The 1,118,925-nt window shown below is 36.6% G+C and overlaps 3 protein-coding genes and 6 long non-coding RNA genes across 41 annotated transcripts, besides 22 other annotated features; 3 read left to right on the top strand and 6 right to left on the bottom strand.

Annotated features, from left to right (window-relative positions):
• The first annotated feature begins 14,674 nt into the window (after positions 1-14,674).
• Positions 14,675-16,458, top strand: LOC124904321 (uncharacterized). The gene is made up of 2 exons (XR_007066411.1): positions 14,675-14,818; positions 15,727-16,458. It is a non-coding gene; the product is annotated as an uncharacterized LOC124904321 (long non-coding RNA).
• Positions 15,827-21,058, bottom strand: LOC105372180 (uncharacterized). 5 transcript variants are annotated; one of them, XR_935599.3, is made up of 3 exons: positions 20,237-21,022; positions 19,717-19,782; positions 15,827-17,118 (listed from the first exon to the last, which is right to left on the bottom strand). It is a non-coding gene; the product is annotated as an uncharacterized LOC105372180 (long non-coding RNA). The 5 variants fall into 5 exon arrangements; XR_935600.3 differs by having other exon boundaries at positions 16,808-17,118; positions 19,056-19,782; XR_001753492.2 differs by having other exon boundaries at positions 16,808-17,118; positions 20,329-21,022.
• Positions 20,427-21,056: an enhancer, noted in NCBI's record as "NANOG-H3K27ac-H3K4me1 hESC enhancer chr18:67872991-67873620 (GRCh37/hg19 assembly coordinates)". NCBI's record gives its function as "activates a minimal SCP1, AML or CMV promoter by ChIP-STARR-seq in primed H9 embryonic stem cells {active_cell/tissue: H9 hESC(primed)}" and the evidence as "EXISTENCE:reporter gene assay evidence [ECO:0000049][PMID:30033119]".
• Positions 20,427-21,084: a biological region, named in NCBI's record as "NANOG-H3K27ac-H3K4me1 hESC enhancer GRCh37_chr18:67872991-67873620".
• Positions 20,725-20,964: an enhancer, noted in NCBI's record as "active region_13486". NCBI's record gives its function as "activates an Ori minimal core promoter by ATAC-STARR-seq in GM12878 lymphoblastoid cells {active_cell/tissue: GM12878}" and the evidence as "EXISTENCE:reporter gene assay evidence [ECO:0000049][PMID:35858748]".
• Positions 20,975-21,084: an enhancer, noted in NCBI's record as "active region_13485". NCBI's record gives its function as "activates an Ori minimal core promoter by ATAC-STARR-seq in GM12878 lymphoblastoid cells {active_cell/tissue: GM12878}" and the evidence as "EXISTENCE:reporter gene assay evidence [ECO:0000049][PMID:35858748]".
• RTTN (rotatin) lies at positions 21,124-223,780 on the top strand. 19 transcript variants are annotated; one of them, NM_173630.4, is made up of 49 exons: positions 21,124-21,183; positions 21,496-21,683; positions 22,548-22,725; positions 24,828-24,917; positions 27,307-27,397; positions 29,073-29,187; positions 30,163-30,310; positions 33,358-33,523; positions 36,092-36,273; positions 38,588-38,703; positions 49,966-50,136; positions 57,744-57,956; positions 59,780-59,892; positions 60,623-60,749; positions 76,078-76,203; positions 76,724-76,840; positions 77,774-77,910; positions 81,028-81,199; positions 84,424-84,523; positions 86,623-86,711; positions 87,095-87,212; positions 91,531-91,627; positions 92,270-92,338; positions 98,265-98,453; positions 99,070-99,309; positions 105,111-105,255; positions 112,212-112,366; positions 117,094-117,313; positions 134,007-134,135; positions 134,591-134,701; positions 138,664-138,822; positions 140,127-140,198; positions 151,270-151,459; positions 152,817-152,905; positions 160,889-160,982; positions 166,769-166,961; positions 168,979-169,069; positions 172,527-172,680; positions 175,263-175,400; positions 178,623-178,840; positions 195,830-195,935; positions 196,702-196,799; positions 198,010-198,087; positions 201,963-202,089; positions 205,994-206,196; positions 209,137-209,404; positions 220,327-220,430; positions 221,544-221,613; positions 222,575-223,780. In NM_173630.4, exons 1-49 carry the CDS (start codon positions 21,153-21,155, stop codon positions 222,658-222,660), a joined length of 6,681 nt encoding a protein of 2,226 aa, NP_775901.3. In that variant the 5' UTR covers positions 21,124-21,152; the 3' UTR covers positions 222,661-223,780. The 19 variants fall into 19 exon arrangements, 17 of the variants coding, with proteins under 17 accessions (NP_775901.3, XP_006722497.1, NP_001305449.1 ...); XM_006722434.4 differs by having other exon boundaries at positions 76,721-76,840; NM_001318520.2 differs by lacking the exon at positions 86,623-86,711 and having other exon boundaries at positions 57,838-57,956.
• Positions 21,295-21,424: an enhancer, noted in NCBI's record as "active region_13484". NCBI's record gives its function as "activates an Ori minimal core promoter by ATAC-STARR-seq in GM12878 lymphoblastoid cells {active_cell/tissue: GM12878}" and the evidence as "EXISTENCE:reporter gene assay evidence [ECO:0000049][PMID:35858748]".
• Positions 32,413-32,462: an enhancer, noted in NCBI's record as "active region_13483". NCBI's record gives its function as "activates an Ori minimal core promoter by ATAC-STARR-seq in GM12878 lymphoblastoid cells {active_cell/tissue: GM12878}" and the evidence as "EXISTENCE:reporter gene assay evidence [ECO:0000049][PMID:35858748]".
• Positions 60,474-60,603: an enhancer, noted in NCBI's record as "active region_13482". NCBI's record gives its function as "activates an Ori minimal core promoter by ATAC-STARR-seq in GM12878 lymphoblastoid cells {active_cell/tissue: GM12878}" and the evidence as "EXISTENCE:reporter gene assay evidence [ECO:0000049][PMID:35858748]".
• Positions 153,864-154,158: a silencer, noted in NCBI's record as "tiled region #7597; HepG2 Repressive non-DNase unmatched - State 13:Ctcf". NCBI's record gives its function as "represses a minimal TATA promoter and a strong SV40 promoter by Sharpr-MPRA in HepG2 cells {active_cell/tissue: HepG2}" and the evidence as "EXISTENCE:reporter gene assay evidence [ECO:0000049][PMID:27701403]".
• Positions 178,058-179,257: an enhancer, noted in NCBI's record as "MED14-independent group 3 enhancer chr18:67714790-67715989 (GRCh37/hg19 assembly coordinates)". NCBI's record gives its function as "activates an origin of replication core promoter dependent on BRD2, BRD4, P300/CBP and CDK7 cofactors, and independent of MED14, by STARR-seq in HCT116 cells {active_cell/tissue: HCT116}" and the evidence as "EXISTENCE:reporter gene assay evidence [ECO:0000049][PMID:35650434]".
• Positions 189,506-189,915: an enhancer, noted in NCBI's record as "active region_13481". NCBI's record gives its function as "activates an Ori minimal core promoter by ATAC-STARR-seq in GM12878 lymphoblastoid cells {active_cell/tissue: GM12878}" and the evidence as "EXISTENCE:reporter gene assay evidence [ECO:0000049][PMID:35858748]".
• Positions 201,695-201,754: a silencer, noted in NCBI's record as "silent region_9539". NCBI's record gives its function as "represses an Ori minimal core promoter by ATAC-STARR-seq in GM12878 lymphoblastoid cells {active_cell/tissue: GM12878}" and the evidence as "EXISTENCE:reporter gene assay evidence [ECO:0000049][PMID:35858748]".
• Positions 201,765-201,814: a silencer, noted in NCBI's record as "silent region_9538". NCBI's record gives its function as "represses an Ori minimal core promoter by ATAC-STARR-seq in GM12878 lymphoblastoid cells {active_cell/tissue: GM12878}" and the evidence as "EXISTENCE:reporter gene assay evidence [ECO:0000049][PMID:35858748]".
• CD226 (CD226 molecule) lies at positions 265,038-373,537 on the top strand. Of its 9 annotated transcripts, none has more exons than NM_006566.4 (7): positions 270,012-270,056; positions 279,378-279,450; positions 279,742-280,077; positions 330,766-331,110; positions 353,565-353,667; positions 359,400-359,454; positions 362,372-373,537. In NM_006566.4, exons 2-7 carry the CDS (start codon positions 279,405-279,407, stop codon positions 362,495-362,497), a joined length of 1,011 nt encoding a protein of 336 aa, NP_006557.2. In that variant the 5' UTR covers positions 270,012-270,056; positions 279,378-279,404; the 3' UTR covers positions 362,498-373,537. The 9 variants fall into 9 exon arrangements, with proteins under 9 accessions (XP_006722437.1, NP_006557.2, XP_005266699.1 ...); XM_005266642.4 differs by having other exon boundaries at positions 279,279-279,450; XM_047437275.1 differs by having other exon boundaries at positions 270,012-270,197.
• Positions 280,619-280,668: an enhancer, noted in NCBI's record as "active region_13480". NCBI's record gives its function as "activates an Ori minimal core promoter by ATAC-STARR-seq in GM12878 lymphoblastoid cells {active_cell/tissue: GM12878}" and the evidence as "EXISTENCE:reporter gene assay evidence [ECO:0000049][PMID:35858748]".
• Positions 281,169-281,218: an enhancer, noted in NCBI's record as "active region_13479". NCBI's record gives its function as "activates an Ori minimal core promoter by ATAC-STARR-seq in GM12878 lymphoblastoid cells {active_cell/tissue: GM12878}" and the evidence as "EXISTENCE:reporter gene assay evidence [ECO:0000049][PMID:35858748]".
• Positions 281,229-281,358: an enhancer, noted in NCBI's record as "active region_13478". NCBI's record gives its function as "activates an Ori minimal core promoter by ATAC-STARR-seq in GM12878 lymphoblastoid cells {active_cell/tissue: GM12878}" and the evidence as "EXISTENCE:reporter gene assay evidence [ECO:0000049][PMID:35858748]".
• Positions 286,650-286,989: an enhancer, noted in NCBI's record as "active region_13477". NCBI's record gives its function as "activates an Ori minimal core promoter by ATAC-STARR-seq in GM12878 lymphoblastoid cells {active_cell/tissue: GM12878}" and the evidence as "EXISTENCE:reporter gene assay evidence [ECO:0000049][PMID:35858748]".
• Positions 290,440-291,639: an enhancer, noted in NCBI's record as "P300/CBP strongly-dependent group 1 enhancer chr18:67602408-67603607 (GRCh37/hg19 assembly coordinates)". NCBI's record gives its function as "activates an origin of replication core promoter dependent on BRD2, BRD4, P300/CBP, MED14 and CDK7 cofactors, with strong dependence on P300/CBP, by STARR-seq in HCT116 cells {active_cell/tissue: HCT116}" and the evidence as "EXISTENCE:reporter gene assay evidence [ECO:0000049][PMID:35650434]".
• Positions 290,834-291,053: an enhancer, noted in NCBI's record as "active region_13476". NCBI's record gives its function as "activates an Ori minimal core promoter by ATAC-STARR-seq in GM12878 lymphoblastoid cells {active_cell/tissue: GM12878}" and the evidence as "EXISTENCE:reporter gene assay evidence [ECO:0000049][PMID:35858748]".
• Positions 361,916-361,985: an enhancer, noted in NCBI's record as "active region_13475". NCBI's record gives its function as "activates an Ori minimal core promoter by ATAC-STARR-seq in GM12878 lymphoblastoid cells {active_cell/tissue: GM12878}" and the evidence as "EXISTENCE:reporter gene assay evidence [ECO:0000049][PMID:35858748]".
• A 4,186-nt stretch (positions 373,538-377,723) lies between the features above and the next one.
• Positions 377,724-825,923, bottom strand: DOK6 (docking protein 6). Of its 3 annotated transcripts, NM_152721.6 has the most exons (8): positions 825,501-825,923; positions 662,217-662,324; positions 627,313-627,427; positions 548,958-549,077; positions 528,218-528,407; positions 487,708-487,846; positions 468,938-469,055; positions 377,724-385,567 (listed from the first exon to the last, which is right to left on the bottom strand). In NM_152721.6, the coding sequence occupies exons 1-8, from the start codon at positions 825,564-825,566 to the stop codon at positions 385,428-385,430; spliced, it is 996 nt and encodes a 331-aa protein (NP_689934.2). In that variant the 5' UTR covers positions 825,567-825,923; the 3' UTR covers positions 377,724-385,427. The 3 variants fall into 3 exon arrangements, with proteins under 3 accessions (NP_689934.2, XP_016881099.1, XP_016881100.1); XM_017025610.2 differs by lacking the exons at positions 627,313-627,427; positions 662,217-662,324; positions 825,501-825,923 and adding an exon at positions 583,021-596,844; XM_017025611.2 differs by lacking the exons at positions 627,313-627,427; positions 662,217-662,324; positions 825,501-825,923 and adding an exon at positions 569,866-582,449.
• Positions 387,085-387,586: an enhancer, noted in NCBI's record as "H3K4me1 hESC enhancer chr18:67506461-67506962 (GRCh37/hg19 assembly coordinates)". NCBI's record gives its function as "activates a minimal SCP1, AML or CMV promoter by ChIP-STARR-seq in naive H9 embryonic stem cells {active_cell/tissue: H9 hESC(naive)}" and the evidence as "EXISTENCE:reporter gene assay evidence [ECO:0000049][PMID:30033119]".
• LOC107985138 (uncharacterized) lies at positions 445,333-452,284 on the bottom strand. Its single transcript, XR_001753491.2, has 2 exons — positions 448,862-452,284; positions 445,333-445,507 (listed from the first exon to the last, which is right to left on the bottom strand). It is a non-coding gene; the product is annotated as an uncharacterized LOC107985138 (long non-coding RNA).
• Positions 500,444-500,613: an enhancer, noted in NCBI's record as "experimental_49392 CRE fragment used in MPRA reporter constructs". NCBI's record gives its function as "activates a minimal promoter by MPRAs in K562 erythroleukemia cells, with activity observed for the introgressed 18:67393519 variant allele {active_cell/tissue: K562}" and the evidence as "EXISTENCE:reporter gene assay evidence [ECO:0000049][PMID:34662402]".
• Positions 520,174-520,977: an enhancer, noted in NCBI's record as "OCT4-NANOG hESC enhancer chr18:67373070-67373873 (GRCh37/hg19 assembly coordinates)". NCBI's record gives its function as "activates a minimal SCP1, AML or CMV promoter by ChIP-STARR-seq in naive and primed H9 embryonic stem cells {active_cell/tissue: H9 hESC(naive and primed)}" and the evidence as "EXISTENCE:reporter gene assay evidence [ECO:0000049][PMID:30033119]".
• Positions 755,075-756,880, bottom strand: LOC105372179 (uncharacterized). Its single transcript, NR_134579.1, has 2 exons — positions 756,668-756,880; positions 755,075-755,208 (listed from the first exon to the last, which is right to left on the bottom strand). It is a non-coding gene; the product is annotated as an uncharacterized LOC105372179 (long non-coding RNA).
• Positions 825,924-843,316: 17,393 nt separating the features above from the next.
• LOC107985136 (uncharacterized) lies at positions 843,317-859,123 on the bottom strand. The gene is made up of 4 exons (XR_001753490.2): positions 859,005-859,123; positions 855,513-855,608; positions 850,549-850,638; positions 843,317-843,521 (listed from the first exon to the last, which is right to left on the bottom strand). It is a non-coding gene; the product is annotated as an uncharacterized LOC107985136 (long non-coding RNA).
• Positions 859,124-1,060,121: 200,998 nt separating this feature from the next.
• Positions 1,060,122-1,080,635, bottom strand: LOC107985134 (uncharacterized). The gene is made up of 2 exons (XR_001753488.1): positions 1,075,833-1,080,635; positions 1,060,122-1,061,751 (listed from the first exon to the last, which is right to left on the bottom strand). It is a non-coding gene; the product is annotated as an uncharacterized LOC107985134 (long non-coding RNA).
• Positions 1,080,636-1,118,925: the final 38,290 nt, after the last annotated feature.

The following is a 1,118,925-nucleotide window of genomic DNA, read 5'->3' as shown; positions in this document are numbered from 1 at the left end:
TGTGTATATTCCATAAATAGTGGTTAAACAAGTCATTTAAATAATAACATATTATAGCTAAAACCAGATGAGTGCCATTGTAAAACAAATTAGCAAATATTACATTTCCATCTGAAATCAAGGAGTTTCTCAGGCCAATAATTGTTTTCAAGGATGGCATTAAAAAAAGGAATGCACAAAAGGGACAGAGCTAAAATCCTAGATTTTACTAAACTCTATGTTCCATTAGGGCATGGGCAATAACCTATTTATTTTTGTATATCTTCAAAAAGATGTTTTGAATGGATGAGCTAATAAGTGTGGAGTGATCATTAATTCAAACACACAAAATAGTTTAAATCTGGACATTCAGATGTATCATAAAAATATTTTCACAAATGAAATTTTCATTATTGGCTGGGTGTGGTGGCTTACATTTTAATCCCAGCACTTTGGGAGGCCGAGGCGGGCGGATCATGAGGTCAGGAGTTCGAGACCAGCCTGGCCAATACAGTGAAACCCCGTCTCTACTAAAAACACAAAAATTAGCTGGGTGTGGTGGTGGGTGCCTATAATCTAGCTACTTGGGAGGCTGAGGCAGAAGAATTGCTTGAATCCAGGAGGCAGAGGTTGCAGTGAGCTGAGATCATGCCACTGCACTCCAGCCTGGGTGACAGAATTAGACTCTGTCAAAAAAAAAAAAAAAAGAAATTACCATTATTTAATATCATTATTAAAACTGTGCTTCATGAAAAAAAAGCTCTTCCCATGACTAACATTCTTGCATATTTTCTATTATCGAAAACGTTTTAAATTTTTTTGTTAGCAGATATATAAAATTAACTAATATAATTATTGATATTAATAATATTACTTTGGTTGCATTTTATAAAAACTAGAGTATCTCATTAATAGCTCTTTGTGTTCAATCCTATGTATGATTTTTACTTTGCTTTTCATAATATGATGCAAACCTGCTTAAACTTAAAACAGGGAAGATGCTACTTCAAGTAGTGGGTGTCCCTCAACTCTGTGGTCTTATTTAGGGATATGCTTTTCTATGCCCATGCTGTGTTATTACAAGTCATACAGAATATACTGGGTTTCATTAATATTGCATATTTCTGATTAATTATTAAAATTTCAATATAGGCTTGAATTTCTACTGATGTTTAAAAACAATTCAAGTTGTATATCTGTGATTAATGATATGGGGATAATTCCCTTGATAGTTAAACTGAGATTTGCTTTTCAGAAATAACTAAACATAACCAGTATAATATACTTTGAATTGAGCTCATTTTCAATTATAGTTTAAGTTCAGTAGGGGATGGGACTGAAGAAAGAATTTCCAGCCAAGTTTTACATCCTATGGAATAGAGATAAAGGTTCACAGGACAATCGAGTCACCCTTCATAGATTTGTAGGGAAATGAGGCAGTTACCCGAGGTCTAATGCTTATAAATATTGTATTATTATACCCTAGCAGGAACCACCAGGTAGTAAACCATTCTGAAAGGCTGAAAGAAGTATGAGCCATAAATTACACATTTGGGTGAATAAAGTATTGACTATTTGCTGAAAATTCAGAATAGATTCCCCATTCAAGAGAGAAAAGATATCCGCTTAGGCTTCACCTGGAATAGAATGCCATTTTGTTGCATATGGAAATAAAGATTGGCCCTCATGGCTTTGGTTCATACTGGAGCTTTGATGCCAGTGAGAAGTTGCCACCCATTTGTCAGTAATAATAGCACATACAAAAGGTGTCACTGCATTTGTCAGGGTTGTTCTGCCAGTTACTAAGCCACTGCTCCTCCGCTTCAAACCACCCTTTGTACTGGGCTTGGTGATGTTGGGGCCGAGTGTCTACAACCCACACTTCTGGTCTGCCGGCTGTTGGTCCTGTCCTTGGGAAGGCTTGGAGGGAGGCTCCATGGCTGGGCAAGGAAAGGGCTTCTCCTTCGTGTCTGCCCCGTCACTGTGAGCATCACCTCAGCAGTAATGCTGCACTTCATTAGCAGCAGCTGATTCCTGTGGCACAGTTGAATCCAGTTTGCAGTTTTTCTTCTCCTAGAAGAGCTAGACTCAATGTATCTCCTCAGGAACCACCAGTATCAGCCAGCTCTCAGAAGTCCAGATTCCAGTGCCATGAAGCCCAACTCTGAGCTCAGAGTCACCAGGACCAAGCAGCATCCCCTTCTCCGAGGTCTGGGCTTCAAGCTTGCCTTAATTTCTTTCTTCTCTTTCTTTCTTTCCTCTTTCTCTGTTTCTCCTTCTCTGTTTCTCTGTTTCTCTCTTTCTTTCTTTGACAGAGTCTTTCTCTGTTGCCCAGGATGGAGTGCAGTGGCACAATCATAGCTCACTGCAGCCTCCAACTCCTGGGCTCAGGCAATCCTATGTCCTCAGCCTCCTGAGTATCTTGAACTACAGGTACATGCAACCATGACTAGCTTTTTTGTTGTTGTTGTTTTTCCCCATAGAGACAGGGTGTTGCTATGTTACCCAGGATGGTCTCGACCTTCTGGGCTCAAGCAATCCTCCCACCTCAGCCTTCTGAGTACCTGGAACTACACCCCGCTCCAATCTTCACTTTAGTCCCCAAAGACGAGGGCCCTCTGCTTCCCACAGTTTCTAGGGCGGTGGTTGTTTAATGTTCTATTTATCTTTTCGGCACTTTGAAATGTAGTTACCAATTTCACATACCTAGTTATTTATTCTTTTTATTAAATTGTGTCTGTTAAAATAACTCATATGATTTCTGTCTACTGGCTGATACACTTATAATAGGAGAAAAGGGATCAAAACAACTCAGCTACAAAAATTAGTCAAATAATAGGGTTAGAGTTTTACAAAGAACCATATTGATTTAGAAGATCAAATGGCTGTTTATAATATTTTAAGAAGAGGGAGGTAATGTGAAAGTACTTTAAAAATTGGCTGAATCCAGCAGCTTTTCTCAGTTCTTGTAATGTAAGTTTGCTGTCTTATTTACAAATATTCAATTCTGCTACAGAAGGCAAGAGAGAAAAATGGGTGGATGAAACGTGTAAGTGTTAAAGTAGTAGCTTATGAGTTATAGACAAAACTCACAGAATGTGTTAAAGAATAAAAGCAAAACCGTGAGTAAGGGGGGACTACTATGTTTTCCATTTTTTATAGACCTCATAGTGAGTGTGAAGTGATACCTCATTATGTTTTGTGTTTTTTTTTAAGAGACATGTTGTCTAGGCTGGATTGAACTCCTGGACTTAAGTGACCCTCCCATCTCAGCCTCCAGAGTAGCTAGGACTACAAGTGTTCACTGTGGTTTTGATTTACATTTCCCTAAATACTAGTGATGTTGGGTATCTTTTCACGTGTTTATTAGTCATTTGTATATCTTCTTTCAAGAAGTGTCTATTCAAATCTGTTGCCATTTTTCAGTCGGTTTATTTATCTTTCTATTGCTGAGTTGTAAAAGTTCTTTATGTATTATGGATTCTAGATCTTTATTTAATTTGCAATTTTTTTTACATTGTGTGGGTTGCCTTTTCATTTCTTGAAGGTGTCCTTTGACACAAAAGAAGTTTTAAATTTTGATGAAGTCCTATTTTTCACATTTATTTTTTTCTCTGGATGCTTGTGCTTTTGGTGTCATAGCTAAGAAACAGCTTCATCCAAGGTCACAAAGATTCACATCTATGTTGTCTTCTAAGAGTTTTATTTTTTTGGTTCTTATGCTTAGGTCTTTGATTCTCCCTCGCCATGGAGTTAATTTTTGTATATGGCATAAGGTATGGACTGACTTCATTCTTTCCATATGGATATCCAGTAGTCTTCACATCATTTATTGAAACGACTAATTTTGTTCCCCATTGAATGGTCTTGGCAGCCTGTCAAAGATCAATTGAGGATATATTTATGGATTCATTTCTAGACTCTGAATACTATTTGATTAATCTATATTCGTCTATTCCTTATGCCAGCACCACACTGTCTTGATGACTGTAGCTTTGGGGTAAGTTTTGAAATCAGAAAGTGTGAGTCCTTCAACTTTGTTCTTCTTTTTCAAGATGGTTTTGGCTATTATGGCTCTCTTGCATTTCATATGAACTTTAGGATCACCTTTGTCTGTTTCTGTAGAAAGGGCAGTTAGAATTCTGATAGGGGTTGCATTGAATCTGCAGATCAATTTGGGAGTATTGCCATCTTGACAATATTTAGTCTTGTAATCCATGACAGAAGACATCTTTCCATTTATGTATTTGGGTCTTTTAAAGTTTGTTTCACTAAGTTTTGTAATTTTCAGTGTACAAGTTTTACATTTATTTTGTTAAGTTTATTCTTAAGAATTTTATGATAAAATTCTTCTTAATGCTATTTTAAATAATTTTTGAAAGTGATTTTTATTTTTCATGGGGTTAACAGTTCACATTCTGGCTGCAGCACACAAGTCTTTATCAGGATGGTGTCTCTATTACGCCCCACATCTCCTGGCTGTTCCATCTCATGGATAGAAGAAAGAACAAACCAGCATCTCTATTTGTTGTCCACATCTCCTAAAAAGGGCAGCTTTATAGTTTTATAGTTACAGAACTATAGCTTTATAGTTCTGTATTGGAACATGATTTATTTCTAGAATGTTCTACATCTGAAAAGTTGTCTCTCGTCGTCACTGAGTGAATTTGTGGAGCTGATGCTGTGGAGAGCCTGGAGCACGTGGCGTCTGATCTGGTAAATGCCACTGCTCTCTAATTAATTGAAAAACGCTCTTTGCTGCTGACTACTGCTTCATGCTGGAAGACTATGTGCCACAATTTAATTAGTGGATAATTCTAATCTACTAACCTAACTAACTCTTCTTTTGAGCATTGTGCCACTTGGCACAACATTTTAAGACAACAGAAAAGTGCACAGTTTCCGGGCAGTGTGCCTTAATTTACTGAACAACTATGGTACTTTCATATTTGATTTAAGTATTCTGCTCTTTGGTATTACAAGGTTTTCAGCCAAACCTATTGATGTGTGCTCATTAAGACCAGTTGTCTACAAAGCACCTGCTTTCCTGTGAAAAGATCTTATTACTAAAACATAGCTAGTTCTTGCCAAGAAAAGGGCTTAAATTTCTTTGGCTGGCTTGATGCTTTATCAGGCTGCCTGTTTGGTCTTTGTAGTCATTGTGCTTAGCCCAAATTTCTTCCTTCTTCTTTTGTTCTGGGAAGGTCCTGCTGTGAATCGCTCTCCATTCTCCCTCCTGGAGGCCAGATCGCGCTGTGCCCAGCCCTGCATCTAGATTGTGCTGTGATACGAACACAATGGTTCTAGTTCCTGCTACCATCTCAGGGGAGTCGTTTGGGTCCAAGGACATCCAAAGAGTTACAGTCTGCACCTCCCCCTCCACCCGGCCCTGTCAGCAAATCCCGTTCCCTTCCTCTGCTTCTATTCTAGTCACCCTCCTCTTTCCCTTATTAAAGAACTCCTGTTGGAATCACTAAAGGCAGGGTCAGCAGAGAAAGGGGCTGAGATACAATCCCTCCCATTGTTCTAAGGACAGCTAGTTCCAGCATCGCTCTCTTAAAAACGGAAATACTCCCGTGGGGGAAGCCACCTGAAACTTAAAATACCTCAATGAAAGGGAGAAGCAGAATTCGCTAAAACTGACTCTCTGTTCTAGGACTTGAAGCCACGTTTCTTCAAATCTCAGTTTCCAGATCTGAAAAAGGTGAGAGCAGACTAGATCCGTTTCGTTATTTTGTGCAGGTTGACAGAATGCTTTGGGAATCTGATGAAAGCCATGGACATTCTCCTTAGAATAGCGCACACGTGCAAATATATAAAACAATTATGAACAGGTTGGGGATTGACTGACACTCTGGAGGTCCATATGCACTGAGTTACAAACAAAAACAGAAAAGCAAGCAGATCCATGAACACAATCTCCAAATTCATTTTGAAGCCTTATAGTCTGTGATTCCAACCTCCCTGTCAAGGCTCTTGACCTGACTCAGAAAGTCCTCAGCACCGATGAGTCCCTCGTGCCTCATTCCTGTGACATCGTCAAAGTGTTTGGTTTCCTATTAGTTAACTGGAAAAGGTCACCTTTGGGCAAAATCATGAAACTGCGATGAGACACTATAGGACTCCTCTACCATTAGGCATTTCTTTACACTTTTGAAATTTTTCTCTTATTAAAAAATTGTGATAAAATATACATAACATAAAATTTACCATCTTAACTTTTTCTTTCTTTTCTTTTTTTTTTTTTAGACAGAGTTTTGCTCTTGTTGCCTAGGCTGGAGGGCAATGGCGTGATCTCGGCTCACAGCAACCTGCGCCTCCCGGGTTCAAGTGATTCTCCCGCCTCAGCCTCCCAAGTAACTGGGATTACGGGCATGCATCACCACGCCCGGCTAATTTTGTATTTTTAGTAGAGATGGGGTTTCACCATGTTGGTCAGGCTAGTCTCGAACTCCCAACCTCAGGTGATCCACCCGCCTTGGCCTCCCAAAGTGCTGGGATTACAGGTGTGAGCCACTGTGCCTGGCACATCTTAACCATTTTTAAGCATACTGTTCAATGGCATCACGCACATTCACATCGTTATGTAACCATCACCACCATCCATCTCCAGAGCTCTTTTCATCTTGGAAAACTGAAACTCTGTACCCATTAAAAAGGAATTTCCCATTCCTCCTTTCTCCAGTTCCTGGTAACCACCATTCTACTTTCTGTCTCTATGAATTTGACTATTCTAAGTACCTTGTATAACTGCGATCGTACAGTATTTGTCTGATTCCAACCAAAATTGTGACTGGCCTATTTTACTTAGCATAATGTCCTCAAGGCTCATTCTTGTAGTAGCATGTGTCAGAATTTAGTTCCTTTTTAAGGCTAAGTAACATTCCATTAATTGTATATACCACATCTTGTTTATTCATTCATCTGTCAATAGAAACCTGAGCTGCTTCCACATGTTGGCTACTGTGAATAATACTGCCATGAACAATGGTGTACAAATATCTGTTCAAGTCTCTGCCTTTGATTCTTTTGGGTGTATACTCAGAAGTGGAATTACTGGATCACATGATAATTCTAGGTTTAATTTTTTGAGGAATAATCGTATTGTTTTCCATATGGCTGCACTGTTTTACGTTCCTACCAACAGTGCACAAAAGTTGCACTTTCTCCACATCTTGGAGAACACTTGTTACTTTTTGTTTTCGTTTTTTCTGATGGTAGACATCCTAATGGGTGTGAGGTGGTATCTCATTGTGGTTTTGATTTCCATTTCCCTAATGATTTGAACACTGAGCATCTTTTCATGTGCTTATTTGTCATTTGTACATCTTCTTTGGAGAAATATCTATTCATGTTCTTTTTCTCTTTTTATTTTATTTTATTTTTGAGATGGAGTCTCACTCTGTTGCCCAGGCTGGAGTGCAGTGGTGCGATGTCTGCTCACTGCAACCTCCACCTCCCAGGTTCAAGTGATTCTCCTGCCTCAGCCTCCCAAGTAGCTGGGATGACAGGCATGCGCCACCACACCTGGCTAATTTTTGTATTTTTAGTAGAGGCAGGGTTTCACCATGTTGGCCAGACTGGTCTTGAACTCCTGACCTCAAGTGATGAGCCTGCCTCAGCCTCCCAAAGTGTTGGGATTACAGGCGTGAGCCACTGCACCCTGCCCTCTCTCTTTTCAATTAATACATTTACATTTTGCTATGGACTGAATGTTTGTGTCCTCCCAAAATTCATATTTTGAAGCCCTAACCCTCAATGTTACTGTATTTGGAGACAGGGTTTTTAGGAGGTAAGTAAGGTTAAGTGAGGTCACAAGGGTGGGCTCTAATCCTATAGGATCGGTGGTTTTATAAGAAGACAGACCAGGCATGGTGGCTCATGCTTGTAACCTTGGAGCTTTGGGAGGCTGAGGGGGATGATCGTTTGAGGCCAGGAGTTTGAGACTAGCCTGGGCAACAGAGGAAGACCCTGTCTCTATGAAAAGTTAACGGATTAGCTGGGTATAGTGGTGTATGCCTGTAGCCTTAGCTACTCATGAGGCTAAGGTAGGAGAATTACTTGAGCCCAGGAATGTGAGGCTGCAGTGAGCCATGGTTGTGCCACTTCACTCAAGTCTAGGTGACAGGGTAAGACTCTGTCTCAAAAAAAAAAAGAAAAAATTGACACCAGTGAGTTTTCTCTCTCTGTCTGCCGCCTGAGGACACAGAGAGAAGATGGCCAGCTTTAAGCCAGAAGAAAGGTCATCCTCAGTCTAGCAGCTTGCTCACACTATTTCCATACTCTCTCTTCTTCCAAGTGGTGTGAAAAAATCATTGATTTTTTTTTAGGGAAAATACCCCTTAAAATAACTCTCTTATTAGAATGCAACCCATTGGTAGCTGATGTAGTTTGGCTCTGTGTCACCACCCAAATCCCATCCTGTAGCTCCCATAATTCCCATGTGTTGTGGGACGGACCCAGTGGGAGGTAACTGAATCATGGGGGTAGGTCTTCCCTGTGCTGTTCTCATGATAGCGAATAAGTCTCATAAGATCTGATGGTTTTATAGATGGGAGTTTCCCTGCACAAGCTCTCTTCTCTTTTCTGCTGGCATGTGAAATGTGACTTCTACCTTCCACTGTGATTGTGAGGCCTCCCCAGCCACGTGGAACTGTAAGTCCAATAAACCTCCTTCTTTTGTAAATTGCCCAGTCTCAGGTATGTCTTTATCAGCTGTGTGGAAACAGACTAATATGGTAGCCATGTGCTCTTATAGGACAATAGCATTCAGTTTATTCATTCATGCACTAAATATACTTATTATTGTCTCCTATGAGTTAAGAATTTGGCTACACTCTAGGTATAAAGTAGCAAACAAAAACAGAAAACTTCCTCTCACAGAATCTGCATTCCAGAAGAGATGATGGATACTAATCAAATACATGTAAAATTGGAATTATAATATGTCACAAAGGTGAAGAATATTGTGCTTCAGGAGTGTATAACAGAGGTTTTTGAACTTAGTCAAAGAAGGCCTTTCTAAAGAGGTTATGCTTGAGCCTATGAAAATATAAAGGGTAGAGAGGAGTTTATGAGTCAAATAAGGGAGAATAAAACATTTCAAGCAGAAATAAAACTATATTCAAAAGCCCCGTGGCTTAAAGGAACACAAAAAAACATCAGAGCTGTAAATCTGGCCAGAGTGGGTGGAGCACTGAGAGTGAATGGGAGCGTGGCGTGAGATGAGGTGGAGAGAGGATTTGTTCCACACCCTGAACATCATGTTTAGTGTTTTCTTTACACTAAAAGTAATTGGAAGCCACAGAGTATATCAAGCAGTGAAGTGGGGAGGGGTGATGTTACCAGATTTACATTTTGAAAAGATTGCTCTGGCTGCCTGCGGAAAATCGATTTGAGGGGACATACATGTGTATTTACATAAATCAACAATTTAGAAGGATAGATGATCCCTGAAATAGTCCCCAAATGTTTGGCACCAGAAGTGTTTCAAATTTCAGATTTTTTCAGATTTTGGAATATTTGCAACCCAAATCTAAAATTCCCAAATCCCACATGGTCCAATGAGCATTTCCTTGGAGCAAAAACCTTTGAGTGTCATGTTGGCACTCGAAACGTTTCAGGTTTTGGAGCATTTTGGCTTCTGATTTTTGGATTAGGGATGTTCAACCTGTGTTGGCTTTGGAGATATTTTCTATATAGGAGTAAGGAAGGAGAAGCATGAGGGTTCCTCCAGTATCTAGCTTGCAGAAACAGGGAGCCAGCACAGCTGTTCACCGAAATAGGAAACACTGAAGGAATATGATGTTTGGGAGAGAAGACCATGTGTTTAGATTTTTGTGTGTTGAGTCTGAGATGCCTCTGAGATTTCAGGCTGAAGATGCTGAGCAGGCAGTTGAGTACCCTGGTCTGGATCTCAAAAGAAAGAAATGGAGATATAAATAAATGTGTAAGTTGCTTGTGTTTGTTTTTAACTGAAACAAAAAATGTGAATGAGATTAGGGAGTGAGAGCAAATAGCATGGGCCCCGGCTTGAGAATTTCAGAACTTCCAAGATTACTGGTTTGTGAAGGAGATTTACCCTTAGTGCTAGGATTTAGAGAAAACACGTATTAAAACAATTCAACTTATTTTCCAATTTCATAAAATCTCTTTTAAAAAGATTAAGTCTCTTCTGATTCATGACTTAATAACTCACTTCCCAACAGAAATGATCTTAAGCATCACCTGGAAGTTCGTTCATTTATTCAATCAGAATACTTATTAAGCAGGGCTGGGCACAGTGGGTCACGCTTGTAATCCCAGCACTTTGGGTGGCCGAGGTGGGCAGATCACCTGAGGTCAGAAGTTCGAGACCAGCCTGGCCAACATGGCAAAACCCCGTCTCTACTAAAAATACAAAAGTTAGCTGGGTGTGGTGGCATGCACCTATAATCCTAGCTACTCAGGAGGCTGAGGTAGGAGTATCACTCGAACCTGGGAGGCAGAGGTTGCAGTGAGCCGAGATCGTGCCATTGCACTCCAGCCTGGGAAACGGAGCAAGACTCTGTCTCAAAAAAAAAAAAAAATTTATGAAGCAGATGACATGGGTGAAGTCTCATAGAAAAACAAAGATGGAGAGGTCTTCAAGTGACCAGCTGTAGGCCCCTTCAAGGGCCAGCCTGTCCTGGGCCACATGAGGTGTGCAAAAATTGCTATAAATAAAAAGCATTATTATTAGATTGTGGAGACTGGCCTCATGAGAAGAGATTCTTTAGAATTCCAAGGCTTTTGTCTTCATTTGACAGTTAACATGACACAACGTTTAAATCTGAGTGCTGTGCAGGGTTACCTTCCCAAATTAAGGGAGGACTTCAGACGCTCTTATAACAAAATGACCAGTGTTAGGCCTCCACTGCTTTTTTACATTAACTGATTAACTGACTTTTCCCCTTAGTGATAACTGGCTTTAAAATGGAGCTGCCACTGAAAAGTATCACAGTATCAAAATACATTCTGCAGAAGTGACTGAAATCAGTATTTTATTTACAGACCTGACACACATTCAGCATAGATGTATCACTAGCCAAGATAGAGCTGAAAGTCAGGGTCAGGTTCTGAACTTCACCTAAATAGATCCGACTCAGCTGGTGCCCCAAAGGAGACTATTATTGTTCAAGTTGAGTGGAGAGGAGCTGCTCATAGGAGCCGCCTGAAGATCACAAGAAACTAGATCTTTGTGTTACATATCTAAAGAGCTGGTTTTTTTCTTTCTTTCTTTTTCCTGGAAATATTTCCTGCCCAGAATCATATATCTGACTGTAATAATGAAGTTATATGTCTTTATCTGTTGAAAAAACTTCTTAACATTATAATAATCTTACCTTGAACTTATACTGCACTCTTCATGGAAGGACTTTCTCATCTTGCTAATCAAATCTCACAATTTGGAAATCAAAGTACATACTTACCTCATTTTACCAAAAAAGAATGTTTTTGAGAGGTTAAATGGTAGAGTGAACAGTAACCCCAACCTGAAGGACAAGGGCAAATGGGACAGAAACATCTTGCATTTGCTGAATAATGTAGATAACTGGCAATGGTGCTCTAAGGTTCACAAAAGGGCCAGCCATCTGATCTGTCACTGTAGGAGGACTACATCTAAACGTCATCAGTAAATGGAAAATAACGCTCTCATAAATTCCGAGGAAAAGACACTGATTTTCCTTAGCAAACTTTTTGTGTCTTTACAAAATAAATTCTTTACGAAATAAATTCTTGTGTTTAATTTAATATCAGCCTATTGCTTTTTTGGGTACTACGTTATTAAGATACTATTCAGGTACTGCAAGATTCACCAATTTAAAGTGTACAATTCAGTAGGTTTTGATATATTCACAGATATGTGTAACCATCACCACAGGCAATTTTAGAACATTTTCATTACCTCAAAAAGAAATCCCTTATGCTTCAGATATTACCACTCTATTTCCCCAATGACCCCCAAATCTAAGCAACCACTAAGCTACTTCCTGTCTGTATAGATTTGCCTTTTCTGGACATTTCATATGAATGGAACCATACACTGTAATAGGTGTACTTTCATAGCTAGCTTTCAGTTAGCACGATGTTTTGAAAGTTCATCCACATTGCAGCATATATCAGTACTTCCTTCCATTTTTAGCTATATAATATTTCATTGTATAGATATGGTTTATTTATTCCATAAGTCTATTGTTTGTTCATGAATTGATGGCCATTTGGCTTGTTTCTAACTTTTGGCTCTTATAATAATGCTGCTATGAACAATAGTAGACAAGTTTTTGTGTGTACTTATGTCTTCATTTTGGAGAGCAAGTACCTAGAAGTGAAATTGCTTGGTCATATAGTAACATTCGGTTAACTTTTGAGGGACTCCCAACTGTCTTCCAAAGTGGTTGTAACATTTTATATTCCTACTAGCAGTGTATGAGCTTTCTGATTTCTTCGCATCCTTGTCAACACTTACTATTTTCTATTTTTTTAGAGTTTCATTTTTTTTAAATGGGGAAATTCACAGAACAAAAAATTAACATTTTAAGGTGTACAGTTCAATAGCATTTAGTACATTCACGATGTAGTACAACCATCACTTCTATCTAGTTCCAAAACGTTTTCATCATCCCCAAAAGGAGGCAGCAAAGCCAAGGAGTCACTTCCCATTCCCGGCTTCCACCAGTCCCTATCAACCAATGATCTGCTTTGTCCATCTATGAATTTACCTATTCTGACTAGTTCATTTTGTTATGGACTGAATTGTGGTCCTCTCACCCTCCCAAATTCATGTGTTGAAGCCCTAACCCCCAGTGTGATTGTATTTAGAGATAAGGGTGTTCAGGAGTTAATTAAGTTTAAATGAGGTAATAAGGGGGAGACTCTCATCTGATAGGTCTGGTGTCCTGATAAGAAGAAGAGACAACAGAGATCTCTTTCTCTCTGCACATGCATAGGGGAAAGACCACGTGACACAGCAAGAAAATAGCTATGTGAAGGCTGGGAAGAGAGGCCTCCCCACACACTCAACCTGCCAGCATCTTAATCTTCAACTTCCCATCCCCCAGAACTGTCAGAAAATAAATTTCTGTTGTTTAAGCCAACAAGACCATCATATTTTGTTATTGCAGCCCAAGCAGACTAATAGACATGTAAATGGAATTATCCAATATGTGGTCTTTTGTGACTTGTTTCTTCACTTAGCATGATGTTTTCTGTATCATGTCTCACTACTATATTCCTCTATCGATAGACATTTTTGTTGTTTTCAGCTTTGGCTATTGTAAATAGTGCCTCTATAAACATTCATGGGCAATGAATTCATTTGTTGGAACATCTGTTTTCATTTCTTTTGAGTATATACCTGGGAGCAGAATTGCTAGGTCATATGATAATTCTGTGTTTAACTTTTTGAGGAGCTGCAAGACTATTTTCCACAGTGGCAACACTATTTTAAATTCTTAGCAACAATGTATGAGATTTCCAATTTGTCCAAATTGGAAACTTGAAGTTTCTCCAAATCCTCATCAATAATGTTATTTCCCTTATTTTTGACTATAGCTGTTCTAGTAGGTATGAATTGATATCTCGTTCTGGCTTTGGATTTGCTTTTCCTTGATGACCAATAATGCTGAACACCTTTTTATGTGTGTATTGGCCATTTATGTAGCTTCTTTGATGAAACGACTACTTAGATCCTTTGCCCATTTTAAAATTGAGCTGTCTTTTGTATTTTTGTACTTTTATTTTTTTGAGACAGGGTCTTACAATGTTGCCCAGGCTTGAGTGCAGTGGTGTGAACATGGCTCACTGCAGTCTTAATCTCCTGGGTTCAGTTCAAGTGATCCTCCCACCTCAGCCTCCTGAGTAGCTGGGACTACAGGTTTGCTCTGCCACACCCATCTAATTCTTTTATTTTTTACAGAGATGGGGTCTTACTGTGTTTCCCAGGCTGTAGGTTGCCTTCTTATTTTTGAGTTGTAAGAGTTCTTTACATATTCTGGATAATAGTCTCTTACTAGATATATGATTTGCAAATATTTTCTCCCATTCTGTGTATTGTCTTTTAATTTTTTTGATCATGTCCTTATGTGCACAGTAGAAGAGACCTCAAGTTACTGGCGACCTACCCTTACGGGTCCGTAGCAACTTCAGTCCTTGCCTCCTCAGAACAAAGAATTTGACTGAGGGGCATAAAGAAGAAAAAGAGATGGAGGCAAGTTCCAGAGCAGGAATGGAAGTTTATTGAAAAAGGCCTCAGAACAGCAAAGAAAGGAAGGTGTGCTTGGAAGAGACCCACTGCTAAAACTTAGAAGTACAAAAGTTTTTAATTTTGTTGATGTCCAGTTCATCTATTTTTTTGCTTGTGTTTATGCTGTCAGATCAAAGAAACCGTTGCTTAATTCGCAAAGATTTATGACTATGTTTCTTCTAAAACTTTCTAATTTAGCTCTTGCAGTTATGTCTTTGATCTATTTTGAATTAATTTTGTATATGGTGTGAGGTGCAGATCCAAATTCCTTCTTTTGCATATGGTAGCCAGTTATCTCATTTGTTGGAAAAACTATTCTTTCCCTTGATGCACTGGTTGATAATCAATTGACCAGAAGTGTGAGGGTTTATTTCTGGACTTTCAATTCTATTCCATTGTCTGTCCTTATACCAGTATCACACTGTTTTGAATACTGTAGCTTTGAAATATGTTTTGAAATTCAGAAGTATAAATTATCTGATTTTGTTCCTTTTCAAGATTGTTTTGGTCAGTCTGATTCCCTTGATTTCCACATGAATATGAGGACAATCTTAAAAATTTCTACTAGAAAGGCAGGTGGGTATTTGATAGAAATTGCTTTGAATCTGTAGTTCAATTTTGGGGGTATTGCCATCTTAACAATACTAAATCTTCCAGTGCATGATACAGGATGTCTTCAATTTATTTAAATAATATTTAATTACTTTTAATAATGTTTTATAATTTTTAATGCAGAAGTCTTTCATTTATTGTGTTAAACTTATTCCTAAGTATTTTATTATTTTTGATATTATTGGAAATTGAATTATTTTCTAAATTGGACTTCTGGATTGTTTATTGCTAGGGTATAGAAAAAGAATTGATTTTGTACATTGATCTTGCATTCTGCAACCTTGCTAAAGTCTCTTCTTTGCTCTAATAGTTTCTTTGTGAATATCTTAGGATTATTTTTTCTTTTTTTTGAGATGGAGTCTCATTCTGTCACCCAGGTTGGAGTGCAGTGGTGCCATTTCAGCTCACTTCAACCTCTGCCTCCCAGGCTCAAGTAATCCTCCCACCTTCCACCTTAGCCTCCCAAGGAGTTGGGACCACAGGCACATGCCACCACTCCTGGCTTATTTTTTTATTGTATTGTATTGTATTGTATTGTATTTTATTTTTTTTATTTTATTTTATTTTATTTTATTTTATTTATTTTATTTATTTTATTTTATTTTATTTTATTTTATTTTATTTTATTTTATTTTATTTTATTTTATTTATTTTATTTTTGGTAGAGATGGGGTTTCACCATGTTGCCCAGGCTGGTCTTAAACTCCTGAGCTCAGGTGATCCACCCGCCTTGGCCTCCCAAAGTGCTGGGATTATAGGCATGAGCCACCACGCCCAGTCAGGATTTTCTATATATAAGGTGATGTCAATTACATATATAAATTTTCTTTTTTTTCTAATCTGGATGCCTTTTATTTCTTTTTCTTGTTTAGTTACCCTGGATAACACTTCCAGTACAGTGCTGAATGGATGTGGTGAAAGTAGACAACTTTATCTGCGTCTGTCCTTTCATAATTAAGACAACTATTTATTAAATTGTGAAAAGAAAGCAGGGCTCAAATCACGTTGCTCTAATTGAAATGGAAAGTGAATACACCTTGTTTCAATCCTTCCACTTTAAAATGGCATAAAATATGTATTAACTTTCTATTTTGGTATTGAGAGAATAAATTAGAATTTGATGATGCCCTTCAAAATTAAATATGTGAATTCATAGGACAAAGTTATGGGGCATGATTAGGAAAATTCGTAAGTGAGGGATGAAACCTGGGGTCATTTTTCCTTCCTAGAGATCAGAATTATTAATAAATCATGACCTTTATTCTGAAAGAAGGAAGGCTGGGGTGCCAGTGACTTTCCTGAAAGACACACGAAAACGTATGCCTGCCCTGGGGACAATGAATAACTTCTACACATATATTGGTTTGAGCCCCCTTTGTTTAGGAATCCTGCTTGCTTGCTCTTTTTATATGATGTTTTCATAAATAAATTATGATCCCAGTTAATGTAAAAGTAGGTTGTAAAAGGATTTCCCTCTTGGGCCAATAATGTGTCCCCTCCGAAGAATAAGAAAAAAAGTATCAGAGTGCTTCCTTCCCCCTTTTTCTGTTGCTGGAAATGTTTTCGATATGGCTGCACAAATAAATGCAGTAAGGTTGTGGGCACCTCCACTCTGCAAGCCTCCATCACTTACGTAGCAAAGTTGTTTCTGGGGCATAAGATCCCTTTGATGAAGGCAGCGTCTACCTTGCAGTTACACTCACAGACAGTACTTGAACATGGTTTGACATTGCATTCGATTCCTGGAAAGGGAGGTACCTCCAAGTTTGACAGGTGTTAAAACAGAGCTATTATTTGTAGTAACTACTTATTATGGGAGGTCTTGGAACAAATCCTTTCTCTAAATCATCTTCTTTGGCCCCCAGGCAGTCCTATTAGTAGGTATTATTATTAATCTTAATTTTTACTTGTGGAAGCTGAGGCTTAGTGAGTATAGAGATATCATTTTTTTTCTTCCCTCTGTGCAAGATTCTTTTCCCTCATTTTCTGTGAATAACATACCTTTTTAAGTGGAAGTCTTCTGCCCCACTTTCTGTAACTCTAATTTTAATAATTATAATATCCTGCCCTGCTGTTCAGAGAGTGTGAACAAATAACCTAGGATCAGGTAATCTCCTACTGGTAATCCTGATTAGGGTTCTTATCATAGATTTTATATCTGGATGCTCAGAGAGAAGCTTTCTTTTTCTTCTGGAGTCATTATATGGGAAGATGGAAGTCTGGACCACAATCTTCTCCTCCTCTACATTTTGAGGAAATTCTGCCTGTAATAGAAGAGAAACATACAACACACTGAGAAAATCAAAGCCGAGAGATGAATAAAAAACACTGGTATTCTTTTGAGTCTCTGAGGCTAGATCCACTTCTAGAGTGAGATATTAGATAACCCATTTTTGCTTACTTGCCTGACTTACAGCTTTGTTATTTGCAATCGAGAAAGTTAATCAGCTTGCCCACAGTTGTGTGATTAGGGAAGCCAAAACACTGCTTTTAAATCCATGTCTGTCTACCTCCAAAGCTTGTGCTCTATACAATATTTTAGCTTATACTGATATGAACCAGATTTCATCAAATATTAACAGAAAGAAAGGGTATAAAATGCACATGATCACAACTGACAGACCCACCATGTATAACCCCAAATATGAAAACTCATGTCCAAAGTGTGAGGAAGAGCAAAAATGTATGTCTTTTCCAAGAGGAAAAAAAGCATTTCATTTCCCCCTAGAATCAATTCCTACAGATAGTAATATGAGTTCTTAGGAGAGTAACTATTTCCTGTGACTTTGGGTATAAATATCTCATCTAATCTGAGTGATCTGATTCAGCACACTGAGGCAATGACTGCCAGTGATTTTACAGGTATGACCAAGAGGTTGAAGATGAATCAGATTCAAGTGGAAATAGCAGAATCAGTAGATAATTAGATAGTAGAATTTGACCTCCGCCTTTGGGTTCATGTGTCCTTAATGTCCTGTGGCTTGTGATCATAGCAAATCTCAACATATAATAGCTCTACCCATGACCCCTTCCCAATCCATGTATATATCACCAGTTGAGTGACCATCATTTATCATCGTGTAAAATTCAACATAAGTTTTTATACATAGCATTTAAATAAATACAACAAAAACCACTGTAAATACAAGAAGAAAATTATGTAGTTTTCTATACATCCACGCAGACATCTATTGCCCATTTTTTTCAAGTTCACCTAAAATCTTTGACTTTAACATTCAAATTACAAAAGGCCCTGACCTTTTGTAATTGTTGCTGACTCTGATATAATAAAAGTCGAAATTAATAACTAAAGTGTATGTAAGAAAGACTTGGTGATTAAAGACCATCTTCCTACATGGATCTTGGGTGAAACAGAAAGTATCAAAACAGCAGTTTCAGATTGGCTGAGAACAAAACCTTACAAATTGAAACTCATGATACATGATTAAAACTTTTTTTACATGCAAATTCATGGACTTAAAATTCTCTATAACTAATAAAGAAAGAATGTAAACAAGACCTTTAGCTTAAGAAGTTAAAAAAAGAACAGCAAAACACACTTAAAGAAGGATGTAGCCCAGGTGCGGTGGCTCACGCCTGTAATTCCAGCATTTTGGGAGGCCGAGGCAGGAGGATCATTTGAGGTCAGGAGTTCGAGACCAACCTGGTCATTGTGGCGAAAACCCATCTCTACTAAACATACAAAAATTAGCTGGGCATAGTGGCTCATGCTTATGATCCCAGCTATGTGGGAGGTGGAGGCAGGAAAATCACTTGAACCCAGGAGGCAGAGGTTGCAGTGAGCGGAGATCACACCACTGCACTCCAGCCTGGGCGACAGAGTGAAGTAACTGGTAAAAAATAATACAGTCAATACACTAGAATATATATGTGTGTTTTTAAATAGTAGAATTAATAAATCAAAGGTTGATTTTTTTTTAGGAAAAATTGCTGAATCAATAGTCTAATAGGAGAATGATAGATTATTTGCTTTGAATGTAATGAATGGGATTTAATTATTTTTGTCTAATTACAGGAGCAATATATGCTCAACAATGAAAATAAAATAAAATGTTTATGTTGACCTTGGGTGCAACATAAGTAAAACCCTTTCATAGTTTGACCCCCATTTTACTTGTAACATGCTTGTTTTAAGTCAATGGATTTTTTATATTTCTTCTACAGTATTATCGCCCCTTACCCCACTGCATCTACAGTCTCTCATCACCTAAGATTGTTCATCTCAGAAACATCATTGACAAGTTATTTCTATTATTTTTCTGTATTGTCATGTGTTTTTTGACCTTGACACTTCAAATCCGTAATTAACACCTTCCTTCCTGGATAACTACAGACACTTCTGAGTTGGTGTAACTGGTTCTGCAGTGCCCACTGTGGTATGCTATCCATCAGGACATGTGGTCTTTGGGTCAAGGAATTCAGCCACTGTTACAATCTTGGCCAGGCAGGCTTAGGCATGGGCTAGTGGAATCTTGGTTTAATATCCGTATCTCTTTCCTCCTACTTTCCAATTTCCTGCTGATGCCTCCTATCGGCGGCAACCAACTGGAAGCCAGAGGGCCAGGCAGCCTGGATAGTGCAGTCTTTTTGCCTGTTCAGGTCAGTTGATGCAGAGCTGGAAGAGCTGGGAGGAACCACTAGAAGGTGGAATGGAGAATATCCAGCATGCTAGCAGCAATCTTGCCCTTCCTCTCTTCTTCCCAGAGATAATATGGCCACCTTGAATTTTGTTCTTTTCCCGAATTTGACACACTCCGTCTGGATTCTTGCCTTTGCAAATACAGGTTTCTCCTGCAGGAATTTCCTTACCCAACTTCTTTGTGTGGCAAACTCCTACTTACTCTTTAAGATCCAACTCAAATATCATCACTCTCCTATTGACACACATGAGGAGGCAGCAAGGCACTCTAAATAGAACAAAGAAACATCAGGTCAGCTCCTCAATCTGTCACTTACTAGTTAATGTGACTTTGTGTGGGGGTACTTTTGTGATTCTAAGTTTCCTCTTTGGCAAAATAGGAATGGGAATACAGTAGGCCTTTGCTGTCCACTGGTTGCACACAGAGAATTCAACACACGGGATGGAAAATATTCGGGAAAAAACCCCACAGTTGAAAATAACAATACAACAATTAAAAAATAATATGAATAAAAGTACAGTGTAACAACTATTTACATAGCATTTACAGTGTATTAGGTATTGTAAGCAATCTAGAGATGATTTAAAGCATATAGGAGGATGTGTGTAGGTTATATGCAAATACTACACCATTTTATAAAAGAGACTTAAGCATGGGTGGATTTGGGTATCTGCGGGGGTCCTGGAACCAATTACCTAGGGATACCGAGGGCCCACTTTACCTGCCTTGACATCCCTTTCCCAGGGAACGTGAAATGATCAGACCGAGAAAATGCAAATCATTTTCCAAATGTAATTTTGTTGTTGTTCTTACCGCTGCTTATAATTAAAAAAAAAATAATTTGCTCAGCTCGATCACTGTGCACGGTGCAAAAAATCAACTTTGGTACCATTCAGCAAATCATACCCCCACGTCCCGCCTTTATTTTCCTTTTTTGCAGCCCGGTTTCTCTCTTCTGCTCACTCATACCCGCCCACCCCGCTTTTGTAGCTTGCTTGTTCATATCTGAACTTGGGTATCCAAAGACACTGCTTGACTTTGCAGGTACATTTCACAGTTAAAGAGGGTTCGTCATTTAGTAGTCGGGGATGGGGAGAACTGTCACAAAGCAAAAGTCTACATTCTAAATCGTGAAGTTCTGGGAGCTGAGAATCAGATTGGCAGGGCCAAGAACGAATCCGTCGACGAGCCGGGAGGCGGGGCTCCTGCTGGGGCCTCTGCAGCCCGCGCTGGGTTCCCGAATTCCCGCGCTGTAAGCCGGAACCCCAGGCCAGCGGGCGCCGCGGCGGGCCCGGAGATCGGTGCAGGACGCACGGCCTAGCCAGAACTACAACTCCCGACGTGCGCGGCGGCCAACGCTGGTTCTATCCCTGCTTGTTGCTTTTTTTTTTCCCTCCGCTTCTTGCGACGGAGACTGCTGTCCAGGAAGTGCGCAGTAGTGATTCTAGAGAGGCTGGAAGCTCTCCTGGCGACGCTGGGGCCGCGAAGGGCTCACGTAATGACTCCTACTCCTGGTGAGCGCAGGCGTTGCGGAACTCACCGTCCCACAGGACGTGTTTCCGGGGGTACATTAATTGTGGCTGGACGCAGTGGCGCGGCAGTTTAATTCTCCGGCGGCTGCAGATTGACGGGACGAGATGGTCCTGGCAGGGCTCATCAGGAAACTCGGTAACTGTCAGCTTGCCCCTCGCCCAAGGCACCCCCCGCGCTCTGGCCACTTGCTGAGAATGGTCGTGTCACGTTTCCGCGGCCGGCCGCTCCGCGACCGCTCCCTCTTTCACCCCCGCTTTGTCAGGATAGCCCCCGGGGACCCATCTCGGACTTTGTGTAAACTTCGCGGTTCGCGTCCCGAAGGCACCAGTGGCCTGCTTCTGAAAAAAACTGGTTTATTCCGTCTTCACGCCGCTCCTGCCCACAGCATAAATAACGTAGTCTCTTTGCAGTCGGGAAATAAAATAGTTTTGTGCCGTTCGTTGACAGGTCATCAGCTGGCCGAGATCAGGGAGCGCGCTCTCAAGAGTATTCTCTGCAAGATTGAGCACAACTTAATCTGCTACGCTGATCTCATTCAGGAGAGGCAACTTTTTCTTCATTTGCTGGAATGGTTCAATTTCCCGTCCGTTCCGATGAAGGAAGAGGTTCTGAACCTGTTAAGCAGATTGGTTAAGGTAGGGTCATTTTGAAATAAAGAAAATAATCAGACGAGTGACTTGTTTCTTAGTCATTTAATTGTAGCGTTTATTGAAAGTTAAATAATTGGGGTTAAAAGTTTTTTTAATCAACCAGAGATGTTTAATTTTAATTAATCTGGGTATATGGTTCATCTTTTATTTGTGATACTGAATCCCACATGGTCTCTGCTGTGCTCAGAAGTAACACAGAACTTCTTTTGAGTTTTGGTATGTTCTGTGTTTTTGAGTTATCTTTGGAGGTTAATATTTGTATTCTGTTTTTGTTTTCTGACATTTACATCTTAAAAACTAGATATGTCAGTATGAAAGGGAGCACTTTAAAAATAATGTTACATAACCGTGATTCATAAATACCAATGTTAAGTTGCTTGCCCATATGCTTTTAGATTGGTATTCTTATGCCTACCTCAAGAGTAGTTAGTTATCGGGGTCAGATATCAAAGTGTAAGTTTAACCTTTCAAAACTAAATCACTGTACAATGGTAGAGGAATCTTAAACTACTTTGACATCCTGTTGACCGGTTGGGGCTGGGACCATAAGGTGAGTGTCAGTGGAAAAAAGTAACCCATTAAAAAAATAAGAGTAGGGATTGATAATGTGCATTTCTAGCGTTCAGTGTGTTGGCTCATCTTTCATAAATGTTATCAAGTGTTGGATGTATGTCTCTATAGGTGTATGTGCTCCTCATGGAAGTGCCTTACTTCGGGGCAGAGCCATGAAGGATTTGTTTTTCAGAAAAGGAACATCTGATATACCAAAAATAATTTTATGTTTTGATTGCTGTAAGTTATAGAGATTTTGATACAGTTATTCTCAAGATCATCCTCTTCTTATTTTAGTATCCCCCAGCAGTCCAACATTTGGTTGACGTTGGTGCAGTAGAGTTCTTATCTAAGCTTCGGTCTAATGTGGAGCCAAATCTGCAGGCTGAAATTGATGGCATTCTGGATGGACTTTTTCTTCTTCCTTCGGAAGTTCCTGCACTATCTTCTGCCTCATACCAAACCAATCAAACTGGTAACTCTTTGGAATCTGTTAAATACAAATATATTAATTCTAATGGTAAATTTTAAGGAAAGGGAGATTAGATTTTTTTAAAAAGGATTTCTCCCACCTCCCCCAAACTTATTTTTCTTGTGTTAACTTACATGATTTTGACCTTTTTCCCCTCCTCTACTGTTAGTCAAAGGATGGTACATTTGCATTAATTGCTTTTTGGGTCAGGCCTAAACGATGCCAGTGACTTTGCTTTTATGAGGCCAGTTTGACAGATTATTTTTTTGGCAATAACAATGTATTTTTATTGAGCACATGAGTGCTCATTGTTCTTAGTGCTTTATATTTGTATTTTTGACCTTGTTCGTCATATTGGAGTATAATGATATCTGTCCTAGCTCATGATCTTGTTGTGGGGACCAATCAAAACGACATAATGCAAGTATTTTTATATGCTGCAGTCCATCATGATATACTTGTTAAAATCCAAGTCAAAGAGACATGGATTTAAGTCTCAGTTCTGCTGCTAGTTGTGTGACCTTGGCTAAGGTAATTAACCCTTCCAGGCTTCAGTTTTCTCATTCAAAAACTGGGATAATAAGAAAGAACACCGGGCTGGGCATGGTGGCTCACGCCTGTAATCCCGGCACTTTGGGAAGCCGAGGCAGGTGGTCAGAAGTTCAAGACCAGCCTGACCAACATGGTGCCCCGTCACTACTAAAAATACAATACAAAAATTAGCCGGACATAGTGGCGGGCGCCTGTAATCCCAGCTAGTAGGGAGGCTGAGGCAGGAGAATCACTTGAACCCGGGGGGCGGAGGTTGCAACGGTGAGCTGAGATCACTCCATTGCACTCCAGCCTGGGTGACAGAGCAAGACTCCATCTCGAAAAAAAAAAAAGAACACTTTCTCATAGAATCGTCATGAGATTAGATGAGACAATGTCTGTAAAGTGCTTAGCACAGGGCCCAGCATGTATGAAATGTGGCTGTGTTGGCTGCTGTGCTGCTGCTGTTGTGTTGTTGTTAATGCCTAGTATAGTGCCTTGCACATGGAATGCATTTGAATTGATTTGAAGAAAAACATCTTCATGCAATTTATGTGACTGAGTAGTAAAAGTAAAAAAAAAAAAAAAAAGTTTTGATGCTTAACCTGTTAGACCATATTTTCTTCTCTGCCAGTACTGTTACAGCTTCAGCTGTGGGTACTGCGGTTCACAACAACAATAGCAGCTGTCATTTATTGAGTTTTGTTGTGGGCATTGAATACATTGATTTAAACACATCATCTTGTTAAATCTTAAAGCAGCCTTTTGACTGAGATGTTATTAGTCTTACTCTATAGCTGAGAATAAAAGTATAAAGTAACTTGCCCCACAGTACCAAGTTTTCTAACCTGTAGCAGATGCAGGATTCTAACATTGCTTTATCTGGCTCCCAAACCTGTGATTTTTAACAATATATTTTACAGTTTCGAAGACATCACAAATAAAGTAGAGTCTTACACTGTGAATTTTTAATCTGATTCCTTGCGGGTGAAAGTAGAGGAATGGTTTAGGGCTAAATGTTATTTTTCTTTATTAGTGTTAGGAACTATTGCCATGAAAACTTAAAATTACAAACTATAGTTTTAGCCTTTTCCTCATTTTCATTGCAGCTGAACTGCTGAACATATAATCGCATGTTATAGGGAATTGTAAAGGTATTGAAAGATAATATTTGACTCCTTTGTTTTTGACAACTTTCTTTTTAAGGTATGAATGAAAATTGAAGTGATCAGGAACTATATAATTGGAGTCAAGGGAGAGGGAGATGGATTAGGAAGTAGAGAGGGATAGTCCTTGAATACTTTGTAGCAGATTCTTCGTGTACATTCTAACAAATAACTGTGTTTGGCTAACAGTAAAAGTGAGAGGGAAAAAGCTTCTTAACTGGAAGTGGGCTCAATGTGCACATTTTTTCCTCTTTAGCAAGATAGATCATTCAGAAAAAAAACTGGACTTTTTTTTAATTTTTAAAATGATTCCAATACTTAAGAGAAAACATTACCACTTAAAGAAAGTAAGTTTCACTTTTAGCAAATAAGGAATCGACAATACAGTAATGTTTATTTCCTTTTCAGAATTGTCAAAAAACCCTGAAATCTTAACAGGATATTTTCCCCAAGACAAAAGTAATTTCCAGCAGATGGAAGTGCCGCCACGACCAGTGGGTGTGTATATGTCGGGAAGTAAATCCTGTTGACTTGGGAAGTTGAAAATTAATGTACTTTTTTCGTTATTGTGAAGATGTATTTTTACCAAACTTGAATGTTTCAGCACCAAACTATCATTAAATGTTTTAGTTGTTTCAAGTTAGTTTAGGATATCGAGTAGAAATGATAAAATTTTGTGTTATTCTAACCATATTTGAACAACTGTGTAGATGGATGGTATTAATGGCAGTAGTATGTCGTACTGAATGAACATGAGTTTTTTTTTTTTTTTTTTTTTTTTTTTGAGATGGAGTCTCGCTCTGTCGCCCAGGCTGGAGTGCAGTGGTGGGATCTCGGCTCACTGCAAGCTCCGCCTCCCGGGTTCACGCCATTCTCCTGCCTCAGCCTCCCAAGTAGCTGGGACTACAGGCGCCCGCCACTACGCCCAGCTAATTTTTTGTATTTTTAGTAGAGACGGGGTTTCACCGTTTTTTTTTTAGCCGGGATGGTCTCGATCTCCTGACCTCGTGATCCGCCCGCCTCGGCCTCCCAAAGTGCTGGGATTACAGGCGTGAGCCACCGCGCCCGGCCGAACATGAGTTTTTTGAGGCATTGTGCCCTGCACTACACATGTCATCTCATTTGTTCTCCAGCTTAACGATGGCACCATCTATCCAGTTACGCCAGCCAGAGGCTGAAGATCATTTTAGTTTCTTTTCCCATTTCCTCACCACCCAGTTAATTAAAAAGTTCTGATTTAGAACCCTGTTTCTGGAATCTGGAATCTCATCTCCATCTTTTTGTATCTGGCTGTGTTCAGCCTCAGCTCACATGCCACCTCATCAGAGACCTTCCTGGTGATTCTAGCCAGTGATCACTTCCTATGTGTAGTTTTCTTCCTAACACATTATTTTTTATTATTTTTGTTTTAAGTTTGATAATAGCCGTGAACATTGCATTATTTTCAGTGTCTGGAACAATACCAAAAAATGTATTAGGCACTCAGTATATATTCTTTGAAGGAATGAATGAATCCTCCTGGAGTGTCTTTGAGATTGGTATTATTAGTGACCACATTTTACTAATAAAGACACTGAGATTAGAAAGGTTGAAAACTTTGTCCTTGGTGAGGCAGTTAGGAAGTAGTTAAGTAATCACGTACTTACCATTTTCTTGCCTGCACAGTTAAGTTGAAAAGGATATGTTCAAGAGTATATCTGCTGATGTCACATATTCAAATGAACTCCATTTGGAAGCCTCTGTTATTAAAAAGCTTTCATGGAAACTCACAGGTGGAATAACAAGAAAGAACTGAAAACTTGTTAAGCCATTAGAATACTTTACCTTTTCATTCATTGTTAGGCTTGTAGCAAGCTTTGTTTTTGAGGCCAGATGGCTGAGAGGCTTAATTCCATCAAGATGAGAGACATCTGAAGGGAGGGGGAATCTCTAGGGTTGGTAAAGGATGGGTGTCTGAATGAAGCCGATGAAAACATTAAGGGGGATTGAGATTGTTACACTTTTATGTGAGTTGCAGTTTGTCTTGATTGAGGGTCTGGCTTATTTTGGACACATTTTTACTGTGTGGTGTAAGCCTGTCCTTCCCTCCACCCACCTCTCCTTATTTCCTTAGAAAGTAAATCCTGCTTTTATGTTAGCAATTTTGAAAGAAGTAACTGTGCTATGTTTGGGAATTTAATAATACTGCTATCCACATTTAGCGATTCCATGCTCTTTTCAAAGCACTTGGCAGAAAGACTGCCATTTGGAAGGACTTATGTAGATGCTATTTCTCAGTGTTGCCACCTTAACTTGTACTATATAAGATCTGTTAAAAATAACTTGCATGGGGATAGTTTAAAACTGTTGCTTTCTCAGATTTCTTTTAATCTTGTTCGAACACTGATACTTGTTTTTTGACCTTACGGTCTTCAAGTCATCTTCGCAGAGGTTTAAAACACCTGACACCATATAGGATATTTGAACATGGCTAGATATGGTATATCATTATGTTTTATCATTTTTAATTTTGAAAAGTTAAGGTTTTCCCTAAATGTCAGTTCCTTTTATGTTGAATTTAAGTTTGATGTTCTGGTCAGCCACAGGGTAAAATAGAAAATTTAATGGAAACTTCATATGTCAGTCTGTATTGGATTGTGTTTAATGCTCTTCTTCTAATACTTATTTTGATATCATATGAGTTCTGTTTAAATTATGAAAAGAGAACTCTCTTATTTATCCTGTGATAGAACAAATTTGCAGCTGACCTTGTTTGGTATATTTTAGGTTACTGTAAGATGCAGCCTTTATTTTGGGACTTGTTTTAAAGGGAAAACTTACTCTTAACATTGTGAATCTGTCATCTCTTTATTCTTTGATACCATAAGATTTGCTCTTTCACTGACAGTAAATCAGACTGTGAAGTGCTTGAAGTTTTCTACATTTCCTTGGCTACCCCTGACCACCACAGACAGACATGTCCTCTCCTCTAATGAAAGGTACGGTGCTTGATGTATTTTCAGGTATTTTTGTTCACTTATAGTCATTAAGTTTGATAGTTATTACAATATGTTTTACCAGGAAAAGATACTAGTGGCAGTGAAAGGTAGTAATGGTCATATTTAAATGATTTTTATTTTTCAAAAAGCTAGCCAGAAAAAAATTCCTATTTGCTTTTAATCAATCTACACATCAAGTTTCTTTTATTTATTTATTTATTTATTTTTGAGACAGAGTCTCACTCTGTCACCCGGGCTGGAGTGCAATGGCACCATCTGGCTCAATGCAACCTCCGCCTCCTGGGTTCAAGCGATTCTTGTGCCACAGCCTCCTGAGTAGCTGGAATTACAGGCACGCACCACCACGCTGAGCTAATTTTTGTATTTTTAGTAGAGATGGGGTTTCCCCACGTTGGCCAAGCTGGTCTTCAACTCTTAATCTCAAGTGATCCGCCCCTCTTGGCCTCTCAAAGTGCTGAGATTCCAGGTGTGAGCCACTGCATTTGGCCCACGTTTCTTTTTGTGGTTGGACTCTTGTGTAGTCCTTGGTGACAGGAGTTTTCTCTTATTGGCCAGATTCTCTTATTGGCCATTGCTTATGCCCTTGATTGATAAAAATGGAAAATTGAACATAAATGTAGTCTTTTTGGCAGAATATATTTCAAAATGTGGGCTTCATTAGGAGACAAATTAAACCATGTGGATAAGGTTGGGTACCACTGATCCAATCTAATGTAATGACTGTTAATTGATTGCTACCCACAAGAGTAAATAGCTGATATATAGAGATTTAGAGAGTATTTTAATGTCCAGATTCACTTTGTGCAGTTTCATAAATGCCACAATACACGAGTTATCTGCTTTTTTGGGGTATAAATCTGGAAAATAAAGACCAATTTACTAGGGCTAAGTCCAGATTACAGGTGGATGCCATTAAGTGATTTTTAATAATGACATGAATTCTCTTGGAACAACATATTCGAGAGGCAAAGTGCACATGGGAAAGGGTTAGGAGGTTGTATGATCTCTCAGTTTTGAGTCAGTCCCAAAGGCAGAGATGGCGATAATTTCTAATGCATGCCTGTAGATAGTGAATGGTGGATAGTATAATGGAACTGGGCTGAGAGAAGGGGTGTGATTTTTTTGGGGTGGGGAGTGAACAACTGCCAATCCTAGGTGGGCAGAAGTTGATAGGTGTCCTCTGTATGGGATAAGAGGGGAGTCCTAATCTGATTCACCTTGAGTGGGGAAGATCAGTAAGGACTTTAATTCTTAGAATTTGCCTCTGTACTTTTGTTCTGTCTCATTTCTTAATTTATTTGGCAGATTTCCTAGAATTGTGTGCTCTTTGACCTCATTGAACTCGTTTTGCAGACTTGTGATAATCTCTGAGGGTACAGTGTTTAGTATGATGTCGTTCCTGCTCTTGAGAGGGTCTAGTGGGGAATGCAAAATCAACAGGCAGTTAACAATATCACAAATAATGGACAAACGGAAGGAGCACTGCCCTAGAGTTGTTTATTGGTTAGGGAAAAGATCTAGGAAGGCTTTTCTGGAGAAGTGATATCTCAGCTGAGACCCAAAAGATTGTTAATGGAGTCATTGTGTCAGTAGGCTACTTAGAATCTGGAATAGATGAACTCTTCTTAAAAATGATTAACGCTATGTTTTGTAGCTCTTTAAGAAGTAGTAACCACACTTTAATCTGGAACACCTGTGAACTATTGAAGGATGTTATCATGCAAGATTTTCCTGCTGAGATTTTCCTTCAAAGGCCAAAAATTGTTCAGGTCAGTGCCCTCTATAATTGTTTTAGATTTTGAACTAGAGAACTTTTTGCAATAAAGCAAATTTTGCAGAGTAGGAGTTCTTGGGAAGGAACTTTGTACTCATGTTTTTAAAAAGTGAAGTATTTGGCTATTTAAAGCACTTATTCGCTAACTTGGGTGGATAGTTATAGTTCTTCCAATAGTAGTAGTTTCATTTGACACTTGCAGTCCAGTCTGGCCACCTTGAGTTACCATTTATGGATCACCTAAATGGTAGAGTAGACTTTGGACATTGAGATTGTGCAGGAGCCCTTATTAAAAGTAAGAATAGCATTGCTTCTTGAGTATCTCGTTTATTTAACGCACAGTGCTACATGCTGGGAAAATACAGTAGCGGTGAGTAACGCAGATGGATTCTTTTCTTTTTTTCTAGTTTATTGCTTGTATAGTAGAGAGAGAGGGATCCAGGGTGGGGAATTGCAACATCTTCACAGCAGCCAGTAATGGCTCAGCATTCTCGCTCCACACTCCCAGGGCTGAAATGGACTCCAGTGGGTGCCAACTGTTAATACCTAGGATCAAAGCTGGCAAATGATCGCAGAGGAAAGCTGTTAATTACTAAAATGTGGTTAAATGGTTTAGATGCTTGAGATGAAAAGGGCTTGCTGTGATTTTTAAAATGTTCTCTGTAATGTAATGTCCTGAGTGGGGAATAATTTCTGTCTTCTCTCAGAATGGTTACTCAACTAACAGATTTTAGAAATAGGAAACACTGACTATTCTATTTAAATGTTGTTGTCTTATTTTATTTTGACCCATCTCCTTGCTTTATGCCAAGTCATATTTGCCCATTTCAGTTTCTTATGTCTTACAAATATTTGGCAACTTATTTTCTCTTGATTATTCACTTAGGCTTACTTACTTAAGCTCCACATTCTGCTTTGAAGTTGAGCTCTTTGTTCCCTTAGTAATTTTCACGGCTCTTCTTGATTTCAGAGCCTTTTATCTCTGTTGAAACTGGCCTTTGGAGATGGAAAGCATCGCCTGGCATTACAGTCGGTGTCCTGCCTGCAGCAGCTGTGCATGTATTTAAGAAACAGACTTAACTTTCACCGAGATCCAGGTTTTTTCTCCAATAAACACGGTATTTATTTTTATCTGTTCATTAGCCACTGGTGTTATTTGTAGATTCTTCTGGGAACCTTCCATTATAGTTACTGTTAGGGTTTATTGTGTACGCATTTTCACAACATAAACTCCCCACTCCTAAATGTATTCAAATGATTATCTTTACAGATTGCGTGAATGACAGAAACTGCCATGATCTCTTGAGCCTTTTTTTTTTTTTCTGGATAAGAGATATTTACAAGGTGTTTTTCTTTTTTCTCCCAAACTTGCAGAGATTCTATATAGTGTTGTTGGGATGTAGTGACTCGGATATTTGGTATGGCTATTCATGTAGGACTTTGGACAATTTAGCAAGTTACATATAGTGTTAATACATTGTTTTGTTTGAAAAATATTGATTTGAATTTTATGAAGAGTATTTTTATGCAACTTGCAATGTAGTCAAGTGTTGCAGCAATGTGAGACTTCAGAGAAAAAGTGCCACCTAATGGCCAAATAGAGTACCAGCCTGGCTTCGACAAAACCAGTACCATTTAGGATTTTTGTGAGCTTAATGCAACCTGCATCGAAAGTCAAATATTATAGTCATTTGTCATCATGTTTCATAGTTAATCCCTATTTCATTGGGAGTTTCACTGATCCTGTGCTACTTGAATATTTATGCTTTACCTTGGTTTTATTCTAGATCTTAGAGGGTATGGCATTGTACAAATGACTGGTAATAGAGAACGTCTGGGTACCCCATACTTCAACAGAAAAAGAGTTACAATGTTGATTTAAAAAGTTGATATCTCTGAAGAATTGTTAATGTATTTAATAAGTATGTATTTATTACCTGTTTTATGCCCCTGATATTCTAGCCTCTAGGGAAGTATAACACTGAACAAACGAATAAGATCCAAGCCCTTATGAGCTTCTATTTTAAAAGGCTGGGCACAGGTGATAAACAATCAAGTTTGCTTGAGATAAGGAGAAGTACTTGAAGGAAATAAAAAGGGTGATGTGACAGAATGTGGTTGGGTAAACATAGCTTCATTTAGGATAGTCAGGGAAAGTCCCTCAGAAAGCTTCTATTTTAAAAGGCTGGGGACAGGTGATAAACAATCAAGTTTGCTTGAGATAAGGAGAAGTACTTGAAGGAAATAAAAAGGGTGATGTGACACAACGTGGTTGGGTAAACATAGCTTCATTTAGGATAGTCAGAGAAAGTCCCTCAGAGGAGGTGACCTGAAGGGTGACAAGGAATCGTCACTCGAAGAGCTGCAAGAAGAGTGTTCCAGGGAAGGCCAGGCCTCAAGGTTAGCACTGAGGGTGATGTCCTTGAGCAACTGAAATAAAGCCCATGAGAGTGGACTGCAGTGAGCTGGGCAGAAGAGGAGAATGAGGTGACATCAGAGAGGTAGTTAGGGGCCAGAGTATATTGGGGCTTGCAGATCTTTTTAAAGATTTTATATTTTCTTTGAAGTGTAGTGAGAAGCTCTTGGAGAGTTTTTTTTCCCCCTCTCTCTGACTGTAAATGCTTTTATTACCTAATTCTTTTTTTAAATTGGGGTAAAATAGGTATAATATAAAATATGCCATTATAAACATTTTTAAGTATACAATATAGTGACATTAATAACATTCACATTGTTGTGCAGCCATCACCACTATCTGTTTCTAAACCTCTTCATTATCTGAAACAGAAACTCTAATCATTAAGCAGTGATTCCTCATTTTTCCTTTCCCCAAAGCTGGTAAACTCTAATTTACTTTCTGTCTCTGATTTTGTCTATTCTAGGTACCTCATCTAAGAGGAATCATACAGTATTTGTCCTTTTGTGTCTGGTTTATTTGTAATGTTTTCAAGCTTCATCCACATTGTAGCTTGTATCAGAACTTCATTCCTTTATATGGCTGAATAATATTCCTTTGCATGTATATCCCACATTTTATTCATCTATGCATTTGTCGATGGACATGTGGGTTGTACCCACATTTGGCGGTTGTGAATAATGCTTCAGTGAACATTGGCATGCAAGTATCTGTGCAGTGCCTGGTTTCAATTCTTTTGGGTAATACCCAGTGAATAATAGTGAAATTGCTGCGTCATATGGAAATTCTATCTTTAGCTTTTTGAAGAATCACCAAACTATTTTCCACAGCAGCTGTACCATTTACATTTCTATCAGCAATATATAAAGCTTCCAGTTTTTCCACATCATCACTGACTTGTTCATTTTTTTCTTTTTTAAAAATAATCGTAGTCATCCTAGTAGATGTGAAGTGGTATCTCATGGTTTTGATTTGCATTTCTCTAAAGACCTAATAATTAATGACCAATGAATCTCTAATAACTTTTTATGTGCTTATTGTTTGTTCATGTATCTTCTTTGGAGAAATGTTTATTAAAGTTCTTTGCCCATTTTAAAAATTGGACTGGTTTCTTTATTGCTGGGTTTTAGGTTACTTATATATTCTGAAAATTAAACCCTTATCAGATATATGGTTTGCCAATATTTCCTCCCACTCTATAAGTTATCTTAACACTTTCTTGTAATGTTCCCTTGGTGTACCAAAGTTTTAGATTTTGATGAAGTCCAGCTTATCTGTCTGTTCCTTGGTTGTTTGTGCTTTCGATGTCATAGTTAACAATCGATTGCCAAATTCAAGGTCATGAAGATTTATTTTTTCCGCTAAGAGCTTTATGGCTTTAGCTTTTATATTTAGGTTGTTGATCCACTTTGAATTAATTTTTATGTACAGTATGAGGTAGCCATTCTTGGAGAGTTTTAAGCAGACGAGTGCATGATCTAGTGTTTTTCTGCTTTGGTAGTCTCTAATGTTGTAACTGAATGCCATTGACTAGAAGGTCCCATGTAATCAAGTCAGTTAGATATAAACCTAAATGTACTAAGTGAATACTTATAGAAAAGTTTGATCTTTGCTTTTGTTTTTACCCCTGTAGAAGGATTCCTACTATCTTAATTTGTTAATGTTTTTGGAAGAATGATACATAAATACCACATAGTCAGAAGTCTGTTTCTACTAAAGAATAATTTTATTTTTTCTTTGTTTCCCCAGACACAGTTTCCCAAAATTCTTCTTTGTCTTATTGTCATGAAGCAAGAGGTACTCATCATTCCCAGAATCCTTCCCCAGGAAGCAGCAGCCCTCGGCCTTCTGTGGTTGGGCGCACAGGCCAGCGACCCAGAGGAGATGGCCAGGACTGGGATGCAGCGTCCTCTAGGTGACTGCTAGCAGTGTCTCTGGGGAAATGAGAAATGCCGGTTAACTTGTGTGTGTGTTAATTTCAGAAGGAGATAATTATTTTTCTGTCCTTTTTTTTTTTTTTTTTTTTGAAACATTAACACAGGTATAGGCCTTGTGTTAAACCCTGGCTTCATACTTTTTTTGACCATGATCCACGGTAAGGACAGATAAATATTACATCGCAACTCAGTGCTCAGTACTTGAACATATGCTCTGTTTATGTATATATATGTGTGTGTATGTGTCCCCCAAAACAAAATGTTCACATAATAGTATTCTGATACTATGTTTGACACACTGAACTATATTTTCAGTTCCGATTTCATTAGAAAAGAAATGATTCTGACCCAATAAATTGTTTTTACCAGCTGCAAACGGAATATGATCAAGTTTAAAAGAATAGCTTTAAATGATAGATACATTGTTGATAGTATTTTACACATATTTTTGTAAGTCTTATAACAAATGGATAAGTGTTTACTGTTAAAAGGAATGGTTGGAGAATTTTATAAAATAAGGACTCCTTCAAGGTGAACAATTTATGGTATTTGTTTGTGTAAATACAGATTTTTTTCTTTTTTTTTTTTTTTTTTTTGAGACAAGGTCTCACTCTCTTGCCTAGGCTGGAGTGCAGTGGCACGATTATAGCCTTGACTTCTGGGCTCAAGTGATCCTTTCGCCTCAGCCTCCTGAGTGGCTGGGACCACAGATGTGCACTACCATACTTGGCTAAGCCTTTTATTTTTTGTAGAGATGGGGTCTCACTATGTTTCCCAGGCTGGTCTCGAACTCCTGGGCTCAAGTGATCTTCCCATCTTGGCCTCGTAAAGTGCTGAGATTACAGACATGAGTCACCATGCTTGGCCCCCAGTGCTTGGCACCCAGATTTTCATACACCAACTCTGCTTAAAAGGATTGGTGTGGTATTTGTATGTTACCTTATCCTTGGGTGCAAATGTGTTAGAAACATATTAGTCTCTTTAGTGTCATTCTAAAAAATGTTCACTAAGTTAAGCATTGGTCTGTTGGCTTAATTATTTTCTTGCAATACTGCTACTACTGTTAACAAGCTAATACTGATTCATACCTGCTGTGTGTATGGTGTTATGCCCTGTGCTTTGCATACTTTGTCTCCTTTAGTTGTCCTAGAATAGGATTGATATTATATATAGCATTAGTATTATTATTATCATCCTCATTGAGGTTTAGAGAGGTTAAGAGCATAACAGTTGGTAAAGAGCAGAGCTAGGGTTAAATAAAATGATAGGAGAGTCTATGCTCTTAGTCCTTATATTGTAGTTGGTTGTTCAGCCATGTTTTTCTCTTTCTCCTGAAGCCTTTCTGCCTCATTCTCTTGTGTGCTTCATGCTTCTAAGTTTTCACTCCTGAGTGAACAGCTTCCTCACTGAAACTTCCTTTCAGAGTTACAGAGAAGCCCGAGTTGTTTCCATATTTTGGGGTGCTTGGTATCTTGAAATTGAAGAAACGACAAAGTTGGTTTATAATTTGGGCAAATTTAAATGTTCCATAGCATTAATATGTCTCTTGTGATCCAGCTTCGGTTGTGGATAACATCAAAAGACAAAATTTTGAGGCTCTTTGTAAGTGTGAGGCTCTAGCCTTTCTACACTTTTTAAATCCTTACTCCAGCACTTTACATCCGAGGTAAGAACTTTTTAATGAAGAAAGCCAAGGACAATGGGATGTTCCGTTTTTTTGGGTGCATTTTTGAAGTCACTACATGATGTCGAATGTACTAAGTGAAGTAATACATTTCCCATGAGGTTTTTCTAGAAACATCCTTCATTTACTAACACTGGCTTACTCAGAACAGTGGTGAAACTCAGAAAATCTAGGAAACGGTATGAACTATTGGTTTTGTCTCTACACGTTGATTACAGAAGAGCTTTCCTATAAATCTGCTTATTTCCTTTTGGAAATGAATGGGTTATCAGTGCTAATATTGATTCCTACTATAGGAATGTTGACATGTTTTGAGATATCAGCCTGACAAGCAAAATATAGATGCATTTTTGGCTTCATTTACAATTTAGAGTCTTTTTTTTTTTTTGAGATGGAGTCTTGCTCTGTCGCCCAGGCTGGAGTGCAGTGTCGCTATCTCAGCTCACTGCAACGTCTACCTCCTGGGCTCAGAAGATTCTCCCGCCTCAGCCTCCCCAGTAGCTGGGATTACAGGTGTGTGCCACCATGCCCAGCGAATTTTTTTTTTTGTATTTTTAGTAGAGGTGGGATTTCACCATGTTGGCCAGGCTGGTCTTGAACTCCTGACCTCAGGTGATCTGCCCGCCTTGGCCTCCCAAAGTGCTGGGATGACAGGCATGAGCCACCACTCCTGGCCTTGAGTCATCTTTATGGAATTTAATTTCGTAAATTTGTCAAAGTTTCTACAAATCTGACCAGAGTTGAATGAAGCAGTAGAGTTGTGACTTGTATGAGGCTTCTAATATGCGAGGCAGCAGATATGCAGTAAATCTGTTTGGGGATTGTTTCTGTATGCAAGGTTTATCATTTGTTTATCTTGCAGTGGAAGTAGTAGTCATGCTCATGTAAACTCCAGGATATCCGTTCATTCACCTTTGGATATGGGACACATAGATCTGCCAGAGCTGGAAACTGAAGACACATTGGAACTACAATTCCAGCAGCTCAGTCTTCCCCAGTTTTGTGTCTCCATTCTGGAATCAGCTGTTCCTCTCTTAAGAACAGGTTAGTTGTTTTAGAAATCGTAATTCTGATATAATTTGTGTCTGTTTTGTATTTCGTTAGGATTTTCCTTTTTTTCTCTTCTATGTTAGGGCCTTTGGAATCTGTATTTACTTATCTTTTGGGATATAAATTTCTAAAAACCTAATAAGGTCTTTATTATTTTTAAATTAAATGTGGATGCCTTGGAGGGCTATTCAGCTTGCCCTTCCATTTTATGAGTTTTTATTGGCACAGGCTTTCATGCTTATTTTTTTTTTAGAATTTTTATCTATTTTTTGCATTTATTCTTGCTGTCATCTATTTTTTTCTTTTTTTTTTGGACTGTATGGCTATTTTAAATTTGAGCAGTGACAACATTCAGCAACTGGAATAAGGTATAAAAGGTGGACTGGCATGAATAGACCAGAATAAAAAAATCTTTGGCTTTTGCTCTTTGGAAACTTTTTGATTAGCTGTCAGTTGTTTACTCTTCCCATTCATTTCTTGCTACTTAAGCCACTTAACATGTTAAAAACAAAACTCCAAAACTGGATTCTTACCTTTGTAGTAATTTTTCTTAAAAAAGCCACAAATATTTTGAGATCCCATTTTTGTTCAGATGTACTAGGAAAATTTGAAGAGGTTGACTGAAATATACACTGGTATTTAATTGTAATTGTACTGAACAATGGTAACAGCAATAACAATATGACAGAGGTCTGCTGAGTCTAGTAATGAAACAACAGTTAGCACGTGTCCCTACTGGGTTCTGCCTTCATACTTGGTTTTGTGTGCATTATTTCGTGTATTTTTCATATCAACCCATTTTGTTTTTTCACTGGTAGTTAACTAATTTTATCTCCATTTTTACAAATGATGAAGCTGAGTTTTTGAGTGGTTTAGAAACTTGCCTGAAGTCAAACGGCTAAAAGCAGGGACTTGAACCACGATTCTTTTGAATCTAAAGTCCATGCTTTTAAATACTTTAGCATTTTGCAAGGTGTAAAGAAAGTTTTAGAAAGAAAACAGTCATGATTTTTATTCTCAAAATCTATACATTTTCAACGTTTGATAAACTCATCAGGATATAAATAAGATAACCAAGTTTTGCCCTTTTTACTTTATACTGGCAAAGTAAAAATATATATTCCAAGTTAATGGTTCTTTAAGTCCCATGTCTATTTTTTGCCACTTGGAGGTGATGGAGGAGAAAGAAGCAGGAAGGTATATATTTGGAAAACATTTAAAATGTTTTTATCCTGAGGAAAACTGTGTACTCATACTTTTTACTCAGTAAGTGCTTCTACTAGCTGGAACTATATATTAATTCATATACTAATAATGTGAAATGAAGAAAGATCTGAACTTTGGCATCATAAAGTACATATGTTTATCTGTCTGGTAAGCTGAGAAGAACAGTCTTAGACTTTAATGATTTTGCATTTAACCTTTCCTTAATTTGCTTTAAAAAGTCAGATTGATAATTATAAAGCTATATCTTGGTACATAAAAACTAAATGTTCTCCTGCCCTTTTGTGGTAAATTATGGCATGATTTGTAACTGTTCAATATCGTAAGAGATTTGTAAGAGAATTTGGTCCAGCTCTTCTAGTGAAAAAATTAATCTAGATCCTTCCAATCTGGTAGTTTGTTTTACTTTGATTCATTAGAACTTAACCTTTGGGATGCGGGGTGGGAAAGTCTCGTGTGAATGTTCGTCTCACACAGGATAATGGAAGTGGAGTCTTTGTTATTCTGTCTCTGTGGAGAAAGGAGGTTGCTCTGGTGGGTGTGACTTTGGGAAGTTTTTTTGAGTTTAAGGTGAGTACAAATAGTTTCTTTAGCAAATGTTAGCATGTTCATTTATTCCTTTAGTTGCTCCAGTCCAAGCTTAGCTTCCCAGGCAACTCCTGTGTGGGAAAATACTAATTTATGAGAAGGCTCACGCCTTCTAGTACTAAGTAGAAATTATTGGAATACGTTTTCTAAACCTTTCTGGTGCTTTGTCACATATTACGTGTAAAATGGATGGTCCCTAAATTCGAAAAATTATTTTAATCTATCTCACAGTACTTGTTAGATTATTGCTACTTTCAATATCTTTTCCAATTATAAATGTATTTGATTTGTTATGTAGTAAAGTAGTACTGTGACTGGAACAGAAGCCTTCAGTGTGATTGTAAATTGTGATTTCTCTACAGTTCTAAGAACATTAGAAAAAAAGAGAAAATGTTGGAGCATGACTAACTAGAAAATTGAGCAATATGATATTCAGCTGATTATTTTAAAGTTAAGTAACTTCTTCTCCTTTACTTTTTTCTGTTTGTATTCCTAGGTAGCAGACAAGTGATAATAAGAGTTCTGGAATTGCTTACAGAGGATATGACACTTATTGGTGAAGCAATTTCAACAGATATCTGGGATGACAGCAGCCTTTTTGGTATAGATATGGTAAGAATCAATGTTTTCTTTGGGATATAGGGAATAGTATTTTTTAAGATTTTGGTTCTTTTAAGCCGGTTTCATTGTCTCATTCGTGTTCAAAATCTTTTTTCTTTTTGACTCAATATGTCCCAGGCTTATGTTATAAATAGCCTGGAACAGGCCTATTTTTCCAAAGGTTCTGGTTACTTCTAATAGTGGAACGTATATTAAGACCAAAACCAGGCCATTAGAGGTGGTTATAGCTACTGTGATATCATTCTTTTCTTTCAGGAACAATTAGGAAATACGTATTTTTAAAGATCGTGAGTTTATTGCTATTTTTCTTATTTTAAATTTGTATTTCTTATCCTTGCGCTTGTAGAAAGTCTTCGTTCCTAGCAATATCAGCATAATTGCTTATTAGCTTTGACCTTAAACATACATAAGATAGTTTCAGAACAGCAATATTAACATTGCTATGAACAATTCTAATGAAAAGTTCAAGATTTCCTGGCAGTTCTTTTTGAGATAGACTAATCTCACTAAGGATATACAGTCAAAATACTGTGCCTTAAAGCTACCGTTACCCATTCAGCATACAGTTAGATTTTTTTTTGTTTGTTTTCACTATTGGGAATTGTTTTTTCTTCATAAAAATGTAGCTCAGAGATGCCTCTCTCCCATCCAGTTACCTTTAAGATGTTTTCCTTATTGGTAGTCATTTTTATTTTCTGGCTATTTTTTTCTATTTTTATTTTATTTTTGCAAATGTAAGCAACTAAGTATGTAGATTCTTATCCTCTCCCCATCCTGCATAAAAGGTGGTATATTATAGACACTGTTTTGCACCCTGTTTTTATAACTTAAAAATACGTCTTATGTGCATAGAATAGTAGGTATGAGGATTATTCCCTATCTATCTATACGTGAGATTTTCTCGTTCTTTTTTATAGGTAGCAAATGCTTCGTTGTGTATTTGTTAACCTAGTCTCTTGATGGATATTATTGTTAATATAAATTATGTACAAAGAATAATGGGCTTATGCTATTTCATAAATGTGCAGGTATGTCTCTAGGGTAGATTTATTTAAGTGGGCATGCTGTTTTTCTAAAAAACTTTTATTTAGCTTCAGCGGTACGTGTGCAGGTTTGTTATGTAGGTAAACTGTGTCATGGGGGTTTGGTGTACAGATTATTTTGTCACCCAGGTAATAAGCCTAGTACCCGATAGGTAATTTTTGTGGTCCTCCTCCCACTCTCTGCCGTCGAGTAATCCCTGGTGTCTGTTATTCCCCTCTTTGGGTCCATGTGTTCTCATTGTTTAGCTCCCACTTATAAGTGAGAATATGTGTATTTGGTTTTCTGTTTCTGGATTAGTTTGCATAGGATAATGGCCTCCAGCTCCATCCATGTTGCCGCAAAGGATATGATCTCATGCATTTTTATGGCTGCATAGTATTCATTGGTGTGTATGTACCACATTTTCCTTAATCAGTCTCCCATTGATAGGCATTTAGGTTGATTCCATGTCTTTGCTATTGTGAATAGTGCAGCAGTGAACATACACATGTATGTGTCTTTATGGTAGAATGGCCTCAAGTGATCTGCCTGCCTTGGTCTCCGAAAGTGCTAGAATTACAGGTGCGAGCCACCGCGCCCGGCTGAGCCATGTTGTTTATGTAGTAGTACAGCAGTTCCTCACTTGGCATCATAGATAGGTTTTCGGAAACTGTGACTTTAAGCAAACTGACTTATAACAAACCCAGTTATTTTTTCTCATCAGCATTTAGTGAAATGGCATGGAACTTGTAATGCTGTTTCATTAAAGTCAGTTTCCAAGAACCTGTTGACCAAGTTAAGTGAAGGCTTACTGTAGTTTATTCATTTTATTTCTGAGTAGTATTACATTGTGTGGACATACCACAATTTGTTTATCCATTCACCTGTTGGTGGACAATGGGGTTGTTTCTAGTTATTACAAATAACATTCCTATGGACATTCCAGTTGTTCCACATCTTCAACATCTATTATGTTCAGTTTTTTTTTTTTTTTTGGGGGGGAGAGGGCATTCTGATAGATGTGCAATGGTATCTTAGTGGGTTTTAATTTGCATTTCCCTAGTGACTGATGATTATGAGCATCTTTTGTAATTTTTAGAGAGCAAGTCTAGGTTTTTTTTTAAAAAAACACTTATTCTTAAGTATTCTTTTCAATGCCATTGTGAATGAAAATTTTAAAAGTTTTTGGATTGCTCATTGTTAGTATATAGAAATACAATTGATTTTTGTGTATTGATCGTCTATTTGGTGGCCTTGCTGAACTTACTAGTTCTGGTAGTTTTTTTTGTTTTGTTTTGTTTTCTGGTAGATCCCTTAGGATTTTCTATCTATAAAATCTTGTTATCTGTGAATAAAAACAGTTTTAAGATCATCTTATCTGTGAATAAAGACAGTTTTATTTCTTTCTATTCACTCTGGATACCTTTAATTTTTTTAAATTGCCTAATTGCCCTGGCTAGAAGCCTTAGTATAATGTTGGATGGATGTGGTGAGAGCCTTCTTCATGATTTAGAGGGAAGCATTCGATCTTTCACCATTAAATACAAGATTAGCTCTAGTACATTTGTATTTTGTAGATGCCTTTATAAAGTTGAGGAAGTTCCATGTATTCTTAGTTTGTTGAAAGTTTTGATCATGAATGATTATTGTATTTTGCCAAATCTTTTGTCTCTATTGAGATGATCATTTAGCTTTTTGAAGAGCAGAAAAACTTAATTTTGATGAGGTTCAGTTTCTTAGTTTTTCTTTTATGGATCATGCTTTTGATATTTTATCTAAGAAATCTTTGCCTAACTTGGAATACAAAGAGTGTTTCCTATGCTTTCTTTTAGAATTATTACATATGTTTTAGGTTTTATATCTTTGATTAATTTTGAGTTGATTTTTGTATCTAGCACAAGGTAAGGAATGAACTTTTTTTTTTATGGGTATACAATTATTTTCTCAGCACTATTTGTTCAAATGACTGTCCTTTCTTTCCTGAATTCCTTACCAACTAACTATATGTGGGTTTACTTCTGGAATCTATTTGATCGGTTTTCTCTTATGATGCCAATACCCAACTGACTTAATTATTGTAGCTTATAGTGAAGGCTTATAGTTAGCTATAGTGAAGCTTATTGTAAGTCTTGAAATAAGGTAGTATAAGTCCTTCAACTTTGTTCTTGTTTTTTTTTTCTGATATGTAGTCCTCGCTCTGTTGCCCAGGCTGGAGTGCAGTGGCGCCATCTCGGATCACTGTAAGCTCCACCTCCCAGGTTCACGCCATTCTCCTGCCTCAGCCTCCCAAGTAGCTGGGACTACAGGCGCCCGCCACCACACACACACACACACACACACACACACACACACACACACAAAAAAAAAAAAAACCTGCTGTGGTTTTGAATGGAATTGAGTTGAATTTGTAGATCAATTCAGGAAAAATTGACATCTTAATAGTATTGAATCTTCTGATCCATGAATACCATATATATGTCTTCACTTGTTTAGCTCATTATTTATTTTTATTTTTATTTTTTTTAACATGGAATCTCATTCTGTCACCCAGACTGGAGTGCAGTGGCATGATCTTGGCTCACTGCACTGTCCGCCTCCCGGGTTCAAGTGACTGTCACTACAGCTTCAGCCTCCCAAGTAGCTGAGATTACAGGCATGTGCCCAGCTAATTTTTTTGTATTTTTAGTAGAGACAGGGTTTCACCATGTTGGCCAGGCTGGTCTCGAACTCCTGACCTCAGGTGATCTGCCTGCCTCGGCCTCCCAGAGTGCTGGGACTACAGGCATGAGCCACTGTGCCCAGCCTTATTTAGCTCTTTAATTTGTCTCTGCATTGTTTTGAAGTTGTCAGTGTATAGGTCTTATACATTTGAGTATTTCAGTTTTGGGTCTTGTCCACTGGCTGACTTTTCTCTTTATGGATCTTAATATTTGATATGTGTAGTAATTTCTGATTGGATGCTGGACCTTTTCAATGTTACCATGTTGAGTGTCTTGATTTTTTATTTTACCCTTTTAGAAGCACTTTGGGAGGGTTCTGAAGCACTTTGGGAGGCCAGCATGGGAGCATTACTTGAAGCCAGGAGCTTGAGATGAACCTGGGCAACAAAGTAAGATCTTGTCTCTTCAAAAATTAGTAACATTAGCTGGGCATGTAGGTGCATACCTATAGTCCCAGCTATTTGGAAAGCTGAGGCAGGAGGATCACTCGAACCCAGAAGTTTGAGGCTGACAGGTGGTTATGTTACTTGTAGAGCAGTTTCATTTTCTCAAGACTTTAAAAAATTTTGCTAGAATGGGTCTAAAATAGTGGTTTTCAACTGGGGGGTAATTTTGCTTCCCAGAGGATGTTTGGCAACGTCGGGAGCCATTTTTGATTGTCACACCTGGAGTGGTGCTGCTGGCTTCTAGTAGATAGAAGCCAGAACAGCTCACCACAACAAAGAATGTTTTAGCTCAAGATGTCAGAAAACCTTGAGGAAGTGTTAAGGTTGAGAAACCCTGATCTAGAAGAACCTTTGCTTGGGGTTAAACTCTGCTCCTGAGATGTGATCCTTTGGGACCTCTATTGAATGTCCAAAGTGATGATTGATGACTGTCTACTCTGCCTGGTTGAAGACTGAGTTTTATTGTCTTGTGTGAGCCCTGGGAGTTGTTCAATTTAAATCTCAGTAATCATCTTTGGCCTGTATTTACAGAGTATCTACCTATAATCTAAGCCACCTAATCTCAGCATGGTCTGGGTGGAAACTTGTTTAGGTCTCTGAAATTCTTTCTTTGCATAGCTCTCCCACAATTCCTAACCATGTCAGCTTCCACAGGCATCTTCATCTCCTAAAGTCATCGAGACTGTCAGACTCTTTGGATTTCTCTTGCCTGTGTTTGCTGTACAGTAATTGTTTTCAGGTATAGTAGGACTCTCATTGCTTATTTTCCTTCTCTCTGGCATCACAGTCCTGCAATGACACTATGCCACTTTCTAGTTGATTTCTGGGGAAGGACAGGAGATGTCCTTGTTATTATTTCATGGCCAGAATTGGAAGTTTTACGTAAAGTTTTTAATTATGTCATTTAAGCAACTGGCCTATCTGTGAGTTATTAGGAGCTTAAATGTACATTTATCTAGAGTGAAAATTCTGGATCAACTTTAGAATAATCATTCAAAGTGTGGAGAGTTCAGGATACCTTGTTTTTTGCTGTTTGTATTTCAGTAGAGTAGATAATTTTAGAAAATATGGAATTAAATTTTGTTTTTTTTGTAAGAAGTGTTTTGATAAGTAATATTTTGCATGAGTAATCAACATGTGTACAGTAGTAGCCTTAAGAATGTTATATTACAACATAATATTTAAGAGATCTATGGAATACCAGAGTATGTCTCCATGTAACTGGAAAACATATCTTTTTTAACATTTCAAAATATCATAAATCATTTGTCATTTAATATCTTTCATTTTGAAATTGTCATCTGATAACCTTGCCTTCCTTGAAGATTTGGCATTCTATCTCTTCTGTTAATGTGAATTCCTAATGTCTGGTCTTCCTTCCTCTCCCTTTCTTCCTTCCCCTCTCCCTTCCTCCCTTCCCTTTTGCTGCCTTGTCAGGGCAGTAGAATCAAAATTTATTAGTCATAAAAATATATATTGACTCTTACGTTTATCAGTTTTTTTTCTCTTTATGCTATTTTGATGTAAGTCGGTCTATATTTAATTAAACATTGTTACAGGCTGTCTGAAATCCTTGTGAATAGAGGTCTGAATATAAAAAAATAAATTACAGATATTTACATAATAACAATACCCATGTAAGAAAGAAACCCAAACTTTTATTTTTTTCATAACACGAGCCTCTTAAAAAGAGAAACAAACTGCATATTTTAAAATGGGTGTATTTTCAAGTCTTTCATTTTCTGATAATAGTTCTGAATCTTGGTTTTTCTTTAGTCCTTAAGGTTATCACACTATTTTGTAGTACTTTTAGGAGATTTTTCACATATTGAAGATTTTCAACAAGTAAATTTTTCCTTTGAAGTGTGAGGAATGCTTTATCAGTTGTTTCTTAAATTAACTTAAATTTTCTTGGCCAGAACATTTATCTGTAAAAGTTAGTCATTCACTTTTAACTTTTGGCTGCTGGTACTTTATGATTCAATGAATTATTTTTACTTTAAAGGTTAATTCTGTTGTACAAGTGCCAGTTGGTATGTTACAAATGCTAAATAAAACAGAAGTACTTCAAATTATATTTGATTTACTTTTACTTGTTTAAAAAGAATAAATGTCTCTTTTCTTTGGCTATATTTTAAAAGAAGCAAACAAGTAAAATTTCTTAATGTTCATACTTTTGCCAGTTTTCAAAAGAAAGACGGAAGCAGTATTTTTGTTGAGTCATTAAAGGAACAAAATAATAAATGTTGCTATCAATTTAGAAATTAAGTACCTGAGGATATATAATCAAATCTCTAGGTATTTCCACACAGTACTAATATCAGTAACATCAATCATGTCTGGAACCCTGTAACTCAGCATGGAAGGGAATTTCAATTTCCCCCCTTAATTGAATATTTTTATATTACTCGAAGTAAATAAAAGAAAAAATATTTTCACCAAAATTAGTTATGCTGACCTAAAGTATGTCATATGTCATTCCCCCTAGTCCTCCATCATCAAATCAGGTCTATTTTTTCCCTATTTACATGCTAAGTCAGGTTCAAGATGCAAGGAGAAAGTAGCTTTCACCTCCTGCCAGATAACCTAGACTCTTAGGTCTATATTCTGTTTCTTTTCCGCATTTCTTCTGTGTCATTCCTGTCATTGCAGTCATTGGAAAGCAGTCTTTTCATCTTTATGACTCATTGCTTCTAAATTCCCATCTGACCTGCTGTGAACTGGTAACTTCAACATCAAGGCATGTTGGTAGAATTGTAGAATGTTGGTAGGACTTCAAGAGGGGCTAAGAGGATTGTGAAAGAAACTAAAGATCTTTGTATCCAGTAAGGGCTCATTAAGGATATTTGGACCAGATTGTGAATTGATAACTGGTGTAGTGGGATCTCTAATTACATAGACCTTCCCTGCTGCTGCCACCATTCCAAAGACAGTTATTTTAACTCACATTTCTTGATTGCCCGTTATTAATATATGCTAGGCACTTGGGATATCAAATAAGATGTAGTGCTTTTTATGCCTATGGGTGATAGATACTTTTAATATGACATTAGTAAAATAGAGATAAGCATAAAGGAATAACACGTAAACTAAGATAGTTTAAATATAGCACTTACTGTATGTCAGACACTAAGCACTATTTATGAGGTCATTTAATTATCATGACCCTGCAAACTCCATAACTGAGGCACAGTTTATTTTTCAGGGTCACTTGTGGTTTTGTATTTATAGCCATTATGTTTTATTGCCAATGGTGCTTTGAAAACACTATGAACTATGAACTTGGGATGTCAGTGAGGGCTTTTTTTTTTTTTTTTTCTCTTCCCCAGACTCAGAGTCTCACTCTGTTGTCCAGGCTGGAGGGCAGTGGCGTGATCTTGACTCACTGCAACCTCCGCCTCCTGGATTGAAGCAATTTTCGTGCCTCAGCCTCCCAAGTAGCTGGGATTACAGGCATGTACCACCACTCCTGGCTAATTTTTGTATTTTTAGCAGAGACTGGGTTTTGCCAGATTGGCCAGGCTGGTCTCAAACTCCTGGGCTCAAGGCACCACTCCTGGCTAATTTTTGTATTTTTAGCAGAGACTGGGTTTTGCCATGTTGGCCAAGCTGGTCTCAAACTCCTGGGCTCAAGTGATCCTCCTGCCTTGGCCTCCCAAAGTGCTGGGATTAGAGGCATGAGCCACCGTGCCCGGCCTCAGTGAGGGCTTTTTGTAGATCTGAATGAACTGAGTTTTAAATTATAGGTAGGATTTGGCCAAGCAAATAAAATAGCATTTTTTTTTTTTAATCTGGCGGAGCGTGAGAATGAACCATGAGCCATGACAAAGAGGCATGGATAGTTCTGATCGGAGATAAAGGATAGGCCTGGTAGTAGATGGAACACAAGCACCTAGACCATGAAATGTGAGGTGCAAATAGTGGAGAGAGACTGGTGGGATAAATGAGGGTCTGCTGGTAGGGGTCTTTTGGCATGATGCTGAGTAGTCCTGCCTTTCCTCTGAAGGCATGATGAGATTGCTTTTAATCAGAGAAGTGCCTTGTGAGACTGGCAGGAGGAACCGTGACTGGCTGCAGTGTGGAAGGTCCATTGGAAGCATGTGAGGGGCAGAGCCTGCTGCAGTTTCTTACTCCAGGTGCCTTGTAGAATCCACAACCCATTGTATATTGCAGAGGTAGTGTGTAAGTTGTGTTTACACTATAAAATCTGTTTTATTGGTAATATTTAAGACATTTTGCTAACCTGGTATTTCAATTTTGTACCTTCTGTTGTAAAAACTATGAGTATCCTGTGAGGACGGGTCTTTTCCCCCACCGTCAACTCCTTTAGGGTTGTTGCTTAAACATCTTTAGCCCAAAGAATTAAAAAATGTGGGCCAGTTACTATTGTTTTTCAATCCTTTCCTACAAAACAAAACAAAACAATACAAAAAGCCATTTTTTTTATGCTTAGAAGAAATGTTGGAAATAGAACTGTAAAACTCATTCCTAAAGTATTTTCTTTTTATGATATTTTGAGAAGTACTCAATTCATCATTAGAATTAGCAAGATTATTTTAAACAATTTCACAAGTAAATAGACTTGAATAATAGAGATGTTGTTCCTAGTACTGTTTTCATGGAGAAATACTGTATGGAGGAATTAATTGCCTGTCAATATAATAAGACTGTCACTGTATTTCCAATTTGTTTTCTCTAGACCAGTAGTTGTTTGTATGAGGGCGTTTTACTTTTTCTGTTTTAATTTTGTAAGGATTGTTCTACTTTCGGTTTAAATATTTATTGCTTTTTAGTTTTATTTCTTGGGGATCAGAGAAATATAGCCTTAAATATACACTGAAGTTTTCTTTGTGGTAAAGTATGTTTAAAGTTAATTTTTGTCAGTGTTTCTTGGAAACTTAAGGAGAAGTTATATTCTTTGCAGTGTTCAAAGTTTATGTCTATTAATTTTAATTATGTTCAAAAAGACTGAGTTAAAATTTATAAGTCCATATCAATAACATGTTTTGTTGATGTCCTGTTTTATTCAGATCACAGACTCATTTTTATTGAGTCTTTATTGTTAAACATGTCATCAGTAGAAAATTACTCTAATTTATTTTGCCCTAAATTATTCACTATTCATATTGCTTAGAATTTTTGTTTTAATTCTACTACTCATTGAACTTTTAACCTTTTATTCACAAAGTTTTTTTAGAATTTTATTTTCTTTTTTTACTTATAATCCCATGACAGTTAAGGATTTATATATAAATTTTTAATTTTTGTTTTTTACTTCAATATGAAATTGTTTCATTTATAGGAAAATTTAAACTTTTTATAGTATAGTTATGCTTGGTCTACTCTCAAAAGTTTTTGCCTTGTTTTGCTTATGTAGATCATTTTGTCTTCCTTTTACTTCTGCAGTGACATTGTTGTACAACCATTATCATTATCTATGCAACTTTTTCATCATCTCAAATGGAATCTCTGTACCCATTAAACAATAACCCCTCATTCTGCCTATCCCCAGCTCCTGGTACCTCATATAAGTGGAATCTATATTTGTCTTTTTGTATCTGGCTTATTTTACTTTTGTATTTGGCTTATTTTATTTTATGTTTTAAAGGTTCACCCATGTTGTAGCATGTATCAGAATTTAATTCCTTTTGAATGCTCAACACCCTTTTCTTTTTTTCTTTGAGACAGAGTCTTGCTCTGTCGCCAAGGCCTGAGAGCAGTGGTGTGATCTTGGCTCACTGCAACCTCTGCCTCCTGGGTTCAAGTTCAATCCTGCTGGGATTACAGGCGTGAGCCATCGCGTCCGGCCTCCTTTTCTTGCATGTATATACAACATACCACATTTTGTTTCTGCATTTATTGGTCAGTGGCCACTTTCATTGTTTCCACCTTTTGGCTGTTGTGAATAGTGCTGCTGTTAACCTGGGTGTGTATACATCTCTTTTGGAGACCCTGCTTTCAGTTCTTTTGGGTATATTCCCAGAAGTGGAATTTGCTGGATCATATGATAATTCTGTGTTTTTTTGAGGAACTGCCCATTATATTTTCCACAGTGGCTGCACCATTTTACATTCCCACCAGCAATGCACAAGGCTTCCATTTTTTCCATATTCTTGCCAACGACTTGTGCTTTTTGGGCCTCATACCTTTTAGTTGTTCCCTGTATAGTCATCCTTGAATTGAAGAAATTCTGGTATATTAGATTTTTGTTCTTAGTTTGCAGGTATTTCTCATTCTTCTTTTCATATGTTTTCAATGGAAAATTGAAAGTTAAGTACTTCAGTTTTTTTTTTCTTTCTTACTGAGGGTGTCCTTTTACCCGCTAGTTTATGGGGGCATATCAGTATATCTGGGATATACTTTGTCTATATTGATGTGACTTACAAGACAGTCTACTATGCATAGATTCTTCTTCATATTTAATGTATACCTTTTAGTTTAAAAGATATGATTTCTCTTGAAGTAGTAAATTATTTAAATTTATGATGGCATAACATTTTCCACTTGAAACCTTATTATCTAAAGAGAGTTTATAAAATTTGATATTTAATTGTTTTTTAATTATTTGACTTTCCTTGATGCATTTCTTTAGAAATGTTGGTATCAATTTGAGGACAGAGATCATCATGTCTCTTGTACTAATGCATTGTTCTTTCATTATGCCTGCCACTGTGTTAGGCGTATAGTAAGCATAAGAAATACTTGACGAGGGGTTTGCGTGTTAACGTTCCAAATTGGAACAATTAGGCACTAGAAACTAGGAGGAAATTATGGTTCATTTACCTTTTATATTCTATTGTTTGTATTTATTCATTGTTAAGATTCATCATATTAAATACTTAAAAGATTATTGTATTTTTAAAATGTAGGTGGTTTATCATTCTTTTGTGCTTTTTAAATTATGTCAGCAGGCATTGGTAATTCTCACAGGAATAAATTCTGTTTTGATTTGTTTTCCTATTTAATGAAAATGATAATATTTTAAACTGTTCTCCATGGCTTTTGTATACTGGCCCCTAAAATTGGTTGTTTTCTTCTGTTTCATGTTGTGTAAATGTTTTCAGAAGGAGAAACTACTCCTGGTGTTGGGAGCCCTTGGAGAAACCATGTGCTACCATAAAAGTAGTATCAGTTTGGAGCAGCCAGAGGTGATGCTTGTGCACCACAGAATGGCCTTTATCAGCATTTCCCTGTTTGCAGTTCGACTGCTACAAACGCTTCTCCCTGTTGAAAAGGTAAGGCAGGCAATGCTGCTCATTTGTACTTTACAGACTATTATAAATAAATGCTCTGTTGTAAATTTCTTCTGCTCTTTTCATGGTGTGAAGGTATTGTGCTTTAGGCCATTTTCAAAATAAGTGTAACAGGTTATATGGGAAATGTAGAAATTGAGAAATGGCTAACATTTTGAACAATTTTGACAAATCATTTGATGGGAAATTATTTTTTAATCGTGCTGTTGCTTTTATTGCATATGTTTTATTGCAGTCTGTACGTTTGTTTATTCCTTGTTCATTCAGTGAATAATTTATTGATTGCTTACAGTGGACTAACAGTATTACTTGCTGGATGTAAAACTGAATAGGTTAGAATTAGTCCCTGGCCTCATGGAACTTAGTTTTGTAAAAGACAAGACTTGGCTGTTATCTATACATATACATATACATATACATATACATATACATATACATATACATATACATATACATCTACATCTACATCTACGTATACATATACATATACATGTATATGTTTGACTTCTTTGGTTTCTTTAATAACTTTGGGATCACTTGAGGGAAGAGATTATGTCTTAATATACGAATACATTTTTCCATACATATATACATATATAATTGGTACACTTGTATCTTTTAATTGATTGGAGGGCATTGAAAGCCTACTGATCTTATCTCTGCAGTGTGTGTCTTGGTTCTTATCATTAATATCAAGAGTAGCCTTTCCTTCTCTTCAGCTAGGTACGTGTTGTCAGAGTTCTTTACTTATTCACTATTTCCCAGGTTCCTTGACACACAGAATACAAACAATAGTTTCCATTGCTGCTCCAGAAATTATTTTATAGTTAGCATATCTTAATGTCATGGAACCTTTTCTTTTTCTTGTTTTATCTATTCAAAATACTGTTAGCAGTGCTTTAGTTTCTAAGTATTGGTCAAGTTGGTTTCTGAGGACTGTCCTATTTCTTGTATTTGTTGTACTTTATGTATATTGCTGGTGTGTTGCATATTTTAGTAACTTAAGGGATTTTTTTTTTTTTTGGTCCCATGCATTTCTCTTGAAGGTATCCCACTATTTCCTTTCTGTCAGCAACTTAATTGCTTAATATTTTTATTTTAGCACCTGATCAAAAGAATTTCAGAAGTCATCTTTGGTAGGATTAAATATCCTGATTTTTATTTGATTCATCTAGTTAATATTTGGTAACTTGTTTTATGTCTAAACCATATTTGTAGTTTGAGTTACGTAATATATGATTTCATACCTTAGTATGTCTTTTGAAAGTTGTTTTTTTAATTAACGTGTTGCTTTAGGTGTCTTTCACAAAGCTGCTTTTCTGCCCATGATAGCAATAAACTATCTTCTGTGCTAGTCTTTATTCTAGTACTTTTCTTTTTCCTACTTTTCTATTTTACCTAGACCTTTCTTTTCTTAAGCTTTGGTGTTTTCAGTTTTTAACTTTTATTCAGAAAATAAAATGTTCATTTAAAAAACATTTTGATGTACAAAGAAGAATAAAAATTCATTTATAATTTCAAGTTAGTTTTGAGGCTTTTTTCTTTTCTGCTTTAAGTCCAATTGACAGCGTCTATAAAAGTTATTTATTCTTTTTTTTTTTTTTTTTTTTTGGTTTTGGTTTTGTTTTTGAGACGGAGTCTCACTCTGTCACCCAGGCTGGAGTGCAGTGGCACTTTCTTGGCTCACTGCAGCCTCCACCTCCCAGGTTCAAGTGATTCTCCTTCCTCAGCCTCCCAAGTAGCTGGGATTATAGGTGTGAGCCACCACACCCAGCTAATTTTCGTATTTTTTTTTTTTAGTAGAGACCAGATTTCGCCATGTTTGCCAGGCTGATCTTGAACTCCTGACCTCAGGTGATGTGCCCGCCTCGGCCTCCCAAAGTGCTGGGAGTACTCGCGTGAGCCACTGCACCTGGCCTGTTTATTCTCTTTTTTTTTTTTTTAACCATTTCTTATTATCTAACATACATTTTCCATTTAATTAAACACTTCATAAATTTTAATGGGTACTAATATTTTACCAGCAAGATGTTCTATGATTTCCACAAGTATTCCAGAAATTAAGCTTTTAGGTTTCTTTTTTTCTTTTTTTGGTATTTTGATAAATAACACTATGCTGAATTGCTACTTACGCATGTTTACTCATATTTTGGATTCTTAAATTCCTAGTGGCATTACTAGTTCAAAGGCTGAATGCTTAAACATGTTTTTATTATAAGCATAATTTAAAAATATTATAGTTTCACGAGTTTCATTGTTTTTAACTAAAGAATGGATAAAAAGAGTAGTACACGGAAAAGATAATTGTGAGAATATATGGCCGGGAAATTACTAAAAAGAAGCACTTTTTGAAAGTGCCTAAGGCTGGTGTCTCTTCTGTGTGTTTGCCAATTACAGTTTCTGAAATTGTGCACTGTTAGTTTAACTAGAACACTTAAATTTTTAAATGATTTTTAAAATGCTATCAGAAAAAAACATTAATTCTGTAAAGGCTTTTTTTTTTTTTTTTAAACTTTCATATACATTCAGAAAAGTACATAGTTCAGTGCTTTTTCTACTAAGTGAATGCATCTGTCTTTAAAAAGTGACCACCCCCATAACAGAAAATAGAATGTTACCAGCATTCCAAAGACCCCTTCTCTGTTACCTCTCCCTCCTTCTCCAAGCCACACTCCTTTCTGACTTCTGTCACTATAGATCAATTGGCCTGTTTTGAATGTTGTTTAAATGAAATTATAAAGTATGTACTCTCTCAACTCCTTCTTGAGGTTCATAACTATTGTTGCCTATAGCATTAATTTGTTAACTTTTATTACAAAATATTCCATTGTATGAAGTCTGTTAAAAGTGATTTTAATATGTGTAAATATTTCTTTAAAATCTTCTTACTGACTGTATTTTTAAACGTGAGGTTATCTCTGAATTTGAATGTTAGTGGTAAAAATATCTCAGATCATTCAGACATCAGTGTTTCGTGGTGTACTTATTACCAAAACAAAGGAGTGACACACTAAAATGCAGGTATGGGAGAAATTATGAAAACTAGAAAACTATTCCTTATGCCTCTTTGTTGCCCTTAGTTATTAAACATTTGCAGCTTTGTTTCCTAGAATTCTGTAGAGCATATAGTCCAAACTCTATTTTCTTTTTTTTTTTTTTTTTTTTGAGTTGGAGTCTTGCTCTGTCACCAGGCTGGAGTTCAGTGGCGTGATCTCCGCTCACTGCAACCTCCGCCTCCTGGGTTCAAGCCATTCTCCTGCCTCAGCCTCCCGAGTAGCTGGGATTGCAGGTGTGCCCCACCATGCCCGGCTAATTTTTGTATTTTTAGTAGAGATGGTGTTTCACCATGTTAGCCAGGATGGTCTCGATCTCTTGACCTCTTGTTTTGCCTGCCTTGGCCTCCCAATGTGCTGGGATTATAGGCATGAGCCACCGCGCCTGGCCCAAACTCCATTTTCTAAGTATCACTTATATACACAATGTATTATCAGGTGATCCAGGAAAACGGATAAAACACTGCATTTTAAATATAGTATTTTGCTTTAAGGAAAATAACATCACTTGTGTTACTTTTAATTTTTAACTTGTATTCACTAGTCATTATGTTTCTGAAGTCCTTTTCTGTTTTGAAGAGTGACAATTTTTCAAGGCATAAGCATCAAGAATGGAAGAATTCCAGTCTCTTAAGAAAGGAATTGAATTTAAAATATGGGTGTCTTCCTTAATATTATATAAATGAAAAATTAGTGGTGCTACAATTGCTTGCTATTAAGTATTGCAAATGGTCAATCTATCTATGGGTCGAAGTATTGATGGAAAACTTATCCTATCAGTTGCATCATGTAGTTTTTGATTGTATTTTTTCATCTATGTGCTTATTTGGACAGGAACCAAAAAGAAATCAGTAATTTATTTTACTTAGTGCCAGAATAATGTAAAGTTAATTTTCCATGCTTTTTTTTTTAAAGGTAGTTATTGTTTTATTGTTTCCGTTTTTAAAAACAAATCAATTATCTAATTTTTGGTAGTTATTTTAAATATATAACTTGGAACTTTATTAAAACAATTTTGATCATTGTGGGAGATTGTAATTAAGGTATTTGTTTTTAGATGATTATATTTGTTTTGATTAATTGACTAAGTACTTTAAAATGAGATCTAAACAAAAATGCTATTTCATTGATGTTAAATTTCTTCTTTGGTTTATATAAATGTAAGGTTATGCTGCCCTCTGTCTGTTGCTAGCCCACTAATAATTGAAGTAGAATTTGGACTCTGAAACTTTTTGCCTTTAAAGTGGTTTTTTTGAGTTGCCACTGACCAAGTAGGTAGTTTGGATGTTGGAAAATAAATATGAATCTATGTAGAGATTTCCTAAGTTTAACAAAATGTCCTCTGATGCCTGTTTTGAAACTGATATTTGTTGATATTAAATGATTTTGGAGAATACTCATGTATAGGTTAAAATGATACGTTGGTAATCTTCTGAAAAATATTGTGGTTGAGTAAACTAAATTGGTAAAACAAATGAAGGTAATTTCATTTGGGGAAACATCTGGGAAGTAAGAGCTAAAAGTACTAGCCCTGTTCTGGAAGCAGAAGCACAGAGCATTCTAGGAACTGCTGTTACTCTTAGCTAGTGATGCTTACCAAGGCTAAGGAAGAATTTGTAACACAAGGTCTTTAGCTTTTCAGGGAGGTATATAAAAAGATCTAATGACCTGGTGAAGCCAGTTGAGTGACTGAGAGCAGTGCTTTTCAAACGGTAATGTTCAAACAGATCACTTAGAGATATTGTTAATCACATCTTGCATATTCTGATTCATCAGGTAAAGGGTAGGGCCTGAGAGCCGGCATTTCTAACAGACTCATAGAATTATGCCATGGCTGCTGAGTGGCTAGTTTACAGGAAACATTTATAGCCCCTCCTCCCAATGCACATGAGGTGATGTTGCTGATTATTTTTTATCTAATGGGGTGATGGATTTGCACTGAAACATCTTCACTTTTAGTTCTGATGGCATGTGACTAATGCTTATATATGCAGGACAGCTATCTTAGATTAGGGGTGTAAATTGTGATTAGTCCATTGGGCCATGTAAAGATTAGCTAATGACATTAGCATGGGGCTTTGAGTTGTTGAGATAGCAAGAGTTTCAAATACAAGTACGCAGGGTGAAACATTGGAATTCCTTTGTGGTGAAGCGAGAAAAGGAAATTAATATTTATTGAGTGCTATATGCCATATGCTCTGCTTAATGCTTGTTTAATTCTCACAGCAGCTGTTATTTTTCTGACTAGAGTCAGAGAGAACTCTCTTAAACTAGAACACAGTGCCTTTAGAGTTAGATCCATTAGGATTTACTCTCTTAGCACAGTGTAAATCGCCTTTGCTAATTTCTCTTTATCTTCCTAACTCTTCAGGAGTGGAACCCCAGGACTGACAGTAGCCCTCATGAAATATATCCCATTTGTGATTGTTAAATGCCATCTATTTGTTGATGCCTGCCAAATTTATACTTCCAGACCAGACATATAACCTGAACTCTGAACTTACCTGTATCCAGTGTCCTTTTTGATGTCTTCACTTGGGTGACAATAAATGTCTCCAACTGAACATGTCCCAAACTTCATTCTTTGTTTCCCCTTCCAAATATGTTCTTCCTATAGTCTTGCCTGTCTCGGTAAATGTCAACTTTGTTGTTCAAGTTGATCGTTGATCAGGCAAAAACCTTAGAGTCAGCCTTGATTCCTTTCTTTTGCTCATATGTGGATATAATCCCTGAGCAAAATTTGTCATTTCTCCCTTGAATACCTATACAGAATCTGAATACCTGAGTTAAGCCCACCATTCTGTCCTGCCTGGATTACTGCAGTAAAGTCCTCTGTCTCTTAGCTTCCACTTTTGCACATTACCATCAGTTCTCTACAGACCAATTTTGATACTTGTTTAAAATGTTCCAGTGGCTTTCAGCAGAGGACAATTCCTTATGACGACCCAAAGCCTTAACTGATCTGGCCCACCACTCCTTTCTGACTCCATCCCTCAGAACCAGCTCCACTGGCTTTCTTGCTACCAAATAATAGTTTTTGTAATTGCTCTTCCCTCTTCTATAAATGCTTTCCCTCAGATAGCCACGTGGCTCCTGACCCTTCCAGGGTTCTACTTAAATGTCATCTTATTAGCGAGGCCTTCCTCTACTACTTTGGAGAAGTAGCAGTTCCCTGCCTCCACTCCCCATTACTTCTCTGTTCCTCTTCATCTTTCCTATCCTGTTTTAAAACACTTTTTAGCCACACCTAACATCTTAGGAAGTATATCGATTTACACTCTACTTTCTTCAGTGGGATGTGAGCTTCATGCGGGCAGAGGTTGTATTTTGCTCTCTGCTGGGTTCCCAGGACTGGAGAGGTACCTGGCATATAGTGGAGGAACATAGTAAGGCCTAATTAATATTCACCGAGTGAGTGAATAATAGGTGAGCAGATAATTGAGTTTCTCTTTTTCCTCCCCCGCCCACAAAAAAAAGGAAAGTTCTTCACAGAATAATGAAATTTCTCTTTACTTTCTAATAGCTGCTGTTTTACTAATCTGGAGGTTTGTCATGTCTGTGTAATCTAAAATTTTGATTTCTGTAGTTTCTGATCTTCATTTAGCAACTATATTCATTTAAAGGTATCGTTGTTTAGCTGATTCAGCTCTTAGACTTTCAGGTAGTTAATGATTATCCTTGAAATAGGTTATCCATGAAATAAATCATGACCAAACCCACTTTTGTAAAGACAGCATTTCAGCCGTAATAGTGAGTCTTGTCAAGAGATTTTCTCTGAACGTCAAATTTTTAGTCCTTTTTATTCCTTTAATTGATATTTAGAATCCTGTCACAAAACTAGAACCATTTTTTTAAAAACCATAATTCTTTCAGTTTTAAATCTATTGATTTAAGGTTATAATGTGTATAATATTTCATTTGGGCATATTGATTTTATACTAATTAAGGGGCTATCTTCTGTATTTTAGAACTATTTAAAATATTATATTGGATTTCCACTATCCCCTCTAAAAGACAAAACCAAAGAAAAAAATTCGTTTCTGTTCAAATCAATCTATAGCTATACTTGATTTCGTGTTATTAATATGTCATTAATAAGCTCTGTCATGTTCAGCTATGGGATGGGGAAGTGTTCTTGTCTTCAGTTTATCAGGTTATTGGGGAGATTTGCGTACATGTACAGAAAATACTTAGAGAAAAAGGCCTCATGCCTTAGTTCAATAGCAGAGGTATATACAAGGTGCAGGGCTCAAGGAGAGAAGAAGTTGGTTTGGGGAAGAAGAAAGTAGTTAGTATCTTAGGCTTTGAGAAAGAGTTGATATTTGGACTTGAGACATTTTGTATTGAAAAAAGACAGAGATAGAGGTAGATGATGTGTTGGGAAATGGGATTTTCTTTGGAAAAAGTTTCAGTTTTTTGACAAAGAATTGCTAAAAAGGAAGTTGGATTAGATTAAGACTATAGCCCACTATGTTTCTCTAAAATAAGTTTTTTTTAAACAAAGTTTTAATTTTTTTGTTTTTTTAATTCACCAAGGCAAGCGAGTTTTTATCAGAGCCTATGTCAACAGCATTATTTCTCCTTTCTTTGGACATGCCTATTTCTTTGGAATATCCAAATATTCATGAAGCTGTTGTGGCCTATTTGGAACAGCTGAATTCTGAAAACTACAGTATTTATAAACGAACTGCAGAGGCCGTTTATTCAATTGAATGCACCTGTAACTTCCTGTCTGATATTGGGAAAGAGGTAAAAAGCTTTTTTAATATCTCTTTTAAATCCCTTTGACATATTTTGAAAATTTAATCTATACTTTTCAAATTGATGGACATATAATTAAATTGTCACAGGTGGGATACATTATTCCTGAGTGGGTCAATTATACATAACCTGTTATTTAACAGGTTAAAGTAAGGATATGATTTGTATAGAAGTAAAACGAAGACTTTAATTAATGGTGTATATTCCTAACATCAGTGATTTACAAAAAAGCAGTGGTTATTACAAATGTCTTAATATTTAATAATGAGTACCTCTATTAAGTGACTTACTGATATGAACTGAATGACAGTTGATGTAACCAAAATTATAAGGGCTATTTTAGTGCTTACTTGTAGACATATTTTTGCCTCAATATTTTATAGATAGTTCTTACATATATATAAAGGCTGATTTTTGAAATATATTAAGTACAGTGATGAACTACATTGTTTATAATGTATTAGGATGACTTTATGGCAGTGTTACAGCAATAATTATGTGTCGGTATTTATCCCTTTTAAAAATACTATTAGAATATTAGTATGTTATCAATGAAAGGGTTAATGGGTCTTAGAGACAGACATTGATACAAGAGTTGTTTATTGTTTGAAAATAAGGACATGGATCCTGAAGATCTTGAAGAATTAGGGATAAAATTCTTACTCATTTTGGTGCCTACAGTAGAATCTATCTGAACCTATTTATTTTCTTTGAATTTTTTTTTTTTTTGACAGCCTTCTCAGTTGCCTAGGCTACAGCCTTGATCTCTTGGGCTCCAGCAATCCATCTGCCTTGGCCTCCTAAGCAACTAGTACTATAGGCACATGCTACCACACCTGGCTAATATTTAAATTGTTTTGTAGAGATGAGGTCTCACTGTGTTGCCCAGGCTGGTCTTGAACTCCTGGCGTCAAGCTGTCCTCCCACCTTGGCCTCCCAAAATGCTAGGATTAAAGGTGTTAGCCACCGTGCCTGGCCTTGAACTTGATATTTATGATTTTTCTTACTTACCACTGTAGTTTGTTTTTTTTCCCCTTTCCTTTTGCCATGTTAGTACCACTGTCTTCTTGTTTTCTCTGTGATAGAATTTTGAATTGTGTCTTTAAGTTGAAGTATTTCTGTGGCTTTTTTTTTTTTTTGAGACGAAATCTCACTCTGTCTCCCAGGCTGGAGTGCAGTGGTGCAGTCTTGGCGCACTGCAAGCTCCACCTCCCGCCTCAGCCTCTCAAGTAGCTGGGATTACAGGCTCGTGCCACCACAACCAGCTAATTTTTTGTATTTTTAGTAGAGACGGGGTTTCGCCATGTTGGCCAGGTTAGTCTTGAACTCCTGACCTCAAGTGATCTGCCCGCCTCGGCCTCCCGAAGTGCTGGGAGCCACTGGGTCTGGCCTCTGTGGCATTTTGTGTGGTCAGTTAATCACACATGTGTTCAATGTCCTGTGTGTTCCTAGTGGTCAGGCTGCTACAAGAGGCAGGTTTATAATAAAATAAATACATTAGCCCTACTTTTATTAGGGGAGGTAGAGCTACAAAGAAGTAATCAAAGAACCAGGCAACTTGATTGTAACTTTAAGCTTACTCAGAGTTAAATAATAGAAAGTCTCATGTGGCATTTAGCTAGGGAATTTTCCTACATTTCTCCACCTCGGCTGACATTTTTAGGTTGCTTGATGAGAAAGTGGACTTAAACAAATGTAAACAGTCTCATGGTCTCTGAATGGTCTAATTTCTTGAAGCTGCTTAGTTAGCTGTTGAGAATATCATTGCACATGAACTTGACATTTATTGTTCCATTCTGCTTCTTTTGTAGGGAGAGAAGAATCTCTTAGAATTAGTGGAGCTGGCAGACCAAGCCTTGCGTAGCTTTTCCTATCATCAGCATTTCCCGCTAATAAAGGAAATCATCAGCATTTGTTCAAAGATGTAATATTTTCTTTCTTAATGTGATTACGTTATTATTGGACACTTAGGGTGTGTGTAAACTTAGAAACAGTGAAAGTGAAACTGACTGTATATCTTTGTTATTATTTTTTAGTTTAATTGCTTTTATATGTGTCTGATTTTTAAAGGGTATATGTACAGCTGCATTAGGATACTTAACTGTTATATTCAAGATTAAACTTCAAAAATGTCATGCCTACAATCAAAATGAATAATCCTTGGATTTTTATACATTTGTTTTTGGTATCCATCCAGACTATTCACACACATTGTTTATTTATCTTTAAAGTTTTAATTAATAACTTAAACTGAGAGTTTTGTAACTTTTATTACTTTGTACCTTTTTCTTATGTGGATTTTTAGAAAAGACTGTGTATTGGTTAATTTATTTTGAGGACATCAGCAAATTTCTATTTAGAACTTAGTGTCTTTATTGCTTTTGGAAAGAATAAATTCTGTGATGTGATAATCATTAACTGAGTAGGGGATTTTAAAGACATTTTGGGTTTTTAAAAATACTCTTTAAGACAGAACCTCCTCTGCCCTGAAACAAATAAGTGCTTAGGTGAGTACTTGCTAGTATTGGTTATTTTTAATAAGATCTCAGTTTGAGGAGTTGGAGTAGGAAGAAATCCCTTCCAGTATGCTTTGCAGTCTTTTGCTTACTAACTTACTTGCCTCACATGTCTTGGTTGTTTTACCTTTTCACCAGCTGGAAATCTGCTCAGGCCAGTCCATTACTACAAGGAGAAAGTCAGAAGGTGCTTCTCCATATGTTGTCTCACCCATTGCCACGAGTGAAAGCTGAAACTTACCACTGCTGTCTGGAAATCACGAAGGTGAGGTTTTGTTTTTTCGTATGTTTTGTTTTTGAGAACAAATAGTAGACTCTCTTGTTATACCTTCAAACTTAATTTACTTGACCTTTTGTATGAGATATAAGAACTATATCCCATAAAAGTAGATGATAATTACTAGTCAATTCTGGAAAATTTGTACTATTAAATTCTCTTAACTTAGTAAGTCCAGCAATTGAATTGCTTTATTTGAAGTTTTATTAAGAATTACATTTATGTTGTATTAATGATGGAAAAATTATAAGGAAAATTGATTTCCAGGTATTCAAAAGTGATTTCTATGCCCAGGAAACCTTTTAGGTTGTTGTGGCCTAGATTTTATGGTTTTAATTCTGTTTTTTTTAATGTTATTTTTTATTTTTCTTTTCTTTTGAAATATTTATTTTTCTGTCTTCTTAAATGATAAAATATTTCAGCATAGAATATTAAATATTTCAATATTGAAAAGAACACTGTACATAGGACAATATTTAAAAGTATATATATTACTGCGTACTCTTGAAAGTGTCCTTTTGTATTTAACACTCTTGTAAGTACTATTTGGTTATAATAAGTGTTTACATTTTGCCATTTTTACTTCTGATTCATTTTTATTCAAAGAAAAATACTAGTTATAGAGGAAGCTTCTTTGCTTTCTCTTCTCCCACCAGCATAGCCTAGCCACTCTTACACAGCTGGTGTATATTCTTCCCATCCAGTTGTTGTATATTATTTATAAAGCTGTATCTTTATATATAAATATTATCTTTAAATAATTTAAAGAATTTTATATATAGCATGATTAGTATATATAGCAGGATTTGAGATTTGCCTAGTTCATTCACCTTAACTGCTATTAAGTTTGAATATACTTCCTTTTATTGAATGATAAATATTTAGGTTCAGTCTCCTTTTTATTGAAGTAAGTTTTTCAGTATTTTCAGTGACAGTCTGTGACTGTGTGCATACGTTTGAAAATGTCATGATTTCACTTTATTTTGAATAGTAATTTGGCTGCATATAAAATACAGGTTGACTGCTAGTTTTTATTAGCACTTTGCCAGTATTGCTTAATTCTTATTCGGCTTCTATCATTGTTGAGAAGTCTGATATCAGTTAATTATGATTTCTTTTAATTTTTTTCTCTAGTTTGTTTTAAAATATTTTCCTTTTCTGTGGTGCCCTGCGGTTTCATTAAAATATGTCTCCATGCATACATGATTTTCCATTTATCTTGCTTAGGACTTTTCGCTTTGAACACTCCATCTGCCTTCACTTCTGTATAATTCTTGGTCATGCTTATTTTGAATATTGCTTTTCTCTTATCCTTGCTGTTTTCTCCAAGTGGAACTCTTATTAGACCTGTGTTAGACCTTCTTAGTTTACCCTTTGTGTCTTTTAAGCCTTCTTTCATATTTTCCACATCTTTTTAGGTTTTATTTGGGTAGAATTTCTCAGTGTTATCCTTTCAGTACACTAATTCTTTCCTCAGCTTTGTCTAATTTACTTTTTTTGATGGTGATATGTATATATAACATAAAATTTATTTTAGGCCAGGTGTGGTGGCTCATGCCTGTAATCCCAGCATTTGGGAAGGCCAAAGCAGGAGGATCACTGGAGCCCAGGAGTTTGAGACCAGCCTGGGCAACATAGGGAAATCCTGTTTGTACAAGAAAAAAAAAAAAAATAGCTGGGCATGGTGGCATGTGCCTGTAGTCCCAGCTACTTGGGAGGCTGAGGCAGGAGGATTGCTTGAGACTGGGAGGTCAAGGTACAGAGAGCTGTGATCATGCCACTGCACTCAAGCCTAGGCAACAGAGTGAGTACTTCATTTCTGGAAAAAAAAAAAAAAAAGGAAAAAATTTTACCATTTTAACTATGTTCTGAGTGTACAATTCAGTGGCATAAGTACATTCGTATTGTTGTACCATCATCACCATTACCCATCTCCCAAATTGAAACTTTATAGTCATTAAACAATAACTCCTCATTCTCCCCTTCTCCCAGCCCCTGACAGCCACCTTTCTACTTTCTGTCTCTATGAATTTGAGGTCCCTAGGTAACTCATATAAGTAGAATCATACAGTGTTTGTCTTTTTGTTACTGGCTTATTTCACTTAATATAATGTTCTCAAGGCTCATCCATGTTGTAACATGTATCAACATTTCATTCCTTTTTAAGACTTAATAATAATCTATTGTCTGTATATATGAACACTCCAATTCTGAAAATCCAAAATCTAAAAGGCTCCACAATCTGACACTTTTCGAGTGCCGAAATGACACTTAAAGGAAATGCACGTTGGAGCATTTCCAGTTTTGAATTTTCAGATTAGGGATGCTCAACTGGAAAGTATAATGCAAATATTAAGAAATCCAAATAATTTCAAAATCTGAAACACTTCTGGTCCCAAGCATTTCAGATAAGGGACACTCATCCTATACTACATTTTGTTTATTCATCCGTTGATAGGCATTTGGGTTGTTTCCATCTTTTTGCAATTGTTTATATACCCAGAAGTGGAATTGGTAGATCACACAGTAATTCTGTGTTTAATTTTTGAGGAATTGCCCTACTGTTTTCCACAGTGACTGTACTATTTTATGTTCCCACTGGCAGTGCCAAGGATTCCAGTTTCTCTTCATCCTTGGCAATACTTTTTATCTGGATTTTTTTTTTTTTTGAGATGGAGTCTCGCTGTGTCACCAGGCTGGAGTGCAGTGGCACAATCTTGGCTCACAGCAACCTCTGCCTCCCGGGTTCAAGTGATTCTCCTGCCTCAGCCTCCCAAGTAGCTGGGACTACAGGCGTGCATCACCATGCCCAGCTAAGTTTTGTATTTTTAGTAGAGATGGGGTTTCACCATGTTGGCCAGGATGGTCTCGATCTCTTGACCTCATGATCCACCCACCTCGGCCTCCCAAAGTGCTGGGATTACAAATGTGAGCCACCGTGTCTGGCCTTGTTTTTTTTTTTTTTTTTTTTTTTTTTTTTAATAATAGTAACCATCCTAATGGGTGCAAAGTCATTTCCCATCATAGTTTTTTTTAAATTTATCAAGTTTTGATTATCACTTATACTGTTTTTCATGTCTATACCTTTTCTTTGCTTTCTTTAACTGACTTGTTCTTTTTTCATGTAATCTTTCATTAGTTTCTGTTTTTTTTTTTTTTTTTTCAACTTTTATTTTAGGGTTGGGGGTACATGTGCAGGTTTGTTACATGGGTAAATTGTGTGCTGCTGGGGTTTGGTGTACAAATGATTTTGTCAGCCAGGTAGTGAGCATAGTACCCAATAGGTAGTTTTTTGATCCTCACCCTCTGATATGGTTTGTCTTTGTGTCCCCACCCAAATCTCATCTTGAATTGTAATTCTGTAATCCCCACGTGTCGTGGGAGGGACCCAGTGGGAGGAGGTAATTGGAATCATGGGGGCAGTTTCCCCCATCCTGTTCTTCTAACAGTGAGTGAGTTCTCATGAGATCTGATGGTTTTATAAACATCTGGCATTGTCTCTGCTGGCATTCTGTCTCTCTCCTGCCGCCCTGTGAAGAGGTGCCTTCTGACATGATTATTTCCTGAGACTTCCTCAGCCATGCAGAACTGTGAGTCAATTAAACTTCTTTCCTTATGTATTACCCAGTCTCGGGTATGTCCTTATAGCAGTGTGAGAATAGGCTAATACGTTCTCTTCCCACCTTCCCTTGTGAAGTAGGCCCCACTGTCTGTTGTTCCCATCTTTGTATCCATGTGTATACGCAGTGTTTAGTTCCCACTTCTAAGTGAGAATGTGCTGTATTTGGTTTTTCTGTGTTAATTCACTTAGGATAATGGCCTCTGGTTGCATCCATGTTGCTGCAAAAGACATTATTTTATTCTTTTTTAATGGCTGAGTAGTTTTCCATGATGTATATGTACCATAGTTTCTTTATCCAATCCACTGTTGATGGGCATCTAGGTTGATCCCATGTCTTTGCTATTGTGAGTAATGCTGCAGTGAACATCTGGGTTCATGTGTCTTTCTGGTAGAAAGATTTATATTTTTTTGGGTCTATACCCAGTAAGGGATTGCTAGGTCAAATGGTAGTTCTGTTTTAATTTCTTTGAGACATCTCCAAACTGTTTTCCACAGTGACTGAACTAATTTAAATTCCCACAAGCAGTGTATAGGGCTTATAGTACTGTGTTCCCTTTTCTCTCCAACCTTGCCAACACCTGTTATTCTTTTACTTTTTAATAATAGCCATTCTGACTGGTATGAGATGATATCTCATTGTGGTTTTGATTTGAATTTTTCTAATGATTAGTGATATTGAGCATTTTTTCATGTGTTTGTTGACCGTGTGTATGTCTTCTTTTGAGAAGTGTCTGTTTATGTCCTTTGCCCATTTGTAATGGGGTTATTTGTTTTTTACTTGTTGATTTAAGTTCCTTATAGATTCTGGATATTAGACCTTTGTCACATGCATAGTTTGCAAATATTTTCTCCCATTCTGTAGGCTTTTTACTTAGTTGATATTTTTACTTAGTTGATAGTTTCTTTTACTGTGCAGAAACTTTTTAGTTTCATTAGGTCCCACTTATCTATTTCTGTTTTTGTTGCAATTGCTTTTTTTGGAGACTTCATCATGAAATATTTTCCAAGACCTGTGTCCAGAATGGTATTTCCTAGGGTTGTTATAGTTTTAAGTCTTACATTTAAGTCTAATCCATTTTGAGTTGATTTTTATATATGGTGAAAGGAAGGGGGTCCAGTTTCAATCTTTTGAATACGCCTAACCAGTTATTCCAGCACTGTTTACTGAGTAGGGAGTTATTTCCCCGTTGTTTGTTATTGTTGTCTTTTCAAAGATCAGATGGTTGTAGGTGTCTGGCTATATTTTTGTGTTCTCTAACCTGTTCTAGTGGCCTGTGTATCTGTTTTTGTACCAGTACCATGCTGTTTTGGTTACTGTAGCCCCATAGTATAGTTTGAAGTCAGGCAGTCTGATGCCTCCAGCTTTGTTCTTTTTGCTTAAGTTTGCTTTGGCTATTCGGTCTCTTTTTTTGGTTCCATATAAATTTTAGAATGGTTTTTTCTAATTCTGTGAAGAATGACATTGGTAGTTTGATAAGAATAGTGTTGAATCTGTAAATTGCTTTGGGAAGTATGGCCATTTTAACAATATTGATTCTTCCTATTCATAAGCAGAGAATGTTTTTCCATTTGTGTCATCTCTGATATCTTTCTGCAGTGTTTTACAATTCTCATTGTGATTTGGCTCTGAGCTTGGATGTTATTGGAGTACAGAAATGCTACTGATTTTTGTACATTGATTTTATATCTTGGAACTTCACCGAAGTCATTTATCAGTTCTAAGAACTTTTGGGCAGAGAATATGGTTTTTTCTTTTTTTTTTTTTTTTTTCAGGTATAGAATCATCTGTGAAGAGAGAGAGTTTAACTTCCTCTTCCTATTTGGATGCCTTTTATTTTTCTTGCCTGATTGATCTGGCTAGGCCTTCCAATAGCATATTGAATAGAAGTGGTGAGAGTTGGCATCTTTGTCTTGTTCTGGTTCTCAAGGGGACTGTTTCTAGCTTTTGCTTGTTCAGTATGATACTGGCTGTGGCTTTGTCATGGATAACTCATTATTTTGAGGCTTCAATGCCTAGTTTGATGAGGGTTTTTAACAAGAAGGAATGTTGAATTTTATCAAAAGCCTTTTCTGTGTCTGTTGAGATGATCATGTGGTTTTTCTTTTTGGTTCTGTTTATGTGATGAATCACATTTATTGATTTGCATATGTTGAATCAACCTTGCATCCAGTGGATAAGGCATACTTGATCGTGGTGGATTAGCTTTTTGCTGTCCTGCTGGTTTCAGTATACCAATATTTTGTTGAGAATTTTTACATTTATGTCCATCAGAGATATTGGCCTGAAGTTTTCTTTTTTTGTTGTGTCTCTGCTAGGGTTTGGTATCAGGATGATGCTGGCCTCATAGAATGAGTTAGGGAGGAGTCACTCCTCCTTCATTTTTTGGAATAATTTCAGTAGGATTGGTAACAGTTCTTTTTACATTTGGTAGAATTTGGCTGTGAGTTTGTCTGGCCCAGTGTTTTTTTCTGGTTGGTAGGCTTTTTTTATTTTTTAATGACTGATTCAACTTTGGAGGAACACATTACTGTTCTGTTCATGGTTTTAATTTCTTTCTGGTCCAATCTTGGGAGTTTGTATATTTCCAGAAATTTATCCATTTCTTCTAGGCTTTCTATTTGGTATGCATAGAGTTTTTCTTAATGGTCTCTGAGGGTCTTTCTGTGGGGTCAGTGATAATGTCACTTTTGTCATTTCTGATTGTGTTTATTTGGATTGTCTCTTTTTTTCTTTATTAATCTAGCTAATGATATATCAATCTTGTATATTCTTTTGGAGAACCAAAATTTGGTTTTGTCGATCTTTTGTGTGAATTTTTGTGTCTCAGTTTCATTCAGTTCAGCCCTGATTTTGGTTCTTCTGCTAGCTTTCAGGTTGGTTTGCTCCTGCTTTTCTAGTTCCTCTAAGTGTGGTGTCAGGTTGTTAGTTTGCAATCTTTCTAACTTCTTCATATAGGCATTTAGTGCTGTATAGTTTCCTCTTAACACTGCCTTAGCTGTGTTCTAAAGATTCTGATATATTGTGTTTCTGTTTTTGTTAGTTTCAAAGAATTTTATGATTTCTGCCTTAATTTCATTCTTTACTCAAAAGTCATTCAGGTGCAGGTTGTTTAAGTTCCCTGTAATTGTATCATTTTTGAGAGATCTTCTTGGTAATAATTTCTATTTTTATTGCACTGTGGCCTGAGAGTGTGGTTGGTATGATTTCGGTTTTCTTGAATTTGTTGAGAATTGCTTTACAGCTGAGTGTGTGGTTGATCTTAGAGTGTGTGCTGTGTGCAGATGAGAAGAATGTGTTTTGCTTTTGTTGAGTGGAGTACTCTGTAGAGTCTCCTAGGTCCATTTGGTCAGGTGTCGAGTTTAGGTCCCAACTATTTTTGTTAGTTTTCTGCCTCAGTGATTTGTCTAACACTGTCAGTGGGGTGTTGAAGTCTCCCACTATTATTTTGTGGTTGTCTAAAACTCTGTAGGTCTCTAAGAACTTGTTTTATGACTGGGTGCTCCAATGCTGGGTGCATTATATTTAGGATAGTTAAATCTTCTTGTTGAATTGAACCCTTTATCATTATGTAATGCCTTTCTTTATCCTTTTGATCATTGTTGGTTTAAAGTCTGTTTTGTCTGAAATAAGAAGAGCAACTCCTGCTCTTTTTTTGTTTTCTGTTTGCTGGATAGATCTTTATCTCCATTCTATTACTTTGAGCATGTGGGTGTCACTGCATGTGAGTTGGGTCTCTTGACAGCATATAGTTGGGTCTTGGTTCTTTATCCAGCTTGCCACTCTGTGCTTTTTAAGTGGGGTGTTTAGCCCGTTTATGTTCAAGGTCAGTATTGATATGTGAGGATTTGATTCTGTCGCCATGTTGCTAGCTGGTTGTTACGTAGACTTGATTGTATAGTTGCATCATAGTGTCAGTGGGAGATGTATTTTAGTGTGTTTTTGTGGAGGCAGGTAATGGTCTTTTGCTTCCTTTTTTAGCACTCCATTGAGGACCCCTTGTAAGTCAGGTCTCATGGTAATGAATTCCCTGAGCGTTTGCTTCTCTGAAAATAATTTTGTTTTTCCTTTGCTTATGAAGCTTAGCTTGGCTGGATATGAAATACTTGGTTTGAATTTCTTTAAGCATGCTGATTATAGGTCCCCAATCTTTTCTGGCTTGTAAGGTTTCTGCTGAAAGGTCTGCTGTTAGCCTGATGGAGTTCTTTTTATATGTGACCTGCTCTTTCTTTCTAGCTTCCTTTTAAGATTTTTTCTTTCCTGTTGACCTTGGAGAATCTGATGACTATGTGTCTTGGGGGTGGTCATCTTGAATAGTATCTCACTGGGGTTCTCTGAGTTTCCTGAATTTGCTTATTGACCTGCCTAGTGAGGTTGGAGAAATTTTCGTGGAAAATATCCACAAATATGCCTTCCAAGTTGCTTGCTCTCTCTCCTTCTCTTTCTGGAATGCTGATGGGTGTTAGGTTCGTTTTGTTTACATAATCCCATATTTCTTGAAGTTTTTTTTTTTAATTCTTTTTTCTTTATTTCTGTTTGCCTGTGATGATTCAAAGGAGTAGTCTTTGAGCTCTGAGATTTTTTTCCTCAGTTATGTTATTAATGCTTCCAATTGCATTATGAAATTCCTATCATGAAATTTTTGTTTCCAGAAGTTCAGTTTTGTTCTTACTTAAAATGTTTGTGTCAGATCCAATCATGGATCAAACCACCATTTTACTGGTTTCCATGGGTGGGGCTTCAGCCTTCTTCTATATCTTGTCGAGCTTCCTTGCCTTCCAGCTTCTGAATTCTGTCATTTTAGCCATTTCAGTTTGGTTAAGAACGATTGCTGGGGAGCTAGTGTGGTTATTTGAAAATAAGAAGACATTCTGGCTTTTAGAATTGCCAGAATTCTTACACTGTTTTTTTCTTACCTGTGTGGGCAGATGTTCCTTTAATCTTTGAAGTTGCTGTACTTTGGATGGGGCCTTTTGCTTTTATATTATTTGATGCCATTGAGGATTTTACTGTGGTATAAGTTGGGATTAGTCAATTGGCTTGGTTTCTGTGTGCTTTCAGGGCCAGAGCTCAGCTCAGCACCCCTGGGCTGTGTGCTCTAACCCTGGGGGTGCACTGAACAGGCCAGTGGCTTTGATTTCTGGTCCCTTGAGGTCAAGCATCTGCTGCACTGGAGGAGCCGAGATGTTCCCAGACTGCTGGCAACAACTTTCCGATGGTGACTGCCCGAGAAAGTGCTCTGGGGGGGCGTGGGGCGGTGCTTTGGGAGAGTGCACTTGTGGTGGGGGTAACCATGGGCAAGTGCGCACTGGCAGGGGAGGCTGCAGGCAAGTGCACACCAGTAGGTATTGGCTGTGGGTGGGTGTGTGCTTGCAAAAGCGCTCTGACAGGAAGGCAGAGGCTGTTGGCAAAAGACCTATGGGGTGGCTGTTGGGGAGCATTTCGGCAGGGCAGCTGAGGCTGTGTTGCAAGCTAGTGAGACAGACAGGACCCTTTGAGAGGCTGGCAGACAGGGTGGCATTCAGATCAGGTTGGCCCAGTCTTGTGGGAAAGATAGCCCTGCTCTTTCTACTTCTGGCAGCGAACTAAGGCTAAAGCCACCTAGAGGAGTATATCAAGATTTGGGTGATGGGCACCTATCAGGGAACCTGCCCCAATAGTCACGTAGTTTCTTTTCTGTTTTCCCTAAGTGTCGGCTGGGTTGGGAAATAAAGGGACAGAGTACAAAAGAGGGAAATTTTAAAGCTGGGCGTCCGGGGGAGACATCACATGTCGGTGGGTTCCGTGATGTCCCACAAGCTGCAAAACCAGCAAGTTTTTATTAGGGACTTTCAAAAGGGGAGGGAGTGTACAAATAGGGTGTGGGTCACAAAAATCACGTGCTTCACAAGGTAATAGAATATCACAAGGCAAATGGAGGCAGGGCGAGATCATAGGACCGCAGGACCGCAGGCAAAATTAAAATTGCTAATGAAGTTTTGGGCACCATTGTCATTGATAACATCTTATCAGTAGACAGGGTTTGAGAGCAACCGGTCTGACCAAAATTTATTAGATGGGAATTTCCTCTTCCTAGTAAGCCTGGGAGCGCTATGGGAGACTGGGGCTTATTTCACCCCTACAGTCTCGACCATAGAAGACGGCCACACCCAAGGGGGCCATTTTAGAGACCCACCTTCAAGGGCACATTCTCTTTCTCAGGGATGTTCCTTGCTGAGAAAAAGAATTCAGTGATATTTCTCCCATTAGCTTTTGAAAGAAGAGAAATATGGCTCTGTTCCACCCGGCTCACCGGCAGTCAGAGTTTAAGGTGATCTCTCTTGTTCCCTGAACGTTGCTGTTATTCTGTTCTTTTTTCAAGGATCCCAGATTTCATATTGTTCAAACACACATGCTCTACAATTTGTGCAGTTAACGCAATCATCACAGGGTCCTGAGGCGACATACATCCTCCTCAGCTTACGAGATGACAGGATTAAGAGATTAAAGTAAAGACAGGCATAGGAAATCACAAGCGTATTTATTGGGGAAGTGATAAGTGTCCATGAAATCTTCACAATTTATGTTTAGAGATTGCAGTAAAGACAGGCATAAGAAATTATAAAAGTATTAATTTGGAGAACTAATAAATGTCCATGAAATCTTCACAATCCACATTCTTCTCCCATGGCTTCAGCCGGTCCCTCCGTTCGGGGTCCCTGACTTCCCGCAACAGGCACCTATGGCCATGCCCCATTGCAGCCATTACTGCGCCAGACCCTCTGGGCTCTGTGCAGACTGGCATTCTGTCTCTGGCAACTCATTGGGCAGTTCTCCCTTGCAACTCAAAGGTCTGTGCAGGTCATGGGGTCTCCCATAGTTAGGATCCTAGAGGATCGTTGCAAGAGTGGGCTGCTCCATGCCTGTTGCACTTGCCACTTCCCTAAGAGCTGCTCAAGGCCAGGAACAAGTCCTCTAGTTTCTTCTTTTGTGTTGTTGTGAATTTTAAACATATTTATTTTATAATCTTGTTTAGATTATGGTATTAGAATCCTCCCACTTGTTATGGCTATTGAATCTTCCTTATGTTGTTTATTTTAGCAGATACTGTTATTTTGATTTTCAGGTCTTCTTTGGCAGGGTAGCTTTTTCTTGTGATCTTGTATTCTCTAGATGGTGGTTGTATATTTGTTTCTGCCTTGCCTTTAGGGATTTGACAGTTAGTGGTGATGCACCTTGGAAGGGGTTTGTAATGAAGTTACATTTTCATTTGTGTATGTTGAAATAATAAAAAGAATCAGAGGAGGAAAGATTGAAGATAGTGGGTAGCAAGTAGCTAATTAAAAGAAGCTAGTGCCTTTGAAAGTTGAAGGCGGTGGGACCTTGAACATGATGGCTAATTGGGGTTAGGTGGGCTTAGATATCACAGGAAGTTGCAGGAGCCTCCTTCTATTGAGTCTGTATTTTCTTTGAGATTGAAAGTGAGATGTTGAATGTGTGAAATGACTAATATGAGTAGATATTTGATAATATCAAATAGTAGCATTTTTGGGCTGCATGAAGAGCTTAGTCAATTGTGTCTATAATCTTAATAGGGAGACTCTTCTACTTTGCATGTTTATCTTTGGCTAGCTGGTGTGGTTTCTGGGAATGTGAACCTTGCGATCAATCAAGGGTTGAGTTATTTCATTGCTGTCGGGGAGGAGGGAATGCCTGTGGTGCAAGTGAGCTGAGTAGTTGAAATGACATGTCGACTGTAGAACCAAAGGCTGTAAAGACTACAGGGAAGAAAGTAGAAGGGTTTATGGACTGGAGGTCAAAGAAGGACCATATTTCAAGTTGAGTAAGAAGATTAGAAACCTACATTTATGATTTTAGAGGTAGAACAAGTGAAAAGAGAAGGGGTCCTCAGTTATAGGGCAGGTGAGTATCATTGAGATAAATAGGTCAAGAAACTAAGATCACTGTATTTGGGATAGTTATTATACCCCGAAATTTAAAATGGTGGAATACGATTTGATATCTTTCTTGAGGCAGATTTTAAATAATTATTGGAAATAAAAATTTTTGCAGATAGGAAAATATTTGGTGTAAATTGAGTTATTGATGTATATGATCATTTTGGTATATGATGAATTTCAAGTAGGAATAATCTGGATGTTAATTTTTTAGAGGAGTTCTAAAAAATTAACATCCAGATAATTTTTCCTGTCATAGAATGATAGGAAAAAAGGAATGTCAGAAATAAATATGTATGTGTCAGTTTCGAATTTGTTTTTAAAAAAAATGCACTGAATTTTAGTAATTTTGAAAATTCTAAATTTTAATATACTATAGTTTTTATAACCAAGTGTCATACATTTTGTTGCAAAATTTAAACTGAAAGAATATTTTTTGTTAAAACTCGCCTTATTATCCTAGTTGTAGAAGGAGATAAAATAAAAGAATGTGAACTTTCATTTAATGTTTTATTTTCTTGTTAACTATTTGGAAATTTATATTAGTTGACACTGTTCTTGCAAAATATTGTGATTTTTCTTTTGTCACAAAAGATAATCATCTGTATAGTGCAATGTGGTTTTAAAAAATTCATGTGTATTTACTATCAGGGAGTTATAATAATCCAAGTCAAAAGCTCCAAATGATGAGATTTCTTGTAGTTAGCCCCTGTGTCATAAAGATATAGTATCTTGGTTTGGATATAAGGATTTGTAAAGGCATTTCACTTTAATTGGCTATGTCTGTCAGATGATATTATTCCAGTGTCTTCTGGTAAATCTCCAAGGCATTGCTGCAGCTTTACCTACCTAAATGTAGGAGCGTGCTAGTAATGTGGAGGTTACTTTTTCTGAAGAGGCAAGTTAGCTTTTTATTGTAAGACTTAACTTTGAGGACGGTATGGTAAAGAGGTAAAATAGCTTTTAAATTTAGGGATGATTAAATGGCCACCACTTCCATGTTACCTACATCTAACATTCATTTAGCAATATTTACTGGACACTTTACCATATGCTAGACTGTAGTGATATAAAGTACAGAAAAGAGCCTTATCAGAGAGCTTATATTCTGATAGGGGACAGAGAGAGATGTATGTAATAATTAAGAAAAATTCCTTAAATACATAAAAAGTATGTATGTGTATGTGTGTGTGTATATATGTATATATAGTTTTCTTTATAACACTATATGTATAGAATATGTATATATATATATAGTTTACAACACTGCATATACATTCAATGTATATAGTGTTTTAAATAAAATAGTGTTGTAAAGACAATGAAAGGATAAAGGACTAGAGAATGACTAGTAACGTGGACTAAATTTATGTAGGCTGGCTAGGGAGGGAGGGAGAATTTCTAGCCCGAGGAAACAACAGGTGAAAAGCCTCTGCTTTTCAGGTGAGAATGTACTTTGCGTGTTTCACGAACAAAAAGAAGGGCAGTATAATGAGATAATAGAAAAATGGTACCAGATTGGGTCTGAAAAGTAGGCAGGGTGCCAAACATTATAAAGCTATGAATTGTATTCTAAGTACAGTGAGATGCTATGAATGATTTTAACGTGATCTGATGATCTTTCTGAAAAGATCACTCTCCCATTGTGGGGAATGGATTGTAGGGGGTCAGGATGGAAGCAAGAAGACCAGTTTCATTGTAGTAGCCCTGATGAGATGTGGTGGTGTAGTGGAGATGAAGAGAAGGAAATGAATTTAGGAGGTATTACGGACGTGGAGCTAATTGGTCTTGCTGATAATGAGAGTAGGAGATAGAGAGTGATCAAGGATGAATTTTAAGGTTTTGGATCTAGCAGTTGGATTGATGTCCCAAATATGGGATTGTGGATTGGGTAGAATTCTGTTTTGAACCTAAGTTTGACATGCCTTTTTATATCAAGTGCATATGTTAAGTAGACTGTTAAATATAATAATGCTAATGCTAATAATTTCATTGATAATGATAGCAGCTAACATTTATTGAGCATTTACTCTTATGTATCAAGTACTTTTATAAGTATATTATCTCATTGAATCCTCCTAACAGCTCTGTGAGCTAGGTACTACCTCTTTCTGAAAACGGAGATACTTTGAATTTGTCCAAGGTCATTCAACTAAAAGTGGTGAAACTGGGCTTTGAACCCTATAGGCTCACTCCAAAGCCCATATTCTTAAGCATTGCACCACACTACCTTTGGAGTGTGGAGCCCAGATTAGGTATAAAATTTTCAGTCATCAGCTTAGAGATGATATTAAAGCCACAAGCCTTGATAGGATCAACTACTGAGAGACTAGGGAAGAGAAGGCTGTCTAGGATCTAACCAGTTAGAAGTTGGGAACAGAGGGAGCCAGAAGTGGAGACAGAGGTTAGAAGGAAGAGTCACATGAGAACAGAGATGAACACGTTGGATTTGGCATCGTTGAGGTTGTTGGTGTCCTCTATGAGAAGCTCCTGTGGAATGGTAGGAACCTAAGTCCTGCTGATGTGCATTGAAGAGGGTTTGGCAAATGAGGAAGTACTGACTGAGGACAGCGAACTCTTGTGAGGACTCGTGGTGGGAAGGAGAGCTGAAAAATGAATTGTTATCAAGAGGAGAAAGCCAGGGCCATAGACACATTAGAATATGTCATATGGTGATTAGAATAATCATGTGAAGAAAAATAAAGGTGCTGGAGAAAAATAAGACAATTTTAGGAAGTAAATCTTGGTTTCAGAAGGGGATAGTCACAGTTTAGATGGTAGATAAGTATCTTAAGGAAGTAGGTGACAGCTATTGTTTAGGGCTGAGGCTTTAGATCTTTGAAAACCTTGTAATATGAACGAAGTTGCTGTCTGTGGCATGAAGTTAACAGTTGAAAGAAAAATAATGTATGCAAATACATATGTGAGTGTATGTGTGTAACTTTTTGACCTTTGAATTGTTGATAATAGGAAGTAGAAATTTGCAGAATGAAAAAAAGTAGTATTCATGTAACTCATTATTTATTGTATTTTTACCTTCTATATTGTATTTAAATTCCATTAATATTTCAAGTAGCTTTTTTTCCCCTCTCACCTTAAATAGCTGCTAACAAAATACTATTCTCTATCACATATTGAGAAAAAAATTCCTGATAGTTACTCTAAGTGTTGGTTCAAAGTAATTGTATTTTAGGTACATAGCTGTATTGATGATAACTTTATATAATCATATATATATCACATATATAGGACATAAATATGTAGCATAAAAAATTATATATAATAGGTATATTATATATAAAATATGTATTCTTTATATTCTATATATATAGAATATAAATATATATAGTATATAAAGTTATGTCTCCCATAACTTGAAGTCCTTGAAGTCTTTTCATGTTGAATTTTTCTTTCCCAACCTTTGTAAGTAAAATGCAAACACCTTAGGATAAGTTTCTTACTGTGTTTATGTCCTTTGTGTCTGTCATGATGAATTAACTTTAAGAGATTATGGTTGTCTCAGCCGTTTGTTTACTTAATTTATCATGATTATGCTTGTGGCAGAAAGTAATATAATATGTATCTCCTACAAACTAAGAAACTGTTAGACAGGAGAATCTTTTTCATTCTGTCTTGTTAAAAAAAGTTTCAATGAAGTAAAAACTAAAATAGAAATGGGATTGTAAACAGAAGAAAGATGGATCTTTTGGAAAAATCAGTGTTGCTAATTTAAAAATACTTTTTAATATTATTTTACAGGAATGTTTAGGTGTCCATAATGTCACTAAACCCGTGTCTTCACTTTGCAATGGAATTCATTTTCTACTTCATCCAAAAGTTCTGTATGAAATCTCTGTATTTGGCATTCAAGAGCCCGAAAGTGAGGTATGACATTAAACATGAGTGAAAATATTACAGTAACTTAGATACTCAGCTAAATCAAGGTGATATTCTAATATAGTTTAGATAGCATGGTGAGAAACTAAAAAGAAACCTGTCTTTGGTGCATTGGTTCAGTTGAAGTGTTATTTAAATAAAAATAAATGTTACATAAAATGTGGGAATAAAAATACAGGACACACTTGATTTCAAAAAATTCAGATCAGTTTACTTACATTTTTCATCTAAGATGTAGAGAACTATACAGTACAGGTAGTAAGCAGATTATTTCAGTTAGGGAAATTTTTACTCAAGGGACAAATGTACATTAAAGGTAAAAAATTAGAAATATTAAGGAAGAAAAACAGAACAGAATGTAAGATGATGCTGTGGAAGTACGAACATTTGAAAGAAAGAGATGTTAATTATAGCATCTTTCCACATGCTATAAAATGTTCCAGGTGTGTCAGGTGACCTAGCGGGACATCTCATTTGACTGGTTTATCGGGTCTGTGTTGTTGAGCAGGTGAACACTGCTGCCAAGGCCATTCTGTTATACCTGCTTCAGGGACGATTGATGATGACAGCATTGACCTGGAACAAGTTTATTGAATCTCTCTGTCCTGTCATCCCAATACTACAGGTATTCTGTGAAATTCACTTTTTATGATACCATTTATCTTTGGCTGGGTGTGATTGATTTAAATGCATGCAAACAGCTAAACTGTCAAGTTGTGAGAGAAATGAAGAGAAGCTGTGAAGGCGCTGGGGATAAGTGAACAGGAAGTGGGTGGCTGTCTTGTTTCTGGCAGAAAGTTAAACCAGGATAGCTAATTTGTCTGTATATATTTTATATATCTGGGTGGGAGGTTAAAAAGTGAGGTGCATTCACAGCATTGACTGTGAAAAATAGAACTCAACCTTATATAAAGGCTTTTAGGCAGAGCTAACAGTGCTTTTTAAGGAGACCTTACATAACTAACTTGCCTCATGAGTTCTATCCATGCATATGTATGATTAGAGTGATACCGTAATTAACATGCTCCTAGAAACAGCTTTTTTTTTTTTTTTTAAAAAAGCAATCCTTCTGGACATTAAAGGAGTCAGTTTCCTGTCTCTTTTGGATGAAAAGGTGGAGTTCAGAAATGCCATCATAAGCACAGTCCTCTTTTAGAAGAGAGAGCCTGGGCCTTGTGCCTTGAGACTCACAGATTCCATGCGTGTAGCATTTAGAGCACTCCATCTTCTTAGGGTGGGGATGGGCTGAGGATCTGTGAGGTGCTTCACCGAGGGGAGGTGCCACTATTAGAATCTTAGAAAATAGAAAAATCAGCAAGTGTCAAGAAGGTTGGCATGTTTTCCTGAAGTTCTCCTGTATGTATGTGTATTTTCTTTTAAATACAGTTTTATTTAGGCTCCTTGGCTCATAGAAGTTATTTTAAAAAATAATGATTTTATTCAACTGAATCCAAAGACATTTATGAGTTGCTGATAGGACAATACAATTCTTATTTTCAAGTTGAAAAGTTATGTATACAATTAGACAATAATTTCTCTTTAAAAACAAATCTATTAGGGCTATGCCGACACAGAAGATCCTCTGGGTAACTGCATTCTCCTTCTAAGCAAAGCAAGTTCTGACACAGAAGAGATGCTTCCGTGTACTACCCGATTAAAGTCCATGCTGCGACTTTTGCTAGTGAAAAAGCCATCGTGAGTACAACGTAATCTTGTGAACGTCAAAGATTGATGGAAACATGCTAAGAAAGTATAGTAACTATATATAATTTGAAACAAAACTAAAGAATTTTTAAGGAGGGTGTTATTCCATTACTAGAGGAAACCAATGCGTGAAACTAAGCAGATACAAGGTCTTGTATGTACTTGCTGACGTTTCATCCACTTTACAGCCAAGTTATTCCTTGCCAGATCAGCCTGTGTTACAGGACTGCTACTAAGTGCCGCTCAGTAGTGCCCTAGGCAAGTTGGAGAGCCATGGAGATAAATAGATGGTAAAAATTATAGTGCATTCCCATCTTCTCTTTAGAAATTGTTAGCCTTCCAGAGTGATCCTTTTGTAAACATCTGTTCTGAATATTCAGTTTTTCATAAGTATAGTAGGCCAGTTGTCTCAAATACCAGAGTTATGCAGGTATTTTAATCCCATATAGCTGTGTTCTTACTTGGGGAACTGAAAACATATCCTTTCTTTGACTGCCATTAATATAAGCATTGTTTTAATTAATGAAAAGAAGGAGAATGATACTGTTTTTCTTCCTTCTCTGTCATTGCAACATGAATCTTTTCTATTATTATTTTTAGGTAACAGTGGTTAGATTTTCCCTTACTGAAAAAAGAAAAAAATGCTGAGTCGAGATGGATAAGCAGGGATAAAGAGGAATAGTTGGTTGAAAAGGCTAGGAAGAATGGACAGACATTCTTTTCACAATGGATAATTTGTGTTTCCCAAACCTTACATCAGGAAAATACAGCAGCTTATTTATAGACAGATCATTGGACTGAAAGATAAGGAAATAGGTGGAAGTTAACTAAACTATTAAGAGAATGGAAGGAGGAAAATTATAGTCTTTAAAATATCTCTGTATTGTAGAGAGTAATGTTATGGGTGATCCAGGAAGAAGTAGGGCAGAGGGAGTTAACGTGCTTGTGTTCTCAGGGGTTGTCTTCTACACATGCAGAAAAGCTGTTCCCTGTTAATTAACATGCTAGTGTGGTACTCCTTACTTGAACAAACCCCCAGTTTGGAGAATTAACACAATAGGGGGCATTTCTTGTTTGTTTTTCGGGCCCAAGGTCCTCAGTTTAATAAAGACATTCTAAGGCAGGACACCCCCAGGAGCATAGTGCAAGGAAAGGCCAGATCTTTCTTTGGGTAAGATAAGTCTCTATTATATAGAATTTGAAACAATTCAAATGACATATTTGTTTTCCTTATTGTATTAATTCTACCCCATCCCATCAACCCATCCATAAACTCCATGTAGACAGGAACCCTGTCCGTTGGCTAATCTTTATATTCTCAGAACTTCATAGCGTACCTTATACATAAATACACAGTCATGCGTTGCTTAATGACATGGATGCATCCTGAGAAATGCTTTGTTAGGTGATTTTGTCCTTGTGTGAACATCATAGAATGTACCTTACACAAACCTAAGCAATAATAACTTAACTACATACATAACCTAGGCTATATCCTATAGCCTATTGCTTCTAGGCTACAAACCTGTACAGCATGTTACTGTACTGAATACCATATGCAGTTGTAACACAGTGGCATTTGTGTATCTAAACATAGAAAAGGTTTAGAAAAATATAGTAATATAATCCTATGACACCACTGTTGCATATGTGATCTACTGTTGACTGTAACATTGTTATGCAGTACATGACTGTACTCAAAAGTTTTAAAGAATGACATACATGTATAGGAATAACTGGATTCTGGCATCCTATGCTAAACCTAAAAAGATGCTAAATGTATATACCAGAGAACAAGATGCATAAATACATGCTTTACATATCTCATCTCTAGCCACCTTTGCTAGGGGTTATACCTGTCTCTCAACTGACAACCCCAGATGTGAATACAGATATCATTGGCTTAGAATGTAAGGAACAAAGGAAAACTATTAGGTAGGTGTTTAGCCTTTCTAAGCTCTCTTGAGGTAACTCAGGAAATGGAGAGGGAGAAAGTTTGCCTGACTTATTAGTCCTCTGGAGATGATATCAGTTAACAATATTGCAGTAAATATCTACTTTGTGTTTGATTCAGGAAGTATTTATTGGGTGTCTTACTATGTATCTATGAGCTGTGGGAACGTAGCAGCACACAACACAGACATGGGCCCTGCCCTTTCAGCATTTAGTGTGTAACCGGGAATATAGCTCTTATTATCAATTATTCTTTATTATTAATTGTCATAAAGTGAGATAAAAGTTATGATACAGGGGCTCAAGGTGGCAGGCCTGCATACAGAAGGCAACCTGCTCTAGTCTGTAGTAGGAGGGCCACCCTAATGATGCATGTTTTAATTGTTGTCTTATAGGTAGTTCTTAAAACCTGGCAACTTGTATTATTGCTTAAAATTTGTCCAGTTTCCAGGTAGTTCAAGAACCTATCAGAGGAGTGACAGATACATGGTTGTCTCAATATCTGCCGCCTCAGTGACCTTTGTCCACTCAGTGGTTTTTCTGTTTCTCTATTTCATTGTTTAGTGGCATACAGTATTTACTCTTTTCTTGAAAGGTCTCCCACCTCCCCACTCAGCTGACCTTATTCCTAATCCCTTCCAGATAAGGAAAAAGTATTTGTATTTTCATATTTGACAGGAATCTGTTTGGCCCCTAATATGAGAAGATTTTGATACATTGTAGTGTTATCACACTTCCATTATGAGCGTCATTACTCTCCTGTGGGTTCAACTTAACATTTGGACTGTGGTCAGCGGTCTGTGATACTTTTTATGGTGGAGAATAGTTCACTAGATTTGAAGACAGGAGTTATTGATTTAATTCGCAGATGTACTTATTGAAGTTTACTGATATTTAATCTCAGTGAGTCTGTCTCATTTGTAGTTATTATTTTTTGTTTCTGATGTTTATTTTATAACTATTACATTGAATAAATCATTATAATTATATATCGAAGAATTTTTAGTAGAAAAAGTAAATTATTACTAGTAATGGCAGTATAATTGTGACTACTTATTGTACTTTGTTGATATATAATTACTTGTAATTACAAGCCCTTTTAAAATAGACATTTGCATATCACGAAAGTTCGACTTAAGTACTTTGTGTTCTCAGGGTCCGTTCGCTAGCATTAAAGCTTTTAGCATTCCATCTTACCAGTGAAGAAGGGGCTGATACAAAGCGTCCTCTAATAGACGCCAGAGTTCTCTCCAGAGTTACTGATTTATTCATTGGGAAGAAACCTATTGAACTCAGACTGGATGACAGAAGAGAGCTGGTTATTAAGGTGACTATAAATTTTGAGTTTATTACTGTGTGGTAATTTGATACATTTTTATATCATGTATTTTATGTGACATTCTTCAGTTTGTGTATGTCCTGGGGAGGGAGAGAAGTATGGGGATTCAGGGCTGGTTTGAAATTGTGTTCTGGCTTTATCTGGCTTCTAGATACGTTGATTTATTGCAGTGGTCCCAACCTTTTTGGCACTAGGGACCAGTTTCACAGGACAATTTTTCCATGGATCAGGGCAGGAGTATTGTTTTGGGATGATTCAAGTGCATTATATTTATTGTATACTTTATTTCTATTGTTATTACATTGTAATATATAATGAAATAATTGTACAACTCACCATAATGTAGAATCAGTGGGAGCTCTGAACTTGTTTTTCTGCAACTAGACAGTCCCATGTGGGGGTAATGGGAGACAGTGACAGATCATCAGACATTAGTTAAATTCTCTTAAGGAGCAGCCAGCCAAGATCCCTCACACACCTAGCTCACAATACGGTTTGCACTCCTATGAGAACTGAATGCCGCCACTGATCTGACAGGAGGTGGAGCTCAGATGGTAATGGCAGCAATGGGCAGCGGCTGTAAATACATTTTCCTGTCTTTAGCTAGGACTGTACCTATAGCATACTGGACTGATGGAGAATTCTATAAAGAAAGCTGTCCACTAGTCCACTGTTTTCATGGATTCATTCCTGTGTTTTGTACTTTCTCATTTCACTCAAGTTTGCAATCTGTCTGTTTTATTTTAGACTAACTTGCCAAGGCCTGTAGTAGTATGGTAGAGCCACATGTAATACAGTCGGTTTTTTTGTTTGTTTGTTTGCTTTTTAATGGGGAAACACATTATGTTCTTCTAAACTGAATGTTCAGGGCTTTATGACAGTGCTGGCAGGGGGATTGGAGAGTCTTCACTGGCCACATACCAGGTCTGGTTGGGACTTCCCTGAGTACTAAGCCATTGGTAGTCACTCCTGTGCCCTGATGTATGGAGGAAGGCGGGGAGAGGGCATTCTAATACGTCTTCTGTGAGTCCATGTTAGGACTGGAAGATAGCAGTGAGTGGGAGAAAGGAGCTTCATCTTTGTTATTTTCTTGTCCCTTTTTCCTGATGCTGGTTTTGCCACCTCAGATTCTGTTCTAGCATGAAGTGACAGTAAGGGACTTGTCTGGGGGGTAGCTTTGAAGGGGTGCTGGACAGCAAGTCCCAGAGTGCTGTTTGCTCTGGGGTCTTCTAAAAGAAAGAATGGAGAGGCCCACGGGAATACCAGCTGGTGGCTTCTGGGAGCAACAGGGAAATCTTGAGTCATAGGTCTGGGTCGCTTTTCTCAGGTTAGCCTGGTACTACCTGTAAAGATGTTAGGGAACATGGTTGTTTTCTGTTACCTTTGTAAGGTTGCTAATGGATTAATGGGTTATGAATAACTTCCTAGCAAAAATGTATATTAAGAAGAGAGGGGCCGGGCACAGTGGCTCTTGCCTGTAATCCCAGCACTATGGGAGGCTGAGATGGGTGGACCACTTGAGCCCAGCCTAGGCAATATGGTGAAACCCTGTCTCTACTAAAAATACAAAAAATTAGCTGGGGTTGGTGGTGCATGCCTGTAGTCCCAGCAACTTGGGAGGCTGAGGTAGGAGAATCACCTGAGCCCAGGAAGTCGAGTCTGCAGTGAGCTGAGATTGCACCACTTTACTCCAGCCTGGGTGACCAGAGTGAGACCCTGTCTCAAAAAACAAAAAAAAAAAAGGAAAACTTATTTGACATGATGACTCTTTATTTTAGATCTTAAGTTCCTTCCTGACCTACTGCATCATTGTTGCAAATTTTATTTATTTATGTATTTATTTTAAACTTTTATTTCAGTTTCAGGGGTACCTGTGCGGGTTTGTTATATAGGTAAACTCGTGTCATGGGGGTTTGTTGTACAGATTATTTCGTCACCCTGGTACTAAGCCTAGTACCCGATAGTTATTTTTCAGATCCTCTCCCGCCTCCTACCCCCCACCCTCAGGCAGGCCCCAGTGTCCGTTGTTCCCCTCTTTGTGTCCTTGTGTTTTCATCATTTAGCTCCTGCTTATAAGTGAGAACATGCAGTATTTGGTTTTCTGTTCCTGTGTTATTTTGCTAAGGATAATGGCCTCCGGCTTCATCCATGTTCCCTCAAAAGACATGATCTCGTCCTTTTTTAGGGCTGCATGGTACTCTATGGTGTATATGTACCACATTTTCTTTATCCAATCTGCCATTGATAGGCATGTAGGTTGATTCCATGTGTTTGCTGTTGTGAATAGTGCTGCAGTGAACATACACATGCATGTGTCTTTATGGTAGAATGATTTGTATTTGAGTATCCAACATCTATAAGGAACTTAAACAGATTTACAAAAAAAAACCAAACAGCTCCATTAAAAAGTGGACAAAGGACAGAACAGACATTTTTCAAAAGAAGACATACATGTGGCCAAAAGGCATATGGAAAAGAGCTCAATATCACTGATCATTGGAGAAATGCAAATCAAAACTGCTACGAGGGACCATCTCACACCAGTCAGAATGGCTATTTATTTATTTTTTTTGTGAGACAGAGTTTCACTCTTGTTGCCCAGGTTGGAGTGCAGTGGTGCGATCTTGGATCACTGCCGCCTCCGCCTCCTGGGTTCAAGCGATTCTCCTGTCTCAGCCTCCCGAGTAGCTGGGATTACAGGTGTGTACTACCACACCCAGCTAATTTTTGTATTTTTAGTAGAGATGGAGTTTCACAATGTTGGCCTTTTGTGTTTCTAGTAGAGATGGGGTTTCACCATGTTGGCCAGGCTTGTCTTGAACTCCTGACCTCAGATGATCTGCCCACCTCAGCTTCCCAGAGTGCTGGGATTATAGGCGTGAGCCATCGCACCCGGCCAGAATGGCTATTATTAAAAGTCAAAAAATAGCAGATACTGGTGAGGTTGTGGAGAAAAGGGAATACTTACACACTGTTGATGACTGTGTAAATTAGTTCAACCATTGTGAAAAGCAGTGTGGCAATTCCTTGAAGACCTAAATACAGAACTGCTACTTAACCCAGCATTGTGTGAATTTACCTGTAATTATGTTGGTTATTTAAATAAGTTGACTTTTTGAGCTTTTGTTCATAGGGCACAAACTATAAAATCTTATTGGAGAATTGGAAGCAGATAAATGTAATTTTGGTTTTTTTTTTTTTTTGGTTTGTAGTTGGAGACTGTTGAAAAGGTATATGAAATCTTCACCTCAGATGATGTTGATCTCGTTTTGAGAAAGTCAGCTGCTGAACAGTTAGCTGTGATTATGCAAGGTAATGTCTTTTAAGGGAAATGATTGCTGTACTGCTGATAATAGAATTTTAGATTGCCATATGGTACTGGCAGGAGTTGGCAACTATGGTTTATGCGCCAGATCCAGCCTGTGGCCTTTTTTTTGACAGCCCTCAAGAATGGTTTTTGCATCTTTAGAGTTGTTAACAAAATCCAACCAAAACCAAAGAATATGCGAGAGACCATATGTGTGTGTCTAGCAAAGCCTAACAACATGCTTACTAACCTGGTTCTTTACAGAAGAAGTTTGCTAATGCCTTATTATTATTTGACCTGTAAAATGCCATTTGATAGAATTATCTTCTTTCTAAAATATTAGTGTACTTCCAATAGTGAAGTGCATGTTCCTTCCTCTGTTTACTGAGTGCATGCATCATATTTTCAATCTGTACCATCTTGCTTAGGGAAATTAATCAAATAATACTTTTGTGGTAGGTAAAAGAAAAATAGTACACTGTAGCTATGCCTTTTCTTTAAACGTTTATTTTTATTTTTTTAAATTATACTTTAAGTTCTAGGGTACATGTGCACAATGTGCAGGTTTGATACATAGGTATACATGTGCCATGTTGGTTTGCTGCACCCATCAACTCATTTATATTAGGTATTTCTCCTAATGCTATCCCTCCCCCAACCCCCAACTCTGTGACAGGCCCGGGAGTGTGATGTTCCCCGCCCTGTGTCCAAGTGATCTCATTGTTCAGTTCCCACCTGTGAGTGAGAACATGCGGTGTTTGGTTTTCTGTCTTTGTGATAGTTTGCTGAGAATGATGGTTTCCAGCTTCATCCATGTCCCTGCAAAGGATGTGAACTCATCCTTTTTTATGGCTGCATAGTATTCCATGGTGTATAAATGTTTATTTTTAAAAACAACTAGTGTAATACACTGTTAGCTTTGTTTGTAGTGTTGTTATTCCATAGGCTTTTGTTCTTTGGGTTAGTTTTGAATTTTTCCCCATACGTGATGTATGTACTTTAATATTTATGAGAAATGATAACTTTGAGTTTATGTAAAAAGATTTTTATGGTTAGCACTTCTTGTCTTGACATTAGTGGAAACTGGAATGAGAGAGTTATTTGAAAAAACATATTCCACATATTTTTAGTTTTAACAACAATCACACAGACTACAGAAAAGAAGACTAGAAAATGTGGAAAGCCCTGGTTAAAAAAAAGATCAAGAAAAACTCGTTAAAGAGTATTCCTTCAATATTGTTAACATTTCAAAAGTATGCCTTATAATTTTGGTATGCACTATATTGGGGGGCAATGGAAATTTTTTTTTTTAAGTAGCAGCTAAAGATTGTTACAATGATAGCTTCCACTTCAATATCAGTATGTGAGTGTATGTGTTTTTCCTAATGAGAATATAGGAGAAAATTTGTCTGCAAGTTGTTAAATACTTGTAACGAATATATAATCAATTACAGTTTTGGGTTCCGGTAACATTTGTGTGTGCGTGTGCACATGTCTATACATATAAGATTTTTTTATGTATATACAAAAACTTCTTTATTACAAACATAATATGTGAATATATGCTTATTAAAAAGAAGCTCAAGTTCTCCAGAAATATATAGTGTATTATAATCTTGTTCCTTTTATATTTGCTATTAATAGTTTGAGGTTAGAGATTTTTTTATAGATAGAAAAATGTTCATGTTGTAAGTCATATTTTACACATGAGCTTGTGGAGAATTATAAACATTTGAAGGTGATAAATTTGGAAGAGTCAATGAAATAATATAAAGAAGATAATTTGCATGTATAAATATAAGCATTCATTTGTACACTTAAATTCTCGTAGTTTTCAGAGTCTGAACTAGTTCCATAATTCTTTTTTTATAGTTTTGTATTTTATGTGACAGAAGTAAGATATGCTTTTTACTTAAACATTTTCAAATTGGACAGGTGTACGTAAAGTAAAAAGTTAAAAGTTTCATACTCTTATGTCAACCCCAGGTCTAAGTATTTTTAATAGTTTGAAGGTTGTGTGGATATCAGTTCTGAGTATTTCAAAATACGTGTTTTAAACTACAAAAAATGTGCTTTAACTTTTAGTAACTTTTTTTATCTACAGATATTAAAATGCATGCTGTGGTGAAAAAGTTATGCTTAATTGACAAAATAATTGAGTATTTAAATGAATGTGTGAGTCAAGATGGCAAGGTAAGGCTAATGTGCATCTAGACATTGTTTTACAGGCTGTTTTGATTAATCAGATCTGAAATTGAACTGAGCAGAATTTGGATGAGTACTTGGATTTTAAATTCTAAGTAACACCTCCTATCTCATTCATTTTTTTTTTTTAAATTCGAAAAGTGGAGTCTCTATAAAGGAAAACTAATCCTAAAATTTCCATAAGATAGGTGATAGAAGTATATACGAAACTTACTTTCAGTGGAAAGTAATTCCTAGTATTTATTTACATTTTAGTTTCAGATAATTTTGATGAAAACGCATAAAATTTAGAGTAAGATAATATTATGGTCTGTTTGATCTCACCTGATAATTGGTGAAAATGAAAAGCTGTGTTTTTCCTCCTGGCCCAGGTTGTAGAATGTTTGGTACAACCATGCCTCACACTCTTGAGGAAGGTTTTATGTGGTGATCCAGTCATGCGTGTTTCGCTCTCGCAACAGTCTTCTCTTTTGACCGTGTTATTCAGAGGTAAATAAAAGAAAATCTGCTAATAATTAGATTGTTCTTAAATTTTAAGTGTTTCTTCTTTAATTGTAAGTCACATTTACTTTTTATTTTACTATTAGAACAACAGCATTTATTAGTGAATACACTACTAATGTAAATGGAAAATGTTTAATATTTTTGTGGAAATTGCTTTCTAATCCTGTTGCTGAGTGGAGGCTAGAGCTGAGAAAAGCTGAAACCTCTGATTGTTCTTTGTGCCTTGATGTAGATGTCATCTGGTGCTCAGACAGTAAACTATTATCTATAAAGAGAGAAAGTTGCAGCTGCTGTTATTACTATCTTCTTTCCAATATCTCTTTCGTCTTTCTTGTTTTGCTTATACCTTTGGATCTTGGTACATTTTGTCTGATTATTTCATTTGACAGGTGTTAAGAGTATAGGCTCAACCTGTGTGAGTAGAAACTAGACCATCCTAAATGACTCTGAGCCTAAATTTATTACATTCTATAAAATGTGGTTTTTAAAAACCCATTTTAATTTGATTCTAATTTAGTAAGGTGTTAGATGAACACGTTTCATGTAGTTTTGTCCTTCCTGTCTTCTCTGTTTTTTTTTTTTTCTCAATGGAGAGCTTGGTAACATTTTGTACTATTTTTTTTCTTAGAGACTTAGGCCACTGCTTTTTGATATTTTGCAAGAGTCATGTAGAATCATCTGAATGTGCTGAAGAGTCACGTACAAGCATCTGAATGTGCTTCATCTTGTCTATTATCAGGCATATAGGAGATAAGTGAGATTTATGTTCAAAATATGTTATTATAATGTAGTCATTTTATTTTAGCATCTTTTCCTCCTGTTGGCTTCTGCTTGCCAAGTGAGTAAGATGCAGTTTATTTAAGTAGCAGCCCTAAAACCAGGTAAAGCTCTAAACAGATTCAGTGTGTTTAGGCTCATAACATTTTGAGTGGACTATAACGTTTTTATAAGATTGTATAGACTGATCATCTGAAAGAGCAGCAGTTACGGATTTTTAGTTTTCTTTAATCCTGTTAATAATTGTCTTCTTATTAACCTCATTCACTTGAATTTAGTTCCTGGTTTACCTTTTCATTTATAATTTTCATTTAAATTATTCAAGCATGGAACTTATTATGAACACCTACTGGATTCAAAAGCACATTTCAAGGCAATATAATCTATACCCTTTTCAGTATTTCAGTTTTTCTATTTCATTGCTGTTTGTGGAAATTACTTTCAATGAGTTTGAGAATGAATATAGTATCCTCCATTAATGGATTTAGTTTCAGGAAAAATTTTACTTACTTACTTATTTATTTATTGAGAAAGAATTTCACTCTTATCACCCAGGCTGGAGTGCAGTGGCACAATCTCGGCTCAGTGCAACCTCTGCCTCCTGGGTTCAAGCATTTCTCCTGCCTCAGCCTCCTGAGTAGCTGGGATTACAGGTGCCTGCCACCATGCCTGGGTAATTTTTGTATTTTTAGTAGAGGCTAGGTTTCTCCATGTTGGCCAGGCTGGTCTCGAACTCCTGACCTCATGTGATCCACCTGCCTTGGCCTCCCAAAGTGCTGGGATTACAGTCGTGAGCCACTGTGCCTGGCCGAAAAATTAATTTTTAACCAGCTGCTTAACCAAGAAAACCCATTTCTCAGCAAACGTTTATTAAGCACATGCTTTGTGCTAGGTGCAATGCTAGGCCCTTGGGTTATATTGGTGAGCATGGTAAATGACCCTCATGGAGCTTACAGTAGAGTTGGAGACATTGACAAGTAAATATACAGTACACCACAGTAATACTTGTAATTGGGGATTCCTGGTGCCAGAGGACATGCTGGTCAGATTGGTTGGTGAAAAGTATCAGAGATTGTTTCTAGGGAATGTGGCATCTAAGATGGAATTTCAGAAATGAGTAGGAGTTCAAATAGGCAAGATTGACTTCTAGATGGAGCCGTGGTTGTGTGTATGAGAAATTGATGTGTTTGAGATGGAGCTGGCTGGATTTGGGGAGTGTGGAGTGAAGGGGAAATGATGGGATGAGGCAGGGAGGGCAGTTCGTGCAGGGCCTGGGAGATTTTATTAAACAGCAGTGAAGAGCTGTTTAAGGTTGTTAAACAGGGGAGTATGTGTTTTAGGAAGATTATTTCTGTAGCATGGATAGTGGATCAAATGAGTACAATAAATAACTTCTCAGATAACACTGCTTTGAATTATAAACTTTATGTTATGACAGAATTCTATAGTGTATTTCAGGGTTAGAAATTAACTTAGAAATCATTTACTATACCATCTGTGTGAGGTCTAGAGAGATTTAGCAACTTGGCCAAGGCTATAACCAAAAAATGGTTATTGGGTTATTTACTTTGCTACTGAGAGAGAATCGAAACTTCCTTACCTTTGTTTGTTTCTGTTTTAAATAATCACAGACCTATACATCCCCATTGTAAAAATTCAGGCAATATAGAACTATACAAATTCTAAAAGTTTTCATTTTCTTCTCGTTCTCAATTTCCCCAAAGAAGACTGTTCTGGTTATCATTAGGAATATATTTTTCCGAATGATTTTTTCTACATACACATGTAGTTTTCATTCTGTATATTACAGTATTGTGTTGCTTCCTTTTTTCAACTGGAAATGTAACTTGAATATCTTTCTATATTATTTCATGTGAGTATACATTCTTTAAAAAACCCTAAAAACTACTGCACTGGTGTTGCAGAATTTCAGTTTGCTATGTTACTGGGTATTTGTTTTAGATTTTTCACCATGACAGTAATCATGTTGTGTGATCATCTTTGTGCATTCAGTGTTGGAATTCCTAGGTCAAAGAGATTTTATAAGATAATGGTTAAGTTCCTTTCCAAATCACTCTCACCAAAGGTGTTTAAAAATGCTTATTTTCATTACAACTTTGCCAACACTGAATATGTCTCATTAATTTTTTTTAATCTTATAGGTAAAAATATATAATTGTTTTATTTTCTTATTTTAGTTTTAGTGAAGTTATCTTTTCATATATATTCAAATTTCTTCATCTATGGATTACTTATTTTCCTGTTGTATTTACTTTCTTTTTAGTGACTTGTAGGGTTTTTTATTATAAGATAGGCACAATCCTTATGCTTGATTTTATGTGATTAATATTTTCTCTCAACTTTTCTATCCTTTAAATTTATTTATTATTATATTTTTAACCTTAAACTTAAATATTTTATGGAAACATATAGAACTTTTCTGTTATGGCAGTTGGGCAATTTTTTATCATGCTCTTCAAGTAGGACTTTCTCTAGTTCCAGATTGAAAACACTTTTCCTGTGTTTCAAGTGTTGTTTAAAAAAATTAAATTTGAAATCAGGCAAAGGCATTGCTGTAATTCTTATTTATTTGGAAATATTATGGTTCATTCTATTCATCACTGATGTGAAATGTCTTTTATTATAAGTTAATTTTTACATGTTCTCTGTTTCTTTACTTTTTGGTTTATGGCTATTTTTAATCATGCCAATTACATAAGGATGATTTTCTTTTCCTGCAGTTAGGAAAAATCTCTTCTCTCAAAACTTCTTATTGCTGCTTCCCTGAATTTGCTAACTGTGTATTATGTTGTTATTCCTGTGAGATAACATCGTACTTCTTTGTTTAGAATTTCATAGGTTTCAAGGAGATTGTAGCATTGGGATCATTACAGAAGTGGGAACTGAGACTTAATGTTAAAGAATCTCACCAGGGCATTTAGCTAAGTAGTAAGTGGTAGAGCTAGTGTTAAGTCTGTCCATTCAGAGCACTTCCCTTTTCCATCATCTTGTCATAATTAAAAGGAACCAAAACAATGACACAGCCCAAGGATAACATTTTAAAGTCAAATCCAAGTTCTGTGATCACATGTTTGTAGTAAAGGGCAAAAGTTATAAAATAAGATCTCTTGGTGAGGAAACTTTAGCTAGAATTATCTGACTCGGCATAACCTTCTTAGAGGCTGTATCAGTTTGTTTCTCTAATTACCTAAGACTAGACAGTGTCTAGTGAGTGTATCTACAAGTGTGGCTCCTGGACTGGCAGCATCTGCATCCTCTGAGAACTTATTAGAAATTCACATTCACAGGCTCCACCCTAAACCTATCCAATCAGAAACTGTTTTAACCAGCCTTCCAGGTGATTCTTGTACATCCACAAGTTTGAGATGAAAGCCTGTGTTTTAGTGTCACCTTATCTGGGTTTATGTTGCATTTCTTTTCTCTTCAAATCAAGATATTTTAAATTTGAAGTTCATTCTTTCTAGACGTACAAATATTTCATAAAGTTGTGCTTCTTTTTATTCAGTTTCCTTAATATTTCATGAAGATTGTAGTGTCGTGACTGAAGTTGGAGCACTATTTTGTCTTCTATTATTTGATGAAGTATCGAGAATGGATATGTGGTGAGATATAAGAATTTATAAGTTTTTTACTCTTAACTATTTATCTCAGGTATCTGATGTAATCTTATAGCAAGGCATGGAAATTTCTGATTTACGAAGCTTATGCTGTCCATGCTACACATATGTGGTATGAATTTTGATTTGAATAAACAGTATTCAAAAGCCTATTAGCTCAGAAAGTCTATCTCAAATTTTATTTTTAAACATTACTAAATATAAACTTTAAAATTACTGCAGTAATTTTTGTCTTTAATACATTTTTAGTACATACCTTCAACTATGTGTTTTTTTCTTAATATTTCATGATTTTTAAAAAACCTCGGAAGATATTTAGGACGATAGTATATGATTAGCGCTGATCTTGAGCAGGATCCGTGGGAGGAGACGCACAAAGTCCACCTGCTAGTCCCACCACTGCATTGTATGAATCATTTGTTATGTGGAATTTTTTTTTAAAACATAATTTACTCTTCATAAGCAAATCTAGGAAGTAGCAAACATGTTGTTTCTATACTAAATGATAGACTCAGTTGCACTGCTTGATTTCATTTGCAGTCAACGAAGTGAGGTAAGTTGTATTTGTTAGACAAAACTTGGTCTACTCAGTTGTTTCTTTGTTTTTGTTTTTCTTTTATGAAATAGGTCTGTTAATCCTTCCAATAAACCTTCTTTGCCATCGGTCTTCAGTTTGCCTGTTTCCGTTTTTAGAAGGTAAAGGATTTATTTCTCTGATTTTCTTGAAGGACGAAATGTTGTTACAGAAAGGGAAATCAAAATCTATAATTTGTCACAATTTTCATTTAGCATTTAAATCCCATAACTTGGGCTTTCATGGTTCCTTCACAATGGTGCTTTGAAGATTTCAGTAAGTATATCTCCCCACCACCAATTTTTTATTTTGATACCGTTCAAATTTACAGGAAAGTTGAAAGCTATACGGTGCATACTTGTATGTCGTTCAGCCTAGAGTCATCAATTATTTACATATGAGTCTCTTTGCTTTCTCTCTCCTAATATATATTTTTATTTATATTTAATTCTCCCTCACCCACCAATTGGAAATAAGTTTCAGACATAAATTCACTCCTTTCCTATATATTCCAGCATGCACATCCTTAAGTTAAGGACATTATTCTACATAACTGCTACAATATGATCCCATCTAACAAGATTAAAAATAATTCTATAACATGGTGTGGTTTCTCCAGTTATCTCCAAGTATCTTTTGTGTATATTTTTTCAGAATGCAATAACCAGTTAAGGTTCTGCATTGTATTTGGTTTTCATGTCTCTTTAGACTTTTGTAAAAAGTAAATTGTTTTTATTGACATATATCGTACATAAAGCATACAAGTCATAAGGGTACAGCCCTTGAATTTTTCTGAGTAAACGTACTTATTTATCTCACACAGATTGACATAGAATATTACTGACAGACCGGAAACCCTTTTTGTGCTTTCTCATTACCTTCTACCACCCCAAAATGTAATCCTATTTTAATTTCTATTGCTGTACATTATTTTTGCTAGTTTTTGAACTTTATAAATAGAGTGCATTATTATATTGCTTTTTGCTCAACTTGGAGAGATTTGTCCATGTTGCTGCATGAAGCAATCAATAGTTGGTTCATTTTTATTCTATGTAGTATTCTGTCTAAGAATATACAACACTTTTATTTACCATTCTATTTGTGGATGTTTAATTTGTTTTCTGTTTTGGGCTATTATGAAGAAATGACTGCTAAGAACATTCTTGAACACGTGTCATTGTTGGAATATAGGATATTTATGTTTAGCTTTAGTAGATGTTACCAGACAGTATTACGAAGTTGTTGTGCTGATTTACATTCCTACCATCAGTGGAAAAGTACTAGCTGCCCCACATCCTCACTAGCCTTTGGTATTTGCATTACCAGTCTTAATGGTGTTTAGTTTGGCTAAATAATGAAACTCACACGACTGCAGTAGTCATGCTTAGAATGAGATCACATTTGTGGGTGCTGGGAGCTGTCTTGGCTTGGAAGCCTCATGTCCCAAATAGAAAATATGTTCTCTAGTAAGTGTGCTGTAGGCATAGTTTCCAGGTTGCTTATAAGAGCCACAGCACTCAAGATTGCTCAGAGCTGTGACATCCCATCATGCATTTATAGTTTATTCCTAGATGTCTCAGTCCAGATGTGGGGAGTCATTTTCATCATAAGCAAAGCAGCTTAGTAAATTCTTGACATTCCATATCTATCTGATTTTACTGGGTAAAGGGACAGAGAGTTACCTCAATATCATGTTTGTCCGTAAAGAGGAGAAAGGGTTTTATTACTCTTTTACTCACAGTAATGTTGGCATTTAAAAAATTGTTGCCCATCTGATGGATGTATAGTGTATCTCAAAGTGGTCCTGATGTATTACTCTTTGCTTTTTATTATTTTCTTCCTTCTGTGTTTTTCAAACTTAATTTTCTGTTCATTTTCTAACTTACTGGAGGATTGGCCATTGATTATTAGCCGCCCTTTCATTTAAAGCTATCAATGTTTCTAAGTATGGCTTTTGGTATATTCCACGAATTTGATATGCCATATTTTATTATTTAGTTCAAAATATTTTCTAAGTGTTTTGTGATTTTTTTTTATTGATGCAAGGGTTGTTTAGAGTTATTGGGGGTAACTAGTGAAGATTTAGTTTATTAGGTTTTCTAGTTATTTTATTATTAATATTTAGCTAAATATTGACATTAGAAAATATTTTCTATGATTTTAATTCTTTAGAGTTTGTTGAATTTTACTTTATGGCCCAGCATATGGTCAGCTTTTTAAAATGTTCCATGTGTACTTGAAAATAATAATGTATATGTAGTAGTTGTTGGATATACTGTTCTATAAGTCTCAAAATATATCAGGTTTATTGATAGTGTTCAGATCTTCCCTGTGTCTACTTTATTATATGTGTGTGAAGTTCTTTCAGGTAGCAGAGAGGCATGTTAAAATCTCCACTATGACATTGTCATTCTGGCTGACAATGTATTTTGAGGCCATGTAATTTAGTTTGTAAACATGCTGGTGGGTTGTCTCTATCATTATGAAATTATTTCTTTATCTCTAGCAGTGCTTCATCATATAGAATTCACTCGATCTCTTATGACTGTAGCTTCCCCAGCTTTTATTTGGTTAGTGGTTAGCATGATATGTATTTTTCCATCCTTGTAGTTTTAGCTGTTCTGTGTCCTTAAATGTACTTTTTTTTTTTAAGAAGTATATAGTTGAGTTTTTTTGTCCAATCTGACATTATTTACAGTTTTAATGGAATATTTTAATGCATTTTACATTTACTATAATTACTAATATTTTTGGATACAGATTATTAGCTTGCTATTTTCTATTTGTCCAATGTGGTTTTTTTCTTTCTTTTTCCTCTCTGGCTTTTCTTGATTAATTTTTAAAATTAGTCCATGTTTTCCAGCTGTTAACTTGTAGTTACATATACATTAAGTATTTTATTTATTTATTTATTTGTAGCGATTGGGATCTTGCTTTGTTGCCCAGGCTAGTCTTGAACTCCTGGCTTCAAGCAATTCTCCCACCTCAGCCTCCCAAAAGTGTTGGGATTACAGGCATGAGTCACTGTGCCCAGCTAAGTATTCTTCTATATACATTATTTCTATATATTTTATACAGATGATTATTCTTTTATAATATAGAGATTATAATTTACTTCCTTGACTGTGAACTAGTATTTTTACCACATCCCAGACAATGCAAGGACCTTAGAACACATTAATTCCATTTATTTGCTCTTCTTTTTTTTTTCTTTTATTGTCAGGTATTTAAATTCTATACATATTTTAAATTCTATAAGATGTTATTATAATTATTTTATGCAGTAAATAGTCATTTAGATTTGTATACCGTGGTCGTTTCTGTTACTTTTTATTGCTTTTTTGGTTTTTCTGCCTCCATCTGAGAATTTGTTTTTTTAAGAGTTTTTTATTATTTAATGTAGTGCACTTATATTAGCAATGATTTCTGTCAGGTTTTTTTTTTTTTTAATCTAAAAATTCTTTCTGTTTTAAAAAATGTTATCACTAGGTATAGAATTCTAGGTTGGCAGTTGGAGTCCATTTTTTTGTAGGAACATTGGCTGTCAGTTTTATTGTTGCTTCTTTGAAGGAACTGTGTTCCCCATTCTCTTAGGAGTTCCTTCAGCTATATCCCACAGCACTTTGCTTGCTTGCTTATTTATTTGGGGGAGTTTATTTTATTTTTATGGGTATATAATAGTACATATTTATGGAGTACATGTGATATTTTGATATAAGCATACAATGTATAATGATCAAATCAGAGTAATTAGGATGTCCATTACCTCTAACATTTATTGATTCTCTGTGTTAGGAACATTTCAGATCTGCTCTTCTAGTTATTTTGAAATATACAACAAATTACTGTTAACTATTTTTACCCTATTGTGCTACTGAACACTAGATCTTATTCCTTCTATCTAAATTTTTATGTACCCATTAGCCATCCCTTCTTAATTCCCCCCTTCCCCACCATCCTTTACAGCCTGTGGTAATCATCATTCTACTCTTTATCTCCATGAGATCATTTTTTTTTTTTTTTAGCTCCCACATATAAAGGAGAACATGTGATGTTTGTTTTTCTGTGCCTGGATTATTTCAGTTAACGTAATGACTTCCAGTTCCATCCATGTTGTTTCAAGTGACAGGATTTCATTCTTTTTTACATCTGAATGATACTCCATTGTGTATTTATACCACATTTTAAAAAATCCATTCATCTATTGATGGACACTTAGGTAGATTCCATATCTTGGTTATTGTGAATAGTGCTACAATAAACATGGGAGTGCATATATCTCTTTGACATACCAATTTCCTTTCTTTTGGATATATACCCAGCAGTGGGATTGTTGGATCATATGTAGGTTCTGTTTTTAGTTTTTTGAGGAACTCCATACTGTTTCCAATAATGACTCTACTAATTTACATTCCCACTAACAGTGTGTGAGCATTCTCCTTCCTCCACATCTTTGCCAGCATCTGTTATTTTTTTTTGTCTTGTTGATAAAAGCCTTTTTAACTGGGGTGAGATATCTCATTGTGGTTTTGATTTGCATTTCTCTGATGATTGGTAATGTTGAGAATTTTTTCATATACCTGTTGGTCATTTGTATGTCTTTTAAGAAGTTTCTATTCAGATCTTTTGCCCAGCTTTTAATTGGATTATTATTATTATTATTTTGCTGTTAAGTTGTTTGAGTTCCTTATATATTTTGATGGTTAATCTCTTGCCAGTTGAATAGTTTGCAAGTGTTTTCTCTCATTCCATAGGTGGTCTCTTCACTTTGTTGACTGTTTCCTTTGCTATGCAGAAGCTTTTTAGCTTGATATGATCCCATTTACTTATTTTTGCTTTGCTTGCCTGTGTTTTTGAGGTCTTACTTAATAAATCTTTGCCCAGGCTAATGTCCTGAAGCATTTCTCTAATGTTTTCTTCTAGTAGTTTCATAGTTGCAGGTCTTACATTAAGTCTTTAATTCATTTTGATTTGATTTTCATATGTGGCGAGAGATAGAGATCTAGTTTCATTTTTCTGCATATGGATATCCAGTTTTCTGAGTACCATTCATTGAAGAGACTGTTCTTTCCCCAAATTATGTTCTCGGTGCTTTTGTTGAAAATTGACCAAATGTGTGTATTTATTTGTGCATTCTTTATTCTGTTTTATTGGTCTGTGTGTCTGTTTTTATGCTAGTATCATGCTGTTTTGGTTACTATAGCTTTGTAGCATAATTCAGAGTTAGGCAGTGTGATACCTCCCTCTTTGTTCTTTTTGCTCGGGATTGTTTTGGCTATTTAGGACCATGTTTTGTTCCATATACATTTTAGGAGTTTTAAAATTTCTTTTTGTTCCTTTTAGGATGCAAATTTACATGCATGTTAGATTATTTCACCATGTTAAAGGAAAAACTTGAGACAAAATACACATGCATGTGTCTTTACGGTAGAACAAAATTAACTTTGGTTTAAAAGATACTGCTATTGAATCTGTTTTTATTTCTAAACATATTTCTTGGTTCTTGTTGAATTTATTGATGATGAAACCATGTTCTCAAGTGAAAACAATAAGCTGGAATTCAGTCATTTAGTGACCTCTATGATCATAGGCAATTCATTTATCAGCTTTAAGCCTCATTTTTGATCATTTGTAAAATAGGTATCATAGTGCCATACCATGTAACTGTGAATGAATGATACAAAATAAGCAGTGTTTGGCATAAAGTAAATATCAGTGTTTTAGCTGAACACCTTTTATGTTTGGTTCACTGTATTCATGGTCCCTGACTTCAAGGAGCATTAGTTATCTCCACAACAACTCTAATATAGCATAGAATGTGGTAAGTCCTCAAGAAAGGATTTAAGTGTTCTGGGGAGTTTAGAGGAGATGAAAAGAATAATTGAAATACTGTATAAATTATGATAATTGTTTAAAATAGGGACTAAGAGAAACCTTTGCATTATTGTGGGTTGGGAGGCATTGAACTAGCCCTCATTTGTGGCTCATCTTTTTGAGTAGCATTTAAGAATTTGAAAGTTTGTAATTATTTGTACACATTTTCTTTAGGTACCATCTACCTGTTCATGTAATTGGACACCATGCTGTGAGTCCTTACTCCATAGTTTTGCCCTTATCTGCTGATTGTTTGGCCTTGAAGCCGGTGTCAGATATGCTGAGAATAGCTTGGAACCTGTCATGGTATCATGGGAGTGATAATCTGTTGAAGCAAATGAACTCTGAAACTAAAACGCAAGAGTAAGCTCTTATATTAGTTTAAAAAGCATTTGCAATTAATTAATTGTAATTAATTAGTTAAGTTTTACTTTTTCCTTAGGTCCAGTAGCTTTTTCCCTTGGTATCATCTGATTCTGCTTTTTAACAGTTATAATTTTTACTTTCTTTTAAATATTACATGTGTTTATTACTTTTAACAATCTATCATATGGGAAAACTTTAAATGAAAAAGCATTTTACTCTGTACTGTTTTAGAGGTTAAAGTCTGATTTGTTCGTAGATATGAATCACTAGGAAAAGGGTCCTGGATTAGAACAAAATCTCAGTAAGTATATGCATGAGTGTTATCATTAGTGTGATGGTGATTACTTTTGAATATCTTAATATTCTAATCTGTCTGTCTTAAGTGAATAAAAATTTTTATAAGGAGGAAAAGTCAATATAAACATTTGGGATGCCAATGTAAAATCCTAATATTGACAGATATGTATCAGTTTTTCTTCTGGCTGTAAGTCAACCTTTTGTTAAAAGAAAATGAAGATAAAACAGCTTTTGGGAGAGTTTATAATAGAAATAAGTGTGAGCTTTTATTTAAATAGCTTTATGTTCCTCCTTCATTTTTTTTCTTTTTGTCTAGAATTTTAGATGCATTGAAGTTATCTACAGAGGACATCCTCACTCTGAAGATAACACACATGGCTAGTGGGCTGCAGGACTGCCTCCATTCCATTGTTCAGGCTGCAACCCACAGGGAAGTTAGGGCTGCTGTCACCAGGATGAGTTTTTATCTTCTGAATGACAGATTGTCTTTAAAGGGTTGCCCTGGTCCATGTGGGGTTACCTTGAAGTCCTTGGCTTGGCACACCGCACTAAACAGGTCAGTGTAAGGTCAAGGCTGCCAGTTTCAAAGACCTGGATTGCATTGTATTGTGTTCATCTCCTAACCTTTGAAGATAAGAGTCTATGCCCTTACTGCTGCTATCATAGAAAGAAAAACTCCAGGATTTTTATCATCTGTAATAATAGCCAAAGAGAAATTTTTAATTTAGTTATTGCATTGTTGAAGGGATTATTAATAAACTTGTAACAATTTATTCTTAGAAAATTTTACCTCACAAAAGCAAATAATTAGGATAAGACATGGATGAAACAAATTGAATGTTTATTTCTATCCATGTTATAAATGAGTTGAGACATCAGTGAATTGATTAATAGCTGTGATACACCTGCCACAGGCTGTTTTGTTTTGCTTTTGTTTTGTTCTTAAGTAAATTATATCATTTTTCTTTTTACTCTCAATTTCATGAAGTTGATTGCCATGTGGCGGTCCTTTATAGCAGTTAATTGAGAAGGCTCTAGCTTGTCAATTTAACATGCTTAACTTGTAGCAGATGGTTGCATTTGCAACAAGACTGATAAGCAACCACTGCAAGCAGGTTTTCATTTTATTCTTCATGTGACTTTAGTATAAAATGTATAACTTTATTATTTAACATAAAATGTGCAGTTTTTAAGCTGCTAGGTTAAATGAGTTTCCAAAATATGAATTCCTTTATTAGTTTAGCTTTAAAAATTAGTTTATCTGATTAGGCTTTCCAGTGGTGTGCTGGTGCCCACTAATGCAGCCTTGTGAGAGAGCTGATGGTTGAATTTTCAGGATTTTTGTAAGGTGATTGTTAAACACAGCCATTCTTAATTATATAAACTTACAATTAAATAAATTATATGAAGACAAAAGGTAATGAATATGCAAACATCACTTTCTAATTATGTGGCAACATTTTACTGTTATCTTTGTTCTTGAGGTTATGCATACATATGCACTACAGGGGTATGTATTTTATGGAAATAACTACAATGGAGTACCACTGTGCATCTCTTCACAACTTCATGTTACATGGTAGCTCCACATTGTCTACAGTAGTATATTTACACCATGGAAATTGACAAACACAATAAGTCAGCACTCTCAGTTACATATTTATCAGCACACTCCCGCATTTAAACAGTCTCGCCAGTTGAAGAATGCATAAATCCTTCACTTTAAATAAATGTAATATGTCCCTATTTGTCAAAAGAAATTTTAACATAAAAGCTGATTGAATTCATTGCACTAAGTTTTCTTTCTCTTGTGAATTAAAACCATAGAAATAGTATGCAATACCACATTACAGGAAAGACTCTCAAACTGTGGGTCAGTGGAAGCCTTTAGAGTATTTCAAATTGCCCAATAGCAGTAACTGTATGTGAGCATCACATTTTTTATGGTTAGTTTCCTCAGGACTAGTGTAAGTGGAGAGTATAGACTGTGTATATGTTTAATATATACACACATGCATATATAATATTCATCTTGTATTTGGTTTTTAGGCCTGTGTTTGATCATGGCAACACAGACACTACTGCCTAATTTATAAATATTCATGTATTTCTGCTGTATTATGTTTCACTAAGGAATGTATCAAAAATATATATCACAGAATCCACCTTTTTTCATGAAAACTTTTTAAAAACTTTACTTCCAGCAATGTATGTACTAATGAGGCTTTGGGAAACTTTAGTTTTGCTTTCATTCAGTTTAATGATAGAAAGGAACATTATCTTTTTGACTGATTATCTAAGATGAACCAACAGCTTAAAGGGTGCTTGGAGATAGAAGATTCCCATAAATCATGGCTGTATAAAGTATTGAGATATTGAGAACATTTTTATAAGCTTAGTTTAATATTTTTAAAATACAGCTATTTCAAATTATATCATTCTAGACAAAACAAAATATAGAGAAGCATGTTCATACCTGTGTGAATGGTTTTTTATTGTATTTTAAAAATAATGTTATTTTTTACACATTTTCCATGTCAGTAAATATACTTTGAGGCTAATTTTTCAAATATATGATATATCCAAATGAATGTTCCGCAAAAGAGGTCCTTTTAGGAGTGAGTGTGTATGTTAGAATAATTCTGGCTTTGCTCAGATATTTTGAAATTGTCCTCTCAGGTCATTTAAACAGCAGATGTAAGGAAGTCTTATTATATTTTGAAGTTATATTTAATTTTTTACTAAAAAATGATATTAGCAAACTCAACTATCCAGAGAAGGGTAAAAATGATTTTTACATGTATACCGAAATGAACACCACCCTAAACCATGACTATTTATCACTATTAACAAAAGTATATTTCAGTTTGACAAAAAACATGGTTTCTAAAATCTTTTTACTTACGGTACTGTGGCTTCTAAACATAACTTTCCAAGATGATTATTTTAACAGCCCAACATTAATTTATGTGTATGTTTTTATATGTGTATGCTAACACACAAGCATACAATTATAATCTAATATCATTTTGGAAACTTATTTTAAGAAAACAGATGATAGTCATGGTTTAGTAGGATTACAAGTTGTCAGAGGTATCTAGAGTCTTCTTTCAACTAGTTTCTGTTGAGTTTGCATGTTTAATGCCTCTCTACTCCTTTCCTACTGGAAGTCCTATTGCTACTGTTTTTCTCCATTTTTCACCAGACTGTAGACTGACTAGCGAATTGGTTTTTCTGCTTTTAACCTTATGCCACTCATTTATGTTGCTTCCTGAATGATCCTTCTGAAATACATGTCACCTGTGGGTTCTCTTCCATGGTGTGCTAGATATTAATAGAATTCCAACCCCTTAGCATGCTGTAGAAAGTTCTTTTTGATCTAGCTCTTGCTTACCTTTTCAGCTACAGTTTCCTCCTCTCTCTCTAACATATGCTGTGTTTCTATGAAGTGCAAATATTGGGGTTTTATGAAACTGCTTGATATTTTAGGGCATACACTTCTGTTTTATACATCCTTGCTTTTACATAGTTAACTCCTTGGCTGCCTTGTGAATATCTACTCTTCCTTGAGCTCCAGGGTCTTCTTACTCTGTGATGTATGTGGAATTCTAGTTACCCTGATTGTCATGTGGCTTTCCTGCATTACTTCTACAGTTGTTTAAATATTTGTTTTCTCATGTGCCTTGGGTTTATTACATTCCTTTTTATATCCCTCACATATCGCATAAGTCATAGTATACAGTTGGCCATGCAGCCTCAGCGTGAACACCTCCTTTGAAGGATATTCATTCTGTTTTTGCGCTGTGATTATTCGTAAGTTTTTTGTTCTTTTAGACTGTACCTGATCATTTCTACCTGTTATTCTGTCCTTTAAACTCACAGAATAAATAATGTCTTCACATGTGACAGCTCTTCATTTAAACATAACTATAATTTCTTCTCTATTCCCCCCACCCTGCTTTAAATGATTTGTTTTTTTTTTTAGATAGACTTTAAAAGCCACAGTGTCCAGACTTCTCATTTGTTCATGCTATTTTACAAGGGTATTGTGTTTCTTAGGACTCTCCCTGAGATCTGGACATGATACCTTATATGGGTGTGGTGCTGTGGCATGGGGTGAATAGGAAGAAAGGGGCTACTGCCTTTCTTTTCCTACTGCTTTTCCATCATTCAACAAACATTTATTGATCACCTACTAGGTGTCACTCTTGTAGGAAATATAGCAGTGGGCAAAACTGATAGGGTCCTGCTCTCATGGAACTTGGAATTAAGACAGCTAAAAGTATAATCAAAAGTAGAAATGCTTCCAAGCAGACTATTAGGAAACTGCATTAGAGGAGCACCCTATCCCTCTTCAGTAGAGAGAAAGTGGTTCAGAGAATGAAGCTTAAGCCAAGGCATAACAGGTAGAAGGATGTTAAAAGTCTATGGGATTGGAAGCCGAAAAGATACCAGGCACACAGAGAAACAAATACCACATGATCTGTCTTATATATGGAATCTAAAAAAGTCGAATTCAAAGAAGTAGAGTAGAATTGTTACCAGAGGCAAGTGGCAGGTGGATATGGGTAGGGAAAAGGGAGACGTTGCTGAGAGGTTACAAAATTCCAGTTAGACAAGAGGAATGAGTTCTGGTGATCTCTTACAGCATAGTGACTATAGTTAATAATAATATATGTTTCAAAATAGCTAAAAGAATAGATGTTAAATGTTCTCACCACAGAGAAATAAGTATTTGAGGTGATTGGTATGTTAATTAGCCTGATTGGATCATTCCACAATGTATACATGTGTCAGAACACCACATTGTATCCTAAAGATACATACAATTATTATTTGTCAGTTAAAAATAAAACAAATAAATGGAATATAGTTTGGTGCATGTTATGTGACAGAAATTTGATACTTTGAATCCGTAAATGGATGGTCAGTTGACTCACAACCACTTGCAGAATATATTATTTCTCCTCTAGACTAAAATGCCATATTCAACAAATATTATACAAATTAATTTTTTTTTTAAATGCCAGGCAAAGGGATAGGCCCTGAGTTAGGAAAGAGTGTCTTGTGTCTTCAAGAGGAATTGAAAAGAGGATAGTACACTTAGATTTAGGGGATATGAGGGTGGTTATAAAATGGGGTTACAGAGGTGATATTTTAATGTTACACTGGATATCATAGAAGACTTCTTATAATCTTTGTGATTGTTAAATCATAAATCTCCCAAAGATCTATGGTTGTTAGAATCACCTCTCAATTTTCATAATCCGGCACTTGCCATCCTACTCAGCTGAATGTCATTTTGGGGATGTGAGAATTTTAAGTAAGGAAAAATAATAATGAGACAAACACCACATTACTAAGAAATACAGCATTATATATCCCTGGTGTTGGACTGCTTAGTTTAGTATTCCTGTTTTAAAACTTGCTAGCCGTGTGACTGTGGAAAAACGACTTAACCATATTTTTGCTTGGGTCTTCTTGTCTTTGAAATAGAGGTGCCTACTTCATAATGTTGTTATGAAGTTTGACAGAAACCCTGCTGTTAGAACATAGGCTGGCACAAGGTTGGTGCTCCATAAATGCTGAGTATTAAGATTCGTATTATTGTCACTCTTATTAACATTTTGATGCAATGGCTTTAGATTTATAAAAAATAAAACATTACAGATAAAATTGGATCTCATATCTCTTGCTGATTGCTTTTTAAAAAAAACGATTTCCAAACTACTTCTCCCTTTTAAATAAAAGTTTTATTGTCTACTAATCTTTTAGCTCTCTTAAACCAGTTTTTTTTTTTAAAGAAATCTTAGAAAATTGGCTCATATCCTTTTGCTCTGAACTTAAAAAGAAATTTCATCCTAAGTCTACCTTCAGTGTTTTCCTTGCCTGTTACAAACTCTAGTAGCGTCCTTGCAGGCCTTTTTTTCCCCCTCACTTTATTACCTTATTTTTTCGAGTTGGTCAGAATTAGGTTTGAAGTACTAATTCTTCTCATCAGTGAAACATGACATTCCCAGTATGAAAAGCAAGTTTCACTGGGCGGTTATTAGAGTCAGTGTTTTTCCCCTTGGTATTTTTTTGGTACTTTTTCTGAATTTGTTATTTTTCTCTTATGATATTTGTCACTTCTAGTTATTTTAGTTACTTGTCCACATGTTTTTTCCACTATAAGCTCATGTTCTTGAAGGCAGATACCCAGTTTGTTTCAACTTTGCATTTTCCAAAGCATTTAAAACAGTGTCTCATAAAATAGCATCCTCACAAGACATCTGTTAAGTCCACATATCTATGATGAACAGTGGTATTGTGTATTTTAAAGCGCCAGAAACCATGATTATTGTCTTTTCATTATAGGTTTTTACAGGTGCTTCCTGCTTGCACTGAAGATGAGAAACTGCTAATAGATATCATACATTTTTTAAATAAATTAATAAAGGAACAAAGAAAAAATTCTTCACTAGAACTTCTAAACTGGATTCTCGAATTACTTCTTAGACATGTAAGTGGTGTTAAGGAATTTGGATTTTAAGTTTGGGAAATAACTTATTTGTAGAAATCATTAACATTATATTATGGAAAAGGATAATTTTATATTGTCTATGCTTGGTAAAGTAGTCTTCATGTAATGAATGGCTCATAACAACATGGCTTTCCTGATACGATTGTGAATGTGTTTATTAAAATTCTGTACAGTGAATGGGACCTACAGTCTTGTGTTTAATAAAACCTGTTCTGCATGTGAACTTTCTGCTGCAACTGTATTTTTAAGTGGGGATTTCAGTTCAGGTGGCAGGGGACAGGGTGGATGTCCAGATAGGCATGTTGAGAGTTAGCTAACAAAGCCAGATGGAGGCAGGAGGGGGTATAGTGATGGTGCAGTTATAAAGATAAAGTGTGTTCAGGCCTTAAATAACGGTTACTGGAATATTTACCCTTCTAGCCCCCACTACTGTCAGATTTTTAGCTCTTCTAAAAATTCTAAATTTTTTTTTTTTATTTTTTTTGAGACGGCGTCTCGCCCTGTCACCCAGGCTGGAATGCAATGGTGCGATCTTGGCTCACTGCAACCTCTGCCTCCTGGGTTCAAATGATTCTCCTGCCTCAGCCTCCTGAGTAGCTGGGATTACAGGTGCCTGCCACCACGCCCAGCTAATTTTTGTATTTTTAGTAGAGACAGGGTTTCACCATGTTGGCCAGGCTCGTCTTGAACTCCGGACCTCAGGTGATCCGCCCACCTTGGCCTCTCAAAGTGCTGGGATTACAGGCGTGAGCCACCGTGCCTGGCTCTAAAATTTTTCTAAATAGCTATTCTAAAAATTTTGGCTATTCAGATTTCTTATTCTAAGAAGCGTGTGAAGAACCCAAGAAGCCAGGTCCCTGTTGTTGGTCTATCTGTCTCTTTATGTATTTATTTGCAAATACCGTATGAATTTACTCAACTTAGCTAAGATAAAGCTTTACACAAATAAGAAGAAAAACAAAACAAAACTAGAAAAGAGGGCCTAAACTGATATAGGACATAGTGGATCTTATAAGGCAAATATGTTTCATTATATATTAACACATTTGCGAAACTTAGAGATAATTTTATGTAAAAATATGAATTACTGTGTTGTCAGAAATGCTAACTGATATGAATGTTTGTGTGTATATAAAACTTATTTAGAGGTTTATTATCGTCTTAGGCTGTTTTCTGTTGTTTTTAACATAATATCAGAAGCTGGGTAATTTATAAAAAACAAAATTTATTTCTTACAGTTATGGGGTGCAGGAAGTCCAGGTTTAAGAGGGCATATCTGGTGAGAGCCTTCTTGCAGTGGGGACTCTCTGAAGAGTCCCGAGGTGATGCAGGGTATATGTGGTGAGGGGGCTGAGCATGCTGATGTGCTATCTCAGGTTTTTCTCTTCTTACAAAGCCATCAGTTCCCCTTCCATGATAACCCATTAATCCACTATCCATGAATGGATTAGTCTATTCATGAGGGTAGGGCCTTCATGATCCAGTCACCTCCAAAGGCCCCACCTCTCAATACTGTTACTTTGGGGATTAAATTTCAACATGAATTTTGGAGGGAATGTTCAAACCATAGTAATTATCTTTTCCTTTATTGTAGATTGGTGAAGGTAGGGACTGTTTTGTTCATTATTGCATACCCAGCATTTATTATAGTGCCTTGCACATAGTGAGCTCTCAATAAACATTTATTAACTCAGTAATAAGCTATGTAGTTAATTACAAGAAGCACACAAAACCTTAATTTTATCACTAGTTAAGATTTAACAAAAATGGAAACCATGTATTACTTTCAAGGTTACTTATATATGCAAGTATATTTATAGACTGAATTTCTAGAATTGTAATTGCTGAGTCAAATTGTAGAGGTGCGTGTGTGCTGAGGTTTTTGTGGTTTTATAAATAGATAACTTATTTTGAATTAGATGGAGATTTTTTCATATTCGGTCTTTTCATGAATTGTATCTTGATGTCCTTGCTGGTTCTCCGCCACAATTGGGTTGTTAGTCTCCTTTCATTTCTTCTTTCCTGTCCTTTCTTTTCCTCCCTTCCCTTCTCCCTTCCCTTTCTCCTTTGCTTTTTCCTTCCATTTTCCTCTTCCCTCCCCTCCCCTTTCCTTGGAGCGTGATTTCATTCTGGTACCTGCAACTTGGACATTAGTGTAGAGATCTTTCACCTTTTGATTAAATTTATTCCTAAATATCTTAATTTTTTTTGGTAGCTATTTTAAATGAGGTTTTTTTTTGGGGGGGCGCGGTTACTGTATAGAAATGCTACTGATTTTTTATAAGTTGATTTTGTATCCTGCAACTTTATTGAATTCATTTTTAAGATCAAAGTTTTTTGGTGGAGTCTAGGTTTTTCTAGATTTAAGATTATATCATCAGCATAGAGGGACAGCTTAACTTGCCTTTTTTCTAATGTGGATGCCTTTTATTTCTTTCTATATACTAATTGCTCTGGCTAGGATTTCCAGTACCATATTGAATAGACATGGTGAGAGTAGACATCCTTGTCTTGTTCCTGATCTTAGAGAAAAAGCTTTAAACTTTTCACCATTGAGAATGATGTTAGCTGTGGGTTTTTCATATATGGCCTTTATTGTGTTGGGATTCCTTTTCTACTTAATTTATTGAGAGTTTTTATTATGAAAGGATGTTGAATTTTGTCAAATGCTTTTTCTGCATCTGTTGGTATAATCATGTGGTTTTTGTTCTTAATTCTGTTAATTTGGTGTATCACATTTACGCATTTGTGTATGTTGAACCATCCTTGCATCCCTGGAATGAATTCCACTTGATTATAGTGAGTGATCTTTTTATTGTGCTCTTGGTTTCAGTTTGCCAGTATTTGGTAAAGGATTTTTTATATCTGTGTTTATCAGGGATATTAGCCTGTAATTTTCTTTTCTTGTAGTTCCCACGTCTGGCTTTGGTATCAGTGTAATGCTGCCGTCATAAAGTGAGTTTGGAAGTATTCCTTCTTCATTTGGTTTTAGGAGTACAGAGATTAGTATTAATTCTTTAAATGTTTGGTGGAATTCAGCAGTGAAGCCATCAATCAGGTCTTGGGCTTTTTTTTGGTGAAAGACTTTGCATTACTGATTTAATCTCCTTATTATTGGTCTGTTCAGATTTTCTGTTTCTTCATGATTCCATCTTGGTAGCTCTATGTGTCTAGAATTTTTTCCACTTGGTTGTCCAATTTGTTGACATGAAATTGTTCATAATAGTCTCTTACGATTCCTTGTGTTTCTGTGGTATCTGTTGTAATGTCTTCCCTTTTCGTTTCTCATTTTGTCTTCTTTTTTTATTAGTCTAGCTAAAGGTTTGTCAATTTTGTTCATCTTTTCAAAATCTCAATTCTTGATTCTGTTACTGTTTTCTATTGTTTTTCCAGTTTCTATTTCATTTGTATCTGCCCTTATCTTCATTGTTTTCTTTTTACTAAGTTTTGGCTTCATTTATGCTTCTTTTTCTAGTTCCTTGAGGTTGTTTACTTGATATCTTTCTTTTTGACATAGATGTTTATTGTTATGTATGTCCTTCTTAGACCTGCTTTTGCTGTATCCCATAAGTTTTGGTTGGTTTGGTGTCCATTTTTGTTTGTCTCATGATATTTTAAAATTTCCCTTTTAGCTTTTTCTTTGACCCACTGATTGTTCAGGAGCATGTTGCTTAATTTTTATGTATATGTGAATACTCCAGAATTCCTTCTTTTGGTGACTTCTAGTTTTTTATCACTATGGTCAGAAATGATATTAGATATGATTTCAGTCTTGTTATATTTGTTAAGACTTGTAACACCATACATGTACTGTTAATTTTGTAGTATGTCATAAGGTTTATGTATATTTTATAATTTATTCATAGTTATGAAATTAAAATTAAATTCCTACAAGACTCTAGATGATTGTACTATAATTTTAATGCAGTTTTTGAAAAGGATTTTTGGTACAGTTACATTTACTTATTTGGTTTTGTATGGTATTAAACCTTTCTTCGGAAAGCTTCTACTTTATCTCATATATTATCACCACAAGTGTTATAAATAATACTACTTTTAAGAGTGCACAAAAGTGAACTTAAGTGTTCACTATCAGTTGGGTTTACTCCCTAAATATTATGCTACAAGATAAATTAATATATGTTATATAACTACCAATGTTTAGGATAAAGGGAACCTGGAAATAGAAAATCAAGTACCTTTTAAAGTTTATCCTTTGAAGTGAGTAAAATAAGTGAGAAATGATTTAAGAAGCTCAGTAAAATAACATTTCCAAGTAAATTGCTTTGAATGTATGGACATACATGAAAAGATATACAAAAGTTGTGGTTGCAAAAACAAAATTAGGCAGATATGAACGCCTGATTAGTCAGAAGAATGCTAAGAGGAAGTGAAAAGAAAAATCAGCTAACTTCCCGAGGGAAGATTTAGGAACTTTCTCTTGTGAAATTTTTTTCCATGTGTTTTATCAAGACATTCACTTATTACAAACATATTGTAATTCTTAGGCAATTTAGGAGTTTATTGCACCTCTAATCTGTTTTTAATATGATATTTTGTTTATAGTAACCTAGAAGTGCTGAATTTGAATACCTTTCTTTTTGGAATGCATTTTTTTGATGGAAGTTCACAAATGTGGGGCTGTTAGTTTTTTTCTTCTTTTGGTGAAGCTCAGCAGAACTACACAGCATATATATTTTCCTTGGCTGGCTTTCCCGTAACGGGCTCAATGTGCACTCAGACATTATTGAGGGTCTTGCAGTTACTTTTGGCATAGCTTGCTGATGGATGTAAAGTTGGATATGATGAGTGGTAACTGTGTGTGTAAACAAAATGAGCCATCATTATAGAAATGGTTGCCTTTTAGAGGTCAACAGTGACAAAATAATGGCCCAAGTAGTTGGTTTAAAATTAGGATTGAATCCTAACGTCTAAAGACAAAAACTTCAGATATGATTAAGCACTTGACATCTGTAGGCATCAGTAGAGACATCTTATTCTACTCTATTGTACTTGAGAAATGGTAATTCACCCTATATTTTACAAGTGGTATTGCTGAGGTTCACTGAATTTCAGTGTTAACATGTAAATCAAAGGTGAAAAGAGAAAAAAAAACTTCAGTAATCTTCAAGTGGAAGCAAGTTATTAATAGGATGAGATTCTTTGGGAGAATCTTAATTTTTAGGTATACACATACTGTTTCAGTATATTCATGTATTAATAGTAGCTTCTACTTAATTTTTATCAGCATATCAGAATTAATAATTCCTAATAATAAAATTGTTTTACAAGATGGAGTTTGCGTCTTGGTATAAACAGTTTGTTCATTTTGTCAGTAGTTTTGGGAGTCAGAAGGCACGTGAATGTGAGTCAGCTTTTGGATATTTAGGGCTCAGAACATTATAGAAAATTTATTTATTTTTATGATTTACTAAATGTGTATTTCGATTCTTTTATTCATGTATGAAACATAAAAGTTGCAGTTATGTCTTATTCAATCTTAATTTATCCAAAGACATATATTGCTTAAGATAAAAGAAAAAGTTGGGAAAAAAACTATTTAGATGTTAAAATACTGTAAAATAAGAGCAAAATGTCACTACTAGTTTCCAAAAGCTCTCAGTTATATTATTTATAATTGTATATATCTCTATATACTATAAGCAATTTAGAGGTTTCTTTACATATTTTCATTTCTTTTCCCTAAAGAGAATGCAGTTAATTTTGAGTTGAGCTCTTTTAGGTGAAGGATTTTATAAGAACAATAGTTACATTTTGATTGTATCTCTTTTTGTATGTTTTTACATGCACTAGTGATGTGACACTGTGCTGAGGATGGAATATTAACTAGCTTTGGAGTAAGATGCTTCTTGCTCTGCCCTTGTCTGTCTAAGACTTAGACAATTATTTAACCTCTTTATAAATCTATGTTCCCATCTGTAAAACAGGAATGAAAATGCAAATCTTCTAGTTTATTCAAAAAGTCAAATGAAATCTTACTATCTTTTTTTTTTAGCACAGTGCCTGAGGCATCATAGATGATTAATAAATATCCCATATATCTATTAATGCTTCTGATTAATGTAACGTTTTCTTTTGTCAATATTATTAGAAATAATCCTCTTATATTCCTTTATCTATTTTTTTTTTAGTTGGGAAAAGAGGAAAAACTTTAGAAAGAACTAGTATTTGTTTACTAGCCTATCAAGGTGGCAAAGATTATTGCAGTAATAATCCACATAGCACTGGCTTGGGTGCTGTGGGTCTTTTCATGTCCTGTGTAATTGTATGTATTGGTACATTTTTTACAGGGACAATTTGGCAATATATATCAAAAAATTAAAACTACTATAATATTTTGATTTAGTAATTTTATTGCAGAATTCATACATAAGATAAAATCCAACTTGAGTACACTGTGTGTTGCAGCTTAGTGAAATTATGCATCATTGATTATCCAGGAGTTAGTGTGGTAAATCCTTATTGTTGAAAAACAATCAGATATTAAACTAATGTTTTTGCAGAAATATTGTTAATAACGGGAAGTAGGAAAAAATGGTTACAGTAGTGATTTTTTTCACTTGATACGGGTTTGTGAAAAATGTACTGTTTTAATTCTGTTTATATTCTCAGAAACAAAAAGGAGAGTTATATATCAATATATAATAGTGGCAATTTCTGTGTGGCATGATTATGTGTGGTTTTGTTTTTCTCGTCCTTTTTTTCTATTTTATATGATAAATATGTTTTTCTTTTGTTGAGAATATATTAAACATCTTTTGAATTTAGAACATCTCTACTAATGCAGTAAAGGCCCACACCTACTAGTTAGGTAATATAGCTCTTACTAGAACTTGCTTAGCAACCAAACCCTTTATAGGAAACAATATATAGTTCAATTAGTAAATACATTTTTTACAAATTTCATTTTTTAGAGTGCAAACCCACTGTTAGACCTCTTGGTTCTGACAGAGTCACAGGCACGAGAAGAAACAGATGATATCCGGACTGCTGTCAGGCAACAACTTCAGAAAGAACTGATTGCTCTTTTTGATACCTTGCTGCTCAATTTCATGGAAGTTACTGACAGGTACCATTTGTAATATTGCAGGTTTAGGTGCATTTATATAGAACCCAAGTTTTCTTTGATTTTCAAAGTTTTACTTTGTACTTCTTTCAAATTAAGAAATACTTCTTTCAAATACTTAAATAATAATCAGTTATAGTGTTCTGTTTGTTTTTGTTTCAGTTTAATCTGTTACAGCCTGATTGTACCTGCTTGGTCTCTTTCACTACACACATGCACTCACATATGCACACACACAGTTTTGTTCTCTAGGGTTTAATTCCTGGTTCTCTCTTAATTATCTACAAATCTACTTGAGCAGTCATACCTATGCCTATGACTTTATGATTATCTTTACACTGATGACTTTCAAATACATATCTCTAGTTATGAATTCTGTTTTTTAAAAATAAAAATATTAAGATGAAAGTCACTATTTTAACCATTTTAAAATGTACATTTGAATGGTTTTAGTATATCCGCAATGTTTGCAACTGTCACCACTACCTAATTCCAGAACTTTATCATCACCCCAAGAGAAGCCTTGTATCCATGAAAAAGTCTCTCCCTATTCACACATTCCTCTGGGCCCTGGCAGCCACTAGTCTTCTTTCTATGTCTGTGGATTTGCCTATTCTGGATATATCACATAAATGAAATCAAACAATAATGTGACCTTTAGCGTCTAGCTTCTTCACTTAGCATCATGTTTCCAAGCTCCTTGCATACTGTAGCAAATATCACTACTTCTTTCTATGACTGAATAATATTCTATTTATAGATATGCCATGTTTTGTTTATCCATTCATTCATTGGTGGACATTTGATCTGTTTCTACCTTTTGGCTATTATGAATAGTGTTGCTGTAAACACTCATATACAGATTTTTGTGTGGACATGTGTTTCAGTTCTCTTGAGTATATAATTAGGAGTGGAATTGTTGGTTCATATGGTAACTGTAATGGTAACTCTATGTTTGACTTTTCAAGGAAATGCCAAGCTGTTTTCCACAGCAGCTATACCATTTTACATTCCCACCAGCAATGTATGAGTGTTTCATTTTCTTCATATCCTCACCAACACCTGTTATTATAGCATCCTAATGGGTGTAGACTGGTATCATTTTGGTTTTTATTTGCATTTCCCCAATGAAAAATAATTTTGAGCATCTTCTCATGTTCTTATGGCTATTTGTGTATCTTCTTCGGAGAAATACCTATTCAACATCTTTGAGGATTTAGTATCAGTGTGCATCAGGGATATTGGCCTGAAATTTTCCTTTTTTGTTTTGTTTTGTTTTTTGCTTTAAATATGTCCCAGAGATTCTGGTACATTGTGTCTTCGTTCTCATTGATTTCAAAGAACATCTTTATTTCTGCCTTCATTTCGTTATTTGCTCAGTAGTCATTTAGGAGCAGGTTGTTCGGTTTCCATATAGTTGTGCGGTTTGGAGTGAGTTTCTTAATCCTGAGTTCCAGTTTGATTGCACTGTGGTTTGAAAGACTGTTTGTTATGATTTGCGTTCTTTTGCATTTGCTGAGGAGTGTTTTACTTCCAATTATGTGGTCAATTTTAGAATAAGTGCGATGAAGTGCTAAGAAGAATGTATATTCTGTTGATTTGGGGTGAAGAGTTCTGTAGATGCCTATTAGGTCCGCTTGGTCAAGAGCTGAGTTCAAGTCCTGAATATCCTTGTTAATTTTCTGTCTTGTTGATCTGTCTAATATTGGTAGTGGGGTGTTAAAATCTCCCACTGTTATTGTGTGGTAGTCTAAGTCTCTTTGTAGGTCTCTAAGAACTTGCTTTATGAATCTGGGTGCTCCTGTATTGGGTGCATATATATTTAGGATAGTTAGCTCTTCTTGCTGTATTGATCCCTTTATCATTATGTAGTGCCCTTCTTTTTCTCTTTTGATCTTTGTTGGTTTTAAGTCTTTTGTATCAGAGATAAGGATGGTAGCTCTTGCTTTTTTTTTTTTTTTTTTGCTTTCCATTTGCTTGATAAATCATCCTCCATCCCTTTATTTTGAGCCCATGTGTGTTTTTTGCATGTGAGATGGGTCTCCTGAATATAGCACACTGATAGGTCTTGACTCTTTATCCAATTTGCCAGTCTGTGTCTTTTAATTGTGGCATTTAGCCCGTTTACATTTAAGGTTAATATTGTTATGTGTGAATTTGATCCTGTCATTATGATGCTAGCTGGTTGTTTTGCCCATTAGTTGATGCAGTTTCTTCATAGCGTCGATGTTCTTTACAATTTGGTATGCTTTTGCAGTGGCTGGTACCGGTTTTTCCTTTCCATATTTAGTGCTTCCTTCAAGAGCTCTTGTAAGGCAGGCCTGGTGGTGACAAAATCTCTCAGCATTTGCTTGTCTGTAAAAGATTTTATTTCTCCTTTGCTTATGAAGCTTAGTTTGGCTGGATATGAAATTCTGGGTTGAAAATTGTTTTCTTTAGAAAGGTTGAATATTGGCCCCCACTCTCTTCTGGCTTGTAGGTTTCTGCTGAGAGATCTGCTGTTAGTCTGATGGGCTTCCCTTTGTGGGTAACCTGATCTTTCTCTCTGGCTGCCCTTAACATTTTTTCCTTCATTTAATCTTTGGTAAATCTGATGATTATGTGTCTTGATGATTATGCATTCTTGAGGAGTATCTTTGTGGTGGTCTCTGTATTTCCTGAATTGGAATGTTGGCCTGTCTTGCTAGATTGGGGAAGTTCTTCTGGATAATATCCTGCAGAGTGTTTTCCAAGTTGGTTCCATTCTCTCTGTCACTTTCAGGTACACCAATCGAACATAGATTTGGTCTTTTCACATAGTCCCATATTTCTTGGAGCCTTTGTTTGTTCCTTTTTATTCTTTTTTCTCTAATCTTGTCTTCACATTTTATTTCATTAATTTGATCTTCTATCACTGATATCCTTTCTTGGTGACCTTCGGTTGGGATCTTTGAGTGGACGTGCTGTTCCTTTCTGTTTGTTAGTTTTCCTTCTGACAGGCCCATGTGCTGCCGGTCTGCTGGAGTTTGCTAGAGGTCCACTCTCGACCCTGTTTGCCTAGGTATCGCCAGCGGAGGCTGCAGAACAGCAAAGATTGCTGCCTGATCTTTCCTCTGGAAGCTTCGTTCCAGAGGGGCACCTGCCAGATGCCAGCCAGAGCTCTTCTGTATCAAGTGTCGGTTGGCCCCTACTAGGAGGTGTCTCCCCGTCAGGATACACGGGGGTCAGGGACCCACTTGAGGAGGCAGTCTGACCCTTAGCAGAGCTTGATCGGTGTGCTGGGAGGTCCACTGCTCTCTTCAGAGTCGTCAGGCAGGGATGTTTAAATCTGATGAAGTTGCGCCCACAGCCTCCCCTTTCTCCAGGTGCTCTGTCCCAGGGAGATGGGGGTTTTATCTATAAGTCCCTGTCTGGGGTTGCTGCCACTTTTTCAGAGATGCCCTGCCCAGACAAGGGAAATCTGGCAATCTGGCCATGGCAGCCTTGTTGAGCTGCAGTGGGCTCTGCCCAGTTCGAACTTCCCAGTGGCTTAGTTTACACTGTGAGTGTAAAACTGCCTACTCAAGCCTCGGCAATGGCGGACGCCCGTCCCCTCACCAAGCTCTAGCGTCCCAGGTCAATCTCAGACTGCTGCTGTGCTGGCAACGAGAATTTCAAGCCAGTGAATCTTAGTTTGCTGGGCTCCGTGGGAGTGGGACCTGCTGAGCCAGACCACTTGGCTCCCTGGCTTCAGCACCCCTTTCCAGCGGAGTGAACACTTCTGTCTCGCTGCTGTTCCAGGCGCCACTGGGGTATGGGAAAAAAGAACTACTGCAGCTTGTTTGGTGTCTGCCCAAATGGCCGCCCAGTTTTGTGCTTGAAACCTAGGGCTCTGGTAGGGTAGGCAACCGAGGGAATCTCCTGGTTTGTAGGTTGCGAAAACCGTGGGACAAGCGCAGTATCTGTGCAGGAGTTCCTCAGGCTCAGTCTGTCACGGCTTCCCTTGGGTGGTGGAGAAAATTCCCCGACCCCTTGCGCTTCCCAGGTGAGGCGATGCTCCACCCTGCTTCAGCTTGCCCTCTGTGCCCTGCACCCACTGTCCAACCAGTCCCAGTGAGATGAACCGGGTACCTTAGTTGGAAATGCAGAAATCACCCGCCTTCTGCGTCGATCTTGCCGGGAGCTGCAGACTGGAGCTATTCCTATTTGACCATCTTGCCAGCAATCCCCCCAACCTTTTTTTTTTTTTTTTTAAAAAGGGATGGGGGTCTCACTATGTCACCCCGGCTGGAGTGCAGTGACACATTCTTAGTTCACTGTAACCTCAAGCTCCAGGGCTTAAGAGATCCTCCTGCCTCAGCTTCCTGAGTAGCTGGGACTATAGGTGTGCACCACCACACCTGGCTAATTTTTTTTACTTTAATTTTATTTTATTTCATTTTTTTAGAAATGAGGTCTCACTGTGTTGTGTTGCTCAAGCTGGCCGCAAGCAATCCTCCCACCTCAGGCTCCCAAGGCACTGGGATTATAGGGGTGAGCCACAGCCCCTGGCCCAGTGTAATCGTTACTTGTATTTTATATGACATTCTCTAGTTGGTATTTTATGCTTTCCTTGAAAAGTCTCATTTTGATAGAGACTATTTTCTGCCATTTTGTCTGGTTCATTTTTTTCTATTACTATGAGTTTAAGTAACCTTTTATAGCCAGTAAGATAGCCCATTAAGCCCATTATACTTTCTTGGTGGTTGATTTTCCCTCTTTTGCATACATAGGAAATGCTCGGAACTTCTTTACGTTTTTCAAACGCAGCTGGCTCTGAAACTGCTCCAGTGTCTGAAAGTGACGGATGCGCCTCATTTCTATGGCCTGCCGTCCCTTGAGCGGACCTTACGAGGGATGGCTAACCTCACTGCGTTTCCGGGATGGAGCTCACACTCTCCTCTCACAAAGCCTCTAGATATCTGTGTGAAGTACTTGTCAGGTCTCCTTGAGGTAAGTAAAAATAGCATATGGTAGTTATTTACTATTAGTTGCTTTTACTTTATGCCAGGCCACAAGTGCATTATACGTTACTCTATTCAATGTAGAATATTATACATTATTTATATAAGTCATAATAGTGAAATGTTTTAGTGATTTTTATTAATAGTTAAGTAAGGAAGGTCACTTTTATAAATACCCTCATTTTCAAAAGAAATAAATGGAAACTTTTGATGCTCAAAGGAAGTGTTCGCTAGAGCATTTCAGATTTTGGATTTTTGGATTAGGAATGCTCAACCAGTAAGTATATGATACAGGTATTTCAAAATCCAAACAACTCCAAAATTCAAACACTTCTGGTCCCAAGCATTTTGTATACGGCATACTCAGGCTGTACAATGTTAAAGGATATTTGTTTTTTCTTTTTCTTCCAGTTTGTGCAGTTCTAGATGCTACTGCTATGAACATTCTTATCTTTTGGTGAAAATGAGCATCTTTTTTGAAATTTTATCTTCTGTTATTGAAATATGTAAATATAGCCAATTTTTATATGTTGACCATGTATCAGGCAATTCTTATTTCCAATATCAAAACAAAAGCCTTTAATTTTTCACCCTTCAGTATGCTGTTTATAGTTTTTTTTTGTCAATTAAGAAAGATCAAGTTAAGGAAGTTTTCTTTTGTCCTGTTTTGCTAGGAGCTTTGTTTTTTAATTCATAATTGTATATTGCTTTTTTCTGTATCTTTTAAGATAATCACATGATTTTTCCCTTATATTCCATTACTGATTGATTTTAAAATGTTAAACAACCTTGCATTTCTCGAAACATTTCAGTTAGGTTGTGATGTATTACTCTTTTTATATGTTAGTGGATTTCGTTTCTCAATTTTTTAGAATTCTGAAGTTTTTAGAATTATTCTATTTCCTCATGTAAAAAAGTTTTTCGAATTTTGCATCTTTTTTCTCTTAAAGAATTTGTCAGGTTTTTAATAATCAAAATCATTCCGTTCTTATGACTAAAATGGGAGAATGTGAGATTGTAAGAACGTGACTTTTTCAACCATTTTAAATCTTTTCCTTTATATAACTTTCTTTTTTGGAATAGCTGATTTGCATTGGTGTGATTTTGTTCTCTAATGTTAGGTAGAATTTGATCGTGAAACAATCTTGGTTTGCAGTTTTCTTTTTGGGAAGATTGTAAATTGTGAAATGAAATGACTTTTTTTTTTTTTGAGACAGAGTCTTGCTCTGTTGCCCAGGCTGGAGTGCAATGGCATGATCTCAGCTCACTGCAACCTCTGCCTCCCGGGTTCAAGTGATTCTCCTGCCTCAGCCTCCCAAGTAGCTGGGATTACAGGCGCCTGCCACCACGCACAGCTAATTTTTGTCTTTTTAGTAGAGACAGGGTTTCACCAGGTTGGCCAGGCTGGTGTCGAACTCCTGATCTCAGGTGATCCACACCCGTCTTGGCCTCCCAAAGTGCTGGGATTACGGGTGTGAGCCACTGCGCCTGGCCTGAAATGACTTTTTAAATAGATCTAAAATCGTTCAGAGTTTCTTTTTATGTGTGTCAGCCTTAGTAAGTTATGTTTTTGTAGAACTTAAAAACTTTTTATCTAATTTTTAAAATTTGTTACTGTGAAGGTATTCATCAAATCATCTTACACTTTTAATGTCTGCTGAATCTGTAGTGAGGTCCCCTTTCATTGCAGACATTAATTATTCCTTTCTCAATTTTTCTTGGTTTATCTTTCTAATAGAATGAACCTTTGGCTTTGTTGAGCCTCTCTTTAACTTTTTTCTCCTGTTTTATTTCTGCCAATATTTATTATCTCCTTCTACTTTTAGTTTAGTTTACAGCTCTTTTTTCTAACATTTTAAGGTAGAGGCTTACGTCATTGATTTTTTTAAAAGTCTTTCTCAAATGTGTGTTTTTAGCTCTAATCCTCTAAGCATGGCCTTATGCCATGTTTTTATCATCAATTTAGGTCAAAATATTTCTACTGTGATATAATAAATACGACAATGATATGGTTGTACATAGTTCTATGAGAACAGCCTCATCACAGTGGCCTGACAATTTTGCATATCTGCCCTTGGGCTTCATAGACAAGGCTTAACTACAGCCAATCTAAATCTTGGCAGAATTTCCTGTGATCCTTCTGGAACATGAGAATATGAAAGGCTTATGAGCAGCTGACTATGCAAGATTGATTCTCACTTACTTCACAGTCTATTAGGAAGTCAGTTAGGAGCCCGTTTCTTATTGGTTCCTAGGTTCCGACGAGCACTGGGCTTTCTGCCTTGCTCTCCTTGGGGCATAGCTACAGCTTATAAAACTGCTTTACTGCAGCACGGCATGGGCTTCTCCGCAACAGAGTGTCCTACATCTTTGTTATAGTCATCTGGCCCCTTTGTTTCAATGTCATCCTGTGCAAGGGATACTAGTAGCTGGCACCTTTGTCTATTCTTGCTTTTGCTGTTTATGTAGGTAATAAACTGTCTGAATCCAAAAATTACTCATTGTTTTCTTACTGGACAAATCTGTCAGCCTTGTTTTGATTGCTAACTGTGTTCGGACCTCAAGAATGATTCTTGTAGGAAGCACTGTAGAGTTAGATTTTGAAAGATAAGTAAATTGATAGTGATAGCAATAGACATTCTAGACATGGAATTTTCTGATAAAATTGTATCTATAACCTCCTGTTTTTTTTTCATGCTGTGGGTGACTTCTTGACATCATATAATCTCTACCTATTGCCAGATTATTTTTCAGAAACATAAATTTTTCAATCCAAACCTCTTTTTTTTTCAAGAGCATAAGACTCAATATTTTGCATTTAGAGATTTGCCTCCATTGTAGTTTTTTCCCACATCTCTGAATTTTCAGTTATATCTGGCTGTTTTTCCAAAATAAAAATGCACTTTAAAAAGACTGCTTCTTTCACATAGTTTCCTCTCTTTTAGGGATGGCAATATCTACAAAAAATTTAAGATCTAACTTATTTATTTACCTTCATTTAGTAAACCTTTTCTTATTCTTCCAAGGTTGGATACTTACCTAATACTGTTTGGCCTTTCCTGTAGGTTATATACCTGTAACAATTTATATATGTGGCTATTACTTAATACATTATATTTTTATTTATTTTACTTTATTTCTTTGAGACAGGGTTTACCGTGTTGCTCAGGCTGGAATGCAGTGGTGCAATCACAGCTCACTACAGCCTCAACCTCCTGAGCCCAAGTGATCTTCCCACCTCAGCCTCCCAAGTAGCTGGGGCCACAGGTGTGCACCACTACACCTGGCTGGTTTAATTTTTTTGTAGAGATGGGTCTCACTATGTTGCCCAGGTTTGTCTTGAATTCTTTGGCGCAAATGATCTTCCCACTTTGGCCTACCAAAGTGCTGCTATTACAGGCATGAGCCACTGTAACTGGACCTTTATTTTGTTTTCTGCATTGCTCTAGTAGACTATGAGCTTATAAGTATCATCTTTGGGCTATTTCTACTATCCCATGGCTACTGCATTGACCTAGCACCATGGTTTTTACATAGTGGTTAGTGAATCAGTTAATTAATATATGTGCTACATAATACATATATATTGTGTATAGTTTTTAAATTAAGATACAGTTTGAAAAACATTTTGGAAATGTAGCATAAATGATTATAAAAATATGTTTTATTGTTGTATTTTTATTACTAAATAATGATTTAAATAATGTATATATATATTTTATCTGGTCTTATCTAGAACTTTTTTCCAAAAGCACATATTGTTTTTAAAACAAGTTTAAAGATCATAAATACTCTTTGCTGTACTGTAAAATTTAATATGAATTTCACTGGAGTCCCTTTAATAAAATAAATTTCGGAGAGGTTCCAAGATGGCCAAATAGGAACAGCTCTAGTCTACAGCTCCCAGCATGAGCGACGCAGAAGACGGGTGATTTTTGCATTTCCAGCTGAGGTACCGGGTTCATCTCACTGGGGCTTGTCGGACAGTGGGTGCAGCCCACGGACTGTGAGCAGAAGCAGGGCGGGGCATCGCCTCACCCAGGAAGCGTAAGAGGTCAGGGAATTCCTTTTCCAAGCCAAGGGAAGCCGTGACACATGGTACCTGGAAAATTGGGACACTTCCACCCTAATACTGTGCTTTTCCAATGGTCTTAGCAAACAATACACTAGGAGATTATATCCCACGCCTGGCTTGGAGGGTCCCACGCCTATAGAGCCTCGCTCACTGCTAGCACAGCAGTCTGAGATCGAACTGCAAGGTGGCAGCGAGGCTGGGGGAGGGGTGTCCGCCATTGCTGAGGCTTGAGTAGGTAATCAAAGCGGCCGGGAAGCTCGAACTGGGTGGAACCCACCACAGCTGAAGGAGGCCTGCCTGCCTCTGTAGACTCCACTTCTGGGGGCAGGGCATAGCTGAACAAAAGGCAGCAGAAACCTCTGTAGACTTAAACGTCCCTGTCTGACAGCTTTGAAGAGAGTACTGGTTCTCCCGTTACAGAGTTTGAGATCTGAGAACAGACAGACAGCCTCCTCAAGTGGGTCCCCAACCCCCGAGTAGCCTAACTGGGAGACACTTCCCAGTAGGGGCCAACTGACACCTCATACAGCCGGGTGCCCCTCTTGAGACGAAGCTTCCAGAGGAAGGATCAGGCAGCAACATTTGCTGTTCTGTAACATTTGCTCTTCTGCAGCCTCCGCTGGTGATACCCAGGCAAACAGGGTCTGGAGTGGACCTCCAGCAAACTCCAGCAGACCTGCAGCTGAGGGTCCTGACTGTTAGAAGGAAAACTAACAAACAGAAAGGACATCCACACCAAAACCCCATCTGTACGTCACCATCATCAAAGACCAAAGATAGATAAAACCACAAAGATGGGGAAAAAACAGAGCAGAAAAGCTGAAAATTCTAAAAATCAGAGCACCTCTTCTCCTGCAGAGGAACACAGCTCCTTGTCAGCAACGGAACAAAGCTGGACGGAGAATGACTTTGACGAGTTGAGAGAAGAAGGCTTCAGAAGATTGGTAATAACAAACTTCTCCAAGCTAAAGGAGGATGTTCGAACCCATCACAAAGAAGCTAAAAACCTTGAAGAAAGATTAGACGAATGGCTAACTAGAATAAACAGTATAGAGAAGACCTTAAATGACCTGATGGAGCTGAAAATCATGGCACAAGAACTACATGACATATGCACAAGCTTCAGTAGCTGATTTGATCAAGTGGAAGAAAGGGTATCAGTGATTGAAGATCAAATGAATGAAATGAAGCGAGAAGAGAAGTTTAGAGAAAAAAGAATAAAAAGAAACAAACAAAGCCTCCAAGAAATACGGGACTATGTGAAAAGACCAAATCTACATTTGATTGTTGTACCTGAAAGTGACGGGGAGAATGGAACCAAGTTGGAAAACGCTCTTCAGGATATTATCCAGGAGAACTTCCCCAACCTAGCAAGGCAGGCCAACATTCAAATTCAGGAAATACAGAGAACGCCACAAAGATACTCCTTGAGAAGAGCAACTCCAAGGCACATAATTGTCGGATTCACCAAAGTTGAAATGACAGAAAAAATATTAAGGGCAGCCAGAGAGAAAGGTCCCGTTACACGCAAAGGGAAGCCCGTCAGACTAACAGCGGATCTCTCGGCAGAAACTCTATAAGCCAGAAGAGAGTGGGGGCCAATATTCAACATTCTTTTTTTTTTATGATTTGCTTTTTTTTTTTTTTTTGAAGTATTTATTGATCATTCTTGGGTGTTTCTCGGAGAGGGGGATGTGGCAGGGTCATAGGATAATAGTGGAGAGAAGGTCAGCAGATAAACACTTGAACAAAGGTCTCTGGTTTTCCTAGGCAGAGGTCCCTGTGGCCTTCCGCAGTGTCTGTGTCCCTGGGTACTTGAGATTAGGGAGTGGTGGTGACTCTTGACCAGCATGCTGCCTTCAAGCATCTGTTTAACAAAGCACATCTTGCACCGCCCTTAATCCATTTAACCCTGAGTTGACACAGCACATGTTTCAGAGAGCACGTGGTTGGGGGTAAGGTTATAGATTAACAGCATCCCAAGGCAGAAAAATTTTTCTTAGTACAGAACAAAATGGAGTCTGCTATGTCTACTTCTTTCTACACAGACACAGTAACAATCTGATCTCTCTTTCTTTTCCCCACATTTCCCCCTTTTCTTTTTGACAAAACTGCCATAGTCATCATGGCCCGTTCTCGATGGTCGCTGTCTCTTCAGAGCTGTTGGGTACCCCTGCAGACAGGCTGTCACTTCATGCTTGGAAGATTGCACAGCGGCCAGGCAGAGGCGCTCCTCACTTCCCAGACGAGGCGGCCAGGCAGAGGCGATCCTCACTTCCCAGACGGGGTGGCGGCTGGGCAGAGGCGCTCCTCACATCCCAGACGGGGCAGCCGGGCAGAGGCGCTCCTCACTTCCCAGACGGGACAGCTGGGCAGAGGCGCTCCTCACTTCCCAGACGGGGCGCCTGGGCAGAGGCGCTCCCCACTTCCCAGACTGGACAGCTGGGCAGAGGCGCTCCTCACTTCCCAGACGGGGCGCCCGGGCAGAGGCGCTCCTCACTTCCCAGACGGGGCAGCCAGGCTCAACATTCTTAAAGAAAAGAATTTTCAACCCAGAATTTCATATCCTGCCAAACTAAGTTTCATAAGTGAAGGAGAAATAAAATCTTTTACAGACAAGCAAATGCTGAGAGATTTGTCACCATCAGGCCTGCCTTACAAGAGCTCCTGAAGGAATCACTAAACATGGAAAGGAACAAGCGGTACCAGCCACTGCAAAAACATGCCAACTTGTAAAGACCATTGATGCTAGGAAGAAACTGTATCAACTAACGAGCAAAATAACCAGCTAACATCATGATGACAGGATTGAATTCACACATAACAATATTAACCTTAAATGTAAATGGTCTAAATGCTCCAATTAAAAGATACAGACTGGGAAGTTGGATAAAGAGTCAAGACCCATCAGTGTGCTATATTCAGGAGACTCATCTCACGTGCAGAGACATACATAGGCTCAAAATAAAGGGATGGAGGAAGATCAACCAAGCAAATGGAAAACAAAAAAAGGCAGGGGTTGCAATCCTCTCTCCGATAAAACAGACTTTAAACCAACAAAGATCTAAAGAGACAAGGCCATTACATAATGGTAAAGGGATCAGTTCAAGAAGAAGAGCTAACTATCCTAAATATATATGCACCCAGTACAGGAGCACCCAGATTCATAAAGCAAGTCCTTAGAGACCTACAAAGAGACTTGGACTCCACACAATAATAATGGGAGACTTTAACACCCCACTGTCAACATTAGACAGATCAGTGAGACAGAAAGTTAACAAGGATATCCAGGACTTGAACTCAGCTCTGCACCAAGTGGACCTAATAGGCATCTACAGAACTCTCCACCCCAAATCAACAGAATGTACATTCTTCTCAGCACCACATCACACTTATTCCAAAATTGACCACATAGTTGGAATTAAAGCACTCCTCAGCAAATGAAAAAGAACAGAAGTTATGATAAACTGTGTCTCAAACCACAGTGCAATCAAACTGGAACTCAGGATTAAGAAACTCACTCAGAACAGCTCAACTACATGGAAACTGAACAACCTGCTCCTGAATGACTACTGGGTACGTAACGAAATGAAGGCAGAAATAAAGATGCTCTTTGAAACCAGTGAGAACAAAGACACAATATACCAGAATTTCTGGGACACATTTAAAGCAGTGTGTAAAGGGAAATTTATAGCACTAAATGCCCACAGGAGAAAGCAGGAAAGATCTAAAATTGACACCCTAACATCACAGTTAAAAGAAGTAGAAAAGCAAGAGTAAACACATTCAAAAGCTAGCAGAAGGCAAGAAATAACTAAGAACAGAGCAGAAATGAAGGAGGTACAGACACAAAAACCCTTAAAAAAAATTGGTGAATCCAGGAGCTGGTTTTTTGAAAAGATCAACAAAATAGATACACCACTAGCAAGACTAATAAAGAAGAAAAGAGAGAAGAATCAAATAGATGCAATAAAAAATGATAAAGGGGATATCAACACCGATCCCACAGAAATACAAACTACTATCAGACAATACTATAAACTCCTCTATGCAAATAAACTAGAAAATCTAGAAGAAATGGATAAATTTCTGGACACATACACCCTCCGAAGACTAAACCAGGAAGAAGTTCAATTTCTGAATAGATCAATAACAGGCTCTGAAATTGAGGCAATAATTATTAGCCTACCAACCAAAAAAAGTCCAGGACCAGATGGATTCACAGCTGAATTCTACCAGAGGTACGAAGAGGAGCTAGTACCATTCCTTCTGAAACTATTCCAGTCAATAGAAAAAGAGGGAATCCTCCCTAACTCATTTTATGAGGCCAGCATCATCCTGATACCAAAGCCTGGCAGAGAGACAACAAAAAAAGAGAATTTTAGACCATATCCCTGATGAACATCAGTGCAAAAATCCTCAATAAAATACTGGCAAACTGAATCCAGCAGCACATGAAAAAGCTTATCCACCATGATCAAGTGGGCTTCATCCCTGGGATGCAAGGCTGGTTCAACATGCACAGATCAATAAACGTAACCCATCATATAAACAGAACCAAAGACAAAAACCACATGATTATCTCAATAGATGCAGAAAAGGCCATTGACAAAATTCAACAGCCCTTCATGCTAAAAACTCTCAGTAAATTAGGTATTGATGGGACGTATCTCGCAATAATAAGAGCTATTTATGACAGACCCACAGCCAATATCATACTGAATGGGCAAAAACTGGAAGCATTCCCTTTGAAAACTGGCACAAGACAGGGATGCCCTCTCTCACCACTCCTATTCAACAGTGTTGGAAGTTCTGGCCAGGGTAATCAGGCAGGAGAAAGAAAGAAAGGGTATTCAGTTAGGAAAAGAGGAAGTCAAATTGTCCCTGTTTGCAGATGACATGATTGTATATTTAGAAAACCCCATCGTCTCAGCCCAAAATCTCCTTAAGCTGATAAGCAACTTCAGCAAAGTCGCAGGATACAAAAAATCAATGTGCAGAAGTCACAAGCATTCCTATACACCAATAACAGACAAACAGCTAAATCATGAGTGAACTCCCATTCACAATTGCTTCAAAGAGAATAAAATACCTAGGAATCCAACTTACAAGGGATGTGAAGGACGTCTTCAAGGAGAACTGCAAACCACTGCTCAAGGAAATAAAAGAGGACACAAACAAATGGAAGAACATTCCATGCTTGTGGATAGGAAGAATCAATATCATGAAAATGGCCATACTGGCCAAGGTAATTTATAGATTCAATGCCACCTTCATCAAGCTACCAATGACTTTCTTCACAGAATTGGAAAAAACTACTTTAAAGTTCAAATGGAAATAAAAAAGAGCCTGCATTGCCAAGACAATCCTAAGCCAAAGAACAAAGCTGGAGGCATCACGCTACCTGACTTCAAACTGTACTACAAGGCTACAGTAACCAAAACAGCATGGTACTGGTACCAAAACAGAGATATAGACCAATGGAACAGAACAGAGCCCTCAGAAATAATACCACACATCTACAACCATCTGATCTTTGACAAACCTGACAAAAAGAAGAAATGGGGAAAGCATTCCGTATTTAGTAAATGGTACTGGGAAAACTGGCTAGCCATATGTAGAAAGCTGAAACTGGATCCCTTCCTTACACCTTACACAAAAATTAATTCAAGATGGATTAAAGACTTAAATGTTAGACCTAAAACCATAAAAACCCAAGAAGAAAACCTAGGCAATACCATTCAGGACATAGGCATGGGCAAGGACTTCATGACTAAAATACCAAAAGCAATGGCAACAAAAGCCAAAATAGACAAATGGGATCTAATTAAACTAAAGAGCTTCTGCATAGCAAAAGAAACTACCATCAGAGTGAACAGGCAACCTACAGAATGGGAGAAAATTTTTGCAATCTACGCATCTGACAAAGGGCTAATATCCAGAATCTATAAAGAACTTAAAGAAATTTTGCAAGAAAAAAACAACTCCATCAAAAAGTGGGCGAAGGATATGAGCAGACACTTCTCAAAAGAAGACATTTATGCAGCCAACAGACACATGAAAGAATGCTCATCATCGGAGAAATGCAAATCAAAACGACAATGAGAAACCATCTCACACCAGTCAGAATGGCAACATTAAAATGTCAGGAAACAACAGGTGCTGGAGAGGATGTGGAGAAATAGGAACATTTTTACACTGTTGGTGGAACTGTAAACTAGTTCAACCATTGTGGCAGACAGTGTGGTGATTCCTTAAGGATCTAGAACTAGAAATACCATTTTACCCAGCCATTCCATTACTGGGTATATACCCAAAGGATTATAAATCATGCTGCTATATTCATGGAACTAGCCCAAATGTCCATCAGCAATAGACTGGGTGAAGAAAATTTGGCACATATACACCATGTAATACTATGCAGCCATAAAATAGGATGAGTTCATGTCCTTTGTAGGGACATGGATGAAGCTGGAAACCATCGTTCTCAGCAAACTATCGCAAGGACAGATAACCGAACACTGCATGTTCGTGCTCATAAGTGGGAATTGAACAATGAAAAACTTGGAAACAGGGTAGGGAACATCACACACCAGGGCCTGTCATGGGGTAGGAGGAGGGTGGAGGGATAGCATCAGGAGATATACCTAATATAAATGACAAGTTAACAGGTGCAGCACACCAACATGGCACATGTATACATATGTAACAAACCTGTACGTTGTGCACATGTACTCTAGAACTTTAAGTATATTAAAAAAATAAAATAAACTTCATTTTTTAATTATAAATATTAAAAAAGGTTCAACTGTCAGTATACTAATTAGTTATTTTCTGCTGTCTATTAGAAATGTATGAATTTTAAAAAACAGGTATATTAAAGAGTTAATGATAATATTTCTTAGAAAGTCAGCTCCTCTAGTGCATTTAAAATATAATTCAGTTAGTCTAGCTAGTGGCCTATCTATCTCATTAAGTTTTTCAAAAAAACAACTCCTGGATCTAGTGACCTTTCGAATGGTTTTTCATATCTTGATTTCCTTCAGTTCAGCTCTGATTTTGGTTATTTCTTGTCTTCTGCTAGTTTGGGGTTGATTTGTTATTGCTGCTCTAATTCTTTCAGTTGTGATGTTAAGTTGTTAATTTGAGATCTTTCTAACTTTTTGATGGAGGCATTTAGTGCTACGAATTTCCCTCTTAACACTGCCTTAGCTGTGTCCCAGAGATTCTGATGTGTTGTAACTTTGTTCTCATGAGTTTACTTGTGTAACAAACATTCACGTTACCCGTGAACCTAAAAGTTTAAAAATTAAAAAAAATATATAATTGAACCTATAAGTACCTAGTTTATAGCATTTTTTGTCATGTGATTTATAAATACTCTATTTATCAACCTTTTACAGAGTCAGTCTCCTCTAGAAAATGAGTTTTACTCTTTGAAATCAGGAATAGGTGAGGACCTGCCACAGCGGTAACTAAAGAAGAAGTGAAGTGTTGCCTCATTTATGTTTAGAAACTATCAGAAGTGCTTTTGTTTTAAAATTACGTGCAAAGACTTTAGATCACACCTACGTTTCAAATACCAGAAATTGAAATGAACTGTTAATGTATTGGAGAACAAAAGGGCTTAGTTTTAGGTAAGAAGTGTAGGCAAAAAGGCAGTAGTCCATTCTGTGTTCAGTTGTCTTTGAGGTAATAAAATTTAGTAACAGTTTGTTAGCTAAAGGATACATAAAAAGCACAGTCCCTGTTATGTAATGTTTCGCAGTTATAAAAAATTTGATTAGCCAATCTTGCTTTGGTTTAAAAAGGAGGTCGTTTTGTGCTTCATAAAACATCTCGAGCAGAAAATCTTTATGACTTTATGTTAAATGGCAGGCAAATATTAGGAAAGAATCCGTCACTTTTGTTAAAAATTGTAGCAGGGTAACATTTAATCTTGGGACTATCTGCTTAGTTTATTAATTACATAAACAGGTATCCCTGTTGTACTACTAATGACTAAATTCATCTTTTAAAGAATAAAGTAAGGCTTATGTGAGAGAACATTGAAACAAAGTCATTGTTGGTCCAAATGATTTGCTTCATAGTTTCTTAGTAATTAAAGCTGTTTCCTTTTTGGAAGGGAGCCATATTTCTAATAAAAGATTAGCTTGTTTCTGCACAGTGAAATTTGAATATGAGTATTTGCTTTTTGTAGCTGTGAAATGAGACTTTTTAACTAAGCATGATTAATTATGATAGGTGAATAAACTATGATAATTAAATCTTTAAATCAGATACATGATGTATAATTCCAGAGGTCTGACAAAAATATCAAGTTGAAAGAAAATACTGGCAAAGGTCTTGGCTTGTCATTTATAAGCTAGAATTAAAAATCATTACACAGATCACAGATGTTAGATATCTCCAAAGATGACTTAGAGGAAGATAATAAGGATCTGATCATTTAGATATTTTATTTTTCAAGTAGTCACTTAAAATTTTAAATTTTTGACCTTGGGGAAGGGGCAGCTGTGGGCACAGCTTCAGCAAACTTAAATATTCTTGCCTGCCGGCTCTGAAGAGAGCAGTGGATCTCCCAGCACAGCACTCAAGCTCTGCTAAGGGACAGACTACCTCCTTAAGTTGGTCCCTGAACCCCGTGCCTCCTGACTGGGAGACACCTCCCAGCAGGGGTTGACAGACACCTCATATAGGAGAGCTCTGCTGGCATCTGGCAATGCCCCTCTGGGACGAAGCTTCCAGAGTAAGGAACAGGCAGCAATCTTTGCTGTTCTGCAGCCTCCGCTGGTGATACCCAGGCAAACAGGGTCTGGAGTGGACCTCCAGCCAACTCCAGCAGACCAGCAGCAGAGGGGCCTGACTGTTAGAAGGAAAACTAACAAACAGGAATAGCATCAACACCAACAAAAAGGACTTCCACTCAGAGACCCCATCCAAAGGTCACCAACATCAAAGACCAAAGGTAGATAAATCCATGAAGATGAGGAAAACCCAGTGCAAAAATGCGGAAAGTTCCAAAAACCAGAATGCCTCTTTTCCTCCAAAGGATCACAACTCCTTGACAGCAAGGGAACAAAACTGGATAGAGAATGAGTTTGGTGAATTGACAGAAGTAGGCTTCAGAAGGTAGGTAATAACAAACTCCTCCAAGCTAAAGGAGCATGTTCTAACTCAATGCAAGGAAGCTAATAACCTTGGATAAAGGGTAGAGGAATTGCTAACTACAATAACCAGTTTAGAGAAGAACATAAATGACCTGATGGAGCTGAAAAAAACAGCACCAGAACTTCGTGACACATACATGAGTATCAATAGCCGAATCGATGAATCAGAAGAAAGGATATCAGAGATTGAAGATCAACTTAATGAAATAAAGCAAGAAGACAAGATTAGAGAAAAAAAAAAAACAAAAGGGAATGAGCAAAGCCTCCAAGAAATATGGGACTATGTGAAAAGAGTGAACCTACGTTTGATTGATGTACCTGAAAGTGACAGGGAGAATGGACCAAATTGGAAAAAACTCTTCAGGATATTACCTAGGAGAACTTCCCCAACCTATCAAGACAGGCCAGCATTCCAATTCAGGAAATACAGAGATCACCACAAACATGCTCCCCGAGAAGAGCAACCCCAAGACATGTAATCGTCAGATTTACCAAGGCTGAAATGAAGGAAAATATATTAAGGGCAGCCAGAGAGGTCGGGTTACCCACAAAGGGAAGCCCATCCCTGTTAGTCTTACCAGCGGATCTCTCTCAGACACCCTGCAAGCCAGAAGAGAGTGGGGGCCTATATTCATTAATAAAGAAAATAATTTTCAACCCAGAATTTCATATCTAGCCAAACTAAGCTTCAAAAGCGAAGGAGAAAATCCTTTACAGACAAGCAAATGCTGAGAGATTTTGTCACCACCAGGCCTGCCTTACAAGAGCTCCTGAAGAAAGCACTAAATATGGAAAGGAACAACCAGTACCAACCACTACAAAAGCATACCAAATTATAAAGACCATTGATGCTATGAAGAAACTGCGTCAACTAATGGGCAAAATAACCAGCTAACATCGTAATGACAGGATCAATTCACACATAACAATATTAATCTTAAATGTAAACAGGCTAAATGCCCCAATTAAAAGACACAGACTGGCAAATTGGATAAAGAGGCAAGACCTATCAGTGTGCTGTATTCAGGAGACCCATCTCACATGCAAGACACACATAAGTTTGAAATAAAGGGATGGAGGATGATTTACCAAGCAAATGGAAAGAAAAAAAAAAGCAGGAGTTGCAATTTTCATCACTGATAAAACAGATTTTAAACCAACAAAGATAAAAAAAAAAACAAGGCATTACATAATGATAAAGGGATCAATGCAGCAAGAAGAGCTAACTGTCCTAAATATATATGCACCCAATACAGGAGCACCCAGATTCGTAAAGCAAGTTCTTAGAGACCTACAAAGAGACTTAGATTTCCACACAATAACAGTGGGAGACTTTAACACCTCACTGTCAATATTAGATCAACGAGACTGAAAATTAAAAAGGATATTCAGAAAAAAAAAAAGGGATATTCAAGAGTTGAACTCAGCTCTGGACCAAGCGGACCTAATAGACATCTACAGAACTCTCCACCCCAAATCAACAGAATATACATTCTTCTCAGCACCACATCGCACTTATTCTAAAATTGACCACATAATTGGAAGTAAAACACTCCTCAGCAAACTCAAAAGAATGGAAATCATAACAAACAGCCCCTCAGACCACAGTGGAATCAAATTAGAAGTCAGCATTGAGAAACTAACTACAAACCGCACAACTACATGGAAACTGAACAACCTGCTCCTGAATGACTACTGGGTAAATAACACAATTAAGGCAGAAATAAATTAGTTCTTTGAAACCAAAGAGAACAAAGACACAATATACCAGAATCTCTGGGACACAGCTAAAGCAGTGTTTCACCAAATGCCCACAGGAGGAAGGGGGAAAGATCTAAAATCGACACCCTAACATCACAATTAGAAGAACTAGAGAAGCAATGGCAAACAAATTCAAAAGCTAGCAGAAGACAAGAAATAACTAAGATCAGAGCAGAACTGAAGGCGACAAGAGACACAAAAAACCCTTCAAAAAAAATCAATGAATCCAGGAGCTGGTGTTTTGGAAAAGATCAACAAAATAGATAGACCACTAGCCTGACTAATAAAGAAGAAAAGAGAGAAGAATCAAATAGACACAATAAAAAATGATAAAAGGGAGATCAGCACTGATCCCACAGAAATCCAAACTACCGTCAGAGAGTGTTATAAACACCTCTACGCAAATAAACTAGAAAATCTAGAAGAAATGGATAAATTCCTGGACACATACACCCTCCCAAGACTAAACCAGGAAGAAGTTGAATTCCTGAATAGACCAATAACAGGCTCTGAAATTGAGGCAATAATTAATAGCCTAGCAACCAAGAAAAGGACCAGAGGGATTCATAGCCGAATTCTACTAGAGGTACAAAGAGGATCTGGTACCATTCCTTCTGAAACTATTCCAAATGATAGAAAAGAGGGAATCCTCCGTAACTCATTTTATGAGGCCAGCATCATCCTGATACCAAAATCTGGCAGAGACACAACAAAAAAAGAAAATTTCAGGTCATTATCACTGAGGAACATCAATGCAAAATCCTCAATAAAAGACTGGCAAACCGAATCCAGCAGCACATCAAAAAGCTTATCCACCATGATCAAGTTGGCTTCATCCCTGGGATGCAAGGCCCGTTCAACATATGCAAATCAATAAATGTAATCCATCACATAAACAGAACCAGTGAGAAAAACCACATGATTATCTCAATAGATGCAGAAAAGTCTTTCGATAAAATTCAACATCTCTTCATGCTAAAAATTCTCAATAAACTAGGTATTGATGAGACATATCTCAAAATAATAAGACCTATTTGTGACAAACCCACAGCCAATATCATACTGAATGAGCAAAAGCTGGAAGCATTCCCCTTGAAAACCAGCACAAATTATTCATAAACTCTTTAAAAGGATGCTATAACATTTTTAAAAATATTATAAGCATATTCTAAGTTACAACTGTGTACTAGGAGGGCACCACACATCTTTTTTTTTTTTTTTACAGACTTTAAAAGGAAAAATATTGAAACTAAGAATTTTTGTTTTTGTTTTGAAAAATTACAGGATCTCACTCTGTAACTTAGGCCAAGTGCAGTGGTGCAATCATAGCTCACCGCAAGCTCCAGCTCCCAGGCTCAAGGGATCCTCCCTCCTCAGCTTCCCCGGTAGCTGGGACTACAGGTGTCCACTGCCATGCCTGGCTAATTTTTTTCTTTTTTAAAGTAGACTGGGTCTTGCTATGTTATGTAGGCTGAAGAATATTTTCTTTTAACAATGGTAAAATACCCATAACATAAAATTTACCATCTTATTCATTTTTAAGTATATAAACTAAAAATATTACAACTTTATAAGGTAAGGATTCAATTCATACAAGTCAGTAGACAGTTATATATTTATCTTTATATACCATTGAGAATAAAGCCACCATGAAATTGTTTACATTTGTTTTTCAGGTCATTACTTCTTTTTATGTGGAGCGTGGAGGAAATGCTATGTCCTTCATGGGAAAAGGTGTTACAAAGAGCACAATTCTTTGCTTGCTTCACTTATCCCATGAGATGATGGCCCAGGCTGGGAGCTTGGTGAGCGCGTTAAAGCTGTCTATCTTCTGAACATTTGCTTGAAAGGGAATGTGCTGTGTCCAACACATTTCAAGCATATAAACTTGCCACATGAAAATGTCTCTTTTGACTTTTCTTTTTAGGTAACGTGAATGATTTTTGACTAGAATATTTCTTAGAAGTTGTATATTAACAAATCTGAATCTTATTTGAAATTGATTCAAATGTGCATACACTGGAAAACTACATTTTGTCTACATTATGGGAAAAATAGCTTCTGTCAAAAAATTGTTATGTTTAACTTTTTAAAGAGAAACAAATTTTTTTGTTTGCCTTTTTTGGCTGAATAATGGATTAAAACCAAGTCTAAAATACATTTTCACGTTGTTTTCATTAAAAATTCTTGTTTTAACCTTCCTGCATTTTATTTTTAGAAACTTACCTCAAATATTTCTGTTTCCCTTTTTTCCCTCTAGGAGTGGATGTCACTTTGGTTCTTGCCTTTGGGTAGTCATAGTGAAGAACATATTCCTACTCAACAAGGATTGGCTTGGTTGATTCCATTATGGGTTGATCGGGACCCAGAGGTGAGTGTGAAGGAGAATCAAGTGTATTGTGTTTAGATTAAAAAACAAATGACACGGGGCCAGGTGCGGTGGCTCATGCCTGTAATCCCAGCTTGTTGGGAGGCTGAGGTGGGCAGATCACGAGGTCAGGAGATTGAGACCATCCTGGCTAACACAGTGAAACCCCATCTCTACTAAAAATATAAAAAAATTAGCTGGGTGTGGTGGCAGGCACCTGTAGTCCCAGCTACTTGGGAGGCTGCAGCAGGAGAATGCTGTGAACTTGGGAGGTGAAGCTTGCAGTGAGCTGAGATTGTGCCACTGCACTCCAGCCTGGGCAACAGAGCAAGACTCCATCTCAAAAAAAAAAAAAAGACACAAAACATATATACATATACATAGTTATATTATGGGATTATTGTAGTGACTCTACCTTATGTTTTATTTAAGCCCTGTTTTAGCTTAGGCTGCCATAACAAAATACCACAGACTGGGTGGCTTAGACAACAGACACTTCTTTTCTCATAGAAGTTTTGGAAGCTGAAAGTCCAAGATCAGAGTGCCGGCATAGTCAAGTTCTGGTGAGGGCTCTTCTTCTGGCTTGTAGACGGCTGCCTTCTTGCTGTGTATTCACGTGGCCTTTCCTTGGTCCATGCATGTGGGGCAGGGGAGGGAGGGGTGGTATAGAGACAGATTTGTCTTTTTTTTTTTATTATAATGTTACCAGTCTTATTGAGATAGGACCACTCCCTTATGATCTCTTTAAACCTTAATTATCTCCTAGAAACCCTGTCTTCAAATGTAGTCACTTGAGCATAAAGACTTCAACATATGAGTTTTGGAGGGACGCAATTCAGTTCATAGTTTTCCATCCCTGAGCCCCTGAACTTCATGTTCTTCTTCCATGCAAAATGCTTTTATTCTCCCTCAACAACCTCAAAAGTCTTAACTTATTCCCAAATCAACTGTAAAGTCTAAAGTCCAAAATCTCATCTAAATGTCATTTAAACCACATCTGGGTAAGTCTCCAGATATAAACCCTCCTGAAACAGAATTCTTCTGCAGGTGTGAACCTGTGAACCCATACAAGTTATATGCTTCCAAAAGATGATGGTAGAATAGACATTCCCATTCCAAAAGAGAGAAATAGGAAAAAAAGGAAGAAGTGATGGGTCCCAAGCAAGTCCAAAGCCTAGCAAAGCAAATTTCATTAGATGTTAATGCTCAAGGATAATGTTCTTTGGCTTGATGGTGTGCCTTACAGGCCCACCAGAGTGACAGCATCTGTCTAGATGGCTCTGTGGGATGACCCCACCCCTTTGGCTGTCTTCAAGAGCCCCGCCCATAAAGCTGTCTTCAAGGGCAGCCATGTTCCTGAAGCACTGGGCAGGGTCATCATTCTGGCCCACAGAAATCAGAGGTCTTTGAAACCAAGGAGGAAAAGCCACCCTTGAGTCCTGTGGTGGGATTAGCAGCCTGGGGATCTCTGAATCATTTTTTGGGTCATTCTTTTCATTGAAGAATACAGTAGTCCTCCCTTATCAGAGGTTTCATTTTCCAAAAGCACCCTGAAGATCAGTAGTAGCCAAACCCTCCCTCACAATGCCTACATCATTCACCTCACCTCATCTCTTTATGTAATCATTGTATCATCTCACATCAATACAAGAAGGCTGAGTGCAATACAATAAGATATTTTGAGAGAGAGACCACATTTATGTATTTTGTATTATAACATATTGTTGTAATTGTTCTAGTTTATTTTTAGTTATTGTTAATCTCTTACTGTGCCTAATTTGTAAACTTTACCATAGATATGTATGTGTAGGAGAAAACATAGTAGTTATAGGGCTCAGCACTATCTGTGGTTTCAGGCATCTACTGGGGGTCTTGGAATGTATTCCCCATGGATAAGGGAGGGACCACTGTAGCACATATTTGCTTACAGAATCCAGGAAGTCCAACAGCTTTCCTTCATTCTCTGCATCTTTCTCTGTCCTCTTTAGTTCAAACTGGCAATGTCTTTGCTGATATAATCCCATCTCTATTCCTGGCTTCTGCTGAGATGTCTGATTAAGTCCATGAATTGCACCCGTGATCTTTTTCTTAAATGGGTATTCAGCCACACCCTCCATGTTCTCTTTAGAACAAGCTTTCTCATTTTTTTTGCACAGATAGGCTGAGAATTTTTCAAATCTTGTTCTTGTTTCTTTTTGCTTACCCATTCTTAATTCCTTCTTTAATTCATCTCTCTCCCTTTGCATTTTGCTATAAGCAATCAGGAGGAACCAAGCCAATTTTTCAACACTTTGCTTAGAAATCTTCTCAGCTAAATATCCAATTTCATTGCTCACAAGTTCTGCCTTTCACAAAACACTAGAACATGACCACAGCTTAACCAGTTTTCTTGCTACTTTATAACAAGGATTGCCTTTCCTCAAATAACCTTTTTTAAATAACACTTTCCTCATTTTTGTCTGAGATCTCATGAGAATTACCCATGTCTACGTTTCTGGCATCCACCTCAAAACTCTTCTAGCCTGTAACCCATTACCCAGTGCCAAAGTCACTTTCATGTGTTTAGGCATTTGTTTCAGCAGCATCCCCACTCCTTGGTACAAAAATCTGTATTAGTGTGCTCAGGCTTCCATAACAAAATACCATTGTCTGGGTGGCTTAAAAACAGAAATTTATTTCTTACAGTTATAGAGGCTGCAAGTCCAAGATCAGAGTGTCAACATGGTTGGTTTCTGGTAGGGCACTCTTCCTGATTTACAGAGGGCCACCTTCTCACTGTGTGCTCATATGACCTCTCCTTGGAGCACGCACATGGAGAAAGATTTCTCTCCTTCCTGAGGCCACCATTCCTAGTGCAGTAGGGTCCCACCCTTATAACCTCATTTAACTGTAATCACCTAATAGCTCTGTCTCCAAATACAGGTTGGGGATTAGGGCTTCAACATACGAGTCTTGAGGAGACACAGTTCAGTACACAGCACCCTCATTTTCAATCAAATTTGTTCGAGTATAGATTGAAAATATAAAAGAGAAAAGGTTATAGTATCTATTACCTTCAGAAGAGTGGAAAATTATTGGAGAAGCTTAGCAATTTTGAAAAAAATAAAAAGGATCTGGAAATTATAGACATGCAACACTTAAGTGTCATATAATGAAATTAAATTAAATGCAAAAAATTGCATTTGCATTACAATACAAAATTTTGTATTATTTCTTTCCAGTTTTAGCCAGTTTACTTTTTTCAAGTAAAATATGCTATTACAATAAAATCTTATTTATAGAAATATTTGAAATACATTTTTTAGTCACATTGAACTTGGACTTACTACTTGACAATTTTATGACTGCATTTTTAAAAAATTCTATAGCTGTCATTGAAACTATATTTTTGGATTCGAATTCAGAAATTTACCAAAACGTGTGGCTTGAACAGCAGTGGTTCTACAGCAAGCATATTATACCACATCAATCTTATTTGGGAACGTTTTTCTCTTGAATAACTTTTGAGGAAAATACGAAATGCCTTGTAAAATGATAATTGCCTCTTTGTTTAGAAGTTTTAAGAAAGTTAAAATCATTTATTTGGAAGAAACAATAAAAAATTAAGAAAGGTAGAACAAAGAATAGCTACCTTTTTTAAGAATGAAGAATTGAAATTGTGTTCATAAAATGTAAGTGCCCTATGCTTTCCTTAGAAAAAGGCTTGCAAACTATAATTTTTATGCATCTTTTTATACCCAGTTTTACTTTGCTTTGAAATTTGCTTATATTTAATTTTTCCTATATTACTGCTTTCTTGAATCATGGAATGGAGGACACTGTCTTCTATAGGTGTCTCTTATAATTTAGGATCATAAAACCAATGGATTTTTTTAAAGTGTGATATTTATGTACCAGAAAAACTAAGAATTCATGTTAGGAAAAAGGCTTATTTGATTCAACAACTTTCTCTTTAATTTGAACAGGTGAGATTCACTTCACTGGGATTAGGATCAGCACTGACCACCCTTGAAACGGGCTGTGTGGCCTTAGCAAACAGTTGTCAGAACATTTCCGGTGGGCTCTGGGGAACTGTGGTGAACATTCTTCTGGACCAGTCAGAATGTAGTATGGTGCGCCGGGAGGTATGTCTGTCTTTTCTCCTTTTTTTCCTTAGAAATTCTTTGTGATGGTATCCGTAAGCGATACTTGACTGCCGCTCAACATGGTGGACTGACCACTGACCATGATCTCTTCTGTCTGTGAACACCCAAACAAAATGACAGTAGAGGATTTAAAAGGTATTCATGCACAGGAAAAACTGGAGTCCTTCCTTCCGATAAGATAAAATCGGAATATACTATATTTTAATGTGAACTTTTTTTATTATGCATTGAAAGGTAGTTCACAGGAAAAATTACTTTTATATTATCTCAGCATTTATGGGTCTCTGATATTTATGAAGCTTTAGTATAGATAAGAGGCTGTCAAAATAACTCTTTGTAGTATTTATCATATAACATGAGAGGGAAAAATAAACCCTATTTTAATTCTTTCTGAATAGCTTGTGGTTTTTTTTTATTGCTGCTTTTGTTAAAGTAATGATTCATGTAAATGGTTTTAAAACAATAATCAAATTGTACTTAGAGGCTTATGAAAAAAAACAGCAGCTCCTGGGTCCACCATTAGCAGTCGCCAGTTCCAAGCTCAAAAGGCTAGTTTTGTTGCTGTTTGCCTTCATGTTTTTAAGTAGTGATGTTTATATTTATGGCTGCTTCTTGATTTATCAACTTTAAAGCTTTTCCATCACTTCTAGTTATCATGGTTGGAAATGTCAGTTTCTTAGAATCCTCTTGTTAATCCTGTCATTCTCCCATTATGGTTATTTCATCTTTCATTAAGCAGACAATCAATGCTCCTATTTGTATGATTATTTAATTTGATCATCTTCAGGATCTAGTCAAGTTGGACATTTGTGGTTTGTATTTCTAGTTAGCAAGTTTTTATTGAAAGGAGTCTGTATAAGAGAAGGGAGAAAGCGGGGCAGAGGGGTGCGTGTGTTTGTGTGTGTGTGTGTGTGTAATCTGAAAGGGGATAGTAGAAACCTAAAATTATATTTCTTAAATGCTACCAGAAGAATTTATGTTATACAAATCATTTTTTAATAAAGCTGAATTCTGAAATAGGAAAAGATATATTTCCTGATGAAATAATTTCATATGCTGTTAGGTCATTACCTAACAAGGTCATTACCTAAGAAGGTCATCACCTAACAAGAAATACAGTTTGACAATTCTCATAATGACCTCTCAGCATGTGCAGTTGACCAGAGATGTCTTTTGCTATTAATTACAATATATTGGTTATTTCAGAGATGACCACAAGATGGCAGTATTGACCTTTTTTTTTTTTTTTTTTTTTTTTTTTTTTTTTTTTTTTACATTTTCAGGCGGCATTTATTCTTCAGAATCTCCTTGTAATTCCAATGCCTACAGAAATTATAAAGGATTATACTTGGCAGGTGGGTGATTTTAAACAATTATCAACCTAGTAGATGTTTCAAATTAATTGGTGATAAATTTTCAGTATAAGTAGTATATTTCATTATTGATGAAACTATATACAAGACAGCAAGGGCCTCTTAAAATAGAACGTAGAATTTGTTCTTATGCCGACCAGACTTAAAAATTCTTCTCTATAGTGTTCACAATAATTTAAAGCAAATAATAATAGTTAACATATGTTTACTATGTTTTAGGCACCCTTCTAGAAATGTAAGACATAGTAACTTGTATAATTGTTTGAGTTGTGAACTGTTACTATCCTTATTTTCTAAGCTTAGGAACTTTTGCATAGAGAGTTTAAATAGTTTGTCCTAAATCACACAGCTAGTCAGTGGTACGCCTTTGCTTTGAGTCTAGGCAGTCTCTTACCCACTTTGCTGTATTACTTCTCTAATTTAGTAATAATAAACAAATTTGTAGATAGTTAAATATGTGTTGATGTTAACATCTTTTTTTCCTTTTCTAGGTTAGTGCACAGTGCGGGTTATAGTGTATCTTGCTTTGTTTTCTGTTGGGTTAACTTTCTTTTTCATGTTCTGAATATCACATCAGTAAATGGTTACCTAACATTTTTATAGCTTACATTAAAAAAATTCTAGCTTCATGGGATATATGTACATGTTTGTTACATAAGTATATTGCGTAATGGTGGTGGGGATTGGGGTTCTCGTGTACTCATTACCCAAATATTGAACATTGTACCCAGTTAGGTAATTTATAACCTCAGCCGCCTCCCCCACTCCCTCCTTGGGAGTCTCAGTGTCTGTTATGTCTGTCTTTATGTCCATGTGTATTCATTGGTTAGCTCCCACTTATACGTGAGAACACGCAATATTTGATTTTCTATTTTTGAGTTAGTTCACTTAGATAATGGCCTCCACCTCCATCCATGTTGCTGCAGTTTTAGGTAATTTGGAAGATACAAAAGTACACTTATTGGGGATATAAGATGTGCTGTTTCTGTCCTTTTACCTATCCATATATTTTCACCTTATAGGGATATATTTATCATATTGCTACACCTCACTCCTCAAAATCCTGTATAAATCTAAGGTTTATTTTTAAGTTTTAATTAGACTATACTCTTAGAGGAGTTAGTGAAACAAGCTGAACCGTAGCAAGGGCAAGTTTCCGCACATGACCCGAAGCATGAATCCAGGTGGTTGTCAAGGCCCAGGTAGCATTTAACTCTTGGAAGGCTTACCTCTCCAAACTTTACAAACCCAGGGTAACCCTACCAGTCATTGTAAATCCCAGGCTTGTAATTTGCTCGTAATTTCTTTAACATTGCCTTCTGATAATGGCTGCTTATCTACTTTCCATGTTGTAATAAAACCAGGAGACAAAACTGGAGGGAATATGCAGGATTAATAGTTATATTAATAGTGTAGTAGTTTTGGTACCTGTTATCCGGAGACTACATTTTAAAACATGTTGTTTTTGGCTCAAATACAAATAATCTCTACTCCCATTGTTAAACTAGTGACCCATGTACATGGATATACTTGGTGATGTACTACCAATGAATTTTTAATTATTGAAATAAGTATAAAGGCAGAGTATATTAAAGTTCCTGGGACATTATGTTGTAATACAGAACCGTATGTAGCTGTTCATATTTTTCTCTTAGAAATTAAATAGTAAAGTTCCTGTTTGTTGCTGGTGGCATGCTTACTGCAGTTTATTGGTTTTGTTATTCTCCAGTCTTCATCATGGAAATCCTTTTCTACTAAAAAGTGGAAAATAGTGATTTAAGTTAGCTTTTGGAGTTTTGGCCTTGCTAAGTTGGCCAAAATAAAAAAAGTTGGAGAGCCACTGCTGTCCCAAACAATAGTTGATTACAACTTTTGCTAGTCTTAGGAAAAATTAGATAAATAAGGACAATCTTGTATGCTTTTTAATAAACTCAGATTTTCTTCCTCTCTTTTCAGTCTTTTTTTTTTTTTGGTTATTTTTGTTTGTGTAAGTGTCCTTCCTTGGCAGTGAAAATAGTTAACTCAGTATATCTGTCATCCAATTTTAAGAAAGTTTAGTGGGGTCTGAAATTCCAAAGTAGAAACAGCTTCTGCAAGAAGGAAACAAGATGGTTGTCTCTGGGTGCAGCTAGTGGGGCACATGGTCCTTTGCAACCATGAAAAAGGGGCCACATAGCCAGTATTTTAAAATTCAAACAGTCTTTGGTAGAATTATGAATAATAATCTTATTCAACAAAATGTTTCATTTACTTATTTTAGTGTCCCTTTCATAGTGTTGTGGAGGATATAGCATGAAACAGCATGTTTAGGAGCTTTGTTAAAATTTTATTTTGGTTGAGGTAAATATTTGATTTTTTTTTTTTAACAAAGAGAATTGCTTCTATTGCTTTGCACTTTGTTTTCCTGCCTGCAGTCTAAATTAATGCCCGCTAGTGCTCTTGTTTCATAGGCTTTCTGAAGCATTCTCTTTATAATTACTACTCCTTTTCCTCTCCTTCCTCTGCACAGTAGCATAAATTCCTACTTCATGTCATGACATAGAATTGTTGTACTTGTGAATAGTAATAATATGCATATATGAATTATGAATAATATTATAGCTGAGTTTCCCTTTTATTGTTAGATGCCAGAAAGTAGAGCCCTTTTATCAATTGTGACTTTTTCTGTATGTACTTAAAAAAAAAAAAAGATGGGGTCTCACTGTGTTGTCCAGGCTGGCCTTGAGTTCCTGGGCTCAAGTGATACGCTTGCCTCAGCCTCCTGAGTAGCTGGGACCCCAGGCACATGCTGCCACACCCAGCTTACCTTCTAAGCTTTATTCATGGTTGCACTTTTTCCATATCTCTGGCTTTTTTCTTTCTTTTATTCCTGATATGCATTTACTATCATGTTACAATTTACCTTTCCTTGTAATGGGCCTTAAATCTTTTCTCGGACAAGATAGGAAGTAAATAATTTAAAACAATTTATTTTTTTAAAGTATTAAATAATTTTACCAACCACTGCAATTCCCATTTTAATCTTCCTTTTAAAGACACTAACATTTAATGTCTTACCACTAAATTAGGTTATTTTCCATATTTGCATTATTTCTTACCATTTAACTTAATCTTCCTGTGTAGAATGTTTGTTTCTGACAGGACTACATTTTTTATATTTTAAAAAATGTTTCTCCCAACCCCTACCACAGAGAAAGTAAGTGCTCCATCTGTCTTGACTGATTCATTAAAATGTGCAAAACATTTGAGTTATCCTTTTGGTCTTAATATCATAAGTAAATACAGTTAGAAATAAAGCCTTAATTTTCATAGCATAAGTCCCCTTTTATTTTTCTGTGGATGCAGAAGCATACTGGAAGTGGGGTGGTCACCAAGAGGAGGAGCAGATGAAGTATCTCGGCCTGTCTTCCCTTGACATCTAGCACTCCTACCAGGGGCCTTGATACCAGGCCCCTGCTGGATATGAGAACCCAGTTCCTGCTGTGTCAGTCTTTGGTGTGTCACAGCTCTTTTATATTCAGGACACTAACTTTTCAGAGGGATATTTACAAACATTGGTCTTGTTCTTGAGTCAAACTCAGCCTCATTCAAAGCTACATCCCAGCTGGGTGTGGTGGCTCATGCCTGTAATCCCAACACTTGGGGAGGCTGAGGTGAGAGGATCACTTGAGCCCAGGAGTTTGAGACTAGCCTGGGCAACATAGTGAGACCCCATCTCTAAAAAAAATTTTAAAAATTGGCCTGGAATGGTGGCATGCACCTGTAGTCCCTAGCTACTCAGGAGACTGAGGCAGGAGGATTGCTTGAGCCCAGGAGTTTGAGGCCACAGTAAGCTATGATTGTGTCACTGTGCTGCAGCCTGGGTGACAGAACAAAACCCTGTCTCTAAAAACAAAAACCCTGCATACTACATTCTCTGCCAAGAAGAGAAAACAGAGCCAATATTCAGTTGACACGAAACTGTATTGTGGCTCCCAACTGTCCAGTGTTTTTCAGACCAGTTTCCCACAGTCTGACTAGGAGTTAAGACTCCTGAATGTGGATGGTTTCATAACTGGGTTTAGTTTGAAGACTAGTGTCAGAAATCCGTATCCCTGAAACTTTAACAACCAATTTTAGAGTTGATTATAACAAGAAATCTATTGATTAGAGATGGATTATTGATGTAATTTTCTCAGTTCATTTCTGTAAACATTTGTTGAGTGTCTAAATATTGGAGATTCACAGATAATCCAATTTAGTATTCTTGGGCTTATGGCCTACAGGGGATGACATGTACCCAGGAAACATTGTTATAATCATGTTATGTATGATGATGGTAGCTTATGCATAATTTTAATAATATTTCAGTTCTTTCCACTTGAAAATGATCTCACATTTAAATGTAAAGGGTAATTTCATGCACTTAAATAACATAATGGGTTGTCAGTTTGTGATTTAAATAAACTTGTTCATGCTCTAGTTGCTTTCCATGTTTGTGACAGGACTTTGAATTGGTACACAGACTTTTTAAACTTTATTTTGAAAAAACTTAGATTTATAGGAAATTTGTAGAAACAATACAATTTTTATGTACTCTTCACCCAGATTCCCCAAATGTTATTTTACACATTTACTTCAGCTCTGTCTAGTGTCTTCTTTCTAAACTATTGGAGAGTTGTAGACATAATGCTTCTTTTCCTCTGAACACTTAAGTGTGGATTTCCTAAAAATAAGGATATCCTCTTACATAATCACAATAATAATTATCATAATTAGGAGATTACTCAAGGATTTTCAGTTGTCCCACTGCTGTTTTTAATAGAAAAAAAAGAAAAAAAAATCCAATCCTGGATCCAAGATCCAGCTCAGGAATACACATTGCATATACTTGTCTTACATATTTGCTTTCGTTCATCTGAAATAGTTTCAAAATTTTAAATATTTATGATCTTAACATTTTTGAAGAATGCAGGCTACTTATTTGTTGTAATATACTTCAATTAGATTTGTCCTTTTCCCCAGGTTTAGATTTGAGTTACGCATTTTTGGCAGAAAAACCATAGAAGTGATGGGTTCTCAGTGCAACATGTCAAGAGATATTATATCTCTCTTTCCCATTGTTGGTGATACTAACTTTGATTACTTAGTAAAGATAGAATCTGCCTGTTTTGTCCTTTGTAAAGTTACAGTTTTTTCTTTTGGAAGGAGGTGCTCTGAGACTGTAAATATCTGTTTCTCATCAAACTTTCTTTCACTAGTTTTTTGTTTTGTTTTGTTTTACTTTTTTTTCCCCCATAGGTTATTGGGGAACAGGTGGTGTTTGATTACATGAGTAAGTTCTTTAGTGGTGATTTGTGAGATTTTGGTGTACCCATCACCTCAGCAGTATACACTGCACACAGTTTGTATCTTTTATCCCTCACCCCTTCCCACCCTTTTCCCTCAAGTCCCCAAAGTCCGTTGTGTCATTCTTAAGCCCTTGCATCCTCATAGCATAGCTCCCGCTTATGAGTGAGAACATTTGATGTTTGGTTTTCCATTCCTGACTTACTTCACTTAGAATAATAGTCTCCAATCTCATCCAGATCACTGCGAATACCATTAATTCATTCCTTTTTATGGCTGAGTAGTATTCCATAGTGTGTGTGTGTGTGTGTGTGTGTGTGTGTGTGTGTGTGTGTGTGATACCACACACACCAGTTTATCCACTCATTGGTGGATGGGCATTTGAATTGGTTCTACATTTTTGCAATTGCAAATTGTGCTGCTATAAACATGTGTGTGCAAGTATCTTTTTTGTATAATGACTTCTTTTCCTCTGGGTAGATACCCAGTAGTGGGATTGCTGAATCCCACTGGTAGTTCTACTTTTAGTTCTTTAAGAAATCTCCACACTGTTTTCCTAGTTTTAAATTCCATTCATGATTCTTACCTGAAACAGTTATTACAGAATTGTTGCCAAATGATTTCCTAACTCCATCATTTCTTTCTATGTTTATTACATGCTACTGTAAGGAAGAACTTTTCATTCTTCCTTGCTTATTTAGTGATTCACTTATTTACACCAGCATGGATTGAAGATTCTTAAGTTTGTTTAATGGGCTATAATCTGTTTCTATCATTATTTGTTTCAATGTTCAAATCATTCTTGCTTTGGCCAGGGGAAATTTCTTCATAATGGTTCTTGTGTCTTTATCAATATTTGAGCCATTTCCTTACTTCTGGTACAGCAAAGTGTTCTAGACTGTCCAGCTCCATCCTGGAATCAGATATTTGCTCCAAGGGCTCTGATTTCTTTTCATGGAGAATGGTATTTAGAAACCAAGATCTGCGTTCTAGATGTATTCATTGTTCCTGGGGTGTCATTGCTTCTATGTCCTGTGAGTGAACAAAGCTAGTAATTGTCTGTGTATATGTTTTAAATAGTCAGCTCATTTATAGTTATATATTATTTTGATATTTGATATGATTAATATGTATTATTTTTATCTTTTGTTTGTTATGAAGCATCATGAGTATTTCCAGAAGACAATGAGTACTTGGTAAACTGATATCATTGTAATGATATTCATATTTTACATGTAGTTTTGGATTTCTAATGTATTTAGGGTCATTTTTACAGTCTTTGGATTATAGCATTTTTGTTATATATGACAATAATTCATTTTTCTCCTTGAAAATATTATATCTTCTTAAATGTTATTCTTACTTTGCTTCTAGTACCTTTTCAATTATAGCTAATGGGTATATTAGCACTGACACTAGGAGTATAATATGCATTTTAAAATTAGTATTCTGATTTATTGCATTCTTGATAAAGATGTTTTCAAATTAATTGGAGCTTGATATGACATAATTAATTTGCAGTTTTCTTTGTAAATGTATTTGTAATGGCATTCTGGTGATTTGAAGAGCTTTCTTACTTTCCTTCTCAGCTCTCTCTGGCAATTCAGCAGACGATCTGGCAGCCCCAGAACTCACCTGAGGGCAAGGCTAGTCATGATACAGAAGTCTTGAGACAGAGCAATTAGACCTGATTGCTCTAATTTCCCCACTATGCTAGAAGATAACCCCATCAATTACTGATGGATGTATGGAGCAGAGCCTAGTGTGTGCATGAAAGACTTCATTGTTCTGGCCCTTGAACCATTAGTTATCTGTGAAAGCCTGAGCCTGGCCATCCTTTGTGCATATCCTGGGCTTGGCTCCATTATAAAGCTCTCTTAATAAGTGTAGAGAATGGGGATTCAGGCTTAATGCTTAGTTAAATAAAAAATAAAATAATTTTTATGTAATATGTGCCTATTTCAGATTACTCGGTTTTCTTTTGAGCAGTTCAAGAATATTTTGAATGCACTAATTGAACTTTTTAGAAGAAATTTTTTTTTCAAGTAATAAATACATATGGTTAAAAAAAAGCTAATAGAGCTTATAGTGAAATTCACTGTCCCTCTCCATTCACTGAGACAGTTTTACCTCTGATTTTAATTCTTCAGGGAGTTACCACTGTATATCTAAATAGCATGTTTGCAATAATATATTTATTCATACACTACTTTAGTACCTAAGGATTTAGCTCATGTACACAATTTCCTGCAGATACCACAGTATCTCATAGTACCATAGTGGTATTACTGCTCTTATTTCTCCACTGGTCACACTTGCTCTTCCTGGTTTTGTCACCCATGCATCATATCTTTTGACCCCAACCCATTTTGAGATGAGTAAGACATGGCTGAGATTGTACCTGTCCTTTCTTCAGTCTTTCCTCTGCCGTTTCTAATACCCATCTTTAATAGTTTTATTTTTACTTTTTGCTTTGTGAGCGTTGATTATGTTTACATTCTCATCTGCAGTCTCAATTTTATCTGTAGGTTGCTTCTAAAAGTTGAAAACCGTAACTCACTACAGAGACACTTAGTGGGCTGTGATTACACTTTCTTATCTCGGCTTCCAGGACCAACTCATCTAATACTCAGAGGAAAAGTTTTCTGGTATTTGTATGTATGTATACATGTATATGTGTGTGTGTATATATGTATATATAAAAATATAATTTAAAAATTGATTTGGGTGATTTATTTTCCCTTGAGGTTCCTGTTTGTTTTTTCTTACATTGTGGGTCCATATCATGTCTCATGTCTAAAGTTTTTCTAAGCTCTTAATCATCCTTTCTCTTCTGTTAGAATTTCTTTTCCTAGTCATAATTCTCAAAATGATTGTAGTGGTAACTAGTGACAAGTGCATGAGAGATAAATATCACAAGTTCTTGCATATTTGAAAATGTCTTTAAATTGCACTGGATTGATAGTGTGGTTAGTTACCATATGTTTGGTGAAGATTGTTCCTCCCAAGAATTTTGCTTCACTGTATTCTAGCATCCAGTGCTACTGATGAGAAGTTGAATTTTCATCTGACTCTTTTTACTTCTTTATGGCTGATGTTTTCTTTCATTATCATCTCTTTGTCCTCAATGTTTAGAATTTTTTTATTATGTACCTTTTTTCCATTTTTCTTGCTTGACATTTATTAAGCTCCTTAATTTGAAGATTTGGATCTTCTATATATTTTTTTGGCTCTGACAAATCTTTTCATATTTATTTCTTTTAAGATGAATTTCCTTTTTTTGTGTGTTATATTTTATCTTTCCAGAAATTGTAAGTCCCTTATTAGGCCTCTTGAATTTATTTTCTCTGATTTCCTTTTGTATTTCTATATCTTAAACCTTTTTGCACTATTTTCTATGATATTAAATTTTTTGTTCATAAGCTAAATTAGCTTCTTCAATCTTGGTAGGCTAAATAATTTTTACCATGATTTATAAACAGAGGAAAAATAGAACAGATTCTAAACTTTATTTGATAGATTTAGTTATAAATTTGTGTCTCTTATTATGACTTTCTTACCTATATTTTCTAAGTCTGTGTTTATATTAATAGGAACTAGAAAAGAATTTTTAATTTATTGAAGGGAAAATGTGATTAAACTAGGTTCTTTATCACTGTGACAATTTTACATATTTAGAGAATAATTGCAAGAGTTCTAATACCATATTTACATGTGTAACTTCTCACTTCTAAAATACTTAAAAACTAAAGAAATGTTAGATTTTAGAAGACAGTGGGTTTGTAACTCTTGTCTTCCTAACAGTTGGTATGGCCATCAGCCTCAGTAGGCCTTGAACAGAATAAAGAATCAGCAGATTTAAGATCTCTCAAAGAGCTGTAGATGTCATTTTTTTCTGTTTTTAAGATTTATACAGTTTACATTCTCTTCTCTATTTTCATTAAAGGTTTGTGAATTTTGGGTTGTGGTAACTGATAGAGGAAGCATTCATGTAGACATAATTTTGCAAAAATATGAAAAATTGCATAATTTTATATAATCTGTATGGCAAAATATTTTTAAGTGGTTCTTTGTATCATTATAAAATATATTTTGAAAACTAGTTTTTGTACAACTTTGATTAATCACTTTTGATTTATTGAATTTTTTAGATGGAGTGAAGCTAGTAAACCCTCTACAATTCTTGTCTTATTTGTTAATTCCTTCCCTATATTATTATAATGAGGACTCTAATTTGTGATGTTAAGCAGTTTATTGCAAATCTCTTGGGTGTTTGGCGTGTTTTGTACGTTTAAGTATGTTATAACTTGCTTAAAAGATAGAATTTCTTGAAGCTGTGAATGTTAAGATTGACTGTGATTTTGGGTGAATACTTCATTCTATATAATAAAATAAGGTAATGTATTAAAGGGCGCCAGTACCTGTAACATATACCTTGGTTAATAAACAGGAGCCACATAACCCCATTCACTTTGTATTACTCTCTATTTTACCTGATTCTTCTAGACCTCTGCATTTAAAATAACGACAGTGACCACCATGTGCTGGCTGTTCATTACAGTAGTCTTATTTCTTATATAAATTGCTCTGTTTAGGACGAGTAAGCTCACAGTGTTGGTAGATTTATTACAACACAGCAGTAACAACTTCATAGTCATAAAAGACATTGAATATTGAAGAGGTTTAATTATAATGATGTATATAAATGTCCTTAAAAAGAAGTGTTAATAGAAATAACCTTGTTAGTGTAATCGTGCCTTTAACTTGTGAATTCCTTTGTCTTCCTGAAGAGTAAGTTAAAATATCCATCTTCTTTTGGTGATGGGGAGGGTGAGAGAACAGACACACATACAAATCTTATGGTTAAAGGTCAACTTGCAATATGTTTTGAACGTATCTTTCCTGTTGGCTCTTAGATTTCTGTTTGCTATCTTTTATTTTTCTCTCTCTTATGGCCTGTTTTGAAATCTTAACTTTATTATCATTTCCCAGAAAATAGAAATATTTATAAACTAATGGTAGGATTATTTGCAAACTTCAAACCAATCCTCATTGCTTGCTTTTTGCTATTAGATACTCCAGGAAAAGTAGTAAGTCACAATGCAAAAAATTGTTTGGGAAAAATGCAAAGAGAAAAATTGTGTAATAGCAGATTCTTTTCAGCCTCCTGGTGGCAGTTCATGTGTGTGTATGTATACATGTGTGTGTTTTTTTTCCTTGTCAGGATTAATTCAGTGGGAAGTAATGTGACAGATTTTGCCATATGGATATTGATGGACCTTTTCATTTTACCTGGCTTAGTGATAGGTATAAAAAATAATTCTGAACATAATATATGGACCACCTTATTTCATATATTTTAACACCTATTATTTTACTATTATATGTAGGTTGAAAAATACTGCTTTTATTGTGTTTTTGGTGCAAGTATATGATTTCTTGGTTAAAGCTGATCATTCCATAGAAACATTTTAAATGAAATGGCCCCTCAAGAGAAAGATCAGCTTTGTCCCTTCACGGGGGTGTTTAGGCAGCAAAGACCTAGAGTATTATGGAATAATTTGTCCTAGGTCAGGCTGCTATAACTGTGTAAGGACAAAAGCAGAGTGGAAGGAGATGGGAGCATCTGGGACCCATTTGTTTCCTCGAGAGGAGACAATGGATCTTTTTAAGGAAATTGTTGGATAAATCAGTGTCTCCTCCTTCTTTCCCTCTCTTCCTACAGGGTCCCTGTGTTCATGATGAGGACTCTGGCCTATCGCTCATTGGAAAACCTGCCCTTCAGGCTCTTTTATATCACTGCCATTTTTATGAACATTTGAATCAGATGGTAAAGCATTGTTACCTAGGACGGTGTATGTTTGATTTGAATTTTTCTGCTTTTGATAGAAATTCAGAAAGCAATGATTTAAATGGTAAGTACGATATCTTTGTATTTTTATTTTTGTAATATGTAACTTGTAAAAACTGTTAAAAATACATATATTTGTTTTAAAAATTTGAAAAATGAAAGTATACAGGGAAAACATTCATTTCCAGTTCTACCACCCAGAGAGATGTATTTTCTTCCCGTCTTCTTTCTCTGTATAGCCTTTGTTTGTTTTATGTAATTATGTTCATATCTTGTGTACATTTTTGTATTTCCTTCTTTCACTAAATATTCTGCAAGCATTTTTCTATGTTATAAATTCTTCATGGAAATTATTTTTGACATCTTATTAATACTTTATAAGTTATGCCCATCAGTACAGTTTTATAGTTTCTTTCTCTGTTAACGTCTCAAACTTTTTTGGAACTTTCACTTCTAGGCAATGTACAGTTTTTTTATCCTTCTTGTGAATGAGACTTTTTCCCACTATATTTTCTAATTCATTTTGCTCATGTATCAAAAAGTTATTTATTTTAGTATGTTACTTATTTGTCACAATATTTTCCTGAAACCTTTTTATTCCTTTTGTTTGTAGGTTCTTGTAGATTTGCTAAGTATAAGATCTGAGCACATAAAAATAATTATATCTTGTAATAAATAGTAATTTAATAATATAAATAGCTTTTATTTTTAAATTCATTTTTATAATAATTTTTTAGAATCTTGCCATAGTTTCAAACTTACAGAAAAGCTTCAGGAATAGTACAAAAGAATTCTCAAATGTTAACATTTTACAGTATTTACATCTTGCCACATGTGTGTGTATGTGTGTATAAATAAACGGATATGTATGATCTATATATACTCTTTTTGAGCCATTTAAGAGTAAGTTGAAGACATGAAGTTCCTTTATCCCCGAATTATTAAGTGTGAATGTGTGATTCACTTTTCTGTTTACTTCTTGGAAGAATCAAGAAAATGAGATTTGATGAAGTTTTGAACATTTTAAATATCCCTCTTAGAAAAGTGACTCACTTAATTGTTTAGATTTCTCTGGATCAGTTACTTAGAGCATGGCCCTTAAACTAACAGCATTGGCATCTTCTGTGAACTTGTTAGAAGTGAACACTCAGGGCTTCCACTCTGACCTGGGGTATTGGAGCCTCTGGGGCTGGGGCTGAAGCAGCTGCTTTAGCAAGCTCTCAGTGATTCTTATGCACATTAAAAAAAAACTCTCCTTAGATTTTTTTTTTTTTAAATAGTGGTCTATCTCAGAAGCCAGATCCATATAAGTTTTTTCCTTTCTTTAGTTTTGAATTGGTTTCCTGTAATGCGTACCCTTTTAATTAATTGTTACAGTTCCTAGGAGGGTGTCCATGTTAACAATTTTCTCGTTGTTGCAGGTTTAGATGACTCATTCAAGTTTTGGAGGGCTCCATCTAGGACAAGTCAGGATCGAGATCCAAGTTCTCTCTCCACCTCAGAAACAACGGTACTTGCAAAGAATGCATAAGTCCTTTATTTTGAATCTCTGAAAAAATTTGAGTTTGCCTAGTGGGAGAGTTAAGAATACAAAGTGTAAGGTTATAACAGCTATGATTTATTCGAAGTGCTTTCTGCAGAATTTTGCTAAATTATTGTATTCAAGCTGCACATCAGTCATACATTATAGATACTTATCTTGCTTTTCTGTGTGCGCAAGCCACTCTGAAGTAAAGTAACTTTGTGATCATTAGTGCTATAGGTAGCAGAACTGGAGTTTGAACCAGGGTGTGTCTTGCTACGGTATAGCTACACTGAATATCCCTTTAGTTGAGAATTTTCAACCTCTCTTTCCTACCTTTTTTGATAGTACGAAAGTGTGAAAATATGTTTTTCGTTAGTATTAGAAGAGAACAAATCCTACATGTTAAAAATGGTTGATTACCCTGAAATTGTGCTTAAGGGCAGGGCAATATGAAGAACATTCAAATGATTCTAGTGTGGTGCTGACAGCTTTAAACACACTTCTAAATACTTGCATCACATAGAAGTTTATCTGGAATACCTGAAATTTATATATGCCTGTTTGCATGCCTTCTTTCCTTCCCCTTTCATTCATGCATTAGTTGCTTTTTTTGCAGAAAAGTTTGAAACACTGAGTATTTATAAGGAATGATTGATACTAGGTTTCAGTTATTTACAAACATACAGAATCATTTATTCTCAACTGGGAAATGTTACTTTTAATTTTAAAGTGTTTTTGAAATAATTAGTGTATTATACAACATATCAGGAAGGGAAAGATTTGATACACCTGTTTCCAGGAACAAAAATAATATGAGAATAATAATTATACAGACATTATAATGTAAAGATTATGTTTAATCTATCTCCTAGTTTCTCAAAAGACTGATACTTTTTGCTACAGTTTTAAGTCTTTTTTTCCCTAGATTCAAGAGAAGTATTTGTGTTTAGTGCTACATTGGACCTTTGTATGGAAAAGTAAGATAATTACCCGAGTTCCACTAGATGTCATGCTTTCCTTTCCAAGGTGGAGATAGTGTGTACCTTTGTCTCAACAAGAGCAGTAATATGATAAATGCCAAACTGAATTGTCTTAATTGGTTATTTAGTTCACAGAAGGACAGCATGAAAGTGTGCTTAAAAGTAAATTTTGTTTGTTAGCCTATTTGTCAAAAGGGCTATAGACTAGCCTTGAAATCTTTGTACATATTTCAGTTTTTTTGCTTTTAGTAGGTACTCAGTAAATAATAATTGCTCTAATTAACTTTGAGTTATCTTAGCTATTTTGTGGTGAGCACTGAAGTCATATTTATCCTATACAAGAAAACCTAAATACAAAAAGCAAAAGCATATCAACCTTTTGAATTTCTCTATTTTGTAATAACATTTAATCTTACAGGTTAGAATACTAGATTTTCTGAGAAAATTTGGAAATATGTTATTAATTGTAGTCATTATTAAAGAAAGAAGCACCCCAATTAAAGTGAAGGTCTTTAACTTGTTTGTGTTTGAATGTAACACAGACTTTTAGAAATATATACCAATGGAATCTTTTCAGTTTTTTTAAAAGAATTTTGTAATATGTGTAAAATTTATTTCTTATTATTTTCTCTAAAGGCTAGTGTATTCTGTTAGAATTTTTACAGAATTTACTTTTTACTTTCTTTTTCGGGAGGTTTCCAAACAACTTTTAGAATGGGTGACTTTTAGTTACAAAAATAGTCTTCGTACCCTAATTCTACTAGTTATATTTTCTTTACCATACCCAAGATGATGTGTATCTTTGTCCCAACAGGAGAAAAATCTGGAGAGTGTTTTCATTCTGCCAGTGTTACTTTAAACCAAAGCTGTCAGTACTTCGACCAAGGCATACTTTCTTATGTATAAAAAAATGTTGAAGTTACAAATTGAGGTATAAGTTGAGTGGATGTAAATCTTATTAATCAGCTTATCTGCTTATTTATATCTTTGTTTTGTTTATCTCAGAATTGAGAAAAAATGCAATCCTTTATTGGTTAGTTGGCTGGTTTTTCCATTTTATCTTTCCAAGGAAAGCATCATCTTTTGATTTGGGTCATGTCATCCAGCATGCTCTCCTGGGTTACTATCCATTTTGTGCTGTTAATGCCAAGTTAGGGACTTTCATGCTGTTACCTAATGTGTATTAGTTCCGTTGTTTGGCAAGCTTCGTAAGGATTGTTGGGTCCTGTATGTTTGATAAACTGCAGATAGAGTAAGCAGAGTGTCATTGTTAGCTTTGGGGCATCGCCCTTGTAAATGCTTCCTCAGGAGTGGCCTCTATCGAACTCAATATTCTCCTCCTCTGGGGTAGGAGGATGCAGCCATTAGGTGGTGTTTTTCTTCTCGAAATCACGTTTATATCCAAGATGGATAGCTGTTTGTGCCTCTTACACACCTGTGTGCAGCAACAGCTTTATGACCAAAATTTGGTCTCTTCTGTTGTTCCTGAGCAGAACTATGTCTGTATTTTTTTAAATTTATCAATTGTCAAAATAAAATATGTGGGAAATATAATTCCTTTCTTTTTGAGCCTTTCTTTGTGAAATATGTGATCTTTCAAACTTTTTTCTGGAACACAGATTTAAAGAAAACTGATTTTAGTTTTTCTAAACATTTAAAGAGAATTTTTACACTTCATAGTCTTAAAACAACTGAAAAGCATTGTTACTATTTTGCAAAAGAGGAAATTAGGGCATGGAGTGAGGTCCCACTCCATGGAGTGCATGCTTGTTCAAGTTCCTAGCATGGTAACTGGTAGACCATTCTTTTGAGTCCAGAAGTATGTTTGCTTCCTCCTTCACTCTAAGGCCAGATGTGATTGATCCCATAAAAGATGGTGTAGTCAAGGGACAGTGAGGTTTCTTTAGAGGGAAAGATGAAATGAAAAGTGGTTTTGTGTAGGAAGTGGCCACTGAAATGGGCTTTACAATATTATCCCCTTCTCTTTTATATGCATACAAACATTTGCAAGGGACTGAAAAGATTCAAATATTCCTTAGGATTCAGTGACCACTTAACAAATGACAAAAGTCTACTTGAGAACATAAAGCATACTTAGACTTTCTAACTAAATATGAAGTTGTGTTGTACTGAAGGCATTAACATTCAGAAAATGCAAGAGGTTGTTTGGAGTAGAATGTGGGACGGAAAGCTAAAGTTTGATGACCTGACTAATCAGATAGGAGTTAGTTAAGAAAGCTGAATCAGCTTTTGGATTTGAAGAGGTAAGATATAAGAGCTATAAAGATAAAGATGTAAGGATATTTCAGCAGCATGGAATGGCATGAAACATTACAACTGATATGAGAGAAATAACGTATTGACACTCATTTGATGGTAGTTAAAATTGTTTTATAGAAGGAAGAGTAGACAGAGGATAGTTTAAGCAGGGATGGATCCAAGAGGCTTTCTAAAAGAAAAATAGTTTTGACATAGGCATCACTGATAGGACATACAAATACCTCCAGCATGGTGACCCCAGGAAAACTTGAGGAGGTGGTAGTTTGTGTGATGATGGAGAGAGAAAGAAAATGTTATACTCTGTTTAAATAAATTTCAGCTACCTGTGGATTATCCAGAGTCTAACAACCTCTTATATTTAGTTAGGAGGAAAATACAAGTGAGACAAGCTCTTGGAAATTTGTGCTCTTAGATTACACACAGGATGGCACAGGAACTGTGACTGTGTTGTGGTGATGATCTGTCTCTTTAAGTGGTCCTTTGGTTAGACATGCAAGAATCGTCTATCATCTTCTGCTCATTCCTTCAGAGGACTTTTCTGAGCTTTCTTTTTTTTACATATATTGTACATAATCCATTTGAATTATGAATCTATTAGTTGAAATAATTTAAACTTCTTGTTATAATTTGGTTAGAATTAATGATTACAAATTGAGAAGCATGCCAAAGCTTTCCTGCTCCTGGGCATATAGAGAAAGGTATTATTTATTAAAATGAACACATGAAGCTTAGAATCTCTTAGAAACCCTTCATATCTTATATTTTTCCATGTTTTCAAAATGTGGCTAGACTTGTACTTTATTTTTTTCACACTACAATCCTTATTTTCTCCCTTTGTACCTTTTTAAAAACAATTAAATAAACTTTTTTGGCACCAGTACTGCTTTTGAGGGAAGTTGATGGAACTATTACAAGATCATTTTGGCAAATACAATATTCAAGTTCTGAATTAACTTTCAAAAAAAGTTAAAGTGTCTAGTGAAATCACTTGCTTCTGTAAGGCAGATACAAAGAAAATCATTTTTGTACATTGATGCATTTTTGCTTATATGACAGAAATTGTTTTTTACATTCCAGTTCTACTTGGATATGGCAAATGACTCTGCTATTTTCAGTGATTTCAAAGGGACTTTCTTAATTTTAGCTGCTTATTTTACACTGAAGCATAATTTAGAAACCTTCTTTAGTTACCAAATCTGCTTACAAACACACTGAAGAACAATTTTTTTCAGTTTTTATAAGCAAGATTTGAGTCCATTTTATTTTTTTATTTTCCCCTAGTTTTGAGCTAAAATGACAAATAAAATTGTATATATTTGAGATATACAGTGAGATTACTTGACATATGTATATGTGATGAAATGATTACCACAGTCAAATTAGTTAACACATCTGTCACCTAAGAGTCAACCTTTTTTTTTTGTGGTGAGAACACTTAAGAACTACTCTCTTTCAAGTAGACTGTGCAGTGTTATTAACCATATTAACCATATTCACCATGCTACACATTAGACCATATTAACCATATTCACCATGCTACACATTAGATCCCCAGAACATACTCATCTTATCTGAAAGTTTGCACTCTTTGACCAAACATCTCCCCTTTTCCCCAGCTCCTATCCCCTAGCAACATCCATTACACTAATCTGAGTCTGTTTTAGGACAGTACCTTTAAGTAGCATCAGCCTGCTCTAAAAAGCTTGTATTGTCTTTTGTAATATCTGTAAAGTAATAAGGCTAGAAATATATTCAAATTCAGATTTTTTTGTCTTACCGAGGGATTATAAATTGAAGATCTCAGGATATGTCATGTGGCAGATGTGAAAGCGAGGGAAAAGTCTAGATTGTGATTTTGCACTTAGACCATTCTAATGAATTGAGCAAGTGATAGATACAAGAATTAGACTCTCGCTGTTGTAAGAGGACAACCCTAGTTATCCTACTTACTGTGAGGTACAGAGCAGAGCAGCGAGAAGCTTGACAGGAACGGATGACTTCAGCAGACTAAGTTTGCTCTTAAACTAAGCCAATTCCTCCTCCTTCACCTGGGATGGGGCAGCTGAAGTTAGTCTAGCTGAAGTTCCGCGGGGACACAGGGGGATCAGGGAGAAAGAAGCAAGCCTCTCCTCGCAAACAAGGCCAGCCAGCTTTCTCAAGAGGTACGTCTGAGGACTTCCTCTGATTCTAACGAATTTATGCTGTCATGAATGCAGTTCTGGACTGAGAATCCTAGTCTCAACTCAGACAAATCCCTTAACTTGTGGTCCTTTTCTCTAAATGAGGACGTGGACTAGGTCAGGCTTTTTGTACCTATAGCTTCGTAGGCTCATACTGCACCTTCCAGTAGCTAATACTTAATGCCAAAATTGTCTAGTTATTACTTGGATTTTAAGGTGAAAAGTAACATGTTTACATATCGATGTACTTTATCAAATGTAACCAAATACTATCGATTGGAGATTATATCTAAACAAGCAAAGATTTGAGCATAGAACTGGGACAATTTGCTTTAATACTTTTTTGCTTTTAGTTATTAAAATAGCAATATATTAGTTTAGCACACTTAAAAAATAGAGGCTAGTAGAAATATAAATCATCCATAATCAATTTTAAAGCACCATATAAAGCAATCATTGTGTTTCCCCAACCACATGGGGTAAGTTATAATACAATAAGGTACTTTCTAAAAGCATCTTTTCTAAACTTGTGTATCCCTTCTGTGGACTATACTAAGGAAAATCACATCTTTATTAATGCCTGACCTTTGTCATGAATCACAACTTTGCTTTCTTCTAATGAGCCAGGTATTTAGTGGGCCCTTATAAGCTTTCTTTTCCCACACCGATCGTTGAAACCGCAAACCAGGTACCTATTCTATTTATATCAGTAATAAGGCCTTCTTGAGTCTTTATCAGTTGAAAGAATGTTCAGTGAAATGATAAAGGATTTCAGCATCATTATCCCCTTAACTTTTCTTATACAACCAAAAGAGTTGTGGCAGGAGCCAGATATATTAGCTTGTGCATAGTTTGTGATATCAGTCTTGGCATAGGATTATTTTCTTCACAGAACTATAAATGTTGTCTTGATATCTGTTGACAGGAACATTTTTTCACATATCTCTCATTGCCAAATTGTAGGCAAATATATTTTTAAAAATAAACAAGCTTGCTGGGCGCGGTGGCTCACGCCTGTAATCCCAGCACTTTGGGAGGCAGAGGCGGGCGGATCACGAGGTCAGGAGATCGAGACCATCCTGGCTAACACAGTGAAACCCTGCCTCTACTAAAAATACAAAAAATTAGCCGGGCGTGGTGGCGGGCGCCTGTAGTCCCAGCTACTCGGGAGGCTGAGGCAGGAGAATGGCGTGAACCCGGGAGGCGGAGCTTGCAGTGAGCCGAGATCGTGCCACTGCACTCCAGCCTGGGCAACAGAGTGAGACTCCGTCTCAAAAAAAAAAAAAATAAACAAGCTTTAGGTTATTTTTACTTAGTATCTGGATCTAATACTATATAAAATAAGGCATTTGATGTTTGTTTATGATTGACTTATTTAGACTGAACTTTTTTCCAGATTTACTTTTTAGATTATGTGCTTAGCCTACATTTTTTAGCTGCAGCTTTCTCACTTATTTCTTGGCATCATGACTGTTATACTTACTTAATGTGGTGAAAGATGGTTAAGGGCTCAAGTTAAAAGGGGGATTTAAAAAACTGTATATTCCATTTTTAGTAATTTCTTCAAATTTATATTCTCTTTACTATTAGAAACTGCAAATGAAAATAACCTTAGTTTTTGCTTTCATTTCATCATGGTAATTCTAAGGTACTCTAAGTGTTAAGATATATACACAATCAATGTACAAATACTGTGAGCTATATAGGATCTGAGTCTGGAATGATGGTTTATAACTTCTATGGATAGCTAATGTTGTGTTGCATGTACTGATATGGAGGCTACCCAGGTATGGGCACTTCATGTTACTTCACAGAAGAGAAATTGATGGTAAGGAAAAGAGTTATCTGACCTCACCACATAAGTGTTTTTCAACTAAGAGGTGCTTAGTTGAACACCTCTTAGCGCAAACACATCACTTTGCGCTTTTTCAGTCTTAGAAGGTCGGTCTGCTCATTATAAACCTGTAGGTGAAATTGTACTTGCTTTCCACGGATTTTGTTATATTTAATGTTGTATTCTGAAGCAATCTCAGCAAACTGGCACAATTTTTTAGTGTTCTTCCTTGATAGGAGGTGAGGTAGAGAAAAATCTTTTAATACTTCTAATTTTTTAGGCACTATTAAAATTTATATGTGCCATTTGGAACATTAAAAATATCTTTATTGTCAATCAAGAAATGCAAAATATCACAATAAATTATAGTTAAGGTGGTATATTTTAGCCTTTCTAACATTTGGGCAATGAGGGAATTGGCCTTATGGGAACCTTAAACTCCTAAATGGGCCTGAAGTCAATACTGCTCCTTTGAGTTACTGATTTATGTAAATGATAACAATTCCTTTAAGAAGTGGAAATGCCATTTAAAAAAACTGCTGTAACTCCCAAGATATGGAATCTTTTCTAGTTATCCTAACTAGTATAATTTTGTCTTAAACCTCCTTGTTTAAGGATATCTTGTGTGTATGTTGCCTGTGTTTCATTTTCCGTACTGTAACATTAATAAGTAAAATAATTTACTGATTCATAGGTGGCACCTTCATTGGGGAGTACTGAATTTCAGCCACTTGTGCAGTCAACAACACTTCTACCTGAAGCCTCCCATGACCAGTTTGTGGCTCAAGGTATCCTTTTAGTGAAGACATTCTACCTTCAAAAAGAAAAATGACAAGTTGGTCCAGACAGATATTTTGAAAGTAAATGTCTAAAGAACAAAATTTTAATGAAATAAGTTGTAGACCATTATGAAATACATTTAGAACCAATATATCAGAAATTAATAAAATAAATGCTCTTAACTAATAAATGGAATTTGGCTCTTAAATAAATAGTCCAATTCCTGTGTGGCTCCTTATTAGGCGCTCGTAGGTATTTGACATTTGAATTTGGGAACTGATGGGTATAACTTAACTTTATTTTTTCCCTTCTTTTGAGAAAACACTTTGCTACAAGTAATCCACTTGAAAGTAAAGCGATTCTGGTTTTAAGTATTTTCTAAGGCTATGCTTCCATTTAAAGGCACATAAAATGTATTGAGTCTTTATTTTATTAGAAATGCACAATATACAACTTGGGACTTATTTTTATTAATGGCAATATATAAATTTTGCTCCTTGTGCTGGGAACTGCTTCCAACCCTGCTGTGCTTCAAATTTGCAACTTTGCTTTTTTTTTTTTTTTTTAAATTCTAGAGAGTATATAAGCCTTATTCAGTAGCATTAAATTTTTGACTTGAAAGGACTATACTATCTAAAAAGAAAGTAATTTTAAACACTGGCATACATATAAGTATATGCAGAAAAAATACTTTCTGAAACATTTAGAAAAACTTGCTGAATTAAAACTTTGAACTTTCATTACAATATTTGTTCCAATAATTTCCTAAACAGTGTTCCATATTGGTTTTTAGTAATTCATGTTCACTATATATAAAATTATTTAACTGTAGAAAATACTCATTTGATCTTCTTAAGAACAAAAGGAGCAAACTCAGATTATTTAAATGGCTCAGGACATAGGGCATGAAATGAAATTCGATCATGAATTTCATGAACATTTATCTCTAAAAGCATGTTGCCTTACTCTGATTTTTAACATCTTTATTGAGATATAATTCACATACCATATAATTCACTTGTTTAAAGTGTATACTTTATTGGTTTTAAGTATATTCAGAGTTGTGCAACCGTCACCACGATCAATTTTAGGATATTTCCATCATCTTGCAAAAAAACCCTATACCCATTAGCAGTCACTCCCTGTCTCCCCCATTCTTGGCACTCTACGGAATCACTAATCTACTTTCCTTCTTTATAGATTTGCCCGTTTTGGACATTTTGTATGAATGGAATCATATAACATGGTCTTGTGTGACTGGCTTCTTTCACTTAGTGTGCTGTTTTCAAGGTTCATCCATGTTCTAGCATGTATCAGAACTTCATTTATTTATTGACAAATAATATTCCACTGTATGAATATATTACAGTTACCCATTCATCACGTGATATAGGCATTTGTGTGGATATACAGGCTTTCTGTTTTTTGTTTGGATTACCTTTGATTTTAAATTTATTTTATTTTCAAGTATTAACGCTTTTTTTTTTTTTTTTTTTTTTTGGAGGCAGTCTCACTCTGTTGCCCAGGCTGGAGTGCAGTGGCGCAATCTTGGCTCAGTGCAGCCTCTGCCTCCTGGGTTCAGGAGATTCTTCTGCCTCAGCCTCCTGAGTAGCTGGGATTACAGAGGTGTGCCGGTACACCTGCCTAATTTTTGTATTTTTAGTAGAGCTTGGGTTTCATCATGTTGCCCAGGCTGGTCTCTAACCCCTGACCTCAGATGATCCACCTGCCTTGGCCTCCCAAAGTGCTGGGATTACAGACATGAGCCACCATGCCCGTCCACAAATAGTATGCTTTCAATGTATATTTATGCAATTTTACTCTTTGCCAATCATTTCAGCACATATATATGACCAAAAAAAAAAAAAAAAGCATATAAAAGAAAGAATACCCACAGAAAGGGGAGGCATGAACAGAGGATGAATCCTCACAATTTTTTGGTGATATATGACACTATCAGGTATATTCCTTTTTTTTCAAAACTTGGAAATAAGAGATCAGGGTGTCAAATGTCCTCCTTAGTTTTACAAAATAAATTAGCAAGAAAATTGAAAAAATATGTATCAATTTATATTCTGAACTAGCTCTCTTTACAGAAAAATTCAAAAAAGGTTTCTATATATGCTTGCTCTAGAAGTGCTGAAGATATGTAATACATATTTTATGAATACTGAAAGATTTCCCTTGAAATTGTTTGGACAATTTTCATTAGAATTATCTCAATTTAATTTTTTCCATTTTTATTTCCAAAGATTTATCATTATTTTTTAAGAGACAGGGTCTAGCTCTGTCACCCAGGCTGGAGTGCAGTGGCATGGTCATAGCTCATTGTAGTCTCGAACACCTGGACTCAAGTAATCCTCCTGTCTCAGTTTCCCAAGTGGCTGGGATTACAGGCGTAATATTTGAGGGGAAAAGAACACAAACTCTCATGTAAAAATGAGCAGAAAACATGAAAAGATAATTCACAAAGGACCTAAAAGTAGCCTTTATCTTTGGAAAAATATTATACAAATTAATACTACCCGAAGATACTTTTTTATTTATTAAATTGCCAACAATTAAGTATTGGCAGTACATTCTTTTGGCGAGGCTGTGGAAAATAAGCACTTTCATACATTGTTAGAGAAAATGCAAATTAGTATAATTTTGGAAGGGAATTTGGCAATAGATAACAAAACTATGTATTTACCTTTGATTAAACAATTCCACTTCTAGGAATTCTCTTTTATTTATCTCCAGCAATATAAAAATACATATGTACTTGATAATTTAGCAAGCATTGTTTGTAATTATAAAACATGGAAACAACACAAATGCCTGTAAGTAGAAGGATAGTTTTTGATAGATATATAACAATATATAGATAATGATAAACATATAACAAAATTACTTATAAATAAAATTTATTTTTAAAATAACAATGGAGAACTACAGCTATTAGAAAGAGGGGGCTGGGCACAGCAGCTCACACCAATAATCCTAGAACTTTTGGAGGCTGAGGTGGGAGATACTTTTCACGATAGTGAGACTGTATCTCTACAAAATATAAAATAAATTAGCCAGGCATGGTGGCACACACCTGTGGTCTCAGCTACTCAGGAGGCTGAGGTGGGAGGAGCACTTGAGCCCAGGCTTTGAGGCTTCAGTGAGCCATGATTGCACCAGACTCCAGCCTGGGCAACAGTGAGACCATTTCTCCAAAAACGAAAAAAAAAAAAAAAAAAAGAGGGGAGGATATCTTCAAACAGATATGGACCAAATTTTAGGAAATATTGTCAAGTGAAGAAAGAAGCACAATGATAAAGAGTATTTATAGTTTATGATATTTACAGTTTTCTACTTTTGCATATGAAAGAAGGGGAAATTTAAAATACGTGTATCTATTTGTGTAGAAAGAAAACAGGAAGGAACAGCTGGAAATGAATGAGATTAATTATGAGAATGGGTGGGAGTTAGTTAGGAAATAAGAGAGGATGGGAACAGTGTAGAAGAGATTGAGGGGTGGGATAGTGACCCTTCTCTGCATGTATCTTCTTGTATAGGTTGACTTTTATAACCATGTATGTTTTACTTGCTGAAAAAAATAAAATCAACAAAAATGGGAAACAATAACATGGAATACAAACCAATTAATCCAGCTACATTTCACATGAATAGCATTGAAGTGAGAGAGGAAGTAACCCCAGTAACTCTCAGACATATTTTTAGGACTTTAGTCCTCAGACTATTGGCAAAATGAACTGTAACCAAGCATTGAACTCTAGTTACTAGTTTTATTTTTTGCAGTATTATTAGTTAGAAATTCTGAAACTACTTATTGTGTTCATAAGGCAAGGCAAATAAGTAAATATATTGTAGACAATGAAAGCCAGAATTTTTACTTTCACATAACGGAAATTACAAATATGGAAGGGAAGGAAGATGTTTAATGTTGGATTATATTTGGAGTGTTGGATTATATTTGGAGCTTTCAGTATGAATCAATTATTTTGTTTTTTAAGAGATGAGGTCTCATTCTGTCATCCAGGCTGGAGGACAGTGCTGTGATCATAGTTCACTGCAGTTGCCACCTCCTGGGCTCAAGCGATCCTCCCACCTCATCCCGAGTAGCCAGGATTAAAGGAATGTGCCGCCATGCCTGGTTCATTTTTAAATCTTTTTGTAGAGATAGGTTTCTGTATGTTGCTCAGGCTGATCTTGAACTCCTTGCCTAAAGTGATCCTCCTACCCCAGCCTCACAAAATTCTGGAATTACAGGCAAATTAATGATTTTTAATTCGTAGATAAAATATGTTTATGTGCCCAGGGGTATGTATGTGCATGCATACGTATATACACACACGTTTTCTAGCTTAGAAACAATGACACTCTAAATAGCAATGTATACATTTAGTGCCCAAATCTTGCTTTCCAAACTCCATTCTCCACTTTAGGGAATCGACACTTTGGAACAAATATCCAATTTTAGAGCTTGGACGAGGAAAGAACAAGATGAACCTGGAACATCTTGCTGTGCCAGAAAGTAAGGGAATGCTCAAAGGTTAATGGAGGTGTTCACTAATGTAGGGTGCAGGTACCTTATTACTGTTCTAAAGTCTAAAAGTATTTTGGAGAAAAGGGAGCTCTCATACAGTGTTGTTGGGAACCACTGTGGAGAACAGTATGCAGGTTCCTCAAAAACTAAAAATAGAACCTACCCTCTGATCCAGCAATCCAGCTGCTGAGTATATATCTAAAAGAAAAAAAAAGTATATCGACGAGATAGCTGCACTCCCATGTTGATTGCAACGCCATTCGTGATAGCCAAGATAGGGAATCAGTCTAAGTTCCGTCAGCAAATGAATGGATAAAGAAAATGAACCATATATGTACACAATGAAATATTACTCAGAGAAAAGAATGAAGTCCTGTCATTTGCAGCAACATGGATGGAACTGGAGGCCATTGTGTTAAATGAAATAAGCCAGGCACAGAAAGACAAATATTGCAACTCATATTTGGGAACTAAAAAAAAAAAAAGTTGAACTCATGAAAATAGAGAGTAGAATGAGGGTTACCAGAGGCTAAAGAGTGGAGAGCCAGAGATAAAGAAGGGATGGTTAGTGGGTACAAAATACAGTTAGGAGGAATAAGATCTAGTGTTCAGTAGCACAACAGGGTAACTATAGTTAACAATAATTTATTGTATAGTTCAAAATAACTAAAAGAATGGAGTTGGAATGTTCCCAACACAAAGAAATGGTAAATGTTTGAGGTGATGGATGTCCCAGTTACCTTGATTTGAGCATTGCACATAGTATGCCTGTATCAAAATATCATGTGTACCCCATAAATATGTACAATGATTATATATCCATAATTAAAAATTTAAAAATAATAAAAATAGTAAGATTTTACTCTGAAGAAAACCTAAAGATTATTTGAATTTGGACACACCTTTGGCCCCTCGAGTTTCAGAAAAAGGATTGTAAATCATCTTTTTGTTCTCAGTGTCTGAATACGTGGGGCATGAAGTCATGTTCTGCCCTTTCTGACCTGTCTCTTCTGCATACGACAATGTCCGTGTGTACACATCTACACATCTACATCCACACATGGTGGAAGGTGGAGGTCAGGAGTAGTAGGGGTAGCCTGACCCCTAACCTCAAGGTTAAGATGAGCCAAGAAGCTAAGGCAATTCCCCAACTATACATTATCATTTTCAGGAACTTTCCTATGATTATAAGAACTTTTGAGTATTGTACATAGCTGTAAGGTAAATAATAATTCTTATGTTTATTTTCAATAATAGGTCACCAGGAAAGTACATCACCACGGCCACCTCATGATTCATCTCTTTCTGCTCCCCTGCCCAAACTGTGTGTTTTTGTTACTCCATCTCTTCTTTCAGCAATGTGCAGCCTCTTGGACAACCTCTTGACGATTGCTCCCAGAGACACTGCAAAGGCTTTTCGACAAGCTCATCTCATAGAACTTCTCTGTAGGTAAGAGATAAATACTCCTAGAGAGGCATGTTAGTTGAGATAAATTTACACAAACTGTATTCATGACTTGATACAAGATTTCTTGTGACCTGGAAATACAGCTTTATTCTTTTTTAGGCTCATTGAACTCTAGGATTTTGCTTTTGCCAGAATTGTCTTGGTGGTTTTTATTTTACATCTATTAAAGCACTTGTATTAGTTTGTTATCTTGACTATTAAGGCCAAAGAAAAACTCCTGCTTTCTAAAATTCATGGATTCTAAACCTTATTTATCCTCCAGCACACTTAAGGAATATGGTGCTATCCCCTGTTCTTAATGGATGTGAGGGACTTTGGGAATTCATCTTTTTAGTGGTCATATCAGAATAATGTCCCTGGGTTGAAAAATTATTGGTTAAATTCATTTGGAGTTATTTTGTTAAGGGAAATTAAACTTTTCATCAAAAAGTATTCTGATAAAATTTAGGGAAATTAAATTCAAAGAAAAATTATTTGAATTTTTATTACTTATTTGATATTAATCAGTCTGTAACATAATTTTTCTGAATTTCTAGGAAGGTATAGTAGAAAAGGACTAGATATTGAATTCAGGTTGACCTAAGGTCTAATTATAGTTCATTCACTCAGTAGCTTGCAGCCTTGGGAAATTACTCCCTACTGTGTCATTAACACCTATTTAATGGGGTTAGTGTGAGAATTAAAAGTGATGGTATCTAGGATACCCCCTTAAGTATTACTTCTCTTTTCTTCTGGTGTTCAGTTTATTCTAGCCAACCATACCCACCTCCTTTTGACCACATGTTTATTTGCATTTCTCTGTCTCTCTGTCCCTTTACCTTTGAACATACACCATCTGAAATGTCTTGCATCTTCTTGCCAAATCATAGTGTCTTCTCTTTCTTTCTGGGATATTAAGAAAACTCTAGAAAATATAAACTCTAAAAGAAGTATTCCTTGTTTCACCTCATTCAATTGTAATTATTCCTTTAACATGTATGATACGCAATGGAGTATGAGTTTGTTCTGGCTTTAATATTTATTGATCATTTTTTTACTGTACCTACTCGGATTGGAAAAGTAACTGCTAGTCAGTTGGCTTTCCTTCCTGGATGCTCCTGCCTGAAGATGACCAAAATAGAGCTCTAGGGATAGGATCTTCTTTGCTTCTTACGAGTCAGCTAAGAGTCTGATGTGGCATTGAGGCCACAGGGGCATTAAAAGACCTTTTATGGCAAAGGCTTATCATATTTCCGTACCTGTTTTTCATTTTTGACTTTAAAAAAATCCTACTTGTTTTACTTTATTTTTATTTTTTTATTTTTATTTATTTTGAGACGGAGTTTCACTCTTATTGCCCAGGCTGGAATGCAGTGGCGCGATCTCGGCTCACTGCAACCTCCGCCTCCTGGGTTCAAGCGATTCTCCTGTCTCAACCTCCTGAGTAGCTGGGATTACAGGCATCTGCCACTACACCCAGCTAATTTTTGGTACCTTTAGTAGAGACGGGGTTTCACCATGTTCACCAGGCTGGTCTTGAACTCCTGACCCCAGGTGATCCACCCACCTTGGCCTCCCAAAGTGCTGGGATTACAGGCGTGAGCCACCGCACCCGGCCTGTTTTACTTTATTTTGTTTTTTACTTTCTAAATATGAACAGTGTTCTTGCTATTTTAGCCAGTATTTTTGCTATTTTATTAGGAAAATAACCACCAAGTTTCCTGTTACTCATGGGCTGTATTATATTTTATTCTGCTTTTAATTAGGTTTCCTTAGATATTTTCTTCACAGCTCTTTGCTTCTCACTTTTCTCTGACAAGATATTTTCCTGTTTGAAGGTAACCCAGGATACAATTTGAAATTCTTTGAGATATCTTTTTATAAACATTTTCTTTGCTTATAAAGATCCTTTCTCTTGAATTGTATTCGAGTTACCTTTAAACTTCAAATTCTGATTTCTTAATCTTTAATAAAAAGTATACTAATCTTCTGAAGGATTTTCTTTTTCTGATCGTCACAGCATTGCAGATGCTACCCTCATACAGACATGTGTCCAGGAACTCAGAGCCCTGCTGCCTTCATCACCTCCAGCTGAACACACTCAGGCTCAGGTAAGCATCTCAAGTCTGTTTGTGGGTTTGTTTACGTTAGGTGTCAAAAATAAAAATCTTGCTGAGGAGATACTAGTCATAGGAAAAGGATGAAAACCTCTCAAAATATACATGGTATGATGAGATTATTCGAAATACGTTACTTGAAATTTTAATATGGGACATGTCTGGATGTTAGAAAAGAGAGGTGGGGTTTGAAGACCTAGATTCTATTCTTGACTCCATCATTAACCAGCTTTAAATGTATGATCAAGTGTCTGGATATCTTGGAGCACCACTTTAATAATAAAGAGGGACATTGGTATAGTTCACTTCCTGCTTCTGTGATTTTAGGCTATCTCTGTTATTTACACCAAAGTTAAAGTTGTTAAAATATTTGGTGGCTAAGTTATGTGTATTTTCAAAACCCAATTTGATAAAAATGATTTATTCTTGTTCCTTCACAGATATTTAGTTTTAAATTCTTGCCTATAGCTAGAATCTATTTATAAAACATGCTTAACAATTATTCATGTAGCTGTTGCTAACAGAAATTTTATTTCAAAATCAAATTTTAAGAAGGGCTACAAGATTTATTTAGGAGGTGATGAATTAAAGGTGAAGTAGACCAATATCTCTTGCTTTGAGATGTGTTCTTTGAGCTGAATAAGACAGACCCCATTACAAAGTTTGGGAATGCTACACGCATGGTCTTTGAAGCTGTTGTCCTGGTGCAGTGTTTTCACCTGAGCATGCCTATTGCATAATGACTGTCTCCTCCATTTTTCTGCTCTCCATCCAGCAAATCTTTGTTGAGTACTTGCTGTGTGCCTGAATCTTCTCCAAGTGAATAAAACAAAGACCCTTCCCTCAAGTTGGGAGAATAGATAATTAGAAAATCCATATATGCCTGAAGATGATAGACATCTCAGAAGAAAAACTAAAGCAGGGGACAGGAAGTGATGTCAGAGTTGGAAGGGTAGGGCTATTCCACTTAGGATGATTAGGCAGTGTCGTGGGACCCAAAGTTAGTGAAGAAGCTAGTCCTATGGTCATTGCAAGACCCCTGAGGTTGGGGTATGCTTGGCCTATCCAAGAAACAGCAAGGAGGGTGGAGTCGCTGGAGCAGAATCTATGAGGGCAAGATGAGGCCAGAGGGGCACAGTCAGCTCCATGAAGTCAGGACCTTGCTGGCTGTTATGTTCCATTGTGTTCTGAGTGTCTGGCATAGGGCTTGTCTCATGACAGGTGCTCACTTGATACTTGTGGGATGAATGAATAATAGCAGTAGCAAACATTTATGGGCATTTGTTTTTGTTAATTCATGTAATCTTCACAAGAATCATGAAGTTATCATTAATGTCATTTTATAAAGGAAATGCCTGAGGCCCAGAGAGATGAGTGACTTGTCCAAGGTCTCTGACATAGATTCCAACCTATGCAGGTCAGTTCCAGGGCCCACATTCTTAACCACTGCACCAGCTGGCCTTATGTAGATTAAATGCTTCTGGGCTCTTGGTATTTATATAAGATCATTCACTCATTTCAGAAAATTCTTGAGCCTCTGCTTTACCAGATTCTGTTCTAGGTGCTAGTGATATATCCTTGAACAAAGCAGATGAGCATCTCTCCTCACGTAGAGTCTGTGCCATAAATGCAGGAGACAGACAGTGAACAAGTAAATAAAATGCATTGTATCAGATAGTCACAAATGGTATGGAAAAAAGCAATTGAGGATGGGTAAAAGGGTGTGTCAGAAAGGGGAGGGGCCTCCTGAAGGTGACACTTAAGCAGAAAGCTGGGGAGGTGAGGGAGCAGGCTGCGAGTGCCTGCGGCAGATGGGGTGGCCAGAGCCCTGCTGGTGGGGTGATACTCTGCTAAAGGTATGATGGATTAAAGTCTGTGGTCAGTTGGTTGGTATTTTTTTTTAAGAGGGCCATACATAGAAAAAGAGTTACTTTATCAACTACTCTTAAGATATGAATATTTTATTTAATCTTGAATGTGATCATATACAAAAGAATCTTTAGCAATTCAGCGTTTTCTCTATAACACTTCTTCTTGCCTCACCTGGCATGGTTTATCTATTTATGGTAATATTTCATACATCCAGAGGTCAGACTTGCTATAATTTCAGTAGTGTAGAGTATGAATGTAATATGAAGTCTCAAGACTTCACGGCAGTAAACAAATTAAATTTCACAAACTGAAGAGTTTGTGAAGCCTGGAGCCACCTACACTTTTATATAAAGTAAGTTGGCAGATTAGATAAAGGGAGGACGTATTCATCAGGAGAAGTAGGGCAGAACTATTTGTAAATAGTCTGAGACCATTGACCTCAGAGACACATACTCCACAAATTTACAACAGGCTCTCGACTCTTCATTACACTCTTACAACCCCAGAATAAGGTGAGAGGAAAAAAAGTGTGTGTGTGTGTGTGTATGTGTGTGTGTGTACAGAGAGAGAGAATGACTGATTTCAGAATATCTTTATAAAATTCACTTATATGTAACTGGCTCATTGCTTGAGGGTAGTGGACAAATGAGACATCACAGCTCATTCTTTAATTGTTACATATTCAGAGGATTATTTTTCTGAAAAGTACTTTTGCCAGTTAATACTTAACAATATTAGCATCAGGCAAATTCCAGAGATGGTTTTGTTGGTAATATTGAAGATGATTTAATTTTTTCTTTTATAATTAATAATAGTAATTTTATGCTGAGGGCAAAAATAGAACATATTTGCATTTTATTTGTAGCAATAACTAGGCTAGCTTCCCCCCACCCCTGCTTATGCACTTTGAAGGGTGTTTTTGTAATCTTTCTTTCTTTACAAAATTATAGACTTTATGGCTTTGTTATACACTTTTCCACTTCTTCCATAATATTGATTTCATAATTTGACTACTTGAAAAATATGGGACTTTTTTTTTTCTTTTGAAACAGGGTTTTACTCTGTCACCCAGGCTGGAGTTCAGTGGTGTGATCACAGCTCACTATAGCCTCTACCTTCTGGGCTTAAGTGGTCCTCCCATCTCAGCCTCCCAAGTAGCTGGGACTGCAGGCCCGGCTAATTTTTATATTTTTTGTGGAAACAGGATCTCACCGTATTGCCCAGGCTGGTCTCAAACTCCTGGGCTCAAGCCATCTGCCCACCTTGGCCTCTCAAAGGACTGGCATTACAGGTGTGTTAGCTACCACACCTGGCCAAGACTTTACTTCTTTAAATGGAATTCAAAACTTGACTTTGAAAACATTGCTTTGTTTGGTGTATAGTTGACAGTATTAATATGGCTGTTAATGACATGCTTATGAGAAAAATAATGCTTTGTCTGCTATGTGTTAATTTCAGATCTTGAAAAATTATGGTTAATATTTTATTTTTTATTGTGTTACAAAAGTAAAATGCTGTATCACTGAGATGGGCTTTTTATATGGCATGTTTGATTTGACCCTGTCTCCTTTTCAAACAGGTTTCCTTTCTCCTGGAATACCTATCCTCTTTGTCCAGGCTTCTGCAGTCATGTTTATTGGTGGAGCCTGACCTTGTGATTCAGGATGAGCTTGTGAAACCTCTTATCACCAATATCATTGGAATTCTCACCATATGTACCAAAGATGTATTAGGTAAGCTTAATTGTTTTAGTTTAGAATGTAAGTGAATAATACTGAGGAAAAAAAACTTACTCTGTTTCAGATATTCACTTGAAGGTTACTTTTTGAGTTTCTTTTTGCTAGTATTTTGGAAGGCTTTGATAATGTGTTTTATAGTTTGGATGCCTTTTAATGGTACCAATTAAGACAAGTGTGTAGTATAATAAAGGACTACCCTTGAGTTTTCAGTTTAAATGAGGGCAAAGCTCTCTGTGTGATGTTAGAAAGTACAGTGAGTTCTGGGTATTAACTATTCTTATAAACTATGGCTAAGGCCAAAAGCTTAATAAAACATTCCCAATAACAAGTATAAGCCAATCTAGAATATATCACAAATTTCCTAAGGTCCTAAATTATTGAAATGTATATATATTTTGTGATCTAATGTTATCTCCAGGGGAAAATATTCTATGATGAAAAGTTGAATGTAATGCTTAGTGGAGAAAATTAAAGCAAAGTAGGATCTTTGTCAAAATCTAATATAATTGTTTTGAAAATGAAAACAATCATTTATAATGAAGTAATTGACCATTTGGTAATTCTCTTTGCCTTTCAGTTTTATTTGAACTATGGATTTACTTGGTTTTAGGTCTGGAAAATGAAGTGTGTTATGATACCCAGCAAAGCCAGTTCTCAGCATCTCATCAGTGTTAAAATGATCTCGATGTTAAAGGAATAGTAATTCCTTAGAAATTCAACAAGTGGCAGTGATACCCTAACTAAGCTTATTAGGTTAGACTGGACAAGCTCAACAAGGTGATATCACCCCCAGTCTCTAAGGAGTGAACATTGATTCTGGGGAGAAGAGGGTGAGGCAAAAACATCTTAGAAATTAAAATAGTTTGTAGGCTTCCAAAGCTCAACTCTACCTGAGACAATCTTATTACTATTTCTCTTCCTGGTTTTTCTTGAGAATTCCTTGAGAAGCATTGACGTTGAGTTCATGGAAGATACACAAGATGTATGCAAGACTAGTGCCACAAAACTGTGGTGAATAGATGACAGCAGCTGGAGGACCTTTGGTTGATTGTTTGATCCCAAGGTCATATAGCAAAAGGTGGTCTGTGTATCTTGGCTGCTATTGGCTGCCTTGTGAATGCTTTTTATTGATCCTCTTGCTTTTCTGTATGATTTGAGCTTTGAAAATTAATTGAAAGTAGTATATATTTAATTACATAAAAGTTGTTTAACCCATCATTAATTATATCAAGCGCTGAAAGGAAAAAATGTCAATATCTGAATGTATATCTATTAGCTGGTTAAATTAAAAATTGTTTTCTCATATCTAGCAAAAAGTTTTAAAAGTTCACTAAGAATATTTTTAAAGAAGTTTTTAAAATTTTTTTCTGAAAAAAATAAGTTTTAAATGATTTTATAAGAATTTATTATATTGCTGTTGTTTTTATATGAATTGCTAATTTATGTATGTAAATTGACACATTGTGATGATATATATATATAAGTAAATAAATTACATGAAAAGTTATTCAGCAAGTATAGGTGCAAAGCTAAATTTGGTATTAATAGGTCTTTAATTTTTAATTTAATTTTCAGCTTAAATGTTTTATTCGGCTCTTCTTAAGCCTGTATTGAATAAAAACAGTAAGCTCTATACTTAGCCTTTTTATGTACAAAGTACAGATATACATATAGTACATAAAGAGATATACAGTATATGTGTGGAATTAAAATCTTGTGGGGATGGCAATGAGGAAACATTTTCTGAAATAAACTCTTTAGAGAGCCACTAATGACAAAAGGGTTGAGAAACACCAAGGATTGCCCTGGGGAAGGTGCAGTTTTCAAGTATCTCATAGGTGCTGAAGTACACCTAGATGGATCTCCTCGGGGTTAACGTCCTATAAAGTTTACATTATAGTGGAATTAGATAAAAGATGACAGATCCCCCTGAAGGCATGGTCAGAGAGAGTCCTCAGCGACTGCTCTCCAGCTTCCATTTACCTGAGTGGAGAGAAGGGAAAATGGGTCCTCATCCTAGAATTGCTACATCCTTAGCCATAGGAAAAGCTGCAGAATCTTCTTTTGCGTCATACTTTTCTTTGTGGGATGATACTTTTCTTGGTTCTTCAAAGAAATTCTTTCTTTTCTACCTTGACCTTGGCACACTGTGCTTTCCTTTCACCCCTGCCCAAAGCTGCTGGAGGGGATAAAGGAAATAGGGGAAAACTTACTCTGACAAAAGTAGCACAAACAATGACATATTTTTATAATGTGCCAATATGTAGTTCTGCAGTCATGGCTTAATATTTAGTTTGTCACACCTTCTGATTGTTCTTGAGTATGCTTTAATAAGAGGAGAGTTTGTGAGTGTGGCTTTATATGCAGGAGGGTGGAGGGGAGATATCTTAAGAAGCAATGGAAAAGAAGTTAATTGAAATAAATTTTGGATAATGCTGAATTAGATTTGTCTTCATTTGATAAGTGCACACCCCTCATTTTAAGTGTAATGAAGCGTCTGTGGTAAGTTTTATATCTTGAAAGGTTCTTTTCCTTCTTTGTGTTAATAACTTGAAGTGTTTTGATTAATTTTATAGATAAAGAGTTAATATCAGCTTTTTATCACACATGGACACATTTATTTAATCTTCTGGCCATGCTCCTGAGGAAAGCTGGTGCCATCACACTCCCGTTTGTTACCGTGGCCCTGGCCAAGCACTGGACAGCGGCGATTGGTAAGAAGATACTTGCATAATCTTGGGGGCTTTCTGCTAATAAAACGAGATAATGATTCTGCCTGTTTAGGTATGTAAATTCACTAAAGTTAAGTAATTATAGCATGGCATATAAAAGAGGTATCAGGGTGCTTGCTTTGAAAAATTTGCAGTGTTCTTGAGCCCCCCAAAAATGCATTTTTGAAAAATTGAAACACATTTTGAGATAACATAAAAGCGAGTTAGGAAAGCCTGTGGTTTTATTATTTTTTAAGCTTTTTAAAGATGTCATCCCTGAAGCTCTGTTTTATTGAGAACATTATATTGGCCACTGTTGGTTTTTTTAAATTTTACTTTAAGTTCTGGGATACATGTGCAGAACGTGCAGGTTTTTTACATAGGAATACATGTGCCATGGTGGTTTGCTGCACCTATCAACCGATCATCTAGGTTTTAAGCCCCACATGCATTAGGTATTTGTCCTAATGCTCTCCCTCCCCTTGCTTCTCATCCCCCGACACGGTGTGTGATGTTCCCTACCCTGTGTCCATGTGTTCTCATTGTTCATCTCTCACTTGTGAATGAGAACACACAGTGTTTGGTTTTCTGTTCCTGTGTTAGTTTGCTGAGAATGATGGCTTCCAGCTTCATCCGTGTACCTGAAAGGACATGAACTCATTCTTTTTTTATGGCTGCATAATGTTCCATGGTGTATATGTGCTGCATTTTCTTTATCCACTGTGTCATTGATGGGCATTGGGTTGGTTCCAAGTCTTTGCTATTGTGAACAGTGCCACAGTAAACATATGTGTGCATTTGTCTTTACAGTAGGATGATTTATAAAACTTTAGGTATATACCCAGTAATGGGATTGTTGGGTCAAATGGTATTTCTGGTTCTAGATGCTTGAGGAATTGCCACACTGTCTTCCACAATGGTTAAACTAACTTATACTCCCACCAGCAGTGTAAAAGTGTTCCCATTTTCTCCACATCCTCGCCAGCATCTGTTGTTTCCTGACTTTTGAATAATCACCATTCTAACTGGCCTGAGATGGTATCTCATTGTGGTTTTGATTTGCATTTCTCTAATGACCAGTGATGATGGGTTTTTTTTCATGTTTGTCGGCCGCATAAATGTCATCTTTTGAGAAGTGTCTGTTCGTATCCTTCGCCCACTTTTTGATGCGGTTGTTTGTTTTTTTCTTGTAAATTTGTTTAAGTTCCTTGTAGATTCTGGATGTTAGACCTTTGTCAGATGGATAGATTACAAAAATTTTCTCCCATTGTGTAGGTTGCCTGTTCACTCTGATGATAGTTTGTTTTGCTATGCAGACGCTCTTTAGTTTAGATCCCATTTGTCAGTTGTAAGCCTGTGGTTTTATAAAGGTACATATGATATGATTATAAAACAATGAGATAAATTTTACTGTGTTGGTATAGAAACCAGTATCCTTTCTGACATATGTACATTGTATGTGGATACATCTTCATATATAAAATCTGGTATACATGATAACATGGAAAGTTAGGATACAAATAACTTTCTCATCACATCAGAATTTTCTTATAGTACAGAAATGCCAAGAGTATAGTATAATTATTTTTATGTTTTTCATGATAGTTGCCCACTAAAATAAACATGATTATTTTAAAATAACTAATCTTTAATTTTTCATGAAGCCTCCTAAATTTTAGCATAGAAAAAAGCTGTTTTTTAACATAAATATTCATAACTGACATTTATGTAACCTTTTTAAACAACCTACTTAAATGTACTCAAAATTGAGTTATTTTAAGCTTCCAAAGTACCTGCTAATTCAACTGACCGATTTTTTTTAACATTTATTTTATCATTTGATCATTCAGTAAACTTAAATGCATGATACAATTTTTAACCAAAGCGATAGTAAGAATTATGGCAAATGCATGTTTAACAAGGAACAGAATTGTTAATTTTCTGGATGTAGGAGTTCTGAGTCTACCATGGAGTACAGTGTCCACGTAGGATATCATTATTTTGTTTAAAATATAATAATTGAAAGAGATTGACTGATTAAGACATTGGGATTTTCTTCTTGTATTTATTGGGGGAAAATTAGTTTATCACCTGAATCACCAATAATATCAATAGAAAGCATGATGCTACCCACATTAGATAAATCTGGCCTGCAGCTTGTTTTGGTAAATAAAGTTTTATTGGAACATAGCCACACTCACTTACATATTGCATATGGCTGCTTTCATGCTACAAAAGTTGAGGTGAATAGTTGTGAAAAAGCCAGTTACCTGCAGAGTATAAAATACTTACTACTTGGACCTTTACAGAAAAAGTTTGCTGACCTCTGACTTAAACTTATTTATCTAACACTATTTCTTTAGTGATAAAATAAATACATATTAAATTCAAAACCTTCCTTCAAAATATGTGTACAGTTTTATGTAATAATAGTACTAATCAAAAGTAACTTACTGCATAAATGGTTTTCATAATAGTAATGTTAATGAAAACATTAATAACAATTATCATTTTTTTTGCCATGGTTTTATTTTTGTTTATTTTTATTTTTTTAAATCAATTGCCATCTCATATGCCCATATACATTTAAAACATGTCGTGGTCACTCCGTAACTTGTGTTATCTATAAGAGTCTTTTCTCGAACTTGACTAATATTTGGACATCATTTAAATGAACATAATTCTCATGAAACCCTACTGCTGACTACTTTATTTTTCTTATGTAACTTTAATTTGTACAAGCCAAAATCTAAGTAAAAATTTTTATGGTTATAATTATCACACAAGCATAAATCTAAAATATAAAATCAAACAAAATTATAAATCCAATTTTTCAAGTTTATAAAATGTAAAACAACACATGTAATTTTGATTAAACAAAATCAGTTCTCACAACAGGAAATTAATAATGACTGTTTCAGTGTAAATTCCTTTCAGTTTGGTCTGTTCTTTCCACTCTGTATTAAGTTTGTGAATCAGTTCATGACCACTCATGTGCTGTCTGAACTGCTATGAAATATTTGTTTGTACATTGTGCCAACACTGCATACTAAGTCTTGCTTTTAAGTTCTGGTTGGCACCAGCTCCTTTAACAGTTGCAACACAATCACACAAGTTGGTAATCTAGATGATCCAGAGTATAGTTACTTTAAAATCAACTTGATTTCCTTTTTGTTGAATTTTGAAGAAATTTTCAAACATTCACATCTGAAATTATTCCTTTAGATATGTTCTGCACATGTGCAGGCTTGTCTGCCACGTGTCCTGCCCTGTATACTGCCAGCTTGCAATTCCTTTCTGTTCTCTTGACCGAAGAAGCAAAAGGGCATCTCCAGGCTAAGAGCAAAACACATTTATGCTGTAGTCCAACAGTGGCTTCACTTCTTGATGACTCTCAGGAAAATCAGAAATCTCTAGAACAACTTAGTGATGTAATCCTTCAGGTACGTCATTTCTTGGTTTTTCAAAAACTTTATTTAGCGTTTAAATAAATTGACTTTCAGTCATGGTCTTGTTAAAAACTGTCTCAGTCATTTAAATTAAGAAATAGTAATGCTTATTATGACTGTTTAAATGATACAAAAGTTTATAAAGTTAAATTAACTATCTCCTCCTTAGCCCCACCCGCTTATGTTGACCAGTTTCTTCAGTGAATATGATGTAAAGATTTGAAGTGAAATATTACTAATCTAAATCTAACAGTTGATCAAAACAGTGTTTCATATCATGACCAAAATGGATATATTTCAGAAATGCAGTTATGGTTCAAAATTTATTGTAATTTTAAAGATATATCTACGTCTCTGAAAATATATTCTAAGTGACATTTGATTTCTAGAAATGGACCACAGATTTTTGGGGTTGGTTACATGTATAGGTAAGTGGACTTGTCTGGCACATTTGGAAGAAAATGCCCCCTTTCCAAGCCCTGTTGCCTGTTTTATCTTATAAAATTATGTTTACAGTCTAAAATGTGAATCAAGAATTTTGTTAATCAGAAAACATTCTAAAATCACTAAAGTATTATTTTATAAGTAGATGAGTAATTTTTTAAAAACTGTGTGTTTACTAAGTTAAAGTTGTACATTGTTTTTTACAAATAGGAATATTTTTAGATTTTTCAGTATTTAGAATTATTCTTTTTAATCATGTGGTTTTATGATTTTTGTCTTCTCACTGAAAGGCAGAAAAGTAGTAGAATTGTTGATTGAAGAATTTGCTTCAGCTTCCCAATCAGCCAGCCACGTTTGGCAAAGATAGAAGATTGTCTGTGTGCTGGTTTGTTATAATTCCTTTGTTGCTTAGAAGATTGTTCCTGTGCTGATTTGTTATAGTCCCTTTGTTGCTTAGAATTTGGAGATTTTTACCCACTTCTTTGCCTGTGAGAGTCATGATCATGCAGATATTTCTGGTATGACTGCTTGTGCATTTTGGGCACAAGGCTTGATGATGTTGAGATGCAGAAAGGATTGCCAGTAAGAAGAAAATGCTTCCTGGTTCACCCAGGAGCTGTCCTGTGGAGAGTGTCACAGGGTCCTCAGGGGACTTTGTCTCCCTTGTGCTACAAAATCTGGTTACCTTTCCAGCATAGATAAGAAGCCTGTTAAGGCATCCCCCATTTTCTCATCCATCTCCAGCAGCGCCTTCAGAAGCCTGGATAGAGCTCTAGGGGAGAAGCGTTCCTCAAAGCATTTCTCTAAAAGCCTCTTATTCTTGGGAGGCCATAGCTTTCCTGTACCTACTACCTCACTGTCAGTTCACTCAAATTTTCTTAGTTGAAAACAAAAACTGGACGTTGTCCCAGTTTTCTCATTCCCCATCAGAACAACAGACTTTATTTCCCAATGATTAACTGAGTCTCCAGTTTTGCACTTTAAAGAATGTTGTAAGGAGGAAAATTCAAACCTTTTCAAAAGTCTCCCAACCACAACCCCTATGTAATTTAATTATAAATTTCCCAACTTTGGCTTTGGTTGGAGCACGGTACTGCTTGGGGAAAGGCTTTTGCTCTTGCTGACACACTTGGCTCGTCAGAGAATTTCAGTGACTTCACTCAGAGGACTGAGTGCAGTGAGGGCAGTGTGCTGGGCCCTGCCCTCCCTGCTGAGGCCAAAATGGCAATAGGTGTGGGAGCCTGGCTCTGCATGGATGACTGTGGGTGTCCTGCAACCAATCCTCCTGGACCTGGGAAATTTAAAGACTTCCAGCCAGGCAAAGCCAGGGCTATTTTATTTCCCAACTCTTTAATGTTGTTTGTGGTGCTGTGTTTGAAGGGTCTCTGATGAGACTCATGATGCATATGGATCCATGTAGGGTAATGAATCAGTTTATAATAGTATACGCAGGAAAAAAAAAATCTGTGCTAGAGGAATTTGTGAAATTTACCTTGCCCTTATTTTTACCTAATACTTTGTAATATTATTCATTATAAAAGCTTTTGTTTATAATTTTTTTGTTACCTTTTTGGACAAAGAAAATGAGATAGCCTACAGTCACAGAATATCTCAATGATTTTCCTAATGACTAGCTAATTTTCCTCTTTATTTCTCTAAATTACAAATCACGTATTTTGTGAGGGTATGGATACATTAACCAATTATTTAAACCATGTTTCCTAATAAATCATACTCTTTGTGTTCGTGTAAGCAGTAGAATTTGGATACATGACATCTGTTAGAAAGGCACAGGCAAGTTTAAGACAAAGAAAGTGAAGAGAGGAAGTATACTCCTGGCACACTCATGACAAAATGTGTACCTAATGTAAGTTGGGACAGTTAATGGGCCTATTAAATTACAAACACTGTTTTCTTTGCCTTATAGAAATAGGATATGTGAATTAAAATATTATTAGAATACATTCAACAGCAACACGTTTTGATAAGTAATAAATGTAGCTTACTATATGTCCATGGAGGCTGTGGTTTGGGCCAGGTGCTGTATGAAGCAAAGTAAATTACAGTCTTTAAATTATCTGAAGAAATTATATTCTAAAATTGATGTCTTTCAAAGGTCTAAGTTTTCTGTAAAATCATACTCAAAAAACATTTGATATGGGACCTTAGGCAAATCACTTAACTTCTTGGGATTCAGTTCTTCAAGTGCAAAATGATAGGCTTTTATTACATTATTACTAAGTTTCAGCTGCCTCTAAAATCTCCATCCTCCTAACAAATCACTGTATTGGAACTTCAGTTAAATGTCTGGTCAGAGTTATCTTTTAAATGGTGCTTTATAGCAGTATCCCATAGGGGATACATGTTGAAAGTATTCATACTTACATCTTAAGTCATGTGTAAGTGTTTTTTTCTAAGTCCATTTTGAGGTGGTTTCAGACTTTGAGCATTTTCTAAGAAATATTCAGCTGTCTTTTGTCCATAAAATACTGAACACATTTGACTTAGCAGAGATTTTACCTTCCCTAGTTTATGAAGATACAGTAGTCTCCTCTTATCTGTAGTTTTGCCTTTTATAGCTTCAGTTACTCATGGTTGACTGTAGTCCAGAAATATTAAATGGAAAATTCCAGAAATACACAATACTTAACGTCTTAAATTGCATGCCATTCTGAGTAGTATGATGAAATATGCTCTGTCTCCCCTCAGGACGTGAATCATGCTATGTCTAGCTTACCCATGCTGCATATGATACGTGCCCATTCATCACTTAGTATAGCAATCTTGGTTATCAGACTGATGAATCACAAGACGAAGAAGGATGAGTGCATTGTAGTAAGATATTTTAGAGAGAGAGACAGAGAGGCCACAATCACATAATTTTTATTATACTATTCTGTTATTATTATTGTTAGTCTCCTACCTGCCTAATTTATAATTAAACTTTATTGTAGTTACATATTTATAGGAATAAAACTTAGAATATATGGAGTTGGGTACTATTCATGGTTTTAGGTATCCACTGGGGGTGTTGGAATGGATCCCTCAAGGATAAAGGGGCCTACTGTGCTCAATATGTTTTATTTGCAAATACATATAGATAACAAGATCAATAAAAATCTCTCTATATGTAGTAGATTTTGTCTATAATTGATATATTAATCAGTTGAGATAATGAATTAATTTTGCTCCTTATATTTGATCTGATATCTAAAAGTAGTAATGCAAATGAGGAACTCTTGTGCCTTATTTTAGATGTATTTTGTGCTCACATTTAGTGAATGGTAAAATTCAAGGGTAAATCTGTTGAAAGGAAGGCTTATATATTTAAGATCCCATTGTGTTGATGAATGTTCACTGTAATTAAAAAGCCTATTTTTTACATTAAGTACCTTTTGGAAAGAAAGCAAGAAAGTCTTGACCTAGAATACCCTACATCACTTAAATGTACAGAAGGGATTAATCTAGAAAGAGCATGACATTTAAATGAATTTTGGTTGATGAAAAGACATTATGTCTTGCTCTGTATATCGTCTTGATTTCTTTTTCTCTTTTTGTGTATTTGCTAGTTATCTGTTGCTTGAGTTTATTCTCAGCCTTGCTGCCTCCAGGCTCCTCACACTTCCAGTCGTGTCCACTTGCTCTTTGCAGTGATGCTCAGACTGCTTTTCAGTCTGCAGTAAGTACTGTATGGAAACTGATAGAAAGTCAGTTCTTCACTCCAGCCTTTCCTTCAGTATATGTTGGAAAGTATATGAATTTACCATAGATTAATTCTGTTTGTTTCCTTTTTGTCTGTTTGGTTTTGGTTTGGGGCTTTGATTTCAGTTTTACCATGTACACATTTTAGAGAACCAAACAGTTGTATCTGTAAGTTTTTACTAAAAGTAGGAGATTTCTGCCTTCATTCCTCATATTCTCAGAGGTGACCACTTATACCTCATTTAGCTACTTTTTATAGCTTCTCTTTCATGTCTCTAAATAACATGCTTATATTTTTTTGTCTTGATTATTCAGTTTTAAATATTATCTGTTGAATTCCTACTATGGAAAATGAGACTTTAGCTTTTTTTTCATGCCTCACCCACCTACCCTGCCAAAATGGGTTCCCTTCTCATTCTCCTAATATTGATATACCATAATGCCAATTAGAGAATAGGCAGCGTGAATGGTATTAAATTTATGACAGTGTTATACACAGTTGAACCGTGTTGCAGAGTGTTTAACTTTCTTTTCTTGCACAGCTTTTGTTTGCCTTAGAGGTAATTATTGTATTATTTTAAAACGTGCTGACTTTCCTGTTATCACTTACAAGCTCCATGCTCTTTGCCAGAATTAAACATCCTCTCAGTGTGTTCAGAATTGTCAGAACTTCATCGCTTCATCTTTTGGAAGAAATCTCTTCCCAATTCCTTCTAACCTACTTGGTGCCTGTTTTCATCCTGGGATATCCATTCACCAGTTTCTGGGAATTCCTTTACCTCTGTGCTAGGTGCAGTTTCCTGTCATCCTGGGATATCCATTCACCTGGTTCCAGGAATTCCTTTACCTCTGTGCTATGTGCAGTCTCCTGCATCCTGCATGCTGTCTCCCATCTCCTGTGGCCTTCTCTCCTGGTTAATGCTCTTCATTTTTGCGTAGCGTCTCTTCTCCCTTAGCTTTCAGAGAAAAGGTACTGAGGAGGTCTTTTGAGATCTAAATGACTGAAAGTCTTTTATCGCCCTTACATATAATTTATAGTTAGGCTAGTGAGAATTCTGGATTGGAAATCATTTACTTCAGAATTTAGAAGCCATAGTCTGTTCTTTTTAATTCCAAATGTTACTATAGAGAATTCTGAAGCCTTGGCTGGGCGCGGTGCTCATGCCTGTAATCCCAGCACGTTGGGAGGCTGAGGCGGGCGGATCACGAGGTCAGGAGATCGACACCATCCTGGCTAACACAGTGAAACCCCATCTCTACTAAAAACACAAAAAAATTAGCCAGACATGGCGGCGGGCACCTGTAGTCCCAGCTACTCGGGAGGCTGAGGCAGGAGAATGGTGTGAACCCGGGACGGGGAGCTTGCAGTGAGCAGAGATCACGCCACTGCACTCTATCCTGGGCGACAGAGCGAGACTCCGTCTCAAAAAAAAAAAAAAAAAAAAAAAAAAAGAAAATTCCAAAGCCCTTAGAATTCCTGGTTTTTCTCTTCCTGGAAGTTTTTAGAATCTTTATTTTTTCTCGTATTCTAAAATGTTTAGATGAAGCATCCAGGTGTGGATCTGTTTTAGCCATTGTACTGGGCTCTCTTGGGGATTCTTTCCATCTATAAACTCATGCTTTCTAAATTACTTCAGAGACATTCCCTGTACTTTGTATGCTCTGTACATTTGGAACTCCTGTGAAGTTTTTTTTTTTCGCTATGTAATCTCTCTTTGCTGTCTTTTCCTCTATTTATTTTAGTCTCTCTTTTCTATTTGGCAGCTTTTCTTGGTGTCTGGTAATCTTGATTATGTGCTGTATTTAAGACTGGGAAACTCAAAGCAGATTGACATCCCTGAGCATATGAGTGCAACTTGTCAATTGCTGTCCAAGGGGACCAATGGGGGTTATTTTGTAGGCTTGTCTTCTGGGGCTTATCAGATTCCCTGGAGAATGGTCTTCTGATCTCTTTCCTGGAGGTGAAAACCCAACTGCCAAATGTTATGTAGCCAAGTAGGAGACGACAGCTGAGGTCTCAGAATTTAGTTTGCACAATTTCACTTAATCCTTCAAAGGTTTTAGTAGAATACCCTTGCCCACAAATTTTCCTGTCTCTGCCAGTTCAGAATCCTAATTTATCCTCTCCAGAGACTAAGCATCCGGGATTTTGCAAGGGCTGGGAGGAAGAGTGGCTTAGTTACATAGAAACTGGTGGCTGGCGGGCAGGATCTGGGCATGTAACTGCATTTTAGAGACTTGAAGCAATCCTTCATCCTCACGTCCAGGGATGCCTGGTGCTAAATTTCTTCAGCCTTGGGCACTTCAGTGGATAGATTGGGGTAGTTTTCAGCTTTCCCCACTCACCACTTAGAATTCAAGTTTCCCAAGCCTAATACACTTGCCTCTCATCCATCTGCTTTCTCGTTTTCAGGCTTGTGTGTGTGTGTGTGTGTGTGCAATCCCATTTTTGTCATTTTAATGGGATTTCAGGAGGGAATAAAAGACATATCTGTGCACACAACTATTTCCTTAGGAGTCTTAACTCCGACCCAACCCTGCTCCCAATTGCTAGTGAGCAATTTTTTATTTTTATTTTATTTTTTATTTTTATTTATTTATTTATTTTTGAGACAGAGTCTCACTCTGTCACCCAGGCTGGAGTGCAGCGTGGCCCGATCTCAGCTCACTGCAACCTCTGCCTCCCAAGTTCAAGTGATTCTCCTGCCTCAAGCCTCCCAAGAAGCTGGGATTACAGGCGCTTGCCACCGTGCCCAGCTAATTTTTATATTTTTCGCATGTTTGTTGGCCAAACTGGTCTCGAACTCCTGACCTCAGGTGTTCCGTCCACCTTGGCCTCCCGAAGGGCTGGGATTACAAGGCGTGAGCCACCACACCTGGCCCCATTATCATTTGTTTCAAGAAATTTTTCAATTTTCTTCTTAATTTTTTCATTAACCCACTGGACATTCAGGAGCATATTGTTTAATTTTCATATGTTTGTATAGTTTCCAAAATTCCTCTTGTTATTGATTTCCAGTTTTATTCTACTCTGGTCATAGAAGATGCTTGATATTATTTCAATTTCTTGAATGTTTTAAGACTTGTTTTGTGAACCTAACATATGGAATATCCTACAGAATGATCCATATGCTGAGGAGAAGAATGTGTATTCTGCAGCCATTAGATGAAATGTTCGGTAAATATCTATTAGGTCCGTTTGGTCTTTAGTGCAGATTAAATCCAGTGTTTCTTTGGTGATTTTCTTTCTGGAAGATCTGTCTGTTCAATGCTGAAAGTAGGGTGTTGAAGTCTCCAGCCATTATCGTCTTGAGATCTCGCTCTCTCTTTAGTTCTAATATTTGCTTTATGTATCTCAGTGCTCCAGTGATGGGTACATATATACTCACAATCATTGTATCCTCTTGCTGCATTGACTGCATTATCATTATATAATGATCTTCTTTGTCTGTCCTTACAGTTTTTGTTTTGACATCTATTTTGTCTAAGTATAGCTACTCCCAATTTTTTTTTTGTTTTCATTGGCATGGAATGTCTTTTTCCATCCCTTTATTTTCAGTCTGTATATATTTTTATTGGTGAAATATGTTTCTTGTAGGCAACAGATAAGTGGGCATTGTTTTTTCATCCCTTCAGCCACTGTGTGTGTTTTTATTGTAGAGTTTAGTCCATAGTCCATTTACATTGAATGTTGTTATTGACAAGTAGGGACTGCCTTCTGCCGTTTTGTTATTTGTTTTCTAATTGTTTTGTGATCTCATTCTTTAATTCCTTCTGTCTTTCTTTTAGTGAAGATGATTTTCTTTGGTGGTATGTTAATTTCTTCTTAGTTTTTGTGTCTCCATTTGTATCCTTTTTGGTAAAAGGTTACCATGATGAGGCTTGCAAATACCTTCTTATAGCCCATTATTTTAAACTAATGACAGCTTAGTACTGATGGCATGAACAAGCACACATGCAAAAGAAAACTAATAAAAACTCTACACTTTAACTTTATCTCCCCTGCTTTTTAACTTTTAGTTGTTTCTCTTTATGTCTTATTGTACTGTCTTTGTCTTAAAAAGTTGCTGTAGTTATTATTTTCGATTGGTTCATAATTTAGACTCTCTACTTAAGATAAGAGTAGTTTACACAACACCATTACAGTGTTACAATAGTCTCTGTTTTTCTGCGTGCTTACTATTACCAGTGAGTTTTGTAACATCAGATGATTTCTTCTTGCTCACGAACATCCTTTTATTTCAGATTGAAGAACTCACTTTACTATTTCTTGTAGGACAGGTCTAGTGTTGTTGAAATCCTTCAGCTTTTGTTTGTCTAAGGTTTTTATTTCTCTTCATACTTGAAGGATAGTTTCATCGTATGTACTATTCTAGGGTAAAGTTTTTTTGTTGTTTTTCTTTTTTTTTTTCCCTGCAGCACTTGAAATATGTCATGCCACTCTCTCGTGACCTGTAACATTTCCAGATATATTGGAGGTCCATTGTATGTTGTTTCTTTTCTCTTGCTGCTTTTAGGATCTTTTCTTTATCCTTGACCTTTAGGAGTTTGATTATGAAATATCTTAAATGTCTTCTTTGGGTTAAATCTGCTTGGTGGTCTCTAACCTTCTTGTACTTGAATATTGATCTTTCTCTAAGTTTTGTAAGTTCTCTGATATTATCCCTTTGAATAAACTTTCTACCACTATCTCTTTGTCTTAAATTTGCCCTTTCGAGGCTATTTTTTAGGTTTTATAGGCATGCTTCATTCTTCTTTATTCTCATTTTTCTTTTATCTCCTTCCCCTGACTCTGTGTTTTCAAATAGCTTGCCTTCAAGTTTACTAATTCTTTCTTTTACTTGGTCAGCTCTACTAATATGAGACTGATGTATTTGTCAGTATGCCAATTGAATTTTTAAACTCCAGAATTTCTGTTTCATTCTTCTTAATTATTTAAATCTCTCTGTTAAATTTATCTGATAAAATTCTGAATTCCTTCTCTTATTTTGAATTTCTTTTGAGCTCCCCTACCACAGCAATTTTGAATTCTCTGTTTGAAAGTTCACATATCTCTTGTTTCTCCACGCTTGGTCTCTGATGCCTTATTTTAGTTCATTTGGTGGGGTCATTTTTTCCTGGATGATCTTGATGCTTTTAGATGTTCGTCAATATCTGGACATTGAAGAGTTAGGTATTTGTTTTAGTCTTTGCAGTCTGGGCTTGTTTGTGTGTGTCCTCCTTGAGGAGGCTTCCCAGGCATTCCAAGGGAATTGGACCTTAAGCCCAATAACACTTCGTTTCTTGCAGACTTGTAGAGGTACTGCCTTGGTGGTCTTGGATAAGATCTGGAAGAATTCTCCAGATTACCAGGCAAAGACTCTTGTTCTTTTACCTTACTTTCTCCCAAACAAACAGAGTCTCTCTCTATATACTGAGCAGCCTGGAACTGGGGATGTGGTGATATTAGCATCCCTGTGGCTACCACCACTGGAACTGCACTGGATTAGTCCTGATGTCAACACAACACTGGGTTTCTCTCAAGCCCACTGCAGTCGCTACCTGCTTACCTGTGTTCACTCAAGGCCCTAGGACTTCATAATCAGTAGGTGACAAAGCCAGCCAGGTTTCTGTCCTTCCCTTCAGAGCAGTAAGTTCCCCCAGACCCTGAGCAGGTCCAGAGATGCTATCTGTGAGCCAGGGATTAGAGTCAAAAACCTTAGAATTTTACCTGATGTTCTATTCTAATGTGACTAACCTGGCACTCAAACCACAATACTGGGTCCTTTCTGCTCTTCTCTCCCCTTTCCACAGGAAAAGGAGACTCTCCTTTTGGCCACCAATACCACGGTCCCATGGGAGTTCTACCACGCTGCTGCCAATGTTCACTTAGAGCCCAAGGGCACTTCTGTCATTCTGTGACGAATGTTGCCAGACCTGGGGCTCACCCTTCAGGACAATCAGTTCCCCTCTGGCCCAGAGATGGTCCAGAAATACTGTCCAAGAGGCTCGGCCTGGATTCAGGGAGCCCAAGAGCCTACTTGTTGCTCTACCCACTGTGGCTGAGCTGATACCTAAGATGCAAGACAAAGTCCCCTTTACTTTCCCCTCTGCTTTTCTCAAACAAAAGGAGTCTTTTGTTGTAGCCACCACAGCTGCGAATGTGCTGGGTCATACCTAAAGTCAGCACGTCCCAGAGCCCAAGGCCTGTGGTGTACTATCTGGATATTGCTGCTGGTTATTCAGGGCCTGAGGGCTCTTTAGTCAGCAAGTAATGAATCCTGCCAGGACTGGTTTCTTCCCTTCAAGGCAGTGGGTTCCCTTGGCCCACATTTTGTCTATTTTGTCATCCAGGAATGGGCCTGGAATGGAGGTCTCACAACTCTGCCCAGTGCCCTGTTCTATTGTGACTGAGCTGGTATCTAAGATGCAAGACAAAGTCTTGTTTACTCTCTTCCTCAAGTAGAAGGAAGGAGTCACTTTTGTTGCTGCGAGCCGCACTGCCTGGGATTGAGGGAGAAATGGTGTAAGGCCTCCCTTAGCTGCCCTGGCTGTTGTCTCCCTGTGTCACATGCCACCATAGTCCAGTGGCTCTAAGCCCAGCCTAATACTAGGAGTTGCCTAGGAATTGCAGGCCTTGTGTCCAAGACTGCCTTTCAAGTTTACCTAGGACCCCAGAGCACTGGCTTTACGGTGGCAAGGCTTGCCAAGAAACTCCACTTCTGACTGCTGGTTTGGGCAGTTGATCTAAATGATCTCTCCATGCATGGGTGTTGGCTGAGCCCAGCACAGCTTTGCTCTCCACTGTGACAGAGCAGCACTGAATTCAGTGTGAAGTCCCCCAGTCGCTGCTCTCTCCCTCCTCCAAGTGTGCAAGTTAGCTCGCCATACCAGGCAGCTGCTGCTGATAGATAGGGGAGGGGTGGTGATTCAAGACTATATCTCCGACACTTTTCAGTTCCTCTTTTAGCCGTACACATTAAAACCAGGTACTGTGATTGCTCACCTGATTTTTGGTTCTCGTGACGGTGCTTTTCTGTGTGCATATAGTTGTTAAAATTTGGTGTTCCTGTTGGGGGAGGACAGACAGTATAGGCTTCTATTCTGCCACCTTGCTGCACTCACCCAGCCGATTCTTTTTTAACTGTTAGGTTCGGGGTACATGTGTAGGTTTGTTATATAGGTAAACTTGTATCATGGGGGTTTGGTGTATAGATTATTTCATCACCCAGGTACTAAGCCTGGTACCCAATAGTTATTTTTTCTGATCCTCTCCCTCCTGCTACCCTTCACCCACTGGTAGGCCCCATTGTCTATTGTTCCCCTCTTTGTGTCCCGGTGCTCTCATCATTTAGCTCCTACTTATAAGTGAGAACAAGCAGTATTTGGTTTTCTGTTCCTGCATTGTTTCCTAAGGATCATGGCCTCGAGCTCCAACCATGTTCATGCAGAGGACATGATCTCACTCTTTTTTATGGCTGCATAGTATTCCATGGTGTATATGTGCCACATTTTCTTTATCCAGTTTTCCATTGATGGGCATTTAAGTTGATTCCATGTCTTTACCATTGCAGATAGTGCTGCAGTGAACATTTGTATTCATGTGTCTTTATGATAGAATGATTTATATTCCTTTGGGTGTATACCCTGTAATGAGATTATAGGGTTGAATTGCAGTCCTTTTTTTAGCTTGTTGAGGAATCACCACACTGCCTTCCCAATGGTTGAACTAATTTGCACTCCCACTGTGTATAAGCATTCCCTTTTCTCCACAACCTCATCAGCGTGTGTTATTTTTTGACTTCTTAGTAGCCATTCTGACTGGTGTGAGATGGTATCTTACTGTGGCTTTGATTTGCATTTCTCTAATGATCAGTGATGTTGAGCTTTTTTTCATGTGCTTGTTGGCAATGTGTATGTCTTCTTTTGAGAAGTGTCTGTTTGTGTCCTTTGCCCACTTCTTAATGGGGTTGTTTTTTTCTTGTAAATTTAAGTTCCTTGTAGTTGCTGGATATTAGACCTTTGTCTGATGCATAGTTTGCAGATATTTTCTCCCATTCTGTAGGTTGTCTGTTTACTCTGTTGATAGTTTCTTTTGCTGTGCAGACACGCTTTAGTTTAATTAGATTTCATTTGTCAATTTTTGCTTTTGTTGCAGTTGCTTTTCACATTTTCATCATGAAATCTCTGCCACTTTCTGTGTCCAGAATGGTATTGCCTAGGTTGTCTTCCAGCGTTTTAATAGTTTTGGGGTTTATATTTAAGTCTTTAATCCATCTTCAGTTTATTTCTGTATATATGTAAGGAAGGGGTCCAGTTTCAATGTATGTATATAATTAGTCAGTTATCCCAGCACCATTTATCGAACAGGGAGTTCTTTCCCCATTGTTTGTTTTTGTCAGGTTTGTCTAAGGTCAGATGGTTCTAGGTGTACACCCTTATTTCTAGGCTCTGTATTCTGTTCCATCGGTCTATGTGTTTATTTTTTATACCATTACCATGCTTTGGTTACTGTAGCCCTGTAGTATAGTTTGAAGTCAAGTAGCTTGATGCCTCCAGCTTTTTTCTTTTTGCTTAGAATTGCCTTGGCGATTTGGGCTCTTTTTTGGTTCCATATGAATTTTAAAAGTTTTTTCTAGTTCTATGAAGAATGTGATTGGTGGTTCGATAGGGATAGTATTGAATCTACAAATTGCTTTGGGCAGTATGGCCATTTTAGCAATGTTGATTCTTCCTAGCCATGTTCATGGAATGTTTTTCCATTCATTCGTGTCACCACTGATTTCTTTCAGCAGTGTTTTGTATTTCTCCTTGTAGAGATCTTTCACCTCCCTGGTTAGCTGTATTCCTAGGTATTGCATTTTGTTTTATTTTATTTTGTTTTGTTTTGGTGGCAGTTGTGAATGGGATTGCATTCCTGATTTGCCTCTCGGCTTGATTGTTGGTATATAGGAATGTTAGTGACTTTTGCACATTGATTTTGTATCCTGAGACTTTGCTAAAATTGTTTATCAGCTTAAGGAGCTTTTGGGCTGAGACGATGGGGTTTTCTAGATATAGGATCATGTCATCTGCAAACAGGGATAATTTGACTTCCTCTCTTCCTATTTGGATGCCCTTTATTTCCTTCTCTTGCCTGATTGCCCTGGCCAGAACTTCCAGTACCGTGTTGAATAGGAATGGTGAAAGAGGGCATCCTTGTCTTGTGCCAGTTTTCAAGGGGATTGCTTCTAGCTTTTGCCCATTCAGTATGATGTAGACAGCAGGTTTGTCATAGATGGCTCTCGTTATTTTAATATATGTTACTTCAATACCTAATTTGTTAGGAGTTTTTAATATGAAAAGATGTTGAATTTTACTGAAAGCCTCTGTTGAGATAATCGTGTTATTTTTGTTTCTAGTTCTGTTTATGTGATGAATCATGTTTATTTGTTTGCACGTATGTTGAACCAACCTTGCATCCTAGGGATAAAGCCTTCTTGTTCGTAGTGGATTAGCTTTTTGATGTGCTGCTGGATTCAGTTTGCTAGTATGTTGTTGAGGGTTTTTGCATTGCTGTTCATCAAGGATATTGACCCTTTTTTTTGTTGTTGTGTCTCTGCCAGTTTTGGGTCAGGATGATGCTAGCCTCATAGAATGAATTGAGGAGGAGTTCCTACTTCTCATTTTTTTGGGGAACAGTGTCTGTAAGAATGGTATCAGCTCTTCTTTATAGATCTGGTAGAATTTGGCTGTCAATCCATCTGATCCATGGCTTTTATGGTGTGCAGGCTATTTATTTCTGATTCCATTTTAGAGCTCATTGTTGGTCTGTTCAGGGATTCAGTTTCTTCCTGGTTCAGTCTTGGGAGGATATATGTGGCCAGGAATTCATCCACTTCTAGATTTTTAGTTTGTGTGCATAGAAGTGTTTATAATCGTCTCTGATGTTTATTTCTCTGGGGTCAGTGGTAATATCCCCTTTGTCATTTCTCATTATGTTTATTTGGATCTTTTCTCGTTTCTTCATTAATCTAGCCTAGTGGTCCATATATTTTATTATTTTTTTCAAAAAACTGGCTCCTCACTTCATTGGTCTTTTGAATGGTTTTTCATGTCTCAGTCTCCTTTAGCTCTGATTCTGATTATTTCTTGTGTTCTACTAGCTTTGGGGTTGGTTTGCTCTTTCTTCTCTAGTTCTTTTAGTTGTGATGTTAGGTGCAAACTTGAGATCTTCCTAACTTTTCAATATGGGCATTTAGCGCTCAAAATTTTCCTGTTAACACTGCCTTAGCTGTGTCCCAGAGATTCTGGTATGTTATCATTGTTCTCATTAGTTTCAAAGAACTTACTGATTTCTGCCTTAATTTCATTATTTGCCCAAAAGTTATTCAGGAGCAGGATGCTTAATTTCAATGTAAATGAATGGTTTTGTGCAATTTTCTTTGTATTGAATTCTGTTTTTATTGTGCTGTGGTCTGAGAGTGTGGATGGTATATGTATTAGACCATTCTTACATTGCTGTAAAGAAATACCTGACACGGAGTAATTTATAAAGAAAAGAGGTTTAATTGGCTCATGGTTCCACAGGCTGTAAGGAAGCATAGTGCTGGCATCTACTCAGCTTCTGGGAAGGCCTCAGGAAACTTTCAATTATGGCAGAAGGGGGAGCGAGGCATCTCACATGGTGGGAGCAGGAGGAAGAGAGAGGGGCAAGATGCCACACACTTTTAAACAACCAGATCTCACGAGAACTCTGTTACAGGAACAGAACCAAAGGGACGGTGCTAAACCATTCATGAAGGATCTACCCCAATGATCCAGTTCCCAACATTGGGGACTACAGTTGAACATGAGATTTGGGTGGGGACACAGATCCAAACCATATCAGTACAATTTTGATTTTTTTGAATTTGCGGAAATTTGTTTTGTGTCTGATTGTGTGGTTGATTTTAGAGTATGTGCCATGTGGCAATGAGAAGAATGTATACTCTGTTGTATTCTGGTGGGGAGTTCTGTAGATGTCTATCAGATCCATTTGGTCCAGTGTTGAGTTCAGGTCTTGAATATCTTTGTTAATTTTTTGCCTGGATTATCTGTCTAATACTGTCAATGGGGTGTTGAAGTCTCCCACGTTACCCTATGGGAGTCTAAATCTCTTTGAAGATCTCTTAAGAACTTGCTTTATGAATCTGGATGTTTCTGTGTTTAGTGCATATATATTTAGGATAGCTAGGTTGCCTTGTTGAATTGAGTCCTTTACTATTTGTAATGCCCTTCTTTGTCTTTTTTATCTTTGTTGGTTTAAAGTCTATTTTGTCTGAAATTAGAATTGCAATCCCTGCTTTTTTCTGTTTTTCATTGCTTGGTAGCCTTTTTCCATCCCTTTATTTTGAGCCTATGTGTGTCATTGCATGAGATGGGTGAGTGCCTGCAGGCAAGGCGGCATGAAGGAGGCTGCAGTGGGGGAAGAATGCTGGTGCGTGTCCACTGGGGTCACTCTGCTAGAGCACTCTGCTAGTCAGGCAGTCTGCCAGTGCAGGAGCTACCGTATGGGCCCGTACCTGGGAGCTTCACTCCAAGCAGGTGTGGCTAGGCTCGGGCTCTGGGAGAAGCCAGCAGACCAAAGGGTGGACCAGATTGGCCCCATCTCATGGGCAAGACCACCCTGCAGAGTTGAGGTCCCACAGTTCCCCTAGGGATAAAGTCTCCTATGGGAGCAAGTCTAGCCTAAGGGGATGGGCATCCTTGGCCATGCTCCGCTATAGACACTCCCATACCAAACTCTCTGGGCTCTGCCCCAGCTGGAGTTCTGCTTCCACTGCTTCCCTAAGCAGCTTTCCCTGACAACTCAAATGTCCATGGTGGTCCAGGGGTTCCTTCCTACCAGGATTCCAGCGGCCTGTGGGGAGAGCGAATTTTGTTCCTTGCCTTTTCAACTTCCCCCTCTGCAGGAGTTGTTGGGGGCCAGGAACAAGTTGTGGTGCTTGGTAGCCCCGAGCAGGGTCCCCAGCTTCCTCCCCCTTCAGCCCCAGCTCTGTGTTTTCCCTCCATCTGCTCTCGATGCCCTCCCTCTGAAGATCTGCTAGGAGTGTGCCAGTCTTCCTGGTGTCCCAGTCCCTCAGTGGGAGATGTTCCTCCTGGCTGTATCTAGTTGGCCATCTTGGAGCAGAAATTTCTAGTTTTGATTTTTAATAAAAATGTATGGAATCTGTTATTGTGTCTGCTTTTGTACATATTAGAAATTTTTAAGTGAAAATTTTTCTAGCTCATAAATTTAAATGTATAAAGGAAATATACAGAAATAGTAGTTTCGGAATTACAAATGATTTTCCATTTCTCTGAAAGTCAAAAAAGTTACACACTATTTTTTGAGAAAATGTTATATGACAGGTGCATGTTACCATAGAAACGAAAGATGGAAAGAACCAAATCACCTGAGATATAGGGGTAGTTTAGATAGAAATGGAGAGAGGGGAATGTGTCCCCAGAAGGAGAAAGGAGGAAATTGATGACAGTTCTCCTGTTCAGCAGTTTTACAAGGACCCATTTTAATAAGGTACACACATATATATACAATATGCGCTGGTGAATTTGAGTAAGTATATGAGCTTGCTACGTGAAAGCTAAATAAAGCTTTTTTCTGTAGATGATGAGTCTTTAAGAATGATTGTTGTTCTTTTCCATATTATAAGCAACTTATACAGTCTTATCCACGCAGAACATTCTCAAATATTAATGATTTATCAAAATCCAGTGAATTTCACATGATAGTTGAAACCTAGCAATATCTTTTAAGTAGAAAATGTTCTTTATTCACAACAGTTTTGCTCCAGATTAAATATTTCTTCAAGGCAGTTTGATTTATATTCTCTGCAGTGCTATGAAGGGAAATCCTCCAAAGATATCCTGAAAAGAGTAGCTGCAAATGCATTGATGTCACTGCTGGCTGTCAGTAGAAGAGCACAGAAACATGCTTTGAAAGGTGAGCCACATGACACATCAGCTGTTTTGATGGCATTATCAATTCATATGTTTTGTTGCTTGTTCAAGTTAATTTTCTTTGGACTCAAAATGTAAAAAACGTATAGTATAATCTCAGTGTCACTAAAAATAATTTTTTTTCCCATACAGAAGCAGTAAATATGCATTACTTTTCAAATAAAAAGATTAGACATAGTTTGTTTTTGTTTGTTTAATATGTGATGGTTCTTGCTCTAAAGAACCTATATGTAAATATTAGGGAAGCTAAAAGGTAACACATTGAGTTTCATTATAATTAAATATTACTATCCAGAAGCACTCACTGCATACCTGAACAAAACCCACATAGTTTTGATGGTAAAAACAGCAACAGATGATTCCATATTTTCGTATAAATTTCCCTCTTGAGTGTTGTAATTTCTCATTTGGGAATCGGAGAATGTAGATCTGAGAATTAAAAGAGAATAATGGCAACATCAAGTCCATTAATATCAATTGTGATTTGCGACTACAACAAATGATGTATTCCTCAAGTTGTAAATTGGATTTGGGTAGTATCTTACTAAAAACTGAAAACAAGTGGACTTCAGCATTTTAGTTCTCTTACTTATCCCCCCTCTGATTCATTAATCTCTGACTGAAAATTCTAAAATGAAGTGGGTCAGAAATAGAAAATGTTACCTTTTTGAGAATCTGATTGGTATATGTGGTTATAACTTACTTGGAAATAGAATATCCTTTTGACTACTGCAGATTTTGTCTTTCAGCCAATCTTATAGACAATTGCATGGAGCAGATGAAACACATAAATGCACAACTGAACCTAGATTCTCTGAGGCCTGGGAAAGCAGCATTGAAAAAAAAGGTAACATTCTGGGATAAATGAATGGCTATATATAGAGACCATTCTCCAGTCCTCTTGTGCCTAGAAATGAGCACGAGCTTGAAATGAGTGTCTCATTTAGAAGAAAGGTACAGATGGATAAATTAATGAGACTTCTACATTAGCAGATTGTTGGCTTTTTTTGGTCTTAATTCTTACTTGAAGATCTTTAGACAACATCTGTCTATTATGTACTGTTGTTATTATAAACATTGGAAATATCCACATATACATGATACTATGCCAGATAAATTTTTTATACTACAAAAAGAAAATCTTTATCTCAAAACAAGCATAGGTTAACTAGGAATGAGATCTGTAACAACTATAATTTATTAAGAGTTTTCTATATGTCAGCCACTATTGAAACATTTCATATTTATTATCTCATGAACAAACACTCATTACAGCATAGTCACACAACTGGTAATTGATGGAGCTAATATTTGCCCCAAATCTGGGTGGTTGCAGAGCTGGTATTCCTCATCTCTGTTTATCTCCTCCTGTGCCTTCTGAATATCTCCTCTAGCATTGAATCTGCTGGACTCATGTTTAAACTGCATGCTCAGGTAAACTGAAAATAACATAGTTATATAATAACTACTGTGGTTAACAAGATCTGCCACCCACTTATTCAACAAATGAAAGTGTGTGAATAGTATAAATATATAAATATACATATATGTGTGTAGGTAAGGCCGTTATAGCAGCACTCTATGTAATAACTAGTTTCTACTGCATTTAAGAAACCAAGACAAAGTCTTATTTAATAATGTAATTGATGCAGGAGATTGATTGTATGTTTATCAGTTCTTTTTTTTTTTTTTTTTGCCTCTTTTCCTCCCTAGCCAAAGGCCCTTCATCATTGAGAAAGTCAGCCAACACCTGATATTATTGAAAATCTCTCAGTATCTGCCTCACTTTATTGAGATGAAACATGGAGGCTATCATATATCCGAGTTCCTCCATGCTTGATAGAACAGAAATAGCTTTTTCATGGTGAATGTGCTTCTTGAGATATGGTCATCTTTCAGAGATCGTTAGCCTGTCAGTTCCCTCAAAGTTACAGTGGTTGGGCATGATTAGAGCACACCTGCATTGTCCCGTGACCCAAAGGGGAGGGAATTACTATACACAAAAAGTGAAGTATGCTGTTGCATTCACAGTTTTCAACTGCTTTTTGTTTAAATAGGAGGATGGTGTTATTAAAGAGTTAAGCATTGCCATGCAGCTCCTAAGAAACTGTCTTTATCAAAATGAGGAATGTAAAGTAAGTAGAACTACTTTTCAAAATTTTAATAGGAGTACTGGTATTAAGCAGTTTAATTTTTATGTGAGATAATGTAGTAGGAAAAATGGAAAGCTCTGACTTTTAAATTTTTAGACACACAGTTGATTGGTCCTTAAACTCAGTGTTAATTGTCAGAAATGTGTGTATCTAATCATTATTCATCGACACTGATTACATTTCTTCGCAAACTTCAGCCTCATTCTGTACTCTTAGGTATTTTAAATGTTTTACATATGGAATGAATGGCTGGATGTGTTTTATAAGGTAGATTCTTTCAAAACGGGTTGTCAAAACAACTCTTCAAGGAAATAAGTGAAGCTATCTGTATCTATAAGGAAAGAAAATGAAGAGTTTCCTGCTTCAAAGGAGAAGATAGTTAGAGCTGCTACCTAGTGTGGCCACATCCACCGAGAGGAAGTTTCTTCTAGCTCTGCTGACTCCCTGTGACCATTTACATGGCCCTTCTGTCTAAAAATCACTGAGATGTTTTGCTTCGTCTGTAAGCACTGATGATGTTTTAAACCATTGTATCAGTACTACTATAGAGGATATAATCTTGTGAACACTCTGATTTGCTTTGTCTATAGTTTTACAACACTTTTGAAATACTAGATTGATGCTTTAATGCAGAAATACTAGATTATTCTTTATAAAAGCTGGCCACGAAAATAAAAATTTTAAAAAATACTAAATTAAAGCTTTAATATAGAAAGCAAAGATAAATTATGGAAGCTTTTATTGCCTTATAAATTTTTACCTGTTTTGCTCTTACTTGTGGTAAGAGCACAACTGGAAAAACCATACCACATCTGGAAAATGGACATGTTGAACACACTTACTCCTTAAGCGATGTTAAAAAGCCAGATACATGACTCACAATTTATATTTCAAAGTAGTTTGATGGAAATTAAGTATTTATTTATACAATTTATTAAAATTCCCTATATATGAATTTATATGAACTTTTTCTCAAGACAAAAGTGCCATTAATAAACTTAATGATTCCTTCATGCTTATGATATTATGCTTGTGACTGGATGTACAGTCAGTATTTGTGTGTAAATTTAAATATATAAATTTCATGTGTATGTGCAGTTAATATTCATTCATGACACCTTATTCAGGGAAATACTCTGGAATACTTTACATGTGGGATCTACCTATAAAGATTTATGAAGTGCTAACCTGGCTACTAGTTATAAATATTGTGCTCAATTTGTATCACATTAGCCATTTACAAAAGTGTGATATCTCAATAAGTCAAAGCATTTCTGTATTTCTAAGTTGTTTAATAAGAAGTAAATCCAAAGAATATTAAGATTATCCTTGAGTATAAATATAATATTATGGAGGTAGGGATTGTTAATTTCAATTTCAGCTTTTATCAGGTGTATGGCATGTTCTCATTATTAATAGTTGGCCACTATTGGGTAATTCACCAGGTCACCCACTGCCACCCCACCCTGCTGTTTGCATATGCATAACATTAGGGGTTTTCATACTGGAAGGAGCATGGTGGCTGTGAGGTAAATGAATTAAACAGTGGACAAGGTTAGACGGAGGGGACTGTCATAGTCCAGACAAGAGATGATGACACCTTAACTTGAGCAGGTAGAAAGGAGAAGGAGGGTAGGGAGTAAATTTGAGGCATTGAGAAGAGGAGGAATGTAGAATGACTTCCAAACTCCAGTTTAAGCCACTGCATTATCATGCATTAAGAGTGCATGATAGAGCAGAGCACAGGTGTGAGAGACCCGATATTCATGCTTGCACGTGCTAGCCTCAAGAGTCTTTGGGGCATCCAGGTGAAAAATGGCTTGTGGCCTGTAGATTTTATGGGTCTGGGACTCTAAGGAGTGATACAAGCTGGGGATATTAGGAGTTATCAATGTGTAGATGGTGTTTGTGGTCCTCACTATTGTTGAAATTTCCCAAGAAAGTATGTAATGAAAACCAAGGTCATATCTTTGGAAAACAGGAACATTTAAGAGGGGGCAGAAAACAACTGAGAAGGGAATACTGGAGAAGGAATTTGGAGATTGCATTAGGCCGTTCTTGCCTTGCTATGAAGAAATATCTGAGACTAGGTAATTTATTAAAGAAAAGAGGTTTAATTGGCTCACAGTTCTGCAGGGTATAGAGGAAGCACAGTGGCGTCTGCTTCTGGGGAGGCCTCAGGAAACTTCCAATCATGACAAGAAGGCAAAAGGGGAACAGGCACATCACATTACTAGAACTGGAGCAAGAGTGAGAGAGCTGGCGAGGAGGTACCACACACTTTTAAATGACCAGATCTCATGAGATCACTCACTGTCTTGAGGAAAGCACCAAGCCATGAGGAATCCGCCCCCAAGATATAAACACCTCCCACCAGGCCTCACCTCTAGCACTGGGGATTACAATTCAACATGAGATTTGGGCAGGGACAAATATCCAGACTCTTATCAGAAATGATCCAGGATAGAGCAGCAGCGGGGAAATTAAGAGACATATAGCAAATGCCACCGTGCTTAAGCGTTGTTGGCAACCACAAAAGTAGAAGCGGCCTCAATAGAATCATCAGGGCAGAAAATAAACGGTAATGAGCTAAAGATTAAATGTGAGGCAGGGAAATTACAGCAATAATAATGTAGAAGTTTGGTCATGAATAGTGGCATTAATAATTTAGGACATATAAGATGAAAGGAAATGAGTATGTTTGTTTCTCTTAACACGTAAACTACTTGAATACAGGCACAGAAATGAGCAAATTGGGGACGAGTTGTTTAAGAGATAGCAAGAGGAGAACTAACTGGTGGATTAAGATCCCTGAGGAGGCAGGAAGAGCTGTGTTTCAGAACACAGATGGATGTATCAATCTCTGGCAGGCAAGAAGTGGAACACCTCTTTGTCACTACCGGGCAGACAGGAAGGATGAATGGATGAAAATACAGATAAACTATGTGGACAGAATGGCAGAGTAGATAAAGGAGTTTGTACTTAATCGTTTCTGTCTTCTCTGTGAAATAGTAAACAAGGTCATCTGCTGCAGATGGAGGGCCGTGTGCCACAGAGAGTGGTGAACAAGGGAAGAACTTTAGGGAGAGCACTGGGAATGACTTCAGTGCTTACGGAGAGTGTTGAACATTGGGAATCACTTCTCTTCTGCCACTTGATGCTATGTGAAATCGTATAGGGTGTGTGTATTTATGTGCATGCTCACGTGCATAATCATGGGTCTACAAATTACCTCGGAATTCTTGTTCATTTAAAATAGATATTGCTGCACTTAAACAGCTATATTTTATCTGCAATATTGTCCCAGGGTAACTGATCTTTGTAATAAAGACTCTGAGTTACTTCAGAATTTTTCAATTTATCATAATATTTAGACTGAATTTTATATATTCAAATTACTCAAAAACTGTAATTTACTTTGAGTATATACACACATACACAGAGAGAGAGAAGGAGAGGGAGAGAGGGTGGGCAAAGAGGACTCAGAGTTGATCAGAATGTTTACTTAACCAGAAATTCTCACTTCTTGGCCAGTTCATAGCATTTACAGGAATTTATTCAGTGTTGTGAGATATCACTTTGCTGTTTAATTTACATGTTACACAGGCTATTTTCTATGCTTCCTAACTTAGTGGTACATCTTAACCACCCTGGTGTTGAAGCGACGTCCTGAGATTGGTCAGGCTCGTGGTCAGGGCAGCCATGTGTGGAGCCCAATGGGGCTGGGGCAGGATGCTGAAGCCATCCACAGGGTTCTCCTTGGGTCTTATGTTGATGGCTTTCTGTTGTTGTTTTGATTTTAATGTTATATTTTCATATATTCAGACTAATGCTGTCTTTTTCCCTTCCTTCAACAGGAAGCAGCTCTTGAAGCTCACCTTGTCCCTGTCTTGCACTCTCTCTGGCCTTGGATTTTGATGGATGATTCATTGATGCAAATTTCTCTGCAGCTCCTTTGTGTCTATACTGCAAATTTTCCAAATGGTAATAGGATCCAATACTGCCTTTCAATAATATACCAAAATACTAGTTTTATAAATGTTGTTAAGGTGGACTGGAAAAACTAATACATATTTTGAAGTATTTCTCTGATTTATTGAGGATATGATGGGCAAAGGCAAGCTTTCTCGTAGGTATTATGAGAGCAGACAGATATTTTAGTGTGTTTGTTGACATGAGAGAGTCATTGGCAGCGCAGGGAATAGAGAGGGAGGACTGGTCTGATTATCTGGCAATGGGAAATTGAGTTTAGTAGGAAAATTGAGAGGATAAAAATTATGATGTAAGACCTCAAAAGCCACGTGAAGGTTAGAACTTCTCATAGATTCTAGAGCAGGAGACTGGCATGTTGAAAGTTCTCATAACAGTTGGTCTGGTGATACTTGATATCACTAGGGCTCCTCTTTCGCTCATGCACTTGATAGACACTTTATCAAGAGCCTGTGGTGGGCCATGCATTGTGAGTTCTGGTGAGAGTGATCTGAAATGAGATAGGAGGACAGGTCATGTAGGGCCTCAGAGGCCAGAGTAGGGAGTTTGGATTTTTATGTGAGTGTAACAGGATGACATTGGCAGTTGTAAGCTGGTGAGTGGCATGATTTAATTTGTGTTTAAGAAGGATTAGGCTGGGTGCAGTGGCTCATGCCTGTAATGCCAGCACTTTGGGAGACCCAGGCAGGCGGATCACTTGAAGTCTGGAGTTTGAGACTAGCCTGGCAAACATGAGGAAACCCTGTCTCTACTAAAAACACAAAAATTAGCCAGGCATGATGGTGCATGCCTGTAGTTCCAGCTACTCAGGAGGCTGAAGCAGGAGAATCACTTGAACCCAGGAAGCGGAGGTTACAGTGAGCCGAGATCACGCCACTATACTCCAGCCTGGGCAACAGAGTGAGACTCTGTCTCACAAAGAAAAGAAAAGAAAAATTGCCCTGGGTGGTATGTGGAGAATGAATGATTGGGAGCAAGTCTAGAAGCAGGGAGACTTGTCATGGAGATATAATGGTGGCTTGGGCTTGAGTGGTAGCTGGAGAGATTGAGAGAAGTAGACAGATTCAGTATATAGCTCAAAGGTAGAGTCAAGGATACCTGTTGTGGGAGGTAGGAAGGAAAAAAAGGTGTCCGGGGTGAACTTCATTTGGAGAAATGAGCCTGAGTGCACAGTAGTGCCATTTACTAAAATGGGGAAGATTTAAAAGAAGCAGACTTGAAGTGAGAAAGTAGTAGGAATCAAGAGTTCTGTTTGGTCTTGTTAAGTCTAAGGTGTTGATGTTCACTCAAGTGAAAATAGTAAGCTGGAGTTGAATTCAATGGAGTGTAGAGATAAGTTTGAAGATTTCAAATGTTGGGAATATTATTAGTTATTTATTGCTACAAAAGAAATTACTCTAAAATTTAGCATCTGCAAACATTAATCATTTCATTATGCCACGGCTTCTGTGGCTCAGGAATCTGGGCGTGGCTAATCTGGGTGGTCCTCGCTCAGAGTCTCTGCAATCATCTGAAGTCTTGACTGGGATAGAGGATCCAGTGTGACTATGGGAGCCTCAATTCCTTGCTACTTAGGGCTGTCTCAAACGACCCAGAATGAGTGGGCTGAGGGCAGAAGTTATAGTCTCTTATAATCCAGTCTCAGAAGTAACTGAACAGCACTCCTAGCTCTTGTGGGTCACACATACCAACCCTGGTACAGAGGCAGGCGCCACTGGGACCATCTTGGAGGCTGGCTACCACAGGAGTCATTGTCATGTAGATTGTACTTAAAGCCACGTGGCTGTTTGCGATTACCCAGGGAGAATGTGTAGATGGAGAAGCAGAAACCCATGACCAAGTTCTGAGGCACATCAACATTTGGAGTTAATCAAAAGATGAGAAACCAGCAGAAAAAAAAGAGAAGGAGCAGCCAATGAGATAACAGTGCACAGTCACAGAAAGTCAGAGAAGGGCATGCTCAGTTGTGTGGAATGCTATTGAAAATTCTGCTAAAGTGAGGATAGAAAAAATGGCTGTTGGACTTAGCAGTATTGATGTTCTTTTGGACCTTGAGGGTAATTTTAGTGCAGTGCCAGAACAGAAACCTACTTAGTGTGAGCTGAGGAGAGAAGATGAAGAAGTAGAGGAGACAGCTTTTCCAAAATGTACTACTCTTAAGAGGACAAAGAAATGGAGCAACAGCAAGAGACAGATGTGGAGTCAAAGGAGGAGTTTTTGCTCGTTTTTAAAGATGTATGTTTTTAAGGCATGTTTATTAACTTAAGGGATTGGGAGAATGAGGTGCAGGAAAGAGTGCAGGTAAGAGCCCAGCCTGAGAGGGTAAGAGAGGTGAGAGCTAGAGCACAGCTGACAACAGAAGCGGAGGGAAGGCTGAGAGGAAGGATGTGGATTTAGGAGGGCTGGTAGACTTGATGGGAATGATGAGAAAATTCCCATTTTGAATACTTCTGCTTTCTTCATTTAGGAGAGAACACTGACCACTAAGAATGAGCAAAGACAAGGAGTAGAGGTGATGTGAGAAGAGGAGAAAGTGTGAAGTAGCTGTTTTTAGAGGAAGGAAAGTAAACACACCAGAGAAGCAAAGTAGGATTGCTGGCAGTGTTAAGTACCACTTATGGTCATAAATTTAAGAAAATAAATTAGAATTTATGGTCATAATTTATGGTCATAAATTTAAGATTTAAATTTTATTAAATTTATGGTCATAAATTTAAGATTTGACTAGCAAGTTTTTGTACTTTCTTCTAACAACACTCAGTAGCCCAGCAACTGGGGTCTCTGAATATCAAAGGTTATACAGAGAAGGGACTGGAACTCACAACAGTTAAGGAGCCCATCTAGTTACTGCCAGATGCTGTTGATGGCTTATTCCTTTGAATAATCTGCCAGATGCTGATGATGGCTTATTCCTTTGAATAATCTGACACCTCTGGAGCTGTCCATTTCGATACCCAACTCAGGTTGTCTCCAGTCAGCACAAAGAGATATAAACAGACCTTCAAGCTCTTGAACTTGAACTGTCATTGAAGCATATGTGTACAGGATTGTCCTTGCCTTCATTCTGTGCTGTTAACTTTCTCCATTCCTTAGGTCTGGTGGGAATGTCTCCTTTCAGTGCATTTTCCAGCTCCACTAGTATATCTTTTGTTTGTTTACTCATCTTTTATGAGTTTCTTTTACAGAATGTATTTGATTCTGATCAGTTTATACTTAAGTTGGCCTCCTCGTATGAACTTTCACAAGTCAATTATACCTTAGGTTTATGTATAATACAGTCTTATTGATTTAACATTAAAATATATTTCTAATTTTTTTTTCTCCCTCAATAAGTCTCATTCAGTTACTTAATTTCCTGAGAAACACTGAACCCTGGAAAGCCTGTAGATGCCACTTTTGGCTCCTGCTATGCTAAGCTGTATGACCTTGAACAACAAACTGGCTTTTCTGAGCTCCATATCTTTGTTGACCAAATATAGAAAATAGTATTTGTTTTGTCCGCTTTCCCAGGGATATTATGTTCCTTATTTGTATGTTATGTAAAATGAAGGCATTAGACAAGTTATCTCCCATTTCTAAAATTCTGTTCCTTTACACAGGCCTTTATTTAGATGTTTTCTTTAGCAACTATTAAAAACCCTAGTATGTTTATTTTATTCTTTTTTTAAAAATAAACCTGGTGTCTTAAAGTGCTTTAGTGAGATAATTAGGCCCTCAGTGAGGACAGTATATCTATTAGGTTGACTGTAGACACCAACATTAGCCTCCATTGCTAATTTGCAGTTCACAGGTTAATGGCCTAGTCATTTTGTTAGACAGATATGCTTTGCCACTTAGTGTCTTCAAAAACTAAACAGGGAAACTGAGAAGACATTGTGATAGGCTGTTATTTTTGAAGGTTGCAGTTCTCTTTGTTGGTCAAGTTGTGGACAACACCCTGTTCAAGCTACACATAGAGGAGCCGTGAGCAACTCTCTGATGCTGTGTATCCTAAAGTTGGCTTCCCAGATGCCACTGGAGAACACCACGGTTCAGCAGATGGTTTTTATGCTTCTTTCAAACCTGGCCTTGTCGCATGACTGTAAAGGAGTAATTCAGAAGGTACGCACTTAAACTCCCCACATATCTTAAAAGGGTACTCAGTGAAATAATCTTTCCAATCAAAAGTTTACAACTCAATTTCTAAGATTATTATGATTTTGAGGCATTTTATTTTAAAGGATTATAAAAGGGTTAAGAGGTTCACTTTGTTTAAAGCCAGTTGATAGATGACACGTGCAGAAGGACAGGAGCTAGAGTAGAGTCATACCATTTCCTTCTCATTTATCTTCTTAGCTTTCGGATTGTATTTTATCATTCTCAAAGATGAGGGTTTTAGAAAGATAGCCGTCTTACATTTATTGGAAATAATAAAAGTAATATATTGGTCTTTAAACAGACCAAATTGGGCAGTAACAATTTCAGTTTAATTTCATTGACAAAATGGTTTATGAAATCACAGCCCACTTCCCCCAGTTAGACTTAACTTCCTTATGGCATGTTAAGCAATTTTATGAGTTCTCTAGGATTCCAGTTCCCAATCTAGACTTCTCATCACTGATTTTAACTTAAGGTAATTTAAAAGGGATGTAATGAGTTAAATAAATTCTAGTACACATGTGCACTTATATTCTGTATTTAGATGTGTATAAACAGAATCCCTAATTGGGAAAATCCCTTCAAATTTGAATGTAATCAGATTATATACTACTTACTAGTATTGTAATTTGAGTGTTTCCATTTCTTTTACTTGAAGGCCAAGATAAATTGCAGAAGTTGAGAGCATTTATAAGAATTGAGTCTCCTTTTCCTCTACTGTTTCTTCTCCCTGAACTCCTCAGAAGATACTTTGTTATCACCACATAAATAGAAAGTTCGGTCTTTCTAAGGAAATGGAAAGATCAATCTTACCAAGGAAAGATGTTTTCAGTGGCACGTTGGAGCCAGCCTCCTACTGACTCATGAGTGTCATCTTAAATTTGCAGGAATTTTATAAAAATTCCAGTTGATGTTACATTGTTATTTTGAAATCAGCCACAGTGGGCATATCACACCACGTAATTCAGCGAACTGTACAAATCTTGGATCTTTTCTACCCTCACCACAATCAGTTGTTTATTTACCAGCACATGGCTGGATATTTTCTTCATGTATATGTTCATGTATGTCATATATGTATATATATTTGAATATATTTTCTTCATATATGTATTCATATACATGCATCACTTCCAAAATGAGACATTCTCTTGAACTGGATATATGTGATTAGCATCCATAAGAATGAGAGATTCTGCATATGTGAGAGCAGAGCGGGGGCAGTGCTTTCCACCACTTCCTTATAGAGCATGTTGGTGGGAAGCTAAGTGGGAGCACCCAGAAGGAATGTAAGTGCCAATCTCGAGTCTGGTCTGTGACTTTGAGCTGGAGACCTATTCTCTTTCAGCTTCATTTGGGTTTAACAAAATAATCTCTAAGATATGTTCAACTCTTAATCTGTTATTCTGGTGCTATACTTAAGAATATTTTGATGAAGTGTGATCAGACTCTCTTTCCAGGGACGGATTAATCAAGTCTTTTTCCTCTGCTCTAATTAGGAAATGCCTGAGACTTCCTCTGCTGCATTAAGTAATAATGAGCCCAGACACTTAACACTTCTACTTCTTCATTACTCATCTGTAGGACATAGAAAATGCAGCAGGTGGTATTGTACAACTCAGGCTCCGAAATATCCTGCTTGTTTGTTTTTTTTTCTACCATGGTATACATCTCTACATATTCTACCTGGTGTAGGAAATTGTCTGAAAACATCTTTAGAAGCAGCAAAAAAAAAAAAAAAAAAAAAAAAAAGGAGTGCCCACAGCACATTTATATTTGAGAGCACTGACATCTGCTTTATCACCCTTGTCAGTCCCAAATCCAGCAAGGGTTGAATCTAAAAACTGTCAGTTTGGCTGACAGTAGGTGTGAGTGACAGCACATGCAGCTGAAAGTGGGCATGTAATTTTACAGTTTACTTATTGTGTGGGTAATGTTGATAATATTTCTGTAGCTCATTTCATTCTTAACACTCAGAGTCCTTTTGTATAAAAACGTTAAGTTTATTTTATAGATTAAAGCCAACATCTTGATTTTGGTCTAGGAAAACCTAAGAGATAAACTGGAGTAGATTTAAACAGAGAGAGAGAAGAGTTATTCTGTGCAATCATAAAAGTTAAGTGATTGCATTTCATTTCTAAAATGTCCACCTAACTGTGGTTTCCATGCTGCCATGGGCTGCAGCTTGATGCAGCACTTTTATACTTTGCATATAGATTAGTCTAAGCAATAATTTATTATCTTTCTTATAGTGAAGGGTTTGGTGGGGTTTTTTGGAAGGGGCTTTATTTGGAGGTTGAAAAGACTCTTACAGTTCAAATAATAGAGCTTTCTCATCTGTAAGCATAATAGAATGACGTGTAGCCATCAGAAATTCTTACTTGTAATGATAAGTACCTGGGATAAAGTGAATGTAAGATGTATCTATAGATTTGATAAAAACAACAACAACACCTGTAGCTATAATGATTCAAAATACCCTCACTACTTCCAGAGTTGTTAACTAGTATTCAAGACTGATTTGGATTTTTGCCTTTTTTCCTTCCATAGGGTAGCTTTTAATAGCAAAATCACCAGAAGGCAGAGAGAAGAGAAAACTCAAGAGCCCTGAAATAATCTCCAAACTTAATTACCAATTCTAAATAATTAAGAGTTAACTATAGTATACTTCATCCATCATGAGGAAATAATTAGCAGGAATTAAAACTTGAGCACTATTTTGTTCTTCTTACCTTTTTCACTTATGCTTGGAAATAATATAGATGGAATATTCAGAAGCTATTAGAAAGGAGAAATTAATGTAGAGGGAGAGTATATCAGAATGTTAGTTAATTGGTCACCAAGGGACTAGGAAAATAATGAAAAAGATGAGAAGAAAATAATATTCTCTCTATTTATCCACAGAGTAACTTCTTACAGAACTTCCTCTCTCTAGCATTGCCAAAAGGAGGAAATAAACATCTAAGTAATCTGACTATTCTTTGGTTGAAGTTACTCCTGAATATATCATCTGGAGAAGATGGGCAACAAATGATTCTGAGGCTTGATGGCTGTCTAGACTTACTAACAGAGATGAGCAAATACAAGCACAAGAGCAGCCCTTTATTGCCTCTTCTTATCTTTCATAATGTTTGCTTCAGTCCTGCAAATAAACCCAAGATCCTGGCTAATGGTAAGTTTTCACACACACATACATTTATATATGTAGTTATTCATAGACTGTTCAGGTCAACACCAAATAATTTTATAAATAATTTTCTAGGCATTTATTAAGCACCCACTGTGTTCAAAGCACTGTGGAAGGCATGGGAATGAATCAGGCATGGCTTCAGCCTTCCGTGGGCTTCCAGGAGTCTCCTGAGGTTAGCAAATCATGTCATTCCAGTGCACATACTGGACACCTGGAGGAAGGGGAGCCGTGGACGAGGGCTCCCTGGCCTTACCTTCTGCTCCCTCTCCTCTCTCCTTGCTCTTCCTCTAACTCCAGCTCCCCTCTTCTGCATCTTCAAGCAAATGCTACTATGTCAATGAAGCCTCTCGGGAACCATGTGTTAATATAATAGCCCCGCACCCAGGGGGCCTTCTCTTTCCTCCTCCTCACTATTTCCTTTCCTGGTTTTGTTTCCCTCCGTAGTATTATCGCCATCTGATAGATTATGTGTTTCATGTATCTGTCTATTCCTAGTCTTCCCACACTAGAAGGTAAGCTCTTATGGGGTCAGGAGGCTTTTGTCTGCTTTGTTTATGTGTAGCACCTAGAATTGTGCCTGCAACTAGCGAGCACTCAATAAATATTTGATGATTGAGAGAGATCCCAAGCAGACCGGAGAGAGTTCAGGGCTTGAGATCAGATGGTGCAGTGAGCCTCGCAGAGACTTCATTCTCTGAGATGTAGGACAGATGGAGGCGAGGATTGGTAAGGATTCAGAAAAAAATTGAAGCAAAAAGAATCGGAAAGATCTTTTTCTGCAACCATGTGTTATCTCTGTGAGGAGTATGTGAATTTCGTGGGGAGTGAGTTTTATAAAAGACATGTGTTCTAGTGAAAAACAGAAGGTGGGCTCCAGACCCCTACACACCTGGTCTTGAATGCCAGCACTAGGGCATCACTCCAGCGTCGCCTGGTGCAGCCTCGCTGGGCCCAGCTTCTTCATCTATAAAAGAAGCCCACTCTTCTTGGTTTGGTAAGAATCAGTTTATAAACACACATAAAGTGCCTAGCGCTATTTCTGGTACATGATAAATGTTTAAGATAGATTCATTCTCTTGTTTTTTTCATGTTTTTCACTTAAACTTTTCTCAGAAGCATTTTTCTGTGAAATCAAGGGTTTTCTAAGTGTACGAAAATGATTCTTCTTATATTTTGTGGTGTATATAGTTGTGATTCTATTTTTCTGATAAGCATTCTGATAATCAACTGCTAGATATGATATAGAAGGATGTTTAAAGTTCAGTTAGCTTGTAGCAGACCTAACCTTACTGTGGATTTTGCACTCTGCCTTCCGGTGGCTGCTGTGCTGATGCTGCGTTCTCTGTTGCTGCGTGATGTACATCACTGGTTTTATTTCCATCCTCTCCCACTGTAGCTGCTTCAGCCCTCACATTTGTAAAATGAGGGTGATGATAATCCCTCCTCAGGGCAATGAGAGAGCCTGTGAAGTGTTTGTGACCATTCTTGGTATATAGCAGCTACTCAGTAACATCTGTTATTGTTTATTCACCTTTCTTAGAATGATTTTTTTTTTCTTTGAGGGCTACTTACTCCAGTTTATTATTGAGAGTTGGAAAAAGGTCAAGCTTTTTGAGAAGTGAAGGAGAGAAGTCTGCATTTTCCACTTCTAGACCCCTCTAGAATTATTTTTAGCATTTCTTTGTAGTCAGCAATGCTTTTTCTCCTTCATTAGCTTAAAGCAGATGGATAAACTTTGGTGAGAAGCTTCCCCTAGCCCACAGACTAGAGATCAGTGGGCTTTTCAGGCAGGGGTAAGATAAGAGACATCAGCTGTGCAGTTTCTGTGTGGAACTATAAAGGGATGTCACAGCCTATGCCTCGCTTTCCACTTGGGGATTTATGGAGGAGGCCTTAGCAGAGTCAGCCAGCTTAAAAGTCTCCCAGGAAAGGCTGCCTCTGATCGGTAGCACCCACACATCTGGTTTAAATGGTCAGGAGTGGAGTGTGCAGTGGAGCTTGACCTTGCTGGTAAAAATAGATCTGGGGCTTGGCATGGTGGCTCACAACTGTAATCCCAGTACTTTGGGAGACCGTGGTGGGTGGATCATTTGAGGTCAAGAGTTTGAGATCAGTCTGGCCAACATGGTGAAACCCCGCCTCTACTAAAAATACAAAAATTAGCCAGGCATGGTGGCGGGCACCTTGTAGTCCCCAGTAGTAGAATTGCTTGAACTGGGGAGACGGAGGTTGCAGTGAGCCAAGATCGCGCCACTGCACTCCAGCCTGGGCAACAGAGTGAGACTTCATCTCCAAAAAAAAAAAAAGATCTGGAACATTCCTTGTTTCTGGCAATGCCAGACTAAGTCTCTTCTGAAAACGACAATAACATGCTAGACAGGCTGTATTAAAATGCACCTCAAAATAATCACAAAAACTGAAAAGATAGAAACTCCCAGTCCAGTTTTGATTGAAAGTCTTGCCCAGACAAGTAAGAAGTATATAGAAAATTATTTTGCCCCAAGTGCATTTGCCAAGGTTGTATGCTTGGCTTTTGTTGAGGAGTATCGAGGGGTGAGAGGACAGAAGCCGCGATTCCCCAAAGTGGGGATTCTTACTGGCTATCCTGCTTGTATTAAGCTGGACCTCCAAAGAACCATTCTCTTAATAGATGGATGGGTCAAAAATAAGTTGGTTTCCCAAACTTCATGAAGGAGACTGTAAAGAAAAGGAAAAAAAAAATGTGAGAATGGGTACTACAGACTGCTTCTGATAGGGCTCTGCACCCAAAGTTGGCCGTGAACTTGGCTTGAGGTGTCTTCGATTGATGGTGCCTGTGGGTACTTAGCAGAAAGCAAACTGCCTTGGTGATGGATGAAAGACAAGTTCATACTGGGCCTCAGGGAACCTCTACAAATAATTTTTCAAAAGCATTAACCAGTACAAAGTTAGAGATAATCAAGCACATTAGGAGACATGGCAACATGTAGTAAGAAACAGCAGAAGAATAAAAATACCAGCTTATCTGCCCAGACTTTGAATATGGGAATTACAAAGCATGGGTTTAAAAATAACTTTAATTATACCATATTTAGATAAATAAATGACAAGCTTGAAAATTTTAGGAAATGGGAAACTGACAAGTTGAAATATTTGAAAAGAACCAAACAGAACTTCAAGAACTTTACTGTGCAGTATGATAATCAGCCACATGTAGCTATTTAAATTTAAACTAATTAAAATTATTCAGTTGTACTCACTACATGTGGCTAGTGGCTATCTTATTAAATAGCAAGATATAAATATTTCCATTATTGTAGGAAGTTCTGTTTTACAACAGTAATCTAGAACTTCAGTGGCCAAAATTGAAAACTTAATATACATGTCTGACAGCAAGTTAGGTATAGCAGAGAACTTAGGAATTAGAAGATAGATTAGAAAAATATTATCCAGAATGCAGCAGAGAAAGCTAAAAAGATGAGAAAGGATCAAAAGAATCAAAGGTAAGTGACACAGCAGATATATCAAGACAGTCTTTGTGTTTAATGAAGTGTCCTAGGAGAATGGGAGAGGAAATATTTGAAGAAATGATGGGTAAAAACTTTAAGAACTTTTCTAAGACATTAATGTCACCATAACTGACAACTCACTGTAATTACCAAACTGACATCCCTAAACTTATACTTAAACCAATTGTATTAAGAAGGTAATATTCAATTATTATATTAAGGTAACATTCAATTATTATATTAAGGTAATATTCAGTTCAAATATTCAAAAATACTGTCTCATTATTTACATTTTACTACTGTATATTCACTTTAGGTTATTTAAATGTTTATATGAGAGTTCAGACCTACTTGTTGAACTCAAAATTGTTTTATTGCTTTGTTATATGCATGTTTCACAATAACATTTGTTTTGTTAAAAAAGTCGATCCACTTGCATTATCAGAGGGGCCCACCACATTAATTCACACACACACACACACACACAGACACACACACACACACACATATGTATATATACATACACACACAGTACTTTATTAAAAATGCTTTAAGGGATAGCTGGTTGAAGGAGTTATAAACTTACTTAGATCAGAGGAGTTATATATTCTGAGTGTTTGAGACAACATTTAAAAACATCACTTGATGCTACTCAGATGGAACATAAGGAAGTCACCCTCCCATTTAATAAGGGGACATTTGATGTGCCCTAATGAGTAGCACTTGCAGCCATAACCTCACGTGATAAATTGCATCTGCAAGCTATGTACATGGCTTGGTTCTGGGTAGGTTATGATACACGACAACCAAAGGGCATCAGATAGTGCAGATGAGGTGTTCAGGGAGTCGGCTGCAGCGTGCCCGAAACATCACTGCACCTGCCTTTCACATTGTCCTGATGCACATTTCCAGTTCACTTTAGGGAGCAGCTTTTTTTGTTTTGTTTTTGTTAAATATTTAAAATCCCTTAAAATAAAAAAATTGAATTATGTAGACAAAATTTTTGTTTATTCTATTCTGGAATCTTTCACACAACGAATATTTATTGAGCTCCTAAAATACACTAGCATTGTGGTTGGTCTAATACCAGTGAGTAGACACTGCCATCTAACTAATACCAGTGAGCAGACGTTGCCCTGTAACTAATACCAGTGAGCAGACACTGCCTTCTAACCAGTACCAGTGAGCAGACGCTGCCCTGTAACTAATACCAGTGAGCAGACGCTGCCCTCTAACCAGTACCAGTGAGCAGACACTGTGCTGTAACTAATACCAGTGAGCAGATGCTGCCCTCTAACCAATACCAGTGAGCAGACGCTGCCCTCTAACCAATACCAGTGAGCAGACGCTGCCCTCTATCTAACACCAGTGAGCAGACGCTGCCCTGTAACCAATACCAGTGAGCAGACACTGCCCTGTAACCAATACCAGTGAGCAGATGCTGCCCTGTAACCAATACCAGTGAGCAGACGCTGCCCTCTAACCAATACCAGGAGCAGACGCTGCCCTCTATCTAACACCAGTGAGCAGACGCTGCCCTCTAACCAATACCAGTGAGCAGACACTGCCTTCTAACCAGTACCAGTGAGCAGACGCTGCCCTGTAACTAATACCAGTGAGCAGATGCTGCCCTCTAACCAGTACCAGTGAACAGACACTGTGCTGTAACTAATACCAGTGAGCAGATGCTGCCCTCTAACCAATACCAGTGAGCAGACCCTGCCCTCTAACCAATACCAGTGAGCAGACGCTGCCCTCTGTCTAACACCAGTGAGCAGACGCTGCCCTGTAACCAATACCAGTGAGCAGATGCTGCCCTGTAACCAATACCAGTGAGCAGACGCTGCCCTGTAACCAATACCAGTGAGCAGACGCTGCCCTGTAACCAATACCAGTGAGCAGACGCTGCCCTCTAACCAATACCAGTGAGCAGACGCTGCCCTGTAACCAATACCAGTGAGCAGACGCTGCCTTCTAACCAATACCAGGAGCAGACGCTACCCTCTATCTAACACCAGTGAGCAGACGCTGCCCTCTAACCAATACCAGTGAGCAGACACTGCCCTCTAACCAGTACCAGTGAGCAGATGCTACACTCACAGACCCTGCCTTGAACCTTTTCCTATTTTAGTACCCTTATTTATTTATCTTGCCTGATTGCCCTGGCCAGAAGTTCCAATACTGTGTTGAACAGGAGTGGTAAGAAATGGCATCCTTGTCTTGTGCCAGTTTTCAAAGGGAATGTTTCCAGCTTTTGCCCATTCAGTGTGATATTGGCTGTGGGTTTGTCATAAATAGCTCTTATTATTTTGAGATATGTTGCATCAATACCTAGTTTATTGAGAGTTTTTAGCATGAAAGGGTGTTGAATTTTTTTGAAGGCCTTTCTGCATCTGTTGAGATAATCATGTGGTTTTTGTCGTTGGCTCTGTTTATGTGATAGATTACTTTTATTGATTTGTGTATGTTGAACCAGCCTTGCATCCCAGGGATGAAACGGACTTGATCTTGGTGAATAAGCTTTTTGACGTGCTGCTGGATTCAGTTTGCCAGTATTTTATTGAGGATTTTTGCATCGATGTTCATCGGGGATATTGGCCTGAAATTTCCTTTTTTTGTGTGTGTCTCTGCCAGGTTTTTGTATCAGGATGATGCTGGCCTCATAAAATGAGTTAGAGAGGATTCCCTCTTTTTCTATTGATTGGAATAGTTTCAGAAGGAATGGTACCAGCTCCACTTTGTATGCCTGGTAGAATTCGGCTGTGAATTCATCTGGTCCCGGGCTTTTTTTGGTTGGTAGGCTATTAATTACTGCCTCAATTTCAGAACTTGTTATTGATCTATTCAGGGATTCGACTTCTTCCTAGTTTAGTCTTGGGAGGGTGTATGTGTCCAGGAATTCATCCATTTCTTCTAGATTTTCTAGTTTATTTGCATAGAGGTGTTTATAATATTCTCTGATGGTAGTTTGGATTTCTGTGGGATCAGTGCTGATCTCCCCTTTATCATTTTTTATTGTGTCTATTTGATTCTTCTCTCTTTTCTTCTTTATTAGTCAGGCTAGTGGTCTATCTATTTTGTTAATCTTTTCCAAAAACCAGCTCCGGGATTCATTGATTTTTTGAAGGGTTTTTCGTGTCTCTCTCTCCTTCAGTTCTGCTCTGATCTTAGTTATTTCTTGTCTTCTGTAAGCTTTTGAATTTGTTTGCTGTTGCTTCTCTAGTTCTTTTAATTGTGATGTTAGGGTGTTGATTTTAGATCTTTCCCCCTTTCACCTGTGAGCATTTTGTGCTATAAATTTCCCTCTAAACACTGCTTTAGCTGTGTCCCAGAGATTCTGGTATATTGTGTCTTTGCTCTCTTTGGTTTCAAAGAACTAATTTATTTCTGCCTTAATTGTGTTATTTACTCAGTAGTCATTCAGGAGCAAGTTGTTCAGTTTCCATGTAGTTGTGTGGTTTTGAGTGAGTTTCTTAATCCTGAGTTCTAATTTGATTGCATTGTGCTGTGAGAGACTGTTTGTTATGATTTCAGGTCTTTGGCATTTGCTGAGGAGTGTTTTACTTCCAAGTATGTGGTCAGTTTTAGAATAAGTGCGATGTGGTGCTGAGAAGAATGTATACTCTGTTGATTTGGGGTGGAGTGTTCTGTAGATGTCTGTTAGGTCCACTTGGCTCAGAGTTGAGTTCAAGTCCTGAATATCCTTGTTAATTTTCTGTCTTGTTGATGTGTCTAATATTGACAGTGGGGTGTTGAAGTCTCCCATGATTATTGTGTGCGAGTCTAAGTCTCTTTGTAGGTCTCTAAGAACTTGCTTTATGAATCTGGGTGCTCCTGTATTGGGTGCATATATATTTAGGATAGTTAGTTCTATTTGTTGCATTGATCCCTTTATCATTATGTAATGCCCTTCTTTTTCTTTTTTGATCTTTGTTGGTTTAAAGTCTTTTTTATCAGAGGCTAAGATTGCCACCTCTGCTTTTTTTTTCTCCCCTGCTTGCCATTTGCTTAGTAAATCTTCCTCCATCCCTTTATTTTGAGCCTATGTGTGTCTTTGCACGAGATGGGTCTCCTGAATACAGCACACCGATGGGTCTTGACGCTTCATCCAATTTGCCAGTCTGTGTCTTTTAATTGTGGCATTTAGCCCGTTTACATTTAAGGTTAATATTGTTACATGTGAATTTGATCCTGTCATTATGATGCTAGCTGGTTGTTTTGCCCATTAGTTGATGCAGTTTCTTCATAGTGTCAATGTTCTTTACAATTTGATATGTTTTTGCAGTGGCTGGTACAGGTTTTTCCTTTCCATATTTAGTGCTTCCTTCAGGAGCTCTTGTAAGGTAGGGCTGCTGGTGACAAAATCTCTCAGCATTTGCTTTTCTGTAAAGGATTTTATTTATTTTTCACTTATGAAGCTTAGTATGGCTGGATATGAATTTCTGGGTTGAAAATTATTTTCTTGGGCCATACGCAGTGGCTCTCACCTGTAATCCCAGCCTTTTGGGAGGCCAAGGTGGGCGGACCATGAGATCCAGAGTCTGAGACCAGCCTGGCCCATATGGTAAAACCCCGTCTCTAATAAAAATACAAAAAAATTAGCCAGGTGTGGTGGTGCCCACCTGTCGTCCCAGCTACTCAGGAGGCCGAGACAGAAGAATTGCTTAAACCTGGTAGGCGGAGGTTGCAGTGAGCCGAGATCTCACCACTGCACTCCAAACCTGGGAGACAGAGCAAGACTGCATCCCCCTCCCCAACAAAAAAAGAAAAGATAAATTCTTTAAGAATGTTGAATATTGGCCCCCAGTCTCTTTTGGCTTATAGGATTTCTGCAGAGAGATCTGCTGTTAGCCTGATGGGCTTCCCTTGGTGGGTAACCCGACCTTTCTCTCTGGCTGCCCTTAACATTTTTTCCTTCATTTCAACCTTGGTGAATCTGATGATTATGTGTCTTGGGGTTGCTCTTCTCGAGGAGTATCTTTGTGGTGTTCTCTGTATTTCCTGAATTTGAATGTTGGCCTGTCTTGCTAGGTTGGGGAAGTTCTCTTGCATTTAATATCCTGAAGAGTATTTTCCAACTTGGTTCCATTTTTCCCCATCACTCTCAGGTACACCAGTCAAACATAGGTTGCTTCTTTTCACACAGTCCCATATTTCTTGGATGCTTTGTTCATTCCTTTTCTTTTTTTTTTTTCTCTAATCTTGTCTTCACGCTTTATTTCGTTAAGTTGATCTTCAATCTCTGACATCCTTTCTTCTGCTTGATCGATTTCGCTATTGATACTTGTGTATGCTTCACGAAGTTCTCATGCTATGTTTTTCAGCTCCCATCAGGTCATTTATGTTCTTCTTTAAACTGGTTATTCTAGTTAGCATTTCCTGTAACCTTTTATCAAGGTTCTTAGCTTCCTTGCATTGGGTTAGAACATGCTTCTTTAGCTTGGAGGAGTTTGTTATTACCCACCTTCTGAAGCCTGCTTCTGTCACTTCGTCAAACTCATTCTCCATCCAATTTTGTTCCCTTGCTGGTGAGGAGTTGTGATCCTTTGGAAGAGAAGAGTTATTCTGGTTTTGGGAATTTTCATCCTTTTTGCACTGGGTTTTCCTCATTTTCGTGGATTTATCTACCTTTGGTTTTTGATGTTGGTGACCATTGGATGGGGTTTTTGTGTGGATGTCCTTTTGGTTGATGTTGATGCTATTCCTTTCTGTTTGTTAGTTTTCTTCCTAACGGGCCTCTCTGCTGCAGGTCTTTGGGAGTTGGCTGGAGGTCCACTCCTGCCCCTGTTTGCCTGGGTATCACCAGCAGAGGCTACAGAAGAGCAAAGATTGCTGCCTGCTCCTTCCTCTGGAAGCTTCATCCCAGAGGGCACCCCCCAGATGCCAGCTAGAGCTCTCCTGTATGATGTGTCTGTCAACACCTGTTGGGAGGTGTCTCCCAGTCAGGAGGCACGAGCGTCAGGGACCCACTTGAGGAGGCAGTCTGTCCGTTAGCAGAGCTCGAGCACTGTGCTGGGAGGTCCACTGCTCTCTTCAGAGACAGCAGGCAGGAACATTTAAGTCTGCTGAAGCTGCACCCACAGCCGCCCTTTCCCCCAGGTGCTCTGTCCCAGGGAGATGGGAGTTTTATCTATAAGCCCCTGACTGGGCCTGCTGCCTTTCTTTCAGAGATGGCCTGCCCAGAGAGGAGGAATCTAGAGAGGCAGTTTGGGTACAACGTCTTTGCTGAGCTGTGGTGGGCTCTGCCCAGTTTGAACTTCCCAGTGCCTTCGTTTGCACTGTGAAGGGAAACAGGCTACTTAAGCCTCATTAATGGTGGACACCCCTCTCCCCACCAAGCTCGAGCATCCCAGGTCGACTTCAGACTGCTGTGCAGGCAGTGAGAATTTTAAGCCAGTGGATCTTAGTTTGCTGGGCTCCATGGGTATGGGATCTGTTGAGCTAGGCCACTTGGCACCCTGGCTTCAGCCCCCTTTCCAGGGGACTGAACAACTCTGTCTCACTGGCATTCCAGGCACTACTGAGGTATGAAAAATCTCCTGCAGCTGGCTCGGTGACTGCCCAAATGGCTGCCCAGCTTTGTGCTTGAAACCCTGGGCCCTGGTGGTGTAGGCACCCAAGGGAATCTCCTGGTCTGTGGGTTGCAAAGACCATGGGAAAAGCGTAGTATCTGGGCCGGAATGCACCGTTCCTCAGGGCACAGTTTCTCAGAGCTTCCCTTGGCTAAGGGAGGGAGCTCCCCCACCCCTTGTGATTCCTGGGTGAGGCGACACCCCACCCTGCTTTGGCTCGCCCTCCATGGGCTGCACCCGTTGTCTAACCAGCTCCAGTGAGATGAGCTGGGTACCTCAGTTGGAAATGCAGAAATCACCCGCCTTCTGCATTGATCTCACTGGAAGCTGCAGACCGGAGCTTCCTATTGAGCCATCTTGCCAGCCACCCTAGTCATTTTTAAAAAACATCAAGCAGTGTGATATTTGATGATCGTTTTTGTATAGTAGCTCATGCTACTGATGTGTTTGTATGATAGTCTTTATAATTTATCATGAAAGCAGATCTGTTTTTCTGCCTGCCAGAATGTTAGCTGTAATTGAGTAACTCATTAATGTACCTAATTGTATACTTATTTTTACACACTTGTGGTCTTTAAATGAATGTGCCTTTTCTTGAATTCTGGCCAAAAAATGAAGCAGCTTCAGTGTCTTTGACCCTTCTATGCCTGACATGAAAACAATGTTTTGAGGTTGTCCTCCCATATACCACATGGCATAAAAGATTGGTTTTGCCATAGTCTAGTGATACCAACTTTATGTATGCATTCTAATGGGAAAAGAGGGGGGTGTCTGACTAGTCCAAGATAAGAATACAATGCAGTGTCTGGGACTGAACTTTTAAAAAATATATGTTCATTTTTAGAAAAAGTCATTACTGTGCTTGCTGCCTGTCTGGAAAGTGAGAATCAAAATGCTCAGAGGATTGGAGCAGCTGCCCTTTGGGCTCTGATTTACAATTATCAGAAGGTCAGTTTTAAAAATCATTGTTACACCTGGGGAGCAAACAACAAGGTATAACCCAGGTATAAACTCTTAGGATACATCCAAAGGTGTCAAGAGTTACAGCAAAAGAAAAAAGACAAAATCAAAGATCCATGTTCCCTTTGCTGATTCATACAATTAGTAAACCATCAGTTGAAATCTTTTTATTTAATCATTTCAACAGAATGTCTCAGTTTAGAAGAGAATCTCTGAACTGACTTTTTCCTCTTAATTTAAATTGATTTACTTTATTATTGCAATTTTAGTATAGATTGTTTCTTCTAAAAGACGTATCAAGGGAAAACACATCTTAAAGTAAAACTGAGTAACAAAAGTTTTATCCAATTGTACAATTCCCCTTTATCTAGCTCAGTTCTTGTACGACTGCAGCCCAAAGCCTGCTCTGAGAAAAGGGCAGGCAACGTGGAGATTTGTGTTCTACTCTTTCTCTGGCCTTTGGACTTCCACTTTATTGCAGACATGTTGTTCCCAAGAGAAATACCCATAAGTATCTAGTGATTAAGTAGTAGCCAAGTGACAGTGTTAGGATAGACAGCCATCCTAGAATGGTGTTCTCTCAGCTGACTGTCTCTGCCGGGGCTAGTTTTCTCCCTGCTGGCCAGAGTCACGTACACAAGGACAAGAGGGTGTTGTTTTCTTTCTCACCTGGGTATCCCCAGAGCTTAGCACAGGATTTGGCACTTTGTAGTCACTCTGTAAATATTTGTTGACCAACTGCTAATATTTGGTATATGTGATCAGAAATCTGAGGTTTGAGGGAGTATGAAAAACTGAAACCAAGGATGACTAGTTTAAAATAGCAAATTGAGATTAGGGGAGAAGGAGTAAAAGAGAAGGGAAGAAAGAAAATGGGAATAGAGAAAGAATCAAGTTAGATAAGAGGATATGGGCAAGACTTCAGAATGTGCAAGGGGATTGGCTCAATAGGATGTATTATGCTAAGATGGAACTCTCTAGTTATATTATTATATTTCATAATATTCTGTTTAATACTGTAGTTAGCAATGGGCAGAATTAGTGTTTTGCTATCATGATCCATAACACATGGCAAGAAACCTAATTAATGGATTGTTCTAGGCAAAAACAGCTTTGAAAAGCCCATCAGTAAAAAGAAGAGTGGATGAAGCATACTCCTTAGCAAAGAAAAGTAAGTTGCAATAAGAAAGAGATTATAGTTAAACTCAGAAGCTATTAAGTGGATTTTCTGATTAATGAGATATTTGGACAGGCCACAGCAAAATGGCATTGTAAAATGTGCCAATATTCAGTATGTGCTTTAATTATATCATTTTTTAAAATAATAAAATAGATAGATGAAGGTTTAAGATGTGATTGCTTCTAAAAATGCATCTGTGATCTTCGTCTTATTTTTGTACTAAATTTTCTTTGCCAACAGTGACCACTGTGCTGAAGTATGTTCTTAGTGATAAGAACTGGCCCAATTAGAATTAACTGTGAGCAGAAAACCTGGATCTAACATCAGGGAGCTGGAGGACAGTCTTCCAAGAATTGATCCTGTTACCCTTATATCCACGTTTCCCTGTGATGTGGTCACAATACTAGAGACGGTTTTCTTTTCAAAGCACATTATTCATTTTTAGTGACACCAAATTTCAGTGAGCGTTATTCTCTGAACATTTTTTATGCTAAAACACTGAATTGTGTCTTTCCTGTACTGTAATATATCTGTTGGTTATTTGTGTTTTTATAGTCTGATTTTTTTTTTTAAGCAGGGGAGGTTTTAGTTTGTTTTAGCTGCGACCATGAATTTCTGGAGCTAGTGAAGTTAAAGATTATGCTTTAGGAAGGATGGTACATAAAAAAAGATTAATGGCATTCATTTGGAATTATAGTTAATGGTATCCATTATGGGGGGTACTTTTTAAAAAATACTCTGGGTAAGCTGTTAATTTAAAAAAATATTGATTTTGTAACTTGTTTATTTTTTAAAAAATGCAAAATATTCTGGAATGCTATTACATCAAGAACTTAGAGCTTTAAATTATATATAAATCCTGTTCATATGTATTTGTTTATGTGTGTGCCTCCTAAGTATAGTACCAAGTTTCATAAACTAGTATTTCTGTACTCTTATTTTTCTATCTCAGCTTTCCCAAACTCAGAAGCAAACCCTCTAAATGCCTATTATTTGAAATGTCTTGAAAACCTCGTGCAGCTCCTTAATTCTTCCTGAGTGCCATGGGATGCTACACCTTGAAGCTGACAGTCATCAACAGGGGAGCTAAAGTTGAAGCCAGCTGTGTGTAGCAGCTGTTACCTGAAGACGTGCTACCTCTCTACAAAGTGTTGATCCCCTTCTTTCCCATGAGAGAGAGAACTGGTGATACTCCAACACCGTCCAGTTGTGGCAGCTCTCCAGAAGTAATAGCAGCTGACAACTTTCTGTGCCTTTTCCTTTCTGTTGAAAAGGCATAGAAAGTTCTGGGAACATAAACATTTTTACCCTTTTCTATGCCATTTATTTTGTAAAAATCCTATTTAACAGTTATTTAATAAAACAATATTTTTAGAAACTAAAAATTGACTAATAATTGCTGCTTACAGACTTTTATCAGTCTCATGAATATTAATTTTAGGAGTTGAAATAAGACACTGTGTCCTGGTTGTTTCTCTCTTTTTTTAAATTTTAACTGATGTAAAATTTGGCTCTGTCAGTGCAAATCCTTATTTTCAAAACTTTCTGTTATCCAGAGCATCCACACTGGAAAAGGGCTATGTAGAAGTAAGTGTGCATTATTTGTAAAGGGCTGTGTGGAAGTAAATGTACATGATTTGTAAGTAGCTTTCTTAGGCAAGTTTTAGTGATGTTATCTTCTTCCTAGATGACTCTTAAATCATTACATGTATAATCTTCACCGTTGTCTTCTGCAAGGCTGTGTAATAAAGAAGAAAGAAATAGAGTTGGGGCTGTATAAGCCTGGGTTCAAATTTAGCTCAGCCCAAAACATCATGAAGAATAGAGTAAGACTGAAAAATGCAGAAGATGGCCGGGCTTGGTGGCTCATGCTTATACTTTCAGCTCTTTGGGAGACCGAGGTAGGTGGATCACTTGAGGCCAGGAGTTTGAGACCAGCTTGGGCAACTTGGTGAAATCCCATCTCTCCTAAAAATACAAAAATTAGCCATTCCTGGTCTTGAGCGTCTATAATCTCAGCTACTCCAGTGGCTGAGGCACGAGAATCTCTTCAACCTGGGAGGCAGGGAGGTTGCAGTGAGCTGAGATCATGCCACTGCATTCCAGCGTGGGTGACAAAGCAAGACTCTGTCTCAAAAAAAAAAAAAAAAAAAAAAAATGCAGGAGGAACAAGCTCTATACTCTATTACATAATCTTACTTAACCTGTAGTTTTGAATTCCGCACTTAAACCAAAATCAAGTACTAATCACTTTCAGCAACTTTCCCAACACTTTTGAAAGTGAGAAAATTGTGTGTAAGAGAAATAAAAGGTGAAGTATTAATATATATATGTTTGTATATACATATATGTCATATACATGTATACATATATATTCATTTAGGATAATGTTTTCAGAAAAACTGAAAGAAAAATATCATTTTAAGTGCTGTTAAATTGCTAACAGCAATAAAATAAGCAATGATGTTATTTAAGCTGGAAGTATGACAAAATTTATGTTAAATACAGAAATAGTAACAGTTAAGTTTGTAATGTCTGAGAATTAATTGATTCGAGATCTGAAAAATAAATCTAGGAAGCTCAGAAGTTTCTGAGCTGCCCAAGTTAATGTGTAGCGGAAAACTCGTCAATTCTGAGAGCAGGAATCTTGGGAATTATTTTTCCCTTTTCTCCCGATATCTTATATTTTTTGCCATTTTTCTGGAATTCTCTAATCAGCCCTCACTGATAAATAAATGAAATGAATTTCTAACTCCCTTCATAACTCCTTTATAACTCCTCCTTCTATGTCCCAGCTATTATTCTCGGAACTTTTATCATTTAATCTATCTTTTTCTAAAATACTACTAATGTCTTTGTGTTCCAGGTGAATAAGCGGAGGCGCAGAGCGGTTAAGTAATGTGCTCATTGACTGTGGCTGGTTATCAGTGAAGTGGAGGTTGGAACCCAGGATAACTGCGAAGAAGTTTGCTTTTCTTTATAAACCACTTTTCTTTATAAACCATTTATTCTGCCCCTCTACCACCCCCACTGAAATATCTCTTTTTGTGTTTGAATCTTATAGATAAACACCATTTTTCAACAAAAATTTGTTCTCTTCAGGGAAATTATATTATGGTTCATTGATTGACTGATTCACATATCAGAGTAGGCACTACCTCATCTTCTTGGAACCAGGAAGAATTGTTGTAACTGATCATTTTCCCTAGCAGTTCACAGTAGTACCAGAGGGAGATTTGTAGCCTAGTAGTCAGAACCACCCAGAAATGTTACCTGCCAAAGCCCAGGAGGACTGCAGACCTTGGAGAAAGGAGAGGGGCCATGGCTTTAGGGGAACTTGCGTTTGCCTCTCTTGGTGTCCAGGAATGTGAAGCTCGGGTGCACGCTGTGGTCCAGATCCTGGGGGACAGTCCTTGCAACTGGGTCTCCTGGGATTATGCACCGTCAGCCAGTGGGGAAGACGTCTCAGCAGGAGCCTTGAGGTGACTGGCCCACTGCTGTAGCAGCTGCCCTGCCTCTCCCTTGCGGACCAGCATCAGAATCCTCAGGTGTGTGCACTGAAATGCAGATTCCTGGGCTCAATGAGGCAGACTTGTGTCTAGGAGAATTTTTAGCAAGCTCTCCAGGTTCTGCTCACCACAGTTTGAGAACCACTGATTAATCCCCATGATTACAGAAAACTGCCTAGAACACGAAAATTATTTCATATCACTTAACTGCTGCCTGATGAAATCAGGACTTGAATCTGGGTCTCTTGAATGTGAACCAAGTATTTTTTCTTTCACACCTGCCCAAGTTTAAGCAAGGATCCAGGAAATAGGTGCAGGGGACTAGTTCATACTTCATGGTGTCCAATTTCTCCATATCCTAGCATTTTTGGTGGGCTGAGTTAGTGTATGTGCGCTATGGAAGCACAAAAAGGTAGTGCCACGTCACACATGAAGTGCAGACATTGATACTGAGGCTTCTGGGCTTAAGACTTGAGCAGTTTGAGGGAGGAGGCAGCCATTAGTTTTGAAAACAGGAAGCTAGTAGGAAAGTGGTGTTAGCAGACCTGGCTAGACCCTTTTGCCACTCTTCCTAAAAACACTTACAGAAATGAATAGCTGAATGTACCTCTTTTTTTGGTGTTCTATAAATAATGGAGCAAAAAAAAAAAAAAAACAAAACAGAATTTTGCCTATTTAACTCCAGATCACCAATTTTCCTTTGTAGTGTTAAATGGACTCTTCATCCGTGTCATTTTGCATCATCAGTCTTTGGGGCTGCACCTTGTGTATTCCCCATTTCTTGAGGTTGCCAGAGCCCCAGGTCTGCTTCTTGACCCGTGATGTTCCTCGGATTTGCCAGAGTGATGGGTAAGAGTAATGACTGGCATCCCCGCTTCTGCATTAAGATCTGCTTGCAGTTATCTCAGTGAATGAGAGAGCATAATAGAGCGGTTAAGAGTAGAGGGCTCTTGAGTCCTGTGGACCAGGAATTAACCCTGGCCTCACCACTGCAATTGTTGGAAACCTGGGACAGGCTCAAGCTAACTGGGGTTGAGGACACCTACCTTGTGCAGTTGGTGAGAGGACTGAGTGCTTAGCCTGGTACATAGTTATCCCTTAGATGTTATCAGTGATTTTTTATTCTTACAAAATTCTCAAAAACATCTGTTTAAGCAAAAACTTCAAATCTTTTGTGTCCTTGCAAACTTTCCTCCCCTCTGGGAGGGGATGTGCTGGAAAGTGAGTTGGGCTGTGACAACTAAGGTTCCAGCATCCCAAAAGGATTGTTGGTTCTTGGTGGAGTGCATGTCCACAGTCCTGGGATGACTGATTGCCCAGACACTTGGCAAGGCACCATTGAGAACCCGAGTCTCACAAAGCACTGCATACAGGCATTATATACACCTGGGGTGTGCACATTTTGTTCTGCTTGTCATGTTGTCTTGATTGAGTGTCAGTTGGCAAAATTTTGCTCTTTTTCCATCTGACTTGTGTAAATGGAAGATTAAAAAATTATAACCTTAGTAACCAAAACAAAATCTTAGCTTAAAAAAAAAATCCTTCAATTTGGGAGTAGCTATTTTTTTTTTCTTCCCATTGATCATTATCCAAAGACTAAGGGGCATGGATGATAAAATGCTATTGCTTTGGTCAATTAGGAAACTTAGTTTTGGGGAACGTAGAGTTTATTCTTCCTAACTTAAAATTTCTCTTAGGAAATTCTTTTACAACTCAAGTTTCCTTATACAACTCAAGTCCCGCACCTAGGGCTGTGTGGGACTTCGCCGGGCCTCAAGGCTCAGATGTACGAAAGGCTATGCCAAGACCCCGGGAGTCTGAGGTTTGGCAGCAACACAGAAGGAGCTCAGTGTGATCCTACTTTAAATGTTTCCAACAACGTTCGTTTTTGCATTTTGTTTGCTCCTTCCACATTGGAGGAATCTGCTTCAGAAAAAAATCTTTAAATCCATGTTTTACAAAATACCCATATGGTAACATTCAATAAATTTCTTTTTAACTAATTTTGCGTGAAAGCTAAAAAAAAAAAAAAGTGTTTTAGTACAGACTCCAAGGTAATGTTCTTTGACACATTTCTACTTTTCAGTGGCATCCTTACCTCACTTTGGCCTCTGCCAATGCTTGTGCCTTTGGAGTATCTGCACCCACTTGGGTTCTTCTGGGCAGCGATACTTGGTAGTCTGGTAGCAGATTGCTTGCAGTTCTGTGTAAATTCTGAAATCATTGTTTCTTCAAACAGTTTATTGGAACATTCTTTCTTTGGCTTACCATGGAAGTAAACAGATTATAAAATGGGAACTTACTGTTTTTAATTGTTTTCTGGTCATATTCATAAAGATCAGATTGCAAAGAATCAGTTTATGGGTATAATACCTGGTTTAAAGTTATATTCTGTATCTGCTAGGAATAGCCACATTTCACTGAGGAGAAACTCCAAAATAATAATGGCTTCACTAAGAGAGGAGTTTCTTTTTATTTTTATTGTTTTTTGTTGTTGTTGTTTGCATCCCAGGAAATGCACACATGGGCAGTCTATAGCTAACAGTGTCCTCAGGGACTCAACTGCCTGCTTTTCTGCTCTCTCTGTCTTTGCACGTTTCCTTTAGGAAGTTACCTCATGGACATCAGGAAGGAGAAAGGCTGGAAAAGGACTTCCTCAGCTGTGTTTCCCTTTAAGGAGCCTTCCCAAAAGACAGGTCCAATAACTAGAGCTCACATCTCAGACAGAACAGCACATGGTCACTCAAAGCTTCAAGAGAGGCCAAGAATTGTTGTCCCTCATTTGGGCACATTGCCAGATCCAGTAGCACAGGCCACTGCTAATAGAGAAGGGGAGGTGGTGTTTGGTTCAGCAACCACCAGTGTCCACCAATGTTCTTGATTTGAGAGAAAACTGATGTAATTAGGGGTAAAAAAAAAAAAAGGATTATCTTCCCAAGTAAATAAGATTAGATGCTTATTGAATTTATTCAGTCTGCATTTAGACTTTGTGATTAGTTCTAGCTGCATTCAGAGCTAAAAATATTAGTGTCAGAGAAAGAAGTCAGATGCCTTTCCAGTGTAAAGCCAAATGCCTTCTGTGGAGTTTATGCCTATGAAATGCAGCCATCAGCTGTCAGGATCCACCTTCTCCTCAGGGAGAAATGAGGCTGGGAAATAGAATGGTTGATGTGAACAGATTGCCAGCATTTTCACAGACAGTAATTTAAAACTGGCTAATTGAAAAATAAAATTAATTGCAACATTTTAAATATGTACCTTTAACATTTTATTTTATGTATGTAAATATATATTACATATATGTATCTACATATATATTACATACATATATATGTATCTAAATATATATATTTTATGTATGTAAATATATATTCATTCCACAAACTTTTGATTAAGGGCTGAGGCATTTTTAGAGTATAGTTCCCTTATTGGTGTTAATACTGTTTTTTTTTTATCATAAATCACACCTAATGCATTTGGACAATTTCCAGTTTCAGTTTCTGAAAGTGGAGCAAATACTAAGGCACATATTAAAGCAACCCAAACTAACCTCTTCCAGATCTTTTTCTTTCCTTTAAGAATTCTTCCAGATTTCTACCATTTTTTACTTTATTTTGTAGTTGACTTGCCACACCAGATTCAATAGCAATTTTTAAGTGACTCCTTGTTACCAATTATTTGCAAAACATTCAACTTAGTTCTTACAGTAACAATTATTTTTCTGATCACTTGTCATTAATATTTCACCAAATTCTGTAATTCCAATAACAAGTCTAAGTGATGTAAATGGTGTGGGAACAAGCACAGCCAAATCTCCGTAAGCATGAAACTCACCTAAGGGAAGCCAGAGAGAGTGGCACTAATGCCCACCCACTTTGTCCCTCCCCTGCTCATGTGCTCTGGCATCAGCCAGGATGTTTTGTTGGGAGAATGGAGAGAATTCTTTAATCTGAGCAAATCTGTTCTGTGGTGGCCAAGTAAGAGAGGCTATGCCATTCTATGACCTTTTGAGATTTCTTCAAACTTTGAACTGCCTTTTGTTTGTTTTCGTGGTTACTCCTTTGCCTGGCTCCCTATTGTTAGAACAAAGTTTTCCCGAGGATATGTGTACTTGCCTGGACGTTGTTCTCAACTCACCTTTTACCCTCATGCCCTCTTCAGATTCTCTGGCTTGCTCATCCTATGCCTGTTCTTCTCCTACCTCTTTAATTCTTCAACTTTCCTCCCCCAGAGTGCACCTCCACCCACTTTCACATTTACATTTTTCTGCCTGTTGTAAAAGGCCAAAATGTCACCTCTCCCATGAAGCTGTGTCAGATTCCCCACCTGGGAAGAAATGGTTCACTCTGAGTTTCCACAACTCTCCCATGAAGCTGTGTCAGATTCCCCACCTGGGAAGGAATGGTTTACTCTGAGTTTCCACAACTCTTTTAGATTTTAATTTTGTTGTTGTTTTAAATCTTTAAGTCCCTTAGCCCTTTTGCCCTCATATTATGTTGATTCTCATACCCATTATCTCCATAAAGACATGACCTTTGATTGAGCTTGTAACTCCCCGCCTCTCATGACGCCTTGCACAAAGCAGGTGCTCAATATATATCAAATGAATGAATATGACTTTATTAGGCAAAGCTACAGAATTTCACGTGTAAGTTAGGTTCAAAATTTATTGACTTTTTCAAAATTTGCAGAACCGTAAGTGTTTCTTTTATGGAATAGATTTCTGTCTACTGAAAAAAGAAGTACAGCTTAAAACACTTAAAATTCTTAAACTCTTTTAGTTCAGTGAAGAGGGAGAAAAAAAACAATATTTTTGCTAGGATTTGAAAACTAGCACCCACATGAAACAGATGCCAATCTAAACTTTAAGGATCTTTTTTTTTTTTTTTTAACTAGGAATCTTACTTGTACATTCTTTTGGGGAATAGAGTGTAGGCATCAGCTTTTTGAAACAACAGTAAATTCTGAAAAATGTGTAAGCTGCGACTCCAGCAGTGTGGGAAAACAGAAGCAGGCAATTTGCATTACCCATGCTGTGTGAAAGGTACAAATCAACAGATCACCTGTCAGCTTCCTTCCAGGCCCTGCTTCTTAGTGTGCAGCAGCAGGCACTGTAAGAACTTGACTTTGACTAAAATAAATGTGACAGTATTTTCTTTGCACAGAAAGAGAGGAGGGGGCAGCAGTAAAGGCTGAAAGGGAACGTAGTAACTTGACTTAATGAAAACTGGTGGAAATGCATATTCTCTTGGTACCATCACAATAGGGAATAACATCTCTCATTGTATCACTTTAAATCTTTCTTAGCAGCAGCTGCTATGTGGAAGAATGAGGATACTGCATCTCTCATTTGGTGATTCTGAGTTTTGACCCAAATTAAGAAGCTCTAAATACAAAGTATGATTCACAATTGGTAGATCCAACATGTATAGCATGAGCTAGGTATGATTTAAAGCCTCGAAGTGGTTAGGGAGATGGGGCTAGTGCTGACCAAGACGTTGACCTGTCAGGACTGCTGATCCCGCTCCCAAAATTTCCTTTAGGATGGAGAGAGAATTGTAAGAAACCAACTGAGTCATGGGGGAGCTGTTGGAACTGCTGTGTTGGGGGTGGGGGATGTATCTTTTGTTCGGGGGCTGCAGACAGCCCAGCAAGACTATGAGAGGGAAGACAGGTGTAAGGGAGGTAGGCAGTAGTGGGAGCTGTTCTTACTTCTCCCATCCATTGCCTTGGGGAAAACAGTGCCTGCCCCTGGCAGTTTAGATTTCTGGTCCAAGTGTGCTCATGAGCAAACTCTGGGCAGCAACACAACCTCTGTGCTTGTGAGGAGCTGGGAAAAAGGGTGGGTCTCCCTGATCTCCGTTAGGCTCTTCTATTCTCTGCCACTTCAGTCCCCCACAGACATAGGCACTACAGTCTCAAAACATTTCTTCCTAATGCTTCTCATTGGGGGAGCAAAGGGCGAGGACCTGACAGAGAAGAAGGTGCTTTGGGAGTCGGGAGTGACTGATTGAAGCCTAGATCTAGTTATCCATTATAGGCTTATGCACCCCTTGATCTGTCTTGGACTCATGCAACTAAGGGCTGGCCTTCCACTGTACCTGCCTGATACTCCAGAGGAAAATGAACTTATCGGGCAAAATAACAGGACATTTGAGGAAAACAACATGCTGAAAGTAGGTTTTCAAAAAGAAGCAGAAACATTAAAACAGATGAAACAAAAATTTAAAATTAGTCAAAGTCATTGAAAGAGATGAAGAAAGAAATTAAAAATATGAACCCCAAACAAGAAAACATAAAAAGAGCAGAAAATATGTGCAACAAATATAAAAGTTGAAAGACTACAATAGGTAGAACTAAGAATAGATACAGTTGAGTTATGAATTAATGAATTAGAAAACAAGATTGAGGAAATCTCTGAGAATTAGATGTATACTAAATAGAAATGATACTATAATAGTCCCAAGCCCCAGATTTGGGAAACAACCCAAATGCCTATCGATAAAAGAATGGATAGATAAATTGCAATATATTTAAGCAACGAAATACTGTTCAACAATGAAAAATAAAATGCTGAGAAATTTTGTATAACATTATGTATAAACATCAGAAACTGATCAAAAGCTTGACGTTAAAGTTTATACGTACTTCATTTATATGAGGTTCAATAACAGACAAAACTAATCTCTGGTGACAGAAATCATAATAACGGTAACTTAGAGGTGGAGTATTGACCCAAAGGTACAAAGCAACCGTATGTCTTCTATACCTTGATTTATAATGTTCTATGCCTTGATTCAGGTTATGGTAACACAGGTGTATGCATATGTAAAATGTCTTTAAAATTGTGCATGTTATATGTACATTATTCAATAAGGTACTGAAAGAAAATTAACTAGATGATAGCAACATGATGGACATTGGTAAGGGAAGGACAAAGGATGTAAGAAAATGCTACCTTGTTATTGAGGTGGGTTTTTTTTTTTTAAGAAAAGATGAAAAAAACGGACAAATTAAAAGAATAAATATGACAGAAACATAAAAGCATATCAGTAAAAGTAAATGGACTAAACTTATAAATGAAAGATGAACTTGATTTTATGAGTTTAGTCCATTTACTAAACTTACTTGAAAGATTGAGTTTTAAAATCTAAATATGTATTATTTACAAGGGTGAAATAAAAGAGTGAAAAAAAGTAACCCAGATAAAATTGGAAGTTACTGTCAACTGATACTAACATGAATAAAATTGACTTCAAGATTTTTTTGAAATGGAGATGAGAAAGATCACTATAATGATAAACTATTCAGTTCACCAAGAAGATGTAACAATTTTAAACATGCATGCATCTCATAAAATAACCTCAAAGTATATGAAGGAAAAAGTGGTAGAAATACAAGGATAATTTGATAAACCTGCCATCACAGGGACTAGATTTCTGCACATGCTCATAGGTTAAGCAGGTTAAAAACTCAGAAAGGATATAGATAATCTAAATAATACAATTGATAACCTTGATCTAATGGGTATATACAGAGTTCTGCAACCAAAATTTAAAGAAAACACATTTTTACTTGTTTCATATGAAGAATTTACAATTATCAGGTATTAGGCAACAGAGTCTCAATACATTCCAAAGAATAGGTCCATATAGATGAAGAAGTCTTACCAGTATGTGATTAAATTAACAATAAGATAGTATCTTTACATATTTGGAAATTTTTAAGACACACTTCTAAATAACCCAAAAGTTAAAGCAGAAACCACAATGGAAATTTACTGCATGATAATGAAAACACCGCACTTAAAGACCTGTGGGATGCAGTAAAAGTGAAAATTTTCTCCCTTTTTAAAATTTTTGTGGGAAATTTTTAGCTTTAAATCTATATAAAAGAAGAAAGTCTCAAAATTAATGAGCTACATTATGTCTATTTTAAGAAGTTTGAAAAATAATGAAAGACTAAACCTAAATTAAGTTTGAGAGAGAATGAAAAAACAAGAGCTGAAGTCAATGAAATAGAACCAAAGACATAATGTAGGAAATCAACAAAGCAAACAAAAAAAAAAATCAGTTATTTGGAAAAAAGAGCAGTAATTAGACAAATTTCTGCCAAAAATGATCAACTAAAAAAGCAAAAAGATACAAATAATACAATGAAGGTAAATGTGGACATACATACAGATAGAGATTAAAGAGATACCACTAGGATATTATCAACAATTCTATACTAGAATATTTGCAAGCATAAATGAAATGGATGAGTTCTTGGGAAAATATAATTTGCTACATATGTCCTCAAAAATAAACTTCAATAGTCCTATAGCTATTAAAGAAATCAACGTCATGATTATAATCTTCCTATTAAAAACAAGACAGATTGTTTTTTGATATGGTTAGGCTTTGTGTGAATAGAGAGGGAGACTTACTTAGATTTTGTTTTCCAAAGATAGCCAGGACAGTATTTCCTATCCCACTTACTTTTCTTAAAAAGTGACTTTGATGCTTCCCCACTCTAGAGGTGGGGTCTGTAATTCTATGGCAAAGGTGATATGATATAACTTCCAAGGTTAGATGATAAAAGATGATGCAGCTTCCTACTGGTTCCCTTGGAACCAAGCCACCATGTTGTGAGAAAGCCATGAAGCCACAGGAGGAGGCCGTGAGTTCTGCATGACAGTCTTGGCTGAGTTTCAACCCCAGACATGAGTGAATGAACCTTCAGATGACTCCAGCTCCCAGTCATTGAGTCACCCCAGCCTTTGTCTTCCCACTGAGGTCCCAGATGTCATGGTAAATTGAGAACCATTGCTGCTGGGCTTTTGCTCAATCATGGCCCACAAAATCATTGAGCATCATAAAATGATTGCTCTTTTACATCATTGAATGTCAATTCTTCCCAAATTGGTTGGTAGATTTAACACAAATCTAGTCAAAATTTCAACAGGATATTACTATAGAGTTTTATGCAATTATTCTGAACATTATATGAAAGAAGAAATATCTGAGAATAGCCAAGACATTTTAGAAGAGGAATTTTGAAGAGCAATGGTTTTAGAACAATATTAAGTTATGGTAATTAAAACAGTCTGATATTGGGGCAGGGATAAGCAAAACATGGAAATTTAATATATGACAAATGGTATGCAATCAGTGAAGAAAGGAGGGACTACTTGATCAATAGAGTGAGAAAAAGTGTTATTCATATGAGAAAAGATGAAATTGGATTCCTTCTTTACAACATATGCAAAAATCAATTCAAAACGATTAAGGACATATACGTCAAAAACAAAATATTAACACTCTTAGTAGAAAACTTATTTTAGACCATGGGCTAGGAAAGATTTTTTCCAACTAGATTTTAAAAAATGCATTGACTATAATAGACAAGATTGACAAATTTCAATATATAAAAATTAGGAACGTTGTTAATTGGAAAACACCCATAAAGAAATTTAAAAAGGTTAAGTTATGAACTGGATGAAAATATCTGCAATATATGTTACTGACAGTGAGGTAATATCAACAACATATAAAGAACTTCTACAAATCAATAAGTGGAACATAACCCAATGGAAAAAACAGGAATCATGAGCAGGCATTTTCAAGAAAAGGAAAGTCATCGACCAATAAGCGTATAAAAAGGTCTTCAGTGAAATTTTTATTTAGGAAAGTAAGAATTAGGAATTAAGACCACAGTGAGTTACCTTTACACTCAAATGACGACAAAAAGTTAAAAGTCTGATGGTAAAAATGTTGGAGAGCATATAAATTCATGGGAGTTTTTATACATTCCTGGTGGAAATGGAAGTAGTTGCAACCACTTTGCAAAACAATTTGACATTATTTCTAGAGTTCAACATTAACATACACTATGATGTAGTTTTAGTCCTTGGTATGCATCCCCAAAATATTCAAGAGAATATGAGCATCAAGAGTCATGTAAAAAAGTGTTAATAGCAGTATTCTTTACAGTAATGACCACCTGGAAACATCCCAAAAGCCCATCAATTGGATAGTTAATGAATAAGCAGTTTACGTGATTCAGTTTACTCAATGGAACATTATGCAGCAGTCAAAATGAATGAACAATAACAATATCCAACAGTATGAATGGACTGTAGTAGTAGAATCTTTTATTGTGGTAAAAAAAATCATATAAGACCTTCCCTTTTAAATAATTAATTGTGCAGTGTGGTATTGTTAACTATAAGCATAATGTTCTACAGCAGATCTCTAGAATTTTATACCCATTGAATGGCAACTCCCCACTTCTCCCTCCCCCCAGACCCTAGCATCCAGCAGTCTGCTTTTTTTTCTATGTATTTAACGACTGTAGATACCTCATAAAAGTGTAATCATTCAGTATTTGTCCTTCTGTAACTGATTTATTTAACTTAGCATGATATCCTCAAAGTTCATTCATGTTGTTATATACAGTAGAATTTCCTTCCTTTTTGAAGCCAAATAATACTCCATTATGGTCACCCAGCCTGGAGTGCAGTAGTGTAATCTCAGCTCACTGCAACCTTGGCCTCCTGGGCTCAGGCAATCCTCCCACCTCAGCCTTCCAAGTAGCTGTGGCACCATGCGTGGCTAATTTTTGTATTTTTTGTGGAGACAGAGCTTCGTCCTGTTGCCCAGGCTGGTCTCAAAACTCCTAAGCTCAAGCAATCTGCCTGCCTCCGCCTACCAAAGCGCTGGGATTACAGGCATGAGCCACCACATCTGGTCCACATTTTCTTTATCCATTCATTTGTAGATGGACATTTAGATTGTTTCCACATCTTAGGTATTTTAAATAATGTTGCACCGAACATAAGAGTGCAAATATCTTAGAGATCCTAATCTCAATTCTGGATAAACACCAGAAGTAGGATTGCTGGATCATATGATAATTCTATTTTAGTATTTTTTTGAGAAATCTCTGTACTGTTTTCTGTAGTAGCTGCATCATTATATATTCCCTCTAACAGTGCACAAGTGTTTCAATTTTTCCACACTTTCACCAGCACTATTTTTTTATAATGGTCATCGTAATGGAATGGTAATATTGTTTAATTAGCATTTTCGTGTTGATTAATGCTGCTTGATCACCTATTTCTGTTGGCCATTTGTATGTCTTCTTTGAAGAAATGTCTGTTCCAGTTTTTTGTCCATTTTTTAATTGGGTTTTTTGGTTCTTTCCTATTGTAGGAATTCCTTCTGTATTTTGGATATTAACTCCTTAACAGATATATGGTTTGCAAATATTTTCTTCCATTCTGTAGGTTACCTTTTCACTGTTAGTTGTTTTTCCTTGCCATTCAGAAGCTTATCAGCTTGATGTAATTCCACTTATTATTATTATTAGTTCTTTGCTTTTGTCGCTTTGCTTTTGTTGTCATATCTGAGAAATCATTACCTAGACCAATGTCATGGAATTTTTCTCTTATGATTTTTTTCTAGAAGCATTACATTTTCATATCTTACCTTTAAGTATTTATTCCAATTTCATTCTCTTACGTATGGATATCCAGTTTTTCAGCACCATTTGTTGAAGGGACTAACTTTTCCCCATTGTGTATTCTTGGCACCATTTTGAATATTGGTTGACCAGATATGTATGGGTTTATTTCTGGTCTCTTTGTTCTGCTCCATTGATCTATATGTCTGTTTTTATGGATTCTGTAACATTATAATACATCTATTTTGAAACCAGTAAGTTTAGTGCCTCCAGCTTTGTACTTCTTTACCAAGGTTGCTTTGAATATTCAGGACCTTTATGGGTTCCATATGAATTTTAGGATTTTTTTTTTCTGTAAAAAAAAAAAATGCCATTGGAATATTGAAGGGGATAGCATTGAATCTGTAGATTGCTTTGGATAATATGGAAATTTTCACTAATTAAGTCTTCCAATTCATGAACACTGTATATTTTCCCATTTATTTCTATCTTCTTTAGTTTCTTTCATTAATGTTTTGTAGTTTTAGTGTATAAATATTTTACCTCCTTGGTTAAGTTTATTTCTAAGTGTTTTATTATTTTTGATGCTATTGTAAATGGGGTTGTTTCCTTGATTTCTTCTTTAGATGGTTTATTGCTAGTGTATAGAAACACTACTAATTTTCATGTGTTTGTTTTGTATCCTGCAATCGGATTAAATTCATTTATTAGTTCTAATGTTTTTGTGTGTGTGGAGTCTTTAGGATTCTCTATGTATAAGATTATGTAGTCTGCAGAGACAATTTTACTTCTTCCTTTCTAATTTGAGTGCCTTTTATTTCTTTTTCATACCTAATTTCTCTAGTCAGGACTTCAAGTACTGTGTTGAATAGAAGTACTGAGAGTGGGCATTCTTCTTGTTCCTCATCTTAGAAAAAAAAGCTTTCAGGCCAGGTGCGGTGGCTCATGCTTGTAATCCCAGCAGTTTGGGGGGCTGAAGCGGGTGGATCACCCGAGGTCAGAAGTTTGAGACCAGCCTGGCCAACATGGCGAAACTGCGTCTCTACTAAAAATACAAAAATTAGCCAGGCATGGTGGCACATACCTGTAATCCCAGCTACTCAGGAGGCTGAGGCAGAAGAACTGCTTGAACCTGGGAGGTGGAGGTTGCAGTGAGCCAAGATCATGCCATTGCACTCCAGCCTAGGCAACAGAGTGAAACTCCGTCTCAAAAAATAAAGAAAAAAAAAAGCTTTCAGTTTTTCACTGTTGAGTATGATGTTAGCTGTGGATTTGTCACACATGACCTTTATTATGTAAAGGTAAGTTCCCTCTGTGCCTAGGTTGTTGAGATTGTTTTTATCAGAAATAGTGTTGAATTTATCCAATCCTTTTTCTGTGTCTATTGAGATATTTGTGTGATTTTCATTATTCATCACATTAATTGATTTACCTGCATTAAACCATCCTTACATCCCAGGGTAAATCCCACTTTGTTGTGGTGTATGGTCCTTTTATTATACTGTTGAACTTGGTTTGCAAGTTTTTTTTCTTTTTTCTTTTTTGAGGATTTTTGCATCTATGCTTATCAGGGATATTGAACTATAGTTTTCTTTTCGTGTATATCTTTGTCTGGCTTTGGTATCAGGGTAATGCTGGCCCTAGAAAATAGGTTTGAAAATGTTCCCTCTTCCTTGACTTTGTTTTCTGGAAGCATTTATGAAAGATTGAAATTAATTCTTTAAATGTTTGGTAGAATTCACCAGTGAAGTCTTCTGGTCATGAGCTTTCTCTGGAGGTTTTTGGTTGCTAGTTCAGTTTCCCTATTGGCTATAGATATGTTCAGATTTTCTGTTCCTTCATGACTCTGATTATAATGTGTCTCTGTGTAGACTTCTTTGGGTCATCCTATTTGGAGACATTTGAACTCCTTGAATCTGGCTGTTTATTTCCTTCTTCAGATTTCGGAAGTTTTCAGTCATTATTTCTTTAAGTAAGCTTTCTGCCATTTTTCTCTCTGTCCTTATGAGGTGCCATTGCAATGTACCATGTATATTATAGTATGTACCGTTGGTCCCCTTAAGTTTTTACTTTTTTTATTCTTTTTGTTTTTGCTCCTCTAACTGAATAATTTCAAATGACCCATTTTCAAGTGTGCTGACTCTTTTCCTCTGCTACATCAAGTCTGCTGTTGAAGGCCTCTGGTGATTTTTTTTGTTCATTTATTGTATTCTTCAGCTCCAAAATTTTAGGATTTTTTTCTTCAATTTTCTATCTTGTTGAAATACTTATTTTGTTCATGCACCATTTTTCTAAGCTACTTGAGTATATATATGATGATAATTATGAATTCTTTGTCAGGTAATCATATTAAGTGATTTACCTGTGTTAAACTGTCCTTGCATCCCAGAGATAAATCTCACTTGTTCATGGTGTATGGTCCTTCATTTCTGTATTCACCTTCATTTCTGAAGATTTACTTTGTGCCTTTGTTTGGGCCATGATTTTCTGTTCCTTTATGTTTCTTAACCCTTTATATTAGGGTCTGTGTATTGGAAAAATCAGCTGCCTCTCCCAGTCTTTACAGCCTGGCTTTGTATAGGTGATGACCTTCACCAGTCAGCCTTGCTAGTGATTCTGTGGTCCTCTTAAATCTTTTCTGTCGGTATGACTTCCTTGGACTTTTGTATATAGATCATAACTAGAAGGATTTCCCAGTTTCTTTTTTTAGAAGTTCATAATCTCTTTTCTCTCTGCTGCCTGTCTGCTGTACTGCAGTCCTCTGAAGCACTAGCATACTACCCAGCTCTTTTTTTTGTTGTTTATCTCAGAAGCCCTCAGATATCTAAAGTTTGCCGAGTCTCATCAGTGCTCTGAGCCAGGATAAACAGAAGCTAGTCCCTCAAACAGCCTTCCAAAAAGTCTGAACATTGGAAGTATGTTTCAGTCTTCTCTTTCCATCCTAAGGGAGAAGCCAGGGGCTGTGTGTTTCCATGATCTTGCCTTGCTGAGTGCTATGGTTTCAATGTACGTGGCCCTCCGAAATTCATATGTTGAAGCCTCATCACCAAGGTGATGGATTTAGAAGAGGAAGCCTTTAGGAGGTTATTAGGTCACAAGAGCTCTGCCCTCATGGATGGGATTAATGCCCATATAAAAGAGGCTTCGGAGAGCATTTGTCCCTTTTCCCCCTTCTGCCATGTTAGGACGCAGCAACAAGACAACCATTTTTGAAGCAGAGAGAGCCGGCCCTCACCAGACACTGAATCTGCTGGCACCCAGTCTAAGGCATTTTGTTGTAACAGCCTGAATGAACTTGGAAATTGGTACTGAGAAGTAGGGTGTGGCTATAACAGATGTCCAAAAATGTGGAGGCAATTTTGAAACTGGGTAATGGGTGGAAGCTGGAGCAGACTAGAAAAAGCCCATATTGCCATGAGTGGACCATAGAGGGGGATTCTGGAGGGAATTCAGAAAAGGAGAGCTGCAGGAAGAGTCTCAGTCTTCTTGGAGATTAAGTGGTTGTGATCAGAATATAGGTAAAAATATGAACAGTAAAGGTGTTTGTTTATTTATTTATTTATTTGAGACAGGGTCTCACTCTGTCACCCAGGTTGGAGTGCATTGGTGAGATTACAGCTGACTAATCTTGAATTCCTGGGCTTAAGTGATCCTCCTGCCTCAGCCTTCCAAGCAGCTGGGACTATATATGCTAATTTAAAAAGTTTTTTGTAGAGATGAAGGCTCACCTTGTTGCCCAGGCTGGTCTGGAACTCCTGGTCTCAAGCAATTCTCCCGCCTTGGCCTCCTAAAGTGCTGGGATTACAAGCATGAGCCACCATGCTCAGTCAAGTACAGGTGCTTCTGATGAGGTCTTAGACCGAAATGAGGGATATGTTAATGGAAACTGGTGGGAAGGCCATCCTTGTTACAAAGTGGCAAAGAGCTTGCCTGAATTGTTTCTGTGTCCCAGTACTTTGTGAAAGGCAGAACTGAAAAGAAATGAACTAGGATATCTGACCGAAGAAATCTCTAAGCAAAGTATTGAGGGTGTGGCATGGCTTTTTTGACTGTAGTAAAATGTAAGAAGAGAGAAATGAATTAAAGATGGAATTTCTAACTAAAAAGGAAGCAGAACTTAAGAGTTGAAAAATTCTCAGCCTGGCCAACTTGTAAAGAATAAAAAGACATGTTCTGTAGAGAATTGAAGTTCTGTCCAGGGGGCGTGGCCCAGTGACTCTCAGGAGATTAGGATGGATAGAAAGGAGCCGGATGCTATTCATCAGGACAATGAAAGGATGACCCCAAAAGCATTCTGGAGATCATGGCCACTCCCATCACAGGCCAGAGTGCTATGACCTTGAGGGCAGAATGGTTTCAAGGGAAGTGCCCAGGTACATTTGGGACCTCAGGCTCACTGCCTAGAGTCACCTCAAGTCTCTGCTCCATGCATTCCAGCACAGAGCTCCTTAGCTCCCTGCTGTGGTCAAGTGGGCCCAGGTACAGCTTGGGCCACCACTCTGGAGGGTGTAAGTGATAAACCTTGGCAACATCCACATGGTGCTGACTCTGTAGGCACACAGAGTACACAAGGTGTGGAGACATGGCTTTCTAGCTCTCAAAAGTTACCTCAGAGAACCTCAGGGCACACAAGAAGAACTGCCACAGGCATGCACAGCCACAGAGATCCCCCTATTAGGGCAATGGCCAGCAGAGCCATGGGGTTGGGGCCGCCTCTGAGACTCCAGAACTGTAGCACCACCAGCAGACGACTCCAGCTTGGGAGAGCTATAGGCATGCAACTGCAATGTGTGAAAGCTGCCACATGGGCTGCTCCTAGCAAAGCAGTGGGAGTGGGGCTGCCCAGGCCTGGGGGCCCAACCCTTGCCCTAGTATGTCTGGAAGGCAGAACGCTGAGTCAAAATTGTTCTGAAGCCTTAAGATTTAATGTTGGTTTGGCCCTGTTGGGTTTTGGACTTAATTTGGTACCAGTTACCCGTTGCTTTTGGAATGAGAATATCTCTCCTACATCTGTCCCACCATTGTATTTTGGAAATGTAACTTGTTTAGTTCCACAGTCTTACGACGTAAGAGGAATTTGCCTCAGAATAAATGGTATGTTGGCTGGGCACGGTGGCTTACACCTATAATCCCAGCTACTCGGGAGGCTGAGGCAGTAGAATTGCTTGAACCCAGAGGCGGGGGTTGCAGTGAGCCGAGATCACGCCACTGCATTCCAGCCTGGTCGACAGAGCAAGACTCCATCTCAAAAAAATAATAAATAAAATAAAAAAATAAATTGTACGTAGGGTGTCAGCCGTTATCTGATTTAGACAATATTTAGATGAGACTTTAGACTTTAAGTGCTAGAACAAGTTAAGGCTTTGGGGGCTTTTGTGATAAAATGAACGCATTTTTTTGTCCTTCGTGAGAAGGACATGAATTTTGGGGAGCCAGAGGTGGAGTGCTATCGTTTCAATATATGTGGCCTTCCAAAATTCACATGTTGGAACCTAATGCCCAATGTGAACAGTGTTAAGAAGTGAGGCCTTTTGAGAAGTGATGAAGGCGTTAGGGCTTGTTATGAATGGATTGCTGCTCTTATAAATGAGGTTGAAGGGAGTGCCTGGTGCATTTTGCCCTCCTGGCTTCTGCCGTGTAAGGACCCAGCAACAAGGCAGAGTTCTCGGAAGCAACACACGAGCCTCACCAGACACTGGATCTGCCAGTTCCTTCATCTTGGACTTCACAGCCTCCAGAAATGTGAGAAATAAATTTTTGTGTTTGTATAAATTCCGCAGTCTAAGGTATTTTGTTGGAACAATACAGATGAACAGAAACACTGAGCACAGGTGAGGGGCTCTGGCAGCGAGTGTGTGCTAGTCCAGATGGTGGCTTTGTTCTCAGCAGCCCCAGGTGTCTAGAATATGCCAAACCTGTCCCTCCTCCAGGATAGGTGATGCAGAGCCAGTCCTCCAGGCAGCCCCGGAAAGTCCAGAACATCGAACACTTGCTGCAGCTCTGTCCCACCCCAGGGAGAACTCAGGATTTGGGGGTTCTCCCTCTCGTTCAGTGCTGGGCTGCTGAAAGTATGACTGGTGAGTGCATACTAGTGACAACTATGTCCTTTATTCTCAGTGGCTCCCAACCTAGGGCTGTTTCTGTCAACTCTCAGATTCAGGCAAGACAGAAATCAGTCCCTTGGGAAGCCCCCCAGAATGTCAGAACATGGGACATATGGTCAAGTCCCCTCCTTCCCTCCCCTGGGAGAAGTTATGACCTGGGGTTTCCTCCCAATCATGTGAGAGGTGCCAGAGAAAGGATTATGGAGCGAGGGTGCCACCAATTTTTCTGCTGGCTTCAAGACTGCTGGTTTCATGCTTGCTCAGGGTACAGGAGCCTCTCAACTAGACTCTGCCGCCCAGCACAGAACAAGACAGGGAACCCCCAAATCCTGAGTTCTTCCTGGGGTGGGACAGAGCTGCAGCAAGTGTTCGATGTTCTGGACTTTCCGGGGCTGCCTGGAGGACTGGCTCTGCATCCCCTGTCCTGGAGGAGGGACAGGTTTGGCATATTCTAGACGCTTGGGGCTGCTGAGAACAAAGCCACCATCTGGACTAGCACATACTAGCTGCCAGAGCCCCTCACCTGTGCTCAGTGTTTCTGTTCATCTGTATTCCAACAAAATACCTTAGACTACGGAATTTATTCAAACCCGGAAATTTATTTCTCACATTTCTGGAATTCTCAAATTCATCCATGCATAGTTGTTGAATCTTGTGGGGGAGTGGGGAGGAAAGGAGGTCTAGGGCTTCCTATTCTGCCATCTCATTCCCATCACTGTCAGTAGTAGAATATTCAATGAAGAAAAATGTGTCTTAAATATTTATATACTCTTTTCATAGAGGTGAAAGCTAAAACAATAACAACAACAACAATTTCACCACAAATATGCACGCAGAAACTACATAAAAAGGCAAATCAAGAGGGTGATAGTGACTTTAGCAGGGGAATAGCAGTGGGATGTTTTGACATGGGGAGAACGCAAGTAAATGTAGGTTGCACCAAGATCCTGGTTTTTGTTTAGGGTGACGGGTTCATGGTACTTATTATACTACTTTCAATAATCAATTAATTAATTAAAAAAACAGACACTGTATGAATCAGTGATGGAAATATGTCGTCACTTAAGACTTGTGAGTAAACCATATCTGTACACCTGAGGAACAGAGAAAAAATACAACTCAGTAAAATTGCTGTTAGAAAATAGTACCAATTTATATTCCAAAGTTTCTTCTAATTGCTGCCTAATTATGCCATGCAGGGAGGTATTGAAATACGCATATGAGAATTAGAGGTAAATTTTGGTGAGCCATTGTTACGATGGACAATAGAACTGCTATGTAGGTAGGGTGAATAGGAAGCCAGGGGGCATACAGGTTTGTAGGAAGAACTTGCAATATTAGCCTTTCGAAAATTCCAGGCCAGTAAGACTGAATAGCATTCTAACCTCCAACAACAAGGTGTCTGCAGAACGCCTTTTGTTTTGATTGTCTCAGCACCCTTTTGTATAAACAATTCCTTCTCTCTTCTCCCATAGTAATTCCAGTGGCTACAGGGGTGGGCCTGTGGCCCAAATGTGCTGATCATGTGCCCCATCCCCTTGTCTGCAGGAGCTGCTCAGTCTCTAGGTGAGAGTTGATATGTGTGTACTAACAGTGGAAGTTTCTCTTTTCCTTTTGCATTGCGAACTATAAAAGTAGTCACTCGTACTTTTTATTTCATTGATTTTGTAGTTTTTTTATTTCATTGATTTTGTAGAATCCCTTCAGTTTACCTTTTCAAGCTATATAATGGTGTAGTAATGGGTTTGAAAAAGTTCACATGTCACAAATTCACAGAACAAACCTTGATAATATATACTGATAGGGCCTGCAAGTCCCTTCAGCATACTGCTTGACTGAACACTGCCCAGTTTGTTATTCCAGTTACATATGAATAGCACAGGAATAAAGTACTGTTTCATGCAGAACACAGAAAGAAACTGAGAAATAATTTGGTTGAATATGTACACCAAACCACCATGACACGCAATTTATCTATAGAACAACCTGCACACGTACACCCATCTCACTTCCTGAAACAACTGAATTATGAATCATTATTCTACAGCTGGATCAGAGTTAAAGGTCTGTCTCCTACCTACTTAGAGCTAAGGGCATAGATCAAGTCAATGCAAGTATTCAATTAAAAAGAAAATGACTGCAGATCTGTTTCTATTTAATACTTAGAGAATTGTAGGTTCTAGGTACTCTGAAACAGCCACTAATTTCATTCCCTTGGCTTACCTATTCCCTTGGATATAGGTAAGACATTTCATATATTTGTATTTTGTGTGTGTGTGTGTGTGCATGTGTGTGTGTGTGTCTGTCTGTCTGTCTGTCTTGTGGCGCTTTAATATTATTCTGGCATTTTAGAATGGATAAATTTCTATAATTTACTCTCCAGATCTTATTTAGCACACCTCGTTGATACTCTGTCTTATAGAAGAACAATATTATTATTTCTTGTTCATTGTAGAATGATAGCTAAATTGAAACATTTCTGACAAGATGTGATGTTTCACTTTTACTTCTATTCAGCTATGAACTAGTTCTCATTTCTGAGAACCTGAACCCACTGTAAAACCTGTCTTCTGAACTTTCAAGGACCCCTTAGAAATTTGAGGTTTATGATCTGGTTTTTGTTATATTTGGTTTAGTTTTATTGTAAATTTCTTCAGTTCTTTTTCCTGTATGTGCTTTCCCCAGGAAGTCGCATTACCTCTTTTGACTTTAGTTATTACTTCTATTGGGAAGATTCCAGATTTACTTGGAAACAGTTTGTCTAATTCCTCACTGCTTTTTCCCACTATCCGTCTGCCTCCTCCATGACTGACTTCTCAAGCCCTTTTAGATCTAAATAATCCCCTCCCAGCAGAAGGATTTCAGTTTCCTCCACATGCCATGCAATAACTTTAAGAATTATCCAGGTGTTAGCATTTTCTTTTATCCCTGAAAGTACAGTTTGCTCAAATTGACACAGCAGCAACCACACAACCACAGTTCCTGACAAAGAGCCACAGCAGGAGGTATAGGGACTGCAACAGATCACTCAATGAAATTTGAAGGAATTTTTGGATCTTCTTGTCACAGATATTTTAAAAGAAGTTATGGGAATTAAGGAACAATGAAGAGATAAATGATTGAGCTGGAAAAAAGAATAAAATATACCACTAGAAGTTCATGTTTTTCCCCTCTTCTGAAATGTTTCCAAATCTTAAATGGGCAACAGTTTTGCTCTCATATCTGCTGACCTTATGAAAATTATAGCATAATTGAATATGCCTGGCAATGCGTAGCTCCTGGGATACTGTCAATAATGGTTCCTTCTTCACGTTCAACCGCACTTCCTCTTCAAAGGTCTCAGATTAATTAGTCTCAGAAAATGAATTCAACCTTATCCTGTGGAAGTAAAAGGAGCCTCAGTACCCAATTATGTAATCAAATACAGGATGCTATTAATATACTTGGAGCTCTGCAAAATAAAGATAAAATCTTATCTACATAACCCACATGGAACTGGTGTCGGCTCTTATCTTTCACCTACTGATAATACAAGAGAGAAGAGTGACATTCTATCTAATACCAAATGTACTTAAATAATGAGGCCAGATCATCTAAATCCAGCTTCTCCTCAGTCAATCCACCAAACAAAGATGGATGGATAAGAGAGAGATTTTTACCAGACTCCAGTCCAGGGTACCTGAGACCACTTGGCAGAGACACCATTCATTGTATGCCATGTGCATCATAGGGAAGCCCATGATCCTTTGTCGTCTGCAGGGAATCACACCCTTCCAGCTATGGTACATTACTGCAAATCCAAGTTGAGATATTTTCATGAGGGATCAAGAGCGTGGTGCATTGTGTGAGGACGCCATGGCCCAAACAAGAGGATTTTTGATGTTTGAGAAGAGAAGAGGTGGTGTTTGGCTAAAGAAATTGTTCAGGAAAGAAATGATCAGCATTTATATAGCCATAGTGATGTCAACACTGATGATCAGTATTTTAAAAATCACAATTAACATGTATTGGGAAGATGGGGGGAGGAGGAAGTGAATGTAGATGTGTGTAAAAGGAAACACCTCATCTATTGTGAATTACCAATCAAATATTTTTTGAACAAAGTAAAACCTTCCCCAAGAGTATAAGATGAGGGTCAAACAGGTTTAGGAGAAAATGCCTTTTTTATTTCAAAACAATCAGGAAATCAGCATTTTGTCTTGCTCTCAGTTTGCATAAATTTTTATTTGGTCTGTGAAAGCGAAATAATATACTGAAGGAAGGCAAGCAATAATGCATAAAATAGATAAATCCAGAAGTAACAGAATGAGCATATTATTTAGAAACATGACGTAAGAAAAACAGCCAAAAGATTTGATAGTTGTTGTTTCTAAGGAGCAGAAATGCAAGGCAGAGAGGTGCAGAGTGGAGTAAGGTTCTGAAATGCCGTTATGGCTGCATTATTCTAGGAGGTTCTAGGAATGAGTTTCAGCACGATTGTGGACAAAAAGCCTCTCAGCTCATGTACATACACAAGGCTTTACACTCTTCGGTCAAGACCACAGGCACAACAAAGTTAGGCTTTTTGATGCTTGCAACAGCAATGGAGAGTGCGTGCGCGCGCGCACACACATGCACACACACACACTCTCTCGATGGCAAAGGGTGGGGCAGCACCTGGCCTGGTTGTGAGGATTTAACTTGTGTTAGGAGATAGTGGGGTGCTGAGGAGGTGAGGAGTTTGTTCTGGATCAGGTGCTGTGTGAGAGGAGGTAGGGAAGTAGAGTGACGCTAAAGCTGCAGCTTGAGCAGAAGCAGCTGTCACTCAGGTTATCTGGGAGAGGGCGGTGTTTGGTGATGGCTGTAGCACAAGGACTTTGTTTTTGTCTATGCCCACAAAGGATTACACTGTGGTCTTGTATTTCCCCATGCCAGATTGCAATCAGAATTTCCCCAAGGAGCCCTGGCTTGTTTAGTAGGAGATGGCATCTACCAACTAAGTTATGGGAAGTAGGTAGGTGTGGGTGTTGCTACTGGGCTATGCTACTTCTAGACCCTTTTAGTGGAACTAGAACCAGAACTAGAAATACATTTTTAAAATTCATATGTTTCCACCGATGACTTCAGTTTCAGTCCAGTAACTCAGAGTTCTTCTCCCTTCCCCATTCCATATTTGTATCTCTTACCCATAGTGAGAACCCTGGTTCCTTGTAATACCAGAGTCAAATGTATCTACTCATTTCCTCTGTCATATGCAATTTGAACAAAGTGCTTTCAGAATTACTACATGAGTGCTATTACCAAGGACAAGCAGATACAACTTTAGTTCTGTGATGGTTAATACTGACTGTCAACCTGACTGGATTGAAGGATGCGAAGTAGCCATCCTGGGTGTGTCTGTGAGGGTGTTGCCAAAGGAGATCAACATTTGAGTCAGTGGCTGGGGAAGGCAGACCCACCCTTAATCTGGTGGGCACAATCTAATCAGCTGCCAGCGAATATAAAGCAAGTGGAAAAACGTGAAAAAGAGAGACAGGCCTAGCATCCCAGCCTACATCTTTCTCCCGTGTTGGATGCTTCCTGCCCTCGAACATCGGACTCCAAGTTATTCAGTCTTGAGACTCAGACTGGCTCTCCTTGCTCCTCAAGCTTGCGGATGGCCTATTGTGGGACCTTGTGATCATGTAAGTAAATACTTAATAAACTCCCATATATATATACACACACACATATATACATTATATATACACACACATAGGCATTATATATACACCTATATACATTATATATAATAGGATCTATATTATATAGGAATATTATATATTTTACATATATATATATATAAAATGCTAAGTACTCTACTTCTAATAGTGTGGAAAACACTGATAGTCCTTGGTGTGAACTGTTTAGAGAATTATGCAAAATAAATGCATTTGACATGACACTCCTGCTTCACTGCTCATGAGAGGCAAGGAGTTTAGTGACTCTATACGTAATACCTTTGACCATATGTGGGGAACCAAGGAACATAATGAAGCTGGTTGGTTGCTCCTCAGTTCAGTGGACAACGTGATGAAAGAAAATGATGAACTCAGGGATTCTGTCTCCTGGCTTCAGAAGCAGATACTGAGCTGCAAATCTGCTAAGATTATCCTGAGCTGAAATTACGGTAAAACAGACACAAACTTTTATCATGTGAGTGGCTGACCTGCAATGGAAGGTGCATGCACAGCCTCCCCAGGTGTCTACGGTTAAAGTGAAGGCCTTGATTGGAAAAGAATGGGACCCTGCAACTTGGAATGGGGATGTGTGGGAGAACCCTGAGTTTGTAAACTCTGATGAACCATTTTTGCCAGAAGGAACAGCTTCCCCATCCCCAGTAGTGGCAACACCTTCTCCCCTACCATGCTGCCATCAGCCTTTCCACCTTTGTCTGAGAAGATAAACCCTTCACCGCCTGAGGCGACAGTGATGGCCTCCCCTGAAGCAGTTGCCAGGCAAAATAATGTTGATTCTCCTCAGGTGCCACCCCCAACACCCCTGTTTGCTTCTAGACCTATAACTAAACTAAACTTCTCGCAGGCCCCTAGAGGTGAGGTTGAGAGTGTAATCCATAAGCAGGTGTGCTACACTCGATAAGAACTCCTTGAGATTTCTAATCTATATAAACAGAAATCTGGAGAACAGGCATGGGAATGGATATTAACGGTATGGGATAATGGTGGGAGGAACATGGTGTTGGATCAGGCTGAATTTACTGATTTGGGTCCACTAAGTAGGGACTCTGCATTTAATGTTGCAGCTCAGGGAGTTTAAAAAGGTTCTAATAGTTTATTTGCATGGTTAGCTGAAATATGGATTAAAAGATGGCCCACTGTGGGTAAGCTGGAAATGCCTGATCTCCCTTAATATAGAGGAAGGGATCCAAAGGCTTAGGGAGATCGGGATGGTGGAGTGGATTAGTCACTTTAGTTTTACTCATCCCGGCTAGGAGGGTGCAGAAGATATACCCTTGACCAATGCCTTGCAAAATAGATTTGTGAGTGCAGCACCTTCATCTTTGAAGAGCCCTGAAATTGCTCTTCTCTGTATGTCAGATCTAACAGTGGGAACCACAGTCACTCAACTAGAAAATTTAAATACAGTGGGAATAATTGGATCCTGAGGTGGCAGGGGCCAAGTGGCAGCACTCAACCATCAAAGGCAAGGCAGGCATAGATACTGTAAGGGACAGCAGAGACAAAGCAGCAATCAGAACAGTCTGACTTGTGTAGAGCTCTGGCATTGGCTAATTAATCACAATGTTCCTAGAAGTAAAATGGGTAGGAAGCCTACTGCATTTCTACTTAATCTACATAGGAAGAAAACTTCTAGGTTGAGTGGACAAAAGACTAATTCGAATTATAAAAACAGAAAATCATGGCCCCTCAATCAATTTCCAGACTTGAGCCAGTTTACACACCCAGAACCCCTTGAATGAAGGGAAGCTGGGTGCTCTTGAGGAAGGACCCCACTATATTACCAGCAATTTATGCAGTGACTCTTTCTCCCATCCTTCTCCAAGTTTTAGCTCAGGTCTGACTTACAGTGGGTCCAGTGGGCCCCCAGACTCATCCTGTGGTCATTTGCATAATTGGCATAGACATACTTAGCAGCTGACAGAATCCCCGCATTGGCTCCCTGACTGATAGGGGGAGGGCTACTATGGTGGGAAAGGCCCAATGGAAGCCATTTGACTCCCTACCTAGGAAAACAGTAAATAAAAAACAATATCGCATCCCTGGAGGGATTGTGGAGATTAGTGCCACCATCAAGGACTTGAAACATGCAGGGGTGGTGATTCCCACCACATACCCATTCAACTCTTCCATTTGGCCTGTGCAGAAGAAAGACGGATCTTGGAGAATGACAGTGAATTATCGTAAGGTTAACCAAGTGGGGACTCCAATTGCAGCTGCTGTGCTGGATGTGGTTTCATTGCTTGAGCAAATTAACACATCTCGTGGTACCTGGTATGCAGCCATTGACTTGGCAAATGCCTTTTTCTCCATTCCTGTCCACCAGAAGCAATTTGCCCTCAGCTGGCAAGGCCAGCAATATACCTTTACTGTCCTACCTCAGGGGTATGCCAACTCTCTGGCTTTGTGTCATAATCTCATTCAGAGAGACGTTGATCACTTTTTGCTTCCACAAGATATCACATTGGTCCATTACATTGATGACATTATGCTGACTGGATCCAGTGAGCAAGAAGTAGCAAACACACTAGACTTATTGGTGAGATATTTGCGTGCCACAGGATGGGAAATAAATCCGACTAAAATTCAGGGATCTTCTACCTCAGTAAAATTTCTAGCGGTTCAGTGGTGTGGGGCCTGTCAATATATTCCTTCTAAGGTGAAGGATAAGTTGCTGCCTTTGGCCCCTCCTACAGCCAAGAAGAAGCCACAGTGCGTAGTGGGCCTATGTGGATTTTGGAGGCAACACATTCCTCATTTGGGTGTGTTACTCAGGCCCATTTGTCAAGTGACCCGAAAGGCTGCCAGTTTTAAGTAGGGTCCAGAACAGGAGAAGGCTCTGCAACAAGTCCAGGTTGCTGTGCAAGCTGCTGTTCCACGTGGCCCATATGACTCAGCAGATGCAACGGTGCTTGAAGTGGCAGTGGCAGATAAGGGTACTGTTTGGAGCCTTTGGCAGGCCACCATAGGTGAATCACAGTGGAGGCCTCTAGGACTTTGGAGCAAGGCCCTGCCATCTTCTGCAGATAACTAGTCTCCTTTTGAGAGACAGCTCTTGGCTTGTTACTGGGCTTTGGTGGAAACTGAACATTTGACTATGGGTCATCAGGTCACCGTGTGACCTGGACCCCTATCATGAACTGGGTGCCTAGCCATAAAGTAGGTCTTGCACAGCAGCATTCCATCAACAAATGGAAGCGGTATATATGTGATCAGACTTGAGCAGGTCCTGAAGGCACAAGTAAGTTACATGAGGAAGTGGCTCAAATGCCCATGGTCTCCACTTCTGCCACCCTGCCTTCTCTTCCCCATCCTGCACCGATGGCCTCATGGGGAGTTCCATATGATCAATTGACAGATGAAGAGAATACTAGGGCCTGGTTCATAGACGATTCTGCATGATATGCAGGCACCACCCAAAAGTGCACAGCTGCAGCACTACAGCCCCTTTCTAGGACATCCCTGAAGGACAGTGGTGAAGGAATATCTCCGCAGTGGGCAGAACTTTGAGCAGTGCACCTGGTTATGCACTTTGCATGGAGGGAGAAATGGCCAGATGTGTAATTACATACTGATTCATGGACTGTAGCCAGTGGTTTGGCTGGATGGTCAGGGACTTGGAAGAAGCATAATTGGAAAACTGGTAACAAAGAAATTTGGGGAAGAGGTATGTGGATGGACCTCTGTGAGTGGTCAAATACTGTGAAGATATTTGTGTCCCATGTGAGTGCTCACCAATAGGTGACCTCATCAGAGGAGGATTTTAATAATGAAGTGGATAGGATGACTCATTCTGTGAACACCACTCAGCCTCTTTCTCCAGCCACCCCTGTCATTGCCCAATAGGCCCATGAACAAAGTGGCCATGGTGTCAGGGATGGAGATTACACATGGGATCAGCAACATGGACTTCCACTCACCAAGGGTGACCTGGCTATGGCCACTTCTGAGTGCCCAGTTTGCCAGCAGCAGAGACCAACACCAAGGCCTTGATATGGCACAATTCCTTGGGGTGATCGGCCAGCTACCTGGTGGCAGATTGATTATATTGGACCTCTTCCATCATGGAAAGGCCAGAGGTTGGTCCTCACTGGAATAGACACTTACTCCACATATGGGTTTGTCTATCCTGCACACAATGCTTCTGTCAAGACTACCATCCATGTACTCACAGAATGCCTTATCCACTGTCATCGTATTCCACACAGCATTGTCTCTTGACCAAGGTACTCACTTTACGGCTAAAGAAGTGCAGCATGGACTCATGCTCATGGAATTCACTGGTCTTACCATGTTCCCCATAATCCTGAATCAGCTGGATTGATAGAATGGTGGAATGGCCTTTTGAAGTCACAATTACAATACCGACTAGGTGACAATACTTTGCAGGGCTGGGGCAAAATTCTCCAGAAGGCCGTATGTGCTCTGAATCAGCATCCAATATGTGGTACTGTGTCTCCTATAGCCAGGATTTGTGGGTCCAGGAATCAAGGGGTGGAAGTGGAAGTGGCACCACTCACCATCACCCCTAGTGATCCACTAGCAAAATTTTTGCTTCCTGTTCCCACAACATTACATTCTGTTAGCCTAGAAGTCTTAATTCCAGAGGGAGATACAACAACAATTCCATTAAACTGGAAGTTAAGATTGCCACCTAAACACTTTGGGCTCCTCCTACCTTTAAGTCAACAGGTTAAGAAGAGAATTACAGTGTTGGCCGGGGTGGCTGACCCGGACTATCAAGGTCAAATCAGTCTACTTCTCCTCAATGGAGGTAAGGAAGAGTATGCATGGAGTACAGCAGATCCATTAGGGCATCCCTTATTATTACCATGCCCTGTGATTAAGGTCAATGGGAAACTACAACAGCCCAATCCAGGCAGAGCTACAAATGGTCCAGACTCCTCAGGATTGAAGGTTTGGGTCACTTCACCAGGAAAAAAGCCATGACCTGCTGAGGTCCTTGCTGAAGGCAAAGGGAATACGGAATGGGTAGTAGAAGAAGGTAGTCATCAACACCAGCAACAACCACGTGACCAGCTGCAGAAACAAGGACTGTAATTGTCATATTTCCTCCTTTTGTTAAAAACATGTTTGTGCATGTGTACACTTGTACTAAGATTTATTTCCTTTTCCTTTATCATGTGACATAAGATTTATTGACTTCATATCAGCATTTAAGTATTATTAACTTTACGTAATATTTAGGTTGGGGATTGGTGCATTTCTGGTTGTACGAAGGATAGTTGTATTATGTTGGGCATAATTATGACCTTATTATTGTCTTTATTTGAAGATTATGTGTGATCTCAGGAGACATGTATGGGTTCAAGTTGACAAGGGGTGGACTTGTGATGGTCAATACTGAGTGTCAACTTGATTGGATTGAAGGATGCAAAGTATTGATCCTGGGTATGTCTGTGAGGGTGTTGCCAAAGGAGATTAACATTTGAGTCAGTGGGCTGGGGAAGGCAGACCTACCCTTAATCTGGTGGGCACCATCTAAACAGCTTCCAGTGAATATAAAGCAGGTAGAAAAATGTGAAAAGGAGAGACAGGCCTAGCCTCCCATCCTACATCTTTCTCCCTTACTGTATTATGTGGACGTACCATAGTTTATTCAACCAGTTTTCCAGGGATGGGTATTAAGTCATTCATAATATTTTGATATTATAAATAATGCCACAATTATAAATAAATTTGGGAAGAGCTGCTATCTTTACCATTTGAATCTTTCTATCCATGAACATGACATGTCTCCATTTATTCAGGTCTTTGATTTATTTCATCAAATTGTTCTAATTTTCAGCATAAAGATACTACACACATTTTGTTAAATGTACATAATTTCTTATGGTTATAAATGATATTGTGTTATTTTTGGTTTCTCTATGTTCATGTTTATATATAGAAATGCAATTAATTTTGGGTGTTGATCTTGTATACTGCAAAGTTGCTGAACTCACTTATTAGTTTTAGAAGTTTTTGTCGATTTCTTGGGGGTTCTACATAGACAATCATGTCACCTGCAAATAGCAACAATTTTATTTCTTTTTTTCCAATCTGTATGGCTTTTATCTCTTTTTCTTGCCTTATTGCAATGGCCAGAACATCCAATACTATGTTATATAGCAGTGGTAGGAAAGGACCTTTTAACCTTGCTTCCAGTCTCAGGGAGAAACTATTTAGTATTTCTAGCTATAGGGTGATTATAGGTTGTCTTTACCAAGTTGAGGTGATTCTCTTTTATTACTAACTTGCTAAGAGTTTTCACTGGGAGTGTATGCTAGATTTTGTCAAATGCTTTTTCTTTGTCAGTTGATATAATCACATGATTTTTCTTCTTTAACTTGTGGATAGTTGAATTACATTGATTGATTTTCAGATGAGAAGTGACATTGGAGAGGTAAAAAAGGGAGTAGACTTTATAGACCTTTGACAAGGAAATGGAGATGTTCAGATTCAATCTATCACCTAGCATGTTCCAAAATCTGTCCTGTGGTGTATGCTAATAAATGATATATAAAAATATAATTTCATGGTAAAATTATAGTCATGTGCTGCATAAGGACAGACTAAAACAGCAGACTATATATATGACAGTGGTTCCATAATATTATATGGAACAACACTATACTGATGTAAGTTCCATAAGGCTATAATACCATATTTAAACTCTACCTTTTCTATGTTCAGATATGTTTAGAAACACAAATACTTACATTGTGTTACAATTACCTACAGTATTCCATACAGTAACATGCCGTACATGTTTATAGCCTGGGAGCAACAGGCTGTAACATATAGCCTAGGTGTGTGGTAGGCTCCACCTTGTAGTTTTGTGTAAGTGCACTCTAGGATCTTCACACAATAAGAAGGTTGCCTAATGACAGATTTCTGAGAATGGATTCCTATTGTTCAGCGATGTGCGATTGTTCAGTACGTTCTCACTTAGCATCATTGATAGGTTCTTGGAAACTGTGGCTTTAAGTAGAACAGCATGTAACAAAACTAATTTTACCATAGGCTAATTGATATAAATAAAAGTTAAGTTTTGATGGCATATTTCTAGTCACAAAAACATCACCAAACTTCTAAATAAAGACCCCAAACACTTATAATATTAAACATTGAAATAAATGTGAGCTATACGTACTTTGAAGAAAGATGAATAAAGACAAGCAAGATAATTATTTACCCAATTATTTAAGTTCAGGGTTTTGGGAGGCCAGATTCCATCCCAGCAGCTCAGGGTGCAAGGCAGGAACCAGCCCTGGACAGGACGCCGTTCCATCACAGGGTGCACTCACACACACCGACACTCACCCAGACTGGGACCATTTAGACACGCCAGTGAAGCTAACCTGCACAGCTTTGGGATGTGGGAGGAAAGTGGAATATGTGAAAACCCATGCAGACGTGGAGACAGTATGCTAACTCCACAAGGACAGTGGCCCCAGCCAGGCTTCCATTTTTTTTTCTCATCAATATTACAATGAAATGTCATTGAATAAAATGACATTACTTGTGGACCGGTGTAGTTTGAGAAACAGTGGGTTAAACTAAGCTCGATAAACTTCTTTGCTGCTGAACTTACCAGAGCTTTTAATGTGCTGTGTTGAGTGATTTCTGTGTCTACAAAATGGGAATAAAGTCTGTAGAATTTCCTAATCCTGTTTATCCACGTAATGAACATTTTCCAAGATGTCAGTGGCAATTGGAGGATGCACTTTGGGAATCATTGCGTTAGGCAGTTTGTTCATTTACATCTCGGACTCAGGGGGTATCATAAAGGGAATCACTGACCCACAGAACTGTAGCTGGCTTCCTAACTGCTGTGATGCTTATTTTATTATGTGTTGAGTGGGGGGAAAATACCTCCCATGGGTGGGCTGTGAGGTGTTGAGGTTAAAAGTGTGGGTCTACAGTCAGATATCTGGGTTGAAATCCTCGCTTTGCTACCTAGAGGGTGAGGGAGGACATTGGGAAAATTACTTAACCACTCGGTGCCTCAGTTTCCTCAAATGTAGCATGAAAATAGTAGCAATTCCTGCTCTCTAATATTTTAAAAACAGTTAAATGAATGAAACATATAAAGCATTAGAGGGTGTCAGACACATAGCAACCATCCAGCGGTCACAATCTGGCATGTGAATCATCAGAGCATTAAGTGAGATGGTTTGTGAGGCATCTGTCTGTCAATACTGTTACTCTGAAAGCATTCATTCGGAATGTGGACCTGAGGGAAGGCTGTTGTAGGATGATTTAGGAGAAGGTGAATCTCTGACTCCGTAATGGATTCTTTGAGAACTAGGAATAGTGAGAATGGAGGTGGAGAGGCAGAGGTCGCTCTTACAAATATTTTCATGGAGACTCTTCAGGAGTTGGTGGTTGAATATGAAACGTAAAGAGGACAAGCCAAAGATGGCATCAAGATGGAGCCTCTGTGTTGGGGGAGTGGCCTCCAGGAATGATGTGTGTCCTGGATATCAATGTGTAAGACAAGATTTTAGTGTTCTAGTTAAAAATGATAGATATTTCAGTTTTTGGTTTTAATAAATGCAGGAAAATTAAGAGTTTCAGCCCATTTATGCACACACCTGAAACCTGATCAATGTTGGCGAAGGAACAATCTGATTACACAGTTGTACTACAAGGAAAATTATGCCCATGATGCAACTTTGAACTTTGAGGACATCGCAGCTTTTTATTGAGGGCACTGAAGTGGAGGAATGGCTCCTCTGAGAGGAAATTAAGCAAGAGAAAGGCATGCTGGTGCTCAGAATGAAGAAGAGAAACAATGCAAGAAGGAAGAATTGAAAAGGTCCCTAGGGAAATCAATATGCATAAATTAAAGAATGGGAGAAGAGGAAATGTGATTGCCATAGCAGAGAAAATTTAAGTAAATATGATCTTAGTAAAATGACTTAAAATAAGCCAAAGGTATAAAACATAACTCACTCTGCATATATAATAATGGACTTTAACCCAACTTTGTTTTCATCTTATTTCTCGTTTTCTTGGATAGTGCTTGTGGATCCTAACATTTGGAAACCCATGGAAGCCCAGAATACCACTATTAGAAAGGAAAAAGTCTAAAAGCATTTGAACAACAAATATTTTAGTGGATTGGTATCTTTAGTTGATAACATATTAAATGTGTGTGTATTGTTTAACTTTAGTTGAATATTCTTGTTTAACTTTAGTTGAATATTTTTTCTTCTGTCTTTATTTTTCATGATCTTTTCCTTCAAAGTATCTTCCCAGCAGTCCTCAAACCAGAGCAGTGAACACCTTGAATGAGTGGATTTTCCCAGATAATTCTGCTTGTTTCTGTGCCAAGCACTAGGGCTTGGAATAAACCTGAGTCAATGCGTTTGGGAATAAGCCTGAGTCAATGCTTTTGGGAAGAAGAAAGGAAATTAATTTGTATCTGGCTGGTGTGGTAGGCAGAATAATGACCCTCCCAAGGATATCCATATCCGAATCCCTGGAACCTGTAAATATATGACTTTTCATGACAAAAAGGACTTTGCACATGTGACTAAGGTTAAGGACCTTGAGGTGGAGAGATTAGTTTAGCCTAGATTATTCAAATTTGCCTAGTGTAATCCCAGAGTCTTTAAAGTGGATGAGGGAGGCAGAGTGGAGTCAGCAGGAGATGTGAAGAGGGAAGAAGGTTCAGGTCAGTGCCATGCTGCGGACTTAGAGATGGAGTGGGGCCATGAGCCAAGGAAAGCAGCTGCCTCCAGAAGCTGGCAGAGGCAGGGAGCAGGTTCCCTCTTGCCTGGAGCCTTCAGAAGGGCACACAGCCCTGCTGCTACTTCCATTTGAGCTCTGTGAGACCCACACTGGACTCCTGACCTAACATTTATTTTTATTTAAACTACTAAATTTGTGGTAATTTACAGTGGCATGTAGAGAATGAATACAGCAGCTCTTAATACCTACATTGTGCCAGACAGAGAGAGAGAGAGAGAAACCGAGGAACTGCTAGATAAGACAGACACAGAGAAAGAGATAAGAGCAGTGCAGAACTGCCCAGATAGCTGCCCTGCAAAATTATGAGCTGCTTTTGTTTAAGCCAGGTGTCCCCAGCCCCCAGGCAGTTGACTGATACCAGTCTGTGGCCTTTTAGGAACCAGGCCGCACAGCAGGATGTGAGCGGCGCTAGAGCAAGTGAAGCTGCATCTGTATTTACAGCTGCTCGCTGTTGCTCACATTACCACCTGAGCTCCGCCTCCTGTCAGATCAGCAGCAGCATTAGATTCTCATAGGAGCACGAACCCTATTGTGAACTGCGTGTGAAGGATCTAGGCTGCAGCCTCATTATGAGAATCTAATGCCTGATGATCAGTCACTGTCTCCCATCACCCACAGATGGGATTGTCTAGTTGCAGGAAAACAAGCTCAGGGCTCCCACTGATTCTACATTATGGTGAGTTGTATGATTATTTCATTATATATTACAACGTAATAATAATAGAAATAAAGTGCACAATAAAGGTAATGTGTTTGGATCATCCCGAAACCATCCCCTCTCCCTGGTCTGTGGAAAAATTTTCTTCCACGAAATTGGTCCCTGGTGCCAAAAAGGTTGGGGACCACTAGTAGGCCACTAAACTTTGGGGTAGTTTGTGATTTCGTGACAGGTAAAATAGATATAGATGAGATCAGTTCTGGCCAAGGAGGCACGAAAGCGTCTGCAGTGAAGGTTTTTCTTGCTGGTGAAGGAGCCTCACAGGAAGGAACGGGTTGTGCTTTTCTGCCTCTGGACCTTTCCCTGAGGATGCTCTGTCAGAGCCGCAGCATCGTCCTGGAGGGACAGGGAAAGAGGATATGCTGTACTGTGTGCCTGCAGTGGGCAGAGGAGCTGTGGGTGGGAACCCCAGGCAGTGGCCACATTCACCTCGGTTTCCCTTTCAACAAGGCTGACTGACATTTCCCTCTCTAGCAATGTATTAGACCTGAGGTATCAGTTAAAGGCTAGTCGGGAAGAAGGAAAAAAATCTAGACACTTATTCAGAATAGCATTTAAAACAGAGGGTGAGGGAGCTGTGAATCTGAAGGCCTGCATGCACAGGCTTGAAGGAGTCTCCTGAGTTCAGATTGACTTGGAGGTTTCAACAAGTCAGAAGTTCCAGCACTGGAAGAATCCACTGGCCCATCTACAGCTGTCTCCAGCCCGGGTGCAGGGAGTTTCCGGGAAGATCCCAGAAAGGAGGCTGCTTCAAGTCGCCTCTGTGTAAAGTCCTCACATCTACTCACCACAGCTAAAGAAGAACAACAAGCATACATTTCCACAAGTGGAATTGTGACAATTGTGACTGTCAGTTTGACAGAAATGAAATCCTACTTCTCTTCTGATTTCCAGACCTCATGCAAGTGCCTTTGGTTGACAGAATCTCATTTGGAATCCCGCTGCCAGGGTTTCTGGCAGGTGCAGCATCCAGTCTTCCAGCCCCTAGATACAGGGCTCTTAGGGTGGCCGTAGAGTTTGTCATCCAAATCAAGACACGTTTGAAAATGAAATGCAAGCTTGGTAATAAATACAACAAGGTGAATATTGGACTGGTTTCAGGGAGCCCAAGCGATGTGATGCAGAAAGCATAGACAGAGAGGATGGTGCTGCTTTGCAGGAGGCAGGCTGGTGCATCTGGTCAACCGTGGCATTCTATCTCCTTCTGGGATGGAGTGAGGGCCCAGCAGGAGAAAGCCTTAAGCTCTACCTTTGAGCCAGCACTTGTATTTATTAAGATCTTATTGGGCATTTTGGCACTTCCCTCCCGCTCTTTATTTATTATTTATTTTTTATTATACTTTAAGTTCTATAAGTTCTAGGGTACATGTGCACAACGTGCAGGTTTGTTACATATATATACATGTGCCATGTTGGTGTGCTGCACCCATTAACTCATCATTTACATTAGGTATATCTCCTAATGCTTTCCCTACCCCCTCCCCCCCCCCACAACAGGCCCTGGTGTGTAATGTTCCCCTTCCTGTGTCCAAGTGTTCTCATTGTTCAATGCCCACCTATGAGTGAGAACATGCGGTGTTTGGTTTTTTGTTCTTGCGATAGTTTGTTGAGAATGATGGTTTCCGGCTTCATCCATGTCCCTACAAAGGACATGAACTCATCATTTTTTGTGGCTGCATAGTATTCCATGGTGTGTATGTGCCACATTTTCTTAATCCAGTCTATCATTGATGGACATTTGGGTTGGTTCCAAGTCTTTGCTATTGTGAATAGTGCCGCATTAAACATACGTGTGCATGTGCCTTTATAGCAGCATGATTTATAATCCTTTGGGTATATACCCAGTAATGGGATTGCTGGGTCAAATGGTATTTCTAGTTCTAGATCCTTGAGGAATCGCCACACTGTCTTCCACAATGGTTGAACTAGTTTACAGTCCCACCAACAGTGTAAAAGTGTTCCTATTTCTCCACATCCTCTCCAGCACCGGTTGTTTCCTGACTTTGTAATGATCACCGTTCTAACTGGTGTGAGATGGTATCTCATTGTGGTTTTGATTTGCATTTCTCTGATGGCCAGTGATGATAAACATTTTCTCATGTGTCTTTTGGCTGCATAAATGTCTTCTTTTGAGAAGTGTCTGTTCATATCCTTTGCCCACTTTTTGATGGGGTTGTTTTTTTTTTTTTTTGTAAATTTGTTTGAGTTCGTTGTAGATTCTGGATATTAGCCCTTTGTCAGATGAATAGGTTGCAAAATTTTACTCCCATTCTGTACGTTGTCTGTTCACTCTGATGGTAGTTTCTTTTGCTGTGCAGAAGCTCTTTAGTTTAATTAGATCCCATTTGTCAATTTTGGCTTTTGTTGCCATCGCTTTTGGTGTTTTAGACATGAAGTCCTTGCCCATGCCTATGTCCTGAATGGTATTGCCTAGGTTTTCTTCTAGAATTTTTATGGTTTTAGGTCTAACATTTAAGTCTTTAATCCATCTTGAATTAATTTTTGTGTAAGGTGTAAGGAAGGGATCCAGTTTCAGCTTTCTACATATGGCTAGCAAGTTTTCCCAGCACCATTTATTAAATAGGGAATCCTTTCCCCATTTCTTCTTTTTGTCAGGTTTGCCAAAGATCAGATGGTTGTAGATGTGTGGTATTATTTCTGAGGGCTCTGTTATGTTCCATTGGTCTGTATCTCTGTTTTGGTACCAGTAACATGCTGTTTTGGTTACTATAGCCTTGTAGTATAGTTTGAAGTCAGGTAGCGTGATGCCTCCAGCTTTGTTCTTTTGGCTTAGGATTGACTTGGCAATGCAAGCTCTTTTTTGGTTCCATTTGAACTTTAAAGTAGTTTTTTCTAGTTCTGTGAAGAAAGTCATTGGTAGCTTGATGGGGATGGCATTGAATCTATAAATTACCTTGGGCAGTATGGCCATTTTCATGATATTGATTCTTCCTATCCATGAGCATGGAATGTTCTTCCATTTGTTTGTGTCCTCTTTTATTTTGTTGAGCAGTGGTTTGTAGTTCTCCTTGAAGAGGTCCTTCACATCCCTTGTAAGTTGGATTCCTAGGTATTTTATTCTCTTTGAAGCAATTGTGAATGGGAGTTCACTCATGATTTGGCTCTCCGTTTGTCTGTTATTGGTGTATAAGAATCTTGTGATTTTTGCACATTGATTTTGTATCCTGAGACTTTGCTGAAGTTGCTTATCAGCTTAAGGAGATTTTGGTCTGAGACGATGGGGTTTTCTAGATATACAATCATGTCATCTGCAAACAGGGACAATTTGACTTCCTCTTTTCCTAATTGAATACCCTTTATTTCTTTCTTCTGCCTGATTGCCCTGGCCAGAACTTCCAACACTATGTTGAATGAGAGTGGTGAGAGAGGGCATCCCTGTCTTGTGCCAGTTTTCAAAGGGAATGCTTCCAGTTTTTGCCCATTCCATATGATATTGGCTGTGGGTTTGTCATAAATAGCTCTTATTATTGTGAGATACGTCCCATCAATACCTAATTTATTGAGAGTTTTTAGCATGAAGGGCTGTTGAATTTTGTCAAAGGCCTTTTCTGCATCTATTGAGATAATCATGTGTTTTTTGTCTTTGGTTCTGTTTATACGCTGGATTATGTTTATTGATTTTCGTATGTTGAACCAGCCTTGCATCCCAGGGATGAAGCCCACTTGATCATGGTGGATAAGCTTTTTGATGTGCTGCTGGATTCGGTTTGCCAGTATTTTATTGAGGATTTTTGCATCGATGTGCATCAGGGATATTGGTCTAAGATTCTCTTTTTTTGTTGTCTCTCTGCCAGGCTTTGGTATCAGGATGATGCTGGCCTCATAAAATGAGTTAGAGAGGATTCCCTCTTTTTCTATGGATTGGAATAGTTTCAGAAGGAATGGTACCACCTCCTCCTTGTACCTCTGGTAGAATTCGGCTGTGAATCTGTCTGGTCCTGGACTTTTTTTTGGTTGGTAGGCTATTAATTATTGCCTCAATTTCAGAGCCTGTTATTGGTCTATTCAGGGATTCAACTTCTTCCTGATTTAGTCTTGGGAGGGTGTATGTGTTGAGGAATTTATCCATTTCTTCTAGATTTTCTAGTTTATTTGCATAGAGGTGTTTATAGTATTCTCTGATGGTAGTTTGTATTTCTGTGGGATTGGTGGTGATATCCCCTTTATCATTTTTTATTGCGTCTATTGGATTCTTCCCTCTTTTCTTCTTTATTAGTCTTGCTAGTGGTCTATCAATTTTGTTGATCTTTTCAAAAAACCAGCTCCTGGATTCATTGATTTTTTGAAGGGTTTTTTGTGTCTCTATCTCCTTCGGTTCTTTTCTTCGCTCTTTAAATTCTAAGAACAAAACTGCAAAATAAGAGTTATGATCATAGCCAGGCAGCAATTGTTTTGTGAACTCTTACTATATGCTGGGCACTGCTCTTGGCACTGGGGATACAGCTAGGGTGATCAGCTGTCTGGGTTTGCCTGGGGATGTCCTGGAGTCAGCACTTCAAAGTCTTGAGTCCTGGGAAACTACGTGGCATCAGGCAAACACAGACAGTTGGTTGGTTTGTTACAGTGGTGAACGAGGCAGTCTTCACATCAAGGAACACATATTCAAGTTGGAGGGTCCAGAGACGAACACAAAATACAAACATAAGACAAAGGGCACAACTTTACATGGAGTGTGCCAGCAGGTTAGGAAGAATTTAAAGTATTTATATGTATATTGGTTTATCTGTTTATTTTATAAAATGAGCTGTCTTCTTCTTTCTCCAGTGGATGAAAGAGCTGGTTCCCTCAGCACACTCTTTGGTTTTCGGAACCACTGTTGACTGCCTCAAGCAGGTGCAGGTAGGGGTGAATAAATGCCCTTGCCTGGGGTAAGTCTATGGAAGGACCTTTTCCGGCTGATGCAGCCTGCCCTTCCTGAATCCGTGTAGTCTTTGGGGCCAAGGAGGCAACTTTTCAAATAGGCCACATGTCCTAGGAAGAGGAGGGTGAGACTCTGGCCCTGCTCCCCTTTAAAGCCAGAATTGTTAGATGCTTTCTGATAGCTGAGGGCAATCCTTACTGAGGAGTGGGTAGAAGACATACCCCATCCCCTCAAGAGAGCTGGCCATGAGGGAATGTGGGCTGGACCCAGGGAGTCCTGGTCACTGCTATATCAAGGATGACCCACTGTCCTGGTTTTCCCAGAACTGAGGGGTTTCCTTCAAACCCACAGCCCCCTTGGTGGCTCTTAGGGTGACCATAGAGTTTGTCACCCAAATCAAGACACTTTGGAGAGTGAAATGCCAGGTTGTTAATAAATACAACAAGGTGTATATTGGACTGGATTCAGGGAGCCCGAGAGATGTGATCTTAACCACATTAGATAACATTGTACCAGATTCAGATTCCAGGGAGGTGCAGCCAATGTGTGGCTGAGGCTGGAGACCCTCCCTCATTCAGGCACCTTGCTAAGGTGGTGGGTTTTGGGGACAGTGACTGTTCTGTAGATGCTAACTAAGCAGTTCAGATATAAGCTACATTGTCCAATTGCAGATGAAAATGTTCTCAGTAAAATATTCTAGAAAGAATATATCTTAATTTAAACAATATGAGGTTTCTGCCATTTTGGAAAATGAAATTTTCTTTAAATAATCTGAGATACAGCAGTATTGAGAGCTCAGGAGGCAAAACAACCTTTTTGACACTGAGAGTGTTAAAAGACCCTCAGTGGACCCCGACAAGAGTGGAGCCCACTGGGCCACGGGTAACATGAGGTGGGGGCTGCCTTCCTGGACGATCAGCTGTGGCCTAGCTGGGATCTGCACTGCCATCAATGTGCTGAGGACTGGAGGTCCCACAGCTAGCCAGGCGTGGAACAGGATTTGAACCCAAGTCTCTCTGCAAAGCTCACACTCTTATACTTACAGGATGGCAGCTCTCGCCCACTTTACTAAGTAGCCACAATGCAGTGTGCAATGTTATCAAATAGTTGCAGCAGAAAGGGATGTGGAATGCAGAGGAGAAAGGCATGAGCTTTGTCAGGGAACTGGGACTGGGGGAAAGAGATAGTGGGTATCTGCAAGTCCCTGTTTGTCCATATAGCTGTACTGCTGGCTGCTGCTTCCTGGTGTCATTTAGAAAAATTCCCAAAGAAGAACTTAGCACTTACCCGGGCCTGATGCTTGAGGTCTGGAGTCCTTAAGGTGTGTGTGTAAGTACTTATTTCCTTGAAACCTTGAGACCCTCAAGAGAGGGGGACTAAAAACAGTGGAGGAAGAAAAGAACAGTGGCCAAGGGAGTCGTGGGTGAAGTTTGCTGGGCCCTTGGCAATGCTAAAACCAGGTAAGAACCAGGGTGTGGATTTCTGCTCCAGGGAGCACCTTTCACAGCAGTTCATCCATTGCTTACTTTCATGGGGATATGTGTGTTGTAAAAGGTCTTCAATGATTGATTGTGCAAACATATAACATTTCCACAATATACTAGGTGAAGACCTTTTTGCAGAGTGCCGTCAATAAGTGCCTCATGAATAGCCATTCATAGCCTGACCTGCTTAATAATGTAAAAGAGTATAAAATTCCAGGTAACTAAAAAAATATTTTTGATGCATTCTCAAAATTGGGTCTTGCCATAGAGGAGCATAGGACATACCTCCATTTATTCAAGACTTCTTTTATTTCCTTTGATAAATTAGCAAATTTCTTTGTTTAAATCCTACAAATTCTTGAGGTACATTCATATATATTCACACAGGCACACAATTATACCTACATATACATACACGTGTAAATTTTGCTGTTCTTTTGGATAGGATATACAATAAAGCTACTGAGTCTTATAAAATTATTTTGCTAGGCAGCTTATTAAATTCTTTTCTGTTTTATTTGACCATGTTCTCTAGGTGGATCACCTACAAATCCTACATTTTAAATAATTTTCAAGGTTTACAGCTCCTATTCCTTTTTAAAATCCATTACATTTAGTTAAAACCTCCAGAATATGTTAAATATTGACAGTGATTGTGGCCATCCTTGTCTTATTTCAAAATTGAATTGAGATTTTTCTAGTGTCTCACTATCAAGGTTGCTGTTAGTTTCTCATAAATTTTCTTTATCATGCTGATGAAATTGTAAAATTGCTGTAAGTCTTTCCCAGGAAAGGATATTTAAAATTATCAAGTATCTGGCCAGGCACAGTGGCTCATGCCTGTAATTCCAGCACTTTGGGAGGCCGAGGCAGGCGGATCACTTGAGGTCAGGAATTCAAGACGAGCCTGGCCAAGAAGGCAAAACCCTGTTTCTACTAAAATTACAAAAATTAGCCATGCGTGTTGGTGCATGCCTGTAATCCCAGCTACTTGGGAGGCTGAGGCAGGAGAATCACTTGAACCCAGGTAGTGGAGGTTGCAGTGAGCCAAGATCGTGTCACTGTGCTCCAGCCTGGGCAATAGAGCAAGCCTCCATCTCAACAACAACAACGAAAATTGTCAAGTATCTTTTTGGCATTTACTGGTTGTGTTCATCATAATTGCCTTTTGTTGCTGGAGGAAACTGAGATGTTTGTTCTGCAGTAGCTCCTGCTTTCTATGTTCAGTTCGTTGCTTCCTTGTGGTCTCGTAGTGTCCTTTAACTCAGTCTTTTATTGCCTGTATTCTTTTTATTTTCTTTTTCTTTTCTTTTCTTTTTTTTTTTTTTAAGATGGAGTCTCGCTCTGTCACCCAGGTTGGAGTGCAGTGGCACAATCTTGGCTCACTACAACCACTGCCTCCCAGGTTCAAGTGGTTCTCGTGCCTCAGCCTCCCAAGTAGCTGGGATTACAGACGTGCACCACCACAACTGGCTAATTTTTGTATTTTTAGTAGAGACGGGGTTTCACCATATTGGCTAGGCTGGTCTCGAACTTCATGTGATCCGCCTGCCTTGGCCTCCCAAAGTGCTGGGATTACAGGTGTGAACCACCGTGCCCAGCCATTGCCTGCATTTTCTATGCACTGCTGGTTACTTCTAGAGGCTTGGCTGCATTCAGGCTCAGCTACTCGGGGAAGAGGACTTCCTAGGTGGCGCTGCTTTCTTCCTGCTGCATCGTGTTGGGAGTCCCTCTCATGCCTGGCTGTGCCATATTTAGCAAGATTACGGCTGATCTGAGGGCTCAGGTATCGTCAGTCAGCAGCACGTTTCATCATAGGGTTCCCCATTAACCTTCCACCTCATGGTTTTAGCATCTATTAACAATTGTCTCCATCTATTATTTTAATAGGGGTTGCAAAATGGTGACTTAAAAAATAACTATGATTGTTTTTTCCACTTAGTAGCTGAATTTTCCTATAAAGAGAAACTCGGGTCACCTTGAATTATAATTTGTACAGGAAAGGCAGAGCAAATGCTTGATTCTTTCTTTCCTTACCCTTTGTTAGAACAGCAAGTTAGTGCCTTGGTGACCTTAGAAAAAAAGAGGAAGGAGGTAGCTGATGCGATGCTGCAACTAGGGATGTGATGACTTTTGCTGTTTCCTGCTTCTGTCAGCAACTGGTAAGGTTGAAGAGTGTCTTTGCTTTAAGTTGTTCAAAAAGCCTTTTGCAAGGGTCATGAAAAAATGTTGGAGAGAGGGCTCTTGTTGATCTCTGAGTGGTAATCTTCATTCTATCTCACTGCTTTCCCTCTTTACGTCCATTTGTTCTGCTGGTTAGAACATTTAGGACATCTGTTCTCTGGAGGGATAGGGCAATTTAATTTGTCTCAGGTTATTTTTATTGTTTGTTTTGTAATTTATTATCGATCATGTGATATTTCAACATTTCCCCTGTTTGCTGAGTAAAATTCTGTAGTTACCATGTTGGGGGAACAATGTTGCATCCTTGGGGCCAAGATACTGGGATGCCTGTGTTTCTTTGGAAATGATTCAAAGCTAAGTCTTGGGTTCTTTGTATTTATTACCATATTTCGAGAGCCTCCAAGAGGAAGCTAAATAAACCAGAGAGGATAAACCTCTACAGAGAAACAACAAAAGGTATCTCCATTGTGCCTCCCTTAAAAATAGCAATAGCTAAATAATAAAAATAAAAAACAAAATAGCAATAGCTTTATTATGGGTGATAAGGAGAAGGATGTGTGTGTGTGTGTGTGTGTGTGTGTGTGTGTGTGTGTGTTTGCCTGTGAACACTGAATTAGGGAGTGACCATGAAAAACTAATTTGGGAAAACCCCCCAGCCTGTATCAATCTGCATTTTGTGAGTCAGGGAGTAAGCAAAAGATACTTTCAAGCTAGGTCCCTGTAGGTATGAGCAGCAGCTACTGTCACGATAGATAGGATTTGCATTCACCCTATTGTGAACCACGTGGGTAGACGGTGACTGTTTCAGCCGATGTGTGAGGTTCACTTCAGGGCCCACTGAATAATTTTGAGGAAGAGTTTTGACTCAAAAGAAAACTTGTCTTTGGGTGTGTCCTGCAAAAATCAGTGGGTGTTTTGGGTCAAGACTGTTTTTGTCTTTTTCCTTGAGAAAATCGAAAATTGAGGCAAAAAAGCAGCCCCAACGATGGCAGATTGGAAACAAGATGGAATTGGGATTGTGATCACAATATGGAAACCTTACAGATGGAAGTCATTGCATGGCTTCGTCCTATTCTACAAGTGCTGACTGAGCACCTGGCATGGTCAAGGGCCCTGTGCAAGGATCTGATAGAGCAGGGATAAGAGACTTTACCTGGGCCTGGAAGTGCCTGTCAGGCTCTAGTAAAAAATGCAGCGAGTGAATAGGCATAATAGGATGTGGCAAGTATTTCAGTGAGGACATATTTGGGGTTCTCAGGAAACTCACAGGACAGATGTGGGCCCCAGGGAGAGTATAAGATACATTGGAGCTGAGACCTGCTGGATGGGAGAGGGATAAGAGGTGAGGAAACTCCACGTGCAAAGGCCCTGCCCCATTAGAGCATTGTCCTCAAATTACACAATGTAAGTTGGATGAGCAATAAAGGCTAGGAGTGAGCAGAAGACTTATAAGACATAACACTGGGAAAATGGCAGTCATCAATGACGCAGGCCTTGCAAGTCAGTAAGACATTTGGATATTCTCTTGGGGACAGTGAGGCATTGAAGGGAGTGACGAGAGTCAGGCAGGTGTTTGAGAAGGCTACTCTGGCTACCTCTGGCCCACAATAAGTCTTAGTAAACACTTGTGTCTTGAGAGGCAGTATTGCACTTTCTTCTCCCTTGCTTTCGTATATGCGGTGGTCCAGCAGAAGAGACCAGTCCTGTACCTGCGATGCATAATTAAATGTGCAGGGTAGGGCAGCCCCATGAGTGCCTTCTCACCTGTCAAACGTCCTTCCTTCCTAGTCTTTCTATGAATTTTACACACTAAAGCCTCAGCCACAATCCTTCATGGTGGTTTAACCAGCAGGGAACCTCCATAACCTAATAAATCAAAGGAATCAATAAAACTAACGTTGCCATGGCCTGGTGCAGCAAAAAACCTAGTGTTTCTAAGAGACAAAAGCTGCTAAACATGCAGGGTTCGTTCTCAGGAAACACCGACTTGTGTACTTTTTCTGTCGGAGAATGGGAGACAAAGAAAAAAAAAAGAGTATCTAGAAAGTAAGACCGAAACATACTTAGATATGGGCAGAGATAAGGAAGCCTCTTGACTTAAAAAGAGGGCTGAATCTAATGTGCTTTGATTGGCAGGAAAAAACACGAGGAAGAAAAGGCAAAGAAACAAACTGATTTCGGCGGGGAGTGTAGTTTCTATTTAGAGCTAGAACAAAGGAGAAGTGCGTCCTTTCAAATTATAGATTCTTTGGGGGAAAAGAGGGACAGAACTTTATCTGAGTTTGGAATGAGTCTGAGTAGCTGCAATAGTAAAGTTGCTTCCAGAAGCAGGTAAACTTGACTTCAAAAAACCCCGCTTCATGAAATATTAGTGATTCACTTCAGTTGCTATCTGAGGAAGTTCTGGTAGAGAGAAGAGCTCAAGAGCATGGGCAGAGTCAGCTCCTGAGTGGGCTGAACGCTCCCCTCAGCTCCTGCAGTGCTAATTAAGGGAGGGAGCAGCGGGGAGCTTGCAGTGACCAAGAGGGTGTTGAGGCTAGGAGGCCACGATAAACAGGATACGATAAAAGTCCTTAACCAAGACGCAGATGGGAAGAAGCGTTAGAGCGAGCAGCACTCACATCTCAAGGTTAGTAACCTTCTCAGAAAAAAGACTGGATGTGTCTGAGCTCAACTTTTTAAATGAATCGTGTGCGAAAGGGTGGGGGCTGCCAGTGAAACCATGGCAAGTTGATGCAGCAGGACAAGAGAGTTGCCGGAAAAAGCTGGAGTAAGTTAAGTGCTCGGTGTTCTGTGAACTGTTAGTTTAATGAGGGGTGCAGTTTGTAGTAAAAGGGTGCCAGTTAAGTACTTTTTCTCAGTCTGTCTCTAGAATTGTATTTATAATAGATCTGATCGTAAAGTTCTTGAGAATAAGAAAACTGAGCTAATTTTACCGGCATCTGGTCTGTCAAGCTTAAATCTTCCTTCTCTCCAGCAAGACTGAACAAGGATGAACTTAAATAATAAATGTCCATGATCCAAAGATTTATTATCCTACTCAAGGGTTGGGAAACTTTTTCTGTAAAGGGCCAGATAGTTAATATTTACAGCTTTGTGGGCCGTGTGGTGTCTGTCAGTTGTGACCTAACACCTCTTGGTTCCAGCATTGCAGCACAAAAACAGCGGTGGATGGTATGTAACCAAGTGAGCATGGCTGTCTCCAACCAAACTGTTTATGGAAATCAGTGGGCTGCGCCCAGCCCTCAGGCCATAGTTTCAGAACCCTGTCTTAGAGGATCCCTGCTGAACCCCAACTGGAGTCTTTGCGTTGACTGGAAGTGGGGTTCTACTGGTCACTCAGCAGTAGCCTCACTCCTGGGGACATGTGTATGACTTGCCAAGGTTCTAAGGGTATCGTGGTCTAGAGGAGACCATGTGGCCCACATTGGAAAGGTTCTCTTAATGAGATTATTTGAGGAAGGGAGCAGAAACCCAGACTATTGTGTTCCTGAGGAAATTTTTTTTTTTTTTTTTTTTTTGAGATGGAGTCTCGCTCCTTTGCCCAGGCTGGAGTGCAGTGGTGCGATGTCGGCTCACTGCAAGCTCTGCCTCCTGGGTTCACGCCATTCTCCTGCCTCAGCCTCCTGAGTAGCTGGGACTACAGGTGCCCGCTACCACACCCGGCTAATTTTTTGTATTTTTAGCAGAGACGTGGTTTCACCGTGTTAGCCACGATGGTCTCGATCTCCTGACCTCATGATCCGCCCGCCTCGGCCTTCACTTTGGGATTACAGGCGTGAGCCACCGCACCCGGCCTCCTGTGGAAATCTTACTGGAAGTATGAGCCTCTTAACAGCTGGGGCATCCCAGCAGAAGGCAGGCAAACCCTCGCATCTGAGAAGGAGTGGAGGGAGCAAACGACCTCTCACACTATAATCTTCCCAGCCCCAGTCACTTGTTCTGAGTTTAGCTAGATTTTCTGTTCACAGTCCTCTGCTTTCCAGCATGTGAATAGTTTTCCAAGCAAGTGTCGAAAGGTATCAGAGCAGATTCTCCATCACACACATCAGGTGTTTTTGCATAAACTGGGGAAGGTGGGGTCATTGAGTAGACACTAGGAGACTCCTCCCAATGCTCAGAAACCATAGAGACATCTGGGGAAGCAGGACATATTGTAGGTAGCAGAAACAATGAAACTGAGGTGACAGGGAAGGTTCTACCTGGGTGGACAGCCTACAGGAAGAAGAACAGTGTGGCTGAAGAGTGTTCCCCGTCCCCACCCACCCAGGCCACCTAGGAGTCTGCATTCAGAGGCAAGCTTGTGAGATGAATTCATGCTCATGTGGTTAGCTGAGACATTTTTAATAGTAGAGAAATCCAGTAATATTTTGATTAATGACTTCCTTGAGGACAAAGCTCTTTTATACAGACAGCTCTATTAGAAAAAAAACCTCAAGCCAAAATCCCTTCATAAATCATGCAAAAAATGGCTGCTGACACAACAAAAATAGCTCAAGCGCTGTCTCTATTTGTCTTTGGTTAGATGTTGATAAATAGGGCTCATCTCTAGCAAAGTCGTAACAGCTGGACTTTGTCTTCAGCTGCAAGTCTTTCTGCCCCTTTCATTCGAATCTGTGACCTCTAGGACCCTCAATTCCAGGGTGCAAATACACAAGTTCTCTTCATCTCTTGACTAGTTGGCTCTGGATGCCTTGGGAATAAGGAGTTCCTACAAGTTATTACCAGTTAGTACCCCTTTTCCAGTCCTCCTCCCATGAACCTCATTTCTTTATCCTGGGTGAGGAAGTTCACTTTGGGCCTGATCATAGAAACCACCGAGAGTGGATGATGCTAGGTTTCATCTCATTTCCTTTAGGATTTGAGGCAGCACGGTGTTGCAGATGCCTGCTTGGCCCTCAGCCCTTCTACCTCTCTACCTGCACCTCTACCCCACTTTACCCAACCCTGACCCCTCCCTCAGAAAATAGATATGTTTTGGCATTTGTTTAATAAGCACATAATGATTTTTAAAAATATCTTAAATCATTTATCTGACAACCTCGACTATCATGATCTTTTGCATTATTGATTTCCAGCTGTTATCACAAAGTTGTGACAGAGTGTGTCTGTGGACTCTATGCTTAGACTGTACTATGCTAATGTACTGTATTCTTAGAATGTACTTGGCATCTTTGGACCGGGGTGGTTGGGGGATCAAATGAAATCAATTAATACGTGGCCAACAGCAAGATGGGGTGGCCTCATTCATTGGTAAGACCTGGGGTGAATGTGGACTCATACTATTCACTAGTAACAATTTTTAAAAATTGAGGTGAAATTCACATAACATTGTTCACCTAAGATTTAGTCAACATAAGATTAAACTTTTTTTTTTTTTTTTTGAAACGGAGTCTTGCTCTGTTGACCTGGCTGGAGTGCAGTGGCACAATCTCAGCTCACTGCAACCTCCACCTCCTGGGTTCAAGCGATTCTCCTGTCTCAGCCTCCCAAGTAGCTGGGATTACAGTTGCGCACCACCACGCACAGCTAATTTTTGTATTTTTAGTAGAGTCGGGGTTTCACCATGTTGGCCAGGCTGGTTTTGAATTCCTGACCTCAAGCAATCCACCTGCCTTGGCCTCCCAAAGTACTGGGATTACAGGTGTGAGCCACCACACCAGGTCAAGATTAAATATTTTAAAATATACAGTTCAGTGGTATTTAGTACATCCACAGTGTTCTGTGATGACCGCTTTTATCAGATTCCAAAACATTTTCATCATTTTAAAGAAAACCCCATACCTTAAACAGTCACTCCCTATTCCCTCCTTCCAACAGTCAATCAATTGGCAAATCACCAATCTGCTTTCCATCTCCATGGATTTAACTATCTGGATATTTCATATAAATGGATTCTTACAAAATGTGGCCTTTTGTTTCTGCATTCTTTGACTTAGCATAATGTTATCAAGGCTTATTCATGTTGTAGCATGCATTAGCCCTTCATTCCTTTTTATGGCTGAGTAATATTCCATTGTATGGATTTGATCACAATTTGTTCATTCATTCATTCACCTGTTGGCAGACGCTTGGATCGTTACCACCTTCTGGCTTTTGTGAATAATGCTGCTGTAAACATTGGTCTACAAATATTGGTTTGAGTATATTCTTTTGAGTATATACCTAGGAATAAAACTTCTGGGTCATACAGTAATCCTGTTGAACGTTTTGAAGAATCTCTAAACTGTTCTTCACAGCAGCTGCATCATTTTACATTTCTTTACAACGCTTGTGCAACAGTACACAAGGGTTCGAATTTCTCCACATTTTCCCTAACATATTAATTTTTCTCTTTTTGATTATGTCCATCCTAGTAGATATAAAGTGAGTTCTCATTGTGGTTCTTATTTGTGTTTCCTTATTGACTGATAATGTTGAGCATCTTTTGGAGAAAAATGTCTATTCAAGTACTTTGCCCATTTGAAAATTGGGTTGTTTCTTTTATGTTAAAGTGTGAGAGTTCCTTATATATTATGGATATTAGACCATAATCAGATAGATTATTTGCAAATATTTGCTTGCATTCTGTAGGGTGACTTTTCACTTTCTTGAAAATGTCCTTTGATGCACAAAAGTTTTTAATTTTAGTAAGTCCAATTTATTTTTTTCTTTTGTTGCCCATAGGTTTGCTGTCATGTCTAAGAATCCGTTGACAACTTCCAGGTCTTAAAAATTTACCCCTGTGCTTATTCTAAGATTTCTACAGTCTGAGGTCTTATATTTAGGTCAACCCATTTTGAGTTAATTTTTGTGTTTCACGGAGGTAGGGATCCAATTTCATGCTTTTGCATGTGGCTATCCAGTTGTCCCAGGACCATTTATTGAAGAAGCTATTCTTTCCCCACTCAGTGGGGTTGGCACCTTGTTGAATATCAATTGTTCATAGATGTATGGGCTTATTATTATTTTTATTTGTATAAATTCAAGGGGTACAAGGGCAGTTTTGTACAAGGGCAGTTTTATTATGTAGTGGTGAAGTCTGGACTTTTAATATAACCATCACCTGAATAATATATGTTGTACACATTAAGTAATTTCTATCCCTCACCCCTTTCTACTCTCCCATTCTTCCAAGTCTCCAGTGTCCATTATTGCATACTGTATGTCCATGGGTACACATTATTTTGCTCCCATTTATAAGTGAGAACATGTGGTTTTTGAGTTTCTGTGTCTGAGTTGTTTCATTTAATATAATGGCTTCCCGGTCTATCTATGTTGCTGCAAAAGACATGATTTCATTCTTTTTAGGGCTGTGTAGTATTCCATTGTGGATATATACCACAGTTTCTTTATCTAACCCTTCATTGATGGGCACTTAGGTTGATTCCATATCTTGGTTATTGTGAATAGTGCTGCAATAAACATATAAGGGCAGGTATATTTTTAATATAATGATTTCTTTTCCTTTGGGTAGATACCCTGTAGTGAGACTGCCGGATCTAATGGTAATTCTATTTTTAGTTCTTTGAGGAACTGCCATACTATTTTCCATAGACGTTGTACTAATTTACATTCCCATGAACAGTGTATAAATGTTCTCTTTCCTCCACATCCTACCTAACATCTGTTTTGATCATCATTTCAATTTCCTTGGTCTATTTGTCTATGTATATGCCAATACCCACACTGTTTTGATTACTGTAGCTGTGTACTACAGTTTTGAAATGGGAAATGTTAGTCTTTCAGCTTTTTCTTCTTTTTTAATACCATTTTGGCTATTCAGGACCCCTTGCAATTCTATGTAATATGTTCAGACTTCAGAGTTGGTGGATTCAGTAGCTCAGTAATGCCATCTGAGCCCCACATTCATTCTGTCTCTCTCTACCACCCTGTTTGTCCTCAGGCTGATTTCCTTCAATATGGCTGCCTGTGGTAACCAGGACAGCATTCTTGTTCATGCATAATGAGAGGAGATAAAGATAGAAACAAGGATGGAGAGAAGAGAAATTGTTCACATTCCATGCTGTTTTTCTGGCATGGAATGTGAATAACTTCCTTCACTCTGATGGGCCAACTCAGGCCATAGTTGGCTTCTCTGACCCCTCAAATCAATCATAGTTTTCAGGCTGGGCATGGTGGATCATGCCCGTACTCCCAACACTTTAGGAGGCCAACATGTACAAGTGCAAAATTACATGAGTCCAGAAGCTCCAAGCAAGCCTTGGCAATGTAGCAAGACCCTGTCTCCAAAAAAAAAATAATTTTAAAAAATTAGCTGAGTGTGGTGGCTCAGCTGGGTCCCAGCTACCCAGGAGGCTGAAGTGGGAGGGTCACTTGAGACCAGGAGTTTGAGATCAGCCTGGACAACATAGCACGTCCCCACCTCTACACACACACACACACACACACACACACACACACACACACACAAAATCATAGTTTTCAGTACAATAGCTTCTATTTGTCATAATATCTCTGTGGCGTGTGGAAAGGGGTGGATACTCAAACTCAGGTACAGTACTGCTAGGAGTGAGGAAAGTGAAATGGGTGATGGTCAGTTATCTTTCTAATAATTGAAATCTGATTATATCATTCTGGTGCTTAACAATCTCCAATCGCTCTTAGAATTGTACCAGGAAGTATATAAGGCAAATGTACTCCCACCCCACTCATCTCTACATCTTTCTGTTTCCATCTCCCCTCAATGTATCCAGCTACAATGATTGAAAAACTTCCACAAAGTCTCTGACTTTGTGCACCTGCTCTCCTATCCACCTGGACTGCTCGTTCACACACCTGGCCACACCCTGCATGTGGCCACAGCCTCCTGCTTCTGCAGATTCCAGAACACACTTCACTGCCCGAGAGCCTTTCCCGACCACCAACCTGACACAGCCTCTGCTTGGCTGCAGCCCCAGCCATTCTCTCCCATGCCTGTGTGTGTTGCTTCCTTTTCATAACGTGACATGCACTTCATAACTGTGCATTTATTTGTATGTTCGTCTGATGTCTGTCTTTCCAACTAGACTGGGGGCATGAAAAAGTTTTTCTGTAAAAGAGCAGGTGGTATGTTAGACTTTGGCCGTACACTCTGTTTTGAGATCACGCCAGATGCAGTATGTGTGTGAGAGAGAGAGAGAGACAGAGTGTGTGAGAGTGTGTGCAAATGTGTGTGAGCATGTGTAAACGCATGCATGTGTGCGTGCATGTGAGTGTATGCATGTACGAGTGTGTTTGAGAGTACGTGCAGATGCATGTGATTGTGTGAGATTGTGTGTGCATATGTGAGCATGTGTGAGAACATGTATAAGTGCATGCGTGTGTGCATGTGTGTGAGTGCATGTATACGTGTTTGAGAGTATGTGTGCACCTGCATGTGATTGTGTGTGTGAGAGAGTGTGAGAAACAAAGTGTGAATGTGTGCATATGTGAGTGTGAGAGCATGTGTAAGTGCATGCGTGTGTGTGGATGTGTGTTTGAGAGTATATGTGCACATGCATGTGATTGAGATAGAGTGAGACAGTGTGCATATGTGAGTGATAACGTGTAAGTGCATGAGTGTGAGTGTGCGTGGATGTGAGAGTATGTGTGCACATGCATGTGATTGTGTGTCTGAGACTGTGAGCATGTGTGTGTGGGTGCATGTGTATGTGGGTGCATGTTGTGTGTGTGAATGTGTGTTAGAGCATGTGTGGGTGCATATGTGAGACTGCATGTGTGTGTGAGTGCATGCATGTTTGGGAGACAGCATGTGTGGGTTCATGCATTTGAGCACGTGAGTGTGTCAGTGTGTGCATGTATCCGTGTGTGTGTGTGTGTGTGAAGGGACACAGGCCTGAGACAGAAGATATGAATGCAGGAGGAGTACTTAGGGGGACCCTGTCCTCAGGACCTCAGGAATTCTCTGGACTTGGTTTAGCCCGGCATTTGTAGTTTGATTTTTGCTGGTGCCTGTCAGGGGAAAATCTTGTCATTAGGACATAATAGGACATAATAGATGAAATTAATTTTTCCAATTCTGATGGAGGTCTTCCATGTCCTTGCCACTCCAGTTTGTTCTGTACAGTGACCAAGATTATCTTTCCAAAACGCGAAGTTGTGTGCACCGCTTTCTCCATCAGCTCCTCGGCGGCTCCATGTTCCTCTCAGGAATGTGTTAACGTCACAGGCGTTACTGAGAGCCTGCTTTGCCTGAGGAATTGTGCTGGGTGCTGGAGTTACAGAAGTTAGCATGACGCCGCGGTTTCTGATTGCTACGTTTCAGTTCCTTTATGTGTGTCACTCAGGTCACTTTTCAGTCCAGACTCAGTCTCATTTTCGGTCACTTCCCCACCCACTAGACTGTAGTCACACCATTTCCTGAAACACCCGCATTGTCACGCCTCTGTTTTCCCCCCACTTTTTCTATAAAACCTTTTCCACAATCTATTAGAATGATTTGTTCTCTCTGGCTTTCATAAAACTTAGCAAATGACTTGTATAGAGATGATCATGTTTTGCTACAATAAATTGCTTTTAAAATTAATATGACCCACTATATTATGCATAACCTGAGAGCAGAGATGTGTCCTCTTTATGATTGTATTTCCAAGGGACTAAGCAGAGGACCCAGCATAACTCAGTACAATTTGGAGGAATTGTTGGGTTGACTTATTTACAAAACAGAGATAACAGATGCCTCTTTTGACTACATCACAAAACAACTAGAGGCACAAATAATATCATAGATGTGAAAACTTTTAGAAAATATAATGCCATATAAACACAAGGTGACACCATGCTTGATTATATGTACACATTACAATTTTGTTCTGATTATCATTGCATTGTTGATTTTATGTTCCCTGAGAAAGTTCCCACATTAGATATTCATGCTGAGTAGTCGACACTTGCTGATACACTTTGAGACTGAGTCACAAACAAAGTTCAGGGTCGGCATTAGATAAAATTGTCTTCAGTGGTTTCTGCTCCTACTTTTCCCAATTTTTACTCATCTTCTATTTTGACAGTCTTACCAGGGTCAAATGCATTTATACAATTCCTCTTTTTGTAGGGGTATACTTTTTATACTAACATGCTGATATGTTCCTAACAAGTTCTTAAGAATTGGAACTTGTACCTAACAAGTTCTTAAGAATTGGAACTTGTATTTTATAAGAGAAAGAAGAGAGCAATGATGAACCTGAAAAATGAATCCTGTTTTGATATTGTACTATAATTATGTAAGATATGACCCCTGACAGAACCTGGGGACAGGGACCTGTCTGTACTCTCTTTGTGACTTACTGTGACTCTATAATTATTTCAAAATCAGAAGTTAAATCTCTCATAATGGTAGATCTGCATATGCCCTGGGCCAGCATACTTTTGTATCTGATGGGCTTTTGATCTGTTTTTTGGTCCTCATCAAAGCAAATGTCTGAGATCAGCAAGGAGGAAGAGGTGAAAGGAAGGCCACAGGATGGGCTGTCAGCGCTGGGCGTAGGCTCCCTCCGCCCACTTCAGCCTCTGCCTCATCTTATGCTCTCAGTGAGGACTTCTCTGCTCCATGCATGCACCACCTTTCACTTATTATTTATATTTTTACATCTTTATTTTAGTTTCTGCCTCCTCCACATAGAATGTAAGTTCTATCATGGCAATATTTTTTTTTTTTTGTATTATTGTATCCTCATTGCCTACAGCTGAGTTAGGCACAGAGAATGCATGCAGCACATGTTTGTTGAATGAATGACTCCTTGTAGAAAATGAAAGCCCGAAAATAAGCCGACTGGTTCCCCGAGAGAGAAGAAACTCAAATCTGCCCATCCTCATAAAGGAGCAAACCTGTCTTTTAAGCTAAGGCCTTTTTCCTGTGTTCATACTTCAGAAAAAGAAGACACGACTGATAACATCTGAGAGGAAGGAAACTGCATTGTGCTGGGGATCTGCATGTCACATTATAAAAAGCAATTTTTTTTTTTAATAGAACCAGCCTTTCAAACAGTTTCCAGAGATGGATTATCCTACTTTACTTTTGGCTCTTCTTCATGTATACAGAGGTAAAGATGATCTTTATATTTTCATTTAAAAGTTTTGCTCCTGTTTTTGTTTGTACAGTGTGGCATATTCAGAATTTACAGTGCTCTTTAGTTGGCTAGGATAATTTCTCACTTGTTCAGAAAAACTAAAAGTTACATTTTCCAATTATCAGCAGGACGCCTTTTTAGACAAAGGCAGAAACTGTCAGCCTTTACTGTGATCTCAATGCACTAGGTCTTCAAAAGCTTAAGATATTGATTTGGTGTTTCCATCATCAAGGCTAACAATTAATGTGATGTTGTATATTTCAGCTCTATGTGAAGAGGTGCTTTGGCATACATCAGTTCCCTTTGCCGAGAACATGTCTCTAGAATGTGTGTATCCATCAATGGGCATCTTAACACAGGTGGAGTGGTTCAAGATCGGGACCCAGCAGGATTCCATAGCCATTTTCAGCCCTACTCATGGCATGGTCATAAGGAAGCCCTATGCTGAGAGGGTTTACTTTTTGAATTCAACGATGGCTTCCAATAACATGACTCTTTTCTTTCGGAATGCCTCTGAAGATGATGTTGGCTACTATTCCTGCTCTCTTTACACTTACCCACAGGGAACTTGGCAGAAGGTGATACAGGTGGTTCAGTCAGGTAAGGGCAAGTTTTTTTTTTTTTTAAATCCCTTTTTATCCACTTACAACATTTATTTCTATAAAGCCCAAGTAGAAGCTATAGAATGTCTTCTCGTATTTCTGTGGCATTCTCCAATTCCATTTCTAGATGCTTTGATGTTACTGCTTTGAAGGAGCAATCTTGGGAGTCTGTTTCATTTTTCTGACTGTGCTGTTGTGTCCGAGTAGAAGTGCCTTTCAAATTTGAATGTAGTAGAAGAAAGCACAGGTTTTTTGTTGTCTTAATGATAACCTGAGCCTTGATTAAACTGATGTTGGCAACACATGGGTTCAGGATCCTTTCAGGGTTTTATCACAGTGACATAGCACCATTCCCTTCTGCTGGACACTCCAGCACCCACATCAACCCCTGTGTGTTCAAGGTTCTTCCTACAGTACCAAATCTAAGTTTGTTTTCTTTCTTTCTTTTTCTCTTTCTTTCTTTCTCTCTCTCTCTTTCTTTCTTTTCTTTCCTTTCTTTCCTGTCTTTCTTTCTTCTTCCTTCTTTTTTTTTTTTTTTTTTTTTTTTTTTTGATGGAGTCTTGCTCTGTCACCAGGCTGGAGTACAGTAGCATGATCTTGGCTCACTGCAACCTCCAGCTCCTGGGCTCAAGCGATTCTCCTACCTCAGCCCCGCAAGTAGCTGGGACTACAGGTGTGCACCGCCACGTGATATGGTTTGAATTCCCATGTGTTGTGGGAGGGACCTGGTGGGAGGTAATTGAATCGTGCGGGCAAGTCTTTCCCATGCTGTCCTCATGATAGTGCATAAGTCTCATGAGATCTGATGGTTTAAAAAAGAGGAGTTCCCCTGCACTAGCTCTCTCTGTTTGCCTGCTGCCATCCATGTAAGACGTGACTTCTCCTTGCCTTCCACCTTGATTGTGAGGCTTCCCCAGACATGTGGTGCTGTAAGTCCAATTAAACCTCTTTCTTTTGTAAATTGCCCAGTCTTGGGAATATCTTCATCAGCAGGGTGAAAACGGACTAATACACCATGCCAGGCTGATTGTTGTATTTTTTGTAGAGATGAGGTTTCAACATGTTGCCCAGGCTGGTCTTGGACTCCTGAGTTCAAGTGATCCAACTGCCTCGGCCTCCCAGAGTGCCAGGATTACTGGCATGAACCACCAAGCTTGGCCCTGGCTCTATCTTTCACCTCATCCAGGTTTAGCTAGAGAGGACACTTTCTTCATAAATTGTGAGCTGTGGTGTCAGAAAGAACCCAATGATCCCTTGGAGTGTTTTTTGCTTTATCTACCAGAGATTGTGGTTTTGTCTTTCTAGTGATGACTACATGAACTGGTTGTAGTATATTGGAAACACTTGGGTTTATAGTCATCACTTTCCATCAACCTGGTGTTAGTTGCTCGATCCCTCTGAATCTCAGGTTCCTGAAGAGGAAATGGGGTTGGTAGTGCCATTCTACTTGTTGAATGGCTGAGGGACGATATATTTAAAGAACTTGGTCCATGGTAGTCAGAGAATGATACATCTTATTATTTCCTATGCTTGTGATCCAAAAGGACTAATAATGAAATTTTCAGATATTAGTGACAATCTAAAGCAGGGAATATTTTTGGAACTGTGTGTTTCTTGTGTGGTGTCTCTCAAATTATACTCATGGCTGTACAGAGAAGAACATTTTATGACATCTGACATAATAGTGCTTTATTTTTAAGGGATCTGTGCTCTAAAAGAACAAGTACAGAATTATATGAGGAATATCAAATGGTCAGGAGATAAGAAACATCTTCATATATTTAGTTTTCCCTTTCTCTTTAGGTGTAGCTAGGGTGAAGACTAATTTTGTGTATATAGCTGAGGCTTATAGAGTGTCAATTTACAATGTTTCTTTAGTTAAATGTTTATTTATTAAAGACTCTGTTTCACCATACAAGTCCTCATTTGCTGTTGTATGTAGACACCTGTTAAATCCTGCTTGGAAGTTTTTACTGTGTAGTTTGCTATAAATCAGTCAGGCAGGCGAAGTAGAAGATTGGCAAAGCTTTTAACATAGACTGAGCCATTGGAAACAAGGCCTGAGCCACCAAAGCTAGAACAGGATGCACTCCCCACTGCTGCCTTGTGTGGTATGCCTTTAAAGTTTGGGTTCCAAATTAGCTGTTTTGGTTTCTGTCACAGGACAACCAATTGAAAACAGCTCAACCTTTCAGGATAGAGGATGGAGCTAACCTGTAGAGAACTAAATGATGGTTGTTATGCAAAGGTAGGATTTTTAACATCACATATGAATAGTCTTCGGAATATTTCCTGTTGTTTTCATCCAGATTTGTCATTACTGCTAGTTTTTGAGGTTAGGAAAAGAGAGCTGTCACCTTCATGGGGCTTAAAAAAATACAATGTGGAGATTTTCAGTCAGTTTTCAGTCAGAGGAAGGAATACCGGCTGTCCGTCTAGTTTGAATTCTTCATGATGGTATCCTTAGCCATGATCCATTGCTCTTGTTTTGATTATTTGTATTTTAAAGAGCAGATTGATGCAATGGGCTAGTGAGGGCATTCTACCCTATTTTGAGAGTTTGAGAGCTTCACTTTTTTAAACTAAGAATGATAGTGAGTTTAAAAAATATTAGTTGTATTTCAAAATTAACCTTAGGTGTGCTTGAAATTTTCTTATGTACTTCAGTAACAACATACTGGGATTGCAAATATTGTACTTTTGTATACTGTAAAGGGGGAGTTGAAAATACATTAAATAGTAAAAAAAAAAAAAAAAAGACTTGGAATCTAGAAATCCTAGTTTGTATAATGGATTGTAAGAACTTCAGAAGGATGAAGGAGTTGGGCCCTATGCTCTGTAAATATGTTGATTTTTTGCTATTTATTGATAGCTTATTATGTGCGGAATTTTACATAGTCTGGATCTTCATAGACTTCCTCCTTGAATCTCCTGTGTGCACTTGAACGTTTGTATTGCCTGATTTTACAGATGATGACATTGAAGTGCAGTGAGGTCTAGTAGTCTTTCCAAGGCCCTAAGTTTCACGTATGTCCCAGCAGATAAAGTTGCAAATTGATGTAACTGTCAGCCTGGGGGACATGGGAACCCACCAGGGCCCTTGAAGAAGGAGACCTTGGCCTTTGTACCTCCTATCAATGCTACCCCTCTCCAGCTTTCAGCCTAGAGTTTAAGAGCAAACAGGACATCTTATTCTGAATAAATGGTACTACTAATACAAAGTTATTTGAAAATATGTGTTCTTTCCAGAACAGGCATTTCTTCATTAGCAATTGATTTAGAGACTCTGATGGTAAGAATAAATGCATTTGTTTTTACCTAGTTTGTGAGAAAATATGCAGAGATGACTTGGGGGACCACATTTTCCAGATAGCCCTTTCTAGCAGAGTTTGTGAGGTCATGGAGAAAACTACTGTCACCTACGTGTCTCTGGCTTTATTAGTCAGTTAAAGCAAATATAGTTGCATTTACAGAAATACCCCCAAAATGAGTGACCCACTCAGAATGCTCTGCCACCTAGTGTTTACTGGGTGCCTGCTCTGTAGGATGCAACTGCGTGTCATTTCATTTAATCCTTATGAAGCACTATGGGGAGGTAATATGTTCCCGTAATACAACAGAAGACACTGAGGTTCAGGGTGGTAGACTCACTTGTCCAAGGTTATCAAGCTGCCAAGTGGCAGCACCAGAATGACCCCAGTTGATTTTTCTGAAGAGCCAGAGATCTTAACTCCAGTGGAATGAACCAGGGAGGGCCATGGTAGAGAAAAGTCGTGCTGGACCTTGAAGAATTGGAAGGAATATTTTAATTAGAGAGGCCGGGGTCTGGGGAAGAGAGAAGACAGAGAGGGAAGGGTGTCCTGGGGGTACTGATGGCTTAAAGAAGGGCACAGTGGAGGTGTAAAGTTCATGTAAGAGGCAGAGCCTGGCCTTCTCTGACTAGGGCACTGGATTTGGATAAGATGTGGTTCTCACCCTGGGCTCTGAGGCCCCCTACACCCACAGAGGTGGCCTGAGAGGCAGCCTCCCAGGAAAGGAAGACACTGTGAGAGTGAGACTCTCTCCCTGCATGCACCAGCAAAGGGGCTCAGCTTATGATACTTTAGAGTTTCAGGAAAAGCTTTAGTACAGTAGATTCTGTGCTTGAAAAAGGAGTTGCAGCTCACTAGGGCAGCAGAATGTCAGAAATAAACCCGAAAAGTTATTGATGTGCCTAATGGAATTTTGACTTCTGTCTGTAATGCAGACCAGGGGACATCTCTGACTAGTTTTTAGAGAGACACACAAAATAAAACCAGATTTTTCTTTCACCACCTAAAAGATTACACTAGCTGCAGTCTTTTAGGAGAGTAAGAGTTTGCAGGCAAGGTAAGCAAATAGGCATCTGTAGATTGGAACCTTTACACACTGCTAGCAGGAGGATTAATTGGTATCTCTATTATTTTAGTCAGGCTTCTCCAGAGAAAGAGAACCAATGTGTATATACATGGAGATTTATTATAAGAAATTGGCTCACATGATGTATTAGTCTATTCTCACACTGCTGTGAAGAAATACTTAAGACTGGGTAATTTATAAGGGAAAGAGGTTTAATTGACTCACAGTTCAGTATGGCTGGGGAGGCCTCAGGAAACGTACAATCATGGTGAAAAGGGGAGCAAACATGTCCTTCTTCACATGGCAGCAGGAAGGAGAAGTGCAGAGTGAGGTGGGGGAAAAGCCCCTTATAAAACCATCAGATTTTGTGAGAATTCACTCACTGTCACCAGAACAGCATGAAGGTGACTGGCCCCATGATTCAGCTACCTCCCACCGGGTCCTTCCCACAATACATGGGGATTATGGGAACTACAAGATGAGATTTGGGTGGGGAAACAGCCAAATTATATCATTTTGCCCCTGGCCCCTCTGAAATCTCATGCCCTCACATTTCAAAATACAACCATACCCTCCCAACAGTCCCCCAAAGTCTTAACTCTTTCCAGCATTAACTGAAAGTCCACAGCCCAAAGTCTCATCTGAGACAAGGCAAGTACCTTCCGCCTATGAGCCTGTAAAATCAAAAGCAAGTTAGTTACTTCCTAGATAAAAGAGGGGTACAGGCATTGGATAAATACACCAATTCTAAATGAGAGAAATTGGCCAAAACAAAGGGGCTACTAGCTCCATGCAAGTCTGAAATCCTGTAGGGCAGTCATTAAAACTTCAAGTTCCAAAAATGATCTCCTTTGACTCCATGTCCCACATCCTGGGCATGCTGATGCAAGAGGTGGGCACCCATGGTCTTGGGCAGCTCCACCCCTCTGGCTATGCAGGGTACAGCCTCCCCTCTTGGCTGCTTTCACAGGCTGGTGTTGAGTGTCTGTGGCTTCTCCAGTTGCATGGTGCAAGCCGTCTGTGGATCAGATTCAGATTGTGGGGTCTGAAGGATGGTGGCCCTCTTCTCACAGCTCTACTAGACAGTGCCCCAGTGGGGATTCTGTGTGGGGGCTCCAACCCCACATTTCCCTGCTGCAGTGCCCTAGCAGAGGTCTTCCATGAGGGCTCTGCCCTTGCAGCAACTTCTGAATGGACACCCAGGTGTTTCTGTACATTTTCTGAAGTCTAGGCAGAGGTTCTCAAACCACAGTTCTTGACTTCTGTGCACCCGCAGGCCCAACACCACGTGTAAGCTGTCAAGGCTTGGGGCTTGCACCCTCTGAAGCAACAGCCTGAGCTGTATGTTGGCCCCTTTTAGCCGTGGCTGGGACATAGGGCACCATATGCAGTCCCGAGGCTGCATAGAGCAGGGGGTCTTAGGCTTGGCCCAGGAAATCACTTTTCCCTCCTAGGCTTATGATGGAAGGGGCTGCCATGAAGGTCTCTGACATGCCTTGGAGACATTTTCCCCATTGTCTTGGTGATTTACATTTGGCTCCTCATTACTTATGCAAATTTCTGCAGCTGGCTGGAATTTCTTCCCAGAAAATGTTTTTCTTTTCTGTCGCATCATCAGGCTGCAAATTTTCCAAATTTTTTATGCTCTGCTTCCTCTTGAATGCTTTGCCCCTTAGAAGTTTCTTCTGCCAGATACCCTAAATTATCTCTCTCAAGTTCAAAGTTCCACAGATCTCTGGGGCAGGGGCAAAATGCCACCAAACTCTTTGCATAGCAAGAGTGACCTTTACTCCATTTCCCAAAAAGTTCCTCATCTCCATCTGAGACCACCTCAGCCTGGACTTCATTGTTTATATCACTGTCAGCATTTTGGTCAATGTCATTCAACAAATTTCTAGGAAGTTCCCAAATTTCCCACATTTTCCTGTCTTCTTCTGAGCCCTCAAAACTGTTCCAACCTCTACCTGTTACCCAGTTCCAAAGTTGCTTTCACACTTGTGGATATCTTTACAGCAACCCTCCACTCTCTGCTGTACTCATTTACTGTATTACTCAGTTTTCATGCTGCTAATAAAGACATACCTGAGACAGGGTAATTTATAAAGGAAAGAGGTTTAATTGATTCTCAGTTCAGTATGGGTGGGGAGGCCTCAGGAAACTTACAATCATGGTGGAAGGGGAAGCAAATATGTCCTTCACATGGTAGCAGGGAGAAGAAGAGTGAGTGCCCAGAGCAGGGGAAGCCCCTTATAAAACCATCAGATCTCATGAGAACTAACTCACTATCATGAGAACAGGATGGGGGAAACCACCCCCATGATTCAGTTATCTCCACCTGGTCTCTCCCACGACACGTGAGGGTTATGGGAACTACAACTCAAGATGAGATTTGGGTGGGCACACGGCCAAATTATATCATATGATCATGGAGACTGATAAGCCCAAATTTGCAGTGTGGGCTTGCAGGCTGCAGACCCAGGAGAGCCGATGGTACAGGTGAAGCCCAGGTCATCTGCTGCAGAATCCCTCTTGCTTGGGGAGGCTGGTCTTTTTGTTGAATTAGGCTCACCTACATTATGGAGGCAAACTGCTTATTCAAAATTCACCAATTTAAATGTTAATCTCATCCCAAAACACCCTTCAAATTGACACGTAAAATTAACCATCATACCTGTTTTGGAAAATGATATGGCATTAGCTAGTTAAAAACCCCAAATCCTATGATCCAATAATTCTACTCTGTTTGGTATCCAAGAGTTCTCTCATTATAGGGAAAATTCCTGACAATATTTATAGCAACAGTGATTGCAATAGCAAAAAATTGGTAACAACCCAAATACCCATCAACAGTAGAACCGAAAAGCACACTGAGGTCTATTCACACATTAGGATACTCTACATCACTAAAATGAGTGAATTATCACTTGCTCACCGACATGGATGAAGCTCATGAACTTTGTGTTGAAAGAAAAGAGCAAGTTACCAAAAAAAATAGGTAAACTAGGGTTCCTTTTCTTTAAAGGTTTTAGAAATATGCATAATTAAACAATACGTTATTTATAGATACAAACGTGGTAAAACTATAAAGAAAAGCAAAGTTCAGAAACATGGTAGGTGGGGGATAGAATAGAATCAGGAAGGGCTGAAAGGGTCTTTAAGGCTCATAGTCAGGGTGTTTTCCTTATACAGGTGTTTTATTTTGCATTTGTCTCAAAATGTTTTAGAAGATTTCTTTCAAATCTACTGATTTCTTTTTCTTTTCCTTTTTTGAGACAGAGTCTCACTCTGTTGCCCAGGCTGGAGTGCAGTGGCATGATCTCAGCTCATTGCAACCTCTGCCTCCTGGGTTCAAGTGGTTCTCCTGCCTCAGCCTCCTGAGTAGCTGGGATTACAGGCCTGCATCATCACACCCAGCTAATTTTTGTATTTTTGTAGAGATGGGGGTTTTGCCATGTTGGCCAGGCTGATCTCAAACTCCTGACCTCAGGTGATCCACCCCACCTTGGCCTCCCAAAGTGCTGGAATTACAGGCATAGGCCACCTTGCCTGGCCAAATCTACTGATTTCTAATGGTGAAAAGAGATGTGATTGCAATTTTTGAGCAGTTGAAAGCTCTAAGGTAAGGATGAAATCTTCATTCTGATATGGCCTGGGGGCCAGGTAGAGGTAAGTTTCAGCAATGGTTTCAAATTTTTATGATCCAAGGACTAAAAAATGATGATTTTAGTGAAAAAGATGTGAAATTAAGAGACCAACTTGGCTAGCAAGAGTGGAATTAAGTCTGTTTCAGGTGTATTAAATTGTAAAGTAGCCTTTGACCAGCTGACAATTGAAATTATGGAACAACAAACCAGGATTGAAAATATCCAATTTGAAGTCATCTGAATGATCATCCAGCACATGTGGATGGATGGGGTTAACTAAGAAAGTACCAATGGATGGGGGCAGAAGTCTAAGGTCATAGCTTGTGGCTTGGAGGATGGTCACATTGTAGTGTGTTAAAGAAGGTGTTCATGTTAAAGAATGTAGAGGGCATAGAGAAAAGAGGGGGAGAGTTGGGAGGGAGAGGAAAGTGAACAGGTGAATTATTGATGTGAGAGCAGAAGACACATAGAACTCATATTTATAGTAGAGGGTTAGATTTTCTTGCTCCACACATGCAGGTACTTTGTGTTGGCTGTATTGTATGTTTGCTGACTCTGTGATCTCCCATATTCCAGTCCATTTATCTCAAACTGGGCACAGAGATGTTCCTCACTGTTTCCCTTTAAGAGTCTCATTCTCTCCCAGGTGGGATGAGGCTCCTTATATGCCATCCATGCTCATTCTTAGAAGGCTCTTATCTCTACACCCTTCAGGGACAAGTGTTCTCTGTCCAGGTTCCCAGCAGCTGACATAGCAGCCAAAGTTTTCTTTCATTCTTGTATATATCTGCTGGTTAGTGGCACTAAAGAGATTCCTTTAATATTAAGGGCTCCAGAATTGATGGCAGTTCTGAGGAATCCTATGATGAAAGGGATTCTAAAGATCATGCTGGCCTATATATTAGTTGAGGGCAGCATGGCCAACATTTTTCTAATGCTGGGGTATAATCTCAGCCTTTAAATTTGATTTAAAGCTGGGGAGAGGGAAGTGTCTCAAATCTGGCTTTTATAAATGGGTGTGCTGATTTGCAGGAGCTGAACCCACTTATCCATTAATTCACTCATCAAGTCTTTCCTGAGAATCTACAATGTACAATGTAATGTTCAGTGGTTTGGAAGATAGAAAGACATAGATCTTAGCTCTAAATAGGATGTAGAATATTGGGAGAGAGAAAAGTTTATATCACAAATTATTATTTGAGGCAAAAAAATAAGTCGCATTGTAGTCTAGAGGATATAATTTTATTTTACCTAGGAAATTCAGGGCAGAGTCCCTGAAAAAGTGGAATTTGAACTGCCAACCCAGAAAATTTGGATGTTGAGATTAATAGGCACTATTCCAGGAGAATTGCTTTAGAAAATTATCTAGAAAATAGACAGCTATTTTCTAGATAGTAGGCTCCAGTGTAACCTACTTTGGAAGATAATTTTCATTGTTCAAAAGGACCCCAACAACAAAACACCAAAAACCTCTAAAATTGAACCAACACATAGAATTGATCAACAAATTAAAGCAATTTATTCCGGTTTACAATTCATGGCTTGGTTGACATGTTGAATTGCTGCTTCAAAAGGCAAGGGAAGCCAGATGCACTATGCAATTGTATTTTACAACCTATCTTACGGTATTTGCACACTTTCATTTCGGCTTTTGTTTTGCCTATCCCAAATTCAGAAGGAAGGAAGAAAACATACGAAAATGACACTATCATATCTATTAATGACAGGTGAAAGTGATGGAGGAGGAGATTTGGTCTGAAAGGCTATTGCCTGTCAAAGGAAATTTCAAACAAGGTTAAGAAGGCCACAGAGAAAGAGTCTTTCTTATTCTCCTGTTATAAGGGTCACCAATTCCTGCTAGCTTCCTTAGTCCTTGTGTAGACCTTTTTCAGTTTTGTCTATCATATGTATCTCTATCACTTTTAATTTTCTTAAGTCAGATGGAGAAATAAGAAAAAAAGTCATTCCAAGTCAACTGATTAGAGAATGAAGCCATAAGCTCTCTCTTCAGGCCCATTCTGGTGAGATTAGAAATAAGTCATAAAGGTTTTATATATCCATGTGTGTGTGTATGCATGCACACACACAAGACTAAAAAATGTTACATTTTAGCAGTTTTTCATTTAAAGAAAAAAATACTAAATGGTACCTATAAGGAATCCACAAGGGATGAAGCAGAAACATTTTAAAGGCTTAAAAATCTCACTCCGTAATGAAATAAAATAGTATATAAAGAAGGCAGACGATAAAAAACATTTTAAGACTCACAGAAAGCAAGGTTATGGTCACTGCACTTCTCAAGGGTGAAGTAAATGGGAAACTGAAAGTGGATGGTTACCAGAACGTGTGCCAAGGTTGTTTTTATCCACGTGCTTTCCCTGTGCTAAGCCCAGGAAGGAACAGGCACAAGAACACATGTCACTGTGGGAATCAACCCTCAGGCTTTCAGGCAAAGCTCTGTAATCAAAAATCAAAAAAAAAGAGAAAGTTTAAAAACTCTCTAAAGCCAGATAATACTAAATTTATATACACAATTGAATTCAATAATCGAATGGCTGATACAGTGGAATTCACGTACAGGCACGGGTACAGGCTTGGATTTTTGGGGATTGAGATTGTCCGTCTGTCTCGATGCCTGGGTTTCTCTCTACCTCCTTCACCTCCTTTATGCCCCGTGAGACACCCCAGTCTTTGACACTTCTGAGCTGTAGCAAAATCCAGAGGAAACTTTTACTTTGGGCTTGTTGTCAAATGCAGTCAGGCGAGCCAGAGCAGGGAGTGGAATTGGCTGCCATCTTTGTGTGCAGCCATTTTGTTTATTTATACTACCTATGTAAACTTGAAACTGTACCCTTCTTATTGTAGGTATTTATATTTTCAAGATGATTGTAGAGTAGGGGTATGCTTGGCTGAATTGATAGAGAATGGGCTACAGCTGAAGCTTCGGACACTGATTCTCCTGTGACCTCAGAACATTCTGTGAGTATAGCTGGAAACTACACAGTTCTTGGTTTTTCCTCCTTCAACTCTCAGTGATCAAGACAACTCACACCTTTACCACAACAGCTGTTTACCCAGCACTGAAGGCGGCTGCCAACCACAACATGAGGAATACATTTCCTCTTCAGAATGGGTGTTGGTGGTGTGTGGGTGCCAATGCAGCGTGGGGACTGTGGCCTCACACATGAGTAAGAGCTGGTGTCCTATAGCCTTCAATGCCTGTCAAATAACTGTGGAACATGTTCAGCCCACACACGTTGAGACTCCTCCTCAGACCATCTCGGCTTCTGTGATCTTTTAAAAAATTCCTCACTTCAAAGGTTGAGAGCTGCAGATAGTGGGCATTGTTCTCCAGCACTTGCTCTGGGAAACTTCCTTATAGGATTAGTGAGTAGGTGTGAGTGACCTTCAAAAAGGCCTTATAGGAATTTACCTCTTAACAGATCACATTATTAACTGAAAGTAACATTATAAATTGCATTTTGTAAAATAAAAAATGTGAGATTTGAGATATTCAAAAGCAAACAAAAAGAAAATAAGTAACTGAAGAAAGTCCAAAAGCTCTTAGCTGGTAAAGCTCTCAGTTTTTACTGATGCTTGGAGCTCCTCTGTGGCTTTATCTTTGAGTTAATGCTGTCCTGTGATGGTTTAGGTAGCGTCGATAAAAAGATCTGGTTTCTAAGTTATGGTTTTTGTTGCTGGTTTTTGTTTTTGTTTGGTTTTATAGGGAGAGGAGGTTGCAGGCAGAATGGCTTTTTCTTTCCGTGGAGAAAATGGTAGGAGACTATTTCTGAAGACATTTAAGATTTTGAAACTGTTAAGAATTTCAAGACCATCAAGTCAATCCTTCAGGGATCAGTGTGAAATTATTCCCTCAGGCAACATCTCTTCTACTTACTCCTGAGCAGTTTTAATTAAATAACTCAGTTGATGGGGCTTCTGGCACTTCCCTTGAGAGATTATTCACAATCCAATAACTCTTAATGTGAGAAAATTTTTCCTGACTTCAGCTATTTAACCAACTTACACTTTAAAAAAATCTTCTTTGTAATCTGCCTCGAGAGAAAGAGCCATGTTTCATAGAATACTGATATAAGAAGACTTCCAAGGATGGAGGTGTAAAACACAATATTCATACTTACTAGTGTTGTAAATAGCTATGTGCATCATATCTGCACACAGTGGTGACCGTGGCCAAACAGAATAAAATCTGGGCATTAATTCTGGGAGCATTTAGCTGCACCATTTAATGAGCAGAATCCTAAGAAACTTAACATTCTCATTTTAGCAGACAGGCTCTTAAGAACATACTTGTTCCAATTCTTGGCCAGCTACATAAAATTCTATATGCTACCAACACCGATATTTCCAGAATTGCTTAGTGAAGGGGTGTGCGTGCGTGTGTGTGTGTGTGTGTGTGTGTGTGTGTGTATCCTCTGTGTGGACAGGATCATTTCCTTCATGATATATAAAGAACCCGAGACTATAGCAAATTTTAAGTCATTTACCTAATTCATTTCACTAATAGGATACATTTATTTCTCTTTGCAAACTGGAAGCTCTAGTTGAATGTATACCTTTTTCATGTGAGAAACAGCCAAAGAATTCAGTTGTTGTATTGGTAATGTTAGTATATGTCTCCAAAAGAGATCCTTTGTAAAGTCCCATTAACTCCTGACATCAGATTTCTCAAAATACCTCTTTATTATCTTTTAAGAAACATAGTTGCTCATTTAAGTGAAATAAAGAATACTTAACATAGGGCTTGTAACTTCTTCCTTTTATTCTCTTTAAATCCTATAAATGTTTCTGGAAAGAGCAAACATTTAATAAGATGAAAATATTTTCAACTACTCACATTGTGTTTCTTTGTGCTGACACAGTGTTTGAATTTTCATTCTTAACATGGTCTGATTATTCTGTTTTCAGTGAAAATAGCAGAATTGAACTAAAGGGAAAATGGCTAAACCTTGTTGTTGCTCAAATGACACAGAGGTAATTGAATCTGCTTTATTGGATGAAGGATGATAACAGTAATTAAAAAATCCCTGTAAATCTTACCTAAATCTGTTGAATAGATATTATTGTTTGCTGTGAGGAAAAGAAAGAATGTATGCCTATACGCCATGTAAAACGTTTGGGCCAAGTGACTGTAATGCAAGGTGGAATTTGGAAAGTAGCTTAAAGCAAGGTTTGGGGAGTTGGAGGTGACAGAGGTTACTTCTGGTTTGGGGAAACCATGGCCTGGAAATATAGGTGTAATTTGGATGAATGGAGACAAGGGCTGGCAGGAAGAGGGAGGAAGTTCAAACAGGAAAGTGCATCACAAGAAACATCGCATACCAGGGAGATGCTCTTTGTGTTTGAGGCACATGAAAAACAAATTTGGCCAGAGGCTTAGGGGAAGGTCGGAGGGTGGAAGGTCCAGATTTTGGACTTCATTTGGTTGTTAGTAAAGTTTTCAAATAGTGAAAGTCTCATGTTGGCCATGATTGGGAGCCATGACCCTACCAACAGCACGGAGGATGATGTAGAGGTAGGAAGGCAGAAAGATAGGAGGCACAAAAGCAGGCAGATAGGAGACACGAAAACAGGCAAGAAAGTGGGAGGCCTGTGGCCCTGCAGTGAGGGAGGACACTGCCCCCACGGTGCAGCCCACCAGAGCAGTCTTTCCAAATTACACACCAGGAAAGCTCCCCTGCTGCAAGTTTCTCCTTCCCATTTCCCCGCTCTTTAATTCTATAAATGTTTATTGAATGTCTGTCATATGCTGGGCCTGTGTGAGGTTGGAGGCATACAGGAGAAATGTCCCAGTCCCTCATCTCAAGCTCAAGGCTCTGTGTGACTTGATGCTTACATTGTTTGTGTGCAGAGGACGGGAATTGGTGGAGCTAGGAGTGGGTCGTGACAGTGTATGTGTGTGCATGTGGGAAGGAGGGTTGTGGAGTGAGGGAAGGGGTCATTCAAGGAACTTCAGAGATCAGAAGACACGAGAGCTTACTCATGAGGGAAGATGAGAACGGACTGAAGCGTGGTCATGCTGTTAGCTGGATGGCATTCCTGCTGGAGGGAAATCATGCTAATGGCGCAAAAGCAAAATGAGGCTGGTGTGCTTGGGAATTGCAGGATGGATCATAAAGCCTGAGTAAAAGCTAATTTAAGTGGGTAGTGGTGCCAGGTGGTGAACTTGGAGGGGTGGATAGTGGTGATAAAGAAATTTGATGTGTGATCAGCAGGAGCTCCAGATTTTTGCTTAGAAGAGGGGGCATTCAGAACACTTGATTTGGAACTGCATGTTCACAGCAAACCCACATGCTTACTTAGATGCATTTTCTTTGCAGTGGGCTGGGAGTAGGAGCTTTACTTCCCTCTAGTTACATTGTCGTGTCATGTCACAAATGTACACTATTCTAAGATATTTTGACTTTAGATTTTAGGCAAGGGATTTCGATTAGTCTGCAGTTAGAAAGAGCACTCAGACAGGGTTTAGAAGAGAGATTGGAAGTAAGAGAGAATAGAGGAAAGACAAGTCAGGAGAATTGTGTCCCCAAGTTTATTTGGTGAAGTTGCAACTCCTGATATCTCAGAAGGTGACTATTTGGAAATGAGGCTTTTAAAGAGGTAATTAAGTTAAAATGAGGTTATTAGGGTGGGATCTAATCCAATATGACTGGTTTCCAAATAAGAAGAGGAGATTAGGACACAGAGGGTCATCTGGAAACCAAGGAGAGAGGCCTCAAAAGGAATCAACCCTGCTGGCACCTGAATTTTGGGTTTCTAGCCTGCAGAATTGCGATAAAATAAGTTTCTGTTGTTTAAGCCATCCAGTCTGTGGTACTTTATTATGGCAGCCCTAGCAAACTAATGCAGAGGTGATGGGAATAAGTCAGACAAGCGATGAAAAAGAATTAAACTAAGGCAGCTTAAGTGGGGATAAAGCAGATGGGGCATATTCAAGATGAATTTTATTCCTAGTGTGTTCTTCATTATTCTGAATTCTTCCCCTCTTGAAGATTCAGGTCTTACATTTTAAAAAACTATTACAACTGCCAGAGCTTTGGCTCAGAAATTGCTGGAACACTGCTCCCTGCCTACTTGCTTTGTCAAAGTTTCACTCATGGTTCTGTCGGTCTCTCTACCTTAATTTGTGTTTTGCAGTGCACACACCTCCATCTTTCCCAGAATTAGTACACTTAGTTATTTTGTAATCTATGCCTGATGCTGTAATATTAAAGTAGTTCTATCTCTGTTGTCTGTTTTTTTCTTCTTTGCTCAGTTTTTTTTCTTCCTGTCATTACTTTCTTTTCTTTTTTTTAAATTTTATTATTATTATACTTTAAGTTTTAGGGTACATGTGCACAACATGCAGGTTTGTTACATATGTATACATGTGCCATGTTGGTGTGCTGCACCCATTAACTTGTCATTTAGCATTAGGTATATCTCCTAATGCTATCCCTCCCCCCTCTCCCCACCCCACAACAGTTCCTGGTGTGTGATGTTCCCCTTCCTGTGTCCATGTGTTCTCATTGTTCAATTCCCACCTATGAGTGAGAACATGCGGTGTTTGGTTTTTGTCTTTGTGATAGTTTGCTGAGAATGATGGTTTCCAGTTTCATCCATGTCCCTACAAAGGACATGAACTCATCATTTTTTATGGCTGCATAGTATTCCATGGTGTATATGTGCCACATTTTCTTAATCCAGTCTATCGTTGTTGGACATTTGGGTTGGTTCCAAGTCTTTGCTACTGTGAATAGTGCCGCAGTGTTTGTGGTTATTTTTCACTGTGTGCTGCTCATAGTCCTTGATAAAGCCTTCTGGGGATTCTCTGAAGTCTAACATGAAGGGACCTTTGTTCTCAGAGGAGTCGAAACCTGGATTACTTTCAGCCTGAGCTTTATGGAGCACCTGTACTATGGGAATTTAGGCTATAAATCCACATGAGGACTGATTTGTGCTTAGAACTACTCAAGGATTTTCTTTCTTTCCCTTATTCACCTGGGGATGCGGGTGAGCACATGCTTATTTCCAGGTCATTGTTACCATGAAGGAGTATCACTTAGAGGTCTCGACAAGACAAGAGGAAGGTCTTCTTTTTAATTCTCACTTCAGGTAGGTCCTGGGTTTTGACACCTATTTCTTTCGTGTTGTATGAGGTTCAAAAATCAGAGTTCACGTTGCTTAGACTGGCAGGTGTGCTCAGGGCAGAAGTGGCTTCCACGTCCCTATGTCTCTAGTTTTTCACTTCTACCTGGATTTTTCCGGTGGTCCCTGTGTTCTCAGAGATTTGATGCTTTTGCTCCTTTCACAAATACATTTGCTCCTTTCACAAATCTGTCCTGCTCCCAGTCTTTCTCATTTGAGTCAATATTCCCACATCTTAAAAACATAGAAGTCATCTTTTATGCTTTGTTTTGCCTCATTTTTCACATCTAAGTGTCTAGACTTGCAAAATAGACACCTCATATCCATTTATCTCAAACCATATTGCAACAGCCTTCATTCAAAACACTCATCTTTTACCTCTTTGTATTTTTTAAAAAATATTTGTCATCTAGATGCTTTTACCTGAAAGTCTGATCTGAATAATGTAGCCCATCATCTTCCCAGGAATGATGTATCAAATACCCCAGTTTTTGGACTCTTCTCCAGTCCCAGTAGGATTTTGTTTGTAGTTGCCCGTGCTCATGGTGCAGAGGAGAGATGCCAGACCTCCTTCATTCTTGATCACCTCCAGAGATGGCATGCAGCCTGTGGAATTTCCATATTTCTGGGAATGAGCTCAGACAATAGGCTAGAGAGAGACACACAGAGACAGAGAGAGAAATTGAGAAATGACAGATTTCATAATATATTCGATGTTGCGTGTGAAATAGAAAAGGGATTCAAGAGTGGCACCAGGTTTTACTTGGGATCCTGAGTAGATGGTGCTGTCATTGACTGCATCAGGGAGAATGAGATGAGAAGCTCCGGAGTGGGGTTGAATCGTTTAGGTTTAGACATCCAAGTGAAGCTCTCTAGCAGGCAGGAGGATTTTTTAATCAGAACCCAAGAGAGAACTTGGGTTGGAGATGCAAATGTGGTAAAGTCATGGGTGTACGAGTATGCACAGAGAGCTTTGGCTAGTCTTCCTTCACATTCATAACCGTTGAATGTTTATTATGTGGCAGCCCTGGGCAGGGCTCTAAAGGCTTTACATTGATTATTTCATTTAACCCTCACATTGTCCCTGTGAGGGAGATAGTATTATTAATACATAATTTAAAAAGCAAAATTTAAAAAGTGAGGATAGACTATGGAGCATATAGGGAGAAAAAGGACCTAGCACATGAGAGTGACTTGATAAAATGATGTTACAAGTACATGAAGAAATCAAGATGGAAGGGATGTTACTAGATCCAGGGTGTCCTCACGATCCACACCACAGTTTGCAAACAAGTGGCCTGTAACACCCATTTCATTTGACCAACACATTTTTGGAAGATCAGAAACACTCATATGCACATCTGGATGGACTATTAATACTGCCATAAGTTTTCTGCTTGGCAGCATTTTCTAGGCTGGGTAGCAGCAACCTTTTTGTAAATAATATATTCCTGAGTCACCCACAATCCCCACTCTTCCCTATTGTAATACCTTTGGCTCTGGTCATTTCCATGATCTTCCTGGACCCTCTGGGAATTTGTCTTTGGAGCCCTCACCTACGTGGTTAATCTTGATTCTTACAAGTGCTGTTCAAGGTCTTCTAAGGCTTGGTCCCTGCATACCTTCCAAAGTCACTTTGCATTCCTTTTTTTCAGCCAAACATGGTTAAGTGCAAATTCCCTAGGCATCCTCTGCATTTCTGAATTGTAGATATTTTTGCTTGTGCCTTTTCTTTCCCTTACTCTTTCACTCTGTGTACTACAGACTGAATATCCCAAATCAAAAAATCTGAAATCTGAAATGCTCCAAAATCCAAAACTCTTTGAATGCCAACATGATGCTCAAAGGAAATGCTCATTGGAGCATTTTAGATTTCAGATTTTTGGATTTGGGATGTTCAGCTGGTATGATGTAAATATTCCAAAATCCAAAAGAATCCCAAATCTGAAACACTTATGTTCCCAAGTATTTTGGATAAGGGATACTCAACCTGTACTCATTCTTCAGCTAAGGAAACATTGTCCCACCCCTAAAACAGGAATCCATGTTTCCTGCATTCCCCCGGATGTTGTTTGTGGCCACCTTTTCATTGAACATATTTTATTTTCCTTGCATTCCATCTAGTGATTACCATTGCCATCTCCCTCACCGCCTCCTGTCCTGAATGAGGGCAGGCCACATCCCATTTCCCTCTTCATGATCCCAATAATGTTGGGAACAGAGCTTTGCCCTTAGGAGACATGCTCAATAAAACAGCAAAAGAGTTGGGGTGAAGTAGGGGGAGTGATAGAAAATGATCAGCACCAATTGCTGATCTGTACATAGGAAACGTATGAATTCCATATGTAATTAAGTAGAATAGAACAGCTGCCTATGAGTACTTTCGAGTAAGTGAAAAGTATTCCCCTGGGTGGGAACAAAGGTTTATAGCTCATCATATGTGAAACATGGTTTGAAGTGTATTTGGATATGAATTTGTCTTTCTAAATGGTTTGAAACTTATCTACCGCTTTTCTGCATATTTCATAGCTTAATGAGATTCTTCAGTATTTCACCCACTAGTTTGTTATTTTACCACTCAGAGTGGTTTAGTGTCATTTGCAAGTTTTTGATAGGGATATTTATTAGCACATTATTTGTAAACATATTATGTGAACTTAGTACACTCATGTTCATAACAGCATTATTCACAACAGCTAAAAAGAAGAAGCAACCTAAGTGTCTACGGAGGAATAAATGGACAAAATGCAGAATATCTACAGTGTATATCTATTATGCGTATATGTATATAAAATGTATGTAACATGTAGAATATATACAATGGAATATTCTTCATTCTTAAAAATGAGGACTATTTGAACACATGCTGCAACATGGGTGAACCCTGGGGACATTATTCCAAATGAACAAAGCCAGTCACAAGACAACAAATACTTTGTGATTCCACTTATATGAGGTACACAGAGGAGTCAAATTCATTGATTCAGAAAGTGGAATGGTAGTTGTCGGGGGTGGGGGATGGGAGAACAGGGAGTTGTTTAATGGGTAGGATTTCGATTCTGTGAGATAAAAAGAGTTCTGAAAATTGGGTATACAACAATGTGAATATACTTAATGCTACTGAACTGTACATTTTAAAAGGGCTAAGATGGTATATGTGTGTGTGTGTGTGTTTGTGTGTGTGTGTGTGTGTGTGTGTAGTGTCTTAGTCTGTTCAGGCTGCTATAACAAAGTACCTTAGATGGGTAATTTATAAATAAATGAGTTGTATATCTCACCGTTCTAGAGGCTAGGAAGTCCAAGACCAAAGCACGAGCAAATTTACTGTCTAGTGAGGGGTTGCTCTTTGCTTCCAAGACGGCGCCTTCTTGCTGCGTCCTCATATGGTGGAAGGGGCAAAGCAGCTCCCTTCAACATCTTTCTGAAGGGCACTAATCACATTCATGAAAGCAGAATTCTCAAGACTTAATGATGTCCCCAAAAGCACCATCTCTTAATACCACCACAATGGGGATTAGGTTTCAATATGAATTTGAGAAACATTCAGATCATAGCAGTGAGCTTAGTTCCAGGATTATTTCAAGGGAAATTTCATTGTTAACAATTCTTTATTTAGAGAAATTCCTGCTATCTATTGTTTTGGTTCTTGTCTTTATTACACGAAAACAAAAAAGGATTTGTTGACACAGAGCTTTGAGTTCTGTCCTGCTCCTAACTCATCTGGTGATGTCTGAAAAGTTTCTTCATTTTTCTGAGCTTCAGTTTACTCATGTATAGAAAGTACTCATGTATAATATGTACCTTAGGGGAGGCATGAGAACTAATGAGATAATATACAAAGATCCTATATAATACTTGGCACATGGAAGTTGCCCAGCACATGATGGTTCCATTGAATTCCCTTTCCATGTTCCCTGAAGAATTAGATATCTTGTTGAGTCTGAAACTTCAACTCATTTCAACTAACACATATTTAGCTGTTACCACTTGCCAGGCATTCCATCAGGAACTGGAAATATTAGGATGAATGAGATATTATAGCTCCTGCCCTCCTCCCTATCATATGTAAGTAGACATTACATGATGGTATGAAATAACGCTCTCATGGGGATAATGCCATAAAGGGGACTCTCAGAGTCCTTAAGATGACTGTTGTCATTCCTCATTGTTCAAGTTGGATGGAAAACACATCTGACAACTAAAGAAGTAGGAGTTAGCCAAAGAAAGGGCAGGGTGTCCTTGCAGTAGGAATAGCAAGTGCAAAGGTCCCGAGAAGAAATACAAAGCGGGAGATGTAAGAGGATGGAAAAGCAGCCCATCATCCTGAAACATAATGTATGAGGTGGGAATGGGATAGATACAAGCAGAGAGGTAGGCAAAGACCTGATGCTGAGTGGTTCTTTGTTGTTATTGTTGTTTTGAGATGGAGTCTCACTCTGTCGCCCAGTCTGGAGTGCAGTGGCGCAATCTTGGCACACTGCGACCTCCACATCCTGGGTTCCAGTGATTCTCCTTCCTCAGCCTCCCGAGTAGCTTGGATTGCAGTTGTGCGCCCTCACACCTGACTACTTTTTGTATATTTGGTAGAGATGGGGTATCACCATATTGGCCAGGCTGGTCTCGAACTCCTGGCCTCAGGTGGTCTGCCCGCCTCGGCCTCCCAAAGTGCTGGGATTACAGGCAGGATCCACTGTTTCCAGCCTGCTAAGTGATTCTATGTGCTGTGGTGAGAAGTGCATACTCACCATAAGGGGACTGAGAGTTTATTGAAGGGTTTTAATGTCTTGAGAGAGAGATCAGATTGATGGTATCGTGGACTGTCGTTCATATGGGAGCGAGACTGGAGTGAAGGAGGCTGGGCAGAAGTCTATTTTAGTAATATAGTAGGGATGGAGCAGAATAGGGCAATTTGTATAGAGAGTGTAGGGTCCATGTTTGAGAGATGTTTAAAAGGTAGAGTTGACGGGATCCAGCAACTGATTGGATGAGTGAGAAAGGGAAGAGGTGTTAAGAAGGATACCCAGTTTCTGAACAGTGGGGAGAGTAAAAAGGAGCCAGTTTGGAGAGGGGAATATGGTTTTGGAATATCTGTGAATAGAAAGTGGAAAAAAAAAAGAGCTTGAAAATCTAAACGAGTTTTTTCTTTTGTTTCTCCTTTGACATGTGATTTATCTACCCAGGAAATTCTAGCAGGTGAATTTGCATTCTTTTTCTTTGCAGAGATCATTCTGCATTTCTGATCCTAGTTTGTATTTGGTTATGCACGAAGTACTTGTCCCAGCACATTCTCTCAGTTTTTTAGACATAGCAGTGAGACTCTCTGGCTTTAATTTCATGACCTACCTAGAGTTCCCCTTTTGGATGGCACCCATTGAAAACACACTCATTCTGAAGCATGGTGGCCATTTGCAAATATCGGAAGTGCATTTTGTCCAACAGGTTGTCTTGTAGCACCTGCAAAGCAAGCTGAGTGGAGGATTTTTGTTCCCGGTGAGAACGTTTTGTTCAGTTCATGAGTTAGGTCAAAGGCTTATTTATTTAAAGTAATATATGTTGCTTATCTGTTCTAATGGAAAATTCAGGAATTCTCTAATCACTTTTTCCAAAAAGATGAAACGAATCCCTTTAGTGTCCTTGTTACTCTGTTTTTATTCACTGAAAAACTTTTGTTGTGTATGTTGTTTTCAAATGCCATGCAGTTTCTCTCCCTCTCTTTCTCTTTTTGATGTGCTGAAAAACTTCTCAGCATTTACTTTGGAGTGCTATGTGAGATAGTTTTCAAACACTCTTTGGGCCTCACTGCTTATTTGTACCTCTGGGCTTTGCAGTTCTCCCCAGTTTGAATGATTCTTTTTTTTTTTTTTTTTTTTGGCAATACCTTCATCCTACTGTTGCCCTTTGACTTTGTCAGTTCAGCCATAAGGGGTTTTATTTGAAGCACTTGGCCCTTTAGATCTGTTGGCATATATTTTCCCTGGACTTTCAAAAACATGTTTTGGTTTTTTTTTTTTTGTAAGTCTAGGGGTTTCTTTGGGATTTTTACCTTTTCAACTATACTTTTACTTTTTTAACCAGAATATTTGCATTTTATTGTAGTTTTCATTTGTAATTATGCAAAAATTTCCAATGAACTTTTGACTTTGCCTTTCTAGTCAGAATCACCTTTTGTCATTTGATCATGACAGATGATTCAAAGTGCATATTGTATATATCTATTTCATTCCGCAATGCAATATAAATTTCCATATATTTTTATTCCTATAAATTCAGGAGCCAGTTATGTGTAGTACAAATGTAGTGTGTCTGTAGCTTTTTCAGAGGTAGAATTCAAGATACGATGCAGATAATGGAAGTAGTCCGTTAGTCCTTCCTAATTTAATTTTTCCATCTGTCTCATTTTGCATAATATTTTCTTCTATGACGTTGGCTCGGTGGTCTATGGTATAATTCAAGAAGCTCGTTTCTCCCTTGTAAAGTGTTGAGGTTTCTGTTGGCAGTTGCTATTTAGATATGAGTTTTGTGGAAGCCATCCTCGATAAATGATGCTGCATCTGTTTTTATTTTGAAGTCTGAGGACACAATACTCCATTGATTTTTTTTTTTTTTTTTGAGACGGAGTCTCGCTCTGTCGCCCAGGCTGGAGTGCAGTGGCGCGATCTCGGCTCACTGCAAGCTCCGCCTCCTGGGTTCATGCCATTCTCCTGCCTCAGCCTCCCAAGTAGCTGGGACTACAGGCGCCCGCCACTACGCCCGGCTAATTTTTTGTATTTTTAGTAGAGACGGGGTTTCACCGTTTTTAGCCGGGATGGTCTCGATCTCCTGACCTCGTGATCCGCCCGCCTCGGCCTCCCAAAGTGCTGGGATTACAGGCGTGAGCCACCGCGCCCGGCCTGATTTTTATTGACTAACCTTTTTCCATCCTAAATCAGATGTGTCACTTCTATCGAGGTTGTCACTTTCTTGCAAGTTTCCCATTAATCCTCTTAATTTTTTTAGGCCTCTGGGATTTCTGGAGATAAAGTTATGAATTTCCATTGGTCAGTTCTCAGATAGAGAAGGTGATAGAGGCTTCACTAGAGAACAACAAATGTTTTTAAAAAGGCCAGAGCTGATGGGGTAAGGCAGGGATAAAAAGAGGACGTTTTCGCAGTTGGTTTTGAGGAGGGGGCAGGATTCTAACCAGTGAGAACTTCAGCCCTGCATTGATCCCACTCCTGGCCCCCAATTCTTGTCTTCCTGCAACACGACACTTGCCTTCCAACATTATGATGCCATGTTTTGCTATTTTGTTATCAGATTTTCTTTCCTTCCTTCTCTCTCTCTCTTTCTTTCTCTCTCTCTTTCTTTCTCCCTTTCCTTCCTTCCTTCCTTCCTTTCTTTCTTTCTCTCTTTTTCTCTTTCTCTCTTTCTTTCTTTCTTCTTTGACTTTTTTGAGACAGAGTCTCACTGTTGCCCAGGCTGGAGTGTAGTGGCGCAATCTCGGATCACTGCAACCTCTGCCTCTTGGGTTCAAGCCATTCTCCTGCCTCAGCCTCCTGAGTAGCTGGGATTACAGGTGCCCGCCACCATGCTTGGCTAATTTTTGTAATTTTAGTAGAGATGGGGGTTTCACCATGTTGGCCAGGCTGGTCTCGAACTCCTGACCTTAGGCGATCTGCCTGCCTTGGCCTCCCAAAGTGCTGGGAGTACAAGGCATGAGCCACCAAGCCTGGCCAGTTATGAGATTTTCTTTTCAAAACTGCTCTCATGCCAGTGTTTATCAGCTCTCACTACTTGAAAGCTGTATGAGGGTGGAATTGGGTAGACTGCGAAGGGCCCCATTCCCAGGGGTTCGTTTTCAGCACTGTGCATCCTCACAATGGCCTGGTCTGTTTCTTGACTAGATAAGATTTGTGGAGAGATGAGTCCTCATTTCTCAAGTCCAGCATTTCCATAATTGTTCCATTTACAGAAGTCTGTTTTTAGTGTAAAACATTATACAAAGCCGGGCACAGTGGCTCACACCTGTAATCACAGAATTTTGGGAAACCGAGGCAGGAGGATTGCTTGAGCCTAGGAGTTTGAAACCAGCCTGGGTAACATAGTGAGACTGTGGCTCGATTGAAAATAAAAAATTATCCAGTTGTGGTGGTATGCATCTGTGGTCCCAGCTACTTGGGAGGCTGAGGCAGGAGGACTGCCTGTGCCCAGGTGCTTGAAGCTGCAGTGAGCTATGATCGCACCACTGGACTCCAGGCTGGGTGCCAGAGTGAGACCCTATCTCAAAAAATAAACAAACGAAAATTATAGACATTCAACAAATACTCAAGGCCTTACTTCTTGACAATGAAATCATTTGCCATTCCTTGAATTAGGCCTATATTAATATTTTTTAAATATTTATGCTTTTTAGATAGAAAAAATAAAAACATTTGCAATACATTTGCCACATTTCTGATGCTGTTAGAAAAACCTCCTGCATGTTTATTTTTCCAGACTTTTGTACACCTTAGTGCTCCGTTTAGTAAGTGTAACTAGTCCTTTATCATGGGGATTTCTTATGCTTGATGTGACTGGTAATAACGAGGTCCCTAAAACAGTGAAGATTCTTGGTACTTCCTCAAGTGGAGTTTTCCAAAGACAAAAATGGGAGCTTGTTTTTAATTTCTACCAAAAGAAACAAAGAAACAAAAATTCAAATTAAAAAAACCCATAAAATCCCCAAAGCCCAAACTAAATCAAAACAAAAAACCCGGAGGAAAGAAGTCAGTAGAGCAGTAAGACTAAGAATAAAGAATATCATGGAGGCAAATTATGCCAAAGAGCATTGGATAAAACTTGGAGTGTGTAGATTTGCATTCTTCCCTTTGACTTACAGTTACTTAAACTGACTAACAAGGAGACAAGTGATTTAAGATAATATTCAAAAGATAAGGCCAATCCACGAAGGGCCTCATGGGTCTTCCCACAGGGCAGGTGTGATGTTCTGCCTTGTGGCTCGGCCTGGGGGAAGGAGGACAGCCACCTTATTAAAGAGATTGGGTAGGAAGGTTAAAAGATGTGGTGCCCTCTTATATGACTAAGAAGTCATTCCTTCTGTGGAGATGCTTACAATCCAATGGCCCAATAAGATGTGTTAGCTTCTCACAGAGATGGCCAGAGTGCAGATAGGATAGGATGCAAACTGCGCCCCCAAAGCTGGCGAAGCTTCCCAGATGATCCCATGCGAGGAGGCCTTCAGGGTTTGAGGATCTCAGCAGACAGAACAACCTGCACGGGGCATGGAGGCGTGGACAAGAGAGGTGAACACATGAGGGCCTGGAGTGGTGGTGATTAATGGTGGTGATTGTGGGGCATGGACAGATGTAGTGAGAGGTGAGGGCAGAGAGAAGGAGGCTTAGAGAGAGATTATACTTGCATGAGTGTAAGAAGCTCCAAGTATTGAAACTGGTTTGCAAGCAGAGAGGTCCATGATCAGATTTACATTTGGGAAGAATTGCCCTCCCAGAGGAAACATTGGGTATAAGTTTTCATTGCCTCGGCATGAAGAACTGAGCAATTGCGTCCTGTGACGGCAGTGACCTGCAGATGGGAAAAAGACAAATACACAGGGCTGAGTTGTGCTGCATAAGCGAGATGACTTTTTTGTATAAAGGATTCCAGAATTAATAATTTGTAGTTATCATTTTAGGGAACATGTTGTGCTAGATGCTATTCATCTACTATTTGGGTACGTAAGTTTTTATTTTTGTTCTTTTAAGGAACTCAGTCAAATTTCTGTGTTCAAATACTGACTCTGTCTTCGCTAGTCATAACCCTTGTTACAATATCTTTAAAATGAGAGTCATAATAACAGTGCCTCAAATGAAAGGTGAGATTCAATAAACATCCGCTGCAAAGTGTTTATCACACATCGTGCCTCATTATAAATACTTAGTATATATTAAATTTTTTATTATGATTAATTGGCCCAAATAACAACATATAGAAGAATGAAGCAAAGTTATTTTTCTTTTGAGGAGTAATTGTAAGTACTACTGGGTATAAAGAAAAATACAGAGGAATGAATTTTCATGTAAGTAAAAAGGAGAAGTGTCAAGTTTTCTTATATAAAAATGAAGAAATGAATGCATTGGTGAGGCAATAAGTGATTCTATATTATAAACTCCATGAAGCATTGTTTTTATCTTGTATATAAATGGACATTTCAAGGCAGTAGGGGATGGATTTTCTATGGAAAATTCCTGTTTCATAATGTGAAGAACAAAGAGACCTCTAGTCTTTTTATCAAAGCAAATGGAAGTAGAGAAGTAAGTTCATTTGTAATATCTTCCCCAGGAAAGCAAAGCAGTTTAAAAAATATCTTCAGTTTTTCCTGTTTCTATTTTTGGGTTTGAGCCTGTGTAGAGAGTGACAACAAGGCTAGGCATGGTGGCTCACACCTGTAATCCCAGCACTTTGGGAGGCTGAGGCAGGCAGATCCCTTGATCCTAGAGTTCGAGACCAGCCTGGGCAACTTGGCAAAACCCTGTTGCTACAAAAAAATATAAAAATTAGCTGAGTGTGGTGGCACATGTCTGTTGTCCCAGCTACTTAGGAGGCTGAGGTGGGATGATGGTTTGATCCTGAAAGGTCGGGGCTTCAGTGACCTGTGATTGCTCATGGGCAATAGAGCGAGACCTTGTCTTTGGAAAAAAAAAAAAAAAAGAGTGACAACAAAAGTAGATGAAAGTAAGAGGATAACTCATGCTTCTTATAGTAACCGACTCTTTTTTGAAATAACTTCATTTAAAAAATCCTCATTCGGTGTTTGGTACTGTTCAGTAAATCACATCTCTTGGTACTAGTATTTATGACTCAGTCATGATAAACAATTTGCCTTGTCAGACTTAATAACCCTGGCCTGCATTGTTCAGCGAAATAAGATGAAAATGTGCTTTGCCTGGTGCCATTTACTTCACAGACAGATATTATGTTTTGTCTCTTCAGCATTTATTTACTCTTAAAATTTAGGTAATCTCCTTGCCTTCAGTTCTTTCAGAAAGTAGAATTATTCACTTTCTTTTGATACTAGACATTGTTTGAAGAGTTTTGTCTACTTCCTGGATGATCCTTTAAATATTATGGTGAAAATGAAATGGTTTGTCTTATGTGATAAATTTCCTTGGTTCAAGACTTCTTTTGACAATATTTTAGATATTTTTTTGTAGCTATGTAAACGGTCAGTTTTTTCCTTCCTATGTTTGAAAAAAGCTCCCTGACAGCGTTTCTGGAATGTTTAAATTGCCTGGGTTGCTCCGTTATTTTTCTTCAGTTTGAGCATTATGGAAACAGAGAGGCCACAACCAGTTCTTGGTTATCCTTGAGAAACGAAGTGGCAAATTAGCTGAGATAATATCCAGTACTCATTGGACGCAGTGCTTGAAGCCTCAACTGTCCGAACATTTTCTGTTTAAAGTGTTAACCTTTTTCTCAGTTTGCCATTTATTTCCTTTCGGCTCTTTTTTCTTCATTTGGCTGCCAGGTCCTCTGGCAGTGACATTATTTCCTAAATACTTCTTCATCTTTCCATTTCTAGGCCTTGGGAGGGCCCATGGCCCCCACCTCCTCTGATTGCATCCCATGTCTGTATCAGTGCAGCAACAATCTCAGCCCTTCCTGAAGTATCACTAGCCTGCCCCACACATTCAGTCCACGAAATTATACAGATGCGTATTGGGCAACAGTCCAGGCCTTCCACTTTCCATCTGTATTTTCCATGACTCCCCTATTTGCACAGGGGTGTCTATAAGTGCCCTGGATGCCTGCTGATGGCTGTGGCTCTGCTCCAAGTCAAGACATTGCTCTCTATCTGGCTCCTTTCCTACTGTGTCCCTGCACAGAGCTCACAGTGCATTTTACATTGTAAACATCTGTTTAGTTTTATGGCTTCCTTATTAGTTCCTAAGCCCTGTGAGGACCGAGACCATGCCTGAGGTATTATCCACTCTATCCTTAATAGCTGCTTTTTAATTAATTTATTTTTTGAGACAGAGTCCCACTCTGTCACCAAAGCTGGAGTGCAATGGCACAATCTCGGCTCACCGCAACCTCCACCTGCCAAGTTCAAGTGATTCTTCTGCCTCAGCCTCCCAAGTAGCTGGGATTACAGGTGCCTGCCACCACACCTGGCTAATTTTATTTTTGTATTTTTAGTAGTGATGGGGTTTCATGATGTTGGCCAGGCTGGTCTCAAACTCCTGACCTCAGGTGATCCACCTGCCTCGGCCTCCCAAAGTGCTGGGATTACAGGCGTGAGCCACCGTGCCTGGCCCTAATAGCTTCTTTAGTACTTCTCATGTACTAGGCCCTTACCAAATATTTTTGAACTGAATTTGTAATTGAAGTAGGTGACTCTTTTTGTAAGCTCTTTCAGGGACGTGATGGGTCTTGTCCCATCAACATTGCCTCACACATATTTTACAATAGACCCTTAAAAGTAGATTTGTTTAATTGAGATGAACTCACCTCCATGTTGAAGACTAAATTGGCTGTGCCCTTCTCCTTGCTTGGTGTGGCTGGTGAGGCACAAATTTAATCTCATATGGCCTTGGGTAGGTGGGTTCAGTGGGCAGCTGACTTGTTTTCAAGGTTTTAGAGCCAGGGGCTCTTGGTCATTATAAAGCTCTTTTGCTCCTCTTTGGAGTGAATTCAAACCACTCATTTTCCTTCACTATAACTTCCCTCTGTGATCTCAAAGCATAATCAACAATGGATTAAGTATTAGACAGGAGACTCAATCTTTGATCCTTTTCAATGACTCCCCCCTTGTCCAAGAAGCTGTATGAAGACTTAAAGATATATTTATACACATAACGCAGGTCATACCTGAAGTTCACAATGATAGACGAAAGCACCCATTTGGAAAAGTAAACTCAAACTATCAACTTAACTAAACTGACAGCGCTAACTCACTAAAATCAGGTAGGAGAACATATAAATTCCTGTGCTTTATTTTTAAAAAAGTCAACAGCTGCACAAGAGGCATATCTTAGGAGCAGCACTGTAAATGAAGAGGTGCATATAGGCTAAAATATGAGCATAAAGTGCATGTGTTGGGGGGGTGTGTAACCTAGCTTGAGGAGGAGGAGCAACCCAGGAAAGCTCAATGGAAGAGGCAGAAAGCAGCAGAAGGAGGGAAGGAAAGATGGTGCTGGGGGAGGGAGTGTCCTGGTCCAGAGTTCAGACGTGAGATGGAGTGTATGTGGTGAGTTGGAGGATCTGAGAATGAGCCCAGGGGCAAGGTGAGTGGTGGACCAGAGCTGACACTTGGAGAAACCATGACTACTTCTATTAGGCCTTAGAATATGTGCTGAGAAGTTTGAATTTTATCCTGGAGGCTTTGGGGATACATAGAATTTTAAGCTAGGGACTAATAGGGCCAGATCTGTTTTACAAAGATTACTCTGGCTGTACTATGTAATGTATATAGAGAATTATGACAAGGCCCTTGTCATTACCACCTGGGGAGAGGTGATGATAAGAACCTGTTCAAGTGGGAAAGCAGAGAAGTAGGCAGATGTAAGGCTATTAAGGAGGAGGAAGTGACAGGATTTGGGTGTGAGTGAAATGGGAGGGATGCACAAAGGAAGGAGTGAAGCTTGGCTTCAAATCTTGATAGCAGGTCATGTGGGGAGATGGTATTAACCAAGATAGAGATTGTCAGAAGGATACCATGTCACAAAGGTTCAGAATTCGTATGCAGAAAGTTATACTGCTCTCTCAACATCCCTTAAAGCAAACTTGATGAGCATATAATGAGTGCCCATTGGGTGCTCATATTGAGTATAAGAATCTCGTCTGTTCCCTTATGTACAAAATGTATAAAAAGGACAGTTCATGCCCCTAGTAGGTTGATACCCTAGTGGATGAACCGTGTATTTAGTATGAAAGATAAAGCTCAGATTTCTAGTCCAATGACTCATTAAAAAATATTGTGTGGTTTGATGCTTGTCTAAACATCAGGAAAACAAATATACTTTTTGTATTACTTTATGAATCAAACACATCATTGTTTCTTGTTGAGATGATAAATGTTTTGAGTCATGGCTTTCCGGAGGGTATTTTATTCAGTACAGATTAGTCTGACAGCCTATATTTTACCTTTTATTTTTTAAGGTGTATTTCACTTTCAGCATCCGAACTATATTTTGGGAGAGGAAATAGAGGGATGGTTAGATGGTCAATGTCATACTAAATTATTCTTTAGGACTAGAGCATTCTTAAATTCTATTATTTAAAATTGGTTTTGTCTTGTTACTCTTACATGATTTTATAAGTAACCACACACCAAATTAATCTTTTCCTGAAATATACATTGAAGTTTTTAGTTTTGTTTGTGGTATATTACAAATAAATCACAAATCAGTATCTGTGTGGTTATCTCTGGTTGCTGAAATCATCAGTGATTTATTTATTTGCATCACTTAGATGTCTAATTTAAACCTGCGAGTAAATTATTTTTGCTGTAAAATGCAATTGAATCTATTGACAGGCAAAAAATATGCTTTGTTCTCTTAACTGTTATTCTACAGTAATATACCTCTGAAATGAAATAGCACAACTGCAATAAACCTCACATTAGGGTATATCTGTAATCATTACCACTGGCTCTGGCACATCCTGTGATTTGATTCTGATCCCCAAATTTTATGGCTTTTTTGTTTTGTTTTGCTTTTAAAAGACAAACCTATAAATGTGAAAAATGTAATTCCAAGACAGTAGAGTTAGGAAGCCATTATGAAGGCAATTGTAGAGGAAAATTGAGAGTGTAAAATGATAACTTTAAAATATTTAAAATTATGGAGGTGGAAATTAAATTGCAGACTTCGGGGAAGTGCGTACTATGCAGGGGAAATGGAAGTCATCCCTAACTTAGAAAAAGAGTGTGTAGTGAGATAAAAGAGCCAAGGAGAATGGCAAACACTGAGCTTAAATATTTCAAAGCAACTATTTCAATTAGTTTCCGCATTTAAAAAATGGCGCGTAGCAATAGGACATATACCAATTCATAGGAAGCATATTTATCTAAGTTCTTTCTGACCTAGCTTCCAAAGGTATATTTGAGAACTAACTGTAATCTGGAAAAGAATTGTTTGTTTTCTCCATTTCATCTTTGCTTCCAGTGTTTACAATTTTAATGGGGCTGTTAGATGAATTCTGGCAAATGGAGAACCATGGCATGATAAAAAGTAGCTGAGGACCTTTGGTTAGTTATATTAACATTGAATTCATTTATTAGATTAAAAATACATCATATGGACTCTTTGATCATTTGCTAAAGTGTATATGCATTTCTGCATATTTTTACTCATTCTGCTACTAATAAAGCAAATAGCAATGATTGTCAACCCTATCAGATCCAATGTTCTCTTCTGTAATAAATACTTTATAAGTCTCCTTAACCATTTTGAAATCGTGTCCAGGTGCTATTGTGTGAGAGGGATAAAATGAAATGGTGAAATGTGTTCACCTCCATTTAGAATCACCGTGAACTATGACTAGAAGATGTGATTACCCTGAATGGCATTGTCAATCATTAACGATACTGTTTCCAAAATGAACAACTCTGGTAAAGCTCTAATACTTCAAAGTAAAATCTTCCCTCACTTTAAACTGAACAAGAGTAGAATTTCTAGAAAATCAGAGTATGCTAAGATAGTAAAAAAATATTTTTTTGGATGTTTTCTTGTGCCAATTTACTTTCAGGCGAGTCAGGACCTATTGCATTATTGATTTTAATTCCTTTGACTTTCCTTTGCAATTTCCTTGAGATTTGGCTCAGAATTTGGGACATTGTCTTAAATATAGTAGGTCCTCAATTGATGGTTATTTGTGTTAGTTACTTTAGAGCATGAACATTTCTGTTTTATTGGGAGTAACAGAATGACAGCTGAATGCAACTGAAATGGTTGTGGTTGTCATTCTCAATTAGAAGGAGGGCCAAAAGTCTAGTCTATCTTGCCTTTTCTTCTTTTTCCAATTTACTTCAGTAGAAATGCTTTTGTAAAGGAGCAATATATAGGACTTGGCACAAATACGGAACTCTGTAGCCCTTCAGTGAGAAAATTGGAAACTGGCAGAACTATCACAAGGAATTGCTAACCACAAAACTTGAAAATAAATATTCTCCTCTTGGTCCATGAACTCAATGGAATAATTGATATATGGTGTTCACTGTGAGTTTCTTTTCTGGTAGTGCTAATCAACTTGAACCAAGCTCCTCTTTGTCTTCCTCAAATTGCCAATGGCACTGATATGAGGTGATTGACTTGAAGCAGTCGAAGATCTCATCAAACTCATCAAAAATGTCAAGGTCGTAGAGTAGTTTTGCAGGTGTGATCTGAAATATTATATAGAAAGGTAGAATTTCAGAGCCAGAGATTTTTCACATTCTGACATAATACATACAAGCCAAATTCATAGATGGTAGTATAAATACTGGACATTTTAGATTATTGTTCCAAAATCATGCTATGAAAATATGATCACAGTGAGACAGCTTTCCAAATTTTGGAAATCTCTCTAATAGAAGTAGTGCATTTCCCCCAACTCATTTTGTTTCCAGAAACCTCATTAAGATCAATAGAATGATAGAGAAGTCGTGGGATGCCATTTTTTCCCCTTCACACTTTAGTAAGAAACATCTTCTTCCTTTTTCTCCCTTTCCGGTGAGGTTGTCTATAATTCTCCAATTCTTTTAGCACATCTGAAGCCCATCTTTCAGAGGGCTGGTCCCTTGCTCCATAATATGCAGGCTTAGCATTTCACTAGGACACTTGAGCCCTGCAAAAAGAGTTCTCTGCCCACACTGAACTCCTGCCTGCTCGTGAGGTCCATCCTGCAGAGACTTCTCCTGCCTCCTTCCCAACTACTCTAAGCACCAACTTACCCCACGCTTGTAATTTAAACAGTAATTTACAAAGGTTGTTACTCTAAGAGTATGGCATACGTTTACTGAGTTTGCTCTAAGATGATCTATTTTTTTTAAATAATGTTCACATGTAATGCATAAACATAGATTAATAAAATTCTAGAGTTGCTTTAGGCAGTTTTTCATTTAGAAAAAAGCACATGTTTAGAAAATAAAAAGTTTATTTTGTTTTCTAATTATGAACAGACCTGTCCTTTTCTCACTCTGAGAAATAAAAAGCTTAAATAATCCCATCTTTGATCTGTGCTCTGTGACAATAACAAATCCTTTAGGCACACTTATCTCTTCAATAAGGACTTTTTTGGTTTTCAGAGCTCTGGCGATCTATTTTCTAAAATGTTTCCACGTTCATTTTTCTTTCTATGATATCCTTGGTATTCTTGTGATGTCTCTCTCTCTTCTCCACTGCTATTGGGAAAGGTGAGGGTGTGGAGACGGGGAAGATGGCTGTGGTTGCTGGGCTGGCAGGTATGACGGCGCATCCCAGAGCCCGTTTATCCCACCATCTGGTGCTGGTGCTAGAGGAATCTGCCCATCAGAAGTGATCTTTTCTATTGTCCCTATTCATAATAAGCAGAGTGTCATTTAGATCTGGGAGTACCTTATTCTAGTTATAAGAAACCAGTGAGACAAACTGTTTGTTGCACTGAGTTCCCTAAATGCTCTTTATCTGCTAGCTCCTGGTTGTGCTGTGTGGTTCCTTTCCTAAAGCTGAGGAGAGAGAGAGAAACAGATCCCATTTGTTACAAGTGATTAGATCCAAAGACTGATTCTTCTCTTTACTTCTCTACCCTGAATTTCATCCTCTATAAAATGATACAATAATCCATACTTCACTGAATTGTAAATGTGAAAATGAAATAGTACTGCATATGCAAAGCATTGAATATAGTCACAAGCAGATAATAAGTCCTCAAACTATAGCTGTTATTATTATTAATCAGACCTAAAGACTAGATTATTATCATCTTTCTTAATAAAGATCATGAAATATAGCCAAATCCCTGAGCAAATCAGAGGTGACATTTGTTCTAGCCCTCAGTAGAGAGGAATTTTATGTCCAAAAATTTAAAGAATTTTGTAGCCTAGACATCTCAATCTCAAAATGTACAGAGCTTTGTATACCCTTTCTCAGAACTCAGGAAGGAAAAGATATGTGGATATAATCAAACAAACAAAAACATAGAAGGGGCATCATTTTAAAAATAGCCACTCACTTTATGACAACATTGCAGATTTTGATGTCTCCTGGGTTTTCACTAATTTCTTCCTGTAAGAAGGCTCAACCATTTTATGTTTAAATGAAGAAATGAAAGAAACACTTTGACTTTTGTTGCCATTGCTTTTGGTGTTTTAGGCATGAAGCCCTTGCCCATGCCTATGTCCTGAATGGTAATGCCTAGGTTTTCTTCTAGGGTTTTTATGGTTTTAGGTCTAACATTTAAGTCTTTAATCCATCTTGAATTAATTTTTGTATAAGGTGTAAGGAAGGGATCCAGTTTCAGCTTTCTACATATGGCTAGCCAGTTTTCCCAGCACCATACATATGTAACAAACCTGCACGTGTGCACATGTACCCTAGAACTTAAAGTATAATAAAAAAAGAAAGAAACATTTTGAATAGATATAAGAAAATGAAGATTTACTGTATTCAGCTGAACAAAAAGTTAAGTCCACAGCCAAGAAATATGATTAAGAGATATATTTTTGTGGGCAAAGACTCTTAGTTCAGTATGCTTATTAGTAATACACACACACATATGCACACACACATACACACATGTAAAATGAGCATATTCTATTTTATTTTGAGAAAAGAATAAAAATCACAGTTAAAAATGTATACCAAAGTATTTACCTCTTTATTTTAATCAAGTGATTAGAAAATACATGAAAAAGTAATACATGGGGCAGATAAGTGTGGTGAAAAGAGAGTTGCTTTGGATTAGAGTTGAGAATTCTGGCCTCATTTTGAGTGAATTGGGTATTATTCCAAACTTATATGAGTGTTAGCATTCCCGTGTGTGTGAGTATTGCCGACCTGCGGGGATGGGTGAAGTGGAGTGCCTGGCCGCATCAGTTGTGCCCACTCTGTGAACATGGACTTTAAGGTCGCTCTTCATATGTGGTTTGTAGCAATATCTGTTTAGGGTTTATTTTCAATTTGTTTTGGTCCCAACTTCCAAAAATGAAGAAGGCAGTTCCCAGGGCTTGCTAGGCTAATAGACTTTTAATAGCTCAATATTCTAGTTGGATAAATGTCAGCATTTGGAGAAAGGATGCCGGTGTTCAGTTGCTCTTTGCTAATCCACTCTATTACCCTTCCTCAAGGGAAAGATGGGGCTCTGTGGCAATCTCCAGCACCCCAAACCTGTTCCACTGAAGCCTTCTCTGAGTTTTTTGACAGTACTCACTTCAAAAAATAAGATTAACTCACATGTGCCAACATGGACCTATCTCAAGGAAGACAGAGAAATTTATACTTTTTAGCTAGCAAAATGTTGGACCATTTCAATTAACATTGTTTCTTGTGCACCAGTATGTTGAGCTAACTCACTTCGCCAACACCCAGTTTGCTATTTATGGCCTCGGTTCCACCCATGAGAACTCATTATTATTCCTCTTTCCTAACCGACTGCAGTGTAGTCCCAGCGTCTTGTGGTGTTTACTCCATTGCCTTGTACCACTCAAGATGGTGTTGCAAAAACATTCCTTCTGCTCTACCATCTGTCTTGTGTTTCTTTTCTTTTATAGACTCCCAAATCTGGCCCTCTTACCCTTCTAATAATCTTTAAATTTTAGAATATTTTTAGATTTACAGAAAAGTGGAAAAACTAGTACAGATAGTTTCCATATACCCCTTATCCAGTCTCCCCCATTGTTAACATCTCACATTATTGTGGTATGTTTGTTAAACCAAAGAAACTGAAACTAGTATACTACCGTTAACTCAGCTCTAGACTTTATTTGGATCCAAAGTGATTATGTTTTGTCCTCTTTCCTTTCCAGGGTCTCCTCCACCAGGCCACCACATTGCATTGAGTTGCCACTTCTCCCCAGTTTCCTCTGATCTGTGACAGTTTCTATCTCTCCTTGCTTTTCACAACCCTGTGAGGCCTGAGGAATACTAGCCCAGTGTCCTGCAGAGCATCTCCCAATTAGGGTTTGTCTGATGTTTCACTCATGATTAGACTGGGAATATGGAATTTTGGAAAGAATACCAGAGTCATGAACCCCTTCTCATCACATCATATCAAGGGGTACCTCATATCCACGCAGCGTCACTGAGATGTTGGTCTCCATCATGTGGTTAAGGTGTGTTTGCCACGTTTTCCCACTGTGAAGTCAAGTTCCTATTTCTCCTTTCTGTGTTCTAGTCTTTGGACGCAAGTCTCCAAGGTGTGCCCATCCTCACAGGGCTGCCTCCTTCTTTAGAAAACTACTAACACAGTGCACCAAGAGTATCAAAACAACATTTACAGAAATTTTAAAATGCATAAGAGAAATAAATGAAAAAAGTTCAGGCTGCCGTTCTTGTGTTTCCTCTTCCCGTTTCCTGTTCAACTCTCATTCAGAGCACACACATGTTCTAACTGTTAGCAAAGTGTACATACATGTCATTGATAATTTTTTTCTGTACATTATGTCATAAGCATTTCCAATACTGATAGACTGATCTTTACTTTTCATGATTTGCTTCACCTTGTTAAGTTTCTGGACATTTAGATTCTTTCCAATATTCTCTATTTCAACTAATGCTTGGTGTAGTCATCTTCACATATGTAATGCTTTACAGAATTATTGTTGCGTAGGATTAATTTGCAGACATTTCCTCTGACGTATAAAGAACACAAATTAAATGCTGAATACATGTATTATTATCTCCTTTAATTCCCAAATTTCATTGCAAATCCAAAATAAATACCATGGACACTCTTGTTTCCCTCTTGCTGTTAGTTTTTTCTGGGCTACTTGCTTTTCTGAATCGATGTGATGATTACAACTATCCCTGCTAATAGCTGTACTCACACTGGTTTTTTAATATTGTTATATTTTTCATTTTAACTTCATTATGGTTTGAACTAAATAATTTCAGCCTCTTCTACCTCAGGGAGTTGTGAGAAATACTGTTGATCTTTCTGTGGTTTGAAAAGCACCTGGAGCTCTTTGGAGAGTTGGTATTAAAACCATAAATTTGCAGTGCTGGCTGATGCTCAGGGGTGAGTGGTGCCAGGAGGGAAAGCTGCTGTGTGGGTTTCCATTTGGCAGAAGTGGGAATGGAGACCCAAACTCATGTAGGGCCTGGACTGGAAAATATTGCTCTGAGTTCCTGGTATCATTCACTAAATTTACAACACATCATCTTTGGAGATGTTTTCTCATCCATGTAGTCCCCCCAAAATTATTGGGAAACTTAATGTGCCTGGCATTTTGCTAAGATTAGACATACTGAAGGTACAATGTCTTTAAGGAGTGGATAGTTTCTTAGGGCAGGAAGTAAATGACAACAAATAAAAAACAACACAATAGAAGGTAGAGGTAAAACAGAGGAGGGAGTGGTTAGCCTATTTTGAAATGAGTAAGAAAATACTTCCTTGAAATAGGTGATGTCACAGAATAAGTGATATCACAGGATAAGTGGCATCACAGGATAAGGTGGCATCACAGGATAAATTTTGAAGGATAAATAGCAGTGTTCTTGGAATGAAGTGGAAGGATTATATGAAGGCATTCCAGAAGAAGAGATAGCTGATGCAAGATCATAAAGGTGAATAATGTTCTTGGGGAAACTGGAGTATATGGCAGATTCTAGTAGGAGATGAGAATGGAGACAAAGGCAAGAATAAAATCATATAGGATTTTGCTAAAGAACATGTGCTTTGTCCTGTAGTAGGAATAGGAAACGTCTGAACCTTTCAAAGTACAGCTGTAGCCTGATAAGATTTATATGTTAGTTATATAGTCTTTGATGCAATATGAATTGGAGGGAAAAGGGGCTACAATTAGAGTTCATTTTGACAACTATTTTAATAGTCCAGTTGAAAAAATGTAGGGAAGCCTCTAATAACCATATCTCAAATTTTCATTCTGTTTGGTTAAGAACACTGTTCATCATCTTTGTGTTAGTCATTCTTGCTGTTGTGCAGATTTCTTTGAGATTGTGCTTAACTCCTACAGATGTAGTAAATGAATTCTCAAGTATTTATTAATCATCCAATATGTACAAGCTATTATATAAGGTTTTTCCTGAGATTAGAAGGAGTACAATTCACCCTACAATTAACTGGCAAGCTTTTGAAACATGGTGGAGTAACAAGAAACAAACAAATATTTTAGAAATTATTTTTGCCTCCAAGGAGCTTGGCATAACTGAGAAAAGCAAGACATAGCCACAGAAATAGAAAACACGACAGTTTATATTTTGCAAGTGCAGTACTTTGTTATATCCAATTACACAAAAATGTGGAAAGAGAGAGCCGTAGGATTCAGTGGCTGAGAGATTACTGTGGGTAAGTCCTGGGAGAGAGATAGGTCAAGCTGGGACTTGAGAGAGTGATAGAGCCAAACAGAGAGTCAAAGACAGAGTCGGTTTTGTTTTGTTATTAATTTTTAAATTGTAATTTGACAATTTATAATTCTATAAATTTATAGGGTACAAACAGAGGTTATAACTTATAAATATAATGTGTAATAATTAAATCAAGCTAGTTCATGTATCCATCCTCTCAAATACTTAACTTTTTTTGTGGTGAGAATATTTGAAATTCACTCTCTAGAAATTTTGAAATGGGCAATACTCTCTTATTTATATGCATCAAGCTGTGTGACGGAGCTCAAAAAAGGAAGAATCCTATGTCTTCTGTCTGACTGAGGTTTTGTACCCTCTTAACCGTTATCCCCTCATTCTCCCAATCCCCAGCCACTGTAAGCACCATCCTACCCTCTGCTTCTATGAGAGAGATTTCATTGACTCAGGTCATGTTATCAAGAAGACATTCAAGGGCCAGGTGTGGTGGCACACACCTGTAATCCCAGCACTTTGGGAGGCCGAGGTGGGCGGACCACTTGAGATCAGGAGTTCGAGACCAGCCTGGCCAACATGGCAAAACCCCATCTCTACTAAAAATACAAAAAATTTAGCTGGGCATGGTGGTGTGTGCCTGTAATCCCAGTTACTCGGGAGGCTGAGGCAGCAGAATTGCTTGAACCCAGGAGGTGCTGAGTCAAGATACCATCACTGCACTCCAGCCTGGGCAACAGAGTGGGACTCCATCTGAAAAACAAACAAAAAAGACATTTAGGAATCTGGTTCCAGGCACACTGATGGAAATTTAGATTCTAGGCTCCAAGTACAATTTAGTAAAGTTCTACAATTGTGCTTGCTTTAGATTGCATTCACCAGAAGCAGTCCCTGAGAAGAGGATAAATGTGAAAAGGACCCATTAGGAAGTGTTCGCAGGGAAACCCATCAGGGGATCTGGATTGGAAAGGGAAGGAGAGATCCAGCAAGGGCACAGGATCCAGCGAAGTCTAGGGAAGCTGCCTGGTCAGGAAAAGCAAACTCTACCAGGGTCAGTCACTGGATCAGGGTCCCTTGATCAGTGTGTGCATTCTCAGGCAGGCTCCAGCCACCCTGGGCAGTGCTCCAACCTAGCGGGGCAGGTGCTGGCTGTTAGGGGAGAAGAGAGCACAGAAGCTGGGGTGCTTCAAGAAGGCAGAAAGGTCCCAGGAGGTGTCCGTAGAGCCTGACAGCATCTGCTCACTGTCCGAGTCAAGCCCGGCTCCTGCTCCATTTTTATGGAGTTCCCTGCATTGCAGGGTGTTTGGAACTTATTGCTTAGCGAAACCCAAGCAAAGATTTCATCTTTCAGTTCTTCCCATTCGTCATTTGCCATTTTCCCTTACAACGAACGTGAATATTGTCTGAAACTCGAAGTCCTCCAAGAAATCCTCACCTTTCTTGCCTGCGGCCAGTTAAAGCGTGAAATATTTTGCTAGGCAAAATAGGGCTCATATTCACATTTTCAGGAGAGAGCCATAAGGGTGAATTTTTAGTTTGCTTTTCTTTGAGTCCTGTTGCTATTCCTGACGAGATTTTTGCAGCGCTGAGCAAGACCAGAGGACCTTGTGTTCTCCTTTCCCTACAGAAAATGGCTTCTATTTCATAGGTCATGTCTTTTGCCTGCAGAAATTTGCAGAAATTATCTTCCAATTTTCAGAGCAATTTTAATTGGATAGGAATCACACTGTTAGCAATGGTGAACCTCTGATTTCCTGAGCAGTGTGTTTTAAAACTTAGTTTTAGAATTAACTTAATTTTATTACATCTTTTTTTTCAATGGAAGTCAAAATATGTAAGTTCACATCTAGGCGTATATAGTATGTGTAGAGTACATTGTGAGGGTGTGCAGGTACTGTTTCTTGGTTTCCCATTTCTAACATTATATCAGTTGGTTCTTAGTCATTTTTCATATGTCATGCATCACAAATGGTACTTATTTGTTCTCCACAAAGCCATCTGGAAATACCAAAGAAATGTAATGAAGTAGATACTAAAATAGTGACATGGTCAGAAAATATGAGAAGAGGAAGGAAATTGAACCTGGAGTAGATGCTCTAAAGGCATCAAACTTATGCAATCGAACAGCTTAAGTTTGGAGTCCTAAATAGATTTTCTTCTGGCAAATACCCTTGTGTTTGGTGAGAGAATCTTTGACAGACCTTGGTGAGCACCGTCGGGCAATAGCTGCTTCTGAAACTCACAGCTCTGTCTCTTTGGGTCTCTGCAGATGCCATCAGGGCCTCAGTGGGGAATTTCTACAGGCTCTCTTTGTGCTTTCATCACTTTGTTCTTTGGAGGACTTATCGTCTTTTTACAGCAATTATCTGCTTGTGTGTCTCTCCCCTAACCCAGTCTGTGTTTTATTTACACCCAGTAATCTTTGTGGATGAAGGAATGAATGTTGAATGAATAAAGGAAGGAAAAATAAAGGAGGTAAAATTTCACCGCCTCTGGTTTGCAGTCCATCTTTCTGCATGAGTCTCCCACCAATCCCGCACTTCCACTCACTCTCCTTCTCTGCCCTCTGCCCCGCGGTGCACTCACCTTGGCAGGGACAAGGCTAGTTCTGGGCTCTCCTCTCTCTCCTTTGCCACAGCAAGTCTATTGCTGGCCACTCTCCTGTGGGAAACATCTTCCTTGCTTTCTACTTGGAAAACAATCTAATGGACAATTTCACACTAATGTGTTGGTGCCTGCCGGGAATTGAAAATTTTATATGCATTTTAACAAGGACAAGTGCAGAAATTGATTTCTAATTATAAGAGTTAAGGCATCAGAAAATAAGCTATCTAGGAGCAGAGGCATCCTTGGAGCTGATGTTGCCTCTGAGATCCTGCCCTGCTGCAGGGTGGAAAAGAAAACTCTGGCTGTCACCGGAGTCCCTTCTCAGGGCTGGTTTGAGACTGGCTCCCTAGACGCCCTGCCTAGGTAAGAATGTCCTGCCATTCACAGCTGGGTGACTTATTTGTGGGGACTAAATGCACTAGCTTAGGTAATGCATTTAATGCTGGCACTTAGTAAGGACTCGTTCAAGGCTTATTATTTTACTTTAAAAATATACTGAAAATATTTTTAAGTATATGGGACAAAATGCTTAATGTAGTCTCCAGGGACCATCACTAACAATCTATTCTCTAGTACAGAATCATTAGAGATGGTGTTAATCTCTTGATGTCTTTTTCTGTTAAAAACCTGCCATGCAGAAAGTCTACATTAAATTGTCTAACCTGGGGGGCCAATTGGTAACATTTTAGTAGAAGAAACAGACCAATGCTCTTGGGCATTTTATTTTTTGGTTTTATGAGACCTCAGAGATGTACTACCTATATTTAAAATTCTTATATCCCATTAGTCAGTAATTTTTCTGGTTGAGAGAAACTGCAGAATGGCTCAAAAGTTTGACTTTTCCATGTGATTCAGCAAATCTTATGATACTGACTATAATAAAAACATCATTCTCATTGTACCATGGTGGAGAGATTGAAAGTTATTTTTTTTAACAATTAGAACCTGAACAAACATTACACCAAGGGGACCCACGGTTACCTTTCAGGAGCCAATCTCAAGATTCTGGAGCTCCACGGAGCTGCCCCTGGAGGCAGCCTGGGCTCTGAAGCTGGGGAGGCCGGTGGTCTCAGCAGTTGCTTTGACTCCTGGGTAATCTGAATCACAAAGCTGCCGGGGCCTGCATTGCAAGTCCTTTGCTGTTCAGTGCTTAGACAGGGGAATCGCTCTTTGGACATACTGCAAATCATCTCTTAATATGGATTTTCTGGGCTGAATCCTGATTTGCCATGCAGGACACGCAGCCTGAATCTAGTCCCTTCATTTTTTTATTTCCACAAATGGCCTTGCCTGGCTTTCCTTCATGATGGCTTTGTCGGGTTGTGTTTTTATCTCTTTATTGTAACTCACTCTTCCCACTTTATCTGTGCCTTTCAGTTAAGCGGTCTTTTAGCTTATTTTTTATCTTGTTTGGTCCTTTACCTTTTATCTGCACTTTAGATGAAAGACAGAAAATGGCAACGTGTGGGAAGCAGTGTTGTGAAGACGGCCGATTTTCTCAGCAGGATGGACTTGCTGCTTCTGATGGGTGCTGGCGAGGCCCAGACTGTACCCAAGATGTCGTCCTGATGGTCCTTACTCCCTATTAGTGTCCTAGAGCTGCTGGCACATGATACCAAAAGCTGGGTAACTTAACAGAAATGTGTTGTCTTGCAGTTTGAAGTCCAAAGTGAAGGTATCAGCAGGGTTGGTTCCCTCTGGGGGTTGCAAGGAGAGGTCTCACCTAGCTTCTGGCAATTTCTGGCAATCTTTGGCCTTCCTTGGCTCGTGGAAGCATCAACCCAATCTCTGCATTCATCTTCACATGGCGTTCTGCTTGTATTCATGCCTGTGTCAGAATTTCCCCTTTTTATAAGGACACGGTCATATTGGATTAGGGGCCACCCTATTCCAGGATGACTTCATGTTAACTAATTGTATCTGCAACAGCCCTATTTCCAAATCAGATCAGGTTGTGAAGTACTGGAGGCTAGGACTTCACCATAGGAATGTTGGGGGACACAATTCCACCTGTAACATCCCCAAACTTGGCCATCTGGGAACATTGCAGCTTTTTAGAGAAATGCCATCCAATACTGTCATTGCTGTCTATGTTTGAAATGAATGCACACAGGGAGTCTACAGTGTAGGCAGGAGCTTGCATTCTCTTTCTGGGAATGCTGATGCGTTCTAGGGAAGAGGCTTCTGTTTCTATTCTGCTTGAAGCTGCCTGACAGCTCAGTTCAGTGTCCACCACGACTGTCTTTTTCACTTTTTGGCTGTCACAGCCAGAACTATGAGGCAGGCAAAGGCATCCTTGGAAAATTCTGCCTTTTGTGTCTGTGTTTCTCCTTCTGTCCTCAGTATGTCCTCCCACACTGCATGCCCTATGAGCTTCAAAAGTGCCATTTTTCCACTTTCTGGACTTTGTTGCTTGCTTGTAACTGGGAACTTGCCTTTCTATTTCTTTTGCTTGCTTATTTTTGAGAACTTTATCTCAGGCACTTTAGGAGACCTCCTTAGTCATCATGCAGTCAACATTTCATTTTGCATTTATTTGGGTGACTAGTAAGAGTTTGTAGAAAAGTTCTTAATTGAGCATATTCATAGTCTAGGCACAGTTGGGAATACGTGAAGCTACTGGAGCTACTACTATCATCATTTCTAATTAGCTAGTGTAATAATAGTGCTCCTGCAGATGGCTTAGGGCAATGCTGGGCTGTTTAATTTTTAGTCTATTTGAAGCATCGTAAGAACAAGTTATCGTCTCGTGCTTTAGAAACCCTGGGGAGAGGTCTGACTGAGCAGGCGCTATTGATTTGCACTTGATCTGCACCTAAGAGATGGTTGAACAAGGAGAGTAGATAGGCTCACTCAGCGATGGTGAGTAGACAGGGAAGGGCAGTGGACTCCTGGGGGCACAACACACATTTTTTTTTAGGGACAAGCAGAAGAAGAGAAAGCATGAAGGAGATAGCAGAGGGAGGTCAGAAAGGAGAGAGGAGAGGCAGGCAAGTGCAATGTCACGGAAGCCAAGGGGTAGAGTATTTCCAGGAGGGCTGGACATCCAGCATTCAGGTCAAGAACACTGATGACATTTGCAGTCTTGGTAGAAGGGTGGAAATGGATGCTCGATTGTGTCGAAGCACACATGGGAAAGGGTGAGGCCGAGCAGGATGGGAACCCACTCCTGGAATTTTGAATGAATAGGGAAGAAGAAACAAGGACTGGATGGCGCCAAAAGGTCCAAAGTTGGTTTTCAGGAATGGGAGAAAGATCCCGTTTAGAGGTGAGAGAGAGAACAGTCCACTTAGAATTGGAGGTTAAAGATACAGGAGAGAGTTTAGCATTTGTGGTGTTCTGGCATGAAAAATGTATGAGCTTTAAAACCAAATTAGTTTCTTGCGTTTCTGATTCTGTTCTTTGCCAGCTCAGCTCTTTGGGAAAGCTACTTCAGTATATTTATTTTTTCAACTGTGAAACAGGCACATTAATACTGATTGGATGTTATTGTTAGGATTAGAGATTGGGTGTGTGAAGTACCTTTCACAAGCAGGGACTCCAATTTAGGTTCCTTCTCTTGCTTCTCAAATCTTGTACTAACAAATACTTTTTTTTTTTTTTTTGAGTCAGAGTCTTGCTCTGTCGCCCAGGCTGGAGTGCAGTGGTGCGATCTCGGCTCACTGCAAGCTCTGCCTCCCGGGTTCACGCCATTCTTCTGCCTCAGCCTCCTGAGTAGCTGGGACTACAGGCACCTGCCACCACGCCCGGCTAATTTTTTGTATTTTTAGTAGAGACGGGGTTTCACCATGTTAGCCAGGATGGTCTTGATCTCCTGACCTCGTGATCTGCCTGCCTCGGCCTCCCAAAGTGCTGGATTACAGGTGTGAGCCACTGTGCCCGGGCACAAATAAATACTTTTAAAGCTTTTTTAATGGAAGTTTCAAACATATACAAAAATAGAAAGAATAGCATAATCAGTTCCCCTGTGACCAGTATATAGCTTCGCCGACTATCAAGTTTGGGTCAGTGTTATTGTTCTCTATTTCTCACACTCTCTCTTTCCCTTGATTAATTTGAAGCAAATTCCAGCCATTAAGTCATCTCATCAATAAATATTTTAGCCTGAATCTCAAAAGATGAGTTTTCTTTTTAACATAAACATGATACCATCATTACCTTCACCCCTCACAAAACAGCAATAATTTCTTAAAATTATTAAGTGTCTACTTTGCATTTCTCCAGTTCTATGAATTTTTCCTTTTTAAGTTCCACACATTGTTACTGTGTAATACCTCCCTTTAACCTGTAGGTTGATTCCTCTCCACCTTTCATTTTTTTGTTGTTGTTGTCACCTTGAGTTTTTCATATTCCCGTGGGCTGCTTTCCCATGGTGGCATTTGATACGTTTCTCTGCTCTTTGCAGTTCTGTAAGTTGGTGGTTAGATTTGGAGGCTTGATTAGCATCAGGTTTGATTATTTTGACAAGGCTATGACTTCCAAGGTGGTACTGTGGAAACATAAATGGCATTTGTGAATTTGCAGACACTGAGGATTGTTGCCTAGAACTCTCAATTCGTTTAGGCATGACTAATACTATTTTAAATATATTTCTTAATATTAGGGTTATTATAGATGTAAATCTCCCCCAAAATCAATAAAAATACATGCACATTGAGTGCAAATGAATTGCAAATTAATTTTTTCAAGTGTTTAAAGTCAGAAATACAGTTTTATTTTATTAGAAATTTTTTTTTTTTTTTTTTGAGACGGAGTCTCGCTCTGTCGCCCAGGCCGGACTGCGGACTGCAGTGGCGCAATCTCGGCTCACTGCAAGCTCCGCCTCCCGGGTTCACGCCATTCTCCTGCCTCAGCCTCCCGAGTAGCTGGGACTACAGGCGCCCGCCACCGCGCCCGGCTAATTTTTTGTATTTTTAGTAGAGACGGGGTTTCACCTTGTTAGCCAGGATGGTCTCGATCTCCTGACCTCGTGATCCGCCCGCCTCGGCCTCGCAAAGTGCTGGGATTACAGGCGTGAGCCACCGCGCCCGGCCAGAAAAATTTTTAAAAAAACTTTTAGGTTTGTGGGTACATGTGAAGGTTTGTTGCATAGGTAAATATGTGTCACAGGGGTTCATTGTACATATTATTTCATCACCAGTTATTAAGCTCAGTAACTAAGAGTTCTCTTTTCTGCTTCTCTCCCTCCTCCCACCCTCCGCTCTCAACTAGACCCAGTGTCTGTTGTTTCCTTCTTTATGTTCCTAACTTCTTATCCTTTAGCTCCCATTTGAAAGTGAGAACATGTGGTATTTGGTTTTCAATTCCTGCATTAGTTTACTGAGGATAATAGCCTCCAGCTGCATCCATGTTCCCACAAAACATATGATCTCATTCTTTTTTATGGCTGCATAGTATTCCATGATGAATATGTAACACATTTTCTTTATCCCATCTGTCACTGATGGACGTTTAGGTTGATTTCATGTCTTTGCTATTGTGATTAGTGCTGCAGTGAACATTCATGTACATATGTGTCTTTATAGTGGGATGATTTATATTCCTCTGGGTATATGCCCAGGAATGGGATTGCTGGGTCAAATGGTAGTTCTGCTTTTATCTCTTTGAGGAATTGCCATACTGCTTTCCACAATGGTTGAATTAATTTACACTCCCACCAACAGTGTATAAGTGTTCCCTTTTCTCTGCAACCTCACCAGCATCTGTAATGTTTTGCCTTTTTAGTAATAGCCATTCTGACTGGTATGAGATGGTGTCTCATTGTCATTTTGGTTTGCCTTTCTGTAATGATGAGTGATATTGAGCTTTTTGTCATATGCTTGTTGGCCACGTATATGTCTTCTTTTGAGAAGTGTCTGTTTGTGTCCTTTACCCACTTTTTAATGGGGTCGTTTTCCTCTTGTAAATTTGCTTAACTTCCTTATAGATGCTGGATATTAGACCTTTGTCAGATGCATAGTTTGCAAATATTTCCTCCCATTCTTTAGGTTGGCAAATTTTTTATCCAAAAAATATTGATTGACTTCTCTACTTTATGCCAAGCATGGTTCTAGGTGCTAAGTACAGAGCAGTGTAAAATGGTCTAGCTATACAGAGGCTTGGGTTTACGAAGCTGACAGTAAAATGACTCAGGGTTTTGTGAAGTGGGTGAAGGATTTTGCAGAGCTGCTCAAACTGCATATGCAGAACTGTTGACCAGTGAGGATGGTGAGGAGGACAGGTCAGTAGCCAGGGAGGCGCTAGTGGGCAGGGGCAGTGGCATGATGTGAAGATGTACCCAGCAATGTTTGGGGTACCCAGGACATGAGCAGTGGTTGGAAAAGTGATGAAGCACTGAAATAATTTCCAAGGATGATTTGTGGTCAAGCCAGAGAAGCCACATACAAAATAGAGAATATTTAATCATGATATCCTGCAATAAAAATCATGGGAAAACAACACAGTCTATTCAATGTTTATTCTAAGTATTAATACGTAGCTACATATAAGTATAAGCTGGTTTTCATTATTTGTATTTGTTTTATTGAAATCAAATTTTTTTCTTCCCAATTAACTACGACATTTTGGTCTGTTTCACGTGAATCCACTTTCCAATTCCAAGTTCATCAGGATCCCACGGTTCTCTTGTTTGTGTGGGCTCTTTCTGGCAGTTCTTTTCAAGGTCATTTTGAGCTGCCTTCCACTGAGCTTTGCAGGAAGAGCCTGTGGTCTGAGAAGCCACAAGCAATATCTGAGGCAAGGCAGGTTTGGCCGACCTCGTAATAGGTCTTGATTTTCATCTAACACCAATCAGTTACTCTGTTTGTCAGGAAAGGTTAATCAGGGGCTACTCTGAGCTTCTGAACCACCTGGCTCTAGGGTTGGGAACCACTTCTTTCACCTCCAGGCTGAGTCTATTGAGAGGCGGGTCTAGGTCCTCACATGGAGCCTCTGCTGTAACCTCCCTGCACTTTGCTCCCCAAAGACAGCTGCATCCCCTCTAGGATTTTCCCCATTGCTTCCTGCATTGTCCTTTGTGAAAATGCAGACACGGCTATGAGTAGACCCCTGTTTCTACCTGAGTCGGCAGGTTCACGGGGGCCTGACAGCATGGTTTTGGTTAGATAGGCAGACAAAGGAAACTCCTGAGATTGGACGGGGCGGCATCCAGAGAGAAGAAGAAGAAAAACACAAAACAGTTGTGCGTGTGAGCACTGAGGACACGCATTCACGCTGCCTCTTACTTCCCAGGGACCAGAAGGGCTCACATGAAAGTCGATTTCTCCTCCTTTTTTTCATTTCTTTTATGTTCTTTCATTTCTCCACATGGTGTGCTAGCATCTGATTTTATGTTGTCACGCATTTCCTTCTTTTCTCACGTCTTCCTTTCCCTGTTTTAATTTTTATTTTAATTTTCCTTTTGTTTCTTTTAAGCTTTTATTTCCTTTTTTCCCTTTTTTAATGAATTTTCTTCCTTTGCTTTTCTTTCTTCCCCTTTTCTTGTGTTGCTTTATTACTTAGAGACGAAATGTTTTCCGGGTGTGTGTTATGTGGGTAAAGTGCTACCTTTGGTAAACGGTTGTACAGAGGAGAAAGCTGGAGTGCTGTGGTTTTCTTTTTACAACATTTTGACACATGGAACCGCATGCTGAAGATGAGAAGCTAGTTTTTGGTGCGGCTGAAACTATCGTAGCCATGATATTCTAGTTCAATAGATGGCAAATCTTACTGCACTTTAGACTTGCTTTCATTCTCTCTTTCGAAATGTGACATCTCTTTTGTTTCTCTGTCTCCTTTCCTTCCTTTTTTCTTCCTCCCTCCTTTTTTCTTTTTCTCTCTTCTTTTTCTCCTTCCCTCCTTCCTTTCTCTCTTTCTCTATTTCTTTTTTCTTTTGTTTGTATGCCAAGACAATGGCTCCTGGGCCAGTCCTGAGTGAAACTGTCACATAGTTGAAGTGACAGATGACTTCCCACTTTTTGCATTTCTCCCTTAGTGCCAGAGAGTTTTGTGACATCATTACTGCCCAGGCCTCACTCTACTGAAATAGCAGGTCAGGATTTGTTGGCATTAGTGATGCCATCAGAAGAAAGAAGGTGTTCATCACTAATAAATAGATCCACTTGTTACCTTGCTGGGTTATCTTAATTTTAAGAAAGAGTTACCACAGTTTATTCTTTAGATCGGGTTCCCAAACTTTTTGGTCTCAAGACCCCTTTATGCTATTTTAAAAATTACTGAAGGCCCTCAGGGAGTGTTTGTTTATGTACGCTATATCTGTCATGTTTACTGTATTAGAAATCAATATTGAGCAAAATTTAAAACACAAGAATTTTCAAGCATGCATACCACTAGCTGGCAGAGCCTCTGGAAATATCTACTGTATACCTGTGAGAGAACTGGAGTGAAGAGGGGGAATTTCCTCTCAATATCACTAGGAAAATAGATTTGAACTGGCATATCCCCTAAAGGGACACAGAGATGCCCAGGGCCCCCAAACACACTCTAAGGACCATGGACTTAGATATTTAGTGACAATTACTGAGTACTTTATGGTAGGAATTCCAGAAATGGTGTGAGGAAGGTGGGAGAATACTGGACTTTCATGGTATCAAGAATTGATACCACATGTGGGGCCCTACTCTACCCATGTGTAAGACAACCCTGTATATCTGAAGAATGAGATCATGTGTATATTCAGTGAGAATGATTTGGTATCTTTTTCATAACTGTCAGAATCTTAGCCAGAATGATTATAACCTGAACATTTGATACTGTAGGTCAGTGTCAGAGACACCAGCCCAGCATTATTGCCTAACAGTCTCTTTGTAAAATTCAGCCTCTTGATATGATACCAAGAAAAGCACCAGGGGTTTTGGCTGTGTTTCTCACTACATGGTTAACCAAGTAACACTTATGGAACTATGTGTGAACAATCATATCCTCTTTTCTATTTATCTCCCGGACTTAAAAACAAAAAACAAAAAACAAAAAAAACCCTTTCTCTTACAAGAATGTGTCATTCACAACTGGGTGCGGTGGCTCATGCCTGTAATCCCAGCACTTTGGGAGGCCGAGGTGGGCGGATCACAAGGTCAGGAGATTGAGACCATCCTGGCTAACACGGTGAAAGCCCGTCTCTACTAAAAATACAAAAAATTAGCCGGGCGCGGTGGCGGGCGCCTATAGTCCCAGCTACTCAGGAGGCTGAGGCAGGAGAATGGCGTGAACCTGGGAGGTGGAGGTTGCATTGAGCCGAGATCACACCACTGCACTCTAGTCTGGGTGACAGAGCAAGACTCCGTCTCAGGAAAAAAAAAAAAAAAGTAGTATAAAGAGGTCATTCACAACGGAAGAACTGTGTTAGGTAACATCACCAATTATTTTTATGATTAAGTATCTTCCAGTTGGGTGTCCCAAAATTTGACAACCTGTATCTAATCATTTGCTTCTTCTTTTCAGATAGTTTTGAGGCAGCTGTGCCATCAAATAGCCACATTGTTTCGGAACCTGGAAAGAATGTCACACTCACTTGTCAGCCTCAGATGACGTGGCCTGTGCAGGCAGTGAGGTGGGAAAAGATCCAGCCCCGTCAGATCGACCTCTTAACTTACTGCAACTTGGTCCATGGCAGAAATTTCACCTCCAAGTTCCCAAGACAAATAGTGAGCAACTGCAGCCACGGAAGGTGGAGCGTCATCGTCATCCCCGATGTCACAGTCTCAGACTCGGGGCTTTACCGCTGCTACTTGCAGGCCAGCGCAGGAGAAAACGAAACCTTCGTGATGAGATTGACTGTAGCCGAGGGTGAGTGAGCACCAGACATCTTCTGGTATCAAACATGGAAAAAGCCAGCCCCGTGGGCTGGTCTCTGTTTTTATTTATGGTAAACATGTTCATTTAATGCGCATATTCAGCATTTTTTTAAATGGCTGAATTTAGGTGAGTTGGCCATTATTCTAGTATTGAGGGTTTCTTTATCTTGTGAATCCATCAATCAGATACAGCAATAAAAATCTTTCCAATTTTCTTATCTGCCACCATCCTGAAGCTTAAAAAAGAAATTCGTAAAGGGCTGAAAAACATATGGTATTACCAGCCTTCAGGTTTCAGCTGTAGAACTCCTATCTTCCCAATTACATGAATATTTTTGATGGTGGTGATAAGGTGTTAGAATCCCCACATACCCCAGCAATACAAGACAGTGCTAGGTTGATATGGCTGAAGCAGGGCTGCGTTGAGTGCATTTCAGCAGGTGTTTGAGAATGCGGTTGCCAGTTTGCCAGACAGGAGCCTTTTTTTCTCTCAGTCTTTTTCAGATGTGGATGCAGAAACAGACTGATGTTGCATCTTAATATTACTAGGAAAATAGGTTTGACCTTGCAGATCCCCAAAAGGGACACAGGGATCCTCAGGGACCCCCAAACATACTATAAGAACCACTGACTTAGATCTTTGGTGACCATTACTGAGTATAATCTTTGTGCTGGTGAAATTGGCCTTTGGGGCTTCCACCTCCTCCAAGGCCTCCTCCAAGGCACCACACTATTTGTATATTAGGCATTTGTCTTTTTTTTGTCACAATGAAGCCTTTCATTGTGTTTCAGGACCTGCAAAACCTAGATCCACTTTGCATGAGTATGAGAAAAAGTAATTTCTTTCACTTACAGAAGTGCTAATATAGAGAGGCCCATATAGAGGTCTGTGTAGAGGCCTGCATTACAGTTGAGAGAGAGGAAGGCCATCCCAGGCTCTCCCAGCTCTGCCTCTGGGCCAGCTTCCTCACTGTCGGGACACGGAAGAGAAAATAATTTATTTTTACCTTTCACTTTGTTCTCCCTTCTTCCTTTCCTTCCTCCCTCCCCTCCCCTCCTCCCCTCCCCTTCCTTCCCTCCCCTACCTTCCCCCTCCCCTGCCCTCCCCCTCCCCATCTCCCTCCCCTTCCCTCCCCCCCCTCCCCTCCCCTCCCCTCCTGTCTCTCCCCTCCCCTCCCCTCCTTTCTCTCCCCTCCCCTCCCTTCCCTTCTCTCCCCTCCCTTCCCTTCCCTCCCCTCCCCTCCCCTCCCTTCCCTCCCTCCCTCCCTCCCTTCCTTCCTTCCTTCCTTCCTTCCTTCCTTCCTTCCTTCCTTCCTCCCACTTGAGCAGGCCCCTTCCAAAGCACTGCACTATTTGTGTATTAGGCATTTGTCTCTTTTGTCACAATGAATCCTTAAATTGTGTAAGATTCCAGCCCCCACAAAACCTAGATCCACTTTGTATGATTGTGAGAAAAAGTGATTTTTTTTTTATTTACAGAAGTACAAATATAGAGGTCCATATAGAGTTCTGTGTAGAGGCCTGTATTACAGTTCCCTCCCTCCCTTTCTCCCTCACTCTCTTCCATCTTTCCTTCCCTTCCTTCCTTCTTTCACTCTGTTCCATTCCCTTTTCTTTTCTTCCTTCCCTTCTCCCTTCCACATGCTTTCAGCCAGCTAATTTACCTTTGACTTATGTTAGACTTGTAGAGCCAACGCTTGCTAGGCTTTGGCTGTCCCTTTATAGACTTTGCTCATATTGCAAACTGATATTTCTTCCTGTGTTGAAAATGAAGAAGAAAAGGTCTTGTATAAACAGAAGCTTCCACTATAGCTCTGTGTATAATAAGGAGAGCATTTTCAGGGAATAACATCTTTTCATACACAATCACCTTGGACCACATCAAGCCTCCCTTGTTCCTCTAGGAACTGTGGTGAGACATACATTGGACTTAGAATTTAATGAAAATGATGAGTGGTTGGTGAAATATTTGGGGGAGGAAAAATTAGCAGAGACTCCTCATTTTAAATGTTGACTCTGTTCCTTCAGACACAGACAAAAAGAACTTCTTACCTAAAAATCCCTTGCATTATGGAAGTATTTTTTGAAACTGGTCAGGAAAAAGAAACAGTGAAAACAGATTAGAGACCAAGGCAAGAAAAAAATGTTCTATTCAGAAAAGTGTCATAAAGAATCATTTTCAAACACGTATAAGATTTTGCCCATTATATGCTGAAAAAGTAATTGTAAACATCTTAAATTATAGAGAAAATGAAGGTAACAGATTTTTAGGAGATATGGTTATTTAACTCTTATTAATTAATAAAAATGTCATTCATCTGTCCAAAGATGACTAAGTTTCTTGCACAAAACTATTTCTTTGTATGTAAATTATAAACAGCGTCAAACTCTGCCAATGAAATGAAGATGACTAAATGTAATGGTCAGTAGTGTTAGTGTCCATGTGTTTTGAACAGTTGCAAATGGCTTTTTGACATTCAGTTGACAGATTGAAAGAATGTCAACTGGACCTTGTATCCATTAGTAAAAAGTTATCATTGACAGAAGATGACAGCCATTGACTGTATGTTTCAGTTTAATTCCTTTTTTCAATTTTTATAAGTGAAAGATTGAATATAAAACTTAGATGCAAAGCAAAACAGATCATTTGTGTTTTCTCTGGTGCAATTTGATTATTTCACGTCTTGAGGCTCTTTGGTCAAAAATCAATGTGGAGATTAAAGCAGAGAGACAGATATAAGATGTGGGACAGATTTAATTTATTTCAACTGCCAAGGGAAAGGTGATTGTGGCAGATTTTATAAATTGCTGTACATACTTTTGTTAGTTCTCAATGACTTCTTTTATAGCACATAGTATTGGATCTAAAAGAGAGATTTTTAGGACTCTCATATTCATACACACACACACACATGCACACACAGACACGGACACACACACAGAGAGGGGCTCTTCCCCTGACTCCTACCTGCCTGCATTCATCTTCAGACAAGTACCAGGTCACTCAACAGAGGACCCCTGCCAACCAGCAGGTCAAGTATCCAGGCCTTGATTGGTTTTGAACAGAGGAGAAAATGGCAGAAGCAAGAACTGAACTCACATTTACCACTGACTTTCTTTGCTGAGTGAAAAGAAATACATTTCTCTTGTCCTTTGCACTTATGTCCTGAAATGTAGAATGAAATAATTCCAGACTGACTTTTCTGAATTTGAAACTTGCCTGGACCGAAGGGCAAGGAAAGTGGGGACGGGGGGAGCACAGGGGAATGTCTGTTTATTGACAGTGACTACAGTTATTTTTGGCCCTTAACATCCTCTGGATTTTCATTTGTCATAAGAGAAGTATTTTAGGTGCCACTAAAATAATTTGTCAAATATTTTAATATTAGCTAAATGATTTGCAGACTACTATTGTTTAAACTGACCTTATTGGCTATAAAAAGAATGAAGGCAAAAGAAATAAAATCAGCTCTTGCAGAAAGTTTCTGGAGGAGGCTAATATTGAAAAAACTTCTGTTTGCTATTGATAAGTATAATTACTCATGTCCTTGTATAATCGTCTTCCACCAGTGAGACCACTCAGGCGGGACCATCAAGGTTCAAATGAGGCATTGATGATTAGAGCTGAGGAATGACATGAAACAGGTTATGAAGAGTAACCCCAAATATGCAGGAGGAATGGGGAGATGGTGCATGGGAGACTGTAGTCAAATGACTAGGTTGGTATGGAGAGTCTAAGTTATGTATTAATATGGGACGAGGTAGGTTAAATTAAGTGATGACAGTGAAAACCTGCATCTCATATAATTGTCAAGCAAAGCTACCATTAGTTCTTGAGCAAAGATGGCAAAACAATAATCATGAAAGAATAAGTTGCTATATGATTTTCAGTGTGCAAGTCTTTAACATTTTTGGTTAAGTTTATTCTTAAATACTTTATTCCTTTTATTGTTATTGGGGATGGGATTTTGTTTTAATTCCTTTTTTGGATAGTTTGCTGTTTGTGTACAGAAACCTGACTGATATTTTATATGTTGATTTTTGTATCCTGCCTCTTAACTGAATTCATTTATTAGTTTGAACAGGTTTTTTTGTGGCACTTTTAGGGTTTTATACATATATGATTATGTCATCGGCAAACAGAGATAATATTACTTCTTCCTTTCTGATTTGAATGCCTTTTGTTTTCTTTTTCTTGTTTAATGGCTCTGATTAAGACTTCTTGTACTATGTTAAGCAGAGGTGTTGAAAGTGGCCACCTTTGTCTTTTTCCTGATCTTAGAGCAAAAGTTCTCAGTCTTACATGACTTGGTATGATGTTAGCTGTGGGCTTTTCATAGATGGCCTTTATTGTGTTGGGGTAAATTCTTTCTGTACCTAATTTGTTGAGAGTTTTTTTTTTTTAATCACACAAGGATGTTGAATTTGTCAAATGCTTTTTATGCTCTATTTTGATGATCATGTGGCCTTTTTATATCACTTTGTTAATGTGGTGTATTACATTGATTGATTTACATATGTTGAACCATCTTTGCATGCCAGGGATAAATCAGAATTGATTAGAATATACAATCCATTTAATGTGATGGTGAATTTAGTTTGCTAGTATTTTGTTGAGGATTTTTTCATCTGTGTTCATTAGGGATGTCAGCCTGTAGGTTTTTTTTTTTTTTTTGTGGTGTCTTTGTCTGGTTTTGGTATCAGGGTGATGCTGGTCTCATAAACTGAGTTTAGAACTGCTTCTTTTTTTAAAAAAGAATTAAATCATTTATTGATTACACATGATAATGTAGAACTGTTTCTAAACTCAGGATTGGCATTAATTCCTAGAATGTTTGATAGAATTCATCTGTGAAGCCACCTGGTCCTGGGATCAGTGATGGGTCATAGGCCACTGATCCACCTACCTTTGTAGGCACAAAGGTGTCCTACACAGGGTAGAGAGATACTGTCAGCATGATTTGAATCTCAGTTTGTGCTTTCCACTGCCTCAAAACACTCACACTTTCCTACTTTCTCCTTTTTCTAACTGACTAAGTTTCCATCACATTTGCTTTCTTTCCTATAGAGTTTCAGCCGTCTCAATGTCTATGTTTTTTTCCACATCAGACCAAACTGCTTCCCCATCATTGAAATATTAAGCATCTTGGATTTCTCAAACTTTTATAGTCTGAAAATTGCTACCCTCGAGTGACTTATTAACTTCCATCTATTTGTATTTATTTATTTATTTATTTTTTGAGACCGGGTTATGAGACTGGCTAATTTTTGTATTTTTGGTAGAGATGGGGTTTCAAGGATGGTCCTGGGCTCAAGCAATCCCCTGCCTCAGCCTCCTAAAGTGCTGGGATTGGTAGTGTGAACCACCACACCTGGCCTGCATCTATTTGTAATGTTCCAAACTCTGGTTATCAGAAATTAATTGAGATTAAGGATTATGGCATCTGCTTAAAGTTGTCAAAGCATCTTTTCAGAATATGCCCAGTAAGTGTTCTTGACCGATTATGTTAATGTTTCTATTCATTCTAGTAGGGGCTGTGTCCATTTTAATTTTAAGTTTTCTACCTCTTTTCTTTCCAGATTTTTTTTCTTCAACGTTTAACCTTTGAGGTTTACTGATTGTTGATCAAAGAAACTGAACTTTCAAAAGATCAACTACAGTGATTGGAGAAAAAACTTTCATGAACTCTTGTTTACATATATAACTTTCAGATAGGGCTATTTACTTTTTTAACTTTCATTTTCTTATTTTGAATTTTTAATATAAGTGGCACATAATTGCTGGTCATCTGAATAGAAGGATGGGATTAGTAAATTAAGATTACAAAACTATTCACTAGGAAATCATAGTGCCACAGCTAAGAGAATCTTCCCAGATATTTCCTCTGGGACGATGTGAGGTATAGGATTGACAAGGAGGAAGGACAGGGGAATAGAGTGCTGTAAGTTATAAATACATCCGTATATAGATGATACATCTTATTTATACAGATTATAAATCTTGCCTGTAGATGGCTTGTGGGAGGTTACTGACTTTGAGACTCTGTGCTCCTGAGTTGGATTATAAAATTATTGAAGAAAGGAAATAAATTTTGCTTATTTCCTTGGCCTTTTATTTCTGTCAAAAACCAACCAGTTTGCTCCCAGTCCATTTGGATTCCAGAAGAGTTTCAGGTTGTAGACAAGACAGTTTTTTTTTTTTTTTAAGGATTCCATTAATCCAGAACCTTCTGTCCCACTCCTATGAATTTAGAATAGATATAAAGCTTGTGGACATGAGGATTGTCTGAACTGGTGTGCACTGGGCTGACAGATATGTCCCTTTCCATGACATTGTGTGGTGAACCTCAGCCTTTTATTATCTTTACCTACATGGAAAGTAAAATGTCCATGACAGTTAATTTATATGATGGAGCAACACGACCAGAATCCCAGAGCACCGTGTCACTGCTCACAAGCTAAAATAACCTCTACTCAAACAGATCAACCACAATTTTCAGCCCAATTTAGTTTTCTCGGTGAAACTGGGTATCCAGATGAAACATAGTTTCCAGCATCACAAGTGAGTTGATTACTCAATCATGGCTATTATGTGGTTGAATCTTTACTTTACTGTTGCCTCTGCCCAGATCATTTTTTTTAATGATCTATTGCATTCAAAAAAATGCAACCGGTCAGTTAATTTGTTTTGTAAGCCCTAGTATTGATCTATTCATTTTTTGAACACACAAAAACCTAGAATGTTTGCCTGCAGTCATTTTTTATACATACTATTATTGTATAGATAAGTAAGATATTGAATAATAGTGATAAGTTATTGTCAGAGGGAATGAAACTCTAAAAGGTTACATGCTGAATTTATCTGATGACACTATTATATTGAAGAACATTGTTGACTGTACATTGCTACCTCATGTACATAAAGCAAGTTCTAACAGAACACCACTATAAACAATGCAAGTTTGTAGAATTAGAAAGCAGTTGATCCTAGGAACTGCTGTTCTACAGGTGGACCTTTATCTTCTGATTGAATTTTCAACTCTTTTCATAAAGTTTTTCTCTCCCTGGGAACTTAGACTACAAGTCAGGATTCACATTCAGACAAATGTACTGATTTTCTTCCTACTTAAAATTCACACATGGTGCTTTGGGAGGCTGAGGCGGTAGGAGTCCTTGAGCCCAAGAATTAGTGGCTGCAGTGAGCTATGACTGCACCATTGCACTGCAGCCTGGGCAACAGAGCCAGAACCTGTCTCCAAAAAAAAAAAAAAAAAAAGAGAAAGGAAAAAAATAGTCAGTGCATGGCTACATTTATTTGAGACCTTTCAAATGACTCTGACTGTGAAATAACCATTTATACTTTATTGTCGTATATGGAATTTACATTCTAAAAGCACCTGGGAATTGTTAACAGCTTGAGGTTGTCTCTTAGAGCCTTATTAAAAACTGAACATAAATGATTGATCAAAGATTTCTCCAAAAGCAAGTAGAAAATTACTTAAAATGTAAAATAAGTTATTCTTATAAGATTAATAGCATTTCATTCTTAATAGAAATTCTAATTTAAGTATTACAACTCAATCAGTCGATTACTTTGAACTTCATCTGAAGTATTTCAAACATTATTGACATGGATCCTGATAAATATTCAAAGGCGATGTACTAGGTTTCTGGAGGACTATGTTGTTTAAGAGGACGGAAAATGAAGAATAAACAGATCTGTCATAAGTAGAAGTATATCTTTGAACCCCAATTTCTATCTTTAAGCTATTATTTATACTAAAATGATTCAGGGATTTTAAAAATACATTTATTCAACAGGAATATAAGTTTTTTTGGTGCAACTTTTATAAAATAAATATTTTGCAATCTTCATTGAGCACTCTAAAATTCATTTCCAGGATTAATTCAATGTTTTTAACTTTGGTAGAACTCAAAGGTAGGCCATGGTGTTCACAATCCTTTAGATATGAGTGGCATTTTAATTAATTAACTCACAGGGAGAGAGTCTTTCACAAGTATCAAGTTGAAATGTTAATACTCTCAGTTGGATTGGTGGAAAGTGAAAATGGCTTTAGCTATGTTGGACAGTGAGTGAAACAATAAAAAAAACCTTATTGTGATGATGATGGACACGGGTAAAATAAAAAGTAGATGCTGAGTTGAGAAGATTTCATTAACAAAGGGTGGGGTATTTTCTGTGGGACGCAATGTGTAAATGAACCCATGGGAGGGAAGTTTATACAGAAAAATACAGGCTCACCAAGTATAGTTATCCTGATGTCACTGTGTCTTCAGTTTTTCACATCTTATGTGGAGCATTAGGATTGATTATTCACTCTTTTAATTTGTGTGTGTGTGTGTGTGTGTATGTGTAGGTGTATGAACTGAGATATCTATGAATATTTGTTAGGAGGAGTAACAAGTTTATTTTTCAACCTGCCGTATGGTAAACACTCAACAAATACACACGATTGTGTGGGCAACTTTATAACCACACTTACCATATGCACACATGCCAAATCCCAAATATTTTAATCCAAACAAGTCATTTTGCTTTTATATTGACTATTTTCTCTTCCTGATCCAGCAGATAAAGGTATCAGTTTTGAAATCTAATCATATAATTCATTTTTAAATTATTGGCTCTTTTTAAAAAAGAGAGATGAGATGGGTTATTAAACTCTAGAGCATAAAGCAGCAGATTTTGAAATTATTCCTAGTTATTATTTCTTATAGCCAGGCATAGGCTTTCATGTTTTGTAGAGCACTTAGGGAATTTTTTTCATAAAATGGTTTAAAATTGGATAGTCTATTTGGAGGTATTCAGCCTAAGGCTTGCTGAATTTCATATTCTGAAAAGATCTGTACAACATTTATAACACCTTTAGATATAAGTCTTTGTAAATGCTATATGGTTTGCATTTTCAAGTTTCCTTTTTTTAAAAAATTATTTTTACTTTTATTTTTATTTTTATTTTTTTTTTGAGACAGGTTCTCACTCTGTTGCCCAGGCTGGAGTGCAATGGCACGATCTCGGCTCACTGCAACCTCCTCCTCCTGGGTTCAAGCGATTCTTCTGCCTCAGCCTCCCAAGCAGCTGGGATTACAGGCACCTGCCACCATGCCCAGCTAATTTTTGTATTTTTAGAAGAGACGGGGTTTCACCACATTGGTCAAGCTGGTCTCGAAGTCCTGACCTCAGGTGATCCACCCACCTCGGCCTTCCAAAGTGCCGGGATTGCAGACGTGAGCCACTGCACCTGGTCACATTTTGAAGTTTTCTAAGGACCCAAGGAAAGAGTTATAAGTAGCTGTTCTAAGAATTACGTGTCACAGGGCTTTGTCTTGGTCGCTATATGATAAACACACATACCATGTTTCTATGTGTGCCAGTGGCTGTTCTGAGAATTTACTCGTAGTTACTGATTTACTTGTCACAGCAGCCTGACTGCCCACGTTTGACGTCTGTGGAAAGTGAGGTATGGAGAGTTGACGGGACTTATCTCAGGCTTGGTAACTAATAAATAGAGGGGCAGGGATTCAGATGCGGGCTGACTGGCTTCAGAGTTCCTATTCTTGGCCCCAGCACTACTTTTCTGCTCAAAGTGGAAGAGAAAAACTACTCTCATCAGGAGACTCATCACAACAGAAGCTGGTGACGGTGGAGCTACAGAGCGTCCTTCTTCAAGAGGTTTATACAAGTGATAGGTTTCAGGCTGAACCAATGTCTAGAGCAAGTTTAGGCAAAGGAGTCGGGGAGCGGGGGTGGTTCGTGGTCTCCCGCTACTTTATTTCAGCTCGGGATCCTTCGCTGACGCCAATGCTATGAGGGGACCTTCTCCCCTTCCTTCCTGTCTTCCTTCTAGGGGCTTGTGCACATCATGGAGTCACGTGAGGCAGGCTGTCCACACAGTGCCATGAGGGACAGGCACAATCAGGTAGCAGGTGTGAAGGCCTGGAGGGGAGGTGCTGGTTGCTGGTGAAGTCAAATCCACACCAGGAACAGATTAGGGGAACTTTAGGAGTAGCCTCTGCGCAAAGGAGACCTGGTGATGGCTCAGGTCTCATAGGCACAGCTTCTGGCCACTACAAAGCACCTGTTCTCATGGCCTCACCAGATCCACCCACTGGACGCTTCCTGTGTGGGAAAGTCCACTCCCTTGAACAGCTTTCCAGGAATCTGCTAAAAGTTCCCAAGCACGCCCTTCCTTCCTCCTTCTGAGGCTTCTCCCTTCTTCTCTTCCTGTCAAATCCTGCTCTCTTGCTCTTGTGCCCAGACCGTAATGGCTTCTTGAAACCAGAGCTGGAGTAATCAGAATACTAGTCCCTCCTTCCTTAGGGACAGTGAGGGCTTCACCTCTAAAATCTCCCTTCCAAAAACAAAAGTTTATTTTCCATATTAAAACATTCTGAACACTTATGTTCTCTCATGTTTATGTAGTTTATATTGTACAGCTAAATACATAATATATTTAAATGGTATGGTATGCCTATTGTGTGTCCTGTTGCAACCTGCAGACACCAGGTTGTTTATCTTGATTTCACTACAACATTTGAAAAATTTCCTATTTCCTGAGGATAAGCATAATGGTAGCACTGTAATGTAGAGTTATACCTGATTAAACAACAGTAATAATAAAAGTGTGCCGGAGAAATATAATTAGAAACAAAATCTCCTCCCTACCCAGAAAACTGCTCCACAAAGGTAGAAAACAAAATAATTTTGTTATTGAATAAGCACTAAATCAGAATGTAATGCATGTCACAGGCAACCTCCTAAGAGACTGCAAAGACAAAGAAATCTCACTCTCTCATACAGCCAAGTAGATACAACCCATTACATACATGCTCTAAAGATGAATGATAACTAGTCTTCAAGTAAGAGGGCTTGTCAGACATTTGTCACACATGCTTCATCCTAGATTCAACTGGTAATTGGGGATGACTGTGTGTGTTAGCTAATAATTGGCTTTATCCAAAGGAAAAACAAACTTCTCACATCTTTATGACAGGAGGTACTTTTGCACCTTGAGTGAGGTGCTTGTGGTAGTTTTCTACCCTCTCAGAAATTGGGAGGTAAGGGTGCTGTCTTCCTTGATGGTTACATTTCAAAGGGATGGCTCCCAGGTCCTCGAGAAAGACATTTCTCCATCAAAAGCTGACAAAAGACTTATCTGGCCGTTAAAAAGATGTGCATGTCTTTCAAAGAGACAGAGACAGAACTGCCAATTACAAGTTTTCTAAAGTCAATACCCTAAGAAAGGAGGGAGGAGAAATCCACTGGCAGACTGGGGCTCAGCAGCTGGAGCTCCCCTGGAAGGTGCTTTCTAGAGTAGAGCAGTGTTTCTCAATGCCATTCTGTGGAACACCAACATCAGGATCATCTGGTATGCTTGCTGAAAGACATGGATTCCTGGGACTTGTTCCCAGGCCTAGGAATCAGGGTGATATTCCACAAGGCTCCATGTGGTCATTTGTATTGTTTTGTTTTAGAGACAGGGTCTTGCTCTGTCATCCAGGCCTGGGACTACAGTCCTTAGGACGGCCTGCCTGCAAGGTTGGCTCTCTGTGGGCATGTGAGAACTTGGATTTTTGGAGGCTTTCAACAATTCTCTGACTGCTGGGGTGGCTTATTCTGTCTAAATGTTTATACAACCCATGTGGTTTATGCTAAACACCTGCTTTTCTTCAGGGACATCAGCCAGTCCTTCTGACTTTGCCCAGGCAGTTTATCCCTTTGCTGATTTGCTTTGGATCCTTCTGCTGTCATAAACCTGAGCTGTGACGTGGGTACAGGCTGAAAGCTGTGTGTCCTTCCAGCAAATCCCAGATCCTGGGGAGGGGGCACCCTGAACACAACCGTGAAATAGTGTGTTGGTTGCCTTTTAATACTGATGGCTCATTTTAAGATGATATTTCTATTGTTATAAGAACATATACATTCTCATACTAGTTTTATTTGAAACACAGTTTGCATATACAATAGGCCTTATTTCTGTAGGCAATAAGTAATGACATGTCTTATATACATACATCTTCTAAGTTTAGTAAAGCTTATTCCTTTTATGTACCAAGTTTTTAAATTATCATTTTTAGATGGAAAGAATTCGAAGCTGGATAGCATGTTTCTTTGCCTTACTAAACAGAGGACAATAGATATAACCATCCTGTGGCTGTCCTGGTGTCCTCTGAGCACCAAGTCTTGCGCTTTGCTCTATGTGGTGGGATATAATGAGAAGCAAGATGGTTAATCCCCGCTTTAAATTACCTTGTGCCATTATACTCTTGTATGTTTGTTTGTTTGAATTTGGTCCCCTCGCTCACTACAAAGCATCACCTACCTCGTTTGTTTTCCTCAATATTCCATAGTCTATTTTTTGCCATTTTTCTAGGTTTTTTTTATTGTTATAAAAAACAACGGTTTTAAAGTTAAAGTTAAAAAATAACTTCTGTTATGACAGGAAGCCAGATTCCCAAGAGACACTTTATGAGTCAAAGGTGACAGTATCTATGACAGTCTCACTGCTATGCTTATCCAAGCAGAGAACTTGTTGCATCTACTTCATCTTCTTTTTTATGGACTTGGCATTTAATTTCTAATTCCTGATTTCAATCAAGACATGTCTACAGACATGAACACAAAAGCACTAGAAATAAAGCTAAACAGAAACAGTCTTGGCTAGGCTTTGACTCAGAGTCAAGTGTCCATAATAATCCCTTGGAGCCAGGCGTGGTGGCTCCTGCCTGTAATCCCAATGCTTTGGGAGGCCATTTCAGTAGGACTGCTTGAGGTCTAGAGTTCAACCCCAGCCTGAGCAACATAGCGAGATCTTGTCTCTACAAACAATTTAAAAAAATGTTAGCTGGGCCTGGTGGCATGTGCCTGTGGTCCCAGCTACTTGGGAGGCTGAGGCAGGAGGATCACCCAGAATCCAAGCCTGCTACATGAACTCTTTTCTGCACACTAATTCACTAAGACAGTGAGAAAGGTATGTGCAGCTCTTGACATTCTGACTTTTGAAGCATCTATATAGTCTCTTTAAATAATATGTTCATAAAAATTGAGGTAAATGTGCAAGAAGTATAAGACTCAGAAATATTTGGGTAAAAATATGAGATATCTAATACAAAGGAGTCAGCCGTAACATTTTTCTCAATAAATGTGTCAATTTGAAGATGTTCCCATCTCTTTGTCCTCATGTGCTCACTTAAATATCCTTGCCATACACCAATCACTGTGGAGAACTTATGGCCCACAGTACTGAATGATGCTACATTATCGCACCAGAAGAAGTAGCTAATACAGTCATTCTATATTGTGTAGGTAAAACGTACACACAAGCTATCTTAGGGTATATGTTTCTCAACTGACATAAACCTTTAAAGTGTTTAAACTATTTGGGACAAGTATTTTCAACATAAAGAAAGTTTCCCACCTGATATACTAATTTTGCTATAATTTGCCATCAAGAGAGGCAAATTGTAGCAAAATTTCTACATCAGCTAGGAAGCTTGCTTCCCTCACTGGTTTGCTCTATAATGACAGAAAAATTATTTAGATTCTCTGGGCCTTATGTTTCTTAGTTAAAACCTGATAATACTTTTATTTTGAGGAAAAGTAGTTGCTATTTACTCAGAAGAAGGATTAGAGGTTGAAGCCATGGCCCTTTAATTCTCTGAAAATAATTTACACTCTAGGACCTTCTAGCTATAAAACACAGAAAGGTTTCTGAAATACAGAGTATAAAACTGATTTATCTGGACAAAGAAAGTTGACCTTTGAAAACTTGGAATAATATTACCATACCAATATCCACGTGATGCGTATTTCAGGCATACAGGAAAGTTCAACACACTTTGTGCTACTATTATTTCCGGTGGTCTGCCAAGGCAACAGTTATTGTATAGATGTTTACCAACAGTACCTGTGCCTTTCCCCAGGAAGGCGAGTCTAGCTGCAGGAGCAAGCATGCTCTGCTGTACACGACTACTTCAATGTGACATCTCAACATGAAAAAAATAGAAACAAGTTATCTGATTAACCCTCATTTGGAATGTGTCTACGTAAAATATAAATGCATATTAAATATGCATGATTAATAACCTAAATCGTTTGGCGCTTAAAATGTTGAAACCACCTCTGCATGCTTGATTTAAATCTCATAGCTACCCTTGTGGTTAATTTTATCATCATTATGCAGTTGCCAAAAAAAACTGTTTAAAACATTAAGTGTCCTATGTGAAGTCTTCCAGGGGAAAGAATTAGAAGACAGGACTAGGCCCCAAGGCTTTTCTCCTCAGTCTCTGTTTTCAATAAACCAATGTCTAAAGTGGGACAAAGGTTGAATATTTGTTTACATTATATAGAAGGTCAAAACTTTGTATGACCTGATAATGCAGAATCTGTCAGCTCACCCACATCTGCTCTGTGTGAACTCACTCATTATGGTCCATCTGTACACAAAACAAGGTCTAATATTTCAGTTTATTTTCTTAAAATCTAAAAAAAGTTAATTTTATTTTAGTTGACAAATAATATTTGTGCATATTTTGGGGGTACGCTGTGATATTTTGACATATGTATACAATGTAGAGTGATTAAATCAAGCCAATTAACATATCCACCACTTCATTTACCTATGATTTCTACTGTGAGATATTTGAAATTTACTCAGTCACTTTGAAGTATACATTATTATTGACTATAGAGACTCTGCTGTATGATAAATCTTAAAACTTGGCTGGGTGCTGTGGCTCACGCCTGTAATTCCAGCACTTTAGGAGACCGAGGCAGGTGGATCCCTCGAGGTCAGGAGTTCGAGACCAGCATGGCCAACATGGTGAAACCCCATCTCTACTAAAATATAAAAATTAGCTGGGCATTGTGGCGGGCGCCTGTAGTCCCAGCTACTCAGGGGGCTGAGGCAGGAGAATCGCTTGAACCCAGGAGGCGGAGGTTGCAGTGAGCCGAGATCGTGCCACTGCACTCCAGCCTGGGTGACAAAACGAGACTCTGTCTCAAAAAAAAAAAAAAAAGAAATCTTAAGACTTATTCCCCTCGTGTATCTGAAATTTTGTACTCTTTGACCAACAACTCCCATTATCTCCCTCCCCATTCTCTTGCACAGCCTCTGGTAACCATCATTCTACTTTCTACTTCTAAGACATTAATTTTTTTAGGTTCCATATTTAAGTGAGATTATGTGGTATTTGTCTTTCAACAGTGTGCGAGGGTTCTCTCTTCTCCATACCCTTGCCAACTCTTTCTTCTTTCTCCCCTTTCCTTCCCTCCTTCTTTCTTTCTTTCCCCTTCCTTCCTTCCTTCCTTCCTTTCTTTCTTTCTTTCTTTCTTTCTTTCTCTCTTTCTTTTTCTTTCTTTCTTTCTCTTCTCTTCCTTTCCCTTCCCTTCCCTTCCCTCCCCTTCCTTCTTTCCGCCTTCCTTACTTCCTTTCTCTTTCTTTCTCCTCCCTGCCTGCCTGCCTGCCTTCCTCCCCCGCTTTCCTTCCCTTCCATTCCTTTCCTCTTTCTCTCTCTCTCTCCTTTCTTTCTTTCTTCTTTTACTGAAACAAAAGTTCTCACATATTTATTACTGAACCTACCTACTAGTGCAGAGCATATAAACAAAGAGAAAAAACATATTCCCAATAAAACATGTTCGACTGTCCAGATAGTGGTGACATTCACAGATCGATATGGTGACATGATCATGACTTTGACACAGCGTAAACCTGTGTGCCATCTCACGTACAATTCCGTATAAACCCAGCTTGGTTCTTCTTCAGTGGCTCCGTTTTGGAGCTGTAACTGGTTGTATTACCAGCTGTCATCTGAATCCACTGGGAAATGGTGCTGTGGGAAGTCAGGGAACCTGAACGGAGGGACTGGCTGAAGCCATGGCAGAAGAATTTAAATTGTGAAGATTTCATGGACATTTATCACTTCCCCAGTCAATACTCTTGTGATTTCCTATGCTTGTCTTTACTTTAATCTCTTAATCCCGTCATCTTCGTAAGCTGAGGATGTATGTCACCTCAGGACCCTGTGATGGTTGTGTTAACTGCACAAATTGTTTGTAAAGCATGTATGTTTGAACAATATGAAATCTGGGCACCTTAAGAACAGGATAACTGTGATTTTCAGAGAACAAGGGAGATAACCTTAAAGTCTGGCTGCCTGTAGGCCAGTCAGGACAGAGCCATATTTCTCTTATTATCGAAAATGGGTAAGAGAAATATCGCTGAATTCCTTCCCCAGTAAGGAATATTAATAATTCACAGCCCTGGGAAAAGAATGCTTTCCTGGGGGGAGGAGAGCCCTCTATAATGGCCTCTCAGCGGGGGGTGTCTGCCTTATGCAGTTGCAGATAAGGGATGAAACATGCCCTGGCCTCCTGCAGCACCCCCAGGCTTGCTAGGATTAGGAAATTCCAGCCTGGCGAATTCTAGTCAGACTGGTTCTCTGCTCTTGAACCCTGTTAAGATGTTTATCAGTGACAGTGTGTTCCTGAAACTTCATTAGCAATTTTAATTTCACCCCATCCTGTGATCTCGCTCTGCCTCCATTTGCCTTGTGATCTTTTGTTGCCCTTGAAGCATGTGATCTCTGTGACCCACACCCTATTCATACACTCCCTCCCCTTTGAAAATTGCTAATAAAAACTTGCTGGTTTTACGGCTCAGGAGGCATCACGGAACCTGCCAACATGTGATGTCTCCCCTAGACACCCAGCTTTAAAATTTCTGTCTTTTGTACTCTTTCCCTTTATTTCTCAGACTGGCCAACACTTAGGGAAAATAGAAAAGAACCTACATTGAATTATCAGGGGCAGGTTCCCCCGATAAAATGGGATGATTTTGCTTTTGTTTCTTGACCAGGAATTGCTTGACCCTGAAAGTCTTGGGAGAAGACATGGTGAGGAATGGAGTCAACCACACACACCATGATGGCGGCGAAAACCACATGTTTTCTTTCATCTTTTTGAGAAAAGCCATTCAAAAAGGTGTGAGGTGGTCTCTCATTGTGGTTTTAATTTGCAGTTTCCAGCCTAACGCTTGATGTTAGAGAGTCAGGACCTGCGGGTTTTCCCTGGCATATTCTTTGGCCCAGTTATTTAGGTTCTAAGTGACTTGCTTTCTTCACTCCCTAACTCCACCCCCACCCTAATAGAGGATAAACTATAGACATTAATGGCCACTCTTGCCTGCCGAACTCTGAGGGAAGAAGGGACTGGCAATATTTCTATCATGAGCCTTTTCTAAGAGTGTATAACTCAGCCATAAATACTTGTCATTGCCAGAAACTTAGCCTAGAGGGTCACAATCCTGGAGTAAATTATTCTTTTATATATTTCACTGACTTGCTTTAAATTGTTTTAACTGTATTTATCTTCTGTGATGTAAGGTAATGGTTTTACAGTTCAAGACACTTCTCCTCCTATGAATCAACACAGCATTGGGATATAAGTGAAAAAAGTTAGCAAAAAAATGGCTTCTGGAAACAATTCTTCTTTTTTAAAGAAAAGGGCTTCCTTTTTAAAGAAAAGGGCTTCAGGGCTGACATTACTCAATCTGACATCTATTAGCAAAACTTAAAAAACTAAATGTTATGAACTGTTGATTAACTCCCAAAGCATCCGTACCCATTTGCTTTTCCTTTTTATTTTCCCCAGCCATACAGGGCCCAGCAAGGTGCAAGCCCTGTATAGGCCAGTGGTCATTCATGTGGAAGCTGCAGGCAAGGCAGGGAATGGACTGAGAAGCCATGTCAGCTACAGGCTGGGCCACTCTAGATTGAAATGTCTCTGGATTGAATCTCTACCTGACTCCATGCTTTATTTCACCTTTATTTCTTAAGAAAAAATCCTTTTTCCCTAACTATTTTTAAATTGTCTAGGACTTTTCAAAACAATATATGTTCCACTAAATCAGGTATTGTGGTATTAGGATATGCAGATCTATAGGTTTTCATCCACGGGTCCTGGCTCAAAATTCACATGGTCCTTGTTATAATGTTGGGGCACTTCAGGCCTCAGGAAACAGAAGTTCTCTCTGACCTTCTCCTGTCCTTTCTCCTGACCAAGGTAAGACTCTAATCTGAATGTGGGTCAAAAGACCCTCATTCCAGAGAGGATCCCACCCCATATCTAAAGTCTGGACAGGACTTGCTGGGTTTAGATGATATGCTTTTTGCCCAGTCCCATTTCTACAAGGTTGTCAGTCATACCTACGTAATGAAGCCTCCATAAAAATCCAAGAGGATGGGGTTTGGAGAGTTTCTGGACAGCTGAACATGTGGAGCCTCCTGGAGGGTGATGTGGACAGGGAGGGCATGGGAACTCTGTGCCCCTTTACACATGCCTCACCCTACCAATCTCTTCATCTGTATCCCTTGCAATATCCTTGATATTAAACTGACAAATGTGTTTTCTTGAGCTCTATAACTGGCTCCACCAGATTAACCAAACCTGAAAAAGGGGTCTTGGGAACCCCAGCTTGAGGCCCATTGGTCCGAAGTTCTAGAGGCCTGGGACTGGGCACGGTGGCTCACGCCTGCAATCCCAGCACTTTGGGAGGCCGAGGAGGGCGGATCACCTTAGGTGAGGAGTTCGAGACCAGCCTGACTAACATGGTGAAACCCCGTCTCTACTAAAAATACAAAAATTAGCTGGACGTAGTGGCGGGTGCCTGTAATCCCAGCTACTCAGGAGGCTGAGGCAGGAGAATCACTTGAACCTGGGAGGCGGAGATTGCAGCGAGCCGAGATCCTGCCATTGTACTCCAGCCTGGGTGACAGAGCGAGACTCCGTCTCAAAAAAAAAAAAAAAAAAAAAAAAAAGTTCTAGAGGCCTGGACTTGCAATTGGTGTCTGAAGGGCAGGGTTAGCAATGGAGGAGGGGGTGAGATGTCTTTGGGACTGAGCCCCCAGCCTGTGGGATCTGATACTGTCCTTGGGTAGATCATGTCAGAATTGAATTGGCGGACACTCAGCTGGTGCCTGTTACTGTGGGGGAAAACCACCCACACCTTTGGTCACAGAAGTCTGTTGACGATTGCTGTGGTAGTGTGAGAGCAGAGAAAAAACACAATTGGAGAGTTTTTTTTCTACACAGGTGTCAAACTTGTTTTTACCTACCACTTTGTCTGTAGTACCAGGCATACAGTACACCTTGAAATACTTTGTGTTTAAAGACTGAGTGAATAAATGGATCTGATCCAAGAGGCCAAACATTACTAAAAACGGGTTACAAATAGGTAACATATTTCCTATGAAACAATGCATCTGAAATTTGGATTTATAATTGAACAGTGTGTCACAAGTGGTCGTACTTTCAAGCAGGTTATACTGTTAAATTCATATAAATTAGACCTTCATAAAGAAAGCCATCTTAATTGTTAAGTATTCTATTTCTAAAGAAAAGATTTCTACATCCTGTACTTTAACCACTAAGATTTGATAAAATATTCTTTTTTAAGCCTGCAGATCTTTATTTTTTTGGTACTGTATTTGCCTGATCACAAAATGAACACATCGTCTAGAAAATTTGGAAAATATAAAAAAGCCCAAAGAAAACAATTGCTTTAAATTTTTTTTTAAATAATTAACTGTCAAATAAAGATTGAATATATTCAGGGCATACAGTGTGATTATTTGATGTATATAAACATGGTGTAGTAATCACCACAATTAATTAACTCATGTATCACCATCCATACTGTATAGTAGGTCCCCATTATAACCAAAAGTTGGTACCCTTTAGCCAGCGTCTCCCTATCTTCTGCCCTCCCACCTCCTGGCAACCACTGTTCTATTCCCTGCTTCTATAAGTTTGACTTTTTTAGATTCCACATACAGGTGAGATTATACAGTATTTGTCTTTCTATGTCTGGCTTATTTCACTTACATAATGTCCTCCAAATTCATCCATGCTGTCGCAAATGGCAGGATTTCACAGCAAAAGAGCAACCCAATTAAAAAGTGGGCAAAAACAGACATCTTTCCAAAGAAGACATAACACTGGCCAATAGGTATATGGAAAGCTGCTCAACATTACTGGTCATCAGGGAAATGCAAATCAAAACCCCAGTGAGCTCTCACCTCACACCTATTAGAATGGCTGTTATCAAAAAGGCAAGAGATAGCAAGTGTTGGTGAGGATGTGGAGAAAAGGCAACCCTTGTACACTGTTGGCGGGAATGTAAATGGGTACACTCGTTATTGGTACAGGTAGTAGGTTCCTCAAGAAATTAAAAATAGGCCAGGTGCGGTGGCTCATGCCTGTAATCCCAGCACTTTGGGAGGCCAAGGCAGATGGATCACCTGAGGTCAGGAGTTCGAGACCAGCCTGGCCAACAGGGTGAAACCCCATCTCTACTAAAAATACAAAAATTAGCTGGGTGTGGTGGCAGGTGCCTGTAATCCCAGCTACTTGGAGGCTGAGGCAGGAGAATTGCTTGAACCTGGGAAGTGGAGCTTGCAGCGAGCTGAGATTGTGCCACTGCACTCCAGCCTGGGTGACAAGAGTGAAACTCTGTCCCAAAAATAAAATAAAATTAAAATAAAATAAATAAAGCTATCATATGAACCAGCAATCTGATGGGTATTATATACAAAGGAAATGAGGTCAGTATCTTGAAGAAATACCTGCACCGTGTATGTATTGCATCATTGTCTACAGTAGTCAAGATGTGGATGCAACCTAGGTGTCCATCAACAGATGAATAGATAAAGAAAATGTGGTACATAGACACAATGTAGTACTATTAACCCTTTAAAAAAGAAGGAAATCATATCATGTGTGACAGGGTGGATAAACCTTGAGGACATTATGAAAAGTGAAATAAGCCAGACACAAAAAGAAAAAATTTTGTATGACTTCACTTATTTGTGGAATCTAGGTCTAAAACGTTTAAAAATAAAATGTTTGCTTATTTGTCTTAGTTTCTCTTTGCAGTAAAGTTTGTGAAAGAATAAGTGGGTCTATACTTTGAGTTCTTATGAAAAAAATGCAGCTACATAGTGGATAAAGTGAGAAGAAATTTTCTGAGGAAAAGATGGGGAAGAATTGGTTGAAAGTCATGGTTTTCAGGCTGCAATAGGATTCCAGACAGCCGGGGTGTCACAGTACAAACATTCAAGCTTTGATTTCAGGAGGAAGGGAAATTGTGCTGCCCTCTCAGAGCCTGGCATCATCCTAATGGTGGGGTGATTGACAGGTTCGCTTTCCCGAAGAGAGACAGCAATGAAGACCATTGGGTTTCATTTCAGTCCTATTCCCAGCAGCAGATGTTGATGGGATTCTTCCCTGTGGGAGGCACTCACAACATGCTCTGTGGGTTGAAGGGTGAGAGGTGTGTTGTGGGCAGGAGGATGTAACAAAAAGATAAAATGTTCTCTGACCTCACTGGGCTCACACTCCAGAGGGGACATTTCTCTAATCGCAGTTGATTGTTCTTGTGAATATTGACTCATGAGAGTCTCATCACAATTCTGTGATGTAATTAGGGCTGCTGCCATTGCCATCAGTTGACAAATGAAGAGACACATCCACAGTAAGGAATTTGCTGGAGTCGGTCAGTTGAATTGTGAAAGATTTAGGATGAGAATTTCAGATTACTGGACCATGGTAAACTTTCAGACATTGAGTTGGAGTAACATTTTTTTTTTCTGATTTTTTGTATCATTACCAAATTGAATAGAAAATATCTATTTTTCTTAAATTATACTTATAAACATCAGAGTTATATTCTGTTGTATGTTGAATGTACTTAATATATCAGGCATAAAAGATAATCTTTGTTTATTTACTATTTTATTTATTTTTACATAGAGTCTCTCTCTGTTGCCCAGGCTGGAGTGCAGTGGCAAGATCCGGGCTCACTGCAAGCTCCGCCTCTGGGGTTCAAATGAGTCTCGTGCCTCAGCCTAATGAGTAGCTGGGATTATAGGCATGCACCACCACACTGGGATCACTTTTTGTGTTTTTAGTAGAGACGGGGTTTCACCATGTTGCCCATGCTGGTCTTGAACTCCTGGCCTCAAGTGATCCCCTCTCCTAAACCTCTGTGATTACAGGCCTGAGCCACTACACCTGGCCTATTTCCTATTTTAATAGTTTTTTTTTTTCTACAAAAGGTTTTGTGTATATGATTGGCAGCTTATTTGAATGAGGTCTTTGGCAAACGCATGCTCTTTATATTTTTTTTTTTTGTAATGTGTAAAACTCAGCTTAATCAAAAAACAAATAAAAATCTATTAGGAGTTAGAAATATTTAGGAGACTCTAAAAGAAAAATTCTCTTTTTCCTGTAACTCATTCTATTTTTTTTGTTGGATTCTTTGTTTTTGTTACTCAATAATTAATGTATCTTTTCTTTATTTTCCTGCCTTACTTTTTACTGCCTTTGGCTGAATTCCTAATTCCTACAATATTTTTTTTCTCTCCTAGGTAAAACCGATAACCAATATACCCTCTTTGTGGCTGGAGGGACAGTTTTATTGTTGTTGTTTGTTATCTCAATTACCACCATCATTGTCATTTTCCTTAACAGGTGAGTAGTGCAACTTATGCTGAATCTTATTCACCATGTTAGAGGTTCTCTATTAATAACCCAGTAATTTGTCAAGCTGTCTCAGCATTCACATATATATTTTTGTGAGTACTGTTCTAACACAAAGGAGGAGAAGTAGCTGTGGTAATGTTACAGGGAGAGCTGGAATAGTTCATTTAAGAATTGGTAGAAGCTGGTGGTCTGCCCCTTTTATATTCTGCCTGATGCCTCTGCTCTTTATCCTGCCCTGTCTTCCTCCTCCAAGGAAAAAGCTGACAGCGAGGGGGTGGTGTGTGTGCGTGTATGACACAGCGCGAGATGGATACAGATTCTGAGAAGGGGAAGAACAAGGTTTAACAGTGATAAAGCCTTCATTTATTCATTCATCAAATATTTATTGTGCACAGCAGTGAACAAGACATAATGAAGCTCACATCCCAATAAGCAAACAGCATAATTTCAAATAGTTGTATATTCTCAGAACCAAGAAATCTAGGTGCTTAAAATTACTGAGAAGAAGGAATTGGAGGGTGCTGCCTTAGAGACAGCAGGGAGCCATTTGGCCTATACTAAATTTTTTTTAATCTTTTATTGGCTGGTCACAGTGATATGTGCCTGAAGTTCCAGCTACTCAGGAGGCTGAGGCTGGAGGATTGCTTGAGTCCAAGAGTTCGAGTCCAGCCTGGGCAACATAGCAAGACCCTGTCAATAACAAAAATTAAAAATTAAAAAAACCTTTTACTGTATTGTAGCACAGTTGGGAATTTTCTAGGATATTCTTGGCTGAGTTTTTCTTCCCCTTCTAGTTCTCCTGTGCTTATCAGCTCACTTGTGTAGGTATTTGTTACATATCTGCTGTAATCATAGCAGGTTGAAATTATTCCTTATAATGTATTACAGCTAAAGTGTTATCTTCTTAGGGGAGGAAGGGACCACACTTTTGATGTCTATATTTTTCATGTCTGGCATATCATAGATACTTAATATATGTTTGCTGGGTAGGTGAATATGTCCATCTGCACTCCTCTCCTTCAGTAATGTTACCAAATGCACCACACACACACACACACACACACACACACACACCCCTTGTTAATAGGATTTCCAGTGTCTCTCCATCTTGTCTCTTCATCCTTGACCTCTGGCTCTTTAGCAGCTGTCATCACTGCTCCCTGGTTTTGGTAACGTCTCCAGCCTGCTCTCAGCTGTAGCCTCTTTCTCTAACCCATCCAGTTTCCCTGGGTCTTCTTCTGAAGGCTGGGTTGGCATGTCATCTTCCTGTTCAATATCTTTGGTTATCTTCCCACTCCTACCAGAATAATGTTAAAACTCATTAACCCTGTCATTAACCCTGACTGAAGCCTAATTTTTATTCATACTTTCTACTTTATTTAATCTCCCGGATGTTGATAAATTTTGTGGAAACTGAAGCACACCCATTGCTCTCCCCATCTGGTTTGCTACCAAAGTGCTGTTTCCCCACATTTGGCTGCATTCCTATGTATCATTCAAGGTGTGAAACACCTGTCCCCTCTGTGAGCTCTGTACTGTTCTCTGTCCCTGCAAATAGACATGATGTCACCATCTGGAATCATTGTGTACGTCTCTGCTACTCCTCACATCCTGCTTTGTATTTTAATCACTTTCATGCTTGCCATCCCTTCTATTCATAATGGCAGAGTTTGTGTTTCATTCATTTTTTAGCATTTGGTAGCATTTAGCACTAATCTGTCCAAATAATGAATGCTCAATAAACATTTGTCTAATTAAACTAAAACAGGAGGTCAGGTCATTTCACCTTTTTCCCCATCACGGACTGCCCTTAAGTCTTTCCCTGAACAGAAATTAGCAAATTGAAGTAAGGAACCGAGGTGTTAGTAGCACCACGGACTCTTCCACTTTTTCACCTTGGCAATGGGAAACATCCTGGGGGCAGAGATGGCAGAGGGAGCACATGGGAACCGGGCAAATGTGACTAAGAGACAGCGAGTGGTGACAAACCTCCACAGGGTCACAGATGTTGGACATGATAGATTTTGCTTCATGAAAAATTTTGCTTCATGAAAATGCATTATGCATTACTTTTACATGAATAGCTAAATTGAACGGTAGAATACATTGTCCCACTTGGTTAAATGTGATAAAAGGAGATTAGTGGACTTGAATTTGTAATCATGGATGCACACCACAAGGGAAAAGCACTTGTTCCTTCTGCCTCGTCACTAGTATCAGTTTGTGGTTGTTACTTCCAATAGAAATGCTTCGAAAGATGACCCAAGGGCTCCAACAATGACCTTCTGAACTCCGTTTTACTGACTGTTTAAAATAATCCTGCAGCTTCAGATGTATTGACTTGGATAGAAGCCAACATAAATCAGACAGTGTCCCTGAACAAAACTGAATACTTCACACTCAGTGCCTGGTAGCCTGTGTGTTGGAGGGATTGGCGGCAGCTTCTCTGCTCCTGGTTTGTGCTGTTTTCATGCAGAGATAGCAACAGTAACACGACTAAGTGACCATGGCTAGGGAAACAGCCTCACATTGGCAAGTGTGAAAGGAGCCAAAATATGGCCAGGCATGGTGGCTCACGCCTGTAATCCCAGCACTTTGGGAGGATGAGGTGGGTGGATCATTTGAGGTCAGGAGTTCGAGACCAGCCTGGCCAACATGGTGAAACCCCATCTCTACTAAAACTGCAAAAATTGGCTGGGCGTGGTGGTGGGTGCCTGTAGTCTCAGCTACTCAGGAGGCTGAGACAGGAGAATCACTTGAACCCGGGAGATGGAGGTTGCAGTGAGCCAAGATTGCACCACTGTACTCCAGCCTGGGTAACAGAGTAAGACTCTGTCTCAAAAAAAAAAAAAAAAAAAAGGGGGAGCCAAACTGTGTTCTATAGATGTGCACCTGAGTGTAGGAAGAAATTTAATATTTAGGGAGAAAAATGTTAGATATATATTTTTACATTCCTTGTGAACACTGGCATTAATGGATAGGGAACCTTGGTTTTCGGGGCTCTCTGGGTTTTGGCATTGAAAATCTCTTGGCTGGGTGCGATGGCTCACGCCTGTAATCCCAGCACTTTGGGAGGCCGAGGTGGGCAGATCATGAGGTCAGGAGTTCAAGACCAGCCTGACCAACATGGTGAAACCCCATCTCTACTAAAAATAAAAAAAAAATTAGCCAGGCATGGTGGCGGGCGCCTGTAATCCCAGCTACTCAGGAGGCTGAGGCAGGAGAATCACTTGAACCCGGGAGGCGGAGGTTGCAGTGAGCTGAGATTGCAGCATTGCATCCCAGCCTGGGTGACAGAGCGAGACTCCATCTCAAAAAAAAAAAAAAAAAAAGAAAAAAAAGAAAATCTCTCATCCTGGGAAACTCCTTAGTCCCAGGCAAACCAGAATGGCTGGTCAACGTAAATCCAATTGTGATATGTTTACTCTCTTTATTTTTTTATTTTCATTTTTATTTTCTTAACATTTATTTTAAGTTCAGGGATACATGTGCAGGATGTGCAGGTTTGTTACATAGGCAAACATGTGTCATGGGGTTTGTTGTATAGCATATTGCATCACCCAGGTATTAAGCCTTATACCCAATAGTTATTTTTCCTGATCCTCTCCCTTCTCCCACCCTCTGCCCTCCAGTAGGCTCCAGTGTGTGTTGTTCCCGTCTATGTGTCCATGTGTTCTCATCATTTAGCTCCCACTTATAGGTGAGAACATGTGGTATTTGGTTTTCTGTTCCTGCATGAGTTTGCTAAGGATAATGGCCTCCAGCTCTATCCGTGTCCCTGCAAAGGACATGATCTCATTTCTTTCTGTGGCTGTATAGTGTTCTATGGTATATGTGTACCACATTTTCTTTATCCAGTCTATCATTGACGGGTATTGAGGTTGATTCCATGTCTTTGCTATCATGAATAGTGCTGCAATGAACACATGCTTGCATGTGTCTTATAGTAGAATGATTTATATTCCTTTGGGCATATACCCAGTAATGGCGCTGCTGGGTCAAATGGTATTTCTGTCTGTAAGTTTTTGAGGAATCACCACACTGTCTTCCACAATGCCTGAACTAATTTACATTCCCACCAACAGCGTAAAAGTGTTCTTTTTCCTCCACAACCTTGCCAGCATCTAATATTTTTTGACTTTTTAATAATACAGATGAGAGGACTGAACTTTAAAGACATAAATAACTCAGCTAGTAAATTGCAGAGTGCAAGTTAAACATAGATCATTTGACTCTAAGTTCCATGTTCTCTTTTGTTTCATCACATTGTATGCTCCAGGCTTATTTAAATGTGTATGTGTGTGTCTGTGTGTGTGTGTGTGTGTGTGCGTGCACGCGCACGTGTGCGCATGTGCATGTGCGTGCATTTGGGCCTGGTTGGGAACGTTAACTGCACGTTGTGAGATAGCAAGCCTTGTGAACCACAATTTAATAAAAGGTCAAAGATCATAGATCTTTTCCTTATCTTTAAAATGAGGATAATAATAGCATCTATATCATAGATTTATTTTGAGGAGTAAATGATCTAATTTATATAAAACACCTAGCCATATGCCTTGTGTATAGTAAATTTACACATAGAATAAACAAATAAATGAATAATTGGTCAAAATAATAATAAATAAGAAAATAAATGCACATAGAATAAGGTAAGATTATATTGACATGATAGGAGGATTTCAAAGCAACTAGAAGAGACAATTGGAGTCAATATCCATTTCCTGCATAACCTTTCCCTGGAGAAAGACCATCTTATTTTCAAGATATTCACAAAGGAATTACAACCTCACCTTAAAGAGAACTCCCAAAACATTACATTTCTGTATCTTCTGTATCTAACAGAGGAGTCTGTTGTTCAATAAGAATCTTTTCCTTAGGGAGATAAAAAGAGTCACCATCTCCCTATAATAACTATTTTATATAGTTGGATACAGTTATATCAGCTCTTGCATTCAGTTACAGTAGCCTCTTTTCTTCTTCTCTGGTATTTTCTCTTCTATGATTCCCCTGGTTAGGTTTTTATGGGTTTCATTGGAACTGTGGAGCGTTTATTGAATACTGTGGTTGCAGATGGTCCTTTCAGTCACGGCGAAGTGATTCCAGAAGTTGGAGAGCTTAATAGTCAAGAGGGAGGGCGATGGATTTAAATTCCAGCACTACACCAACCGATCATGTGATTTGGGACAAGTTACTCTTCCTCTTCACACCTTAGTTTCTAAACCTGTTTATATGAAATCTTAATAAAATAATCTACATAAGTGATTTAATAAAATAATCCATACGAGTGATTTAGAATAACACCCAAAAGATTTTATAAAGCTTCATTATATTGTCATCCAAGAAGTTACACTGCTGGCATTTAAAATAAATTTTAATTGTGGAAAATGTCTTAAATGTGAGGTTATTTGGAGAAAGCTATAAGTCATTTATGTAATAAGTCACTATAAATCATTCTTTAGTAAAATCACTGAGATTAATTACTAATGCACAGTGGTTAGATATCCATTTAGTTGCCCTCACCATCTGGGAGCAATTTGGAGAAGACAGGGAAAATGAAAAAAACTGTAGGGTAACAGAATTTTGGATAAATGTGCATAAAGCTACTTCAACATATTAGAAGGTGCATGTGGGCTAGGGGTACAGTGAGGTATAGAGTCTTCGAAATAATATTAGTACTGGAATATCATATCTTTATATCCTTTATTGAATATGCATTCCAGAAGGAGAAGGAGAGAGAGAAGAGATCTATTTACAGAGTCCTGGGATACACAGAAGGTAAGTTTATACGGAACTGTCATTTTTTTCTTTTGTAATTTACAGATGCAAAGTCAGTCTCTTTTGCAGTTAGCAATCTTATATTTTATTGTCCTTTCAGTAACCTGACCATGCAGTTGCCTGTAATTTAAATATCAGCTATTTGGAGAAAGTTATTTTCTGAACTATTCTATTTTTAATACCCTTTGAAACTAAGTTTTTTATATGAATATAAATAAAGGAGCAATTACCCTGGCGTAATAACAATCAACACTATGCCTTCCCTAAATCTTTGTTCCTTTTCTAGGGCTGCTGTGACAAATTACCAAAACGGGGTGGCTTAAAACAACAGAAATCTATTCTTCCATAATTCTGGAGGGTTGAAGTACAAGAAACAGTGTCAGAAGTACTGGTTTCTTCGTGGGATGAGAATCCATCCCATGCTTCTATCCAGCTTCTAGTGGAGCTGTCGATCCTTGGCTGGTAGACACATCGCTCCAATCTCTGCCCCTCTCATCACTGTTCTCAGCTGTGTGTGTGTGTCTGCCTTCCTTCTTTTCTTATGGAGACCCCAGTTATCTTGGACTTAAAGGCCCACCCCTCTCCAGCACAGCGTTGTTTGAGCTTAGCTAATTACAAGGATCCTATTTTCAAATGAGGTCACATTATGAGGTTCTGAGGAGGACATGAATTTGCAGGGGACAGTATCCAACCCAGGAGAGGACATAATATTTTTATGTCATAAGGTTATTGTGATGGTTAAATTGCATAAAAGAACCAGAAGCGTAGCAAGCACATAGAAGAACGTAATGATATTCATTATTATTATTATCTTTGGAGGTAAGTTATTAGTGTATACTTATACAACCAAAGAACTTTTTTATTTCCTTATGGGCTGCAGGAGTTTGATGAGCTGTAAAAGTTTCTTCCTTATTCTGCCTTGCTGCTGCCCCTTAGTGTTTAACTAAAAGACTAGAAACTTCCTTCTGGGTTTGCAGATAAGAGGGATATGTATTTTCATGCTCGTTATCCCCACTATACTTCAAATCTCTTCCTTTAATGCATAGCATCCTGTTTATGAAATTTCACAAAAAAAGTTGCTATGGATTGAACATTTATGTCTTCCCAACATTCATATGTTGAAATCCTAATGCCTAATGCGATGATATTAGGAGGTGGAGACTTTGGGATGTAATTAGATCATGAGGGTGGCGTCTTCGTGAATGGGATCAGTGCCTTTTTAAGGACAGAAGAGCTTGCTTCCTCTTTCTGCTCTTTGCAATGTGAGGATACTGAGAAGACAGTTGTCTGCAAACCAAGAAACAGGCCCGCAGGCCCTCACTGGACTCTTTTTTTTTTCTCAAGTTAGGAAAATATTTTCTTAATCTTGGACTTCCCAGCCTCCAGAACTGTGAGGAATAAGTGTTTGTGGTTTAAGCAACCCAGTCTACAGTATTTTGTTACAGCAGCCCAAACTAAGACAAAAAATTCCCCAATTCCTAGCCAAAAGTATATAAATTTCTTTTCATTTTAACTATTCGCAGTGGAATTCTACATGGCCACAAGCCAAGTACTAAAAAGGTTCTGACAATCCAACATGTGTTCATCAGATGCCTTCATAATTTATCAGTTTAACTTTTTATTTATTAAGTAGTTACTTTTGCAAAAAATATTTTTTTTGTTTGTTGGCAAAAAACATGGATTGCTTCTTGATGCCAACTGTAGAATCAAGAAACCTTGCTTTATTTCATCAGCCACTTCAGCAAGAAATAAATTGGTGCTCTGTCATACACAATTTTGGGATTCCCTTCTTCATCCTTAGCCTTTGTCTACTCATGCCAGTCTAGTCACATTTATTGTTGTGAATTTGGGGAATGAAAGGGAGCTTTGCAACGGTCTATATTAGGTATCCAACTTTTTCAGGTTTTTGTAGAATAATATTTTGAAGGATTATTAAAGAGTTAATAGGTTGGACTGTCAAAAAAAGACATTAGAACTACTTCATTCTCTTTTTTAAAAGATAACCTCTATAAGTAATCATGGCACTTGAATTTTCATTTTGCTTTCTTCTTAAAAACACTAACATCTGGCTGGTCATGGTGGCTCACGCTTGTAATCCCAACACTTTGGGAGGCTGAGGTGGGCGGATCGTCTGAGGTCAGGAGTTTGAGACCAGCCTGGCCAACATGGCGAAACTCCATCTCTACTAAAAATACAAAAATTAGCTGGGCGTGATGGTGCTTGCCTGTAATCCCAGCTACTCGTGAGGCTGAGGCAGAATTGCTTGAACCTGGGAGGTGGGGGTTGCAGTGAGCCTAGATTGCGCCACTGCACTCCAGCTTGGGCAACAGAGCGAGACTCTGACTCAAAAAAACCAACAACACTAAGGTCAATCTAAATTTTTAAATTACTCATCAAAAGACCTTTCTCTAGTTTCTTTTGTCTCTTAATTTGTCTTTCTTTTTTCACACCTGCATATTTTCTGTTACATACATACATATGTGGTCAAAGTGACTTGATTACGGTAGAGAAGATTAATGATTATACAATATCATCTTGATGTCAGTTTTGTTAACTTTTTATATGTTAAGTTGCTTATTTTTTAAAGTTCAGACACTGTGTTAGAATTTCCATATAAAAATGATAGTAATTGTTCTTATCAAAATAGCTTAACATTGGGAGAGGGAGTTCTACATTGAAACAGGTAATTCATAGCACAATACAGCAAGTATTAATCTAGACTAGATTTCTGTTGCATCTCAGTCAAGAATATGATTTCCAACAGAAGTTCAATACAATGAGAATGTTTTATCAAATTAATTATAATGGAAACTTGTCCCATATCATGCCTGCATTTATGAGAGGTATGTTTTGAATGTCTTCATTAGTTGTTGAAATGCAGTGAATTATTGACACTCTCTGCTGTTTGTCTTTCTAGGCACCCAATAACTATAGAAGTCCCATCTCTACCAGTCAACCTACCAATCAATCCATGGATGATACAAGAGAGGATATTTATGTCAACTATCCAACCTTCTCTCGCAGACCAAAGACTAGAGTTTAAGCTTATTCTTGACATGAGTGCATTAGTAATGACTCTTATGTACTCATGCATGGATCTTTATGCAATTTTTTTCCACTACCCAAGGTCTACCTTAGATACTAGTTGTCTGAATTGAGTTACTTTGATAGGAAAAATACTTCATTACCTAAAATCATTTTTCATAGAACTGTTTCAGAAAACCTGACTCTAACTGGTTTATATACAAAAGAAAACTTACTGTATCATATAACAGAATGATCCAGGGGAGATTAAGCTTTGGGCAAGGGCTATTTACCAGGGCTTAAATGTTGTGTCTAGAATTAAGTATGGGCATAAACTGGCTTCTGAATCCCTTTCCAGAGTGTTGGATCCATTTCCCTGGTCTTGGCCTCACTCTCATGCAGGCTTTCCTCTTGTGTTGGCAAGATGGCTGCCAACTCTTGGCAATTCATACATCCTTGTTTCTGTCTGGTAGAGAGTTTGCTTCTCAAATGGAGCAAACAAATTTGATTATTTTTTCATTGTTAAATAGGCAACATGACCAGAAAGGATGGAATGGCTTAAGTAAACTAAGGGTTCACTTCTAGAGCTGAGAAGCAGGGTCAAAGCACAATACTGGGCAATTCAGAGCATGGTTAGAAGAGGAAAGGGGAGTCTCAAAGCTGGAGAGTTTACCAACAAATATTGACTGCAGTGATTAACCAAGACATTTTTGTTAACTAAAAAGTGAAATATGGGATGGATTCTAGAAATGGGGTATCTCTGTCCATACTTCTAGAATCCACTCTATCAGCATAGTCCAGAAGAATACCTGGCAGTAGAAGAAATGAATATTCAAGAGGAAGATAAATGCGAGAGGGCAATCCTTTACTATTCTCATATTTATTTATCTCTCATTCTGTATAGAATTCTTGCCGCCATCCCAGGTCTAGCCTTAGGAGCAAATGTAGTAGATAGTCGAATAATAAATAACTTAATGTTTTGGACATATTTTGTCTACTTTTGAGAATTATTTTTAATATGTAAATTCTCTCAAAAGGGTCAGGCACCTAGTTATTATTTTTTAATGATTATGTGAAAGTTGAATATAATATACCACTAAAAGTGACAGTTGAAAGTGGTGGCATAGGACGGTAGGGTAGAAATTTGGGAGGGAAAAAAGAAATTGGGAGGGTACAGGCAACAGGAGAAAGGAATCAAACCACAGAAAAATACAAAGGGAAACTTCTGCTTCACTATTCAGACAAAGACAGCCCTAATGACATCACCAACAGTCAAAGCAATTAGAGACCATACCTAATATTGTTTAAATTCTAGATGTAGGCTAACAATGAAAAGTATTTGCCAAACTGAATAAAACTGTCATGGTTACCTTGAAAGGACAATGGTTATTGTTAAATATAGTGATCATTCATGTCTAAAAGATTCATTATTTATCTCTAAAGATTTCTAAAGACCACCATCTAGAAAAGATTCATTATGAAGGCTGTATTTAAATATCAAAGTTGTGGACTTCATGATAATCTTAAATAAAGCAAATCCAAATTCTCCTGTTGCCTAGACAGATTCTAAGATGTAATTTACACTTTTAAGCTAATTAGTGAGTATTTTATGATTTTAGCCTTAAACACCATGTATGCCAAATAATGCACTTGTTTTGTGAATTACAGAAATGGTAAGTGCCCACATTTCTGTGAATTATAAAATTTGTGAGTTTCTTTTAACCCTTTTCAGGAGTGAAAAAATAAAAACGACCATTTCCTGGTTGTGCTTAAGTATATGCAAGAAGGGTAAACTCTCATTTTTATTATGTTTGCTTAAAGATCTTTTTATACCTGGATTCATGAAATGTTTCCACAAATATATTAGTGTAACAAACTTGAAAGGCAGTTTACAAGAAAGCACTCTACTATCAGATCAATCAAAGATTCTGTGAGTGAATTTATTGGTTTGCATGGTGAAGCAAGCTTAGCATCAATTAAAAGGTAAATAATTTCTTTTCTGAATGGTAAAGACAATCAAAATATTACTTTCTGGAAAACTCCAATAACCAAATTCTCAATGATTAGTGTATGTGAGCAGGAAAACATTTTTACAGTTGTAGTATGGGGAAATATAAATCCAATTTTAAGAGAGAAAATTATGACTGGGTGTGGAAGGGACAGTATAGTCAGATACCATTGTCATGGTGGTTTTTACTGGGAACTTCATGAAAGACTTTTGTAGCAAACCACTGCAGTATTGCAAAGCCTCCAGAACATTTGGAACTTGTCTCTTTTTCCTTGTGTGTGTTTGTGTTTTTGGTCTCTCATTCAAAATATTGATGAGAACTATTTACTCTGTCCTTTCTTCTCTATATATTCTTCCTCTACAGAGTGTAGGGTTTTTTCAGGAATTTGGAGCCATCTGAAGTCCTCCCAAAAATTCTCTGACGTCTTCTGATGCTCCTGTTATACCCTCAGGGGTAATGCTTGTGAAATTCCATTCATTCATTTTCTTTCTCTGGACATCTTTACTTACCAAAGCACTTTCATTGTCATCTTTTTAACATCATTCTTAATTCGTGATAGTTTTGGGACTCTCCCTAGTGTATGTTTCTCCCCCTCTACTCTTTTGCACCTATGATTCTGATTGTTACTAAGAAAGCAGATGAAAAACAGATCCACAGAATAAACGATCAGAATTCCAGTAAATTCTATTTTAAATACAGATACTTTTTACAAGTTGCTGCTTTGGAAGCAAAATGCTTCTTAAGTTTTACATATATATATATATATATACATATATATATACACATATAATTTATATCGATGGATAATACATTAAGAATCTATGCTTCCTTTGAATGCCATTAATATTTATGTTAAAGTAACCAATGAAAGGAAATTACTTTGTTATAATAAGATAGGAAGACTTGTTAATGGAGTACACAGTTTTGTCAGGGAAAGAACACATCTTATTGAACTATGATGACTATGCATTGACTATATTATTATAAGAGATACCTTCAAACTTTATTTAAAGAACTTTAGGTATAATATGTTGAGAAAATAAAATAGAAATTTCATTTACTTGTAATCATGCTTAAAATGGGAGGCAGGTAGGTGAAGATATAATTTTTAGTAAAAACTCCAATTTATGTTTTAAGTAATTCAGTGTATTACTAAAATACTATATATATAAACTTAAAATACATGGGTTATCAATTTAAAAGACAAAGTAAGTAAAAATACTTTTAGTAGGCATTCGTGGATTGTGAACATCCAAGTTATATTGGTTTGTATAGAATGGCATTAAGTAAAAATTACAGCTGTATAACAGTAGTTTTCTAAATTGAGAGAGTCCACATTGTAATTAGAGATCACTGTGACCAAAATGCTTCTCCTTGATTTATAATGATGTACTGTATTTTGTACTGCTTATATGAAATTTCAGCAAGATTGACGATATTATAAAGATGCTTATAAAGTGTAAGTGGAGACGCTAAATTGTGAGTACAAAGTTTCTTTTTCACAACAGTGATAAGAAAATATCTTTAAAAAATATAAGACAATATAAACATGTCATCATTAGTTTAGCTACTATTAAAATGTAACATCTAGAAAGTACTGATCTCCACCTTCAGACTTCTGTATAAGTATATTTTTTCACTGATCTGTTCATTAGAGTTCTTCCAGCCAAGACTCTGGGCTCTTAAAACATGTATCTGAAAACTAAAAACAAGTTAATTTTTTTAAAAGCTTCTCTATTTCTAGTGATTCAATAGGTAGAAAAATAGCTTCTAGAATTAACTGCAATGCTTTCTAAGGAAATTTTATAAATCCTCAAGGTCGGTTTACACATATTTTTCCAGATTCAGAGCACTAACTATCTTGTAAGATGTAAGAAAAGGTCCATTTGGAAGTATGAGTAATAAATGTCTGGGATAATTCTGGTTTATTTCGTATTATCCTTGTTAGAATAAGTTATATGGTCAACCTGTTCAGAACACTTTTTCTAGTGTTAGTGTGTACTTTTGGATTTTTGGTTCTTGTAGGGTATAGAAATATTTTCCTTTGTCTTGTATTCTGTTGTTTTGAATGAATAAAACACAATGTTTCACGATCACTACTTTCATTTGCCATGGAGAAATAGCAGGGAAAAATTTCTACAGAATAAAATTAACTGATGAATTACATGCAGAAAAAATTCAAATCAATGATACATTGTAATTTTTATCTCAATGCAATGTTCTTTGTATTTTATTTTATTATTATTTTTTTGAGACGGAGTTTCACTTTTGTTGCCCGGGCTGGAGTGCAATGGCACAATCTCGGCTCACCACAACCTCTGCCTCCCGGATTCAAGTGATTCTCCTGCCTCAGCCTCCTGAATAGCTGGGATTACAGGCATATGCCAACATGCCTGGCTAATTTTGTATTTTTAGTGGAGACGGGGTTTCTCCACGTTGGTCAGACTTGTCTTGAACTCTGGACCTCAGGTGATCCACCTGCCTCAGCCTCCTAAATTGCTGGGATTACAGGCATGAGCGACCACTCCTGGCCTTGTTCTTTGTATTTTATAAGTGCATGTAGTGCAAAGGGTCAAAGGGCTTTACAGGTTTTTTGTTTGTTTGTTTTTGTTTTTCCCGAAACATAGTAGTCCCTTGCCCTTCCTCATTTTTGTTACCTTGAGACAACAAATTTTACTACTTCTAACTCATTATTTTATTTATGTTCACTTTTCTGAATAGCATGCTTATGACACTAATACTTTTTTTTTCAATTTTAGACATTCATTATTCATTTAGATGTCTTTCTCTCCCCAAACTCACCACATAAAATACTCTTCTCATGTCTCTTTCAGAAATATTTGTATTAAAATATGATTATATCAATATTTGGCATTTATTTCTTATGACCTTGCCAGTACTCTTAGTTAAACTACATGGTAAAAATGATTTTGCTTTCCCTCCTACATAACTTTTTTTCCACCTAGAGCTAATAATTGTCATTCTGGGGACTGACTTTTTCTGTATTTACCATAAATTGACCTGAAACTCCCCTGTGATGCAGCAGGAATTCTACCAACGTCAACTTCCTTAGAAAGACTCCATTAGAAGCTTGACTTGGGGCTAGAAGGAGAGGCACACAACTGCCATCCTGGTGTCTCCCTTCATCCAGAAAAAGGGGGAGGAATACATGAAACCTAGAATCCACTCTAAAACATTTTCCAGAACAAAAGGACATGTGTTTCCGTGTTGTAAATGTTTAACGAGTGCCCATAACAAGGAATAATAAGTCTATTATGTTTGCTTTTGTGTCTGTAAAAGTTGGGGGTATTGGTTGTAAGCACGAAAACAGATACTGACTGTTGAAGAAAAAAAAAAATACGAGGTCAGGAGTTTGAGACCAACTTGGCCAATATGGTGAAACCCTGTCTTAGTAAAAATAGAAAAATTAGCCAGGCCTGGTGGCACGCACCTGTAGTCCCAGCTACTTGGGAGGCTGAGGCAGAAGAATCGCTTGAACCCGGGAGGCAGAGGTTGCAGTGAGCCAAGATCGCACCACTGCACTCCACCCTGGGCAACAGAGCGAGACTCCGTCTCAAAAAAAAAAAAAAAAAAAAAAAAAAAAAGTTAAGTATTTGAACATAGGGGTGGCTCATAGAATTCCCAGGACACCCGATGGAGTAGGCTTGCAAAACACAACATGTGGCAACTCCAGTGGGAAACGAGGCAGGAAACACTCGTTTCCTGCAGAAAGCAACAATTTGGGCTTCGATACCCTCCCTAGAACACAGGGCAGTGAATCTGAGCAGCATCAGTACCCCACGTTCGGATGAGTCCTGAGCCCCTATTTTTATTCACTGACTTATTCCAAAATCAGTGTCTCTTAAATATATCTGGAAGGCAGCAGCTTGTATCTCCCCCTTCAGCTTCCATAGTGGCAGTCAGGGTACAACTTACTTTCCAAACAGAACACACTGCGACATTCCCTCCAGGCTCGTTGAAGAACTTCAACTGACAAATGTCCCTCCTCGACCAGATGATAGTTTTCTTAAAGGCAGGGTTTAATATACCCTTTTATAAATGTTTCAAGGCCCTGTGTAATACCTGAGTTTATTCCAGATGTAACTAAATATATCCAAGATTGTTTTAAAATAAATTGCTGAAAAAACAAATAAATACAGTTAGTATCTATATCAATATTCTCAGTTGGCAGTTTTGCAATAATGGCCGATAGTTCATTTTTAGTAACACTATTGACATTGCATTTGGATATTAGGGTTTACTAATCATCCGCATGTATACATTGCATATTTTTCTAGACTTTAACTTTATTCAAATCTATTGATTTTTAAACCTGCAACTTATGTCTAGACACAGGTATACCTTTACAAGAACTACCATTTTTTTTGGTAACATACTACCTCCAAAATTTCAAGTAAGAAGTTGATTTTTGTCCATTTTTAAATGGAAAACTTGTAATCAAAATGCCACAAAATTATACTGTGTATCATTTGACCTATAGAAACCAATATTATTACAGGAAGAAAGCAGAGCCAATCTTCTACCTGTGGTCAAATAAGTGGAGGCCCTTTCTAGACTAAGTTCTCATGAGTTTAAAATACCAAGCATAAGTTCTCCAAATTCCTGAAAAGGAAGCCTTGTGTTGTATTGCCCAGCCATATTTGTAAGACATAAAAATAAAACTTGAGAAGAAGCTATGATAACTTACTTTCTTCATTCTTCAAAATTTACATAATCTCAACTGATTTTATGTTTTTATGAAAATGCATTCTTAAGATATATCCTTATTCAATCATGTATTCATTACATCCTTTATGCCAGGTATCCAAAAGTACTTACAGTGACTAAGACCATTATTCTTTGATCAGCTGCCTGAGTAAGACTTTGAGCTCTCCAATATACTCTCAGTGATACTAAGTTTTCTGAGTAACAGCTTTGGATGTGGCTTCAGTTGAGCTGATTTATCCCACACTTTATTTTTATCGTATAATGGTCCTCAGAAGCAAATTTTGATTTTAGCTCACATAAAAAATGTACAAAGAAATGTAATGGCTCAGTAGCTTCTAGAGATAGAGATTACTCTTCTAACCTTTCTGTAATTTTGTATGTCTATTTTATAATTCTTTCAATGTCTAATGAATAGCTATCTTTTTTTGAGACGGAGTCTCGCTCTGTCGCCCAGGCTGGAGTGCAGTGGTGCGACCTCGGCTCACCGCAAGCTGCGTCTTCCAGGTTCACGCCATTCTCCTGCCTCAGCCTCCCGAGTAGCTGGGACTTCAGGCGCCCACCACCATGCCCAGCTAATTTTTTTGTATTTTTAGTAGAGACGGGGTTTCACCGTGTTAGCCAGGGTGGTCTCGATCTCCTGACCTCGTGATCCGCCCGCCTCGGCCTCCCAACGTGCTGGGATTACAGGAGTGAGCCACCGCGCCCGGCCTCCTTAGTTTCTTAAGGTGGAAGCCTAGATTATTGATTTTATATGTTGTTTTCTTTTCCAATAGTGGCACTTAATGCTATAAATTTCACTTTGTTCCACAAGTTTTGGTAAGCTCTATTTTTATTTTCATTTAGTCCAAAATATTTTAAAATTTCTTTTGATATTTCTTCTTTGAGCCATGAATTATTTACAATGTGTTGTTTAATCTCTATATATTTTGGGATTTTTCTACTTTATATCTCTTACAGATTTCTAACTTAATTTCATCATGTTTTAAAAACATTCTTTGTATAATTTCTATTCTTTTAAATTTTTCAGGTGTATTTTATGGCCCAGAATATGGTCTATCTTGTAGAATGTTTCATGTGATCTTAAGAAGAATGTTCATTCTGCTGTTGAGTGTAATATTCTACAAATGTCCATTAGATTAAACTGATTGATACCACCGTTCAGATTATCTATATCCTTTCTGATTTTCCCTCTTCTTGATCTATCACATACTGACAGATCAAGTGATCAAGTCTCGTTAAAGACTGCAAGTAAAATAGTGGATTTTTCTATTTCTCCTTGCAGTTTTGTTAGTTTTTGTCTCATGTATCTTGATACTCTTGTTAGTACATATACTTTCAGAATCGTTAGGTTTTCTTGGAGAATTGACCCCTTTACCACATGTAATGTCCCTTTTATTCTTGATAATCTTTCTTGTTCTGTCTGCTTTTTCTGATATTAACATAACTTTCAGTTTTTTAAAAAATTAACATTAGCATCTCACATCTTTATCCTTTTAATTTTAAATTATCTAAATATTTATATTTAATGTGCCTTTCTTATAGACAATGTATAGTTGCGTCTATTTGTAATTTCCCCACTTTTCTTACTTAAAAATGTTGTAGATATATAGGAGTTGTATATATTTGGGGGGTACATGTGATGTTTTGATACCTGTATACAATATGTAATGATCATATTGGGTAATCGTGATATCTGTCACCTCTAACATTCATCTTTTTTGTGTGTTTAAACCCACCACTTCTAATTGGTACATTTAGATTATTCAAATTTAAGTGATTATTGATATAGTTGGATTAATATCTACTATGTTTGTAACTTTTCTATCCTTGCACTCGTTCTTTCTTTTTTATCCTCCTTTTTCTGTGTTCTCTGATTTTAACTGGGGTTTTTACATGATTTAATTTTCTCTCGTGGCATATCTTTCATTGATCAACCTAGGTTTTTCTCCTTTTCCCCTCTTTTTTTTGGTATTTATTCTATTTAGTGTTATCTGAGCTACCTGAGTTGGTGTCTATCACTAATTTTGGCAAGTTCCCAGACGTTATTACTTCTAACATTCTTTTGCTCCATTCTTTCTTCTTCTTCAATTATTCCATAGTCTTGAATATTCTGGGTTTTTCCCACTCTTTGAATTTTAGTTTGAAAAGTTTCTATTGGCCTAGCTTCAAAGTCATTCATTCTTCCTTCGGGGTTCCAAGTCAACTGATAATTGCATCAAAGATATCCTTCCTTTCTATTACTATGTTTTTTATTGCTACCATTTCTTTTTTATTCCTTCTTAGTGTTTCCATCTTTCTTCTTACATTATCCATCTGTTGTCTATTTTTTTCATGAGAGCTCTTAACATATTAATGATAAGTTCCATGTCTGATAATTCTGACACGTGTCATGTCTCTATCTGGTTCCAATGATTGCTTTATCTCTTCAGACCATGACTTTTCTTGCCTTTTGACGTTCTTTGACATTTTTTTTGAATTTTTTGTTGCAAGCCAGATCTGGTGTGTTATGTAATAGGAACAGGTAAATAAGTCTTTAGCTTGCAGACTTATCTTAATCTGACTAACTATTAGACTGTGTTTAAAGTCTGTTATAACCATAGGTGCTAAATTTCTTCAAATTCCTCTAGTGTCTTTGTTTTGTTTGTTCATGTGTTTTTCCCCTTCTTGAGTTCAGGCTTCCCTAAGTGCTCCTCTTCAGAGAGACTTTCTGTCTTTCAGCTCTTTCCTCTGCAATTCACTGTTACTATACTGGAGCCCTGTTGGTGTAGTACTAAGCTGTGGGAAAGGAGAGTGCTCTGTAATCTTACAGTGAAATCTCAGTCTTTTAGTGGGTCTGTGTCTGGGACATTCACAGAGCTTCTCCAGTGGTATTGCTTCCTCATCCTCAACTCTCTTTCCTGGCTGCAGCATTCCCAATGTATTTCTTTGAAGGCCTGCCCCCTGTTGACTGTTATTTTCCCTCTTTCCTTAAGTGGGACAGGGAGACTTCAGGGGCTGGGATGAGGTTTGGGAATTGTGCTTGGCAGAGTCCTTTCCATCTTTGTTACCAAGAAGGTTCATGGCTTATTTCTCAATGGATGTCCCTCTCTATCTGTTGCCAGAGCCACGAGGAAATTTTTCTTGGATCCTCATAATGAGAACCTTGGAGTTTCCTACTGGAAAAGCCCTTGAATGTGTGGAGTGCCTCAAGAGCACAGCCCCCATGGGTTTCTTGCTCACACCAGTCCACAAACAGATGCCAGCAATTCACCCAACTTACCATATAAAGGCTCATACTAGTTTATGGCTCCAGTGCTTTGACTCCAGATAAATGGCTATTGGTTGCGTATCTCTCTGGATGTATCTGTATCTCCAGATTTTGGGGTGGCAGTTTGCTCAGGACCTTGGTTCTCTAATAGGTCTAATAAGAAAAGTCATTGATTTTCAGCTTTCCAACTTTCCAGCTTTGTCTTGTTATAAGCATGGCAGCAACATCTTCCATGCCTTAACATGATGACACTAAAGGCAGAAGTCGATCTCCATGTATAAACATTTTAACACATATGTTTTTTGTTATCGTGGTTTCTGACCTGTCTCTTTGCCCTGACTTTCTGATACTGCACTAGGGTTCCTGTTGCTGGACTCCATTCCATATGACTTGCTCTCGTCTAGGCTGCTCTTTGGCTCATCTTTATAAATCATGATCCAAAATGAAGCACATATTTATTTTTTAAATAAATATGAAATGAAGTATAGACATCAAACTGAAGATGAGTAGATCATACTGAGTTTCACTGTCTGTGCTTGGATCAACATCAGGCCTTATACAAATATTCAAGTCCAGAGGCAAAAGGTAATAAGGAAAATTTGTAGCACAAGCCACAAGGAGATAACATGTCAAGTCTATGCGATTGGAAATAAACTAAAGATGAACTGCTGGGGATGCTCACTCATCACAGAGCTCAGTCTAAAGCACCAGATTTCACAAGCATTTTTTGGGGGAAATTCTGTTAAAATGAAATATGAGTCACATGGTGGTGTTTCACTCATCATATGTGTTCAATATTAATTCATTTTAAGGTTTAGTTGCACAAAAGGTAAATGAGAATTAGAAGACTCCATGGGTAAGAGGAGCCACAGAAGTAAAGCATTGTCAAGGGTTCTATGTCTATATATTTAGATATTAGGCTTCTGAGAAAAAAACACAATAGGAAGGAAGATGAACACAACAGAGGGCAGAAGGTCTATACGTCCTGAGGCCTTTTATGCAACGTTTGTTTGTGGAATGTTTTTTAAGAATGTGTGAGAGTCATTTTAATGTGAAATAAAGACCTACGTCTACAGACTTGCCTCATAGTTTGTTCACTCCATATGGTCATATGTAAATAGTGCAAAGCTTTTATAAACAGATCATTTAATAATTTCTTAAAGCTGAACCCCTTTTCTCTCTACAGTTTAGTGGAAGTAGTGTTGAATATTTTCTGTCAGTATAGATAAACAAATGAACAAACGAACCCAATACTGCCCAAAACATGTTACTATCTTTTCCAGGTTAAGAAAAAGCTTAAATAATAACTGACCAGTAAGAATCACATGGCATTTTAGCTTCAGGAAGAATATTGTGTCTAGATAGAAACAAAAAAAGTCAAATGCGATCTCTTTTACTAAATAGTCAACGGTAATGATCTGAACTACATGAGAGATCACAGTGTTCTTATATATTAAAAATAATGTCCCAAACCCCACCCATAAGCTTAAGTTAAACACATGGTTAAACATACCATCAACATGTTATCATTTACAAGGTAAAACACCATCATGTAACATCTCTTGGCGTATAGTGTCTCTTAGATACCTATGTGTTTAACATCTCCATTAAAGAGTTGGACACTACAAATGTCACATGAAGGATGGAGTTATGTTTTGTTCATGAATTTAGAGAACATTTTGTACTATATGTAATGTTGGTTTTACCTGAGATACCAATTGTCACCCCAAATCAGTCTAAGTTGTGCATAATCTTAAAAATGCAATGGACATTATCTCCCATTAAATGCCTACTCATCCCACTTACAAATTCTAAACTTATAACAATTCCATTTTAGTTACATTTCCTAGTCAGATCTCTTGATGATCCATGCATTTTAGAATTTAGAATGCCAGGCCGGGCGCGGTGGCTCACGCCTGTAATCCCAGCACTTTGGGAGGCCGAGGCGGGCGGATCACGAGGTCAGGAGATCGAGACCATCCCGGCTAAAACGGTGAAACCCCGTCTCTACTAAAAATACAAAAAATTAGCTGGGCATAGTGGTGGGCGCCTGTAGTCCCAGCTACTTGGGAGGCTGAGGCAGGAGAATGGCGTGAACCCGGGAGGCGGAGCTTGCAGTGAGCCGAGATCCCGCCACTGCACTCCAGCCTGGGCGACAGAGCGAGACTCCGTCTCAAAAAAATAAAATAAAATAAAAAAGAATTTAGAATGCCATCCCTTTTCACTATTGAGAAAAAGGGTCAGATATGAGGAGGGAGAGGAAGGGAGGGAGGAGAGGAGAGCTGAGTAGAACATTTTAAATCTATTTCTTGTAACATTTTTCTTTAGATTGTTCTGATGAGAGTAAAGTGACTAGTTACAGTAAGTAAAATGGGTTATTGCTGAGTAGTGGTCTTTATTTTTTTGGGGGTAGCATGAATTTCTAGCTCTGTATTTGGCTCTTTGAAGTGTACTTGGATTTGTTAAAAACCGTAAGCCTCAAAAACAGCAGGTTACCTAAAAACAGCAGGTTATCTGTAACTTTTAATAGATATTGGAACAAGAAAGGAATTTCTTAAGTCAAATGGTACTCAAAGGACAGTCATTAAGCAAGATTAGACTAAGTATACCTGCCTCATGGCTTGAGGAATACGCTTCCTCTCCGGATGGTGAGCCAAATCTTACAGAAGGGACCAAATCTTACCCATTTTTGAATTCCCAGTAATTAGAACATTCAGCTCATGCTTTTAAAATTGAATTTCTGAATAATATTTTCCCCCTTTGGCTTTCTCATAACCAAAGTTTGCAAATATTCAGGGAGTATTGAATATTTAGAATGGATCTCTGTAATTCACACATGAATAGAAAGTAACAATGAGGCCAGGAGTGGTGGCTCGTGCCTGTAATCCCAGCACTTTGGGAGGCTGAGGCGGGTGGATCACTTGAGGCCAGGAGTTCAAGACCAGCCTGGCTAACATGGTGAAACCCCGTCTCTTCTAAAAATACAAAAATATTAGCTGGTTGTGGTGGCACTCGCCTGTAGTCCTAGCTACTTGGGAGGCAGAGGCAGGAGAATCGCTTGAACCTGGGAGATGGAAGTTGCAGTAAGCCAAGATCGTGCCCCTGCACTCTAGCCTGGGAGACTGCATCTCAAAAAAAAAAAAAAAAAAAAAAAAAGACAATGAGTGTATGTTTGTCTTATATGCAAGTTTGTGTCAAGAGAGGAAGAAATAGAGGATTTTTTTAAAATGAGGTTTTAAAAATGTATAGAGCTCAAGTAGCAACAGATACATTTGGAGTTCTGTTAGATTATGGCATCTAATAAATTTTTTCTTTTTTTAAAAAAGAGGCTTTAAAACATTTATACAATTCAAATAACAAGAGACAATTTTGGAGTTAGGTTAGACTGTGTGTCTAATAATTTTTTTGTGATTAAAATGCAGCCTATTTGTTGGGTGGGGTGGCCGGGGCGGGGAAGAGAAAGAGGAGAAGGAGGAGGAGGAAGAAGGAAAGAGAAGTTCAGACATAGCTTTGAGAAAGGAATTTAGGGAGCTAGTGAGGATGGTCTCTCTTGTCTTCCTTCCTTCCTTCTATCCATTTTCATGTCTCCTACAGAAAGCCATGTACATATTTGCTGCCACAGCTCCATACTGTCATTGATGCATATCAAATGGAATTAAAAGGAGGCAAGAAGAAAGATCAGGAGATATTGTTTGTCCTCCACTCATGTTTTGGAGGTAGCAGTTACGCAAAAAGTAGTGATTGACTGGCCTTTGAGATCAGATGAAATCAGCAGGCTAATACCCTAGAGATACCTACATATTAGTGTAATTCATACTTCCATGAATGTTTTGATATTCTATGCAGCTCTTACTCAAATATTTATTTTAATAATTCACCATATGGATGCTAATATTAGATAAATCTTTTAAAAATATATTTCTTGACTAAACTGGAAGTAGAAAGAGTTGATGTTCTTTGTACATTACGAAAATAGCAGCATAATTGCTATTGAGCTGTGCCTCGTGACGTATATTTATTAAATACCTTCTTTGATGTTAGCTCTAAGCTTATATAAACCTTTACATTATTTCTAAATACATTTTCCCAAGTAAATATAGTCTCCATGATTTTAATAGTGACAAAAAGGGAAAGAAAATTCATCAAGTTCATACAACCAATTTGTTACGAAAATGTATCACTAAAAATTCATATTCAGAATAAGCTGTATTTCATTCAATATTGACAAAGAATGGGTGATTTCATCATCATTGCCACCCCTGAACATTTTTCAAACTTCTATTGGCTGCATAAAATGGAAAGGTCTCATACATTTTTCATTGTTTTCTTCAATTCATGAATTTGGCCCAGACTTACCCATTGAAGGGCATTTTTAACAGTACTGACTGCTTGATTCCTTTTCTCTCACCTAGTTTGATTTCTCTGATATTATTGGAGCTTCACACTCTCTTTAAAAGCATTATTCTCTAAAAGGAAAAATACTCATAACAAATTAATCTAGTAAGCCCATAAGAAATGCCCAGCTAATATTTAAAGGTTAAGTTTGAAAAACAGATTCTGTAAGTGTATTTCTAGACAGGTCTAAATCTGAGTGGCAAAGGCTACTTAATCATGGGCTGAAAAATAAAAGAAGCCATTGATAACAGCATGATAGTCACAGCTGCATGCATTTCACTTTTGAAGTTAAATCTTTATCTACCAAATGATGTTTATTTTCAATTTTTTTTTTTTTTTTTTGTCTATTAGCAGAGTTCTGTAGGAAAAGCCATTGTCTAGCTGTGCAACATTATGCAAGCCAGTTAAGCTCTCTGAATATCTTTTTTTTTCTTTGAGGGCGAGTCCCACTCTGTCACCCAGGCTGGAGTACAGTGGCACGATCTCAGCTCACTGCAACCTCCGCCTCCCAGGTTCAAGCGATTCTCGTGCCTCAGCCTCCTGAGTAGCTGGGATTACAGGTGCCTGCCACCACGCCCAGCTAATTTTTGTATTTTTAGTAGAGACGGGGTTTCACCATGTTAGCCAGGCTGGTCTTGAACTCCTGGCCTCAAGTGATCCACCCGCCTCAGCCTCCCAAAGTGTTGGGATTACAGGTGTGAGCCACCGCGCCCGGCCTGGATATCCGAAAGTGTTAATCTCTAGTGTCATTTTCCATATTAAATTCTATAATTCCTTCAGACCAGAGTCAACCTAATAAAAATTCAATTATATTAAAAGATGGAGTTAGGAAAACGTTGGAAATACATAATAAATTATCGGTAACCTTTCATTTAATAAAGGGCCTTCTTTCACTTTATTTTCAAAATAGCAAGCTAATAAGTGAAGGAATAAGTAACATTTTAAACATTAGCAGAATATGATTGTCAGAATTTTGTTTAATTACATAGTTACATTTCATCACATGATAACAAAAGTATAAGAAAACCAAGTAATATTACAGTGTTAGCTTTATGAAATAACTTGTGGGTAAAACCATCAATTTAGTTGTTCAAAATCTCAGCCATGCAAAGTTGTGATGTAAAGTAGTATTTTTGAACTGCTTTACCTTTAAGTGATGGAGCAAACTTTAATAGTGCACAACCTCATAGCAATATCATTTGTAAATTTTTTAGAATTATGAATAAGACATTGTTAACAATAGGTTTATTTATTGATGGTTAAGATTAAAAACTACGACTTCAGAAGAAGGTAATTTTTCAATTATGTATTTCATGTATTTTTACCAAGGGGAAAAATCACACAGACAGATTTAAAAATAATTTAATTTCCTAATTTTATTATTGCCTCATTATTATAATATTTTCTGTTCTGCTAGAAATTCACATTTCAGTTCCAGGGACAGCTGTTGCTTTGCATCTCATCCCAAAACGTAGTTCAGCTAGTTTTTAAGTACAGATGTCCCCAAATTATCATTTATCTAGAATAGATTGTTACTAAAAATGAAGTATGCCAAATCATGTATTTTCCAACAGAAGCAAATTTATAATGGGTGTTTTATTTCTTAACAAGGGCCTAATGTCCAAAGTTATTTCTTATCAAAATGATCATAAACATTATATTGAACCAACTACAGATGACATCGCTTTATGATGTACAGTATAAGACTTCACAAAGTATATATAAATTAATTAAATAAAGATTTACAAAAAGCAAATATATAACACATTATTTAATATATTTTAGAGATTCATAGGGATAAGGATTTTGCAGGATGGGGTAATTCTGTGTGAATCTATTAAGGAAAAGATAACTTCAGTGGAACACACAGAGTGGGTCAAAAGCCAAAAATGTGTGTGTGTGTGTGTGTGTGTGTGTGTGTGTGTGTGTGTGTGAGCATGCACTAAGGTTGGGGTGGAGGGGGCCTCTGCAGGTCTTGGAAAGTCTCCTGTCATCTGCAGTAAAGATGGAACTGGCTTTTATGTCAGGGAGCAGCCTGAGTTGTTGATGTCATTTATGTACTGCTTGCTATAACTAAAGTAATACAGTATTTTGTAACTGGAAAGAATCATACTCTGTTATCAGCTTTCACAACAAAGTTGGAGCTCCCACACTCTACCTGCTGATACATATATATATATTTTTTTTTTTTACAAGAGTAAGCATTATTTCTTGAACTATGCACTATACATGTGAATCTGAATTTGATTTCAAATTATTTCATATTGACATATTTTGCTCATTTCTGATGCAAATTTAATATCAAGATACTACTATCATTCTGTTCTTTATTTTCCCTGGCTTTCAGTCCCTCTGTAAAATAGTTAATGATCTGGAACTACTTTCTCAACCATTTTCAGATGTTTTCTTTGAGAGAAATCCTGCAGTGACTTAAAAAAATTAAATCATTATCTCAGTTTCCTTCTTTGCCTGACTTTGGGTTTCTGAATTTCGGACATCTGATAATAAGCAACTCTTTTGAGGCTGTGGGTCTCTTGAGGGAATTAATAGAACAATTCAATCCTAACATTAGCACAGCTACAGGCTGAGAGTGTAGACCTTGCTCCATTCGATGTTCAATTCTGTGCTGACAGAAAGGGTTGATTTTATGCTCACAGTCTAAAATCATCCTAAAAGCAGGAAAGAGTGAGGAACTTAATTGTTTCAACTGCTAACATGGGCCCAAAATAATGATTAGAAAATTTAAATCCATTCATTCTTCTGACAACTGGAATGTGGAGTTCAGACTAGGGAAGCAGGCATGGAAGATAACTTAAAAAAAACTTACTAGTTAAACAGAATTGTTAGAGGGAATATTTCTACTACAAATGTATTTTTCCTCTCCCCTTCAAATATTAATATTTACAAGATGTTAAAATCTTAAGGTAGGAGAAAAGTGTCTGAAAATTACAAGTATAATGTGGTTTTCATATTATTTAGTAATTTTAACATATTTCTTATTTAAACTTCAGTTAATTTAAATCATTGTCTACTGAAGATTATCAGGAAAAACCTAATATATAAGGTATTATAATGTAAAAAAGTCATTTCCCCAATTCTTGTTGATAATGGAAGCTTCTTGAGGCTCACATGAAAAAAATGTAGCCCTGATGTTATCAATTATGCAACAAAGTTGTTAAAAATGCCATAAATAATGACACCGTAAAGTGCTAGAAAGTGATAAAGATTCCAAAAATTATAATCACAATTACTATGTGATTGTGATGAATTAGTAGGACTGCTAAACACAAACACCTACTTAATGTGTTTTACTTTGACTACCACTTTAGGATAAGATTGAATTTCAAAGAACTGGATGACAATATATGAGTAAATAAAGCTTATACCAACCATTCATGACCTACCAGAAATCTAATGAATTGCCCCATAACACCTCTCTACTGATACAGCTGGTGATGAGTTCAGCAAGAGTAGAGGCATCTGAAAATCTGGGAAAACACTTAAATGTACAAGGGTTTATTTATTTTGAGGCCATATGGCATTTCTCAGCTCCCACTATGTCAAACTGGGAGATGCCATGGAGCCAAGGAAACATTCCTAGATCAGGACCCTGGAACTACGAGAAACAATTCTTGGCTCTTTCTTTGCCGTTAAACAAATTACAGCATCCATGGGTTTCAGTTTTCTCCCAAGGGAAACATAAAGTGGGACCTTGATTCTACATGACCTTTAAGGGTGCTTCTAGATCTAGCTAGCATTCCACCTGCCTGGGAAATGTGCCCAACTTCCATAAGAGTCTATAAACTGTCTAGTGCCTCCTCTGCTGGCATAATTGCACGAATGCTACAATAGTCACATTCTTCAGTAAGAAGGTAAGGATTTGTGGCAGGTCTGCAGAGAAAATGTGGGCAATCTTCCAAATATGTTAATAGAGAATGCACACATGAGAGTGTGAGCTTGTCTCACAGATCCAGCCCCGCACACCAGTCTCACCGATAATTTATGTTCATGATAAAATTCAAATGAGGTTGGCTATATAAAAGTGATTCTCATGTTTCTGAAGACACATTTTACTGTGGGGACTTGGTTACACATTGTTTCTTGTTAAATGTTTTTCACTAAGCCGAAAGACACATCTTTGTTGGGAATGTAGTGACTTCCTCTAGTGGCCTTAAGACATAAAGCAACAGATGTCCTCTGTAAATTGCATACTCAGTATGAGGCGACAGGGAAGAAAGCCAAGCCCATGACACTGGCCTTGGGTTAGAATGTTAGAAAGGTAGAGACCAAGTGTTACTCTGGACATTTCATTGTATTCTTTATCATTTAACCTAAATTGTTGCGTTCATGACTAGTTGCCATCCTGCCTCTCTATTCTCTCCATGGGAGACTGCACTTCATACATTTCATAGTCTGCAAACACACACCCCATAAATTGCATAAGCTAAATTTGTGTGGCATGTCACCCATTGTTATAGCTATTAATGCATATTCAGTGGCAAATTTTTATCGATTTTGAGAAGGCTGTGTTTGGGAGATCATATAGTTAATGACGGATGAAGTAATTTGAAATTGCAAGGTATTTACAGACATGATCACAGGATTGGAGAAACATGTATAATTTTCTCTTTGTGCAGTCTTCAATATAATATTTTAAAACACGAATTGTTAAAGCCTTAAATCTCAGTTCCATTAGACGTATACTGCCCATTTATTGTGCTGTGTTATAATAATCAAAACTGGAATATAACTTTTTAGGAGAATATCATTTCCTTAGCTTGTTTTCACTGTATCACTAATGGCCAATTTTAGTAAATGGCTCAAATAATCTAGGGAGTAGGGTCCCCATGCTTTTTTACAAAGTTTTCTGTGATACTGGCCAAACAAGGAGGGGCACACATCAATTTTTATCATGTGTTTTTAATATCTACAATAAAGATACGACATGCAATAAACTGGATCTGTAGAAACTACTACCAACAATGTAAAGTTATTTATCAGTCCACTCTTTCTACACTGAATAGAAAGTACAAGAGGCTCACCATTTTATAGGTGATGAAAGATTTTCAAACATAATTTCCCAATGAAGACAGAGAAGAATTACGCAAGATACTAGGACTAGTTCTCTAGTTACTATTTGGTGAAAAAGGTGAGGTTTACTTTTAATAAATATGTTTCCATTGATTTCACATGCTCTATCAAACAGCATCTTCCCTCATATATAAATATATATTTCTTATTTTATTGATTTCAAATTGTGGCAGTGGCCAGAACCTATTGCTTCATACATATTTGCAACCTGCATAAATAAATTAGTTCTGAGTGCTTATTGTTTGTTCAATAAGTAAGTGAAAGATGTGTTTTCTTTTCCGCCTCTGCCCCCACCCCCCAGAATAGGAAACTATTGGATCAAGGTTGTTTTGTACTCTCCTGCATTTTAAGTGTAATATCATGCATCAATCATGTGTACATTGATTAATATTATCAGAAGAAAAAATTGGGAACATAAAAAATAAGTCCCCTCGTGTAATCTCTCAGTGAAATAGATACCTCCTCTAGGCTTTGTCTATTTTCAGAACTGCTATTCCTTACGTTGGGTTCCTTTATCATTGGTCTCTTCCAACCTGATGCAGAAATGGTGACCATCTATTTATCTGTACAAATCTGAATGGAATTCAAACTGAGTCACTTTCAGAAGGAGCCAAAAGATATCTTTGGTTCATAGTAATTCCTCCCTCGCATTGAAAAATACACATATATTAAAGATATAATACAATTTTTGAAGGGAGAAATGACTTACAAAGTGTAGAGGCATCCCCAGTCAAAAACCTACGAGCCCAAGCGAGTGGTATACATCTCCATGACCCTTCTGGTTGCTCCAGTGAAATTGATTTTATGAAGTTCCAGGAGACTGGTGCAGTGACTTTCCATCTTTGGTTTTGGTAGAAGATTTATCTGTTTGCCGTTTTTATTACAATGAACCCTGCTTCGTGTCAAGGATATTAGTCTAATATAAGTTCTCCTATCTGTTCATTTAGCAGTCTTGACTCAGCTACAATTGTGAGTGTACTTGGAGGAGTATGCTAGAATTAAGCTCCAAAAATGTACCATGAGATAGATTATAGCATTCTCCTCATTGTGACGAGATCTGGTTAAAAACTTGGGAAGGAGATTTCTCTCACACATACTCTTTTTACGACATCATTTTCAGAATGAACTGGCCCGAGGTTATGCCTGATCTTTGGTGCTCCTTCAGTTATATTCATTGGTAATGATCAGAACCAAATGGAGTTCTTGAAGCAATTACATACAGGTATTTGTCTCCTAAGAAAGAGACACAAGAGCAGACTCATCTGATTAGCAGAATCCCTCCCTGGACTCGCTGTTTGTGCTTCCAGCACATGAATAAAGCTGAGATGTGAACCAGGACCCCTGAGGGCCGTTCCCCATAAGTCCCTTGTAGAAACTTGTGGTGTCTAAGCAACAGCTCAACTGAGTGAGCCGGCGAGAGGCTTGCTCTGAATGTGGCCCCACTAGGAACTGTGCTCAAATGGTCTCAGCTGGGAGTTGCTCTGGTGTATTTGACTAAAGGCATTTCAAAAGCAAATGCCATGTGCAAAAGAAATTCACAAGTGTTTAACCCCAAAAGCTATGATTTCAAGGAAGGCTGTACAGTTGTAGGAACCAGTCATCTGCTCCTCCGCTGTGTCAGCAAAATTCACAGTGCAGAGAACCTGGGTAATTTTCTTTTTATCCCTGAAAGCTTAGGATAATTATTTTTTGCAGCCACATTAACTCTTACGATTAGTATCTTGATGGGGTTTTCATACCGAGTGGAGTGATTTGGAGAGCCTAGGTAGTTGCTGTAAGTGCACATTTATCTAGGAGGGATCCGGAACCACTTTTATTCGGTAGTAATTCACTGAAATGAATTGTCAATCTGCACTCAAGCTACAGATAGGGATGAAAAGACAACTCATCAGAGATCAGCAAAAAAGGTACCCTTTCAACAGACTAATTTGGATAGTTTAAAAAATTTTCCTATTAAGAAAAAAAAAACCTGGGTTTTCATCTTGCGTGACCTGAGCTCACTGTTCTTTAAACCCACCCTAGAGTATTTGAGAGATAACCATCTTAGGCACAAAGCATCAGATGATTCAGGCAGGATAATTTTTATTTTTACTTAACTCCAGAATTAAGGGCAAATATATCTTTGTTGACCTGAATTAGCCAAACTCAGTTTCCGTGGAATTCACTACCTCCCTTTAAACACTGTAGGTTTGTAATCAGTGTCAGGGATGATGAAAATTATTGATCTATTTTATTTCTTATAATCTCAGACAACCTGTGTCCAGTAAAAGAAAAAATAAAGCCCTGCAAGTTCTGGTTACACAGTAAATTACAAGCCCCCAGTGGTTGTGTGAGAACAGCATCTATGATATCCACAATCCTGTACCCATTTTGTTCTTCTCTTTACTGCAAAATAGCTGAGTTCTTTATGGGTGTATTCTTTCTTTCTTAAAGAGTTCTTCATTTAGAACCTCTCTTTTCTCTCAAGGTTAAATGGAAGCTGATCGGCGTTCACATGGAATCCTCCTCACGTAGCTCAGATGGATGGCCACAGGGAGCAACATTGTCAGCAACAAGGAAACGCTCACCAGAAAGACAGGGTATGACATGATGTGTAGGACAGCTAGACTGGTTCTTTTGCTTCTGAATGTTCCCCTTCTCACATTTTTGCTTACACTTGTTAGGAACAGACTGGATTACATATACTTTTGCTAATAAGAAGCCTTTTTTTTTTTTTTTTTTACAGCACTATTTTAAAAATAGCTATTCAACATAACAATCTTAACTTTAATGCACCAAATTATGGTTTTCAACAATTTAAGTGAGCATATCCTGTCACCCTCAGCACATGTTTGATATATACTTGTTATATATAGATGGATATAGCAATATCCATTTGTCTACACACACACACACACACGCACACACACACACGAGTAGAGCTACAGGGCCCTGCTTAATAGTGTGTTCTGAATTTCATGTTCCTTTAATTGTCACTGGGTTTATTTATATGCAGCTACGATGTCATTTGCAGAGCTTACTGTATTTATCCCTGTCAGAACTTTAAAAGCCACAGAGCTTGTGGAGGGTCACCATTATGTCTAAGGACAGACCCTGTGCTCAGATGGGCGGACTGCGCTGTGAGGTCAGTGAGAGGTGCCCATCACCCAGGCATACCCCAGTGTGGGCAACTTTTCCCAGTGCTGAGGTTTCTGTTACTGTCAGACCCAAAGAATTTTGTTTATTTAAATAACTGTTCATACGATTTGGATTCTATTTATGTAAAACATAGATTCCCCCAAAGAAATTCAATAAATAAAGGACTTAGCCACTGAATCAAGGAAGCAGAACTCCAGTTTTTAACCTTCCAATGGGACTGGGGCTAGAGCCGACCCATTTCAATTTGTACTGCAATTGGTCTTCCAGGAGGCAGAGGGTAATGACCCCACAGACGGGTCCAGGACAGACTGTCTCTCTAGTCAACAGCGGCTCTCTGTGTGTCATTGGATGAGGCTGGAGCTGTAGCTGAATCCATAGCTGCTGGACCGCGACAACGGCTGCTGGGCCTCTTCACTCTGTTCTGGGGCGTAGCTGGGAAATGTCTGTGCACGAGACATCTTTGACGAACCAAACCCATGACCTAGAGAGGAAGAAAGGAGAGCTCTACTGAGAAACAGATTCAGAAGCACAAAAGATACACTATCTATCATCTATCTATTATCTATCTATCTATATTTTTAAGAACAATAAACAAGGCAGCAGCTTTCACATCCTCAATATTGAGCTCAAGATAAGTTGGTAAAAATTGAGCAATCTTGTTGCCTTGATCCTTGATGAATTAAAATGTATTCAGAGCTCAATATTTCCTCCAAATGTACTTTGCCAAAAATTCTGGATGCCAGAGAGCTAGGTAGATTTTCTAGGGAATCTGAAACTTCTGCTGTTCTTCAACTTTTGAAATAAAAGCAGAAAAGCTTTTCCCCAGAAAAAGCTGTTTTTAATGGAGAGCCTGTAAGCTGCTTTCTTTTCCTTTATGCTCAATTTCAGCATATAAAAGCAAATTACACACTTTCTTAAAATCTCTGGGAACAGGCAAGCTGTGCTTTACCCTAACCAGTAACCATGAATTATCAGAAAGAAAGCTTTTACAATGATAGAGATTCTGACTTATCCTAGCCGGTGTGTGAGTCACCGTCACTGAACTCACTTCATGATATGGTTAACCCAAACAATTAAGCTCGATGGCTACCAAAATGGCCAAAAGTTAAATTCCATACAAAATACATTTAAAGAAAATTCTGTCTATGCTTTTGGTTGTTCAGCTGCACCCCTGCATGAGAAATAGTCTATCGCAAACCGAAAACAGAAGTGATTACCGAAAACTTTTCAGAATGCTAACAATGTACAGAGAAACGCATGCATGCTAACTAAAGCTTCTGATGAACTTTCCAGTCGTTTCCTCATCTTTATTTGTTTTTTCCCCCTCATCCTTTTTAAGCCAGCAATTATTCTTCATACTTGAGAATGACTTGTATCTAATGGATGAGCTTAGAGGGAGAAGAAAAATAGATGTAGTAAGTCATGCTCTTTCAGAGTTTCTATTTTACCCAAAGGAGGGACTGTGCTGAGTCTGATTTGTGTGTCATCTGATCGCCTGGGCGAGGAACACAGAGAAGACAATCTGTTAACGCCGAGCACCGACCATCTCTGTGTCAGGCTCCGCAGGTGGCTCTGTCCTTGGCAATGTCACTCGCTTTCAGCCTGTTCTATTGCCAGGTGTGTTTGGCGACGTGGAAAATACTCTCTCACTGTGGGAAGCTTGGGATGCAGGGAGGAAACTCGGATGAACTGGGTGGTAAAAGGCTAATTAGAACGGAACCACTTAACCACTTAGCGGTAGAACCATTTAAATGTCAAAATACTGAGAGAAAAATCTTGCATTAAAAAAAAAGTTGTTTTAGATTCACTATGTCCTGGATTCTGTTGCTGTCCACGTCAAGGAAAGTGCACCAGGCTCAGCAAGAGGGGATCAAAGAGAAGAGGGGCTTTTCCCTCGCACCTCCTGCCCCACGCCCCTGGCTCTGCCACCGCCAGTCCTCTGAGCTTCCAGAACTTTCTGCCCCACGGCGCCTGGAGGCTCTACTAGTCCCTCCTTCCCCTCTCTCCCAGGGTCCTGCCCCGCACTCCTCCTCGCCTGGCCCGCAGGCCTGAGGGTGGTGATGCTTCCTGCTGTTGCGCATGTCTGCATTTTCTCATCGGTTCCCCCAGCTCTTGAAGCAGCCTCCTCATCAAATTCTTTTAATCTCAGCTGAGTGCATCTTCTTTCCTGCAAGACCCTGATGATATAGTGAAGGAAAAATGAAGCAGGGCAGAGGAGGGGAGGAGTTAAGAGAGTTAAAGGATGGGTTAAGGTAGTGATTACCAAAGAAGCTAGGAGAGGAGTTAGGGGCGGAACCAGGGGAGGGGCTAGGGAAGGAGTTAGGGGAGGGGCTAGGGAGAGACTAGGGAAGGAGTCATGGGATAGACCAGGGGAGGGGCTAGGGGAGGAGTTATGGGAGGAGCTAGGGAGAGACTAGGGGCAGGACCAGGGGAAGTGCTAGGGAGGAGTTAGGGGAGGGGTTAGGGAGAGACTAGGGGAGGGACTAGGGGATGAGTTAGGGAGAGACTGGGAGAGGAGCTAAGGAGATGAGGCTCGGGGAGAAGCTAGGGGAGGAGTTAGGGAGAGTGGGGAAGAGCTAGGGGGAGTCTAGGTGAGGGACAAGGGGAGCGACACAGGAGGGGATGGGGAGGAGCTAGAGGAGGAGTTAGGGAGAGACTAGGAGTGGAGCTAGGGAGAGACTAGGAGTGGAGCTAGGGGAGGAGTTAGGAGAACATCTAGGGGAGGAGTTAGGGGAGAATCTAGGGGTGAGGCTTGGGGAGGAGTTCGAGGGACTAGGGAAGGAACTAAGGTAGGGGCTAGGGAAAGAGGAGCTAATGGAGGGGCTAGGGAAAGAAGCAGTCATGAACTAGGGGAGGAGCTGCAGGAAGAATTAGGGGAGGAACTAGGGGAGGAGTTAGGGGAGCAGCTAGGGAAGGGATTAGGGAAGGGGGAGGAGCTGGGGAGGCTCTAGGGGAGGGGCTAGGGGAGATTTTAAGGGAGTAGTTAGAGGTTAGAAGTAGGATCTCTGGAGCTAGAACACCAGGTATATATGTTGCCTCTGCTACTTCCTAGCTTGTAACCCATCTTAAGGGAATTACTTCATCTCTGGGTTTGTTTCCCTATCTAAAAATTCTGGATGGTATAGTGGCACTTAGCTTATATGATCCTTTTGAGTATTAAATCAATGAGTTAATCCATGCTAAGTGCTGCCACCATGTCATGGTAATCGCCAAATAGGATTGGTAACTAGGGAGGTCAGCAAAGGCCTCCCTAAGGAGGTGGCATTTTGGCATGATGAAATGACAAAGTTCTGATACACTAAGCTGATATGGGAAAAAGCACTTAAAAGTTTTGATGATTTTGTCTCATCTTACCATTGACTCTAGATGACAATTCATAGTTTCTGTAATTGGGGATACTGGCATTTATCAGCATAAGATAGCTGGAAAGTATAATATTAAGATAATGCTCCTGGCCTTGGTTTTATCCTGTTTTTTTTTTTTTTTTAAAGTTTTAGACATATCTGAAAGAGAACAAATGCTGAGGCAGCTTTAATTCACACTACTTGTGGGCTGAGAAGTGAAGCTTAAGTTATAATAAAAAAATATAAAAAAAGAAAATTCAAATTAGACTTTGCTTATTAACACTTTTTTTAAATCCTAGAATCTTAGATGTAAAAAGTCAATCATGCGATTAATATTAACCATCATCTATTAAAAAATTCCAGGCTCCACAGGAAAGGCAAAGTGTGGAAGTATGACTTTTAGAGTCCACATGCTGTTTTGAATGATGGTCAAAGACAGACAACAATAAACATCAAATCAAGAGTCCATACAGCCAGTGCTATACAGGGTCACAGAGGAAAGCCAATGGGGCTTAGAAGAGCATGTTATAAAACTGTACATGTCACTTCAATAATCACAAATAACTTCCTCTGCACAGTGTGCAAACTCCCCCACTACCATGGGCTTTTGAAACAGACAGACATGAGTTCTTCCATGCCTTTTGGAGCCTCATTTTTTTCTGCATGGGGAGAATATAGTTTCCCAAGGTATTTTCAGGATTTAAATGAAACAACATATAGGAGACACCTAGTATGACAGATAGGCAATAAATGTTAATTTTCTTTTTTCTGCACTAAAGGGGTGATATTCTTGCACTTTTTTTTTTTTTTGCTGAACACCTGCGCTTTCTCCACCATCTCAACATGCTGTCTCTCACTGGTAATTGGTTCACATTTGTCCTCCAAAGTTTGTGTGTTGATAGCTTAATTTTCAATGCAACAGTGTTGGGCAGTGGGGCCTAATAAGAGGTTATTAGGTCATGAGGGCTCTGTCATCATGAATAGGTTAATTTCATTGCCACCGAAGTGGGTTAATTATGACAGAAGTGGCTTTGCTATAAAAGTGAGTTCTGCTCCTTCTTGCTGTCTCATCCTGTCTTGCCCCTCAGCCTTCCACCACAGGATAATGCAAGAAGAAGGACCTCACTAGATGTGGGCCCCTCAATATTGGACTTCCCGGTCTCCAGAACTGTAACAAATACATTTCTTTTCTTATTAATTACCTAGTCTGTGGTATTCTGTTATAGCAACACAAAAAAGACTAAGACATTCACTATGACATACTTAGAATATTCTCCCCCTCAAGGTCAGCATCGCTTTCTTCACCTCCTCTGTGAAGAATTTCTAGTCTAATTAGAAATTAAATTATGATTTTTCTTACTGCAACCGTTTCTTTACAGATAATTCACAAATGATGCTATTTAATACATATTACAAAAATAGCATACCTCAGTCAGTACTCTATATATGAAGGTTTTGTAAATGCTGTCTGATTTTGGCAACAATGAGTATGAGAATAAAAAAGAAATAATTAAGCATTTTTTCAATGTTCATTTGAATTATGCCCCTAGACAGTGTTGATGGAAGCAAAACAAAATAAAAATCAACTCTGTGGCTTCAATTAAAAACCTGATGCAACAGCCTTGCTCATCACACTATACAAGGACTCTAGTTAAATGCTTCCTAAACTTTTCCTCCAGATCACCCACTAAAGACAAATAAGGCAAATATGTAACTTTGGAATCTAAGGGATGCTACAATTTAAAAGCAATAAAATTGTTAATGGTTATTGGTTTATTTTAAAAGTCCTCTTACCTTTTCTAATCTATTGTGCATTCATGTTTGTTTTAATAGAAAATACTATTTTCTACCCATATATCTAGGTAATGTTGACAATCTGGGGAAAAAAAAAACATATCACATTTATCTCATAGTTCAAGTATACTCTGAAATGACATTCATACTACCACTACCTGCCAGCTTCTCACTAAGGTATGTATACATGCCCTAGAAATGTAGTCCCATTCCATAAATAAGAAAATATATTGGCTACAGAGACATTTAAAACATTTGCTTTATTCTGCCAAAATTATATGACCCTCTCTCTAATTCCAGGAACTCAAGAGTATCACACAATAAAAGCAAAACCACTCTAGCCTTAAAAAGAAGCTTCCCTGCTGTATCATAAAAAATCCAAACCAGTAATGAACTAGAAGGAGCACAAATTCAGTAGAAAATAACAATCAAATTGAAATGCAAGACCAGAGATTCACATTATGAATGGAAGAAAAAATGGAGACTGACAACACATTGTGAATATCCTCTCCTTCCCGAGGAATTAAGAAATGCATTGTTGCTGACACAGAATGACCAACAAGGGTTCCCTTTTGGCTAGTCTCTGAATTTTTATCTTAATAACACTGATTTTATTCTTGATATATACTATGAAGGAAATTGTTTTTGTAGAAAGTCAGAAAGATCCCAAAGCATAAAACTTGCAGTATTAATTGGTAAAAGACAATGGGCCTGGTAAAGCTATTTAATAGTTTGAATTTATGTGTTTTATTACTTTGTTAGAATCTGGGGGAGATAAAAGGGTACTGTCCCTATAAATAACAAAGAAAACAACAAACAATGTGATAAATAAATAACAAAGTCATCTGATGAGGACACAAGCAGCCCAGAGTCAAAGCATTAACAGTTGGGCCTAGATAGACACAGAGGAGACGCTGTCATCCTTTAACAAGTAAGCTTCTAGCCATTAGAGAAAAAAGGAGCGGGCAGGCTGCAGATGTAAGCATGGATGGATGGTGGAGACAGAATGGAAGGAACGACTTGGGTACAGAAGAGAGCCCTTTTATTTATTTCACAGGCTCTTACTGCAATGAATTGGGGGCCAGAAGCTGTTTTTTTTTTTGTTGTTGTTGTTGTTTTTTTGAGACGGAGTCTCGTTCTGTCGCCCAGGCTGGAGTGCAGTGGTGCGATTTTGGCTCACTGCAAGCTCCACCTCCCGGGTTCACGCCATTCTCCTGCCTCAGCCTCCCCAGTAGCTGGGACTACAGGCGCCCACCACCATACCCAACTAATTTTTTTTGTATTTTTAAATAGAGACGGGGTTTCACCGTGTTAGCCAAGATGGTCTTGATCTCCTGACCTCGTGATCCACCCACCTCGGCCTCCCAAAGTGCTGGAATTACAGGCGTGAGCCACCGCGCCCGGCCCAGAAGCTTCTTATGGTGATATGGTTAGGCTTTATGTCCTCACCCAAATCTCCTCTTGAATTGTAATCCCCAGATGTTGAGGGAGAGACTTGACGGGAGGTGACTGGATTATGGGGTTGGTTCCCCCATGCTGTTCTTGCGATAGTGGGTGAGTTCTCACGAGATCTAATGGTTTTATAAGTGTTTGGCAAGGTCCTGTTTTGATCATTTGCTCTCTTGCCTGAGGCCAAGGAAGATGTGACTCTTCCCCTTTCGCCATGATTGTAACTTTCCTGAGGCCTCCCCAGCCATGCAAAACTGTGAGTCAATTAAATGTCTTCTCTCTATAACTTACCCAGTCTTGGGTATGTCTTTATAGCAGTGTGAAAATGGACTAATACATACAGAGTATCTAATAATTGGGCAGTTAAGTAAATGTGAAAACCAGATGTAAGTAGAAGCAACCCAGGGCTCTCTACGACATCTTGTAATAAATAAACTTACTATTTAAATGTATGTTTGTATATTTTTTATTAATATATTACAGTTGCATATATTTTGAGAGAACACATGATGTTCTGAAACATGTATAGAATGTGTAATGATCAAGTCAGGGTAAGTGGGATATTCATCATCTCAAGCATTTATCTCTTTTTGTGTGTTGGACATATTGGAGTTCTTTACTAGCTAATTTGAAAAATACAATAAATTATTGTTAACTATAATTTATCTACTATACTATGGAATACTGAAACTTATTCCTTCTATCTAACTGTATTTTTGTTTCCATTAACCAACGTCACTTATCTCCTTCTTCCACTTTCCCTTCCAAGCCTCTGGAAACCACCGTTCTACTCTCTATCTCCAGGAGATCCACATTTTCAGCTCTCACATATGAGTGAGAACGTGTAATATTTGTCTTTTTGTGCCTGGCTTATTTCACTTAACATAATGACCCTAGTTCCATCCATGTCACTGCAAATGACAGGATCTCATTCTTTCTTATGGATGAATAGCATTGCATTGTGTATATGTACCACATTTTCTTTATCCATTCATCTGTTTATGGACATAGGTTGATTCTCTATCTTGGCTATTGTAAATGATGCTGCAATAAACATGGGAATGCAAATACCTCCTTGACATACTAATTTCCTTTCTTTTGGATGTGTACCTAGAAGTGGGATTGCTAGTTTTTTTGAGAAATCTCCATTTTATTTTCCATAATAGCTGTACTACTTAATATTCCCACAACACTTGAGCATTCCCATTTTCCACATCCTTGACAGCATTTGTTATTTTTTGTCTTTTTGATAATAACAGTTTAAGTGGGGTGAGATGATATCCCATTGTAGTTGTGATCTGCATTTCTCTAATGATTAGTTATGTTGAGCTTTTATATCTACATATCTGTTTGCCACTTGTATATCTTATTTTGAGAAATGTCTATTCAGGAGTTTGCTTATTTTTACATTTTGCTTTTTTTTGCTACTGAGTTGTTTGAGTTATTTATATATTCTGGTTATTAATACCTAGTCAAATCAATAGTTTAGGAATATCTTCTCCCATTCTTTAGGTCGTCTCATTTATTTGTTAGCTTTTTTTCCTTTGCTGTGCAGAAGCTTTTTAGCATGATGTAATACCATTTGTCTATTTTGCTTTTGTTTCCTGTGCTTTTGTGGTCTTACTCCCCAAAATCTTTGTCCAGACCAATGTCCTGTAGCATTTCCCCAATATTTTCTTTTAATAGTCTGAAGTTTTAGGTATTACATTTAAATCTTTACTCCATTTTGAGTTTATTTTTATATGTGGTGAAAGATGGGACTCTAGTTTAATTCTGTGTATAAATAACCAGTTTTCTCAGCACCATTTATTAAGCAGACTGTCCTTTCTTTAAGGTATGTTCTCAGCATCTTTGTTAAAAATGAGTTGGCTGTAAGCACGTGGATTTATGTCTGGGTCCTCAACTCTTTCCATTGTTCTGTGTTTCTGTTTTTTGCCAGTACCATGCTGTTTTTGTTACTATACCATTGTAGTTTAATTTGAATTGGGATACTGTGATGTCTCCAGCTTTGTTCTTTTTGCTCAGGATAGCTTTCGTTATTTGGGGTCTTTTGTGGTACCGTGTGAATTTTAGAATTGTCTTTTCTACTTCTGTGAAGAATGTTATTGGTATTTTGATAGGGATTGCATCGAATCTGTAGATTGCTTTGGGTAGTATGGACATTTTAACAATGTTTATTCTTCCAATCCATGAACATGGAATATCTTTCCATTTTTTTGTACTCTTCAATTTCTTTCATCAGTATTTTATATTGTCCCTTGTTGTAAAGATGTTCACTTCTCTGGTTAAATTTATTCTTAGGTATTATATTTGTATTAATAGCTATTGTAAATGAAATTGTTTTCTTTATATTTTGTAGCCATTGTAAATGAAATTGCTGTCTTTATTTTTTTTTCAGATTGTTCGCTGTTAGTGTATAGAAACACTACTGACAGGCCATAATGAATAATGAGATTGAAGGAGTAATAAAAGTCTTCCACCAAAGAAAAGCCCAGGACCTAGTGGAATCACTGCCAACCTTTGCCTATCAGTAATACCAGTTTCACTTAAACTATTTCAAAAAATTGAAGAGGAGATAATACTTCCAAACCTACTCTATGAGGCAAGTATGACTCTGATACTAAAACCAGAAAAATATAGAAAAAAAGAGAAAACTACAGGCCAATATCTCTGATGAACATAGATTCAAAAATTCTCAACAAAATAGTAGCAAATAGAATTAAACAACACATTAAAGAGATCATTCACCTTAATCAAGTGGGATTCATCCTCAGGATACAAGGATGGTTTAACAATCAATAAACATGATACATTACATCAACAAAATCAAGGACTAAAACTAAAACTAGATCATTTTAATAGATGCTATAGAAGCACTTGATAAAGTTCTACATTGCTTCATTATGAAAACCCTCAAAGAATTGGGTATAGAGGGAACATATCTCAACCAAATAAGGGCTATTTTTTACAAACCCACAGCTAGTATCATACTGAATGGGGAAAAATTGAAAGCCTTTCCACTAAGAACTGGAACAAAACAAGAATGCCCACTTTTACCACTTTTATTCAACATAGTACCAGAAGCCCTAGTCAGAGCAATTACGCAAAAGAAAGAAAGGGCATCCAAATTGTAAAAGAAGTCAAATTATCCTTGTTTGAAGTTGTTATGATCTCATATTTAGAAAAATCTAGAGACTCCACTAAAAAACTCTTAGAGGTGGTACATAAATTTACTAAAGTTGCAGGATACAAAATCAATATACCATATATTAATTATGCTTAGCAATACTAGGACTTATTGCCAACATCTTTTCTATAAACTGTATCTGAATTTTACTCAATTTGTTTTAATTATAAGTCAAACCAGACTAGTATGGTTATGATTTGATCACTGTGCTCTCCTAGAGTGCTTCTGAAATTCCTTTGGAGATCTCAGGGTCTCAGTAGCTTCATGACCTTAAGTAGATTTGTTGGGGGTGTCCAGGCTCATATTCAGCACATTTGAGAAATGGGGAATGAAGATCAATGGTTTCAATCCATAAAGACAGTGATGTAGAAAAGCCATAATATAATAACCACTGTTCATTGAGCATGTATTTCATGTAGATCCAGTGCTAAGTACCTTAGAAATCATATTTTAAAAATCCTCATATCAACTCTGTACAGTGAGATTGCATATTGTGATGGCTTTTATGTGTCAGCAGGAATGGGTTAAAGAATGCCCAGATAGCTGGTGAAACATTATTTCTGAGTGTGTCTGTGTAGGTATTTGAGGGCAGGTTAGCATCTGAATCAGTAGACTAAGAAAAGAAAATCTGCCCTCACCAATATGGGCGGGCATCATCCAGTCCATTTGGATAGAACAGAAAGAGGAGGAATGGCACATTTTCTCACTGTTTGAGCTGGAACATCCATCTTCTTCTGCCCTCAGACATCAGAGCTCCAGGCCTTTGGACTATGGGACCTACACCATTGGCTTTCCTGGTTCTCAGGCCTTCAGACTTGGACTGTGTCTCACTTCTGGCTCTTTTGGGTCTCCAGCTTGCAGATGGCAGATCATGGAACTTCCTGGCCTCCATAATAAGGTGAGCCAATTCCCATAATAGATCTCCTCTTATATATCTATATGTATCCTACTGGTTCTATTTCTCTGGAAAACCCTTACTCATACACATATCTTCATTTTACATGTGGAAAAAAAATAAATTAGAAGCTCAGAGGTATTTAACAACTTGCCAAGCTGGATAGTGCAGAAGAAGTCAGACCTAGGTTTCCTGGAAACAGAAGCCAAAGCATTGCCCTGAACATGTTCTCCTTTTCCTTATAGAAGTTCTTTAAACACATGGGTCACTTTAGGATACAGTACAGCTTCAGAGAAGAAGTAATGTCAATTTTCACAACTCAATGCCTTAAGACTTGATTCACGTTCCTTCAAAATTGTGAAGTGTGTTGCTGAATAACAAAAAACAATTCAAACAGGTAAAGCTATGTCTTAGTCTGCTGGGGCTGCCATAATAAAATGCCACAGACTGGGTAGCTTCAGCCACATTTATTTTCTCAAAGTTTTATAGGCTGGAAGTCCAAGATCAAGGTGTTGGCAGGGTTGCTTTCTTCTGAGGCCTCTTTCCTTGGTTTGCAGATGGCCATCTTTGTGCTGTGTCCTCACACGGCCTTTCCTCTGTGTGTGAGCATGTCAGTTGTCCTAATCTCCTTTTCTTATAAGAACACCAGTTGTATCAGATGAGGTTCTACCCATATGATCTCATTTTACCTTACTTATCTCTTCAAAGATCTTATCTTTAAATACAGTTGTATGTGGGTTTAGGGAGTCAACCTATGTATTTTTGGGGGGATAAAGTCAGTCTATAACAAGCTATAAAAATCAAAATGAATCAGGAGACATTAATTCATAACATCTTTTCTTTTTCTAGGGACTTTTTTTCTTCCAGCTTCATTGAGGTATAATTGGTAACAAAAACTGAACATAATTAATGTACATAATTTAGTGGGTTTGGACGTTGGAACAATTATTTTCTTGGCCTTTTTTCTGGAAGGTATTTGCACTTGTTTGTGAAATTATATAATTTGGCTTAAAATTACATACAATGATTAAATATGGCATGTAATTTCTGATTCTTCAAATTGTCAAAAAAATTAGTTTTAATTTAATGGCTGTTATATGTCACTAGGTTTCTGACATAAACTGTCAAATTGCATTGCACTAATTTACATTCCCACCTAACGGATATAAAAGTACTTTCTTTCTTAACATTAGATATGAATATTATTAGATTTTTAAAAATCTTTTTTCCAAGTTGAATACAAAAAACTACATCTCATTGTTTTGTTAATTTCTTTTTTTTTTTCCTATAGAAAGTATTTCATTTCTCGTGGTCAAATCTGTCTTTGTGTTTTCTGGGTTTTGTGTCTTGATAACAAGTCTTTCTTCATTGCAGTAATATTAAAATATTTTCTCCTACTTTCTTCTTAATACTTTCATAAATTTCTTCTAACTTTAGCTCTTTAATTCATTGGGAATTTATCTTGGCTCTCACTCTAAATTAAGGACTCCTATATTGTGTAATGGTTAATAGTATAAACTCTAAAAGAAGACTACTTGGTTTGACTTCCAGCTCCACTACTTACCAGCTGGGTGACATCCAGAAAGTTCTTTACTCTTTCCCTCAAGTTCCTCAGCTGTACAATGGCAATCATAATAGTTTCTACTAATAGAATCATGTATTAAATGAGTTAGTACATAATGGTGCAGGATAATATTAGATAACAATAGTGTTAGTTTTTGTCTGGTTTAGAATTTTTAGAAACTTCTCTTTGTTTCCAGTGTTTTAAGCTTCAGGATGAAAAGCTGTATTTTTTTTTTTTAATTAAGGAACCAAAGTCTCTCATTTCCAAGAAATATTTAGAATTATTAAAATAATTTCCTGTTAATTATTTCCTTCCATTTCTCTGTTTTCTCTCCCTCTTTTCCACCTCTGTTCTCTTTTTCTGGATCATTTCTTAATTATATGTTCAAGTGGTGTACTGATCTGGTACTTTTCTAATCTTGTCTATTTTCACTCTCCTTTTTGCTGCTTTACTATGTGGGAGATTTGTGATTTCCTTAACCTCATCTTTGAGATTTACAGAATTAAAAAACATTCTATTACCCAAATGTTAATTTATAAAGGCTTTTATTCCCCTTCTCCCTTCACTCTCTCCTTTCTCTAACATACATACTATATATATATATATACACATAAATGTATTGCTATTAATAATGGGACTTTCATCTCAAAGCTTGGTTCTTTTTTGTTTATCTCATAAGTGGATATGCAACTATTCTTTACTTATATCTTTAAACCTTAGATAGAAATATTTGAGTGGGAAAACTGCCTATCATTTAATTTTATGTAGTGCTCAGCCCACAGTTATAAAAAGACTGGTAGGTTAACAGCAATATCCAAACACTAAAATATAGTGAATATAATGTAGTTTATAATAATTTGATTTGTCTTGAAGATGGTTTAATTTGATTCAAATAGAATTATATTTTCATAGCTATTTTATAAATTCTCCATAATAAAAATAGTCTTATGTCTCTTATTTTAGTCAATGTAGCATTCATTTGTTTCTGTTGCTTGCATTTAATTTCTCTTGTATTTTAATTATTGTAATTACCTAGTGAGATATTAATTTTCTACAACTGCGATCTCTTTGCAAAGCTTAGATGAATTCTTTACCATTAGCAAATAGATAATTCATTTGAATAATTATGAAGTTTATAAGCAATCTGTGACAGCCAGTAAAATGGTAAATGTTAAAATGGCATAATCTAAGTGAAAACATTATATAAAGACTGGAGAATACATGAAATAAAAATTCACTAATGTTGATTAACAAGAGGAATGGGAAAATATAATGAAAAATTCAGGTATTTAGTTTTTAAACTATAAATATTTCATTGCTATCTTCAAAGTCTCAGTCATAAAGAATATTATATTAAAGTATCTTTGTTTTAATTTCTGAACATATTATTAGAGAGTTTTAATAATCAAGGAACTACTTAGGATGATGAAGTACAGTATTCCCGGTTTAGATAGAGATCTGAACCATAAAGTGAGCTATTTAAAGAAATTTACTGAAACACCATATTAATGTCCTACAAATCAATAACAAGAATAATACATGTAAGTTTATAGTTCTTAAAACGATATATTAAGAAAAAACTTGAAAATTTTGCTACATTTCTTTTCTAAAAATTTAAATGAATGCAAGAAAACACATTTTCATGAGAATGAGACTTCTCTGCGCAATATATACTTAAAGATTTGTTACAAAAGAAATAGTATAGACAAAATTATTGAATGTTACGTACATTTACAGAGGAGTCAGTATGCAGAAAGCTCAGGCTACATATAAGAAACATCATGAAATTATTTAAAATTTACTATCTGGCATTCATATAATGTAGCACAATTTTATTCTGTGGTGGATACAGGGTTAAGCTTGCATTTAGTCCAAGGGCTTTTGAAATGACTTCGACGATATGTGTTAAAAAAATTTGCTTAACTTGATAAAGATCTGAATTTTCATCTTACTTTCTAGAAGTTTGATATGTAATTATCAAAATGAATTACCAAAGAAGAAGTTTGCCTAGGGCTTTTCTTTCTGATAACTGATTAGATTAATTTTTCAGAGATCTGGGAAGCATTCTGATCATCAGGAACAAAATTTTGACTTTCATATTTGTAAATATTCCCTTTGTCACTCTTATAAGGCTACAATGTCCAAATGGTCATGGCTTTAAAACTTTTTATGTTTCATCATTATGAATTATACCCAAATCCAAATGGCAAGTAGTAGCAGATGAGATTGGGAATGGAGAGGGAATCAGTCATGGAAAGTTTGTTATACTCTACCAAACAGATTGGATAATTTTTTCTAATAGGTGATAGGAAGCTTTGAATGATTTTAAGAAAGTGAGTGATTGGATCAGATTTATGGTTTGGAAGCTCATTCAATGGGACTACCAAGTAGCTGCTTTCAACTCTGTTTCCACTATACTATATCTGATGAGTAACAATTTATCCCTAGATCAAACAATTGTTTTTATGCAAGACTAGTACAGAGATTAAAAAGAAGCTTCTGGTTTTATTTGCATTTCCCAAGGTTTAGTAACAATTCCCCATTTTCTGCAGCAAATTATAATCCTCTAGCATCCAATAGGAGAGTTGAGAATTGTGGATACAGATCTATATAAGAATGGGACCAGAAGGGGTGGGTATGATAGGGAATTGAGAAAGTTTATTCTTACTGAGAAAAATCTATAATTATTTATTACAGTTAAGTTCATGATTCTAAGGTCTGCATTATACAATGAATAAACCATGCAATAATTTCAGAGCCTAGAAATCTGAAATCTAAATAACTTTCTAGTTAGTAACACCTACTGGACTGGATATTGCAATATGTTTCTACTAGTATTGTAACCATCCCAATAGAAAGTAAGAGATCAGAGATTCATGAAAATGGAGTCAAGATTGTAGGAGAAAGAAGGAATTTTCTTGACATTCCTCATGTTTTAGGAGAACACTTTTCTAGGTGGGTTTAGCAACCCTTATTAGCCATAGTACCACTCTGCCAGTGGGCAGCAATAAAAATTGTCATCTTAACCCCTTATTAGTCTTTAATGTATTAATTGGAAGAATATATTTGAGATATATTTTTATGAATTATTTTTCATATTAAATACTAATGTTTTTGGCTAAAGAAATGTACGTTCAGAGTAACTGCTACTTTACAATATTCTGGTCCATGTTCTGATGGAACTGAAAACCTGCAGGATATGGAAAAGGCTGAGAGTACAGATGCCAAGGCCAGTCCTAGCACTTACCAGCTTACTTTGGGTCAAATATAATCACATATCAAGTAGCAGAGTGTTAGGCTCATGATAATACTGAAAGCTTAGTGAGCACTAGCAGTGTCAGACATCCCATTTATGTCAATTTACTTAATAGACCTGATAGGCCTACAGGAGAGGTGCTCTTATCCTCATTCTTAGATGAGGACACTGAAGTACACAGACAGTAATGGTGGAACTCAGGCTACCAGCTCAAAACTCTTCACTGACCTCCAAAATGTTAACACTGCCATACAGCACAGTGATTGGGGAAAAGGACAATATTTTGCAAATAAAAGCATATTTTACAGGCAAAGGTGCAAGGCAAGCATCATGCTTTTTTTTTTTAATGCCACACTGTTACAAGATTTTCAAAAGAGCACAGCATAATCTGAATTATTTGTATTTTGTATGTACTTGACTATGAGAATATTTTTTCCCAAACATTTGTTATCTCTTTACGTTTTACTTTCGTTTCATAATTGTGAAAGTCAGAAACATTAGTGTTTCTGTTTTATTTTATGAGTAATAATCATTTAATAGAATAGAAAGTTAAATCTTGAATAGAAGTTATGATTGATCGAGACCATCCTGGCTAACACGGTGAAACCCCGTCTCTACTAAAAAATACAAAAAAATTAGCCGGGCGTGGTGGTGGGCACCTGTAGTCCCAGCTACTCGGGAGACTGAGGCAGGAGAATAGCATGCCCAGGAGGCAGAGGTTGCAGTGAGCCGAGATCGTGCCACTGCATTCCAGTCTGGGTGACAGAGCAAGACTCCGTCTCAAAAAAAAAAAAAAAAAAAAAAAAAAGAAGTTATGATTGATAAACCGTTTGCAATGTTCTTGGATTCTTGGATTACATTGGTGACAATGGGTTGGCTAATGTTCCTAAATTCACTCTGTGCTCTCACTACTGCAGTAGAAGATAAGAGTATTTTAATGTAAACCATTTATGTTTCCATAATTAATAACATTGACTTAATGCAAATTGGTAAGTCACATAAATTAAGTTTTTCTAAATCTTACTAAATCAAAGACAGAAACAGTTTATGTTTGTTCGAGTCTTTTTGTCTCTAAGCCTGCACACAAGTCTCTATACCTCTATCAAATTTGAAAAAAACTTCCTGTACTGGGAAATTTGGGTAGCTCTTTGGAGAAACATATTAGTTTATGTTCTCTCTCTACATTATAGATGAAAAGAAATTACAAAGACCTTGAGAAATAAGGAAGTAGATAAGCATTAAGTAACACTAGAAAGAAATTTAGAAAAATAGTTTGAATTGTGAGATTTTTCTAAGTACAAAAGCAGTTGAAGTTGAAATGAATGATCATTTGTAATTTTTCAAGACTAAGACTAAAAGAATCATACCCTGGATATGACTCCTCTCAGTCTTCACTTCATTCAGTCCTGCGGAGCCGCAATTTAAAGTGGCTTTCTCAGGACAGGGCGGTACCAATCTCCTTTAATAAATACCATTTGGGTGTTCATTAACACTTCAGCCTGGATTCACAAGGGGTCATGACAGTGAATGGGTTTGAAGTGGTTTGTAAACGATTTTTGTTAAAAATTTGAAGGACACTGGGTGCAGTGGCTAACACTTGTAATCCTAGCACTTTGGGAGGCCAAGGTGGGAGGATCACTTGAGCTTAGGAGTTTGAAACCAGCCTGGGCAACATGGTGAGACCTCATCTCTACAAAAAATACAGGAATTAGTTGGCATGGTGGCACGTGCCTTGGTTTCAGCTACTTGGGAAGCTCAGGCAGGAGGATTGCTTGAGCGCAGGAGGATTGCTTGAGCCCAGGAGGAGGTTGAGGCTGCAGTGAGCTGAGACACCACTGCACTCCAGCCTGGGCAACAGAGTGAGACCCTGTCTCAAAAAATTTTTTTTTTTTGTAAAAACCATCATTCTTAGCAAACTATCGCAAGGACAAAAAACCAAACACCGCATGTTCTCATCCATAGGTGGGAATTAAACAATGAGAACACATGGACACAGGAAGGGGAACATCACACACCGGGGCCTGTTGTGGGGTGGGGGGAGGGGGGAGGGATAGCATTAGGAGATATACCTAATGTTAAATGACGAGTTAATGGGTGCAGCACACCAACATGGCACATGTATACATATGTAACTAACCTGCACGTTGTGCACATGTACCCTAAAACTTAAAGTATAATTTTTAAAAAAAAAGAAAAATAACTACTATAACAAGGCTGTCTGATGTAAGTTTCTGTTTGCTTTTTTTGGAACACATACCACACACAGGTCAGGTTGGTAGCACTATCATCTAATGATTATAACTTTTGATCTTCAAACACGTAAGTTTCTGACTTGTGCAAATGAAATACAAATTGTATTTTTAGAGTAAATGCTATTTTTTTTGTAGACAGTTCTTTCCAAATATAAATCCTATGAAATGATCATAGAAGAACCTTGATAGAGATGAGAGAAGCAACTCAAACGGGTCTCAGGGGAGCTAAAAGTACAGAGTCATAGAAGGAAGGCACCAGGAAGATGCTGATATAAGAGAATGGAGAATACCCCTGCTTCACAATTAATTCCTTTGTCTTTAAAATACACACACACACACACACACACACACACACACAAACACACACACTTCTCCTTCTCCTAAGGACTCTTTGTGGTTTGAAATGTGCTTCTCCAGCCTCAGCTTTCCAGTACCATCCTGACACCCTCTGCTCTAATGGCCCTCTTAGAAACTACACATAGTTTCCAGAGAAAGCAGGCTCTCTGAGCTGTGGCATGGGCTTCTTTCTTTACTAGGAATGCTCGCCCTCACACTCATCTGAACTTCAACTCCTACCATGCTAATTACCATTTTTTCTTTAAGAATTTATCTAGGAAGGCTTACACGCTCTTCCCCACCATCCTGCCCAACCTGAGTTGGAAGCCACTTCACTCTGTCTGTTAGCATCCTCTGCATACCTCTATTTCATCTCTCATCTCCTTGCTTTTGTCTCTCCTCTATAAGATTATACTGAGTTGAGAAGAGGAAGCTTATTTACTTTTGTGTCTTTGGAGCCTTGTGAAATGCCAGGCACACAGCAGGCACTCAATAAATATTAATGAGTAAAATTATGAAAAATGGATGCAGCAGCTCACTCCTGTGTACACAGATAGAGTGGAACACAAAATGAAGTACAGATGTCTCATCTTGCCCTGCACATTTTTGATTGTTAATCATTACCTGTTGAATCAAAGTATTTTAATTATTTAGCCTGGTCCTGACATGGGGAAATGACAATCCTTTATAAAATAAAAATGTAAAAATACTATAAAGCTAAATGTGATTGTCAATGTATGCTATAGGTATGAGAATAAGGAAATTACTATTTCTTTTTTAAAAAAACTTTTATAACTTCATTATAACACACTGGTCCCAACAAGTATAACAATTTAAAGTATTTTTAAAAAATGTAAACAGATGCAGATTTAGTGAGAAAATGAACGTTTTTTGATAGACTGTTCTCCGTGAGTCTTTTGCATTTCTGCATGTTTTGTGAGCAAAGGCAATGACTGCCTTGTTCTGGATTATCTTTTTGAGGATATGTCAAGAAACATACGCCTGCAAAGGTCTTCCTCTGAAGCCAAAGGAAGATTTGTTTTTTCCAGTACAAAAAAGATAATGTCTCTTTCTGGGGGAAATGTCAGGCTGGATTATTGCCTATTTTAAAACACTGGGGTTCCCCAAACTTGTAGTTTCCCTCCTGTGATACAAGCTACTTCATGTGCAGGTGCCACCTGAACTTTTTACATCATCTTTTGGGAATTGGGATTCAATTAGCCATCAAAAAGGCTAATACTCTTGTTAATGCAATTGCTATGAGTAATAAACTGCCCATTGTCTCTGACCCAGCAGTCTCATGTCTTCTGCCAACATCCATGAAACTGTGGCAGGCTAATTTGTTAGCTTATAAGTAGGGTAAAATTTCAGGCCCTTCATAGTTCTTGACAATGTCAATAAGGAGTGATATTTAACAATTCCCACGCTAAAGGTGGAGGCTTCAAAATTTTGCTGGATCTGACATTTACCCATTATTCAGTAAGACTCTGCTAAGTTTCAGTGCCATCATTCCTTTATATGAAATGCATTATCAAGTCTTAATGAGATAATTTATGTAATAGTGACCAACTGGATAGTTTCATAGGGAGAGTTGAATAACCTCGTGATATATGAGAAAGAAAGAGTGAATACAGACAATGTTTTTTTCACTAGAGAAAAGAAAATTAGGTAAGTGGCCCTCTTACCAATAAAATTCAGAGAACTGAATTAAACTATTAATCACAATTAATTTCTGGTAAGGATAGTTCAGTTACCTGAGAAGTGTTGTTTAAATTATTTCTCATAAGACCCATAGAGTTTTGTTGTTGCTATTGTTTTGATGGCAAGAGTCTTCAAAGGATTTTTTTTAAAAAAAAAAACAATAGCATGCTATCAACAAATATGAAATGGAAAAAAATCAGAGAGCTCATGTGATTTTCACAGGGGAAAAATTATTTTAGGACCGACACAAAGAAGAGAAAATGAATGACTCCTGTGGTTTTGGAATCAAGCTTTTATCCTGTTAGAGCCATTGTTAAAAAGAGTGAAGCGTGTTTTAATTCTGAATATAGAAAATTGTTCTCAAAGATTTGCTGCCCCATAAAATTGCTCTACGAGACTACTGCTATACCACAATAGGGTACTTTTAAAGATGGAAAATAAAGAGATTACGGGGTAAATATCCTATAAACTGTGATGGTTAACATTCAGAGGATGATTCACTAGAGAATATATCTCTTATCAGAATTCTTTTGTTAAGAGAGCTTCTTTTTATTCCCTTCACTGCCACCCCCGTAACAGACAGTTGAACTGAACCTAAAAGATGCAGACATAATGTATTTTAGGGAAATCTGGTACTGGCTGTTAGAATGTGCAATAGAAAGCAGAGAAATATGGGCCCACATAGGAAGTGTGATGCAGGGAGTATGAGCAGCAAGTCGAGACTCAGACATGTATGTCCTATCGGTAACTTTCAATTATTGACTTTTCTCAGGATTCTAGACCATTTTAACCAATATATATACAATTTTCATAGCATGGTTCACATGATTGTATTAACAAAAATATGATAATGTAATCAAGGAATGGACAATGAATATTTTTTAAAAATTTAATTTTTATTTTAAGTTCAGGGGTTCATGTGCAGGTTTGTTATATAGGTAAACTTTTGTCATGGGGAGTTTTGTTGTACAGATTATTTCATCACCCAGGTATAAAGCCTAGTACCCATTAGTTATTCTTCCCGATCCCCTCCCTTCTCCCACCCTCTATCCTTCTATAGGTCCCAGTGTCTGTTGTTCCCCTCTATGCGTCCATGTGTTCCCATCATTTAGCTCCCACTTATAAGTGAGAATATGCAGTATTTGGTTTTCTGTTCCTGCCTAAGTTTGCTAAGGATAATGGCCTCCAGCTCCATCCATGTTCCTGCAGAGGATATAATCTCACTCTTTTTGATGGCTGCATAGTATTCCATGGTGTATAGAGTATGTTATTTTGGTATTTAGAAACTGTTGAGTGAATTAGCTTTTTTAGTTTAATAACAATACATTCTGATGATATTTTCTTATTGCTTCTGTATGTTTAAATTTATATGTTAATACTGCGTTAAGTTTCCGGATGGGAAGATACATGATTTAAAAATAGCAAGTTTAAGGCCAAATGTCTCTGTTACTTTTCATTCTTAGTAGTAATCTACGCACCCTATGGAGATGATCCCATGCACAGAGGCAGCTTGATTCTTGCTTGAAGTCCACTGGTGTGTATTACTAGGAAAAATTATTTGGGATTCTGCTTTTTGCTTTCTTCTGACACTTGCTATTTTACAGAGATTGAGTAAGTTTGCATGTATAAAAATCTATGTAGCAGAAAATGCAAGCATAATAATTTTTGTTCATTAAAGTATTTGTGATTGGGGTATTAGTGTTAAGTATTAGTATAGGATACTAGGTAGTGGTAAGATCATGGCCTAAACATTATTCACAATAGCTAAGATATGGAAACAACCTAATTGTCTGTTGACTGATGAATGAATAAAGAAAATATAGTAAACATACACACTATATGTCTATATACACAAAATGGAATATTACTCAGCCTTAAAAAAGGAGGAAATCTTGCCATTTGCTAAAACAAGCCTGTCTAACCTGCAGCCCAGGACAGCTACGAATGTGGCCCAACACAAATCCATAAACTTTCTTAAACATTATGAGATTTTTTTTTGCAATTTTTGTAAACCTCATCAGTTATCGTTAGTGTTAGTGTATTTTATGTGTCACCCAAAACAATTATTCTTCTTCCAATGTGGCCTAGGGAAGCCAAAACATTGGACACCCCTGTGCTACAACACAAATGAATCTGGAGGACATTATAATAAGTGAAATAAACCTGACACAGAAGGACAAATACAGCATCATTTCACTTATATGAGGTATCTAAAATCATCAAACTCATAGAAACAGGGTAAAATGATGCTTTTCAAGGTCTACGGGCAGGAGGAAGTGGGAAGTTGCTGTTCAACAGGTCTAAAGTTTCAGTTATGCAAGATGAATAAGTTCTACAGGTTTGTCGTATAACATTGTCATTTTAGCACTGTATTGTTCACTTAAAAATTTCTCAAGAAGGTGGATCTCATGTTAAGTGTTCTTACCACAGTTAGAAAGCAAAAAGATGGCCTGAAATCCTATTAAATTTCTGGGATTGTACATGCTGGAATGAAAATGAATCCTGGGCAAGTTGCATGAGTTCCCCCAGGAGAGATATTCACATATTCTTGCAGCCAGGATAGCAGAATTGTGAGGAGCTGCTTGCTTGTTTGATGAGCAGCAAAACATTTTGGGTTTAAAAATGTGCATTAATGACATTTTACTCGGGATTTTTTTTCTTGATTGTATGCATACTCTTCATCCATTGAGAGAAATACATGCTAAAAGAGATGGCTACTATCCTATGATTAAGATACTGATATGGATTAGATTGAGTGATACTGGTTAAAAGTAAGAAATATATGGAACTCCACAATAGAAAAAGAGTTTACTCTTATGGAGATGATACTGCCTAATACCCTTGTGTACTTGTGAGGATATTCCTAGGTTCTAGATGAAAAGTGAACATTCTCTGATAGCAAAAAATAATAACAGTAAAAACAGCACTCCTTTATATGTATGTAAAACTTTGATTTTCACCGTATTTTAAAAAATTTCTTCCACTTAACCCTTACAATAGCCTGCTGAGGGCAAGCCCAATGGGAAGTATCCTTCAGGTTTTGCTGGTGATGGTGGGAGGCTTGTGTGACTATTGGTGGTTGTGCCAAATCCCAGGGCTATGACTGTGGCTTTTCTCGTTGCTTCTCAGGATCTAACTAGGGGGCCTTTATCATCTCTACGTGGCTCCAGTTTTTGGCCTGGGGCCTGGTAGCCTTCAGCAGTGTCACGGGACTGTATACAGGCTGTGGTGGTCTTTGGATGTGTAAACATAGCTAGGCTACAGCCCCAGTTATTCAATCAAATGCTCATGTAGGTGTTGTTCTGAAGGTATTTTGTAGGTGATTAAGGTCCGTTATGAGGAAGATTATCCTAGGTCATTTGGGCGAGCCTGATTCTATCAGTTGAAAGTCCTGAAAAGTAGGCTGAGGATTTCCTGGTGAAGGAGAAATCCTTCAGGTGGACAGCAACTTCAGGCCATATCCAGCTTACACCTGCTGGAGGCCTGGTCCCTGGACTTCAGATTTGCCTAGTGTTACCCCACAATCACATACTCCAGTTCTTCGAAATAAGCCTCTTAATATTTATCTTCCATTGGTTCTGCTTCTTTGCCTGAACCATGCCTGGTGCACAGGGGTGTCCACGGAGAACAAACTCAGCCATCTCAGAGCACATTCCTCTCATCACTCCCTCCTGGTTGAGATGTCTCAAGATGTGAAGGAACTGCATTGGAATGGGACGTGCAAAGGAGAATGATTCTGGGAGAGCCCCTGCTGCCAAAATGCCCCCTGTTCGCAGGCCAGGGATGCTTTGTATCTTGGGCAAGTGTCAGGAGTCTGGTGGTTTTATAAGGTACTCAAAGTTCCTGGGTTCTAAACTTGAAGGGGATCCTTCCTTCCATAGGTATTTGTAGGAGAAGGAGGTGTATGGTGTATGTTTTGTTTGGAGTCCCAAGGAATCTTCCTGAGTTTCTCAGTTCTCTAAGAAAGTCCAAACCTCAGAATTTTGATTTTTGGCAAGCTTTCTTAGTTTAAATGGGCCTTTGCTTTAGTCTAGAAATAAAATCCATAATTGGATTAAGTGTAGCCAGGCAGTTTCTCTGAGATGTTGCAGCTGGTGGTGAACTGGTCTCTGGATGCTCATGTTGCATCTAGCGTGTGACTACTGGCATCTTGGACTACACTCCGTTGTTAGAGGATGACTCAGGACCGGATCACATTCCTTCCAAAATGCATATGTTGAAGCCTTCACTCACAATGTGACTGTACTTGAAGACAGGACTTTTAGGAAGTAATTAAGGTTAAATGAGGTCACAAGGGTGGGTCCTAAGGCTATAGAAGTGATGGCTTTATAAGAAGCAGAGAAAGAGAGAGAGAGAATGCAGTTCTCTCTCTCCTCTCTCTCTCCATGACACACACAAAGGAATGGCCCTGTAGGACACAGTGAGAAGGCGGCTGTCTGCAAGCCACGAAGAGAGCCCTCAGACTTTCAGCTTTCAGAACTGTGAGAAAATAAATCTCTGTTGTTTACACCACCCAGTCTGTGGTATTTTGTTATGACAATCTGAGTAGAGCAAGACAAAGACTGACTTTGGTAAATGTTGGAGATACCTCTTTTAGGGTCAAATAACCTTAAGGATTATTTTTATTATTTTCATTTTTTTTAAGTAAGAAGAAAAATGGACTTCTTTCACTAAATAAAGTTGAAACATATCTGAAATGATCAACGGTACTGATCACAAATGAAGAGTCAGTTCAAGACGTAAACATTTACTGAACAGCTGCCATAGTTGTATAAAAATGTTTTATGAAAGAATAAGAAAGAAATGGATGAATTGGGCTCCATACTCGAGGAACTAAAGCTTACTCTTCAAGAATAGTCAAAAGATAACACCTCTAGCAGTTTAATATGCACATCCTTTGGTGTTTATTGAAGGTATGTGTCTACTTACTACTTACATGGGCAAAAAGAAATGTGTGAGAATGCTGCTGTCCTCTTCACATGAAGCACCAAATACAGACTGTTTTCCTTTTGGGGTTTTCTTCAAGTTCCTACTGGTAGATATTGCTGCAATTTTTGCTAAGACCCTGTTGAAGTTTTTGCTGTTAAAATTTGCTATGGTTTTGACCTTCTCTTCTCCTCCTATGTCCTATTTGCTTTCATTCAATGGTCACGAACAGTTCCGCCACCAGCGGCTCTGAAGTTAACCTCCAAGTCAAAGTCTAAGATAGAGTACAGGGTTCCCATGTAGACTGATCTGGTTTAAACCCTAATTTGCCTTTAATGAGAAGTCACTGAAAGGCTCCAGGTTTTGTGTTTTTAAAACAGGGGATAATAATACCTACTTCATGGCTTAGGCTAAGTAAAAAGTATAGTATTTATTTACTCCTGTAAATGCTCCATACATAATATTTATGTTTATCGTGGAGGAAGATATAATACTCCAAAGTAACAAGTCTCCAAACTTTGGTCTGAAAACATAGTCTCTTTACTGCTAATCTGTTTTAAGGTTGTATGGTGAATTCACTAATTTGCTCATAGGGACTGTGGTCTATGTATAATGAGATGTGTGGTCACGACTGTCATTATGCATAGTTCCTATTATTTCGAAGAGGAACATATAGCACAAGAGACATAAAAGGGTAAAGTCTATTGGCAGAGAAAAATATAGGAGCAGCTGCTGTCGTTTCAATGTCCAGTAGATCAGGAGATTTGGAAAGGGGCCTGGCAATGCCGTAGGCCTTTCGTGTCTGGAATTTGATTCTTCAATAACCCAAAATAGGAGCAGTGGGAGCGGAGAGGGCCTCCTAATGGAGTCATGAGCCTATTTTATGTTTTGAAAATATCACTACATAGAGGATGAATTGCTATGTTTGGTCTTTTTCTAACATTGTCATTATTATCAATATATTTGGCTCTCCTCCATTTCTCCTCTTAAGTCACAGTGTGTTATTTCTGGAAAACATAATCATGTCCACAGAAACTTGTGTTTTCCATAAATCCTAGAAGACATAAAATGTAGGATAGACAGTGCAAGTGGATAAGCATATAACTGGCAGGATGATCTTTATGTAAATATACTTAATGAAACAGAAAGTAGGACCAAAACAAACAATTTTAAGCAAATATTAAAAGCCTCAAATGACACATATATGTTTGTATATATACATATATATGTGCATGTATGTATGTATCTACTATCTATATCTACCCATCGGTCTGTCTAGATAAAAAGATAAAATTGAATCCTATGAAATTACAGTAGATCACACCTCTACTGTAAAATATAAGTAATTTCACACAGTTCAACTTAAAATACATAGATGGAATGAAGAATTAGGTGGTTATCATAAGATTTTCTCTTACTTGTCATTTCATTTGCTTTTATTTAAATTATTTTTTCCTGCAGCTTCATTCTTATGTGAAAGCATGATCGTAATATAAACAGAGTTGCAGCACTAATCACGTTGACACTGCAGATGGGTCTAACCTTATTCGTAGTCCCAAGTAATTGCCACAATGCAAATTTTAGCACCTATCTCTATCGTATATTACTGCTTTGTAGTTAACGTTTTTCCTCTGATGAGTTCCAAATCACAGAAGGAATGCACATTTGTCACAACAAGTGAGATAATACAATATAAAGGTGAACAAAGGCAAAGTGAATCTTCCCTCCTTGCCCTCCCTTCCTTCTATGTCAGCCCTGAAGTATCTCTACATCTCTATTTAGTTTTCCCTTAGGGGAATCTTATCTCACAGGAGGATGTGTGGCCCGCCTCCCTCCCTTCTTTCTTCCTTGTGCTGTCTTTCATTTCCCATTAACCCTTGCCTTGCTTTTCTTGATGCAGTGTGTTGACTCCCCTGATCTACTGCATTGCAAGTTATTGTTCTGGGGGTAGGAATTAAAGGGAACAGAGCACGCAGCTCCTTCCCCTTTCATTCCTATGGGTGTCAGGTTTGATCACAATGACCTCAGAAAAAAAATATCAGAGAAGAGGGATTACCTCGCCACCTCTCCATCTTACCTTTTTTTTTCTTATCTGGACACTCAAACTCTGCTAGTCGCATGACACCTGATATGGTTTGGCTCTGTGTACTCACCCAAATCTCATCTTGAATTGTAATCTCCATGTGTTGGGGGAGGGTCCTGGTGGAAAGTGCCCGAACCATGGGGGTGGACTTTCCCCTTGCTGTTCTCATAATAGTGAGTTCTCATGAGACCTGGTGGTTTAAAAGTGCGTGACACTTTCCCCTTGCACTCTCTCTCCTTCATGCTACCATGAGAAGACATGCCTTGCTTCCTCCTCACCTTCCACCATGATTGTAAATTTCCTGAGGCCTCCCAGTCATGCTTCCTGTTAATCCTGTGGAACTGTGAGTCAACTAAACCTCTTTTCTTCATAAATTATCCAGTCTCGGATAGTTCTTTATAGCAGTGTGAGAATGGACTAATATAAGCATGAACCCGACTGTGAACTATGCAGGGGAGGGATCTAGATTGTGTGTTCCTTATGAGAATCTAATGCCTGATGATCTGTCACTGTCTCCCATCACCTCCAGATGGGACCATCTATCCACCTGAAGGGGCCTTTGCCTCAAATGACATGGCAACACACTTTGCCTCCCTCACCTCACTCAGGGCCAACATAGCCTGAAAAGTGCACATACACTTTGGTTGCACTGCAGATTTCTGATCAGGAGTATCTGGTCTAGGCTACCTTTTTCATTTCTCTTTCCAGTTGGCTCTTGCTGCTGACTACTGGCCTCTGTATTTTTCCTTGGATTTTCTTTTATTGATTTTCTCAAGGTCACACACTCCAGGCCATGGGCTTTCTCTGACTTCCTCCCTGGGTGTCTCTCCCATCCCTACTCTGCTACCAGAGCCCTCCCTGGGTCAGACACCTGCCACTCCTGGCCTTCTTCTGCTGGTGTCTCCTCCCTTTGGCACTACATCCTCTTGGTGGCAGGTCACATGCTTAATCGAGGTAGTAACATGTATGTATATTGCTTTTAAGTTTCATAATATTTTCACATATAATTACTTCATTTAATTCTGAAAATAGCATTGAGAAATGAGAATAAGCCTTGTTCCTACTTAGCACTCGGAAAAACTGAACCTGGAGGAGTTTGCATGATTTTGCTAATGCCTTTGCTAGGATTGTTAGGTTACAGTAAGGTCTAAAACCCAGATTGCCCAATTCCTAGTTTGTGTATTTGCTCCTGTGTACCATGCTCTAGATGTCCTCTGTGCTGTGCTTTGTAGCTTCTGAAACACCATGATCCTTTTAAAGACAAAGCTTTCCTTAGGTTCCCCTATCCCATCACTTAACCCCCAAGATGAAACCCAGCTTGCTTATTAAAAAAATGCAATCTCTAGAAATTCTTTAATTTCCACCTAAAGAAAATGCCCATCAAGGTTAGAGGGTTTCCTTTTCTCCTAATTTATTTATTTCTTGTTTTTTGCATAAACCGTGCTTCTATTTGGGCCTCCCCAATCATACTTCACTAGATCAGTAAGCATAGAAACATTAGGGACAACATTTTTATACTCCCAGGGCACTGCAGGACAACAATCTAGCCTTCTCACAGCCTTTCATTAAATACTATTTTGAACATCCCCATAAGGACATACGTTCAACCTGGAAACTCCCACACAGTGACAACTTTCAATTAATTACATGTATATTTTTCCCTTGGTATGATCCTTTTTCATTACTACGTAAAACAATGGCAGATAAGGGCACCTCAAATTTTGGAACTTCAAAAGTCACTTAATATCTCTTGGGCTTGAGTTTCCTCATCTGTAAAATAAAGTAGTGCCCTTGTCAGGTGCAAGTTTGGAAGTCAGGTAGGCATGAAGTAGAGTCTTGACACTGTCTATCTGCATAAGATGAAGCTACTGTGTTCTAGTAATCAGGTGAAACGTGCTTGATGCTATACTGGTATCTTGCAATTTATTTTTTTATGTGTCACGTTCATATGGTTAGGCTTTGTGTCCCCACCCAAATCTCATCTTGAATTGTAATCCCCATAATCCCCACCTAGGAGAGACCAGATGTAGGTAATTGAATCGTGGGGGCATTCTCCCCCATGCTGTTCTCATGAAATCTGAAGGTTTTGTCAGGGTCTCCTCCCACTTTGCTCAGCACTTCTCCTTCCTGCTGCCCTTGTGAAGAAGGTGCCTTGATTCCCCTTCACCTTCCACCATAATTTTAAGTCTCCTGAGGCCTCTCTAGCCATGCAGAACTGTGGGTCAATTAAACTTCTTTTTTAAAATAAATTACCCAATCTCAGGTTTTTAGCAGTGTGAGAATGAAGAATGTAGGATGCTTTGACTCATTAAGTCAGGATCATTCATGCTGATTATTCAAACCAGGTAGCGTTGTCCTTCAACTGTGCATCCCCTCAAGAGGTAGGTTCTGGTAAGGAGCTGTCCATCACAGGACATCTGCAATTTGCCTTCAGATCCTTGGGAGCTGACAGCAGCCCGTTTGTTGCCATTGACAACTGTCCGATCTAGGAGATGTACCATTCCTCAGTTTTGCATGGCAATTTGTTCTTAAAGATTTTTCAAAAATATATGAAAAATGATATAATTTATTATCACAGAAAAGGGTGTTGGATGGTGGAGACAGTACAGTATTATCACTATATTCCCTATTAACTGGAACACACAGTACAGGGTAAAAGTATCTTGCAATTGAATTGAGTTAACCAAGATACAGGCTGAGAGTATGTAACTCTGGAACAACAAACATGAAATTACTTTTACAGAGAGGGTCTCTCTGACAACGCTAAGATTCCACCCTCTGTGGTTAATTTTCCCTTCACTGTGCTTTATTTGTCTTTATGGCATGAGCACTCTTTAACATTCTATTAAATATATTCTTGTGTATATATAATTTATTAAATTTATTCGAGTATGTATGTATTTGTTAAATATATTGTAGTCTTCATAGTTTTTGTTTGTTGCCTGCCTCCTCTTTGCAAATATATCTCCATGAAGGCAGACTTTGTATATCATATATATCACAGAGAAGATGTTCACTAAACATTTATTTTGTCTTGAGGCATAACAAAGTCAAGTCAAGGTAACTTAAATGGCAGTGGGATATTCTTAGGGAAATCAGGAGATCTGAGGTTCCTTCTGACTTTGCTGTCCAGTACCTCTGCATTTTTCTCACAAAACTGGAAGAAGTGAACAGTGTTGCCTGGAATTTAAGCATATATCAGAATCACCCAAAGGGTTTGCAAAACACAGATTCTTGGGATTTACCCATAGAATTTCTGGCTCAGGAGGTCTGGATGGCACTTACATATCTTTTTAAAAGTTAATTCACTTTTAGTTAACCAAAATTGTATATATTGATTGTGTACAACGTAGTGTTTTGATATATATATATATATATATATATATATATATATATATATATATATATATATAATGGAATGGTTAAATCAAGCTAATTAGTATATGCATTACCTCACATACTTAACATTTTTTTATAGAGACAGAACTTAAAATCCACTCTCAGCAATTTTCAAGAATAGATTTTTATTAACTATAGTTATCATGTTGTACAATAGATCTCTTGAACTTGTTCCTCCTATGTAACTGAAATTTTGTGTCTTTTGACCAACCTCTCCCCAATCCATCAGCTCCCCACCAGCCTCTAGTAACCACCACTGGACTCTATGCTTCTGTGGGTTCAACTTTTTAAGATTCCATACGTAAGTGAGATCACATGGTATTTTTTTCCGCTCTGTGTCTGGCTTATTTCACTTAACATAATATTGTCCAGGTTCATCCATGTTGTAATACATGGTGGATTTCCTTCTAAAGCCTGAATACTACTCTACTTGTTTGTGTGTATGTACCACATTTTCTTTATCCATTCGTCATCTCTTGATGGACACTTAGGTTGATTCCTTATCTTAGCTACTGTGAATAATGCTATGGTAAGCATGACAGTATGGATATATCTTTGATGTACTGATTTCATTTCCTTTGGCTAAATAACCAATACTGGGATTGCTGGACCCTATGGTAGTTTTATTTTTAATTTTTTGAATGACCTCCATACTGTTTTCCATAATGGCTTTACTAATTTACATTCCCATTAGCAGTTGTGCAAGGGGTTCCTTTTCTACATATCCTCACTAACACTTATTCTTTTTTGTCTGTTTGACAATAACCATTGTGATATCTCATTGAGGCTTTTATTTGTTTTTCCTTGATAATTAGTGATGTTGAGCATTTTTCATGTACCTGTTGGCCATTCTTCTTTTGAGAAGTGTCTATTCAGGACCTTTGCCCATTAAAAAAAAATCAGGTTATTTGTTTTCTTGCTTTTTAGTTGTTTGAGTTCCTTATATACTTTGGATATTAACTCCTTATCAGATGGATGGTTGCAAATATCTTCTACCATTCTGTAGGTTGTCTCTCCACACTGTTGATTGTTTCCTTTGCTGTACAGAAGCTTATTAGTTTGATGTAATCCCATTTGTCTATTTTCATTTTCATTTCCTGTGGTTTTTGGGTCATATAATATCAAAAAAATCATTGCATAGGCCAATATCATGGAGCTCCTCCTCTATGTGTTCTTCTAGTAGTTTTACAGTTCTAGGTCTTACATTTCATTCTTTAATCCATTGTTAGTTGATTTTTGTATATTATGTGAGATGTGTCTGAATTCATTCTTCTGCATGTGGATATACAGTTTTCCCAATACCATTTATTGAAGAAACTGTTCTCGGCACTTTTGTCAAAAATCAATTGACCATAAATGTGTGGATTTATTTCTGAGCTCTCTATTCTATTCCATTGGTCTATGTGTCTGCTTTTACAATAGTGCCATGTTGTTTTGATTACTTAGCTTTGTAGTATATTTTGAAGTCAGGCAGTGTGATGCCTCCAGCTTTGTTCCTTTTGTTCAACATTACTTTGGCTATTCAGGATCTTTTGTGATTCCATCAGAATTTTAGAATTGTTTTTTCAATTTTATAAAAAATGTCATTGGAATTTTGATAGATATGGCATTGAGTCTGTAGATAGCTTTGAATGGTACTGACACTTTAATAATATTAATTCCTCCAATCCATAAACACAGGATATCTTTTCATTTATTTGTGTCTTCTTCAATTTCTTTCATCAATGTTATGTGGTTTTCTGTGTACAGGTCTTTCACCTCCTTGGTTGAATTTATTTCTAAGTATTTGATTTATTTAATTTTCTGTAGCCATTATAAATAGGATTATTTTGTTGATTTTTTTTGTTAGTGTATAAAAACACTACTGACTTTTGATTTTGTATCCTGCAACTTTACCAAATTCATTATTTTTAACAGTTTTGTCTGTTTTTTTTCTTTCTTTTGTGTGTGTGTGTGTGTGTGTGTGTGTGTGTCTGTGTGTGTGAAGTCTTAGGGTTTTCTATATATAAGATCATGTTGTCTGCAAATAGGGACAATTTAACTTCTTCCTTTTCAATTCAATGCCCTTTATTTCTTTTTTCTTCCTGCTTATTTTGGCTAGGCTTTTCCAGTACTATGTTACAGAGAAGTGGGGCATCCTTGTCTTGTTCTGTATCTTAGAGAAAAATTTTCAACTTTTCACTCTTGAGTATGATGTTAACTGTGGGTTTGTCATAGATGGCCTTTCTTGTGTTGAGGTATATTCTTTCTATACCTAATTTATTGAGGTTTTTCTTATTATGAAAGGACGTTGAATTTTGTCCAATGCTTTTTCTGCATTCTGAGATGATTATATAATTTTTGTCCTTCGTTCTGTTAATGTGGTATGTTACATTTGCATATGTTGTGAGTATAAGATTTGCCTATGTTGAATGACCCTTGAATCCCTGGGATAAATCCCACTTGATCATGGTGAATGATCCTTTTAGTGTCCTGTTGAATTCTGTTTGCTAGTTTTCTGTTGAGGATTTTTGTATCTATGTTTATCAAAGATAAGGGCTTGTGATTTACTTGTAGGTCTTTGATTTTGATATCATGGTAATGCTGGCCTTGTAAAATAAGTTTGCAAGTATTTTCTCTTCTTCTATGTTTTGGAAGAGTGACAGGAGTTTGGGAATGATTAATGTTCCCTATTTTTTAAATGTTTGGCTGAGTTCAGTTGTGAAGGCATCAGGTCCTAGGGTTTTCACTGATGGGAGACTTTTATTACTGATTCAATCTTTGTACTTGTTATTGTTCTGTTCACATTTTCTATTTCTTCATGATTCAGTCTGGATAGATTGTATATGTTTAGGAATTTTTCCATTTCTTCTAGGTTATCCAATTTGTTGGTGTATAATTGTTCTAGCAGTGTCTTACGATCCTTTGCATTACTGTAGTGGTAATGTCATCAGTTGTGATGTCTCCTCTTTCAGTTCTCATTTTATTTACTTGAGTCTCTTCTCTGTTTCTCTTAGTCTAGGTAAAAGTTTGTTGATTTTGTTTATCTTTCAAAAACAACCAACTTTTAGTTCTGTTGCTCTTTTCTATTGTTTTTCTTGTCTCTAACTCGTTTACTTTGAGTCTGATCTTTATTATTCCTTCCTTCTGCTAACTTTAGGGTTATTTTGTTGTTCTTTTTGTAGTTTTTTGAGGTGTGACATTAGGTTGTTTGAAACATTTCTTCTTTTTTGGTGTAGGCATTTATTGGTATTAGCTAACCTTTGAACTGCTTTTGCTGGCCCTCATAAATTTTGGTATGCTGTGTCCCTTATTTGTCTCAAGGTATATTTAAATTTCTCTTTTAATTTCTTCACTGGTCCATTTGTTTTTCAAAAGCATGCTGCTTAATTTCCATGTATTTGTGAATTTTCTAAAATTCCTCTTGTTATTAATTTATAGTTTTATACCATTGTGGTCAGAAAAGAGACTTGACAGGATTTCAGTCCTCTTAAATTTGTTCAGACTTGTATTGTGGCCTAACATGTGATCTAACATGGAATAGTCCATGTGTGCTTAGAAAAATGTATATTCTGCTGCTATTGTATGGAATGCTTTGTATATGTCTGTTAGATCCATTTGGTCTAAGGTATAGTTTAAGTCCAATGTTTCCTTATTGATTTTTTTTCTCTGGATGATCTATCCATTGCTAAAAGTAAGATATTGCAGTCTCTTATTATTATTGTTTTAGAGTCTATCTCTCCCTTCAATAATTTATTAATATTTGCTTTATTTATTTAGGTGCTCCAATTTGGGGTGCACATATGTTTACAATTGTATTCTCTTGATGAATTTACACCATTGTCATTATATAATGATCTTATTTGTTTCATTTTACAGTTTTTGACTTAAAGTCTATTTTATATGATACATGTATAGCTACCCCTGCTCTCTTTTGGTTTCTATTTGCATGGAATATGTTTTTCTATCATTTTACTTTCAGTCTATATGTGTCCTTAAAAATGAAGTGAGTCTCTTATAAGCAGCATATGGTTGTGTCTTTCTTTTTAATACCTTCAGCCATTCCATGTTTTTGATTGACAATTTTAATCTATTTTCATTCAAAGTAATTATTGATAAGCAAGGATTTACTACTGCTATTTTGCTAATTGTTTTTTGGTTGTTTTGTAGATCATTTGCTGCGTTCTTCATCTCTTGTTGTCTTCCTTTGTGATTAAACGATTCTCTCCAGTGACATACTTTGATTTCTTACTTTCTGTTTTCTGTGTATCTACTATAGGAGTTTTTGCTTTATGGTTACTGTGAGGCTTATAGGAAACATCTTATAGTTATAACAGGTTATTTTAAGCTGATAACAGCTTAACTTTGATTGCATTAAAAAAAACCTCCACACTGAGGACTTGCAGTTCTAACAAGGTCCCAGGTGATGCTGATGATGCTAATTTGGGGCCCACACGCTAAGAACTACTGACCTAGAACATCTCTAAGTTTCTATAGGCTTTGACATTTTGTGATTGAGAGTAACAAATAGTGGTCATTATCAATAAACTGACAATAAAACTATGTAACCTGACATTTTAGATAATAAGCAACTAAGATATAGTTTGCCCATAATATATTCATCAGCATCTCCTGACAAGGTCTGTATAAAACTTGATGTAAGTCCAATATTGATTCTACTTTCCATATGAATACATGATGTACTTGATTGGATCGTGTTTACATTTTAGAAATTTGTAGACGTAACAGTCAATTTGCATGCAATCTGATTACTAAGTGAGCTTGTCATTTAACATAATGATATTATATTATAACCTGCCCAGTGGTGTGAGTCTCTGATTACCTAATCTTCCTTGTAAAATATTGATCCCTAAGGCTGATGATAATGGAACTATAGTGATGGATAAATGAGATTTATACTGTACTTCTGAATCTTAGAAAATTAAATCAAAATGCATTTATGGACCATCTAGTTTGTTTCTAGTCAGGACAGAAGCTGCAAAATTTATTTTTCTAATCTGTTATTCTGCTAGGTTCATGAGTTCTGAGGGAAATAATCCTAGTTTCCTGCTTAATACATACAGGGTAAGCTCATTAATTACACTGAGATTAATGTGGCATTTAGTGTAGATACTCTAAAATACATTTGCATTGAGTGTTTAACCTTTTACATTATTAAAAGTTAGAAAGTGCCAAAATTTAACATACAGCACAAATCCAGAAATAGAATTAGCATGCTTCTGAACATTTTTATATTTTGTTCAACTATCTTCCAATAAGAATTTCTTGGCAGCAAAACCATCTAAGAAAACATAAGTAAAACTAATTTTCTTAGCTATGTGGATACCATTAATGACATCATTTATTATACTAATTATAATAGAACAAGTACTTCTCTATGGCTGGGGCTATACAAGGCTAGAAGAATAAAAATGATCCCAGAAAAGAAAGGGATTTAAATGGGTACAATAAAAATTTCGGTTTAAAACTTCAAAATGTGTCCAAGAAACTTTGAAGAAAAAACAAGAAAGCAAAAAACCTATACTTTTTCAAGCAGAAATTTAAATACACACATGTACTTCCCATATGCATACATAATCTTAGTTCCAAAAACCATATAATTAATAATTAAGATAAATTATTATAATAGACTTTACTGTCATAATAAAGTAAAAAACGGGTTTGAAAGGATAGGCACCATTCATATTACTTTTCTTAACAGCTTATTTGTATACTCGTACCACAAGAAGTTTCAGTTAAGCTTATAAACTTTCAGCCAGTATTTCAAGAAAATGTGTATTGCTTGTTAATTGACAGTTCTCAAACATTATCATATATATGCTTTACATTAGATCAGGATTTTTTGGTGAGAAATCTATTTGGAAATACTATGGTCTGTTTGGTTTATTTTGTTTGTTTCCCCACATATTCATGAGATGGCTCTTAACAGTGTTATGGTTTTATGGAATATCAAGTGAAGAACATCAAACTGTAGAAACAGGTTCAAGCAAAATTATAGCACCACCTACTTTGCAGTGTAATTGTTTTATTTTTTATTACTTTGAACACATCCAGAATACAGAAATATGTATTTTAAAAAGGATTACATGTATTTTATTTTGCATAGACTAGTTAATATATCTCAGGCCATTATTTCTCATTACTCACTTCTTTCATAAAACCTCACAAGGGCCTTCAAGAGCACCTTCACACCCTGTCCCCCATCTCCACCCTCTATAAAAGGACACAACCTATGAAATAAAACCAACCTATACATGCTCATGAACTTTTACCCTTTGAGATAAAAAAACTTTCTTCATGATGAGTTTACTGTCTCAACAGTATGTTTGCCTCTGTTACAGAATAAACCATAAATGCAGGAGCTTATCTCTTTTTGTGCTGTGCAGTTCCTGATTTATTGATAGCTCTTAATCATACTAATCACTAAGTGAGTGGGTTTCGAATCTCTCCTTTGTAAGCCTCCGTTTTAGCCATGAAATTTTTTAAGTGTAGCTTGCTGGGAATTACTGCCTTTGCTTCCACAGTACAAGGACTCCACCTTACTCTCTGAGCAGAAATGTATTTTGACCTTTCCCCTGTTCATATTCCTTCGTACGTTATTTATCCAACAGGGCATATACTCCCTTTGGTAGATACTCGTCACCAAAGTCAAAGTCAGAGAAAATTTGACTACACAACACCAATACCAATTGGAAGTCTGTGTCCATAACTGAGGCTGCAGAACAAGCATATGTGTCAATATAAAAACATTTGACTTAAGATTTTCTGAGGAAGCTTAAGTAGTTTCGTTGAAGGCTGAACTGGTTTGGTCCTGAATCTCATCCTCTATGGCATAATTCTGGCCATAGAATGAAGATAGAAATAACAGTCACAAAAATCATTGTCCTAAATGTGTTAATGTGTTCATCCATAAACACAGATAAATAACAATTTTGTTAATACATGCCACTGATTTTCTAGCCTACAGACTTAGAAAACATGGACAGTTCATATAATGTGTATAATTTATCATAGTATCTCCTTAGAAAGTATCTCTGTTTCTAATTGAAATCAGAGTTAAAAGGAATAATTGATGATTGTATATATGTATATATTCTATTCTTACAGATTATGAAAACTCTGTCATCACATAGTAAATTGAAGAATTAAACCATTTGTCAATATAATTGAAAGGAGATTTTCTAAACCTCAACAGCACAAAATGTCTTCATTTTTCTGAGCAACTGACCTTCTTAGACATCATAAGTCTACTTTGTGATAATGAATTATAAAGTTAAAAGTCTTGTTTTTTCGTTGTCTCAGTGAAAACAACTTTTCAATGAGAGTCCTCAAGTCATCTGAACCTAAATATTTATTCACCAAGTTAAAACAACAGACAAACATGCTCTCCCCCAGGTCATTTTTCTCTTTGTATTGCTCTCTTCTGGGAACCCAGACATTAACCTCAAAAATTTTGTTTAGGGAAAATCAATCCTCTTTCTGACATTTCTAGTTTGAATTACCTCTGTTTTCATTTGGCTGAATTGTTTTTGGTTTATATTTAACCAAAACTCATGTGAAATAGAGAAATAAGGTAGAGTTTTTGGTAATTTAAACCAAAGTGACTTTCTATTTCTTCCTGCAACTTTTCTGCACTATACTTCTTCTACAGTGTGGGTCATAGCTATATATATATTTTTTTGAGACGGAGCCTTGCTCTGTGCCCAGGCTGGAGTGCAGTGGTGTGATCTTGGCTCACTGCAACCTCTGCCTCCCGGGTTCAAGTGATTCTTCTGCCTCAGCCTCCCGAGTAGCTGGGACTACAGGCGTCCACCACCACACTCGGCTTTTTTGTATTTTTAGTAGAGACGGGGTTTCACCATATTGGCCAGGATGGTCTCGATCTCTGACCTCGTGATCCACCTGCCTCGGCCTCCCAAAGTGCTGGGATTATAGGCGTGAGCCACCTGGTCATAGCTATTTTTTAAAAATAAATCTCTGTTACTCACTAAATCTTCCCTTTGGAATTTCTTTCATTAGATTTATCAAGAGTAAATGAATTCTATAAAATTGTGAGTCATCTTATTTCCTGCTTGGTGCATTTTTATACAGTTTTCTTGCATTTGACATATTAACCTCTTATTGAAGGTGGTTTTGCATCTTATTTAAGAAGAATTTTCTGAATGTTGTACAAAATGGATTTTCCTTTTTTCTTGCCTTACTATGTAGTGATTGGGAAACCATTATCAAATGTCTGTGATATTGCTAGGAATTAATATTAACAAAAGAGCATTTCATAAAATTGTTATTATAATTACCAGATTTACGTTTAGAAATTTTAATTCAACAACATAATTACTTTTAAATTCAATAATTATTTAATAATATGGTAAAATGCTTCTGCAAAGTGTTAGGTGAAAATGGAGGCTTTATAATCAGATAAATCAATACAAAAATAGTATATATAACATCATAAAATCAAACAAATTTTTAATAATGGACTTTCAATCTATCTTTCATATATCATTTAATAGCTACTAATTATCATTTCTTCCATTTTTAAAGTTATTAAAAATAAGAGCTAAAGGAGATAGTTTCTTATATCAATTCCTACTTTCTTTGGCTTAAATTTTATAGAAAAATATTGTAATTTATCTTCTGTGTTGGTCAGTTTTCTGTTGCTATAAAGAATACCTAGGACTAGGGTAATTTATTTAAAAAAAAGAAGAGGTTTAGTTGGCTCACATTTCTGCAGGCTGTACAAGCATGGTGCCAGCATCTGTTTGACTTCTGTTGAGGCCTCAGGAAGCTTTTAATCATAGCAGAAGGCCAAGAGAGAGCCAGCATATCACATGGTGAGAAAGAGAGAGCAAGACAGGGAGGCCATGACAGACTCTTAAATAACCTGATTTCGTGTGAACTCAGAGTGAGAACTCACTCATTACGGTGATGACAGCACTAGGACACTCATGAAGGATCCACCCCCATGATCCAAATATCTCCCACTAGACCCTCCTTCAACATTGGAGCTTGCATTTCAATACGAGATTTGGAGGTGACAAAACATCCAAACCATAACATCTTGCATTTTAATTTTAATAAGAAAGACATAATTCTTTTTAGAAATTTGAGATAAGATTTATTTCTGTAACAAGTACTGATGCTCCATGACTTACTATGGGGTAACTTCTGGAAAAGTTTGAGGATGTAGCTCCATTATCAGTCAAGGAGCGTACCGAATGCATGTGGCTTTCTTGCCATCATGAAGTTGAAAAATCTTCAAGTTGAACCATGGTAAATCAGACACTATGTATATTTATTTGTTGTGGGCACTCTTTACCAGGAGAAAAAACACACCATTTCTGTTCTCAGGGGCCTTGTGATCTACTGTAGAAAGAGATGATTGCACCGTTAAACATATATTCATATAAAACATTATGTGCCTTATCATGGGAGGGTGGGGTTCAGATGATATGAAAGAACCCTTGGCATGGGTGGGCCATGGAGTGCATAGGATGGAGGAAAAAGGGTTCCCAGAACTAGAGCATCATAAAAGGCCTCTGAAAGTGATGGTGTTAAAGAAGAAGACTGAAATTTGAATTTTTCCTTCTTCCTTTGCCAATGTTATTTATAATATGTATTGACAATAGCTAACAGAAATTGTTTCCTATATAAGCCCTACTTTCTTTTACTCAACACTCTGCAAGAACAATTCTGATCATTTTTACCTACAGCAGAGATAAGGAGCCTGGGTTAGGTTGCCCAGGCAAGGGAAAAGCACATAAGATGGTTTTAATCTGAGAGAAAGAACAGTAACTTTTGGTAATTAAAACATCAGTGTGGCTGACTTGGCAGCCCAGAGGGACCGTGTGAAGAGGTGGGACAAAGGGGTTGGAGAGAAAATACAGCCCCCAGTGTAAAGGGCCTTAAAAGTCCTGGAAAGCAGTTTAGACTTTAACACAATGACCAAAGGGAGTCATTACAATGGGACCACAGCAGTCATTTCTACTGAGATCATGCTTGCTGCAAAGCAACAGATGGATTGAAGCAGGCTGTAGAGGAGGAGACGAGTTTGGGAAACTACTTACGTGGCTGTTTTAATAGTTTACATAATCTTCCGATATTTGGTGGCCTTGAAATTATCATTTAAAACTAGAACTATTCATTAAAAATTAATTAATGATTTTTAATTTTGGCACTTAATAGCAGAAGCAAGCAAACAAACAAAAGATCAGGAAACAACCTAGATGCCTGACAATGAGTGTTGGTTATATTAATTATGCTACAGACATATGGACTAGAATACTATATAGCCATTATAAATGATGTTGTTTAAGAACATTCATGATTGGGGAAAATGCCCAAGGCATGTTGCTGAGGAAAAGGCTGATTAAAAAGTAGTCTTAAAGCCATGAGTCACTAAAACAAAACAAAACAAAACAAAACAAAACAAAACAAAACAAAACAAAACAAAATCAAAGTAAAGAAAAAGGCTGGGCATATGTTTATACCCAAATACCAATACAATTGTCTCTGGGAGATATGAATCAATTTTAAAATAAAAAAATTCATTTTATCCTTGGTGCTCTTTTCTTTCTCCAAATTTTCTTTGGTGGCTATGCATTATTTTACTCAGAAGAACATGTACTTTAAAATAAACTTGTTTGTTATAACAAGAAAAATCATTAAAGAAATATTTCAAAAGTCATGTATCACATTATCTGAAAAGAATGTAATGTAAAGTCACACATTTCTTGAAGAATAAAATTCATCAAAATGATAGTGATAACATTTCTAATCTGTGCAGTGTCCAAACTGCTCAGTGGTTGATTCAGAGAGGCCAGGTTAAATAAGGGCATGTGATATGAACCACTGTAAAAATGATGTCCCATGCTTTTCAGAGGTCACTTTCATAAATAAGAAAAACAATCTATCTTTCTGAAACTATTATAGAACTGAAATAGAAAAAGTCTGAAGAAGACAAAATATTCACATGAACCCTTTTCCCCCCAAATAACCAGTTCTGACAAAATAAACTAACAAAGTTTTTTGTGTTAAAGCAATTGTATTACACATGTATACAGATAAAGTACATTGGATGAATCATGTTTAATAATAGCACTTAATATCTTTTCCAGAGGCATAATGGGTAATTTCTCTAGCATAAGTGATTTATGAAAAGAAGAACTAAAAAGAAACAAAATAAGCGCAGGATGATTTAGCTTCTTTGTTATAAGCAATTTGAAAATATAATGGGGAAGAGAAGAAACTAATTGTAAGACAGGAAAATTTTAAAATCCCACTTAATGAGAAGCCATTTGGTAAGCAGAGTATCTAAAGGAAAATATTAAAATACTCTGAAATTAGGTAAATCCATAGATTAGTGGCTTTATATTTCATTTACTGTTTCAATGCAATAGAAAAAATAAGCCAAACTGAATGGCTCCATTTTTGTGTGTTTTTTTTTAATAGAACGTAGAGAAATAAAGAAAAACTAAAAATAGTAAAAATAACTCCATAAAAATAAGCTGAACTGCAAATGTTTCTTTCCTGCTGATTTCAATTTGTTGCCTTAAAATTGTATATGCTGGGAACCGATTCCCACCCCTTGAAAGACAGCTATTATAATTAATTTTATTTGCTTTTATATTAAAGTCAAATGGCTTGGAGAATCAAGTTGTGCGGTTAAGTTTAGAGGTTGCTCAGCTGATATCTGAGACTGGAGACACTGAAGTGTGAGATAAGCGTAATAAAATGCCTCGGTCACTGAGGGCACCCTAAAACTGATTGATTCTCAGAATAGAACCACACCTCAGATTTATTATGCTGTATCTTCCACAAATGGCTGAAACAGTCTGATTACTTAAGACATTGATTCTGCTTGATAAAGCTATCACATTTATAACCCATGGCCAAAACTTGTTGTGGAAGTAGTTTTCTTTATAGAGTTTACTGACTTGCTAGGGGCATTTTGTGATCTTGAATGCTTGTCAGGAAAATATTGGAGATAAGCAATGCTGAAGAACTACATGCACCTTTCTTTTTACACGGAGTTAATGAAGAAACATTTTATGCTTTTTTTCACTTTTTTCCGAGAATGGACAATTTTAGTGATTTCAGAATGATAGGTGCTTTTCATAGTTGATTCTGTTAGTTTTTAGGTTAAAGACGAGTCAAGATTAATAATCTCATTTACAAAATGAGGTTAGGTGTTCCTAAATTTCAAATATTTAATCTTTTTTAGCTAGTCTTCAGCATATTGCTGCTGACGATAAACTTCTTAAAGAATAGGAATTTCTAATTTTGAAACATCTTAATGGATTATAGAAAATCTGAAAACATTTAAAATGTCAAATGAAGAAGTATTTCCTTTTAGCTCACGACTCCATTTTTTTTCTTATAGGTCAGTATACTAGTAATAATAGTAATGCTTGGTAATAATAATAGCAAAAATGATGACAGTTAATGCTGAATGTAAGTTTTTTATGTACTAGGGTCCATGTTTTCAATAATTATATTAAATTCTGTTTACAATCCAGTGACTTGCTAAAACGATTTTTAGTTCTATTTTGTACATTAAGAAACAGAGACAATACAGTTGTTAAGTGTCCTGCCTGCAGTTGTATTGCTAGTACTTGACAGAGGATTCCAATGAAGTTGGTCTCATCTCAAAACCGTCCTCTCTGCTATGAAGGATAACAGTAGGAATAAGTTGAAGCTAAAGAACAGATCATGAAGTGAAAATGCTTGTCTCTATAACATAAAAACTTGTAAATGGTAATATGCAGAACATTTATTTCTAAATATATAATAATAATAATTTTAAAATAACATATGATACAATTGATTTAGTTTATTTAAGAGATTCTAAAAATAACATAAAACAGAAAACAAAAACCTTTTTTATTTCTCCCCAAATCTGGTAAGATTAACTTCTGGCATTTCAGATAACCTAAACTTTCACAGAGATTTGAAAACATGATCTAATGCACAAATGCTATACAATAAATACAGCTGATTAAAATTAAAAAAATTTAACAGTAGATAAACTGTTGTATGTATAATTTGGTACTACACATACAAGAGTTTAACCATTTTATTTAAAATACACACAGATACAGAAAACCACATTAAATGATAGCTTAATGAATTATCTTCAGCGTTTGTAACTCTTACAATCCTTTAGCCTGTATAACCATCGTTCACAATAAGTCATGGAACTTTGCCCTCCTACCCAGAAGCCCTTCAATAGGTCCATCTTTATCATAGACTTCTTCCCTCCAAAATAACTATTGTCTTGACCTTTATGGTAATCACTTCCTTGCAATTCTCCATTGTTTTACCACCTAAGTGTGCATCCCTAGACCCATTTATATGTCTTGTATGTCTCTTTTAATCTACAGGTTCCCTCTTCATCCCTTTATTTTCCTTGCAATTTATCTGTCAAAGATCCCAGACTGACTGACCTGCGGATATGTCCACAGACTAGATTTGCTGTTGCACACTTTTGCTGCCTATATTCCTTTCTCCTCTCTATATTCCTGAAAATTAGTAGCAGATATAGAGTCTTGATTAGATTCGGCTTTGAATCTTTGTCAAGGCTATTGGTAGTTCTAGATTCTTTCACCTGGGGCACAGTCTGGTTTTCACTCCTTTTCTTTGATATTAACAACTGCTATTTAGAGAACATTACAAGGAGGCAATAATCACTTTTTTTAGTGCACTACTGCCTGCCTTAATATTTGATGAAAGAATGAATAGTAAGAAGAAATGAATACAATATAAGGCTTAGTGATAGCACTGTGAGGAAGTAAGAAAATATTACAACCTAAGAGCTCTATGCAATGTTATCTGTAACATCAAATAGAAAACAGTAAGTGCCAAATAAGAAAAGAAGGAAAAAAATGTTATGGCAATTCAAAAGAGGAAAAATTACATCTCATTGGGAAAACAGTGATAAAGTCTTAATAAAATAAGTAGAAGACATCTGATTTGCAATAATACTTATGTCAAATTTATTCTGTATATTATTTTAAAAATTAGTAGACTAAAAACTGGGCTATTATTTTTCCTGTGTTAGCAAAATAGAGGATTACTGCCTCTGCTTTTGTTTATATTCTGCCTTAATGTATGAGGGTATTTTGTAAAGGTTAATATAATCTCAAGATGTTAACTTCCTGAGGCAACACTCTAACAACTTTACAACTTTATATTTTTCACATTTAATATGCATTTTCAGTGGGTAAAATTATCCGACTACAGTGATGGTGGCATTTCATTACCATAAAAAAGATGTAACTCTTCTCAAAGAATCTTAGACGAGTTATATCTGAGCAATGCCAACACATAATTAAATTTAAAATCATTTATATTCTTCCTTTCGGTTGGTGAGAAGCCCTATCATTTGGGGCAGGTTTTGTGCAGGTGTAAAGTATTGCTTTCTAATTATTTCCTGATAAATACAGGCAATTTCATCTATCAGGAGGTAAGTTAGTAATTGGAAATAATCGATTAACTTCAAAGAAATTAGTAGATTGACAGATACAATTTCCAGAAAGAGTTATCACTACAGTCCAGCTTAGTCAGTTCATCAAATATAAGCTCTTTTCAAGAATCTTACTAAAGAAAAACATTGAATCAGACTCAGGATTTATTTCATCTAAACTTTACCCTCTTTTCAAGACATCAGCCTTAGGAGGAGTTATGTAACATCAAATAACTTCAATATTCTAGCCTACTCAAGAAACAAGCATATGAGAATTACAAGCCAATGCCTCACAGAGTCCTGCAGCTGGCTTCACAGTTGTGGAGATTGACTGTGCCTCTTTTCTGGACATGTGTGCTTTGTCTAGTATTTGTACACACGAGCTAATTTGACAGGTACACTTTTTAAATTCATTCATGATGGGGCATTGCCAGTGACTTTAATCTTTCCATAAACTTTATTTCATGAGAAAGACTGGTCTTTTTTTGAAATTGATGTGTGCTATGTTTTGTGCACAGCACACTCTATTTTTAAGGATAGGTTTGTTAATACCTATCAGAACTCTTACTGACAAAGTACCATCAAAGATGCTGCTGTCTCATGTTCTTAGAAGGCTGGCAAAGAGGTGAAAGTGAATAGAAATTGCTCTCTTGTGGCCAGCATGTATTAGGCTTATGTATATTAATAAGAAGTTAATTAGAATGGAAGGAATGGGCAAGGAGGGCACTCTGCTATTATCGTTGCAGACAGACCTTTGGTAACAGTTTCTCATTATGTGGAATGGCAGAACTGGGGATTAGAGAAATTGTTTGTAAATGTGGATCCCAAAGCCTTCTCACAAAAGCAAGTCAGCCTCGTTTGTGAGTTTCCAGGACCCTTCTTTGGAATTTTCATCCTTTCCATCACGCTGTTACTGAGCTCACCTTGAAGCAACAGGAGTTGCTGAGATCCGTCTCTGCCTAATCCAGTAATTGGGACTCTGGCCACAGCCAGCTTTCCCTGCACTGCCGCTGCCCAGATAATTGCTGTGACATTTCATTTCTCTCTTCTCTGAAAGAAACACTCAGGCAGAAAACTCATTCTTCTAGAAAGTGCCTCAGGCCCTCTGTTACAGGATGAGCTCGGATCACAGTTCAGTGGCTGGCTCTTTCCCTACGTGGTCAAAGCTGCTTTCCACAGTTTGATTACTCAGAGGAAAAATAAACCTGAACAGACACATAGAGTTGTTTCTCTCTTCTTTCCCACTTGTTAGGAGGTGGTTAAAAGCAGATAAAACTTCTCCTTAAAGACCTTTACTTTGAGTGCTGCAAGACATTCCATTTATCCTGCCAGCCAAATGGAGAAAATTCCCAAACGGGCTGTCATTAAATCAATCAGTGTGTATCATGAACGAACTTTATTAAAAAGAGGGCCTGGCCTTTTGCCTAGCACACAGTTGGTGCTTAGTAAACATTTGTTAAATGAATACAGGCGTCAGAGAACTGGAACCTTGTTCTCACATTAAACAATGTTGTTCCAAGATCTTTGTCTTGATTTCTGCTTTCTCTGGCAACTGGGTTATGCTGTCTTTCAATATATTACTATTAAGTTTTGTAAGATGTTCCTACACACTGTTTCATAATTCAAAATATAAATATATTTTTAGCTCTATAGAAATAGTCTCATATCCTTCATCACGTTTTTAAAGACTGAAAGATTTCTATGCCCATTGTAAAACATATTCTGAATGAAAAAAATGGAAGGGCTAAGCATTTTAAAGCTTAAACAGCCTTTGCCATCGTCTGGTGTCTATCTTGTATGAGAACTGTACAGCTCAGAGATGATCATCCGCTTGTCTTGGTTGTTTAAGAGGTTAGTGACCAAACTGGGTTGAAAACCCAGGTGTCCGAACTCCAAGAATAATGGAGTTATTGTAAATGAAACTATATCAGACGCCCACAACCTTTTAGCACCAGGGACCAGTTTCATGGAAGACAATTTTTCCATGGATCAGGGTGGGGGATGGTTTCAGGATGATTCCAGTGCATTACATTTATTTTGCACTTTATCTCTATTATTACATTGTAATATATAATGAAATTATTATACAACCCACCATAATGTGGAATCAGTGGGAGCCCTAAGCTTGTTTTCCTGCAGCTAGACAGTCCTATATGGGGGTGATGGGAGACAGTGACAGATCATCAGGCATTAGGTTCTCATAAGGAGCACGGAGCCTAAATCCCTCGCATGCGCAGTTCACAATAGGGTTCATGCTTCATGCTCCTTTGAGAATCTCATGCCGCTGATCTGACAGGAGGTAGAGCTCAGGTAGGAATGTGAGTGATGGGGAGCGGCTGCAAATACAAATGAAGCTTCACTAGCTTGCCCGCTGCTCACCTGCTCTGTGGCCTGGTTTCTAACAGGCCATAAACCAGTATTGGTCTTTGGCCTGGTGATTGGGACCCCTGCTTTGCATCCTATCTGGAAGTAGAATATGATGAGTATGGTGATGGAGTGGAATCTTACTCAACTTACTTGGCATATCTGTTCTGAAATCCCATTCTGTGAAATAAGAGACATTGTCAATGTTCCCACTGCCAGTATTCCTAAGGGAAAGTACTACCTCATTTAACGAAACAGAAACAATGGATATTATAGCTGAAAAATCATAATGGTTAAAAAAACATATTTTGGTGGAATTGAAAATAGGCATTCATTTTCCATTTAATTACTTTCTCCTTTTGCTAATGACATCAATGCAGACCTCTGGCAGGGTGCTTACCCTAGAACAGTGCAAAAGGCAGATACTTCTGTAGAAAGCTAGCTAAAAGGAATTTGAGTATTTGATAGAATTATGTATAACTGAACAGTACTGGGGATGCTTGGGAGGGAAGACGTGAAAATGGGGCCCCAATGACATGGAAAGTAGGCAGGATCCAAGTGATGACCACCATAAGACACATAACAGGATTATTTCATAAATGTACTGAGCAAAATGAAAAATTTCCATTCAGGGTGTTGGGAGAGCAGTCTGTCGTTTATCACTCTGAGTATTCATCTGAAGCTTCATAATTCTGTCAGGGATGTTAAATAAAAATAAATAGGAAGAGGAGTATTTGGCTAAACTTAATGTCTATATCACAGCATCTCAACAAAACAAGAAAAGAGTCCTCAGTTTCGTTGAGTGTGGCTTTTACTTTAATATCCCATTGGGCTTTTGTCCTATAATTCTTGGTGTAGGGTTATTTTTTTCAAGGAACAATGAAAATACCATTTGTTTTTCCCATAGTGCTTATTTCTTTCTCTCTAGATGTGCAAAAGATGTTGGGAAAGTGCTATCTCTTCTAAGAAATCTTTTCTCTCTGGTAGTGAAAAGAACTCTGAAAACTTGGGTTTAAATTCTGGCTCTGTCACGTTCCAGTTATATGATTTAATTCAATGTTTCCTAAAAGTAAGAAAATTTTTACATTGAACCCTTTCCTCAGATCCCTAGGAGTCTTAAGTTCCCCTTTTAAAAAAGATTGTATTTAAAATAAAACATTATTTTGTGATTGTGATATAGGTGTCAATGCAACCATAATTACACATGTAAAGTGGCACTGGAGTTGTGTGGAACTAAAGCATTGTCACTTTATGAAACTCTGGTGCGGTAATCAACTAGCTGGCCTTTCTGTCAACACCTTGATCTCACCATTAGCCAACACTTTCTTTATGTTTGGATCATCAGTTGGACACAAGTTCCTTGGAGATAGGTAAAAACAGTATATGCCTAGGACAGTGCCTTGTATTTGTAGATAACTATTTGTGGATGCTATTCTAAATTAAATGGATATGTCTGTTTTTGTTACTGTTTCAAAAATTCTATAAACTGAAAATCATGGTCAAAGTCCGAAAACTCACCAGAAAACTATAAGTCAATCTATTGAGTTACTGGTCTCAGCTTTCAGGCTGTGAAGCAGTATACAAATGATACAGTTTATTGATCCTCTGGTACTATTTATTAAAACTAGGAGATTTTAATACAATAAAAGTAAAATTCTGCTGCAAATAATTGTTTCTAATATGGATATTTATCTATTTCTTAGAAGATGACTGGCTATAAATTTGAATGCATTTTGTCACTAAGTTATTCTTCATTTTCAATGTCAGTCTTTGTTTCAATAGATCATTACTAATTTTCAATGGAGACTATTATTTCTTGTTTTTCTATAATTTGCATCACTTTTTATTATCTCCTGAAGGACGATTTAGCAAATTGATCAAGGACAGCAAAACCTGGAAAAGCATGTAATATGTTGCAATTACAAGGTTCAAAGGACTTATTGTTCTTATTTTTGATGGGTGAGATTCTCTTACATACTGGAATTTGGGTCACAGTAGCAATGCACCTAGTTAGAGCAATCAGACAACAGAAAGAAATAAAGAGCAGCCAAATTCAAAAGGAATAAGTTAAATTATCCTTGTTTGCAGATGATATAATCTAATATTTGGAAAAAACTAAGGACTCCACCAAAAAACTATTAAAATTGATTTAAAATGTAATAAAGTTGCAGGATACAAAATCAACATATGAAAAGCAGTAGCATTTCTATTTGTCAGCAGCAAACAATCTGAAAAAGGAATTAAACAAGTAGTGATAAGATCTCTACAAAAAAAACCGTAAAACACCGATGCAAGAAATAGAAGAGGACACCAAAAAATGGAAAGATATTCCATGTTCATGGATTGGAATAATCCATATTGTTAAAATTTCCATATTACCTAGCAATCTATAGATTCAGTGCAATTCCTATCAAAAATACCGATAACATTCTTCACGGAAACAGAAAAGACAATTCTATTAAAACTACAAAAGATACAGAATAGCCAAAGCTATCCTGAGCAAAAAGAACAAAACTGGAAGAATCACATTACTCGACTTCACATTATAGTGCAGAGCTATAGTAACTAAAACAGCATGGTAATGGCATAAAAACAGACACATAGACCAATGGGAGAGTATAGGGGACCCATAAATAAATTCATACATCTACAGTGAATTCATTTTTGACAAAGTCACCAGGAACATGCATTAGGGAAATGACCATCTCTTCAATAAATGGTGCTGGGAAAACCGAGTATCTATAGGTAGAAGAATGAAACTAGATCCTTATCTCTCACCATATACAAAAACCAAATGAAAATGGATTAAAGACTTAAATCTAAGACCTGAAACTATGCAACTATTAAAAGAAAACATTGGAGACACAATCCAGGACATTGGACTGGGCAAATATTTCTTGAGTAATACCCCACAAACACAGACAACCCAAGCAAAAATGGACAAATGGGATCACATCAAGTTAAAAAGCTTCTACAGCAAAGGAAACAATCAACAAAGTAAAGAGACAATTCATAGAATGAGAGAAAATATCTGCAAACTCCCCATCCAATAAGGGATAATAACCAGAATATATCAGGAGCTCAAAGAACTCTATAGAAAAAAATCTAGTAATCTGATTTTAAAATGGGCAAAAGATCCGGATAGACATTTCTCGAAAGAAGACATACGAATGGCAAACAGGTGTATGAAAAGCTGCTCAGCATCACTGATCATCAGAGAAATGCAGATTAAAACTACATTGAGGTATCATCCCACTCCAGTTAAAATGGCTTTTATTCAAAGGACAGGCAATAACAAATGCTGGTGAGAATGTGGAGAGAAGGGAATCCTCACACACTGTTGGTGGGAATGTAAGTTAGTATAACCACTATGGGGAATAGTTTGGAGGTTCCTCAAAGAACCAAAAGTAGAGCTACCACATGATCCAGCAATCCCACCACTAGGTATATTCCCAAAAGAAAAGAAATAAGTGTATTGAAGAGATAGCTGAACTTCCATGTTTATTGCAGCCCTATTGACAATAACCCAGATTTAGAAGCAACCTAAGTATCCATTAACAGGCAAATGGATAAAGACATATTCAGCTATAAAAAAGAATGAGATCCTGTCATTGGTAACAACATGGATAGAATTTGAGGTCATCATTTAAACTGAAATAAACCAGGCACAGAAAAACAAGCTTTGCATGATCTTACTTAGTTGTGGGAGCTAAAAATTAAAATAATTGACCTCATGGAGATAGAGAGTAGAATGGTGGTTACTAGAGGATGGGAAGGGTGGGGGAGGGGTGGGATGGTTAATGGGTACAGAAATATAGTTAGATGGAATAAATAAGATCTAGTATTTGATAGCACAACAGGATGGCCACAGTCAACAAAAATTTATTGAACATTTAAAAATAACTAGAAGAGTATATTTGGATTGTTTGTAACATGAAGAAAAGATAAATGTTTCAGGTGATAAATACTCCCCTGATGTGATTGTTATGCATTGTATGCCCATATCAAAATAGCTCATGTATCCCATAAATATATATACCTATGTACTTACAAAAATAAAATAAAATTTCTAAAAAGAAAAAAGCCCAATAGCAATGCAACCCTGCATTACTGCACATATTACTAAATATAGAAAACCAAGATCTTAATATTGTCCATATACTATTTTAAGAATATAAAAATTCTTACTTAGCGCATGCTTCAGATTGTATAATTAATTATAAACACATTCTAGACTTTATAATTTAGTGGTTCTCAGAAACACAGCAATTTTTTAAAAATTATACTTTAAGTTCTGGGATACATGTGCAGAACCTGCAGGTCTGTTACAAAGGTATACACGTGCCATGGTGGTTTGCTGCACCCAACAACCCATCATAGGTTTTAAGCCCTGCATGCATTAGGTATTTCTCCTAATGTTATCCCTCCCCTTGCCCCCCACCCCCCGACAGGCCCCAGTGTGTGATGTTCCCCTCCCTGTGTCCATGTGTTCTTATTGTTCAACTCCCACTTATGAGTGAAACGTGGTGAAACACAGCAATTTTTAAAATTGCACAGGTGCCTGGTGCTTCTCCTGATGGATTAAGAGACATCCTCTCCTTTGACAAAATCTCTGGTCACAGATAATAGAGGACTTGGGGTTTAGTCTGTACCTCTTGTTCAACTCTGAGGACTTTGATCTTGTTACTCCATTGTAGCAACAAAGGGAAGTCAATAATGCCTTTTCAGTAACATGCATGTGAAGTCATAGGGGATCAAAAGTGTCTTTGTGTTTCAGAAATAGTGGAATATCACCACAGACTTACACTGCAGCCTCCCCTAATGTGCTTACTGTTGTGTGGAGGGCTTAGTGGCAGAAAACTTGCTGGATAATCAAGTAAAGAAGAAAAAGTGTTTACAAATTTATTCTGAAGATGATATTCAAATAGTTCTAGCTGGTATCTTAATGGTTAGCCATGGACAGGTTTGGAAAAAACTAGGTTTAATATATTTAATCTGTTTCATGTAGTTAATAAATTGATACAAATTTTGGCAAAAGAAATACTGCCAAGAATGTTTGTAAAAAGTTTCTTTTTAATGTCATCTTTGGGAACATAAACAATCTCAGGTTCTCAGTTGCTTACCACCCCACTATAAAAAGGAGTACAGTGACCAGCAGTTTCTTGTGGTATTATAAAATATAGAGATAATTTTAGTTTTATTTGTTGAATTTCTTTTTTATTTTACTTACACACACACACAAACACACACGCATACACACACCTGACCCAATATAATGGGTCATCCACTTTATTTATAGTTGAGTTGGGAACATTTAGGGAGATTTACCAACATAATGCAAGCATTAATTTTTGGTTTGGAAAGAACAAACTGAATGAAATAAGAGTAAAAGGTCCTATAAAAGGTATTTAGTTTACTCATAAAGCCAGATTTTATATGCGTATATACCATATATTATTTTATTTAACAAATATTTAATAATTTCCATTAAGCCTATGAATAAATACTAATCACTGTGGAAGAAGAAACTCGGAATTAGGGAGACAAAATTGTACTAGCATCATTTTCACAATTGTTGCTTTGAATCATGGTCATGTTTGTAACTCAAATACATGGTCTTGGTTATTATTGGAAAGGATTTCTTAAAAAGTAATAACAAAACATCATTTATCTTTAAAGAACTTCCATAAATGCCCACTAATTTTCTGTTTTAAGGAACTGTTTATTGGGAATACCAACCTTGTTAAGACGAGTTGAAGTCATATACACTATTGTATTTTAATGAGTTGCATTATTTCTGTTCTTTGGTTATTTACGGGAAAACATTTCCATTATTTCATGAGATAGCGTTGCTGAAAGTGAAAACACAGGGCAGCTGGACCAATTTTTTGTGCTCCTAATTTACAGATTGGGACATAATAAAAAGTAAATGAGATAGCTCTTTCTCACCAAGTAGTCTGTCTTCATTACCTGGCAGCGATTCTGTTACTGACATGGGTACATTTAAGAGGCATTATGATTACAATTTACACATTCTGATTACACTAATGCATATTGTTTTATGCCGAACACTTTTGCCAGTCTTCCAAATGATCAGTTAGGACGCCTTGGATAGCTTTACTCTCTGTTCGTTAAGTGCCAAGTTTAAATAGATCATATGCTTAACATTACCTTAATGTTGGAATCTCCACCTACTCCTTAATTTTTATGTGTTACATATCATTGAAAACTTCCATTCTGCATAATAAAAATGGAACAGAACCCTCTAATTTCTTCTCATTACAAAGAGCCCATTTATGCTTACAAATTGTGGCTGCATTCTTCAGGAAGTTAGTCATCCCTCCGTGTTTGTGAACTACACAATTGTTTAAGTGAGTGAGAAGATGACTTAGGAGATTTCTAGATTCCTAAAGACATTAACACACACAACTAGTAACGTGCCAGTTCTAGTACCTTGTTGGGTGTGTATCCTGCTTTGTGAGGAGAACTTTAGGGCACTGAGTTTAATCCAGAAGAGACCTAGATTACCCCTGGTTATTTAATAATCCTTTAGGCACTTGGGAGTTGACTTCTAGACAAAGTACAGATGTTTGGAGACTTGAGGATTCCACGCAAGAGTTCTCTACCATTTAAAACCCTTGTCCCCCAAGTGGCTCCAGAAGGGCACTGGAGGATTTCATAATATCTTAGAGCTGCTGGTGACTCAGCAACTTCTGCAGAAATACACTTATAAGTGGTAGCACCTGTTGGGTATGGACACCCTCAAAAGTAAGCTAATTGCCGAGGCTGAATATATTTAGTCTAAAGTGCATATATATTTAGTCTAAAGGTAGAGCATGGAGGAGAAAGCAGATTAATTGCAACCTTTTAAGTATGACAATAAAGATAGTTTGTCTTTTTCGGAACTCATTTGGGTCTTCTCCCAGGCTCTAGAGAAGCACATATTCCTTCCCTTCATGTATCTGTCTTAGCTAAAAAGTTTGAAAACAGGTACTGTATCATACTAGAACCACTTTTAACTTTGAGGTTGTTTAGCAGCGTGCCCTAGATTTCTGTTTCTGGTCATAATGGAATATCTAGGAATGAGCTGGCTTTCCCTTTTGGTTGTAAACAATTAAAAAAACTGTATCAACATATAAAACAATTGATTTCACACACTGGACAACAGGCAGCACAAGACTGTGACCCTTGACAGAAGAAAAACAAATAAAATGACTTTCATGATTCTTCCTTATAATGTATTGATTCCATTTTCTCTTCCACTGTCAGAGAGGTGGACCCAAGGTGAGAATCTGAATGGACATGCCACCTGTCTAAATACGTATGTTACAAATAAAGTTAACACACTGTAAAAGGAAATATGTTATATTGTCCTATTTTGACAAAGACACATAATTATGACCAAAAAAAGTATATTGGATCTTGATGCTAGTTATAAAAATATTTTCAGTATGAGAAAATTCATCAAGTTTTGTTTTGTTTTGTCTTGTTTTTTGAGACCAAGTCTCACTCTGTTGCCCAGCCTGGAATGCAGTGGCGTGATCTCAGTTCACTGCAACCTCTGCCTCCCAGGTTCAAGCGATTCTCCTGCCTCAGCCTCCCAACTAGCTGGGTTTACAGGCATGCACCACCACGCCTGGCTAATTTTTGTATTTTTGATAGAGATGGGTTTTCACCATGTTGGCCAGGCTGGTCTCAAACTCCTGACCTCAAGTGATCTGCCTGCCTCAACCACCCAAAGTGCTGGGATTACAGGCGTGAGCCACCAAGCCCGGCCATCAGATTGTACACTTGGGATCTGTGCATTTTTGAATTAGGTCAAACAATCTGAAATTGCTGGTACTTAATCACTTTTGACCTACAAAATTAGGAATCACGTGGTTCAACATAATGTACCCATATGTATGAATTTTATATAACAAAATGTCTGCAAAATGTCAAAGTTTACTGTATTTAATTATTGTGCATGTCTCAGTGTTTTACTGATCACAGTGCAAAATGTTCCTTAGGTGCCTTTTGCAACTGTTGCAAGCTTTGTGCTAAGGCACTAACTTCTGAGTATTTTTGAAACTATACATTGTATGTCAAAGCCAGAAAATGAACACTTGCTACTAGTAGGAAATAACACTTCATTGTGCAAGATTCTCTTGTGTTTAAGTTCTGAGGAAAATTAATTGATCTCACCACTCAAATTTCCCCCAACACTTTCTGTGATATAACATTACCGTTATTTCAACTCTACATCAATCTCTTTTTTCCATAAGGCTGACTCTTTATATTAAAGATTATGTTCAGAATAGGAATTAGGTTAAGCCACAAGTGACTCATTCATTGAAAGCTCAGACTTGTAAAATAAAGGGAAGCAGTCTAACATATGAAATATGCTTGTATCAAAATATAATTTTTAAGATCAACACATATTTCAAAAATCAAATATAGGATTTTTTTGCTAGATTATTATCATGTGCTTTGGTTGTTTTCTGAGAATATAGGCCTCAGATTTTATATTAAGCGTAAGTCAATGAATTTTTAGATGGTCTCCATGTCAAGTTTTGATTTATTTTTTCAAGCATGTGGAAACCATTAAGAAATAAATATAGGTGTTTTTTCCCCTTCCTCATAAGAGCATTTTAAATATCAAACGCATACAACAGGAAAGCACAATTGATAAACAAACCAAATATGCAAAAGTCTTTTACTTAGTATAACTTCCCCAATTCTATAATCCTGAAGATATTTTAATGGCATTAAGACTAGCTGAGTACGTATGACTTAATTTGAAGGTCTAACTCTGAGAGAGCATTACCTTTCTAACAAAGAGAGCTAGAAGAGCATTTTAATCATATTTGATTAGCATTCACATTTAATAACTATATACCAAGACTTTCCACAAAGTATTATGGTAACTTATAGCATAAATCATAAGAAAGGAAGCAACTGAGAAATGAATAATATAATGGACAACGTAATGTCAGGAATGAGGAAAGAAACATCAGAAATATGGCAACAAAGCACATTGAGATAAAAAGGCAGTGACTGAGTTTCAAATCTGGCAACGGAACAAAAAGAATTCTTGAGGTTTCTAGATCTGCATACCCATGAACTAATGGAAAATCTATTCCTAAAAGAAGATTCCCAATAACTGGTACAATTTAGGGGAAAAAAAACCTGCCTTGATTTAATGTCTTGATGCTCTTCGATATTTTTCATGTTAATATCCCTTTTTATTGTTAAACCACCATGGCCTTGGCTGCAGAACGAGGGTCATAGGTTTTTATTAGAATTGAAACGGAGACCACCATAGTTATATAGTTTGAGGACATAATTACAGATGTCTGGGCAAAACAGGACGAACAGAATTTCAAGACCCAGTATATAAAAATGTTTTGCTGAACCAAATGCGTAATTGCAAACCTACATCTTAGAATTAAATTCTAGATTTGATGAATAAGATGCTCAGTAAGACATCATCCAAATAATCTGTTTAGTGTCCAGCTCCAAACAGGCAATCTTATCTTCTTTACTATATTAACAGAACATTGCTGATGTTGGGCTGTCATTACACACATAAAAGTTCTGAGAAATGGAAGCATTTGCTGAATTATGTGTCCTATATGACAGCAATAATGGGAAAAGCAAGTCATCACAGACCGTCATTTGCCATCCCATCAAAAGGACACTGAGTGTACTTTAATTATAGCATATAGCATGAGATTATGCTTCTCAGTCTAAAGTGTTGCCGTAGTGTTTATGGAATCAGGTTATGAACTGCATTTTCAGCACCAGCATGGGTGACAAACAGTCTCTATGACTTTGAGATTTATAATGATAAAAAACATAGTAAAGTCAATTTTACCTGCATTTCTATAAGGTTAATGATCCATGACCAAGAAAATGGAAAATCTGATGAATCTCTCATTAACTTTTGAAAAACACAGTGTGAAAATCTTATATAAAAACAAGAATTATCTATCTTGTGGAAATAGATTTTTTTCTCCCTATGGAATAACTACATTGCCATATTTGATAAGTGCTTAGGAATATCTTAGGAATTAAATTAAACTAATGAATTTTTTTGGATGGAATAAAATGTAATCCAACATAAAGTGATGACGGATAGCCATTTTCACTTAATCTTATGCAATTTTTAAAGAAATTAATCACAATTTTACTTGCAATAATAAATTACAAGTGCATCATAATATTTTATATTACATTTTATATTTTTATATTAAATTATAAAATAAAGTGTGCTCTTTTGATACTGTAATATTATGAGAATAATTTATTTATATATAAAAACTCCATATAAAACCATGATGTTTTGTCTAGGGCAAGGCTAACAATTTAATTAAAGATAAGTCCATATTTCCTGCCTAAGAATTATGGGATTGTTACTTTAGAATACAAATATTATTATGCCCACATACATTTATCATTTTTATATCAAAAATTAACTTGTAATCCGTTATGATGGTAATGATATTAACAAAAGGGTGGAAAATTTTTATTATTTTATTTTTTTTGAGGCAGAATCTTGCTCTGTCACCCAGGCTGAAGTGCAGTGGCATAATGACAATTCACTGTGGCCTCTACTGGGCTTAAGTGATCCTCCCACCACTCAGCTTCCCGAGTAGCTGAGACTACAGGTGCATGCTGCCACACTTGGCTAATTTTTTGTATTTTTTGGTAGAGATGGGGTTTACCCAGGTTGGTTCGAAACTCATGGGCTGAAGTGATCAACACGCCTCTGCCTCCCAAAGTGCTGGGATTACAGGCATAAACCACCACGCCCAGCCAAGGGCAGAAAATCGTTAAATATCACTTGCGGAACATTTAGTATTTTAAATATAAATTTAGAAACATGAATGCACTAAAATTTTATACTTTTTGAAAAATTAAATGATATTCATTGAAAATTATAAGAATTTTAAAGAAAAATTGAGTATAGGCCTTCATATTTTTCAAATAACTGTACAGATAAATCAAGTGCTTAAATATAAAACCAGAGCGTTGATTTGGATGTTTTTAATTATAAATAATTAAAAATACAAATCCAAAGTGATTTTAGAAAATAAAGAAATATCTTGAATTGTCTCTAGAAAATCCAGAGGTCATGTGGAACTCACAATTGGTTGATCTGGCCACTCAAGAATGCCATCAGCACCTGGATCATACCAGAACAATGCTGCCCAATGCACGTAGTATATAAAACACCAATGTAACGTTAAATTTACTAGTAGCTACATTAAAAATCCAAAAAGGAAGAGGTGGAATTAATTTTGGTAACATCTTTTAACCCAATGTATCCAAAATATTATCAGTTCAACATGTAATCAATATAAAAATTATGAGATACATTTATTTCATGCTAAATCTTCACATCTGGTGTGTGTATCTCTCTTATAGTATATCTCAATTCGGACTAATCATATCTCAAGTGTTCAACAGCCATGTGTGGCAATGGTTATTGTACTGGATGCACAGTGCTAGTGTTGGCTTCGCTGTCGTGTGGCCACTCCTTTGGAAAGAGGTTGGCCACAGCCACAGTAGGAGCTGTCTGCTCTCTCAGGTAAGCCTGGTGGGTGAGAGTACTTTTGAACAAAAGGCTGAGATGCAAGTCTCTTTCATTGCCTGGGTCATGTCTATCCCTGAATCAATGGCTCTGATCAAGCAAACGAAATATACCAACTAAGCTCACCAGTGTGGCCACACCTGGAATTGAGTTGCTGTCAATTTCTTCCAAAGTTCGTGGGCTACAGGGCACACACATGCTGGCTACTGAAATGAGAATCTGGAACCCACAGAGAGGGAAAAAGAGGATGGGTCACACTTCAGGGAGGATAGTAGGAGTGAATAGCAAGCTTGTGTTTTAAATCACATGTGACCTGTTTTGATATGTTTTTAAAATAGGAATTTTCTTGCAAGTTTTTAATTTTTATTTTTTGAGACGGAGTCTCGCTCTGTTGCCCAGGCTGGAGTGCAGTGGTGCGATCTCAGCTCACTGCAACCTCCACTTCCTGGGTTCAAGCGATTCTCCTGCCTCAGCCTCCCAAAGTGCTGGGATTACAGGTGTGAGCCACTGCACCTGTCTTGCAAGAGTTTAATGAAACACAACTTGTTCTATTGTCTTTGTGGAACTAACTTCTAAGATAGTTTCTTCAGGAAGATGCATGAAGCTTTAGAAGATCTTAGAACACGGCCGAGTGCGGTGGCTCACGCCTGTAATCCCAGCACTTTGGGAGGCCGAGGCGGGGGGATCACGAGGTCAGGAGATCGAGACCATCCTGGCTAACACAGTGAAACCCAGTCTCTACTAAAAATATAAAAAATTAGCCGGGCATGGTGGCAGGTGCCTGTAGTCCCAGCTACTCAGGAGGCTGAGGGAGGAGAATGGCGTGAACCTGGGAGGTGGAGCTTGCAGTGAGCTGAGATCTCGCCGCTGCACTCCAGCCTGGGTGACAGAGCGAGACACCATCTCAAAAAAAAAAAAAAAAAAATCTTAGAACACATAAAATTTCCAGTTAGTTCTGGATTTAAAAAACTCTGGTCACTGACAGAAAAAAAAGGAACTTACTTTTCAAAACATCCACTCTTTCTGTAGTCTCTATAGCTAATCTTCCTATAATCTTTCCATTTTTTTCACAGTAATTATTTTATTAACCATGGGCTGTAATAGAACTGCTATATTTTTCATTCTTATTTCTTAGTTGCCCTAAGCTAATTCTATATTACAAATGTGAATTATAAACTGCCCAATTCCAGAAGTAATTATTTTTCTTTAATGAAATCTCTCTTTTGCTAGAAAATATATAATTTTACTTGTTTATAACCATAACAAAGTTTTCTTTCAAAGGTAAATATGAAGTCAAGGTAGTCATCTGGATGAAAAGATCACTTTTACCCTGATAAATTTTTATTTAACAGGAAAAACTTCACAATTTTAGAAATTAAACTTCCAAATGATGTCATTTGCATAAAATGGTAAATGATTTCAATATATGAAAATGTTAATTAAAATAACGAATATTATATAATCCTGCATAACACTATTTTAAATCTACTTTGAAACCTAGCTTTTCCATCTGTAGCTGAGACAATTACTCCTAGAATATACAAATTTCCATGCAGAAACGGTTAGTAATAGAGTACTTTTCATAAGCTTTACCCACTATAATTTCACTTACTTGGCATATTCATACGTTTAGGTGGTAAGTCATGTCATAAATAAATCATGGTATCACTAACATTTATTTCTGATTACAGATAATGTATTTACAATTAACACTGATGATAAAACTAGAGCTGGTTTATTCCAAGTCATGTACAACTTTGCATGTAGAAGTATCCATGAACAGATGGTGAGTGATGCCATACATAACCAAGGGTGCATTTTCTTCAAGAAATCTAGGAATGTCATGGGAGAAAACATCAGTCAGGCTTACCAACTAGACAATCTTCACTCTTCCTTTGGCAAAACCTTCTTATTTTTATAGCACTATAGAAAAAAATCCTCTTTAAGAGTGCAGATGAAGTCTAGAAAAAACTGTCTTCTGACAGTTTCCTCTGAAAAATTTAAAGGGAGACAAGCAGATGAGCAGTTGAATTTTGGAATCTATTTTCAGAGTGTTTTCTCTTGGTAGCTGAAATTGTTTGTGGGGATTGCAAAGACACAGTGTGCACCATAATATTTCTGACAAATGGCCGTCTGTCATCCAGTGAACAGAGAAATCGGTGGAGATCTACAGGCTAAACTAAGAAATCCCATAGCTACTACACATGGCTCTACCATAGACAGCCCATAAATATCCACATCTTGGTGTCCATTGAAAAACAAAGAGAACGGAAACACAGAGCTTTCTTCATCCTGTGTACCTTCAGACACATATAACATGGTCACATGATTTTCACTTAAAATCTCAGCTCAGTTTTGTAACTTGCCAATACCAAGGTTTCAATTGAATAATGAATATACTCGCATACATAGCAGAAGATAATTGATTGTTTAATGTTGTATTCCGTATAGAAAGAGAGATTGTGTCCATGAAAGCTTTATATACTATATTACTGAAACATAATGTTCAATGTTTCAATGTTTCTTTTTGTTTGTTTGGTTTCTGAGACGGAGTCTTGGTCTGTTGCCCAGGCTGGAGTGCAGTGGCACAATCTCTGCTCACTACAACCTCCATCTCCTGGGTTCAAGTGACTCTCCTGCCTCAGCATCCAGAGTAGCTGGGACTACAGGCACACATCACCATGCACGGCTAATTTTTGTATTTTCAGTAGAGACAGGGTTTCACCATGTTGGCCAGGCTGGTCTTGAACTCCTGACCTCAAGTGATCTTCCCACCTCAACCTCCCAAAGTGCTGGGATTACAGGCATGAGCCACCGTGCCTAGCCAATGTTTCAAATAGGAAAATATATGGCTATTTGGGGCAGGTAAATCCTGGGCATCAGATTTACTGAGGGTGACAATGCTGGAAAGAGCCTTTTCAACAGCACAAAAATGAGGTCAGAATAAGAAGCACCAAAAATACGAAGAAAAATCCGAAATTATCTTGATGGCAGTGAGTATCTAATGCTTTTATTCTTTTGTATTTTAGAATATTTTAAACAATTATATTTTCAGAAATTTTTGTTTTCTCAAATGTGAAGGTAGGACCATATTTTCATGCTCTATTATTTATATAATTATAGTTATTTGTACAATTCTAAATAAAATATTTTCTTTTTCCAGTAATAACACAATAAATAGGATACTATGATTGAATTTGAGTTATTTTTTTCATGAAACTGTGAAAACATGAAAAATATGGCAAATATTTATTCACAGGATAGAAAAGGGTAAGTCCAGGTTTGAAGGGCATCAGAGGTGTTGCATGATCAATAGTATCTTCTGTCAAGAAGACCAATTACAAGTCCCCTGCATATGAAGTTGAATGGACTATGATACAGTGGCAGATTAAGAACACACAAATACACACACATGCACACACACACACACACACACACACACACACGGGGCAGAGAGACCTCTCCTATTGTTACAGCTAAATTATCTTTTAAGCACTCATAATATTTTTTATTTTTTTCCTTACAAATCAAAAGAGTAGTAACTTGGGATACATATTCTCTCTATTTACAATTTCTATTACAAGTCAACATAATTACAAGAATTTAATAAATAGCAAGCATAACAACACTGACATTTCTTGCCAGAAACATACTGTTTGTGTGTGTGTGTGTGTGTGTGTGTAGACTGTGTGTGTGCCATAAAGCTGTGTAGGGCACTATGCTCAGTAGGTACTGGAGGAGGTGGAGATAGTCTCTGCTTTGATATCTAGTGAGCGTGCAGGGACATATATGCAGTAGGGTAAAATTAATCCACTGTTATCCGGACATCTAAGTACGTTTAGCCACATCACAAGTAGGGATTGTGAAAAAGGCATTGAGTGAAAGCAATGGTATAAAAGGAGGGTAAAAATGGGAAAGTACATGACCATTTGGGACAGTTAAGTCCTGGGCAACAGATTTATTGAGGGAGACAGTGCTGGAAAGAGCCCTTTCAACAGCACGAAGATGAGGTCAGAATATGAAGCACCGTAAATATCAAGAAAAATCTAGAAATTATCTTGATGGCAATAAGCATCTAATGCTTTTTTTGTATTTTGTATATTAAAATCATTTTCTAAATTACAAATGATAACTTGATTTTTGTAAAAGATTCAAATAGAGCAGAAGTGAGCCGGTAAAATTCTTCTAACCACTCTGCTCCTTCCATCCCCATTCCACTCATTAGGGGGCTGGAGTTTAAAGTTCCATGTCTAAAAACAAACAAGGGAAACATACTAACAATGGCAGTACTATGCTATATTTTCAGAAGTTAGCAGTCACAATCCTTTAGGCTATCTCTTCAGATATTGACCTTCATATTCTTAAATGAAAATGGTTTTAAAAGCTGGGTTTTGATTTTTCATTTTTAGATGTTATAGATTTTCTTCCTACTATGGAATATGATGATTTAGTGGTCTGAACCACTCCTTTCCTTCCTCACACACACCTTCCCTCCTTTCATGCTCAGAATAAGTACATTTCAAAAGCAGTATTTAGCATTTGCATTAGTATCACCAATCCAATTATGATTTATAAGCCAGCCATGTAGTTTACAGTGGTTTCATGTCTGTTTTTCTCAAACATCTGAGTTAACTTCTGAGTGAAGTGTTTATTGCCTTGTTTGTAAGCCTGCTTGTGTGCATGGTTTTATTCTGCTTTCTGCACTGCCTCGGTCTCTTCGAGGTTCCTTTTGACGCAATTTTATTTGCTATGGCCTCTGTTTTTTGTTTCATACTTTCCTCAAATATCTGGTGACCCCTAACTGGCTAACTCTCGTGCATCTCAACCCATCTCGGCATCTGCTTCTAGGAGGACCTGAGTTAAGCCATAGGTCTTCCTTTATTTCAGGAAAGACTTTATATACATCTTGTATTTATTCTCTATTTCAGGAAAACCTGTATGTTCAATTCCATTATTTGACTTGTGCGCATACCCATGTATTTTCCGTCTCTCTGACTGAATTTCTTTCTTTGTTACTTTATTAATGCCTATTATTTTCTGAAGCTACTATAGTCTCTTTTCAGCTACAGTTATTGGATTTCTAAGTGCTTATAAAAATTGTTTTATTTGTGTGAAGCATTTATCATTATTTTCAATTTACTTTGATGAGCACTTTAGTCTGCTTTATATCCTTCCCATTGTCTTACCTGTTCTCGGATTTCTTGCAACTCTTTCCTGTTAAATCGGAGTGCCGATTTTCATGATTTCCTGGATGTACAGATAAATATTTTTTAAATTTTGTTTCTTCTTCATGTTTCCCTTTGTTGATTTTCTCTTTAAAAATTTTTTTTATCATCCACAAACAGATATCATGTTGAATCCTTTCTGCTTTTTTTTTTTTTTTTGTCAGTGAAGGGGACAGTCCTGTCTAGACCTAATACTTGTTGTGAAGTGTAGGGGCTGAGGAGAGAGAAGAGGTGGGAGATTGGGAAGGAGGCCATTTTGAATTAAATATATCATCTCAGAACTCTCTGGCCAAACTGGGTAGTCCTTTGTGATAGGTCTGTTAATGTGTATTAATAGAACTGAGTCAATTGCTGGGGTAAGAAAAAAACTAAGGATGGCTGTCATTTTGCAGGCCTGGATAAAAGAGAGGTTGGTGGTGATGTCAGGAACATTGTTAAGGAGTTACAAGTGAAAGTGAAAAACTGCTTTGCTAAGCACTTTATGTATAAACCCAAAGGGTATTTTTAGCATAAATAATAGGACTTACTGAGAATATCATACCTCTAATATAATTCATCAAAATTTTATTTCTATTAAACAAATCTGAAACTTTAAGAATAATTTATTTAAAGAAATCTCCATTAATACAGTAAGACATTTTTCTTAATATTAATGAAAATAATTATCTTAAGGAAAATTTGTTTACAAAAAAATTGATATGTAAGTGATGGAATACTGAGGCTTTGAAAAAGTTAGTTTTACTTTTTTATCCTGTCTTTTTTTTTTTTATTATACTTTAAGTTTTAGGGTACATGTGCACAATGTGCAGGTTAGTTATATACGTATACATGTGCCATGCTGGTGTGCTGCACCCATTAACTCGTCATTTAGCATTAGGTATACCTCCTAATGCTATCCCTCCCCCCACCCAACAACAGTCCCCAGAGTGTGATGTTCCCCTTCCTGTGTCCGTGTGTTCTCATTGTTCAATTCCCACCTGAGTGAGAACATGCAGTCTTTTTAAAGAACTATGATAATTAAAGTAGAAGTGAAGCAAACTGATGTCATGTCTAATACAGATTTCACATGCCTACATTTCTTTAGAATATATTGATACCTCTTGATGAATACTGAATTTTATCAAATATTTTTCTGTACCTATAGAGATCATCTCAGAATTTTAGCTTCCATTTCCTAACATAAAATCATTTATTGATATTTTATTGTTAAAGTAGCCTTACTTTCTGGACTGTATACAATTAGGTTGTGATGATGTCTTTAGTATTGATGTTTCTGAGATTAGTTGATTTTATCCTATTTTTGTATTGTCCTCATCTAACCTACAAGGTTGAGTGCTTAGCTGATTAATTTTCCATCCCTATTTTCTTCTAAATACGTGTATGTAAGTCTATAAAATTTTCTCTACCAACTTAGCCACATCTCATAAATTTTGATGTAGTGTTTTCATTATCGTGTAGTTCCAATATGTAATAAGTTCCCTTATTGTGTTGTCTTTTATTAAAGATCTTACAGACGTGTTCTTAATTTTAAAAGTATAGGCTTTTTGGCTTTTATTTGTATTGCATTATGATCTGAAAACATGAGCCCATGTTCTATAGGCTCTTGATTATTTTATACACGTTAAGATGTGTTTGTGGCATCTTATGTTGTCAAATTTTGTTAATGTTCCAAGAATGTTTAAAAGCAATGTATAGTCTCTGATTTTTGTTTTTGCTTAAGCTTGTTTTATGCTGTTTAATTTTCTATTTCCTTAGAAACTTTTTTCATGCAGTCTAATATTTATAAGATGTACCTTTTTAAAAGTCTCATTATAATTGTCATGTTTTCAATTTTTTTGGTTGAATCACATGAAATGGTTGTTATTTAACAGTACTGACCTACAATTATGGCAGTTTCAATAGGTTCCATCTAATAATTGTGTCCATTTTTGTGTGTGTACAAACTTAAAATACACTCAAGGGAATATTTTATCAAGAGTTCAGATATATTGCATCTTGCTGATGAATCATTTTTTTCTAATGATAACATGTAATGACCCTCTTTTCCCAAAACTTTGTGTTTTGCCTTGCCTTCAGTTTACTTTCAACATTCCTGTATCTTAAACTTTAGATGTTTTCTGTTAGAAACGCACAAAGTTGGGCTTTTAAAACTCAATCTAAGGTTTTCTTCCTTCTCTTTTATAACAGGCAAATGTAATCATTTTTGTTTCTTTTGATTCTACATATTTATATTTTCTCTCTCTCTTATTTTATAGTGTCTGTTATAATATTTATTTACTCTTTTTTCTTTCTATATTTTCTCTACTTCTAATTACATTAATTTAAAAATTTCCCCTTTTCTCCTATTTACTTGTTTAGATGTATTTATAATCTTTTAGTAGTTTACTTAATGTGCCCACTTGACCAAAAAGTAAAATCAAATGTAAAATATAAACGTATCCATACTTCTCTTTTTATTACCTTCCATTTCTTGTTACTGCTATCAACTATTTTAATTCTACCTTTCTTTTAAACATCTAAAACTTACTCTTTATTACCATCACTGTTATTAAAGTTAATGTATATTAGGTTTGGTCACGTTTAACAGTATCTTTACTTCTTGTACTCCAGTTCTTCTTTGTGAGTTCAAATTTATTTTCCATTACGTACATCCATTATTTATTTTCTTTAGGGAATTTTTGTTTGGTAAACTCAGCATTTTCCAAAGATGAATCAATTTAGTATTTATTCTTGCATATTTCAGTTGGTGATAGAGTTTTTAGTTATTTGAAGATGGTTTTCATTATTTTCTGGCTTTTATTGCATCTGGCCTCATTTCTTGAATGGTTATAAAATTCTTGGCCAACGAGGGATTTCATTTCATCACTTCCTGTTCTATCTCGTTGCTATTGAGATATCTGATGTCAATCTGGTTTGCTGTTCTTTTGTGGGTTATCTGTCTTATCTCTCTGATTTTAAAACTTCCTTTTGCATTTAGAATTGGGCAATTTTACCCTCGTGTTTCAAAGTATGAATTGCTTTTTATTTTTTTCATGCTGGAACTCAATGTACTTCTTCAATCTGACAAGTCATACCATTTGTCTAGTCTGTAGAATTACCAGTTATTGTATATTTACCTCATCCCCATTTGCTGTATCATCTCCTTTAGGAATGATTATTAAATCTGTGTTCAATATTCATACTCTATTCTGTATGTCTAAAGATATTTTATATTTCCCATCTCCTTAACATCTCTCTGTTGCACGCTGAATGATTTCCTCCTATCCTACAACTCTCTCATTTTCTCTGCACTTGTGACTAAGTTACCACTTTCACAATTCAGTTTTTAATGTTAAATTAATTTAACTGTGGTAAGAACACTTAACATGAGATCTACCCTCTTAACACATGTTTTAAAAAAATTTTATTTCCGTAGGTTATTGGGGAATGAGTGTTTGGTTACATGAGTAAGTTTTTTAGTGGTGATTTGTGAGATTTTGATGCACACATCACCTGAGCAGTATACACTGAACCCAATTTGTAGTCCTTTATCCCTCACCCCCTTCCCGCCCTTTTCCCCTGAGTCCCCAAAGTCCATTGTGTCATTCTTAGGCCTTTGCATCCTCATAGCTTAGCTCCCGCTTATGAGTGAGAACATATGATGTTTGGTTTTCCATTCCTGAGTCACTTCACTTAGAATAATAGTCTCCAATCTTATCCGGGTTGCTGCAAATGCCACTAATTCATTCCTTTTTATGACTGAGTAGTATTACATTATATATATATATATATATATATCTCATATATATATCTATATAAATCTATCTCATATATATATCTATATAAATCTATCTCATATATATATATCTATATATATATATCTCACAAATTCTTTATCCACTCATTGACTGATGGGCATTTGTGTTAGTTCCACATTCAATTATAAATTGTGCTGCTATAAACATACATGTGCAAGTATCTTTTTTTTGTATAATGACTTCTTTTCCTCTGGGTAGGTACCCAATGGTAGGATTGCTGGATCAAATGGTATTCTATTTTTGGTTCTTTAAGGAGTCTCCAGACTGTTTTCCATAGTGGTTGTATTAGTTTACATTCCCACCAAGAGTCTTAACACATTTTTAAGTGTACAACACAGTACTGTTAACTAAGCACAGATCTGTAAAATGTGTGCATCTTGCATAACTGAAACTTTATACCTGTTGCACAGCAACTCCTCATTTCTCCCTCTTCCAGCTCCTGGTAAGCACATTCTGTTCCCTGCTTCTGTGAATTTGACCATTTCATATACTCCACATAAATTGAATTATGTAATATTTGTCCTTCTGTGAATGGCATATTTTACTTAGCATAACATCCTCAAGGCTCATCCATGATGTAGCATATGGCAGGATTTCTATCTTTTTTGAGGCTGAATAATATTCAATTGTATGTTTATACCACATTTTCCTTCTTCATTAATCCATCAACAAACATTTGTTTCCATATCTTGGCTATTGTGAATACTACTGCAATGAACATGAAAGTGCTAATATCGCTTCGAGATCCTACTTTCATATTTTTTTTGATAAATACCCGTAGGTGGAGCTGTGGATTTTATGTATTTCTATTTTTAATTGTTTTGGGAATCTTCATACTGTTTTCCATGGCAGCTGTACCATTTTGCATTCCCATCAATGGTGTACAAGAGTTCCAGTTTCTCCATATCCTCATCAATACTTTGTTTTTTGTTTTTTAGATAATTAGCCATCCTAGCAAGTGTGAAGGTATGTCTCATTGTGATTTTGATTTGCATTTCCCTGCTGATCAGTGATGCTGAGTATCTTTTCATGTACTTATTGGCCATTTGTATATCTTTGGAGAAATGTTTGTTCAAGTCCTTTGCTGTTTTAAAAATTAAATTAGTGTAGGTGTTTTTTGCTATTGAGTTGTAGGAGTTCCTTATGTATTTTAGAAATTAGTTCCTTATCAGATATACAGTTTGCAAATATTTTCTTCCATTCCACAGGTTGACTGCTTCCTCTGTTTATTGTTTTCTTTACTGTGCAGTTGATTTTTAGTTTGATATAATGCCACTTACCTACTTATGCTTTTGTTACCTGTGCTTTTGGTGTCAGATTCATGAAACCATTGCCAGAACCACTGCCTGAAGCTTATCCTTCTAGGAGTTTTATGGTTTCAGGCCTTAACCTTTGTCTTTAAACCATTTTGAGTTGACTTTTGTGCATGGTGTAAGATAGGGGTCCAATTTCATTCTTTTGCATGTGGATATCCAGTTTTCCCAGCAAGAGACTATCCTTTCCCCATTGTGTATTTTTGGCACTCTTGCTGAAGATCAGTTGGCTTTATAATGTTGCGATTTGTTTCTGGGCTATTATGTTCCATTACTCTATATGTCTAACTTTATGTTTTATTGTTTTAAGCATATTGCTTTAATTATTGGAGCTTTGTAATATACTTTGAAATCAGTGAGTGTGATCCTTTTAGCTCTGTTCTTTCTCAAGATTGTTGAGGCTATTTGAGGTCTTTTGTGGTGATACATGAATTTGCTAATTGTTTCCATTCCTGTGAAAAATACCTTGGGATTTTTTTGGGGATTGCATTGACTCTATGGATGCTTTAGAGTAGTATAGACATGTTAACAATATTAACTCTTTCAACTCGTGAATACAAGATGTCTTTCCACTTATTTGTATCTATTTTACTTTCTTTCCTCAATATTTGTTTTATTTATTTATTTTTTAGAGATGGAGTCTCATTCTGTCACCCAGACTCGAGTGCAATGGCACAATCATAGCTCATTGTAGTATGGAACTCCAGTGCTCATGTGATCCTCCACCTCAGCCTCCCGAGTATCTGGGACTAAAGGTGTTCACCTAAAAGCCATTTTTTTTTTTTTTTTTTTACTGAGGTCTCAGTGTGTTGCCTAGAATGTTCTATGTTTTCAGTGTACCAATCTTTCATATCCTTAAATTTATTCCTAAGTGTTCCTTTATCTTTGTCATCATTTTGATGTATTTTCTTTATAACATTCATCAAGGTCTGAAATTATCCCATATATTATTTTCTTCACTTAATTTTTTTGGTATTTACTTTCATGGAAAATACCTAATTTCTTTTCTTCATCTCTCTGTCTTCAGCTATCTAGAAATAGGACATAAAGCAATTCAATGCATAGGTGGTAAATGGATAAATAAATGAACAAATTAATAAATCTGCTGTAGTTAGCTATGTGCCTTTTTAAAAAATAAGATGCTAATGTACATAGAGATGGTGACCACAGTGATTTTGCGCTCTGTAAATGAGATACATCCCCAGGATCTGACACAGCCCCATAAATTCTGATTGAAAAAAAATCAATTCCACTCCTAGAAATGTTATTATAAACATTATACACATATAATATGTATAATGTATAAAGTATTATATACACATGTGCTTACTGAAACATTGTTTATAATAGTAAAAAGCAAAGGATAAGGTACAGCATGCTAAACAATAGAGCAATGGTTAAATAAACTAGAGTTTGCAGTAGAATATTATGCAGCCCTTAATTGCCACTTAGACTTTGTTTCAATTCTACCAGAATACAAAAACATAGCAAGTAAGTGCATATGTAGTATGATCTTAATTTTATAAATACATATATGAATTTTATCTTGACCTATACTTTTATCTATGTATTTATACCCATATTTAAAAATGTTAATATATGGTAGTGATGATTTTTACCTTTTTATTCACATATTTCTTCATGTCTTGAGTTTTCTCAACTAGGCTATATTTATTTTGCAATTTATAAATTTGACTATTAATTTCAGTTAAACTTAATGTATTTATACCTTGGAATTCCATCAGATTTTCAGATATCATACTGCCTTCACTTAAAAAGTTACTTTTCAATGGAAGGTACAGAAATTGTTTAAGGGAAATAAAGCTTGTCTAAGAAGACATTTACACTTTTGTTATGGAAGTCATATGAACTAACAACAGGGAATAACAACAGGGAGGCTCCATATGTCAGCATTAATGCCTAAAGAAAAGAAAAGGAAATATTTAGGAGAGTGGAAAGTGTAAGAAATAGAAGGGGTTTGCAACAGGAAAAGTGATTCTGAAATCTCCAAAATAAGACACTTCTAAAGAAGTTGAAATGAGGGAGGAACACATTTGAATGTGCTATAAAGCTTAGTTAAAAAGCTGGAAAAGCAATAATGAAAAGTAATGGCAACCCTCACGAGTTAAACCCATTAATTTACATATACGGTGTGCTTTAAATTGTTCCACAAAAAGAGCAAGGCTGTTATACGAGATTTTTAAAAGCAGTGACCAAACTGTATACAAGTCATCTTTGGACACCACGGACTTTACACAAATTGCTTAGATGGCTTCCATCTGGGTTGTCTCATTTAAAGCACATTTGAGAAGAGCTGTTGCTTGCTTTTCAGAAGAATCATTCTTGTAAACCTTGATTATAGTTCAAAGAGAATGTCCTTGGGCAGAAGGGTAGAGATTATACATGTTTTCTTTCTCTCTGCTTAAACTCTGTTGCCTCAAGGTAGTTATGTAACTTTCCTATCCAAGTGACAATCTAGCTAGCAAATCAAGACTGCCTGCGTTGATAATCCCACTCTGTGTCCTTTGGCAAGTTATTTTATCTTTGTGTGCCACGGTTTTCTTATTTGTAAAATGGGGACAATAATAGCCCCTACCTTGGAGAGTTGTTGGGAAGATTAAATATCATGAAACTGTCAAGTGCTGAGTAAATATCAGCCAAGCTGAAAATGACACCACCTCTCTCCATTTATAAAAACGCCACTCCTAACGATCTACCCTTTCAGGGGTTTTTGTGGTTTACATGAAATTATATTTGTGATAACACCTAGCATAATATCTTGTTCATAGAAGGTTGCTCAATAAAATACCCTTCTTCTTCCTACAAAAATTTTCAAACATGTTACACCTCCTCTCTTGCTATTCAGACCATGCAATCTGTTTGAAATCTGGTAAGTGGTTCACTCCCACCCACTTACCGATTGGAAAAGTTAAATGAACATTGAATGGCTGTTAAATTCTGAACTGGGGTGAGATCTCTGGCTTCCTGACTCTTAGTGTCTCACTGCTTTCAGAAGGATGAATTCAGTGCTGAGATCCAGGAAATAAGTAGTAGATTAGGAAATTAATTATTGGGATTTTTAATTTTATATACAGCAGTTTATTAGACATGCCTCTAAAGAAGCTGGGACATTAATGTAGAGATATCCTCAAACAGTAAAACTGATTATGCTCTATAATTTGCTTTTTATGTTGTTGTTTTTGCACAAAATGTGGGTTTTTGGTAAATGTAAGAACAATGCTAAATTATACTATCAGAAGTTTGGACAATTTTTAAAATATTTTAAAAAGAAATTTATAAATGGTAAATCAATCTCAAAGAAAAGTTTCAACTCATCATATTAGAGTTACAGATACAAGCACAGGATGTTTCTTAGACAACATCTTTTTTGAGCACATACAGAATCCTAAACTGGAAATGATAGAGCCACAGACAATGGCTATTCTTCAAATATACACTAGAGAGGAAACTTTCCATGTTTATCTGGAAGAATGAACTTTCCTGATGAATAAAAAACTAAGTGCAGCTTTTGTCTTAGAGTTGTAATTGTCAGTAAGAAATTTTGTACTAAAATAATTTTACATATATGTAAAAGACATTGATAATGTTTATCATTAATCATATATATAAATGACATACTATGTCACTGAGAGTTTCATATCAAACTCCTCTTTCTAATATTATGAATAGTAAAACAAAAAATAACACAAAAGTTTTAAACTTCTTACCAAACCAACATAATATAGCAATGGCAACCAAAAATTTCTAAGAGCACTCCCAAACTACATTCTTCTTCCTGAATTAAATACAGGCATTCAACACACACACACACACACACACACACACGCACACCCTTCAAATCTTAGCATAAATTCCTCTTATATAAACATATAACCATGCTCCTGAGTTTCAAAATATTGGGTGGTTCGAAGTTCGAAGCAACAAATTTCCAGTTAGTGTCTATTAATTGTTGGACAGCTGGCAGGTGCTAGAACTTTCAAAGAGGTTCTTCACACCTGCCCACCACTGTGCTAGATGTGAAGGACATATCCAGGCTTAAATCAACATCAACTCTGCAGTTTATTCTCTGGCAAGTGTAATTTTAAGGATGTTAATTTCCTGATGTTTCTCATCTTTTATTATCTTTCAATCATTATCAAGTCTCTGCCGTATTCTGCTTGGCCCGCAGAGGAAAATAAAGGAAAACTTGTTCAAAATACATGTATTGAACCTATAATTAGGGATGGGGAACATTTAGTTGAAGGGCCAGAGACAGAGATGAGATTAAGAAAAATCAAACAAGAAATAGAGACCAAGGAGAAAAAAGGTAATTGAACATTTTTCCCTCTAGGTTCTTCTTTGTAGTTTACAATTTGTGAAGCTTAGCCTAATACATACATGTTTGAGGGAAGTATATGAGAAGCCATATATGGTGAACCAGATGCTCCTCTCTTTCTCTGTGTATATATGTGTTTGTGTGTGTATATACATATACATGACAAAGACAGTTGAGCATCCATTTGTGTTAAAATCTGTCTGTATTAACATTTGTCTGTATTAATTAATCTGGTTGTATTGACATTTCCCTGAACTAATATTATGTACTGTTTATTCCCTTCTGAATAAAATCGAATATATATGTATAATTTATTTGACATGCCTTTAATATATATTCCCCACAAAATTTGATTAATAGAGAACTCAGTATGTTACTTCTTTTATTTAAAAAATTCAGTAGGGGAAGCTTGATGGAGAAAAATATAGAGACTGAACAGAGATTTTAATTTCCACCAAATTTGAATTAAAGAGAGTGAAGCAATTCATTTTAATAAAACCATTGGTGGATTATACTAATCCAGTGTAACATCTGGAAACTCTTCATCTTTTATCTTTTAGTAATTACTTGTACATATCTGGTAAAAAGTGATTAAATGGCTGATTTGGTATATTTTGCACTGTGAGTCCTCTTCGGATTTTAATTTGGGTGATGCAGAAGAATTCAATTAGTAATGTAAATCTTGTTGCTCGCCTCTAGTCCAGCCAGTAGAATGCACTGTGAGAGAGAATCAGTGTAGTATTAACTGGCTCGAGAAAGCTAGTCCACATTAGGAAAGAGGCTGGGGCCTCATGGAGGAAGAAAGGTCTCTGAAAGGCTTCTGGGCAGTTAGGGTAAGCTAATTAGTAAGAACTGATTTGGGGTGGGAGGGTAAGTGGTAGGGTGGGTGTGGATGAGTATGTTTGGGTGGGGGCATTCTCCTCTGCACTGGGCTGAGCTAAACACAGTCCTTCCATGAGTTCTGCAAACCTTGGGTTGGAAAAGAGGCTATAGTTTGCCTTAGGCTACCTGGACTGAGCAATATAAGGCATGGGAGAGGTGGTTTATCTGTTTAAGGTGCCATGTCTTGTTTATACTCACTGATGAGAAGAAAAAACTTAAATGAAGACTTCAGACTGAATTTTTTTTCCTTGTATTAAAAACTTAGAGTGAGAGTTAAGCTTAGATTTAGTTTTTCTAAAACCTTAAAAACTAGAAACCATTTATTAAAGCTAGATTTTTTTTTTCTTTTGAGATAGACTTTCTCACTCTGTCGCCCAGGCTGGAGTGCAGTGGTGCAATCTTGGCTCACTGCAACCTCCGCCTCCCGGGTTCAAACTATTCTTGTGCCTCAGCCTCCTGAGTAGCTGGAATTACAGGTGTGAGCCACCATGCCTGGCTAATTTTTTTTTGGTATTTTTAGTAGAGACAGGGTTTTGCCATGTTGGCCAGGCTGGTCTCGAACTCTAGGCCTCAAGTGATCTGCCTGCCTCAGCCTCCCAAAGTGTGGGAATTACAGGAGTGAGCCACCACACCTGGCCTAAAGCCAGATTTTCATAGTCCTTAGAACCAAACAAATTTCCCCAAGCACAGTAAGAACTCTGTAATAATATTTCCAAGTCAACACTGGAATAAATAGGAGTAGGACAGCCTATCTGCCTCTGCCAGAAAAAAGAAACGTCATAGTGAGAGTTTGGTTTACAGCAGACTCTTAAACAACACAGTATGGACCGCATGGGTTCATTTATGTGTGGATTTTCTTCCATCTCTGCCACTCCTGAGACAGCAAGACCAGCCTCTCCTCTTCCTCCTCCTCCTCAACCTACTCAATTTAATGATCTACCTCCACTTAATGAATACTAAATATATATTCTCCTCTTTATGATTTTCTTAATAACATTTTCTTTTCTCTAGCTTACTTCTTTATTGTAAGAATACAGTATATAATACGTGTAAACCCAAATATGCATTAATTGATTATTTATATTATTGGAAAGGTTTCTGGTCAACAGCAGACTACTAGTAGTTAAGTTTGGGGGTGTCAAAAGTTGTACATTGATTTTCTTTTTTAAATAAACAATTTCGACTTTTCTTTTAGATTCAGTGGGTACATGTGCAGGGTTGTTAGCTGGGTATACTGCATGATGCTGAGGTTATGGTTACGACTGATCCCATCACCCGGGTGGTGAGCATAGTACCCAATAGTTAGTTTTCAACCCTTGCCCTCCTCCTTCTTCAGTGTCTACTATGGCCATACTTATGTCCATGTGTAACCAATGTTTAGCTCCCACTTATGAGTGAGAATGTGCGGTATTTGGTTTTCTGTTCAATTTGCTTAGGCTAATAGCCTCCAGCTACATCCATGTTGCTACAAAGGACCTGATTTCATTCTTTTTTATGGCTGGGTAGTATTCCATGGTGTATATGTACCACAATTTCTTGATCCAATCCACTGTTGATGGGCGCCTAGGTTGATTTCATGTCTTTGCTATTGTATACACTGGTTTTAGCTGTGCAGGGGTGGGGTAGGCACCTCAACCCCCATGTTGTTCAAGGGTCAACTGTACTTTAATATATTAATAATAGTTAATAATTATTGAATATTGACATCTTATGTTGATGATCTCTTTTAATGAGATCATGGGAGATAATACTATCTTCTTTTAGATATCAAGCAATAAGCTTAGAAAGGTTGAGTAAATTGCCCAAAAATCACATCAGTCAGTAGTGGTAAAGTTAATATTCAAACTCCGGTATATTTGACTCCAGAACTCAAGATTTTAACCTCTAGGGGTAACATCTTCAAGATAATTGAGCCCCAAAATTTGTTTGATAAAATCTTTCACAAAATTACTGCCTCATAATCCAGTGGAATAAGCAGGTTTGTAAATAAACACATTCATTTAATAAAGTTAAACACAAATGTCTATGGGAGCACGGAAAAGCAGGTGATTAATTAAGACTGCAGGATGTGAGGATCATTTCACAGTGGGAATGTTTTGTGCATTTTTATGATGTCTGCTTTAGGGAATAACCAATTCATTTATCTCTAAAAATTGACATCCAGGGATACATTTCCTGCCTTTGACATACCTTTCTTAAGGTATGGGCATACAATAAATGTTTATAAATAAGGTTTAATAGACAGAAGTGTTGCTTCTAGAAAGTGGCTCATGTTTTAATGGCTGTTGCCAAATGGCTATCAGGCTTCATTTTACTTCTGTTGCAAATTTCTATATTTTTTAAAATTGGCTATCAGAGGCTTTTATTAGCTTTGAACTTGAAAAACAAAATAGAAAATCTCAATAGAAGCAATTTATATACAATGCAGTTTGGACAGTAGAGAAGGACAGAAGGTCATTGCTGAGCAAAGAGGAAACAAAGTCTTTGATTTACCTCCTTAATCTATGGCAGAACTCTATTTACCATTTTCTGAAGGTTATCTCTAATTCTAATTGCCTATTTCCATCCTGTCCTTCTGAGAAAATGAAGCCACAGACACCCTTTCCGTGAGCGTCAAATGCCTTCTGGTGATTAGGTATGTGTCCGTGCTGACATTGGTGGTCTGTAGCTTAATTACAGATATACAGAGGCAAAGCTGGCCTGTGGATATTAATCAGTGTTACTGAAAGCAGAACTCCTAAAGCTACGACCTTTACAAATGGTATATACAATCATTCTTGATTCAAAGAGTGTAGTTGTTCAAGCTGTTTAAAAAAAAGGAGTCAAAGTATATTCCACGTTATTTTGTGTGAAAATAAGGGATTATCATATGTATTAGTCTGTTCTCAAGCTGCTATTATGAAACACCTGAAACTGAGTAATTTATAAAGAAAAGAGGTTTAATTGGCTCACAGTTCTGCATGGCTGGGAAGGCCTCAGGAAACTTACAATCCCGGCGGAAGGGGAAGCAAACACATCCTTCTTCACGTGGTGGCAGGAGAGAGAATTGGAGCATGAAGGGGAAAAAGCTCCTTATGAAACCATCAGATCTCATGAGAACTCACTCACTATCACAAGGAGAGCATGGAGGAACTGCCCCCGTTACCTAATGACCGCCCATGAGGTCCCTCCCCCAACATGTGGGGATTACAATTCAGATTACAATTCAAGATGAGATTTGGGTGGGGACACAGAGCCAGACCATATCATCATACATCAGAGAAAGTTTAGTCATCACGTGCAGTCCCATAAACCTGCTCATTGGGCACTGTGTTCAGCTCATATTCTTGGCCCTCGTTCTCACCATTAGTTTATAAAAGAAGAACGTGAACTAACCGGAGAGAAGGCAGCAGGTGTAGAGAGACGGATTTTGAGCCATCATGTTAAAGGGGCAGATCTAGCATTTCACAGTCCTTCCTGTGTTCATGAAAATAAAGACTAGTAGTAGCAAGTATCTGTGCTCAGTCAAAATGATCCTAAAGCAAAAAGCAGAAATGCCAACAAACACCTCACCTTGCGCAAGAGCATGGGGCTCACATGTGGGACTAGACATGATTCCTTGATATAGAAGAGAATTTTTCTCAGGTCCACCCTCATGGAGGAGGATGTGGTCCTGATGTCACATATCTCCATGTATGCTTTATAATGCATTGCTAATTCACTTTAGAATTCAATAGGCTTTACTGAGTGCCTGCAGTACACCTGGTACCGTCAATGGCTTTTACTGGTTTGATTTGTCATTTTCAATAAATGCTTTTGTCATCTTCACAAATCCTGACTTAAAAACCCTGCTGTATAGCCTGTCATCTAAATATGTCTAATGGTGATTAAAAGTCAAGGTGAGAGCCCTAAAGTAAGAAAAACTCAGTAATCTGATTTCCTTGTTTTTTGTTTTCTTTTTCTTTCTTTTTACCCTTTCCTGTGCTCCCCTCCTCAACTTCTCTGTATTTCTTTCTTTCTCTTTTTTAAATGATTGTTCCTCAGGGCTTTCAAAACATTACTACTACATTTCCCAACGCCTTGGAAATACAATTGTATGAATATTAAAACAAATAGTATGTATTCACTTCAGAGTTGCGAGTTTAAAATCATGTTCATCCCTTTACGGTTTAGGTTTCCCTCAGTCTAGAGACAACATCTCTAGTATGAGCGTGATATAAACATTTTTCATAAGCACAGAGGAAGTTAGAGAAGTATAAATAAGAAATTACTTTCAAATACAAATCAACTATCCTTATGATACTCTGGCAAAAAAGAAAAGTAATGTCTGTTTGCCACTTCTGCAAGAAGAGGTGGCATAACTCAACCTGCTACAAACCACTTACGGACAGAGATTTTTAAACAGTGGCTGCCAAGTACTTCGTACAACATGTGCTTGTTAGAAGCTAATTATTCCCTTTTTCACTCTTTTGATTCCAGACTACTAGAATACAATGGGGAAATCACATTAACTTATTCTTTGAGAGCACCCTTCTGGGCGTAGCATGGAAAGATGAGGCAGATTGTATTGGAGATTCTTATTCTCCAATTGAGGAGGGGAGCACAGGAAAGGGTAAAAAGAAAGAAAAAGAAAACAAAAAACAAGGAAATCAGATTACTGACTTTTTCTTACTTTAAGGCTCTCACCTTGACTTTTAATCACCATTAGACATTCTCCAAAGATGAAGGTAGATGCAGGATCTCTGTCCTGCTATGTCAATCTTTACGTGTGTATCTAGCAATGGATGAGAGAAATGAATACAGCAAAACTGAGCTAAGTCAAAGCTTTGAGGCTGACAGACAACTGAAGTTATAGGTGTCTTACTATAGAATGAATTTGTTACCACGCCATGCATTTAAAAAACTTTGAGTACATGTGCTGCTTATTAATGAATCTTAATCTCTTAAACTTTAAATATATGAAAGTTTTCTGCTTTTGTTTTCTGAATGTAGTCTGCTAAATTTAATTCATATTGATCTCAGCTTCACCTAAAAAATATTTGAAAATTCTAAAGATATATTTGTATTCCTCAGTGCTACCTGCAGTTTACTTGACAATGATATATTCCCACATTGCCAGACTTTTACTTTGATTTGGCAAAATCAGTGATGACAGTTGGCTGACGATATTCTCCTTTTTGTAAAGAAGAGGTAATGCCACTTCAAGGAGCACAGCTGAAAAAGCGAGATTCAAAATAACTAGACTTTAAAAAAATATTTTTTTAAGACAGGGTCTTACTGTTTAGCCCAGGCTACAGTGCAGTGGTGTGATCATGGCTCACTGCAGCCTCAACTTCCCAGGCTCAGTGACCCTCCCATCTCAACCTCCAGAGTAGCTAGGACTACAGGCGTGTGCCATCATACCCTGCAATATGTATGTATGTATGTATGTATGTATGTATGTATGTATGTATGCATGCAGAGATGGAGTCTCACTATATTGCCCAGACTGGTCTTAACTCCTGGGCTCAAGCAATCCTTCTGCCAAGTTGCCGGCTTGGCCCTCTTCCAAGTTGAACTTTCCTTCTTTTCTTTTCTTCCTTTCCTTACTGTTCTAAAGCTTTTTAATACATGCTCACTTCTGCTTTGCAACTTGCCTAGGTCTCTCCTTCTGCCTTATGCCCCTCAGTAGAATTCTTTCTTCTGAAGAGACAAGGACTGAGGTTGCTGTGGACCCATATGGATTCGCTGCCGGTAACTTGCGTAACTCGGATATCTGCCACTGCTAACATATTTGGTCCACATGACTCAGATACCTTCCTAGTGGCCATTGAGCTCCAGACAATCCTCAGTGAGGAAAACCATCCTCTCAATATTCAAGAGTCACCCTTCTAGAGAGGACCTCTGCACTTCCCATCAGTGGGACAAGACAGTGGTGAAATCCTGCCCCTGTCTCCCTTGGACTTGGCTGGATACCACTTTCACCAACTGATGCAGCCAACTCAGCCCTGACGGGTAGCAAGGAGCCAAGATCCACCCGACCACGACCACCCCTCTGTCAGCAGGAAGCAGTTACAGAAAACAGAAGTCATCCATTTTGGATGACAGACCTTCATCCAAAGATTTGAGGTCCTGGACTCTTGAGGTGAGAAATGTTACAGCAGGTAGCTAGTCATGTATGAGCAGAGCAAGAGAGAGAAGCCCCACTCCCAACACACACCAGCAGTGTTGGGCAACAATCAGCTGATGGTCAGGCGGTTGTTAACTGTTTTGGTAAAGTAATAATTGGTCGCAGCCGGCCCCAGGGAAAGGCAGCCTCTTAATAGATAGAAAACACCTGAAACTGATCAGCAGCTTCCCAGTAAGATTTCAGGAGTAGTAATAATTGGTCGCAGCCGGCCCCAGGGAAAGGCAGGCTCTTAATAGATAGAAAACACCTGAAACTGATCAGCAGCTTCCCAGTAAGATTTCAGGAGTAGTAATAATTGGTCACAACCGGCCCCCGGGAAAGGCAGGCTCCTACTAGACAGAAAACACCTGAAACTGATCAGCAGCTTCCCAATAAGATTTCAGGAGTAGTAATAATTGGTCACAGCCAGCCCCCGGGAAAGGCAGGCTCCTACTAGATAGAAAACACCTGAAACTGATCAGCAGCTTCCCAGTAAGATTTCAGGAGTAGTAATAATTGGTCACAACCGGCCCCCGGGAAAGGCAGGCTCCTACTAGACAGAAAACACCTGAAACTGATCAGCAGCTTCCCAATAAGATTTCAGGAGTAGTAATAATTGGTCACAGCCAGCCCCCGGGAAAGGCAGGCTCCTACTAGATAGAAAACACCTGAAACTGATCAGCAGCTTCCCAATAAGATTTCAGGAGTAGTAATAATTGGTCACAACCGGCCCCCGGGAAAGGCAGGCTCCTACTAGATAGAAAACACCTGAAACTGATCAGCAGCTTCCCAATAAGATTTCAGGAGTAGGGAGAAGTAATACAAGATCCCGGAAGTAAGCCAACCCGAAGTATAAAACCCGAATTCAAGAGGTCAAGCTGCGCACTTGGTTTCTCAGGGCGCCTGCTTTGCTTTCTCCCAAGGTGAACTTTCCTTCTCTTGGTTTCTCAAGGCGCCTGCTTTGCTCTCTCCCAAGGTGAACTTTCCTTCTTTTCTTTCCCTTGCTGTTCTAAAGCTTTTTAATAAACTCTCGCTTCTGCTCTGGGGGAAAAAAAAATCAAACTCTCAAAGTGCTGGGATTACAGGGATGAGCCACCGCACTCAGTGGATAACTAGGCTTCTAAATGTAGTTTTGTGAAAAACGTACGTGTTCGTGGAAGGGTGCTGAGGTTCTGAATTTCTCTTTTTATTTCTTCCTTATTTTCAATAGTTTTATTCTACCCTGATTCCATTAGGGACTAGCACCTAGTAAAAAAACTACTGAGGCTCCTTGCTCTCTACTTGTTTTGACTATCACAACCGAACGAAGGAAGAATAAAATACGTGACCATTATCAAAGTATAACTAACAACTTTATCTATTTATTCATCTCTATATTATATGCCTGCCTACTATCAACCATCTATCCCCTTATCTGGATACTTAAATTTTTATATCTATAACACTGAGGGGTATACAGGGTGGTAAAACGTATTGCTCTAAGAAGCACACAGTACAAAAAGTAAACCCACAGTATAGTGAAACGTAACTTCCGTTGAATACATTTTATAAATATTTGACTTAAGTAATTACCTTAGTCAATACATATTTTTCACTCTGTAATCATCACCAACCAACCAGAGAAACATGAAATACTGAGATTAAGTAAATTGTAATTGAAAAGGCATGTCAAGCCTTTAACTTTGCTGCAAGTTAACATCAGTGAGAGTATTTCAATCAGTTATTATATCTATACAACATATAAATCAACATCTTCCTTCAAGAAGTCTCTGGCAATGTTTTAGGATATTCCAGTGCATTTTAATTTTTATCAGATGCAAAGCCATTGCAGAAATTGTGTATCAGTCTAAATCTTAGCTCTGTCTTCAGAAAACGTTTCCTTCATACTACCATGAAAACAAGAGTTTTTATTTTCTGGAATTATAGGCCAAACCCTTGACAAAAACTAGAGTTATTATACTACTTCTGACCTATTCCCACGTTTTTTGTATTAAGAGCACTAATATCTCACTTTTATTGCTTAGAAATCTGATAGTTTTTTTCATTTAAACATTTTATAGTTTGTTTTCAAGTGAATATCAATATTTAAACATATGTTTAAATAAAAATCTTATATTACAAGCATACTTTCAAATTATTTTTCATCCCAGAAATAGGCAAGGTTAATTTTGCATGATCATGACTCAGGCAATTTGAGTGTGTGGCTGCTGGCATTTGAACAGGGAAATAAAAGCATAAGATACTCGTCTTCTCTTTCCGATTCTTGAAATTGCCAAACCAGTCTCCACTCCTCACTTTTCTTAACCCTCTAATCCTTATTCTGTTAAATATTTTATCATACAAATAACAAAGATAATAACTCTTAAATACAGGCAGTCAGGTTGGCCATAAGAGAGTCCCTTTACAATATAAAATGTAATTGCCTTCAGTAATTGACTAAAACCATTCCAACTGCTTTGCCTTGTAGAACATATCTTTAACCATTAATTTCCATGATCGAACTCCATTAGTCTAGTTTGGAAACCCTGGCAAGCAAATATTGCTATAAAAAACACATTACTTCAGTTTGCTTGCAACGGAAATATTTCTTTTTGTCAAAACTTACAGCATTGTTAATAGTGAGCAAAAGCTAATGTGTGAAAGAAAAACACAGTCTGAATGTCTAACTACCAGAGGGTCATACTTGGTCATACTTTCCCCAGATATTTTATTGGATGCTTATTACATTCAAGCCTATGGTGCTCAATAAATGTTTGTTGGATGAGTAAATGCTCTTGGCTGTGTGTGTTTCAGCCTTATTTTCTTAGTTTCTAGTTTCTTGCTTCCTCCAGTGTTGGCTAGCTGTTAGTCAGTTGCTTGTAGCCAATCAAATATTTTATTTGAAGGGTAAGATTATTCAGTTTAAAACAAAAGGGAAGGAACAGGAAGACAACTGCTGAAGCTGGGTTGTTTGCTGCTGTTAGTAAAAAAAAAAAATCTGCTAGCTATTAATTTGATTCATCTGGCAAGCTATTCCTATGCTAGCTAATTGACCGTTTATCATTAGAAAAAGTACAAAGGCAAAGTATCTACATGTGGCCCCTTCTACCCTGCACCCTTTCCGAATGGTTTCTGTATTAAGGCTTTGACTAAACTTTAAGACTTTCATGGGTAGGTTTATATACCAGTTTATGGCAGAGCCTTAAAGCCTGAAGTCAGCCTCCTGAACTGATATTGAATCCTTTCAAGGAAAAAAAGATGCGAAAAAAGAAATCCTTCATAAAACAACAGCATGAAGCAGATCTCAGCATTAGCTTTTAGCTTCTGATAATGTGCTTGGTATAATGTTTTAGTCAAGTTCTCGTGCCAAATGGGGTCCTTAGCCCTCACAGTAATTTTTGAAATATTTTTTACCATGAGTATATGAAATGATAGCTTTTAAAAAGCCACTGTAAATCTCAGAGCTCCCACTGTGGCCAGTGACAGCTGATAAATGGGAATGGGAGGAAAAGCAAGCAATGCAAATACAAAGCAATTTGCATGACTCAGTCCACCTGGAGGAAGCTTATGGAGGCACTGCTTTCTTACATTAAAGTGACTTGCCTTGCAAACTGTAGATTTCACCAACGCTGTTCTGACGAGTGATGTGATGCCAGTACGCGCTGCGAGGAAGAGATATTGATTTGGATAATGTCATTGGTTCAGTCAAGCTTGTCTGAAGCTAAAAGAGAAAAGAATGTGTTTTAGGCCTCGTTTTAAAATATTAAACTGAAATCTGCTCTTCTAAATATTCAGGGTTAAATGTGAGTGACAGATAGAATCTGCTATAGATACCTGCATGATCCCCGGTGTAAGGATAACTTTTAAAGTAAAATCATTACTCAAAAATATGAAAGGAATACTTGTAAACAATTTTACTCATTAATTAAGAAGAGAACATTAAGATGGTACGAATGATTCCAATGACTTGTAGCAATGGGGAATGCTGGCAAACACTCAGGGCATGATCAATTGTACTCACTCCACCTGACAAAGTTATTTACATTTCTATGGACAAGAATTATTTGCATTACTCTCAGCTTTCCACAATTTACAGAGTTGTAAAATAACTAAAAAAGTAAAGGTGCCAGCTGCTTCAGAAGCAGAGACCCATGAAAGGTTTACAGAATACCCGTTATTATTTTTTTTTACCCATTTCAATCGCTAAACATTTTTCCTTACACTTCCTCCCAACCTTACACAATGGATATTTTCTCAAATAGACCTTTTTCCTTGCCCCTGTTATAGAATCTTGTACATATTAAAAAAGGTATTCTCTGAGAAACACTGTGATAAAACTGTGGCATGTTTGTTTATTCGAAACATACATTTTAAGGATTGCTGAGAAGATTCACACAATATCACGTGCTCCGGCACATGATTAGTTCAAAGAAAATAATAGTTTACATTGGACTTCCAAGAAATAGCTTTATTTTTATTAATGCAGAAATAATTTCAAGAAGCATGCAGAAATGGTTTTATTTAGTCTCGGCACACATGTCTCTGACCCAACCTGAGGAAATGTTTACTTTTTGACAGACAATGAGCAATCCTCTAATGAATAAAATCTCACATTTTCTCTTTATGTAATGCCTGACTCCTGGCAAAACTGAGTTGCAAAGATCATCTCTGTCAAATCTAGGCTTTGCGTGCCTTTCTGCTACTGTGGTGTGTACCTCCCACGGTGCACCTGCACACCCCGTGCCTGGTCCTCGATGCTTGGATGGGTCACATACTTCTGCATCCAGCATTGGATTTGACTCTTACCACCCTTCATAGAAGATGCTATCAGGAAAGTACCTGATATGACACACCAGGTCGTTCAAGGCCACATAAAACTAAGAGGTTCTTACATTTTAATAGAAAGTGGAATTATAGAGCTTGAACTTACTTATTTCATTTTACTTTCTTAGTAGTAAGGCATTTCTCGAGCTGCTACGTCTTGTCACAGAAGTGCCATACTCAGTCTATTTAAAAGTCTGGGACTGTTGAGGTATCTTTCTTTTTTTAAAGATGGCTCCCAATGGTAACTTTGCAGCCATTCTTTGTTTTTCAAAATTTGGTAGACTTCAAAGTTTTCCTGCTTATTACATAAACAGGTGAACTATCCACATCCACATCCTGTGGTTGGTGTTTACAGGGGTGGGGTTCTAAGGAGACAAGTTTCTGGGTTATCATAGAGTAGTGCTTTCAGAATCTTTGGGTGGTTTGGTAACAATAATAACGGCAGGAGACGGTGAAATGGCTAGGCAGATAAGGAAGGCTCCCCGGGGAACCTCTGACCCACCCAGGTCATTGCTCATATGGGACTTGTCTAAACAAGCCCACGTAAAAAATATTCTGTCCCTTAACACATGCGTAGTAAAGGAAATGAATTGGGGTGGCTCAGACCAAGGGCCCACATGTGCACTGGAAAAAATGGGGCGGAGCCACCAGGAAATCACACCTGATGCAGGGGAGGAGCCTGGCCCCTTCAGGTCCTGTGTGGTGGCCTTGTGTTCAATCTGTGAGGTGGGAGCTGGCTGGTGGGGGACCCCTCTCTTTGCTGAGAGCTCCCCTTTTGCTTAATAAATTCTGCTTTCCTCACCCTTCAATGTGTTCACATGCCTAATTTTTCCTGGTTGTGAGACAAGAACCTGGATTTAGCTGAACTAAGGAGCAAAAAAATCCTGCATCAACAATGGAGGTCTCCAGTTTTACCCCGGACCTAACAGTGGGGGACTCTGCAGGTAGAGCTATGCACGTTAAAAACGTGCATTACACCCTCATATGGATGGAAGTCCATCATCCACCACCATAAAGAACTAGAGGCCAGGCTCATTTTATGAAAGGATTATTAGGAGAAAAGATAGGACTTTCGTCTTTAAAGCCAATTTCCCATATGAGGCATAAACTTAATTAAACACATAAATCTTCAATTCATGTCAGCAATGCCCATTAATAACAACAATCCATAGATTCAGTCTCATATTAATCACCGTTCTGCCTACTGTCTACTCTTTATTCCTTTTTCTAATGTATTATAATTTGTTTATTACTCAGCATACAGTAGATCATTGATGGTAAATTAATCTTTCCAAAATGTGATGAAAGTGCTTTTTCTTCTCTTTTTTTTATTCTGGGAGACATTTTTCTTCCCAAATGTGGTCAGTTTTAAGCATCAGGGAAATAGAGTAAGCATTTTTTGTTTGCTGGAAATATAATTGGAAGCCACTGGATAATAACTCTTCCACATGATTTGCTTCTGAATCACCCTGTATTGTTTTACGCCTCATGTTTCTCTACTCTTCCCTCTTCATTGTTTTCGTGTTCTAGGATGCTTTTAATGATATTCTATTTCTTTAGGTTTCTCCTTATTCTACTTCCATAATTTATTGCTGAAAAATGGAAAATTTGTATTTAAAAAATTGATCATGGATTTTCTTGGGATCTTTGCCAGGGATACAAATCTAGTCCCCCATTTCTCAGATGTCTAAATGTTCCCCTGGACTTTTAAAATAGAGTCCATTCCCCATGTGTACCTATGTATTGAGTACTGCTGTAGACTGAACTGTGTTCCCCCACAAATTCATATGTTAAAACACTATCCCCCAAATGACTATATTTGAAGACAAGGCTTTTAAAGAGCTTAATGAAGGTTAAGGGAAGATATAAGTGTGGGGACCCTAATCAAATAGGACTTGTGCCCTTAGATGAAGAGGAAGAGACACAGGGATAAATATTCACAGAGAAAAGGCTATTAAGGACACAGCAAGGAAGTGCCCATCTAAAAGTCAAGAAGAGAGGCCTCAGGAGAAACCAACCCTGCAGGTATATTGGTTTTTGCACTTCCAGCCTCCAGAACTGAGAAAATAAATTTCTGTTGTTTAACCCATCCAGTTTGTGGTATTTTGTTATAGCAGGCTGAGCAAACTAATATGAGTACTCTCATGGGGAATCTAAGAAATGCAGAATCTGATTTAACCAGCAATTCTTAATTTTGTTATGAACTTTAAGCAATGTATTAGAAATTGACCTGTTTGATCTGTGCAGTGACTAAGACAGTATTTCAAGCACTCTTGATAACTTCTTTTTTTTTTTTTTTTTGGAGATAGGGTCTCACTCTGTTGCCCAGGCTGGAGTGTGGTGCAATCTTCGCTCACTGCAATCTCCGCCTCCCAAGCTCAAGCAATTCTGCCACCTCAGCCTCCCGAGTAGCCTGGATTACAGGTGTAAAACTTTTTTTGATGACAGGCTTCAACAAAGAGGACACACATCCTTAACTATTTAATTAAAACTCATCCTTAACTATTTTCATATTATAATGCTTCAATTAAAAGCATTAAGAAAAAACAAAACTTAAAATGCTATAGTAATGCCTTCATTGAAAAAGCAATGCATCAATTTGACCAGGAGGATTTTTAGGACCATAAAAGTATGTATATCAACAAAATATATAAGGCAACTTATATTGCAAATAAATATTTATATAAAAAATTATGTTATGAGATTATTTCTAAACAATGTATTTTAAGAAATTAAACAAGATGGATACATGTGTTTGAAGTTCTTTCATTCCTTCTCTGCAAGGGTCTGCTGTATTGATTCTTTCAGTGGACTTAGTAAAAAAAAAAGTCTCAAACAGCGATACAAAATTCTGCAATCTTTGTGCCAGAATTCCCTTGTTATTTATAAGACTATTTCCTGTAGGCGATGCTTCTCCTTTTTGCATAGGGTCAGGATTTAGAAACGATGCTCTGGCATACATACAGAAATCAACTAGATTAGGAGGCATTGATTCAGTTCTTGATATACTTGCCATCACTTTTTGTCATTTTTGGTTCTAACTCTCTCTTCCTTCTATTCTTTTGAAACAGCAGTCAGTTTTCTAGGATATGAGCAATGAATCAGGAGTTAGTTAGCATCTAGAAAGAGTAGAGATCACAGCTCAAATAAGCCTGGAGAGTAGTTAAAACATTTGTGTTTTATTTGAGAGGGACAACCGACACATCTCATCACAAAGCCAACAGTCTAAGAAAATAATTTAGCCCCTAAGTGCTGTATGGAGACTGCACTGATACCTTTGTTTGAATATAACACAAATGAGAGTTATGCTGTCCTCAAGTTGATGAGAATAGACCCTTCTCCCCAACCAGAAAAGAGGTTTAGATTTAGAGGGCTCTTGTAAAGATAGAAACAAGGGTGGGTTCCTTGTGTTTTTCCCATTTAGGCAATATATAAATACACTTATCTTTTATTTGTAAATATTTGAGATTCGTAGATGATATCAAAGAGATTCCAATCCTCATCTCTCTTTCCTCCCCTAAACTTCAGAAGATTCTTTTGAACACATTTCATTGAAAAGGTCATTTTTAGGAAACAATGAGTCCTGTGTCACTCTGGCTTTGCACTTTTGTTACTATCTTTTCAAGTATGTTTGTACAGCAAACAGCCTCCAGGCAGAGGGCAGATTTGTTTCCTGACCAGGACAGTACAGATCCTATTTTCCTCCAAGGCAAAGGCTGGGCAGGGTTGCTAGCAGCCCCCTGATAAGATGGGGAGTTGCTAACTCAGATCCCTTGGCTGTGGTAATATGCAGCACCATCCACCCTGGCTGCTCCACATGACCCCGTGGGACCAGGGGACCAGGGAAACCTATGGAAGCATGAAACTCATGATGCTCGCTGTGCCTCAGGAATCAAGTCCTCTGTCTCTGACTCAGGAGTTTTTTGTGTTTTCTGCCAACATCCATGAAACTAATAGGCAAGGGAAGCAGGGCTGGTAGCATCTTTCCTGCTTTTGCTAATCTTTGATTGTCTCTACTCTTCCTATCTCTTGAATCTAAATTACTGTATTAAAGTTCCTTCATTGAACTCTCTATCACAGGCTCCATTTACTTAAGTGGACCCTGAATAATACAAAGGACTACCTTGCTATGCCCCAAATGTATTCACTATATCCATACTGAAAGGCATTAACTTATTTCTGCTCTTTTGGAACTAAAAACTAAAAAATCTCAAAACTAAAAAATTTTGAGAAAAATTTTAAACATTTAGGTTAGTTATGCCATCTAGGGACTTTAGCTGATGTATGTATAAGTAGAATTATGACCGTTGTTCCCCTAAAAAGTCATCAATTCTCCTAAGGTTATTTGGTGTTCACATTTTAATACAAAACCATCAAATTCTTGTAGGATTTTTTAAAAAAATACATTTTTATAAGTCCTTTCATATGTTGAATTTATATATTTGGGTTTTACTTTGGATAATGTTTCTATATTTTTATATTTATCTTTTAGAGAGACTTGTGTTTTCATTTATGTAAATAACTCATATTTTTCAGTTCTTATATTTTGTGCTTGTGCTAATTAATTTCCACCTGCTGTTTTTCTTAGGTTATCTTCTTGATCTATTTTTTTTACCTTCTCAAGTTAAGTATTAATTAAAATTGTATTTGTTTAATAAAAGCATTTGCTTCTGAATGAAGTAGAATAGAAGGTATTCTCTCCTAAAATTATATAATTGTAAATTGTAGCTTTATTTCCTTTTTTACATAAAGTATTGCTTGTGTATATTTTCTTAAGGTAATGATTTTTTGTGCACTTTTTTTTTCCTTTTTGTAGAGACGAGATCTCATTATGTTGCCCAGGCTGCTCTGGAACCCTGGCCTCAAGTAATTCTCCCACCTCAGTCTCCCAAAGCACTGCCATTAGAGGTGTGAGCCACTGCACCCGGCCATTTGTGCAAATTTTATTATTTTTTATTTAATGTTTTGTAGTAGAGAACATGCACTGAGTAGTTTCCGTACATTAAAATTTATTTTTCATTTTTAACTAATATGGCCAATTTCTGTACATCTTGTAAGTACTTGAAAAGATGCACACACTGATGTAGAATCTCTCTACACACACTCAAATATACACATAATAAACACTATTCACTCTGCATTTCCTGCTCTATATATATTTGTTCAATTTTTAATCCACTGTATCAAGATATGAAAGTGTTAATTTCAAATGACTGATTAGCATGTTTCTGTCCATTTCCTCTTGTATCTTTTAAGTACTTTTTAACTGTACTATAAATTGACAATTTATAATTATATATATTTGTGGGGCACATATTATAATTTATGAATACAAGTGAAATAAATCAATCTAATTAACATAACCATTAATTCAAATACTTATCTTTTTTGTGATAAGAACCTTTGAAATTTACTTGGTAATTTTGAAATGTACAATACAGCATTACTAACTATATTTGCCACAATAGAACACTCAAAATCAAAATAAAACATACTCTTCCTGCCTGAGACTTTTACCCTTTGACCGTCATCTCCCTGTTGCCCCCGAGCCCCTAGCCTTTGTAGCCACATTTCTACTTTCTACTTTTATGAGTTGATTGATTTAGATTCCATTTATAAGTGAGAATACATGGTATTTGTCTTTTTGTGTCTGGTTTATTTAACTTAGCATAATGTTCTCCAATTCCATCTATGTTGCTGCAAATGTCAGTTTTCTTTTTTTTTAAGGCTATGTTGCTGCAAATGAGTTTTTCTTTTTAAGGCTCAATACTATTCCACTGCGTATGTGTTCCACATTTTTAATCCATTCATTTGTTGATAAACACTTATGCTGATTCCATAAACTTACTATTGTGAAACATGCTGCAGTGAATATAAGAGAATTGAATCTCTTTGACACTGATTCAAATCATTTGGGTACATACCTAGACGTAGAATTGCTGGCCTATGGGGTAGTTTTATTTTTAAATGTTTGAGGAACCTTCATGCTGTTTTCCCCAATGGTTGTACTAATTTGCATTCCCAGCAACAGTGTTCAGTGTCCTGGTCCCCTTTTCTCCATGTCGTCACCAGCACTTGTTACCTTTCATCTTTTTATAATAGCCATTCTGATGCGTATGAGAAGATATCTCATTGTGGTTTTATTTGCATTTCCCTAATGAATAGCAATGTACAGCATTTTTTATGAACCTTTGTAGCCATTTTTATGTCTTTTGAAAAATGTCTGCTCATGTTCCTTGCCCATTTTTCAAGTACTATTTTATACATGAAAGTGGTATTTTATTTAATTCACAAAGCTTTCTGACTGTTCTATGGTTCTATAACTTACATTTCCCCTCCTTAGCTATTTTATTAAACTCTCCTTTAAAAGTTCTGCCCAGGCCTAATGTTCAACCTCACCTCCATCTTCTAGCCCCTACCCTTCCAAATGAATAAGAATCTCTTCTGTGTTCTCCTAGGAAGTCTGGGCTTTCCTTTCAAGAAACAGTGTTGTTCATCATCCATTAATATCTTTGTTTCATCTGCACTTGTTCTAGTAGAAATTATTGAGCATTTTTAACACATACATGTTTTTATATATATTATATATATATAATATATATATATATAAAATGCCTTTTCCTTATTTTCAGCCAAATTCAAGTATTCTACACTTTTATATCCCTTTAGTCATTTTACCCGGTATTTGACCCAGAACTTTTTTTTTTTTTTTGATGGAGTCTCGCTCTGTCGCCAGGCAGGAGTGCAGTGGCGCAGTCTTGGTGGCTCACTGCAACCTTCGCCTCCCAGGTTCAAGCAATTCTCCTGCCTCAGCCTCCCAAGTAGCTGCACTACAGGTGCGCACCATCACGCCCAGCTAATTTTTTTTGTATTTTTAGAAGAGACAGGGTTTCACCATGTTGGCCAGGATGGTCTCGATCTCTTGACCTCATGATCTACCTGCCTCGGCCTCCTAGAGTGCTGGGATTACAGGCGTGAGCCACTGCACCCGGCCAACTCATTGATTTTTATCTACTTAAATCCTCATAAAATTCCTGTAAGATAGGAAAGGGATGAAGTATCCCTCTTTAAAATGAGAGGATGCTGAAGCTTTGATTGATTAATATCAATCGACATTCCTAAGAACATATATCCTGTGGAAGCAAAACTGGAATCATGATTCTGCTCTATGCTTTTGTCCTTTTTTTTCATCATCAAGAGATTCTGTATAATGTTTCCTCATAATCTTACATCATAAATAGTAATAAATATTGCATTATTTTGTGAAAGATTGAAGATGGCTGCAAATTCGTTTAAAAGCTGGCACTCAGAAACTGCCTATGTTCCTTCATTTTTTTAAATGTTCATTTTTAAGTTCTGGGGTACAGGTGCAGGATGTGCAGGATTGTTATATAGGTAAACTGTGTGCCATGGTGGTTTGCTGCAGCTATCAACCCATCACCTAGATATTAAGCCTAGCTATTTTTCCTAATGGTCTCCCTCTCCCCACCCCAACCCCCAACAGGCCCCAGTGTGTGTTGTCCCCATCCCTGTGTCCATGTGTTCTCATTGTTCAGTTCCCACTCGCAAGTGAGGACATGTGGTATTTGGTTTTCTGTTCCTGCATTAGTTTGCTGGGGATAATGGCTTTCCAGCTCATCCATGTCCATGAAAAGGACATAATCTTGTTCCCTTTTATGGCTGCATAGTATTTCATGGTATGTATATACCACATTTTCCTTATCCAGTCTATCATTGGTGGGCATTTGGGTTGATTCCATGTATTTGCTATTGTGAACAGTGCTTCAGTGAACATATGCATGCCTGTATCTTTGTAATAGAATGATTTCTATTCCTTTGGGGATACATCCAGTAATAGGATGACTGGTGAAATGATATTTCTGGTTCTAGATCTTTGAGGAATTGCCACACCATGTTCCACAATGGTTGAACTAATTTACATCCCACCAACAGTGTAAAAATGTTCCTATTACTCCACAACCTTGCCAGCATCTGTTGTTTGATTTCTGCCTTAATTTCATTATTTACCCAGAAATCATTCGGGAGCAGGTTGTTCAATTTCCATGTAGTTGTGTGGTTTTGAGTGAGTTTCTTAATCTTGAGTTCTAATTTGATTGCACTGTGGTCTGAGAGACTGTTATGATTTCAGTTCTTTTGCATCTGCTGAGGAGTGATTTACTTCCAATTATGGGATAAATTTTAGAGTAAGTGCCATGGTGCCAAGAAGAATGCATATTTTGTTGTTTTGGGGGTGGGTTTATCAGGTCCACTTGATCCAGAGCTGAGTTCAAGTCGTGAATATCTTAAGTTTCTGTCTCGGTGATCTGTCTAATATTGACAGCGGGGTGTTAAATTCTCCCACTATTATTGCATGGGAATCTAAGTCTCTTTATAGGTCTCTAAGAACTGGTTTTATGAATCTGGGTGCCCTGTATTGGGTGCGTACATATTTAGAATAGTTAGCTCTTCTTGTTAAATTGACCCCTTTACCATTATGTAATGCCCTTCTTTGTCTTTTTTGAACTTTGTTGGTTTAAAGTCTGTTTTGTCAGAAACCAGGATTGTAACCCCTGCTTTTTTGTTTTCAATTTGCTTGGTAAATTTTCCTCCACCCTTTTATTTTGAGTCTATGTGTGTCTTTGCATGTAAGATTGTTCTCTCCCTTTAATCTGGGCTTCTTGGTGATTGTTTTGACCAGTATAACATATGGTAGGTGTGACATTATGTCTGCTGTGGACATGACTTCTAAGACCCTTATGACAGCTCCTCTTCCTCTCACTTCTTCTGAGTCACCTTGTAAGGCTGCATACATGTAAGACTGCTACGGAGTGAGGAAGCTTCAAGTAACTATGTGGACAAGTCATGCAATTCAAGGTTTAAATCCTTCTTAGAAAGCCTAGCAATTTTCTTACAGATGGGAAATCAACATGCAGAAAAATTCAAGAATTTGCTCAAGGTAAATCTCAACTACAGAGCTCCCAATAGAAAACAGTTCTCTAGACTCTGAGCCCATTGCTCTTTAGACTTTGATGCTGATATCTTCTGTGGGGGGGAGGGGGCGGAGCGGAAAGAGCTTCCTCCCTAATATATTGCAATGTGGACATTCTACCCTTATCCCTTGAGAAGACCTAAGTTACTAGGAAGGTGGGGCTGACAAATGTTGGGAATTTTATGAAGGTATTGGCAACCCACACCTCTTCATGCTTTTGCCAAAAATATGACCTTAGGTAATCTTACTGTCTCTGAAATTTTTTCCTTTGTTGATTTGAGGCTTTTCTTCCCCCTGTGATGAACATTGATGCTAATTTGTGTTCATTTACATAAAATTCATTTGTATAAAAAAACTGTTAACTGACTTTCCTTTTGCTCTTTATCTCTCTAGTGATTGCCTAAAAATTAAAAATTGGATTAGCAGTTGAGACAAATCTATATACAACTGAGAGAGAAGAAATTCAGCATTTATAAATTGACATTTATGAGCCATTCTCTATGTGCCTGGCAATGTGCAAATTGGTTTCATATATTATACTACTGAATATTCACATAAATTGTCAACAAATATGCCATCTGAACTTTACAGACAAGGACAATGAGGTACAGAGGGATAATATAATTTGTTCATGGTGACACGGCTAATGAGAGATGGCTCTGAGGTTTCAGAGTCTTGATATTCTTCCCTCTTCCCCATGACTCACTGTAAAATACATTACTGGATCTCTCTTCTCCAGGATACAGATAAGATGAGAATTACACCAATTGGGTAAATTTCACAAAACCAGAGCAGGAATGCGAGTGCCTGTTTCTCATGTTCAAGACAGAACACCTTCTCATGTTCAAGAAGAACACCAATTGGCTTATCACAGACTTGGCTTAATTTTCAATAAGGGACACCTCACCCTTAATCTTCCATTTTATTCAAGATAAATGGAAAGGAATTAGAAGATACCATGCTAGGTCTGTACCAGAATGACAAATAAAAGGTAATATTTACATGGTCATTGAATGAAAGTTGCTAGATGTCATTTAATTGAACTTTGTAGGATATTTTCATTAAACCTGAAGAAATGAGTGTTATTGTATATTTCAAATCATGTATTGGCCAGGTGCGGTGGCTCATGCCTGTAATCCTAGCACTTTGGGAGGCCAAACTGGGCAGATTGCCTGAGCTCAGGAGTTTGAGACCAGCCTGGGAAACATGGCAAAATGCTCTCTACTAAAATACAAAAAATTAGCCAGGCGTGACGGCATGTGCCTGTAATTCTAGCTACTGGGGAGGCTGAGGCACGAGAATTGCTTGAAACTAGGAGGTAGAGAGCCAAGATCATGTCACTGCACTCCATCCTGGGCAACAGTGAGACTCTGTCTCTAAATGAATAAATAAATAAATAATTAAATAAATAAAATCATGTATGGACCAAAATACTTTCAGGAAGTCTGAAAATAAGCTGAGTTTGAGAATAACAGCAGAAACTGTCATTCACTTTCAACATCATTTCCGTCTGCAATCAGTAATGCATTTAACAACATGTATATTCTTAATCTCTCTATTATCTCTATTTCTGTTTATCTATTTGTAAGTAAGACACATTTACAGAGCTGCTCTTTGAATAAAAGGAACATGATAAATACACATAAAACGTTAAATTTCTTAGTGATTTAAAATCAAATTTTGGGCTCTTTCTAAATTAAAAAAATGTAAATATCTAGAGGCTATCGTTAAGTTCATAAAATTAATTTCCAATATCTGCACGTAATGAAAGCTGGGATGAATTTTTAGTGATGGTTAAAACAGTTTTTCCCACTTAAAGCTAAATTTTCTTGCTAGCCATCTTATGAATTAGCTCATAATTACTGAGCTTTTACTAAAGACCAGGTGGTGTTCTAACACTGTGAAGTACATATTATGATATCATTGTGCTTCACTCAACACCTTTTAAGTACAGGTAACTGAAGCACAGAGAACGTAACTTGCCCAAGGTCACATAGCTCTGTTGTAGTCTCCCTGGAATCAATCTCTGAAATCCTACTGTGTTTCTTCTACAATCTGCATCTGTGTTCACTGAACACATCCCAGGAACTGACACTTCCTATCACATTCACTGGATGTGGCCTTCATTATCCTCCCAGGCAATGCTTATATCAACTCCTTAGATTTTCGTGGCCTACATTTAAAAAATACTTCTGTTTTATAGCATTGTTCCAAAGAAAAGATAGTCTGAGCCATTGGGTTATATGTGTGTATGTTGTCATAATGTCTGTATGTTGGGTCATTTTGATGAACCTTTTGAAATCTGTTATTTTCATTTAAGAAAACTATCCTTGTGCAGCTTTCTTTATATTGTTCAGTTCCAGCAAAGCAAAGAATCAAAACTGTATTTTTTTAAACACAGAAATTGCAATATTTTGTGTTAGGCAATGATTTTTCTTACACAGAACCAACTCTGATCTATTTGATTTACATTTGAGAAGTACATACATGTACATACATACATACATGAAATGCATTTTCTGAAGTGACATCTAAAATATCAATTTTAAGGAAACAAGTTTTAAGAAAAAAGAACATGATAGTCTAATTTTTACTCACATCATGCAAGAACACCACTGGTTAGATAAATTACACATTGCTTTCTCACTATCTCTACCTCCTTCGTGTCCTTACGCAGAGATACATGTTTCTCCTTGGGCATGTGTATGTGTGGGTGTTTTTTTTTTTTTTTTTTTTTTAGATGGAGTGTTGCTACTGTTACCCAGGCTGGAGTACAATGATGTGATCTCTGCTCACCGCAACCTCTGCCTCCCAGGTTCAAGTGAGTCTCCTGCCTCAGCCTCCTAAGTAGCTGGGATTACAGGCACCCGTCACCACGCCCAGCTAACTTTTTGTATTTTTAGTAGAGACAGGGTTTCACCATGTTGGCCAGGCTGGTCTTGAACTCCTGACCTCAAGTGATCTGTCCGCCTCGGCCTCCCAAAGTGCAGGGGTTACAGGCGTGAGCCACCCCGCCCAGCCAAGTGAGGTTTTGTTGTTGTTGTTTAGACTAAATTTTCTTTAGTGTTCTGAAACTGAACAACAGTAAGTGAATTGATTAATTGGGATCACAGATCCATTTTCACATTTTCATTATCAACCATAATAATTTGTTCTAATTCAGCTTGTGTTGTTTCATCGCAATCCATGACTATCAGTAAAAAAAGAAAAAAAATCACAAATATGCAAATGTGATCACTCTCAGCAATCAAAAGCTCTAATCTTATGATTAACATTGGTAATATTGAGTGATAAAATCATGAATAGAACTCTGAATAATAACTGTATTTGCAGTTATTCTTTTTTTTTTTTTTTGATACGGAGTCCTGCTCTGTTGCCCAGGCTGGAATGCAATGGTGCGATCTCGGCTCACTGCAACCTCCGCCTCCCGGGTTCAAGCAATTCTCCTACCTCAGCCTCCTGAGTAGCTGGGATTACAGGCACCCACCACCACACCAGCTAATTTTTGTATTTTTAGTAGAGACGGGGTTTAACCATGTTGGCCAGGCTGGTCTTGAACTCCTGACCTCAGGTGATCCACCTGCCTTGGCCTCCCAATGTTCTTTCTTTTTCTGTCCACCAGAGCTTAGGAAAATCACAGGATTGACAGCTCTGGAGGGCAGCCCATTTGACAAGTCCCACTGATGATGTTTTTAAGGCATTAGACAAAGTCTTGATATCTTCCTGGCGTTTCAACAGCACTCATGCTATTTGTCCTTACACTGTATACAGAGCTTTTCTGGTGAGCAGGAGATGGGGATTACAGAACAGGAGCATCCTAAATGCTGTTTTTTTTTTTTTTTTAATACACTGAAATTCTCATTTTGTGAGGGTGTTTGTATACAAATGTTTTTAAATTACTTGCAATGTTAGAAGATTGGAAATTACTGACAATCCCCCCCACACTTCTTTTTGCTTACTTATTTTGGATATAGCAGAAAAAAAAAATCTTTTTTTTTCTCATTCTTGTCTTCTCAACTGCTCTTTACATGTGAGCATTTTATAATAAATTGCTTTAGAACATAAAAGGCACATTTTAAAAGAAAGCACCTTTCATTTAATGTGCATGTGTGTGCATGTAAAGCAGATCCATGAAAATCTAAAATTAAATTATTTCAATCCAGTTGAGGCCGTGTCCATGATGATTTCAGCCTGTACTCAACCTTAACAGGCTAAGTCACATGGGAGCATTTGTGATACAGTTTCTGATGAGTGGCTTCTATCACAGTGTCAAAACTTTTTTTGATAATGTTGCACATGCATGTCAAACCATCTACAGATACTTTTGGCAATGGAATCCAAAGAACTCTGCTAGCTCTGAGAACAAGAATGATCTCTGTGAAATGGAAACATTTCTAGAGATGAACATATCGTGTTCAAATATCTAGCTTTAATCATTTTCTCAAATATTTGAAACATATTCCTCAAAAATAGTTCCAGTTTAATATGTATTACCCTAGCTTAATTCTCCCATGTATCTTCAAACTCTTTTAAAATTAGACTGGTTTGTAGTTTGAAAATGAAGAAGGTATAGAGACTCCTTAAGATTGCTGTCTCCTTTTCTGCCAAGACCAGTTTCTGATTCTCACTTGGAGGCAGGAATGAGAAGCTGTTGCTGTACCTCTGAATGCAAAATGGCAAGCATGTCATCTTCTAATACAGAGATCATTCTATGGAGGGCCGACTCCAATAAGTTGATTATCCCAATAATCTGTCAGGCTCTTGCCATGACAATATGAACAAGCTCAAATGGTGTATTTATTATCATGTAGCAAAATTCAATGATGGTGATGTCTTACCCATACATACATTGAGGTATGGAAAACTTTTGATATTTCAAGGAGTCAAAGGACATGCAATAATCTTGTTCTGAGCAGTACAAATTATTTGATCCCACACAATTCTGGGCTACTTGAGAAGGAACTTTCTTGCTCTCCTCTTGTATTTCCCTGTACCACTGTGCAGGGTACTCAGCATAGTGCAAGCACTTTATAATCTTGTGAATGGTTAATAAACCAATAACCTCTCCTTAATATGTTGTCAGTTAATATTAATTTTTTATTCTTCTCAGTGAAGGAAATCAAGACATTCACTTCTAATTATCTTACCAATTTAGTGGTTCTTTTGTCCAGTTACTTTTGAGTGGCAAATGCAATGTTTTCTCACAATGTTGATAAATTTTTCTTTTTCTTTTTCTTTTTTTTTTTTTTGAGATGGAGTTTCACTCTTGTTGCCCAAGCTAGAGTGCAATGGCACGAACTCGGCTCACTGCAACCTCTGCCTCCTGGGTTCAAGCGATTCTCCTGCCTCAGCCTCCTGAGTAGCTGGGATTACAGGCATGTGCCACCATGCCTGGCTAATTTTGTATTTTTAGTAGAGACAGGGTTTCTCCATGTTGGTTGGGCTGGTCTCAAACTCCTGACCTCAGCTGATCTGCCTGCCTCGGCCTCCTAAAGTGCTGGGATTACAGGCATGAGCCACCGTGCCTGGCCAGTGCTGAGAAATTTTTCTAAACATCAAATTCTTCAAGCAAGAATAGAAATGTCCTAATTCAGACTATGGATATATGTCAAATATGTTTATTCATGTGGCCCCCCAAAGAAAGTGGGTTATAAACAAGGGCAAAATAAGGTCTTATATGGTGTGAAAAGATCATATTGAATTTTCTTTCATAGTAAGAAATGGTTGTTGAGACATTATTTCTCATTTGAGTTTTTTTATCCAACTTTCAAGTTACAATTTTGTTATTTTAAATAGTAAATGAAGAGTTAGAGAGTATTTAAACACTCTTTCATACTTGTTGGAAATTTTTGTATAAGAGTTTTCTGTGGCCAGGCATGGTGGTCATGCCTGTATTCCTAGCACTTTGGGAGACCAAGGAAGTTGGACTGCTTGAACCCAGGAGTTCAACACCAGCCTGGGCAACACAGTAAGACCCCGTCTCTATAAAAAATACAAAAATTGGCTAGGAATAGTGGTGCAGGCCTGTAGTACCAGCTAGTTGGGGGCTGAGGCTGGAGGACTGCTTGAGCCCAGGAGGTTGAGGCTGCAGTGAGCTGTGTTCACATCATTACACTCTGGCCCGGGTGACAGAGCGAGACCCTGTCTCAAAAAACAACAGCAACAAAGAAAAGTTTTGTGCATGTTGAGGTATCTATAAAAAAATTGTATCTGGAGAACTGGAAAACTTTGCTTTTGGTTGTAGTATTTTGGAAATTTAGGCATTTATCAACTTGAGGCAGCTTGCACTTGGAAAGGATTAGTTCAGTTTACTCTGAAGAACAAATTAGCCATGGAGTAGTTCTTACTAGCATTAACCTGCAGAGAAAAGCATAGTTGGAAATTATTTCTGAATTAAATCAAACACTCTATTGACATGTATGGGCCAAGTGATGGAGTCTCTGATTTTGTAATTTCTAGAAACATTTTGTTTCTCTGTTGAGCCTTGCTGAGCCTGCTGTTTAAACATTTGTTGCGCTCTCCCTTCTATCTCTGTCTCAGCACTGATATTGGCACCCACGCCTGTGGTGTACACCCTGGCTTTAGACTGCCTGTGGTTACATTGACTGGATCCATTATCTCATCTCTGAGCCATTAAAAGCAATTACTTGGCTCCATTCCTTTGACTTGCTTCTCAGTGGCACAGGACACGAGAAACATACAACAACATCAACAACAAAAGTGAATTAAGTTTTGTTTAGCAAATATTTTGGCACAACATTGTTAGAAATACTTGAAAGATTGTGAAGGATATTATGTAGCCATAATAGCAACTCTTATAACTATACAATGTCACTCCGACATCACCGTCATCCATAATGAACACTTTCATGGTACTTCTATGTGCTTGGTCTGATTCTCAGCACTTTATGTAGATGAATGCGCAGAAACCTCATAACAACCAAATGAGTAGAACTATTACATGCCCTTGTTACAGATAAAGGAAAACCAGAGTTAAATAATTTGCCCAAGATTATACAGCCAGTAAGTGGTGGTGTTGGGATGCAAGCCCAGAGCACCAACGGGGTACTCTTCTTTATGGCAGATAATTACAGTATGTGAAAGAGCTCTTGGAATTTCCATCATTAAAATATAATTTAAATCACTCTATGAGCTTTTGCTTGTTTAAAACAACTATAAGTAAAGAAGTACAGAGGTTAACTAATAGCAAGTGACATCATGGTTAGCCCCATGGTAAATCTTGGTTGAAAACAAGCACCAGCAGATTGAAAATATGGGCTGATGATCAATATGCATGACTCTGAAATAATTTGAAATTTGATAGTTATATTTTTCCACTTGATTTTAATCGCTAGAAAAACATCACGTTGATTAGATAATTGTTACAATGGTTTAAAGTTAACCCAAATCTTTCTAGAAGTTTGTTTTACCAGCCCTCTCTAATTGATGATTCTTCAGTCAACCCCACAGTCTCATCCTAATCATCCTACAAATGCTGAAGCTACTCTTTCATTTCCATGGGGAGTCCAATGCCCTGTGTTGCCCTTTCCCTCCTGAGGTGTTAGGAAGGCTCTTTTTTAACCGTACCCCAGATGGAGAGAGAAATATAGTATTGAGAAAGTTAAAAGTGCATTAAGAGTAAAATATGATCATTTAAGCTACTTCTGTTCTCTTTCTTTTAAAAATATTTATTTTATACTTCAAAATGTTTCATAGAATTTTAGAGATAAAAACTAAAATAATAGTAATATGAAACTTTCTTAAACTACAATAGACTTACTGATGTTTCACAAAGAGAATTATAGATGCTTCCCAAACACTACCTGTCCTTCTATAGATGAACTCTGATGCATCTTTATAAATCCTAGAGAAAAAACAATACTCATCTCTTAAGATCATAATCAATAGTCATTTCATTGTTTGCTTTTTCAAGCAAATTAGTAATAAAGCTTATAATTATTTTTCAGCTTGTCATATTAATAAAATTTACTACTTTAGATTCTTTACTAGATTATTTTTTAGCTTGATCCTAAAACTGGACTACAGTTCCAGGACAAGATGATAGACAAATTATTCTATTGTCAACCAGCATAACCTCCTTCTGTAAACATTTTATTATACATACAGGAAGAGCTAGAACTTTTAGAGCACCTAGGATAAACATAAAGGTTAAAAAATAAAGTGGAACCCTTCCTGGTGAGAACTTAATTTTCCTAGTTATTTTGAGCCCATATTTAAATCTGATTGTCCAACTGTATGTGGGGACATGCAGACAGCATTGCTTCTTATTTCATGCAATCTACTCTCTGACATCCAAGGCAACAGGTCTTACATAGGTAGATGCCAGAAGTGCAGGGCTCACAGTTGGTGGCCACAATAACTTCTTTTTTGACATATTGAATAGGATATTAGAGAGATGAGAGGGTAGGGTAAGCCCTCAGGATCAGGGCAGGGTGGACACCCAGGCGCTGACATGAATGGCCCCACACATACACAGTGTACATCAGATCCCAGTGACATTCATTTCCAAGCTGATAGGTTACCAAGGAAGGGGCCTTACCCGGGCCTTCTGTTCCATTTCTAGCATTAATCTTTCATGTTGCTCAGCTATGGCCAGTGTCGCAGAATGAACCTTCTGATAGATCATTTCTCCTTCCCTTGTTTGAAAAGTGAATAGTCCTTCTCCTGTGTCACACATTCTGTGAGAATAGAGATAGGGAAAGAGATGGGTCTCCATGTGTTCAAGTGCATAACAGTTTTCCACGTAGACAAAGCCCTTGCCCTTGTGCCTCCTCCTCCTGACCTCCACAGGAGTTAGTGAGGCTGATTCAGCCGTAACCAAACCAACCAAAAAGTGCATCTTTATATGGTACATGAAAATGGAAATAAAAATAAAAATCCATGTATATTTGGATGTTTAAAAAGGAAGCATTCACAACAGTGTAAAGGAACAGAAAAAAAAGGTGATTTAGGCAATGACAGTGGATGCTTTCCAATATTTAAATGAATTAGTGTTTTTATCTGCCATTATGACATAGACTATCATGATACAATATGGGCAAACTGTTATGCAGTTATCACCATGTCATTTCTGAGAGCATTAAAATTCTTATGTCAATTCAGGGAAAAATCAGAATGCAAATTCTTTTTTCAACTATCTAATTAGAATTACTTTTTAAAAACATTTTTTTTAATTAGGAAAACTCCACTGACAAGTTGTTATTCAATAGGATTATAGGTAAGTTTTATTAACAAAGGCTAACTCTAAAATGGAAAACATTTTAATATTTTAAGCTAGCTTTTAAGAAAGTCTTCAGAAAGACCCACCCAATATCAATATGTTAATATTTTGGATATTGGATATTAATTGGATTTCTGTGTTGCTGATTTTTCAGATTACAACATCAAGCGATTTTCAAGTTATAACATAAAAATATTCATGAGGATAACTATTTCTTTAAGCACCAAAAAGATTTTAGATTCTTCTCTATGATTCTCCAAAGAGTTTTCAATAGAAAAGAAATGTCTCAAGAGGCTTCCGACATTACAGAGGCTGCAACTGTGATCCCTTAGGGCCCTATAGAGCCAGCACTTAGCTTCTCTGAAAGAGATCTTAATAAAATTCACACAGCGTGAAATGGAAAGTCTGGGGGAAAAATGAAGAGTTTTCACAAAGTGAAACAAATGAGCTTTCTTTGTTGATTCAGAGGAGTAAGGAGCAGCAGCAACAAAACCATTGATAAGTAGCGAGTGCATCTTGTTTGAGGTTGAGCTTTGTTCATAGTCATCTGAAAAACAGTACTTATTAGCCTTTGGAAATGAGATAATGAAGACACAAATTGTTATGTCACACTCGGTCATTGAGATGTAAAGGTCGAGTGCTTGTCCACTTCCTGGGATTTGACTCTGCCCCGCGCAAGAGCTTGCATGCTTACAGGAGGGATTTTTGTCTCTGAAGTAAAAACTACTGTAAACTTCATCCTTTGATCATGAAATAAGGCATCTAAAACAGCATAAAAAGCAAAGAAACTTTAGGTAGAAGATGTTCTTTCTTCAGTGTTTGTACCTAAGCCTAGATGAAGGTCATATTTATGATTTTTTGTCAGCCATGTTGGAATAAATGGGCTAGGTGATAGGGTTTGGCTCTGTGTCCCCATCCAAATCTCATCCCAAATTGTAATCCCCATGTGTCCAGGGAGGGACCTGTAATCCCCACATGTGGAGGGAGGGAGGTGAATGGATCAGGGGGCAGTTTCTCCCATGCTGCTCTCCTGATATTGAACGAGTTCTCGCGAGATCTGATGGTTTTTAAGTGTTTGGAAGTTCTTCCTTTGCTCTTCTCTCTCCTGCCACCATGTGAAGAAGGTCCCTGCTTCCGTTTCACCTTCTGCCATGATGGTAAGTTTCCTGAGGCCTCCACAGCCATGTGCAACTAAGTCAATTAAACCTCTTTCCTTTGTAAATTATCCAGTCTTGGGTATTTCTTTGTAGGAGTGTGAAAATGCACTAATACTCTAGGTTTCCCTTATTATTTAAAATGTGTTCTTTTGGGGCTGTTAGGGAACAGATAGACTGTTTCATATCTGTCTAAACAGTCTTGTGGTAACAAGCCAATACTAGAGAATGTAATTAGGAGAAAGAGGAAATAATTTAGATGGCATTTGACTTGCTCCTCAAAGCATGGTCCACGGATCAGTAGCATCTGCCTCCCTGGGAGCTTGTCCAGACCATCAGATCTAAATCTGCATTTAACACACCCCAAGGTGACTCACATGCACATTATGTTTGTTGATGACTAGACTCCAGAACCTTCTCCACAGGTCACCATTTCATTGAAGATGAGTGGGAGATGACACATGAGACCCACAGGAGGACATATTAGAAGACGTATTTGCACAACTTTTTAAGACTGTGATATATAAAACTAATATTATAAATAAATATGTCAAAAAGGGCAAATGAACCCAAAGAATTATTTCCTTAACTTGGGAAAAGCTAAAACATAGGTGTTACAGTTGAACCCCCAATTCCCTTGCCAACAAGATGCATATTCCTCAATTGCATTTATTTTGTGAAACAGGGAAAATATGGATGACGTGTGTTTGTCCTGACTTCAAACTAGAATTCTATTGATGTTTGTAGACAATTGCAATTGTAATCTCTTTATATCTAACAATGTCTTTGTACAAAATGAATGTTTTTTTTCTTATCTAAAATAGGATGTTGGATAATATAATCTCTAAGGTTTCTTTCAGCTCTGAGGAATATTCTAGGGCCTCATAAAAATTCTAAGAGGTAAACAGAACTGGGACACTTGTTTCCAGAATTTTCTTTGTTTTTGTTTGTTTTCAACATTGTGATATAGGGAAATTATAACAATATAGGATTCAAAAGACTAGGGCACCGATTTCAACCACAATGCTCTAGCCTGTCATATAAATGTATCATATAATTTTCAAGTAGCTACTATAACCTAGGCACTGTTTTGGGCCTGGGAACTGAATAGGAGGGAAAAATATATATGGCCTATTGCTTCTGAGGCTTTTGAGTAGTCAGGAAAGGCCAGCAAGAATCACAAACTTACTGTGATATGTGCTACCAGGGAGAAGTACAGGGCCATGAGGAGGACAACTGGGGATCAATCTGAGCCAGTTATTTTACCTATTAACTTCTCACCTATAAAATTGGCAACAAGAATTTATCAGTTTGTTTTTAATTAAATGAAGTAATATATGTGATAGTGGGCAGGAAGGGGTTAACTTAGCAGGCACCAGTTGGTTATTCAAACCCTGCACATTCTCCATTCCTATTTTTAGGATAGGCCTATGGCTGGCTTCTGGGATTTGATTTCTGGGGCCTTTGGAATATTCTGCCTGTTTCTGTAAGTCTGAGACCTTGGGCCATGCTATACCCATTTGACCAGATACATTAATCCCAACAAGGGACAGCCTAGCGGGGATGCCTGTTTTTACTCTGATGCAGCCTGGAGCCTGAATAGCTGAGTCAGTCCTGGGGGTGCTGCATGCCTACATGACTGACCCCCAATAAAAACCTTGGACATCAAGGCTCAGGGGAGCTTCTCTGGTTTATGGCACTGCATGTGTTGTCACACGTCATTGCTGGGAGAATTAAGGGTGTCCCCATGCAACCCCACTGGGAGGGGCCTTGGAAGGTTTTGCCTGGTCTCTCCTGGCCTTTATCCCTTGTGACTTTTCCCTTTGCTGATTTTAATCTTATTTCTCACTGTGGTGATACAAACTGTGAGCATAATGTGTTTTTCTGAGTCTTGTGAGTCTTCTAGAGGAGTATTGAGCTGGAGGGTGGCCTTGGGAACCCTTCCATCTGACACTGACAGCATGTGCTAAGGAGTCAATAATGCAGTAAGAGTGTAAAATTCCTAGTCTTTTCCCTAAATGTCTGTTTGTCAAATTACATTCCTCTATGGAATCTAAGAGAATATCCTCTTTATCCAGCCTCACCACTTGCATCCAGAATCACTTGAGATAACAGTACTGTCAGACTTATCTGTTATGTTCTAACAAATAAAAAATAACCAGGGATCATGTGGATGTATATATTTGAAGGAAACCGAACTCCAGAGGAGGTGCTCCACTATTCATGGTTCTCTTAGTTGCCTTCAAGGGCAGAATCAGCCCTAACATGGTGCGTGGAGGAATTTTCTGGAGAAAATATTACTAGCATTGAACTACTAGACCACGCCCTCTTTTTCTTGTCTGTAACTCTCAAACTTGGCTCTCTATGAAGGCGTGACTTTGAAATGCCACTCTTTCTTCCCACATGATGTGTGAAAGAAATTTACCAAGTCAAAAATTATGGAGACATTTTACTTAAAGTAAGTGTAGATACTTTAAGATAATTTTTTGTGGGTCTATAGATAAAACTTTGCTACAGATGAATTAGTTGACATCTGGCAATTTTGTCCATCTTCACAGCTGTATAATTTCATTGTCACTGTAAGTTTTGCAATATTGTGTACATATTTAATAACCAAATATTTAGTCTCTGTGAACACAGAAATTTTAAACTCTCAGTAATGGGGTAGAGTAGGAGCATGTTCCTAAAAACCCAGTGGTATTTCTATTCAGTATTTAAAATTTAACGTTTAATTATAGAACATAATGAAATTCTTCAAAGCACAGCTTTTCCACAGAGCAGTTAAAACCAATTAACACTTATTCTGTTAACAGTTTAATCTTTATTGTCATTTAACGATGCTAGAATTTTCCTTTTTTTTTTTTTTTTTTTTTTTGCTGCTATGAAAAGATTGGTTACTCTGAGTCAGACTTTAATCTAAGAAACTCTAGGCAAAATGGACAGACAGCTTGTAAAAAACAACAGTACAGAAAAGTCAGTAAAGCAACAGTACAGAAAGTCAAGAAATAGACCCAGTTCATATAATAGTTAAACATATGGTCCAAGTAGAGTCTCAAGTCAGTTAGGGAAAGCTGACCTCTTCAATAAACTGTTGAATGGTAGTCATTTGGAAAAAAAAAAATTTGAATCCATGTATCTTCCTCCATTGATATAAATTTCAGAGAAAGCAAATGGGGAAAAAAAAGCACTACAAGAAAATATCGAAGAATTTCTACATAAACTCAGAAAGGAGAAGGGATTTCAAGCGAGGATTCAAATAAAGTCACAGAAGAAAAGATAGATGAATTTGCCGGTGAAAATATCTTTTGATATCTATTATTTTTAAAAAGTAACATAAGACAAAAACAAAAAGATTGAAACTCAAAACACTAATTCCTCTTGTTTCATCTAGCAACATATTTTAGAAATTCAACTACTGAAGACTACTCCTTTTCAGTAATAGTCGTAATAATAATAGTAGTATACAGTGAAGAATGATAAGTTACAGGGTTTTAGGGTTTACACACATTAATTTTTTAATGCTCAAAGAACTCTATGAAAAAATTATGAAAAGTATTTTTCAGGTGAAAGTAATATGTAGAGCATGCTAATGTTTGTGTAAAAAAGATGTGTGGGACAAAATTTCAGTTAAATAGGAGGAATAAGTTCAAGAGATCTATTGTCCAACATGGTGACTATAGTTAATAAAAATATATTGTATACTTAAAAATGTAAAGTGGGTGGATAAGTGTTCTCAGCATGGAAAATGATGACTATGTGAGGTGATGCATATGTTAACTAGCTAGATTTAATCATTCCACATGTTTGTATACTTCAAAATATCAGGTTGTACACAATAAATACAATTTTATGTCACTGTAAAAAATGTGCATGGGAAGAATTTATATGCATCTTTGCATGTATGTACATTAAACTCTGGAAGAATGTACAAAACCTACTAACTGTTATTTATTGGGCGTGAAGTGAAGCAGATGGGGTTTAAGTATAGAAGGAACATTTTCACTAATAAATCTTTACATAAATAATAAGGAAAGTTATAGATTTATTTAATGTAAATTAAATGAATTTTTTTTTTTTCATAGAGACAAGGTCTCACTCTATCACCCAGGCTGGAGCGCAGAGGCATAGCTCAATGCAGCCTTGAACTCCTGCGCTCAAGTAATCTGCCCACCTCAGCCTCCTGAGTAGCTGTTTGTACAGGCGTACACTGCCATGCCTCTCTCCCTCTCTCCTGCTCCACCATGGTAAGACATGCTTACTTCCCCTTCTGCCATGATTGTAAGTTTCCAGAGGCCTCCCAGCTATGTTTCCTGTTAAGCCTGTTAAAAATTGTGGGTCAAGTAAACCTGTTTTCATAAATTACCCGGTCTCGGATAATTCTTCTTAGCGGTGTGAGAATGGACTAATACACATGCCTACAAGGAAATCTTGGTTTTAGTCTGGGCTCTGCTGCCAACTAGCTTTGTGAAATGCCATTTAACCCTCTCTAAAATTCAGCTTTTAAATGAAAGAGTGAACATAAACCATATCTAAGGTACACATTTGTACTCAAACTCTACAATTCTTCCACCTGTGTACTCAGTGATGGCACAATTACAATCACATTAGTTAAAATCTATCTTTTCACATCTTTCCAAAGTTTTCATTTTACCCTATTCTGTTTATTTTTTCTTTTCTTTCTTTTACTTTAACTCAATAAGACGACTAGTTGAGTCTCCCTGAACACTCTGGAGTTTGGCTTTAGTAAATCTTTGAAAATATATACATATAAGATGCTCTTCTATTTATCTTTATGCCTCAAAAATTCAGAATCAAAAAAACCCACCATGTAAAGATGTGATGTAAGTCATAAGACTTGCATTACCTCAATATATGATCACAAATTACCATTATCCTTATTATATGGTTACATGTTAATGAGGGTTTAATGGGAAAAAAATTTTAAAAGATTGACAGATGATTTTATATTCGCCCTATATACATAGCTCCTGGAGGCTTTATTGTAAACATATCAGATATTCCCTGACAATCAGGAATTTTAACATTTTTAACTCCCAATGTTAATCACAAAAAGCACCTCGTGTACTCCTTAAATGTTGACCCAAGCAAATGAAAATTATCAATATAATGGCTAAATAAAAAGTATTGATTTTCTAGTTTCTGATAGGAAAAAAAAGCAAAACAAATTATAAAAGAAACATTGTTTTGAAGAATGGTGCCTTGGTGCTAGTGTGCTCTTCCAAATGGGGTAGATAAAACAGTTAAATACAGAGAAGTGATACGTTCTTATCCTGGGTGGAAGACTTGTTCTACTTTAAACTTGTTTGAGGGCATCTGTGTGTATCACATGGAACAGCTACTGATCTATACTCACACCTATTTTTGTGGTGAAGAGCTAATAACAAAAGAAGACAAGCAGAAACTTGAATTCTGTCATTTATGAAGTATACTTTCCTTTTAACGTGAATTTAACTGCCATGTTACGATTGGGACAGTTTTTAGTTTGTCCCAAATTTTAATAGTATTTAGTCTCTGCATTAGAGAAGAGTTATGCTTTTTTTCAACATTTTGAGGAGAACCTAACAATAAGAATTATATTTCTTCAGAGCAAAAAGAACATGTGTAATCATGTGTAATCAGGGTTTACAATTATATTCGTATTCCTCTTTTGCTTTAAATGTAGTTAAGATAATTTTTTAATTATGTGAAAGATCCTTTCAGCATTTCAACTGACCATAGAAAAAAGACGAAGTATCATAGCCAAATAGAAAATAAATATAAGACTGGATTTGATTTGACTAAGGATTGACTTTTATTCTCAGGTTACAATTATTCATTTGTCAACATATTTTTGGGCACTACCCACTTGTCTACCTGTCAGGCACTGTATTAGATTTTAGATTTTCAGAGATAACCATATTACTTTTTTCAATGGAAGATGTAATATTTTTTAAAATCATATTTTTAAAAACATAAATAGTTACCATTATCTTATGAATTATATTTGTTCTCATATATATGCATTTAACTTTTTATTTAAAAACTCAGTGAGTAGATGATTACATAAATGTATATGGAGATTAAGAACTTTTGAATTTATTACCTTATTGTGTTAGTTTTCTCTAGAGATTTTCAGTTGACAGATCACTGATAAAGTACCACATTTTTTTTAGTTGGGATTATCAAAACAAGCTACCCAGTAAAACAACAAAATACAAATCATTCTAAGATACTCGGGGCAAATACTGACTGGTATTATAAAAGATGTAGGAATATGTTTGATCTACTGAATTTTTTTTAATTTTTAACATTTTATTTTCATATATTTATTTATTGTAGAGCTAGGGTTTCTCTTGCTCAGGCTGGCCTCAAACTCCTGGGCTCAGGAGATTCTCTCACCTCCCAAAGTGCTGAGATTACAGGTGTTAGCCATCACATCCTGCCTAAACTACCAATTTTTAATTCATTTTGAAACAGAAATTAAAATTTACTGAAATCATGAACAAAATGAATCTAAGTTTTAAACATTAAAGAATTTCAAATGCAATCACCTAGATGTTCTATAATTTCAAATGTCAAATGTTCATTTCAGCTTAGTGGATTTTCAACCTTAAAATTTTAACTTCATTTTAACACATTAGATTGTATTTCTTAAAACAATCTTCATCGAAAATGTTAGTGAATAGATAGCTTGAATCACCTTCAATGTAGAAGCTAAGAAGTGGAGTAAATATCTCCCTATCAAAAATAAAAGTATCAATCAGTTTGTATTGTTCCTTGATATCTTTGATCTTCTTAGCTATATACAGTATTAGTCTCATTATAGTTCATACTAACAAATTCTAGTTTAGGAATGGACCAACCACTTCTGTTTCTCCTGCTGAATTAAGTATAAATCTGTATTATAGTACTTCTAATATCTCATTATCTTTATTTTTACATGATGTTTTCCCAACTAGACTTATCCCCTGAAAATACAAGTAGATAGGGAGGAAAATAAAACTTAGAATAAAACCTATAGAGGCTGGCAACTCAGTCCATGAAAGGGGATGTTGGTGTTTGAGACAGGGTGGTGGGTTTCCACCCAGGATCCTGCAGATGTCAGAGCAGGCTGCTTTGTGGCTGGAAAAACAGGAGCATTCCTAATTGTTGTTTTGACTCCAGTTGTTTTAGCTTTTTACTTGGCTGTATCTCTTATGTAGTGTATCTTCCCTATTCATTATCTTCCTCTTTTCCTTCCGTATTGATTTATCCTTTCTCTAAGCTTTCTGAAAAACCTTGTCATATTTGTCCTTCCCATCATCTTAACATATGTTTCTTTTGTTCTTATTTCTTCCTATGGCTTCCTTCTTTGACCTTTAAAGATTCTTCTTTTTGAAAGCCTTTATTAGATTTTACAATAAAACTTTTAGAGCCACTCCATTTTCTTAAATTTGAGAATGATGTCTTTTTTACCTATCTGATTTGTTTGCTTCCTAGATCCCATTTTTACATTTTTATCTGCCCTCACATTTGGGGGCATATATCCAGATTTGGTATTTGAACAGATTGTGTGTGGGAATTTCCCTTGGCGGGTGTATTTTTCACTTCGGTGACAGCCAATTCCTATTCTTTGGTTGGTTGGAGTCTCAACCAACATGCACAGAGTTGCTCCGAATCCTCATTTCTTACTGGTGCCCATCTACCTCATTTTGGGAATGGAATTGAGATAGTTTCCCACCTCCTGTTGTTAGACTTCATGATTCTAACTGTAAAAGAAAAAAAAATACTAAAGTCTGGTCAAGCTGATTTCAGTTAATATTTTGAAAATAAAACCTTCACTTCTTGCTAAAAAGACAAACATGTTGGTAGGAAAGAACAATTGGGAAAGATATAATGAAGGAAAAATAATTTCTTAATTGATGCTAATTCAGGTAATGATGAAAAAGCAGAAACAATACAAAACTTGAGTCCTCTAATAGAATAAAGAAAAAAATGAAATAACAAAGCGAGGTTTAACTCACAGAATACAGAATCTTTGGTTGAAGGGAATTGACCTGTATTTAGTATTTGTATGTTGTATGTATGTGTATGTATGTCTGTATATATATGAATGTGTACATGTATATATGTGCATGTATATATTATATATATGTGTTTATGTGTGTATATGTATAACATATGATATGCATATTATTTTGGTCTGCTTCTCTAGAGGCTTCCTAATTAACAGAGCTTGTAGATCTTTGTCTTCTGACTTCTCAGCCCTCTGCTGACCCCATGGAAATCTGATCCTGGCCCTGGTCAGGTGAGGGGTGAGTAGGATGAGTGGGATGCACTGCAGGGGCTGTCCTTGATGTCACAAAAATCATGGTGGTTCTTGAGAGATCAAAGATTAAATAAAAATTGTATTTTAAATGAAGAAGTTTCTTCTGTTTTTGTGTTTGCATCACTATAGACATTACTCTTCAAGTTGTCTTTCTCCTGAGATCCAGGTAGACTTTCACTCTCTGAACCAGCTTGTAGTTGAGAAGGTAAGAAAAATGCTGCCCAGCAGATCCAAGGAGACCTTTTCTCTTCCACAAACAGCTGCAGACACAGCAGAACTCGGGTAAAGGGGGGCAGGAAGTTACTGTAGTGCAATGGCTTTACTTTTTTTTTTTTCAGTATACTAAGGAATTTTCTCCACTGAGAAATTATTGTGGACATTTTCCCCTAATCTACCAAGGACTTTGATTTGCTATGGAAAGTATTATTACAGCAAAAGAAATAGGAAGTCAACATTTCACTTCTGAGATTTGGAGTAAGATTTGAGTCACTAGCCAGGCAGACTTTGATGAATTTGTAAAAGCCAAATCTAGATGATTAAGTCAGCTTTGCTATAAATCAGAGCTAGAGGGAGATTAGAACATGATTTAAGAGGCAACCTTGTTCCATCTGGACCTGGGTGACTGTGGGGAAAAAAATTAGAAAGCATTGGGTGAGACTTGTATATCCCGATGTCTCTTAGCTGAGTGAAAATTCTGGAGAATGCAGGAATGTGAAATAAATTGGTCTCTAGATAGGTGAGCTAAAGGTTACACTCCTGACTCCCCAGTGCCTACATCTGGCTGCAGGCCATCCAAAAATTCCAATGTGGAGGACTGGAGTCAAAGAGCAGGGTGTGAGAAATCTAGGATCGAGGAAACTGGTCAGGATCAGGGGTTTCAGTGGAGCGTGACAGCGCATCCCTGCAAAGCCCAAATCAGTTCAGTTATATTTACTACAGCAGATGCCAGCCTGGAACAGACCAGACCAGACGAGGCTTGAATCTGGGGTTCCTTTTATTCCATAAGGTCATGTAAGATTTTTGTGTGTTTAAACATCAAACTACATAAAACTGGGAAGAAGGGGCAGAAAATAGTATCACACCAAGGTGAGTCATTTGAAAGGGGTGATTTGAAATGGCAAGCTATAATTATCCCCTTCCCAGTGAGAAGGGGTTCCTGAGAAATATTCAATAAGAAACAAAGAATTTACAGTTTCTTAACTGAATCAGGTTGTGTTAAATTCTTGAATCTGCTACAGTTGTAAAGCATCTGCAATTTCAAATAGCAAAACTTTTACTCCCTTGTCTGTGAAAATTAATTGGCAAAGGTTTTCTTTTACCGTGGTCTCACATTTATATAGTCATCAGGCCAGATCTACAGTCTCTCCCTAAATTTGGGGAAAAATATTTTTTCTAAGTTTCTGCCCACACATCTTTCTAATTCTTCCACTACTTCATTCCTGCCTTCTACAATCACTTGGGGGTATGGAGTGAACTGAATATATTTTATTTTGATTCACATTATCACTAAAGAGGCTCTTTTCATTGTCAGAAAGCCACACACAAAAAGCCAAAATTAAAAATGTATTCTTAAATGTTGAGCATGTAGAATGATACGTGCTAGAACAGGCTCCAATGACTTAGATTTCAGCCACTTCACAAAACAGTCTGCTATGGTCTGAATGTTTGTGTTCCCCCAAACTCACGTGTTGAAACCCTATTCTTGGTGTGATGGTAGTGAGAGGTGTGGCCTTTGGGAGGTAAGTAGGTCATGAGGGCAGAGCTCTCATGAATGGGATTAGTGCCCTTATAAAAGAGACCTAGGCCTGGTGCAGTGGCTCATGCCTGTTAACCAAGCACTCTGGGAGGCCAAAGAAGGAGGATTGCTTGAGCCCAGTAGTTCGAGATCAGTCTGGACAATGTAGTGTAGGACCCTGTTGCTATAAAGAAATAAAAAAACTTAGCCAGGCATGGCAGCATCCACCTGTAGCCCCAGCTACTTGGGAGGCTGAAGTGGGAGGATCGCTTGAGGCCAAGAGGTCAAGGCTGCAGTGAGCTATGATGGTGCCACTGCACTCCAGCCTGGGTGACAGAGTGAGGCTCTGTCTCAATTTTTTTTTTTTTTTTTTAAAAAGGATCACAAAACAAAAAGGCCCAAAGGAGCTTGTTTGCCCATCTACCATGTGAGGACACAGCATGAAACCACCACCTAAGAGGAGTGGGCTCCCATCAGACACCAAATCTGGTGGCATCTTGCTCTTAGGCCTCTCAGCCACGAGAACTGTGAGAAAAAAAATATATGTATATATACACACACACACATATACATACATGTACATATATGTGTGTGTGTTTATATATATATACAATTTGTTGTTTATAGGCCACCCCGTTTATGGTATTTTATTATAGCAGTCCAAATGGACTAAGAGTCCAACAACAAAGTGAGGTCACCAGGGCAAGGCATACTTAGGCACTGGGCTCCTTTCTGCTGTGGTCATTCACACGCGACATTAAGATAGTTTGAATTTGGAGGCTAACAATATTCTCCCCGGTGAGATTAATGCTTAGCCGGAAACTGGAGGAACGGTATGAGTTGAGAGAGTAGCAAATAAACAAAAGATTAAAGAACAAAAAGATGAATGGGAAAAGTCAGTAGTCAAATGGTGATAAAAATCAACAAGGATTGAGTCCAGAGTGATGACTCAAACAAGAGCGTTATTCAGTGAACTAGCTAGTTATAATCTGAAGACAGAAAAAGGCCAAAGAAGCGAGAAAGAGGGGAGTGAAGATCTGAACTAGCAGAGGAAGCGAAGTTAAATTTATAAAAATGATTTTCAAAGTCTCATCCTCATGGAATATTCTTGACAACCCTCTCTCCATGCTGCCCACACTTCTGGCTGGGTGTACCGACTGCATTTTCCTGATAACTTAAGCTGCTGGCTGGTGAGACAATCAAATTCTCCCCACTGAGTGACTTCATCTACAAGACACAGGAGTAACCACCAGCGAGAGAAGTTCAGTTGTGAAAGGGAAGCAAAGGAAGATGCTGGGTCCTTAGCGAGGGTGCACAGCCCCTTCCTCCATTGTTAGCTCTCCATTCCGTTTTGCCTGATGCAAGGCACACTTTGTTCCATATATTTAGATTCCATAGTTTTCTGATAATGGGGACTGAGTATTTTAAATACACTTCAGGGGTGGGCGGGGTGGCTCATGCGTGTAATCCCGGCACTTTGGGAGGCCAAGGTGGGCGATTACCTGAGGTCAGGAGTTCGAGACCAGCTTGGCCAACATGGTGAAACTCTGTCTCTACTAAAAATACAAAAATTGGCTGGATGTGGTGGCTCACACCTGTAGTCCCACCTCCTCGGGAGGCTGAGGCAGGAGAATTGCTTGAACCCAGGAGGCGGAGGCTGCAGTGAGCCGAGATCGTGCCACTGCACTCCAGCCAGGGTGACAGAGTGAGACACTGTCTCAATAAATACATATTTAAAAATTAATAAAAATAAAAATGAACACACTTTTTAGGTGACTTCTGCATATTTAAGTTTCAAACTACTTTTAGAGCAAGCCCAGGAGAGTTTCCTGTTCTTTTGAACATGAAGAAAGAACCAAGGGCTACAGAAAGCCTCCTTACAGAACCCGAGTCTCATTAGCTTGTTCTCATTCAACAAACGCTTATCCATCCCTCGTTGCATGCAAGGCGCTCTGCCCAGCCAAGTATGTGACTGCAGGCTGACGGGTGGTGATCGGGAAAGCTGCCCGAATGAGTAAGATTCTGACGCTTGTTTGGAGTAGTTTATCCTCTGTCTACCACCTCCAGATCACCACATCTCCATGACTGGACCCAAATGAAGTTATTTCATATTTCCAAAAATAGTTTCAGTTATTAACACCTTCAGGAGAATTCAGGGGCTCATGGTAGAAATGAATGAATCATGTACATAACTGAGAAGTATTTATACAGAAAGAGTTTTGGTTTTCTGGAAAGGGTAATTTCAGATATTTAGAAGTAAGAGCCATTACAATGTTGGTTTTACAAGCCACTGGGCTTTATAGCAACATCAGAGTCCTGGTGGGTCAGGAGAAAAGGAGACAGCACTCGTCAGTAGCAGACAAGAGCAACTTAGCATTCCATATAATCTTGGAGAGAGCTGGTCTAAGTGCCTCAGGTAAGTGTTTTAACAACTGGATCCTCTCTGGACTCCACACACCCGCTTCTTGAGCAGTGACGTAAGATGGGGGAGAAGACAGAATGAGCTGGCTGTCTCACTCCCTCTCTAGCTCCTGTCCCAGCTTGAGATGAAACTCTATGGAAGAGTAAAGAAGGTAGGAGCTTACTGGAATCTCTTCTACTTTTCTCAACCCAGCACCAACTATTATAAAGAATGGGATAAAAATGTCATAAGGAAAGTTGTTGAGAGAAATTTACTCTTTTACCCTTGAGACCTAATGGGAATTCAAGCACTATATATTTTATTTTATTTTTGTTAATGGTCAAAGCCCTTGGCTGCATATTGTAAATACCTATCATGGATCAAAGCAATCTTAGTGAAAAATATTTCTTTCAGCTTTGCTAGTTGTTAAAGCTCCATGAAATGTTCATTTTCAATGCTATCTTCTCTATGAACAAAAGATTGTCTGCTCCTAAGCAATATCTAAAGTAATATCTATAGGGTTTCATTTCTTATTGTATGTAAGGATGAATTATAGAAACTCCATCATAAAAAGTTTTGTATTGCTCTGTTGTCTGATTTTAAGTACTTGAGCTATAAAATTATCTTATTTATATAATTCCCACTATTTTTTTCTATTCAGGGATTGATTACACATTTCAGTTCCCAATGATAATCTCTCTTGCTGCTTTCATTAAGCATTCCTACAAATTGAAGGGGAGATGGAATTAGCAAGGTAGAAAATGAGAGAATTAAAAAGCAAATCTCCTGTGTTTCTTTTCAATTAATATTATGCCAAGAAAGAAGTAAAGGTTTTGAGACCAGATTACAAGGTTGCGGTGCACTAGGATGCACAGAGCAGTGGACAGGATACCCTGCAAAGTTCAAACACTGCCTTCTGAAGGCAGGTGACATCCTGGGGAAACACACTGAGTGGAATCGAAGGCCCTGGGCTCAGCTTGGATGCCTTGGAAAAGTCACCTGACCTCCAAGTCTGTGGCTGCCCATCTCTAAAACTGCTTGCCTTTCACACCTTAGAGGGTTGCTATGAGGATCAAAATATGAACACATTTTGAACATCGTCAGGCACTGTGAAATAAAAGATACTATCAGTGTGATTATGAGCAATGGTTTCACAGGAGCACTACACTGCCTAGAGAGCTAAAACATGCTCCTTTGCAAATATTTTCCTGCTGTGCTTTAGAATATCATTGGCCTCTGCCACCTTCCCCAATGGTGTTGCATTTTCTATGTTTAGAGATGGTGTTTCCTGTTCTTAGACTGTGACCCACAATACCCCTGACAGGCCCAATCACACCCGAGCGTGTGTTCTATCAAACTAGCAATTGTCCCCATCAGAGAGTTTGCCTGTGAAAAACTGCTTCCCCTGGTAAAGTGGCAGCTTTCCATGGAGGAAATCTGCCTGTGCTTTCACCAACACAGACAACAATGGAGAAGGGAACAAAAAACACTTTGCTATTTCACTAGCTCATGTAAAGGTCATTTCTCAACCTGTTTCTTGTGCAGTGGAAGGTGTTGATTATATAGCTCCAGTAATGTTGCCTTCTTGAATTCATTCTTGTTCTCAGGGGCTGTGCTATCTTCCACCTAGACCAAGTTTCATTACATTTAGTGCAGCAGAGCATGCAGATGATGTAGTTAGCATTGCAGGCAAAATAACCCATTCCTATACCTATTGTCAGCTTTCGGCATATTTAATATAAATGCAATATAAAAATACTTATAGTTGATTAGGATTGGAATAAATAAAAAAGACTTAGTTTCTGATTTTGCATTTGGCTGACTTTATGGATTTTTCTCTGGGGCTCTTTTTAAAACATGAATTTTCCTTAGCACAAAGAGTAAGAAAACATAATTTCTTTTAGAGAATATTTCTAATTTCTTTAGTATTTTTGAGTTATTGCAGGGTTCATTTTAAACCAGTCTTACTAGTAGCTAAAGGAATGCTATCTATTCCCTCAGGATCCTGGGCTGTTATTTTTGATTTTGGTGCTGATTATTTGTTAATATTTTAAATTAACATAAATGTGACTGAATTTAACTTTAGAGATATGAAGTATTTTGCTGTTAATGCAAACACATGACAAAGAAAATCTAATTTACAATTTAAATTTCAGAGTTGAACAAAAGCATACTGGATTCAGTTTCCACAGATAGAGGTTTATATTCAGGGTTGCGTGAATAATGACTTACGTGACCTTGACTGACCTTGACTGTGCCCTGATATCTACTCTCTGTCCTTCCTTGTCTTGTCTATCTGGTGCTTTGCCCTGGGAAGCTGACTTCTACAAGCCTCTCTGAGACAGGCACCAAAGCGATGGGCATTTTGGGGAGAGGATATAGTAGCTGTCTCTAAAACTTGGTCATTAATGTCCTTCTAGTTCTAGATCAAAGGAAAAACATGTCCAGGCTGAAACAGTAGGCTTACACTTAATGAGGATGTCCCCCACACTAATGAGGAGTTGCTAGGCTGTTCGAAAGCACTCATTTGGAGATAAGAATAATAACTTACTGGGATAATACCCTCTCTTATAAATATGAACTAAAAGTTCAAAGGTGTAAATGCGAATAGTATTAGCATCCTTTTCCTCCCTGAAGAATGTATTAAGAATATCAAAGCTCTTCAAACAGTGATCAAAAGTGACACATAGACCCAAACATATGATTTCATTTTATAATATGGAATTAAGATTTCCATTGAAAAGAGGTTGGAAATAACACCACGTCTTTTTTGAGGGAGGTTTCGGTTTCCCACGAGTTATCATAATATTCCAAATCCATACAAACTCTGGAAGTGACACTTTGCAGTCTAAATTTTCTCTTATTAATTAAGGCTTTTCGTTAAAGACAGAGCAAACAGGTTTTATATGGTATATTCACAGTTTGCCTTACGGAGAATAAACTTTCAATGATCCTTTAGCTTCATTCTATTTAAAAAGACAGCACTGTTTAAATTATTTATTTTTTTAGGTTGTCTTTTGTAACTGGAAGAAAAATAATTCTTCAGTAAGTTTCTATAATTTTTATTCTCATTAATGTATGAAATATTATACTTTTAAGTAAATTCATAATAGTGCTTCTACTGCATTTTAAAAATTCCTTCCAAGGGAGACAGCTTATGAAAGAACTAATATAATTAGCATTTTCTGATGGATGACTAGTGTCAAGACACAGAGAGGAAAATGCTTATTGCAGTTAAAGAATGCACCTGAATGTGTACTGCAAACAATAGCACAATGTGATTGAAGAAAATAAATTAAACTTATAATTTTGTTTTTGACAACCAAAACATGATTGTTCCTATTTTTATAATTTATATTGTCATAAGCATATTTTTATGGAAATTTTGATGTTTATTTTTTGTTAAAGATCTATAGCCAGTTGCCTTGGAATCTCTGCTGAGTACTTCATCAAGCACCTGCTGTTTGAAGAGGGAATAAGCCAGAATAAAATTCTCGCTCTTCAGGTAAATAGTTAGCTTAGGCTATGCATGTCTTCAAATAATTAAGCATATATTTCTTGGGGCCTATTATGTGCCAGGAACACATATGTTAGTAGGAGAAAAGAACTTTCAGAGAAGGACATTAGGTATATATTCTATAACATTTTATCGCAGGGAGCTCCTGACAATAATACAAAAGGGAACCTTTCATCTAACATTTGTATATAATCATGGGTATGTGAGGATAGCTACTTCTTTTTTATGAACTGAAGAAGGCAAGACTTGGAATTTTTATGTAAGCTTTATGTTAGTGAACACAAACAACATTAATAATAAAAATGATAAAGTCAAGATTTAACCTACAAATATCCTTTTTGGGTGGGCTGTATATAAGGCATTTTAGTAGGAAAGTAAAAAATTCCCTCCGTTCTGGTTGTATTTAGTCTTCTATGTAGGAATCCATATATTTCATCTCTTTAGATTTTAAAGTAGCTACATTTGATGAAAATGATCACTTTTGAACTGCCTTACAGAGAATTTTTTCGTTTTATTTTGATAAAAATAAAACTTGTCTATCTGGCACTGTGCCCTGGGAAGCTGACTTACTAAAAGAAATAAGTATTTTAAGGGGACAAAATTATACAATCACTATGCTAAGCATATTGCAAAACCAAAATAAAATAACCGAACTTTTGTGACTATTTGATTAGATAAAAGGATTGAGTCAGCATTATATCCATGTAAATCGTGGCAAAAAATTTGATGAAGACTTTCAACTATATGAATTCATATCTGAGTAGCCCTTTAGGAAATTGGTCGACTTTGAAGCTTTGTGCCAATAACAACTTAAACTTAAATGATCTGCATTTTGGATTAAGATTCTATTCATCACCTGAGCAATTTTTTGAAAATTTCTTCATTGTCTTAAGCATATTTAAATATGGAATTAGCATATAGGATCAAAAGGGGAATGCAAACATAAATGAAAACATACATTCCCTGATGGTGATCACTTGCTATAATTTTATTGCCTAGCAAATTTTCCTTTTAGACATTGGGAGGTAAAGGTAATGAGTTGAAAGTTGGCCTAAACATCAACGCAAGTCTTGTGTTGGTTAGATCATGGTTTCATGCTTTAAAAAAAAAATTTTTTTTTTGAGTCAGTCTCCCTCTGTTGCCCAGGCTGGAGTGCAGTGGCACAATCTGGGCTCACTGCAACCTCTGCCTCCCAGGTTCAAGCGATTCTCATGCCTCAGCCTCCTGAGTGGCTGGGACTACAAGGGTGTGCCACCACACCTGGCTAATTTTTGTATTTTTAGTAGAGATGGGTTTCACCATGTAGCCCAGGGTGGTCTCGAACTCTTGACCTCAGGTGATCTGCCTGCCTTGGCTTCCCAAAGTGCATGATTCGGTGATTTCAATGCCTGTTGTGTTGGTGAGAATTAATGGTAATATAAGTGAATCCTCAACCACATGGGGCCTGGGACTTTCAGGTACTGATTATGAAACTGCCTTTGCAAAATTGAGTCAGAAAAATCTAACATAGCTGACACCATATTTGCTTCTAACCTCATAAGATAACTGTCCTTGCTCATGCCTGAGAATAGGCCAAAATAACTATGGGAGCAATTTAGTTTATAGTTTAACTTTAAAGCAAGGATGATAACAGTCCCTTCCCCAAACTGACCCCTTCTTTGTTTGAGGACTAAAAGTACCTTTTCAAAATGAATGAAAGGCCCAAGGTTAGAATTATGGTAGGGGCCTGAAATCTGCTAAGATGCAGGCATAGTTAAGTGATAACCAGCCATTGTTCCTTAGTTTGCCTTTCTATAATTGCTTACTGCTCAGGAGTCATGTAGCCAAAGGTCACAAGATCTGTAACTTCCCCAGTTGCTCCAACAGATAATATCACTATTGTAAAACCTAAGTCTTTGATGTATTTTTCAGACTTTGCATTAGGACAGACCAACTGATTCCACTTGACCTGTGACTCATACCAAGGAACTTGCTCAACCAGTCCTGTTGACCCCTCACCCAGAAACTGACTCAGTGCATGAAGACAGTTTCAATACTCCTATGATTTTTATCCCCAACCAATCAGCAGCACCTATTCCCTAGCCCCCTGCCCTCCAAATTTTCTTTAAAAACCCTAGCTTCGGAACTCTTGGAGAGGCAGGTTTGAGAAACATCTCCTGTCCTTCCATTTGGCTGATTTGCAATAATTAAACTTTCTCTGTTGCAACACCACTGTCTCAGTGTATTGGCATTTCTGTGCCAAGAGCAAGAACCCATTGGGCTATAATAATTACATTTTTTTCCAACAATTTCAGCTCTATTCTTCTTCTAAGATCATAGACTTATTGAGATCTAGAATATATTAAACTGTGATATTATACTACCAAATTCTTAGCTTTTATTTAGATTTAGAGCAGAGATTCCAGTTTTCCTTTTGTTAGAATCTAGTATACTCATATATTAATTTGCATGGTCATCTTGATTCTCTTTTCCAGTATTTATCCAGGTCAATGGTTTTGTGGGTTCCATTAAAAAAACTAGGGGCAAATAGAGATCCAACATATTGGGATGAAGTAGGTGCTCACAGTGAATGTTGTTAGGCTTATTTTAGTAGTAGAATTCATGACTAGTATGAAACATGAAGCAAGTTGTCCTCTATTCATGAGAGGTAAAGCTATGAACATAATAGAAAGTGATTACTCACTCTTTGAGAATGGCATAATATCCTTTCTTTTTTAAGCTAAATAGGGGCCTCATAATGGTAGAGAAACAATTTCTCTGTTTTATTAACTTGTTATTTCCAATCCCTGCCTCATAATTCCTTTCATGATAAAATGTGCCCTATTTTTATTTTCAACTCACATAAGAGTTTACTGTTTTCTGAATCAAGAATTAAATTTCTCAATGTTACTTCTTGTTGCATGGAAACTGTATGTTTCCCTCATCTTTCAGTCAACTGCTGTGTGCTCTCACCCCAACTCTCAGCTTCTTTTGGGGGGTTGGGGACTTAGGATCCGAGTTTAATAGGCAACAGAAAGAGAAAGGAGAATAGCTCTCTCTCCTGTGAGAGAGGGAGGTTCCTGAATGGGTCTTCCCAACTCTCCCCTTCTACCCATTCAAAATTACTTTGGTTGCTTAGGGAATTTCAAATGCAAGAATAGGCGAATCCACCCCTTAATTGTCTCTAAGACTCAATGTGGATTCCACAGATTCTCTGTTGCTGTCCTCATCAGCTGTTGGATATGGAATCCTGCCACAGAAGATTAAACAAGGCAACTTTCTAACTTATATTAAAAGGGCATTAACCCAATTTAAGAGTTAAGCTCCTTAAAGGAACATACTTAGAAAACACATTACTCTATTAATATTTTTTTATTTTCTATATTCCGATTCTTTGACATCTAAGGCCTCGATGCCACTGGAAGGACTGCCCCTACCATGGTTAGTCAAGTCCTAGAGATAGTAAATAACTTCCCTGAAGGGGCTTTTCAAATGCAAACCAACCAATATACAGCCCACACTCACAACCACCTCCTTCATCAGACTCTTTAACTCTAAGATACTATCTCTCTGCCCTGATCACCCCAGGGCCAAGGATCAGATCAGGAGGCACAGCTTCTATGCTCCAGAGCATGCTGAAATTTTCAAACTAAGGAATCCTAACCTGCTTACTTTGGCTTGCCAGTTACACAATGAAGGCTCTTAGCCAGTTTCCCTCTCTCTCTGCCTGTGACTAAACCCAGTACTTCTCTTTGTGGCCCCCTGGAGCCATGGCATGCTCCCTCCTCTTGGGAACAGAGTCACAAACTATATTTTCAAAGAAAATGATGTCCTTATCTATTGACCTCATCATGCTTAAATAATAATAAAACCCATTAAAACAATCACCCATGCGCTCTAAGCAACTTTTTGTTTATAAGCACTTATTAAGTACCATATGAAATATATTTCCTCATATATTCTATCATTTTCATATTTTTAAGTTTTTCAAAGCTTGTGTTTTACCCACTGAGAAATATAAATAGGCTTAATGAATACTTTTACACATTAATGTTTATATTACAAAAACTTTTGTCATAAAAATAACATGTATAGATATTAAAACCCAGAAATATATCTACATTGGGTTTTAGGAGTTTATGGAATAAAACGAGTCAATCTCTCCACCTGTGCTGCAGGAAGGGTGTGACAGAATTATTCTTTAGACCAGAATTCACAAGTTTATATAAAGCAATCGACTAAAATATGTTTAAAATTCTCAACTGGTGAGTGGGTAAAGGAATTATAGTATATTCATATGACAATAAAAAAGAATAAACTCCTATATGTGAAATACCATGGAAGAATCTAAAAAGCATTACACTGGGTGAAAGTAGCCAGACATGCATTTAAATGACATTCTAGTACAAAGCAAGACTATAGGGATAGAAATGAAGTCAGTGTTACTCAGGTGCTGGGTGGAGTCGATGGCTTTGATCACTTGGGTACCCATTTGGAAATCAGAAATAATTAAGAAATTACTCCTAGGAAAAGGAGCAGAATTTGAAACACCACTTTAGGGCGCAAGAACAATTTTTTTAAAAAGCCAGTTCCTGGTTATAGGTAACCAGAAGACTTTTTTTTTTTTTTTTTTTTTGTCAATTCTGCAGAGAATCTGTTATCCAAAACAACTATGAGCAACTGCAGACACAGTCTGAGAATTTTCTTTAAATGGCAATAAGGGTTCTGAAACAAAGGGACATTTTGAGGCAGATTAGCACAGGAAAAGCAGTGTGTACACGGTATAGAATTAAGAGAACCTGTACAAATGAAGACACAAGACAAAATAAAACCCGAGCTATTTCAGGGGTTAAGGTTTTCATCATTTCCAAAGTGAAGAGGAAATTGAAACACTCGTATTAGAACATCATTGCAACATATTTATAGTTTGCCACTTTTAATTATGCTTAAAATAATTGCATATTAAATTGCCTCATAGTTCGCATTGCATGGTGACATTTTCAACTAAATATTTCCTGTTGACCCCTCAAAGTATGGCTTTACAGAATAACATGGATTAAATGAGCCTCAAATTACAAATTCCCTCAATAAATCCAGTAGGTAGAAAAGAATACTGTCTCACTGTGGCCCTGCTTTATCTGGGAGGGTTTGATGCTGCTCTCTGACCTCCATAGGAGATATGTATCAGTATCTTAGCCTGCTTAGCACGATTGGAGAAAATATCAATGACTTGATTTGAATAGATCTGGGACGCAGCTGCTAAAATGATGTTGCTAAAGCATTCCTTTTTCTTTTGATTAGACTTCATGTTTACAAAAAAATTAATTCTAGCAGAATAACGAATGGTTTTGTTTTCTAGTTCTCTGCTGAATGAACAGTTTTGCCAATTATCTTCATAGAGTAGTGATATAATGAATGCAACCTCAAATGCAAACCAACCAATTCACAGTCCATACCCCAATCACTTCCTTCATCAGCCTCAAAAATCGCTAAGTGAACCAGTAGAATGGTTTTGGAGCAGTAATAGGAAAGCAAATAGAAAGTCAAGGGGGACTTTCAACGCCAACAAGACCAATTCAGATCCTGATCTGACTGGTTTCTAATACAATCTCTTTCCAGAGTAATGGAGCATGAGTCTGCCACACAGAACTTTAGAGAGAGTCCTTTATTTCAAAGACTGTAAAGTTGGAAGAATTCATTCATCTGCAAAGTCAAATGTCAAAAGTTGTGCTTCCCACTCCTCATCAGGCCTGTGGTTAACAATGCACTCGACTGACAGCTCTGTCATGCAACAGGGTGCGTGAGATCGCGAGAGCTGATTGATGCCTCTGCCTCTACAGTCTGAAAAGTTGCCAGACCATATGCTACTTAGTTTAGCCTGTGTGCATCCTGCCCTGGGACCTGATTTCTACTTTATCTTTAAAAATATAAAACCTTGGTGCCCTTTAAGTTCTGCTACTGTCTTAAAGTTTTAAAGAAGACATCAATGGGTCCAATTAATAATAAATGTGGCTTCCATTTATGGTGTGCTTACATTTTGCCAGGACGTCATCATCACTTAATTCTAAATTAAGTGTCATCTCACTTAATTCTAAAAACAACTGCGTGGCCTGGGCAAAATTAATCTCCAGTTTTTAGATTAGGAAACTAATCCCCAAAGGAGAGAAGTATCTTGCAGAATCTAGACCGATTTGTCTTGTAGATTTTATATTCTTGTTCAAAGCACTTCCTTACATGGCCTTAATGGGAGACATGTATAACGTAATAGTGCCACATTTAGTCATATATAAAGGATTTTTCATTCTAGAGCTTTTCCCTAGGTAATGAGTGTCTCATATTGTATTTATTACAAAAAAACACATTAAATAAATATACAAAGTAATTTTCTACGGTATGATTTGATTTCTGCATATACATATTGTTCATACCAAGTCTTTCTTGATTCGTGTATTATTGGAGTAATTCTGAGTCAATGAAAGTATAATCCAACTTACCTAAATTTATATAAATACACTCATCACATTTTGCACTGCATAGATGAAAAATACTTTTATGAAAATATTGCTAAATATTTAATGATCAAGGTGAATTGCCTTGCAAAATTTCCTTCTAAATTCTTTTTATACCAATTGGTATATTGGTATTTAAAACAATCTCTTTGCAACGTTTATTAGTTTTTTTCTTCTGAGGCAGATATATTGCTAAAAAATATTTATTTTTATGGCTTACTCATTTATAAAAGAACATTAACAGAGCATAATTTCTGTTCTAAGTTTATTTTACTTATTCCACATAAACTATTTTTGAGCATATTGGTGCATGAGCCAATAAAAAGGATGAAATTATCAAGAGAATTTACTAAACATCAAGTTACTGATATTTAGAAACAATCTAAGTATAGAAACACCGACAGAAAGAATCAGGAGGCCCAGGACAAAGCAGGAGAGGTCTAGTCTGTCCAGGCAGCTCCCAGGGCCCCGCTTCTGCCTTCGGGTGTGCATTGTCTGGCTCAGACTACACCAGGTCTGCACTAGTGCCCCCAGCAAGGAGTGTGTGAGTTAGGAAATCTATTTAATATCCCAACTGTAGTTTGTTATTCTCCAGAAAGCTCTGCCTCCTAAATCCAGAAGCTGTACGTCTGTTTACCATAGGTAATCCTAAACTAGAAGCAATGCTGCTAAGAGCAGTCTGTATATAGGGAGTCTCTTTTTGGTAAAGATCAGTAGTCTATTTACCAGGAGTTTTCTCACCAGCACGTTTACAAGGAGATGAGACTGCATCACCTCCTGTCCCGCTGGAGGTCCCTTTAGTGGTACTCGAGACAGAAATGATCATAGATTAGGTGTGTACCTTCCTCCACCATAGTGGGACACATCCTTGAATCTATAATTTATTTTCACCACTTTGCTGGGAGTACTGATGAGCTTAGAGCCAAGACTGGGAGCTTAATCCTATGTGATTCAGTAGCATCACGTTTCATGGTGATATACCACAACACCAATGCAGATCTACCATCCTGGGAGTTTCACGGGTTCCACTTGAAAAGGAGGAGGTGTAAAAAAGGTATGATATAGTTCTAGAAATCCAGCACCCCTTTGAGTAAGATAATTAAACAGATATAAGAGTAAGAAGGTACAGATGCAAGTTTTGTGAGGCTGAAAACTTATACAATTTTAGAGGCCGTTTTACTTAAATATAAAGAACAGAAAAATAATTGTCATGTGCAAAATGACAAAAAATATATGATCACATGTGAACAGGGTGCAAGGTCACCTTTAACAGAGGGGTCCTGAAGCCATAGCTCATTAGTATCTCAGCAAATTCTGCCTGTACATAAGTATATTTGTGTTAAGAGAGTTGCATTCAGTTGTTAGGAACCTCTGGAATACACATAAATAAAAGAGATTTGGTATGCAGGAAGCTTATTCCACAATCCATGCTACCTCCCACAGTATTAGTTCTTTAATGCTATTTTGGTATAATGATGACAGAAATAAACATATCTGACTTTTTAGCTACCTGCATACTTCTAAATCTTTTCTTCCCCAATTCAGCAAAAATCTTCATGAATTTGAGATCTCGTTGAATAATTGTCACAAGTTCTACCTTTCATTTCTTTGTGCTTTTCCCACAACTGGATTAATCATGATTTTAAAACGATAAATAATAGCTTTCTCATTCAACTGGCTAGGGATAGATTGTGATCTGGGCGTCCTGAATATCTCTGAAATAATAGAAACTCAGTGATCATTTGTGAGAGAGTAACGGATACCCTTTAGATAATCTGGCATGCAAAAAATCTCCGAGTTTCTAAATTGTAGCTGTAATTTCAAGGTCAGTCTCGTGTATCTTGAAAGCAATATTTTCAAGCATCTTTTCCACCTATGTAATCAAATCAGGAAAGATATAATTTTATATTTAGCACTTCATTTACTGGGGATTTTGGAGACGTGAGCTTCCAATGCACATTTTTGTTGTTGTTGAAACAGAGTCTCACTCTGTCGCCCAGGCTGGAATGCAGTAGCGTGATCTCGGCTCACTGCAACCTCAGCCTCCCGGCTTCAAGAGATTCTCCTGCCGCAGCCTCCTGAGTAGCTGGGACTACAGGTGCACACCCCCACTCCTGGCTAACTTATGTATTTTTAGTAGAGATGGGGGGTTTCGCCATGTTGGCCAGGCTGGTCTCAAATTCCTGGCCTCAAGTGATCTGCCTGCCTCAGCCTCCCAAAGTGCTGGGATTACAGGCATGAGCCACCTTGCCAGGTCCCAATGTACATTTATAGAAAGATAATTGGCATGCCCAGAGAGTTTGGTGGATTATATACATTTATACACTATCTGTCTAGGTGTTCTTTCACCTGAAAATTAGTATTTTCCTATTTTATTCTGAGTTGTAAATTGCACCCTTCAAAATAAACACAATAATATCCATTGCCTCTTTCATAAAAGTGTTCCTTCACAGAATTGATTTTCTACACAAATGTGATTCGGAAAAGGTTAAATTTTTTTTTTTTTTTTTTTTTTTTTTTTTTTTTTTTTTTTTTTTTTGAGACGGAGTCTCGCTCTGTCGCCCAGGCTGGAGTGCAGTGGCGGGATCTCGGCTCACTGCAAGCTCTGCCTCCCGGATTCACGCCATTCTCCTGCCTCAGCCTCCCAAGTAGCTGGGACTACAGGCGCCCGCCACTACGCCCGGCTAATTTTTTGTATTTTTAGTAGAGACGGGGTTTCACCGTTTTAGCCGGGATGGTCTCGATCTCCTGACCTCGTGATCCGCCCGCCTCGGCCTCCCAAAGTGCTGGGATTACAGGCGTGAGCCACCGCGCCCGGCCGAAAAGGTTCATTTTTTATGCCAGTATAGAGAATGATTAATCATCAATTGTCTGGTTATTTTGAGTTTTTTAGGGTGACTATAAGGAAAAAGACAAGTACCTAAAACTAACAGAAAACAAGTATGGGGCCTGCCACGAATGGTTTCGCCTACAGAATTCACAAAGTATTAAAAGTCAGGAAAGATTTTTTCTTCTGATACAAAGTGGTATTGTTTATTTTCCTAACTGACTTGACATCAGCCCTACAAAGTAGGATAAAATTAACTATTTGGCACTTTTCATGTATTATACAATTAAATAATTGAAACACATCAGGCAATAGATGAGCAAATAAATATGTGATGCCCTGAGGAGTATTTGGACAAACAAATGTCAAAGGAAAATGGATTGTTCAGAATTTCAAGGAGCAAATATATTTTCATATTAAAGAATAGAGTAGCATTATTTTTTCATGTATACTAATTGTAATCCAAGTAGATGCTGATTTTCCAAAGAAATGATTCAGAGAATATACCAACTAATTGCTTTGTTTTTAATCAACATGAAAAGTAAAATTTAGTAAAAGTTCTACAAGTAACATAATTTTTAACAACGGTATGAAAATTGCAGTGGTTTTTAATCACAGCTTCATTAAGGATGATTTTATTTGAATATGTTACCTCGTTCGTCATTAAAAGATTCCACTATCATCGGGATTGTATTTCCAAAGGTAATGAATTCCATAGGTGCTAATTGCCTACTAATTTTACTTGTAAATGAAAATATTTATTTGGAAATAGGTCTGAGGGAAAGCATATCATGGACTCAGGATCTCTGTGCATTTGTTTTCTTTGCTCCTCTAATGATATGAATTGGAGGTGTCTTATAAAGCCGGTGTTCCAGGTGCCATATATGGAAAACAAATTTGAAAGCTTTTTCTCACCTCTATTTGAAGGGTTGATTAACTCTAAAATATTTCTCTGGAACTGTAGACCTAGCCTGAAGAGTAACAGCAGACAAACCAAAGCTAGAGGGCAGATCTAAGATCAGCAGCAAATGTTGAGCCTTATGCTCCCATCACCTCTAGTGTCTCTGTATCTTCTATTAAGACACAGCCTTGCTTGGGTCAGGTGAAAGTAGAACTTGTTTTGAATAAACCAAGCTACCTATTTCATCTAAGTCAACTCTTCATGGTAAAATAAGCAAACAAAAAATACCCAATTTTATTTGTAGTTTAATCGGTTTTTGTTCTCATGGCAGAATATCTTATGATGGACTACATTATCTTTTAAGACAATTATGAATCCATGATCTACTTAGAAATATTAACAAAAGAAATCTAGTGTCTGGAAGTTCTACACTTAACACTAATTTTGCTCTACATTAGCACTAATTTTGCTTTTTGTAATCTAATATCTCCTCGGGTCAAAAGATAATATGTTTTCCCATCTATTAGTAATTGCTGTTGGAACCTCTACCACACAAATTAAGTTCTTTGACCTCCAAACACAAAACCTGAGACGTATTAGCAAAGCTATGTTATCATGAGAAGAACATGTGTTTTTGCAGCACTGTGAGGTTTGGATTGGTTTTACTATGTGTGTGCAAATTGATTTTGATTCTTGAGTTGTATTCCTTTCATTTGTGAGAAGCATGAGAATACCTATTTTGTAGGACTTTTGTGCTATAATGTATGTGAAAATTAGAAAAATGTTTAGAATATATTCAGTGTCCAAAAAGTCAGTTTTTTCCCCTTTAAGTTTTGTTAAACCTCTTCTGATCTGCTTCATTTACAGTAATGAAAATTATTAAAAATAGTAAGTTTATAATTTTCTTTTTTCTGAGACAGGGTCTCACTCTGTTGACCAGGCTAGAGTGCAGTGGCATGAACATGGCTCAGTGCAGTTTCAAACTCCCGGGTTCAGGTGATTCTCTCACCTCAGCCTCCCCAGTAGCTGGGACTAAAGGTGCACACCACCACACCCAGCCAATTTTTTGTATTTTTAGTAGAGAAGCAGTCTCACTATGTTGCCAAGTCTGCTCTTGAACTCCTAGAGCTCAAGCGATCTGGCAGCCTTGGCCTCTGAAAGTGCTGGGAATGTAGGCTTGAGCAGTGGTGCCTAGCCAGTAAGTTTATAATTTTTTAAAAAATCAAGTGGCCAAGAAGTTATAATCAGATGGTGAAAAATCTAAGCAAGTAAAGATATTAGAAGAAATAAAAGACCAAAAAATAGTTTTGAAAGAACAGATTTTATCACAATTTGAATTTTATTTATAACAAGAAAAATATCTTTTTTCTTTACCCTTTTGCTAATGCTAAATAACCCAGATAATTTTAAATTCTTTAATTTTAGTAAAACATAAGACATTGTGAGTTAATTACCATGATCAAGTACATATAATATGATATGTGTATGTAAAAGATAAAGATAATAATGAATTTATAATCTTTGTCTAGAATTTATTTAACACCAAGAAAAAAATCTTGTAAATACAAGGGCAACTATAATTTTGACCCTCCTCCTAGACTTTTGTTGTGAGAGTTTTAACATTTTCCCAACAAAAGTAGATGACTTGAATCCACATCTATCAACATATTTTTTTAAAAAATATTGCAATAAAAAATGGGAAAAAAATTAACATTTGTGTCAAGGATAAGTTAATCTATTTGACTAAGAATGAAACATATTTTCATTTATAAGGAATTTTGACAAGACTTTGGCTATTTAATTTAAAAATAATAGTTTCAGGACTCCATTCCTAGCACTCATTAGATTTCAAGCCTCACAAGTTGTGAGGCTAATGCATGTGGTTATTACCACCATTAAAGTAAGTGACACCAGAGTCATACGATGGATGTTCTTGAAGGGCACATGAACTTGCTTTGAAAAGTCCCCTTAAAGAAGATTTCACGAAATGTTCTAAATAAGGACAAAGCAGTGATATTGGCATCGCTCTCCCACAGAGAGAGCCCCACTGTGAGTTCACACTCGGTTCACTGTTTGCAATCACTCTCCTGCAGCTCAAGCTACAAAATCATGCTCTGGTGTTTTAGCATTTTTCGTGAAAGAATGTTGATTTCTTCAAAGGAAAGGCTCGTTTTTGATTCCCTATATTGCCCTGTCCAGTGCTGTGCAGGTAAAAATAGGTGTTTGCCGAATTTAATCATCTCTTATACCTGTGTTACAGCTTTCAAAGCCCTTGTTTCAAAGCACTTTTTTTTTTTTTTTTTTTTTTGAGACGGATTTTTGCCCTGTCACCCAGGCTAGAGTGCAATGGCGTGATCTCGGCTCACTGCAACATCTGCCTTCTGGGTTCAAATGATTCTTCTGCCTCAGCCTCCCGAGTAGGTGGGACACTGGCGTCCGCCACCATGCCCAGCTGTTTTTTGTATTTTTAGTAAAGACAGCATTTCACCATGTTGGTCAGGCTGGTCTCGAACTCCTGACATCATGATCCCCCTGCCTCGGCCTCCCAAAGAGCTGGGATTACGGGCGTGAGCCACCACACCCGGCCTCAAAGCACATTATTTCATTTGATCCTCATATCAGCACTGAAGGTGGACATAGCAGAGTATATTTTTATCAGGTTCTCACAGATGAGGAAATCAAGCCTTGGAAAGGTTAACAGAATATAACTGAAGGCACAGGGAAAGTGCTGGCTCATGCAGAAGCGGAGTCGGAGCGGTCTGATTCATTCTCCCATGTCATTTCAAACCACGATTGCTCAGACAATATTGCCCTAGGCACATTGCGTATTATAAATTATTAACCTAAAGGATTATTATTAAAATATCCTCCACAGAGTCACCAGATAGACATATCTAAAATTTAAATCTGTTTACTTGCTACATTAAAAAACAACTCCTTGCTGCCTGTAAGATAAAGTCCAATTTATTTTTTGACATGACATAGAAAACACTCCTGGTTTTGAGCTTTATCTGACTTTTAACAAACTCTCTGCCCACTTTATTCTTACTCTAATCTCCAGCAGCTAAAATCCGCTAAGAAGGAACCATCCGTGCTCTGCCTGTGCTGTGCGTCGTGGAGAGTAACCTGACCCCTCTATCCTCATGCCAACCTCACACTCTACCTTAAAGAAGTCCAACTCATATTTTATGATTCGCCGTGCAAATCATCTTCTTCAGGAAGCTTTTCCTGAGTCCCTACAATTAAACTTGGTGCCCGTTTGCCTAGATAGGACTGTTCTCCAAATGTCTCATGCTCCCCTTCATTTCCTGCACCCAGCACAATCTGGAAACCTTATCACTAGTTCCCAAGAAAGGGCTATGAACAGAAGGGACACCTGCTGAAGCCAAAGCATCTATTTTTTGATGTGAGTGTTGTCCTAATTGCCTAGGATAGTTGCCCAGAATCAGAGTGGACTAGCATGAGTGAGAGATCAGTTCCAGTTGCATAAACCACGGAGACTTTGTTCATCACTTAAGGATAAGTGATGATCCTAATACTTGATCCTAATAGTGGTACAGTGATAAATGAATAAATAGCCCTAAGATACAGGGCACTGAAATAGTGGCTGGGCCAGGGATGAAGGAAACTAGTAAGCAAGCTGGGAGAATGATATTTAGCAGTGAGATATTCGGTAAAGCTCTTGCCTCTTAGTAGAACTTGTGATAACTTGGTAGGCCGATTTCATGTCTTAAGAGTTTCTATAAGAACTTTAAAGTAGTTTTTTCCAATTCTGTGAAGAAAGTCATTGGTAGCTTGATGGGGATGGCATTGAATCTATAAATTACCTTGGGCAGTGTGGCCATTTTCAAGATATTGATTCTTCCTACCCATGAGCATGGAATGTTCTTCCATTTCTTTGTATCCTCTTTTATTTCATTGAGCAGTGGTTTGTAGTTGTCCTTGAAGAGGTCCTTCACGTCCCTTGTAAGTTGGATTCCTAGGTATTTTATTCTGTTTGAAGCAATTGTGAATGGGAGTTCACTCATGCCATCCCATTACTGGGTATATACCCAAAGGACTATAAATCATGCTGCTATAAAGACACATGCACACGTATGTTTATTGCAGCACTATTCACAATAGCAAAGACTTGGAACCAATCCAAATGTCCAACAATGATAGACTGGATTAAGAAAATGTGGCACATATACACCATGGAATACTATGCAGCCATAAAAAATGATGAGTTCATGTCCTTTGTAGGGACATGGATGAAATTGGAAATCATCATTCTCAGTAAAGTATCACAAGGACAAAAAAACCAAACACCGCATGTTCTCACTCATAGGTGGGAATTGAACAATGAGAACACATGGACACAGGAAGGGGAACATCACACTCTGGGGACTGTTGTGGGGTGGGGGGAGGGGGGAGGGGGGGAGGGATAGCATTAGGAGATATACCTAATGCTAAATGATGAGTTAATGGGTGCAGCATAGCAGCATGGCACATGTATACATATGTAACTAACCTGCACATTGTGCACATGTACCCTAAAACTTAAAGTATAATAATAATAAAATTAAAAAAAAAAAGAGTTTCTTGATTGTATGGACAAATGTGAAATTTAAAAATAAGAGGCTCTATTCTCCCTGTTGAAAATGGGCAATTGTCCTTCCTGTTTTTTAGGGCATATAACTTTAGAAAACTTTCGGTTGTAAGCACTTCCTCCTCTCTTTGAAATGTAAATAATTCTTCTGAAAACCAGATAGGTCTTTTGTCAGCTTTAAGACCCTAAAATGCCTTTCTCAAGGACTCATGAACCGTGCCTTTGACATGTAAATCTGAAGGGAGATGCACCCCCATCTCCTAGTTTCTGTAACAGAGAGGGTGCCTAACTTCAGGTGCTACTTCTCTCCAACTTGCAAAACTGTCTCTTGTCATAAAGATACAAGAAGTTTGTTTTTCCTCTGCATAAAGCCAATTAGCCAACACAAATGGTTACCCCAGTTACAAGGATGAGGCATGTGTGACAAACAGTGCTGTCAAGTTCTCTCGCTTGAGACCAGTAATTGTTTACCTTGAGAACCTGCATGTATTGAGTTGTACCTGGATGGCTATATCAAAGGGTGGTATTCTCCCTCTGTCTGCAGTTTCTTAGCAGAAATAATGGAGTGTTTTTTTTTTTTTTAATCACATTTATGGAGAAGATTTCTGCATTGGGAGATTTTGTTTTTAATTTTATTCCTCCAACAACATCTAGGGAAAGCGGTTAGATAACAAAACGTTAACAGTGTTTGTTGACTGATATGGTACTAAAAAGAAAGAGGCTCTTAGAAAGAAATTGAGAATTTTCAAGCAAAAATGAAAGGCATTTGAAAAATTCAAAACCTTGTAAAATTGGAAAAGAGAACTCTGAGACAGACACTTAATGTTTTTAAGTGACAAAACCAAGCTAAAGCAGTCTCAAGGAAAAGAGCAGATTAAGTGTAATCTCCACAATTATTGCTAAAACCTTTCAATTAAGGTATGTCAAGGTAAAAAGCAGCTCAAGGGTAGGATACCCATTATAATCTGTTAATTCTTTGCCCTGGGTCATTTTTATCTAATTAAGTGAGTGCTGCTCCTACAAAAACCTGACAAAGTCAAGGCACCTTTCAAATCAAAAGACAGTTTTGAGGGAAGAAATAAACAATCAGAGCATATCTGAGAAATAGAGCTCAAAAAACAAAACAAAACAAAACAAAAACAAACCAAGAAAACACTTCCTTGGTACAAGTGATTGGCACTAAATACACAAGAAATCTTGTAATATTTTGACAAAGTTTTACAGGGAAAACAGGCTGTAAATAAAAAATATTTATAACTTGTTAAGATTCAGTAACCTTCAGATCTCTACTACAACTTCTCAGGGTAGAATGTGGACTGAGAAACGTGCAACGCTTCAAAGAGAACATTTTCCCAACGTCCAGTTCGAATATGGACAAGGAGGATAATGATAAAGGAAAATCCTCCTGGAGGGCCGAGGGCAGAACCAAGTGGAATAGAGGATTGGCACGTTCTTCCCAAAGAGCAGAATGAGGGCCCAGCCACATATCCTTGTTAATTCTGGATAAAGACCCTGAAGATATCTGGCAAGCAGCAATTCAGAATTACCAGGACCAGTGACTGTTGCCTGCTTGCCTCCCAAACTTTCCCTTGAATGGGAGTGTTTGCAGGGGCAGGCATCCCACCTCTCTTAAGCCACTGTTCCTTGGGCCAGGGTGGGTAGAGGGGGGAAAAAAAGCATCTTTTTCTGGATCATTCTTTTGGAACTATAAGAAGTCATATCGGCCTAGCATGGTGGCTCACGCCTGTAATCCCAGCACTTTGGGAGGCCGAGGCAAGTGGATCACGAAGTCAGGAGATGGAGACCATCTTGGCTAACACGGTGAAACCCCGTCTCTAGTAAAAATACAAAAAAATTAGCTGGGCATGGTGGCGGGCGCCTGTAGTCCCAGCTACTCAGGAGTCTGAGGCAGGAGAATGGAGTGAACCCAGGAGGCGGAGCTTGCAGTGAGCCGAGATTGCGCCACTGCACTCCAGCCTGGGCGACAGAGCAAGGCTCCGTCTCCAAAAAAAAAAAAAAAAAAAAGTCATATCTGGACCTGATGTACACACTGCTACAAATCGCCTGCAGACTCTGGACTTTGAGCTATAATCAGTGGCTTGCTGGATTGCTTTTTGGATTGTTTCCCTTAAGGAACAATTGAGTGTGTAGGAAGAAGAGAGAAAAGGGATCTTCGCTCATCAGAAGATATGACTGTGGCAGAGACAATATACTTTCCAAATATTCCACATACTCCCTACTTGTCCCCTCGCAGATGTGGGGTGGGGGGGCTGTGGAGGCCACCTTCTGGGTGGTGGGCTATTAATAGAAATAACATGCATTACCACTGTACTAAAGTATTTAAATGTTTTGTATTAGCGCAGGCTGCCATAAGAAAAACATGACACAGAGTGGGTGACTTAAACAACGGAAATTAATTTTCTCACTCTGGAGGCTGGAGTCTGAGATCAGGGTGCCAGCATGGTTGGGTTCTGGTGAGGGCTTTCTTCCTGGTTTGGAAATGGTCACCTTCTTGAGGTCTTTCCTCCGCATGGCAGAGAAGAGGGACTGAGAGGTTTCTTTCTCCTTCTTATAAAGCCACCGATCCTATCAATCAGATTAGGACCCCACCCTTATTACTTCATTTAACTTTAATTCCATCTATAAAGGACCTATCATCTCTGGCTCTTGTCATAAAGATATAAGAAGTTTGGGGTTTAGGGTTTCAACATATGAATTTTGGGGAGAAACAATTGAGTCCATAGTATGCTTGTTGGAGAATGTTCCCACCTTCTTCCCCTGCTATGCATGGCAATGAGGTAGGTTAGCATGAAGATGTCTGAGTCACAAGATTGCAGCATCCTAGGTTTCTGAATCCAGGTGCCCTGGTGATCTGTCCAAGCCTGCATCAGGCATAGCTTGAGTGGGAAATAAATCTTTGTTGTATTGAGCTATTGAGAATGGGGGTTGACATCATTAATGTTTTTAAAATGATACAACTTAACCTATGTTCCTAATACACAACCCTCCTGGGATGTATTTTATTACAATTCCTATATTATATTGAAATCATTAGTTGATCTATCTTACCAAGTACACTATGTGCTCATTAAGGGAAGGGACTATGTGTTACCTATTTTTGTTTCTTTAGTTCTTACCATAGTGTTCGATAAATGAAATAAAGTAGCCCAGAGAATAAATGAGGTTTCTGGTGCCACAAAAAGATTTAAATCATAATATCTAATTGGGTTTTAATTACAAAGTATAGAGTAGCAAAGGCCTCCATGAAAAAAATTTGCATCAGGGATGTTTTCAATGTTTTAAAATCATAGGTCTATATAAACCCTTGCTTTAATTCCAAAGAGATAATGCCAAGACAAAGTGTTTAGGAACCTAGTGCCTTTTCCTTCTGTGTATCTAATCTGGTAAATCTCTTGCTATGATAATACCAGGTCTGCTTTTTTTTTTTCCCCCTCGGAGAGAGCATTAATTAAATGACTTAGGAAACTGTTTTTATTGAGAAATGGAGACTCTGATCTTAGTTATTGCTCAATTAAGTTTAAAGTTCAATACATTTTTATTGAACCCACACATACTTTAACGTGAATTGCTTTTTACTAATTGGTCTGTAGTAATCACAATGACAGTTTTGGTCGCCTTTTAGGCTTCTTTTATTCTCATTCAGAAAGTTCCTAAACTTCATTCATAGTCATTAAATCAAGAATGATTTCTGGAATCAAGAAGATAAAGTCAAGAGAGCTGTGAAGTTCTGGTTTGATCTCCTCCCATGATTTGTGAAACGTCACCACATTCACTCATAGGTTTCTGTATCCCAGGATATACCACCCCCAGCTGGCTTTATTCAAACAATGAAGCCATTCATTGATTAATTCCTTCATTCAACAGAAGCACATGTTTTTACATTTTAGTATTTCTGAAATTGGGGTATATTTTGTTATGACATCGTCTATGGAACAGCAGCCTCCAAATGATGGCTGCCAAGTGGTGGTAGTGATGTGGCTGCTGTTGCCTGTGTGTACAGGCTCAGGATTTCCTCACTTCAATTGAAGCTCTGTGCAATGTTGGCACTTCATGTCTTGTGTTTGACTATATTTTAGTTAATTGCAACTCTTCAATGTTTCAGTCAAGAAATGTTTTAGGACCATTTGAAAGAGAAACACGAGACCTTGTTGTCTAAAAACCTACTGTGTACACCTTCTGGTAGATAAACTTTGCACCAACAAGCATAAAAAACTTGCAGGACAGATATCAGTAGTTCAGAAGAAAATCTTAGAGTCCCAGCAGTACACTCTTTTATGAAGATATGTGTACCACTAACACTCTTGATGGCAAATCAAATGATATTTAAAAAAAAAAAAAAAAAAAACCAACCCAGAAGGGCATTGATAACTCTGGGTTAGTACAGAAATGTTGGAGTCCATATGTGAGAAATTCCTTAACTAACTTAGACCTTATAGTGTATATAACATAATTCATATTTATTATGTATTAATTATATTTTTATGCTTTTGTATCATATTTAAGAACTTTCTGTTTTATCTTTCCTCTTAACCACTTGGTTATGCATTAGAGAAAAGATTCTTTCTCTTTGCATCCCTGACCAACGAAGGTTTAGGAATAAATTAAGCCTACCTATGACATCACAGAATCCTTAATTGTATGACATATAACATTTGCTACCACTAACCACCTTTTCATAATAACTATATTGCAATATTTAAGTATTATTTTGCATTTCTAATTGTTAAAAATTAGTAACTGGGTTTTTCCCAGGTTTCTAAATGGAAGCAATATTATCAAAGTTAGTGAGACACATATTTTAAGCACCAATTTTCTACTAGTAAGCATCATGCTGAATATGGGTGCTTAGTTTTTGAAAAATAATTCATACAAAAGATCAGGGGTTCGCCTGAATTTTGGCCATGCAGGCATTTTCACTCATCTTGATTTTTGCTTACAATATTTATGAGGTAACATGAAGTAAAAATGTCAAGTCAGCAGTTAAATAAAGGAGTTTTGTCTTTCACAGGATAAAATTGTACATAATCATGAATCTTATCACTTCCTCTGAAGGTCTGGTATTTTTTTGTGATTATCTTGAGAAAATATGCTTGCATGGCAAATTGGTTGTTTCTACCTTTAAAATGCAAAGTTATGATCCTTATGGTAAAAGAGCAATTGCTCCGAGCTGATGTGAGACTATGAATACATCTCCTGGGCGCCATGCTGCGCTGAGGATGATTACCATGGAGAGTTTCCTGGTCCTTGTTCTCCTTCTGCCCCACACTAGGTGAGTGCTCCTTGAGACTTATGGCATATAATTATAATTACAAGGGTGACTGAAGGATGCTTCTCCAGAATAAACGATGTATATCCATTCCTACTGTTCATGTCTACATGTCAGTTTTACAGCAGAATTTAACAATGCATTTGAAAAAGTGTGTCAATGAAAAAAGTATTTTGACATATCCAATTGTATTATTTTCATATGTATTATTTGTACTAATACTACTATTAGTGCATATAGTAGTATAAATAAATAGCTAAAATTTATACCAAGTGATATGCCTTGGGCAATGAGCTAATAAAACCTAGAAAGTGTTGGCCTTTGGCTTTGGTTTGCTAGCATGACTGGCCATGCCTTACCTGCCAATCTGCCCTCTAAATTGTCCCCAGTCTCATCACCAGTGACCCCATCAGTCCAGACCCAGGGAACACAATGTCCCACTTTTATTTCTCTAGATCAAGTATGGACAAGACCTTCCCCCACTGGCTCATTTTAACAACAGTGAAGTCATCTGGAATTTACAAAACAGATGCACAAAATTATGGACAATTTCTCAGTCACTAAAGAGCAAATGACACCCAAAATTCAGAGAAGGAGAAACACACAAATGAACTGTGTCCAAAGGACAGATCTCTAATCTCAAAGACAAGGAAATAAACAGAGGGAAAAAAATAGATACCAAATTCCTCTATGAAATAGAAAGATCTTAAAAAACTAATGTGGACAGGTATAAATGGAGTGAAAATTCTGAATAACCATTCTTCATGAAAGAAAATGACTTGTTATTTAAAATTTTGAGTGGAAGTCTATTGAAACGTTGTAACAGACAAAATAGTTAAATTGTTTTCCATAGAAAGAGGAAGATAGGTATATCTAGAAGGATCCAAGGGAAGGGATCCTGGAGGTAGTGCTGGTAAATGATGCAAAAACGAAAACAAAACCCCAACCCCGACAAAACCTTAACAACAACATTCAATTCATATATATATATATATATGTATATATATGTAAAACTAACTGATATGGTTTGACTCTGTCCCCACCCAAATCTCATCTTGAATTGTAGCTCCCAAAATTCCCACGTGTTGTTGGAGTGACCCAGTGGGAGATAACTGAATCATGGGGGCAGTTCCTCCCATGCTGTTCTGATGGTAGTTAATAAGTCTCACGAGATCTGATGTTTTGATAAGGGGAAACCCCTTTCACTTGGCTTCATTCTCTTCTCTCGTCTGCTGCCATGTGAGATGTGTCTTTCTCCTTCTGCCATGACTGTGAGGCCTCCTTAGCCACGTGGGACTGTGAGTCCATTAAACCTCTTCCTTTGGTGAATTGCCCAGTCTTGGGTATGTCTTTATCAGCGTGTGAAAATGGATTAATATACTACCTTTTTAAAGCCAGTAAAAAAATAAGGTGCATCATAGATTTTAGGTCAGTGAATCTCTAAAACATGTCAACTCATTTTCATAGTCATAATTTTTAAAATAGTAAACATATCTTAAAAATATTCATTTTCTTATTAGAATTTGTATTTCCCAATGGCTATCGGAATGTGATTACACTATTGCACTCTCAATATCTAGGTAGACAGAAATAGTTGAACAAGCTCATAACTACTAAGTAAACACAGGATCTAATGCTTTTCAGAGAAATCAGTGTGGTAGAGACTTTAATATTACTGTAGTGCAAAAGGGCCCCAGACTGGTAAAATTACTCCAGCTCAGGTTTTTTGTTTGTTTTTTCCCTCCTTAAAATTTTAAGAGACATGGGACCTACCCTAGCTGGCTAGATAGATATTATTAGAATGTGACATTGAGTAAATATTTAGCAGTTTTTAAGAAGAAAGTTATAAACTTAAAAATATTATATCAAATGCAATAAAACTTCACTATAATTGCCTTATAAGGCCATGAATTCATTTTAAGAATGTGATAAATCATGTACCCTGGGTGAAGATGGAAGCATTAAACATCTCCTCATATAAAATCCCCAAACCTAAGTCTTATCTTGGATGTGTGACAATACTACAATGGGGTCATAGCATAAAGACAATGATTTGGTTGGTTGTAGTTTATGTCTAAATCCGTGTTTATTAATAATGATTGTGAATCAAGGATTCATTTCAGACCCTTATGGATTCCAACCATATGCTGTGATCAAGAAAGCAGTATATTTGCCTAAAAGCAATATTTAAATTTATTTAAAACTTTAAAAAAAGATTGTTTGCTTATTAAAAAACACTCACAAAAACAATGCAAGCAAGGACATGCTGCCTTTAATTTTATGGAGGTCCTTTTGCATACAGGCACACCGAAAATATAGTATTGTAATAATCTTGCAAAACATATTACATTATTAAAATAATTACAAAACCAGTTTGAGTTTGATGGTAGTGTAAGAAACTGAAATTATTTTGAATGGGGTAATTAGCCTGCCAAAAAACTAACAGAATTGTATTCATGTTATTAAGAATCTGAAGAAATTATGTATTTGGTAACTTTTACCCTGAATGAAAACAGTGCTCACTGGGGGCAATGATGGACAGCACTCTCTTTCAGGACTCTGTTATACAGACTCTGTTATACAGACAACTCCTGCACTTGGCTGCTGCACTAGATCTTACCTTCCTGACTCAAACGTGAACCACGTTGAGTCCCGACCGTATCTCCTCAGTGAGCTGAGAGGCCACATCACCAGTTTGACCTTGGCATTGTGGATATCCCAGAGATAGATATTTTCATGAGTGATCTGCATTGTGCATTCACCATAAATATCCAGGTTTGGTGTAGGCATAAGATACACGTTGAATCTCTCTGTGAAGAGACGAAGAATGGAGAAGGTTAAGTGAAAAGAGGTGTGAGTGTCTATGGCCATACGATATTAATTTGTTTATCTACAGACTGCAGGAAACATGACCACATCCTCCCTAGGTGATATGGATAAACATTGTAGAACATGACATATTTCAAAATTTGTATGAGAAAAGGAGTTCATTAAAGTGTTCTGAATCATTAATTCATTCATTCACTCAACGACTTTTCATTGCATGTATTGTCTATGGTGAGGATTAAGTAGTTAAATTGTACAATGGAAAAATAAGGGCAAAAGTTAAGGGAGTCTCTGCCCAAATTGTGCTTATGGTCTGTTCCTTCACACAATCTAAGTGGATATCACAGATACGATTCCAGCGAGGGATGTCTTATTTGCTCTCCTTAGGCAAGATCTTATTTGATTTTTACCTTTGTTGATGTGAAGTATTTAATGCACCCTCAGACTGACTCACTAACTACTTAAGCACTGGAAAAATCATTTAGTTTGTATCTCAAAACAAATTGTAGTCATGGTCAAATTTAGCATATGATAATTGCAGATATTCATTACAGCCTTCCGCAGAACTTAAGACATTGCTTTGGTAAGCAAAATAAAAATACTTAACTTTTTTCATTCCTGGATATCCTATGGCTGAAAATATTATTAGGCAATGATTCCAAACCTTACTTTGTAACTGTCTGTCTGTGTTTCTTAAAGGCTATTGCAAAGTTATGCTGCCTTTGATTCCCATTTAGATGCATTAAATAGATTTTTTTTTTTGAAAAATAAGATTAGTTTGCAAGTTCCAGGAAGTAAAAAGAACTTGGTATGCCTTACAACATACTCTATAAAGTATCCCTAGTTCCTAGCACCATATCTTTGATTTACATTGTGTCCAATAAATATTTGATAACTGTATGAATAAAATACATCTATGCCATGATGAATTATGAGATGCAAGAATTGAAGAATTACAAAAAAAGTCATAAGAAAAACTTTAAGAATTACTGGCAGATATACCTCTGTGGGTTAGGATTTAATTGTGAATAGTGCTTTAAAGTCAGTGCTGTTGAATTAATTAGTTTGAGAGATGAAATAGTGCAGCTGCAGATGGAAAATGATTGATATGTTTAGGAATGTACTATTATACATCATAACAGCATAATCTTAAATGCTACATGTTTGCTGGTACTGAGCTGAAATTGTATAATAGAAAGATTCTTCTCTCTGGCAGATATTTTACTTAGTAAGGATTCTCTGATGCCAAAAAAAATATTTGAATTACAAATTAACATAACCATGATAGCTTAACATTAACTAGCCATAAAAACAATATTTATACTCATGTGTCTTGATATTTTGGACAATAGCTTATCTAATAATTCAGTCTTTTAGATTATTGACCCATGAAACTAATATGTGTATGGATTTCACATTCATTTCCTAAGAAACGACAAATTGCAATCAATTCTATGGCTAAAAGCTGAAGAAAGAACATTGCCTCATTAATTATCTGCAGTGAAAAGCCCAAATATATACATATTCCCAATAGCTTAAAATTCTTATGTGCAACCAACTGAAGTATTAACATTTAGTATTAAACACATCAGTCACATTCCCATCATAATTCACACTCCAATGGGATTAGTAGTAAATTAAAGGGGGCATGATCTCATATAAAACAATAAATGAAACTTGGACCCAAAGGTTTTACACAGGAATATACACAAGGCCCGAACATCAATCTTCTCTTCTTTGGCCAAGAAGCTTTTGATAAATTTCAGCTCCTATATTTGGAATTAATCATATGTCAGTGGTACCTGTTGTGCATAGAGAAAATATTGTTATAGAAACGGAAAGTAAAACATTTCTTTACATTTTTTCCTTTCCATCAATTTCAGAGTCAGAATTAGCAACCGAAAAAATAATTGCCAAAATGCCACTAAATAACATTTCTTCCAAAATATTGAAGTAAACATCATTAACCAGTATTATTGTTGCTTATGGCTGTATTGACCCTTGATGTTCATGCCCATAGTTTGATAGTTAAAAACATAGAATGTTTAAAAAAAGATCTTGACATTGAGTGTCCTTCCAGTGGATGGTACATGAAACATGACCTGTAACAGTGGACCCAGAAGGACCATCACATTTTCACTGAAATGTTTGTGTGCTCAAATGTTAGCAGATAGAGCTTAGGAAAAATAAGCAAGGAGAGAGTACAAGCATCACACTGGACACTGGAGAAAGCTGAAAAAAATCAAGTAAGTAAATTTAATAAGATTCACATGATATAGGGCTCTATGTATCTCTATCTCTGTCTCCGTCTCTGTCTCTATCGCTATGTATATCATCAAGGCCCATTTAAAAAAAAGCAACTGGACAACTTGCCCTAAGGGAGTTTTTCCAGGGCCATCTCTAGTCAATACCAGCAGGTGAAATTTACCCGTGGTGCCTCTACCCTCTTGCCTGTCTTCTGTTTTCCCTGTCCTCACATACTTTTTTACCCAGCAACTCAAGTCAACCCTTCTTGTTGTGGTTTAGAACTCTCCAGTCTTCCTTTGGATGCTATTTCTTGCAACTTTAGAAAGACATTATGCTAAGATTATATTTATATTTTCAATTTTCAAATATTCAAAATCTATTCTCTCCTAACAGCTAATTTCTAAGAATTTCAGATTCAATTAAAAAGTGAACAAATTTAATCCAGCAGAAAACTAGGCACAAAAAGATGAAGGCAGCACATTATGTTACCTAACTATACTTAACCGAATTCCGTTATAATGACGAAGGAAGCTTTCTGCCTTTTCAGTGACTGTATCAGTGTATTCTCTTAGTAGCATAATACACTTTGTTTTACTGAAAAATTTGTTAAGGCTTTGCTAGAAAGACCATTTCAAAATGGAGTGGTTAAAATTGGCTCCATTAAAATGATTTTTAAAAAATGTTTATCTTTGTGAAACAATTCTATCAAGCAGGCGTTTTAAATCACTCTCTAATTATGCTGCTTTTTAAATTTAAGAACCCATGTTCGGTTTTTATTTCCTATACCACTGGTTTTTCAGACTTCAGTGTGCTAAAATTACCTGGAGGCTTTGTTGAAACACAGAATGCTGGGCCCCCTCCAATCTTATCATTTCTGGTACAATAGGGCTGGGCTGGAGCCAGATAATTTACATTTTCTGTTTATTCCTAAGAGATGTTGACACTGCTTCTCTGCGGACCACACTTTGAGAACTGTTGATTTGTGAAACTCACTTTAAAATATTGCCAGGGAAGTAGCAGTATTAGAGAAATCATGAGGAATGACTTTGGAAAATGATGCCATGTACCAGCAGAACAAAAGAACACTTGCTTTTTTCAAAAGTGTTATCTAATATCTGCCCAAATAAATTAATCCCATCTCAACTGATTCATGTCTGATTTTGTAAGAAAGAGTTCTTAGGCTAATTGGAACAAAACAAGAGACAGGAGCATAGAAAGAAAGATACATGGAAGATGGTTTACAATTTATCAAGATATGTGTATTCCAACTATTTTCCTTATCAGATGATTGACAACAACAAGAAAACATTATTAAAGAAAACTAAACCCATTCCCAAATACCCAAAAGTACTGAAAAGGAAACTAATTGTTTAAATAATGATAATAATATCCTAAAACATAAATATTCTGCTAATCTGTGAAGGCTGCTGAACGTATGGAAAAACAAATTTTTGAAAAGGTTATGTAGAAACAAATACCAAATCAAAATGTATTCATTCATATAAGATTTAAAACTACAGAGTTAAAAAGTCCCAAACACATTGCCTGTGAATTTGTATGTTGGTAAAATTTAGAGTCCCATATTAGCTAATATGTGAGAAAATATAATTTTATTTTAAATGGTTGAAACAAAAACCAAGGGTGGAATATTTATTAAATATTATAAATATATAATTATGCTATAATAAAGTGTATAATTTTATTATAATATAAATATTGCATCCAACAAAGATGCTAGTATTGAATCTGCAATTATGTTTACAAGGGCATCTTTTTCACTAGGGCTGAATGATGAGGTCCAAAGGAATAGACCATGCCCAGGGAAGGCCTGAGATACAGGGGTAAGGCTGCAACTACGAGAGTCTAGACAGGGCTACAAAACAAGGCTTAGACGAATTGAATAGATCAAGGTCTGGCAAGACAGGGTGACTGTACTCAGGGAAAAGGGGCAGCAAGGCTCCAGGTGGAACGAGAGGGGACTGAATGGGTCATCAGTGCCGAGAAGAACTGAAATCTTCCCTGTCAGCCAGTGAGTTTTTAAATAGATCAATTTTTTTTTTTTTTTTTTTTTTTTTTTTTTTTGACACGGAGTCTCGCTCTGTCGCCCAGGCTGGAGTGCGGTGGCGGGATCTCGGCTCGCTGCAAGCTCCGCCTCCCGGGTTCACGCCATTCTCCTGCCTCAGCCTCCCGAGTAGCTGGGACTACAGGCGCCCGCCACCACGCCCGGCTAATTTTTTTGTATTTTTAGTAGAGGCGGGGTTTCACTGTGTTAGCCAGGATGGTCTCGATCTCCTGACCTCATGATCCGCCCGCCTCTGCCTCCTAAATTGCTGGGATTACAGGCGTGAACCACCGCGCCCGGCCTAAATAGATCTATTTTATGCAGGAACAAATCCAAGTATAGCTGTGAGTCTGAGACTGGCAGGTGGAGGTAAGTGGATCTCGCAGTTGCCTGGAGAAGCAAAGGATCAGAGATGGGGATTTCTGACAAGAAGTAACACACAGAAAACAAACGGGTGAGAAGTCCTTCAAACAACCCCTTGATAATTTCCCTTTTGTAAGAATACAGATGGAAAACTATGTTTAATGGAGAACCGTACAGGAAAACAGACGTCTGTTCAGCTAAATTTCCCTTATACTAAGTAGAAATATATATATAAAAAGAGGCTTTTGGAATTTATGTATTAAATAAGTGTGCATCTAGCACATGGTGAACATTCAGTGCATTGTGACTGCATACACATAAAATGCATTTTTGTATGTTAGTTAGAAGAAATTTGAAAAATGTCTACTGGAAGCCAATAGATTCTTTTTTTTTTTTTTTTTTTCTTCAAAGAAGACTTTTTTCCACTGTATTCTATTTCTTCCTCTGCTTCAGAAGTCATGGGTTTGAAGGTTGGGTCAAAAGAAAACAATGGAACATGGAACAAAGTATTATACCTAAATATTCAGAAACCAAGAGATGTATAAATATTAACTCATTAGGTTTTCCACAGATAGGAGTTAAATCTAACAATATCTTCAGCTAAGTAAGTACATGTGAACTCCTTATACTTTTAGCTTGTCTTCCTCTTAAAAGCCAAAAATGGCTCAAAAGAAGAAACTGTACAAAAGGAAAGGCATTCTTGATTTAGATCATTGGTGACATAATGATTTAGGCTGTAAACAATTCCTTGTGTAAAATTGAACCTTTATCCCTCATGAGGCTTAAATATTTGTTAAAATTTATTAATTAAAATATCTAGGCATTATTAAGTTAACATAAATAAAATTAATACTTACATAAATGTATACAGTAGCTGTAAACTGGTTATATAATGATTTAAAATAGCTGTAAGTATTGGATAATTTGTTTACATATTTTTTCATTCTGCTGTAGTTTATATCCATCTATTGTTTTTCCCATAAATGTACATAACTAGAGTCACAGGCAAAACTTGGATGGCCTGGGCCTATCTGAGCATAAATGGCAAATGTCAACTCTAAATAGGAGAATTTCACTTCATTGTTTTTATTAACGAGTGATTCCATAAAGTTAAGACTCACTTCTATATACAATCAACTGGTCAAAATAACTTTAAAGATTTAACTGAGATTCTCTGATGGCAGGAGGCTTCAAATTTGTTTCAAAATATCACGTGATAAAAACCCCAGTATTTATGGAAGACATTGTTTAGGTTAAATCTGTTACTGTAGCTAATTCATTAAAAGACCCAGATTTAGTAGGATGTAATTTAGGAAAATGGTTTTTCTTCCAACCCTGCTCTCACACAACTATGAAATTTCCACTTCTTGCCCCTGGCGGTATCTCAGGCAGAGATTAGTGTTTAATTCACTATTGCCCATAAGGATATTGTCAACTTTATGTCTCAGATGAGATGACTGGTGTAATTGATAATTTTAAAGTCTCAAATAAATGGAAGTTTCTCCTCTTCTTTCAGGTCAAGTCCATTACTGAGAGTCCAGCAATGAGAATGAGAAAGATAGAATATGCTCTTTCCTGCTTGTTCCATCACCGTCTTTCCACGGTGACTCCCCACCGCCCCACTTTCTTTTGCTTTTGACTTTTCCAGGGTAAGAATAATGAAAAGAAAAGGGGGTAAATTCCTTCTAAATAGTTACTATTGAAAATTCTTCTTTACTTTTGAATTCTTAATGACAAGATGTATTCAAATGCTACCGCTCTCTTTGAGGCATATGGTATGTTCCTAAGAACCATCCCAACACCTCAGAAAAACCATCCCAACACCTCAGATATCTCCCCTGCTCCCTGAAGGGGAGGTGCCTTGATTAGACATGGAGCCTATTACCCTTAGCTTCTATTTTCTGCATTCCACCTTTATCATCTTTCAGCTGGAGCTCCTTCTCACAGGCAAGAGTTGTCCTGGTGTGGGTGTTTTCAAGATGAATCAAGCTCAGCTAACTATAAAGTGTGCACTTGTCCCACTGAATGTGGCAGTGTATCTTGTCCAGTTGCTGATCCATTCTCCTTGTTTGGCTATCACAAACAGCTTCAGACCCATCTTGCATCCTAACCTCAGGTTCACCATGGTGAAAACTGAAACCACTACTTCCCCAAACTCAGGTTCTTCCCCAAACTCTCTTGAACACTGCCCAGGTACCAGCTTGGGTAGCACTACTTGATTCTACAGTTCTACCAGCATGGGTGAGGTGAGAAGCCAGTCTGTCCTCCTGACAAACAACCCAAATTCTACAAGTAGTTCTCTTGCCCTTCCTCTTTCATGGGGCTTGAGAGGGGTGAATATTCTCTCCTTTCTGCCCTTCTCCTATAAAAGACTTTCAATGAATTATCTTTATGTCTCTCTTAACACTTCTTGGTTCTTTTCACCCACTATCCACAGCTCTGTGGCCACAATACAGAGACAACAAGAAAGTCCAATTCTATATTTTTATTTATTTATTTATTTATTTATTTATTTATTTATTTATTTATTTTGAGACAGAGTTTCGCTCTTGTCGCCCGGGCTGGAGTGCAATGGTACGATCTTGGCTCACTGCAACCTCCGCCTCCTGAGGCAGTGATTCTCCTCCCTCAGACTCCAGAGTAGCTGGGATTACAGTCACCTGTCACTATGCCCAGCTAATGTTTGAATTTTTAGTAGAGACAGGGTGAGTTTCTCCATGTTGGACAGGCTGGTCTTGAACTCCTGGCCTCAGATGATCTTCCTGTCTCGGCCTCCCAAAGTGCTGGGATTACAGGTGTGAGCCACCATGCCCAGCCCAATTCTATATTCTTTAACACTTTTTACATACCAATTAAAACATGAAATTTTAGTAAGAATCCAAAACTACTAAATGGTATTTAGGCAAAAGACCAGAGACATTAGTCTAATATTAAGTGTTGATGAGTAAGTCCTCAAGAATCTGGTATTAGAAAAACTGGACTAATGCTTGGGATTTATTATTGAGTTTCATATGAATTTGGAATCTAGATTCATCCCATTGTTTAAACAGTCTGCTTTGTTTTTTTCTTAATAGTTACTTGAAATGCTAAAGGAACTAAATAGAGCCAGATATTACACAGAAGATGAGACATTTCAAGATCATTCTGTTCTTTATAATCTTATCTCCAAAATTTCTATAATAGACGATTATTGCAGTGGTCACTCTTCAATTCTAGCAGCTTTAGAAGCTGAAACCACACTGAAAAAGCGGATGTTTACACATTTAGACCCATCCTTAGATCTGTATAATACAATTAAACCACGAATAAACAAAACATGATTTATGCTTGTCAAAATTTGTAGAACTCTTCAGAAATTGTGACTCCATCTCCACCACAGAACTAAAACTCATCAAAATTTATTTTATTATTATGTGTAAATAGCAATAGATTTAGTTGCTAGGTGCCATCTGCTCAGTGTCGAAGATCACTGTGAATTGGAATGCTTACATTTCTTGAACAATCAGCAGTACTTAAAAAAAAAAAATTCCACAGTATCTTTTTAAAATTCCCCAGAAATTTCTTTTTTGCTTTACAAAAATTGACTATTGCATGGATTTTATCTGCATTTCCAAGTAAAGCATGTTCATGGCAGCAAATATGGAAAATTATTTTTAAAAATTAAAAATTTAACTGTTAAACCTTAGAGATTTCTGTTATACTGTATCATAATATACAAAAATATTCACACACAATTATTATACTGAAAGTATTTAACCTATATATTCCACTTACAAGCATTTTCAGACACTATTAAATATTTTAAGGTGCTACAATTTTTAAGAAATGCATAATATTACACTATATAGCTGTGCTATAATTTATTTAAATTATCTGTTTAACGAATATTAAAAGTAAGCCAATTTTAATCTAATGTAAATTAAGATGCAATAAAATAACCAATTTTTAGCTCAATTTGCTGAATAATTCAGTCCTTTTATATTGGTTCATAGAGTTTACTGTACTATATTCTCCTATATAAATTTTAGATAATTTTTAATATCTTTGATTATAAACTTACATTGAGTACTAAAATCTGAATCACTGGAGCAAATACTATAAACTCTTATAAGAATCACACATTGCCAAATTGCTTTCCAGAAATCCCTTACCAATAAATATTCAAAATACATATAGAGCGAGTCATTATAAGTGTCTTTTGCCAGATTTATCAAAAATTACATCTACTGTTTGTTTTCCTGATTGTGAGAATTCTGTATATTGGAAACTTTTCTTTAGATGTTTATGACAAATACTTCATCTCAGATTTTCATTGGTTTTGTTTACATTATTTAGAAAACAATTTTCTTTAACTTTTGTAATAAGTCCTTCATTCTTGAAAGAGTGAACTATATTGTGAAATATAATGGAATGTTCATATCTTACGTATAATGTTCTGTTAGTTTTGACAAAGGCACAGCAAGACATGTAATGCTTCTGTCCCCACAGAGAGTTATCTTACACCACTTTTCAGTTGTCCAGGCCCTCAGAACCACCACTGATCTGATTTCTAACACTCTTAGGTTAGTTTTGCTTATTCTCTACAAGGTTCTTGTGGACTGATACCCGCACATCATGACTTGATTCCATCTGTCACTTCCCTTTTTATTTTTAATTTTTTGATGGCACTTTCTTGATGAGCAATAGTTTGAGTTTTGATGAAGTTCAACATTTCTTTTTATAGTTTGTGTTTCCAGCGTTTTATATAAGAAATCTTTATATATCTCTAAGTTGCATCCATCTTAAATTGATGTTTAACTGTGGTGTGCATAGGGGTTCAGGTTCATCATTTCACACAGATATCCAGTCATTCTAGAATAACTTATTTTCAGATGTTTTACTATTCTCATTAAAATGGCTAATAAGCTTATGAAAAGGAGTATTGTCCTTGCTTTGGGAGGTTGAGGTGGGTGGATCATTTGAGGTCAAGAGTTCGAGACCAGCCTGGCCAACATGGCGAAACCCCATCTCTACTAAAAATACAAAAATAGCCGGGTGTGATGGGGGGTGCCTGCAATCCCAGCTGCTCGGGAGACTGAGGCAAGAGAATCACTTGAACCCAGGAGGCGGAGGTTGCAGTGAGCCGAGATTGCACCACTGCACTCCAGCCTGGGCAATAGAGCGAGACTCTGACTCAAACAGCAGCAACAACCTATTTGTCTACATATGTGTGTGTCTATTTCTTCTGTCTGTTCTGTTCCCTGGATCTCTGTAGCCTTTGTCCTAATTGTTATCACTTATAATAAGTGCTATAATTAGGAAAGACACCGGTTTCAACTTGGCTTTTCCTTTTCAAGATTATTTGGCTCGTGTTGGTCTTTTGCCTTCTAAATTCATCTAAAATTGACTTGTCAAGTTCTAGAAAGAAACATGTCTGGTTTACTGGGATTATGTTGGATTTACAGATCAATCTCTGAAGACTGATATCTTAATGATATTGAGTGTTCCAATCATAAAAGTGGTTTATCATTTCATTTACCTAGATCTTTTAAAACTTCTCTCAGAAACATTTAGTTTCCAGTGTGGGGGCTTGGTGTATCCTTTGCTAGTTTATCCCTCAGTATGTGATGGTTTTTCATGGGTTTATAAAAGGTATTTTAATATTTAATTTTATAATATTAATTGCATTATATGAAATAGAAGTATATATTTAAAAATTTGAATACCAACTTGTTATCCTGCAACATCATTGAATTCACTTGTTAGCTATAGTTACTTTCTGGTAGAATTTTAGGGTTTTCCGAGTACACAATCTAGATTATACTTCTTTATCATTTTTTATAATTTTAGTTTATTTTCTTGTCATATTACATAAAGACTTTCAGTAAAAAGTTTGATTAGAAGTAATGAGAAAGATATCTTTGCCTTTTTCCCAACCTTAGGAGAAAAACATTGAGTACTTTACTCTCAAGAATGATGTTTACTGAGGGCTTTCCAATGATGTTCTTCAGTCTGTTAGTGTCTCATTTTAGTCCTAGGTTTTGTGGGTGTGTGTTTGAGAAAGAATCTAGCTTTCACCCAGGCTGCAGTGCAGTGGCGTGATTGTGGCTCGCTGCAACCTCTGCCTCTTGGGCTCAAGCAATTCTCCTGCCTCAGCCTCCTGAGTAGCTGGGACTTCAGGCGCCCGCCACCACACCTGGCTAATTTTTGTGTTGTTAGTAAAGATGGGGTTTCACCATATTGGCCAGGCTGGTCTCGAACTCCTGACTTAAAATTATGCACCTGCCTCAGCCTCCCAAAATGCTGAGATCACAGGTGTGAGCCACCGTCATGCCTGGCCTCTATTCCTAGGTTTTTGAGAGTTGATTTCATAAATGAATTTTGAATTTTATCAAATGCTTTTTACAGATGAATTATAATAATCACATAATTTTTCACCCTTCATGGATTAACATAAGGAAATATTTTGATGGATTTCTGGGATTCTTTGCATTATTGGGCTACGCCAACATTGGTCAGGGTGTATTATCTTTTTTGTATAATATTGGATTCAATTTCTTAATATTTTAAAAGTAATTTTAGGCTTAGATTCATGAAAGATATTTGTCTGAAATTTCCTTTACTTGTATAAACTTGGTCTGGTTTCAAGTATCTGGGTTATAGTGACCTCATAAAATGAGTTGTGAAATGATATTTCCTCCTCTGTTTTTTCTGAATAGTTTTGCATAGCATTAGTATTATTTCTTATTTAAGTGTCTGATATAACTTAACAACTATTTGGAACTAAAGTTTATGTATTGGAAGTTGCATAATAACATATTATTTTTTTAAATGATTATAGGGCTTTTTGGATTTTCTGTTTCTCCTTGAGTATGACTGTGTAATTTGAAACCACTGAATGATATGAAATTAGATTATTTTAACTCAATCTAAGAAAAACTATGTTTAAATAAAAATAATTTATTCAGATTTGTTATTAAAGCTAGTGTCTTATATTATCTTGTTTTATTATATGTGGTTCCTGTTTCCTTTTTTATATTTTAATTATCTTCATCCAGTGAACTTTGAGGTATAAATGATATATTGCTTTATTTTCCAGAGCTATAAGATACTATTTTGATGTTTCCATTACAGCAGATGGGAAATTTAGGGCATTTCTTCCTCCCCTAGATCCCCCCTCAGATTTAATATTTATTGTAGTAGCATCTGGGATTTGGGAATAATATTGTTGCTATTAAGGTCTTAATCCATGCTCAAAGAAAAATGTGGAGCTTTATAGAATATATTAAAGTGAAAAGTTACAAATTAGTTATTGAAATATCTATCTCAAGAAATTTGAAAAATAACCAGCAATTAAGCCCAAAACTGTAGAGCAACTGAATTATTAGTAATAGTGAATGAGAGCAAATATTAATAAAATTAAAAAATATATATACAAAGTTTGCCAGGGCTGTTATAACAAAGTACCACAGACTGGGTGGCTTAAAGAAAGATAATTATTTTCTCCCTGTTCTGGAGGCTGGAAGTCCAAGATCAGCGTGCCAGCAGGGTTGATTTTTTTCTGAGGCCTCTCTCTTCAGCTTGTACTGGGCCATTTTCTTCCTATATCTTTATATGGTTTTCCCTCTGTCTCTGCCTGTGTTCAAATTTCCTCTTCTTACAAGGACACCAGTCATATTGGATTAGGGCTCACCTCTGCCTCAGTTACCTCTTTAAAGGTACTACCTACAAGTACTATCACATTCTGAGGTACCAGGGGTTAGGACTTCAACATATACATTTTGCGTGAAACAAAATTCAGCCCACAAAATACAGAAAAGAGGTTTAACACATAGGCACGTGTCTAGTGATGCCGACTAAGAAAAGAAGCCACACATGACCAAAAGGAATGAATGCAAAGGTTGCCACCGTACTACAAAAAGATGTTAAAATTATAACGCAAAGATACTCTGATGAAATTTTTGCCAGTAATTTTGAAACTTTTCAAGCAATGGGCAAATTCCTAAAATCAATGGTAGATTTTTTTTAAGCCAATTATAATTGACAGTACATTACCCCCAAATTTCAAGCTTTAATGTATATATGAGCATCACTAGAATTGTTAAAATAGAAATGTCTAGGCTCCACCTCCAGATATTTACTTTGTAGGTGTGGGTGAGCCCAGAATTCCCTTGTTTAATGTGCACCCAATGTGAATGTGATGGAGATGTTCACGCACATCCCAGAGAAACTGACTTTCCTGCCAGGCATTGTACTGCCTGTTTTCCAAGTCATATCTTATTTAGTCCTCACAACAATCCTCTGAAATAAGGACTATCATTATCCTCAATGTGCAGAGTAGGAAGCAGAGATTAAGAGAATTTCACTAATCTGACCAAGGCCCCATAGCATGTAAAAACTAGAATAGAACTTGATGACATACTAACTTTGTCAACTTTTTTCTGACAGGCTACGTATTTGACTTTCCAGCTTCATACAATATTTTGTTTTAGTACAGCAGGAAAAAAAAATGGATAATCGAAACTTACGTATACCAAAAAATGAAATCCCAATATTATATATTGAATTTAGAAAGATTATATTGTTTCTTTTTGTGTTAAATTGCGTTAATTTTCTGTCAAATGAGGACTCACTTAACCCATTTTTTTGTTGTTGTTATTCAAAGTTCAATCCCTGAGCACCCTTGCCTTTTCCTCTAGGCTGAATTGAAAGCTGGCAGAAGTGATTTAGTCACAGGAGCTGGCAGAGGAAAAGGGGTCATCTTATCTCATTTGTATGCGCCTGTATGCCAATAAAGTTCCTTGTCCCTGCTTTCCTGTGCCATGTCAGTTTCTGCTTCCAGATAATATCTGGGGTCCAGCCTGTAACTAAGGAAAAGTTGAGCACCCTCTCCATGCCACACTCAGTTTTGAGAAAATTGAGGCTCTTTACTTTCTTAAATCTCTCTGGCTTCCAATAACATTGTCTGCTACTTGTCCTATGCCTTTCGTTAAACCCAACAGGGAAAATCACATTCTAGTCTTCTTTTGAAGAAACCTCCAATTTATACAGGATGATATAAGCACGTGTCACTACCCACTTGACCTCCCATGAAAAGAGGAAAGGCAAGGAAGGGATCTATTTCTTATTTTCCATAAAACTCTTCTTTTCAAGCCACTCTTTTCATCTTGTTGCACATACCTGGGAGCAGTAATTCTGGATTCAGTATTCTCCCCCATAAGCTTTTCTCCTTACATAGCTGTGAATACTTTCAAAATCTGCATCTTTATTCTTACTGTACAGAGGGCATGTTCCCAGGGCAAAAGAACCAGGATCGGTCCTTTGGTGCTTCAAGGTATTTCTTCACATATACATCTCCTTTATAACAGTACAGTTAGACATGAACAAATGGATCATTTAGATTTGACATTGTGAGAAGAGAAGCACTACAAAACATCTTTTGCTTTCCTGAAGCATCTGTGGCAAAGTATAGGGAGAAATAAATATAGCTTTGACCTTTTTCTGGTGTAGTGTGTATTGAAGACCAAGTGAGAAAAGTGGTGGTTATAATTTGTATTTTTCAAATTTATAGGTGGTGTCTATATAAATCAAATAATAAAAGTAAAATGGTACAACACAATGGCAGGCAAAATTGCTACGGTCCATTCAAGACTTTGTGTTTCATCCATTAGTGTCATCTTATTTCTTCTAGAGGGGCTGCTTCCATAATCATTGCCTTTCAGCTTTCCCTGTAGATAATAACCTTTGCTGATTATATCAGCATTTGTAAATATGTGTTTCGTGGAACACAAGTCCCACAGGATATGAATACATGTTAGGTGCAGAAGGAGGCACCTAGGTCACGTGAGTTTGGGAAATGTTGGGTTATACAAAGTTAAACAGATTATTATAGGACTTCTCAACAGCTTTACTAATGTATATTGTGACTATCATACAGGGCTGGTATTTGTTTCCTAGGGCTATCATAACAAAGTACCAACAATTGGTTGGCTTAAAATAACAGTAATATATCATCTCATAGTTCTGGAGGCTAGAAGTTTGTAATCAGAGTACTGGCAGGGCCATCCCCTCTCTGGCTGCTCAACGGAAGAATCCTTTCTTGCTTTTTCTAGCTTCTGGTGTTAATGGGCAATGCTTGATGTTCCTTGGCTTGTGGACGTGTCATCACTCCAGCCACATGGCCATCTTCTTGTGCATCTTCACATCATCTTCACTTGTCCATATCTATCTCTGAGTCCAAACCTTCCCACTTTACAGTGACATATTAGATGTCATTGGATTATGGCCAACCCTAATTACCTCATTTTAACTTGATTGCCTTTACAAAGAAACTATTTCCAAATAAATTCACATTCTAAGTTATGGAGGGTTTGGATTTCAACATATCTTCTTGGAAGGGACACAATTGTGATACAGTGTTAAGTTCAACAGATTGATTCCCTCACTGCAGAGAGCAGGTCGTCATTATTGTCAGAGTAGCATTTCCAGGAACTCACTTTGGGCAAGACTAGAGCATATGAATGGCGTTTTAGAAACTCAGATGTGAGTGTGCTTGTTTTTTTTTTTTTCCTGATGCAAAAGTTGGTTTTGTTCAGGGTCATCCCATAGATAAAATTATTGCCCTGGAAAACTCTTTTGTTTGGTTATAAAGAATATGTATATAAGTGAATATGGTTTACCCCAGATCCTTAGTAAGATATTGGGGGAAAATCCTCAAAACAGAGAGAGGCCTATTGTTACTGTGGCCGTTGTTTTGTCATTAACTGGTTATTTTCCACATGAGTAAGGTGCTGCTAATATTGGCTTTAATCATTGATGGACATCAAGAGTTTCAGACTTGCCTGATTGAGAAAGCTAATTTAGAGGAATAAGAAATAATTATAAAAAGGAAAGTGTAAGCTACTTTGATTAGAATTAATCTCACCTCTACCACAGTACTTTCCTTTTGTTTTTATTTTGGCATATTTTTTATTATACCTGAGATGGTAGATTGTATCATTTTTTATATCAGCTTTTCACTTCCTTTCCGTATGTCATACATTCTAACTGCTATTGTGGCCTCATAGATGGGGTGTACTGTGCTTCTGGACTTTGGGCTTGGCAATAGGACTTGCCTTGGCCAATGGAATGTTAGTGGACATGAAATATTCAAAGGCTCAAATTGTGTTGCAAATCTGGGCATACTATCATGCATTACTGTTATCTTTTGTTTGAGAAGTGTGCTTTGGGAAGTTGCAAGTGTAAGGAGGTTGAGAGACAGATGAAATAGACACTGGCATTGTCTGCAGCTTGGAGCCAGTCTCAGCACAACCCAGTCTAACTCAGCCCAACTTTAGCCTTTTTACCTGTGCCTGAACAACGAAGATCTGCTTATAGGTCTGTACTACTGAGATTTTTGTTGACTGGTAACACAACATTATTTTACAAAACATGAATTGATGCACTTTGTTTATGTTTGTCTCCTTTACTACTTTGTGAGCTTCTAAGCATTTTGTTCAATTTTACATTTCTTGTTTAGTTCTTACATATCATAGGTCCTCACAATGTTTGAGTCCAGAATGAATGAATGACATTCAAGGGTGTCTGAGTTGAATGTAGGAAGCATGTTTACCATAGCAACCAGGTAATAATTTAGAAACAACACTAGCATATTGCTTTGGTTCTGAGACAAGTTATACAGATCTTTAGGCTAAAAGAAGAAATGTATGTAGCCCACTCATGAGCAGAGACACTGGGTCCCAGAGAAAGGCAAACCCTTCAGTCTGACTCTGAATAAACCAGATGGCAGTCTGAGGTTCCATTATTTTTGTTCCAGATGGAGATCTCTTGCATCAGTAGCAAATTGGACCTATCCTTTGTGTCCATTTCCAACTGCATTTGCAGGAATTTCCTACAAGTGAATTGCTTCTTGGTTACGACGTTCACTTTTGCTATTCATGATGAATAAGCAACATTTGTTTTCCACAATTGCTATTATGTGTTGTGAATCCTTTATAAATAACTGTAATGCCATATATTAATATTTTTTATGGTCAGTATAGGCTATCTTAAATACTACTGAAAGACCTGGAGATCCTGGAAATTTTAAGAATTTAAACTTTGAAATGTCTACCAAGTATGCACTTTCCTGTGGCAGTGTCATCTGAAATCAGAACACATTTTCCTCTGTGTGTGTGTGTGTGTCTGTTTATGCACATGTGCATGTGAACTTGTGTTCATGTAACTTTCCCCATACCATGTGGGATTCTGGGTCGATATGAAAACAAGCTGACAGCAGTAGATAAAGATGATTACAGCAAAGGATTTAATCAATAACCACTTTTATCTCAGCAACACACATTATCTTTCACCTTTAAAAATTATTTGTATAAATGTCTCTTCTTAGCTAGTCTCAGGCTGTCTGAAGAGGCAGGAAAACACAAGAAGAGAAGTAGCATTTTTGAATGTCAAAAAATTGCTGTGGTAAAGACTAAGCGGTGTGACTTGATACTGATAGAATACTACAAGATCACCACAAACCATGTTAATGTAGTTAATTACAGTAATTCTGCACACATATCTCTTAGTAGAAAAAGTTCAAACTATCCAAGCACATTATTGGCAAAATAATAAAATCATGTTCCTGATGAAGATTCAGCTATATAATTTAATACTAAAATGTCTTAATAAACAATCTATCGTGCTAATTCTTTGATAAAAGATTATTCAATCTATATATATTAGTGACTTCAACCATGTATTAGTAAGTTAATGATTTTATTTTAAAAGGTGTTATGCTTGAAGAGTCTGGAAGAGTGATTGAGAGTCAGTGAAATGACAGCTTTAAAAGTCAATTTTATTTTTAAAGACTTCAGTTAGCTAAAATGCTTTCCCTACACATTTAAGTAAAATAAGTGAGTATATTGTCTAAGAAATAGCTACCTACTCCAAGGACTGGGTGGGAGGGTCCAAGTTGACGGATGAGATATCTTAGTCTTTACCATGAGGTTTTATAGCCTACTGGTAATTGTTTGAGAGAGCATTCTAAATTGGAATTATCATAAGTATGGGGGAAGCCTGTTGAATAGAAAGTGAGAACACTGGGGTATACACCTAAGAAATTGTGCCAATCTCTGTGTGTGTATAGTTGTCTCTGTGTATACACACTAGATTATTGAGCTAGCAAGAATAGAGTCTGAAATCTTGATATTGCCTCAATGTTTATTCCTTTTATTATTCTCCTAACGTGTTGATGCAAATTTTAAAAAGTTCTAGCTGGCTCTGAATGGGCCAAGAGGAACACAGAAAAGGGATATCATCAAAAGTTATGGAAGTTCTTTAAAGAGGGGGGTGCAGACTTGACGAACCCTGAGCAATGGCTGTATCCGTGGCCTTGGCAGTCAAATAAGGAACTTCCTTTAAGGGGAGGGAGATTCCCAGGGACAGGAAATCCTCCCCATCCAGGAATTTTCTTTTAATGCTAAACATTGAAGAGTCTTAGTGAGTACGTGTCTGTCTCCCAGCATGTGTACTAAAGTTGCAAATTTCCTTATAGGATATCATGTATCTTTGTGGGCCATTTAAATAAACCCAGTATTACCTTTTCCAGCTAAATTACTCATAGATTTGTTAACTATATTTTTAAAGCACATATATCCTTTTGTTTGAAGTTAGGATTATTAAACATAATTAATCTAAGAAAAGCATTTATAGCACTGGTGATATAATTTTAGGTCCACTGTAAAGTATACACAGGAATTATTTTTTCTTTCTTTATTTTGACTTGTGTGTGTATGTGTGTTGTGTGTGTGTGTGTATGTGTTTTAAAGTCACCTTCTGCTTTTTATGTAGCTTTGGCACTTTATTCTGTTTGTCCTATTCTAAAATAAACCTATATTAAAAATTTCTCTTTATATTCTAGACAAATTACTTTGACCTTATTATCAAATTAGAAATAAAATTATGATAAACCAAAGAAGTACATTATACATTTGGATGGAAACCATATATATCTCCAAATCTTCAAAGTAAAAAGCATACAGTCCATGCTACAAGAGGCACAGTATTTCTATTTACAAGCTTAATTTATTCACTTTTTCATATTTGCTTTATGTAGTACTTGACAAATTTTTATCAGTAAGAGGTGTTTCCTTTTCTTAAACTGTGAATGGAGAGCATACATTTTAAACAGCATGATTATGGACTCTGCTTAGCACTGCTCTCAGAAAACAAATCAGAGATGAAATTTGAGAGAGTGTGGGAGAGGAACTGGAATATAAACCAGAAGCTAGATAAAGAGCTACAGAAATACTTTTGTGACTTTCTAAAAACTCAAATGGAAGCAATATTTGGAACTTATTATATATGTTCATGATCCACGAGCAGAAAAAAACTTTTTTCATTTTAGCAACAAATAAAAAATAGTGCTACAATGGGCCATGAGCTAGCAATGGCTGTTGACAGTATTGTTATTAGTAATAATGAGAATATAATCATCATGTGCTATCATGTGCTCTTTTACCTATGCTATTTAGTTTATGACCCACAGATAATTCAAGAATTGCTTTCTTTTTTCTTTTTTTGAGATATGGCCTCACTCTGTCACCCAGGCTGGACTACAGTGGCCCAATATTGGCTCACTGTAACCTCTGCCTCCCAGGCTCAAGCGAGCCTCCCACCTCAGCCTCCCGAGTAGCTGGAACTATAGGCACATGCCACCACAGCCTGCTAATTTTTGTAATTTGTAGAGACAGGGTTTCACTATGTTGTGCAAGCTGGTCTTGAACTTCTGAGCTCAAGCAATCCACCCACCACTGCCTCCTAAAGTGCTGGGATTACAGGTGTGAGCCACCACGCCTGGCCCAGAATTTCTTCTTAATAAATAATGTCAAGTTTCCTCAATATCCTTCAACCTTTCAAAACACCGATCATCAAAACTTAGCAACACTAAAAAGTTTCTATTTTCACACTATTCAATCATCTGGTGGTGGTGATCATATTTTTATAAATGAGCTCACAATCAATGAATATTGACAGGCTGAATAATATTACTCCAATTCTGTTATTTAGAGTTGCTAGTCAAGAACATGCAGCATAAATTGTTATGAGACATTAGAAATGCTTGTTAAACTAGAGAACAGTGTAGTAAGTCAACACCATTAGAAACAAAAACCTCAGTTTTGTGAAACCCTGAGATTTTACTCATTACTTTCTTCCTTGTAATATTAGCCAAATGTCCTAAAAGCTACCGATAACCTGATAAGCCAAATCTGTTAATATAGACTCTAAATCTATAATAAGTCTCCAAGAAGAAACTGGAGGGATGCTAGCCATTCAAAAGCCTTCTGAAGAACAAGTTAACCTATTAGTTATTAGGATAAAAGGCAATGCCACAGACAAGAAGCCAGGAGACCCGGGTTGTACCTTAGCATTTTCTCCAGTTGTTACACCATTGTGGGAAAGTCCCTTAATAACTTGAACTGTTCAGTTTATTTTATATATATGTTTCTGAGACAGGGTCTTACTCTGTTGTCCAGGCTGGAGTGCAGTGGCGTGATCTTGGCTCATTGCAACCTCTGCCTCCCAGGTTCAAGCAATTCTCATGCTCCAGCCTCCCAAGAAGCTGGGACTACAGGTGCGGGCCACCACACCCAGCTAATTTTTGTATTTTTAGTAGAGATGAGGTTTTACCATGTTGCCCAGGCTGGTCTCGAACTCCTAGCCTCAAGGGATGGGTCACCCTCGGGCTCCCAAAATGCAGGGATTACAGGTTTGCGCCACTGCACTCGGCCTTTTTGATTTAAAAAATATGATTGGTCTGAAACATTTCTGAGATCCTTTCCAGTTTCAAAGTTCTACAATTACAAGGGTATTCTGAAGTGATGGAAGGCAATCTCACACCTACCATTCTGTTCCCGCTGCACTCCTGCGGCCAGAAGGTCGGGCTCCCCAAGGCTGATATCATTGAGCCTGGTCCCCAGACACTCCATGCAGAGGTGCTTGCACCACTCCTCGGCCTCCAGCTCTGAAAGTAACCACAACATCACCAGTCAAGCAATGCTCCCTAGGAATGATGGAAGAAGAATATTTCCTTAACTGTTTTCCCAGGTAACTGGCAAGAGTTAAGAACCTGCCTTTAAAAAAACAACAAAAAACTGTATTTAGGAAGTGAAAATAAGTCCCAAAAATTATTTCCTACTCTTTGACATTATATTTTTAAGTGGTTTATCTTATTTGTAGTACTTTACCTTATTTACAAATAATAGTCTGAGAATATTTGTTTCTTATATAGCATAGTTTAGATTGATTTTACTTGGGGAGGAAAATTTACTTAAAATAATAAATTAGCCATCATGCTTTACATTTTATATACATATATATATATATACACACACATATATAATATATATATAGACACATATATATACTTCAAAACATGCTTTGCATAATAAATACATTTAATTTTATGTCAATGTAAATTAAGTAAATATAAAATAGAAAATAAATATATAAGTGTAATAGTTGAAAAAATGTCAGGTTAGATTAAACAAATGAATGTTTTCCTGAAAGTGACTTAGATTTGTATGAGTTGAAGACCTGATCCCCAAGTCATTCTGAATTGTAATGGATCATAAATCAGCTCTAGAATGTGATCATTTTTCTTTGTAAACAATACAAATTAGGCTATTCTTATTTTTTAAAAAAATTGGGGTAGAATTTAAAAGTATCTCTTCTCTTTGGAAAATTCCAATTACCTAAGACGTTGATTAGATCATTGCTTTTTTTTTCTATGATTACCTCCCAATTTCTTTATAATCACATTTTCCTCTTGCTTAAAACATTAGAATGTGTTACATCAACACAAAATCCTGTCATATCTAAAGTTTTCACAGGCTTTCATAAACATAAGTGAATTTGACTTTGGTGTAAGCCCTGTGCGAGTGAGGTAGCCAAGGGTTAGGATCATATCTGTGCCTCAAATCATTGGTCAGCATCAAAACAGAATTGGAAATCAACCAAGTCTTCCAGCTATTTTACTATGCAGAAATTTGAAAAGGGGTCTCAGGTTTAATATTTTAGGCCAAGCTCCAATATCACTGTACAGAAATTGGATAAGAACTTTCCATTGACGTCTGCCCAGAGAAGTTTCTGACTTTTCCATACAGCATAAATCTGTACTAGAATAGTGTAATATGGATTCTCTGTAAATCTCTTGTTGCTCTCTGTGGATGACACCTCACCCTTTGTCTTGGCATTTTAAATGCCCCATGAAAAGTTATCTGTGACAGGTTTTCTTGACTTTTGGGATCTAAATACCAACACTGGGCTCTCCTTGATGGTCAACACCATCAAATTTGGGTAATGTTTTCTTTCTGAGCTTAGTCATGCTGCAGCAAAAATAAGTTTCATCAATGAGATGTGAAGACAAATTTATCATTTATTTTTACTTTTCTCAAGACCATGACATACTTTTAAAAATAACAAAAGAAAGAACATGCAGTTCCCCATGGGATCCTGTTCTAATAAAAATAATAGTTCCAATGTTCCTATCATGAGAAGCACTTTTATTTACGAAAGTACAGTTTGCATGTGTCAGGGACCATCCCCTCACTGATGTAAGGCATACTATCAAACTATGTCAAGGATCAGGAAGATTTTCAAGAGGGCCTGGTTCCCTCACTTGAGTGGAGTCAGAGGCCTGGGATTAGCTGCTCAGGCATTTCCTTAGGAACCCAGAAAATAATCCTTTCCAACCACAAGGCTACCAATATAATAAATGCACCATTTGTGGAGGCTACTAAAAATAACAAAAACAAAAAACAAAAAACAAAAAACAAAACTTTTTTCTTTTAGGAAGTAAATGCCAGACTTCATAGAAAAAATTTATAGGAGCAACAAAAGCATATATTGAACGTACTTTTATTAGATATATAAGTATTTATAAAATGTATACAAGATTTAAAATATTTTCTAACAGTCAACCAAAATATTATAGGTTAAACCAATTTACATGCTATGTATCAAGAAATGTTTGAAATTTCTGTCAAGGGAGACACTATGATTATTGTTTTTCTTTTTTTCTTTTTTTTATTATTATACTTTAAGTTTTAGGGTACATGTGCACAACGTGCAGGTTTGTTACATATGTATACATGTGCCATATTGGTGTGCTGCACCCATTAATTCGTCATTTAACATTAGGTATGTTTTTCTTTTAAATTTTTAATGTTTTAAAATTTTCAGAAGACTCCACGATGTAAAAATAATGTAAAGTCACACGCAATTAAAATCTTTTTTGCATTATTCTTTGTAATAGTATTTCCAGTTCTCTACAGATAAGGATGAAAATATCTAATGTGCTATTTGGGAGTAAAAATCAGAACGTTAAATATGTCAAAGCACCTTGGTGCCAATATTCTCTTTAAGCAGTAAGTCGGTGCATGCCCAGACATTTAAGAAATATATAATTCACTCCTTCTTTGTGTTAAGTCTTTTGTCCCAGGGTTTAATGAGACGAAGAAAGCAATCATACAGTAAAAGGCTTCTATGAAACTGGAGTGGACTCTTTCAAGCAGAACTAAATGCAGAATTTCTGTAAGTGCTGGAACAAAGAAGTCTCCCATCACAGCAATGAGAGGTATTCATGGGCTCCTACCAGCAGATAAAGATGTCTCTTGCAGACAGTGCTTCAGCATTTTAGTAGTGTAGTAGCATATAAGAATAGGAATAGCAAGAATAATAAAAGTAGAGTACATATTGTCACACTAAAGACTGAACTGTAAACTATTTCAAAGAGAGAGAGAGAGGAAGAGAGATTCTTACAATTCAGGACTCATTCCTTTAACAAATATTTATTGTGAACTCTCCATATGCCAGGCACTGTGCTAGGAGGTTATATGAAAAACACACCATTTCTGCTCTCAATAATCATAGAGTCTAGTGGGATGGGCAGGTGGGTTTAGTATATGGTGCTCTGGAAGGCTGTTAGCCTAGCTAGGCAGAAACTGAGGAGCTATGCCAAAGGCTCAGCAGAGTGAAAGTATCAGGGCAAGCAGAGAGAAAATGATGATGTGTGTGTTAGTGAGCGTGCGTGTATATCAGTGTGTGTGAGTATGTGGGTGTGAGTGTGCATAGCACTGTATGTGTAATGTGTGGGTGTGTGTGCACACAGCAGTTTTGATGAGTGTGTGTGAGTGTGCATTTGTAGTCATATTTTGTGAGTGTATGAGTGTGTGTTGGAGGAGTCTGGGAGGAGTGAGGGAGATGCCTGGGGTGGAGAGGGAAAGACATTTGCAGGGTAGCAAGAGTGACATCCTGTAACAGCTGGAGATAGCTCTGAGTTCATGTAGAAAAATGTGAGAAACAGTATCAGTTCATTCTTTTCATGATTTTCTAGTATTTGGCTCAATAAGATCAGTCCTAAAACTTCACCTCAAAAGTATTAACCTTTGTAGTCTGTATACTTGGAGCTAACAGTTTTGCTGCACATAAGCTGAATTTCTTTGACTTTTAGACAAAGCTTTGGTTTTATAAATCTGTTTTTGACAGTCACCACCTTTCAAATATTACAACTATGCTTTTTAATTCTTCTTTCTTAGGCAAGCTCTATGTATTGAAGTCTTTTAATCTTTCATTGCATGTTAATTTTTTTCTATCACTATTTAATTGGTGTTTTTCTCTAAATTATCTTTCACCTTTCATTTTTATATTTTTTTACAGAACAGAGATTCAATACAAATGCAATAATCTGAACCCACCCACTGCATTTTAAAATGTTTATTTTCCCATAGACCGAGTGCCTTTGTAATTTGCTTTATCTTTCAAACTTTTTAGTCTACACATAATGTGTAAATAATTAAATTTCATTATGGGAGAATAAAGACATTAAAGGGTTCTATAAAGTTTTTTATTTTTCTCTTCATGATGAAGTGCTTTTTCATGAAGATGCCTTTTTCAGATAGCTTGCAGCTATGTTCAAATTTTTAATTGAGTAAATAACTTTTTCTCTGGACTAGAAACACAAATAATGTTTTCATTATATAGAGGATTAGTTAAATGAAGAAATTTGGTAATTTCCAAAAGGAAAATTGAAAGTCATTTGGGAATAATAAGACAAATGGAGACTAGAGATTAAATTAAATGGTGAATTATGTGACAAATGGGTTGACTGACTGCAGAGAAAATGATGGGAGTCCAAAGCCAATTCAGTCAAAGATGGTGGCTCCTCCCTGTGTTGTTTCAGTGTCTTTCCATTTCTCCACAGAATTCTGGGGAAAGTATGGTGTCTTACAATACAGTGACATGGGACTGATGCAGTGCTATTTTTAATTCTGATTTGAAGGGGATCAGAGAAGAGGTATTTAAATAGAAGACCTTTAATAAATGCCTATTGACTAAGTAATTAGATTCAAGCTTTATTGCTTTTACTAAATTTAGCCCTTAAGATAATGACATTAAAGTTAAATGATCCAAAATGAGCTACATTTGAAAACAGAGTGAAAAAGTTTTCATCATATATATATATATACACACAGAAAATATGCTATCAGCCCAAAATTATGTAGCAGAATTAAAAACAGCACTGCATCAGTTTCATGTTATTTTATTAGAAGATGCAAGTAAGACTTTTTTGTGTGAAAATAATAAATCATTGTATCTAGTTCCCACTGGAGTTAGCTTTTATTAATAATCTTTGGAAAATGTAGACAAAATAATCCTGTTTTGTCTTCAGCATAAGCAGAAATTCTTAATTCTATCTAATTCTTATGTTCTGTGCAGATTTGCTATGATTTGATGATAAAGGTTGTTTTCATATTTATTAACGTCTTAAATACATGCTTTGCTGTGAAGTGAAGAAAAATGTTTCCCTTACAGGCTATTGCTTAGAGAATATAAAACTCTCCCTTATTGTCATTTAAAATTTATAGAACTATTAAAATATAAGACATTTTGATGATGCTTTCATTCTTGAAAACTGGCGTGACTTTCTACTTAACTGGCCTTGCTGATGTTTCATGGACTTTTGTTTCCCCACCGCCCCCACCCCCCCCTTTTTTTTTTTAATAGTGGGAAGACAAGAAACCAGTTAAAACACAAACACTGCCGGGCGCAGTGGCTCACGCCTGTAATCCCAGCACTTTGGCAGGCTGAGGTGGGCGGATCACTTGAGATCAGGAGTTTGAGACCAGCCCGGCCAACATGGCGAAACCCCGAATCTACTAAAAATACAAAATTAGCCGGGCGCGGTGCTGCGCGCCTGTAATCCCAGCTACTCGGGAGTCTGAGACAGGAGAATCCCTTGAACACAGGAGGCGGAGCTTGCGGTGAGCTGAGATCGCGCCATTGCACTCCAGCCTGGGCAACAAGAGCAAAACTCCATCAAAACAAAACAAAACAAACAAACAAACTAACAAACAAAACCACCTAAATGCTTGTTTCAGCAAAGATCAAAAGCATGGATCTCTGGTTAGCCTACAGGAACAAGCTTTTTCTGTTGAAGTCAGATTTGTAGAGTTGACCAGTGTAGAGATGGGGGTACGATTAGTTTTCTAAGTAGGAAGTGCATTTATTTCCTTTCTGTGGAGTTCCCCTCATTTCCTCCCTTCCACAAAGTTCACTGATACCTAATAGTCCTTTAAAATGTGGTTCAAATATGGCCTTCTTAGTTTAGCTCTTCAGACCCATGTTTAGATGTGACACCTTTCCTCTACATTTCCATAACAGTGTAGAGAATTTTATCATAGCCCCTAAATATCAGATGAGATTGGTTCATTCAGGGTGGTATGGCCGTAGACGCCCCTAAGTATCAATGAGCGATTGTTCTGCCTTTCCCAGTCAACTTTAAGAAATTGGAGTGCAGGAAACTTACTTGATCTAGTCACCCTTTACCCTAGAACTGCACCTGGATATGGAAATGAATACATAAATATGGAACAATTAGGTCTATATCATTTGCAGTTTATTCCCAGAAATTCAAAACAAATTCTAAAGCCAAATGCAAATAATTTGGTGAGTAGTCTCTTGGAGGATATTTTGAGGTCTCTATTGTCTCAATTTAAGTAGAGTTTATAAGTCTTGCTTAGCTAGATAAAATAGATCTTTAGAAAAAGAAACAGAGCACTACCTGACATGGTTCCCTACTGAACTTAGGTAATGATAAAATATCATCTATTCAAAAAAGGTTTCTTATTTTATTGGCTATTTTTTCTTTCAACCTCATTAGGAATATTTATGCAACCTGAAGGTTTTGCATAAACTCTTCTAATTTTATTTGTGATCAGCACTTGATTAAATTTTTATTTTCTATATAGATATGACAGTGGAATCTTAGAAAAAGTCAACTTAGAGCCAAGGAAATGTGTTACCACCTAAATGCATCTTTGATGCAGATAATCATGACTTGTTTTCCTTGATTTAACAGCAGGTTGATACATCAACTTTCTGGACTCAATAGAGAAAACCTTATTCTGCTACTTCTTTTATGAATTGAAGGAGTGAGATTAGGCTTTCAAACATGGCCAAAGAGAAAATTGCCCCTACCTATTTTCCAAAGTAACAAATGACAAATAGCTGCAATTGATAGAACAATCAAATGTGCTGCTTTTTTGCCTGACAATAATTCATTGTAAAATTCTTTAATACGGAGGTTAGTGAATGACACAAGAGCTTAAAACAATCCAGAGAAAACAAGAAAGAACAGAAATGGACACCAGTAAATGATCTGAAAAGAATGGTGTAGTGTGTGTGTATGTGTGCGCGTGTGTGCGTGTGTGTGTGTGTTGGGGGAGGGAGGCAAAGATGGGAATTGGATATTTTTTAAAAATTACAAGCTTAAAAAGGATCCTTTCCGACAACTTGGAAGCTCACCTTGAGAATGAATGCATTTCTGTGATGGAAAGCCAGCATTGGGGGAGAATTCTTAATAGATGCCAATAGAAAATGTGATGCACAGGCCAGGCACGGTGGCTCATGCCCACAATCACAGCACTTTGGGAGGCCGGGGTGGGAGGATCACGAGGTCAAGAGATTGAGACCATCCTAGCCAACAGGGTGAAACCCTGTCTCTACTAAAAACACAAAAATTAGCTGGGCATGGTGGCTTGTGCCTGTAATCCCAGCTACTTGGGAGGCTGAGGCAGGAGAATCACTTGAACCTGGGAGGCAGAGGTTGCAGTGAGCCAAGATCATGCCACTGTACTCCAGCCTGGTGACAGAGTGAGACTCTGACTCAAAAAAAAAAAAAAAAAATTGATGCACAAGTTTTTTAGGTTTCTCAAGAATACAATAATCAAGCAGACAACTTTTTGAGGAAGAGGTGCTATCAAGACCCTTTATCTTAGTCATACTTTCCTAAGACCCCAAAAGCAATTGCTTTCTGTGCAACTCTTCTGAGGTGGTTGGCAGTTGAGAGAGAAAGAGACAGGAAGAGCTGTGTGCAGGAATATGAAAACATAGCCAACGATATGGGTATCTAAACTGGAAGTCTGAAATCATACAGAGCTCTAAAACTGTTTCTCTGTACCAAATCTGTTACAAAAACATTTTGACGTTAGTCCCCATTGAACATGGAACTGAATTTGGCCAAACGACACCAACAAATCTGAAAGTGTATTTATTCCAGAGCCTCCTGAAAGGAAGGAAAATCAAATTGATAACAATAAATAAATAAATAAATAAATATGTTCAAAAAAATCAAATTGATAACAGCTTGATTTTCTTCCGAGGAGGACCAGTGTTGGACTTTTGTCCTTCGGAACTATAAGATAATAAATTTGTGGTGCTTTCTGCTACTGTGTGTGGCAATTTGTTATGTCAGTAATAAAACACCAAAACAAATATAAAGGCCAAATATTTTATTCCTTTCTAATAGGAAAGCTTCCAAGCACGCTAATTAATGGGATGTGATGTATGAAAGCAATGAGAAATATATATAAGGAATATGGTGTGATTAAATCTACTTGAAGCTTAATAAATTAAATAGGAATTTCCGGATTATTAACATGAAGTGGAAAAGAAAATCTCAAGGCAGAGAATGCTGATCTGCCAAAAGCCAACCAAGAACAAGAGCCAGGAGGGTCGGCGGGGGGGTGCGGGAAGGGGTCCGAGGGAGAGTTGGAGCAACCACCAGAAAGATTAGATCCACCAGTAACCTGAAAGTACTGAAAATGTTCGAAGGAAGAGATTTCGAAGGACATCTGGTATAAAGGACAGGTGTCATATAAAAGGCCAAGCATGTGATTTAAAAAACACATTGGGTTTAGAGGAGCAAGTCTTCCAGTTGTATAGCTTACATCATGAAATACTGCGCAGCCATAAAAAAGAACAAAATGATGTCCTTTGTAGCAGCATGGATGCAGCTGGAGGCTAGTATCCTACTAGAATTAATGCAGAAACAGAGAACCAAATATTGCATGTTCTCACTTTTAGGTGGGAGCTAAACACGAAGTACACATGGACACTGAAGAGGGAACAAGAGACGCCAGGGCCTACTTGAGGGTGGAGAGTGGGAGGAGGGAGAGGATCAAAAAATTACCTGTCGGGTACTTTGCTCATTTTCTGGGTGACAAAATAATCTGCAATTTACCCATGTAACAACCCTGCACATGCACTCCCCTGAACCTAAAATAAAAGTTGAAGGGAAAAGAATAAAAGCAAAGAGAGAGGAAGAAACACCCTTTAGCAATTGGGTGGTAGAGGGAAAAGAAGAAAAAGTAGAAGATTAGGGTCCTGTAAGTAACATGTTGCCACAGTATCAGGGAACTGACCATCCCTATCACAAAAGGCAAGCAAACAAAACCCTACCATACTTCCTGGGCCTTATTAAAATGACAGAAAAAGGGCAATATTAAACTAGGACTTTTTCATTGACAAAGTACTTTTAATTACAAACTCTGTTAACTATTGAGTAGTCAGATGCTGTGTTTTAACCTTTTTTGTTCAAATATGTAATTTTGTAAAGATTGAGATATAAATTTTATATATTTATCATGTACAACATGATGCTTTGAGTCACATACATTGCGGAATGATCAAATCCAGCCAAACAACAAACTAGGACTCTTATACATCATCCCGATATCACAAAAATCAGCAAAGAAAACAAAAGTCCATAGAGAACTACTGCAGAAATTCAAGACAAGAAAATTCACACAAATTCAAATAAATTAAGGAAAATAAACTCCTACCACACCTCAATCCCCAAAAGTAACATGAAGCAGAAGAAAACTATGAGTACACTCCAAAAATAGTTGAATGTGCTCAATCATTGAGGGTGTAAAATATAAACTTGAATCAAAAATTCATAAACTAAGAATGGAAATGAACAAAAACTATAGGAAAAATGAAAAGAATAGCATGAAAGAAGTGACAAAAGACATTCCTAGGTTTTTTTAAAGTACAAGGTATGTAAGGTAGAATAGCATCAAATGAACACGTATTAAGAGGCATTGAGTAAAATACAAAAATAAAGTTGCCACTAAAAAAGCAGTAAAAAGGGTTGAGGAGAAGCAGTGGAAATGGATAACAGGAGAAGAGGAATGGTAACTAGGATCAATATAGCAGTGGAGTGGGGAATGGTGGCGATGAGAATCATTCACATTTAGGATATATTCAGGAAAGCCTACAAGATTTGCAAGCAGAGTATGAGGGAAAGAGAAATTAAAGATGAATACAAAAGTTTGAGCCTTTACAACTGGAAAAATGGATTTATCATGTAGTGAGATGATGAAGACTATGAGAAAAGCAGATTTAGAGGAAAATAACAAGAGTTCAGTTTTAGAAATAATTCTCAGATTCTTATTAGTTATTGAAGTGGATGGATGAATAGGCAGTTCACTATATGAGCTTGGTATTCAGGAGAGAAATTCAGATCGGACTTATAAATGTGGGAGTCAACAGTATATTGATTCCTTTTAAAGTCACGGAACTAAATGAGATCACCAAGAAGTCTGAGTAGGTAGAAAAAAAGAAGACATTTAAGGGCTAAGACCTGAGATACTCCCACAGTTCGATATTTGGGAAACAAACAGGGAAGGCAACTAAGACATAACAGACATTTAAGGAAGAAGAAACCAGAAAAATGTGCAATATGCTGAAAGCCAAGAACAAAAAATATTTCAAGGAGGAGAGAGTAGCTGACTTTTTCATGCTAGCAAAGCTCAAGTCAAATGAAGTCCAAAAATTGATTGTAAGATTTTTCCAACCTGGAGAGCATAGCTACCTTAATAAGGAAAGTTTTGTTAGAAAGTTTTTGTTACCTTTTTCTTAAGGTAGCATTAGCTCCCTTAATAAGGAAAGTTTTTGTTAGGCTTCCCTTATTGTCTTTGTTGGAAGACAAAAGACAGCTTGAATAGGTGCAAGAGAAAGCAGGAGAGAAGAGAAACAGAAGTTGGAGTCAGTGCAGACAGTTAAATAATAGACAACTCAATCTAGAAGTTATTTATTTTGTAATTTTTTTTAGGTCAAGAAGAGAAATATCTGGCACAATAGCTGCTGAGGGAAGTGACATCAAGAATTTTGGTTGATGATGACTTCTAGTAGCATAAAAAGAATATCAGGATGTGTGCAGGGGCATGAGAAGGAGTTGGAAAGACCATCATAAAGCCCAAGATATGAGATTCTAGAGATGAAAGAGGCAGGAGAAAGAGCATGTAGCTGACATGGACAGAGATAAAGGGCACGTTGAGATTAATTCTGACAGCCCCATGCTGATGCTCTATGGAAAATTATGAGAACTAAAGGGAGGTTGGGATGGCGGGGAGGGGGGGTCCTTCTGGGAGCACAGTGTCCCTGGTGGCTCCTACTGACAGAGGTGGAGCCTGCAGATAGGCAGACTTATTTCCTTAAAACGAAGCTATTTCCTCATTGCTGCAGAGGAAAGCTCCCTTGAGTTGGTCTCATGCTGAGTACACAGCTTGTGAATCCCTGCTGATGGCAGCCTGCAGGCAACTTTTGCCAAAGGTGACCCAGGGTTGTCAGCAGATAGTTATTTCTTATTCAATCCATGTAACAAACCTTGGGGTCATTTTTGACATCTGTCATCTAACTCATTCCATTCCTTCATCTCACATCATCCATTCCATTCAATGAACATGTTTTTGAGTCCCACTATGTGGAAAACACCATAAATAGGCCAATATAATAGCAAATGGCAACATGGTGCCTGCATCAGTCTGAATATGTGATGTCGATGATTAACAGAGCCATTCTGCAGACTCACTGTGTAATTGAGAAAAAAAAAATTGGTTGGGTTAAGACACTGAAATTTTGGGATTGTTTGTTACAGGTGCGTGCCTAACATTTCCTGTCTAATTTAAAAAAAAATAAAAGAAATAAAGAATAGAAGTCAGCTGAGAAGGGTGATGCTATGTGTCACTGTCTTGGTGCTCAGTCAGCAAGGGAAAGGAAATGAACTGGGCGTTGGATAGAGGCTGATCCATGTTATGCAGCAGGGAAATATTTGGTTAAAACGTCACCTGTAGTAACTTGGTGAATGGATTAGAAAATATCCACCCTAGGAAAAGGAGTTGGAAGATAGAATATTAACAAACTTATCAGCATATGTTAGTTGCCATAGGCTGTATTTGGCAGGGTATTAAGAAAAAGAATTGCTCAGTTTGCACACAGGATCAAAAGGAGATAGAGTGTATTTAAAACTTGGAGCTTTTCGAGGTTGAAAAAGGCAACTGCTTCGCAACTCCAAGTCAATACCAATAAAATAAAAATGATAAGCCTTTGAGCTACATGCCCTTTCTTAAAGCCTGTGAATGGTTGAAAGCATCTCAGAGTCAAGGTCTGCTCAAAGGTGAAGCCCAATATGCTTGCTTAATAGAGAAATGGTTCAGGGAAAAGAGAGCAAAGGGGTGGTTCTCCCACCAAAACCTGAGGGCATAAGGTCTGAGAGAGAAACAGCAGGAGGCTTAGGATTGAAGAGAAGTACTTCTAGAAAAAAAAAAAATCAAAACTGTGGGTGTAACTACTGGCCCATGGAACCAAGTAAAATCAAATAGATCACAAAACTGCAAAGTTTTAAAGAGTTAAACTGCCAAAGAAATCCAAAACTTCTCTAAAAAAGTCAATCGCTTTTGGAGCTTATAAATCATCCTTGAGCTTCTAGGGCAGAAAGCATCTGAAGAAGTTTCTTAGCTCCTAAAGAAAGTGTATGCTCCCATGCTCGCTTCAGAGGTCGAGTTAAGGCAGACGATAGAAAATTGGAAAACTCCCAGAAAATGACATCACTTCAGATAACAATGGACTGGTGGCCCCCTCCCAGAGTGCAAAATTACTACCTAATCAAATAATTAGGTGCCTATAATTAGGTACAAATAATTAGGTACCTATAATTAGGTACAAATAATCAAATACCTCATTCCACATAGCAAGGAGGCTCTGAAACTGTCTATCCCATCTCATTTCACAAGTGTGCATTGGGTCATAGGTTTCTAGCTCATAAAGAGTCACATCTGGACTGGCTGTAGGGACAACCTTGCATTGCCCAGAATCCTGGAGTCATGACTGGATGAGACATTGAGTTAGTGTCTTTTGGGGAGGAGTTAATGCATTTTTTTTTTCTTTTTTTTGAGACGGAGTCTTGCTCTGTCACCCAGGCTGGAGTACAGTGGCACAATCTCGGCTCACTGCAACCTCCATCTCCCGTGTTCAAGCGATTCTTCTGTCTCAGCCTCTGGAGTAGCTGGGACTACAGGCATGTGCCACCATGCCTGGCTAATTTTTTTTGTATTTATAGTAGAGACGGAGGTTTCACCATATTGACCAGGCTGGTCTCAAACTCCTGACCTCGTGACCCACCCACCTTGGCCCCCCAAAGTGCTGGGATTACAGGCGTGAGCCATCGCACCTGGCCACATTTTGCTTTTAGGAAGAAAATGATGTTCAGTGAGCAGAAGCATGCTTGGTGGGATCCTTTGCACAGTTTCTTGTTCAGCTGGATTTAGAGCTGCTGCTTTTGGGCACATGGCAAGATGGCATTTTCTCCTCTTTGGATGCAGGTGCCTGGCACATTGTGGGTAGTCAGAGAGTGAATGAAAAGTAAGCGAAATATTTTCCATATGTTTCCCTTTAAATGCACACAGTCTGAGAAGCCCTGAGTGCCTACAGGGTGATATTGCTTGCAGTTAGTACGTGGGAGGAATGTGATGAGTATCTTTGTTTATTTCCAAGAAGAGGGCCGCTAGTGGTTTTGACCATTACACCACTAGGAATTATTTTTTTCCTTCTAGTCTTACCTCCATAAAAGAAGAAAGCACAAGGACCACTGATGTTGAAATACAAATAATTATTGAGGAGCATAAAAAGTATAATTATTCTGATAATTTGCATAAAGATGATCATTAAGATTTACATGTTCCATTTATATGAAGTATTGTACAGCTCATAAAGATGGCTTTTTAAAAGCCAGTATCAAATGAGAACCTATAATAAATATTCAGATTAATTTTCCATTCATTGGAAAGAAAGATCATATATATTTGCAGAAAAGCACTAACAGGTCTGAAAAATGATTTCTGAGTAATGATGAAATTCGTATGAAAACAACATACAGAAGTATGAAAATAAACCAGCTGGTTACTTTTTAAAACTACAAGAATTTCAAATATTCGATTCTGAAATTAATTAACACAAACATTTAATGCATTAGTACATTTAAAATTTCAACCTTTGTTTTCTATTAGCTTTGTACCCCAATCCAAACATCACACAGCATTTTATTTTAAAATGTATTTGTTGCCTAGTCACCCTTTAAAAAAAATTAACGGCTTATGAAATGAGATAAATTAGGAGTGTATTTTTATTATAAATCAGAAATTTTATTAAAGTAAACTTTATAATATTGTTGAATGGGATTTGTCCTCTTGTGTTTGGAGCCCTCTAAAGCTACCACTTGAGAACAATAGGCACTAAATAGCCGCACATTCCACAAACATTCTAAAGACAGCCACCAGAGTCACACAGTATCTAAAATTAGAGATTTGAGGATAGGCTTGTTGCCTTCACTGGTTGCCTTCAGTTGGTTCCAAAATATTGTTCAATTTTATTAAAAGCTCCACTGTAGTTAATGCCAAACACAATACTGTGCCTAGGGTGTGGGGAAAGGATAACAAAATTCCCCGATTCTTCTCAGAACCATGCATCTCCACAATTTCTTAGTTAACATTTTCCCAATTAACAGTGTTCTCCAATGTGTTTATTATCATAATCAACCATGGACCATTTAATTATTATCTGTCATTGGGGCCCATTTTCATATTCCAGGTGGAGTTTAGGCTGAAGGGATTTTCTGTGGTCAACTGACTTGTGATTTCTTTTTTTTTTTTCTACTTTTATTTGAAGTTCATGGGTACATGTGCAGGTTTATTACACAGGTGTCATGGGGGTTTGTCGTACAGATTATTTCACCATCCAGCTATTAAGCCTAGTATTCTCTCCGTCCTCCCACCCTTCATCCTCTGATTTCTAATCCCTTTTTAGAAGATCTTAAAATAAACCTTAGAAGTCAGGACCCTGAAGCAATGCAGAACTTGCAAAGAGGGGTGCCTGGAAAATTGCTTCAAAGTACAGTGTGGTTTAGGAATTTCTGTGAGACCAAAGGGACTGGCCAGATCCATTCCAGTTTTTAACTATATCCCTAAGGTTGACACATTGTTCAGCAGATTCTGCAGGCAGACTGCCTTTTAACTCCTTGACTTTGTTAATAACTGCAGTATGTTTTAAGGGACTTGAGATTCAAAACATTTTCCATGAGATAAAACAAATAATTTTGGAATGGCTTAGGATAGTTCAAAAAAAGGATCCTTTGGTTTACTTAATTGGCTTTGGAGCTAAGGTGAATACATGTCACCTTGAAGGCTGGATCCATCCTATTGCTTAAAGTCATTTGTCCCTATAACTATTTCTATGAAGGAAACAAGTTTAACTTGGCTTGAAGATCAGTTTCACAGGAGGAAGTTCAGTAAAGCTAAACATCATTGTGGAGTTGGCAATGGGACAGTGTTTCATTGGCATGGCACAAGAAATTAATCTTCAAAAGTGCAGATTTTAAAACTGACTTTAAAAGTCTCATTGGAAATCTATTACTGCACACTCATGCAAAACTTGCTTTGGTTCATTAAAATAGATCAATGTAAAACTGTGTTCAAATATTTTTATTTGTTCAAAGGCAATATTCATCTACTAACAGAGGTCTTTAGACAAAAGTCCAAAGTGAACAAAAGGGAAACAACCCAGATTTGGAGCAAGTAGTAATAAACTCCTGAGAATATAGTTAGAGTAAAAGAAAAACATTTTCAAAGTGCTTTCTTTATTAAAAATCGAGGTAAAGAGAGTAATAAATTACATCAGCAGCAATCCTTCCAAAAGTAGCTGTGATAAGTACACATCCTGAGTAAAGTGTGAAAGCCTCAAAACAGAACCACAGGAGAAACAAGACAGAAGAGAGAAGACTATAAAGAGTAGCTCCTGGAGGCGGGGTGTGGTGGCTCATGCCTGTAATCCCAGCACTGCGGGAGACCAGGGCAGGTGGATCAGCTGAGATTAGGAGTTTGAGACCAGCCTGGCTAACATGGCGAAACCCCATCTCTACTAAAAATACAAAAATTATCTGGGCATGGTGGCAGGCACCTGTAATCCCAGCTACTCAGGAGGCTAAGGCGGGAGAATCACTTGAACCTGGCAGGGGGAGGTTGCAGTGAGCCGAGATCTGCATCAATATATTGATGGTGAGATTAAATTCTGAGTTTATTCAGAAGAACCAAGGTGAGAAATAGGTTAGTAACCCCTTCTGATTACTGTTTGTTTCTGTGCTAGCCCAGAAGTACAGCTTTTCAGAGTGGACACACCTGGGTACAGTTCAGGGCTCCAACTCAGACAAGTAAGAAAACATCTGTAGCATGTATTTACAGTTAGGGGTGATTGGTGACAGTCCACATTACATATATTATGTAAGCTTTCTACTTTTCCTTCACATTGCAACTGTGTTTATATTCAGCTTAAAGAATTAATTCAGTAAATTAAAACTATATTTTAATGAAGAATTATTTTAGGTGGAAAGAACAAAATTGACCAGATTGAATCATGTTGCATTTTTATATTATCTGGTAAGAATGATCTAACATTTAGAGCTGCTATCCCGACAATTACACATACAGGAACCTTAAATTGTTCCTACAGAGTATAATAGGAAGGAGGCTCCACCATTTCTCACACCTGACTGAGTTACTTATGCTTTCTGAATTTCAATTTCCTATCTAGGAGATGCCCATAGTCTCTTCTTTTTGCTCTTTAGTTGCTTATGCATATGCTATAAACTGAATGTTTGTGTCCTCCTACAATTCATATGTGGAAACCTAACTCCCAAGGTGATGCTATTAAGATGTGAGGCCGTTGTTGATGTCATTAGGTCATGAGGGCTCTGCCAGCAGGAATGGAATTTAGCGTCCTTATAAAAGACCCAGAGAGATCCCTTGCCCTTTGCAGCATGTGAGGACACAGAGAAAAGAGAGACACCTATGAAACAAGAAGTAGTAGGTTGTCAACAGATGCTGCATGTGCTGGTGACTTGATCTTGGACATCCTAGCTTCGGGGACTGGGAGACATACATTTCTGTTGTTTATAAGCATCCAGGGTATGGTATTTTTGTTATAGCAGCCTGAATGAACAAAAACAGGATATAATTTGCTGAGTTTTGACATGTCCCTTCTACTTCTTCAGACTTTCAGCATCTGCTGTCTCCTCAGTTGAATTTGTAATCAAAGCATAAGAAATATCAGGTATAGGCCAGGTGTGGTGGCTCACGCCTGTAATCCCAGCACTTTGGGAGGCCGAGGCAGGTGGATCACGAGGTAAGGAATTCAAGACCAACCTGGTCAACATAGTGAAACCCCGTCTCTACTAAAAATACAAAAATTAGCCAGGAGTGGTGGTGGGTGCCTGTAGTCCCAGCCACTTGGGAGGCTGAGGCAGGAGAATTGCTTGAACCTGGGAGGCGGAGGTTGCAGTGAGTTGAGATTGAGCCACTGTACTCCAGCCTGGTGACAGAGCGAGACTCCATCTCAAAAAAAAAAAAAAAAAAATCAGATATAGATGTCTCATGTCTTCAAAAGTAATAGCAAAAGGAATGCATTGCTCCTTGAGGTCAGTGTGAAAACTCCAAAATCTATCCAGTTTTGGTTATGGAGGTATCCCTTATGAGATGTTAATCCTGCTAAATCTGTCATTTCAAGTAGAAAAATGAAATTATTTTAGTAATTGTGCTAAGACCAATCTGAAAAAAAAGTCAGTATCCTGCACTAGCGCATACCACGATAAAAGAAACAATGAGAGAAAGTGGTTAGCCTCATTGAGACTTGTATTGTGGAGTTGAAATTTATGTTATTGGAAATTTTTCATTCATTAGCTTTTATTTGAATATACAAAGACACTTGCATCCTATTTTTCTTCAAACAAAAGGTAACACATTTAGCAATTGATTAAAGTCAACGTTCTGAGTTATGAACAATCTATGCACATTGCAGGCCTCCATGCAGAGGGTTTGTTTCAGACGTACAGAAACTAGTTTGAAAAGCGTGAAAAGTGGCCTTCAGGAAGAAAGTCGGGGCCCTGTTTGCTTATGTCATGCATGGAAGCTGCTTCCAAAGAGACCAGATGTTGCCCTGAAACTGAGACAGAGGGTGCAGCAGAGGTCCCTCCTCTTATTGTAAAGCTAGGAAGACACCCCCAAATCATTTGCATCAGTAGAGTGACTAGGTTTGTGATTTTCTTTATATACATATATATATATAAAACATACATATATGTTATATATATAAAACATACATATATGTTATATATATAAAACATACATATATGTTATATATATAAAACATACATATATGTTTTATATATATATATATAACATACATATATGTTATATATATATATAACAAAAAAAAAGCAGAAAAAAAAACCACCAGGATTTCAGATGGCCATCTAATAATATTTAAAATCTGGCATTTATTCAATGTTCAGAGTGACACTGTCCCAGCAAATAATTACAGGCACAGTCAGATTAACGTCCTTTTTAGCCCCTTTCCAAGACATTCCAAAACAAATTAGGGCTGTAAAACACTGTGTGTCTTCTCTCCATCCTGATCCTCCACTCCAGTTACTGCATTTAACGACCTGTTTGCTCATGTCCCGAGTGCCCTTGACTTTATCTCAGCCTGTGTAATTAACCGGATTCAGCTGGCAAACGTGAGCAATGTTCAGTTTCTCAGGGGATTAATTCCTAAATACAAACAGAATGAAATACATTGTGCAGAAACACATAACCTATCATATTTGGATATCTTCTTAGTTTTGCAAAACCACAGCATGTAGCCTTCTTGTTGCTGCTTTGTCACTTTATCTTTTTCTAATGGACACCATTGTGTCAATACTTTGAACCATTTGGAGGCACACGTAGACGTGCACAGCAGTGACTTTTGAAATCATTTTATGTAATATGAAAGGCCAGAATGCTGCTTGTTTCTTCTGAACAGGCCAGAGAGCTAGGACAGCATCCTTTGACCATGAAGGTTAAATGCTGGAGCAGCAGAGAACATGCAGAGCTCAGGGTGCCAGAAGCCACTGTCACCTGAAAGATTCAGTGGCAGCAAAGTCAGATGTAATGATTAAATGTTTATATTGTTCTACTATTTGATTTCAGGGTGTTAAGGAAATTTTCAATTTGCCTGCATTTGATTTTAATGTGTTTTCAAATATTCGAAGTAGAAAAAATAGCCTTCTTAAGGGAACTAGACCAAAAATATTGTGTTGTAATTCTTAAGAGCTAGTCTTTACCATCTACAGGCTGAGAAGGGATTGTGTTTAATTATTATGTGCAGGCTTACTTTTATAGCTGTGCTAAGCTGCAGCCAGGAATATTGAGAGGAATGAATTATTGGAAAACCAGTTACCAATTAATCTTTTTCCTTGTTGAAAAAAGAGAGTTATATATGCAAAAATAAAGCATTTTGAGCTCTCTATATTAGCTTATACTGAGAAAAAGACAGCAGAAAAAGACTCATTTCCGTTTATGAAATAAATAGAGAAATACAGCGAACTGCTACTGGCAGATATAAGTAGCAGAACTAAGGAAGCAGAGAGACCCCTTATTTTTGATCATGAAAATGAGTGAATAAAAGCCTGTTCTTGGCTTTCATGTCTTTCCCATGCTGCTTTCAAATGGAATAAGCTTGTATAATAATAATAGCAATAGTAATAGTAGTAGTAATTATTGTCAACATACTAAATATTACAACAATACTTATTTTAAAAATATTTACTGTGTGCCAGGTACTAGTCTAAGAAATTTACATTACATATATTAACTCATGTGTGACTCCCAACAAGAAATAGACACTATTTCACAATTTTGCAGATGATGTCACCAAGACCAAAGAATTTAAAGTGCATGTGAAGATTCAGGAGTCAAACCCAGCAATCCAGCCCCAGTCTATGCTCTTAACCCAGGCTGGGCGTGGTGGCTTAACGCTTGTATTCCCAGCTCTCTGAGAGTCAGGGGTGGGAGGATCTCTTGAGGCCAGGAGTGTAAAACCAGCCTGGTCAATATAGCAAAACCCCATCTCAACAAATGACGAATTAAAAAATCAGCTGGGCGTGGTGGTGCCTCTAGTCCCAGCTCCTCAGTAGGCTGGGGTGGGAGGATCGCTTGAGCCCAGAAGATGGAGGCTACAGTGAGCCATGATCATGCCACTGCATTCCAGCCTGGGCAATAGAGGGAGACCCCTCTCAAAAGCAAACAAACAAACAAACAAAAACAACAACAGCAACAACAACAAAAACCCACCCAAAACCAAACAACCACCCAAACAAACAAAAAACCCACCCACTCACCTACACACCAACCAACCAACAGAAAGGTTCCAGTTAATTTGTGTCTTAGGTCTGGTAGAACGCAGACCTAATTCCAGAATTTATGAAACAGGTGAAAATCTCCTATCAAGTTCACGAATTTACTATTTCCTTCTTGTGTTGGGCCAGTTTTCCCCTTGTAAAAGTTATCAGCACTTAATTTTTATTTTGAGACTATTTTGTTAGGTGTATAAGGGTGAAGAATTATTAGCCTCTGTTTCTAATACATGATTTAACATCAAAAATCTCATTACATCAACTTTCTTTGGTAGCTTTCGCCTGTTATATTTTTCTGTATCAATCAACTTTTACTTAGATTATGCTGTAGTAAGAAATAGCCCTGCAATCTCAGAGGATTCCTATAACAAAATGCTTATTTCCTACTCCTGACCTTGTGGTCAGCTTCAACTCTGCTCAGCTTCTCTCATTCTGGGACCAGGCTGAAGGGGTAGCTTCCATCCCAGTCTCAGGGCAAAGGGGATAAAAGCTAAGGCAGAGCCATGTCATGCAGTTAAAATTCATATGTGGCACGTGTCACTGTTGCAGGTTCCACTGACAGACGCAAGTTAATGGAAAGGGAGGTTTAATATTCTAACAGAGAAAGGCAGGCAGGCATGAGGAACAATAATCCAACCCAACACATCGCAGTCATCCTTCCCATCCTTTCACTTTCTATCACTGTGGATCCTGTCTTTTATGTGCATTTATCTTGTAAAAAGTATATAACTAGGTTTTCAATTCAATTGGAGATATCTTAGAAAAACCTACGTATTTGCATTTACTTGGATTATTATCGATCATTTCAGTTTGTGTTTTCCACTTGTCATGAATTTTCTTTTTTTCTGTCCTCCTTTCCTATCTTCTCTAACAGAGCACCTCAGACTTTATTATGCATTAGAAATACCTGGAGGGTTGTTAGAGTGGATTCTTGGACTCCAACCCTGGAATTTCTGATTCAGAAGATCTGGAGTGCAACCTGAGAAGTTGCATTCTAACAAGCTCCCAGGTATATTGATGCTGGTGGTCTGGAGCCCACACTCACTCTTCTGCAGTTATCAATTGCATTGTCTTTATTTTCTCCCTTTTTCATGTATAAGAAAAAAATACAATGATCTTAGAATACTTTAATCAAATTTCCTCTTTTTTACCATATCAGTGTCCAACATTACACTTATATTTTGTTTTAAGTCTGTTGTTTTTAAATTCTTAAAATAGTTATCTTAGCATTTTACATCAATATTACTTTAAATTTAGCAACTTTTTGACTTATTTTTAATCAACATTTATTGAACTTATACTATGTGCCGGTGACAAACCTATGATATAAGTGCTACTATTATTTATATTTCCACTGAACATATGTGGAAATGGAGGCACAGAGAGGTGGAGTAATTTACTCTTTGTCACACAGCACGCTGACTAGAACATCTATACTCTAAACCACTTTGTGATATCGTCTCATCATTGTGATTTGCATCTTCCTCCTTTCTGTTTTTACTTTCCTCTTCCTAAAGAATATGTTTTTGGTACTCCTTTCTGTAAAGATCTAGGTTAATCAATTTCCTTTGCTTTTATGTTTCTGAAAATATCTTTCTTGCTACCCTTACTATTCAGTGTTAATTTATCTTGACTGTTGCTTTTCTCCAGCATTACAAAATTTTTTAGAGTATTTTGTCTTATTGTTGCTAACATTGAGTCATCTATTCATTCTGTCATTCCATTCTAACAGCAGTCTGATTTTTCTCTGGGGTTGCTTTTAAGACTTTTTGTTTTATATTTAATTTTACATATAAACCATTATGTGTCTACTTGTTGACTTGATGTAACTCTCAACAATACAAGTCTTTCTTCAATTCTGGAATTTTTTTTCAGCAATTACCATTTTGACTTCTGCCTCTTTCCTATTCACCATTGTTTCTTTCATTGCAAATCCTGTCAGACATATGTTGGATGTATGGTGGACATTCTTACTCTTTCATATCTTATTTTTATCATATGTCATATTTTATTTTTCATATTTTAGATTAAGGTTTTTATATCTTCATATTTTATGCTTTGTTCTTTTGTTTTTTTTTTTTTTTTTTTTTTGAGGGGTGGGGGAAGGAGTCTCGCTCTGTCACCCAGGCTGGAGTGCAGTGGTGTGATCTTTGCTCACTGCCACCTCCACCTCCCGGGTTCAAGCAATTCTCCTGCCTCAGTCTCCTGAGTAGCTGGAATTACAGGCACCTGCCTCCACACCTGGCTAATTTTTGTATTTTTAGTAGAGACAGGGTTTCACCATGTTGCCCAGGGTGGTCTCAAACTCCTGAGCTCAGGCAATCCACCCACCTCGACCTCCCAACATGCTGGGATTACAGGCGTGAGCCACCGCGCCCAACCTTTGTGCTGCATTCTTGATGATTTCTCCAGATTCATCTTCTAAGCACTGAGAATCCTCTCAGATAGACTAATTTTATTTAATCCTTTCCATTTCAATGGCATTTTAAAATATCTTAAAGTTCTATTTGTTTCTTTTACATATATTCTGTCTTTTATATTATGCCCTTCCAATATAATGTCTATTTTTTCTTATATTTATTTTAAATAAAATTATTTTCTATTCTTGTAAAACTTTTCCCATTACTTGCAGTTCTTAAGATGCTAATTCGCTTTTTTGTCTTGTACCTGGTGAATTTCCCTCTTTGTGATTTATTTATGTGGTTGGTGCTATTTTATTAAAGTAAGCTCATCTTCAGAAGGTTTTTCTCTTCTGTAGAAAACTCATACACCTAGAATTCTTTTTGTCTTGTTTTGAGACAGAGTCTCACTCTGTTGTCCAGGCTGGGGTGCAGTGGTGCAGTCATGGCTCACTGTAGCCTCAACCTCCCAGACTTGGGTTATCCTCCTGCCTCAGCCTCCAGAGTAGCTGAGACTACAGGTGCACACCACCATACCCAGCTAATTTTCTGTATCTTTTGTAGAGATGGGGCTTTGCCATGTTGCTCAGACTGTTCTTGAACTCCTGGACTCAAGTGATCCACCATCTCCACCTCCCAAAGTACTGGGATTACAGGCGTGCACCACTGTGTCCAATGAGCCTAGAATTCTTTAAAGGGCCTCAACAAAACGGTTTAATCTTTTCCTCTGTCAAAGCCCTACAGCAGTCAGCAATTCTAAACAACTTTGAGTTTAATATTAGCTTGGAATTCTTTTATTATGCAAGTAGTTTATATTGGGATATGATATTCATAAGAGGGGCAAGCCTTCATTTGGATGACAATTCACCATTTTAATTGTGAGAGAGATGTGTCAGCCTTTCTCATTACTTTCTGAGGGTGAGTGAAATTTTGCTATTTCTTTTATAAAGAAGGGAAGAGCCAGATTTTATGCAAAAAATTCAAGTCCAGAGCCCTAACTTCATGCCGACTCAATGTCAATGTCAAATTTCCTGCCCCAGAGAAGTTTACAATTGTGTGTGTGTGTCTGTGTCTGCATGTGTGTGTCCCTGTTCAAGTACACAGCAACCCGGATTTGTTTCTTGATGTCTTTTGTCATATTGGAAAAATTCTCTGCCAATTTCCATTCAAATATTTCCTTGACACAATCTCTTTTTCTCTTAAACTTCTGCAACTCCAATTACAAGTATGTTAGACTTTTCCACTGCATCTTATCCATCATTTATATATTTTTTTGCTCTTTTCTTCTGTGTTTAGTCTGTATATTTCTAGTGACCCATTTCTGTTTACTAACACCCTCCTCAACTGTTTTTAATCAATATCAAATCTTCATTACATTTTACTTTCATTTGTAGGATTTCAGAATTTTTGTTTGATTCATTTTTTAGACGTCTCAATTCTCTGAAGTTTTCCATCTTGTCATTCATATTTTGAGCATGTTAATCACAGCTATTTTGACTCTCATATTGGATAATCTGTGGCCCCATTTCTATTAACCATTTTTTTTCTCCTGGAATGATTGGTGGTATTTAATTGAATGCTTGTTTGAAACATTATGTTTGAAACATTATAGGGATAATTTGTATGTTTGAAACATTATAGCGATAATTTGAGGATCTCAATGATGTTTATCTCTGCCCAGATGACAAAGGTCTGAATGATGTTATCTTTATCAGTTCACTTCACTGCATGTGGTTAGAGATATATCAATTTTATGCAGTCTGGGACTCAGCTCATTCAAATCTAAGTTTCAGTTTTTGTAAGGACTAGTTTTTGTTCAGTTTGTCTTCATTTCTGGGGTATAGCCCTTCAGAATCCCACTAGAAATGTGGGATATTTACAGAAGTCCCTCTTCCTTGGTGGATCCTGAAATCTGAATTTGACTCCCAATATCATGAGTCTATTGGAAGTTCTCTTAGCCACCACCTTCAGCTTGGCTTCTTCAGCCCCTTAGTGATTACCTACCAGACGGCAAGTACCTCGGGAAGCAACACAGAGTCAAATATCAGGCTCAGTTCTCTGTGTTTCCTTTTCTCCGGGACCTCAGCTCCCCAAGTCCTGGCTGCCTCGGAAGTTAGCCAAAATCTTCTTCTTTTTTTTTTTTTGTCCCAGTCTCAGTCTCATAAGACTGCCTAAAATTCTTCTCAGCTATCTGCCATAGCCTCTTCTTTCTGGGTGGGCTTGCAGCCTGTGTTACTTACGAATTGGCAAACGCTTCAAGGTATAGATGGTCTTAAAGGCTAGACTCACCCAAACATGGTGGCTTTCTATCTTGAATCTTGGCTTCTCTAAATCCAGTTGCTTTGATGTTTCTTAGATACTTTCAAATAGATGATTTTGAAAAATATCCACTATTTACCCATGTTTTTAACGAGAGTGTTGGTGTGATAAAAGTAAGTCCCCCATAGCCAGAAGTAGAATTCCATCGTGAATCTTTCAAACTACAGACATCATCCCCTCAGGGAATATACATGGGTCTGAAAATAACATAGACTGTCAGATAATCGTTTGTCCTTACTATTCGAAACTGATTTTCAATTTCTTGCAGCTAGAATCATCTCTATGCTTTTTTCAAGCTTGCCTATGTAGTAAAAATAATATGTTCCTTTGTAGGGTGATGTTTCTCCTACCAGTTTACTTAAGGCTGTATGTACGCTGCTTGAACCCTAAAAGCTGGGAAATGAGCCAAGGCCACGGTGCTCAGCTGAGGAGCAGGTGTCCCTGAGAACCCAAACATCCTAGAGTGTATCTGGGAACATACCAAGGAAAAGAGTCTCATCACATGCGGCAGCCAAAGAGCCACAAAATCAGCTTAAAAGCAGCTTAGAGGCGTGTGGTGGGTGGATCTCTAGAGTTCTCCTGATGCTGCCCGAAAATGTCCTGTTTGTGAATCCTAATAAACTCATCTACTCCTCAAGCTGGAATTGCCCAAGTCATTCTTTGGTCTCTCAGCTCCTTCCCAGTTTTTGAGGGATGTTCTCCTGTACAGTCCTGGGATTTTCCCATCACACTCTTTGTAAAAGGAAGGGAGCCTGTGTGAGTCAACATCTCGTATTTATGTGGAATATTCGTCTTTTAAAACCAGGAGTTAAAACAAGTGTGAACAAAATTAAAAATAGTTGATTCTAGATTTCAATAAATAGGTACTTTTTATATTATTTTTAGTGTATTGTATAAAAAACAACTTCTCTGAAAGTTATTTAATAATTCACTTGTCATCCTAATCCTCTCTGTTTCATGGATTGGCTTGAAAGCAAAATTACTCACACAATTGCTCCTTGGTAATGAAAGAAGGACACCCTTATTTTTCCACAAGCTGTGTGTAAATGCCTATGGGAGCCATTGCTGTCATAAGAGAAGCCAGCACACAGCAAGGTTAAAGCAGAGAGAAGCACAAGGACACTAGCTGACCAAAGGCCATTCTCCCATTGCTCTTTTGGTTATCAAATCAATTCACTTTTAAGGCTAACTTAAATTAGTTTCCTTTTTAAATTTTGTATCGAAAGGATTCTGAATAATCAAATGACTTAAAATATTAGTATTATTTAACCAATGGAGGTCAGAGAGATGTTTAACAGCCTGCTTTGCAAGGAGATAGTGCAGAAAAGAGATTAAAGGGGGCTGATGGGGCTGGGCGCGGTAGCTGACACCTGTAATCTCAACACTTTGGAGGCTGAGGAGGCAGATCACTTGAGGTCAGGAGTTTGAAATCAGCTTGGCCAACATGGTGAAACCCCGTCTTTACTCAAAATACAAAAATTAGCTGGGTGTGGTGGCACATGTCTGTAATCCTAGCTATTCCAGAGGCTAAGGCAGGAGATTCGCTTGAACCCGGGAGGCAGAGGTTGCAGCAAGCCAAGATCGCGCTGCTGCACTCCAGCCTGGGTGACAAGGCAAGACTCTGTCTTAAAAAAAAAAAAAAAAAAAAAAAAGGAGCGGGGGGCTGATGATGCAATGCAGGGCAAGGATTGGATTCCCTAAGGAGGAACCAAAAAGTCCAGCTGTGAAGGTGAGAAGGTAAAATATCTTAAGGGAAAGCAGGGACAAGTTTTGGAAAAAAGTGCATAAATTGGACTATATCTAAAATATCATGGGAAGGATCTAGTCTTGAGGGAGCCATTGGATTATGCATGGGATAAAAGGCAGAGAAGATTATTTGTGCTTCAAGGAGGTGGTAATGATCAAAACTATAGGTGGAGGTATTGACATTATTATGGTTCCCCTGTTATTACAGGAGGCTCAAGTGGGGAGGACGGGCACAGATGTCTGTATGCTTCGTACTGGGAAGCATGCTATGATGATGACTTCTATTTCCTCTGGGAAGTGGGAGAGAGAGTCCTTTTGCTTACCAACAATATGCCTTCTACATCTCTCCACATACAGTCTAAGACTGCTTTTTAAAATGTTTATGTATGAATGTATGGCTGCAGCATATTCCATATCAAGATTGTTCTTAAATTTTAACCACCGCCTTGATGAAGGGCATTTAGATGCTGCAATGAATAAAATATGGACAGGCTATTATACCAAAGAAAACAGTCAAAGGAAAAGTATGGGTATTTGGAAATTAGAAGCAGTAATAGCAGCATGAAAAAAATGATGGAGTTGGAAGACAAATTTTTTCTTGTCTTGGTTATATATTTTTAATGGTGGTAAGAACACTGAACATGAGATCACAGAGTTTGAGTGTATGACGCAGTACTGTTCAAGGTAAGCACAATATTGTGCAGAAGATCTCTAGAATTTATTCTTCTGGCATAACTGAAGCTTTACACCCGTTGAACAGCAAGGGTCACCTCCCTTCATTGGATATGATAGTTTTTAATCCATGTTAACCAAAATAGCTCCGAAAAGTTGGAAAATTAACATAATTAAACTTGAGGAAAAAGTTTCAGTTTTATTTCTTATGAAAGTATGCCAAGCAATATCTAGGCATTTCCTGCATATTCCTTCCTTTTTAGGACCCCGGGTCTGACATGGCTCATATGTGATAGGGAAGATGTCTAGGGCTTTGCTCACTCTTGGTAGCAGATCCTCTAGAACAGAACCTTATGCCCGACTCAAAGCAGGAGGCATCTAGAACCTTTGGATGACTTCCAGCTCAGAGACTGAAACTCCCACTTAAGATTACTTTATAAAGTCTTCAACCCACAGAGCAGTAGTATTCCCTGCATCCTCTTCACAAATACATAAAATCAACCAACCACGTTTTTTTTTAAAGATGATAATTTCATAGAAAATCCTAAAATTTTCACAAATTCTTGTTAGACATGCCACCTATCATACTGGCCTAAGAACAATAGACAGTAGGCACAAAGTGTTAATCTCACTGGGTGACAAGGCAAGAAAAGTCTTGCCTTGTCCTTTCCTTGGAAAGGAAAGTCGCTCTGTGGTGATTTTTGGCTGTCTAAGCCTTATGTAGAGGACTCTAGGAAGGGAGGGGATCCCATAAGAGATGTATTTTAGGATCAGTGGGTCAAGTTTTACTTTTTAAAAAATCATGATTATTGCAATTGCATAAGATTATTGCATAAGAGACATCATATCTTACCATCTCAATAATTATGCAATCTTATATTTCATAAAGATTTATATACTTGTTTTTATTTAGGTCTTGCACATTTCTCAAATATTTTACTATTAAAATCTTAGAATTTTGTCATTAAAAATAACGTTTCTATTGCCTTTTCTAAATATGCAATGTTTCTTTGTCCTTGATTTCCATGCATTGACCTTATATCAGGCCCTTTACTAATCTCATTAATTCAAATCCATTTTTAGTTGATTTTGTTTTGCATTTTCCAATTATAAAGTCTGTTAAGACTCCACTATCTTTAAGAAGGGGGATGCAGAAAAAGTTCTTCATAGTAATATGAATTCTAGGAACATCTATTGAGGCTGATAAATTACGTTCATTTATCCTAAAAGAAGCCGCAAATCCCTGGCAGTGAGTGGGAGGCAACCCTAGGATCCATCCCAAACTAAAATACCCCTATTTTCATCATTAGCATGGATTTGTGGAAGTCTAGTCCATGCAATGAAGGGTGTCATTTTTTAGATCTCTGACAAGGAGATTTCGTTTACATGGACATAAATTATTTCTTTGAGAAAGGAAGCTTTCATTGTAGAATAAATGACTTTGAGAAAAGCTTTATTGTAACCATTTTAAAAAATGAATAGAATATAGCCTTCCTCTTTTTCTGTAACTAGATGAGCCTTTTAAATTGGATTAGTGATAGGTATTGGAAAAAATACTAGTGTCCCTTTCCTGCCTCAGGTTTGCGTGTGTTCTTGGGAATGGACATATCCACAGACTTCTCCAGTGGGAAGCTGTGTGGATGGTAAGAGAAGTCAAGAACACTTCTTTGCTACAAAATGATCAGGATGCAAGAATATGCCATATGGATGCTATGCTCTAATAATATCGTATCTAGTGGGATTAAGTGCTTTGTAGTAGAAAACATGTCTCTCTTTTAGTGTAAGATTCAGCTCATGTTCTTGCTCTTAATTTATAGATGTTTAACATAATGTACATCTGAAAATGGCCAGGGATTTGACCTTCTGCATAGGAACTAGGAAATAAAAAAGAATTTACTACTGTTCCCAGTTGCATGAACAGCTATTTTATTGCTGATGGGAACAGGGGGCTGTTCTGATTATTTTCTACAAATTCCACCTAGGCATAACCAGAGCATGCATTGGCACGTAGCCAAAGCAAACTGGAGTGCTCAGAACTGCTGAGTCCAGGGCAATGATGTTCTACCTATCAATTAACAGACGATATTTAGTACACTTAGTTTCACATCGCCATGTCCTCTATTTCCTAGTCCTTATGCTAGAGATACTAATAAGCCATTTTATTATGATTTTAAAATTCTCAGTAAAGGTCATTTACATAAACTCTCATTAATAGGATGGTGAATACATCCTTTTCAATGGAAAAGAGAAAGAAAATGGGCTTTGAAAAATATTTTAGGTTCAGAGGTACCTAAAGCTAAAATACAATGTGCACATTTGTTATACAGGTAAATTCGTGACTCAGGGGTTTGGTGTACAGGTTAGAAAATGGGCTTTGGTTTTGTTTTGCTTTTGTTCAGACACAAATACACTGTAACCTTGGTTTGTACCCAACTTACCAATAATATTCTGAAATTCAGCACAATAACATTTTGAATTGATTTCTTTTTAATATTTTCTTCAACAATTATAGTAAATAACTATAGGGAGCTAAAATATTAATGAAGACCTGAATGTGGCCGTAGTTTCATTTTCTGGATGTGTAACGTAAAAAACAAAAAGTAAAATTTGAAAGTATTTTTCAGCGAGAAAAGGAGAAACAAGGATGTGCCAGGCTTCATGATGATTATATGATAGCTAAACAAGTATTTGATAGGCTTCTAGTCACTGTAATCCTGTCCTAAAATAAAGCAGTATGTAAACAAATGAATAAAGATAAATTCATTCTGGCTCTCCCTGGGCAGCTAAAACTGCAGCCTTCACTAGCAGGGTCCTGTTTAACATATCCCTGCCGGCGGGCAGAGAAAGGCATTTCTCTGCTTCTCATCCAATTTGCTACATCACCACTTCTTCTGTCCTCTGCCCCATCCTGATGACATGGAGTTGCTCTATGGGATTTCATTTTCAGAAAAGACTTTAAGTAGGAGACATAAGTTTCCAGATCACCAGCAGATTCTCTAGTGCCTTTCATTTCTCCTACTCCCACATTCTGCTCTAAAGTTTATGGGGAGTCCAGGGAGTGGGGAGTGCTTGGGCAGAGTGGGGAGTAGAGTGTTCAAGAAACAAGGGCACAGTACATCACACACGCTTACAACCCAAGGCCTGATCCCTCTTTAAGGACTGAGTACCTTGTTTAGCCTGATGAAATCCATTTACTTTCAGATCTCTTGGCTGTTTGTTTGCATCTTCATGGACTTAAGGGGTCACCTACTGGAAGTGACGTGCTTTCAACTAGCAGTTTAGAATTTGCAAGCTGTGGGACTTCCAGGGTCCTGTAGGATAATGATGACTGCCTTATTTCTCTACATACCCTCCAACATCATACCCTTCAACCAAGAGAGCCAGTGAAACCACCATAACCTGTACTTCTAGCATAACCAAGAAATAACAAACATATAAACTTCACTTTACAAGTACATAAGAAAAAAAAATGAAACTAGAAGACCAGCTTTGGAGTACATAATGAAGACAGGAGATAGATAGGTAGATGGATGGATAGATGGATAGGATAGATGGATAGGATAGATGGATAGGGTAGATAGATAGACAGGATAGACAGATAGGATAGATAGACAGATAGGATAGACAGATAGGATAGACAGATGGGATAGACAGATAGGATAGACAGATAGACAGGATAGACAGATGGATAGATGAGATAGAGTAGATAGATTAGATAGATAGATTAGATAGCTAGATAGATTATATAGCTAGATAGATAAATAGATAGACTATATGAAGAAAGGAGAGAGTGGAGGAGCATGCTTAGCAATGTGGGACAATTAATCAAGATATTGACCAGACACAAGGGGCCCCACCCTGATGGAGAAATAGAGGTAATACTGTTGAGACTTGATGGACAGATCCTCCTTGACTGGGGAATCAAAAGGAAGAGTCTTGGAAGTGCATAGACCAGGAGGGGCCTGGTCGTGAACACCCTGTCTCTAGAGCAGAGGGATGCATCCTTTAGACGTTTGGTGGTAAAGGAAAAGGAAGCAAGTGGTGAAAAGTAATGCTCCTAAACAAGTAAACAGAATTAAAATTAGCAGAAGTTTAGCTACCAGCCCTTCTCCACCAAATGGGCACCATGGAAGAAATCCTCAAGGATTAAACCCAGCGAGCCCCTCAAACTCTATATCCCTGAATTTACCTTTAAGATTTTGAAAAACACAGTATTTAAAAATGAATAAAAATCAATGTACTAACAAGAAATTTTAAAAAGAGAATACATAATAACTGGTAATTTTTTTCCCTAAAATAACCAGAAATCAGAGGCAAACTGTAACATCATACTCATGTCTGCATTAAATACTCTCAAACAAGCAACTGCAGACATAATGAAAGCAAACACCTTCTGTCAGAATGTCAAAAACTTAGAAAAGATATGGAAAAAATATACAGATATCCAAATAGGAAAAGTAACTAAAATATGCATAATTGGAATCCCTGAAGAAGAAAAAACAAAACTGTAAAACAAGACTAATATTTAAAACAATAACCCAAGAAAACTTGCTCAAAATCAAGGAACTCAAATCTACATTTTGAAGGGGTCTATTACATGCTGGGGAAATTTAAAAGAATCATTGATTCCTAGATATACTCTAGTAAAACTGCAGAGAATAAATACATATAATAAATACTAGAACAAATACATATTCCTTTTAGATCCCAGGTAAAAAGACTAAGTCACTTATAATGGAAGAAAAGGTTGAAATCAGACTCCTCGATCACAAAATACAAAATAAGACAGTAGTGGAACATTCCAGAAGAATCGACAAAAGAATTATTAAGGGTCTTTAAACTCTAAACATCATAGAAACACATTTAAAAAAGAAAAACTCAGGAAATGCTGTCTTTGTTTATCTCCTTGAGAAGTTTACGCACCTTCTGAGGAACAACTTGATTGTTTCAGTTTTAGGATATTACAAGTAAAGCTGCTATGAATAATTATGTACAAGGTTTTTTTTGTAGACCTAAGTATTCATTTTTTTTTCCTGGGATAAAGGCTCAGGCATGTCATTTTTGGGTTATATAGTAAGAATGCATTTTTTTAATATGAAGAAACTGCCAAGCTGTTTTTCACACTATGTCTACAATTTTACATTCCTACTAGCATGTATTTTGCCCAGTAAGCCAATGTGAAAATCTTTTTCTTTTAATAGATGAGCTTACTCCCTTAAAATCATGGCTATATCTGATACAATTGGTCCCAACTTTGTCATCTTATTTATGTTTTATTCACTGTGTGTATTATATTGAACATAGATGAATATTCAGAAGATTATGCTGAGTGAAAAACCTACTCTAAAAAGGACACATGATTCTATTTATATAATATTCCTAATAATGAAATTAGAGAGATGGAAAACAGGTTCGTGGTTGTCAGCAGTTGGGAAGATTGGAGGAGTGTGGTGCATGCACCTCTCACAGGGTAGCATAAGCCCATCTCTGTGGGGATGGGGCAGTTCTGTATCTAGACTGCAGCAGTGGTTGCACAGATCCACACACGTGATAAATGGCATGGAATTATACACACACATTGTATCATATTAAATTCCTGGTTTTAGCGGTGTTCTACACTTATGTAAGAGGCAACCACTGGGGGTTGATATACAACACAAAGATTGCGTATCTTTGAGAATCAAAGGTATGCAAGAGCTCTCTCTACCATGTTTGAAATTTCCCTATGAATCTGTAATTATTTCTAAATAAAAAGTTAAAACATCTATTTTAATATTGGTCCTTCCAAAGCATTCATTTAATATTTTCTAAGAAAAGGAAATATGCAGCAAGAATTGGGAAGGATCTGAGATTTGCTTTACTTAGAAGATAACAAGTCCACCTGTTACTCTTTCATAAATCCTGGCAGCTGACAAGACTCCTGGATCAGAGAAAAACTTTATTACTCAAGACACAGCAATTAGCATCAGTATCAGCAGGTCTTGAATAGCTAAAACACTCTTGACAAAGAGTAATAAAGTGGGAGGAATCACTCTACCTTATAAAAAGACTCACAATTTAGCTGCAGTAATCAAAATGGTGTGGTCTCGGCAGGGCACAGATACATAGATTAATGATTAGAATAGAGAACCCAGAATAGACCCACACAATTACGTCCTAATGATTTTTGACAAATGTGTCACAGCAGTTCAATGGAGGAATGGTAACCTTTTCATTAAATGGCACTGGTGCAATTGGACATCCATAGGCAGGATAATCTTGACTTAAACCTCACAACTTCTACAGTAACAAACTCAAAATGGATCATAAACTTAAGAGCAAAATGAAAAACTGTAAAATGTATTTAAAAGTGGAAGAAAAAACCTTTAGGAATTAAGAGTACGCAAAGAGTTCTTAGATTTGGCATTAAAAGAATGACTCATAAAAAGAAAAACTAATAAACTGGACCTCATACAAATTAAAAACTTTTGCTCTGTAAAAACCTATGTGAAAAGGATGAAAACAGAAAATACAGGCTATAGACTAAGGGAAAATATTTGCAAACCACATATCTGACAAAGAACAAATATCTAGAATTTATAAAGAACTCTCCAACATCAATAGTAAAAATGAAACCAATATCCACCTAGAAAATGGGCAAAATACGTGAACAGACATTTGAATGAAGAGGATATATGGATGGCAAATAAGCACTTGAAAATATGCTCAAAATCACTTATCACCAAGGAAAGATAAGCTAAGTCAAAAATGAAATGTCACTACGCACCTATCCGGATGGCCAAATTAAAAATAATACAATGGTGACAACACTAAATGCTGGCAAGGTTGTGAAAACTGGACTACTAATAGATATCTGGTGGGAATGTCAAATGATACATTTTGGAAAACATTTCGACACTTTCTTATAAAACTAAATGAGCTTTTACCTTAAGAATCAGCAATTAGCCCCTTGAGCATTTATCTTGGATAAATGAAAACATGTCCACATAAATCCTGCACATGAATATCTATAGCAGTTTTATTTCTAAAGGCTCCCAAATGGCCCCAGATGTCCTTCAGTAGGTGAATGGTTAAATACATTGTGATGTAACCACAACATGGAATGTTTAGCAATAAAATGGAATAAATTACTGATACATGTGTGGATCTGTCAGAAGGGAATCAGGCTGAGAGAAAAAAGCCAATCCCCAAAAGTTACATCCTACCTGAGTCAATTTACATAACATTTAAAATGACAAATTTGAGAAATGGAAGATACAAGCCAAAGGTTAGGGATGGGGTGGGATGGCATGAAGGTGAATGTGGTTCTAAAAGGCAACAAAAGGACTCCCTGTGGAGTTGGAATTGTTCAGTATCTTGGCTGTGTTGTTTATACACAAACGGACCAGGTGATAAAAATGTATAGAACATACACACACACAAATGAATAAAAGCAAAACTAGGAAAATCTGAATCAGATCAGTGGATTGCATCAATGTCAATACCCTGTTTAGGAGGATATTATACTATAGTTTTGCAAAACATTACCGTTGGGCTCTCTGTTATTTCCTACAACTTCATATGAATGTACAGCTACTTCAGTAAAACCAGCAATAACAAAAGAAGAATAGTAATGGTTTATTACAGTGAATATAAAAAGAATCCATAGGGCCATAATGATACAAAGATTGGGAAACAAAGTATGTAAAGAGCTTTTCCTCAACATGTATGTACTTTTTTCTAAGACCATCTAAAAATAGGAAAGTAATGATAGAGTCTCTATTTTGCAATCATCAGTGTGCTATTTGATCTATGCAAGGTTCATTAATAGGTACTTAATCTATAGGGTTTAAGTTTGTGAGGAACAAAATATTAATTACAAAAAGAAAGTTATGTTTACAATAAGGAAATGTGGCAACATCTACCATATCCAAGTAGCTAAAACTATCATTGCCCATAAGGGGACAAATTGGCATCGTGTACCTTCTCGTGTCAGGCTGTGAGAAACAGATACATGTAGACATTCTTGGAAAGATGTTTAACTTGAGGAAAAATTACAACAAATTCAGGTTGGAGGGTATTATAAGAGACAAGTTTCTAAACTCTTCCAGAATGTCAATATTTTGAAATAAAAAAAGAATAAAAATGAAAAAAAGGCAGGTAGATAAATTAATCTAAATCAAAGGAGACTAAAGAGATTATGATAACCAAATGCAATAAGTGTTTAAGTGTTTGTTTTGTTTTAAGAGATGAAGTCTCATTATATTATGTTGCCTAGGTTGGCCCTGAACTTCTGGCCTCAGCCTCCAAAGTAGCTGGGACTACAGGCATGTACCACTACCATGCCTAGCAAACAAGTGGTTCTTGACTGAAATCTGGAGCAAAAAATAAAATAAAATAAAATAAAATAAAAATCGCTATAGGTCAGTTGTGGAAGAAGAAAACATCAAATGTACCTGTATTCTTTTATCAGTATTAAATATGTTGGTTGTGATCATGGTATTGCATTTATGTAAGTGAAGGTTTTTTAATTAGAAGAGATGCTGAAATATATAGGGTAGGTATCATCATGTCTGCGACTCACTTTCAAAGACCCAGTAAAAAAGTACAGTTAGGTAGACAGAGACATGGAGAGGAAAGAGAAATAAGTAAACAAGATAAATATTAACTGCTGAGTTAGAGTGTAAATGGGTTTTTACTACTTCTATTTCTTCGAGTTTTCTGTATTTGTAATTCTTCAAAATTAAAACAAATCCAGTGGTTATAAATGCCCCTAATGAAATAAAAATGCACTGGCATCGTTGCTTTAAACAGTCTAAATGAGGGTGGCTGGAGAGAGAGGGGGAAAGAACATGCAGTTTCACATCTCAGATAATTATTCTGCAGAATCTTTTTTTGTGTGTGTGTTTTCCACACTGCTGCTTGTGCACAGCAAGATGGCTGTGGTAGCAGTTGGATGTTTGGGAAATGTAGATCCTATATCACTAGACACTGTTATCACTAAGGAGCTAGTTGAAAATTCAAGTCAGGAGACCACATTCTAAAATAATAGTAATTTTGAGGCAGCATTCTCATTGCAGAGATTCTCAAGCAATGCAATTAGTATGGGCAGCTGATATCTAGCTTATAAGTCAAATAATGATTATGTTAGGTGCAGGAAGAAACCGCAATGAAAACAAGCTTAAATTATTGTCACAGTTTAAGCATCTGCTTCTTTAAAAATGTAAATTCCTGGGCCCTGTTCCAGATTTAATGAATTAAAAATCTGTGGGTGGCTCCAGAGTCTAAATTTTTATCCAATTTTTCCAATAACATTAATTAGCTAAGGTTTTGTAAGCAACTGGCATAAGGTGTTATTGCTATTGTTCAAATATAAAAAATAAATCTGATTAAATTTTCCCATGAAATATTTTTGTAAACAGTTTAGTTAATGATTAAGTGGAAGTTTTTTGTGGAACAGCATTAGCACTACTTCATATTTATTTTATCATTAGGTTGAGTTCTTTTTTTTTTTCTTTTTTTTTGAGACGGAGTCTTGCTCTGTCACCAGGCTGGAGTGCAGTAGCATGATCTCGGCTCACTGCAACATCCGCCTCCCAGGTTCAAACGATACCCTGCCTCAGCCTCCCGAGTAACTGGGACTACAGGCACGTGTCACCACGCTCAGCTAATTTTTTGTATTTTAGTAGAGACGTGGTTTTACTATGTTGGCCAGGATGGTCTCGATCGATCTCCTGATCTCGTGATCCCGCCCACCTCAGCCTCCCAAAGTGCTGGGATTACAGGCGTGAGCCACCATGCCTGGCCTATTTTTTATGACAGTAATCAGAAAGCACGTTTTGAAGCAAGTGGAAGAGCATACTGTTATACTAATTTGTTACTGGGGGATGCTGGCATTGAAGAGTCCACTATTAAGCAATAAATACTCATATCATTTAATGAAAAGCATTCTGAAGAGAGATCAGATTGCTAAATAGTTTTATTTCCTTATATGGTCTTGGAAAAAGGAAATATTTTTTAATGTCTTGCTGGTCATACTAACAAGTAAAGAAGGGATCATGATCGTACAAAAACAGAAGCCCATCTGGATCCAACTGCCCTGTCCCTTACTCTTCTCAGTCCCTGTCTCTCTGTGCCCCCAGGGTTAGATGCTGTTGCTTCTGTCATTCATCACAGGAGTTTAAGCTTCTGCTACAAGCAGGGTAGTTTTTCACTTGTTGCCAGCATGCAAAAAGGGACTAAGACACTTTTCTGAAGATTTGGAAACACAGATTCCTAATGGCTAAGCAAATTACCTAAGGGCATAGAACTGAATGTGGCAAAGGGTACATCTTTCAGGCTTGCAAGCACTTTTTTTATACAATTGTACCTCTCATGAAATAAGAATGAGAGGAATACCACATATCAGGGAAACAGGAAATTTTAAGAGATTTTGAGGACTGTGAGATTCTCTTTGAGATGTATTTTCAGAATGTATTTTGAAAGACAGAATTAACAAAGAGTGAGGAATACCAGATTGAGGCAATATTTTGCACATCATTGTGAATTGCAAAGGGCTAGTAGATCAGCTCAAGTATGCAGGCCATCCTGGGCAGTGTGGAGACATCGCAAGCCTTTGTCTGTTTACTACAACTGTGCTGCAGGTTAACCTGACATTTGTGTATGCAATAAAATGAGCAGAAAGGCTGGAGTCAGGGGAACTGGTTAAAATGGTATCTAAGAAAGGGGACTTAGCTCAAGGTGCTCATGGTTACCTGGGGAAACAGGCAAGTGACCCTCATCATCAATTAATAGGACCCTGATCCAGCTGTAACAATCAGAGGAGGACAAGGGACTTTGGGGAGATAATTCCACTCTTGCTTAGCTTTGGGACAGGAAAGAAATAGGAAAATAATAGGGTAGAGATACTAACTTTGATATTCCTCAGCCAATTAGTAATGCTATGTCTCATGCTCTGTTGACTTTTTCTCTCCTTTCTCTTTCTTTCTGTCTTCCTTTCCCCTTATTTCCTCCCCACTCTTTCTTCTTTCCTTCTTGTATTTATCAGTCACCTCTACACAATTCGATGCCATGCTTTTGTTAGGCCCTAACTAGTATGGAATACAACAATACAGAAGGCATTCATTAGGATCCTGTAACACCTTACAAGAGGGCAGTGTATGAAAAGTATTAAAAGAACCATGAAAAGGCTGCACGAGGACTCAAAGAAGAGTTGACCAGGTTTTCAGAAAGCTATGAAAAGGAAAACTGGGAAAGACTTTATAGAGAAGGCAGGTGAGGACCCAGCTCTGCCAAATCCTCAGGAGCCCTCCCTTCCTCATCGGCCGAGTCCTCCTCTCTACAGAATCCCTCCATGGCCTTATCAAGTGTGGACTCTTGATTTGGATTTTTCAAGCTGCAGAAGGTCCTTCAGTGCTGTAAAAGGTTTTCTCTAAGAGAGCAGAGGATGGGAGGACACTTAGAGATATTTTTTCAAGCTTTGTTTTAAGACAGTGTAGAAGTAGCTCTTAAGAGTCTAGGATTCTGTTTGGATCAGGGATCACTGGAGCGATGGACACTCATAAAAAGCTTTTCCTTGGTTCATCTGTTTTTCCTAACTTCTGCTATTATGCCTCTTTTATTTGCATCTTCTAGACTGCAGGAGAAAGAACACATAATTTGAGATTTAAAGTCTTCAGTTTCTGTCCCAATTCCATTTACCAGCTTTGTGATTTCAGCCTGAATTTCTTCAGCTATAAAAAAAGAAAAAACAAAAAGACCTCCCAGGATTATAAATATCAAATGAGAAAAATGTACTTTTTCAACTGTACAACATCATGTTAATATTGATTACTTTTAATTCCTTTATAAATCCCCACTTCTAACTAGCCATAATTTCTCTTGTGAGGTTATACTGTATGTATATATAAAAACAAGTATATTATATACAGTGTACATTAACATATTTTCTTAAACAGGCATCAAATCCTTTAGAGAATGATTCTGGATCCTTCTTCAAGCTATTCCCATTGAAGAACCGCAAATGAACCAGGAATAAATCATTTAAGGGTTCATATAAGAAGCAGTACCATAAACTAAACTACAAGCACCACAAGCCAATGATTTGATTCAAATTAATCTGTTAAACCAAACTGAAGCCAAATATTCAGTTTCTTTGACTCAAACTTGATCTGGTACAAATTGGAAAATACTAAATACTTCAGCCTGGAAATAAATACATGTGGTTTTCTAATATTACAAAAAAAAAAAGAATAAGTATACCCAAATCAATGTTTGACAAACTTGTTCCTCCAAAAATAAAAATCACCTGATGTGTTTGAAAAGGACACAGATTTATAGGCCTTATCCTCAATCAGAATCAGAAGAGATAGTGGAATCCATATTTTACTTCATAGGCCAGATAATTCTTATAATCAGGCAAGTGTATGGCAAAGTGCTCTACAGGAAGGGTTGGCAAACTGTGGCTCACAGCCTGTGGCCTGTTTCTGTAAATAAAGTTTTATTAGAACACAGTCATACCCATTTGTTACATATTGTCTATCACTGCTTCCGCACTACAACAATGAGGTTGAATGGTTTCAACAGAGACTTTATGACACACATGCTAAAATGTTTACTATCTGACTTACAGAAAAAGTTTGCCAACTTCTGCTCTAAAGAAACATCAAAGGCAATAGGAAGAATATTGATCAGGGAATTAGGAGCTCTGAGTTCTATCAAACAGCAGTGGGCCTAGAGTACGACGCTCAACTTTTTGAAACCAAGGTATGTTATCAATAAATAGTTGAGGACGGGCATAATATAGATCTCCTATCCTTATGAGATCATAGAAATAAGAAGTCATTAAAAAAAAAAACTTAAAAGTTTGCCAACCGAAATGTCAAGGTCCTTTGATTTTTTTGCTCAAAGTATTATTAAAGTGCCAGAATAAATATATAACTCAATGTTAATAAAAGGCTTTGGAAGGCAGCTCTCTACCCCTTTGCTGGTTTAAAAAAAAAGAGAGAGAATATTATAATTTTCTAAGTGGTAGAAGTTGTCTTTTAAAACTTGTATATATGTGGAGAGATTTAAGTAAAATGGTTTTTGGTGATAAAATGTTTGTGACCCAATAGATTAGATATTCTCTAAGGTCCTTTTCAACTCCAAAATTCTTTGAACACTAATGTACCACAGGAATACTTCAAAGTTATTATGATGACTTTTCTTTCTCCCTGAATGATGAGAGAGGGATGAAACATTTGCGGGGGAAGGAGTGGAGATGGTATTTAAAACAAAGATAAAATGGAATTATGTAGGCTTATACATTTGGTAATCACTGAATTAAATAAGGATAAAAGTATCTTTTTATTTCCTTTTACTCTCTTTTTAAGGCCTTTTAATATGTAAATGTGCCTGACAAATTTTCAAAAAAGGGAGACATGTTACATTGCATTTCCTAAACTCACGTGACCGTGAAAATTTATTTTCCTGAACATCTCTTGTGAACTCTTTGTCAATGAAAACACTGCTTTAAATAAGCTTTAAATAATAACGATCAGTGGGTTGTCATTTAGGTAGGTTTATGACAAGTGGAAGACAAGAATAACCTGGTTAAGACAGATCACAGGGTGCACAGAGCGGAGGCCAAGCTTGGGGAGCTCCCTGCTGACTGCTCTGGGTAATGACCCAGGGTCCCAGAGTGAGGAGAGGGGTATGGCGGTGGGGAGATGGTGCTGCCATTCAGAACTAAAACAAAGTTCCTTTAAGGCATCTATGTACACAATCATCCTATAAACACACCATCTACTCCACCAAAGTCAACTCACCTCATTTACTTAGACCCTCACTTCCCAGTCTGCATTTTGCCTTTGCATCCTTTTTTTTGGCCTTTCAGCTGACTTTGAACTTCATTGAACCAGACTTCCTTTGCATAAATGAATGTACTCTACAGTACTGGAACCGAAAATGTGGCTTATAATCATTGTATTTCTGGTAGCCCTGATCATAAGTTTAAGGCAAATACTGACAGTTGCAAGGAGTGATACAGTAACTGCAAGAAGAGCAGCTAGCAGAAGTGAGAGGGAACATAAGCAGATCTTTGAAGACAGCAAACCAATGTTGCCCCAGAAAGCAGAGCCCAAGGCAAACAACTCTGGTCACTAAGACAACTCTTCTTTGCTATTGTCCTCCTGGGACATTCATGAGTGGAGTTAAATGCAGCAAAAATCAACTTTTCGCCAGCATAGACTACCTTGTTAACTATTTGTGAGCCATGCCTGGATGTGCCTGGATGGCTTCCTTTTTCTTCAGTAGTTCACAGGGAATCCTCTATGAGGCCATATACATAGACAGAAGAAAGGTGCCAGGGCATTAATTAAGGACGTGTGACAAGGGGGTCTGTGCCACTTGTCCTCATAATATCTTGTGTCATCTGTACTAGTTAGGGCTTGATCCCGAATATTCCATTATAAAGTGGACTGCTGCTATGTCCACCTCATTTTAAGATTTGGTCAGTTTTTCAACTTACAAAGGGTGGCTTCTGTCACATAAGTACTTGGTACCCCATGGTCCAATAATCAGTCCCCACTAGTGCCAGAATCATGCTACAGACAATTTTACAATGGAGGACAGTTCTCCATAAAAGGCATGAACTCATTCCAAATCTCTAGGTGTCTGCATTACAGAATTCCTATTGGGGCTTGCTGGAGACCTCTACTCACCATTCTTCCATACCGCAGACATCAGCAGCACTATCTCTACTGTGTCACAGACTTCCAGGGACAGAAAGCTTGCAGCAGAGCCAGCACATGCTGAAGAGCCCTTTCTTGCTCTGGACTCCACTGAAAACGGGCAACCTTCTAAGTAAAGCAATAAATGCATTGAAAAAATATTCTGAAATATTATGATATATGTTGTTTCCAAAATCCAAAGAAACCCCCAACATTGCACCTCTTTCTTAGGGTTGGAGATGCTGAGTGTAACACTGAGTCCTCTGTCTGGGTAGGGAAGTCTAGGTATGCGGCTACTGAGGATCCCAACACATCTTCTTCCACCTGCACCACATCTCAGTTAACCACAAGAGGAAGTGTTGGTAATTGTGATGCTACCACATGCCTAGAGTTATCACCATGTGTTTACAACCAGAAATCAGATCCTCGTTGCTGTCACATAGGGGAGTAATCCAACTCCTAAAATCTGTCCTGAGGGTGTGTTGTCTAAAGCCATTCCTGGTTCCATGGAAGCACAAATAGTTAGAAAATGCAAAGCCTGAAGCAAAGGCATAAGTGGTACTACTTTATTAGATAGGACAATTACGGAAGGAGCACTAAGGGACAGGTAAGAAAGGGAAAGCCAATATAATGATGAATTATTACGCTTATACACATCTCAGAGCAAAACATTTCTACGTCCTGCACAGTTGTCTTGTAAAATGCCACAAAACTGTGCCTCAAGCCAATCCATATGAGGAGAAAAAAAGAGAAAAATATCGAATCTCTGGTTTCCACCTCGCATTAGAGAAAGGTTTATACTATGGCTCGTTAACATCCCTACACTTTCTAGTTGTCCATGCATAAGTACCCATCAGGGTCACATGGAATTCTAAGCCCCGGTGTCAACAGGAAAGCCATGGAGCAGAACTAAGAGCCACAGAGTGTGTGCACTGCATGTTTGCACCTGGATTGTGTCAACTGGAGCCCACCTGGGGCTGGCAGATGTGGCAGTAAATAGCATAAGAAACAGGTGTGCCTGGCTGTCTGCGGCAGGAAGAAGTCAGTGAACATGGAGAAAATTAAGAAGGAGATTACTTGGGGAGGAAATTAAGCACATAGGTCGAAAGAGTTTACTGAGAAGGAAAGACATTTTAAGAAAGGGGAAAAAATTACAAAATACCAAGGATGTTTAATTTTACCAGTAATATGGTAAAGGAATCTGCTAATAAAAAAACTCTTACCCTGTCTTGTTTTTGTTCATTGTGCTTATTATTTTCTGAAATTACCTATTTATTTGTTTACTTGTCTGTTGTCTGTCTCCCCATCTAGAAAGTTCTCTCAGGGTCTGGGCTTTATTTCTCTTGTTCATTTCTCTAAGTCCAAGCAAAGAGTCAGCAGCCAATAAATAGTTATTGAATAAATAAATACTATCAAATACATTATTTCTGGTGAATGAAAATTTCCTCCTCTCCTTACACAGTATTCAATTCACAGAAAAGAAATGAGTATTAAAGATCATCTTATCTAATTCACTTGTTTGGCTTGTGAACTGGAAAACTTAAATGACATGCTGAAGTCACAACTTAGATTGTGAAATTACCGGGACTAAAATTCAAGTATCTTGACAACTCTTATTTTTTTAACATGGCAAAAAGCATGATCAGTTTTTAAATGTCTTTGCTGGGGAGTAGGGTTACTTTAAAATGGTGTACAAAAGTACACTAAAGTTTTAAAGTGTTCTAGAACTGTGCAAAGAGAAAATTTCATGTGACCTTCATGATATGTAAGTGAAGAGGTATTATTATTTCCACACTGAGAGATAATCCTAGGTATCTAACTGGCTTACTCAAGACCATACTACCATTGTACTAGACACGGTGCTGAACTCAAGTCAATTAATTTCATTTTCAGAGATTTTATGTTTGGACTAATTTTTTAGAGGAGAGGATATGAAACCATTTTGTACTTTTTTTTTTTTGATTTGGGAGATAACTTTCTTATATTCCTCTAGTTATGATTAGATCAAAGTCACTGCTAAATTAATAGTCTCTTTTCATTTATGTTTTCTTATAAGACTTTCAATATTACTTTTCCATATTTATACTCTCTTGTTCCTCTAAATCCTAAAACCATTGGTGAGCCAGGGAAAGGTCACTTCAAATTCTGTTTCCCTTACTCGGTACTTAGTACAGGACTTTTTTGTTTAGAGTTGAAATATTTGTTAAATGGTCTCACAATCATTTCTTCAACATATACTCCTTATTGTCTCCACTAAGCATATATTTTGCCAGAATTTGAGAGTGAAAAGGGCACCCTGACCATCACTGAGTAATTAGACGTTTTCCTCTCATTCAATAAGTAAACTTCTGTTTCATAAGTTAAAATGTATTTAGATAGGTTCTGCTTTGTGTAAAATAGGCTTTAAAGGAAAACAAAATAGGAAATTTTTGATTAGTTTTACTAAATTTGAAATCCCCCTTCAATAAAAATATGGTAAATAATTTTAAACTACGGCAAAAATAACTTATAAGCTAGACCTTGGTTGCAAGATATGTATACTAAGAAGATACATGGAAACCCATAGGCAGAATATGTTCTGCAGGATAAAACCAGCTACATTTTCAGAAAGCTTAGCTTTCTGGTTAACAGTATAGACTTTGCATAGGCGTTTTGACATTTGAATTCTTGCTCTGTCACTAATGAGATGTATGAGCTTCGACAATTTCTTAAACTATCTTACCATGATTTTCTCATTTGTAAAATCGGTGTGAATACTATTTGCTGCATCTGATTATTGTGAAGAAAAATAAATTAATTCAAGTCTTACAGGCATACTGACAAGTAGAATATACTTAATAATTATTAGCTATTGTTATTCTTACAAGGACATTACATGTACTCTGGGAAGAAAACCATTAATTAAAACAATAGTTCTTGACAAATCAATGAAAGCCATAGATACATAAATGAGAAAAGAAGTCAGGGAATACACGGGTTCCATAAAGTCCATGCATGGACCAGACATGGAGAATCTATGATTCACAGCTGTGAGCTTAAACCATGATGTTCCCCATACAAACTGAGGACTCAGGGGAGGCCACAGAGGATGGTGTCTGATCACAGTGGTTTCTATGAGTACTTGTGTCTTACAAGTGATGGCAACACAAAGTGCCATCAGAAAGAAAATATTAGATTACTGTTGCTTCCTGAATTGGCTGGATTCTAATGCTTATTTTGTCTTGCTCCAAATGATGCTTCTTTTTATATTTATTGCATGGGCATTTGTAGGATGTATGCAGATATAAATCAATATATGTTTTTGAACAAAATATTGAAAAGTGGCTACTGAAATTGTGTACTTCTAAATATAGAAATATACCTCGGGAGACTTTACTTTTAATCATCTTGCTACCAGTCAAGAGGACAGTACCTTCTGCTACAATCATCTTGGTTGTCAAAGGCCACCAGGTGACTTAAATATTTAAAATTTGTACCCGTGTGGGGAGGTGGACCCAGGTTCCTTCCTATATACAGTATTCTGATACACCGATGTTATCTTCAAGATAACAGAATCCCTTAATCCTAGAATTTAGAAGTCTGTTCTAATATTTTAGAGGGAAAAAAATACTGGACCTCAAGCCTTTTGGAAAATTGTAAATAATAAGTTTCAAATGGAAAACTCAGAACAAAATGGGAGAGCTACATATATTAAAAACTAGAAAATGCATGAAACTGTTCTTCAGATCCACACAGCAAGAAAACCTAAGTGTTGATTACACTATATGTTACACTCAATTTCCCACTGTCAAAGGCTCTACCGTCTATTTGCTGAGCCAATATGTCTCCTAAGACAAATGAAGAAAATCTGGTTTGTTAGTGATAAAGTATGTACCAAGTTTTTATACTGTTTTTGCATGGTCATCAAGGGAAATACAAATGCATTTTATTAAATTACCAAATAGTGGTAAATATTTCTTAAATTTTAAGGAGAAATATTTAAGGTTTTTGACAATGGCATTTATTCAATAGTCATGTAGTCAAGAAAATATATGAATATTTGAACGCTTAAGGCATACAATGAATCAAAATTTAGTCACATAACCAACATAAAGATTTTCAGATAGAGTCAATGTGACTTATGATAAAAAGAATTGGAGATGAAAGTAAGCAGGCTTACATAAACAAATGTATTTTCAGGAAACAGGTTTGTGAAATCTAGAGGATAGCGCTTGGATTTTCGGACACTTTGTCTAATGGATGTACACATGTCCATTTGTTAGCAGTAGTTTTCAAGTCAGATGGTTTTATACGTGAACAATTTCTTTTTCCTGTGCATGTATTCACGGTATCAAACGTCTAATATTGTGGAGAACATCTGAACAGTCTGTGACATGTTCTAGCTACAGTAACGTGTTCATACTGATCATTCCTTTGGCAGGGTGAGTTTTTCACCCAGTAATGATGAAAGAGCCCTGAAAGAGGGGAGGTTAGATCGATTAGTCTGTTTGCAGGATAATGTACTGTACATGACTCAGCTGACCAAACTGAGGTTGAACAGTGACAGATGGGTAAAGTTGGAGTTTCATGTTAGGTGCCATGAATTACCATGCTATTCACTGAAGGTCTCCTGGGCCAGCTGGTCACACGTTATCTGATGGTATTTCAAATTCCACTTTCAAATTACTGTCTGGATTTTGTTGGCTGGCAATACTCTAAGGAATCCAGCAGCCTCAAAAGACACTGGGCTTATATATTATCAATTACATCATCTCCAAATCCCTAATGGAGTTGTGAGAACTTTCCCATATGAAGAGACAATTAGCAAATATGTCTTCTCATATTGTCTACATTTTGTATATATTTCCTTGATGTTTGATCCGGGAGGAATACTGTAAAATATGCTGAAATGCAAAAATGAGAACCGCTTTTTTTTTTAAGAAGACATAGCTAAAAATACCTTATCTTTAGCTATGAATAGGAATAATATCCTGGCAAATAAGTATCTCCTAATTCAACAAGAAATATAACACCTTGAATGCAAATTATTTAATAATTTGAGTGAACTCCTTTAGTTTGCCAAGCTACTTTTCAGTTACTTGCATTTCTAAACTTGGCAAGTTACTTGGGGCATCTACTTTTTATAGCCTGAAGTAGCTATCTTAAGAAAATGCCTATAAATTTATACTTTTCTGAGTAAGACAAAAAATGTTCAGCAATACCAGAAGTATTTTACAGAAGCATTTCATGGGAATTCAGTAATGATTTGTATTATACAGTGCAATACATGCAGTCACAGTATAATTTGACCATTCAACAAAGAACAAATAAATCCAAACTAATGCCTGGGGCTTTGAAAATAGAAATGAATATAATGACTAATGCTTTGTGAAACTTGGCACATTTTTCTCAAGAAGAATTATATATCTATCCGCCATTATTGTTTCGACTTTTTATAGCACTTTATATGGTAACAGCAACCTTCTTACTCTACACTCAGCCCTTTGGCTGTATTCTGACAGTCTATTTGTGTTCTGATTTCATGAATAATGAATGAATGAAAGTGAAGAAATATATAGCTTTCCTCACTCATGCAAAAAATTTTAAAGTGAAACACATTTTAACATAAATGCTACTAAATGTTAAAAAATCCAAGGGAACTAAAATGTGACAAGGTGGGACATTCCTTTTTTTTAATTCCAAGGAAGCATAGTATAATAAAAGGAACAATGGAATCAGAAAACCCATAATCAATTTTCCAGTTGGCTTTTGAAACATCACATGTAAAATGGTCAAGTGTTAGGTCTTTCTAGCCTTTCTTGGTTACTTGTTATTGGCATGTAGAGACACATGCCAGGTGACTATGTGTACAGGGTGGGCTTATATAACCTAATAGGTTTTCATTATGAATTAACACATTGTTAAAAAAAACTACCATCAAATGCAGAGTCATCTGTATATTACAGTTTCTGCTGGAAGTGTGCTGAAGTGCTGAGGGTATGTTAAAGACCATAGGCACATTGGGAGGCTGAGGCAGGTGGATCACCCGAGGCCAGGAGTTCGACATCAGCCTGGCCAACGCGGTGAAACCCCATCTCTACTACAAATTAGCACCTGTAATCCCAGATACATGGGAGGCTGAGGCAGGAGAATCACTTGAACCTGGGAGGCAGAAATTTCAGTGAGCTGAGATCGCATCACTGCACTCCAGCCTGGACAGCCAGACTCTATCTCAAAACAAACAAACAAACAAACAAACAAAAACAAACAAACAAAAACCCATAGGGCTGAAGGAGGGTTTGTGTTGGGAAGCAGAATCCTGATGACTTGCCCACCACTCTTGAAATGGGGGAGGAGTCAGTCCTTCAGGGTGGAAATGATCAGCCTGTTAAGATAAAAACAGTCCTTTGAGTTGTGATTGGAGATATAACATTATTTTCATTCTATTAACTAGTTCCTCAGTGCCAAGTCTCAATAATGCTTTTATTCCACTTCTAAAGAAATTAACATTAGAAAACATTTATATTGCAAATTTCTCTTTCAATAAAAGTGCCAGATGCAGGAAGAGAGGAAGATGTCGGAGCAAAAGAGCCTGTCAGAATGCCGCTCTTTTAATTAGACACCATATGTGGGATGTGCAACATGTCAGTCATAAGCATAATTCATGGCCATTGAGTATGATTGAAAAAAAATAAGCAGCTATAATATTTGATATCTTATTCAAAACTTCGGCAACTGAACTCTCATATACTGAGCAAATTCCTGAAACATTGCCACTTGCTGTGTCACTAAAGGTCACAACAGTCTTCTGGATTGCTCCAGGGGTGCCAGGCTATCAACACCATACAAATGAACCTCTGCATAGATATGAAGCTGCCTGAACTCTCTCAGAACAGCTGCCAGGTTAATTTGGCAGCAACCGTGATCCTCAAACTGGCAAACCCCCAACATTCCCTCTGATGGGCTAGGAGACCTTAGAACATTTCAGCCTTTGTGACTAAATTGACACTTTTTGCTACTATGTGATCATCTCTCCAGCCAGGAGCTAGGTGCTCTCTGTAACTTGGATAAGCTGGGCTCTTTTGCTGAGCACTTAAGCCTTGATATTTGTGGCTTGCATATTGTTCCATCACCAGCTCCAGCTTACACAGCCTTCAGTTAACTCTTAAATGTACATGCATCCTACTCCAATCCATCAACAAGCCTTTCCCACATGAAGGTGTGAATTACTCTCATACTTGGATCTAGTTTTAAGGCATTCCCAAGCCAACAAATGTAACAATTGTTTCTAGATGCCTCTTCAGAACTCCAGTTTAGAGATACGCTCAGAGATGTTTACAAAGGTATTCATAAATCAAAATATGTTAGGCAAATATGTTCATAAAATTCAAAAATCAAAATATGTTTAGGAAAAGTTTAGGAAAAGTTTCATACCATATCCCTCCTGGAGGAACATAGCTTATCAAAACATTAACTGCTCTGAGGAGCTCTAGAGTAGATAAAATTGTCCTACTCTGTTTATTCTAACATTTCCCAAATATATATATATATATATTTTGAGACAGAGTCTTACTCTGTCACCCAGGCTGAAGTGCAGTGGCGTGATCTTGGCTCACTGCAAGTTCTGCCTCCCAGTTTCAAGAGATTCTTGTGCTTCAGCCCCCCAAGTAGCTGGGATTACAGGCATGGGCCATGAAACCTGGATAAGTTTTATATTTTAGTAAACATGGGGTTTCACCAAGTTTGCCAGGCTGGTCTCAAACTCCTGGCCTCAAGTGATCCACCTGCCTCAGCCTCCCAAAAAATGCTGAGATTACAGGTGTGAGCCACCACACCAAGCCTCCCCAAACATTTGATGACACAGCAACCCTTTCTTCAATCCAGCTATTTACCTTGCAAAAAATGAATGGTTTACAGAAGACAATTTGGGGAAACACTGTATGATAAAACAAATTTATTCAAATTTTATTTATAAAGAAGTAAAAGGTAAAAATTGACTCCATAGGAATCATTTTAAGGAACATTGTTTTGTACATTATGCATAAAATTCATTTAAAGGAGAAAATGAGGATTTTATCTTTTCTATTTTATGCAGTTTTATGAAGTGACATCTCTGTATTTTACACACAAAGGTAAGTTGTGGATAATGATATTGAAAAAGAGTGCTGTCCCAAAAGATTCATTTCATTAAGTTATTAAGATTCCTACTTTTTCAAAGTCTCTTCATCCTCATACTTGATTGATTTTGACATCCAGGACATTAGTGCTTTGAAGACCATAGAAAAGTTTAGGAAGGTGAGGCCAGGCATGGTGGTCACGCCTGTAAATCCCAGCACTTTGGGAGGCCGAGGCGGGCGGATCACAAGGTCAGGAGATCGAGACCATCCTGGCTAACACGGTGAAACCCCGTCTCTACTAAAAATACAAAAAAACTAGCTGGGTGTGGTGGCGGGCGCCTGCAGTCCCAGCTACTTGGGAGGCCGAAGCAGGAGAATGGCGTGAACCCGGGAGGCAGAGGTTGCAGTGAGCCGAGATGGCTCCATTGCCCTCCAGCCTGGGGGACAAAGCGAGACTCCGTCACAAAATAAATAAATAAATAAAATAAAAATAAGAAAGTTTAGGAAGGTGAATTATTTATAAATTATTACACCAGTATCATACTGAGCAGCAGAAACATCCCCCTAAAGCACCATGGACACTGCTACAACTTTTGGGTTAAATCCATCTGCAAACAACCAACTGAAATGTCTTTCCTTGGCTGCCACTCAATCAGCACTCTCTGACTCTCTGCACCTGAAGAAGGCATTTCTCTTCTCTGAGTCTTTTTTGTTTGTTTGTTTGTTTTTGTTTTCTTTTGCTTCTTGGCACTGCTGTTTTTCTAAAATGTTGTGAATGCTGGATTAAACAGGGTACTACAAATATGAATCAGGCCATGACTCGGCAGGACTCCATGCCCTTCAATGACTGCCCGTCTCACTGCGTGAGAGTATTTACCCAGGTCTATAAGGCCAGCAAGAGTCTTAACTTCCCCTCAGCTTGACTATACTTTAGAAAAACTTCCTAGGTACCTCTAGGCCTGACCCCTCTCACCAGTCCTTGCAGATCCAGGCAGTCTAACCACAGAGGCCCCATCCCTTCCTTTCCTTGGAGCATTTACTTTAGAAAACTGGTAACTATAACTGCCTCTTTGAGACAGAAATCTTTTAAAAACCTCTTGCCAGTTTTGCATGCCAGGAATGTCTTTCTCAAGGACCTGGGAACCATTCCTTTGAAATACAGTAATCCAAGAAGACAGTGCCACTATTTCTCAGTCTCTGTGAGAGGGTGAGGGTCTAACTTTGATGAGCACCTCGATCTCCTGTCATGAAGCTATGAGAAAGTTTATTTTTCCTTTGGTTAAGACCAGTTTTTCCTGCCTCGATTTTCTTGGAAGCATTTATCAGGAAGTTATTAAACATTTTACTCATTTGTTGTGTATATTTTAGCCTCTTCCCATTAGGTTATAGGCATTCAGCTTATAGCTTTTTGCCAGCATGGATTTTTCTTTGCTTGTTTGCAGCTGTATTCCTAATGTCTTGAATGAAAACTTTACAAGGTTGACTTTTAGTATGTATTTTCTGACTTGATGAATAAAGAAATGAAGAAAGGTGAATATATTCTTTTCTCTGGTAATCATTAACAGGAGCAAATGTGAATGGACCGAGAGGCGGTTTGAAGTGGTCAGGGGAATGTGGGAATATTCTCATGAAATACAACTCTGGCTTAGCTTTTGTTCAGCGAATTGTGTCATTTAGAGATCAAATGGGATGGCCAAATGATTAAAGTGACAGATTTTATATTTGTGAAAAATGTCACTAAACAATTTTTAGCAGTGAGACTATAATTATTTTTTCCTTTACCTGATTACAGAAAAATACAATGGATTACTAGCTTGTTTTAAATTACAGGCAGTGTTAAGTTTCTCTGCTTGGGAATTGGCAGTGCTATCAGTCATTGTCAAAAGTCAGGGTGTCAGATGCATCTTGGATGTGAATTTTAATACAGAGTTCATCTTTACTTTGTCCAGAAATATAGGGATCAGACCATATTTTTTCTATCTATTCCATATGTCAGAATTCCCCTGGTTCTACTCATGAAAACACAGACTCATCAACTGCCTTTTAGTAACTTTATTTTCACTGAGATAATATTTATGCATTAAACCGTTGAGACAAACAAACAAACAAAAAACTGGTTTCAGAATGATCAAGCCTGAGTTTACGAACATCTTCTCTTAGTCTTCCAATATTTTATGTGAATATTGAGTCCTGGGCCTGGCCCAAAGAGTTCATACAATAAATAGTAAGAACATTGCTGCTGCTGACATGGGAAATACTTAAATGATTTGTGTATTTTCTGAAGCAATTAAGATACCTGCTTTTACAAACAGACTTCATAAGACTTGAACGCTTCTTGATTTGAACTTACACACATGAACCTTACGATGTGAGCATCTGACCTTATATACCTTCAGAGCAAAGACAAATATTTATTACCAATAATAGACATGATGTATCTGACTGCAATGCTAGCTAGGTATAGGTGGTCCCTTATTATGTGTATGGGCTACAGTAAAACATATCTTTAAAAGCAGAAGTCTCAACCAAGGTGATTTCAGGGAAGTTACCCTCCCAAGGTGCATCACCAGAGAACCTAAGCAAACCATAGATTTACTTCCCTGACAAATTCTATAACAAATTACTCTCTGGCCATAAAACATGCTCCTCTTAGGGTGTTAACTCATGAAAATGTAATAAAACAACTCCAACTTATCACCTTAAATGAATTTTAATTTGGTCTTGACACTAATAAAGAGTTTACAGCATTCTTAGGTCACCTACTGCATTGCTTTCTAGCCTTTTAAATGGCATTTTGAACACTTACTACATATGTATTAAGGACACGGAAGATGCCAGAAAACAGTAAGAGAACTAGTTTTCAGATCTTCACTAGAGTTGCCAAGTCAAGTTGTTCTAGAATGTGTTTCAACTTTCAATATATTTTCATAAATACTTTCATAGTGATACTTAATAAAAATTTTTAGGTGATATTTAGTAGAGTGGGATGTACAGGAACTTTAAAATAATGTTAATCTTCAAAATGTTTGGGAAAACATGTAAAGAAGAAAAGACGATGTTTAATAGGTTTAGGTGTAACTCCTGCAGCGTAAAGTAAAAGAATATACAAAACACTATCCTATACTTAAAATTAGGAAAGAATTGGCTTCTAATATGTATGATAAAATGATTGCAAAGCCAGGATTCATTATAAATTGAATAGTAAATAAAAATGATATTGTTAACTTAGAAAATAACCCCACACATGTAAGAATTCATTAATTAATTCAAAAATCTGGCTCCTAAAAGGAACCAGTAAGTAATACTCTCATGATACATCTCTGGCTTAGCTTTTGTTCAGCTAATTGTATGTCATTTAGAGATCAAATGGGATGGCCAAGTGATTAAAGTGACAGATTTTATATTTGTGAAAAATGCCACTAAACAATTTTTAGCAGTGAGACTACAATTATTTTTTCCTTTACCTGATTACAGAAAAATACAATGGATTACTAGCTGGTTTTAAATTACAGAGGAACACAATTTGAAACATAAACATACTGCTAGCAGGTTTTATAGAAGTGGCTGCAAAATTTTGCTATATCTTAAAAATACTTCAGATATTTGCCATTTTTAACCGATAGGATGAAAATGATTATGATTTACTAAATCTATTTGGCACAATCAGATGATAAGGTTGATTGATAATGACGATGATGATGGTGATGATGAAATGTTTTAAAACTAATCTCTTTATGGATGGGTTTTGGAAAGAAGAAGATAATTATAGGGTCCAATAAATTAAATAAATCATTTCTGAATTGCTTTTAGATTTATTAAACACTAGAACTCCTCAAATAATGAAATATTGTTCATTGTTCCCTACTCTATGTCAAAAATCAATAGAAGAGGAAGTTGTGTAGAGCCATAATACTGGCAGTTACCATTCACTAAGGTTTCACTCAGTGCCAAAGGCTCTATGTCTATCATGTCTAATTGTTACCAGCACTATAAATTACTCCTTTCTGCACAGGAAAACATGAAAGCTGAAATGTATGCAGTATACCAGCTAGAAGTAGAGGTTCTGGGTAATACTCCCTCAATTCACATCCTGACTCTAGCACTTACTAATTATGTCATTATAACCTTTCTGTGTCTTTGTTTCATCTCCCCTAAAATGAAAATAATGACATTATAAGAGTGTTGTGAGAATGATTATGAGATTCAAATGAGTTCAAAGTGTAGGACACTGTAAGAGAAGCACAGTAGCATTCAATAAATATTAGTAATAATCATTAGAGGAATTTAGAAGTTTGCCCAGCGTCTTAGAGCTAACAGTTGGCTGGGTTAGATCCCTCTGTTTCCAGTGCCCTACATTGCCTTACTTTCATAGAAGACAAATAATTTTTCTTGAAAAGGTGATTATGCACATTATGAGCCAGTTTCATCCAGACAATATAGATGTTCAATAATTATTTAGACTGAAGTTGAATTTTACCTTCTTTGTTAATTTTTAGGTAGATTTTTATCTTTTTTTTATGCTGGAAAATGTTATTGAATGTAATGGATGAAGTATCCACAAACAATTAACATAGTGTAAAAACAAAGTGTGGTGTATTAGTCTGTTCTTGCAATGCTGTAAAGAACTACCTGAGACTGGGTAATCTGTAAAGAAAAGAGGTTTAATCAGCTCATGGTTCTGTGAGCTACACAAGCTTCTGCTTCTGGGGAGGCCTCATGAAACTTACAATAATGACAGAAAGTGAAGGGGAAGCTGGCATATATTCAGATGGCCAGCAGGAGAAAGAGACAGAGCAAAGGGGTAAGGCCTACACACTTTCAAACCAGATCTCCTGAGAACTCTGTCATGAGAACAGTAAGGGAGAAGTCCACCCCCCATAATTCAATCACGTCCCACCAGGCCTCCAACACTGAGGATGACAACTCTACATGAGATTTGGGTGGGGACCCAGAGCCAAACCATATCACATGGAAATAGTGAAATGGCAATTCCGACTCAAATGGGTTTATTTCACTTCCGTGTGATTCAGGAATGGTATTGGTAAACACAAGCAATTTTCTTTTTTTCTTCCTAGTCAGGTACATTCCTATAAATCCTTATCTTTCTGAAATTTTCAAGAGGATCAATAATTGTTTTAAAGTTTCACATTTATATGCCTTAGACAATAATAATATTGTTGCACCTGCCAGTTGTTCAGAACTCTGAATCTCAATTTTCTTTGTGTCATTCTGCAATTTCCATTCAATACCTTCAAGTTCTTTATCTAAGGAGGCCATGGTGACCTGCATTAAATCTAATTTTCTGCTGACATCTGCCTCACTATTTATAAACAAAGTCAGTACAATTTAGCAAACCACAGCTATGTTCTTAGAAGTAGTACATTTAAAGACAGAAAAATATAGCTTGAAGCAAATGGCAACAGTATACTTAAACAAAAAATCCTGTTGCTTATTTCACAGAATTTCTAGTGTCACACTAAAGAAAAATGCTTTTGGCTGCATTGTGACATAAGAGGCAGCTTTGTGACATATTCTGCCCAAGAAATAATAGTTATCAAAACAAACGAATACTGCAGATGTCAATGTGATGTGTTTCCACAATACGAAGCTTGAATTCACAGGAGACAAAGGTTATCAAACTGTGAACTTACATATAATTCTCTAGTTTCTATTTTCTCTCTTTATGGGGCTGGAGAAAGTAATACAGATAAGGCAATGAGCTTATAAGCTAATAAGATGTGCGCCTGGAAAACACAATAAGCAGAAAGGATTTCTTTGGAAAATTAAACAGGATTTCCTATGTGGTCTTTCTTAGCACAGCATCAGATACTTTGGGTATTACATATTTCTGGCATTTGAATCTGTAGAAACTGAAATTCAAAAGGGAAATTAACATAAAATCTGTTACTATATGTACAGTATTTTTAAGTCACAAAATTAGATTACTATATTTCTTTCCAAAAATTAAGTTCTCCCAAGAAGCAAGTACAATAAATATATCAGAATGAACTTTTAATTACATTATTTTAAAAACACTGTAAGATCATTTTTTATTTTTCAAAACACTGTGATCAGCAACAATAAATGTGTGTCTTTTATTTGTAAGGCACCGTCTTTTATTATTGAGGAATTAACTATGTTCCAAAAGAAAGGTATCCAAATAATCAAAGTTCACATCTCTCATTAAAGCTGTTTTCATAAAGTCCCATTGAAATGCCTCCTGTCATTCCAGTTTACTCCATTGAGTGTCTGTTTCAGCACTCTTTTAACTCCATCAAGATCACCAACCATTGTGAATCCCATGATCTTTTCAATTCAATCACCACCATGGCCTCACTCCCCAGCTTATCCAGCTTAAACTCCTTAGTCAGCCATTAGAATCACTTCCTTGCAAAGTCAACTTCCTCAGTCATCCCTCTTGTTTCCTCATATACATTTGGCAAAACAAAACAGCAAAATATATACATTCCTACAGATCCTATATAATTTTAAAAGAGAAGGAGAAGGAAATACATGATACAAGTAATGAGATGAGAAAGGGTATATGAATAGAAGGAAATTAAAATAATAAGGTATATAGTAATAATAGCTGACACTGATAGAGCACTTACTGAGTCTCAGTCAGTAACAATTTTAGTACATTCTATAATTACCCTTTAAAAAATATCAAGGCAAAGCCTTACGGAAATAGTCACTTTCTCCCAACCTTATCACTAGGACATGGAGAGCCAGGATTTAAACCTAGGCAGTTGGTGCTAGGTGTATGATCTTGTCCAGTTCACTATACAAAGGAACCCTAAATTCAGGATGAAACAGTGTTCCAGAAAAATCAGAATGCATTCAACCAGAATGCATTCAAGTAGATGTAGATAACCAGAATGCATTCAAGTAGATATAGATAACCAGAATGCATTCAAGTAGATGTAGAATGCCTGAGTGACCATGAACTTTGTAAAAAACACCCCTCAAAAATGCACTAGGCTAAGATGGTTTCAAAGCAACATGAAAATAATATTTCACTTGTTATTTAAACAGCTATTGTGCTTAAAAACATTTTGAAGTTTCTTGTACATAAAACACAACGTCCTGATGCCGAAACCTGACTAGGAAAGTACACAAGGTTTACAGGCGTGCCTCAATTATGAATAGGATTGTGAAAAACCTACGAGTTTCAGAAATTTGAATTTACAAGTACGTTAATAATGCTTACGATTATTCATTATTGACATATAATCATATTTATTATTAACTATTGTTTATCAAATGCCAGACATTGTACTTTTGATATTAAATCTTCCTTTCAAACCCATGAGGTGGGATTGCTATGGCCCCATTCACGTAAGGGGAATCAGAGGTGTAGAGAGGGGTAATTAGAACTCAGTCTGGCTGCAGGGTATGCTCTTACCCTTGATCCGTCCTCTCAAATGGTTCAATATCAGGAAATGTGTTCATATTGATATAATTCATCATACTAAATGCTTAAAGGAAAAGAACCATGTAATTATACTGATGGATGCAAGCTTTGAGTGAATTGACATATTTTAGCTATCAAAAATATAGCCTTGTGTAATTGTGAAATGATATAAAATAAATGAAGTAGGTGATATTTATCAAAGTGGAAGATGTTCACAAATACAATCTGGAGGAAGAAAATGACAACTTGGCAAATAATGGAGTATAATACTTGTTTATATAAATTTCAGAAAATGCAAAGCAATTTAAAAATACATATTACTATGTGAGTATAGTAATCACAAGTGTCTACTAAAGAAAGTATGCAAAGCATTATAATATAATTTTAGGGATTGATATAATTGTATTAAAAGCATACGTCACATATTTATATTATATTATATTAAGGTGGTTGGTAAGTTCACAAGTGTTTGTAATATTATTATTTGTTTATGTATGTTTTAATAATACATAAAATCAAAACATACTAATTTAACAACCTTTAGAATATAAAAATATAAAGGAAACATCACTTATTATTACTTGATATTTTCTTACCAAGACACAATCATGAATATAAATTTTCGGTACCTCGTGTTTTATGACAAACATATATACTTGTGTGTATATGTATACATATGTGTGCGTGTGTATGTTTACACACATGTTCACAACACCACGATAAGTTTATGGTGCACACTACCAACTGCATTTTTCACTTAATTTACAATGTACATCTTCTCAAGCCAAGAAATACAATTTACATCATCAGTTTTAATTGATGCAAATTATTTTGTATTTTACGCCAATAACAAACTGGTGGACAATTAGTTCATTCATTTTCCTGTTTTATGTAAAGCGCTGCCACGAATTTGTCTGTTTTCTAACTTTTACCCAAGGTGCTTGTTTACTCACGATTTTGGTCATCATTCTGGCAGATCCACATTTTAGAAGCTGCACATGGGAATTCCAAGAGGCATGTAGTGCCGAAGGTGAATTAACAATCCTGGGTCACTTTAGAGAAATTCCTTAACATGGTTCTGGACACCCACGATCATGAAGGTGGTATGACGGCACAAAAATGTCAGCCAGGGCAGGTGTGGGATTAACCTATTCACAGAGCCTATCTTGGAAATGGCAGTCTGGTTATTTTGCTCTGCTGGCATTTGGATTTGTTTTCTTCAATCAGTTCTTACTGAAAGCTTTCAGTTCTGTGTCCTCAAGCTATAGAAGCCCCAGGCACTGTCTCCTGGTCCACAGTCACAGCCGTGAAAATGCATGAGTATTGCGTTCCACGTTCTTCTGGGGTGAGCCCAGGCTCCCAGGTCCAACTTACTCCTCTTTGGCTTTACTTGCTTTCTCTCCAGTCTACTCCTCTTGAAAATGTTCTCTGCATTTAGTTTTTTTGTGGCATCTCTTTTCTTTCTTGTAAGTGGAACTATGCATTTAAATGTTTGTTATATTTTACTTAGGACTTGTTTTTAGGCATTTTGTGTTGTGTGGGTGTGTTTTTTTAGTACATAATGTTGACCTTATTTTTGGAGATAGAAGTTCTGTATCACTTTGACAATCAGAAAAAAAAATCGTTATTTTTATTTAAAAAGAAATAATTTTCATTTGGACCACTTGTGTTCAAAACAAAGTCCTAACTTGATAGGGTTTAGCTGTGTCCCCACCCACATCTCATCTTGAATTGTAGCTCCCATAATTCCCATGTGTTGTGGGAGGGAGCTGGTGGGAGATAATTGAATCACGAGGGCAGTTTCCCCCATACTGTTGTACTCTTCTTATGGTAGTGAATAACTCTCATGAGACCTGATGGTTTTATAAGGGGAAACCCGTTTCGCTTGGCCCTCATTCTCTCGTCTGCTGCCATGTAAAATGTGCCTTTCGCTGTCTGCCATGATTTTGAGGCCTCTCCAGCCACGTGGAACCGTGAGTCCATTAAACCTCTTTTTCTTTATAATTTACCCAGTCTCAGGTATGTCTTTATCAGCAGCGTGAAAACGGACTAATACAAAACTCTTAAACCCTTCTTAGCTGTTTCCACTCTTCTGCCCCTGCCTCTAAAACTGCTTCTTTAAAAACACAGAGGAATTTCATCATTTCTTGTTTGCCTTCATACACACCTTGCCTTTTTTCCATGCACCTACCTGTTGGAAGCCATTTAGTCCTCCACAAGGAACAATTGATTCGGAAGAGCTCTATATTAGTTTCCTAGGACTGACGTAAAAATGATCACAAACTGCGTGGTTTAAAGCAGCAGAAATGTATTCTGTCACAGTTCTCTAGGATGGAATTTCTAAGTGCATGGTTGGCTTCTTCTGGAGGGCTGAGGGAGAATCTTTCCCATGCCTCTCTCCTAGCTCATAGTGGTTGTTGGCAAGGCTTCACATTCCTTGGTTGTAGCTGCCTCTTTGCATCTCCACGTGGCTCTCTTCTTTCCATGTCTCCTCTGTGTTTCTGTATCCAAATCTTTCTCTCTTTTGTCTCAAAGATATCAGTCCTTGTATTTAGGGCTGACACTAAACTGGTATAAACTCATCTTGACTTGATTACATCTAAAACACTTTACTTCTGCATAATGTCACATTCACAGGTACTGGAGGTTAGGACCTGAACATGCGTTTTGTGGGGACACAAATCAACCCACTACAAATTCTTTTTATCCTATCACTCTGTCTTTTCTCTCCCTCCCTCCCTCCGTTCCTTCCTTCCTTCTTTCCTTCCTTCCTTCCCTCCTTCCCCCTTTTTTCTTTCTTTCTTTCTTTTCTCTTTCCGTCTTTTCTTTCTTTCTTTTTCTTCTTTTCTCTTATCGCTCTTTTCCCCTCCTTCCTTCCTTCCTCCCTCCCTCTTTCTTTCTTTTCTCCTATCGCTCAGTCTTTTCTGTCTCTCTCTCTTTCTTTCTTTTTCTCCTATCACTCAGTCTTTTCCTTTCTTTTCTTTCTTTCCTTTCTTTCTTTTCTTTCTTTCTCTTTCTTTCTTTCTTCTTTTCTCCTATTGCTGTCTTTTTCCTTCCTTCCTTCCTCCCTCTCTCCCTCCCTCTTTCTTTCTTTTTCTTTTCTCCTATCGCTCAGTCTTTTCTCTCTCTCTCTTTTTCTCCTATCGCTCAGTCTTTTCCTTTCTTTCTCTTTCTTTCTTTCTTTCTTTTCTTTCTCTCTCTTTTCTTTTCTTTGTCTCTGTCAGGCTGGAGTGCAGTGGTACAATCACAGCTCACAGCAGCCTCAACCTCTTGGGCTCACTCTATCCTCCCACCTTGACCTCCTAAAGTGTTGAAATTACAGGCGTGAGCCACCACTCCCAGCCTAAGGCTCTGTTTTGTGATACCAGAGTACATTGCATTTTAAAAACCTCTTCCTAATCTGTTTGTAGTGAATTTTTTTTTTAACAAATATATGGATATACAAGGGACAAGTTGGCAAAAAGTAAACTCAGTCCTGAGATCTATTGTACTACTGGATATTAATTGTTTAGAACATTTTCTAGAAAGTTTAAATTTAAAAGTCTCAGATATTCTTGTTAGCTTATTAAGAGATTGCTACTGTAAGAAAGATATTTTTAAGTCCTCATTCAACATTTCAAATGAAAGATTTTGTTTATATATGCATAAAAATATTCAAACCATTTTTTTTGCTACAAAGATTTCAAAAAGTCTGGCACCCAATTATCGAGGGCTTAGTTTCTTAAAAAAGCACAATTCTGTGTAACAGGGTATCATATGGTAAAACTTGGAAGTGAGACAGCAAGGTAATATGCTTTATGTAAATTCTGCAAATAAAGCAGAAGTATATTTTCTTAATGTACAAAAATAAGGAATTACAATGACAACTCTTCAACAACCATTTTCCAGCTGATACTGTATGTTAATTGCTTATAAAACGTTTTTAAAAAAGTAGTTTCTAAATTCTTGCACATCTAGTAGTTAGTTCTAAAGTTGCTTTCTGGAGCTTGGTTGACCTTTGGAAAAATCTGCTTGGTTGACTTAGAGAAGCACATCTAGTAGTTAGTTCTAAAGTTGCTTTCTGGAGCTTGGTTGACCTTAGGAAAAATCTGCTTGGTTGACTTAGAGAAGGAGCACAGGGCCAGCTAGGGCTTCGTTGTGTAAAGTGATGGGAAGGCCAGGCCTGGGCAGCCCAGCAATGAGCATGGCATGGTGGAGGTGAGGGGTGCTGGGATGACACACGGACACCGACGCAGAGCAGACAGTCATGAGTGGTAGCTCTTTCTACTCTTCATCAAGTTCAAAGACAGGGAAACAAAGCAGCACCAGTGTGATAGTAACACTCCACTGAAGCTGGGAACAGGAAGAGAAGCCTCTCAGGATATGTACTGGATTTCTGGATTTTATTCTTATGCCATTAATTTCTAGAGTTCATCAGTGTTTAGTGAGTGATGACACCAGGATACATCAGTATTTTGCATGTCACACTTAACTGTATTGTCTATCCTTAAATTAGTTGTTTAGCAGCCAATATGTTTTTCTCCCACTGGGAACTCATTTCTTTCTTATTTCCAATGTCCCAAATACAAGCACCTCTTTTAGAAAAAATGCATTAGCCACACTCATCCTAAATGAAATCAGTTCACCGTGCTTATGATTTTGGTGTCAAAGAGAAACTACTTTCAACTGAACACATCAATTTCTCTGATACCCCATGCACGGTAGAGGCTGGTCACTACAGGGCAGTTTAGTTTCATCAAACTTTGCTCAAATCAGTTCTGTCTCTGGTTTGTTATGCCAGTCTGACAACGGCATACCCAAATTTCACCAAAATAATGTAAACTTTTGGTGGAGGTGTGTGCAGCTTAAGGTTTGGTATTTTTCTTCAATGTGAAATTGTGAAGAGTATTAAAAATTTAAAGTCTCATTACATTGACATTGCTATATAGCTTTCCACATTCTCTAAAGAATTAACTTCAAAATCTCAATACATTTCAGATAACATAAGGCCACTATATTCTGTTTTTAATGATTTCTTCCACATCTCTTAGCAGGATGGCTGAGAAGCAGATGGTTATAAACCAGAAATTTTATTCCACAGTGACTTGAGTCAGCTAGAAATATAAGTTGTTCCAGCTTTATTCAAGTTGTCTTTTGTATTGAACAATCAGCAAACAGAAATGTTTCCCATTATCCCCAAAGTAATGGAATGTTCATAAAAGTGCTGGACTGACATCACTTGAAACTGAAGTACTATGTTTGCCCACAGACCATGTAACTCTAAGCAGCATTAGTGAATAATTTTTCTAATGTCATACCCTAAGTTGGCTTCTTAAATGCAATAAAATTGATTTTCTCCTTTGTCCTGGATACATACCAGCTATTATTTGGGGTTATATATACTATATTTGCAACAACTTAAAGTCATATTTGACTATAACACTGATCTAACATCGATAAAATCTATTAGTTGTTTTACTATCTTACATTTATTAAATCAGCTTTGTGGCCATAAAGATGAAAAGTTCTATAATCTGGGATGAGTACCTGAACTATACAACCTTTATATGAGGGACCCTTCTTCTATTCTTAAGCAGAAAGTGAGCCCCTCCAATCTTTAATAATCTACATGCTTCAAAAGGATTTCCGAATAAGGTAATAGAAATGCTTTCTTAAAAAATCAAGTAAAAATATTTTTGGTGAAATAACACACACACACACATATGTGTGTGTGTATATACATATATATTATTTATTATAATGTTAATGAATAGTAATTGGACTTTACAGTAGGCTCCATTCACCTATGTCTAAGTATGGATTATTTGTTTAGTGTCTACAGCTGTAACACGGATGCAAAACAAATTAATTTCTATTTACAGTTTCTACGCCACATATTGAAACCAATACAGGTTTTGTGATAGCATCTATTTGCTAACAGGGTAGATTTTAAGTGTTCTTAACACACACACACACACACACACACACACACAAAGAAAAAATAAAGTGATAATTACGTGAAGTGACAGATATTTTAATTAGCTTGATTGTGGTGACCATTTTATGAAGTATACATATATTGAAACATCAAGTTGCATACCTTAAATAAGCAGAATTTTTACTTGCTAACTATGCCGCAGTAAAACTGAAAAATGCTAATGAAAATAAAGGTTGAAATGTATGCCTACTGCCTGTCATTTTGAATTCAAGGATGATTTTTTTTGAATTCAAGGATGATTTTGGACAGCATCTTTTCTAGATGACTTGTGGTAGGAAAGATTATGCCAAGTCTGAGAAGCAGAAAACTACAGAGATTCCTCTGGAAAAAAATTCTTAGAAAAATTAGTGATAATATTGTAAGATACAAATATATCACCTAACACAAATCGTTATGGGGAAAAGGTGTTACTTTAGTAAATGATGTTCTCTTTGAAATAAAGATATAGAATTTGATAAATAAAATTTGAATAAACTGCAATGTGATAAGCTGATAACCAGGTATTTCAGGTATGAGGTAATAATACTCAGAAAACTTAAAAATATTCTAAAACTTAAAAGTATAATAATAATAAAATAAAAAATAAAAGATTAATTATAAATATATAAATATATTGAGATCTGGGATTTACCCAAATTCATTTTTACAATTTTTCATGTGGAAGAATTTATTCAATTGATACATATTCCATTACATATTTTGGAGGGAAGAACCTATAAAAATATCCTCATTATATTATGGAATACATTCAATGCTTCATGTAATTATTTAGGAAATTAAACAGGTAATTCAGACTTAAAAATTTACTTGTCCAAAATCATTTGAAGATAAGTTTTTAGGTTTCATATGCTGACACAGTTATACTCTTTTTTCCTCTTTTTCTTAATGAAGGTAAGAATAATCTATTTTTTTTATAAGAGAAATTTTTCTTCATCTATTTTTTTGGATCCTCAATAGAACCGCTCATAGGAAAGGAATGACAAAGTATTAATTTTATTTCCCTTTATTTCTCTTCATTTATTAATTTTAAAAATAATTAGTGGTTTATTTCTCCAGTGGCAGAGTCTATTAACCAAACTTTGGGTTTCTCTACGTCATCTCCTTTTTCATTTACTAGCCATTGCCTTGAGACTGGGACATACTCAGTAAAAGAAAGAAGGGCTCTCCTTTTAATGAACAGGCAAAATGTTGAATTTCTCATTGTATACAGCAATGTTTTACTTGCAGAGTTACTGCCACAGGCCTGGTTTGCCATAACCAATTTTACACACACATGCACACACACACATACGCAGCACGCTGGTTGTTCACTCTCACATCACAAGCACAAAGCACATAGTCTTTAAAATTTGTTTTGAAAAAAGCAATAGGCAAGCCACGGTGGCTCCCGCCTGTAATCCCAGCACTTTGAGAGGCCGAGACGGGTGGATGGCTTGAGCCCAGGAGTTCGAGACCAGCCTGAGCAACATAACGAAACCCCATCTATACAAAAAGTACAAAAATTAGCCGGGCATGGTGGCACACAGCTGTAGTCCCAGCTTCAGGTGGGAGGATTGACTGAGCCAGGGAGGTGGAGGCTGCAGTGAGCCATGATCATGCCACTGCACTTAAGCCTGGGCAACAGAGCAAGACCCTGTCTCAAAAGGCAAAAAAAAAGAAAGAAAGAAAAGCAAAAAAGAAAAAAATAATTATCCAAAAAATATAAATATATCATTAAGATAAAACAAGTATAAATTTTACTAATTCAGGTATTAATTAATAATTCAACACACTTTTATTAGCATGTGGTGCTAGGAATACAGGGGTAAGCAAGCCAATATGTGCATGTCCTCACTGAGTTCAAATCTGCCAGAGTAGAGAGACCGTGAACAGAGTGTGAAGCCCCGCTTTAGGGTACTATGGGAGTGGGGAGCAAAGACACTAAGCAGCGTGAGGGGGAACAAAGCAGGAGAACCTTACGCTGAAAATGGAAGGAAATGTAGGAGTCGGTTGGGTGAGGTGTTGGTGCCAGGCTGGGGTAGGCAGACGAGCAGCTCATGCACGGCCTCTATGTTAGAAAAGAGCAAGAAATACATATGCACGCTCGCACACATGCGCCCTCGCACACATGCGCCCTCGCACACATGCGCCCTCGCACACAAAGTCTCTTCGTGCTCATAAACATGCACAAGCCACACAGGCACAGGTTGAGGATTGTTTTTGGTTTTGTAGTTAGTTTCTTTTTAGCATATTAGAATTATATGAAATAGCAATTGCCAGTTTTCTTGAAAACCTAAGGAAAACAATTTTTTCCGCAACTGTCTTCCCACCCTGGTTTTTTTTAACTTAAATATACACTATAGACAACCTTAAGATCACAGACATATACCTAATTTACTTTTTGTTGAAAATTTTACTGAGACGATTGTAGACTCACATGTAGTTATGAGAAATGATAGAGACATCCTGTGTACATTTTGTCCAGTTTCCCCCAGTGGTAACATTTTGCAAAAGAGCAGTATAATATGACAACTAGGGTGTTGACATTGATAGTCCACTGATCTTATTCTGGTTTCCCCAGTTTTACTTATACGTGTGTGTGTGTGTGTGTAAGTTTTATATAATTAATCACTTGTGGAGGTTTGTGTACGCACCACCACAATCAATGCTGCACAGTTCCAATACAAGCTCTGTTACTTTTTAGTGACCATACAGCCCTCCTGTCCCCAAGGTTCCAGCCCCATTCCTAACTTTTGGCAACTACTAATCTGTCCTCCATTTCTAAAATTTGTCATTGAAAGGATATGTAAACAGAATCACATGGTATCTAAAACCTTTTGGGATGTGCTTTCTGTCACTTAGTGTAATTCCTTCAAGATTCATCCAGGCTGCTGCATATATTGAGTCTGTTCTTTTTTGTACTGGTGAAGAGTATTTATTTCATGGTGTGAAGATACCACAGTTTGTTGAAGGACATCTGAGTTCTTTCCAGTTTGGGGCTCTTACAAATAAAGCTAGTATAAACATTCAGGTGTGTGTGTGTGTGTGTGTGTGTGTGTGTGTGTACGTGTACTTGTTTCTTTTTCCTTTTTTGGGATAAATGCCTAAGAGTGTAATTTCTAGGTTGTATGGTAATTTCATGTTTAATTTTATGAGAAGCTGCCAAACAGTTTTCCAAACTGACTGTACCATTTTACATTTCCCATCAGCAACATACGAGAGATCTAGTTCTTCTGCATCCTCACGAGCACTTGGTGGTGTGGCTAATTTTAAAAACTGTCAGTCATGCTGACAGGTGTGTCACTATGCACCTCACTGCAGTTTTAATTTGCATTTCCTGATGATTAACTTACTTAAAAATACTGAACACATTCATGCACAAATTCACATAGGCAAAATTTCATGTGAATGCGATAAATTGTATACTTGATGTTTTCTTTTGCTCATTTTATCTTCTTTCTTTTTTGTAATTTTAATTTTTATGGGTACATAAAAATTAAAATTCTTTTTTTGGTTGCCTTTTTTGTCCCTTTTCCTTTTCCATCCACCTCACCATCATCCTCCCTTACCTCAGGTAGCAGTTGTTAAAACTCTCTCTCTCTCTCTGTTTCCTTTAAATATGTGATGACAGTTGCTCCTAAATATCCATACGTAGGGGATTGGTTTAAGGAACCCCTTCTCTGACCCTCAAATACCAAAATCAATGAATGCTCAAATCTCTTACATAAAATCCTGCAGTGATTGCATATAACCTCCCCAATACTTTAAAGTGCATCCTGATTACTTATAATATGTAATACAATTTAAATGCTATGTTAATCATTGTTATACTGTATTTCCTAATTTGTATTGTTTTTTATTGGTGTATTGTTATTTTTCTTCTGAAATATTTTCAATTCACCGTTGGTTGACTCCACAGATGCAGTGTCCGCAGATATGGAGGGCGGACTGTGTTCATTGTATATACTTCTTGGGTGGTTGCTTTGCCTGAAGAACTAAGTTTGATTGAAATCTTCTCAAAGGATTTAATTAGAATTCTTTCTAGTGATTGCAAAATACTTCATGGAATAAGGATACACCATAAATGCTCAACTGTTTTCTTGATAGGCATATATTTCTAATTTTTTTGCCGTTATACATAATGTACTTAATGTTCTTGTACCTGTATCCTCATGTATTAGTGTATATGCTTATATGAGATATATTCCCAAGGAGGTTCATAGAATCAAGGGTACGCATGTTTATTTAATAGCAATAGACAGTTTTCTTGAAAACCTAAGGAAAACAATTCATATTCCTATTAGCCATTATGAGAATATACTTTTACCTACATTTTCATGGGAAATAAACGTGAGAACTCATTTTTCCCCTTTCTTAAAATTTTATTTTATTGTTATAAGAACACTTAACATGAGCTCTACCTTCTTAACAGATTTTTAAAAAGGCAATACATTATTGATGAATAGAGGTGCCATGTTGTACAGAAGATCTCTAGAACTTATTTACTTTGCTTAACTGAAACTTTATGCCCATTGGTTAGCCCCTACCTTCTGGTAACTACTATTTCATTCTTTGGGTTTACAAATTTGACTATTTTAGATACCTGACATAAGTGAAATGCAGCATTTGTTTTTTTGTGACTGGCTTATTTCACTTAATATAATGCTCTCAAGATTCATCCATGTTGTTGCATATTGCAGAATTTCCTTCTTTTTAAAGATTGAATAATACTCTATTGTATGTATATTCCACATTTTCTTAATCCATTCATCAGCTGATCAACATTCAGGTTGTTTCCATATCTTGGCTGTTGTGAATAGTGCTGCAATAAACATAGGAGTGTTAACATCTCTTCAAGATCCAAGTTTTAATTCTTTTGGATAAATACTCAGAAATGGGATTGCCAGATCATATGGTAATTCTCCTTTTAATGTTTTGAGGAACTTCCATATTGTTTTCCATAAAAGCTGCATCAATTTACATTTCCGTTACTAATACACTAGGGTTCCAATTTCTCCACATCTTTGCCGACACTTGTTGTCATTTTATTATTTATTTATTTATTTATTTATTTCTTGTAATAGCCATCCTGGCAGGTTTGATTTACATTTTCATAATACTCATTGTGATTTTGATCTACATTTTTATAATGATTTGTTATGTTCAGAGCACCTTTCATACACCTGTTGACCATCTGCATGTCTTCTTTGGAAAGATGTTTATTCTGTTTTGGAATTGGATAATTTATGTATTTGCTATTGAGATGTACACATGCCTAATATATTCTGGAAATTAACTGCTGATCAGGTAGATAGTTTGCAAGTATTTTTCCCATTCTGTAGATTGCCTTTTCATCCTGTTGATGTCTTTCTTCACTGTTTAGAAGCTTTTTAGTTTGACACAATTTCCATTCGCCAAGTTTTGCTTTTGTTATCTGAGCTTTCTGTTGTAGCCATGAAATCATTTTTCTAGGCCAAGGAGACAAAAGTTTTCCCCTAAGTTTTCTTCTTGGAGTTTTACAACAGCACCAAAAAGAATAAAATAGTTAAGAAAATAGTTAAGAAAAAATCTTAAATAAATAAAAGTTAAGTGAAAGTTTTTTTTTTTTTTTGAGACAGAGTCTTGCTCTGTTGCTCAGGATAGAAGGCAGTGGCGCCATCTCGGCTCACTGCAACCTCCACCTCCCGGGTTGAAGCGATTCACCTGCCTCAGCCTCCCGAGTAGCTGGGATTATAGGCGCCTGCCACCACGCCCACCTAATTTTTGTATTTTTAGTAGAGACGGGGTTTCACCATGTTGGCCAGGCTGGTCTCGAATTCCTGACTTCATGATCCACCCGCCTCGGCCTCCCAAATTTCTATGCTTTAAAATACAAACATTTATGAAAGAAATTCAAAAAGATACAAACAAATGGAAAAACATCTATTGCTCATGGATTTGAAAAATTAATATTGTTAAAATATCATCCTACCCAAAACAATCCACAGATTCAGTGCAATCCCTCTCAAAATTTCAATGACTTTTTTTACAAAAATAAAAAAAATTCTACAATTCATATGGAGCCACAAAAGACTATGAATATCCAAATCAATCTTGAGAAACAGGAATAAAGCTGGAGGTATCACACTTCCTGATTTCAAATATACTACAAGTTTACCATAATCAAAACAGTTTAATACTGGCGTGAAGGCAGACATATAGACTGATGGAACAGAATAGCCCAGACATGAATCCACACGTATATAGTCAACTCATCTTTAACAGGGGTGCCAAGAACACATAGTGGTCAAAGAATAAGCTATTCAACAAATAGTGTTGGAAAACTGGAAATCCACATAGAAAATAATGAAATTGGACCCTTATCTTATACTACATCCAAACATCAAATCAAAATAGATTAAAGGCTGTTATAAGATTTTAAATAAATTTATAACTTGAACTGAGGGTTCCTTTTAATCTTGGTTTTATTCTCATTATCATTTTGATTTTTTATATCTCTAACAATTTTATAATTTAAGTCTTCTTAAAAAAACAATTTTGCCATTTGTATTTATAAAAATGTGAATTGCCTAGTCATAATCTTTGCATAACTGTAATTGTTAACATTTCCTCCTTGTCACTTTATAAGGGTTTTTTCACATTATAGTTTTTAACATTTTATCTGTTACCTGCATTTCCAATATTATTCTAAAACTCTAATTTGTGTAGTGACTCTGCTTGTGAATCCTTTGCTGTAGGAGAGCTGTTTGATTTTTTAGGCTCAGATGTATCAGTTGTCGTGTTTTATAGTTTTGGAGCTCTGTCTTTATAAAGAAGGTCTCTCCCTAGATTATGCACACAGTTTTCCAAATTTTCTTTGAAAATTTTTTAGACTTTAACATATTGTCTTTGGTTAGTCATAGATATTATTCCATATAAATTTTAAATAATTTTCCCTACTCCAAAAGTAAAATTTTGTTGACATCCAAGTAGGAACTATATTAAAATGCAGTATTAACATGGGAGAGGTTTATATTTTAATATTGTGTTTTGGAAGAAGTTTATTATTTTAATTTTTTTTATATCCAAGGAAATGATCTATTTTGTTTATAAATAAGACTTGTTATTTTCCTTTATATAGTAATTAAATCGCTCTCGAATATTTACCTTTTTCCTGCTATGGTATATTGCTGTAGCTTTTTGTTAATTTTTAAACTTAAAGTTAAAAATATGTTAAAACAAAATAATATCAGATGTTACTATGCTGGCTTCATAAAATAAATTAGATCATATTCCTTCTTTATGAGTTTTAATGTTTCAAAGGCAACAAAGTAGATCAAGTGCGACTACCAGGAAACTGCTCACTCCCCCTGGGGGTAAGGGGGTTGGCTTGTTTGCTGCTTGTTGCAATATGTGCTGGTTGTTCAAAAAGGGCCTAGTTTCTGGTTCTGGGTTCTGCAACTGTGACACAAACCCATTGCATGTGCAGGCATCCATCTGGGCTAATCACATTGCCTCTTTGGGACTTGGGAAAAAAAAATTATTGTATCTGACCCAGGAATCTTTTGTCATGTGCTGGGATCCATGAAAGAGTAACACATAAAACCATCTTTGGTTAAATTTACTCATAAGTATTTTGTTATTTTTAACACAATTTAGATAGATAGGCTTATTTTTTAAAATTTCCTTGTTGAGGTAGGCTAAGGCAGAGAGTTGCTTGAACCTGGGAGGCGGAGGTTGCAGTGGGCCGAGATTGCGCCACTGCACTCCAGCAGCCTGGGCGACAGAAAGAGACTCTGTCTCCAAAAAAAAAAAAAAAAAAAATCCTTTTTGAATCTTTTGTTATCAGTATAAATAAATGCTACTGATTTTTGTACGTTGATCTCGTATCCTGCATCTTCACTGAATTCGTTTGTCCTAACAGTTTTTAAATGGAGTCTTAGGGTTTCTACATGTAGGATCATGTCATCTGCAAACAGAGGTAATTCTAATTTGGACGTCTTTTGTTTCTTTTTCTTGTCTAATTTCTCTGGGTAGGACTTACAGTGCTATGTTCAATAGAAGTGGCAAGGGTGAACATCCTTGCCTTGTACCACATCTTTAAGAAAAAGCTTTCAGTTTTTATTCATGGATTATGATGTTAGCTGTGGGCTTTTCATAAGTGGCCATTATTCTGTTGAAGTTTGTTCCTTTTATACGTATTTTATTGAGAGTTGTCTTTCTTTCCATATAATTTTAGAATTCCTTGGGAATTTTATTTATTTATTTATTTATTTATTTATTTATTTATTTATTTATTTATTTATTTTGAGATGGAGTTTCGCTCTTGTTGCCCAGGCTGGAGTGCAGTGGCGTGATCTCAGCTTACTGCAACCTCTGCCTTCCGGGTTCAAGCAATTATCCTGCCTCAGCCTCCCAAGTAGCTGGGACTACGGGCATGCACCACCACGCCCGGCTAATTTTTTGTATTTTAGTAGAGACAGGGTTTCACCATGTTGCCTGGGATGATCCTGAACTCCTGACCTGAGGTAATTTGCCTGCCTCGGCCTCCCAAAGTGCTGGGATTATAGGTGTGAGCCACCGCACCTGGCCGGGATTTTTTAAATATAGACAATCATGTCGCCTTCAAAAAATGGGCAGTTATATTCATTGCTTTCCAATCTGTATGTCTTTTATTTCTCTTTCTTGCCTTACTGTGGCAACAGAGCTTCCAGAACTGTCTTGCACAGCACAGAGGAGAGCAGGAAAGCTTTCCGTCTTCCCAGTCTATGGAGAAAGCATCAGTTTTTATCTTAAGTGTGATGTAGCGGTAGGTTTCTGCAGATGTTCTTTATCAAGTTGAGGAAGTTCCCATCTATTTTTTATTTTCTCATAGTTTTTATCATGAATGTCTTTGAATATTGTGAAATACTTTTTCTGTGACAATATAATAATATAATTTTTATTCTTTAGATTATGAGTGGGATTATTTCCTGAATATTGAAAATTATACTACCTTTTATTGTTGTTACATTTCATTTCTCAAGTCATCCACCAGAAAAAAGTGATGTTTTAACTTTTATCCTAGACTTAGTAATAATTTGTGCTTAAGGAGAGACCTCAAGGAAAAGACAGCATATGACTGTCATCTATGTTAAGTGAATATACGTTTGGTAATTAGCATCAGGACTTAGGTGAAAACTTGTACAGGTGACCTAGTTGTTAAGAGCATGTGCTGAGGTTCAAAGTACCTCTGTTTCTTCTTTGGTTAAACGGACAGGTCAGTTCGCATGGGGCTGCAGGGAGGACATTTTGGATTAATACATTTCCTACTCTTATTAATACATTTCCTAACCTTATAGAAAGGTTTCAGTAAAATTACTGTTACTTTTTATCATTTTGTATGTTTAAGCTTTTAAAAATGACCAATACTTCTTGAATGCTGCAAAATGATTTGGTCTCAGCTGATTCTGAAACACACACACACACACACACACACACACACACACACACACACACACACACAAAGGGATCTCTCCTAACAGGGGTCTCAAAAAACTACAAGGATTTTTTGAAATTTTCTATCCAGAGGCCATGGTGCAGATACTCTCTCTGACAAGGAGAAGCGACACTCATTAAACTTTAGAAAGTGGGTTTCTTCAGACTTCACCACTGCACAATGTACCCACATAACAAAACTGCACCTGTACCCTCAAATTTATACAAATAAAATGAAAGTGGATTTCTTGTTATTGCTTGGCAATTCCTTTGAGTATTTAATAATCTATACAATATCTACTTGACACAGCATTTTCTTGGAGGATGAAATTTTATTAACAGATATAAACTACTGTAGCTTAACATTTATCTAAAAATAATTTGCATTACAAAGTAATAAAATTTCTTGATTATGATTTTCAAGTTCTTTTTTATCCCGATCAGCATGTGTCATGAAGGTTGAGACAATTAAAAAAAATCTTGCCTTTATTTCTCAAACACTTTAACTACTAGCTTCAAGCAGACTTAGATCTATACATAAAAAGTAGTTTTAAAAAAGAAATAATACTTTCAAGTAGGTCATATTTAAAGTAGTTGAAAACCATTTGCTAGAAATTCAAATAAAAGCATTCTTCTATATTAACATTTGTATCTAACTTCAGCCACGTTGTCAGGAAATTCTTCTCTGGGAAGTTAAGACCATTTTATCCTAATGAAGAGCCCTTCATTTCCCAAAAATCTTACACGAACCATAAAACCAACATTAAGAAACCTTCACATTTCAGACTTGTGCGTGTGAAATTCAGACATGAGAAGAAACAGTCTTTGTTAGCAAGAGGTTTCTGTGTGTTCGAAAATTTTTAAAAAACAGAACCTTGTCTTTTGTGGTTATACTAATCCTAAATTCCTTAATTAGTATACTAAATAAGCCATTTTTCCCCACTGGTAATTGATAATGGGAAAGTTCAAAGTCAGATATAGAAATTATCTGTTTATATTAAAAATAATTGCAGGGTTCAGTTTAAATTATGGATTCAAATTATCACTGTGATTTATTGAGACCACTACTTGTCATTTTCAATGAAGAATGCTATTAATGACCCTAATTTGATGCTTATATTTTGAAATTATCCTAGTTAAAATAAAATTATGATCCTATTTCTTTATAAATGTTTTTCACTGAGAATAAATCGTATAATAACTTAATATCCAAAATAGTTTCCCTAAACTTATGCTTCACAAATACATGCATTTTAATGTCAACTTTTTGGCTCAACAAGAACTGAGTAAAGTTTTCCACAGATGTCCTTTTTTTTTTTTTTTTTTTTTTTTTTGAGACGGAGTCTCGCTCTGTCGCCCAGGCTGGAGTGCAGTGGCGCGATCTCGGCTCACTGCAAGCTCCGCCTCCCGGGTTCACGCCATTCTCCTGCCTCATCCTCTCACGTATGTGGGACTACAGGCGCCCGCCACCACACCCGGCTAATTTTTTGTATTTTTAGTAGAGACGGGGTTTCACCGTGCTAGCCAGGATGCTCTCGATCTCCTGACCTCGTGATCCACCCGCCTCGGCCTCCCGAAGTGCTGGGATTACAGGTGTGAGCCACAGCGCCCGGCAGATGTCCATATTTTAGGGTATCTAGAAATCTTTGGAAGAGACTAACATGGTAGCAATAACTGTGATGAGCAGATTCTGGTATAGGTTTTACATGATCTATAGACTGGTAACAAATGTCTACAGGGCACTCTGTAAGGTAGGCCGGCTGAATTGTAGGATTAGGGGCTACAAGGGTAGGTTTTTGCGCTATGAAATCAGTGTCAAAAGGTAAGCCATCTTGTAACCTTTCCATTTGTCCTACAGATGTGTGGTAAGCTCACACAGCAGCATTTCAGAGAAAACCAAGCAGGGCCTCGATAATTATTTCAAAGTTAGCAATAAAACAGTATTCTAAAATGACCCTGAAGGGAGTGCTCAGTTCGCTAAAAGAACATGTGGTAGGCTCAGCCTTCTGCTGAATCACCTACATTGAAAAATGGGACTCTCACAATACAACTTTAAGTCTGGTTCTTCATTATTGTTCATGACACTAGGTAAACATCTAACATTTCCTATCAAGCCACTGAACAGTGGCAATGATTTTAGTATTGTCATTTCCATTGTTGAGAAATAATGAATATCACTTCATCATTCTGAAAGCATTCTATAATAGGATGGTGTAAGAATTTAGTTTTTCAAACACCAGTTATTTGTAAGATATAATTTTCTTTACTAATTTTTAATATATCCTTGATAATGCACTATATTTCTATTATACTTGAGTCTACTGTAGGTCATCGATATATTTTTATTCACTTCCACATTATTTTTAAACAAAAAAATCTCATTTTGGTATAGTTTTAGATTGAAAGAATTATTGCAAAAATAATACTGAGTTCCTATATAGCCTATATCTATCTTCTATTAGTAACATCTTACATTAGTATGGTACATTTGTTAAAATTAATGAACTAGTATTGATAAATTTTTACTAACTAATCACCACATTTTATTAAGTTTTCCTTAGTGTTTACTTATTGTCCTCTTTTGGTTTCAAGATCCCATCAATATACCACATTACATTTATTCATCAGGCCTTCTTAGCTCCCTCTTGGTTGGGACAGTTTTCCAGGCTTTCCTTCTTTGTAATGACCTTGAAAGTTTTGAGGAATACTGGGCAGGTATTTGTAGAATGTCCCTTCATTGGGATGTGTCTGATGTTATTCTCATGGGTTTATAGGTTGTTAGGATGAAGACCACAGAGGTAAAGTGCTATTTTTGATCACGTCATATCAAGGGTAGAGTCTATCAACATGATTTATCATTGTTGATCTTCACCTTGGTCACCTGGCTGAGGCAGTGTCTGTCAGTTTTCTCCACCACAAAGCTGTTTTCTCCCATCCCTTTCTATCCTATTCTCCTAGGGAGGAAGTAACTATGAACAGCCCCCACTTAAGGCACAGGGAGTCATGCTCCACCTCCTCTGGACAGAGCATCTACATAAATTATTTGCAATTTTCTGCATGGGATATTTTTCTATACTCTCCTATGTATTTATTCATCAAGCATTGCTAAAGCATGGACTCATAAATATTCATTTATAATTTGGGTTATAATCCTTAGCTACTTTATTTTAGTATTCAAATTGTTCCATCTTTGGCCATTGGGAACTCCTGTGTCCCTCTGACATACAGAAGCATTCGTGTGGTACTTCCTTACTTTCTGGCACTACAAGATGCTCTGGGCTCGTCTTGTGTATTTCATGCCCCGGTCCTAGAATCTACCATTTCTCCAAGAAGCCCTGGTTCCTGTTACTAAAAACCAAGAAAGATCTGGATGCTAGGTGTACTTGGGAGTTTTATTTTAAAATTCTAAATCTTGATGGCCTTTAAATTAAAATTTAAATGCTTTTGTTAAGCCAACGCACCAGGGAGAATGTTTTGTTTGCACAGAACCTTGTGTAACGATAAGGTGCTCTGACTCCAGCCCCTGGTTGGGAGTTGGGCGCTGCTCTGTTATCACACTTCCCGTCTGAACACCCTGGTCCTCTGTTGGGCATAGACCAACAAAATTCAACAAACCATACTTCAGAATTTCCATATAGTATATAAACACAAGTACTGCTGAATTTCAACTATGTTTATATGAGTTTCTGAATTAATAGATCAATATCGATATATTATAGAGACTGACATTTATAAACTAAGAACTTGAGATGATGGGAGCACAGAACTCAAATGTACTATTCAAATAATACACCTTTTCTATTAAAATGCTCTAAGTATCAGGATGTAAATCAGAGCTTTGCTTTCAATTGGGCCATTGGTATGTATTCTGTGATCTATGAGGGCAAGGACATTCAGGCGATACCAGGATAAATGAGGCAGAAAAGAGTCATGGAGCAGCAAAGATATTTAGACAAAATTTTAGGAATATGTATTTTCTCTAACTTCCAAGAATATAGAAATTTGAAAAGGCAGAATCTTGTAAGCTTTATAATATTCTCAAGCGTAGTTTATTCTACAACCAATAGAAAGTTAAATGGAGAGTAGATTATAATGATGTAAATCAAAAAACATCTGTATAAATACATAAAATTGCATTAAATGACTTTCTACTGTAATATCGGATTCAAGATTGTAGTCAGATTGAAAGCAGCAATATATTGAATGATTAAGTTATTAACTAAACATGAATTTTAGGTCAATACCTTTCCAAACACAACATAAATAAGATTTTCACATAAAGAAATATAACCAAATATCATTCTTTAACAAATTAATAGGCTCCAGTATTTCCTATACATTCAAAATATTGCTCACTACAATTTGAAAATGTACAGTAATTGGGAAAATTAGAAATTTAAATATTAAACATTACCTTTTAGTTTTTTTTTAAATACTAGTTTTAATATGAGAGATTAAGAGCCCAGAGAAAAATAAAGTGGTTTACCAGTTTTAAGACAGCTGACAGGAAGGCAGAAAAATCATTGGATGATATTATATTACACCAGCAAGGTTGGGACAGGGGGTATTACAAAATGGGAATTTATATCATTTAACAGGCTTCTGTGCAACTCCAAAATGTCGATTTTAAATGATGCAAGGAGGTCAGATGGCAAGTGAAGAGAAATATGCCGGGACAGATGGATAAAGGCACGCAAGAAAAGAGGAACACGGAGATAAATTCCAGTTCAGTTTAGCCATACTAAGATAAGGTCGGTGAGAGGTGTGAGCAATTTCAGTTAGGCAAAGGGATATTATCAGTTTTAGAATAATATAACCTGACATTAATGACATCCATAAACAAAGTATACAAAACTAGAAGGACCATTTTACTTTTTTAAAATGCTGAATAAAATTTCTCCTAAAGACCTAATCATTAGTTTAAGTTCACATCTTGCAAACCCTTGGTACTTTCTGCTAACATCCATTATAAAATGAATGCACCATTGCATTGAGCAAAATCTTTAAAAAGTGACAAGCCAACTAATATATTACACACCACAGGGATTCCAACATGAAAAATACTGCAAGTTCAAACTATAAACTGCCTTGTGTCTCAATAATGTCAGAGTGCTTTACGAACTGAGATGCTAAAATTCAATCTGAAATGTATTTACTTGTAGTACTGAGAATCCATGAAAACAATACATTCCTCAAAGTTCTGTTTTGTGGTGTCTGCGGACTGGGGCTGTGCTCTGCCATGCTTTTGCACAGCACCCTGATTCCTGCCCTACAAAATGCCTAGAGACACAATGAGCAAGAACCAGAATATTGGTCATGCACTCACCCGAACAACACCTGCCAGGTATTGTTTACTTAATTCTCAAAGCTTGAACGGAAACCTCAACAGGCAGACCACCTGGGAGCCAAATCCAGACACAGACATGTAACAACAGGCACAAAAACATCTGTAGAAATCAATACGTTGAGCTTCTGAACGAAGTCTTCTACAGCACATTCTCATGACAGTAGGCCATCCTGTTCAATAGTGTACCTTAATCCGCCTGGGCCATTGTCTCACAAGCAGCTCAATTTCCTCAAGGGGTAGATGGCCAATAATAGCTTACCTGACTCACAGGCAAATGTCTTCGATGTTTCATCGTGAAAGATGATTGCCACCGCATGCTTCTTTGTCTCTCGGGGCAGTCTGGTTATATTTTTGATATTGTGCAGTTCAGTTACCTTGAAAGAAAAAATATATTTAACTTAGTGTACAGTATGTATGCTGTATGTTGGAGTGCTGAAACAAAATGATAAGTTATCACAGTCTTACATGAATTTCCACGGGATATTTGTACTCATTCTGAATTGACTTTAGCCAAAAACAGTAAAGAAAAAAACAAAATGTCTTCTATTATGCCCTTAACTTTGGTCACAGACTATATTGTTTGCTGCATTTTGAAATGACCTACACATTATGTAGAAGGGTTCTATGGACTTTGTGCTTTTATTAAAAGCATATACCTGGCAAATAATAGCAGTTGTGGTATAACAGAGGATTTTCATTAAATATCTGCTGAATATTGATTGTATTTAATATCTCCTCTCTCTTAATTTTCACCTGTCATGCAAATTTCCTGTAGGCCTATGGTCCTGAGGCAACTGACACATATCTGTCAGAAAAGTGACTGGAAAGCAAGTCCATTGCTCCAAAAGGTACATTTTAGAGCAATAGACTTGCTCTCCAGAAAAATGCTCATAGTGTTCACAGACCCATACACCACTTCTCCCACCAAAGCCCATCCAAGATTTATGCACCCAGGTTAACAACAATTTATTTATTGGGCAATTAATAAATATCTAGTAGCCTTATGTATTTTGGATGTTGACTCCTTATTGGTACAAGATCTTCTGCTACAATTTGTGCATCTTTAATTTCCCCCGCAGTCAACAGAAACAAACAAATGTATATTTCCTCAACAACTCTGCAAACACAACATTGCAATAATAATATTCAATGAGTTAATTTTTTAAAATCTGCTTATCAAGGTGCGAATTTTTTCTTCTAATTTATAAGATTTCTTATTTCTAGATCCATACTGTTAACAGAAAGAAGACAGGATTAACTAGCATAGTAAACAGCAAGTTAATATCCTCTTTTATGACAACCTATGATATTATATCTATAATTATATGATCTTATAATAAATTCATTACCTTTTGACTATGCTTTAATTTCTCTTCTCCAAATGTAGAATTTTTACAGGATATAACTAGCTTTTTCAAGGCTATTTTGCTGATTAATATTTTTATAAACACAATAATTAACCACATGCATATTTATATACACATTTGCATATTATAGTTATATAATCTAATATATAATACAAATATAATCAATATTTAAGTAATATTCCTTAGGATCTATTTTCCTAAGGAAATAATATTTTATTATCTTTAATATTAAGTGTGGTTAGTTTAGCAAGCATTTATATCTGTATTTAACATTACACTATGTAGACTAGACTAAGATCCCCAATAAGAACACAAAAAAACCTAAAAATCACAGGCGAGTAATCTATAATGTGGATGGAAATGAGCAATTGGATATGTTGGAATGGAGACTACAGAGAGTGGCTGAAAGTTACTTGTCAAGGAAAATCACCCAAGTCATCAGGTATTTTTTAAAGTTACAGTTGATCATCTTTATTTGTGGTTTCTGAATCTGTGAATTCACCTACTTGCAAAAATGTATTTACAACCCCAACATAAATACACATGGCACATCTGTGGTCATTTGTAGACATGTGCATGTGCAGAGGGGTGAAAACTTTGAGTCTCCAGATATGCACGCTTCCAGCTGAGGTTGAGCAGGCGTTTGAGTCTCCAGATGTGCACGCTTCCAGCTGAGGTTGAGCAGGCGATGCTGTGTCTTATTGTGTTTGTGGTCATACTGTAGACACATGTCCTTTTCATGCTCTGCGTAGAGCCATGGCTTTTGCATTTTTGTGATTTTTCTTGTTGACTACACTTTTAAAAATGGCTCCCCAAGTGCAGCCCTAAACTGCTGTCTAGTGTCCCTAAGTTAAAGAGACTGTGATACCCCTTATGGAGAAAATACATGTGTTAGATAAGCTTTATTCAGCATGAGGTACAGTGCTGTTTGCCCTAAGTTCATTATTAGCAATCAGATATCTTTAAAGAGCAACAATAAAACGAGGTAATATAATGATCAGTTAACAAAAGCATTGTGACTAGAGGTCATTCATTAATTCATTCATGATTTGCAACTGAATGTTTGCAGAGGCTTTATAGACCATAACTACAATGAATAATGAAAATCAACTACATGCCTTAGAGATTGTTCTAGGGTTTACCATAAATATTTTAACATATCAGAATTAGCTTTAGATTGATATTGTGTTCCAGTGAAATATAGAAATCTCATATCTACATAGCTTTTTCCCTTACTGTGATATTATTTTTATACATATTGCATCTATTAATATAAATGTTACAAACCCAACATTACATCATATTTATAATTTTAATTAATTTATATAATTTTATATCTTTTAAAGAAGCTGAGAGGAGATCAAGTGTATATTTATTGCTTTTTACATTAACATTTTCTTTATAATTTCTGTATCTTTTCTTTTGTTCCTATTGACTTGAGTTACTATCTGAAGTCATTTCCATAGTCGATACAACTTTGCTGCCACCACCTCCTTTGTGTTGTTATTGGTAAATATATTAGAACTCTATATGTTATAGGCCTAAAAGTACATTATATACGTATTGTTTTATGTAATTGCCTTTTAAGTCAGTTCAGAGGAAAAAAATAAATATGCATTTATACTGTCTTTTATAATTACCTTACTGATACTGTTTTTTGTTACGGTTGGACTGGGATCACTTACTATTTCTTGTAAGGCATGTCTGTGAGTTTTAGTCTGTCTCACGATGCCTTTATTTCATCGTATTTTTTGAAGAATACAAGATTCTTTGTGGGCGTGTTTTTTTTCCCCCTTTAAGCACTTTGAATATACTTTCCACTGCCTTCCAGTCTACAGTGTTTTTAGTGAGAAGTCAGATGTTAATCTTATTGGGGTTCCTTTGTAAGTGAAGAGCAGTTTTTCTTTTGCTGCTTTCAAGATATTCCATTTGTCTTTGTCTTTCAGTATTTTTACTATGACATTCCTGATGGTATATCACTTTGCATTTATCCTACTTTGAGTTAATTGAGCTTCTGGATCTGGAATGACAGTAGTTTAATCAGGACTACCTTTCACTCTTTCTTTCCATGACCACACCCAATTATTTAGCTCCACTATTTGCAGGCTGATTTCTTTATTTTTTAAAAAAATATCCTGGGGGCATATATTACTTCACATATGGGGCCAATCCAATTTGGGATCTTTTAAAGTGATAGTTCCTGAGGTCATTGTTTTACATTGGTTCTAAATCCAGATGGGCTCCTCCCAGGTGTCTATGTTCCAGGTCCTGTCCAGCAAACTTGCTGACCTAAAGTTTAGCTTATATCTCTCATATACCTATCATTTTCTCTCAATTGCTTTTCATCACAACCTCTGTGCTTTTGTATAGTGTCCTTATGCTTAAACTTTTCCACACCCGGTTGAAAATGAAGTCAGGTGTTTTTGGAAAGAGACTGAGAACTCTGTTTTATGGTCAGCTTTATTCTTCTAGGGCAAAAATCTCTAAGCCGTGTGTCTTAGTTAGGCTTCTCTGGAGAAACAGAATGAATAGTATATATGAGGGGTCTTTGAAAGGTTCATAGAAAATGCTTATAGTGAAAAAACTACGCATGGATTAAAAATTTTTTGCACCAAAATAAATTATTAATCTCATAACTCATAAATTCACATAAACTCATCAACTTTTGTTGTAACATATCTAAATAGACTCTAGTTTGAGGCACTAAGAAGGATAAGACATCAGTTTGAAAAGAACTCCTATCAGAGAAACATGAATTCTGCTAAAATTGAAGCAAAGACAAACATCAAACTTAGGGCAAAGCTTGGGTGGAAGAACGATGAAATTATTGATGCTTCACAAAAAGTTTATGGGAAACAATGTCCAAAGAAATCAGCAGCTTACAAATAAATAAGTCTATTTAAGAAGAGACAAGATGATGTTCAAGATGAAGCCCTCAGTGGCAGATCATCCACATCAATTTTTGAGGGAAAAAAATCATCTTGTTCTTGCCTTAAGAAAGACCAACAATTAATGGCAGAACAATAGCCAAACCCACAGTCATCTCAATTGGTTCAGCTTATACAAGTCTGACAGAAAAATTAAAGTTGAACAAATTTTCCACTCAGTGAGTGCCAAAACTGTTGTGCTTAGATTAGCCACACAATTGTTTTTCTAATTCTGTAAAAAAAGACATTGGTAACTTGATAGGGATTGCATTGAATCTGTAGATTGCTTTGAGTAGTATGGTCATTTTAACAACTAAGTTTTCCAGTCCATTAACATGGCATGTCTTTGCATTTGTTCAATTCTTTCATCAGTGTTTTGCAGTTTTCCTTGTAGAGGTCTTTCACCTCCTTGGTTAAATTTGTTCCTAGATATTTTATTTTATTTTTTGAGGTATTGTAAATGAGACTGCCTTCTTGATCTCTTTTTTAACTAGTTCATTATTGGTGTATAGAAATGCCACTTCTTTTTGTATGTTGATTTTGTATGCTGCAACTTTACTGAATTTATCATATCTAAATCCACTTTGGCAGAGTCTTTAGGTGCTCCTTTTTCTTTTTTCTTTTCTTTTTTTTTCACGTAAGAGACAGAGTATCACTATATTACCCAGGCTGTTCTTGAACTTCTGATGTCAAGTGATCCTCCTGCCTCCACCTCCCAAAGTGTTAGCATTGCAGGTGTGATCCACTGTGTGAGGCCAAAATATACATTTTTCAAAATATAAGATCATCTCATCTGCAAAGAGGGACAATTTGACAATTTGACTTCTTTTCCAATCTGGATGCCTTTTATTTCTTCTTTCTTTTTTTTTTTTTTGCCTGTTTGCTCTGGCTAGGACTTCTAGTGCTATGTAGAATAGGAGGGGTGAAAGTAGGTTTTCTTTTTTTATGTCAGTTCTTAAAGGAAAGGCTTTAGCTTAGAAAATTAGTTTTAATATATCTGTTATTTATATTTGTTTTCTCCCTATTTGTAATTATCTCATTTAAAATTATCTTGAAAAATTAAAATATGTAATATGGGTGATTTTAAGTAAAATACTTAAAGAGGTTTGCTTATATATAAAAATACATATATTTGTATATGCATGTATCTGTATGTATGTATGTGTGTATATATGTGCATGTGTGTGTATGTGTGTACATGTATGTGTATACAATTTGCTATCTATCTGTCCATCCATCTATCTGAAAACATTCATTTTCCCTTTCAGTAAAAAAAAAAAATAAACATCAATGTCTTACAGTTCCTGAGAATTAATACCCTGGAGAGAAATATGAAGTTTTTTAGGAAGAGTGATTCACGGGTTGTATTTTAAGCACATTAAATCGTGTTCTGAAATAAAGCTTAACTTTGTAATTTTTAAATGATTAATGGAATCAAGTGATATTTACAACAAATTTTATTACAACAAAATAAATTGAAGTTATGTTTGAAAAGATATACCATTTTCAAATGCTACTAATTTTACCTGAACAAAGGATCTTAATGAAAATTATGTGTGGCTTAAGAATTTACATAAAAAGATAAACACAAGAATGATATACTGTTAAACTACATTACATATAATAGCTAGATGTACCATATAATAAAAACATTTATAAATCTATTTGAGAACCTTTTCCAAAGGTTTTTACTTGCAAATATAAAAGAATATTAGAACAGATATTGTGATTTCTATTTTTTTGTCCTCTTATAATAAAAATTGACAAAATAAGCTAATGGATAGCCTAGCAAAATGCAGCAAACCCCAGGGATTTTCTAATTTCAGAGCCTTAGGATATCTGACAGATGATGTAGGTCAAACACAGTGTTTGCTCTTCTGTAAAATTTACATTTAGAAATGCAGACAGCTTCTTCAAGCCCACATTGTTACAGTAGTTTTTAGAATAATGCAAGGTTTTTCATTGTTGATCAACAGTGTGATGTTATCCACTTCAGCATGTACCCTAAGAAATTAAACAGATACCAGAAAAGAAAAATATAATGAAGAGTATCAAATTCTACTTTTTTCTTTCTTTTTTTTTTTTCTTTTAAGAGACAGGGCCTTGTTCTGTGGCCCAGGCTGGCGTGAAGTGGTGAGATCACAGCTCACTGCAGCCTCAAACTCCTGGGTTCAAGCAATCCTCTTGCTTCAGCCTTCCAAGTAGCTGGGACTACAGGTGTGTGCCACCATGCCCAACTAATTTTTTTAATTTAATTTTTTTGTAGAAATGGGCTCTCTCTATGTTATACAGTCTGGTCTTAAACTCTTGGCCTCAAGCTACCTTCCAGCCTTGGCCTCCCAGAGTGTTGGGATTACAAGCATGAAATCCATCATGCCACTGTGCCTAACCAAATTCCACTTAAAAAAAAATTTTAACCATGAAAATTTAGGACAAGATCTAATGTATTTGAATATCCTATCTTCATTTCTTTTTTTACTGTCAATACTATATGGATTGACTATCATGGGAAACTCTGTATTTACTTACATAAAGAAAGCTTTTAAAATTTCTAAAATGTTTTAAAATTATGTTTTTATTAGTCTAAAACCTGTCAATGTAACATAAAAAATTATCAACATGTATTAAAATTGTGAAATCCTTGAGCTTTTCAATATCGGTAAATTATTGCATCATTAAAAATAATATGTACTTTTAAATTATTGATTTTTCACATGGTTGTAAAAGCATAAAGTACTGATTAAAGTTTAATAAAAGCATTAAACTTAATTATTTTAAGTAAATATGAAGTTGACTGAATTGAATTGAAGGAAAAATTACTTGAAAATAATTCAGGTTGTTCACATCCAAATCAATACGTTCCATGATGAAAAATTTAAAATATTAAGGTCTGATAAATGACAAGACTAATGCCTAAGTATAAATTTACCTAAATGACAACACTGCTAACAGATGTTATTTAATTGTCATTTTAAAGAGAAATCCCTAAGCAATTCACGGTGCTAGTAGAGACAAAGATGAAACACATGATCTTGTTTTTGTAGGATTTCATAATTGATTTGGAGTGGGAAAATAAAAAATAACTCTAGTAAACCCTATGAAAGAAGGAAAAATCAGAATTAAGGGAGCAGAGAGGAAGAAAGATCTTTATTTTAATTTGTGGGTTCTGCCACTTCTTTGTAGACATGACACTTGGATTTTAAAGGGTAAGTTTAAAAAAAAAAAAGAAAAAAGAAAAACAAAAGCCACCAACTCCCAAACCTTACTCTTACCCAACTTTATTCATGTGGGTTATATCTGTTAGTGATTTCTATAAGAGATATTAGAACTTATACATTCTTAAATATTTTTATTATGTGTTTAAAAAATAATAAATGAATTAATACCAACACAAACAGCATTTTAAAATGAAAATAATTCCCAAATAGTACGAAGAGGAGTGTCAACGTTTTTGCATTTTTCCAAAACTCAAATACCTGGCTTAATACAACACAGCTTAATACTCATATCTGCTTCTGAGTTTAATCTGTTTAATATATTCTTTTGATTAAGAACATATGAAGAAAATAAGGCCTTATACAGATATGAACTTGTCAACTAACCTATATTAGTCTCCTTTGATTCTTTCTCTAAGCTCAGCAAATGTTTTATTGAAGGTTATTGCAACAGGGAGTCTGATACCATGTCACATGCTTTTCCTACTCCTAGAATTCATAGGTCTAGTTTCAACTTTTAATGAGTCTTTTATCCATTATGGTTTTGTATCATCTTGGAATGATCTTTGGGAAAATACTGATTTACTCAGTTATGCAAACCTTCCCAATATTGACATTATTTTATTATACATATTTTTAAAAAAATATTTAATATCGACCTTAGTCTCTTCAGAAAAGTCCAGTTTTGAGAAGTTGTCAAGTTGAAAAATGCAGATACAAGATTCCCAAATTTTAATTTTTACTTGCAAGCTTAAATTTTCAAATTTTCAGTAAGCACTCAGTTGTTTTCCTTGATAAGACTCCCTTAGTTCATTTTTGAGAACATACGTGACAAATACCAAAGTCTGAATGACCACGGTTGTCTGTCAGTCATTCATTCATTAAAATAGCTGTTTTTTTCTTTAAGTAACTGTTAGGCTTGTGACTTCAACCATCACACATGTGCTCTCCTCAAGACAGCCATCCCATATCAGTATACAGCAGAAGTGACCTATGAGTTCTATTTATTTTGTCAAGTAGAATATTAAAAAGACACACTTGGAAGTCTAGATGTAAAATTAGTATTTCTTACTACTTCATCAAGGAGATTCTTAAGTAAAATGAGAATAAAATTGGCATGTTTATTTGTGTGTTTACTTATTTAGGTAACTGCATGATTGTAAAAAATATAACTGCTACTATTGTTTGGAGCCACGGCCTTGATGGATGTTATAGTTTTAATTACTGTTGCAAATGCACCAAAACAGTGAAAATGAAAACCAGTAGAAAAGACAAGTAACACAGAAGCATTGTGATGAAAGGGTGTTGTTTTCACGGACCACTCTGAGATCCACTTTTCCATGTATAACCTCCTCCTGGACCCACAACATCTGTTCTGTCATGAAATTTTGTCAGTTCTACTTCTTGAACATTCTCCTACCTATTCCTTCCTCTTCACATTAGTGACTCATTTAAGCCCTCACTCTTTCTCTTCCGAAATATTTTCATTATGTTCCCATCAGCCTCCATGGTCCTCACCTTTCATTATCTTGATCACACTGTTTTCAGACTAATATTTCTTAACCATACATTTAATCATGCCCTTCAAGGACCTAAGCCTATTTGATAACATCTTAAAAATGAAATTTTCAGTCTTTAGCAAGAACTAGAAGGCTTTCCATGATTTAGTTGCTACCTGCACATCTAATCTCATCTTTTTCCAACTCTCAACACAAGCTAAGTTCCAGCCGTATACAAAGTCTTTCAATTTTCCTGAATAAAAAGCATGGTATTTAAAGGTTAGGAAGGTTTTCACAAAATAATCCACTTGGAGTATGCTGATCTCGCATATTTCTATCAAACTAACAATCATTCTTCAAGACCAATGGGCAGGTCTTCCCTGAGTGACTCATACAGAGTTCATAATTCATTCCTGGACAGACCTTTTCTCTAGAACTTGGCAATTTGATCTAAACTCAGATGCTTCTGGCTCATTATGAAATCCGTTTGTGTTCTTATGCAGGACACAGTAAGTAAAAATAGTTAATTTTCATTCATTAATGTCATTTACTTAGTTCTTTGCATATCTAGACTTCAACATAGGATTTATTTACTTATTCATTTGTGAGTTTTGACAGTGTGCTGTTCACTGTGAAGACCACTAGGCATTTATTAAGTGATTATTCCTTTCATAGCCTATGGGAGAAGCAAAGACTGAAGAATAGGATTTATTCTCTTAGGGTATATGCTGTGAGAGGGAGGGCATATTTAGATATTTTAGGAGTTATAAATAGAAGAACAAACATCAGAGAGAAACTTTGCTTCAATTTTAGTTCAAAAAGGTTAATAAGATTTTACCTGTTCCACCATTACTACCATTTAAGTGGAGGTATATGATATGGGCTTAAGGACATAGCGATATTTTCTCCAGTTAAGCCCAAGTTTTTCAGTTATTTTATTTGCATGCTCGGTAAAATTTGGAATATATAATTTATATTTAACTGTGCATTTTAAAAACATCATGCTATTTATTTTATGCATCTTTTCTTTTAGCCTAACTGGGCAAATTAAGTGGAATATTACCACTCAATGCAGATCTTACTCACTACAATTGCATTTACACTATTTACTACATACATAAATAGGCAAAACCACATATTTACTATAATTATTAGCTTTAATGTGCCTCTTTTCAGTTTGCATCATGATAATTGAGATTAGATTATCTGACCATTAAAGCACTAATATTCTTTCTTTAAACCTATCTTTTGAAAAGTGAAATTACTTTCTAGATTTTTTCAAGTAGAGTCAAATGAATTAGAACATAAATTTTACTATTCTTTCATACTAATCTTACTAATAATTCTTATTAATCTGGGTATTTTACTAATCTCCTATGGTTGTTTTAATTAAGTCAAAGATTTTACTTTTGAGAGTAAAATAGTACCTTCTAGGAGCAAGTTTAATACAACTTTATTAGGATGGAAAATATTTATTTTCTACTAAGAAAAGAAAATGAAAATTTTACTGCATTTTCGTTATTACAATAAATATAGGTTAATCTCTCTATGCTTGAATCCTAAGCTTTCATAACAATAATTTAAATATTTGTATTACCTCATACATTATATGCTTCAATATCTGGATCATGAAATTTGCATAGAAATTTTACTATTGCTTTTTTCCAACTAAATTTATATCAATTTTCCAGTAGCTGCTTCCTTATATTTGCCTCCTGTTGCTGATAAAAATGAATGTGTACAAAAAAAGAAATCAATTTAATTCATTCTTAAAGCTACCTGTGACAGACATGTGCTCTGACACAATTCTCCCATGGCTCACCACTTGACTATCCCAATACGTTTATTATTAATAATTACAAGCTTAATCTTTTACATCTTTGACATAAACCACATTATAAAATGCCTCATCTAAAATGAATTATATCAATATAATTATAATATAATTATATGCATAATGATATTAGAATTAAAATTAACTATAATACTCTCTCCATTGGCTGTCTACTCAACATCCAGCTCCAATTCCTTCACTCTTACCAGAACCTGATTTTGTTCCGTTATCTGCCCCTCCAACAAGCAGCCAGTGTGTGTCCTGGTGGGAATCTCTCAGCCCTAGTATCTCAGTACAACTCATTATTCCAAGGGTAAAGTTTCCTTGCCTGTGATTAGTTTAGAAAAGGGAATATGAGCCACACATGGCTAATGTGATGTGACTAGAAGTCTCCTAGTGGTAGCTTCATGATAAAACCAGCCTTCCTCTCTAGTGCTGCTGCCCTATCGGAATGTCATAACTAAGAAATGCTACAGCTGCCACTCTACTAGATTGAAGAGGATGAGGCAATCCTAAGGATGGAAGAACACAGAGAGAGGAAAAACACACATGTTTTAACTGTTTAGCAAGAGTTACCGAATCAAGCAACCTTGAAGCCAGTTTCTTTTTCTGCTATAATATGTAATAATGTACATTTGAAACTTGTTTGTGTTGGGTTTCTGTTATTCACAGTCCCTAAAATTTCTAACTGATAAAGCAAGCTTAGAGTGGAGCTTGCCTCATTTTACAAATGGCAAAATGGCTATCCTGATTTTGGTCTCTATCATACAGTTAATGTCATAGAGAGAATAAGGGCCAAATTTCTTAGTTCTCAGGCTAGTACACTTTTTCCACCAATTCATGCAATAGCCATTATTCTGAAAGTCATGTGATTTATCAATGGTAAATACCAGCTAAAACAAGAAGTTATTACAGAGAAGAATTCAACTATAAAAGAGACTCAAATTGCAGGGATGATGAAAAGAAGCCCAGAAAAACCTCATTACCTTATTATGCCTAAATTATTATGAGACTGTCTATGATAAAACAGAAAGACAATCTATATTCAAGTCTGGGAAATACAGAAAATCAGTATATAGAAATATAGGCGCCGAAGTAGAAAATCTTGGCACTTACTTCTCGTGTGTGTGTGTGTGTGTGTGTGTTTAAATTTACATCTAATAACATGCTCCACTGACTCCAAAAACAAAAATTCACAAAACAACTCAGTCAGTTACAACATCGCTCTTACTTTGAGAGCTGCAATTTTACCACACGGATATTATCAGATACTATACAGCTACTATGGCTTTACCTAGCAGATGGACAAACTTAAATCTCTTCATTATTGTAATGGGTTGCACAGCGGGTCCTGGGAAGGTATGTCCAAGTCCTAGTCCCTAGAACCTGCGTATGTGCCCTTATTTGGAAAAGGGGTCTTTGTAGATGTAATTGAGGACCTTGAGAGGACATCATTCTAAATTTAGTGTAGGCCTTAAATCTAATGGCAAGTGTCTTTACAAGAGACGAGGAGAGGGAGATTTGAGACAAAGACACAGGGAGATGGCCCTGAGAAGATGGAGGCAGAGATAGAAGTTATGTTGCGCTAACCAAGGAAGACCTGGAACCACTGGATGCTGAAAAATGCAAGCAAGGAGACCCCCTTGGAAGCTTTGGGAGAGTGTGGCCCCGCAGACACCTTGATTTCTGACTTTTGGCATCCAGAACTGTAAGAGAATAAATTTCTGTGTTTTTAAGCCACCAAGTTTTTGGTAATTTGTGAGGCCAGCCCCAATTACTACAATGACACAGATTATGAGAAGATAAGCAGTGCCGTCTGTATTAGAGTTAGTTATTACATGAACGTAAAATAGAAAGACAACCACGAAAATTTTCTATATAGCCCCATTTCTCCAGTAAGATATTTGTTTCTTTAAAAGCAAGGGATACATCCCTGCTTATTCAGTGTCACCTGAAGGCATTAAATATGCTTTTCTTTTTTTATTCTTTATTTATTATTTATTTTTGATTGCTAGGAAGTCCACACAGCTCTCTAATGTGCCTCCCCCAGAGGCTGGGCAGGTGATTGATGGGCAGCCTGTGGGAGGTGAAGTTCCATTCGGGCAAGAGCTCCTTGTCAACGAGCCCTGTCAGTATCGGGGCCCCAGGAGGAAATGCAGGGAAAACGCAGCTAAGCACAAAGCCTCTCTTTGGAAAAATAATTTACTGCTATCTGATGGGGGCCGCAGCAAGCAGCACAGCTGACCTGTTACTGAGCTGGTGAGCTCTTCATCTGCCCTCTGGGGCTACCTCCTCTCCACTGGGAAACTAGCCAGTAGGGTCCGGGGACATCCACCTGCAGAAGAGGTCATTCAAACGTTCAGATGGGAAGTCCTGAATTTTTCAGAGGGAATGGCTTGCTCTGTTCTTTGTAACCAATCATAGTTTATTTTATTTATTTATTTACTTTTTTCTGGCTTGGGCACATTAACAGGGAACAAAAGAGTAGCACGGCAGAGGGCCTGCTGTCAACCTGAGATGCTAGGCTGAATGACCCTGGAGAAGACAGCCAGTAGGTCCACTCTTGCCCATAATAAAATTATGAGGAGTCTCCGGGTCACCCTCTTCAAACAGATAAAACATTTCTTTGTCAAAAAGCTCCTTTATACTCCTGTGGTCTATCATCATAAACTTGGGATTTTCACAAAGATCTTGAGAAAATACGTGGCTAATATTTAAGCAAGTCATTCTGCTAGTTGTGGTTTCGGTAACTGCTTCTCGTTGGCATTTCTGGAATCAAAACAGGATTGTTTACTCGTTTAATAAAGAAGTTCCCTGTTTACTGCACACATCTGACAGCTGGGAAGAACTACCATGAGTTGGCCAGGATTGCTGACCTACCATTATATATAAGACAGAAAATATAGAGAGATCAAGTTCTGGTGGCATGAAAAACACTGACAACAGCTTGAGAGATCATTGCCTTAAAAATGTTGTTGCAGCTGTTCAAAAGATACAAGGCTATGATTAGGGACAGATTGCTGACATACATCAACTTTTAAAAGTGTCACAAGCTGGGTTCTAAGTGGAAATAAAAATGGAAAAGCTTAGGAGAAACTGCTTGCATGTGATGACATTGTATCAGTCTATGAATGTTATTCAAGTTCAAATCATGGACAACCCATTCAACTTAGTTCTCAGGCAAGATTACATAGACGCTAAAAGCAGTACAGTGTATCCCTACACACAACCCTAACTGGTTTTGGAAGCACATGACTTTTGTCCAGTAAATTATACTGTCCAGTGAAAAAAAAGACACATTATATTTAATCACAGGTGACAAAATTATCCGACAAGGAAGTTAAGCAGTAAACCTATCACTCTCATAAGCAAAGATATGGAAGTTATATGAAATTAAAAAACGGTTAAGCTATTTTATATTATCTATGTGGCCCTATATACACACATCCACTATCAACAGCAAACAAAATAGACACTTTCCTTCTAGCACATTTGGAATATTTGTGAAAACTGAAAAGATGGTGATAAAAAAGTCTTAGTAAGTTCAAAAGAACAAAATTATACAAATTATATCCTATTGCCATAATACAATTAAAATTTATAATAAGATAATTAAATATTCTACATATATAAAAATAAATAGCAGATTTCTAAAAAACATGAGTTAAAAGGAAATTATAAGTTAAATTACAAAACATGTAGAGTTTAACAAAAATTGAACAGTATATATTACAATTTAAGAAAACATGTAGCTTTAAAAATATTTTTAATGAACAAAACAGGTTGACAGCAAAGAATTTAGACATTCAACTGAAAATGTGATTTAAAATAAAGCAACAGAGCATTTCCATAAAGAAAGACATAATAATGATAAGGGCAGAAATCAATGAAATGAAAAAAAAATCTAAACAAAAGCTCCATTTGAAATGATTAATAAGAGACCTCTGGCAAGCTAGATGAAAGAAGGTAGGAATAAATCAAGTACAGGATGAAAAGGGGAAAACTGAACAAAGAAAAATCCAAATAGTAATAAACAGCTTCTAAACAACTATATATTAATTAACTTAAAAACATCAATTAAAAGACTGTATATCTAGGAAAATATAAAATATCAAAATTGTCAGCAGAAAAAAAAACAGAAAACTTGAGTAAAACAATATATTCATTTTCCAAGAGCCCATTTCCAGATGGTTTCATAATTGAATTTACCAAACATTTAGGGGACAGTGAATTAATCTCTTCTCTAAGATAGTCCAGAAAAAAAAAAGCAAAAGCTGCTTAGCTATTTGAGTCTGGTTTAATATTGATGCAAAAACCAGATATGGTCTGGGCGCGGTGGCTCACTCCTGTAATCCCAGCACTTTGGGAGGCCGAAGTGAGCGGACTGCTTGAGGTCAGGAGTTCAAGACCAGCCTGGCCAACATGGTGAAAACCCGTCACTATTGAAAAATACAAAAGTTAGCCGGGCTGGTGGCCACAGCTGTAATCTCAGCTACTCGAGTGGCTGAGGCAGGAGAATCAGGAATCGCTTGAACCCAGAGGTGGAGGTTGCAGTGGGTGGAGGTTGTGCCACTGCACTCCAGCTTGGGTGACAGCGTGAGACTCTATCTCATACGAAAAAACAACAGCAACAACAAAAAACCCTGATTTTAAAAAAGTGAAAGGAAAAGAAAAAACCCAGATATGAAAAATGTTTAAAAATTATATGGTGATAACTTTACTAAATTCGTTTGATACTGTTTTAACAGTGTTTTGATGGAGTCTTTAGAATTTTATTTTTTTCTTTTCTTTTTTTTTTTTTTTTTTTTGAGACGGAGTCTCACTGTGTTGCCCAGGCTGGAGTGCAGTGGCGCGATCTCGGCTCACTGCAAGCTCCGCCTCCCGGGTTCACGCCATTCTCCTGCCTCAGCCTCCTGAGTAGCTGGGACTACAGGCGCCCGCCACCACGCCTGGCTAATTTTTTGTATTTTTAGTAGGGACGGGGTTTCACCGTGTTAGCCAGGATGGTCTCGATCTCCTGACTTCATGATCCTCCCGCCTTGGTCTCCCAAAGTGCTGGGATTATAGGCGTGAGCCACCTCGCCCAGCCCAAATATTAAAGCCAAAACTTTAAGGTCAATTGAATAATATTTAAGATAACGCTTTTTTTTTTTTTTTTTTTTTGTATGGATGGAATCTCACTATGTTGCCTGGCTGGTCTTGATTTCCTGGCCTCAAGCGATCCTGCTGCCTCAGCCTCTTACAGGGCTGGGATTACAGAGGTGCTTCACCATGCCTGGCCTATGATGAAATCTTTGCCGTGTATGGGATGGGGAAGTATTTCTTAAAGTAAACTACAGCAGCTCAACCCGTGAAAAATTTGAGCATATCAAATTTTCAGATTTCTGTTTAATGCAGGACTCCATACACAAAGTTAATGACAGATAATACAAGTGAGACGTTATTTCCAATGTGTAAAACTAAAGTGAGTCTAGTGCTTAAAACAGACAAGTAAACCTTATAAAGCAGTAAGGAAAATGTAGAAACTCCAGTAAAAAAACAAAACAGATGATATCAGGCAATTAATTCCTGGATTAATAAAACCTGAAAGCAACCATGCACCTGAAGAATATCTCAAACTCATTAAGAATTACAAATGTGTGTTAAAACACTGTTGACCATGACTTTACACCCATCAGATTTGGAAAAGTTAATGAATGAGGGTAGGCATCAATGAGAATGTGAGAATACAGAGATCCTCACATACCAGGTGAATACGTAGAATGAACTGCCATTCTGGAAAACCATCTGTAGTACATATGTAAGTTATCTACATATATTTAACAGAATTATTTCATTCCTTATATGTATTCCCCAAAGTTTCTCACACTGGGTCACAAGGAGAGGATACAAAATCTTAATTACAGCACTGTTTGAGATAATGAGAAGTTGCAAACAATCTAGTTTCTATCACTAGGAGAAATGGAAAAGTAAAATATGGTGAAGGTAAACCATGGAATATCAAGTAACAGTTAGAAGCAACTGGCAAAATGGACACATAGAAATGCGAATGGATCTTAAAAGCCATAATGCAAGCTGAGTAAAAATAAGAAACAGAATAAGGGTTATATCATAATAGCAGGTACATGAGTTAACAATGCAGTAAGTGTACAAGAAATCAATAGTACAAATGTGTAAGAATTATATAAAATACAAAGTTTCCATCAAACTCACTGTAATGATTGTTTACAGAGATGGAAAGATGAATGGGATTAAGGAATAGGAATAAAACAGATTAATCAAATATTATAGAAACCACTGATGATAGCTAAGTAATATGATTAACTCAACTTGTGCAGCTGAGCTTTACTACACTAGAAAAAGAAAGAAAGAAAGATGGAAGGAAGGAAGGAAGATGAAAAAGAGTATTTGTACAGTCATTAATATATATCAACTCTTTGTTACAAAAAGGCTAGGAAATTTTACTTTCCTAAACCTGAGACCAACCCTAGGTGAGATCTACAAGTTAACTGCCAATCATGTTTGGCTGACGTTCACCTATACACTTATTGCATTTAGGCATATTTCATAATATTCAGGTTTCTTTATACTTTCACGAACTCAGCTAGAAATTTGTATAGCTTTAAATCATAGAAAACCCAAGCAAACTATAGCCTATGGACCAATTAGGTCTACCTTCTGTTTTTGTAAATAAAGTTATATCAGAACACAGCCAGGCCCATTTCTTTACATGTTGTCTGTGGCTGCTTCAGGCATTACAAAGGCAGACTTTAAGCTCCAACAAAGACCTATGGTCTGCAAAGCATACATTTTTTACTAGCTGACCCTTTACATTAAAAAAAGTTTCCTCTGAGGACTAATTTCAACAAACAGGATCTTTTTTGTTCCACATTAGAACTTTGAAGTAGGTAGTTACTGGTGTTGGTTCAGCAGTTTGATGCTGTTAAGAGGCAGCATGTCAGGCCCATCTGGCTATCCTTTTCTTAGCATTTCTCACAGGCTTGTTTCCTCGTGGCCACAAAATGACTGCTGCATGTCCAGCCATCATGATTTCAATTTAGAAAAAGAATAAGGGGGCATTATTGGCCATATCAGAAAACATAAAGCCCTATTGATAGCTTCTATCAGGCTTTAATTTATATCTCATTTGCCAGAAATGTACCTCCCTATCTGTAGGAAGTATAGAAAAGTGATCATTCTGCTTTTTCAGTCCCTTTAGTAGAGATGGGAGAGGAAGTAATGTGTCACAAATGGGAGTTGAGTTAGCAACTAATTAAATTATATCCCATGCCTGAATTGCCAAAGTTGTATCATGTTTCACTTCAAATATGATGCCTATAGGTGTATACTTCCTACAGTCCATGAGGGAAATGTGGATCTCTTAATTTTGTCAGCCTAAAAAATTCCCTCCCATTAGAAAGCTAAAGTAAAATTGTAATAGTAGCTACTAGAGTTAGATCACAATGCAGAACTTTAAAGGTTTACTCCTTTCTTCCTTTAACAAATAGCCTAAAATGACAGTGTAAGCACGTCCATATGTTTTGAGCTTTTTTGAGTAAAGTTGTACTGTTACCAGTACCTTTCCATAAATTAGAGAAAGTATTGTCACAAGGCTGGGAAGGCATGAGTGATGAGCCACAGCAAACAAGTTATCAACCACTGGGCCCTGCAAGGATGTCAAATGGGTATTGGTGGTGGGCAGAATTCTAAAACGTCCTCCAAGATGCCCCAACCCCTGCTATGCATGCCTTAAGTTAGGTCATGTCATATGACACTGTTTACTTTAAGAAAGAGCGGTTCCCAGGTCCATCAACAAATGAATGGATAAAGAAAGTGTGCCGTATATACACGATGGAATACTATTCAGCCATAAACAAGAAATTAAGAAAATAATTCTGAATTTATTAAGAATGAACATCTGTCATGTGTGGCAACATGGATGAGTTTGGAGGAGATTAAGTGAAATAAGATAGGTACAGAAAGATTAATACCACACGTTCTCACTGCATGTAGAAACTAAAAAGTTGAGCTCATAACGAAGAGTAGAATTGTGGTTATTAGAGGCTGGGAAGGGTTGAGGGGATGGGGAATATTGAGAAGTTGTTTTTTAAATGGTATAAGATTACAGCTAGATAGGAGGAATAAGTTCTAGTGTTCTGGCACCATAAGGTGACTATAATTAACAATATATTATATATTTTCAAATAGCTAGAAGGACAGATGATTAACATTCTCAACACAAAGAAAAATAAATGTTTGAGGTGATGAATATGTGAATTATCCTGATTTGAACATTATACTTTGTACACATGTATCAAAATATCACACTGTATCCCATAAATATGTACAATTATTATGTGTCAATTGAAAATAATAATAATAAAACCGAAAACAGAAAAAGGAAAATGAAAGAAAGATTCCCCAGGCATGCCTGGCTTCATCATGGAAGCTTTCTAAAAGCAAGCAGAGTATTCTCCAGTTGGTCACTGAAACGGAAGTCAGAGATCCAAAGCACGAGAAGGATTTGATGTGCCGTGCTGGCTTGGAGAGGGAGAGAATTACAGATTGCAACAGCCTCTAGTTGCTGAGAGCAGCTTGTTATTGACAGCCAGCAAGGAAACAGGAAGTCAGCTCTACAGCTACAAGGAACTGAATCCTGTCAACAACAGAAGGAGCTTTGAAGCAGATTTTTCTCTACAGCCACTAGATGAAAACCCAGTCCACCTGACACCTTGACATCTGCCTTCTGAAACCCTGAAACAGTCTGAATCAGGCTTTTGACCCCAGAACTGTGAACTAAAAAATGGGTATTTTTGAGCCCCTGAGTTTGTGGTGATTTATTATGTAGCAAAAGAAAACTAAAGCTGTACTTCAATTATTGTTAGTATTTGAACTGCATAAAAAATTCAATTATTTGGGATAATGGTGAGACTGACCAGATCAGTTTGCTTGGAAGATGGAACTGCAATGAAACATTAAAAAAATTGACTTCTGGCCGGGCAGAGTGGTTCACGCCTGTAATCCCAGCAATTTGGGGGGTTGAGGCGGGCGGATCGACCGCTCCACGAGGATCTCTCCTCGTGAGAGAATCTCTCCATGAGGTTAGGAGATCGAGACCATCCTGGCCAACATGCTGAAAATCCCGTCTCCACTAAAACAAACAAACAAACAAAAATATACAAAAATTAGCTGGGCGTGGTGGTGGGTGCCTGTAATTCCAGCTACTCGGGAGGCTGAGGCAGGAGAATCATTTGAACGAGGGAGCTGGAGGTTGCAGTGAGCCAACATCGTGCCACTACACTCCAGCCTGGTGACAGAGCAAGACTCCGTCTCAAAAAAAAAAAGAAAAGTTGGCTTCTTTTGGCCCACCTTCGGAGAGTTGGACAAACCAGCTTTAGGACTAGGAGATTAACATGATAGCTTCCAGCATGAGAGAATATCAAATAGGAAGACAGTTTCCATTATACCCAGGAAAACCTTTTATGAAAGAATAAAAACAATTAGAGAATTCCAGGCTATTGAAAATCCAGTTACATTTTAATATTATAGTATACTTGATATCCAAATATGATTAACTTGATTCTAAAAAGTAGAAAAGGAGAACTATGGGGAAATAGTTGCATTTAAAAGCAAAAATTTATAATCTTTCTTTCTCTTCCTCTCTCCACTTCCAAATAAGTCAGGGAACAAAAACTTGTTTGCCTTCATATTGTGTGGGAGAAATTGAACCATTTCTTCAGGAGATCAGTTTATGTGTGACAATATTCTGAGTAGAGAAATTAAACAGTTATGATCAAAACAAGTAATTTCACTGTCTCAAAACCCCCAGTTCCCTAGGTTAAGGACCTGCTCTCAAATAAAACTAGTTTAGTGTTTTTTCTCAGTCTGCAAATTAAGATACTTCAAAGGTCAATTAAAAGTGTACTGTTGTTTTTTACTAAAGTAAATAAAGAGCTTAAAAATATTAAAATACTATATAAATTTGAAATAAATATGAAGCAACATTATTATTTATTTCAAAGGATGCTAGATATTTATAGTGAAGTGCAAAGTATTATTCAAGAATAATTTCTCACTGAAATATTGTTGAAATTGTAAGTTCTAAATAAATGTGCATTTATAACTTAAAGTGTAATATATAACTTTCCATTAATGGTAGGAAACAATTTATTCTCTTTGGACATTATGCAGTAAGCATTTCTCCTGTTGCATCTGTCATATATTATGCAATTAGGCAGAATTTGGTGATAGATTAAAAAGGGAGAGTTTTAAAATTCAAAAATGCACTGATGATACTCTGAAATAATGAAAAGCATTGGATCTAAATCTGTGAATTAAATGCAAAAATGCTCCAGAAATGATGGAAATAATGTCATAACAGTGTTGCAGTACCGAACATTCTTTCACACTATCTGATTTCCCATGTAGAATGACTTGTTTGAAATTATCATCCGAATTTCTCTCAAAAACTTTCTAAAGTTGATATGAATTATTTTCTTAATTTCAAAAATGCAAACTCTAAGGCAGAAATGACTTTTACACAACAATCATTTTACATTTTACATATTATGTTACTCGCGATCACCTCTTCACTTTGTGTGCCATGATGTTATTATTACTTGCATTTTACAAATAGGGAAATATGTTGTTTAAATTATACTATGATTTTTCCTATATAGTACCATTATAGACGGTTGCTTTACAAAAGAAAAAATGGATAAATTTAAAAAGTGGAATAAGGACAGTAATTTTGCTAACATAAATCATGCTGCTATATACTCTAAGTCAATCCCAGATCAGTGATACAGGTATTTTTCTTTTTAAATAATTTATTTATTTATTTATTTTACTTTACGTTCTGGGATACAGGTGCAGAACGTGCAGGTTTGTTACATAGGTATGTATGTGCCATGGTGGTTTCCTAGGAGTCTGAATCATAACTGCTGTGGAGAAATGGGTAATAAACAGAAATCCGAAGTACTGAGTGATCTGCTTTCCACGGCATTATTAAGCCACATAGAATAATTCTTATTGGCGATAGATATCTAAGATTTTGTAAAATTTTAATTGACTTTAATTCAACTATTACAAAAATCAAGTTTAGCTCTGGAAGGTTCCTAGAATTTAGACATCACAATGTTACAGATACCCTCCACCTGAAAGTCTTAACACCTAGTGCCTCTCGCTAATCTCTGGTTTCGAGTTTTCCATTCATAACCAGAACATCTCTCTAGAGATGCTCTACACAGATGGTGCTCAGTCTGTGGGCATATTCCCTGCTCTTCATCCAAAATAAAAATGAACTTTTCATTTTCCATTTCTTTGAGTCTTCCCTGAGACACCTGCATGTGGTAATATAAGTAAATCAATCAGTAAATGATTGTGAATTGAGGTGTCACTGTCCTAGAAACCGATGTGTATATTAGTAAGTGCTTAATGTTCAAGAAATTGAGACCTCTTCCAGATAAGAGATTGAAGATGGATGAATACATTAATGAATAGATAAGACACCTTAATCTAAACAAATCATGATCACTTTGGGAACTTCCAGCAGGTATTTCAAGAGACACCAAGCCCTTTAACAGCTTTCACATCGCATGACATATGTGCTCATCCAAGCATAGGGCCGTTTCTTCGTGGAATCAAAATGAGGGTAGAGTGTCCAACAGAACATTATGCCCATGTGCCATTTCTGCATTTACCAATGCCTTTTCTTCTAGTTTTGAAGAAATAGTGTATTTATAGGTGGCTGTTTTTCACAAGGATGCCTTTATTTTCCCCAACTTTCTGAGATGTTTGCTTTACCTAAGGATAAATACTGCCAAGGCCAAACAAAGAGAATAAAATGATGTTTTCAGTGTTGGGTTACAGGGAATTTAGAAGTGAGATTGGTCCCAATACAAGCATCGCTTTTCTGGCATCATGCAGTTTTCATGGAACTTCACGTTGTTTTATCTTCATTCATCCTTCTAAGGGATTTTATTTATATTTTCCTCCCTGTAGACAGAACTCATATTTATTTTATTAAAATGTCTATAAACTGCTACTTTTTCATCTGCTTAGAAAATTAAGGAAAATTTATTAGCTGATTCTATGTAAATTGCTCTAGTTCAGTTTTCATTGAGGATAAATTTGTTTTCAATATCTGTTATGACAATTATATACAGCTACATTTTCAACCCTAATGCATTTTTAATAACTTCCCTCAGCAGCTAGTGATTTGAATTTCAAATTTCTCTCTGCCAAGAAGTTTCTAAAAAGTATATACCATTTTATAGCAGTTTCATATAAAAATTGATTTATGCTGCAAGATCACTCTCACAGTAAACATATCAAATGTCTAAATGAGACCATTAATACTCATAAGCTTATAATATGTATGTTCCAGATAGGGCGTAACACAAAGTTAAAGTTGGTAAAGAAATAATTGTATCCTTGGCTTATTTTTTCAGAAATCTCTCATTTAGGTTGCAAACATTTCATTCATTTGATTATTTTAATTTATTGCTATTGAGTGTTACAGCATAAATATCTTAAACTTGTAACTAACCAGTTACTTTGATTTTAGGGTATATCAAAGTAACTGCTTAGTTACAAGTTCAAGATATTTAAACACTCACAAATAGAACAGTTTGAGAAATCCACACTAGTCTATTTCTCTAAGCCATCTTGATGATGAATATTTTTTCCCAATTCTGGAGATCCAATATTTGGACTGGCCATTAATTATCTAAGAGAAAACAAAGATTCCACATCTCGCCTTTCTCATAAAAGGAGCTTCCTTTATTTACCTGCACCTCAGAGGCAACTATGACCAAATTTACAACTTGGCCAATGTACACTTCTGAAGAAAAAGGGTTAATGATTCTAGAAATGGAGCAAGCCATGAGGAATTATGGTTTAGTCCATGATTTTGTAAGAGCAAGAGTATATTTGAGCATAAAAATATTTAAAAACTTCTGTGATTTTTTTTGCCTTGATGGCTGATTGTCTAGGTCTTGGACAAAATAACACCATCTGATCCCTATGGTGACATTGAAGTCACCCACAGCCACCTGTCCTGTCCCAAGGAAACACCCATGGCCTCCAATAATGTGCTTTCTCCTTCTCCTTTGTAAATATAAAAAATTTTAAACAATTTTCTCTTTGTTAAAATAAATATATTCTCTCTTTAGAATTATTACTATTTCCTTAGGAGTATAGTTACATAGTATTGATAATTACTATAACCTTTGCTGTTTAGTCTTTTAACATTTATTCCACTAACAGCTACTCATTTAAGTGGCACTCTTTGCAATTTTTAAAAGCATTTCTTAAATTAGCTTTTTTCCTGTCAGGGCTCAACTTTTTTTTATTTGTAGCTCTCAATAATCTCGGAATTGAAATACCTGTGAAATACCACGGATGTTACTCTAAGGCTGATACCAAACTCCATGTCATCTAGAGAAAAGGGCTTATTATAAAGTTTAATTTTGCATGGATCTGCTTTTGCACATGGGCTTTGATATACACCTACCTTAACTTTAATTCTATTCAGTAGGCTTCCTGGGCAATTTCACTACAATCTGCTGTACTTCTAATTGCTTAATGAAAATATATGCCTGAATATACCATAGATGCCTCATACCATGCCAAGGATGACATTTTTCTTTACCAGTGAAAACTGCTCCTCATATGGTAACTGTTTCTGTGAGTGCAAAATCATGCATCCACCACCCTGTCTTGAAAAGATCAGAACTTTCATTCCTCTCTCTTCCATTTCCCCTATACACAGTCAGTTACAAAGTCTTTTTAAAAAGTTTTATTTGTATAAATTTAGGAAATACCTGTGCAGTTTTGCTACATGAATATGCTGTGCAGTAGGGAAGCCTAGGCTTTTCACCATGGCCTGAAGGGTGTACACTGTATCCATTAAGTAATTAATTCTACTTGACTGTGCCTGGAGAACGTCACCTAAATCTATCTCCTCCTTTCCATTCACGTACCTTTCTCCATTCAGGACTCTGACATCTATTTTTGGGAAGTGGGAATATTATAATATTTAATTAACTAGTTTCTCTGTTACATAGTGTATTACCCTATCCATTGGCTATGACACCACAAAAATGGATTTTTTTCTGAAATACCTATTTGAGAATATGACAAAAAACATTTTAACCCTTTCACAACTTCGCTATTGCCTAAAGATAAAAACTAAACTCATAGTAAGGTATTTATACCCAATTATTGCCCCATGCAATTTTTTTGGGCTCATCTTTCCCACTCCAGGCCTCCTTTCAGAGCCTGCCAACACTAGATAACTCAAATTCTCTTCAAATCATTGTGCAATGTAGCTTTTCAGTACTTGTGGTCACATTTTTCTTCATATAGTGCATTCCCCCATTATTTTACTTTGTCAAAACTAAGTAAACCTAAGAAGTCCCTTAAGTGTCACGTCCTTGGTAAAGTCCTAGTTGCCAGAAGCAGAATTAACTGTTCCTGTGTACTTTTAACATTGCACTCTACATTTAATCATATTTCATTATAGTTAGCTATTTATAAACCTTACTTCATCAGATTGTAAAATTTCAAAACAATAATGATAATAACTCTTAGTGTTGATTGACTCCTCCAAACACTCTTAAAATTTTTATATGTAGAAACTTAGTCAAGTCTCCTCCTGGTCCTAGAAGATTAGGACAATTACGATCCCTAGTGTACAAACAAGAAGAGCATCTTCATTTTCTGAAACTTGGGGTCTGCATTGTCACTACACATAGTGTCTCACAAAGATTTATATTACATTATATGATTACATTCATAATCATACTGCATTCATCATATATGAATTGGGCTTAATAGCAATTCCCCAATAAAGAGGGCAGATCTCTTTTCCTTGGTAGCACAGAGGCAACAACTTCTAGAGATGGATGTGCCCGTATGTTACTTATCTCACTCAACAAGTGCATATATTCCTATTGATGGCTTTTACCTTAATTTGAGCAATTCAGACTTGCTTAATAGTAATGTAATTTTGATGACTAGGAAGAATAGATCACATTTGAATGATAAAGAGTGGCGTTATAGAATAACGAAAGGATGGTAAAAGAGAATTTGAAGAAAACCAGATGTACGTCCTAAGGGAAAAAAAGAAACAGAAATCAGAATCATTGAACTAGTTAAGACAGTGGAAAGAAGAGACATAGTAAGGTTGATACAAAGAAACAAGCCTTAGGTAATATTTACTAAAATAAAATCAAAATCAGAAAAGGGGCCTTGCATACACTCTTAAAAAAAAACCTTAAAATTTGTACTACTGATGAATCATGCCTATGTTATTTTTCCATATCAGGATTGGTTGAACTTTGCTGTTTCAGTTCACCATCCATCACAGAAAAAAATAATAATAAAATTCCCAAAGGGAAACTTAAGTCACCGGGAAAGTGAATTACCTTTCCAATGCTATGAAAGGAAAGTTGTAATAATAAAAACTTTCATCTTCATAGCATTGCCACAAAAAGGTAAATTTTAGCTGTCATATCTACTGAACACAGTTACAAAAGAGCTTCAGGGAGCTTTAATTTAAAAAGTCTGTGTAGTTTTTAATCACAAGATGATTCCCTTAACTGTTCCTGTTCTCATTGGGCTCTTCATGCTGTTTTGCCGCTTCATTTTCACACATTGGAGGGAAAAATCACACACATAGAGCATGTGTGTTTCTGAAATGTTGATCACAGTTTTCCAATATTAATTTTTATCCAACCTACTTATATCAATACTCATATTCTCTTCCAGCTTTTTTGTTAGAATGAATGAAGTATCCCAGGTTCTGTCAAGGCCAAAACCCTATAATTACACACATAAACTTTCTCCTCATCACATTTCCTGCTTACTAGATCATTCCCATAGGCCTACAGGTGTGTTACCTGTAGGTAACATATATGTCATATTTGAAAACATACCTGCTACATGTCGTGGCTCAAAACTTCTTGAAAACATTTTCTAAGTAGCTGTCTTTTTCTCATCTATCATTCTCTTATAGGCTCCTTCAAGTAAACTTAGTCCCCATATTTGAATGAAACAGCTTTTGTCAAAGTCATCAAGGACCTCTGTGTCATAAATGAAATGGTCTCTTTGCTTTCATATTACTTAATCTCTTGTTGGTGTTAGCCATAATACCATTTGCTCATCTTTATAAATAGTTTTCTCTTGGTTTCCAATGATCTACTCTTAATGTTATTTCTCACCTTTTACTGTTCTTTTCCCTAGATTTCTATGCTGTTCCTTTTTCCTTCACTAGTCTTCCAAACGTTGGATTGCTAATTATCTTCTTTTTCTTCTCTGTCTTTCCCAAGGACATTTTATCCAGAACTATAGAATAAGGTACTATCAATATGCCAAAGATAACCAAAGGAACAACTTTAGCAGTGACATTTCCCTCACCTCAGCCCATAACTATTTATCGAATTGACTACTTGACATTTCAGTTTGAATGCCTAATAGACATTTGAAATTTAACATATATGAAGTAAAAGCTTATGATTTTTACCCAAAGCCAGATCTTCTAGGCTTCCTCATCTCCATGAACTGCATCATCCTTGACATTGTTGCTCAAGCCCAAACCCACAGATCATGCATGAGTTCTACCTTTCATTCACACCCGACACTTAATTCATAAGTAAGTCCTGTCCGTTTTTACACACCATATCCAAAATTTGTCCTTTTAATCAAAAACAATGAAATAAGGCTTATTGCAATCTATTTTTGCTATCTTTCAGTTTAGAATATTTGCTTTTGTGATATCTATTTAGCCCTTTTGCATATTGCTCCTTGGCATATGCTAATTTTCAAATATTTAGAGCTTTCTAGATAATACATTGTTATTGATTTCACATTTAAAACATCTATGGTCAAAGAACACAATATTTTTCAATTTATTAGGACTTGTTAATATTCTTGAACGTGGTCTACTTTGTTGACCATGTCATGTGAACTTGAAAGTAACCTTTATTCTATAGTTGTTTTGTGTATTGGTATAAAAGTATCAAGTCAAAGTGGTTGATTGTGTTAAGTCTGATCTCATATCCTTGCTGATATATATATTTTTTCTAGCTAGTCTATCATTTGGTGAGAAAGGGAGGGGGTTAAAATCTTCAATATAGATTGTGAAATTGTTTCTTTCTTCCTTTAAATCTGTCAAATTTGCTTTATGTATTTTTAAGTTCTGTAATTAGTTCCATAAAATTTGTGATTTTTATTTGTCCTGATGAATTGATACTGTTGTCATCATGAAACAACCTGTTTATCTTTGGTAATACTCTTTGTCCGGAAGTCTATTTCTCTGATTTAATACAGCCACTCCAAATTTCTTATGATTACTATTTTCATGGCCAATCATTTTTTCCATCCATTTGCATTCAGGCTATTTGTATATTTAATGTGCATCTTTTGTAGACAGCCTATTGTTAGGTCTTGATTTATTTCCATTCAAATAATTTTTCCTTTTTAATTGGAATGTTTACTAACACAACGTAATTATTCATGGATTGGCTTTAAATAAACTATTTTCTTCTTTGTTTACATTTTTCATATTTTTGTTGTTGTTGTTTTACCTCTTTTCTCCTTTCTTATTTTCTTCTGGAATTTTTGAATATTATTTAAAATTCAATTTTAGTTTATTCACTTTTGAGCTACATATTTTTATGTTAACTTAAAAATGTTATTCTGGGGATTACAATAAACTCCTTAATTTTTCCAAGTCTACTTATACTTAATATTGTACCACTTTATGTAAGCCATGAAAATCTTACAATGGTATGAGTCCGTTTTACTCACCACCAACATCTTTACATTATATTTATCACATATATTAAATATTCATACATTATAAATCATGTATACATATATAATGACAAAGTTAGTATTTTATATTTACCTATATATTTATAATTCTTGATTCCCTTCATCTATTCCTGAAGATTCAAGTCCTCTGGTATAATCTGCCTGAAGAACTCACTTTCAACACTTTTGGAGTATAGATCTGAAGGAAATAAATACCTTTAGGTGTTTTTTCTTCTTAATCTGAAAGTGACTTTATCTCACCTTCATTTTAAAGGATATTTTTCACAGACATAGAATTTTTGGTTGAAGATACTTTTTTGTGTGTGTGTGTCATCCTAAAGATGTCCCACAGACTTTTCTGGTTTCCAAGATCACTGCCCTCCAAATCACTGACCCCCAGTATGTCATGTCTTTTTTCTCTGGGTGCTTTGAAGATTTTCTTTCTCTTTTATGAAAGACCTGGTAGGCATGATTCTTTTTCCAAACATCCTGCTTCAAATTCACTGAATTTATTAAATCTGTAAATTCATGTCTTTCAACAAATTTGGGAATTTTTCAGCCATTATCTTTTTCAAATTTTTTTCTTTCTCATTCTCTTCTTTCTTTGCAATGGGAATACTAACTAGGAAATTGTCCCTTAAGTCCCAGAAGCGGTTTTACTTCTTTGTTTTTTAAAAATTCTCTTTTTCATAGCCAGTGATTTTTTGTTGTTGCTGTTGTTCTATCTTTAAGTTCACTATTTCTTCTATTATTTTCTTCCTGCTATTAATCCTACCCAGTGAAATTTAAATTTTGGATGTCTTACTTGTAGTTCTAAAATTTCCATTTAAGATTTCTCTTTTTTCTCCTTTTTGCAGGTGAATTTTGTTTTTGCTTTTTTAAAAAATATATTGTTTAACTTTTATTTTAGGCTAGGGGTGTATGTGCAGGTTTGCTATATAGGTAAACTTGTGACTGGGGGTTTGGTGTACAGATTATTTCATCACTCAGGTACTAAGCATAGTACTCAACAGTTTTTTTTTTCCTGAAACCTCCTTCCATCCACCCTCCTCCCTCAAGTAGATCCCAGTGTTTGTTGTTCCTCTCATTCTGTCCATATGTTCTCATTATTTAGCTCTCACTTATAAGTGAGAACAGGTGGTATATGGTTTTTCTGTTCCTGCATTAGTTTGCTAAGGATAATGGCCTCCAGTTCCATCCATGTTATACATGATCTTGTTCTTTTTTCATGGCCACATAGTATCCATATGTACCATATGGTGTATACGTACAACATTTTCTTAGGTTGGTTCCATGTCCTTGGTATTGTGAATAGTGTTGCGATGTACATATATGTGCATGTGCCTTTATGGTAGAATGAGTTATATTAGGATTTCTAAAAAAAAATAATTTTTGTTTTTCTGCCAAAAATACTTTTTTTAAAATTAAAAGAGTAAGGATATTTTCATTCACTTCATCAAGCATAGGCATAATAGCTGGTTTTAAATCCCATTCTAATAATTCAGAATCTGAATCATATCAGGTTGAACATTTGCTGATTTTCTTTTCCTTTTAGATTGGACTCCATTTTCATAGTATTTTTTATCTTGAGGAATTTTGGATTTTATATTGGACATTGTAATTGTCACGTGTAGCCTCTGGATTCTGTTACATTTATCTGAGATGGTTAGTGTTTTGTTTCAGCCAGCAATTACCTTGCTTAGACTGAATTGCCAAATGCTACACCTGTGGTGGGGTGTGGCTCAAACTTCAGTGAGATGCTTAAGCTTTAGTTGTGAGTTGCTTTCAATTTGCCACTTCATAACTGGTTCAAGTGTCAGCCACACTCTCATTCTGAGTTTATGTACATATTTAAGAGCTCCCCTTCTCTAGCATTCTCTTTGGTGGAGTTTCTTCCTCCCTTTCTGGCAGCCTAGATTTCTCCTGGTTTCTGAACAATGATGCCGAATCTTTCTGTGGTTGTTTTAGTCAGCAGTTCCCAACCTGTTTGGCACCAGGGACAGGTTTCATGGAAGACAATTTTTCCATGGACCAGGGGGTTTGTGGGGGCTGGGGGACAGTTTCGGGATGATTCAAGCATATTGCATTTATTGTGCACTTCATTTCTACTATTATTACATTGTAGTACATAATGAAATAATTATACAACTCACCATAATGTAGAATCAGTGGGAGCCCTGAGATTGTTTTACAGCAACTAGATGGTCCCATCTGGGGGTGATGGGAGACAGTGACAGATCATCAGGCATTAGATTCTCATAAGGAGCGCACAGCCTGTATCCCTTTCATGCGTAGTTCACAATAGGGTTTGTGCTCCTATGAGAATGTAATGCTGCCACCGATCTGACAGGAGGTGGAGCTCAGGTGGTAATGCCAGCCATGGGGAGCAGCTGTAAATAAACACAGATGAAGCTTTGCTCCCTTGCCCACTGCTGCTCACCTCCTGCTATGCAGCCTGGTTTCTAACAGGCCACAGCCCAGCACTGGTTCATGCCCTGGTAGTTGGGAACTGCTGGTTTTAGTCATCCCATTGCCATGGCCAATATTGCTTTGGTGTGACTACATCTGCCCCCAGCCTAAAGCTGCACCCAGAGAAAGGGAGAAGCTGTCATTCCCTTGATTCCAGATCTGACTTTCCTCCAAAATGACTAGCTTTTTTCAGAGACCCAGGGACTTCTTTGTTTTTGTATTTTGTCCAGTGTAAGGTAAATGGATGTGCTTTGGTCAAGTACAGGCCGAGGTAAACATCCTGCATGACTCAGCAGGATCGGAGTGCAGGTGCACAATTCCATGCATTATGTAAACACAGCTATGTAGCCATAACACGGGAAGGCTCATTACCTGGCTTGGAGCCACTATTGTTTGTAAAAGGTCTAACTGCCCTGCTGACGCTGTGCATATGGCATGCCCAGAGAAAGAAAGAGAGCCAGAGTGGTCTCTGCAAATGTGTTAGTTTTGCAGTTGAACATGGGGGAGCCAGGGCACAGGTTGGGCTTGTGCCCAGAGAGACGGTGAAGTTGCTGACTCTGTAAGGGAGAGCCGGTTGCCTGAAGGCAGGCCGCGGGGAGCCAGAAACCAGCTTGGGCTGAGAGGGAGAGAGTGAAGCTGCTGACCCTGTAAGGGAGAGCTGGCCATGCAGCTGTGAGTGGGAGCGGCAGGAGCCACAGCAGCTGCTGAGAAGGGCACAGCTGGAGCAAGCGGCTGAGATAAAGGTGGACAATGTAAGTAAGCTGCTGATGAGACAGACAGTGTGAGAGAGCTGCTGAGTAAAGCCATGTGTCATCTACCTGTCGTTTCTTGAGTGTTCTTCCAGCTCCCTACCCCCAACCACTCACTCCCCTCGGACCTCAGCTGGGGCTTGAACCTGACATCCAGAGTTTCTATATGTCATCTGTGGGAGAATTATACTGTCAGAGGATCACTGTTATGTACTGGAAATGAAAATACAAAGTGGTATTTTAAGACTGTAATGCCAGACCCAGGCTTAAAACCCTGTCATTGACTCTCATCACTTGTAGTCTAATTCAGTTTTTATGACCTCTTTTCCTACACTCCAGTCACAACAGATCTCTTTCAGGTCCTTGATCACACCGAATTGTTCCTGCCTCATTTTTTTTTTGGTAATGGTTTTTAAAAATTTTTCTTTCTTCTTGGAATGATCTTTCTTTATATCACCGAATTTGTTAAGGATTGAGTCTTTTTCTTTTCAGTTGAGTCTTAGCCTACTCATATCTATAGCTGTTATCCATTAATTCTGTATTATCCTATTTTTTTAAAAAATAAAGACACATTTATTACATATTTACATTGTTTTATGTTATCAAGAAGTGAAGATCAGTGATAGACTAGAGGACCATCTTTCTAATACTGTATCCCCAGTGCATGGCCCAGTGCTACATTCATGGTAAGGGCTCCGTAAACATGTCTGATGATGTTAATGAGTTGGAGTTCCATGCCAGGCTAACGGATAGACCATGTTTTGACGATTCACAGAATAACTCAAGGAATGAAGTTTGCCTTGAAATTCACAGCTCACAGTGGAAGCTAAGTGATTTTTAAAGAGGCAATCTGTAAGATAAATAGGAGTTGGCATTTTCCTTAGCTCTGAGCACTGCCATGGAGTGCCTGTGATTGCCTCTGTGGGATAATGAGTGGGCAAGCTAGTAAAAATCAAGAGAATATAAAATAAGGAGGAAGGGCTGCTCCACATGCCTCCTAGAGATGACCCTTTCTCTTCATTTGGCTGACACATTACCACCACTAGTTTGGCCATTCAAATATCATCTTTGCAGAGAAGTTTTACCTGAGTTCCAAATTAGGTAAAATGCTCTTTCTTCAGCAATCTATAAATACTTCTCCATCTGTACTTGCTATATTGAATTGAAGTTATTTGTGTATTTGCGTCTTTTCCACTAGAATGCAAGCTTTTTCGGGGCAAGACTGTGTCTCACACATCTTTGAATTCCCAACCAGGAGTGGAATGCCTAGCGTAGAGCAGACACTCCACGCCCATCTGTGTCCAAATTACCAATCCTTATAGTGGGGTTAGAGTACTAGAGTGTGTCTATTTTTTTCAGATAAAAGATAGCTGAGTCCAGAGATAACATAATAATGCTTCTTGACAATTTTTCCTGTTTCATTTGTAAATAAAAATAAACTGGGCCGGGTGCGGTGGTTCGCGCCTGTAATCCCAGCACTTTGGGAGGCCGAGGCGGGCGGATCACAAGGTCAGAAGATCGAGACCATCCTGGCTAACACGGTGAAATCCCGTCTCTACTAAAAACACAAAAAATTAGCTGGGTGCAGTGGCGGGCGCCTGTAGTCCCAGCTACTCGGGAGGCTGAGGCAGGAGAATGGTGTGAACCCGAAGGCGGAGCTTACAGTGAGCCGAGATCGCGCCACTGCATTCCAGCCTGGGTGACAGAGCCAGACTCCGTCTATAAATAAGTAAATAAATAAATAAATAAATAAATAAATAAATAAACCGAGCTGTACTGGCTAGAGAGCTCCAACTAGTATATGTCACTAACCAGCAGGCAGGAACTCTGACCAGGCATCCAAATAAGATATAATATGCTCAGCCCATCAAAATTTTACTTACAAACTAAATATCATGGACTCACATTTTTACAAACTGGCAGTTCCTCATTAAGTTAGGTTTCACTTTATTGCCAAAGTCATAATCATAGTTATAACACAAACATATCAGCAAGACTTTAGAATTCAAATAATTGCATATAATGAGATTGAGAAGTATTATGCTGGCTGTTTATGACATCATATATCAAATAATCTTTAGAGATATATAACAATTTTAAAATTCGTCTACTCATGAGAAAACCAAACATACATGAGCTAGTAAGTGACTGGACAGAAAGTTGTATTCTCTGGCAGTAAATCTATATCAATGTATGGAATACTTGGCTGGGTATGGTAGCTCATGCCTGTAATCCCAGGACTTTGGGAAATCAAGGCAGGAGGATTGTTTGAGATCAGGAGTTTGAGACCAGCAACATAGCAAGACCAATGTCTATTTATATTTAAAATATTTTTAAAATTATGTATATATATATACACACACACACACACACACACACACACACACACACACACACACACACGTAGAGACAGAAGATGGTTCCTAGAGTTTTACAAGCTCAAATTTTAAATGATTACTAGTTAATATTCATAACTAATAATAATAAATACTAGTTATTGTCAAATAATCTATTTTTAAAAAAGAAATTAGAACAATATATTACATAAAATAAAATTCCACAAATTCATTACATTATCCAGGAAAACTTACTCCATGTATGACCAATGAGAAATTAAAATCTTTACTGAGCATTCTACCAATTAAGCAACACTGTTCTACAACTCTTGAGTTTTGATCATGAATCCTTTGTATTACTATAAAATACCTAGCTGTGTTTTGATGTTATCATGAAAGATATATTTAGCGTCATTTTGGGGTTATATTTTACATTCTTTTAATTCTTAGGAGATTGATATTTTATTCCAAGTATTTATGCCTTATCTCTACACATCAGCATATTCGATGATCATTTTCTTGTTAAGGAGCTTACAAAACAGCAAATGCCATATACGTTAACAATATCATTAGCACTGTTAAAGGCAGCCCCCTAATTTTTATCTAGTAAATATTGTTCACAGTTTACGCCAAGTAACAAATGCATAATTAACCTCAATAGAGAGAAAATACCTACTCAGCACCTTAGGAAAGGATTTGGTTGAGTTATGAGTCATCTCATTTTGCAAAGTAGCAATAAAAATGAGTCTTTGGTTTTGCACAGAGGTAGCACTGGCATTTACAACAGATAATTAAAGGAGAAAAATAACTTCTGCATTTTATCAGAAAAGGGCATTTTTCCCAAGCCATTAATTTTTGCCACTGAAGATTTCATTTATCAAAGAAATATCTCCACAAGTCTTCAAGGGCCCAGTTATTCCCCAGGGACTCCCAGGACTGTGACTTACCTTATGAAAGTTTCTGAAATAAGCTGCCTTTTCATCTGGAAATTTTTCTAACCTTCTGGGTCCTTTGCTAGAAGCCTTCTTGAAAACCAACCAGCATCGTCTGAAAATCTGAAAGCAAATAAAGGAATCCCATTATCCATATTTTTACATGAGTTTACGACATTAGGAGTTGATTCAATTAATCAATTTTTTAAGTGTACTTCAGAGAGGAACTGTTTTTGATTGACAAACATGTTCTTAATTAAGATTACAGTATTTTTAAATATGATATTTCATGTAAAATAATTTTTTGTGAAAAGATTTCGTTTTGAGGTTTTCACTGTACTGGCTGATTTTAGTAGTCTTTAATATAACTAAATCATCTGGATGTCAGTACCATATAAATTATTATCACCATCCTAGTGACAGACAATTCTCCATCTTCCATGCTAGTGCAGTGGCAGGTTAACAAAGTTAAGTGAAGCACTTACATAATAATTATCTATCTTTGAAAAAAATCACATTTGAAAATTTACTTATCTTGTAGAATTTTAGATTTTTAAAAACAGATGTTCATTAGTAATTTTGAAAGCAGCAAGAAATATATTTTTATTATGAACACATGTGTCTCACACTTTTGAACTTCTGTAATAGGAAGTATTTATTAAATACATGCAATAAATTAAAATTTATATACATATTTAATACTCATAGTGAAATGAGATTAATGTAAAATAGGCATTACTTTCATTTCAAGATGAAGTTTGTGCCAATGTCAGGATTTGAACACACACACCTGAATCTTTTTTTTTTTATTATACTTTAAGTTTTAGGTTATATGCGCACAATGGGCAGGTTTGTTACATATGTATACATGTGCCATGTTGGTGTGCTGCACCCATTAACTCGTCATTTAACATTAGGTATATCTCCTAATGCTATCCTTCCCCCCTCCCCCCACCCCGCAACAGGCCCCAGTGTGTGATGTTCCCCTTCCTGTGTCCATGTGTTCTCATTGTTCAATTCCCACCTATGAGTGAGAACATGCGGTGTTTGATTTTTTGTCCTTGTGATAGTTTGCTGAGAATGATGGTTTCCAGCTTCATCCATGTCCCTACAAAGGATATGAACTCATCATTTTTTATGGCTGCATAGTATTCCATGGTGTATATGTGCCATATTTTCTTCATGCAGTCTATCATTGTTGGACATTTGGGTTGGTTCCAAGTCTTTGCTATTGTGAATAGTGCTGCAATAAACATACGTGTGCATGTGTCTTTATAGCAGCATGATTTATAATCTTTTGGGTATATACCCAGCAATGGGATGGCTGGGTCAAATGGCAGTTCTAGTTCTAGATCCCTGAGGAATCGCCACACTGACTTCCACAATGGTTGAACTAGTTTACAGTCCCACCAACAGTGTAAAAGTGTTCCTATTTCTCCACATCCTCTCCAGCACCTGTTGTTTCCTGACTTTTTAATGATCGCCATTCTAAGTGGTGTGAGATGGTATCGCATTGTGGTTTTGATTTGCATTTTTCTGATGGCCAGTGATGATGAGCATCTTTTCATGTGTCTTTTGGCTGCATAAATATCTTCTTTTGAGAAGTGTCTGTTCATATCCTTCGCCCACTTTTTGATGGGGTGGTTTGTTTTTTTCTTGCAAATTTGTTGGAGTTCATTGTAGATTCTGGATATTAGCCCTTTGTCAGATAAGTAGATTTCAAAAATTTTCTCCTATTCTGTAGGTTGCCTGTTCACTCTGATGGTAGTTTCTTTTGCTGTGCAGAAGCTCTTTAGTTTAATTAGATCCCATTTGTCAATTTTGGCTTTTGTTGCCATTGCTTTTGGTGTTTTAGACATGAAGTCCTTGCCCATGCCTATGTCCTGAATGGTATTACCTAGGTTTTCTTCTAGGGTTTTTATGGTTTTAGGTCTGACATTTAAGTCTTTCATCCATCTTGAATTAATTTTTGTATAAGGTGTAAGGAAGGGATCCAGTTTCAGCTTTCTACATATGGCTAGCCAGTTTTCCCAGCACCATTTAGTAAATAGGGAATGCTTTCCTCGTTGCTTGTTTTTGTCAAGTAAAAAGAGTCTGCATTGCCAAGGCAATCCTAAGCCAAAAGAACAAAACTGGAGGCATCACACTACCTGACTTCAAACTATACTGCAAGGCTACAGTAACCAAAACAGCATGGTACTGGCACTAAAACAGAGATATAGACCAATGGAACAGAACAGAGCCCTCAGAAATAATGCCACATATCTACAACTATCTATCTTTGACAAACCTGACACGTCTGAATCTTAAGCTTTGATTGAAAAAAAAACCCAGACTACTAATTACACTGACACAAACCATAATTTCTGAACCTTGCCTTTATTTTATAGGACTGATTAATATTAGACCTGTAAATTGTTCATTATCTACTTTCCACCATATCACACTCCCTCAACAGATATGTTTAAAGACAAGGTAATAAAATGAATCTTTCTTTCCAATAATTGAAGAAGTCTAAAAATGCAAATTGGCCACAACTTTTAAATTTAAAAATCTAGTGTATTCTTTGCTGGTGGATAATTTCTTTATGCCCATGAGGAAATCAATAGAAGGAAACTTCTGAAATCTAGATCACAATATTTCTCTTCTATGTCTTCATTTAAATTGCAAAGTTGTCATATTGTTTTTTTACAAATATAGCCTAGATAATATAATTCCTTTGAAGTGTGCATTGCTTATTATTCACTAGAAGACAGTCTTTTCCATGTTAAAAGGCATTCTTGCAACAATCACATAAAGGCCTCTCATTATAAAAGTAGAACAACCAAGCATATCCGTAAGTTGATTTTACTCTTTCTTTCTTACATCCTTTTCAGGAGCCTTGAAAAGCATGTGCAGGATAACCCTGAACTTCCTACACACATGAACATGCCTCTCCTCTGCCTGATCAGATGCACCTTCCCTAACAAACACTTCCTAACCATTAACCTGAAAATTATGAACTATATTACTCCTTTAGAGCTCCTGGTGTTCTTTCTACATAAAGCTCCTGTATTTCACACATAATGTTGTAGTTATGTGCTTATTTGGCCCCTTACTTATCCACACTCCCAAAGTGAAATGTATTTAAAAAAACAGATGATTAGAATATGATCAGCATATGGTTTGTCTACCTTTAATTAACTTAATTCTACATAGATTTATTTAGTGCTGTAGAATTCTGCTTTTGAACTTAAATGAAGTAATTACATTTCAAGTGGTAACAGATTTTGGAAATGCAAACATCAAGAAGAGACAGTTTGATATAGTGGAAACTTAATAGAGCTCTGGAATCAGACAGACATAGGTTTACATTATGGCTATGCCACTTACTAGCTGTGCAACCTTACACAAATTACTTAGTGTCTTAGCTGATAAAGAAGGGTACCTCAAGAAACAGACGGAGGATTTACCAAGATGGGCTTATGTTCTAGTACACAGCATACTCTCCACAAGGCTCAGCCATTTCTCAAGCGCTTTTTTCTTATAGAGTAGGTACAATTTTCTGCACATGACAAAGCCATATGAAGGGACACTTTTTTCCTAGTGATATACAATTCTAATAAATATTCAGCTCCAGAATATTCAGATGCAAATATTTTGCAACCAGAAAAATTAGAGCACCATATAATTTTTTAAATAGAAAGCATATTAATGATCTCCCAAGTACAGACTATGAAACTACAAATATTGGACTTGGAATTCCAGCTCAGCCCTTGCTGGAGCCACATAACTTTGGGCAAGGCATTTATCTCTCTGAGCTTGTGTCCTTAAATTAGCTACGGACAATTAAGTGTTAAGTGTTAAAAAATTAAGTATGTAAAGCTCATGCCGCAGTGCATAGAAGGTAGTCAATAAACACAGGGTATTTTAATTCAAAATGGATAAAATGCTCTTGGCAACAGACCTTGTTCAGTGCATCTATAACCAATATGGGTATTTACATGTACTTTACAAATTATTGCTTGCATCAGTATAGTTTTAAAGTTTTCAAATGATTTTCATAATTACGAGAATTATATATAGTATCAATAAACAAAACCGTTTATTCCATTGAATACACATATGAGTTCCTACTATATTTCACAGTAGTTTGGAATATTTGTTAAGCAATATAACTATTTATATTGACATTCACTAATACATGACTGAAAAGAAAAGAAAAAAAATCGGCATCAAATTTGGTTTTCCTAAAATTACTCTCTTCACCATATAGCATGAAATTTTTGGGCAGGATAAATCACTTCACTCAGTCTTTAGTGAAATTCACACTTTTGTATTAGAATTCAGGATGTGATATTGTAATGCCTAAAAACAGTTTTTTAGTCACAACAATTTAATTTTTAGTGCAGGTTCTGCTATTCATTAAACACTTCCACTTGCAGAAGTTAAATTAAGATCAATATACCTCATGAAGATGCTCTTTGAGGATTACAAGACATAGCCTGAAGAAAGCATCTGGCATGTGAATTTGAAAAGTAATCCACAAACTCTTACCTGAAACTCTTGGGTTTCTGATACTGCCATGACTGAACTGCATCCCACAGAATTCATCTACTGATGCCCTAACTCCCAAGGTGCTAGTATTTGGAGATGGGGCCTTTGGGAAGTAAGTAGGGTTACATGGGGTCATGAGGGTTGAGCCTTGATAATGGGATTAGTGCTCTTACAAGAAGACATAGGAGACAACTTGCTTTCTCTCTCTCTTTCTCTGCTTACTCACAAGGAAGAGGTCACATGAGCACACAGTGAGAATGTGGCCATGTGCAAGCCAGGAAGTAATCCTTCACCAGAACCCAATGGGGCTGGCACCCTCATCTCAAACTTGCAAACTCCAGAACTGTGAAAAAATAAATTTCTGTGGTTCAAGCCACTAGCTATATGAAATTTTGTTACAGAAGCTGGAACTGACTAAGATACTTTTAGATATATTTTTTTAAAACTAGCAGTGATGGTAGGATAGTGCTGGTTGTGGTAGTTGTCAGAGTAATAATATTGGGGAAGTAAAAAACAGTTACATGAATCTAAGATTTGAGAGACTGCTAACAGAAAAAGATATCTGCAAAGTGGGATGTATAGAGATTATCAATATTTTATCTTTTAGCTATTCATTAATGGATTTGGAGTCTTAATTGAGGAGTAAAATTGAGACTCAAATCCCTAGTAATATAGTTGTTGTCTTTTTGTACAGAACAATGCTTTCCCCTGTACTGTCTGTCACTTTGTTACTCATAGCTTGGGAACAATCATGATGTTAAATGAAACCTTACAATATTCGTGGAAATATGTAAATACACATACTTGCTGACTGTAATTCCCCATCTGATGTTACTGTAGTTATTTTCTATTAAAGAGTGAGTTAAACATGAGCCAGAAGGCATATTTCTATGTAGGCACTCAATATTGTTTTAAAATAAACCTAATAATAGATAATAAGGAAAAAATAGATTTAATATTTTTGACAGCATCTTATCTCTTTGCTATTACATTAAGAAAGGCAATCACACAGAGATAAGACTGATTTTTAAAGATTCTATGTAATAGACTGTTTACCAAGTTGAAGCCCTTAAGTTATTATTTTTTTTCAATCTTGGAATAAGTTTAGGTTTATAAACAGTTGCAAAAATGGTGGAGTTCCTGTATACTCTATACAGCTTCCTCTGATAGCATCCTATATAACAATGGTACATTTTCAAAATGAATGCACTCATATTGGTCAAATACTATTAACTAAACTAAAGATTCTGCTCAGATTTTGTCAGATTTTTCTCGTCCTGTTCTGTTTCAAGATCTGACACAGGATATCAAGTTGCATGTAGTTGTTCTGTCTCCTTAGTCTCCTCTGATATGTGACACTTTGTTTTTCGTGACCTAAACAGTTTGGAAGTCTAATGGTTAGGTATATTGTACAATGTCCTTCATTTCTGTTTGTCTTAATTAAGTTATGTTTGATATTTTAAAAGTCTAATAAACATCTCATCAAATAATGAAAGCATATAATTTATTAGGAAATATGAATTCACCATGGCTATGGACTAGTCATATTTTGATCAGATCTCTGGCTGAATTTTAAACTTAAAGTAGCAAAAAAAAATCATTTAATAAATGCAGAGTTCCATCTTCTACCCCTCTTTGGACATGGTTTTTCAAAGTATTTTGCTTTTTAATAGGAGTAAAATAAAAAGGGCACTGGAGTGGAGAATTTGCAAGTGTCATTCTGTGTCAATGTAAAATCAAATTAAGCATGAGTCAGCACACTAAAAGCCACCTCCGTACCAGAAGTATAAAATAAGCAGAAGTACAAGGAGATCACCTTTTCTGTACTCTTCATCAAACCAGATTTTATTAGTGCATTAGGATCTGCTTTAGGCCCTATAACTGATGCCTTATGTGAGAGTGTTGGAGAAATTCCAGGACTGAACAGCAGAAATGACTGCCCGAGACCAGGAAATCACTCCTTGGAGAAAAAAGAATAATAAAGGAATAGGTTTTATTTTGCTTGTAAATGAAAGATACACATTCTTTGAGTACATGAAAGAGCACCACATGAATGAAATGCAGTACCTTATTTTTATTTGCCTCCCATGAGAATGGGACATAAATTAATGACCTCCATTAGCAGTAGGTGGGAAGAGATGGGGCAGTCTCTTCGGGTACTACTTGGCTTTCAAGGGCATCTCAAGGTACAGAGACCATTGGCTGGTTAACAACAGAACCTATTGCTTACAAGAAAATGTACCTTCCCAGTGTCTGTCTTACGGCAGATGACATTCCTTCCCCATCATTTCAGGATGCTGTACCACTTTATCCTGGGGGATTAACTGATTTCACTTTCTCATTCAAAACTATCTCCTAAACATGCCAGTTATTTCATCAAACAGGCTCCTAGGTGCCCCTCCGATTCCCATATAGAAAATTCCATGTTGTTGCTAGGACTCCAGGAATTCCCAGGATCACAGCTGGTTCACACCCTCAGCTTTCCACTGTGTTAACCAGCCAGCCAGCATGCCATCATTAAATACCTTCTTAATCCCCTTCCATCTGATGAAAACCATTTTACCGCATAGCAATCTCTTTTCCTTAGTTCTTTCTCCTTTTCAAGGTGATTTTACACAAAGGATATCCTGTTTCCATTTAAGACTCACTGTGAAGTAGGTGGCAGATTTCTTGGCTTCAGTTCATAGCCGTAATTACGTTATTTAGCTAGGACTCATTCACAAGCTCTGCCTTAACCAGAAGTTGGATTTAATGGGCCTGTTTTATCACAAGCTGTTGACCCAATGAACTCTGCACTTCAAGTAGGATTTTGGTTAGAAACTCGGAAGAATTTTCAGTTACAGAAGTTGTCAAACCTGAGAGTCAATTGCTCTAAAGGGGGTGTTAGAAAGTTTGTTCCTTGAGATTTAAAAAATTATAGAACGAAGTGTCGTAGCTGGAGTGGCTAAGTTTGTGTTCCGTTCTGAAAGCAAGATACCATGTGAATGACATCTTGGGGAATAAGATTTATTATTAATTTATAACTGTGTATCAGACAAACACATCAAGACAACAAATGAATAAACAAATCAGCAAAGCCCATCCAGAAGAGTTATTTACAGGTTTATGCTATGAGTAATTTCAGTTACTTGGTCTTAAGTGTTTGCCCTTTGACAAAACGTGTGTAGTACTATTGAAAGACACACTTGGTTTGTGTAAAAAAGTAGTCAGTGCACAGGATTCACTTTAACGCACTGATGAGTTTAGCTTTAGCTATCTTTTCAATAGAGAAATGAGTTTTGCTCTATCTTAATACTAGCTTATATTTAATGGCTGTTAAATAGATAGGTAGATCCATAGATAGGTACACAGATAAATATAATGCTACAATTCCTCTTATTCATTCATTCATTTATTCAAAAAGTACTTGAGAGTTTTACATTCTCTGGATAGAGTAATAAAAAAGAATTTAAACGAATAAAATAATAACAACAAAAACCAAGTTTCTGCCCTTATGGAAACAAAGTTCTGGCTGCATGAAACTACCATTTCAATATCGTAGATGGGTGGACAGCAAACAAAGAAGCACATTTGTAAATAGCTTTTTTTATTTTAATTTTTTTTTGCTATGTGCTATGGAGAGAATTATGCACAAGGATGGAGAAGGGAACATTGGGTGTGGTGAGGAAAGGCTCAACCCCCAGGGAGATTTTTAGGAGCAGCATTAGAGAACATGAAAGAATGAGTGATGCAGACATCTGAGGAAAGAGCATTTCAGCCAGAGAGAATTGCACAGGTAAATACCCTGATGTGGGAGCTTCTGAACTGCTTCAAGAGCTGCAAGGGGCCAGCGTGGAGGGCAGGGAATCAGAACAAGGTGGCTGGAGTTGAGAGAGACAGGGACAAGCCAGGTCAGGAAGGGATCTTGGCTTTTACTCTCTGATGCCATTAAAAGCTCTAAGCAGTGAGAGAACACAATAGAACTTAAATCTTAACAAAAAGAAACTGATGTAACTATATTAATATCAAAGTCTACTTCAAAGCAAAATGTATTATTAGAGATGGAGACACTTTGCAATGATCAGAGGTTAATTCAGCAGAATGTGTAAACTCTTCTGAATTTATATGCATTCATGAATGTAGCCTCAGAATTGTAAATCAGAGCTGACAAAAACCGACAAGGCCACAATAACGTGTTTTGTTTGTTTGTTTAAAATGTCAGTATCTGCTAACAAATCAGGAAGGATACACAGTATCTGAGCAAAAATATTTATCAAATTGATTAAATAGACCTCTGCAGAATGCAGTACCCAATGATTGCATAATATGAATTATTTTCAAGCTCACACGGAACATGAGAGAAACTGATTATATATTTGGTTACAAACCAGAAAATTCAAAGGATTCAAATAAGATTGAGTAACAAGATGGGAAGACTTGCTAAATAGAATGCCAAGACCAATTAGAAGACACCGTAATTAAGACACCGTAGAATCAGACAAATACAAATAGATCAGGAACAGAACCATCAATAAACACATATATGGATATTTGATTTATGACAAAAGGAGCACTTCAAAACAATGGAAAAAGACTTTTTAATAAATAGCTCTGGGATAGTTGGATAAATATATTGAAAACAAAGTGAAAATTGACCTTTTCCTGATATGATATCCCAAAATCAGGCAGATTCTTTTTCTTAACGGAAAAAAAGACTACACCTATTTCAAAAAACTGCTACAATGCCCACTCAACAAGATTTTTGCTCTTTAAAGCATGTTACTCTTTTCCAAAATGGCGACACTTAACATTTTCAGTCTTAGGAATCTGGTGGATCCTTAATATTCATGTAAAAGGTCCAGTAATTAAAGCTTTTTGAAGAAAATATAGCATGTTAATTAGTATGTCAGTGATTTCAAAGTAGAGAAAAATAAGACACAAAACATTATTGTAAGATAAAATAAGCGGAAATAAATAAGAATATAAATTTTTACATATTAGGAAAGAATTATCAGAGAATCAAAAACCAAGGAATTGATTAGAAGATACTTGCCACACACGTAACTGTTAAATGGGTACATATCCAGAATATGTAAATAATCCAAAAGAAGACAGACAATCCAGTTTTAAAGAGGGCAAGATACTTGAGCAGGCGCTTATAAAAAGGAGCTGTATAAATGGCCAATAGGCTTATACAAAATGCTCAACTACATTCGTACTCAGGGAAACCTGAAGTAAAAGCACAATAAGATATCAATTCATTTGCAACAAAATGGAGAAAAAAATAAAAATACTGATAATACCAAGTGTTGGTAAGGATATGGAGCAATGGAAGTCTCACACTCTACTGGAGAGAGTGTGCACCAGATGACTTTGGGAGATACACACCCAGAATCTAGCAATTCTGCTAACAATTTACACAGGCTCTAGCAATTCTACTCCTGGTTATGTACTCAACAGAAATATCTGTACATTGCACAAGAAGAATGGCCATTATAGCATTATTCACATAAGTCTCAAATGCAGAAGTTGTGATTGATGTATATAGTTGAATACTAGGCAGCAATCAAAGAAATACATGAACTATGGTTACATAGAACCTCACGTGCAAATCTCAAAAACGTTATGTTGAATAAAATAATCCAGACACAAAAGAAAGCATGATACAAGGATTATTTCTATAAATTCCTCAAATTGCCAAAACTCAACTACACTGTTCAAAGATGCATGCTTAGGTGACAAGTGTATAAAGAGTGAGAAAGTGGCTTCCATCGTAATCAGCACAGTGGTTCATTTAGTGGGAGGTCCTGGTGTGAATGGGAAGGAATGTATTGGGATTGGGGTTTCTTTTTGGCTACTAACAAAGTTCTGTTTCTTGATATAATTCGCATGTACACTAGTATTTGCTTTAAACTCTCCATTTAGTCATTTTAGTCTCCAGTTGTGTCATTTTCTCTACGGGTGCCTTAATTACAATTTTTTTAAGTTTAAAAATATCACATGTTGAAGTTTATGCAGATGTTATGCGACCCATTTTTGGTTTTCTCCTTATTATTGCTCCCTATTTGTAAGAAAAAGTGATATAGGAACAGATAGAGACAGAAGAATTGATCCTTTGCTAGGATTTTCAAGGATAGCAGAAGGCAGTCCCTGCTACATGTGTTACAAAAGGTATTACGACAAACCACTCATGAGACTGAAATTTGTAAAGGAGCAGGTGGACATCAAACAGCTTTTGGTTAAGATGCAGGCATCCCAGAAGTACTGACATCTAAGGTGCTCAAGTTTCTAAGGAGCCCCAACATCTTTAGTTTATCTGTTAAAAGAAATAAGTAAATGACTGGATTTTCAATTGGAGTCTGGAGTGAGTATGTAAGTGGTTGTACTGGGGCTTCTGAAGGGAGACAAGCTGGGATTCTACCTAGCAAAGGGTGTTAAATCCACACTTGTTGAGCAGGGAGACACCGTGCTGGGGGCTTCACATACAAGGTCAGACAATCCTGGCTACAGCACAGAAGGGTAAGTAAGTCTCATCCACTTAAGTCAAGTAATTTGGCAAAGATCACAAAACCAAGTGGTGCTATGAAAACTCTAATGCATTTGTCTGTCTCCAAAGCCTCTGTTTTCAGCCCATCTCTCTGGCCCACCTATTTCCACATCATAATATCTCTAATCTAAACTGTGTTGTACCAGAGGTGGTAATTAAACATACACTTCAACAATGAATGCATGGACAGAAGGCCATGATTTATGTCTCTTTATTCTTGTGTGAAATAATGAACTTATTTTCAATACTTAGTCTTTAGAATAGACTTACACTATGCACAACTGTTACGGATTTCATTACAATTTGACTTTGTTCTCCAGTCGATGTTTTATTATCTTTCCTGGTAAGCTATTAATTGACTTACGAACAGAAATAGCAATTATTTTCCCACCTGCAGCAACATAGGCATTCAAAATATGTTTGGGGTGAATAGAGATGAAGAAATTGATATTTTAAAATCACAATGTTAAATCTTAAAACATTATGGTTTCTAATCTTAATTTCTATCTCTTTTTGTTAAAATGACAAATAATACCAAAAAGCCAATTAAAGAATATTTTAAAATTCCACTACCATCCAGAGAAAAATATTGCTAGCATTTTGATAGACAGCCTTCTAAAATTAGCACATCATATCTCTGTGCGCACACGCGCATGTGCACACACACACATTTTCTCTATGAATACAGCTTTTCAAAGAGTTCCACTTTCATAATTCATTCATTCGGCAAACATCTTATGAATATTTGCTATTTGCCAGGTACACTTCCAGTTGCTTAGTGTCAAGCAGTGAATGAAACAAACAAGAACACCTGCCATCCTTGTCTTCATGGAGTTCACCTCTCAGTACAGACACAAAGACAAAATAAAAAATAACTGAATAACATGCAGATTATAATAAAGAACAACCAGTATGAAGAAAATTAAAAGAGAATGGGAAGTGGAAGTCCTGGAGGAAGTAATCCTCTTATTCACATAGCAAATGTTCTGAACTTCATGCCTTATCAATAAATACACATGTATAATATCATTTTAATGGTAACTTATGGATGTATTTATGTATTAAATATTTCCAAACAGGTTCCTATGGAAAAACATTTACAAATACAAATTTTATTGATATTGTCACTACAAAATATAGAGCAAACATAGATAATATAAATTTAATATAGAATATTTAGTATAATGCTTGCTATATTAAAATTCATCTTTAATATATGATTATATATTTAAGATGTTTATCTACTTATTAATATATTTCCAAATGTCCTAAACCAAGTTCTTAAAACATGGAGATTTATTTTTCCAAAACACTCTGAGCTCTGACATCTTGATTAATATATAAAAATCCCTAAGTATTTTTCTGCTTTATTTGTCCACAAGACAATGAGCTTCTAAAGTGTAGAAACAGTGTCCTTTCCATTTTTGTCCAGTAAGTCCTCACTATGTTCCAGGAAAGTGATTTTTTAAAATCCTCTCCTAATTTATATAACAATCATCCAAAATATAATTTGCTCAGCAAAATGTAGGTGAAACCTACTTGCCTTTCTTGAACATGATCGGGCTTGCCTGAATAGCCAAGTATGTGAACTGGGGTAATGCATTTTGCAATTATTTTTTATTATTTATGGAGATTTCAATACATTTTAGAAGTGATTTTCTAAACGTAAGAACATTAATAATCAATTTGGAAAATTCAAAATGTAAATACATCTTTGGAAAGAGTGAAACATTAAAAACAATACACATATATTAAAATCAGACAGTTTTGCTAAGAGTGAAATTTTGATGTTTGTTTCAATATATGAATTTCCTAAAAGCCACTGGAATAAGATGAAAAATAACAGTGATTTTCTTTACATAGCCACTGAAGACTTTCCATTACTTTGACTGTGTAGTGTTTCTAATCTATATATGTGTTTTACCTTTTTTATTGACATATCCTCCTGGATTTCCTGAGCAGAGGAACCTTAGTATTTTATACCATATGGGTCCATTCTTTTTCTAATTATTGTTTGTATTTCAAATATCTGATAGACAGTATAAATATTACCTGCCCTACTTTTAAGTCAATGATTTATGACTACATGATAATCAAGATATTTATTGAATAAAAGGTAGTTGTTGAAAATTAAAACCCCTATATCTTGTTGATTGCAGAACACCACATTTCAAAAATACACAGCACTGTTTTCTTCAAACTGTGGAATTCTAATACAAAAATATTAAGTCAGTGATTATTAGATAGCCCAGGCACAAGCTTCACGATGCCTAAAAAGTACTTGAAATGTTACACATATTTTTTAATGTAACTGTGTTATTTTCTCGGACAAATGAATTTATGATTTCAACTCATTCTCAAAGGAATCATTTGGTGTCCATACACTTATCACTATATCTTTATAAAAGAAGGAAAGCTTTCTTCAAAAATTCAACTTCATCCTTTCACTAATGTTTTTTTCCTTTCTACTGCTTTGATTAAATTAGTATATTTTTTAAAGTACAGTAAATGTTACTTCCTGTAAATAAGTTAAGATTAAAAAAAAACTCCAGCCTGGGCAACATGATGAAATCCTGTCTCTACTAAAAACACAAAAATTAGCCGGGCATGGTGGCACATGCCCATAATCCCAGCGACTCAGGAGGCTGAGGCAGAAGAATCGCTTGAACCCCAGAGGCAGCGGTTTCAGTGAGCCAAGATCGTGCCTCTGCACTCCAGACTGGGTGAGGGAGTAAGACCGTCTCAAAATAAAAAAAAAAAAAAAAAAAAAGAAAGAAACAACAACAACAAAACAAACAAATAAAAAAACTTAAGAAACTGTCAATATATATTAGGGAAAACAAAATGATGTAACTTGTTCTCATATACATGAAGTAAAATAACTCTTAGCTCTCCATACACTTCATAATTTTCCTCATATTTTTCTCAAGAAGCTTTCTCAAACTGTGCTTAACACCATCCGATACTGATGTATATGCTGAGCAAAGAAGCCAAGGTTCCATGTGTAAATGATTCTGCAAAATGCTGGATTAAACAAAGTTAAGTTGTTGTTTACCCAGGGAATCTCAAAGCATTTAAAATGCATTGAGAAGGAGGAAAAAAATATATTGTTTCTCAAATTAATTAATACAGCATCTTTGTTTTTATTCTGTTTTGTTTTAGTTTTGCTTTATTTTTTTTCCCATGGGTGCTTTTATCTTATCCAGAGTTGTTTGGTATTGGAAAGAATCAGAAAATTTCATCAGTGCTACTTTCCAGGAACATTTTCATACAGGCATTTTGTTGTGCCTGAAAATGTATGGAAGGTTGTTGTTTAGATATACCTAAAAATGATGGCTTTGCTTCTTAGTAATAGAATTTTGTAGACGCAGAAGAGGTTGAATTTTAAAACTTTATGTATTATTAAATAAATAAGTAATCTTAGGTAATCCATGATTATTTTTTGTCAAAAATGTTTGTAAAATTTTGGATTGGCTATGTTCTAATATTCTGAAAATGCAAGATGATTACACTTTATAAACTTAATAAAATTAACATTTCTAAAGTATCTTGGCATGTAGGAAGTATATTAAAACTGGATATAGCTATTGTTGTACTCTTATTTAATATATCTTTATCTAAGAAATAGTAGCTATTAGCATTAATTTCCTATCCTAGATAGGCAAAAAAAAAAAAAATTAAAAACTCTTCCCCACGTTTTCTTAGATAAATCTAATAAATTCTTTCAAATAAAAAATGTACTTTGTTTCATTAAGCTCTACAGACTATAAGTGCTTCCAGATCTGATTCCCTGAGGGTAAAATGAGTGTCTATCTTGCATAGGCATCAATTTTCCTTAAGGATCCTCAAGTAAAGATCTTTAACAAACTCTCACTTCATTAACAAACCACTTGATGAGTTGAGATACAAACTGCTTTATGGAAATTGCCACCAAAAAGTGTGTATACAACTACTATGCCCAAATTAAGCCATTCAATTTTTTTAAATTAAATGCCTAATCAAGAACTAGGAAAGGACTGGACAAATGGGGTAATGGATTATGAACTTTAAAATGTTAACTTTCACGATAAGAATTTGTAGAGGGAGCAGGGAATCTGCAACAACCCATCTCATGCATTTTCTCACTCTGATTGTATCATTATGATAGTAAGAATGCCTCATCCTACAACTACTAATTTAATAAAAAAAGCATGGTTAATTTGCATAGGCCTATCATACAACTTCCTTTAAATATGGCAGCTCCCATAAGAAGTACTGTGGCTACAATAATGATATTCCACATTAGACAGCATTTTTTCTAAAAAAAATTTCATGCATTTTGGCAAATAGCTAAATGCATCTAAGAAGCAAGTCATTCACTAACATTTAAATCAGATTCAGAACTCCAAGCAGCATCAACTTAACTTAAGGCACGTTAAGGTAGAAATTTTTTGTTGTTGTTTTTTTTTTTTTGAGACGGAGTCTCACTCTTTCACCCAGGCTGATGTGCAGTGGCGCGATCTTGGCTCACTGCAGGCTCCGTCACCCGGGGTTCACGCCATTCTCCTGCCTCAGCCTCCCGAGTAGCTGGAACTACAGGCGCCCGCCACCTCGCCCAGCTAATTTTTTTTGTATTTTTAGTAGAGACGGGGTTTCACCATGTTAGCCAGGATGGTCTTGATCTCCTGACCTCGTGATCCGCCCGCCTCGGCCTCCCAAAGTGCTGGGATTACAGGCGTGAGCCACCGCGCCCGGCCAAGGTAGAAATTCTTAAGTAAACTGAAGCTCTTACAATTAAAAATTCTTAAACAAAATGCTTAAGGTCATAAATAAAATCAAATTTTAAAAGCAGCCATATAGGTCCAGGAATATACCAGACTGGTTGAGTGACCGTGTATTTCAGGTCGACTTGTATTCAATGACTCGGTTTTTCAAGCTACAAGTCTCTAAGCTGTAAGATCTGCAGCTGTCATTAAAATATCTACAGTTCTGTAGCTTTTATATGCTTAGCCAAACAGACTGTATGCTGCTACAATACATACATCCATTATGGGCCGTCCTTTGTACAAAATTGTAAGTCAGGATATGGTTCACAGCCTGCTGAATTCTCTGAAATAAATGCAGTGGCTCTCTGATAATGTAAAGCCCAAAATGTTTTTCTCCACCTGTGAGTTTATTAGAAATACCTAAAAATATAAGAGCAACTGAAAAAGACAAGTCAACTATAAAAAGGTGCCCCCTGTTCACAATAGCAAGATGTAGAATCAACCTAAGTGTCCGTCAATGGACAACTGGATTAAAAAAATATATATATGAGGGCAGGCGCGGTGGCTCACGCCTGTAATCCCAGCACTTTGGGAGGCCAAGGCGGGTGGATCATGAGGTCAGGAGATCGAGACCATCCTGGCTAACACCGTGAAACCCCGTCTCTACTAAAAATACAAAAAATTAGCCGGGTGTGGTAGCAGGCACCTGTAGTCCCAGCTACTCGGGAGGCTGAGGCAGGAGAATGGAGTGAACCTGGGAGGTGGAGTTTGCAGTGAGCTGAGATTGCGCCACTGCACTCCAGCCTGGGTGACAGCGAGACTCTGTCTCAAAAATACATATATATATATTTTATATATATTATATATATATTATATATTATATATAGATACAATGGAATATTATTTAGCCATAAAAATAAAATCATGTCATTTACAGCAACAAGGATGCAACTGGAGGTTATCCTATTGAGTGAAATAAGCCAGGAACAGAAAGACAAATATTGCACATTCTCACTTCTATGTGGGAGCTAGAAAAGTGGATCTCATGGAGAGAGAGTAGAATGATGGTTACCAGAGGCTAAGAAGGGTGTATGGATGAGGGTGGATGAAGAGACATTGGTTGTAATGAGTACAAACATATAGTTAGATAGAAGGAATAAGTTCTAACGTTAGATAGCAGAGTAGGGTGACTGTAGTTAATAGCAATTAATATAGTTGGGATAACTGTCCACTCCAAATCTCATGTTAAAATGTAATCCGCACTGTTGGAGGTGAGGCCTGCTGGGAGGTGATTGGATCATGGGGGTGGATTTGTCATGAATGGTTTAGTAACATCCTCTTGGTGCTAGCCTTGTGATAGTGAATGAATTCTCCTGAGATCCTGTTGTTTAAAAGTGTGTGCCCGGCAGGGTGCAGTGGCTAATGCCTGTAATCCCAGCATTTTGGGAGGCCGAGACAGACAGATCACGAGGTCAGGAGTTCGAGACCAGTCTGGCCAACATGGTCAAACCCAGTCTCTACTAAAAATACAAAAATTAGCTGGGCGTGGTGGTGCGCGTCTGTAATCCCAGCTACTCAGGAGGCTGAAGCAAGAGAATTGCTTGAACACAGGAGGCAGAGGTTGCAGTGAGCCAAGATCACACCACTGCACTCCAGCCTGGCAACAGAGTGAGACTCCGTCTCAAAAAACTAACAAACAAACAAACAACAAAAAAGGGTACGTTCCCTGACCCAACTATCTCTCTTGTTCCTGCTTTTTCCACGTGAAAACATGTCTGCTCCCACTTCACCTTCCACCATGAATCAAAGCTCCCTGACACCTCCCCAGAAGCAGATGCTGTCATGCTTTCTGTACAGCCTGAAGAACCGTGAGCAAATTAAACCTCCTTCTTATGAATTACCCAGTCTCGGATATTTCTTTATAGTAATGTAAGAACAGCTTAACACAGCAACATATGATATAGTTCAAAACAGCTAGAAGAGAGGACTTAAAATGTTCCCAACAAATAGGAATGATAAATACTCAAGGTGATGGCTACTCCAAATACCCTGACTTGATCATTACTCATGCCATGCATGTAACAAAATATCACAGGTACCCCAAGAATATGCAAAATATTATGTACCAATAAAAAAGCAGCCTCTGTTTTAAGAGGCACCAAGCAGTCCATAGTGATAAAAGGCAAAGAGCATATAACTTGGACTGTGAAATACGATTGTATTTTCTTAAATATTTACAAATCTAAATATATTTATTTTATAGGTAGTACCCCACAAACTGTAAGAACTCATATCTCTGCTCGAAGGGTTGGTTTTATTTAAGTGTTTTAAAAAGTTAGCCATTCCTGGTTATGGAATCTATGACTGAAAACAGCAGAGGTAGAAAGTGAGAGGTTCAGGAAGAGAGGACGCAGACACATGCTATCATTGTATGTATATGGTGCTAGCCATTTATATTTATGCATACAGGTATATGTATGTATATCTATTTTTCTCAATTTTAGTTTACACTTTTTTTTTTTTTTGAGACGGAGTTTTGCTCTTGTTGTCCAAGCTGGAGTGCAATGGTGAGATCTCGGGTCACCGCAACCTCGACCTCCCAGGTTCAAGCGATTCTTCTGCCTCAGCCTCCCAAGTAGCTGGGATTACAGGCATGCGCCACCATGCCTGGCTAATTTTGTATTTTTATTAGAGATGGGTTTTCTCGATGTTGGCTAGCCTGGTCTCGAACTCCCAACCTTAAGTGATCCGCCCGCCTTGGCCTCCCAAAGTACTAGGATTACAGGCATAAGCCACCACGTAGTTTACATATTTATATAAATAATATACATGAATATATGCATCTATCCAGGTATAAAACACCTATTTAAATATAAATCATAGGACCAACACTTTTTAAAATTCTAGGTTTAGTTTCTTTTAGAGCATAAGCTCATTTTTATAAGAGAATGTACTTACCAACTTTGTAGCTTAAAAATTTCATCATTTGCAATTATATAATCCAAAATGTGAATACTGCCATCTATTTACAGTATACTGAAATACTAGAAAAAAATGCTTAAAGAGCAATATGTATATCTCAATTTATCTTATTTCGTATAGTGGAAAAGACCAAAATGAATGTAGTAGTCTTTTCCAGTTCTATTATTTAGCTTTCTCTTCATATTAATAATCCAGGAAAACAACTGTAAAATTCATAATGGGCAAATGATGGTTCTAAAATTCTAAGTAGTGGCAATTTTTGAGGAGGTCAAGTGTTTTTTCTTTTCTTTTTTTTTTTTTTTTTGGTATTTCACTGAAGAGAAATAGTGATCTCTGCTGATTTTGTTACCAGATCATCAATGAAATACCAGGAGAAAATACACACATGGCTTAAATTTACAGACAGAAATGAAGTTTCCTAAACAGCAGCAAGTTTTAGGTCAACAGTGTGAAACTGTCATCATTACAATAAGAATGAAAACTAGTTGTAGAGTACACCTGCCCAGCAGTACCCCAAGCAGAAGGAAATTTTTGGAAACAATCACAACACTGGAAGGATACTTAAAATTACACCCTTCAAGTTCCCAGCTTTCAGAGAGCTCAAAACTGAAATGATGCGGAATAAATAGTCCTTTGTTTTTGCTCAAGAACTCTAGGAAAAAGCCATGTTTTCTGATATCATGGGTTGTAATTTTTTTTTTTTTATGGTGTCTCGCTCTGTCACCCAGGCTGGAGTGCAGTGGCGCAATCTCGGCTCACTGCAACCTCCACCCCCGGGTTCAAGTGATTCTCCTGCCTCAGCCTCCTGAGTAGCTGGGATTACAGACGTGCACCACTACACCCAGCTAATTTTTTGTAGAGATGGGGTTTCACCATGTTAGCCAGGATGGTCTCGAGCTCCTGACCTAGTGATCCGCCCGCCTCAGCCTCCTAAAGTGCTAGGATTACAGGCGTGTGCCATCGCACCTGGCGGGTTGTAATTTTTTTTTAAATCAAAATATTTTTGCCTCTATATAAAGTTATGCTTCTGAAATTCATGTTTTATTTTAATCAATCAGCCATAGAGGTGAAAGTCAGTAATATATAAAAACCGTATTTCTATGTACGAGCAGTTCAGTTTGTTTTTATTTTATGGATCCAGTTAGCATAGGGTTTGATCATGCCAAGACCCAGTTCCTGAAGGTTCTAACTGTATGGTTTGAAACTGTGGCCTGAGCACAACTATATTCTCTTTAAAACTTCTCAATGCTTCTGATAGGCACTTCCTGCTAATTTTGGAACTTGTGACATTCATGACCACAGTATTTTTGTTTTACATTTGTTGAGTGTTTTCATTATGTGGTTCTCCTCCTTTACTGACTGCTTTCCCATTATTTTCTTCATTCACTCCTCTTTTTAACTTCGTTTTCCTAAATTTGATCATTCCTCATTACCTTTTATTCCTTGTGTACAGTTTCTCCCTTGAAAAATGTATGAAAGCATCACTAACGCATGGATAATATAACATTGATATCTACAGCACTGAGTTTCTGGACAAGTTTTTTTGTTTTGTTTTGTTTTTCTGAGATGGAGTCTTGCCCTGTCACCCAGGCTGGAGTGCAATGGCTCGATCTCAGCTCACTGCAACCTTTACCTCCAGGGTTCAAGTGATTCTCCTGCCTCAGCCTCCCACATAGCTGTGATTACAGATGCACGCCACCACACCTGGCTGATTTTTTTTTTTTTTAGTAGAGACAGGGTTTCACTATGTTGGCCAGGCTGGTCTCAAACTCCTGACCTCCTGATCCACCCACCTCAGCCCCGCAAGAACTGTCATGAACTAACCCCAAAATCATGTGGAACATTTGTCCCTTTCTCTATTAAATCCTTTCCTCAAATTGGACTGGTTTAGTCATCATTACCCCTTCAATATATTTGCTTCCATTTCTTTGCTTGCATTATTTCTTACCTGAAATTCCCTTATTTTAAAAATGTACATGCTTTATAATGTTTTCCCTTATCATTTGTTCTTTGTTGTCTTTGAAATTAATCTCATCCACAAAACAACATAATTAGGCTACATTATTATCATTTTGTTTCACATGAAGAAATCAAGGTGCAGAAATATTTTTTTAAAAGGTAGTAACGGAGATACAAAAATCAAGCCCTGAAAGTCTAGCTTCAGGGCTTGGATTTAGAATTACAAAATTATACTCCCTCATACATTATACACTTGAGCCTTAAGCAAGATATTAATGTATTGGTTTAAAAGTTGGGAAAACTTACACCACCAAGGAAAACAGGTTGGCTTTCTTCAAGAATGAGAACTTGGACTTGGGGGAAAAAAAGAATGGAGAAAATAGAGATGTAGTTGAAATGAGAGGTTGTATATGTTTGTCTGTTTCCTTCATCCTTGTTTCTTTGTGAAGTCACCTTTGTGTGGGAAAGGTCTTCTCTATCTTTCCTCATACTTATCGCTTCTCACTTGTTCTCTGTTCACCTGCCTGAGAGTGAAGTGTATCCAAACTCCCTAAAAGAAAGTCCTTGTTCTCAAACTGGAAACCAGTCATGAAGGAGAATCACCATTTATTCTGGCACACTGAAAATTTCAGCACAGTTGCAATTTTTCATGTCTGAAAGCCCAAGTGACAGCCGAAAATAAAAGTAAATTGAAAGGAGTGTAAAGAAAGAAAAAGGGTTTACAACTTACTTTCCTCCTTCTAAGACCTAAGGAATCTAAGGCCATTACGGGGTCTGCTTGGGATTAAACCAGTGAAGAACCCTCTACTTCATGTACTTAGTTATCAATAGATTTTTGTCCCAAAGCAGACTCCTTTGAAAATACCCCTTTGGACAATCTTTCTATCCTTTCATTAGAAGAAGACAAATCGACTGCAATAATAAGTATGTTTTAAAATCAAAAGTAAAAGAAATGTCAAGATCTCAACTAAATGATGTTTGAGACCATGGCACCTTGCAGCCTTAGGAACTAATCCACGCTCGGTGTATGAACAGAAGCTTTTCACCTCATTGCATGAACGAGTCATGAAAGCTTCAGAGGCTCGAAAGCCCATGGAAGAAATAACTTCAAGAATGACTGATTTCAAATGTACAAAGCTCCCTTGAAATGAAACGTCTTAAGCAAGCGTTTTTACTCAGAAAAAAAAATCAATCTCTGAAACTGCAAAAAGTACATGGTGTTTCTTTCCTACTTTATATTTTCATTTTTATTGTTCTCCTAAATTTAATGTTAGCTGCTGTGTAAAATGTACCAGCTTTTCGTGTAGCGCTACGTAACTGGACTTGGAGGGGTTCTAGATTTGTTTTAATATTATTTTAATTTTATGGCTTAACTTATCTTTTTCTCTTGGGTCAACATTTTGGTCATCACTTTCATAGGGTAGCAGCAACAATCTTGACTTTCAGTAATAATAACTAACATCTTAATTTCTTCTGTTTCCCACCATTGTAAAGTGACTTACAAACATTAACATAGTTTAAGCCACACCCAAATCCATCAAGGCAGGCAATATCATTATTCCTGCTTACAAAATGGGTCGGTCAGGCAGAAAAGCGAAGTAGCTTAAAGTTTGGCATAATACTAAATTATTGTTAAGTTTGCTAAGTTGGTTTCCTATTTAATCCTTCTCTTCTTCTCCAAACTGTTCTATAAACCACAATAAAAATAATCATACTAATGCTTTTGTAATTTCATGGCACCTTTGAGAGCATCCAGTTGTCTAGCAGGTAAATTCTAACTGCCTAAATCCCACACACAAGGCCATCCACACCATCTCCATTCTGCCTTTTCAGACTAACTTCCACTTCTTTTTACTCAAACTAAGCTCTAGGGACTCACAACTACTTGTCAACTCCCTTTCTTTTTAAAATTATTTATTTACTTATTTATGAGACAGAGTCTGTCACAGATAGCTCTCTTTCTTTGTGCTTTCCAGGTATCCTGACATCTGGCCAAATTGATTACTTTTTCCTATCAATACAGAGTTTTCAAGGAAGGAATTGTTTGGCAAATCAAGCTTTCCTGTTCATTGTAATGCCTACAGGTTCCATTCTCCTATGCTCTATTTGCCACAAACATGACCATTATCATACTCTTCTGTTTTTGTAAATCAGCATATAGAAGTTTCATTTCTCCTGTGAGAGTGCATGGTTGTGGAAGGTAAAACTTTGTATGTCAAACAGCTTCTGGCACAATGTATTCCCTTCATGGCTCAGTATATATTCATGGAAGGCATAAACTCATGCCTAAGATTAATAAAGGACCAGTATCGATTATTTCAAACCTAGATACATGCAATTATATACATTAATAACACTTTCATACCTATCTCCAATAAAATATCTCTCATAAATGATTGGAAATGGTTGGGTTTTTAAAATATATAATAATGCACTCAGTCTTTGTGGATAATATACATACATCATCAATGCACAGATCCCACCCACTGCTGCTTCCTTGCTTTAAGGCTTATATATTAAGCCATTATGAATAAGGCATCAATTTCCCCATCACAAGCAAGTACATATTTCTACTTAGGAATTATTCCAGAGCATGAGAGCAAATTACAGTAGTCTGCAATTTTAGTGGCTTAACTTACAATTCTAATTATACAGTAAGTACATGTTGACAATGGGGGAACATCATAGTTATATTTGGGTAAAATAAAACTCATAGTTGCCTTCAAGGAGCAAACAGTTTGGGGAAACAAAGGAACAATTAAACATACTAGTAAGTAGGTTCAGAAAAGTGTTATGATATGCATTTTATGTATTATAATATATGCTAGTAGGATAACATACACACTCTTTTCTTCCTCCCCCACTCAAATTAGTGCAAGAATTAGCATTAAACTTAATGGCGAATTTCTGCCAATGAGGAAAACAACAAAGATTCTTTAACAGAACTATGATTTGTGTGGTAGTAGAAATGTTAACCAATGCAATTACAAAAGAGAAAGAAATGAAAGAGAGAAATATTACAAAGTAAGAGCTAAAATAACTTTAGGTGAAATGCCTATATATTTAAAAGCCCAATAGAATCAACTTGAATCTATAACAAAGCATAAGGTAATTAATTTCACTAAGATAAGTGTTAATAAAATTAATTATCAAAAGTCTATAATTTTGAATATACATACCGTAATCATTGAAAAACTATGATGGAAGAAAAAACTTCATTTACAATGGCCACATAAATGTGAAGACGTCGAGAAATACACTTAAGAGAATGTTGAAACCCACCAAAGGGTCATTAGAAGGCATTTATGGAGGAAATAGATTATGACTTAATACAAGGATCCACCAAGATTGTGGACAAATGGTAAATTCTCCCATATTAGTTAAATTTTGATTGCAATGAATAGTAAATCAGTCCCTGGGAACTAGACACATTATTTAACTTGTGGTAAAATAAGAAATAGCCAGTAAAACTCAGAAAAATAAATACAATGGTGGGGGAGACCAAATATATATTAAAACATAATGCCTCAATAATTAAAACAGTATGGCAATGGCAGATGAGTAATCAGAATAGGAAAGCAAAGAAAATCTAGAAAGAGGATATGATGATAAAGGTGGCATCTCTAATCAATGCAGGAAGTATAACAAACATTGATATGGTTAGGTTCTGTGTTCCCACCCAAATCTCATCTTGAACTGTAATCCCCATAATCCCCACATGTTGATGGCAGGCCCTGGTGGGAGGTGATTGGATCCTGGGGGCAGTTTCCCCCATGCTGTTCTCAGGAGACATGATGGTTTTATAAGCATTTGACAGCATTTGACAGTTCCTCCAACACATGCATTCTTTCTCCCTCCTGCCGCCTTGTGAAAGATGCTGCCTCCTTCCCCTTCACCTACTGCCATGATTGTAAATTTCCTGAGGTCTCCCCAGCCATGCAGAATTGTGTCAATTATACCTCTTTCCCAGTCCCGGGTATTTATTTATAGTACTGAGAGAACAAACTAATACATATTTCATTTGAAAAATATATATATCAAAATTGCATACATGTGACTTTGAACCATCATTCCCACATTCTAAAATGTACATCTTAGATACATCTGCATCCATAACAATGTTACGTGCATAAGTTCTGTATTATAGAATTGTTCATATAGCAAAACCTGCAAAATAAAATTAGCCATTAATAATGAATTTATTAAATAAACAATGGTACATGCACTTACTGGAATAAGAAAGCTTTCTATATGCTGACATGACAATCTATCCAGGATACATATGTATCTCCTGGAGGATATATACGTATATCCTGGAGTCCCTGTGCCTGTAGTCCCAGCTACTTTGGAGGCTAAGGCAGGAGGATCACTATATGTGGAAAAAAAAAAAAAAAGCTGTTTTTGTATGAGAAAGAAAAATAATTAAAAATGTATGGTCACTTTTTTTTATCTTCACAAAAAAACTCTAGAACTACAAAAAAATGAATTTAAGAAAAATAAGTTTCCACTACAGAATTCAGGGGCAGAATCTACCAAAATGAAAGGAGACAAACTTCGCAATTCACGAATCATGTGCTAGTGATTTGCCTATCTGGTAATAAATACTAAATTTGATGAACGACAGATTAAATGCTTGACAGAGGTATGTGAGGTGTTGTTTTTTTAAATTTATATTGACAACCAATGAAGAATTCATGATCATGTTTGTATTTCAGGATGGTTAACTCTGGTGCTGTAGTGTAGTTTGATAAGAAAAAGCCTAAGGCAGGGATGTCTCTTAGTTGACCTTGCTTCTATTATAATAACAGCTGATACTCATTACACGACTTCTGTTTATGTTTGAAAGAGCATATCCAAGCACTCTGTCCCTCAATTCTCACATCTGCTCTGTGTGAAAGCTACTCCTATTATTTCCACGTTACAGATGAAGAAACAGAGAGCAACTGAGACTTAGATAAACCATCCAATAGCCTAGGAGGATCAAGGGCAGTATTTGCAGGGAAGGCTGGAGAGGAAAAAGGGATCCAAGAAGAAGGGAGGAGGAGGAAGGTTGACATTTAAAGGGAAATGAAGGGATGAGATTCTCAGGAAGACAATCAGAGAGGTGACCAGAGTAACTAGAGAGGAAATATCCTGGTGAGCAAGGCAGTGGGAATAGAAAGGTTGGTGTAGTAAAGAGAAATGGAGGCGGTAGCTCACAGCTGTGATAGTAGCACTTTGGGAGGCCTAGATGCTCAGATTGCTTGAGCCTAGGAGTTGGAGGCCAGCATGGGCAATATAGTGAGACTCCTATCTCTACCAAAAATGCAAAAGTTAGCTGGGCATGGTGGTGGATGCCTGTAGTCCCAGCTACTTTGGAGGCTGAGGTAGAGGATCGCTTGAGCCCAGGAGGTCAAGGCTGCAGGGAGTTGTGTTCACATCACTGCACTCCAGCCCGGGTAACAGAGCAAGACCCTGTCTCAGAGGGGAAAAAAAAAGGAGAAATGGATCATCTAAGGCACCCAAACTTTTAAATTATTCTTATTGGAAAAAAATATTAACAATGAATAGCATGCTTTAAAAAAAGACACTAAAATTTAGACCTCAAGCGGTCTCCCTAGTATTCAAAATACTACAGGGCTTGCTCTAAGACTTATTTTTCTTCTCACTCTTTTCATATTTACCTTTCATGTAAGTTCTCATATTTCAGCATAACATTTCTATTCTCAAAATGCAGTTGTTCTGAACAAGAAGATAGATACATGAGAAAAGAGCCTATTTACCTTAGATTTCAATAAAATAATGATAGCCCTGTAACTTTACAATATTTTTTGCATGTCACAATCATAAAGCATCAAATTGAACATGACAGTTTTATTTTAAATCTCTGCTTGGATACAAGTCCTTTTTAAAAATCCTTCAATCATTCTTCTAGAAAAGAACAGCAATACTAAAAGCTTTCTAAGGAGCTTATTTTTACTGGAAACCATATTTCTGATACATCTTAGACATGTTGGACTGTTATGTCAATATACTTTTAAGACATAGTGTTATAAAAATCATATAAAAACAGAAAGAATGTCCTCTGAAAAAGAGATTTTACTGGAATTTTGGCCAGGTACCTATTGATGATACCTTTGAAATATGTTTGCTAGGCAAAGATCATAAATGATTCCTTATTCAAAACCTTAAAATTGGAACTGAAGTAGAAGTTTGCATATTTGTGTAAAATTCACCAACTCGTCTAGAAACAAAGGAATAATCCAGCTCTCCTCAATATGTCTTTCTCATAATAAGTGCTCAATAATTAGTTGAGTGTATAGATTGCTAAATGCAATTCAATCAGTTAAATAAATGTACACATGAAACAATGTTTTCCACTGTGCTAGGCACTGGCAAATATGAGAATGAAAGGATTCCAGCTTGAAGGAACTGGCAGTCTGGTGGGGCAGACCAGCATACAAATAAATAAATCCAACTCACTGAAGAAAGGGCCGTGATAATGATATTCTCAGTGTGCACTGAGACAAAGAGAAGCACCTGACATAGCCCGCGGAAAAAAGCCTGAATGAAGGAACTCTACTTAAAGGGAAGAGAAGACATGAGTGAGACTGAGTTAACCAGGCAATATCAGAGCCAGAAGGCAGAAGTGAGCTCAAGGTTCAAAAGTCTTTATAAAATCAAAGTGGAATATTCCTTGTGAATAATTTTATGTCTTACTTGAATAGGGTTTAAAACTTCTGTATTGGCCGGATGAGGTGGCTCACGCTTATAATCCCAGCACCTTGGGAGGCTGAGGTGGGAGGACTGCTTGAGGCCAGGAGTTTCAGACCGACCCGGTCAACATAGCAAGACCTCGTGTCTATTTTATAAAATAATAATAATAATAATAATAATAATAATGATAAATCTTCTGTCGTGTATGTTAATGTGAACATTCTTGTGTCTGTATGATAATTTTGATTAATTTAATTCAAGAAAATATTCAATTGAGCCCTTGTTCTTTCAGTCACTAACCAGCTACATGATATTGGCCAGTTTACCAAACAACTTAGACTTTCTAATTCTCTCTTGTAAAATGAAGCAGGTGAACTAAATCGCTGTTAAAAGTCCCTTTAAAACAAAAAATCTTGTGATATATTGTGGATATATCAATACATGTGACTACACAGGGTGTATCTCTATCTTTCATTGTTTAAACTTAATAATTGAAAATATGTAACAATTTTTATTAAAGTGATGATGTTTAGACCAAGAATAAAAATTCAAACATACAGAAGTTTAGAAAAGATAGAAAGATATTCACAAACATTTTGTCAACCAGAAATAACTATGATTATTAAAATAACCAAAATTATATATTATTTGTTTATATACATGGCTAAATGGATATTCAGAATTAATTTCATAAAGATAAGATATACTTAATAAAAACTATACTTGATAAGTACAAAGCATTCCCTTTTACTTTGCAGTTTTAACAATATATGTTTAGCAGTTTATGTTTTATCAGTCATATTTTTACAGAGCAAATTCTACAGTATTTACCTTGCATTCTACTCATACTAGAGTAAATTATCTGAATATTACTGGATTTAATATGTACCAAGTCATTTTTACCACAGATTCTGCATTTCTGAGGTAATTATACGTGTATCAGTGGAACCTGATTTTACTGCCACCTTAAGTGTTTCAAGAAGGGCTTGTAGATGTGATCCTTTGAGTCCTTTCTTATATCCTTGAAGAACAAGACCATATGCTTTCTTTATACTCAGGGACTATTTGGCTGGATTAAAGTTCTTGGTAAATGCCTGATTATACGGGACCTTGTAGACAGTGTGCTAATTATGTGGACATTGAATCTGGCACTAGTCTTCTCCCTATGTCTCTCTATTTACTTTTTTGGCAGAATTCTGGATTTCATAATTGGTTTTCAAGAGTTCTTTTTAGCTGTTATAATTACAAAGACCATTCATTTTTAGGAAGTTATACTTGTTACGTTGGTATTTGGCTGATAATTTGGCCAAGTATGATATTTTTTGCATAACATCTCCTGTGACTCAGAACTCTGTAGATATTTTTTTATTTTCTGAAATCCACAGTTTCATAATGAAATTTGGGACTCCTATAAATCATTTTCTTTTCTGTTTGGAAACCTGAAAACTTAAGGTATTATATTTTTATAGCCTAAGTAAAGACACTTAATAATAAAATATTAGAAGTAATACTCTTAAAAATCAGAAACATGATGATAATGTCCATTATCATATATATACATGAATCACATATATATATGAATCACATATATATATTCAACTGAGTAGTAAAAATTCATAGCAAGTTCATTAACCTAGAAAATTTTTTTTAAAAATCTAGGGGTTGAAAAGGTTTTTTAAAACACCCCAAACCATAATTGTTTATGGAAATTATATTGTCTACATAAAAAGTGAATCCCTTGAAAATTATTAGAATTACAGAGATTTCAGGAAGTTAGTCAACCGTAACATGAATATGCAGAAAGCAATTGCTTTCCTGTCTACCAGCAACAAAGATACAGAAAATGTAAGAGAAAATTATAAGTTTTACAATGACAATGAAAGTGATAATATAAAGCTTGGAAATAAATATAAGAAAAACTATTAAGACTATTATGAAGAAAATATAAATTTTTTGAAAGATCTAAGGAAATGAAGAGATACATGCACAACGTACGGTGATTCACATTCGTTCCCCTCATACCAATCTATAAATGCAATTTTAACCAAAACCCTTATAAGATCTCTTGTGCAACTTTACAAAGCTAAAATCTTAACAGGTGCTAAAGAATGAAGGTGCACTGAGACACAGGGAAGCACATTGATATAGCCTGAGGAGAAAAGCCTAAATGAAGGAAACTTGCTTAAGGGAAGAGAAGACATGAGTGAGACTGAGTTAACCAGACAATATCACAGCCAGAAAGCAGAAGTGAGCCTAACGTTCAAAAGTCTTTATAAAATCAAAGTGGAATATTCCTTGTGAATAATTTTATGTCTTATATAATTTATCCAAGATGATCATAGCAGATGCTAAAGAAGAATGAGGAAGTTTTGCCTATGGTATGAAGACTTATAATAAAAGTATTGGAATTAAGAATATGTTGTTTTGATGCAACGATAGATAAAGGAACGAGTGGAAACTATTAGGGAGCTCATCTGCTGGCATACTCCTTTGTGGAGTGCTTATACATGACAGAGCTGGGATTTTAAATGGAGTGAGGGACCACTGAGAATACTGGCTATTCATATGGAAAAAAACAAAGAACAAGTTTTACTCCAAACTCACACCATACAAAGAATCAGTTCCCATGCATAAATATTGTATATATGAATAAGAAAATTAAAAAAAATTTAGAAGCAAATATAGAATAATAAGTGTATTACATTGGGCTTGAGAAGGAATTCTTAGATGGGAAACAATTATATATCTAAAACACATACATGTATATACAGAAGACACCCATGTAGCAAATGCATAGATAATTGCGAAGTTGTCAGCTTCTAAAATATTCAATTATCACTTTCATGCATTTGCAATTGCATAACTCTAAATTCCTGTATAAGATGAACTATAGTATTTTTGTTAAATTACAGAAAATTGTTATTTTATAGAATAGAACCCATATCTATGAGACACATATAGCATAGTCAAAGAGACCTGCATTAAAACTGCCACTTAATAGCAGTGGGACTACAGGCAAGTTACTAGCCTTCCATTTGGCAGATTGAAAAATGTATTTTAAAAAAGAGCTTCTAAGAGTTGTTGCAATGATTTAATGAGGTAATACGTGTAATGTACTTTTGTGCCAGTGCCTGAGACAAAATTAGCAGTCCAAAAAGGTTAATGTTATTGTCTGAAAGTACTGGAGGTCATGTAGGCATGCATATCTACATTTTATCTGTCTTTATTTATTGATCTATCTATCTATCTCTATCTAAAGAGAATGAATTGGAAAAGCTTTTCTTTAGAGAAAGAAATATGAAATTAAACGAGTAGAACAAATGATATAAATGACATTTAAAATCCAATGTAACAATTCTATCAAAGAATAAAAACCAAATCATTTAGAAATTATAAAAAGGGGGATAATTTCCTGAATTTTCAAATCAAGGAGGAAATAATAAAAAAGGAAAATAATACAGTCTACTAAAACTCTAAACTTACAACATTTAGAATTCATTATCTCATAACTTAAGTTTAAGTACATAAGTTTTCTATTGGATACTGAAATAAAAATAACTCCATATTTTATAGATTATAATCTGAGTTTCCCATATTAGTCATTTAAATAAAACAATTACTAAAGTTCCTTTCCTGCAGTTGTCAGATTAATACTTATATTTGCATAATACGAATCATTTCATGTTTGTATTTTTCAGTGAGATAATGCCTAGTATCTTCTTTTTATTTAATTTGAAGAGAAAAATCTGTTGGCATGACATTAGACATGACTTATTCTGTATTATAGAGGACATGACAAGCCACACTAAAAATAATTTTTTGGGGGATAATGAGAACACAATTAAAATGGCTTAAAAAGGAGAAAAATTGTCAGAACTAATTTTGAATTAATACTGGAGTTATGTTATTAGTGAGCAATACTATACATGAATTCAGCTTGAACATATGTAGTTTATGATTTAAAATAAATTTGAAGCAGTTTCCATACAATGAAAAGAACTGTTTTGTTTCAGTAATCATTTTTTTTTCTGGAGGTGCAAAGGATGTTGGGTTAGCACATCTAAATGTGATATTTTTTAAGAGGATACTTCACCGATATTCCTTCTTATTTCTTTTAGAGTATCAAAAATTGTCATTTTTCAAAATGACTATCTGTTTGTTCCCAAAAGAACAGACATTGAAATTGATGTTTTTCCATAAAGCTGTTTTCTGAGAAAACAATGTTTACTTTGACAAAAATTTATCCACCACTGAAATTTCATTTCTAAAGCAGTTTTATTTCCATAAATATCTTTTTTTGTTTTCAGACAGGGTCTCACTTTGTCACCCAGGCAGGAGTGCAGTGGCATGATCATGGCTCACTGCAGCCTCAACCTTCCAGGCTCAAGCAATTCTCCCACACTACCCTCCTGAGGAGCTGGGGTCACAGGTGAGGAACACCATGTCCAGCTAATTTTTAAAAATTTTTAAAGGGACAGAGTCTCCCTATGTTGTCCAGGCTGGTCTCTAACTCCCGGCCTCAAGTGGTCCTCCTGCTTTGGCCTCCCAAAATGCTGGGATTACAGGCAAGGGCCACCACACCTGCCTTCCATAAACAACTTAATGCTATTGGCAGTGAATATTAACTGAAAGAAAAATATTACCCAAGTTATTTAGAAAACCATTACCTAACTTGTTCAATTAGATTTTTGACTGGGTAAGTACACTCTGACCTGCAAATTGGCAGGGAAAATTTCTACTTTCACTTTTTTATAAAATAAGAAAATACCCCTTCTTTTATTAACAGATATTATTGCATGCAGAATCATAAAAATAGAAAGTCTTACTGTGTAGACTAAAAATGACACTGAGAGCTCTGCAAATGTTTGTTGATAAATGCTCCTCTTCCTCAGAACACTGACAGTAAAACCGGGAGAAGGGACCAGAGCTCTGTTCAGATAGGCAAGAGGGCATATCTTAGCTCAGGCTGCCGTAGCAGAACACCATAGACTGTGTGGCTTAAACAACAGACGTTTATTTCTCACAGTTCTGGAAGCCAGGAAGTCCAAGGTCAAAGTCGGAGCAGATTCAGTTCTTAGTGAGGGCCTTCTTTCTGGCTTGCAGAAAGATGTCTTCTCTCTGTGTCCTCACGTGGTGGAGAGAATAAACTTTGGTGTTTTTTCCTATATTTATAAGAACACTAATCCTACCATGGAGGCCCCACCCTCGTGACCTCATCTAAATAAAATCACCTCCCAAAGACCCCATCTCCTAATATCATCACATTGGGGATTAGGGCTTCAACAAATGGCGGTGGGGAATACACTCAGTCCATAACAGGGCTCTTCGGCATTTTTAAATTTTCATGAAAATGTAGGAGATATCCTTTAAAAAGGAATATCTAAATGTTTCAAGGTAATGGCAATATTTCACTGGGAATGAAAATATTATGGCCTCAGTAAAAAGAGGGCAAAAAGATACAAGTGGGTAATGTCCAGTGCTTAAAATCTGAAATGGTGGAGTGATCTCATGAGAACAAAAGGAATGAACGTACAATGAGGAGGAAGGGAAATAATTTCGTGAACTACAGGTTCTGTATGTCTGGACTTCATAAGAGGTGGCTTTGGCTCTTAATGGCTGTTCACGTCCTTCATTTAAGGAATTCTCAAACCAGAAAAAAAAAACAGTGGCAGTGGACTCACCCATTTATTTGTAAAATATCTTTTGGTAGTGGACTTATTTTTGTTTCGTAAAGACTAGACAGTTATAATTATTATTCAACTAGATTTTTGACTGGGTAAGTGCATTCTGTCCAGCAAATTGGCAGGGAAAATTTCTACTTTCACTTTTTTATAAAATAAGAAAATACCCCTTCTTTCATTAAAATATATATAATATATAACATATAATATATTATATATATATATGTAAGTATATATTATATATATACTTAAAAAACTTCTCAGACTGGTAAATTGGATAAAGAGTCAAGACCCATCAGTGTGCTGTATTCAGGAGATCCATCTCACGTTCAGAGACACACAAAGGCTCAAAATAAAGGGATGGAGAAAGATCTACCAAGCAAATGGAAAACAAAAAAAGGCAGGGGTTGTAATCCTAGTCTCTGATAAAACAGACTTTAAACCAACAAAGATCAAAAGAGACAAAGAAGGCCATTACATAATGGTAAATTCCACAAGAAGAGCTAACTATCCTAAATATATATGCACCCAATACAGGAGCACCCAGATTTATAAAGCAAGTCCTTAGAGACCTACAAAGAGACTTAGACTCCCACACAATAATAATAGGAGACTTTAACACCCCACTGTCAACATTAGACAGATCAACGAGACAGAAAGTTAATAAAAATATCCAGGAATTGAACTCAGCTCTGCACCAAGCAGACCTAATAGACATCTACAGAACTCTCCACCCCAAATCAACAGAATATACATTCTTCTCAGCACCACATCGCACTTATTCCAAAATTGACCACATAGTTGGAAGTAAAGCTCTCCTCAGCAAATGTAAAAACTTCTGAAAGTCCTTTTCAAGAAGACTATGAGAAACTGGTGTTGAATCCAGTCATTTTTTTTTCATTGATACTTCTCATCTTTCTTGGTTTTCTTTGATACTTCTCATCTTTCTTGGTTAATTATTCTTTGGTACTTCTCATCTTTCTTGGTTCTCCAACCTTTGGTGAATCACTGAAAGCATATCTGCTATCCAGGCCCTGCTGACAACCACACTTTACCTGTTCAAAGTCAAAACTACTTGATTCAGATAGATGTAGATGCCATTTTTGGGTGTGCAATATTACACAAACCAAAGCATACAGGGCATACAAAGTGTTTTTGCTTTAAGATGCAGCTAATGTCTGCCCAGTGCCTGCAATATAAAGTTCTACCACCAAACCTTTAGTTAATAATAAAAAAAAGGTGTCCAGTAGTCAACATAGTGTGGTATTTAAAAGCAGTGTGCCTTGGAATCAGAGACCTGAATCTACTGTTTGTTATTGGTATGATCTTGTTCAGTTCACTGCACCTTTTGGGCATCAGTTTAGTACTCTCTAAGATGGTAATAATATTAATAATAACAATAATAATTTTGAGTGCTTTTTATAGGATCATGCATAAACTCGTTTGTCCTCAAAACAACATCATGAGGAACCATAAGTCTAATTTGATAGATAAGTAATGGTTAATGGACTTGCCAGAAACAAGATATAGACTAAAGACTTTCTGATTCCATATTTGTTATACTGAAGCTACAAATATGAGATAATATATGTAAAGTGCCTAACATATCATTATTATACATTTGATACAATTTTGAAGAATTGTGAAATATGAAATACAGGGGTACCAAAATTAAGTAATATTGAAGTTTAAGAGTACTGTTCTGATTTGGATTGTCACTGAAGATTGCACGGAATAGGGCAACATTAATAGTTAACTTTAAAGGATGGCTGTGTTGGATTTTAATAAGCTAAGTAGGAAAAGAGGTCTTTTCAATTTAATAATGATAACTTGAGCAAAGATTTAAAGGAAGAAAATATAGTAGGCATTCAGTGCAGGGAGTATATTTATTATGTTATGGAGTGCCCATTACGCTATCTTGCAATTACTCTTTTACATAGCAGAAGCTGAGACTCAAGAAACATTTGTATACCTTTCCAAGTGGATGGCACAGTGCACTAAATAAACATTAAATGCACAAATAAATAAAGATTGCGGAGGTTGCAGACAGGAAAACCCTTTTTGGAGAGCTCAGTTTGGATTCCACTGAACAATGAGTCAAAAATATGAGATGAAGACATAAAATAGTGCTGACTATGGGAATTTGAAAGAAGTAGCCAGAACAAAACCTCACAAAGCAATGAAAAGAATTCTTGGTTAGGTGGATAGGAGGGTGAGGGAAAAAAGACATGTAAGAGGGGTTTCAATTTTTAAATAAAGACTGGAATAAAAATTATGATGCTTTCAATAATTCCTGGTATATCACTCCTATTCCGGTTATGCAGTAAATTACCTAATTAACTAAATAATTTCCTTTCGTTGCAGGTAGTGAGGAGGACAGTCGTGTGCACACACATCTATGCACAAAGCACACACACACAAAGAGAAAGGGAGAATAAGAGTACTAAACCAAGAAACCGTATTCATTGCAAGGTCTGCCTACAAAAGGGCTGGAATTCTAGAAATGCAGTTGACTTCCTTCAGGTGATTTATGGAGTTCTTGATCCCTTTTACACTGGAAGAGCCATATTATTTTGCCCTGTGGACCTGTCAGGGCAAGGAAAATTCACTTCTGTTTTCACCTTGTTTAGCAAAAGGTGAGACTCAGTAAAAACATAAGCACAGTCAGTTGCTCTAAAGTGATGCTGTTTAAATAGTTTCGAACCAAGATAGATGTTGAGTAATATTACATATGACATGACTGTGCTGAAGATTAATTAATGAGGCCCAGATAGAGCTACGTCATGGATGATGGATACAGTCTATGGAGATACATTTTATTAAACCTTACATTTAAACAGAAAGCCTAAATAAGTACATGCTGAAATGCAGGACTATTTAGAGTTCCCTGGCACCATACAAATTGGCAAGATTAGAGCTTTCCTTAGGAGAAGTATTCTTACCAGCAATGAGTCAGGCTATACTTCAGGGAATCTCCTGGATAAATGCCAAACACAGAAATCAAAGTTCTCCCTGCACTAATTCACCCTTATTCTAAAGTGAAATACGCATTAAAACCTACTGGGGAGTTAAATACTTGCTTATTTCAAAGTTGTTTTCCTCCTTTTACTAACTTTAAGTACGTTAGAATATTTTAAGTCCTGAAGGCAATATGATTAGAGAATATAACCGTTATATTTATGACAATAATTGCATCTGATAGAACATGGGAAAGAATGGAGGAAAGAACATTCTTTCTAGAGATATGGATAATTTACTTTATGCAACGCTATGCATCTTAGTTTCTGCATCTGTAAGGTGAAGCTTTTTTTTTTTTTTTTTTGAGACAGAGTCTCGCTCTGTCACCCAGGCCGAACTGCAGTGGCACTATCTCGGATCACTGCAAGCTCCACCTCCCGGGTTCAAGCCATTCTCCTGCCTCAGCCTCCTGAGTAGCTGGGACTACAGGCACCCACCATCATGCCCGGCTAATTTTTTGTATTTTTAGTAGAGACAGGGTTTCACCATGTTAGCCAAGATGGTATCGATCTCCTGACCTCGTGATCCGCCCGCCTTGGCCTCCCAGCATTGCTGGGATTACAGGTGTGAGCCACCGCACCCGGCCAGGTGAAGCATTTTTACTGGGAAGTAACCTTTATGATTATAACTAGGTTTAAAGTTCACCAACAGTGACTGTTATTTAGCTATAAAAAGCAATCAAAACCAGTGGTTTTTATAAATATGAAGTTAAATCAACAAAAGCTCAGCATTTGCCTTTTCTAAGTAGGCTTCCTTTTTGTACAAATCAGTAGTTGCCAGATGAATTTCAGTGGAAAGTATGTATATTTAAGATGGAATGCAGAATGGGAGCAAATAATCTAATTGCATTATGCTATGGTTTGACTCTGTCCCCACCCAAATCTCATCTTGAATTGTAGTTCCCATAATCCCCACGTGTCCTGGGAGGGACCCAGTGGGAGGTGGTTGAATCACGGGGGCAGTTACCACCATGCTGTTCTGATGAAAGTGAGTAAGTTCTCAGGAGAGCTGATGGTTTTAGAAGAGGCTTTTCCCCCTTTGCTTGGCACTTCCCTCTCCTGCTGCCATGTGAAAAGAACATGTTTACTTCCCCTTCTGCTATGATTGTAAGTTTCCTGAGGCCTCCCTAGCCATTTAGAACTGTGAGTCAATTAAACCTCTTTCCTTTATAAATTACCCAGTCTCAGGTGTTTCTTCATAGCAGCGTGATAATGGACTAATACACATTACAAATAAATGAAACAAACTCAGTGAAGTGGGTGGAGGGTTGGGTGCTGAATTAAGTAGATTTGCAAATGAATGAAGACTGTAAGACTAAAGACAGAAGTAACAATGCATATGTGCTGAATCTAATCGATAAAGTTGTTTTATACAAGAGTACATTAACAATGCTAAACCACTGTACATGTGTACTGGGATTAAACAAGCAATGGGTGGTGGATGGTGGGAGGTGGATTTCCCATTGTTCTTCTGAGCAGAAGGTTACAGATAAGCAAGGGAAGGGGATCGAATGATCCATGTGATAATAAATGATCTATGGAAACAGAAGCAGGAACTCACATTTAGCTTAACATAGATACAGATGGTTCCATGTAAAAATATTTACGGATATATGTATATACATGTGTTAGTGAACACAGATATATTTCCTTGGTCTCTCAGCACTTATTGTTCTTCTCAAGTTCACATGGAACATTCTACAGAATACAACCATATGCTGGACCATAAAACAAATCTCAGTATGTTTAAAAGAACTGAAATCACACTAAGTATGTTCTAAGAGCACAATGGGAAGAAATTAGAAATCACTAAGAAAAGAAATGTGGCATATTTCTGTATGACCCAGAAATTTTACTCTCAGGGATATATCTAAGAGAAATGAAAACATATGTACACACAAAAACTTGTACATGAATGTTTATAGTGGCATCATTCATTCTAGTCAAAAAGTAGAAACAATTCACATGTCCATAATCTGATGAATGAATAATTAAAATGTAGCATATTCATACAAAGGAATATTATTCAGCAATATAATGAAATGCAATACTGATACATGCCACAATACTGATTAACTGAAAGCATAATTGATAGCATTATGCTAAGTGAAAGGAGTCAGTTATAAAAGCTGACATTGTGTACATTCCATTTATATGAAATGTCTGTAATAGACAAATAAACAGAAACCAGTAACCAGTGGTTGCCTAGGGTTAGGGGAGCATGAGGAGAAATGGAGAATGACTGTTCATCGTTATGGGATTTCTTTTTATGGTGATGAAAATGTTCTAAGATTGATTGTAGTGATGGGTGCACAATTCTGTGAATCCACTAAAAACAACAGAATTGTATATATTAAATAGGTGAATTCTATAATATATGAATTATATTTTAATAAAGCCGTAATAACAATTTAATGAGGGATGTAGGAGTATGTGTAGTTGTATTTTAAAATAATATATTTATATACATACTGGCTTAATAATGAATAATTTTTAAATTGTATAGATCACTGCTTATCAAACTTTACTGTGTGTGTTTCATGAGCCATACAAATACAGGTCACAGGCCAGATTTACACATGACTCAAAAGTCAAGAAAAGTTGTAGCGTTTTTAAATGGTTGGAAAAATTAAAGGATAGAATATTTCATGGCAGGTGAAAGTTTCGATGTGCATAAAGAAACTTTTATTGGAGCACATTCACTTATGTATTGTCTGTGGCTACTTTTATGCTACAGTGGCAGAGGTGAGTAGCTGTAAAAGAGACTTTATGATCCATAAAGTCCAAAATATTCACTCTCTGGCCTTTTACAGAGAAGAAATTGCCAAATTTCCCATTCACAGGGAGTATTTGAAAGCAGGGAAATGGCAAGTGTAGTAGTACATATCTCAACCAAGGCAAGTGTACTAAAGATGAAAGGAGATGTTGGATTTAAGACAAAGAGGACAAGAGAATAATTACTCATTCATCTTTCCTCAGTCCTCTTATCATTGAATCATTTCTCTATAACAATTACCACCTTCAATTTCTTTAGAGATTTCTCAAACCTTCAATGTAAAATAGAAACCCCCCAGAAATGTGCAAAATTATTCATGACACATTTCAAAAATATTTATGTAGAGTTTTAGATTAAAATTTTAAAATATAAAGAAAAAATACAAGTTAAATTGAAATAAAGAAAATCTAAATGTTTAGAATAGAATAATTTGACATTTGAGGATAATGGTAACAATCAAGGTTGCATTTTATTATGCATAATAAAGAAAAAATCTGAAGTATAATTACCTCTAAAACTATAAACAAAGATTACTTAGCAAAATCAAGTCATTTTCCATTTCTTACATAGTTTTAAAGACGTACAAGATTTAGTAATTTCTACCTATCCATCTAAAATGAATTAGAAATATAATATTGATTGGATTAAATTCAGAAAATATTTTTATATTCATTTATATACTAATACAAGACAAAAATTAATGTTTTTTTACTGAAAATCTTCATTTAATATCCATTTATTAAAAGAAAAAGCATTTCTCATCTCTCCAGTGAATTTGCAAGCATAGCAATTAAAGTCGACTTGTCCAATAATTGGAAGGAATACATGACTGGAAAGAGAAAAAACTCTCCCTATTTCTTTTCTATAAACAAACAAATCAAAAATTTGTTTAATGATTATAGGCTACTGGACAATTACTTTGTTTTAAAAATTAGGTTGAAATCCTTCATAATCCACATATTAATAAAAATCATTATTTATTGTGGCTTCAAAATTAATGGTTTTTCATTACATTTCTATTTCAAATGAACATTTTTAGTTGTTTATAAAATAAAGAACTAATGTTCGGAATGGTCTGAATAGGTCTGACCTAGATTTATTTTGTATATTTGTGATTATTGTAATTGTCTAAACTAAACTCTAATTAGAACCTATTTAGCCAACTAAAAGTCACTACATGCTATTGTCCACACTCCTCTAGTCTGTTAAGCCACTGTACGTACTACTGTATTTAGGGAGTATAAGTACAATGAAAGTGACACTCTAATTTCACACAGAGGCTCAGTGTAGCAACAAAACTTTAAATTGCATAAATCATATGAAAGTTGAAGAATGTTTAATAAGACACACTTTAACTACACTATAAAACATTTGGAAGTATTGCCCATTTTATTTTTATGTTTGGGTTGTGTAATTGAATAGAATGTTCAGTTTTTACATTTTCAATGATTAATTCACCATGTAACTTTAATTCTTATGCAAAATTGTCCAAATTGTCTAAAACAGTGACAGAGCTACACAATTAACATGTTTCTCAAACATAAAATAAACACAAAGCATCTCATCCACTCCAGAATACAAAAGTCATTGAATAAAGCACACAGGCTTGGATAAAAATCTCCTGTAATAGAATTGGTTCTGCACCTGTACAGTTTTAGACATAACTCTTCACTATCCAATTGCTGAAAATCTCAGATGGAAGTTGAAAGAAAATTTGAGACTATAAAAATACGAACTTGAAAAAGCTTTATATCTATTTCCAAGTCAATATTTAGCTTTTAGATCATGCTCTGAGAATGCATTTGTAGATGATGTTCATGCATTCTCTGTCGTTCAAATCGTTGTAACCATTACTTTAAGTAAAAGAGATTTCATGGGGTTATCAGCATGACACACATTATTGGTGCTGACAAAGCAATATTTTCTTGGATCACTGCTACTTGAGCTAGACCTAAACAGTTACAAAAACACAACATAAACAAAATAAATAACACCAAAGAGACAAGAAAAAAACTTCCAAGAGAAAAAAAAAATTGTTTCTTTGGTGGGAGATCAATTCTACAGTATTTGATAAAACTATTAAAGTGAAAATGTTTTTAACCATTGAATAAACATTTGTTTTCAAGTAAAAAAGAAAACAAATGGATAAATCCAATAGATGATTTCCTGTATGTATCTTACATTAAATTGGTTTGAGAGAGTTTGAATTTAGACTTGATTCTTCAGGTGATAAGGTAATTATTTTCAATCTGAAGTATATGTTATAGCTATTGTTTAATTATCTTTAAAAAACTGTTTAGAAACCACTTGTGGAACATAAAACTTAAAATATGTCAGTATAAATACTCCAATCAAATATTTTAATTTATTATGACTTTTTCTTATTCCTTATACACATTTCACAAAATCATTCTTTTAGATGAAAATGTATCTGTCTGTACAGCTTCCATTGTTCACTCTGTCATCCGTGGAAGATGCAGAACTTTATTGAATCAATATTCAGAAATATGGCTTTCCTGGATAATCTTTGGATGCAGAGAGGTTTTGCATCACACACCACAGAGTGACTTGGTAATAAATTTAAATTACACATTTCCGATAACACCAAAGTTCCCCTGGCGAAGCCTAGAAAATCTGCTTCCCTCTGGTCCCACTTTCTAGATCTTCCTTCCCAGCTTCTCTTTGTCTTTCTCTGGCAGGAAATAGCTATCCCTTAATGCTTCCATTCTTACAGAGCACACTCAACAACTGGCTCCCAGAAAAAGACACACTTTGATCTCTAGAACCTACCCTCGTAAGAAAGAAGCAAGGAGACTGGAAAATATAGATATACTTTTCTCCATCACATACTTAACGATAATTTGTTGGGTTTTGAATAGCTAGAAGAGAGTTCAATAATGTGGAACAGTAATCAATGTCCCACAAGGAGATATCACAAAAGTTGGACAGAATACTACCTATAAATTATCCATGAGGAACATTTGTTTTAGCCAAACCTAGTTAGTTAACTAATAAATCCAGAATGTAGAAGGATGGTTTAAAACGATATTTCTCTGAGAAAGAATAATTTAGTTTTGTGAGTCTCTACTTTTTTGTCTTTTTCTTTAATTAATCATTAATTTTTAAATCAATACATGTATACTGAGCCTAAAAATTTAGACAATCAAGATATTATCCATCCATAAGTATGTAAAGACTCCATATGCATAGATTTAAATTTTTTAGAAATAGCACAGTCATTGCAAACATACACTCTGAATGTACTTTGTCTATAATCTTACTTAGCTATCAACTCTCTTCAGAAAAAAATGGATTCTATTTGGTTCTAGTTGAAGTCTTACAAGTTCCAAATAAAGCTTTATTGTGTTTGGGGACCTCCGAAGTTGAAGTACTGATCCCTTCAGCCATTTGCCATTTGTTTCCTACTAATGCAATGGGTAACTCGTGTGTGTGTGTGTATGTGTGTGGGTGTGTGTGTGTGTGGTTTGTTTTGAACCAACAATATACTGTTAGTAAATGGCACGCAAACATAAAGACACTGTGTAAAATTATCCCTCAGGTCCATTCGAAGGGATTCAGTTGATTTTATTGTCTTCCCCTAAGTGTGTACAACACATATATGAAAGAAAAACACTGGAACTTTTAGTTATTTAGTAAAGATGGAAATTTTCACTATTTTGCTGAAGGTTCATATTTAAATATAAATCAAGACATTAATCTAAACAGTTTGGGAGATTTTATTTTTTATATTATAATTTTTTTAAATTTTAACTGCCACATAATAATTGTATATATTTATGGGGTACAATATGACGTTTCATGCACATTTAGTATAATGATCAAATCAAGATAATTAGCATATCCATCAACTGAAACATTTATCATTTCTTTGTAGTGAGCATAATATTCAATACATTATTACCTATAGTCACTCTACGGTGCAATAGTGTATCAGAACTTATTTCTCCTAATTGTACCTTTGTACTCATTAGAAATGATTCTATGTGCAAATAATGGACAGATATTCTACCCATAGATTCTCTACTCTGTTTTCTACTAGAAGAATTAAGGAAAAATTTAATCCTCAAATCGATATTCCCCACTCATAGAAATTAAACATTGGTGTTTTTACTCATTGTCTTTTTTAAATGGACTTAAAATACTGTGTTGACTTAAAACTGAACTATCCTTTCATAAAAATTGCAAAGATGGAAATAAACTTTGATTCACATGTTTTTTTTTTTTAAATGACTGTAAAATTTAAGGCATTGGATGCAGCATACTTCCTAAAAAAACACTTTGGTTAAAATACTGCCAGAATGGTGTCACTTGATTTGATTGGTTCTTTATTCTCCTCAACTTTTAAAATACAGGAACCTTGATGATCGAGATTACAAATTATTTTAACTGTTTAACATACTATGACAAATAAGTATATATTACTTAAAACATGCAACAGTAAAATAAGAAACTCGGATTCATGGTCCATAATCTATTCATAGAGATGCTAGATGTTTAAGAACAATTCTATAATGTTTATAGATGGTTACATAAAATAGAAAAATCTGGAAAATGAGTTTGCAACTACAGTAATATCTGTTGTGTACAACAGATATTCTACCATGACCACCTGTTAAAGACTAAGCATTCATACACTGATGTCTTTTAAGCAATCAGAATCTTTACTGTTATTACCATCACACTTTCCACATTTCATTAATTGCTTCCATATTCTACTCAGACAAACATGCACAGTTGAATTAAGAGGCCTCTCTTTTTATCATTATATCTCAAACTATTTAGGTAGAGCCTAGAATATTTCATAGATGTGAACGGAACTGAATTGAATTGAATTGAAAGAAAAATTTCAGGCTAACCCCACCCTATTACCTAGTATAGGTTGTGTATGCTTGGGACCAGAAGTGCTTCAGATTTTGGATATTTTGAATTTTGGAATATTTGCATATACTGTACACAATGAGCTATTTTGGGGATGAGACCCAAGTCCAAGCACAAACTTTTATTTATGTTTTACATTCATCATATACACATAGCCTGGAGGTAAATTTGAATAATTTTTTGCATGAAACAACGTTTGTGTTAATTACTTATGTGTAGAATTTTCAACTTTAGGCATCATGTTGGTGCTCAAAAAATTTTGAATTTTGGAGCATTTTCGATTTTAGACTTTTGGATTAGGAATGCTCTACCTGTATTCCAAAAGAGCAGCAGAAAACATCTAAAACTATCAGTGATTCAAAGAAATAAGAGAAGTAAGATAAAAAAACATACACACTGACATACATACTATTCAAGTATATTTAATATCACACAAAGAGGATAATAGGATTTAATTACATTAGCTTATATTACTAACACCTTACCCAAATCCAACAGTGCACTGTATATTTTTGACTAGGTCTAATAGAAATTGTTTTAAATAAGTAAATATATTTTCTTTAAAAAGCATTATTTTTTAAAGAGTCTTCAGGAACATCATTGAGGGTAACTAAAATTGCAAGTAACTATTAAGTGCATAAATTCTCTTTAATAATAATAAATGTCAAGTTTTTTATGGTGACTTAACATTAGAATTCAATGTCCTGAAAGTTATTTCCTCTGCACTGAAGAAAATAGGAAGTTTTATTTTTCTTACTATTATTTAAAATCAAGCTGCTCAGGCTAACAGTGCCTCAGATACATTTAGGCAATATTATTTTGTGTGGTAAAATAATCATGAACAATAACATTTCATTTTAAAATTGGAAATTAAAAATAAGAAACACAACTTATTAAATGTATCTGACTTTTCTATTTAAGGGTTTATTGACAATGCCAGCATAATACAGTTATGAGTATTAATGCCATTATTTTTCATTATAGTCACGTTCTCATGCCATATTTCATATGTGACTTACCAGTCATTATTTCAAACACTTTGAGAGAAAATTTTTATAATTCTGAAAGTAATATAATGTCACTACTGAAGATTCAGGACAGTAAAACTGATAAAATAATGCATTTTAGTCTCCACTCCAAAGAAGCTCTTTAAAACATTCAAGTATATTCTTCCAGGTTGATTGTATTTATATGTTTCTAATAATTATGGAACTCTTTTAATTTTCCTTATACACCTAACATTTTAGCCAACATCTAAGTCTCTTGTCTTCATGTTCAATGTTTTATGATTCTGTATAATTTATTTAGATATTTTCATATTTGTGGCATTTCAGTTTTTTTCTTCTTGTATGTGTGAATAACAAAAATAAAGCAGTGATGAACATTCTTGTATCTGACTTATTGTCTTCTGCTGCTGTATTCTGATTATGTTAGTCTGACTAGTAAGTGGCTATGAGTATAATTTGGTTACTGAGGTTTGTGTTTTTTTCTTCACTATAAATTACTAAATTACCCTCCAAAAGTCTGCATCAATATACACTCTGTCAAAATTTGTGATTATGTTCAAAACAATTTTCTATTCTAGTGATTCATGGCATAAATATTTGTGCAGTAGTTGTCTCTGGTGCTCAATACAAAATCTGTGCAGTGGAGCCAAAAAATGAGTAATATTCCCATTCTTATACTCATTAATCTTATTTTTAATATTAGGAAAATTTCTGAAAGCCAACTACAATATGCTGTTGGTAATTTTCTTCATTTCCTCTTGCAATTGACATGAAACACACAGAGCGTAAGAAAGATTTTCCATGTCAAATACAGAGTGACTAAGGAAGATGCTACCAGTAGAAAATAACTTTATGTACCTGACAATTTTTAAAACCACCATCAGGTTTGTCAGTGGTAAGATTACCTGCCAACATATATTCCATTATATCCAGTGAAACGTCAATACATAATTTAAAGACACTACACCAGGTCAATATCTTCTATTGGATTCCTTCCATCATATGTTCCTTTTACATAGCATGATTTTAACTTTGATACATATTTTTTAGAAATGTTTTTAAAGATTTTTCTTTCTGTTTTTGTTTTCTCTTTAGCCAAAGAAATAATGCCATGAAAAGATTATCAACATATTATTCACCTTGCCAAATATTTTTGCATATCCCACAGTTACCATCTCATGTAATTTTGATACAAAAATTCTAAACTCAGTCATTGACCTCAACTGTGATAACCTACTGATGTCTTCAGGCAAACATTTTTGGTTATTAAATAATACATAAAAATATTTAAATTGCAATGCAATATTTTTTGTAAGTAACCAAGGTATTTCCTTATAACTGACCATAAGAAGGGGGCTGTTGAGGAAGCAAGATCAGAATAATAAGTAGAGAAGAGAGGCAGACAAAAGAGGAGTTCAGCCCACACTAAGGGCACACCACATTATGAAAAGAAAAGGAAAGAGCAGAAGAAGGAAAAAAAGAGAAGGAAGAGGAGGAAGAAGGAAAGGGAAGGATAAGTAGGAGAGAATTTTAGAAATGTTGGTATTCAGGTCTTTACAATTTTACCAGTAGATTCCTTTAAAATTGTAATATTATGGAAACAAATTTTCAATTTATCAGACCGGCAATGCTTTCCCAAAATTAAGGAGTTCTGAAAAGCATCCTAAGTAAATCTTGTAGTATTTATGACATGTAATAATGATACTCTAAATTATTAAGAGACTCAAAGAAATGCATAAATGGAAATTTGCCAGCGGCCAGCAGGCAAGCCACCAAGAGAAGTTAAAAGCCATGCCTTTCCAGCTCATGTAGAAAGATGTAATTTGGCTAGGGGAGGCAGCTGTAGTGCTGCTAACATTTAATGTGTGAAAGTTGATGTAGAGAAAATCTAGCCTACAAGGTAAACAGCACCTGCAAAGATTAAATTGGGACAGAGGACAGTCCAGTTCCATATAATAAATGCTATTCCATGACTGATATCCGCACATCCACGTCATTTGCTGCTTGGAACACAGTATCTCTAAGAAAAGGTTATGGGAAATTAAAAAAAAAAAAACCAAGCTGTATAGCACAACTCTTGAATACAGATTGTATACAATTCAAAGGCATCTCAAATGAAGTGCCCTAAGAATTAGAGACAGGGTCTTTGAATACTAAGTTAAAACTGAAAGTAATAATGAACAAAAACATATAAAAGCAACACAGCTCAACTTCTAGCTACAATCAGTCAATGCATACATACATACAAGAAATGATTCATCTAGAGGACCGGATTATAGAAGAGACTCCCATGGCTCTATATAGTTCAATCAGCCATTCAAATAGAGCCTAGAATGTCTCAAGTTTAATGACCAATGTCAATAATTTTCCTCATAAGTTTGAAAAAAGAGTTGCCAATTGAAGAGCTAATAATATGAATAAAATCTAAAAAATTACATAAGCAAAACAATGTTTTTTTTTCCCCTATGCAGAGGTCAGGTGGTTTCACATGGTCATATGGAGATCTAATTCACTCAGCCATTATATTTAGACAGTGAATATAAATGCATCCATCTACTGAAGCTTAATAAGACCACTTGTTAATCTTGGCTTTGACTCTATTCTGACTTAGGGGTCTTCAGAGAGTATTTTAACATCTCACTTATTGACCAAGAATCTCCTATGAGTTCATATCCACAAACGGAACTGTGAGAAATAGATTCAAAAATTACAATCTCAATATTCAAACTTTTGTTGTTTAAAATAATACAACCTCAAAATTCTTGTAGACGGAGAAAGAGGAGATAAGAAGCATAGTATTTTTAGGCCTGGCATGGTGGTTCAGGCCTGTAATCCCAGCACTTTGTGAGGCCAAAGCAAGTTGATCACTTAAGACTAGGAGTTTAAGACTAGCCTGGCAAATATGGTGAAACGGTCGTCTTCACTAGAAAAAAAAAAAAAAAATTAGCCGTGCGTGGTGGTGCATGCCTGTAATCCCAGCTTCTCCGGAGGCTGAGGCAGGGGAATCACTTGAGCAAGGGAGGCAGAGGTTGCAATGAGCCAAGATCGTGCCACTGCACTCCAGCCTGAGAGACAGAGACTCCGCCTCAAAAGAAAAAAAAAAGTATAGTACTTTTAAATGTGAAAATGCAGATTATCTAGTGCAGCCAAAACAACATTAAAGAAGATAATATGATAGAATATTGTTCCATAATAAAAAGTCAATATACAAATCTCTTTGCCTTTAGATAAATGTTTGCCTAGTACATTTTAATGACCATCTCATTGTTTCTTGCAAATGAAGTGTTTCGTTTATGTCTCTATGTCTTTGCATACACCCTCTTCCATAACACTTTCTTCTTGTCTTCACCTGGTGAAAGTTAAGACTCAGTTCACTTACTGTACAATGCTCTCCTGTTCCCTCAGGCAGAGTTGGTTGTTCTCTCATTATATAATCGGATTTTATTCAAATCTAATTTGTACCACTAATATTTGTATCATAATTATGTGTTTGTGTTTCTGCTATTCTCACTAGATAAGGTATAATTTTAAATTCTAAAAAAGGATCTTCTTAACTCCCAGAATATAGTACAATACCTAGAATGTGAAACATTCTTGGAGATAGCACACTTTGTAAAACAACCTGGGCCATTATACGCACTCCACCAGGGTGCACCAGACACTCCAGGGTGACCAGACAAGGTCCCTGCTTTCAGTATGCTTGCAAATGTCTTACAAACTTCTCTGAAATAGAAACTTAAATAATGTTGGAATTTACAAAGTTACAGAAAATTAAGAACTGATCAGCATTTTCTAAATAGTGAAATCAAAACAGTGTGAATATCGGTGGAAATTAATCTGTGGTCTCAAGAGTTTAAAAATGCATGATCATAAATCTGAGAAATTCAGATCTGTTTGCATGCTTGAAAATGCTGAAACATCCTCCAATTGTAACATTTACCAAACTTATTTGATCATACACTGTGTGTACATGTATGTATATATTGTTATTCTATGAAGTTAGTGTTACACAACTTATTTTTCCCCCTCAAATATATTGGCATAAAATAGTTACTCAACTAAAATAAGTGAGAGTGGAAAGATTAGGAACCATATATCTTTCACTTTCAAGTTACTTCTTCATAGTTTTCTCTAATTCATTTCCTGTTGTTTCTTTTTAGAAAGCTGTTTACTTTTTCAAGTCTATTCTATTTTTGTTTCTTCTGAGCTGTAGCAGAAAGAAATAATATTAAAAATAGCTTTTATGTTTGTTAGTTCACGCCTGAATCCCTCATTTATTCAGTACACCACTGGCTTTATGGCAATGACACTCTCAGGTGGCCCAGAAACAAAGGAAAACAAAGACAGATGACCGACGAAGCAACAGTAAAAAGCAGGTTATCTAGTGAATATTGGAAAACACTGAAGCACACAGGCTGCTGAATTTATTGTCATGTTCACCTTAGGACCAGGAAAAAATATTTATAATTCCTTTCATATGCATTAGAAAGGTTATCTCCCACAAACATACGGACAATTTTTCTTGACTATAAATATTTACACGATGCCTCATTTAATCCTTGTGTGGTCTAAAAGAAGCCTAGGAAGAAATCATAGAACTCACTAAACTACACAATTAAGCACTCTGGATAAATCATTCTGATATAAGAATGTTTGTCTCATCTCATGTGTTTTAAATATTATAGTGGAGATAGGTTAAACACTTAAAACAAACGGAAAGCTGTCATCATCTTAATATTAGCCAAGAGCTGATACACATGAATAGCTGATATAACTCATAGAAGATTCACCATCAGTAATTTAAAAAATTGTCCACTGTGTCATCTGATTAACTGAACAGAGCCTCTAATCAGTCTGAGGCTATGAACAGAAGACAACACTGAGTGAGCTGAATGGCAATGCCTGCAAAGCCCATAGCAAGCATCTGTTTCTTCAAAAAAAAAAAATATATATGGAGAGCTTTAGTCATGATGTGGTCTACAAAGTAGGAGGTAGCATGTTGTATAATAATATAGGCAAAGACAACAGCCTAATTTTAAAATAAAATAAAAATAGTTTCTTAAAAAAAAACAAAAAACCTACCCAAATTTGTTTAGATGAAAGATGTGGGATAAATTAATATGCTTGCTGGTTAAATGACATTAATCATGATTTTGTTCCCAATATAAATTAATAAAATAACTACCTACTTGCTTATAGTTAACAGAACTGTCTATATGAATTATATGTACTCTATGTTTTTCATTTTAAAGTTCCTATATGAATCAGATGAGTTATTTATTACAGCTCAGGATTCATTCAACTAGTTTGACTTTTAAACAATATTTTACAACACAATATCCTATTAAAATTTTCAAGAATGTTACTTTCTTCCACTTGGAAATTTGGCACAAAGAGGAGATTTGAAAATCGATATAGTACGTCAGGCAAGTCTTGTTAATTTTTCAAGAGGATGGCAAAGGAGAAAAGTGTTCTTAAATGTCGTCTTCATGTCTTCTTCCCTCCTTTTTTCTTGTTTCCCTTTCTTTTTTTTTACTCATTTACATTTTTATCTTATATTTGATTCAATATTTTGACCTCAAAGTGATCAGTAAAAAGTACTTGGAGAAATCAAAATGCATACTTACAGGCTTCAAGTATTTACACAAACAGGTAATCAAATAATTTCAAGAAAATTTCAAGAGAAAAAATCTAAATGAAAAAGGATCTTACATTGTTCATTTTGCATATATTGATTTTTGAATTATTGTTACATAATATTTTAAAATATAAAATCAATAAGTTACATGCATTGACAAGAAGCTAAAATAAAACCTAACTAGAGGTAATATGTATTTTAAACCTTACGAGATACCTAACATTTTATTAAATTTTAATCTGACAAATACTAACTTGCAATGCAAATTATAGTAATATTTTAATTATAAATTGTATTTTCACTTATCTTTTCTTTGATAAAATTATAATGTTGCAGTTTTATAACACCAAGAAGCATGTTCATCCTTTGGCAAATACAAATGCATTGATTCACTGCTAAGCAATTTAGCTTAACTGAAATTTTTTTTATAATTACTGTCACACCACCTGTATATTGCTTTGTTGCTGAAGAATTTTACCATAATGCACAATTATCCAAAAATCTCTCCATTATGCAAGATTTTCAGATGACAGAAAGGCTCCTATGTATTTTATCAGACAGTGAAATCTAGTTTTAAACCCAACAGGTAAATACAATTCACTAGCAATGTCATGTTGGTTAGAAAACAAAGGGTTATCTTTTTCTTTGGAAACCACTTATTGCTGGAAATCCTCATTATCTGGAGTGACTGGAAGCTTCTCATAAGCAAAGTATGGCAAGATGTATTAGGGTAGATTGTACTCTGAGAGAGAGTGTGCGTGTGTGCGTGAGTATATGTGTGTGCGCACCCACGCACGTGCTCAAAGGCGTGTGTCTGAGTTCAGTATTAGCAGTCAGGCTAGAAACTTAATTAGCTTAAGCTTTTGACCAAAGGACAGAAGCATAGTTTCTAAAACATGGCAACAATCATAAATCTTAAGAGTTAATTCCTCTTCTTTCTTATTTTTAATAACAATATGTGAACAGAAATGAGTACATTAATTGGTAAAACATAAAGTATTGAACTAACATGCATTACATTTAGTGAACGAGCTTTGTTATTTTAAGTATAGATATAAAATGAAAAATAATCTCAAGATTAAATTCAATCTTCTATACTATTTTACCTCATATATTTAATAAAATCAGCTAATTGTGGTGTATAATAAAATAAAGTTAAAAATTTAGCTAACATTCATCTCCAGTGATACATATTCACACTAACGAAATGTGACATCTGGAATACCAGATTTTAAAGGAAATTTGAATAGCTGCAATCCACATACCAGTTTTTGTTGTTGTTAAAAGTTATAACCATTTTTTAAGGGAGAATAATCGTAGAAAGCATTGATTTAAACCAATTCTCAATTATCTAAACGGGGCACTAAGTCACAGAGATATTGATTGATTTATCAACAATGATATCCATGCTTAATACTGTAGGAAGGGCTAATACTCAGGATTCCTTCCCCCACCCCCACTATTAAAAACGAACTGTTTCTTGCTGGATTAAAGAGCAAAGCCTGGCCAGGCGCGGTGGCTCACGCTTGTAATCCCAGCACTTTTGGAGGCCGAGGCGGACGAATCAACTGAGGTTAGGAGTTCAAGACCAACCTGGCCAACATGGCAAAACTCTGTCTCTACTAAAAACACAAAAATTAGCTTGGCATGGTGGTGGGCGCCTGTAGTCCCAGCTATTCAGGAGGCTGAGGTAGGAGAATTGCATGAACCCGGAAGGGGGAGGCTGCAGTGAGCCAAGATTGCGCCATTGCATTCCAGCCTGGCCTGGGTGACAGAGCGAGACTCTACCTAAAAAAAAAAAAAAAAAAAAAAAAAGAAGAAGAAAGCAAAGACGAAGGGGTTGGCTTGACCTAAATGCCAACATTTGAATAAAGTATGACGCTCAAGATAGCATCGATTGCATTGATTGACAAGGCTTGAGTATGGTTTCTTGCCCTTTTTTTGTAAGAGAAGGTTGGGGGGAGTACCGAGACAAGGAGACCCATCTGCAAATATGGAATATAATTTCCACAAAAATAAAATATATTTTAAACCTAAAGATTGTGTGTGGGGGGGTGCGTGTGGGGGGATGGGGCGATGATGAACAGGAAAAAACAACTGAAATCCACTAGAAACACCATTATTGTGATCGTCAGGGTCAACCCAAGCATCTGCCCAAACATAATCCAACTGATATTATCAGTCCAATCTCCTTTACATTGCACATTCATACTTACCAACCCAGCATATTTCTCATGCTTACCTAACAGTCTGATATGTGTTATTTTATGTGGTTTTAGTCTAATGAATACTTAATTTGGAATGAAAATTAAATGAGCCAGATTCTAGAAGAGATTTAGTGAAAGAACTATGGTTTCAATGGTGATAGTAAGGTATTCATATTTTACAATTAACAAGGCAAATGGTTTAATATTTTGCAGGACACATTGCTAATTATAAATTTACAGATGGGATGAGATTGGTCTGTAATAACCGTTAAGGAGATCAATAAATGAAAAATCTTTAATATATTAACAATGACAGTATGGGCCTAATCCTATTTATTGCTACTATCTCCTGTGGTATAAAATAATCATAGTATATTGGGAAAATGACAAAGTGCTTATGTGTAAAACAGGCTTCATCTCCTTTAATATCTGCATATGAATGATAACACTGAAGTAAAGTTTTATAGATTTTGAAGATGTCTTACCCCTTGTTTTACGAGTCCTTCAAATATTTACCCTTATTTCCTAGGCAAGTATAATAATTATTAGATCTCATCTCCTAAAAGAAGTTCAGTTTTAGAGAGTTGACTACAGCTCTCTCTCTAAAATAATAACAATGTTATGAATCTGTACCTTGTGCCTCATCTTATATACTGCATTCCAAAAAAGGAATATTTTAATGTGTGAGAGCAATGTGCCAAGATACAAAAACAACAGATGATATGGGAGAAAGATGGTTCAAGGTCTTGAAGAGCTACATAACTGTCAACAGATAATGCTGTAATAATAGAGTGCATAGGATATGAGGAAAGAAATTTTTAATGTAAAGAAAACAACAGTAGCAACAGGAATCAATGTGTTTGCTCCAATCACCTCTCTCTTCAAAATTCATTGCTTCTGTTAACAAGTTTCATTTTGTTTCATTTTATTTTCTTATAAATAAGACAGTGTTGCCAGAATTATTTGTATTCTTCCTCAGTTCAACCACTTACTTCATCTATGACTTGGTAACATTATAATTTCCTCCATATAATTATAATTTAGCCAAAAAGAAAGAAAAAGGGGAGGGGAGATCAAAGATGAAGACAAAGATGATGAGGAAATGAGCAAAAATAAATGTACACTAAAATACAAATTTTAAATTACTAAAGTTATTTTACTAAAGTTACAATTGGCTATTAAGCACATTTTTCCAAATGATTGACTAAACTGAATCTGACTTCCCTTTTCACAGCAGTTCAGAATCATAAGATGTTTTATACATTTTAGTAAAGACAGTTTCACCATTGCTCATGCTTTGTACTTTGGCCAATATACAGATATATAGACCATTTTGGACATGACACAATGTATTCACGTTGGTAATGGCCATTCATAAAATCATAGAAAAAATTAAAAACATTTGGCGCTCTGTTTGGTATTTAAATGTAATAAGCTAAACAACAAAACTCCAATTCATCTCATTTGGACTTTTAAAAAATACTGGGCATGAGTGTCTTAAAGGCAATTAGTAAAGAAGTTAATAAAATCAGTAGTCCATATTTACAAAAGCAAATTTATGGCCTGAACAGTGAGTATTAAGATACCCTGGTAAGTGATTGAAGATGTTTTCATTACTTAATGGTTAATATTAACTAAAAGCAATATTGTATGATTCCAATAGCACCAAAAAGAATATACAAGTAATGAAGAATTAAATGCAATATCCAGCAGCTCCAATTCAGTGTAATAAACTTGTATTTCATTGCTCTCTGTGCTTAATAAGAATGTTAGGATTCGTTTGTTTCAAGAATATTCAAACTTTAGCCAAAATGACTTTAAAATAATAGCAAGTTTCTGAAACACAAATTAGAGCATTAGTCTCCTAGCAAAGTAGTCTCAGGGTAAAAGCTACATCTAATTGCCATTCTTCCATTAGTCTTGTATGCGGCAACATTGATTTAATAAAACAGGACAGTTTGATCAAGTTGAACATTACCAGCAAAAAAATGCAGCTGTCACTGCTGTTTCTGCATTGAAGTTTGAAATAATGGAAGCATTTCACATCCATTTGCTCTTGCATAAATACATAACACCCTGAGAATCTCAACGATGGCACAATTACAATTTAGTTGTGTTCACCCTAGAATAAAAATATGTAGAGACAGTTTTATTTAAATGAGAGCTGTTAAATGTGCAGCTTAAATATTAAGTGAACAATTTATTTGGGAAAGTGTTATTGGGGGTAAGGAGAAATGAAAGTCTGACACAGAAAGTACAAATATTCTGACTTGTGTGTTTTTTTTTTTTTTTTTTTTTTTTTTGAGACAGAGCCTAGCTCTGTTGCCCAGGCTGGAGTGCAGCGGCGCGATCTCGGCTCACTGCAAGCTCCACCTCCCGGGTTCACGCCATTCTCCTGCCTCGGCCTCCCGAGTAGCTGGGACTAAAGGCGCCCGCCACCACGCCCGGCTAATTTTTTCTATTTTTTAGTAGAGACGGGGTTTCACCATGTTAGCCAGGATGGTCTCGATCTCCTGACCTCGTGATCCGCCCGCCTTGGCCTCCCAAAGTGCTGGGATTACAGGCGTGAACCACCGCGCCCGGCCATATCCTGGCTTTAAAATTAATTTTGTGATTATCGGCATAACATTTTGTTAAGATTTTGAAAGGTGGTTGAATTTCATATATAAATGAGGTTGAAGAAACACACAGAAAGAATAAAAAGAATTAAGACTGTAAATTATTCTGGGAACCAGGACTTGGTAATTTTGAGGAGTAGAAAAAAAGGGTTCTCTGATGAAGGAAAGAATACTTGGGACTCATAAGCACAACCAGGTGGACAGGGTGTGTCTTACCACTGGTGATGGTTATACTTGAGTAAATGGTGGAAATGTAATAGGATTGTTAAAATATGTAATATTAGCTACACAAATGTGGAATACACATCATTGTTCTATCTATACCTTAGCAATATAAATAAGATTTTTATCAAAATATATAATTTGCTTTTAAAAGCAACAAAGATGCCATGACTAATCACAGCAAAAGTGGTTCCTTTTCCTCCACAGTGGTCAAAGAGCACCTATAGCTTTCCATCAGACTCTGTCTATATCACTCATTCTCATTTCTTTCTTCCTAACCATATCTGGATCTTCCAGTTTGCAGTCATGAATTCCTGAGACAGACTGCATAAGCATCATGGCATGACCTTATGAAAGAAAAAATATCTCTGCTATAGTATGCAATGGCGCTGTAGATCCATAAATACACTTAGTGCCAAACTTGACCCATCACGCCAATTTTAATAACCCTGTCTTTACATCACTGCCTAGAACCATGTAACCCAAACGCTATCAATCTCCACCTCCATCCTCACACTCACTACCTAATTGTTTCTGTAATGTGACCTTTACATCTCCACTGAAGTCTGTGACTTTAAACAAAACTGAATTCTAATTAAAAACTTTCCAACAAAATTGGAAAGGTACAGATGATTTCACTGGAAAATTCCACTAAGTTGCAAGGAATGATATAAATTCTATACTAACTACTGCACAAAACAGAGAGAAGGGGATATTTCTCAAGTAATTCCTTGAGGATAGCAGTTGCTGAGGTTAGAGAAAAGACATCACAAGAGGAAAAAATAAAGCTACAGACCAATGTACCTTATTAATATAGATGCAAAAAACTCCATAAAATAGCAGCAAAGATTACCAACAACATACAAAATGCACAACCCATCATAACCAAGTGGAATTTCTTCCAGTAACCAAGGCTGGTTCAACATTGAAGGCTATGCAATTCAATTTACCATATCAAAAGATTATATAATGGAAAACCCACAACTAATCTTTGAAATAATATTTGAAAATAATCAACATCCATTCATGAAAAAAATATACTAGGAAGCTAAGACTAGAAGGAAAATCCCTCAATCTGACATATAGCCTCTATAAAAAACCTATAATTAACATCATACATAAAGGTGAAAGACTGAACACTTTTCCCCTAAGTCTGGGAAAAAGTCAAAATTGTCTTCTCTTCCCTCTCCTCTTCAACATCATCCATGAGTTGCACTGACTGCATCCAGTCAGTGCAACAAGGCTACAAAAGAAACAAGAGGCATAATGACTGGAAAGACTGAAAAGGAAGACATAGGATTTTATCTATTCATGAAATTCCAAAGAACATGCATGAACTTTCTAGAACTAACAAGTGAGTTTAGCACTGTCATACAAGGGTTAAAAAAAGCAACTTATTTATATATATAAACAATGAAGATCAAAAACTTTAAAAAGTTCCTTTTACAACAGCACCATGAAAGATGAACTACTTAGGCATTAAATCTTACCAAATATGTGCAGAATAAGTATGCTGAAATCTATAAAATGTTGATGAAAGAAATAAAAGATTTAAATAAATTAAGGTATATATAGTCTTCATATTTTAGAAGACTCAGCAGCAGTAAGATGTAAATTCTCTCCAAAATAATACATTTTTGTAAAAATCAATGAGCTGATTCTGAAATATATGAGAAGACAAGGGAATTAGAGAGGCAAAACAATTTTTAAAAAGAACAATATTGAGAAACTTGGACTACTAGATATTAAGACTTATTTTAAAACTATAATTACCGGCTGGGCACGGTGGCTCACGCCTGTAATCCCAGCACTTTGGGAGGCCGAGGTGGGCGGATCACAAGGTCAGGAGATCAAGACCATTCTGGCTAACACGGTGAAACCCCCTCTCTACTGAAAATACAAAAAATTAGCAAGCCACGGTGGCACGCGCCTGTAGTCTCAGCTACTTGAGAGGCTGAGGCAGGGGAATTGCTTGAACCCGGGAGGTGGAGTTTGCAGTGAGCCGAGAATGTACCACTGCACTGCACTCCAGCCTGGGTGACAAAGACTCTGTCTCAAACAAAACACAACAAAAAAACACAAAAACCTATAATTACCAAGAAAGTAAATATTGACAAAAGAATGGATATATAGATCAATGAAATACAATATAATCCAAAAATATATATATTTAAATATACATATGTGTGTGTGTGTATATATGTACATATGTGTGTGTGTGTGTGCATTTTCAACAAGGTGTGAAGCAATGCAAATTCAAAATGTTGCCATCATTTAGGAAAACTTTAGCAGTTTTTATAATACTGAATGTACACACACCATACAACCCGGCAACCCCACGTCTGGGTATTTATCAAGAAAATTAAAATATGTTCCCACACAATTTATGTATGTATGTGAAATGTTTACTCACAATTCTAGATGTGGAAATGGCTCACATATACTTCAACAGGTAAGTAAATAAATAAACTGTGATAGGTCTATTTAAAGAAATAGTATTTGCCAATGAAAAAGAAGTGACCCACTGATAAATATAAATGTGTAGAAAATCCCAAATGCATTATATTAAATATAAGAAGCCAAACTGGAAAGGTTATGTTGTGTCTGATTTCATTTCTTCGACACTTACAAAGGCAAAACTACAGAGACAGTTAACAAATCATAGGTTGTCAGGGGTTAGGGATAAATTGTGGGTTCATGACAAAAAGACATAAGGAAATTTGTGGGGAGTGATTAAATTGTTGTGTATTTTTATTCTTGTGGTGGTTAAATAACCATGCCCATTTCTAAGGGCTTACAAAATTTTACATTAAAAGTGCAAATTATACTGCATGTAAACATACCTTAATTTCTTTACAGAAAAATGTCCTGTCCCTGAGTGATGGTGCTACTTTATATACTTTTTTAAAAAAGAGTCTTTATAACTTCCATCTATTTGTCCATTAGAAGATAAATTGGAGAAAATAAATGTCAAAGATTGCTGAACCCAAAGAGTATTATGTTATTATCTTAACATAACAGCTACATTCATTTGTTGCTAGAATTTACCAAGCACCTTGCTAAGACCTTTACATTCATTATTTCATGGAACTGTCACACTGATCCCACCAGTTAGCTATAATTGCTTTTATCTTAATGTGAGAAAAAAAAAGCATATGGGTAAGTGTCCAGCATTTTTTTTTTGAGGAAGTTTTAACATTTTGTGTTTAATTTTGCTAGTATTTTGGTGAATTTTTGTTGTTAGAAATAGGATTTTGTTTTGTTTTGTTTGCTTGCATGCTGCTGAGTAAAGAATGGGAGTGTGGGCCCGGCATGGTGGCTCACGCCTGTAATCCCAGCACTTTGGGAGTCTGAGGTGGGTGGATCCCTGAGGTCAGGAGTTCAAGACCAGCCTGGTGAACATGGTGAAACCCTATGTCTACTAAAAATACAAAAATTAGCTTGGCGTGGTGGTGGGCGCCTGTAGTCCCAGCTACTCAGGAGGCTGAGGCAGGAGAATCGCTTGAACCTGGGAGGCAGAGGTTGCAGTGAGCCGAGATTACACCATTGCACTCCAGCCGGGGTGACAGAGCAAGACTCTGTTTCAAAAAAAAAAAAAAAAAAAAAAAAGAATGGGAGTATGACAGGACTAGAATCCAGTTCTACATTTAATTCTGAAGCCATGATTTGTAACCGCTCCACCACAGGTTTTTTCCCACAGCATTAGAAACTTTAAGGCTTCTACAGTTCAGAGCTTCACACAGGAAACAAGTCAATGGAATTAGATAGTAGTTACCGCAGTGGACTTGGCCAATTATATAAAAAGACTGATAGGTAAGGGAAGATAAAACTCCACTTTTGCTTAACCACAGTCCCTTCAACATCATTATCTCCACCTCCAAGTTTAAGGTGACAAAAGAAGTTAGTTCTTACCTGACAAAAGGAAAACCCTAGCATCCTTATTTTCAGTTAATATTTTAGTAGTATTTATTTTCATATGCATGACGGGATGTGACTGTGGACTGTGGGAACTAGAAAAGAGAACTTTTCTTCAGTCCTCCAGTGGAGTAGGAAGTCACAAGTTACAAACAGTTATATGGATAAATGCAATCATAAACGTTACGTGAAAATAAGTGCAGAGGGAACTATATATAAGTAAAGAAGGAGAAGAACGGAGAGCTTCCAGTAGGAGCTTTTAATTAGAGAAAAAGACACAGACAATCTCATCTTTAAAGTCTTCAACATTTTTCCTGTAACAAAACTGAGATATTGGTGGAAAATAGGAAAAATATTTAAATAGCTCTCGTGGAATCACAAAAGCCCTAGATCACAAGATTTCTGAATAATCTTTATAATTTCTCTTAATTATTCCTGTGTTTTTTTGATAGCATGTGGTAGGCTTAAGCTATTACAAAGTGGTATTTCACATGTTAAACAAATGGAAAAAATGTCACTTTTATTGAAGAAAAAAGATTTCTTTTTGCATAGACTGCTAAAAACTATAAAGATAGATTTTTATATTTGAATATTGCTCATCATATACTTTTTCCATTTGTAATATTCGTTGGATGCAAAATGTTACTAGTACATATAATTCCCCAGCTAGCTATATAATGGCACACATTATATTTGCCTTAACTAGAGAAGCAGGCTCAGAAAAATATCAGGTATATGTTCTCATATTAATTTACTTACTTTCTATTTCCTTGTCAAGTTACTTCCATTAAAAATTGTGATTGTGTGGAAAGTGCTGGTGCTTTTTTTTTAAGGAACTGTGGTGTTATCTTCTTGCTCATAGTTTGTCAGATAGAATAGGGGTAGTTGGGACAGTTTCAATTAAGACTTAGAGATTTAAACTTTAAAACTTAGAGATTTTAAACAACAAAGAGATAGATCTTTGTTGACCTCACATATTTCTAAAATGACTTATCTTTTATTTTAAGTTACCTACTCATCTAGCTGCCTAGACAAAATGACAGTTCTCTATCTGAAACTTATCCCATTAACTCTCAGACTAGACAACTAGATTGGTAATTAGCTTAATATTTGACATGGAAACCTACAGTATTATAATTTTCCATCGTGAATCCATAAGAAGATATAGCTGAGGATGCTCTTATAAAAAATTATCTGAGTCATTCAGAATTCTCGATAGTTCTTTAATTTGCAAAAGGTAGTTCTTTAGTTTGCAAAAGGTACTCCTTTTTTGAAACAATGTTTGAGACCTACGAATATAACATTTTCTTCTATTGTTCCAGAGAATAATGACTCTATTCATTTCTTTTTCTGTCCTTGAATAAGAAATATATTGGTTTAAAATATTATTCAATATAAAATGACACATATGTCAAATAATATATTAAAATTATTTTTGTAACTGGAATTAAAATTTTTTCTTCATGCTCTAAATTATTAAGTTTATATCAGGATGAGGATATATTAGCTAAAGCAAAATATCTTATTTTTAAAGATAATATATGTTGAACTGAAAAACAAGTATTTGTGTTATTTTAAGACATTGTTTAGTAATTTTACTGTTTTAAAGTCTATGATTTTAAATATTTTTGCCTTCTTTAATCTTACAATGAAGGAAAATTCAACCATACTTACTATTTACCAAAATAGAAGAATATACCAGACAATGACAATGAGAACTTTATTAATTTAGATGTTTTCTGCACTTTCTTATTTCCTCCTCAATCTCTTTCAGGTAGATTTACACTTTCACAGTAGCAGTGAACTCTCCCTGCCACAAAGAAACAACAGCTTCTGTGTTGAAAATTCACTAGTCAATTATCCTAGTTCATGGGTCTCTATGTCAACTGGAAAACATTTTGGTTATGCACAACACTTGGTTCCTGTTTAGAAGATAATTATCTCTGCTTTAAGGTTTGATATTATTCCCATAACTATATTTTTAGGTCTAATAAAAGAATGTCTCAGATTGAAATCTGTCACACATGTAGCTATTTATTATACAAATATTTTTAGCATGCATACACAATAAAATCATACAACCTATTTTGAAAATGCAAGGATATTTCAGCTATCTGGTAACTGTAGTTTGCATGAAAGGTTCATTTAAGAAAAAATATGTGACAATACTCTTAGGTCAAGATTTAGTTAAGGCTAACACCAAGCAGAATCCTTTAAATTCACAGCCAGTCACAGGGCAATTTAGAGATAAATGTAACGGCTCCATCTATAAGAGCGCACACTACAGAACTTTCTATATCCTTATCCTATTAAGAGTATCTTTAAATAGTTCAGTCAGTCTAACATCTCTTGAAGACCACTAGTTTCAGTAATGAAAACTTATTTGTAATATTATTCATAGTACTTTATAAAGGAGCGTGCTGTTTGACTGATATACATATATGGCATCTCGAGGTCAAGCACATGTGAATGCTCTTTTGAAGTGTGGGGTTCCTGATGGCACACTAAATAACATGGGATTTGAGGTTATGATAAGACAACTGATCCACTCCTTAGATTGTAGCTTAAAGTAACCACCTCAGAATTTCACGTGGTTGATACTTTACTAGTTTCTAACAAATTAAAGATACTAGAACAGCTTCTCTGCATTCAGCACTGCTGAGCACTTATTACTTGAAGCTCTATTCGCTTGGGACTCTTGACTGTAACCTCTTCTGAGAGTCTCTGCATTTCCTTGACCATTTTGTCTTTGTTTTTTGAATTATTTCTTCTTTCTCGACTTTTAATATATTAGCAGCCACCCTCATTCTGTTCTTGGCCCACAGTGTCTCTCTCCACAGTATTTTCTTGAATTACCCTCTCCTGTTTCATGGTTTTCTTGGTTTCAGAGTCCTGAGCCTTATCTGTTGAATATATTCCGCTAAATTTTTCAGACATTCAAATTCGTCATTCTTCCAACAATAATAATTATCAAACTTCTATGATAAATGATATTATCATGCTTTTCAAGAAGTTAGCCAATTATGTATCCTTTCACTTAGTGTCTTACCAATGGTATTGCAACCACAATTTACCACTTTTAGAAAGTCAATCTAATTACTTTGTTTAATTTTAGTAAAACAAACTATTCTATGTATTAAATAAAAGCAACTCTTCTGAAATAATAGCTCTCCTGGCTCTTCTGAAGACATTAAGGAAGAAATATTATTCCACTGTTACAGATCATTGTTCTGGGTTTCCTGTTTCTGTTTCCTACACAATCAATACAATAAGGATGTGATCATAATAACAATGAAAGCTATGTTCTGTATTTTTTGCATTTATTAATCTCTAGATTGAAGTTCTAATATTCTAACCTTTATAAAGATATATTTAAGGATCCAATATAAGTATAAATCATCCCTGTGTCTCAGTGGGAAATTTAAAAAATGAATCATTACATGAACTGACATAAGTGTTTCATTTTAATCTTATGATGATGTTCATGGTTACAGACTTATCAGAAAAGCTAAAGAGGTTCCATGTGTCCCAACTGTAATTAGGCATTTTGCAACAATTGTTATATGTTAATTAGGCAAATGTAAGAATGTGGAAACTACTAAACACCACTCCCCTGACCCACAAGTACGTGGAAACCTAAGATCACATTGCAAGAGCAGAAACTCTCAGTACGTGCTCTTCCTTGAGAAGAAAAGATATTGAACTGATGTTGGCTGTGGTGCTGGATTGATTAGACAACTCAAGCTGAGATTACACACTTCCATGGAAAATAAATTATTTGAGGATATTGGGTTCCAACATATAGTATTTGTTTTGGCAATAGTATAACTTTTGAAAACTGTACTCTTTTATTCGGAGCTTGATTACCTAGTAAGCAACATACACAAACTAGTTCACTAATCAGTTGTCAGTGGAGTCAAGTTAGCACGAACTCAGTATTGTTTGAGATCATCTGATAATGATAAATTTGAACATCCAAAACTCTACCATAAAATAAGTTCTAAAAAAATAGTGTTCCAAATGTAAAGTACTTTCTTTTGGTAGAAAATATGACGTTTTAGGTATTATATGAGAATGCTATTAACCATAATTATTTCAACTTATTTTTCCATCTTTTGTGTTTGTTCAGTACCCCATTTTCTAGAGTTGTTTTTCTCTTGAGGATCTCTTTCAAAAAAAGTAGAAGGGAATGCAACATTAACATACTCTAACACACACTCCAAAACCAAATGTTTGTTGGCATTTCAGATTTTACATATCAATTCCAAAATACATGTGTTTATAAATCACATTAGCTGTCTTAATGGTGACAGTTAGATTTATAAACAAAGTAGTTAGATCACTCACCTTACACAAACTCTAAAATACTAAATGATGATTTATTATATTTGTCAAACTATATTGACTGAAATTAATTTACATTTCAGGGTGATTATAAGATTACATATTATTAATAAAGGTGAACACATCTATCTAGCTATTTATCTGTATCCACTAGTTGTTACTTATATTGCCAGTAACATACATTAATATTTACTTAAATGATTGAACTCTCAGCAAAGTATTCACTCAATAAATGTTTACTAATTGCCTTCTCTGTATCAGGCACTATGTCAGGTGCTGGGGCTACAGGCAGTGAACCCAGGAGGCAGAGTTATTGTTTTCATGGAGATTATATTCCAGAGGAGTTGAACATCCAATAGTGGCTACAGCTAAAAGGACATGGAAGGTAAAGTTAGGAAGCTGAGAGCCAGTATAATGGAGAGGTGGCCAGGAGAGACCTCACTGAGAAGGTGACATATGAAAGAGAATGGCAAGAATAAAGGAAACAAGTCAAGTCCTTTGTCCATGCAGAAGAATGGGAAGGTTGAGGAGGGAGCAAGTACAAAATCTGAAATGTGGATATTTATTTGATGTGTCCAAGTAAGTATAAAAGCAGAGGCGGAGAATACTAGAAGATAACGTCAGTGCCTTGAAGCCCACAGTATGTATGTTGGTGGAAAATAGTAGACTGACAGCAATTATGGGAAACCATTGGAGGGCCATGAAGAAGGGCTTACACAATCTCATGTACCTGTATCAAGCATCGTTCTGGCTGTTATATGGAGAAAACTGAGGTTGAAGTCGATGGGGTGATGTAAAGGGAAGCCAGGAAGTCAGATTGGTACTAATATTATCCATTTACATATTCTACATATACCACAATGATGCAGAAGTCCAATAGTGGCTTGGGCAAATGGTTGTCATGAAAAATGTTAGCATTCAGGATCTGCACTGTACTTTCTCATGCATAAGAATTAAAATGTGAGGGAAAGATAGAAATTAGGAATGACTCTAAGCCTTTCATCAAGAAAACCTAGAAGAATATAACTACAACTAATAAAAATGAAAGAGTGCAGAAAGAGCAGGTTTAATGAAATGAAGCAAATGTTGGAAACTGAACTTGTTAAGTCTGAGCGCCTGTTAGGCTTCCAAATGGAGATGCATAGTAGGCTAGGACCAAAGAATATGGAGTAGGAAGCCGAAGTCTGGGCTGCAGATACAAACGTCAGAATTGTCAGCCATCAGAAACTGATGACAGTTGGGAATTATATTTACATGAAATAGAGATAAAATCTACCTGCCAAATTACTGTTTTTAGAAGTCCTTAGCTTGTGTTTTGGGGAGTAAAATTTTAAAACAGAGAAAAATCTGCCCTTTGTTGAAGTTAATCATTTTTGCGTAAATTACTCATTCTACAAAGGAAAAGTAGATTTGATTAATTCTATCACACTAATTCTAGCCTATTTTCCACAGTAAGGAATATTGTTTTCAGTCCACATCTATTGATTGATTGACTCAAGAGTTAAAAACAGTTTTCTATTTTTCAGGATAAAAAATTATTTTAAAAACTAAACAAGTAATCTTCTTAGCCCATCGCATCTTTTGGTCCAATATTCATTATCTCATATATATATATACATACACACATATATATGTATATATATACCCTTAAGCATAAATTATGGAGAGAAATTTATTTCATTGTTTATCCTATTTTTATTACATTTCTGTCTCTGAAAATTGTGTTCAGCATAATGGCATTTACACACAGCATATACCATTGCGAAATGTAATATTCAAAATTATTACAAAATAATAAACACATCAATCTATTATCTCAAAGTGACGCAGTTGAGAATCTCTATAGTTACAGAGCCTTTAAAACAAGGGAAGATTTTTCAAACAGCTACTTAGGCATTCTTGCCTAATAATTTAAATATTTTCTCTTTTATTTGTAAAATCAATGTAACAACTCACCCTGATACACGGGAAAATTTGTTTTCAGGCAGGCAACACACGTTTATTCAACAGCTACTATGTGCCAGGCACTATGTTTCCCACTGGAGTTGCATCTTTGTACAAGAGAGTGCCCTTGCCCTGTTCCATGCCTGGAAGAATTAACCATGAAGTACAAAATGCTTTGACTCTGAAAATAGTTATAAAAATCACCTTAAACCAATTCACCCCAAAATTATAATTTACCCCCCAATATAGGCTAACTGTGACCTTTTAATTGTGGGGTAACTTATACACTAAGTTATCAATTAAAACTCACTGAGAACACTCATATTTTCAATAAGCCACTGTCATCATATCTAATTATATGTGAGCATATATAATTGAATTTTCCAAAATAAAGAATTATAGTCTTTAAAATATCATTTGGTATTCCTTATCATATCAAATTATTTGCATAAAAAATAAGAATGGCCCTGTCTGGGACTCATCCCAACTCTGTTCTTCAAAGAAAATCTTCTGGGTTTATAATGATTTGTCTTTAGGCATTATTAAAATAAACCTTTGTGGTTTCAAAGAAGAATTGTTCTATTTTGTTTCAATACTACAAAGTAAGTTAAAAATTTACAAACTTGTTATTATACTTTATTTTCATTAATAAAAATTAAAATTTTATTTTATTTCATTAATTGGAATGAAATCAAATAATTAAGTTCATTTTACTATATCTAATTTTCCCAAAGTGAATTTTCTAAGTATTCTGATCTCCTATGCACATAGTAAGATTAACATTCTTTCTTTAAGAGTCACACAAGTATTCATTTTTTGTGTGTCTGTGTGTGTGTGTATTTGTGTGTGCGTGGAGAGAGAGAGATAAGCTTAATATTATTTGTCTTCACTTTTTTTTTCTTTTTTTGGAGACAAGGTCTAGCTCTGTTGCCCATGCTGGAGTACAGTGGTGCAATCATAGCTCACTGCAGCCTCAAATTCCTAGCTTCAAGTGATCCTCCAACGTCACCTTCCCAACGTAGTGAGATTACAAGCATGAACAACTATACCTGTCCAATATTCTTTTTTTAAGGCATAGAATGAAGTAACACATCTCAAGTTTTAATTTTAACACTGTTTTATATTTTAAAAAGCTTTTAAAATAAAGTTGATGTGCGACCTAAATTTCCCTAGAATCTGCAGATCAAGCAAGTAAAGTGAATATCCATTCATTGATTTTGCAATTCAACAAATACGTATTTAGTATCTTCTATTTCCAATAGGTGTTAGGCCCATGCAGGGGAATAAGATGGACATGATGACTATCAACTTGGAGTTCATAAATTAGTAACCGTCCTTTCAGAGGACAACCTGTGAGCAGGAGAATAACCAGTGCTTGAGACATCACCGTTCCACAGACCAAGTCAGCCCCTATACCCAGTAACACTCCATTTCCAGCCACATGAACGATTCTCCCTTTTCAAGGATCCTGCTTGTGAAACGTGGCATTGGGGTGGTGTGAGAGGGGGGTGTTTCCAGAGATTGGGGCTGGACACAGCATGTGTGTCATCAGACGACATTTGGTTCTTTCTCTAGTCTGACCCTTTAGCTTCTCTATTAGAGTAATAGGGACTACTTAAAACTGCTGTTCGAATGACTTTGCTCAAGTTTAAGAAATGTATATTTCAGACAAATGCTGTTTAGAAGGTTTGATAATAATCTTATGCGTAGCTTTCCAGGCAATATTTTAGAAGGATTACATATTTACCCTAATCTGCATTTTTTTGTACTTACTGTCTTTGTGGCATGGATGGTCAATACTAACTCAAACCTGTTTAATATAAAATGAGACTGACAGCAATACCAACCTCATAAGGCCGTTTTAATAATTAATATTTTATTAGTAATATGCTTAGAACAATGCCTAGTACATTCTAATGCAACAGTGTTAACTCATGTTTTTGCCTGTATAAGTACTTGCTACTAAACATATCATTCCTGACTCCATATTATTTACAACCTGTATATTGCATCCAACAAATTTTCAATAAATGTTCTGTGCCACAGAATGAGTTCTGGAAGCCTGAAAATTACTAATATAATTCATGTTTTAAGATTCTCACATTCTGTGAGGAAGCAGAGATTTAAAGTAACTACAATGTGATATGATATGTGCTATGATGGATGGATTCAGAGAATACCATGAGAAAATATGAAAAAAATCACCCTACCCATTATGGAGAGGATTATGAAGAATTTTCTGGTAATAATGTCATATGAAATGGGTTTAGAGGAATGAATGGAGATTAGTCAAGAAAAAAGACAGAAAAAACATTGTGTCCAAAAACATGGGTGTTAGAAAGCATTGTCCATTTGGGGAACTGTGTGAAATTTAAGTGTATATAGGTCCACTGAAAATAGCTGAACGAGATAGCACTGATGGCAGCAGCGGCTGTCTGGAGCCACGGCTGCCATCACATCAGCTGCAGCCGGGAAGCCCCGCTGGGGCTGCACCCTCCATAGACCTGGTGGTAGCCGGGACAAGTGGGAGCCCCGCCCCTTCCGAGTTGGTGGGGTGGGAACTCCCGGTATGCAGCTGCAGCTGCCCACGTCATGGCTGTGGACCCGGGCATCCCACTCCACAAAGCAGGCAGGATCCCTGTCCTCCTGGTCACAGCTACAGACACTCAGGTTGTGCCTGTGAACCCAGGCCTCCCTCGTTGACGGTGACATCTCAAAGTGGGGGGCCTGGGAGCAGGCAGGAAACCTGCCCTCCTGGGGCAGCTGCAGATGCCCAAGTCACGGCGGTAGATCTGGGCCTCCTAGCCCACAGAGCAGGCAGGAGACCCACATTCCTGGGTGCAGCTACAGCCATACAAGCCACAATGCCCTGCAGAGTCAGGCATCTCCCCCCGCAAGTTTCAGAAGTGTCTGCTTTCGCTGCCTTCCCTCTCTCCATTCCCGGCACCCGCTCAAATCTCAGAAAAGTTGGGGCTGAGCCCAGGTGCTGTCCCAGTCTGGCTGGGTGTGCGCACACTTGGGGCAGTGCTGACACACCAGCCCCTGCCCACACAGCCCCCTCTGGACTTTGGGTGCTGATGAGCATAGGAGGGAAGTTGAGGGGGTGTTGCAGGTAGTTCAGTGCTGGCCTGCAGGCTCCTCTTGGCGTGAACAGCCTGGATGCCATGAATGGCAGCAGAGGCAGACAGGTACCTGGGCAGAACGGGATGTCCAAGCCTACTTTCAGGCTGGGAAGGGCCTGAAGGCTGCAGGCAGGGCTACCAGTCCCGCTGACAGGAGTGGGAACTTGTGGTGCCTTTTCTGGGCCCGCCTATAGCTGCCCATGGACCAATCAGTGTGCACTTCCTCCCCTTTGAATGCCTATAGAAGCCCCAGGCTCAGCCAGAGCTGAGCAGCCACTGGGACAACCAGCTGCAGAGAGGAGCTACCCACTCCAGGGCCTCCTCTGAGGTATTCTGTCACTCAGTAAAGCTCCTCTTCACCTTGCTCACCCTCCACTTATCTGCATACCTCATTCTTCCTGGATGCAGGAAAAGAACTCGAGAAATGTGGAACGGCAGGGCTGAAAGAGCTGTAACACATACAGGGCTGAAACATGCCCCTTGCTCGCCACATTGAAGGTGAAGGGGAGAGGAGAGCTGTGGCCCTCTCCAGACCTGGGAGCTCCCCAAGCCAAGACTGTGACTCCCTCTTTGGGGCTTTGCATTTCCTGGAGTCCCCAGGCTTCCACTGCGTTCCCTGGGGGCAGCTGTTGAAGCTGCCTGTGGTGAACCTGGTCCAGCCACAGCCTTGCAGAGAGCAGGCACCTGTTCCAGCACCTGGAGGTGCCCATCCTGCTGTGTCAGCCAGCATGCGTGACTGTGCAGTTGCTGGACCCAATGCTTGCTCCCTCACACACCCCTTGCTGCTCCACACCTGGCTCGCACTTGGCAGGTGTGGGATCCAGGCCAGTAGTGTGAGCCGAGTAGAGCCTGCCAAGCTAAGTGGGTGCAATGAGCCCATTGGGCCCAAGCAAAACTCACACAAAGGTGCCACTGGCCACAGAGGTTTCTGTCCAGAAATGCGTCACCCCAAGGATCCTGCAACAGTATGATTAAAAAATAAATGCATCAATAGCTATGTAAGAAGATAAGGGTAATTATATCATTTAAGTTTTTGAGAAAAATGAGAAGGTAATAAGACTGTGATTATACATTGCCCCATACCAATATATTTAACCAAGTCATTTAATTAATGAGTACAGGAAGATAAGACAACACGATCAAGAAGAAATCATAGAAGGGAAGAATTTGAAGAAATAATTTGTCAGTAATTCCAGAAAATAAAATGCCCTATTCTCCCTTGTGCCTAACTATAGACAGTAATTGTTCAAAAACATAAGCTATTATGTAGTAAAACTTTTTTTTTGTTTGTTTGTTTTTTGAGACAGAATCTCACTCTATCACCCAGGCTGGAGTGTAGTGGCTTGATTTTGGCTCACTGCAACCTCTGTCTCCTGGGTTCAAGCAATTCTTGTGCCTCAGCCTGCCAAATAGCTGGGATTACAGGTGTGTGCTATCACACCTGGCTAATTTTTGTATTTTTAGTAGAGATGGAGTTTCACCATGTTGGCCAGACTGGTCTCAAACTCCTGACCTCAGATGATCTGCTCACCTTGGCCTCCCAAAGTTCTAGGATTACAGGCATGAGCCACCAAGCCTGGCCTACCAAATCTTCTTTAAAAATCTTAAGTGGGTTTAACTTGCAGTTAAGAAAGAAGCACTAATCTGAAAATTGTGCAAGACAAAAAATACTTTTATATTTGCCAAATTTGTTGATATTAGAAGACAAAATATCTCATTTAGATTTTAGGCTTCAGTCATTGTATGTAGAACTTTAACATTCCTGAAACAGACCCCAGGTTACTCTCCTTTGAAGTAAAGTGGCCTGTGTGAATAAAATTGCTATCTGAATGCATGATTATGTGTTAATTTGCTTGATTATGGTAATCATTTCACAATGTATATGCATATTATATCATCACATTGTACATCTTAAATATATACAGTGTTGTTTGTCAATGATTGCTCCATAAAGCTGGAATAAAATAAAATAAAACCATTGTGGGTGTGGCATGAAAAAAGCCACAAAAATTTATTTCCTATTTGTTGCTTGTAATTTTCTATTATTTGTAAATATATTCACCAATTTAGGAGATATCAAAATTCTTATATATAGCTGATTTCTAAAAGATGGGCATACTAATTTCATATATGTATCTCTATGATTTTGAAAAAAATGATAATTATTGAGTGTTGCTCATATTTCAGATATTATCCTTAGTTGCCTTGTCTAGTGCAATGATTCTCAAATTTTAGCATGTATTAATATCCCCTAGAGTGGCTAAAAAATCAGATTATGGTGTTCCACTCCCAGAGTTTGTGATTTAGCAGATCTGGTTGAGGCTGAATATCTGAATTTCTAACAAGTTTTCAGGCAATGCTAGTGCTCTTTTTCTGGGGACCACACTATGAGAATGACTGTTGTAATGCATGGATGTCCATGTCTTGGCCACTAAACATGGTGCATTGTTGGACAGGCTGTGTTTACTGCCTGTTTGAACCTCCCTTACTTCTTAGAAAAAAATATACAATTAGCCATGCCAAACGTGTAAGTTTACAAAAGGGATTAAATAAGGTAATGTCTTTTAAAATATTTTATAATCTTTTAAAGTGCTACTCAAAGATGAATATGAATATTGTGCTTCTATGTTGATATAGAGAGATTATAAACTTCACCTGGGAGGTTCTGGAAAGATCTTAATATTGTTGGTGACTGTCATACAATGACATCATCATGATGTTTATATAGATGTGATAGCTAATATTTTGAGGGCATTTGCTGTGACAATAAGTTTATATTTTCATTTAAGATTCTTAAATATAAGGCAGGTAGTATTACTATTCTCATTTGAAAAGGAAAAAGCACAGGTAGTAAATGACAGAGCTGGGTTTGAAGCTAAATACTCAAGAAAAGAAAACGTTCCTTTTGAGTATTTCTTACACCATCCTTAAAAATCCAAAGCTATAAAAAAGCCCACCAATGGTGGACTGGGTAAAGAAAATTTGGTACATATACACCATGGAATATTATGCAGCCATAGAAAAAGAATGAAACCATGTCCTTTGCAGCAACATGAATGCAGTTGGAGGTCATTAGTCTAAGTGAATTAATTCATGAACAGAAAACAAAATTCTGCATGTTCTCAGTTGGAGCTAAAGATCGATTACACATGGACACAAAACAGGGAACAATGGACATCAGGGCCTATGTTGAGGATGGAGGGTGAGGATTGAAAAACTACCTATCGGGTACTATGCTTATTATCTGAATGACAAAGTAATCTGTACATCAAACTCCCGTGACAGGCAATTTACTCATATAACAAACCTGCACATCTATGCCCTGAACCTAAAGTGAAAGTTAGAAAAATAATAAAATAAAATAAAATAAGATAAAATAAAATAAATTTTTAAAAGAAATAAGGGGTTTATTAGAATTGGAGCTTGCAGATACAGATTGTACAGTCTCTGCAGAAGCAATATTGTTCTTTGCTGTCTAAGAAGGTGACATCTCACATTATTTTACATTGTGTATGATATCCATAAATTTAAAATTAATTGTGTGACACTTTGTTTTCATATAAATAGTATTGTGATTTTTATGGTTCCTATCGTATATTTTCAATAAGTCAATACAGTACATTAGTCTTTTTACATGCGTTGTTTATCTGCAAATAAGATAACAATTAGAATTGTCGATTCACACTACTCATTTCTTCAGTTTTCTATCTGCTGCTGGCATACAATTAGCTTTGCAAAGAGACAGATTTGGGAATGAACACTTTGTAACAGATATAGCCATAATAAAACTATCTGAGTTCTCTATTGGAAATACTCATATTTAATATTCTTTTGGTTCTCTGCACATTGATTGCCATTTACTCAGCGGTAATGTCTAGCCAGTTGGCAAAAAAGTTGATTTATATATTTAGATAGCATAGTTAAGAAAAAAGATGATTTATATATTTATAGACAGCATGTTCAGAAACATTCCTGGGCAACCTATTCTAAACAAATTCCAAATCAGCAGATACAATAAACAATCTCCAAGGCCATAGTCTTGTGTCAAATAACAGCCTGCTAAATGACTACTGCAATTTGGAAAACCCTCAGTCATGCCTGGAATTAATATTCAGCACAGATTCTTGTTTCTTCCTTAGGAAACGCACTGCTAACAACCTAAACATTTTGCAAATTTATGATGAGACTCATATCATACATAGGACATATAATACAAATGTGACGAGACAACATTTCAGAATCTCAAATTTAGCCATAAGTACTTCTACTGATTTTTTAGAAAACATTATTTCAATGCCTAGAACTATGTTCGCTAGAAGGAATACAATGATGCATAAAAGAAACTATTTTATTATATACACAAACATGTATTTATTATATCAGAAAATGACAGGCAATATCATTCTTCAATAGTTAGCTTTCTGCTGTGAAGGGCACTTTAGCCAATCGAGATGGAAAAGTGCAAAAATTACACATTTCCTCTAGATAAGACAGTGAAAGTATTTATTAATCATCTAAGCAAACTCCATAGATGTTCTGCACTGATAACATTGGTTGGTTAATTTAAACTATTTTCCTTTCATTGTGTTTATTATTACTATTAATAGATAACACTTACTGAATGTTTAGTATAAACCATGCCATTGTAGATAATGTAGATAACACTTACTGAATGTTTAGTATATACCATGCCATTGCAGATAATGTAGATAACACTTACTGAATGTTTAGTATATATACCATGCCATTGGTTAATGTTAATTAACTCCATCTGCTCCTCCGCTGCCGGCAGCAAATGCTCAGGGACTGCGGCCTTCTGAGGGCATTCACAATGAGACATGAGTCATTCTTGTAAAATTCATGACAGAAATAAGCACACACATATCACCCATACGCAAAATTCAACCCACTTGGAAATTAGCAGGTCAAATTTGCTAAAGTTGGATATAAAACCCAATACAAGGCTTTAAATAAAAACACTTCACAATTTTATTACATTGATCTCAAAATGTTTTTATTCAATTAAAAGAAACAAAACTAAATAGAATCAGTTATATTTATATTTATATTTTTTGCTTGTTTTAGTTGCACATAATGGAGGTAATTCAAATACTTGGGAAATTATTATATTAGTATGTAGATGGTCATAACTTTTGTCTTTGATCTTAAGATTTTTTTAAGTGAATAGTTTGTATTACGTAATAAAAAAGTATTTTCTAGCTTAAGTATATGCTAACAGGCATATATTAATGAATCAAATTTCCCTAAAAGGCATGCCATTTTACAAATTTATTAAAACCCCTTCTTAACTTGAAACATTTTTTCATAATTATTATCTTCAGCTTTCCACAGTCCAGTGTTAAAGTTTTTTCTTTCTAAATTTTGAGTATCCTATCCAACATATATTTATATAACAATTCAAATTTAGCCAAACTGCTTCTGGCCTTTGTGAGGAATTGAGTTTGCCAGTTAAAACAATGTGGACTAGAGTTCCTCCTGATGGTGGCATGAGCTGTGACTGCTGTCTAATGATATCCTTGTGAGGTCTGGCGTTTCACCACTGAGAAGAAGTCAGAATCAATGCAAACAGAGCATTCACCCATTACAGCAAGAAGTTTGTTTTGCTTTTTTTTTGTTTTCTTCAGACATTCTTAAACTCTTAAAATAGAAAATATATCAGGACAATTCTTTTGCAAAATCTGATTCTCAAGCAATCTCAGCTTATGAACAATTGGCATGTCTTCTGAATATGTAAAACTATGACATGGCAGCCTACAATGTTGCAGTGAATACGGCAGAATTTGTCTAAAACTGTATTTATGTAAAGATAGGGTTTTTTTTTTTTTTTAGAATTTTTGTCTCCAAAAACTATTCACCACTTCAAAACTGTTCTTCCTAATGTATTTTAGAGGAAATATATTGGAAAAAATACTGCTGTTTTCTTCCATCACCTTCTAAAGAAATATTAACTTGTGTCAGCTAATAAAATATCAACCTAAGACATACCAAATCGTGTATGGCCAAAATTACAAAATTCATGAAAATCTGAACAGGGCTTTCGATATGCATTAGAAAGAGAAGGATAAGGAAAAACCTACAAATGTAAATTTTATTCTGTAATTAACAAAAGAAACAGGACTCTAAATGAAGTAAAATAGTAATGCCAATGTGAATGGGGAAGCCAGGCAAATTTCTGAGGTAACCTATAATCGATCATGGTGACAATACTGGTATTTTGGACCCCTTCCCCTCAAAAAAGCTTAGATTTGTAGTACCGTCAATTTCCATGGTGTACACACTTCCCCACTATGGCTGATTTCAAGCTATTAATTTGAAATCACTGCAAGTACACAGCACTATGGAAACGGGCTTACCCTCCCTGCCCTGGCCCATGGTCCATCACTGGTAGGAAGATGATGGACCTTCAGTACTTGGAAGTGGACTGTTTATCCCTATGTGAGCAAGTACAAAAAGAGCTGATGAACCTTTAGTATTTGTACTGACAATTTCTTCAGAGTCTGAAAAGTTTTCTGGAAGAGATTTTGAAAAGTTGGGATTCAGAACTATGCAAGTATTTAAGCTGGACAAGGTGGGTGGGGCATCAACCTATGGCCAAATCACCAAATATGCTGTGATCCTTTTAGAAACAATCTAACTAGTGAACTTGTGTTTCTGAGTTCAGCCGTGGTTCTTTATGGAAACTCTCTCAATGCACCCACCTATCTTCCATTTAGTAGAAAAGTTCTATGTGTATAAAACTTAAGCTACAGCTCTGTGAACCCTATGGACTCCATCAATAAGAGCTGAGCCAATCAGAAACCTGAGCCTATTTCTCTGTTAATATGGTCACAGATCAATAAACAGGAGTTCTGGCTGTAGTAGTACAGGTAGCAGTGACATTCACATAAAAGGAAGTGACACAAAGAGAATAACATAAGTGAATCATGATGATATGGTATGGCTGTGTCCCCACCCAGATCTCATCTTGAATTGTAGTTTCCACAATCCCCACATGTTGTGGGAGGGACCCGGTAGGAGGTAATTGAATCATGGAGGCAGGTTTTTCCCTTGCTGTTCTTCTGATAGTGAATAAGTCGTACAGGATCTGATGGTTTTATAAAGGGCAGTTCCCCTGCACTGCTCTATTGCCTGCTGCCATGTAAGACAGGACTTTGCTCCTCCTTCACCTCCCCCCATGATTGTGAGGCCTCCTCAGCCATGTGGAACTGTGAGTCCATTGGCCCTCTTTTTCTTTATAAATTACCCAGTCTTGGGTATTTCTTCATAGCAGTACTAAAACGGACTAAAACACATGACAAGAACGTTGAGGCAGCAGCACTATGGCCTAATGAGCTGGTGGCACCAGTGGGGAGCAGGAAGCATTGATGGTGGGTAGCAGCCCAAACAGAGGGAGGGAGACCCAGTGTTAAGACTGAACGTTTGTGTCCCACTCGACCAGTTTCATATGTTGAAACCTCAGTTCCCAATGTAATGGTATCTGGAGACTGGGTCTTTAAGAAGCAATTAGGGTTAGATGAGGTCATGAGGTTGGGGCCTTCATTATGGGATTAGTGCCCTTCTAAGAAGAGACACAAGACAGCCCACCCCCTTTCTCTCCCCTTGAGCACAAGAAGAGGTCATAGAAACACACTATGAGATTGTGGTCATGTACAAGCCAAGGGACAAGGCTAGAGAAGGAAACCTACCTGGCCAGCACCTTGATCTTGGACAGTCTACCTCCCATTACTGTGAGAAAGAAATTTCTGTTGTTTAAGCTGCCCAGTCCATGGCATTTTACCATGGTTCTGAGAAGACTAAGACATGTGGGCTCGATGTGAGTGGAACATCAAGGCTGTTTGGGACCCTCAGAGAACCTAGACTGTGCCTACACCAGAAAGAGTTTTTGTGAAAGCATTTGGGGAGTAACCCAGATGAGTGGGAAGCAGAGGTCAAAAGCGAAAGCAAGATGCTCCCTGAAACTCTGAAAGATGTCAGGCAGGGCAGAGATCTTCAAAATGTGGAGGGGCTAAGATCTCCCGCTCTAGAATTGGAGATCCAGAGTCCAAAGCTTTCCAGCTGATGAAATAACCTGTTACCTGCTTCTCAGGGCCTCTTTCCTGACTCTCTCCAGAAATTGCCTTGCATAACTTCTATAAACATCGATGGAACATTCCTCAGCAAAGGGGTAAACATCTAAAGTCAGCACTAAAAGTTTAAAAAAGGAACTTTTGGTTATCTCATATTAATGAAAATAATAAAAGGATAATCCACTCACATCAAAGTATAAACCTGGAAAAAGTAAACCAGAGATCAGATTCCTTCCAGCTCCTCACACACTGGGGGCAGATTTTGCCCCAGTTGTCCTCAATGAAGCCTGTGATCTTAGTGACCTCCTCAAATCTAGAAATGCCCCTTTTCAGTCTTTGATCCCTAATTTATGACCACTGGATTTATAAAATAGAAAAAGGTGAAAAATAGGTAATTTGAAAGACTGTAACAGGACATTGAAAAGTGAGGGCTGATACCCCCCAACACACACACACACACAGACAGACACACACACACACACACACACACACACACACACACACACACACATATCCTATCAGTGCCAAGGCTAATTGTAGACAGAAATTATTGAATCAGAGATAAAGACAGCAACTGACACCGTACAGGTGCATCTTCCATTCACTCTCCTCCTTTCCCCTCTTTCTATCCCAACAGGCCCTGACAGGAAAGGCAGGGTTGGGAAACTTACAACCCTAAAGTGGAGCAGAAAGTAGATCATCATTAACATACAACAGAAAGAAGAAAGAAAGGGGGTGAAAAATAAGGATGAAGAAAAATATAAAATGTCAAACAGGAAAATAGGTGTATATAAACCGCAGATGGTATTTCCATAGCAAACACTCATAGAAATGTAAACTTTAAAATGAAACCAATGCTATTTTTAAAGTAAATTTCCTTAACATTGTTAGTTAAAAAGAAAAGTATGCTGTGGTAGGTTTAAGATTTACCAATAAAAATTCCTTCATTGAATAAAAAACTAGCCCAGAGAGACATAACCACCACATTTGTTGAGTGAAAAATTAGTATTTCCAGACTTCTCTGTGTAAAGTTTCACTTGATAGATTTGAATAAAATAAAACCTTCAACAAAATGTGGGTTCAGCCACTGGCATTACAATTTGATCAAAAGCACTAAATTTCAAGTTTGAGAAAGTACACAATGTAAGTTTCCAGAATACATTTTAGATCTCCATTCTGGATGGCAGATTTATTGTCTAGGTTGAAATAGTGAACTTCTGTGAACATCACCTCACACAGGAGAAATAGGAAAAACTAAAAAATAGAAAACAAAAACCCACACTACTGTCTTAATTGTCCCATTATCATTCTTACTAAGACTTTTCATGAATTTTAAAACTGTTTCTCCTAACGTTTTCTAAAGTACCTTCAGATTAAACAAAAACTAAACATGTATAATTTTTTCAACAGCTTGATCAGTTTATATGTGTTAATTTACTCTTAATTATAAATATGTTCTTAGTAAAGCTAATGTTTAAAGATATCAATAAAGGAACAAGAAATGTCTATACTCTGCAAAAGAAGAATGTAGACATTATTACTTATAATAATAATGAGTATAATAATGTTACATTATATATTAAAAAAGGAACTGAAACCTTTTTACCTATGAAATATCCTATTTTCCCTGCTTCATATGTGTTATTCATCCAAGAAGTGGCATTTATAGACCAAAAGAGAATGAGTAAATAATACTTATAGGAAGATCAGGTATATTTCAATAAATGAAACATATATTAATAAAAAAGCTTAGTTTTAGGGGATACTGGGAGATATACATATACACACACACACACACACACACACATATATACGTATACTATATATATGGATATATACACACATACATATATGAGCCTTAAATGTCTGAAGTCTGCAATGAGACAGAAAATTCTATTCAGAATGATTTGACTAAATTTTCTTCTTACTAGAATGGACAGGATATGTCTGTGTTAAAATTCTTCCTAGAAAACATTCTCTCAAAATTTCCTACCAATTTGTATTGCATTCTAGAATCCCTTAGACATAAACACATCATCTCTTCTCAAACCGAGTTGAATGTTTGAATGTTTACCCTTCACTCCTCTGAAGGATCTTAGAACAAAATGGCACAAAAAAGGATTAAGCCTTCACTTCTCAAGCACAGACTTGGGATCAGTGAACAATTAGGGGATTCAACTGCAGGATATCCTATGCCCTCTTGCCTTTATTCTGCATCCACGGGACAGAGTGAAATGGCCAACTGAATGAGGCAATGCCTTTGATGGTCTGGGGTAAAGGACCTTTTCTTCTTTTTTAATCTCCTATCTGTTAAGAGACTTCATAAAGCACATTAAAATATATTTCTAAGAAAAATACATATATATGATATAGAAAGCACTAATAGATCCAACACATCTAAAATCACGACAAATTTCTAGCAAGGCTTTCAGCATGCCCTCTCACTTGCTGCCCTTGCTCACCATGGAACCACTGGGAATCCAGGAGCATTGCTGTTGCATCATCTGTTGAACAGTTGATTCCACAAATCCCAAACCAAATCCCAAAGGGATGTGCAAACGATCTACTGTGAAGAGACAAGTGACCCTCACTATTAGTGGACTCTGTATTTGCAAATTCTCCTACTCGTTACAATGCATTTGTAACCCCCCAATCAATATTCACTGCACTTTCTCAGAAAGAGAAAGGGAGAAATCTGAGTCACCCAACACACAAGTTTCCCAGCTGAAGCCCAGCAGGTGACGCTCTTCCTTCCTGTTCCAGCTCTCTTAACTATAAACAAGTGTCTTTTCCAGAGTTCTATTTATTAGTCATGATTTCCACATTTTTGCACTTTTTGTTGGCGATGTCACCATTTAAATAACTTCTAAGCACAGTGCTGAAGTGCTGTCCAGGACTCCTAAGCAGGAGAAGGCTGTGGTGCACCTTAAGGAGAAAATATGATGAGATAAGCTTAGCTCAGGCATGAGTTACAGTGCTGCTGGCCGTGAGTTCAATGTTAATGAATCAAGAATATGTATTACATAAGATGTTTTTCAATAGAAACACACTCAAAACAAGTTTCTGTATTGATCCATGGGTAAAAATGTTGTGACCTGAGGCTCTGAGAACCCAACCCTGTATTTCCTCTAGGAGCAATGGTTCAGTATTACTTGATGACAAAGCTTAAAACCCTTCTAGATTTTGCCATATTAGTTATTTGATTCATTGAACAAATACAAAATACAAAACTCGAAAACGTCTGAAAGTATTTTAGGACAGTGATATAAAAGAAAGATAGCTTCTAAATTTAGGCTTTGTTCCCATCAGCAAAAATAAATCAACTGAGTATCTCTATGCAGGCATACGAAGCTGAAACATTTATTTGGATTCCTTCTATAAAATAAGTATCTTAGTTACTTAAAGCAAAGAAAGCATTGAGTCTTTTAAAGACATATACGTATTACATAGAAACCAGTTAATCAAAATGCTTTATAAGAATAACATTTCAGCCAGTCTCGGATTTTAGAGACCTATTGAACATTTAATTATTTTTTTTATGGAAAGGCTCAGGACTTAGGATTTATAAATTAAGTGAACAATAATTCAATATATATTAGGGTCACAATGATATCCACTAAGAGCAGGATCCCTCAACTTCTTGCTTTCTGACACAACAGATAAATAAAACATTAGGATTCATTGTTAAACTGTTAAACATCTTTGCTAATTTAAAAAATAAAAATATGTAGATATTTAAGTTATTCAAACGAACAAACCCAGTTTGGCATATAGATTAATGGATGGAAAAATTATATTAATCACTAAAGGAAAGCAATTAACAGCGGAGATGCCACAACCAGTATGAGAAAACCGCAAAGACTAATGCATCTCTAACCCTTTCCGTTTCTAAATTTCGTTTAGGCAAGCATGAGGAAAGCCTGCATGCCTGCTAAGGCACTGTTGTAATTAAGCAAGTCTATCCTGCAAACTTACTATCACAATCTGGAGGGAACACTTTCTTGAGTTTTGAATGGCACCTGCAGTTCACTGAGCAGAATGGAGTTACAAGGACTCTAGTGTTACAAGGGATCAGAAGAAAGCAGCAGCCAAGAAAAGCAAAGACTAGAGAGGAAATCAGCAGACAACTGAGTACTTCGTAGTCTGTCCCAATGCTATGGAAAGATAGATGCTCATTCCTTCCAAAGAGGCTGAAACAGCTTTCAAGAGAGTCAAGAGAATGAGTCTTCTAAGATAGATGGGGCCTCAAAACTCTTTCATCTAATAACATCACTGTATCATTAAAGAACAGCAATTACTCCTTTTATGGCAATTGTGAATGAGAGTTCATTCCTGATTTGGCTCTCAGCTTGACTGTTGTTGGTGTATAGGAATACTAGTAATTTGTGCACATTGATTTTTTGTATCCTGAGACTTTGCTGAAGTTTATTAGCTTAAGAAGCTTTTGGGCTGAGACTATGGGGGTTTTCTAGATATAGGTTCATGCAGGGATATGGGTGGATCTGGAGGCCATTACCCTTGGCAAACTAACACAGGAACAGGAAACAAAACAGTAAATTTTCTCACTTATAAGTGGGAGCTAAATGATGAGAAAACATGAACACATAGAGTACAATACACACTGGGGCCTGTCGGAGGGTGGAGGGCAGGAGGAGGGAGAGTATCAGAAAATATACCTAATGGCTACTAGGCTTAATACCTGGGTTATGAAATAATCTGTGTACCGCAAACCCCCATGACACAAGTTTACCTGTGTAGCAAACCTGCATTTGTACCCTTGAACTTAAAAGTTAAAAAAATAAAAAGAATAATAAATAATTTTTAAAAGAACAGCATTTAGTAAATTACTGCAGAGGTTCTTTTAAATTACAGAACTCATATTTCTTATATCACTTTTTTTATTTCATCCTTTTTCATATAGTTTCTTATTTTATAGAATAATTTTTATAACAGAAGCTCCTAGCTAGCAGAGATATACATAAGGATGCATAGCAGAGATATACATAAGATACACAAACTAAAACCTCTAAAATGGATCATATTTATGCTGCATGAAATATTAATTTGTTTTGTCATTTCCAATTTTACTATATAATCTCACTTTGGTAATGGGCAGCTTCAGCCTAGAACAGAATTGTTTTTCCAGCATATAATGTCATGAGGACACTTAATGTTCTAAATTCCATGGGATACAAACATACATGAAGTTAATTTTTCTTCAATTCTTTCCCCAAAATATGCTGTAAGAAAATTGTCAGTCCCGTTCTATTTATAACACTTGGATGAACCCCTCTCTAGTTTTCTGATAATTTTCCATTTGGAAGACTCGTGCCAAGCCCAGTTTAAAATCCCCATCAGTGCACGTGCAATACCATTCAGGACATAGGCATGGGCAAGGACTTCATGTCTAAAACACCAAAAGCAATGGCAACAAAAGCCAAAATTGACAAATGGGATCTAATTAAACTAAAGAGCTTCTGCACAGGAAAAGAAACTACCATCAGAGTGAACAGGCAACCTACAGAATGGGAGAAAATTTTTGCAATCTACTCATCTGACAAAGGGCTAATACCCAGAATCTAAAATGAACTCAAACAAATTTACAAGAAAAAAACAAACAACCCCATCAAAAATTGGGCAAAGGATATGAACAGACACTTCTCAAAAGAAGACATTTATGCAGCCAAAAGACACATGAAAAGATGCTCATCATCACTGGCCATCAGAGAAATGCAAATCAAAACCACAATGAGATACCATCTCACACCAGTTAGAATGGTGATCATTAAAAAGTCAGGAAACAACAGGTGCTGGAGAGGATGTGGAGAAATAGGAACACTTTTACTCTGTTGGTGGGAGTGTAAACTAGTTCAACCATTGTGGAAGACAGTGTGGCGATTCCTCAAGGATCTAGAGCTAGAAATGCCATTTGACCCAGCCATCCCATTACTGGGTATATACCCAAAGGATTATAAATCACGCTGCTATAAAGACACATGCACACGTATGTTTATTGCGGCACTATTCACAATAGCAAAGACTTGGAACCAACCCAAATGTCCAACAATGATAGACTGGATTAAGAAAATGTGGCACACATACACCATGGTATACTATGCAGCCATAAAAAAGGATGAGTTCATGTCCTTTGTAGGGACACGGATGAAGCTGGAAACCATCATTCACAGAAACTATCGCAAGGACAAAAAACCAAACACCGCATGTTCTCACTCATAGGTGGGAATTGAACAATGAGAACACTTGGACACAGGAAGGGGAACATCACACACTGGGGCCTGTTGTGGGGTGGGGGTAGGGGGTAGGGATAGCATTAGGAGATATATGTAATGTAAATGATGAGTTAATGAGTACAGCACACCAACATGGCACATGTATATATATGTAACAAACCTGCACATCATGCACAGGTACCCTAGAACTTAAAGTATAATAATAAAAAATATAAAAAAAATCCCCATCACACATGTGACTTGGTATCTCAGCTCCTCTCCACTCTCAGATATGAACCTCAAGGGATGTGAACGAGAAAAGGCTTGGCCATTTCTGTCCTTCTCTTCCAAGTGCCTGACGGCAGAAGGTGTGTGCTGGTTTTGGCTGGGTCTCCCAATCCTCTACCAAAGCTTTACTCCTCTGGCACTGAATTTAAATAGAATGTGGGAGAAGGGCAAATATCTCTTTCCTTCACTCTCACTTTGGAGGTAGATATATTGGGCTTCTCTGGCCATCCAGTCATCTCAGGACCGTATGTGAGTTCTTCACAGGGTCCTCCAGAGCCTTTCTCATGTACAGTTCTCTGACTTGGGACATCCACCCATCTCCATTGCCCGAAAAGTAAAACCTGTCCTAACCAATATCACATACATGGATTATTGTCCCTCAGCCTATAATTCTGTGCCTATTTTAAAATCGTCACACTGTATTGTGACCTCAGTCACATCAAAGTCATATCTCCATATCTCCTTCCCCACACGTGTAAGACATTTCTCACTACACCAAGACGCCTTCAAAAAGCAGAACGCAGAGGGATTACACAATATCCTTGTGTTCAACTGACAAATAGATCTTAATTCAAAGAGATTAGATGTGTCACTAGGGGTAGGTAGTTTTATGTAAATTCAGAGAATATTAATTACAGAAGAGACTACAGAAATATTTCAGAAGATCTTAAAATATTTTAGGTATATTTTAGAAATATTTTAGACACATTAGACACCTCATTTCTATAGATTAATTTAGTCACAGATATGTAACTAGCAAATAAAAATCTGTTTGGTTCTTGTCAATATTATAGTCAAGATTCATATCTTTGACACTCATTTTATCATATCAAAATGAGTGGTAAACTTTTCATCTCAAAAGTTAGATGACATTTGGGAAATAAAAAGGAAGTTTCCCACATGTATCATTTATTAGCTTTAATCTTTTAAATTATATACCAATAAGGATATTTAAAATGATAGAGTCCATAAAATATTTTTTAAAAACTAAAATTTATCATTCATCTTAAAGTTAAACTTATTTTGAATTATCACTACTACTAACTTGTATTTATTTTACCATTTCAAGTAGTGCATATTTGATTAATAAAAAGGCATTCAGTTTTATTAATATGCCAACAAATAGACTGTAACACCTCATTAGTTTAGAAGCTGGAGAAATAAATGAGTTTTGAGTGTGCCAATTTACTAATAAGTTTTGAAATTGACTTTTTCCCTCTTGATTTGTGTCTAAATCTATTAATGCTTCTGATAATTAAGTTAAAATCAGGTCCCTACCACACACTCACAAGAGACTAAACAGATGCAAAAGAAATGTTTAATCATATTAGTGGCATCCTTCATTCAAAGCCCTTTATAAAATTCTAAGCAATTTGCTCAATTATTTTTATATCTCAACTTAAGAGTGTTAAATACCTTTTTTCTGCTCATGGTAAGAAATTATAATTCCATTCCAACTGATACCACAGGTGATAAGGAGTATTTCTTTTTGTGTGTGAAAATTTGCCAAAGTTAATGATTACTTGGAGAAGAATATTTTAAGTTACATAATATTAACTTGTATTAATGAATTGGTTCCTTTCAAAGAGCTCAGAATTAATCCTATAAAAGTGTATTATGATGACCATATTACCGAAAGCACATCTGCAGCAAAGTAAAAGCTGAGGAAAACGTTGTATTCCTGTAATCCCAGAACCCTGCAAAACATGCTTCTACATTTCATCTCATGTATTAACTGGCTCGACATCCCTTTTATATTGAGGGCTAGGTATGGGAATCACATTCTTCCCTTACTCTAGCCCATACCATGAAATGTATCACATGTTGCTAGCTTGTATACCAACTCATGTTACTGTATCCTCTCTGAGTCACCTAAGAACCCTTCCTTGATTTTTATTCTCATATTTTCAACTTTTCACTGGAATCCTTCAGGACTAAACTTGTTTACTACAAACTTAATATCTCCATTCCTCTCCTCCCTCTGGCAAATACCCTATTTCCTGGTTTGTTCTATTTTAGTTTATAATAACCACTAGTTCCCGAGAACAGGCAACATGCATTTATCTCTTAGTTACATGCTTCCTTACCTCCCAATGCAAGCATCCTTCAGTGTGCTGAGCACTCAAGAAACAGTTTAGCAAAAATGAAACGGACAAAATATCTAAATTGGATGTATACTGAAAATGTCTTAATTTGTGTCTTAATTTATGTTAATTGAAATCTATACTACAATCTGGTGGTCTTTTTCTATAACTGAAAACCTGTACTAAATTTAAGAACTATTCAGTGCATTTTTGTATCATAAATTGGATCCTGGTACAGAGAAAAAAACATCAGTGGCAAAGCCCATGATATCCAAATAAAGTGTGGGGTTTAGTTAACAGTAATGTACCAATATTGGTTTCTGAGTTTTAATAAATGTATCATGGTAATGGAAGATGTTAACTTTAGAGGATATTGGATAAATAGTAAACTCTCTGTATAATCTTGGTGAATTTTCTGTAAATTAAAACTTATTCCAATAAAAAATCATGAAATAAATGTGTACTATCAGAATCAGAAAACAACACTAATCTTACAATGGCATATATTGAATTTGTTTCTCAAAGAAAATGATCAAATTGACTGAGGAGGTTGTAGTTAGGAAACTAGAACATTAACTATTTTTTCCCATTTGTTTTAGATTAGGAAATAAAACAGTAAGTTTAAAGTGACTACTTTCTAATAATGATTTAAATAAAACAAAGGAGAAAAAGGAGGAGAAGGAAGGGGAGGGGAGGAAGAACCAAATTAGATAGGTGTCAGATTAGAAATTCAAGCCCCAAAACATGGATTTATGTTCAACGTACAAGAAAATTCCTTAGAATAAATGATGGCTGATATAATTTAACAGGCAAATGCCCTATGCTAAAATAAGACTGCTAATCTGATTTTTAAACTATGCATGAAATATTAAGTCTAGTGCCCAAAATAGCGTGATTCGGAAAGCCTCTTCTCTCTTCCACCACACTGAGCTAATGGGAGTATAGAATAAACACACACGTATTTAAGTATTTTGTGAAGTACAGATTAGTTTATCAATGCAATGAACATTAATACTTGAACACTCAATTTAAGGTAATATTAGTGTAATTTTCTGTATCTTAAAAGAAAGACAATATAAGTTTTCCTTACCATTTGTTAACGATAATACTTTTTTAAATTTCATTCACCACTGAAAAATTTTGTGACAGATTCGGCCTAAATGAGATCAAAGCTAAAGGCTCAAATACTACAGTAGTGTTCTTTTCACAGTTAGGTTTCAATAAACCAAATGTAGGAGGAAGATAACGGATACGAAAACCTGATTTTAAGGTCAAATTCATGCTAATATGTAAGGTTATCTTCTTGGCTGTTAAACTGATAAATGAATATTGATCATGCAGGAAATCACTTTAAAAGTTATCAATGTTCAAAAATTTTTCTTTGACATTTCTATACAGTCACAGTATACCTAACCAAAAACAAGAATTGGGTCATCTTTGAATTTTAAAACATGCATAGAATAGCCTGTACTAAATATACATTAGCTTCTATTCAAATATAAAGAAATGGAGGAATAAATACTGTTTGTTTGCATCTTCAGGACTTCATATTTTTGGGGGGTATAGAAGCTCAAGTCATAGCTGTTGAAAAAAATGAATGGTACAGCTAGACTCCCTCTTGCTTTAAGTTTTCCATTGCTATGGCAAACAAAGAAATACAATTAGAGACATAGCTTTATTTGATCAAAAATTTAAAACATACACTTTTTGATCTTGATGAAAGTTAAGGACTACTTGCTCCCAGGTACACCCTACTACCACTGTAGCCTCCAATGGGACAAACTTGTCTCAGCATCTGTGGAACTGATGCTTTGGGCTTAGAACGGATCTCGAAACCTGCTTCCACACTTGTGGGCTGATAGGATCCCCCAAAAGATAAATGTTGCTCTAAAGTTTATTTCAAACGTCAAATACATATTTCAAACAGCATTGTCACCATGGGATTGTCATATAAAGCACACAACAATACGCAGTCATCCATATACCAAATCTATCTTTAAAAATGATACTATTTTTATGCTACAAGTAGCATATTTTATAAATAAATTCAGTGATGGGGTTGTGCACAGCACTCACAGAATTAAGACTTCAGGCAAATCATATATCACCTGACTAATCCAAGCAACCTTTTACTGTGTACATAACCGTGGGATCTATAAATTCCACTGGCCCCTTTAGATTCCTTCAGTCTCATTGTTCTCTGTCCTGCTGTCCTGGAGGCTGGTCTTCATGGATTGCATGAGTATGTTCCATGCTTCCAATTGGGTTCTGAGAAAGGAAAGTTCCAGCAAGAGATGGGAGGAAGCAAGGAGGAGTGCTGCTTATTCTCTCACGCCCTCTCTGCAGGCCGCAGTCGGCCCTGCTACCTGCTTCCTGCTACCTCTTCTCCTCAAGCCCAGTTCCTGATGGGTGGCCCCTTTCTCAAGGTCAACTCCAATGAGGGTCACCAATCCCTTCCCTCCTCCTGTGGACCTGGGGGTGGCAGAGGCCACCTCCTGCTTTCTCTTCTTTTTGGTTTCCCTAACCTGTCTATTAACTGCCTTGTCCAGAGTAAGGCTTCTCTAATCCCTCCTTCTGAGAATGCCATCGATTTCCTCCGGGAACTCTGACTGATCAAGTGACGATTACCCGTGCCTTCCAAGAATCCCTCTGATTTCTCTTCCGCTCTTGAGAAAACAAAAACAAAATTCCTGAGTTTTCAGGTACTTACATTCAATATTAGACAAAGAGCGTAGGAATACCTAGAAAATGTTTTACTCTTATGTATATTCTTCATGTAGAAAAAATTCACATATATCTGTATACCCAGAAAACAAAACCTATTCTTATATCCTAGGGAAAAATAATATATGATAAACTCACAAAAAAACTGCCTGTGAAGACGTGCATTTAAAATGTTGGGCAGCAAGTGAATTAACGCAGAAACAGAAAACCAAATACCCCATGTTCTCACTTGTAAGGAAGTGGAACCTCCACCACCCCCAGGCCTCATGGATATAAAGACGGCAACAGCAGACGCTGGGGACTATTGGAGGTGAGAGGGGTGGGAAGGAGAGTGGCAAGGACTGAAAAATGGTTGGGTACTATGCTTACTGGGTGATGGGACCAGTCATACTCCAAACTTCAGCATCACACAGTATACCCACGTAACAAACTTACACATGTACCCCTTAAATCTAAAATAAAAGTTAAAACAATAAAATAATAAAAAATAAACATTCAATAGCTATGATAAGTGGCTCATATTGTTTAATATGTGTTTAGTAAAACTGGAAAGTTAACTTGTGTCTAATAGAATGAAATTTTTTTTTCTAGTGAAAGCAAGTAGGAATAGTTGTTGCATGTTTACTAGAAGAGCTGATAGTATCTAAAGTGAACGATGACTTTTCAAGATATCTATGAACAAGATATAAAGTGAACAATGAATTTTCAAGATACATAGCTTGGGATGATGGCAGTAAAAATAGAGCTTTCTTGTTTCCAGGAACACAATTCAAGGTAGAGGCGGGGCCATCTAAATGAGGATTCACATAGGAAAGTATGTTCAGCAATGTTTGGCAGCACAGAAAATGCTGAATTTCTCTCTGCAAAAGTTAAACTATTTGCCAATTCTGTGATAATGTTTTCCTATTTTTTCTTTGTTTCATACTTCTAATGTCAAATTTCTTGATTTTTTCAGTCTCATTAGGGGAACATTTCTAAATTCTAAGTGGGAATTTGTAATTAATATTAGTGCATTTCCACTGGGTCCAATCCTAATACTCAGTGTTACTGCATGCCCTTGGAAACTACTTATTCCTGATAAGATCAATACTTTTGTTTTTCCAACTTTACTCTGTGAAAGTAAGATTCCAATACTCTCCTCTACCTAACCACATTTTCTTTTTTCCAATATGGTGGAATATGTTATACAAATGCTTATTCTGTTGTGCTACAGTTGATTAAATTCCTAAAATATATAACTGGTATTTATTAGCTACATCATCCCTTCAGGAGTGATTTAGTGAGTTTTTTTCTTGATATGTTAAAGTCAATGCAAAATGTACCCTTCTGGAACTTGGAAGTGAAATAATTATTTGGTTCAAGTTCTATATTTTTGTGATATAAGAACATAAATTTTAAATATGAATCATTTTTAAGTATCTAGAATGGATACATTGTTTTTAAAACATTACATTCTGTTGCATTGTTAAATTTAGTGCAAGTTTTTGCTATAGATAATTAAAATCACAGGCTGCAGGATTTCTAAAGGGGTTATATCCATTTGCTAACAAGAATTACACAACTGAATTCATTTTTGTTTTGACAAGAATTATTCTAGCTCTGAATACACTGATTGTTAAATTTTGCACTGGGAAACCTTTTGAACTATTTTAGTTATCCTATAGCCAAAGATTTTCTTGCCAAAGAAGGCACTGGCAGTTCCCCAAGGAGTGCTATATAAGTTGGTTCAAAATCGAAAAATGGCATTATAAGAAGTTTCAACACATTTTTCAATGAATGGGCCTTTGGAATACATTAAACCATGTACAAACCATATCAAAAGTCAAATGCAAATTGCTTATAGGTAAAATTTTTATTTTAAAGATCGAAGCACATATTTTCTGATGAGTCTAAAATGAACAATTCTTATTGATATTAGAATAAATCAGGCAAGAGTTTGCCTCATAACTGAAAAATTCAGCATCAGAGTCATTCAATCTTTCAAAGCTTTTCTGCTTCTCCAATACTTAGGGGGCCATGTTGCTTTTATAATTGTTCACATACGATTTCAAGAAAGAAAGTAAAAAAGGAAAATGAAAGAGAGAAAGGAAGAATGGAAGGGGGATGGAGAAGAAGGGAGAAGAAAGGAGAGGAAAGAAGACAGAGCAAAAACCAGAGAGAGAGTGTGTGAGAGAACAGGAGAGGGAGGAAAGAAGGAAAGAAGGCCCCCCCTCACCAAGGACACATATAATAAAATCTATATTAACATATGAGGGATTTAAAAATATTTTGCAATGTATTTTCATTTCCTAAAAATTCTACTTTAATGAAGCCTCTTTCCATGATTTTTGGCTTCAACAGAAGGAAACCAATGTGTCATTGAGTCTGAAGGCTGACCTTCTTGAATTTTCAGAGTCCTAAAAGCTTGGGTGCATGGGGGAAAGGTGTGCACTTCCAATAGGGCTGTGATAGAAAAACCCAGATAGGGTGGATAGGAAGCTAAAAGCAAGAGGGACAGCACAGAAGGAACATATCCTGCTTCTATTTGTAATCGTAGGAGACAGTTTCCCTCCAGTGGATTCCATAGCAAGACATGTGGTCAAAGCCATTTAAAATCATTACATAGATTATTTGGTTGAGAAAGAACATGAAATAGTGGTTTAGAGTCTCTTTCCCTCAGCAACATTGTAACACTGAAGGGATTCAAAAATCCCTGCATATGACCTAGCAAGGACATGGGATTGGTCTGCCAGCGAGCCACTATGGTGAGGGTCTAGTTGTCCCCAGAGCATAGACTGACAGTGCTGGGTGCAAGACAGACTCCAGACAGAAAATACAGCTGATATGTAGGGATCTTCAATGGCTGAAAGAAATCAGGTGAGTCTGAGTTAACAGGGACCACTAAGCCTCAACCACGACAGGAACCACTCTAGCTACTGGGGGAATATGAGGGAACATGATATCACCATTGTGATCATATAAACTGATGGGACCTTTTAACATCTTTTTGATATTTAAGTTTTCACTTAAAATTGTTTAAAAATTAGGGTTGCCATATTTAACAAATAAAAACGCAAACAACTTTTATTTGTATTTTTCAATATTTTCAAAAATTATTCATTGGACATATTTTCAAAAATTACTCATTGTTTACCTGACATTCAAATTTAACAGTATTCCTATATTTTACTTGGCAAGCCTATTTATAATGAAACAGCAAGTATGAACTTCTCTCTCATCTTTGGAAAGCAGGGTTATATCAGTTATGCAAAATAAAAAAATATTAATTTTTTTCCCAACCAAGTTGATACTTGTAACATTTGTATTTCATCATATGAGCTAAACATAAAATATGTTTTTCTCTCTAACTTACATATTAGCACTGCTATGAAACAAGGGAAGCTAATGCCAGCAACTGTCTTTGAAGAGGTTTCAAATAGTATGAGATTTTTCAACATGGATAAGAACGAAACATACAACAACATGATATGAATGACCTATGTTTGAAATTCTTTGTTTCTTATAAAGTTTTTGAATTGATAACTTGTCTGCCTCTAGACCAGAGTTTGTGACTGAGGTCAAATGAAAAGAAAAAATAAATGTTTCTTTAAAGAAATAATGAGATCCCGTGTGTGTGTGTGTGTCTATCTGTGCGTGTATGTGTGTATGTTTATGTGTATACGTATGTATGCATGTGTGTGCGTGCTTGTGTGTATGTGAGTGTGTTTTCAATTCTCCTGATGAGGGATTGGGAAAAAAGGCAAATAAAAAGATTCTAGAAATAGTTGGAGAACTTCCTCTCCTGTGGGCGTCAGTGAGCACTAGGGAGGAGTGGGGCCCAGAGACCTGGCAGGAGGAGGAAGCCACCTTTTGTCTATTGCAACAATGAACAGACAACAATTCCAAGGCACATGCAATCTAGCAGAGCCCAGGTAGTGGATTTAGCACAGAAATCTGAGACCCTAAGGCAAGAATATGATGTGCCACCTTTTCTTCTAAGGTCTGCAGGTCCCTGGGGGTATTCTCATTATAAAGACACTCGGGAGAGTGGTACAGTGCAAGGAAAAAGGGAACCTCATTGTGTGCGCAGTCACCTTACCTTGCCCGGGCGCTCACACTCAGAATCTGGCCTGAATACGTTAGTAGGCCCACCTGTTTTTATTATATCTCTTTAACTTCAAGTGAAACAGGTATTTTAAGTAGTTTTCTGGCTTTTCGTAAATAAGAATCGGAGGAACTATTTCCTAGGTAAGGTTATGTCTCAGTTTTCTCATAAGTAAAATGGGAATATTTATGTTACCTAACTAAAGAGTTGTTTGGGAAAATCATAAGAGATAATGCATGTAAAGCCCTGACCACAGTCCCTGCTGAGGAAATAAATGTAAACTAGAACAGTAATGCTACTACTTATAATTATTCCATAACCAACACTGTAAAGCAAGTAACTGTGCTAGGGGATAAGAAACCAGATTGCTTGAAACTTGAAATAAAAAATAGGGCAAAACAGAATTCATCATTGAGAGTAGAGGCAAATTGTATCAGGTGATTTGAAAGTTTCTCTATATTTCAGGCTCAACCAAGAACAATTCTCTATTTGAATAGAGCAAGTGACAGTTTTCCTGAAGCAAATGGCAATTCACTCACTCGCTCATTCGATATTTATTGATTAGACGTCTCTTTCAGCTGTAATATCACCAGAGCATCTTAAATGGTCTCCCTGATCCTTTTCTCTCTTCTCCGTGCAACCCCCCACCCAGTTGTAACACAGCAGCCAGTGTTCTCTACAAAAAAAAAAAAACAAAAAAACCCTCATAAATCAGAGAAGGACAAATCCCTGCTTAAAACTGTCCAGTGTCTTCTCAGAGAACTGCAGGTAAAATCCAAGCACCGTGCCACGGCTTACAAAGCCCTAGTCAGTTAAGTCTCCCACTGACCTTTCCAAACATACTGTTCAATTCTACCCACCATATTCACCTCATTTTTGTTCCTCAAGTGCACCAAGTGTTTCCCTAACCTCCGAAAGCACTTTCCTGATCCACCGGTGGCTTCTCGCCTGGAGCCAGCAGGCAGCCTCCTCGCTGCCCTTCATCTCTGAAATCACCCCTTTTTTTTTTTTTTTTTTTTTTTTTTTTTGAGATGGAGTTTTGCTTTTGTTGCCCAGGCTAGAGTGCAATGGCGCGATCTCAGCTCACCGCAACCTCTGCCTCCCAGGTTCAAGCGATTCTCCTGCCTCCAGCTTCCCGAGTAGCTGGGATTACAGGCATATGCCACCACGCCCGGCTAATTTTGTATTTTTAGTAGAGTCAGGGTTTCTCTATATTGGTCAGGCTGGTCTCAAACTCCCGACCTCAGGTGATCCGCCTGCCTCGGACTCCCAAAGTGCTGGGATTACAGGCACAAGCCACCGTGCCCGGCTACATCACACTTTAAAAAATCCTTCTACAGCATTTATCTTCATCTATTTTTTGTTTACTGTTAAGTATTTACTCTGAGCCCCCTCCTCTAAAATGAAAACTTTAACAGGACCTGACTGCTTTATCCCCAGCACCTAAGTCAAAGTCAACAACCACATGTTGAGCGAATGAAAATTTCTTACGCTTTGTTTTCTGCTCGTTTACCAGCATCTTTTCCACACAACTTTCTGGAGAAGGCCATATATGTGTTATATACATATATATGTATTCCCTCCCGCCCCACCATTCAGGCCCTATGTTATTGCTTTCTCTCACAGTCCTGGATACTAAGCAGAGAGTCTTCAGGGTGGGGAAGAAAGGGGCAGGGTGGGGTGGGATCCGCAATGAGTGAGTCTCCTGGGGTGGGATGGGCAGTGCTGGACCAACAAGACCTAGAATAAATGACTGAGGGAGGGCCAGGGCATCCTCAGCTCTAAACAGGTGCGCCTGGGGGCCACCGGCACTGAAGGTGTTTGGTTCCCACCCACTCCAGCAGGGCCAGGCCAGAAAAGGAGACAGTTTCCTGGCTCCAGCCTCCCTATGTGCAAGTCCTGCAAAGGGGTCTCCTGTTTGGCTATGAGATGAACAAAGATAGCTCAGAAGCTCCCAGCTTCCAGAGTCACGTGAGGCTGGGCCTGAGAAAAGCTGGGAGGTCAGCAAGGGTGAATGAAGGGCAGTCCTTGCTTTCTGGAAGACTAGCACCTCAGAGCCTGCTTGAACCGTTTTCCCTCCTGCTGACCCCTGGACTTGGGGCCAGACCTACACACGCCAAGGAATGGGCACACACCATTCCTCTTGTGAAGTTCACAAAATACAGATTGGTCAGCAGCCGGAAAGGATCATAATGCTGTGGTGGCAGCAGCCTGCTTTTTCAAAATCAATTTCCCCTGGAGATGGGTGGAAAGTTGAAGTTGTAGTCGGTGCGCGCTAAGGCTGGATACCCAGCGGGTAGGGGAGATCGGACACTCGGTTCAAGTAGGCCACGATGAGATAAGGTTGGAGCCCAGGCTGAAGAGCACCCGAGCGACCCAGAAGCAGATGCCGTCACTTCCTGGGGAAGGGTCGGCACAAACAGTCCTTAAAGGGGCAGCTGCAGGAGCCAGTGGCACGGGAGACAGTGGGGGCGCCTCTGCCGCGCTCCATCCGCCTCTGGCTCCTGTCCAACCTCGCCGATGGCGTCCTGGCCTCTCGTGTCCTGCCCTCTCATGTTCTTGGCCACGAAGTTCACGGCATCCCCACAGCAGCGTATCTCCGGGGCGGCAGTGCCCAGGCTCTGGTGAGGCAGCCGGCAGGAAGTAGGCTAGCAGCACCAAGCCTGAGATGAGCACGCAGGGAACCATGATGTTTGTGATTTCCGGCAGATGATGAGTAAGTAGATGACGTCAGTCTCCCCTGAGCTATCTGCTGCGCCCTAGTGGCGGCAGATCACTCCCGGCGAAGGTTATAGATCATACGAGTTTTCAAATAAAAACCACAAAAAAAAAAAAGCCGTAATTATCATCTATATGAATTTTTAAATTACCTTTCCCTATCCTGCGAAGCAAACACACAAAGTTAAAATGTCTTGCATTTGATATAGTTTATTATTTAAGTGAAGGGTGAGAATAAAAAGCATTCTTATTTAAACTTGTATAAATCTAATAATTACTAGTAATAAATAAAAAAGGTAAAATCTCCTTATTTTATGAAATTATCAGTACTCAGCACACACTAAATATTTAAAAATCTGTATTTCTAGTTCTGACTCCTTGGGCCCTTGCCCCACAATTGCTGGTTGCCATTCCGTGTCACTCTTCCTCTTTATGTTACTTTGAAGTCACTATCAGCAATATCAAAGTCATTCACTTTCTAAGCAAACCCGCAGTTCCTTCAGTGGCACCATCTTCATCCTCTCCCCTGACCTATCAGATAGAGAGGATATCATTTTCAAAAGTAATTCCTCGCACACCTCCTTTGTCCCAAATATCCAAGTAGTCAGAAAATCCGGGTGCGGCTTACTCTGAAGTGTGTCACAGTTTCCTCCTTTGCTTTTATTTTTAAAAATCTCCATTTTTATCCAGAGCTTTATCTCTCTAGTAGTATTCAAGTTCGTGTCTTTATATTCTAAATTCTTTCTGCTCTAGTCCATCTTGCATGCAGCCGCAATAAATTTTTCAAATCTATGACTATTACCACACCTAATCTAAGTTTGAAATCTAAAATTGCCCTACATTGTATATATCTTATGAGATTGTATATCATATGACATTGTGTATCATATGAGACATGAAATATTTTTAAGATCTTTCAACTTCTATTTCTCTATGCAGCCACATCCGTGCTTCTCAGATCTCAGAAAATAGAGCACAGATAAACTGACAGACTATGTAGGAAATCTATATACCAAGCCATACACTTCTCAAGGGTACAGACACTGCCAATTACCTCACAGAGGACCTGGTGTATAGTAGGCAGTTGAATTTATAGTGTGTGTTATTGCATTGAGCTTAACTGAATTTTATTTTTAATTTATAGGGGTACATAATAGTTACACATATTTATGGGGCACATATGACATTTTGATACAAGCATATAACATGTAATGATCAAATTAAGGTAACTGGGCTACTTCCAAGTGTTGCTAAGTGTGGCAGAATTTAATGGCAAAATCTGCTCAGTGACATGTTTCTATTTGTTAAATAAGTATTCATTATTTGTTTCCTGAAATACAGGAACCTCCTTTACAGTATACAAAGAAAATAATTCCATTATAATGAGAAATATCAAATTGTCACCATATATAATGTCAGCTAGGTATATTATATAAGCCAAAGAATGATACATGAACCATGATAATCACCTAAGGAGGATAAATGACGAATTAATAATGAGAAACACAGTAAGAAACAGGGGAATTTGCATTTCATTTGAAAATATAATAACTTCAAAATTAAATCATTGCCTATTGCATGGCATAGTGCTTTTCAAAACTGCAAGCTGTCTCTCCATGCTATTATTTACAATACAATTCAGGGGCTATCATAACCCCTTCAAGTCCCTTTGGAAACTGTGTTGTCTGTCACTTCTAATACAGATATCACAACAATAATAATAATTGTAAATAGCAAGACTAACAGCTAATGCATACTTCATAGTAATAAATGATACAGGAAACTGCGTATTTACACAAACTCCTCAGGTAATTATGTTAACAGTAAGTAACTATCTGGTGGCACACAAAAGGATAGGTTTCCTAAAAAGCACCGATTTTTTCATTACATAAGAGATAAGAAATCGTGATTGGATAATATCTAGATGATTTTATAGAAAACGTGCTAAATTATTATTTTTTGCAACATTATGAGCCAAATATAAATTAGTCAAATATAGATGAGGAAAGCAAGTTGTATTTCCTTGGATAACTATGAAATGAACCACATAAACTATGTTTCACATAAACCTAAAGCCACTCATATTTTCATATATTATACTTCCTATAGTATAGGACTATATTCCTGATTCAAAATTCAAAATGAATCACCTCATGTTCCTGATTCAAAATAAGTTATTATTTAGTTCACTGTTGAATTTTTTATTTGTGTTACAGGAAGCACTTGTTTTTTATTCCATTCATCTTTATCATTTAAAAATGGTCTATGATCTTATATATGAATTGTTGATAACTCCAGGAAGTACTGTATTTGCCAAATGACCTCTTCTCTTTAGGCAGCTATAATAGAATATGGCGTGTTTTCATAACTTATTCAGTCATTTCTTAATCTTATCCTCCTCTTTGGTTTACAACATTATTAAATAAGGCAGTGGCTAATAGTTTGCCTGTATCATATTATGCAGACAGAATTGATCCTTACAAAAATTTTACTAAGGTTAAAATGCGTCATTCTGATCTCTTTGACGTTGCTACTTATTTATTACTTCCTAGGTGCTGAATCCCTTCATGGTCTTTCCTCCTTCCTATTTAAGAAAAAAAGAAAAGTGAAAACAAAAAATGAAAGAAAGTTACTATTTCTCCCAGTATCAATATAAAAGTAACTTGGATTATTCAACAGAAAAGAATATTTCATTACGGACACAGAAGAGGGGGCCTTCTCTCCTTCTTTCCTTTCTTTCTTCCTTCCTTCTTTCCTCCCTCCCTCCCTCTTTCCCTCCCTCTTACTTTTCCTACTTTTTTTTCCCTTGAGTCTTTGGGATTTTTCAGACTATATCACACACATTGTTAACTGATCAATGAATAAGTTAGAGATTCTCCCTTATGATCTCATACAGCTTTTTTTTTGTTTTTGAAAAATTTTTCAAAGACAAAAATATGTAAAATTTTATAGTAAGTTTAAATTTAACAGTTTGAATGTTCCTCAAAAAATTAAGACTAGAATTACCTTAAGATCCAGCAATCCCAAGTCTAGATATATGTTCAGAGGAAATAAAAACACTATCTCGGGGATAACTCTGCACTCTCATATGCACTGCAGCATTATTGACAATAGCCAAGATATAAAATCCATCTTTGTGTTCATTGATGAAAGAACGGATAATGAAAATGCAGTATAGATGTACAGTGGAATATTATTGAGCCTTCAAAAAAGAAGGAAATCCTGACATTTGTGACATCATGAATGAATCTGGAAAACATGTTAAGTGAAATAAGGCAGGCACAGAAGGACAAATGCTGCATGATCTCACTCATATGTGGAATGTACAAAAATCAAACTCATAAATGCTCAGCGTAGGATGGTGGTTGCCAAGGGCTGGAGGGAGGGGCGGAGGAATAGAATAATGTTTGTCAAAGGGTTCAAAATTTCAGCTAGACAGGATGAATAAGTTCACAAAATCTACTGTACAGCATGGTAACTACAGTTAATAATAATGTATACTTACCAAATGCTAAAACTGTGGATCTTAGATGTTCTCACAACAAAAAAAGTATGTCAGGTGAAAGTTTAGTAAGCTTAATTTAACTATTTCACAATGTATAAAGCATCATGTCATACACCATATATAATTTTTATTTATCAACTATAAATGTTTAAGGTATCAACTATACCTTTAAAAATGTAAGACAATAGAATAACTTTATTAGAAAATACCATTTGACCCAGCCATCCCATTACTGGATATATACCCAAAGGACTATAAATCATGCTGCTATAAAGACACATGCACACGTATGTTTATTGCGGCACTATTCACAATAGCAAAGACTTGGAACCAACCCAAATGTCCAACAATGATAGACTGGATTAAGAAAATGTGGCACATATACACCATGGAATACTATGCAGCCATAAAAAATGATGAGTTCATGTCCTTTGTAGGGACATGGATGAAATTGGAAATCATCATTCTCAGTGAACTATCACAAGAACAAAAAAACAAACACTGCATATTCTCACTCATAGGTGGGAATTGAACAATGAGAACACATGGACACAGGAAGGGGAACATCACACTCTGGGGACTGTTGTGGGGTGGGGGGAGCGGGGAGGGATAGCTTTAGGAGATATACCTAATGCTAAATGACGAGTTAATGGGTGCAGCACACCAGCATGGCATATGTATACATATGTAACTAACCTGCACATTGTGCACATGTACCCTAAAACTTAAAGTATAATAATAAAATAAAATAAATTTTATTTTATATAGTTCTATCACATAAATACAAAAAGAATTCAATATCTTCTTATGTAAATGAAAATACAAATTTATCCATATCTGATTTCCATTATTTTATATTCTAAGAAAACTAAAGCTCCTTCAATTATGGATAGAAATCAAACATGCCATACAAGAAAATTAGTGAACTGACTTCCAGTTGTGTATGTATGTACAATATTTTCCCCCATTATTGGGTTAAACAAACTTTAGGTGTGAAGAACATGGAACTAAATTGAATGAACAAAGGTCTAACTTCTTTCGTTTATTAGTATTAAATAACCAATTACAATATGTAAAGATGCTACAAGGAGAGATAAATAATTTTAAATAAAAGTTAATCTGGATTACATTTAAAGAGGATTTACTTTGAAAAGTGTGATCTGAAATTTTAAAATAGAGGTTTTGTCTTTATTGTTGTTCTTGGAAACAGATCCTCCAAGCATTTCAACTGCCAATACTTTCCTAGACTAATTTGAAGTGTCCTGATTAATTTTATGTAATAATGTTCTAGATCTTTAAATACATTCTGTAGTTTACATTGTTCATAGTGAAGACTGACTTTCTTCACAATTAGCGCAAATTGCAGACATTTTATTGAAAAATAAGAAATATCCGCAGTGTTTTAGCTACAGAACTTTATAGATGATGTCAACACAATATTTTATAGATTATTTTCCCTCATTAATTTTGCAGGGCAAAAGTCTTCACTGAACATCTCTGTCCTAGACTGAAGATGGTGAAATAAAAATACCATTGTGTATTAGCTTCCTCTTCTCATAATCTAATATAAAGTCCAATTAAATAAATATCAAACTGCTGTCACCAGATTTTCAGTATATCTGAAGCTGAAGATACAAAGAACATTCGGAATAGGCCACTGCCTAGAGAAGAGGAAAGTGGACCCTAATAACTGAAATTTAAACAGAAAAACAAACATACCCACTCCACTGTTTACAATCTCCCCAGACAAGCTTTTGCCAAGAAAGGTTTTTAGAAAATCTCACATCAGGATGTCAATCCCACATCAGGATATGGGACAAATAACTGGAATTCACATTGATTAGATGATTTCTTCTTAGAAGTGAGTCTATCATTATGCAGACATGTTTATGAAAACAACACTCATGCTGTTAGGTTATTATACTCATTAAGTGTGCTACAATTATGTTTAAAGCCCAGGATAAACTGTGCACTTTAAAAATTGCCAAATCTTTAGACGGTCCAGATCTTTATGCTGTCAGGTGTAGAGTTCAGAATGCTGGAAACACAGGAGGGAGCAATTTAAGTAACAAAATATTGACAAAAGTCAATAGTAAATATCATTTTCAAATAAAAGTAGCAGTAATTACAGTGATTACAGTTTAACTTTATTTGGTTTCAATGGAACGCTAAGCATTAGCCTGACAGACATAGTGCCATAAAATCTAAATAAGAGGACGCAATTAAGATTAACACACACACACGGACACACATGCACACACACATTTGCACAGACACACACACACATGCACACAGACACACACAAACATGCATTTACATACATATGCATATACATACACATACACACATAGACACACACACATAGACACCCACACATGCACACATATTTACACGCAGATACACATACACACACAACAAAGGTCAATGAAACAGTCTTGTAGCCAATAGAACTGGAAGTGCTCTGTGGAGTTCTCTCTCAAGTATCTTACTCAGAAATGAGTTAGCTTAGTGTTTCAGTTAGCTTAATGGCAAAACTAGTGTTTTGCATAAAAGAAAACATTCCTAAGGGGAGATGATATGGAAGAGGGAGCAGGAGAAGCCAACAGTAAACAGCAATATAACAGATGTTGCTGTTCATCTCCAAATGCCAAGGGCTGCTGAAGAGCACTCCCAAGGGCTCCTTCTGAAGGGAGAGGGAGAAACTGCTATGGTAGAATTTTGGTGTTCTCCCAAGATTGATGTGTGGAAATCCTAATCGCCACGGTGATGCTGGGGAGAGGAGAGGCCCTGGGGAGGTTATTAGGTACAGAGGGCAGAACCTTCATGATTAGGCCTGGTGCCCTTATAGGAGAGGCCTGAGAGAGACCCCTCATCCCTTCCACCATGGCGAGGACACAGCTAAGGTGCCATCTATGAACCGGGAAGCAGGCCCTCACTAGACACCAGTCTTGGACATCCCAGCCTCCAGCACCATGAGAAACACATTTCTGTTGTACATAAGCAACCCAATTGATGTTATTTTGTTACAGCCATCCAAATGGACTAAGACAGTCACTAAATATATTTCAAAATGCTTAGCCATAGACTAAATTCCAATTTCCTTTTAGTCTGTTAATACAGGCTGATCTGATGAAGGGTAATGAAAAGCAGGCAGAGTTGTCAGTCATCTCTTTGGGCTCAAAGAATTTAAAAGGCAGGACATTTCTTAATGGCTTGAGTTACTTCGGTACAGAGTTTAAAATAATTGCCCAAGCTCCCAAGAGAAACCACCTTTCCAATGCTTAAATGCTATTAATCTGGATTTGTTGAATTCTGTTCAGATTTGAGAGTTTCATAATCTTCTGGCAGAAGGATTAATCAGTTAATACCGTACATGAATGCTGTATAAAAACATTTTTTAAAGCCAAAGCAATTCACTGAAGCTTTTAATAAAAATAAAGACCAAAATCTAGCACAAACAGGAAAGGGGCTTTCTATCATTTACAACAATGTGCTGAATAAATATACCTTTAAATACCCATGACATTTAGAATTTTTAATACCAAAATTGAAAGAAGCAATAATGTAATCAAAATATTCATGAAAAGCTGATGTCTGAGGATACTTTTGTAAATATTCTTAACCTTCATAGCACAAGGAATAGTTTGAGGACACACACATACACACAGACACACACATACACACAGAAATATACTACACTTAATAGCCTATGCAAGAAGGCCAATAGCTAAGATTTCATTTAATCAGTGGTTAGTGAATAGCTTCCATCTGACAGGCCTCCTACAAGATTTTGAAAGCACATGGTTAAAAAAATACACAGGGCGCTTGGTTTCATAAACCTTATGATAGAGGGAAATACAGACAAATAAATAGACAATTATTATATGATCTAATCAATGGCATGAAAGCACATAGGGGAAATGTAACACACTTTGGAATTTCAAGGAAGATATCCAAAAAGAGATATCCTATCTACTTGAAAAATTATTAGCAACTAACCAGACAAGAGGATGAGAAATTTCAAGGGAATTTGTCTTCCTTTTGAAAATGCAAGGGAAAGTAGTCTGGACAAAAGGAAGAACAGGCATAAGCACCTAGAAAGATCCTATAGGCGACAACAAGGATTAAGGCTTTTGAGCTGCGTGGGAAGTTTTAAGAGACAAGACAAACTGGAGTTTTACAAGATGACTTAATCCACAAGATGGTAAGAGAGGATCAAAGAAGATGATGAACTGCACTGCCATTTCTATTTCAAATTCTTAAGACACATGTACACATACACAAAGACATATGAAGTCACTTCAAAAATTTGCTTAGCAAACAACAATAGGACTATGACTAGAGGAGGATATGAGATCAAAAATGCTTTTAATATTAGGTTTAAAGAGGGTTTTGAAAAGATGTTTATAACAGCTGGAATAAAAGTGGGGTGAGATAAATAATATAAAGATTGGAGGAAAGCATAACATTAATAGATTAAATAGGGCCTCCAAGAGGTGATATGATTCAGAGAAAAGCTGGGAGGAATTTAGACCAAATAGGGATATGTGCTCCACCGTAAGCAGATGAGATGAATAAAGGGAATTTATTTAATAGAGGCCAGTAAGACTGCCAGGCGTTTATCAGGAACTGAGGAGCCCCTGCCAGCTGTTCCCATGGTGGAGTGGGAGGTGAGGTGATTTGCTTTGAGTGATGAGGAATATGGCAGGTCAGAAACTAAAGGAAATAGAAGAGGCTTGAAAATAAGCAAAAATAAACTCATAAAACATAAAAGTAATTCTGGGAAGCATTTCTGAGTTCCAGATAAGATTGCAAGTGCTTCTAATAAAATACATTTATAAGTTTGTGAGTGTGTTTCTGAGAGAGAGACAATGTGTGTGTGTGTTTCTGAAGTATATGTGTTCATCAGAACCAAAAAAGAATGTGCTTGCTTTACAATACCACTACTACTATTAAAAATAATTAATAATAATGACAAAGATGTCAGTGCCATTCCACAAATATTCAGAACTTCCTAAGAGCAAGGCTATGGGAAAGGCACTTCGGGAAATGTAACTCAGTTTAAGGCTTTTCTGTGCTTTCCTCAAACATAGTACCATATTATTTTGCACGTGCACACACACACAGAAACAAGACAGGTTCAAAAGACCAAGTATGAAGCAGAAAGTGTTGCTGCTCTGACAGTTAAAAAGTGGGCATGATCGAAGTCAAGATGAGACTGCAGGAAAGGCAGAGGTAGGCTTTTAAATGATGCTTATGAAGAATGAAAGAGGGCAATACAATTATAAGGCAAGAAGCCACTATTTTAACACGTCTTTATGAGTAGAAAAGTAGTATATTCAGTGGTTTAGTTGCAAAATAATAAAAACACATAACTGATTATATAAATTTACCATACCAATGAGTTTGCCAGATATCAACAATTTGTTACAATTTCTTCAGTGTTCATGAAGGGTATGCATGACTTAATATTTAATTACTATTTTGGGATGTTATATAGATACGGAAACATTAATATATTCATGTACAAATACATTGATTGAGTTCATCTAACAGTTTTACATAAAGCATAAACTGACTGATATTATTTAGCTACACCTGCATAAAACATTGATATTAATATACCTCAATATATGTATATTTTATTGATATATGATTGATGTATTAACATATATATCTCCTTGTTATTGCATCATGTCAATGTACAATAATTACACCTGACCTATCATTGGTGATAAGTTTTATTACTTAAGTTGTGAATATCCTGTTTTCTGTTTTTCACCCAACGATTGATGATGTTTGAGTGGTTCAGTGACTGCTTTAGTAATTGTGAAAAATATGTCTTTCTATTTACATCAATCATTTTGCATTTTCACTTGTCATTCCTTAGTAATGAGGAATTTTCTCCTCTCCCTTATATCCCTTATATATTGTGCCAGAAAGTACAGAAGTGCTTAAAAACTAACAATGAAATGGCAAAAGGGCCCAGAAGTCAGCTTAAATAAGCTCTCACTGGCTACATTTGGAACAATTTAAGTATTAAAACGACTAATGAGATAAATTGGTTATAAATTAAATTTTATAAAAGAGTTCCTAAATGCTATTAAAGAAATAGGAAAAGTAATATTTAAACACAAATAACACAATAAGAAGGTAGTTTCTCCAACAACTTTTACCCACACATATAACACCAAAATTGGGTTGGGTTATTTAGCAAATATCATCTGAAATGTATTTTTTTTAAACTCTGCATATTCAAGCCAAGCACCAAAAGTAACCAATATATTGCTTTCGCATTTCTTTTGAGTTTTTCCCTAAATGAGAATTATGAAATATTATTTACTGTGCTAAAAATAGTAAAGTTCTGAGTACAGTGATGAAAGCTTAGTGATGGTGAATATAAATACAGAAACAGAAGGCAGTACTTTCTATAACAATGACCATGACAGTGAGTTTCATCGTTCTGAGCACAAGTCCTGGAAACAATGCTGATTGGGATTTGCTCTTGTTTTAAAATGTGATATTCCTCAACTGTAATAGCAGGTGAACAATGAATTATTTTAAAATTGAAATGCCAAGAACATTGACACATTTTAAATACTTGATAAAGATTGGTCAATAATTATTATTGATGTTATCAACTCCATAACATGAGGACCAACAAATAGGGCCAGAAAAACTTGGAGAATAGATTTTAAATAAGAAACAAGCACATAATATTAACAGAAATGTATGAGCCCTAGAAAGTATAAAAGGCTAATTTTAGGGGTTACTAAAATTTAATTTATTGAGTTTGGAATGCAATACATTACGTGGCACCTTCACACACACACACACACACACACACACACACACACACACACACACAAAATATTTTTTTTTGAGATTTCTCACCTCCTTGGTTAGGTATTTCTAAGTATTTCTGCTTCCTTCCTTCCTTTTTTTTGGGGGGGGGGTTGTTGGGGGGAGTCTCGCTCTGTCACCCAGGCAGGAGTGCAGTGGCGTGATGTCAGCTCACTGCAACCTCCATCTGCCAGGTTCAAGCAATTCTCCTGCCTCAGCCTCCCAGGTGGCTGGGATTACAGGCACCTGCCACCACACTCAGCTCATTTTTTTTTGTATTTTTAGTAAAGACTGGGTTTCACCATGTTGGACAAGCTGGTCTTGAACTCCTGACCTCAGGTGATCCACCCGCCCTGGCTGCCCAAAATGCTGGGATTACAGGCATGAGCCATAGCTCCCAGCCGGTATTTCACTTTCTTTTTGGCTACCGTAAGTGGGATTGTGTTCTTGATTTGATTCTCAGTCTGGGCATTATTGGTGTATAGAAATGCTACTGATTTTTGTACACTGATTTTGTATCCTGAAACCTTGCTAAAATTGTTTATCAGATCTAGTAGCATTTTGACATAATCTTTAGGGTTTTCTAAGTGTAGATATTGATAGTGAAGAGAAATAGTTTGACTTCATTTCATATTTGGATTCCTTTTATTCCTTTCCCTTGCCTGACTTCTCTGACTAGGACTTCCAGTACTATGTTGAGTAGGAGTGGTGAGAGTGGGCATCCTTACTTTGTATCCTCGAAGGGAATGCTTCTAGCTTTTACCCAGTCAGTATGATATTGGCCTTGGGTTTGTCATACAAGGCTGTTATTATTTTGAGGTATATTCATTTGATGCCTAGTCTTTTGAGGACTATTATCATGAAAGGATGCTGGATTTTATCAAAAGCTTTTTCTGTGTCTGTTGAGATGATATATGTTTTTGCTTTTAATTCTTTTTATGTGGTGAATCACATTTGTTGATTTGCATATGTTGAACCAGCCTTGCATCCCAGGAATAAAGCCTACTTGATTGTGGTGAAAAAGTTTTTTGTTTCGTTTTGTTTTTGTTTTTGTAACACGGAGGTTTGCTCTTGTTGCCCAGGCTGGAGTGCAATGGCATGACCTTGGCTTGCTGTAACTTGGCTTGCTGTAAGTTCTGCCTCACGGGTTCAAGTGATTCTTCTGCCTCAGCCTCCCAAGTAGCTGGGATTACAGGCATGCGCCACCACGCCCAGCAAATTCTTGTATTTTTAGTAGAGACAGCTTTCACCATGTTGGCCAGGCTGGTCTCAAACTCCTGACCTCAGGTGATCTACCCACCCTGGCCTCCCAAAGTGCTGAGATTACAGGCGTGAGCCACCACGCCTGGCATGTGAATTAACTTTTTGATGTGCTGCTGGAGAACTACCAAATGCTGCTCAAATAAATCTGAGATGACACAAACAAATTGAAAAACATTCCATGCTCATGGACTGAAAGAATCAATATCATTAAAATGGCCATACTATCCAAATAAATTTACAGATTCAATGCTATTCCTATCAAACTACCAATGACATTCCTCACAGAATTAGAAATAAACTATTCTAAAATGCATAATGAATGAAAAGAGAGCCCAAATAGGCAAAGCAATCCTAAGCAAAAAAGAACCAGACTTGAGGCATCACATCACCTGACTTCAGACTATACTATAGGACTAGAGTAACCAAAACAGCATACTACTGGTACAAAAACAGACACATAGACCAGTGGAACATAATAGAAAACTCAGAAATAAAAATGCACACCTATAGCACAGCCAACAAAAACAAGCAACAGAGAAAGGACTCTCTATTCAATTAATTGTGCTGGGATAACTGGCTAGCCATATGCAGAAGAATGAAACTAGAACCTTATCTTTCACAATATACAAAAATTAACTCAAGATAAGTTAGAGATTTAAATATAACATCTGAATGTCTAAAAATCCTAGAAGAAAACCTAGCAAATAGCCTTCTTAATGTTGGTCTTGGCAAAGAATTTTTGGCTAAGTCCCCAAAAGCAATTGCAAGAAAACCAAAAATTGACAAGTAGGACCTAATTAAAATAAAGAACATTCACACAGTGAAAGAAACTATCAACATAGTAAATAGATAATCTACAGAATGGGAGAAAATTATTCACACACTATGCATCCAACAAAGGTCTAATATCCAGAATCTGTAAGGAACTTAAACAAATCAACAAGCAAAAATCAAATAACCCCATTAAAAATGGGCAAAGGACATGAACAGACACTTCTCAAAAGAAAACATACAAGTGGCCAACAAACATGAAAAATGCTCATCATCATTAATCATCAGAGAAATGCAAATCAAAACCACAGTGAGATACCATTTCACACCAGTCAAAATGGCTATTATTAAGAAGTCAAAAAACAATGGATACTGGCAAGACTTCGAAGAAAAGGGAACACTTATACACTTTTCGTAGGAAAGAAAATTAGTTCAGCCACTGTGGAAAGCAGTTTGGAGATTTCTCAAAGAACTTAAAATGGAGCTACCATTTGACCCAGCAATCCCATTCATGGGTATAGACCCAAAAGAATATAAATCATTCTACCATAAAGATACATGTATTCATATATTCTCAGCAGCACTAATCATGATAGCAAAGACATGGACTCAATTTAGGTATCCATCAGCAGTAAGGTGGATAAAGAAAATATGATACATATACACCATGGAATACTGCATAGCCATAAAAAAGAATGAAATCATGTCCTTTGCAGCAACATGGATGCAACTGGAGGCCATTATCCTAAGAGAATTAATGGAGGCACAGGAAGCCAAATACCATATGTTCTCACTTATAAGTAGGAGCTAAACATTGACCACATATGAACATAAATATGGAAACAACAGACACTAGAGGGGAAAGGGAGTGATGCATGGGTTGAAAAATTACCTATTGGGTACTATGCTCACTACCAGGATGCAATATACTCATGTAACAAACCTGCCCAAGTACCCCTTGTATAGAAAATAAAAGTTGAAATTTAGGAAAAAAAGGCTTAATTTTTGACATAATTCCTGGAATAAAAACAATGTTTTGATATCATGAAAAAAGAGGGGTGTTTTGAGGTAGTAGATACGGTTCTTGACTACAATGGGTGAATGCTAAATGTTTATTTCTATATGGCAGAAACAGATTTGTAATCTTGTATCATGTATATTTCAAACAAATTTGAAGTCTTTAATCCCTCTTTTAAATTATGATTTTTAATTTGGATACACTATAGTCAGTGTAGGTCTCTTTAGAGAATTGGCATTTCAAACTAGTTTATACTTTTTTGGGGGAAATAAGATTAATGTTGTCATTATTTGTATGGATTTTAAAAAGGTAAATGAGTCCAAATTGCCCATCATTTAGCTTTTTGAATATAAATGACAAGTTATTTGCCAATACAGCTGTAGGTAATTTTACTGAAGGAGAAGGACTGCCAATATTTTACATTTTATGCTGTGGCATTTACCCCTAAAATGTTACATTCTTCTCATCTGCCATCAGTTAAAATCCTAAGCCTCTATGTATCTTACTTCCCATCCCTATGTAAAAACAAACTGATACATTGATAAAATATCTCCCAATATACAATTGTGACTCCACACAATTTCAATGCATATGCCACATGTAATATCAGAGACAGAGTGAAAGACAGAGAAACAAAAAATGAGGTATTTTATAGAATGAATTATTCACATATATTTCTGTTAAAAATAGTTGAGTCAATGTTCACTTTATGTGTTAAAAACAAACACACACATGCAAAATAAACTTACAGACTCTCCGTGTATGAAAAGCTTTCTTCAGACTTAAAAAATAAAGTAGGTCAAGTGGCTTTTGACCTTGCAAGAATGCCTTTCAGTGTTATTTTGCAATCCTGTGTGTCACTGCAATTACTGCTAGAAGCATACCTACTAGTTACTATTCTTTCTTTCATGATGTTCTGTGCTTTTACACATTAATGAATTTCAGCTTGGTTTTTCTTTTTTTTTTCCTTTTTTCTTTTTCTTTTCTTTTTTTTTTTTTTTTTTGCTATAGCTATTCAGCAAAAGTACCTAAAGGCGAATTCTAAACAAAGTTGAAAATGTTCCACAGCTATTTTCTTTTCTTTTCTTTTCTTTTTTTTTTATTATACTTTAAGTTTTAGGGTACATGTGCACATTGTGCAGGTTAGTTACATATGTATACATGTGCCATGCTGGTGCGCTGCACCCACTAACTCGTCATCTAGCCTTAGGTATATCTCCCAATGCTATCCCTCCCCCCTCCCCCCACCCCACCACAGTCCCTAGAGGGTGATATTCCCCTTCATGTGTCCATGTGATCTCATTGTTCAATTCCCACCTATGAGTGAGAATATGCGGTGTTTGGTTTTTTGTTCTTGCGACAGTTTACTGAGAATGATGATTTCCAATTTCATCCATGTCCCTACAAAGGACATGAACTCATCATTTTTTATGGCTGCATAGTATTCCATGGTGTATATGTGCCACATTTTCTTAATCCAGTCTATAATTGTTGGACATTTGGGTTGGTTCCAAGTCTTTGCTATTGTGAATAATGCTGCAATAAACATACGTGTGCATGTGTCTTTATAGCAGCATGATTTATAGTCATTTGGGTATATACCCAGTAATGGGATGGCTGGGTCAAATGGTATTTCTAGTTCTAGATCCCTGAGGAATCGCCACACTGACTTCCACAATGGTTGAACTAGTTTACAGTCCCACCAACAGTGTAAAAGTGTTCCTATTTCTCCACATCCTCTCCAGCACCTGTTGTTTCCTGACTTTTTAATGATTGCCATTCTAACTGGTATGAGATGATATCTCATAGTGGTTTTGATTTGCATTTCTCTGATGGCCAGTGATGATGAGCATTTTTTCATGTGTCTTTTGGCTGCATAAATGTCTTCTTTTGAGAAGTGTCTGTTCATGTCCTTCGCCCACTTTTTGATGGGGTTGTTTGTTTTTTTCTTGTAAATTTGTTTGAGTTCATTGTAGATTCTGGATATTAGCCCTTTGTCAGATGAGTAGGTTGCGAAAATTTTCTCCCATGTTGTAGGTTGCCTGTTCACTCTGATGGTAGTTTCTTTTGCTGTGCAGAAGCTCTTTAGTTTAATTAGATCCCATTTGTCAATTTTGTCTTTTGTTGCCATTGCTTTTGGTGTTTTGGACATGAAGTCCTTGCCCATGCCTATGTCCTGAATGGTAATGCCTAGGTTTTCTTCTAGGGTTTTTATGGTTTTAGGTCTAACGTTTAAATCTTTAATCCATCTTGAATTGATTTTTGTATAAGGTGTAAGGAAGGGATCCAGTTTCAGCTTTCTACACATGGCTAGCCAGTTTTCCCAGCACCATTTACTAAATAGGGAATCCTTTCCCCATTGCTTGTTTTTCTCAGGTTTGTCAAAGATCAGATAGTTGTAGGTATGCGGCGTTATTTCTGAGGGCTCTGTTCTGTTCCATTGATCTATATCTCTGTTTTGGTACCAGTACCATGCTGTTTTGGTTACTGTAGCCTTGCAGTATAGTTTGAAGTCAGGTAGTGTGATGCCTCCAGCTTTGTTCTTTTGGCTTAGGATTGACTTGGCGATGCGGGCTCTTTTTTGGTTCCATATGAACTTTAAAGTAGTTTTTTCCAACTCTGTGAAGAAAGTCATTGGTAGCTTGATGGGGATGGCATTGAATCTGTAAATTACCTTGGGCAGTATGGCCATTTTCACGATATTGATTCTTCCTACCCATGAGCATGGAATGTTCTTCCATTTGTTTGTATCCTCTTTTATTTCCTTGAGCAGTGGTTTGTAGTTCTCCTTGAAGAGGTCCTTCACATCCCTTGTAAGTTGGATTCCTAGGTATTTTATTCTCTTTGAAGCAATTGTGAATGGGAGTTCACTCATGATTTGGCTGTTTGTCTGTTGTTGGTGTATAAGAATGCTTGTGATTTTTGTACATTGATTTTGTATCCTGAGACTTTGCTGAAGTTGCTTATCAGCTTAAGGAGATTTTGGGCTGAGACGATGGGGTTTTCTAGATAAACAATCATGTCGTCTGCAAACAAGGACAATTTGACTTCCTCTTTTCCTAATTGAATACCCTTTATTTCCTTCTCCTGCCTGATTGCCCTGGCCAGAACTTCCAACACTATGTTGAATAGGAGCGGTGAGAGAGGGCATCCCTGTCTTGTGCCAGTTTTCAAAGGGAATGCTTCCAGTTTTTTCCCATTCAGTATGATATTGGCTGTGGGTTTGTCATAGATAGCTCTTATTATTTTGAAATACGTCCCATCAATACCTAATTTATTGAGAGTTTTTAGCATGAAGGGTTGTTGAATTTTGTCAAAGGCTTTTTCTGCATCTATTGAGATAATCATGTGGTTTTTGTCTTTGGCTCTGTTTATATGCTGGATTACATTTATTGATTTGCGTATATTGAACCAGCCTTGCATCCCAGGGATGAAGCCCACTTGATCATGGTGGATAAGCTTTTGATGTGCTGCTGGATTCGGTTTGCCAGTATTTTATTGAGGATTTTTGCATCAATGTTCATCAAGGATATTGGTCTAAAATTCTCTTTTTTGGTTGTGTCTCTGCCCAGCTTTGGTATCAGAATGATGCTGGCCTCATAAAATGAGTTAGGGAGGATTCCCTCTTTTTCTATTGATTGGAATAGTTTCAGAAGGAATGGTACCAGTTCCTCCTTGTACCTCTGGTAGAATTCGGCTGTGAATTCATCTGGTCCTGGACTCTTTGGTTGGTAAACTATTGATTATTGCCACAATTTCAGCTCCTGTTATTGGTCTATTCAGAGATTCAACTTCTTCCTGGTTTAGTCTTGGGAGAATGTATGTGTTGAGGAATGTATCCATTTCTTCTAGATTTTCTAGTTTATTTGCGTAGAGGTGTTTGTAGTATTCTCTGATGGTAGTTTGTATTTCTGTGGGATCGGTGGTGATATCCCCTTTATCATTTTTTATTGTGTCTATTTGATTCTTCTCTCTTTTTTTCTTTATTAGTCTTGCTAGCGATCTATCAATTTTGTTGATCCTTTCCAAAAACCAGCTCCTGGATTCATTGATTTTTTGAAGGGTTTTTTGTGTCTCTATTTCCTTCAGTTCTGCTCTGATTTTAGTTATTTATTGCCTTCTGCTAGCTTTTGAATGTGTTTGCTCTTGCTTTTCTAGTTCTTTTAATTGTGATGTTAGGGTGTCAATTTTGGATCTTTCCTGCTTTCTCTTGTGGGCATTTAGTGCTATAAATTTCCCTCTACACACTGCTTTGAATGCGTCCCAGAGATTCTGGTATGTTGTGTCTTTGTTCTCGTTGGTTTCAAAGAACATCTTTATTTCTGCCTTCATTTCGTTATGTACCCAGTAGTCATTCAGGAGCAGGTTGTTCAGTTTCCATGTAGTTGAGCGGTTTTGAGTGAGACTCTTAATCCTGAGTTCTAGTTTGATTGCACTGTGGTCTGAGAGATAGTTTGTTATAATTTCTGTTCTTTTACATTTGCTGAGGAGAGCTTTACTTCCAACTATGTGGTCAATTTTGGAATAGGTGTGGTGTGGTGCTGAAAAAAATGTATATTCTGTTGATTTGGGGTGGAGAGTTCTGTAGATGTCTATTAGGTCCGCTTGGTGCAGAGCTGAGTTCAATTCCTGGGTATCCTTGTTGACTTTCTGTCTCGTTGATCTGTCTAATGTTGACAGTGGGGTGTTAAAGTCTCCCATTATTAATGTGTGGGAGTCTAAGTCTCTTTGTAGGTCACTCAGGACTTGCTTTATGAATCTGGGTGCTCCTGTATTGGGTGCATGTATATTTAGGATAGTTAGCTCCTCTTGTTGAATTGATCCCTTTACCATTATGTAATGGCCTTCTTTGTCTCTTTTCATCTTTGTTGGTTTAAAGTCTGTTTTATCAGAGACTAGGATTGCAACCCCTGCCTTTTTTTTGTTTTCCATTTGCTTGGTAGATCTTCCTCCATCCTTTTATTTTGAGCCTATGTGTGTCTCTGCACGTGAGATGGGTTTCCTGAATACAGCACACTGATGGGTCTTGACTCTTTATCCGACTTGCCAGTCTGTGTCTTTTAATTGGAGAATTTAGTCCATTTACATTTAAAGTTAATATTGTTATGTGTGAATTTGATCCTGTCATTATGATGTTAGCTGGTGATTTTGCTCATTAGTTGATGCAGTTTCTTCCTAGTCTCGATGGTCTTTACATTTTGGCATGATTTTGCAGCGGCTGGTACCGGTTGTTCCTTTCCATGTTTAGCGCTTCTTTCAGGAGCTCTTTTAGGGCAGGCCTGGTGGTGACAAAATCTCTCAGCATTTGCTTGTCTGTAAAGTATTTTATTTCTCCTTCACTTATGAAGCTTAGTTTGGCTGGATATGAAATTCTGGGTTGAAAATTCTTTTCTTTAAGAATGTTGAATATTGGCCCCCACTCTCTTCTGGCTTGTAGGGTTTCTGCCAAGAGATCCGCTGTTAGTCTGATGGGCTTCCCTTTGAGGGTAACCCAACCTTTCTCTCTGGCTGCCCTTAACATGTTTTCCTTCATTTCAACTTTGGTGAATCTGACAATTATGTGTCTTGGAGTTGCTCTTCTCGAGGAGTATCTTTGTGACGTTCTCTGTATTTCCTGAATCTGAACGTTGGCCTGCCTTGCTAGATTGGGGAAGTTCTCCTGGATAATATCCTGCAGAGTGTTTTCCAACTTGGTTCCATTCTCCGCATCACTTTCAGGTACACCAATCAGACGTAGATTTGGTCTTTTCACATAGTCCCATATTTCTTGGAGGCTTTGCTCATTTCTTTTTATTCTTTTTTCTCTAAACTTCCCTTCTCGCTTCATTTCATTCATTTCATCTTCCATTGCTGATACCCTTTCTTCCAGTTGATCGCATCGGCTCCTGAGGCTTCTGCATTCTTCACGTAGTTCTCGAGCCTTGGTTTTCAGCTCCATCAGCTCCTTTAAGCACTTCTCTGTATTGGTTATTCTAGTTATACATTCTTCTAAATTTTTTTCAAAGTTTTCAACTTCTTTGCCTTTGGTTTGAATGTCCTCCCGTAGCTCAGAGTAATTTGATCGTCCGAAGCCTTCTTCTCTCAGCTCGTCAAAGTCATTCTCCATCCAGCTTTGTTCCGTTGCTGGTGAGGAACTGCGTTCCTTTGGAGGAGGAGAGGCGCTCTGTGTTTTAGAGTTTCCAGTTTTTCTGTTCTGTTTTTTCCCCATCTTTGTGGTTTTACCTACTTTTGGTCTTTGATGATGGTGATGTACAGATGGGTTTTCGGTGTGGATGTCCTTTCTGTTTGTTAGTTTTCCTTCTAACAGACAGCACCCTCAGCTGCAGGTCTGTTGGAATACCCTGCCGTGTGAGGTGTCAGTGTGCCCCTGCTGGGGGGTGCCTCCCAGTTAGGCTGCTCGGGGGTCAGGGGTCAGGGACCCACTTGAGGAGGCAGTCTGCCCGTTCTCAGATCTCCATCTGCGTGCTGGGAGAACCACTGCTCTCTTCAAAGCTGTCAGACAGGGACATTTAGGTCTGCAGAGGTTCCTGCTGTCTTTTTGTTTGTCTGTGCCCTGCCCCCAGAGGTGGAGCCTACAGAGGCAGGCAGGCCTCCTTGAGCTTCCACAGCTATTTTCATACATGGTTATATATTATTTAAGACCCAATAAAGTTTTGCTATTAAATTAGTAGTTAATGAAAAATTCCTTATTTCAAATGCTAAGGTATTTCGATAACATATGCTATTAAGATATGAACTTATTATCTAGCTATTTTCTTTCTTTGGTCTTATTTACAGATTTATGTCAAAGTTTACAACTAAGAGAAAAGCTCTTAATTCCTCAATTCTGCATATTAGATCACATTTCTACAATGCTGAAGCAAAGGTTTCTCACATTGTATCTGCCATAAACTTGATTATTCTTAAGTGATAATGGAAACTACTGTTCATATAGTATTATACCAAAAGTAGACTTATCTTGCACCCAACTTTTTAGCAATAAACTCTTTGCATAAATATACAAGAATAACAAAAACTAGTAATTAAAGACCACAACTAACTAGACTAGAAGTCAGGATTATCAATTACTAAAGAGAGCGAAAGATCTCTAGGATGAACATATGTACAAATTAGTCTAATACAGTCCTGGTTATACCTTAACCCTAGTTTCCTGTCTTGTCAGCTCTTCTTTGTACTTTCAAAGTATCCAGATTTGGGTGACAAATTATTTGGCGACTCTCTATATAACATGCATTTTGATATATTCTACTTTTGAAAAATGTGGCAATTGAAATATATTGCCACATCTGAAATAGAAAATTGCCATATTTTTCAAATATATACATGGCACTCAGTATTGGTAGAATAAATAGTAAATATGTCACTTTTATTGCAACTAACATTTATTTACAAATATAACAATACTTCTGATTATTCAATGTTCCAAAAATTAATAATCTCTCATTAAGGACCAAGGATGGTATAATCAACTATTAAGAATCAATTTGGGCTGGGCACGGTGGCTCACACCTGTAATCCCAGCAGTTTGGGAGGCTGAGGTGGGTGGATCACCTGAGGCTAGGAGTTTGAGACCAGCCTGACCAACATGGTGAAACCCTGTCTCTACTAAAAATACAAAAACATTAGCTGGGCATGGTGGTGCATGCCTGTAATCTCAGCTACTTAGAAGGATGAGGCAGGAGAATCACTTGAACCCGAGAGGCAGAGGTTGCAGTGAGCTGAGAACGCGCCATTGGACTCCAGCCTGGGCAACAAGAGTGAAACTCTGTCTCAAAAATAAAAGTAAAAATAAAAATAAAAAAAGAATCAATTTGGGATGGCATCACCCAAATGGCAGAGTAAGAAATGCCAGCCCAACCCTCCTTGCACAAATGCAACTACAATGCCAGCAAAAAGTCTCAGAGTCAACTTTTTCAGAATTCTAAAATCTAGTTAAACACTTAAAACAATCTGGTGAAAGTTTAATGAAGTAAGAATTTGCTGCATCAGTGTAAGAAATCACTGTGGCATTTTAAGTTGTCTGCCTACCATCTCCCACTTTCCAGATGAGTGATGGCGATAAAGACAGCAGCAGACCACACTCCTTCTTCAGGCTGCTAGTGCCAAAATGAGCAATGCAATTGCTATTATCAAAGAACTGTGGCTGTGTTTTGACCTGTCTTTCAAAGCTCCCTGAATGACTAGCTTGAGGGCTACAGTTAATTTGTCTGAACCAATACATTCTCAGGGCTGGGATAACATTTGCCAAAAGTCTTTAAAGGTCACTGGAAACCTGAGATAAGGAATATAACAGGCAATATAACCAAACTCCAGGGAAGAAGAGGTTAGGAAAAGAGATATGTTTACTTTTAAAATATCTGTTTATACCAGAATATCAAGAAGACTAATTACATGCCCAGGGCTATACACATACTCTGTTAAAAGCAGAAAATAACCTCAGCTTTCATCACGGGCTCACCTTCTGACTCCATGAAAATAGGAGGTGAAAGCTAAGGCAGGGCTGTTAATGGCCTGGCTAAGCACTGAAGGAATATAGAAGAAAGAAACTTATGAAGATTATAGTGGAGATGAATGAAATAAAGAATAGAGAGAATCAACAAAACCTAATGTTGGCTCTTTGAAGCCACACTGCCAAGACAATCCTAAGCCAAAAGAACAAAGCTGGAGGCATCACGTTACCTGACTTCAAACTACACTACAAGGCTACAGTAACCAAAACAGCATGGTACTGGTACCAAAACAGAGATATAGACCAATGGAACAGAACAGAGCCCTCAGAAATAACTCCACACATCTACAACCATCTAATCTTTGACAAACCTGACAAAAAAAAGAAATGGGGAAAGGATTCCCTATTTAATAAATGGTGCTAGGAAAACTGGCTAGCCATATGTAGAAAGCTGAAATTGGATCCCTTCCTTACACCATATACAAAAATTAATTCAAGATGGATTAAAGACTTAAATGTTAGACCTAAAACCATAAAAACCCTAGAATAAAACCTAGGCAATACCATTCAGGACATAGGCATGGGCAAGGACTTCATGTCTAAAACACCAAAAGCAATGGCAACAAAAGCCAAAATTGACAAATGCGATCTAATTAAATTAACAAGCTTCTGCACAGCAAAAGAAACTACCATCAGAGTGAACAGGCAACCTACAGAATAGAAAATTTTTGCAATCTACCCGTCTGACAAAGGGCTAATATCCAGAATCTACAAAGAACTCAAACAAATTTACAAGAAAAAATCAAACAACCCCATCAAAAAGTAGGCAAAGGATATGAACAGACATTTTTCAAAAGAAGACGTTTATGCAGCCAACAGACACATGAAAAAATGCTCATCATCACTGGCCATCAGAGAAATGCAAATCAAAACCACAATGAGATACCATCTCAAACCAGTTAGAATGGTGATCACTAAAAAGTCAGGAAACAACAGGTGCTGGAGAAGATGTGGAGAAACAGGAACACTTTGACACTGTTGGTGGGACTGTAAACTAGTTCAACCATTGTGGAAGACAGTGTGGCAATTCCTCAAGGATCTAGAACTAGAAATACCATTTGACCCAGCCATCCCATTTCTGGGTATATACCCAAAGGATTATAAATCATGCTGCTATAAAGACACATGTACATGTATGTTTATTGTGGCACTACTCACAATAGCAAAGACTTGGAACCAACCCAAATGTCCAAAAATGATAGACTGGATTAAGAAAATGTGGCACATATACACCATGGAATACTATGCAGCCATAAAAAACGATGAGTTCATGTCCTTTGTAGGGACATGGATGAAGCTGGAAACCATCATTCTCAGCAAACTATCGCAAGGACAAAAAACCAAACACCGCGTGTTCTCACTCATAGGTGGGAATTGAACAATGAGAACACTTGGACACAGGAAGGGGAACATCACACACTGGGGCCTGTCGTGGGGTGGGGGGAGGGGGGAGGGATAGCATTAGGAGATATACCTAATGTAAATGACAAGTTAATGAGTGCAGCACACCAACATGGCACAAGTATACATATGTAACAAACGTGCACGTTGTGCACATGTACCCTAGAACTTAAAGTATAATTAATTAATTAATTAATTAGGAAATAAAAAAAGAAATATAAATACTATCAACAAACTTTCTGATAGACTGACCACGAAAAAAAGAGAGGACTCAAATTACTAAAATCAGGAATGAAAGTAGAGGCATTACTACAGATCTTATATAAATAAGGAATATAGAAGATATTACCAAAAACATTTTGTAAAAGACATAACCTCGCTGTGTCACCAAGGCTAGATTGCAATGATGCAGTCATAGCTCACTGTGACCTTGGACTACTGGGCTCAAGTGATCCTCCCGTGTCAGCCTCTCAAAGCACTGGGATTATAGACATGAGCCACTATGCCTGGCCAAGAAAATAGATTTTTGATATTCTCCAAAAAATACTACTAAGCTGAATCTAGCAACATATTTAAAAGAATATATACACAATAACCAAGTGAGATTTATTTTAGAAATGAAAGAGTGGTTCAACATATGAAAGTCAATTAAAGTAATATGCCACAATAGACTGAAGGAAAAAAATCTATATGATGACCTCGATTAAATCCCCCCCCAAAAAAAGCATCTGACAAAATCCCAAACAAACTGTTTCATGATAAGAACACTTAATAATCTGGGAAGAGAAGGGAATTTCCTCAACCTGATAAAAGGCGTTTATGAAAAGTTCATAACTAGCATTATACAAAACAGTGAAAGACTGAAAACCTTCCCTCTAAGACTAGGAACAAGAAAAGGATGAACACTTTAGCCAGGACTATTCAATGTTGTACTAGTAGTACTGGTTAAGAAAAATAAATCAATGGTACTCAAACTGGTTATATCTATAGGTAAACCTAATAATATACATAGGTAATCTTTGAAAACCCACACACAAATCTATTAAACTAAAAAGCAAATTTATCAAAGTGGCAGAATACAAGATCAACACACAAAAAATCAGTTGCATTTCCATGCCGTAGCAATTAATAATATGAAAATGAAATAAGAAAATAATGGATCAAAAAGAATATAATACTTAGCAATACATTTAACCAAGAATATGCAAGACTTGTATACTGAAAGTAAAAAACATTGCCAAAATAAATTAAAGCAGGCAGAAATAAATAGAAAGGCATTATATGTTCATCGACTTAAAGACTTCATAGTGTTTAGATGACAATACCCCACTGCCACAAGTGATCTACAGAATCAATGTAATTTCCATTAAAAAAAGAGAAAACCTGATCCAAAATTCATATGGAATTGTAAGTAGCCATAATAGTAAAAAATAAATTAAAGCAAACTTGGAGGACTCATATTTCTCAATTTCAAGAGCTACTTGGGAGCTGAGGCAGGAGAATTTCTTGAATCCAGGAGGCGGAGGTTGCAGTGAGCTGAGATCGTGCCATTGCACTCCAGCCTGGGGGACAGAGTGAGATTCTGTCTCAAAAAAAAAAAAAAAAAGGTTGATTTTATATTATGTTAACTTTGCCTCAATAATAACTTATATAAATTAAAAATAAAAATAAAAATCAATATGGTATTCGGCACTAAGGAGACAGCAATAAAGATGGCAAATTCTTCCCACTGAAGTTTTCATCCAAGTAAACCTCAGAGGAACATTTACAAAACAGGCATAGCTCATGTGTGGGATTCGGTGGTTGGGAAATGCATTCTTGGAGAACAACCACAAATTGAATCAAGTCCATATGGTGCCCTTTTTGTGCAGTCACTAAGGCAATGAGTTCCTGGAGTTATACATCCACAACGTTTCTTTAGTTCTCTTCAAATATTCAGCCATCATGAGATAATGCTACAATAGTTTCTTTAGCTACATTGCAAGTGAACCAGCCTAGGCTGCAATGATGAGTGCCGTGCTCTCCAAAACATCAAAGGGCTTTAAAAATCCTAAACTGCCTACTGTACTTGATCCTCCATGAGCTCAGCCATTTCCTCGAAGTCATTTAAAGCCATCTTAAAACTTACATATTTTAATATCCTGTCTTATAACCTTCCCTGATTGCTTTACAAGTAGAGACAAATTATATATAATGTACATGCGTATACATATATATACACACATGCATATATCTGTATATGTATTAATGTATGTATATGTGTATTGTGTGTGTATATATATATATGATTATGTGTGTGTACATATGTTTATGGAATGTGGTAAGTACAAGCATAGAGTGTACACAGCAGGTTAAGGGAGCACACAGACTTGACCTCCACTCTGAACGTGAGGACTATGATGACTACAGGAGGTGGTATCTGAGGATCTATCCTAGCAAAACGCAGGAGCAAGAATACTATGGGTCTATGTCTAAATACCACTATCAGCAACTCCTTCAAACAAGACAGAGTCAAGGGCATGTAATTCCTTGTGGATAGAGCATTTAGTACAAGGGATAGAAAGTAACACAAGAAAATGCCGGAGATACAAGTAAGAGACGGCTCCTGAATGGTTTTGAAGTCACACTAAGGAGTTTAGACTGTCTCAAGCACAATCATATCAGAAAACAGAATTTGGAAACAAACAGAACAAAGATGACAGTTTGCTACTCTCTTATAGGCTACAAGAAAAAGATATGGGTTCAGGTTTTCCCATGTAAGTTATTTACATGATTTAACTCATTGAATCATCACCTAGTAGCACTTTGCAGAACAGAAAACTGCAGAACAAAGAGAAGATAAATTTGCTGAGGTCACATTGCCGGAAGTGCTGGAGCTGGGTTTCAACCTGAGATGGTCTTGCTCCACACACGTGACCACTGTGCTCTGGTGTTCTCACAAGATCTCTTGAATCTGCCTCTAGTTTTTTGCTGAGAGGAGCTATGCCTTCATCAGGTAGTCAAATGTCATATTCAAACACTAAAATCTTTCTAGTCATACAGAGCTATTTTCAAATTAACAACCTGGAACGTCATGCTCAGAAATCTATAGATCCTATGTAAATGTAACTTTTTACTCTGAAAGAAATTAATTCAAGCTCTGAGTCTACTGACGCATTTGTTGTAAGGTAAACAGGCGTATTCGTATCTTTGGTATACCAAATGAAAAAAAATGAGTGATCTTCATTATTTTAGATAAAATGAGTGTGAAGCAACATTCGTTTCCCTCCATTATTTGTAAATAAATTAAACAAGCATTTATTGAGCATCTGCTAAGGGTCTGCTTTGTGCTATTAGTATGCAGTGAGAAATAAATGATCCCTAATCTTATGCACCTCCCAGTAAGGTAGAGAAACACTAATAAAATATTCACACAGATATACAATGAAAGATGTGCAATGAAGTGTCCTCAAGACAATAAGCAACATATATAAGTATAGTATAAGACAATAAGCAACATATATAAGTATAGTATAAGACAATAAGCAACATGTGTAAAGACAATAAGCAACATGTGTAAAGTAGCAAACAGAAATTCCACGTCTATTGTTGAAAAACAATTTGCAAAATAATATGGTTTGTCTCTGTATCCCCACCCAAATCTCATCTTGAATTGTAATCCAAATTGTAATCCCCACATGTTGCGGGAGGGGCCTCGTGGGAGGTGATTAGATCATGGGGGCAGTTCCCCCATGCTGTTCTCTGATAGTGAGTGAGTTCTCACAACGTCTGATGGTTTTATAAGGGGCTTTTTCCCCTTTGCTCTGCATTTCTCTTTCCTGCTGCCATGTGAAGAAGGATGTGTTTGCTTCCCCTTCCACCATGATTGTAAGTTACCTTAGGCCTCTGCAGCCATGCTGAATTGTGAGACAATTAAACCTCTTTGCTTTATAAATTACTCAGTCTTGGGTATGTCCTTATAGCAGCGTGAGATGGACTAATACACAAAGCATATTAAGAGTCTTTGAAGATCTTTAAAAATAAAAAGAACATAAAATATGCTTTCAAATACTGTTAATATTCATAAAATGAACAAATTGATCCTATTTTTAGAAGAGAGAATTAAGCAAGTAAAAAACAACATTAATGGTGAATTTAAAAAAACACAAGGTAAAAGACAGACTGATTAATTATGCAGGATTGGTACACAATTTGGAATTATCCAAATCCTCTGACTACCTTGTTCTCTTACCTCTATCTCTGCATGTTCCGGGGTAACCATATTTTAATCCCCACCTTAAATGTCATCTCCTTTCTTAAAGTATTTTTCTGAACTCTGCCTTCCTTCCAGCCTGAACATTTTTTTCTTTTCTCTCAATATCCAAAATGCCTTATTGTCTCCTCCTTAAGGCATTCATCACATTCTGTGTAACATTATGCACACCGGTGTTCTACCTGTACCACTGGGCCATCTCTTTATATCATAAAACACCTATTGTGCTTTTCACAATGCAACAGCTGTTGAATCAACAGTTATTCTGTGCATCCCCTGGCTATTGATATTTATATTATAAAAAAGAAGAATACATTTTCAGCTACGTTTATTGCTATATTATCCAGTGCATGTTCTGGTGGGCTCAAAGAACATAATTATCTAATTTGGAAATACCTTGTAAATGTAAGTTATTTATGCTACTCATGTTTGAATGAATCATTGGAGGTAGGTCCAGTATAGACTTGAAGGTTCTTCTTTACAAAAAATATACTTCAAAATAAGTAATTCATATTAAGTTGAGTAACAACAGATGTTATGTACAAAGTTTATTGTATTAAATTTATCTTCTCTAGTCTCCTAATGTTTTAAATTGCAAAAATGTTTCAGAAAGTATAAAATAATTGAGATCCTCAAAGGAAAATGCCTAGCTAAAAATATACACAACCTTTGTGAGAAAGATGGACAGAAAAGAAACAAACAACTATTGAATTTCAAAAATTAAGTACTCATAATATTTATCATACTTTTATACTATTTTTGACGTTACAGTAACAGTATAATGATAAAAACTGTAATAAAATGTTACTTTAACTTCATCTGGTATTCATGTAAGGAGTATTTTTATGGTGGTTGTTGGCTATAAGGACAGATTTAATCTGAATACAAAACCATACACACACACACAATTTACTGGAAATTAAGTGGTATAGGGAATAGAGAATTAATTTGAAAAGTTTAATTTTAATATCTTTCTGCCTTTGTAATTTCAAACGCTTAAAATAGTCAACTAATTTTTTAAGTTAGCCTATTGAAAATCAAATAGTAGGATTTGAAATACTTCAAGAAGCTGATGAAATTCACTACCTACTCACTCAGTACTTGTATTAAACCTTCAATCAGACAATGTCAAGTTGTTTTTCTCTCCCAGGATCACAGTTCTACATAAATCGACCATTATTTTTTTGTTTCATGTTCAACGTATCTCATAGTCAAAGAAATGTGTGTGTGTGTGTGTGTGTGTGTTTGTGTGTGTATAAAAGAACAAAAATCACAGAAGAAAAAGCAATTTGTGTAGAAAAGTGAGATATTGGAGAGACTGAAATTCTTCACAGACACAATAAATGCTAGAGGACAGTGGAAAAAAGTCTACAAGGGTCTCAGTGAAAAAGACTATAACCCAAGAAATATACTTGGGCTCAAGTTATCCTGCAAGTAAGAAGGCCGACATTCCCAAATATACGGTAAAACAGAGAACAGACTCATGGCTACTCCGAATGCCTTCTTGAAAACAACTACAGACATAACTTGTTTCATTGTACTTAAATTTATTGTGTTTTGCAGATATTGCATTTTTTACAGATTGAAATTCTGTGACAACCCTGTGTTAAGCAAGTCTATCACCTCCATTTTTCCAACAGCATGTGCTCACTTCCTGTCTCTTTGTCACATTTTGGTAATTCTCAGAATATTTTAAACCATTTCATTATTATTATATCTGCCATGGTGATCTGTGATCAATGATCTTTGATATCACTATTATAATTGTTTTTGGCACCATAAACCATGCCCATATAAGATGCTAAACTTAATTGACAAATATGTTGTGTGTGTTCTGATGTCACTGACCAGCCATTTCCCACTTCTCTCCCTCTTCTCAGACCTTCCAGATTCCCTGAGACAACAATGTTGAAATTAGGCAAATGAATAACCCTACAATGGCCTCTAAGTGTTCAAGTGAAACAAAGAGTGGCACATCTCTTGCTTCAAAATCAAAAGCTACAAATGATTAATAAATCATTAAGCTAAAAATAAACTCAGTGAAGAAGGCATGCTGAAAGCAGAGATAGCCCAAAAGCAAGAGCTCTTGTGCCAAACAGTTATCCAAATTGAGAATGCAAAAGGAAAATTTTTTGAAGGAAATGAAAAGTGCTACTACAGTGAACACATGAATCATAAGAAAGTGAAATAGCCTGGGTTGCTGATATGGAGAAAGTTTGAGTGGTCTGGATAAAAGATCGAACCAGCCACAACATTCCCTTAAGCCAAAGCCGAATCCAGAACAAGGCCCTCACTCTAATTCCATGAAGGCTGAGAGAGGTGAGGAAGCTACAGAAGAGAAGTTTGAAACTAGCATAGGTTGGTTCATGAGGTTTGAGGAAAGAAGCCATCTCTATAACACAAAAGTGAAAGGTGAAGCAGCAAGTGCTGATGTAGGAGCTGCAGCAAGTTATCCGGAAGATCTAGCTAAGATCATTGATGAAGGTGGCTGTTCTAAAAACATATTTTAAATTTAGATAAAACAGCCTTCTGCTGGAAGAAGATGCCATTCAGGACTTTCATATCTAGAAAGGAGAAGTCAATGCCTGGCTTCAAAGCTTCAAAGGATTGGCTGGCTCTCCTGTTAGAGGTTAATGCAACTGGTGACTTTAAGTTGCAGCCAATGCTCATTTACCATTCCAAAATTCATAGGGCCCTTAAAGATTATGCTAAATCTACTCTGCCAGTACTCTATAAACAGGACAACAAAGCCTGGATGACAGCATATCTGTTTACAGCATGGTTTACTGAATATTTTAAGCCTAATGTTGAGACCTACTGCTTAGAAAAAGAGATTCCTTTTGAAATATTACAGATCATTGACAATATACCTGGTTACCCAAGAGCTCTGATGGAAATGTGCAAGGAGGTGATTGTTGTTTTTGTTTGTTTTTTGAGACCAGGTCTCACTCTTTGCTGGAGTGCAGTGGTATGATCATAGCTCAATGCAGCCTCCATCTCCCAGGCTCCAGAAATTCTCCCACCTCAGCCTCCCGAGTAGCTGGAACTACAGGCGTGTGCTACAACACCCAGCTATTTTTTTGTAGTTTTTGTAGAAACAAGGTTTCACCATGTTGCCCAGGCTCGTCTTGAATACCTGGGTTCATGCAATCCACCCACTTTGGCCTCTCAAAGTGCTAGCATTATAGGCGTGACCATTATACCTGGTGATAATTGTCATTTTTATGCCTGCTAACACAACATCCATTCTGCCACCCATGAGTCAAGGAGTCATTTAGACTTTCAAATCTTATTATTTAAGAAATACATTTCATAAGTTTGTAGCTGCCACAAATGGTGATTCCTCTGATGGAATTGGGTAAAGTAAGTTGAAAACCTTCTGGAAAGGATTCAGCATTTTAGATGAAGAACATTTCTGATTCATTGGAGGAGGTCAAAATATCCACATTAACAGGGAGTTTGAAAGAAGCTGATTTCAACTCTTATGGATGACTTTGAGGAGTTCAAGACTTCAGCAGAGGAAGGAACTACAGACACAGTAGAAATAGCAAGATAACTAAAATTAGAAGTGGAACCTAAAGATGTGACTGAATTGCTGAAATCTCAAGATAAAACTTTAACAAATAACAAATAAGAAGTTTCTTTTTATGCATAAGCAAATAAAGTGGTTTCTTAACATGGAATCTACTCATGATGAAGATGCTGTGAACATGGTTGGCATGACAACAAAGGATTTATAATATTACGTAAACTTTGTTTATTCCAATTGTGAGCGAAGTTCTACTATGGATAAAATGCTATCAAATAGCATCACTTGCTACAGAGAAATCTTTCATGAAAGGAAGGCTTAATATATGTGGCAAACTCACTGTTGTGTTGTTTTTAAAAGTTGCCACACCCACCCCAACTTTCAGCAACCACCACCTTGATCTGTCAGCAGCCATCAACATTGAGGCAAGACCCTTCACCAGCAAAATATTACTACACACTGAAGTCTCAGATGATCATTGGCATTTTTAGCAAAAAATTACTTTTTAATGAAGGAATTACATTGTTTTTCAGACACAATGATATTGACACTTAATAGACTACAGCAGAGTGTGAACATGACTTTTATATGCACCAGAAAACCTCCAAATTTGTTTGACTCTTTTTGATATTTGCTTTACTGTGGTGGTCTAGAACTGAACCAATAACATTTTTAAGATATGCCTGAATGAACAATATTTCCAAGATATGATAAAATCCAGATAATTCCTTTGGATTATCCCCATCAAGCTACCATTGAGTTTCTTCACAGAATTAGAAAAAACTACTTTAACTTTCATATGGAACATAAAAAGAGCCCATATAGCCAAAACAATCCTAAGCAAAAAGAACAAAGCTGGAGGCATCACACTACCTGACTTCAAACTATACTACAAGGCTACAGTAACCAAAACAGCCTGGTACTGGTACTGGTACTGGTACCAAAACAGATATAGAGACCAACTGAACAGAACAGAGGACTCACAAATAATGCTACACATTTACAACCATCTGATTTTTGGAAAACCTGACAAAAAACCAGCAATGGGGAAAGGATTCCCTATTTAATAAATGGTCTTGGGAAAACTGGCTAGCCATATGCAAAAGACTGAAACTGGACCCCTTTCTTACATCTTATACAAAAATTAACTCAAAATGGATTAAAAACTTAACTGTAAGACCTAAAACCATAAATATCCTAGAAGAAAACCTAGGCAATACCATTCAGGACATAGGCATGGGCAAAGACTTCATGACTATAACACCAAAAGCAATGACAACAAAAACCAAAATTGACAAATGGGATCTAATTAAACTAAAGAGCTTCTGCACAGCAAATGAAACTATCATCAGAGTGAACAGGCAACCTACAGAATGGGAGAAAATTATTGCAATCTGTCCATCTGACAAAGGACTAATATCCAGAATCTACAAAGAACTTGAACAAATTTACAAGAAAAAAACATACAACCCCATCAAAAAGTGGGTGAAGGATATGAACAGACACTTCTCAAAAGACGTTTATGCAGGCAACAAACATAGAAAAAAAGCTCATCATCACTGGTCATTAGAGAAATGCAAAGCAAAACCACAATGAGATACCATTTCACAATAGTTACAATGGTGATAATTAAAAAGTCAGGAAACAACAGATGCTGGAGAGGATGTGGAGAAATATGAACGCTTTCACACTGTTGGTGGGAGTGTAAATTAGTTCAACCATTGTGGAAGACAGTGTGGCAATTGCTCAAGGATCTAGAACCAGAAATACCATTTGACACAGCAGTTCCATTACTGGGTATATACCCGAGGGATTATAAATCATTCTACTATAAAGACACATGCATACATATGTTTATTGCAGCACTGTTCACAATAGCAAAGACTTGGAACCAACCCAAATGTCCATCAATGATAGACTGGAGAAAGAAAATGTGGCACATATGCACCATGGAATACTCTGCAGCCATAAAAATGGATGAGTTCATGTCCTTTGCAGGGACATGGATGAAGCTGGAAACCATCATTCTCAGCAACAGGAACAGAAAACCAAACACCGCATGTTCTCACTCATAAATGGGAGTTGAACAATGAACACATGGACACAGGGAGGGGAACATAATACACTGGGGCCTGTCAGCGGGTAGGGGGCAAGGGGAGAGACAGCATTAGGAGAAATACCTAATGTAGATGATGGGTTGATGGGTGCAGCAAACCACCATGGCACGCGTATACCTATGTAACAAACCTGCACGTTCTGCACATGTATCCCAGAATTTAAAGTAAAAAAAAAAAAAAATCCAGATAATTCGTATATGTATCAAGACAAAGAACTCAAGAATAGAGAGGCTGCGGTGATTTATCACATAGATTTTAATATAGAACTAAGGTTTTAAATAGAGAACTAAGGTGTAAGAACTGTAATTATAAGACAGGACATAAATATTAAAAACCTTCAGTTAAAATAGTACACAAAAATTAGAAAGAAAAGAAGGATTAAAAGTATATTAACTTTATCAGTTTTCATAGCAGGGAATAAAGGGATATTATCTTAAATTATATTAAATAGTATCTTTATACATCTAAAGAAAAGCACATATGAGCCAAGAGAAACACTGGATACATTTTAAAGGGATAAAAACGAAAGAGGGAGGGGGAAATATAACTGAAATATATATTTATGTATTTTCCTTGTAGCACATAATATGGATTATTTGAAAATAAAAACAATAATAAGTTGGAAATACTTTAGGCCAAAAAAGTAAGCCAATAAAAAGATTTTTAAAAATACATTCCATTAAGGTGAAAAATGATATTTAATGCTATTCTACAACTTGAACTTCTTACCACTTCAGTATCCATCCTGACTTTATTGTTCCAAAGATCTACTTCAAGATCCACATAATTAAGAAAGGTTTAAGGAATCCTTTCCCACTTTGTGTCGACAATCGAATGAAAAGGCCGCTTTCTGTCTCCCCTCAGAAGCACAGCATTCATCTCTATTTTTATTATGACTCTACAAGATTCCAAACATTTGCCTGTTTACTAAATCAACCCACCAGTTCAATGCATTCTTAATAGAAAGACCCATATTTTATCTGTATTTACATTTCCAGTAGAGCGCACAGCTTAAATAAATATTTGATAAATAGATGATTAATAAACTTAAAAGTCAGGATATTGAGGGGAGAAGGAGAAAACCTGAGCCTAGTGACTGGCCAATGTGCAAGTGCAAATACTATTTCATTGGCCTCAATTTGTGACAACTCTGAAGGCCCATCCCAGTTCCAGAGCTCAACTGTGGAGCAGGCTAAGACCGCAGCTGCAACCTCATTGTGGATCAGGATCCCCTACACTAATCTTTCTTTCTTCCTTCTTTCCTTCCTTCCTTCCTTCCTTCCTTCCTTCCTTCCTTCCTTCCTTCCTTCCTTCCTTCCTTCCTTCCCTCCCTCCCTACACTAATCTTTCTTCCTTCCTTCCTTCCTTCTTTCCTTCCTTCCTTCCTTCCTTCCTTCCCTCCCTCCCTCCCTCCCTCCCTCCCTTTTTTCTTTTGACAGAGCCTCGCTCTGTCGCCAGACTGGAGTGCAGTGGCGTGATCACGGCTCATTGCAACCTCCGCCTCCCTGGTTCAAGCGATTCTCCTGCCTCAGCCTCCCAAGTAGCTGGGATTACAGGCGGGTGCCACAGTGCCTAGCTAATTTTTGTATTTTTTGTAGAAACAGGGTTTCACCATGTCGGCCAGAATGGTCTCGATGCTCTAACCTCGTGATCCGCCCGCCTCTGCCTTTCAAAGTGCTGGGATTACAGGCGTGAGCCACCGTGCCTGGCCAATTTTTGTATTTTTTGTAGAAACAGGGTTTCACCATGTCGGCCAGAATGGTCTCGATGCTCTAACCTCGTGATCCGCCCGCCTCTGCCTTTCAAAGTGCTGGGATTACAGGCGTGAGCCACCGTGCCTGGCCACCTTTTCCATTTTCTTATGTATGTATCTCCCAGGAACAATCCAGTACACATGCCACATGCAAATCTCCATGTGCATCCTACATGTAGGGCACTTGTTACTTCTTTCATTTATTTTTTGAGACTCATCACAGTCTGAAGGGGAAGAATTATTTTCCCCATTTTGTTCAATGAGAAGTTTAAAGTGCAAAGTGTTTAATTAACTTGTCCAAGATCACATGGAGAACATGTGGCAGAAACGTTAATCAAGAAAAATTCCAGCAGAACCAGAAATCAATAGGTATTTGTGGAATGGTAGAGAAATTGAAAACCACATCTCAAACATCACTCTGACTGTCAGCCTTGCTTCTACTGGCTCCACCAGGATTCCCAGACACTTTCATTGCTTTCACACCAAAACTGAACCTGACCTCACATAATTATGCTTGGAAGAGAAGTTAAAAATTAGTAAGAAATAGTTAAAATGTATGATAACAGATGGAACTGATTATTCCTAGTGGAAAAAATCATGTGTGATCAGGAAATTTTGCTGTAGTTGAGGCTATAAAGTTAGTACATGTAGTTTTCTTTTTACATTAGCCATGCGTTGGGAAAACTTTATATAGTATATAGAAAATCTGTAGTGAAAAAGTACATAGGAATGTATGTGACAAAATTCAAAATCTGAAATGCACATTGTTCTTTCTATATTTGTGCTCTCTATTGAACTTCATGTCATAAAAGTGACTATATATTTAACTAGTTTCTCAGAGGAAACAGTCTACATTTCTTTCCAAACTACTTATATCCAGGTTTTTAGAAGGGAAGAATAACTGTTTTGTTTTTTGTTTTTGTTTTTTTTTCAATATATACAGATGACACAGACAGTGCAAAGCTTCTAAAATTGTGTGCACACTGAGTCTCACTGTCCTGAATTCTTCCCTGCAATGTGGCTCAATGTATTACATTTTCAAGTAGAGCATGAGACTTAGATGTATATGAGCTTTATCTCTATCTGGAATAATTTTTGGCTGCTATTTTGGTTAAATGCATTTTTATTACATTATAGTTTACTTACAAAATTTGATACAATTTTTAAAAATGTAGCTCACTTAAAAGACATCCTTAATTTTCCTGCTATTTCTATTGCAATATGTAGTCAAAACTATTATGCTTTTGTCTTTCAACTTAACAATGAGATATTTTAACATATTACATTGGTTCTCAGAAAAAAAATTCAGGAAGAAAATTGAAACTTGCTTTCTAAGAGTGTTTTACTATCAATGGTTCAATTAGCACTAATAAATAAAATGCTAACAGATCTCCTAAAAATTGTGGATGTGTTCTAATTATAACTTTATTAATATATAGACTTAAACTAGATTCAAATGCATTAGAACACACAATCAAGCTTTTTAAATAAGACTAAATAAGGTAGAAGAGAGCTTCTGTTTCTAGCTATACCACAGTTTTCACAAACCTCCACTTCTATGACTTTGCAGTAATCAAAACCATCAAAACAAATAAATCACTGTGCTTTGAGGTCAAGCAGACATGTCCATAACCTCAAAGCCTTGATTTATTAACATGGAATGTGCCAGAAAATATAATGCACACACACTTTAATAATGAAATCCTAGGGGGCAACTCCTTAGCTTAATTCATTAATTTTATATCAAGCACAACACAAATAAATGTTTCCTAATGAAATCTTTTTAAAATTGTATGAATTTATATTTTAAATAAAATTGTATTTTCTTTCATTAATCACTTTTTCTTTTTTTTGAAGGGGAGAATTTAAACTTGGAAACTCTGGAAACAAGTTCCTATGCAGTAACACCACCAAATGTATCACTGTTGCCAGTAGTCATTATATAATTACTCAAACTGTGAAAAAGATTAATCTTACATATTGAAACCTTGTTGAAATACAGAAATATGCATATTCATTCCCTCTCTTCTCTCAAAATAGCATTATGTTGTTAGCAATCAGATTAAAGGTTCACTCTTCACTCAGTTTATGGGTGGCTTTCACATTTTTTACACATTTCAAAATAATTAGAATGGCAAACTTTTTTCTCTTTTTTTGAGACAGGGTCTCTCTCTGTTTCCCAGGCTAGAATGCAACGGCATGATCTCGGCTCACTGCAGCCTTGACCTCCTGGGTACAAGCAATCCTCCCACCTCAGCATCCCAAGTAGCTGGGACTACAGATGTATACCAGCACTTCTGGCTAAGGTTTTTAATTTTTTGTAGAGACAGGTTCTTGCCATGTTGCCCAGGCTGGTCTCAAACTCATGGGCTCAAGTAATCCTCATGCATTGGTCTTTTAAAGTGCTGGGAATACAGGCATGGGCCACCATGCCCAGACAAAATGATAAACTTCTTTAGTTTAATAATCTTTAGGGGAAAAAACTCACTAATTGTATACTATATTGTGAAATATCGATGTTTAATTGTAATTTCTTTTCAAATTTTCTTTTTATTTTTGGTTATTAAGACTTAACATCAGTTCCTATGGTTAAGCTGCAGTTTTTTAAAGTATGATGTTTAAATGTAGGATGCTATTTTTAATACCTGCAAAACAAAAAATTAAGATAGATAATTATTCTGTGCTTATGTAAGATATTAACATAAGGGAATGCCAGATGAAGGGTATGTAGAATTCTCTGTACTATCTTTGTAACTTTTATGTAAGCCTTAAACTATCTCAAATTAAAAAGTTACAAAATATATAACTTTGACCCAACAATTCTACTTATAAGACTTTATCCATGGGGTGGGGAGATTTCAACAGTAGGCAGTAATTAAACAAATTATGCATTATCTGTAAATCATACACATTGAAAATTGTGTACACTTGTATTTATGGTGAGAAATTAAAAATTAATTGGGACTGTAAAAATCAGCCCTGCCATTCTTGGGCTGGAATGAGACAGGTAGCGCCCGATGCAAAGTTAACAGGAGTCACCCTTTCTCCCAAAGATAAGCTATTATAAAACCAAGGGCAGCATAAGGATCATCTTTTATGAATGAATACTGTTTTTCTACTCACTGAGAAATCTTGTTTGCTGTCAGAAACTTTGATGTTTGAAATTATGTAAATAAGAATGAAACCTCCCACTCTTGCCTAGAGTTGCTAAGTTACTTTGACTCAGAGAAGCTACAGCAACTGACAACTCAGGTGCAGAGATTCAGATAAGGGGTAACTGGACACAGCTCTCTGTAATTATCTCAACTCTGTAGTTTCCAAGGAAAAAGGACTCTCAGTTTACACTGCAGTTCAGAACTGATGTTAATCCCTTTAAATAGTCCTGCTTTGTGCCTGCTGAAAATACTGTTTTATTTACATTTCCCCTAAGCTCCATCACTCCCTAGACGCTGCAATAACTATCTCTTTTCCTTAGTTTGGTGAGAACTCCTAAATTTTCTCTGCTGTGCAGTGTCCTTCATTAAACTGAGGTAATAAACCTGATTTTGTCACAGTGGAGGCTGTCAATGGTGGTCTTATGTTGACTGAGCTAGGAAAATTGACATGGGAAAACATTAGTAATCTTCTTTTATTTTGAGACGGAGACTCGCTCTGTCGCCAGGCTAGAGTGCAGTGGCGCAATCTCAGCTCACTGCAACCTCCGTCTCCCGGGTTCAAGTGATCCTCCTGCCTCAGCCTCCCTAGTAGCTGGGACCACAGGCACCCGCCACCACGCCTGGCTAATTTTGTATTTTTAGTAGAGATGGGGTTTCACCATGTTAATCAGGCCGGTCTCAAACTCTTGAACTCAGGTGATCCACCAGCCTCGGCCTTCCAAAGTGCTGGGATTATAGGCATGAGCCACCGTGCCCGGCCAGTAATCTATTTTCAAGCGGGAAAAAAATTCCTATAAAGCATTGCATATACTCTCTGCTATTTTTGCAAAATAAAATTATGTATGTATTCCAATTAGGGAAAGAAAAACATCTAGGTAGATTCATTCAAAGAATGAATAATGATACTAATCCTAATGAGGAAGCGGGGGAGATTTTGGGTAAGTCCAACTAACTTCTTTATCGTTTTCTACGTTTTGTGATTGCTATTTTAATAAAGAGCAACTCATTTTTATGATGAAAGACTTTTTTATATTTTGAAGAGAATAGTCCCTTGCTCTCAAAAAATAATAAAAAAGCGAAAGTAAAAAGAAATAACCTGTACCTTAAATCTGAATAAGCCAAAAATGACCTACTTTCCTTGTCATTAACTACAGTCCCTTTCTGAATGCTTAGACTGAAGATACAGGCATAATAAATATTCTAAAATTGGATGTTAAAAAGATGACAGTTTTGATGTAGACAACCTAAGACTTTTTGGAAATGATGGCTTTTTCTTCTCCTTCGTAATCAGTCAAATCCTAGACCTTCCAACACAGGTAGATCTAATAGTTATAATTGTCCCTCTACAGATTAAAAGCTTTTTGATAATTAAGAGTTTTGAAGATCAATGATGTAAAATGCCCACTTAGAAATTTATTTCAGAAGCAGCTGCATAACCCTTTATGCACTGAGATTGTTTTTATGGTTCACTTTCATAAAAAGGAAATTTCATTAGATAAAAACGGCTAATTTATCAGCATTTCATAATCAATAATAATGTTTCATAATGATAATGAATAGTTTAACCAATTTATCTTTGGAAAAATTCCAGAGATAAGAGCAATGAATCTTATACTGTGCATCTAAATGAAAACAATAGTTTCTCTCTTTTTAACAGGTTTAACTTGTTATACTAGGCTTAGAAATTACAACTGTGAGAATGCAAAAATCATCACAAATTACAGACACTGCATTAGAGGTGGTACGGAAGAAAAGGAAGACCTTGAGTTGTATTAATAAGATATATATATATATATATATATATATATATATATATATATATATGTATCCCTCAATATTTTCCTTATAGAAAAATCAACATAGATATAGATGTTGTTTGTATTAAATGTAACTTTGATTGAATACATTGTGGTTTTCAACATATATTTAAGCATAAAATCTCAAGTACAAACAGGAATCTAAGAAACTATTTCCAATATATTTTTGATAGAAATATAAAATATCCATGTGTAGTAAATAAGGAAAAGCCAATCATTTTTAAATTCTGGAATTTTAGATCATCTTAACATTTAGTAAATTAAATCATTTTAGTGTGCAGTTAAACAGGGCAGAACCACATGTTCTCCAAAGAATAAAGATTCTTAAATTAGAAGTTTTCATCACATCTTCAATTCACAGGAATATGTCCATGCTACTAAAATTCTCTTATAATTTCCTTATATGCATAAGGAAATCATCAGAGTCACAGGGGTAAACTGAAGCATATATTACAACAAAATTTTTGAAGCCAATGGATAGAACAACTAATTAAATCATTTCCTATAAAACACTGATTCCAAAGCCCTCAATTAATTACTTCTCCTGTGGCTGTTCTGAACAGGCAATATTTCTTCTTATTCCAGATCGAAGTAGTCCAAGCAATGTTAGGCCTTTCATCATGAGTACATTCATTTGTGAAAAGCAACAGACACTAAAGCTACCCTTTGATTTTGCAGATTTCTTTTCCACGTATCACGTAGGTGCCTATAAGGAAACACTAATAAACATGAATGATGATTCCACAATTAAAGACAATGATTCTGATGATTATTCATCATTGATGTAAAATATAGTACCACACTGACACTCTAGGAGTTTGTTTGAGCAAGTCCTTTTATTTTTACTTTTTAAAAATTTATTAGAGTTTATAAAAGGAGAATAGAGAGGTTGTTGGAAAAAGCTGATTTGTTTTTGAACATGTTAGACAATCCTAGGCAAGCTATTTGGATTTTATTATTTTTGGTATTTTATCCAGCAAGTGAGCTATCAGAGGTTTATATTCTAAATCACTTTCTCTTTGACCTACATAACTTAGTAATTTTTCATGAGGAAGCTCTAGAGTTATCCTCTTAAGGATTAAGAATTAATCCTTATTGGGGCCCAACATTTATATTTTTATATTAATTATTTAATTTCTGTTTGAAACTCAAATTTCAGATAATAAAGAAGAAATCTTTCTTGAAAGGGCAATTGTAGTAAGAATTTAAATATCTGAGAATGGTTAGAATCATATCTGGCACCAAGTAAATGCTAAATCTGTATCATGGAATGAATGAATGAAGACATAAACGATAGGATTTTAAATACACTTCCTTTAATTTATCAAATTTGTATACAGAGCCCACATTGTGTGGGCACAAAACAAAGAAGTGCAGATTACTATAGAAATAATCTATATGCTCTATATTTTATAATCTATTTTCTCTATATATAAAAACCATATTCTCTATATTTTATAATTTAATTATTAGTACAGTACAATGAAGACAAAGTAAAGATCATGAGGAACTATAAAGAAAGTAAATCACTTTAAAAGTAGGGTACTCCAGGCCAGGCCGGATGGCTCACGCCTGTAATCCCAACACTTTGGGAGGCTGAGGCCGGCGGATCACCTGGGGACAGGAGTTCGAGACCAGCCTGGCCAACATATTAAAACCCCATCTTTACTAAAAATACAAAAATTAGCTGGGTGTGGTGGTGGGCACTTATAATTCGAGCTACTCAGGAGGCTGAGGTAGGAGAATTGCTTGAACCCAGGAGGCTGAGGTTGCAGTGAGCCGAGATCACGCCATTGTACTCCGGCCTGGGTGAGAAGAGTGAAATTCCATCTCAAAAAAAAAAAAAAGGTAGGGTATTCCATGGTGTATATGTACCACATTTTCTTTATTTTCTTTAATCAGTCTATCATTGATGGGCATTTAGGCTGATTCCATGTTTTTGCTGTTGTGAATAGTGCTGCAATGAACATATGTGTGCATGTGTCTTTAAGATAGAATGAGTTGTATTCCTTCGGGCATATACCCAGTAATGGGATTGCTGGGCCGAATAGTATTTCTGTCTTTAGGTCTTTGAGGAATCACCACACTGTATTCCACATGGCTGGAGTAATTTACACTCCCACTAACAGTGTATAAGCGTTCCTTTTTCTCCACCACCTTGCCATCATCTGTAGCCAGTTTGACTGGTGTCAGATGGCATTTCATTGTGGTTTTGATTTGCACAATGATCTCTAATGATCAGTGATGTTATGCTTTTTTTCATATGATTGTTGGCACATGTATGTCTTCTTTTGAGAAGTATCTGTTCCTGTCCTTTGCCCACGTTTTTATGTGGTAGTTTGTTTTTTCCTTGTAATTTTGTTTAAGTTCCTTATAGGTGCTGGATATTAGACCTTTGTTGGAGTGCTATGCAGCCATAAAGAGAGAGAGAGAGGGAGAGGGAGAGAGAGACAGCACATGTCTTTTGCAGCGACGTGGATGGAGCTGGAGGCCATGATCCTTAGCAAACTAACACAGGAACATATAACCAAATACCATATGTTCTTGCTTATAAATTGGAGGTAAATAATGAGAACACATGGACACATAGAGGGAAACAACACACACTAGCACCTTTTGGAGGGTAGAGGATGGAAGGGGAGAGAGGATCAGGAAAAATAACTGATGGGCACTAGGCTTAATACTTGGGTGAGGAAATCAGCTGTAAAACAAGCCCCCATTACACAAGTTCACCTATGTTACAAACCTGCACTTGTACTCCTGAACTTAAAATAGAAGTTAAAAAAAGAAATAAAGGAGAGTACAAAAAAGTCAAATAACTGAATAAAAGGTAGGGTAACATCAGACTAGTAGAGATGAAGAATGACTAGGTGGAGAAAATAGTCAAAATGTGACACATATCATATTCTACAAAGTGAAAAAATGGGTATGAATGTTTGTTAACACAATCATTTCTGACACTTTTAAAATCACTTCACTGTATTGATTGAATATCTAACTTTGTAGATTTTCTTGTGTTTCTCAATTTATTATGTTTTAATGGCATACTCATGATCTACAATGTTTAGTAATATGGCCCAAAGTTTAGTCGTTTATATCTTCCCCTAGAAAATTAGAAATAAAACGACTTTCATAGGTGATCTGAGTTTACCCTTTTGAGATCCCATTTCAACATTTGTAAATTAAGTTGAACCATGTAATGCCTGAAATGCGTATATAATTACGTTTCTAATTTTAAAAGTCAATGAATTTTTTATTCAAATCTTAGCAAAGTATTTGATGCAAGTTAATAAACAAATCCTAAAATGCAAATGACAAAGTAAAGGATTAGGAAGATCCTGGACAGCTTTGGAGAGGAAGGAAAATGTGTTTGGATATGGGGAGGAATAGCAGTGTTCATTATACATAAATGAACAAGTTGGGCAGAATAAGGAAGCCCATATATTACCTACACATATGCAGAAATGTGGTATATGAAGAAGTAGCATTGAACATGAATGGAAAAGGACAGATTATTTAACAAATTGTGATGAGAAAACTAGCTACACATACGAAAAAATTAACCTGATCATAATCTCTCATCAACCAATAACAATCCAGGTGAATGGATCCCTTACATGTAAAAATTAAAAGTAAAACAATTAGAATAAAATGTAAGAGAATATCTTTGCGATTTTAGGGCAGTGAAAAATTTCTCCAGAAATAAAAATAATATGAATACGTATATCTAGCTCTATTATGCTAGTGTTAAAATAATCTTTAGGACAGTTTTGCCCACTCCTTAATATTTAAAGAAATATTTCAACTCAATATACAGATAGTGAAATAAAGTCAAGGAATATAAGCAATCAGGAGATTAAGCATATGTTTACCAGTTTATATGATTTTTTAAATTTTAATGCAACATTTTTTTTAACACTTTAAATCAGAATACTCTGATTTAAAATTGCAAATATCTGATTAAAGGTTATTTTAAACTTGTATTTTTATTTTAAATTATTTTCTAAAAATTAAAAAATGATTGCTTTAATCATGATGCAATGAATAAAATATTTTATAATACATTCAAATTTCCAGTTAATACATTTTAGTGAGATCTTAAAAAGGACATATATCATTGTGGGATAATTGAGAACAAATTAATTTCATGAACATGTAAATATAATGAAAAACAGGGAAAAAGGGTATATTAAGGGCACAAGCAGAGCGCCATAAATAATTGAAAGGGGGAGGAGCAGAAACCACATAGTGTTTAGGACATCTAGAAAAAGCTTTTAAACAAGGTGGCTTTTTAAATGGTCCTAAGTAGCAGGTAGCACTGTGACAAGCTGTGATAGTGGGAAAAGAAAAAATTATTATATAAACATAAATATATATAATAAAAAAACTGGAAGTGGGCAAATTATCGATCCATATTTACATAATGATACAATGCACATAAGGCTCTACTCTGACTACAACAGCAAAATTCTTCTCTATTTTTGCTGCTCACGCCGACCCTTCCTTGCACTTTTTGCCTGGCATCTATATAGTACTCCTGCTTCCAGTCCTGCTCACAATAATCTAGACTGCACATGTAAAATATTACTGTGTTACTCTGACCTAACTAATTTGACCTAATCTGGCACACTTTACACACAAGTGGCACTGAAGCATGATGGCAAGTATTCTGAGACCCCTACGCCTTTGTCCTGCCCATGTTGCTCTATTTGCCTGAGTAAATCCAGCACAATATTGAAGATACATGTATGAAAACATGAAAAGTTGTGCATGTTTAACAAGCTCATGCACAAGAATTTTAATAAATGGAGAAGAAAAACAGACTACCTATATGGGAACAAATAAATCCCAAACTCAAACCCTGAAATAAGGATTAATTAGACATTGATTAAAGATCTACATGTGGCTTAATTAGAACAGAATATTGTGTCATTAGACTAGAAGATAGTAGCTTTATGTTGTTGTAAAGAGAGCCTTCTTGAGTAAGACAAAAAATTATAAGTCACAAAGAGAATAAATTTGATTTTATTAAAATGTAAAATGTTAGTAAGACATAGAAGACTATAAGCAAGTTTAAAGGCAAGCTATAACATAAGACAACTGTATTGTGTATAACTGTAAATAACTAATATTTAAAATATAGATGGCATTCTTGTACACCATTAAGAAAAGATGTCACATAGAAAACTAATCAATAGCCGTGAAGAAATAATTCAAAACTAAGAAAATCTATTGGTCAATAAACATATGAAAACATGTTCAAAGTGCAGAGAAATGCAACTTTTACCCACTCATTTATCCAAGGGGAAAAAGTCTCACACTGTCATGGGTTGCTGAGAAGGTAGAGCAAAAGGTTCTGGAATTTACTTGGCTGCATTTGGATACACCATCTGGCAAACTTGCAGTAGATGGTAAGTATGTGGCCAACCTATGCCCAGCAAATCCACCTCTAAGCATATAACCTAACCAAACTCTTGCACATTTGCATTAAAATACAAATTGTAGGTATTTATACAAAGCGATAGTATATAGAAGTAAAAATGAATGAACCACAACTCTATATATCAAAACTATTACATTTCAAAAACATAATCTTGAGCAAAAACAGGAAATCACATTCTGTACAATTCTGATTATATAAAGTTGAAGCTACGTAATTCAATAGCAAATATTATTTAAAGAAATACAAAAATCTAATAAATGTAGAAAAACTGTACATAGAATTATAAACATGAGTTTTCTTCTGAAATAACTATATTGGGATATACACCAGGCCTCAATTATATTCATTTTATTTCTTTTTTAAAATCTGAAACACAGCAAATTATGTTTTAAGAAAAGTTTATGTTCTTTGTATGTTTGGAATATTTCATAACTGGAAAAATCTGGCAATAGTAGTTTTTGCTGAGGACAAAAGAAGTTTTCATTTCATTGGTTCTAGGCTTATAAATTAAAACAATCATGAGCAATCTGAAAACATCTAGTAAAGTGAACATACACACATTTTAAAAACCAGTATTTCTACTTCTATCCACATACCCTGGAGAAACATGTATACATGCAATCAAGGATAATTATATGTTTGTTGAAGCATGGTTTGTAATAGCAAAATCAGCAATACCTGATACTGTCTATTAATAGAGGAAAAGTGATTAACTTATGTAGTAGAGGACAATACAACGGTTGAAGTGTACAGACTAGTCTTAGGTAGTAACACAGATAAATACCAAAGGCAACTCTTCAGTGTGAAAATGGCAAGATAGCAAAAGGTTCAAATGGGTCTTCAATTCCCAACATTTTTTGTTGTTTTTGTTTGTTTGTTTGTTGAGACAGGATCTCACTCTGTTGTCCATGCTGGAGTACAGTGGCATGATCGCAGCTCACTACAGCTTAGATCTCCCAGACTCAAGTGATCCTGGCACCCCAGCCTCCCGCGTGGCTGGGCTACAGGTGTTCACCACCATGACTGGCTAATTTTTGTATTCTTCGTAGAGATGGGGTTTCCCCATGTACCCAAGCTGGTCTCAAACTCCTGGCCTCAAGCGATCTTCCCACTTCAGTCTCCCAAAGTCCCGGGATTACATCTGTGAGCCACTGCGCCTGGCCACATTTTTCTATGTTAAAAAATTTAAAGGAAAAGAAGAACTTTCTAAAATATAGTAGTGTGCGCTTGGAGGTTTGTAATGTGACTCTCTGCAATTTCCATCATGCTTGAAATATTATATTTAAAAAATCTAAATGTAACAATGGTAGATGTTGCAAATAGTTCTGAATTGCAAGTTTAAGTTTAAATTATTAGTCTAGGTAATGAAAAAGCATGGGAAATTTTAAGAGGAATAATTATGTTTCAAACCAAAATTTTGAAAAATTAATCTAGCAGGAAGTACAAGGATAATTGAGCGAGCAGTAAAAAGAACCATTAGAAAGTCACACCAACACTTGTGCCTTAAGTTACACAAACAGAGTATATCAACTGGAAAGAGACCACAGAAGGTAGAGACATTCTGAGGCAGCACCAATAAGATACAGCACTCAGTTGGATGTTCTCATTGAGATAAAGACAAGACAGTTTTACCTTTGAGGTCTAATATTGAATAACTTCGAAAACAGTGGCAGTGTTAACAGAAATATCTACTTAATATATGTTTCTACATGATAGAGTAGCTGGTTCAGGAGGGAACAGAATATATTCTATTTAGACTCATTGGCCTGGAGTAAAATATGAGTAGGAAGCAGAAAATATTTTATAAAAATTTGAGTATGCCAATCTGGACACTGAAAGTGAGATTAAAGTATAAAATTATATTTCAGAGAAGTCTTTTGAGAAGCACTAATAAAATTGTAGGGCTCAGGACTTGAGGAATTCTTTGGGAAAGAGGATAAGATTTTTTTAAAAGCAGAACTCTTGTAGTGGTGGGTGGAGAGAGGGCATGAGGAGGAGGAGAAGACAGGGAAGGCGGTCCAGTGGGCCAGGCAGCAGGAGACACACATGTGTGGATCCCTGGCCTTCCAGACAGATGGGACAGTCAAGTATTAGAAGCAGAGGAAGGGCTGGAAACCGTTAGGGTACACATGATGGAAGGTTCAGAAATTGAGGGCTTTCTAAGTGATTCTAGCTGGACTTCTGGTGGATGATAAAAACTTAAGGGAAACTGGAAGTTGTTTTTGTTTTGTTTTGCTTTGCTTTGTTTTAATGGCAGGGAAGAGCTAGTCAGGTGAAGGTGAGGAAGCCCAGTTCTCCAGGTGAGGAAGCTGGGATGCCTCAACGCAGAGTGTGGTCAAGACATCATCAGCCTGGTAACCCCACACCAGTTTCTGTGTCTTTCCCATGCATCAATCCATGCACACAATTTTGTCCAATGAATACGTTTAAAACCACATGTAATCAAGTAATTTCTCTGGATTAAAACATCATAGCTTTCCACTTTGACTGTATCAGATATAAAACTGTTTTCCCTGTGGCAAAAAAAGAAGTCGTCCCCAAAGAGGTGAAATTAAATGTAAAGATACTCCTTCATTGTGGCAAATCAAATCTGTATTTCTTGTTTAGAAATACCAATATCAATAGGTAAAATGGTATAGGGCTTACCATGCACCTGGCATTTTGCAAATTTTATCTTATTTACGTCTTGCAATAACCCTATGGGAGTTGGCCATTTGATACTTCATGCCCATTTTACAGATGAGGTATGAAGAAGGAAAGTCCACAGCCTCAACCAAATGTCTCTATTTCCAAAGTTCTTTGTCTGCATTACACTCTGGTGATATTCAGAACTTGGTACTCTTGAGCTGGGGCTTAAATAATGTTAATATTCTGAAGTACTGGATTTTCCTGAAGCAGAAGTCTGTGGAGAGTTCTTTCAGAGACAAAAACAATGTAGTCTTTGATAAGCTCCAGCTAAGTCATAAAATCACATTATCAAAACCAACATCAATGAGATGGAAGAAAAGACATTTCAGAATCATACTGCTGCATATAGAATGTTTTTGTAAAGGTTTTTCAGGTTTTAAAATAAGTACAATTGAGAACCTGTCTTAATCTTTGAGTACATTTAAAGTGATGCATGCATCTTAGGGTTTCAAAGATGGTAGACTGCACACATAACAGGGAAAGTGATCAAGAGATCTGAGGAATCGTTAGTGACATTACCTTTGAGATTGGTTGAGGCACTCATCAGGGACTGTGAATTGAAATAGATACAGCCAATGGTTCCAATTAAATTGGGGAAAAACTATATAAAATAGGAGCCTTAGAATTACTGTAGATTATATAGAAAAAGGGTATCATGTCCTAGTCTAGGATGGCACACCAATCGGCATCCTCAGAGATACGCCAACCTCCTCTGGGGTAAGGGTGGAATACACTGTCATGAAATTGTGTGCAGTGGTTGAAACAGGTGTTCTGAGAAGGCGCTAGAAATCAGTGTAACAGATCTGAGCCTGCTTGTGTTATCTTAGCTTCCTTAACTTCATGGGCTTCCTGTATAAAATGAGGGATAGCATTAGGAGATATACCTAATGTAAATGACGAGTTAATGGGTGCAGCACACCAACATGGCACATGTATACATATGTAACAAACCTGCACGTTGTGCACATGTACCCTAGAACTTAAAGTATAATTAAAAAAATAAAAATAAATAAATAAATAAAGAGAAAATGATATCTGACCTGCCCACAGAACAGTATAGCTGTGTTAAAGGTGTACTGTGTGTAAAAAACAGTAAGAATTCATATTGTTGGGATGATTCCTAATAGAACATTTCACTTGCTGTAAAAGTTGCTGCACAATTTTATTGTATATACTATTTGAAATTTTGCATTAAATTTTAAAGACAAATATATACATAAAGAATAGTCAAAATAGTAACTGAAAAAAATCACAATATAACAAATACATCTAAAGACAATGCAGGACTAATTTTTTTTTAATTTAGATAGCCTTTAAAACAAACTCTCTTCCCTCCAAAACAGCAATGTACTTTGCTGTGTTTTTTTGTATGTTTTATTGGTTAAAAAGCTAAATTTTAGTATGTTCACAAAAAAATTGTCAAAAAATAAATTTAGTTGAAGTTATAAAATGTAGTTTGTAAAAATTAAACATCGAATAACACTTCTTAGGTAAGATATAAAATATATTATTGCTGGCATATTTCCAATTACAGGCTTTACATTGCAATCAATTGATATTGCTGAAGCTAATTACAAAGGTGGATATTACAAAGTGCCTCTATGAAGGTGGTGCCAATATTCTTGTACATATCAATCAAAACCATAATGGTGCAGTTCTGAATGTAAACTTATTTAACAATTTAACAAATGTTTATTGACTGCCCTCTTTTGTGCCAGAAAGGGTCTCACATATCATTGTATCCTCCTGTGTATAGTAAATGCTGGGGTTGGTATTAATGCCATCTTTTTACTTCTTCATCCTTGGTTATTTCTTATTAGCATATATCCTTAATTAACACATATTAAACATATACTAACACATCCTTAATATTTGTAATTGAAGAAAAACCTACCAGATACATTACAGATTCTAACTGCAGAGCAAAACAATTATTTACTTCACCTTTAATTCCGAATCCTGGGTAAATCATGAATATCCAAATGCATTAGGTGCTATTTCTTTAGGTGCTATTACTTTTCTTTTGAAAAGTAATTTTACTGTTTCCCCTTTACATTCTAGTCAGATACTGACATTAAGCTGTCAGCAGAAAGCATAATGACTTAAACTTTTTGGATGCTTTATTTGGGACTTTATTTATTTTGTATTCTGCACACTTTTATTGTCATTTAAAAGGGAGTTGTGACTAGTTAAAACCATGAGTATCAAGATAGCTATGTGCGCGTTTTGGATGGGAATGCAGCTCAGTGATCTCTCTTTTACTGCAGTTACAAAATAGAATTTCATTGAAAAGGCATTGAACTTTATCTTCTAAGTAATGAAGTCTTCTAAAATTTAGTCAAGATGGCTCTAGAGCTCAACATCAAAGACACAGAAGTTTTGCACTGCTGTTTGTTTTTAAAGTCAATGGAGTGTTCAAACCACTTGGGTCCTAGTAATTAAGGTATTCTATGGGCAAATGTAGCTTATACAAACCTCATTTCACAGAGAACACTAAACTGCAACTGCAAAATGATTAACATTTATATTTTCCCCAATTCAAAAGAGAGAACCATAAAATGAAAAAGTCCCAGCTAATAATTGAAATACATGTACTTAGGCAAAAAAAGTTTTTTCCCCACTACTATTTCTTAGTTAACTATTACTCTCATATGAAATTTAGAAGCAGCCATTTCTTGACTGGCATTAAATAAATATTCCCTTTATGTTTATTTTGAAGCTCTCAGGCTAGGCATAATGGCTTATACTTGTAATCCCAGCACTTTGGGAGGCTGAGGCAGGAGGATTGCTTAAGGCTAGGAGTTCAAGACCAACATTGGCAACACAGCAAGACCCCATCCCCACCAAAAAAAAAGAAAAGAAAAGAAATTAGCTGGGCAAAGTGGCACGTGCCTGTAGTCCCAGATACTGGGGAGGCTGAGTCAGGAGGATCACCTGAGTCCAGGAATTCAAGGTTACAGTAAACCATGATCCCACTCACTGCACTCCAGCCTGGATGACAGAGCAAGGCCCTATCTCTAAAAAGGAAAGCTGTTTAATATTTAAATATAAATTCTACTTTACATATTTCTCAGAATTCACTGAGAAAAGCTGTTATTCATCAGGCTTAGATGAAAATATAAAATTTATCAGATATTATAATAAAAGATCATCCATTTGAATTTGACATAAAATGAAGTGAAATAATCCCAAAAGTCAAAAACAAACACCAAAAACTATCTAGACCATAGACAGAAGAATGAAACTGGACCCCTGTCTTTCAATATATACATAAATCAAATCAAAATAGATTAATAACTTAAATAAGACCTAAGATTGTGAAACTACTGAAGAAAACATTAGGGAAATGCTCCAGGACACTGGTTTGAGCAAAGATTTCTTGAGTAAGGCCTCAAAAGCAGACAACCAAAGCAAAAATGGGCAAATGGGATCACATCAAGTTTAAAAGCTTCTGCAGAGCAAAGGAAACAATCAGCCAAGTGAAGAGAAAACCTACACGATAGGAAAAATTATATGTGAAGCTGTTCAACTGACAAGGGGTTAATAAACGGGATACATAAATAACCCAAACAACTCAATAGCAATATAAACAAACAATCTGATTAAAAATGGGCAAAAGTTCTACATAGACATTTCTTAAAAGAAGCCAAATAGTCAAAGGTATATGAAAAAAATGTTCAACATCACTAATCATTTGGGAAATGCAAATAGAAACCACAATGAGATATTATCTCACCCCAATTAGAATGGCTACTATTAAGAAGACAGAAAATAATAAATGCTGGCGAGGATGCAAAGGAAAGAGAATGTTTGCACACTGTTGATGGAAATAAAAATTATTTCCATCTAAAATACAGTATGGAGGTTCTTCAAAATTTGAACATAGAATTGCCATATGATCCAGCAATCCCATCTCTGGGTATATATACAAAAGAAAGGAAATCAGTATATCAAAAAGATACATGACTGCCATATTTATTGCAGCAGTATTCACAATAACCAAGATATGGTATCAACCTAAGTATTCATCAATGGATGAATGAAAAAGAAAATGTGGTATATATACACAACGCAATGTTCTTCCTCCATAAAAAGAATGAACTCCTGTCATTTGCAGCAACATAGGTGAAAATGGAGGTCATTATGTTAAATGAAATAAGCCAGGCTCAGGAAGACAAACGTTACGTGTCTCACAATATGTGGGAGCTAAAAATATTGATCTCATGGACATAGTGGATAGAATGGTGGGTACCAGAGGCTAGGAAAAGTAGTAGGGAGGGGAGGTTGGTTAATGGGCACAAAAATACAGTTAGATAGAAGGATAAGATCTAGTGTTTGATAGTTCAATAGGGTGACTATAGTAAAGTTAATAATTTATTGTATATTTCAAAAGAACTAGAAGAGTAGAGTTGAATGTTCTCAACACAAATAAATGAAAACTGTTTGAGGTGATGAATATCCCAATAACCAAGATTTGATCATTATACATTGCATTATTGTATCAAAATATTACATGTATTCCATAAATATGGACAACTATTATGTATCCATAAACATAAAAAAATTTAAAAATTAAAAATAGCATAATTGCCATAACCTAAAATGGTTTAGGAGACCAAAGACAAACATGCAAGAAGGAAAACAGTACATTGAAACAGTGCCAGGATTATATACACAACTCCAAAGTGATCACAACATAGTCTATATAAATGCAGTCCCTTGGATTTGTGCTGAGCACAGCCCTCACAGCCCTATGAGGTGGGCCTAGGTTACAAATAATAACTCCATCAGCTCAGAGACAGTAGAAAACTTCCAGGATGAGGATGATAGGTCATACAATCTGGAGGAAGTAGGATTTGAGCATATTGTTAAATAGGTGAAATTTCTAAATGGGCCATACTGGGGTCTATAAATTATTAAGAACAGAAGGCAGATGTTTCTCCCACTTTCTGCTGCATTTCTAGGAAGAACAGTGGGAGAGGATGTAAAGTCCTCACTTTGAAGGGAACAATTCTCACTGTCTCCAAAAGAAAAGACATTTTTATGTTTTCACAGGTGACAATGTGGAGAGTTATTCCATTAAATCATACTTGTGTATTCATATATTTATACAGTCGGTTAAATTGTATGCAAAAACACAAATTTAGCTTTTCTATGCCATGGTGGCTTGAGTTTCAGAATAACTGTTGTCCTATTAAGACTGTTCAGCAAAAACACATTCATTCATTTTAAGGACATGTTTGTTCCTTGCTCCCACCCTTTGTTTCCTTCCTTCCTTCCTTCGTTCCTTCCTTCCTTCCTTCGTTCCTTCCTTCGTTCCTTCCTTCCTTCCTTCCTTCCCTCCCTCCCTCCGTCCCTCCCTCCCTTCCTCCGTCCCTCCCTCCATCCCTCTCTCCCTCCCTCTCTCCCTTCCTCCCTCCTTTCCTTCCTTCCTTCCAAAAAATTTTTCTAGAGATCTGGAAAGCAGAAGAAAATGGAGTAGCTACAGAAGACAGTATTGTTAAATATGCCCATAATTATGAGTTAAATAAGCTAACTACATGATGGGTTTGTAAATGATGAGTGTATTCACTGGAAATGTTTATATGAATATACAGCCAACCTAAAATCCCTTAAAATTCTGTAAGCCATAAATTAATCTTTTACATGTTTAGTAACCTTGGGATTTAATATATGAATCGTAAGGTTGAGGTAAATATTTTTGACCTCTCTTTTGTGACCCTCAAAATATGGCTTTCTTTTTTAAGATTTTTCTTCCAAAATCAGAATTTATCTCATGAATGCATTGACCTTTAGGTGCTGAAAATGACATAATGCATCCTTGGACAGATGTTTGCAAAAAGTAAGCCAAAATGTTACATAATATATCAATACGGCTATCTGCATGCACTCACTGTATCAGACTTTGAGTTTAGCTACTGGGGTAAAACTGTGGTAAAATAAATATCTGGTGCCTATCTTTAAGATAGTAATGATCATTTAAAATTCATATTGGAAGGTTGGGGGTGGTCTCATGATTCAAACCATCACAGAATGACACCTTTCCCCTTTATCTGTTTTCTTGATGATACGCAGAAATTGACAGCCCATCAATCAACATTTGGCCTTTCTCAACCTGAGTTTCATGAGAGAATTAAGACTTACAAAAAAATGATTTGAGTCATTATTTTCCTCAATTCACAAGTATTGAACAGTTGCTACCATTTTCCATACAGGAAGGAAGTTAACTCATTACATACATTGGAAGACTCAAGGAATTAAGAGTTTCTTCTCCTATGGAACCCCAGTTCAGAAGAGCTGCCAAGAAATAGGTTCCTTTTCAAAGGTCTGTCCCAGGAGGCTTTTGGTATCTGTCAATCAATTCTACCATTCAATGGTTGAAGCATCATAGACTAAGCACTCTTTTGATCTTGTAAAGTATTATTTTACTCAACAATGAGGTTGGTGTTCTTCTACCCAATTCATAATTAAGAAAAGTGAGAGTTAAAGATATTTGAAACTTACTATAGGTTACAAAATTCATAATTGACAAGTTATTAATTAAATCCCTCAGTTGATTCTAAAAGAGTGTACTCTTTCCATTTTTCTACGCTACTTCCACTATAATTGTGCCCCACTGGATGGCTTATCGTGTTTGTAAAATGAGGCTAGGTTTTGATGCTCCTTCTTACATTTTCTAATTAGCTTTTAATTTTAAGATAACTGTTGTTACACATGCAGTTGTGAGAAACAGTACAGAACAACCCTGCATGCTCTTTATCCAATTTTCCCCATAGTAACTTCTTGTAAAATTACCATCTCATTTCATAACCAAAATACTGACATTACTACAGTCAAGATACAGAACATTTCAACCATCAAAAGGATTCCCCATTCTTTGCTTTTATAACCACTTCTACCTCACACACAAACCCCATACCCTCTTTCCTGTCCATAACCTCTGGATACTACCAACCTGTTCTTCATTTTTATAATTTATTATTTTAAGAATGTTAATAGAATGAAATTGCACAGTATGTAACATTTGATGATTGGTGTTTTTATAGACACCCACCATAATTTTCTGAGATTTATTATTAGTTTGGTCCTTTGTTACTGCTGTGTAGTATTGCGTAATTTGGTGAACTACAGCTTGTTTAATCATTCACCTAATGATGGACATCTGGTTTATCTTCAATTTATTACTATTTCAAATGAAGCAGCCATGAACATTCATGAATAGGTTTGTATGTGAGAAGTTTCATTCCTCTGACATGAATGTCCAGGAGTGCAATTGCCAGGTCTCATTTTTGCATATGTAGGTTGTCAAGAAATTGACAAATTGTTTTCCAGAGTGTCTGAACCATTTTATATTCCCGCCAGTAATGAGTGACCCAGCTATCCAGCTTCTCTGGATTCGTGTCAGCATTTAGTGTTGTCACTTTTTCCTAGCCTTTCCAATAGGTGTGTAATGATATCTCTTGGTAGTTTTAATTTGCATCTTCCTAATGGTTAATGATGTCAGACACCTGTTTATGTGGTTATTTGTATATATGTCAACTTTGGTGAAATGTATGTTCATGTCCTTTGCCTGTCTTCTGGTTGAATTATGGTTTTTTAAAAATTTACTGTACAGTTTTTAGAGTGTCTTATACTAGTTTTTTGTCAGAGATGTATAGTCCTTAAGTATTTTCTGCCAGTAAATAGCTTGTCTTTTCATCCTCTTAATAGGGTCTTTCACAGAGCAAAAGTTTTTAATTTCAATAAGATGAAATTGTCAATATTTCCTTTTATGGATCATGATTTTGTTGTCAAGTCTAAGAATTCTGCCTAGTCCTAGATTTTCTTCTAATGTTTTTCCAAAAATTTTTTATAGCTTTATGTTTTATATTTAAGTCTGTGACCTGTTTTGAGTTACAAGGCGTGAAGTTTATGTGAAGTTTCACTTAGTTTGCTCGTGGATGTTCAATTACTCCAGTAACATTTGCTGAAAAGGCATTCCTCTTTATCAAATTAGTTTTCCACCTTTGCCTAAAATATGTTATGTGTATTTGTGTGGGTCCCTATTTAAATCAAACTTTTTTCTTAATTGTATGATCTGGATGTATCCTTATATCAAAGCTCCTACAAATCCCCATGTTTGAACAGAGTAAATCACTAATGATGCTCTAATGTCCAAGCTAGGAGTAAACAAAAGAGAAATTAATTCTATCTACTTGTTGCTGAAGACAACTATTTAATATTCACTACTCTAAAACATTGATGATTTTAAGATATTTTAAAACTTAATTGAGTCACTTCCAATAATGCTGTTTTATCAATTATATGTATTAGTTGCAAGCAACAGAAGCTGACACTTGCTGATTTAGACAGAAAGGAATTTATTAAAGTTTTTATTATTTCAAAATAGGAATAGAGGACTGGAGAACCAGGTTCAAGACTAAGCAACCATAAATATTCTCTAAAGTTATTAAAGTGGCTTAATGTGTGTATTCACTTGAGACAATAGATGCAGCAATTTGCATTGTTTCTACTTCTGTGTCATTACATTGATCCAGTAGAAATGACTAGTCTCTCCTCCCCTGTGAAGATTCCTCCACTGAATTGCCTCTTTTGTCACTAACTCAAAGTCGGTCCTAGGTTCCTGGAATTTGTAAAAGCCAGCTCATGTTCTTGTGCTCTAGCTGCAAGGGAGATAAGCATTTTGGGCATTTCATCTTTTATAATGCAAGACCTTATTTGCTACCTTCACCATTCATAATGTGGGAGTACTTTCCAAATATGGGAAAGAGACTCAAATTTTGGCTGAAATAAAGAAATGACAAGTAGCCGATATAGACATTTATTTTATTTTATTTTTTTACTTATGGAGGCATACTTTAGCCTATTTATCCTAGCTCTCTAGGGCTCAGTGGAAATATATGGTGAAAAACAACTTGCATTAAAAATTATTCGGTGAAATGTACTTCATTTATTCTAGAATCACTTGAGATAAAAACCAAGCCTGAAACAAATAATTCTCTTGCCCAGAAATCAATTAAGGTAGAATCTCTGGGAGTCGGTCTTGCCACTGCTGTTACCAAAACAAAAGAGAAAAAATAACCCTCAAAAGTAAAATAATTATTTTTCTTCACTGTCATTGTCACAAGCCATAGTGCTACCATGGAGGTAGATAACTTGTTTTGAGAATATTCCAAGTCAAAATTATCACAGGTAGAGGGTCCCACAATGAAGGAAAAGCCATAGCCAACTCTCCTGTCTCTCAGCGGAGTTCTGGAGGATCACATGACCTCTACCTCCACAAAAAGCCATTAACCAGTGAGAAAGTTCCATTTCTGTTAATGGTGTACTAAGTAATTCAAGAAAGCCCACATGCTCATGATCACAAATGCTGCACACATACAAAAAGTATATATATTCGAAGGCATCGAAAACTACCAAAGATAAAACTGATACTTTATTTGTATAATTTTTAAATGAACCAAATGATAATTCTAGACATGAAAATAAAATCATCGAAATTGATAGCAATGAATAGTTTTAACAGTAGGTTATTTGCAGTTGAATAGAAAATTAGCAAACTGAAAGAAATGCAAGAAAAATATTTATCTTGAAGATCTGAGAGGCAAAGAGATGAAAGAGTAAAAGCGTAAAGACACTTTGAGATAAGGTAGTAATTACTTGCCAAATATCTGCTTCCTTACATACGAGTAAGGACAAAGAGAAAGAATGGACAGAACTGATACTTGAGGAGGTAGTGGTGGAGAATGTTTCAAAACTGATGAGTGATATCAAGCCATAGAATCAAGAAGCCCTATAAACATCAAGAAAGATGAATGGAATGAAAACTATATTTCTACATGTCATAACAAAACTCCTGAAAACCAAAGATAAAGAACATGTTAAAAGCAGACAGAAGAAAAGAGACTAATCATTTTCAAATGGCAAAAATAAGACTGCCAGATGGATTCTCAATGCAAACAATAGTAGGTGAAAGACTCATTTTTCCCAAGAGCTAGAAAAACAAAATACTTCTGTGGCAATGGTTCTCCATCCTGGCTAGCCTGTGGAAGCATACAGTACCTTTCCTAGATACTGAAACTCACTTCTTATTGGCTCCTTGCCAACAGTCCTATTTCACTACAATCTATTCTACACCCCAGGCTCAGGAATTTTGTTAATTTGACAATGAACATTTAACCCCTCTTGTAAAACACATCAGTAACTTCCCAGCTTCTTAGAACACTACAAGCACCCTTATTCTGGATCTTTTCTCATTACTCCACACTCATCTCATCTAGACACATATTGTTACCTGGATATGTTGTGTCTTATGCATAGAACTTTTTAACAAACACTTCTTAATTCACGACTTGTCAGCTTGATGGTCACTTTCTCTAAAAACCACAAGGGTACCTACTATCTGCATGAACTCGAGAGGTATGTGCTATATATTGCTTCGATTTTCTCTCCCCCCATCTATCCATCTATGCCCTATCTCTTTAAGTAGGAAACAAAGAACAAAGAAAAGAACATAAAACATAAACCTCATAGATATCAGGAGCAAGGTGTTGCAGGGTAGCAACTGTCTTTCACAGCCATGAGCCCAGGTTTATGAAGAATACAAAACTGACTCTGAGCTACTGGTTTTTTAAAAATATAGCCTCATGCACTGAATCTCCCATTGGGAAAATCATGATTGCATTGTTCAGAACTCAGTGAGTCTTAAATTAAGTACAATTTAAATAGCCGTGGTATCTTAATTACTTAGATGAGAATACACAAATTAGACAATTGAAATCTTTCAAGAGCATCCACATTGCTGGTAGAAGCATCAGTCATGTATCAAGAGAGCCTGGAAAGTCCTCAGAAAGGATTTACTCACGTTCGTTACATTGTTTATGAAGTCAATTTCTGTACATCGAAGAAATTTTTTGTTGTATTCCTTCTGTGTTCACATTATAAAGCATTATGGACTGTCAGGAAATTAGTGTTACATAAAGGATTTAATGGATAATTAACTTTATATTTCAGAGGTCTTCGCACTAACAACAGTGTAATTCGCAGTTTAGAGGAGTCTAGCATGTTACATATTTTCTCTGTTTCCTAAAAAAGTATCATTTGATGGCAACAATTATCAACTCTGGTGTCACATTAAAAGCACTTGAGGGAACTCTAAAGCAAACCTACACTCAACTCCAGGCAGGCCAATTCAGTGAGGAACGCCCAGGCGGAAGGATCAAGTTCTGCAGGTCACTCCTATATGCAGTCGTGGTTGACAGTGATTGTTTTTTAATAAAGGGATAGGTAATATAGATAATTATTCAAAATATCAGAAAACAACGGAATGTGTTGAGTGGACTTCACAGTGCTAAATAATTGTCCAGTTTTAAATGTCTAGAATAGTATATTTCATACTTATACATAAAATTGGTAGCTTCTAGGTAAATTCAGTATCATGACTTGGTACTAGGTGTACTTTGGTTTAGGAGACTTATATAGCTAAAACTTAAGGATTCCAAATATGTGGTGAAGTCTATGAAAGCAAGAGTAAAATGACATGGATGCTTTCTACAGAACTACCCTACGGTCTTTAAAACACTCTGGAAAATGTATTCCTATTTGCTAGTAAGTTTAAACAAAAAGGAATATTTTTCAAAGCAAGGAGACATATGTGAAAAGTATAATTTTACTCTTATTTTTGCATAGCATGTGAGAAAATTTACTAGAATTATGTAAACAAAAATAAATATAAAATTTACTGGTTGCCATGGTGTTAAAGTTATAGTTTTTATAGTTTTGGGGAAAAAATACTAACTTTCCAATTTTAGACAAATATTGCATCTATTTTTCCAAGTAAAGACCAATGTAGACATAAAATGGTTTATAGAATTAAAAACTTTCCTTGTATTCTACAAAAGCATTTTATGAACATCTTCTTCTGGTGCAGAGGTGGGGAGTGCATTCTGCTATCCACTCAGCAAAGATAGCAATTCCATGTGTATGGGTAGTAATGTGCCATTTGGAAATACATACATATTCAATATATAGCACATTATATATGTATATATGTGTGTACACACATATACATACACACATAAACATGCCAAAGGGTAGTGAGTAATCAGAAAAAAGCAATTCCATATTTACAATGGAAAAATCGTTAGGAAAAAATTACTACACACGTTTCTACATGTGTATTAGTCCATTCTCACGCTGCTGTAAGAACATACCAGAGACTGGGTAATTTATAAAGGAAAGAGGTTTAATTGACTCACAGTTCTGCATGGCTAGGGAGGCCTCAGGGAACTTACAATCATGGTGGAAGGCACCTCTTCACAGGGCGGCAGGAGACAGAATGAGTACCCAGTGAAGGGGGAAGCCCCTTATAAAATCATCAGATTTTGTGAGAACTCACTATCTCGAGAACAGCATGGGAGAAACCACTCCCATGATTCAGTTACCTCCCACCGGGTCCCTCCCATGACACGTGGGGATTATGGGAGCTACAATTCAAATGAGATTTCGGTGGGGACACAGCCAAACCACATCAACGTGTAATACATTTTATGTATAAATGTACACATTTGAATAAGAGAGTGGCATATAGGCAACTTAAAAAATTAATAGTTTTTTAATAAAGGAACATAATTTAAATACATCTATTTTGATTTAAGCCCCCTTTAAAGCAGCAAGCAACAAAAATAAGAAACAAACAAAATAATCCAGTCTCTTGAGTTAAGATCGTGCTGTGGTTGAGTACTGTCAATGCCTGGGCATTTAGCTAACACTGTCATACTATGTGAGGCATGACTATGTCAACACATACTGCCTTTTGATTTGTCAGATCCCCATTAATCTGTACAGTTTTTGTATTTAGGTTTTCTTTAAATGAACTCACCTTTCACTAAGTTGATTTAAACATAATCTTTTATAAAGCCAGGTTAAATAAAATATCATCTTCCATAAATAAAGGTAATGCTAAACTAAAGATATTTAACTATTTAAATAACTTGTAAAATTCTACCCAGACACTGTCATGTAAATTTTGAAAGGTGCTCTATTTTTTTTTTTTTTTGAAAGGAGAGGTTAGTGAATTTGTGTTTGGCATCAATGAAAATGAAATTGTGTCAATTCAGTGTGGCCTGGACAAGTATCTGCATAGTACTTCCTTATTGTGACATAAATTATTTCACTAAGTAGCATTTTTGTCTGCAATCTAAATAACTTAGCATTGAGTACAGTGAATGATTGTATCAGCTTTAAACCAAGATACCAAAGAAAGCATCTTGACTTTGAAGGGTACACATGACTGTGTTGAACTTGTCTATATATACTCCAAAGTGGTGGCTGTTCTATAACAGCTATTACACTGAACTTGAAGTTATAAACCTAGGTTTGTAGACACAAACACACAAACCCAAGCTGTGTCTCAATAACTCCAGCTGATTTGCCTTACTTCTTTTGGATTCTAGTTTATGTACAGAATGGGGGTTAAAAATTGAATATATGTTTGAAATCCTACCATAAGACTTATATAATATGTGTGATAAGTCTTTACAAGTTGTGAGATGCACAATATGTACAAAATGTAGTGAGATTATGTTACCATTATGAAGTCTCAAACTAAGCATTAATATGTCTTTGTTCCCAGTAATTTTACTGTTAAGCCAAAAATAAAAATTAACCAAGAATTATTGCAAATAATTCAGGAAAATGGCAGACAAAATATTTTGCACATGTTGAAAGGTTACAACCATCACTAATCATTGCAAGTACCATGTAAACAATAGTTTTCTTTATTAATTTCTGCTCTTGCTTATAGCAAAATATCATTACTTATTCTATCCACTTTGACTGACAGGTGCAATATTCTCATTGAGTAATAGTGTAACAATATAAAAATGAATTACTTAGAGGATAATACTGCTCTGTATCTTAAAATAAATCTAAAGAGGATTTATGCAGAAAGTTAATGAAAATGTTCCCTATCTAGAATTTGTGGACTCTGTGGACAAAGTTACAAGACCTTGAAGAAAAACAGAAAATACTGTGACTAAAGTGAGGCACAAGTAATAAAACCGAGGCTAAAGAAATCATAGTATGCTCCCTTTTAATTATTTTATCTTATTTAATAGAAATTATGTCTTCCTCAAAACCAGCACTGCATTTCAAAATATGTGAATCTAGAGATTATCTTTAAATGGTGGGACTACAGATAATTTCAATTTTGTTTGTATTGCATACCTTTTATCTTCTACAGTTTCTAAAATTGATGTAAATAGAAACAGTCCAAAGATACAAATACTTAATTGTCCTACTCAACAGTTTCTACATGGTTTATGATCCAAAGAGGGCAATGCTAACTAATAAAAATACTTTGAAAAGATGACATTTATGTCAAATATATATGCTTCATAGTAAACTATTTTTTTTTAGATGGAGTTTCGCTCTTGTTGCCCAGACTGGAGTGCAGTGGCACGATCTCAGTGCACTGCAACCTCCACCTCTCGAGTTCAAGCGATTCTCCTGCCTCAGCCTCCTGAGTAGCTGGAATTACAGGCGCTGGCCTCTGCACCCCGCTAATTTTTGTATTTTTAGTAGAGACGAGGTTTCACAATGTTGGCCAGGCTGCTCTCAAACTCCTGACCTCAGGTGATCCGCCAGCCTCGGCCTCCCAAAATGTTGAGATTACAGGTGTGAGCCACCGCACCCAGCCTAAACTAATTTTTTATTCCGTATTCTATTTTATACTGATCCAAAATATTCACCATTACTGTGCGTGTTTGAAAGACATTTAAGGAAACTGGGAATGTAGATCGTAGAAAGATATTTGACCACTGTAGCACTTCCCTGCTCACTATCTATTAATTTCAGTCATTTGAAAGATCTCTTTAAGTACTGAGTATTATCTTTGTTTTCTAAGAAAAGGAATGCCATTTTTAAAGTTCACCTTGCCAGCAGTCATCTGTAAATCTATCAAGATAAAAACTGAGATGTGAATCTTGATAACTCTCTCTGATTTACCCACCTCTCCCAGGTCTTACATAGGCATAATAATTTAATAGCAAAATCCAGCCACAATGTCTGTATTTGGTTTTTACTGTAAAAATTACCTTAATTTTCATTGTCTTTGGCTTAATTTTTGAAATTCAAAGAACTTTGGACATGTTCATATGCAGACAGAGGGATGTTTTTAAAAGGAAAAAAATTGCCAATAGAGATAGAGTTTCTAAGCATACATCAGATGTCATACACACGAACATGCAGTTGAAGATAATGCAAAATATAGGGATTGGGTAGAAGATATATAAGATCTTTGCTTACTGGAAAATTCTAAGAACTAGCATTATTTGCAGGAATATGTATAGATACAGAAGTAAGTGGCAAATCTACACACAGCGTAAGGAATATGCATAATTGTCACCATGAATAAAAATCTAGAATCAAATAGAGTTCAAATAATTGAAATTGTCATCTGCTAAATTAGTATTTAATGAGAAATGATAAATATACAAATGATAAATAAACATAGATACCACAGATCCATTTCAGAAAACAATGTCCAGGATTCACAATATTCTAGACAAGTAAAGACTGAAACACACTCATTATAACTTCTGCACCATAAATCCATATATTGGAAATTCATATACAAAGTAATGATCCTGAAATTCCTTTAGAATTTTTAAATAGTCAGAATGACTAAGTTATTTATATGTTTTATCTTAAATATATTTATTGCATCTAATTCTTGGGAAATTGGTAATGCATGCCATGCAAGATATAATCTCTCTTTACAAACTAGTTTTTACAGACTTGGAGATGAAAGAAATTGTAAAATGGTCTAAAGGACAAAATATACAAATGCACATATGCACATTTCTATTTATTTTATTTTATTTTATTTTATTTTATTTTATTTAGTTAGTTATTTTGAGACAGAGTTTCGCTTTGTCACCCAGGCTAGAGTGCAGAGGCATGATCTCAGCTCACAGCAACTTCCACCTTCCGAGTTCAAGCAATTCTCGCACCTCAGCCTCCTGAGTAGCTGGGACTATAGGCACACATCACCAGACCCCGCTGACTTTCTGTAATTTTTAGTAGAGATGGGGTTTCACCATGTTGCCTCAGCCTCCCAAAATGCTAGGATTACAGGCGTGAGCCACCGTGTCCAGCTATTTCTATTTATTTTAATCATTGAGCTTCTATAAAAGGGTGAATTTTCATAAATATCTCTCATGAACAAATACTCCGAGGAAAGCTGTTGAGAGAGGAAAGGAAAACTCACAGTGTTTACAGAAAGGAGATCAATTATCCTTAAGCCAGGAATGGAGGTGTCTTAAGGTTTTAATCAAGAAGGGAGAAAGGGCAAGAGGTAGGTGAATCCACAATAAGATGTTAAAACAAAAATATGAAAAAGCAAAATTCTCAATAGGTGCTCAGCTCATAAAGTTAGTGCTCTTCAAAACTCGCAATCTGTCCCTCCACATTTCCCTGCTTCCCCTACAGCGAAGTTGGTGCAAAGTGACAATGACTGGCCCGATGTACTCTCAGTAGCAATGATGCAGGGGTTCTTTATTATAACTAATTCAGGCTTAACACAATATGACTCTGTAATACACACACAAACACCAGTGTACACTGCCTCTTAAACTGTGGGCACTCCAAGATAATTTGATTACTTGAGTGTGTACCTGAATACACACACACACACACACACACACACACCACCCTATCCTGAGACACTCCTTCAGAACCCACACATATCAACACCAATCTCTCACCTGAGTTTGAGTAAGAAATGTAAAATGTCTGTAGAAGACACTATTTTGTCTGCATACAATGTGTCTGTGAATAGTCATGTTGATGTATTTGAATGAATTCCTTGAAAAAAAATGATGTGAGGTCTGTGTCTAGAATAAGTCAAGGTATAGCAGTCTAAAATTTGTACAGTGATATTGATGACAATGACTGTGATGATGGTGATGATGATGATGATCACTCCACAAAGCTGCATCTATTTCTGATAAATTTAGGGTCAATACACAAAGTGTTAGATTATTAATGCTTTCAGTGATTGAGTTCTTAGTTTGGCTGCAAACCAAAAACTGACTGGATATTTTGCTATATATGCCTTGCTTACTAAATTTTACTTCTTTCCCAAGCAGTGGGTAAGGGACTGTACTCAACAGGTTGCTAGCTTCCCCAGTGAGACACAGGGCAAGGGCCTTTTTGACCTCTTAAACCTGGAAGCCCCTCTGAAAGGGCTGACTTGCTACCTAGAGGACAAGAAATGCCTTACTGCCCTCATTCAAAATTGCACTTATCTGTGAAGAGCAAAGGGCACATTAGAACATTTCATCATAAATTATGTTTCATGTCAATAATTATCTCTGATGCAATCGGCCTCATATCCAGGCCTTTTTTTCTCCATTAGAATATCACAGACTTTGATTTTTGAAAGCATGAGTACTGTCCATAATAAATCAAATATCTATGCATGTTCAATTATAATTATTTATATTTTGAAATTTAGTTTTGGACATAAATCACAAAAACTCATCGTGTCCTTGGAGTTAAAAAATATGTTATTTGGAAAAGTTCATAGTTTTGAGTCCATAAAATTAGGAATATGTATTATTAACTATGCAAAGCAAATATTAATGTTTGGATAACTTCAATTTTTATGATTTGGGGTATGACTCTTTAAGGCACACAATATTTGCTTAGTTTTACTATCTTATGGGACTCACTTAACTTAGTAAGCTTCACAGAACCAGCTATGTGAAGTTTTGCCATTTAAATTCACTCTTCTGCATATTAGAATATTCTGAATAGAAAAGTATCTGACTTAAAAAAAAAGTTCCCAAAATAGTCAAGGTGAATTTAATATTTTGATTTAATTTAAAACAAAACTGTTTCAATATCTAACTTTGAAGTTTACATTTCTCAGGTAGAAATGGAGGACAAAAGCAATTAACTTTTATATGAACACACTTTTATTGTTTTCTATGAAGGCTGCACTTTACAAAGGCAAAGCTCTAAACAGTGAACACAGCAAAAGAGGCTTTGTAAGTGTAAATATACATTTGCACACATCGTTAGGCAGAAATGGCGTTCAAGATGACATTTCAAACGCTGTGAATGCCATAGTTACCCAAGAAGCAATCAATGCACTTTCCTTGGGCCCTATGTTATAATTGGGTTACATACTCAGTTTTTGTTGTGTGAAATCCTGGAGGGCTTGGATGGGGTGGAGGGGAATCCTATAGACTCCAGGGCCAAGTGCGCAGGAAGGGGATGCTCAGGCTACATTCTTCAGTCTCATTTTCATATGCAGGTGACTCTGTGAACGCAGACATACATCTTGTCTGGGACTTAACTCATCCATTAGTTTATATAGTCTGAGGCATCAGATACAATTGCGATTTCAAGAAGATCAAAGGCCGAGAAAAATGATCAAGCATCCAGTCGTAAAGCAAAGGGCTTCAAAGGTCAAGCTAAGAAGACGACTCCCTTCCACCTCCAGCTCTGCACCTCCCTTGGCTGACAGCTGTGTGGTGACAGACTTGAGCATTCCGTCCCGGCTGCGAGGAACAACCAGACTCCTGGAGAACCGCAGCTTTTCCCGTGGGTTCGTCCTTATATGCCTGGAAAAGAATGAGGCGCTTTCTTCTACCCAAGAAAAGCCCTTGAAACCTGGCCGAGGATCTGACTCTGGCGCCTGCTCTCTCTCGCCTTGGTGGGGCTCACGGCAGCGCACGTTGGCTCCAGGCTGGAGGAAGGGGGGCGTTGCTGTCACCCAGCTCCGCACTCGCTCTTGCAGCCTCCCAGCCTACTACAGAGCTGCTGAAGTTCCAGAATGGGCCCCTGTTGTCCTTGGGGTACAGTCTGCACCTTTAATGCGAAACCCAGCAGAGGCAGCACCAAGAGTCAAGTCTGCCTTTCCCGTCCTCCTGTCCCCAACACCTGGCGCCGCCAACTCCCGACAAAGCGACTCCTGGTGCTTGGTGATCTGCCCTCTTTCGGGGATTCTACCTTATCTTTCTTCCACTCTCTAACACTACCCTTCTTTTGCTTTCTTTTTTACACAAAAATTAGCAAAGTCCTCCCCTCTTTTTCCCCTTCTCCAAGTTGGAGGATTCATCCAGTCATCAGGGAACACAGGAAAGGTTCTAGCTCAAGGACCCTTTGCCCCGGGAGGCAGGAGCTTGGTAGAACTGGAAGTTGGAGAACAGTGAGGTAGACACAACCAGAGTCTGGAACAGGGGCCCTTTCTTTCCCAGACGAGTTTCCCCTCGCTTTTCTGGACCAGCCAGCCGGGGTCAGCCTCCCAGGCCACCCTACATCGCGCGCTCCCCAGGGACCTCCTGCCCATCCCTCCATCCTCTCTCTCGCGTCCCAAGTCTAGGCTGCTCCCGCCCAGGTGACAGCCCCTCCTGTCCCGCTGCCTCCCGTGAGTCCCTCCTACCGCCTCGTCTGGTCACTAGAATAGTTTTGAACCCTTGGGTTCTACACGGTTTCCCTCCCAAGCCAGGCAGCGCATCTCTCAAGAATAGGGAAAGGTCTCCATCAACTTTGCCGTCACGGAGCAGTGACCGCGGGCGGGCGCGGGGCACACACCTGCCTGCACGCGGGCGCGGGTCCCCGGGTAGGGGAGCACTTGCGGGGCGCGGGAGCCGCCCTCGGCCACGGCGAAGGCGCCCTAAACTACAGCCGGCAGGGACGCGCGGCGCTGGGAGGGCATCAGACGGGAATTTCGAATTGAGCTTGGGAAGCGGAGACCAGAAAATGGTGATTCTAAACACACGCGAGCGTCGCCACACACAGCAGTTCCACCCGAAAGGCGCACACTTTTGAGAACAGACCATCGTGGATAGCACCGCAAAGAAACCTCCTCCAAGGCACGTTCCTCGTTGGAACTGACAACCCCTTTCGTCTACTGACTTCCCCGCACGGTCGAAGACAGCCCGGTGCACTCGAGGATGGGGACTCAGGCGCTCCTGGAGTCCCCAGGTCCGTCTGCGGAGCCCCCCGGCAGGTGTGGGCCCCCACCTGGCCAAGCAACAAGCGGGCCATCCGCCTAAGGGCCGGGTCCCTCTCTGCCCTGTACCCGCACGGGTCACCTCTCCCTGCCCCCCCCCCAGGCAGCCAGCCGGGCCGAACGAGCGCCGGGGAAGGAGCAAGCCGAGCGAGCCACTCACCCCAAGCTTCCTGCTGCGGATTTTCACGTAGCCCTGCTTGACTATGTCGTTAAAGTTGGAGGCCATGGCCAGCGCGATCGGGCTCCTGCGCCCCGCGATCCGCTCTCCGGAGTCGAGAGCCGCCGTCCGCCGCCGGGTCTGCGCGGGTCTCGCATCCAGCCGGCCGCCGCCAGCAGCAGCGCCGCCGCCCGCTCTTCCCCGAGCTCCCGCCGGTGGGGACGCGGGGTCGCCTGCAGGGCCGCCGCGGACGGGGAACGGGGCCCGGCGCCGCGAGCCGCGCCAGCCCTCCGCGTTCTGGCGCTCACCTTCGCTCCCCGCCGCGAGCCCAGCGCCGCGGCCCGCGCCTCCGCCAGCTGCGGGAGCCCCCACCGCGCCGCCGCCCCCGGCAGCACCCACGGGCTGGCGCCTCGCTCGGCGGCGCACAGCTGGCCGGAGCGCACCACCGCGGCTCCCCGGCGCGGGGGGAGGGGGCGGGCCGGGGGGGGCGGGCTGATGCGCCGGCCCCGCTCCCTCCCCCTGGCCCGTGGGGTGGCTGGGCTCGGAGACGCTCGCAAGACGCGCTCCATCCCTCTCCGCGCGGGTGGGAGCGCCTCCGCCGCCGGGCGCCCCGAGGCCCGCTCCCCACCCGGCTCCCCGGTCCCTCAGCGCTCCCCGGGCGCGAGATTCCTAAGGACACGGCGCCTCATTCCCGGGCTCTAAATCTCCACTCGCAAGCTGTGCAGCGGGGAAAGGGCAGTGGGGACACTTCCAACGCGGAAGGCCAGCGGGAGCGAGACACTTATTTCATTGGCCTTGTTTACAGTACATTTTTATTCCCAAGCACTCGCGGCCGTTCCAGGTCTCTGCCCCGTTAGGAAGTGTAAATCGACGCCAGACCCTTCCTGGTGCACACAAAGAGACCAATCGTGCGCATGTGTCTAATCCTCCCGCAGCCTAGAGACAGGCAGGCGGGCGAGGCAGCCGGGCGCCGACGTCCTCTGCTGAAGGAGTGGAGAAGACCGACCGACCCGAGTGGTTGATTTATGCATGCGTTTTCGTTAACTAGGACTGAAAGTGGCTCCTGGCTCTTCTGGGAAAATGGAGAACGTGGTTGTTATCAATGGATACCAATGACTTCCTGAAATGCTCAACTTGTACAAACAAAAAATGAAAAACTTTCTCCCCTTAATGTAGAAACACATGGCATTTTAAAAGTAGGTTTTTCATTATTGTAAAGATGTTTTAATTTTTAGGATTATGTTTTTGTGAAAGATTCGAGGAAAAAGAGCGATGTTGAGTTTTGGCCGGAGGCAACATATGGATTTTTACTATAGGCTAGAACATTTAGTACTTACTTCTAAGGATGTTTCTAATTAGTAAAATGTATAAAGATTGACAATTTTTAAGGTGACTCCTGCAAGAGTTATATTTAGTAAAAGTTCAAAAGATGATGTTTGTTTATTACGGTGAGCAGTATTTTTCCAGGTTCTCATTTAAAATTTCCTACCCCATTTGAAACACAATAATAGAAAGAAAGGAAACTTACTTGAATGAGGTTGTGGGGGGAATGTAAAAACTTGAAGGACAAGGTAGCTCAGTCCAACCAGATGAGCATCCAAGGGAGATTTTTGTCTCATCCTTTGCAGAAATCTCCATCTAGAGCCCGTGTAAACCAATGGAAATTCTTACTTGCTTTAACAGCACACTATTCCTATTCATTCATTAATGTGGGCTAGCCTTTTTTTTTTTTTAAATAAAAAAACCTTCCACCGTGCAAAGTACCAGATGCTGGGGCAGATCAGATACTAAGGATAACATGGTAAAATCCTTTCCGCTGTCACTCTGGAATGGGCCCAAACTCTGACCTTCCCAGAAAATTTGCATAAACTCCCTGGAATGGGCTCAAGCTCTGACCTTCTCAGAAAATTTGCATAAACTCTCTGATAACTCCTTGTAATTCTTTCCTCTAAATACCTGGCACAGCTTGTCTATTCCACCCACTTCTTACTATTTCATACGCTGCATGGCCATTTTTTTTAGAAATGTAAAGACTGCTTTAGGTTTGTAAATGCTTTAAATAAGTGATTTCATTCAGCCCTCTTTGCAACCACATATGTTAAATGTGGTTGCCAGTTACTAGAGGAAATTGAGGCTCACAGACATTCAGTTGCAGAGCCACACGTTTCAAGATTGATTTGAGGTCTACAGTGATTTCTATGACCACTGACTCCTTCTCCTATTTATATAATCATCTGTTTCACAAGTCAATTATCAGTTCTTTGAAGTCAGGGATTAGTTTTGTCTCAGCAACAATCTTAGTGCTTACATAAGTAACAGGTGTGATCAATAATCGTAGCTTTTAATGATTATGTATGTGATCACTGTGCCTACATTCATGTTTATCAACGTCTTTGTAACACCCTAGCATGACTTCAATATTCTCATTTATCTTTTATTTTTAAATTTGTGATACAGCAATTTTTATGTATGTGTGTCCCTCTTTTTATGATCTTTATTTGCTTCTTGAAAGCAGTAGGTTATCTGTCATGTAAATTTTCCCAGTTCTGGATTTGGTTGCATAGCATCAATTAAATATGTTCACCCAAGTCCCATGTTTCCTACTAATGTGACTTAGAAACTTACCTGCATTCTCCTTTTTTTCAAAATAATTAATAAAAGATGCTGTGTATATTCTACTGAATCATACCAAAGGAACAAAATATCTAGCTGTCCAATTGATTAGAAGATTAAAGTGTTGTCAACACTCATCCATACATTATAAAATTATAAAATATAAATTATATGAAATTGTAGAATTATAAAATTCTCCACCAACCTTCCAACTAGTGGTTTTTGCAGCCACTGATGATCATTGCTTAGATACATTATTTCATTAGGGATTGCAAAGTTGTGATTTTCTAATTTATCTTTATTCTTGAGTTTATGAGTATATACCCTCTTCTAAAAAACAAACACATAAACAAAAGTTCTTTCCCTCACAAATTAGAGAATTCCCCTGAAATAGACACCCTATAAGAAAGGCAGGCTTGATTCTTAACCATTATTATCCATGTTTTAGAAATCTTGAATGGGTTCTAGCAAACTAAAAATGAATCCCTGCTCCCTTTGGAATATCATTTTCAAAAATGCAGTTTTGTATATTTGATGTATTTCAGGGCGTCACAGTCATTATTCTTTTTGGTGTCTGAACTACCCCATCTTAGGTGAGAAGGAGCTGCTTCCATAGACATTTTTGCATTTTGAACAGGTAACCATGAACTTTACTGGCCTGGCTGTGATCAATAACAAGGTATCCCATGCTTATCTAATACATTTCCAACTGCAGACCTGGAATTCATTATTTCATTTGGAACCTTCATTTGTTTTAATGAGAAATGAAATTCATTTCCCATAATTTGGTTGCTAGTGGTGTTTTTTTGCTACTAGTTTTATGCTTTTCAGTTATAAAGCAAGGAATCTTTTTTTTTAATTTCAGAAATATATATTAAAAGAAAAAATGCTCACTTTCAAAGGATATTTTCAATTCAAATTAATGTTGACATATTCCATATTTAAGGATCGCTTCTTTTCCTTTGAGATACTCACTATGCGAAATATTTACAAGTTTCCAAAGTCAGACATATCAAATAAGGCACGTTGAGAGATATAGCTCTCATTTCTTTCCCTTCCTCTCTTTGTAAGAAACAATTTTTATTAGTTTTTGGTTTGCCCTTTCACTGCTTTTTTTTTTTTTTTTTGACAATATAAGGAAAGACATATATGGGTACCTATTTTTGTCTTTCTTACAAAAAAAAAAAGAAAAGCATACTATTCAACATTTTATTACTCCAGTAGGCAGCCTCTAAATTGGGCCCTAAGACTTGATATCGGGCCCTGTGTAATTCCTCCTTCTTAGTGTGGGATGGACTTTCCCGCCCCACCCCCGCTCCGCCGCCAACTTCTAGTGAATACAGCAGAAGTGATGGAGTGTTCTTCCTGAATTAAGTTATAAAAAGACTGTGGCTTCTTATATGCTGAGTCACCTCTATTGGATTGCTTGCCCTGGAGAAGCCAGCTACCACAGTGTGAGCAATCCTATGGAGAGGCCCATGCAAATGAGCCTGGAGGGTGACCATCTGAGGCTTTCCAAAAGCCATGCGAGTAAACTCAGAAATACATCCGCCCAGTTGCTTTAGGTGGCCACACCCTGGCAGTCACTGAGAGAGCCTGAGCTAAAACCAGCCAGCTATGCTGCTACTAGTTGTTTTTCAACAAAGGAAACTTTAGTTATTTGTAAATTAATAACTAAAATAGACTTTGGTATGTGGAAGTAGGGTGTTGTCTTAACAACGACAACAACAAAAAAAACCCCTAAAATTTGAGAATGATTTTGGAATTTATGAGTGGCCTTGAGAAGAGTATTAGTAAAGGCTGAAAGTATCTTCAACATGCTGTTTGTAGCATTTTGTACTTTGAGGGCACTGAGTAAGCTCACACAACAAAGTGAAGAAAATGTGATTGAAAATTGGAAGGAGGAGTATACTGGTTATTCAGTGGCAGGAAATTTAGTAACAATGTTCCTTGCAGCTATGTGGAAACTAGAAAATATATGTAATAAACTCCCTGATCTAGATAAGAAAATCTCCAACCACAGTATTTGAAGTGCAACTGTTTCTTCTTTCCATTTAGTAAATTTTTGTTTGTTTGTTTGTTTGTTTGTTTGTTCAGACGGAATCTCACTCTGTCATCCAGGCTGCAGAGTGCAGTGGCAAGTCCTGGCTCACTGCAACCTCCGCCTCACAGGCTCAAGTGATTCTCCTGTCTCAGCCTCCCGAGTAGCTGGGACTACAGGCATGCGCCACCACGCCTGGCTAATTTTTGTATTTTTAGTAGAGATGGAGTTTCACCATGTTGGCCAAGCTGTTCTGGAACTCCTGGCCTCAGGTGATCTGTCCATGTCAGCCTCCCCGGCCTCCCAAAGTGCTGAGATTACAGGCATGAGCCACTGTGCCTGGCCCCACTTAGTACAATTTGAGAGGAGAGAGATACACTGAGGGAAGACCAGAAGGGAGCCAAGAACTGATGATGGTTTCGAATATTCTCACCTTCTCCAGACTAGGATGCTCAAATTAATAAATGACAGCTGAACAAAGATTTCATCCTGGGCACTGACTGCCGTGAATATTTAGTGTAGAAATAATGTCAAGGGAGTGACAACAAAATACATTTTTTAAGATTTCAGAAAATCAATGATTTTATGGTCACATTCTTGGCTTTATCTTTACACCACATTGTCATGGCACTGCTCTTGATTTGATCTAATGAAGAGAGTCACAGGAAACCCACGACATTCTTGAAAGATTTATATATGCTGAAGCTTTGCCAGACAAAGATAGTCTGCAATGAGGAGAGGCACGTGGATCCCCAATATTCTACTGACAGGAAGCAGGCAGAGAGAACAGGTCAGGTGCAGAAACATGCTGCATAAATAAATAAATAAATAAATAAATAAATAAATATTACTCATAGGGAAGAACCACGAGCCTAGAAGGGAGAGCAAAGAACCTTGGAGGATTATACCCACACCCTGAGAACTAGTCCAGGAACTTCCAACATTTTCCCATCTGGATTTCAGAATTATCATGGACCAGTAATTGTTTGCCTTCTGTTTTCTCCCTTTTCAAACAGGAATGTGTATAGTGGTTGTATTATGCTTGTCCCACCATTGTTGGATATATGGTAGGCAGATAACTTGTCTCTTTAGTTTCAAAGGTTTGAAAGAAAAGATCTACAGTTGAAAAACTGTGCCCAAGGCATTACACTTGAGAAGCCTCATTTCTGTTTCATGTAACAAAACTTTGTACTTTGAGTTCAGACTGTAGTGAGTGAGAATTTGAAGGTCTTAAAAGGGGTTGGCATACTTTGCCCACGAGAGACATGAAGCATGGAGGGTCCGGGGCAGCCTGTGGGAAGCAGCTTTTAAGATGGGTCTACAACCTCCCACCTCCTTACAATCCCCTCTTTGCGTGTGGCTTGGACTACTGAATAAATTCTCAGTCTGGCAGAAGTGATAGAATGTCATTTTCAAGAATAGGTTATCAAAAGAATGCGGGTGTATTCCCTAGGTATCTCTCGCTCTCTCCTTTTTTCCTTTCGTTTGCAAAATGAATATACTCCTTCTTTATGAATGTCATCTAAAAGTATTATTTAGTTCATGTTTCTAATTCAAAATATTGGAAATCTAAAAATACGCTCTAGATCTTTCCTGGCACTCATTTTTAGGGAATTATGCTTTTTGAAAATGTATTTTAAGGATGTTTAGTTTACTGGGCGAGAGACTGAGTTAGGGTACCCTTGGCATCCGTTTTCACTTGTACCATGAGGTAGCGAAAGATACGGCTTCTGAGTATGCCTTTTGAGACTTCCTGAAATTAACCTACTCAGGTCACTCACCCACAAATATCTCGATCTTCTTCTCATAATGACAGATTCCTGTTCGGGTTCATTTTTATTCTAATGTCTAATAGTTACCTCCTCAATGTGGGACTTCATATTTCAGAGCGCTAATCCTCAAGCAACTCCTATACACTTGCACCTCTATCTACAGTCTCCACACAACCACTTGAAGTTTGGGACATCTGAAGCCCAATCTTTTAAACTTTTTTTTTTTATTAATTGTTCTCAGATTGATCTACTTATTCCTTTAGTCTAAGCAGGAAATCTTCCTCTAGAAAGTGTATCATTGGAGACATATATATATATATATATATATTTTATTCTTAGGTCAGTAATAGATTGTTCTTTTCCTCTTGCTTCTCCTATACAACTGCTTTTCCCCTGACATCCTTGTTGCTGTTGGTGATTAGCCATACCCACCCTGATTTTAGCTTCTGTGGCATATCTTGTCACTTAGTTAAATTAAGAAGTTCTATCAAAGTTTTTCCTTTTCTATCCCCGTTGCTGTCTTTGTTTATTTGACAGGATTTAAGATATTCAAATTATTTTGCTACCCATACCGACACCATCTTACAGAGCACCCACTTCTATCTTTATAAGATACTGTTTTTACGATTGAAAATTTTTACATAAATATTTAATCCACTTATTTAAACTTATTTGAGGGAAAACCGACATCACTACATTTCTGTTAATGTTTAATATACACTTCTTGAATAGATCTTTACTTAATATGAATAGCCCATATATTATCTACTAAAAATAAATATGTATTTGCTTTTGTTTTTGTACCTTCTATTCAGCTGAATAGAATAGTCAATTTTTATTATAGAACCACTTTAGTCATTTATAATAATTACAATGTGGATTTCATATGCTTATAATGGTGGTTAACATCTGTCACTGCAAGTTCCTTTCCCATCCCAATGTATGTATTATAATTGTTCTTTTCAAAATTTGTGATACTGAAGTTTTATTCTATAAATCCCTCCCATACGCTCCCCACAATCCTCCCATTTCCCATTGGATTTGCTTGCAATTATATGATTTTTTTCATTAAAATTTGAGTAAATGCATATATTTCAAATTTTGAATTTTCCTATTTAGATTATGAGTCTGCTTCCTTTTTCCATAAATCATACTACTTGGCAACATATTGCAGTATTTAAAAATATACATCATGTTTACATATTTCTTTTAAATTTATTCTTTGGCACATTTTTTGCTGTCATAAATAATATTGTTTCCTTTATTAAATTTTATCACTGATGATAATATTAGATTATTGGAAATGCTTTTATAGAAGTCTGATGGAAAGCTCCTACTATTTAGAATTGATTTTAAATTGATTTTCTTGCATTTTTTGTTCAAATAAAAATAATTTTATCTCCTGTTCAATATTTTTACTACAATATTTTTTATTTTTTTATTTGCAATGGATATAACTTCTGGAACAATGTGAAGTAACAACTGCTAATGCAGTCATTCAATAACATTTTTGCTAAATAAGAATTTGAGGAGGGATTAAGGATTAAAATGTTAACTATTCAGATAAAATACTTCTTTTCAAATCTTATTTTATAAAGTACTTGTTAACCAAAATATTTATTAAATTTTACTAAATGTGGGCGAGGTGCGGTGGCTCACGCCTGTAATCCCAGTGCTTTGGGAGGCCAAGGTGGGCAGATCATGAGGTCAGGAGATCGAGACCATCCTGGTTAAACACGGTGTAACCCCGTCTCTACTAAAAAAATACAAAAAAATTAGCCAGGCGTGGTTGCGGGCGCCTGTAGTCCCAGCTACTCGGGAGGCTGAGGCAGGAGAATGGCTTGAACCCGGGAGGCAAAGCTTGCAGTGAGCAGACATCGCACCACTGCACTCCAGCCTGGGTGACAGAGCGAGACTCTGTCTCCAAAAAAAAAAAAAAATTTACTAGATGTGTCTTTTGTATCTGTGAAAATCATAATATAATTTTTATCTTAAGTTTGATAAACTAAGCATATTAGTGTATTTATTTGTGTTGACCATCTTCAATTTCCTACAGTACAATTTGGTTAATCAAGATTAATAATTAATCTAATGTATATCAATGGGATAAGTTACCTGTGATTAATGTAATTACTTTATAGTTGCCATGAAGTGTTCTGTGTATTTTTTTAAAAAATAAATAGCAAATTATATTCCTTTTTCTATATTCAGAAACATTTTAAATAAAAAATGATCTGGTCTATAGAAGTTTGACAAAATTTTCGGCCCCATATATTTGACAAGTTAATTCTTTTATTGCTTTAAACTCATCTGAATTCAATGGGTCTTCCAGGTGTACAAAAAATTTTCTCTGCTAATTTTAGTGATTTATGTAATATAGAATCACAAGTATCTTTAGGATTTTAAAATTAATATTTCATGTTGTATACAGAATTTTAAAAATCTCTTTGATGTTTACAGTAGTAGTCTCTTGTTTCTAAAATTTTGTATTCCCTTTCTTCTTTCTTTCTTTTTTTGATTATGTTTACCAGGAGTAGGTTTACTTTTTCTCATTAATCAACTCATATTTTTATTATTTAATTGCATTTTTTCATTTAACTTTTACACATACACATAGCTGTCCAAAATCTTTTAAAAAAGGTATAATTAGTTTCTTGCTATGTCTTTACTTAGATACAGCCCCACTTCCTAGAGTCAAACACATTTTAACACAGAGGTCCCCAACCCCTGGGCCATGGACATCACACACAGAACATCTATCTCTCTCCTACCTCCTTCAAATATTATTTCTTTCACTCTCTTTATTTCCACTATTGTTTCACTGCATATTATAGCCTTAATTGTGTTTACTCAAAATTTATATATTGAAGCCCTAATTCATGGTACCGTAAAATGTGACTGTATTTAAACAGGCAGTCAAGTTAAAATTAGGTTATTGGTGGGGAGAGGGGATCTAACTGAATATGTCTGTTGTCCTCAGAAGAAGAGGAAGTTTGGAGATAGACAGGTAGAGGGAGAAGATGATGAGAAGATATGGGGAGAAGATGTCCATCTACCAGCTGTGGAGAGAGGCCTCAGAAAAACCTAACCCTGCTGATCCTTTGCTCTCAAGACTTCTATTGTTTAGCGTGTGAGAAAATAAATTTCTGTTGTTTGAGCCACCCAGTCTTTGGTACTTTTATATGGTGGCCCTAGCAAACTACTACACTACGCTACCTTAAATATTTTATGGCTGTGGAGGTCTTCACATATTTCTTTAAATTTATTTCTTGACATTTAAATGTGATGTTTTACTGCTAATATAAGTAATGTTTCTGAAATACCATTTTCATTTTATTATATAGAAATACAGTTGATTTTATATACTGACCTTGCTACATTCACCTATTAGATCTAGTAGTAGATTTGCAACTTATTTTGAGTTTTCTACATATACAATGATGTCATCTCTGAATAAAAATAGTTTTACTTTTTCCTGCTCTGGTTAGGGTCTATTTAAAGTTTAACGGAATTGGTAAGATTGAATGTCCTTGCCTGTTCACTTACTTTGGGGAAATCTAATATTACATTAATTAAGGTATTAACTTCATAAATAGCTTTTGTTATGCAGAAATTTCTATTGCTGGTTTTCTGGTAGATTTTATATGAATAGAGGTTGAATTTTATTAAATGGCAAATGTATTGAGGAGGAGACTGTTCAAAGCACTTGCAAGTCTCCAGTTGGTTACTTAGGCCCCATGTCATTCCAAAAATTCCACTTGGTTTCTCATTTCCATACCTATGGACCACCAATGGGAGCAACCTAAAAATTCTCAGTCTCCAGTTAGAGCAATATAGCCAAATATTCTTAGAATAGAAATGACTGCTTACACATGATGTCAACACTTTCTCTGTGGCTTTAAATACTTACTCATCTGTTGTGTTTTCAAAGGTGTGATGGATCTTTGACTCCTAAAAAACAATAAGACTATGAAGAAGTTGCATGCTACTTTTCAGAAATTTTTGACTTCACCTTTTAAACCGTGCTGCATAACTTCAGAATTCAACACATTTCTTTAGAGGGGAAATTGTTTGAGGCCCTTCACATGTCCAATTTTGTCAGTATCTGAGAATTTTTCTTATGATTTATTTTACATGTTTTTTAGAAATATGTTATTGTAGGCCGGGTGTGGTGGCTCACGCCTATAGTCCAGCAGTTTGGGAGGCCAAGGCAGGTGGATGGCCGGAGCACAGAAGTTCAAGACCAGCCTAGGCAACATGGTGAAATCCAGTCTCCACAAAAAATACAAAATTAGCTAGGCATAGCGGCATGCACCTGTAATCTCAGCTACTCAGGAGGCTGAGGTGGGAAAATCTCTTGAGCCCATGAAGTCGAGGCTGCAGTGAGCCAGGATCCCAGCCCTGCACTCCAGCCTAGGTGACAGAGACCCTTTCTCAAAAAGAAAAGAAATATATATATATATATATATATATATATATATATATATTAGTATAAAAGAGTCTTCCTTTCCATTGTTTTCTAGAGATGTTATGATTTGCCTGGAACTTAACCTATGCTAAAGTAGTTGGTAAATTCATAATAGATTTTTTTGGCTTATGCTATGAAAATGCAACCAATAAAAATATTTTTAAAAAATAAAGTTTTCATATGTGGACAAGTACTTAAGTGGTGAAGATTCAACAATTAATTTTTTAAATTGAGTTTATATTTTTCTTATGTCTGTCTTGTTACAAGAAAGTTAAATTGAACTCTTTAAAACTTAACTTCTGTTTATTTTTCTTAGATTTCAATAGATTTTGCATACGTATTTAACTGCACTCTTGTTTAGTGCATCCAGATTTATGAATGTTATAGCTTCATCATATATTATGCCTTTTAAAGTCATTTAATATCCTTTATACCTTTTGGTGCTCTTACCCTTCAAATATGTACTCTTCCTGCTCCTTATTATATTTGTCATATGTCTCTTTACCAAACTTTTTATTTTCATTATTTTAATTTAAGTGTATTTCTTTCAAACAAGTTTTACACTTTAACCCAACTTGACATTTTTTGACTGATAATGAGATAATTTATTTAATTCACATAATTTATTTAATTCACACTTATAATAATGGCTATGCTAGATTTTATTCATTTCCTATATATTTTCTATTATTGGTTGAACTGTTTTTCACTTTTTTCTGTGTTTGTTGCATTGACATGTTTTTTAGTTATTCATTTTTCTTCATTAATTTAGAACATCAAATGTAATTTTCTGTTCCAGAAATGAATCTTTTTTCTTGCCTTTTAGGCAAACATATATGATTAATCTACTGGATGCACCAATTAACTCCCCAAGCAAAACCATTTCCCCCCACCAAGATATTCCATTTTTCCTTAAGTCCCAAAGAAATAATTTTAGAGTAGTTTTATTTTCATCTTCTCTTTTTTCCTACCCCCAGTAGAGATTTAGAATGTGTTTATTTCTCTTCTCTTTTCCTTTCCTCCAACTATAAGTTATTTTCTTCTGAGATGAATTTTTCATAATTTGTCCCTTAACTAACACTGTATGACAAATTTCCAGGCCCTTTTCCTACATCTTAATATGATATATATCTCATATTAAATATGATATATCAATATATATACACATATATTTATATATACACACACACATGCACGCACATACACATATACATTCATATCTTAAGGTACTCAGCATATTTTTCTCTAAGTTTTATATTCCTCTACTGTAGGTATTTGGGTGTTTCTTGTGGTCTTCTGTCTCTATTTTTGAACAGAGTCTGTCCTGAAGTGGGTATGTGATTGGTAGACTTTGGACTTTTGCATCCTCTTTAAACATCTTTCTCCCTGAAAATTGAATAACTTGTTAATTACAGTGTACATTCCTGGGTTTCAGTCCTATATCTCGGTGATTTGTATATGTTATTTCATTGTCCTCAATCTACAGTGTGCAGGTAAAAAATGCAATGTTGACTGACTTTTCCTTAGTATGTAACTTTTTTCTTTCTGCTTTGTATCTTGCAAATTTTTCCTTCATCCTTTAATTTCAGAAATATACCAACAGAGCCCTGTGTGCTTTCTAATTAAGGCACCCTGGAACTTAACACTTTTGTTTTATTACTAATATTATAGAAATATTTTCTATTATTTGTATTATTTCTTCAATTTTTGCTGCTCATACATATATTATCCTATTTCTTTTTCTGGAATTTTTATTATATCCAGAACGCTTTTTGTTGTTTCCCCTTATTATTTTTTCTGTCTCCTTATGTTTTTGGCTCTCTTCCCTGAGACATTTCTTGCACTTGATGTTTCAGATCATACACTCAGATGTCAACAGTAATTCTGCTCCCTTAACTCATATTCTAAACATATAATTGGGAAATTATGTATATGTCTCTTGAAAGTCTTTTATCTGCATTAAGCTGTCATTTTGATGTTCTCAGGTGTTCTTTGTATTATTTTATTGATACTCACTCATCTCCTCCATCAGTTGTGCTTCATGTGGTTTATTTTGATTGCTCTGCCATATTTCATTGGCTTCCAGACTCTTCTTATTTGGACTGGCTCCTGTCTAGATGTTGCAGATTAATAAATCGTGAGAATCTTCCTTTCCCTTTGAGGTATGTAGATCTCTCTGCACCACAACCTTTCTTGATCAGTGGCTTTCCAGTCTTACCTTTTTGCTGTTTTTCAGACCTCAGAGGAGAGTGTGACAACCAGTTAATCTTTTTAGACTACAATAGGAGAAAATTTCTCCACTTGCACCCGGCTCTTAGCTCTTAGCCATTTGACTCAGAAAATATGAGGTGGGGCAGTAAGCAGCAAAAGAGAGAGCCCCAATCCTCTAGTTTTTCCTTTTGTTTTCCCCATTTTTCTCTACGGGAGCTTTAGAGCACATTGAATTTGAAGACCGGAATCTCTGCAACCATGAGAAATTTTCTTCTCTTATCTTAGTATTTTTTTTTTTTAATTCCTACTACTCAGAAGTTACACTTTTTGATTCAATTTTGTCTCTTTGTTTTAATCTATTGCTTTTTGCTTTCTAATTTGGGATATTTTCTGGACTGTTTTATTTAATCCATTCCATTGTGTAATAATTTTACTTTTACTTTGGCCCTGATACTTTTTATCAATCAGAGTTTTGTTGCTCTGATTTTTCCTCCGAGAAGCAGTCTGCCTAGTCTTTTAGATGCAATTTTTTCCTTATTCTCTGGGGACGTTCACTACATTTTAAAGTTCTCTTCTGCTGTTTGCATTATCTGTTTCATCTGATTCTGATTTTTGTTGTTGTTTAAACTTTGTCTTTCTAGTTCATGATTCATATAATTTTCAGCTAATTAGTGACACTTGGTGGACATATATATATGTATTTTAATTAATGAATAGGAAGGCAGACTGGCAGATATGCATGTGTGAGCAGCACTTACCTTTAAGATTAGAGCATGGGGAGCCATCCTTTATGTTGGCAACATTCCCAGTGAGAAATGAGGAGAGCTTTACTCAGTCAGGAGCACTCACACTGGTTGGCTTTGTTCCTCCCGGTTAGTTCAATTTCCTTAGAGATGAGCCCTCTGAATTTTTGCCCCTGAGTAAAACGCCAGATTGCCAGATTTCAGTGGAATAGGTCAGTAGGTGGGTGAGGTGATGACTTCCCTATGTAATCTTTCAACTATTTTCTATTCTATTTCCTTTCTCTACTATAGATTCTGCTCTAGCCTCTAACTCGAGCCTCTTAGGAATGGTGCCAAGCCGACTGACTTTCTTCTCCAATGCAACAACTTCCTTATTTATTTAATTTTTTTTTTTACTGCAACTTTCTCTGCACTCCTTCAGTCATCAGCTCTTTTCCATCCACTTTCTTTATTCTAGAGGTGCTCAGATAACATCTCTTGATGGCTCCCCTCCAGCTCTCTTCACTATTGTGACTATCTACCTCTAAAATATTTTTGTTTATTCTCATTTTAGAAGAAAAAGGATGGAGATGACACAATAGCTAATCATTTCGAAAAGGAGTATTTTTTCTATTTGTCTTTCCTAAATTTCTTTAAATTTATTGTTTTTACTATTTTTGCCTTTTAAATTAGATGCTTAAATAACATGTTTATTTATTTATTTAACTACCTATGTTTATGTTTTGAAACTTGGTCTCACTGTGTCATCCAGGCTGCTGTGCAGTATTGTGAGCATGGCTCACTGCAGCCTCCACTTCCCTGGCTCAAGTGATCCTCTCACCTCAGACTTCCCAGTCACCGCACCTGGCTAATTGTTGTATTATTTGTAGCAATGGGGTTTTGCCATTTAGCCTAGTCTGGTCTCGAACTCCTGGTCTCAAGCGATCCACCCACCTCAGCCTCCTAAAGTTGGGAATTACAGGCATGAGCTACCTTGCTTGGCATGTTTGTTTGTCTTTACATGGTGAAACCATTTAAAGCTATGCACTTTCTTCTAAGATCAATTTTGTGCATATTTGCTATATTGTATTGTTCTCATTATGATTACAGTCATTGAGAAACAGTCAGATGTTAAGATTTTGATTCATTTTTTGATTTGAGAGCCATTTAATAAACCTAAAAACTTCAGTCTTAGATGACACTTTGCTGTTAATTTCAATTTTTATTGCATTTTTGTCAGAATGAATTCTATTTAATTAAGCTAACCTATATTGTTATAATCCTATAAAATGAATACTGATTGATATTTTCTCTTAGGAAAATATAATTAACTTTTCAAACTATTCCCATGGGTTTATTTATTTTGAGAAAACAAATTCTCAGTATGTGCACATGTTGCAAATTGATCTTAATTACATTATTCAACCCTTTATATCATCATATACTGTCTACCTTGGCATAAAAAGTTGAATGTATTAACTTCAACTATTGTTTCTGACAATTTTTTGTGTGTGTATTGCCACACAAATTTATCTCTAAGATTTTTCATGAGGAAGGGGACACAAACATTGGCGTTTGAGATTGTATAACTTTGTTGAGCCTCACATATTTGTATTTAATATAAGTAGTATTAATATTTCACAGTTGTCTATGAGGATTATATGATATTTCCAAGACCATCATATATAATATTTACTCAATAAATGCCAGATATATTTTTATGTTTTTTTAAATTTTGTTTTGCCATATACATTTTGATGCAATGGAATTCAGTGCATAAAATTGGGTCTGTTTTATCCTTTAAAATACACACTTGTTAACAAAGTTACTGTGGTAACATATTTTGCCTTGAGTTCTCCTTTGCTTGATTTTTTTAAGACTTTTTTCCCATTCATACTTATAAAGAGGTCTAAATTAATCTATTCTGTTTTATTTTTATGTTTGTGGATCACATTGTTTTTGGTGCACTTGTTAAATTTGTTTTTTGCATTGTTGGGTTTTTCTTATTAATCTAATCCTAGAATCCTTTGTTTTTATGAATAATATAATTATTTTTACTCCTATTTTCTGCATCAATATGTTGTTTTCTTACTTTCATATTATTTTCGTGGTTACTTTTAATGCTTTGTTAGATGGTTAGGTATGCGTTCCTTTTATCTTCATCAGTATTTTAGAAAATACAGCATCTTCCAAAATATTGAGGAATATTATATATATAAAGATATATATAACATATAGAAATATATATTATATATAAATATACACAATACATGAAGATATATATATCTTCCAAAGATATAAATATATATATATACATATATAAAATTATAACTTATTGTTTCAAATATTTCAAAAGCATTTTGGTACATATTTTAATAATTGAAGGAGATAAACTGAAACACTATCTTTGATTTTTCTCTTATTTAAGATAGCGTTTAGCAAACTTTTCCTTGCCCTCTCCATCTAAATAAGCTTTAAAGTATAACTTGTGGTAAATTGGTTGTTTCCAACATATTTTTTCTGTCGAAGATATATTTGACATTTTATTCAAATTTATGATCTGATTTATTATTATAATTTAAATATAATAATTTTTTTCTTAACTTATCATGGAAGAAAATATTCGTATCTCTTATTTCTATTTCCCATTAAAGCAAGCAAATAGGTTCAAGGTATTAAAAAGTAATGTTTAATTATTAAAAAATAATTTGGAATTAAAAATCTATGTTAATAAATTGGCATCCTCATTGATATATAATATGTAATATTGATTGACATACTTATAAGACAGGTAATTTAAGAGAAATAGAATTAGTCAAATGGGATTGCAGAAATTTATTTCTTTTTAGCTAGAGATATCTAATTTCATAAAACCAGTATTTCGTGTTCAACCCTCTAGTAGTTTTTATTTTAATCCAGTGATTTGTCCATGTGAGATGATATTTTGAGGTATAGCAGATATAAGAGAACCAAAATAAGGGAAAGTTCTTTTTCTGTTAGAAAGCAGATGCACAGGATCTCTTAGAACAGAAAACATGGACAGAGAATGATAGATGGGGGAAGCTTCTATCTTGGAGTCCCACAACCCCTGAGGGCTGACTTCACATTAGGACTTTGTAGACCCTGTATTTGCAGATCTGTCTTGTCCATGATACAATTTTTAACACTCCTGTTCTGTCTCTAACAGCTTCTCAAATATATATACATATATATATATATATATATATATACATATATATATATATATATATACATATATATATATATATATACATATATATATATGTATATATATTTGGTGCTAGTGGAATAAATGCAGCTTTTAATATCATAGCTCATTATGGAGCTCCATTATGCTTAAAATGACCATGTATACAATTAGGAATCAGCTTGAAACTGAATAAAGGCTATAGGATTTGAAATCACATGCTCTCATTTAGAATTTTGTTTCTGGAACCTACAAGCTCTGTAAACTGGGAAGGTTTGGAAAGTCATTTATCTGTTTTAATCTTAGGTTTCTTTGGTAAAACTGAAGTTGGTATTCAATACAAATAAAATGTTCCATATAATTGGTATGAGGATCAAATGACAGTTGAATGAAATCGGTATAACCCTAAAGCACATTATAAATATAAAATGCATTACCTATAACCTCAATTATTATAAAGGATTTTAAAAATATTTAGAAGATATAGAAAAAGAACATTCACTTTGCCAAACTCTGCACTTAACTCTCTAACAACAGACTCAGATACATATCACTGATATCTTCTTGTTCATGTGGAGAAACATTTTAACAGATCCAGTATGGAGTCCTGAACACAGATAGCTGTATAAAGAAATGAAAATAGTTATTGGATATAAGTATGCAAAAGCACCTTAGGGAGAGTATTTACAGCATGTCTTTAAAATCAAAGGAATATCGATTTTAAAGAAAGAGAAGAGCTATGGGAAGTTTATACTTGAGCTTTAAAAAGACAATAGTAGGATCTTTGTTTTCTTCTGAGGATAACCCAAAATACACTAAGGCTCACTGACAGGCTGGCTGGCTTAACGCATCACAGAAGATTCTTAGGCAACTCCCTGGGTCTGCCGTGACTCAAGGAAGAAATTTCTCACCAAGTTTTCACAAACCCCAGTGATTTGGCAGTGTCTTCCTTCTTCAATCCTCTCTCAATACCACAGCAATTCAAATAACTAAAAGACAGCCAGAAAAGTTGTCAGAGGTTATCTTGCTCATGTTTCCTAAATTTAAATATCAGTTGGAACAGATTTTTATCAGAAGCCAGGGAAATATTAGGTGTTTAACATGTAATTTAGGCAAGGAAAGGAAAATAGAATAATTGGAAAATATTTAAGAAAGTATCTGATCATTTAGGAATATTCTTCATTTATGCCATAATATATTAGATCTAAGGCACCTAATTAGGGAAAGAGCATTTTGCTTATTCCTATAGGTTCATGAAATACTTTCTTTTGTGATGGCTGAAGAATCATTATTGAAGATATGGAAAGTAGCTGTTTATTAACACGATACAATCCAAAGATATTCATTCTTTCCAGATGGCAAATCTATATAATATTACAAAAAAAATCTAACTATCATCTCTTCTTGGGATCTCGACTAAAATGATATATATTCTTGAGACTGTTTTTGACATCGCTATGTCTTCAGACAAAAATCAGCAATTTCTTATTTTGTATAATTAAATAATTGTTATGATTGCATAAATGTATTTCTAATATAATCACTGACTTACATATCCAATGCAGTATACTGGGCACCCTATTAGAATAATCACAGTGTTTTATTTGCCTTTTCACATACAATTTACCATAGTGACTTGAATACGATAAGTACTTAGCAAAATTTATAGAAAAAAATCAATGTGGTAACATTTTATAGAAAGGAGAATAAGCAATAAAAAAGAAGTATCAAATATGTCTATGAAATCCTGATAACAGCCAAAATGTTCTCAGGTTAAATATTAAACTTTAATTTATTATTTTCATGTGAAGCTGGGATTTGACAAAGTTTGAAGTATAATGTGAATAGCAGGATTTGGCTTTCTGGTATATAGTTTAATGTAAAATACATGGATTCTACTTTGACACCAGATGACTGTTATGAAGATTTTAATAAATATATCTATTTTCCTTGAGTTTTATTGATTTCATGACAAGAAATGTAAGTTTAAAAGGAGGGAGAGAAAAACAGATCTGATATATCTGTAATATTGGTAGAATCCAGGACACCTTGTCTGTTAAGGGATAAAGAAAATCAATAGAAGGAAGTTTCAGCAGTTTCTGGGAGAAACTAATGTAAAGTGTTATTAGATATCATGTTCATGACTTTGGATAGTACAACATTTAGGTCAGAGATAATGTGAACTTGAGATTCAAATCTAAGTATAAAAACACAATCATAGACATTACTAAATCCTGAGATCTAAAATATTAGCATGTAGACATGCACATTGTTCAAAAGGAACATGCCTGACGAAAAATGTGGTCATTATTGATTCCCCTGTGAAGAAAATCATCTAACTATACACACATTCACATACTTAAAAATACAGGCATGGCAGAATACACTAGAAGAAGAAGAGAGAAATGAAGAGACAGATGAGGAGTCAGAAAGAGATACAGACACAGAGAGACAGGGGGAGACAGAAAGGGGGAGTAGGAGGGAGAGAGAGACTCTAAAGCTATTCCAGTCCAGTGGAAAACAATAGATGACATGAACAGATGATGTGTCTCTGTTAACAGATTGGATGTGGCAGGCTATATTTTAAAAGATATGTTTGGATGAGTTTCTTTACCAAAGTAAGAATTATAATTATCTTCAAGTAAGTCAAGTATTTGGAGTGAATATCTGAAAAACAGATGAGTTCGTTTGCTGAGAATGATGGTTTCCAGCTTCATCCATGTCCCTGCAAAGGACATGAACTCATCCTTTTTTATGGCTGCAGAGTATTCCATGGTGTGTATGTGCCACATTTTCTTTATCCAGTCTGTCACTGAAGGGCATTTGGGTTGGTTCCAAGTCTTTGCTATTGGGGATAGTGCTGCAATACACATATGTGTGCATGTGTCTTCATGTAGAAAGATTTATAACTTTTGTGGTATTAGAGGATTAAATTGAGATAGATCAATAGAAGTATAATGGGAGGATTTTTTCCCAATTTACTACACTGTACAGTTTGAGCTGCTCAGAAACAGCCAGTAATATCGCATAAGATGGTATTTCTCTAATTCTAAAAGTTTCAGGAGAAAACTTTCTGACTCTGCTGAATGTTGAGGAAGAAATGCATACATTTGTCAGGAGGTTATTTTAGATGCCTTTAAGATGCTTTCAGACCTATACATTTATGAATAACCTTACAAGAATCAAAGAGATTTCACATAGGTTTCTCAAATCTCTTTGATGATCTTGTATCTTCATTTGTCTTATCCCTCATGTACCCTCCTGAGCAAAGGTGCTTTCTTCTCATAAGAGCTTTCTTTTCTCTCTGTAACCTCTTCATCCCCTTCATCCCCCTGCTGTTCTTCAACCGATTCCCATCAACTCCATCTAATTCACCTCAAAACGCACTAGCTTTCACTGCCTTGGAAGATATATCCTGTGATTGGTTGCCATCTTCACTAGCATGTCATGTCTCTCTCCTACTTCATCAGTGATCTTCACTTCCTCCCAAACCCACACCTCTCTCTCACTCCAGCCCTTTGCAATTTGATTTCTGACCCAGGAGTTAAATGAAATCTATTTTTCCTAAGTCATAAATGACCTATTGCTTTCAGTATTATAATCTGTTACTGACTAAGACGTGGCAGGGAAGAAGATTCAGTATAATATTGAGAAGAGATTTTTTAAAAATTGATAAATCCAGACATAGAAGTGGTTGCATCATGAAGCAGTGACTTTTTAGTCACTGGTTTTCCCGGTCATGTGCACAAGTGCTGTTGCTCAACCCGTCTGCTTCCAGGAAGGGCTCTCCCCACCGTCCGTGCTGGAGGATGCATCACATGAGGAGCGCTAAAGGCAAGCATCATGAACTCTTTCTTGGTAACTCAAGAATAATATAGTCTACTGGAAAAATCTGGGGAGCTCATGGAATGCTGGGGGTCCTGGTGTTGGTTAGAAACCGTGGTGTGCAGGGAGTATGAAGAACAGCACTGTTCTAGCACTCATAAGCTCTGCTCCTCAGAGGAAAGGTATTCACCTTTCCTTTGGTTTGAGCAACATTATTTCAAGAGTTGATGTTTTGCTAGACATTGAGATAGCTATTATGCTACAGCCTGTTTTGCCCAGTTTTAAGATTTGACCCCTTCAACATCTATGAAGGAAGAGAAGCACTTTGATTTGCATATGATAGGAGACAGTTAATTCCATCACTAAAAACTGGCTTCCTATTATAAATGGGGCACGAATGGTGATCAGGAAAAACTGAAAAATATCCACTTTGGAAACAAAAAAGGTAATTTATAATCCTTTCCCAGTTAAATTTTAAGCTGAGTAAAGGCTAAGTTTCACAAAAGTGGCTTTAAAATGACTTCTAATAGCCTTGGATCTCCTTGTAAGCCTCATTAAATAGGTTAAAGATTGAAACCCTGTTTGTCAATTGCAGCGGTTTGGGGAACCACTGTGCCATCACATCTGGTCTTTTGGAGAAAATGTACCACAAATAGTATTCATCACTGGTGTCAGGACCCCACCTCTGTGTTTCATCTGTGGCTCCCTGCATTGATACTCAGTTTATCTGATGACTGGAGAATCCGAGGTGTGGAAGTAAAGCTGTAATGAACTAGGACAGTAAGACAAGTAGTGGTAGTGGTGACGGTGAAGGGGAGTATACATACTTTCTTATTATATTTTTCATGTTCTTTCTTGAATTTTAATATTTTAAATGAATTATACACCTTTTAATTGGCACCTGGAATACTCTGTCACATAATAAGGATTCCATAAACATTTATTTAATTGAACTTTATTCAGTGACTAATGTAGAGGTACTCAACATTTAAACATTTGTATATGGATAATTCTTATAGTAGGGACATTAAATTATAGTGGAAAAAAACAGAGTGCTTTAATGTTGCTAAATATTTAAGTGTGCTCTGAAGGTTGTTTCTGAAAGCTCATTACTGCTTCCTTTAAGAGAGCAGTAAATTGTGAATGCATTTAGCCTTGTTGTTCTTCCAAAGGAAAACATGATAAAAAGGAGGAAGGCATTCCAGCGTTCGGTATTACAATGAAAATCAATATATGTCTTTTGGCCACAGTCAATATAAAAAATAAATTCTAAATGCCACCTTGATTTAAAGAAAGTTTACACAATATACTTTCTCATGCAACTCCGGCTCCATAATAAATGGAAGAGTTCTGTGAAGATAAATAATACCACTTTGGGAGGCTGAGGCAGGCAGTTTGCCTGAGCCCAGGAGTTCGAGACCAGCCTGGGTAACACAGTAAAATACCGTCTCTACTAATATACAGAAATTAGCTGGGCATGGTGGCACGCGCCTGTAATCCCAGCTACTCAGGAGGCTGAGGCAGGAGAATTGCTTGAACCCTGGAGGCAGAGGTTGCAGTGGGCCAAGATGGTGCCACTGCACTCTGGCCTGGTGACAGAGTGAGGCTCCGTCTCTAAAAAAAAAAAAAGAGAGAGAGAGAGAGAATGACTATAGGAATGAGTATGAGGGGATGGAGTGGTGGGATGATACAGTTATTGAGCTGAGGATTCAGGAAAGGTCATGAAAAAAAGATCAGATCTTTCAGCAAAATGATGAGGTAGGTGTTCACACTCGCAACAGTATTCAAATTATGTGTCCTTTTCTAATCATATTTCCAATTGTCCCTGAAGCCATCCCAAATTTATCTAAAGCTTCTCACATCAAGAATCCACCAGAGAAAATGCCCCACCTCTTCACTAGAGGCAGTGGACCAAAGCCAAGGCATTCATCATGGGAAAATATGTAGGTATAGAAAATTCCTCATAAATAGCCTTTAAATTATGGGGTTGACATATTGAATGGCAAGCATTATTTCCTAATTGTATTCATTTATGTTTACTATAAGCACATATAAAAACATTTGTTTTCAAAGAGTGGGCATATGTGTTAAAGTCCTGAGACCAAGATTCAAGGGGAAAACTGAACTAACTTTGCATTCCCCATCATCTTGAGCCTTTGAGATGTATATTACCAACCAAAGAATTTATGTTTTTAGAATAAGCTATTTTGAGTGCTTTCAAAGACTACAGGAGAAAATTAAGCTGAAGAAAATCTGGAAATATTATAAAAGAGAAGTACAGGCAAATAAAGCATAATTGTAAATTTATTATAAAAATAATTAATGGCAAGAGAGGGAAGGGTATTATAGCACCACATTACTAGATACACCTGTAGAGCTATGAAAGGTCGAAGTATTAGAAATAAGAAATGGAATCTAGGGAAGACAAGACCTGAGGCATTCTGGAGGGAGAGATGAGCTGATACAGGAGTCTTGGAATTGGAACTGAGCACAGAAACAGAGCAACCGAAGAGATACAGTCTGAAAGTGCTGCACTTGTTGCGTTTGGAAATTTATAATCATAATGCTTTTAAGTATTTTGGGTGAGATTTTATGTAATACTTGAAAATGTAAAGGTTCATTCAAGAATAATCTCTTGTAGTTGTATGAGTATAAATATATAGAAAATCTGAATTAATTTTGAAACATTATATTAGCATGTAAAAACATGCAGAATATATTTTGAATGGAACATTATTTTCCATTGTTAAAGGCGAATGGCACTCTGATTGTGTAATACAAATGTGATTATGTTAAACACGGGGTCACTTCAAGCATCCTATTATCTAACAGCCACTGCCTTTCTTTCCGATTTATTCCAATAATCTCTTAGCCCTACCAGGACCCACATTTTATATCTATCGCCCTGTCAGTGTCCCTCACCCCACCCTCCTAATCCCACTCATATTCTCATCTCCCCTTTGGACACGCACCTTCTGTCCACGTTGACCCATTCGCTACCTTTTCCTCTTCCACTTTTGCCACGGAGGTCAATCTCTACAGGGAAGTTAACCTCTACTACTCTCTAGTTTATGGTTGGGCTTAGCCAATGGTAATCCCAGCAGAACATAAGAAGAGAGGAGAGTGAAGTCAGGTATTTATCTCCCAGTTCACTTCCCGGGATGTCATGCTCAACTGTTTATACCCCTTGGGCAAAGGTCCCTGTTTCTCTCAAGGGCTCCAACTCTACTGGAACATAGATTCTGCTAATCTTTTCTTCTTCATTTTCCAGGGTGAGAAGTAGAATTATTCTACTGCCACCAGTTACAGCATACTTTGAGGTTTTTTTCTCTGTACCTACATATTTTCAAATAGCCCCTTCAATAATAAAGCTTTCCCAGAAAATGCTGAACATATCTGTTTTCTGTCAGGACTCACTCTGCTTGCCACACACCTACCCAGCAGTAATCTGAATGTAAATCATTGTATACAATCCTACCTTTGCAGGCTCTACCGCTGCAGATGAATGCAGCTTGCAAAAACACACAGTTATCTTGACTGGATGTGGCAGACTAAATAATTGGCCCTCAAAGATGTTCAATCCTAGTTGTAGGAATCTGTGAATGTGAGCCATGGCAAAGGTAATTTGTAGGTGTAATTAAAGTTAGAAACCTTGAGGTGGAGAGATTATTCTGGCTTATCTGGGTGGGCCCAATCTAGTCATGTGAATGTATAAAAGCAGAGAACCCTCCCACTCGTGGTTAGGGAGATGCAATGATGTAAATTGTACTTGACCATTTGCTTGTTTTGAAGATGGAGGAAAGAGGTACAAGCCAAATATGGTCAACTTGTAGAAACTGGGAATGGTTGTCAAATTGCAGCCAGTAAGAAAACAAGGAGCTCAGTCCTACAGCTGCAACTAACTGAATTCTGCCAACAGTTTCACTAATTAGGAAACAGATACTCCCCTAGGGCTTATAGAATGAAGCGCAGTCCTGCTGACACCTAGAATTTGATCAGACTTTAGTCTTCTGACTTACAGAATTGGAAAATAATAAATTTATGTTACATGAAATCACTACGATCGTGCTAGTTTGTTATGGCAGCAATAGGAATCTGGATTGACTGTAAATTTATAACTAATAATTGAGTTTTAAGTGCTGTCCCAGGAATCCTACTGTATTATCCTACTCAAACTACTTTAACACTCACCAGAGGCAATTTGTTGGATTCTCTCTTCTCAAAATTCCACAGATTCTCTCTCATCTTCATATTCATCCCATAAACTCATTTTCTATAACACTGTGAAAAGAGAAGCATTCAGAAGAGAACTGGCAAAAGCTCCCTCTTACAGCACTGACCTTTCTGAAATCCAGCTAATTGGCTCCACCCTCCTTCCTTTAACTGAGAAGGAGCTGTCCTTCTTCCCATCTGAGACCAAACTACTCTTTTGGGCAATAGGTCTCATTCTCTTTCACTTAGGAAAGTAATTCCTAACAATGGAACTCTCTCCTAGCATTGATACTTTTATCCCTTTATGTTACATAATTTTGATCAACACAAAAACTGACAGTAATATACTTCATCTTTCAAACACCTTTTCTTGAACTCATATCCCCCTCAAGCTGCCATTTTGTTTCTCTGCTCTTGAAACTGAGCTTCAAATTCTGCTTTTACTATCTTTCTTCACAATCTCTTCTAAGCTCATTCCTTATCACCGCTCCGCCGTTATTTATTTTAAGAAAATGCTTGTGTCAAATCACTAGCGACTCCCCTTGGCTAATTTAATGCTCAGGTCTCAACATCGCTCGGTTGATCGATCAGCAACTTTTGACCTACCCAATCCCTCCTTCCCCCAGCAGACATGCGTGTGGCTTCCATGATCCCACTTTGTCTTGCTTTTTCTCTGTCTTCATGGAAGGTTCTTTCCTAGAAATCTTGGCCAGCGTTTTCTCATAAAGGGATGATAGGGTACCATAGCTATCATAAGAGTTGATAGGGTACCATAAAGAGATTATAGGGTACTATCTACCATAGATGATAGTGTACCATGAGTTTTTTCATCAATATATAAATGTATCGGGATGACAGTAATACCCATTGTAAGACTGGTGTGTGTGTGTGTAACCAGGAACACTGGAACTGTTTGTTATTTCTAGAAATGTTTGCAGTTGTTACTATCTCCCCAACTTTTCAATGGTTGGAGACCCTAGGGCTTGGATTTCAGAACTCTTGTTTATGTAAATGCAGTTCCCTGGTTATCTAATTTTATGACATTGAGTATTTCCCAAACAACTCCAGACTGGAAATACTTCTAAACTTTACTTAAGTGTCTAATAATCATCTCAAAGCTAATCACTGAGCTCCTCATACCTGTTTTTCCCAGGTTTCTCAAAAAAATTAAATTAAATGGCAAACTCACTCTTCCCATCGTTCAGACAAAAAGAATCTGCCTCCTCTGTATCTCTTGCAATTCAAATGTAAGCCAAAATCTTATTTTGTTATATATACCCTCAATTTTTATCAAGGAAATGGTATTTTCTCACCTCCTTGATAGACAATACCCTGATCTAACTCATCATAATTTTCTGCTTGGAAATGGGCTACCATTAGTACAATCAGTGTATAGACATTTGGGGTATTTGAGTGTAAACTGTGGAATTTAAAGTGGATATGTATGCATCCTATCATCACAACTAAAAAATAAGGAAAGGTTTAAAACAAATGTATTGCCAACTAATAAGACAACTTTAAAAACCTTTTAAATATTTTAATCAACATTTAAAATGCAACGATGGAAATTTTTTAGAACTTTCATGAGATGTAATTGAGATATATTAAACAGACATACATTTTTAGTACTATTTGAGTAGGTTTGACATATGTATACCCCCAGGAAGTTATCACTGCAATGAAGAAAGCAAACATTTTGATAACTCATAAAGATTTCCATATACACCTTTGGAATCAGTTTCTCCCTTTATCCTCATCCCCAGACAATGACCAATCTACTGTCAGTCAAATAAAACTTGTACCCATGAAAAGAATGTGTATTCTGCAATTGTTAGGTATAAATCTTTTATACATTTCTATTAAGATTAAGGTACTCAATAGTTGTGGTCAGTTCTTCTTTGTCCTTTCTGATTTTCTTAATCTAATTGTTCTATCAACCATTGAGAGAAGGGCGTTAAAACTTTCTGCTATCTTCCTTTCAAAATTCTGTCGATTTTTGCTTAATCTATTCTGCAATTCTATTAGTAGGTGCACATATATTTATAAATAGTTATAATACTTCAGTAACTTGTCCATTCTATCATTATGAAATTCTTTATCTCAGGTAATATACTTTATCTTGAAGTCCATTTTATGTGATATGAATATAGCTTCTCCAACCACTCTGGCCTTCTTACACTTATGGTTTGCATAAACCACTTTTTTTCCAGATATTTGCTTTCAATCTGTCTGTCTCATTTTATTCAACTTTTTTTGTAGGCAGCATGTACCAGGCTCTTTTTATTCATCGTATTATTAACATTTCTGTAAGCACTAATATGGTTAGATTTAGTTTTACTATTTTATTAACCACTTTCTGTTTTTCAAAACTTATTCTGCCTTTCCTGCCTTCCTTTACATTATTTGAATTTTTTTTAGTGATTCATCCTAATTTATTTGTTGTTTCTTTTGTTGAGAACTCTTCATATTTTATTTGTCCAGTTGCTTTAGGGATTACAACATGCATAGTAACCTTTCACAGTTAAATTTAGAATTAATAATTTATCAGTTTATTAAAACGTAACAAATTATAACCATATAGTCTCTTATGGCCCCTCCCACTGACCTCTACATATAGCTTTTATAAATATCACATCTACACACATGGGAAGCCCCCACAGACAATGCTATCATTTTTGTTATCAAAGCTCATGTATTTTAAGGACTTACAAGAAAAAAGTAGGCTTCCTTACTTGAGCAGATAGTTATCAATGCTATTCCTTTTCCTCCATTGCTGAAGATCTCCTTAGACCTCTGGTATAGCTTCCCTTCAGTCTGAAGGTCTTTAGAATTTCTTGTGAGTGGCTCAATTGGTTTCAAATTCTTTTTGTTTACCTTCATCTAATTCCTTAATTTTGCCTTAATTCCTGAAGTATATTTTCATGAGATACAGAAATCTGGGTTAAAAGTGCTTTCCCCCCCTTCCCTTAAAGGTACTGTCTCCTGGCCTCCGTGCTTCTTATGAAAAATTTGTGATCATTCTTACTGCAGTCACTCAGTTTAGAAAGTGCCATTTTTTCTGTGGCTGCTTTCAATATTTTTTCCCTTTATTTTTAGTTTTGGGAAATGTGATTATAACATATGCAGGATTTTTAAACTTTTGTTTTTTGAGATTCACTGAGCTACTTGGATCAGTAAATGTATATGTTTCACTACATTTGTTAAACTTTGGTTATTATTTCTTTAAATTAGATTTTTGCCCCAATTTCTTTCTATTTTGCTTCTTTGTTAATGATGACACATTTACTCGATATTGTCCAACAGTTCCCTGAGTCTCTTCATTTTCTGTGTTATGCAGTTTGCATAATTTCTACTGTACTATCTTCAAGTTCATTGATTTTTTCTCTGCTAGTTCTGTTGCACTACTGAGATCTACTAGAGACTTAAAAATATTTAGATATTGTATTTTTTAGTTTTTAAATTATTTTGTTTATTGTAGTTTCAATGTTTCTGCTGAAAAGTCTTATTTTATTTTTAATTTTAAATGTGACAGTTTTGGGGGGGTCTCACTCTGTCACCCAGGCTGCAGTTCAGTGGTGCAATCACAGCTCACTGAAACCTCCACTGCCTAGGCTCAAGAAATCTTCCTGCCTCAGCCTCCCAAGTAACTGGGACTACAGGCACATGCCACCATGCTTGGCTTTTTTTTTTTTTTTTCTTTTTTTTTTTTGTAGACACAGAGTTTTGCCATGTTGCCCAGGCTGGTCTTGAACTTCTGGGCTCACACGATTTGCCCACCTAAGCCTCCCAACGTGCTGGGATTACAGGGTTGAGCCACCATGCCCAGCCAAATGTGGCATAGTTTGATAAGCTCTTTAATCTTGCTGTTACAATTTCAACATCTTTATTATTCATATTTGAAATCTGTTGATTGTCTTTTCCCTTGGGATTTGGTCGTGTTTTTCTGGTTTTTGGTACGTTCTGTAATTTTGGGTTGTATCCTACACATTTGAATATTATGTTAAGATGATGCATCCTGTTAGAATCCTCCGGAAATGTTGATATTTCAGTTTTAGCCAGAAACCAATCTGGTCAGATTTAGACCATAATTTCTGTCTTGCATTTTGTGGGTGGTAGTTCAAATCTCTGGTCAGTTCTCAAAATGTTTGCTGTTTAGTACATTCAAAAAAAAATGTGAGACCTTATGAGTGGTTTAAATCTCACTTCTACTAACTTTTGCTATTTTGGCTTGTGCTGTTCTACACATGCATAATTCATGTGTTAATTTAACTAACTTGCCCTGAGGTTCAAGTAATCATCACCTCTCAAAGCCTTCGTTGTGTTGATTTGTGTCTGTCTTATATATGTGTAGCTTAAGGGTGAGACTGAGACTGGAGCATGTTCATATTCAAAATTCGAGTTGCCCTTCTTTGTTTCTCAGTGCTCTGGATTCTCCTGTACTCTCTGGAATGCAAGGTCTTTCTTTGCTGGTTTCTCTGACCAGACATGAGACTTCTCCTGAAGTTCTAGACATCACTACCAGCCTGCCACTATGTTAATGGGACCCACCTCTGGAGAAAACTGTTGGGTAAACACAAGAACAAAACCAAAAAAAATCTAACAAGAAATTTAACATTCATGCAATCGGTTCTCCAAATTCTGACTCCTCATCACAATCTGTTTTTGCTCACTTTTCACAGTCTATAGGTAGTTGGAATTTTTCATATTTTGTTCATCATATTTAGTTCTCATCAGTAGGAAGCATGAACTCTAAGAGTTTTACACCAGCGTGTCAGAACTGAACATGGCCTTGGTTACATGATGATGGAATAGGAACAAGCACACATCTTTTTAGAAAAAGGAAGAATGAGAAAGAGTGCACAATCAATGGCAGTTAGCGATCACTGCCTCCTTCTTGGATTTCCCCTAGCTTCCTCTTTTTTTGCTGTGTATGAATAACTCACTTGTCTGTTGTCTTCCTTAGACTCTGAGAGCCTCTTCCTTATCCATGATCCTCAGTGCTCTAATCTGAAGTTCATGACAGAGATGCTGCATGGGTGCTGATACAGAAATAGGGCAGAGGGTAATGTTAATAATTGAACAATCAATATTTATAAAATTTGTAATTTTGTGGCAATAAAATTTTAAGTTTTTGCAGGCTAACATCTATTTTATTTTAGCAAACTCTACATCAAGTTAATCATATATGTAGTTCTTAAACCTGATGAATCCTGTCTCTTATTTACTGGGTTTTGTGTTTGCCCATCCTCTTCCTCTCGATTTAATGGTATGCATCTTGAGGTCATATGAAATAAGAGGCTAGGGCAAGAAGGAGACACTCTTAATTAGATTGGTACAATTGGGACGGCTTTTAGAATCATATCTCCTGTTCCTTGGGTTAAACATACAGTTGGTTTTTCCAATTTTGTGAGCTGCAAATTACTGGCTTCTCAGTCACTTTAAACGGCTCCTTAGAAAAGAGAGAGCCTTTTTTAGCAAAAGTATTTCCTTTCATCTTTCTCGGTAACTGGCCAAGTCTCTCCTCAGCTTATCTCATGGTGTCTCGTTAAAAGCATCAGGAAGCAGCCAACAGACATGAATATTCTAACTTTTCCGACATTTTAGCAATAGACTTATTAGGCAAAGTATTTACTCCCCAGTTCTCTATTTTAATTTTAACTATATCAAAAATTCATTGGAACTCTTCCGTTGTCCTCATATTCAATCATATATATGTCCAACATATTTTAATTTCTATTTACTTCTCAAAGGCAATAATAATTTCCTATCTTCTTATAACCATTTGGACAAGCTGTTTAGAAGAATGCTGACTGGAGGCAAAAGTCATTTAGAAAATAAATTATTTTTTGATAGACAAACTATATTCAAATAATAACAAGGGAATGACTATATACCATAAACATGTTGCCAGCTTAAAATAGATCTGCATTAGCCATTTTCCAAGGCTGATATATTAGCTTATGAGATAGAAGAATGATGCATTCATTTGCCTAAAATATATTTCTACATCGATGGATTCTGTAATTTCTTTCATTTAGATCTGAAAAGTGTCCACCAATGTCTTTCTCTAAGAGCTATGGAAATGAAACAAATAGGATTTTCTGTTTAATCTCTTAGATACCAATATTGATTTATTAATTTAAGAAATGCTTAGCTGTGTGTATTGTGCATCCTGCACTCACACTGGGCTCTATCCTGTGTATACACTGGGAACAGACAGCCTTGGAGGTTGGGTCTGACAGGAGGATGGACCCAGAAATGGCTCAAAGGAAAACAGAGGAAAATATAAAGACAAAGGAAAATCAGAGAAGTGCCATGATGTAAAATAAAAGCAGGATGCTTGACATGAGACCATAACACAGAGAAAGATTTATTTTGGACTGAGTTATCATGAGCAGATTCCTCCAAGAAAGCCCTGGTAAATGCATTTCATTTTGTTTGTTTAGTGTAACTTAACATTTTATGTTTTATAGATATTTATTTTGTAATCCATTTATTAAAAACAAACATATGGTATATTATGCAGGTTAAATCAGCAGTTTTGGTGTAACTACTTTAAATAAAAATGTCAGAGGACTCGTAATATTATGAACTCGTTTCAAAATATTTTCATGATCCAGATGACTGACAAAACTTATATTATCCTGCTGCTACCTTTGCCTTCCCAAAACCATCCCCTACAATTTACGTCAGAGTGCTTTTGTAATATTTTTAAAATTATCTCACTCCTCGGTTTAAAATCTTTCAATGCTTTTATATTGAACTTATAATCCACCTGAATTCCTCTTGTGGGCCTACAAAGTCTCTTACATGATTTGGGTTTATCTCCCTCTAATTATAACACCCCCTCCCCCCACCTTCCTCTGATACCCTGCCAAAAGAAATGAGATAAACTCTAACACTTGAAGAGAACAATCTGGCTGCAAGTGACAAAACTGAAAATACGCAGTCACTTTGACCCATTATTTTATGTATGAAAATGAAGATATAACAGAACTGATAATAAAGGCTATGCGCAAAGATGTTTACTGCTAAAGTTCTTTGTTGTAGTGAAAATAAATTAATAAAACAGAAGACATCCTGAAAACAATAAAATATTCATTAGTTTGTGGAAGATGGTAGAGAATTGTTCCAAGAAGACCATTATTGCCAGCTATTACAACATATTGGATATTGATTTCAGAATGCATTTGTATAGGTATCTGGGAATGTACCTGTCCAGTCAAAGGTCTAATGCTGAGCAGCATCCTGGGACTGTCACACTGGAGATGAGAGAATGTCTTTCCAGCTGATCTGCATCAACTAGTAACATGGTTTTCTCCCAATTTCCTATGGGCTTTCCTGCTAGCCAGCCTGAGTTTGAGCAAGTTGAGACAGTAGTATTCATACTACTCTGCTGAAATGTCGGTGGACATACTCTAGATCCGTTATGGATAAAGCAATGCTAACTGCTACTGAGGTCCAAGACCAGAAGGGAAAAGGAAGCAAAGAAGAAGAAAAGACGTGGAGAGGAAGAAGGGTAAAAGAAGAGAGAAATCATAAGAAAAAACTTGAGTCAGAAAAACTATGTCCATTGAGTAAAAAAGACATGCTTATGAGGCACAAAGTAGTTTTAAAATATACTGCTTATTAAGAAGCTCAAAAAGAGAAGAAAATAAGGTATGGTTTACAATTCTTTATGTGGTAATTCATGTATAACCAAATGAAGCAGGATTACAGTTCAGAGCAACCTTGGCTAACTTGTGGCCCATGGGCCACGTGCGGCCCGGGATGGTTTTGAGTACAGCTCAACACAAATTCATAAACTTTCTTAAAACATTATGAGACTTTTTGCCATTTTTCTTTAGTTCATCAGCTATCATTAGAGGTAGTGAATTTTATGTGTGGCCCAAGATAATTCTTCTTCCAATATGGCCCAAGGAAGCCAAAAGACTGGGTACCCCTGGTTTGGAGGAAGTGTGGATGGGAGTAGATTGTGTACAGGTCTGTAGTTAGCCCAGATATTAACTATGTTACCAGTAGACTTGCTCATTTCTTCAAAAATTTGAATATATGTTACAAACTTTCATTTTGGGCATCCAGCTAGTGATTCTGACTGAAGGATTTACAGCTTCAAATTTGATAATGTATATAATGACAGTCTATGTACTAGGATTAAAATTAGAGTTTGAAAGATTGCCATAGCAACTCTGAAGAAAAATAAAGGGCGGGGAGGGGGCGTGTGATAGAGCCTTATTTTTTGTGGGTTCAATATAGGAAGGCAGATCAGAATTGTGACTCAGATACGGACTTCTGTGAGAGAATTCTCCATCGACTTGCTGTGGAGGCTACAGGAAGCCTCTGGCAATATTTGTTATGGCAATTTTCTAAGGCTGCAGCTGGTTTTTAAGCTGAAAAGTTCAACTCTCTCTAGACTTTTGAAACGTCATCCTCACCTCTGCTTACAGTTCTACCTCTATATTCCATAAGTGGGTTCGATGCAATTGTAAAGAAATAGCCATCTGTCCAGGGCTGTTTTCCAGGACTTCAAGATGAGGGATCACAAGTTTCTTTTTAATAAAAAATATAGCATACACTAGTAAGTTTTAAACAAGGAATTCTAGGCACATAATAAAATAACCCAAACATAATTTTTGTCCCCATTTTTTTATGGCAAGCACTAACTTCCATTCTGAAATGAGCTTTTTTTCACTCAATACTTTGATTTAGGACTTATGCTTCTTAAAGTGGAAATACTTGGAAGACAATTGCATTGATAGAGTGAAAACAAAGCAATAATAAATATAATACATTTTAGAGAATTCCAGCCAGTTGAGACTTCCTTCCACTAAATAGGAACAGCAAAGTGTGTCTGGGGGCATCATTGATATAAAAGTATATTCACTCCAGGCTGTTACGCCATTTCATAGCCGCTGAGTGATTTGGGAGGTACATAGCTGCCTGTGGACTTTGCCTCTGGCTTTGTCTGTGTCTGTCTCCAAGGCTAGTTAATGATGGGACTGCATTTTTCTTTTTCAATCCAAGCTAATCTTCAATCTTTTAGTTTTGGACTGGTTTTCACTCTTTCAATATAAATTATAAAATGAGAGTACATTGTTTTACAAATTGCTATGTGATAGAAGCAATACATAGAGGAAAATAGATTGCATTAATTGCAAACTTTTAGAAAACATAATAAAATACCAATGAGAATTTAGCTCAATAAGTTTGAAATCAAATAACAAAATAAATACCTGAAGAAGTCAAATGGGGAAATTAATAGAGACAATCACAGATATCAATTTTTAAAAAGTAAAATGAACAACAGAAAAACAAAATTGATAGACCAAAGGCAAATTCTTGTAAAGTTCCTCCCCACAAGAAATGTCAAGCCTCTGAAAGTCTAAGTATAGTAGAATGTAGATAATTGTCTAAGAAACTACTAATTTGCTCCAAGAAAAGACAGAATCTTTTTCTGTTATTTTGTCTCTTAGCAGCATTACTGAGGTATAATTGACATACCAAAAAAAAGTGCACACGTTTAATGTATATAATTTGATGAGTTTGGACATGCACATGTACCCATAAAATCCAACCACAATCTACTTAATAAACATATCCGTTACCTCCAAGAGTTTCTTTGTGTCCCTCTGTGTGTGTGTTTGTGTGTATGGTGAGAACACTTAACGTGAGATCTGCCCTCTTAACAACATTTTCAGTGCACCATCTCTTATTGTTAACTATATGCCGTATGTTTTATAGCAGATCTTTCGAACTCATTCATTTTGCATAACTGAAACTTTATACCTACTGAGCAACTCACCATTTCCTTTTGCCCCATCCCTTGGCAACAATGATGCTGTTCTCTGCTTCCATGAGTGTGGCTATTTTAGATACTTCACATAAGTGGAATCATGCAGTATTTGTTCTTCTGTGACTGACTTATTTCATTCAGTGTAGCATCTTCCAGGTCACCCAAATTGTCACAAATGGTAGGATTTCCCTCTTGTATAAGGCTAAAAAGACAAAATTTCAAAGAGGCCAGATCTGTTAATGGAATTAAAAGGTAATCAAAGATAGACCTGAAAGCTACAGCAAACCAAAGCATTTTAACCTTGACTTTATCGTTTCAAGAAGCGGTAGTTTGTATCTAATGCTGCAGAACATAGAAACAAACAAAAGAAACAGTTTGATTTTATAGAGTCCTTATTATGTGTCTGGAACTTGTCTAAATATATCTACTGTAACTTTTAATCCATTTGCTCCTCACATCTGAGGTGGAGTCAGACGGAGAGCAGGCTTCCGGGAGCAGGAGCTTCTCCCTAGACACAAAGGGCTTCTCTCTGCCCTCTTACTCACCTGATCATTAACAGAGAGGAGAGAACTTAATGCGGATTTTGGGCTGCAGCCTCCTTCTCCTCCACCAGGAGCTGCTTGCTGTGCTCCCGAGAAGCCTGCAAGTGAGATGCCATGCAACCTGATTTGTACTCTCAGACAACCTTCCTTGACTTAGTGTCTTTTAGGAAAAAAATGAGATATTTTCTTTTATATTTATGTCATTTTTAAGTTTGTTCAGGATAGTGATAAAGAAGAAGGGTGTTCTTTTGGAGGAGCATTTTGGAGACTCCCAGCATTACTCACATTGGCTAGAATATTGAAAAATTCTAAACATCTAGAGGGCCATGGTAGTCATGTGGGTGGCTTTGGGTATGGCCAGGAGTTGAGCTCTGAGGTTGCAATCTTGAATTTCAGAGTAAGGCAGGGTATTTTGACCCAAATAATCTGTAGAGTATTAGGTCAAGTGAGTATTTGGCATTGAGAAGTGGTCTTTCAACTGCTGTGTCCTAGATGAAATGGTTTGAATCAGCCATTTGCTTGTTGACCTGGACCTGTGACTGCAGTTTACCATGTTGTTTTGCTTTGTTTTGTTTTCCTTGGGGTGAGGGGTGGCCTCCTTTTCAGGACAACACACTGTGTCCGCCTAAAGGGGACAGGCCACCAGAGAGGTGCTAGGGTTGGGCTTCCCAGCAGTCTTGTCAGTACCTATGAGAAGCTTGGTGTCTGCTGACCCAACAAGCAAACATTGTCCACATGTCAGAATATTATTAGCAAAGCAATGACCCCAGGGCAGAGCCCATTACATCCTGTTTTGATCTATGCTTAGTCTTATTTATGTGGTAACCGCCCCTGCACAACACAGACACACACAGGCAAACATACCACAGTGAAGTGTCTGGGGATTTGTTAATTATAGCAGTTCCAATTCCTCAGGTTTTCAAGATTTCAACTATGATCACTGATACAAAGATAATAGATTTTATTAATACATAAATAGAAAGGAATAAGGGCCCTTGCAATATTTCATTTTGGTATTAGAGAAACAATCTGCAAAAATTATGCAAATTGTGGGTACAAGTAGTTTGAGAAATATGCTTACTATCAGAATAAGTGGAGGGACATAATGTGAGCAATAGAAACAATGGAAAATATATTTAAGAGAGAGAAATTCCAGTGCAAATAGGTAGATATCCTAAAATAAAGACAACAGATTTGAAGAGAAAAATCTGATGTGATATTGAAGGCCAGAGGAGATGACATAAATATGGGGGAAAAGCCCCCATAACCAATTGCTCTTTTAGAGAAATTTAGTAAAATATGTGTTGTATTTATTAGAAGACAAAAACTTCACCTATGACCCACATAAACCTAAGGCTTATTTGTCCTCAAAGAAGACACGTGGGAGTGGCTCTTTGCCAAATCATTCAGGACATCATTGAAAAGGGGCTTTACAACAGGGATTCCATAAGAAAACCAAATGAGGAACCGCCCCTCAAAGATTGTGACAGCTTTACCAAGTGATGGCCAAAAATTATCTGTGCAGGTATGAGGGAGAAGTCCAGAAATATCAGTGAAAAAGAGTCAAAATCTTCTTAGGTAATTTCAAGAGTATAGCCACTGAAGGTAGGCATATAGTTTTGCCCTCAGCAAGTTGCCTAATATGCTTATGGAACTAATACTCTAAAGTACCTACAAGGTGAAAAGGGGAGAAGGCAGGCAATGGCAAATTGTGTTCCGACTTGGATAGATGATGGCATGAGGGCATTACATAGCCCAGAGAAATGATGAAAACAAGATTGGTTTGAACAAAGGTTCGCCACCCAGAAGCATTAGACAGATCTGGAACCCTTTTACTATCTGGACAAAATATGAAAGAATATTTTAAGAAAACAAACTTATGGGGCACAAAACACACAAAAGGTTAAAGGAAAGAAAGTCTCCATTCTGGAAAAACAAATTATCCCACAATGTATCAATAAATAACATTGTATCCCACAAACATATACAATTAAAATTTAAACAATCTGCATGTATTAGAGAGGGAAGGTTACTCAGTTAGAAATGTTTGTATTCACGGGAATCCAGCTGAACCCTCCTGAAAAGAATAAGGAAATGGCAGAGAAATTAAACATGAGAAGCACATTTCAGGACTGTAGAGGAAAAAGAGTAGCAATGTAAAATAATGTGCCTTAAGTCTTGGAATATTGAAAAAGTGGATGAGAAGGGCCATGACTTAAAGGAAACAAGCAGGGGTATCAGTTCCTGTTAGGTTCCTTTTGGCACAGGTTTCAAAAGCATCAAATAGCAGCTCCAGATCAGAAGTCTGAAGGAGATTTTCCAACTGAAACAAGTAAAGGGATGAAAGAGAGCCAATTACTAACAGGCAGGTTTCACAGGCTTTAATTTATCCCATAATAAGAGGCAGTAGAATGAGCCACCGTAGTGCAGGAATGAAAAAGCCTGCTCAGGAAAATAGTGGATGCTGTCTCAGATAGATGATAACCTTGGTATAACATTTGGGCAGAAATAGGGGAGTTGGGATAAATAGCAATTACCACTTTTGATTATAAAAGAAAAAGCACCACAAATATTACCTGTTGACTGATGCCTGTTTCTTTGGAAATTTCTTGACTTCCAAGAAACTAGAAGCATTTCAATGCCAGTGTATAAGACAGTGTATAGATGCGTAAAATGAACCTTCTTTCAGATTTAATGATTGTATAGTGTGAAAAATACTGCTTTGCAGGGTTATTGCTTCCAAACAAATGCAAATTTATAGGGCATGGATTCTGAGTAACAGGAATGAACTGATCGTCATTTTGGCCAGGATAACTCCATGAAGATTATCTCTGCAGACTCCCCTTTCCTTCAGTTTCTGCTATGGACTTTGGCAAAACTAAATATTAGGTTATGGGAATGTAAATATACCTAGGAATATTGTTATCAAAGCTAATGATATGTTTTTTAAAAATGTATAGTAATGGATATGGTAAATTAATAATTTTATGTGCTTTGTGGATGCTTTTTAAGTCAATGAAAGTGAAACTTGGCCAGGCATAGTGGTTCACACCTATAATGCCAGCACTTTGGGAGGCTGAGTTGGGAGGAATGCTTGAGGCCAGGAGTTCAAGACCAGCTTAGGCAATATAGTAAGACCCCATCTCTACAAAAATCAATCAATCAATCAATAAAGTAAAAAACAAAACAAGAAAAATTTAAACTCTTGAGAGGTTTATTGTATCTCTAATCTCTCAGGCCTTGAAGGACACATACCCATTAGCATGAGAGATGCGAAAGCTGTCTCTAGCTGCTGCAAGGAACACACTTTTAGGCAGTCATCAAGAATGCCTGTTAGTGAGATGAAATTGAGTAAGAAATTTGGGAGGATAATATTTTGACTTAATTATAACATAAGAATTTTAAATTTTAGATTTTAAACTTCTAAAAACAAGATAACTGATTTTAATTGCTTCAAACTTTCTATCTTTAGATTTTAACTTGAAAAATGTTTAAATATTTAACCTTTAATTTCTTCCAGGAAATTTGAAAATTGCCTGGGATTAAAACTGGGGAAATATCTCAGCTGACATTATTAATTAGAATTTATGTATTGTGTTTATGCATCTTATCTTACTGCTTACTTGTAGGCTCACAGTACTTTGTGGCTGGACATGAGTTTTAATACGAGAAGAAATAGAATGGAAATGAGATGCCTGAGGAATTGATTTTCAGAATGTATTTTTGTGATTCATGGTAAAGACCTGAGAGGGGCTGTATTAGTCCATTTTCAAGCTGCCAATAAATACATACCTGAGACTGGAAAAAAAAAAGTAGTTTAATGGACTTACAGTTCCACATGGTTGGGGAGGCCTCACAATCATGGCAGAAGGCAACGAAGAGCAAGTCACATCTTATGTGGATGTCAGCAGGCAAAGAGAGAGCTTGTGTAGGAAAACTCCCATTTTTAAAACCATCATATCTCATGAGACTCATTCACTATCATGGGAACAGGGCAGGAAAGACTCATCTCCATAATTCAATCACCTCTCATCAGGTTCCTCCCACAACACATGGGAATTGTGGGAGTTACAATTCAAGATGAAATTTGGGTGGGGACACAGCCAAACCATATCATTCCTCCCCTGACCCCCCCCTCCCCAAAATTTCATGTTTTCACATTTCAAAACCAATCATGATTTCCCAAGAATCCCCCAAAGTCTCAACTCATTTCAGCATTAAATCAAAAGTCCACAATCCAATGTCTTATCTAAAACAAGGCAAGTTCATTCTGCATATGAAACTGTGAAATCAAAAGTAAGTTAGTTACTTCCTAGATACAATGGGGATACAGGCATTGGGTAAATACATCCATTCCAAATGGGAGAAATTGGCCAAAACGAAGGGGCTACAGACCCCATGCAAGTCTGAAATCCAGCAGGGCAGGCAAATCTTTTTTTTTTTTTTTTTTTTTTTGAGATGGAGTCTTGCTCTGTCACCAGGCTGGAGTGCAGTGGTGCGATCTCAGCTCACTATAACCTCTGCCTACTGGGTTCAAGCAATTCTCTTGCCTCAGCTTCTTGAGTACCTGGGACTACAGGTGTGCACCACCACGTCCAGCTAATTTTTGTATTTTGGGTAGAGACAAGGTTTCACAGTGTTGGCCAGGATGGTCTTGATCTCTTGACCTCATGATCAGGGCAGTCAAATCTTAAAAGCTCCAAAATGATCTCCTTTGACTGCATGTCTTGCATCTGGGTCACGCTGTTGCAAGAGATGGGCTTCCATGATATTGGGCAGCTCTGCCCCTGTGGCTCTGCAGAGTAAAGCCTCCCTGGCTACTTTCGTGGGCTGGCATTGAGTGTCTGCAGCTTTTCCAGGTCCACAGTGCAAGCTGTAGGTGGATCTACCCTTCTGGGGTCTGGAGGATGATGGTCTCTTTTCACAGCTCCACTAGGCAGTGTCCCAGTAGGGACTCTGTGTGGGGACTCCAACCTCCCATTTCCCTTCCACACTGCTCTAGCAGAGGTTCTCCCATGAGAGCCCTGCCCCTGCAGCAAACTTCTGCCTGAGCATCCAGGCATTTCTATACATCCTCTGAAATCTAGGCAGAGGTTCTCAAACCTCAATTCTTTACTTCTGTGCACCCACAGGCTCAACACCACATGGCAGCTGCCAAGGCATGAGGCTTGCACCCTTTGAAACCACAGCCCAAGCTGTACCTTGGCCCCTTTTAACCATGGGTGGAGCTTCTGGGATGCAGGGCACCAAGTCCCTAGACTGCACACAGCACAGGGACCCTGGGCTTGGCCCAGGAGACCATGTTTTCCTCCTAGGCCTCTGGGCCTGTGATGGGAGGGGCTGCTGTGAAGATCTCTAACATGCCCTAGAGACATTTTTCCCACTGTCTTTGAGACTGACATTCAGCTCCTCATTACTTATGCAAATTTCTGTGGCCAGCTTGAATTTCTCCTCAGAAAATGGGATTTTCTTTTCTATGGCATTGTCAGGCTACAAATTTTCTAACTTTTATGCTCTGCTTCCCTTATAAAACTGAATGCCTTTAACAACATCCAAGTCACATCTTGAATACTTTGCTGCTTAGAAATGTCTTCCACTAAATACCCTAAGTTGCCCTTCTCAAGTTCAAAACAAATCTCTAGGGCAAGGGCAAAATGCTGCCAGTCTCTTTGTTAAAACATAACAAAAGTCATCTTCGCCCCAATTCCCAACAAGTTCTTCATTTCCATCTGAGACCACCTCGGCCTGGATTTTATTGTCCATTTTGCTGTCAGCATTTTGGTCAAAGCCATTCAACAAGTCTCTAGGGTGTTCCAAACTTTCCTACATTTTCCTGTCTTCTTCTGAGCCCTCCAAACTGTTCCAACCTCTGCCTGTTACCCAGTTCCAAAGTCCCTTCCACATTTTTGGGTATCTTTTCAGCAACACCCCACTCCTAGTACCAATTTACTGCATTAGTTGTTTTCAAGCTGCTGATAAAGACATAGAATGGGAAGAAAAAGTGGTTTAATGGACTTACAGTTCTACATGGCTGGGGAGGTCTCACAATCATGGCAGAAGGCAAGGAGGAGCAAATCACATCTTATGTGGATGGTGGCAGGGAAGGAGAGAGCTTGTGTAGGGAAACTCCCATTTTTACAACCATCAGATCTTGTGAGACTCATTCACTATCACAAGAACAGTGCAGGAAAGACTCACCTCCATAATTCAATCACCTCCCACCAGATTCCTCCCATGACATGTGGGAATTGTGGGGGTTATAATTCAAGATGAGATTTAGGTGGGGACACAGCCAAACCATATCAGGGGCTAAATCTAATCTTCCCAGAACAAGTCCCAAAAAGGCATCCACAGGACCAGGGCTGAGTTTAAAAGAAACAACTTAGTGAATGGAAGATGGAGGCCATGCTCTCTTCCAACCTCAGGAAGAGCCACGTCCCTTTTCACAACAGGGATATGATTAGGCACAAAGAATTTCCAGAACAGAAATTGTCTCAGATATATGCTAACCTCAGTGTGACAGCAGAAACACTTTTTCTTGCTTTCTCTTGTGGTCATGAGGAGAGGTTTTCACTAAATGACTTAAAACTATGGCACATATTCTTTCCACCCACAGAGAGGTGGAGAAAGTTAATCAACTGGGAAACTTGGGAAACATAATTAGGTGTGCATCATTCAATACCACCCTTTTGTCCTTTACGCATCAGCTGCCCACAGTGATGCCATATTTTCTTTTGCTGGAAAATGGCTGTTAAATGTGTTTAATTCTGAGGTTTACTTGACATCTGTTTCTTACCAAGATACACACTTCAATCGACCTTTAGTTATAAGTTGATGTTTTGACATACATAGTGGTAATTTATTCTCAAACTGTTTAGAATCTGCTACAGAGGTGTGATCTTTATTCTAGGATCTTTTATGGAAGGCTGTGAGCAGTAAGTTTTGCTATTCACATTTTAAAGAAGAAACAGAAACACAGAGTTTAAATTATGAAGTGTAGATCTCACAGATGGTAAGTAGATGAACTGTGACTTGAATCCATGTAATCCTACTCTAGAGACTGAATTCTTAACAACTATGTTCTATGGCCCTGGTGGAAAGTTTGCTTTGTGATAATGTTGCCAAAAACAAACAAAAAGGAATAAAAGCCCAGTGTCCTCAAGGGGGGCATGATGGAACTATGTTGAGCTGACTGAGACTTCCTTCCCTTTCATGACAACTCTGATCTCTCTCATCTTCTGGCTAATCTTTGGTCAAGGCTTAGGGGTTGCTAAATGTACGTGAAGCTTTGAGATCCTTTCTGTGGGTTGCTTGGAAAAAGCCAGTATCATCCTTTTGTTCCTCTCTCTGCAGGATAAACAAATCTCTGGAGACGAGTATTGGAAGACACTGGGAAGGGAATAGGAAGTTAGAAATCTTGGGAAGAGTTTTATCCACAGTGATCTGTGTCATCAAAAAAAGGAAGGTCGAGTTCAAACCACTGTATGTGTGTCTGATCGTTCTAGTCATGAGGACACTGAGAAGACGGAGCTTGTGGGAGCTGAGCCTGGGAAAATATAAACAGCCTGAGAATAGGAAGGGCTTCAAAATTTGGATAGATAGTCTGATAACGCCTAGCTTACAGGCCCTGCCTAGAATCTTGTGTGAACTCCTACCACTGAGGAACTATCACACTTAGGGTACTCTCTGGACTTCATCCTTAATGGATTTCCAGAGAAATATAAATTCTCTCAGATAGCCTGAGGGCAGAACACAAGGAAACCACACAGAGCAGATTAAAGCTGCTGGAAGAAGTAAGCAGCCTGAGAAAAATAGTGAGAATGCCTAAAAAGATTTAAAAGGAACCCACATACACACAAACATTATTTCTAGAGAGTAAAAAACAAATAATTTCTAACTAAATAAGTGGCTGATAAGTTCAAGTATGGTAATTGTTTGGTAGATTAAACGCAAACATTATTTAAAGCACAGGCAAGGTCAGGCTCAGTGGCACGTGCTTGAAATCCCAGCACTTTGGGAGGCTGAGGTGGGAGGATTGCTTGAGCTCAGGAGTTTGAGACTGGCCCAAGAAACATGGCAAAACCCCATCTCCAGTATAAATAGAAAAAGTAGCTGGGCATGGTGGTGCACACCTGTAATACCAGCTGCTTGGGAGGCTGAGGCATGAAAATCACTTGAACCCAGGAGGTAGAGGTTTCAGTGAGCCGAGATGGCACCGGTGCACTCCAGCCTGGGTGACAGAGCAAGGCTTTGTCTCAAACAAGAACAACAAAAATCCTAAAGCACAGGCAAAAATATTGAAGAGATTGAAACACACACAAATATGTATGTATACAAATATACATATCTATATCTATGTCTACCTATCCATCTATCTATCTACATATACACACACATTTCAAATCAATAGAACAAAGAAACCCACAGAAAAAAAAAGTTAGGTAATCTAGCATGTACTTTCTGGCAAAAAATAAAGTCTTATCTCAAGCATTGAGGTTTTCTTACCTCAGGCACTCTTTAAGTTGACCTCAGTCAAAGACTTAGGGTTAGGCAGTTTACTTGGGAGGTGATCCCAGAAAGCTCAGGTGTGGGAGGAGAGAACGTGAGAAGAGGGCGGGGAGTCTGGGGAACCAACCAAGAGTATGTTATGGAGATGGTTACTCTTGTGGGCAATTTGAATGCAATCCTGGGAACTCTCTTAAGAACCATGGAAAATGGGCCTCAGAATTATTCCTCCTGGACCAAAGAATCTGGGGCCCATGTGTTACATCTCACTGGTGAAGGGTTACTCTTGAGGAGACAGCAAATTCCCTGCAGTTGTGGGACTCCCTGAGCTTGGGCTGATTAAGCTCAAGAGAAGCATAAGGATGCTGGTAACTGGGGTGGGAACTTGTGAGTTTGCCATGGCTATAGGCAAAGTCTGTGGGAGATTTCTGGGATACCTAACAGGACATTAACTGTGTCTGGGGAAATATCGATGGTAACACTGAAGGTGCTTAAAACAAACTCAGATTTGAGATAAAAGTTATTATCTGGCCGGGCACGGTGGCTCATGCCTGTAATCCCAGCAGTTTGGGAGGCTGAGGCAGGCAGATCACGAGGTCAAGAGATCAAGACCATCCTGGCTAACATGGTGAAACCCTGTCTCTACTAAAAATACAAAAAATTAGCCAGCGTGGTGGGACGCATCTGTGGTCCCAGCTACTCGGGAGGCTGAGGCAGGAGAATCACTTGAACCTGGGAGGCAGAGGTTGCAGTGAGCTAGGATCGCACCACTGCACTCCAGGCTGGGCAACAGAGCGAGACTCTGTCTCAAAAAAAAAAAAAAAAGTTATTATCTTTTCACATTGAATGGAAATAAATCATAAAAAAGAAATCTGACATTTGGGTCCAAAATGATGACAATGATGCTGATAGTAATGATAATGATGACCATTACAGTAGTGAAATACTTATATGGTATTTTTGTTGTGTCATGTACTCTTCTGAGCATTTTACATATACACTGATATAGCTCCTTCAACAATCGTATGAAATAGTAGTTGTATTATCCTCATTTTACAGATGAGCAAACTGGGGTAGAAGCAAGACAAGTAAGTATGTGTACCTTGCCCAAGGTCACACCCCAAGAGTGGGAGGATCATAATCATGGGCCCAGGCAGCTGGCTTCCGGAGTCCATACTGACACTACACTGCCCAATATGTTTGAGTCTTGCCAGTGTGAAAGAAAAAGCATTCAGTGATACTTGTTAATGCACAGTAAGGAAGACTTTACTCAGGACCATACTATAGGTTCAAGGGCCACTGCAATGGGATCTTTTAGTGGGAGAGAGATTGGGATCAACTTCATTCATATATAGGCAAGTGGGAATTTACAGCCTAGAAGCAGTGTGGGGGTCAATGGATAGGAAATTAAGAGAAAACACATCGGAGTGAGGGGGATTGCAGTTACAGACAGGCCAGGCTTATAAGACATCATGTGGGGAATACTGGAGGATGGGGAACTTGATCAGATATCGAGAATAATTAGGGGTCAAAAATGGAGGTGTTCTTGCTAAACTGACTTAGCAGGGATCTTTGCTAAAACGGAATTTTACGAGGAAATGCACAGATGGGCCTAGGAGAAGGTTCAGAAACCTACCAAAGTTTGGCCAAGCTTTGTCACGAGGACTTGCTTCAACCTTATTAATCAGCTACGTGACAATCTTTGTTTGCCTTTAGATTGAGTATTTACTCAAATTCGATTCTGGCAACTTCATTGAAATTAAATGCATGGATATCTTTCAACACTGCAATCCCGCTATTAGGGTTCTATGCCTTAGAAATACTATAATCAATACAGGAGTAGGTATAAATAAAATAGATTGTATCCGATTTGTTCATACTAATCCCTAGCAAGAAACCAAGTAAATACCCATCAATCCTGCGATGTTCATATTAATTACCATACACTCAAGAGTCTAAAAGCATTAAATATAATTAAAGCTAAACCAGATAAAAAGAGGTATTTCCATGAAGTAGTATTAAGGAAGCAAAGTGATATAAAAAGAAGTTTTCTAAAGACTATTTTGTCTGAAAAATAAAAATGCTACAACTATTAGTGAGTTGGTGTTAAATATACACAGAACTGACTGTTTCTGATTATATAACCTGGATAAAAGCATTAAAATATACAAAAAACCAAAATAAAGGGACACACATTTGACTTAACTGAATATGCTGCCTTGTTTTCTGTGTATGCAGTGGTTTAACTTTAAATTCAACGACTGAAAGAAGCTAAAACCATGAAAAGAAAAATATTATTCAGCCCCCCCTCCCCTCAGGTTATATATGTGGCATCATTATACTATTGAATTGATATAAAATAATTTATGTGAACCCATGCAAAGAATTATATCTCTATAGCATAAAAGTCCTTTTAATATAAAATTAATTTAATAACATTTAAAAAGTGCCTTGCTGAGTACTTGGTTTACAATAAGTACTTAATAAATTGCAATATTGTATCAGTTTTGTTTATAATAAATTACTATAATATTACTCTAACAGAAGACAAAGAAAAATATAGCTCTATGTTTCAAAATGTGGGAGTGGATGAAAGGAGGAGAAGATGAGAGTAAGGAGGAGTGTCCCGGATCAAATCGATGCCTCTCCAGGGTCTAGCTGCAGATACAGCTTTATCTTCAAACATGATTTTCTCAGCTCCCCAAGGGCTTAGGGGCTATGCTCAACACAGTCTTTCACAAGCCTCACCAGGGCATCTGGGGCAGGTCCATTGACCTGGTCACTTCCAAATGAACCCAGAGAGGCTCTGACTTACCCACCGGCTGGAACGTTGGGAAGTAGGTGCACAGGCTTAGAGGACAAATCCTCCCCCTTCCCCCTCTCCAGCTCTTTTGCAGTTGAATGTTTCCGTAAAGCTTCTAGAGAGATGTCCAAAATGATCAAGTGTCTAGCTTGTTTCTTTTGAGGTTGTAGCTGGTTCTGTAACACACACACGCACACACACACACACATTTTTTTTTTCTCTTTTGCCTGCTTCACTTGTCTTTTTTCCTCAGTGTGCTTGCACAGGTATTTTATTCATCCAAAAAGTATTAATATATATGCTTTGCCCCAAGTTTCCTTTTTCTATGGTATCAAAGCTAAGACAGGAGTGGAAGAGAGAAGGATAGTGTTGAATAGAATGGAATCAAAGCTATATAAAATGGGTTTAGACAAAAATTATTTATTTTGATAAAGCATATCTAACAGAAAAACCATAATTGGTTTTTGTTTGTTTGCTTGTTTGTTTTCTTTTTTCTTTCTTTTTTTTGTGGGGGACAGAGTTTCCCTCTTGTTTCCCAGGCTGGAGTGAAATGGTATGGTCTCGGCTCACTGCAACCTCCGCCTCCTGGGTTCCAGTGATTCTCCTGCCTCAGCCTCCTGAGTAGCTGGGATTACAGGCACCCGCCATCATGCCCAGCTAATTTTTGTATTTTTAGTAGAGACGGGGTTTCACCATGTTGGTCAGGCCGGTCTCAAACTCCTGACCTCAGGTGATCCTCCCACCTTGGCCTGCCAAAGTGCTAGGATTACTGACATGAGCCACCATGCCCGGCCATAATTGTTAATCATTAGAATAATTTCTGAAACACAGAAAAAGGAAAGGATCCTGATGTGTTTTGGCTGTTTCCCCACCCAAATCTCATCTTGAATTATAGCTTCCATAATTCCCACATGTTGTGGGAGGACCTGGTGGGAATGATTGAATCATGGGGGCGGTTTCCCCCATATTGTTCGGCTTAATTCCACTGGGGAGCTTTGGGATGCAGCATGGCACGTGCATCTCACAGTTATCGCAACAAAATAGCAAGTCAACTCATTAAATTACTCACCGACTTTGATCAGTTATTTTTTGAGAACCTATCCTGGGAGCATGAATTCCCTTAACGTCTGTTTTGCTGAAGCAGAACAGAAGCTATTTGCCAGAGAAAGCTCTCAGACCAAGAGACAGAATTGGTTGTACTAGAACCAGCACTAATGGAAATGGTTAGTGTTGAGAACATTTGACTGGACAAGGATGGCATTTGCTCTAGCAATGCAACCCTAGTGGAAGTCCTGTGTATCCCTTCTGGGTTAAATAATTAACAGATAGTGCACAGTTCATTACATTGTCCTTTTGCCTATGTAACTATGTTAGTCAGCTTGGGTTCCTGTAACAAAATACCATAGCCTGGTGGCTTACACAACAGAAATTTATTTTGTAAAGTTCTGGATGCTGGGAAGTCAAGGATTAAGGTACTAGTAGGCTTGGTGTCTGGTGAGGGCCTTCTTTCTAGCTGTCAGACAGTGGCCTCTTCACCATGTCCTCCCACAGTTGTTCCTCGGTTTATGCTTGTGGTGAGAGCGAGCTCTCCTGCCTCTTCTACAATCCCACATGAGGACACCGCCCTTGTTACCTCATCCAAACCTACTTATCTCCCAAAGACCCTGCCTCCAAATACCATAACATTGGGGGTTAGGACATCAACATATGGATTCTGGAGGGACACAAACATCCAGTCCGTCACAGTAACTATCAACATTCCGATGGTGTTATGAATTGAATTGTGTTTCCCAAAAAAGATATGCTGAAGTTTTGGCAGTGCGTGGTGGCACAAGCCTGTAATCCTAACACTTTGGGAGGCCAAGGCAGGAGGTTTGCATGAGCCCAGGAGTTGGATTACAGCATGGGCGAGATGTTAAAAATTAATTTAAAAACTAGCTAGACATGTTGGTGCATGCCTATAGTCCCAGCTACTTGGGAGGCTGAGGTGAGAGGATCATTTGAGCCTAGGAGTTTGAGGCTGCAGTGAGTATTGATCATGCCAATGCACTTCAGCCTGGGTGACAGAAAGAGACCCTTTCTCTATTAAGAAGAAAAATATATTGAAGTGTGAACCTCCAGTACCTCATAATGTGACCTGATATTGAAGTAGGGTAGTCATAGATGTAATTAGTTAAGATGAGGTTATAGTGGAGTAGGGAGGGCCCCTCATCCTCTGTGACTGATGTCCTCATAAGAAGAGAAGAGAGACACATCAGGGAGAACATATAGTGACAAGGGAGACATCATTGGGAGCAATGCTGCTACAAGCCAAAGAACATCAAGCACTGCCAGCAAACACCAGAAACTAAAAGAAGCAAAGACACATTCTCTTCTACAGGTTTTGGAGGGTGCATGACCCTGCTGGCACCTTGGTTTAAGATTTGTAGCCTCCAGAACTGTGAGAGAATAAATTTCTGTTGGTTTGAGCCACTCAGGTTGTGCTACTTGGTTACAGCAGCCCTAGCAAAGGAATGCAGACAGGGTTTGACCCATCAGCTGTGGTTCTAGTGGAGATTTATTGGACTACGATATCGTTTGGCTGTGTCCCCACCAGAATCTCATTTTGAATTGTAGCTCACATAATTCCCACCTGTTGTGGGAGGGACCTGCTGGGAGGTAATTGAATCCTGGTGGCGGTTTCCCCCATACTGTTCTCATTGGTAGTGACTAAGTTTCATGAAATCTGATGGTTTTATAAGGCATTTCCCTTTTCACTTGGTTCACTCTCTCTTGTCTGCTGCCATGTAAGATGTGCCTGTTGCCTTCCACCATGATTGTGAGGCCTCCCTAGTCATGTGGAACTGTGAGTCAATTAAACCTATTTTTCTTTATAAAATTACCCAGTCTCGGCTACCCAGTCTGTCTTTATAAGCAGCATGAAAATGGACTCATACAGAGCAGATTCCTCAGATAACTAGTGTTGGACAGGAGTAGTGAATGAAAAATAAACCACAATTGTTTCAAGCTGTCGACATTTGGGATTGATTTTTTTTCAAGACAGGGTCTTACTCTGATGTCCAGGCTGGAATACAGTGGTGAAATCATGCTGGGCTCATGCTGGGCTCAAGCAATCCTCTTTCCTCAGCCTCCCGAGTAGTTGAGCCCACAGGTACATGCCAGCACACCCAGATAATTTTTTAACTTTTTTTTTTGTAGAGACAGGGTCTGGTAATGTTGCTTAGGTTGGTCTTGAACTCCCGAGCTCAAGCAATACTCCTGAGATTACAGGCATGAGCCACTGAGCCCAGCCTAATTTTTTTCTTTTTTTTTTAAGCCACACATAACATAGCCTGTTCTGATACAGAACAAGTAATGCATCCGATGAAAACACATTTCTAAAAATTACATTTTGTACCGTCATTGGCTGATGAGGATATTTTTTTTTTTTTTTTTTTTTTTTTTTTTTGCCTGACGGAGAGTATCTTGCTTCTTGAGTGCCATTGTGTCTGCCTTGAGTAAATCATTCATAATACCTTCAATTCAGTCAGCCAATAAATATTTTTGAGCACCCACTATTTTCCAGGGACATAAAACATTAAAAAATAATCATAATTATAGTCACTGTCTTATGAAGTTTATAGTTTGTTAGGGGACACTGACACTATCAACAAATAAATGTATTATTTGTGTTATTGTTAGAAATTATGGCAAATGTGACAGGAGTGTTGTTTTCAAACAATAGTATTGATCAATTCAACGTTGTCTCCAGGGTGGGATTTAGGGCCCAGGTGTTTTACAAAACAATATGTTGTTAGGGGGAATATCAGCTTCAGGTGGCAAATGTCCATGCCGTTAGCAGCTAAGATGTACATACCATGTTATCCCTGATTGGGTTTTAGTTTTGATAATTTCTCCATGTTGCAATCCCCTAGGAAGTTTGGACAAAATATGAGTTGGTAGATATGTGTTATGTAAGAATGGAAGCCTAGGTTGAGACAGGCTGTAGCAGGGTTGCATGTGACCTCAATTTCACGAACCCTCCTTCAATATTTCCTTCATACGTTTCCTGCCTCCAACACTTATTAAATGTGTGGTCTTGTTCAGGTTACTTAACCTGTCCATGTCCTCTCTGTGAAAATAAGTATGAAAGTTGCACATATTTCCCAAGGCTATTATGAGGATTCAATGAGATACATAAAGTACTCTGCACAGTACCTAAGATTAAATAAGTAAGCAATAAATGCGAGCTTTGATTAATGGTAGTAACAATAGCAGTGGCAATATTATCTTCATTTTGCAGAAGTAGAGGAAATTGAGTCAGAGATTGACAATCATTCTCACATGGGTTCACACAGCTGTAAGGTGACTGAGCTGGGATTTAAACCTTGGCTGGCTCTGGAAGCTGTGTGTGTATGTGTATGTGTTTAACCACTACAGTATTTTCGTCTCTGCAGTAATAATATTAGTTGTTTCTGTCTTCAGTTGTGTGAAAGCAGGATCTTCTTGAGGTGTTGAAAGAAAGCTTATGCAACTTTACGTAAACAATTTACTCATGTATTTTACAGCTGTCATTCATTGCATTATGTTTATCAAGGGTAAAGTGTGTGTGTGTGTGTGTGTGTGTGTGTGTATTTACTCTTCAGCAAATAATTCACCCGTGATCCATTACTATAATCCCTAACTTGTCCCAAATATACGGATTTTGAACTCTTCATTGTTTAAATTCTTAGTGATTAATTATGAGATAAGGTTGAGAAAAGTCACTTCTGTCTAGCCCAGTATATGATCACAGTGAAAGGAATAACTATAAAGTCACATTGCAAGTATCATGTAGACTGTTGTAATTAATTTAAAGAAATAGAATATTTTACAGAGAATATGCATTGACAATATGTCATTTTATAAATAAAATGGCCTGATTTCACAATAAAATTTTCATGAGCAGAATATTTTAAAATAATTTCAAATTCTGAAGGGTGCTTGATTATACCATTATACTTCTAATTACAGCTGTAAAACAAAACATTTTTGTGAATTTGCATAGAAATTGATTTGTTTCTAAGTAAATTATTTCTACTAGTATCTGAAATTCAGGGTCAAATCACTAAACTCTCATGAGTCAAAATGATTTTTATATATGCATGTACTTTTTTTTCTTTCCACTGCATATATTATTTGCATTTTAAATACCTAAAGGAAACAAATGAAACACTCTTCTATTTGATGCTTGAAATGAAATAGCTTCATTTACAGAGCAGTAATACATAGCTGTTTTTTCCCAATTGCTCCAAGAATTTACATAAAAAGTACAAAATGGTTTACGTAATATTTTTCTTGCAAGTTTCTTTTATCTCTTTAATCCTAGAGAAAATGACAAGTTGTAGGGTAACATGGTCAGTAATCATCAAAAAGGAATATAATTTGACAAAATAAGAAAAGATTAATGGTAATGTTTAACATTTACCACCCCACCCCTAAAATCACTGTGTGCCTGGTAATTTTCTAAATGCTTTATAGAATTTTAAATGACTCACCCCTACATTCAAATTATAATGATCACAAATAATGCCAACATATTAATTTACAAAGCCTGTTCACAATTTAAAAAATACTTTTTCCCTATGATCGGTCTATTTCACAAGTTACAGTAAAAACTGTTGTGTTGACATATAGATTCAAACAGATTTAAATGTTATTACCATAATTTCTGAGGAATGAAGACATTGAGACATGCTTTCACGGGTTTGGAAAATGCAACTGAAATACTTGAAATCTTTTTAAAATTATACCTTAAATTCTGGGATACATGTGCAGAACATGCAGGTTTGTTACACAGGTATACATGTGACATGGTGGTTTGCTGCTCCCGTCAACCTGTCATTTACATTAGGTATTTCTCCTAATGCTCTTCCTCCCCTTGCCCCCCATCCCCTGACAGGCCCAGGTGTGTGATGTTCCCCTCCCTGTGGCCATGTGTTCTCATTGTTCAACTCCCACTTATGAGTGAGAATATGTGGTGTTTGGTTTTCTGTTCCTGTGTTAGTTTGCTGAGAATGATAGTTTCCAGCTTCATCCATGTCCCTGCAAAGGATATCAACTTGGTCTTTTTTATGGCTGCATAGTATTCCATGGTGTATACATGCCACATTTTCTTTATGGATAAAGAAAATCCATCTATCATTGATGAGCATTTGGGTTGGTTCCAAGTCTTTGCTATTGTGAATAGTGCTGCAATAAACATACGTGTGCATGTGTCTTTATAGTAGAATGATTTATAATCCTTTGGGTATATACCCAGTAATGGGATGGCTGGGTCAAATGGTATTTCTGGTTTAGATCCTTGAGGAATTGCCACACTGTCTTCCACAATGGTTGAACTAATTTACACTCTCACCAATAGTGTAAAAGCCTTCGTATTTCTCCGCATCCTCTCCAGCGTCTGTTGTTTCCTCACTTTTTAATGATCGCCATTCTAACTGGCATGAGATGGTATCTCAGAGTGGTTTTGATTTGCATTTCTGTAACGACAAGTGATGATGAGCTTTTTTCATATGTTTGTTGGTCGCACAAATGTCTTCTTTTGAGAAGTGTCTGTTCATATCCTTCACCCAATTTTTGATGGGGTTGTTTCATTAACCAAACTTTTCTCATTTCTGCTCTGTGTTTGACATATGCAGAATAATGCCTTTCACTGGTCCCCATGTTTGTAAAGGTTGTGCTGCTAGTCTCAGTGTCTACTGGTTTTAAAGTTCATAAAGAAGATAACTTTGCCTTGATGTCAGTAAGAAAGTTAAATGACTCCGTGGGCCACTATTTTGTATTTATCCACGTTTTTCTTCTCTTTTACATTTTATTTATTTTCTAATTTAACACCTACAAGACAACTTACTTATTTCCAAGATCTTAAAAACTATGGAATGTCATGCAATATCAAAGCCCCGAGTACTGGTAGCATGTTATAAATGTTTCTGAATTACCTCATAATACTCTTAAAGACTACACTTTACATCAGCCATGTTTTTAGCTTCTTGAGATCTAACAAAATTCTCTAAATTTGCATTTTGGCTTCTCATTCAACATGGCTTTATATCATTATGAATCTCTATTTCCATAATTCCATTAAAATATAAAATGAAATAAAAACGAGAATAAATATTTGCTCTAGAAAGCCAGGAGAATGCCAGAAGTGGACTTATAAATGAGAACATTTGGATCCATATAAAGCATAAAGAATGAGATTGGTGTCATGTAATAGAAAGGAAGTAGCTCGCAGTCCTACATGCAGCTCACCTTGGGATAATCACAAAATCAGAGCCAGTAGGGAATAGATAGAATCATCCTAAAAATAGCCAGTATAGCTACTTGTGAAAGGGCTAATAAAACAAGGCACCAATTGTTTTGTTCACCCCTAGAAAACTAATGGCTTGATAACTGAGCTGTTTCTGACAGGCTTTATAAGTGATTGGAAGCCTCAAGCTTCATTCCCCAACTCTCAGTAAAGATTGCTGTGGACTTTACAGGAAATCTTCATGTGAAGCCCAGTTATATGTCCACGGACCCTTTCAAACAAAACCTCATCAATAGAGAAGAGACAATAACCATAAGAATTTGGAGGAATCCAAATGCACAAAGGAGAGGCATCTATTTTTTAACTAAAATTACACCAGTGGAAATACAGTTAATTTTTAGAAAAAGGAGAAAGTTTCTAAGTAAGTATAGTAAATACCTTTCAAAGCAGCTGAGAGAATATGACCTTGGAGAAAACAATGTGTGTTGTGGAAAAACCCCTGCATTCTTATAAATTAGAAGCATGATTGGTGATCACTGAAAAAAATATTCTATAGAATGGGCTTTATAAGCACAACAAACACACCTACACTGAATGAGCTGAGGGAATCTCTTAGAAATATAGCGTAAAAGGACACATCTTATTTCTAAAAATGAAAGACAGTTTGATGATTGTGTAGATATGCAAACACCCCTGATACTATCACCACAATAAACCTGTTAAAAATAAAAGGTAATACTTGCTGATAATCATTAATAAAAGAGCAGAATAAATTTAGACGTGAGAGATCTACATTTCCCACATGCATAACAGATTTCTGAAAGAATCAAGTGGAGGAAATCATAAAAGAAATGCATTCCCTGAGCAAAAGAAAGATGGACACCTAGATATATATATGTGTATATACAAATTTATATAAATTCAATTGAAATTACAGATATATATGTGTTAAAGTAAGAAAAAGTCAAAGTGAACATGCAGGTTGCTACTAGAAAATAAGAGTTAGCTAAATATCATTGGTACTCTTAGTAATACAGAATTCTAGACAAAAATAGTGGAATTCTGAGAGACAATGATGTGTAATCTAACATTCTATGACCAACTAAGTAAGCATTTTATGAAGTGGGAAAAAGAGTTATTCACATGTGTAAAGCCAAGTTGTTTTTCATTACGTACTATTTCTGGAGAAAAACAACAACAGAGAATGTATTCCATTAACATGGAAAATTAAATCCAAGAATGAGGAAGTTATAGGATGTAAAAAAAAATTGGAAAAATATATTATTAAATCGAAATTATTGTTGAAAATCAGCATTTTAACTTAATGTAAACTTAAAATAATGGAAGCTTTAAACAAGAAACAAGATATTATTCATAAAACATTTAAAATAATTGACCATTTACTAGAAGACATAAAAAACCCACGATGAAGTCCACAGCTAAGAAATCACACAGCTGTTACTCTTTGAAAATGATATAACATTTATGAAAAATTAATAGTACAAGCTGCCCTCCAATCTTTAAATCTTGGAGTTAAATAAAATCTTCTAAATATTTCAAGTTATATTTTAAAAAATCAAGTTAACTTCTATTAAAAGTAAATGGAATGAAAGTATTAAATATCATAACTATGAGGCCTAGAGCAGAATTAAAAACCTAAATATCATAATTAGGTGTTCCATTGCACAGTAGAGTGACTGTGGTTAACAATATTGTATATTTCAAAATACCTAGAAGGGAGGATTTTGAATATTCTCACCACAAAGAAATTATAAATGTGTGAGGTGATGGACATACCAAACACCCTGACTTGATTTTTATACAGTGTATACACGTACCAAAACGTCATACTGTATTTCACACATACGTACAATCATGTGTCAATTAAAAATAAAAACACAAAACAAACTCAAGGTAACGAAAAACACTTTCACATTAAGGTATTAGAAGAACAATAACAAAATAATTAAAAAATACATAATAAAGAAGAATTAATATAAAATAGAAGTGAAATAAAAATAAAATAACAGATATGATAAAACTTTAGCATGCAATTACAAAGCGTCCTGGGAAAAGACTGATTTTAGCAGGTGTTAACTAGGGGGAAATTCAAGTGAAAACATGAGCAAATCAGAGGAATAAAAAAGACAACAAAACTGCAGAAACAAATAAGACCAAAAATAAATCTATGGATCACTTTAACAAATTTATATAAAATCAATTGAAATTATAGAAGAAAGAGGATGGTTAACTAGGAAAAGTAAAGATCAGTAAACAGATTAAGGAGAAGGCAACTTATTGGAGCAATAGGAAAACAATAAAGATAAATGGGAAAAGATAAGGGAAGTTCTATTCTCCAAAGGGCAGCAGATCAATAGGTTTAACAGGTTAAATTCTTACACATCTTCAAGAACATTATACTTATTTAAATAGTTGCAAAGCATAGAAAAAGACAGAAAGCCTTCTAAGGTATTCTGTGAAGTTGCTAACCTTGACAAGAATTGGATAGGTTATTCCTATCCACATATTTCCTGGATCCCTTTCCTTTTCTGTTTATCACTCTTAAGATTTCATGGTTTATGATTGTTAGTATTCCTTGTGGAAAACCGCAATTCCCTTGCCTTCTGTACTTAGATGGCAAATCTCTCTAACACTGTGAACTCAAATATCTGTGTTCTTTGCAACAGCACCCAAATAGATGAATACTTCTAGAGAACACAAAACAAACCAAAATGACAATTTATAGTTTAAATGAATAAATAATACAAACACTGTTATTACTGCTAGTGTTTCAAAACATGGTTTCACAAACCTCAGTTATTTGTGTACTTCCTGTATTATTTTTCCTCAGACAAGTATGTATTGTACTTATATTTATTAATATAGTTCTTCAAAATCAAAAATCTATTTCCATAAATGAAAAATAAAACTTTTCATTTAAAAGGAAAATTTATTTTACACCATAAATTGAAAATCATACTGACTTGCCAAAATTGTGTAGTGATCATGAAGATAAATACAACAAAACAAAACAAATAAACAAAGTGATGCTCGATGAGGTACTTTTCTCATTCAAAGAATAAGAAATTGCTAAGAGAATCTTTAGAATATATAGTGAATTCTATATTTTACAACTCCTTGGCTTTCACTACCATTTCCTGCAATTTTATGTCTTTCCTCAGCCATCTAGTGTTTAATATCTATTCTTGGATTTATAACTATAACCATTATATCCTTCCTCTTACCCATTTTTAATGCTCTAAGAATTCATTCAACAAACATTGATGATGCAGTGCTATATATGAAGCTTTGTCCTATGTATCTTGGAAGATAGACAGTATATTAACAAAACAACCCAAAACAACTCCCCTCCACCCAAAATGAACATAAATAAAGGTAAAATAAATCCTTGACACAGTGGGTGTGTCAACTCTCTTGTAGGTTATTAAAAATTTGTCACTTCTTATACTTCAGGCCACTTTAGTCCATCCTTGCACTCTGTATACATCACTCCTTACAAACAGGTCACACCCTCACTTCTAATCTTTTCCTCTCATTCACTAAAATGCAAGCTCCATGAAGCCTGAGACTGTCTGATTCATGGTAAAGCATCCCCAGCAGCCCAATCAACAGTCCAACAGTCTCTGATAGCTGATGTGCACTCAACAGATATATCTATATATCTATCTATCTATATATTTTTTTTCCCTGAGAGAATGAATGATCCACTCATGGAAAAATGGGCTGATATGACTAAGTGTGGTTAACATTTCACTTCAACTTTCTTTTAAGTTTTTTAAGGTAATTATTAGATCTTTCTCTTAAATTCACTACTAGGGTAACTTAAAATAAAGGCTGAATTTACTAATTGCCTCTCTAGCCAACATAGTGACTCACTAAATTGTCCCAATAGGAGGGTAGTTAGTACAAAGTGGAAGGAAAAAAAGCATACTGCTTCATTAAAAGTCTCACCTTTGAAATGAGTCCCTCATTTCATTTATTGTTTCCCAAGACAGAAGTCTCAAAAGAAGATGCAAATTTATTTTTATTTATTTATTTAATTTCAGTAGCCCCTAATGTTACCAGATACTGAGCTATATTTCTGGATTTTCTCAGCAACGAACTTAAAAACATATTATTCAGAGATGTTGTATTAGTGTATGAATCTTCAAGCTTCTGTTACTCAAATGGAAATGTTTTGGGATACCTGAGTAGCTGAGTGTGACATATTGTTATTTCCTGCTAGAACAGTAAAGCAAATGTATATAAAGTGCCTTATGTATTCAACATTATCGTTGACTCACTATGTCTCTGACTTTTCTTCCCTTATTTGATTTTTTTTCTGATAAAGGGGGAATATCTCCTTTCATACAGAAAACCAATAAAAAACAATACTATCAGTGATAACTAATATTCTTTGAGTACTTACTATGTGCCAAGCATTGTGCTCAGCAAGTTGCATGTTGCATTCCACCTAATAATAAAAATCTATGCATGGAGTCCCTTTATTTCCATGTGAAAGACAAGAAAACAGATAGATATCTAGGCTAAGTAAATTGCCCACACTTGCATAGCTAGTGAGGCAAAAAAAGTTAAAGTAGTTGGCTTGGGATCCCTTTCTCTCCCGATTACCAGGGCTTGGAGTGCTTCCTGGGGAAGGAAAGACATCAGTTAACTCAATCTAATTTTTTTGTGAATCCACTGGTATTGAAATGTCCTTGAAAATCGGAAGGAAAGCCCATGGTTTGGTCATGCTTCTATCAAGCCTCTAGTTGGGTAATCCTTTATAAAGATGTCTCCAGTGTAGGTTTGATCATGATAAACAAAACTATAAATTATAGATTCATGAGGCATGGTTCCCTGGAAAATGTCACATCGCTTAAACACCAATCTGTGTATAACAAATGTGCTTGATATCCCAAATGTGAAATGTGTCCTGGTGCAAGAGGTAACATCTCTCTTAAAGGTCTCGTCTCCTAATCTGGGCTAAAGATTCTTGTCAAATGTGAGAAAACAAGTGACCAGGATAAATACATTGATGTCCCAGAACGCTTCATTTCATGCATGTGTCTTGATTATTTGTATCTTTGAATGTATTAGAAAAGCTTAATAGTGGGTAACATCTCTTGTATGTGTGAGTCTGATTGGGCAATTTGAACTTTTGTGCTGATTTAGCTAGTAAGCGGTGGAATTAGATTCCATGCTTTTGAAGGTGGCCTAACAGGACCGTTCTTTCTCTGGCTTTTAGGATAAATTTTGTTTTCAGTCTGATTAATCCTTTTACTATGGGACAGCAAAGCTATCAGAAAGCACCATTCTACTAAGATTTTAAAGAGACTTCACACTTTTTATTTCTCTATATTTATAAAAGTTTACATTTTACAACATTCATTGCAACAGAAATTCTACTTTCTTTTTTTTGTGGTCTGAATTTTATTTTATTTTATTATTATTATACTTTAAGTTTTAGGGTACATGTGCACAACGTGCAGGTTTGTTACATAGGTATACATGTGCCATGCTGGTGTGCTGCACCCATTAACTTGTCATTTAGCATTCGGTATATCTCCTAATGCTATCCCTCCCCCCTCCCCCCACCCCACAAGAGTCCCCGGAGTGTGATGTTCCCCTTCCTGTGTCCATGTGTTCTCGTTGTTCAATTCCCACCTAAGAGTGAGAACATGCAGTGTTTGGTTTTTTGTCCTTGCGATAGTTTGCTGAGAAAGATGAATCATCATTCTCAGAAATTCTACTTTCTAGTGCAGATATTCAAAAAATTATACTTAAATATAATTTTAAAAATTACTATGTGGAATAACACTATAGTAGACCAAAATATCTTAAGTTTAGAGATGATGGTGTGGGCACTACTTTCAGAAAACATAATCTGTATCCACGATGCGTGTCTTTTCCAGGGGTGTAATATTTTACCCTCCATAATAGAAGCGCATGTCATCATTAACATTATTCTCACCTTTAATAAAATACAGATGTTTTATAGCAGATTTGCAAAACTTATAAATACGACCTTAGAGGATCTGGCCCCATAGTATCCCAGTGACCTTGCTGCTAATAATCTTTCACCCTGTCCTTGGCCTGATCCAGTGACACTTTGGTCTTAATATCATTAAAAAAATAATGAAGCAGCATAGTAATAGTTAAAGAGAATAGCAATCGCAAAATAGCATAAAAATAATAAAATGTCTTAGAAAAGCTGGTCTGAAGCACATACAATAACTCCCTAAGTGGCATGGTGTGCTTGTAGCTGTTAAGCATCCCCACACCCTTCTACACACATGTGAACCCTGTATCTAAAGATCTCATATCTAAGACAAGAAAAACATTTCTGTGTTTGCATCCAACAATATAAAATAAACTTTTGTGCAAATTACATTTCTGTGTTTGCATCCAACAATGTAAAATAAACTTTTGTGCAAATTAAGATGTTCTCTTTCTCTTATTGAAATGAGTACATGCAAATAACTATCATCATTTCATACATCTCTGAAACAGAGTTGCACTATTTTTTCTGAGTTATCTTTATTACCTTAAAATTCACTCACAGTCCCAGCTTAATATTCTGTTCATTAAAAAAAGCCAAATTCTTTTAGGTCACATTCAACAAGATTAGTATAAGACAATAACAGGAAGGAAGAGAGAGAAGGAAATGGTTGACCCACACATACATGATGATGTAGGGAGAATAAGCATTGCTGCTGTAGCATTCATTTCTGTAACTTACGATGAGACTGTAATGGGTATTTTTAACTTGTTTATTCCCACTACGCTTCCACATTTTCTTTGCTTTACGCCAAGACATTACCGGTAGAGTGACCCAAATCTTCATTCCTGAAAGGTTTCTGCCTTCAGCTATTTGTTGTGGTAGTTTTGGATTCAGTTTCATAACAGACCTACTCTTTCCTCTCCCCATTAATTTCTACTTAGTAATTGGTATTAATCACCCCATCTAGTAGACTAACTCCTTTCTTTGCTTGTTCGTTTGTTTGACATGAGGAAACTAAAATAGCCAGCAGAAAGTCTTACTTTCAATTCGATAAAATCATTGTTACGTGGGTGAAAACATTTCTTCTTTGGCAACCAAGATCTCTGAATCAATAGAATTCGAAGTTAGAGAAAGTGGAAGAAAAAAAGGTATTTGGGTGGATTATGCTGTACAATACCGAGATGATCTAGCTCCACATTTACTTCTTGGTCGTCAGACGTGTGTATTTTGATTTGGGGAAGAATATACCATAACTTGCTTACTAATTCAAAACATATATTTACCTTTTAAGATGTAACGTCATATTTCCCCCTACAACTGGCACTGTAACTCAGTCTTTAGTTGACCATTACTCCATTTTTATGGGTCTAATTCTTTCTCTGTTATGAGGTATATGGTAAAACCAGTGATATCCATTCTAATTCTTCTTTTTCTATGAGATGAGTTTTTTCTCCAGAAGCAATGCTATGTGGAATACAATTAAGGTAAATAAAAAACTCCTAAGTTTAGAGATGATGGCATGGGCATTACTTACAGAAAAGATAATCCATATCCAGGGTACATGTCTTACCCAGGGATGTAATTTTTTACCTCTCCATAATAGGAGAAGCCCCATGTAATCATTTTGTCACCAAATGGCTACTTTCCCTGCAGAGAATAATGTTCTAACAGCATTTCAGTGCCGGTCTCTGCCAAGTCAAGTGCACATCAGTAGCAGTAGTAACATAAAACCTTAATTACTGTCATAACAGCCGCTTTACATCTGATGTAAAGTGTAGGATGACTTTGTTATTAGAGGCATGTAAACGTACATTTATTTTCTTGTTTGATTGGTTCTTTTATCATTATGAACTTATTGCTTAATATGATTTATTCTGATGTTAGTATAGCTTCTCTAGCTTTCTTTTGTGAATGTTTGCATGATATTACATTTTATTCCTTTTACTTTCTACCTTTCTACCTTTTGTGTCATTATATTTAATGTCTGTCTTTTGTAAGCAATATATAATGTGGTTTGATGACCTTAGTGTTTTAAATCAATTATTTAGTCCTTTTACATTTAATATAATTTCTGATATGTGTGTTTTTAATTTATAATGGTTACATCTTCACCTTACAGTGTATATCAGAAAAAAAGGAAATCTTTCCTCTTTCTTTGATTAGTGCTTTTTAATCATATATTTCACTTACAAGATAATAACATTATCATTTCTGCTTCATCTTTGTTTACAGTTGCTTTATATCCCCTTACCCTTTTCTTTACTATCAACTCTTTTTACAACCTTAAGTGTGTTTGTTGTAAACTGTATAACTGAGTGTTGTTTTCTTAATACACATATTTTAATTGGAAAATTCAATCCATTCACATTCATGCAATGATTGACATACTGTCTACATTTCATTCATATTATTAAATGATTATTAGTATTTTAGGTTCTAGGCCATTATTCAAATGTGCTTTGCAGTATTTCTCTTGTTCTTGTGCCATTGTGTAAGATTAATGCTGTATGCTGTCATTATCCATTTGTACCTAATAATTCATATTAATTACAATCTTATCTTTATTTTTCTCCATTATTGCATGGATATTTTTATTATGATTTTTAGTACTAAGTTTGACATTTTCCAAGATTTTCCTCATTTGAATTATGTGAATGTAATAATATCTTAATTATGTATAACTCTAAATTATCTCTTTTCCTCCTGGAGAAATAATATCTTCACTAACTGTAGAACTATTGAGTTTAATTTTTCCCTCTTCCTTCAGTAGCCTGTAGGTAGTATTCCATTATCTTCCAATTATCAGTGTCAGATGAGAGGGGTAATGCTATACTGACTTCTTTTTTTTATGAGTATAGGCAAGCCTGTGTCTTTTTCCATTTTTCCAGCCAGAATTTGGGAAACCCTTTTAATTTGCAGGCTTTGTTTATCTCAAAACAATTGTTTTTGTTTATTTACATTCTGTCTTTCACCAATTTCCATTTTTTAATTTTTTAACTTTTATTTTTTGGGATAATATATTTCCAAGGTTTATTCAACATGTATATTTTTCGTTCCCAAATTTTTACTCTCATTATAGTTTTATTTGTTATATTCAGATGTTTCCTTCAATAATTTTGGGGTCAAAAAGGAAATTTATCTTCTTGTATTCAGCATGGTATATGCTCAATTCTTGGCTCAGTAAGTTATGTTTTACTTTCTAAAAATTTATCTGTGTGTGTGTGTGTGTGTGTGTGTGTGTGTGTGTGCATGTGTATGGATGTAGGCTAAACTAGTATATACAGTGCTATAGATAATTTTCTATTTAACTCCTTTTTACAATCAACCAGTATGTCTGTTTTGGGTGGGATATGTTCTACTTCTTTGTGACTGACCTTCCTTTCTATGACTACAGGTACCATTATTTTTCTGAGCTTGCTCCTGATAATTAGGTGTCATTATTTGAATATCCTGTCCTGTTACCGTTATCAGATTTTTTAGAATAAGCAGCAGGTTTTCACCAATGCCCCTTCAAGGCCAGCTGGGTGATCAAGAGTCCCTAGCATGGGTGAGGAGACACATGATAAAACTGTATCATTTCACAAATTGTTTTCATACTTTCTTAAGTCCAGAAGTGAGATGTAGTCTGCCCACACTTAAGAAGCTTCTTTGTCTTTTGGGTGCCATGTTGGACATCCATTAATATATTTTTGTCTGTATTTTGAATAAAAATTTTAAATACTGCCTCGTATTAGGCTAAAACTCTCTAACACTTGCAAGTACATGCTACTTGAACTCCTGTTCTTTTCTTACATTAAGGACATTAAGTGAGAAGCCAGCTTCAGGAATCTGAGATAGAGTGAGTGCAGTGGCTCATGTCTATAATCTCAGCACTTTGGGGAGCTGAGGTGGGAGGATCCCTAGAGCCTGGAAGGTTGAGGTTTCAGTGAGCCATGACCGCACCATTGCATTCCAGCCTGGGTGACAGAGCAAGACCCTGTATCAAAAAAAAAAAAAAAAAAAAAAAAAAAATTCTTAATGAATGGAGGAAAGGGAGAGACACTCTTTGTCAATAGGGTGATGAAAGAAAAAAAATAAAAGAGGAAAATTTGTGTGTTGTAAGACAAATGGCACCATAAAATTGAAGGACACTTCAGCAAGATTTTCAGATGTGACTCTAAAAGCAAGGAAAAACTACACAAAGTTTCACCTTTTCAAAATTTCAATTTCTTTTTGCATCAAATGTCATTTGTCAGCAAGCGAAAAGACAACCTGCAGAATAGAAGAAAATATTTGCGAATTATATATCTGATAACAGATCTAAGATCCAGAATATAAAAATAACTTTTACAACTCAGTAACAAAAAACCTATCTAAATAAATAATGAATAAATAACATGAATAAGTATTTCTACAAAGAAGATATACAACAGCCAATAAACACATAAAAAGTACTCAAAATCATTAGCAAGTAGGGTAATGCAAATGCAAATTAAAACCACAATGAATTATCAGCATTTAGGATGGCTAAATGTTGGCCAGAATTCAGAGAAATTGGAACACTCCAACATTGTAAATGGAAATGCAAAATGGATTGGCCACTGTGGAAAAAAGTTAAGCACATCTTCAAAAAGGGAAACATGAAATTTCCATATGATCTTTAAATTCCACTTTTAGATATATACCCCAAAGAATTGAAAACAGTTACTCAAACTGGTACATGTACATGCGTGTTTACAGCAGCACCATTCACAGTAACCAAACACCAACCTAATTTACGATCTATAAATGAATGTGTAAAGAAATTGTGGTACAGGTGGAGCATCTCTAATCTGAAAATTTGAAATCTAAAATGTTACAAAATCCAAAACTTTCGAAGCACTAACCTGATATCATAAGTAGAAAATTTTGCATCTGACCTCATGTGATTATGTATGTGCAAATATTCTAAAATCTGACAAAAACCCCAAATTTGCAACACTTCTCATCCCAAGACTTTTCAATAAGGAATACTCAGTCTTTGTACAAGTATAATGCAATCTGACTAAAACCAGTCCTGATGGGATTGGGACAGGCAACATATCTGTGTTCTACATGTTCTCCTCCATGAAACAGCAGGTTAAGAAAAACTAGAAAAAAAATAGGTAATGTTATGATCCAACTATACTTTCAAAGTACTTTCTGAGGACCCATGGCCAAACAAATCAGAAAACCAGGTATTAACTTTCCCTAGCATGAAAACTATATCACAAATATGTGAGCGTACATAAAAGAATTACTAGGCTTGCATCCTAAAAAGAGAACACCTGTCTTTCTGACAACTGAGAAAACTCTGCAATTCAAATAAGAGAAATCTCACACCAGTCCAGCAAACACAAACTTTACTTTAGATGAAATTTGAGAAGGCTCAGCCTAAAAAGTAATTTGCCAAAAGCTGATAATAAAAGGGTAATGTTTTTATATTTGTTTAGTATTAATCCAAAAGCTACAGTGAATTTTAATGCAGTCTGTGAAGGGCAAATAGGAATACTGCAGCTACAACAACATAAAATCTACAAAAAATGCAGGAGAAGAGAAAACAAGAAGTTGAAGATTCAGAATAAACATATATTATTTAAAATGATAGACTTCAAAAATCATAGGATGTTAAAAATATGGGCATGTCTAATAAAATGCAAAAAAAAAAAAAAAAAACCCACATGGCACTTGGAAACTGTTAAGTGATATAAAGTCTGTAGAGGCTTCATGGGGACCAGATTGTGTCAGACTAATTAACATATGAGCAAAAAAGTAAGTAACAAAATTCAAATATAATTCAACTAAACAATCCAAACACAAGGAAGAGCTTGACAGAAATGATGAAAAATTGTGCAATCCAACTATATGCTGCCCACAAGAGACACACTTTAGACTCAAAGACACAAAGAGCTTGAAAATAAAGGATGGAAAGAGATATGCCATGCAAATAGGACACAAATTAGAGGTAGAGTGGCTATATTAATATAAACAAAATAGAGTTTAAGACCAAAATTGTTGATAGAGAAAAATTATTGTAAGAGAAGGACATTTTATAATGATAAAATGGTCAATCCATCAAGAAGACATAAAGTTATAAATATAAATGCACCTAGAAACAGACTATCAAAATACATGAAGGAAAAACTGACAACATTGAACAAATAAACAATTCAACAATAATAGTTTTAAAAATTCAATACCCACCGTTCAATAATTAATATAACAACTAGGCAGTAACCACCTTTCAATAATTAATAAAATAACTAGGCAGAAGAGCAACAAAGGGATATAAGTATTGAATAAAATTATAAAACAACTAGAATGGACAGATTTCTACAGAATGCTCCTCCAAAACATTGTCCTTCTCATGGGCAAATGGAACATTCTCCAGGATGTACTATATGTTAGTCTATAAAATAAGCCTCAATGAATTTTGAGTGGAAATACAAAATATGTTTTATTATCACAACAGAATAAAATTAGAAATCAATAACAGAATGACATTTAGGACTAAATAACAAAACCACATGATCATCTCAATAAATGCAGGAAAAACTATTGGACAAAGTCCAACATGAATTCATTAAAAAACTCCACAAACTATGAATAGAACATTCTCAACTTCCTAAAGGTGTCTATAAAAACCCACAGCCAATTTAATAGGGAAAGACTGAAAACTTTTCCCCTAATGTCAGAAAGACCCTAAGGATGTTCGCCCTTACCACGTCTATTTAACATTTTACTAGAGGTTCTAGCCATGACAGTCAGGCAAGAAAAAACCTGAAAGGCATCCTGATTGAAAAGAAGTAAAACAAAAAACAAAAAACAAACAAACAAACAAAATACTCTTTCTATTTACAGATAATGTGATCTTCTACATAGAAAATCGTATGAAATTTATATGCAAAAATGTTATTAGCACTAATAAATGAACTTAGTAAGTTTGCAGGGTAAATATTTAAAAAACAACTTTATTTTTATTCCTTAGCAACAAATAGTCCAAAAATTAATATAAGAACAATTTCACTTATAACACCATCAAAATAGTAAAGATTGAATAAATTTTGAAAAGAGGTTAAAAACTTATACTTTCAAAAGTAGAAAACATTTGTATTAGGCTGTTCTTGCACTGCTACAAAAAAAAATTAGAGACTAGGTATTTCATATAGAAAAGAGGCTTAATTGGCTGTGTAGCATGGTGCTGACATTGCTAGGCTTCTGGGGAGGCCTCAAGGAGGTTTGACTTTTGCCTGAAGGTGAAGCAGGAACAGGCACATCACATGGTGAAAGCAGGAGTAAGAGAGAGAAAGAGGAAGAGTGGGGGTAGCAGAGGTACCACATACTTTTAAATGACAAGAACTCACTATGGCAAAGACAGCACCAAGCCCGGAGGGATTCACCCCCAGGACCCAAACAGTTCCCACCAGGCCCCACCTCCAGCATTGGGGATTACAATTCAGCATGAGATTTGGGTGGGGACAAATATCCAAACTATGTCAACATTGTTGAAAGAAATTAAATAATACCTAAATAAATGTAAAGTTATCCCAGGCTCATAAATCCAGAATCTTAATATTATTAACATGGCAATACTCCACAAATTGATCTACAGACTCTAAGTTCCTATCAAAATCCTGGGTGGCTTTTTTCTTTGGTAGAAATTGATAAACTGATACTAAAATTATTATGGCAGCGCAAGAATGTAAAATAGCCAACATGATCTTAGAAAAGAGGAACAAATTTGGAGGTCTCACACTTCAAATTGCAAAACATACTACAGGACAGGCATGGCGCCTAGCACTTTGAGAGGCTGAGGTGGGTAGATTGCTTGAGCTCAGGAGTTTGAGACCAGACTGAGCAACGTGATGAAACCTCATCTCTACAAAAACTATAAGAATTAGCTTGGTGTGGTGGCATGTACCTGTAGTCACAGCTACTCGAGAGGCTGAGGTGGGAGGATCACCTGAACCCAGGAGGTCAAGGCTGAAATTAGTCATGATCATGCCACTGCCCTGCACCCTTGGTGACAGAGTAAGAACCTGTCACAAACAAACAAACAAACAAACAAACAACTTACTACAAGCTACAGCAATCAGGACAGCATGATACTGGCAAAAGGATAAACATATAGATATATAGAATAATACGGAGAATCCAGAAATCAACTCCTACCTTTATCATCAATTGATTCAACATGAGTACCAAGAAAATTAATTGTCAAGTAGTCCTTTTAACAAACGGTGATGAGACAACTGCATATTCATTTACAAAAAATGAATTTGGAGCCCTTCCTCACCCCATACACAAAACTCAGCTTGAACTGGATCAAAGTTCTTAATGTAAAATATATAACTTTTTGGAGAAAACAGAGGAATAATTATTGGCCTATGACTTTTTAGATGTAATCCCAACACATACATCTAAAGGAAAAAGAGATAAATCATAAAAATTACTTTTACTTCTAAGGACCATCAAGAAAGTAGAAAAATGACATAATGCAAGGATTTATTTGTAAATCATATATTTGATAAAAAGCCTCGTACCCAGAACATCCAAAGAACTCATTTTTTAACTGAACAATTTTTCTTTTTATTTTCTTTGAGGCAGGGTCTTGCTCTGTCATCTGGGTTGGAGTGCAGTGGCACAATCACAGCTCACTCTAGCCTCTACCTCCTGGGCTCAAGCAATTCTCCCGCCTCAGCCTCCCGAGTAGCTGGGACTATAGGTGCATACCACCACACCTGGCTAATTTTTAAAATGTTTTGTAGAGACAGGGTCTCACTGGTACATTATTCATGGGGTCGAGCAAGATTGCACGATATATGTTCCTTGCCTAAGCTGGTCTCAAACTCCTGGGTTCAAGCAATCCTCCTGCCTCAGCCTCCCAAAGTGCTGGGATTACAGGCATGAGCCACTGTGCCTGGCCTGGGCAATTTTTATTTTTAAAATTAATTAACTAATTAATTAATGTACTTATTTATGTTTTGCAGATAAAATTGTATGTAGTTATCACGTACAACATGATGCTTTAAAGTACCTATATAGGGTGGAGTAGTTAAATCTAGCTAATTAACAAATGTATTACCTCACATATTTATCATTTTTGTGCTGAGAACACTTAAGATTCACTATCTTTGCATTTTTATGAACTCATAAACTCAATAACAAATGGACAAATAGTAGGAGCAAATGATTTAAATAAATGTTTCTTCAAAGAGGATATGCAAATGGATGATAAGCACATTTAAAGATGTTGAACATCATTAATTATTGTGGTAACACAAATCAAGCCTACAATAAAATACTACTTCAGACCCCCCAGGATGGCTAACATGAAAAAGACAGACAGTAACAAGTACTGATGAGGATAAGGGGGAAGTGGAGTCCCCATAAGTTGCTGGGAGGATTGTAAAATGGTACAGTCACTTTTGAAAATATTTTGGCAGATCCTGAAAATGTTAAACAAGCAATTTCATTAAGGTCCCAAAATTCCTTTTCTGGTTATATGTTCAAAAGAATTAAAAGCATACGTTCATAAAAACCTATACAAAAATGCTTATAGCAGCTTTATTCATAACAGCAAAAAAAGTGGAAATAATCCGTGTTCATCAGCTGATGAATAAATAAGTAAAAAGTGGTATACCCATTCAAATGAATATTATTCTGCAATGAAAATGAAGGAAGTGCTGATATATGCTACAAAGATGGACCCTGGAAACATTATGCTAAATGAAATAAACTATTCATAGAGGTCACACACACTGTCCATTTATAGGAAATATTCAGTATGGGCAAATTACAGAAAAGAGAAGTGTGCTTTTTCTTGTCAGAGGTTTGGGGGAAGCATGGGGAATGGCAAGTGGCTGGTAATTGGTAAAGGGTTCCTATTTGAGGGTGACAAAAATCTTCTAAAATAAAATAGTGGTGATGGTTGCACAACTGTGTAAATACAATCAAAACCACTGGATTATAGACTCTAAAGGGGTAAATTTTATTTTATGTGAATTATAGTTTAACAAAACTGTTATTTAAAATATAAAATGTGAAAGAACTAGTTGAAATATTTTAGAATATACAGGAAAGGGATAAATATAGGAAAAAGTAAGAAAAATGATATTATATGGACACAAAAGAGAAATAACATATAAGAATGATGGAAGCAATAGCAGTTGAAAGCAAGGATACAATTTACATTGTAAGATGTTTTGCTAAGATTAAAAATACATAAAACCGTAATTCAAAAAGGCTTTCTAATATCCAGAAAAAAAATTAATGCTAAAAGACTGCAATTAGAAATACATAGCAATGTTATAATTAAATGTGTAACTGTCCAAGAGTCATCTGCACTGCGCATGTTTTTTATATTTACATAAATTAATGAGGAGAAAGATGCCTGATTAACTTAACCCAGCAGGATATCAGAGGGTTGCAATCAATAAGCCTATAGTGTGATGACTCTCACTGAAATCCATGCATGAGTGGCAGTTTAGACTCACACTTGGGGACTAGGAGAGAGAAAGGCTGTAAATAAACATACATGGTTGGCATGGTTAAATCATCCTGAAACGTGATAATTTCAAGCAAGCATCTGTACTTCCTCCATAAACAAATAGATATGGAAGGAAATAGCAAAAAGCTGGCTCTGAAGTCATTACTCCAATTTGAGGTGTACCTCAGGATTTGCTGAGGAATAGATTTGCATTCCAGCGTTAACTCAAGGAATCGTTAAGGATTTACTATACTAGATCCATGATAAATCAGTATCTAGACCAGCAGCTGTTGTCAGTTAATGAGTAGCCAGTTTTGATAAGATGCCCCTGCCTTGGAGAATGAGGGCTAGTCACAGAGGTCTGAGCAGGCTGTGTATACTTTACATACTAGCTGAGTGTAAAAAGTGAGGGTACCCCAGAATGGATGGCCTCACTGGGCTGAGCCTAATTTCTTGTGACCATGAATTTTCATGGCAAGTCATATAAAATAATTACTCATGAAACAGCTGTTCAAGTAGCTGAGGATTTGACAGTGAAATAAACAGATAGAGTCTTTGTTTTTAAGGAGCTTCCAGTTGTTGAGATAAAAATAAGCAAATAAATAACAAATGCATGATCTTTCAGTCTGTGCTATTTTGTAACAATGATCAAGTAAGGTCTTGCTAATGCTGGGATATCTTAGCAGACATCTGAGGGAAGGAAGGGAGTGTACCACGTCGTACCTGGGAGAGGAATGTTACATGCATAGGAAGTATCAAGTACAAAGTCACTGAGGTGTGAGCAGTCTAAGTGTGTTGAAGGAGCTTCAGGAGGTCAGTGTTTCAAGAGCCAAGGTATCCCATGAATAAGTAGTAGAAGAGCAGGTAATGGAGGAAGCAGGCGATCATATCAAGTACATCCTGTAGGACATGATGCCTGAATAGATCCCGGGATTATTCTGACTGAACTGGGAAGCTATGGGGGGATCTGAACCTAAGAGAAAAAGCTACGATAGCTGCTGTGTGCAGAGTACCTTCTTGGGGTTGGGAAACAGAAGGGAGATCAGGTAGAAAGCAACCTCAATGCTTCAAACTAGATAATTCGAGAACTTACATTACATAGTGATTGAATTCTGGACTTTAAAATTTTTGCACAAGCAATGGATAAATGAAATGGGCATTTATTGAAATGAGAAAGACTCTAATAAGACCTGTTCTCAAATGTAATATTCTTTTTAAATGCTAAATTGAGCGAGGCCATTAGATAGTTAAATGAATTAGGCAATTGATTCTGTAGTTCCATGAAGGTGTTTGAGCTGAAAAATAATTTTGGGAAAGATACACAAGCACCAAATTTTAAAGTTGGACTCAGAAAATTCATATAAATTGCCCAATATCAAACTTAACTATGTAAATGTGTGTGTGTGTGTGTGTGTGTTTATAGCCTTTCTCTCTCCTAGAAGCCAGCCCATTAAAAGTAATGGTAAAAACCACAATTACTTTTGCACCAACCTAATATTAAAAGGATCACAGCAGAACACCAGGCAAAAGTTAGCATTTTACTTGGAGAAGTCTAAAACCCTCTGACACCAGTTCCAGTAAAATAATTTCCTTTTCAATTATTATTATTTTATTTTTAAAGTTTTATTTAGGTTCAGGGGTGCTTGTGCAGGTTTGTTACTTAGGTAAACTTGTGTCATTGGAGTTTGTTATACAGATTATTTTGTCAGACAGGTACTAAGTCTAGTACCCAATAATTATTTTTTCTGATCCTCTCCCGCCTCCCATATTCCACCCTCAGGTAGGCCCCAGTGTCTGTTGCTCCCCTCTTTGTGTCCATGTGTTCTCATCATTTAGCTCCTTCTTATAGGTGAGAAGATGCTCCATTTGGTTTTATGTCCCTGCATTAGTTTGCTAACGATAATAGCCTCCAGATCCATCCACGTTCCTGCAAGGGACATGATCTCATTCTTTTTTTATGGCTGCATAATATTCCATAGTGTGTAGATACTACATTTTCTTTGTTCAATCTGTCATTAGTAGGCATTTCGGTGGATTCCATGTCTTTGCATTGGGGGAAGTTCTCATGGATGATATCCTGAAATATGTTTTCCAAGTTGCTTCCATTCTTCTCACCTCCTCAGAGATGCCAATGAGTCATACATTTGGTGTCTTTACATGATTCCATATTTCTTGGTGGTTTCGTTCTTTCCTTTTCATTTTTCTTTTTTTATTCTTGTCCGACTGTCTTATTTCAGAAAGCCAGTCTTCAAGCTCTGGGATTCTTTTCTCGGCTTGGTCTATTCTGTTGTTAATACTTGCGATTGCATTATGAAATTCATATAGTGTATTTTAAGCTATATCAAGTCAGTTATGTTTTCTATATGTTGGGCGCAGGGGCAGGGTGCTGGAGGAGGCTGAGCAGGCGAGATCAGTGCCCACCAATGCTCCAAAGGCAATGATCCTGCACCGCGGGTAGTGAGGAGAGGTGGACTCACACCTGCAGCAGTGGCACGGCAGAGGGCATGCACACGTGCGTGTGGTGGGGAAGGGGAGGCAAGGTCCGCCCAGGCACACAGGCGCCAGCAAAGTGATGTGGGGCATGGCCGTGAGCAAGTGCGTGCAGGCAAAGTGGCATGCGAGAGGCTGCAGTGGGGGGAGAATGCCAGGGGGCTGGTGTGTGTCTGTAGGTGCCACTCCACTCCTCTCCACTCTCCACTGTCTGCCAGCACGGGAGCTCTGATATTAGCCCCCAGGAGTTACCTGGGGTGGGGGTGAGGGGCTGCGCTCCAAGCAGGCACAGTCAGGCTGGGGTGCTAGGAGAGGCCAGCAGACCGAGGAGTGCTCAGGTCGGACCTACCTCGTCTCATAGGGAAAACTGCCTTGCAAAGTTCAGATCCCACAGCTCCCACAGGGCTAAAGTCTCCTATGGGAACAAGTCAAGGCTAGGGGTATGGACTTTATGGCTGTGTTCCACTACTGACAGTCGAACACCAAATACTCTGGGCTCCACACTGGTTGGAATTCTGCACCTACCATTTCCCCAAGCAGCTCTCCCTGCCAATTCAAGTGTCCGTGGTGGTCGTGGAGTCTCCTCCTGCTGGGATTCCAGAGGACCATGGCAAGAGTGAGTTTCTCCTTGCCTATTCAACTCATCCCCTTCCCCAGGAGCTCTTTGGGCCCAGGAATGAGTCCTGGAGCCCAGTAGCCTTGTGCAGGATTCCCAGCTTCCTCTCCCTTCAGCCCAGCATCTTCCCTCTGTCTGTTCTCAATGCCTTTCCTCTGAAGATCTGCTTGGAGTGCACCAGTCTTCCCTATGGCCCAGTCCCTTAGTGACAGATGTTCCTCCTGCCTGCATCTAGTTGACCATCTTGCCAACTCCTAGGCACTTTTTTTTTAATAGGTCTTCTTGGTTTTAGCAAAACGGTAAGCATCAGTTTTATCACACTGACACGGTTGACTTCTGCCGGACCCTTCATAAAATCATTTGCTAAGTTTTCTTGTATTAGGATGCAATTTAATTTCAAGTTAATAGACAAGGTGTTTGAGCAATGGCTGTAAAATTATTTTTCATAGACAAAGCAATTATCATGGAATATTTTCATCTTAAACTCATCATCTCGCACCTGTTAATTATATCCTTTACTTGCCATTCTTCATCCAGGAATTTTACTATAAATGCACATAGTCCAACTTTTTAATACAATAAGCAACATTTTCAGACCAGCTATATCATGCAAAAATTTTCATACAGATAGAGACTTACCATGATTGCTCCTCTAGTAAATATCATTACTATATTTACTTGCCAAGAGCTCTTTTTTAGTAGATTTAGAAAGATTTTTTTTATAGAGTTCTTATTGTTTCTCAGATTTCTAAGTAGTGGAGGAATAGGTTATAGCCTTGCTGAGAATCCTTTCATTCCCATGGAGTATTCAGTATATATTTCATTTATATCTGAAATGTAAGGTGAGGGGTTACATGATATTATCTATTAAGAGACAACAGATAGAGAAAAGGACTAGTACAAAGACAGAACTCTAAGGTTCCCCAGCATTTAGAGGTCCACAAGATGAGAATTCATCAAAGAAGACTGAAAAGTAAAGGCCAGTATGGTCAGAGGATAATCAAGAGATAGTGTTTCTGGGAGGCCAAATGAAGAATGTGTTTTAATAAGGATAGCGTGGCCTGTGTTCTTCATTGCTGATAGGTGGAGTGAGATAAAGTCTGACTAGGATTTGGTGACATGGAAATCATTTGAGACCTTTACAAGAGCAATTTTAATCAATTGTCTGGGATAAAAGCCTGATTGCAGTATGCAAAAGAGAAAAAGGGCAGCAGGAAGTGCATTCGGTGGTAAAGAATTGAGATTTGGAGTGGTAACTGAAAGGAGGTGCAAGGTCAGTGAACAGGTTTTTCTTTCTTTTTTTTTTTTTTTTTTTAGATGGGAGCAATTTCAGTATGTTCAAGAGGTAATGGGAATAGTTTAATTAAAAAGGAAAACAAGGATTATGCAAGAGAGAGAGGGCAATTTATAGGTTAGGCAAGGTTGGAAAAGATCCAGGTGACAAGTAAATGAGTAGCCTTAGGGGAAAATGCTTCCATAATTCACCCAACTACAAGTCAGCTCCATAGACATGGAATTTCTGTAAAAGATGGCTATGATAATAAAATAGAGGCAGGTCCTTGGCTGACAGAGCAAGTTTAATTGGACCCATTTCAGTACCAGGACTGTTAGAGAAACTTCTAAAGGTTTCAGCTAGAGTAAGGCATACCCAGAAAGCAAGAGGAGGAATGCTCTGTCTTTGTTTTAAACTCTTCTTATGTAAGGATCGTACTGATATAAAAGCTAAGCTAAGTTATGTCTACATGCGGGTGGGCTCACAGTGTGTCCAAATTAATTACTTGTTGATTTAAAGAAAGTTATCCTTGGCATTTGGGTGCATAAGTACATCAAAGCATGACTGTAATCATCTTTAAAGTATGTATTGTTATTCCATATCAGGGCATTTGAACACTTGGTTGTTCAGGAGTTTGTCTTTGCAGGCATCACTAAGCAGCTTCCTTAGCCATAGACATCTTATGACCATGTGAATGGCAAAGAATATGCCTTGCAAATTTTAAGATGGAGCTGATTTTTAAAATGGTGGGTGTCTCTCTGGCTCTATGTTCCTGTTTCCCTAACAAAGGTGCAGTAATCTTGGGGACCATCTTAGAATTGTGCTATTACAAGTTCCAGTTGCTACAGGAGGAAATAACCAACATGAGGGTTACTAGGAACAGCCAACATGGTCACAAGTGGAGAGACTGCAGTGAAAAGAGTTTGGGTATTTGTTTAATGTGTACGTTTGCATATTTCACTCTTTAATTCACCTATAAGATAAATTCAATTGATTTTTTCTTCCTATATAACAACAAAATTACTTGTGTAACAATGATTAAATAACCTCTCTTTTCCAATTAATTAGAAATGACTTATTTTTAATATATTAAATTTTCCTGTGTAACAAATGCCATTTTTAAGTTTGATATATTATTCTTGGGTAACTTGGCTATTGTTTTTGTATAATATTTTATAATCTCTGCTTGGTCTAACCCCTACAACATACCCTTAATTATATATCTTCCTATTTGTTTTGGCTTTTTTTTTCTTTGCCTCTTATTATTATTTCAGACAACCTTTAAAATAATATGTTGTCAAGTTTCCTCAAAAAGTGACATTGGTTCTATTACATAACAAAGTTAACTAAAAAAACACTGATACATTTGTAATGCAAATATACACCTTCTTATGTCTATTTCTAAGCCTTTGTAAGATTTTTTGCGTATTTTCCACAGATATTTTATTGCTGATTCTTGTTAGTATAATTTACAACAATCCTCATTCCAATCATCTCAGGAAGGTGGGAATATTGGGAAACACTGTTGCAAAGTCAAGCATTTGAACCAGATGTACTGAGAAGGAAAGATTATTTAACAAAATTTTTATCTGTGCAGAATTGGTGACGATTATATTACTAGCTTGTTGCTGTTGAGGGTTAAACCTGGAAAGAAGGTATCTTCCATAACAATGAATGGCAGCTAAGGGCAAGGACCTTGTTCCCTCTTCTCCTCCTCAGTGTAGCCCAGTCATAAGGCTTAGCATGGAATGGATTAGTAGGAAGAAAAAATTATTCCCCTGCCTATAGCAATGATACATGACTACTGTTGTCACTTCCCTGGCCATTACTGGGCTGAGGAAAGAGAATATAATCCAATTCTCTTCTGCATTCTATCTCCAGATGGCTAGTTAGGCTTCTTGTCTTTACTACTGATTATTTAAACCACAATGACAATTGGACTACTGGTAGTTACATATAGTGCATTGAGGGGTCCTTAAAAGTGTCTGCTGAAATTAAGTTCATATATAAAAATTCAAAACCTAATTTTTATACTTAACTTTCTGCAGGCTAAAGAATACTCGCTTTCTAATATATTGAGGCATTGGATATTTTAAAATGGTTTTGATGAATGCATATTTCCTAGCTTATTGCTACTTAGTACTAAATTTAGAACCTGGAGTTAAGGCCTAAGAAATAGGCATTAAAATGAAATATTAATTTGGAATTATTTATCAGCAAATCTTGGTCATATCAATGATTATATATCATAGCATATTAAGCCTAATAAAGCTTGAAAAATAATTCATATTGTTTAAAAACCGTGAAAGTAAAAAAAACCTTAATATATTTTATTACATCTGAAAAGTATTGTATATCATTCATAAATGAGCATCGTCATCAACCTACTCAATTGGCATTAACAAATTTACATTGATTATGATTAATAATCACTAACGTTACAACTTAAAACTGAAATTTCAATGCTAGTGTAATTTAAATTGCTTTTATCAGTGATGTGAAAATTAATACTGTCGCCTTTGTATTCCAAAAAATTACTAAATATGATGACTAAATTCTTTTAAGCTTGTAGAAATGATTAATTTTTAATAGTGACTCTATAGTTTAATCTGTAAATTGATAATTAAGTTATTTCAATGTGATTTTTAATTGATAAACAGATTTAATAGCTTCAGATTATATTGCTTTTATGTTTCACAGTTTGTAGAGTTTTACTTCCAATTTCAAGACTTAAATCTATATTAGAGAATAAGAATGTTTATTTAAAAATAATACATTTTCTTTAAATTTCTTTAAGTTCTAGAGAATATAGTAATAGCAATTTTACTGTTTTTGTTGCCCTGAAAATTCATTGAATTTATTAGAATATAAAAATATTCTAAAGCCTAATTCATAGTAGGTTTACAACTAATATAAAAAGGGAGATTTCATTGTATTTTTTCTTAATGAAGGTAAAATTTACATATGGAAAATGAATAATTCATAAGCACACAATTCAATGGTATTTTACAAACATATACTGTCTTAGTCTGTTCCGTGCTGCTATAACAGAATATTTGAGACTGGGTAATATGTAAATAATAGAAGTGTATTTCTCACAGTTCTGGTGGCTGGGAAGTCCAAGATCAGGGCACTGGTATCTATCTTGTGAGGTTCTTCTTGCTGTGTTTTTATGTGGAAGAAAGGCAAGAGAGTGCACACCCAATCCTGAAAGCCCTTTTTAAGCAGCATTAATCCACTCATGAAGGCAGAGCCTTTATGACCTAAACATCTCCCAAAGACCCCACCTTCAAACACTATTGAATTGTGGATTAAGTTTTCAAAACATAAATTTTGGTGGACATATTGAGACCATAGCATATATATTTGCATAACAACCACCCACTTAAGATATAGAATATTTCCATCTCCCCAGAAGGTTCCCTCATGGTCCCTTGCAGTTAATTCCCACCTTTTCACAGGTATCCACTGTTTTGATTTCTATCTTGATAGAGTAGTTTTATCCGGTCTTGAATTAGAAAGAAAAACAATAAAATTGTATTGCATGTCTTTTATGTGTTTGTTCTTTCACTCAGCATAGCATGTCACGATTTGTCAATATTGTGTGTGCCAGTAGTTCATTCTTTTTATTTACATTATTGTATAAGTATACAAGCATCTGTTTATTTATGGCCATGTTAATGAACATTTTGGTCATTTACAGATTTGAGATATGACGTACAAGTCTTTTTTGTGAGGTCATGGGAATATATGTTTGAATTTGTAAGTGATTAACCTTTTTATATTCCTATGAGAAATGAACAAAACTTCAAGGTGCTTCACATCTAGCCAATGCCCGGGGTTGTCAGGCTTTTTAACTTCAGTCTTCTAGTGGTTGTAAAGTGGTATTTTATTTTGATTTTAATTTGTATATCTCTAAATTCTAATGATGTTGAGCAGCATTCTGTGTGTCTTAGGTTATTCAGGTATCTTATTTTTAAAATTATGTGTTTGCGTATTTCCCCCTTTGTTGTTTTGTCTTTTTAATTTATTTGAAAAAAATATTTGTACATTCTAGATACAAGGTCTTCTGTCAGATATAAATATTTATAGAGAGCTAGCACGTATTTTCAGCCATTATATTTACTTCTATGAACAACAAAAAATACTACTTTAAACATTATGTCATAATACCTCCAATTTTAATCTACTCTCAGGGCCGATTTAGTGGAGTTGGACACAGTGGCTCTTGCCTGTAATCCCAGCACTTTGGGAAGCCATGGCAGACAGATCACTTGAGTCCAGGAATTTGAGTGCAGTCTTGGCAAGGTGTCAAAACCCCATCTCAAAAAAAAGAGAAAAAAAAAAGCTGGGTGTGATGGCATGTCCCTGTAGCCCCAGATACTTGGGCTGAGGAAAGACTGCTTCAGCCCAGGAGGTAGAGGCTGTAGTGAGCCATGATTGTGCCACTGCACTCCAGCCTGCGTAAAAGAGCAAGACCTCATCTAAAGAAAGAGAAAAAAAAAAAAGATCCTAAAAAAAGCACGAGAAAAGACACAAATAGCATACAAAGGGGTTCCAATATATCTGGCAGCAACCTTCACAGTGGAAACCTCTCACAGGCCAGTAGAGATTGGCGTGAGATATTTAAAGTAATGAAGAAAAAAATAAAAAAACCTTTTATCCTAGAATAGTATATCTGGCAAAAATATCTTTTAAACATGAAGGAGAAATAAAGACTTTCCCAGACAAACAAAAGCTGAAGGATTTAATCAATACCTGACCTGTCCTACAAGAAATGCTAAAGGGAGTTCTTCAGTCTGAAAGCAAAAGATGTTAATGAGCAATAAGAAATCATGTGAAGGTACAATACTCACTGGTAATTCTAAGTCCACAGAGAAACACAGAATATTGTAACACTGTAACTGTGGTATGTAAACTACTCATATCTTGAATAGAAAGACTAAAAGACAAATCTATCAAAAATACTAACTGCAACAACTTTTCAAAACATAGTATAATAAGGTATAAACAGACAAAACAAAAAGTTTAAAAATTGGGGGAATAAAGCTGAAGTGCAGAGTTTTTATCAGTTTTCTCTTGGCTTTTTTATTAGTTTTTTAAAGCCAGTGTTAACCTGTCATCACTTTAAAATAATGAATTATAAGATTTAATTTACACACCTCATGGTCACCTCAAATAGTAATTAAAAAAAACTACAACATATACAGAAAAGATAATAAACAAGAAATTAAAGCATACCGCCAGAGAAAATCACCTTCCCTGAAAGGAATATAGGAAGGAAGGAAAGAAAGAAGAGAAGACCAGTAGACAATCAGAAAACAAATAACAAAATGGTTGGAGTAAGTTCTTACTTATCAATAATAACATGGAATGTAAATTGACTAAACTCTCCAAACAAAAGACATAGAATGACTGAATGTATTTTTTAAAAGATCCCAGATGCACACATCTGTTATAAAGATACATATAAAGGGATGAAGAAATATATTCCATGCCAATAAAACCCAAAAAAGAGCAGGAGTCACTACACTTATATCTGACAAAATAGATTTCAAGACAAAAACTATAGGAAGAGACAAAATAGGTCACTATATAATGATAAAGGAGTCAATTCAGCAAGAGAATATAACAATTATAAATACATATGTACCTAACCCTGGGGCACCTAGATATATATAAGGCAGATATTATTAGAGCTAAAGGGAGAGATAGACCCCAATATAATAATAACTGGAGACATCAACACACCACTTTCAGTATTGGATGTATGTTCCAGACAGAAAATTAACAAAGAAACATTGGACTTAATCTACACTATAGATCAAATAGATCTAATAGATATATACAAAACATTTCATGCAAATGCCTCAGAACACACGTTCTTCTTTTCAGCACATGTATTATTATCAAGAATATACCATGTGTTAGTTCACGAAACAAGTTTTTAAAGTTTTTTTAAAAAAGAAATCATATCAAGTAACTTCTCTGAACACAGTGGAATAAAACTAGAAATCAATAACAAGAGGAAATTTGGAAGCTATACAAACACATACAAATTAAACAATATATTCATAAATGACCAGTGGGTCAATGAAGAAATTAAGAAAGAAAATTTAAAAATTCTTTAAACACATAAAAATCAAAATACAGCATAACAAAACATATGGGATAGAGCAAAAGAAGTACCAAGAGGAAAGTTTATAGCAATAGTGCTTACATAAAAAAAAAAAGTACACAAGAAAACATCAAAGAAGCAACCTATTGATGCATTTTAAAGGACTAGAAAAGCAACAGCAGACCAAATCCAAATTAGCAGAAAAAAAGAGAGATCAGAGCAGAAATAAAAGAAATTAAAATAAAAAAGATCAATGAAACAAAATGTTGGTGTTTGAAAAGATAAATTTGTTATGAGCCTTCAGCCAGATCGACTAAGAAAAAAAGAGCGAAGACCCAAATAAATAAAATCTGAGAAGAAAAAGGACAAATTACCATGGATACTGAAGAAATTCAAAGGATCATAAGAGACTACTATGAACAACTATATGACAATAAATTGGAAAACCTAGAAGAAATGGATAAGTTCCTAGACACACGCAACCTACCAATATTGAACCATAAAGAAATCCAAACCTGAATAGACCAATAAAAAGTAATGGGCTATAAGGTATAATAAAAACTCTCCCACCAAAGAAAAGCTCAGGACCCAAAAGGCTCCATTGACGAATTTTACCAAACATTTAAAAAGAACTAATACAAATCCTACTCAAACTATTCAAAAAAATAGAGGAGGAGGGAGTATTTTCAAAATCATTCCACAAGGCCAGTGTTACTCTGATACCAAAACCAAAGACACATTAAAAAGGGAAAGAAAGAAAGAAAGAGAGAAAGAGAGAGGGAGATGAGAGAAAGAGAGACAGAGAGAAGGAGAGAGAGAGAGAGAAAGAAAAGAAAACTACAGACACACATCCCTGACAAACATTGATGCAAAAATCCTCAATAAAATACTAGCAAACCAAATTTACCAAAATATTAAAAAAGTGGTTTATCATAACCAAGTGGGATTTATCCCAGCTATGCAAGGATGGTTCAACATATGCAAATAAACGATGTAATACATTATATCAACAGAATGAAGGACAAAAACTATATGATCATTTTAATTGAGGCTGAAAAAGCATTTGATAAAATTCAGCATTCCTTCCAAAGGAAAACCCTCAAAAAGCTGGGTATAGAAGTTATATACCTCAATACAACAAAAGCCATATACGATAGACCCACATCTAGTATCATACTGAATGGGGAAAAACTGAACACCTTTCCTGTAAGATCTTGACCATGCCAAGGATGACAACTTTCACTGCTGTTATTCGACATATTACCACTAGTCCTAGCTAGAACAATCAGACTATAGAAAGATATAAAGAAGTCCAAATTAAAAAAGAAATTAAATTTCTTTTTTATAAATTATTAATTTATAAATTATTATTATAAATTAAATTATCCTTGTTTGCAGATGATACGATCTTGTATTTGAAAAAAACCTAAGGACTCCACCAAAAAACTATTAAAATGAATAACCAAATTCAGTAAAGTTGCAGGATACAAAACCAACACACAAAATCACTAGCATTTCTATATGCCAACAGTGAACAATCTGAAACAGAAAACAAGAAACAATCTCATTTTACAATAACAACACATAAATGTAAATATCTATGAATTAAAGAGGTGAAAGATCTCTATAATAAAAATTGTAAATCACTGATAAAAGTAATTGAAGAGGACACCAATAAATGAAAAGATATTCCATGTTCATGGATTGGAAGAATCAATATCATGAAAACGTCTGTATACCCAAAGCAATCTACAGTTTCAATGCAATCAAAATATCAATTACATTCTTTATAGAAATAGAACAAACAATCCTAAAATTTATATGGAATCACAAAAGACCCAGAATAGCCAAACCTATCCTGAACAAAAAGAACAAAACTGGTGAATCACATTACCTTAATTCAGATTATATTATAGAGCTACAGTAACCAAAACAGCATAGTACTGCCATAAAAACAGACACACAGATTAATGGAACAGAATAGAGAACACAGAGACCAATGCACACACCCACAGTGAACTCATTTTTTACCAATGTGCTGAGAAGATACACTGGGGAAAAGACAGTCTCCTCAATAAATGGTGCTGGGAAAACTGGATATCTTACAAAAGAACAAAACTAGACCTCTATCTATTGCCATATAACAAAATGAAATCAAATGGGTTAAAGACTTAAATCTAAGGTCTAAATCTATGAAACTACTTCAAGAAAACACTGGGGAAGCTCTCCAGGGCATTGGCAAATTTTTTTTGACTAATACGCCATGAGCACAGACAACCAAAGGAAAAATGGAGAAACGGGATCACATCAAGTTAAAAAGCCTCTGCAGAGCAAAGGAAACAAGCAATGAAGTGAAGAGACAACCCACAGAATGGGAGAAAATATGTGCAAACTATCGATCTGACAAGAGATTAATACAGAATATATAAGGAGCACAAACAACTCTATAGGAAAAATCCTATAGGGTGACAGGGTGATTACACTCACCAGTAATTTATTGTACATTTTTAAATAACTGAAAGATTATAATAGAATATTTGTAACACAAAGACATGATAAATGCTTGAGGTGAAGGATACCTCTGTTTACCCTGACATGATTATTAAGCATTGTATGCCATTCTCGAAATGTCTTAATGTGCCCCCAAAATACGCACACCTAATATGTACCTATCAACATTTTTAATTGATAAAAAATAATTATTTTTGTTTTTAGAGAGTTAGTCAATTATTATTTTCCATAATATGCATGTAAAGTTTGCATTTTTATTTCATTATATCCTCACATTGAGTATTTTGGTGTCCAGAAATATTTATCTTAAAGGATTCTAAAGGGAGTAGGGAACCAAGAAGAGATTACTGAAATTAGTTCAAAGTCATTTTGGTGCCGGGAATTATGTCTAGTGCCTGTAATCCCTGCACTTTGGCAGGCCAAGGTAGGTGGATCATTTTAGGTCAGGAGTTTGAGACCAGCCTTTCCAACATAGTGAAACTCCATCTCTACTAAAAATACAAAAAGTTAGCCAGGTGTGGTGGCAGACGACTATAATCCCAGCTACTCAGGAGGCTGAGACAGGAGAAATCCTTGAAACTGGGAGGTGGAGGTTGCAGTGAGCAGAGATCATGCCACTGCACTCCTGAATGGGTGACAGAGTGAGACTCTATCTCAAAAAAAAAAAAAGAAAAAAGAAAAGTTATATTTGCCTTTAATACACATTTTTTGAGAGATACTCTGATGGAACATATTAATAAAAATTCTCAATAAAAAACATATTAGATGATTTAGTTTAATCAAACCTAGGAAAAGCCAGATTATATAACAACAATAGGGAATATTGTATGTAACTACGGAGTATGAAATTTAAAAATAAAAATCTCCAGTGTGCTTGCCATGAAGATTTATGACTAAAAAGTAACAGCAAAAATTTCCAACATTTCTTTGCAACATATTCTGTTTTCAGCATCAGGTTATGGAAAATATATACAGAAAAACAGTTATGGGTTCTGTTTTCAAACATAATTCAGATTGTAAAATGGTGTAAGTTGTAAAGTAATAAAGTTCGCGAAAGGAATATTAAGAATATTAAAAAAAAGAAAGTACTATAAAATTGGAAAAGTAAGTAAGGTCCAATGGTGAGTAAGTAAGGAAGACTTTAGGGAGATGCTTACATTTCTTCACAGTGGTAATGAGGCAGTACGCTAGATTGTAGAAACGTAATCCAAGAACTACGTCAAAATGGGAAAAGTAAAAAATAAGCCAAGAAATATGTAGTTACCAGGCAATGGATTATTTAATACCGATCCCCAAAGTACATTAAAAGGAATAAAGACTATAGCTTTGGAAATCTAGGCAGGAGCCAGATTGTGGAAATACTTGATCTTATAGGTTTCCTAGAGACTTGAACTTGACTCAAGAAGGAACAAGAGAATCAGCTGGCTTTTGAGCTGGAAAGCGATATAAGTGTACTTTAGAAAATAGTAAAACCACTGTAGAGGATACAGTCTAAAAGATGGCAATGCCTGCATGGACTAATGTCACATACATTCATGTTACTCTACAACTTATTTTATAAAGGGTGTGTGTGTGTGTGTGTGTGTGTGTGTACCTTACTTGGTTTAAACTCCATTAGAATACAAGTTAATAGCTAATAATCAAACTACTGTTTTTTTCTAGATTACTTATTTTAAAAAAGAAAACCCATGCAATTTATAGTCATAGCATTGCTTTATTTTTCTAACAGGAGAGTAAATCATATGCAAGATACCAAAAAAGTTCCAAAAGATTTCACTTTACCACCCCACCTGACCATGGAACATAGTAGAACCCCATGTTAACAGCAAGGAGTTCCTTAAGAACATCAAGATATGGGCGGCACTGGATGAAAATATGAGCCCTATAATCATAGCAGAAAAATTTCAAGTCACCTCAGTAACCTAGAATACATGTCCCCTGTTGCAGCTGGGCATAGGACTACTCTTGCTGTCAAGATAACAAATGATCCTCGACGTTCCACATATCTATCCTACCGAGACTCCACTATTATAATGGGCTTTATCTAAATATGAACATAGCATGCAAATAAAACTGAAGCAAGCACAAAATAGATTGGCTCATCCACTGGCAGAAGCAAATCCTTCATAGACATAAAGGCACATGTTCACCGCCATCACCACTGTAATCACCACACAACTGCATTCTAGGAGAGTTTTATAGGTACAAGGGCCTCTGATAATTTCTTCATGAGTGAATAGTGCCCTCAAGTTTATAACCTTTCTTCTCATAATGAATCAAATTTGATTAAGTGCAGACTCAGGTACCCCAACCCATTCTTAATTAGACTATTATGTGAAATTGTGATAATCTTGGAAAAGAAAAAAGCCATCTTAACCTTAAAACAATTATTACATGGCAAGAGTTAAATAAACATCTGAAGAAGATTTCCATTTAAGAAAATTAGTCTAAATTATTCTCTATTATGTATGCCATTAAAAAGATTCTTTTAAAAGTGAGCAATATTTCTTCCCCAGTATAAATCATGCACATAAAATTTAGAAGTCAATTTTTTTTTTTTTTTTGATATGGAGTCTTGCTCTGTCACCCAGCCTGGAGTGCAGTGGCGTGATCTCGGCTCATTACAATCTCCACCTCCCGGGTTCAAGTGATTCTTCTGCCTCAGCCTCCCAAGTAGCTGGGACTACAGGCATGCACCACCATCCATGGCTAATTTTTATATTTTTAGTAGGGATGGGGTTTCACCATATTGGCCAGGCTGGTCTCGAACTCCTGACCTCATGATCTGCCCACCTCGGCCTCCCAAAGTGCTGGGATTACCGGTGTGAGCCATTGCGCCCAGCTAGAAGTCCAGTTTCTTCTGTGAATAATGACATTGGCCAACCTATAAATTTAATTTTTTTTTTCTGGTCAAAGTGATGCTGAACTTCAGATTGGAAATTTAGGTTCGCCAAAGTCTTCAATGAGTATATTCCTAAATATTTTTTAAATTATAAGTTTTAAAATATTTAACCTCATTCTTTGAGTGATGACAGAACAGGTTATCAGACACCTCATGGTTTTGTGGTGCGTGTTCTTATACATCAGGAGGCTGGGTGGGAATGCATTTAGTATACAAGAGTCTATCATGAGGGAAAAGCCATATTTGGTCTTCTAGGAAATATACTAGTACCTCCTCACACCAAAAATTACCTGGTAGATATGAGGAAAGTTCTAAATTTTATATTGTCATGTTGTATATCTCTGAGATATATGAGCTGAGACCTAGTGAAAACTAGATTAAATAATGTTTTACCCTCAGGTGTTCCCTAATACAGACAAGTTGGTACCTGAAACTAACCATCACATTCATGACCCTGTATTTATTATAGTAATTGCATACGTAAAAGCCTTTCCACAGAGAAACCTCCAGATCCACATTCCATAACAGAGATGGGAAGATCAAAATGGAATATTTTGAGTTAATGGAAATAGTCTATAACTTGATTGAGGTAACAGTTTCTTGGGGATATACATTTATTAAAACATCATATTGTTCAGTTTAAGTGGGTACATGTGTGTAAATTCTACCTTATAACCTTGATAGGAAGATTAAATGTTATAAACTAGTTAGTTTTGTCAACTGATTTAATCATCTGGGTTTATATACTTACCAGCAGATTGTAAAATACCCACTGATATTACTGGACATGCATATTAAAGTGAAATTCTATTACATAAAATTAATAATTATGAATTGCTTCAGAATTTAGTAATATAATTAATACATAATGTTAAGGTAAATAATAAAATGACTATTAGTCATTTGTTTGTAAGTATCAGAAAACTCATATACCAGAAAACTATATGGAACTATAAATCTGTGGAATCAATGTGTAACATGCTATTAATGTGGCAAGCAAATTTACCTATTTTCCAAATCTATATTGTCTGCTGTTTAAAGGTATGTATCATTTGTAAGACTTCATGAAAGCGAAAATGAATTTCCACAAAACAGCTTCTTCCATTTCTCTCATCACTACCAAAATGACATTTCATAGCGCATACTAATGCCATACCAAAAACACAATTTGAGACAAATTTTTCAGATTATAGAGTTTTTTATTGTTTTACTTTTTATTATTGTTTTGTCTTTGTTTTTCTTCCTTTGTGTAATCTTCTGAGAATCAATCTTCACCTGCCATTGTTTATAGATTTCATTAACAGTAAGATCTGATATTTTCTTTTTTTTAGAGATGAGGTCTCTCTTTGTCATCCAGACTGGAGTGCAGTAGCTCAATCATAGCTCACTGTAACCTCAAACTCCTAGGCTCAAGCAATCTTCCTGTTGCAGCCTCCTAAGTAGCTAGGAATATGGACACGAGCCACCATGCTGGTTCATTTTTTTTTTTTTTTTTTTAACTGATGGAATCTCATTGTGTTGTCCTGGCTTGTCGTAAACTCCAGGCCTCAAGAGCTCCTCCTGCCTCAGTCTCCCAAAGTGTTGAGATTACAAGAGTGAGCCACGGTGCCTGGCCATGGTGAGACATGTTTTTATCTGATCTCAACACTTTGGCGAGGTTAATAGGTACATGGATGTCACTTGACTCAAGTAGTAGCAATGTGGCTTTCACTGACATTTATGAACTTGAAATACATAGATGCAGAACTGATTTGCAGAATATTGGCAAACCAGATTATATGAAGATGAATACCCAGGAGAACGTCTTTCCTTATATCTTTATCTTCCTGTATAACAGATATGGCTTAGATTCTAAGTAAGTGACTGCTGAAATCATTTCTCCCTTATCAAACAGGTATTATTTTTCATTACATACTCTCTTTCCTCTAATTATTTTATTGATATGAGGGATAATTAAATATATTATTTGATCTACTATATTTGTATCTAGCAGACCTGAGTTAAAGGAATGATAGAGGCTGAGTGTGTCCCCATTTCCACACACAAAAAAAATAAAATAAAAATTAGCTGGTAGTCATAGCTGTGGACCCAGGGAGGCTGAGGCAGGAGGTTCATGTAAGCCCAGGAACTGGAGGCTGCAGTCAGCTAGGATCATGCCATTGCATTCCAGTCTGGGTGACAGAGCAAGACTCCGTCTCTTAAAAAATTAAAAAATAAATAAAGGAAGATTAGATCTTATCTACCCAGAAAGTCTAAAATTTGAGCACAATAACCATTATTATACCTCTAGTGGCAGTAGCTGGACATAATTTTGAATTTTACTTAATTAGAAATGGGATGAGTACATTTTTGTGTCAAAGTGATCACCTGTGTAAATCTTGCTTGTAATATTAGTTAACAACAATATATCCTATATTTTTTCCTGTCTTGCATTGGCTTAAATATACTTTTCTATTTCCTTATCATTTGTTTCCATCTAGAGTCTAATTACCTCTTCCAAGAAGCATTAATCTCCTTAATCCTATTTCACATTACTCACACTATTTTTTTAAACTTTTACATTCTGAGTAGCTTACAGAGGTAAGGTAGTCATTCAGGAATAAAAACCCTACTTAAATAATCTTCCTTTAATCAGTTACTTTAACACACACATATTTAAATTTATATTTACTAAAATTTACATCGTTTCATTTATTTTACAGCAAAAATCTTTTTTTAAAATATTTTTTTAAAAACCAGCTCACATGAAACTGTGGTATATATTAAAATTTGAAAATAGAATTTAATTTACTGAAGAGACCAGGAGGCCTATTTCTCTTTTCACATGCTCTATGGCAACTGGAACCAGAACTCTAGAAAATGAAGTTGGAAAATTGTAACAAGGTAAATTTATCCTAGTATATTTAGCCAAACTGTAAAATTTTGGTGGCACGCATTGTTTATATATTATTTCTGTAGAATATTCCAAGTTATGTTGTGAAATTTAATTATGTAATATTTACTTGAAATACACACATTATATGGTTTGAACTATGTCCATGTTATTACCATGAGGATTTGAACTAGGCTTAACACTTGGTCAGCATGAATCTGGTCTGTATTGTCCTACAAATGCAGTCTACTTTGTTATTTATTTTTCATCTGAGTTATTATAATAAATTATGATTACTTGGGCATTCTAAGTAAATGATTAAAAAATCTGTTTGAAATGATCGATTGGGGTGCTCTATAATGATAGTCTTTTATCATCATGATTTATCTCATCTTTACATTAATATACTTTACCTAAAAATACATAACTTTTGGACAAAAAGTACATGTTGTCATCATTTTCAAAGGAGGAAAGAATCATTTTAAAATTAAGTACACATTGTGGGCTACAAAACAATGACAATGTTGTTCCTTCAGTGGAATTATCATCCATTGAACCATCCCATTTTTCTTCCCTTTTACAGATATAACAGGTATACTTAGCTTTAGATCTCAGTAAGAAATAAAAAGTGTTTATTAACTAGTTTTCTGTATATATACAGGAATTCTTACTGTAAAATTATTGGTATACTCCTTTTTATTTTACATAAAATGTCTTTTAAAATTAGAATAGAGATCCTACACTTATCCTTTTTTTTTTTTTTTCTTTTTTTTTTCTGGTGACAGGGTCTCATTCTGTCTCCCAGGCTGGAGTGCAGTGGCCCCATCACAGGTCACTGCAACCTCTGCCTGCCAGGTTCAAGCGATTCTCCTGTCTCAGACTCCTGAGTAGCTGGGATTACAGGCATGCGCCAACACGCCCAGCTAATTTTTGTATTTTTAGTAGAGATGGGGTTTCACCATGTTGGCCAGGCTATTCTCAAACTCCTGAAATGATCCACCTGCCTCGGCCTCCCAAAGTGCTGGGATTACAGGTGTGAGCCACCATGCCCGGCTGAGATCCTATACTTATTCTAATAGGTGAATTACCTCATGATTTAACATTTTGAAGATATTTTTAACTTACATGAACTAGGTCTGATGTTCTTTTGGGGTGTCTTTGATAGGACAAAAGGAAAAAAAATAATTTAAAAATGGTGTGAGCTGCATTTGCTCCAGTACTTATACCTCTTTTAAACTTTAATTCTATCTATCGGGAAACATTTCACATTTTCTTGGGCTATTGGGGCACTATATATTATTGATGTGTATCCCAAAGTATCTGACTTCCTAAAAAAAATGCTGAATGAGTAATTCACTGAACATTATCTTAATACCCTGGGTATATTAATGTTTGTTCTTATACAACTACCATTTATGGAGGTCGACTCAAGGATGAGAGAAAAATGGTATCATCAGAAATGTCTTGATGACTTTAGGTTCCAGCCATGGTGAAGTAACTAATACCACAGGAACCTAACCATAATTGACAATTTAAGAATTAGATAAAATATGTGGGAGAATATTTTCAGGTAATGAACAATAGACAATACAGGGCTGTTATTCCTGGAGGAAGGAAAACATACAGAGTGAGCCCCTCATCATTGAAAATACTGCCAAGTGGGCACGTTCTCCACAATTGCCTGCAAAGGTAGAGCACAATTAAGCACAAAATCCTCACTGAAATTAGGAAGTGGAGTCTAAGAGATGATAACTTAAGAGTCGGAATTTGCAGGAAAGAATAACAGAGAGAAAGGAAATACACCCACAATTTTTAAGAAACTTTCATTGAGTCCCCAATTATCTGTTTGCACGGACCTGACGCCTAGATAGCTTCTCGGAAGTTATGAGCTGAATGAAGACGTTGGAGGTCACACAATACCTAAAAAGTAGGAGTTCCAACAAGCCAGCCACAGGAACTCAATTAACTCAGAAAACACCGTCTAGAATAATGACTACTTGAGTTCAGCCCTAAAAATCTTTAAAATGAAAACTGAAGGGATAAATCTGACATAACAATAAACTAACTGCCTGCCAAAAGCAACAAGTAAAATACAGTACTAATATAAAAAAAGACAACAAAATCTAAATCCCCCCAAATGTAGTATCTACAATGTCTACAATGCAATAAAAATTTCTAAACTTGGCCAGGTGCGGTGGCTCACACCTATAATCCCAGCACTTTGGGAGACCAAGGTGAATAGATCACGAGGTCAGCGGTTCAAGACCAGCCTGACCAACATGGCGAAACCCTGTCTCTACTAAAAAATACAAAAGTTAGCCAGGCATGGTGGTGGGCGCCTGTAATCCCAACTACTCAGGAGGCTGAGGCAGGAGAATTGCTTGAACCCAGGAGGCAGAGGTTGCAGTGAGCCAAGATCATGCCACTGCACTCCAGCCTGAGCGATGGTGTGAGACTTCATAAAAAAAAAAAAAATTACTAGACTTATAAAGAAGTGTAACTTCTTTTCATATGGATATAACAGTTGTATATTCAAAACTTTTAACTTATAAGGGGAAGTACTTATACTAATTAGTGAATAAGTACTTATAATTGTTGGGGACGAGATGACTAATAGAAACCAACAACAAGATAATCTAGATATTGGAATTAGCAGTAAAAGATCATAAATAACTTATAAGTAAATTTAAGACATAAAAGAAAATATGACTATACATAATAAAGAATGAAGATTTCAGAAGACCAACAAAACCTACAAAAAAAGATTCAAATGGAAAATTTCAGTATCTGAAATGCAAATTATGTCAGTTGCCTAGTCCAGAAGATTACAGATGGAAAATGAAAGGCCTGGTGAATTTAAAGATAGATCACTAGATACTAGCTAATCTGAAGAACGAAGACTAACAGATGAACAGAGACTTGGTAACTAAGTTACAGAATGACAAGCTATCTGAGGCATGTCAAGGCCTATGAGAACACGGGAGAGAGAAAGAATGAAGTAGAAAATATGGATGTGAAGAAATGTTGTCTGAAAATATGATGAATTTGGTGAAAAGCATAAATTTACAGATCCAAGACCCTCAGTAAATGCAAAGGTGGATGATTTATAAAGATGACTACACCTAAGCACAGCATGAGTGCTAAAAAGCATAGATTAAAAAAAGTCTTAAAAACAGTCAGAGGGGAGAAATATGTCATATATATGAAAGCAATGACACAAATAATTGCTGACTTATCATTTTATACAAGGCCAAAGACAATGAATCAACTTTAAAGTGCTGAAACTAAAAACAGTCAACCCGGAATTCTTTACTCAGCAAAACTATTGTACAAAATAGAAAATGAGGTTTTTAGACAAATAAGTGAGATTCACGCCAGGTGGGAAAATAATAATCTAAAAATGAGATTTTTAGACAAAGACATTTTAAGACAAATAATTGAAAGAATTCATCACTGCAGAACTGAAATACGGAAACACTGAAGACATTCATTCTTTACTGAAGTGAATAGACACCAAAAGAAAATTCAGATTTACAAAAATGAATGAAAAGTGCCTAAAATAAACATAACTCTGTGTGCATATATGTGTACATATACATGTGCCATTTTTATACATATATAATTATTCATAAATAAGTACATATGTTTTTCCTCTCTTAACTTTCTTAATAAGGTATTATTATTTAAAGCTAAAATTATAACAACATATTGTGCATTTATAATATATGCAAATGTAAAATTTTATGAAGTATAGTGGCTCCTCTACAAGAACATCACACTTGGTAAGAATTTAATTATTACCCTCTATTTGTGTCTTTGTGCATTTTTTTTTCTTGTGCTTTTTTGCAACCAGGTGCAAATTTGCAAAATTACCATAATTTGGTATAAATTTATTATTTTCAATACACCTTAAAAATATGAATTGAGAAGATAGAGTGAGGCAAGTAAGGGTTTACTTTTCATTTACATACAACATTTTGAAAATATTAGGTAGTATTGAAAGCATTAAAAATAAATGGAAACAAGGGAGTTAGATGTGAATTATTTTCCCACCTGGTGCAAATCTGTGTGAGAGGGGTGTGATGTAGTTTATCATGGACAGAATACACAACCTCAGATTAATCTCAAAACTCTCACTGAAAACTACTCCATGAAATCTATCTCCATGAAAAGGATAAATTTGAAAATGTTTCCTATCTCTGCAACAAAAGTATTTATTAAAGTCTTACATCACATTATCTAACTAGTAATAAATAAGACATATATTAGTAGTTTTAACAAATATGTTACATATATAAGATTTATTTCGCCATAAGAATATATATATATACATAAAATTATTATTTTTTTTGAGACTGAGTCTCGCACTGTTGCACAGGCTGGAGTGCAGTGGCACACTCTCAGCTCACTGCAACCTCTGCCTCCCGGGTTCAAGCAATTCTCCTGCCTCGGCCTCCTGAGTAGCTGAGATTACAGGTGCCCGCCACCATGCCTGGCTAATTTTTTTCCATAGAGACGGGGTTTCCCTATGGTCATCAGGCTGGTCTTGAACTCCTGACCTCGTGATCCACCCGCCTCAGACTTCCAAAGTGCTGGGATTACAGGCGTGAGCCACTGTGCCTGGTCTCATCATAAGAATTTAAAAGCTTTTTTCCCGCAGTTGTGACTCATAAGGATAAGTCAGCATCTGCCACGGAATATTTTTGAAGTAGATGCACTTAACTTTTATGCAAAAAGAATGCCAGTCTATGGAGGTAGCTGAACATTTTACTGTCCCTCTCCCAACATCAAATCTGGTATACCTCCTTGGGGTAGATTTAAAATGCGTCTGCAAATTCTTTGGCACTCTTTCTTTTTTTAAAAAAATTGTACTTTAAGTTCAGGGGTACACGTGCAGAACGTGCAGGTTTGTTACACAGGTATACATGTGCCATGATTGTTTGCTGCACCTATCAACCCATCATCTAGGTTTTAAGCCCAGCATTCATTAGGTATTTGTCCTAATGCTCTCCCTCCCCATGCCCCCCACTTCCTGACAGGCCTCTGTGTGTGATGTTCCCCTCCCTGTGTCCATGTGTTCTCATTGTTCTACTCCCACTTGTGAGTGAGAACACGCAATGTTTGGTTTTCTGAGAATGATGGCTTCCAGCTTCATCCATGTCCCTGCAAAAGACATGAACTCATTCTTTTTAATGGCTGCATAGTATTCCATGGTGTATATGTGCCGCATTTATTTTATCCAATCTATCATTGGTGGACACTCTTTCTTTCGTTTAAAAAGTGGAATGTAATTCTCCTTCCCTTCAATATGGAACAGATTTAGTGAATCACTTCTAAGCAGTAGAATGCAGCCAGTATTGCCGAGCTGGTGAAAGGTTTTGCTACAGCTCCCTTGCTCACTTGCAGTGCTTCCTCTGGGGAAAGCGAGCCACCATGTCATGAGGACAGGAAGGAAACCCATGGAGAGGACTATCTTGGGAGAAGCTGAAGCCAGACAACAACTAGCACTGTCTGTTACTCATGTGAGCGAGCCTCCTTGGAAGCAGAATCTTCAGCCACAGTTAAGCGTTCAGATGACTGATGTCCCCGACAACATCTTAACCGCAACCTCATGGAAAACCTTGGGCCAGAATGGCACAGTGGAACTGATCCAGGATTTCAAACGTACAGAAACTGTGAGGACAACGTATCTTTATGTTTTAAGCCACTAAGTTGTAGGGTAAATTTGTTATAAAGTTTAGATACCCAATACATTCTCTTCAAATTTTTCTTTTTAAAATTAGATACCATGGAAAATATAGCATAAAAAGAAACTTCTAAGTGCAATACAAAAACATTTATACATCACACACTTAACCACACAGGTTAAGAAATACAACATGGTCAGTATTTTCAAGTCCCCTTCCTAACCATGTGTCTCTTCCTAGTCACGTTACCTTCCCTCCACCCCACAGGTAACCATTTTCTTGTCTTTTTTTGGTAATCATTTTCTTTCTTTTCTTCACGTTTTCTTTTATTTTCATTGCTTGGTAATAAGCATGTAACTTAAGAATTATGTATATTAATCAACATTTATTGAGACTGTCCTTGAATTCTACAGAAACATAATTATAATCTATCTTTCTTTGATTTTTTCTTCTCTACACAATCCTTACAAGATTCTTTGATTCTGGCCGGGTGCGGTGGCTCACGCCTGTAATCCCAGCACTTTGGGAGTCCAAGGCCGGTGGATAACTTGATGTCAGGAGTTCGAGACCAGCCTGGCCAAAATGGCGAAACCCCTTTTCCAGAAAAAAATACAAAAATTAGCCCAGTGTTGTGGCGCACACCTGTAGTCCCAGCTACTCAGAAAGTTGAGGCAGGAGAATCACTTGAACCTGAGAGGCAGAGGTTGCAGTGAGCTGAGATTGCAACACTGCATTCCAGCCTGGGTGACAGAGTGAGACTCTATCTCCAAAAAAAAACAAAAAACAAAAAAAAGATTATTTGATACTGAATGTACATGTAGTTTAATCATTTTAATTGATGTAGAGTAGGCCATTTTATAATTCTTCCAGAAATTATCAAATCTATTATTGATGGATATCTGCTGTGTTTCCTGTCTGCTTGTTGTTGTGAGCACTGCTGTTATTTACATCCTGTTATTTACATGTCTCTTGTTGCACTTGCACAAGAATGTTTCTAATAAGCTTTTATTCCATCTAATTTTCTTATGCTGTTCCTCGTCTTTATCATTCAGTTCAAAGTATTCCTGGTCTGCCCAAAACGAGCTGCACTTTTGACCAAGTCTTTTATCTTTTCTGGCTCCTGTTGCCTTGACTGCAAACTGAGGAGGGAACAGTTCTTCCCTCTTTGGGGTCTTATGAGGGTTAAATATAAAGGGTTTAGGACAACATCCTTTAAAAAAAAAGCCTTATAAAGCAGCAAGTTTTGATTTTTTGGTTCATCATCCTCCATGCTAATTATAGTGCCCAGCATAAAGTAAGGATATGTTGGTATTTGCATGGCTATTATTTTTCTTTCATATATTAGTAATTCAGAATTGTGTTTCTTGCATTGAATTTCAAACATAAATGTTTTTTTTCCCAAGTTTTGTTGGTTCATGTGTGATTTTTCCTATTGATTGCCAACTTAATTGAATTGTAATTGTATGTATACTCTCTGTACTTCAAATACTTCCAAATTTGTTGATTATTTTTGGCCCATTTTACCATCTCCAATTTTGATTTAAAAAAATATTACTTGCAATTATTCATTCTTTATAGTTTCTAATTCATGCCTATATTTTAAGGCTGCCATTTTATTTATCTTATATATTAAACATAGTGTATAGTTATCATATAATCTGTCTGGTAATGCCAACATATAGAAATATTTTTGATTTTACTCATACTATCCCATATGAAAATACAAATAAATAAATGTTTGAGGGCTTTTGTTTCACTTTTGCTTTAAAAGTAGATTCATATGAACTGGTTTATATCTGCCTTATTCATTGACTAATATCCACAAAATCCCTTTTAAGTCCATTAGTGAAACTATAAAAATCATTATTTTTACTGGTTGTATAACATTCCACTAAATTAGAGCAATAGCTATCCAATAATTTTCAGATTTTCCCACTACAGACAATGTTGTACTAAATATAATTTTATGTATAAGATAAATACATGATATAAATATATTTTATATATCATATACATATTATATGATATATTTATATTATGTATGATACATAAATATAGCATATATATACTTATATATGATATCCTTATGTCATTTAGATTTATATATGATATATTTATGTGTATTTATATATACATAGCATACAATCCAATTTTTTTCTCTATGGAACAAATTATAAATAGTAAAATTTCTGTGTTAAAGTATGAGATATATATATATATTTTTAAATTAACAAAGCCTTCTATGAATTGCTTATTTATATACTTTGTCCATGGATTTATTAAGGTATTGGTATTTTTACATGAATTTGATCAAATAGTATGTAAATAATAACCACATTTTTTGATCATGTGAGTTGAAAATAAAGTTTTCTTATTATTTTCTCAAATTATTTCGTAGACAGTATTAGATATATGTGATATATATATATCTCTTCTCACATATAATTTATAAGTTTTAGTATTAGTAAAGATGATCTTCTCCACACCTAATTAAATCATTAAACCATCTGGAATTTATTTTTAATAATGTGTGAGAGAGAGTTCAAATCATACTTATCCAGATGGATATCTAATGGTGCCAACGTATTTTATTAAATGTCTCATGCTTTTCACACTTGCAATACCACATTTGTCATACAATAAATTTTCATATATCATGAGTGTTATTTTTGGACTCTGTATTATGATTCATCAGCCTATTTGTCTACTGGCATGTTGGTGTAACGTTTCTTTTACAATATTAATATTTCAATAGGTTCTGATATCTAGGTTGGCAAAAAATGTCCCCACAACATCTTTGAATTCATTCTTCTCCTGGATATTCCTTGATTTTCACACCTTTCAGTACAACATACGATGATGGAGTTGCTCAGTTTATAAAAACCAAACAACACAAAACATAGTCATCCCTGACTTCTCCCTTTTGCTTACAATCAACATACCTTCCATAAACTGCACCTGTTGGCTTTACCCTGAAAACATTTTCTTAAACTACTCTCACTCTTCTATTACGAAAACTCTAAGCCACAATCATCTCTTGCTTGAATTGCTCAAGGACCTTCTCATTGCTTCTCTCCTTTCACTGTTGCCCCTCAGCCATTCATTCCCCATCCTAAAACATAATATGCCTTAATATGTATAACACACCAAGCCAGTCTCTTGCCCCTGCCCTCACCATCAAATTCCTTCCTATCACATGTGGAATGAAAGTCAAAGTCCTCATCAGTTTACACAGGCCTTGCAAAGTGTGGCATCTGGCTGTATTTTGCACCTCTGTTCCTGACATTCTTCTCCTCATTTTGCTTTGCTGTTTTTCAAACGCACTACATTTTTACCTCGGGCATTGGTACTCACTGGGTATAATTCTTTTCCTCCATGTATTTACAGAGATTAATAGCTTAACACACTGCATTCACATCTCAATTTAAATGTACTTCTTAGGAAAGTTGTTTCCTGACCACCATATCTGAAACAAAATCTCTTTAATTCATTTAGCAAATGTTCTTGCTTTTTCCTCGTAGCACTTTTCCCAACCTGACATTATGCTATGCAATTTTGAAATGAATTTCTCCCTGGTAGACTACAAACAGCATGAGGGAAGAATCATACCTATTTCGTTTGCTTTTGCATCCTTAATGACATAAATAATGCCAGGCATGGTGTTGACTTTCAACAAATACTTACAGAAAAAAATGAATATTATTTTATATTGAAAAAAAGCTATCAGAATTGTAGCTGAAATTACATTGGATTTATTCAGAGTTTTGAGATAATTTACATTGATATGATTTTAGGTTTCTGCATCCGTGGGATGTTTTTCATTTGTTTATATCTTTTTTGTTAATAGTAGTTTTAACTTTTATACAGGTACAGGACGCTGTTAACAGTATTGTTAAGTATGTCATAATTGACATTGTCACTGTGTTGAAGTACATTTTTCTCTTTTCTATTTTCAAACTAGTCATTCGACAAAATATTTCAATCCAATACATTTTTATCTCTTGAATTTTAAGTAGAAATTATATTAGATAAACTAATTTATGTCTATAGTTGTTATTTTGTTTTCTTATCTTATTTTTTTTTACAATCTCCCAAATATTTTGATAATGATGCTAACCAGATCATGCCTGTCTATTTCTCTGTGTTTTTATTTCCTCTTCTACTTTACCTTTACATTTTTCCTATGATTTGAGGCATTTCCCCACTTATTATTCAAAGCTTTGTTTTAGCTTAGTCACCATCCTGTACTCCAAAATACCTAATGGAGTTTTAAAATTTTGTGATGTTTAAAAAATTCTAAAGGTCAAAATATTTTATTGTAGTTGCTGCTTTGCTCCTCTTTTATCTCTGCCTTGTGAAAGACTTAAGTATTCACCTTGTCTTCTCTTAGGATAGGCCCATAAATGGGTTATTTTTCTCTCTATGCTCCTTGGGGCTGTGGTCCAGCTGCAAGAATACCTTGTGTAGAGTCAGATCTACCCATAGGACTAGGATGTGGTCTTCCCTGTGTGTTTCCCTGAGCTACTCAAGGTTGGAACAGCATGAGGAAATTTTTCTGCTGCTCAGGAACAGGCGAGAGGAAGGTCTTGACTCCCACCAGCAGACAGAGGCCAAGAAGACTAGGCAATGTCAGTCTCCTCCCAGGGTTGAGGTGGTCATGGTGTCTATGGATCCCTGGGGACCAATCTCACCAAGCTTCACAGTTCATTTCTTTCCACAAATGCCACTTGCTAGAGTCTCAGATGATCTAAAGATCTGCAACTGTCCTCTCAGAGGTAGCTGGAGTGTTATTCATCTTACCCTGTTTGCTTAGTAGCTCCAATAGCCTGACTTGAGAAGAGTAAATAAATTCCAGGTTCTCTTGAAGGGCAGTCTTAGCCGGACTTGTGGCTCACACGTGTAATCCAGCACTTTGGGAGGTCAAGGTAGGAGGATTGCTTGAGCTCAGGAGTTTGAGACCAGCCTGAGCAAAATAGGGAGACTTCTCATCTCACTATTAGCTGGGCATGGTGGTACATGCCTGCAGTCCTAGCTACTCCTAGATAGGCTGAGGTGGAAGGATAGCTTGAGCCTAGGAGTTTGAGGCTATAGTAAACCATGATTGTGCCACTGCACTCCAGCCTGGGCAACAGAACAAGACACTGTCTCTTAAAAAAGAAAGAAAGGTAGTCTTTCTTTCCTCTATTGTTATTTTAAGGCATGTTAGACTGTATAAAATTTTTAAGCTTGTATGAAACTAAAAATAAGACATTTAGATTTAAGTTTATTTACAATTACATTACTTGATAGAAGATGATACTATAGTATTCCAAATGCCCTTATTTGCACACTTTAGATGCATGATTTCCTTATGTTTAACCTAATAGTGATTTAATAAATGTTATGTGCAGTACTAATAGTAGTACTTGATATTAAGAGAAACAGCCAAATTATTATTTTTATACAAGAACAACTAATTTGTACTTTTTTTGAAAGATTAAAAAGACTATATTTTTTATTTCCAAATGTTGAATTATCAAAACACTGTAAAAAATTTCAAAAATAAGCCAATCTCCAATAAGTTTTAAGATGCAGCTGTAACCAAGCTACCAGATGGCACGATTACAAGAAGTAATCAAAATTTTATGAGCATGTAGTTGGGACTTTAGGAGCTCTTGTATTGCTATAATGGTGCTGGAGATTTTAGTGAACTGTTAATTATAGTTTTGAAAATAAATTAATTTTAGAGAATTATGGAATTTATCCCTTAGGGTTAGAGCCTAATCTCATAGTAGACTGCAACTTTAAAATATCATTCTGCATGATATCAATAATGTCTTTATTTAAGAAAAAGGAGTAATATAAATAAATTAATGTCTCCATAAGAACTAAGAAATCATCTCTCCTTATAATAGTGCTCTGGTCCCTAGATGCTTCTTGTATCATGATATATGATAGTCTTGCTGTTAATTACTAAGTCATTTAAGAGATATGGGACTGGAGAAATGAGTCATGTCTTATGCGAGGACTCACTGTCCCCAGGCTGTCCTTCGTCTTCAGGAGCCCTATTATTTTACCCAGTTATGTGCATGGCTTCTGGCTGTTCAGCAGGGTGCTTTGAGCTTATAGAAAAGGTTAAGCACCTTCACGTTTTCCTGCAACTGGCATCAGCTGGCATGGTCAACCAATTAGTTAATTTTATACTTATTTATTGCCTCATTTTGGAATAAAATCCTTATATGTGATTTAATTATAGCAAAAGCCTTTTAGTCTTTATCAGAGACAAGATTTAGCAAATGTAGCAAGCCAGACGAAAGGCCTTGCGTCGACTCGCAGCTCTCTGGACGGGTGCACTGTTTGTATGAGGATATTCACCAGAACTTTTCTGTTTCATGATTTCTATACCTATCCCATTGCAAAATCCTTTCATTAAGGTTAACTGAGGGGACTGTTGAAAATCAAATTCCAAAGACCATTCCTCAAGCATTATAGATATTAATAGCTCAATTTAGAGAATATTGCAAACTTCACTAAAACTTACTTTCTCTCTAGAGACTGTGAAAACAATGAAAGAAAGGAAGGAAGGAAGGTAAAATATCACATCAAACTAAAAAGCTTCTGCACAGAAAAGGAAACCATCAACAGAGTGAATAGACAACCAACAGAATGGGAGGAAATATTGGCAAACTGTACATCTGACAAGGAGTTAATATCCAGAATATACAAGAAACTCAAAAAAACTCAATAGAAAAACAAACAAAAAACAAAACAAACAAAAAACAAATAATCTGATTTAAGAATTGGCAAGAACCTGGTTAGACACTTCTTAAAATAAGATATACAAATGGTCAACAGGTATATAAAAATGCTCAACATCACTAACCATCAGGAAAATACAAATCATAGCCATAATGAGATACTACCTCACTCCAGTTAGAATAGCGATCTCAAAAAGTTAAAAGATAACAAGTGTTGGTAAGGATGTGGAGAAAAGGGAACCCTTACACACTTCTGGTGGGGATATAGATTAGTACAGTCATTATAGAATGCATTACAGAGTTTCCTCAAAAAATTAAAATGTTAACAAAACTACCATATGATCCAGCAATTCCACTACTGGGTATGTATTCAAATGCGATGAAGTCACTATGTCAAAGAGATATCTGCACTTCTGTTACAGGACAGATGAGCCCCCAAATTGGGACTTAGCCCAGGAAAAATTTTGGCTTTACTCAGGAAAGAATTCAAGAGCCAGCAGTGGGAGAAGAAAGCAGGTTTATTGAGGTGACAGTGTTACAGCCCCATGACTGCTCCTGCAGAGCAGGGCTACCCCATAGGCAGTGTGCCCAGAGTAGCAGCTCAGGGGTACTTCTGTAGTGCTTTTAATTACATGCAAATAGCCGCTTTTAATTACATGCAAATTAATGGATGGGTTAGTCAGAAATTTCTGGAAAAGGGGTGGTAATTTCTGGGTCTTTGCCATAGAAATGGGAGTAACTTGCAGGCATTGTCATGACAATGGTAAACTATCATGATGTTGGTGATGTTGGTGGGTGTGTCTTATGAAGATGTGCTTTTTTTTTTTTCTTTTCTTGAGACCCAGTCTACCTCTGTCACCCAGGCTGGAGTGCAGCCTGATTTCTGCTCACTGCAACCTCTGCCTCCTGGGTTCAAGTGATTCTCCTGCTTCAGCCTCCTGAGTAGCTGGGATGACAGGTGCCCACCACCATGCCTGGCTAATTTTTGTATTTTTAGTAGAGATGGGTTTTGACCATGTTGGTCAGGCTGATCTTGAACTCCTGACCTCCAGAAATTCACCTGCCACAACCTCCCAAAATGCTGGGATTATAAGCGTGAGCCACCGTGTGCCACTGCACTGGGGTGAGAGGTGCTTTTGATACCTCTTCCCTATTTCTGCCAGGTTTAAATGTATTCCAGAGTTCAGTCCTGCCTCCTACCCTGCTTCCACGTTTATTGCAGCACTATTCACAATAGCAAAGATATGGTGTCAACCTAGTGTCCATCAGTGGGTGAATAGATAAAGAAAATATGGTATATATACACAATGGAATATTATTCCTACATAAAAAAGAATGAAGTCCTTCCATTTGCAACAAATGCTTGGAACTGGAGGTCATTATGTTAAGTGAGATGAGCCAGACCCAGAAAGACAAATGCCAAGTGATGTTACTCATATGTGAAATCTAAAGAAGTTGATCTCATAGAAGTAGTGAATAAAATAGTAGTTTCTAGAGATGGGGAAGGGGAGAGATGGAGAAGGGGCGAGGGAAAGGAAGAATGGGGGAGGCTGGTCAAAGGATATAAAGTTACAATTAGAAAGGAAGAATAAGTTCTGGAGTTTTGCTGCACAGTAAACTCAACAATACATTATATTTCAAAATAGCTAGAAGAGAGGATTTTGAATATTCCCACCATAAAGATATGATAAATGCTTGAGGCGATAGATGTGCTAATTACCCTAATTTAGTCATTAGACAATGAATACATGTATTACATCCATTGTACCCCATAAATATGTACAATTATTATTTGTCGATTAAAAATAAAAAATAATGAAAAAAAGGAAGGAAGGAAGGAAGGAAAGGGAAGGAAGGAAGGCAGGCAGGCAGGAAGAAAGAAAACAAAAGAATGAATGAAAGGAAGACACATGCATGTTCTTACAGACACACAGATGTGGGGAATGGCAGCTTCTTGTTTTTTTTTACTTTTGAACTTCTGACCATATTTTCTCTACCAAGATTTCAGGCCTACTCCCAAGGTCATATCTTTTACTTGGCCTTTAATAATAATTATGCCAGTTCCATTTAAAAAATATTAACTATCACACTGTCTGATTCTTTCTTATCTCTACTCCTAGAGCTGATCATTTTCAAAACTCTTACACATTAGGGTCTCTAATCTACCATGTTAGTGCTCATTATTGCCCTTGTATTTTCATGTCCTATTGCATAGGCAGGGTATAATTGTTCATGGTGATAAACATTCTTCTGTATACATCCTCAAGTGCCTTGTTTCTCCTCTTGTTCACGTGGTTAACCCAAATATCCATCTACAAGATACTAACATATGAAATCCAATGGAGAAAATATACAACTATGTTGAATAGTCATCTGAAAGTTAAAGTAAGATTTAAAAAGTCTAATACTAGCCTAGCTAATTCATTCTCCCATATGCCAAAATACTGATTTTTCCTTTCAGCAAACTTCCAATATTTATTCTTCCTAATTCAATGATAAATCACAGGCAGTAAACTGAGAACTACATTTCCTCAGCAATACATTTACCATCTTATCTGTGTTTGTAATATCTTCCTGCCTGTTTAGCTGATAAATGAATGGAATAGTCAGAATAATTGCTCTCAGGAATATCCAGGAGTATACTTCGTTACATGGTAAAATGGACTTTGTGGATGTGATTAAATCTAGGAATCTGAGATGGGGTGATTATCTAAGATTATCTCCCTGGGGCCAAAGTAACGAAAATAGTTCTTAGAAGTGGAAGGGGGAGGCAGTAGAGTCAGAGGGCAACGTGACTATGGCAGCATGACCAGTGCCATGTGATGTGTTTCTCACTTTAAAAAAAAGAGGAAGGATGCCACAGCCAAAGAATGTGAGTGGTCTCTAAATGCTAGTAAGCTCATGGAAACAGACTTCCTCCAGAGCTTCCAGCAAGGAAAGGCACCTGGCTGACACCTACATTTTAACTCAGTGAGATTGTTGTCAGACTTCTGACCAACAGACTTGTAAGGTAAATATGTGTGGTTTTAAGTCACAAAATTTGTAGCAATTTGTAGAAATTTGTAGCAGCAATACAAAATTGATGATTACTAGAGGAGGGGATGTGGATGGGGAACAGAGAGAGATTGATCTAAGAGTACAAAGTTTTGGTTAGACAAAAGATAGAAGATTCAGTAATGTATTGGTGAGTGGTAACTATAATAAATAATGCATTGGATAATTCAACATTGCAAAACTAGTGTATTTTAAATGTTCCACCACAGAAATGCTAATTATATGGGGTGATGAATTTATTTAGCCTGATTTAATCATTTTACATTGTAAGCATATATCAGAATATCACATTGTATCCATAAATATATTCAATTATTATTTGTCAATTTAAATTTAGAGATATTAGAATTGTGGAAGGGTAGTGGGGATGGGGGGGACGTGGGGATGGTTAATAGGTACAAAATTATAGTTTGAATAAGATCTAGTATTTGATAGCATAACAGGTGACTACATCAACAATAATTTATTGCACGTTTAAAAATAACTAAAAGAATTATAATTAGATTGTCTGTAACATAAAGAAAGGACAAATGCTTGAGGTGATGGAAATAAAATAAACCATAAATAAATATTTTAAAAGAAAATTAATAAAATACACTTTACCTATTCCCATAAAAGACCAAGATCTCCACTACATCCTCTCCCTTCTTGCTTAATTGATAGATTTACGCTTAAGATTTTCCTTATTTTTCCTATATTATCAGCTTCTCTGTTTATCCTCTATGTATAATTATAAAAATAAATATTGACAAATATAGATAGATTTATGTGTGGCTATAGATATGTCATGCTGTATATCACACTGTAATATAACTGTGGAGACCTCATTACCCCCACAAACTGCCATCTCTTCTCTCTTGTTGTCTTTCCAACATGACTCAAAATAGTTTTGTATACTTGGCACATTAATTTCATGTTCTGTTTTTGAATTACTCCCTCACTTTTTCATTGAACAGGAATCTGTAAAAATCTTCATAACTTCTGTATAGTCAGAACCACAATCTTTTCTCAATCCTCACCTTTCTTGATTTCTCAGCAGTGTTTAGTATATTTACAATCTTTTTCATTCTGCTGCTGGGGACAACACATTCCAACCTCACTAAATGTTTCTTCTTCATCTGTTTTCCTTGCTCCTTCTCTTCTTTCTGATTTTAAAGATAGACAGAACCAGGGACCAGTCATTGCAACTTCTCTATACATATTTTCTAAATACATTCAATTTCACAGCTTTGAATATAGCCTCTTTGCTGATGATTCCCAAGTAGATATCCAAGGCCCTACCTTGTCCGTGAATTTCAGACCAATGTGTTCAATTCTATCTAATATCCCTATTAGGGTGCTTTTAGAAACTTCTATATTAAGAAATTGCTAACGTTCTGAATATTTGTGTTGTCTTAAAATTCATATGTTGAAATTCTTATTCCAAAGGTGACAGTATTAAGTCTTATGGCCTTTTGGGAGGTGAGTAGGTCAAGAGGAAAGACCCCTCAGGAGTGGGGTTAGTGCCTTTATAAACTAGGCCCAGGGGGCTTGTTCACCCCTTCCAATATGTGAGGACACAGCCAAAAAATGCCATCTATGAGCCAGAAAGATGGCCTTCAATGGACTCCAATTTTGCTGGCATACCGATCTTGGACTTCCCAGCTCCCCATCTGTGGTGTTTTATTATAACAGCCTGAATGGACTAAGTCCAATATGGAACTCCTTGTTCTCCCCTTGTCTGAATCCTGCTCCTTACCATGGTTCCCGTTTTAGGAAGTAGCACTATCCTTTATCAAACTTCTGAGATCAAAAACCTTGGCATCCTTAGCTGCTTTGTTTTCTTACCACTAAACATACACACATATGTTCTGTGTGTCCTGTGAGTTTTGCTTTCAAAATATATCCTCATTCACACTGCTTCCAAATACTATCATACTTCTGCTACCACCCTAATCCAAACTGCCACGCTGATGTGTCTTGACTTTGTAGTAGCCTCCTACATACTGTCCAGGCTATGCTCTTGCATTTCTGTGGTTAACTCTATACTGACCAGCCAGTAAGTGCTTCTTGTATTGCTGATACAAGAACTATGAGGGAAGCCGCCTCTCCAGCATAGTTTATGTTTACATCTTTGATCATGTTACTTGTCTATGGAAACTTTCCTAAAATTAAGCATTTCCTCTTGTTTCTGTCGTGACAGGGGAGGGTTAAAATGAACATTTTCAAGGATTTCTACTTGGCCCTTCCCACCATAATGGCATTAAAGGTCAAGAAACCAATGTGGAAGTTCTTCTATCTGCTAATAGATTCGTAGTGATTATGTATTTGGAGATGGATGAGTAAACACATGATCCTATGGACTTACTGGACCCGCTTGAGGGCTGTTCTTCATTTATCCTCTGGTCTCCATAAGCCTCGGTGCTAACCTTGTGGCATTTCATGCCCCTGAAAGTGAGAGCTGCTGTATCATTTGCCCATGCTAGCCTAGGCTGGGATCTTAGATATCCATTACCCAACTCCCTAGGTATACACCACCAGGGCTTCCAAGGTAGGCAAAGGGAGCAGAGTGCCAGTCCCTCTTAGGTGAGGAAAGGAACCGCACAAGGAGGAAGAGCACAACCAGCACCATGTTTTGCTTCTCCTTCACAGCATCCTCCCTCAGAAAATCTCCTTCAGAGCATCCTCCCTCGGAAAACCTAGACTAAGCCTCTCAATGAGCCGACAGAAATCAAGAAAAATAATTTTATTCAAATAATTTCAGTTTTTGGCCCTGTAACTGAAATGACCCTCTCGTAAGGAACTGCCAAAGATTGGATACTGACTCAATGGGGGAGATAAATAATTAGAATAGCAGACACATTAATATCTCAAAAAATTGTCCTAAAAAAATAATTTGACAAGGATTATAGAATTAAGAACTTCAGTCTATTCTATTTTTCAATATGATACAATTTGTTTGTAATTTTATACAATAAAAATAAATGTTTTAGTTTTAATTAACACAATTTATTATTTTGATTCCTATAATAGAAAGTATTCTTTTTTTTTTTTTTTTTTTTTACAAAATAAGGATTTAAATATATTTTGAGTAAAGACTCAAACTGGAGAAAGAGTTTAAAAATAAAATATTGTATCAGGACAAATAAAAATAAGAGATTTTGATTCTCCTTTTTGAAATTAAAGAAGAGACTTATTCCCCCTCCTTTTTTCTTAGGACATTTACTTTAGAAAAGTTGTAATTGTAGGTGCTTCTTTCTCTGTTTGAAGTGTATATAAAAATGCTTTTGAAAACTAGAGAGGCTTTTTGTCAGCTTTATGGCCCGAAAATATATTTCTCAAGGACCCGGGAGCCATCTTTTTGAAATGTAAACAGCAGAAAGATAGTGCCCCTATATCCCAGTTTCTATGATAAGTTAAGACTCTAACTTCGGTGAATCCTTTTATCCAAACTGCAAAATCGCTTCATGGAATAAGGATATGACAAGTTTTTTTCTCCTTTGGATAAAGCCAATTAGCTAACACTAATTGGACTCTGGTAAGTTTAGGATGAACTATATTTGGCTAGTGGTGCTGTCAAGTCCTCTTATTTGAGGACTAGTTATTGTGTACCTTGAAAATATCTATGAAATGGGTCATATTTGCTTGGCTATATAAAAGGATGAGATTTCCTTCTGTCTTTCCCTTCTTTTAGTGGACTGTCTGTGATATGCATCAAATTCTAATTTAATGCTTATTCAATAATACAAATGTTTCTTCCTCTACTTACCTTTGTGGAGAGGATTTCCGGGTTGGGAGATTTCATTTTAATTATGTTTCTCCAACAATTGACAATGTGTTTACATGTAAAACATGAGCCTATTGCAGGTGGGATTAAGAACATAAAGAGGGGGTTAGCTTTAGAATAATAATGAATATGGTGATAGGTGTTTTGATTACATAACTATGACAGTTATTTAACTTATATGTGGTCCGTGTTTCATATTTTAATCCCAAGAGTGTATCTATTGGAACCCAGCCTTAGAACATGTGTGTATCCTTAATTCAATCAGAAAACTAAAAAAAGATCAATGTATATATGCATCCTCTTGGATGAGTACCTTCATCTTTATTTATAATTGTTGACTCATTGAGTGGTAATGTATTAAATTTTTGTTACTGAATATTTATTTCTATAATAATTATATTTGAAACGTATGACTCAAATTCCAAATAAGGGCACTTTTCTGAGTAACTGAAGTTAGAATTTCAACATATCTTTTTTGGGAGTATATATTCTATCCACAACACATTCTAAGTACACAGTTTTCTCAGAAACATAGCCTATAATATAGGCTGTAAGATACAAGATAATTTTTCCACCAAATGGAAAGTACAGTTGACCCTTGAACAGCAGGGTTTTGAACTGTGTGGGTTCACTTATACTGAATTGTTTTCAATAAACACACACAGACCATACATGAAACCATACACATTCACAGAGCAATGTAAACAAGCATAAAACTGCAGGATTAAATTATAACTGCATGAAATTAACTAGCATATACTGTACTACTGTAATAATTTAATAGCCACCTCTTATTGCTATGGGTGAAATGAAATGTTGCTAGTATTTGCTTAAAACACTACGTGACGTCATCTCCTTGTGATCATTTCATCTGACTAGCAAATTGTATCACAGCAAAAAGTTACCTCTCATGGTCAGTACAAAGTGATTGTTCGTGGTTCTCAGCTATTTTTAATTGTGTTTAGGGCAATACTGTAAACTTTGAATAACACCATGGGCTCATAGGAAGTGCCACCAGTGATGCTAGAAGTGCTCCCGAGAAGCAAAGAAAAGTCGTGACATTACAAGAAAAAGGTGAATTGCTTGATATGTACTGCAGATTGAGTCTGCGGCTGTGGCTGCTCACCATTTCAGACAGATGATTTATCTTGGAAACAGATGGTGTAAACTTTCCATATCGATAAATACAGCACAATGCTGTAAATATATTTCTATTCCTTATGATTTAGTAATAAAGATTTTGGGAATCAAAAATTATATGGGGGGTTTTTGACTGGACAGGGATCAGTGACCCTAACCTCTACATTGTTCAAGTGCCAACTGTATAATAATTTTATAATCCTAAATGTTAACTCTAGTGCACAACCTTTATCGAATATGACCCTCTGCTTAATATTGTATTAGTGGCTCAAACAACAACAACAACAAAATTCCCTAAGACCGTGAGTTCAGTAGGATAAACGTCTATCAAATATGAATGTGAAATTATAAAGATATAAAAATGCATTATGCAAGCATAGCTCATGAGACCCTACCCTGTCTTGGGGCTAGGGTGAGGCAGTCATAACACTTAAAAGACTCATTCTTGGTAATTGAATAAAACATGAGCAAAGACAGAGACACAGGAACTAGCGGTACTATAAGCACTTTTTATTTCTATTAGTGAGGAACTGGGGGTAATATGTGAGAGAGTTTGGTGAATAGAGAGAAGGGCGATCACACAGCAACTTACAAGGTGGCTGGATTTGTTTCTACTGGCCAGTCAGTGAGGTGTTTTTGTTAGATGATCAGCTTGATAATATTTCAGAGAGTTGACTTGCCCTAGGTAGGAATTTGGTGTCTGGTGGCTTAGGCAGCAACCAGGAGGCATTTCAATGATGTAAAGATTATGAGAACCAGAAGAACTGTAGAGGTATTAAGGGTGAAGAAGAAAAGACAGAGCTGAATAGCTCTTCATATCTCATAAAAATCATTACATAGTATTTGACTCTAACAGAAGCACTGGGGTATATATAAAACATAGTATCACCATCAAGTTTTACGTGAGAAGAGAATGATTGAGAGATGGACGTCACAGGCATAGGTCACACAGTTAATAAGTGAAAGTGACCAATCCAAAGCCTCAGCCTTGTGAATGCTGGTTGATTAAATTACACTGTCTTTTTTTTTTATTGTTCACATTTTGATCCTGTTTGAACACATATTTTTAAAAGTTTTATAACTACCACTGAATATTATATATGGAATTAGATCATGTGAAATTGACAAATGTAGATGATTATTTTTTCTTTCTATATTTAGCAAAATTCACATAACGAAGATGCCGTTTGTAAAAGTAAGCAAAATTTCTAATGCATTTTAAGAAATTAAGACATCCAGTTTCAAGAAATCATTTGTGTTCTTGTGTTGTACTCTTTACTAGCACACTTTTTAAATTTATAACCATGGCACTAGAATCAGTCGCAGATGTTACTGGGTAGAATATTAAGATAACTTTTGCTAAAGTGTCACAGATAAGGTGATCACTATTTACTTCTTCTGACTTCTCTCTATTTATTCAGGTTACCTTACTAAAGTGCATTTGCTAGGTTCTGTTTTTGATATATGTCCGTACTCAGAGTTGGTCTCACAGCTTGCTGGAAAACATGAGGCAATTACTCAAACATTGTCGGGAAGCCAACGAGCAATGCATTTTCCATGAAAACTGCAGATGTGATTCTGAAAATACACCTATTGATAAAAGCAATAGGAAGATGAAGAATTAATAGGGAAGGCTACTGTTGTCTGCTCTTCCAAAACTACGAAATACAAACAATTTCAGACAAGTTTTTAAAGAAATGTTAGTCAAGGAGACATTTCAGAGCATTATTTCCCTCATAAATGTCAAAGAACAAAACATGTCTTAAAAAACACATTTCTCTCTAGAGAAAATATTGCTTCTCAATCAAAAGGGCTAAATGCTTTCAGGCATAATTAAAATTTATTTTAGAGTAAATTTAGGTTTACAAAGTTACAAAAATAGTACAGAGAGTCCCAGTATACCCCATAACCCAAGTGTTCGTTACTGGTAGCACATTCTATTATGGATGGTACATTTACCACAATTAAAGAGCCAACATTGGTACATTAGTGTTAACCATATTTGTTACTGTATTCAGATATCCTCAAGTTTGTACCTAAAGTCTATTTTCTGTTCAGAATCCCTTCCAAGGACCACACTTCATTTAGTTGTCATGTCTCCTTGCTCTCCTCTAGTCTGTGAGTGTTTCTCAGATTTTTCTTGCTTTTGTTAGCCTTAGCAATTTTGACAAGTAGTGGCCAGGAATTGTGTACAATGACTCTCAGTTTGGCTTTGTTTAGTGTTTTTCTCATGGTCAAATAGAGGTTATGTGTTTTTGGAAAAAAAAAAAAGAGCACAAGGGGTAAAGGGCCATTCTCTTCACATAATAACATGGGTTCATATTATAAATAAGATTCATCATTAACCTTGATCACCTGGCTGAGGCAGTGTGTAGCGGTCTTCATTGTAAAGTTACTTTTTTCCCTCTGTTTCCTTCTCTACTATTTGGAAGCAGAGAAATCTTTTTTTTTTTTTTAACGTTCTTTTTTATGAATTGATGAAAGGTGTGAGAGTGTCACAGGATACAAAGGACATCCACATAAGCATGAGGACCAAGTTTTCAGTGCATTGTATGTACTTGAGATGGCTTCCTTGGATGTAGCTGTTGAGAAATAAAAATAAAATCCTAAGTCCCCCAACTGACTGAACGGACTCATCTTGGCCAAAGGGACTCCAGAGAAACCTTAGAAACTGAGATCCCAGCCATGACGAGATGGGAGATCACACATGCTTCTTTATACATCCTCCCTCACTAACCACCATTAGACTTTCTTTCCTAAGGGTTAAGCAGAAACCAGCCCCTTCTGAAAGACTTGCTGGACTTTCCTCCCTTTTGCCATTTTCCACACAGCACCTGACCTACATTTCTTTCTGATAATTGACAACTGACCATGGACTATCTCTGGCTGGTTTACAGAGGCTGCACACAAGATGCCTCTGTGTTCTCCATTTCATTTTTTGACATGTAGGGTCTAATTTTAATGCATTTAACTGTTAAGTTTCTACCTTATCATGAACATGGGACATATGTAACATGCATGTTTGCAAATTTACAGTTGACTCTTTTCCTCCCCTTTCCTGTCTCCCCTTTTGCTCCTCTTTCCATCTCTACTCCACCTTCTTCTACAGCCCCTGGGGCACCCTCCCTTCTCCTCCCAAATACCCAGATCCCTCTCAACTGCCCCTTTAACCTCTGACTCCGCAGGTGTGTCCCCTCAACCCCCTTCAGGATTATGCAAGGCAATGGTAATGGTACTAGGTTATAGTTTGTTCTCTGGGAAAAACCTGAGCTCCTGGCTCTCCCAAAGGATTCTCCCAATCCCTGATTAAACTTCTTAGAATTTGCTAGCCGATCTAACCTGCCAAATACTACCTACTGGTCTGGATGTCCAGATCGCTATTATTCAGGATTACATAGAGCCATTGATGTTCAATTGAGGATCAACAAAATTTAAACAAGTTTAAAATTCATTCTTCATGGCATTCTACCTATAATTGTCAGAACCAAAACATGAACTAAATGTGGCTTTTGGAGTTTAAACAGCTAATTTTCCTTAAGGCTAATAAATCAAATATTCTTTCTAATTCTCCGTTTTTACATTTCAGTTTGGAGCTTATTTTACTATTGCATTTCTTAATATAAAGGGATGAGACATCACAAAAAAGTTATATACACTGGTGACTTACAGAAAGTCTTGCAAAATTTAATTGTGCTCACTGAAAAATGCTAGTAATTTCTTGGATTTCTTTATAACTAATAAGAAGCCTAATATTTATTTTTAACCATTCTTCTTTTTGATAAATATTTATTTAAAGGTATTTTCTCCAAAACATTGTTTTAACTGCACAATGTGAGTGGTGATATACTGTGTTTTCATCATTGACCTGTTAAGGATATTTCTCATTGTTACTTTTGTGTACCCATGTGTTATTAGAAAAGTGGTGTTTATTTTTCAGATATTTGAGGATATTGTCATTGCCTGTCTTTTGGTAACTCTTTAGGGTATACTGAAAGTAAGAGAGTATCTGAAAGTAAGAGAGTATCTGAAAGTAAGAGAGTATTTGAAAGTAAGAGAGTATTCTACAGTTGTTGCTGCAATGTTCTATATATGCCAATTAGGTCAAGTTTTTAAATGTGATATTCAAATCTTCTATATACTTGTTAATTATGTTGTCTTTTTGTTTCGTTATGTTTAAGGAGCTATGTTAAAATGTCCAACTATTATTGTGGATTTTTCTACTTTACTTTTTAGTTCTCTACTTAATACACACACACACACACACACACACACACACACACACACGTTTTAAATGCACACAAATTTAAGATTGCAACATACCCTATCTGAATTAAGCATTTTATTATTATAAAACATCCCTCTTTACCTCTTGTAAAAATTCTTGTCTTAGGTTTTATTTTGTCTGATATTAATATAACAATATCAGCTTTCTTTTAGTGCTTGCATAGTATATCATTTTCATCTTTTAACTTTCAACTTACTTCTTTCCATTTATTTAATGTGTGTTTCTTGTAAACAATGTATAATTGACACTGAAACCTCGGTATAAAAATATTTGCATTGTAGTTGGAGATTTTAGCACATTTACATCTAATGTAATTATTGATAGAGTTGGGTTATATCTTGCTATTTGCTTTCTTTTAAGATTTGTTCTATGTGCTTCCTTTTTGCCTTTATTTCAACTTTCCTACCTGATTTTGTATTTATCATCTTTTTTATTATTCCATTTTGTCACCCTTAGTAGCCTTTCGTTTTACTTATATACTGTTAAATGATTTTCTCAATAATTTAGCATAAGGATTCAAATAAACATTGCTGTGGTTTGCTTTGTTCTGGACAAAACTTGTGTTAAAATTTCATCTCCAACATGGCAGTGCTGGGAGGGGCAGCCTCATGGGAAGTATTTGGGTCACAGGGGTGGATCCATCATTAATAAATTAATGCCCTCTATAGGGTTGACTGAGCTCTCCCTCTCATAGGAATGGATTAGTTCCTGCAAGAGTGCGTTGTTAAAAAGAATCCAGCTTCCCTGGTTTCTCTTCTTCCTTCCTTTATAGCCCTTTGATATCTTTGCACATGCTGGCTACCCTTCTGCTTTCCATCATGAGTGAAGCAGCCTTAGGCCCTCACCAGATGCTTATGGCCAATATTACACTTTTCAACCACCAGAATTGTAAGCCAAATACATATCTTTTCTTTATAAATTAGTCTTATCTGTTATAGCAACACAAAATGGACTAAGACAATTATATATTTGAACTCTAATCCTCTTTTTTGCTACTGTTATAAAATAATTTACGTGTTTTAAAGTCCAGTAGATATTTATCATTATTTTTATGATGACTATTTTTACCTCAAATAGACACTGTTCTCGTGGATTTGTCATCAGTATTTATACACTCACTCTTCTGGTGATCTTCCTTTCTCTCTTCAACTTTGTTCTTACATCTGGCATCATTTTCCTGTAGCCTAAACATCTTACTTTTAGTGTTAGCTATTTATTTTTTCTTATTGGTTTTCAAATGAAGAATTATCTCAGCTTTTATTTGACTTTAAATCACTTTTATTTTTCTTTCATATTTTAATATGTTCAACACATTTAAAAATAGTTTTTTTCTTTAGACATTTTAAAGATGTCTCTTTGTTGACTTTGACTTTCCAGGATTTCTCTTCAAGAGTCAGCTACCGATTTCTACATATCTGTTTTTCCCCATTGGAATCCCTCTGCAAAATCAGTTTTCTCAGCTCCAGTTCTGCATTCTGTCCCTCTTCTTTCTTTCTTCTTTTTTGAATGGTCAGGAAATAAGCCCTTATTCTATTTTTTCTTAAACTAACTTATGTTAGGTGAAACTGTTGAGGAGAAATTTTGTTTTATATGTAAAGAAGTCCTTTGTGGGGAATAAAAAAATATGGTTATTTAATTATTTAAACATTGAGAAATTTAAAATGTGGAAAACATAACTGATTCAGGGAGATTGAAAGAATAAAACCTACTACGCTTTTTGAAAAATTACTCGACATCACCCAATTTGTACAGATCTTAATTTAGTGCAGGTTCTCTACACTATTCATGACTGAAATAAAAGGCAAAAAGCAAGAATCACAGAAATGACCAAGCATAGTTGAAGACACTGTACATAAATATTTTAATTAAAGTGAGAAAAATGACATATGTGACTGTAATTTTATATCATGAAAATAAATAGATATATTCTAAATTACTATTTTAAAAATAAGGATCATGAAATAAAATTTCTTGAAAATTATTTGAATCATTTTATCTTTTAGTAGGTAATTTTAGCCTTCCATGTTTTAGAGAATAAAGTACTCTCTATGTATATTAGAATAAATGAAATATTATATGTTCTTGTATTTAAAAGCAGTAAAAATAAAAACATACATTTTCTTTGACAAACACATATAAATGTTGAAAGACTAAACATATCTTTACAAAATGTAATTTTAAAAATAATTTTATCCATTTATAAATTGTTTTATATAAAATAGATATAAATATAAAAAAAGTTAAGACTTGTTTTGTCAATAATTTCTTAGCTGCAGAAAACATTTTAAAATAATTTTGAATAAACTCTTATCTGTGCTTTTACAAAGGATAACTATAAAAATGGAAAATGTTACTGCTTTTTTTGAGTGAGAAAATAACAAAAAAAGTCAAATCAAGGAAATATTTTATACAAAACTACTTTCTAAGATTTAGAATTACATGAATCTTAAAAAGATTAGTTAATACTATTTTGGTATCTAGCATATGCATATTCATTCTAACTAAAAATATGACTGAAACCTGTATTTCATTAAAAATTCTGCCCTAAAATACAGTTATTTGATTATCTATTCTTGCAAAGAGCTCAGTAGCTTTTTCCTTTGTTTTATAATTCTGTGTCCAATAGGAACCTAAAAACTTTCACTTACATATACTATATACATTTTTTATGGTAATTTTGCCGAAATAACTTTTGCCAAAATTTTATTTCCTGGTTTCTTAACAGCAGTAGCAGTGATATATGACTTATAAGAATACAATAGACAGATGGGGTTTTATTTCCTATATCATGATTTAGACTGGAAGAAAAGTAGAGTTTTACTAATCAAGAAAAAAATCACACGTGAATGTGCACACACACATACACACACGCATTCAATATCACTGCTGGTTCTTGATCAATGAATTTCTTCCAAATATATAAATGCTATAAAATTCTATTTTTCTTTTCTCTTCAGCCTCTATGTTCCAAAGTAAATATTCACAATACTCTGGCTTCGTGTCGTATAAATGTGCTATTCATATTTGTATTCCATTGATTTTGGCTTTAATTCAGCCTTCAAATTTTCTGTCAGTTAAATATAGAACAAATGTTTATTAACTCATTTCATTTCACTAGAGTGTTTCAGCTCAGAGATTACAGTTTATTATATTTCAAATTTTGAAAGGTTAACATAATGGATCATAAAGACTGATTTTAGATATATTTTCATTCCTTACTCAAATAAAACTTATGATTTTGAATGCATTTCTGAGACGTGATGTTTAAATATCTTAACTTTAGCTGTTGCTGAAAATTCAGTTCTATAAACATAAGAAAGATTATTAACAGGTGTTATGTTAACTTGCAAAGCAGTTTGGGGGAAGTGGGAAAATAAAGAAATTGTTTCAGAGTATAGGGTTTCCCTTCTTTTGCCTCAGGGATAATTCAAGGTTATTTTTTTTTCAAGGATAGCTGGCAGAGAAGAAATTCAAGTCATTTCTCAGGATTAAGGCCATATTAATAATTTGATGAGGAAAATGAGGACATGACATAATTGCTGAAATGTGCATTTATGTGTAGACATTTTCACTCTATCACTTGCAGGGATCATCATAAAACATAAATCTAGTTGAAACTAAATCTCTTAAATTCTGCTAAATATACTCATATTTTAGTATCCTCTCCTCCAAACATACTGGACTTCTAATACTGTCAGTAATATAGCTACCAACAGCATAGCTATTCATGGCCACTATCATTAATTTTCACTAAATTCGTGTTTATCAATTATCATTTCAATGATCAATTATCAATATTTATCCTCTCCCCTTTACAAATGATAAAAGCTGAGTTTCAGAAAGTCCAAATGACCAGATTAAAATAATGCTCAACATCATTGCAAAGCCAGCTGATGTTCTCTTCTTTATGCCACCAGATCATGACATGCTGTCAAACCTTCATGTCTTTGTGCATGACTTTTACACCAGATGACATATTTTCTTTTTTCTTTTTTACCAACTTAATTCAGATAATTTCTTTAAGACTCATTACGAACATCCCATGCAGCTCAAGTACTTTTTTCCTTTGTGAAGTCCTACTCAAGTAAATGCTGCACTCGTTCCTCTTATCTATTAGGATATATTATATTTCATAGTAGTTTTGACATAATTGAATCTTATATAAATAAAGATTATAAAATCCTTATAACCAGTGTTTTGTGTTGTTTGTCTTCATTTCCATAACATCTAATATGAACTTTACACATACATAATAGCTGCATAATAGGAAAGTTTTAATTCCTAAATATTGAAATGATAATCTATGATGTCTGAGTAGTTTATTCAGGTAAAAATCAGAATAAAACTTATACATGAATATTACAAAATATTTTCAATGTTATGTGAGTGGGGTGCTGCACTCAAACAAAAGTTAAGATACAGGAAGTTATTATTGCCCCCCAAAGCATAAGCTGTGGGCAGTATATGTCCAGTGCCTTAAAAACTATAAAGGGAAAATGAGTTCTCACCTTTTGCTCAGGTGATAAAAAATATCATCATCCCAGGTGCTCTTTCTTAAATCAATAAATATAAATTTTCAAGGTGAGGCTGTCACAATGCATGGATGTCAACTTAACAAGAGCCAAGCCTATGAATTACTAATGTAAGATACAGCCCCTGGTATTATGGGAGCAGATCCCTGCACCAAATGGATTGCCTTTCACTGGGAGCTCTTGGCACAATCACTAGCTGTAGAGACATCTTCGGTTGCACCTACAGATAAGAATGGGTGTGGTCTGCGGCCTCAAAAGGAATAGTATTCCCTTGGTAGAGTTTGCGACTGCTTGGATTAAAGAAGGAATGTTCCTGCTAAGATCAAGGCAATAGCCCTCCAAGGATCTGGCTGACCCTGCTGGGATAAGGAAGCTGTTGGGGGAGGCTCTGAGATTCCTGATATACACATGCCCTGTTCATCTGAGAACACAGATAAAGTGTACCAGAGTATACTCTCATTCTTTAATTGTCATATCTGGCTCAAAACAAGAGTTTTTATTAACTCAAAATTATCTTTTTCTAGATGGGTTTTGGAGCTGAATGTCATTACTCTGTAGTAATCTCTGATAAGTATGACAGCTCATGCACATAAAGGCCCCTTGAATTAAGGCAAATATTTTATTTCACATCTCTTCAAAATAATGAGGATTTCATGAGATGAAATGATGTACAGTCCCTTTAATATCACTGTCACATTTTGAATCAAGGTATTATACTAGATTTTTAGTTTTTCTCCCCACTTGGATTGGTTCTTCAACAAAGAATGCATCTTACAATGAATAGCCTAAAAATGTTTTAAATGACAGGAAACCCCAAATGCTTAGGTACTAATGTGAATTTCATTTCACCAGAATGATGAAACTTTTTATGCTATTTTGGAAATGCATTCACTAGGTATGCTCATCATATTTTGTGCCATGTGCAAATGTGTGTTTAATGTTTCTCCTTTAAAGAGCTCAAAAATCTATTAATTTTTATCTATAAACAAATTTTATGTTTTCCAAAGAAGTGTCAGTAAAGAACTCATAATGTTCGTAAAACATTATAGACAATATTTTAATGAGGAAAAAATTTAAAAAATATTTATTAAAAATAGTTTACTCCTGTTATTTAAAATTGACAAATTAATGACTCTTTGAGAGATCTTTAGGCACCAAGTTCCACTAATGATTATGTTCCTTTGTCCATATTTATTGAGGATGTAAAGTCAATACTGTCATAGATTCTTCATGGTTTCAAACCTCTGTAGTTTTCAATGGGAAAAAATAATAATTCTCAGTAAGGAGAAAAATAAAGTTTAATTTGATAAACTTAGAGAAGAAAGATTCAAGAAAGCTTCAGCAGTAGAAGGCTTTGTATTCAAAATACACTGGTGAAGTTTTTTTTTTTTTGTCACAGCACAGAGAGAAACATTATGAGAATTGAGGGAAAAAAATCTAATAATATTTCTATACCAGCAGGATAAAAGCAAAAGGAAACAAAATGATAGAGTCTATACTGAAATTTTCCCGTTGTAAATTGTACTTAAATTTTTCATCTCTCATATATTTTCATGTAGTTGACTCATAATCATCATGTAATTGAAGTCTGAAGTTGGGAAGAAACAATAAAGATAACAAATTTCAAATTAATTTAACATTTCCATAACATATTTATGAGCAATGTCACATGCCAGCTATCAGAGAGCTTCTAATCCCCAAATACAGAAAATCAAGTAAATAAATGTTCTATAATAATTTGCAAATGTTGCCATCACAGCAATGACAGGATGGCATGGCAGGGAGGGACATACATATTATTAGGAGAGTCAGGAAACTGCACAGAAAGGTGACAGCTTATACATTTAGAATCATATATAGAGGTCAGACAAGGGCAGGAAAGAATTGGTAGAACAGAAAAGGGTAGAGAACAATATGTAGAAAAGGTTGTCACATCATGGAAACAGCAAATTGTTTGGTGTGTCTAGAACAGCAGAAAGGGTGAGCACTATATCTACAAAGGTCTTCTTGTCATGCTAAGAAGTTTGTGGTTAGTCACTAAAGAAAATAAATAGCTGAAAATAACCTTATAAAAGCACCCTGACACAAAGTGCAAGGAGATTAGAAGAAGGGAGACATACAGGCAGCTGTGTAATAATTTAGTTAGTAAAGAACGATTGCTGGCTGGGCACAGTGGCTTATGCCTGTAATCCCAGAATTTTGGGAGGCAGAGTTCGGAGGATTGCTTGAAGCCGGGTATGTGAGACCAGCCTGAGCAACATAGTAAGACTCTGTCTCTACAAAAACAAAAATAAAAATAAACAAAATAATCCTAAAGAATGAAAGCTTGAATTAAATGTGGTTGGCAATAGAGCAAAGGAAGATACTGCCTGGTTGTAAATTTCTATTTATATGTACAGTTTTAAACACATCTATATACACAAACATTTTTGTGTAGAATACTGGTAGATAAAACTTAAATTAGGATATTTCTCTTCCTCAATTAAAACCCACATTCACCTAATCATAGTAACAAAAAAGCATAAAGTAACTATCTGTTTTTCACAAAATTGTATGCTGTAAGCTCTACATCTGGCTACAGAATTTAGTTCACAAATACTTTAGATTATTTCAATACTTATCAGTAGCCTTTCTGAAGTACATAGATATTGGTCTTTTATTTCCTTTATAACATTTACATTAAAATCTTACACACAATCTTATTTAGCTTTTCAGTTTGATTCAGACTTACCTGGATATGAAATATGTTTAATACAATTATGGGGCTGAGGAGCCTTGGGCAAAATGGTGGATACTAGAGCCTCTTTAGGCCGTCTCTGGGCATCTGAGGTGATGCTGTTGCAGCAGGGTCCACATAGTAGAGGCAGAGTTAGGTGTCAATACCTGCCTTGTCTAGCAGGTCACACACAGCCAGCTGTGAGGGACTGGATGACAGGTCACACACCTCTGGACCAGCAGTAGAAATGGATGAAAAGTGTCAGATTTGATGTTGAAGTGGCAGCATCCACCAGCAGCAAATGGGTTTGTAAACCACCAACAGGGATCCCATGAATATGTTGAAAGTGCGTATGTGTTTAGTGGGGGTGGAAGGATGGGAACTGGTGAAGGGGTACAAAACCACAGGGACTGTAAATTTGAGTGAATGACACCTTCTATACCAGGAACTGATTAGCTTGGAGAAATGATTACTTCTATAACAAGAAAAGAATTCTCTCTGTTTTTTGGTTCTTAGCCTTATAATTGTTTTGAAAGATTGTATTGTATCTACTGTTTGCTTTCAGATTGTTCAGTGATCTTTGCCCAAAACCAATACAATTCTTACTTGCCTAAGAATTGTTAAACACTGGAATAGGTCATTGAGAAACAGTGAGCAATGTCTTTGAAGGGGACACTTCAATATTCTCCATGTCTTTTGAAAAGATTAGCTGAAGCCATAAGCATTCCTAATTGAAAGTAATGGGGTAAACTAAATGTCCTATTTGATTTGCTCTCTAACTTATTCAACGTAAAAATTTATACTGCTGAGCTAGCCTTAAATTTCATGGAAATACTTTCTTTTAATTAATCTTTTAATTAATCTTATCACCTGTTGGATTTGGGCCTTGACTCAGGCTGTAAAAATACCAAGATTTTTGCCCACTTGATGTACATTTTCGTATTTCCAGTGGCTTTTTCCTCCAACTCATTTCCGTTGCTCTGGTTGACCTTTGCAGAGGGGCAGGCAGCAAGTACATATGTGCCATTTCATAAAATTGGTGTTAGATTTTCACAATATGGGTTTTGTCAGACCTCAGTTTGCTTGTTTTGAATAAACTGTTCATGAAAATTCTATTTTACTTGTACAAAGATGTGACATAAAAATTAACATTACAATCTTAAATGTTAAGTTTGTAGTTGTGGAAAGGATATGAAGAGTACAGAAATCAAGCCGCTTTCATATTATTGGAGGTCATATAAGGCCAATATCTTGGTTTGTTTTCTGTTAACTGTTTTCTGTTAACTGAATGCCAAAGATTGGGTAATTTATGTAGAATAGAGATTGACTTATCTCATAGTAATGGAGGCTGGGAAATCCAAGATCATGGTACCGGCATCTAGTGAGGGTCTTCTTGCTGCCTCATAACATGGCTGAGGGCATCACGTGATGAGACAAAGCAAGCCAGATAGCTAAACTCTCTGTCTCTTCTTATGAAGTGACTAATGCCATCATGGGAGAGGGCCCACCCATATAACCTCATTTAATCGTAATTATCTTTCAAAGGCCCCACCTCCAAATACCATTAACATATGAGTTTGGAGACTAAGTTTCTAACACAATAGCTTATGAGAGACATGCTTGGTCAAACCATAGCAGCCAGGGTTCCCATTCCATGAATTTGAAGGTGAATGTTAAATCTGTCGAATTGTTAGCAAAAAAATGTCTGTCATGCAAAAGGATTGCTTGCAGAATTTCTTTGTAGTCTAATGTTGGAGAAAAGGCCTGAAATCAACTAACAGATGGAAACTAGCTAAAGTAATTAAGCATTGAGAATTTAATCCCTCTTTACACAGCTGTAATGAATGTTAAATCATATATTTGACCAATGAGATAAGGCAAAGAGAGAAATGCATTCCTGCTAACAATAACCCATGTATGTATATACTGAAACTATTCCTGAACAAGGGCAGAGATCCTGGATATCACCTTGGTAAGAATAATTTCATTTTATATCATTCGAATCCTGCAAAATATGCCTACAGAGAATTTTGAGTTCTAAAAGCAATTATTCTGTTATTATTTGTTCAGTATTCTTTGTTTTAGTTTAAATATAAGAATGCTTCTTTAGTTAAATCAATTTAACGTCAAATTATAAGGGATATAGAAATTGATATGTTATTACTCACATAGGTGACCCTGAAGAAATATTCTATCAATGCCATTGTTTGGGAAGTGCATTTTTCTATGACTTTAAAATAGTACATTTGTAATTATAAATAATATGATTATAACTAAAGATGGGCTTATACCTCCAGAATATCTAATCTAATTTATCTAATTAAAATAATTTTATATAACATCTGACTCTCACAGATGTAGCTTTGTATCACATCATTACTGATAATTTAATTAAAATATGTTAAATAATATTATCCCCTTCTAATAAAAGTTATTTGAACAGTTGGAGTGATAAAATAAAATATTATTAGCTTATACCATGAAATACAACATATGTATCCATGAGCCATATTAATATAAAGAAATTGTTGAATACATAAATTAAAAAAGGAGGAGGTTATTAATTTCCCATTTAGAAGAATTTCAAATACTTTATGTAGATACTCTAATCCCTTAAGAAGGAGCATGACTTCTCATTTCTTAAGTATGCACTGGGAATAGTGACTTCCTTCCAAAGAGTTCAGCAAGGCAGGGCCAGAGGAAGAGTAACTTTGCAGTGCAGAAATCTGACAAACGTTGCCTTAACCATGTGGTCAAGGTCAACATCAACAATGGTAAATCATGTGAATAGTATGTACCCTTGATATGATGTGATAAAAATGGCATTTTATCCATGTGGTCTTCCTCCCAAAATAGGTAACCCTAGTCTAATCCTGAGCAAAATCTCAGACAAGTTCCAATAAAAGGGCATCCTGCAAAACACCTGACCAGTACTCCTCATAGCTTTCAAAATGACCACAACCAAGAAAACCTGAGAAACTGTCACAGCCAAGAGGAGCCTAAGGAGCCAAGAGGACTAAATGTCATGCATACTGGATGAAATACTGGAACAGAAGAAGATCATTGGTTAAAAATGAAAGACATCTGAATAAAACATGGACTTTAGTTAATAAAAATGCATCAGTATTACTTGGTTAATTGTAGCAGATGTACCATACTAACCAAGAAGATGTTAATAATAGGAAACTGAATGCACTATCCATTTGATTTTTCTGTAAATCTCAAACTGATATACAATTAAAGACAATTTAAAATATATATATATTTTTTAAAATTTCTTACATATTAAATTTTTTAAAGTCATTTGAACACTTGACTTGGTTCAAATTAAGATATTAATGAACTAAGTAAACATTTTCAAAACTCTGTTGAAGAAACTAATGAATTCATGAAACTGCTAATCAAATCAAGTAAAACAAAACTTACGTGAGATTTAATATCTGATAAAGATAATGTTTATATAACTTTTATGGTAACATTACTGGCTCTTTAATGAAATGTTTTGTTTTTCAGATTTACAAAAAAATTTTTATCTTAAGCTATAAGTTTTTCAGATTTACAAATAATTTTTATCTTAAGCTATAAGTTCTCTTTATAGTAGGATACAATTGGAAACATTAGTTGTATTACCAAGGCTTTGAATGGGATGCCATATTTTAAATTGTTTATAGGTACTGCCCACAAAGTCTGAAGTCTACTTTAATTTGGATTTCTTGCCCTGCATATTTTTAAAAGTTCAACCTGAGATTCTTATGTGGTCAGTTACTAGTCTCATTGCACTTATGTAAAAGATCAGGTCAAATCTAATAAAACTCTATTTACTTTACAAAAAATCTGTCTTTCTTTGATTATCTCCGGTAGAAATCAGGATGACTGTGGAGGAAAAAAAATGATGTTTCTAAGGAAAAGCCATAAAAGAGCCGTTATTAGATTGTAACCTTGTGTATTGTTTCAAGTTTTTACTAACTGCCTGTAGACTGGACTAGATCATGAATTATCATAGTTTCCTTCACTGTCTGGCTGCAACTCTCCAACTAAGGAAAATAACTGCTCTCTTCCTGAGACCTCATAAGCAGAAACGGAGTGAATTTTAAGGAACACATCTTGTGCCTGATACAGGGGCCACATACAAAGTTCAACAGATCACCTGATACCACATCCAGGGACTTTTCAACTGCAAACCAGGACAAGACGTTCAGAACTTCATGCTGTGGGCAACGTTCTCCGAGATGTTGGAACAAGACTGCATATCATGAATAAGCCAATCATAACAAAGTGGATAAAGAAAATGTGGTGTATATACACCATGGAATACTATGCAGCCATAGAAAAGAATGAGATCATGTCTTTTGCGGGAACATGGATGGAGCTGGAGGCTATTATTCTTAACAAACTAATGCAGAAACAGAAAACCAAATACCACATAGTCTTACTTATAAGTGGGAGCTAAATGATAAGAACATATGAACACAAAGAAGGAAACAACAGACACTGGGTCTAGTTGAGGGCGGAGGGTGGGAGGAGGGAGAGAAGCAGAAAAGAGAACTCTTAGGTACTGAGCTTAATACCCAGGTGATGAAGAAATTTGTAAATGAACACCCTTGACACATGTTTATCTATGTAACAAACCTTCATATGTACCCTTGAACCTAAAATGAGTTAAAAAAGAAAAACATAAAAACAGACTCCATATTATAATAAAACGATTACCTTTCTTAATGCCTACATTTTCACCTGAAGAAAGGTAGTAGTAAAATTTCACAGGTGTAGATGTAGGTATAGTAAAATTTCACAGTCAGCAGCTACTGTGGATAACTTGACAATACCTGATTTAATAAATCCTTTAGTACAACTAGTGGGTAACTTTGGCAACACCCCCAATGCAACTTTCTGTTCAAATTGTACTAATGCTCTCTTTGTATAACACTATCGGCTTTAATTTAACCCAGTTATGGAATACTAAATGATAAGATTGCTAATGCAGCTGCATTACAGAACAGGCTCAATGACCACAAGTCTCAATCAGTTCCCCATGGCCTTCTAATTTGTTTAGTTCGTTGCCTTTAGGCTTGGGCTCTTGATGCAGAACCATTGTGCAAATTGGATTTGTTACGATCCTGTTGGTTTTCTTTTACGTTATTCTTTTGAAACTTTGTACCAGTTGCCTGTACAATCTCTGCAAAACCAATGCTCCGTACAGAATAATGTTAGCTCAGGACTTTGAGATGCTAGTCAACACCTACAGTACAAACACAATTGAACTTAATGGACTCCAGGCAGACCTAGCATGAAAGCCACTCCTTCCAAACCTCCTTTTTGCTCCAATGTGGCTAAAGGGATTTTGACAGTAACTCCTAGTCTCCAAGCACTTCCCTCTAACCAACGGCTGGGACAAGTCCATCTTGGCACTGAGGTACAATTACAACCTAACTGCAGGATGACTGATCAGCGATACTTTTGGAAAAAGACCCTGACGAAAAGAGGGGGAAATGTGAAAGCTGTCAGAAGCAAAACGGAATCACTTGTGTTAGACCCCAAAATAATAAATAAATAAATAAATAAATCCAGAAGGTTAAGAAGGGAGGGCTCTCACACACATGCCTATGGTAGACTCTCTGAAGAGCTCTTATGCCTATGTGCCTGTGACAACAACTTTTGCCAAGCACTTTTCAAACTGTAGCTTGCTGCAGGAGTCACAAGGACAGCTAGCTGGATGCTTAAGAGCCATTGCTTGACATTGTCTCTACTAATGAACTGGCATCACCTCCTGTGATAAGCCCTTGTAACCCATGTTCTTTTTGTCACAAAACAACTTATGTGCACTTCTCCTTTGGCCTTTTTTATTTTTATTTTATTTTATTTTTAGAGGCAGTCTTGCTGGGTCACCCAGGCTGCAGTGGAGGGGCGAGATCATCTTTTCCCTTTCTGCAAACTTTTTGAATATGTGTGTGGTCCCTATAGCCTACATACCCCAGATTTGCTAACCCTCGTGACTCCCAAATAAATTCAATATCTTTGGAAAATTCATCTCTGTTATTGAGGTTGATGCCACTAAAATATCTAAAGAAAAATCATGTAATTCATGAAATCAAACTTTCAGTGTCATGTATTTGTTTTTTGTTTTCAACTGATAATAATTTTGAGCTTCCTGATTTCTCAGGGATGAAAACACTAATTCAAACATCTATGAAGTACAAAATAAAGAGAAAACTTTATTTACTGACAAGTTGCTACAAAACATCCCACAAGGTTTCAAATTTGTGTTATGTGCTTCTTGTTCAATTTAAATATGTTTTTTAAACTCAGAAGAATTTGTCTTCAGACTATTTTTTAGCTTTCTCATTTGTAAATAATGAACATTTTCTGCCTTGTATAGCCTGGAGAGTTGAAAGAATGTGTGTAGATTTACTTTCAGGGAGGGCATGTCCATTGCAATATATTGCTGTTTCATCACATCAACATATTAATATGCTGATTGATCTCTTCCTCTTCAGAACACACATAGAACTTTGTTCCTAATCATATTTCAGGAATAATCAATGTGAACCTTTTTACAAGCACTTCTTCTGTCTCTACTTTCTCCTTTGCAATTGTAGTAGGTAAGAAGTTAGCCATCTGTTTGTGACAACCACTTGCCCAAATAGTCTGGGAATTGCTGACAGTAGAGATCGGTTTAACTCACTCATTTTCATCTCTTCTGCAGCATGTATTATATAGAGATTTACTTATTTATTGCTCAAAAAATAGCTACATATTGAAATTTAGTTAAATGTAGTAAGGATGGGTTTAGACAAAGAAGAGGTAATCAAGGAGAGAACAAAGTGTCATTGTTATCCTAAATGTCGCTTTTAAAATTCTCATTTCTGAGATTACTCTAAGAATATTGTTCATTTTTTGTTCTTAGTGTCCCTAATGCCACTCATGGCACCTCCTAATAGATGGATAAATGCTATATAATAACACTGATGATGATAATGACATAATTCTATGAATTGTCTAACTTCTACAAGTAAGAATATATGTTTGTGCTTGACTTACCGTACCCACTACTGCCATTAATAGTCTCTGTGGTCTAATGTCCCATCTCCATATCATGCTTTTAGCCATTCTTCAATCACTTATGACAACAGAAAGGAAAGTTCCACTATAAATAGGCAAAATATCCCAGATCAGTACCCCAGAGTCTCTTTCTGAATTATTTTACTTTACTACGAAAACTCGATTTTCTATCAAAGTGTTCAGGATGCTCATGCTCTCACGGGCTTCCTCCTGTGCTGAATTCTGAACCAAAGAAAAAATGCAATACCACTTCTTTAAACTACCAGAGTTACCTGCCGCTTAAGATTTTCAATTAACTCTGGGATGAAAGGACTTAGCTATGTTGGAAAGAATTTCAGCGATCATTGAGCGACTCAGGAAGGCGTATTTTAGAAGCATGGATCTAATTTTCTGAAATCCCATCACCTAGGCAGCAGCATATTCTGTGCCCTTCTGAGTCCAGCTCTATTTTTCCTATTACTCAGCACATCATTTTCAGGACTTGAAACGTCCTTGACCCAGAGAAAACAAGCAGTTTCGAAGTATCATATCTTTGCAAAAATATGAAGTTCATAATGAAATTCCTTGTTGTAGTACTTCAATATCTATGTTATTGTAAGATTTAATCAGTGTATTTTTAGAGCACGTTGAGATATTTTAAAAATGTCAACCAAGAAAAAATGTTTTCCGTTACTTGTCACCTTCTATCGTATTATAAACTAGAAAAATATACCTTTTGATATTTGAAGGGAAAACTACATGGGGAGGGGAGGAATGCTAAGTGCTTTATGATAGAATAATGCAAATATTCAAAATTAATTCATGAAAGCAAGCAGTTTTACAATGCAAGTCATAAAAACTGTACTTGATGAACAGTACTTGTTCAGAATTAATGTTCACATTTTTGCAAAGTTGTGTCTGTCATTTAGATTGAGGTGATTTCACTTTAGATTTGCCAGTTCACTTAACCTCATGATTCTCTTCTACAATGTTTTGCCATTTTTCAAATTTTCAATTTCTATAGTGCTCGTTGGCAGCAATGATTCACTGCCTAGAAAAAGTGCCGGAATACATGATATTATATCCCTAAATCCTTATATTACTTAATATTTCTCTTTGTTATTTTCCATTGCCTACAAACTTTAAACTTTGATTACTGTAGATTTGCAGTATATTTAGATGTCAGATAGTCTGATACATCCAGCTTAGTTCTTTTTGCTTAAGATTGTTTTGGATATTCAGGGTCTTTTCTGGTTCTATGCAAATTTTAGGATTTTTTTTTTCCATTTCTGTGAAAAATGTCATTGGTATTTTGATAGAGATTATATTGAATCTGTAGATTGCATTGGGAAGTCTGGACATTTAAATAATTTTTTTTTTCAATTCATGATCATGGAATATTTTGCATATCCAATTTCTTTCATCAATTTTTTTTGTTTCACAGTTCATGTCTTTCACCTCCCTATTTATATTTATTCCTATGTATTTTGTGTAGCTATTGTAAATGGTATTATTTTCTTGATTTTTTTTTGCGGGGGGCAAGTACTTTCTGTTATTTTATAAAAATGCTACTAATTGTTTTTATGTTGATTTTGTATCCTACAACTTTGCTGAATTTGTTTATTAGTTCTAACAGTATTTTTTTGGTGTTTCCAAGGTTTTCTCTATATAAGGTTATATTGTCTACAAACAATGACAACTTAACTTCTTCCTTTCCAGTTTGGATGCCTTTTATTTCTCTCGCCTACTTGGTGTGGCTTGGACTTCAGTACTATGTTGAATAAAAGTAGTAAGAGTAGGCATTCTTGTCTTGTTCCTGATCATAGAGAGAGAGAGAGAAATATATAACTTTTACACATTGACTATCACATTAACTGTAGATTTGTCATATGTAGCCTTTATTGTGTTAACTTCCTCCTATATCTAATTTCTTGGGAGTTCTTATCATAAAAGGACATGGAATTTTTACCAGTGCTTTTTCTGCATCTATGAAATGATTATACGGTTTTTGTCCTGAATTCTGTTAATGTGGTGTATCACATTTTAAAATTTGTTTGTATTGAACAATCAACACATCTTTGGAATAAATTCCACTTGATAATGGTGAATAATTCTTTAATGTGCTATTGAATGTGGTTTGCTAGTATTTTGTGTAAGACTTTTCCATCTGTGTTCATCAGGGATATTGGCCCATAATTTTCTTTTCTTATATATACTTTCCTGGCTTTGGTATCAGGATAATGCCAGCCTCATAAAATAAGTTTGGAAGTGTTGCCTCTTCAATTTTTGAATTGGGATTAGTTCTTCCTTTTTTAAATTTTTATTTATTCATTTTTTTTTTGAGATGGAGTCTCACTCTATCACCCAGGCTGGAGTGCAGTGGCGTGATCTCAGCTCACTGCAACCTCCACCTCCCATGTTCAAGCAATTCTTTGCCTTGGCCTCCCGAGTAGCTGGGATTACAGGCGCCCACCACCACACCCAGCTAATTTTTTTGTATTTTTAATAAAGACGGGGTTTCACCATCTTGGCCAGGCTGGTCTTGAACTCTTGGCCTTGTGATCCACCGCCTCGGCCTCCTAAAGTGCTGGGATTACAGGCATGAGCCACCGCGCCTGGCCTAGTTCTTCTTTAATGTTTGGTATAGTGTCACGGTGAAGGGATCAGGTCCCAGCCTTTTCTTTGTTGGGAGACTTTTTATTATATATTCAATCTCCTTATTTGTTATTAGTGTATTCAGGTTCTCTATTTCTTCATAATTCAATTTGATAGGTTGTATGTTTCTAGAAATTTTTCTATTTCTTCTAGATTATCCAATTTGTTGTTGCACAGTTCTTCATAGCAGTCTCTAACGATTTCTGTGGTGTCATTTGTGATGTCTCCTCTTTCATTTCTGATTCTATTTATTTGAGTCTTCTATGTTTTTTTCTTAGCCTAGCTTAAGGTTTGTCAATCTTGATTATCTTTTCAGAAACCCAATTCTAATTCTGCTGATCTTTTCTATTTTTGTTCTAGTCTCTAGTTAATTTATTTCTACTCTGATCTGTATTTACTTTTTTTTCTGTGATATTTGGGTTTACTTTTTTTTCTAGTTTCTTGAGGTATAATACTAGGTTATTTGAGATTTTTTTTGCTTTTTTGATGTAGCTGTTTATTGCTATAAACTTCCCTTTTATAATTGCTTTTGCTGCATCCCAAAGGTTTTTTGTATGTTGTGTGTCCATTTTCATTTGTCTCAATATATTTTTAAATTTCCCTTTGAATTTCTTCTTTTGAACCATTGGTTGCTTAGGAGAATTCAGTCAAATTTCCATGTATTTTTGAATTCTCCAAAATTCTAGTTTATTGATTTCTAATTTCATACCACTGTGGTCAGAAAAGGTACTTAAGCTAAAGGCCAATGCCTGTCCTAGACATCCATCAATTTACTATCCAGGTATTATTGCTTCTAGGCATTTCAGTAGAGTAAGCAAGGAAATATGTGAGTGTGGGCTAATTTACATATGTGTGTATTATATATCTATCAATCTATCCATTCTATTAATATCTATCTATCATCTATCTATCGCTATGAATTCATATTGATGCTTCTTATTTCAATGTAATATCACAGATATCTTTTTGGTTTTCCTCTTTGCTTATTTGTAACTTCTTTCTCCCACCAATAAATTATATTTTGAATCCTTATATACACATAAAATATATTTACTAATTAGCTTTCAGCATTTATGCAAAGCTCTTGTTGTCTTTAGCCTTACCCTATCTAGTCAAGGTCCTGTTTCAAAACGTTACATAGGTCATTTCTTTCCTCATTTATCCCTTTCAGCATTTTTATTTAATACATTTTCAATAGAGTTGTTTACTTCTTAGAGATTGTATTATTTTTTGGGGGCGGTCTGTGGCAAATCCTGCTTGGTTTGTGTGTGTGTGTACATATATAATTTTATTATATATTATTATATATAAATATAATTTTTAAAAATTATGTGGTCTTTCTTGCTCAGGCTCATATTGTATCACACACAATGTCTATGTTGTTGGTTTGAAAAGACTACAGTCAGGTTTTTAATCAGCTTGGCCATCTAAGCAGAGTTAATTTGGGTGTTTCAATGGCCAAAATGATGTCTACGGTTGTCTGATTTACCTGCCACATAGACACTGAAGAAACACCATGCTTGAAAATGACTGTTTAAAATAAGGTGGCTGAAAGTAGTTATCTCCAGTTATCAGAAAGTAACTAAGAAAACCTTAATAACTATACAAAGCAATATTTTATCTTGGCTTATACATCTTTTTTATTGTAAACACTTGGCTTTTGTGCAACATCCTTTATTTTCAGATATTTCTCTAATTTCATCATTGCAGATTGTTATTGGAAAATCCAGCCATGCAGCCATGCCCTGAAGAATTGCAAGGTATGAGAAATACATAAAATTGAGGACTTAGAGTCTAGCTAAACTGCTTTGGAAAACTTAAGTGATAGTTTAAAATTATATTGTCAGAGAATTATAGAGTGCAAAGACATTTGGCATGATATAGGGAGATAAAATCTGTCAGTCAATAATGAAATAGTAAAGGAGAGAGTGAGAAAACAACTGTAAGAATGTTTTGATAAAGGCCAACTGCAGAACTTCAGGCTGCATAGAGGTGAAGCTTACCCAGCCTTACGAAAGTCTTTGAAGATATTACCGTCATAATAAATAAGGAAAATTCAAGTGATGAAGCTGCACTTCGATTTTCTAAAATGAATTTTAGTTGTGTTCCATATCAGAGAGTTTAATTGTTAAGGTGAGGTGTCACAGGATAGGCACAGACAGGAAATAGATAGAAAAATGGGCTTCTAACCTAGTGACAAGAAGTTCAAACATGGGATGGTGAGTTCTTTTCTCTCAGAAATGATTAGAAGAATTTTACTAGTAAAGAGTAGCTCTAGAGGATTTTGTATTACTATTTTTATGTAAGTCTTGATAGAAAATGTTGCCCCAGTGTCATAAGATTCGAGCGTGGTTTAGTGATGTGTTTCAGTTTCGACATGGGTTGGAGGCTTTCTTTCGTACGGAATGGTTCATTGCAAGTATGTTCAAGTTGATAGCCAGCCCTCCATTCATTTTAATGCCCAGAAAAATATTAAAGGAAGAGATCACAATATATTTTTATGTGAAATTGTATCACAATTTAGGAAAATATAAGCAAAATATCCAATTGTTTATAGAAAATTGAAGATGTATGTATCGTATACAAGTGTAGAGAATTATTAACTAAATCTCACTAGAGTGCAAATTTTATGAGAGTGGTACCTTTCCCTGCACCTATCACAGCATCAAGCCCCTAGTAGGAGCACACATAGAAAACTTGTTTTGAAAATAAATGCATAAATTATACAAGTTACTTTCTAAACTAATTACTTTTTTTATTTCCCACACATTCCTCTGCTTCTCTCTATTCTCCAAAAGAATATCATAGTTAGTGTTAGCCACTAAAAGTTGCAATTGGAAAACAAATTATGCACTTTTTTAAAGTCAGAAGAAAAACACACTACATAAATTTTAAAAGCAAATGCTTGCTCTTCTCACAGGGAAAGAGAGAAAAAAGGCTTTATTTAGTCAGCCAAATGTTACATTGTCCATCCCTAGATAGGAACCGAGTACTCCTTGACTAGGACAAGGCTTCTGCAGGAGAAATGCAGGAGTCAACAGTGCATCTCTCATGTCGTTCCAATGGCTACTCACATTTGGCAGAATCAGTGTTTTAAGATCAGTACAATTCCAGCCAAGACACTTCTAGACCTTCCTGTTTCCTTCACCACCAGTCTTTCAGTTACACCTTTCTAATATATGTTGCTAGACATGAATTTTCTCTTTTCTTTGGAAAACTTCTTGAGAATCAGAATCAGAAATTACTTAATTACAGGTTTACATATTACACTTTAAAATGGAATTCTTTAGGAATTCAATACTGAGCTAAAGTCCTTTTAAAAATGATGGGTCTTGTTTATTTGTTTCATTCGGCATTCTGTGTACTTAGAAAAAGATAATCTTAAATGGGGCAAGATTGATTAGGTTATGACTACTTCTATTTACATGAAACTAATCTGATGGTAAGGCCTTTTTTTTTTTTTTTTTTATGTAGGTTGCAACTTCTGTAACCCGAACTTGGGAGTAGGCAAGGTATAGTATGGATCGAGAATTATATGAATGTGATATAAAATAAAATATTATTGTGTTTAAAATGTTAATGTCACAAGGCAGTTTAAAAGGCACCAAATGAGTGACAAATTGTTGGTATTTAAATTATTACATTTAATTCTTTAGTTTGTCTGGAATTTATTTCGGTTTCTCAATTGAGTTAAGTCTAACTGGATTATGTTTTTCCAGAATAATAAGCAATTTAACTTGACCATTTTGGACTAATTTACGTTTTTCCCATTGGTTTCTGTGATTCATTTACTTATATCATGCCATGTTTAACTTGAGAAAAAGAAATGTACCAACATATTTATGGAGGAACTCCTCACAGTATTATAGTTAGTTCTCTCGTCATCTCGTTCCACTACAACCCATCGCCATAAATAACCCATCTCACCAGAATAGTGACTTCTATTCCGAGTAGATACATTTGGGGGTGTGTTCATTCATGGGTGATTCTTTTCTTTTTCTTTAAATATCTTTGGAAATTTATCTTTTCAGAAAACTCTAGTTCCATGTAATTTTTTTTTTTTTCTTGAGATGAAGTCTTGCCCTCGTTACCCAGGCTGGAGTGCAATTGCACAATCTTAGCTCACTGCAGCCTCTGCCTCCTGGGATCAAAGGATTCTCCTGCCTCAGTGTCTGGAGTAGCTGGGACTACAGGTGCCCACCATCATTCCTGGCTAATTTTTTTTTTCAGTAGATATGAAATTTCTAATACATTCCAGGCTGGCCTTGAACTTCTGACCTCAGGTGATCCACCCCGCTTAGCCTCCCAAAGTGCTGGGATTACAGGCATGAGCCACTGCACCGGGCCTCCTGTAATTTTAAGAGAGGAAAAACAAACAAACGAACAACCACTCCAACCAAAAAAATCATCTGGCACTCAAGCTAACTTACTAAGGAAACTCTTTCTTAAATTCACCTCTGTAAACACACAATGAAAGATGTGCAAATATGGTAATTTCTCTAAGCTTTTGTTTAGTTTCCCAGCTTGGCCTTTGAAAGATATCTATGTATGTCAAAACCTAGTAGAGAGCAGCTCTGCTTACAGATACTACATTGAATGTGATGTTATTGCAACATATCTTCACTGACACTTGGCACAGGGCTATTGTTACATTGAAGCCATTTCTTATCATTTTTTCACATAAACAACCAAACTGTTTCATTTTTACCCAAAATAGCAGCAATGCAGTTTAGGATTCTGCCCTAAGGTTATATAAAATTCCTAGTCTTGTACTCCAAAGTTGTCCACTGTCAACTTGATGGATTTTCTCTCTCCTAGGACATTATCCTTCTCTGCTAAATTTATAATGTCAGGTAGGAAGTGACAAGTCCTTTATGCATGGAAGAAGACGGAAACTAAACCTTACGAAGACCTATTACATTTCTAAAATTTCTGGGCCTCCAGTGGTGTAAGGCACACAGGGACATATCGTCATTAATGTGAAGAACATAGTCCTGTTACTTACCCATCATACCCCTTGGAAGGTGGTAGAAGGATCAGTGTAACTTTTTGGATTTTAACAACTTATAAACGCCATATGAATGACCTTCTGCAACTCATTTATCATATAGCCAGAAAAGTTGCTTACTCCAATAAAGAGAGATCTTTATAGTTTCAACAGTGCTTGAAGTGTCTGAAGCAGAGGTGGGTACAATTTGAGGCCTGTAACAAAACTAGCAGGAGAATTTCAAGAAAGATCTCTTGGAGGATTTAGAGCAAAGCCATGTTTTCTTTAGTACATAAATAATTATCATTTTGAAACAGAGAATTTCCTTGCTGTAGGAATCTAGTGGAGTCTAAATACTTGACCACTGATTTCCAAGAGTTTTTGCAATGCAGGCCACATATTAAACTGGCAAATAAATTATCTGTCTTGCAACAAAGTTGATTTGGCCCCATAAAGTAACTTATGTCTTTCAAAGCATCTTCTTATTAAATGGAAACAGTATGACAACATCACATGCCCAGGATCATTGAAAACACAAGTTTGTTAAATTAGCACATATTTATTTATATGGTTCCTTAAACACCCCTTATAACATACCTATGGTTCTAAGAACCTGTCCATCAACCAGGTATATTCTGTAGTTTCAAAGAAAGTTTCCTATGAGTATTTGACATAAAATAATAAGACTTTACTCTTTTTTAGATGTTTTGCAGAGAAAGATTTTAGTATACCACACATTCACAGGGTTCCCAGGTGTGCCAGGGAAAAGACATCCTGAACATAGGGTCAAGCAGTATGTTGATGGTCCATTCTGCCTGGAAGGTAAGTTAGTATGCAGTCAAAAATTATGATGACAACCAGGAAGATCATAAAGGGTGAGTGGTGTGGAAGAGAGTTAGAAAGAGTAGAGAGAGGAACAGGGCCTGGCAAACAGTAGACGCCTGCCTCTAAGGGGTGGTGCAATCACTCGGTCCCATGGCTATTGAAGAGTTAAGGGATAACCCAGTCCTGAAAGATTTACAGTCAGTTCACAATGAAAGGCATTTTTTCCCCTAAATGCTTGGGGAAAAGTAACTTCCCAATGACAACAAGTGGTCATTCCAGCCAGCCCCTGTTGGTTGGTCTGTGAATTTTATAGATCATAAGGTGGTATCTTATCTTATTATTTCATACTTTTTACAGTATCCTTATAATAAATATGTAACAGTAAAGATAAAATGAGTATGTCACTTCCTTTCAACAACAAAAAAAAAATCTAACTTGTACAGATAAAGTAGAAAAAAGATTTTTAGATATTATCACATATGTTACTTTCTTAGACCCTGCAAACACAGCTGTTAAATTTGCAAAAGAGGGGGCTGTCATTGCCCCAGGAGAGTTGTCAGATGTATCAGCAGTTATGGTAACACATTCTTAGCAACTAACTGCCTAATAAATATGTATTTTGAAAGATGTAAGTTTTTTTTTTTTTTATTTCCAGACTAGTGCTTAGAAAGTAGGGGGAAATGCAATTGTACATTGACCCAAGAGATGTTTGTGTAAACTTTGTGCTCAACCCCTTGAGATGAGTCTTGAATGAAGAGATACAGTGATGTGAACCTTGAAAGTTGAGGAATCTAAGAGTGGCACAACCAGTGCTGTATGTTCCAGAGCATATATAGGTGGGGGGAGGTAGGTCTTGGAGAGAAATCTCCTCCCCCATTGGGATGAAGCAGCACAGAGTAGAAATGTCAGTGTGATGTCTTTAATGCATTATTCCAGCTGTAATAAGAGTAAAGTCTCTGATGGCTGTAGAAGTGATATATATGTTAAGGACTAAAGAATGTCACACAGTGTTGGCCGTTTCTAACTGAGAGCTCTGGAACTCAGGGCCTTAGGGAGAGGCTGGAGCATTCAGGTCAACGGCAAATTAGACATGCAATGCAGTATTTAGCCAAAAAATAAAATAAAATAAAATAAAATAAAATAAAATAATGGCATCAAATAAGACCTAGAAGTAGATTCCGGGAAGAGTGAAGCTTCCCATCAGAGACAAAACTGATATTAACTCTACCAACTCCTTGTACTAAAAGTATTCTCATTTTAAACTTAGAATCTCTTGCAATATTATTCAAACAAAATGAAAAGAACCAAAAGTGAAGTAATTCCTCATTAGCCAATTGAACCAGGTTTTATATTTTCGTTGGATCTCTTAACTACAGAAGGCAAATTATTCACAATTACCTGTCTTAGCAACTATTGCTTCATTCTTTCAATTTAATAGCACAATGATTAAAAAAATGCAACTTTTCTAAGTTATATTAAAAACTGAAATAAATAGCTCTATTTCTTAGGGCCAGGCCTAAGATGAATAGAAAATATGAGGCAGACACTGAAGAATTGCAAGAAGAACTAGATTATGTTCTTGCAGTAATGATCCACTATTTGTTAATCACCCTTTCATAGAATATCACCCACTGGGAATTAAAAATCACACAGAGCCTCTTCCTTGTGATGCCATATCCTACAAAATCAACCTTGGAAAAGACTGTGAAGTAGAGTGTGTGTGTTTACATTGTTTATTTTACACCTGTCCCAAAACAGTCCCTTTTCATATTATTTTTTCAGTGTGAATTTCTTACTGCAAAGTACTAATTTAGTCCTGACAAATATTAGCAATAAATAATTACACAATATTCTCCCTTGCCATATATATATACATACACACATATATATACACATATGTATATTTCTCTCTCTCTCTCTCTCTCTCTATATATATATATATATATATATATATATGACTTATCTTCAGGAATCTATCAAAAAGAAGGTAAAAATTAATTCTAACTAATGTATACATTTCAGTATACATTTACCAAAAGGCAGAAACTTAATGTTGGAAACTTAATGGATTAATATATTAGGAAGACTTCAGGTAGTAAAACATTTGAGTGTTGCAGATATTTTTATATTTCCATTTACAAATGTATTTTTCCACTAAATACATATTGAATGGCTAATATTAACCAGCATTATTGTAACAGAAAAATTAGAAGTTTCCAACCAGATGAAAATCCATGAAAGAATATTCTATGTAGTAGGAATAGAAAGTGGAGTGTACAATAACTCTGAAAAATATCATTCTTTAAGTTGTATAGAGAAGAGATATGTAGAATTCGAGGGAAAAGACCAGTTAGGAAGCTAACCCAGTAATCTTGGACAGAGATAATGGAGTTTTGAATTACGGTTGTGGTGCTTATATTTTGAAGATCAAAAGGACAAGATTTAGTGGTGGACTGATGTTAAAGGTGGGAGGGGAGCATTAATGAAGGAGAGATACTTCGGTTAGGAATGCTTTCAGCTGCAAGTAATAAAATGCTTAAATTTAGTGGCTTAACAAATGGTGGTTATCTTCCCCACTTAAGAAGTCTGGCAGTGAGCACTTGCTGGTAATGATTCTGTTGTTTACTAATGCCCTCAAAGATCGAAGCTATTTTTCTGTTCTTGAATCTTTCACTGGAGGACATTTTACTGATATATTTCTTGCCTCTGTCATATGAAAGCAATCACAGCTCTAGACATCATGTTCACCTATTAAAAGAAGGAAAAGGTGAGATTTGATGGTATGAGTCACAACTATCCCTTTAAAAAATTTTTGGTATTTATTTATTTATTTATGGAGACATGGTTTTGCCATGTTGCTCAGGCTGGTCTCAAACTCCTGAGCTCAAGTGTCCCTCCCACCTTGACCTTCCAAAGTGCTGGGATTACAGCCATGAACCACCCACTGCACCTGACCCACAACTATCCCTTTGACCTGGACCACAAAAGCCACAGTGGAAGCCTTTTAAAAATCTCTAGTTCTGTTTTTCATTGTCTAGAAGTTGGTTGCATGGCAACCTCTGGCTGCATGTGGGAAGGGGAATGTGGGTGTCTTGTTTTCTAGACAATGAAGTGAAGAAGGAGCAAAGAAAAGGAAATTGATCAAAGGCCATGGTTGCCAATACATAGGGTCATCCATAGGACAGTTAGTGGTGATGTCAGGTTTTTTGTTTTCAGCAATTACAGGGATACCATTTACAAAACAGTAAGGAGACAGTAGGTGGGAAGAGTTGTAAAGAAGAAGTTTTGTTTTAGACATGGTATGAACATGTTAATTTGAGACATCTCTTAAATATCCACATGGAAACAAGACAGGTGAATATGATTGTGATGACCAAAAGATAGGTTAGAACCAGGGACTTCTCAGTTTTCTCACAACATGAATTACGTGCATGAGTTTCAAAAGACTGATAACTTCTAAGATCTACTTCCTTCATTTCGACCAAGTCTTTTTTCCATTAATTAGGAAAGAAGGAAGAAAGAGAGGGGGAGGAAGGAAGGAAGGAAGGAAGGAGAAAATATAATGTTTTAAAGTTAAGAAAATAAAAAACATATATGAGCAAACACTCAGATTACAGTTTTCAGTTTTTGTATGAAAATTGTTTTGAGCTTTTCATTTTTCTTTTCAATAATGAAAGGCTTAGAAAAGTTCTAATTATAGCTGGGTAAAATATATTTTGTATTTTTAAACATGGGTTTTGAAATTACTTAAAAACAGAAAATACATTTTTATTATATGTTTATATATTTTCATATATCTTGTATGAAGTGTATTCTAATAGCAGATAAGGTAAATAGCATTTAAAATAGTTACAGGCAAATTAAATTTAAAAGGGGCTATTATATGAATCATGCATATTTGTTCAACTGGCACACAACGGCAGTCTTTCTGGTGAATAAAAGCTTTTTTATTGGTACAGGTGATATAATATGGAACCATAGAAATGGGAAAGTTGTGTTTGTCCTACTTGTCCTAAACCTGACTGAAAACAATATAAACAAAACTTCACAAAACCCTCAGCTAGTGACTTCTGTATTTTACAAAGCATTTTAATTTTGAGTATTACTGTTTTTCACTTTCATAGAATATGTGCATTTTGAAGCTCCTTATTCTTTTATGTTTTTCCATTGAAAATATGTTCTACAATAAATCACTTCGACATCGAATTTTTCTATTTTCTCATTTCTTCTCATCCCAGTTCATGGTGATTTGAAAAGAACGGGTAAAATGGCAATGAAAGAAAAATAATAACTAAATTCATTTTTGAAACTTATTTTGTATTTAAGCTACGCATATTTAGTTAAAATTGTAACAAAATATTTATCAAACAGGACAATTCAGATTCAGTATATTTGCAGATTCTACATGGAAAAGTGTAAAAAATCACCACTCTGTGAGCTATTTGATAGATTCTCCGAAGCTTCTTACTGGTTGTCTAATTGCTTGCTGCTTTATGGATGCCCTGTTTTAGGGTCAGGAATATTTCGATTTACTCAAAATCAATGGTGAATATACCATTACTTTTGATCATTAGCTATCTTCATCCATTTATTCATGTGGTAACAGTAATTAAACACCTAATATTTTCACGGTGTCAGTATTAGGGGTACTGGGGTCTAGGCCTTGGGTTGACATCAAGAAATAGAAAGAATAGTAGAGTAGGCAACTATAACAGACTACATTAAATTAAAATAAATTGGAAGCAACAGAGATACCAAGAGTCATAAAGGCGTTCTAGAGGAAAAAAAAATAGTTCTAATATGGCATATGGAAATTATAGAAGGGGGAATTTCATTTTAATGCTGTAAGCTTTGGATAATTGAAGACAAGGCAATATGTATTCTAGACATTTACATGTGAGGGAATAGTTTAAACTGAGTTATTAAAAAAGGAAAAGTATATGGTGCATTCAGAATATAATGTAGTTGGACAAGTCTAGAATATAAAGTATATTGATAGGATGAAGAATGAGGTGAAACGTCTTCAGACATAGTTTGGGAACCATGTGCAGAATTGGAATTTTATTGTATTTGTACAATGGTGAATCAATATTTTCTTAACAATGTTCCAACACTATTGCTGTTGGCAGCATACTCAGTGAAAAGAGCCTCCCTATAGTGTGCCACACACTTCCCAAGTGTGTTCCAGATGCTGTTTTCTGAATTATGATTGTGGCAAACCATTTATCTGGTAACTTCGCAGAACACAGTAGCCTTATTGAACTGCAGGCATGAGGCCAAATGGATCCTTTGAATAAGAACGTGTAATCTAGGAGTGTAAAATTTTCCAATGATAAGACTCATTGGTTTTGAAGAAGCCTTTGGGACTAGATAAGAATTCAGGGAAAGGTTAGCATAGTTCCTCTCAACACCGTTTATATGGTGGATTGTTAAATATGTATGTTTCCTGTAGTGGTACATTAGAAATATTTAATTATATGATAAATATGTGAGTAGGAAAGAAGCTAGGTTCACAGTGAGCCACATCTAGGCCAGCTAAAGAGGATGGCAATGAAAAATATCTGTAGTCAATGGGTGTCTAAAAATCGAATTTAAGAGGGAATTGTTTCTGAGCAAAGAATGATACCTGCAATTAGAACAGATTTCTTCTTCCCCGCACCTTGCTCCCCTTCATACAACTTTGGCATAACCACGTTCCTCAAGGTTGTGATTTTTATGGAAGAATAAAAGAGACTGTATGACAGAGATATCTTCAATCTCAATCTGAACCTGTCATAACCACAATCCATTTCACTACAAAATCTAGAATGTTTACAATACTCTTCAGGAAACTACAGAATGAATGAATGTGTCCAAGCGTGTGAGTATTGCTTCTAATCTTTCTCTTCTCTGCAATCTTTTATCAGCAGCAACAACAAAACCAAACCTACCTATATTAGCCCAAATACTTTATTGTGTTTGGATTTATTTTTCATTTTCCTTTTACTTTTTGCAACTCTACCATGGAGGAATTTTAGAATAGATTACACACTTGGACTGTAGACTATGTATATACTTTAATACCTAGTACTATGTAACATTAATATAACAGAGTATTATTTATTCCTTGGTTTCAAGGCAACCTCTAAGAAATAGACTATTTTACTTCCTTTTCTGTATTTTTAATCACAAAACAAAGAACATAAAATAGCGTGGTTAGAATATCCAACATTCCGGATAAAACTGAAACATTAAATTAGAAGAATGAGAAGAAATTAGCACCATCTGTTAGATTCTAGGATAGCCAGGCTCAAATGAACCATGCTTCCTGGTATGCATACTCTTGCATAATCCCTTTCCATATTGAATCTCGGCCAGCATTGTGTAACCTATGACACATGGCAGAAGTGATAATGTTTAGCATATATGGCCTGGCATTTCTGGAACATTCTCCCTTTGAGAAAGCAAATACTGAGTAAGAAAACTGAGAATTTTGATGAAGCCCAAGCTAGCCACGTGGAAAGGAATCGCGGAAAGGGAGCATATTGGCTTCTGCAGACATCCAGCCAGGCTACACACTGTGTGTGGAGCTGCCCTGGCAAATACTAGTGGAGAAGACTCAGGTGTCAGGCATATTCCTCCTAAGCAGTCACCCTAGCCTTTCCAGCTTTGTGTACAACCCAGACCAGACACTATGCAGCAAAAATAATCAGTTCCTCCTGTGCCCTGTCCGAACTTCTGGCCCACAAAATTATGAGTTTAATAAAAGAGTTTGCTTTTTATGCCACCCAGTTTTAGAGTCATTGATTTCACAGAAATGAATGACTGGAGGAGTTCCTAAATCAATTATTTAGATTAATTTTGGAAGTATCTGGAGAAGAGTGTAATGAGAATTTTAATTGGCAACAGGAATTGAGAAAATAGAGAATCTAATGTTAACTTTACTGAATAAGTTCATGTCATATTTTGCTGGAATAGTTTTCTAAAAGTCTGAATTGTGAAGGCTAAACTTTTGGAAAATAAAGGTTTAAGAAAGCAAAGTCATGCATGTATTTATTTTTTAATTTTTTATTTGTATAAATTTAAGGATACAAGTGCAGTTTTGTTACATGGATACACTGTGTAGTGAAGTCAGGGCTTTAGTATAACCATCACCCAAATAATGTGCATTGAACTCATTAAGTAATTTCTCATCCATCATTTCCCCACCTGTCTCCCACTCTTCTGAGTCTCCAATGTCTATTATTTCACACCCTTATGTCCATGTGTATATATTATATAGGTCCCAATTATAAGTGAGTACAACAGGCATTTATTTTCAATTAAAAGCCACACTTTAAAAACTACCACTAAAATACATTGGTTTAAGTTACAACTACCATTCATTGTTTATATCATTATTGATTTGCTAATTTCAAAGGAAATGTAGTTATGAATTCATAAATAACATACATTTTTGAGTGGGTTTATTATTCCAATGAAAAAAGATAAGACAAGCATCTAAATTTAAATATTTTATATGTAGTTGGGATGACAGTATTTCAAAATATAAATGAGTGAGCCTTTTCTCCCTGCCAGGTAGGCTGCAGATACCACTCCCCTCACCATACTTCACTCTGCCCTTGTTCGCATGTTAGGGAGGCAATGGGCCATCACTAAACTCAATTCAAAGGGCACTGGCCCCGCTGTGAGCCTTGTTGGATTTGGTGACCTGGTAGGGACTGAGGGCTTCTATTGTATATCTCTCCCACAACATGAAGATGCTAGGCTCAGGACAAGGGTGAGACACAGACACAGATGGTTGAGAAGCTATCTGTCACTGTGGTTCTTCTGCCCTTGGCAGGGTATATCCTGAGAAAATGAGGAAAGAAACAAGACAGGAGGCCTCACAAAGTTTGGGGTCTTTAGGGGTTGGAAAGAACTGATCTCTTTCCAGGAGCTCACAGACACCCTGGCTTCCTGAAATCCTGCAATGGCAAGGAATGGATCCTGTATATTTTACACAGGTACCATGGAAAGTGTAGAAATCAACTGGGTAGCTGAGCTGACAGCCCACATGGCTATCTTTTGGAACTCCTACCAGACCTGAGAGATCAGCAGCCATGGGATCACACGCTCCATGTTGTTGAATTCGAAGCAAGTGTGCTAGCAGCTTCCAGCCAGAAGCCAACAACTATGAAGACAGGAGTAGCTGAGGCAAGGGGAAGAATAAGGGGAAAAGTACACTTAGAAAGTGTACGTCAAACCTGGGGTCCATTTCCAAATGAGCTTGTGTAAACTTCTTCTGGAAATAGAACCTGTGTGTGGAAGTTGGGCAGTGTGACCAGGAGCACAAAGAAGGAAGCTGAGAGTTTATCAGATCAGTCCTCTGGAACCTGTCCAAAAATTTATATTAATTGTAAGAAGACAGGTAGAGACAACAGGCATAAAAATAACATCAGTTAAATAAACATATATATTGCATTTAAACCAACTTTTTGACTGTTAACAACCAGCAATCCCTTTACCATTATGTAATGGTCTTCTTTGTCTCTTTTGATCTTTGTTGATTTAAAGTCTGTTTTATTAGAGACTAGGATTGCAACCCCTGCCTTTGTTTGTTTTCCATTTGCTTGGTAGATCTTCCTCCATCCTTTTATTTTGAGCCTATGTGTGTCTCTGCACGTGAGATGGGTTTCCTGAATACAGCACATTGATGGGTCTTGACTTTTTAGCCAATTTGACAGTCTGTGTCTTTTAATTGGAGCATTTAGTCCATTTACATTGAAAGTTAATATTGTTATGTGTGAATTTGATCCTGTCATTATGATGTTAGCTGGTTATTTTGCTCGTTGGTTGATGCAGTTTCTTCCTAGTCTCGATGGTCTTTACATTTTGGCATGATTTTGCAGCGGCTGGTACTGGTTGTTCCTTTCCATGTTTAGTGCTTCCTTCAGGAGCTCTTTTAGGGCAGGCCTGGTGGTGACAAAATCTCTCAGCATTTGCTTGTCTGTAAAGTATTTTATTTCTCCTTCATTTATGAAGCTTAGTTTGGCTGGATATGAAATTCTGGGTTGAAAATTCTTTTCTTTAAGAATGTTGAATATTGGCCCCCACTCTCTTCTGGCTTGTAGAGTTTCTGCTGAGAGATCCGCTGTTAGTCTGATGGGCTTCCCTTTGTGGGTAACCCGACCTTTCTCTCTGGCTGCCCTTAACATTTTTTCCTTCATTTCAACTTTGGTGAATCTGACAATTATATGTCTTGGAGTTGCTCTTCTCGAGGAGTATCTTTGTGACGTTCTCTGTATTTCCTGAATCTTGGCCCGAATGTTGGCCTGCCTTGCTAGGTTGGGGAAGTTCTCCTGGATAATATCCTGCAGAGTGTTTTCCAACTTGGTTCCATTCTCCCCGTCACTTTCAGGTACACCAATCAGACATAGATTTGGTCTTTTCACATAGTCCCATATTTCTTGGAGGCTTTGTTTGTTTCTTTTTATTCTTTTTTCTCTAAACTTCCCTTCTCACTTCATTTCATTCATTTCATCTTCCATCACTGATACCCTTTCTTCCAGTTGATCGCATTGGCTCCTGAGGCTTCTGCATTCTTCACGTAGTTCTCGAGCCTTGGTTTTCAGCTCCATCAGCTCCTTTAAGCACTTCTCTGTATTGGTTATTCAACAAGAAGAGCTAACTATCCTAAATATATATGCACCCAATACAAGAGCACCCAGATTCATAAAGCAAGTCCCGAGTGACCTACAAAGAGACTTAGACTCCCACACAATAATAATGGGAGACTTTAACACCCCACTGTCAACATTAGACAGATCAATGAGACAGAAAGTTAACAAGGATATCCAGGAATTAAACTCAGCTCTGCACCAAGTGGACCTAATAAACATCTACAGAACTCTCCACCCCAAATTAACAGAATATACATTTTTTTTCAGCACCACACCACACCTATTCCAAAATTGACCACATAGTTGGAAGTAAAGCTCTCCTCAGCAAATGTAAAAGATCAGAAATTATAAGAAACTCTCTCTCAGACCACAGTGCAATCAGACTAGAACTCAGGATTAAGAAACTCACTAAAAACCACTCAACCAAATGGAAACTGAACAACCTGCTCCTGAATGACTACTGGGTACATAACGAAATGAAGGCAGAAATAAAGATGTTCTTTGAAACCAATGAGAACAAAGACACAACATAGCAGAATCTCTGGGACACATTCAAAGCAGTGTGTAGAGGGAAATTTATAGCACTAAATGCCCACAAGAGAAAGCAGGAAAGATCCAAAATTGACACCCTAACATCACAATTAAAAGAACTAGAAAAGCAAGAGCAAACACATTCAAAAGCTAGCAGAAGGCAATAAATAACTAAAATCAGAGCAGAACTGAAGGAAATAGAGACATAAAAAACCCTTCAAAAAATTAATGAATCCAGGAGCTGGTTTTTTGAAAGGATCAACAAAATTGATAGACCGCTAGCAAGACTAATAAAGAAAAAAAGAGAGAAGAATCAAATAGACGCAATAAAAAATGATAAAGGGGATATCACCATTGATCCCGCAGAAATACAAACTACCATCAGAGAATACTACAACACCTCTACGCAAGTAAACTAGAAAATCTAGAAGAAATGGATAAATTCTTCGACACAAACACACTCCCAAGACTAAACCAGGAAGAAGTTGAATCTCTGAATAGACCAATAACAGGCTCTGAAATTGTGGCAGTAATCAATAGCTTACCAACCAAAAAGAGTCCAGGACCAGATGGATTCACAGCCGAATTCTACCAGAGGTACAAGGAGGAGCTGGTACTATTCCTTCTGAAACTATTCCCATCAACAGAAAAAGAGGGAATCCTCCCTAACTCATTTTATAAGGCCAGCATCATCCTGATACCAAAGCCGGGCAGAGACACAACCAAAAAAGAGAATTTTAGACCAATATCCTTGATGAACATTGATGCAAAATCCTCAATAAAATACTGGCAAACTGAATCCAGCAGCACATCAAAAAGCTTATCCACCATGATCAAGTGGGCTTCATCCCTGGGATGCAAGGCTGGTTCAATATACGCAAATCAATAAATGTAATCCAGCATATAAACAGAACCAAAGACAAAAACCACATGATTATCTCAATAGATGCAGAAAAGGCCTTTGACAAAATTCAACAACCTTCATGCTAAAAACTCTCAAGAAAGTAGGTATTGGCGGGACGTATCTCAAAATAATAAGAGCCATCTATGACAAACCCACAGCCAATATCATACCGAATGGGCAAAAACTGGAAGCATTCCCTTTGAAAACTGGTACAAGACAGCGATGCCCTCTCTCACCACTCCTATTCAACATAGTGTTGGAGGTTCTGGCCAGGACAATGAGGCGGGAGAAGGAAATAAAGGGTATTCAATTAGGAAAAGAGGAAGCCAAATTGTCCCTCTTTGCAGACGACATGATTGTATATCTAGAAAACCCCACTGTCTCAGCCCAAAATCTCCTTAAGCTGATAAGCCACTTCAGCAAAGTCTCAGGATACAAAATCAATGTACAAAAATCACAAGCATTCTTATACACCAGTAACAGACAGAGAGCAAAATCATGAGTGAACTCCCATTCACAATTGCTTCAAAGAGAATAAAATACCTAGGAATCCAACTTACAAGGGATGTGAAGGACCTCTTCAAGGAGAACTACAAACCACTGCTCAATGAAATAAAAGAGGATACAAACAAATGGAAGAACACTCCATGCTCATGGGTAGGAAGAATCAATATCATGAAAATGGCCATACTGCCCAAGGTAATTTATAGATTCAATGCCATCCCCATCAAGCTACCAATGACTTTCTTCACAGAATTGGAAAAAAACTACTTTAAAGTTCATATGGAACCAAAAAAGAGCCCGCATCACCAAGTCAATCCTAAGCCAAAAGCACAAAGCTGGAGGCATCATGCTACCTGACTTCAAACTATACTACAAGGCTACAGTAACCAAAACAGCATGGTACTGCTACCAAAACAGAGATATAGATCAATGGAACAGAACAGAGCCCTCAGAAATAACGCCACATATCTACAACTATCTGATCTTTGACAAACTTGAGAAAAACAAGCTATAGGGAAAGGATTCCCTATTTAATAAATGGTGCTGGGAAAACTGGCTAGCCATATGTAGAAAACTGAAACTGGATCCCTTCCTTACACCTTATACAAAAATTAATTCAAGATGGATTAAAGACTTAAACGTTAGACCTAAAACCATAAAAACCCTAGAAGAAAACCTAGGCATTACCATTCGGGACATAGGCATGGGCAAGGACTTCATGTCTAAAACACCAAAAGCAATGGCAACAAAAGCCAAAGTTGACAAATGGGATCTAATTAAACTAAAGAGCTTCTGCACAGCAAAACAAACTACCATCAGAGTGAACAGGCAACCTACAAAATGGGAGAAATTTTTCGCAACTTACTCATCTGACAAAGGGCCAATATCCAGAATCTACAATGAACTCAAACAAATTTACAAGAAAAAACAAACAACCCCAACAAAAAGTGGGTGAAGGACATGAACAGACACTTCTCAAAAGAAGACATTTATGCAGCCAAAAAACACATGAAAAAATGCTCACCATCACTGGCCATCAGAGAAATGCAAATCAAAACCACAATGAGATACCATCTCACACCAGTTAGAATGGCAATCATTAAAACGTCAGGAAGCAACAGGTGCTGGAGAAGATGTGGAGAAATAGGAACACTTTTACACTGTTGGTGGGACTGTAAACTAGTTCAACCTTGTGGAAGACAGTGTGGCGATTCCTCAGGGATCTAGAACTAGAAATACCATTTGACCCAGCCATCCCATTACTGGGTATATACCCAAAGGACTATAAATCATGCTGCTATAAAGACACATGCACACGTATGTTTGTTGTGGCACTATTCACAACAGCAAAGACTTGGAACCACCCAAATGTCCAACAATGATAGACTGGATTAAGAAAATGTGGCACATATACACCATGGAATACTATGCAGCCATGAGAAATGATGAGTTCATGTCCTTTGTAGGGACATGGATGAAACTGGAAATCATCATTCTCAGTAAACTATTGCAAGGACAAAAAACCAAACAGCGCATGTTCTCACTCATAGGTGGGAATTGAACAATGAGAACACATGGACACAGGAAGGGGAACATCACACTCTGGGGACTGTTGTGGGGTGGGGGGAGGGGGGAAGGATAGCATTAGGAGACATACCTAATGCTAAATGACGAGTTAATGGGTGCAGCACACCAGCATGGCACATGTATACACATGTAACTAACCTGCACATTGTGCACATGTACCCTAAAACTTAAAGTATAATAATAATAAAATAAAATAAAAAAATAAACAAACCAACCAACAAACAAAAATTATTGTATAGCTATCTCATTAATTTTAAATGTTTGTGGTCAATGCTGTATGTCACCTTCCTATAAATGACAAGGAAAACTGTTGACTTGTAAGAGGTAGAATGGCCCCCAAGAGATGCCTACGCTTGAGTCCCCAAAGCCTGCAAATATGTTGCCTGATAAAAGGGACTTTGCAGATCTAATTAAATTAGGGGCCTTAGAATGAAGATATTAGACAGGATAATCAGAGAAGGCCTACTATAATCACCTGAGCCCTTAAATCTTATAATTATAATCACCTGGGTCTGCCTCAGGCCGACCCAGTACTCCCTCTTTCTTGCTTATAGCTCCTAAGAGTAGCTACAGAATGTGGTGGGAATGCAACATCCTGAGATTAAAAAGGAGCCACCTGGAATAGTCGGGCTCTGTTCCAGGCCCTCCGAGAATGCTTTAGTCCGGTGGACACACTATAACCCAGTGTATCCATCAGTGTTCTAGCCCAGTAACCCCTAAGATATAAAACCAGGATGGGCTGCTTTTTGGGGTCCCTCAGCTGCAGTGTAAGTGGGGCATGGGCAGACAGCAGTCCCTCCACCCCAGGCATCTTTCCTGAGCCTCGGGGACCTGCTCATTCTGGATCCTAGACATCTGTTGTCCCTCGCTGCCTATCTGTAAGTAATAAAGCTGCCTTATGTAACTTGTTGTGTGTGTGGGTGTTCTGTCTCAACAGACTCAGACAAGTTGGCAAACCTGCTGCTTGGTTTCGTCTTTATTTTAGGAATGCAAAAATTGTTCTAAAATTAGATTATGATGATAGTTGCACAACTCTTTGAATATACTAAAAAACATGAAACTGTACACTTTAAAAGGGTGAATTTCATGCTATGTAAATTACATTTCGATAACATTGCGTAAAAGACAAAAACCTTAACAATATCTCCACACTTCTCAGTTTGGTAAAGACCAACATAAAAACATATAAAACCAGTGCTTTTACACACACGCACGCACAATTGTTTGGTTTTCAACTTCCAAATAATTAAAGCTCTTTCAACTGCAGAATGGGTTGTCACTCAATTAATAGAAATGGCTGAATGAGTAAAAAACAGTAATCACTGAGTCCAAATGCATTTGCAATTACCACTTATGCCAATAGAAAAAGCAACTTTTTATTTCTTTTCCTCAAGGGGACAATTAAATGAAAGAAATTACAAATTATTCTTTGTAAGTGCCATCATGGATCAAATTATAAATGAGTCAGGATCTAAAGAAAATAATAATTCCATTAAGGAATAAGAACATAACAAACTTTGTATGTTTTTACTGCTTTTTTTAAAATTTATGAACTGAAAAGGAAAATTAAGCTGTATTTTCTTCCCATGTTATAGATAATTTCACATTAATTAAAAAGCATTTTGCATGCTTTGAAAGACTGTGTACATTAGGCTAAAAACATCTATAATGATATTCATAAAGCTTTACTTTAAAGATATATGAGTATATGTGAACACACTGAATTGCTCACAGAACTTGTGCTATTGAATGTTATACTTGGGAATTTTTCTTTGAAATCATTCGTCTTATTATTTAAAAAGAAGGAACACAATAGGCCTATTTTCTGACAGTTTTATAAGGTTATTACAATATATACAAATGCATTACTTTAAAAATGTGCAAACAACTAAAAATGGTAGTGTTAGACTCTTGAGGTTTTAATGCTAGGTGAATGATTTAAATCTTCATTTAATCGTTTATTTTATGCCAAGATAGAAACAAAAAGTTTTGAGCATAAGACATTGTAATACAATTTAAAGTTATTATTTTGATCATTGTTTTTCTTTTGAAAGCAGTATTTTCAGGTTATATTCCTTCTGAAAGAAATACAGAGGTTACGTATACTTTATTTTCCTCTAGCATTTAAAATTATTCATGTTTGTATTTGTCTTGGCTTGTTCTGCTTTCTTTCCATTCACGTCATCTGTAATGCAAAGCCTGTCATAGTGGCATGAAATGCATTCCTTAGAACATAAACCATTTTAGAAATATCTTTTGTAGCCAAAGATAAAGCAAAAAACAAAACAAAACAAAACAAAACAAAAAGCGTAAATTAACATTTTAAATAAGAACACTTTAAAATCCTGAATCTACTTTTGGGTATGCTTTAGACTTAGAAGATTCAAGAAGTAAAATAAAATACCATTGTTTAATTTATTCTTCACCTTTCAAATAAATTTTTGGAAAATGTGATTTTTTTCCCATTTTGAATTAAAAATCTCAAATAGGATATCTTTTTAGAAGTAAACATATTTTAGATAAATGCCATCTTCATTTTAAGAAGAGAGAAATGAAAAAGGGAAATAGAACATTTTGCCAAAATCTTACACTTAGGTATAAAATCATACTGAAATCACATAATAGGATTAAATAAAAGCAATATTGAATATGCGAAATAAGCTTAAAGGTCTGAGAACATATCTGAAATCCTGAGCTAGTTCATGATCGAGGTGGAGCTGAGACATATCTGAGAGCAGAAATTCTCTGTTACTGTTAAGCAAATTTTACTATGAGGAAATTTATGATATATAGGCTCTTGCTGGAGTAAGGTGCTATGAAATCCATGAACACGTCAGTTCAATTTTGCTCAAAGATTAACTGATATGGTTTGGCTCTGTGTCCCTACCCAAATCTCATCTGGAATTGTAATCCCCACGTGATAGGGAGGAATCTGTTGGGAGGTGATTGTATCATGCGGGCAGTTTCTCCCAGTTCTCATGATAGTGAGTGAGTCCTCACCAGATCTGATGGTTCAAAAGTGCTGCGCTTCCTCTCTGCCTCTCTCTTCTGCCACCTTGTGAAGAAGGTGCTTGCTTCTCCTTCACCTTCTGCCATAACTGTAAGTTTCCTGAGGCCTCCCCAGCCGTACGAACTGTGTTTGAGTCAATTAAACCTCTTTCCTCTATAAATTACCTAGTCTCAGGTTGTTCTTTAGAGCAATGTGAAAACAGACTAATACACTAACCCAATAAAGATTGAGTTTGGAATGTGATATTTAGACAGAAAATGTGCTAAAATTGCCGTAGCTTAATTTTGACTCCATAAACTGCATTCATTTGCTCTAACAGAGGTGGGTATCTGAATTAGGACTCAGCTGGCAATGAGACCAGCTAAGTCCTCACTGAAGGCTGAAGCTCCAAATACTGAAAAAAGTCAATTCTAAGGTATTTATTATAGGAAAGAAAAGTTAAAGGCAATCACTTTTAATAAATTCCCAAACCAAATCAAATCAAAATCCAGGTCTATGGAAGAAAGAAATGAAGACTGTGCAAGTCATAACAGCAATAGTGAAGCCCCAATGCAAATATTGGGTAAGCTTTAACTCATCTAATGAACATTTATTTAGTGTCTTGTAGTTTTGCTAGGTAAGGTGAGGAATAGTATTAACAGGAATACAGTTCATTCTCTCAAGAAGCTGACTTGCTCAGGAGAAATAAACCCATCACATGGAACGTGAAACATCAGAAAAGAAGCGCAGTTTACCTCTGAAATACTTGGGGATCAAGTCAGCAGCATATCTGAGGAGGAAGAGAGAGAGAATATTCCAAAATCCTGGCTACTGGAGGACTATTAGAAGTGAGTCTATGAATGTCAAAGCAAAAGACAGTCATTACATGAGAAAATTATTGACCTAGGAGTCTTTTTATTCATCCTGCTAATAAAAGAAGATTGTTTACAGAATCTACAATGGGGTTGAACCTACAAGTATGAATTAAATGGATTAGAGGCAGAGTATGACGTCTAGATAAAACAATGCAGATGACAAAGACAATAGTTGTATTGGCATATATACAAGCAATGACAGTGAATTAATTAAAAAACTCAGCAAGTATTGATTAAAAATCTACCATGTGATCAACAATGTGTTAGGTGCCATGGGGAGCTTAGTCTAGATAAGGTGAGAAGACAAACATACAGAAAAGAGCTTAAAAATAATGTAAAATGGGATATTAAGTGTTTACGTGTGTGATATAGACCAAAATGTAGATGTTTGAATAGAGCGTCTGGTGTTTTATGAAGTATTAAGGCAGAGTTTATTGGATGCCTAGAGAAATGGCAATAAGAGGGTTCTTTTGTACTTAAAGAATTTGAAAAATTTAGACTGGGAAAAAGGAACAGAGAGAAAGAACCATATGAGCTGGAAAATGAAATAATATGCAAAGCCACTAAAAATAGCATAAGTCAATTAGAAAGTAGTTTGGAGTTGTGTGCAATTAAATAAGTTGACTGAGGGATTGCAGGGCTTGGTGGACTTCAAATAGTGGGATGAAGCATCTGGATTTGGTTTAAATGAAATAAGAAATAATAGAAGTAAATTAGAAACTTGGAACCAATGGCATGTGAAAAAAGGATTAGTCTTAAACATAGACATGTTTGGGAGAAGACTTACTCAGAGAAAAGGTTTCTGATTTTTACCTGAAATAAGCAAATAAGATTAACAATAAACTCTTAGAAATGGAATTCAAAGCAGTGTTTGTTATTACAGCAATACATAGCTTGACATCAAAAGACATGCCACAAGTATGTTTCAAAGTGTTTATGTTAATATCAATGTCGGAAGTGAATCTAGATACTATGAAACTACTTTCGATATAAAAAGTAATTTTATGTTTATGTTTTATTGAATCTGTAATTCCATACACACTTTTACTGTGGAGGACTACGTTTGATATAGGTAATAATACTGTACTTTTTATTAATGAAAAATGAATTTAAATTGTTAAATATTGTAATTCAGTTACTCTTCAGCACCAGAGGAGTTTGAACATCTGACACTTTTGCAAATACTTGTTAGGCAATGTGACTAAAATTAAATGGTAGTCAAACAGATGTCCACACAAAAACCTGCATGTAAATGTTTATATCAGCTTTATTCATAATTGTCAAAACCTGGAAGCAATTAAAATGCCCTTCAGCAGGTGAACAAATAAACTGTGGTACTTCTGTACAATAGAACATTGTTCAAGACTAAAAAGAAATAAGCTATCAAGTCACAGAAACACACAGGAACCGTAAATGCATAGTACTAAGTGAAGATGTCAATACGAAAAGACTACATAACCATATGACTCTGAGTATATTACATTCCGGAAAAAGCAAAGCTACAGAGGCAGTGAAAAGTTCGGTGGATGCCAGAGGTTTTGGGAAAGTGAGGGATGAATAGGTGGAACACAGGGGATTTTTAGGGCATTGAAACCATTCTGTTTCACAGTACAATAGTCGACACACATAATTACACTTCTGTCAAAACCCATAGAATGTACAACACAGAATGAAAGTTCAAGAAAACTATAAACTCTGGCCGATAATGACATCCCTATATATTGGCTCATTGATGGTTAACAAATGCACCAAACTAATGAGAGGTGTTGATAGTGGGGGAGGCTATGTTTGTGAGTGGGGTGGGGAGTGGTGTTTGGGAACTCTATACTTTATGTTCAATTTTATGCTAAACCTAAAGCTAGTCTAAAAAAGTTTATTAATTTTGAAAAAGTTGGTGACCTTACCAAGGTTGGTATTTAAATAATAGATATATTTTATTTGACATTTTGGTAAATAATTCAGTAAAACATAACAATGTCAAAGAAAAAGAATGGTTGCAGAGATTGCAAAATGCTGATCCAATATCCATTCACCACCTTTTCCTTGCTAACAGTACCGGGATTTTGTTGGAAGTGAAAATCCAGACAGCTAAAAAAGCTACATTTCCCAATGGCATTTCCAGCTTTGGCTGGCTCCAAGGCTGTGGTAAGTGGAACTTGCTGGGTGGGATTTTTAGGAATGCTCCTCAAAAGTGAGCACCTCAAGACTCATGCTTTTTGTTTTGTCTGGTGTTTTTATTTTTCTGGCCTTCAATCTGCCTCTTCTTCATGGCTAAAATGAATATTTGATGTGACAGGAAAAGCAGTGATTTTGTGGCCACACAGCAGCTATGAGGAAAGGCGAGAAAAATCAAAATGCCATGGCTCTGAGATCCCTCAGCAATGAAACTAAATCCGTGAACCACCCAAATCCAGATTCAATTCATTTACCTTAACCACTGCTTTGCAGATTTCTGTTTCAGCCTAAGGTAAGTTTGAGTTGCTGTACACACACTGACATGAGACATTGTTCCTCATGATTATAGCATCTCCCAAGTGGAATCCCCACCACCTGGATGATGACATACTTATCAGCTGAAGACCATTGTTTCACTTAAGCATTCTTCAAAATCTATATCTTTATTCCTGTCCCTGTGTCCATCTGCATCTGTATCTCTACCATCTATATCCTTTCTTTTTCTTTCTCTATCTCTCTCTGTGTATATACTTTTAAACTTATCAAATTGTTTTTAAAACTAATAAGAAACATTTGATTTTTATAGCATCCTTATATTTATTGTTTAGAGCACACTAGATAGGTAGGTAAGTAGGTAGGTAGAGAGAGAGATAGATATGGATAATGGGATAATGTCTTACATCTTTATTCCGGTTTGTTTTTTTTCCACATAAATTATCTCAATCACAAAACAATTTTGTTTTCCTAAATTTAATACAGCTGATTCTATTTTAAAGCTAGAATTAAATTATCTTGAATATTTTCTATTTAGAAAGGCTTAAAACTACAAGCTACTTTGGATTTAAAGTGTTCTGAGATTTTTGACTGCAATGATCTCTTCATCCAAGTTAAAGTATTCCTCTTACTATTGGAGTATATAATTCCGTAACTAGAAGGTATTTGGAGGATAATTATACCAGCTAATTATTTAATTAATTTAAGAATTTATTCACTTATACATAGTATTAAGTACTCCGTATTAATATTGGACTTTCAGAAATAAAAACAGACTATTCCATCCCATAGTGATCTTAACTATCAGTGAGGAGGCAGCAAGTTTAAAAAAACACAATATATTGCAATAATTCTAATAAAACTTATTAATAGTTTTATAGTCAACAGCTTATTATATTCATACAGTATTCAAATGCTTCTCACGTATTATCTCTGTTGACTTTATGAAACTGTAACTAATATTAGCAGCACTTATTAGATAAGAAACATTATTTAGAGAAATAAACAAATGTTCTAGTTGACATAGAGCTTCTAGGTGACAGAGCACATTTTGGAATTTATGGTCCTGTCTGAATACAGTGTCAGAGATGCACAGAGTGACTGCAAACTCTTGTTAAGAGAAAAAAAGTACTATGGATTGAGAATTAATATGAGACTGTTGTTTACTTTGCTTTTATTTTATTTTATTTTATTTTATTTTATTTTATTTTATTTTATTTTATTTTATTCTTCTTAAAATTCTACTTTATTGAATAGAAAAGAAGATGTGAAGCCTCTGGAAGGCATCAGAACACACCTCTCCACATTCTTTTAGTCAAATGAAGCATTTACAGACACCTAGGTTTATCAAACAACAAAAGCAAACTGGTAGAATCTTGATATTGAAACTGGACAATACAGCAACAAAAATAATAAATAATTTGGATTAAATGCACTTGATATTATTTCTCCCTTTGCATTATTTATACTTTATTTATTTATTTATTTATTTATTTAACTTTTAAACTGATACTCTTGTATATTATATAAATGGATTTTAAGATTTTGAGCCATCTCTGCATTGGTGTTTTTTCTATTTTTTTTTTCACACTGTTGGATTTGATTACTAGTTTTTTTTCCATCTAGGTTCATAAGTGCACTTAAGACTGTTGTTTACTTTGAATGACACACTGGAAAGGAAATGGAGGGAATGTTCTCCAGCCCGTATCAAAGCGAACATCATCCTCCTGTTTCTTAATATCCTTTAAGTGATATGGTTTCACTCTGTGTCCCCACCCAGGTCTCACCTTGAATTGTGATAATCCCCATGTGTCCAGGGGGACTAGGTGGAGATAACTGAATCATGGGGGTGGTTTCCCCCATGTTGTTCTCATGATAGCGAGTGAGTTCTCATAAGATCTGATGGTTTTACAGGGTTTTCTCCTTTGCTGGGTACTCATTCTGTCCCCTGCTGGCAGGTGAAGAGGTGCTTTCCACCGTGATTGTCAGTTTCCTGAGGCCTCCCAGCCATGTGGAACAGTGAGTCAATCAAACCTGTCTCCATTATAAATTACCCAGTCTCAGGTATGTTTTTATTAGCAGTATGAGAATGGACCAATACACTTAGTATTTACAAGTGAGCAAGTATTACACTTAGTAATTACACTTAGTATTTACAAGTGGGGATGCTGATAAGGTACACATGGCAGGCTTCTCAGTTCTGCTCAGAAAAAGATTTTGTAAAGAACTTAACTTTGCTTTTTCTCTAAGTGGCTCTACATGACTTGTAGATATCTTTATAATTGAAAAGAAACTTTTTCTCTTATTTTCTTCATTTTGTGGTGATATAGCCACAAGTTTACACCTATGTAATCATGAGTCTATTGATTTTTGTCATCAACCACCTCAGGAAAAGAGTTGAGGGAGCAGGTCATGAAAAGTGATGGGGAGGAAGATCCACCAGGGGTTCCACATCACACTCTGGTCCCAAGGTTGCTGTGGGTTCTTTAGAGCCGGCTCTGGGGTTTCCAGTCTTTTTTCGTGGACTTGGTCAGCCCTTTCCCTTGATGAGGAAAAGTGGCATAGAATGGTGAAAATCTCGATGTTCTCTTTGATGATTTTCATTTCCCTTGCACAAGTTATCATTCAATATATGTCTACTAAACATCTATCACTTTTAAGGTATCTTTGATCTCATTCACAAACTTAATTAACTATCTTTACATACATTAATCTATATTTTAAAAATTCTGTTTCCTTTTAAAGTACTTCAATTCTCTGATTTTTAAACAAGTTTTTCCTAGATACTAAATAATTTTTAGAATTGAATAAATTATTCATACAGATGCAGTAAACCTCAGTTCTCTTAGATGCTGCAACACTCTTTATAAATTGAGAACTTTCATCATGATTTCCTAAGTCTAAATAAATCAGTTACTCAATTCAGCTATTATATTAGAGTAACAATGCTATTACTTTAAAAGGCCAAATTATTTTTGCTTTATATAATTTAGGCATTTAAACACATACATTTATACAGATGAAAAGTCTTCCACATGTTTTTTCTGTTCTCTCACAATATTTTGTTATTATAATATTTTTAAGCTATATGAAGAAGTAAAAGACTCAACAACTATACATTTTATAATTTAAAATACCTTTAAATTATCTTTTCTTTGTTTGAAGTATCATTATGAACTCAATTCTTTATGGATTGGATATTTTTCAATTAACTAAAGTCTTTATTCATCTTTGGATGCTCCAACTGTCAACAGCTCATTGAATGGGATTTCCTTTGCGTGCACTTTTGATATGATTCCATTAACCTTGGACACATACTCTGCTTTGTGGCACCAGAGCATGTTTCAGCTTGGAGATATGGAATTACCACAAACTTGTTCTTATATTATGATGTGAAATATCTTTTTCGGCCGGACATAGTGGCACACACCTGTAATCCCAGCACTTTGGGAGGGTGAGGTGGGCCGATCACTTGCACTCATGAATTTGAGACAAGTCTGGACAACATAGTGAGACCTCGCCTCTACAAAAAATACAAAAATTAGCCGGGTGTGGTGGCATATACTTATAGTCCCAGCTACTTGGGAGGCTGAAGTGGGAGGAGAACAAGACACTGTCTCAAAAAAAAAATTCTTTCACATTTAATGTGTTATACTATTCATTATCATGTTACAGTATTTATATTGTACCAATGGTTGCTATGTATCACTCCAAATGGTTCTCTCAGGTGGTCTTGTTTGGATGCAATAGCAGTCAAAATCTTCAGATTTCCTGAAGGGAAATTCAGGAGATGATCCCTCTCTAGGAATTTCTCATGATTAGCCCAGAACAGTATATGCAAATATATGCTGTAGAGGTTTGGTCAAAAATCTCCTTTTGACTAACGTGACAAATCCAACTTTACTTCACAGGTCTGTTTTTTAAGCATTCTCATTTTAACGACATGAATCCCTCTTGTGAAATCCAAAATTTTAGAGGCTATTGGAAATTATAAATCTATTTCTATGACAAATTTTGACTTCCAAAAACTAACTGAACAATTTTAGAAAATGTTTACAAGGTATACATAAATACTAAATGTAATATTATTTTATAGATTCTATAAATTCGATTATAAATGCAAATTTTTAGAGTTGTGTTAATTTACAAAATTTTAACTTAAACCCTAAAGCCTTTCAATGACAATTCTAAATTCCTCTTTCATTTATTTAAGATTTTGTCTACATTTAGTTAAGAAATGCAAATACTTGCAGATTTGATATGTCCCAAATTTCCAAATTTGTATTACTAGTAACTTTTCATTTCCACGAAGAAAAACAAAATATTCTTCTAAAGCAATTAAGGTAAAATAATAAAGTTTTCAGTTTTGTTATACAATGTATGCTTTTTAAACACATTTTAAAATGTAAATTGAATTTAACATTTATCTTTAAAATTAGAAAGAAAGTGTTTTAGAAAACAAAGAGATTTATAAATTATTCTTTAACTAATGGATAGGGGACTGGGGAAGACATTCATCCCTCGCAACTTTCTTTTCTTTTTAAAAATTGTTTAGTAATTATTTATTATTATTATTATCATCATTATTATTATTAAGTTCCGGGGTACATGTGTAGGATGTGCATCAGCCTCCCACCTTTTTAAATCTGAACTTTTGCTATTGGAAGATTTAATGCTGACTCTTTAAAAAATAAAGACCTTTTTGCCCTGGATTAGTTAATCCTTTTATCACTTTCTTGGCTTGCGGCCTGCCCTTATCACCCCATTAGTTAAATTTCTTTCTAAATATAAGACTGTACTTTTAAAAGGAGAGAGAATTTTTAGATTAACAAGTTCAATTCTCATAATTTTCACTTCATAAAAATGATTCACAGACACTCTTTTTTTAAGCTAGAAACACATACATTTAAGCAAAGAATGTAAACAGAAGTCTTCATATTTTTACCAACAGAATGTCTTGTTTTTCATTTTTTAAAAACTGTTTTGGGAAGCAGCTGTGCTGGGGATCTCCAGTTTGGCATTCCATATTGGTTCTGCCCTTCTTCACCTTGTCTCACTCCAGGATGCTGACTTCTTGCCACATCAACAGGGATTTTCCTCTCCTTCCTATTGGCCACTGAAAATCCCAGCAGATGGTCAGGGAAAGGCAGGAGAGTGAGATGAGGGCATTTATTTTCCCCAATCCCTTCGAAGTCTCCTAAGGTGACAGTTGTCTCTGCAGACCTTTCCTTCATGCTGTTCTCCTTCCTTTTCTGGTAACTGGAATGTGACCTTCTAATGTGAAATCAGAATGTTAACCTTCTAGTTGGAAAGCGACAAGCTCCAAATCCTCTTTGAAGGAAAACAAATATTGAGGACCTAAAAGATTGAATACACTTACTTTCAGCATGTTCCATAAATATATAAAGCATAAAATCTAGGTATAAACTCTTCATGGATGTGACTTCTATCAGACAAAAAATGCAAATTTAATTAAAAATTAAATGGAGATATAATTATGTATGAATTAAACAATTTTCAATGTATTATTTTTAATTTGATGAATGACATTTTGCTGAAATTAAATTATCCTTCTCAGGTTTGTATTTTTCGGCTGTCCACTGATTCTCTAGAATTCACTGCATCCATTCTGCAACATGGAAAGGGGTGACATCATTTTTCTCCTAGTTGTTTTGTTTTACTGAACTTTCTTTGAAACTTTCACTTGTACCTTACCATATGACCTTCACTTACTGCAAATATATTATTTTGCCTGTTTTTGTGCCTCTTTTATTTTCTCTATAGTTTGTGGCAATTAAAGTAATACTACTTGGGGATTTTTGTCATTTTAATCATGATCCCAACTGCAGTTGCTGAAATTATATGTCAGTAGTTGGGTATAAGGTGGTCATCAGGATGATTCCAATGTACAATCAAAATGAAAACTACAAATTACATATTTGAAACTCCCAACAATCCCTGATAACATATATCCTCAGGTCCTGTCTTGATAAATGCTTGCATAGGTTATTATAACTGCCTCCCACTCAGCAACATCTGAAATTCATGCTCTGCACTAAGCCTGCCCTCCTCCCCAGACTTCTTACTACTCACAACTTTGATTTTCATGGTTTGAGTAAATGCGGTTTTACTTAAAATACTTCACTTACAGTTGATTGTGTGATGCCTTCAGGTCTTTGTTCCTGATGTACCATCTGTTTGGAATGCTTTCATCACATTTGTGAACTTGATAATAATTACTTCTCCTTTAATTATCAGATTAGCTATTATTTTCTTTCTCTGATGCTCCATGGCTATGCAAAATCTGTTTTTTCTACAAACAAACAAATATACACCTATCTCTCTATATACTATACATATATATGTATTAAGCGAACTGGTGGCGTGCATATCCCCCTGATTGCAAGTGACCCAAAGGCAGGGCATTTTCTTGTGAATCTTTTGCCCAGTGCTGAGCACAGGCTCAATAGTAGATACTCACACGTTGATGTGGTTTGTGTTCCCACCCGAATTTCATCTTAAATTGTAACCCCCATAATGTAACCCCACATGTCAAGGGAGAGACCAGGTAGAGGTAATTGAATCATGGGAGTGGTTTCCCCCATGCTGTTCTCATGATAGTGAGTGAGTTATCATGAGATTTGATGGTTTTATGAAGGGTTCTTGCACCTTTGCTCGACACTTCTCCTTCCTGCCACCTTGTGAAGAAGCTGCCTCACATCTCCTTCGTTTTCTGCCATGATTATTAGTTTCCTGAGCCCTCCCCAGCCAGGCTGAATTGTGAGTCGATTAAACCTCTTTCCTTTGTAAGTTATCCAGCCTCGGGCTGTTCTTTATAGCAGTGTGAAAATGGACTATTACACACCTCCTCGTCTTGGAGAAGCATTTTGTCTTCCTAGGCCATGGTGGAATGGATAAGCTGGGAAACATTTATATGGACTTGAGAAGGGTCTCAGGATGTTTACTAGGTAGAAGACCCAAGGAAATTGCCCTAACAGATTTTCACAATTTAACCAGAAAGAGTGGTAAGGAAAAAATGTTCCAGGAAGAAAATTAGAATGGACAAAAGCACTGAGGGTAAACAGCAATGAGCATTTGATAATTACAATTAGTTCAGTAGAACTGGAGGAGGGTTCGTGTAGGAGTATGTGGCACGCCTAGAATGAAGAAGGATTTTGTGTATTTTGAAAGTTCTGGGCAGCTCATTCAGGACTTTCAGCCAGAGAATAATAAGATTAGACCTGTAATTTGGAAACATCACATTAACTTGAGTTTGAGTATGAATATCTAGGAAAAAATAAGAGTATAGGACCTTCTGAGCATCTGCATTCATGTGGTACTTACAAGAGGAATAATTTAAGCAGATAATGAGATAAAATTATGGAAGATTCCAAAAAGGAAGAGGCTGACATCAAAGAATTTAAGAAGATTGTGTTATAAATAAAAGTGTTACAAAAATATCAAATACAAGAGGAAGCTCAAACAAGAGAGGGCGTTCCTTGGCTGTAGAGAACAGCCACTCACCTTGATGAAAGTCATGTCAAGAGAGTGATAGAGTTGAATGCTGAAGAAAGGAGACACAGAAAACTGAGTATGTGAGACAGTGGAAGGCTTTAGAGACCAACTTGAACCTTCTCCTCTTCTGAGGTCAGAACAGGACAGCTTTTCGTCAGACTTCTCTCTCACCTGAAAGCTCTAGATTCATCTCAGGCTTAGTTCTTGTGTCACTTGGAATTATCATTTGGAATTAGATTTTGGGGGAGATAAAATATCAAAAAATTAAAGGGATATTTGTACACCAGATTAAGATAAGATCATGGGCTGCTGAGAAACAAACTGACAACTCATTTAGACAAGTGGAAATAAAATATTTTAAAAATAAATGTAGGAGTTATGATTTCAAAGAACATAAGTTCTACAATATGTGAGAAACTTTGTTCTCTTCAATAATCGAAGACATGATAAATTCAACATAAACCAAAGAAAATGGTTCCAAGATACACAATATTTGCCCTCTAGTCAGATTACTCAAAATATGATAAAAATTTGATGAAAAACAAATTCTAATTGTCATTAGTATATCATTTCATGCAAAAGCTATTTTTGAAAGTCTTCGAAATAAGTCCATCACATTCAACTTTAAGCATGACAAAATTCCCTTTTCTGAGTTCTGAAATGAACTTTCTATATTCATTTAGTGTTTGTTGTATGGTTTCTTCTTTCTAATTCTGGAATAACCAGTCAATTTACTTCAGGATAAAATTACCCTCTGTTTTTAACAGAAACTCATGCAGCATACCTTGCATTCAAAGTTGCACCTCTGCAACTAGTAGCTCCTAGTAGGACTCACTAATTGATTATTTTAATTTGTACTACAACAACTTCTATTTCATGGAGAAAACTAGAAAGTTGATAATTGTGAAATGTTTGTCATACATCAGCATTTTGGGGTATAATAGCAGATTTTATAAACATATATCTTAAAATTCCACTAAATGAGGATTATAAACATACCTAAAGGAGTTGTTGTGGGTATTCAGAAATAGAAACTACATTAAGCACTTCAAACTCTCTGGAATGTAAGAAACACTCACAAAATGGCATGCAGACCCAAGCTAAGCTTCATCCCCAACAGCTATCCTCTCCATCATCCTTTATAGCAGAAACTTAAATTTTTGCATGTATTTGGAGTGGCAATATGTGTCTTTGGTCATTAATCATGATTGAGATACCCAATTGCAGTAGTGTAATTCTTTTTGATGTTAAATGATCTAGGATGACTGTGGAGACCCAGTTTTGACTCATAAAATATAAATCTGCTCTTGGGCTACTGGTAAATAATTTTTCTGTAATAAAAGTAAGGCCCATGAGGAAAATGTTGTCTTTCTATCTGCCTTTGGATAAATTCTGTAGACTGTGATGATTAATTATTTTTGATTTCTCTGGGAGCAAGTTTGAGGATGAAAGTCTGGATCCTGGAGTTTCAAGAAAGATAAAAATCCCCTAGTTTTTGCAAAGATGAACTTGTAGAGCCTTCTGTAACTGATTTGCCAGTGGAAATTTTTAAGCAAGATAATAAACGTTATTATTGTTTAAGCCAGTTTTAATCAAGCATTTTGTTACTGCGGCCAAAGGCAATTTAACTTAACAACATGGAGAATGTGATACTAACTAGCGCTGAATGTGTGCCTGCAGATGTAAAAGTTATGAGATTGGGTAGCTGCCAAGGGCCAAGAAGCTACCCCATGCATATAGAGCTTGGCAAATGATGGGCCGTGGTGACATCCTTTAGAATCTGTCTTGGAACCTGCTGTGAATGGTCTATCCCTAGCCTTTATTCTGGAACTTTGTGTGTTCACTAATGTAAATCTCGGAGACTTGCTTACATCTTACACTCACAATTTAGAAAGAAAGCCTTTTTGTAAGCCACCTTCAAAAAAGACTGCATATGTTTTCTATTTTGTCCCTAAAATTTAGAACTCTTGAAATTTTGGAGTAATATACAGAAAATTGTATTCAGGTCATGCAAAAGGAAGCTGTTTAATTCCTTGAGCCTTAGAGATATGTACGGTACACAGAAAAGAGAAAAGAAAAAATATATGTATGCATATATTTTTTTTTTTTAAAAAAGAAAGCAACAGCAACAACAACAAAAGACCCAGAGTTTTGGGTCTTCCCTCAAATCATCATCTTGACAATGATTCTCAACTCCACATGTTAAGGCAAAACAAAATATATTGTTTTTGTCAAGCATTATAGGTTAACATTTATTACTAGCTTGTAATATTGTTTTTAATAATTTCCCATGTCTGTTTTCTGGTATGTCTACAAGGTAACCTTAGTGCTACATGGTTACAAGTGTCTAGTCTGACAATGCCTTTGTTTGTTCCAGACAATACTGGTTTTTACTGGTTGAAATTATATAGTAATTGAAAATATAAATTTGATTCTCAACAATGTACCAGTTGGGGCAACTCATGTATCATCACTGTGAAGGAGCATATTAACAGTAGGATGTTAACCTCTTTCCTGGGAGGAAAAAAAAGAGTGATAGGATCAAATTTTCTTGTGCACAAGTTAATAAAACCTTGTAGCAAACACCCTAATGATACTCACTATCAGAAAATACAGAGTATCTATCTACAAAATGCATGTAGTCATATAACGTGATTTATCTAGGAGGCCTATTGTAAACAAAACTGGAATTTATTAATGTGTTAGGGTATGGTTTCCTGGAAAAATGTCATCTTTTTCTTTTAATTAATGGAGGTATAAATTGGAGATATTTTATAACCAAAATGGCTTTTTTTTAAGCAAACAAGCTTAGAATTTCAGATACTAAGTCTGAATGACAGTGCATCCTAATGTAATAAGGAAGGACCACGTGAGCTGCAGAGATGGTCTCGGACTTCTGCATACATTGCTTAGGTCTTGTAATTGCCTGCATTCTTTAACTATCAGCAATTCCTTTGAATATGACTTGACAATCAGACATTTGGTACTATCTTAATCACCATATGATAGCATAATTTTGCCCTATCCTTCTATAGAATCTACTATTATATTCTCCAAAAAATAAAAAGCACATTCATTCCAATATGACTTTCCAACTTAAAAACATATTCAAACAGTGCCAGAGATGATCTTATAAATATATTTTAATTTTAATTTTTTTTTTTTGAGATGGAGTTTCGCTTTTGTTACCCAGGCTGGAGCGCAGTGGCGCGATCTTGACTAACTGCAACCTCCGCCTCAAGTGATTCTCCTGCCTCAGCCTCCTGAGTAGCTGGGATTACAGGCACCCGCCACCATGCCTGACTAATTTTTTGTATTTTTAGTAGATATGGGGTTTTGCCATGTTGGGCAGGCTGGCCTCGAGCTCCTGACCTTGCGATCTGCCCACCTTGGCCTCCCAAAATGCTGGGATTACAGGCGTGAGCCACCATGCCTGGCCATATATTTTAATCTTAAGCAAAATTAAATATGAATCATAAGTACAGTCATATTTTTGATACTTTATTTTATTTATATCAACACGATTTATTATAAATGACAGTCTATCTTGACTGGCTATCATATTTTTCTTTGATTAATAAGAAAATCAAAAAAAGGTCAAATATTAACCCATGAAATCTATTTTGTACTTAACATTTCATATTCTATGATCTCTAGGAATGGATAGCAAAAGTTGTCTTCTGGTGAAATGTCTGTGACATGCCCCTGGCAAAAGTCTTCAATTTTGTTTACTATCTACAGTTGCCTAAAATAACATACTGCTCTTAGGCAAGCAAGATAGGCAGGGCTTTGACCTGACTGTGAGAGGGACAGCTGAGAATGTAATTTGAAAAAGTGCTATTTGGCAGTGGTTTGGCTGCCCTTGGTGTTGAACAGTCCCAAGTAGAAGTTCTGATTTCAGTACTGTGTTAAGCATTATGGGGTACTGCCGTAAGAAGTATGAGGGAAACGGTGAGTAGCAATACAAAGAATGGTGCCTGTCTTCTCGTGGTCACCATGAGGAAAACCTCATCTGAAATAAGAGGTTTGGTTCACATGTAATCTTCCTCAGTCACCAGCTATGTTTGGCAGCAGGTTCAGTCTACTGCCCAATGTGTGAGCAGTAGACAAAACATGCTTGATGTATCATTTCTTTCAAATGTTATATTTTACTTGAGTTGAATTCCTTTTCTCTCTAACTGCACATATATTCAAATATTTTTGAAACTAAAATTATTTTCATTCTCATTCTGGTGTCAGCAAACCGTTTTTGTAAGGTACAGATAGTAAATATTTTTGGCATTGTGGCCATGTGGTTTCTTGCAACTACTCTACTCTTCCACTGTAGTACAGATGCATCCTTAGAAGATACAAAAACAAGTAGGCATCACTGTGTTTCAATAAAACTTTATTCATAAAACAGAACCACGTACTGTTTGCCAAACGAATTGTTTCTCAAACTCTACTCTATGCACATTTCGAAATAAGAAATAAGAACTCAGTATATTTTTGTGCTTTTCTTTTTTTTTTTGACAGAGTCTTGCTCTGTTGCCCAGGCTGATATGCAATGGCACGATCTTAGCTCACTACAACCTCCGCCTCCCAGGTTCAAGCAATTATTCTGCCTCAGCCTCCCAAGTAGCTGGGATTACAGGCGTGTGCCACCACGCCCGGCTTTTTTTTTTTTTTTTTTTTGTATTTTTAGTAGAGATGGAGTTTCACCATATTGACCAGGCTGGTCTTGAACTCCTGACCTCAGGTGATCCACCCACCTTGGCATCCCGAAGTGCTAGGATTACAGGCGTGAACCACTGCACCCGGCCTTTTGTGCTTATTATTATTTTGTCTAGCCTGCCTTCAAAACAAGTATGAAACAGCTGTATTTTGACCAATAAATGAAATAGTTGTTTGACTATTTTACTCAACTGATAATCAATTATAAGAACAGAGCCAGTGTAATTCTCCAGAACTTCATGCTTACTCCAGAAGAAGTGAGTAGATAAGTTACGCTATGTCAATTGAAGGGCCACCTGTAATTTCCTGAAATTCCACTTTTGGTAACTGATCACTTGCTATCTTGAAGGCTTTCCTGTTTTCAAGCTTTCTTTCAAATGGTAGCTCTGAAGGAAGCAATAATTTAAAGCAGTTAGAAAATGACCACAAACAGTAACTCTCTGACACTAAACTAGAGTTCAAGAGAATATAGGAGAAAATTTGATAGGCCATCGAGAATAAAAAACCTTTTTTTTTTTTTACCTAATTCGAATTTTGCTTGTGTTCTGATCCTTTTGTTTCCAAAAGGAATACTTAACTGTATTGTAGAATCATATAATAACAAGATTTTAATTCTGGAAGGGAAATTAAATATAAGCTAGACCAACCTCTCCATTTAAAAAATGACAAAGCAGCTCTATAAATTCAAATGCATTGCTATCCAATCTAAATGGAAGAATCTTTCTGTGTTTATTAATGCTCATGCATAGCCAAAAATGCTCCTTAGAAAGTACATTTGTGCTCTAAGGAGTGACCCAAATTGCTTTTTACAGAGTGGCAACTGGGGACCAGGATAAAACTGAAAATCTATCTTTCTAGTAAGATAGTATTTTACTTATTAGCGTAGGATTATTTTGACAGTACAGTGAGACTGGATTTGGTTGGTTCACAGGACAGAAGGACGAGCTATAACATGCCTGTTTTAGGATTTAATTATCATATCAATTTTTTTAAAGGGAATAATGCAACACTTTTACTTTGGGAATTAGGCTTAAGATGAAAGACAGAAGTAAAATTACTTTCGTTCTTGTAATTTAGCAGTATTTCATGCTACTTATTTTACATTTAAGTTTCTGGCTTTCTGCATATTTAGAGACATAAGGCAGCATTATCATAACTACAAAGGGCCATCAAAAGGCATAAAATCAATTGTGGGGCAGTCAGGATGACAGCAAAGAAGTAGAGCATTGGACTCAACTTTATCCCCCGAGTGACAGAATCTTATGAAATAAGCTTGGAGCTTACCAGCAAGTGAGATCTGCTAATCCTTTAGGAACTCTTATACCTGGGCAACTCCAAGAGCATTAGCAATCAGGAAGGGGTGCACTAAAAATGCTAGACAAAGTCAGATAGCATATGCACAGATCTGCCAAAGCTACGGAACCTTTAAAAGACATATAGTTAGAAAATAGATGAAAACAAAAGCTTAGGAAGGAGATGATTCCAAATACTAAACCCCCTTCATAACAATTTGACCACCTTGTGTTGGTTAGTGTTTCAGTTTCATAGTTAGTGTTAGGCTAACAAACATGTAAGTGATACAGTGAAATCTGCTGGACCTGGTTAATGGTAGCTTTATCTATTGTGTCCATTCACCCATGGACCCTTCTACCTATGCTGTCATGTTGCACCCAACATGACTCCTCCAATCCCAGCCACAAACTGCACTCCTAATTCAAAGGCAGTAACCCATGATTTCTGGTCTTTATAAAAAGGATGACCTAAGCCAATGTACTTGCTATTTGGGGAACTGGAAAAATTGAACAAGTTGACTACTCAGTATTGGCCAATTGAGCTCCTATTCATATGCAAACTTACGTGATGAAGAAGTGTATGCTATCCTTAGTGATGACTGATGTATTTTTCCATTTATTAGCTGCTTTTATTCTTCAATACTTTCATTCTATCATATTTCACAAACCTTTTCAATTTCTCTGTTTGGCTTTATAGTTATGGAATTCCAAAGCAGTACCGACATCAAATATGTGGTAATAGTTCATAATGTTGTTTTAAGATATACAAAATATAAGAAATAGAAGTTGCAGTAAGTTCTGATACAGGAGATAGAAATTATTTAGACAGATAGTGAGGGTAAAAGAGTCCTCGGCAAAGCTTCCTTTCTAACGAAAAGCAGCCCAAGAAATTATTTTTTTCTAACAAAGAGCAGCCTGAAAAATCGAGCTGCAAACATAGATAAGCGAGCTGGAAGTCTGCATGGGTGAATGCCGGCAGCTGTGCCAATAGAAAAAGGCTACCTGGGGTCCAGGCATATCCAACATGGACGCTCCATCTTCTCTCTTGTTTTTTACCACGTGTACCATAAAGAAACAGGCAACATGGTACAGGCCAGGTAGAGAACCCATCTCCATAATAAAAGATTAGGATGGGGGCAGCCAGCTTTTTGCGCCCTATGCAAATGGCACACACCTAGTCCTAACCAGTTTTTCGCACCTTATGCAAATGACACACCTGGTCTGACCAATCTTTCGTACCCTTTGTAAATTAGGCACCACCTCCTCAAGCCCATCTACAAATCTCCCTGACTTTTACCGTGGAAGCAGAAACCCCTACAGAGAGAGCTATTCTCTTTCTTTCGCCTATTAAACTTGTGCTCTTAAGCTTACTCTTTGTGTGTCTGCATCCTAGTTTTCCGTGGCCATGAGACAACGAATCTCAGGTATTTACCCCAGACAATGACACAGTTCAGTTCCAAATTTAAAAAGGAAGAATTTTTTTTAAAAGTAGCCTGTTCTCAACATTCTACCAAATCTGCTATAACACAGGTAATAAATCAAGACAGACGTTTCAGAGTGAAGAGAAAGATCTCTATTATATCACCTTTCCAGCTCTGCAACCAGAAATCTGATAGTTTCAGATTGCCTAGAAATATGATTGGGCCTTTTGCTTGTGGAAAGATTTACTATTTATTGAAAAATATTGCATCTGAGTTTTTCTCCATTTTATCTTCCCTTTGGTGTCCATCAGAAGTGGTCGGAAAATAAAGTTTTGATCTTATTATAGGGTCAATCATCTTGGACTTCTCTTTCTCTAACACACAGTGTGATTACTTTTGTCATTCCCTAGGTTTTATATCTCATGCAGATTGCTGATATTGAGTTTGGGCTTAGATAAAGTGGAGAACTCACTAGAGCTATAGAGCGCTTGGTAAACTATTCTATTCTCCACCCACACTTTTCCTGGATGAATTTGTCATGATATTTTTCACATTAAACTCAAGATTCTTACTCTTATCAAAACTGTAAGTTGTATACTTCAACACAGCTAGACCAAAAGTGTGAATGTGGGGTAGCATAACTCAGGGTAACTTGAAGGAAAGTCATTTGGGGGCCCTATTTTCTTCTTTACAAGTCTTGTGTTGGAGAATTGAAGGAGTATGGAGTTAAACCATATTTAGACATTCCCTAGCAAATATCTCTAACAGTGTCCCTGGTCCCACCATGAGCCCTAACACTTGCCAATTCTATCAGTTTATTTAAAAGATTTTTACTGAATATATGACAGTCCCAACTGACATTAGTTATGTTCCATGGGTGACTCCTAGAGTGATGATTATGTTAACATTTCCTGTAAAAGTCACTCAGGAAATCTATATATTGGAGACCGACATATGATTTAACAGTAATTTTAACATTCAGTTTTTTCTCCAAGATTGAAAGAGATCACTGTGCCTTTCAGTGGAACACCAGCATAATTAGTTACCTCTTATTTAGGGGACATGCTGAATGAAAACTATGTAACTTTGATTCCAAAGGATCATATTCAATGCTTGAAATGCTCATATTATGAATAATCTGAGGAAGCTGAGTATGGCTGAGGTCAGTATGATTCAGTTACCCTTTCATGGTCACTCTGGGTGGGTGCTCATGGATGAGAAGGTGGGAAAAGTCTTAATTCTTTAAATTTCTACCCTCCTTTCTCTCTTGCACATGTAACTATATTTACCTCGGTTGAACATGCACATAATATAATAATTTCACTACATAAACAACATGGATAGCACTATTTAAAAAATCTGTGAGGAAAAATAAAGAAATTTAGGATGCAATCTTTGCTTTTTGGAGACAAAAATGTATATAAACAAAGTAAGGAACCAAGATTACAAAATGTCTTGTAATTAGTTTGTGCAAGGCAAACATATTATACAAAATAGATTCAACATAGCTTCAGAAAAAGATGTTTCCAGGTGTCAAGGAAATATCTGTGAATATATTAGGCTTTGCTTTGAAGAGGCCACAGAAAAGATGAAAAAACTTCTTAGCAATTTATGGTCATAAATTGACACTACTTGTCTATTAAATTCTACTCCCTGCTAATATCTAGGTCAACGTATTTGTCTACATTTGAAATTCTGATTAATTTTCTTTGGCACATGGACTAGCTGTTTTTATCATGCTCAGCTCCTTCCAGCCTGTGAGAGTCATATCCTATCTCAGGAACTGATGTCCAGCACCAAACAGGTTCTCAGCCCTACTCCCCAATTCGTCTATCTACTCCATCATGGAATAGCTTCTCAGTAGGTAGAAGATAGTCAGGATCTTGAGTGACCGGATGGCATATTTTGATAAGAGAACCTGAAGACAGTTCACCTGCATTTGAATCAATTCCCTAACACATATTAGTTATGCAACTTAAATTTATTGACAAATTACTTAGACTCTGTATCCCTTAGTTACTTTACCTATAAATAAGCATAATAATAAAATCTGCCTTATAGAGGTAAAGTGCCATTTGATGAGGTACTCTTCATAAAATACTGCTAAATATCTTGGCACTCCCTTTTAAATGTTGACTGATTTATGTTATTCTCTAAGTAGATAAAATACTGATCTCTGCTTAAAATGATATCATCTGCTAATGATAGATAAAACACACAGAGGTATTTTACGTACTTAAAAACTTAATATTTCATATGCCATTTATTTATTTCATTAAACATTCTTTGCTAAAATGTATGCTTATGGTAGTAGTCCGTTCTCGCATTGCTATAAGGAGATACCTGCATACCTGAGACTGAGTTTAAATTAAGAAAAGAGTTTTAATTGGCTCACGGTTCTGCAGCCTGTACAGGAAGCATGGCTGGGGAGGCCTCAGGGAACTTACAATCACGGTGGAAAGCAAAGGGGAAGCAGGCATGTCTTCACATGGCCAGAGCGAAGGAAGATAGAGAGGTGGGATGTGCCTTACACTTTTAAACCAGATCTCACGATAACTCACTCAGTATCAAGAGAACAGCACCAAAGGGAAAAGCCGCCCCCATGATCCAATCACCCCCCACCAGGCCCCGTCTCCAGCATTGGGAATAACAATGTGACCCGAGCTTTGTGTGGGGACATAGACCCAAACCATATCACTTACGTATTTACTAATTTTTTCCTTTTGCTGTAAATAAGATGCTCAGTTAACTTTCCGATGGAATCCTTCCCATTCCTGAAGAACATATATCAGGTATTTGCTATTTCAAAAAGCCTCCCCAAAAGTCTCTCATGCTTCATGAACTATTCTATTCTCCACCTACACTTTCTTGGATAAACTTTGTCATGGTATTTTTCATATCACACTGTAATGATCTGTTTGGCAAGTTGTAAGTAGACGGAGAGAATGTCCAGGGAAAGGTGATCTGGTTTTCTCCTTTCTATCCTCACAACTTTTGTAGTGTCTGGCATGTAAAGGACTATTAATTAATGCTTGCTGAACTGGAATTGACCTTTGCTATAATCACCAAAATTACATGAGTATTAAGAGAGCTTGCAAGATCAAGGTCTGCACATACAAAGGCATGTTTGTTATCACAGAGAATGCTTTTTAAAGAAATCAATGGAGAAATCTTGCAAGAGAATTGAGCCAGGAACAAAATAACATTGGCATATGTATCTTACTATAAAATTACATTCCACCTACAGTGAAGCAGGGAGGACAGATTTTCTCAAGAATGGCTCATAGAATATTCAGTTCTCCTATACAAATCATCCTCCAAAGAGTTTATATCTTTTTAGGAATCATGATTCTGGGACTTTTTTCAGTGTTAGTTATGATATAAAATAACTCCTCCTCACAACCACACCATAAAATGCTCAGTCTTTTTGTTCAAGTAATTATTATTTAATTCTAATCATGGTCATTATAATTAAAATTGATGAGAAAAAATATATAAAAGATAGCATCTGAACATTTTAATATTATGTGCTAAACATTAGATAAAGGTAATAAGAGCATGAAAAGATGTTTAACAATGTAATTAGATGACAAAGGATTTCAATTATCTTAAAGAAAAAATAGAATTTTTTTTCTTTTACAATTGCTTGTAGCACACGTCAAAAAGCAGCAAAGAGGAATGATTTAGAAAAAGACACTTACGAGTGTCTCTTTTCAATTAAATGTCCATCACCAATCTTCCAGTGGCTGCAAAGTTTTGTGTTAGATATGAAATTAGGATATGATTTTTACTCTATAAATACCTGACAGAAGCTTATAACTTGAGCCAAAATTCATGGATGGTAACTCAGAAATGCATTTGTCAAGATTATAAATTACAAATCTTACAGGAAGTCTTATGTTAACTTTTATGATTTCTCTAAGATCTTGCTTATACAGATCAACTGAATCATTTTACCTTACATACTATAAAATTTCCTTAAAACCTGTGAAATTGTTATGTTTATAATCATGTTTAATAAAGTATACTTAAAAACGAATATGGTTATAATTATATTTAGGCCAGGCACTGTGGCTCATGCCTGTAATCCCAGCACTTTGGGAGGCCAAGGCGGGGGATCACTTGAGGTCAGGAGTTTGAGACCAACCTGGCCAACATGGTGAAACCTCGTCTCTACTAAAATCAAAATTAAATTTTTTTGATTGGCTATTACTTTATTAAAGCTAATACATTCCTGTTCAATTTTCATGAAAGATTTTAATAGCTAGAATGTTCCAGTGTTCATAAGGTTAAAAAACCAAAGGGGAACCCTGAATTAAGAACATGTTAATTTTTTTTTAGTTTGTATTATACATTTCCTTTTGAAGTCAGAATAAATTACCCTTCATAAAATTTTGGGGTCCTGACTGCAGAATTACATGGGAATTCGATTTATTAGAGTCATAATTTGCTTAGTTTTTTATTGTTAGTCTATTAAATTATCCCAAATTAGTTGCATCAGACTAAAATGAATGAATTGTAACCTTTTTTGTTTTTTTTTTTTTGAGGCAGAGTTTTTGCTCTGTCATCCAGGTGATTCTCCTGCCTCAGACTCCCGAATAGCTGGGGTTACAGGTGAGCACCACCATGCCCAGATAATTTTTGCATTTTTAGTAGAGACAGGGTTTCACCATGCTGGCCAGGCTGATCTCGAACTCCTGACCTCAGGTGATCACTCAGGCCTCCCAAAGTGTTGGGATTACAAGTGTGAGCCACCATACTCAGCCAGAATGAACCGTAACCTCTAAGTGGTGTTTGATCTTCTGGCTTTTTAGAGGGGCCGAGATCTTCCTGGGGAGTCGTAAACTACAGTCTCAAGAGGTCTGGACTAATACAGGAAAACATATTCTGGAAATGTGTTCAGTTCCCAGAATTTTGTGTCAATGGCTAATGGGGGCTCTAATTTACTCAGAGATCTGTAGTACTTTGAATAATAAATGATCACAGTAGCCGTCTCCTGGGTGTTACTCCTGGGAGTACACAGTCCCCAGGTGAGAATGACCTCATTATAAATTACCGTCAAGCTCTGTTATTGAAATAAACCCCAGTGTCTTAGGGAGACACAGGCTAGGATTCAAAAGTTGAAAGCCAAATATAATTTAGTTTACCTCATTTAACTGCACCACCATTGGAATGAATCGTGATTCGTCCACTCTGGCTGAAAATGGGCATCCCACATGACTCGTTGGAGCAATGGCAGGTGTACGGGGAGCCCTCATTCTTTTTCCTGCTGCCTAGTTTCTCATCTGTCATGCAGTCATTTGGGAGGCTGCGAACTAATATATCATTAATTACAGTCAGCAAAACAGAAATGGGAAGAAGGTTTTTGTCCTGCTGGCCAAAGAGTTGTCCCTTAGAGAGCAACCTGTCTTATTCTTCCCTCTTTGGTCAAATTTAAGGCCACGTGTCACAGTAAGTGTTTTATAACTTGCTGACTCTGCGAGTGCTCTATGAAACCTAAATGCCTCTAAAACTTTCAGAAATCTTTTTCACATGTAAAGGTCTAACTTTTTTTTGGAGTGTGGCGATGTTGAGGGTTCAGCCATAGAATCCCTGATGGCAAAGCCTGTGGACTTATTCTCCAACGTGTAGACTCGGTCACGAGGGAGGCTCTGTGGGAGGCACACTGAAGAAGGTGGAGGCAGTGTGTTCCCCACACAGCTGTCTCCAAGTGGTTCTCTTAATAGCCAGTAGTTATTGGGAATAAATAAACTGGCTTCTAAGAATCAAAAGACATGGAGACCTTGTCTATAAACAGTTCCTAAACACCTCCTAAAATTTTGCGTATGGCATAAAGTACACACAACCTTCTGAAGTGAACAGAATATGGCTGGTTCTGGGTTCATGGTTGAGGGGTGGGGGAATTACAGTGAGGGACACCTTCGGTCTGCTTTTCCTGGTACCTTGAAGGTGGGCCAAATCCCCATTCAATCAGGCCTTGATAAAAATACATCCACTCCAAAACAAGATGATGACTTGTGCGACCTACTGTCAGATTAAAAGCCTGGTTATCTCTGTGTTAAAATATCAAGAGAGAATCTTAAATATATTCTTAAGTAAGAAAGAATTTTAAAAATTCAGTACTGTGGATTCCCAGAAGTGAGACTTGCAATAGAATATCAGCAGGCACAGATCTTAAAAGAGAAATATTAAAAACAAAAATGAAAAAAAAAAAAAGAAAAAGAAAAACAGAGAAGGGAGTAAAATGAGAGTCCTAAATAGAAAATCCAAGGTGAAGAAAGTGAGAGGAAAGACTGATGGTTAGAAACCACTGATAGCAAAAGAAAATAAAACAAAAGGAGAGAGCAAACTGGCCGAAGAACGGACAAAGCCAAAACAAGATGGCTATTCGTGTCATAGACCAGAATGAGCATTTATTATTAAAGCAAGAACGTTAAGTTTTATCAATCCAAGCACTGGAATGAAGATTAAAAATTGTTCAATGCTGAGATAAACCGTACAAGTGTGGTGGATGCTCCGAAGAAGCACTTACTCTTCAACAGCTGTGCCAGAGGGGGATTCAGTGCTAATAATAATCTGCTGTTGTGGCATGCAGTAGAATGCGAATATAGTGATAAATTCAAATTGAAAAACCTCTGAGCTGCTGCAGATATGGGGGCAGGTGGTGTGTTAAAGTTGCAATATAGGAAGTTTTGAGCTGGTCACGTTTCTGTGTAATGAGATAATCTGTCTTTAGATTGTACTGTAAATAAGAAACTACCCTTTCCCCAAGGTAATTCCACCTCAGTCTGCAGAAAGAGCAGAATTTAAATCTCCCTATATCTGCAGCCAAGAAGACTGCCAGCTATGTACGTATAAATACAAAGTTACATGTCCAACCTGAAAGGAGTAGAGTTGTAACTACATCAATAAATACAGAAAGAAGCCAGTGGTTAGTACAGCTCACTTACAGATAAGCACTCTTAGCTACACTGTGATATGTGGACTAAACACAAAAGGATAACTCAGGAGTAAGAGCACCAGAAGAATCAGGTGTCAGCCAATCCAGAGTCTAGAAAGCAGAACTTTAGACAAACTGAGAAGAAACTCACTCGTGACCCTATCAGAAGAGAGACTAACTATGAGATTTCACATGTTCCTCTGCGAGGAAGAGCTAGACATTCATATCAGAGCTCCCCTCTGTAGCCTACATATTTGAGAGGCATCCTATACCCCAGCAGGATAGCTGCACTGGTTGCTAAAATATATACTGATTGGTGAACAGCTGTTGTCCTGACCCACCTAGTGCCACCAGCTTCCCTTGCTGCACCAATCCCTTCTCCTGTACCGACTTCTAGCTGGTTACTGTTCTAATTTGTCATTTTCTATCTCAGTCAAACTCATAAAAAAAAAAAAAAATCTCCCGGCTGGGCGCAGTGGCTCACGCCTGTAATCCCAGCACTTTGGGAGGCCAAGGCGGGCGGATCACAAGGTCACGAGATCAAGACCAGCCTGACCAACATGGTGAAAACCCGTCTCAACTAAAAATACAAAAAGTAGCTGGGCATAGTGGCATGTGCCTATAATCCCAGCTACTCAGGAGGCTGAGGCAGGAGAATTGCTTGAACCTGGGAAGTGGAGGTTGCAGTGAGCCGAGATCACGCCACTGCACTCCAGCCTGGTGACAGAGAGAGACTGCTTCACAAAAAAACAAACAAACAAAAAAAAACACAAAAACTCCCTGCCCAGCATTTCTACTATTGGCTTTCCTTGGGCACTTTGGAGGGATACCTGTCTGTTCTCCATCTTTCTCCCTTTCTCCCCCATTCAGCCTGGCAGCCCCTCATGTGCACTTCCATGGACCACCATGAAACTTACCAAGATACTAACAGGGCTCCTGTGGAACAGCCCCCATCACGGCCCACCCACCAGGCCCCTTGTAGTCCTGAAAGGACTTCACTGGCAGAGCCAAGGCCCTTGGCAGGGCTGGTGGAAGCTCGCTGAGCAAAAGATCATCATTACCTGTTGTTAAGTGTTTTCAGTACAATTCCTGTTGTGTCTGCTGCAACAGTAACTTAAATATACCGTTCTCAATCAGATCGCAGAGAAGTATTTGACTATTGTAACTAAGAGTGTTAGCTTGGAGTCAGATTTTCTGTTTCTAATTTAGATTTGCTAACTGTAGCTGTACATCCTCAGTCTGGTTAGTTAGCTTTTTAAATGCTCACATTCTTCACTCGTAATATGGGAATATTATTATGTATTTTTGGAAGGAGTGAATGTGATAATCATACGAAGTGATGAGCAGAGGTACTGGAGGGTATAGTATGGGCTAAGTTCTTGTTGTTGTTGACTTGGCATCATGACTATTGCTAATATTTCTGAGGACCTCATATACTGTGTGAAGGGGCTCTGGCACTACCCAGCCAGTGCCCACGGTTTTGCTCAAGTGTAACATGCAGGCAAGGCCAGGAGTCTATATTAACATTTGGCACTAACAAAGTCTCTTCTGTGTGCACGGAGGTTCTATGTCTGGGGTTTCTTACAGGTAATTTCTTGGGCTATGTCTTTAAACCCTTTAACCCATCCAGATTATTGTTGCTATCCACCGTGACAATGCTGCCTGGGATTTGAAGGATTTCTAGGGAACTAAACTTTCCACTGTGTCAGTGATCAATTCTTCCACTGAAGTGTTTTGGGAAAATGTTCTTTCAGGAAAAGCTTTTTGTTTGCCAAGAATCTCTTGATTCTGTCCTGTCTTGTTGATGTGCTATAGATTACTATTGGTTTTACTTGCCATTTTCAAGGGAGGACCTTTTCTGTCTTGATTAATATAAACGTGTCCTCTCTCCTCCAATTTCTGCCTTGTATTTGACCATCATCACCACCCACAGAGCCAGGCCAGAATATGACTGACCATAAATCCTTGTGTTATGCCAAACTCCATGGTTTCATTCATCTGGCACAGAAGGCCACCTCTTTGTGGAATTGTGTAAGGATAGTCTTAGAAATGTAAGTCTCAAAGGATCTGCTCTCAACTCCACTTTTTCAAACCAATATTACAGGATATTTCTGAGTGAGAAGAGTACATTAGAGGTAATATAATCTATTTTCTACCCATTGAAGTATTTCTTTTATTAATATCTGTAAACTTTGGTCATTAGGCCTCTCCTTAAAAATGTCTAATAATATTTCACTATGATATACATATATCTATATTATTTATATTCACCCTAATAGCAGAATGTTTTCTTAAATTGAAGTCTAACTTTCAGTAATTTGAACTCATACAAATGAGATCTTAGTGTAGCCTCTGTCCCAAATCATCTCTCTAACATAGGTGACCAGGCTTTATTATTCTAGCTTGCATCTTTTCAAGAAAAGCTTATTTGAACTCATGTAGATGCTGAAAACAGGCTAATATGGGACCATCAGAAATACTCAAGTCAGAGTTCCTGCCCTAGTGGGTTAATGATCCACTAGGAAAGGCAGAGAGACACAGAAGCGAACAGCTCAGATTCCTGTGTGGGAAAGACTGTCCTAAATGAAGCGGCAGTGCATAGTGACTCTGTAGAATCCGGACGCCACTGGCCCTGACTAAGCGTGAAGGCTTCATGAAGAAGTGAGGTCTCTGGAGAGTCACAGAGGAGCCACGGTGAGGCAGGTGAAGGAGAGAGATATAGAGAGTGAGGAATTTAGAGGGTGCAACATGAACAAAGGTGCAGACGGATCAGCAGCACAAAGACTCTAGACCTGAACAAGCCCTTCCGAGGGGCTAGGACAGGAAGTCACAGGTAGATATTTTGCCCTGGGCCTCATTCTCTTACAGTCAAGTTTCTCTACCACATAGCCATATGGTGCCACATCTCCTCATACAGCACGGAAAATTCTATGTTCCCTGTCCAACAGAAGTCATTGTCATCCCGAACGTTGCTCTTCCTTCTCTATTTCCGTCTTAATTGATGCCACCACCATCATGATTAAAGCACAGGTTGGAGAGTCGGAAGAGCAGGCTCAGCCACTTCTGTTTGACTGATTACAGATGAGTTATTTAACTTCTTGGAGCTTTAAAACCTCATTTGTAAAATGGGTATAAATAAAAGTACCCACTTCATTGAATTACTAGAAGTATGAAATGAACATTCTGTGAATAGGGCTGTACAGTACCTTACCCATAAGTTCAATAAATAAAATTGTTAGTATTATTTATATTAATAACATTAATATTAATAAAATTGTTAATATTAATAAAACTGTTATTTAATGATTTATTCTAGTTGAAACCTGGACATAAACAGAAACTTTTGCTTTTTCTTCATTGAACTCTGGATACCCTAAGAATGTGTTAGTTTACAAATGCCCTGTTTCTGATTTTTTTTTTATTACCATGATGAGTTTTTCTCTAATATACACACACATAATCCTGTCACTTGGGGCCAGTAAGGGATCTTTAGGTATATTTTCCTTAAAGGACACACTAAGGCAGGGTGTATTAATCAATAAGACTGTTCGATGAACACTTTCAACTTTATGCTTACGCCTAAGACAATGTATGATTCAAACTATTAAAATGCCACCAATAGGAGAAACAAATACCATGAGCAGCAAGGCACTCTTGAGAAGGTGAACATTCTTTAGGGTAAAGCTTTCCCCTGACAAAAGCTTTTAACAGTGTTTTAAAAATCAGACTTCAGGATAGGGGTGGTGACTCACGCCTGTAATCCCAGCACTTTGGGAGGCCGAGGCCTGTGGATCACTTGAGGCCAGGAGTTTGAGACCATTCTGGCCAACAAGGTGAAACCACATCTCTATTAAAAATACAAAAAAGAGCCCGGCATGGTGGTGTGTGCCTGTCATCGCAGTGGCTGGGGAGGCTGAGGCGGGAGAATCGCTCGTACTGGGGAGGCGGATGTTGCACTGAGCTGAGATAGCACCACTGCACTCCAGCCTGGGCGACAGAGAGAGACTCCATCAAAATAATAATAATAATAAAATAAAATAATTAGACTTCAGCACAGATCTTTCCTCTGGGAGTGCTCCTTTGCATCATTCCCCATTTGAAAGCACACTTTCTGTAGTGTGATCAACATTGGATGCAACTGACTGGTCACAGCCTGCTTAAATCTCCTCTACAGCCCTTGGCTGCCTATTAGATGGTGTGAAAGTTCCAGGGCCTGGTACACCTGAAGGTATTTAATGACCTCTCAACCAAGCCCCTCCTACATTTTCAGGCTTGTTTCCTGACGTACTTAGCTTTGCAGCAGGCTCAGCACAGGCTCTGCTCTTTCCCACCTGCCGCCTGATCCCCTGAGTGTGTAGCGATGGCCTCCACTCATTTCGCAACCCAGCCCCTACCCATCCAATAAGATTTGGCTGAGGACTTTGTGCAGAGTATGTTTCTCTCTCTAAACCTTTTACAATCTTCTTTCTCTAAATTCCAGGGTGCATCTACTATTGTGTCTTTCTCCACCTGTGTCCTGGAGATAACTGTTGCAGTTATTTGTCACACTATTACAGTCTCCATTTCACCAAGTAGTTATTTTTCTAATTTAACCATAAGCATCTTGTTGACTAAGTAGTAGCACTTTTAACTCTTTGTCTATATTCCAACCGTGTCCAAGAACCTTTTCTCGAATAAGCGCAGAAAATAGACATTACTTGCCTTTCATGTTATTCCTCTTAGGCACAATTAGCCTTTTCATTTTCTTAGCAATTCTATCATTTTGCAGATAAGTCCTTTACATTATTGGTTTAAAATTATATCTTAACATGCTCAGCTTGTCTTTTAGAATGTGAGGCTACTCATGGATGGAGGCCTTTTTGTTTATTTTTATCTAACTCCTAGGACAATGCCTAGAGGAGTGGATGTTAGTTAAAATTTAAACTATAATAATAATAAAGCAGGTATAACTCTTTGCATGTATAGCTACATATTTCCTGAGTATCTCAGTCAGAAAGGAGAGTTTAATACAGAGTCTTCAGGTCAATGTAACAATTCCATGCATGGCCAAACCCCCTATGATTCAAGATGAACTATGAATGGTCATGTTTTCTACTGAAAACTGCCTTACACTTAAATCTAGCCTAAAATCTCTGTGCATAAAACTAAGCTTCTCAAAATGTCAGTACTATGAGATAAGTATGCTGCTGTCTTTAAACTGCGCTTAAAAATCTGGATGAAAGAATGCTGACAATTGACTAAAACATAAAGGTTCTCAGCAAATAGAAAATTTAATTTAAGAAAACTATCAGTTTTTTTTTCCCCTGGTTGAAATAATTCCCTTGGTTGAACAAGTAATTCCTTTCAGTTCTCACTAAAGTTAATGTATTCTTGAGCTACCTTGCATGATTTAATGCTACATAAACAATCACTACACGCAGAGTAAAGAGTGGGATGTAATTCTTCTAGGAGGTAATTTCGCCCTAGATGCTGTGGGTCAAAAAAGGAGAGCTTTCCATGTGTTTGATGAGGGTTAGTGAATCTTCTGGCTCCCCCTACCCCAACTCCTTGCTCAGCACCTCCTCTGTGGCCCTACACCCCTGCATTCTCATATCTGCTAGTTTAGTAAAGTCTAGTTGCAATGAGGAATACAACTGCCCATTGCCATAAACAGGTGATATTTAATATGGGTATGTTGAAAGGGGATGATATGCTTTGGCTGTGTTCCCAGCCAAATCTCATCTTGAATTGTAATAATCCCCACGTGTCGAAGGGCCGGGCCAGGTGAAGTTAATTGAATCATGGGGGTGGCTTTTTTCCATGCCATTCTCAGGGTAGGGAATAAGTCTCACAAGATCTGATGGTTTTATAAATGTGAGTTCCCCGGCACAAGCTCGCTTGCCTGCCAGCCTGTAAGACGTGCCTTGTTTTTCCTTTGCCTTCTGCCGTGACTGTGAGGCCTCCTCAGCCATGTGGAACTGTGAGTTCATTAAATCTCTTTCCTTTATATATTACCCAGTTCTGGGTATGTCTTTATTAGCTGCATGAGAACAGACTAGGACAGGGGAGAAGCAGAAATAATTTTTTTTCACTTTAAGCAAATGTAAGATCTTCTTCCTTCTCTTCCCTAGGAGAATTAGAGCCTGTGATGATGTTCACTCACCTCTTTTTAAAGAGGATGCAACATCCTAAATTGTCACTGAATAATGGAAACACTCAGCTCTCTCCACAAAATTCAGTACTCCATCTCTATTAAGTATTTCTGACCTTATTCTCTCACCTCAAGTTTTCCTGGATTAGAAATTAGAACATTTGCCCCAATAAAGTTCAGTACTCTTGGAAACTTCTTATCTTATTCTATATGCCAAACTATTATTTATCTTAGTTCTCCAAGGTTCTTCTGCAGATGGTAGTAATAGGTATTAATACTTGGTTAAACCCATCTCAGCTAATTTGATAGAAAATGCATTATCCTTTTAAACTTAAATAACATATTAAGCTAGCGAAAGAGCACTGAAGGAGACTAAGAGGGCTAATGAGGTTGGAATTTGTGAAAACGCAGCAGTACTTTGATAGTTATTTTTGGTTAAGACGTTTTGGCCCTCTTCACCTTGCACTACGTTGACAGCAGCTGTCTTTTTCTATTCAAAACAAGGCCAGGGGAAAAGAAACCTGTAAGTGCCCCTTTCAATTATCTCTGAGTAACGTCTGCTTGTGGGCAGTGGTTTGGTGCTCCTCCCAGGTCTGCTTGGCAGGGATAACCCAGAGGTTAAATGGTTTTGGACAGAACACTCCGAAGCCTTGTGCCTTTAACGGAGTGGATTTTCCTTCTCATAAATCAGACAGGCTCCCGTGAAGATTTTATACAGTCCATTTCACCCCTGTGTGAGAGAGAAATGTTAGGTTCATTAATCTTTTTCTGCCTAAAAGATTTAAAGATAAGAGAAGCACAAGGGTTCCACATGGGTGCTTTATAGGTAAATGTATGCAGTGAAATGTGGAATTATACACTTGCTTTTAATGTAAAATTCAGAAGCCATTAACAAACGCTAGCCATAGCTTGATATTAATACTTTTCCATTTCAATAAGAAGGAAGGGGAGGGAAAAATATCTACACCTGAAACACACTACCAGGAGCTAGAAAAATGGAAACAAAGGAGGCATCCCCTGCTCCCAGGAGTCTACATTTTTATCCAAGGTGGAATTAGAAAAAAAATAGATGTTTGATGCTATTAGGGAATTTGCGTATTTGAAAAGAAAATGAGATGATGAAAATAATTAAACAGAGGATACACATTTAAAATCATTAAGGCGTAAAAAGGAAGAAAAAGGCATTAGTGTAGGGTAATAGAAAACATTTATTCAAAAATGTCAAAATAATAAATAAGGTAAAAAATATAGTTGCATCATATATATGGACTTGAAATATTTTCAACACTATAAAATTGCAAAAGCAAAATTACGACTTTTAAAATAACGCTAATGCAAATTTCAACATACTAGGAGCTGAAATATGTTGGCCCTCCGTTTTTTATTTTTAATTTTAAATAAATATTTTCTTCTATTGATTTACATTTCTAAACTCTCCTATTTAGCTGAATCTGTTTTGATTTTAAATTTTGCTTTACTGAAAATAGGCCATTAGTTTTGTTACTAGTAACCTTGCTTTTGTGTTTGATTTCTTTAGTTTAATTAATTGAGGCCTTCCTAACTTTAAGCCTTGTCAACACTGATAGACAAAGCCTTGAGCTATTTCTAAATAAGAACTGCCCTAATCCATTTGTGACCCATGGATTTTTTATTTTTATTTTTACTCCTGCTTTTCAGCAGTTCATGGATTAGCCAAGTAAGTCTTCCATTTATCTGCAAACTGTCAGCATAGTAGATGAGCTTTGCCATCTGCTTAGCTGACAAAAGTTTTTGGCTGAACATATTGGAAGGGCACCTCTCACTCTGATGACACCACCTGCCAGTACAAAGAAAAGAAAACTGTGTACACCTGTCTGATCTCCACATCCCTGGTAGGATGGAATAAAAACCAGGTCTGCCATTCAAACCTGCAAATCTTTGTTACAAAGATGTAGCGACTAAAGGTCCATTCCCTCACTGAATCATATTTTACAGAATGATGGATGGGGTGGGAGGGGACATCAGATTAAAAGTAATTTTATCTTCATGTCTTTGTTTATGTAGATAAAATCTGCACAATGACAATGAAAAGATCAGGCAAAAATACCTCTTTGCTTCCAGTGACATTGCCCTTGTCTAAACCAGCTTGACTTCCTTTATTCTACTTATAGTTTTCAACATTGCTACATAATTTCTAGGCAACTGCTTTCACCTGTCATGTCATCTATGACCTCCTCCTGCAGCATCTAACTCTGTAGGTGATTGATAAACATAAATATCTGGTGAATGGATGCAAAATAGTGAAAGTGGTTGGCTATGTTAATAGAATTGAAGAAGGAAAATACTAAGAGGTGCACATCCAGATGAGAGAATGTATGATTTGACGACAACCAAGACCAGATAGAAGAAACAAATTGAATATGTTTGCATGTGTGTGTATGTGTGTTGGGGGGACTTCCTTCTGTGTAGATAAATCTGAATATAGAAAGTTTGTTTTAAGGCCTGGTATGGTGACCTGTAATCCCAGCACTTTGGAAAGCCAAGGAGGGCAGATTGCTTGAGCCCAGGTGTTTGAGACCAGCCTGGGCAACATGTTGAAACTCCGTCTCTACAAAATAATACAAAAATTAGCTGAGTGTGGTGGCATGTGGCTGTAGTCCCAGCTACTCGGGAGGCTGAGGTGGGAGGATCACTTGAGCCGGGAGGGAGTGGCTGCAGTGAGCCATGATCACGCCACTGCACTTCAGCCTAGGTAATAAAGAAAACCCTGTCTCAAAAAAAAAAAAAAAAAAAAGAAAAGAAAAGAAAAAGAAAATTTGATTTAAAAATTGCTTTATTTCAAATACAAGTATAAAAATACATTTATATAGTCACATACCATACATATATTGTAAGACTTTATTTCTTAGCAAAGGATGTTTTGGTTACTTATCAAGTACTGAAACTATATAAATGAGTTACTTACGTCACAGTTGTAAAAGGATTTACTATAGATTTATACTCTTTTCTTATATCGAATTGGGGAAATAAAAGTAAAGACAGCTTATTTCACTTCATTGCACTAAATTAATTTAAACTCTTCTGCAATCTAAGGCACAATTACTCAGGATTTAGACGCCAGAAGAGAAAGTTAATGTTATTTCCAGATTGTTTTATTATTTTTAGATTATCTTTTAGATTGTCATTTAAATTTCATTGCTACAGCATCTGGTTGAAAATCCTACTATTACTGGTTCAGAACTAACTGTGCTGAGGAAGTCTCTAATCCTTCTTGCCCAATCTATGGCTTTTGGGTATCAACTTCTTTATTCCCTCCTTCACCAGAACCATAGTATATAGTGCTATGTGTCTCTTTTCATTTTTTGTCCTTATGATATGTTGTTCATACTTTCTATATATAAATAGACACACACACACACACACACACAGGCACACACATACTCTTTTTGGCCTTTCTTGAAAATAATACTGAGAGATTCAGTCTTTGCAAGGTGAGAGTTTAATGGTTTTCATACGTGTCCCCACTGCTTACCACAGTGCTTGATGTATAACGGTATTGGCATTTGGAAGCTGAATAAAACCTTTAAATCAGTCATTACCCTATGACATGGTTTGGCTCTGTGTCTCCACAGAAATCTCATCTCTAATTATAATCCTTACATGTCAGGGGAGGGACTTGGTAGATGTTAGATCATGGGGGCGATTTCCCCCATGTTGTTCTCATGAGAGTGAGTGAATTCTCAAGAGAGTGGATGGTTTTAAAGTGTGGCAATGCTCCTTTGCTTGCTCTCTCTATCTCTCCTGCTGCCCTGTGCAGAAGGTGCTAGCTACCCCTTTGACTTCTGCCATGACTGTAAGTTTCCTGAGCCCACCCCAGCCATGTGGAACTGTGAGTCAATAATACCTCCTTTCTTTATAAATTACCCAGTCTCAGATAGTATCTTTATAGCAGTGTGAACACAGACTAATATACCCTATAATAATTATTTTTTATTTTTATAACTTCAACTATTTTTTGGATTCAGGGGGTACATGTGCAGGTTTATTACATGAATATATTATGTGATGCTGGGGCCCAGATAGACTATGTGGATCTAGCCATTCTACAGAAAATTTCAATACGCTAAATCAGAACAAAGTGCATTTGATTTGGAAGCTTGCAGTTTGCAGAATATAAAGTTGGAAATACCACAATGTTAAAGACCTCAAGAGATCAAATTGACATGCTGATGAATTAGATTTCATCAAGAGTATCACACTAGATAAGAAAAAATTATATAGTAGATAATATTTAGCATGCTAAAAAATGGAGGTGGAAATCAATGTATTTACCCTCAAAAGAATGCAAATGGTATTAAGAGTTTCCAGTTGTTAAACGTCTCTTATGAACCAAGCACAGAGCTTGGTGTTTTACATGTCTTTAGTCTTCACTGAAACCATGCCAGGTGGTTTTACTTCCATTTTCCAGATGAACAAAGGGAGGTTCAGACTGATTATTAAACTTAAGCAGCAAAATTAGAATTTGAAACAAACACTCATTTTCTCTGGTCCTAAGACTGTCTACCTTAACCTCTATTCATAACTAAATCATTCAAGTATAAAGTGATTTGGAAGAAGAAAACAGACGCCATGAATATTTTGAGTGCTATTTTTGTTACAGAACACATTGTTCCTACCATAATGGTAATATTATCCTCCTATTTAATTTAAGGCTTAAACAAAAGATAAGTAGGATATAATACTAACCCATACTTTTATAGTTTGTAATATTTTTGTAGCTTGCAATATTTTGTAGTTTAAATGTCATTACATATTGTACTCTAGTTAAATTTATTTGAGTTTTTGTTTGGGTTTAAGATATTTCCTGGATCAATGCTTCTTAAATTAAAATTCAGAAAATTATAAAACATTTTCTGGAAAGGGATTTGAGACCTCACCAAATTAGTTTGTTTTCCTGTCTAAGCCTATTTTCTATCCAGAATAATTTTATATGTTTTTATATAAATAATATTACATACATATTTGATATTATATAATAGTATATATGTAATTATATAATGATATTTATGTATTTTACATGCATAGGTAAAATATGTGTTCATAATATGTCTCAATTATCAAATAATCATTTTATATAATCTTTTTTAGAAATGGGTTATGGGAAATAAGGCCAAAAGTTTTTGTGAATGGTTCTCTGGACCATAACATGGGTGCCCAGATACTAAGAGACAGCCTCACAAATGTTGCATTCTCAGGTAATATGGAAAAGACAAACCACTCCTCCTATACCTAATGACCCTGAAATGTAGGGAGGGGGATATACACATAAGTATATTTATAACAGTAAAGCTTATCACCAAAATTTACACTGCGCGATTAAGTAACAGAATTTTACTGTGTAAAGCGTTATATTGGAAAAAAAAAGGAAGATAGAAGACAATATTAAATATGAGTCCTCAGTTCATGGATGTGTATTCAGACAAATAAGATACAGTTCAGATGATAAAAAATAGAGTAAAACAAATTCAAAAGTGAGTTGTATAGACAAAAGAGCTGGATTCAGAGAAATGAGAGATTATTGGAGGTGAAATGAATAACATAGAAAATGCTTTATGAAAAAGAAATATTTTGAATTAGGTATAAATGGATGTGCAGCCTTTTGGAATAATGACAAGAGAGTATCCCAGGCCTAAAAATAAGTGTAGATGTGAAAGTGCAAGGAATGTGACAAGAATGGTGAATGGCCCATTTGGGTCGTACCTAGGAATTGGGAAAGTTGAGTAACTGAAGACATGTTTAAGAGGCAGCTTAAGCCAGTTTCTGAGCTATGTGTCTATCTTCATTGGCTGACCATAAAACAGTGCTTTTGGTAATCTAGAATATATTTTGGTTTTGAGTATCAGGAGATAAAACAAAATAAAAGTAGAAGAAGGACTTTAGGAAAAAAATGTTCTAAAAAGGCAGAGTGGGCACTTTTCTCTAATTCTGAAAATGTGAAAACTTCTCCCATAAATTACAGCAAGCAATTTCAGATTTTAAAAATTATGTACAATAGCTCCAAAAAGAGTTTCCTATTCGAGGCTCTGTAATTGAATAACTTAAAATAAGCAATTCTAAAGTCATGAAAATGTAATTTTGTATTTTATAAAGTAAACATTTTCATATCCCATTAAAACATGTTCATTTATTGCATAAATGCTGTTCTTGATCCTTTTTTTAACCACATTCTGGGATTTTATTTTTATGTATTTATTTTTGTTATTATACTTTAAGTTCTGGGATGCATGTGCAGAATGTGCAGCTTTGTTACATAGGTATCCATGTGCCATGATAATTTGCTGTACCCACATGGTCCTTTTCTTTACATAAATCAATTATGCATGACTTTAGTGCATAAAAGCATTTTTCTTCCTATGGTGTGAATATATTAAGGATCCAGGGTCATTTCAAAATACAGTTTTTTTGTGTGTGATAAAAGGAAATGTTTTCAAATATTAAAAAGAATAAAATCAACAAAAACCCATTTATTTTGATATTAATCAAATACCTTTACCCCCCATAGCCAAAGGTAATTTTTAAAGAAACTCGTGGAATTATAACATATGGGCAGAAAATGTTGCATTTTACAAATTTTAAAAAGCAGTGCATAATATCAAACCCAAAATAAATGTAACTATACAGAAAGGATTGAATAACAGGTACATCTGTCAAACAAGAGGGTCTACATTTATCCAAGGGTTAGTATTGCTTTGTGAGTATTGTGAAGAGAATATGCATTAATAGTATAAAAGTTCTATTGTATACATTTACTTGTTGTCAAATGAGTTTTTGTTGTTATATTATTGAATGAATATTATGTTTTTACATTGTAATGACATATGTTAGAATGTGGAACTTCTCTCTTTCCTTGCTTCTTATACATAAATAACCTACTTTCATAATATTGCTTCACTGGATCACCTGCATAACATCCACAGTAATTTATTAGGCAGAACAAAATACTTTAGGTGAAGTAAATAATATTTTTATTAAAAATTAATATTGAAAAACAAGGAAGTATAAGGATAGGAGAAATGAAACATGAAAATTCAATAACAAGGAGCTTAAGGAAGATGAAGATATTTAAAGTAAGTTTTGGCAAGCATTGCAATATTTAGCTGAACATTTTCATTTGTAATTAGATTATGAAATAAAGCCAGCTGGCTTTGTAAAGTTTTAAATACTGTGTGAACACAGAAGCATATGGTCTTTTGATGGTGTCAGCTGATTTCAATCTAGGTAGGATACTTACATGTTCCCAACAGTTACAGATTTCTGAAGAGATTTTCCATTAGCTATAAATAATTATCAATATAAATTAATATTTATCTGACCTATGCCAATTATTTAGCCACTTTTGTATATGTTCCAAATGCAACAAAAATGCCCATTATTTACTTTTGTCACTCATTTAGTGAGTTAATAGATGACATTTGTTTTAAGCTTTTTGAATATTGGAGAATAGTTAAGTAAAATTCAGAGATTCGAACTTGTCTAGATACTCGCTTTAGTTTTGGAAGGAATGTTAAAACAAAAATGATCTAGCTTCATATTTAATAAAGATTGCTGTTGCTGGAATCTATCATATATTATTGACCTTTTGCCCAAACTTTACAAATTCCTAAGCTTTCATGAAACATGCATCTGCTAATTCCTCTCAAATCTTTCCTTTCTCAAAATTAATAAATAGGCAAATAATTAAAATAAAATATTATTTAATAATAGTGGTTTTATTATCACCTTAGACTCCACAGTCTCCTAAAATGAAGAATCTTAATATGTTATAGTTATTTTAAACTTACTTTTAGTCTTTAAATACTGAATACTTTTCCATTTTCCCAATACCTTAATTAGAAAAAGGTAATTAGTAGAATGCGTGGATTCAGTCAGACTACACACCCTTCTTTTGCATATTAGTTTGTATTTGAAAAAATACAGGTTTGAAGTTTGCCATCCAGCTTGAAATAAGTGACACTGACTTTACAATACTCTTCTTTACATTTGAAAACTACGGCTAATTCCATGCTTCCTTTATATTTTCTGTTACATTCAGTAAAGAGAATGTAGACACATTTGTAAAAGGCAAATATTTCAAAACTAAACAAGCACGCATCTTTCAAATCGCCTTCATACAACTGTTCCAGAACAGGCCCCCGTTTCAACGAACTGTATGCTGTGCTGTCAAAAGATTCTCACTTGAAAAATTCAAGTATTCTCAATTTTCCTTAAAAATAAAAATAAAATATAAACTTTTAAACCTGGCAGTTAGTGTAACATTCCACGCTTTGTCTGTAATGTTCAACTTCTCAACTTCAACTTTTTGTCTTCTTATTTCTCTTTACAAATAATCTATTTCAGCCAATTTGTACTCAGTGTTCTGTAACACTCCCATGCTCTCCCCTCTAGGGGCCGTACTGTACAGAGTTCCATAAGCCTCTTCCATTTTTGCATACCAAATTATTTTATCATTCAAGGTTATTGGACTCCTTTTGTAAGCTTTCTCTAATCTCCAGCATGTAAAATGCCCCACACTCTCTGTCATAGTATTTCATATCTATTACTTAACTTATTCATTTGTAGCTCTATATCTGTCCAATTATATCTGTACATTGGTTTATTCTATTAGTAGTTTCCTGAAAACATACTCTATGCTTTCTAATATTTTCGGAAATATCTATCACTCAATTTTATTTGATAAATGACTTTTCCCTTGTCATGTTTTATATCTGACGTATTCAAATACTTACCAAAGAGAAGAAGCAACAGAGAACATATGTTAGGTGGTTTGTTTGCATATTTTTGTAGTATTTGACAAAAATAAATAACTACTCCATTACTGTTGATGTCTATAAATAAGATATATATTTATTTTCTAATTCTTGGAAAGATTATAGTTTAGGCTACGAAACTAAGCATTTTTCCCTCAATTTTTATGCAGTAAAGCACATTTGGTGCTAAACAATGACCTATAACCTTCCTAACTGGTTTTGAATTTGTGATTCTGAGTCATCTTGAATTCTTCATTTCTACTATGTATTGAATATTTGCTTTGTTATCAACATGTTTGCATATGAGATCTTCAGCATTAACTCTCACTTCATATAGCCATGTTATGTCTTAGCAAAAGCTATCTCTTCTCTTATCAGCAGATATTAATATGAACTCGAAGGTGCAAAATAAACATTGCATCTTTTCTACTATTGAATATAGAAGTTCCCCAAATTGCTGTTCGTTGGAAATCGACAAAATACATGAAATTGCCACATAGCTATTGCTTTGGATTGTTCAAGCTTTTTCAGTGGAGTCCACTTATTTATTAAAATCAAAGTAAAATCTTTGCAGCCTCTTTTAAAAAAAGGAATAAAGGAACGGTATGTATAAATGGGATAATCTTATTTTAAGAACAGTAGTTTACTTTGGATGACTTATTTTAACCTCTTTCACACTCCAGACAACACCATCAGATTTAGCCATACACAGAGCATCTGGAGAAAAGGGTTAAAAATAAAATGACAAGTGAGCTTTTAAAATTAATGTAAAAGTGTCAGCCAACATTTGCCAATGTAATATCAGAGTTTTTGCAATTATAAATAGTAAGCAAGAAAGGTCAACTTGCATGGGTCAACAAATAAAAGAAAATATTCTTATAGTGGAAAATAAAAAAGCACAAAGAAAACTTTTTATTTTGCAGATCATTTCTGCACTGCCTGAAACTAGTGGTTTTCATCCTAGACTTTGGACATATCAATTCTGACCAAATTATTTGACATATTCAGAGAAAACAAATGTGAAACTCTTTTTGAGATTCCTTGGGCAAATATAATGAAATAAATGACTATAGCAGTTCTCTAGAGTGGTCAACAATAGCACAAAGAATAAATGCTAGAGAAATCTTATCTATGTGAACAATTACTAGAGGAAGAATGAATATGTAGAATATTTGGTGAACACTAGCAGAATATACTGTATAAATATTGATAAAAACATAATTCTATATTATGTGTTCTTTAAAAGTATTTAGAAATATTTGTCAATGAATCAAAAACTTGATTCTCTTTGATTGAATCCATGTGTATGTTCATGAGTCCAAGCATGAATTTAGAGTATACAATCTAATTCCATGGTTTAAAATCTTGGTGTGCCCATTTGAAGACATTTCTTCAATTTTTTTGATATGTTACCAAAATACCTAGATAAGAATGCTCCAGAAATATTGCTGCCAGAGGAATGTTTAATTGCTTCCAGACTGTAAGTGCACTGAGGGCAGGGGCTTTGCTCTTTCTTTGTTGCTGTGTCCTCAGGAACACGTGTGGCTTCTAGTGGGTGCCTAGCATGAAGACAAAAGACTTGTCACATAGAGGCAGGGATGTGGAACTGTGCCAAACAAAATACCTGCTTTTTTTTTTCAGTGTCATTTCAGTGAGAAAAAGACTCTTTCTGTGAAGAAAATAAATTGTGTAAATTATCATCATCATGGTGTAGAAGAAAAAGCACCACTAAGCTACTGAGAAAGACACAACAGAGAGATTGCTGGCACAAACTCTCACGTTGTTAACTGTTTCTGTTAAAAACCAACAGTGGACATTTAGCAGAGAACTTTGGAGGGAAGGAAAGCCTTCAACAGAAAAAAAAATGCAACATGACATGACTTTTCTTTGAATAAGTCTATTGGCAAACAAAAATTATTATGTGATGAATCTTAAAGGACTTGAAGCAAGAATAATCCCTTCAGTACAGAAAATATCAGGGGTTAGCTGACCAGGAATATTTGCATAGTACAGCTAGGACCATAAAATAATGATTGTCTTAATCACAATAAACAATAGTAACACCAGCTATGTGGGGATGATTACATGGAACTGCTTATCAGAATTCTTCTGTGAAATTGTTAATTATATTCATTTATATTTAGGCCTAATGTAAAATAAACTAACTTGTACATAGCATTTCTAAATTTTGGCTTGAGTCATCGAGAAAATATCTTGTAATCATCATACAAGTACAAGTTAAATAAATCATACCTCTACAGTTTTGAAAATGTGGATGAAGGAAAAATGGTGATAGAATTTATTTTAACAGTATAGCCAAGTTTCCCATGTCCAGCATGAATAAGAACAGACAAGCCTTTACTGAATTCTGTCTAAATAAAAATAAATTCTGGCTAGGTGTATGATTTGTTATACTTCTATTACTCAGCTTTTAACTCATCATGCTACTGTGATTAAATACAAATTAAGCATAACAATTGATATTTCATATAATTTCAATTCAAATGTTATAAAATCATGCTAGCTATTGCCTAATATTTAAACATTTTTATTCTATATTTTAAATTGACACATAGTAATTACAAATATTTATGCAGTACAAGGTGCTGTTTAGATATATGTATATATTGTATAATGCTCAAGTCAGGGTAATTAACATACCACCTCAAACATTTGTCATTTCTTTGTAGTGGGAACATTCAAATCCTTTCTCATAGGTATTTTGAGATATACAATACCTATTACCGATTTTTTTTACAAAAGAATGGTTTAAAGGCTCCCACTAGGTAGAAGATGTAAATGAAAACTCATTTGCAAAGGCATTAACCTCAATATACAAACCATCCTGATAAAGCCTCTGTAGGCTACAATGTTATTGGTAAATTAATACAGCCAGGATCCTAGTGCTGACAAAGCAGAAGTTTTACATGCAAATATTTATCTTCTGTTTTTTATATGCTTATCTCTCTCTCCAAATCAAGATTTGATGAATATCTATGTGAGAATGCTAATTAGTTCACCAGTAGAAATAGGAAGGAATTGCAGGTAATTATATCATAAAACAGCTTCAAGCCCTCTGTAAGCATGTCTACATATATTTATTTGCTAATTTTTGCAAATATTGCTGAAAATATTTTGGACTAATGAATGAAAGCCCTGTTTCCACAATTACCTAAGGATAAAAGTTAAAATTTGGATGTCTTGGGAATTTAATGGTTTCTAGTAAATCTTTTATAGTTTCAAGGCAATTTAAATTTAATTACTAAATCTTTCTGTATGAGCTGAAGCTGTATCATTTTAACAGCTTTTAAAAACCCACTGAGTTTTCTTTCTAAACCTCTAAAATGCAGAAGAAGTAATTTGTTTTTCAGACAACCTTCTGGGCCACATCTTTCTCAATGAAGGAGCAATCGCCCCACCTGGTATCCATGCATTCTATAATTATATTGTAGACCAACATTTTTAAAAATTGCAGTGACTATATGAGAATAGAATAATAGAAAAATGGGACAAAAAGCAGACCCCGGAATGAGAATGAATTCCAAATCGATGGGGAGAATTGGATATGCAAGTGAAAAATGGTAAATTTAGAACCTTACCTCATACCAACCTTTAAAACATAAAAGCAAATGATTTATGGAGTGGATATGAAAAACAAAACTTTAAGCAATTGGAAAAAATATATATAAGAACAACTTTTTATTTTAGGCACCTAGGCTACCAAAAATCAAGGTGTGGAAAATACAGGGAGGGAGTGGGAAATTCACAGCTGACTCTGGTTAACCATTGCAATAGCTCAAGTAAGTGATGGAGAAATGCTTCCTGGATGGAGAGCATTGAGTGGATTGAAGAAATAAATGAAGGCGCCAATCTTCTCCACAAGACAGGTATTAGAGGGCCTGACTTCTGTCTAATGAACTGAAATAATATTCACAAGAAATCCATACATTTTTTCAAAAGAATTATATCTGCATATAACCAGTATCTAACTTCCTTATGCTAGGAGAGTGGTGCTAGAAATGAAGAGAAACGGGGAGATGTTTGAGTTTGTTTAGAAGTAGAGAAAGTATGGTAATAAATTAGATAGGAGAAGTGAGGAAGAGAAAAGACCACAGACGAATCTTAATTTTCTGGCTTGTGAACTCAAGTTATTGTTCATTTTTCTACTTTTACTTATTTATTTTGGTATTTTAAAATTTAACTGTACAGATTAAACACAGTTGAGTACCTTATTTCATTTATATTAACATACTGCTGGGTAATTGCTAAAATTGAATCCATATGAATATCTCATATGCTATCATCAATTGACAAAAAAAATTCATTATTTCAAATACTCATGGAACATTCACAAAGACAAACCATGTATTAGGCCACCACATAAAGCTAAATAATTTTTAAAAGTACAAATTGCCTTTGGCTACTCTCTTGCCCCCAAATGCAACAAAAAGATACTTAGCACAAACACCTTTTTTTCCACATTGTCTTGTCTTACCAGCCTAAGGATTCTTTATCTTTATTTGAAATCATATAAATGCCAGTCATCTTTAAACATCTTCTTCATTAAATAGGAAATCAAAATTGAAATTGTCATTCTATGTAAATGAATAAAAATTGGGGCATAATTAAAACCTGTACAATATTTCAAAAATAACTAAAAAAATTTATTGCAATTAATGCCTCCATTAATATCATTCATATCTGTTTATACATTTACAAATGAATGTAATCTCTTCTTTTAATTTTGAATGTGAGTTGTCCTTAGTGGATTTCTCTGTTAGGGTTTTGTTTATCTTAGGATGAATAAAGTATTTATTTTTACATTTAGAAAACCTTAATAATATTGGAATTGCCTGTTCTTCAGCTGTTTGTTTCCATCCGTTTTGAAGCTGAAGTCTTCCTTTTTTGGAGAAAGGAAGGGTTCTATATTTTGACTAACTTTTATATTTTTTCTGTGGTTATTAGTCTATGTAGCTTTACTCCTTTGTGAAACAATTTTGGTAGTGGATGTTTTTACAGAAAAAAATATCCTACCATATAATTTCATTCATTACTATATTTTAAGTTTTAGATTATATTTCATATTTCTTTTAACATCCAAGTTTTCATCACAATTGCTGTTGTGTCATTCCTTTCTCCTATTCTTATGATCAGACTTGGCAAATGGTTTACTGTTTTTTTCCAGGAACCAGCTTTCAGCTGTCCACATGGTTTGTGTTTTATTCATTTTCTCCTTTTGTCTGTGTTAAGTCCTAGAACATTTTAGGATATTATTTTACTATATTTTTACACTCTTGAATTGTAGTCATCTCTCATTTCTTTTAGATATTTATTGTGTTCTAATAGAGGCATTAATTGCAATAAATTTTTTTAGTTATTTTTGAAATATTGTACAGGTTTTAATTATGCCCCAATTTTTATTCATTTACATAGAATGACAATTTTAATTTTGATTTCCTATTTAATGAAGAAGATGTTTAAAGATGACTGGCATTTATATGATTTCAAATAAAGATAAAGAATCCTTAGGCAGGTAAGACAAGACAATGTGGAAAAAAAAGGTGTTTGTGCTAAGTATCTTTTTGTTGCATTTGGGGGCAAGAGAGTAGCCAAAGGTAATTTGTACTTTTAAAAACTATTTAGCTTTATGTGGTGGCCTAATACATGGTTTGTCTTTGTGAATGTTCCATGAGTATTTGAAATAATGAATTTTTTTTGTCAATTGATGATAGCATATGAGATATTTTTGTTATTCAAATCTTTTAAAATTTTTGGTTATTAGTTTTTTCTATTTATCTGAGGAAGATGTCATAAATCCTGTCAGTAGTATTAGATTAATCACATTTCCTTTATTTATAAAAGGTTTTATTTTTTTGTATCCACCTGTGCTGAATATATAAAGGTTGGTAATTTTCTCTGTTTACATTAATATTGTCCTCTTATCTTTACGAAATACTAAAGATTTTCCTTTGATCTTTAAGTTGTAAAATATCCTATCTTTTTCCATTATAAAATACACTTTACACTGTTTTTGACTTTAATATTTTTGACTTTAAATTTCATATAATCTGATATTCATATTGCCACTATTGCCACTTTATCTTCTTTCCTTCCTTCCTTCATTTCTTCCTTCATTCCTTCCTTCCTTCCTTCTCTCTTTTCTCTTTTCTCCTTTCCTTTCCTTTCTTTCTCACTCTCTTGCTTTCTTGTTTTCTCTAAGTGTTTGATCTATTCTTGCTCATTTCTTCTAGTTGGGCTTCCTCAAATTTTTTTTTAGGAGTGATTCTTATACAAAGAATATAGCTGTATTTTGCTTTTTAAAAATAAATCTTTAAATATTCTTTAATAGAATATCAATTCTATCACGTTATGACACATTTTTATTTCACTTCTGCTAATATCTCCTATTCATTGTATTTTCCTGTGTTTCTTCTTTTGCCATTTCTTATTTAACTAATTATTCAAGAGTTTAAAAAATATTGTACATCATAATAGAATACCCATACTATTTGGATATCCTACTATATGTTTTTGTGTTGCTAATATTTGAATATCCTGACTGAATAAATAATTTCTCTCAGCATAACAAACAGAATCTTTCTTCTCACTCTCCTCACCTTCCATAGGCAGAGCAAAGAATGCTATGTTTTTTAACCTAAAAGGCTAAAAAGGTTGATATAAAATAACCCAGAAAGTTCATTAGTCCTGTTAGAATATATTTATCTGGTAGCTTTTATAACCAAGGAGTTGTTTCAGTTACTGTGGGCACAGCAATCATTACCATCTTTCTGACTTCATGGAGCTCATATTACGTCTCTGGTGGGAGGGAGCTTGTATTCTAGTTGGTTAAGAAACAAATGTATATATATTTAAAATGATATTAATCATGTAAGTACAATGAATAAAAGTAAAGCCAGATAGGAGGATATAATGTTCTACAGAATTTGATTGTAAGTGGGACAGTCAGGAATGTCATTACTGCTGAGCTGATATTTGAATAAGAATGATTTATTCAAAATGATTGAGAATTTATCATTAAAATTAATTCTAATAATAATGATTTTATTAAAATGAGTAAATGGATTAGACAAATTAAAATCCTAAGATATATCAATAAGCTTAGTGATAGCCCTAGTGTTAAAACATCTGCATCCTTAGAAGTCTTCTCTGAGTATTTGGTGTCTACTTCCTTACAAATAAACTAGAAGCGTTTCTCACATTCATTGTACATGGCGGATGTTACTCATGCCCATCTGTGCTGAATGAACTGATTTATAATAGGAAATTAAGGTATCATGAATTCCATATTTCTGCTTTGTGTATGAAGATCAATATGAGAATATGCTTTGGCATATCAACAGAAAAAGGTAGGGCTGAAATTATATAATAGACAGTGCCCTGTGAGGGAAATAATAGCAACAAAACCCATATTGAATAAACAAAATCAGAAAACATTCCCTGTTAAATAAAACAAGTGAACTGTTTTCTGATTCTTGATTGGCTGTATATCAGCCAAGAGGGTCAGAATTCAGTGACTCTTGTGGCAGATGCAGACTCGATGGTGTGTGAAGTAAAAAAGGACACGTTCAACTTAGATATGGACCGTGAGGAGACTCGAGTGCCTGTCCTTTCTTCAGTAAATGAAACATAACATATTGCAAGCCTCATTTTGAGAAAGACACTCACTTTGAACTGGCTTTCATATTGAAATGCAAGTCTTTGAAAGTTTGTGTTGGAATGTTTATATCAGGAGTAGTATAGGTTAGGATGTTGTAACAAAGATGTCAGCCAAAGTAGTGAAATAGACAAAAAAAAATGAAAGTTTTGGGGTTTTCTAATATAACGGTTTGATATAAGTAGACCCAGCCTTGTAGAAAACTCCACCTCTTTCATACCCTCCTATCTATGAGCTCATTGTAGATACCTCAAGTCTTTCCATTTCCCAGGGGAAAGAGAAAGAGACCAAGGGAGTTCAGGTCCTTCTGTTTGAAAGCCAACAGCTACACCTGGAACATATGACTTCTGCTCACATCCTGTTGCCCAACACTTAATCATACGGCAACCCCGAGTTCCTGGAATGGTTGAAAAATTCTGTCTTTATATGGTCAGCTATGTGCCTATCTATAGATTATTTATTTTAATTGTTCACTTTTATTATTAGTTACCAAGCAGGTAATATTAATATAATTAAAGACTACTTTGAAGAAAATAATTATCTATACTTCTATCATAAGAATCTAATCTTTTCATTGGCCCATGTCTGTCATGTTCATTACTAAATCATTTGCATGTATTTTATGTTGTTAAAATAATTACCATTTCTCCTAGCTATATTATCCAGGAAAGCTCTCACATGTGAGCAAAAGGACCTCAAGATTGTTCATTTGGGCATTTTATGTAGTAGAGGAAAAAAAAGGGAAACAGAGACATCAATTGGAGAATAGTTATAGAATAAGTGATTTTGTCTTATGTAGGTTAAATGAATTTTATATATGTATACAAACCCACAAATATACATGTATATACATATACATAGCTAATAAATTATAATTTTATACTTATGAGGACTCTTTTAAAAATATAATTTAATGAGTATTTTGAATTTCAAAATTATCTTGTAGAATAGTGGAATTTGCATACATTTAAAAAATTTTAAATTGTGAATACTATAATAAAGTGTAATGATATAGACTCACTAGAGCAATAGTCGCTGGAGAGTGAAGATGGGAGAAGATATTGGGAGTGTTAATTCAAAAGGAGATTGGTTTACTCCATAATGATTTACTTTTTCTAAAATTTCTAGAAGTGAGATGATAAAATGTTAATCCCAGGTTGTGGAATTTGGTTGGTTGCCTCAATAGTTTTTTCATATTTCATAGGTTTCAAATTGCTTTTATCAAGTTGAAATACAAAGCAAGAAATTCTGTTTAAATACATCATTCTTTTGAACCCCTATCCACCTAAAAACCAACTAGTAAGTATTGCCTATGATTGATTTATCATGGGAATTCTGGAAGAAAAGTCAGTGAAAGGTGACTGAGATTTCTTACATGAGTTGCCTCGAAGAATAGCAGTGTTATTAATGGGAATAACAAATATTTAGGCAACTCAAATTATATATATGACAAATTGTTGAATTGATTAAATATGAAGTCATTAGAAATTCAGGTGTCAGATTATGTCAAACTTAGGGAAGCTATTTTAAAACTATATACACAAACATATATTTCAAATTATATCTGTAGTTTATAAGCATATAGGTTTCATATAAATAATATATGCTTTTAAATCATAGATATATAGTTTGCCTATAGATTAAAACATGCATAGTTTTAAAACTCACATGTGCACAGTATTTGAGATAAGTTATTTATATTTTTCTTTCAAAATCAATTTATGAAACCTACGTTTCTGAAAATAGAAATATTGGAAACTAAAGTACTTACAAACTAATAAATCCTTATAGAAAATTTTAGAATTATTATTTTTTTCAATAGAATCCCTTTAACCCTTTTATTTTGCATATTGAGCTTCATGAATAACATCATGCTGCAGAAGCAGCGACCAGGAAAAGTTATCTCCTACGAAGCATAGCAACAGAGGAAGATGTTATACAGTGTTTTCATTTTCAATTTTCCTACTGAGCTTTAAGATTTTCATGTAATTTTCTTCAATAAACTGAAGAGTCTTTCTTTAACATAAGATTCTTAAATAATTTATTTTCAACAAAACATTAGAAATAATATTGAAGTGAAATAAATTATTTAATATGGTAGAACTTAATTATTTACATTTTACCTAGGAAGTAATAATGTGATCTCCTATATCAATTGTGTAAAACCTCTTAAAGGTTTTTATGTGGTGTTTCATTATTATATTTTAGCCTTCTTTATTGCTGTCATTGTTTGCATAAAAATATAAATATTGGCAATAAAACACATAGAACTTCATTGATACTAACTTTTGAAAATATTTATTAAGTACTTGAGACAAATCCAGAGGTTAGATTTTCTAATAATTTTATTTAAAAAAAGCTCTTCACATTTGTAGGTTATTGTTGAACAATGTGAATAGTTTGTTACTTTCTGTAGAAGAAAGGTAAAGGAACAAAAACTATGACTGAAACTTTAATTACTTCGTGTATTACTGTAGTTTAATTGCTATTGAGAAAACTGAGCACACATTTATAAAACCTTTCTATTTTCACTTAATTTTAAAAAGCAATCACATTTATTGCATGAATGCTGATTCATTTTACTTTTTCTCTTGAATTTCTAAACCAAATTAATAAATTAAAAAATTAAAAACCCTTAATATTGTACATAGGAAATTTCCATTATTTTGAAACTTCTTAAAACGACAATCTTCAACACTAATATGTAAAATGAAAAAGACTTAAATGTAAGACCTAAAACCATAAAAACCCTAGAAAAAAACCTGGGCAATACCATTCAGGACATAGGCATGGGCAAGGATTTCATGTCTAAAACATCAAAAGCAACGACAACAAAAGTCAAAATTGACAAATGGGGTCTAATTAAACTAAAGAGTTTCTGCACAGCAAAAGAAACTATCATCAGAGTGAACAGGCAACCTACAGAATGGGAGAAAAAATTTGCAATTTTTCCATCTGACAAAGGGCTAATATCCATAACCTACAAAGAACTTAAACGAATTTACAAGAAAATAAACACCACCATCAAAAAGTGGTAAAAGGATATGAATAGACACTTCTCAAAAGAAGACACTTATTCAGCCAACAAACCTATCAAAAACTCATCATCACTGGTCATTAGAGAAATGCAAAGCAAAACAACGAGATACCATCTCATGCCAGTTAGAATGGCGATCATTAAAAAGTCAGGAAACAGCAGATGCTGGAGAGGATGTGGAGAAACAGAAATGCTTTTACACTATTGGTGGGAGTGTAAATCAGTTCAACCATTGTGGAAGACAGTGTGACGATTCCTCAAGGATCTAGAACTAGAAATACCATTTGACCCAGTAATCCCATTACTGGGTATATACCCAAAAGATTATAAATCATTCTACTACAAAGACACATGCACATGTACGTTTTTTGTGGCACTATTCACAATAGCAAAGACTTGGAACCAACTCAAATGTCCATCAGTGATAGATTGGATAAAGAAAATCTGGCATATATACACCATGGAATACTGTGCAGCCATAAAAAGGATGAGTTCGTGTCCTTTGCAGGGACGTGGATGAAGCTGGAAACCATTGTTCTCATCAAACTAACACAGGAACAGAAAACCAAACACTGCATGTTCTCATTCATAAGTGGGGGTTGAACAATGAGAACACATGGACACAGGGAGGGGAGCATCAAACACTGGGGCCTGTCGGGGGGTGGGGGACTAGGGGAGGGATAGCATTAGGATAAATACCTAATATAAGTGACTAGATGCAAAGTTTCTACTTTACATTGTTGGAAACACATATTTAATATAAGTGAATTGTAGTTTTTAGAGGATAGAATAAAATGTAAATTTCTGCTTTTGATTGTTATGTTGAAGGTAGTAGACACTTTTTTCAATAGGCAGGAAAAGAAAGACTAATTACGAAAGTCTGACTTTTTAAAAAGACATAAGGAATTGTCCTAGGTCAATGTAGATCAGATATGACTGTTTTACTCTTGGGCATACAGCATCAGTCTTGCTATAGTCTTAAGGAATCCGCTAAAGAAAGCAATTATTACAGCTTCTGACTGTCATGTGGGATGGTGTGGCTTACTGGACTCCATGGGAGCTCGAGAAGGACAGCCAATTTTTTCATAAAATATTAATATTTGCTGAGTAATGGATTTGACGGGAGTTTGGAGACCTGGGCTGAAAAAGAAGATGGAATTTTATCCATTCCCAATGTATTTGAAGCCACAGTCTTTCTTGAAATAAACCTATAGTTTTTTTAAAAAATTTCAATAGGTTTTTGAGGGAACCAGTGGTATTTGCTTACATGAACAAGTTTTTTAGTGGTGATTTCTGAGATTTGGGTGCACCCATCACCTGAGCAGTGTACACTGTACCCAATGTGTAGTCTTTTATCCCTCACCCCCTCCCACACTTTCCCCAGAGTCCCCAAAGTCCACTGTATCATTCTTATGACTTTTTGTCCTCATAACTTAGCTCTAATTTATGAGTGGATATTTGATTTTCCATTCCCAAATTACTTCACTTAGAATAATAGTCTTCAATTCCATCCAGATTGGTGCAAATGCTATTACTTCATGGTTATTCTGACAAAGATAACTTCTTATGAGAGCTACTGTTTTCTGTTGAATATTTTACTCAGTTTTTACATGCCAGGAAAATGTGCTAATGTCCAACTCTAAAGCTGCTTTATGATTTTTAAATACAGTTTTTACTTCAACCTCCCACAACATCTTGAAATTCATAGCAGGTTTAACTCCTGTACTGTGGTATTTAAGACAATGGGCCAAAAGAAGGGACTTGAGAATTTAAGGGATATTTTATTACCAATTTATTTTATTATTGCCCATTCTGAAACAAGGTCTTATTTTTCATAAGTACTAAGTAGACAGAACAATATACAGTGTTATGGGTTATGTCTTGCAAAAAGATAAGCTGAAGCTCTAATCTCTGATACATGTAAATGTGATCCCATTTAGAAATAGGGTCTTTGTAGATGTACTCAGGATTAGATGAGGTCATACTGAATTAGACAGGCTCTAATCCAATACGACTGCTGTCCTTATAAGAAAAGAAGAAAAGACACAGACACAGAGGGAAGACAGCCATGTGAAAACACAATTTGCAGTTAACACCTGAAGTTACCAGAAGATTAAAGAGGGAGGCAAAGACCTTCCTCCTAAGAGGTTTCAGAAGGAGCATAATCTTGACATCTTGATTTTGGACTTTTAGGATCCAGAATTTTGAAAGAATAAATGTCCATTGTTATAAGCCACTGAGTTTATTGAACTTTGTTATAGGAAACCTAAGAAAAGAATATACACAGAAAATATCAAAATATAGTACTGATGGCTTAGATGCATAAGGGGATGACCTTGGATGTGAGGGCTCACAGTTACCTTCACTAGTATGCTCCTAAAATCGGCATCTTTACTCTGATGTGCTCAGATTCATTGCAAATACTTCTCTGCCAAAAGGTTGCTCATGCTATTCTAATTTTTTTAAACTCCAGTTCCTATTTGGTAATACCTAATTACCTGTCAGGAAATACATTTTGTATCACCTCTTTCTACTAATCTGTAGGTTGGAAGTCAAATGGGCAGAGTTATAGGCAAAATTCCACCCACTTGAATATTGCATGCTTTCCATACAGAAATCCTTATTCAAAGAGAGGCAAAGAACAAGGAAACTCAAGATCATACAACTGTCTGAACTCAGGACTAGATTCTATATATGTTTCTCCTTTTGCTATTTTCAAATAAAGATAGCATGGACTTTTCGATAGATGGTCATCATGGTGGATAGCTGGGATAGCTGTGGACACTTAAGTGGTGGGTTAGTTGCTGCCTGCTTTGTGGTAGAATTACAGCATAAGAAATTGAAAAGGGCTACAGAGGTTACACAATGTCTTTCAAACTGAATTGCAATGTCCTTTACAGATCATGGACACTTATTCAGCCAATTTATCATCTCTCTGGGTGATGATCTCTCTCTATACGCTGCAAGTAGTCACCAGGGGCCACCTTCTAACTGCACTGAAAACTCTCTTACTCTTTACCACAAACTAGGTCAGGTAAGCTATTTAGTAAAGGTGGCAGAGAATGAATAACACCACTTCTAGAATTTAAAAGCAGATGGATTAGAAGTGGGAAGGATAACCCCACATACCTGTAACTATCTTTTATTAGGCTTCTGCATTTCTACGACTCTAACTGTAAGCCTATATGATCTTATGGAGAATTTTCCTAAATTAATCTATTTTTCTACCTCCCAATGTCCCATAAAAGGCACTTTCACAATGCCAGTCCCTTCATACACACATCCCCCGACAAGATATTCACAGGTATAAATTTAATATTTTTTAAAAGATGAAAATCACATTATAGGTACCATTAATACATAAAAATAAGACATCTACTTCTAGATGAACTGGGAAAGAGAGAGGTAAGAAAGGATAGAGGATGGTAAGGAGAGGGAGTGGGGAAGAAAGGGTGATCTATCTAAACCTGTAAATAGAATGTGTCATTCTTCACCCTGGCTTCTCTTTAGAATCTTCTCAGAAGGTTTTCTTTCTGTTTGGTTTGGTTTTAAAGACTTTTTTTTTTTTTTTTTTTTTTACAGAAGTTTAGATTCATGGCAAAACTGAAGTACAGAGGAAGGTACAGAGATTAGCTGTATATCCTCCACCTTCACAAATGCACAGCCTCTCCACTATCAGTGTCCTTCACCAGAGTGGTACAGTTCCTGCATTTGATGAACCTACATTGACACATCATAATCACCCAAAGTCCACAGTTTACCTTAGGGTTCATTCTTGGTGGTGTATATTCTATGGATTTGGACAAATGTATAAAAACATGTACCCTCCATTATAGTATCATAGAGAGTAGTCTCATTGCCCTTAAAATCCTCTGTGTTCCACCTGCACATCTCTATCCCTAACCCCAAGCCTTGGCAACCACTGATCCTTTTCCTGTTTTCATAATTTTACCTTTTCCAGAAGGTCATATAGTTGATTTTACACAGTGTGTAATCTTTTCACATTGGCTTCTTTCAATTAGCAATGTGCATTTAAATATCCTCCGTGTCTTTTTGTAGCTTGTTAAGTCACTTCTCTTGAATGCTGAATAATAGTCCATTGTCTGCATGTAACATAACTTATCCATTCATCTACTGAAGGATATCTTGGTTGCTTTAAGGTTTTGGCCATTATAAAGAAAACTGTTATAAGCATCTATGCACAGGTTTTTGTGTGGACACACATTTTCAACTCTTTTGGTTAAAGAGAAATAAGTGAGATTTTTGGATCACATGATGTGGTGGTTAATATTAGGTGTCACTCAATTAAATGTCAGGATGCCTAAATGGCTGGTAAAACATTGTTTCTGGGAGTGCCTGTGAGAGTGTTTTCAGAACACTGCCTTATATTTTGACTTGCAATGCTAGAAGAGTTATAAAACTTGATGAGGTAGGCCTGGGAGAAGTTGGAAAAGTTGCTGATCTTTGATTAGTACTATTTAATCCAGGAGTCTACTTGCTGAAAAACAAACAACCTCTCTTTAACACTTGTTGCACTTGCAAATATATACTTCTTTCTGTGGTAATGTCTTCCTTCTCTAGTGAATATCAACATAGAGCCAGGAATTATATAAAAAAGTGAAAATGTGTTGTTTATGATAAAAGGTATAAATGGAAACACAATAAAGACAGACAAATTCTGAGTCCCTCAAAAGAGATAAAAGCAGCAAAGAGAGTTAAAAAAGACTCAGAAATTTGCTTTGAAACATGAGGCAATGTGGAATTTTTTTAAAAACATACCATTTTAAACACAAACATAGCACCTGATCTACAAATATTCACACTCCTCACTCAATTTACCTTTAATTATAAATCCATTATAAGGAGGGAGCAGGACTGGCTGCAACAGTTTTTAGGAAACAGTACAGAATTCAGGACCCTTGTTCAAAAACCATGAAGGATTTGAAGATGGCAACATAGCATTAAACTCAAGTGGGACCCTAAGTGCAGGCCCCTCTGTGACTGACTGAACAGGCTGCACACCCATGAAGCTGGAACAGTGGGAGGAAGTGAGGGTAAATATAACAACTGTTCCTATTTCACATAAGGATCAGAAGTGATGAAAGTTTGAAGACTTGAGTCTGATTTATATGTAGTGTAATTCACTGCCATATCACAAGCTCCTTAAGCTATTTCAATGGTTGACTAAACATTACTTTTTGAATAAATGACTTATTGGTGATTCCAGAGTGGAGCTTTGGATATATTTTCCAATACTTATACTCTTCCATAATACACTTATTTGATGGATAGATTTTATAATTCTCCAAGAACATACCATCTTAAAATATGAGAAAGGAAAAGATTTAGCTAGTGTATTGGAATATTTCCACTTATGATTTGGCAAAGAGAGGTAGAAACCATAGTGACAAATCAGTATGATTTGTTTTTAAATAAGCAATAAATCATAGATAAAATCTGGCCTCATCAGCAAAACCAGCTAACTTGAGGTTTTTATTTTGTTTTGTTTTGCTTTAAGGTGAACCTGCCAAATGTAAGATTAATTAGTAGGCTATACAGTGATTACAGTCTCTCTTCTAAAGAGGTTTTAGGAGTAGCTGAGCCAAAGAGAAATTTGCACACACTAACTAAATGTAAGAACCTCTTGAAGAATGGTGAGAAGCAGCCTCTGTCTTGAGGAATAGAAGCCATTTGTGTGGTGATGGTGATGGTATGATGCGGGCTGTAGTGAGAAGACACAGACAAACAGAATTGCAAGAAGGGCAGCTGTCCGAGGCATTGGAATTGTTATCCACACAGAGTGGACCCTTGAGACTCCCTTTAGGGTTACACATGAGGCCAGATAATCCCATTCGTGGCATATTCTATAACCCATGCGCCTTATTGTGGAAGAACTGAATCATATCTGGGTGGAAAAATTAAAAAAAAAATCTGGGGCTTCCTTTTTTTGGTCATCACATTCATGTGACTATAGGATTATATTTCTCTTTTAAAAAGCCTGGTTTATTGTCTGCCTACTTAAAAGAAGTAGAACAGACAGAGAAGTAGAAATGAAAGAGATCATCTGTTAATTAAACAAGCTTAGAAATTATTAACCTTTTAATGGCCATTTGAAGTCTGAGATACTATAAAACATGAAATGTGTAGTATTCTAAAGAACATTCATTATGTCTAAATAGAATTATCAAGAGATGAGAAAATTTATGGTAGAATATTATTTATATGTGTCATTTTTAATATCTTAAATTACATGATTTAGCACTGGGTCAACTACCATAATTTGGAAGTAAGAATGACTAAAAAATATTTTATGATATCTGCGACAACTGTATTGTCATATGAAATTATTTACCACATCTATTGATAATAATTTCGTAGATACTGCTAATAGTATTAACACCACTGAAACAATTTTTAAACTTGTTTTTATTTTATTTGTGTTTTAAACTTTTTAAAAACTCAATTAACATAAAATCCATCAACAAATTACTTGCATTCCTGTTTTTTTTTTTGTTTGTTTGGGTTTTTTTTGTTTTTTGGTTTTTGTTTTTTTTTGAGACGGAGTCTCGCTCTGTCGCCCAGGCTGGAGTGCAGTGGCGGGATCTCGGCTCACTGCAAGCTCCGCCTCCCGGGTTCACGCCATTCTCCTGCCTCAGCCTCCCGAGTAGCTGGGACTACAGGCGCCCGCCACCACGCCTGGCTAATTTTTGTATTTTTAGTAGAGACGGGGTTTCACCGTGTTAGCCAGGATGGTCTGGATCTCCTGACCTCGTGTTCCGCCTGCCTCGGCCTCCCAAAGTGCTGGGATTACAGGCTTGAGCCACCGTACCCGGCCATTTGCATTCTTAATCATCAGCACTTCTTTTTGACTACGATTGTATCTTTTCTTAACCTCATTCCCTAAAAATAAAAAAAAAAACCTTATAGTATAACATATCCTTAAAATTTGCACATATCATAGGTGTGAAACTTAAAGAATTTTCATTGAGTAAAGACACTCATAAACATAGCAAGGGAATAAAAAATGATATCATTGGTAAAGCCTTTTAAACCTTTCTCTCTGCCCCTTTCTAGTCATCAACCCCTGAATAGCAAATACCTGACTTTAAGTGTCATAGATAATTTTGACTATTTTTGAACTTATCTAAATGGAATGTTACAATGTATACTCTGGCTTTTTTTTTTTTTTAACTTAAGACTATTGTTATAAGGAAATGCTGCATGTAGGCATACTTATATATTCTGTATTCTTATTACAGTATGAAATTTCATTGTATATATCAATTAATTTTTCCCATGATGGACATTTGAATTATATGTTGCTTTTGGTAGATTTATTTTCATTTGCCTATATATCTAGGAGTCAATTTACAGAATCATAAGAAATGAATATTTTGAGCTTTAGAAAATGACTAAAGAATTTTAACAACTTTTATTAGTCCATTCTCATGCTGCTAATAAAGACATACCCGAGACTGGGTAATTTATTAAGGAAAGAGGTTTAATTGACTCACAGATTAGCATTGCAGGGGATGCCTCAGGAAGCTTACAATCATGGCAGAAGGGGAAGCAGACACGTTCTTCTTCACGTGACGGCAACAAGAAAAAATGCAGTACGAAGTGGGGGTCAGGGGAAGACCCTTATAAAACCATCAGATCCCGTGAGAACTTACTATCATGAGAACAGCGTGGAGGTAACCGCCCCCATGATTCAACCACCTCCGACCCAGTCCCTTCCACAACAAGGGGGATTATGGGAACTACGGTTCAAAACAGATTTGGGTGAGGACACAGCCAAACCATATCACACTTTTCTTATGGTATCAGAAATGTGGGTATCATCTTTTATGAAATGTATGTTTATATGATATTTTCCAGTGTTATTACCTTGCTTGACGTTTACTTACTGATTTCTGACAGTTCATTATGAGCCTTCTATTACACATGTGTATTGAAAATATGTTCTCCTCATCTGTAGTGTGTCCTTTCAATCTTTTAGTGATGCCTCTTGATAAGAAGTTATTATTTTTAATGCCGTTCAATTTACCATTTCCCCTTGTGATTAGTAGTATTTGCATCTTGTTTATGACATCCTTTTCTAACTTCACTCCCAAGATTTCTGTAATCATAGGCATCACCTCATACCATGGAATTTAGCCTACTGCTGGGGTTCTTCCCCCTGAAACCTGCTCCCACTTCTAATTACCTAGAGTAGGGTACAATTTGTAGAAACCTTCTAAAATAATGTATGTGCTACTTTTATTCATCCAACACTTTACTTTTAGCCTACTTTTTTTTTGGGAGGGGATTATGATTATAATTAATATTGTAAAACATTGGGAAAAATTGAGACAAGTAGAGAGTGAGAAAAGTTTGACATTATTGGCTGCTTCAAAAATAAGCTCCTTCAGGAAAGATTGGTGATTATTCAATCTTTTAGTAGCTAAAGACCCAAGGTCTCTAAGTTAAATCAGGTAGAACAATTTTAATATTGAGATGCAAACTGTCTCAGTCATCAGAAACAAATCTTAAACATGCTTTTATGTGGTGTTATGGTTTGGCTGATGATGTCCCCTGCAAAATCACCAGTTAGTGTTAAAAGGTGGGATTTTGGGGAGGTGATTAAGTCATGTGAGCAGAGCCCTCGTGGGTGGCGTTAGGGCCCTTATAAAAGGACTAGAAGGAGTGGGTTTGCTCTCTTCTGCTCTGCTATGTGAGGGGACACAAGGTTTGTCCCCTCTTGCTCTTCCATCCTTTCCACCACGATGAGGACACAGCATTCCTTTTCTTGGAAGGATGCAGCAGTAAAGTGCCATCTTGGAAGCAGAAAGTGTAGACCTCACAAACATTGAAACTGCTGGCACTTTGATCTTGGACTCTCAGCCTCCAGAACTGTGAGAGATAAATTTCGGCTTTTTATAGATTATCTACTCCGAGACATTTTGTTACAACAGCAAAAAACAGACTAAGATATAAGAATTCCTGATAAAGTTATTTAAAATATGCTTTCTTTTTTAGTGTCAATTTCTTATAACTATGGGAATTTTGTGTTTGTACTAGTTTTTGCTGTGTTTGAACTGTGTGTTGGAACACTGTTTTTTGCTTGTTTATGTTTTAACTATATTTTTAGTGGGAAATTTCTTCCTCATTTTTTTTAATACTAACTACTTCTGTCTCTAAAGACCTATGTATAATATTTCAAAGCCTGTGGCACATTGTGTATGTGCGTGTGTAGGTCAATGTGTGTGTGTTCATATGTGTGTTTGTGTGTATTTGTTAGAACAGATTCCTGATAAGTCGTCTAATAGATGATTATGTGAGTTGCATAGATGATGTGAAAATCAGTTGCATAACCTTAGGAAATACCATAGAGAAATTTAACCATCACTTCAATCAAGGTAATTTAGTGAACAAAAATTTGGGGAGAGGTTAGCGACCTGGAAAAAAGTATAATAGATAAATGTAGTGAAGATATGAAATTTAGGTAGCTTTTGATTGAATAAGTTGCATTAATGTCAACAAAGAAAGCACAGGTTAGAGCCAATGGTAATTTAAAATATCTAAATAAATTAACCCACTTTCATATATTTGTATTTTGTCATGGAATTGAAACACTAAGCCAAGAAGGTTAAAATAGAAGTTTGTTCTCTTTTTTAATTTTTAAAGCATATGGGAAGGTAAAAGATGATTAAAATGAATTATGTTTTATTTATGTTCTTTCTCAGAAGATGAAATTAATAATACAATCCTGTGGCTAATTCATTGTAAGACGGATATTAAGATTCTAATTTAGGTAATAATGTAAAACAAAGCAAAAATCAGTGTATGTTATTGGCCAATATTTACTTTTTATTTTCCAGTCTTTGGTATCCTATTCAGATCATAAACCCAATATATCTTGTTGACTTTCTATTTAAAAATATGACAGTTATAAAATCTAAGTATTATATATGTCTAAGTACTTTTCTATATTTATTTTAATACATTTTCTCTAAATATAGTTTTCAAATTCTAAATCAAAGTTAAAATTCATTGTATAAGTGGTTTGAAACAAGCTTTGGTTTGAATATAAACTTTGTCATTTTGAAGTTGTTTGGATTTGAAATTTAGTTGAAATTTTAAAAAAAGCATTCAAGGGAAAAATGAAACATCTAAGGGAAATTAAAGAGGGTCAATACTATTTGTTTGAAATGTGCCATGGATAAAAGTTCATTTCTTCTAAGTTGATTTTTAGAGTAAAGCTTTACTAATTGAGCTTCTGAGCCAGTGCTGTGATAACCTCAGATGTGTTACCTCTCTCTGGGAGATCAAAACAGGCTTTTTAAAAACCAAATTCTGATCCACAAGAGCTGCTTGTCTTTTCAAAATATTATGCACATCCTACAAAATAGTTGATTTTGATGCCTTCTTGGTCAATTGCATTAAGACCACTTTTTAGGCACACTCAAAATAGATTCAGAGACAACTTCTTCAGAAAATTATTCCATAAGCCTGCTTGAGCTTGTTCCTTAGAAACTTTTGAAGGCAATGCAGATGCAAGAATGTTTTTTGTTTGTTTTTTGTTTTTTTTTTGCTATTATCCCAAACACGATCCCCCAGAGAGACAGACTATCATATTCTTACCATTCACTGGCCTGTGCTTTCTTCCCCCTAAAACTAAATTCTGTTTAATGCTCTTCCTTCCAACTTTTATCCTTGGCTTTTTAAATATCGTTTTCATGCTAAACAATCGCAGTGTTGTTCATTTTGCTCTCTTCTATGGACATTGCCTCTGTAGATTTGCTCCATTTTCTGAAGATGTTATTTTCTCATGAAGCAATTTCAAGTGGAGCATAATCATTTTGTCATATTCTATAAACTTTGATGCTGAAAGCTAAGTGAATCTGGAGCATATAGAAGCTGAGGAAACAGTTGAAGTTTATTCCAAGTGCAATGGAGTCAATTTTTATGGTTTGATAAGAGACAAAAAACTACCCTAGAAACATTGTTTTAGCCCCTTCTTAAAGGACCTATTTATTTTCATTTAGCTCATATTCTGTTTATTATTGAAATAATTGAAATAAACAAAAAGTATAATAAACAAAACCCATGCTGATGAAAACAGCATTCATATTTTACTATATTCTTACAGCTCTTTTGAGAATCTAGTTTACAACTTACTGACCAGAAAATAAATTTAGAAATGGTGGAGACAGATGATAGCAGTACTCACTAGTCACCTCATTGCAACAATCCAAGACACTTCTTAGCTCCCTGGGGGATTTAAAAACAATTGTTTTTCTAGAGTGGTATGTGGCACACCACATCAAAGAACATAACTAGGTAACAGAGGGGACAGTTTAATTTCAATGTGTTTATGAATCACCTGTAGTAGCTTTTAAAGTGTAAATTCCTAGGTCCTACTTTCTGATAATCTCTTTTAATAGATCTAGTGGGGGAATCCCACAAATCTTTAAAACATATTTTGGAAGAATCTGAGGCCAATTGTCCATGACTTCACATGGAGAATCATTAGCCTGAGCTTTCTGCATCGCCTGTGAGAATATCCATTGTGCAATTATTGGTGAATTATTAGAGCAGCTTAGGATCATTGTAAATAATGGATTATCAGGGATGTACTGGTTGTATGTTCTCACGATGTATTTTATATTAAAATATAGTCATTAAGTATAAACAAATTATATTTAACCAGCAAATCTACTTTACAAACCTCAATATATTCGAACTGAGGTGCCTAGGAGTTTAAGGAGAGGCAGAAAAACATCGTTAAATGTATAGATTTTTGAATCATCGTAACTTGTTTTTCACTTGCTGTTCTACCACTTAATAGCTCTGTGACTATGGGCAAATCACCTAACTTCCCTAGGGTACCTTTTCCTTATATTTTAAATGGGAATATTAATAAACTTGGTTTCACAAATTTGTTGTGATGATTATAAGATGGCATATTCATCACAGCCCTCCATTCATATTAACTTCTATTTCATTAAAGCGGGCCATTAGAATGCAACTGCAAAAAGTCAGAATTATTGATATGCATACAATAAAGTTGGGATTCGTTGAATTTTGACAGTTGTAAAACCACCACCACCTTTCCAACACTCCGAAGAACTTTTCCTGTGCCACACTGAAGTTAAGGAAATTTTAAAGGTGAAAAACTATTAACAATATCTGCTCCTATAATTCTGGATTTTCAATTTATTTACTCAGGGTCACTTACTTTGGGTAAGACTTTATTCACTTAAAGCATTTTACAGATAAATCATGTTAATATTAAATTTTAAAAATATAAATGGACAAACCAGTTAATCAGAGTTAAAACAAGAAGTGAAACTAATTGAAAAAATAACTCATCTCTGTAGCTCGGGAGTGCAGACTTTTCTTTTTCTTTTTAAATGATAGGACTACATTCTGTAGCTTTATGAACACAATGTTTATAAGGGATGGCAGCAAATACAATATTTGATATCAAGCTGTTAGAAATGTGTATATCATATTGGGCTAAATCTAGAAACATAATGAACACATGAATATTTTTTTGAAAAAGTGCACAAGTTCTATCAAATTGGATGCTTTTTAAAATATGTTTTTGTTCCTAACATTAAAAATAATATTCTAGGAAATGTCTTCCAAAATGGTGGCATGTGGAGTTCCCCAGACCAGAAGAATATAGAGGACAGGAGATATACACAAAATATAAACTGAACCAGGAGGTGCACATCCAACTATATCAATAATAATGTTAAATGGGAATTGATTTAACAATCAGATCAAAGGCAGATTTTGTTAGTATAGATAAAACAAAACAATATCTGACTATATGCTGTCTATAGGAGATACACTTTATATTCAAAGATAAAAATAAAGCTTAAACCCAAATTAATATCTTCTCAATTCTTACGTAGATTAAGCTGATTTAGGGTTACTAGAGTCTCTAGCATCTAATATGGAGTGCAATGTCACTTAGGACCTCAATTTTGTTTTCCTACAGTTTTTCTTAAGCAATACCTATAAATCAATTAAATAATCATGTATACAAGAAGACAAGGGAACAAGAATGCACCCTAGAGAAACGATAGAGAAAGATAGATAGAAAATAAAAATGTGACAATAGGAAATGAGACACAAACTTTAAAGTAACTATGCTGAATTATTTAGTAAATAGAGAAGATGAGGAAGTTAGGCAGAGAACTTGAAGGCTTTTTAAAGTACCAAGTAGAAATTCTGCCACACCATAATGTAATAACCAAACATTCAAGACACAGTAATGAATCTAAATAGAAAACAATTGTAAATAGAAAATTAGTGAGCTAGAAGATAGTTCAGAGAATCTGTCTGCACTCCACCACAAAGAGCCAAAAGAAAAAATAATATAGAAAATAATTTGAAGCCCAGGAGATGTGATGGAAAGGTTTAATACGAATGCAAATGGAGTCCCAGGAAGAAAGAGAAGAAAGAGTAGATTTGAAACAATATTTGAAAACATAATGGTGGAGAATTTCCAGAGACTGTTGAAATACAAAATGAAGCTAAATATTAACTAAATAATAAATATAAAGTAAACCACAGCTGGACGAAACGTTTAAACCTTCTAAAATATAATAAAATATTAAAACCATCCACAGAAAGATAAATTTTACCTTCATAAGAGCAATACTGGGTTTAAGAGCTATTTTCATAATGAAACCAGAAAACTGGAAGATAATTTCAAATAAAAGTAGTTTTTATAATAAAGGTGAACTGAAGGCTGTTTGAGAGAAAATAGAAAGTTCACCATCAGTATTTTTATATTAGGGAAATACTAAAAAGAATATTTTGGACATATAGAAAATTATACCGTATGGAATCTAAGACACACGGAGGGAATGAAGAGCAACTGAATTGGTGCGCCAAATTACCGTTGACTAGAGAAAACAGTAATAACAGTAATATGCAGCCATATAATTGAAAGGAAGATGATGGATATAAATTGTTCTAATATCATTCTATCATCCTTAAAGTGGTGAAATAATAAATCCTTTCCATATTTTCATTTAGCTCAAAATGTACATAGTAATCTTTTAGTAATTACTAAAAATAGGAAAGGATTTATAACTGTCAAGATAGTAGAAAGGAGAAATGTAAAAACAAATGGGATCATTCAAAAGTATTTAGAAATTATTTATATACTAGGTAATATTTAAAATACTACATTTCAAAACTTATAAAATATAGCTAAAAGTATACTTAAAGGGAAATTTACAGACTTTCATGCTTTTATTAAGAAAAAAGAAAATCTGCAAATGAATAAAATAATCATCCATCATGAAAAATTTGAAAATATGGCAAATTAATATACAAATGTGATAAAGAAATAATAATTTAAGAGCAGAAATTATTGAAACATAAGACAATATAACATACCTAATTCTATTGAAAGAATGACTACTCCTCGACCCACAATTTAAAAAATATTTTATTCTCTAAATCTAGTTTTTATGTGAATTTCTTTGGTTTTGTCACCTTAATAACTGGAAACTAACATGACTTTGCAAAAATCGATGAGACTCTGTGGTTTTAAAAAATTTAATACAGATGAGACCAAGAGCATATGTGTATAATTACACAAGTCATGTATGTTTTACATGAGCATAGAAAGAAATGTAAAAAGGCATGCACAAAATTGACTTTGTAATATACTCTTCTGTTACTTGGCTTTGAAAAAATGATGTTGTCATTTTTGAATTTTAGAAGAAAACTCCAATAAAATGTGTATATGTTAAAAAAAATTAATACAGATTTTGTATGTCTACCTGGAAAACAGATCAGTAATTAAATATTAATATTTAAAATGTTGTGAGGAGCACCATTGAGAGCTAAAACATGGTTTAAATTTTAAACAAGTATTTTCATATCTAATCTTAAGACAAAGAAATATTTCTCAACTTATTTTTACTATCTACAAGGAAAATGAACTGACCTTGACAAATCATCAGGTACTGTTTATTTATGCAATATTATTTACTAAGAATTGTTATAATTACTGGTAGAGATCTATTCAAATATATTTTGGATTCTTAATTTCTGAAATTGCCTTGAATTGGGTGCAAAATGCCAGATGAAGTTCATATAACATGTCGCTATTAATTAGATAAGAAAATTCCTGCTGAGCAGCTTATTGTAGGCAAAATAAATGGTTTTCATTAACTCGTCATTAACCCAGCTACATTATGAAGGTCAAAATTTGTCCGTGGCATACAACATCTTACCTGTGGTTTCAATAGATAAATTTATCAATATAAGTAGGCTCCTGATAATATACACAATGACCAAACCAAGGCAGAATCACAGTAGGTGAATAAACCACAACAAAATTCCAAATGAAAAGGAGTTACATGTTATATACACTCAGAAGACAATAAACTTTTATTGACCACTCACTGTGTTTCACTGTATTATCACTTACATTATCTTATTTAATTTTCTTCCCAACAGTAAAATATGATTTTACTATTGCAAGTTAAAGAAATTGGAAGGAAAATAATAATTAGTAAAGAAAATAGGTGCAAAGACTGATATATGAGTACTTAAATAATAGACTGACCAATGAATAAATTAGTGAAAAAAAGATGTGTATATTAGTGGACAAGTATACAAGTATACATTTTCACAAGCAATTTGAAAGTTAATACTCTATATAAAATTGTATACAGTGAAAGTTACAGTGACGAGAAAAAGTAGGATAATAATATAATAGAAGGAAAGAGTTAATTCAATTACATTGTAACTAATATGACAAAAGTAAATATTTGACTACTGTTTTTAGGATTTAAGTAAAAATGCTGACTATAAATACCCTGTAGGTCTAATTGCTTGTTAGGACTATTGAAAACATGCATATCTACTAGCTCGAAGTAGGATTTTTTCATGAAGTTCAATAAAAATACTATTTTTTTTAAGTTCAAAACTTTTATTTTTTCTGTAGGGGATACAAGTGCAGATTTCCTACATGCATATATGGTGTAGTTGTGAAGCCTGGGCTTTCAATGTACCCATTACCTGAATAGTGAACGTTGTACCCAATAGGTAGTTTTTCAACCCTCACCCTTTCCCACCTTCCCACCTTTTGGAGTCTCCAATGTCTATTACTGGAGACTACACTCTGTCTGTCCATATGTACCCATTGTTTACCTCTCTCTTATAAGTGAGAACATGCAGTTGAAAATACTACTTTCATTTTTCTTTAAAGTGTTCTTTTTGGGGAAGAACCGAGAATGGAGGAAGAGAAGGAGAGCTTATTTTCTATAGGGTGAAGATGAATGGGTGGTATGTTCACTGACAAGGAAAGACTTTAATTCTGGCACTATGTATGGCTCTCTGGGTCTGGGTTTGTGTTGCCTATGCCTGCAGATGGTGTAGCAGCCATAAACACAGTGAGCAGAACAGCAAATCAGTCAGTTTTTGGAACAGTCATCCTCTGGGCTCATGGTAATGAAGTTATTTAGCATCAGCAGGGTCAACTTGGCAGGACATTAATGGTTGGACATACTAGCACACAGCAATGGAGACCAGGATAGAAAGAAAGCAGCTCTTCCTCCATGAGAAGGAGTGAGACTATATAGAGGCAAATAAAGTACCCATGTTGGGCACAAAATTTTAGAGGATGTTCTTCAAGTAAAAATAAGACAAGCAAATACATTTAAAAATTATTATTGATTTATTTGTTTCCATTAAATATGGGAAGCTAAAATTATGATACATTCTATTTGTAGAACCACTACTCTCTGTATGTATTAATCACTACACAATGAGGGTTATTCACATATCAATATTTAATCTTTCAACTTTTCAATATTCAGTATTTCAGTATACTTTCAATTTTTAAAACTTTTTTTAAACATCTTCAATGTTCTGGAAAAAAAATACCCATTTAAAAATATGGTTTAGTACAACAGCTTGGGGAGCTTCACAGACACCCTGGAAAAATGGCTGAAAATTCTTTTTAAAAAGCTAACCACTTAGAGTCTCTGGAAATGTCCATAAAGGCCCACAGCAAATTAAGAATATTTGCACAAGAAAATCTGCTAAAACTCAGTAAGAAATGGAAAAGTCTGTAGTATTTGAACCAAGATTTGTGCTCTGTCTTCTCTCACAGGTCATGAAATGGAAACTTCCCTCTAGTTTGGTATAACCAAGAACTCAGTGGGAGTGCCATTATCCCAGGATGAGCAAGACACCTATATTTATCTTTATACTTCAGCTCCCTGTTGCTCAGGCTAAGCTTCTGGTGATTGTGGATCAAAGGTGTTGGTTTCCTTTTTCAGCTCAAACCCTTTGCGGGATAGAGGCTCAGTCTTGGGCATATTACTTTTGAGAACACTCTGGCCTACAATCTTTTTGTCCTGGCTTGTGGGATGGGTTTCCTGTGCTGAGATAATCAAACCTGAAGCTGCTGCTTCCCCATCCACTGTCTTTAGCTCCTAAAGTAAAAATGTCACTCAGAGAGAAGCAGGTCGATGCCCCACATCACCAGAGCCATAGTTCAGAGATTTTGCCCAGGGGGAAAGCAAGCATCAGAACACACTGAAAAGGTATGACCTCATTTGCAAATGTTTACAAAAGTTCAAGCCTAAGGGTACTCTTAAAAACTTATGGGAGTTGTGAGGGAAAGGCAAGTTAAAGTAGATTGATAGATTCTTTGCAGGTAGACACCAAACTGTATGTAGGCCAACGAGTTTGCCAGAGAAAAACAGAAAAGAGACAGCTAGAAACAGCCCTCATCTAGTGAAGACAAATTTCAAATGCTGACCTTAGAAACTATCTCTTCAAAATAGACTGGATTTGATTGGATTAGTTTGTAACCTATGGCATGGTTGAAATCAATAGACATATCAGCTGGGACTGGTGGATCATAACAGGTGGGTGTTGTCAGAAAAAGAGAGTCAAAGAAAGCTCTGTCAAAACAACTGTAATCCTAAGGTGACTGGGGGCATAACCAAGGCTGCCCCCCACAACCCAAGGAGCAACATGAGAAGCTTCACTCTATGGAAAGTGGAAGAGGGGGCATAGACTTTACTAAAATAATTCAGCCAGTTACTAAAACAGTAATAAAGCAAAGAACAGTAATATGCCCTGGATGTGAGGTAGCCAGTACCTAGAATTGCTACGATGCAATATCTAAAACAAGCGTTTTCCAACAACAGCAACAACAAATAAGAGACGTGAAAAGAAACAGAAAATTATGGCCTATACACTGAGGGGAAAAAGCAGGCAAGAGAAATTGCCTTGGAAAGCAACCAGATGTCAGACTTAACAAAGAGTTCAAAGTAGTCATTATAAATACATTCAAAGACATAAAGGAATCTATAAGTAAAGAAATAAGGGAATGTATGATAATGTCACATCAAATAGAAAGAACCAAATGGAATTTCTGGCATTGGAAAGTGTAATACCTGCAATAAAAACTCACTGGAAGATTTAACAGTAGATTTGACCTGGCAGAATAAAGAATAAGCCAATCTGAACATAGACATTATGCAATATGAAGAACAGAAAAAAAGGAGAACAATGAAAAATTAACATCATCTTAGAAAAATGTGGGGCTCCATTAAGTGCACCAACATTAATGGGAATAGTAGAAGGAAAAGTGAGAGAAAGAAGCAGAAAGAAAAATGAAATAATGCCTGGAAACTTCCCAAACTATTGTAAAACCATCTACAAATTAGGAATCTCAGCAAATTACTAGAGAATAAATGCAAAAATCCAAAAATAGATGTATCATAGTAAAGCTGAAAGTCAAAGAGAAAATATTCAAAGTAGCAAGAGAAAAATAACCCACCACTTACAAAGGAACCACATATGATTAGCAGCTCACTTCTCATCAGAAATAATGAAGGCCAGAAGAGTGTGGACTAACATTCTATGCGCTCAAAGGAACAAAAACCTAGCAACCAACAATTCTGTATCCAGCAAACTATCTTTCAAAAATAAAGGTGAAATTAGACATCCCCTTATAAAGAAAAAATTGAGAGAATTTCTTTCTAGATTTTCTTCACAAGGAGCTCGAAAGGACACTGTCAAGAAAATGAAAACTCACAGGAGAGAACATATTTGCAAATCATGTATCTGATAAGAGACACATATAAAGGATATATAAAGAAATCTTACCAGTGAATAATACAAAGACAAAATGAAAACAAAAACAAACCCCGTGGCTCAGGGTATGAAAAGAGATTTCTCCAAAGAAGCTACATAAATACCCATTAAGCACTTTAAAAGACGCTTGACATCATTAGTCATCGGGAAAATACAAAACTAAAACCAGAATGTAATACCACTTTCCATTTACTAGGATAATTATAATAATTTTTAAAAGTAAGGTATTAACAGCTGTTGGCAAGAATGTGAAGAAATTAAAACAGTCATACACTGCTGGTGGGAATATAAAATTATACCACTTCATAGAAGTTTGTATTTTCTCCATTGGTTAAACAATTTCCATGTGACCCAGCAATTAATTCAACACTAAGTAAACCTAAGGGAATTGAAAACATCTGTCCACAGAAACAAACAAACAAACAAACAAAAAAACATTTACATTAATATTTACAGCAGCAGTATTTATAATAGCCAAAAGGTAGAACTAACCCAAATGCCCATCAAGTGATGAATGGATAAACAAAATATGGTATACCTATACAATGGAAAATTTCTTGGCTTAAAAAGGAAAAAAGTGCTGATTCATGCTACAATAAGTGTTTATTTTGAAAATATTGTGCTAACTGAAAGACGCTCACCACAAATGACTGTATATCATGTGATCCCATTTATATGAAAGGTCCATAGTAGGCATATCTAGAGAGACAGCAAGCAGGTTCCTGGTTGCTTTGGACTGTGGGAAATAGGGGGATTAGAGGATGCTAGCTAAAGGGTGTGAGGTTTCTTTGGAACATATTTTAAAATTGACTGAGGGGATGCCACACATATCTGCAAATTGAATTGTACACTTTAGATGGGTAAATTGCATGATATGTGAATTATATCTCAAAAAGCCATTATAAAATTTTTTTTAAAAAAGGTATGTAAAAACTGCAATAGGAATATACATTTTTCCTTTTGCCACAAGCTCCAATATGGCTCAGCCTGGCACTGTGAATGATCTTTTCTTTATATATATTTATAATATTTGTTTATCAATGATTTTTGTATTAATTTTAATATATTTTTAAAATGTGGTAGTAACATCTTATTTACATAGATTACTGAGATTTGGGCTCATTCTTAAATTCTATAACTGAAGCAAATACTTCAGTTGCTTTTCCCTAGTTCCAGCCTCTCTCTGAGGCTGAAGGAGTTGTCTTAGTCAGCTCAGGCCGTCATAACAAAATCCCATAGACCAGGTAACTTAAACAACAGGAATTTGTTTTGCACAGTTTGCATGAGGAGTCCAACACCAGTAAGCTCACTGATTCAGGTCCCCAGTGAGGACCCTGTTCCTGGCTTAGAGACGCCTGCCTTCTTGCTATATCCTCCCATGGCAGAAAGTGGTGGGTGTGGGAGGAGAGAGAGAAAGAGAGACAGAGAGAGAGAGAGAGAAGATAAAGAGAGAATGAGAATGAATGACCTAGTGTCCCTTCTTATAAGAGCAACAATGACATTATTAGGACCTCACAATCATGACTTCATCTAAATAGAATTACCTCCCAAAGTTTCGTCTCCAAATACCATCCCATGGGGAATGCATAAATTTTCATTACATTACATGAATTTTGGAGGAACACAAACATTCAGTTCCTAGCAGGAGCTATCAGCAGAAAAGAGAGCTGCAATTACATTAGAGTCACAATCTGAAAAGCAGCACAGCGTCCAGAAGAAATTCTAGGAACCCAGGCGATGCAGTGTTCTAGAAACCTCTGAAATTACTCAGGGATATTTAAGGGAGCTACTTTTTAAAAAGTATGTGTCTGTTGGAACTTATAAAATCAAGTTAAAAATCATTTACTTTTATTCTATAATTACAAATTGGTGAGCCTGAGTTCATATGGCTGATTAAGAGATGTTATGTGGGATTTGATATAACTTTATGAGAAAGATAAAATAAAATGGTGAGCAAAATGCTTGCAGTCTTCACCTGAGGAGAAGCGATTCTTGCTTGCTGGTTAGCAACCAGATTTTCTTTTGATTTGCAGAACTCAGTAACATAAGGATAGGAAAACTAGAAGAAGCAAGAAAGGCTAAAATAATCTGCATAATAAACAGCTTCCGCTAGATTTCCAGTAATAGTGGAATGCCTCATAAAGAACTAACTCTTTTGCAGGTAACAACTATATATTTAGGTTGATGCAAAAGTAATTGCGGTGTTCGCCATTAAAAGTAACGGTGAACACCGCAATTACGTTTGCACCAAACTAATACTCTGAATAAAATGAAATGCAAACACACACACACACACACATACACACACACGCACACCAGCTATCAAAGGCAACGGAGAGTGATCAAAGTTGGGCAGAAAGTGGAGAAGGGTCCACAATTGGAAAATGTGACACTGAGATCTTTTACGGTTGTTAAGGTTTTCCACCTGACGGCAGGCCCAGGGCAGCACTGTGAAGGACTGAAATCTGATAGAAACCAATCATTTTGCAGGCTGAGAAATACAAAGGACAGGGTTTTTCATGAACACAGCAGCTTAGAATATTCTGGAAATCATTTTGCTGGCTGAGAAACACAAAGGACAGGGTTTGTCATGAGCAAAACAGCTTAGAATATTCTGGAAAGCAGCCACTAAGTGGGTGCTCAAATTCCGTACATAAAATCTGCCCAATTCTCTGGCTGACCCTTGAACTGCACATGTGCTTATTAGAATGAGGCCAAAGAAAATGTGAAGAGACTTCAGATGCTACTTTCTGAAGGCCTAGAAATTTAAATTTGTGTTACAGCAAGTTAACTTCCGGCTAAAATTTAAGCAGTACTTTGATAAGCCTTTCCTTCAGAATAAAAGAACTTTATTCAGAGTTTCTATCATGTGTCATTCACAATGTTCACAACAGAATTCAAAATCACTAATCATAAGAGCACCAGGAATAGAAGACTTATACTCAAGAGAACAAACAAGCAAGACCAACCATAAGAGGATGCCGATAGTGGAATTAGCAGACACAAGTTTCTATAACGTGGTCATATCGTAACTATACTTAAGAGTGTAAAGAAAAAGATGCATAAAGTGCATGAAAATATAGGAAAACTCAGAAGAGAAATGGGAAGTATTAAAATGAAATATAGATATTTTATAATAGAACTGAAAAATTATGTATCTGAAAAAAACTGCTAAAGTTAACAGCAGTTCTGAAATCACATAAGAAACAGTTGAAAACTGAAAGCTATGTTGTCATTATCATCACCATCCAACTGAAAACAGAGTGAAACATGAACAGAGCATCACAGACTTGTGGAGCAATATCAATAGATCTAACACGTACGTAAACTAGTCACATACTAAAATAAGAAAGTTAATCAGAAAAAAAAATTGACAGAATATGTGCAAAGATTTCCAAAATTTGGTGAATGAAAATCATATATATTCAAGAAGCTCAGCAGAACTCAAGTAGAATAACTCTAGTGTCTCCCGCCCCGCAACACAAACTCACACCTAGCAACATTTCGGTCAAACTACTGAACACCAGTGATACTGGTCTTTGTAATAGTAGAGAAAAACATAGAGGGCAGGCATACAAATTATTGCAAACTTATTATGAGAATAAATGGAAGCCAATAGGCAATGTAACTACATTTTTTAACATACTGAAAGAAAACTAAAGAGGATTGTCAACATGGGATTCTATATGTGCTGAAAATATTCTTTAAATGAAGGTGAAATGAAGACATTGCCAGATACACAAATATGACAAATCATTGTCAAGAAAAGCAAAATAAAGTATTTATTCTATAGCTATCTTAGTCTGTTTTCCATGGCTCTGAGTCCCTGAGGCTGGATAATTTATAAAGAAAATAAATTTATATTTTATAGTTCTGGAGGCTGGGCATTCCAACCTTGAGGGGCCGTGTCTGGTCGGCCCCTGGTGAGAGCCTTGTGCTGTGTCATAACATGGCAGAGGGCATCACAGGCTAGGAGGGGTACACTGAGAGCCAAAATGGCTTTTATAATGAACCACTCTCGTGATAACTAACCCACTCCCGTGATAACCCATTAGTCCATTAATCTATGAAATGTGTTAATCCATTCATGAGAGCAGAGCCGTAATGACCCATCACCTCTTAAAGGCCTGACCTCTAAATACTGTTACATTGGAGATTAAGTTTTCGCATGAGTTTCAGAGGGAACAAACATTCATAAAATAGCCATAGCTAAATAATAAACTTGGACATTGAGGTATGCTCAAAATGGCAAATATGTGATTATATATATATTATTATACATATAACATCTTTTTAAGTCTCTTAGTTTATTTAGCCTATATAGAGAGTTTAAAGAAAAATTATGGCATTGTATTGTGGGGCTTTGGCACATGCAGATGTATCATATATGAGAACCATATCATAAAAACATAAATAGAACGTCATGGTTGCAAAGTTCTTGCATCTCTTAGAAAGTGATACAATGTTAACTATACGCAGAATGTGAAAATTTAAGGATACATATTGTAATCCCTAGATGAGCATTAATTAATGTGCAAATCTGGGTATTTTAATTTCATTTTTAAAGATATCTAGGAACGGGATTGATTTAGTAAATTGAAATGCAGTTGCTGAAGTACCAGATGTGTCAGCACAGTTAAAATATGGATAATAACTTGAAACTTCTGGCTTGGTTTGTTGCCTAATCAAAACAATCTGTGCTACTAAATAATAACATTATAAAAATAATTTTTGTTTTTATTTTAGATTCCTGGAATATATAAGCAGGTTAGTTGCATGGATATACTGCACAATGCTGCACGGTCCTATAATCCAGGTAGTGAGAATAGTACTGATAGGTCATTTTTCAACCCTCCCCTCTCTCCCCTCTTATCCTTCTACTAGTCCTCAGAGTCTATTGTTTCCATCTTCATGTCTATACGTACCCAATGATTAGCTCCCACTTATAAGTGAGAACATGAGGTATTTGATTTTCTGTTCCTGCTCATTTGCTTAGGATAATAACCTTCAGCTGCATCCATATTTATGCAAAGGGTGTGATTTCACTTATTTTTATGGCTGCATAGTATTCCATGGTGTACATGTACCACATTTTATTTATCCAATCCACTGTTAGTGGGCACCTAGTTTAATTCCATGCCTTTGCTAATGTGAATAGTGCAGCAATGACTCTACAGGTGCATGTGTCCTTTGGTATAATGATCTATTTTCCTTTGGGTGTATACCAAGTAATGGGATTGCTAGGTCAAATGGTAGTTCTGTTTTAAGTTCTTTGAGAAAACGCTGAACTGCTTTCCACAGTGACTGAACTAATGTAAATTCCAAACAAAAGTGTATAAGTGTTCCCTTTTCTCTGCAGCCTCACCAACATCTGTTAGTTATTTTTTGTCTTTTTAATAATAGCCATTCTGATTGCTGTGAGATGCTATCTCATTGTGGTTTTGATTTGCATTTCTCTGATCATTAGAGATGTTGAACATTTTTTCATATGTCTGCTGACCACCTTATGTCTGCTCTTGAGAAATGTCTGTTCATGTCTTTTGCCCACTTTTTAATGGGGTTATATGTTTTTTTGCTTGTTAAGTTCCTTATAGATTCTGAATGTTAGACATTTGTCAGATGCAGAGTTTGCAAATATTTTCCCCCATTCTGTGCCTGTGCATTGTCTATTTACTCTGTGATGGTTTTTTTTTTTTTGTTTGTTTGTTTTTTTTTGTTTTTTGCTGTGCAAAAGCTCTTTAGTTTAATTAGGCCCCACTTGTTAATTTTTGTTTTTGTTATACTTGCTTTGGAGGACTTCGTCATAAACTCTTTGCCAGGGTTGATCTCCAGAATAGTATTTCCTAGGTTATATTCTAAGGTTCTTACAGTTTGAGGTCTTAGATTTAAATAGTTAATCTATCATTTGTAAATTTTTGTATATGGTGTGAGGTAGGGGTCCAGTTTCATTCTTCTGCGTATGGCTAGCCAGTTATCACAGCATCATTTAGTGACTGCAGAGTCTTTCCCCATTGCTTTCTTTTGTCAGCTTCATTGAAGATGAGATGGTTGTAGATGTGTGGCTTTCTTTCCAGGTTTTCTATTATGTTCTATTGGCCTATTTTTGTATGTGTCTGTTTCTGTAACAGTGCCATGTTGTTTGTGTGCACACACACAAATATATATGCAGAGAGAGAGGGACAGAAATTTTAAAGGAATTTTCTTATTGAGCAAGCAGACCAACATACTGGAAATTCAGGAAAGAGTTGATGTTACAATCCTGAGTCATAAATCCACAGGCTGAAAGCTTGGGCAGGGTTTCCATGCTGTAGTCTTGAGGCAGAATTGATTCTTGCTCTGGAAACTTCCGTTTTCACCTCTTACATTTTTTAACTGATTGAATGAGGCTCACCCACATTTTGGAGGGTAGTTTGCTTTGCTCAAAGTCTACCGATTTACATGCTAATTGTGTCTAAAAAATACCTTCTCAGCAACATCTAGACTGTGTTTGACCAAATGGCCTAGTCATGTTGACACATAAAATTAACCATCTCAAATGCTTGTCTTTTTTTTTTTTAATTGTTAGGCTTAAATATAAGCTATACGTGACAATGGAATGGGCAAATAAATAACTGTTATGAACACTATTCTGGCATTCTTTACTAGCATGATATTTATTGAGACAGAAAAATACATAAAACATAATTTGGTAAAAGTGATACTGTTATTTATCATGTATTCAATGTCTTTTCAGGATTTTAATCATCAAAAACATTTAATTTTCAAATCAGTTATTTATATCTTATACTTTTAAATGTTATAGCTCAAAACATCATTTATTGAAGATGTTAGGCATAATTTAGACAGGTCTAACTCTCACATGTCAAACTTGCTCACGTATTCAGGTAAAGGGTCCAAACAGTTTTTGGTAGATGGAAACCGAATCTTAGAAAAAGCTGTTTCTGTTTTCTCCTCTTTGTATTTTTTTTTTTTTTTTGTCTTTTACCCATGTAGGGTAAGCACAGTAAAGCAACTGCTTGTAAAAGTCATGTCAGAAAGAAGCATTAGGAGCATTGCAATATTAAAAACAGCAACAAAATTCTCATTAGTTAGATTGCAGGTTGGGTCCATTACACTTCAACAAACCTAACTAGTTTTTATTCATTTATGAGTCAAGAGGAAAGGAAATTTTTAAAGGAGAAATAGCCTTCACTGCAGTCACAGAATGGAACAATTTATAATTTACCTGAAAAAGTTATAATCTTTCTACTAGGAGGTTTTTAGGAATTCACTATTCATTTATTTATTTGTTAATGGCACAGAAGAGACTATACTATGAAGGTCAAAGTTGCATACCTCTTTATCATAAGACTTAGAAGCTTTAGAATCAGAAAGTGATAAGTTTATAACCCAGGAATTTCAGAATTGGAAAAAAACTTACCCCTTGAGCAACATGGTGAAATCTCATCTGTACAAAAAAAAATACAAAAGTCAGCCATGCGTAGTAGTATGTGCCTGTAGTCTCAGCTACTAGGGAGGCTGAGTGGGGAGGATCTCTTGGGCACAGGAGGTTGAGGCTACTTGAGCCATGGTTGTGCCTTTGCACTCCGGTCTGGGTGACAGAGTGAGAATATGTCTCAAAAACCAAACCAAAACAAAAAACACAAAGGAGAAAAGAAAAAATATACCCTTGAGAAAATGGCTTAGCCTGTTTTAAGCTGCACAAATAACTTCAACCAGCATTGTTTTTAGTAGCAAAAAATGTAGAGAAAATTCAAACATTCATCGATGGAAGAATAGATAAATACATTTGGTATCGTCAAACAATGGATTAAACAAAAAGAAAGACAGAAAGAAAAAGTGCACTTATCTAAATCAGTTAACTTCAAATATACAATTTTAAGTGAATACCAATATGTTGCAAAAATTGGGCAGTACCTGTTTGCTAGTGCCTATATAAGTACCAGTAACAACATGTATTTTTTTAGGAAAGCATGTTTGTAAAATATGTATAAAATCCCAAATGGAGAGAAACATATTCACTCAGCATCTCAGGTAAAAGATAGAAGACATAAGATGGAAATCAAAATAATTGGGTGGGAATCTCTGCAGTACATCTGCAAAGCTTTTCTGTTTTTCTTTTCTTTCATTTTTTGTTTGTTTGTTTTTGTTTTTCTTGAGACAGAGTCTCATTCTGCCACCCAGGTTGGAATGCAGTGACACGATCTTGGCAAACTTTTCCTAATAGATGAAAATATATGAGAGTATACATTATAGTGGTTAAATTAGGGTTATCATTATATGGCTGTCTGCTATATTAGTCTCTATGTGTTTTTATCTGTGCAATCACAATTAAAACAAAAAAGATGATATTAAGACATTATCGTAACAGAAGCAGATATTTATAGCTACTAATTAGGGATATTTACATCCAATTGTACCTTCTACAAAGTAAAGCAGCAACAAGCAGTTGTATTTTATTTTAAATCAGCTCTGCCTTCGCTCATCTTTGAAAAAACTATGTTATCTATCAAAATTCCTTACGCTTTCTAAAAGATCGGTGAATGGTACAGGGTCAATAAAATTCTTTGAAAATCTTAAAATCAAACCAATATACCTTTAGACACAAGCTGAGTATGTTACACTGAATAATAGTGACAAATTAGTGATCAATGCATGTCTAATAATACATTCAAATGCATGCTAATACTTAATCCAATGCATATCCTTATCTTAAAATCAAATAATCATGTGCATATTCAGAGGCAAGGTTATGTTATTCTCTTAAATAGTACTATTTCAAGAATTATAAAAAGCATGCTTCTAACCTAGCGGAAAAAAACATAAGGATCCATGGAAAATGTTTCTAAGGAGAGCTCTCTGATTTATTATGTATGACTATAACAGAGTGCAATTCTATAAATTGGAAAAAAAAAAACTACAGTGATAAAACTGATACAATCTATCTGCTTGCCTATGTAGAGTTGGCCTATAGAGAGAGAGGATTGAAGTCTTATTTCCCCTGCAAACATATACTTTAAAATAAGATTGCTCAATAGCTCCCTGCTGCTGTTATCAGAAGGGAGGTTAGAAATCATACAAGCTCCACTTTATATTTCATCTCCCATGCTACATTTAATAATATAATCTCAAATTAAGGCCACATGGTGAGGCATAATTCTGCTGCTCAAAATAAAAAAAAAATGTCATTTTCAGAAGACACGCAAGGAGAAATTATTCACATATTCCCAAAGTTGGCTTTATGTATATTTTAATCACTCTTATAGAGTAAACAAAGCTCAAACTTTCATCAAAAAGTGAAAACATTGGAAAAAAGATAAGGACTTTTCTCTGCAGTCAAGGTAAATTAATTAGAAATGCAATCAAAGAACTATTTTACTAATATAAATTAATTTAATTGTAACAATTTAGTTGCATTTTTGTCTAAACAAAATAATTTACCCGATTAGAGTAATATATGTTAGTCTGTTCTTGCATTGCTATAAAGAAATACCTGAGATTGAATAATTTATAAAAAGAAGAGGTTTAATTTGCTGATGGTTCTGCAGGTTGTACAGGAAGCATAGCAGCCTCTGCTTCTGGGAAGGCCTCAGAAAACTTACAATCGTGGCAGAAGGCAAAGGGGAAACAGCAAGTCTTACACTGCCAAAGCAGGAGGAAGAAAGTGAGAGTGGGGAGGTGCCACAGGCTTTTAAACAACCAGATCTGGTGAGAACTCTAGCAAGAGAACAGCAATAGAAAGATCATGGTCTTTATAAGGAGGAATATCAGAATTTGAATTTTAACTCTTTTACTTATTAAATATAGCTGCGGACCAGTGTGTTTATACTTTTACAGCAATTAGAATAGTGACTAACAGAAAAAGTTCAAATAATTTTAGCTATTAGGATTACTTTTAAACATTTATTCATATCTTTTTCTGTACATCCTTTAAAATAATTTCATTGTAATGGTCAGTAATGAAATAAGTAGTAATGGATTCATTATAATACTGAAAGTTTACTTAAACAATAAATCCATATTTAGACATACATAAAAGTGGCAATAAAAGTTTATTTAGCTACAAGAACATTGAGATGCACAGTGAGCCAGGAAGTGTACCATATGCCATGTTACACCTGGATGCTGTGTGGTGGCACCTTAATCACTCTTCTAATGTCATTATAGTTCCTGAATATTGGAAGACATATGGTATTTTGCCTCCTTAGTGGCGCATTTTCATCCTAGCTTGGTTGACAGTTATTTACTATTAATCTTCTGCCAGCTGTAAATATGATGTTAAAAATAAAACTTCTCTCTACAGAAGAACTTCCTCTTGGGTGTTTTACATGCTCTCCCTTTACTGGCATCAACTCGTGTCAAGAATTCCATTATCTGTGCTTTTCATCTCATCCTAAGCAATTCTTAATAAAAATAACCATCAGCTCTTTGGTATGAATGCAATATAAAAATTTTTAAAAAATAAAACTAGTTTATTAACTAAAGGATAATGTCCATGCTACATTACAATTTATAAAGTCCTCTCTCCAGTCTGTTGATTCCAAGATGTAAAACTCTAAAAGAAGTTCTTAAGCAGAACTAACCTGAACAAATATCTTTTCACAATGCATGAATTAATGGGGCTCAAAAAACATCATCATTTTATTTGAAAAAGAGTTCTAAGAAGTTTCCAGCCAATGTCAGAATCTGCCTGAGCCTCAAGTCTTCACCTCATTTGATATCAGGGCGTGTGGAGAAAAGGAATGAAGTGAGCGTGCTGTGTTTTGTTGGGTGGGCTCAGGATTAACAAGTGACACTGCCTCTTTCTTAGTCTACTACACGGAAAAAATATATATATATTAAAAAACCTGCCACTTCTAACATATAGTTTGGAAGTCTAGTGACAATGGGATTGAGAGTGAAGGTTTAAAAAATCAGAAATGGTTCTAAAAAGAGCTCCCGGGAATTGATTCACCAAAAGTTACTATCGCACATCGTGTCTTCCCTGCACACTGCTTCTTTCCTGCACGCTTCTCCCCTGCACGCTGCTTCTCCCCTGCAAACTGCTTCTCCTCTACCTGCACAGAGCCTGGTAAGAGGTAGTTCTCTAATAAAAGAGGGAAAGGGAACCCCTAACTCAGAAGAGAGGCGGAAACTGTGGAAATTTATGGCCACTTTCACAGCTGTGGGAAGCATGAACAAGAAAGATGCTGAGAAAATTAGAGGAAGGCCCACAAGGTGACTTAGATGTCTAAATGTCCTAAATTAAAAGGTGGTGTGGCTACAGCGAGAGCACATCATCCATTGCTCAGGTATTGAAACAACAGGCCGGGGGCTCCCCATGACCTGCCGCCAATCCACCCTCACCACCACCACCATGCAGCCCAGAGACCAAGGGAACATAAGAGAGCGGCAGCACTCAACAGCTCCAAGAAAAAACAGACACAGTTTTTCTAGAAGAAACAGTCTAGAAGTGTGCATGGAATTCACCCCAGGGGGGTTACATTAAGTCAAGATTAGCCTGACATGGAAGAGAATGGGATATCCTTTGCCACCACCAAAAGTACAGGTGGTGGACTTGTTTCTGATCACTGAAGCAGGAGTTCTTAACTCTTCCTAGTGATAAATTTTTGAAGCATGCTTGTTAAATGCTAGCATCCCATTGGTATAGAACTTTATGTCAGGCACACAGTGGATTAGACATATTTTTGTGGATTGTTATACACACCTATCAATTGACCACACCAGGGTTCTAGAGAATAAGGTAAATTCTGAGTGACATGTCACTGTTCTATAACTGACAATTGAAACCCAACTTATATATGAGACTGATAAGTTTGATCAGGTAAGATCATACAAAAAAAATGAAGGAAGGGTTTTTGTTTGGTGAGAGTTTCTGAGTAAAAACGTGCAAGAGAAACACTATTTAATGAGAAATAGCTATACGAGTTAGCTAACAAACCTTATCTCCACTTAATCCAATCTTGAAAACCATCGTTTTTGAGGAAAAATCTTCATTACCCACCTGTATCAGTCAGTGTACAGGCAGGAGATAGAAAGCAGACAAGGAGTTTGAACAATTCACTACAAACAACGAGGTGAGAATTGCTGGAAATGCTTTCCAGGCAGACAGAACGTACACAAAGTTCAGATGGAAACGTATAAAGTGCTTTCAAAAACAACAGTTAGCCACCTGGAGGGTAAGTTTTAGTTGTGGCACATTGATAGAGCCTTACCTAACTGTCTAATCCTGTCCTAGTTACTGGGAAGTGGTGAGAAGAAAAACATAAACCAAGACTATGTCCTTAAAAGCCTCATTCTGATAAATAAAGTAATGTCTGATGGTGGTATGTACTATAAAGAAAGGGATGTAGGTAACAGGCTGGAAAGGAAGGTAGTCAGAGGACAGGTAAATTGTAATGAGATTTGAAAAGGTCTTAAATCCAGAATAACAATGTTTGGATTTTGGTCAGTGCATGAAAGAAAGAAACTAAAGATTTTTTTAACATAGATCAATTAAAATATATTTTTAGAAAGGCTAGCTAGGTGTATGCCTACAGCAAGGCCTGGGGAGATGGTGTGAGGAGATGCTTGGCATCCAGAAGCTGATTGTTTTGCAGTTTCAGCAAAAACAGATAAATCACAGATTATCTCCACCACACAGTCTTGCACACCAAATTGTAAACTCCTCAGAAGCAGAGAACTTCTCTGTCTGTTGAGTAATTACAATAATCACTGGCCTGGAATTAGCATTTAATAAGTACTTTTGAATAAATAAGTAAATGTATCATATGCACGTTGTGTGTATATGTCAACCTCTTTCTGAAAGAGTCGAGGGTTTTCTCACATGAGTATTTTTTAAGACATTAGCCATGTTTCATATTATTAAAAAGAACAGATATTTGACTAATGCATATAAAGTGCACTATACTATTACTGCCCCAGAAAAAGAAAAGAAAAGATGGCTCACAGAATTATTCTTCAATAAAATTTCTAAAATTTTATTTATCCTTCTTCAAATAATTGAATCCAAAAATGCAATTACCTAGAACTGCTACACATTTCAAGAATTTCAAGAATTATTATTTTCCAAGTGCAGAATATGCATTTCCATGAACTTAAAAGATCCATACTGATAACTGATGATTAATTTGTGTCTCCATTAATTGGGGACACTGAATATATTTTTCACCACCACCTTATTCTGTGAGAGCACATTCACTATCATAACTGACATTTTAAAAGAGAAAGACACAACTGTTAAAAATGCCCGGGTGTTAGCATTCAAATATGATTGTTGTTACCAAAAAACAAACCAACAAACAAAAATAAAACCCAAAAAACTCTTTTAATGCTTTGAAAGATATGAATTATATTTACCCCAAGGAAAACATGAGCCCGGATTTTGTGTGTATTGTTTCTATGCAAAGTTTCCAGTTGGCTCTTCTTGTAATTCCCTCATTTCCTACATCCCCTGGGACACAGAAAACACAGGATAGTTAGTGTTCAGCATCTGGGTTTTCGTTGGTTTAGAGTTGAGCTCTGAATTCTTAAAATAAGTTTTCATCCCACCACCTGCAATTGATTTGTACCAGTTAAAATATTAATGAAAATGCAAACTAAAGCTTTCATGAAGGTGTTTAGGATAGTATTTGATGACTCTACAAGATGTTTTAATTAAATACTTAATTTATACTTAATTAAATACTTAATTAAACACTTTAAATACTTTAATTAACTGTGATGTGTATTGAATATAGCAAACATGATGTCTAGTCTTTTAGAGAAAATTCTGTGTAATTTACCCTGAAACTCAGCTCTAATCATTTGTAAAACTTTATTTCTATAAAACATACATAAATTCTAATAAACCTACTCAAATTTTTTTAAATTTAATGATTTTTAGCCTACCATTTGTCTACCTTTTCCAATTAAAATGAGTTTATATATTTAAATTGTTAAAAAAGTAAAGTTATTATTTTCTCAGTTATTTTCTGTGCCATTACATGCTAGTCATAAAAAGTATGTGCTCTGGAATAGCTCACAGCCTAGAAAAATAAACAAATTTACAAAAATGTAGGTACATGTCATTTGCACACATACATACACAATGACAATGCAAAGGAAGAAGTGAGGGGTAGTTAAGGGACAGCTTTAGACAAATATAGTTTTGTGGGTCTAAAATGTTCAACATGTCTACTCTGGCATGTCAGAATAAACAATGTTTCAATTTAGAATTCATCTAAGTTACATGAGAGAGCCATTCAGTGTGTAATAGAGCACCTGGATTATTCTGAATGAGTATTTTTGTAATGAAACCAACAACTGCCACAACAAAAACCAGGTTGAAGTCAGAGGTTGCCAGCTGGACTCAATTTGCATTTCATGGAGAATCCTGGGAATTGATTGGATTACCCTTTAAACAGGGGAATACTTTCATAAACTACGCCAGAAAATATGCAGTGGCAATTTTGTAAAATGAACTCAAGAATCTGAGGGTTGTGAGGGAAAACATTTCTTGAAAAGCATCCTAAGTCTAAGCCATTTGAAAAAGTGGGCAGTTGGATATGTAACAATTCTAGAAAACTTAAATACTTTAAACCACAAAACTCTCTTATGAGTTAAATATGCTAATCTTTAGTGATCTGCCACTTCTACAAAATGATATTAGTGAGGAAAATGTATAAGGGCCAAGAGATGAAATGACAATCAACCTACGTTAAGTAAAACATAACTGTTTTTCATTATACATAAAGTAATCAAAATGTTCTCAACAAGAAGAAAATTTTCACGGGTCAAATAATCCAATGATGTACATGATTGGCAGTCTTGCCTGAAATATAATTCTCATTCAAATAGTATTAAACTATGAGAAAAGTGTTCTTATTTATTTGGGTTACTTCAGATCTTTTTAAGGTCATTTTAGGTCGTGGTCATTTAGTCTCTTAATCATATTTTTCCTCCTTCTTTTCAGATTGCAAAAACGACCAAGAACTCTGAAGTTAACTACCAAAAGCACCTGTAAGAATTCCATAGGGAGGCCGAGGCGGGTGGATCACAAGGTCAGGAGATGGAGACCATCCTAGCTAACACGGTGAAACCCCGTCTCTACTAAAAAATACAAAAAATTAGCCGGGCGTAGTGGCGGGCGCCTGTAGTTCCAGCTACTTGGGAGGCCGAGGCAGGAGAATGGCGTGAACCCGGGAGGCGGAGCTTGCAGTGAGCCGAGATCGCGCCGCTGCACTCCAGCCTGGGCGACAGAGCGAGACTCCGTCTCAAAAAAAAAAAAAAAAGAATTTCACAGAAGTGGAAAAAAAGAGGAGGCCGTATACAAAATTGGTCTGTAGAGCATATGTGGAATAGTGTATGTGTTTTTGGGGGAATGCTTGTTAGCGGGGAGGGGGTTATTGATGAAGACAAAAAAAACGAAAGTGCCTGAGAAAAGTAACATTGAATAACTGAAGTTATACCTCAGGTTTAAGCTGAGTGTAAACAAAAGAAAAAAAAGAGAAAAAGTAAGAAAAGAAAAAGAACAGGAGAGGGGAGGGGAAGGGAGGGGAAGGGAGGGGAAAGGAGGGAAGGGGAGGGGAAGGGAGGGGAAGGAGGGGAGGGGAGGGGAGGGAAGGGAAGGGAAGGAAAGGAAAGGAATTCTTGGGACATTCACAATGAATTTTCATGCTGAGTTGTTTCTGATGATTTGTTTGATCTTCCATGTGTGAAATACAGTTTATGTAAATGTTACTTTATTTTAAAATATCTTAATTTTAACCTTACACTCCACTTTCATTTTCTCAAAGTAGAGCTGCAAAAGCTGAATGTGTTATTTAAGATGTAAATAACTGAAGTTTTAAGAGTGCCTAAGGTGAAAGCAACACTTCTGTTGGCTTGGAACCCCTCTCACACCGTTCGTGTGATACGAAAGATGTTTCTATAAACATCTACTATGCCACACAATTTCTAACAGTAAAGTATGGGCAACTATGTTTTAACCATGGAAATAAAATGAACTTTTAAGTTATCCTAAAAAAATGTGTAAATGTAAGCAGTACTAAATGCTGTTAAATGGGATCTTCTGGGATGGTCGTGTCACCCCATCAAGGATTTTGTGCTGGTACAGAAGATAGATGACCCTTCAATTGGCTTATACTGAAATTGGCATTGTTTTCATTCTTCTTTTTCATTCAACATGTGGGTTTTTCTAGTTGCCTTGTACTTATGGTTCTAATAATTTAAAATATCTGGGTTGGCTGCAATTTTTGCCACTGCATCTGTATGGTTCATTATTTTCCTAACTAATATGCCTGCTACACAATATTAGAGAGATAAATATTCACAAATTTAATTCCATTGCAGATGATTTATTAATCTGCAGCTTTTGCAAGCACACAATATTTTTTAAAGTATAGATGTACTTACGAGACTTTAAGGCTAATTAATTTTTCCTCTCATTTATTGAATTCAATTAAATGTTATCTCCATTTAGCAAAAAATCTAGTGAATATCTACTTTTCATTTGGTGTAGAAAATAAAACAAGCATAGCATAGCATAGCCAAAGGATCAGCTGTATTACTTATAAGGGCTCTGTGAGAGACTGCAGTTCAGCGAGATGTCCAAAGGGCAGGCACTGAATAGTCAAATGAGCCAGTCATCCACTGATGAGTGACAGAGGAGGTTCTACCACCACAGCGGAATGTCCACTTCCTGTGTACACCTTGCTCCCTGGTGGACACGAAGGCAGGCCCTGGGTGGAATGCATTTAGTCTTTCTCTTCCAGTGGCCCCTGAACAAAGGAGTAAACCGACAGAAGGTTTTGTGATAACGGAGCTCCCGTCAGGACTGGGGCAAAGCATTGCCTCAGCAATAGGTTTCAGGACTGCAAAGATGAGCAAGGAACTTTGTTTTCTTGCAAGCAGCTCGGATTGCCTGCAAGGAATGCAGCCAGAAAGAGAAGAAACTGCTTTTGCTGAGAAAGTAGGCTGGAATTGCCTGAGAAGATGATATTGTGGTTGTGTCGTTCTATTTTTAGTGATTCTATGTTTAGTCAGAAACGGTGAAGGAATCTGGCTAGGGAGAGAATATTTTAGGCAAGCAAATATTCTCCAGTAATTACAATACATGTTTAATCTTCATAGAGACACCTTCCTTTATCTGTGTGATTACTAATGCCCTCTAATTTCCTTTTTTTTTTCTTTTTTTCTTTTTTTTTTTTAATTACCCAGCCTCAGGTATGTCTTTATTAGCAGCATGAGAATGGACTAATACAGTATATAAGCCCCAAATTCTAACCACCTCGAGTCTCATTTCCTTGTGAATTTCCATGCCAACCAACATAATTAAGTGTTGCTTTCTCTTGTGAATCTGTCTTTTAATGCCCTCTAATTTCTCCTGTCTGCATGGGTCACCCTGCAAAACACTGATCCTATCAAGAGTTTACATTTGTTGAGTGATATGTACTAAGCATTTTACTTAGGTAATATAAATGATCTCTTTTATTCTTCCAACAACCCAAGGAAGCAGTTACTATTATTTTCAAAGCAAGCAGTTATTATTTGCATAGTACAGATGGAAACACTGTTGTGTTGATGTAGGCTAATTAACTTGCATAATATTACAGAGATATTAAATGTCAGACATCAGAAGATGATCATGCCTCCTAGAGAATAACATAAAAACGTTTCAGAGAGCCTTGGACACCAACCGTGATCGGGTCTCTGTCTACCTTTCTAGTTTGCCTCTCATAACCCAGCCTCATTGGCTTTCTTTCCCTTATTCAAATGCTCCATAATCTTTCCTATTAAAGCCTTGAAAGAGTACCTTAAAAAGGAAAACATCTAAATTATTTATTATGTTTTATTTAATATTAAGTATTATATTAGTTATACATAACTACAGTTAATTCTGAGTCATTTAAAATAAAAGTTATTTAATTTTTTATAACATTTAAATTCATACCTTCACATTAAAATTCTGGCCCAATATATTTTCTAAACTTAAATTTCATCAAGTGTATCTACGAACTAAAAGTTCTCTTCTGAAATGATGTCAGATTTATTGTTTATCATATTTTTAAAACAAACATGCTCCTACTTTCATTTGAATTAATTTGCAAAGAAATCTCCAGCATACTACATCAGTTTAGCCTCAGTATTGGACTAGATCACATTTAATTCCAAAACTGTGATATATATGAGTCATATACTTAGTATTGAGATTCTGTTGTAAAAAGATACACTCTCATGGCTTACTCAAGAAAATCTTCACCTGAACAGATTTGGAATTAAAGTGAGCATTTGCTAACAATTAGACCAAACCAAGATCTATTTATTCATTTTTTTCTAACTCATGTTCTTTGTTTTCCACAAATACTGCTAAGCACTTGTTATACTTGAGTCGCCACACTGTGTTCTGGAATTAAAAACGATAAATGATGAGAACAGCATGAAGGTATTTCTACAGTAAGTGACAGAAGTTTAGAAAAAGAACTAGGAACATGAGAAATTAAATGAAAAAATGTATATATAAACTGGCTTTTGAAGAAACCAAAGAGAAATAAAAGCAAAAGGAAAAGGCAAGTCTTTCCGAGCAAGACAATCTTCAGATTTAGGGGTGCAAATGATGAGGACAAACAATCTAATTTTATGAGAATAGAGAGGAAGACAGAATTATTCCCCAAGACTGCATGAGACATTGAAGGTTCGGGAGGGCAAGATAGTGACATTTCCAAAGAATCCTAAAATCAAGGACATTTCTTAGTAGAAGTAATGGAGACAGTGACCCTGTTTATCTCTTCTCCAACATTTAGCATCTTTTTGCCATTTGGAAACTATTTTAAATCCTTTCTCAAATTTTCTTGGAGAAGGAAAGCAATGGTTTTCCCTTCAAACAAGGAGGGTGATTTTCTTTGTTTGTTTTTATTTTTTTTTTTTCTTTGCTTGTGTTTGTTTGTTTTTAGGGGAAGGAGGAGGGTGTGACAGAAAAGGTCAGCATTTCCTGCATCCCAGTCATAGACAGACTTCCTGGATATCTTGGAACTATTTTAAAAAGAAATTCTCAGTCTGAGAACTGAGTTCCTAATGATCCTCTGCTTAGAAAATCACCCCCCTTCAATTCACCCTCATCAGAACGTATCAGCTCATCAGAACCAAAATCAGCTTTCTAAAACTCAAAACGTATCAAGCAATTACACAGCTCAGAATCCTTCAACCTTTCTCTCCGCATGACAAGATAAATTTCCTTCTTTAATATGGCAGGCAACACTGAAATGGTGAGGAGGCCTTGCCCTCCTTTATTCTGCTGTGTGCACAGTGTGGGGAGCAGGGCTGGAACATAGCTTGCTCTCCGCTGGATACTTATTTCCCATGACCTAGCCACTTCCCTGTGCTGCTTTCCACACCACTTCTCTTGCATTGCCGGGGTCAGAGTCCCTCTCATCTCTCACCCGTGCTCTGCTCTCTTTTCCGAGAAGCCTCTTCCATTTTCCATCTCTGCACGCCCCCTCACCTCCCCTCCAGCATTTTCACACCTTGCTGATGCTACACATTTTCAAGACTCTACTAAAGGTCACTTACTCTGTGAAGTTCACCTTGATCTCCTATGTAGTAAAACGTTTCCATAGCGATTTCTACACACTTTAATTATTGCACTTTTCGTATTGCCCTTAATATAGCTTTACATAGAACTCTCTCCCACAAAAGCCTTGGGGAGCCTTCAAAGCAGAACTGAGTTATTCATCTTTGTATTTTCAACATCGGCATAATTCTTGGCATAAAACTATTTTGTTTACATAAAAGCTTTTATAAATTGTTATTAAACACGACTGAAGAGCACTTTTTTCAAGACTCTCTTTTCTGATTGTTTCTGACTGCTAAAATCTTCTTATATTAATAATTCTCTCTAATATAATGATTTGATGTGAGAACTTTTGTGCCCTTGCTCAATAACAATTACTCTCATTAGTAATTAATTGTTTGTTTCTAATGGAGTTTTATAGTTGGCTTAATCCATTGGTATATCGATATTTTGTGTTTCTTAAGAAGATAACCTATCTGGAATGAACATAACCCTGGGGCACAAGAAATACACTAATTTTCTATTATCTATTTCTAATCATCAAAATAAGAACTGAATGGAAGATAAGATACCTTGGTGATGGTTTTTAAGACACCAATCAGTTTTTGACAGGGCTCCTTTCAAGAGATGGAACTTAATTTTGGTGTACTTAATGTGGGCTGGACTTAGTGACTTACTTTTATTAAATTTGAGTTCAGACACGATCATATGCCCTTCTAAGATCGGGTTATAAATAGACTATGGCTTCCATCTTAAGTGCGCGCTCTCACTCTCATGCTTGGATCACTGATGCTGAGGCATCAATGCCATCTGCAGCCTATCAGGAGACCCACATGGCAGGGAACTGAAACCTCTTGCCAACAGTCATGTGACTGAGCTTGGAAGCCGAACTTCACTAAGCAGAACTCTGGCGTGTTCAGAATCTGAAGCGCAGACCTTTAGTTTGACTGCCATCTCATACGAGCTCGTGATTCAGACCCACGCAGAGAGTCTGCATCTAGACTCCTCAGCTTTATAAACTGGGGAAAATAATACACTTTTGTTTTTATATGCTGCTAAATTTTGAGGCAGTTGAAATACAACAGTGCTAAATTATGTACTCGCTACAGAATTTAAAATTCACCTTAATAAAAATAAGTAAGTAAAGGATTGAATGAAAAGAATAAATGAATAAATGACAGACGAGGTCATTAAAGAGTTAGCCTTTATTTTCCTATCGTATGTAATTATTTATTTATTTTTTAAATTTTAGATATAGAGTCTCGCTATATTTCCCAAGCTGGAATGCAGTGGCTATTAACAGGCACTGTAGCCTTGAAGTCTGAGGCTCAAACAATACTCCTGCCTCAGCCTCCCAACTAGCTAGGATTACAGGTGCTCCATCATGCCTGGCAAAAGATAGCTTTTAAATTACTAGTATACACAATGCATTCTTTTTACAAGAACACTAAACCATTCATATATGTGTATATATATATATATATATATATGTTTTAAAATACATTTATATATACAATTCATAGAGTAAATGCATTTAAAATAAATCTCTGTATATAATGAATTCAAAATAAATAATATATGCTTGTAAATATAATAAATATGTCACATTATCCCAAAAGTCTAGAGTGCTTCTTAGCTTGATGTATGTTATCATGTGCACTGAAAATAATACAATTGAATATCTTCAAAGATTTTTAAAAATTCCTTTAACAGACAGCGTTTGTTGATTTGTCACAGCCACCAGTTATATTTTATACTTCGGAAGATACAAGAAGGGATTTGGAAAACTTTTGTTCTGTATTTAACTTTGACTAATGAGGATAAACTTCCTGATGACATAAAACAGTAAATACTTATTGATGATATAAAACAATAAAAACATGTGATTCTTTAATTACAGTTATTGGCACAGAGTAGTTTAAGTGACATTAGTCATTGTCGTTGTTATAACCAGTATTAGTATCGCTAGTATTTGTAGTAGTAGCATTGATGCATTTATACATCATTTCTTCACCAGTGGAGTAAATTAGGCAGATACATAGATGTCAAATAAGTTATAGGTCTCTCTCAGCTTTATTCCAAGTGTCACAACTCTGTGACATACATATTTCCACAACCTAGAAAGCTATACTGGTACCATTCTTTTTTCTCATGGCACATACTAGTTGTTTAAGCATCGTTACATCCTCATCTGCTTCCATACACTTATATATAAAAATATGATTCTGAAGTTGCCATTCTTTATTTCAAAAACCTTGCCTTCACTGTTCTTTAAAATTGCGCTCTTCAAAATGAGTCTATCTCTATTTCCCACCCTGACTTCTCACATTTTGCCTAACATAGCATATATTCTAACTTCATAAAACAATAATTTAACATGTGGTGCTGCTTATACTTCTATGACAGAAAACACTGTGATAGAATGCTCCTGTCTTCTCAATTTGTTTTTAATTATTTTTCAAGACCTTTAATGACACCACATCTATGGTCTCTCAGCAAAGGTACTTGCCCTTTATCTCCAGAGTACTTACTAGGTTGGTGCAAGAGTAAATGTGGGTTTTGCCATCACTTTTAATGGCAAAAACCATAATTACTCTTGAACCAACCTAATAGTATCCTTTTTTTTTTTTTACAGTTGATTGATTGTTTGCACATTTATTTTCTAATAATTATGGTTTTAAATGGAAGAACATGCTCTAAGTCATATTTACCCCCAAGACCTAGGATTAAACTCAGCTAGTAATTCCATTATAACACTTAACATGTGTATTGCAGATTACATTTCATTCTAATTTTTCAGTCCCCATAATGAAAAGCTCATATAAACAAATTTTTATAAAGTCTAGTTAAGAAAAAATATTTTAGAAAAGGTGCACCTAGTGGCTTGTGCAAAATACCTTCCACAGTTTGACATCAATTAATTCTCCTTGGTTCTTGTTTAACTAGCTTTAATTCCTCTATCTTGATCATATGAATACCATATAAGAAATATCATTTTTTTGCACTAAAATACATGTTACAATTGCTATAGTCTGAGTGTTTGTGTCCCACCAGCATTTTTATGTTGAAACCTAATCCTCAAAGTAATTGCAGTAAGAGGTGGGGCCTTTCAGAGGTGATTACATATCGTAAGGGCTTTGCTCTTATGAATAGCATTGGTGCCCTTATATATAAAAGATGCTCAAGTGAGCTTGTTCACTCCTTCTGCCATGTGAAGACATACAGCAGACGTCATCTATGAGGAACGGGGGCCCTCAGCAGACACTGCATCTGCTGGAGCCTTGGTCTTAGACTTTCCAGCTTCCAGAATTGTGTGAACAATAAATTTCTGTTGTTTATAAACTACCTCATCTAAGGTGTTTTGTTATAGCAGCTCAAACTAACTAAGATAATGCCTACTGAATTTCTTTAATATTTCAAAAACATAAGTTACCTCTGCCAGCCTTTTGAAAAATAAATTATTGAAATAAAAAAGAAAAGAATGCATCATATCTGGTTTCTTATTATCACTATATTAAAACAATAAATAGGTGGCAAACATAATATGTCTTCATGTTTTAAAATTGTTTTTCTTAGCTCCTTGAATTCTAAAGACTTATGTAAACTAGTAATCTATTTTTTGTACTTCAAGAGTAGTATCATTTTGTCACATGCTTTAAAGATCCATGTTTACTCCCAAATTTATTTCTCAAATTTTGAAAGTGTATATCAAACTGCATATTCAATATTCTACTTTGATTTTCACTCAACATCTCAAAATTAAAATGTCCAAAAAAGTATCTTGATTCCCTATGACCTAAAACTTTTATTTAATAGTATTCTTCACCTCAGGAAATTCAGACCTTTAGTTGTTCAGGTCAGAAAATGTGGATATATCCTGTAACACTGTCTTCACCTCACTCAAGTTAAATGTAACAGCAAATACTTTCAGCTTTACTTTCAAAAGGCTTCCAGAACTTTCCACATTTCATCACTTTCACTTCTACCCTTCTGGTCAAAATTACCAAGATTTCTAGTAGTTTACTGTTCCCTGGTTTCTCTGATTTGATCCTTGCTACCATTCTGTTTAGTCCTCAAAGAAAAAAAATCAACATTTTAAAACGTTTCAATTCTTACTAATGGTTCTCATCTCAGAAGAAAAAACAACGAAATATCTTATGTTAATCTAAAAAACCTTCAGTGACCTACTTGATCTCATTTTCTACCATTTTCCTCCTCTTTTTCTGAAATACATCAACACAGAGCACTTTTCCTCTCCTTTAATGCACAAAGATGGCAGGACTTTTGAATGTTACATTTATTTATCTTCTTCTAGAGTGCCTTTCCTTATACACCCATGTGACTTGTTCCTCCCTTCCTTCTAGTCTTTGTTTATATATATATTATTATCACAGAGGGCTAGGAAAGAAAACACCCACTGCTGCGCCCCACACTCATCCACCTGCCCTGTACCACTTACTTTGTTTTGTTTTTCTCTGTAGAATTCATGACTTTTTGAAATATAATTTTTTTAATGTGTACATACTTTATGCTTTCTCTCATTCATATGTAAAGTCTGGAAGACACAGACTGGTTTTTTTGTTCACTGTTGATGCTTCAGTCCCTAAAATATGCATAGCATGAATTGCCACTTTTTAAATTAATAAATCTGGAACATTGTTAAAATTCAAAATAATCTAGATGGACTTCTTTCTTTTTTAATGGCTATATAGTTTTGCTTTTATGGATATTTTTTCATTTATTTGCTTATTTCCACTTGGTGGTTATTTATTTTGATTCCCAACTTTAACTAAATGTTTTTATTATTTGAATTTTTGTATAGATATTTAAACGCTCTGCTCTGCCTCAGCCTCTGCACTTCCAAGTCTCTTTCTAGAAACAACCATTTTAATTTCTTAGCTTTTTCATTTGGTGTTTATGTCCATGTTGTCAAATAAGTTGCTTAGACTGATATTTTTATTTACCCTTTCATTTTCAATATTGTCATGAAAAATTGTGCCCAGAAGCACAAACACATACAGACACACACCTTTATATCTATTTTGCAATTGGTTCTTGCAATTTATGGGTAGGGGTAAGCAGAATTCTTGCACTATTCTCATATCAAAAAGATACATATCCATGTAGAAATATTTTAAGGAACTTTTTTTTCTCTTCTCCCATTGATAAGAAGACAATTAAATGTTAATCCTTCTAAATCTAATGGTAGAGGAAACATCCAAACTTGACATTATAGAACATATCTCCACTTATGAGAGATAAGCTCTACAGACACAAGTTATGATTTATAATGTATTTTGAAGTACCTAGTCCTGACATTATTTTTGTTTTTTTTTTTTTGTTTTGAAACAGGGTCTTGTTCATTACCCAGGCTGGAGAGCAGTGGAATGATCATAGCCCACTATAATCTAGAATTCCTGGGATCAAGCAGTCCTCCCTCCTCGGCCTCCTCGGTAGCTGGTACTATACGTGTGCATCACAATGCCTGGCTAAATTTTTTATTTTTATTTTTTAGTAGAGACAAGGCCTTGCTATATTGCCTAGGCTGGTCTTGGACTCCTGGGCTCATGATCCTCTCTGCCCAGCTTCCCAAACTGTTGGGATTATAGGCATGAACCACCCTACCCAGCCCCTGGACATGATTCAAAAGAACAAATATTAAATATCAAATTCTCCATTCACATGTCACACAATAAGGCTCCAAAAAGAATTATATCTAAAAGCTTGAGGGAAAGATGATAGAACAATGCTACTTTATCTACACAATCAATCAAATGAGCATGTGTTTATAAAATGTAAGAAAAAACAATGCGCTTGTATTTTTTATTATGTATGTGCAGCCTTGAGTATGGACGTGTGTTGCCATGCACAATTTTTTCTTGTACATGAATGTGTGATTTCAGTATTCATGAAAACTACAAATGCTATTATCTTCTTTAATTTTTCATCATTTTGTAAGGTTGAAGAAGTCTCAGATGCTACCCAGCAAAAAGAAAGAGGACTTCCAAAGAGAACATCTGTCTTATTGGCAATGCCTTTCCTACTTATGATTTTAGCTTTGAAATTACCTTTGTGTTTGGCACTTCTGAGATGGACTGAATTGGTGATTTTTTTTTTTTTTTAATTTGAAGAAACAACTGACTTCTATGTCATATTCTGACAAATATAATTATGTAATTTTAGAAAGGCAAACAGGCCTTCTTAACATTCTTTTGCATCCCACCATAGAGGCAGCCATTTATTTGATATATAGTAATTGGAACAAGATAGACAGCAGTTGCCATATTCCTTTAGAAATGTGCTGTGTGGGCCTGGTGCCACCCGCCCTCCCGCCTGGCTTAGCTATCACTCCTGTTCACATGCTTCCTTTCTTAATTAGAACTCAAATATGCTGACAATTTTTCTTGCTGTAAAATTGCCTCTCTCTCTTCTTCGTGTGGGCATCTGTATGTTATTTTATTATGAAGAAAATCTTGGATCTCTTACAGAAATAGAGTTGCTGTGACAAGGAAATTGTATCCCTATCTAGCAACATATTATCTCATCATCTCAGGTATCTTACCTAACCATAGACCCCTGTGATTATCTATTTCTATTGAAAATTGAAGTGTTTCTTTTTTTGTAATGACAAAATCAAATGAAAGAACAGATCCTTTATTCATCTTAATTTACTCAAATATAGATTTCATAAACTTGGAATGAATAAGATGCTAGAATAGAAAAAAAGCAGTGACAACATGTAGCTCCAGTTTTTCTTAAATCTTTTGATTTAAGGTACAGTGTAATTTTAAGAGGACGACGGTTATGAACGAAAGAATAGATAAGCATATTTTAGCATCAGCATTTGGTGAAAACATCTAAGAAATGGTATCGTAGTTCTAAAAATCTAAATTTTGGTTTCAGCAAGGAATGTTAATAAAAAGACTGTGTAGCTCAAAAGCTAAGTAGAAACAATGTAAGTGAATGGCTTGCTTGGGACTAGAGCACTTTTACTCTAAAGGCAATTCCATAAGGACATGAAAATATGAAGCTCATATGTGACATGTAAATGTGCATGTGGATCAAAGGATTCTTTGGATAAATTCTTACTACATAGGTACCTTAATATTAGGTTACCTGTTTTCTCAAGATCAGAATATGTCACCTTCCACTAAGAGTAATAAGAAAAGTGATCCCAAACAGAATTGGAAGTCCACAAGCTTAAGAAAAAGCATTAACTTTGGCAAACATATCTTTGCTCCATTTTTAAAACCAACTCCAACAGAGTATATTGTTTTCATCAATTCTGAGAAGAGATGACTATAATATTGACTGTCGCCTCATGTGTTTCTGGGCACAAATAATTGTTAAGGAAGCTTCAGCACACTTTTTCCGAACTAGTTTTAAAGAGCACAGATCTATAAGGTTCAGTTCAAACCATAAGCAGAGCAAGGTATTCAATATAATGAGATCTCCATCAATGCCTCACTTGATAGTTAAGTAAGAACAGCTTTATCTGGACAATATCTTCATGGCCTTGATCAGCTAGGAATATCAGAATAGAATTCATCAAAGCTAATTTTCAGTCCTAAGAACAATTGAGTAATACCTTTGAAAAAGAAAAGCAACCAACTTAGGATAGCTTTGCAGAAATGCTAGTGATCAATACATATTTAAAGCACTTAATGCAGACAAGCATACTGAAATATCACTGTTCCTAACAGAAAGATTTATAAATAATTATCTTCATATAGTCATGGAAATTAGGCACCAAATTAATCTATTTTCATTGGTTCCCTAAGGGACTTGAGACATTCTAAGTTTCCTGAGTCTTCACAGAGATGAAACCCCTGAAGGGTTATCCCACATCATTAAATTAATAAAACTATATAAGCAAGTCTGTTTTTTAAAAATTCAAGTTATCCTTCTATATTAGTGCATTTTCACACTGATAGAAAGAACTACCTGAGACTAGGAAATTTACGAAAAAAAAGAGGTTTACTCACCATTTTTGGGGTTTAACAGGAAGCCACAGGAAACTTACAGTCACAGCGGAAAGCAAAGGGGAAGCAAGGACCTTCTTCTCATCGTGGCAAGAGAGAGAGCTAGAGAGAAGGGGAAGGTACCACACATGTTTAAACAACCAGTTCTCGTGAGAACTCTATCATGAGACAGCACCAAGGGGATGGTATTACACCATTAGAAATCACCCTCATGATCCAATTACCTTCCACCAGGCTCCTCCTTCAACATGTGGTGATTACAATTTCACATACAATTTGGGTGGAAACATAGAGTCAAGCCATGTCACCTTCTCATTCTATATTTCAGTTCAGACTATATCAACTTACTGCTCACATGTCTGGTCTAACGAAATTGTTTCCTATTAAGTGCGTGGTGACAGCTTGAGAATCACTGACAGTCACTGAACTGTGATGCAGAAAATGACCCACTTTAAAATGGGTTAATGATCAAACATCAATGGGAAAACTCACTGAAAAAAAGACAACTTCTATTGGTAGTATTGACTGCACAATGGTCAACTGACCCCTTCCTACTTTCTAAAATAATAGAATTATTCTTTTAACATTTAATTCTAAAAGTTGTGTTTTCTAGACTACTGTCCACTCCACCCCTGTTTTGAATATTAACTCTTCTAGATTTTCAAATCAACCCACTTGTGCTCTTCATGCTACATTACACATCTACTTGTTGGTGTCCTATTCACCACCATCTTGAACAGATCATTCTCTTCACTTAAATCTTTCTGATTTCTCTCCTCTTTACTTTTGCACATATTCTTCTTAGCATCGTTGGCATACCTAGGTAACAGTATCAGATTTTGACTGATCGACTGTTATTCTGTCACCGGACTTAACCATTTGGCCACACATTTAAAAGCCCAGATAAGAAGCTTACACTGCTTTGGTAGGACTAGTGTTGATGACTCTAATTGTAGATGTGTTTCTCATTTGCCTTAAAAATATAAACATACAAATGAAGTTACTTTTATTCAAACTTGACAAATTTGACATGTTTTATAGTTTCAAACATGGTATTTCACTATCTACCTCTGCTCCCTTTTTCACCATCTTCTTTAAAAAGACTTTATTTTAGACTGGGACACCCACTACAGTGAGGAACTGGAGTCCCTGGTTCATGTGCTAATGAGTACAGACTTAGTCAACTTATGGAAACATTTATGGGGCATGGGGTGGAAACAAAAAGAAACAAGCAAACAACCACTTGAAATAGCAATTAAATAGTAAGGGTACCTTTCTATGATTTTCTCTAATACAATATTTAAAATTGCTATTCAGTTTGCATGTCATCCATCACCAAGAGAATTTCTTATGCTGCACTTACACTGTGCTCAAAAAAATCAGTATTAGCAGTGTCTCCATTCTCCCGGCTGTCTAAAATATAGCAATCTGACTTTCAAATGGAGTTATTTTTATTAATTCATTTCATTGTTAGATATAAAAATCAAACCAGCATACTTACTTTCCTTTAATTTAATGCACCATGATACCAAGGGTTTTAATATCTGGACTCATGTTTTACTTTAAAAATAATCATACATACATAACCTCTAACTTACAAGCTATTTTTTTTCCTTTCAAAATATTTATAGATTTGGGGGCTACAAGTGCATTCTTGTTATATGAATAGATTGTGTTGTGGTGAAGTCTGGACTTTTAGTGTAATCATCACCTGAATCGGTTAAGTTGTACCCAATGGGTAATTTCTCATCTATCACCTCCATCCTACTCTCCTAAATTTTACAGTCTCCAATGTCCATCATTCCACTCTGTACATCCATGTGTACCCATCGCTTAGCTCCTACGAATAAGTGAGAACATGAGGCATTTGAAACAGTTATTATTAAATTCTCTCTGTAACATAATTCCCTTACCAGATTTTTGGTGATTAAAATAACAAAATACATATTCAAGACAGATTAAAATATCAGTAGATCCAAGTTTTTTATTAGTTTCTGCTAAATCACTTATTTCCTTGAGTTTGGGAACAAGAAGACACAGGCTCAGATATGCATTCTTGTTTGTAAATAGCAGTTCCTTATGCTGGCTTGTGTAGTCAGGGATGCAATTTATTTAAGGATATCAGATGGCTCTTAGAATCAACAGTGTAGAGAACAAACCACACACACACACACACACACACACACACACACACACACACACACACACACAAGGGATACTGGGCTGTAGGACCCACATTCAGGTCATGATGCAGAACTTATCTGAGGGCACTGATACATTACCAGTGAACTGGCCAACAGGCATTTGGCATGGGCACATTGGGCTGGCAGAGTGTAGATTATATGGCCATAATCTGCCTGCCAGGGAGTAGAGAGGGGGACTTACAGTGTATAAGGAAAGGTGGGAAACAGTCTTCATCATAGTCTTTCATCAATAGTCTTCATGATCACAAATACCTACATACATGAAAGGAATTCACACCTTGGGAGGCAAGCAAAAGACATCACCGCCGGGTAATATACACTAAAGAATAAAAACCTGAATGGCCTTTTCTTCCTGCTAAGTAATAACACCACTTCACTGTTGTTTTGTTCATTATACATGAAGTTTGACTGGTCATGTGCCCTAGATACTGCCCTAGATACTTGGTGCCCTAGATACTGCCTTCAAATGAGTATTTTAAAAATTTGCATAATGTGTTCCTTCATCTTCAAAGGAACCCCAATATTTAAATAACACATTAATACACTTTCTTATTGTGGTAGACAGAGTAATGTCCCCCCACTCCCAAAGATGTCTACATCCTAATCTTTATACCCAATGAATATGTTACCTGAAACATATTCTTACCTGAAAAACATATACTTACCTGAAATATCTTACCTGAAAAAGAGGCTTTGCAGATAGGATTAAAGTTAAGAACCTATATAGGGGAGATTATCCTGGATTAACTAGGTGGGCTCAATCTAATGACATGAATTCTTGAAAAGTAGAGAGCCTTTCCAGCTCTAGTCAGAGAGATTTGATAATAGAGATGGGATTAGACAGATGCAGAATTATTGTCTTTGGAGGTGAAGGAAGGAAGCCTTGAGCCTGGGAATGTAGATAGCCTCTAGAAGTCAAAAAAGGCAAGGAAAAGGATCCTACTTATATATTCCAGAAAGCAGTCAGCCCTGCCAATATCTTAAGTGAAGCCCAGGGACAGCCATTGGAATTCTCACCTCCAGAACTGTGAGATAATACAATTTTGTTCTAAGATGCTAAATCTGGAGTAGTTTGTTGCTGTCGTAATTCGTTATTGCACCAATAGAAAATAACAGTTTCTCTAAGTAGTAAGTCTTCTGCTCCTTGCATTACCTGTGCACCAGGTGAGATTCAAGAAGAGTAAAGGATTTATCACAAAATGAAATTCAGGTGTTAAACAGCTAAAGTGACCTAGCTCTTCTAATTTCCTGTAACAAAGTTGCATGGGTGAAGTAATAACACTCTTCTACTGCACATGCCTCACTGAGAAATTGACAGTTTTGAGAACTACTTTACACCTCATTTACCATTTACCTGATACACATTGTTAGGAAGATTTTCGGAAAAATAAATTTCAAGCTGCTTATTTAAATCTATGGTTTAAAAAATGAATATAAATGTTTGTACCAAGAGAAAGGCTAGATTTTATTATCTAATCTTATAAAACTTATACCATTATCTCTTATGTAAGAATTATCCAGCATACAAAATGGGAGAGGAATCTTCATCTCAGGGCTAGTTTATGTTGCAAGTTGCATGCTCTGTATGCTCTGTAAGACAGTGCTATTCCAATAGAAGTAATGCCCAAAACCAAAAGATGAGGAAGAAGAAGAGGGGGAGGAAGAGGAGGAAGAGGGGGAGAAGAGGATGCACACTCTAATGAAAGCATCTTAGATTTGGAAGAAAGTTTAACAAAAGTTGTCTCTAGCACTTCCCCATACTAAAATTATATCATAAATTAGTAAATTCAGTGTCCAAGGGAAATAATATATGGACAATTATTCTTCCATGATTGTCAGTCCTTGATAATGGAAAATATTGTGGATGGATCCAATTTCATATAATTATCCATGGTGACATTGTTTAATATTTGAAATATCCATGATTTTCCATTCTGTTTTATGTTAGTTTTTGAACTTGTAGTAATATACCCATTTTGCAGACATGAAAAATACACATACTGAAATTGTAGATTTTGTCTCATCAAAGAAAGAGAAACATATGGATGAAATAATGACAAATCAACTTCATCTTTAATATAAAAATAGTGTACTAAAAAATCAAATTCCATTTAACAAAAATTTCACTACATTACAACTGAAAATAAATCCTTAGACACTTAGGAAAATATGTTGAAAGAGAATTGCCTACGTTATTTTCCTAGTGTAGCAACTGTACTGTTCGATGTTTCAAACCATTTCCAAAACATTTAAATAAATAATACTTTTGAACATATAGAGGTCTTCATCCAGTACAACAGCAGCTACAACTCTTTTTCCGCAATATATTTGACTTAATTATACCTCATTTAGACTGTCCTTTCAGTTAATTACTTAAAAGACTTTTAAAAGATTGCTTGTATTTAAATCCTGAAAACCAATCCTATATTTCTGTGAGACGCAGACTGCCAAGGACTTCATATCTTCATATTTTAATAATTTTTGCAAGTATGACATATATAAACACAAAAGCAGACATAGCTGTATAGCTCAAAGAATTTTTGTTTGTTTGTTTGTTTGTTTTGAGATGGAGTCTTGCTCTGTGGCCAGCCTAGAGTGCAATGGCGTGATCTCGGCTCACAGCAACCTCCGTCTCCCGGGTTCAAGAGATTCTCCTGCTTCAGCCTCCCGAGTAGATGGGACTACCACACCACCACTCCCAGCTAATTTTTGTATTTTTAGTAGAGACGGCGTTTCACCATGTTGGCCAGAATGGTCTCGATCTCTTGACCTTGTGATCTGCCTGCCTCTGCCTCCCAAAGTGCTGGGATTACAGGCATGAGCCATTGCGCCCGGCCCAGCTCAAAGACTTTTAACGACATAAACACCATCTAGACCACGAAATAGAATATTTTCAGCACCACAGGTCATGCTTCCTATGCTTCCTACCTTCTCCTAGGTGGCTCTTTCTTCTTTCTCTTCTTCCATGAGGGAACCACCAACATGATTTTTAACACTAGATATAAATTTTGCTGATTTTTGACCTTGTTTATATGTCATAACGTGTCTGCTTTCACATCTCTCATCTTAAGTAGAATACTACTCAAGATTCATCATGTTGCATGTAAAAGACTTTCTATATTTTAATTTAATTATTATTCCATTGTATAAAGAAACCAAAATGTATTCACCATTCTATCTTTATAAGCATTAGGGGTGTGTTCTGTTCTTAGCATTTGCTGTTATAGTCTTCTCTTTCATATATGTCTTTTGATACGTATAATATGTATTTTTGTGCATATGTAACCAGAAGTACAATTCCTGGGTCTTAGGCTATGTGTTAGTTCAGATTTAATAGTTCAGATTTAACATTCAGATTCAGACATCTAAAATGGTTATACCAATTTACATTTCAACAGCAGTGCATAAGATTTACAGTGACTCTGTGTTGACATGTATATTCTTTTACATTTAGTCATTTTTGGTTGCATTTTTGTTGTATTTTTCTTATGAATTTAACTTACCTAATGGCTGAGTTTGAGTGTCTTTTCATATATTTATTGGTCATTTGAAGACATTCAATATGTTCTCTTTTGAAGTGACTCCTTATTTTTTAGCCAATTTATCTATTGAGTTATATTTCTTTTCTTAAATTGTTGTTCTTACTAATCTGTAGAAATCTAATATATAGGTAAGTAGATGAAGGTAGATAGGCAAATAAATTTATGTATGGTTATATGTATATGGTTATATGCAGCATTATATAATTATATGTAACATGTATCTATATATAATCATTTTATATTCTATATATATATCAAATTATTTGTTGGCTATATATACAACAAATACCTGTGCCACTGCCTTGATTTTTTACTTTAAAAAAATTTTCTTCTCTTTAATGGGGTCCCTTGATGAACAGAATTTCTTAATTTTGAAGGTCAAATTTATAGAATTTTCTTTTAATCTTAGTACATTTAATCTCCTGTTGAAGAAAATTCTTGAAACTACAAATAGAGAAAAATACTCCCTCATGTTTCATGTAGAAGCTTTTATTTGTTTAATATCCCTCCAACTGAAATCAACAATCCATCTGGAATGTTAGGTATATTGAAGAAAATAGGAGACAAGATATATATTTATTCTCATGTACATCCAAATGCACTGGCAACATTTATTGAGAAGTCTGTCCTTTACCTGCTGACTGATCTTCACCTTTCTTTTTTCATAAATCCAGTGTTTAGATCAGTGTGTAACTCTGTTTATACTTGCCACTATGTTTCCGTTGGTTTGTCTATCTTATTACCAATACTACACTGCCTTAGTTACTTTAACTATAAATGTATCTTGACATTTGGTAACATTAGTTCTGCATATCAGGTAAACTAGATGCATCATTACTATTCTTCTTCAGTTTCCTTTGGTAGTTTTATATATTTTTAAATTTCTCAAAATATTTTGAAATAATTTAAATGATATCTATTTTAAAATATGCTGAGCTTTTAATTAAGATTGCATTGCATCTACAGACAAAATTTGCCCCATCCAGAAATGTTTTCATTTTAATTGATTTAATATTTTCTTAATAATATTTTATATTTTTAATGTAGACGTCTGCATATATTTTATTAAATTTATTCCTGTGTATTAAATAAAAGTTAATGTTATTTTTCCATTAACTTGGTGAAAATTCAATATAATTTTTATTACTACTTTGAAAGGCAATATGTCTTTTTCTCTCATTTTAAGAATATTTATATTTGTTATAAATATTCAGCATTTTCACTGTGTGATTTTCTTTGTGTGCCTGTTTGGGATTCATGTCTTATTGAAACTATGACTTGAAGTTTCTTGGTAAATATCTCTTCAAACATTGATTCAAATTATTTTTCCCTCTCTTTTGTGCACCAATTAACTTTTCAGACATTTGCAACATGTCTTATTTGTCTCATTATACAATTAACATTTTCTGTCCTGTTTTTAATGTGCTATTCTTAGTCATATGTTTGACCTCTCTTCTATTTCTCTAATACTCACTTCTGTTGTTTATAATCTGTTGTTAAAGCCACAAAGGAGTTATTCATTTCAGTTGTTAACTCTTTATTCTATAATTTCCACTGCATTTTAAGTATATACTGATTCCCTGATAACATTATCCATCTTTAATCTATCTTACTGAACATATTAATCCATTCCAAAGACTACTAGAATTATCATATTGTTGTTTGTTATACACCAGAATTCTGCCCTCCTGAGTCTTGGGTACCTTGGCAGCCCTTCCACACTTTTAAAAGGATGTGTTTGTATTTGCCCATATGTTCAAGTTTTTATCAATGGGGGAGTTGGTCTTCAACAAGACACTCCATGATCACCAAAAGCAGAACTACCATTATTTCACAAATTAAGATGGAACGCATGCATAATATTTAGGAAATAAATATAGACATAGATCTCAATTAAATTATACATTTTATTCATCTAATTTTAGAGAAAAAATTAGATGAATAAAATAAAAATAAAATAAAAATAAAAATGATAAATAAAATGATAAAATAAAATAAAAATAAAAAATGATGAAAATAAAAATGTCAGGGTTTAAAAACTCTGCTCAGATTTCCCCTAGAACTTACTATGATTTTATTTTCTTGTAAATGCTAGAAATCTTTGGTGGTACATGGAATCATAGGCACACACCTGCATTGTTTAGTATATTCGCAAATATCAACATCTAGGTCACAGGACTTTCCACTCACAGTTGTGTACATGTACCTCAGTTCACCACATTTATTTTCTTCCTAACCACCGGCATATGTGCCAAGAATGCAACGTGGGAAGGACCTGATGGTGAAGACTGGGACCTACCTAGCTAACAACATCTGTTGCAACAAATGTTAGGAGAGAAGAAATGGGCAAGCCTCCTAGAAGCTCTGAGCAAAGAATATTCAATTCAAGAACAAGAGAGCATCATGGAAGTTTGAAGAAAGTGCTGTAAGGAAGGACTGCATATTTCAGTTGGACATGAAAAAACAAACAGCAATTTACCAGATAGCATTTACAACATTGAAGTAGAAGGAAAAGGAGAGACTTAGAGACTAGGGGGCTTATTGTAGTGATAACTGCCAGAAAAAGAATCATTGGTCAGTAAAGACATTAAATATATAAGGCATATTGATGAGTTCAAAGTACCTACAGCATAAAACAAATGGATGACAGTGATGAAAGAAAAGACTGTGGAAGAAGATCAAGACTAGATTGGGGAAGGGATTTGAACATCCTCAGTAAAAAGACAGGGCTTTATTATTTACGGAATAAATAAACACATGGACTTTGCTATAATGTAAATAAAAGTGATTATAAAAATAACCATAATCATTGAAACCTGCCATATTTTCTAAAGAATAAAGAACACATTGCATTTTCCTGAAATATTTGATTTATTTCGCTTATTTTTGCTGCCTGGAACATTTTTGCCTTGTAGAAATCTGTATGTGCCCATAAAGTAGACAGAGTTAAATCCTATTAATAATTAACATTGTTTCAAAATTGAAATCCATGGTTCATTGTTTATACAGAAGAGAGCTCTGATATCATGAATGAATAATACAAAATATTACACAAAGGAATTCAGACTCATTCTGTGAATAGAATGGCAGACAGCTTTTGGATAAGCTGCACAATTATTTTACTAAGAAATGAGTCTGTATAAAAAAAGAAAACAAAATAAGCTTACGGTACATAGATTAATATTATGAAAATGGTGGAATTTTATACTTTGGTAAGAATATTTTTGAATAAGCCTGCTTGCAGAAAAAACGTTATCTCTTCAATTATCACGAACCTGTCGTTAGAATATAGATTCAGTTCTAAATAATCATTTAGAGGTCTGTGACCTTTAAAATGTTATTTAAATAATATGAGCTTCATTAGTCCTATCTGTAATACAGGAATATATTCAGGTTGCAGAATTTTTTAAAAGAAGAAATGTTTGGCACAAAATAATATCTCAGTTCATGGATGCAGTTTTCAATTATCACTTATTTTTTTTCTCTCTTGAGGCCATCTCATTTTCACATCCAAATATTTGGGGATTCATGTTTGAAAGGAGAATGATGGGATGACTCCTACTTACTATTCCACAATGTCAGCAACAAGTGTACATGTTGAAATTTTAGGACTTCATATACAGTTCTATGATAAAAATGTTTTCAATGTACCATGGGCATATTGTAAAATGAAGCATATCTGTTGATGCTTGCTAGAACTGAAAAGCTTCATAAAAGTTCTATGCAACTAATTACTTTTTATTACATTAAAATTTTTGACTAGTAAATAAATAGCTGATGCTTATCTTTATACATTTATAAAGTGAATTTATTTAATGCTTTATCTTAAATTTTCAGTGATAGAGTTCATTATTTTAAAACAGTGTCACTATGTGATTCTCCTTTTGTAAAACCACTGGGTTGTGTCAGCCTCACCTTAGGATCCCATAGATTTTATTTTGTTTTTTATCAAACAAATAATGTAATAAGCAAAAGTGAGTTCTGGTGACTCAAGGCAATATCTATTGTTTCCTCATGGTAGAAACACCTCCTTGGGTTCTTTCTTCCAATTTTCTAGCACGTCTCCTCAGTGTTATTTTTCTGCCCAGACCTTCTCAATTTGCCTCTTCAGGACTTCCACAGAGAATATCTTCTCTTTTCACTTTAAACTATGCAATCTCTTCTTAAGCCACAAATACATTTGCTGAATATATGCTGATGACCCTAAAAATACACCTAAGTCAGTCCTTTCTCCTGAGACCCAGCCTTTATCTGCCTTTTTCGCATTTCCATGTAGGTAGAAGTAAGTCAAACCTAACCAGACTGGATATGTTTACCACAGAGATCATGACATTTGTCCTTATTCATGAACATCTTGACTCCATGTGCATGGTTTCCATGCTTAATAAAGGACATGGGTGTCCATCATGTGATTCAACATAGAAACCTATCAGATACCCTTGACTTTCCACTGTTTCTATTTTACCCACCCCCTTCTTCTTCTCTTGCTCCATCTCTAAGGCACTCCCTAATCCATCCATGTCTCTTACACCCCACTGTACTTAACATTGTCTAAATGACCTGATTCTGCATCGAGACATTAGCAAGAGTACCGATATGGTTTGTCTGTGTCCACATCCAAATATCATCTTGAATTGTAGCTCCCATAATTCCTACATGTCGTGGGAGGTATCCAGTGGGAGGTAATTGAATCGTGAGAGCTGTCTTTCTCATGCTGTTCTTGTGATAGTGAGTAAGTCTCAGAAGATCTGATAGTTTTATAAAGTGGAGTTTCCCCTACGGAAGCTCTCTTGCCTGCCGCCATGTAAAACGTGACTTTGCTCCTCATTCAATGCCTTCCGCCACGATTCTGAAGCCTCCCCAGCCATGTGGAACTGTGAGTTAATTAAACTCCTTTATAAACTGCCCAGGATTGGATATGTGTTTATTAGGAAAATGATAACACAGTAATACAAGTGCCCTACCCATTTTATGTATACATTCTTGATATTTTACCATGGATTCTTGCCTTAGTAGCCAGAGTGATGGTTTTACATGAACAATCTTTTAGCTACAATCTCATTTAGAATCTCAACATTAAAAAAATTGCTGTGAAATATAACTAATATACAGAAGTGTGTAAAAGATGTTAATAATGTAAAGAGCAACAATAAAATAGATAGCTGTGCACTTACCACCAAGCTAAGGCACAGACCATTAAGTGCAGCTTCCACTGACCACCTCTTTTTTTCCCTATGCCCAGAATTAACCACCATCCTCAAACTTGTGCCAATTACTCCCCACAATTTCTGTCTTCCTCATTGTCCAATGATCTATTCCACATTTTTTTTTTTGAGACAGAGTCTCCCTCTGTCGCCAGGCTGGAGTGCAGTGGTGCGACCTCAGCTCACTGCAACCTCCAACTCCCGGGTTCAAGAGATTCTCCTGCCTCAGCCTCCTGAGTAGCTGGGATTACAGGCACGTGCCACCACGCTCAGCTCATTTTTGTATTTTTAGTATAGACGGGGTTTCACCATATTGGCCAGGATGGTCTCAATCTCCTGACCTGGTGATGCGCCCACCGTGGCCTTCCAAAGTGCTGGCACAGGCATGAGCCACCGGGCCTGGCCTCCACATTAAAACTCTATCCAGTTTGTTGTATTTTAGACACCATATAACCAGGAAACATGTTGTGTTTATCTTCTGAGACAATGTTCTTTGACTCGATATTATGCTTCTGAGTGAGAACCAATGCTATTAATGCATAAAGCTGTATTATTGTTTCCTCTTTAATTCTTAATGTAGCTTAGCATTATCTTTAACTATTCATGACTTACATAAATAAGCCCTCTGTGTCCAAGTCATATTACTATTTTAAAGCACAGCTAGATGAAATTTGGTTGCACTGTATCTATTATTTACACCTATTTTATGCATCTCTGTATCTATTCTGTATCTATTACTTGCATCTATTACATTTGCCTCTATTACACTGAAATGATATTTGTCTATACTTTTCTTTGTGTTTGTGGGTATTATTTTTGTTCACATTTGTTTTAACAGGTACTTTTATTTATTTACTTATTTTTAGTCCTAAAAGATTTTCTTCTATATTTTAAGAAAATAATCTATTTTTCATTGGGGAATACTTTATTTGTTTTAAGGCAGTAAAGTCAAGCAGTTAATTCTACATTGTAAGAAACATCCTGGCTAGGCGCGGTGGCTCACACCTATAATCCCAGGACTCTGGGAGTCCCAGGCGGTGGATTACCTGAGGTCAGGAGTTCAAGACCAGCCTGGGCAACATGGGGAAACCCCATCTCTACTAAAAATACAAAAAATTAGCCGGGCGTGTTGCACACCTGTAGTTCCAGCTACTCTAGAAGCTGAGGTAGGAGAATCTCTTGAACCCGGGAGGCGGTGGTTGCAGTGAGTCGAGATTGCACCATTGCACTCCAGCCTGAGCAACAAGAGCGATACCCCATCTCAAACAAAACAAAACAAAACAACACACACAAAAAAACAAACAAACAAACAAACCAAAAACCAAAAACCAAAAAGCATCCTAACTCACTAGATACAAATCCTGGCTTTGCTATTTGTTATTTGTTAACTATGTAACCTTCAATAATTAATATACTAGCCAGTCATGTGTGTGTGTGTGTGTGTGTGTGTGTGTGTTTGTGTGTGTGTGTGTGTTCTGAAAACAAAACAAGAAAAAACTAGTTAAAATCCATCGCTGTAATCCTGTTTTATTGGCTCAATCTTAAAGGAGCAAGCAAAGATATAACCTGACACATTTACCAATTGACTCTGTAGAACTGACACGGCAAAGTGAGATGGTAGAAGGTAAAGCCATAGTTCCTGATTTCAAATCTTATCTCTGCTACTTACTGGCTGTGTCATCTTGGGAAGCCTATAACTCTGTGCCTGAGTGTTCTCATCTGCAAAATATGCTGGATAATATTATTAGTAGGCTCATATCTTTGTTATACAGGTTAAATGAGTTCGTATTTGTAAAGCACAGTAGTTATCAGAAGATTTTTAAGTACTATATGTACATGGGTTTGCCAAATAACTAAAATAAATAAGATGAATGGGTTGACTTTCATCTCCCTTGCCTCCCTCCCCACCAGATATGTCTAACATCCTAACTGAAAGACAAGTTCAAATCTCTGGTCTTTATTTACATGTCAAGACTGTTGGCATATACCTAGTACAGAATTTTGTTTTATTTTTGTACCAAGATGAATTACTCTCTGACTTTGCTTTTTTATCTTTTCAGTACTAGAGAAGCTGCTTATCCAATTCTCTCAGTCTGATCCTAGGATAAGATTTGTATAAAGCACCCTGTGACATGCTCAATACGTAGGAAGTGCACAAACTTATACGCCAAAACTAGTTAAAGGTATATAAAATATTAAATTTTATTTAAGTATGTAAGTTTCTCATTAAAGATGCCTAAGTTTAATGACCCATGGGGATGAAATATCTAGGTATGTATGAAAAAATAAATAGATACTTATATCCTAGTCATTAATTTTCATGTTAAAGTTGAATATGCACAATTTTGTTGTCAATCAAAACAATATTCCTTTGTATCTGATATAAGACCTATAAAAAAAGAATGATATAGATTTTCTGTCTCCCTTCATTTTTTTCCTGTAACTTACATTTTTTATTAACTTATCCTAAAGTATCTCTATGGATAGTTCATCCCATGAATATAAATTTATCACATGAAAAATACCTTGCTACATTAGGCATTTTCAGAGTAAGGTATAATTATCTTCCATTGTCTCTTTTATAAATTAAAAATAGTTTCAGCTTATCTATAAAAACTCTAGAAATTTCCACTTAATGGTAAAGATCAGTGAAACAACCGACAGAAAGGTACTTGGAATAAATATAAAAACCTTTTTCACATACGAAAATAATTATAACTTTCAATGATATGAGAACAATTGTAGAAAAAATCTATTTTGGAAATAAAAAAAGAAAAGCTTCATCATTTCAATTCTTATGTGGTACATCATATTATCAAGTCTTTTTTGATGTGTTTCATCAAATTCATTTTAATCTATCATCTAGATTTCAGTGTTATTTCCATAGCTCTGGAAGAATGGGACCTTTTTTTTTTTCCTTCTCAGCCTTATAAAAATAGTTGTCAGAACTGCAAAAACCATCAAATTTGACAGACAAGCAGGAACTTCATTAACCTGCTCAATCATTTATTAACCAAAACATTTTCTTTAGCTATAAAATTATGCATAGAATCCCCTGTAGTGAAACTCTCTTCAGTCTGGATAGGAATGTTACTATGTCTGGGGATTTACCTGCCTTTGGAGATATTGTTTGTCTTTAGATGTCTATTGGAAAGAAAATAAGGGATTTTTTTTACTTAAGATATCCTAACACTTAAAAAAATTAATGCTACCTTTTTCAGTTCATGAACTACTGAATTTTCTGTTTTTATAGATACACAAATAGCTTTTGTTTTAACTGCTCCAAGAGCTAAACATAGTGACATTACTGAAGCTGTTTTTAGCCTCTTAATTTTAGAAATCAGTGACTTTCTTGGTTGCCCTAAATAAGGATGCAAGGCAGTCATATAAATTCTGACCTTCTCAACACACAGCTGTAGGTTCTTTCAAACTTGTCAGCAAGACTGCACCCCAGTGGGCTGCCAGAAAGAGTGTATGCTATAGGGGAGAAGCATTGGTCTAGGCCTTCTAGACTAGTCCTTCTAGACTGTGGGCTTATCTCTTATGATAAGGCACAGTGTGTATGGATTAAGTTAGCAAATTTGGTAGAAAACTGTTCTTTAGTTCTACCATAATGCCTAAAGGGTATATCAGAATATAATTCTGAAATATAAGACTCAAATGTATTTTTGTATCATAGTCAAATTAGAATATTTCTAATTCCCTCTACAAAAAAGGCTAAAAATGAATTAGAGATTTTTAAAACAGCACAGATAATATCTTTTTTTTCTGATATTCTAAGCTGAAGGAGAAACAACTCACAAGTTCAATCTTGGTAAAACTTTAAACAAAGTTAAAAGTTCAGCCCAGTAAAAGAGTGAAATTGAAATGTCCTTAACACAAAGAAATGATAAATACTTGAGGTGATGAATACTCCAATTGCTATAATTTGATCATTACACATTTTATTCCTGTATCAAAATTTCACATGTACCCCATAAATATATACAATTATTATGTATCCATAATAATTAAAAATAAAAATATTAAAAATATTTTTTAAATGACTGGCTTGTGTAAACATCAAACTTCTCTGATACCTCCCAGTTGTTCTTTTGATTGAATGAGATGCAAGCAAAATGTTTGAATTCTGTTTCCTGTAAGTTTTCAAATAAATTCCAGAAATAGGAACACTTTTACACTGTTGGTAGGAATGCAAATTAGTTCAACCATTGTGGAAGATGGTGTGGCAATTCCTTAAAGATCTGGAACTAGAAATACCACTTGACCCAGCAATCCCATTATTGGGTATATACCCAAAGGAATATAAATCTTTCTAGTACAAAGATACACGCACATCTATGTTCATTGCAAAACTGCTCACAATAGCAAACTACTCACAATAGCAAAGACATGGAATCAACCTAAATGCCCATCAGTGATAGACTGGATAAAGAAAATATGGTACATATACACAATGAAATACTATATGGCCATAAAAAGGAAAGAAATAATGTCCTTTGCAGGGACATGGATAGAGCTGGAAGCCATTATCCTTAGCAAACTAACATAGGAACAGAAAACCAAATACCACAAGTTCTCACTTATAAGTGGGAGCTGAACAATGAGAACATATGGACACAGGGAGGGGAACAACACACACTGGGCCTGTCAAGGGCTGAGGAGAACGGGGAGAACATTAGGAAAAATAGCTAATGCATGCTGGGCTTGATACCTAAGTGATGGGTGGATAGGTGCAGCAAACCACCATGGCACACATTTACCTATGTAACAAACCTGCACATCCTGCACCTGTACCCCGGAACTTAAAATAAAAAATAAAATTAATTAAAAAAATAAAAATTTATTTTATCCCCAATGTGGTGTGCCAATATCTTTGACATCATGGTGTTTCCAGTAATATAAATGTATATAGACAAAAAAAATAGCATTTCTTCCATTTTTCTTGAAAGTGTAAAAGGATGAGGGCACATTGGCTCAAGCCTGTAATCTCAGCACTTTGGGAGACTGAGGTGGGTGGGTTGCTTGAGCCCAGAAGTTTGAGACCAGCCTAGGCAACATGACAAAACCCTGTCTATATAAAATAAAATAAAATAAAATAAAATAAAATAAAATAAAATAAAATAAGCCAATAAGCTGGGCATGGTGTTGCGTGCCTGTAGTCCCAGCTACTTGGGAGCTGAGGTACGAGGATCCTTTGAGCCCAGGAGGCAGACGTTTCAGCAAATAGCTGAGATTAGCAGTGAATAGCAGCGAATAGCTGCAGTCAAACCTGAGCAAAAGAGCAAGACAAATAAAGTGTAAAAGAAGAACTAAATGAGGTAATTCTTGCCTTGTCAATAAAATAGCTTAGAAAACATTCTGAAGGAGAAGTAAACGTGATTGTAAGCCTCAAATTGTTTCTAGAATTTTTGTATAAATTGTTCAAAGAAGGACACATAAACAATAAGTAAATGATAAAAAATTTAAAAAAATAAGAAGGCACATAAACAACAGACAAATAAAATAGATTTGCAAGGATTCAGATAGTAGAGGTTTCACCATACAACAACCTTACAAGTTGCAAAAGAATTGAGAGTTACAAATTTCAACAAAAATATGGAAACCATTAAGACGTTACAGAATGGCAAATGCATTAACTGGAAATATTAGAACTGAAAATTACAATACTCACAATTAACAAATTAATGGGCAAGTATAATAGCAGATATAACCATCTCATGAGATATTACTTTTCCAGCACTAGAAGGGCTAAAATGAATAAAAGAATCATAATATCACATTTTAATAAGAATGTTCAGCAACTGAAGCTGCCATACATTGCTGGAGGAAGTACAAAATTGTACAGCCATTTTGGAAAATAATTTTTCAGTCTTTGAGAAATATAAAAATGACTTTATGCCCTCCATGGGGAGAAAATAAAAAAAAATCCTTAGAGTGCCAATGAATAACATTGTATAGAAGGAGTGATAGAATTAGAAAATAGTTACTGAATAATTACACTAATAGCTAAAATTTTGATGAGAAACAGAATACTTAGATAGATTGAACCTATCTCCCTAGATATTATTTATTAACTAAAATGTAAAAATAATAATTTAAAGGAGAAGAAACCCAGTTTACAACATCTTAACAAACGATCAAATCTATCATTACCAAGACTGGGACAAATGGACATCATATACCTCCTGATACCATGTACCAAGAAGGACACACTATCATTTGAGTTGTATCCATGCCAAAAATGTGTAACTTGAATTTAATAATGATTCAAATTCTGGAGCACTTAATAAATAACTCTCCTATAATATTGAAACTGCTTTTGTGAAAATTATGATGGTGAGAGAAATCTGACATAGAAATGTTATTAAAGTGAAATAAATCACATCTAACAGACTCTATCTTGCTTTTAACCTCCAAGCTGCTGTTTTTCACTCCTGGAGTAGGCTAAACTAACTATGGGGGGAGTTTAGTTTCTAGTTTAACTGTTTTTGTTTGTTTGCTTGTTTGTTTTTTTTTTGTGTGTGTGTGAGAGAGAGAGCGTCTCACTCCATCACCCAGGCTGAATGCAGTTGTGCGATCTCAGCTCACTGCAACCTCCACCTCCCAGGTTCAGACAATCCTCATGCCTCAGCCTCCCGAGTAGCTGGGACTACAGGTGTGTGCCACCACACCCAGCTAATTTTTGCATTTTTTGTAGAGATAGGGTCTCACTATGTTGACCAGACTGGTCTTGAATTCCTGACCTCAAGTGATCCGCCTGCCTCGGCCTTCCAAAGTGCTAGGATTACAGGCATGAGCCACTGTGCCCAGATGAGTTTAACTATTTTTATAAATATGATAACAGCCCCTTCCCAAAACTAACCCCCTCCTTGCTCAGGGACAGTAACTGCCTTTGTAAAACCAACAAATTTGCCACAGAGTTAAAATTACGGTTCAGGAGTTATGTAATTAAAGGTTATGAGACTTGTAACTTCCCCAATTTCTGCTATAGATAATATCACTATTGTAAAACCTAAGATTGTGTTCGAGTTACTTTCCAGACCCTTCATTCTGAAGAGCCAGCTGACACCACTTGGACAAGTAATCCAATCCAAGTAACTGGTTCATCTGTTCTTGTGACCCCACTCAGGAAGTGACTTAGTGAAAGAAGACAGTTTTTACCCACTGTGAGTTTATCCCCAACCCAACCGCCAACATTTCCCATTCTCTACAACCCTGCCTCCCCACCAAACTATTCTTGTAAAAGCTGATCCTCTGAGCTTTTGGGGAGGCTGATTTGAATAATTACTCCCATCTTTCTGCTCAGCTAGCTCTGAGATTATGAAATTATTTCTCTACCGCAAAATCACTGTCTCAGTGACTTGGTTTTATCTGTGCAGCAGACAAGAACCTGTGGAGCAATTACAATATTTAAAAAAGTCAAGATGATCAAGCAAAATTCTAGAGTAAGGGTGACTATGTAGACATGCCCATTACATATTGGATGTGTTGAATTCCAAGTCAGGACACAAGTTTTCAATAAAAGATATTATTGGGACAATAAATGATATTTAAACATGGATGAGGAATTACATAATATTTTCATCAATGTTAAATTTACTGAAACTGATAACTGCACTGTGGTGTTGGCAGACAATGTCCTTTTTTCATCTGACATATCTATAGCTAGATACAAATATAGAGACACACACGTACACTAAAATGTTCATGAGTGAAGGTGCATAATGACTGTAACTTACTCTCATTAAAGAGCATTAAAATTCAAGCTACAGAGTGGGAGGAAATGTTTACAATTAAATTAAAAAACAAAAAGCAAAACAACAAAATTCCTCCTACATATTAATAAGAAAGTGATGTGAGACATTAGAAAAACAGAAAACTTAACATGATTTTTTTTTTTTTTTTTTTTTGAGATGGAGTCTCCCTTTGTCACCAGGCTGGAGTGCAATGGCACAATCTCGGCTCACTGCAATCTCCGCCTCCTGGGTTCAAGCGATTGTTGTGCCTCAGCCTTCCGAGTAGCTGGGATTACAGGCATGCGCCACCACACTCAGCTAATTTGTGTATTTTTAGTAGAGACTGGGTTTCACCATGTTGGCCAGGCTGGTCTCGAACTCCTGACCTCATTATCCGCCCTTGGCCTCCCAAAGTATTAGGATTACAGGCGTAAGCCACGGTGCCAGGCCCAAAATGACATTTTAAAAAATATAATGAAATGCCCAATAAATATATGAAATATTTAAAAATTTGCTCAACCTCATTACAAAATTGGGAAATTGTTATAAATCACAATGAGAGAGCATCACAAAAACACCAGAATGGCTAACTTTAAGTATTAATAAAATGATTGGTGATAGCAAGAGTATGTGCAAATGTGGCATAATGGTAGCTCTCATGCCGTGAGTTGGAGAACTGTTTAACTTTGTTTACCAGTGTTAAATATTTCCACACCAATGACCTCTTAGTTTGCCTTGTTGGTGTATATCCAACAGAAATTCGTGCATATGTGAGTGAAGAGACATGTATGGGAACACTCATAACATATAGTAAGCCCCAAACCTGAGCAAATCAAATAGCATCAACTGTAGCATAAATTTGTGTGATATAATCATTTGTGGGGATGCTACATAGCAAAATAAATGAAAGAATTATAGTTACATACAGCAAAGGATGCATCTCTAAACAATACTGAACGGAAGGAATACCTAATATATCCAGTTTCATTCATATTTGTATAAAGTTTAAAACAAAAATAGTTAGGGATATATACTAATATAAATATAAAGATAATATTGTAAGAAGAAGCAAGGAATTGATCACTCTAGAATTAAGAGCCCCACAGCAATTTAGGTGCTGCGTTCAGTAGGGCTGGGCTAAGAGCTATATTCTACTTGTTGATCTGGGTAGTGTGATTAAGGTGTTGTCTATTTGCTAATCTGTTAAACTGAATATTTTTATTTTATGTTTTTCCCTGTGTATGCTCCCATTTAAAATTCTAAACATTAACAAAAGAGCACCTAAGCAGCAAAAAAATGTAATAAAAGCAAAAGTGAAATTACGATTAAAATTTTGATTGAACTATTGAAACTTTAATTAAAAATTAAAATCAATATTGAGATAAAATACTCAGCTATATTTACTCTTAGAAAATAGGAAAAGTTAATTCTGGCTGACCCTTAAATTGGATTTGAAAGTCAAAATGATAAAGAATTGATCATCATTATTTTTGTTGAACCTCAGCTGTATATGTAAGAGATTCGGTGTGCGAGGACTGGAATTATGGGCGTTAATAGAAATGGTTTTTTATAAGATAAGCATCTCTTATTGTAGTTTAAATCTGAAGTAAAAATTAAGAAGTTTATACAAGTTTTGATCAATATTTATAAAAGTCTGTTGATTTAATATCAATTTTCTAGGAGATAAGCTGGGATTCCTCAAACTTTTAAGTTGTTGTTTTTAAAAAATGATTTTTCGTAACTATACTTTAACAGACAGCATATAAAAAAACCAAGTGATCACATGACTTACTATAAAAAACACCTTTATTAATAAATTAAATCAATCTTCCTTTAAAAACACTATCAAACATTTTCAAATGTAAATATCCTTTAAAGATAGAATTTAGAATGGAAGTCTCTGATTCATTTGAACTAGTTCTTTGGATTGACATTTGTATTGTATGTGCTATAAAATAGTAATATTGATATTAAAATAGCACAACATTAAAAATAAATGGCTAAAGTAATGATTTGTAATGCTTTAGACATTTAATATTTTAAATATTAATATCTTATATTTATAATGGAAAAGTAGTTCTGATTGTGGTTGATGCCATTGTCCCATGATTGAAAGCTGTAATTAATTCCTACAAGATTTTGCAAACGACGTTGAGACAAACACAGAGTTTACACTTCAACATTTTGGATTGCTCGTCCAGGCTCTATATTGTGTAATTTACTCATTTAGCTGGGACTTTCTAGTAAGGATTTTTTTAAGAGAATTGAAGATTCTAAATTCAAAATGTTATTTTAACTTTAAAAAGTAATTATATCGTTGGCATGAACATTAAAAAAAACACAAGTTAATGACTAAATACAGGCTAATTAAGTCTGTTTGGCTATAGCAACAACTGTCAAAATAAATATGAACTCTGCACACATTTTGATAAAGATCCACGAGATGCTCTAGTTTCTAGAGTTTCATTCCACAAACATAAGATGCAAAAAATTTGTCAGGAATAAATTATCATGGAGAGAAAAGGTGGAGAAAGATGGCTGAATAGAAGCCTTCAGTTGTCCCCTCTAGACAACTAATCACCTTCATAGGAACCAAAAATCAGGTGAGCAATCAAAGTACCTAGCTTTAACTTCAAATCATTGAAAGAGGCCCTGAAGAGGGTAGAAAAGACAGTTTTGAATTCTTTACACCACCCCATCCTTTTCCCTGGTGGTGGCCACATAGCATGGAGAGAGAATCTGTGCACTCAGGGGAGGGACGCACAGTGATTATGGGACTTTGGATTGGAACTCAGTGCAGCTCTGTCACAGCAGAAAGCCACACTGGGGATAACTCAGCTAAAGCCCACAAAGGGAGAATTTAGACGGGCCACAGCCAGAAGGGGATGGTCCCTCCTAGCAATCAAAACCTGAGTTCCAGCAAGCCCCGCCTCCATGGGCTAAAGGGCTTGGGGACTTAAATAAACTTAAAAGGTAGTCTGTTAAATGGACTGCAATTATTGGGCAAGTCCTGGTGCTGTGTTGGGCTTGAACCTGTAGACTTGAGGTGCACACGACCTAGTGAGACACCAGCTGGGGTGGCCACAAAGGTAGTTGCACTCTCATCCCCCAAACACAGCACAGCTTGCCGGAGAGACTGGAGGGGAGAGGCTCCTCCCCTCCCCTTGAAGAGAGAAAAAGGGAAGAGTAAAGAGGACTTCACTGTTGAACTGTGAGACAATACATTCTGTTGTTTTATGCCATTAATTATTTTGATATTTTCACTATTTCCCTCATTTTGTTTCATTAGAAACTAACCCAGAACTGACACAACAGCTGTAGGAAACTAATACAACATGCGTGGAAGAATCATCACAGTGAGTAAAAAAAGCACAACAGAATTATGGTGGATGTCTCCTTTCAGTGTCTGGATGGGGCAGTGAATATATGTAGAGATTTTCTTTTTTTTTTTGTCCCTTCAGCCTCAAATTGAATGTTTGCGATGATTCTAGGCTCATTGCACTACGAACAGCGTTATGAGAATACGCTTTCTCATTAAGTAGATTCTCTGACATTTGCAGTAAGTTGTTCTAGTTCTGAGTTTTGGAGCCAAATAGTAAAATTTACTATCATCTATTAATATTGCATCTGTTGAAATATTTGTGGCAGCACATTCCCTGTGCCTTAAATCTTTTCTTTTTCTCAGAATGCCTGGAATGTAATAAGGGATGTAACTTACTTTGTCATTATTGCAAACACACACACCCCCACACACACAAACACACATACACCTATAACTATCTGCTTTGTAAAGTATAAATTTTAACACAAATCTATTCAATTCTAAGAAGAAATATGATAAAGTCTAAAGGGATAGAATGAAGAGGCTTAAATCGTACCATAAATTCTTAAAGGGTGGCTTGAGTTACAAGAAACTGTTGCTAAACTGTAAGCTGCATGGGACTAAAGATTAAGACAAGCATGGGAATAGTTTATAGTGCGTGGTTTGGCTTGAACTGGGCACAGTCTGCTTAAACACTAGCTCCAATTGACTTACAATTTTGGTCCCAGTTGGGAAAAAAGAAATGCAAATAGGCATTTACCCTCTCTTGCATGATTATTTGTTAGAATCTAGACATCATTTGAAAAGGATTTTTAAAAAATCACAACACCTAAAATACACAGATGTGAAAGTGCTTTAAAACAAGTCAGAAACACATGACTTCCCACTGCCCTTATGCAAACATCTGGCTCTCCACCACTTGGCATGTCCAGATGCAGAAACACAAAGTGATAATGTGCTTATCTGTTAACTACCAGATGTTGTTCCTTCACATTCTCATTCAGTCTGTTTGAGACTCATGATACGTTTTTTCTTATTACATTAGTCTAAGACATCTTCAATTTTAAAATAAAGAGACACTGTGGGTGGATGTGGATGGATGGATGAGTTTTTGTTTACATGATGAATAGTCTTTTTGTCACAAGTCCTTCTTTGTAGGCTTATTTTAGGACTCTCTGACCTGGAAACACTCCCTGGATGAATCGGTAGTGTAATGTATCATTTGATCCTCTAGTCTTACAGTCTATCCTGGCTTGTCTCCACATGGATGATCTTCTACTTCATTCTTATAATAGGTATTTTGACACTTTGTCTGGTGTTAAAAGCCTTCAGAGATCTCAATGGAACGGCCCATGCTTTTTTGTTTGCTTGTTTGTTTGTTTACAGCTGTAGGTTTTGAATAATCTGTCTTTTCTCCAAACACCCTTCATCATAATGGTAGAAACTCTTCAGTAATAATATATAATAACGAATCTTCCTACATAGAATGAAATGCAACCCAGTCTATAGTGGTAAACAGTGGTTACCACACTGCCTTGGAGTTTGTGAAGAAGCATATAAACCCAGGGGCCTTGATGGTGGCAGTCAACTGGGGATACGCCATTATATTTATCCCAAAGGTTCATATTTATGGTATAATGGATCATTTTTTCTAAAAAAAATGCTAGATATTTATGAACTGCTCAAACAACATTTGTTTTATAATCAATCTTTACTCCCGGGCTGGGATTGTACAGATCTCAGTTTAGGTTGAGTTGTTGATAAACACGCAAGGGAAACCTGTCTTTCATGTTCTTTGCCTCTATGTTTTTATTAGTGTATCAAAATGAATTGTATGTATTTATGCTCAGAATATTCACAAGTTTTTTTAATTCTTTAATTTTTAATTTTTAAGATGCATTGGCCAGCTATTCAATTTTATAAGTTGTAACTTTAGAATATCTTATAACATTTATTAAGAAGGATTTATTTAGCTCCTTGTTACCTTTATCATCTTTCCATTGAATTAACTGTTACATTAAACCATGATTGCAATATTTTTTATGGAAACATTATCATGATTTTAATAAATAAATAGCTTACAAAATGTCAGATGTAACTTGTTTTCCTTAAAAAAATCAAACAAACAATTTCTGGAAATGCCCTCATTAAATTTTAGATGAATAAAATAAGTTCATTTTTAAATACATTTTGTGTTTTAGCCACCTATCAAATAAAATGTTACATGAGCTTTCTCATAGTTTGGATATTTTTCTACATGTACATTAATAAGTTGTTATCAAAGATCAAGTATATTTTTCAAATAAGAAAATCTTTTTATTTTTCCTGATTACAAAATGTAGCTTCAGAAATGCAAATGACATAAAGAAAAATAGTCTTGAATAGTACCACTCACTGACAACCTCAGTTACTCTTTTAGAACAATATTTATTTTAAATGTATATGTGTATGTATACATGTATGTATAAACACACATATGTATATGCCTATAAATTTATGTCTATAACTAAATACTTACCTATATGAGTGTATGAAATTCAATAATCCTCTGATTGCTTAAAAAGTTAATAGATGTAATAGCAGAATTTAGTCATCAAAGCATAAGACTAGAGATTTTGGGCTCTATCAACCATCAGCGAGAATGTGTCTTTAAATCTTTGAATTTCTTAATTTCTCTCAATGTCCCTCCTGGGACTTCCAGAAGGGACTTTTCAGAAAAATAACTTTTGTAGTTTTTATTGGGTGAAGAAATACACACACACACACACACACACACACACACACACACACATACATACACATACACACATAGCAACATTGATCATCAGTAGTTGAAATCAATTGAAGTCATCCCTTGATTATTTTACTACTTAATGGTAATTTTTAAAAAATATATTCTTAATATTTATAGTTACATAATATGTGTATATATATATATATATGACATACATGTGATGCTTTTATACAGATATACAATATGTAATAATCACCTCAGGGTAATTGGGGTTTTCATCATCTCAAGCATTTATCATTTCTTTGTGTTGACAGCATTCCAAATAAGTCCACTCTTTTACTTATTTTAAAAGACGAAATAAATTATTGTTGACTATAGTCAATCTTTTGTGCTATCAAATATTAGATTATATTTATTCCATCTAATTATATATATTGCATCCATTAACTATCCTCATTTCATTCCCTCCTCCCAGGTATACTTCCCAGCCTCTGGTAACCATTGTTCCACTCTCTATCTATATGAGTTCAATTGTTTTAGTTTTTTCCTCCCACACAAGAGTGAGAACATGCAAAATTTGTCTTTCTGTGCCTAGCTCATTTCACTTAACATAAAGTCTTCCAGTTCCATTCATGTTGTTGCAGATGACAGGATTTCATTACTTTTATGGCTGAATAATATTCCATTGTGCATATGTGCCACATTTTCTTTATCCATTCCTCTGTTGATGGACACTTAGATTGAATCCACATACTGGCTATTGTGAATAGTGCTGCAATACACACGGGAGTGCAGAATGCTTCCATTCCTATAACCACAGAAATCATGAGGAGCTGATCTGAAACTGAAGTAAGTACTCGAACAGCACTCCTTAAACATTAATAAGCACCATCTGGTGATTTTGTTAAAATGCAGATTTTGATTGAATAAATCTTAAGTGAAGAATGCATTTCTAACAAGCTCACAGGTGCTACAGAAGCTGCTACTATGAGAATCATACTTTAAATGATGAGGTGATAGAGCCAAGAGAAGTCCTGCTGTGTAGATGCTGAGTAGGAGTGCCCTGCTTAGCTCTTCTGAGGTTCACAGATGATTGAATAAAAGTGTCTACAGTCATAATTATAAGATGCAATATGAATGCACAAGTACATGTAACAGTATAATAATACTTCCTTATTATATTATAAGCTACAACAATGTAGTCAATTCGTACATATGTCATAAATATGAAACATGGCTATTTGACCTATGTTTTATGACATACAAAAAGAGGTCTGTGCACTTGCAAAAAGCAATTTTACTGAATTTTCAAGGTGGGCAGTTGGGGACCCAGCAAAACCCTGTAGATAACATTTATTTATTTAGGAGGACTTTATGGTAAATAGATAATACATCCCTGAGATCAATATCAGCGTGCCTCCTGTAAAGAACTAGGGATAACGTGAAAAGTCTGGCTTAATTAGCATCTTACATTCTAATGGCATTTGGAAAAATGAATTCTTTGAGCTTATCATCAGAGTCAAGTATAACTTCTGTAGGTTTACATGGCAGACGCTCAATTTTGGCAAGCCTCAAATCCAATTATACATGACACATCGTCACTAGAAAATAAAAAGTATTCTCTTGGTTTAAGCACTAACAGACCACAAATAAAGAAGTGGCCACATTTTTTTTTTGAAGTGCACGCCAGTGTGAGACCCCTAATAGCTGAAGTGCTTAGGGCCTTATTGGCACCATCTAGTGTAAGACTAAAGGTATATAGTTCATTAATTCTATAGATTCAATGTGGTGCTTTTTAACAAGGATATTCTCATTTAATATTGATAACAGACATATGGGGTCGATTCTTTTGCTGTTGTTTTCTTTTCAGATGGGGAGACCAGAATATCACTGAAATTAAGTTGCTTCTTCCAAACATTAGTGCCAGGAATGAGGAGAGCTAGAACTTGACTTTAAATTCTCTGTCTAAACGTTTCACATCATAGAACATAGTGTGTCTATAGATAAATTTATATATATATATATATATATACACACATATATATATATACACATATATATATATTCATTCAGTTATTTATTGGTTGGTTTGCTTATTTATTCATTTATTCATTTGTTGGTCTTTATTAAGCTTTGATGGATCTTTCAATGTGACAATTGAATAGTATTCGATGATATGAGCTATTTACCAGGGTAGTAGTTTGGTAGTTGGTTGCATTTAGAGGGACAACTCAGCCTGTAGATCCTAAAAGTTCTCTTTTCCAAACTTATACACATATTATAGAACCATTGTCTAAACAGAGTGGCACATTGCTCAATTAGGGGTGTTCAGATAATCCTAGAGAGAATTTCCATCCATACCTAAAATATCTAGAAATATGGGAAGAAATCATCATGGAGCTTGTTGTAATACCTTGGACACCCATTGGCCTGCAATGTGTTACATGCTGAGAAAGAACAGAAAGCTGTCTTTATAATGCCACTTCTATAAAACTCTACCATATTCTGAGGCAAGTAAACTGAGAAATAGTGCTGCTGTAACTGAGGGACTGTGAAATCATGCTAGGAGGAAGTTGTGAAGCAAAAGGCTATATGTGGGTGCCTCATAAATCATCTGGTGGGTGCCTTATAACACCCACATATAGTCTTTTGCATCACAACTTCCTCTTAGCATGATTTCAAAGAGCAACACAACCCTATTTGTACTAGCTTCTTTTATAAAATTTAAGGGTGTAGTAATTACAATGCATTTAGTGAAACTTTTGCCATGGAGTTGTATACACGATGTTAAACAGATAATATAAAAAAGTGCATTGGATACAAGTGTAAGAAAAGGGACTAAATTCATTTTTCATAAATGAGTTATAGTGTTTTCATTCACTTCAAAGGCTACAACTTAATTTTCTCTACAAGAATATAAATGCAAAAGTGTGACAAATCATTGGGAATATTTGAGAAGTGGTAAGGTTTAAAGGCATCATTTGGCAGGACATTGAAATACTTATATTTATTAGCTATATAATGTTGAAGTAAAGACTAATAACCTTGAAAGAAAAGTAATCTTCATGTTTTGATAGAATTACAGAAGCAAGTAATATATAACAAATAAACATCCAAGGCAAAATTAAAAAAATAATTGAGACAGGGTCTCGTTCCCGTTGCCCAGGAATGGAGTACAGTGGCACGGACAAGGCTCACTGCAGCCTCAACCTCCTGGGCTCATGTGGTACTCCTGCATCAGCCTCCTGATAGACTGGGACTACAGGTGTGGATCGATATGCCTGGCTAATTTTTCGTAGAGATGGGGTTTTGCTATGTTGCACAGGATGGTCTCGAACTCCTGGGCGCAAGAGGTTCACCCCCCTTGACCTCTCACATTGCTGAGATTACAGGTGTGAGGCACTGCACCCAGCTGGTAAAATTCTTAATAAGGAAAATGGTACTACTAAATGCAGAATTGTTCTTATACATAGAATATTTGAGGTTTCTTATGTGTAATCCATTTTGTGTTTGGAATAGTCAAAACCTTATTTACTAAGAGGTTTGTCATGTGCTTCATCAGCTTCGTAAGACCTTTCCTCCCAAGTTTCCTCCATTAGTCACTTTCTGCTAGAGCCCATGACCACTGTGGGGTCCAGGAGACAAAGGCTATGGAAACAAATACCCAGAAGAAATAGCAGACAAATTCAAATTCATCCATTTTGCTATACATGTGCTCTCTTTGATTAAATATCTAGTCATGAAGAAGATGGTTGACAAATGAAATGTATTTTCAGATGTTTTGTGACTATTAATTTGAAATTAGTGAAAGAGATAATTACATTTAAAATTAATTTAGAAAGTAATATTATATAATAAACTATGTAAATATATATTCATATTTACCACCAGTGGTGCTAAAAATTTAAGGAAAATGAAATGTTCCTACCTGTGGTTTGAGTCTGCAGAGAGGAATTTACTCATCTGTTGTTTACAGTCAAGACATTTTTACTCAGAGGATATTAACAAAGTCAGTACTTTTAAATAAATAAATTAGCACAAATGGTGACTATTTTATTTTATACTGCTATATCATGTTTATATTTATTAATAGCAAAAATCTGTCATAAATGATTTCTAAAAATTTTGATTATTTTTTCCTACTGCATGGAAATAATTGCCTAAACAAAGAAGACTTTCAAATTTTAGCATTCATTCTAGTAAACAAATGAACATATTTGTTTAAAAATTTGAAAAGTAATATGTTAGCAAGTAAGCACTTTATTAAATGAGAGACTGAAAGTTCTTTAAGATATCAAGTAACATTATATACTTTAAGGGATATATCTAAGAAACTTGTGATATTGGTTGTATAGCAAAGTCCTTTGTCATGTAACAAACTTTCCTCCATCTACAAATGGTGGATTTGTCAATTGTCACTAATATGTGGTATCATGGCCTGAGCTAGCCTGTTGTCTTCCCATGGCTACAAAATAATGGACCATAAATTAATGACATAAAAAAACATTAATTTTTCTCAGATTCCCTAAGTCAAAAATTCAAGGTGGGTGCAGAAGGGTTAACAGTCTCTGCTCCATCACATCTGATGCCTCCATTAGAAGGTGTGGAGACTGAGGGTTGCAATTGTCTAAAGCTCAGTCCCTCAGGTGTTTCTCACTTGCTCAGGAATTTGATGTCTGGTAGCTGATGGTGAGGAGCCGGTATCTATAGCTGAGTAGCTAGGCTGCTTGGGTCTCTCTGTCTTCAGAGGATTTGGTCTCATGATTTCTCCAACAAGATGGCTTCCGACTAGCTGGACACCTTACTTGGTGACTAAGAGCTCCGAAGTTGTATGTCCCAAAAGAGAGTGAGTCAGGTGAAACGTTACCATCCTTTTTAATCTAGCCTCACAAGCCTCACAAGAATACATATCCAAGCTATTCTCTCTCTTAGGAATGAGGCATTAAGTCCAGTCCATATATAAGGAGGGGAAAATCAGACTCCATCTCTTTATGAAAGGTCAGGAATTTTGTGGAATATTTTCAAGCTATCATATATTGCTAAGCGAAAATTCATATATAATTACAATAAAAGTGGGAACAAAGAGATGAGATGTTTTTCAGTCTCTATAACTTGTGCTCTTTTTCACTCCACTGAAAAAGAAAAAGCAATTGCATGACATCACCAACAATCTTAAGATAAAAGAGAGAGGCAAGTTATTTTGAGAGCAGAAAGCTGTGATTAGATCAGGCACACGGAGACTGATCCATTTCTGTCTCTCCCTCTTAACATGACTTGGGTGGGAGGATGGGAATGTCTCAGTTCTGCTAAAAATTAAAAACTATATGTGTGTGTGTGTATATATATATATACATATTTCAAGAATGCATACATACACACACATATATGTTTTAAGAAAAAGAGGCCTATGAAGTCAGGTAAATGTGTGTGTGACAGGTATATGACCCTCACTTTCTGTCACACACACAGCAAGCACAGGCAATTTATTCTTTCACATGTAACTCTCTTGGTTTCCTGATTCTTTCATTCATTGTTTTAAAAATAACCTAGCAATTAATTTGCAATGTGCAAACTAGGATGAAGTTTCTCCGCATCTTTCATGATACATTTCCTTAAAACATGAGGGAAACTGGCTAACATATTTATCAAAAATTTATCTCGAAAGCCAGAGATTATTGAGTCATTTTTAAATGTTTCAGACTTCACCTTGGCCTTCTTTGCTGTGCAACAGATCATCATCATAACTACAGGTAACTTAAAAAAAATCTGTCTTGGTCACTTCTAAATGTGTGTATGCTAAAATTATTTTGTTAATTTGTATCTCAAACAAAATAAGTAGAAATATCTGGGAAAAAGCTACAAGAGCAGGGAAGCTTAAAAACCTCAAAAACTGCAAAGGCATTGCCTGAAAAAAAAAAAAAAAAAAAGCCAAATCAGGAATGAAATCCCATTTGCAATTGCCACAAAAAGAATATAAAATACCTAGAAATATAGCTAACTAGGGGGTGAAAGTTTCCCTACAAGGAGAACTACAAAATACTGCTCAAAGAAATCAGATATGATACAAACAAATATAAAAATGTAACAGGCTTATGAATAGGAAGAATCAATACTGTGAAGATGGCCATACTGCCCAAAGGAATTTGTAGATTAAATGCAGTTCTTATTAAACTATCATTGATATTCTTCACAGAACTAGAAAAAAATTATTTTAAAATTCATATGGAAGCGAAAAAGAGCCTGAATAGCCAAGACAATCCTAAGCGAAAAGAACAAAGCTGGAGACATCATGTTTCAAACTATACTACAGGGCTACGGTAACCAAAACAACATAGTACTGGTACAAAAACGGGCATATGGAACAGAAGAACAGAATAGAGAACCTAGAAATAAAGCCACACACCTACAGCTATCTGATCTTTGACAAACTTGACAAAAATAAATGATGCAAAAATAAATTCCCTATTCAATAAATTCTGCTGGGATAACTGGCTAGCCAAATGCAGATGATTGAAACTGGACCCCTTCGTTACACCATATATAAAAATCACCTCAAGATTAATTAAATACTTAAATGTAAAACCCCAAACCGTAAAGATCCTAGAAGAAAACCTAGGCATTATCATTTAAGACATAGGCACGGGCAAAGATTTCATGATGAAGATGCCAAAAGCAATTGCAACAGAAGCAAGAATTGACAAATGGTATCTAATTAAACTGAAGAGCTTCTGCACACCAAAGGAAACTATCAAGTGACCTACAGAATGGGAGAAAATTTTAGCAAACTATCCATCTGAAAAAAGGTCTAAAGTTCAGCATGTATAAAGAAATTAAATTTACCAAAAAAGAAAAAAACATTACAAAGTGGGGAAAGGACATGAACACTTTTCAAAAGAAGTTGTACATGCAGCCAACAAACATATGAAAAAAGCTGAACGTTACTGATCATTAGAGAAATGCAAATCAAAACCACAATGAGAAACCACCTCATACCAGTCATGATGGCTATTAAAATGTCAAAAAAATAGCAAACGGTTGTGAATTTGTGGAGAAAAAGGAATGTTTATACACTATTGGTGGGAGTGTAAATTAGTTCAACTATTGTGAAAGAGAGTGGTCATTCCTCAAAGACCTAAAATCAGATATACCATTCAATCCAGCAATCCCATTACTGGGTATAATTCAAAGGAATATAAATTGTTCTGTTATAAAGACACAAGCATGTGTATGTCTATTGCAGCACTCTTCACACTAGCAAAGACATGGACTCAACCTAAATGCCCATGAGTATTAGACTGGATAAAGAAAATGTGATACATATACACCACAGAATACTATGTAGCCATAAAAAATGAGATATTTCCCTTTGCAGGGACATAGATGGAGCTGGAGGCCTTTATCCTTAGCAAACTAATATAGCAACAGAAAACCAAATGCTGCATGTTCTCACTTAAAAGTGGGAGATAAATGATAAGAACACATGGACAAATAGAGGGGAGTAACACACTCCAGGGACTACAGGAGGGTGGACAGTGAGAGGAGGGAGAGGATCAGGAAAAATAACTAATGGATACTGGGTTTAATAGCTGGGTGGTGAAATAATCTGCACAGCAAACCCCCATGACGTAAGTTTACTTAGGTAACAAACCTGCACATGTACCCTGAACTTAAAATTTATGAAGTTTAAAAACAAAATGTATGGGGTTTATAAAATTTATAAAGTTTAAAAACAGAAAAGAAATTGAGGTCATAATTACAACTTTTGTAAATGTTCAGATGGCTTCATTGGTAAATTCCAAAATGAAAATAAAGAAATGAACAATATCAAATATATACAAATGTTTTCAGGCATGTAGAGGAGAGAATACTTCATAACTTGTTTCAAGAGGCCAAGTTAACCCTCAAGACAAAACCTGATGAGTACATGACACACACATACACACAAGCAAAATTACAAACATTGCTTAGGAACATGATGTGTGTGTGTCTCAAGCCTCACCTATATTTCATATTATGAGTTTTCCCTAACAATAAATTTTACTTGTCTCATCACTATGCAGAACATAGAATTCACCTCAGAGGATTCAAACAGACTGTTCCTAGGATTCAAATAGAAACAAAACAAACAAAATAAAATCATTTTAAACCATTGAGTAAAGTGCCTTACCACAGCTAAAATACATGTGATATTTATGACAATAATACACATTTTATCTGAATTTTTAGAGCTCGAAGTGTATTTTCTGAAGAAATAAGCAAGCAAACAAAACAGTGAATAAAATAGATGCTTAGGGAAAACTGTCTTTCATATGTCATCTCTGATGGGTTTCATTCGGAAATAATGCAAAACTTCTTCTTTAGATATGGAGAGTGATGGTCACATGTAATTAAAAGGCAGAGATTCTTGCTGGCAATAAAAAGTTTGGATGGCTTCATTTTTGGTTTAAGTATGGCATTGTTTTAAACATGAATGCATCCACTTTATATTTGTATTAATTTTCATTTTATTAATCATAATTCCAAAGTAAAAATCACCTTTATACATCATTAATCTATTCTGGAAATACTTGCTTTAGACACAGGCAATTCCTCATCTATCTTTTACCAAGTTATGAAGCACATTGCTAAATCACCAGAAGTCTCCTATACAGAAAATAATATATGAAGATCAATTATATGTGTGATCTCTTTGCACATATTAACTAATATTTAGTGGGAAAATGTATCTCAGACTTATCTAATCATAGTTACTATATGAAAGGTAAATGTGTTAAAGGGCCTCTTAAGTTCCTTCTGACAGGCATCTTAAATGATGAAAGTAGGTTAACTGTTACGGGTGGGCTTGACATAATACCATTTTAGCTTTCTCAGCTAGAAATACTGCCTTGTTCCCTGTTGACGAAAAGTTCCTTTAAGGAGAGAGAAAACAGTACATTCCTTGATTATAGGGCAAGAATTGACAAATATATGCAAAAGAGAATCCATATATTGTATGAATATATTGCACTCATAGAGTAAGAAATAATTCCATAAGTGTCCTGTTTTCATGGCACTAATTCATGGTGGGAGAAAAATGAATGGGCCATGAAGAAGGGGAATAATAATAAATAAATATTATTTCATAATTTAATCTATCAGTACTTTCAGTCCTTATCAACAAATACATGAATGTAATCTTTTGTAAGATTATAAACAAAATTCACATAATTCATGATGACTTTTTCAAACTCTCTACTTGAAAGTCAAATATACCTCTTAAAGCATCATGTCCATTTCCAAAGCTGACCTCCTGGTCTGTCTATCCATAACTGAATCTCTCTACTGCCTTTCCCATCTTATCCCTTCAGGAGCTCAGGACAAAGACTTGGAGTCAGTGTAACTCATTTATTTCTCTCATCACACATATACCTGTTAAATATTTAAAATGGCCCATGTCTGATTAGTTCCCAGTCACTGCAGTGCTACTGCACGTGCTCTCTCCTGCTTAGCACATGACCTCCTGACTACTATTTCTGCTTCCACATCTGTTCCCCATTCTCGGTCTCAGACACCTTGGTCCTTATAAAATATGCCAGGTTACGCTGCTACCCTAGCTATTCACTTCACTCTGAGTAAAAGTAAAATTTTGGCATTTTCCACGTGTTCACCTATGTTAATTTTGGCAATAACGTAGACAGGTTTGTTAAAAGAACTTCATTGAAAGATGTAAGGATCTTAGAAAGTTGAATAGCTTAGTATCCACTCATTTGATGAGACTGATAATTTTGCACTTTTCAGGTGCACTGAAACAAAGCAGGAACATAGTTTAACAGCCTTCAGATAATTCTCATACACTGCCCCTGGAAGAATGGAAAAGTTCATTATGCAAATTAATTCACTTTAGATTCATAGGAAGTCTTTTATCCACTTGCAGTGCTTTGAAAGCTGTTAATGGTGACCTGGTTCTAATAATATTCCCAAGAAAATGTTGCATCATCAATGATATATTAAGAGAATACAATAATGAAATCAGCACACTAGAATTAATATAGGCTTTACCAATGCTGCTTTCTTGTCTTGTAAGTTGTTCAGGGAGTGGAGTCTACATGTGTATCCTGGTTAGGACATAAATACGGAGGTAAAAAGACAACACTGAAATGCAAATATCGAGTTAAGGCACAAAACATTTAAGGTGACTTTTAGGTTTGTTTACCTTTCATGCATTATACACCTGTGTTTCCAGGACTGAGAAAAATATCAGCTTATAGGTGAAAAGTGAAATCTATTTTCCCCAATTTCCATTTATTTACCTCTGAGCACACATGTGCACAAATACACACATCTGTTCATATTCATATGTGCAAGTACATGCAGACTGAAATGGGAAGTTTAAACTTTTCCTCAATAAGTTCAATTTCATCAGGTCACAATTTTTTTTTTTTAATTTGTGGAATCATGGGTGATTTTACATTTTATTTTGGCTTTTCTGTCTTTTTTCAAATACAATTATAAATAGCCATCACCTAATTCTGCTACTGGTTTATAGCACTTTCTGCGGTGCTTAGTTTTCTAAGTCTTCGAGAGGTGAGCTATTTTTATTCAAGACAACATCTCTCTGTGAAAGTCTATTATAGAATAGACCTGTCATGGCAAAGGGTCGCTTGTACAAAAATCCCCCGTTCTGTTTCCTTTTGTTTTTAATGAGAAGTTAAATGACTTCTAAAATCAGTAATTAAAAGACAAAGCAATACTACAAAATGCTTCGCTGTTGCACAGGCCATTTAATGTCTCTGGGCCTTTGCTTCGTTATTGATAAACCATAAATGGTGAGGAACAAATAGCCGCTGAGGTCCATTTCAGCCAGAATACATGGAAGTCTCCAATTCTGCTGAGGGTGACCATTACCGTTAATACCAGCTGTGATGTGTCTTCTCTGAACCTTAGCCTCTCTCGGCTGCAGTGAAAGTTCTCTGAAATTTTTGGTTCCTCTTCTTTTTTGTGTGTCCTTTCTGAACAGGGTCAGGACACTTCAATAATAATTCTTGAAGAGACCCAGGGCTTCTTTTCTACTGCTTTCAAGAAGACTGCTTCGTATTGTAGATAATAGGGGAAGAGAGTTGATAAAACAATGCAATTTTTAAAGTGAAAGAACATTTTGAGAAACCCTCATTTTACAAAGAAGCAAACTTTCACTCATCAGTGTAAGATTTAAAGGTGAAAAAGTACATTGCCCTCAAAATTGGTAAAAGCACCTCACTAATCCCTAAATAATTTAATGCATACTTATTTATCAAGTACCTACTGTGAAGTAATCTTAAAGTCATAGGACAATCCTGATGGAGTGATATAAATGAGATGATTAAACATTTTTATGTAGCTACTGTTTCACAGGTGTATTACCGCCACAATATTATCCATGTTGGGCAGTTCTTAGTGTTGCTTTGCAGGTTACATGAAGGTGGGAGTACACTTCGGTGTCTTCATCCCCATTTCTTTTTTTCTTCACATGAGGGAGAGTAGGCCATGGTGAGAGTCCCTGTGTACCTACTTAAGCATCACTGGAGTGATTAAACTATCCTTAAACAAGAAATAGACACAGCTTTGTTCCTCAATCAAATGACACCTCTTGGCTACCAAAAACTTCTCCAGGATTTGGCTTAGCCTGTTCTATTATCATCCTTCCATTTGCACAGGGAGAGGGTGCACTTTTAATTACAAAATAATACATGCTATACTCTCAATAGCACTCACAATCTCAGATTTTAGAAAAGCAGTCTCTTCAGAGTCTTGATTTTCACTAAAACACGCTAGAAGGTAATTAGAGAGTTTGTCTTTATGTTTTCTTTTTCACTTCTCATCTAGCAAGAGACAATATCCTTTTAAAATTATTGAAGAATTACATTCATTATCCATTAAAAATACCAGAAGAAAGTAGGGCATAAATATGGCTTAGAATTTGGTATCATTGTGAATTGGATGGCATCTGTTCTGTTCTATATGGAAGTAAAGATTGTCCTGAGTTAGGATAAGCAATACATAAACTAATTCATATTCATTATTCAAATGTCTTCACACAAATGTTTTCTACAATTCTTCACATATGACTGCACAAATTTACGACAATACACATTCTACATTGTGTCAATGTCATTGATTGAAAAAAATCTTATATTTGCTCATCTTTTTCAAGGACCTACTATATGGAAGAGTCAAAGAAGTATAAAACTGATCCTCAAAAAAAGATGTATAATTTGGTTAAATTTCAAAAATTTTATACGTTAATACATTGTATCTGCAGGAATAAAGAAATGACAAGAATGACTTTTTTGTTTTATTAAAATGAAGAACAATTCAAGAGTAAATCCTCAGAGGAGTTAGGTGCTCACTGTGCTATAATTCCATCTAGTTATGCTATGTTGCAAATGTAAAGTAACTTCGTCTGGATCCAAATGTGTGGCGTGAAGACAGGCTATATGAGCAAGTATAGGGAGTTCTCAATTAAGATCCTAGGCTGCACTCAGCCTGTGAGTTAGAATAACATTATTTATGGATGGCTATCTCTAGACATCATTATGTCCAACAATCATTCAGAAATGACATATTTCTTTGTTTTTCTTCTTCTGTATGATGATGCCATTTCTTAAAGGCCACAGACACTTCAAAGAAGAAAAACATTTACAGTTTATCCAAGTAAGCCAATCCTTTCATTTTGTAGACTAGCAAACTGAGGCTCCAAGACATAATTTAGTTAACTGACTTATAAAACTTCTTCCTGGAGTATGGGCTAGAGACAAAACCCAGTCTGGAGACTTTGCCAGCACAGATGCGGATACACACACACACACCCCTACAAATATTCGTACACCCAAAAATAGTCACGTGCATTCGCTAGGCTCTGTGGGTATTTTTCCATATGCTTCATCTGCTTAAACATATTTTATGCTATATAATGCTATGGTTATTTTACTTATCTATCAAATATGTACATACTGATAGCATATATTAATTATATTTAATTATGCTTACATATTATGTATTTAGAAGTATTTAGTTCTAAATATTTACCAACTTACCGATTTTCTAAATGATGCATTGACTTATATATTTATTTGGCCATAAGCAGTATCCTTAACAGAAACTTCTAGGCTACTTGCAAATATAGGCTCACATAATATACCCTTAGGATTAATACATATTAAATATACACTATATATTATATGAATTTATATACACACAAATGCTTTCACAATTATGAACCAAGTATAAAAGATGTTTGATTATGTAAAAAAACCTGCATATATCAAGGTACATATGCTTAAATTTAATTCAGACAGGTATTTATAAAATCTGTTTTCTGTTGACATCCACTATAGGAGCACTGCAAATCTACACAAGATCATAGGTTTTGCTTAGGTTTACTTTACCTGTTTGGACATTACACAGACCCTGGGGTGGTGTCTTATCCACAAAAGAGAAGACACACATTGGATTCATTGGTCTTTCGTGCTGAGAAATGATAATGAAACAAGGGTTAACCCTGTTTAAACTTTTCATTTTATTCTATTAAAACTGAGCAAGGAATGCAAAATACACTCTGTTCTATTCCTGAGTTAAAGGCAAAGATGGTAAAACAAACTGGAAAGAGGCTTTGAATAAATCAGGAAACCCATTCTCTGCTGTACAAACAGATGGGCAAGATTGTTCAGAATACATTAATTTTCAGAGGAAAGGGCAAGAAAATGGCAGCCTTTTGGAATGTAGGCTCTGATATTTCCCCCAAACAGACCACACTCTCTTATTCTCAAAACATCAGAGAGAGGAATAAACCTAGAAAAGCATAAAGTCCATATGCCTGGGGGAGAAAATCACAGAGGTCTGAGGAAAAGAGAGATGGCATTTCCTTCTTGAGAAGAAGGTGGGAAAGTTATTTAGGTGTGGGTATTGAGATTTTATGTTAATAGCAAAATAGAAAATATCTTTTTATGTATATGGTAAATTAGGAACAGTCTCAAATTATAGTTGTGTTCATGGAATTTTAAAGTAATATTTATTTTAAATATGCCAAAATGGAAGAAGTATCTTTTGGGAGTTAGATAAATATAAACGCTATAATAAAAGCATTGACTGCATCAGAAAGCGCTGTTGCCTGTCAATATTCATTTTCACTTTCTTCATTAGTAGTGATATCCCAGTTTTTATTCCTGTACATTGCTACCTGTAACAGAGAAGAGAATTTCCAGTCCACCTTGCTGCCACATGTGGCCTTGTGAAAAAAAAAAATTCTGGCCAATGAGGTGGCTGCAGTGTTGTCACTTCCAGAAAGTTGTCTTAGAAAAACAGGGCATATTTTTCCACTTTTAACTTCCTTCTCTATGAAATGTACACATGGCAGACAGCGCAGTCTCTAGCAGTTATCAAGGAATATAAATTGGTTTAAGCCATGTGCTCAAGATGCAGAAATTTGGAAGTCTCTGTTTCTGCCAACGGCATGAAACTGAGTTACCCAGGGCGGCTTTTATTTTTTTGTTTGTTTTTTGTTGTTGTTGTTTTGGTCATGCAAATTAATCTCCTAATAATTAGATATTATTGTGGATACCAGAAAAAATACAACAAAAGTTACTCAGATGATAATGATCTAAACTTCGTCGAAGCATAATGATAATATGACAATATATTTTATGGAAATTCAGAATTTTGGAATTAGGACATATCTCATATCTTTAAATTCCAAATTCAGTCACTGAGAGGAATTGGTGAACGGATAAATTTATAGAAACGTGATAAAATTTTACAGGCTCTTGTTTTCACTCCCTAGCAAAAACACTCATCAGAAGGGGAATTCAACTTAGATCTGAATAATCCCTTCTGTATACTGCCAGATAAATTCACTGTGGTAGATAAACTCCAGTTTTCACAGCTAAGACTCTTCCTCATTGAATGTGCCACAGATACCCTGTCTCCATAGACTTGATAATACCATTTAATTGTCAGTATGGTTGCAATTCCCTACAGGTACGGTGACTGTCATTCCCTATCAATTCAGATAAAATATTTTTGCCCTCATGTAGAACAAAATACTATTTGTTTATATAACTGGGCTAACAAAACAGATGCTCGAATTTTGTGAAAAAACCCTAGGCACCATGATAGTTACGGGTAAAAATTTAAAATGATCACAAAGCATAAGATATAAAAACTAGTTTGATACTAATGGTACTGGTAGAATGCTGTACATAGTTATATGCACATTGCCTGTGACACTAGAGAAGTGTTTTGCTTGTGACTTGTCTGAATTCAATGCAAAGATATAAGGGGATTTGGAGGTATGATTAATCTTAACGTTCCTTACATCACAGTATATTTGCATCATTATTAACATGTTTTTTAATTCTTAGAGTAGAAAAATCCCATCTTGCTTCTCTAGGAGGTGGCCAATATCGTGGGTGTAGATTTAAATTTAAATTGACACTGTAGAAGGCAGTACCAATTTATCACCACTCAAGTTATTCTTTTTAGTGAAAATTCTTGTTATCTCCTTTTAATTACCATGATTCTTTTGCTATTAGGAAAGCAGTGCAGTGAATTAATTAGTCATTTCAACAAAATGTGACTTTCTTAAAAGATAATTATTAAAGGGAAAATTATAGCTTATCAGCAAAATATTAGCTTTTCCTCTTGAAATTAATTTGAAAGTTGATTTGTCTTAATAAAGGATGGTTGAACACTTTTATGTTCATATTAATAGTTTTATTGTAATTCCCTTTCCAAAATTAGATTGTTAACTTTTAATTCCTTCCTAATACCACATTCAAAGGATGTAAGATTACTTAACCACACACACTCAGATACACACACACACACGCACACACACACAGTCTCCCACATCTTTATTTTATTGAAAAATATGCTTACTAGTTGTACTAAAGTAAGCTTCCGAGAAAAACAAATGACAGGTTACTAGGCATGCAATTTTGTTCTGTGCCCTTGAAAATAATGTAAATTTTTCCATTTTGTCAAGTAAATATCTCAGTTTCTTGACATTCAAAGATGTTTTTCTGGCCATTCCAGCGATTACTTATGTATATCTCTATGTAGAGAAAAAAAGTTTTTATATACAATTAAATAATGATTTTCCAAACCTGTGAAATATAATATTTAAAGGAAATAAGGAAAATCCAGTAGTAAACTATCCAACTATGTTTGTCTGTTTCTTCACTTTTTAAAACAATTTAACTACGGTATTGTCTACATACCATAAATTATCTTAGTAGTACAAGTAAATGATATTTAGCAAATATGAGAGTCATGCAACCATTACCAAACTTTAGTTTTATCCACCAAAAATATAGAAGTCATAAGCCCTAAAGGAACCAGTTGGCAGAAAGCCCGGGTGTCCTGTAGAAAGGGGAAGAATTCTCACTTGGTTAGTCAACATATTTAAATAATTGGAAGCTTTATTTCAGTTAGTGATGTTCACAAAAATTTTTCCATTATAAAAGAATTCAGGGACCAAATTTTGTTTTAAAATAAAAATTAAAAATCAAATGGTGACATTGTGTATTTTTAACCTACAATTATTACTTGCTTGTACAAATCCAACTGAATCCTCCCAATTTCCATTGTTTGACTGGATGGGTCTGAGAATTTCCATCTAATAAGCTCCTAGGTGATACATATGGGGCTGGTACTTGGACCATCTATTATTTAGCTTTCTTAAACAATTTCACAAATGCCAAAGCATAATGAACTCATGTAGACAAAAAGAGGAAAATACTAATTTTCCATGTGTTTAATATCCAAATTTGTATTCCATAAAGGCAAATTTAATTTTATACAGGAAAGACTAAAAATCATAAAATATGTAATCATAGTATAATTTAATTATGACAGTGATGATAAATTCTCACATTAAAATAGAGATGGACAATTATCTTTAATGAAGTGTTTATTTTGATTTTTTGTTTTAGTGAGACTCCATGGATGTTGATAAATTGAACAGCATTCATGCACTTTTAATTAATTGCACTTGAGAGGGCTTTGTGCACCTGGTAAAATATTAAGCAACATTTAAATGGCGTGGATCTTCAAGAATGTAAATTGACAAGCAGCTGTCTCCAAGTGCTAGAAATTAAGCTAAAATCACAAAATTCTAACACCTTCATTCTTGCCCAAGTTTTCTGCTTGTCATTTATTCTCTTTATAATAAAGGAAATAAAAATACATTAGCACTTCATATTCTAAATTTGAATTTATAGACCTCTGTCAATGTGTATCATGAATTATTTATATACCTGTATTTTAACATGGTTCATAAAATAGGAACTGAATAAATGTATAATGAACTTAAATATTAATTTAATTAGCCTTTTTAAATAGTCCTAGAATTTCCATCTAATAAGCTCCTGGGTGATACCTATGGGGCTGGTATTTGGACCATCTATTATATAGCTTCTTAAACAATTTCACAAATGCCAAAGCATAATGAACTCACATAGACAAAAAGAGGAAAATACTAATTTTCCATGTGTTTAATATCCAAATATGTATGGACACATACAATTGTACATGTATACTTATTTAAGAATTAAGATGTTAATTCTTAAACATTATAAATGCAACAGAGACAGGTATTTATAGCATCTGTTTTCCATTTGTTTGAATTATTATTCAAACAGTGTATGTTTGTTTGTACTGTATTCAGAAATGGAATAGGAAGATATTTATGTGCCATCCTGGCTAGATTATGCTGGCAAATCTCAGTGATCAGAGAATTATATGGGTGAGTAAATATAGGAAAAGCAAAATCAAACCAAACCACAAAATTGCTTTGATATTGATTGAATCACAGAGAAAATCCTAAGAAGCAAGACTGGGTATACTATTAATAGGAAAAAATGAACTTCAGACAATTGACCTAAGACTGTAAATTGTAAATTGACTATAAAACCTATAAATTGACCTATCCTGTAAAAAAGGATGTCACAGCATAAGGAAAGGGTGGAAAGGCAAGCAGCGGGGAGTGTTGGCTGCCTCATAGTTGAGACATATAACAACCATAAAGGTCCGCATATTCCCAAGAATGAAAAGATGCACTAATTCGACTGAAAGCCAAGGCAGATAGAGAATTTCAAAGAAACCATCTTTATCAGCTGCACCTAACCAAGCAGGATTCTATGACTAAAAAAGTGTATTTGTATGGTTCATAGCACAGTTTATAAACCTAAGAAAGCAAAGATGAAAATGTCTCTTTCATGCTGTAAATAGAGCATTGCATGAAAGATAAAAATGAACATACACATTTTAAATCTGAATTTGTAAGTTTTTGTCAATATGTAAAATTGATCAATTCAGACACCTTTATATGGAAACGGT

This window comes from Homo sapiens, chromosome 18 (assembly GCF_000001405.40).
Source record: "Homo sapiens chromosome 18, GRCh38.p14 Primary Assembly".
NCBI lineage: Eukaryota > Metazoa > Chordata > Mammalia > Primates > Hominidae > Homo > Homo sapiens.
The sequence above is the reverse complement of the archived record's forward strand: the minus strand, read 5'-3'. Positions and strand labels throughout refer to the sequence as shown.

Excerpts from the sequence above, each read along its gene's own strand:
- CD226 (NM_006566.4), top strand. The coding sequence starts at position 279,405 with ATGGATTATCCTACTTTACTTTTGGCTCTTCTTCATGTATACAGAG. Across the intron at positions 280,078-330,765 it reads GATACAGGTGGTTCAGTCAG|ATAGTTTTGAGGCAGCTGTG; the intron begins GTAAGGGCAAGT and ends TCTTCTTTTCAG. Across the intron at positions 331,111-353,564 it reads GAGATTGACTGTAGCCGAGG|GTAAAACCGATAACCAATAT; the intron begins GTGAGTGAGCAC and ends TTTCTCTCCTAG.
- DOK6 (NM_152721.6), bottom strand. The coding sequence starts at position 825,566 with ATGGCCTCCAACTTTAACGACATAGTCAAGCAGGGCTACGTGAAAATC. Across the intron at positions 627,428-662,216 it reads ATTTCAGAAACTTTCATAAG|GTAACTGAACTGCACAATAT; the intron begins GTAAGTCACAGT and ends TTTTCTTTCAAG. Across the intron at positions 487,847-528,217 it reads TTCACGTTTGAGTCAGGAAG|AATGTGTGACACAGGAGAAG; the intron begins GTAAGATCTAGT and ends CTATTCTCACAG.
- RTTN (XM_006722434.4), top strand. The coding sequence starts at position 21,153 with ATGGTCCTGGCAGGGCTCATCAGGAAACTCG. Across the intron at positions 27,398-29,072 it reads GTCCTCTCCTCTAATGAAAG|CTCTTTAAGAAGTAGTAACC; the intron begins GTACGGTGCTTG and ends TATGTTTTGTAG. Across the intron at positions 140,199-151,269 it reads TAAAGGATTATACTTGGCAG|GGTCCCTGTGTTCATGATGA; the intron begins GTGGGTGATTTT and ends CTCTTCCTACAG.